This window comes from Zootoca vivipara, chromosome 1 (assembly GCF_963506605.1).
Source record: "Zootoca vivipara chromosome 1, rZooViv1.1, whole genome shotgun sequence".
Classification (NCBI taxonomy): Eukaryota; Metazoa; Chordata; class Lepidosauria; order Squamata; family Lacertidae; genus Zootoca; species Zootoca vivipara.
In genome coordinates, this window is record NC_083276.1 from 130,586,327 (window position 1) to 131,686,930 (window position 1,100,604).

Genomic DNA, 1,100,604 nt, shown 5'->3' on the forward strand with positions numbered 1-1,100,604 from the left:
TGCATACCAACCCAGGTAATTTGTCCCTGTGCTGGGTCTGTGCCAGAAAGTAAGTAGAGAATAACAGATAATACCAAGCGAGAGACAGAGTTCTAGAGGTTTGAGACAAATAGGGTTTGCCTTAAGTCACATTCTCCCTTCTTGTTTCCTTTTTTTTTAAAAAAAAGACACCTTGAGTAATTTCATGCAATCAATATTCTCACCATGAATTGTCGGTGATTTATATCACTCTGTGGTGTGTGCCCCCAATGTGGTGAAGTATTGTTATTTATTTCATTTTTATGCCCCCTGTTAGCCATAAAGCTCAGAGGACATGTCCCTCAACCAGGGACACCAGCCTTCAGAAAGGTGTAGCTTATTTCTTTCTCATTGTTTCCAATAGGAAATCAGATATATCTATATATCTATATATCACGACCCCCTGGAAAACAACAGCGTGAAAGAGCTCAGTGGTGCTACCTGGCCAGAGAGAGAGAGAGTGGCAGCGGCAGCAGCAGGGAGTGGATAAGCAGAGGAGGTGCCTTCACTTCCCCCGCCAAGCCTGTAGGATTTAATCACAGATTAAATGTGTGTTTTTCTTTATGGTACCACTGATTATAATGTTTTTTTAATAAAGAAATAGAAATAGAAATGAAATCCTGGTGTACTGAAGGTTTATGTCTATGATCTGTACACAATCTCCACCCCAATCTCCACCCCAAGCGCCAGTATTCATTTTTTCTCCTTGATTGATGTCTTCTAGGCTATTGTGAGTACAGGTGCACCTTTCCTAGTTTCAAAGATTTCCAGAAATAATGACAGTCACATTTCCTGCCCTGTACTCATGACTCCTTGACGTTCTACAGAAAAACAGAAGTATCAAAGATCAGGAAAAAGGTTTAGGTTAAGACCGTTAGGATGAAAGATAAGTTGTTAGGCAGCTGGAAGCCAAAACATTTTATCTAAAAGAACAGGCCTAGCCACGTTTCCATCTTGATAAGTGTTAGATTGGGCATTTTTTTACTTCTTCTTTTTTACCACGGGAGAAAGAACCACCAGAGGGAAGTTTGTGTCAGGGTCTTTCTCCTCCATGATTATCAGGTAGAGTTGATAAAGTCAGGAAACAGTCATATACAGTAAGTATCTGGCTAGTGGAGCATATAATACCAGGTTCTAAAACACACATGAAATCCCCAAAGCACGTATCTCTGAATTAAAGCACTCAGTTCTGTGTTTGCAAAAGTTCTCATTAACAAAGTGAAAGCAAATTAGCAACGTTCACTAGATAAAACATTTTGGATAGCTGCAGGAATCAGCTTCCAGCTATGTTTCTGATGAAGAACAAGATCTTGAAATGCAAGGGCTTCATGATTCTTTACCCTGCTCCTTCAAAATGGCTGCAGTGGTAGACTACCTTTGGTTTTTTGGTTTTGTGGGGGTTAGTAAAAGGTAAAGGGGCCCCTGACCATCAGGTCCAGTCGTGTCCGACTCTGGGGTTGCGGCGCTCATCTCACGTTATTGGCCGAGGGAGCCGGCATACAGCTTCCAGGTCATGTGGCCAGCATGACAAAGCCACTTTTGGCGAACCAGAGCAGCGCACGGAAACGCCATTTACCATCCCGCCGGAGCGGTCCCTATTTATCTACTTGCACTTTGATGTGCTTTCGAACTGCTAGGTGGGCAGGAGCTGGGACCGAGCAACAGGAGCTCACCCCATTGCAGGGATTTGAACCGCCGACCTTCTGATCAGCAAGCTCTAAACTCTGTGGTTTAACCCACAGTGCCACCTGGGTCCCTTTTGTGGGGGTTACCCACCCGCCAATTTTCATTGTTTTCTAAGTAACATGATCAGCATATAGGATTTAGAAACTTTTACTCCAGTGGCTTATATGACTTCTCTGAAATGAGTTTTAAACCCCCACAGAAACCCTTGGGAGTTGCCTTTCATTGGAACTCTCCAAGGAAAAGGTTTCCGTAATCTCCCATGGTTTGTTTGTATTCCAGTTGCGTCATCCTTACATCAGATTTGGTTAAACAGAGATCTACTAAGACTAGCAGATTGGGAAGAGGTAGAAAGCAGCGAACACACATCTCAAGAAGAGCTCCCACTCTTCTTTTCCCCAGCTTTTAAAAAGCCAACACTGAGCTGTCATGCTCATTCTTAACAAACCCAGTGCATTAATACATCACTTATAAATGCACCACTGGAACATGGGGCAGGTGGGGAGGGAAATAAACATATTCTTCTCTTGAGATTTGATTTTCATATTTTAGGGGATGAGGGGGGGGGAAGTGTCCAATATATCCCCTCCTTATGCTTTTCATGCATTTCGCCGTAGCTATTCACAGCTTTGTTGCTCACATCTGTTGCTGCTTCTGGGGGAAGGTGAATGCATTGTCCCCATGTGCCAGAGAAACTGTTCCAGCTCCCCCACGCACTATGCTGTATTTCTCTTAACCTACTGTCCCCACCTCCTCTCCCCGCTAAAAAGAATCTGGTCCTGCTCTGCTGGATGATTTTCAGCTGTTGAGGCCCGAGGACATGGACAAGATCAAGTGTGTGAGCCACTTTGCATGTACTCAGTCCCAACCCCTCTTTGCTCATGATCCTAAACAGGGAGGGATTGACTAACTGGGTCCAAGAGTTGGAAAGTGCCTCAATGGAGATGATGCTCTCAAGTGCTCCAACAGATGCAGTGGTCCAACTGCTGTTTTTTAAGACATCTACTCTAGATTCAGAAGAATGTAATAATTATTGCCCCCCCGCCCCCCCGCTTCCCCTGTCTTGGGCATGCATTGCAGCACGTGGTCCCTGCACAACTCCAGGATGAGACCATATTTCCAGAGCCATTTCAATAAGGTTCATGTCTGGATTTGGCATTGGCTGCTTCAAGAGCCTCAAAGGATTACCTATACAGTACCAGGGGAAAAGATGAAAGAGTGCCACCCTCCTGATTTCCTTGGCCCTCTCGGGAGCTTTTGATGCCATTAACCATGTTACAGTTATTTAGTTAAATCCTTTGCACTGAATCCTTCCAGTTCAAAGAAATGCCTTTTGGACTGGGAACCTGGAGTGAGAATTGGAAGCACTGTGTGGTAATGGTTCTGATCCTGACTGGATGGTATATTCCAGGTGATGGTTCCGGGAGCTCAACTCCTTTGCATTTATGCTGTAGGGCTCTGCAAGTTCTATTCTGTTGCCCCTGTTATTTAACATCTACGCAAAACCACAGAGAGATGTCATCCAAAGAGTTAGGCATGTGAAGTTATCAACATGCAGATGACACTGTAATAATAGATCATTAGCAGCTTCAAGATATGAGGCTGAAGTTAAGACACTAGTCTCCTTACACCTAGCTCTTTACACCTAGTTCTCAGCTGCTTATTTGAAAGTCTGAAACAAGATGAGCAGGCTCAGTACAGAATTGAAGTTTATATGCCCATGTTCTCTCAAGGCATTCTTTGGGCTACCCAGTGTCATATATTTCCATAACCAGAGGACCATCCCCTTTGACCTCCACAAGAATTCTCGCCACTCTCTTCCCGTAGAGCTTCAAGGAAGGTCATAGGTACTATGACAGATTTTTGAGCTTGCAAGTGCAGCCTTAATGGAGCTTGTCCAGCTTAGGGCAGCACACTACTAAAGTTACCTTGTCTGACCCTCTAAACCAGAGCTTTCCAAACTGTGTGTCGCAAGATGTTAGTGTCCTGGCTGCAGTGTGTAGGTGTGTCATGGAATAGGTGTCCGTATCTCTTATAAGGGATTAATTTAACCTCCACTTTGCTAGGAAAACTGAATTACCATGTCGCGAAATGATGCATGTCTAAAAAGTGTGTCACCAACAGGAAAAGTTTGGAAAGCTCTGCTCTAAACCATGAAGTTGGCCTTGCACACAGTCCGTCATCAGTGTCTTTCATATATTTTAACTGGCTATCATGTAATATATAAGCACCAATTGTACTAAGACACTTGTTCCGACTTCCGAAATGTCCATGACAAGAGAGACTAAAGTATTTTATGTGAGAAGTTTATTTTTATTGGTAAAATATTAAATAGTATACAGAATTAAAAACTGCACATACACATTTGAGAAATAAGTCTTGGACAAATTTTATGCTTGTTCCTGAGATTCCCTACATTTAATTCCAGTAGCTGTGCACAGTACAAACGTCCATAAGATAATCATTTTCACAAAGTATTACAAAGTTTCTGCAGCTTTGTCTTGTTTATATACATAGTCAGACACTCACTCTCATGCACTTTCTGCACTCATAGCTGTATACAGTGCACCCATACATGTACCGAACCATTTGTACGCATGTAAGCAAAGGGGGGGAATATGCCCAGTTTCAAGAACTATGCCATATAGCAGTTGTAGATGCCTTTTTTTAAAGGAACCCTTGCTTCCTTTACTCTAGAGTAGTACCATTTATTTTTTAGCTTTGCCACCTTCTCTCGTAGAATGCTTCCAGAACTAGTGCTAGATCATTAGGTTCCCAGGCTACCTGTGTGTGAAGACATAATGGGTCTACGTCTCTCATACCTAGTAAGGGATGGATCAGTCAATTGAGAATTTCCCCAGTTTTAAGACAACATTGAAACCTCTTTCGTGGCCAAGCTAAAAATCGGGACACACCTCTCCCAGCAAGATGAAGAGGAAAGGTAGGTAGTGACTGCAAATCATTCATCCAAGCATTTCCCAATACCTGAATTTGTTCAATAAGGCCAGTTCCAAATGATCCACTGTTCAGCACTATTGCAAAGATATCTGATAGAAAGCCCTTTCAATTTTTGTACAACTCCAAACTCTTTTATTCACCTTGAGCTCTAATGTTTGAGCCATGAATCACTTGCTCATAACTGAAACTCTGCATGAAGACACACAAGCTAGGGAAGAAAGCATTAGGTCGCGTTCAATGTTGACACATGTCAAATTCAACCATAGGCAGACTAGGAACCCACGGAATCCCAATATCTTCCAACTCCCCAAACTGACTTGTTTATATTCTGCCTCCCCCTATTAAACATCTCTAGATATTCTGCTAAGGAATTACAAATACATTACAAAAATAATTAAAATGGATGTAAATGTTCAAGATTTTTCGAGGGGGTAGGGAATCACATAAGATAATAAAATTTATATCGAAGCCACTGCAAGTTTTGGAACTACTTGACAAAGGATTGAGTGGTGACAAGAGCAAAGTTACAGGTTAATTCAGGAGAAGAACATTAGAAACCATGGTGGATGAAGTGCACATAATGCAAAATGCAGCACACCTCCTTCCTGAAACCTTTCTGCCACTGTGATAGATAAAAACCGTTTCAGAGGAGGCACTTCAAATATGCAAACTGGGTGGACTCTTTCCCCTCTTGAAGTGACAACAGGAATCGCTGCCAGTTCTTAAGTTCACATGCACCCACTAAGATTCCCAGGAATCTGAATTCTGCACTAAGTTCTAGAATATGCATATTTCAAATGTCAGCAGGAATTGGGTTTGCACTCTTGCATTTAATCATGCAGAATAGCAGCACCAGAATTCTCCAGAATAGGAATCCACTTATCCACGCACCAGCTAGCCAAGAGCTCTCTGGCAAAAAGCACACACAGAACCCAGGTCCTCTCATCACCCAGGAGAGCACAGATCCCTTTGCCGAAGCAGAGCAGCAGTAGCAGAAGTCTCTTCCAAGAGGTAGGATTGGTTCCTGCTGTTTCTTATCTTCTTTATTAAGCTAAGAGATTAACTACTCAGTTGCAAGACCCACTATCTTCAAGACCTTCAGAGAACTTCAGACCTTGGCCTGACTAAGTAGGAAACCCAACAACCGATGGATGTCCCTCCAATAAACCGTCAAACTCAAATGGAAATCTTTATGGAGTAACAGAAATAAAAGTTGAGCAGAGATTTTCAGCTTGCTCTAAAAAACACATACTTTAAAATCAGGTGAGAGGCTCCCTCTTCTGAATGCTCTTCACATCTTTAAATAAAAAATGTTTCTTAAACTTTCTTTTATTTTGGCAAGTGCTTAAAATACAAGATTAATTTTGCTAATCTTGCACATGCTCTCTCTCTCTCTCTCTCTCTCTCACACACACACACACACACACAACCCTCACATAACTCCCCCCCCCAAAAAAAACCCCAGCAACCACTATGTGGTTTTCATGCTCAGTAACAGTTTCCCAAAGAAATTCAAGGATTTTCATTCTGTACCTAAATACATATTTACAGCACAGCGGATCCCACCTATTGAGAAATAGGCATTAAAATACACTAGATATATAAATAAAGCATGATATATAAAATAAGTCCTATCACAACAGATAAGGCAAGGAGAAGTCAAAATCAGCTGTCCTGGTCCGAGCATGTCTGCCCTGCCCTGCTCTCCAGAAACAAATTTCCCACCAACAAAGCCTACACTAAGAGCTCTGAGTCTAACCCAGAACTTTCCAATCCAAAAGACGTTTTCAATGGGCATCTGCAAACTCTGGATGAGGCCCATTCAGGGAGGGAGGACATTAGCAATGTTAAGTGCCTTACCCAAGGAAAAGAGTGCAGTCCTACCTAGGAGGAAACAAAACTGCATGCATGGCCTTAACAAGCAACCTGCCGAGGCTGCATTGCTCAAAGGCACACTTATGAAGAAAAGCACAAAAAAGAATTGGGGCCCCCTCAGCTGCATCCCCACCACTGAATTAATGGTAGTTCTCACTAGCCTTTCCTCAGCATCTACTGTTGCACTGCAAAGTAAGAATTGGGAAGGTGCAGTTTTGGAATACTTCTACCCTATTTTAACCATTGTACCACATCGAGTTCTGAACAAAAGTTTCTGCTAAAACAGACTTGTTTCAACTGTGATCCAGAGACTCCTTCAAGGAATGGCAGGGGAAAAAACCTTGAAGGACAGCATACCAATCACACAGATCTGCTTTGTGCATCTGTAGGTCAGAGTTGGGAATTTTCTTAGTCTTAGGCTGCAGTCCTATGCACGTTTACTTTGGAGCAAGCCAAATTGAACTTAGCAGGACTTACTCCTGAATAGACACGCATTGGATTGCACTGTTCAAGAGAGAGAGGCAATGGTAAGGTCCAAGAGGACTAGCCAATACTCCAGAAGAACTAAGTGTGCTCCACAAACCTGCACAATGCGCCTGGATTTCAACAGCAGGTGTGCCTGGGGCTCCTCAGTAGAAGAACTGAAGTGGAAACAGGTCTCTGAAGGTTGTTTTAAAACCACTTTCGTTTTTTTAAAAAAAATAGACTTGAAATTTACTTCTCTGTTCACAAGTTTGCTTCAGACTTTGATGTAATAATTCAAATATTTAATGCAACATAAGACTTTTAAGGGGGGAAGTATTGCACATGAATGGGACAATCAGCCAGACAGGTTCCCCCACACCCCATCTTAAACTAAATTGTATGAATAATGGATCCAAGCCTGCACGCAGCAGGCTAGAATCTAAAAACAAGTTCGAGAATGAAGCATCAAGAGCAGATTTGGCAGGTAGAAACCATACCCAGCAATAGGACAGACACAAAACCTTTCTTTTAAAGCATCCGGAAAGTGACACACTTTAAATCTTTCTAATCAGCTGTGCATGAAAAGTTTCCAGTCGGTCATAAAAAGATACACATTTTAAGAGAAAGAATGCACAACCAAAAATTTAAAGGAAGGCAAATATACAGTATTATGATTCCACAGCGTTGCCATCACTAAGTAACCTATGTTTGATAGTTACAAAGATTATTTACCTTTATATATCTCTCTCTATATATCTGTATATATATATCTATATCTATATATATCTCAGATCAACTGCTTTTTTCTTTTTTAATACAAAACTACACTTGAGTACAAAAATATGTAAACAGACTGTACAACCAACAACAAATGAAAAATGAAAAACAACACAACTCAAAGCTACAGGAAACAAACTACATGAGACCAAAACAAAACAGAGAGAAAATTCCTACATGTGACATGAAACATGAATATAGTCAAGATTTGAGTGTGCTTGGTAATAGGTCAAATCTGTAATCACAGCTTCAAAATTTGAATTACTACAAAAATAACCAAAATCCTTCTCTTTTGTTACAGTCTCTCACAGACATGAACATTAAGTTCTACTATCTACTGTACAGCAGAAATAAATCTGAAAAACAAAGGCTTGATTCCACCCTTGGCTCTCATGGGAGCTAGGTCCCTAAATATTTCCCACTGAAATCAACTGGGCTTCAATGAGCTTCGTGTTGGCTGGATCACGCCCCAAATTTTTAAAATGAAATCCAGATATTGTTTAGCACAAATATTTGCAATTGGTTTCCAAAAACCCAACCTTTCAACTTTGGTTTTGTGGGTTAGTTCTCAAGCCTTGGGAGCCAATAATCTCCTATGCAAGCTCATGAGCAGGCCAACTCCAGCTGCAGCTTCACTTAATGTACTGGTGGCTGTTCTGGAGGCACTGGGCTAGGAAGGAAGCCCCCTGGAGGGACTGGGACCATAGAATTTAATTTTGAGAAATAAAATGTTTGGCACCAAAACTGGCTTTCTAACCCTATTGCCTATTTCTAAACCCATTTTTCTATTTTTAGGAATTACAATTTGAATTTATAAATCATTCTTGAATCATAGGATTGTAGAGTTGGAAGGGATTCTGAGGGTCATCTAGTCCCCTCCAATGCTGGAATGACAGCTAAAGCATCCATGACAAATGGCCATTCAACCTCTGCTTTAAAACTTTCAAGGACGGAGAGTCCACCACCTCCCAAAGGAGACCATTCCACTATCGAACATCTCTTAATGAAAGAAAGTTATGTCTGCTGTTTAGTCATAATCTCCTTTCTTGTAACTTGAAGCTATTGGTTTTGGGTTGGTGTTTAACTTAATTTCTTATATAAGTATTTATGGTGGTGTTCAGCTACCATGCTTATGCTTGCACAGAAATCCCTAGATCAGATTTTCGGGGGCAAGCAGGGGTAGGAGAGGGAGAAAGCATTTGCACAAGGTGAAATCCTTGCACTGGAACAAGAGACTTAGAGCTACATTGGATTCTATCCATATTGTGTCCCAGGTAGCAAACAGTAAATCTCTAACCTTCAGGGTTCCCCTCCCCTCTATGTAACTCTAAAATCCCCACCACCACTCCAAGGCAAACTTTCTTGCAATCTAGTTCCTCTGAAGCTAGCACAGACACCACATTCCATCTCTATTGCAAGAGGCTTCCCCACATGGCATGCAACTTTCAATAAAAAAAACACCCTCACTTTGTAACACTCTACCAGAAATAATAATGATGATGATGTTATTATTATTATTTGTACCCCACCTGTCTGACTGGGTTGCCCCAGCCACTCTGGGTGGCTTCCAACAAATAAAAAAAGCTTATGAGAAGGAGTTTCAAACAGTGCTCCATGGAACCCTACTGAGCATCTGATTGCAGGGTTTCCTGAATGGAAGGCCATTGAAAGACAAGTTTGACCACCATTGCTCCTCTTCCTCTACAGCAGGCACACCCAACTCCCAAGAGACTGTGATCTACTCACAGTATAAGACAACTGGCAGTGATCTACCCATTGTCAGAGTTGTTTTTTTTAGGAAACCAAAGTTGTTGAGCTTTTTATAGGGAGCAAGTGTTGTTGAGCTTTTTTTGGGGGGGGGTTGTAAAGATTGACCAGTAGGGTTCACAATTGACCTGTTGGACATGCCCGTAGCTGTTGTACGTGTGTTCTAGACCACAATTTCAGTCCAAGAAGGCCAACTGTGAGGGTCAACAGGCTTGGTCAATGCATAACATAAATTGCATGCACCACTGGAACATGCCCCAGAATCCATGGGTAGGCATACAAGGTTTTAAGAAGGTTCTTGGAAAATTCAACACACTAAGGGTTTGCTGCCAATCAAAAGCCAAAACTCTGGGGAAATTGCTAATTTGTACTGTCAAGACCCAATACAAAACAAGTGAATGAAAAATGAGTGAAGTAACAAAACATATTTTTGTATCTCTAAGCAGCCATTTAACTGTCCACTCTTACATAGCCTTCTCAGAAGTAAGTTCCATTGAGTTCAATGGGTCTTAATGTCAGTTAAATGTGTATACTTCATAGCCTGTCATTCTAAGCAGCCTAAGGTTAGGTTTCTGTCAGTTTGAAGTTTTCGTTTAGGTGAAATGTAATTAATTTTTCAAGGGTTTTACTGAGTTTAAAGGCCAAATTAAAATTGAACCATCCAATCAGAATCAATAGAAGCATTTCCATTTTGTTTTACTTTCACAATAGAAGCATGCCCTGTTTGGAAAACAGAAAGATCTCCCAGTTTCAAAGCATTGTTATTAATAAAAACAAAAATCTCCTAAGTGATTTCCCCTTCCTCCATTATGTTAATGCCAAGTAATCAATTGAACTTAAATTGTGGGCAATTTTGACTCTTGAAAACTGCCAGAGACCTTCGAATTTCAAGCTTGACATAGAACCTATAGCAACCTAAATTTTAAAATAATTATGCTGATTTCATACTGATGGAGATTCAAATTCAATTTCTTCTTTTTACAAGCCCATTTCACCCTTATTTTGACCATACTGAAGATTTCACTTTATATGCTGCCAAGCTGCAAGCCACAATTAGTGCCTCTGAGCTCAGCCGACCCGTCAACCAAAGTATTCCAATATGTTTTTAAGGACTGCAGCCTTATTAAAACATTGCAGAATACAAGTTTACCACATTGAATTCTTTAATCATTGTTCTCGCACCAATACTTCACACTGTTCTAATCAATACACTTTATTATTTTAAGAATATTGAATATAATTTAATCTAAACCCTCACTGTTTAAAACATGCCAATAAATACTTGTTGGGAGATGCATTGTGTGAATGAGTGTGTGATAAATGCAAAATGATTGAGAAAATCTTGAAAAGGTAACAGAGGCAGTAATATATATTACTCCTTAAAGACTTGCAGAAAATGCCTGCTCAATTTCAGAATTGAACATTATCAGATATGAATCATCTAGGCATTGTATGAGTTTCAGCAAATGTTCAGTTTACATGATACTTAAAAAGTATCCCCATATAATTTGTAGATTTGGTCATTCATTCCAGGAGAATTAAGATATCTGAATAGATCCCCTTCCCCCCCTAAAACCCCTGGACTTGTGGTTACCTCCCACTGTTCAAACTGCCAATATAATGACTTCTTTATGTGCAGAAGGTGTCAGGATGCCTGCATTTGACAAGGCTGGGATATATAAGGTCAATGGACTCACAGTTCTGTGGCTAAATCAGCACTGACACAGAGCCAAATAGAACAAATATAAAACAAAGGTTTTCTGATATTGCTATGCCAGGAAGACAAATATCAAAAATACTGTTTTTTCTTCAGCAAATAATTTCGCTTATTGAAAACTGACCAGTACAGAAAGCAATGCCCCTTTACTTTCACCTCTAACGTTAATAAGCAGGAATGACACTTCCCCAACTGCCTCATATAGCCCAATTTGATAGAGGAGTTCCTGGCAACATATGCCCCAATCCAGGATCTCACACCCTGTCCTTCTGAAACCCTTCAAGGATGCTGATGGACACATTTCTATGGGAAGCCAAAAGCATGCTAGAGCTGCCCGCCCCCCCCCCCCAAAGACCTAATTCTTGCTCTCTGAGTTCTTCCAACAACTGTGGAAGTGTACATGATACCATGCAATGGAATGGTGGGGCTGATTCGGTGCGGACACAACTTTACTTTCAATAGTCATCTTTGTGAACAGCTTTTTGACAGCTCCCTTCAGGCATGGAAGCTTTTCAGCTTGGGGGAGCGGGGGAAATAGTCATTCAGGATGTGACCTGCACGGCTGAGAGCAAGAAGGAAGAGAGTTAGTGGTCTTTCCTGAGCTTTGCCTGTACCATGATTGCAAATTACAAGGACAAAGTGAGATTATAAAACCATTCGGTTGAAAAAGACAGGAACTGGAATCCAAAGAGTATGTTTCAAGTGTGCACCCATTGTTTTGTTTTGTTTTCTGAGCGACTTTTTTTGAGGGAAGAGTGGAAACAGAAGGAACTGGTTGCTTTTTCATTATGAAAAGCCTTTTGCCCGATTGCCAAGCTGCCAAAGAGCAATTTGGGTGTGGGTGTGTGGGTCTATTGTAAAAGTAGATCAGTAAAAAAATGAAAATTTGTTTACACTATCACAATATGAAAATAAGAACCTCTTAATTAATTTAAACTCTCATTTAAAATATGCTTAAGGGAGGAATCATGAGTCAAAGTGAGCTGTCAGTCAATAAAAGAGCCCCTGGATAATTCAGGGCTTTGACATAGTAATTTTTCATCCTAGAATAAAAGATTAAGTAAAAATTAAGAGGCCAACTATACAAATGTGATCAGAACTCCCCATTTTGCTCTAAGATTTCCTGCCAGGAAATCCTTACATCACATCAATATTTCTTCCTGCATTATAGACGAGTTTATTAATGAAACTTTTAGTAGCTTCTGCATAACAACTGCAGAATACTCTACCCTTGAAACATAGATTGAACCAGCCAAACATGTTTCCTGGAGGAAATCTTAAATCACGCAGTTCCTTTCTGCTATTGCTGCAGACCTGGAAAGGTAAGCAAAGCAACACAACCAAGTGCTCCTACCAGAGAGGCATAGAAGAGCCTACCAGATGAGCACGTAGGTGACAAGAGTCACCCTTTTGATTTTAGTCAGATGGCTCATAAACATGTCTAAAAACACATTTCTAAGATTCATAACTACTTCCACTTGTAACCACCATAAGGGGCATTTTGAGTTTGAAGCTATGCTGCTGTGGACCCACATAAAGCAAACTAAGAAGACAGTTGCCCATCCTTCTCACCTTGTAATACGAGAGGATTCACTCTTCAGATACTTTTTAAAACTGAATGAGTTGACTACCTTGTGTTTATTCTAATAGGCTGAAGAAAAATATATAAAAACAAAGAACCATAAATAGTCTGCTCAAGATTTAAGAAACAACCTTAAAACCTTATCTAATTCAATTGCATGCACCACTTTTAACTACTCTCTTCGTTTACCAACAAGATGTGCAAACATCTCAACCCAAAGGTTGGGAAAACAACTAAGGATGTAAAAAAAAAAAGTGAGGTAGCCGCTGTTGTTTTTTTAAAAGCAAAACAGTATCTCTAAGCAAAAAAACCCACAAACCTATTAAAAATAAAAGTCCAGAATCTAGCTCACCTAAGTACAGTCAAGGGAGGGCTCATTTACACAACCTCACGATTTGTAATCTCTTAATTTACTTTAATCTCTCATTTGCTAATGATCAGGGAATTAACTAGACACTGAAGTCAGTTGCCAGTCAAGAAATCATCCTCCAGATAAATTGGGGTTCTTGACTTAGTTATATTTTAGCTTGAAATGAATGGTCATTTTAACAATATGAGGGCAGTATCTCTCATTTGTAAATGTGAGCAGAATTTACAACTGGCTGCGAACTCCCAAGTACACACCAACAAGATGGGAAACGTTTGTGTGTGAGAGAGAAAGACACTAGAGAGGGAGAGAGAAGAGGGAATTTAGACTGCTTCACACACGATTGTTTTCCTGTATGTTGTAGGAATTCCATTTATCCTTACATATACTGTCATTCATGAAACAAGTATCTATTTTATTATGGCTAGATCGATGGAAACCACATACCATGGGTTTCATATGTTTACTTGTGGCAAAATAGACATTTGTTAATTTTTTACAAAACATGGAAATGCCCCACCCCACCCCAAAATTTGTGTGGAAGAAATGCCATGTGTGAAGTAGTTCTAATATTCTCTGGAAATCTTTGCGTACGTAAACTAGAAATGTTAACTGAAACATGAATCAACCACAACTGCAGTAAGATCAGGTTGGAGGGGTGGGGCTGCTTCCCAGACTTTCTGTCCAGTAGCGTGAGGGTGTGCCGCCCCGGGCAGCGCGATCCCAAGGGTGCCGTCGCGGCTGTCTCCCGCCCGCGCTGTGCGCCCTGCCCCTGCAGGCGGTACGCCCCACCCCCAAACACACGCCCCGCCCCTGCACGCGGCGCGCCCTGCCCCCAAATGTGTGCAATGCCCCTGAGCGCAGCGTGCCCCGCCCCCAAAGCGCGTGCCCTGCCCTGCCCCTAAAACGTGTGCCACATCCCTGGGAGCAGCGCGCTTGCCCTCCTCTCCGCCACTGTTTCTGTCACTGCAGTTGCTAGGACATACCAGGAGTGGGAGGGGGGATGCAATGGTGGAGCCAATCTGGTTCTCCTGCTGGTGTGTTTGCACCACACTGATCTTGCCACCACCTCACCCCTCCAGTACACGACAGCAACAGCAGTGGCAGGAGGTCAGATAAGCAGCGCCGCCAACTGCTACACAGTATTTGGAATGACATAAAGCAGGCATCCCCAAACTGCGGCCCTCCAGATGTTTTGGCCTACAACTCCCATGATCCCTAGCTAACAGGACAAGTGATCAGGGAAGATGGGAATTGTAGTCCAAAACATCTGGAGGGCCGAAATTTGGGGATGCCTGACATAAAGCATCCCCAATCTCTGGTGTTCTGCTAACTATAAGTCTAATTTTAGAGGCCGGTTGAGGCAATTAACACTGCAGAGAATAAAATGAAAAATAGAAGCATTCCATCGTTAAAATGCATTTCTGATTAGTATGCCCAAGACTGTTAAGCAGCAGAATATGTTACATAAAACTGGACATTTGCACCCCTAAAACTGCATTCCTAAGCACACTTACTAGGAAGGAAACTCCAGCTTAACTCAGCGGGGCTTACTTCTGAGTAAACATGCATAGAACTCCACTAGATTTGAAAATATCTTTCCTTGTACACAGGGCCCAACTAATTAAGTGCCTGGATGAAGCTGGGAAATTAATATTTATGACACAAGAACATATCAGTGATTCTCTTGCCCTTTGTTTTAAAAGTGCATGTCAGGATGAGTAAAATAATATTGTAGGACTTCCAAGTGTCCTGCAGGATGTCTTGTCATAAATATAAAATCAAGCTTCTATTTTATTGTTTCAGTATTAAACCTAAGCATTTCATTTATATTCAAGAAAAGCAATACAGAACCCCAAGGAAAGTAGTTCACTCTAGGGAGTAATGTCTGAGTGAATAATGATATTTTGCTTGTGCTCCTAAATCTAAAGAATGTGGGTTAGCTTGATACTAAACCTCCCCACACCCACGATGGACAATTTTGCAAAATAATATTCCACTCCCAATTCTCAACCCCCAAAATGTATCTACATATTTGAAAGGGCTTTCCTCTGAAATGTGTTTACCTGAAATTGTTTACCAAAAGCTGACAATTTGCTAAGATGTTAGAGCACCTAGTAGAGGTTCAGCAGTACCCAAGGTATTACAAAACGTACAGAGGGGGAAAAGCTGACAGAAATGGACTGCCTTTCGATTTCCACTGAAACAGTTAACACCAGTTTTCAGAGCAAAAGCAACAATAACAACAGAACTACTCTGGTCCCTTGCCTTCCTTATTTCCTTCCTTTCTTCCTTACCATCTTACCACTGGTACCGAGTGAGACTGGGTCCAGTAAGGTTAACAACAAAAATAAAGTTTTTTTAAAAAAAGAAGCAACAAAAATAACAACAACAACAAAAGGTGTGTCAATGTCTGAGGAAAAGTGGAATTGTAAGTGCAGTATTTCTTCATGTGCAGTGTCTGCGGGTCCCCGCCCCCCCACCTCAGAGTCCCCTTTGGAAGAGAAGGCCTAGTGGAACGTGTGCTCCCCTCGAACAATGTGTGAGGAGAACTCATAGCGGTCCTGGCTCCGGTAGCCACAAATGTTGCATTCTAAGGGGTCCCGATAGCCATGACACCCCATGTGGATGGTGTACATGACATGGTCTAGGAAAAGAACTCGGCAGTGCTCACACTTAAAGGCCCTTATCTGCTCTCCTTCTCCATTGAAGACTTTGTAGATATCCTTTAAAGAGCCCTTAGAAGCTTTCGTGGCATCCAAAGCCTTGGAGTCCTCCTTCATGTAAGCTGGGCTTTGCTTCCTTTTGGGATTTAAGGCAGGGTTTCCCTGGTAGGACTGGTGGTCTTCGTGGCTGCTCTCCGAGTCAGAGGAATCCAGGCAACTATTGCTGGGAGAAGCCTCTCTTTCCTGGGGCTGACTCTTTGGTCTGATGAGGGAGATGGGGCCATCCATGTTGTTTTCGTTGCTGTCAGTAGTTTCTCTGCTCACTGGTCTTTCTATCCTGTTTGGGTTGTAGACCTGAGCATAAGCTGAACTTATGACGGGTGCGACATCAGCAATTGTGCTTGGCGTGTGCTGAATCAGTGGGTGAAGTGCCTCTGCCCCAAGGTAAGAAATTGCATTGTTGATCGCTTGGTCCATCATGTGAGTCTGCATCAGCTCAGTATCTCTCTCATAGGGCAAGTTCGTGTCAAAATGTATATCAGGGTAACCATATCTTATGAGCTTCTCGCCTGCAGGAGAAGAACAACAATAGAGAAACAACAAGGAAACAATCAATTATTAAACATGAAAATACAAAGATGTTTTGTGCATCCATTTTGTAAAATGTGGCCTACATAAGAGCATTTTTGGTCACTTACAGCACAATCCTGTGCTCAGAAGGAAGTCCTACTGTGTTCAATGGGGCTTATTGTCGAGTTAGGTATGCCCACGATTGGCAGCTGAGGCAGGACTCTGAACTGAATTAAACACTAAATTAGCAAGAGTGGAATCAAAGTGAAAAAGGAATAAGGGAAAATCATCTTATGGATTTTCAGTTTGACTTAACATTCTAGCCTGAAGGTTTTCAATCTTTTTGAGTCCACGGCTCCTTTGACCAACTACATTCTTTCTGCGGCACTGCAATACAGTAGTCTGATGGGACTGTGTGTTTAGGCCCATTCCCAAGGTCACTCTTGGCCTCTCTCATGATGAGAGTGAACTTCTGTAGCAGGGAGGCTTTTGCATGCATAAAGGCTTCGCACATGACTAAGAACCCTGATATTTTAGGGGTTCTCAACTTCATAGGAAGTATAAATGGACACAAAAGGATTCCTGCTGCATAAGTCCATTCTCATCAGAGGAGGAGCTGGGAGATTTGCATGGCCTTGGGAATGGTGCTGAATCCATGACCTTGCTAACCCCGTGTTGCTTCTTCTAGTCTGAATATGGTTTCTGTGGTTTAGAGCATGTAACTTCAGTCCATAACCAATACAAAGGTTCCACAAAGTGGTTAATGCAAGTCAGTTAATGCACTTCAGTATACTTTGCTCAAAATGTGGATAGGATCAATGTGAGCTAATTCTCACTTCACATTTATACATCCATGCCTCTTGCCAAACCTGAAGGAAACATACACACGTAAAATATACCATGTGTATCTTTACAATACTCCTAAATAGTGAATGGGAATGCTGGTCCTCTAGCAATGGCGGTTTTGCCCCCCCCCATTTAGCTGGGATGGGGACACATGGATGGCAATGCTACTACCCCAACTACATCCAGCAGGAAACATCTGACCAGCCTGGGGCAAGAATTGAAGGTCTGGAAGGGCTAGCACTAGAAAGGCACTTCACACTAGAAAGCCAGTGTGAAGCTGCAAAGGTTTTCTTTTTAATGTTCAAGCAAGAATACACACCAAGAATGGCTACCTCTTGATTATAATAAAGGAAGACCAAGCGACAAACCCTTGCCCTCACTTTCAAAATATGAAACTAATATGGATTATAGAAGAAAACGATCACTTGTCTTTATCCCCAAAATGTCCCTGAACCTATTTGTCTGCAATTTGGCAGGCTTAACATACTCTGGAGGGGTTCCTGTGCCTGAAACTTTTATTGACTTTGGCCAAAAGAGGGAACAGTTATTATAGTCATTTTCCAATTCACCATTACGGTGAAGGGGGAAACAAAGAGTTTCTCTTTCTGCACATCAGCTTGGAACCTGAAACAGACTGAAGCGGAGAGAGCAAAATGCAACTCAGAAATATATTGGATTAAAAAAAAAAAGACCTCACAAATACAGATGCAAGCTGAATCCTGGGTGCCGTACACACCCCTACCAAATAATGTTTTGTGTCTTCATTCCACTAGAGATTGCGGAAGGATTGTAACAATACTCTCAAGTGCCACAGGGGACACGGCAATTTTTTACATATGGATGCTCTTCACACTTGACAAGGGACACAAGAATGTTTCAAGTTTGGAATCCGTACTGAAGTACAAGATGTATGGTGAAAATCAGCCGTCAGTCTCTGAAGCAGCTTAAACTCAAGATAAGCAGGGCCCTGGCAAGTTATAGGATCCAGCACTATCTCCCCTACATTTCAGAATAAACTATCATATGAAAACAGCATGCCCATTATGCACACAAAGGTGTTAAGAAAATTTATTGAAATAATTTTGTTTTCTCAGAAACATAAGAGATAATGAGCAAGAAATGTGTGCGTAACACATCATCTTGTCGCCCTCCCCCTTTAAATTATGATTCTTGATTCATGATAATGACCTGGGATTATCAACTTTTCAAACAAGCCCTGACACCTCTGATTGTAACATGGGTAAGATTCTGTGTGCCAAAGTAGCCTGGGTACCAACATGATTTAGAAGCAGTCATTAATAAATTGATCAAATAATCAATTAACTCCTGTGTTGCAAACTCCGCAACTGTGACCAAAGAGACAACACGTAGACCAGGCAAAGGCAACCTTGGCTCTCCAGATGTTTTGGAACTACAACTCCCATGATCCCTAGCTAACAGGCCCAGTGGTCAGGGATCATGGGAGTTGTAGTTCCAAAACATCTGGAGAGCCAAGGTTGCCTATGTCTGACGTAGACCAATGAATGATAAAGGCATAAATTCATAAATTCAACCACTGCTACAGACAAAACAAATGCTTACCTCAGAAGTGAACTTCTGAGGAGCAGTGGTCATAAGCCTATGTAACCACTGCGACAGTACAGTAGCAGTTTTGTTTAATTTAATTTAATGAAATTTATTCTATCTTATTTTATCATGTACAGGTGAAACTCGGAAAATTAGAATATCGTCGAAAAGTGCATTTATTTCAGTAATGCAACTTATTATTTTTTATTTTTATTTTTATTTTTACAAATGCTTTCTTTTGGAAATTCCACAGTAATAAAACAAAGAGTTACAATAATACAAAAATAAACATCGCTATTACATTTCATTAATTACATTCCATTTATAATTGACCCGCCTAACGACAAATAATTACAATTACAACAAATAAAGGCTTGCCATATCTTGCTTTGCATGTCATGCATCTATCTCATATATTGGTTTCACCTTTTAAGTTGCATTACTGAAATAAATGCACTTTTCGACGATATTCTAATTTTCCGAGTTACACCTGTATGTTTTGTAAATGATTTTGGTCTCATATTCATGCAGGTTCTCGTCCCTGACATTATTATTTTTTGTAGTTAACGCTGCAAGGAAGATTAATTCGAAACAGTGTTATTATCCAGATCACTGTCCTTACGATCACCTTGGCACCAGTTCACGTGTATCGACGTGCACCGACAGGCATTTCAAAGACTGCATTGCCAGATGAACATTATTTCAGTTACTATTAAGAGACTAGAGTACTCACTTTGTTTATAGAGATTATGATGTCAGGAACCTTATTCTAAATAATACATTGTGGTTTAGCATCATGCTTTGTTGTTATGCTTTATGAATTTATGTATTTATGCCTTTATCATTCATTGGTCTACGTGTTGCCTCTTTTCTCACATTAATAAATTGATGACTGCTAATTGCACGCCTCATAAAAACCACAAAATTATTCAAGAAAATAAGTTTTAAAACAAAACTATGTTACATGCATAAAAGGTAAACTATTTTTTAATTCAAAAATCCAAGCAAGCTCATCAATCTCAAGAGCATTATTTGTTGCATGTTTTCAAAACCTGATATGTTACGTAGTTGAGGAATTTTCACTATGATTAAAATGACATACTTTTCTATCCTTTACTGCCACAATAACTGGTCCATTAGCTAAAGTAACTAGCTACTGAGATCCAATTAACCACATCATATTATGCCATCTGGAAAACACTGTCCTTCTTCCCATCCCCTTGCTTCCAAGGTGAAGTTGCCCATAAATTCACAGTGGTGCCCTTCAACAAATGTAATGTTCACAAGTGTTTTTGGTCAGAAACATGCTGGCTAAAATGCTATCACAGAAGGGTTAAAAAAAAAGAGAGCTATCACTGTATAGTTGTAATTCTCTAACTGAATGACCTCCCCTGTACAATGGGAAAAGGTAAAAAATTGTATTAGTATGTTGCTAAAACTGACTATTTTTAATACAGCATCAGAAGAAATTTACATGCACAGTGTTCATTGTCTTGTGAAGGTTTTAGGGTTAAACTTGCATTATGAAAGTGGGGGAACAGACATTAGTTTCACTCCGATTTCTGTGAAATGAATACTGATTACCAAGTCTTATTTAGTCTGTTTCAACTTTTTCCTACATTGGAAGCATGACACTTTCCTTCCTTTCTTCTGAAATTTCAACCGTAACACTGAGATTGCTCAGCTCAGAATACCACCTGCAGGTTTCATCAGAGAGTGAAAGGTCAGTCTACTGACTAGAAGGACCCTTGCTTCTAGCTGTCTCTGTCCCAGAGTGTGACACCCTTCTCTGAAATTCCAGATCTATTGTATCATTTGCTAGCTGGTGCTCGTTGGACTAGGGTTGGGGGTGGCTGGCTAACCAATCTGAAATCAAATTTCACCTAAGCTGTATGCATCTAGTAGATAAAAGCAAGAAAGGGAACTGTCTCTCAGCTTCATTGCCCCACTTGTTAAAAAAGAAATAATGCATCTTTTTTAATGGGTTCTGAACATTAATGTGTTATTAAGGACTGTTGTGTGGATGCCTGATGATCATCTTCCAAAGCAACTACTCTATTCCGAACTTAAAAATGGAAAGCGTAATGCTGGTGGTCAACAAAAGAGGTTTAAAGACTGTCTCAAGGCAAATCTTTAAAAATGTAGTATAAACACGGAAAACTGGGAAACACAGGCCTGTGAGCGCTCCAGTTGGAGAACAGCCTTTACCAAAGGTGTCATGGGCTTTGAAGATACTCAAACTCAGGAGACAAGGGAGAAACGTGCTAAGAGGAAGGCATGCTTGGCAAATCCACACCGTGATCAACTCCCGCCCAGAAACCAATGTCCCCACTGTAGAAGGACGTGTGGATCCAGAACTTGTGAACTCATTGTTAAAACCGTGTTTATGGAAGACAATCTTACTTGGCTATGAGTGATCGAAGAAGAAGATGAAGAAGAAGAAGAAGAAGAAGAAGAAGAAGAAGAAGAAGAAGAAGAAGAAGAAGAAGAAGAGAATACAAATGATTTCTGAAAGACACCTGGCCCTTCTCATAATTACCATGATGCCATTTTGGAATTTGTATTCATTTTTTTAAAAAAAGAATTGGACAGGTTGTTTTACACATGGTAGATTACCTATTATGAATAAAATTGTCTACTCCACTGAATGTGAAATAAACTTTTACTTGGATCATTTCCCCTCCATGTGTTACTGACTGACGTACAACTGTTGGCGCCTCAATTCGTCATCCACAAAACAGCCATAATTATGATTTAAATTTCACAAGGATAAGGTAAAAATTGCTACTCATACTGAACCTCACACGGAGTTCTTATGCTACCTAGATGGCATGGGAACTTCAGCAGTGCTGATCTGTTGTTTGCCATCAAAACAACATGCAAAGTACAGGGTCACTTTAATCCGTTGGAAAATGGGCTAGTGCTGATGTGAGGAGCAGGAGGAGGAGGAATCCCAGTTTGGATTCTGTCCTCATGGTTCTGGGTTTCTCACATTATGGAACAAATGGTACTGGGAGGAATGGCGTTGCTATGGCTCACATGCCAGGACAGCATAAGCACCCAAAGCACATGGTAGGCAAAATCGCTACATAAATGCAAGACTAGAGTTTGAACCACCACGTGACTCAGTCAACAGAAAAATTTTTTAAAAACAAGTAAGAGAGAGGGATACAAGTGAAGTTCACCTCACAGCCTTTTCTAGCTGAAAATTCTCCTCCCACTGCTCACAAGGCCATCTATGACCAATTGTTCTGTGGGAAGGACTCCCGTCTGCTCTGAACCCACACAGCTAGGGAACTGGGGCTGTGAACATCCTGTGGGGAAAATTCTTTTATACCTCTATTTATTCAGAGTGTGCAATTAGGCTTCATCCAAAAATGGTTAAGTGCGTGGTTTCCCCAACATTTACGTGAAGTGCAACTAATATATTTCCCCCAGGAGCTTAAGAGACTCAGGGCACAGGCACAACAACAAAATTCATAAAAATCAGATATGCTAACTTGTACATGCTCTCTGAACAAAGTAAGATGGTGGGTGACTAGGCCTGTAAGCAAAGTAGCTTCTTAAAAAATAAAATAAAACAAAATGGGGAGGGGGACACCAGTGGGCTTACCCCCTAACAATGCCCCTAGTGTTTCCCCACTATCTATCCACACTCAGTCCATCCAGCTGGGTTTCTTACCTATTCCCTAACATCTTATGTTCTTTCATGTGACCATACACAAAGGCCAGCCATGTCAGCCATCCCGAGGAGTAGCTGGTGTGGTGTTGTCTCCCACAGGGTGGAACAGTGGGGAGCTCAGCTGCCCTGCCTCCAAACCATTGTGGTAAGCAGCAATGACATGGCTGTCAGGAGGCCAGTGGCAGCTCTGGCCCACTGCACAGGCCACTCCTGGCCATCTATTACGCTATGTCCAGGAGATGCTCAAAGATTCTCCTGCACCCACCTTTCTAGGTCTTTTTAATTACAGAATCGAAATGTGTGTGTGCGCACAATTGATTGAGCAGCCTATCCGATATCGCTGATAGCTCTGGAAATATATGAGAAAATGTCATTCTACACTAAGAAGAGGCCAGTTGTAAAGAAACAGCACTCTTTTAACAGTGTGTATCAGAACAGTGTTGTACCACATAACACTATTAGGGAAACACTACTAGAAATGGAATATGGGTTTTTTAAAATTTTGCCTTTAATAAAGTGCTTTCACAGAGGAAGCAAATGTCCTCTGTGGAGCTCTTAAGCAATCTGGTATATCCCCCCCCCATTTTTAAACGTGTGTGTGTGTGTGTGTGTGCGTGTGTGTGTGTGTAGCGAATGCAGGTCATATTGCATGGCTCTTGCACCATGGCCTATGCACTTATCTAGTCCTCAGCTCCCCCCCTCCCCAGTATGTCTCATTCTGATTGTGCCATCCCTACATTAGAACATTTAATAGCTTAGGATATAACAAGAGCTACCCCCCTTTTTTGCTACAAACAACAACATGCTCATCTGACGCTTACCCACAAACTTCTGTGGGGTGGAGCTTTTACGCTTTCCCATGTTGATTGTCAGCTTCTCTATAACAGCAGGTCTTTCAAAAGGCACCAGAGTAACATTGTTGTCCATCCCAGGATCTTGCTCCTTACCATCTTCCATAGTAGATACTACATAAAACCAAAAAGCCAAATCAGATAGAGCTACCTACACTTCCAGGAGAAATTAAGTAAATCAAAGTGGTCAACATTTTTTGAGGTTTGCAAACTATAATTAGTCAATGAGTGCCCATTGAAGCACTAGAAAGTTTGGGAAGTCGTTTAATGATGCTCTTGGCCTTTGGTTCTAATAACCTTCTGGGCAAGGGCTCTTTGCAACTGAAGGCGGCTGTGGAGCATGAAGAAGAAGCAACTCCACTATTGGGGAAAGGAAATTTGGGATTGGTGAGCTAGGTTAAAAGCTGTGGATATGTGAATTGCCTCTACAAGCCACTACATTAGGAGTAGTCGACATGGTGTACACTCCAAGCGTTCCTGAACTCCAGCTGCCATCAGCCGTGACAGCATGTGGTGGTCAAAGATTATGAGTGTTGAAGCCCAGCAACATCAGACTGACACCATGCTAATGTACTACATAAATAACACGCCACATGTTTTCCAGAATCCCCCCAACTTGATTCTGCTTATGAATCAAAGAAATGATGCTTAAGGTTAAGCAGTGCACATACTGATCACACACAATGAGAAACTGCCATTTTAAAATACTTTTGTATTTATTATCTGAAACGAAGCCAATAAAAATATTTCTGCTTGTTTGCTACTGCTTGTTTATAACATGGTTCCACCTCCACCCCCATGCAGCACAGCTCCAAAATCCTATGGTTCCTCTACCCAATACTGAGTGGAGCCGACATCCCTAGACTGCCTGAGTATTGAAGGGCCTGGAAAGGTGGAAAGTATGAAGCCTAGATGGACTAATCTAAACAAAGGCATAGTGGGAGAGGGACTAGATACAGTAGGTGGGAGCAGGCCAAGGAGGAAAGAGTGAGTGAGTGAAGGTATGTAAACTTTTCTTCAGCCAGAAAAGGAGGAAGAAGAAAAACATCCCAGCCTTACAGCCCTGCTCTCTCAACATATCCAGGGTGAGTGAATGGATGCAGGAGTGAAAGGGTCACAATCACATTGGCTGGATCCATCTCTCCCAATCTATGGGCATTCTGTAAATTGCATGCATGGAGTAGATATACGTTGAACTGTACTGACTCCCTCTTCATGATGGAAACCTAGACAAGCAAGTCCCCAGTTGCCAGGAGAGATCCCTTGTGTGCAGCTGTATATACGAAGCCACCACACAGATATTCGTCGATCCTCCTGCACATGCTCTCTCTCAGGCTGGATATGCTGACCATAAGGCCATCAGAATTACATACTCATATTTCCTGAAAAAATGATTATGTCAAGAACTTTTAGAAGTATATTTCTTTGCAAAGCAAAACAGCCTATCCTGCATTACAGAGATGAAAATAGGGGAATTTGTGAATTTCTATCAGCCTTTCTGACACCAAGGGTCACTCCCTTGAAGAAGACTCCTCTTTGCCTGCTGCAAACCTGACATAGCAAACCCCGTCTTCTGAAACAAGGGGCTGTTAGCAAACTGGCTACCAAGACAACATGGCAGCAGCCCTTCAAGAATCCCACAAAATGGTGGTGGTGGGGGCACACCATGGAACTACTGAGATAAGTACACCATTTACATTTAGGTTAACTAAAGGGGCACCCTTTTTAGACAGTTAAGATGTTAGGTGTAATGTACAAGAGCGAAGAACAATATCACTGTGGCCAACCTCACCTCTGAGTCATGTGCAGACACTAGAATGCTGACAGTCAGAACAAAACCTATACGTCTCACGATTTGTCCTGGCATAGGGTCTGTTTTGACAGTTTCCTGAATTGTGTGTAGGTTGGAAGTGGGGCTTACCACCACCATAATTCTGCTCTCCTGGCTTAGAGAATTCAGACTGAACACCAGAAAAGGACATAGGGCTGCACTAAATGTGGATTATTGCAACACTTTTGTACTGACTATTCTGTAAGATCCAGACAAGATAGTTCAAAGTATGAAACTAGCAAAAATGACTAGAGGAACAAAGCTAAAGACCACAATTGAAAATGCAGAATTCATTCATTTGTCTTTCCCCATGTATTTGGTTAATAATTCTTCCAAATGAAGTCACCACCAACAGAACAACAAAACAGCCCCTTTACAATGACAATACAGTGGTACCTTGGTTTATGAACACAATTGGTTCCGGAAGTCTGTTCATAAACTGAAGCGTTCATAAACTGAAGCGAACTTTCCCATTGAAATTAATGGAAAGTGAATTAATCCGTTCCAGATGGGACCGCGGTGTTCGTGAACCGAAAATTCATAAACCGAGGTGTTCATAAACCGAGGTTCCACTGTACTACCTTAGAGAAAAAGTTTTATCCAGAAGTTTTATCCATTTACTGGCTCCCTAAAATCATCTGAATTATTTCCAATTTCATATTGCCCTGTTACTTCAACAGAATACTGTACAAGATATCCCTGCACAATACATAACCTATGAAGCTGAGCATGTCACCAGACACATTTTGTGGCTTGCCAGATGTTTGCAAGTTTCTGCAGTTCTAGGCCTGCAACAAGCATAGGTTTGGTAGCCCCCGAAGAGCTGCCAAACAGGGCTGGGTGCATTCAGCTTAGTGGGACACACATTTTGAAAATCCAGTGGAAGGAGTTTAGCCATGCAACTTACAGCTCCCCCAAATCAGTCCTCTTTAGATGCCCTGCCTCTGATCAGATACTCATAGTAAGGCAAATACTTTATAAATAAATAGTTATGATATTTATCTTTACAGCTGAAGGGTGGAGCAATGGTACTGATTTTTTCTCTCTCCCTTAGACAGAAAAGCAGCTCAACTGTTCAAGCCATTTCAGTCCTCCTAAATTCCAGAGGCTATGTAAGTAAAATAGGAACACTTAGTTTAGGCTAGAATGACTTGGGAACTTTTTTTTTGTAAGTGTTTACGAAGTTGGTATAAAGCTATGCTGCTATATACGCCCCCCCCCAATTGCTTTTGTTCTGTTTGCACTTCTCACAACAACGTGGCACAGAAGAAAAACAGTTTTCCAGGAAAACCCTCTGATAAATCACTCTAATTTATATATCATCCAGGAGCTTTCTTATTTAGTGAAAATTGCATCTGAGAGAAGCCCCCAACCCTTTCACTGTGTTTCTTCGTTTTCTGTTCACCTCTTGATAAGCTAGGCAGAGCTAGTCTTCTTGAGGTGAAAGCAGGCCTTTAGCCTACCAGAAACCTCCCACTCCTTCAGAAGACTCTATACTTCCTCCTTTGTTGCTCTTCTCAGGACTGGAGCTCTCTCCTCCAAGAACATCTATGTGACATGTTGCCTCTCCCTCTCATCCTTCAAATGTCTCATCAAAATCCATATTTCCTATTGAGACTGCTAAAACTAAGTATGCATATTATTTCCTCAGCTTATCCAACCATTAAGAATGTCCGTTTTGCCTCCCTCCCCAACACCCTATTCCTGTTTTCAGTACCACCAGGGGAACACCAGGGGAACACTTTACCAAAGGTGTCATGGGCTCTGAAGATGCTCGAACACAGGACGCAAGGGAGAAACTGCTAAGAGGAAGACACGCTTGGCAAATCCACACCATGATTAACTCCTGCCTGGAAACCAATGTCCCCACTGTGGAAGGACGTGTGGATCCAGAATTGGCCTCCACAGTCACTTACGGACCCAGTGTTAAAACCGTGTTTATGGAAGACAATCTTACTCGGACACAAGTGATCGCCAAGAAGAAGAAGAAGACGACTACCTGGGGAAAGGTAACACTTTGCCACATCTGGGGTTTTCAAAAATGAAATACTAGGCTGCGTGTACAGGTGCAGTTTTCATTGGGATCAGAGCTGGGGAGGGAAGAATTAACTTCCCCTCCCTGCATGCTGCAGTTTTGCTAGAACCCATCCTTTCCACCCGACCACCCATGGTATTTAATTTTTAATGCCCCATATGTAGTTGCTAATCAGGTTATCCAAGTAACATCTTGTTTGGACTATTTTCTCTTCTGAGGACCTTTGTAAATTTTTGCATGTGGAACCAGAGAAAGAAGCAGCAAGAGGGAGGGAGAGCTCTGCCATGAAGGCACAGTTGTAGCACAACAAGCTTTCTGCATCGGTGACACTTCTTCTTGAACTGGGTTCTGACCTTGGCTTGGGACTGGCTGTGGAGAAGGATTTGCAGGGAATACTACTTTTGATTAGTTCCTATTATTCATTGCATACTAATGGCTTTTCATGAACCCCCCAACTCCCACAATTAAAAGGGGAAACTGACAAAAGAGCAGGAATTAAGAAGAGAGCTATAAACATGACTTAATTTGAGCCAGGCATCGCTATGAAACCCAGAAACTATTAATACCACTGAACACCTGTAACTGGTCCAACCCATGTCTGATATTAGAGGGGGGAGAGATTTGATCTTCCACATTAAACTTTAGAAGTACCTTTTGCTTATGAATACAGGTAGATCACATCTTATGCTGATTTCACTGACGTGATCACAGATTTATGCTGAAAATTTAAAATAAAATAAAAATAAAAGGGGCAGGAGAACAGGAATACCCCTCCCCCTGGAAGGGCTGTCCAAGATCTCAAGAAGGCCCTTGCATGACCTTCCCAGAACCCGATGAGCAAAGTGGGGGTCTTAAAAATCTCTCTGCCTTGAGGGGGACAGGCCCATACAATGCCCAATTTGGACAGGATGGCCATGTGGAACTATTCCAGCTTTACATGATTTTGCTTTTACATGCAATAGTCAGGAAGAAAATCTCCATGTAAAATGAGATCTGCTTGTATGTTCTTTGTACAGTACATACCTGTTGACTAACATGCGTGTTACACTGGAGGGATATCCTGGTAATGTTATACCAGGATACATCCGATTGGATTGATTAGGTGGTTTATAAATGACCCACACTGCGCATGTTCTTGAAAAATGCTGATTTAGGATAAACCCACAAAAGAGTGTGTTTTTGCTCTTCCTCCTCCTGGTAAAAGATTCCTGGGGGTGGGAGGGAAATCTCTGGCTCATGGAAACTGTCCAACTGACAATCCATTCTGTTTATCTATTTGTGGCTTGGCTGCCAAGGAACGCCAAATGTTAGTACCTCATTTATTTTGTAAACTTCCATTTTTAATTATTGCACAGTATGATCTTGCTGAGACACACAATGATCGCTCATTTGCCACAGGAATCCAACTGCCAGTAGAGAAATAAATGGCAGGTTGGAAAGCTCAAATAACAACAATAAAAACCAGAACTCATATTTACTTAAAGTTAAAGCCTGCATCCTTGTTTCCCTCTGATGGTATGGGGTTTAAGTCAAAACCAACTCAAAGTTTCTAAGCAATTGTTATGAATTCGTGCAGCTTGTGCCTATGCATTCTTAAAAATAAGTCCCACTACGTTCAACAGGTCTTATTCCCAATGAAGTAAGAGTGCAGAGGTTTTCAGCATTATGTTTTTAATTTAAGTCAACACTTTTTACAATGCTCATTTTTAAAATGGACATGCAATCGAGCAATGTGTGATGCACATATGTTTGAGGATGCTAGTACATAGCATAACAAGATAATAAAATACAGCCAAAGAAAAACACAATGATAGTGCCTGAGTCTGTAGTGCTCTGAGCAGTCCTGTTCATAATGTGGGACACAGAGGTTCATTGCTAATCTATTTCTTCCCCTGCCCAGGGGTAACCCCAGTCATAGAATATTGAAACAAGACTTTAAATTCAGGATTGAAGTTTGGCATGCCAGCCAATAATTTCTGGGGCCAGAGTGCATTGACTGATGTACCAACACAATGGCCTAAAACACAAGCACGTCTCTTGAGCACATTCCCCCAGGCAAATGCATTAAAAGGGTGCGTGGGTGTGACATTAGGGCTTCTTCAAATAAGAACTAATCCCTTTGAATGCTAGAAAAACCTAAAATTAACCAAATTCCTTCCAGTAGCACCTTAGAGACCAACTACGGTAAGTTTGTCATTGGTATGAGCTTTCGTGTGCATGCACACTTCTTCAGATAACTACCTGTAACTAACCTGTAACTAAAATTAACCCTTTAAAATAAACTGCCCTGAGGCTGGAGAGGTGGAGAGGTTTCATGGGCGCTATCTAATAGCAGCGCACAAAGCTGGACCAGAAACATACATAGATATACTTCCAGATTTTCCTACTTTGGGGGCTTTCCAGGGGAATCATAGACTGAATCATTACAAGCCTCCATAAATACTGTAAAGCAGTTTGACGAGAAACCATAGCAGGAGAGGAAACATGACGTGTACTGCAGGAAATTACCGTTATTATACGACCTCTGAGTCTCTGAAAAGCTATCATCCAGGTACAACCAGCTCTCACACATCAAAGACTAGAGGGAAGGTCTTTCAGGGCTGATGTGTGATTTCCAGGAGTGCTAAGAGTCTCAGCAACTCTTTTTAGAAAAAAATAAAACAAACGAAGAACAAAAATCAGACATTCCACAAACATTCGGAGGGTGATGGTGGGTTGTGAATTCTGGCTCCAGAAATCTCTATGGGCAGCACAACAAGCTGATTGATCAAAACTGAAATAGCACTAAAGCCTAGTTGATTTCATTCAACTGTGATTGCCACAGTTCCTGACTGACTTATGGTTCCTGTTCTCTTCATAGTTCTAGAGAAAAAGTTGTTGTGAAGGGGTGACTTTTTCCCATTCTTGTGTTGCCTGATTTGAAGTTGCCCACTGCACAGCACAGCTTAAATCCCATTCATTGAAGTGGAATTGATGGACTAGCTACTGTTACCCCAAAGCATTGGCTACTGTGGCTCAATTCACACTTAACATTAAACCATGGTTTGGCAATTGGGAGCATTTGTAATGGGCACCTGCGCTTCCCACTCTCTTCCCTCTTGCATGTCTTCTTCACGGGTTTGTTGGGGTCTTTCTTTTTGCTGACTAGTTTGCCATGATGCCCATATTGGAAGAATATTAGAACCTTGCCTCCAAGCCACAACTTGAAACCCTAATTTGAAAATGTGTTTTCAACCATGGTTTTGAAGAAAGGTGCTAATCACAGTTTGCGGTTTTGGACATCACAGCAAACCATACTTAGCAGAAGACAGTCAGCAGGTCGAGGAGGAAAGGAACTTACACAGAAGCAGGGAAGAGAGAGCATGTGATCCCTTGTGTGCATTCCCTATTGCAAAGCCACAGTTTTGCATTATGTCTGAATGGAGTTAGTGAATAACAGTAGACTTTTTTCTGTTTGTGGCTGACTGATTTGAGTCTTCTGAAATGCCCTGCAGAGCCAGAGGGCTCAAAGGAATTCAGATACACAGGAATTCCAAAAGAGAAGATGCCTAAACCATCAGAGTGATCAGGTCTAACGGATTATTAGCAAAGAGTACAAACTTACAGCAAAGGTCCAACACCTCCCTCCTCACCCCTGCTCATAGGGACGGACTTCCATCAGCAGCCTAGGCCAGTTCATCACTATCCAGATGACTCGTGTGCAGTATTTCACAGGTGCTTTTACAGTATTGTCAGCCTCCTATTATGCTTTATGTTCTGCATTGGCACAGCGGGCAGTGCCCACAGTATTAAAAACTTTGGTGGGGCAACATTTACTAAGATGACACTGATGTGATGGATGGAAATTTGTTCTCAGTATCCAAAAAGCAAGGTTAACTGTTGTATAGTTTAACATCTGAAGACACGTGAATGACATGCTACATGCCTCAAAATGTCCCATTCTTAGAAGGAATAAAAGTTATTGCATGTAATGCTTTGAAGGGAAATGTAATGAAAATAATGTATAGATGGCATATTACACCAGTGAAACTAGATAAAATGTATAAAACAAGTATTAAATGTTGGAAACATAAAGAAAAAGAAGGAACGTTTTATCACATATGGTGGGAATGTAAGAAAGTAAAAAGCTTCTGGGAAATGATATACAATGAGATGAAAAAGATGTTGAAATACACATTTATTAAATAAACCAGAAGGTTTTTTACTCGGTATTATAGGCAAAGATATCAGTAGACAAGATAAAAAACTGTTTTGATATGTGACGACGGCAGCAAAAGTACTATTGGTGCAGAAATGGAAACAAGAAGAGTTACCAACGAAGGGAGAATAGCAGATGAAAATAATGGACTATGCAGAATTGGGTAAGATGACAGGGAGGATTCGAAGCCGGCAGGACCAGAGGTTCTTGGAAGAATGGAATAAATTTGAGAACTATTTGGAGAATAACTGCAAACAACAGATTACGCTAGTAGGTTTGCAAGAGGTTTTGTGAGGAGGACTATACGAAAAATTACAAAGAAAATTCAGGAAAAGGATAATTTGTTACTGTGAGGGACAGGGGATATCGCGAAGTCCCTCCCCTCCTGAGTTCAAGCCCGTCCCCGAGCAAAGGGGAAAGCAGGGAGAGTTCCGATTCCAGTGGGGAAGCAGGAAGTCGTGTCCGAGGCTCAGGCAAGGTAGAGGAGCCAGGGTCCCAGGTGGGACAGGAAGGGGCAAGCAAGGGGGGAAGACCCATCCCTCCAACTCCAGAATTACGCAGGAAGAGGAGGGGCAAGAGGATGGGTCTGCCAAAGCTTTTGTGTTGGAGAAAGACGCGCCAAAAGCCATTAGGAGGTTCTGAAACCGACTGACAACATCGTTCCGTGTAAATAGCAATGACTTGAGCACTGTAAATACGCAGCACCAATAAAAGAATAAAATGCAGAGCTGCGTAGCGTCGTTACTCTGAAGTAGTCCACTCCGGCCACTGTGACAGCAACCTCCTAATCATTTTTGGGCTACTTCGGAGTTGCCGGGATGAGCGTGTCCGAGGCGGAGAAGTGGCGGCAGATCGCTGAGCAAGCCCAGCTAGAACTGCAACAGCTGTCGCTGCAGGCGCAGGGAGAATTGAAGGCAGCTAAAGAGGAGACTAAGAAGGTCCAGGACGACCGGCTACAACTTGCGGAACAGGTGAGAGAGCTCCAGGAAAAAGAGCAGCATTTAAGGGCGGTGGCGGTAGACCTCCAAAACAAGCTGGATGCAGAGAAAAACAAGGCGGGAGGGGCTCCCCAAGTCCAAGTGCTGCCAGGAAGGAGAGCAGGGACCCTTGTAAGCAAGTTCAATGGAGACCCGAAGGAGTTTCAGGGCTTTGAGACTGAGATCGTGTATGCTCTTGAGCTGCACCAGAATGAGTTCCCCGATGATGAGCACAGAGTAGCGTTTATTGTGGAACATCTCACCGGAGCAGCCAGGGAGTGGCTAAGACCATTAATCGCAACCAAGAATCCTTGCATGAAAAATGTCCAACAATTTCTAGAAGGTTTGAGGACGATGTATTCGTCCGATAGTCATTTGGACCAGACTAAGGAGGAACTGCATAATTTACGCCAAGGAAATATGACAGTTCGCGCATATTGGGCGAAATTCACCATGCTGGTGCACAGACTGGGGTGGGTTTTGGATTCGCCTCCCATGCAAGCTGCGTTTTACTTGGGTTTGAGCGAGGAGGTGAAGGATGAACTCTCGAGAGGTCCAAAGCCCAGTACTATGGATCAGCTGAGCAAAGCAGCTCTGGCGGTGGGGGTGAGGCAGGAATCCCGGTGGAACGACAAGCAAGCGACGCGCGCAAAGCGGGCTTGGTTCCCACGGTCGCAGGAGAAGCCACTCCCTCAACAACCCTTTCAGGCCACGCCTGGAGCCAGCCAGGACCAGGAGCCCATGCAGATTGATAGCGCGCGCGCGCGGGCTTTTCAAACCCCAGCGGCGCCAAGACGCAAGGAGGGAAGGGGCGGGAATTGCTTTCTCTGCAACTCACCCCAGCATCTCGTCAGAGACTGCCCACATCGCAGGGAGTGGCAAGGAAAGGCGGGAACGGTGGTGCCCTCCCCCACTGACGCAGCACCACAGCAGGAAAACGGGAAAGCCTGGCTGCAGGAGACAAGGGGCAGCAGCCAGGCACAGTCAGCAGACAACAGCCCCAGCCCGCCCACCCGCACAGAGAGGTGCAGAGCCAGCCCACCCCTCCCAGAGCAGGAGTGGTTCTAGAAGTGACGCTAACGCTCCCAAATGGCTATCCCCTGACGGTCCTCGCCTTAATTGACAGTGGGGCGTCCGCCAACTTCTTCTCGAGAAGCTTTGCAGAAGAGCACCAAATCCAGCTTTTGCAGTTGGATTTTCCTCTGCACGTAGCAACCATTGACGGCAGGGAGCTGCTGGGAGGGGCCATCACACATCAAACCCCCCCCATGAGAATGACGGTGGGAAGGCACTCAGAGACACTGGCGTTCAACGTCACCACCATCTCAGACCCCCCCATCGTCTTGGGCATGAGCTGGCTGGCGCGCCACGACCCCTCCATCAGTTGGCACCAGAGGTGCATCACGTTTGGGTCAGACTTTTGTCTGGAACATTGCATGCAGCACCAACCAGGGGAGGGGCCTCCGATAGCCACGGTGGCCACCATGCATATCAAAGGGGGTGAGGCAATACCCAAGCAGTACTGGGACCTGCAGGAGGTCTTCAGCGAAGCGGAGTCCGACCACCTACCCCCGCACAGGCCTTTTGACTGCCAGATCAACCTGGTGCCAGGGGCGACGATACCCCCAGCCAAGCTGTACGCCATGTCAGACCAGGAGCTGGAGGATCTGCGCGCTTTCATCGACAAGAACCTCAAGCGGGGGTTCATAAGGGAAAGCAAGGCAGCAGGGGGCAGCCCGGTCTTCTGGGTGGACAAGAAAGACACGCAACAGCGCCGTCTTGTGGTGGACTTTAGACGGCTGAATTCGGTGACAGAGCCCGTGGCTTTCCCCATGCCCAGAGTGGATGATCTCCTGACAGCGGCACGCAGGGGCAAGATTTTCACCAAGCTGGACCTAAGGGGGGCGTACAACTTGATCAGGATCCGGGAAGGAGATGAATGGAAAACCACGATGTTCACGCCTCTGGGCTCTTTTGAATATCTGGTGATGCCCTTCGGTTTGCAAGGGGGCTCAGCATGCTTCCAGGCCTTCATGCACCACGTCCTGGGGTCCCTCCTCTTCAGGAAATGCTTGGTCTTCCTAGATGACATCCTTATCTACTCGAATGACCCAGTGCAGCATGTGAAAGATGTCAGAGAGGTGTTGCAACGCCTGAAGGAGAACCACCTGTATGTGAAGCTGGAGAAGTGCAAGTTTCACACCAAAGAGGTGGACTTCCTGGGCTACAAGCTGTCAGACAAGGGGCTGGCGATGGACAAGGACAAGGTGCAGGCCATCCTGGACTGGCACAGCCCCAGGACGCGCAAAGATGCCCAACGCCTACTAGGCTTCGCTAACTTCTACAGGAAGTTCATCAAGAACTTCTCTCGCGTTACGGCTCCCATCACGGACTGCCTGAGAGGCAAGCAGAAGTTCAAGTGGACACCAGAGGCGCAAGCAGCGTTCGAAAGCCTCAAGAGAGTGTTCGCCTCAGACCAAAACCTGTTCCATGTGGTGCAGGACGCGCCCCTACGCATTGAGACAGATGCTTCTGAAAAAGCTGTGGGCGCAATTTTGTTGCAACTGGACGCCAACAGGGAGTGGAGACCCTGTGCCTTCTTCTCCAGGAAGCTGACACAGCCTGAACGCAACTACACAGTGTTTGATAGGGAACTTCTTGCGATCTACGCTGCGTTCCAGCACTGGCGACACTTCCTGGTGGGCGCGAAGCACCCCATCCAGGTGTGCACAGACCACAAGAACCTGGAGTTCTGGAGAACTGCCAGGGTGCTCAACCAGCGGCAGATACGGTGGGCAGAGTTCTTCTCGAACTTCAACTTCTCCATCCACTACATCCCGGGGGAGCAGAATGTCAGGGCGGATGCCCTCTCCCGCAAGCCAGAGTACATGGAGGAGGAGGCGCCACCAGCCCCAAGGCACATTTTCCCCCCGTCGGCATGGTCCTGCGGAGCAGCTGTGGTGAGCGAGGCAGAACTCACAGCACTGACGGCAGCGGATGAATTTGCCAACCGCATCTTCAGAGAACTGAGAGGGGGGAGGGAGCAGGCAAAAGACTTTGCAGAACGCAGAGGGCTGCTTTTCTACAAGGGTGCGCTGTACCTACCCACCACCCAGCTTCGCCGTACGGTCCTCAAGCAGATGCACGACAACCCTACAGCGGGGCATTTTGGAAGGGACAAAACCGCTCACCTAGTCATGAGACACTTCTGGTGGCCAGGGGTGCGGGAAGATGTTCGAGACTATGTAAGGGGCTGTACCACCTGCCAGCGGGCGAAGGTGGTCAGAGCAGCGCCACCAGGGTTGCTGGAGCCCTTAGCCACACCACACAGGCCGTGGGAAGTGGTGTCCATGGACTTCATCACAGATCTGCCTTCGTCCAGGGGTAAGACTGCAGTGTTGGTGGTGGTGGACCTTATGTCCAAAATGTGTCACTTTATACCGTGTGCCAGGGCAGTCTCGGCAGAAGAGACAGCCAAACTGTTTGTTGATCACATTTTCAGACTGCATGGATTACCTTTAAGGGTTATTTCGGATCGTGGCCGCCAATTTGTTTCCAGGTTCTGGCGGCGGCTCATGAACCTCCTGCAGGTGGAGGTCAGCTTGTCGACGGCTAGACACCCGCAGACCAACGGACAAGCGGAGAGGGTCAACGCCATTCTGCAGCAGTACCTGAGATGCTACGTCAGCCAGCGGCAAACGGACTGGGTGGATCGCTTGCCACTAGCAGAATTTGCCTACAACAATGCGGTGCACGTCTCCACAGGGGTGTCGCCCTTTAAGGCCAATTACGGGCGCGACCTCAGATCTTTCCCAGAGAGGGAGAGGGAGGAGGAGGAGGAGGAGGGCCCACAGGCTGAGGATTGGGCAGAGGAACTGGAGACGGTGCACCAGCAGCTCAGAGAACACTTGGAGAGGGCCAAGGAAGCGTACAAAAAGGGGGCAGATCGCCACAGGCGACAAGGGGAGGTCATCAGGGTGGGGGACAAGGTGTGGTTGTCCTCGGAGGGCCTTCCCACCAGAGGGAGGTGCAAAAAGCTGGCACCCAAAAGGCTGGGCCCCTTCACGGTCACGCAACAGGTAAACCCGGTGGCATACAGGCTGGCACTGCCAGAGGACATGAGGGTGCATCCAGTGTTTCATAGATCGCTGCTGTCGCCGTACAGGGAAAGCAGCAGGCTCCGAGACAGCGAACAAACCCCCGAGGGAGGGGGGGAGAGGGAAGGCAGGGAGCAACTCAATGAGGCCACGGCCATCCTGGATTCAAGGTGGGGGGTGGGGGGACTGGAGTACCTCATGGCATGGGAGGATGCTCCACCGTCCCAGAATGAATGGGTCCCAGCCACTCAGATACAGGAGGAATTCTTGGTGGAAGAATTTCACGCCCTCTTTCCCCACAGACCCAAGCCCTGGCACATGGAAAGGGAGGGGGAGGAGGAGGAGGCACGGGAGAGCAGCTCACCATGGCGCTGGGAAGCGGAGTTTGAGGAACCAGAGGATGAGGTATGGGTGTCACCGAGATCCACCCAGTCAGAGGAAGGAGCAGATTGGCAGAACGTTTTTACCCCCACCAGCTCTGACGCCACGGACTTTTTGGGATTCCCGTCCGCCCAGGCGGAAGGGGGGGGCTCGCAGGACTGGGGGGAGGTATTCACACCAACGGGCTCGGAGAGCACTGAGTTCTTAGGCTTCCAGTCGTCACCGACACATGGGGGGGGCCTGGGGAGGGGTGAAGGAGAGCTTGGGAGGGGGGTGGATGTGAGGGACAGGGGATATCGCGAAGTCCCTCCCCTCCTGAGTTCAAGCCCGTCCCCGAGCAAAGGGGAAAGCAGGGAGAGTTCCGATTCCAGTGGGGAAGCAGGAAGTCGTGTCCGAGGCTCAGGCAAGGTAGAGGAGCCAGGGTCCCAGGTGGGACAGGAAGGGGCAAGCAAGGGGGGAAGACCCATCCCTCCAACTCCAGAATTACGCAGGAAGAGGAGGGGCAAGAGGATGGGTCTGCCAAAGCTTTTGTGTTGGAGAAAGACGCGCCAAAAGCCATTAGGAGGTTCTGAAACCGACTGACAACATCGTTCCGTGTAAATAGCAATGACTTGAGCACTGTAAATACGCAGCACCAATAAAAGAATAAAATGCAGAGCTGCGTAGCGTCGTTACTCTGAAGTAGTCCACTCCGGCCACTGTGACAGTTACAGATTATTTAAAGTAATAGTGAAGTTGTAGGAATACAAGATAAAGTTAAGAGGACTGGAAATCTCTAGTCGTGGTTGATGGAAGTCCAAAATATTGTATAAGATATGAAAAAATGTGAAGTGATGTTTGGAAAATATATGTAAAATCTAAGTATATTACACACATAAACAAAATGTTCCATTCTTTTTATCAATTTTCAGTTGCCCTGATCTGGCCTCATGTGCACTGTAATGTACAGAGTTTCTGTCTGTATTGGCTGCCCAGACATTTCACTTAAATTACAAGGAGCAGCTCCATGTGCTTCCTCAGAGATTATGTGTGCCTATGGCTAGTAGCTTGACCAGGATAAATTCATTTATATCCTCCCCTTTGACCTTGTTGGGGTATCCCCCCCCCCTTGCAGCTAGCTAGTTTTAGCTACTTACTGCACTAAATTAACAATAAACATAATTCATAAAAGCCTTTGTGACACTAATTTTCTTTTTAGGCTTGAGTTTATATTTAATGTTTGGATCATCATCGGTCTATTTAAGTACATGTTCCCAATTCTTTCACTCTTGTGGATTGCTAGGAATAGCACAAAAAGGGGGGGAAGGGAGATCAGCGCTGTCAAAAGGACTCAGGATTGAGGCTTCCACTCACCGTGGTGACTCATGACTTGCCCAGCAGCCTCTATACTGACATTCTGAAGGTAGTTGTGACAGCGTTCCTTGTGCTCCTCCAAAGAGCTGCGTTGCTTGTAACTCCGTCCACAGTAGTTACACTTGTGAGGTTTACCCACTGTGGAAAGAAGAGAGACTTCATGTTAAATCAGTGTTGCCAAGGCACCTACCTTGCAGTTACAAAAATAGAATAGGAAAACGCCTACAAAAGTTATTCCACCCTCTAACCTTTGCTTATTTCCCTTTTCTCTACCTCACTTCATCACCACCCTACCAGTCATTCACCCACACCATGAATATATAGCAACGAAATGTTACAGAAATGTGTAGTACCCACAAAGGCCAACACAGAATGGTTGAAATACATTTACCTGTAGCCACAAAATAGTTTTTCCGTTGCATCAAAATATCAATGAGGGAAAGATTACAAAACAAGTCACAGGGGCTTGGGGAGACTCTTATGACTATACTCTTTTTTTAAAAGCTATGGCTATGGGATAATATCAGAACATCTTTATGTTCCTAATGGTTTTGGAAAACAAAGTGGAGACAGGACAAGATGCAAGATCTGTTGATGAAGTGCAACATCACAAGTTGTTGCATTGCATCTGTACAACTATCAATAATTACACTGGTATGGCAGCTTTGGCGCTGTGGGTTAAACCACAGAGCCTAGGGCTTGGCGATCAGAAGGTCGGTGGTTCGAATCCCCGTGACGGGGTGAGCTCCCGTTGCTCGGTCCCTGCTCCTGCCAACCTAGCAGTTCGAAAGCACGTCAAAGTGCAAGTAGATAAATAGGTACTGCTCCGGCGGGAAGGTAAACGGCGTTTCTGTGCCCTGCTCTGGTTCCCCAGAAGTGGCTTTGTCATGGTGGCCACATGACCTGGAAGCTGTACGCTGGCTCCCTCGGCCAATAGAGCGAGATGAGCGCCGCAACCCCAGAGTCGGTTACGACTGGACCTAATGGTCAAGGGTCCCTTTACCTATTTATGTCCTTACAAAAGAGAATCTTTATGCCAGTGGTGGAGAGCCTCTAGGCTATGAGACTAATTAGGCCTGCCAGGCCTCTGAATTTGGTCCAGGAGACCATTTTGGGCAAGCCACACTCACCTGCCAGTAACCTGAAGTCATATGAAATCAGATATGGAGATCTGTTATCTCCCATTTAAGCACTAACACATAGGTGAATGGCTGTTGGCTGGATGTGACCCTGTCTCAGAGTTCTCCCCTGGTCACACCTCCCATTTAACCCTGCTCCATATCCTGAGTGTTTCCGCCTGGCTGGAATGTGTCCCTCAACTCTGATAATGCCTCTTGCCTGCCTGGATTGAGGACACAGAGGGGTACACACCATTGACACCTGCCTCTCAGAAGGTCAGCTTCTGCACCCTTGCTATTTGTGTTACAAGCTTTTGTAGTTCTTGCTAATGTTTCTTGGTAAGGAAGAACCCATTCTTTCTCATTCATTCTTAATTTTGGAGGGAGCAAGGCATTGGATGTATGCAGCAGAAATAATATTTCCATTTATGCTAGATAATCTCCCTGAAACAGGAAAGCACAAAACGGAATTCACCGGGAACAAATTGGCTTATACCGGTAAAACTGAACTAAGGAAAACAATGCTTTGTACTGCTTAAACTCTGAAAGATAAAGAATCTTAGAAAGTACATCCAAGTCCAAGGTCATCACTCAAGAGAGAAATGGCAAGAGAGAAAGCCCAGATGGAACTACCTTCCTCCTTCTTTTGACATTATATTTCAAAGGCAAAGTACAAATAAGCTTCCTCTCTCCCTTTTTTCCAAGTCCCATGGGAGGGGGAGATGCATCCCTCCCCCTTTGCATGAAACTCCAGGTTGGGAGGGGGAGGGTGCACAAATCGCTCCCACTCCTAGGGAATGTGCAACAAGGGCCTAAGATGCCTTTTAGTCTGGAATGTATTACAGTACTTCTGACAAAGCAATATTTACCAATATATAGAGAAAGGAGTGTTTTTGTAATATGACATACGGTACATTCTAATCAGTGTAACTTTTAAATTTGATTTATGGATATCGAGGGGGAACCCAGAAGTTCATGCAAATACCTTCAGTTAACAATTGAATTTGTTTCTACTGGTCTGGAAAAAGCTCACTGCCAGATGTAAATTTTATTCAGAACTAACAGAAAGGCCCTCTAGATTACTAGACCATTGGAACTGGACAAATGTTTAACATCTCAATTGTGTACATATACCATCCCCTTTCTCAAACTGAGGGCAATTGCTTGAGCATAACTACTACTGTACCTCTAATAATAATAATAATAATAATAATAATAATAATTTTATTATTTATAAAATTGGGTTGCCCCAGCCACTCTGGGTGACTTTCAGCAAAATATAAACACATAATAGAGCATCAGACATTAAAAACTTCATTGCTGTCATTTATGCTGCAATAGCTTGTCCTGTATGGCTTCAGAAACACGAAAGCACATCAAAATGCAAGTAGATAAATAGGAACCGCTACAGCGGGAAGGTAAACGGCGTTTCCGTGCGCTGTTCTGGTCCGCCAGAAGCGGCTTTGTCATGCTGGCCACATGACCTGGAAGCTATACGCCGGCTCCCTCGGCCAATAATGCGAAATGAGCGCGCAACCCGAGAGTCGGTCACGACTGGACCTAATGGTCAGGGGTCCCTTTACCTTTACCATCCCCTTTCTCAAACTGAGGGCAATTGCTTGAGCATAACTACTACTGTACCTCTAATAATAATAATAATAATAATAATAATAATTTTATTATTTATAAAATTGGGTTGCCCCAGCCACTCTGGGTGACTTTCAGCAAAATATAAACACATAATAGAGCATCAGACATTAAAAACTTCATTGCTGTCATTTATGCTGCAATAGCTTGTCCTGTATGGCTTCAGAAACACGTTACTAACTGAAACATTATTGTTCCCTTAAAAACTTACGCAAGTTTACTAAAATGTTTAATGTTGCACTGGATGCAGTTGTACTTCAACTGCCTGCAAATCAAAACATAATCTGCAACGTTTTGTTCTGCCACCAGCTGATGATTTATCTTTGTCAGCAAGCTTTTAATTCTGTGGCTGTTTTACAATGACATCAATTTATATCTACTCAAAACTAAGCCCCACTGAGTTCAATGGTTCTTTCTCCCAGGTAAGTGTTTATAGTGCTGTTATTTATTACACATTTAACTCTGCTCTTTTGGTTCCTTTTTCTGCTTTTAGTTTGATTGTGTGGTTATCTTTTACCTTTGATTTTTAAACATATTTGGATTGCTTTTAATGTTTTATGGACTGAGGTCTTGAGAAAGGATCAAAATAGGGAAGCTTGTGCATGCAGGCATGTGTGTGTGTGTGTGTGTGTGTGTGTGTGTACGCACGAACACATTTTTTTTTAAAAAGGGCATCTTCAAATTTTCTCCCAAAGGCAGAATAGGAATAAAGATACAGATTTACTAGGGACAGGCACCAGAAATTAGGTACCCTCCCCAGTAAATAGAGTGTCTGGGTGTCCGATTTTGATGTCTGTCTTCATCAGACTTTTATAGAAGTGTCCTTTGCCATTTGAATTACTTTTACTGTTGCATCACAAAACAAGAGACACTTAACAGCACCTATAAGAACAGAGGGAAGAGAAGATCAGAACTCAGACTGCCAACTGTTTGCTTTTATGCTTGAAAAGGCTATAAATCCTAAAAGATATCCTGCCACTGTGAAGGAACTGTTAGAAGAATGCATAGTGAATTTCAGCTTTCAGCTGTGCTTTTGAAAAGTACCTTCCCTCCTTCCCCACCTTTGGAGCCAACTCCTGGGGGCAAAGGTTCTTTCACCCCCCCATAAAATTTTCGAGGGCCCCCCTCCAATGTTGATGAACATTGCCATTCAAATGGTGTGTGTGCACCATGTTAATTATGCAGAGCTGCAGCTGGGGGTGAGGTCTAGCCAGGGCTGACAGCTATGAACAAGTGATAACTATATAGGTAAAATACTGATATGAAATTAGTATCAAAACTTACAAATCAATATTCCAATATTGTGAGCCTTAAATATTATACTTAAAATGTTTTAATTAAAACAGCCTTTTGTTTAGATGTATCTAAGTTAACAAACCCTAATTGATGCTGGATGGACGTGTAAGAAAATGGTTGCATATGAAATTAATAGATTCAAGCAGATGTTTGTTATGCCTCTTTTCAACTCAAAAGCAGCTCCAATACCACATCCTGAACTGCTCAGAGTGAACTTTAGTTTAGGTGTGAAACTCTGGCCATCTGTAAGGTTTGCAGGTGCTATGTTATCACCACCATCTATCTAGGTGACAAGTGCAAATTTGCAAACATATATGTTAGCAGAAAAGCTTAGCAAGCAAGATGGCTATATCTGCTTGTCAAAAAGAAAAAGAGAAACTGATTTTATTCACCATACTTCCCTCTCCACACTAGTTGCCATGCTCAAGGGAAAGAGGAAAACCACCACTATGTTATCATAGATTTCCATCCAGAATCCAGGACAGCATAGGGATCCTGTAATCCCCATTTTATTGTATTGTATCTTTGAAGTGGAAGTTTCCAGCTTTTATTGTTGTTGGGGAGGTAAATCTGAAAAACTCACACTTAACATACTCAAAGTTTAGCAGGCAGTTTGATACCAACAAGGCAAACTTAGGGAGGCACCGTATATATATATAATTAACATTTAGGGTAGGATGCACTCAACAGGGAACTAAAGCCAGTTGTAGCTCCATGGCAAGTATTTGTGTGTGATAAACATAATAGCAAACACATCCTTGTCATATTCACAATTTATGTTATCATGTATAAGCTTGAAGCACCTTAAACACATGCTTAATTAAATGCAATATATGTTGGGTTCTAGAACTTCTGATCTTTTTTTCCTTTTGAAGTTAAAAATAGTTTACTTATAAACTCTTCAAAGGTCAGATTCATTTGCTTTTCCATACATCAGTCAGACAAATTCCACAGGCTGTAAAACCCACCTTAGTTATGAAGTGGTGAAAGTTCCAAATAGGAACTCAAGAGTGGCTGATGAGAGCCATGCGGTTGAGCTGGAGCAACCAACTGAAACCTCTTCACACGCTTAGCTTCTCAGGCAGACTGGGGTTATGATAATAAGCTTGATTACCCAAAGTAAGGGAAAGTGACATAGCTAAGCCTTGCAGAACAGCTTTCTCTGTGGTATTAACCCTCTCATCTGCTAATTAGACTTAAGCATGTTGGGTATATGAGGGTGCTTATCCCACTGTCTGTGTGATGGACCTGTTGCCAGGTGGCAGCTTTTGAACAGTAACAAGAAGGGAGGGCAATACATCACTCTAGAACCCATATTTTCTCTGTGATCAGAACACAGGAACCTGTCCATCCACTTTTGCTCATCCTTTGCCAGTAACAGTTCCAGAACTTCCTGATCCTCATAATAAAGGTAAAGGTAAAGGGACCCCTGACCATTAGGTCCAGTCATGACCGACTCTGGGGTTGCGCGCTCATCTCACATTATTGGCCGAGGGAGCCAGCGTATAGCTTCCAGGTCATGGCAAACCAGAGCAGCACATGGAAACGCCGTTTACCTTCCCGCTGTAGCGGTTCCTATTTATCTACTTGCATTTTGATGTGCTTTCGAACTGCTAGGTGGGCAGGAGCTGGGACCAAGCAACGGGAGCTCACCCCATCATAGGGATTCGAACCGCCGACCTTCTGATCAGCAAGCCCTAGGCTCAGTGGTTTAACCCACAGCGCCACCTAGGTCCCTTATAATAAAACCTGATAAAAGAACAAACCAATTACCGGTAACTAAGAAGTTGAAAACAATGATTCAGAATAGGTGGGAATGGCTGCTTACCCAGTAATGGGGCGGGTTGATAATTATCTGTGACATTCACTAAGCAGGATATCCCAAACTTGGGTCTCCATCGGTTTTTGGACTACAACTCCCACCATCCCTAGCAGCTAGCAGGATCAGTGGTCAGGGATGATGGGAATTGTACTCCAAACACAACTGGAGACCCAAGTTTGGGAAACCCTGCTCTAGAACTTCGCTTCATGCACCCATTCACAGCATACTTTGGTTCTTACTTACACCTAGTATAGTGAACCTAGCTAGGCCTACCAAAACACCCCAGAATGGGATATCTCATTTTTCATAGATATCAAGAAAGAAGCTAGCAAAAATATAGACAAATAACTTCTTTCTTTATATGGACCCTCCCTTTATATATAGCTTTAAGCTCTATTTGTAAATTAAAACTATTTTTTAGTAGAGATGACTTCCAATTGACATAAGAAATCTGGAGTGGATCAAGTAAACTCAGACGAATACTTAGGTCTGCATCAGACATCCCACTGCCAAGGTCAAAAACATTTCTCATACATCTGAAATCAAAGAGTTATGCAAACATGGCACAAGCAAAACACTTCTAATCGCAGGATCTTTAAAATGTCTTGCAGGGAGTGGGGAAAAACATATACAGTATTGGTATAGTGAAGAACCTTTGGTTGTTTGACAACCAGTTTACGACATAAAATGCAGCAATTCCTGTTCAACATAGTTCTGTTCCCAATCCTTCTGGAGAATTTCCTGCCATTCCTTAAAAGATCATAGGTTTGTCTTTGTTGTTTCCAAAATCATATGCAGTTGTGAAACCCAAAGGCAGAAGGAATTCAGACAGTAAAACCATACAAAGCAAATGGAGGGGGGAAAACATGCAGGTGTGATGAAAACCAGACCAAAGGCCACAAAATATCATGAACGAAAGGATCAGACAGAGGAATTTAAAGACAACAGGAATAGAAGAATGAAGCATTCACGGCTGTTATAGTTACAGTTGCACTATATCCCTAGTTTAACTCAACGCATATCTTTCAAACCAATGGTCAGTTGTCTCTGCATGGAAAAAAACCCTACATTCTCTGAATGTAAGTTGTAAGTTGGCTATAAATAATGTAATAAATAATGTAATGAATGCAATGAAAATAATGTAATGAATGTAAGTTGGCTGTAAATAATCAGCTGGATCTAACCAACGTTAGTGAATATTTTAATGTATTTTTGTATTTGTTGGAAGCCGCCCAGAGTGGCGGGGAAAACCCAGCCATATGGGTGGGGTATGTATGTATAAATAAATAAAATAGTGTATGTATAAATAAATAAATAAAAAAGTCGAATCCCATAGGAATGCATTGAGAGAAAAAATTCGTAAGTAGAAGCAACCCTATCTAAAAATTCGTAAGTAGAAAAAATCCTATCTAAACCGCATCCAAGATGGCGGACGGAGCTCCATTCGTAAGTAGAGTTATTCGTAAGTAGAGGTACCACTGTAATTGAATCTAAATTCCCATATCTTCACACATGTACAAATCTCACTCCTCTTTTTGACCATTTTGTTTTTAGGTGCTTCTGCACAACTAAATAGGCCTGGAAAATGATTAATAAATTGAATAAATAATAATGAGGAAAAATAAGTGGACTCTGAGCAGAGCTGGTAACTGGCTGGCCATCCTTGGGCAATGGCCAAGATTCCAGCACCCTAGTATGGCTCACCAAAAGCACCTGGAGCCCCTTCTTCACTGCCTCACCGCTCACCTCGCCGCAGGTGAATGAAGGAATAACGGGTGAGGAGGAGGAGCAGACACCACGCCTCACCTGTCTTCTCCTTCAGACCCCCGTCTTCTTTACCACTGTCTGGAACTCAAAAGTGCTGCATAATGGGGGGCAACAGAGAAGAGGGGTCAAAAATGTGGACCTGGCACTGAATTTGAGGTTCTCAAAGCCCGTTGTATGCGCAATTTCATATCATCTCCCAGGATGGAATTGCAGAAGATGAAGAAGCCTGCCTATACACACACACGCACAGGTGCTCTTGATTACATCAGCTCTTTAACTTATGTCAGTGTAAGGTTTTTCTCTTAACATCAAAGAACATGTGGGCAATTTGCCAAGGGCTTGAGGGCCACAACCTGAAGATAAATCTTCATTTATCTGCAGCAGCCTGCCAAAATGTTTGCTCGAACTTGTATTTTCCTTGAGAGTATAAAACCGTCTTCTTGGTTCTAGACATATCCAACAAGAATGTACTAAATGTGGAAAGTAAGGATGTTACTGTACAAGTCTGAGAAAGTTGTTATAATGAAAGAACTCAAGAGCAAAGGACCATTAGGTTTTATAGCTGTGTAAAAGCAATGTGAGCAGGAGGTCAAGAGTGTTGCTTCATCCTTGAACATAACATGCAGAAAGAGTCTCTGCTGGATCGGGCCAGAGGTCTACGTAATCCCTTTCCAATAATGGCCAGCCAGATGCTTCCACATGAGGAGCATAAAGGCAACATCCTTATTTTGTTGTCTGGCCTCCAAAAGTGGCATTCTGATGGGTCTCCAGACTTAGAGGGTTTACATCTTATGGCAGGCTTTCTCAACCTCGGCCCTCCAGATGTTTTTGGCCTACAACTCCCATGATCCCCAGCTAGCAGGACCAGTGGTCAGGGACGATGGGAATTGTAGTCTCAAAACATCTGGAGAACTGAGGTTGAGGAAGCCTGTCTTATAGCAAAGTCTCTACCATTCCACCCAATATCAGTTCAAGTTTTCCTGTGCTCCCACGCACATAGCCAAACCATAAATAATCAACTGATTTGGGCTAACCCTGAGGTTTCCAGGGGCAAGAAAAATCTTAAGGAAAAAATTCTGGAGAGAGAGGACATCTTTCCAAGACGGCTCAATAATAACTCAAAGACACGGAATGGTGACCGACTGATGCAATGTGTTCAGGCATTCATCTCAAGATGTGAAGGGATGAGTGTGCATGCAAAGCCGGCCGCCAACACCCACAGGAAGGGTGGCTGCTCGTCAGATCTTTGTGTGATTAGTGCAAAGGTCTGCAGTGGGCTTTAAAGCATATTCAACAGAACACATTTAGGAACTCCCTTTATGATCAGAAACCGATAAGTCATGTTTCCATGTACAAGGAGGTTTCTTAAACTTAACCAGGCATTTGCACTAATCATTCAAAGATCTGAAGAGCAGGTAGTTCACACAGGGACTGGTGGTTCGGGGCCTGTGGGTTAAACCAATCCCTGCAATAGGGTGAGCTCCCGTTGCTCGGTCCCAGCTCCTGCCAACCTAGCAGTTTGAAAGCACGTCAAAAATGCAAGTAGATAAATAGGGACCGCTCCGGCGGGAAGGTAAACAGTGTTTCCATGCTGGCCACATGACCCGGAAGCTGTCTGCGGACAAACCCCAGGCTCCCTCGGCCTATAGAGCGAGATGAGCGCCGCAACCCCAGAGTCAGACACGACTGGACCTGATGGTCAGGGGCCCCTTTACCTTTACCAGTCAGCCAAGTTCCAACACACACACACACACACACACACAGAGAGAGAGAGAGAGAGAAAGAGAGAGAGAGAGAGAGAGAGAGAGAGAGAGAAGCAAAAGCAGCTAATAAATATTATTAATAATTCAATCATTTTAATGGACACAAATGAGCCCCCCCCCCCCAAAAAAAAACAACAACAACAATGGGACAGAAAAACAAAAGCCACTGGAGGGGAGGGAAAATGCAATGAAGTGGCTAGAACCCTGAACGCAGGCACTCCACACACTGTGACATTTTGTTGCAGACCCATTTATGTAGGTAAGACAGGAAACAAGAGTTTTAAGAGCTTCCTCAAGGGCCTTTTTCCGTGTGTCCCCTACCCATCTGAAATGAGGCACATCGTAGCTGGAGAAAGAACCTTCTCTGTTGTGGCACCCCCATTATGGAATGCTCTCCCCAAGGAGACTCACCTCATGCCTTTCTGGCACCAGGTGAACAAGCTGAATTAATTATGTCTGACATTATCTCTATTTTTAATCGATAAATGTCCCTGGGATCCTTATGACTGAAGAGGAGGGTAACAAACATTTTAAATAAATAAAATAAGGAAAGAAGTAAGTAAAACACCAACTATGAAGGAGTGTGCAAGTGGGAGCCTGCTTATAAAGATCCATAGGACCTTTATTTTATATTTAATGAAATGCACATGGGGGGGGGTGTTTTGCACATGCACACAAGCTCTACTTGACATCTTATTTTGATAATCTATTCCTAGAATCTACAAGAACCAGGTCCAATGTTTGGCAAGAAGGAACAGGTTTGTGGACAAGCAGGTTTTTCTGACTCACCTGCACGGATCAATTGGAAAAAATAAAAAAGGGTAGAGGGTGGAGATTAGAAACAAGGGAGAAATTGCAGGATAAAGCGTGAGTAATAGAGCTGGCACTGAGCCTTGCTACACTGCCACTGACTTCTGAGCACACCAGTCCCACAGGCGTAGCTTTCTGGCAGGATGAAGGGAATAGGAGGAAGTATGTACAAGAAATGCTAAGAGGTGTATGGTGCTTACTTGGTTAGCTCTCTTTTGGGAACAATGAAGTGGGCTAGAGGTTTCATCAAGTCACATGCCAATCTTTATGACTGGGGAAGCCAGTCTTTCTCATAGTGCCCACAATGCTACAGAGAATTTAAATGTTAGATTGTTCAAGTGAAATCTTTCACTCTGAGACTTTAAAATTTAGTATTAGAGCTGAGCTGAAATGTCTCAGAATACTTTTCCCCCTGAAAAATGTCCAGAGTTTTTCAAAAAAGAGACAAAAAGTTAAGAAAAAATAAATTAACTGTGCAACGGTCACTGATCCCCACCCTCTATTAACTGCTAGATAAATTCTCCTCCCACCCCGGAGAAATGAAGTGAAATGGTCTCTCCAATTGTTCTGCCTACAAAGAGGGTGGAGAATTTCAAGAAGTCATTTGTGCACAGCCCTATTTAGGAATAATTCCTTCCCTCCTCCTAGTATCTATAAATGATATTTTTATCAGTGTGTGTGTGTGTGTGTGTGTGTGTGTGTGTGTGTGTGTGTTTGATGTTTGATGTTGAACTCATTTGCACTGTTTGCCATTGTTGTACCTGTTGGAAGAGTATGCCAGTTTTATGCTGTGCTGAAAATCCATTTTCAGTGTTTTGAATCTCCTACATATTCAGTTTATTTGCATGGAGCAAATCCCATACCTTGCAGCTAAAACTAGTATTTCAGGTATCTTAATAGCTGAGGAGCACCCTGTTTTAGAAGGGCAAGCAGATGAACAACCAGGAGACACATTCAAATGTACAAAACAGCAGTCAGGTTATCCGATTTCTGGTGCACATTCGCTCCAAAAGTATTTCATGCTATTTATTTAGTGACAGCTTTAGAAATCAATTCTATCAACTATGACTCACTGAGCGACTGTTATGTAATTAGCATGAACATAAAAAGATACCTTTTGTTCCGACATATAAGGAAGTGTAAGAAAGCTTATACTGAGCCATATGGATATTCATCTTCAGTCTTTATTCCTGCCAGTAAATTTCACAACAGGGATCAACGCAGCCAAAGTTCCTGTAATCCTGTACCCCTCAGTTCCATACATTTTTCTGAGAAACTATACCAACCAGAACACTGCCATATTAGATGTGGCCATAAAAGTGAAACATGTGTAGTGGTGGCACTACTGAGAAGGTACATGAACCAATGCGGACCCTGCAGCCATCATCGGAGGCCCTTTTTCTGCACAAGAGTCTTGAATGGTGGCGACATGAGGAAAGGCCTTTTCTGCAGTGGCTCCCCTTTTGTGGAATGCTCTCCCCAGGTCCCCAGGGACATTTGCTTGGAATCTGTTTTTATCTTTGGATGCCAGGCAAAAACATTCCTCTTCTCCCAGGCCTTTGGGTAATTTAGCAATCTATGACATTTTAATCTCTCTCTCTCTCTCTCTCTCTCTCTCTCTCTCTCTCTCTCTCTCTCTCTCTGTGTGTGTGTGTGTGTGTGATTGTTTTTGTTTGTTCTTAAGTTATGCATTCTTTGTGATTTTCTATGGTAAACAGCCCTGTGATCTTTGGATGAAGGTGAGTATAGAAATTTAATAAATAAAGAATCAATAAATTTGCTTGGAGACTGTTTTGGGGTGAATGGGGACAGTTTGAGGCGGCAGAGGATTAGTTGTTAGGCTAATACCCCAAAGGGTTTTGGCATTGACACCTTGATCCCTGTGAGATTAGCCCTGTGAGAAAAATCAATTTCCTTGATTTTTAAAACAGGGATGGGGGTTTATGGCCCCCTTGAAGGTGTTGTACTACAATTCCCATCATCCCCCATCATACAGATAGTTTTAAAATACATATACTGTAACAGATTTTTGTATTTTGCCAGACATTTGGTTGATGGGTCTTTATTCCTCTAGTTCAGTGTTCCTCAACCTTGGGCCTCCAGGTGTTTTGGAACTACAACTCCCATCATCCCCGGCCACTGGTCCTGCTAGCTAAGGATGATGGGAGTTGTAGTCCCAAAACAGCTGGAGGCCCAAGGTTGAGGAACACTGCTCTAGTTAACAAATCTGCTGATTGTTCTGCAGTTTATGGAATTTAGTAAGTGATTTTATAGAGCATTTGCCAGTATTTGATATCTATCTCTATCTATGCAAACGCATGCCTCTACACACATGTATTCATGCTGATTTTAGCCGCATGTAATCCACCTTAGGCTACATCTTGTAGGAAATGTGGATATAACTAATAAATAACTAATGAATTTCTACCAAGACAGTTGGAGAGTGAAGACTTTTAGCAGCAGACCACAATACTTTTTATTTCTTTTTATGAAACTAAATTAACAGCTGTTCCATTCTAGGCTTGATCCACTCTGCAGGGGCTCCTGTGCAGTAGCACTCAGCGTGGTGGGGCCGCATCGCTTACCTAACCTCCTTTTGGCCGATTCACTGCTACGTACTGGGATGGAAAGGGGAAGGGGAAGGAAGTGGCAAGTTTGGCATGGTGTGAATGTACCAGAGGAGCCAATCCAGTGCTCCTGCTGGTGGGGTTTCAACAGTGCTGATCTTGCCCCACCCTGCCCTGCTCTGCAGTAGCAGCTTAGCAAGAAGGTGATCAAGTAAATAATGCAGCCCCACCACACTGTCCACTACTTCCCATACCTACAAATTTCATCTGCTTCTGCCAAAAGCGGAAAAATTACACCTGTTTTTGGATTCTCCATAAGAGGGAATGGGGAGCACAGAGCTTCATTTTACATACAATGAATTGGAAGACAAGCCACATATCTAATCAATCAGTGTGGCTCAGAAACAGATCAGAATTTTTAAAAAGACAGATACAAATACAAGGTGCATCTTTGGGGTCTGTGCACACTTCTGCCTGTAGCTACATCAGGCTACATTCCTGACTACAGTTATTGACTTTTTTGTGCTTTACTTTCCATTCAGTTCTCATTGAGCGCTGCTGCTGCGATTTGCACCACAATTAGCATATGATGAAGTAGTGTTTTGAGCAGCTGTAAAAAAACAGCAACAGCCAGTTGCTGTTAATCTTGGAAGGGGTCCAATTATTTTAATAGCTGCTTTATATTTGTGTGTGCATGTGCTTGTAATTCAGTTTTATAACTTGCTGTTGTTAGCTACCTGGAAGAAAAAAGAGGGATGCAAATATTTTGATTTTAAAAAAACTTTTGTCAAAATTAAGGCAATGCTTCAGAAGTGGACTTGAGGCCCTTAAAATGTCAACCACTAGTAATTCCCAAGATATAATAAAGGGGAGGGGGAAGAGAGAGAGACCTCCTGTGACCTTTGGTGCTGATGGGAGTATGACCATCTTGATCACTGTGGAGTGAGCGTTGGGGACTAAGGCCATATGATAACCACATAAATATTGTCAAGTGACAGCCTATGTTTATGAGTCTCCAGGAAGGTTTCTTTCTCTGTCCTTTTCAGTTTTTCCTCCATCTGTACTTTATTTTAATTCCTCTCTGCTTTGATGTATGTCACCCTCAAACAACTGCCTTTGCCTAGGCCTCCTATGCTCATTTAGCACTGTAAGGACCACAGCCCTACATTTAATTATGAAAATATAAATCTTTTATTTTATTACACAGAGAGCAGGGAGACTTATGTGCTTGCGCCTGCAGCCAGAGCAGCATAATTAAGCAAAACCTATGTATGCAAATGACACATCCTGTGTAACCCATTGCATAGTCCATCTCCATTAGCCACCACAGGGCAAGAAAAGGCCACACTTATCAAACAGAGAAATGGGGAAACGGCCAGAGAGCAGCAATCAAGTTAAAAGCTCTTCCCTAAGACAGGAAGCCTGCAGGATAAAACTTCATTGCCTTGTGTGTGCAATAAAATGTAGGTGTGTGGGGAATGTCAAGCAAAGTTCACAACAGGTCCAGGTTCAAGACCTGGTTTTCATTTGGCTCCCGTTAAGGAGCTCAGCTTCTCAGTATCAGTAGCACAGCATAAAGCCATGTTGTCCCATATAAAGATATCTGTAGCGTGCTTCAACATCAGTTAGGTGATATGGGCTTCAAGAAAGATTCTAATGGGTTGATCATTTCTCCTAAAAACACTACTGACATGCATGTTTCATTGAAATCAATGGGGTTCACTTCCAAGATATCTTAGAATCAGTGGGAATGAATATTAAGAGAAAGAAGCATAAATTTAAATATTTTCTTGGGTTGTGGACTGGGATGGAAATTCTCAGCGGTCTGACTTCCATCTTGCATGGTTCAACTTTTTTAAAAAAATAAGTAAAATCCCTATGGTCCACAAATATGTTTTAATTTAGAAAATAAGGATGCATACTCAGAATCTGTTGACAATAAAAAGTAACTAATCTGTATTCCCTAATACTAGAATATATGTTCTAGCTGAAGAACATAAAAAGTGATTTGCTGGATCAGAGCAAACGTTACTTAATCCTGTATTTGTAGCAAGAATAATAGAAGCCACCAGCCACTGTGAGATCCACAAAAAAATTGGTCAGTGGTTCATTGATAGACCGTTTCCCCAGCTCATCCCCAAACACTGGATTTGTGTACAAGTCTGTTTGATATTCAGGATAGCCTTCACGTGGGGTAAAGACCACCCGGGAGTATCTTAAAGGTAAAGATTGTCAGGTTTACATTTCTTGGTACAGAAAGTATTGGCTTAAAGTGTAGAGATTTTTCCTATTCTATTTAATTCAAGAGGGTTCTGGAAGCTTCTACGTGTGATACAAGCTGGTTTAAACTGGAAGTTTCTAGAAGCTTCTATTCTGCCTGGAAATAAGCAGAAGGTTCCTGATTTTGGGGTTATTCCTTCAGGGAAGCTGAAAAGCTGGTTCAAACTGGTTGTGTTATCTCTTTTACTCAAGGTCATGCTGACTATAATGTTAGATGTGGAATCTACCCAAGATAAACAATTTCTAGAAGGGGTCCTGTGCTGGTCTCTTGAAGCAAACACAGCAGTCTTGTGGCACCTTAAAGGTACCCCTGACCGTTAGGTCCAGTCGCGGACGACTGTGGGGTTGCAAGCTCACCTCGCTCTATAAACCGAGGGAGCCGTCGTTTGTCCGCAGACAGCTTCCCAGCATGACTAAGCCGCTTCTGGCGAACCAGAGCAGCGCATAGAAACACCGTTTACCTTCTCGCCGGAGTGTTACCTATTTATCTACTTGTACTTTGACGTGCTTTTGAACTGCTAGGTTGGCAGGAGCTGGGACCGAACAACAGGAGCTCACCCTGTCACGGGGATTCGAACTGCCAACCTTCTGATCGGCAAGCGCTAGGCTCTGTGGTTTAGACCACAGCGCCACCCGCGTCCCTTTTGGCACCTTAAAGACTAACTTATTTATTATAGCATAAGCTTCCATGGACTACAGTCCACTTCATCAAATGAATGGAGTGTTATTCTGAGTAGCAGGCACATTTAAACATGATTGTGGTGAGTGAATTGTAAAGAGCAAAATCAGAAGAGAAAGGAATTAGGTGATTATCACTGGGTGTGTACCTTTTTGCAGGCAGAAACGGGACCATGGTAATTTGACGTTCAACTTCTGATACAAGAAAATACATTCTCTGTGCCAGTTTAGGATGAAAGTTCAAAATCAAAAGGCAACAGAGACCAACTGTTTTGTTATAATGATGTTATCCCCTGTGTACTGGAATATACACCTGCACCTGAGTAGTCTGTTGCTTAGATGATTTACATCTTCTTGCATAGCTTCATAACTTTTTCCTATGATGTAAATACCATGATTTCCTGATGTTAAAACTTAAAACATTATTTCTATTTTAAAACAAATGTTTATCAGTGACAAGTGATCTAGAAGACAGAGGGTCTAACCTAAACTTGGTAGAGGCATTCCTTCAATGTATTGTCTATCTTAGCTGTACGAAACAGATCTTTAGCGTTAAACAGCTGGGGTTTGGTTTTATGACTTTCCACATCTAGTGGGGAATTTTTCTGAAGACTTTCCATTTCTTAAAACATAAAGAACACTCACGATATTCTATTTCTAGTTCTTCAACAGTAATTTGAAATACCTAGTCAAGTTTCCAACCCCTAACAGTTGTGTCTTACATCTAGCATACACATCCATAACCTCAAAGTTGTAGGACAGAACAGAAAAAACTAGCTTGGGAAAGTTTTGGACCTCTGCGTTTTTCTGATACTTGGGGATTACTGAATCACAGATAATGGTGGGCGTAATACCCGAAGTGCTGAAGTCACACACAAAAAAATCTGGTTGACATTATACAGGCCTGGAACCATGGGGTCAGCGGTAGGGAACAGAAAGTATGTCAAGAGTATCCATAGATCATTTGGTGCATCCATTATTGTACCTGTCCAATTTATGTGCAAAGGGCACAGAAGTACAGTTTTTGCAGCATTCAAAACTGTGGAAATTTCAGCCACACTCATACAAGCATATACAGTGGTACCTCTACTTACGAATGACTCGACTTACAAATGTTTCTACTTACGAATGGAGCTCCGTCCGCCATCTTGGATGCTGTTTAGATCAGATTTTTTCTACTTACGGATTTTTAGATAGGGTTGCTTCGACTTACAATTTTTTTCTCCCAATGCATTCCTATGGGATTTGACTTACATTTTTTTTTTACTTACGGATGTGCGTTCGGAACGCATTAAATTTGTAAGTAGAGGTACCACTGTATTGGCTTAATAAGCTGAGGTCTGGATAAGTCATTTGCCTGCACACAGAGTCCCTTCTTGCTCCCTTTGAGCTCTCACCAAGAAGCAGTGCTTGTTTTTTGTTGTTATTTTTGTAACAAACACATAAATGTCTGCCTCCAGATCAGTAAGCAAATTAGTAGGACAAAAGAGCCACAAGTAAAAGGAGAAAGCCACGCTTTGGCCAGATTCAATCCCTGGCATTGCTGGCCTAAAAGGATTGCAGGCAGTGGATGTGGGCAAGATCCACCCCAATACATGGGGAACTGCCATTTTAGTAACTCAGCAATCCAGGCCACTGTGAAAGAGAATCCTGTCTGAAATCCTGAACAGACACTGTCAGTCAGTATAGATCAGGCATCCCCAAACTGCGGCTCTCCATATGTTTTGGCCTACAACTCCCATGATCCCTAGCTAACAGGACCAGTGGTCAGGGATGATGGGAATTGTAGTCCAAAACATCTGGAGGGCCGAAGTTTGGGGATTCCTGGTATAGATAATAACTATATGTGATGCATGTTCGGTGCTTTTAAAAGCACTGCAATTAAAGAGCAGAGATTGTAGACTCACCCGAGTGCGTCCTGAGGTGTCCTGTGAGGGCATCCCTTCTCCGGCAAGCATAGCTACAGAAGGGACATTTGAACGGTTTCTCCCCAGAGTGTAATTTGATGTGCCTCAGTAGATTCCCCTTCTGTGTGAAGGAAGCTCCACATTGGTTACAGTGAAAGGGACGTTCACCTACAGTGGAGAAGACAATGGAGAAAAGGTCTTAGAAACCATGGCCCACAAATATACACGTCCAATCTCCCAATATTCAAACAAGGGTGCTCTCATAAATTTAATATCTGAGATAATTAAATCCAGGAAAGCTTTGAATCCACCCCTCCCCAAATGCTACATAATAGTAGAGAAAACCCTTCAGCAACAGCAGCAGCAGGGTAATATGGTAATATGGCACCTTGGGTGAGGACAAAATCACATACCCATTTCTCATTTTCACAATAATTCATTTTGGTACTGTTGCTTTTTAATGGATCTTCTCCAACTATAGTGTCAGGAGCAGGTCAGCAATAAAACACCCAGTGTCAGTGAAGCTAACTCTTCATTCAAAGAAACCAAAACAATTCAGGCCTAGTGACCACAGCACCTCTTCCCAGTAGGTCTTTCCCCAATGAGGCAGTTGCAAGGACTGAAGGGCCCCCCTCTCTAAGGCTCCCCCCCTCGATCCCTCCTCAGCAACCTAATGCTCCTTTGTCTTGTCTCTCTTTGCTCCACCATGTTTTGGGAGACCAGGGAGGTCAACAAAACAGGAATACACCGATGTGGGACACTTCCGTGGCCACCATTTATGTTTTATCACCATAACTGGGGCTACCAAATGATTATGCAGTCCCACGCACCCATACTAATTTAGACCACATGTGATCAGCAGAATCAGCAGCCAGTGGTTATTTATAAAAATTTGTATCCTGCCCTTCCTCCCGGCACTACATCTGTCTAATATTTAACAGGTGGGAATTTCAAAGGGTTGGTACCACAACACTAAAGGCCAGATTCCTAGACTGTGCAGAGCAGACACCCTGATAACATGGATTGCGCATGAGACTGAGGGCCGCCAGCTGAAGGACAATAGCGCCTCCTGTGTGAACATATTATTAAGATCTCATCTGTTTTATTTTAATTGTGTTATGCTGAATCCTGAGACAGCACATTTTATTGTTATATATAGCATTTTTCCTTTTTCTTTCCTTTTTACCAGGTTATGTAATATGAATCCTTTGTTGCAATGCCCTGTAGGCCACGCAAATAAATAAAGTTTTACTTTGGATTGTGCAGGAAGCCCCCACCTGCAGAGCACATGGATCATTTGGGTGTACTGTTCAAGGGGAGAGAACGTCTTTCAAGCATCCTGACTGCAAACTGTATAGAGCTTTATGTATGTATATAGACAAATGCAGGTATACCACAATGGGCAGAGCTATGAGTGCTCATTTAAAGCCTATCAGTTCCCCTGATGGTAGTGTCCCTCTCACAGCTACAAACTACAGTTCCATGATTCTTTGTGCTAAGTCGTGTGCTTTAAATGTACGGTGTGGATCTTCCCACTGTCTGAAGCACACATGAGGGATTTCCTGTATTGACTTCATAAATATGGCAGTTAAGTTGTTCCATATAACAGCCGTGGTTGCATTATATAGCAGCTCATGGACATTTTTCTCTATAAAGACTACATTTTTTTCTTATACACAGATAACATGTGCAGCCCGCACATTGCCAAAGAAGTCTCTCTCACACACAACAATGCCACAAGGTGTTTGACAAGCCAATAGATCAGGCACCCCCAAATTGTGGCCCTACAGATGTTTTAGCCTACAACTCCCATGATCCCTAGCTAACAGGACCAGTGGTCAGGGATGATGGGAATTGTAGTCCAAAACATCTGGAGGGCCGAAGTTTAGGAATGCTTGCAATAGATGCTGAACTCAGGAACAGAAGGTGGCAACATTGCTGCTTATTGTTGGGTTGTTGTTGTTGTTGTTGTTTAGTCGTTTAGTCGTGTCCGACTCTTCGTGACCCCATGGACCATAGCACGCCAGGCACTCCTGTCTTGCACTGCCTCCCGCAGTTTGGTCAAACTCATGTTCGTAGCTTCGAGAACACTGTCCAACCACCTTGTCCTCTGACGTCCCCTTCTCCTAGTGCCCTCAATCTTTCCCAACATCAGGGTCTTTTCCAAGGATTCTTCTCTTCTCATGAGGTGGCCAAAGTATTGGAGCCTCAGCTTCACGATCTGTCCTTCCAGGGAGCACTCAGGGCTGATTTCCTTAAGAATGGATAGGTTTGATCTTCTTGCAGTCCATGGGACTCTCAAGAGTCTCCTCCAGCACCATAATTCAAAAGCATCAATTCTTCGGCGATCAGCCTTCTTTATGGTCCAGCTCTCACTTCCATACATCACTACTGGGAAAACCATAGCTTTAACTATACGGACCTTTGTCGGCAAGGTGATGTCTCTGCTTTTTAAGATGCTGTCTAGGTTTGTCATTGCTTTTCTCCCAAGAAGCAGGCGTCTTTTAATTTCGTGACTGCTGTCACCATCTGCAGTGATCAAGGAGCCCAAGAAGGTAAAATCTCTCACTGCCTCCATTTCTTCCCCTTCTATTTGCCAGGAGGTGATGGGACCAGTGGCCATGATCTTGGTTTTTTTGATGTTGAGCTTCAGACCATATTTTGCGCTCTCCTCTTTCACCCTCATTAAAAGGTTCTTTAATTCCTCCTCGCTTTCTGCCATCAAGGTTGTGTCATCTGCATATCTGAGTTTGTTGATATTTCTTCCGGCAATCTTAATTCCGGCTTGGGATTCATCTAGTCCAGCCTTTCGCATGATGAATTCTGCATATAAGTTAAATAAGCAGGGAGACAATATACAACCTTGTCGTACTCCTTTCCCAATTTTGAACCACTCAGTTGTTCCATATCCAGTTCTAACTGTAGCTTCTTGTCCCACATAGAGATTTCTCAGGAGACAGATGAGGTGATCAGGCACTCCCATTTCTTTAAGAACTTGCCATAGTTTGCTGTGGTCGACACAGTCAAAGGCTTTTGCATAGTCAATGAAGCAGAAGTAGACGTTTTTCTGGAACTCTCTTGCTTTCTCCATAATCCAGCGCATGTTTGCTATTTGGTCTCTGGTTCCTCTGCCCTTTCGAAATCCAGCTTGCACTTCTGGGAGTTCTCGGTCCACATACTGCCTAAGCCTGCCTTGTAGAATTTTAAGCATAACCTTGCTAGCGTGTGAAATGAGCGCAATTGTGCGGTAGTTGGAGCATTCTTTGGCACTGCCCTTCTTTGGAATTGGGATGTAGACTGATCTTCTCCAATCCTCTGGCCATTGCTGAGTTTTCCAAACTTGCTGGCATATTGGGTGTAGCACCTTAACAGCATCATCTTTTAAAATTTTAAATAGTTCAGCTGGAATATCATCACTTCCACTGGCCTTGTTATTAGCAGTGCTTTCTAAGGCCCATTTGACTTCACTCTCCAAGATGTCTGGCTCAAGGTCAGCAACCACACTACCTGGGGTGTACGAGACCTCCATATCTTTCTGGTATAATTCCTCTGTGTATTCTTGCCACCTCTTCTTGATGTCTTCTGCTTCTGTTAGGTCCTTACCACTTTTGTCCTTGATTATGGTAATCTTTGTACGAAATGTTCCTTTCATATCTCCAATTTTCTTGAACAGATCTCTGGTTTTCCCCATTCTATTGTTTTCCTCTATTTCTTTGCATTGCTCATTTAAGAAGACCCTCTTGTCTTTCCTTGCTGTTTTTTGGAAATCTGCATTCAGTTTCCTGTATCTTTCCCTATCTCCCTTGCATTTTGCTTGCCTCCTCTCCTCCGCTATTTGTAAGGCCTCGTTGGACAGCCATTTTGCTTTCTTGCATTTCCTTTTCCTTGGGATGGTTTTCGTTGCTGCCTCCTGTATAATGTTACGAGCCTCCATCCATAGTTCTTCAGGCACTCTGTCCACCAAATCTAAATCCTTAAACCTGTTCCTCACTTCCACTGTGTATTCATAAGGAATTTGATTTAGATTGTATCTTACTGGCCCAGTGGTTTTTCCTACTTTCTTCAGTTTAAGCTGGAATTTTGCTATAAGAAGCTGATGATCTGAGTTACAGTCAGCTCCAGGTCTTGTTTTTGCTGATTGTATAGAGCTTCTCCATCTTTGGCTGCAGAGAATATAATCAATCTGATTTCGATGCTGCCCATTTGGTGATATCCATGTGTAGAGTCGTCTCTTGTGTTGTTGGAAGAGAGTGTTTGTGATGACCAGCTTGTTCTCTTGACAGAACTCTATTAGCCTTTGCCCTGCTTCATTTTGAACTCCAAGGCCAAACTTGCCAGTTGTTCCTTTTATCTCTTGATTCCCTACTTTAGCATTCCAATCCCCTGTAATGAGAAGAACATCCTTCTTTGGTGTCATTTCTAGAAGGTGTTGTAGGTCTTCATAGAATTGGTCAATTTCACTTTCTTCAGCTCCGGTAGTTGGTGCATAAACTTGGATTACTGTGATGTTAAAAGGTCTGCCTTGGATTCGTATCGAGATCATTCTGTCATTTTTGAGATTGCATCCCATTACAGCTTTTGCCACTCTTTTGTTGACTATGAGGGCCACTCCATTTCTACTACAGGATTCTTGCCCACAGTAGTAGATACGATAGTCACCCGAACTGAATTTGCCCATTCCCTTCCATTTTAGTTCACTGATGCCCAGGATGTCGATATTTATTCTTGTCATCTCATTTTTGACCACATCCAGCTTACCTCCATTCATGGTTCTTACATTCCAGGTTCCTATGCAATATTTTTCTTTACAGCATCGGACTTTCCTTTCGCTTCCAGGCATATCCGCAACTGAGCGTCCTTTCGGCTTTGGCCCAGCCGCTTCATCAGCTCTGAATCTACTTGTACTTGTCCTCAGCTCTTCCTCAGTAGCATGTTGGACGCCTTCCGACCTGAGGGGCTCATCTTCCAGCGTCATAACTTTTATATGCCTGTTGTCTTTGTCCATGGAGTTTTCTTGGCAGGGATACTGGAGTGGCTTGCCAGTTCCTTCTCCAGGTGGATCACGTTTAGTCAAAACTCTCCACTATGACCTGTCCATCTTGGGTGGCCCTGCATGGCATAGCTCATAGCTTCTCTGAGTTATTCAAGCCCCTTCGCCACGACAAGGCATTGATCCATGAAGGGGATTGTTGGGTTATTTAAATATAAACAACCCAACAACAAGCAGCTCAGTAGCAGGGCTAACAATGAAGCACCTTCAAGTTTCTGAGCAGTAAAGCCCTGATTATAAACAAATGGGAGAATTCACCCACCTATACACACATGGGACTTACTTCTGAGTAGACATGTCTAGGACTGAGATTAGTTCTTAAAAGTTAAAGCTAAATTGTAAATGTAAATGTAGATGTTAAAAAAAATAATTCAACAAATTCCAGAGTCAGTATTCATTATTCTACTTCAGTTGGAACTTTCAGGGTAGCCAGCTCTCCCTCTCATCTGACAGAATGCTTTAATTACTCATGTCAGAGTTATTCCCGTCATTTCCCCCTTCTCACATATGTCATCTGCAGAACAGCCATTTAAAACTACCTTAATAGGGAGATTAATGAGCTTAACTGAGCAAGTGGATTAATGCTTTAATATTCTCAATCAGGTTCCCAACAGATATACCCTGATAGTGTACATTTGCCTTTATACCTGCCTAGAAGATCTGAACTGGGAAGTATCATGTTGTGCTAAGCAGACCAGGGAAATCGGAAGTGAAATTCATCTTGACCCCGAGGCCCATATCAATGTGAGGGTGGGTGGGTGGGTGGTCGCTATCATTAGTCGGTGGTGAAGTAAAGACTGCATAGGCTCAGATACATTTCCTTTTATAGCTGCCTCATATATTCCAAGCCTTGGTACTGGAATACATCCTTTGTCTAAGAGCCCTGGTTCACGTCAGGCCTTTCAGATTTCCTGTGCTGATTTATTTCATGCCGATCAGGCAATTTGTACAGCACTAGAGATGTGAAGGCCAGGGGGGAAACCGGGGAAATTTTTTGGGGGGGAACCCGGTTTTTCTCAGTTTTTTTGCTGAAGCCTTTTTTGTTTTTGTCAGGGTTCTTCAAACTACTCCTGAGTAACGACCTTCCACATACTTGTCTTTCAAAAGTCTTTATTGGTGCACATTATTTACAGTGTAGTGAGCTGTCGGTTTCATGTCTTCTCATTCTGTATCAGAATCCGGCACTGCCCCTTTTCGCGACTTGGACCAACATAAAAGCCTCGGGACAGTGAATCTCCTCCCCTTTCTCCGCCTCCTCAATACCGGTGTCGGGGGGGGGGGAGGGTCTACAGTCTGCCTTCTCCCTGTCCACCCTTCCCGCCAATCTCTCTTCCTGCCTGTGGAGCAGGGGCTCTCCAATGCTGCCAGAGCCCTGGCACTCCTTCTCCGTCTCCTGACTCACCCCTTCAGACCCCACGCTTTCATGGCTGCTTGGAGACGGGCTGCTTCTGATGGGGGGGTTCTCTATAATCCCTCCCCCTTACAGTTTTTTTCCGAAAAATTGGAGAAATTGAAAAAATAAAAAAAGATTATAAAATGTTTTATTTTAACATGATGAATACATTATTTTAAGATAAGGGGTTCAAATATTTTATAAATCATTTCTAAAAAATATGTATGGTATCAGATTATTCTAATTTCTGTGAGGACAAGCAAGTCCTAGGTTACAAACTGAATTCTCCAATGCAAGAACAAGATACATTTCTTCCTTTAGGGGGTCCTGTTGTCACCAGAAAAGAAAAAGGTTTCAGTTTTGTTTTTGCATGCGTGTGGCATGCATTGGTTCTGTTCCTCTTCACTAGGCCTCAAAGCACTGGAAGAAAATACAGAGCAACAAAAAGGGCCTTAAAGTATATACTGTACTTAATTTTAAAAGGTATGGGTTTTTTTAAATTGTTTTTGGGAGTTTTCTTTGCTCCACATAAACTAGTAAACAGTTCAGGGGATTGTTGCTCCATTTGTTACAAATACAAATAAATATTATTTTAAAAGTAAATTCTGTTTGTATTAATTGTTTGGATACACTATATTTTTAATATGCTAGTTGTGATAATTTTATGTCCATTAAAATTGTCCATAGTTATATTTTATGTTTCTAAAGTAACAGAATGACTTTCAATCTGGAAAAGAAAAAAGAAGTGCTAATGCAGCATATATATTTTTAATTTTTCCGAAAATTTCCATTTCCCCCCGAAAAAAACCGGGAAAAACCCAAGCTTCAAAATTTCCAGAAATTTTACATCTCTATGCAGCACCCATCCTGAGTACTACCTTCCGTATAAATAAAGGCCTTCTGAATCTAGTGAAACTATTTGCCCTTGCTAAAATACTGATCCACCTGAAGTAGTGATGCACATAGCTTTGCATAAACTTTCATAGAATCAGTGTTAGAAACTCTGAGATAAAAGCTAGGTGCCAAATGACACCTTAAACCTAGGTTTCAGTCACCACAATGTAATGTCATTGTGGGAGGTTGGACTACATCAGAGTTTCCCAACCAGTGTGCCTCCAGATGTTTTGGGACTACAACTCCCATCATTCCTGACCACTGGTCTTGCTAGCTAGGGATGATGGGAGTTGTAGTCCCCAAACATCTGGAGGCACACTGGTTGGGAAACACTGGACTAGATGACCCTTGGTGTATTTTCCAGTGCTACAATTCTATGATCCTATGATCTCAACTACATTGTTTGACTGCAGCTTGCTCTCACAACAATTCATTTGCCCCAGTATGCAAGAAGGAGAGACACACACAGGGAAAATGGAAATGGCACTAACTGTGTTCTACGGCAGAAGTTTTTAAACTGTGGTCACCAAACTGGCACCCCAAAATCTCTTCAATAAGCCCCAAAACAAAAGCCTGATTCTCACCAATGAGCAAAATCTGTGTCCGGGCTGTGGTACCAGGTATTTCAAGCTACAGGTGTGGCTCACACACAGTTGAATGCTCTTTAACACACACACCCAACACCAACACCCACAATGTAGAAAACTAGCATGTGAGGGAGAAGGGTCCAGACCAGACTTCTTCAAACCCTAGTTTTCTGTGTGCAGAGACATGTTTTACAGGGAAGAGCATTCAGTCACATGAGTCCTCATCTGCAGCCTGATATGACACAGTCCATATGCACAGACCACCTCTGTGAGAACTAGGCCAAAGATTTCCTGAAGTATTCAGTGACAATATCACCTGATTACCTGGTTATTGCACTCATGAAGAACTCTATAAAGTGGGCTGTGCAATGCAAGTATTCAAGTAATCAAGAAGCTCAGTTGAAAAGTGGCAAATCTGATTTGGTACTCCTGTGAAACAAACTGTAAAACAGCAGTTTTACATGTTGTCTACAGTTTCACATCCTTCTGTAAGTAAAACTTATTTGATGAATGATGGTCCACAGAAAGCTTGCATTTCATGATCAATGATTGTAAAAGCTAAGTCAAAGCATTTTGGAAAATGATAAATGGATTAAAAGCCCTTTGCTGGGAGAAGTACGTTGGAGAAAAAGCAAGAAAAGGGGGAAGGAGGAAGGAGGAAAGGTCTTGCCAATTTTAGATAGGTTTTTGATATCACCATATGTTATATAAGTTTTTGATTTTTCTTATAAGCCTTCTTGCGAATTACCATCCTGTGCATCAGTTTCTTAATAGAACTCTCTCTGTGTGTGGTGCTGATTTGTCTCACATATGGAGCACAAATCCACTGAACAGAGAATCTTAGGCCTCAGTCCAAATGGCCCCTGATTTTTACAATCCCATTTGGGGAAATGGGGAGGAATCCCAGACCTTAGATGGGGGGAATGTTTCCAAAGCTCACAATCAGGAAATCAGCTAAGAATTTGTGAAACATTCATGAGTTACGGTCAAAACCTAGAACTAATATTTATAGCATCCTAAAGATTAAAATCAGGATTAAAATTGGGATATAAAAGCGTTTCCATGTGCTGCTCTGGTTTGCCAGAAGCGGCTTTGTCATGCTGGCCACATGACCTGGAAGCTATACATCGGCTCCCTCGGCCAATAATGTGAGATGAGCGCGCAACCCCAGAGTCGGTCACGACTGGACCCAATGGTCAGGGGTCCCTTTACCTTTAAAGATTAAAATGTGTTGTGTTATAACCTTCCCTTGGCCACAACTTCATTATGCACAATTCAGGTGTTGCTCCTAGACCTAGACAATAAGGCCAAATTAAGACCAATTTACAGATTCAAATGAATCAAAAAAGTAATCTTTTCAGAAATTACCATTATGGGTTGTGCTGGAGGCTCAGGGCCACTGTGAGTTTGCATGTTCGGATCTCAAAACAACAAACAAACAAACAAACAAACAAACAAACAACCCCACACCACCTACAGAAAACAACAAGCAGAATCTTTCTTCCTAACATTTCAGTTCACTATTCAGAAAGAGGGATTTACTCCTATGGGGCAGAGTTCAAACATGCAATCTCCTCCTGGCCCCAACCTGTGGGCTGAACTAGTACAGTCCAGAAGAAACATTATCACTTGATTTGACTTATGGTATAAGGTGATCGAGATATAAGATGTTTTCGTGCCTAAAGCCCTATAAAATGAAGAGCAAGCTGGAAGGTTCAAAAAGCTAACTAGGAGTGTCCTCGAGTCTTTTCAGGAGCATCCTTTCTCATAACTATTCCTCATCTTCTTGAGTAGCTTTCATGAGAATGTAGTTTCAGGATCCAGTAGTACAGCATCATAGTCATAAGGCTTGTCCCTGGCTCAGGGGATATTTCAGAATCCTGCTCAACCTTAAGCTTTATTTTTTAAAAAATAATATATATATATATCTCAAGGATTAAATAACTTCCTGTATGTTAGGCTTTCTGCTTTTATGACCTGCCTGTTCTGTAATTACTCTCTGCCCCTAGTGGCTCCCACCTCACAAAACCCCAGGCTAAGAGCCAGGAACAGCCATCCCTGATGTATTTCCCCCCCTACAACAGGAGTAGGGAAGTTCTGGTCCTCAAGATATTGTTGCACTTCAGCTCCCACCAGTCTCAGCTAGCGTGGCCAGTGGCCAGAGATGGTGTGAATGGTAGTCCTCTGGTATCTGGAGGGCCACTGGTTTAGTTCCTGCTTTAGTTCCCTCATCTACACAACCACCAAAGGTGCAGGAGACCTGTCCTCTTTGCATTTGCCCCTTCCCCCTGTTCCCAAGGGCTCTAGATGGAGGAGTGGAATCTTAGGCTGAAGGAGCTGAATGGGGGTGAAGGGGTATAGGCTGCATAGCTTGAGAGTTTCTGCTATTCATTACACACACATGGCCCTCACTCCTCCAGACCGAGGAGCCCAAACACATTCAGGGTTTTTTCCGCCACCAGGAACAATAATCTGCATCAATCCATCTGGCCCCTCAGCAGTTTCCATTCCCCCAGATCCTTCAGGCACCACTCCTTCCCCTCCCATGCTCCATCCTCTGCCCCCCTGGATCTGAGCATCAGAAGACTGGGAGCTTCAAGCATCTACACAGCTCTGGGTCTGCTGGGCAATGCTTTTAGTAGGCTTCCTTTTTTAAAAAGAATGAAATACTACGCTTGGATGCGCACCAACACGTATCTATTTAGACAAACTATTTTGTAGGGTTTGGCAGCCAAGCTTTGTGGTATGGAACAGTTTCACAAAAGGCCAAGAAGTAATTCATGGTGCACATTAATATCATTCCCAAAAAGGCTAGCCAGCTAATTATACTTCCCAGTTACAATTACTGCTTACTTATCTGCTTACTCTGCGCCTGTTACATGGAATCATAGAGTTGGAAGAGACCACAAGGGCCATCCAGTCCAACCCCCTGCCAAGCAGGAAACACCATCAAAGCATTCCTGACATATGCCCGTCAAGCCTCTGCTTAAAGACCTCCAAAGAAGGAGACTCCACCACACTCCTTGGCAGCAAATTCCACTGTCGAACAGCTCTTACTGTCAGGAAGTTCTTCCTAATGTTTAGGTGGAATCTTCTTTCTTGTAGCTTGAATCCATTGCTCTGTGTCTGCTTCTCTGGAGCAGCAGAGAAGAACTGCATCACAAGAACTGTCTCCAGCAGATGAGGTATGGTATTTTTATTTATTTTCAAAATAAAGCTAAGCTGTTCATCCCCTCCCCATCTTTAATTTATTCTTCTCATGCTGTTTGATGCACCACAGACTTACAGGGTTGTTTTTTGGTGCTTATTTGCAAGGAGATTTTAATGCACCAAAATAACCTATCTAGTGTTTTAGAAGATTCAAAGCATTTGAATTAATTTCAGGCCAAGTCAAAAGAGGTGGTAAAATGGGCTGTGCCACTTCAAACTGTGGGATGGGGTGAATACCATTTCTGAACGTTCCACTAGGTAGAATTACTCCCTACAAGTAAGAAAGCTAGCACATTAGGAAGAAATGGAGTAGACTGGGTAGAAACAATTGTACTGGTTTTTAAAAGTGCAGTAGTTTTTTCTTATGGGGTCGTGTTTTTTTTAAGGGATCACAATTGCTTTTTGAAGTCGTACAAGTCTATTCTACCTCCTGGCAACTCCACCACCACATTCTATGTCATGTGTAGACTCTGCCTCAGTGATCCTTACAACTGTTCTATTAGAGGTAACAACATGATTATCCCATGTTGGAGATTCAGCTTTACCTTTTATAGGTACCATTTCTGAACATGTACTGGAAAACCTCCTCCCCCCCCCCCGACTCCCCCACAAAAAAAGGAAACCTCCATATAATAAATTAGCTAAGCAACATCTGGGGTCAGCCAAAGTAGAGAAGAAAGCTACACACAGAAAGAGAAATCATTTCTATATGCTTGAGAACATCTGAATAGCCAATGCATCACTGCCTTTTTTCAGAGAGGGAACAAGCACTATTCCTCAATGTAGGAACTCTAATGGCTCTAACAAAAAGACAGTGTCTTATGTAATCTCTATTTCTCTTTCTTTTTTTGGTCACAATGCTATGGGGCGGTGGGTGGAGGTGGAGAGTCAACAACACTGCAATGCCTAAAGTGTAAAATGTCCAAATTGGCTCTATATTTACTGCCACTGTAATAAATCAAATAATAATAATAATACCTGTGATTTACCTCCATGTTCAGTTCAGGATCAGGTACTTTACACTCCTACTGTATGTGCGCGCGCACACACACACACACACACACACACGCACACACACACACAAGCCCCTTAAACATAGGAAATTGCCTTACACTGAGTCGGACCATTGGTAATTCTAGCCCAGAGTTACCTATTCTGAAAGGCAACAGCTCTCCAAGCTCTCAGGCAGAGAGTTTTCCACTAGCTCTGCTTCCTGAGATGCCAAGATGCCAGGAACTGAGATGCCACAAACTGAATCTTTCTACATGCAAAGTAGGAGCCCTAATACTGAGAGGTGGAGTTTTTAACAGGATTTTCCCAACTTGTTTTTTCTCATGTCCCTCCTATTATCACCCCCAAGCTTTTTCGTTTTTGCAATTGTTCTTCTTCCTTGCCTCCTGCTCCCCTTTACTAATTATTTTTGAATCCTGTATGTAGTCATGCCTCAGGCTATATGATGTAGATTTATGAACAGGGTTGTTTTTTTCCAGATGCTGAGTCCTGCCAGCTCATATCACAAGTTAGGTGCCAAGGCGTGCACGGCAGTGCATATGCCACCCCACCAACACTCAAGAGCCTGGGAGCGGTTTTGTCTTCTAGCTACTCAGTTAGGGAGAGCCAGGCAGGAGCCCACTTTCCAAGACCCTCCTGCTTCTGTTTGGGTGCAGGACTTATCTGAACCACTTCTGCCCTACCTTAGAAATCAGTTTTACCAAGTTAGATAAATGCTATTGTGGAATTCATACTGGGAAGATGTCGACCTTGGGGGACAGATTGAACACTCACCCTAACCAACCTATTTTTATACTGCAGAGCTCTAAAGGAAGGTTGCAGTTCTAAGCGCATCTACCAACATGTAAATTCCACCAACACCAATAGAAAACGCTTCCATGGAAGTATGTTTTGGATTAAACCCAGTTAAAGAACTCTCGTTCAGCAGACACACCTAAACACAACTGAAACCCAGGAACCTAGACAATAGCAGCATGCATTTAGAAGGGGGCTCTCTTAGGGGTTCAACAGCCCTTGGTGATTCAGGAGTGGCATTTGCTGTGGCAGCCCCATAGCTGTGGAATTCTTTCCCCCAAAGAAGCACACCTGGCACCTTCATCATACAGCTTTCATCATATGCTGAAGACACACCTCTTTAACCTGGCCTTTGACACCAGTGAGGGGTATTTCATGACCAACCTTATTCCTTAGGGCTCCACACTTAACATTCTCATTATGCATTGCATTTTCTCCTCACTTACTGCAGCAAATGTCTCAAGGTGACTTACAATTACAAAAGCATACATAATACAAAATTTTAAATGCATCATAATACTATTGACTTAAAATATTCATCCTTCAATAAAACCCTACCCTACTGAAAGATGAACAGCAATCCTGGCTAGGATACCCTAAATAAGAGCCAAGTGCCTGGGTGAACAGGAATGTCTTTGCTGGCCCTAGAAGCTGATATTGATGGTGCCCGGCATGTTTATGTGATCTAGGAAGCAGGCATGGTCCTGCTACTTCCCTGGATGTTTGGGGAGGGGGTGAGCTTACAAAAGGGTTTAGTCCAGGCATCCCCAAACTTCGGCCCTCCAGATGTTTTGGGCTACAATTCCCATCATCCCTGACCACTGGTCCTGTTAGCTAGGGATACTGGGAGTTGTAGGCCAAAACATCTGGAGGGCCGCAGTTTGGGGATGCCTGGTTTAGTCAAACAAAATGGGAAAAACAGTAGGGGCAAGCAGGTGCTCTCTGGCCAATGCACGATTTTCATTTTTACTAGGCTTTTTACAAATATGAATGATTGAGTCCAACATAATTTCAAGCCATCCACTGGGTTCTCCAGGGTATTCAGAGACCTCCAAACATGGAAGCTAATAGTTGGTATCATGGCTGATAGCTACCGAAAGACCTAGCCTCCATGAAGGCCTGTCACTTTGCCATGTCAGAGATGTCCTGAATTCAGCAAAGACTCTTACTTACATTTTGGTGTGAGCTAAATGACTTGAGAAACAGGAGGTGAGGGCTTTGTAAAGCTACTGCAAAAAGGGAGGTCAACTTTATGATGTCCCTTCATAGTGAAGGACACTTGGCAGGGGAAATAGTGATATATATTTTTTCTCAAATGCATTCATTACCATGAAGTAGGTAAGTCTAGAAATCTGTGCTATTAACATTCTCCCTAATTAGTCAACAGACTGACATATTTTGAAAGGATTTTTGAATATATTCCCTTGATTATCATTGGTGAATCAAGAAATGCAAGAGAACAGATGTCAGGTAATGTCAACATCAGATGCCAAAGGCAGCCCTCACGTTTTCTTTCAGCTGCTTACCAGTGTGACTCCTTTTATGTACCATAAGCACATTGGGACCAATGCAAACCATGCCACAGACGTCACATTTCAGTTTACCATTCGGAAGCCGGATTCCTCCCTCGCCTGACAGCTCCTGCATTTTTCTGTTCTCCACCATCTCGTGGTTCTCAGTAAGGGGCTCTTCCAAGCTGCTCCCTTCATTATGACCCCTGATCCCATCTTCCCGCCTCAGGGGCTTCCTGTCAGAATCCTCATCATCACTTTGCATTTCTAGCTTTATGGAATTTGCTGCGAATAAATAAACAGCACATTAAGAAAATCAACTTTTGTTTCATTAGCGACTGTAATAAAGAGCAACAATACCGCTGTGTTAGTTTTAAATACTAATTCCCAAAAAGGTTCGCAGGACGTCTTTCATTTCCTGAAACCTTTGTTTAACTTGAAAGGTTTGCTGATCAGCTATAATGGCCCAACCAATCAGGAAACAGAAATATACAAATCAGGAAATGTGGAACATATTGTGTGCCTGGCCATGTAAGCAAGTCAAGAACTGACACGGCAGGCCCCCAAGAAGCAGTTGTTGCTATATAATACTAATACTCATTGTTAGCTATTATTATTCTGAGACAAAGGGCAGAATGGAAATGTAATAAATACACAAATAAATAAAAAAAGAATTTCAGTACCATCTGTGTACATATTGCTTTACAAAGAACAATGCTGATAACTCTCTATCCCATAGCAGTCAAAGTTATGGTCGTCAAGGCTCTGAGCAATTCAGAATTACAAGATCCCTCTGCTCTAGTGTTTGAATTGGCCAGCTAGACACAGGATCTTGACAGGACCAGCAAGCGCTCTCCCACCCAGATGCGTTCTACCACACCATTGGTATCTCCTGCCCCGGTGCTGTGCTGCTTAGGACAGTAATTGTGCGCATGCTCCCCTTTACCACCTAGGAAGCTGCCTTATATGGGGCCAGATCATTGGTCCAGCTAACCGCAAAGTATCTGGCTAGCAGTGGCCAATGGGTCTGCAAGGTTTCAGACAGAAAAGCCTTTCTGAACCTCGGCTAGCAGAGGTCCTTTTAAGTGAAGGGAGCTGAAGCTGGAAACTGCTGCACCCAAAGCGCATGACGGCCCCTCGCATAGGAAATATGTAGCATCACTCGAAGCTGAACTCTCTTCCAGTACTGGACTCAAACTATTAGAGAAGCTTCCCCAGCCCAACCCCAGCTGCCCCAATAAATAAAAACAAGATGCACGTGTAGGACTGTTGGACCCTTAAAGCCTTCTGCACTGGAAGCGTTTTTGCCCAAAAGTTCATTATTTATTTAACTAACTAAGAGAAGATTACCTAACTAAGCAAAGAATTGTGTACCTAGTGAGAAGGCAAGCAAAGGCATATTTTTCTTGGGAACATACATTTGTATTTTGCTCCCAACGTTGTTCCCAAACTTTTTGTTATTTAAGAAATGAGGTTGGCGTAGGGGGCATCTGATTCCTTAAATAACAAAAAGGTTTGATTTTCAGAAGAGGGAACCCTGCTGACAACAGAGCTGACATGAAAAGTGTATTTAACAGCAGCATCTTGACTTCACCTGCGCTCCCTTCTGAACCCTGGCTAGGATCCAGTTGGATCTGCTTGTAAAAACCAGCAAAACAAAAGAGTGCCCGTTGGCTTTGAAGTACAGCCTTTCACACACGCAGATTGTTTGAACGCAGTTCATTGTGAGACTCCCACACGCTTGAGGAATAAAAAACTGCCAGGTCTCATGCTCCACTGCAAATCACCTTGGTCACTAAGCAAAGTTGTGCACACAGTTTTAAAAATGTCCATCCCTCCCGTTTCTCAGTCCTTACCATTGTCAGGAACCTGCCATTAGAGCTTGTTGCTCTGCGAAGATTTCCTCTCCATCTGGGACTAAGAGAAGAATTGCAGGTCTCCAAGGAGGGAAATGCTGCTAGAGCAGGGATCTCCTCAGCTCTTGACATGCAGCCCTGCTACTTGGGGAATTCCCTCTGCCTTAGCATTACTTCATACACACATACACACATAGGCACACAGAGAGAGAGAGAGAGAGAGAGAGAGAGAGAGAGAGAGAGAGAGAGAGAGAGAGAGGAGAGAGAGAGAGAGAGGAGAGAGAGTCTTATTTATTTGAGGTACTGCTATTAAGCACTTTGGGGATCATCTGATGGTGACAGGGGATATTTTAGCATCTTCTGAATCACTGGGAAGTCACTGTACTCAACTGTGGCTGGATCACGGCCAGAGTTATATTCTTTGCATTCAGGATAAAATTCTATCAATGCTTACCTGGAAGTAAGCCCCACTGAACTCAATGGGATTTACTTCCTAAACATGTGGATTTTTTTGCACTCGTTATTATCTGGTTGACCCTGTTTGGTGGAAGAAGAAGAAGAAGAAGAAGAAGAAGAAGAAGAAGAAGAAGAAGAAGAAGAAGAAGAAGAAGAAGAAGAAGAAGAAGAAGAAGAGGTGTGAGACCGTGACTAACCCAAGGCCACACAATGGCCTGGTTCACACCTACTGGGTCTGGGTGAACATGCAGGTTCAAGGAGAGGAGCTGCCAGTGGTCCTTTCTGCTGCTGCTTTGCTTGAGCAAAGCCACAGTTTGTCTTAGAGCAGGCATCCCCAAACTTCGGCCCTCCAGATGTTTTGGACTACAATTCCCATCTGCCCCGCCCACTGGTCCTGCTAGCTAGGGAACATGGGAGTTGTAGGCCAAAACATCTGGAGAGCTGCAGTTTGGGGATGCCTGTCTTAGAGTGTTGTCCAAACCCAGGCTGCATACACACCCTGCATTTAGAGCATATGACTTCCCCCAAAGCATCCTGGGAACTGTAGTTAAGGGTGCTGAGAACGGTAGCTTTGTGAGGAGTAAACCACAATTCCCAGGATTGTTTGGGGAAACAGAGTGCTTTAAATGTATAGTGTGCATGCAGTCCCAGCCCCACACTTGCTTTTAAGCCCTCTTAAGATTAATAATGAGCTGTAACGAAGAACAAACCTTGGCTACAGCTCAAGCCATAGTTCAGAATTTGGCTTGGCGTGGCTTAGCTTGGGGCAGCAGCAAAAATGAGCAGGGGATGAGTAAAGTGGCTGAAAGTTTCTTGCCAGGGGCCCATACCTTTCTTAGCTGTAAGTTCTGGAAGGGCCCTGACTGACTCCAACTACAAAAGCTGAGGCTGGGACTCTTGGGCTGGGCTGGGAATAGCAGGTTGCTGTTATTGATACTCTTTTGAATGTTTATATCTTATGATTCATGTGGAAATGTTTCCATTTTGTTGTGCACTTTTTACTATGTTTTATTTATTGTTTGTGACTTTTTTGTTATTATGTGAATCTTGTCATGAGCAAGCCTTTAACTATAGAAAGGCTGCATACAAATAAAATTATGGTGCTACATTTGTGCTGCCTCACTCAGCTAAATTTTGGGTTAGAGTGTTGTGTGAACTAGGCTCATGAGTCTCCATCAGAAAAATTTGAACCCCCATTTTCCAAATATTTATTTGTTTAAAATATTTTTAAACTATCATGAATCAATTAAATACCAGGGCAGTGTACAAATACATCCAGGTTTGTATATTTCAGAAGATTAACGGTTTTTTTCCTAGGCCTAATTTCATTTTTATTTTTAATTTAAGGCCTGGATCAGACAGCAGAGCATGAGACTCTTAATCTCAGGGTCATGGGTTCAAGCCCCACTTGGGGCAAAGGATTCCTGCATTGCAGGGGGTTGGACTAGATGACCGCTGTGATACCTTCCAACCCTACAATTCTATACGTAATAAACATGTCCACCTTCAGACACATTTCATTCACATTATAAATATATATCTAATAATGATATTTGGCACTGCAAGGCATGTTATCCAATTATTCTGCTGTGCTCAATTCTCAAAATGAGAACATTTGTACTGTAGAATGGTTTAATTTTTCATCTTAAAGGTAAAGGTGAAGGGACCCCTGACCATTAGGTCCAGTCGTGACTGACTCTGGGGTTGCGCGCTCATCTTACATTATTGGCCGAGGGAGCAGGCATACAGCTTCCAGATAATGTGGCCAGCATGACAAAGCTGCTTCTGGTGAACCAGAGCAGCACATGGAAACGCCGTTTACCTTCCCGCTATAGCGGTTCCTATTTATCTACTTGCATTTTGATGTGCTTTCGAACTGCTAGGTTGGCAGGAGCTGGGACCAAGCAACGGGAGCTCACCCCGTCACAGGGATTCAAACCGCCGACCTTCTGATCAGCAAGCCCTAGGCTCAGTGGTTTAGCCCACAGCGCCACCTGGGTCATCTTACCACCCTCCAAAGTTGTTCCAGCTTTAATGACAGCTTTCTATTTGCATACAGTGGTACCTCGGGTTACGAACTTAATTTGTTCCGGAGGTCCGTTCTTAACCTGAAACTGTTATTAACATGAGGCGCACTTTCGCTAATGGGGGCCTCCCGCTGCCGCCGCGCTGCTAGCGCGCGACTTCCGCTTGCCTCCCGGGGCAAAGTTTGCACCCAGGAGCATCTACTTCTGGGTTAGCGGAGCTCGTTACCTGAAGCATTTGCAAGGAGGATGGTACATAACCCAATGTTCCACTGTATAGTGGTACCTCGGGTTACAAACGCTTCAGGTTACAAACTTCACGAACCCGGAAGTAGTTACCTCGGGTTGAGAACTTTGCCCCAGGATAAGAACGGAAATCACGCCCCAGTGGCACGGCGGCGGCAGGAGGCCCCATTAGCGAAAGCGCACCTCAGGTTAAGAACTAAATATTATTAAAAACAACTAAAGTGCCATATCGTTTCTACTGGCAATGATGGAAAGATATATCAATGCATTTGGGTTTTAGAGCATATTATTGAAAAGGAGGAAAATTGAGCACCATTCTCAGGTGACAAAAAATAAAAAATAAAAATCCATATACTATATAGCCAATGTGGAACTGGGTTGTCGTCAACAACAACAACAACAACAATGCTTTACACTCAGTGATGTACAATTTTCTAAATGACCATCCTAGTAAAACAATAAAAGCACAGCTAAAAACACAACAGATGAACCACTCTAGCCCAATCATCATAAACAGGCAAAAGTTATTTTTTGCCAGAAGAAGCTGCATGATTCGGAGCCGGGTTTACCTCCCAGGAGAGGGAACTTCACAGAGTGGGTGCAGTAAATAGCACTTTCTGATGTAAATAGCAGCTTCAGAGCGGTGGGGTGTTTTGTTTTTTTAGGGAAACCGTGTAAAGCCCCAGGTAGCTATTTCTAAAAAATAAAACAACCAGGTGAAACATTCATGATGCTATAAACAGGGTGTCAAGGTCACATTTTTTTAAATTTTCATTTAGCCCATAACAGAATTCAGGCACTTATTCAGGGAAGTGCTCCTGAGTCTAATGTAAATGAAAAACGGAATTTACTAATAACATAAAAGTTCAGTCTAAATTCAGGACAACTTGCTCTCATGGCTGTGCATGGACGTTAAAAGCCACTACAAACATGACTGAACCTCTTAACCATAGAGCAGGCATAGGCAAACTCGGCCCTCCAGATGTTTTGGGACTACAACTCCCATCATCCCTAGCTAACAGGACCAGTGGTCAGGGATGATGGGACTTGTAGTCCCAAAACATCTGGAGGGCCGAGTTTGCCTATGCCTGCCATAGAGATAGAGGTGGTCTTGCAGGACATCCAGTCTGATCCCTTGCTACAGGTAGAAAATCCAGGCTAGAGCATCCCTAACAGATAACAGTTGCCCAGCCTCTGCTTGTGGTACTTTGCAGAAACCCACAGTACAAATCTCATGAGGGAGGAGCTCTCAAACTCTCTACCCCTAGGACATCTGAACATTACTGAGGCCCACCAGTCACAAAATGGTGGCAGGTGGCAGCAGAGTGTGACGTAACTGGTCCTTCTATGCATTTCTCTTCCCTATAACAGCTTTTCCCTCTTATCACCTTCCTTTCTATTCCATGCCTAGCTATCTATTTGTTTTATTAACCTTTTATCTTACTTTCTAATTTCCTCCAACACCACCCTTGCTTCCACTTCCTCCCAAACTTATCTGTCTCCTGGCCACCTCTACTCAGCATGCAAGGGATTTCTGGTGCTGGCTTTGTTCCAACCAAAATGCTATGGCACGGCTAGCGGGTGGTGTGGGCAAGTGGAGGCTGCACTGGGCAGGCTATGGCACTAAGGCCCACCTGACAGTGGCCCCTGGTTTGCAGCCATAGCATTTGGGTTGAGAAGCACTGCCATCAAGTAAAACAGCAAGTATCCAATACTATCAATTGTGCTTGGTCCAACAGTTAGGAGTAGAACTGCCAATAGACTGAGCATACTACCCAGAGCCACTCTTGCCAGTCTATAAGTATCTAATTATTAGCTGTATAAAAAAACAAAAACACTAAAAAGTGGTCTAAAATTACTAATAGGGAAATGATAGGGTTAAATTTTAAATCTTTCCAATATTTGGTTGGTGATAAAGACCCCACTCTCAGACTCTTCTTGTGGTTTCCTCCATTTTCCTATTCAGGTATGTGCTTGCTGGCTCTTTAACAAATAACCTGTGATCTGGGCCTGCAAAAGTGAGTAAATTCTGCCTTCTTTTGAATAAAATTAACGATAGCAGTGAGAAAATCTGACAGTGTCATCCTATGAAAAAAAATAAGGAATTTAACCCAGAGACTGGGGAATGGCAGCAATGGGGAGATGGGGCCATCATTTTCTGGCTAATGAAATCATTGATGGAGACAAGCAAAGAGCTATACTTCTCAGATTATGTGGCAGGAAAACATATTCCCCTTTGAGAAGTTTATTGCAGCCACAATAGCCAGGGGATAAAAGTTTGGCAGAGGTGCAAAAGTTCTTGTCTGAAAACTGTTGTCCAAAGCCAAGTACAATTGTGGAATGCTTCGAATTCCATAGCAGAAGGAGAATAGGCCTGATTTCAATAAACTCACTGAACAGTGTTCTTTTGGGGGATGTTCTGGAGGACATATTAAGAGGCAGATTTGTTTGTGGAGCTGGTAGTATTAAAACCCAGAAGCAATTACTGACAGATAGGGATCTGATTTGAGACAAAGCAGTAAAGGTGGTAACTACCAAGGAGATAGCCATGGGGGGAAATGACAGGATTTACATCTAGACAATATAGAAATCCAAATGGAACCCATAGATAAATGCAAAGGCCACAACAGACATTTAGATACCCAAGAGGTATTTCATTGTTGCAGTACTCCCATCGTCCCTGACCATTGGCCATTCTAGTTGGGCTAATGGGAACTGTAGTAACATTAGAGCAGCGTTTCTCAACCGCTGTTCCACGGCACACTAGTGTGCCGCGAGACGCTGGCTGGTGTGCCGCGACGTGCGGCGACGAGAAGGGCGATTTGCATTGTCACGTGCCTGGCGGCCGCCAATATAGAGCAATGGCCTGCCGGAAAGGAAGCCGGCCGGGTCACGACGCGGGGTGAGCGCAGCTCTCAACAGCCACCACCACGGGAGGGTGGTTTTAGACAAACTTAAAGAAGCTGGCTGGATGAGCTCAACCTAAAACTTGCTGAGCAAAGGATTGTGCTGGCAGAGAAATCAGCGGCTTGTGAAGCCTTATTACAGGAGATTGCAACCAACACAGCAATTGGCAAGTGTTTCTTACAGTCATAATTATATAGTCAATATAGGGCGGCACAGAGTTAAATTTTTTAACTTTTTTAATGGTGGTGTGCCTCGTGATTTTTTTCATGGAACAAGTGTGCCTTGGCCCAAAAAAGGTTGAGAAACACTGCATTAGAGATCCACACAGGTTGCCCTTCCCAAAGCACAGCAGAATGACTGAGCACTCTGAACCTAGTTAATTGGAACCATCCGAAAACACTTGCAGTCAGGAAGTGAGAGGTCCTCAAAATAAACAAGGAGTGGCGTTATCTAGTGAGAGAATGAAATTAAGTCATATGAATAGTCTAAAGTTGGACTCTTTTCTTCTAACCCAATTTAGTGAGGACTTAAAATGTAATCCTGTGTTTTCTCATTGCTACATTCTTCCCTATTAATTCACAACCTAAACTGTATTTCCAGCAAGCAGCAGCTCATCTTTTTCCCTTCTCAGTTCCACGTTTGTTCTTCAGTGAACGGACTATGATATGGAGCTTACAAAAAGTGCGTAAACTCTGCCTCTTTCGAAGCAAGGAATTGAACAGTTAGACTTCTCCTGCCAAGCCCCAAATGATGCTCATCCCTGCCCCCGGAGCCAATAAACTATGGTAGCCTCTATTCCAAATCCCAGGCTGAATGCAGATTGGAACAGGTCTAGAATTTAAATTTCATCCACAAACCCTCTAAAGCTACTTCAGCACAACCAATGCAATCACACTTCCTAAACATGGGATATTTGAAATCAGGCTGAAGTTATTGAAATCAAACAGATTAGATGAAGTCTTTTAAAAAAAAATCAAGCATACATAGCCAACTCTTCAAGACCACTGACCTTTCTTCCTGTTGTGAAATGTTACATACAATCAGTAGGAAAAGTGTGGTTGCTTCCTGAAGACATGGACAGATTTCAATGCATCTATACTTCCACTAAACAAATATTGAAGAAATATTGAGCAATCAATTAAGAGTTCTTCCCTTGTAATACCATTACAAGTTGGCCAGGATGGATGTAGTAGTGGGAAACAGGGACAACACTCCAAATCAGGCACCCCCAACCTTCGGCCCTCCAGATGTTTTGGACTACAATTCCCATCATCCCTTACCACTGGTCCTGTTAGCTAGGGATCATGGGAGTTGTAGGCCAAAACATCTGGAGGGCCGCAGGTTGGGGGTGCCTGCTCCAAATCAATATAGTGGCAGCTCATTTTCTTTTTAATTCAGAATAAAATTGCACCACAACCTCTGGATTAGTCAATTAAAAGGTAAAACGTTTGTTCAATGAAACTTTTTTTAAATATGTTGACAACCTTAACATAAACACAGTGGTACCTCATGTTACGTACTTAATACGGAGGTCCGTTCATAATCAGAAACAGCCCATAACAGGAGGTGCGCTTTCGGTAATGGCACCACCCACTGCTGCCAGGCCGCCGGAGCATGACTTCCGCTTGCATCTCGGGGCAAAGTAACCTGCTCGTAACCTGAAGTATTCATAAGGGGGACGGTACATAACATGAGGTACCACTGTATAAAGTTAACACAATAATAAGCAAAACTAGCTAGAAAGTGCCTGGGTTTTTCTTCACAACAGTTGTTGCAGCTGCGGTCACAGAAAGTGCTCTGCTGTTGAAACAAAATAAAAAAAATCCTTCCAGTAGCACCTTAGAGACCAACTAAGTTTGTCATAGGTATGAGCTTTCGTGTGCATGCACACTTCTTCAGATACACTGAAACAGAAGTCCCCAGACCCTTATATATAGTGAGAGGGTGGGGAAGTGTGGAAAAGACCCTGGAAAAGACCCTGATGTTGGGAAAGATTGAGGGCACTAGGAGAAGGGGACGGCAGAGGACGAGATGGTTGGACAGTGTTCTCGAAGCTACGAACATGAGTTTGACCAAACTGCGGGAGGCAGTGGAAGACAGGAGTCCCTGGCGTGCTCTGGTCCATGGGGTCACGAAGAGTCGGACACGACTAAACGACTAAACAACAAGGGGAGGGGTGAGATGGCTTTTTCCTGTAAGCCAAATTGCAGTCGTTAACTGCAACGAGTTTCCACACCTATCAGTCAAACACCCATTCCCACCACCCTCCTGAGAATACCCCTCCCCACCCTCACACTATATATAAGGGTCTGGGGACTTCTGTTTCAGTGTATCTGAAGAAGTGTGCGTGCACACGAAAGCACATACCAACAACAAACTTAGTTGGTCTCTAAGGTGCTACTGGAAGAAAAAAAATATTTATTTTGTTTCGTCTACACGGGACCAACACGGCTACCTACCTGTAACTAGTGCTCTGCTGTTGTTCTTTGTTGTGTTCCGCCAACATATCCATCATGGTGATGATATATCTGGCTTCCTGCATACAGTAGCACTGAATCTGGTGCCCTCCAGAAGTTCTTGGACTCCAACATGGCCAGTGGTCATAGTCAAGCACCATCTGAACAACACCATGTTGGATAGTCCTGCTATAGGTCGTCCGCCCATGTAGGACTACACTTAAGCTTCCCAAACCGTGTAGGAAACTTGTCAATTTTTGACACCGATCTATTGGAGGTAGATAAATGTCCCCACCCCAAGATTTCACTGTACAGTAGAATTTCATTGTGTGCGGCCAGCACAAACTAATCCTGCCAAAGTGTGGTGAATTTGTACCTGTGGTAACACAGCCGGGGTAAATCAAAAAGGGTACTCATAAGCCTCAGTTTTCAATTCTGAGTCAGGTCATTAAGATCATGCAGTTGAGAGGGGGGACACAAACCCCTAATTCAGTACACACATATTTGTTTCCAGAGAAGGAGATCCACATGCATAAACACCCTTCCACACCCAGTCACATGTATCACCTGACTAAACAGATGTGGGCAGATCTGATGCCCACCCAACCCTTCTCCAGAGAGCACATCCAAATTACAGCTATGCATACTGCCCTGTTTTCACCTGGATTGATAGATGCATATTTAAATGCACATCTCCATTCTGGTGCAGCTAGTTGTCTTGCCAAACATGTAAATAGAGTTGGATTGGGGCAATCAATTATGTGACCCAGCCGATTTTCCATGCCCTTTTTGCCTTTCTGTCTCTGTCTTTTGGGAACTTAAGTGTGACATTTACCATTTCTTTGTCAGCCTGTCCCCAGACTGCGGTTTAGCAGTAGGCCAAAAGTCAACCTACTTGCTCTTTATATTGGCACAATAACCCCCAGACAAGGATCAAGCAATTTTGAACTTTGATTACTTTAACAGTAAAGGTAAAGAGACCCCTGACCATTAGGTCCAGTCGTGACCGACTCTGGGGTTGCGGCGCTCATCTCTCGTTATCGGCCGAGGGAGCCGGCGTATAGCTTCCAGGTCATGTGGCAAGTATGACAAAGCCGCTTCTGGCGAACCAGAGCAGCACACGGAAACGCCGTTTACCTTCCCGCTGTAGTGGTGCCTATTTATCTACTTGCACTTTGACATGCTTTCGAACTGCTAGGTGGGCAGGAGCTGGGACCGAGCAACGGGAGCTCACCCCGTCGCGGGGATTCGAACCGCCGACCTTCTGATCGGCAAGCTCTAGGCTCTGTGGTTTAACCCACAGCGCCACCTGCGTCCCACTGTAACAGTAAGAGGCACAAAAAGTGTTCCAAGAGGGAGAGTGTGAAGGGAAGCAAGTACAGGGATCAGCAGCAGAATACGGAAACGTAGAGCAGCAACATTTGTTGCAGTTGTTGCAGTAAGAGTTGCACAACATTAAGTGGGTTGTTACACATTTCACACTCATCTGGCATCATCTTACAAAATCTGCAGCTGAAAACCTTAGAGTTTTCTGTTTTCTCCTGCTCTTGAGCCAAGACCACTTCAGATGGCTGGACTAGGCCTTACATGCACCAGCTATCACACATTGAAAATATGGAAATAAATTGTCATTTTATTTCATTTATTTATGCCTGTAACTTTCAGTCTTCCTTCCTATGGCAGTTTTCTGTCTGTAGTAACAGATGGCAATGCAAAAAATATAAAATAGTTCAGAATGCAAACTTTTCTTCAGTTCCATGTGTGTCATGGTCCTTAGCATAAATAAATGGCATTGTGGTATCTCATTAAATCTATACATCTGTGTAGCAACTTGCAATCTCTCGATATTTTCTGACATAATGTTCAAACCAACAGCTTTTGCTCACAGGCTTCTTTTCTCACAATGGCATCTTTAAGCCACAAGAAAGGCAAACAAAAGCAAAGCCATACCGTAAATATTTCTGAATTGCTCATACAGAGTATTTGTCATTCATCTTCTCGGCTTTTCTTTAAAGATAATGTGCCTGGCTGCAATTATGTCTTCACTAATTCGAATGTTTAGCTGAAGAAATCTTTACTTAAAAACAACAACACCAAACCAACCAACACACGCACAAGCACACTTATGTACATAACACCCAGAACAAAATTCTAAAGCTGTTCTGACTTATTGGCAGCGCTTAAAATAATTCAAGAGTTTCCACATTTCAGACAAATCAACCGCTTTTGGAATATTTTTGTGTGGAAATGTAGCATACAAATAAAGTGATGGTGAGGACTTTCCAACATTATCTCCACAATTAAAAAAAAGAAAAAAGAAAGCAACTCAAGAGTACGATCCAACCCAAACTTTTAAATTCAGTGGAAGAGATAAATTCAGTCAGGGTTGTGGCATGGGCACATAAAGGACTTGGACACAGGCCTACAACACAAATTACAAACTTGCAGCAAGAGAATAAAAGAGCCCTCGTCTCCCTCGAGCACATGGAATGAGTTGTACAGTATATTTCTTCGGATCGTGGCCACGGCAAGCCATGTTGTTCATGACTCTTGCACAACATGAAAATCAACCCAAAGTGACTCAGCGATATGACCTGCTAACCCCCCAAGATATATTGTTATCACCAGAAAGTACAGGATAAATGCTCCAGGGCCAATAATTAGTACAAGAAATTCCAAATATGGGATCATATGAGAGATAAGACTCGTCTTACTTCCTGCTGAATGAAAGTCTATTCTACACCATTTGCTTTACTGAACTGGAACCTTTCCATAAATGTGTGTCATATGGGGTATAATCTGCTCTCATTGAGAACAGGGCCATTAGAGTAGGAAAACCCCAAATGGAAATAAGACAGCCTTGAGAAGGCAAAGTTCCACAAAGAGCAGTCTATAAAAGATGTGATGCTTTTGCATTCCATCTCCCTTTTTGCTTAATTTTCAGATTAGCAAACTGCCTTCCTTCTATCACTTTCTTCAATCTTCAGGGACGTTGGTTGGTTTGCATTTCGTACTTCATGCCCAAGACTCAACGCCGACAACAATTTAGAAACTAAGTAGTATAAATACACCACCAAAACGCCAGAATAAAAAAGCTCCATGAAACGAGAGCGTGCAAGAGAAGCATGGTTCGTTAGCAGAGCAAGAAATGAGCAAGAGATGAGGCAGTCTAGATAACCATTGCAGGTTGCAGCCAGTCCTGGGCAAAATGTCCATGACTCACAGAAACTTGATCATCCCCAAAGAGTTAATATAGGCCTTACAGACTACTCATATTAAAGCTCTGGTGATCAACTATCCTATAAGAGCCTGGGGTGGCATGCAACTGTTTTACTCAGAGTAGACCCACAGAAATTAATGAACCTGAGTACATTAGAGCCATTCATTTTAGTAGGTCTACTCTGAGCAAAACTTAGTTGAATGCCACTTCTCAACTGTGGGGTGCTGTTACCTTTACAATGCACGAGATTTAAAATAAGGTCTTGAATGCTATGTGAACACAAGCATAATTGGTCAACATATTTTTCGTCTGTTTTTTATATTCTATTTTACAGGCCACGCCTTACTCAAAAGTAAGCCCTACCCGAGTTCAAAAGGGCTTACTGTCAGGTAAGTGTGCACATAGCATTGCATCCTAAATTGATTCATATATATTTATACCGGGGGGGGGGGAATAAAAAAAATAGTGGAGCCTTGAAGAGATGTCTCAGGCAAGAGAATTTGTGGGAGAGTAAGTAATATATGGCATTACTTACTGTTTTACCAGAAATATGTATAAATTATTCTGCCAGACCAGGGAATGATACTATAAAAGCATTGCAGAAGCTGCATGTACTGTGAGAGAGACAAGAGCAAAGTCCTTTTTCTTGGCATTAATTGATTGAGCTAAAATCAGAAGAGGACAGTATTCCACCCAGGGGTGGGCTGGGGCTGGGCATGAAGACTTGTCTGGGATGCAAGCATTACATTTCATTTCTTTGCATGAGACTGGAAAGAAATTGAAAGTGCTTGGGTATCATAGCATTTTATCAAGATTATTCTTGTATGCAGCATTTTCTAGGTACACATTTCAAAATTAAAATTTCTGAAAAAAATATTTCAGATATGGTGTGAAAACATGGAACAATTATTCTGTCTTATGAATTCAGTTTATGCAATCTATAGGTCAATGGTTCAATATATGAAAGGATGTCATATAGAGGAGGGTGAAAGGTTGTTTTCTGCTGCTCCAGAGAAGCGGACACGGAGCAATGGATTAAAACTACAAGAAAGAAGCTTCCACCTAAACATTAGGAAGAACTTCCTGACAGTAAGAGCTGTTTGACAGTGGAATTTGCTGCCAAGTCTCCTTTTTTGGAGGACTTTAAGCAGAGGCTTGACAGCCATATGTCAAGAATGCTTTGATGGTGTTTCCTGCTTGGCAGGGGGTTGGACTGGATGGCCCTTGTGGTCTCTTCCAACTCTATGATTCTATGTTTGTAAGTACACCTCTCAGGAAATTCACATGAGGAAATTGACTGATTTTTGAATGTTAAAGTGTGTTGAGAAAGGCAGTTCTCAAGGTAAAATAAGTCTTGATTGAACGTTCCCTGCTACACTTGTAACATTTGGGCAGAGTGGCGGGGGAGAATAATGAAGACGATTACCCTAAGGCAGGCATGTCAAACCTGCGGCCCTCCAGATGTTTTGGACTACAATTCCCATCTTCCCCAACCACTGGTCCTGCTAGCTAGGGATCATGGGAGTTGTAGGCCAAAACATCTGGAGGGCCGCATGTTTGACATGCCTGCCCTAAGGGATAAGGTTCCTTTCTTCCATTCTCTTTCTGAGTGACTAATTCCCTGAGCAGAGGACTGTTGAAAGATATGATATCCCGAACAAATCGTTCATATTAACATTTCTACATTCCCAACATTTGCATTTTTGCAAAATAAATAAAGAGCTGCCATGAGGGCAGAAGACATTGCTAATTAAAGTGTTAGCAAAACTGTGCAGAAGGATGTGGCGAAAGGGCGTAAGGGCGTAACATGTTACTTGCACTTGAATGCTGGCGCTTTTAGCCAACAGTTGTCACCTTAACACACACACACACACACACACACACACATATTATGCAATTCCGTTACCATTAGCAATGAAAACTTGTTTCATTATAAACAAAACCAAGAGATTCTATGCCAAAAAAATACTGGATTGTTGGCAAATGGGTATATTTGCATGCAAAGTATCACAAGCATTGAATGAACCATGATATCATCCAGTAGGGTCCCTGGCACCTAATTGGCAACCCACAAAAACTCCTTCAGGGATGAGTTTGCAGTTCAACTCTCCTTTGACTTTGCTGCTCTTCTCTGGTACCACTATTCTTTCTTTCTTTCTTTCTTTCTTTGATTTCACACATTCAGCACTTTCATGGAAGGAAATGGGTAGTCACATTATCTCACCATAATCAAATGAACCAAGATCAAGAAATTCCCCTAACTTAATGTCTTCAAGAGGAAACTACTATTCCATTAGTCTGTAATATGAAGTTGAGTTAGAGACCACTGGTTCAGTTTTTCTGGAAGCAATTATTTAATCTGAGGCTTTCCCGCAGCCCTGCTAGGAAGCCCTACCAAAAATCTGTCTTTGAACTGGAGATGCCAGGGACCAAACCAGGGTCCTTCTGTAGGTGCTGTGCCACTGAGCTACTAACCCCTTCAAATATGGTGCATCTGTTTCAGCCTACTTAAAATAACATAGAAATGGAATAATGCCCAAATTCTATTACATTCTTTTCTAATCTCTTTGCCCTTGGCAGATCAGAATTTGGTCTAGCAGATGAAAGGGTTATTTTTCAGGAATGTAGTCATTTAGGAGCTGATACCAGGAAAAATGTCACTAGGAAACAGAATACTCAATTGCCTGAGGTGGTGTGCAAATAATTTCTTTGAATTTCTTTGACATTTTCCTGGTTGAAACCAGTTTGCCTGGGGATGGGCTGGTTGAACTGCTGCTCACTCCTGCTTTCCCAGCTTTCCAGATGCTGGTATGATTTTCTTTTAACTCCCTGCTGCAACTGGGATTAACCAGCAAAATCCAGGCAACACACAGAATCTCCCCCCCCCCCCCGCCTTGTTCCCTATAATCAGCATGGCAATAGGAACAAAGGACCTCTTGTTTTCAAATGATACCAGAATTCCATGACTCCTAGTATGTTTCTAAAAAAAACCAAACCCCATGGTAGCAGTCCAAAAGAGCAGCAGATACTCTTTTCAAGATTCTATCCTAACTGATTTCTGCGCTAAAAAAGTGCAAATTCCTTGATTAGAAAATCTAGATCTTATAAAATGAAATTATCCGAGACAGATAAAATTTTATGAATCTTCTGATAAAAATGTGTGCTTTAAAAAAAGTTTCTTTTAAAAGTTCCTTTCTTAAACGTTCCTTTAAAACAAAACAAAAAAAAACCCTCAAACACGAACAAAATAGAGACTTTTGGAATAAGACTAAATCACTTGAGAAGTTCATTCAATAGTCTATTTAATATTTGGTTTTAAGCAAATCAGTAAAATACTCCAGTGGTAGGTTTTTTGTCTTTGTTGTTTCTGTTTCCCCCCTGAAAAGGGCTAAGAAATAAAGAAGCAAAACCAAACCCTGGAGGCTTGGTGGGGTGTGCATGTGTTGGAATTGCACAGGAACTTCCAAAGTTTGAATTCTATACAGCAGGCACGTCCAACAGGTAGATCGTGATCTACTGGTAGATCACTGGACCTCTGTGGTAGATCACTGCCTCCCCCCAAAGAAGTTAAACAAGTTTTGCTCCCCTCAAAAAAGCTCAACATTTTTTCCCTGTACCCCTAAAAACCGGGCCTTCCTCATCCTAAAAAGCTCAACAACTTCAACCTGAACCCCTAAAAAATGGGCCTTCCTTAAAAAAACTCAACAACTTTGACCTGAACCCCCCCCCCAAAAGGGGGTAGATCACTGCCAGTCTTTAACTCTGTAAGATCACAGTCCCTTGGGAGTTGGCCACCCCGGCTATACAGTATTGTGTTATAGGCACACTAGTGGCCATACTCCTTCCTAGTCCCAGCCTTCTATTTCTTCTTAAACTGGGACTCAAGTAGTCTAAACCAATAAATGTAAAGCTTTCTTGATTTATTTTATTCTATGCTGAGGCCATCAGAGGGAGAGGAAGTAGCCGTCAGGCCAACTCCACTGTGTATGGATACAGCTCCAGCGAAGAGCACCCTACTCCTCTCTAGCTACCACCTGCCATCGCCGAGGAAGACGAGGCAGCAGCTCTTCCGCCACTGCACTTCGATCCAGCTCCACGAGCTCCCAATTCCTTTGCTCCACCAAGATGATGTAGAGTCTGATGTGTGGCTGGTTGGGGGGGCTGCAAATTTCACAAGTTGTGCAGGCCTGTTCAATACAACATGGAAAACACTCAACCCCCTTCTGCTATGGTTAATGGCCTCAGACATTATTTAAGTTTTAATTATGACTGTAGTTCTTGAGAGGCATTTGCCAACATTGAGGTGTCCCCCCCCCCCCCCGCAACAAGACATGCATTCCTATTCTAAATTACTGGCATTGAAATGACACCAAGAGTTCAGGATTATGATCAGTGTGATAGGCAACAATAAGAAAATACACATAATGATCACGATCGCCAAAACCATATGCACCAGATGGGATCAAGCCCATGAGATTTTACTAGTTGCAGCATCTCTCAGATCAAAGCCCTTCTTATACTCAGGAGAATATAGCCTACTTGCAAAAGCAGAAGGAAAAACCTGTGTGTGTGTGTGTGTGTGTGTGTGTGAGAGACAGAGAGAGAGAGAGAGAGAGAGAGAGAGAGAGAGAGAGAGAGAGAGAGAGAGAGAGAGGTGTATTACTGGCTCCTTTGGATCAGAAACAGTGATCTCAACTGCTCAATATTGCAATTTAATAAAATAATAGATAATAGGAAGGAATGAGTCCTATGATCAGAAACAGTGGATGGTTTTATCACTATGTATCAGAAAACAACATTTTCCACTTAGGGAAAAATTGACCACAGAGCTTTGTTTTACATTGTTGTCAAGACTGAATCACAAAAGCACGATAATGTTTCCAGATCCTGCATGTTTAAAGATGCACCAAGGCAGAAAACCACAATCACGAGTCACTGCTAATTATCTTGTTGTGTTTCTTATGAACACTTTACAGCTATTATTATTGTTGTTACTATTATTATTATTATTTTGTTGTTGTTGTTTAGTCGTTTAGTCGTGTCCGACTCTTCGTGACCCCATGGACCATAGCACGCCAGGCACTCCTGTCTTCCACTGCCTCCCGCAGTTTGGTCAAACTCATGTTCGTAGCTTCGAGAACACTGTCCAACCATCTTGTCCTCTGTCGTCCCCTTCTCCTTGTGCCCTCAATCTTTCCCAACATCAGGGTCTTTTCCAGTGATTCTTCTCTTCTCATGAGGTGCCCAAAGTATTGGAGCCTCAGCTTCACGATCTGTCCTTCCAGGGAGCACTCAGGGCTGATTTCCTTCAGAATGGATAGGTTTGATCTTCTTGCAGTCCATGGGACTCTCAAGAGTCTCCTCCAGCACCATAATTCATAAGCATCAATTCTTCGGCGATCAGCCTTCTTTATGGTCCAGCTCTCACTTCCATACATCACTACTGGGAAAACCATAGCTTTAACTAGACGGACCTTTGTAGGCAAGGTGATGTCTCTGCTTTTTAAGATGCTGTCTAGGTTTGTCATTGCTTTTCTCCCAAGAAGCAGGCGTCTTTTAATTTCGTGACTGCTGTCACCATCTGCTGTGATCAAGGAGCCCAAGAAAGTAAAATCTCTCACTGCCTCCATTTCTTCCCCTTCTATTTGCCAGGAGGTGATGGGACCAGTGGCCATGATCTTGGTTTTTTTGATGTTGAGCTTCAGACCATATTTTGCGCTCTCCTCTTTCACCCTCATTAAAAGGTTCTTTAATTCCTCCTCGCTTTCTGCCATCAAGGTTGTGTCATCTGCATATCTGAGGTTGTTGATATTTCTTCCGGCAATCTTAATTCCAGCTTGGGATTCATCTAGTCCAGCCTTTCGCATGATGAATTCTGCATATAAGTTAAATAAGCAGGGAGACAATATACAACCTTGTCGTACTCCTTTCCCAATTTTGAACCAGTCAGTTGTTCCATATCCAGTTCTAACTGTAGCTTCTTGTCCCACATAGAGATTTCTCAGGAGACAGATGAGGTGATCAGGCACTCCCATTTCTTTAAGAACTTGCCAAAGTTTGCTGTGGTCGACACAGTCAAAGGCGTTTGCATAGTCAATGAAGCAGAAGTAGACGTTTTTCTGGAACTCTCTAGCTTTCTCCATAATCCAGCGCATGTTTGCTATTTGGTCTCTGGTTCCTCTGCCCTTTCGAAATCCAGCTTGCACTTCTGGGAGTTCTCGGTCCACATACTGCTTAAGCCTGCCTTGTAGAATTTTAAGCATTCTACAATGCTTAATTTTAAGCATTCTACAAGCATTCTTTTAAATATTATTATTTACATTAATATAAATTAAAATAATTAATACTGTCTACAATGGGAGGGGAGGTTTGATGATATGATAAGATAAGATATCTTTATTGTCATTGGCCCCTTGCGGGAACAATGATATTACTCGGTTGCTACATCCACTCAGATAAAGCATTCCGCATAATCCAAAATTACTACAAAACCTAATTAAAAACAGTAAATACGATACAAAACAACAAGTAAAATAAGATGACTTTAAAGTCCAGATTTTCCATTTAAGGCCAAAATCACTGTAGAGAAGAAACTGTTCCTGAGACGGCTCGTTCTTGCCTGCATTGTTCTATATCTCCGTCCCGATGGCAGGAGCTCAAAGAAATTGTGACCAGGGTGCATTGGATTCCATTTGTAGAAATGGCAAGATCTTCACTGGTCTTTTAAAAGAAGCACAGAATTATAGAACTGTGGATTTGGAATGGACCCCAAGGGTCTTTTACTCTTTGCAATGACTCTGGTGAGCTTCTTTCATAAATATGAAATAGGGGTCACCATCAAAAAGACATTCATTTCTAGTAGATGATGATAGCCTTGCAGGATAGTTTCTGAACTAGAAGAGTCTTTATGGGAGAATGAATCCCCACAAATGGTACTCATGGAGCTACCACCAATAATGTTCCCATCATTTTAGAAAAAGCCATTAAAAAGTGATAGCTCAGCATGAAATCCCACTGATTGGTTGGTTGGTTGTTGTTGTTTTTAAAGAACAATATTACTGTATTGTACCCTTGCATGGTTCATCCAGTTGTGCTGAGAACCGCATCTGTTAGTTTCAGCAATACTGAAGCATAATATTTTCATACACCAAATAACTCCCAGTTATTACCGGTAGGCCAAGCAACTGGGGGAAATAGTGGTGCTTGTGGGCTTTCTGGGTGGGTATCTGGTTGATCACTAAGAACACGATGGTGGACTAGATGGGCCTTTGGTCTCATCCAGCAGGGTTCTTCTTATATTCTTATAGCCCTGTCAGCCCAATCTAATGCAAACAGACCTGCAGTCTTGACTCACCAAGCTGCACGCAGCCCACAACCACCAGTACTTATCTACTGTGGCCTGCCATAGAGTTGCCAGCCTTTCCCAAGGAGGCAACAAAAACAAGTCTAGGACAAAGTGTCGTGCTTGGCTTGGCTATCTGTGTTCAGCTTGGATGCCACATTTTTTCTACATCTGAACATAGCTGCCAAGTTTTCCCTTTTCTCGGGAGGAAGCCTATTCAGCATAATGGAATTTCCCTTAAAAAAAGGGATAACTTGGCAGCCATGCATCTGAATTGGAGTTAAGGTGACAGTGATAATCATTCCAGTATTCAGAATACTTCCTCCCTCGACGGTTCGAATCCCTGTGATGGGGTGAGCTCCCATTGCTCGGTCCCAGCTCCTGCCAACCTAGCAGTTCGAAAGCACATCAAAGTGCAAGTGGATAAATAGCAGGAAGGTAAACGGCGTTTCCATGTGCTGCTCTGGTTTGCCAGAAGCGGCTTAGTCATGCCAGCCACATGACCCGGAAGCTGTATGCCGGCTCCCTCGGCCAATAATGCGAGATGAGCGCCGCAAACCCAGAGTCGGTCATGACTGGACCTGATGGTCAGGGGTCCCTTTGCCTTTACGTTCTGTTTAACAGGCATTCAACCTGATTTGTTAGAGCTTAGTTGACATTGGCTATTTAATGAACATTTGTCCTGATTTCTAGATTGGAGATTAGACAACTGCTTCAAGCAAATGTGTAATCTCACACTTTCCAGTGCATTTCCCCATTACTTTTCTTATTGCAAAAAATAAAACCAATCTTTTTTGGGGGAAAGGATTGTTTGACAAGAGCTGGCACCTGAAAACAGTGACAATCTGGAAATGACCTGAGATTGGTTAAACATAACTGTGTTTTTGGGTGGTGGGAATCAAGTGCTCAATAAATCTTCTTTTTTATATAATTTATAATTATAATTTTATCACTGTTTTCAGGTGGGATTCAGTCATATCCTGACAAATTCGGACACTGAAACTGATTTGGAGCTCTTGTCAAACAGTCCTTTATTTATAATTTATTGCATACTCAATAAATCTTCTTTTGCTGCCTGGCTGGCACTGCAAAAGTAGGGAAAGTTTGCCAAGCCCCTGGCAGGCACAGTAAGGTGTTTAGTTTGGGTGCTCATTCGGTTTGGTGGTCACAAATCATGAAACTCAGCCATAGTACTCTCACTAGGACCACTTGGGAGTGGGGGGGGCGGCGGCACAGAAGGGCTTTAAGTGCTGCTGGTCCACAGATCTCAAACTACAAATGCAGTTTTGAAAATTGAAAAGTCAGCCCTAAGAATGCCAGATGCTTCTCTGCTGTGGTGAAAACAAGGCCTTTTGTTTTCTCTCATTCCATTGGGAAGACTGTCTAGAGGGAAACAACAGAGAAGAGAGAGAGAGAGATGCACACACATTTTTAAAGCCTTTCTAGGAAAGCCCTAGTACAGTTTCATCTCTTTCCAAACAAACGCAGCAGCAATGATGTCTGTTTATAACATTGTAATTATAAAGGGGGGTGAACCATGAGATGCGCTGTGGGGAGGCTTTGTGGGTAACGAAGCCCCAGCCTATTAAGGTTAGATATACCGTATTTTTCCATGTATAACACGTCACCATGTATAAGACACCCCCTGTTTTGGGGGTCTCCAAATTGAGAAAATGGGGGAAGATTGTATCCGTGTATAAGATGACCCACAATTCTGAACACAATTTTTAAATATAATAACCTAGTCTTATACACAGAAAAGTACAGTACTCAATATCAACAACCTCTACAAAACTGGTAAAAACAATTACTTATATTAAGACTTATATTAAAATTGCAAGGTTCGGTGGTATTCTGCTTCAGAATGAATGCTAAGAAGGTGGTAATGTTGGGGGTGGGATATGTCAACAGGGCGCAATGGATTGCCTTGTTGGTAGAATGGGAAAAACATTTCAGTACAGTGGAACCTCGGTTTAAGAACACCTCGGTTTACGAATTTTCAGGTTACGAATGCCACGGACCCATCTGGAACGGATTAATTCACTTTCCATTACTTTCAATGGGAAAGTTTGCTTCAGTTTATGAACGCTTCAGTTTATGAACAGACTTCCAGAACCAATTGTGTTCATAAACCGAGGTACCACTGTAGTTAATAGTGTTATCCCATCCTACGCTATTCAGACGTCAATCTCAATGCATTCAGTGGGGCTTACTCCCAGGTAAATGCACAGGATTGTAGCCCTAATTAGGTTGAACTGTGTCTGCTGCAAAAAAACAAAATCTCAGAAGCAAGCTGGAACTAAGCAGCAGTATCTTCTTTGAAAATATAAACACTACTTGCTCAAAACAATCACTGGCACCAAGTGGAACTCCTGGGGCCCTGCATAAGAAATAAAGAAATGCAGGCCGCCCCGTTTACACATGTTCACATTACCACTTGTCTATTTATTTATATTTTATAAAATTACTGATATGGCGTCTTTTGGAGCATAGGTTGGAAGTACTTGTTCACTTAACAATACCCATTGAAAAACGTCTATGCATAGCTCTCTGCTTTCCGCGTAAATGTGCAAAACATGTTCCTTTCCAAGTGCATTGGTAGTTAATTAGCGTGAACTTCTATCAATGAATTACTATAGGTCACAGGCAGCAGTGATTGGCTTTGAGAAACGGGCAGTGCAGGGCTAAGAACTGCCCCCAGGCTATGCAATCTAGAACTTCTCCTAGTCCTAAGGGGAGGAGTTGTTACTAACCAGTATGGCGTCATTGCTCTTGCCATGCTCAGAAGTACTCTCTAGTTCAGTATTTATGCACATTTAACGGGGCAGCAGCTAAGTTCCAAATTCCACATCTCAGGTATTCTCACATGTAACAAGGATGGGATTTAGAGGGAAATTTGGCCTCTCTGCTAACGCTGTGCAGCATAACATCAAAATTAGTTTACAGTTAAAAAGGGGGAAATTCATTGTTCCATGCATGCCACAAATGGAAACAGGTGCATTGAGCATAGATTGATCTGACAGTTTGCATAACACAAGGACTGTCTGCTTTCATCCAGCAACTCCAATCAATTCCCACTGTCAGCAAGATATAACATTTTAATCTGTCTCACTAATGTTCTTTAAGTGCAGCTCCTTGGCTGAAGGTAACTGTCAGTCACTTTTATTTCACAGCGGATGATAAATTCATGTATCACCCAGATCTCCCTACGGACCTTCCTGGCTTTCTTATGGCAGTGATTAGTGATCAATCAAGTTCCACTAAGATTTATATCCAACACGTTGCTTGAAACAGTTTACAATGCTGCACTTGGTTTTTCCACCATTCCAAGTCTTTATTGTCATTTTGTGTGTGGGGGGGGGGATTTGGCCACGGCCCAGTAAAACATGTTAGTTTCCAAGTGTAGTAACATTGTTAGAGAAAATAATATAAGAGTTTGTTCACACAATGTGTTGTACTGAGAAACCAAATCCTTTAAATGAATTGACACAAGTAATTTTCATCACTTGATGGCCGTAACAGTAAGTGATGACAGAGTTTTCACATGATCTCACTAACAGATGGCATTTTTTAAAAAAACAAAACACGTCACTTTTCAACAAGAATAATTTTCAACAAAGCCAGTTAGAACAATAGCATTATAGAGTTTGATGGGATCCCAAAGAGCACCTAGTCCAACCCCCTGCAATGCAGGAAATCTCTTCACGCGGTATCCCATCCAATTTGAAACCATCCTGGACCCTACTTAGCTTTGCAAATGTGCCAGCAGTTTTATTGCCAGACCACTTTACATGCAGTTTGCAAATTTAATGCTAATGGCCCATGGGAATGTGGGAAAACCCTACTGCCAATAATTCTCCCTGTACAAGAATTATCAAGAACTATCAGGCTGGATCACAGCTTGGGCTGATATAATAATATTGCCAAGAGGGAAGTCACTCTCATGGCCCTACAGAAATTTTCCTGTCTACACTGCCCTATAATTCAAGGAGCTTGGAGCAAAATATAAATTTTAACTGAATGGTTGGGAAAAGTAGCTCAGTATCAGTTTCTAGACTGTTTAAAATAATGTATATTAATAACACGTTATCCTAGCATGATAAGAAACTGAAGGAACACAGAACTGGTATAGGCTTTACATCATTTACAATACAGGCCCCCCTGTATAGAGAGCAAAAGATATTCAGATTTTATATGTTCACATTTCAAATGCTCCAGTATATGGTGCTGGAGGAGACTCTTGAGAGTCCCATGAACTGCAAGAAGATCAAATCTATCCATTCTTGAGAGTCCCATGGACTGCAAGAAGATCAAATCTATCCATTCTTAAGGAAATCAGGCCTGAGTGCTCACTGGAAGGACAGATCGTGAAGCTGAGGCTCCAATACTTTGGCCACCTCATGAGAAGAGAAGAATCCTTGGAAAAGACCCTGATGTTGGGAAAGATGGAGGGCACAAGGAGAAGGGGACGACAGAGGATGAGATGGTTGGACAGTGTTCTCGAAGCTACGAACATGAGTTTGACCAAACTGCGGGAGGCAGTGCAAGACAGGAGTGCCTGGCGTGCTCTGGTCCATGGGGTCACGAAGAGTCGGACACGACTAAACGAGCAAACAACAACAACAATCCAGTACATAAATGACCTTTGTGTTGAAATTGCCTCCAGAAAGCTGTCACTCTTTGGCTCGCTCCCACAGCACATAATGACACTGTGGGGACAATTTCTATGTCCGTACTCCCCTTCCATCAATCTATGGGGCAGGGAGCACATGAAGTGTTAAGAAGATTGTCTCGCGCTCAGTCCTGGTGGATGAAACATTACAGTACAAAACGCCATGGGTTGGATCCAGACTCTTCCCCACCCACCCCAGCCAGCAAGAGCATCCCATCCGTGGAGCTCCGTCGCCTTCCGTTCACAGGAGGCAAAAACTGGCACCCAGCCAGCACCTTTGACCATTTTCAAAGCAGAAATAAGGGGCTGGGTGCCAGAAGTGGGCGAATGAAGCCTGTGGGTGAATAGAGACTGATCTGACAAATCCACGGAGAAGCTTATGATAAAATTATTGATATAACATTTCTGAGCTGAAAACCCACAGCATTTTTATCCATTTAGACAACTATTCAACTTTGTGATTTACAAGCACATTGTCTTTTTTGTGTGAAAAGCAGCAGCAAAGATATATGGTAGTTAAGCCTGAGCATCCAAAGCAAGCTGTTGAGCAGAGGCAAAGCTGCACAAGTCCAGCCCAGCCCTGATTCCCTTCTACACTATCCCAGATCTCTTAAGTCTCACAGGCCTGAGGCCAAAAGTGTCCTCTTACTCTCATTGTGAAAGGGGGGGAAGTGTTTTTCCCACCCCCCTCGCTGGTTTACATCCATCTCTGAGCACCATCTTCCTGTTTTTCCACATTTTCTAGCAGCCTGAAATCATCCCAAGGGCATATCCGCAAGGATCTCGTAAGAATGGTGCCTTCTCGGTTTACAGTTCATCCTTATAATGATGTACTTATCTCATTAAAAGCTCAGTTAAATGATACACATAGCACTTCATTCAAAATGGTGCCTTTAAACATCACTTTCCCCCACTTGAATAAATTGCACCATGAAATAGGTCAAAAATGATGCTGAGCGTGGGATAATGGCCTTCAAGGGTTCCTAGTTATAGACAGTTCTTTTTACAGGTATACTGAAAGAAGACGATTCAATTGTGAAAACAATGGAATAAATGTGGCATATCTAAATAGGATTCCTACAAGTCAAAGGGACACCTATAGTGAAGGGGAACGTGGGACTTGCAACAAAATATTTTGCAGTGCGAAAGGCCTGCCGCTCAGGATTTCAGGCCTCACCATTCCATGCTCTCAACCACCCATTCCAGTTCTCCATCCTTGTGATTCTTTTTACTAATTATTGTATTGCGTGTCGAGGTCCCCAAGACACCCTCAAATAAATTCACACTTCACACAGAATTTTTGTTTAAGGTTTTTGGCATAATTTTGGCCACAACTTTATTAAAATACAAAATGTGAGTGGTTGCTTAGGCACTGATTACCACTATCTGTCCCCGCCCAGGGACAGAACTGACCTCCGCACGCCTGCAAAAGTCAGTAAGGGAAAACACTTTGGGGAGAGAATGGAGCTGGGCGTCAGACCCTCGCCTCTCCCCTAATGCTCCCAGGGGCTCTTGCGTGGCCCTAGCCCCTTGCTGGGGGTACGGACAAAAGCATGGTGAGCCCCTGGATTCCTTTAATGGAATACCCTTGCAGCAGCAGCAGCATTGGAGGGGCAGGCACAGCCAATCCATACCCCTCCACCAACCAATTTTTAAACTAATGCCTAACTGCAACCTTACAAGTTGTGACGATTTGCTACGCAGTAGGCAAAAACCAAATGGCACCAGCCAATCAACCAAATGGACAAAATTCCTACCAGGCCCCTGCCCCCAAAGCAGGCAGCCCCATGACAGGCATAGCAAGGTCAAACGCAAACAGCCCTAAAATAGGGAGGGTGGGCGGGTGATCCGATGCGCGCAGCAAAAAGAGGAACTCAGGGAATATATAATTTCTAAACTGTCAATCAACCATTGGCAGCATCAACATCTCCCCAACAACCAGAAGAACCCAATCACACCTGTAGCCATCCAAACTAGCCCGCCCAGCAACAGAGGGGTGTCTTGCTAGCCCCCACCGCAACACGTGCTCTCCATGAAGGAGAAGACCCTTTATCTGACTTCCACAAACTTCAGGGTTCCCCCAAGCCTACTTTCCTCTGGTGTTTGGTTTCCTCTGATGTCCCCATTTCAAGGCACCCACAGCCCTGGATGTCAGAAATAGAGGGAAATGTGTCTTTTACTTGTCTAAATTCTATTAGTGGAAGATTGTGCACACTTCTGAGCTGCCCAGGAGCCTCCACTAGACAGAGAGTAAAATAAGCTGTTTAATAACCTACACATGGTTATTAATTGCTCGCATTCATAACCAACTGCTTATTAATGCAAGTAATAAGGACAGGCTGGGGAGGCTTTTAGCACTTGAAACACGCATGAAAGAAGAAACTCAACAATGGAACATTGCAGACTGTGGTGAAAGCCCAGGAATACCTTTTAAATGTATTATATAGACTTTAGCTACATTTCCTTTCTCCTTGATTAAGTATTCCATATCACTTGAAAGTTTATAGATTCCTACCCACATCACAAAGTAGGGTACTAACTATTTTATATCTCTGGTCCTCTGAGGAAAACATAGCAAAGGCATTTACCTCAAAAAGTCAAGTCACTCGGGGCTAGTTGAAATATTATTTTCCCTCCATGAGCCTTTAACTTATGAATAAGAAGGAGGACTAAGTTGAAATAATTCCAGTTATTTACAATAACAGAAAAACAGGTGCTAGAAGTCCATCAGCTGAATGGGCTATTACATACATTCTCTATTCTTGTGTTTTTAAATTGTACAATTTCACAACATTGATCAACTTAGATATGCACACACACACCCAATTCACTAAACAAACAAACAAACAAACAAATTCCACTATTTACCTCTCTGGTAACAGAGAACGTGATATTTTGAAAAAGGCATGTGAAACTTTTCTTGCCATTCCCTTTTATGAACTAGAGACAACAGAACTAGCTGAAGAGGAGCAGGAGATAAGCCGGTTCTTGCGCCCGAGTCCCTCCTCAGTGCAAGTAAGATTCAGAACATGCAGAGTGTCTTCTGAAAATGAATGTTTACATCAATTCTGCTTCTGACCTATAAAAAAATATATATCCTGTTCTCATAGCCAAATGTGTGCAGTGCAAGCTCACTAATAAACAGAACTTAATCCAAAACTTAATCCATACTAAAACCTACTAGTGACAAACTTAATTGGTCTCTAAGATGCTACTGGAAGAAAGAAAGAAATTATTTTGTTTCAACTACTAGACCCTTGCCAGTGCCTTCAGTTCTTTACACAAATATATCAATTTTTTTTTGAAAACTACATTATTTAAAACTCAGAACTCAGTTAAATTTTTTTGAACACTGATTGTCACCATCTCCTTAAATAATCTAAATGTTCATGTTTTCTGGCATGACACCTCATAATATTTTTAAAGCAGAAAAGTAGAAAATAAAAATCACTACAAAACTAATTAGCTCTTCTATCCCTAATTTAGATTATTCCTTTTATAACAACTTTAAGAACATAAGGAGAGTCCTGTTGGATCAGACAAATGGCTTATCACTGTGTTCTGATATTTGACAACCAGAAGCCTATGAGAAGTCACTAGTTTCTTAGTGTGGTCATTCCTGCTGTCAGTGTTGTTCTTTAGTATTAATATATATATATATATTTCCCTCTCACAGACACTGGGTCATAGGTCCGTTGTTGAATACTGACAGCCCTCTAATCTAAAACAGCTACCCAGGACCAACAGGCCAAATAATGGACACACACGCACACAGACCTACAGCAAAACAGATATACCCACTCAGGTCCTACTCGAACAACACTATTATAGGACTTAAAACCCTCGATCATAACATCCATTTGCTCATATACCAATATGATATATACCAGCCTTCCCAAAACTGGTCAGGGAAGTTGATAGATCTCTCACTGTCCAGCAATGTCATCCTGCTTTTAGGAGGCCTAAAAGGTGGGACAGAAAGAAATAATGTTGTAGTGACAGCCCCCATGCAAGATCTGGTTATTCTACTCTTGCTCATGTAAAAAGTTGATCCAGAATGCTTTAGAGAATGTTCTCAGGTGGTTCAGTGTCCCAGAGTTGGCCCTGGATCCACAAAAATGAGCACTGGAGATTATTTGGTTGAAAGGGAGGCCAGTGTGCCAAGGTTACAAAATGGAGACAGGCGTCTCTAACAAGAGACAGCCATAGCTTCGCTTTGTCTTATGTCTAATACTCCCGAATTTCCAAAATGACAGACTATACAAAATCATAGAATTGTAGAGTTGGAAGGGACCCTGAGGGTCATCTAGTTCAACCCCCTGCAATGCAGGAATTTCAACTAGATCATACATGACAGTTGGCTGCTTTGCTATGCACAAGGAGGACTACTGTTAGCAACTATAATTGGTTAAAAACTAGCATATGTTAACTTTAGCTATTCTTCGAAAATAAGGTTGCATTTTCTTCATTATCCCATACTATTTTGCTTTCAGGTCCCCACTCCCCTGTACCAATGCCTCAGGCATGGGAACAGCTCACAAACAAACACGGCAGTTTTATTTATTTATTTTCCAACACATGCAATTCATGCTGACTTAAATCACCTCAAGGAGCAGCAAAAAGGGAAGATTATTTCTGGGCTTCCTATTATTCTTTCCCCCATACTAAAAACTCACAGTTCTTTTACTTTGAAAGAAAGCTTATTATGGAAAAGAGGAGCAATGTAAGCTTCTGTATTGTGGCCACTTCAATTTTGCCAAGTTATTTTATTCAGCAGGCCTATTGTGAGGACAAATGGAAGATTCCTTGGATAGAGAGCACAAACCTTTTGGCTTTCACTAGCTTTATTTCTGGCCTTAAGGCTTACAACATCTCAAACTCACTAATATTATTAATGCAATACAGGGTGCATGTGGGGGTAAATACATAATGGAATAACCCTCATGAACCCCCGCAGCTCTCTCTCTCTCCTCTTATTCTAGTAATGTAAGGCAGGAGAGTTTCTGCTAAATATCATCTCCTGGAGCAGCCTTTTTCGTTTTGAGCAATTTCACAGGTCTCCTGATTTGTGTACTTGTGAGGTGGGGATGACAACCCACAATTAATTTCACAATCCGCACACTATGGTACACTTGTATTTTCCTATGAAGCAGTGATCTCCACGGAGGAAAAAGTAATGTCTGAACCAGCCCACAGTGTTCCTCACTGTTTCCTGCTCTGACTAAGTATTATGAGATTTTCCCTTGACTTTTGGCTAAGTGCCACAGGATGGTTTCACCAAGGCATAGAAAAACATTTTTAAAAACGGGGGGGGACCCCTCTCGGTAGGTGCCTCCTCCTTCACTTCTGACATCAGATGCATAGACAGGCATACAAATATACATATACTGTATATTTCTTGCAAACACCGTTCTAACTTTCTTGGATAGGAAACAATGGAACTCCAACCCATGCGACAGGCAGGGTGCTGCCGGCAGTTTCTTGCCGATTCCCAGGCAAACAGTGAGAAAGAGAAACAGCAAGCTTTTTCAGTTCTGTTTATTGATACAATTTACAGAGATGAATCCAAGATGCACCGTAATGCTTAACGTTGCCCCGAGTGAAGCTCCACCCCCCTTCTCCACTACTTCCCTATTCATTAGACTCCTCCTGCTGCTCTGATGGTGGCTGTTATGTGACAGTTGCCTCTGAGCTCTCTGTTCTGCTATTCTCAGTGAACAGCAGGGTTTGCGGGGAGGGTATGGGTTCTGGGGCTCACTGGAAGGACAGATCGTGAAGCTGTGGCTCCAATACTTTGGCCACCTCATGAGAAGAGAAGACTCCCTGGAAAAGACCCTGATGTTGGGAAAGATGGAGGGCACAAGGAGAAGGGGACTCCCTGGAAAAGACCCTGATGTTGGGAAAGATGGAGGGCACTAGGAGAAGGGGACGACAGAGGACGAGATGGTTGGACAGTGTTCTCGAAGCTACGAACATGAGTTTGACCAAACTGCAGGAGGCAGTGGAAGACAGGAGTGCCTGGCGTGCTCTGGCCCATGGGGTCACGAAGAGTCGGACACGACTAAACGACTAAACAACAACAATGGGTTCTGGGATGCTCTCCAGCAACAGCATCTCAGGCTCTGCCTACTGAATGCCATTCAAACCCCCACCCATTATTTCCCCCCTCCCTCTGCCTGTGCCAAACCACTCCTGGAGGTCTATGCTATCTGCCCCTTCCTCCTCCCTGGGAAAGGCCTGGGGCGGTGGTCCCCACCATTCGTCCTCATCTACCCAGTCCCTGACACCATGTCTTGATTACTGAACAAATGACCTTGTTTGAGACCAGTCTGGGACTTTGGAACTGGCAGTTTTAGACAAGACCCTTTCTAGCAGTGATGGGTGGTGGCCACCGGGACTGGTAAGGAGGGAAGGTAGGGAGACCAACAGGCAGTGGAGCCAGAGCTGATTATAAGAAAGTGGGCAGGTGGGGGCTGACTAATGACAGGCTGAGGTTGATGGGGCAGTGTCCACTACTTTCTTGCCTAAGCTGCTCAACAGCAGTATTGGAATAAGTAGATAAGGATTTGTTGTGAGGACTTAACAGTTTGGCATGTTGAAAGAACTCTATGAATGATGGGTGGGAAGATGAAGGAATCTGTTGGTGAATCAACTTATAGTGGTTCACCTAGAGCTTAACCACATAAGGTATCAAGTCAAAGGCCCATCTAGTCCAGCTCATAGTGGGAAGCATGCAATCAGGACCCGGGTGCAAGAGCCCTTTCCCCTCCAGCAGCTCCCAGCAGCTGTTGTTGTTCAGAAGCCTGCTGCCTCTGACAGTGGAGGTAGGACATAGCTACTAACTAAAGTATGAAGTTTACCCAGGATCAATTAACACAGATTAGTTAAGACACAGATTAGTTAAGAGATTCTGAGGATGCTCTCTCGGTTTCTACCAGACACAGGGTGGACCACAGAAGTTCTTTTAAATAAAATAAAAGTGGAGCAAGGGAGATTGAAGTTAGCCAGTATCTCTCCCTTAAATTGCTGAACTAGATAGACCTTTAGTCTGCTATGTGTGGGGAAGCAGTTCTTAGTAATCAACAAGGACGTTAGCTGGAAGACCAATTTGGGGCACAGGAAAAGGCTGATGTGCCCAGTTCCTTCCCTTGTCCTCATCTTCTCTTGCTGCTTTGTGCCTGGCTGAATCTGAAAGCTCGACTTTCTCATTAGAAACAGAGGGAACTGCAAGAAACCTGGATGATGGAGATGCATATATATGTGCAGTGACAAAAGAGAACATCATTAAGAGCAGGGTGACAATGGCGCTCTGAAAGTCTCCATCCTATTTGTGCATAGTGAAGTTTGGAGGCATTTTGCCTAATATTCTCCATAGGGGAAATGAAATTCTCCAACAGTTCTTGGGGACCTAGCTCACCATTAGCAGTGGCAGCAGCAAATGTGCTGGAAGGCTGGCTACCTCCTCATTGCACTAGGGCACAGGAAGATGAAACATCCTGTTCTTTTGCCAAAGGGTTCTGTGCAAGATTGATACAACTGGGGATATTTTTGCTATGACCTTTCCTTTCCAAGAATCCTCATAGAGGCTAACTTCAGTGATAACTGCTTTAATTATGTAGAATCTAGACCCAGTTCCCTTGTTGCTCTGCCAGGCTACAAATGCCATGGTTCAACCATTCTTCTCTGCCATATTTTCACCTGCTGCACTGTACTTTTCAAATGTCCTATGCTCCTAGGACCTAAATGAGAATCTATTCATGATGTTACATTACTGGCATAGGAAAGTCTACATTTTTATTGCACTGAATTTATACATTCCTGGCATCTAAAACGATTCTGTATCCTCTAGCCTTTCCTAGCAACCTCTAACGTATACTTTCTTTAAAATGTGCTCTCTCTCTCTCTCTCTCCCTCTCCCTCTCCCTCTCTCCCTCTCCCTCTCCCTCTCCCTCTCCCTACCCTTCTCTCAAAAAAGTACCCCCCTACCCATTTCGGGTTGCTTGGCAACAATGTCATAAAACAATGAAGCTATAACTACTAAGCCTGGATATATGTGAAATAAAAATCTATTTATTCAAGGCTGAAAAATACTTTTTGACTTTCTAGCTGGCACCAGCACATGTTAGGACACTCGAGCTTCTCACTTGCTTTGCATTTATTTTACTGTATATTTATTTTGAAAACCTGTGCCTGACAAGTTTAGGCTACCAGAATGTGTCTAAATAAAGCAATATACTATCAAAAAGTTACACAGTGTATTGTAGCAGAAATCTTTTTTTTAGCTTCCTTACCATTGGATCATATTTTTCTTGGTTTGCATTACAGCTTATAAAACCCACCAATCTTTCAGGCTTACGTTGATTCCAATAGCCAGTGCAAATTAAAGCACTGGGAAAACAAACAAGCCAGCGATATAATAGAATCATGTGCAAAGTTAAACATCAGCCTTGAAACTTTTTGACACTTAACGATACATTTTCAAAAACAATCCTGCATGGGAGTTACATTCACAAATCCCATTACTTGTAACAGGATTAGTGAATGGAGCTTTGAAAACATCCCAAGAGTTTTAGAATTAATGCACACATTTACCAGTCTTCTAAACCCCACTGCTCAGTCATTTGAGCCAAAACACAGAGACTTAACTTGTAACACAGAACACACACACACACAGGCTAACATCCCACTAGGTAGTTTTCTTTCTTCTTTTTTTAACTGTTTGCCTCATTTGACAATGATGCTGCAGAGGTTGCCTGGATGACAAGTGAATTGCCACAGAAGCTTCAAATTCATTCTCTCTCTCTCTCTCTCTCTCTATATATATATATATATATTATTAAGGCTTTTCATATACAATACAATAAACAAAACAAACTGATCTAAACAAAAAGAGAAAGAAGAATGCAGATTCCTCTCTCTCAGGTAACCCTTGTCTCACACAGAGAGTTGAACCCTCCCAGCTCTCACCTGGGAGATCTTCCCTCCCCTTCCTCTCACACAGGGTCCTTCACCAGCCAGCCATCCCTTTAATCTACCTACAATCCCCTCACTGACCCAGAGCAGAGCTCCACTACATTTCATCATCCACTGCATCCAACTCCACTATTCCACTCTCCTGCTCTGGCAGTCCTCCATCTATATCATTTTCCAAGGGCTCTGCGTCCACTTCAGTCTCAGTTTTGTCTAGTTCATTTTTGTTTGACATTTTATGCATCTCAGCCCTGAGTTCTTTTAACTGCTCACCCAGAAACTTCAAACGCGATGCTCAAAGTAAGAGGAGGAAATAAGTAAATGTGTAAGTAAACAACCATAATTGATAAACCCACACTTGGGAGGATATGTCTATTCATTTAGCCTGCCAGGAGCTGCTGGTAAGCATGTAGAATAATGTTATGAGCATTATGAGCATAGAAAGAAGAGGGGAAATGCAGGGAAAGAAATAATTCTACAAATGTCAAAATTTGTAATGTCAAATTTTGTCATTACAAAAATCTACCACCTCAACCTCTTGGTGCTTTTTGGGGAGACTGGGGAAGGTGAGATCAAATGCTGAAAGATGGTTTGCAAGGTCAAGTCTCAGGCTCACCCTGGCCAATCTCTCGCTCCCTCCTGCTGACAGGTAACTACTGGTCCAAGGCCACCCAGTGAGCTGCATCCCAGAGAGGGCACTTGAATCCAGGTCTCCGCAGTCTAATACTCTTACCACTACACCACACTAAATTATGGGTTGCACTTGCCTAGAGTACTGCAATTGATCCTGGTTTGTAGGAAAGCACAGACCATACATTGGACATTGGGACAAACTGCAAAGTCTGGTTTGCTGAGAATTTGATGCTGTTAATGGCAGCATATAAGGGTCAGGAGTGGGGTAAGGAGAGTGAAAGCAAGACACATTAAGACTGACATTAAGGGTGAACGTTTTCAAATATTCTTATAGCCATCAGGGCTACAAAAAAAAATCAGTTAAAAAATAGAACCTACCTCCTGCATAACCATCCATTTACACACAAAAAATAAATAGAAAAGTAAAGAAAATGTTAGTTAGGTTGCCACAGAAGAGGCTTTTAAATCAAGTTTTGTGGGACAGGTTGTGTGTTGTCTAAGTTATTTTATTGTATTTATTTCATAAAAAAATATACACTGCTTTATTGTAAAAAAACAACAACAACCCACCAGGCACCTCAAAAGATGAGAGAGTAAAACCAATAAAAAAATCACAACCCTGCTTTAAAACATACAAAGTTAAAATACTAAAATTACCTCAACTGTCTTAAGCATCTGGGTAGGTCTACCTGAACAGGAATGCTTTTAGCAGGTGCTGAAAAGAGTACAGTGAAGGCACCTGCCTGATCTCAATAGGCAGGGAGTTCCAAAGTGCGAGCGCTGCCACACTAAATGATCAAATTCTTACAAAGAAGAGCAGGTATTATGTGGCACCTGCAGGAGTGCCAATTCTGCAGATCAAGGTGGTCAGATAGGGCACATGTGGGATGAAGTGATCTCATAGGTAAACTGGTTCTGAGTTGTTAAGGGCTTTATATGCTAATAGTAACACTTCAAACTTGGCCCGGTAGAAAATCAGCAACCAGTGCAGATCTCTGAGGACAGGTGTTACATGCTGACAAGGCCTGCACTAACTGCACAAGGGGAGCTCTGGATCATGTCACCCTGCTTCATAATCAGACTGGCACTAACAAAACATCCATGACTGTTTAAGGACCATTGCTAATCACTTCATGCTTATTTTGTAGGTTTGCAAGTAATTGTTGAAGGGCATTTTGAGATGTGGGAGGGAAATGAAGAATTAAACACAGAGGCCCAAATGCTGATACAACAGTCTTTAAAACTAGTGGCCTAGAAGAAGAAGCCCCTTAAGATCTTTAGCTTTCAGCTGACATGACCCCCTATTATGTGGTGGTTTAATTAGTTGTTTCCATTCTTAGAGCCGCTTCTTGGTTTGGTTAAAGGAACACACTAATCAGCAGCTGAAAACTAAACTGATTATTTCAGAAATCTTAGCCGCTGCATAAACCAGAGCAAAGCAGGCATACGAATGTGCGCATGTGATGAGCAATCAGAATATTTAAAGAGGGGGGGGGAATAAGTCCATCATATGGCTGGTTTTATTTCTCCCCCCCCCCCATTTTTTAATCCAGATCATAGGGACATAGGAAGCTGCCTTTAGGCAGAAGTCTCTCCCAGCCCTACTGAGAAAGGCCAAAAGGATTGAACTTGGGACCTTCTGCATGGAAAGCAGACACTTTACCACTGAGCAAAAGGCCTGGACCAACTTCCAAAGCCCCATGTAGCCTGGCCAATGATCTGAAGTCATGTGAGTTGCAGTCCAGGGCACCAGGTTGAGGTTCTGGCCACTGGGCACCTGTGCTGTTTACTATTTCTATGTTACACATGGGGTGCTGTTCCAAGGGGTTTCCTTGTTAATCAGAGACCATGTGAGTTCTGTCCATCCATTTCATGTGGAAATTAACATGTTGGGGGAGAAGATCGGGATTGTTCTTGCTGGCCCTGTGCTCAAACCTGCCTGTGTTCAAAAGGGGGCTCCCTGCATAAAGACCCATACCCTCAATTGTGACAGCTGTGAATCACAGTCCAAATGTGCCAATGGAAACTTGAACACAGTGGCATCATTCTGACCCCTCTTCCCACCCCCCAGAGTCCTACCTACCCCAAATGAATGCATGCACAGAACTTTAGTTTGAGATCAAGCATCTCTCGATTCATTTTAGAGTGCCGAGTTAGCTGCCCAATACAAACATTCCATTGCACAGTGGCAAGAGATAAAGAAACAGCTACCTATTGTTTCAATTGGAAATTATCTAGAAAACTGAATAATCTTCTGATATACGCAGCCACAGAAACTACAAAAAATGGCTCTGGGAGACAGGTATAAAAACCTTCACAAGTGGCAGTACAGGAATCCTGGAAAAATTACAGATGGCTTAGAAATTGGCCTATTTTACCAGTGTCTGCTGTTTCACCTAATTCCTTACTTTGCTCTTATCCATAGGGCAACATGCCATGCTCCCTGCTGAGTCAGCACTGCAATGTGCAAATGGAATTACAGAAAGCAATCCTGAGAATCACAGAGATCTTTTTCTATGGGGCATATTATTATTATTATTATTATTATTATTATTATTATTATTATTATTATTCCCACCTTTTTCCCAGGCTCAAAGCAGCTTACAGACAATATTTTAAAAGCTCCAAACAGTGCAACTGAGATATAAATCACTTTGAACACCTGAAATGTGTTACATAAATGTCAAATATTATTATTCCTTCTATTATGGGTCTGAGCTCTAACCTGATGGTGGAAGCATCTTACAGAGAGTTCCCTGTGTAATTGCTAAAATGAAAGCAAACTTGACACTGGCAATTAAGAATGCCTGGTGCGCTCTGGGGGTTTTATTATTGTTTTTTTAATATTGACTGAATGTGATGCGCTTTAATAAAAGCTCATCTGAAAATATTTTTCAAACTTCTCTAAAAAAAACAACACCATTTTGCCTCTAGTTCATCGCACTGCATTGATCAATAGTTCTCTGATGAATTACAGTATCACCAGTAATTATTCTTGGGTACTGTGAACCCTAGTGGGATTTGCTGTGCTAGAGCAAGGTGGCAGATCAGGGGGTAGGAAGCGGGTGGGTGCAATTCCGGAGAAGCCCAAGCGGAGGGAGAACTTGCAATTCCAGACTCTCAGAACTGGGGAATCCATGGCCCCTCCAAAGTTGGGTGAGTCCAACTCCCCTTAGCCCCAGCCACAATGGTCAATGATCTGGGATGGTGAGAGGCACTTAGATTTTTTTATTATTCATTCTTTGCAGGAATGAACTACAAGTTCTTCTTCCCTCTTCTAGCACAATCGCTGCAGAAATACAAGGCTGAAAACTAGAAACTAAATAGGTTTCAGAATTATTTAAGTTCAGCTGACCATTCTTGTATTCATCACTTCTCTGACAAAATCTAAGACACTGACTTAGAAGAAAGGGGGGGGGCAAACCCTTGGTGTTCATACACAAGCAGGAAAACAAACTGCATTTCAGGGTAGGGTGATTATTGATTTCTTAATGGATTACTACTGGACAAAATTTACACTCCCGCCAAAAGCATCAATCTTGGGATAATAATTACAAACCTCTCTCAGCGCACTGGGCATCCTGAGGGAAGGGGGGGAGAATCTTATTACTATCTGCCGGGAAATGGCCGCATTTCTATTTCTCCTGTCCCAACCACATTACAGCAACACATTTAAAATATATGCTATTATTATAGGTCAAAAGCTGAAACACGTATCTTTGCAAGAAGGTTGCATAAGGAAGGTATCCGGTTGAAAATTTTAGAAAGGTGATTATGTGAACTCATAATTACCCATTAAATAGGGCAAGCATGTCTTTGCCATCTAGTGACACCCACCACAAGAGCTGCTTCTAGGGGTTTTTTTTTTGCTTAAAAAAGAACAAAAGTTACAGCCAGGCACTAACTCTAGTTTCCAGGAACCTAACTCACCTCATCTGTTCTCATATAAGACAGCAAGCACAGAAAAATGTAACACATGTATGATAACAGTTAACACATTTTAATTACGGTCTATACAATCAAGGCATTTAAAGGGCATTTAACCATTCAAATTAGGGGTGTCAACCAATTATGTCAGGTGAGAAAAAAGGCACTTTTCTTCTTTTCTCTTAATACAGAACTGAGTAGTGCTTAGCCGATGAAATTAACCAGGAGGAGATTCAAGACAGAAAAAGAAATTACTATGTCACATTATGCAGAATTAACTTTTGGAATTTGCTGTCACACACAATGGTGATGGCCATTTGCTTAGATTGTTCTGTACTGAGAATATACAAATTCATGGTGAATACATGGCAACTACCAGTAAATGAAACTTCCAGATTCAGAGGTAGTCTATCTCTGAATTCCAATTTCTGGTGGGCAAAACGCTTTTGAGTTCTAGCCTTGCTCTCCTTTCCTCGTGGGCTTTCAAGAAATATATGGCAGGCAAGTGTGGGAAACAACATTTAGAAAATTAATATTCCATTTTTTAATGGAAGATTCCATTTTTTTAAAATTCCATTATTCAAATGATCCCCAAGGTACCTTTACAATAGACTGTAACCGTAACCACACACACACACACACACACACACACATATACAGATAACAAAAGCCCCTAGCTTTGGATAGGACCAAAGTGTGTTTCCCTTTAGGTCCAGAGAAGATGATGTTGAGATTAGATGTCTTCACCTGAATCAATATGACTATACATTTAAACTCTATTCACTACCTAGTTTTTAACTGAATAAATTGTTACACTTTTGTTCTGCAAAACCTGCAAGATGGGGACTGTTTATCTTCATCATCAGGACATTTACAATTAATGGTCCTTATTACAGTACTAAGGCCCAAGGATTACAGTTTCAAATTAACAGCAACAAAAACCCTGAAGGTTCAATTGTATAGTTCAAGATTCACATGTAAAAAATGTATCTTTCCTGACTAGCGCAAAACCAAATTCAGAACAGGAGCAGTTTTGCAAAATGCTACAATCAATGGGAGCTCATTTTGTTAAATTTTCAAGGATGGTTAAGAAGGGCTTACAAATGGTTATATTTTCTGAGATTATCTGATCCCAATACAGGAACCTGTAACCTCATTCTTGTGAGCTTCATTCCCTTTAATGACATCAGTACATAACTATATGTGATTGGCCATTATAACTATATGTGATTGGCCATTATGACATTGAGACATTGGCGCTTCACCTTTAGCAATGGTAAATTTGCTCTGCCACCCCAATCTCCCTCACCTGAAGGACACTCCCTTCGATTCCCTATGGCAGACATAGGCAACCTTGGCTCTTCAGATGTTTTGGAACTACAACTCCCATGATCCCTAGCTAACAGGGCCAGTGGTCAGGGATCATGGAAGTTGTAGTTCCAAAACATCTGGAGAGCCAAGGTTGCCTATGCCTGCCCTATGGGGAGTGGAGACTGAGGTCACTGGGATATAGTTGAACAATCATGAGGGAGCAGACCTTGGCAATTTAAGACTGCTCTGATCCCTACTCATCCTCCTTCTGCTGGAAAGGGGCTGAACACCCCTTTTGGGTGGGGCTTGTAAAGAGATGAAATATTTATGATGTATTTTATCAGCAGTTCGATGTCATGATTTAAGTTGTAACCTGCCCTGGAATCAGAAAACAATGAAGAGCAGGTTCAAAATATCTTCGGTAACTAAACTATGCACTGTAACAATTTGTATTTTTTATTTCTTTGCTCTCTCACGAACTTGACTTGTACAAGTGGTCTTTATGCTCCAAAGTAGAATTATGTGGAGACTGCAAGTTTGCCTCTGAAATCATGGGAGTTTGGTTGCAGAATATCTTCTTCACCTTCCACACAGACTGTTTTGTCTGTGTGACAAAAGGTATTTTTTCTAATAGCACCCAAACACACATTCTTGACAATCCCTAACTCTAAATGTAACTTCACGGCCAAAACATACTTCTGTAAATCCCATGGGAATAATGCAAAATTTCACAAGTCTTGCACCACAGCAGAAGGCTAGACGTGGGGTACTTTTAAAAGGAATAAATTTTACACAATAAAAGGGGAAATAGAAAGAGCCAGAAATTCTGGCAAGTTAAATTCTATACAAGGCAGATGGAGAAGGAACTGGAAGAGAAGAGTGAATAATAATAAAAAATCTAATTACAGGTAGGTAGCCGTGTTGGTCTGAGTCAAAGCAAAATAAAAAAATTCCTTCAGTAGCACCTTAAAGACCAACTAAGTTTATATACCTCAGAAACAAGAAGTCCACAGGAAAAACATAATTAGATGCTGAAGAAGTTTAAAGCACAATGGAGGAAGGATAATAATTATCCTGACTGTTTTACTTCTTTTATCACTGCAGAATATGTACAAGCAATCACTCAACAAAATGTTAAAGATTATCACTCGATGGATCCAAACAAGGAGGTTAGTAGTGACTTCCAAGAGAGAATATAGACCAGGTGGTGCTTAATTTCCAGAAAAAAAGCAATGCTAAGGCTCAAGTCACTCTGGAAACTTTTCCCGCTAATTCCCAGTTTGCAAGTCTTCGCTGTTGTTACTCAACCATGAGAGAAATTGCCTACACTCTGACAGTCATTATCTCAGCTCACTGTACTCAGTGGGACTTAATTCTGAGTGGACATGTTCTAGATTGTGCTGTTAGTTGACTGCACTGCTCATTTTTCTCAGATTCTCGGCATTATTCAGTAACTTTTCATTTGACTTGGCTTTCTATATCTCGTGACTCCTTACAAAATGGCAGGAAATAAAGTCTCAAGAGCCCCTGGGACCCTACAAAAAGCAGAAAGGCATTATTTGAACCATCAACCAATAGGCACCTCGCTATAACAGCTCATTTACAACTGGAAATATATCACATTATCCCAGCTCTACCTACTCTGTAACACCGAGCAAGCGTTACAAAATAGTTATTGTAAGAGATCCCCTTAAGCAGTAAAATTAATTTGACCTATTTTATTACTGAATTATTACTCCCACACAAATTCTGTTCAGTAGGTATTTATCAGTGTTGACATTAGTATTCCAGTTAGGCAATCTCCACAGCAGGCAGTCTTCCTTATCAAAGGTGTACTGAGGAAAATCTGATGTAAACACCTTGACGCCAGACTAACCACAATTGGGATGAACATACATGCCCTGCAACCCAGATACCACATACACCATAAATTATACAACCGATACACAAAATATAAAAATGTATATTTTAAAATTGCTCCGTGCAAGACTGCTTATAAATTTATGTCAGCATTAAAACTTTTTCAGAAACTGACAGAGTCTTGATGCAGTAATAGCAGAAGAAATGTGGGAAATGAGATGAATATTAGAAGAAAACACTATGATTACAGAGGGCCTCATGAAGAAGTTCTGCTTTGTTCTACATCCATACAAAGTTTTATTTTGTGACCATCAAGCCATTCTGCAGCAACTACTTGCATATTCCTAAATATACTGTATCTTCACAGTTACAAAGCATAGTTAAATCCAGATGAAAACAGGCACAGGACACAGAGAAAACATAAACATCATGTGATGCTTGAAAAAAATATATTTACTAGTAAGTTTGTGCCCTCCACTGGAAAGATCATATTGCTTGGGTTTTTCAGGTTAAAAATTTCAACAGAAGCAAGTGACCCCATGGGCCACTTTGACATGTGTGGGGGGGTGGCATACCCTGCTGCCAATCTCCTGATGTCATGATGATATCAGGTGACACAACTTCAAATGAAAGTTTAGGGCATGGGTAGGCAAACTATGGCCCGGGGGCCGGATCCAGCCCAATCGCCTTCTAAATCTGGCCTGCGGATGGTCCAGGAATCATCATGTTTTTACATGAGTAGAATGTGTCCTTTTATTTAAAATGCATCTCTGGGTTATTTGTGGAGCATATCTGCCCTATGTACAGTTTGGCTCGTGCTAGTATACTAAACTCCATAATCCAGCCTATGGCTGACAAACCAGTTGACCTACAGCTTGCCTGGGTTCTTCAAGATGTGGATCCTTATATTACTCTACAGGTTGCTAAATTCCTAACAGCCGTCCTCTCGTACAAGAGACGGAATGGAATGTTAGCTGATTATTAATAGTTATAAGAATTTTCTATAATGACATCAGATATTGATTTTAGCGTAGTGCCTAAATTTTTAATCATAATCTTAAACTTTTCTTTTTGAATTGTTAATATTTGTCCTTGTGAGCTGTGAATTGTGTTATATTATTTGTGGCTTGTACGAGTCCGCTGTTTTATTTGATTTATTTTGTTGTGTTGTGTTTTATGATGGGCATAAAGCCGAATAAACATATTTTGTACTTTTTGTGGGGCATAGGAATTCGTTCATTCTTTTTTTCAAAATATAGTCCAGCCCCCCACAAGGTCTGAGGGACAGTGGACTGGCCCCCTGCTGAAAACGTTTGCTGACCCCTGGGTTTAGGGCTTCAGCTAGTGTCCAGGAGATCAAGGGCCACCATACGACTGCACTCCTTGCCTCCCAGAAAGACCATCATGGTGCAGAGAGACCTCCCTCTCCAGGCTCTTTCCATCGGCCAGTAATGGAGCAGCTATTCCAATCTTGCTTTTCTCTTTCTTCCCCACTGATTCTTCCTTTACACCCTGTCTCTTAGATTCTGCACCTGCATCTTTTAACAACTATAGAGAAATTTCCGTAAACATATTTCTATACATGTTCTGAACACATGTTTTCAATTGTTCTTAAATGTTTTAAAAATATTTGCTAATTTTATTTTAGTTGTGTTGTTTTACTGTTTGGGGTTTTTTTTGCTGCGCTGGGTTCATTTGGACAGAAAGGCAGTACAGATGTTTAATTAATAACAATAACAATAAATAACCTACACTGAAATATCAGGTTTAAGAATGCTAGGAACTTTATAAAATTTTAATAATAACAATTAGACTATAAAAGACTATACACGTCTGACCACATTAAGGATTAGTTTATTCTCACTCTGTATTAGTTTCACGCGTTTTCATTCATACATCTGTTCCATAGTATTCCACATCAGCCTGTGGTTTTTTTAATGCACAAAAATTTGTCATTTATTTTATTTTTACAAAGTACATATTTTGTATGCATTGTTACCTAAAATACGCATTCTAGTGCTTTTTGAGCAGAGAAATGAATCACAAAATTCAGAGAAGTGCAAAAACTAAAGGATAACTGTGTGTGATGGTCCATGTTTCAGCCTGAAAAGTATGTTGTTGTTTAGTCGTTTAGTCGTGTCCGACTCTTCGTGACCCCATGGACCATAGCACGCCAGGCACTCCTGTCTTGCACTGCCTCCCGCAGTTTGGTCAAACTCATGTTCGTAGCTTCGAGAACACTGTCCAACCATCTTGTCCTCAGACGTCCCCTTCTCCTAGTGCCCTCAATCTTTCCCAACATCAGGGTCTTTTCCAAGGATTCTTCTCTTCTCATGAGGTGGCCAAAGTATTGGAGCCTCAGCTTCACGATCTGTCCTTCCAGTGAGCAGCCAGGGCTGATTTCCTTAAGAATGGATAGGTTTGATCTTCTTGCAGTCCATGGGACTCTCAAGAGTCTCCTCCAGCACCACAATTCAAAAGCATCAATTCTTCGGTGATCAGCATTCTTTATGGTCCAGCTCTCACTTCCATACATCACTACTGGGAAAACCATAGCTTTAACTATACGGACCTTTGTCGGCAAGGTGATGTCTCTGCTTTTTAAGATGCTGTCTAGGTTTGTCATTGCTTTTCTCCCAAGAAGCAGGCGTCTTTTAATTTCGTGACTGCTATAAACCAGGTCAATTCAACAACAATACCTCCAAGGTTAAGACAGATCCAACCTTCCAGTGTCAATCTGCTGGCACCAGAGCTCAAATTCCATCCCCTGAACCCTAGAGAGACTCCTCTGCTACCAGACTCCAACAACTGGATCACCGATTCATTGGGAGATCTGGAACAATGTAAGGAGCCTTCCCAAAGGCAGCCCCAACAGGTCGAAACCCTTTTTACTAGCCAGATGCAGCACTCAGGAAGTGAAGTTTCTATTTGTATTATCTTAGCCCATGCTTTAAAGCTCTGGCAGTTTCCCCAAGGTATTATTGAGACAACTTGTATTTTTCTACGTCAGCTGCAGGACCACTAACTTGGTCCTGAGCCAGTACCATAGTCCTTATCCAAGATCCTAACCTGACCTGCAGAGAAATATACATGAAATTATGTCTCTAAGCTTATGCTTTAAAGCCAGGATGTTGCAGGGAAAACCAGAAGCTTTGTAAAATCAAACCTGTGTCTCTAGCTTAAGGAAAACAGCAGGATCTGGAGAGGGGAGGGGCACCTGGGCGTGGGAAGAATTTTGCAACAGCAAAACACGTGTCTGCTCCAAGCTTAAGGAAGATGCCAAAATGGAGAGAGGTCAGTGAAAGGGCTCCATTGTAACTGACAGCTATGATTAAAAAATTTAGAGACTGATTCATTTTGGAAACGATGACTTTTTATAGGTGCCCAGCACAAAAGCTCCTGTACATATTTGTCTATAATTTGGCAAGAGTTATCTACTTTGCAGGGACACAGGTGGCGCTGTGGTCTAAACCACAGAGCCTAGGGCTTGCCAATCAGAAGGTCAGCGGTTCGAATCCCAGCAACAGGGTGAGCTCCTGTTGTTCGGTCCCAGCTCCTGCCAACCTAGCAGTTTGAAAGCATGTCAAAGTGCAAGTAGATAAATTGATACCGCTCTGGCGGGAAGGTAAACGGCATTTCTGTGCGCTGCTCTGGTTCGCCAGAAGCGGCTTAGTCATGCTGGCCACATGACCTGGAAGCTGTACCTGGCTCCCTCAGCCAGTAAAGCGAGATGAGCGCCGCAAACCCAGAGTCGTCTGCAACTGGACTTAACAGTCAGGGGTCCCTTTACCTTTACCTATCTACTTTGCAGGGGCTAGTATGTATGCAATTTTATCCACTCCAAGAAAAGGTGTGGGAGGGGGAGTTATAGTCATTTTTTGACTTTCTAATACAGAAAGAGGGGAAAGTGAACAGATTCCAGCAAATATAATAGCTGCCCTTGTTGGAAAACCATTGTGGATGCCTATTTTAAATTTGTCAGGATTCATGCTATCAGAATGTCTGCAAATGTTATCCAGTTCTGCCCCAAAACAAGAAATTTAGATACCTTTTTTAAAATAAAAAAAATCAGAATTTAAAAAGATCCAGTACAAAAGCCCAGACCATATTTGCCTGTAATTTGGCAGGTTTTATCCACTCTGGGGCCACCATGCTTGCAAATTCACCAATTTCTGTTGAAAGGAAAACAATTATAGACGTTTTTTGATTTCCCAGTAGTGAAGGCGAGGAGAGGAAACGGAGCAGATTTGGGCAGATGAGTCAAACAGAGCAACCTATGAAGCACCTTGCACTGAGGCGAGTTGTTTTACAAAGCGCTGAATCTGGATCTCAACGGAATCTTGTGGTTGGTGAACACCCCTCCTAATTACATCTTTCACAACTGCACTATAATTTTTATTTTTGCAACTACGTCTTATCATCTCTCCACCCCCACCCCAATAAATGGAAATTGTTGCAGAGGTCTGAGTAACTTTTCTTAGGTAGCTCCTTCTGTTAGTAGACAGACATTCTCAACGTAGCACTTCTACTGGAGGAACCAGACCATAAGGCTTTTCCCACTGGGAACATTCAATTTTTTCCATGTCAAACATTGCATCTGTATTGCAGCAGTACATGCACTGTGAAAGCTAGCTGCATGAAAGGCATGGGCACCCAATTGGAGCACATTAGGGCTTGCCGATCAGAAGTTTGAATCCCCGAGACGGGGTGAGTTCCCGTTGCTCGGTCCCAGCTCCTGCCCACCTAGCAGTTCGAAAGCACGCCAAAGTGCAAGTAGATAAACAGGTACCGCTCTGACGGGAAGGTCAACAGCGTTTCTGTGCGCTGCTCTGGTTTCGCCAGAAGCAGCTCAGTCATGCTGGCCGCATGACCTGGAAAAACTGTCTGCAGACAAACACTGGCTCCCTCGGCCAGTAAAGCGAGATGAGTGCCGCAACTCCAGAGTCATCTGCGACTGGACCTAAAGGTCCCTTTACCTTTAACTACCTATCACTTTGATACTTGTTCACCCCATTTTGCTGGCACTTTATCCTTTTTATTTTATTTTTTAATAATCTGAAGCTGAGAGCATCTCACGATATCATTCAAGCACAGTAGTACATACCCATGTTGTTGTTTTAAAGTGGCAAACCCCAATTGCATAGCCTTTTACTATTTTAATTGTTTGATGGACAACTGCTCTGGATTTATAGTAGAAGTAGATTTATAGCCCAATTCTATTTAGTCGCTATCTACTCAGAAGTCCAATATTTTACATATTTTAAATGAGACTTAGGCTGCAATCTCAAGCATAGCATACTTACTAGGATGCAAGCCCTTACTAAATGCAGTTAACTACAGTTGTGCAGTGCAATCATATGCATGTCTACTCAGAAGTAACCCTGCGGATTTCAATGAGACCTCACTTCCTGGCAGTGCTGTCTCCAGAGGATGGCAAGGTTGGGCATTCAAGACAGATAGAGGCATCACTATTTCTGCCTTGCACAGAGTATCCAATAAGAACAGATGCAGTCCATGGGAATTCTGTTTTCATGTTGTTCCAGGTTAGGAGATCTCACTTAAGAGTACTGTGCCTGAACTCCCCTGCCCCCCATTGAAATCCTAGGGCCAACCCTACTCCCATGTGCTTAGGATTACAGCCTAAATTTAGGAGCAAGTTACAGGTAGTCGAAACAAAATAAAAAAAAATTCCTTCCAGTAGCACCTTAGAGACCAACTATGTTTGTCATTGGTATGAGCTTTCGTGTGCAAGGACCCAGGTGGCGCTGTGGTTCGAATCCCTGTGATGGGGTGAGCTCCCGTTGCTTTGTCCCAGCTCATGCCAACCTAGCAGTTCGATAGCACGTCAAAATGCAAGTAGACAAATAGGAACCGCTACAGCGGGAAGGTAAACGGCGTTTCCATGTGCTGCTCTGGTTTGCCAGAAGCGGCTTTGTTATGCTGGCCACATGACCTGGAAGCTATACGCTGGCTCCCTCGGCCAATAATGCGAGATGAGTGCGCAACCCCAGAGTCGGTCACGACTGGACCTAATGGTCAGGGGTCCCTTTACCTTTACCTTTATGTTTGTCATTGGTATGAGCTTTCGTGTGCAAGCTCATACTAATGAGAAACTTAGTTGGTCTCTAAGGTGCTGCTGGAAGGAATTTTTTTTAAATTAAATTTAGGAGTTTTAAGTTCATGTTTAAAGAACAGAAGTGCAGTTATCCACAGCGCAGGTCATGTTTGCAGCATGGTTTAAGCCTTTCCTCCTTTTTTTACATGAAGACAGGATCTAGCAGGGCAGGTGGTGAGACTAAGAAAGATAAAGTGCTAAGAAGAAAAACTGTGTTAATGTCTCACACCAAGTGTAACTGACCTGTAGAAAACTCTATGAACTGAAAACAGAGATACCATATGCAGTTTTGTCATCCATGAAAATAGTTCAATAAAAACTTTTTTTAAAAAAGAAAGAAAAGAAAAGAAAACTGTTTTAATATTGTTATTAGATTTCCCACTATAATCAGCACTGCATGCTCAATGGGAGAACCTACAGGCATGCCCTAGTGAGAAAGAGGCAAGCATTTATTCATATTCATGTGTGTGTATGCACATACTATATAATTTCACATCTATTACTAGTAAGCTGTACTTAACAAGCATTACACCCAGTAATGAAATTTGACAAACTTATGGTGTGAGGGAAGAAATAGTCTCAAACAAGTTTTACAACAATGCTGTACAATTACAGTATGCAAATTAAGTGGAATCATGTCATATGCCAATTGGATGAGTCATGTCTGGTGAAATGCTCCTCCAAGGAAGGCAGTTGCAGATAACTGTATGTTAACTCAATGAGACGCCTCGCCCTTTAGAGACCAATGGGGGTGGGTAGGAAATGAATTTAGTAAAGCCATTTTGTCAAAATCAACAGCATGCAGGTATCTTGCAAGCACCAAAGTCATACAGGCTGGAAAAAAAGAGGAGGAAATGTTAGAGGTCTCTCTCATGCACACACATGTCACAGAACATCTGAGTGCCGAAAATAAACAAGGTGCTGAAATGGCACCAACCACAAGGGTTGTAGTGAATATGTGCCGCATCGCCACTGGTATGGACAGAACGTAGCAGTATTTGTACATTTTTAAAGGGCAAGACTCCAAATATTGGAGAAAATTCACTTATCACTTAGAGAACTGACTATGTCGCACTAGGAGCCCCCCCATTGGGAAGCAGTCCAAGCTTGAGGTGGTTGGTGTCTATTTATTCACACACTGAGAGAATGAAGAAGCTGAATTTCAAAATAACATTGTGCCTGCAGGTGAGGAGGGCCAAATAATGCCCCCACCCTTGCTATATTTCTTTGCTTCAGGCGCGCGCGCACACACACACACCATAGCATGGCTCAGTTCTGGTCTCAGGGCAGATGTGTGAGAAACAAACATGGCCGCCTAAGGTGCCAAAAGGAAGCTGTTTAAAAAGCTGAATGAACAGCAAGCTATTCCTCTAAGTGATTGAAGAGGGTGTGGGAGAAACTGACAGGATGACTGTTACGCACACATGCGGGAGGAGAGGGTGTGACAGGTTGTGCTTTATTACAAAGCAATCTTCCCCAAAAAGCCATTAATGTGAATATAATAGTTCTGCCGCAGATTAACCAATGATCCAACTCCACCCTCATTGTAACCTTCAGCAGGAGAGCAGAGTGGTCTAACAACTATGGAACTGGCACATATAAAAGTCTTCTGAGGGCTCTGTACACTTTGCATATTTGCAGGATCACCACTCAAGAATGGAACCTGTTCCCTTCCCCAGAGCTCAGAGGTAGAGCCCTGAAGGTGGTTTTGCATGCAAAAAGCCCACACGCCAGTTGCAGGATCTCAGCTGCCACAGCTGGGATGGAAGGACTGAGACTTTGGAGAACTGCTACCAGTTGCTACTGTGCTATTTGGACCATGGCCTGGCTCAGTTTAAAGAAATGTTAAATTTCAGCATTTTTCTTTTAAAAAAAAAGTGGAGGGAGCCCCAAACCTTTATTCTTTGTTTCTGCAGGAGAATTGCTGGAAAGCATGCAAGCTATCATGAAAGTTGATAGCTATCTGCCAAATTACAGCAATCACATAGAAGCTTCTCCAAAAGTTCCATGTGCCAGCTGACTCCAAAAGGCAAGCAGTTCCAGCACAGGGACTCACACTGCAAAATAAGGTCATTTTCGCCACACTCCTGCAAAACACACACAAACAAGCAGCATAAAGAAAACCAACAGTGGAGAGCCACTGCATGTGTTCTGCCATATGGAGAAAGCCATCCGACACAGCAATGTGGCATCTGTGGCTCTCAGAAGTTAGAAAGTAGATAGATGGTGGTCCAGAACGGCACTTTAATTCACAGTTCTTCATCCCCCCCCCCCGCCCCACCAAGTATTTCCACTTCTCTGCTTTCAAAATCCTGCACTGGAAACTTCAAACTGCTGTTAAATCACAATGAATTTTCCCCTGGAACAGCATTTTTCTGAGTTTCAACCATTCGGAGTGGAGGCACCGCTACAGTTCTGCCAGAGGTGTTGCCTGATGGGAGGTAAGACCTGAATGGTTCTCAGTTATTGCAAGTGCCTTTCCCCTTTGGATTTTGAAGTCAGGGCCCTGTGTACTCTGCGGGTGTGGGTGAGCGAAACTATGGTTTAGCATGAATGAGCAAGCACACTGGGACCAGGAGCAAAAAACACAGCCGCTTCATTCTGCCGGAGCTCCAGCTACCAGGAGCAAAGCTATGATTTGGCTCAGGCTTACATGTGAATGAAGGGACCCAGGTGGTGCTGTGGTTAAACCACTGAGCCTAGGGCTTACTGATCAGAAGGTCGGCGGTTCGAATCCCTGTGACGGGGTGAGCTCCCGTTGCTCGGTACCAGCTCCTGCCCACCTAGCAGTTTGAAAGCACATCAAAGTGCAAGTAGATAAATAGGGACCGCTCCGGCGGGAAGGTAAACGGCATTTCCATGTGCTGCTCTGGTTTGCCAGAAGCAGCTTTGTCATGCTGGCCACATGACCTGGAAGTTGTACGCCGGCTCCCTCGGCCAATAATGCGAGATGAGCGCGCAACCCCAGAGTCGGTCACGACTGGACCTAATGGTCAGGGGTCCCTTTACCTTTAACATGTGAATGAAGGGTGACAGTTGGCAGTTGCACCGTGCTATCATTTCTGTTTCCCTGTTAAAGAATGTCACTGGAAAGACGCTACAGCCTGATGTTGTGTCACTGATAGAAGCACAAGGAAAATGGCAAGTCTGCTGCGCTGCAGGTTGCAGTTTTGCTGCTTCAAGGGGTGACAGAGCTTCTAGATTTGAAGAACAAAATTTAAAAACCACTGCCACCACATAGACTTAAGCTACATCTTCCCCCACCCACCCTCCAACGGTTTTGGGGTTTTTTCACTCTTCTGTCCTCCAACCCCCACTCCTTTGCTTTCCTCACCATTTTTTTTTCTTTTCAGAAATCAGAACTGAACACTTTAGCTCAGTTCCAGAAAAGCATTTTGATATATATATTGATTTTGTCCAAATTGATCAGAACAACCTTGCAAAATACTTATTCCATTATAGATACTTTATAGTTCATACAAAATCTAATAGTACCCTGGCATTTTAAACTTTCAATCAACATTATCCAATATGTTTTGCAATAAAATAGAGGATTCATAGTACACATGCAAACATAGCTTATACTAATTAAAGTTTGCAAACAGACATTTACAACCAATTTAAGTTGTCAAGATTAAACAAAGTGACAAAATAGGAAAGATGGGAAATAGATTGGGGAAAAATGGATCATGGCTGTTAAGACACACCAAATAAAAATAGCTTTGTTATATTATTGTGCAATGAACTAACGGCCAGGTAAGGATTTAGCTATTTAATTATTTTTCCAAAATTGGAATGGATGAAGTCTGTTTAAAGCCAACATGTTTCAAAAAGGCAGGACCCCAGATGAAAACAGATGAAATGGCATAGTTGAGGCCACTGAAGTGGTGAGCTTGTGTCTGGTCTGTACCACTTTAGATGGCAGGTTGGAAGCTCACATGACTCCACTCTCTTCCATTCCGAAACATTCCCTGCACATGGGGAAATAGTATGTTAAGGGGCACTAAGTTTTCTATGCACTGGGGATTTTGATGTGGAGGACCATTCAATCATGTGAATCTCCACCTGCAGTTTGAAGTGGTACAGCCCAGATCCAGGCTCAGCACCTCAAGGAGAACTAGGCCAATGCACCAAGAAGGGAACTGGGGCATCCGATAACTGTTACAGCAAAGCAAAGAGCATCAACTGACCCAAAAATCACCAAGACAAGTCACAAGCTACAAAACTTTAGTCACAAACTAATCTGACCTGGGAAAACATTATTTCCCATAATAAAATACAGCCATCATTTACAACATGAGGGAGGGTGAACAATCTTCTCTAAGCTTAAGAAACATTGCTCCAAACCTCCTACTGCAGTGATGGCAAACCTATGACACGTGTGTCAGACGTGACACGCAGAGCCCTCACTGCTGGCACACGCCCCATCGGCCCATTCGCGCAGTTATTGTTTTTCCCCCGTTTGTTCTCCCACTCCTCAGGCTACAGCTTATCTCCGCTGTGTTAAAACCCAGATCCTTTTTTGTTGTTGTTGTTGCTGGTAGCCAGAGATTGGTTTTTTAACCCTTTCTGTGCTGTTTTTCTGGCACTTTGGCAGACGATTGGGTGTAACAGCGTTCATTTTTAACCCATTCTGTGCTGCTTCTTTTGGCGCTTTGGCAGACTATGTCGGTGCTGCGTGTTAGTTCCAGCGAAGGTATTATTCATCATTTATTTCTGTTCTCTCCCCCCCCCCAAAAAAGCGCAGCAGCTTTGGGGCATACCCCCCAAAAAAGCAAAGCAACTTTTGCACACACACCCCAAAAAACCTCCAAAACTTTGGTCAGCAGCTCCCCCAAAAAAGCTCAACAACTCTGGGCACTTTGTGATAAATAAGGGGTTTTTGGTTTGGTTTGGTTAAATAATTCGTTTTTGGTTTATTAAATACAGTTCTATATTACAATTATACATTTTTGTTATTTAAACTATAAATATCATGAAATTATGGGTTTTTTTCTCAAAGTGACACACCACCCGAGTTATGCTCAGTTTTTAAGCGAATTTTGACACACCAAGCTCAAAAGGTTGCCCATCACTGTCCTATTGTCCACTCTCAACAGCAGTGTTAGAAACTCAGATATATGAGCTAGGCACCAAATAGCTCCTTAAAGCAAGGTTGCAGTTGCCAAAACGGAATGAAACCACTGTAATACAGTGCCTCTGACATTCACCCCACAGAGTCCGTCCAAAAGGAGACCAGGGTACTGAAAGCTACAGAGCGACTGAGCAGAAGTAACAGGGTCACACTCCCCCCGTCTCTCACACAATAAAGGTCACCCATCGAGGTGCCCATGGCTAATTCAGTTCCAAAACCTGATTGGAACACAGATTGTAGTGGATCAGTCTCATTCAGGAATACCTGGCATTGTGTCACAACCATCCTCTCCACCACCCTGCCAGTTTAGTTGCTACCAAGGGTGCAGTTCCAGAAATGTACATCTATCTGTGGATTTACGTGTAAAGTACCACATTGGGTACCACAGAGATAACATCACAGTTACCTGGTTGGTGAGAGTGAACTAAAATAGAGTCAGTCAAAAATAAACTTTCTGTGTTTAAAAATAATTATCAGTAAAAAAAAATATGTTTTAAATCTTTTGACAACATCTGTGATTTCTTTCTGGAGGAAATAGGACAAGTGACTTGTCTTTCTAAAACCTTGTCACCTGGGAACAATGCTACCGGTATTTTCCAAAACCAGAACAGCAAGAAGCAGGTGGTCAAATACAACATTGCACCTGCATTTTTAAACGTTTTAATGGGGTTTTGTGGATTTACTGGTCATCTAGTGTCAACCCATGCCAAGTTCACAGCAGGATCAGACTTGCTGTGCAAATAGATTTCTCTCTTTGGAAGCTGAAAAAGCATGAGCTGGTTGCATACACTAAGCACACAGAATATAAACAAAAGCATCCAAAATCGCCCCAAATAAAAAATAGCTTATTGGTGCAACTGGGGGTGGGGAGTGGGGGTGGGAACAGGACATAAGCTGTTAGACCAGCACTGATATGGTGAATCTGACTTCTAGAGTTCACCACTGGCAATCTTAATGGATGCATGAATGGCAGAAAGTGAGGGACTACTACCATTCAGAGTTTTAATAACGCCTTCTCCCTTCACTTGGAGTGTGTTACAGCCTTTACACATCTACTTCCTGAAGTTACTTTAAAAGGCACTCTCCTTATGGCTACTTTCTGGGCACAAATTCTTAAGGAAATTGGAATCAGCATTCACTGGTCCTAGACCCCAAATTGTTTCTTCTCACAATTTCCTCAGGAATTAGCACCAGCCTCCCCTCTGCAAAATTACCTTTGGGATAATTTTCCCTTTAGTTGCAACGAGACTGACAGTAACACAGGGAGGGAAGCATGTTCTTGTTACCATGAACCGCTGGGAAGCTTTCTTCCTAGTTGCTTCTGAAAAATTGACCCATCATCTTAGGGTTCCAAAGGGGACTGCTAGACTAATGGAATTTGCTGCCACTTGAAGGCTATGAACAAGCAACATATGAAGCCACTTATCCCTGTGAAGTATGACTTCATTTGGCAACCTATGACAAATGACTTTGTTTGTCTGATCGGCCCAAACCATGCCCTGCTACACCCCACCCTGATTAACAAGACAACGTTCCTCCTTTTCGTTCATTGCCTTATGTCTCCCTCACTGCTTTGTTCTCACCATTCGTGGATGGTTGTTTTCCCCCCCTTAAGTACATTCAGAGTTATTGTATTGCAACTTACTAATGCCATTGTCCTTTCTACATCTTAATAATGAAAGTTTTAAAAGGCAGCCTAGAATTCTCTTAAATAGATAAATCACATGGGTGAGCAACGGTCTCACCAGCCCGTCACCTTGGGTACGGGGCAAAGGACAGTAGCTTTTCTCCTTTTGGGAAAGCAGTATGGGTCTAGGGCAGGCATTGGCAAACTCGGCCCTCCAGATGTTTTAAGACTACAATTCCCACCATCCCTGACCACTGGTCCTGTTAGCCAGGGATGATGGGAGTTGTAGTCCCAAAACATCTGGAGGGCTGAGTTTGCCTATGCCTGGTCTAGGGCAAGGAGAGCTCAATTACACAGGCAGGCTAAGCAGCTGCCTCTGACACCTGCCATGCAAACAGGAGTGCCAAATCATCCTTTAATATATTTGAACATGGGTGATATGATAGCCATGTTCAAATATATAAAAGGATGCCATATAGACGAGGTAGAAAAGTTGTTTTCTGCTGCTCCAGAGAAGCGGACACAGAGCAATGGATTCAAACTACAAGAAAGAAGATTCCACCTAAACATTAGGAAGAACTTCCTGACAATAAGAGCTGTTCGACAGTGGAATTTGCTGCCAAGGAGTGTGGTGGAGTCTCCTTCTTTGGAGGTCTTTAAACAGAGGCTTGATGGCCATATGTCAGGAATGCTTTGATGGTGTTTCTTGCTTGGCAGGGGGTTGGACTGGATGGCCCTTGTGGTCTCTTCCAACTCTATGATTCTATGATTCATGTTTGAGCATGGCTGGTTCCCCCCAGAAGCAGAGAATGTGCCCCAAAACCCTTTTGCAACATCACAGTGGCTCACACTGCCAAGAGGGCTTGAAGCTGGATAAAAGTGCCTATCCACTACTTAAATTTGTTTCTCAGCACTCACTTATAAAATTTTCAAGATGGTATTCAAATTGATCCTCCACCAATGAATACACAGTATTTTTCTTCTTCTCTCTCGGAGACACATATTGCACAGTATATATAATCATGTCAGTTAGCAGACACAATCTCGTGTTGCAAATATCACTGCTCTCTTTATAAAAGAGGAGCTCTTGGCTTCATCTATAATCTATGTATGCTATATGTAATTATAGATGTGGTAATGAAAAGATGGAACTGACATCTATGCAACATGTGCCAAAAATATTTGACCTGCAACCTTTTGGAAGCAAACCTGAAATCATTAGTAGTTTAGCCAAGTCTTACTCACCTGGAATTGCCACAGGCTAATAAATATGAAGGGAAAAAACCCTCTCTCCCAAGCATGTAATTTTACTAGAGTTGGGTGAGAGTGGCTTGTTTCGAAAGCAGTTGTTTCTCTCTCCTGTCTGGTACACACACTGTTTACGGTACACAAAAAAGCCAAGAAAATTGCCTGTTATGGGCTTCTTCCTTGTTTCAACTGGATACAAATACAGTTCAGGAAAACCACAGTGGAAAAGCTTCTACAGTATCATTCTTTGGAGGAATTAGTCCCAGAGGAGTAACAGAATCAATACTGTTGATTTCGGGGTGGGGGTGGGCGTTTTCTATTAAAGTTAAAAAATTAAGCTATCAGTCCCACACACATTTGTGCAGGACCTCAAGTAGGGCTCCCAGACTCTGAACTTTCATTTCATTTCCCCCCCCCAAAGGAAGTCTCCAGCCCTCCTGGAAAGAAAGTCAAGAAGCAAAATGTGCAGGTACCTTCCTAAGTGATTTCTGTGAAATGAGCAAGCCAGGCTGCTCCCTGGGTGATTGATGAGTGATTTGTTTGGATACCAGCCAATAGGAATCTCTGGATTCCTAAAGAGTTGCTGTATTCCCCTCTCCTTGATGCACTTATTCTCTAGGCAGAAATTCAAAAGGTTAGAAAATAGAAATGGAAATATAATCATGGGCAAAGCTTCATCATGGCCCCTGTGCTAACACCCCTACCATGGCAGCCATTTTGTGACTGGTGCCCCCAGCACTCTCTCAAAATTCAACTCCGCCCCCACCGTTCAATCCAAAATGTTTGGCAACTCTTGTATTAATGCAACATACCGTACTAAGCATGATACAGCCTTTCAGCACAGGACTAAGTTGCCAACACAGCTCATAAATGCAACAGGCACAAAGAAGTTTCTGTTGCCTTCAAGTGTATGAACTGCTACATAGTAAACAGCCAAAATCCATAAGCCCATCCATACCAGGTGAGCCTAATGATCCAAATACAGTATGAATGTCTGAGAAAGTTTTAAACCCACCACTACAGCACTCCATTGCCTAGATCCAGATTCCAGAAACTAGGGCTGGGGGCAAATATACAGATATATAATCCAAAACCAGTTTGAAGTCCATATCATGATCTCAGTTTCATAATTTTTGGCCTGATGATGATGATGATGATGATGATGATGATGGTGTGTGTGTGTGTGTGTGTGTGTGTGTGTGTGTGTGTGTTATGCAAAAATCATGACACAAGAAAAACCGTGAAGCCAGCCAGTGCCTCCACATAGCTCCATCCTTATTTCAGACATCATGATAAATCGATATATTGTGAAGTTTAGCTGGAGATATATCACAATGTTGAAACCCACATATCGTCCAGTCCTGCCAGTATGTAGTACAACAAGCATCAGAATGCTCTCAGCAAGCATCCTGCCTTCTAGTGTCTTGATATTTTTACATGCCATTATATTTTGTTTTAAACATATTTTGGGAGAAAGTAGGATAGAATTTCAAACAATTCATTTCTAAATATGAAGTTGAGAAAACAAAAACAGCAGCAGCAAAGAAGCCGGCTGAAGGACTCTCTGGAGATTTCTGTGGAGACCTTGCTTCAGATGGAACAGATTTTTAGGGATCTGACAGGCAAACGCAAGCCCTGCCATCTAGCTAGTTTTAACATAGATTCACAGAAGTGTAGAGTTGGAAGGGGCCCTGAGGATCATCTAGCCCAACCCCCTGCAATGCAGGAATATGCAGCTGTCCCATATGGGGATTGAACTGCAACCTTGGTGTTATCAGCACCACACTCTAACCAGCTGAGCTATCCAGGGCATCTTCTCCAAAGAAAATGCAGACGAACTATTGAAATAACAGTGGGCAAAAGAAAGTACCCACAGTAAACCCTGTAGAGAACCCCAGTCGCAACTTGGTTGCAATTACATTTCTACTGAACAGGAACAGAGCACATATCCTGCAGGTGTGAGGTCCCAGTTCAATTCCCGACACCCTCCAGGTAACAGGGGTAGGAAAGCCCCCTGGCCAACAGGATGCTGAGAGTTGTTGCCAGAAGACAATACTGATCTAGATGGATCAACAATATCACAATAAGGAAGCTCTTCTGTTCATAGGTCCTACCAGAAATAAGTAACAAAGTCCATAGGTTCAACCCAATTTTTTTTGCAAAATATACAGGAACTGTTCTGTCACTGCTGCTTAAAAACTTGACTCAAAATGTATTTCAATGTACCAAGCACCTCATCTAAAGATTTTTCATCAAATAAATGACAGGAGATTTAATTCAAACCACATAGGAAGCCCTGCCCACACATTTTGGGGCTATCCACTCCCACAGAGAAGGACTGGTGTACCTGTGCATATAGGCACACACCAATACACACTCTCTCTCACACACACAAATATGCTTCTTTCATCAGAACACCAGTCCATGGACACAAATTGCTGTTGATAAACCTGAAGAAGTTACAAATGCTCAGAGCTTTAGAAACTGGTGGCCCTTTCTATCTCCTGATCACAGGAGGCAACATCTCAGGTATGCTCCACTTCAATGGCCCCTCCTGAACTCCATCCCCTTGGCCTTTCCCCCGCCTCATAAACTGAGACCCTTGCATAGCTGCCAAGTTTTCCCTTTTCTCATGAGGAAGCCTATTCAGCATAAGGGAATTTCCCTTAAAAAAAGGGATAACTTGGCAGCTATGGACCCTTGTGCCAATGGTAGTGAAAATGCAGAAGTGGGAATTCAAAAGATCTGTGCTGCTGCTGCTGTGCATACAGCACCCTCTGCATGTTCCACACTGTCAACGGGGTCTCTGGTGCAGGTGGATCAGTGGAAGATTTTCGTGAAGGTCTAAGAATAAACTGCTTTGAGGTTCAAACCCCAAGTCCTCTGTATTCAGGCAAAAGCCCTGCCGCTTGGCAACAGAACTGGGTCTGTATTCACAGGGCAAGTCAGAGGCACAAAGATAGATTCCCATCCACCATCCTGGAAGAAGCCATCTATTTTAAATCTAGACAAAATTATGCATTGTACTTGCTGGCTTGGGTTAACAAGCTAGCACAGGGTAACAGTTGAATTTAGATGATAACATTCTAAGAAAGAGCAACTGCTTGGTTTCAATGCGTTCATTTTCACCCAACAATTAAAAGTGTTCTCTTCTGCATGCCTACTCAGAAGCTAGTCTCACCGAGTTCAATGAAGCTTACTCCCAAGTAAGTGTTCACTGAACTGCAGCCTAATTTGGGCAAGCATTCCTGTCGACATAATAAAACAGGAGTTTTCTTTCTCATCATTGATGAAAGAAAGAAAGAGAAAATGAAGGAAGTGAGCAGTAAAGTTTCATAGCTCAATAAAATGCATATCTGAACCCCAATTCCACAGGTTTGGAATTGTCTAAACGTCTGAATTATGAGAGGCTACCATATAAAGTTTAGTTCAGAGTACTAGCAATTGTATTCTTTTGCAACATATATATATAATAATTGGATATTTCATAGTAACTCTCAATTTAAAAGGCTCATAAAACCTGTGTTTTACTCATAACCTCCCAGAGGGGAGGGGAAAAGCTTGAGTATAACCACCTTCCTCTCAGCCAGGGGTGATATGAAGATCATACTTTATTATTACAACAAGTTCATTCTTAAAGCTCCACCTTTCTAGCAGAGCATTATTTGCAAAATAAATTAAAATCCACTTTGCAGGAATCCCCAAGCAAATGCACAATAAGAGTGGACAGATGGAAAACACAGTTGTAAATTCAAGTTTCTCAGTTTTAGAGGTCCATTAAGACATTCCAATCAACATCAAAAGCAACCCACAATCCTTAAAAAAAATAAAATCTTCTCATGCTATTACATCCAGTGGATATTTAATACTCTAAAGGTATAGAGTGTTCACAAAATTAAAGCGGTCTTGAAACACATTATTTCCCTCAAAGAATTATGGGCACTGTAGTTTACCCCTCAAAGAATTACAATTCCCCACAGCTCTTAATAAACTACAGCGCCCAGAATTCTTTGAGGGCAGAGGGAAACGTGCTTCCAATGTGCTTTAAAGGCATAGTGTGTATGAAGCCTGAGTCTAAGTTAGAAAGTTTAAAGTGGTTCAACAATTAGAAAGCTATTACAAATAATACCAATTCAGAGGCAGTGAGAGGAAGACAGGACAGCCACAGAGAATAGGGGTGGGGGTTTGTCAAGCCTTCAGTCATTCAGCTCACTGAATATAGCTTTAGAATATTCTTGGCTCTTTGTCTTCATTTTGCCTTTGCTTTGGAATCATGCCTAAAAAACTGTTTCGATCACAAAAGAAACCACAACAATTTCTAGCAAAGCCTAGGCTTTTCCTACCTGGTTCAGATAAGTACTAGCACCCCCCCAAGCCATCCTGGGATAACTCAGATTGGCAATCAAGATCAGATTTAGACAAGACATTAGCATGAACTACAACAAATCTGTCCTTCCCTCTCTTCTTGCATTTGCAAACTTCGTAGATAGAACAAGATTGATAAACCTGCTAGGCAAAAGCCATAGGAAAGGTGACTTACTGCTTGTCATGTGACTTGGTGAGGTATGCTGCCCATTGGGGGTGCTTGAGGTGAGGTCAATTGCCATATTGGAGTGTTCCCTTTCGGGCGAAAGTTCATTGTCACCTATTCCATAGAAGAAAACCTTCTATCAGTTTCACAGAGGAAAATTGACATTTGTGTTCAAGTAAGAACATGTGCTTGCGAAAGGGAGGGGAGACTATACCATATTTGAAAGCTCAGTTCCCAGCATGATTAGATTCTTCCACAGCTTAGGAAGGGTCATTTGTCTGCGGCAAAATATTATTAGACTTCCTATTTGCTGCTCTGGGACACCCCTTTTCATGTCATATTCAGTTACTTGACTTTGCACGGTATGTATAATTTTAAAAGCAGGATATGTTGTCCCACAGGGGAGCATTAAAAACACAGGGAGTACAAACATGAAAAAGTTACAGTCCACCCTGCTTTCCTTCAATGCACAGATCCAAAACATATATGCAGTTACACTGAAGTGCCCAATACTGTATTTAGTATTAAGAGTCACCCAACCCATGCTTTCTTAAAATAATGACTTCAATAAGAAGACATAGAAAATTTGGCCCCTAAGCAGCAAAAGGCATGAGAGAAAATAAAAGCAATACTTACATGGCATGTATCCATCAGTAGCCTCTGCTTCCATAGTCAAAGTGCAGTGCTGCAAGGCAAAAAGGACACTGTCAAAGTTGTCCTCGCTCTGTCAGTTATTAAACATCTCGGCTCCTAAGCAATTTGCCCATTTTCTGCTGCTGCTGCTATCAATTTAATCAGTGTTTGAGCAGCACAGGTGTCTCTGTCTAGGATCTTCCTGCAGGCATCCAAGTGTTGAGGCAGGTAGAAAACTTTAAATGCCAGAAACAAACCTGTGCAGAAGGAAGTGGGAGGGAAACAGACACACACCTGAATCACAGTTTCCCTGTTTCTAAAGAAGTCCTGTTTGTGCCGGGTGTCTTTCAACAAAGAGGCCAATGCTTTACTTGCTAGTAAGTCTGTACTTGCTACTAAGTCTGACTGAACTCAGGGGGCTTAACTTGCAAGTGAGAACTTTGGGATACTGAGCTTAACGTCTTGTGGGATGCCGGCACCGCACGGTTTCCTGCCACCGCAGTTGTTCCGTGGTGTCCTCGGCTTCAGAACAAGTGGGTGAGTCCATACTTTTTAAAAGCAGAATTGCAGCAACTGTTTTACACAGGACCCAGTTCATTCTGACTTATCTATTCTAGTCAACCCCGAAGCCCCTTCCAAAATACTTTCAGACCACATGCTCCAGACTGTAGTAATCTCAAAAAGTTTCTTGAACCACTAGCAGAGAGCAAGCTATTACTTTCCAGAAACCTAAGTCACTGTATTAGATGACGCCCACTAGCTCAAGACTTGATTAAAAATGAAATGAAATGAAAAGGTTGGTCGTCAGCACCATATCATTTTAAGAGGAAACTTTAAAAATGAAGGGTGGGTGTGGAAGTAATGGCAAAAGAAGAGTTTCAATTTTTCCTCTCAGTCCCCGGCTCCCTTTTGCCTTTAGTTTCAAAACTCTCGCTACACCAAGCAGTTAAATTATTCACAATGAGCCATTTCTGTATTGATCGCCAAGTATATTTAGACCCAGCTCCTGGAATTTCTCCATTACTTACTGGAAAACAGGCAGCTTCATTTCTTGTCTCCTAAACCACTTCCCTTCACCTCATCCCCCTTTTTTTAAATAAATAAATAAGATATACACTTTTCTCTGTCTTCTTCCCCCACTCTGCAAACTGCAGATCAAATTCCTAAGACACTCAGTATACATAACACTTACATTTCAACAGGCGAAGCTGCCATCCAACTGATGTTTGCATACATGGCTTTAATAATATAATAATAATAAATATAATACATGAGCTCTAAATGCTTGGGCAGAAGAGCCATACCCTCCCGCCTCTTCAAAATTACCTTATCTTCCCTTTTCTGCAGGTAACACACTCGGTAACAAGGATTTCGGGGGGGGGGGGAGGTTTGTCTGAAAACAACAAGCTTTTGGTGGGGCAGTGAGATACTATCCCAGGCAAAGAGATGGGAAGAAAGGAAAGGAAATATACAGGGTGGGGTGGGGGAGGAGAGAGAGAAAAAGTTCTATGATTAAAATAAAAGTTTGTTCACCATTTCTGGTTTCTGGTGGCAGCTTCTAACCCCTCCTCCCTGCCAAGAGCGAAGAGACAGAGGGGATTATAGTGCACCGGAGGTATAGGCAAGATGGGGAAGCGTTTTGAAATAAGCCAGCCCCCTCTCCTCCTTCTCCTCCTCCTCCTCTTCTTCTTCCTCCCTCTCGCCTCCCCGCCTCCAGAGTTCAAGGGAAGAGGAAGAAAACTTACAGGTAGGTCACATTCAGAGCAAATGGATCTGTGGGGAAACAAAGCACAAGGAAGGAGAAAGGAGCGTCTCTCTCTCTCCCTCTCTGTCCTACCCACCCACCTTTTTTCCTCCCCCTTCCCCAGGATGGTCTTGTTGGAATGGCACGTACTTTCAGGAAAGATGAAGAACAAAAAGGAGAGGGAGAGGGAGAGAGAGAGAGGTCAGCCAAAGCGACAAGCAATGCGATTAACTAGACGAGAGAAAACTTGATCCACCGGTTCCTTAAGAATCGAGGGGGGGGGGTCTTGGAGGAAAAGAAAGGGGTTGCCTGGAAGGGGTGGATCAGGGAGTTTTAAAAGGGAAAGGGAAGCAAGCAGCAAGAAACCAAGGCCAGCTTCACAAGAAGTGTTTTTTTGGCCCTGGGCGAAATAAAGAGATCTTAATTTCATCTCTCTCTCTCTCTGTGCTCCTTCCCGAGTCCATAGCAGAACCTGTCAAAGTAATTTAAGCCCTGCGTTTTCAAATGCAATGTGTGCCATGCCAGAAAAACCTTGCGTTCGCATTCAGAGAGATCTTTAATCGTGGGTTTCCTTGCATACATCTTGCATGGGAGACTGTTGGAAACTGCAACTATGACAAGCCCCTGTCAGTTTCAAAGAATGAGGGCGGGGGGGGGGGAGGACTGACTAATCAATTGAACACCCAAGAAAGCAGATTCCTTGCTTTAAAAAAAAACACCTGACTTATGCTTTCATATATATTGCCTTGAATCGCTCGATCTACACTGAAGAAGAATGTTTTGAAAAATCATCATCATACAGTCCTCTTCGCCTTCGTGCACAATTATAAATATTTGCGGGGGGGGGGGGGGATCGGGAAAAAACAGCAACAAGTCATTTGACTCCCGGGGCTCAGAAGATGCTCCATAATTACGCGTTGCTCTGACAGACAGACCTTCCTCTCCTTTCCGGCCCGCTCCCCCTCGCCTTTGCAAGACACAGACACACACAGACACACACAAGATGCACAGAAGACAGAGGTCGCATTTTGCACACAGATTTTGCAGAGCTGCTCTTGCCCCCCCCTCCATCCAAAATAAGCACCCCCAGCAAAGATTTACCTCAGCAGCAGAGCATGTTGCAAATCAGTTCCATCACCCTTGTTTGTTTGTTTTGTTAATGAGCTTCTTTAAGCCCCCCTTTCCCCCTCCCTCCCTCCCTTTCTTTTCTTTTCTTTTTTCCTCTCCTCCTGTGCGTAACGCTCGTATGTTTGCGCGCCGCAGTTGGCTATGGAAACTAAGGCAGTGGATCTGTAGCTAAGGGTAATCCTGCATGGTTTTTTTTTTTTACTTCCTCCATCTTCAGAGAGCAGGGTTAGCCTGGGACAGCTGGTCAAACCCCGAGAAACCGATCCAGGGAACTCAGGCGCGCACAGGCGCACACATCCTCCTGGCGCACATCTCTCTCGCCCAGGCGCCCGGAGCCGGCGAGGGAGGAGACGGAGAGAGAGCGAGAGAGAGCGAGGTCTGGCGAGGCGCGTCGCCGGCTGCTCCGCTGGAGCCGCTCAGCAGACTCGGCAATCGATTGCAGGACAAGTGCTCAGCTGCTCCCGCCGCGCGCGCGCCGCCTGCGCCTCCCTTGCTCGGCCAAGGCTGCTTCTCCAGCACCCAGAGGTGCCATGCAGATTACTGATCCTCCTTAGCGAGACGCGCCGGGAAGAGATCGGCCTCCATCTCACTCTCTCGCTCTCTTCTTTTTTCCCACCCCTCCCTCCAGGAGGAAAGCAAGAGCAGCACAGGGAAGGGGATAAAAGTTTGTGGGTGTTTTGCTTCCTTCTTCCTTAGCAGGGCTTTTGGACACCGGTGCCTCTTATTTTTAGCGAGGTTTTTTTCCCCTCCTCCAGCTGATTCTAGGCAGTAAACAAAGAAAGAAACGGAAGCAAATTGCGTGCGGATTTGTTGGTTTGTGTGTGTTGCATGAAAAACCCAGCCAAGTCCTTGGCCTGTTTGAAGCTTGAAACCATCTGATGATGCGGGGGAGGGGGGTCATCGACAGGGCGGGGGGGGGTATTTTTTAAATGCATTTATATCCCACCTTTTCCTCCAAGGAGTTCAAGGTGGTATATACTGTACATAGTTCTTCACCTCCCCATTGAATCCCCACAACAATCCTGTGAGGTAGGTTGAAATGAAAGGCATAGCTGCCAAGTTTTCCCTTTTCTCGCGAGGAAGCCTATTCAGCATAAGGGAATTTCCCTTAAAAAAAAGGGGAGAACTTGGCAGCTATGGAAAGGTTGTGACTGGCCCAAGGTAACCTAGTGAGTTTCATGGCATAGCAAGGATTCAAACTCTGGTCTCCCGGCTTCCTAATCCAGCACTCCAACCACTACACTACACTGCTCAATCTCAGAAGCACCCTCCTTTTAGTACTGATGCTGTTCAAGTGGTAACTGGCAATAAAAATGGGGGAAAGACTCTAGGGTGCATTTGTAGTTGCTGTGCATCAGGCATCAGAGCAGGTCTCCTCAGAAATCAGCCCCTTTGTGTTAAATTGGGCTTACTCCTGGGGAAATGTGCATGGGATTTCAGCAGCTGCCTTGGCTGGGAAACAGGAGTTCTCATTAGGCCTAAAACATTTAATTGAGTATATTGGTTAGGTTAATCAATTTTAATTTGTTAAATTAATTTGGCCTCCAGTTCTTTATTGAAAAATACTATTAATCCAAGTATTTATATATAAAAAAATACAGAAGGCAAGCACCAGTTTTAAAAAGCTTTCTTCCATTTATCTTTCTTAGGAGATAATGCCTCTTATTTATTATTATTCATTACAATTATTTATATCCTGTTTTCAAGTCCTTCCAAGGCAGCTGACAAGAAACATTAAAGTGAATTTTTAAAAACACACAACAGTATACTAGAGAGTGTTGGACTATGACCTGGGAGACCAGGATTCAAATGCCCACTCTGTCATTGTGTGCTCTTGGGTCAGTCAGTGCCTCTCAGCCTAACTTGGCAGAGTAAGGAGAAGAGCCATGTTTGCCATCCTGAGCTCCTTGGGAAAAAAAGGTGGGATATAAATATAGTAAATAGATCAACATATTGAAAGTCATCAAAATCCTTCCCACAGTGCAGTTGGTGATAGGAGCAACATTTTCTAAGTTTGTATGTCCTATGACACTGATCTGCAAGCGCTCCAGTTGGAGAACAGGCTTTAGCAAAGGTGTCATGGACTTTGAAGACACTCAGTCTCAGGACACAAGGGAGAAACGTGCTAAGAGGAAGACACACTTGGCAAATCCACACCGTGATCAACTCCTGCCCAGGAACCAATGTCCCCACTGTGGAAGGACGTGTGGATCCAGAATTGGCCTCCACAGTCACTTATGGACTCATTGTTAAAACCGTGTTTATGGAAGACAATCTTAGTCAGCTACGACTGATCGCCAAAGAAGAAGAAGAAGAAATCATTTTAAAACAAATTATGCTACTTCAGAACTATTGATTTCCCCAGCTCAGGATCTGGATCAGGTAAGAACTGCAATTGGGTGATGGGCCATCACAAAACTTGCCTTGGACACAGGTCTAGAAAAAGAAAAGTCTAGAGGCCTTTCTCGCAGGACTGATGCCAAAGCTACAATCCTAAATGTTCTTATTTGGAAGGATCTCCTTCTGACGTCAAGGGGACTTACTTTAAATTAGGTATAATTAGGCTCAGGATACAAATGAGATAAGTAAATTAATGTAGCTACTTAGAATATTTGAAATGAGATAGAATATGAATATAAATACCATAAAAGACACATATACACCGTGCTTTTTAAACTGAAATACTCTCAGAAATTGTTCTGGAAATTCTCATTTGTGAATGTCGATGTCAAATATTATCCAGGTATTTTCTGAGTGCTCATATTTATTAAACTTTTGACATGCATTTCAATATTTGATATCTGAGTGTTGATACTTGGCAGTATTTGATTGCTGACATACAACAACATTAAATATTTGACATTAATGGTGGATCATACATCATCATGGCTTTCAGGCTTTCTATCATCACAGGGCACTTTCCCCACCGACATGTCTGTCAAGGAACACCTATGCATTTTTTTAAATGCTCCTCTATGTTCTTTTGTTTTTGTTTTTCTAAAAAAACCTGCAAGTAGGAAACCAGTGAGGAAGGAACTAATTGTGCTAGAACCTTTCAACTCTCACCAGAAACTGGCACCATCTACCTTACTACTTCAGGGCTTTATAACATATTCTGCCACATATGTAGATCTGGCCTTAACTGGGTCAAGAGGTTGCCTGAAGCTCATAGGAAGCTGCCTTCTACTGAGTCAAACCATCTTGCTCATTATTGTCTACACCAGGCATCCCCAAACTTCGGCCCTCCAGATGTTTTGGACTACAATTCCCACCTTCCCCAACCACTGGTCCTGTTAGCTAGGGATAATGGGAGTTGTAGGCCATAACATCTGGAGGGCCGCAGTTTGGGGATGCCTGGTCTACACCGACTCCAGGATTTCATGCAGGGTCTTTCTAATTCTCCCTGGAGATGCTCGGGATTGAACCTGGGACCTTTGGCTTACAAGGCAGATGCTCAGCCTCTGAGCCAGGGCCACATGCAGTCCCCACATTCTCTAGAGCAGCGTTTCTCAACCGCTGTTCCGCGGCACAGTACTGTGCCGCGGGACGCTGGTTGGTGTGCCGGGAGACGCTGGCGACGAGAAGGGCGATTTGCTGCCCTGTCACGTGACTGGCGGCTGCCATTAGGGGCGCTGACCCGCTGGAAAGGAAGCCGGCTGGGTCACGACGGGGGCGGGGCGAGCGCAGCTCTCAACAGCCACCACCGCGGCTGTTTGTCTCGCTCTCGCTCCTCTTGCTGGCGGCGCCCGGGAGTTTTTTGGTCGGCGCAGGAGTGAACGGCCTCTTCGGCAAGGAGTCCTGCAGAAGGTGAGGTGCTCTTCTTGCTAGCCCAGGGGTCGGCAACCCGCGGCTCCGGAGCCGCATGTGGGAGCCTCAAAAGGGAGCCTCACCAAGAAGCCCCAGCCCACACAGACAGGGACCGATTGGAGGTCGGTCCGTCGTTTGTTCCCTTCCACTGCAGAAACTCCGCCGCCGGGGCTGCGCGCATGGGGAGAAGGCGGCGAGTGGCTCCGCCAAGGACATAATGCAGAACAGACCCGCAAAGGAACCCCTCAACAGTCTTTTGCCATTAAACTCCAACTTTTACACCATGCACTTTTTGCACCCGTGTGTGTAATGATTACGTCTCCCCTCCAAACTAAACTAAATATAGGGCGGCACAGAGTTGGTGTGCCGCGGGATTTTTTTCCATAGAACAAGTGTGCCGTGGCCCAAAAAAGGTTGAGAAACACTGCTCTAGAGAATCTAGGTAATGAAACACAAGAGGAGGCAGCTTGAATAAAGTCGGAAAGAACTTCAGAATAAATATGACCAAATGCATGCTAACGTAAGAACTTGCTCTGTGGCAGTAATGGTGGTAGAAAGAACATATTTTAGGGTCACAACTGCACAGAGCTCTCCTGAACACGACAATGAATGGTGAGGTCTGCTTAAAATCTTGGCTGATAGCATCTTAACAGAAAGGCATGAATGGATGGATCCAAGGGACTGTAAGACCTAGATTGAAAAATGGTTGAAATTTCCAACCTCCTTGAAGTTTTCAGGCTGTTCCTAAAGCCTGATGACTGTAGCAACTAAACTAGTTACTGTACAAATATCGCCTGTTAGAGTAAGAATGCTTGAGTAGCTGGCAACTCAATTCCAGAAATGTTTGAAGGGTGCGTTTCATCTAGATCAGTGTTGGGACTGCCACTCATATCAGCACAGGATTTAGGGTGGTGTGGGTGGTTCCCCCACACAAGGTGCACAGCTGAATATCCATAAAAAAGCAACTGTAGCAAAAGGAATGAGGACCCAGGTGGCCCTGTGGCTTAAACAACTGAGCCTGGGACTCTCCGATTGGAGGGTCGGCGGTTCGAATCCCCGCGACGGGGTGAGCTCCCGTTGCTCGGTCCCAGCTCCTGCCAACCTAGCAGTTCGAAAGCACGTCAAAATGCAAGTAGATAAATAGGAACCGCTACAGCAGGAAGGTAAACGGCGTTTCCATGTGCTGCTCTGGTTTGCCAGCTTTGTCATGCTGGCCACATGACCTGGAAGCTGCACGCTGGCTCCCTCGGCCAATAATGCAAGATGAGCGCACAACCCCAGAGTCGGTCACAACTGGACCTAATGGTCAGGGGTCCCTTTATCTTTTTACCAAAAGGAATTATTATAAAAATAAGAAATACTGTTGGCCATGTGGGCTGAAGCTGATAGAAGTTGAAGTTCAATAGCATTTGGATTACATTGCAGGCTCCCCCCCCCCCCGCTCTAAACTTTCTTCAATCCACCTTCTGCAGCAGTTTGGGTGCTGAAACAGATACTGTGGGGTGGATGCATTCTCACAGTGGCTGCACTTTATTCTCCGTAATAGACAATGTATAACTATATAGGTCTTAATAATCTGTACATTAATCTCTGCCACCCCCACATTATATATTCCATATAAAGTATTCAATTTTTATGTTTATATGCAGCAGTATCAATAAAAATACCTATAAAGACAATAATGAGCCTCCTTAATATTTGCTGAACCTGCCTTATTAATTTTTAAGTTGATGCTATACAATGCAATAATTGTTTTCTATTACTATAAATCATTATTTTTCATTGAAACTGTTGGCAGCTTGGAAATGTGTGTATTTCATTTAGATAGACAGATATACCGAGTATTGAAAGGTTATTTTTATCTTTCCAATTACCACATTTTTGTCTTAAGGGAGAAGAAAGTTCCCTATAATTGTATGGGAATTTCCCACAGCATACAAGAGAATGAGGAAGTCCTGGTACGTACGGAGTTCTGTGCACATGATCAGTCAATATGAGCAGACTGTTTGAAAAGTTAATCATCAAAAATCCACTTATTGTAGGGTATTCTGCTTAACGGCAAAAAAGTGCTGCATTTTAATAAAACGTGTTGTTAATTTTTATACTTCACAATGACCAGGAGCCAAGTTTTCCTGGGGAAATAATAAAGGTTGTGTTGGTGTTATGTTGTGTTTGATTTTTGCAATAATGGATATTCTTATTTTTAATCAGCCATGAGGGACAAGTGTCTCAGGAGCACGCACGGTCAGCCGCATGAATCCAAGTGCCTTGTCCATGTCCATGCCAACCAAAATTCATCCAAAAACCAGTGCTAGACTCTATACCTCTTGAGATTAAGCTGTAAGAGCGGGATCAAGGTACCTGTGGATGCAAGTGATTTTATCCTCAAAATGTCACAGAAGGACACCGTTGGTTCAACCTCCTCCTTCAGGCCAGACTTTAAAAGGCCCCATATACCCGAAAAAGCTCCACCGGATGACACAGCGAGGATACCACGGAAACAGCAACTGTCCTTGAGAAGGCTCGATAATGAGCACTCCCTGGTTTTCCTCCACTTGTGTTCAAGCCATTTCTCAGCTCCTTTCATTGCCCTCAGTCAGCTCTGGTTTAAAAAAATTAAAAAATATTAAATAGCTATTAAAAATACTGAACCACAACCTTTTAAATCTGCCTTTTAATTTTCATAGTGAAGCATTGGATTCATTTAGTGTGACACTAGATGGAGGAGTGGGTCATATCTTTTGTTATGAGCTTGCATATTAAATGTGATCTTAATACTTCATAGATTATAAGGCTGGAGAAGTTCTGTCATCACCAGGCCTTAAAGAACTTCTAGAGAAAACCACCTCTAGTACAATGGAAGACCACTGTTGGAAGTATTTAAGCCTGAACTGCCTATATGATAATCTGAGTTTAATCTGTTTGGGTTTGTCAAAGTTTGTTCTATATAATAGGAAGAAAGTTTGCAACACTTGGAAATCAGTCAATGAACCTTCTTGTCACTTGGCATAACTATTGGAGCTGTTGAAGCGGATCCCACTGCTACCACCAAAATGTGGCCAACCCCCTCCATAGACCCTATATACTCTATAACCACCATGGATTAGTTTATGGTTTTTGCATGATGTAAAAGTTTGGAGCTTGGAGACTATTGCAAAAGGTGAACAAATAAGGATTTATTTTGCAGGACTAAGTTGGTATAAGGGACGCAGGTGGCGCTGTGGTGTAAACCACAGAACCTAGGGCTTGCCGATCATAAGGTCAGCGGTTTGAATCCTCACGATGGGGTGAGCTCCCGTTGTTCGGTCCCAGCTCCTGCCCACCTAGCAGTTCAAAAGCACGTCAACGTGCAAGTAGATAAATAGGTACTGCTACAGCGGGAAGGTAAACGTCGTTTCCGTGCGGCTGCTCTGGTTCACAGAAGCGGCTTAGTCATGCTGGCCACATGACCCAGAAGCTATCTGCGAACAAACGCCGGCACCCTTGGTCAGTAAAGTGAGATGAGTGCGCAACCCCAGAGTCATCCGCAACTGGACCTAATGGTCAGGGGTCCCTTTACCTTTACCTTTTACTACGGTATCACCTAAGTTGGTATAACAAAATGATTTGTCAGGAGATAAAGTTCTTTTAGGAAACAGTTAACTAATAATTACTAAAACTAAGGGATGTTGCAGGCTTCTAAGAAGGTAGTAAACATGCAGCTTCTTTTTAAACTTCAGTTGCTTATTTAGTTATTACTCTTCGGTTAGATCAGAAGTTCCCAAACCTATTGCCCCTTTTTTAAAAAATTACTCATAGCCCCCCTGGGCTAGGTGGACTGGACCCCAGGATTAAAAACCCATGGGGAGGACTGGAGTAAAGCCTGCCGGCTCAGTCTGATCTGCCAAATAGGCAGGCAAGCTGCAATCCACTTCCTGGGTGAAGCCAAAAAGGGTTCCCCCAAGCCCAGGAAAACCCCTCGCCTCCAGCACGACTGCTGGATCCAGGGGAGGCATTGTCACCGTCCCACAACAGCGCCCGACCTGGCAGTAAGCATCAGATGAAACATGCACAGATGTGTTGTTGTTTTTCCAAAAATTTTGTCTCTCTTTATGCTTCCACTGCCCTATTTTTATTCAACATTCCCCCAATTGCACCTGAGGCTACCACCATCCCCCATTATTGCCCACTTTGGGATACACTGAGTTAAATGTCACACAGTTCTAGACTAGATGGTAACTCCCCATCTCTCCCTCAAACAATCCCTCAAACTAATGGCTCCTTTTATTTTAGCTCCCAAAGTGCTGGCTACACACACACACACACACACACACACACACACACACACACACACACAACTAGCTGTCTTGGTAGCCAATCAGAGAGAGGCTCTACCACCCAGGTGGAATTCTGAGGCACTGGAACCACCTTGGGATCTTCGGATAAAGGGTGATGTACAGTACAGTGGTACCTCGGTTTATGAACACAATTGGTTCCGGAAGTCTGTTCATAAACTGAAGCGTTCATAAACTGAAGCGAACTTTCCCACTGAAAGTAATGGAAGGTGGATTAATCTGTTCCAGACGGTCCGCAGAGTACTCAACCTGAAGCATACTTAACCCGAAGCATGGGTGTAATTGGTTCCGGAAGTCTGTTCATAAACTGAAGCGTTCATAAACTGAAGCGAACTTTCCCATTGAAAGTAATGGAAAGTGAATTAATCCGTTCCAGATGGGTCTGCGGCGTTCGTAAACCGAAAATTCATAAACCGAGGTGTTCGTAAACCAAGGTTCCACTGTACTACTACCACTTCCTAGAAACTTGCTTCATTATGAGAACAATTGGGCCTAGAGATTCAGGAACACAGAGTGCAAATTATTTCCATTTCCCCTCTTTTCCTGATGAACTTGGCTGGTTCAAAAACCTTGTTGTTAAGCAAATGTAAGGCATCACAATTGTTAGCTGTATCTAAAGAAGACTAGACTTTACATGACATTATTCAGATTGTTAGTGTGGTTCTGTTTCTTAAAATAAATAACAGCATCTAGGATGGAGAGCTGAATTTGGAAAGCAGCAACAGTAGGGGAGGAGGTTGAATGATCAGAATCAGGCTGCAAGTTGCAATTTCATAATAAAATGATTTCCCACAAAACCACAGGAAAGAAAGTAAATCAGTTTTTGTTTTCCCCAAATCAACATTAAAGGTACCTAGGACAAAAAAAGAACTGCTGGACCCATTTGTCTGAAATTTGGCAGTTCTACCTCTTTCATGTACTGTATACTATTTTAATAGGTTTTTTTTTTAAAAAAAAGATTAAGTGAATACTTTAGCCAACCCCAAACTGTGAAAACCACTACAAGTCTCCTTCTGAAATGTGGCAAGAAAAGAGCTATCATGGCTTAAAATCTCATTCTTTTCTTCAAAAAGAAAGGAAGAAAGAGAAGAGAAGAGAAGAGAAGAGAAGAGAAGAGAAGAGAAGAGAAAAGTAATGGTTGTCTTGGGGGGGGGGGAATCGAGATGAAAGGTGGCCAGCACAAAGAACTCTGGGATCTATTTGTCTGTAATTTGGCAGGCTCTATTAACTCACGCAAGGGACGCAGGTGGCGCTATGGGTTAAACCACAGAGCCTAGGGCTTGCTGATCAGAAGATCGGTGGTTCGAATCCCCGCGACGGGGTGAGCTCCCATCGCTCGGTCCCTGCTCCTGCCAACCTAGCAGTTCGAAAGCACATCAAAGTGCAAGTAGATGAATAGGAAGGTAAATGGCATTTCCGTGCGCTGCTCTGGTTTGCCAGAAGCGGCTTTGTCATGCTGGCCACATGACCTGGAAGCTGTACGCTGGCTCCCTCGGCCAATAATGCGAGATGAGTGCCGCAACCCCAGAATCGGTCACAACTGGACCTAATGGTCAGGGGTCCTTTTACCTTTACCTTATTCACTCACAAGGGGCTACGTCTGCAAACATCAGCCAATTCTGTCTAAAAATTAATTTTAAAAAACCATAAGCATTTCTATATGTTTTTCCTATATTGAATGGGTGAAGGAAGCATGAAGTGTAGTAGCAGCAAATCCTTAGGACCTTTGTTCACAATGCATGCAGTTGTGTTTAAAGAAGCCACGCTGGAGGTTGGTTCCCCTGCACAAGGTGCCGAGCTGAAGGGAGGCATAATAATAATAATAATAATAATAATAATAATAATAATAATAATAATAATAATAAGCATATTTATATGGGTAGCTACTGCGAAGATCCATTAAATTCCAACTGTACCAAAATGAATTATTATGAAAATAAGAAATATTATTGGGGAGGTGGGAGCTAAAAGTTGTCCTCACTCAGTATAGTCCTCACAGCAGACTATTACCAAAGTCTGCCCCTGAAAGAACTCTTGACAACAACTCTTTGTAAAGAAAATCACTTTTCTGTAGGGAACAGAATGAAATGTGGATGATTAACACCTTTCCCTGTTTTGGCCCTCCAAACAGCACCCAGTTCAAATAAGTCAGAAGGCGGCAAGTGCTGCTGGTAATTAACTGGCATAAGAATATTCACAATGTGGTCATCTTTATTCTGATTGTTAGTCTTTTTCAGATTTACCATTTCAAGGTGAAAGAAATTTACGGTACATGATTTGTGTTTTCTCTACTTTCTCATATCCATAACTGATACTTGGTTTACAACAATGCTTTTGCCCATGGAATTGCGCATATTTGCCACTAAGGAAGTAAACTAATGCTAAGATTAAAAAGTAATCTGGATTTTTTTTACTTCTTAGCGGGACAGTGTTATTCTATGATAAATTTGTTTAAATAAATTTCAGATATTGCAGCTATATATCAGAATTATCATTAGAATTTCATTGTGTAGCTTAAAAATCTCAGTTTGCAAAAGGTTTTCAACTAGAGACATATTCTTTACAGCTGTTTGCACTTTCTGAATGTAAGTGGCTATCATATCTGATCCAGACACACCGTCTTCTCCTGTTGCATGGTAACAATATTACTGAAATCACATTAGGCAACATGGTATGCGCTGCCGATGGCTATCCACCATGTATTGATTTTGGTATTTTAAAGCTTAGCTATGATTCTCAACACACACACACACACACACACACACACACAAACTGTTATCATAGAGTGTTTCTGCTATAAATTGTTTTTATGTTAAAAAATAAGATTCACTCTGTAACAATGTCTTGGGATTTCCAAGACCTCTCTTACACAATCATGAAATTATTATTAGAACACAAAGGTTCCAAGCATGATATCCAATCACCCATTGTTTTATTTTTATTTTTTTGTTTTCTTTCCAAAACAGCTTTCTGATCTTAGTTGTTCCATTGATATATTTTGTTCATATCCTTGTAACCCAGATTTCTTCATGGTGTTTTTAGAGATACGAGGCAGTCACATTTTTTTTGGCCCCTTCCTCCCTCAGCCTGTTTATGCCCTCTGCTGATTTCTGATGTTGCATATAAATTATACCGGTTGTCACAACTGACAACCTTTACAGCACCCTTGACTTCACCAGCATGACGGTTCAAGGGGGAATATTTTTGATAAACTATGACCACCACCACCCCTGCGAAGCTTTAGAACCTGAAGAAATTTTATTTAATAAAAAGTTAAGAAATAAAATACATAAATAAATAAATAAATAAAATGTTAAATTAAGAAATTGGAAATCAAGCACATATTTTTAAATGTTGCTGTACAATTGTAGAACCTAATCAATATACATGGGCAACACTGAATTGCTTGGATAACTCCCCAGCCCACTCCCTCCATCATATTTGGCTCTATGGGGAATGTGTCTCTAGCAATATTTATCCTGTTGTAAGTTTTCTCAATCTTTTCATACACCAGAAATGTCCAATATATTTCTTAACCTGACCTGAAAAGAAATATTTCCAATTGCCAGAATTCACCAACCAAAATCATGTTGGCAGAAAGGGGCCATAGGTAGATAGGAAACAGCCCTATAAGAAGACAGACTATTTGCTTTGTGTTGTGTTTCTCCACGTTGAATACCATGATCTCTCCCAAGATTCAGACAGGAGTCCCTCCCAGCTTTACCTGAGGATGCCAGGGGGGAAACCTTTTGCAAACCTGCCTACTAGTTTTATGCATCAGCCTGTGTAGAGATGGAGGGGGAGTAGGGGAGGATGGGGCCATTAAAGTCTGGTCCGTGACAGCTTTCACAGGGGATGGGACAAATCTGTCTGGTCCCATTCCCAGGTGGATTTTTAAGGGAATTATGAAGGAAAAAACCCACCCTGCCTAAAAATATCTATTCAAAAAGATATATGTAAAAGCAACTTAAGGGGTTGTCTGAGGGTAGGACACTGTTTCCAGCGGCAGCCACCAACTCAAATTTCCCTTTAAACCAATTGCATATTCAGTGTTTACAAGGGGGCGGGCAGACATCTTTCCACCCCAAACAATCCCCCCTGGGAATAACAGAATGTCACCAAGAATCATTTAGTTTGCTTACTATCACCTTGTAAAATCAGTAATGTTACATGCCACCCCAATCCCTGCCAAGCGGTTCCATGAGATTCCAGGAGTTCCCGGCGCTCACCTAAGGTCATGTTTCCATTGTGAATTCAGGGCACAGAGGAGGCTGTGGCTTTTTATGTTACACCTTGCCATGCTCCCTGGTCTCTCCATTGTAGCTTCTCCTGTCAGCAGCCAAGGTAGTCAGGAATCCCCTGCTCCAAGCAATTCCTCCGCCCATCATTTGCTATCCCATGCCTTGTGTGTGCGTGTTTCGTCATGTTAATGCTTCTATTCCTTTCCTGGCTTGGAAAGGAAGCTTAGCCTGCATTTTTCCACTGGCCCTTCAATACTCCAAATAATACCTAGATCCCAACATTTATTAATTTCTTGGGGGGGGGGGTTGTCTTTCCGCCCCCCCCCCAACCTATAACAGGATTTTCCTATGTTAAATGTTGGGAAGTTATGCTAGTGTGCACATCAACAACACAAGTATGGTTAAGACACACCAATATTCGGGGGGGGGATTTTAAAGTAATCATGAAGACTGCTTAAAATGATCTGGAACAGGGAAGATTTGGTTCTCTGGGATGTGATGCTGCATAGATCTCTTTAAAAATTCTATGATTTTCTATAGTGAAAGTGATTGGGCAAATTCCAGTTGACATTAAACACTTTTATGTTCCATTTATTTCACTGGGAGTGATTTAAAATGTACTCAAATTTCCTATTGATGGGAAATGTGCTGAACTTTGAGTGAATTGTGTGAGGTGCGTTACTTTGCCTTGATAACTGAAGTTAGAGAACCCTTGTTTTCCTTTGTGTCCAGACATAGATCAAGTTCAACAAAAACTCTTGGCCATTTACTTATTTAATTTTTTTTAAAAAAGATTTATATATTTCTTTTCACATAGAATCGTAGAATTGCAGAGTTGGAAGGGATTCCAAGGGTCATCTAGTCCAGCCCCCTGCAATGCGGGAATCTTTTTGTCCAATGGCATAGCAGAGTGGTGTACAACAAAGTTAAACAATATTAAAGCAATATCGTAAATCCAATTAAAGCAGTTTGAAATATACAAAAAAGAAATCACACAGTGCAGAAGTGATCTCTTTACTCCTATTTCAGTGTATCTGAAGAAGTGTGCATGCACACGAAAGCTCATACCAAAATAAAAACTTAGTTGGTCTTTAAGGTGCTACTGAAGGAATTTTTTTTATTTTACTTCGACCCAGACCAACACGGCTACCTACCTGTAACCAGAAGTGATCTGTTTATTAATTATCCATAATCCACAAATGCTTGGGTGAACAGAAATATTATAAGATTTTCAGCAGAAATACGATACTGAAAGTGTCCGCTGGCTCCTCAAGTGGAGACTGTTCCACAGTCCAGGGGCAGCTTCTGAGAAGGCTCTTTTTCCTGGGTGATTCCTGATGGCCCAGCAGGTTCATATGGGATGGTTATCCTGACCAATGCCCATTTCATGAGATTTAGATTCTGTATATAAAAAAAGCAAATAAATAGAGGATGTTGGTTCCAAAAAAAAGAAAAGAAAAAAGAAAAGAAAAGAAAGGTGGGTTTGGGTGACAGCAACACAGAAATATTGTAGTCCTACTCCCTGCATCAGAATCAAGGCACTTGAGGATGTGTTATTCCAAAGCTCTATTTTGCAACAAAACAAAACAAAAAAACATTTACAAGCTCGGCCTTCTTATCACTGTGTAAATGTTGAAGATTGCTTAAAATATTCATTCTGCTTGCTGAGTACAGGAAAAAATATCTAACTACTATGGCAGCTTGTTCTGTGACAATTTGTCAGGACGGCTAACAGCTCTCCACCTCCATTCAGCTAATGGAACAATGATGTTCAGACTGTTTAGTCAAGTTTCCTCACATTCTTTTTGCAGTTAACTTCAAAGGGCCAGGATGTTTCTTTCTGTGACATTAAATGCAGTTAGAGGAAGGCTTCCCCCCCTGAAGCACTATTGCAACAAATATTATGGACAAACTTTGTAGATATTAGATTTTATTCTCCCTCTGACACTATAGATAATGAAGTTTTATCAACTCCCTTTTATTACAGCTATCTAAAAATGTATCATGTAATAGAATCGTAAACATTTAATGAAACTCAGTGCTGCACTGAATTTTAAAAAATGAAATTTTTAGGATAGGCAAGTAGATTACCAGGGTGTGTTTTTATATCTCTAAAAAGTGCTGTTGAAGTAACTCTTTCAATACTAAACCAAGCCCACTCCACACACAAACCTATTAGAGGTGATGTGCTGTGATTTATTTCCAAGTGTCTCTTTTTTGTTAATTGCTGCTTTAAACCGCGTAAAGGGCCAGGTCTAGAGGAGTGAAAATGCAGAAGCTGAGCTCTGCCATCTTTCCAGAATAGAAGTGTTTCCAAATCCATTTCCAGTGCCTTTTCCTGTACCTAATATTCAGGCAGAGTCAGATCTTACTCTTACAAGGCAGCTGTCGGAGGAGGGGGTCCTCTGCCTAACAGCTTTGGCTGAACAAGATCACATATCTTCTTCTGGTCAACGTTGTCAAATCATTGCAGCCTGTTATTTACTCTGTTGCTCTATGTTTTTCAGTCCTGATTTATTGATATTTGGTGTTATGAGTTTAGTAGCGGGGCAGGCTGCATGCCTGAGCCCCTTTCTAATTCCTGGATCCAGCACGGATTCAATTCCTGGAATAGCTAGGCTAGCTTCCTGGTGAGGTAACGGCTCTCCAAGTATGGACCATTAAGGTAACAAAGGAAGTGGCTCTGTGCCAGACAGGAAAAGGGTGGGTCCCCCTCCCTCAACTCACCGGTAGGTAGAAAGGCAAAAGCCAGAGTTGTGTAAATAAATCATATTTCCTAAAGACACTACAGTCTCCGCTGTCCCTCAGTCCAAGGAAACCGGGGAACCCGGCCAGATGGGCGGGGTATAAATAATAATAATATATTATTATTATTATTATTATTATTATTATTATTATTATTATTGCTATTATTAAACTGGGTAAGTGCCTGGAACCCCTGGAATATTGCACTGCTTCGAGACTAGGGTGGTGTGCAACAATATAATAAGGACTTGTCTGTCCAATGTGGACAAACAAAGCATTATGGGGGCTTTTCAGGGTGTCTATGCCTTTAATTTCTGGCTACTGCTGTTTCCTCTTCCTCTTCTTATCATTAACATGATGGGAGGAGGATTAATAAGGAATACCTTCTTCGTTGCCCCTTGAATAGTCTCTCCTAATTGCCCCAATGACAGTTTCTGTTCTTAGATTGAAGTAAGGTGTACTCAGGGCCGTCTTGAGCAGATCGCGCGCCCTGGTGCTGAGGGGCGGAGATCGCTCCGCCACCCGCCCCACCCTCGCAGGGCGCAATTGGTTTCCGCGCGGCTTTGCCGCGCAGCGCCCTCCTTGCCAGGCCGGCGCCCAGCTTACCAGCCCCCCGCCGTGGTGCACTGCGCCACCAGGGGGCTACGTAGAGCCGGCCCTGCGTGTACTGGGTCTTTAATTAAACCAGTGGAACAGTCTTCCTCTGGAGATGGTGGACTCTCCTTCCTTGGAGGTTTTTAAACAGAGGTTGGATGGCCTTCTGCCATGGATGCTTTTGCTGAGATTCCTGCATTGCAGGAGGTTGGACTAGATGACCTTTGATGTCCCTTTCAACTATACAATTCTATGATTCTATGAATTGCTGTGATAGCCCTTGAGATATTAATAATAATAATAATAATAATAATAATAATAATAATAATAATAATTTTATTCATACCCCGCCCTTCCCAGTCAAGACCGGGCTCAGGGCGGCTAACAACAAATAATATCAACACAAATATAAAAGAAACAATTCAGTTAAAATGCAGATTAATACAATGTTAAAATTCAATTTTAAAATTAAATTAAAAATCTACAAATAAGATAAAACCATTATGAGATAAAACCTTAGGGGAGGGTAACCGTGGGGTCAGACTGCGTCAGTCCAAAGGCCAAACGAAACAGCTCTGTCTTGCAGGCCCTACAAAAAGATGACAAATCCCGCAGGGCCCTAGTCTACTGGGACAGAGCTTTCCACCAGGTCGGGGCCAGTACTGAGAAGGCCCTGGTCCTGGTCAAGGCCAGCCTAACCACTTTGTGACTCAGGATCTCCAGTATGTTATTATTTGTGAACCTTAATGTCCTCTGTGGGTCATACCGGGAGAGGCGGTCCCGTAGGTACGAGGGTCCTAAGCCGCATAAGGCTTTAAAGGTCAAAACCAACACCTTAAACCTGATCCTGTACTCCACCGGGAGCCAGTGCAGTTGGTAAAGCACTGGATGAATGTGATCCCGCGGCTGGGACCCCGTAAGGAGTCTCACCACGGCATTCTGCACCCGCTGGAGTTTCTGGGTCAGTTTCAAGGGCAGCCCCGCGTAGAGCGAGTTACAATAATCAAGCCTAGAGGTGACCACCGCATGGATCACTGTGGCCAGATCAGGTTGAGAAAGGTAGGGGACCAACTGCTTAATTTGAAGATGGCTATCATATCTCCTCTCAGTCTCCTCTTTTCAAAGCTAAACATACCTAGCTCCTTCAACCACTCCTCAGAGGGTTTGGTTTCCAGACCCTTGATCATCTTGGTTGCCCTCCTCTGCACACACGTTCCAGCTTGTCAGCATCCTTCTTAAAATGGTTCAGATGCAGAAGGTGTCAGGTTCAATCCCTGGCATCTCCAGATCAGGCGGGCAGCGTTCCCTGTCTGATACCCTGGAAAGCTACTGACAGTATCAGCAATACACATACTGTAGTATAGTGCAGCTTCCTACGCTGCAATGTTCACCAACTCAGTGATAACTAAACCCTTCTATTAACTCTGTCTAGGTACCTCTTGAAGTGTTACAAGAACACAAGACAGAGGCCATGATGAGACACAAACAAAGGAACAGATTACTTTTAGGCAAGAAAGGCATAATTCATCCTACATCCTTTTAAATATGTTTGTGCGACGGGTTTTTGTTTGTTTGTGTTACTCTTCTTGTTTTTATTTTGTCTTTTTATCTGGTATCATAGAATGGTGGAGCTGGAAGGGACCCCAAGGATCATCTAGTCCAACCTGCTGCAATGCAGGAGTATGTAGCTGTCCCATATGGGGCTCAAACATGCAATGTTGGCATGTTCAGCATCACACTCTAACCAACTGAGCTATCCAGGCAACTCTGGTATTATCTGTATCTTTATGCTGTGAACGAACCTGAGATCTTGGGATGAAGGTATACAAATTTAATAAAAGAAAATGTTAATCATTCATTCATTCATTTTAAAAATCTGCATACCGCCCTTCATCCAAAGATCACAGGGCAGTTCACAACTACTGTACAAGTCATTGAAATATGATCTGACTGTACATATCCCAGTTCTAGGACAGCTTAATTAATAATTCTCTAATTCATAAATATGTTTTGCAGTGCAATCCTAATCAGAAGGGAGTGTCTTTGAGTTTCATGGGCCTTTCCCCCAGTTAAGTGCACCCAGAATTAAATGTTTGCAAATACTTTTAGAACTGCAACCAAAAATGCTTCCAGTCCATGAATGGTGCAATGGATGGCTTTAGTTTGTTGTCGTTTAGTCGTGTCCGACTCTGCGTGACCCCATGGACCATAGCACGCCAGGCACTCCTGTCTTCCACTGCCTCCCGCAGTTTGGTCAAACTCATGTTCGTAGCTTCGAGGACACTGTCCAACCATGCCATTAGAATTCTGGTTCAAATTTCACTTTGTGTCTCTCTCATACACTAACCCATTCTCACAAGGACTTGCCATGACTGATAGATAAAACGTTCTAAGACCATCACTTAATTTATTATTACACCACTTAATGTCAAAATAGGTTTCTAAGCGGAGTTTTCTAACTCTGCCCAACTGCGTCTTCAGACAATAGTGTGTAAGTATTTCTGTTGCCAATCTGTATTTGAGCCATTGTCCTAATTGCCAGTATGAACCAGATTACATAGGGATCCTCTCCCACCTAGTAAGCAAAAATGTGGTTCCAGTGAATTAAACTTTGGCTTTATACAAGCTGCACATTTATTTAATGATTACACTTTGCTGTAATATTATCAGAAATTTTAAAGAGTGCATGATTTTAACAGACGTCTCTGCCATCTGTGCTTCTCCAATTAGAAATGAAAACAAATAAGTATTTTACAGTAACATCCGTGAAATGTAACACATGTGATGTATCTTTTCTCCCTTTAAGAAACAAATCAGTCAAAAAGTCTTTTTTTCCCCGTCTTCTTTTTTGAAAAGATGAATGTGAAAAAAAGTTGTTTCTATGGCCCAAAAGCATCTGCTGCAAAGATCATTTATACAAATAAAGGGAACATGTATTCACTCAGTTATGATGATATTTTACATATTCTGTTTTCTTTTTTCCTATTGTCATTTTTGAAATGCCCAAATAAAGAATCAGCAAATTCAGTTGTTAACCATTCACCCCAGAAATGGTCAACTTTTGAGCATGAGGTCTCCTCTATAGTTGTGGAAAAGGAAGGGCAGGATCCAAAGATCCATGCAAGTAAGTTCTGTACTCCTCCTCCAAGGGGTCTTTGGGCTGCTGTTTCTTCAAGAGTAGCCCCCTATGCCACATGGTAACTGTCACATTTTAAATGGAAGGATTTTTTGATATGGCAATGGGGACTGCTGGTCAATTGAGTAAAAGTATGAAGCACAGCCAAGCCCTTAGTGTGCACATAGTAGCTCTGCAGATCTTGGCCAGGGAAATTCGGTGGGTACAACTTACCAATGCTTTTTTTCTGGGGGTACGCAGGGGTACGCATACCCCTAAACATTTTGTGAATCTTTGTAGTTTTGTCTATTTACTGAATTTACTGAGGCTCCAATACTTTGGCCACCTCATGAGAAGAGAAGGGGACAACAGAGGATGAGACAGTGTTCTCGGAGCTATGAACATGAGTTTGACCAAACTGTGGGAGGCAGTGGAAGACAGGAGTGCCTGGCGTGCTCTGGTCCATGGGGTCACGAAGAGTCGGACATGACTAAATGACTAAACAACAACAACAACAACAACAACCCCTCCCTCCTCAGCCATCAACTTTGGGGGATTAAGATTGTATCCTTAGTTGACTTAAGACTCATTAAAATGAATTGAGCTTAAGTTAAGTTATGAGCAACTAAGGCTGCAATCCTATGTGCATTGCCTGGGTTTAAGACTCACTGAACACAGTGGCGCTTACTTCTGAACAAACATGTACAGGAGTGCCCAATTGTTCTCTTGGTTTTGGTAAGACTCAAGCATGGCTAGTTTCTCTGGACTGAGGCAAGTTATTGTTTATCCACCAAAGAACTACAGCCACCCAATTAGGGATGTGAAGAATCTGAGCCACACACTTTAACAGCAGTATAATATATATAAATGTATGGAGAGAAACATGAGCTTTTTTTCAATATGAATACGTGATGAAAGAATAGCTTGTGGGTTTGCAGACCTATTCCCCCCCCCCCTGAACATGCTTCTCAGTAAAACCTATAATTTAGATGGTAGCACAGCAAGATAACACTATGAAGGCCTTGCTAGCCGGAATACTATATATATATATATTACTTAAATCACTTCTATTTAGTTGTCTATACTTTCCCCCATATTAATAATGCCCTCCCTTGTGGAGTAATTGGACTTGCGTTATGGAAGCATTCACACACAATTAAAATTCATTACTCAACAGCAGTGATTGTCCCTGAGCTTTGCTAATGAAGAAATAATTCAGTTTGATAGTCATCTTCATTTCTGCCTTACCTTCGGAGGCTAAATTGGTAAAGTACGTGCCTCTCTTTAGTTAATTACACTGTGTGCATATATGAGTTCTACTTCGATTAATTGCTTTTATATGTAGACATGGTGGAAGGATGCGAGCTTCACTGCGAGCTTACGGTGACATTAAACTGCATACCTGTGCTTTGCATCTTGGAGCCTTCATAAGAACACAACAAAAACTCTGCTGGATCAGACCAAAGCCCCTTCTGGTCCAGCACTCTCTTCTCACAGTGATCAATCAGATGCTTAGGACGAGTCCATTAGAATGACATTTGAACTATGGCACTGTCCCAAGGAAAGACATACTGTACTGTCTCTGATAGGGGAGGAAGAACACAGTCATCAGGGTTGGTAACCGTGAAGAACAGGGATAATTGGCATGGCATCAATGCGGCACAGAATCACCGTGTTCCAAAGTTTATTCAGAATAATAATAATTATTATTATACTCTGCCCATCTGGCTGGGCTTCCCCAGCCACTCTGGGAGGTTTCCAACAAAATATTAAAAATACATTAAAACATCAGTCATTAAAAACTTCCCTAAACAGGGCTTCCTTCAGATGTCTTCTAAAAGTCAGATAGTTGTTTATTTCCTTGACATCTGATGGGAGGGAGTTCCACAGGGAGGGCGCCACTACCGAGAAGGCCCTCTGCCTGGTTCCTTGTAACTTGGCTTCTCGCAGCGAGGGAACCGCCAGAAGGCCCTCGGCGCTGGACCTCAGTGTCTTGGCTGAACGATGAGGGTGGAGACGCTCCTTCAGGTATACTGGGCTGAGGCCGTTTAGGGCTTTAAAGGTCATCACCAACACTTTGAATTGTGCTCGGAAACATGCTGGGAGCCAATGTAGGTCTTTCAAGACTGGTGTTATATGGTCTCAGTGGCCACTCCCAGTCACCAGTCTAGCTGCCGCATTCTGGATTAATTGCAGTTTCCGGGTCACCTTCAAAGGTAGCCCCATGTAGATCACATTGCAGTAGTCCAAGCGGGAGATAACCAGAGCATGCACCACTCTGGCCAATGTGCAGGCAGGGAGGGTCTCATCCTGTGTACCAGATGGAGCTGGTAGACAGCTGCCCTGGATACAGAATTGACCTGCAGCACAGTTATCCCATTCAGGACCAGGGAGTCATCCACACCCGCCCCCCGTCCCCCCAAAACAGTACTTCTGTCTAGTCAGGATTCATCCTCAATCTGTTAGCCACCACCCGTCCATCCATTCAGCATTCCTCTGTGGAGGCCTATCCAAAACAGTACCACTAGAAATAAAAAGAACTACTGTATTTAGGCTTTTTATGGCAGGCTTCTTTGAGGTCCACACTGATAATTTAGTAAAGATGACCCTGGCACTAAGCCCTTAGAGATGTACCGTACATGAATAAGGCCTTCATGGATTGTGGAAATCTTCCCTTCATTCAGCGAATACTGCTAGGCCAGCCGGAAGCCCAGAAAGAACAACTCTGTTCCAGCTGTCAGTGGTGCTGGGACGGTGGAGCTGGAGGGCGGCAAACTCTGGCCTCTGCCTGTGGCCTTCAGGGGGTACAGGGCAAGAGAGTGGAGAGACCAAACTGGCCTATTCCAAGCAAGCTGCAAAGAGTTGCTGGCCATCCCCACTTCCCCCTCCCCACATTGCTAGGAATAACTTTGTAACAAAGAACTAACTAGCACCTGCATTCAATTCCCCACTTCTTCCCTCCTGATCACTTTTCCTTTCGTATCATGCAAGTCTGAGCACAGGCCCACTGTCAGGAGTAAGGGCAGGAGTCAGGCTCTGGGGCCTGTAGTGCTCTGCAGGACTGGGTACTGCCTCAGCTTGTGCTGGAGAAGCTAGGAGTGGCCACTCAGGTGAGGCCACTTGATAACTCACTGCACCTGGTGGCAAGAGCTGGGAGGGATAAAAGCTCAGCATTTACCTTCAGCTCTTGGCCACAGCAACGTGATCCCTGCCTAGTTGCATCTGGCCTCCTGTTCCTCGATCCTTCGCCTTGCTCCTTTGACCTTTTCCTTGCTGACGCCTTGTTCCTCGACCCTTGGACCTTCGCCTTGCCGACGCCTTGCTCCTTGACCCTGCAACTGCCTGCTGTTGGACCCTCAGCCCTGGACCTGTTCCTGCTTCTACACCACCATCTTGCCTCTGGTCCTGACGTCCTCAGCCAGGGCATCAACCGCCCACCGACCGGACCGTGACACCCAGATTATAAGCCTGAGTGCAGGGACTGTCCAGTTACTGATTGTTGTAAGCTGTTCTGGAAACCTGACTTTCCATGGGAGCTATCAGATAGAGTTCAGTGCTGCACCGCCAGATGCCCCACATTCAACTGCTCCTCCAGATGTAAGTTCACACCCAGCACACAAATTATCCCATAAGCTATAAGCAACTTTTGCCTTTTTCACTATAGGGCCATTTATCAAAACTGATACTATGGCCCCCAAATTCCAGCCTCTTGTTTCACTCAACCTGTTCCACTTGTCAGGATACTTTCGCTCTCACGCATTCCATTCCATGCCCAGCCCAGTTTTTTTAAATAATAATAATAAAAAACTACACCGCCTTTCAACTTTGAGGTTTATGGACATCTTTATCTTTATCATTAGCACATGAAATAATGTTTCTGTGCTTCAAATCAAGCTGTACACAAAACAAATCCACACTGGAAATCATGTTGTTATGGGAACTGTTGGCAACTGTTTACTGTCCTGCTGGCACTCCTCATCTCGATACTTGTTAAAACTTTAGCAGGTTCCTGTTTTGGATACATTTTTGTCTTCAGTGTTTTTTTTTCAAGTTGCTAGTCTAGCGCATCATGACCTTTTAGTGCCTTTGGAGTCCCTGTCTGGGGAAAAGTGGGATGATGATGGTGATTTGGGGTCATGCATGGACAACTGTTTTTCTGCTTGCTGTGATGCGTTTCTGACACCCTTTTCTGCTTCTTGTCCCCTTCAAAGGGCACTTAGGCAAAGGATGGAGATGCCACAAAGGTGTGAGAGGCAGACCTGTGTTTCAAAGCTGTGAATCCCCCCTGCTGCTTTTTTACACACTTTATTTTAACAGAGTTTGCTCTTGTAACTTAACAAACGGAAGAAATGTTTTTACCCCATTAGAATCTCCTTGCCAATGGGTGGAATGCTTATTTATGATATGATAAGGTAACTGTAAGGGGAAGAGAATACAGGGATCCTCCTCCCATCATCAAGAGCAGCTCCTCCAATAGCAGCAATGCCAGCGGGGAGGGGTCCAGTGAGGAAGGAGGAAGAGGGATGCAGGGCTCCGGCAACACAGAGGAGCCCCTGCTACACATGAGGGAGGAAGAGGGGGGGAAGGGGGGAAAAGGAAAACATGGAGTGTAGACCCTCCCCCCCCCCCGGTTCCGGAATTACGCAGGAGAAGGAGGGGAAGAAGGTTTGCCGTCCCGAGACTCTTATGCTGGAAGAAGTCGAGGGGCGGTCCATTGCCGCATTCTGCATCAGACTAAGCAGACATGTTCTACACACCAGTTCCACTGTAAATAGACTGAACTAAATAAAACTGTATAAAGACAAGAATGTGGAACGTCGTTACTCTAGAGTAGTCGTAACAACATCCTCTGACAGTAACAATACACAAAGAATTTTTAAACCATTGCATAAGTAGAAGAATATATGGAGTATGGAGCAGATACCAAGATTTATTGGAAAGGACAACACCTTTATGGTTATCACCTATAGAAGCCAGCACCCCAAAGAAAATAAATATGATGGAGAAGTGGGGTAAACATAAAGATATAGAGATGGTCTGGAAGATGGTCAACTGGGGCAAAATGCTGGGATGTTGGTGGAAGCCAGGCAGTTGGAGCATACTTTCCAACATGAAGTGGTCCAAAACGGGGACACCATCTTCCAGGGCGGCACTCTTGTACAAGTCATATCACCTGTGTGAGACTGCGGCCCCTCAAAAAGTGATTTTTCTGGGCACAGTACCCCAAAATGTGCATTTTTGGTGCAGTGCCCAAAAATGTGTGTTTTCGGGCACCATGACCAAAGAAAGCACAGCCTGAAATTTTGGCCACTGAACTCCCACAAGGTGTCCCTGTCCCATTTTTTCCAGGGCAGTTGATGTTGGAGCATGCAATACCTATATTGTACTAGTTTCATTGGTTGCTAGTGCATTTTTGAGCCTAAGTTAAAGTGCTTCAGAGTACTGCACAGTTTGTTTTATTTTGTTGTTGTGTGGTTTGGTTTGTACTTGCTATTGCAAAACAGTAAGTAATATACATATTTTTAAAACTGGGGGAGGAAAGAAAGATAAACACCAGGAGGACAAAGGCATACACCAACCAATGGCCTGGCTGTATAGTGCATTTCCATTGCAATCCCATACATACTGGGCTGGGAGTGAATAAGTCCCATTGAACTGAATGACACATATCAAATTGTGCTCTGTTAGGAAGGTTAGTATTATTATTATTTTATTTAATCATTGTGGGCTATTGGAAATACATGGCACTTGCTCCCCCAGTGACTTCATGGTGGTGTTTTAAATTAGTGTTAGTTCACTGCAGTGCAAAAGGCCTTCCATAATTTCCTAGTTACAGGAATTACCTGAAAATTGTGGGCCACCAGTAGTTCATAAAGGCATTTAAGAATTTCTACCAAGTAAAACTCCTTATTCAGGGAGTTCAGGGACTTTCCCAGAGGAGTTGAAGGAAGCAGTGGTGCATCCGCTCTTAAAGAAAGCATCGTCAGATCCGCTAGATCTATCCAATTATCGCCCTGTTTCAAATCTTCCATACTTGGGTAAGATAATTGAAAGAGCGGTTGCCGAACAGCTCGGTAGGTTTCTGGATGAAACATCGGCTTTAGATCCATTCCAGTCCGGCTTTCGTCCCGGCCACGGGACCGAGACAGCACTGGTCGCCCTAACAGATGACCTCCGTAAACAGCTGGATCAAGGCGGGTCGGGGCTGCTGATTCTTCTAGATCTGTCAGCCGCCTTCGACATGGTCGATTATGAGCTTTTAGACCACCGCCTTGCCGACGTGGGGATTCAGGGTACAGTCCAACAATGGCTGTGTTCCTTTATCTCAGGTTGGGGACAGAGGGTGGCGCTAGGGAGGGGGTTGTCACCACGGCATTCCTTGGTGTGTGGAGTCCCGCAAGGTGCAATCCTTTCCCCAATGCTTTTTAATATCTTCATGCGCCCCCTTGCCCAGATTGTCCGGAGTTTTGGGCTGGGTTGTCATCAATATGCTGATGACACCCAGATTTATCTGTTGATGGATGGCCGTCCTGCCTCGGCCCCGGACACATTGACCAAGTGCCTGGAAGCTGTTGCTGGATGGCTACGTGGGAGTCGGCTGAAGCTAAATCCTTCGAAGACAGAGGTCCTCTGGCTGGGTCGGGATGACATGGGGCGGGGGGGCCAACTTCCATCTTTCGCTGGGGCCCAATTAGTGTCAGCCCCTTCTGTTAAGAGCTTGGGGGTAACCTTGGATGCCTCCCTTTCCATGGAGGCACAGGTTGCAACCACAGCCAAGGTGGCATTTTTCCATCTCCGCCGCATTAAGCAGTTGGTCCCCTATCTCTCTCAACCTGATCTAGCCACAGTGATCCATGCGATGGTCACCTCTAGGCTTGATTATTGTAACTTGCTCTACGCGGGGCTGCCCTTGAAACTGACCCAGAAACTCCAGCGGGTGCAGAATGCCGCGGCGAGGCTCCTTACGGGGTCCCGGCTGCGGGATCATATTCATCCAGTGCTTTACCAACTGCACTGGCTCCCGGTGGAGTACAGGATCAGGTTCAAGGTGCTGGTTTTGACCTTTAAAGCCTTATGCGGCTTAGGACCCTCGTACCTACGGGACCGCCTCTCCCGGTATGACCCACAGAGGACATTAAGGTTCACAAATAATAACATACTGGAGATCCTGAGTCACAAAGTGGTTAGGCTGGCCTTGACCAGGACCAGGGCCTTCTCAGTACTGGCCCCGACCTGGTGGAAAGCTCTGCCTCAGGAGACTAGGGCCCTGCGGGATTTGTCATCTTTTTGTAGGGCCTGCAAGACAGAGCTGTTTCGTTTGGCCTTCGGACTGACGCAGTCTGACCCCACGGTTACCCTCCCCTAAGGTTTTATTTATAATGGTTTTATCTTATTCGTAGATTTTTAATTTTAAAATTGAATTTTAACATTGTATTATTCTGTTGTTTTAACTGAATTGTTTCTTTTATATTTGTGTTGATATTATTTGTTGTTAGCCGCCCTGAGCCCGGTCTTGACTGGGAAGGGCGGGGTATAAATAAAAATTATTATTATTATTATTATTGCATTGTGTGTGTGTTTTTTATGCTGTTGTTAAATACTGGGACTTCCTAAATACAAGAATATGCCTAGTGACATTGAACAAGGATTATTATCATTATTTTTAATTAATTGTTGGCACCTGCCAACATTTTCAAGGACTGAGATAAAATAATATAGAATCTATACCTTCCTTCTTTCTGATGTCTCCTTGTTCTGTAGTAGTTCAAGCAATCTAAAATACGAGTAGAAAAAAAATTATAGCACAATGTCATCAGATATGACAGAAAGTTCCAGGTCATGTTAAATATTGAAGATAAAGCTACTATCGTCTGTTAGTTATTGGCTTTGAGAGCCAAGTATTTTTATTATGCACTAGGTGAGGAATACTTTATAAATCACAATAACTTTTGACATGCAATAACATCCAGCCTTATTAATATAAACTGCAAGGATTTTTTTAAAAAAATGTTGGCAGTAAAACCAGCCTTTTCAGAAATCCTTGGCATTCATTCATACCCTGCGGGTTTGCACATCACCTTTAAGTGCTAAAGATGTTCATTACATCATACACTGAAGACATTTTTTTGCAATGAAGGTTCACGTTGCAATGAAATTTCCATTTCTTCTGCGTGTGTCACAACCTAAGAGAGGCTAGCAAGTCCACAGTGACAAAGCCCAACTGAATATGTCAACTGACACTCGGGAAAGACACAGCCACTGAATTCGCAAGAGAGCCTTGGTACCTCATGTGACCACTCTCTTAAGAAAAGACTTATGCAATGATTAAACCAGGTGTGTACAGTTTTGACATGTGGCTGGAGGAGGCTGCACCAAGAGTCTAGGAGCCATGACTGACTGCTGCTTTGGACCCAAGCCTGCAGAAGCTATGAGAGGGGCAATTAGAGACACTCTTGGAGTATCATGTTCCGTACCCCCTCCACTGAAGACTCCAGGTGTAAATACATGTGCCTTGGTTTTCCCAATGACAACAAAACCCTGGGTGGCCCCTGGAACCCCCTGGGGTCTTGCTACTGCATGGCAGAGGTTTGGAGTGATGTGCAACATTGTTCTGCTTTCTTGTGGATCACATCAGAGAAGTTCTAACATTACTTTCTTGACATGGAATTCTCTATCTATCTATCATCTGATAGATGTGGTGTGGTGTAGTGGTTAAGAGCGGTAGACTCGTAATCTGGGGAACCGGGTTCATGTCTCCGCTCCTCCACATGCAGCTGCTGGGTGACACACTTCTTTGAAGTCTCTCAGCCCCACTCAGCTCACACAGAGTGTTTGTTGTGGGGGAGGAAGGGAAAGGAGAATGTTAGCCGCTTTGAGACTCCTTCGGGTAGTGATAAAGCGGGATATCAAATCCAAACTCCTCCTCTTCTTCTTCTATCTATCTATCTGCCTGTCTTCTTTTTCTAGCTCAGAGAATGCACAGTCCTGCCCACAGTCCACTGAAAATAAATGAATCTGGAAAACATCTCAAGGAATGATGACGGGAGTATTCAGCAGCATATCTCAGAAGGGGTGCAAGGGGAAACTCTGAAAGGGAGGCTAGTAAAATGAGAAATCTGGGAGGCTGTACTTTAGAATATTAGAATTTTATGGCAATTTTTAAAAGCTTGAAAGGGATTTTCTGTCTTCCCCCCTCCTTAGGTATATCGTATTTATGCTGCTAATGATTTATTGTTCAAATATATTCAGGTGTTATGCTTCCCTTTAGGTTTAAATGAGAAGTGTAATGAATACCCCCCCCAAAAAAAATCGCATGCCAAATTGTTTCTATTTCACAAACACTCAAAATCTCAACTGTGAAAGTTCCATTTGCATGTGATAATTTCTATAACACTAAATCTGAGCAATTTATTTCCACTATGGCTTCAGTTGAAATTCAGGCTGATGTTTGATGGACATAAAAAGCTTTGCTAGATTGATCATACTAAAGGTTCATTTAGTCCAGTGTCCTGTTTCCAACCGTTGCCAGCCTGATGTTTCTAGGAAGCCTATGGACAGGGTGTGAAATCAACAACCACTGTCTGTCGTCCCCCAGCTGGCATTCCAAGCTATATTGCTTCTGAAGATGGAGGTTCCATTTATTTATCATGGCTAACAGCTGTTGATATATTAGGCTCCATTTATGCCTCGGTTGCCCAATTCAAGTGGTCCTCTTCTAGACAATGAGATGTAGGCAAAAAGTGTATTTTGCCAATCCATGCTATGGACCATAAATTAACCATCAGATTGCACCCCCTCTCCCCTCTCCTTCTTTCTCTCTCACTGGCACAATGGTTCAGTGTGTCTGGCTGTTCACCAGAAGGTTGAAGGTTTGAGCCCACCCAGGGACAGCTGTGGGCAGGATTCCTGCATTGCAGGGGGTTGAACTAAATGACCCTTGGGGTCCCTCCCAACTCCACCATTCTAAGATTATATGGTTTTCTAACTCAGCTTCCCACTCCATTTTCTGTTTAGATGTTATCAGATTCAATAGCAGCAGCCCTTGCCCTCCAAACCAGAATGAGAAAGCCACTTCATTCAGACCTTGTGTTCTAGTCATAGTTTGGAGGGCAAGCACTTAGCAGAAGGTAGAGATGAGTGAATCTGTCAGTTTTGGCTTACTAAGTTTCTTGTTTCTGATTTTAATTCAGTTTGGCATCAGTTTATTTTCCGCCAATATATGCATTTTTAATGCAAACCTTACCCTAGCACACAAATTTTGGTACACCTTACAGTACTTGGCTTGGAAGCGGCATTGCAAAATTCAGAAAAATGTAGATTCTAATGCCCTATAGCTATGTTTCAGCTCATGTATTTTTTTGGGAAAACTCCAAAACTGCTAGATTTGCCTTTAAATGCAAACAGAATTGAATTTCTCCCTACAAAACCTCCTAAATATTACAAGCAGTAGAAGGGTCCTCTTGGGTGGCCTGAGAGAGGGCATTTTCTGTGGCAGCCCCCAAGTTATAGGATTCCTTCCCTACAAAGGATCGCCTGGCTTCTTCACTATACAGCTTTCCCCAAATGCTGAAGCCACACCTCTCTGTGGTGCAATGAGTCAGTGCACCTGGCTGCTAAAAAGAGGATTGGTTGTTCAAGCTCACCCAGCGAAGGCAGTGGGCAGGATTCCTGCATTGCAGAGGTTGGACTAGATGAGCCTCGGGATCCCTTCCAACTCTACGATTTTATGATTCTATACCCAGGTAGTGTGGTTGCTGACCTTGAGCCAGACATCCTGGAGAGTGAAGTCAAATGGGCCTTAGAAAGCACTGCTAATAACAAGGCCAGTGGAAGTGATGGTATTCCAGCTGAACTATTTAAAATCTTAAAAGATGATGTTGTTAAGGTGCTACACTCAATATGCCAGCAAGTTTGGAAAACTCAGCAGTGGCCAGAGGATTGGAGAAGATCAGTCTACATCCCAATCCCAAAGAAGGGCAATGCCAAAGAATGCTCCAACTACCACACAATTGCGCTCATTTCACACGCTAGCAAGGTTATGCTTAAAATTCTACAAGGCAAGCTTAGGCAGTATGTGGACCGAGAACTCCCAGAAGTGCAAGCTGGATTTCTAAGGGGCAGAGGAACCAGGGACCAAATAGCAAACATGCGCTGGATTATGGAGAAAGCTAGAGAGTTCCAGAAAAACATCTGCTTCTTTGACTATGATTGCATCGACCACAGCAAATTATGGCAAGTTGTTAAAGAAATGGGAGTGCCTGATCACCTCATCTGTCTCCTGAGAAATCTCTATGTGGGACAAGAAGCTACAGTTAGAACTGGATATGGAATAACTGATTGGTTCAAAATTGGGAAAGGACAAAGGCTGTGTATATTGTCTCCCTGCTTATTTAACTTATATGCAGAATTCATCATGCGAAAGGCTGGACTGGACGAATCCCAAGCCGGAATTAAGATTGCCGGAAGAAATATCAACAACCTCAGATATGCAGATGACACAACCTTGATGGCAGAAAGTGAGGAGGAATTAAAGAACTTTTTAATGAGGGTGACAGAGGAGAGTGCAAAATATGGTCTGAAGCTCAACAAAAAAACCTAAGATCATAGGCACTGGTCCCATCACCTCCTGGAAAACAGAAGGGGAAGAAATGGAGGCAGTGAGAAATTTTACTTTCTTGGGTTCCATGATCACTGCAGATGGTGACAGCAGTCATGAAATTAAAAGATGCCTGCTTCTTGGGAGAAAAGCACCGACAAACCTAGAGAGCATCTTAAAAAGCAGAGACATCACCTTGCCGACAAAGGTCCTTATAGTTAAAGCTATGGTTTTTCCAGTAGTGATGTATGTAAGTGAGAGCTGGACCATAAAGAAGGCTGATTGCCGAAGAATTGATGCTTTTGAATTATGATGCTGGAGGAGACCCTTGAGAGTCCCATGGACTGCAAGAAGATCAAACCTATCCATTCTAAAGGAATTCAGCCCTGAGTGCTCACTGGAAGGACAAATCCTGAAGCTGAGGCTCCAGTATTTTGGCCACCTCATGAGAAGAGAAGACTCCCTGGAAAAGACCCTGATGTTGGGAAAGATTGAGGGCACAAGGAGAAGGGGACGACAGAGGATGAGATGGTTGGACAGTGTTCTCGAAGCCACCAACATGAGTCTGACCAAACTACAGGAGGCAGCAGAAGACAGGAGTGCCTGGCGTGCTCTGGTCCATGCGGTCACGAAGAGTTGGTCACAACTAAACAACAACAACACCCTGGCTTTTGATACCTGAGATGTGTGTTTTCAGGGCCTGTGGCTAGAATCTATTTTTAATCTGTTTTTGTTTGGTTTTTTACTCTCAATTTTAAATCATGGGACCTGCTCATGATGGGTGGATAAAACAACAGCAAAGTAAGCAGCAAGAAAATTTGAATATTGATACTCATTTTAAGAACTTTGGGAGAGGTGCGGGTTTTTGTTTTTTTAAAAAACTGATCTTTTGCTTTGTAGTGGAAAGGGATGTCTGAAGACAAATTATTATTTAGATGGTATTTCCCATCCTCATCTGTTTAGCCAGAGATAACAGGAATTGAACCTGTAACTTTGTACATGCATAACATTGTATGGCTGGTTGATTTGTTTTTGCCACCTAGTGGCTAAAGAGTTTAATGAACTAAGGGCTTTCCACACTTACTGTACCTTTTAGCGTGGTATAGTTGCTGTTTGCTCTGATTTTGAAAGAGTGAATTTGGAGCTGACCATCCACACTTGGGGTCACATGCTGCTGTTATTAGAAAATGAATGTGGTTTTCCCCTTCCACACTAATGGTGGCTTGTGCCTGAATTGAGAAAAGTTCCATGGCTGTCATATCGGCCCTTATATATCTCCATACTCCTCCAGGCAGTAAAAGAAAGAGCTATGAGCATGTGCATGAGGATAGCTCTTTCATGTTGTTGCTTTTGTGCTTTTGCTTATGGTACATAATGCCTCGTATTCTGAAATTCTAACCTCGTAGGATTAGAAGAGGTGGCATTGTCGTGGTCTGCCTTCTTTGCTTCAGAACACCCCAAACTAAAAGCTTGCACTGGTCAGATGTCTCCTGAATCATGCCCCCCCCCAGCCCCACTGCCTTCAAAGAGAAATCAGGAGAATGCTCTAACACATGAACAAATACTGAAGATTAAAAGAAAATGTCAGAATTTTTGCCGTAGAGGAAAAAGAGGGAATATTCTGGAATAACAGCAGGTTAATAACAACTGTGGAAGCATGCCAATAATCCAAAACCACCAGTGATTATACCACTATAGAGGCCAGTGTGGAAAGCCCCTGGGACTCAGCATGATCCTCGAGAGTGACTATTGCCTCCCTAAGAAAAAAATGTCAGAATGTCACTAAATATTGACTACATGGGCATTGTTAGGGAGTGGTCTAGGCAGGGCACCAGAGACCCAGTACTCTGTGCTAGACAGCAGATTTCCTGACTCTTCCCTTAAAAAACAAACAAACTTCTCCCGGTATGACCCACAGAGGACATTACGGTCCACAAATAATAACATATTGGAGATCCCGAGTCACAAGGTGGCTAGGCTGGCCTCGACCAGGACCAGGGCCTTCTCAGTACTGGCCCCGACCTGGTGGAACGCTCTGTCCCAGGAGACTAGGGCCCTGCGGGATTTGTCATCTTTTCGTAGGGCCTGCAAGACAGAGCTGTTTCATTTGGCCTTCGGACTGACGCAGTCTGACCCCACGGTTACCCTCCCCTAAGGTTTTATTTATAATGGTTTTATCTTATTCGTAGATTTTTAATTTTAAAATTGAATTTTAACATTGTATTATTCTGTTGTTTTAACTGAAATGTTTCTTTTATATTTGTGTTGATATTATTTGTTGTTAGCCGCCCTGAGCCCGGTCTTGACTGGGAAGGGCGGGGTATAAATAAAAATTATTATTATTATTATTATTATTATTACTTTGCTTACAGGACAGCTGAACCAGAGACCACACAGCCTGTGTTGCCACTTGAGGCAAAACAAAAGGTGCCCTGTCACTGCTATCATCTGCCCTGCAACACCTGCCACACTCAGACAAGTGGCACCAGCCCCGGCTAGTCTCAAATGAGATTGTGCCAATTTTCACCCAGATTTTGTTGAAATCACGCAAGATATCACATTATTGGTGAAATCTTGCTGGAAATAGGCACGATCTCACCCAAAAAGAGAGCAAATGCCAGGACCACTTCTCTGGAGATGGCAGAGGCAGCAGATGGCATTAGGCACTACCTAACGGCTGTGCCGGTCCTGAGCTGAGTGCATATGCCCAGTACACAGCTGGTGAGACCCCTAGCCACCCACCATTTTCATTTGCCCAGAGGCACTCTGTATATGTCTGCCAATGTCTGATGTGGGTCTTGTCTCAAGTACTAAACAATAACCCAGCTTGGCCAGAATGAATGGTTAGATTAGAAGTTGCCCTATTGCTGGTGTGATCATCCCTATTTAAAAGTATGTTCTCCGTTCCTGAGTTTTAGGACTTTACCTCCAATACATTAAGCCTTCAGTTATAAGGGCCTAAGCATGGGTGTCTGGAAAAAAGGACAGTGAGCCCAGATCTGGGTTTTCATCAGAACATATATTGGGGTATGTGGCCAATGTGCTGGAAGACAGCATACCACTGGGAAAGATTTGAATCTTTGTGGATTTGCACCTAGTTGAACAGTTCCTTACCTTAAACAGTAGGGGTCACCATTGTCATTCCAATGGGAGAAAGAAAAGTTAAAAGCCGCTTGTATATATGATATCCTGTGAATCTGTTTTGATGTAGAAAGTCACCATAATATTGAATAACATGGACATTTTTTAAACAGTCCAAAGTTCACAGTGTACTGTTAACAACAGTTTAGCCAGTATTCCTCACTGTCAATGGATTTGTAGCCAAGATGAACTGCATTTAAAAAATCATCACATTGACAAGGTATATAAATATTGCTTACTGTTTCAGTATTAAAGGCTAGTATTCAACGAACTTTTACTCAGCGTAGACACATTTAAATTAATGGACATAACTTAATCATGTTCATTAAATTGAGCAGGTCGAACACTGAATAATAAGGGACGCGGGTGGTGCTGTGGGTTAAACCACAGAGCCTAGGGCTTGCCAATCAGAAGGTCGGCGCTTCGAATCCCCGCGACGGGGTGAGCTCCCGTCGCTTGATCCCTGCTCCTGCCAACCTAGCAGTTCGAAAGCACATCAAGTGCAAGTAGATAAATGGGTACCGCTCCAAGCGGGAGGGTAAACGGCATTTCCGTGCGCTGCTCTGGTTCACCAGAAGCGGCTTTGGCATGCTGGCCACATGACCTGGAAACTGTACGCCGGCTCCCTCGGCCAATAACGCGAGATGAGCACCGCAACCCCAATCAGTCACACCTGGACCTAATGGTCAGGGGTCCCTTTACCTTTACTAACACTGAGTAAAACCTAGCAAAATACCTCCCAAAGTCCCCCACCCAGCCTTTTACAGTCTTCTCAAACCCAGTGCTTTTTTCTTAAAAAAAAAAAGTTTAGGGGTACTCTCATTTTCCTACTCATATTGAAATATTGCCCCTCATTGAGGCCAAACTTACATTCACAAAATGTTTAGGGGTATGTGCCCCCCCCCGAAAAAAGCACTGCTCAAACCATTTGTGGAAATAATTTATTTTAGTGCAAGGAACATGGGGCAGATGCAAAAAGGGTAATATAGACAAACTGTCATCCACTAAACAAGGCTTTATGTGAATGTGGTCCTGAAAATTGACTTCATGAGCCAAGCACTAAATAAATAGGAAAGCCTGGAATGCTTGACTAATTTATAGCTGAGCTGTGAAAGCTGATTAATAACTGACCCACAGCCTTTTATCAGAATGCTTAAGATATTCACTTTGTCCACAGCACATCCAGCACATCAGGGCCGGCCCAAGACATTGTGGCACCTGAACCACAAAATGGCATTGCCCTCCAGCCAGGAAAGAAGGCATGAGTGAAGAAGTACATCTGGAACAAGGTGGGGCATGAAATCAATCTTACCTGATGGTTGAAATGGGAATCAAAGGCTGCCCCAGAGTTGGTGAGGGTATACTCATTAATCAAGCTATTAACATAACCTAAGACAACAAGAGCTTCCGATCAGTGCAAATAAGGAAAGGTGATGACTACAGTACATAACTACAATAAAAGTGATCTTTTTCCAGAAAAAGAGATGCCGTAACTCACCATGAATGCCTCCCTTGTTCTCTTATAATGACAATGGTGCCCACCTGAGAGGTGCCAGAACTGAGTTCCAGAAATTTCTGGCTGAAAAAAAGCCCTGTCAATAACCTGCTTCTTGCGGCACTTTGCAGTAATTTTAAGTAGGGATGAATGAATCTGACAGTTTTGGGTTCTGTGTTTCTCATTTTCCCTCTCTTAAATTCAGTTCCCCCCTTGTCATGGGTCTCATGGTGCCACCAGGCTCACGTATGGAGTGGCAGGCAGAGACGAGCAGGGGGGGGCAGGAGGATGAAATGGTGGGGGGCTGAGACCATGGAAGAGTGTCTGGAGGAGGCAGGTTCTTCTCTTTCTCAGGATATGGCTGCTCCGGAAGGGGAGCAGGACTTCCACCTCCCTCCCTCCCCAGGGAAGCTTCAATGGGGTGTCCACCAACTGCAGGAAGAAGAACTGGATTAAGAAGGGGAGGGTCAACGCCATCCCTCCCTAACACAGTGCACATCTGGAACTTGACATTTTCACAAGGCACAGGAGTCTTGCCAATGAGCTCACATGGTGGGTGGGCGGGCTAGCCTATTGGGACAACTCCATTGCTTCTGTGCAGTTCTGACCTCCTTGCCTAGATCTTGGATGCCTTAAACTTGGATTGTTGCTTCTAGCTGAGATAGTTCCAACTTTTTGTCACCTAAACTGAGCATTGAGGCTGCTGTGACTCACTACCTGTTGCAGAACCTGCACTTCTAATCAATAAAGATATTTTCCTTCCTCTCAAGGAAGCGGTTATGTCACCATAGTCTGAGTGGGAGCAGGGACACATGTCCTCAATTGTGGGGTGGTTGTTGTTGTTGTTTTAAAAAAGAAGTCCTTGTGAAAATTCATCAACATTTTAGTGTGCATATGTACACACAATTTTGCAAGCAATCTTCCTGTAACATTATGCATTTTGTTTATTTTCACTAAATATTCACACTTTTGTGCACACTTTTTGGTAGGAGAACTGTATCTCAAAATCTGGAGGAGTGTGAATTTTGAAAGGTAGCTCTTTTTCAGTTCACATAATTTTAATGGTCCACTTATGAGGACTTTGCTCTCAGTCCCAGGGATCACGTGTCGTAAATATCACGGTGTGTCCCCTGCCCTATTGTGACTGTATCTTACTTTCAGTTCAATGAAAAACAGAACCTGTTTCACTCATTAATCTTTCCACATACATGCATAAAGCATAGCTGTCTTTCCTTGTCATGAATATGTATGCAATGATATCACACACTGGCATCACACCTGTGTGTGTACAGCAAAATAAATAAGCTATATGCTACAGAAAGGAGTGATTTGTATGCCAGATTTTCACAAGATTCAGTTTTCACTATGAAAGATGCTGTTTCAGGAGTGCCAAATTGTTCATTTAAAAAGCCCTCCACTTCCTGCCTTTCACATCTTTTTTCAAGATTGCTCACTGCCATTATTCTTTGTCTGCTGTTGTGTTGTATTCTGCTAACCATAAGTGTGTTTATGATGTTTGTCCTGGGCAAGCCCTAGTAGTTGAGGAGGGAGAGGAAAGAGACCGGGGGGGGGGGAGATATATATATGCCAAGTATGTGACTGTTATGAATCATTTGAATCTATTTCTCATGGATAAAGGCATAAATATAAAATGCTGCTTGGCCACAATTGCTTTTACTGAAAAGACTTCTTCACTTCATTATTTCAACTAATTAGGGCTCACTCAGTGATATGATCATGTAGCCAAATGTGATGCACGACAAGATGCCTTGATAGCATTGCCTCCACCATATAATCCCTGACTACCTTGAGAAATGTTGTGAAGAAGCCCTTTAAAGTTACAGACATGGAGCAAGTACATTCCTTGCATCATTTCCATCTTCAACACTGGCTAGAAAGAAACACATCCTGTTGCCTGCAGTTGGGGCACTGTCTTGCTGCGCTGGTTTCCTTGGCAGCAGAATTGCATCCCCTCTTCTGCCAACACTTGCTGCCTTACAGATTGGCATGTATCTTTTCACAAAGCGTTGCCTAAGTGGCTGGAAAGGGGATTGTTTCACAGGTGGAAAAATTTACTAAATGCACAAACACCAATTTCATTTCATCATTAATGGACCTGTATTCCCTGCACAGATTATTTCTGATAATAAAGGCAGACAGCTACATGGATTGCAGAAACCTTTACTCATGACATTTGCAGGGAAATATAAATGACCCCTTGTCCCTTGAACAAATGGACATCAATGTGTGAATTGATTGTTTATTGCCCTTAATAGTTCTGTTATTCGCTAGTTTACCCCGCCCCTTTGCTGGTGTAGATGACAAAAGTTGAAACTGCCTGAAGATTATTGGTCCCTTGCTGATGCTATGCTGTGAAACTGGAGGGTTAAAGAACTGCCTAAGGATGATTCAATGTTACATCTAATGTTTTAGCTACACTTCTTATTAAACAGTCCCCAAGCCAGAAATAAACAATTGCTCTTCCTTCAACTAGTTTAGATTGTTGCTTTCTGCTCTCTCAGATCTATGTGTATTGGAAAGAAGTGTGTAATAAGGCTTGCATTTTGTTGACAATGTCCAATAAAATGTTGCCGTTTCATGGTAACTTTGTAAATTTTCACCAAGAAGCAAGAGGAAAGAAGCAGTGGGGTGGGGATGGGGGTGCCTGGATTGCAAGACATCTAGAAATTTACCTGACTCCTTTCTAACTAGTTATGCTTTAAAAAGGAATTTGACACTCAATCCCAGATATATCACATCAGCATCAGAGTGGCACTGCACCAGGTGTTAGAATCAGGCTAGGAATCAGTTTAAATCTTAGTATTCCAGCTGGAATAATTTGTGCATTGGATTGAATATATAAGGCATATTAAAAGAAGGTAGCTGAACAAATACAAGAGGCACCTGGTACCAATCTATTGCTATTACTTCAGTATAGAAATTGAATATAGATAAAGAATCTGTAGCTGCTAGGAGTCCAGTTGAAATCTAAGAAGCAATTTGCTTGTAACATCCAATTGATTATAATTCATGTGGGTGGGTGGAACCATGCGGGGGCTGGCATTGCTAACGAAAGCTGCAGCATGGCATATTGATAACTGTGGGCTTAAATGTCAAGTGCAGCTTTGAGATTTTTTTTTTAACCATACTGCTATTTTAAATAGTGGGATGAGAAATGGAAGATATTAAATTTGAACTTAGCGTTGCCTTCTAAACTTGGTCATAGTTCCTCTGAAACACAGCAATGTCAGGACTTTTGGGCTGGGCTATTGTTTAGGGCATGTTGCTAAGTTTTGTTGTTGTTGCTGCCATTGATATTCATTTCTTTTGTACCTTTATTTTTAGATCTTATATAGACCCGATCGGGACCGGATTTAGGTTTGATGTGGCCCTCAGCTACTGAAGGTAATGGGGCCCTTTATATGTCCAGCTGTCCTTTGTCAACAACAAATGGTCACTGTTTTTTGGGTTGAATATATGCTATATGGCAATTTAGGGACCTAATAGGTATCTAAAGCCATTTGCACATAACAAAATATATTTTGGAAATGTACATGCAGTTTTTCCCCTTTAATTTTTTTTGGGGCCCCCCCAAGAGAGTGGGGCCCTAAGCTAAAGCTTGTTTAGCTTATATGTAAATCCGGCACTGGATCACCCGATTCATGCGGAAGTCCTGCGAATTGGATCATGCTCTTTGATGCGCTTCATTAATTGCTTATTGACTACTTTTGCTACGTTTGTAATCGTGTCAAACCTTTCCGTTTCATTTGCCCCATTGAGCACGGCTTTAGAAAGCCGAGGGGAATTGCGACCCATTGTCGTATTCTGACTTTTGCACGTTTTCAAGACAGGGTTTTATTACCTTTGTTTCGTTAAGTGCTTTGAGGGTGGGTTTATTATTATTATTATTATTATTATTATTATTATTATTCTGTTTTTTACAGTCGAGCGGTGTATAAATCTTCTGAGCTAGCTAGATAAAGGATATAGAGAAGTATGGCTTTCTTGGAATACACGCAGCAGCGTAAGGACACGTGTGTGACGCGTGAATTCCCACGTTAGCTGGCCAACACACGGGCGCGGTGTGTACTGTACAGTACGTTCCGCGTGGTTTTTTTTTTAAGCAGCCGAGGATCGAGCCGCGCTTTGGAAGGGACACCCCTCTGCAGATTTATTTCCCAGCGTCGCTCTATGGGCGCGGCCGGAGGAGGCGGGGCTCCGGGGTCGCCTTGGCAACCGAGCGACGCGCGCGCGGCCTTGTAGCCAGGACGGGCTGAGGCGGCGGCCATGGAGGAGGCCGCGACGGTGACGACCACGGAGGGCACCTTCTGCCTGCAGCGTATCCTTGGGCCGCCTCCCACCCACCCCCCCGGTCCCTGGCGGCGCCCCAGAGGGAAAAGGGGCCGCCGCGGCTCCTCCTCGTGGGCGGGGAAGAGGGAGGCCGCCAGCCGGGAGAGCGAGCGAGGGAGGATTCCGCTTAGGCGAGCTGCGCTTGCTGCGTGTAATTCTTTAAAAATGTCCTGCCTCCTGCCGGTCTTTCGTTATCTTTCGCGTTCCATCTATCTAGCATCTATCTACCCCAGGCACCCCCAAACTCGGCCCTCCAGATGTTTTGGGACTACAACTCCCATCACCCCTAGCTAACAGGACCATTGGTCAGGGATGATGGGAATTGTAGTCCAAAACATCTGGAGGGCCGAAGTTTGGGGGTGCCTGATCTACCCCCTACAAGTTGTCACCTGTCCACCCTGTAATGTAGGTACCGGATCTGTACCTCTTTATCTACTTGCACTTTGACATTCTTTCGAACTGCTAGGTTGCCAGGAGCTGGGGCAGAGCAATGGGAGCTCACCCTGTTGTGGGGATTCAAACCGCCGACCTTCTGATTGGCAAGCCCTAGGCTCTGTGGTTTAGACCACAGCGCCACCCGCATCCCTATCTATCTATCGATCGATCTATCTATCTAGAAATAGGGACATAGGAATTGATATGGATGTAGGCGTCTATGTTCAGTGGCAAAAGTTCTTAATGCTTTTATTTAAGTAGGTGTGAGCAAACAAATATAGATTAACTCAAACCAAGTCCTTGTAGTTGGAAAGTTTGTGCTTTAAGTCCCTTTGGTACTTTTATTCTGTTTGGGAACCTCCCCGCCCCCGCCCTCCTATTTCATATTTCTATTTCCCCATAAATGTAATGATCCCCGTCATTGATCTGCGTAGTTGTAACAGCAACAAGTCATGTAAGAAAATATATTTCTCTGAAATCCTGCTCTCTGAAGGCCCTGGGAGCAAACCCGTTTTGTTTTTTGTTTTGTTTTGTTTTGTTTGTTCGTAAATTGCCTTGGGTTGCCTTTGGCAAGATAAAGCAACTAACAAATTTAATAAATAATAATGTGATGTTGTAATTTTTTAAAGCACCTTTTATCTTATTGCACCCTCCTTCAGTCTTCTTAGGATTGCTTTTCCGCAGAGGAGCTGAGTTGCGGCAAAGGTCTTGAAATTTTGCAGCTGGGCCTTTTGCATGATAGAAAGGTTTTTGTGGGTTTAGTGGGTGGGGGCTGATCCCAGAAAAATAGGCACTTGGTTGCAAATCAGTCCTCAGAAGTAACTACTAAGTAGGTGTGCATAGCTTTGTAAGGTAAAGGTAAAGGACCCCCTGGACACTTAAGTCCAATCAAATTTGACTATGGGGTGCAGTGCTCATCTCTGCTTTCAGGCCGAGGGAGCTAGTGTTTGTCCACAGACAGCTTTTCTGTGTCATGTGGCCAGCATGTCTAAACCGCTTCTGGCACAACGGGACACAATGGCAGAAGCCAGAGCGCATGGAAACGCTGCTTACTTTCCCGCCACAGCAGCACCTATTTATCTACTCTAGTTGGTATGCTTTCAAACTGCTAGGTTGACAGGAGCTGAGACAAAGCAATGGGAGCTCATCCCATTGCTCAGATTCAAATTGCTGACCTTATGAATGGCAAGCCCAAGGTTTGTACTCTGGACTGGAATGTTGCAGGCTTTGCCTTGTGAGCAGAACTCATTTCCATGTGACGAATGACAGTAAGTTTATCTTTCCCATTATTTTGATACTAAAGCAAAAACATCACCACAATCTTTGCCAGCTTCCCCAGGGAGCTTCACCCATAGTTTCAGGGTTTGTAGCTGCCCCATTACAGTTCTTGTTGTTGTTGTTTAGTCGTTTAGTCATGTCCGACTCTTCGTGACCCCATGGACCATAGCACGCCAGGCACTCCTTTCTTGCACCGCCTCCCGCAGTTTGGTCAGACTCATGTTGGTAGCTTCGAGAACACTGTCCAACCATCTCGTCCTCTGTCATCCCCTTCTCCTTGTGCCCTCAATGCCCCTTCATGGATCACTGCCTTGTCATGGCGAAGGGGATTAAATAACTTGGAGAAGTTATGTTTTGACCAAACGTGATCCACCTGGAGAAGGAATTGGCAAGCCACTCCAGTATCCCTGCCAAGAAAACTCCATGGACAAAGACAACAGGCATATTACAGTTCTTAAGGGAAGTTAAATGTAAAGATAAAGGGATAGGAAGCAGGCAGTGACAGCATACCCTTTTATTCTTTTCTGACTAATGCACATATCGGCTATTTTAGAAGAATGTGTCTCTGTAGAGCTAAAACATAATACCATCTAATTTCAATAAATATGCCTTGAATTGTGAAATATATTAAACTGCTATTTGAACAACAGGCACCTTATCAGGATAAATTAAAGGCATGCACAATACTCAGGCTGCAACCTCATGGCTTTGGAGTAGTTCATACAGAATTCCCAATGCAAATCTGCATGGTATTGTGAAAAGCTTTTGCTTACCTAGTCAGAGCTTATCACAACTATCTAGGCAGGTCTAACAAGAAACTAGGTTTCTCATACTTCCTTCTTCCAGGTTAGTTATTCAGGATCTTCAGGGAAAGGAGTTACATTTGAAGTCTAGGATGCAAAAGCACGGTGGGCTTTTATTTTTATAGGACCCAGCTTACCCAATAATAAAGTTTAAATCATCATCACCTTTTCCATCTTGTTCCTCCAGTACAATCTCTCTCTCTCTCTCTCTCTCTCTCTCTCTCTCTCTCTCTCTCTCTCTCTCTCTCTCTCTCCTCTCTCTCTCAGAAAGAGCTTGTGATTCAAGTAGACACCAAGGCAGGTACATAAATATATGTAAAAACACATTGAAAAGAGATCAATAATGTGACACTGGATATCCGTTAGAAGGAGAGGTTTGAAATTTTGAAGTGCAACCTTGCTCTGCCACTGCTTCATTGAGTCCCAGGCTTGCGCCTCCATCCTGTGGCTCTTGGGATCTGAGACTTAAGAGATCTGGCAACTCTAAGGACACATTCCAGCCAGGCAAAAACACTCAATAAGAGTGCAAAGCAGGGCTAGTGAGGGGTCTAGCTCAGGAGGGTGTGTGACTTGAGGAGAGTCTGGAGGGCCAGATATTCCTGGAGGGTCACATTTTGCCCCAGACCCTGAGGTTCCCACTCCGTGCTATATAGCATCCCTACAAAGTGTCTTTTTCTCGCCTTAAATGTGTAGTCTCCACAGTGAGTCTACAATGCCCTTATAAAAATGAACAGAATGCTTTCTGGTTTGAAGTGCCCTAAATCATCAAGCTTATTCTTCAGCTGCTCTTATTTGAAATATTGGGTGAATTTGGTGTTGATACGCATTTGTCAGCATTGCAGCATCTTCTAATAACATTTAATGGACATTTCAAAAGAGGAAGTGAAGTGAATGGTACTATAACTTATTTTAGATAACAGTATTTGTACCATATTGCATATCCTTCCTGGTCCCAGTAAAAGTTGTGCCTCTCCTTTAGCTTTTGTGGACTACAGTCCACTTCATCAGTTGCATAATGTTATCCGGAGCTGTATGCATATCTATCCAAGCATGTGCAGTGGGGCAGGTGGTGGTATAATCAGTGAGGTCAGAAGGAAATTAAATGCAGTAAAGTACAGAGAGTAACAGTTAATAGTGGCTGTCTACAAAACAACAACAACAACCAGTTATTGTTTATACAGATGTCCAGGCATTGGTAAGCCAATTAGCACATGAACGAAATCTTTTGTCTCAATTAATTTCACAAACGAGAGGATGGAACCAGTTGATGAATTGCATTGCAGGGGGTTGGACTAGATGACCCTTGGGTCCCTTACAACTCTATGATTCTATGAATTGTGGTTCCTTTGCAAATCTCCCCTTGAAGTTCCTTTGTTTAAGGAACAAAGGAACATTTTTCCATATTGCCACCTGTGATGTCAGATTTATGCCTGTTTATTATTTTGTGTAGGGACAGGCCTGTTCTGTGTTGTGTGCAGAAGGGCATTGTTGGCAGATGATGGCATATATCACATTGGAAGATGAGCACGTGAATGAACTATTGATATTTTGGAATACATTATTTGGTTGCCATCATGGATGTAACCAGGGGTGGGGGTTCAGCTGCTCCCCCATAAAGTAAATAAAAATACTTAACTAAATGTAGAAATAATCAGAATATTTGAAATTGAAATGCTCACTGAGGTCACTTGGATGATGTTGTGATGCATTCTACCAACACAACTGGCAACCTGACTGAGTGATAGGTGTGGCTTCTGAAAACTGACCAATCATGTTGCAGGTAGCTCGGTTCTGGAAGTTTCTCATAGTTTCCAGGATTTTCTCCTGAGCGTGCGCACCTGCAGGGCCTGTCGACTGGAAGTTTCCCACAGGCTATTTGTAACGCATTACCTGGACTCTTTAGTGTCTTTGTTGGAGCATCATTTCTCACTTGCTTTTTCACTTTTGGCCCTACACCCCCGTATCATGTTGGAGATGACCCTTCAAGATACTGTAAAAGCTAAGCAGTTTTTATCAGTTGCAAGACTTTGACTGAAGCTGAACTATGGAACACCATGTGGAAGGAGAAGAAACTCAGCAAAGAGCAGTCCTAGTAAAAGAGGAAGAAATCTTTTACCCTACCACAAAAGGGCTCTGATCTCTCTTGCTCAGCCATGCACCACTTGTACTGTAGAGTGATCATTCAGTACCTTACAGAGAGCAAAGACCTGGCTAAGGTTGAAACAACAACAACAACAAAATTCCATCCAGTAGCACTTTAGAGACCAACTAGCGCACAACCCCAGAGTCGGTCACGATTAACTCTTTGCCGCACTATATTATAATTATGACTGTAAGAAACACTTGCCAAATATTGCTTTCCGGCGGGTCAAGCTCATTGCGGCCACGGGCAGGGCGGGAGAAAGCGAGGCAAAGATGGGGGTGTGGGATAAAAGGAAGGAGGGGAGAGGGGAGCACTTAGTGTTGGGAGAATGGCAGCTGGGCTGGAAGAGCGGCGCCGGCGCCTGCGTGCGCTCCCTCCTCATACGCTCTAGCTCTCCGCTGCCGGGTTGGCGCCTCGCAGTTCGCGAGCCGCTACCTGCGCACGCGCCCCCGCGCGCCTGCCTCACCTTGCCGCGACTTGGCCAACTTTTCTGCCCACCAGTTCTCACCTGCGCTCCTCCTTCCCCCCACCCCCTCTCCCCCCTCCCACTCTCGGCGGCGGATCCCTTTACCTTGGGAGAGGAGGGAGCCTGGGCGCTGTACGGTGGCGCTGCTCTCTCTCGGGGGGTTTTCAGCAGCCGTAAAGCGGCGTGAGAGAGAAGCGGGTGGCTTTCCCTCAGTCTCCCTCCCAAAATTTATTTGCAAAAAAAAAAAAAAAAAAGGGAGGCTCTGGCCGGCTTCCTGCAGCTAGAGCGAAAGGGGACCACGATGCTGCAAAATCGCCCTTCTCACGTCACGGCACACCAGCCAGCGTCTCGCGGCACAGTAGTGTGCTGGGGAACAGCGGTTGAGAAACGCTGTGGTAGACAGAGCCAGACACAGGATGATGACAGGTGGATGTACCCCCCCCCGCCCCCCCCGCCACATTTCTGGTTATGCCCATGGTTGCCAGGGTAGATATAGGGACCCTACATTTTTGGCCAGAGATATTAGCCCCCCTTTGCATCTTGTGGGTTGCAGTAAACCTGAGAGAGGAGCTTGTAAGTGGGAGTCTGCTGATAGAAAGGAATAGCGTGATACAAAGTGCTGCTTACCCGCCTTCTGCCAAGCATTGTGAACACTTTTTAAAGGCCTTCTTTCACCACCCATTAAAAAGGGGCACAAGTATGCTTTTAAAACACCAAATGAGGACGACTTGTTTGGTGCTGGGGCAACAGATAGCAGACTTCTGTGGCAATTGTCCCCTGTGCAGATCATTAAGAAGCTTTCACACCAGAAACACCAAGGTGGAAAATAGTGCCTTTGTGAAGTCTTTTCACCTTCACCCTCTTGACACAGTGCTTCACATCACTGCATCATTGAATCAGCATTTCCTGTAGAAGTATTAAAAAAAAATACATTCCTAATCCTAGTGAACAGTGTTTATATTTCATAACAGAAGCATTTTTGGGGCATGCTCAAAAATGGCAAACACCCCCCCCCCCAGCAATGAAGTTAGAAATGATAATTGAATGGACAGGTGCTTTATGAATAAATACAGATATTTATTGGAAGATGTGATAACTCTTGGGAGTTTGTAACACAGTCAAGCTGAGATTAGAATCTGTTCCAGCATCCCTGGAGAAAATAGCAACCTGAATTCCTGAAGCAAAGCAAAGCAAATATTCACTAAATGGTGTTCATAAATGTTTGAGAGCTAAATTTTGTTGCCAGATGTATAGTGCCTTTCACTGTTGTGTGAGTAGGCAGTCAAGCAGCAAACTGACAGCTCTGAATAGAATTTGCTTCTCCCAAGAATTGCAGAGTATGTGTTGCTCAGTAAATACTGTTTACTGTTTTATACTTAACTTAACATTTAGAGATTTCAGTAGCAGAAAGCTCTGAAGATGACTACCAATATGAAGAGGTAAGAGACATTAAGACAAAAGTTGCAACCTATTTTATTTTTAAGTACAAATTGTAATATTGATAAGTGAAAGGGAAATACAATTTATTTTATTGTTAGCCACAAAAAAATAGTCTTACATACATGGTGAATGCTTCTGTCTGTGAGGGAGCCTTCCCAGACCCACTGAAAGAGGCAGTTATTAAACCGCTTCTTAAAAAACCATCTTTAGATGTGGCCAATATGGCCAACTATTGCCCAGTCTTAAATCTTCCATTCTTGGGCAAGGTGATTGAGTGAGTGGTTGCTGAACAACTCCAGGCATGCCTGGAAGAAGCAGACCATTTGGATCCCTTCCAGTCGGGATTCAGGCCTCATCATGGGAGTGAAACTGCCTTGCTTGCACTGGTTGATGATCTCCGACGGACTAGGGACAAAGGTGAGAGCTGTTTCCTAGTTCTGCTGGATCTCTCAGTGGCTTTTGACACCATCAACCATAACATCCTTCTGGACCATCTAGAGGGGTTGGGAGCTGGGGGCACTGTCATACAGTGGTTCCCCTCCTTCCTCCTGGGCCATCTTCAGAAAGTGGTGGGGGTGGAATGAGTGTTCAGACCCCTGGGTTCTCACTTGTGGGGTGCCTCAGGGTTCTGTCCTCTCTCCCATGCTTTTTAACATCTACATGCAGCTGCTGGGAGAGATCATCAGGGGGTTTGGGCTGGGTGTTCATCAGTATGCGGATGATACCCAGCTCTACCTCTCTTTCGAATCAGAACCAGTGAAGATCCTGTTTGAGTGCCAGGATTATGAAACTGATATCACAATATGAACTTCAAACCTACTTACAAGAGGGGTATTGACATGGGATTCTACGGATCCGTATTTCCACACACACCTTTTGTGCCCCCAAAGATTAGAAGGTCTCTGCACTGTGTATCTTCATTATCCTCCATCCTGCCCTCCCTCTTGCCCAGATGTAATTTACGGTACTTAAACCCTAAACTCAGTAGATATGACTAGGACAAAATGTGATTAAAGGATACTCTGATCTTATGATCCTATAAAGGTTTTGTTTTTTGTTCACTGCATACTGATGCGGAGAGAGGAGAAAACAGTGCCTGTTGTAATTTTTTGCAAGTGCTGTGCCTGGTTTTATTTTATTTTTTGCAATTATTTCTTCTCCTTAACTTTATATTTTGGTTTCTAAAAAGATATATAACAAACAATCCCCATTCCATGCATATACAATGTAAATAATACAGTCAAACATTAAGTAAGTTTGTAAATAGTCTGCAAATAGAATTGGCCTGATTTAGGATTGAAAATTTCTGAATGCTTTTAATCTTATTCTTGCACAGTTGGTGCCTGAAAAAAAAAGTTCTGTCAATGAAACGTTGGTGACTTTAAGCATAAATTTGTTAATTAGTACTATCTTGATTTAAAATCAGTTAAATGCATCCAGTTAATTCATTCTGGGATAGTATTGGCCACTTGGTGCCTGAATGTTCAACTTATATTTTCATAGTTGCAAGCCTACATTTATGTATGCAAGTGAGTTTGTAATGTACCATTGTTTCTATTTATCCCAAGTAATTTATAGGCATTCTCACATTGAAAAGAGTGCATGCACTTTTATACTTAGTTGTCTATGAAAATGAAAGATGATAAGAAATATCCTGCTTATAGTTTTTCTATTTATTCCTGCTGGATAGTAAAAACATCCATGTAAAATTGCTCAGGGACAGGACTCTGATATCAACCAAATCCTACTGATGCCACAGATAAATATGCTTAGCGACTTCTGAACTTCGGGTAAAACTATGGTCTAGACTATCCCATGATTTGGCACACATTTCTGGAACTGTAATTTCATGTAGATTCAAAGCAACATATGTGGAGAAGTTGTATTCTCATTTTTGTGGAATTACCAAGTTTGCCTGTACAAAATAGGCAACAGTCTTTAATTGACAGAAAGAAACATAGTACCCCATTAAACTGGCAACCAAGTGTACTGATCTAGAATATTGTGTATATATTGCTTTTGCATATGGAGTTCTCAGCTCATTTAAATAGATGGACCTTATAATTTCCCCATCCCATAAATACTTATGTAAATTGGGTCCCCTGATGAAAAAGAAAAAGAAGGTATATTCGTTAGGGGGATTAAGATATAAGGAGATATACTGAATCTGATCTCTGGCCTATACAGTGGTACCAGAGGAATACGTAATCTTCGGGTTGCAAACGTGGCAACCCCAGAAGTGTATACTTCTGGGTGTTGCTGTGTGTGCCTGTGCATAAGTGCTCAATCGCGCTGCATGTGTGCGCCGAAGGGCGCCTCCGGTTGTGGACTTTTCAGGATACGGCTGGGCCTCTGGAACTGATCCCGTCTGTAACCGAAGGTACCACTGTACTGTCTAGCAATAGCTCTACGGGGTCTCAGATTTTCCTAGTTCTATCACCTAAGACCCTTATTTAGGTAGAGGTATGAAAAATGCCCAAGTCATTCTCAGAGTAGATTCATTGAAATTATGATCTTTAGTTAGTCATGCACATTTCATTTCAGTGAGACTATTATGAATATGATTTAGTTGGATACAACCCTGAAGCAGGGATCTAACATATACAAAAAGCCATTCCATTGTTGAATCATGGCAAATAGACTATATGATCCTTGGGATTGAAACAGTTTCCCTCTACTCAGTGGATGTGCTCATTGTATATGTATTTATAATTCTGTCTTAGGTACCAGCTGACGATGAATTTAGCCTGCAAGATGGTGATGAAGATCTGGCAAAGGCTTTATACACTATACAGGAACAGGCTGTTGATGCCCAAATTATGGTAAATATGTTGTTTTTCAAAATATGTGGCTACATTGATTCATATGACTTTACAGTTATTAATGTAATATGCATATGAGTGTGGTGGTTAACAGAATGTTACAGCAAATGCATTATTATTCAAGACTAATATGAGAGAGAGCAGAGAACTTCTAGATTGAAAAGGGTGACATTATATTACATCTAAGTGGCAAAACTGAATCAAACTACCGGTAAGTAGTTTAATCACACCCCCATTTTCAAATTTTACAATAGTGTCCATAATGAAAACTGAGATGAACTTGGCATTTTCTGTATTTCATATTCAGATATGGTGTCTTATCTCCTCGTTGCAATGAAAATAATGGGCATCTGTAGGACTAAATCCACTGCAGCTGTCATGCAATTTACATGTTATTGGACAGTTTCAAAACACTTTCTTAAGACAGGCTAAAGCCATTTAACACCCCCAGTAGAAATATAGACTTCATTCCTTTGCATTTCATACCTCTATGCTTTACTGCAACGGTTTCTGAAACGGCCCTAAGTTTCAACAGAGATGCTATTAAAGGAAGGGAGGCTGTTTGAAAATCAAAACCCCAAACTTTCTTTGAGCACATGCAACCTGAAAGTGTTTCTTTGGATCTAGGACATAAATTATATAGAATCTGTGAGTTCTGTGTATGTGTAATTATATATATTTAAAAGGAACAGATAAAAATGAGCCAACAGGGATAATTCTCAAGTCTCATCTCAATGAAGGTATTAAGTGATCCTTAAGCTCCCTTTTCCTTTCAACTGATTCTATTTTTACTTTTGCAGCATAGACCCCAATTCCTTTCAGAGAGCACACATACTTCTTTTGAAACTTCATGGAATTCAAAAGTAGTAACTTGAAGAGTGGTGCAGAAGAACAGGAAGAAAAATGCTAAAAGCCATGCTGCGTGCGCACAATCTGTGTGTGTACTACTCTGTTGTAGTCATAAACCCTGAAATTTCTGAGCTATTGGAGTAATTGTTTACTGCACAGTTAATTATTACAATTAATTATGAGGAGTTTATTGCAGTTCATTATGGGGAGTAACTATGTGTAGTTGCGTGCTGTATTTAGATTTGGTAACTCTGTAAACCTTCCTTTTCCCCAAGGGCAACTTTGTATTTCCCTTTATTTTGTTTTAGCCACTGTGTTTTCAAGCCTTGAAACTTTCTGGAGTTTATTGGAATCCAGGTTTCCTCATATGTAAAAACAGATCAAATCAACATTTTAAAAGTGAAACTGGCCCCCCTTACAACTCCATGGAAGGAGAAGGGAGGAGTGCATGAGTGCAATGCTTTGCTTGGGCTCACTGCAACTTGTGCATGTAAAGCTAACCATATATTAACATTACATGCAAACATAGCCAGTGGGTAAAGATCAAGACTGCAGGACCAGGAATGACTGAAAATGAAAGCAAAGGCTAGATAAATTAATATGACATAGCACAGTGTAAATTTTTGGTGATCCAAATGTTATTACTTTGCTTAAAATATCTTTGGGAAGGTTTTACCCAGAAAGGTAGTATATTATTATTTACAATAAACAAATAAGTAAATAATGTTGTTGTTTAGTTGTTTAGTCGTGTCCAACTCTTTGTGACCCCATGGACCAGAGCACACCAGGCACTCCTGTCTTCCACTGCCGCTCGCAGTTTGGTCAAACTCATGTTGGTAGCTTCAAGAACACTGTCCAGCCATCTCGTCCTCTGTCGTCCCCTTCTCCTTGTGCCCTCAATCTTTCCCAACATCAGGGTCTTTTCCAGGGAGTCTTCTCTTCTCATGAGGTGGCCAAAGTATTGGAGCCTTAGCTTCAGGACCTGTCCTTTCAGTGAGCACTCAAGGCTGATTTCCTTCAGAATGGATAGGTTTGATCTTCTTGCAGTCCATGGGACTCTCAAGAGTCTCCTCCAGCACCATAATAATACTTAAGTAAATAATACTTAATGGCAACTGAACCAGTGTCTTGGCTAACTCTATTATTTTCAGGTTCAGTTTGGAATTGTTTCTTCATAGCTTTACAACTCAAAGATGTGTTTGTCTTATGGAAACAGGGTCAGTCAAGTGTAGCTAGCTAACATGTTGATCATGTTGACGAAGTGTTTGGATGTGTGTTTTGATGTGGCTATAACAATAGAGCCCCTAGTTGTTGAATGAAACTAGTTTTATGTTGTTGGAATCATATTCGGGTTAGTTATTACTTTAAAGATATAGTCCTGTGCCTAAATGCTTGGAACTCAGTGGTGTTAGACTTGTGAAGTCAGTTGGCCCATAATCTGTTATACTGGGCCCACCATCTGTTGTTGATTCTACATCACATGTCAGTTAGCGTGATCAGCAGAGTATGCAAAGCTCCAGTGGACTCATCCAGCAGAAGGTCAGAATCTTCCTGCTTCCTGGTTGTCAGTCCTTTCCAGAATTGCTCTGTTAAGAAAACGACTTACCCACACAGTTCAGTTCAAAGTATGAACTATTTATTGTCTCATGACACAAAGCAAGCATAAACACACTGTCTACGTAAACTTTAAGAGATGCTGGTACATCATGAACTAATCTATTATAATATAGTTCTCTGGTCTGAAACATAAAGATTCAAGTATACAGACAGATCCACTAGCACTTTACCGTTTTAGCTCACCTTGCTGTACTATCCCCAAATAGCAGCGTCACCACTCATACCTCACACTTAAGTAATGCAGGTGAATGCAGCCTTTGCTTTATACCCACCATTGCACTTACACACATTCCTTAGAGAACAGAAGAGTTTATGAGTAATACTTTAGCCTTTTTGGCCTTAAAGGTAAAGGTAAAGGTCCAGTCGTGACCGACTCTGGGGTTGCGCGCTCATCTCGCATTATTGGCCAAGGGAGCCGGCGTATAGCTTCCAGGTCATGTGGCCAGCATGACTAAGCCACACGGAAACGCCGTTTACCTTCCCGCTGTAGCTGTTCCTATTTATCTATTTTGCATTTTGACGTGCTTTCGAACTGCTAGGTTGGCAGGAGCTGGGACCGAGCAACGGGAGCTCACCCCGTCACAGGGATTCGAACCGCTGACCTTCTGATCAGCAAGCCCTAGGCTCAGTGGTTTAACCCACAGCGCCACCTGGGTCCTTAGGCTGCTTCTAAAGCCCAGTACAACTGCATCCCTATCTAAACAGAATCCAGATGTGGAGGTTGGGCAACTCAAGACATACCAAGAAGTTAGTGCAATTTCACTCATTATTCTAAATTACACCAACAAGTGGGATTTCCTTCTCTGTAAAGAAGCTGCATAGCAACTGAGCAGAGGTATATCATCCCACTATGCTTGTTGAGCACATTATGTAGGAGGCATGAACCAAAACCAAGAGAAATTCCTGACAGTTCCCATAAAGTTTCTCTAATATGCCAGACCATGATAATTAAATTGCTATAGCTGTCTTGTGCTGTAATTTATGTGATAAAGAATCCAACTGGCCTGTGACTGAAATGTGCTTTCTTGAAAGCAATAATGAGGCAAACAGGTAGGCTATATTTCTAACAGTAGCTTTTGAATTTTATTTCTAGGCTCAGCGATCAGGTCAGATTGCTAAACATTCCTTGTCTGAAACGCCAGAAGTTGTAGATGACTTTCTTTGCAATTTCCTGATTAGAATGGGGATGAACAGGACACTAGACTGCTTTCAAACTGAATGGTATGCCTTTTTTTATATAAAAAAAGTATTCCAACTACAAACCTGCAGAAATAAATATGTATGACATATTTTGCATCCTGATAGGCAAATAAAGAGGTAGACATGGTAAATGAGGTTGAATTGGGCCACTTTTATTTAAATCTTAAATTATAATCAGCAGAGGGGAATGACTATGGGGCAGGAACTAACACTGTATGACTATAGACATTGGGCAACCCACCCTTGCCTAAGGAATTAGGGCATGGCTTCCTAACCTGCCCAGATTCATGGCCACACCCTGAAGGTGGGAAGGGAGGCCTTACCTTGTCACCACCCTCCAGGACTGCAGAACCCTAGGTGGATGAGGGGGTTTGGTCTCAAAGAAGGCCCCGCCCTATCTCACCCTCTGAACCGAACCAAACTATTCCTTTCCCCGCACCTAAACTGCCCAAAGTGACGAAATTCAGAAGATTAAACAACACCGCTGGCCATCTAGCACTCTGTCAGTGCGAAGTAGGCAAAAAACAGTGTGAAGTAGGCAAAAAACAAACTTGCGCTCACCTTAGGAATGCAAAAGTTGGTGCCAAGGATTTTCCTGCTCAGCCTTTCTTGTCCAACAGCCCGCAAATGAGCTCAGCCTTCTAGGAACCATCTAGGCTTTGGGGCTGAAAGTTTTTATGGCAAATTATAAATTTTGGAAACCTTAAGTATTAATTTTTGTCTTTATTTTTTCATCATAGGACCTTTCCCCAATGTGAGTGCACGTTTTAAGCCTGCACACACTTCATTTACTGCTAAGTAAAACGCAAACATTTTTAAAGTGCAAAGACCATAACATTTTTAAAATGTCAAGCCAATTTTCAGTGTTTCTGCCCTATTTGTTCTGCATCCTGAACCAAGTGGTTAAGACCCAGAACTGTATACTCTGTTCTCAAATACGTGTTTGGATAATCTAAATTCTAAAATCAATGTAATTATGTTAATTAAGCAGATATATGCTTCTTTGCTTATTTTTCATAAGTTACTCAGTTTTGGCTTGCCATTGGGTGGATGGGACATAAAGATAGAGCTTGACACCTAACCACTGAAAATGTTACTCAGCTGTACCTGCTCCTAGATTTTATTTAAAGTCATATTTCCCCACACTTTGAAACCTATTTTTGTGGCCTATATCTTTGAGAATGGCAGGTATATGTTAATCTGTTACTTACAATGCATGAGTTATTTGACAATGTCAATAAATGTTAATTGAAAACTCTGGCTATAGTTCCACACGAGGTATTTTGACAATGAACTGACTACCAGGTACTTAGGAACTGCAGTGCATGGTGGCGCAGCCAGCCCTATGCTCATGGGTGTAGCCAGAATTTATTTTAGGGGGACAGGCTTTATGTTTGGGGGCTGAAGGGAGTTATCTGTGACACAATTGATCAGTTAGTTAAGTATTTTTATTTATTTACTTGATTAAGAGGGGCAGATGCCTCCCTGTATCCCCTGGCTATTCCCATGCCTATGCACTTTTGAAAGCCCCTAAGCATAGGGCTGGCAAAACACATTTTTCTCCTCTGTTCCCAGTGCAGAAAAATGTTTTAATTCAAACCTTTTCCTCTACAGAGGGGGAAATACTCTGTTTTTCAAAAGTTCTATTGTTTCTCTGCATTTCTATGAGACTGTTATTTTTTAATAATGTTTAGAATGTTGAACTAGAAACTGGGAGTAAAAGGTAAAGGGGCCCCTGACCATACCTCACACTTAAGTAATGCAGGTGAATGCAGCCTTTGCTTTATACCCACCATTGCACTTACACACATTCCTTAGAGAGTAATACTTTAGCCTTTTTGGCCTTAAAGGTAAAGGGGCCCCTGACCATCAGGTCCAGTTGTGTCCGACTCTGGGGTTGCAGTGCTCATCTCGCTCTATAGGCCGAGGGAGCCAGTGTTTGTCCGCAGACAGCTTCCGAGTCATGTGGCCAGCATGACAAAGCTGCTTCTGACGAACCAGAGCAGCGCACGGAAATGCTGTTTACCTTCCTGCTTGGAGCGGTCCCTATTTATCTACTTGCACTTTGATGTGCTTTCAAACTGCTAGGTGGGCAGGAGCTGGGACCAAGCAACGGGAGCAGGGATTCGAACCGCCGACCTTCTGATCAGCAAGCCCTCGACTCTGTGGTTTAACCCACAGCGCCACCTGGGTCCCCCAGAAACTGGGAGACCAGGGTTCAAATCCTCATTCAGCCAGGAAACTAATTGGCTCACTTTGGACTAGTAGTCATAGTCATTCAGCCCAAGGTCTCCCAGTTTCTAGTACACCACATTGAGTACTTCAAAGGAAAGGTGGGATATAAATGTAGTAAGTAAATTAATATACTACTTTGATTACAGTCTGAGGGTACACACATAGACAAGTGATTTCTTCATTAGCGCTTATGGTATTAAAGCATCATGTTTAATGGTTTGTGAACTGATGCCCTAAACATGTATTTTATGAATGTTTTAAAATTGCATTTACATTGTTAATTAACATCATTAATAACTGAAAGTAAATTACATTTATCACATTTTTCTTTGTACAAGTATCTTTCTCTTGCTAATATACAGCGGATCCATGCTGTGATCAAACTCTAATGGGATTCAAAATGAGAAAATAATTAATGCTGAAAAAGTTGATTCATTTGCACCTATAAGAGCTCAGCCCATTTATTAAATGACCTCTTAGATATGAAAGCCTGTTTAAGAATTAATCTTTAATTAAATTAGGCAAGGTAATTAATGTGTTTATCTCACAGCTTGAGAATTCTGAGTATTTTGAGTATCTAATTTTATATAAAAGTTTCATCTTTTAACTTTCAGTTTGTTTTAATAGAAGAATAAAACCAAAGTATGAACCAATTAGAATATTTTCTTTATAAAATGAGTGGTATATTGCATAAATCCAGTTTTTTGTCATTTGTACAAATCTATATTTCACAGTTTAAGACTATACATGAAATTTTACCTATGTGTTGTAATGTTGAGCTTTACATTTCTGTGGATGGGGGTGGACCAAAGCAAAGCCTGCTCTACTCAGGTCTTCTCCCAAGCCCTGCCTACCCATGGCTGCCAGGAAAGCCCACTAGCCAACTGTCGGCCATCCTGCCCAGCGTTGCTTATCCAGGATATGGGCCTACTCCAACGGGCCATAACCGTGCCCACCCTCCGTGAGTGGGTGGGCAGCCATTTCTGTGGATTGTCAAAATTCCTGTCACATCAGATATGAAGAATGATGCCTTAGGGTTGATAAACTCTGCAAGAATAGCCCTGCTAAATCAGACCAAGCGCCTACCTAGTCTAGCAACCTCCTTCTCACAATGATGAATCATGTGCCCATCAGACACCACAAGCAGGAAATGAGGACAATAGCCCCCTTCTGCTGTTCTTACCTGACTCTTACTCAGTATAAGTATCATATTTTTCTGGATATAATAATTTTCCCCAGATTTTCCTGTACTTTGCCCCGTGTATAAGACGACCCCTATTTTTTGAACCAAAAATTAAGACAACAAAACCCTAAAATAGATTGGCATTGTTGAGCTTTTTTTGGGCAAGCGCCCTCTAAGTTTCCATCATGAGGTTCAGTGGCTGGGGCACCACAAACTCCCCCTTGGTGGCAGAGGCTGCTGCTGCAGGGGAGCCAAGGGGCAGGAAGAGCCCAGGGAAGGCGGCACCCATGCTGCCACCAGATTACGCTATGTGCTATGTGTAGAAATGTTGTATTTGTGAGAAGGGCTGGAATAGAAGGGTTAGAAGTGGGAAAGTGTTTGAAGAGGGAGGAGTGCATTCGAGAGTCATAGAATCATGGAGTTGGAAGAGACCACAAGGGCCATCCAGTCCAACCCCCTGCCAAGCAGGAAACACCATCAAAGCATTCCTGAATAGAAGTCTATAGGTACACGCTGAGGAATGTGCTAAATAAAGGAATCTTCCTTTTTTTATTCTTACATTTATATTCTGCTTTCCCCCCAAGATACATGGTGTTCCTCTTCCCTGTTTTATTCTCCACACTTCCTTAATTTTTTCCCCAGCTGCCACTTTGTGCTCCTCTCTCCCATCCCATAATAGTCCTGGTTCTTCTGTTCCTTTACCTGATCCTCAGTCCTTGCATTCAGTCTTCAGGAAAGGTTGGACTCATCAAATCATCACAAGTGTTCTGCAGCTTCATCTTGAAACCCAGTGCAAAGGGCAGCCTACAACTACACCCCGTCCCTTGCACATTACTGTATCTTTGGTGGAATATTTGTATGGGCCTTCTGGGAAAGTCAGAGGTTTTACGAGACTCAAGCCCTCTTCAGTTATTCTACTAATGTGTAAAACCAGCCCAAGAATGGTGGCTAAGCATGAGTTGGAGAGAAACTTCTAAACTTTGCCACACAGTTTTGAACCCGTCTAAATTGCACAAGAGCCTCAAATGTTCATCCTCCAACTCATGATGGGTGGTAGGGATGGAGACAGGACCTAGTTAAGCATGCTCTTCCTCGCTTTCCCTGCTTGCATATTGATTTTTAAGTGAGTGGAAAGCCTGGAAAGGGCTTCTGTTTGCCATGCAGTATTATTGCTTCTCCAGAAATTGTGCACCAAGTGAGAATACTCAAGTCACCAGCTTCTCTGCACATACTCTGCTGGAGATGTGTTGCTTTGAGTGTCAGCTTTTTCATAATCATCATAACTATTTCACATATTGCTTTCCAGATCCCATAGCGCTTCACGTGTATTTCTAGTTGTTGTCTTGGTGACAACCTTGTATGGTAAAATCAGTATTATCCCCCATGTTGCAGATGGGGAGGACTGAGGCTGAGCGTGGCTTACAGAAGACCACCTCATGAGATCTTGGTAGAAGTTAGTTTCAAACTGGAAACTTCCTGATTCATAGCTCTTAGTCACTTTGTACACCAGCACAGCTTCCTTTCACTTAGATGAAATCCTATGGCCAGAGCTACACTACCTTCCCTAAAGAAACTTAACAGGCCTTAAAATCCTGCTTCAACCAGGAAGTGAGCACGCTTATTTTCAAATGGTTGCAGCTTTTAGACTTGCTGCTGTGTTTGTTTTAACATATTGCTCTAATATTTTCTTCCCATTTAATGCAGCTTTTATGCCTTTCTTATACATTGATTTGGATACAATCAGTAGAGATGTGCCTGCCTTCATGATGAGGTTCCAAGAAGGTCAAAAGCAGTGTAAATTGTCTGCTACCTACTTTAAGGCAAAATTAGAGTGGTTCTGGCTTCATTTAAAAGATGAATGAATTCTGGCTCAGTCCCTGTGCTCTTTTAATACAATGCCTGACTCTGTTATTACTTCCAGAATTGCAGTCTACTTGTAACTGCTTACACAAGCCTAGAACAAGAGCAAATGAAATTTTGCACACACCCCCCCCCCAATAATATGCTTATAAGTTTTTCAGTACATTTTAACTACATATTTGTTCTGTTCTGACTTTTTGAAGGGTGCTGGGGGTGCTGCGGTTTCAGAATCTAATTAATTTTTACCTCCTGACATTGAAGCTTTTGATACTTTGATCTGGAGGTCAGGCACAGCATGTATAAGAGCAAGTTACTGTTTCATTCTGAAAGCTGAATAACAGAATCACAGAGTTGGAAGCAATCCCAAGGGTCTAGTCCAGTCCCCCACAATGCAGGAATGCCAACCAAAGCATCTATGACTGATGGCCACTGCTGAAAAACCTCCAATGGAGAGTCTACATACAACCTCCTGAGGGAGTCCATTCCACTGTTGAACAGCTCTTACTGTCAGAATGTTCTTCCTGAGGTTTAGTTGGAATCTCCTTTCTTATAACTTGAAGCCAGTCAGTAGTTACCTGGGTCTTCTCCCCCCCCCCCTTTGTGTAGATGGGGACAACTTTTTCCCACCTCCAGTCCGCAGGGACCTCCCCTGTTCTCCAACAATTTTCGAAGATTTTGTACATTTGGGTGCAGCTCATCAGGCCCTGAATATTCAAATTCATTTAAAGCATCTAGGTGTTCCCTTACCAACCCTTCTCCTATTGTGGGCTACAGCTCCTTCCTTGTATCATTTATTATGGTTGGGTACTGTTTTCCTTTTGGGTGAAGACAGAGGCAAAATAGGTGTTGATCAGTTATGCCTTCTCTCTATCACCCAATATCATTTCTGTCTTCTCCATGCAGAGGACCTATCACTTGCCTGTTCTTCCTCTTGCTTCAACATAATCAAAGAAACCTTTTATATTATTTTTAACCACTCTTTCAAGCCAGAGCTCATTCTAAAATTTAGCCCACCTGGTATTCAACCTGCAACTGATGGCTACTCATTGTATACTTCTCCATCTTGGACTCCCTTCTCATTGAGTATTTCTGACCATGGGATCTTACCCAGTTGCTCCTTAAGCTTTTTGATATTGGCTTTGTTAAACTCCAGAGTGGAAGTCTGACTACACTCTGCTTTCCCTTGCTTTTGTATCATGAAACCGAGGAGGATGTGATCACCTCCTTCCAAGTTTCTGAATACTTCCACTTCATCAATCAGTTCCTCCCTGTTAGTGAGGACCAGGTCCAAGATAGGTGATCCCCTTGCTTCTTCCACCTTCTTGAATCTTGGAGCACAGTTTAAAAAGTTTTATAGCTTGACCGTTTAATTACATTTTCAAACTAACTTAACATACTAGGTAAATGAGAATTGATAATCGACTTTTGAAGTCTAGCTAGTTAATTGGAACCTCTTTCTGACCTCTAAAACCAGCCTTTAGAGATTGTCTGTGAATTGTATCATAAGTGTAAAAAATGACATTTTAAGAGCTCTCTGTTCCTAGGATTCAAAGACTTGAAGTGTGAACTGTTTCAGGATCCAGTTTAGTAGTCTTTACATAGCAGTGGTATAAGGGGAAAATGTGTCTCCTGCCTGTATTTTGTATGGTTGGGCTGGGTTCAGTCTTGCATGGTGTGCCTTTTTAAAAAAACAACATTAAAAAGTGGTCTGATCATGACAACATGGTTACAGAACCCCTCCCTCATTCCAAACCAACAACCTCCCACTTGGTTGAAAATATTGGCTCAAGAGTGTGTGCTGCAAAATATGTTGGGCAATGATTTTTGTGACAACCCCATCATTCTCAGAATGGCCACCTGCCCCACCCCCAGACACTCCTAACATAGCTATTTAAAACCCACAGGACAGCATGTTTGAGGGCCTATCAGCCAATTCAGGAAGAGAGACTATTGGGCAGTGGGATGGTTGGAACACCAGCAGAATTTGTGATCTGTTTCTCTGGTCCAACACCAGGTACAAACTCAAACCTAGTACCCTAGTGAACTGATCTCCTGGTGAGGGAAAATAACATCTTTGCTTCCCTTACCAACCCACCTATTTTTGATTCTGAACTATATAACATAGACAGAGAAAGCTGGTTCAGATCACAGAATCGTAGAATTATAGAGTTGGAAGGGACCCTGAGGGTCCTCTAGTCCACGTACCTGCAATGCAGGAATATGTAGCTGTCCCATATGGGGATCAAACCTGCAACCTTACTCTAACCAACTAAGCTATCCGGACACACAAAGATCAATTCCACCCAGCTCATTTCCTCAGGTCTTGGTGACACATGCCAGGTCAGCTTACTCATCCTAGCTTAAATCATGGATGATAGTTTTCAGGGATGACCTGGAATTAAACAGCAGCTCTACTTTGCTACAGGGCAGGTTAACAAGGCAGCTCCAAACCTGTTGGTTGTTAGAAGGGATAGTTCTTCATCTTGAGTAGAAACCCTATTCTGGACCAGCTGCAGTTTCTGTATCATTTTTAAAGGCAACTTCATGTACAATACATTGCAATAAAACTAAAAGGGAGATTACTAGACTATGGTGAACTGTGACCAAGCTATTTCCATTTAGGTACGGTCAGCAGAAGCTGATAAAAAAGCAGCAACTTTGAGCCACTGAGACATTGAGACTCTAAAGACAGTGTTGGTTCAACGAACACCCCCAAACTGTGACATGTTTTAATTTTAATGCATTTCTTGCTAAGTGTTCCCTTTCCCCTTGAATTCTCTAAAGCAATGACAACAATATTGCAATAGCTTTCTAGAAAGAGGAAGTATATTGTATTTTAACCTATGGGTCTCCTGCTGTCCTTAACATTCCCATCAAGTAGTAAACTCTATTTTGATCAGTCCACAACTGGGCACTCCACTCATGGATCTTCCTAATCCTTGGGGCCAGCAAGAGAGGGAGTAAAAGAAACACTCTTCATTTTAATTTCAGGTATGAGCTAATGCAGAGAGGTGTACTTGAACCTAAAGACATTGGATATGTTCCAGATGCATACACCTGCAATCAACATTTGGAAAGGGAAAACAAGTATCTCAAGAAGGAAATGGAGAGCTATAAAATAGCAGCCAAGTATGTTATTGTTATTGTTAATGGGTCTTCTGCTGTTCACCTGGGGAAAGATCCTGCCAAATTAGCCACAATTTCTATTAATTTCAAAAAGGAAAGTTAAGCATGTGTTCAACAAGAGTTGAATGTATTTATTTACAGAACTTACAGCTTTAATTGCAAAGAGCATTGAAGTAAAAGTGATTTAAGAGTGCTTATGTCTGACTAGACTGTGCCCAACATGAACATGTTATAATAAGCTGCCAAGTAAACAGATTTATGGAATTCTAAGAACCTTGTTATGGGCTAGCTGACAGTAGAGAGCTGGGAAAGGCACCACAGTGTACCAAGACATTACACAAAACTGCAGACCCATCACAATTCATGGCTCTAAACTTGAAGGGATCAAGTGGGTTCATGGGGAGAAAGGTTAGTATTCAGGGTGGGGCAACCCAGTCAGATGGGCACAGTGTGTGTGTGTATTTGTGGCTGGTAATCAGAAACACAATCCATAAAGCAAAGCTTTTGTTTAGCCTTCTGAAGGTGTCCAGGCTTTCCAATTCAAATGGTTCTCTGCTAATTGTATAATTAAGTAAAATAAAAAAATGGATGGAAAATGGCTTGGTACCATGCCTTTTAAAAAGTTTTATTTGCTTCACTTCCTTGCTCTATACAAAGACATATAGTATATCAACTTTTAAAAAAAATCCAGAACAGGAAACATGGAAAGATAAGCAGTAGTTTAATTGCACTGGGATTGTTATATATGAATAGTTCTAAATAATAACATTGTAGTCCTGAAGTTAATATATGTGTAAACCACTGTGTTTAGAAAAGATGGCAATGCAGACTGACCAGAGATATATGCCATGTTACTTAAGCAGTTTATGTTTATATGTAACTATAATGTTGAATTTTCTGAGCATAAAAGATATGTTGGGGAGTACAAATAAAAAGCATAACTATTTATGCTTTTAATGAATAGATGTATTTTTGCTAAATTTTGCATTTCACAATTTTTGAAAGGCCATATTGGATCTATGAGTTGGCTATACAGGAACAGGAACCTTTATAGTATTATTGATTTGCTTTTGAGATGCATGCAATACAGAAAAAAATAGCAAAACACTAAATATTTACATGTTTTATGTGAGAGAGGGAGCTCTACCGTGTTGGCCAGAGGCAGCAGTAAGCATTTGTCCTTAAAATGTTTGCTGCATCTGTCTTGTATGTACCTGTAACTTCCTAACAGAAAATGAAATGCATAGGCATTTAAAGGGGGAAAGTCCTAGGCAGTAGTAGTTTTGTGAGCTTGATATTCAAGGTGCTAATATTTCTTTGGAAACACACTTCCTTGTAGACATTACTATCAGATGTGTTGACCAGTTGTCCCTGTTTGTGGTACCCAGGACCAGAAACACACTCAGCAAGGTTAACAAGTATACTGTCAATCAAAATATGATCTAGCAGCTTCAAGTCTAGAATACTTGAAGTACATAGCTTCAGTATGAGGGACAGTAACAGGAAATGACTGCACTACAGTATATCAGATAAGCGTGTTCATTGTCAGCATGTATTCCAGAAACTGAACCCAGTGCAAAGGGAAATAGGAAAGAGAAGGCACAAATGAGGAAGCTGATTTCACCATGATTTCAGAGCATGCTTAAGCATGCTTAAGCAAGTTTACTCAGCAGTATTCCCTGCTGAATTGAATGCATGCTGTTAAAGGCAGTAAGTTAGCAGTGTTGTGTGTGGGGAGGGTGTAATAAGACAACCATCTAAATGAGCTGAAGTGCAAAATGTCAGAAAGTGAATGTCCAAAAGTAGTGTACACTTGTAGACTCAGAGAATTGTAGAGAGGGAAGGGACCCCAAGGGTTGTCTAGTACAACGCCCTGCAATTGCAGGAATCTCAAACGCTATCCATCCAATTTGATACCATACTAGACCCTGTTTAGCATTGCAAATGTGCTAGCAGTTTTATTCCTTTTCATGACAGCTTCAGATCCGAGAAAGTTCCAGATTGGTCATGCAATTTTTTAAAAAATACTCAAACCTAAATAATATTATTCTAAATAGTTACTGCTCAGATTAATTAAGATACAATTTAGTTACTAACTGCCAATAAAAAACTACCAATAAAAACATATCTAGGTGTTAGTGGGATAACTAATAAAAGCAGATCTAGGTGGTAACTGCCATTTTGGACCTACCACTTATTCTTGCCTGAAGTTGAACAGTTCTTGACTTGAGAGGCTTGACCTGGGGGCTGTAAGGCACAAAATAAAGTGGGATTTAAATTTTCTTCACCATTCTGGTGCTTGTCCCAGCATTATGGCACCCTCCTATCCTCTCTGTCGGAATCTCATTACTACCGTAGTCAATTGCCGCCCCCCTGGCATTTTTGTCTTATATTCCTTCATCCAGAAAGCAGTCATTTTCTTCTTCTTTTTTCGTGCAGCAAAGCTAAGGAAGCACTGCTAAAACTGCAGAAAGAGCGTGACTTCCATCGAATGCATCATAAACGAGTGGTGCAGGAAAAAAACAGGCTCATTAATGACATCAAAAGGTAAATGATTACAAACAGGGTTCTAAACCCACTTGGTTTTCAAGAGAAGAGCCAGCATTACCTAAGAATGATATTTATGGGCATCCCCCTATTTACATGTGTTCAGTTCATGCGCAACCACCGATATGCACAGCCCTGAAAACCCGGAAGTAGGGGAAGAAACCCGAAGAGCCTCAGCAAAGCCCTGCTGTGCCTCCTCCGGCTCATACATGAATGGGGATTTGCCTGTATAACAAAGAACTAAGAGGCTGAATCGATACAAGGGGAGTGAGTTTTTATTAAATGTCCCTCTGTTTCTGGGGACTTTGGTTTCAGTGGACTTTGGTTTCAGTGGCTCCAGGTGGTCAGTTTCAGGCTTGCTATTGAGGCTTGAGCCAGTGTCTCCATTGCTGGTGCTAGCTTCCTCAACCTACCAAAAAAAGAGGCAACACGTCGACCAATTCCAACCGGCGAAATATATCTGTTTTTATCTTTATAAACTATAACGACATGCGAGACAGTGATCCAAGGTAATCATACTGTTTCGGTTTGGTCTTCTTCAGTTTTTTAACTACAAAAAATAAATCAAATAAATATATATCATTAATTATGTCATACATTATATTAAGGCCAATGGCCAGCATGAACACGAGTCTATACAGTCCACAATATCTTAACATTGAAAAAATACAGAAAAATACAAAAACAAAACATACCTTAGTGTTTGTATACAATCTGCGGAACAGGGGCCATACACATATGTAACCCCTGCTGCCTGAAGCAGGAAATGGAAAGCTTAATATATATTAAGATATTAATATATATTAATGGTATATATTTATTTGATTTATTTTTTTTGTAGTTAAAAAATGGAAGAAGACCAAACCGAAACAGTATGATTACCTTGGATCACTGTTTCACATGATGTCATTATAGTTTATAAAGATAAAAACAGATATATTTCGCCCATTGGAATTGGTCGACGTGTTGCCTCTTTTTTTGGTATTTTGACTCAAGTCTGCAGCGCAGGGGTTGTTTCATTAGCTTCCTCAACCTGGCATCTGTGCCAGAATCCTTGCTGCTACTTGATGTCTGGGACATGACAATGGCACCCACAACAGCTATCATCCCGCTTGTGAGCTTAAGGATGCACCCGTTATAATGAGTTGTCAGCCTTTTTGTACTAGTGGAGACATGGCATAATGCAACATTAGAGAACAGTCAAAGATGTTTTTCCTCACTGCCAGTCCCAAATGATAGTAGCCTAGGCTACCATCCTGTACCAGTTAACTGAGAGTTGCTGTTGGCATCCATCTGTCTTGAGAGACATCTGTCTTGAGAGACAATAGAGTGTACCTCTTGGAGTAAAGTCAAACTGCTGCATCAGCAGTACCAAAGTGACCTCCCTGGGGCGCAAGCCTGGGCAACGTGTATGGAGGTCCTGGGCTGTCCAGATGCCACTCCAGCTCTGTCACTGGAGGCTCAGGTAGCCTCAGTGGCAAGAAGTATCTTTTACCAACTGCATTTGCCATTCTTGGACTGGGAGAGCCTGGCCACATACGGTACTCAATGCACTGGTAACTTCAAGATTTGATTACTGCAGTGTGCTCTATGTGGGGCTTCCCTCGTGATTGATCCGGAGGCTGCTGTTAATGCAGAATGCTGCAGCATAATTGCGGACAGGACACACAGGCGTGAGACCTGTGCTCAGATGTCTGCACTGGTTATAGATCTGCTACTGGGCTGAGTTCAAGGTGTTATAATTAGTACAGTGGTACCTCTACTTACGAATGACTCGACTTACGAATGTTTCTACTTACGGATGGAGCTCCGTCCGCCATCTTGGATGCTGTTTAGATAGGATTTTTTCTACTTACGAATTTTTAGATAGGGTTGCTTCGACTTACGAATTTTTTCTCCCAATGCATTCCTATGGGATTCGACTTACAATTTTTTTATACTTACGCATGTGCGTTCGGAACACATTAAATTCGTAAGTAGAGGTACCACTGTATATAGAGCCCTTAACAACTTGGGACTAGTTTACCTATGAGATTGCCTTACCCTATATGTGCCTACTCAACCGCTTTGATTAGCAGAATTGACACTTTTAAAAGTGCCACATGATACCAGTTCCACACCTGTAAAAACTTGATCGTTTAGTGTGGCAGCACGGACACTTTGGAATTCCCTGCCTATTGATATCAGGCAGGTGCCTTCACTGTACTTTTTTCAGCACCTGCTGAAGACATTCATATTTAGACCCCCCCAAAAAATCTCTTAGGTACTGAGTGGAACAACAGGGGCTATGTTCATTTGAACAAACAGTCTAAGGGTCAGGCCTCCCTTTAAAAAAAGCTCGTCATTGACAAGCTCTAGAAGGTTTCAAACACTTTGCAGGCAAATCTGTTGATTGCACAGATTACATGCAGAGGATTAGCTAGATCTAAGCAACCTCCCTATATCAGAAATTGCCTCTCTATGTAGAAGTCAGAAAAAGAATATTGTGACTTTCTGAACTTGTTAAATGATGTGTGCTAAACAGTTTCTTGTGAATTACATAGCAAATAGACTCACCATCCATAGTGAAAACTTGACTTTCTACTTAATTTGGTGGAACATTCTAAATTTAGCTTCTGTTGTAATTAATACTCAAGAAATACATTTTAGTTGATCTTTCTTAATTGTAATTTGCTTGGTTGTCAGTTCATATGTTCATTTTGTTTGTACCAGGGATAGACATAATGTTCATTTGCAAGAAAGAAGCAAAGTTTAATATGGACCAGCATATTTAATTCATTTAATGTACTTTGATGATTTGGAAAATGGAAACTCCCACCTTCCATCAACATTTGGACTAGTTTGTTTGTTTTTCATAAGATTTTATTAAAGCCTTTTCATAATACAATAAGATAAAAGAAACTACCGTAATCTAAATAAAAACAGAAAGGAAAGAGAAAAGAAAGTGCAGAGTCCTCTCTCAAAGGTAGCTCTTAACCCTTGTCACCCACAGAAAGTGGTGGACCCTCCCAGCTCTCACCTGGGAGCTTTCCTTTTTTCTCCCAGTCTCTCACCCCGGGAGATCTTCACTTCTTCTTTTTTTTTTAAAAAAGATAATTTTTATTGGATTTTACATATAGGAAAAAAAGACAATAAAAAAATACAAAAATTAAAAACAATGTCATCAAATCTTATTCTCCAATATTCTTCACATATAAAATAACAAAAAGATTTAAAAAACAAAAAGAAAAAAGAAACCTAAATTAAAATCACATTCTTTCTTCCAAATTATAACTTCTTTTTAACTGTTAACTCTTCACACTTCACCTTGCTATTTTTACCTAATATTCTCTACCCTTTACCCAAAAATATTCAAACTTAACCATCAAACTGTTTTACCCCTTTTTATTCCCACCCACAAAACTAAATCTACCCCCCTTTCCCTGGAATTGGTGTCTCCAGAAATTTCAGCCAGCTCCTTAATACATTCCGAGTTCAGACCATTTTTTAATCAATCCATAAAAATTGATACAGTTCTCCCCAACCCCACTCCTGCTCTGTCCCAATCTAAATTTTGCTGAACCCTTTCCCCCCTGTGCTGTATTTCCCACCCTTTGTTTCCAATCTCATTCTCTTTCTGCCCCCCCTCCTACTTCCTTCTCCCCCTCTCTCACTGGGGTAACAACCTTTTTGTTTTTCCCCCTTTTGGGGGGGCTTTTGAATCCCAACCCTTCCCTGTTTCACCTCCGGGAGATCTTCACTTCTTTGCCTCTCACTCAGGGTCCTTCCACCAACCATCCTTGAACCCCAGTAATGGCCCACAGCAGAGGATAACAAAGAAGAAAAAACAAAAGAATAGAGAAAAGGGAAAGAAAAAGAAATAAATAAAAATAAAAATGACTTCTAGTTTTCTGTCTGTCAGTTACGTAAAATAAATTATTCAAAACATTCACTCTAGGATGACATCCAACTATTCTACTTTGTGTTAAGCAATATTTTTCCAATCTTCAGACCTGAAAATTTGGGTTAGTTTGAAAGAACTTGAATTGTATAATTCTTACGGGTAACCAAGAAACGTCTTTCTTCTGTCATTGAGAATTAAATGCTACAGAATATTTATTATCTTGTGACCTTTGTATAATTTTTTTCATTATATTTTTGTAGACTCAAGACACATTATGCATCATATGAGCCACTGTTAAAGCAGTTGAGTGAAAAATATGAGCTTCTACTGCGAGAGAAGATGCTTACAAGCTTAGAAAGAGACAGAGTGGTTGGGCAGGTAAAAACCTGTAGTATGTTTAACCTAGAGATTCAGAAACCACTGATCTCTTTATGGTCTTTGAGAACTAATGTAGAGTTATGGTTAGAGTGTTGGACTAGGATGTGGGAGACGAGTCATCTCCACTCAACCATGAAACTCACTGGGTGACCTTGGGCCAGTCACTTTCTCTCAGCTTAACCCACCTGACAGGGTTGTCTTGAGGATGAAATAAGGAAGGGAAATGAAGAAAGATCATAATCACAATCATACATACTGGTTTAAGTTTCTATTTCTATCCTCAAAACATAAGGTGGACCACATATAGGTAAAAAAAAGGTAAAGGACCCTTGGACGGTTAAGTCCAGTCAAAGGCGACTTTGGGGTGCAGCACTCATCTCGCTTCAGGCTAAGGGAGCCGGGGTTTGTCCACAGACAGCTTTCTGGGTCATGCGGCCAGCATGACTAAGCCACTTCTGGCACAATGGAACACCATGATGGAAGCCACAGCGCACAGAAATGCTGTTTACCTTCCTGTCACAGCAGTACTTTCATTGGTAAGCTTTCGAATTGCTAGGTTGGCAGAAGCTGGGACAGAGCAATGGGAGCTCACCCCGTTGCAGGGATTCAAACCACCAACCTTCCAGTCAGCAAGCCCAAGAGGCTCACTGGGTTAGACCATAGCGCCACCTGCATCCCTGCCACATATAAAACCCAAGCATATGCAATGCACAAAGAACGTGGGGCATTAGCGATTTTGAGTTTTTCTTGGCTGTCAAGTGCACAGAGCTCTTCTTAGTTTAAAAAAAGTGGGCTATATCACTGAATATAAAATGGAGAGATTACCTGAGTTGTGAGAGGGATGATTCTGTATTCTGAAGAAAGCTGGGGCTTGCTGCTTGCAAGTGCTGTCTGCTGGATTTGGTGATTGGCAAGCAGCCGCTTCTTAAAGTGAAGGGAGCCTCCCTGCCCAGCAAAATTCACTTCAGAGGTGAAATTGGTATCGTGTCATTTCTTTGCCGGGTTAATAAACCAATCTTTTTACACACACACACACACCCCGCCAGGCCCCAGCAGCATACAAATTTACAAGGATTCCCCCCCCCTTATATATCCATTCCTATGAATAAAATGAATTAAAATATGTCCTGCTGGCTGCTGCTGTTGAATCAACAGTTGCTGGCTAGAATTGCATGTCTCTGAGTTCTTTCTGCCTTCTAACCGAATTGGATCCATGCGCTGGACTGTGTTAGGCTGTATGCCAATGAAAGAGCTCTAAGAGTGCTGCTGTGCTTGGCCTGTTTCCTTTCCAAAGCCTCTCAGCAAGCTGATATCTGGCTTTTCAGTTAAGACCCTGAAACATGTTTAAGTGAAGTTATTTTTTATTTTCAGTTTTGGATAATGCAAAGTTATGTGTAGGGCAAGTCACTTCAACCTACTTATACAGTGGGTAAAAGGATAATATAACCCACTGCATAATGGTTTCGCTCTTTCACACTGGTGAATCCTGATATTATTGTCAGCCATGCAGAATCTCCCAAGTGTCACTGCTATGCCGCCTCCATTCATTTCAGTGAGGTTTATGCCTCAAACGAGCCTTGAGAAAATGAATAATGTGTTCTGCTGCTAAATTCATAACAATGTTCTGCATCTAATGTCAAGGTTCTCCCAATTTTGACATAATTAAATAGATGGATAACATTATTTCAAGAAAAGGAGCAGAATTCATCATTCCCTTTATTAGCCTCAGTAAAACGATTGGGGCACTTGGTAGATTTTGCAAGAGTTAAAGCCTCAGGTGTCTTCAGTATAAATATGCAAAACAACTGTCGTTATATATTTCATAGAAGTGTGCGTTGCCTCACTTCTAGGCACAGTGTGAACAAAGTATGTTTGATGCATATTATCCCAATGTGGGACAGATCTGATACATTCATTTCCCTCCTTGTCAGGCACAGCTCCTGTGCAGTTGTGGACAGAGCATGGCAAAAGCAGAGGGCCAAAAAGGCAAAGGCAACCTGTCACAGTGGCCGGAGTGGACTACTTCAGAGTAACGACGCTACGCAGCTCTGCATTTTATTCTTTTATTGGTGCTGCGTATTTACAGTGCTCAAGTCATTGCTATTTACACGGAGCGATGTTGTCAGTCGGTTTCAGAACCTCCTAATGGCTTTTGGCGCGTCTTTCTCCAACACAAAAGCTTTGGCAGACCCATCCTCTTGCCCCTCCTCTTCCTGCGTAATTCTGGAGTTGGGGGGATGGGTCTTCCCCCCTTACTTGCCCCTTCCTGTCCCACCTGGGACCCTGGCTCCTCTACCTTGCCTGAGCCTCGGACACGACTTCCTGCTTCCCCACTGGAATCGGAACTCTCCCTGCTTTCCCCTTTGCTCGGGGACGGGCTTGAACTCAGGAGGGGAGGGACTTCGCGATATCCCCTGTCCCTCACATCCACCCCCCTCCCAAGCTCTCCTTCACCCCTCCCCAGGCCCCCCCCCATGTGTCGGTGACGACTGGAAGCCTAAAAACTCGGTGCTCTCCGAGCCCGTTGGTGTGAACACCTCCCCCCAGTCCTGCGAGCCCCCCCCTTCCGCCTGGGAGGACGGGAATCCCAAAAAGTCCGTGGCGTCAGAGCTGGTGGGGGTAAAAATGTTTTGCCAATCTGCTCCTTCCTCTGACTGGGTGGATCTTGGCGACACCCATACCTCATCCTCTGGTTCCTCAAACTCCGCTTCCCAGCGCCATGGTGAGCTGTTCTCCCGTGCCTCCTCCTCCTCCCCCTCCCTTTCCATGTGCCAGGGCTTGGGTCTGTGGGGAAAGAGGGCGTGAAATTCTTCCACCAAGAATTCCTCCTGTATCTGAGTGGCGGGAACCCATTCATTCTGGGACGGTGGAGCATCCTCCCATGCCATGAGGTACTCCAGGCCCCCCACCCCCCACCTTGAATCCAGGATGGCCGTGGCCTCATTGAGTTGCTCCCTGCTTTCCCTCTCCCCCCCTCCCTCGGGGGTTTGTTCGCTGTCTCTGAGCCTGCTGCTTTCCCTGTACGGCGACAGCAGCGATCTATGAAACACTGGATGCACCCTCATGTCCTCTGGCAGTGCCAGCCTGTATGCCACCGGGTTGACCTGTTGCGTGACCGTGAAGGGGCCCAGCCATTTGGGTGCCAGCTTTTTGCACCTCCCTCTGGTGGGAAGGCCCTCCGAGGACAACCACACCTTGTCCCCCACCCTGATGACCTCCCCTTGTCGCCTGTGGCGATCTGCCCCCTTTTTGTACGCTTCCTTGGCCCTCTCCAAGTGTTCTCTGAGCTGCTGGTGCACCGTCTCCAGTTCCTCTGCCCAATCCTCAGCCTGTGGGCCCTCCTCCTCCTCCTCCCTCTCCCTCTCTGGGAAAGATCTGAGGTCGCGCCCGTAATTGGCCTTAAAGGGCGACACCCCTGTGGAGACGTGCACTGCATTGTTGTAGGCAAATTCTGCTAGTGGCAAGCGATCCACCCAGTCCGTTTGCCGCTGGCTGACGTAGCATCTCAGGTACTGCTGCAGAATGGCGTTGACCCTCTCCGCTTGTCCGTTGGTCTGCGGGTGTCTAGCCGTCGACAAGCTGACCTCCACCTGCAGGAGGTTCATGAGCCGCCGCCAGAACCTGGAAACAAATTGGCGGCCACGATCCGAAATAACCCTTAAAGGTAATCCATGCAGTCTGAAAATGTGATCAACAAACAGTTTGGCTGTCTCTTCTGCCGAGACTGCCCTGGCACACGGTATAAAGTGACACATTTTGGACATGAGGTCCACCACCACCAACACTGCAGTCTTACCCCTGGACGAAGGCAGATCTGTGATGAAGTCCATGGACACCACTTCCCACGGCCTGTGTGGTGTGGCTAAGGGCTCCAGCAACCCTGGTGGCGCTGCTCTGACCACCTTCGCCCGCTGGCAGGTGGTACAGCCCCTTACATAGTCTCGAACATCTTCCCTCACCCCTGGCCACCAGAAGTGTCTCATGACTAGGTGAGTGGTCTTGTCCCTTCCAAAATGCCCCGCTGTAGGGTTGTCGTGCATCTGCTTGAGGACCGTACGTCGAAGCTGGGTGGTGGGTAGGTACAGCGCACCCTTGTAGAAAAGCAGCCCTCTGCGTTCTGCAAAGTCTTTTGCCTGCTCCCTCCCCCCTCTCAGTTCTCTGAAGATGCGGTTGGCAAATTCATCCGCTGCCGTCAGTGCTGTGAGTTCTGCCTCGCTCACCACTGCTGCTCCGCAGGACCATGCCGACGGGGGGAAAATGTGCCTTGGGGCTGGTGGCGCCTCCTCCTCCATGTACTCTGGCTTGCGGGAGAGGGCATCCGCCCTGACATTCTGCTCTCCTGGGATGTAGTGTATGGAGAAGTTGAAGTTCGAGAAGAACTCCGCCCACCGTATCTGCCGCTGGTTGAGCACCCTGGCAGTTCTCCAGAACTCCAGGTTCTTGTGGTCTGTGCACACCTGGATGGGGTGCTTGGCGCCCACCAGGAAGTGTCTCCAGTGCTGGAACGCCGCGTGGATCGCAAGAAGTTCCCGATCAAAAACTGTGTAGTTTCGCTCGGGCTGGGTCAACTTCCTGGAGAAGAAGGCACAGGGTCTCCACTCTCTGTTGGCGTCCAGTTGCAACAAAATGGCGCCCACAGCCTTATCAGAAGCATCTGTTTCAATGCGTAGGGGCGCGTCCTGAACCACGTGGAACAGGTTCTGGTCTGAGGCGAACACCCTCTTGAGGCTTTCGAACGCTGCTTGCGCCTCTGGTGTCCACCTGAACTTCTGCTTGCCTCTCAGGCAGTCAGTGATGGGAGCCGTAACTCGAGAGAAGTTCTTGATGAACTTCCTGTAGAAGTTGGCAAAGCCTAGGAGGCGTTGGGCATCTTTGCGCGTCCTGGGGCTGTGCCAGTCCAGGATGGTCTGCACCTTGTCCTTGTCCATTGCCAGCCCCTTGTCTGACAGCTTGTAGCCCAGGAAGTCCACCTCCTTGGTGTGAAACTTGCACTTCTCCAGCTTCACATACAGGTGGTTCTCCTTCAGGCGCTGTAACACCTCCCTGACGTCCTTCACGTGCTGCACTGGGTCGTTGGAGTAAATAAGGATGTCATCCAGAAAGACCAAGCATTTCCTGAAGAGTAGGGACCCCAGGACGTGGTGCATGAAGGCCTGGAAGCATGCTGAGCCCCCTTGCAACCCGAAGGGCATCACCAGATATTCAAAAGAGCCCAGAGGCGTGAACATCGTGGTTTTCCACTCATCGCCTTCCCGGATCCTGATCAAGTTGTACGCCCCCCTCAGGTCTAGCTTGGTGAAAATCTTGCCGCTGCGTGCCGCTGTCAGGAGATCATCCACTCTGGGCATGGGGAAAGCCACTGGCTCTGTCACCGAATTCAGCCGTCTAAAATCCACCACAAGACGGCGCTGTTGCGTGTCTTTCTTGTCCACCCAGAAGACCGGGCTGCCCCCTGCTGCCTTGCTTTCTCTGATGAACCCCCGCTTGAGGTTCTTGTCGATAAAAGCGCGCAGATCCTCCAGTTCCTGGTCTGACATGGCGTACAGCTTGGCTGGGGGTATAGTTGCCCCAGGCACCAGGTTGATCTGGCAGTCAAAAGGCCTGTGTGGGGGCAGGTGGTCGGACTCCGCTTCACTGAAGACCTCCTGCAGGTCCCAGTATGGTTTGGGTATCGCCTCACCCCCTTTGACGTGCATGGTGGCCACCGTGGCTATCGGAGGCCCCTCCCCTGGTTGGTGCTGCATGCAATGTTCCAGGCAAAAGTCCGATCCAAAAGTGATGCATCTCTGATGCCAACTTATGGAGGGGTCGTGGCGCGCCAGCCAGCTCATGCCCAAAACGATTGGGGGGTCTGAGATGGTGGTGACGTTGAATGCCAGTGTCTCTGAGTGCCTTCCAACCGTCATTCTCATGGGGGGGGTTTGATGAGTGATGGCCCCTCCCAGCAGCTCTCTGCCGTCAATGGTTGCCACGTGCAGAGGAAAATCCAGCTGCAGAAGCTGGATCTGGTGCTCTTCTGCAAAGTTTCTCGAGAAGAAGTTGGCTGAGGCACCACTGTCAATTAGGGCGAGGACCGTCAATGGATAGCCATTTGGGAGCGTGAGCGTCACTTCTAGAACCACTCCTGCTCTGGGAGGGGTGGGCTGGCTCTGCTCCTCTCTGTGCGGGTGGGTGGGCTGGGGCTGTTGTCTGCTGACTGTGCCTGGCTGCCGCCCCTTGTCTCCTGCAGCCAGGCTTTCCCGTTTCCCTGCTGTGGTGCTGCGTCAGTGGGGGAGGGCACAACCGTTCCCGCCTTTCCTTGCCACTCCCTGCGATGTGGGCAGTCTCTGACGAGATGCTGGGGGGAGTTGCAGAGAAAGCAATTCCCACCCCTTCCCTCCTTGCGTCTTGGCGCCGCTGGGGTTTGAAAAGCCCGCGCGCGCGCGCTATCAATCTGCATGGGTTCCTGGTCCTGACTGGCCCCAGGCGTGGCTTGAAAGGGTTGTTGAGGGAGTGGCTTCTCCTGCGACCGTGGGAACCAAGCCCGCTTTGCGCGCGTTGCTTGCTTGTCGCTCCATCTGGATTCCTGCCTCACCCCCACCGCCAGAGCCGCTTTGCTCAGTTGATCCATATTACTGGGCTTTGGACCTCTCGAGAGCTCATCCTTCACCTCCTCATGCAACCCCAAGTAAAACGCCGCTTGCATTGGGGCAGACTCCAGATCCCACCCCAATCTGTGCACCAGCATGGTGAATTTCGCCCAATACGCGCGAACTGTCATATTTCCTTGGCGTAAATTATGAAGTTCCTCCTTAGTCTGGTCCATATGACTATCGGACGAATACATCGTTTTCAAACCTTCTAGAAATAGTTTGACATTCTTCATGCAAGGATTCCTTGTTGCAATTAACGGTCTTAGCCACTCCCTGGCCGCCCCTGTAAGGTGCTCCACAATAAACGCTACTCTGTGCTCATCATCAGGGAACTCATCGTGGTGCAGCTCAAGAGCATACACAATCTCAGTCTCAAAGCCCTGAAACTCCTTCGGGTCTCCATTGAACTTGCTTACTAGGGTCCCGGCTCTCCTTCCTGGCAGCACTTGGACTTGGGGTGCCCCTCCCGCCTTGTTTTTCTCTGCATCCAGCTTGTTTTGGAGGTCTACCGCCACCGCCCTTAAATGCTGCTCTTTTTCCTGGAGCTCTCTCACCTGTTCCGCAAGTTGTAGCCGGTCGTCCTGGACCTTCTTAGTCTCCTCTTTAGCTGCCTTCAATTCTCCCTGCGCCTGCAGCGACAGCTGTTGCAGTTCTAGCTGGGCTTGCTCAGCGATCTGCCGCCACTTCTCCGCCTCTGACACGCTCATCCCGGCAACTCCAAAGTAGCCCAAAAATGATTAGGAGGTTGCTGTCACAGTGGCCGGAGTGGACTACTTCAGAGTAACGACGCTACGCAGCTCTGCATTTTATTCTTTTATTGGTGCTGCGTATTTACAGTGCTCAAGTCATTGCTATTTACACGGAGCGATGTTGTCAGTCGGTTTCAGAACCTCCTAATGGCTTTTGGCGCGTCTTTCTCCAACACAAAAGCTTTGGCAGACCCATCCTCTTGCCCCTCCTCTTCCTGCGTAATTCTGGAGTTGGGGGGATGGGTCTTCCCCCCTTACTTGCCCCTTCCTGTCCCACCTGGGACCCTGGCTCCTCTACCTTGCCTGAGCCTCGGACACGACTTCCTGCTTCCCCACTGGAATCGGAACTCTCCCTGCTTTCCCCTTTGCTCGGGGACGGGCTTGAACTCAGGAGGGGAGGGACTTCGCGATATCCCCTGTCCCTCACACAACCTATATGCAATAAGCGCAGATCTCTTGAGTGCTCAGACTGTTGAACAAGACAGCCCTGGAATCATTCACAGGATCACTCTGCCTTATTGATACAAATAAAGCATATTTGACCCCACCCCTCCCCAAAAAAGAATCCTGAGAACTGTAATTAGCCCCACACAGAGCTACAATTTCCAGCATCCAAAACAGACTACAGTTCCTAGGATTCTTGGTAGGGGTATGTGGTTTAAATGTGCTTTAAATGCATGGGTTGTTTTTGGGTAGCCTGGCCACAATTTTGCATCAACCAAAATGCTCCAGACTTCATAGAATAATAAAATCATGGAGTTGGAAGAGACCCCCAAGGGTTGTCTGGTCCAACCCTTTGAAATGCAGGTATCTTAACGAAAGAATCCAAGACAGATGGCCACCCAACCTCTGCTTAAAAACTTCCAAGGAATGAGATTCCACAACCTCCCGAGGGAGTGTGTTTCACTATCAATCAGCTTTTACTGTCAGAAAGTTCTTCCTGATGTCTAGTTGGAATCTCCTTTCTTGTAACTTGAAGCCATTTATTCAAGCCCTAACCTCCAGAGCAGGAGAAAACAAGTTTGCTGCATCTTCCATGTGACAACCCTTAAGATATTTGAACTTAATCATGTTCCAGGGCACCATGAAGGGCAGATGGTGCAGAGTATTTTGAAAAACACTGCAAAGTGACATTTTTGTGAGAAAAAGAGAAGTCTTAATATTTTTGAAGAAATAAATGGCTTTTTTGATCAATTTTGGCTCAGCTGTAGTTGATATGGCTGGCTTCCTTGCATTTCCCATCTTTGGCCAGAGTGTGGTGGTAATTTGCAGACTGAATTCCTGCTGGATAATTCAGGCCACCTGTAAGCTTGAGTGCCGATTCCCCTTTGCCAGAGAGTTACTTATGAACTATGTGAAGTGATCTTGAGAAGGTGGAAAGATTGTTTAGTTCACTTTAATTACCCTGACTGAGTGCATGGAAAACATTGTTTAAAAGTATGTTGAAGGATAACTAATATATTGATTTCTATAGGCACTCAGATTCTACTACATTGAGATTTTTTGGACTGATTATTTTGCATGCATTCACACATATGTCTGATTTTCTTAGTGGGAGAAATGAAAGTTCTTAATGTCTTTCCCCCTTCATTGTTCAGATTATAGGTTTACAAGCCACTTTACGAAGCTTAGAGTCTGGAAGCTACATTCAAATTCCTGTCACTAAAGGTAAACGTTTTCCTATATAGTGAAATCCCAAACTTGAACAGAAAAAAATGCTTTTCAAAGATTGTGCAAATGGTTAGGCATTCAAAATTTTCCTGCATGTTAAGCCCTAAAATGATTTAATGATGTTAAGCTTTGAGATACAGTGATTCACATGGACGAGGCAAAGGGGTGTGAGCTCTGAAGGGCTATGGTGGGAAACCGTTAAATCTGTAAAATGATTGAAATGCTTTCCCAGTTGAGATGTCACTGAGTGAATTTTTAATACTGCATCAGTTCTCTTTCCTGATTGCCTGGGAGCAGAGGTTGCCCTGGGGATGAGATAGTCCATCATATCATTAAATAAATACTGCAGACTCTGTCTAGTCCACCATAGAAACAGTTTCCCGCAGGAATCAACAGAGTTTTGTATCCGCTTTCCTTCCTGCAGGGTGTGTTACAGGCCAGACATTGATATGGGAACCATTTACAGGCATCTCATTCCCTAATGGCTTGGTGTGTTGAGTGGATGTGCTGAGGAATGGGAAGGGGGAGTGCAGTAGGGATCTGTTAGCTCCATGAGGATTTCTCTGTATACAGGCTGAATTGACTCTGAGCTTTTCTGTTTTAAAAAACATTTTGTTACTAAGTTTTGAAGTACAGGATGCTAATGTTAAGCAAATTTGAATCTGTACAAACTGAAATATGGAAGCTGAGGGATTTGCATTTTATATTAGTAGGGAGTGACATTTATATGTTATTTGTATTAGCAAATTCACTAAAAGGTTAAGGGTGTTCATGTTTGGGTGGAGACTTGAAAATCAAAACAGCAAAAATGCTGTTTGCAATATTGCTTTACTACTATTGTTCAACTGGAAAACAGGTTGGCAATAAGTCATAGCATATGTCAAGTTTTATAGATCTTGATCATGGACATTTCTTTTCCTTTGAGTAGCTTTATGAAATATATTTGCAGGTTTGGCAATGGAACATAGATATTTTTATTTTATGAGCCCTCCAGCCTATCTACTGTATTACTATCATTTTACTCACCTTCCAGAAGTCTAATAGAAATGACTTACTATAAAAATAAATAGCAACTGCAGTGAAATATGATTAGGCTGCAGCCTTAAGCATATTCACAAGGAAGTCTCATTGAACTTAGTGTGACTTCCTTCCAGGGTAAACTGTTTAGCATCAGCCCATAATATTTTATGATAGTTGCATGGCTAAACCCTTTTGCGAAAATTTTTACATAATGGGGTGTGTGTGTGTGTGTAGCAAAACATTCTAGTTGATTCAATCAATAGGTATGCAGTTTATTTTAGAGGCTGAGGTGTACCATTTCAGATTGTAGGCTTGAACTCCATACACACCACAGCCCCTCCACACAGAAAATCTATCGCTCCACTAAGGAGAAGCATGGTAGCCAAGTGTTCTCCTTGACATGTTAGAGTGCTGTTTAGAGTGCCCCTCCCCATAAATGTTACTGGATTTCATAATTTGATAGCAGGTCCATTGTAGGTAGAAGGTATGACCTCAGTGAAGATGTTCACTCAGAGTGCAGCAGCTGTAAAAGAGGTGTGCTAAGGATCATTAGGAAAGGGACTGAAAATAAAACTACTAATACTATTATGCTGTTATAAAAATCTAAATTGCAGTTGTATTTGGAATATTGCATACACTTCTGGTTGCTGCACCTTAAAAAGCTCATTGAAGTTAAGCTAGAAAAGATCAGAGAATAACAACCAAAAGGATCAAGGGGCTGAAAAACTCCTATGAGGAAAGGTTGCATCATGGAGGTCCTTTAGGAAAAAGTGGCTAGAGAGTTTTCCTCCTCTTCACTTAATACTTAATACAGGGCTCCACAGTGAAACCAAATGTTGGAAGACCAGGACAGACAAAAGGGAAGCACTCTTTATACTGTGAATAAACACTGGAATTTGCCACCAAACTAATGGAGGATAATCACCACAAGTCATGATGGCTATGCATAACTCTGATGTTGAAAGTAACATCATGGGCTTACCCAGCATGGGGCAGGGGGGGCAGCTGCCCCCCCTAGAAGCAGGGCAGCTGGAGAGGACAGGCAGGGACACTGCCTGCTGTGCTCCGCCTCAGCCTGCTTGGCTGAAGTGAAATGGCAGCAGCGGCAGCAAAGCTGCCTTCGTTGGGGGAAACCTGGACCTGGGCTAACTTCAGCATACATGCAAATGGAGTGCCGTGGAGCATTGTGGGGCAGCACTTTCTGTGCTGTGCTCGCTGGGACTTGAAAGAGTGTGGGCTGAAGTTAGCCCAGGTCCAGGTCCAGGTTTCCTTCAACGGCGACAGTTTTGCTGCTGCTGCCTTGTTTTAGTCACCGCTGCCATTAAAGGGCGAGGCAGGAGTGCAAGCGCTGGTGGCTCCGTGTGCTGCCTTGGAAATGGCCCCCTTTTCTCTGGGGGGCGTGGATGTTGACCATGCCTCCTGGAGGGATCCTGGCCACGTCATTGCCAGCCAGCCAATTAGGTGGCTGGGGGGGCGTGGCTGGGTGTGTGGGTGGTGTGCCCCCCCTAGTTTTGATCCTGGGTACGCCCATGAGTAACATGCCTCTGAGTACCAATTGTTGGGGAACAGAAGTGGAGAGAGTGTTGTTGTGCTCATGTCCTACTTGCAGGTCTCCCACAGGCATCTGGTTGACCACTGGGAGTAGGAGATGCTGGGCAAGATGGAACTTTGGTCTGGTCCATCAAGAATCTCCTTATATGTTGGTACAGTCTGAAGTGATTGAACAAGATGTAGCCATTTTTTATTGAAGGCTCTGATCCTAGTGAAAGTTTTAGCCATGTTGGTCACTGATAATGTGTAGCTTTCATTGAAAATAAGACTTTAGTTGTATACAAAAAAATAGTTGAGGATAATTAGTGTTAATATTGGGGCTGTATGTTTCACACTTTTGCTCAGTTTGGGACCTAAATGGAACAAAGTTAACAGAACAGAAGCCGCTCAACAGCTGCAGTGGAGGTGGCCCCAGGCTCGCGCTCCCCATGCGAAACTCCGGAGGCGTGAGCGGAGCGTGAGCCTGGGGCTACCTCGCCGTGCCTCTCAGCTGTTTTTTTGTTTTTTGTTTTATTTTTATTTTTCTACTATTTTATTTTTTCTATTTTTTATTTTTCTATTTTCTATTTTCTATTTTTATTTATTATTTTATTTTATATTTTTATTTATTTATTATTTTATTTTATATTTTTATTTATTTATTATTTTATTTTCTATTTTTATTGTTTTCTTTTTTTAATAGCCAGAAGGTGATCTCACCTAGGGCGCAAAAAACCCTAGCATCGGCCCTGTATACATACCTTCCATCCCACCAGAAAGGCACTCAAAACAGGAGGTCTGTAAATGCTTCTGAGATATTATACTGTGTAACCGTAATGATTTTGTAGAACTTGGGCATGTGTTTGATCAGAAGATGCTATTTAAACCTCTGGGCTTTCCTAGTTCTGTAGCAGTTTGCAAGTATGTATATTTCACAAACTAACACAATTCCACGAGCAATGTAACTGCCAGACAACCACAGCTACTGAGTGAGAGAAGCAGCTTCCAAACAAATAAAAAATTTCTGTGATGTGTAATGCTTAGGGAAATACTCTGAGACATGATACTTGTAACAGTTGTTAAAAAGCTTTTAAAGTATTTACTGTATGAGGCTAGCATCTTGTGTAAGAAACAGTTCTTTTCACATGCGTCCCTTCAAATAAAGTAGTTAAGTTGGTCATTAGTCTTCAGTTACTTTTATTTCAAGGGTTTTTGCTCAAAGAGAAGTTATTCTGGGGCAGGCCCCATGAATGGGAACTGTGAAGAGAACATAGCTGTTTATTTCAGTGGGGCTTACTTCCTAGTCCATGGTGCCCTTTGAATGCAGGCATCATGGTAAAAATGAGAGAATAGTTTTACATACAGAAAGGATTTTTCAGTTTATTTGTTTTAGATGCACATTTTCCTTTAGTGTTGGATTTTGTGTACTTTTCAAGAATGACAATTCAAATGACTTCAGTTTACCCATATGGCCATCACAGTCAATTTTACAGAACATTGAAGCACGCAATGCAAAAAGGTATATGTTATCTGGAAAACATACATAGACTGGTTGGCCTAAATCTTTAAACAGACTTGATTTAACAAACAGTTTTCCACACTGGTGTTTGCAGTTTTTAAATATATATATTCATTGATACTTATCAAAAGCTATCCAAAAGTTCATACACAGTACAAAGTATCTTTTTATAATACACCAGAATAAAAAATATTTTTGAAATCTAATATAAAAAGGAACAGGAGCAAAAAGAAAGAAGAAAAGTAAATTTCCTGATTAACAGAAACATTAGAAATCGTAGCCAGCAAAGAATCAAATAGGTTATCCTACGGATATATATTAAAAGTCAGAAAAATAAATAATATTTAAAATAATCAAGAAATTAATGGTACAGCTGGATTTACAGCAACTTTCATCAGCCTCATGTGCAGGGCTTTTTTCAGCCGGAACTCACTGGAACTCAGTTCTGGCACCTCTCAAGTGGGCACCATTGTCATCAATATGGAACAAGGGAGGTGTTCATGGTGAATTTCAGCACCTCTTTTTCTAGAAAAATAAGTACTGCTCATTATTCCAGCAGTTGTAACCTTCAAACTTAACAGTTCTGTTGAATTTCACACAAGGAAATTGACAGGAATTATGATGCTGACCTTAAGCGTTAAGATGGTATTAAAATGGCAAAAGCAGTTCAGTGGCAGACACTGACCACCAGAGAAGGCATCTTGGGGACTCTTGATGGAAAGCTCAATTAATATGTTGACCCAGCTGTTTAAAAAGATGAATGCCATGTTAGGGAGCATTAGGAAAGGGAAATTTGTGGTGCAGCTGCACTTGGAATAGTGTGTACAGTTCTGGTACCTACATCTCAAAAAGGATATTGTAAAGCTGGGAAAACAGCAAAGTGATAAAGTGACTGGTACAACTCACCTGTGAGGGAACAGTACATTGTTTGAGGCTTTTTATATTAGAAAAAAAAGCATAAAACCTGCATTTGAATGCTGTTTCAAATGGGTTTGTAATATTATGTTACATTGTATTATCTATCTACGGTAGTACCACTTCAAGTAATAAATAAATAAAAAGTATGCATGGTATGAAGATTTTGTAGTGTTTTATATGGTAGCATTTTTCTTAGTAGCGCATTTGTACTGTTGTGAACTGCCCATGGAATCAGTGATGTAGGGCAACACAGAAGGATCTGGTCCATATTAGTTCCCTTTTGATATTGTAAATGTGAATGTTGCATCATCTTTCATGTGAAAGGCAATGGCCCCAATGCAGATAGTCCATTTTGTGCTCTTTTTTAGTCAGAGCTTTTTCTGTCATTCTCAAATTGCTATCCAGCTTTTCAACTGGAGAGAATATAATGAGACACTTGTGACTTGTGGTTGTGGAGTTGTACGTACAGATATGCTTTCATAATTTGCATTTTTAGAGCTTTGCTAAATAAAAAAACAAAAAAGATTCTAATGTTGTGACTGCAGTCCTCTTCTCCCAAATACTGTTGATTTTCAAACAATATGGATTCTTCTGCTCTGTGGTTCTTCAGGCTCTGCATAATGGTGCCCACATTGACACTAGTAGTGCCATCTTCTGGGTGTGTACAGATCAGTTGCCAGGAATGTTCGAAAGAGTTTATTTAGTATGGATGAGGGCCAATGAGCTATCTGTTCCATTTGAGATTCCAGTTTAGATTGCCAATCCTTGTTGTATTGGATTGAAATCACAAACAAGTTGGGCAAATTAATCAGGGATTAATTTGTTTTATAGTAGAACAAATTTATGCATGCTTAATTTCTACCAAAAATGATTTCTTTAAAAAAAATAATAAACTAAACTGCTTTTATTTTATAGCCGGCCGTAAGAGTGAAAGAGAAGATGGATTACAGGGACCTTCCCAGAAAGCTCTCAAAGAAGCCAAGGAACAAAAAGTAAATACCGGTACTGGTGTTAATCCTTATGACTCAGCCAAAGATCCAACAAAACAGATGGGCAAGAGATATCCAAAGGTATGCAAATTCTCATTTTGCCTATTTTTGTAGAATTTGGCCTCATGTTCAGTGTTTTAATATTGTTACAAAAAGTATTGGGTTCTTGTAACAGCAAACACCACCATGATTAACCACATCACTGTTTGCTGCAAGATTCTGTAGCTTCCTACAGCCTATCCCTCTTTGTATTCCAGAAGCCAGTTGGTGACTCCTGTGTAGCATCAGTGCTGTTGGTATAAACTGGTTCTGGATCCTGAGGCTTACAGCTGAGAAATACTGGCTCTTCTAATTTTTTTCTATGTGGACAGAGGATGGTTCAGAAGTGTTAAAGGGGGGCAGCTATACAGTGGAACCTCAAACGCTTCAGAAATTGAACGTTTTGGCTTTCTGATGCCAACAACCCGGAAGTGAATGCTTCCATTTTCGAACGTGCCTCCGAAGTTGACCGGCTTCTGAGGCGCGTTTCTCATTTTTTTTCAATGGATTTTGCCAACTGGAAATTGTGCCCTGGTTGTTGCACGTTTCGGAAGTCAAACGGTCTTCCAGAATGGATTACGTTCAGCAACCAAGGTTCCACTGTATGAGAAAGTTGCTAGGGGGCACCTTGAGGATAATGGAGTAAAGGTACAGACAACTCCTCAATTGTGTGGGGGTTGCATTCTGGGTCATCGTGCACATCGGCAGAGCGGGCAGAGCCCACTCCACCCCATTTCGCCCCCTCCCCATTCAGCCCCCTTCTAGGGCCAAAAGCAGTGTGTGTTGGCAGTTGTGCGCAAATTGAGCGTGCACAAAATGGCTGCTGCCTGTATTATATTTGGGTAAGGAGAACTTGAAAAATGTATTTCTGTTCATGAAATAGTCACAATCCAGTCCAACGTAAAGCACATTCTATTGATTTCAAGTCCTGTTCACCCTGTAAGTAACACTGTCTCATCCACATTCTAACCAGCCGAGCTATCCAGGCCAAGGCACACCTTTTATGTTTCTCCTGCCAGGAAGATGTTCAAGTTCCCATTCCATGTTTTTCTGAAGCTTTATCTGTTTCCTTTCTGTTACAACAAAAGTTGTGTGTATGGAATAAGCGGTATTCTGTTAGTACAACCCCAACCCAGGAATTTCCTTTTCTGTGCTTAATATTGTCCTTTTTGGCTTTTCCCTCCGGCTTACGTTCATGGTTATATTAGTTGTGTTAGGAAGATGTGTTCCTCCTTTTGCTTGTTGCGTCAGGTGGATACTTTCTCAACCCCCTTCATATTTTGAAAGGCCTGTATGTGGGGGTTGCCATAGCTGCCAAGTCTCCCGTATTCCCTGGGAAACCCCCGTTTTCCCAGCCGTTTCCCGCTGGCAGCCCAGATTTTTAAAAACCCCGTAAATCCCCCGGCCCCAGGAGGCTCCTTCTGTGCATGTTTGGAGTCTCTGGACATGCGGAGAAGCGATTTCTGGTGCTGCAACCATTTTGGAAATGGGCAGAGCATGCGTAGAAGCAACTTCCGGTGTTGGTCTGCCCAGTTCCAAAATGGCCGCAGCGCGACTTCCGGTTCCGCGCAGCTGCCGATCCTGGATTTTTCAATCTGGAAGTTAGGACCTATGTGAACTGCATAGCCCTGTCATGCCTGCGAGGCACACCCCTTCCTGCCACATATGAAGAGTTGTACTATCTTGGCTGGTTTGGGGGTGGGTCTTAATGGAACATTTAGCCATGCTAGGGTCTTCTTCACTGTCTGAGGTTTTTGGGGAACAGAAGTCAGACTTGAGGGAAATAGATCTGCTTCAGATCAGTTTTACCTTAGCGTTTTGTATTCTAAGTGGCATAGGCCTCAAAATCAGAAGAGCTCTCACATTAAGCATCTGTCTTGGTTGCCAGATGAGCCATGCCCGTCTGAGCTCAGAATTCTTTAATCCTAAATGTATGTCTTTTGATGTCCATTTATTCAATTTGCACTGTAATGTCATCTCAGGATATTTCTGACTGCAAGATCTATGATGTAATTTTTACTAAAGATGCCAGGCTGAACTCTGAATATATGAAGAATGATGTCCTCGGTTTGGTATTTTAAAATTAAATTGAACCATAAGAGGGTTGTTTATCTGCGGGAATTAACTTTCCTGTGAGATGCATGTTTACTTAGCTCAGATATACCCAGACATACCCCTGCCCATAGGTGCCATCTAGGGTGTGTCGGGGGGGGGCAAGGGCCCCCTCCCCCAAAATCTGCAGTGGCTGTGCATGCACACCGCATAACATGCTCACATTAATTCCACAGCACGTCGCACAGCATGTTGACATTACACACTTTACACAGCGCTGGCCCCCTCAATCTCGTTTGTCCCTGCCTAGGACCAGCTCCAGCACTTTCAACTGTCCGAACATCTCCTGCTGCTTGAAACAATCCCACCCTTTCTCTCTTGGCATCTTTGGAACACCTCCTAGTTCAGCCTTTCCCAACCTAGTGCCCTCCAGATGTTTGGAGTATGACCATTTGCCATACTTCCTGGGGCTGGTGGGAGTTGAAGTCTAAAACATCTGTTGAATATCAGGTTGGGGAAACTGCCCTATTACCAGGACCCTGTGACTAACCAAAGTATGTGTAACTGAAATAACAGCATTACTTCTGCATTACTACTAAACTACTTCTGCCTCCATTTTCATTTTCTTCCTCTACTGTTTCCAGTGTCTGTTTTTTCAAGTTCCTTGGGGAAAGAACTTCTCATACCATTTTGGGGGGTGAAGCATAGCTGATGGGTCATTACCTAGAACCAAGGCCCACTGAAATTGTGGCTTGCTGCTAGACAGTTAATAGTTAGCTGGTAAATTAGTCACAATTTTTGGACCTCTATGTGATATTGTAGTTAACGATGATAATTGTTAATACTTATTTCCATTTTAATGCCTCTTTTTATAAGTTATTCATGAATGGTTTTCCACCACTGAAGTGTGATTCAAATACCAAGTAGGAACGCCAAAGCCTTAAGCCTAACTGAAAGGGCTCAGGTGCTCATTTATGGCAGTATTTATTTTAGAAGTTAATAATTCTATCCTGAATTATGGATTTTCCTCCTAAATCTTTTTCACAATATTTAAACAAAGCTCTGCATATGTAAATATATCCAAAAGAAATAAAATCAGCATTAGCATTTACCGTAGTTTTTCCTGATGCTGAATCACACTAATATGCCACAAGTAAATTGGACTTATGTAATATTACTTTTTCTGATACCTAGTGTTATTTACATTGTATTTTTTAAACATCGTTTGACTTCTGGGAGTATAAAATTGAATCTTAATTGTTTTCATATTGTGCTGAAACTATATGAGCAAGAAGATGCCAAGTCTACATGCCAACTGGTTTATGAATTAATAATTAGCAGGATTAGTATGCTTCATAGTCAACCCTTGGAATGCATATTTGGTGTCTTAAAAATAATTTGTCACTTTCCTCAGTTGGTTTTCCTTCTGACAAGATTGTAGATACTTATTTCTTGTCTATTGATTCACAACAGGTTCTAGTTCTCCAGTGCGCTGTGTTCTGACCACAGTTTAACAACATACTGCACTTGTGCCTCTACAGCAGGCATCCCCAAACTTCGGCCCTCCAGATGTTTTGGACTACAATTCCCATCATCCCTGACCACTGGTTCTCTTAGCTAGGGATCATGGGAGTTGTAGGCCAAAACATCTGGAGGGCCGCAGTTTGGGGATGCCTGCTCTACAGGTTTAAGAGGTGACCTCACAGATTTTAGGGGGATTAGCAATGGGTGTGGTTCCTTTGTTAACTAGCAGCTTTCATTACTAAATCCTTATCCTTTTACTACAAAAGCCAGTGTGTAAGTGTTGGGTATTTGAATTTGGTCCATAACAATGCAAGTGCTTAGTTTTATTTTAGCAGAACATGCTGCTTTTGCTGGCCCATAGTGATCCTATACATATCTACTCAGAAGTAAACTCATTTGAGTTCAGTAGGACTTATTGTCATGTATATTTGTATAGGATTGCTGCCTTGAAATTATATCTGCTTCCACCACTTCATTCAATTTTGAAATGTTACTAATTATTGTATACATTGCGAAATGCTCCTTCGTGTTTATTTGAAATAGAATTTGAAAAAGAATACTATACTCAACATCAAGTACTAAGAGAATTTGAAATGTATTCCTGAAATAATTAGTGAGTGTTTTAAAGGATTGTAGATAAATGACTAGTAAATGTTTCTATATTTTATTCACAATAATTCTATGTCTGGTACTTCAGCAGCCATCCTTTCATTTTTAATTTTCTCACAAAAAAGGTTGAGAGTTATCATCTCCAAAAACCTCACTTTGGAATGCTGGATTCAAATTACTGAGTCCCAACTGTTGTTCCTGCAATCTTATTCCTAGATGCTCCTTTGTTTCTGAATTACAGCATGGAAATATGCTGAGCAAGGTGAGATAGTTCATGCTGCAGCTTTTGTCTTCCCCCTACATTGGGATTTAGTGTTAATCTGATTCCTGAGAAAGGGTCCTGGGTTCAGCAAAAGCCTGTACCCAAGTCCCTAAAAGGCTATTGCAGATCAATACCTCCTTAAAACTTCAGTTGGCACTTGTAGCAGCTGTTAGCTTGATTCCCTGCTTCTACTTTCTCCAAAGTAGAGAAAGTACTTTTCAAGCAGTAGAGCCAGTGTAACACAAAACAAATCTTCACTTTCTAGCAGGACGCCCCTCAATATTGCACAGCCTGTGACAGGCCCTGTCAGGCATAAATGCAGCCACAGTGGACCATGCTGGGTGTCCTCCCGCTGCATGACATCACACACATGTGCCAGGCTCCCCAAAGTTGGGGAGAACCCGGTGCGTGAGCTGCCTGGGCATGCCCTGATGCTGTCCAGAGTGGACTGGCTCGATGTAAGTGTTTGCTTTTCAGACTAAGGGCTTATTCATACTTCTCTGCCCCCTTCATTGCTGCCCCAGGGAAGATCACTCTATAGTGCTCAGAGGAGTTCAGAGATGTTTTTCTTAAAAAAAAAATAAGTACCCTTGTTTCTCAACACACACACACACACACACACACACACACACACAGGCCAGCACAAAGTAAGAGTACCTACATACAGAAGTTGTTGTTGTTGTTTGTTGTTTAGTCATTTAGTTGTGTCCGACTCTTCGTGACCCCATGGACCAGAGCACGCCAGGCACTCCTATCTTCCACTGCCTCCCGCAGCTTGGTCAAACTCATGTTGGTAGCTTCGAGAACACTGTCCAACCATCTCGTCCTCTGTCATCCCCTTCTCCTTATGCCCTCAATCTTTCCCAACATCAGGGTCTTTTCCAGGGAGTCTTCTCTTCTCATGAGGTGGCCAAAGTATTGGAGCCTCAGCTTCACGATCTGTCCTTCCAGTGAGCACTCAGGGCTGATTTCCTTAAGAATGGATAGGTTTGATCTTCTTGCAGTCCATGGGACTCTCAAGTGTCTCCTCCAGCACCATAATTCAAAAGCATCAATTCTTCAGCGATCAGCCTTCTTTATGGTCCAGCTCTCACTTCCATACATCACTACTGGGAAAACCATAGCTTTACCTATACGGACCTTTGTCGGCATGGTGATGTCTCTGCTTTTTAAGATGTTGTCTAGGTTTGTCATTGCTTTTCTCCCAAGAAGCAGGGGTCTTTTAATTTCGTGACTGCTGTCACCATCTGCAGTGATCATGGAGCCCAAGAAAGTAAAATCTCTGACTGCCTCCATTTCTTCCCCTTCTATTTGCCAGGAGGTGATGGGACCAGTGGCCATGATCTTGGTTTTTTGTATGTTGAGCTTCAGACCATATTTTGCGCTCTCCTCTTTTACCCTCATTAAAAGGTTCTTTAATTCCTCCCTACTTTCTGCCATCAAGGTTGTGTCATCTGCATATCTGAGGTTGTTGATATTTCTTCCGGCAATCTTAATTCCAGTTTGAGATTCATCCAGTCCAGCCTTTCGCATGATGAATTGTGCATATAAGTTAAAGCAGGGAGACGATATACAGCCTTGTCGTACTCCTTCCCCAATTTTGAACCAACCAGTTGTTCCATATCCAGTTCTAAGTGTAACTTCTTGTCCCACATAGAGATTTCTCAGGAGACAGATGAGGTGATCAGGCACTCCCATTTCTTTAAGAACTTGCCATAGTTTGCTGTGGTCGACACAGTCAAAGGCTTTTGCATAGTCAATGAAGCAGAAGTAGATGTTTTTCTGGAACTCTCTAGCTTTCTCCATAATCCAGCGCATGTTTGCTATAGTGCTTTGCTATTGAAGGTTTCTTCCTTCCTTTCTAAATTCTGTTTTAAGGCATTGTCTTGAACCTACTATAAGCCACAATGGGTCACAACAGCACTTTGTAAGGAGACTATCCTGTCACATTTATTATTTCTTGTGGATGAAAACTTCAGCTTTTGTTAGTAGGCTTTCCCCCTCAAAGTCCGCAAAGGAAAACATCTTTGTAGACCCATAAAGCATTTCTGCAGCACCTGTAAACAAATTGTAGCCATGAAGTAATAGAGGACAAATTGAGACTGTCTCCTGTGATTTGAAACTGTTGCAAGCAATTTCCCCAGGTTTCCCTAGGTTAACAAGTAAAGAGAACAATAAACAAATAGTGTGTGTGTGTGTGTGTGTGTGAAATCCACATGTTCTGATACTTTAAAAAAACATTCACGTCGTATGAGTGCTTACTTGTTTGCATAAGAATTTTTTATGCATACCTGTCGTCCTTCAAACAGGACTAAAACTCCACATTTTCTCTATAGAGGTCTTCAGTTCTTAACATTGAATGTCTTCATTTATTATTTTAGCAGTTTAGCAGTTACACAAACAGCAACAGCAGATCTGGATGCTTCTGCTATTTAAAGGTGTCTCCTTGCATGCATTTAGCCCAAGGGGATGGCTCAGCTTGTCTTTTGCGGGCACACACACTAAACCCTGTCTGTGGTGCCTTAGAAGGCCAGAGTATGGGTTCAAATTGGCCACAACTTTATTGAGCCTCAAAAGTGGGGAACTTGACATAGGCCTTGGCAGGTAACCCCCTCATCCCGTCTGGCTGGGGATATGCAGGCTGAGGAGGTGCAGTGGGAGGGGACTGTAAAGCACAAACTTACACAGCATGCCCTTCCACTAACCTTTTGACCTGCCCTTTTCTTTTGACCTGCCCTTTTTATGCAGACCTTAGACAAAAACTTAAGGACTCACTCCTATGCCAACTTAGCCCTGTAGCCAGAGAAAGAAAGGTTTTGTTTTTACTGAATAATGTTACTGAAACAACAGCCTCCTTAGTGGCCAAATTTCTTTTTTTGGCCCTTAAGCGTCGTAAGGTTAAAATTGACAGTGCCGACATGGGTCTAAATGTATAGCCTAATTTATTGTTGGTTTAAGTTTTAAGTTTTTAGATGTCTAGATGTTAAATGTCTAGATGTTTTAAATTTTGTATGGATATCTTTATTTCTGACTGATTGTCGAATAAAATTGAATTGAATTGAATTGAATCATTCAAATAGTGTGTGTGTGTGCTGCGTCATGTGATCAATTATGTGGGGCAGGGCTTACCTGGGCCCCCAAATATTTTATTCAAGTTGGTACTCCTGGTGCTCACTCTAATGTGTGATTTATTTTAGAAACTAACCTTGATTAAATTTAGACCTCTTAAGTGAAACTGAGAATGTATTAATATTATCTTCCCCTAGTCATTGCATGGGGTTCAACTGCCATGGTTATTTCAATACTAATCACTTAGTTGCATTTCCCCACATATTTTAATGGCTCTTTATTTGAATTGAAGCCTTTCCTTCCACATTCATGCTGAGAATAGCTGTATTATTTTGTGCGGGACATTTAGGAGCTACTGAGTCAATGGCCATGGTCAGTTTTTAGCTATGCCATTGAATGAGCAGCTATTGACATCGCTGGGCAAGTGCCCCAACTAGACAAATTTGGAACCATAGTTCCAGTTGAATCCATAATTCTCCAGAGAATGCTGAAGTCTTCCAGTACAATAGGTTTGAAGGTTCTCAGCACCAAATTTCAGCTGTTGGTTTAGTCAGAGCTTATCCAGGCTTCCTTTTGTGCCGTGTTTCTAGGCATAGGTCAGCACTTTAAAGCTCTGTATCCAAGTGGGTTGTTATTTTGCCCTGGAGCTTTCCCTGCAAAAACTTGCTCTTTACTGCTGAATTAGCGCAAACAGCAATCTGCGAAAACCCCAAATTGTCGTTTATTCTGATTTAGCGTTAAAGAGTGGGTTTTCCTGTGGAAAGTGGCGGGGCAAAAAAAGGGGGGGCAAAGCGGTCAGAAATGGAGTTTTAGAACACAAGCCTATGCCTAGAAAGCCCGGGGCAAAAGGTACGTGTGGACGAGCCCTCAGAGAAAATGTTATTTCCAACAGATTCCTTTTGGGGAATTGGAAACAACTTTCTTTCCATGTCGTTATCCCCTCTCTTCCTTTTTCCCTGCCCCACTGCACACACTCTAAATCTTAACTGAGAGCTAATCAAGGAAGAATAGGGTATCATTCAGACACTGCTTTCAGGTAGCAGAAAGAACCTCATTTCTGTCAAGACTGCAAGTTTAGAAGAGATTATTGTGAGTGCACCAAAATAACAAATCTTTTGTGTAAGTTTGTGGCACTTTTTAGAGTACAATTCATTTTTAACTCACATGCCATCTGCTGTAGCCCCCATAAATAATTTATCCCCCTGTCTAGAGATTTTAGAGTGAGTTACAGCTCTTGAATAACAATTTGCACTTAGGATAGCCACAAAAGCATATGGTATTACATTTTGTTGTATAGAGGCCAGGTGGTAATAAACTGATTTTATTCTTCTTCAGCTTTTTCTGCACCAGGAAATGGATTCACAGTAAAACAAAATGAGTGCACCAACTCTTTGTGATATTATAGTTGCAAACTTTTTGGGAAGGTATTAAAAAACTCTGAAAGAAGTGCAAGCACAGGCACATTTCAACAGGGTTTCTGGATTTGTCTTGTGTGTGTGTTTGTGTGATGGTTGGAGGTCAAGGTGGTTCAGTATTAAACTGAAATTTAAATTCAAAAGGATCTCACCTGAAAAGAAACAATTCATGAATACAGTAGAATTATTGGGAAACTAGAAACAGTGTTCTGGGCTTAGCCTGTTCACTCCCAAATTCATCCATGCATCTTCCCCCGGCCCTAGTCACATCTGCACCATACATTTAAAGCACATGGTTTCTCCGAAAGAATCCTGGGAACTGTAGTTTGTTAGAGGTACTGGGAATTGTAGCTCTATGAGGGTGTACTACAATTCAGAGGGTTATTTAGAGGAAGCCATGAGCTTAAATGTATGGTGTGGATATATGATCTCTCCACTTAAATTAGCTCTTTACTCCATGCAGCTTTGGTACCTTCCCACTGTAGCAAATTTCTGCTACAGCAAGCTGGATAATTGTATTTCTGTGAGAAATGAGTTTAAGAATTGCCCAGCATTTTTTGTTTGGCACCCCAGACAGAGGCTCAGGGAAATATTGTCCTTTTGCCTCTAGTGGCACACCTCAGCTAACAGCTTTGCAGGTTTCTGAAGGATATTAAAATGTAGTTGTCCCAAGAATGCTTTTGAGACTCTCTGGTATGGGGCCAGGCATGCAGCTCAGTGTTCAACTGGGAAAGGAAGTTTAAAATGAAACCAGTCATTACTGCAGATGTGTTTGGATATAAACAAGAACTCGGGATGACAAACAGGACGGGGATCATTATTGACGCAGGGTCCCATGGAATGTGGTTTCCTTTCTTTCTAAAAATATTTCTGGGAGCCAATCAGTCTCAGCTCTCAATCCTGCAATAATCAACTGCTGTTAATTGGCTCACTGAATTGTTACTAGGGTAATTCCTTCACCTACCCCTAATACTGGTTGGGATTCAGACTGCTGGCTATGTGAGGACATTATTGTTTGTCTGTTCCTACTTCAAAACATCTTCATGAGAAATGGAAGGTCCACATTCTTATATATTAGCTGTATTTTGTTGATATTTGTGTCTTATCAGGCCACTCTTATACAAAAACCAGTAGCCCAGGAGATATCTCTGATACAATTACCAGCAAATCATTAATTGTTTATAAATGTGTTTACTAGTTTATTTTGGTACTAATAAATGAACACTTCTTATAATTTTATTGAGACCATTAGGACGAACATAGAAACTTACACTTAGTGTTAATATGTTTCATCTGTCTCAAGAACCCTTTTAAAGACTCATTAATATTTCTGTTACAAGAAAAAAAATAGGAAGGTTTTGAAAAGGCTTCAAGAAGTGGTGCAGTTAAAATTTCATTTTAGTGCATAGTGAGCCCATTGGAAAAATGTGTGTGCGTGATGAACACACACTAAACAATCTAGTGTTTGCTTACATTTTCTCATGAAATATATTTAGTTTTTAAAATAAATGTAAGTTGGAAGCTAAACTCCACCGATGTCAACAGTAGCATCTCCACTCATGCATAAGGACTGCTACCAATTCTTTACACACACACACACTCAGTATAGTTCCCAGGCCCGTCTTAACCACATCCAGCACCATGGCGCAAAGGTCCCTCCGACGCCCCCTCCCTTCCCAAAATTTAGCCTGGGGCGGAGGGCGCCGTTGGGGATGGAGGGAAACGAAGACAGAAACCGCCACCGCCACAGGGGCTGGAAGATGGCAGTTGGGATGGGGAGCAGGGCCATCTTAAGCATGCTCGGCGCCCTGGCGCGCCAGATCCCACGTAGGGGGGCTGCCGCGGGCGCAGCTGCACTGCGCCACCCAGCGTGCCATAGGGCCAGCCCTGGGCCAGGGGGCACTGCCTGCCACCTGTTGTGACGCCCCTGCCGCTGAACAGTGGAGGCGCGCCTGGGGCAGCCTCAGCCGCGCCTCTCAGTGGGAGCGGGCCTAGAGCCGGCCCTGATAGTTCCTGATATACTCCAAAAAGTCTCTTGGGAGAGTTAAGGTACTCTTAAGTGGTATATGATGTGGCATGAGGAATGACAGTTTCAGAATAGTATTTTATTTATTTAACATAAGTTACATGCTGCTTAATCACAGTGTAAAATAAACATAAAAAATACCAATTAAATCAGATGTTAAAAACAAGTGGACTATCAAATATAAGTAAAATCCATGATGGGTGGGTCTACACACACACACACACACACACACACACACACATGTTGAAGTACATGCCATAATTACATGTCTGAGTAAGTTTGGTCAACTAGAACATGTTTAGGCAGTCTAAGTAATACAGCAAAGGTGCCGCCCTAACATTGACAGGGAAACAAGTCACGGAGTGATTGATTTTGCATTACAACAAAATTACTCACAAAGGAGGAGGATAGGGACTTAGGTGCCAGCTGTGTGACCTCCTAGGCACCTCACCAGGTCTAGGTTCCAGCAGCCTTCACTGCTGCCCTCTTACTGAAATATTAGCCTTGCCTCCTAATGGCATCTCAGGTAGTACTTCTGTTCGTAATGCTGAAGAAGGATGGCAACATCTGCTCAATTTTACATCTTGGAGGTGGTAATTACCAAGAACTAAACTGTTCAGGATAGTTTATTTGACCAACATCCTCCTCTTCATATATACACTTCAGTTGTGTCATATATGCGTTGTTTGGCATATTTGTGAAGCTAAATGATGCTTATTCCCATGTTTCTGTTCAACCTCAGTACAGAACGTTTCTGAGCTTTGCAGTTGGTGCTGGCTGCTTCTGATACTGGATACTGCCATTTAGATTCACCCCAGCACATCACATGTTTACCAGATGTATGCTAGTGGTGGCCATGTAATGGCCATAACTAGGCATTTTTGTCTTTTCATTTACAGATGACTGGCTCTTTGCCTGTTTCATATGTCACCTTTCTGTGCTTATGTCGTGTTTCCACTCAGTAACATAAGTTCATTAGAGCAATCCTGGCCTTTTTTCCTGCCATGCATGCCTTTCCTGCAATTGTGTAGATGCCATTGTTCCTCTTACCTTGCCATTTGGGCAGAACTGCAATAGCACACCAGAGTCAGCATTTACTTGACTGCATGCCAGCCTTAGTTATCTGCCAGACACCGTTCTGGATACATCTGCTTCAGCTGATGATACCCCATATATTCAGTGAGTCCAGGTATGTCACACAAGATTTCCAGCAGCATACCTGTCACTCATTTGTGGACTCATCAACCTTGGTTCACTAAACCTTTACAGTTGGCCAATTCCGCATGCTGTTTTCTGCTGTGAGAATCAGACATCAGTGCTGCATGGCCCAGATTGCTTGCTCTCTTAAGAGGCTTTCTCTTGTTCCTCAGGGATATGATCAGCATGCTTTGTATGGGACTGATCAAGGGATGACTTCTGTCCCTCTGTTTGTTTTCATGCAGTCTGCACCCATAGCATACTGGCTTTACTAATACAGTGGTACCTTGGTTCGCATACGTCTTGGTCTGCATACATTTTGGATTACAAAAACGTCAAACCGTGCATATCCCGGTTTGTAAACTTTTTTGGGATTACAACCCATTTTTTTTGGTTCACGAACAATTTTTTTTGGGGGGGGGGGCATTGATGAAAGCGTGCCTTGGGTTACAACCTGTTTTGGTTTACAAACGGACCTCCGGAACGAATTATGGTTGTAAACCAAGGTACCACTGTATAGAAAAAAAATGTTAGCTGGTAGATTGATTTTTTGGCTGCCCTTTTATAAATAGTCTCACCTATGAAATATAGTTGAGGGGAAAAGATTTAAAACTTCTTCCCCTTCTGGACAACTTTATGTAAAAGAAAACCCAAACCTCTCAATCTTTTGGAAGCCTTCTATAGTAGCATGGAAGGCTTTGACTGTTTTTTCCTTCTTAAAAAATGTTCCTCCCAATTTGGGTGGGAGGAGGAAAAGATTTAAAGACAATCATGGGTGGAATTCAAAGTAGTGATAATAAGCAAATTATTCTGTCACCTATCTCCTTTTCTCTCCCTGTGTGCTGTTCTGGAGGTATACCCTGACCCTCCAAAGCAGATTTGGGGAGGGAGTAGGAACACACAGGCAAAAGGGGGTGGGTGGAGAATCCTGTTGAGCTAGTTTCACTGGCTTCCACTAGCACAACATCTTTGTTGGATCTGACCTCAAGATTCCACCAAAGGCAGCATCTTCATATAGATGGAACCATACCAGTCATAATAAAATCTGGCATTGTAAAAAATCTACTCCATTACCACTACAAGCATTCAACATGTAGCAGGCCATTATAGATAATTATTATATATCTATATAATAATGGGGATGTGGGTGGCGCTGTGGGTTAAACCACAGAACCTAGGGCTTGCCAATCAGAAGGTCGGCGGTTCGAATCCCTGCGACGGGGTGAGCTCCTGTTGTTAGGTCCCTGCTCCTATTCGTGCAGTTCGAAAGCATGTCAAAGTGCAAGTAGATAAATAGGTACCGCTATAGCGGGAAGGTAAACGGCGTTTCCGTGCGCTGCTCTGGTTCGCCAGAAGGGGCTTAGTCATGCTGGCCACATGACCTGGAAGCTGTACGCTGGCTCCCTTGGCCAATAAAGCGAGATGAGCGCCACAACCCCAGAGTTGTCCGCGACTGGACCTAATGGTCTGGGGTCCCTTTACCTTTACCTATATAATAATGAGGCATCTGAAAGCAATTTCACAATACAAGAAAACACTGGTAGTTTTGAACTTAGTTTTATTCAGAGCAGACCCACTGAAATTAATAAACACGACTAAGGAAGGTCTTTTGGGTCTATTATTAAAATATAGTTGAATATCACCTATATAAAACAATTACATATATAAAAATAATTTCTAATCTACTACTGATCGCAACCCGGGTAAATAAATGTCCACTTAGAAGTTTTGTTGAAATAGGAAAGTCTTCAACAAGTGTCAAAAAGACAGTAAAAGGGCCTGAAATACAATGAAATTGAGTTCAAAGGGGTAAAGTCCTGATTGTTACAACATGTGGAATGGCTCTCTGGATAAGATAGTATCTGCAGGACCTCCTCTCCTGTAGAGTGCAGTGATTGATTGGGATGCAGCAATCTTTCAGGTATTCTGGTCCCAAGCTGCATAGGACTTCTGTACATCTGTACCATCTCCTTGAACATAGCTTGTTAGCTACTTGGCAGTCAGTGCAATTCTTACAACAGCAACATTCTGTGATGGGGATGTTCTGTCTCAATAAGCAGTCAATCTCCTACATTCTGCAGTAGCTGCAGCTTCCAAGTACTGGTGGAGGAAGAGGGGGGTGGGGGAGCGCATTGCCCCCAGCACCACGATCCCAGTGGGGTGTCATCGTGGCTGCCCCTCCGTGGTGGGAGCCACGGCCCCGCAGATAGCACACCATGCCCCCAGGACGTGCGCTACGCTCCATCGCGCGGTGCGCCACACCCTGGGACGCATTCCATGCTCCCACCTGCTCTCCACCCCCGGTGCCGGAGCATTAATCTCCGCCACTGCTTCCAAGTGAAGCTCAAGAGCAGCCTCACATAGAGCACACTGCAGTAATGGAGGTTATCAGCACATGGGCAACAGAAATTGCCAGCTGCTTTGGCATTTACTTTTACTTACTGAGTCAAGAGACACCTAGTATTAAGCAGGCTGAAAGCAAAAAGTAAGGTTACTGTAACTTCTGTCATAGAGCTTCAGTGTGCTGATGACAACGTAGTGTGTGCACGCTTAGAGGATCACCTCCAAACCATCCTAAATATCTTTGTAGAAGCTTATGAAAAGCTTGGCCTATCACTCAACATCCCAAAAACCAAAGTGCTGCACCAACAAGTACAAAATAACCCCTCTCCAGCGCCACAAATCCAACTCAGTGGTATAACGTTGGAAAACGTTTATCACTTCTCCTACCTAGGCAGTTACCTTTCCACAAGGGCCAACATTGATGCCAAAATCCAGCATCGCCAGAGCTCTGCGAGTGCGGCTTTCTCCCAATTGAAGTGCAGAGTGTTTGAGGACCGGGACATTCACAGGGAAACCAAAATGGTTGTTTACAAAACTATTGTACTACCAACCTTACTATATGCTTGTGAAACATGGACCACATAAACGCCATCTCCAACTCCTCGAAATATTCCATCTACGGTATCTCTGAAAATTTTTACACATCACTTGGGAAGACAGGCAAACTAATATCAGTGTACTGGAAGAAGCAAAGATCACCAGTGTTGAAGCAATGATTCTTCAACATCAACTTCGTTGGACAGGACATGTTGTGCGGATGCCTGATGATCGCCTTCCAAAGCAACTACTCCATTCTGAACTTAAAAATGGAAAGCGTAATGCTGGTGGTCAACTAAAGAGGTTTAAAGACTGTCTCAAGGCAAATCTAAAAAAAAATGTAGTATAAACACTGACAACTGGGAAACACTGGCCTGCGAGCGCTCCAGTTGGAGAACAGCCTTTACCAAAGGTGTCATGGGCTTTGAAGAAACTCGATCTCAGGATGCAAGGGAGAAACATGCTAAGAGGAAGGCACGCTTGGCAAATCCACACCATGATCAACTCCCGCCCAGGAACCAATGTCCCCACTGTGGAAGGACGTGTGGATCCAGAATTGGCCTCCACAGTCACTTACGGACCCATTGTTAAAACTGTGTTTATGGAAGACAATCTTACTCGGCTACAAGTGATCGCCAAAGAGAAAGAGAGAAGAGTATAGAAGACAATCTTACTCGGCTACGAGTGATCGCCAAAGAGGAAAGAGAAGAGTATTAAGCTACTAATTCAGAGCTCTTCAGGAATGGGCTTCCCAACTAATGGTGTTCCTGACACCATAGTGAATATGAAGGCACTTTTTCAAGCTTCATCTGCGCATACGGGCAGATGTAGGTAAGGGGGTGCAATCCTTTCATCTTTCAGAGTAATCTCGTTGATTCAAATGTGACTTATGCATAGGTAACTAGGCATGTAATGACATACCAATAAACAATAAGGATTCTAATAATGTAAAGTGTACTGTATTGTAAATTAGCCTTATGCATATTTTATTATGCACTTATTTATGGTCAGAAATATAAGATTTCTTACAAAACATTGTCACATCTGATCTTATTCCTTGATTTCCTGTGCCTGTTGTGTCATAAAAATATTCAAACTGCTATAATAATAGAAAATCACCATTTGGAAAGGTCATCAGAATTTATTTGACATACTTTTTAAGAGTATGATGTCTTGTGAGATGTTACCTGGCATTGTTCATGTAGCTTCAGATTGGGAGATTATGTCAAGCAGAAAAGAAACAGCTGTAGCTGTAGCACATTTTGCTTCTCCTTTCATCTCTGCAGAATAAAGCAGCAGCTGAAGAAAGTTTCACTTGCTTTAACAGACCTTTAAAACTGGGACTGTGTCAGGAGCAGTCTCAGTTTTCATTTTACTGTTGGCATTATTACTCAAGCTTTGTATGAACAGTTGGATGAGCACAGTTGTCATTGTCTGTGAAGTTACTGCAGTTTTACAATGGCTTTTTTAATTAATCTAACTTTTACTATCTACTGCATATTATCTTTATGTTTATTAAAAAAGAAAGAAAAGAAAATCTGTCAGGGTTATAAAGTGGAATAAGGTAGATTTATGTAGCCACAGCCTTTTGTGGATGATTTTTATGAGTTTTATTAGCAAGCTAAGCAAGGTGTAGTATATAATAAAGTTTTTACTGTGCTCTTTTTTTGCAGTGGTTTTCAACTTTCCCCTGATATTTCAGATGTTTATAAAATAATTGCACTCATGGTTAAATCACATTGCACTACAAAGTGTCTGCAAGAAGTATTGTAGAACGTTTTAAATGAGATTTTTTTTGTATTCAAAAGTATTTCCATGGGGCTTCCTTTCACAGCTACATTTTTTTTTACAATGCCAACCCATAATATTGAAGTATCATATACATGCTTTATATTGACCCAAGTTGAAAATGAAGAATAAGGCTTTAGAGCAGGCATAGGCAACCTTGGCTCTCCAGATGTTTGGGAACTACAACTCCCATGATCCCTAGCTAACAGGACCAGTGGTCATGGATCATGGGAGTTGTAGTTCCAAAACATCTGGAGAGCCAAGGTTGCCTATGCCTGCTTTAGAGAATAGCAGTTCTAAGAATCAAACACACTTTCTGCATGCGGAAGATGTTTTCAGCTCTATGGCTGCATTCATACTGAGCATGAACCACAGTAAGTCCCCGATTTGTATGCTCACCCCCTTCGCATTTTTCCTCTGATGTGGTCACAATGAGATTGGAAGCTTCCACTTCCATTTTAGATTAGCTACTGTTTAGCATGCCATTCAAATCCTAAACCAGAGGTCTTCAACTATTTTGGCTTATGCTCATACTTTTGGATGAGCACAAAAATTTGCAACCCGGAAAATGCACACCCACAAACACAAACACCACGACACATTTGTGTATGAGGTTTATCATCACCACAGTGAGTATTATAGAAGAATAAAAATGTATGCTTTAGTTGAGATTCCTGCATTGCAAGGGATTATCCCAAGGGTCCCTCCAACTCTATACAATTCTGTGATTCTATGAACGGGAAGAAAATGGAGAGCAAAGCTGGTTTTCACTGGGTCAGAGCTGGGCTTACCTTCCACTTTCTTTTTTCTCTCCTCCTGCCAAGGGAGAGAATTTAGCAGTGGGATGAACACTAAGTGTCCCAATCTGGAAGATTAGGTAATAAACAAATTTGGAATCTTGAGAGAGTGCCTTGGAAGCTGTCATGAAATGGCTGCCATGGTAACAGTGGGGAGGGTGGGGTGCCCATTCACAAAAATGGCTGAAATTCTCTCTCTCTCTCTCTCTCTCTCTCTCTCTCTCTCTCTCTCTGTGTGTGTGTGTGTCAAAAACAAACTGCCCAGAGAAAGAAACATGCTACTTGATATCACACAAGTGGGAATGAACATTATTTTAAATTACTTCATATATTCTCTTTCTACACAAGCATGGATGATGCAGTATAAAAAGTGAGAGTGGAGACCTCATTTCTTGTTCACAAGGTCAGAGCCTTCACCTGGACCTCAGCCTGCTGGGTATAACAGCATGATTGATAATTTAATGATTCATTAACCTGTGTCTTTAGCTTTCAATGTGAAAGAGGCAATTGTAAATTTATCATTGGCCTTAAATGGGAAAGGTTTCAATCCCAAATCAGCATTTGCATTTTTCAAAGGTGCATTTTCTGGCCTATTGGTATGAATCCATTGTTATCTTCTCATTTTTAAAGACATTTTATATATTGAATCTGCTAACACAGGTGGGTTACAATTTTAATATAAGTGATATGAAAGAAAGAGAGGGGGGAAAGAAGGAAGGAAGGAAGGAAGGAAGGAAGGAAGGAAGGAAGGAAGGAAGGAAGGAAGGAAGGAAGGAAAGAAAGAAAGAAAGAAAGAAAGAAAGAATCAAATTCTGGCATTGAATGAATCAGTTAATTTTGGAGCCTTTAACAGCGTTAAACAACTCATCAAAGAAAAAATTTATTTGGACTCTAAATGGAAGAACCTTCATTCACTTTCCCAGATGGCATACTCATCCTGGTATCTAATTTATGAAACATCTTTTGGGCTGGAGCAGTACTTTATTAATCTCACGCTGGCACCACTTAGAAAAGCATTTACAGCTTTGCGTCTTCAGTGTATTCCCTCTGCATATCTAATGGAAAGATTCAATAACACCCTGTGTACGAAAGACTCTGTATCTGTGAGTCGGGAGACACGGAGGACATTCAACACTATTTGTTATGATGCCCTTTATATACATCCCCTAGATGTACTAAAAGGTTTAGTAAATGTTTAGTACAATCCCCAAATGTTTTCAAATCGTTCTGTTGATGGGTACTTTGAATTCAGCCTATCTTCCCCTTCCCCTCCTTCCTGGACAATAATATAATTGTAGATGTAATATAGAAACAACAAATTTTGTTCATTTTTGATTTTTTAGTGAGCAACAGAAAATTCTGTGGCTTTCTCACATATCATACATTGGAACGGCAGACACTATAAAGCTGGAGACTTGAGTCCAGTCATGGTAATAGGAGAACTTTTTTGATATTCAGGAACCCCTAAGGCCAGAGGCAGAGAGTGAAAGCTAGCATTGCATGTTTATCTTTTTACCAGATCCCTTTTCTTATTTTCTTAAATTTGAAGCTTAAAGCTGAGAGTGTGTCATGTTTTTGTTCATAAAAACAAGTTGCAGACCTTATCAAATGCCCCAAATCAACAAGTGTCTAAAGTTGAGGTCCCCTTTGAGTTTGAGGCCCAGGTTGAATCGGCTTCCCCCTGATTGGGCCATGATTGGCCATGGTCCCATGATTAAGTAATCTGGAAGAGGAGGCAAAAGAAAGACCCTGCCTATCCAGTACAGTGGGGGAAGTCATCCTATTGAGTAAATGTCCTGCAGTCCATCCTTCAAACAGAAATGCATGTCCATTTTTTTAAAAAGCTACAGCCAATTTGTGAACTAACCATTGTAGTTATGTACCTCAAAAATTGTACCATATGTCCAAATAGTTCTGTTGTATAAGCAAAAAGCAGGATAGAATGAGGAAATGGAACGAGAATGTTATAATCCTCTTTCGTTCCCCCCCCCCCCAGTTTTGTGAAATATTATTTTGCACTTTCTGATCCTTTGAAGATGTATTGTAGAATATGAATTGAGGCTTTAAGTTATATCTTCCTCATATTTTGCAGTTGTAGAATGTGATTGCTTTAGGTGTATTCCTTGTGTTTAATCATAAAATTGAACTAGAAGGGTTTCAGAATGAAATGGCTACAAATGAGCATCTTTGTTATGCATGGCGATTCAGATACTGATATTTTTTATTTTTATTTTTTGGTATTCTTAATCTGGCGAAGTGTTCATGCACACGAAAGCTCATACCAAAATAAAAACTTAGTTGGTCTTTAAGGTGCTACTGAAGGAATTTTTTTATTTTGCTTTGACTCAGACCAACACGGCTACCTACCTGTATCTTAATCTCCAGTAGTTTGAGTAGTAGTAGTTTGAGAAATTTGAGTAGTTTGAGAAGAATTTGTATGTTCTTTATCTTTTTTAAATGAAACCACTATTTAACAGTGTAGAGTGACAATTTTGCAAACATTATTGAGTTTCAAAACCCTCTAAACTTCTCTTTTTATTGCTTAAGGTATACTATATAAGGTCAAATTCTCTCCTGACATTGTTAAATGACAATCAATTTTTAATAAAGCCTATTTAGCCTGGTTAATTAGAGTTAATAGTAAGTAAATTTTCTAGCCTGGTGAATATTTCGAAAATATTTGACCACACTGTTCAATGAAATCGATGCTACATGAATCTCATTGTGTAAGAAAGAAGTATCGGTTCCAGCTTATTGTGTTTGCCATCTCTGGTTAAATTGTAAATACAAATATGGTTCAGAACGCACTGAGGGTTAATTATATGCTTGCTTCTTTGTGTATTTGTTCTAGGATTCCGAGTTTCCTGAAGATATTCAAGTGAATCCTTACCTCGCTCGTGCAAAAGAATGTTTGCGCCCACTAAAGTCTGGAATGTATAGGTTGAGCAACACATTGAAAGTACATGATCTGGCAGTGAGCTGGTAGGAACCACCTTCTAAAATTGCTTTTTTATGTATTTGATTTTCTAAAAGATGTTAAACAGCATAGGGGATAAAATTGAACCCTGAAGAATTGAAGTCTCCCCAGGACCAAGGAACACTCCTTAAGCATCATCCTATGGCAGGCATCCCCAAACTTCGGCCCTCCAGGTGTTTTGGACTACAATTCCCATCTTCCCCGACCACTGGTCCTGTTAGCTAGGGATCATGGGAGTTGTAGGCCAAAACATCTGGAGGGCCGCAGTTTGGGGATGCCTGTCCTATGGAAATGTTCATCCAAGTAGGACTGGAACTACCACAAAGCTTGGGTGATGGATACCAGAAGTTGATGGTACCATGGTTGATGGTACTGAAAGCCAGTGAGAGGTCAAGGAGAAATAACAGGGACATATTTCCCCTGTTTTCCTCTGACATAAGTCATCAAACAGGATACCCAAAGCAGTTTCTATGCCAAACCCAGGCCTAACCCCCAATTGAAATTACACAAGCACTATAGCTTTTGTACCGGTTGTTGTGCACCTCTTGCACATCAGCGTTTATTGTTTGTCTTGTGATCTTAAGCAAAATTATTAAATGCTAGAGCCAGTCACCCAGGCTCTGCAGTTTGTGAAATTACAGGAAGATGTAAGGGAATTTAGTGAGAAGACCTGGAGTACTGTGTCCAGTTCTGGGCACCACAGTTCAAGAACGATTCAGACAATCTGGAACGTGTCCAGAAGAGGGCAACCAAAATGGTCAAAGGCCTGGAAAGAGAAGAGAAGGTTAAGGGGTGATGTGATAGCCATGTTCAAATATATAAAAGGATGTCATATAGAGGAGGGAGAAAGGTTGTTTTCTGCTGCTCCAGAGAAGCGGACACGGAGCAATGGATTCAAACTACAAGAAAGCAGATTCCACCTAAACATTAGGAAGCACTTCCTGACAGTAAGAGCTGTTCGGCAGTGGAATTTGCTACCAAGGAGTGTGGTGGAGTCTCCTCCTTTGGAGGTCTTTAAGCAGAGGCTTGACAGGCATATGTCAAGAATGCTTTGATGGTGTTTCCTGCTTGGCAGGGGGTTGGACTGGATGGCCCTTGTGGTCTCTTCCAACTCTTTATTCTATGACCTTCATTTCAATAAAAGAGATGTGCACAGAACTGGCAGATGACATGGATGTAGATATTCAATCAGCTAGAGAAACCACACAGCTAGTACAGTAATACCAATCATCATCACCATCGCATATACTGTACAAATAAAGTTGTTGAACTTCTTTTTTTTTTGCAAAAACGCCCCCCAAAAGTGATTGAATTGCCTAAGATCCAGGACAAAGCACTGCCTTTCAGAAATCCGCCCCCCCCCCCATGTCAATTCCATCTTTGAAATCTAGGTAATGATGGCAGCCCTAACAAATAGTTATCTCAGTTCTCCTGGGTGCAGGGTAAGGGTTACTAAAATAACATAACCTTGGCTTTCTTGACTTCCCTGTCTCAGCTCTCAACACTTCTATGCACAAAAACATGCCATTTTGTGGGGAAAGTCAGATTCAGTATCTTTGAGACCTTGGCGTGTTTAAGTTTCTCAGCCTTCAGGTAGAATCAGGGTCTGGGAACTTTGATTTATCCACTCTTTTTGACCTTATTAAAACCTTAACTATTAGAATTTTGCTTCAAAAGTAAGCAAAAGTTTAATTCAAGAAATGCAGTTTGCTATAAAGAACCTGTCAGATGTTTGGTTATACTGAGTTAGAATTTTTACAGTTAGGTTTAACAAAGCACTAAAATGCAGATACTTGTTTTTCCTTTAAAACACTGTTTCTACAGATCAGAAAGTCCTACAAATTTTCAAGATGCTGTGCCTCTAAGCAGCATGATAGCGGATATATAATTGCATTTTGAATTCACAGGATCATTCTGTGCAATTCTATGAATATATCAATGTGTTTTCACGTAGGAAGACAGCTGAAGTGTGTATATCTGCCTGGAATGACTTAATAATGTGGGATTGCATTGTTACCACTTGCAGTAAAGACGTAACAATAAAATATATGACACCTTTTGTTATTCCAAGTGACTCCCTGGACAGCAGGATAGTACATTCTTTTTAAAGACCACAAAAATAATTTATTTCTTCTCTGATCTTTTTTTATCTGTCAGAAAATCAGTGTTTGTGAGTCCTTGCCTTCTATATTTTATTTTACATTTCTGCTCACATTTCATATTAAATGTTGGCGGTGAATTCTTGGAGTAGCACATGCTTCCGCTCATATAAGCTTTTCCCAGGAACTCTGGAAGCATGTTCATTTATTGATGCTATGTCACATAATATTGGAGCAGTTACTCAAAGTTGTATGGTGATACAATTTTATTGAAATGTTTCTTTTCTGTGAAATAGTGCTAATAAGTAAGTAAGTAAGTAAATAAATAAATATTTAATACAAGAATTAAAACCCTTGACGAGTCATTAGACTGAAGGTCCATTTATGTATTGTTTTCATTTATGAAATGATTTTATATAGCTGACCATAATAAAGTCCACCTAGTGTAGCAAACTATTTCTCCACAGTGGTTAACAGGATGTCAGGACATGAAGAAAACTTCATAAGCCTTCCACATTTTTGACCCCTAGCAACAGGTATTTAGTGGTATTTTGCCTCTGAATATGGAGGCTTCAGTTGTTTTCCATGGTTAATAACTGTTCATAACCCTCTCCTCTGATTTGTCCAGCACCCTCTTAAAGCCATCTGAGCTAGCGACCATTACTAGATCTTATAACAGTGGATTCCATGAAGTAATTCTGCCTTGTTGAGAAAGTATCTTGTTTTGTCTGTCCTAAATCTACTGGAAACAATTGAACTGGATGATCTTGAGTACCATTAATATAGGAGAGAGCAAAATCTCTTTCCATATCATGCATTTCCCACTAAAACTCTATAATATAGTGGTTCCCCCCCCTAAATTTAAAAGTACAATACAGTTTGAAAATAACTAAGTGTTCAAAATATGAATTTTCTCAGTTTGGAATAGTAGTGCAAATCGGCCATCCTTTTCCTGAAACTCTTAAAATTGAAATTATTTTTTGCATTTGTTAGTCACTTTATAAAAAAACAAATGTCTCACAGATGTATTAACGTATTTAAGCACAGGGTTTTAGGTGGTCTTTGCTTGCTGCCCTCTGGAATTCTCTCTTCGATTGTGGGCTGTGAGTGGTGGGGTGGTGGTGAAGAGATATAAAAGCCTATTGGACTACTCATAGCTTGAGGCTTTGGTCCAGGATTGTTTAATTCAAGTTAATTCTTTTCACATCTCTAATATTATTTTCATTTTCAGGTTCCACATTCACGTTGCTTTTCTTTCCAATTTAACTAATTGTTTTTTTCTTACCTCTTGACCTTGCTATAGCTACTAATGGTTGCCGTATTTGGAGCCAGGAAGGAATTTGCCTGTAGACAAATTGGCCGGTCAGGAGGTTTTGCCTTTCCCATAGCAAAATTTCACAACTTTGGGTGGTTAAGGCATTGGGTGGAATCCTAGCCTTTGAACACCGAGTGAAGTGTTGCATCACCCAATGTGGAATCAGCAGTGTTTTCAGGGTTCCCTGTTAAAGGGGTCTCAATGGGTGTCCCTATCCAGAAACCTGTGTGGTGCAGATAGACCACAGGGTTTCTAGTGGTGGCCTTAGGATGGCCACCTCAGTAGATCAATGTCTTGGGGAGGTCATAATCCTTGGCATGACCCTGAAGCAGTTCTATCCCTCCAGTAGGAGGTTGGAATGGATATACATTCAATGCCTGAGCCAATGTCCCACCTACACCTGTAAACTTGTGTTATGCAGAAATACCAGAATGTGGAAGAAATATAGATTTTAGACGTCCCACAGGTTGACCAAACATTTGTGTGATTACAAGACCGTATTCTCCAGTTTAGGAATGTCAGCTTTAAAAAATGACAGAAGAACAAACACAACCTAAACAGGAAGCAAGCGAATTCCTTTGGGTTTGCCTGAAACTAATTTTCTTGAGCACATTTCACCTGCTGGATATTTCCCAATAGAATGCTTTTCTAGTTTGTCATCTTGAGAATGTCATTTTTAAACCTTTGAATAATCTCCCTAGAGATTATGGCTTGAATTGTCTGAGCATCCTAGGAAAGTAAGTGAGAAAATTTTTTTTATTCAACTTGTGGATAATTTATCAACCTTTTTTGAATTAGAAATCTGTCATAAAAAATCAAAAGGCCACATATTCCTTGTTTAGGTGTCAGAGCTTGCCACTTTTAAAATACATGTTGTTTAGTCGTTGAGTTGTGTCCGACTCTTCATGACCCCATGGACCAGAGCACGCCAGGCACTCCTGTCTTGCACTGCCTCCCGCAGTTTGGTCAAACTCATGTTCGTAGCTTCGAGAACACTGTCCAACCATCTCGTCCTCTGTCGTCCCCTTCTCCTTGTGCCCTCAATCTTTCCCAACATCAGGGTCTTTTCCAGGGAGTCTTCTCTTCTCATGAGGTGGCCAAAGTATTGGAACCTCAGCTTCAGGATCTGTCCTTCCAGTGAGCACTCAGGGCTGATTTCCTTCAGAATGGAGAGGTTTGATCTTCTTGCAGTCCATGGGACTCTCAAGAGTCTCCTCCAGCACCATAATTCAAAAGCATCAATTCTTCGGCGGTCAGCCTTCTTTATGGTCCAGCTCTCACTGGACCATACATAAAAACACATAGATACTTTAAAAAGCATATTTTAACAATAAATTAAAGCTAGAAAAGAACTCTCCTTCTTAAAACTTGTTATCTTAGAATCTTAAGCCGTAGAAGAATTTGGGGGTTGTAATGTTTGCCTTGTATGACTAAGTCAGGAAAGTCTTGGTTAAGTTACACCACATTGTTTCTTCTTTTTCTTATTTTCTTCTAGTAACAGGGTCGAGGCTCAGTTGAGGGTTTTTTGTACATGCTAATCAATATGATATTTCCTAGTACGGTAAATAGGAATAGCATAAAGGCATAAACTGAATAATAAACAGGCAGCTTCATGTTAACAGAGGAATCCAGGATGGACCTGGGTTATTCGGCGATGCTTTTGATAAAGAATGTTTCATAGAAATACATCAGGGACAGAAATTTTTTTGCCATAAGAAGGCAAATTTTTTTGTATTGACAGAGCTCCTTTAAAGGCTGAGAGCAGAGTGAATTAGAGGTGTTTGTGAACTGCAAAATCAAACCACAGACCTTCCTTGCAGTAGTTTCCTCTCACATAGTCTGTTCTGCTGCTGGTTTTAACTCTTAAGAGGAATGAATGCTTAATGCGGTATGATTTGTGTTTCCCCTCCCCCATCTGTTTTCTTTTCAGTTTGCAAATTGCCAGAGGCTAAGTGAGTCTCAGTAGACGTTTTAGAATATGTAAATGACTGCAAGCAACAGCTACTTTCCCCACGGTACTCCATTTGCTTTTAGACCTGCAATTCTATACATATTTATGTGGGAGAAAGGGCCATTGAATTTACCAGCCCTTACTCGTGAATCGATATGCATAGGATTGCACTACACATTTAAAGGTAAAGGTAAAGGGACCCCTGACCGTTAGGTCCAGTTGCAGATGACTCTGGGGTTGTAGCACTCATCTCACTTTACTGGCTGAGGGAGCCGGCGTACAGCTTCCAGGTCATGTGGCCAGCATGACAAAGCCGCTTCTGGTGAACCAGAGCAGCACACAGAAATGCCGTTTACCTTCCTGCCGGAGCAGTACCTATTTATCTACTTGCACTTTGACTTGCTTTCAAACTGCTAGGTTGACAGGAGCAGGGACTGAGCAACGGGAGCTCACCCCGTCGCGGGGATTCGAACCGCTGACCTTCTGATCAGCAAGCCCTAGGCTCTGTGGTTTGGATCGCAGCACCATGTGTACCCTTTTCAAAAATAGATTTAGTAAATGTAACATATTGCAAACACAGTTCTCAAACACCCTCATTTATCATATTTTAAATAGTTTATTGCTCACTGGAAGGACAGATCGTGAAGCTGAGGCTCCAATACTTTGGCCACCTCATGAGAAGAATCCTTGGAAAAGACCCTGATGTTGGGAAAGATTGAGGGCACTAGGAGAAGGGGACGACAGAGGATGAGATGGTTGGACAGTGTTCTCGAAGCTACGAACATGAGTCTGACCAAACTGCGGGAGGCAGTGCAAGACAGGAGTGCCTGGTGTGCTATGGTCCATGGGGTCACGAAGAGTCGGACACGACTAAACGACTAAACAACAACAACAAATAGTTTATTAATCCTTATGGACTACCAGAAGGAATGTGGAACTTGTTACCTTTAGATTCTGTTAGACTCCCAATTCCCATCTGCCTCAGTAGTATTGAACCAAGAAAGGTCATACTCTCCTTATTAGCAAACCCCTGAAATTTGAGTCAAACATTCACTCCAATGCTGATGGATCTACTCAAAAAGTTTGCTCAAACTCAGCCAAAACCTACTACTACTACTGCTACTACTATGCTTCCCATCTGACTGGGTTGCCCTAGCCCCTCTGGGCGGCTCCCAACAGAATATTAAAAACACTACAATACATCAAACATTAAAAACTTCCCTAAACAGGGCTGCCTTCATATGTCTTCTAAAAGTCAGATAGTTGTTTATTTCCTTGACATCTGATGGGAGGGCATTCCACAAAGCTGGGTTCTTCACACAGGCACCATCGTATGCCTGAGCAGCATGTCCCATGTGCCTCTCTTGCCAATAACACCCCCCCTCCAAACAAGAGTGCCCCAGTTTCACCAGCTGCAGCTCACCAGAAAAGAATAATTGCTGCCTTTTAGTAAGCTGACATGGGGGGAAGTGCGTGTGTATAGGGGCGTAGGAAGATAGGGGTGGTGGGGGCGGTGCTCCCTGAGCGACGCGATCCCAGGGGCGCCATCGCTGCTGCCCGCCCCGCCCCCAAATGTGTGCCCCGCCCTAAAACGCACACCATGTCACTGCGCATGGTGCGCCCCGCCCCAAAACGTGCGCCCCACCCCCAAAGCACGCCCCGCCCCCAAAGCACGCGCCACGTCACCGGGGGCAGCGCACCTGCCCTCCGCCACCGGTGGCGGAGCATCAAGCTCTGCCGCTGTGTGTGTATCCATCTGATCAGTCAAAAGAGGGGCTAGAAATGCTAAGAAAAAGTTAAACTTCAACTCTGCAATGAGTTCACTTAGACTTTTCCTCTTACTTGGGAGTAAATCTCATTGCATCTTGAAGATGTATAGGATCATAGTTGCAGCCACAGGAAGATGACCCCCAGGAGGGAAACATTGGGCGGATGAAAACTTCACCAATAAGAACTGGGGTGGGTGAAGGGGTGGAAAAACTGAGGACAGACAATGGATGGAGTGTACCATCCATCATTGTTGTGTACCAGGATTTGCAAAATTAAACTTGAAATGCAGCAAGAAAAAACAGCCTTGCTGTGTTTTAAGCCTGTAACCTGTAATGTGTACAAATCTCAGTGGCTGTCCTGAGCTATTCTTTCCTGCACAGCACTCCTGAAAATCTGGTGGCACTTTTTCATTTAAAAGAGTCAATCCAGTTCCATTTTTTTTATATTTTAAAAATACATATTTACCAAAACAAAGAAGTAAATTGCTTATAATGTAACTTCAGACAAAAGAAGTCTCTTTTTGCATTTTGGAATTATTAAATGATACTAACAAAATGTTACCAGAGTGGTTGCAACATGCTGTTTAGCTTCAGATCAAATAATCTTTGTAAATGAAACGTTTAACCACAGCTAGATAGAGAATGCTTTCCATTTCTAATCTACCACGTGTGCGCATGTGTCAGCACTTGATTTTAGAAGTCTTGCTCTGGTCAAAGTCTTTACAAGGTTGTGAGCATCTTCGTGGTTTGCATATTCTTAATCATGCAAGTTAATGGACTGCAGCACAGAAACCACCGTTTTCTATCTCTCTCCAGGCTATTTGCAGCCAGGGCAGCTTCACAGTGAAATGAAAGCAAAACCTGCACACACGATTCTATGTGCACCATGTCCATAAAATAGACTAATATACACCCTACTTTAAAATTGCTCATAATACCAACTGAATTCTAATCATTTTTGGCTGACAATTTTTTTAAAAAAAAACAACTAAAGATAATTCACTCTATATTGGTAGATTATTTTTATGATTTTATATGAGTTGATGGCTGAATTTAGTACAAAATAAAGATATGCTTGGAAGTCCTGGTTGACTGGCCGAAGTAGAATTCAGAGAGGCTAGTGGTTATGCTGGTTGGTGAGTGGGAATGCATCAGGCAACCCCACTGCACCCAGTAAAAGAGGTGTGAAGTCAAGGATGGTTGCGTGGCAAGGTCCCGACCCGCCCCCCCAGGTTGAATAAAGACACTTGAGAACAGCGTTTTAGGTTAATGGCCACAACTTTATTGGTTACAGATTGTGAGCGGTATTGGCTTAGCATTGGACCTAACCGACTATATCTGACTCCCCCCGTCTGCACAGAGTCTGGGAAGGGTTAACCACCAGTAGGGGGAACTTATGCACATCAACTAGGAGCTCCCCTGGGGCCACCAATAGGGGTCGTGCCTTAGGCCTTAGCCTCCCCAGGCTTCAGACAGGGCCACGCCCCCGGAATCCTTTAACGGAATAACCTTCAATGTGCGGAGGAGGTGATGGCGCTACCTCCCCTCCTCTCTTTCCCAGCAACATTCCAATGCCTATGTAGCCTTATCAGCTACTAAGGGTCCTTTAAGTTGCACCCAGGCAGGACAAAGATAGTCAAAACGACACCGGGGTTGAGTTCCAGAGAAAGAGTTTAATTCTTAAATTTAAGAGACTCAAGGTGGTCCTCCACAACAAGAGTAAAGAAACACAAATTGCAAAGCTCTCTTATACCCTTCTTTTGGGCTCTTTCCCCCTCCCTGTAAATGTGCACACGCAAGGGGGTCACGCACACAAGGGGGTCACTAGTACACGTCCTGTGCGTAAACACATGCTGGCTCAACAAAGCCTTTAGCCTTCAGTTTATGCATCAAGCTAGCACTTCCAGCAGCTTTGAGTAAGACTACGCATCAGGCATAGCAGCTAATAAGCCCTTCTGTGTTCCAGACAGGCCCAGCTCATTCGGCCTTGATCTGGGCATCCTGTTCCTTTTGCTTTGCACTTTGACACACTTTGGTGCAGAGACACAGAGGCACTGAAAAGCATATTAAGAAATAAGGCATCCGTGGAATAGGAAACTATATGATCAGATTTGGCTCAATAATACAATTAGCAAATCCTTCCCTTCACCTAACCACCAAATCTTACAAAGTTGTGACGATTTGCTACGAGCTACGGGAAAACCAGGTAGCCGGTGCCAATTTGTCAAGTAGAAAAAGTCCTATCAGGCCCCTCAACAGTGACCAACTGAAGTCCATAGCAAGGTCAAGAGATGAAAAAGGGCGGGAGGGTGGGAAAACCGGAGCAGCTGGAAGCACGAAAAGGGGTGAGATTCCGGCTGCGTCCTGCTTAAATCAAGCAGGCCACACCCCCAGAGCAATCGGCTTAGTTGCCTGGGCAGTGACGCAGCCAGGAATCCCCCCCCAATCACGCAGGGCTGACCACACCCCTGCGCATGTGAAGGGGCCGTGAATGCCTGCAACTCTACCTCCTCCTAAGGCGGAAGTGGCTTTTTTTGATCTCTCATTTTCCATGAAGCAGACATCATGACCCAGATGGTTACCTAATTGACCAGCTGTGTCTTTACCTCAAAGGATATGAGAAGTTTCCTCAGGCTCTGTGATGCCTTGGCTTAGTTACTGTAATCCACTCTATTACCAATATGATAATAGCTGTCTATGCAAGTTGTTTTTATGTCCAATTCAAGGTACCGGTTTTAACTTGTAAAGCCCTATGCAGCTAGATTATCTTAGAGACTGTATGTTTCAATAATAGCATTTCCTCTAGTTCAGGCATGTCAAACCTGCGGCCCTCCAGATGTTTTGGACTACAATTCCCATCTTCCCCAACCACTGGTCCTGCTAGCTAGGGATCATGGGAGTTGTAGGCCAAAACATCTGGAGGGCCGCAGGTTTGACATGCCTGCTCTAGTTGAAATTTGGAATGAGGTGGGTGGGAGCATTGCTTAGAGTCTTAAGCAGAGGCGGAGAAAGGTGGGGATGGTGGGGGTGGTCTGCCTCAGGTGTCATCCCTGAGGGGGGTGACATCGCTGTGAGCGGCGCTCCCCCTGGGATGCTCCCCGCCACCGAAACAACCCCCTGGGAGGTTCTCCACTGTCGCCCCCCGGATGCTCCTCACCACTGGCGCACCCCCACGGGCGGCTAGCCACACTCCTGTGGGCGGCTCCGGGTTCCAGAGCAGCTATCTCCGCCTCTGATCTTAAGCAGGGACATTTCAGCAGGCAAAGTGAAATTAAGATATATCTAGAGAAGAGGTTTCATAGACTCATACCCTGGAATATGTTGCCTATAGAGACTTACTCCACCTAACCCTAGAGATATTTAGAACTCAGGCATTTAGTTGACCGAGTATAGCCACCTGCACATAATCAGAGGGGTAGTGGGGCTGCAGTTTTGGCCCTTTCTGTGAGGTTGCCAGGATTCTTCTGGCCATATCTTTGATATTCCTATGTTGGGTGTAAACATCTCAATTGAATGTAAAGCTCATGCATATAGTTAACCAGGAGTTGAAACACTACACAGGATTTCAGCTCCCGAAGAAGCTATGGTGCCTAGGTTTTCTTCCTTCATGTGTCCATGCTTATTATGTAGCCATCAAGGGCAGAGGCGAGGAAGCTTTTCACCACCACTGATACTTGATCTCATGAGCCTCCTTTCACACATAAACCATGTAAAGTGGCCTTGCTATCTTTTGGATACCTCTATCATTCTTGTTTTATGTCTCTACTTATTATCCCATGGTGACAATTGGTTTTTTGTTTAGTATAGCCTGATGTTTTGTATGTCTCATGTTATGGGTGTCTGATTGGAACTTGTTTGTGTGTGTATACCTGCCACACACATCTTGTCCCAAACAGATGCACCCCTGGAGAGGAGTGAGATATTTTCTGAGAGATGAACTGAGCACTCTCTTGGGACAGAGCCTGTGTATTGTTTCAGTAACCCAAGAATGTAGATCCACCCCAGACTTAAGCAAAGCTTTCTTTTATTGCAAGAAAAGAGACGACTGGAGAGAAACAAAATTATTGGATGCATGGCAGCATTAATTTTTATCCTAGCACATTCATACTTCTAAACAAAAGAGATAAAATCTATCCACTGTTATAAGAAATAACAGGTGGCATGAATCTCCTATAGAAGTGCAAATGTTTAGTGGCTTCATCTACTTAAGACTTAAAATAGTTATGTCAAGTGTGTGAAAGTGTTTGCATTTCAACATTGTACCCTACTGCTTTGGGAGTTGTGCTCTCCATTACTTGTGTAATGTAATAGGGACACTTTCCCCATATGCCCTGTTTCTTTTAATTCCTTGCATACTTTGGTGTCATGCCTTCTTTTCTTTCCCTATGTATCCAGTTCTCTGGCCGTTTCTCCAAACCTTACTGTCCAGCAACCACAACTTTAACTCTGTCACCACTTAGTGAAACTCCAGGAGTAGAAGAGTAAGTCATATACTACTAGAAAATGGTATCTGCTGAACAAATTTGCATTCCACTCTAAATATTGCTCTCTGTCACTTTGAGCTGCAGCTACAGAACCATTTGTCTGGCTTTGTTTCATTGACTTTTAGGTACTTTAGGTCAATGAAATGACAGTCCTTGGGGGACAATGGAGACTCAAAAATGTTGCAGAAGACTACAGCTGAAATAAATTAGTTCTTCCATTGTTGTTGTTGTTTAGTCGTTTAGTCGTGTCCGACTCTTCATGACCCCATGGACCATAGCACGCCAGGCACTCCTGTCTTCCACTGCCTCCCGCAGTTTGGTCTACTTCCAATGTACCGTATTTATAATCATTTGGCGGAAGTGTATACCACACAAGTGAATTATGTTATCTAAATGGGCAAATTTACCATGCATCAACTTAAAGGGTTGTCCATTTACCTCTTACAAATATTCAAGACCCATTAAATATGTCAGGTAGTGAATAATAAGGGGACCCAATTTAAATTGTTTCATTGTAACTTATAATGAGTTATGTAACTGGATGCCTTTCAGTTCATTTAGATTAGTTAATGTTTCTGAACAATTTTCTACTGAATTGATTTTTTAGAAGTGTATTTTACGTCTCAATTTGTTCTGTTTTACCTTTCCCCACAGAATTACTTTTCATTAAGAAAACTTATAATAGCTATCATCTCTCTTATTTATTTTTGAGACATCTGTTATTCATGTTACAAGGAAAAGTTCTTGCATTTAAAGAAAAAGCAAATAACATAATGTAAAGACTTCAACAAGCATTACTGATAAATAGTAAATGCAAACTACTATTGTTTCCCCATGTATTAGAGGCGGAGCATTTTCAACACTGGGGGTCCAACCTTCTTTTTCCTCCCTTCTTTTGTAAACAAGAGATACTGACATAAGCATAATAAAAGTTAATTTGGGGGCTAAACTAAATTTGGGACTGCTGGGCGGATCTTTGTACCCCGGCGGCGCATATGCTAAAGACAGCCCTGCTTCTAGGTCTCAGCTTTCATTTCATTTTTTGTGCATACAGAATAGCTAATGTGTTATGAATTCAACTAAACACCAGAGGTCAGCAGAAGGACTGGATTTTGTGAATGACTCAGACAGTACATTCTCTTAGCAAGTCATAATTCAAAACTATAAATCCCAAAGATCCATAAGACATTTTTGTGGTGATAGGCTCTACTCCCCACCCCACCCCCAATGTTGGCATGCAACCAATTCATACTGTAGAATTTGTCTAAGATTCCTACAGGAGTTCTTTAACGTTGCACAGATAGTTTTATTTTAAAGGTTAGTTTATCTACAAAATAGTGCAGGCTGGCTTTGATTTTGTAAATTACTTGATTCATTTTATTAATGTGACCCATTGGGACCTCGCTTCCCTGTTCTTAATTCTGAAGAGCCATTCCAAGATAAACAATCAAAACCGCTTGAGAACTTGCAATAATGTTGAAACTAACTTTCTTTCAATTTACACAAAGGCTTACAAGATAAAACATGATTAATTAGTGACTGAAAAGCAAAACTCCACCAGGTGCACCAGAAGGATAGCACCTCACTATATGTATTAATTGGCTTCCTTATCTGTCTAGCTTTTTCAGAAGAAAGAAATAGGTAACATTGCATTATTGAGCAAAATATGGAAGTTGTCCAACATAAGATGTGTGACCTGCCAACCTGCATTTTCCTCACTTGTCTCTTGGTAATGTCTAGTAAAAGAAACTCTAGTGTAAAAGTACCAATTGCTTCTGTATTGCTGCTGCTCCCCGGGGGCAGGAAACTCTTATCAAGATGATGTCATAACCTGACTCTCTTTTCTGGAGGTTAACAGGAAGAGGCATGATGGAAACTTGGGTATGTATCAGCTACACATCCCCTGTAGTTTGTATTTAGAACTTCAATAAGTGTTAATGACTGTTCTCAGTGAGCTTGTAGCTCATTGGTTCCATGTTTGCTTAGAATAGCAATTCGGGGATATTGTAATGTACTGGAATAAGAGATGCAGTGGTCATTATATGTAGCAGTTCTTATTTCAGATGGTGATTCGTTCCGTTATTAAGCACATTCAGTAGCACTGACACTTCACTGCATAATATTTCTATATTTTATGCATATGTTATTCTTCATAGCCCAAGCACTTAGGAAAGTCAAAGGGTTTTCCCTCACCTTCATCTTTGGCAGTCTATATAACGCAATTTTGTTTATTTTAAAATATATCATGGGATTTAACAAAACCAAAGCCTCCACAGTGGCTGTAAAACCAGATGAGTGAGAAATCCTTGCTTGTCCTTTTAAGCTGTTCAACATCATCATTGTAAATATTTGAATATACATCCTGAGAGGTTACTGTAATATTTTAATTTGTACTTTGAATTAGTCAGTAGATCATCACTTTAATGGCCTGAGCAGGAGCAGGGCAGGTTTGTTCCAACTTAAAATAGTCCTTCTCAGTCTGCTACCTTATCCGCCACCATGGTGAAAGGTGGTGGTGATGAGCTGAAAAGGGAACTAGAGGGGAACAGGATCGTCCATTCCTCTCCACATACCTTCTACCACTTAGCCTTTCAGCCTGCCCAGCCTGCTTTCAATCTCATTTCAGGATTCTGATGCACATATATTGTAAAAGTGAAGAGTTGCTTTTAAAAAATAGCAATACTTGGCATAACTTATTTTATGAGTGATGAAACATGAAAGATTCAAAGGCAGACAGTATTTTTACTCCCCAAACAGAGCAGTGGTAATTAGGTGTTTTGGTGTCTCCTAATCCCAATGAAAAAGGATGGTGAACTGGATCATAGTTCGATATTGGTAGGTGTTTGATTTCAGTGTATCAGAAAACCATTTAACACCTCAGTGCAATCTTTCCTATTGAATCAATATTTTATGTGGAGGATCATACAAATGACTTTTAGCCAAGAAAGTATATTATCTCAATAGATTATCCATGAATGCATTGTGCCAAAAGAAGTCCAAGCTGTCACTTGCTTAAGAGGTTGAAGTTATGTTTCCTGATTACATTATGACTTGTTCTGAATCAGCAGCACCATTCTGCTGATTTAAGCACAGTCAGCTTTAGTTATTTTAGGACTCATAGAATCATAGAGTTGGAAAGGGGCCATGAGGGCCATCTAGTTCAACCCCCTGCAGTGCAGGATTTTTTTTGTCCAACCTGGGGCTCGAACCCGTGACCCTGAGATTGAGAGTCTCATGCTGTACTGAGCTGGGTCAGTTTTCAACCATGGTGGCTGACTGCCTTCTTAATTTGCCCAAAATGCAATACCATGGCCTATAGAATTTTTAGCTCCATAGACCAGGGCGTTGTACTTTGGGTAAATTAAGATGGTGAGCAGCTTCTGCAGCTGTGAACTGAGCTTTGCTGCCATACAGAAGTGGCACTGCCACATGCCCCCCCCCCCAACAGAGTACAAAGGGCCTGCAGGGGAGGGTGGTGAGTAGCAGTGCAGACTGAAGAGGGCACTTCTGAGACCCTGGGGCCCTCGGTCAGTGACTGACCCGCTGACTGCAGACCACTCAAATGTCCCAATTTGAGCAAGACTAGTGCTTTTTTTCCTAGAAAAATCTTCTTCTTTGGTGATCACTTGTAGCCAAGTAAGATTGTCTTCCATAAACACGGTTTTAACAATGGGTCCGTAAGTGACTGTGGAGGCCAATTCTGGATCCACACATCCTTCCACAGTGGGGACATTGGTTCCGGGGCGGGAGTTGATCATGGTGTGGATTTGCCAAGCGTGCCTTCCTCTTAGCATGTTTCCTGAGATTGAGTTTCTTCAAAGCCCATGACACCTTTGGTAAAGGCTGTTCTCCAACTGGAGCGCTCGCAGGCCAGTGTTTCCTAGTTGTCAGTGTTTATACTATGGTACATTTTTAAAGATTTGCCTTGAGACAGTCTTTAAACCTCTTTTGTTGACCACCAGCATTACGCTTTCCATTTTTAAGTTCGGAATAGAGTACAGTGGTACCTCGGTTTAAGTACACAATTGGTTCCGGAAGTCTGTACTTAACCTGAAGCGTACTTGACCTGAAGCGAACTTTCCCATTGAAAGTAATGCAAGGGTATTAATCCGTTCCAGACGGTCCACGGAGTACTTAAACTGAAGCGAACTTAACCTGAAGCGAACTTTCCCATTGAAAGTAATGGAAAGTGGATTAATCCGTTCCAGACAGGTCCATGGAGTACTCAACCTGAAGCATTCTTAACCCGAAGTATGAGTGTAATTGGTTCTGGAAGTCTTTAAACCTCTTTTGTTGACCACCAGGATTACGCTTTCCATTTTTAAGTTTGGAATAGAGTACAGTGGTACCTCGGTTTAAGTACACAATTGGTTCCGGAAGTCTGTACTTAACCTGAAGCGTACTTAACCTGAAGCGACCTTTCCAATTGAAAGTAATGGAAAGTGGATTAATCCGTTCCAGACGGGTCTGTGGAGTACTTAAACTGAAAGTACTCAAACCGAAGCATACTTAAACCGAGGTATGACTGTAGCTGCTTTGGAAGACGATAATCAGGCATCCTCACAACATGACCAGTCCAACAAAGTTGATGTTGAAGAATCATTGCTTCAACACTGAAAGAGGTGCCGTTATTACGTACCCTTGAGTACCCCCTGAAAAAAAACATTGAGCGGGACACCCCAGATATACAGAAGCCGCCCCAGCGTCTGTTAGAAATCCAGGATGTCCCTCTTCTGCAGCCACCTCTGGTATGGCGCAGCATTCAGGTGTGCAAGACACATTGGCACTACAGAGAGAACTAAGCTGCTGCCTGTCTGTGGATAGGCTGCAATATATAGTAATGTTCTGCTGGGTATGGCACAATAATATGTAAGAAAAGGTTTTACATTGAAAGTTTTCCTGGTTAATACATTTACAGGAACCTACAGAAGAAAAACATATTGAGTTCCTGTTTGGAGGGTGGGGGAGGTGATTTCAAAAGCTCTTGTTTGATGAGGCTTTTTGTGCACACTTGCTGACGCAAATGACAGTGGTTCTGTGAAAAATTAGGGCACGTTAATGCCCTCTAACATTGTATCCCTGACCATTATCAGTCTTTTTATACTAACTCCATGACATTTCTTGCCTATAACAGTTGTTCTCAGCCCTCAGGAAACACAAAATAAAAATAATTACAGCTTCCCATTAGCACAGTGTATTTAGTACACGGCAGACTGAATGAAAGGAGAGAGAGCCATTAATGGAGTTTCAAGCGCAAACCCCAAAGCAATCATGACTCTGTGATATTAAATTTAAAAGGGGCATTGAGATGTTGGGCTTCCTGTTGTAAACGCTCGTCTCCCACAACATTCTTTTTTGTTGTAACAGTACTGCCTGTGTGACATTTGTTTAGCAGCTCTGAAAGCACTTCCCAGTGTTTCAAATGTGTGATTATTTGTTATTAGTGTTGATAATGTGATAGTGATAGATTAGAATATCCTGGCAAAGAAAGTCTAGAACTGAAAACTCTTGGCATTCTGTGGAATAGGTTGAATACTTTGGGACACAAACCATTAAGCCAATATAGCATGGGCAGATTCTAAAAATACATCAGGAATATAGTGTTTCTGACTGCATTACTATTTGTCACATTGTACCAAAGTAATAGATAACATGCTTTTACTGAAAAAAATGAAACTGCATTTGTTGCTTATGCCTGATAGTATTGAATAGATGATAGCTGCTCTAATGAGAGCCGTGTATATAGTGTCTCAAAGAATGCCCAATGAACCAGGAAGCTACTGGTTAAAATCTTGCATCTGCCATGCAATCACTATAAGTGGCCTGATGCAAGACATTCTCAGCTCCAGCACCTTCTCCCATTCATCTACAATATGAGGATAATGCTGAGCTACTTCATGTGATTGCTGTGAATATTATAGTGCTAATGTAGGTAGGGCCGTCTTAAGGCTATCCAGCGCTGTGGTTCAAAGATCTCTCTGCCCCCTCCCCCCATTTCCCAGAGTTGCTGACCTTTGTACAGTGCAGCCAGCAGCTTTGCGGGGCTGGAGGAGGCGGGCAGCAGCTGGAGGGCAGCTCCTCCGGCGGGGGAGAGGCGGAGGCTCCGGGCGCAGCGCTGCTTCAGCGCGGTGGGTGAGGGCAAATATTACTGCAAATATTACTGTTTGACCCGAAACTTAGATGGGGGTTACATTCCAGGGGTCTGCATGTGGGTAGCTACCACAAGATCTTGCTGGAGCCACCCACAGCCTTCCAGAGGCCTCGTGCAAACTTCCCAGAGCCCAGTAAGCAAGGTGGTAGGCTTAAAAAACCCTTTCCATGGCAGGAAGGCCCAACATGGAAAGAGCTTCTTAAGCCCTTCACCTTGCTTAACAGGCTCTGGGAAGGCTGCACGAGATCTCAGACAGCCCCTTGCATCTGTTTCCCCTTGTTCTCCATTTATTTGTTTTCCCACTACCTGCTCAAAGCTGGAAACAAGTTGCGGGTCTACTGTACTCATATTCACTTGAGTGTTTTCCATCCCTGACCTCTAACGAACATGCACACTGCGGCAGTTTCCCCCTCCCATTTCCACTTCTGGCAGAATTCTCCAACATCCCTAGTTGGGACACTTGACTGTACAGTGGTACCTCGGTTTATGAACACAATTGGTTCCGGAAGTCTGTTCGTAAACTGAAGCGAACTTTCCCATTGAAAGTAATGGAAAGTGGATTAATCTGTTCCAGACGATCTGCGGAGTACTTAAACTGAAGCATTCATAAACTGAAGCAAACTTTCCCATTGAAAGTAATGGAAAGTGGATTAATCCGTTCCAGACGGGTCCGCGGAGTACTCAACCTGAAGCGTACTTAACCCAAAGCATGGGTGTAATTGGTTCCGGAAGTCTGTTCATAAACTGAAGTGTTCATAAACTGAAGCGAACTTTCCCATTGAAAGTAATGGAAAGTGAATTAATCTGTTCCAGATGGGTCTGCGGCATTCATAAACCGAAAATTCATAAACTGAGGTGTTCATAAACCGAGGTTCTACTGTATGTATGTCTAAACCTATTTCTGCATTAGGAAAGTAAGTCTTTCAGGAACAATGGATGAAACTTGGTCTGTTGCTAGAAGGGCTCAAACTTGGTCTTTGCTTGGATAGCATTTGCATAATTTTTTTCTGAGGGGATTGTTAATTTGAATATCTAATCTAGGTTCCAATACCAATCCCTTCATTAGAATTACTGGTGATATGGAATGGGTCAAATGAATTGGAGAAAGAATTGATTCTATATTGTTGCAGTTTGGATTACTGAATACGTGCTACATGATGTTACTTTTGAAAAGTGCTGAGAAACTTCAACTGGCCCAGAAAGATGTAGCCAAACTGGTTATATGACTCCCTTGTTACAACAGCTCCACTGGCTACCAGTTTGTTTCTGGGAACAATTCAAAGGGCTGGTTCTGAACTAAGAAGTCCTATACGGCTTAGGCCCAGGCTATCTGAAGGACTCTGTCCTCCCTTACGGCCCTGCATAGGCTCAGAGACTTCCAGAGGATGCCCTTTTCTCAGTCTCACAACCTTCACAGGCATGTTTCATGGGGATGTGGGCGTGGGACTTCTCAGTGGCTGCTCCCAGACTTTGGAACTCCTGTCCTAGTGAGGTTAGACTGAGACTCGCTCCTTATTGTCCTTCTGACAGCAGGTGAAAACGGTTTTATTCTGGCAGGTTTTGGGGAACTGACTGCTTTTAAGGAAATGACTTTTAATAGTGCTGTGCTGTTTTTATTATCTGTTTTCTTCTATCTGTATTTTAATTGAATTTAAATAAAAAGAATTCCTTCCAGTAGCACCTTAGAGACCAACTAAGTGTGTCATTGGTATGAGCTTTCATGTGCATGCACACTTCTTCAGATATCTTCTTCTTCAGGTATCTGAAGAAGTATGCATGTACATGGAAGCTCATACCAATGACAAACTTAGTTGGTCTCTAAGGTGCTACTGGAAGGAATTATTTTTATTTTGTTTCGACTAAGTCAGACCTACCTACCTGTTAATTGAATTTGTTTACATTGTTTTAATTCCATTGCAGTTCAATCACTTTTTAATTATTATCTTTTTATGTTTTTAGTTGTCTGTGTTTTATCTTTATTAGTTTTTATTTTTGTAAACTGCCTTGAATCCTGGTTCGGGGGGAAAGGCAGAGTATAAATAAATAACAAAAAAAATAAATAAAGTATATTTTATTGATAATACAGTGATGAAGTTAAATCAAATGGCTTTTGTTGTTGTTAACATAACTTGTGAAAATGGCCTAAATTTTTATTTTAAATATTCTAAATTCTGAATATATAACAATGTATATTAGACTATAAAGATGCAGCTAACAATTCAAAAACCCCAGTGAATAAATTCCCTGAATAAAGTGGTTATAATTAAAAGAATGAGAAGACAGACTTATGGATGAAGCTTCCTTCAAAAATAGGCTCATTAATCAGTAATATTTCTATGAAGGTCATTGCTATTAAAAAGGAAGCTACACACATAGCAAAGTGCTTCCAGATCATTGAACTAAGGACAAGGTCAGCTGAGTAATAAAAGTTTGTTCTTAAAGGTGCTATTTGTACTAGGAAGTGTTTAAAATGCAATCTTCTTTCAGGCTGATCCTGATTATATAAATACATTAGAAACTACTGTTTCAAAGTTAATGTTCTATAAAGTTAGTATATTTGTATCATATTTAATTATGCGGTGTTCAAACATTAGGCTTTTTGAAAATAATATTCCATGTATTCCAATTTCCCTGATTTATACAGTATAGCAATAACTTTCTGAATTACCCAGAGGCACAGAAACTCACTTGGGAGGATGACAGTAGAGAAGGCTTTCACCTCTAAGCGGTGACTTTATAAGGCTTTGCTAGAGAGTAGGTGTCAGCCTCTTATATTAACCAGCCACTATTCTCCACTCTCTTTATGTACTTATCTGATAGCTGTTCACTACTTTCACCTCCTACGCTGGCTAAAAGTACCAGTATGGTGTAGTGATTACATTATTATGTAATACAGGACTTGGGAGAAAGAGGGTGGCATTCAGCTATGCTGTGCTCAGTGTATACTCATTGAAATTAATGAGCATGACTAAGTTTGGTCTACTAATATTAGTTGGTCTACTCTGAGTAAAGCTTTATTGAAGAGCATTGGGAAGTGAGAGAGAAAAGTATACTGCTCAGAGTTCTTAGACAGGATGGAATAAAATGGAATCAGTCAATCTGGCACCAACTCTTGTTGTATGTCTATATATTAATTGGGTTGCACTCAAAGGCTTTGCACTCAGTTTTTAAAAATATGAATTGAGATCCAGTAAAGCAAAGGAAAAATTGGACACCTGATGCCAGACTGAACTCACAAGCTGCAATCCACTTAAAATAAATAATAATCAAAGATCTCCCAGTAGATTCATCCCTGGAGGCCTACAATAATCTCATTGATCACCTGCAGGATGTTGTCTCTATCAATGTAAGTTCGGGCAGTAAGTCCCATATTAGTAAAGATTTGACCAAGAGTTCCACATGAAGAAGAAAGCCTTACAGGATTCTTACTTGGCCTATAAAAATTCTGGTCTAAACTATTTCCCACCAACCTATTTCGAAATAAAAAACGAGTATAAAACCTTATTGGCTGAGAAAAAAAGGCAGTTTGAACACAACTCTTGGTCCCTGTTACTGAACACTTCACTAAATAATGAAGTCAAACCTTTTTGGCAACTGGTTTCTGGTATGCTAAGAAGTAACCCCCCAGCCCCTAGCTGCTCTATCACAGCCCATGTATGGGTGAACCATTAAATTTTTTTTTTACTGATAATTCAAATTTCCCTCCCCCCATTTGCGACGATTATTTTCTGGAATTGAGAAAGCTCCCACTTTGGAACCCGGTTACAGAAGAAGAAGTCTGTGTGCTAATTAGGAATCTGAAAAGCAGTAAGACCACAGGAAATTCCAGCTGATTTGATCACATCAAACCAGTATTGGTGGGCCCCTCTTTTAGCAGTGCTTTTTACAACAGTCAATAACTCAGGCAAAGTGCCAACTAGTTGGAGACACCCAATTTTTAAGAAAGGACAATCTAATGTGCCTTCAAATTATAGGCCAATTAGTCTGCTTTCTATAATGGGAAAGCTTTACGCTCATTTCCTCTCTATAAAACTGACAACTTTTAAAAATGCTAATAATATAATATCTGAAGCCCAGGCTGCCTTTCGTGAGAACCTTTCAACATCAGATCACTGCCTCATGCTGTCCAACAGCAGAGAAATACACCAGACCTCTGCAGGGAAAATTATCTGTGGCCTTTATAGACATGAAATCCACTTTTGACTCTATTCCCAGATAGACCAAATTACATCTCTTACTGCAGGATAAATGACTCTTCTTCCTTATTAAATATCTGTAGAGTGATAGCAAATTGTGGATTGCAGGGCCAACTTTTGGATTGTATTGAGATGGCATGGGGAGTGAGACAGGGCTGTATTTTGGCCCCCACATTTTTTAGCCTTTCCCCAAATGATTTAGAGGAAAGTCTAATGGACCCAGATGGTCATATCCCCAAAATAGGAATCAGAAAGATCCCTCTTTTGTTATATGCAGACGATGTGGCCATCCTCTCTGGTTCCAGTCCTGGCTTGAAATACTAACTAAGGAATTTGTCAGATTACTATTCTGTAAATGGGTTATTCATCATCTATGAGAAGTCAAAAATTTTAGTCTTCAAGATAAGATACTCCCCGATATCCGTTCCAGAGCCCCAGGTGCTAGCTGAGAAGGACGCAGGAAAAAGCACCGCGTCTGCGCATGTGCAGGGAGCCGTTTGCGCTTCTGCACATGCACAAGCAGTAAACCTGGAAATAACCCATTCTGGTACTTCTGGGTTTGCTGTGGATGTTTGCTGGAATGGAAGCTAGACGTAGCGGACGTTCACAAAGCTATTACTGTATGTCAAATGATACTACCCTGACCGTGGCTAAGTTCCTATTGGAAGTAATAAGAAATAGAAACCTACATGCTCTAGACATAGTGACTGCCTAGGAATCCTTTCCGTCTATTTCTGTTTGATTTTTATTTTGAAAATGTTTTTTGTGGTTCTTTGGATCGAAATAAAGAATGAAATGAAACGATATAAAATTGAAGCATCCTCACACAAAAGATGTAGCAGAAGAACCCGAAGATTTAAGTAGTACAAAATTTGGGGGAGGGGTACCAAAAACAGCTCAACTGAGCATCCAGTAGGTAGGAAGCAGTGAATTCTGCTGGTGGGATGGGAAGCAAAGGACAAAGGGAGGAGGGAATAGAGTATCCTGGAATAGGGCACAACTAGCTGGCTGGAATCTTGCACAGAAGGACTCCACCCTGGAACATTCTGTGTTACAGATCTCACTTGCCCATCTTAGGACTCGTGTTAGATTTTTTCCCCCTAGATAGATTTCCAGCTGCTGAAAATACTGAAGCATCAGAAACATAAATGCATCCACATTATAAACATAAAGGTTAGAAATGAAAAAAGTATTGCAAATAAAAAATGAATATGTTACAGTGCTGCCAATGTATATGCTCCTTTAGAAAATGCCACCAATAAGCAAGTTCTTTTTAAAATTTTATTTAGTTTTCCAGATTTCTAAATTACCAAACAACCAACATAGAAAGAGATTTCCGAAGAATCTCCTGAGCTTTCCTCCTCCCCAGTTCTTGCCCTAGTGAAAAATAATTTCAAACAGAGTTGCTTAGATTTTTGCAATATTTATTCTGATGTGCTTGCATATGGGCACATGAATTACCAGGTAAGCAACTCTGTTTTCAATTATTAGTTGTAAAGGTAATCTAAATCTCACAGTGAAGTGAATTACATTTATTTTGGCTTTGTTAGGTTGATGGCATTTTCTGAAATGAAGTGCAAAGAGAAGCAAGCATGTCTGATTTGGGGTCAGGGCTTAAGTGAAATGAAATTGTACAAAAACGTGTTCAGTGATGTGTTAAGTAGGCTCAGGCACTAAATTACATTTCATAGCTTTAAAAATTATCATTGTGAACAAATTGCCTTTTTCATACAAATTTTTGACAAAAGGATAATGACCCTAACTCAGTGCAGAACATCCGGTTTATCCTCTGTTGACTGAAAATCAATTAGGATCTTTGATCATTATTCAGATGCTGCACAAGTGTAAAATGAAATCTTTGTGATGTTAGAGAACAGGAAAACTTTTTCTGCGAATAGCAAGTACATTATTAAATTTAGGTAGCTTTGCTGGCTGAATTTTGAAAAATATTTTCTTGAATACTAGGTAAAGGTAAAGGTATCCCTGACAGTTAATTCCATTCGCAAACGACTCTGGGGTTGCGGTGCTTATCTCGCTTTACTGGCCAAGGGAGCCGACATTTGTCCACAGACAGTTTTTCCGGGTCATGTGGCCAGCATGACTAAGCCGCTTCTGGCGAAACCAGAGCAGCGCATGGAAATGCCATTTACCTTCCTGCCAGAGTGGTACCTATTTATCTACTTGCACTTTGACGTGCTTTCAAACTGCTAGGTTGGCAGGAGCAGGGACCAGCAACGGGAGCTCACCCCGTCACAAGGATTCAAACTGCTGACCTTCCAATCGGCAAGTCCAAGCGACACAGTGGTTTAAACCACAGCACCACCTGTGTCCCTCTTGAATAGTAGAGTCATGGCTAAAAAATGACACATTAGTTTCTCTACAAAACTATTCAAATCTGAGAACTGAGATCTTCTAGTATCTTGGTTCTCTTTTTGCTAGTAGGGTATGTGCACAGAGCTCAGTTCTGCTCAGGAAGAGCCTTTCTGTCTCTCAAGTAAGTGAAGCAGGAAGCAAACTAAATTTGTATTTAGTTGTATATATTGCCCAATCCTGCTATAGTTAAGCATTTAAGTTTCATTGTTTTTAGTGTGAGAAACCTAACTCTTCAACTGAAAGCAATTGGACAAAGTGAGCAAATTTCAGCTTGATCAGGTCCACGATATGAAACAATACAGATACTATTTTACTAAAATGTATATTATTATTTTACTAAAATGTGTATTATACTAGCCCAGGTTGTACACACAGTTTCAAATCAAGCTGTCTGAAAGTCAGGTAGGAGGTGCATAGGGTACCTATTGAGGGGGATTACCATATATCAGTGCCACTGTCAAGAAAACCCTGCTTTCTGTCATAGTGGCCCTCACATCCTGAATTGTGGAATTCCAAGGTAGGATTCTTGAGAATGAACTCAATCAATGGGTGAGCTCATAAGGAAAATAAATGAATATAAAATAGTTTTGAATATCTGTTTAATCACTGAGGGATTTATGTTGATGTCATGTAAATACAGTTCCGTGTGTGTGTGTGTGTGTGTGTGTGTGTGTGTGAGAGAGAGAGAGAGAGAGAGAGAGAGAGACATTTGTGGCATGACCCTTAGTTTGTCACACGTCCTGAGCTTCAGCTTTCAGGACAAAATCTGTGTTTTAAATGCAGGGGTCAATGTTCCACACGGGTCAATGTGGTTGGGAATTGGTCTCTACTAGAAGAGTTTTCCAGGTGGGCATTTTACTACACATGTTTCATTCTGGCATCACTCTTGACACAGAAAAGTTTCACTTTCGGTACAGCTTCTTGAGGTTGCCATGCCATTTTCAATACAGCTCTGGTGATTGTGAATAAAGTAGTTGTCCAAGTAAGTTAGGTACTTTGGTGTGCAAGAAAATTTGCCAGTCTAGCAATATATCTATTGCTATTGGATTTTTAGATGGGGTATATTTAGATAATCTTTTATGCTCCATGATTTTTTCTTTCAATCATGAGAACGGTCAGAGAGGAATAGAGCCTATTCAACTGAGAAATTTGTTTTAAAACATGAACTGTGTATACTGTGTATAAAGTAAAATGTTTTAAAGTAAGTGCCATACTGAATACATAAAAATGTCACACAGGTGACTAAAAAAGACTTCAGTTACTTAACTTTCTTTTTATCCTTTAACGCATATATGTATTCCATTGTGATAAATATGATGAATTCTTTATAGAAAAATAATGCTTATTTTAACAGGAAATTTAATATAAACCATCAAAATGTAGACTTAATGTTTATTAGCTGTGCTACTTGGAAAGTGTTTTTTTAAAAAGATGTACTGTCCTTAGTACATTAAACAATACTGGATATCTACAATGAAAGTCATAAGTCTGATAAAGCTCCACATCCATTTTTCTTCGATTCAGTTTTAAAGGCTATACATGCAAAATGACTGCCCACAAAACTGACATTAAAGGAAATGTTATTACATAAGTAAAAGTTGGAAGTAAAATACAGAGTAGACATAAAATGAGACCATTTTGGACATAAAAGCTCTACAATGAGATCCAAAGAGCCACCATTTGTTGTTGTTTAGTCGTTTAGTTGTGTCCGACTCTTCGTGACCTCATGGACCAGAGCATGCCAGGCACTCCTGTCTTCCACTGCCTCCCGAAGTTTGGTCAAATTCATTTTGGTAGCTTTGAGAACACTGTCCAACCATCTTGTCCTCTGTCATCCCCTTCTCCTTGTGCCCTCCATCTTTCCCAACATCAGGGTCTTTTCCAGGGAGTCTTCTCTTCTCATGAGGGGGCCAAAGTATTGGAGCCTCAGCTTCAGGATCTGTCCTTCCAGTGAGCACTCAGGGCTGATTTCCTTCAGAATGGATAGGTTTGATCTTCTTGCAGTCCATGGGACTTTCAACAGTCTCCCCAGTACCATATTTCAAAAGCATCAATTCTTCGACGATCAGCCTTCTTTATGGTCCAGCTCTCACTTCCATACATTACTACTGGGAAAACCATAGCTTTAACTATACGGACCTTTGTTGGCAAGGTGATGTCTCTGCTTTTTAAGATGCTGTCTAGATTTGTCATTGCTTTTCTCCCAAGAAGCAGGGGTCTTTTAATTTTGTGACTGCTGTCACCATCTGCAGTGATCATGGAACCCAAGAAAGTAAAATCTCTCACTGCCTCCATTTCTTCCCTTTCTATTTGTCAGGAGGTGATGGAACCAGGTCCATGATCTTAGTTTTTTTGATGTTGAGCTTCAGGCCATATTTTGCGCTCTCCTCTTTCACCCTCATTAAAAGGTTCTTTTATTCCTCCTCGCTTTCTGCCATCAAGGATGTGTCATCAGCATATCTGAGGTTGTTGATATTTCTTCTGGCAATCTTAATTCCGGCTTGGGATTCATCCAGTCCAGCCTTTCACATGATATATTCTCTATATAAGTTAAATAAGCAGGGAGACAATATACAGCCTTGTCGTACTCCTTTCCCAATTTTGAACCAATCAGTTGTTCCATGTCCAGTTCTAACTGTAGCTTCTTGTCCCACATAGAGATTTCTCAGGAGACAGATGAGGTGATCAGGCACTCCCATTTCTTTAAGAGCTTGCCATGGTTTGCTGTGGTCGACACAGTCAAATGCTTTTGCGTAGTCAACGAAGCAGATGTAGATGTTTTTCTGGAACTCTCTAGCTTTCTCCATAATCCAGCACATGTTTGCAATTTGGTCTCTGGTTCCTTTGCCCCTTCGAAATCCAGCTTGCACTTCTGGGAGTTCTCAATCCACATACTGCTAAAGCCTGCCTTGTATTTGGAAAAATTCAATCAGTTTCAAAAGAGACTTACTTTGTGTGGACTGGGAATGCATTGCTATTAAAAAGATAACAACTTACAATTCCAAATGTTAATTAATTAGACAGTGAATGTGCACAGTAAACAAAAGCAAAAGCAAAGTGGAACAACAAAACAAGGTTGTATCTAAATTCATTCCCTACCTTTTATATCTGAGGATACCAAAGGTGGCTAACATAAATAAAAAATCAACTGAATATATAAAATCACAAATCAAACAAGCTTAAAACAGACAAGATAGCAAACAAAAATGCAGTCAGATCAAGCAGGTAGAAGTTCTTTCAAAGATGTTGAAAGCTCATTGAAGACAATGCCAGACAGATGTCTTGGGGCAGCAAATTCTGCAGTGTGCATGGAACCACAGAAACGAAGGCTTTATGTTACCATCAAATGTGTCTGAAATGGGTATGTCATCTAGGTCAGCCTCCCATCATTACTGACCATTCCCCATGCTGGTTGAAGCTAATGGGAGTCCAACAATATCAGGAAGACCACAGGTTCTCCATCATTTATCTACCGTAGATCTTTATCCCATTTAAATCCCATTAAATTCAGAAGCACAACTATATGGAGCTAAAAAAGGAAGGTGGAAGACAGATCAGAGTTAAAACAGGAAACAATGCATGTTCCCCCCTCTCTTGAATTTCAGGTGAAATACAATTAGTAATTGGTTGCTTGTACCAAACTATTTTAAAACTGTCATTTCCTGTAGCAAAATATAATGAGAGAAGATCCTTGCATGCAGAAGACCTCAGGTTCAGTTCCTGACACATTCAGGTAAATGATCCTCTCTATGCCTGAACCCTTTGAGGACTCATCACATATATAAGTCAACTTTAAATGGTCATAATTATCAGCTTGTTTATAATTAAAGTGAACTCAATCTATACACTTCAGGTATTCTTTCACAATGCTAGCATAGCTGCCAAGTTATCCCTTTTTTTAAGGGAAATTCCCTTATGCTGAATAGGCTTCCTCGCGAGAAAAGGGAAAACTTGGCAGCTATGAATGCTAGGAGACCCATTGCTTTCACATGGACAATAACATACAAAATAAAATACAAAAGAAATATAAAGAAAGAAATATACCAAAAGTGTTCATTCACAAAATTTACTCAGCAACATCAAATAGCCATCCACCCTACCCACATAAGAATGAACACCAAAAATAAACCACCAAAGCAGGGCCTTTAGTGCTGTCTATTAAAAACTTATTTGCCTTATGAGAAAGGTGTGGACACCAGTTGAACCATGCTGGGGAAAACATACAGTTGGTAGAGGGGCACAGAAAAAGCCTGTTATCTTGTCATTCTTTGAACATCTGTTGTGGGAGGCCCACAGAGAAGTGATGTGCCCAGGGGGAAATTGGATGGTTGAATTGGAAATCCCAAGGCCCTGACCAGAACTATGAGGTTTGCCAAGGTACTCTGTTGCAGCATGCTCGTCATATCCATGGTGTTGTGAACCCGCTTCAGTGACAGGAAAATGTGATATTGAACGGTGTCTCTGGTCCATGGGGTCACGAAGAGTCGGATATGACTTAACGACTAAACAACAACAACAACAACAAGGATGACCCCAAGATGTTGCAGGAGTTGGATTGGAACGAACTGACCCTTTCCCCGACTCACCAGGAACCCATGATCCCCCAGGACATTGAGAGATTTCTGAACATAACTGAGAACCTAATTTAGAATCTCAGCTCTGACCAAAATACCTCCTATATATGGTATGGTATGGATCATAGGCAAACAGAGGAACCATCTGTGGTGAGGCAGAATAGGAACATTATTTATTTATTTATTTAGAGCATTTGTACCCAATTCATCTTTCTTTTTCCCTTCAGTCAAACTTTCCGTTCTTTTCCCGAAGCCTTTTTACACATAAGAGCTGTGTTGTTAATTGGAGTTCACTGGATGTCTGTAAAGAAAAGTTTTAACATCACATACATGCTCTCATTAATAATATCATTGTCTTTTGTCAAGTTTAGTAGTTATTGGGTTTATCCAGCCGGAAAAAGTTAGACAAAGATAGATAGACAGGCAAGTCTGTTTACTGTCAATTAACTTAAGAAGAAAGGCAGCCTTTCATTTTTGATAGATCAAATCTGACATTCTTGTTACTTTTTAAGAGTAATTTAAGAAAGTTTATAGATAAGATGTCACCAGAGTGACTCATATTAAAAAGCAGCTGTAGAAGACAATACCTTTCTAAGAGGGAATAGATGTTGGTGCTTATTTCTCATTAGGGGAATAAATATTGCAGCCCATGATGGTTACAAACTGATAGAAAAATAAAAATTGCTGCTAATCTTGGGAAGAAGGTTTAAATGGAAACTCTCCCCCACTAAATACTTGCCTCATTCTTCTTGTTGAACTAATAGTTTTGTATAAAATATGAATGCTAAAAGCTTGAAATATGATACTAATTAGTATTGTAAAAGTATAGCAGCTTCTGTACTTTAAGCAATCTTGACATTTGCCAACATTAGTTTAGCATTCCTTATTTTTCTCAAGGAGAATACTTTCTGAGCTATTACTGGAAAATGAATGGAGGATTAAATACTAAATAACCAGACAGAAACAATAATTATTCACTATATATAATGAGGAACTTTCATTCTATTGAAAATCCTGGCTCGACTTTTTTTTTTCTTTTTTGGAATTGTGTTTCAAGTTATTCTAACTGAAATTGTTCCATGATATGATTTTGGAATAAAAAAATTCCTTCAGTAGCACCTTAAAGACCAACTAAGTTTATATTTTGGTATGAGCTTTCGTGTGCATGCACACTTCTTCAGATACGAATGATTTTGGAATGTTCACTGTAACTACTGTACTGTACAAACTCAATCTGTTTGCTTTTGGGCTTCATCAATGAATGAGGGACTGGAATTAGACAATTATCAGGTGTCAATCTCCATAAGATGTGTTTTACCATTAATTACTGGATCACATAGAATTCAAATTATTCCTATTACCGGTACCTGTTTCCATAATTATTGTAATGAATTAGCTTAAACTATATCCTTCATTGTAAACAGACAGGTTGGTTATGATCAAAAGAATACCATGCCCATCTGGATTCTCCAGATTTCCTTTTTTCAGTTGGCATCTCATCATTCTAGAGGTCCCTTAACTTTATAGAGTGATTTTTCAAAGTGCACATGGGACCGAGAAACAAAGGAGTGGCTAAAGTTCTAGTGTGCACACAGAAGCCTGTAATTTTTTTGAATCCTACCGCTTGTAATCACATTAGTAGCAATAAATGGCCTCGTCCTAGTATGCCTGAAGTAGTGTGTCCACCCCCATCGTTCAGCCTGGACACTTCTGAGGGTCTTCTGGCAGTTCCCTCACTGCAAGAAGTGAAGTTACAGGGAACCAGGCATAGGGCCTTCTTGGCAGTAGCACCTCCCTGTGGAACGCCCTCCTATCAGATGTAAGTGAGATAAAGAACTACATAACTTTTGGAAGACTTCTGAAGGCAGCCCTGCATCGGGAACTTTATAATGTTTTATTTTTATATATTTTGCTAAAAGCCGCCCAGAGTGGCTGGGAAACCCAGCCAGATGGTCAGGGTATAAATAATGAAATTATTATGAACTAGCTGCCCGGCCATGCATTGTTGTGGCTTAGTCTGTGAAATGGGTCCTTAGAGTCCCCCTTCAGATTCCCCTCACCTTCAGAGTCCCCCTTCATTTAGTTGAAATGTTTAGGGAGCTGGGCTTAGGGAGCTGGGTATGTTTAGCCTGGAGAAGAGAAGGTTAAGAGGTGATATGATAGCCATGTTCAAATATATAAAAGGATGTCATATAGAGGAGGGAGAAAGGTTGTTTTCTGCTGCTCCAGAGAAGTGGACACGGAGCAATGGATTCAAACTACAAGAAAGAAGATTCCACCTAAACATTAGGAAGAACTTCCTGACAGTAAGAGCTGTTTGGCAGTGGAATTTGCTACCAATGAGTGTGGTGGAGTCTCCTTCTTTGGAAGTCTTTAAGCAGATGCTTGACAGGCATATGCCAAGAATGCTTTGATGGTGTTTCCTGCTTGGCAGGGGGTTGGACTGGATGGCCCTTGTGGTCTCTTCCAACTCTATGATTCTGTGATTCTATGATAAGAACCTTCGGACATTTGCATGTGATGTGTCAAAATTTCACCTCAATTGGTCAAGCGGGTTCAGAGAAAGTGGAGACAAACCCACATGCCCTTTTTACATATATATATATATATATATATATATATATATATATATATATATATATATATGGTATTATTATTAAGCTTTCTAGCAAATGCTTAATGTTGCACTACAGCTTTTGCTGTAGGAATATACATAGAACTAGGGTACCTTGTAACTATGGACAAAATCTGCTAGCACAAGACTCTTGCTCCTATTCTTTAGCATCTGGTCAGAGAACCAGGTTTAGTGTACTTCTTTAGGAAGCTGTTATCAATTCTTCCAGTATTTGTGCTGTTTTCTTTCATTGTGTTTCTACTGTGTCATATTGATAAGATGACCCAATGTAAGTTAAAGTAATTCTTCTCAACACTTAATATTAACTGTACTCATCAAGACTTTACTGTATAAGTATCATCTATGTAGCTGCTGTGGTTTTATGTTTTTATAACCGTTATCTAGAGCAGGGAAAGTTGAGTTATGAAAACAGTCACTGCTCCAAAGCAAGCTTGACACCTGTCACTACATGTTCTGAATTAGAGGGCATTAGTAGTTCAAATTCTTGCAAATGATCTTCATCAAACATAATTTTGCAAAAGGGCAAAAGTGGCAGACCCCCAATGATACTTTATTGTTAGACATATAATAGTTTTCATACGCTTAGTTGCAACAAAATTAATCTTTATTAATGATATGTCAGGTTTAAATGCTCTGGATAAGAATTCAAAGACTGCCAGATGTCTGATTCACTGGAGTATAAAATTTTGACTGCTCTTTATTGATATTTGCTAGAAGAAATGCCAAACAAATGAATTACATTATCCTAGCGGTGATGTATAGCAGAGTCTTTGTTTAAAAGTTTAGAAGTCCTGACCAAATTGGCACATATTTTCCCTTTTTATTCCTTTCTAATACATGACCATGTGATTGCTGTGGAAAGTAAGCTTTCCTGCTGTAAAGGAACATAATACAGTTGGTGTTGTAAATTAAGCTAGCTCCTTGTCAGGGATTGAACTCAAGAGGGCGAGATGGAGGAGGAATGGTGGAGGTCGCCCCCCCCCCCTTCTGACGCTGCAGGAGAAGAGGGATGCAGCCTTGATTTACAGCAGGGAGTTGAGGGGTTTGAGGATGGTCACAGCTCAGAGATAGATGAACAGAAGAGTTTGGCAGTATTGGAAGGCAGGGCAGCCAGCTGACATATTATCAGTGGAGAGTATTTCTGACCCCCCTTCTCCCAGAACTCAATGTTCATTAAGAGCGCAGTAACAACAGAATCAGAGACATTTGACCACCAGCGCTCACCGTAAGGGCAGATGCTGTTGCTATGAAGGAGGGAGGAGGAGCCAGTTGGAACAATGCCATTGTCAGGCTTGCTGCATCTCTCGCTATTATGAATGAATAAATTCATTATAAAGGACTATATCTTGTTTTCTTTCCTGAAGCCTTGACACTCCTGAGGAACTTTTTTGTCCAGCCCTTAGGCTGAGTTTCACTTTTTAAAAATCTCCCTTACATTTGTAGAAAGATATTTTGACATGCTATGCCTAAAGCATTAGAAACAAGGAAGCAACCATAAATTAGTCCAAATTACTAATCAAACGTAGGCTTCCTTAGTGGAGTAGGTACATTATGCTGCTTCCTGTTGTAGTCCTGTGCTGCCAGCCATGGGAGAACTCAGTGGAGGGAGAAGCCAGCCAAGTCTCAGGGGGTTGCCTGGAGGCAGAGTCCCTATGCAAGGTCCAGTCCAGTCCTAAGGTCAGGAGTATCTCAGTTCACATAGCCAGACAATCCGGGGGTCTAGAAAGCCGAAGATCCAAGGTCACAAGAAGCAAGCAGCAGAAATGTCTGTTCGGGATTGACTAATGTTGTTTCCAGCAACTGACCGAGGCTGGAAACCGTGCTTAAGAAAGCTGGAGGCAGCTGGTTCTCATCCAGAGCAAGAAGGCTGATCACCAGCAGGTGGAGTCACTCTGCCTTTTGCTGCTTCAGGCTGCTGCTCAGCAGATGAAGTCGACTCCTGTCCCATGACACCTCCAGAGGCAAGGGTTGTGTAAAAATAAGATGTATGATATAAACAAGCCAGATCACAGCAAGGTGAGCAGCTTTGGAGTGGCATTGTGGTATCTTGATGTTCAAAAATAACCAATACCACAGCTACTGAGGAATGTTCATGAGAGTTGACCAGTGGAGAGGATCCAACTTGAGGATAGTGACATCAAACTGTCCCTACCTGAGCTAATGAAGGAGCTGGCGTGTTACCTCAGGACTCCATGTTTGAGATCGTGCTAAATACCAATTCCGCCATGAGTGGATGCATAGCAGACCATTCGCCACCAACTCCATCTACTGTTGTAACCAGTGTAGTAGACTTGAGCACAAGGATTCCAGGCAAACATCGTTGTCAGTCTCTAGTTGAGGCTCTGTCTGTTGCATAGGTGCTTCTCACCCAAGTGTACAGTCAACAGGTCTGGAGGGCCGATGTATACCACTCTTCTCATGCAGGCTGGCTTCAATTCATCCCATTTCATGCCATCCCTATGAACCAAAACTGGTCCTCGTCCAATGTTCAGTGCTGTGGCCTCATATCCACACAGTCTTTTGGCCTGAATAAATAAGTTAAGCTTGAGAAACAGGGTCAGTGGCATCCTAGGGCTTTGATTTGCAGATTCTGGAACCTACAATTGGCTGTGGAAGTTTCAGGTTCTATCATGAAGGAGTAAGTACTATAGTTGCCTAAAGAAAGGCCCAACTTATCTAGGCATAGCTTCAGAACACCCACAAATTGGTCTCTGTTAGAAGGAAGGAATCCTGGTGTATAAATAATTGCCCTCCTCACCAATGATTGGCTGTACTTTCAAATATGGGTAGCAAGTTTGGCTAGTAATTTTATTGTGGGCTATGCTGTACTACAGTAAATAAAGGCAGTGACTAATGAGAATGGGAGCTGGGTAGTGGATGCCAAGAGAAGCTGATCTGGTCACAGAATAACAAGGAGGGCCACTGGCAGAATGTCCAGAACCACTTAGGCCAGACTCGGAGCCAGTGAGGGCTATAGAAGCACCTATGGCTATTAGAGAAGGTTCTAACCCTTGTCCAGGGATTACCAGTAGTCTTAAGATAGCTAACAGGAAATACTTTTGCCTGTGTCTCAGCAGATTCATCTGCCATGATTCCAGTATCCAAAACTCTTGTTTTTAAGATGCAGGGCATAATGATTTAATGAGAGCGGCCTGGCAGTGCCACAGGGTTGCTATGTCAATTTTAAAAAAAACCTGATGTGTGGTTTGGCCTGAGAGCATGGCGTAGTGATAAAGTAGTGGAGCTGAGTGGTAAAAGCAGAACTAAATACAGTATGTGAAAACCTAGAAACAGTAGGGCAAATGGGGAGAGAGGAAGACCTACCTTTTCCTATATTCGGAGGACCTCCAATTATTCCACTGAAAAGTTTAGAAACTTACAATGAAACTAAAACCTTTTGTTTGACATTTTCTCTTTCGGCATAATGCATGGACTACTTTTTAAAGCAGTACTTTAAAATAATTTCAGTGCTGGCTGTACTGTTGCAAAATGCCTAGATCCAAGATTCAAAGGTGGTAAAGTTAGTAATTTCTGCTGCGTTTGTCTGAATTATTAAGCAACACTGCTGGGATTTGATACTAGAGATGTTATTTCAAAAGCTTCGGCATACAGGGAATCTTATTTGCTCCTATAAAATGGTAACTGTGGCTTTGTACAGCTCAGTCTCTGATTCCTCTTGTTTCTCACTTAAAGGTAAAGGTAAAGGGACCCCTGACCATTAGGTCCAGTCGTGACCGACTCTGGGGCTGCGGCACTCATCTCGCGTTATTGGCCAAGGGAGCCGGCGTACAGCTTCCGGGTCATGTGGCCAGCATGACTAAGCCGCTTCTGGCAAACCAGAGCAGCACACGGAAACGCCGTTTACCTTCCCGCTGTAGCGGTACCTATTTATCTACTTGCACTTTGACGTGCTTTCAAACTGCTAGGTTGGCAGTTTCTCACTAAGGGGATAAATTCATTTTAGTTTGCATTTAAAGACAAACCTATCAAATTCACACACACACACACACACACACACTGGGGGGGGGAGATAAGTGAACCAAAAAAAACAGCCATCATTCAGAAGTTGTCTTTAAAATTTGCAATGTATTTCCCCAGCCACGTATTGCATACAGGAATGCACATAACTAGGATAAAATGTGCACCAGAATGCATATATTGCTGAAAATAGCATACAAAAATGCTGTACATTAGAGGAAATTCTGGAAATGTTACATCTCTAGACTGAGCCTAGCAGTAAAGAGCTGGTAACACACAATTAATTTAACTTGTGCGGCTGCTGCATATGCCTATGAATCGCCTGCTTTTAGGCTGCATTTGGTGCCCTGAGAATGGATCCTAAAACCCGAGTCTCAGCACCAGAGCTTGAGACCTGGCAACTCTACTGGAAGAGCCTCAGTACTGGTGGGAATGGTAAGGATGCTGTGGGTGGTTCAGGAATGGAAATAGTGGGTCTTGAGGCGGCATGTTAAGGACACGAAAGGAGAAGCTTGTGCAAGATGTACAAAGAGTGACAGGAGGAGACAATGGAGAGAGCACCAGGAAAGAAGCCGTGTGCATCATAGGGCATGAAAGACCACAGGAATCTAGGTTAAATATATGAAGGGGTACTGCAGCGCTTTATAATTTTGTGTGCATGTACAGCTCCAAACATATGTAAGCTGGGAATGGAATTGTTTTCAATCCGCTGTAGAGGTAGATTTACTCCGCTCTCATTAATTTGCAAGTCAGTTTTAAATCCCGAATACTGGTCTCCTCTGTGAGTTTCCTGAAGGACATCTTGAAAGAACGGTTTGTTTTCTGGTTGAATTGTGCAGCTGGCTCTGCTTCTCTTGGTCTTTGAGGTATGCTCTTCTATTCCCAGGCACTGTTGAATCAACACTGTTAGGTGCTTCGCCCTGCTTGTGATTGACAAGAGCTGTGGATTTTCTCAGAGTTAGCTCACCGCTAGCGTGCAGTCAAATTAACAGTAACAGTGTCAGAGACGGCAGAAGCCCCTGGGCCTTTCCAATTTCAACTTAGAGTACAAAACAATAGGCCGCAAGGGATGGAGGGAGGCATGAAAGGGGAAAATAGTATGGTTTCAGAAAAGAATTGAGCTTTTTTCCTTTGCTATTGAGCTCATCCCAAAATTGCCTACCAGCAAGTAAAAGCAATCTTGGTTTCTGGGAATTTAGCAGTTGGAAACTGAATTCTGACTCAATCCAACATGCTATGCTTTGAAATAGTGTCTCAATTGTAGCAGGCCTTGCTCGCCAATAAACTTTTACAGTTCTCTTTTTTCATTTTGCATTTAATAACACTAGATACAGTGCACTTTGCCACTTAATGTATTGGTTCTGTTTATCAGGTTTCACAGAACAGTGATTTTGATATTAGAAAACTGGATTACAGCAGATGTTTCAAGCATAAATGCATTAACTATAGTATGCCACCAGTCTTTCTCTCATTTGAGCACATGACATGCTGCCCATCTGTTTGTAACACATATTTTCTTAGGTTTGGCTATGGATAATCTACTCCAGTTCCAGGAAGAAAGTACTATGGTCAGCAGTTACAGGGCAAGTATTTGAAAGAGTGGGGCATGAACATTTGACTTCCTAGTTGGTACAGTCTCTCCTTAAGCATTCTCTCCTTAAATTGGGATTCACATTGGGCCCCTCTGCTGCTTCATGCCAATCCCTCTGCCGCTTTCCAGTGGAAGAAACACCTAACATTGGGGAAGAAGGAGGAGAAGGTGGCAGGCACTTCTAATCCCCTCCCCAAGGGTTTTCCTGTTTAGGGAAGGGAAGGGGGAGCAGTAGGTGTGGCACAGACTTACCTTGCACTTGTCTATCCCATTAAGATACCAAAGTTCTGTATTCCTCCATCATGTCAAAGTAGAGAGGTCACATCTCCCCCTCTGATACACTAGCTGAGGAAAGGCTGCTGTCTAGTTGGGAGGTTGGACAACATTGACAGAAGTTAATACTTCGACAGCTCCATCTTCCAATTTCCCAAAGTTGTCAAGCTCACTTCCTTGGAGTATATGCAATATTCTGGTCCTAGCAACATGTCGCTCAAAGCCACTTGGGCACAAAAGACTATAACTATTAATCCGGTACTTGTACTGTATGCCCATGTCCCTCATTGTCTCCGTGTCCTGCAATCAACTCCAGAAACCCCATGTCAGGAGAGAACATTTTAGTAAGTTTTGCTATGTATAGGATCAGCTATACAAATATTCATGTTTTATTTTCCTGTTGATTGTGCCTACTGTTGTAGCTACTTGCTGTTTTCCCCTCACCCCCATTTTTCTATACGCATTTACCTCCAATTCAATTTTAGTTTCACAAATGCCTTTACTGCCAAGAAAAGACAAAGCAATTCAAGAGGGCAGAATTCATTAGTTCATATATGCTTCCAATATTTGAATGAAAGGCTTATGTCAGAGGGGTGAGGGGGGAAAACAAAAAAACTGTCTCTTCTACATTTTTAGAACTTTAGCAGTGTTGCTGAGTGTAGTCGTGACTCCTGGTATCCTGTTGACGTCCCAGCACATTGCAGAAAATTTCTGGGACAGGCATGCTAATTAAATTCTTCTTTTCATTGACTGAGGCTTTCTAGAAATTCAGAGGGACATGAAAGGCAGGCTACTGGTTTGAATAAGCGTACGAGTGTGCTTTGACATTTCCCCCTGAGAATGGCTGTTTTGCCAATCTCTACTATACTTATCTGTATTGAGAATGCAAATGAAATCCAGTCACATTCAGATTAGACATGTGCCTTGAGAGGATGTCACTCTTCTTGGAAATATGAATACTCAAATGACTGGAACCTTCACAAAGTATTACCTCTTCTTTGCAGACTTATTCAAAAACACTTCCAGCTTCTCCTAGCTGTCCTAAAACTCTGTTATGGAGAAACTACCAAGACCACCTGAGAGACTTCTACTAAGTGAAGTTGAAAACCATTGAATTGACTAACTACAGTGGAACCTCGGTTTATGAACACCTCGGTTTATGAATTTTCGGTTTATGAATGCCGCGGACCCATCTGGAACGGATTAATTCACTTTCCATTAGTTTTAATGGGAAAGTTCGCTTCAGTTTATGAACGCTTCAGTTTATGAACAGACTTCCGGAACCAATTACACCCGTATTTCAGTTTATGAATGCTTCAGTTTAAGTACTCTGCGGACCCGCCTGGAACGGATTAATCCACTTTCCATTACTTTCAATGGGAAAGTTCACTTCAGTTTATGAACGGTTACTCCGCGGACCGTCTGGAACGGATTAATCCACTTTCCATTACTTTCAATGGGAAAGTTCGCTTCAGTTTATGAACGCTTCAGTTTATGAACAGACTTCCGGAACCAATTGTGTTCATAAACCGAGGTACCACTGTAGTTGAAATAGTTTCAGGATTATGTGTATCTCATTCAAATTACTAGAGTGGCTGCTGATTGCCTTTTGGTTAAGGGCTGATTTGGATGTCATCATCAGTTCTGTAAATAATAACTCTGTAAATAATAACTGTTGCCATATCGTATTATGGTTCTGATAGACGCTACATAAATAGATCATTTAGGAATGGGATAAACCTGTCCCTTTATTCCCATGGAATTTTCTGATTTTCTACTCCATGGTCTTGCATATTAAAAAATAAATAAAAATCCCTGGGGATATCCTTGGCTTAGGAACTATAAAGTGAATATACATCTAAACACAGATACTGTTCATTGCTTTCAGTGGGATACACATCCACAAATAAAATCTATCCATGGGATACACGTTGTGGTGGGCATCCTCATGTTTAAAGTTCCAGCTATCTTACAGCTTAGAAATCCAGCACCCAAACATTTCTCCCCTTAACATAAAAAGTAAATTTAGGATAATTTTAAATTGCAAAAAGTCAAAGTTTTGAAATTCCAGTTATCCCAAACTGTCCTGTTGTATCAATTGCTTTGTATACTTTTTAAAAAATTGAATATTTTGATAAGAAATTTTTAAGGAAAATAATGTTGCCTAATTTAGAACTGAAACATTTTTTGTGTGTCCCCCTAAAATTCTAAATCGCACAGTATTCTTTAGAGGATGATGAATTAAACTTTTTCAAGCAGGTAAAAGGTTGTATGGTACACTTCCTAGAAGCAACAAGCATTTTAACAGGGAATCATCTATGCCATATACGAGAATAAAAAACTGATGTTGAACTGGTGGAGCTGAATCTTCTAATGAGGGGTTTAACATTATTCAGTGCCCTGCTTAGCTTGGCACCTATGTTTAAGTGGGAAAGATTTTTAAGATTACAGATGTAATTGCTGCCATATACAATGTTGAACTTGATGGAACTTGGTAGTAGGTTCAACTCTCCACGCTGTGACAATATTTCTGTATGTGTAATATTCTGTAGTATTTGCGACAGTTTACAGCAGCTTGACAGGGACACAGATCCCTTCCCCTCCCACTGCTTCTTATTCCCTGTTGCTGTGAGCTTACCAACAACTCTTTGTCCTTGTGTTTTTTGCTGCTACTATCACACTCTCCTGCCCCCGCCTGCTGTCATTTGTCAGGCAGCGAGGAGAATATGTGTTGCTCGCTTTGCCTTCACAGCATGCCTTTCTGCTCTCTACAACAGCAACCTTGCAAACTAATCTGAAGAAGTGTGCATGCACATGAAAGCTCATACCAATAACAAACTTAGTTGGTCTCTAAGGTGCTACTGGAAGGATTTTTTTAATTTTGTTTAATCAAGAAGAGTACTTTAGATGAGACCACCCCACCACTTGATTGTAAGAGACCATTGGACAGGGAGTTGACAATGCACCTATAGAATCCACACTCTGCCTTGGAATCACCATCAGGTGCAATTAAATAAACGAATACCTGGAAATTGAAACCCTTCATGTGCTGAGTTTCAAGTTTTGACCCGTTTTTCGATCCCATTGACCTGCCTCAGTTCTGCCTTGGCCGGGGTCTGACTAGAGAGCCAGCAAACATGGTCCCTCCAGCTGTTTTGGACTATAACTTTTTTTCACCCCAGGCAGCATGAAAGATGGTCAGGGATGATTGCACTCTAGAACATCTGGAGGGTATCATGTTGGCTACCTTTGCTCTCAAACCAGGCAAAGGAAGATACTACCATAATTGAATTTATAATATAGCAGGTTTGCAGAAATGTATTTCTTTTACCTAGTGATGTGTATTGAGTTAGTTTTTTTTTAAAAAAAATGTTCAACACCTTGCTGCTTTTTTAATGTGACAAATAATTTAGACATACTTGAATGCTCATTTTACTATCCAAATTGCAGCAAACTATTGGCACCGAAATGTATCTGTGTCAGGGTTGCATTAGCATGCCAAAATGTCTGTGCCTTGTACTTGAACAAACTACATTATGATAATTTCTCCATGTAAAGAAGGGATAGCTATTTTGAAGCTTAATTCATGCAATTTATCATAATCTTTGTAAAGGTAAAATAACAATATAACCTTTTAAAAGACCCATCAATCTTGTGCTCTGGCCACACTCAAAGGAATCGTACTTTAGCAAATATTTTGAATGCATTTGCTATGAATTTGGCAAATGGGGCTGAGGTTAAAACAAAGATAAATGCTGGAAGATTAATTTAAAAAGCAATTAAAATACTGTGGTTGAATTATATAGTGGCTTTTTATATTAGTTCTTTATTTCATGAAAAAGCATCTATAATTATTTAAGACAGTTAATTTGGTGCATAAATACTTCTCAGTTTCTTCATACACAATACAAATATGGAACAAGCAATTCTGTTGCCACATTTTCAAGGCCTGGACATTCTATCTCTTCTAATTAGTTGCTGTTTGCAACTTGAAATTTCCAGGTATTTCACCACTCTCAAATGTATCTTTAATATATTTGGTGCTGTAAATAGTATTAAATAGCATCTGGGGGAAATGTTTTCATTAATTTAGTTTCTTCTTGCTCACCAGACAGTTTTTAATACACATGAAATTAAATGCCTACAGCATATTTATGTTATGTTAATGTGTCTGGAAAGTTATATTTTGGGGGTTGGGGTTGGGAATGTGATTCCTTTCACTGGTGGCACCAGCCTTGTAGAATGCCCTGTTTGCTGAAGTACAAAATGCCACCAGTGTTGGCATTGATGCCAGCTCCTGAAGATACACATGTTTAAGTAAGTATTCCCCTGAACTGAACTTTTAATGTTATTGTTTTAATTGCTATGTTTTTAATTTTTTGTTTTATTGTATATTTTAATATGCAATATTACTAGCAGTACATGTGAAAATGATCTCGGTGTCTTGCGCGTGGACCACAAGCTTAACATGAGTCAACAGTGTGGTGCAGCAGCAAAAAAAAGCTAATGCTATTGTAGCATTAACAGAAGAAGAAGATCAAGGGAAGTAATAGCACCACTCTATTCTGCCTTAGTCAGACCACACCTGGAACTTTCTGACAGTAAGAGCTATTCAGCAGTGGAACAGACACCCAAGGTGGACTCTCCTTCTTTGGAAGTTTTTAAACAGAGGTTGGCTGGCCATCTGTCATGGATGCTTTAGCTGAGATTCATAGAATCATAGAGTTGGAAGAGACCACAAGGGCCATCCAGTCAACCCCCCTGCCAGGCAGGAAACACCATCAAAGCATTCCTGACAGATGGCTGTCAAGCCTCCACATTCCTGCATTGCAAGGTGTTGGAACAGATGACACTTCCAACTCCAAAACACTATGATTCTAATTAAGTTGTAGCTTCATGACAGACCACTCTGCCCAGTTGCTTTCAAATACTGTTGGAATCACACCAGAGTTTCTGTTTAGGTGATTAAGGCACTGTTTTGGATAAAGAGTAGGGTAAATTGCATTAAATAAATACATATGATTTGATAAAAAACTTCATAGAGACAGCCTGAAGGCAGAAATTACATTAAAAGTTTATGTAGTTTATGAAAGTTTATGAATGCAATATGGTTTATGCATTCTAGTATTACTGAAACTGACACTGTGGTAGTGTCAAGGAAGGCTTGAAGAAAACAAAGTTAGGAAGCTAGGCAAGAACTTTATTATTACTCTCGAGTAAAAACAGAACAGCAACTGGAAACTTCTGATTCTACCTTGATACTGGATACTATGTCCAGTGCCACCTAGTGATTAAATATATAATGGCACTATTCACACAAGTATATTCCTAAGATTCAGGGTGCTTGAGCATGAACTATGCCAAACCTACCTATTTTGCAGTCCCTTTTCAGCTTCATTCTGAAAGGGGATTTACTAAAGGGGTTAAAAGACACTGTATTTTGTGTTTCTGCTCATAATGCAGAATAGAATTCAAAAGGATTGGATAGGCTTTGGTTCAAGGTAAAGGTAAAGGGACCCCTGAACATTAGGTCCAGTCGTGACCGACTCTGGGGCTCATGTTATTGGCCAAGGGAGCCGGCGTACAGCTTCCAGGTCATGTGGCCAGGATGACAAAGCCGCTTTTGGCGAACCAGAGCAGCACACGGAAACGCCATTTGCCTTTCCACTGTAGTGGTACCTATTTATCTACTTGCCCTTTTTACTGTACTTTCGAACTGCTAGGTTGGCAGGAGCTGGGACCAAGCAATGGGAGCTCGCCCCGTCACAGGGATTCGAACCGCCGACCTTCTGATCAGCAAGCCCTAGGCTCTGTGGTTTAGCCCACAGCGCCACCTGCATCCCGTTCTACAGCTTTGGTTCTACAGCTGTATAAATATCATAACTATATATACATTGAAAAAGCGCTATTAGGTATGATCTGATTGTAAATCTCATGTAAACAAAGATGGCATTTCAGCAGTATAAAATATGTTAACAGAAAAGAAGTTATTTTTTAAAAAATGTATCCTCCAGTTATTTGATTACTATGATATTCAAAACTTTGCTTAATAGAAAATAATTGCAGCTTTGCCAAATACAGGGAACTATATAACGTCACAAGAGGGAAAGATTAGAGGGGCATTCATATAAGCATTTCTTTCCTGGTGATGTTCACTTCTTTATTTCCTAAATTTATACTTGTTTGCTACAATACATCATACATGGCTTTATTTTTGTTTCCAGGACATTACTTCCTATCTGGATGCACTCCTCAACTCTTTCTTTATTTCTGTAACAGTTCTTAGAATAGAATCATAGAATCGTAGATTTTATACATCTATGTAGAATTGTAGAGGGTCATCTAGTCCAACCCCCTGCAATGCAAGAATCTCAGTTAAGGATCCATGACAGATGGCCATACAACCTCTGCTTAAAAACCTCCAAGGAAGGAGAGTCCACAAAATCCTGAGGGAGTCCATTCTACTGTCAAACAGCTCTTACTGTCAGAAAGTTTTTCCTTTCTTGATTCAAGGTATGAGTCCTACATTCCAGAGCAGGAGAAAACAAGCTTGCTCCATCTTCCATGTAACAGCTCTTGAGATCTTTGGAGATGTCTATCATATCTCCTCTCAGTCTCCTCTTTTCTAGGTTTAACATACACAGCTCCTTCAAGTACTCCTCATAAGACTTAGTTTCCAGACCCTTGGTCATCTTGGTCGCCCTCCTGTGGACATGTTCCAGCTAGTCAACATCTTTCTTAAATTGTGGTGCCTAGAACTGGACACAGTGTGTATTATGACTTCCTTTGATGCAGCCTAGAATAGCATTTTTTATTTTTATTTTTTGCTGCTGTATCACACTGTTGACATGTTCAGCTTGTGGTCTACTAAGACCCCTAGATCTTTTTCACATGTACAACTGGCAAGCTAGGTGTCCCACATCTTATATTTGTGCAGCTGGTTGTGAGTGATGACTTATCAGTCATGACTCCTGGGAGTGCATAACAGCTTCCCCCCACTTGCAAAGATTTACCCAATTCATAAACATATTTGTTTGCTCACACCAAAAAATAAAGCCACATTTAGGAGCTATGTTTGAACATAGGAGTTTGAACTTCAGAGGACTTAAATCAATGGAGGATACAGTATGCTGTACTGAAGTAAATATACTAAAGCAGCTCTTTCCAAGAATAAAGCCATAGCTCACTTCAAATAGGCAATGAGCAATTATTTGTATGATGAAACTATTATCTTTGAACTACCTTCTCATGTTGTCCTCCCCCAAAAAAACTCTGTTTCCAGAAGAGAACAGGTTAATAATAATAATAATAATAATAATAATAATAATAATAATTTATTTTTACTCCTGCCACCTAGCTGGGTTGGTGTCTCTGTGCAAGAGTGAATCTGCTGCTTTTGTATTTCCCATGGAAACCATGCTTATGGGACACATGTGTGAGAAACAGAAAACCCAAATGCTCATGTAAGAGCATGCACATTCATTAAGACTGAAACTTTAGTAATGTGATTCTCAAACATGACAATGTTATTCTCTCACTTTAGCTTAAAAATTAAATTTGCACATCGTATTAGACCGTTAGAATCTTCTATGCCATGGGTAGACAAACTAAGGCCCGGGGGCTGAATCCAGCCCAATCGTCTTCTAAATCTGGCCCGTGGACGGTCTGGCAATCAGCGTGTTTTTACATGAGTAGAATGTGTACTTTTATTTAAAATGCATATCTGGGTTATTTAAATGAAATTCGTTCATATTTTTTTCCCCAAAATATAGTCCGACCCCCACAAGGTGTGAGGGAGGGTGGACTGGCCCCCTGCTGAAAACATTTGCTGACCCCTGTTCTATGCAGAAGTTTTCTTTTTTGTTGAAAACTTTCGGTTATATTTTTTCACCCCCAAACCAACCCATTTCTTTTAAACAAAAACCTAAAATGAATAGATGTAATAGCTAAATGTTCTTTAAAAGAAAGTTGAAAACCTTGGTCTTTTTATTCTAGTTTGATAGTTAACTTGCTGTACTGCCTATGTGCTCAAAATAATAATGAGATGATTATCACCTAGAATAAGTCTTTCTTAATTTAAAAATAATTTAGTGAAGCAACATCATTGTGGTAATTATAGTCATCACTAGGAAGAATTAGTCTATAATCAGGGAATCAAGCTTTAGAAGTAGGGAGTTGAAATGTTTTTGGGTTTTAAAAGTTTTATGTTAATAAATGTGGAGGTACAAGTACCCTTAGGACAGGACTAGTTTCAGAGAACTTTTTGAGGACAAGATTACATGATATGTGGGGTTGCTGTGACTGTATTGCCTGATATTTCCATGTTTATGTTAAAGCAACTTCCGGTTTTGATTGGAACAGTGGTTGCTGCTAGCCCAAATTAGAGGAAAACCTGCTGTGGCACAAATAACAACTGGGGGAGACTCAAGAAAACATTCTTTTTATTTTTTAAATAGATTTCTTACCAGCCCTTCACCACAAAGTCACATGGCAGATTACAACAAAATACACTATTATAAAACAAGTAAGACAGCTACAACCATGAAACAAGTGTAAAAATAATTAAAAACAATTCCATATATAAAAATAATAGAATTTCACATATAGAAACAGGTGAAAATAGTTCTAATACAGATGACTGTATTCTGTAATACTTTATCATGTATTACAGAAAAATTTCAGAAACAGACTGGAAAGAGAAGCTGCTGAATTGCAACTCATTACCAAGCTTAAAACCATGGAAAGACCAGTCTAGCTGCCGCATTCTGGATTAGTTGTAATTTCTGGGTCACCTTCAAAGGTAGCCCCACGTAGAGCGCGTTGCAGTAGTCCAAGTGGGAGATAACTAGAGCATGCACCACTCTGGCAAGACAGTCTGCAGGCAGGTAGGGTCTCAGCCTGCGTACCAGATGGAGCTGATAGACAGCTGCCCTGGACACAGAATTGACCTGCGCCTCCATGGACAGCTGTGAGTCCAGAATGACTCCCAGGCTGTGCACCTGGTCCTTCAGGGACACAGGTACCCTATTCAGGACCAGGGAGTCCTCCACACCTGCCCGCCTCCTGTCCCCCACAAACAGTACTTCTGTCTTGTCAGGATTCAACCCCAATCTGTTAGCCGCCATCCATCCTCCAACCGCCTCCAGGCACTCACACAGGAGAATATAGAACATAGAAACAACCTATATCAAATCTGTTTCATTGCCATTGCTGGTAAATTACTGTATTCAAGAGCAAAAACAAAATTCTGGCTTTTTGAGTAGGGCTATTGAAACAAAGGGAATGGGGGGGGGACAGGACACCAGGCATGGGGTTTTATATGGAGTAAAAGAACTATGGATTTAGTTCTAGTGCTGAAAACAGATTCCTGGGCTTCAGAGGTACCTTGTTCCTTGTTTTACCTATGACAAGTAAAGGAGAGAGGGAGAGATAGATTTATGAAAGCTATTGTTCTTCGGAATATTCTCTGCAAGGAAAGGAAAGTGAAAAACAAAGAGTGGATTTTGTGTGTGGAGTAGCACATAATATATGCAACCTCCTTGTAAACCTTACTTATTTTGAATGATATGAGAAGGCAACATCTTGTAGTTGCCCATTCAAGAAGATGGGGAGGGAACAGGCTGCCATTTCATAGCAAAATGCATTATGTTGTAGAAATGCAATCTCTTTCTCACCCTTTTTAGTTCTTTGCCTCCATTTTCCATCTCTTGGGTTGTCTCTTTCCCACACAAGGATTCATGGACCAGCTTCCCTGTTCTCCTGTGTGGAAGGTTGGGAGGACTGAAGGTGTCTCTGATGTCTACAATCTGTCCCAGACTCCGTTGCCTCTCATCTTCTCCCACTGTGCCACAAATGCTTCTGCATTCTCCTGCCACTGCTTACCCATCTCCCACCTTTTCAAGCAGGTCTGCTCCTTCTTCTTTTGCTCTGCTGTTCATTTCTCCTCAAAATGAGCAATCCTAATAACTAGTTATTCTGAACTTTTAGCTGATTCCTAGTCTGCATACGTGCAATTTTTACACTGATACTAGAACATTCTCTTTTCCTATAGTTTTAGCTCTGGAGACATCCACTAAACATGCTAAATTCTATTATAACTAATTGAAGGGATCACCCATGCATGGAGTAATTATCATTGTAAGCACCCAAGGAAAATTAGTGTATAACATCTTAATTAAGAATGGGCAATATGATTTCAGTTACAGATTGAAATTATAAGATCTCTCCACCCCCCTGCGCCCAATACTAAGCTTTCCATTTTCTTTCATGTAGTTAATGTTGGTTTTGCTGTGTTGATAGCAGATAGAATAATTAATGGATATTGTGCAGAAAGGGGTAGAAAGGCATAAATCAAAAAAATTAGGAGAGTAATCAATTTTAATGTATGCTAGTGAACATTCAGATCTGGCGCTTGGGTCCACTACTTTGCCACTGTGACAGTCTTTTAGCTCTAAGGTAGTGGTGAAGCTGGTACTCTCAACAGGACAGGATATCATAATGTATCAATGCTGCTTAAATGACACCTCTTGTAAGGGCATGGCCCTTAACCGCTGTAATTTCCCAGCATTTCAGAGCTTGGGTGAACATGGAAAATGCATAAAAACATGTTTAAGCCAAAATGTTTTTTCTTTTGTTAATTGGATTGAATATATAAAACAGCTAGAATGTTCGTTGTGGCTAGAATATTTCTGTCAACAACAAGGCTGTTGCTATTTCTGCTCCAGGGTTTGCATTGGAGGGGGAAAGTCTCAGCCAATTGCTTGGCACCCTCACAGAAAATGTTATTGCCATTATTGATATTGCACATGTCAGAAGCAATTAATGAAATTTTGTTTCATTTTGTTTTGGAAAGTCTGTAACAGTATATTATGGCACCTCACTGCTACTGATGCTTTGTCTAGAATTCTTTCAATGCTGGTGGCATGAGACTAATGGGAGGCAGCAGGCATAGTAGAAACAGCTGTGACAGCTGCCAACCTCACTAGGAAGGAAGGAAGGAAGGAGGAGGAGCTGGATTGGAGGGGGTAATTGTAGCTGTTGACTAAGAAGAAGGGCATTCTTAGACCGAGCTGAACTATTTGACCTATTTGATGCCGCTATTAGATGTTTTCAGTTAATGAAGTTGATTAATCACATAAGGGGAGGAATCTTCCTCCCTTAAATGGGGAGGGAGGAGAGAGAATCATGGAAATGTCAAAAACCCAGACTTATATTGAGTCTGGCCATCAATCCACCCTGTTCAGTCTAGTCTATACTAGCTGACGCCCGTTCTCCATGATTTGAGGCAGGAGTATTTCCCAGCCCTGCCTCTTTCCGCACCACCTTTACTCTTGCAATGACATGTGTAGAGTCTCGGAATCAAATGCTGTCATCTTCACGCAACCTCCCCCCCCCCAATGTTTCTGACAAGCTATTTGCTATGTTTTCCCAGCCCTGAGCCTAGCTTGTTATCTGCTCATTTCATTTTCAGTATGTATTTATTTGTATTTCTGCACTGGCTTTCCATTCATGCTTTGTATAACTCTATTCACCTTGAAAAGTGAATAGTCAGCAATTTATTTATTTTTTTAAGTTTGTATTGTGGGGGAAGCCCCAAATTAACACAGCAGACCAGGGAGACCCACTGTATGGAAAAGGAAGGAATGAAAAAGTCAAATAATAATTATTTAAAATGCAGATTCTCTTGGGTTTGCATGGTTTTTTAAATAGGATCTGCCCAGATCACCATTAAATCACAGATCAGTTTTTTCTCCATGGACTGAACAGTAAAAATAGTGGTTCCAGTGTGGAACCACCATTGCACAAAATAATGGGTGCAAGGCACAGATCTTATGGTTTTTCTCAACAGCACCATCAAATCACAGATCAAAATCATGAAGATAAATAAGGATCTGTGCTTCACACCCATGTTTTATGTTCCATCACAGTACTGGTAATCACTGGATCTGTAATTGTTTACAGTTTAATCCCTAGGGGAAGCAGTGGTTTGATTGTGATCTGTAAATGCAAGAGGATTCGTTTTACTGGATCAATCCTTCACTTAGACATTACATTGGTCCCCCTTCTCCTCTCTCTGTCAGAGTCAGACATGGACACATAGAGGCTTCCTGCTGATCAACCATGAGAAACATGGAAATGTGAAAATAAGGTGTATTTAATTAAGCAAAAATCCATGCAGATTTGTCTGGGGAACATTTAAAAAGAGTTGTATACATTAAGCCATGACATTATTCAGTGGTATGTCACGTTATTCAGTCACCTGTCAAATATTAATGTGGCATCTAATTAATAAATGGCTCATGAGAACAGCCATTGTGACCTCTATTCTTTTAATTTAGTATTGTCATCCACTGTCCACTGTTAATAGTGGTTCTGCTTTTGCTATTAGCAATACTATCTGAGGCTTGATGGAAAAGAAGTACCGTACTCAACTATTCCCACCCACTGGTGAGAAACAACAGCAACATATTGCCTTCATACTGTCAAGACAATTATGGACAGCGATCAAATCGAGACCATCTCTCGTTATTGTATTTTAAAATAAAAACAACCCAATGTGTGTTGTGTGAGAGCCTAGTTTACTGCTCTTTTCTTCAGCAAGGTAAGCCAGGGTGATTGCTGAAACATCACAGATATTTCTGTGTGGCCAACTGGTTGAAGGTGAACTGAGATCATTTGAGGCTCTGCCTCCAATCCACCTTTCCTGTGTTCTGCCCCCCTTCACTGAGCAACTGTAGACTCTTAAAAAGTCAGTGCTCTGGCTTGAAGACAGGCATTGTCTCATGGCCTCCTGCCTGGTGCTGTCTCTACACCATTGGACTGGTAAGGTAGGGCAGTTTGTCAAGTCCAAGAGAAGAGCCCTATGATGATTCTGGCTCTGGTATTATGGGTCTTGGTGCTGTGGGCTTACTGCCTGCCAGCCTCATATTACCAAACAAATGCATATAGAGCATGGAGCTGATAAGCTTTCAGAATTCTGTACCTTTTGACTGGCCTACTCCTCTAAAGAGAAACATTTGGAGAATTCACCTTTTACTCTAAGACATCAGACACGTTAACTACAGTTAAGATTCCCTGAGCAAATAGGGGTGAGGAAGAGTGCAAGCAACATGCTCAAATAACAATTGTTTCTCCAGAGTAATGTAATTTATTCTGTTTGGACGAAGTACAGATAGTAGCAATTCTAAATTAAATTGACATGTCCATGTTTTTCTTCTTCTAGGTTTTAGTTATTGTTCAGAGAGATAATTTAATTCATTATTATGAGTACACTCAGATTTTCTAATACACAAGGAGTACCTGGAATAATTTTTTTTATTATGTCTGATGAAATTACATTACCTTTCCTAAAATAACAAGTACAAAGTTTTCAAAGAATACTGAGTAAGAGGATTTACAAAGACAACATTCTTATAAACAATTCCACCATTTGGTGTGTAGCAGGAAAAGGGTTTGGGTTTTTTTTTTTACTCATATTTATATTAGTAAGAATCCTGAAAGTTTATGGACATTAGAGTAGGCATAGATTCGGCCTTTTGGTGTGGAGACACCTTGAAATGAAAAACCATCTTTTAGATTTCTACCTTTTATGCTGCTGTTGTAATTCTGTTAAGGGGGTGGGGGTGGAGATGGCCACTCTATAAATGACATGGGCCTAATACTTCCGTCAATAGAATATTCACGCAAGAAATTAATGCACACAATTTCAAAGAAAGAAAAATAACCAGGTGTTGTCCAACTTTAGATGTCCTTTTTGGAAGCTAATTACCATGACCCATTTCAGCACTTAAACAGTTTGGGTTGCACCTGATGAGAATGGCTTTTGACACCATTCTGCTGGACCCACTTTGTCAATTGGGAGTTGGATGCACAGTGTTTCGATGGTTCCTCTCCTACCTGAAGGGTTGCCTTCAGAGAGCAGCAGTAGAAAGCACTTGCTCCTGCTTTTAAATGTGTATATGAATCTGTTGGGAGTGGCCATTAGAAGATTTGAGGCAAAATACTATCAATATGCAGATGATACTCAGCTCTATTTCTTCTTACCATCTGGAGTCTGCCAAAGCTGGACAGGTGCTGTATCTGTGTCTGGAGACAATAATGAATAAGGCTCGAGCTCAGCTGGGGAAAGTCTTCTGGTGATGCCATTGTCAGGAGAACTACAACACGCCAGAGGGTCTTCTCAGCAATAGTATCCTGATTACTAGGGGTTGCCAAGACCGGCTCCTGAGGTGAAGGCCCACAGGGATGCAAAAATCACCTATCAGATTATGGTGTGAATAATGTATATATGTGTGGCAACATGACAGTGTTGTTGCAGCAAGATCAAATGCAGGAAAATCTTCCTGTCCTTCTTGCACCGTGGCACAAAGATGTGCTTCTTTTTTTTACCCTTCCTCCTTGCTTCGCCCTCACTCCAGAAGCTTCAAGTACTAAATGTAATAATTTGTAATGTGGCTATTATGGTAAAGTGATGGGGGGGATAAGCTCCTTACCAAGGGTTCAAGGTATTGTATTTTAAACTATTGCTTTCTGTAATTTAGATTTGTGTGTGTGGGGGGGGTTAAATGGTTTTAAGTGCTTTCAGTGCTTTCATTAGGTATCAAAAACCTACATAAACTGCCGAGTTTTAAGCTGGTGACTAAATGGCAACTGTAGCCATCTGTCAAATTTGGGGGCATGGAGTTCCAAAGCCAGTGTTTTACCACAGAGAAGACCCACCTCTGCATCACTGTGTTCCTAGTGGCATGATGCTGAGGAGGGCTTTCCTGATTAACCTTCGCTCCCAGGCACACTAGGAGAGGTGCTCCTTCAGGTATATTGGTCCCAAGTCATCTGTGGCTTTGTAAGTCATTTGGAGAACCTTGGGCATGGGCCAGAATTGTATTGGCAGTGAGACTACCACATTTCAAGCAGACTCTGGAGCACTTGTATAATACTTTCCTCTCATCATTTTGTATGAATGACGCCCTCTGAAAAAAACTCATAAAAAACATTATGGACATGTAGTTTTAAGGGGGTTCTTTCATTACTTTTAAAAGTATTTATATTATGTGGTCAAAACAAAATAATAATAATAATAATAATAATAATAATAATAATAAAAAATTCCTTCCAGTAGCACCTTAGAGACCAACTAAGTTTGTCATAGGTATGAGCTTTCGTGTGCATGCACACTTCTTCAGATACCTTCAGGTATTTTTCCATCTGGAATTGTTTGCAAATGCTATAATCTGGAAATGCCATTCCACGAATACATAACATAGTTTACTTGACTGGGAACAGCTAGGCCACAAAAGTGAAAGCTTTTACAGTATTCTGTGGATATTGGTCTTTAATGCTTGTTTCCCCCTTCATGTAAGTAATATCACTAACTGCAGTTCTGAATTAATTACTAATAACAGAGAAATAACACTTGCCAAACTTCAACCCTACTTGGCTGTCCTACTGTTCTCCAAGAAAGCATTAGATAAAGAATTCATATGACTAGTTCTGGTTACAGGTAGGTAGCCGTGTTGGTCTGGATCGAAGTAAAATAAAAAAAATTCCTTCAGTAGCACCTTAAAGACCAACTAAGTTTTTATTTTGGTATGAGCTTTCGTGTGCATGCACACTTCTTCAGATACAGTGAAACTTCTCCCTCCCCCCCCCCCCCGGGCCAAACACATACATATGTACGTACATACAGCCACCAGAATATTGTTGGAATTTACAGCAAACCTATCCAAAGTTGCATAAATATACTTAGGGTGGAATTCAGCTTTGCACTATGATGAACATTCCATCTGCTCAAATATTTCAGCTTGCCAGATGGAACACACATGCTGTTCTTGGGGTTCTCCTGATTCCACAGCCAATTAATTGCAGGGGGAGGAGAGGTAAAACTCTGTTGTTCAAACTTATGTCCTCATACAGGGCTTCTACTGATGGGCTTGTTTGGTGACTCCACCCACAATTTGAACAATTGGGCAATACCCCATTGCTGGTAATTATTAGACTGAATGAAGTCCATGATGGAGGCAATCCTGTTGGCTTTTATGTAGCTGGGTTGCACCCAATAATTATTCCATTTGTTGTGACTTCTGAAACCAACTTGACACTTATTGGCGGGATAAGGTCAGTAGAATCAGGTGTGCCAGTAACACAGCCCACAGAAGCACTAGATCTGGACTCTGACCTCTCCAATCTGGAGTCCAGCAACTAGGAACATTCTGAGTGAGAGGCCCCTAAAACAGCAGCCCCACTCACTACTGTCCCTGAGCTGGACCCTGAGGTAGCATCCTCACAATGATCAGAGTCAGTGCATGGTCAGTCTGTGCACGATCACAGGTGCTATATTTTATGAGAGTTAGCATAAAGGCAAGATAGTGCCAGGACCTCAGAGCAGTTCCTTAAGGTTCTTCATTCTCCAGCAAAGGGGTGGGCCAAGGAACTACATCAAAACTCTGTCAACATGAAAGAACTTGTCTGTTCTCTGGGACCTGCCCAATGTTCTAAATGACCAGTCAGTGGTGCTTGACCTCTTAATTTGCTCTGCTGACTCTTGGTCTTTACATACTCTGGACTGCAACCTGGGTCATTTTCTCCAGGGCGGGACAATGCTTTTTTGAGGTGCAAAAATTAAGGTGTTCTTTTTTTGTTATTGTTCCACTTCCCCCTCATTCCCCCCCCCAAAGAGAAGTATGGACTTATAGGTGTTGCAAACCACAGCCCCCGAACTAGAGGAGAGCTTGTGGGGGTTCGTAAAACTCAGGAATTCCAAGGAAGGATTCTAAAGACACCAGAATAGCCAGTTCTAAAGCTTTATTGCAGAAAGGTGTAGACTTACAGTATCCAGAGCTAGGGCTGCCATGCTTCTGGTTTTCCCCAGACATGTCCTCTTTTACAGAGGTGAAATTACCGTCCAGGGGATTTTTTAGAAATCACAAAAATGTCCAGGTTTTTAAAGCAGCATTTCTAATAATATATCGTCCGACTTTTTTGGGATGGGAAAGCAGGACATCTGTGCAGTCTTTCTTCCACCCACCCCTGCCCAATCTGTATGCTCATTTAACCAGCATCCCTCACGATCTGGGTGTTAAATAAAAAAATTCCTTCAGTAGCACCTTAAAGACCAACTAAGTTTTTATTTTGGTATGAGCTTTCGTGTGCATGCACACTTCTTCAGATACACTTGAAACAGAAGAGTCAGACCCTTATGTATATACAGAGGGTAGTGGGGGTGGGTGGGTGGGAATGGGTGATGGGCTGATAGGAGTGGTAAACCTGTTGATGGCTGTTAACGACTGCTGATGACTGCAATTGGTCCTGCGGGGGGGGGGGAAGCAAGGGCTGAGGCGCTAAAGAAAGCTTGATCATGCATAATGAGATAAGAATCCTATGTCTTTGTTCATCCCAGGTGGCTCCTGCCCCCCCAATGCTGCTGCCCACTTTCCTGAACTGTGATGTGCGAGTGCACCCCCAGTGCCATTTTGCGAGGCAAGTGCCCTGCAGCGGGCTCCCCCTTAGCATTTCCATATACTCTGCCACTGCATCTAGTGCAGATAGACATACACCTTCCCTGAATAGTGGACTCTCATACCACATAATAAACAGCTTTTGAAACTGAGGGAATTTTTCTAAAACCGCTTGCTACCAGTTGTGTCTGTATGCTCAAAGCAGGAAAGCAGGGGGGGGTGCTTTTCCATTTCATTTTGGTGGTCCTATGCCCACTGCACATTCTTTCGATGAACATGATTGAGTCTGGCCTAATCTGAAATCCCTCTTGTTTTATTTCTTACTTTGAGTCCTATTGGTCATGCAGAAAAATATTTGGGGATTAAGGCCAGAGTACATTTTTTAGGGAAATAAAGGCATAAAATTAGAGGCATAAAAATGTTAAATCTGGACCACAAGGATGATCTAGAATCTGACTGGGTGGAGTGCTACTAGTGGGTGTCCTGTGGCTCCCTGTTCTAGTTTCAGAATGTTTAATGCTTTCAGTTTTCTCTAAAACTATGAAAGTGAGAAATTTTCATTTCTGTCCCTTTTAGTAAAAGTTCTTATAATAAAAGATGAGTATTCTCCAGCAACTCTGAAGGATTTGATCCATGATCTTCACATACCAAGTTCTCTATAAATATCTTTGTTAGTCTTTGACTTTCATTCCCCCTCAGATCACACTGGTATAAATATATAGGGCTGCCAAGGATCATTATTTTCACTTACAAGATGCCCCATCATTATGTGGAAATGGAGTTGATTGAAGATAATATGGGAAATATCAGGCCCTTGTCAAAATCAGAGCTTAAAAGAGAAATGTATAGAAAATGACAGCACATCCCTTATGGGGAAAATCACAATATTTGGGGTTCTGCTTAGAAGAGACTTTGATAAAGAGGATGCAGGATGTATAAATTACTGTGTGGGGTTTTAAAATGGGACATAAGAATCCGCTTGAGAATCAGCAATATGTTGGAAGCTCACTTAACAAATTTAAAGCAAATGTAATAAAATATTCTGTTCGTGCAAGTGCATACTTGATCTGACTGACTTATACATTATAAGTCATAGCAACCACTCTGAATTTAACAACAAATGATTTAAAGTGTTCTTCAGTCTTGTGTCCCCAGATGTTGTTGGGCTAAACCCCCCATCCTTTGTGATCATTCCAAAGCTTGTTCAGGAAACCAAGCATAACAAGGTAATAAAAATGGTGAATAAAACCCACAGTACAGTATATTGAACTCCTCTCAACTGAACATATCCATTAGGTATCAAAAACTGAACATATCCATTAGGTATCAAAAACATACATAAACTGCTGAGTTTTAAGCTGGTGATTAAATGGCAACTGTAGCCATCTGTCAAATTTGGGGGCATGGATTTCCAAAGTCAGGGTTTTACCACAGAGAAGACCCACCTCTGCATCACTGTGTTCCTAGTGTCATGATGCTGAGGAGGGCTTTCCTGATTAACCTTCACTCCCAGGCACACTAGGAGAGGTGCTCCTTCAGGTATATAGGTCCCAAGTATCTGTGGCTTTGTAAGTCATTTGGAAAACCTTGGGCATGGGCCAGAATTGTACTGGCAGTGAGACTACCACATTTCAAGCAGACTCTGGAGCACTTGTGTATAAGTGTATAATGTATAAGTCAGTCAGATCAACAAGCACTTGTGTAATACTTTCCCCGTGGTACATTCCTCTCATCATTCTGTATGCATGACACCCTCTTAAAAAACTCATAAAAAACATTATGGACATGTAGTTTTGATTTTGTTAAACTGGGAATCTGTCTAAATGGAGTGGTTTTTCAGTTTTCAGTTTTTTCCATTCACGATTTCAAGAAACATTTCTTAACTTGCTAGCTCCATTGAATGAGGCTGAATATTCTTGATACAGTTATCCTAAAATGTGAGAAACTGTTCCCCATGGCCATTTTAAGATCTGACCAGAGTGTTCTCATCATCTTGAACTTTACACATTTAAATGCTTAAGGTTTCATTTATCACCTAATCTTCAAATTCTTCTTTCAGCCTGACTAGTACCTATTATGCAGGCTGGGCTGGCCTATGTTTATTGGTCCCCAAACACATGTTAATTAATTTACCCAATTCCCCCCCTCCCCTGCCGATGAGATTTTCATAAGATCTCATTCTCTACCCAGCTCTTCAAATATTCACATCTCCTCCATCAAGCATGTCTTAGTATTTCATGTTCTCGCTGCCCACAAAAAAGGAAAGATAGAAGCAGCCATACGTTAGCTGTCTAGCATAAAAACTAAGAAACTGAACGATGAATCTAGAAGTCCCCAATCTCTCTTCTGTCGTGAATTTGCTAAACCTAGACAGCATCTTAAAAAGCAGAGACATCACCTTGCCTACAAAGGTCCGTATAGTTAAAGCTATGGTTTTCCCAGTAGTGATGTATGGAAGTGAGAGCTGGACCATAAAGAAGGCTGATCGCCAAAGAATTGATGCTTTTGAATTGTGGTGCTGGAGGAGACTCTTGAGAGTCCCATGGACTGCAAGAAGATCAAACCTATCCATTCTTAAGGAAATCAGCCCTGAGTGCTCCCTGGAAGAACAGATTGTGAAGCTGAGGCTCCAATACTTTGGCCACCTCATGAAAAGAGAAGAATCCTTGGAAAAGACCTTGATGTTGGGAAAGATTGAGGGCACTAGGAGAAGGGGATGACAGAGGACGAGATGGTTGGACAGTGTTCTCGAAGCTACGAACATGAGTTTGACCAAACTGCGGGAGGCAGTGCAGGACGGGAGTGCCTGGCGTGCTATGGTCCATGGGGTCACGAAGATTCGGACACGACTAAACGACTAAACAACAAACGCAGTTTACTTTCTCACAGCCTTAGTACCTCATCTCAATATGGAGATGAGATAATGCTGTTCTACCAAACAGTGTGGTTGCAAGGATTACAACAAGAAATACAAAGGACTTCAAATGGTAAAAAATGCTGTACAACACTGAGTGTTGTGTCTTAAAGAGATTTTAACATTCAGTATTTGTCTTTTTTTAAAAAAAAAAATAGCACTCCTAATGTTATAATGCAAGCTTTTACAATTTTGCCCGTGGTAATTTTATTAATACAATCAATAATTTAAGTGAATAATGTACTTTTGAGTGTGATGAATAAATATGGTGAAATAATGGCTTAAAAGATATTACAATGTTGCTGGATATCCTTCAGATCACCTTCCCTCAGCCAGTGTTTTTATTCATCGAGATGGATTGATGACCACTTGTTGACAGAAATATGCCATTGAGTCTGGATCCCTACATATTCTCTTCCACAAATTAATTTAGCATTATGAGAGTGATCTGCAGCAGGTATTGGGCTTGTCTACTCCCCCCCTCTTTGCACACTTTTGCTTCAGGTTGAGATTAACTGCAGCGTGTTGTGTTATCCAAATCTTGGCAATCTAAGGCTAATCTAAACCATGGTTAGTGGAAACAAGACATCTTTAAGCCATAGTTCATGAATCTGGCTTAATTTCAGTTACCGATAGCTAATATTTACTACAGTTTAGAGTTCAGATGATATTCTAAACTGCTCTTAATCTACACCAGAAGTGGAAGCTTCTGATCTTCTCACACCTACAACAAAGGAGAAGGAAGCATATGAGCCCAAAATTGCAGATGTTTCCTCCAGCCTCATGCAGAGCCCATAACAATAATAAAGAATGCACATTTGAAAGTATATTGTTCTATGATGCTGTTACTGCATCATGTACTTCTACATTATTAAGAATTTAGAATAATGCCTCTATCGACCAAGGGGCTTCTCTAATTTGTTCTAACATTTCATATATTGAGTTACATTTGAAAATCCTGTATATGACATTACTGCAATTCATTGTGCTGTACAACAATACTGTATCACCAGAATAGTATTTCTTCTCTGTCACGTACAGAATGAATTGCTTCACTTATGCGGGCTACCACTGGTGAAAGCGTGTAATTTAGGGGTTTAAATAGGATTGATTTACTTAATCTTATTTGTGTATATTCTATTGATTATGTGGCTGAAAAGTATATTATTATTAATGTCCCTTTGTTCTTACCCATTGCCACCATGTCCCCACCCCAATAGTATTTTATTTTCTGTTTCAATCACCTTTTCCTTATAGAGTCATAGTGTAACACCCTAATCTATAGCTAATATATTTCTGTATGAAATATATCATATTCTAATAAATTTAAATACATAATTAAATGTCATCCATATACCTTTGATGTCTGAAGCCCAGTTTTCATGTTATTTGTGCTATGTGCCACCACATTTGGGAGGATGAAATTGATACTTTGAGTCAGGACACTAGTCCCTATTCCTCAATATACTTGAGTTCTTTGCCGCTACTGCCTCACACTCAAAGGGAGTGTTATAGCTGAATAGGGCATTGCTTCTAACCTACCCACTGAACAGCAGGGTTAGGCCACATGTTAAGAGAATCTGAATGGCATATCTTAACCAGTTAACAGAATGGAAGTAGTCCTTAAGTTAGTTCCTGGCTTGCAAATGGTGGGTAAGAGATAGGAACATTTAGGGCCCATGATCACAGAGTTGGGCTTATTGCAATTATGTGCTCAATTTGGTTTGATCAATAAACAAAGACAAATGTATGCATATTCCAACTGTTCCTGTTTACCATGGGCAGTCTGCTTTCTAGCCCCTGCCTTTGGAGAATCACTGTCCAAAATGCTTGGGACTAGTTTGAAAACAATATTAGAAGCTCAACAGGAGTGTATACTGCAGATCGAGGAAGTTGCCTTGAGGGCCAAATGGATGCCAGAGTGTTTAATGAGCAGAGTTAAATAACTTATTAGAGGCAAGAAGGCTTCCTTCAAAAAATGAAAGTCCTGTTCAAATCAAGAGAACAAAAACAACACAAATGTTGGCAAAAAAATGCAAGCAGAGAATAATGGATGCTAAAAAAGAATTTGAGGAGTACATTGCTAAAAATAGTTAATACCAAAAATAAGTTATTTAAATATATTAGTAGGAGATCATCTATTTTGTGGTTTTACATTTTGATTTTTTTCTGTGAACCGTCCTGAGACCTCTGGGTATAGGATGGTATAATAATAATAATAATAATAATAATAATAATAATAATAATAATAATGCAGTTGGACCCTTGCATGATAAGGGAGTCAAAGGTATGCTAAAGAAGGATAAGGAGATTACAGAGGAATATGGATTCTTTCAATCAGTCTTCACAACAGAAGATATAGGGCAGATCCCATCTAACTTGGAATGTATCACACCTAAGTGGATGATGCTTTATGGTGTGTACCCAAAATTACAGAGTACTGAAGTCCATAGTGTCAGGAAGGTAGGTGTGTTGCTTGGTTTGTCAGATTGTAACTCACTAACATACAGTTTTGTTTATTTACTTAAAAGAGTGATTTTTTTGTGAAGTTACTAAAGTTAAAACAAAGTAAAAAATTCCGTCCAGTAGCACAGGCACCCCCAAACTTCAGCCCTCCAGATGTTTTGGACTACAATTCCCATCTTCCCTGACCACTGGTCCTGTTAGCTAGGGATCATGAGAGTTGTAGGCCAAAACATCTGGAGGGGATGCCTGCAGTAGCACCTTAGTTTGTCATTGGTATGAGCTTTCGTGTGCATGCACACTTCTTCAGATGCACTGAAACAGAAGTCACCCGATTCCCACATATAGTGAGAGGGTGGTTTACTCATCTTAAACATTTGCAAGCAAATGTAGCATAGCATCACTATGATGTTGGTGTAACTTTCATGGTAATGGATTTGTGTAGCAGTAAGGTTGTTTCAGATGATGTGCCCATCTCAAGTCAGTATTTGCTGGAATAGCCAAGCTTAGGATCAAGCTGCTTAATGTTTTCAATTATGGAGTATCACAGTTGCTATATTTTCTCCTCTGCTCTTCTCTGTGACACCGCTCTACTAAGGAAGAACACGCCATCTCCGTTTCTCTTGCATACTGTGGCAGACTTCTGTAGGTAGAGCACAAAGTGCTTGTTCAATGAATGGATTTTTAGTACTATCTTGTATTTTTTTGTTCCTGTAGCTCTCTCAAGAAATTTCTCATTACATTGTGACTAATGATTGTTCCTCAGACAGTCATGCCTTTTCTTTCTTGCTTTAGTCTGCAGAATAAAAAATAGAGGCCAGAGGCCCACAAAGGCAGCATGTAAAAGAAAAGACATTACTGAATGATAAAAGAGTTTCCTTGCTGGGAGCATCAAAAGCACTGATATTTTAAATGTGCGCCATAAAGAGGTATGCAGTTAGCATCCATGTTAGGCTTCCCTACATGAAATAAAATACCCATTTGCTTCCCAAGGGAAGATAAAAATGTCTTCTTTTTATTTTAATCTAATTGCTCTGTTTATGGTTTTCCTTGGTTGGGCTTATTAAATCCATGGCCCAAGTCTATTCTAAAGATGTAAACACACAGAAAAAAATAAAACCCAGAAGTAACAGAAATTTATATGCTTGAAGGTACAAATTCCATTAATAGGACATATTTATTTTACACAATTCTTACTTTTGCTTGAGGGATGAAATTCTTTATGTAACTTTGTTTCTTTTCTAAGTAGTATAAATATATTTTTTGGTATTAACTTTATGTAGGGTCTGACAATATAATATTGAGAGGTTCGCAGTGAGTTTGCAAACCTCTCTTCTAGTGTCAATGTGAAAATATCCCAAGATGATAATTTATAGGATTGCAATTCTATGCATATTTACTAAGTAGTCATTCTGAACTCACTGGGACTTAGGAGTAAACATTTTTGGAGCAAAGATACATCTCAAATTTCCCAGAGTGAAAGGGCCTACATTAATGATTAAAACAATAGCTTCTGCTTGGAATTATATGTTTACAGCTTGTTGTAAAAAACAACTACCCTTTGTTGGTATTACCATGTTCTGGGGAATTATTCTGGGAATTTTGTTTGATTATAGCAGTTATTAAAATGGGTTTCAGCACAAATATTGGAACAGAAACTGTGCACTGCAGCATCTGCACCTCAAATTACAATGACTGTCACAGTCGGGGTCACCAGCTGAAAGTTGGAAGGGACCCCAAGTGTCATCTAGTCCAACCCCCTGCTATCCAGGAATCTCAGCACACCGTCCCACATCTGATTGAAAACCATACTGGAGTCTGCTTAGTATTGCAAATGTGCTAAGGAGTTTTATTGCTGCTGCAGTAGAAGCAGTCTGCTGTCCCTTCTCGGTCTTCCCATCAGACCAGAGAAGCCCCCTGTTCATCATAGGGAAGGAAACAGATAGCCCATCCAGCCACTTTATTCTATTTCTTTTATCTTCCGTCTGTCTTCTTCTGGTTCCTTCTTTCTGTGGCTCTTGCAATGGCTCATAAGCCATCCAGAGGAGACTGGAGACCATTCTGGCTTTGCATGAGCATACAGCTGGTCTAGCAACTTCTTCTCCGAAATAGGTTGTATCCAATGGTGTCGCTTACCGTGTTTCCCCCTTTTTAAGACACCGTCTTATTACTTTTTTTTCTCAAAAAACCACAGGGTGGCTTATTTTTGGTGGGATGTCTTACTGGTACCGGTATTTTTATTACGAGTCTGAGGGAAGGGAGGTGTGTGCGTCCCTGGTGCAGCCCTCTCTCCCCGGCCCTGGGATGTTCGCGAAGGGCTGCTCTCTCTCTCCTCCAAGGTGGGGACTCACTTAATAGCAATCTGCTACACTGGAGCTTCTTAAATCTAAACCAGTATAATGGAATCTATCTGTGTGATACAGTCCTAGCAGTAGCCTATACCTAAAGCAAGTAAGGATCTCTACCAGCCAGCTGCCCAAGACTGCAAGACTGTCTGAAGTTCCAACAACATAGCACTTTGCAGTGCTATCACTGATAGCAAAGAAGCTACCTGCTGAGAACAAAGAAGCCAGCTAAGCAGCAATTAAGATTGCTGACTTGGTAAATGGTAGCAATTGAGAAGCAATTGAGCCAGCGAGGTGAGGAAGCACGTGTTGTTAGGACCGGCAGTTTAACTTTTGTGTAAAGCAGCGTTTAGCAGCTCCTTTTAGCAGCTCGCAAACAGCGAAGGAAAAAGTCCTTAATAAATAAATAAAAGTCCCCAAGGCAAGGACTGCGATCCAGACTACTTACAAATCCTTAAAGGGGCAGCTCCACAGACAACCAAGCAGCATAAGGTAGAAAGAAAACTGCAGCAGGATTTTTAAAAGGCTGCTTTATGCCCGGTAAAAGCAATGAGACAACAATCAGACACGGGAGATTCCCGTTAAGAGGAAATCAACGTGCATTGAATGGAAGGGAATTTAGGGAAAGGTGGGGGGAAGCGAGAGGTGGGCTGTGTGTGTGTGTGTGTGTGTGTGAGAGAGAGAGAGAGAGAGAGAGAGAGAGAGAGAGAGAGAGAGAGACACGCAGGGGGGGGGGAGAGAGACAGACGCGCGCACGGAGGTCTCTCCCTAAAAGGGAAAACAGCCTTTGCATTCTTCAATCGCCCCTCTTTTCTTCCTCGTGCCTTCATCTCCTCCCCACCCCACTTTTCTCCCCTTCACCAAGTAGAGCTTACACAGCTTGGCTAAAAAAATTATTTTTGGATCTTTTTATTTAAAAAAATGCTCTCAGAAACGGGGAAGAGAAATCACAAGGCTTCGGCAGCCAGCAGCTACGGCTGTTCGGTGCATTTTTACAAGCTTTTAAAGGAAATACGTGTCTGTGGAGCGACAGCAAAATGGGGAGAGATTTTTAAGGGGGGAGTTGGCTGGCAGGAGGGGGGTTATTGCTAGTGGGTGAAGGGTCTATCAGTATGTCTTATTTTCGGGGTATGGCTTGTATCGCGCAATTGCTTAGAAATCCTGCTATGGCTTATATAATGACTACGTCTTAAAAAAGGGGAAACACGGTAGTTGACAATAAGGGCTTTCCCACTTATCAGAGCAGCACAAACTCTGTGAAAGAATGTGTGACATTATAGTAGTGGGGGGTAGTTTAAGTTAGTATGTTAATGGTGTAGATGCTTTTTATAGTGAATGATATGGCATTGGGATTAATTAGGAAAATGACAGTATGCTGTAATTACAATGTTCAGGGTGTGGCTACTTTTTTGAACCCTCAGTACGAGGCACATAGAAGGATAGACATCCTTGTAGTAATACAAGACGTAAGTAAGATTTTAAATGAACACACCTCGTACCACCCTGTTATGGGCTCCTTGGGAAGGAAGGGTAGGATATAAATTCAAGGATTAATAACACTACCACCAAAATTGAAAAGGAAAAAGTGATAGCAGGCAGGTGTATAAGCATGAGGTGACTATGATGACTGTCCTTGGTGGCAAGAAACATAGAATGTTAGCTTGAGAAGATAATGATGCAGTTAAGTGCAGACATTGGTACTCAAGGTTGTTCTTTTGGCACCAGTGTGTGTTACATCTGCCCTGAGCAGATCATTGACATGAACTCTGCAGAACCTCTAATTATATCACTACCTGAGTTCGAATCCTTAAACTAAAATTCTGTGCATCAAAATCAAATCAAAATTTCACACCTTTGGTCACAGACAGCATCTGTCCGTGGTTCTGCAGTAATGGGAACGGATGTTGGATTTCATCTTCTGTCTCATTATTTGAAGAACAAATTCTGCTTTTCTTTGTTCAAGGAAGAGTGGCAAGTAGTTTTGATTGCAAGTGGCGATGTGAGGGTCACACAGGAAGTGTGCAGAAATAGCATACTTAACTGATGTGTTTTGCTGAGTCAGAAAAAGTGATTGCCAGAAGATGAAGAAGTCGAATAGAAACACTGGAAATGATCAAGAAGAGGGGAAAGTAGGACACTGAATGTTGAATGCTGTACAAGTTTTTAATAGTCATTGCATCTGTATTTGTTTAAAAACAATTAAAAATTGTGGTTTTTTTTAAAAAGTAAGACACTGAGAGAGAACTATGCGCTCAAGGACTTCAGAAAGAAAATGAAAGAGATAGAATGATAGTACAATAAGGATAAAATATTAGACTGGTTTTTGTTTTTTGTTTTTAAAAGAAGGGCAGACCTAACTATGAAGTAACAAGGGCGGACTTAAAGGAAGACATAGAACTAGAAGACAGGGAATAAATGTGAATATGAAACAAGGAAAGTAGAATTGGTGGAACAATGTATTTCAAAAATGAAGACAGGACCAAACAAAGAGTACCAATAGTAGCATGGAGTAATAAAAAAAACCAGAACAAAAATGGATCTCTAAAAGTGATCAGGAAAAAATGGCAAAAGGAGGAGCATTTTGATATGATGATAATTGAATAAGTAGCATTTGATAAAAGCAATGCATAGTCATGATAAAGAGCATTTGCCAGAGGAGTATTTTATTTAGCTATAGTATATTGACAGTTGCACAAATGTCAAACTACAGTAGCTAAGGATCTGGCCATTGGTGATTTTTCTGAGATTTCCCTGTGCCTGCCAACTCAAGTGTGGGAGCATTTTGAGACTTCTAGCGGGTCTTTTCTTCTTTGTCATTCCCAGGGCAGGGTGAGGATCAGTACGACACGTGTCTTCCCATTCTGAGATGCACAGAATTTTGGCTACATCCAAAATAGTGGCTTTTTATTTTAAGGTATACATCTTAAGCATACTTGTACAACCCAGCACAGTTAGTAAAATGAAAAGTTACTGAGTACAGATGGCCCAAAACAAAGCTGAAATTGAATTGACTCTCTGTCTAGTACACCACCTGCATGGATCACTCATAACTGTTTTGTTGTATTTTTTCACTTTTGCCCAGTCTAATCAACGAAGAAACAAAAAGGATATAGACCACTCTGTTTTCATACCTCAGCTCAGACCACTGCTCTTTATTACATTTTTACAGAATCTTTCCTGCTTTTACTTATGCATTATAAGTGATAATGCAACTGCCCAATCGAGCACAGTCAAGTTTACTATGCCGTGCCGTGCCGTGCCGTGCCGTGCCGTGCCATGCTATATACTCTGCCTTACAGTTTTAGAAATGCTGCTTTAACTGTTCTGCAAATGTCTGATTGCTCTAACCATGATTTAAGGAAGCAACTTGATGAGACTGGACTGACAAAAGATATTTCACTTTGGTGTAGCAAAGCAGAATGGCAGTTTCATTTTAACAGTAGCAATAATTCTCTGTAATTTCTGAAACAGTAACAACCTTCTAGCTTCCCTCAACCCTCTGCCCACTATATGTCTGCTACTTCTTATTTGCTTTTAAACTTCAAAAATCCTATGAAGAAAATTAATTCTGAACCCCGTAAGCTCTTTCTGCCTGACTTTATATACATCTCATGCTAAGTGATCTCTGCTCCCTTGTATACACAAGAAACCTTGTACTCTAGATGTGCCAGTTTTGTTTAATTACTTTCACAATCTGCTGACTATAGGACATGCGCTTGATATATTACACTTGAGGTTTTTTGTCTTTGAGAAAGTTGTTCCATTAGATTTGATTAGTTTTTCTAGAGAGGGCGGTGAGTGGTTGGCAAAATATTACATTACAATTAAATTGAAAAGACAATGCTGATTTGAATCATAGTCCAGTAACAACAGCTATATGTGGTACACATATAGTAAATTTCACATTAATTATTTCAGAGTAGAGCCAGCAATGTTACTGCTCTGAATGCATTACATTAAAAGAAACAAAAGGTCGTAGAATATTCAGGTTTTGCACTTGGGCTATATGGACAGATTTTGTGGCTGTGGGCTAAGGATGGGGCAACTCTATCAATTTCACTTTCTCATTTTTCCAAGCATGTATTCAGTTCTCCACATTTCCGTTTCAGTTTGAAAATTATTTATTCTTTAAATAATCCTCATAAATATTAACAGCAGTTTAATACCATTTTCTCCTAATATATAGCACATTTTTTGTAGTATCATTTTGGGACACATTTCTTGGCTGGAAAACTCCATTGAAAATTCTGTTTTGGTAAAGTTTAGAATATTTTTACTTCTCGTTGTTGGAATAACTAGTTCAGACAACATGCTGTTACAGTACGAGCATTAAGTTTAATGTGAACTGGAATTTTTGGCATCTCCTTTATTCTATTTTGCTTTGTTATTTTTTGGCATTGATAGATTGGTTTTACATTTTTTCTCTTTAGCATATAAATTTTATCTTTCTATATGTTTATATTATTTATTGTAATAAATACAGTGGTACCTCTACTTATGAATAACTCTACTTATGAATGTTTCTACTTACGAATGGAGCTCCATCCGCCATCTTGGATGCGGTTTAGATAGGATTTTTTCTACTTACGAATTTTTAGATAGGGTTGCTTCGACTTACAAATTTTTTCTCCCAATGCATTCCTATGGGATTCGACTTACATTTTTTTTCGACTTACAAATGTGCATTCGGAACGCATTAAATTCGTAAGTAGAGGTACCACTGTAATTTTAAAACACTTCCCAGGAAGTTCTGGTGTGCCTCCCTGGGCAGAATTGAGCCTAGATGTCAAGCAGTATCACTACTGAGCCATACTCTCCCTGTCTTTCTCATGGCACGAGTCGCCAAAGAAGGTGATTGGGGCTGCCTCAGTGCCACAAAAGCCCATTGCACTACTACTAACAAAAACTGCTATGAAAAATGGTATTGAGAGCAGATTTTTCCAAATGTCAAGTGCCAAGAAAGTCCGTGGCTCTTCTTTGTGTGCTTCCTTCATGAGAAGTCTGGAGGGTGACAACATGAGACAGCACGAGAATGGGCCTTTTCTTTGGCAATTCACTGCTTGTGGACTGCTTTCCCCAGAGAGGCTCACTAGGCACCTTCATTATATATATATTTTCTCCCCACCCATTGGCTAATTAAACCATCTGTAGCCTTTTAAACTGTGGTATTGGTTTTGTTTGTTACTGAGGTACTAAGGTATGTTTTCTGTGTTTTAGTAACCATCCTGTGATCCTCGCATGAAGTGTACGGTAGTATGGAAATTTAATAAATAATAATTAATAATTAAACAAACAAACAAACAAACAAACAAACAAACTAAAAGTACCTGAATTTAATCTAAATAGAATGGTAAAGGACTGTAACAATAGAAAGGTAGGAAATCCTGCCCTGGGACACAGTGAGGCAAGATACACCACTGTATATCCATTCCTTCAATATTTTACTCCTCCTGAAATATATTCTGAAAAGAATAGTTTGAAAGCAGATTTTAAAAAACAACAACAACTGTTCATGCGAATGCTAAATTATTGATACTTTGACCTCATATTCCTTGGAATATTTTGTGTATTGGGCAAAACTGACAGCCTTTCACATAAAATCTATATATTCAAATACAAAAGATTTGTTCTACATGGTGCTAGAAAAGGAGCAGTGTTCTTTATAGGGCAGCTTGTACAGTCTGCCTTATATTTCTGCCAAGGAATTAACACAAAAAAGCTGGTGTGTATTAAAAATGCAGACACTTTTACCATTCAGGATGTAAAAGGTGCTAGAAAACAGCATTTACTCTTGTATTCAAAGCACACCATAAGATCCCTAAATGGAATGAGGAATCTCTGAAGAATCCATGTTGTTGATTTCATGTTCAGCACATCAAAATGAGGAAAGGGCCTATCTATTACACACAGCAAATCAAATGCAAATTATGGTTTTGGGTTGCATAAAGTCTGGCTCCAAAATGTTCCAGGTGCCCCAGCTGTTTTTGATGCCGATACATTGGCATCAGTAATGTAGAAATAGCTTCCATTCCCAGCACAAATATTTCAGGGCTCTCAATGTAACAAATTGAATAAGGAAATTGGTTTCTCACTTGATCCTAGCTCCTGCAATTTCTGTCCTAAATTACTTTTGTGAAGCTGGATGAGAAACAAAAGCGTAAAGATATTTCCACTTTACCAAAACACCAATATCACAAAATAAATAGAGTATACCTGCTAACAATGGAAACAGGCATTTTAGTTATTGAATTAGTGGCAGCTATTTCCATGCATTCACATGATGTTTTATTCAGATTCTGCTGGAAAAAAGAAGGAACACCACCACTATCATTGAATTGAATGAAAACAACTCATAGTTTTATTTAAAGAACTGGAATAGCTAAGCTGGCCCTGAGCAGGATTCCCATGCCAATTGCTGCTCTTTTACTGCCCATGCTTGGAGTCAGGTCCCCAGCAATAGGCCATTCATCTTTTAGGCATTGGAGCCCTGCCTGCTATTTGTGCTATGTATCTCCACCCAGTGACTTCTAAGTACATTGCAAATTCACTCATTTTCTGAGTTGCCGGAAAAGGATGCTGTTGTAACGTAGGGTTCGTGATTTCAGCTCTCTTGACATAATATGCTGGAGACAGTTCTCTAGTAACACTTCTTTATTAAAGTAAACAAGACTGAGCTCTGAGGAGAGGAAGGCTACATTTATAGGGATGGGGGACTAGCTAGAAAGGGAAACATTTTGAAGGGAACAATATCCGGCAATCACAGCGCTGCCTTTTGGAGGAAACCAATAAGACAGAGGATCCAAATACAGCAGCTTAAATGAACCAATAGTAGCTGTACCTTCTGGAACCAAAAGGCAGTTACTTTACCCTAATGCAAATACAGACAATAGTAATACAGATATAAAATCCTTTGACTCAATACACAACAGATGCTTTGTCCTTGAATATTCCTTATCAAAGCTTCATCAGTTGGGGGGGGGGGGTTAAAGTGTGATTTGAGGGATTTACGAATAGAAGAAGAAGGAAAGTTAAAATTGAAAGAATATGAAGAGTTAAAGCAGTATGTTCAGACTTGGCTGCATCATAAACAACTAAATGAGATTTTTAAGGAAGATAACAAAAAAGGATTTAGTTACACAATCTCCAGATTTCAAAAAGAAATTATAGAGGAGAACTCTAAATTATTTTTAAAAAGCGTATAATATATTATTAGAATGGGAAACTAAAGATGAAGAAGGATACTGACAAGCTGGAACGTGTCCAGAGGAGGGCAATCAAAATGGTCAAAGGCCTGGAAACAATGCCTTATGAGGAACGGCTTAGGGAGCTGGGTATGTTTAGCCTGGAGAAGAGAAGGTTAAGGGGTGATATGATAGCCATGTTCAAATATATAAAAGGATGTCATATAGAAGAGGGTGAAAGGTTGTTTTCTGCTGCTCCAGAGAAGTGGACACGGAGCAATGGGTTCAAACTACAAGAAAGAAGATTCCACCTAAACATTAGGAAGAACTTCCTGACAGTAAGAGCTGTTCGGCAGTGGAATTTGCTGCCAAGGAGTGTGGTGGAGTCTCCTTCTTTGGAGGTCTTTAAGCGGAGGCTTGACAGCCATCTGTCAATAATGCTTTGATGGTGTTTCCTGCTTGGCAGGGGGTTGGACTGGATGGCCCTTGTGGTCTCTTCCACCTCTATGATTGTATGATTCTAAGTCAAATCTGTAATGATCAGATGGGCACAAGATTTGGGGCATACTTGAAGATTGTGAAAAATTATGGAAAGTGAATTTGAAATTCATGGATTGAACATGGCTTAAAGAGAATTACATGAAAATGATGTAAAGTTGGTATATTACACCAGTAAAAATGGCAAAAATGTATAGAATAGAAGAATTGTGGAGATGTAAAGAAAAGGAAGGCACTTTTTACCATATGTAGTGGGAATGTAGAATTATCAAAAAATAAATAAAAAATTGGGAAATGATATATCATGAATTGAAAAAAAATGTTTAAAATGACATTTGTAAAAAAAACAACAGAAGCCTTCTTGATAGGTATCTTAGGCCAAGAATTGCCGTAAGAAAAAAGTAAACTATTTATGTATGCTACAACAGCGGCAAGAATTTTAATAGCTCAAAGTTGGAGGACTGGAGAAGTTGGAGGAAAGAAAGAACAATGGCAAGAAAAACTGGTGAACTATGCAGAGTTTGCAAATTTAACAGACAAACTACCTGAAAAAGACAATAATGGCTTTGAAAAAGAATGGGAACTTTTTACAATTTATCTGCAGAAACAACAAAAAGAAATTGACTCACTGGAAGAATTTGAATAAACTTTCACAACTTTAATGAATTAAAATACGAAGGATGACAATGTAACCATATTCAATAGTACATATACATGCAGAATACAACAAACAATGTAATAAACCAGAAGGGGAAGATGAGGAAAGCCAAGGGGGAGGACGGGGATCATAAAAGTATGTTTGGATTGGATAATGGTACGGTATATGACATTTGTTATTACAGAAAAACTTAATAAAAAATAAAACAAAAAGGTGAATTGAGGGGGTATATTCTATTCAAAATGATTGATGATTTTCCTTGAGTCAGCATCTGGATCATGGTTATAAAATATGGTGCACTTGTATGGAAATATTTTCTTATTCTATCATGAGGAACATAGTTTGATTATCAAATGAGACTTTCAAACACAGCACATGTGTTTTGCTGATGCACTTTATTGCATGGATGCCAACCGTTTCTGGATTCTACCATCATTTTTGCCTAGAAGAAGTTCCACTTTGCCAGAACCTCAGCTGCAAAATCGAAAGATAGACTTGAAGCTTGGTGATGCATGGCAGCCTGGAGGAAACGGTTAAAGCTGACAAGCGGGAATGTTGCCCAAAGTATTGTAAACATTGACCTTTCCTCTTAGATTAAATGCTTCATTTATATTGTGTGGACTGAAATGAAAGCTGAGTGGGGTAGGTCTTCTTTTAAGTTTGTGAAGTCTACTGTAAGCAAAAATAAAATAACTTAAATAAGCAAAAATAAATTAAATAACTAACAATGTTGATGTTTGATGTTTTACTGTGGTTTTGTAACTTGTTGGAAGCCACTCAGAATGGCTGGGCAACCCAATCAAATGGGTGGGATATAAATAATAATAATTATTGGTATTGGTATTATTCATTTCAGCGAGTCTACTCTGAATATGTCGTAGTTAACTATCTAATTTAAAACAACATTATGAACTATTGATCATGTTAGTCTAATTAAATCATTAAAGGTAAAGGGTAAAGGGACCTGACCATTAGGTCCAGTCGTGACTGACTCTGGGGTTGTGGCGTTCATCTCGCGTTATTGGCCGAGGGAGCCGGCGTACAGCAAGCCCTAGGCTCAGTGGTTTAACCCACAGCGCCACCCGTGTTGCATAACATAAGTTGCATAACTTATGTTAAATAGCAGACCATGAAATGGATAACAGTGGTTTGAGCCTTACAGAGTAACCTTAAAAAAGATATTTAAGGTTTTTATCTTTCTCCTAAGTAGATGGTAGCAGGGAACATTTGGGGGGATTCAAGGGCGTTGTAATGATGGACATGGGCTGTCCACCTGTTGCGATGGAATATTCTGAAAATCTCAATGTCAATTGAAGTGGGGTTTCCTCCCCTTTTAACCAGATCTACTAAAAATACAAACAATTCTCACATATTATATGCATTATTGTAAACGTGATATTATACACATATTATATGTGCATCCATTTGAGCTTACCTAAAGCACTCAGTACAAGGAACAGACATGGGCAAGGCTTGCTAAGGTCAGAACTGGCGCCCTCATTATATACCTTTTGGTGCCAGGCAAAAACGTTCCTCTTTAACCAGGCCTTTGGCTGATTGACATCCAATGCCCTTTTAAAATGTGTTGTTGAAGGAGGGATTATTGTGTTGTCTTTATTTTTGTTTTATGTATTTTCTGTTTTTATATTGTGAACCACCCTGAGACCTATGGGTATAGGGCGGTATACAAATTTAAATAACAACAACTGCCAAATTCCATTTAAAACCAATTCTTCCTCCATCTTTAGCCCCCTGTGTCTTGTACCTTTCCATGTGTGTTGGTGTTATCTTACCAGGGATCTGAGGATTAAGCTATTATATTCAGTATAATCAAGCTGAGAACTATCTGGGAGCTCTTCATTGGGAAAAACTTCTTTTTCTCTGCCACTGATTCTATTTAAAAATTTCTGCGGTTTCTGCATCACATTTCAGAGAAGCAGTAGTGGTGGTGTTAGTAGTAGTAGTAAAACTAATAATAATATTTTTATTGATACCCCAGCCACTCTGCGTGGCTTCATCAAACAATTACAATAACAATCTGATCCAATACAAAAAAGTCACAGTAACTTTAAAAAACTTACATCAAATAAAGCAATATTCAACATTCCATTAGAAACTAATAGTAAACAGTAGACTTAAATTACAGGTAGGTAGCCGTGTTGGTCTGACGTAGTTGAAACAAAATAAAAAAATTCCTTCCAGCAGCACCTTAAAGACCAACTAAGTTTTTATTTTGGTATGAGCTTTCGTGTGCGTGCACAAATTAAATATCAGCAAATAATAATTAAATAGTTTATATTTATTGTCACAGTGGCCGGAGTGGACTACTTCAGAGTAACGACGCTACGCAGCTCTGCATTTTATTCTTTTATTGGTGCTGCGTATTTACAGTGCTCAAGTCATTGCTATTTACACGGAGCGATGTTGTCAGTCGGTTTCAGAACCTCCTAATGGCTTTTGGCGCGTCTTTCTCCAACACAAAAGCTTTGGCAGACCCATCCTCTTGCCCCTCCTCTTCCTGCGTAATTCTGGAGTTGGGGGGATGGGTCTTCCCCCCTTACTTGCCCCTTCCTGTCCCACCTGGGACCCTGGCTCCTCTACCTTGCCTGAGCCTCGGACACGACTTCCTGCTTCCCCACTGGAATCGGAACTCTCCCTGCTTTCCCCTTTGCTCGGGGACGGGCTTGAACTCAGGAGGGGAGGGACTTCGCGATATCCCCTGTCCCTCACATCCACCCCCCTCCCAAGCTCTCCTTCACCCCTCCCCAGGCCCCCCCCATGTGTCGGTGACGACTGGAAGCCTAAAAACTCGGTGCTCTCCGAGCCCGTTGGTGTGAACACCTCCCCCCAGTCCTGCGAGCCCCCCCCTTCCGCCTGGGAGGACGGGAATCCCAAAAAGTCCGTGGCGTCAGAGCTGGTGGGGGTAAAAATGTTTTGCCAATCTGCTCCTTCCTCTGACTGGGTGGATCTTGGCGACACCCATACCTCATCCTCTGGTTCCTCAAACTCCGCTTCCCAGCGCCATGGTGAGCTGTTCTCCCGTGCCTCCTCCTCCTCCCCCTCCCTTTCCATGTGCCAGGGCTTGGGTCTGTGGGGAAAGAGGGCGTGAAATTCTTCCACCAAGAATTCCTCCTGTATCTGAGTGGCGGGAACCCATTCATTCTGGGACGGTGGAGCATCCTCCCATGCCATGAGGTACTCCAGGCCCCCCACCCCCCACCTTGAATCCAGGATGGCCGTGGCCTCATTGAGTTGCTCCCTGCTTTCCCTCTCCCCCCCTCCCTCGGGGGTTTGTTCGCTGTCTCTGAGCCTGCTGCTTTCCCTGTACGGCGACAGCAGCGATCTATGAAACACTGGATGCACCCTCATGTCCTCTGGCAGTGCCAGCCTGTATGCCACCGGGTTGACCTGTTGCGTGACCGTGAAGGGGCCCAGCCATTTGGGTGCCAGCTTTTTGCACCTCCCTCTGGTGGGAAGGCCCTCCGAGGACAACCACACCTTGTCCCCCACCCTGATGACCTCCCCTTGTCGCCTGTGGCGATCTGCCCCCTTTTTGTACGCTTCCTTGGCCCTCTCCAAGTGTTCTCTGAGCTGCTGGTGCACCGTCTCCAGTTCCTCTGCCCAATCCTCAGCCTGTGGGCCCTCCTCCTCCTCCTCCCTCTCCCTCTCTGGGAAAGATCTGAGGTCGCGCCCGTAATTGGCCTTAAAGGGCGACACCCCTGTGGAGACGTGCACCGCATTGTTGTAGGCAAATTCTGCTAGTGGCAAGCGATCCACCCAGTCCGTTTGCCGCTGGCTGACGTAGCATCTCAGGTACTGCTGCAGAATGGCGTTGACCCTCTCCGCTTGTCCGTTGGTCTGCGGGTGTCTAGCCGTCGACAAGCTGACCTCCACCTGCAGGAGGTTCATGAGCCGCCGCCAGAACCTGGAAACAAATTGGCGGCCACGATCCGAAATAACCCTTAAAGGTAATCCATGCAGTCTGAAAATGTGATCAACAAACAGTTTGGCTGTCTCTTCTGCCGAGACTGCCCTGGCACACGGTATAAAGTGACACATTTTGGACATGAGGTCCACCACCACCAACACTGCAGTCTTACCCCTGGACGAAGGCAGATCTGTGATGAAGTCCATGGACACCACTTCCCACGGCCTGTGTGGTGTGGCTAAGGGCTCCAGCAACCCTGGTGGCGCTGCTCTGACCACCTTCGCCCGCTGGCAGGTGGTACAGCCCCTTACATAGTCTCGAACATCTTCCCTCACCCCTGGCCACCAGAAGTGTCTCATGACTAGGTGAGTGGTCTTGTCCCTTCCAAAATGCCCCGCTGTAGGGTTGTCGTGCATCTGCTTGAGGACCGTACGTCGAAGCTGGGTGGTGGGTAGGTACAGCGCACCCTTGTAGAAAAGCAGCCCTCTGCGTTCTGCAAAGTCTTTTGCCTGCTCCCTCCCCCCTCTCAGTTCTCTGAAGATGCGGTTGGCAAATTCATCCGCTGCCGTCAGTGCTGTGAGTTCTGCCTCGCTCACCACTGCTGCTCCGCAGGACCATGCCGACGGGGGGAAAATGTGCCTTGGGGCTGGTGGCGCCTCCTCCTCCATGTACTCTGGCTTGCGGGAGAGGGCATCCGCCCTGACATTCTGCTCTCCTGGGATGTAGTGTATGGAGAAGTTGAAGTTCGAGAAGAACTCCGCCCACCGTATCTGCCGCTGGTTGAGCACCCTGGCAGTTCTCCAGAACTCCAGGTTCTTGTGGTCTGTGCACACCTGGATGGGGTGCTTGGCGCCCACCAGGAAGTGTCTCCAGTGCTGGAACGCCGCGTGGATCGCAAGAAGTTCCCGATCAAAAACTGTGTAGTTTCGCTCGGGCTGGGTCAACTTCCTGGAGAAGAAGGCACAGGGTCTCCACTCTCTGTTGGCGTCCAGTTGCAACAAAATGGCGCCCACAGCCTTATCAGAAGCATCTGTTTCAATGCGTAGGGGCGCGTCCTGAACCACGTGGAACAGGTTCTGGTCTGAGGCGAACACCCTCTTGAGGCTTTCGAACGCTGCTTGCGCCTCTGGTGTCCACCTGAACTTCTGCTTGCCTCTCAGGCAGTCAGTGATGGGAGCCGTAACTCGAGAGAAGTTCTTGATGAACTTCCTGTAGAAGTTGGCAAAGCCTAGTAGGCGTTGGGCATCTTTGCGCGTCCTGGGGCTGTGCCAGTCCAGGATGGTCTGCACCTTGTCCTTGTCCATTGCCAGCCCCTTGTCTGACAGCTTGTAGCCCAGGAAGTCCACCTCCTTGGTGTGAAACTTGCACTTCTCCAGCTTCACATACAGGTGGTTCTCCTTCAGGCGCTGTAACACCTCCCTGACGTCCTTCACGTGCTGCACTGGGTCGTTGGAGTAAATAAGGATGTCATCCAGAAAGACCAAGCATTTCCTGAAGAGTAGGGACCCCAGGACGTGGTGCATGAAGGCCTGGAAGCATGCTGAGCCCCCTTGCAACCCGAAGGGCATCACCAGATATTCAAAAGAGCCCAGAGGCGTGAACATCGTGGTTTTCCACTCATCGCCTTCCCGGATCCTGATCAAGTTGTACGCCCCCCTCAGGTCTAGCTTGGTGAAAATCTTGCCTCTGCGTGCCGCTGTCAGGAGATCATCCACTCTGGGCATGGGGAAAGCCACTGGCTCTGTCACCGAATTCAGCCGTCTAAAATCCACCACAAGACGGCGCTGTTGCGTGTCTTTCTTGTCCACCCAGAAGACCGGGCTGCCCCCTGCTGCCTTGCTTTCTCTGATGAACCCCCGCTTGAGGTTCTTGTCGATAAAAGCGCGCAGATCCTCCAGTTCCTGGTCTGACATGGCGTACAGCTTGGCTGGGGGTATAGTTGCCCCAGGCACCAGGTTGATCTGGCAGTCAAAAGGCCTGTGTGGGGGCAGGTGGTCGGACTCCGCTTCACTGAAGACCTCCTGCAGGTCCCAGTATGGTTTGGGTATCGCCTCACCCCCTTTGACGTGCATGGTGGCCACCGTGGCTATCGGAGGCCCCTCCCCTGGTTGGTGCTGCATGCAATGTTCCAGGCAAAAGTCCGATCCAAAAGTGATGCATCTCTGATGCCAACTTATGGAGGGGTCGTGGCGCGCCAGCCAGCTCATGCCCAAAACGATTGGGGGGTCTGAGATGGTGGTGACGTTGAATGCCAGTGTCTCTGAGTGCCTTCCAACCGTCATTCTCATGGGGGGGGTTTGATGAGTGATGGCCCCTCCCAGCAGCTCTCTGCCGTCAATGGTTGCCACGTGCAGAGGAAAATCCAGCTGCAGAAGCTGGATCTGGTGCTCTTCTGCAAAGTTTCTCGAGAAGAAGTTGGCTGAGGCACCACTGTCAATTAGGGCGAGGACCGTCAATGGATAGCCATTTGGGAGCGTGAGCGTCACTTCTAGAACCACTCCTGCTCTGGGAGGGGTGGGCTGGCTCTGCTCCTCTCTGTGCGGGTGGGTGGGCTGGGGCTGTTGTCTGCTGACTGTGCCTGGCTGCCGCCCCTTGTCTCCTGCAGCCAGGCTTTCCCGTTTCCCTGCTGTGGTGCTGCGTCAGTGGGGGAGGGCACAACCGTTCCCGCCTTTCCTTGCCACTCCCTGCGATGTGGGCAGTCTCTGACGAGATGCTGGGGGGAGTTGCAGAGAAAGCAATTCCCACCCCTTCCCTCCTTGCGTCTTGGCGCCGCTGGGGTTTGAAAAGCCCGCGCGCGCGCGCTATCAATCTGCATGGGTTCCTGGTCCTGACTGGCCCCAGGCGTGGCTTGAAAGGGTTGTTGAGGGAGTGGCTTCTCCTGCGACCGTGGGAACCAAGCCCGCTTTGCGCGCGTTGCTTGCTTGTCGCTCCATCTGGATTCCTGCCTCACCCCCACCGCCAGAGCCGCTTTGCTCAGTTGATCCATATTACTGGGCTTTGGACCTCTCGAGAGCTCATCCTTCACCTCCTCATGCAACCCCAAGTAAAACGCCGCTTGCATTGGGGCAGACTCCAGATCCCACCCCAATCTGTGCACCAGCATGGTGAATTTCGCCCAATACGCGCGAACTGTCATATTTCCTTGGCGTAAATTATGAAGTTCCTCCTTAGTCTGGTCCATATGACTATCGGACGAATACATCGTTTTCAAACCTTCTAGAAATAGTTTGACATTCTTCATGCAAGGATTCCTTGTTGCAATTAACGGTCTTAGCCACTCCCTGGCCGCCCCTGTAAGGTGCTCCACAATAAACGCTACTCTGTGCTCATCATCAGGGAACTCATCGTGGTGCAGCTCAAGAGCATACACAATCTCAGTCTCAAAGCCCTGAAACTCCTTCGGGTCTCCATTGAACTTGCTTACTAGGGTCCCGGCTCTCCTTCCTGGCAGCACTTGGACTTGGGGTGCCCCTCCCGCCTTGTTTTTCTCTGCATCCAGCTTGTTTTGGAGGTCTACCGCCACCGCCCTTAAATGCTGCTCTTTTTCCTGGAGCTCTCTCACCTGTTCCGCAAGTTGTAGCCGGTCGTCCTGGACCTTCTTAGTCTCCTCTTTAGCTGCCTTCAATTCTCCCTGCGCCTGCAGCGACAGCTGTTGCAGTTCTAGCTGGGCTTGCTCAGCGATCTGCCGCCACTTCTCCGCCTCTGACACGCTCATCCCGGCAACTCCAAAGTAGCCCAAAAATGATTAGGAGGTTGCTGTCACAGTGGCCGGAGTGGACTACTTCAGAGTAACGACGCTACGCAGCTCTGCATTTTATTCTTTTATTGGTGCTGCGTATTTACAGTGCTCAAGTCATTGCTATTTACACGGAGCGATGTTGTCAGTCGGTTTCAGAACCTCCTAATGGCTTTTGGCGCGTCTTTCTCCAACACAAAAGCTTTGGCAGACCCATCCTCTTGCCCCTCCTCTTCCTGCGTAATTCTGGAGTTGGGGGGATGGGTCTTCCCCCCTTACTTGCCCCTTCCTGTCCCACCTGGGACCCTGGCTCCTCTACCTTGCCTGAGCCTCGGACACGACTTCCTGCTTCCCCACTGGAATCGGAACTCTCCCTGCTTTCCCCTTTGCTCGGGGACGGGCTTGAACTCAGGAGGGGAGGGACTTCGCGATATCCCCTGTCCCTCACATTTATCAATTACAATAAAGAAATACTAAACTATAATCAATAAAAAATAACAAGTCACAATGCATAAAATACCACAAAACATACAAAAACATGTAAAAGGATTAACTTGAGAAACAAAGACACACAACTTATAAAATTATTTTAAAAAATATATCCCTGAACTCCTCTTCTCTCTTCCCAGCTGCTTCTGCCGTTCTCAAAGTCATGGTCTGAGCTGAAGGGTGGAATAAGGCAGGTGGGAAAAGCCATTGCCTGATGGCCACTGTCCATAGCTGCCAAGTTATCCCTTTTTAAAGGGATTTTCCCTTATGCTGAATAGGCTTCCTCGCGAGAAAGGGGAAAACTTGGCAGCTACCGTGTTTCCCTCTTTTTAATACGTAGTCATAAAGTAAGCCAGGGCAGCAATTTTAAGCATTTGTGAAATATAAGACACACCCCGAAAATAAGACGTAGTGTACCTCCATGCCTACAGCAGCGCCGGGCAGAGCGCTGAGCCAGCGGCCGGGCCTCTGTCACTTTGCAAACACTCTGTGGGATGGGAAGAACGATCGGGTCTGTCAAGCCAAAAAAAGTTCCCCTCCCTTGCTTGATTGCCAGTAGCATTAATTCATGCAGCTCAGGGCATTTACCGGTACTCTAAAGCCTCCCGGTGGCTGCTGCAGCACCGAGCACTCGGAGCGCGCAGCAGCGCCGGGCGGAGCGCCGAGCCAGTAGCCGGGCCTCTGCTTGGCCCGGCCGAGGAGGCCTACCACCCCACAGCCCAGAGTGTGCGGCATCGCCAGCAACAAGACGCGGCTGGCCAGGCGGTGCGCGCTCCCTCCCCCCCACGGAGCGCACGAGCCGCCAATAGCTGCGTCGCCTTCAGCGTCCTCCGCCCGCACCTCCAAGGTGCATGAGATTGTTCGCACTCCCGCTGCCGCCCAATGGGCAGAGAGAGAAGATGCGGCGCCAGAAGAGCTGGAGGAGTTGTAGTTTTTAGCCCAGCAGCTCGGAGCACCCAGCAGCACCGGGCGGAGCGCCGGAGTCAGCGGCCTCGCCTCCACCCAGCCGCCACCCGGAACCGGCTGCTGGAGCGCACGGAGCGCCCAGCAGCACCAGAGCTGAGCGCCGGAGCCAGTGGCCTCGCCTCCACCTGGCCGCCGCCTGGAAATGGCTGCTGGAGCGCGCGGAGCGCCCAGCAGCACCAGAGCTGAGCGCCGGAGCCAGTGGCCTCGCCTCCACCCGCCCGCCGCCTGGAAATGGCTGCTGGAGCGCGCGGAGTGCCCAGCGGCGCCAGAGCTGAGCGCCAGAGCCAGTGGCCTCGCCTCCGCCCACCCGCCGCCCGGAAATGGCTGCTGGAGCGTGCGGAGCGCCCAGCAGCCCCGGAGCTGAGCGCCGGAGCCAGTGGCCTCACCTCTGCACAGCCGCCGCCGTCCCACTGCCTGGAAACGGCTGCTGGAGCGCGCGGAGTGCCCAGCAGCTCAAAGCGCCCAGCAGCGCTCAGACAGCCCAGCAGCATCGCGTGTAGCACCGCACGCAGTGCCCAGCAGTGCCCTGGGCCAGCAGCCTAGCCTGGCCGAGAAGACTATAACGTCCCGTAAAAACCATAATACTGTAAAAAAAAATAAGCCATGCCACCAAAAATAAGCCACCCTGTGGTTTTTTGAGAAAAAATGTAATAAGACGGTGTCTTAAAATGTGGGAAACACGGTATGCCACTGTCCCTATCGATACATTCCAGTATCTAGGTTTTGCATTGCTTTCTGTACTGCGGCTAATTTTGAAGTGGAGAAGTAAGATGGGAGAAAAATGTGTCTTTGCACATCATAAGGACATGAAGCAATTAATCTAGTCCTGCTAACTTCTCTCCCACCTGTTATCTATAAAATCCACCTATTCTACATAAAGTAAGCCTTTTAGACCAATTATATGTATATACTCCTGAATTCTCTCCAGCATCTTCTCTTGCTTGACAAATACATTCTAGGAAGCAACATAAGTGTGGGCTGGCCAACAACAAGATTAAAGAAAGTAAAGGACCTGCAGTAGTTTGGCAATCAGAAAATGCAGACACAAAGGAACGGTCTGAAAAAGACTGAGAGCTGGATGGTAATTTAGAAGAGCAAAGCCTTGGAAAAAACCTGTGATGTGAAAGAGATGAGAAGGCCCATTTAATGCTTAATCAAAAAGGTTGTTGACCTAGAAAAGAAACCATGGTTGTGGCTCCAATTTGAGATTTTAAAAGGATACTACTGGAGGTCAATGCATAAAAGGTTTTCCTCAGACAGACTTTCCTCCATTTGCTCCCCCCCCCTTCATCTTATTGTTTGTTGAACTCATGCCCTCAGCATAAGAAATAGCGAGGGAGCTAATAATCCATTTCCTTTTTCATTGAAATTTCATACACAGGGTGAATGAATAAATAAATATACTTGCATGCCTTTTCCATTTAAAAATGGCTACAAAGCCAAGAATTTTAGAACATAGATATGAGAGAAGGTTCCCCCCCTTAAAAAAGGTTCTTCACATTTTTTTTTCTTTTCACAAAAATCAAGAACACAACTCCTCTTCCATGCAAAATAGTGGAAACAACACACACACACACACAGAGTATGGTATAATGAACAGAGTGCTAATATTAGCTCAGATTGCCACTAAGCCCTGAAGCAAACTGGATTCAAATCTCTTCTCAGTCACAAAGCCATTGGCAGCCACTTTGAGGGATTTTGAGGTGGGGGCGGGGGCAGCCGCTGCAGGAATATTGGCTGGGTGGTGGGCAGAAGGAGCACAGAGATTGTGCAGGCGGCATGGTGTGTTTGTGTGTGTACTGCTTTGCCCTCCTGAAATGTTGGAGGCTATGATATTGTTGTGCACCACCCTGATACCTTTTGAGATGGTGGTAGATAATGCTGTTTTAAATGAATGAATGAATATACATAAAATAAGGGACGCGGGTGGTGCTGTGGTCTATACCACAGAGCCTAGGGCTTGCCAATCAGAAGGTCGGAGGTTCAAATCCCCGCAACGGGGTGAGCTCCCATTGCTCAGTCCCAGCTCATGCCCACCTAGAAGTTCAAAAGCACGTCAAGTGGAAGTAGATAAATAGGTACTGCTCCGGCGGGAAGGTAAACGGTGTTTCCGTGCGCTGCTCTGGTTCGCCAGAACCGGCTTAGTCATGCTGGCCACATGACCCAGAAGCTGTCTGCGGACAAATGCCGGCTCCCTCTGCCTATAGAGCAAGATGAGCAGTTGTCCACGACTGGACCTAACAGTCAGGGGTCCCTTTACCTTTACCTTTATACATCAATAGACAGGACAGGCAGGAGGCAGAAAGTGGGTGGTGCTTCCATGCCACTGATGGAACATCAAAGGAAGTGGCCTGTGGTTCATTCATCAGCTTTGTAGGAACTCTGGTGTGATTAGAGTCACCAAGGGGGCCTTTTTCTCCCTCTCACTGGGCTCTGAATTTGGCTGGGCCCTGACTTAAGTTTGGATTTAGGTTGCTATATTTGAATAATCTGAATACTTTGGGGTAGGTGATAGGTATTATTGACAAAACGAGGAATTAAATATTTAACTATGTCCTGTTATTGGGAGGGCAATTCAGGGTGCGCTCGCGCACAGACACCCACACACCCCATTCTGCCAACCCCATCACTTGCCCCTTCTCTGCCATCAACCCTTTTAATAATGGTTCTGTGCTTAATCTCTAAAGAGAGAGATGCTGGGGCTTTAATCTGTTTTGAAGATACAGCATCATTATGTAAGCCCTCAATGGGACACATTCCATTATTGATTGTGTTGTTCAACCTATTGCACGCTGGGCCATACCACCAGCCTGCTGGACTCTGCTCCTATCTACCCTTTCATCATCATTATGCTAGTGTTGCCATATTTCAAAAAGTGAAAATCTGGAAAAGCGCCAAAAACAACACTGCTGACATGAGTTGCCATACATCCAGATTTTCCCAGACATTTTTGCGATTTCCAGCCAGACACTGTTTCCGACGGCCGGATCCCGGCTATGTCCAGGAAATTCCAGATGTATGGCAGCCCTATGTTGTGCAATTTACCTCTGTGAAATGTTGGAGACTCTGAGTCTATTAACATTTATTTAAATGATCAGGGAATGTACCAGTAGTAAGAGGTCCTTTGCTTCAAGAAGGCTTCTTTCTGCTAAAATAATTAAAGATAACGAAAGTGTAAGCTTCAAAAACAAATAAGATGTAGCTAATGCTGTCTTTCCATTCATGGAAGGGTCTTTGATCCAGTGGCAGAGGGAGGGAAGCAATAGCCATAAATTCCTCCTTCCCTCTGCTAGCCTCTCCACCTCCAAAAAACCTGCTGCAGAGGGTTCAAGGACTCTCTTGAACATGATGAGAAGTGGCATGGAGGACTTTGAACATGACCCTGAAACAGATTCAGCAAAACAGTTGTTCACAAATATTGTATGGTGTTCTTCCACTCTTCATTATCTCTTCCAGCCATTTTAAAGAACTCTGTTTCTGAATATATGCAGGAATTTGAACATCTTGATATTTCTTCCAGTTTGGATGAACTTGCTCACATATTTATTTAAATCTTTTATAACTCATCCACACAGTTTTCATCAATTCTTCATGCAGGGATTTCTACACATGCATTCATAATATGTATTCAGAATATGCAAAACTGAAATAAGCATCATTCCAAAGATTTTCCTTCTGATTATCTGTTTTACCCTGCAGACTTCTACAAGGGAAGTCTGTTTGACAAGTTGTTTGCTTGCAAAGTTTATCTGAAATAACAAGATGTCAATGATTAGTTTTATTGCTAAAGGGAAGGAAACCAATACCTCAAATTTAAAAAAATGGAGCAATGCTTACGTACAGCTCTTTTATTCTTCCCATAATATGAAAGAATGAACACATTTTAACCTGTTTATGCAAGCAAAACATGGACCTTTTAAAGGGGAGAAAGTATGTTATTCCATCTGTATATATACATATCAGGCCATTGGCAGCCAATCTTGTTCTTCCTGAAGAATAATCATGTTCTCTAAACAGAAAAAGCAGAATGCGAATGTTGCACTTGTGATATGGATGTTAAGTGAGCGGGGTGGGGAGGGGAGAGATGGATTATTATTACCACTTATTTCCTAACATCCATAGCCAAAAGGTTTAAGGGAAACTGAATCGGGGGTGAATGTGTTTTTTTCTTGGACTGCAACCAGATCAACACTCATTTAATTTCTCTTTTGTCCTTATTGTTTTTGGGGAAAGGGGGATATTATCATTATTAGCACATTTCCTACAAAGGAAAGATATAGAAATAGATTAACTATATTAGCCTGGTACTTTCACATATCAGACTCCTAAAACTCATTCACTGTTCCTCTTTCCTACTCTCCTTTTCTTGGAAATACATGATGGGGGCGGGAATCCTCTTAGCAATTGCTACTTGCATTTGTATTCAATAAATTAATAAGGAGCTCTACATGCAGAAGTAAAAGCTCTAAATATACATTTTATTAACAAAAACTAAGTTAATTTAAATAGAGTGCCTCAGTAATGTTTCTCTGTAAGGAACCATGCTTTTCTCATTGTATTTATTACTAAGTGGTATAAAGGCAAAGAAAAATCTAACAAAGTTACATGAGTTACAATATAATTGTCAGCAGTTTTATTTGTATAGCTTATTGAAAATGAAAATGCCTGCAGTATTCTCAACAATTTTGTTGGGTTTTTAAACTTACATTGACTAATACAAGTTGCAGCACCCAAAATGCAAGCAAAGGCTCTTGTTTGTAAATAAGAAATAGATCTTTCTTTAGGCAACTAATGGTACAGGCTGATCAGAAGTCACAGGGTTTTAGAGTTCAGGAATTCAAGAGCAGGGCAAGAAGTTTGGAACTGGATGGAAGTGATAAAATCCCAACAAGTTCCCAAGGCTTCCCCGCCAAGCTTTTAAAAATGAGACATGTTTGACTCATGAGACTCACTCACCTTGTTGTGAGGGGTCCTTTACCTTTTTAGGATTTAATAAGCTGTAAGGCACAGGGACACAGGTGGTGCTGTGGGTTTAACCACAGAGCTTAGGGCTTGCCGATCAGAAGGTCGGCGGTTCGAATCCCCGCGATGGGGTGAGCTCCTGTTGCTCGGTCCCAGCTCCTGCCAACCTAGCAGTTTGAAAGCATGTCAAAGTGCATGTAGATAAATAGGTAAGGTAAAGGTAAGGTAAACGGTGTTTCCATGTGCTGCTCTGGTTCGCCAGAAGCAGCTTTGTCATGCTGGCCACATGGCCTGGAAGCTGTACGCTGGCTCCCTCGGCCAATAATGCGAGATGAGCGCCACAACCCCAGAGTCGGTCACGACTGGACCTAGTGGTCAGGGGTCCCCTTTACCTTTACCTTTAAGGCATTGAAGCAGGGATTGTGGGGTGCAGGTAGGATTTTCCTGGAGTGGCAACTGACTCAATCCAGTGGCGGAGCTTCATGTATGTTATATATATTTTAATGCCCACAGTATTCCTTTCCTGAGGTACAATGCAATAACGTTTTTTACAGAAAGCTTTGAGGATTCTTGGTAATGTTTATTTTCTTGACAGTATATAATACCAAGGTTACAACTACTGACAAAAGGAGGTTTTAACAAAGAGAATGTCCTGTTAAAAAAAGAGGTGGCTGGGTGTGTTTGTTTAGAATCTATAGCTAGTTGAGCACAGTAACAGCTGGAAATGACAGTATTTGTGTATTCTGAGAAAGAGATTTTGTGGTGCTCTACTTCTTCAGTCAGAAATGAGCTATAAAAAGTCTGTAATTTAAAACTGGCAACATCAGATGCTTGAGTGCAAAAATGGATTTTGTTGTTGTTTTCTCCTGGGATCAATCTAAAGGAGTAGAAACCCCAAGATGTCTTATTGTTAATTTTCTTTTCTTTGTATTCTGCAGGAGTACTAAAATGAGTTGGGAAGTTAGTGGGGTTCACTCTTTCTGCTCAGCTAGTGGGGGACGGGAATAGAATATGTCACTGGAAGCTATTAAACAATAGATGTGAAGCAGCATATTTGAGGAATTCACAGAACTGTATGTATGTAAATCTTAATGCTTCTGCTAGTATGTTTTATCCCACCTGGCCTCCCCCATCCTATGATATTTTACCACAGCACTTAGGTGTATAATGAAAGTTTTTTTTTAATGGTTACCTTAAAAGAAAGAGAGGATCACAGTCTATTTGTCATAGAAAAATATCATCAGCATGGTAATCGTAGAATAACGCAATGCACAATTTAAAGACTAATATTAGCCAAAGAATTTTTACTCCACATGGTAGGAAGACTAATGGGGCACATCATCCAAGTCATTGATAAAGATGTTGAATAAGACTGGGCCCAAGACAGAACCCTGTGGCACCCCACTCGTCACTTCTCTCCAGGATGAAGAGGAGCCATTGATGAGCACCCTTTGGGTTCGGTCAGTCATCCAGTTACAAATCCACTGAATGGTAGCATTGTCTAGCCCACATTTTATCAGCTTCTTTACAATAATATCATGGGGCACCTTGTCAAAGGCCTTGCTGAAATCAAGATAGGCTATATCCACAGCATTCCCTTCATCTACCAGGCTTATAATTCTGTCAAAGAATGAGATCAGATTAGTCTGACATGACCTATTTTTCAGAAACCCATGCTGACTTTTAGTGATCACAGCGTTTCTTTCTAGGTGCTCACAGACCGTTTGCTTAATGATCTGCTCTAGAATCTTTCCTGGTATGGAAAGACAATGGTATGACAATGTTCTGTTTCAGCAGAAATGAAAGGTTTTTGGAAGCGTCTGTACTGCAATTTGTTTATTGCCATTTTAATGTGATTTTAAAATTTTGTTGGATGCTGCTTTGAACATTGTGAATGAGTGGGATTAAAATATTTTAAATAAGTGCGATAAAAATATAACATAGAACAATGGAGACAAGGCTATTGAGAAATATGTTCATCACATAAGTACCATCTGTATGGGTTGGGTGAATAGGCATTGTCAGAAATAATAGCACACATGCAGGAGAAATGCACATGCAGTGTGAGAGTCCTGTTGAATCTGTGCAATATGGGCAATGTCAAATCATTAGGCGATTTATGAGGTAGTTGAAACCCCTTGTTACCTAATGGCTAGAAATACAAAATTTATTATCAGTGTAAATGTCAGAAAATTGCAATTCTTTGACCTTAAAAGAAATGTTTTCAATGATATCATACACAACAGTTTTCAGATCTGTAAAATGTCAAACCTCCAACTGAATTAAAGCAAAAAACAACAATGTTATTTCATCACCAAAATTAGATTTAAATAAAGGCAGAAATGTTTCAAGCTGAAATGAAACCCATCCATTCATAAAGTTATTTTTAATTATAGGATGTGCCAGTCCTGTTCTGCTTGCTAAGATTTGAAATCCTTCTTTCATATTACTCTTTCCTTATAATTGATTAAACCTTACTGGACAAGGCAGAGAGCCAGTGCACTGCCCAACTAGTTCTGTGTGCTGAAGGGGACATTAGTTCTTGAACAGAAGTTCAGTCACTCAACTCACTTCAGACTCTGACCCAATTTCTCCAATCCAGTAAGCCATAGCTTATAGTCACCATGAACACTCTGAACAGGGGCCCTTTCCTCCTGCTAAGCATATGGGAGAAACAAACCGTGATCCCAGGCTTATGTCTGAACTGGAGATTGTGACTGTTTTGCTCCAAACCAAGCTCTGTAACCAATGTTTGTTTGAGCTGAATGGATAATAGCCCCATCTTCTTCTTTCACCTGGCATAGTGGGAAGGCCAGGTAGCATAGGAGGAGAGATTGCACCTTTCTTACCCTGACCAAGGATCTTTTATATCATTGCTATCAAAATACTTCCTTTTTATACATTTTATTTTTGCATTTTATATTTTGCAATAAACAAATGAATTAAATACATAAACATATAATCCCTTTTGACACCCACACACCCACATTGTGGATCTTAATGTAATGGTTTCCCCCTCTGCATCTCTTTCATAACTATTTTTATGAATCCTTTGTCAATCCATAGTTTGAACTTTTACCACAAGTTTTCTCAGGAACAACCCAGACATTGTAATTAAAGAGGCGGACAAGGGTGGAGCTGTCGTCATCATGAACAAAACTGATTACATCCAAGAGGCCCACAGACAACTTTCCAATATCGCCTTTTACATGAAATTGGACTCAGACACCACACAAGCATACAAAAAAGAACTGAACAAGATTGTCAAGGAGCTACCCCTACACATTCAAGAACAGATCCTCACCAACACACCAGTGGAACCTCGACCAGGAACTTTCTATCTTCTACCTAAAATACACAAACCAGGAAATCCAGGACGCCCCATCATCTCAGGTATTGGCACCATTACAGTGGGTGTTTCCGGCTATATGGACTCTGTTCTGAAACCATATGCTATCAGTGCTCCCAGCTACGTACGCGACACCACAGATTTTCTGAGGCAAATACAATCTTTGAACAATCCTCCTAACAATACTATTCTAGCCACTATTGATGTGGAATCTCTCTACACCAACATCCCACACAATGATGGTTTACAAGCCATAAGGAACACCATTTCAGATAAAACCACAGCGGACTTTGCTACCAAATTCTGCCACTTTGTCCTTACCCACAACCACTTCAAATTTGGTGATGACCTGTTCCTCCAGATCAGCGGCACAGCCATGGGCACCCGCATGGCCCCACAGTATGCCAACATCTTCATTGCAGATTTAGAGCAACGTTTCCTAGACTCCTACCCACTCAAACCTCCCTTTTACCTACGATACATTGACGATATTTTTATTATCTGGACACATGGACAACAGACCCTGGAAACCTTCCACCAGACATTCAATGACTTTCACCCCACCATCAACCTAACAATGAACCAATCTATGCAAGAAATACATTTTTTGGACACTACTATAAAAATACAGGATGGACGTATAGACACCACCTTATACAGAAAACCAACTGACCGACAAACATATCTACATGCTTCTAGCTACCATCCCAAACATACCAAACAATCCATCGTATACAGCCAGGCCCTACGTTACAACCGCATCTGTTCCAACTCTACAGACAGAGAATCTCACCTAAGAGATCTACAGCAAACCTCTTTAGAACTAAAATATCCACCTGATGAAGTTAAACAACAGATCAACAGAGCCAGACTGATACCTAGAGAGAACCTGCTGCAAGACAGACCCAAAAAAGAAAATAACAGGACACCACTAGTCATCACATACAGCTCCCAAGTTAAAACAGTACAACGCATCATCAGAGATCTACAGCCACTCCTGGACAATGACAGCTCCCTTTCTCAAGCTCTGGGAGGAAGACCTTTCATCGCCTACAGACAGCCACCCAATCTTAAACAACTCCTCACCCACAATAATACAACCACCAGACTTAACATGGACACTGGTACCAGAGCCTGCAATAAACCCAGATGCCAACTTTGCTGCCACATACACCCGGACAACATCATTACTGGCCCCAACAACATCCAACATACTATCTCAGGACTATTTAATTGCTCATCTTCTAACATTGTGTATGCCATCAAATGCCAACAGTGCCCTTCAGCTCTCTATATTGGACAAACAGGCCAAACCCTACGCCAAAGGATAAATGGACATAAATCTGACATCAGGAACCACAAGACAGAGAAACCAGTAGGAGAACACTTCAATCTCCCAGGACATTCTATACAAGATCTCAAAGCAGCTGTTTTATTACAGAAAAATTTCAGGAACAGACTGGAAAGAGAAGTTTCTGAATTGGAACTCGTTACCGAGCTTAAAACCATGGAGCCACCTGGGATGAACAAAGACATTGGATTCTTATCTCATTATGCACGATCAAGCTTTCTTTAGCCTCAGCCCTTGCTTTTCCCCCTCAGGACCAATTGCAGTCATCAGCAGTCGTTAACAGCCACCTACAGGTTTACCACTCCCATCAGCCCATCACCCATTCCCACCCACCCCCACCCTCTGTATATACATAAGGGACTGACTTCTGTTTCTAGTGTATCTGAAGAAGTGTGCATGCACACGAAAGCTCATACCAAAATAAAAACTTAGTTGGTCTTTAAGGTGCTACTGAAGGAATTTTTTTATTTTGCTTCGACTCAGACCAACACGGCTACCTACCTGTAACACAAGTTTTCTGTCAAGTATCCAAATTACGGTATATTAAAGTTTGGACAGTACCTTCTGCGCATAGAGTATGAAGTAGGATAGGGGCAGGAAGGAAAGGGGAGATGTCACACAAGTCTCTCTCTCTCTCTCTCTCTCTCTCTCTCTCTCTCTCTCTCTCTCTCTCTCTCTCTCTCTCTCTCCCCCCTCTCTCTCTCTTTGCATGCACAGAAGCAAGAGATAGGCCATTAAATGCATATATGCAGGATCAGGGCCCCTACATATTGAAAACAGGAAGTGACATATCTTTTTCCAATTCTAATGGTGACATTGAAAAGGGTAATGCCTTAAATTTTCATATTAATTTAGGAATTTGAATTGGCAGGTCAATGCTGTATTTTTTAATCAGTTTGGAAATACCTTCTTGTATAAACCTTTGTAATTTAGCAGAACTTGCCAAGTGGCAAGTTTTGTGTCACATTCTTTCTAAATGTGTGCAGAACGCAGCAGTGCTTCTAACCATCTGTGAAAAAGCTGACATGCAAGAGAAACCTGGGAATTGCTAACAATAATGATGAATGTTAATCTCAAACAAGCTAGAGGTAGAAGCTGCATTGTTTCAAGTTGGTCAAGCTAAAATTGCATTTGGGAACAGCTGTTTTCCTTTTATTGAAAAAGAACAGTTTAATATTTCTGTGCTCTCAGAATACATATACATTGAAAAGTGCCAAAGGTCACACCATAAAAATTATTTGCGACTTAAATAATCATTGTAATTTACCTCACAATATGTCTGTTTTGTTTCACATTTGAACACTTCAGTTCTATTTAAAATATGCTGTATATAGTCCAGCAGAACCTGATGAATGTTATTAATAACCACTGAGGTAACATTGTTGAAAGCTGACAAAATATAAGTTGTCATGCCTTTTAAACTGGAAGCTAATAGATACCCCCACCCCTTATCTTCAACAGCAAATTGTACAATGATCATTGGTCACAATATGCTGCACAACCACCACAAAGTACCAAAGTCTAATTATATATTTCAGTGCAAAATCATGAAATAGGAAAAAAAAAATACAGCCTCCCTTGGGACAATGAGACTAAACTTTTGAATGCTCTAGATCGGTGCTTCTGGTTTGGCTTAGTGTGATACTCAAGACAGGTCAATGCACGTCAAATCATAATTCAATTTTATAATAATATAAAACCAGATTTCATTACATTTCGAATATTACTAAAATAAGTATAAAATAACAATACCCAGCAATAAAAATCCAACACAAACTAGCCACTAAAAGCAGCAGTAAAAAGGTGGACTTTAAGACCACTTTTAGTATTGGTCGTAGACATCAGGGAAAACCGGTGCTGGAGGTTCTTTTCTTTTCCTTTTAAAAATGTTTTTATTGAAGAAAAAACATTTTTAAACAATACAAATTGCCAATAACACAGCCAATTACAATTCCCCCCCTTTTCCCTCCCCCCACCCTCTCCCACCCTCTAAGGACTTCCCTCTCTGATTTGTTTCTCCATATTGTTTTCTGCCCTTTTGTGGCTTACCAGAGGTAAAACAGAAACAAAAAAAGAGGTACTTTTCTTGTCTTCCTGAGGGGGAAAAAGGCTAGTCATGGGGGGGAAATGTGAAATTTGTGTGATTCAGGAAATGTTTTCCTTTATTTTCTCTTATTCCTTTAATAACTTGGAGGCAGTGATAAGTTTATCAAGTAGTTTCCCCACCAGATGTGAAGCTTTTTTTCCAGGTTACAATCATTTAAAGACACAGAAGCCTTTGGTGGGATGAGATCTAGGCAACTGATGCCACAGGCTCTTTATCGTGACTTCATCACTGATTATGTATATTGAGCATCTCTAGCTTCTGTTCCATTCAAACACTCAGATGTGCAGTGTAGTACTGTGAGATGTTCGGTGTCAAAGTACATGTGGAGCGGGGAATCACAGTTGTAGAAGCAGGTTTTCACTGAGGCTTAAGCATCTCAATGTTGTTGTTTAGTCGTGTCTGACTCTTCGTGACCCCATTGACCAGAGCACGCCAGGCACTCCTGTCTTCCACTGCCTCCCGCAAACTCATGTTGGTAGCTTTGAGAACACTGTCCAACCATCTCATCTTCTGTCGTCCCCTTCTCCTTGTGCCCTCAATCTTTCCCAACATCAGGGTCTTTTCCAGGGAGTCTTCTCTTCTCTCCACATGGAGCAGGAACTGGCAAGCCACTCCATTATCCCTGCCAAGAAAACTCCATGGACAAAGACAAAAAGCATCTCAATAGGATCACCCAATTCATGCCTGCTCACATCTGTCTTTATGCAATCTCTCTCATTGGCCCAAAGTGTTCTGCTGAAATGATGGGAATCAGTGCAATTCCATGTAGCCTTGTGTTGGGTATTTCTCATTCACAGATAACTTGGACATACATGTTACCCATGAAGACAGTTTCATTGAATCTGGTGGCGCCACTTGGGTGTTACTTGAGCCCAAGTAACAGTGATTTTCAATTTGGAGGTGGAAGCGGTTTCAGTTATTGGTATATTTGTGCTTTAGAGCTGATTACATATCTTGAATCGTAGCATAAACTGAAGCTAGTCCTAGCTTTGTAAACAAAAACACACCCACATCAGCCACTGTAATAAGGTATGTCCAATTCTATTCATGTTCTAAAGCAGTGGGGCTAACCTGTGTCCCTCCAGCTCTTGGTGGACTCCAACTCCTGCCATATATCTGACTGTTGGCCAGGCTGCCTAGGATTCATGGGAGTTGGAGTCCAAGAACAAGTGGAGTGCTGCAGGTTAGCAACCCCTGTTTTAAAGAGAGTTAAATAATTCCAAATAATGCAATAGACATATAAATGCATCAGATGAACAGACTATGACAGCCTCTGCATTGCCGCTTTATGTTAGGACTACAGTAAGTCCTTCTGCAATTCGGGGTGGGGGAGAATGCTGATACTGTATCACATGTGCCAGGGCCTCTTAAAGTACTTTCACTTGAGTCTACAGGGGCTTCTGTACTGGAAATAATTAGATCCCGTGGACAAAAAGAAAGCAAAACTTTTTACATTGCTGAGTTGCTGAAAGAAAAGCAAGGGCACCTAATTAATGTTACACATATGGCACCCTTTGAGGAATGAATGTGATTCCCTTTTTAAAGTGGCAGCCCGACCATACTTGTGTCACCAACCCAGCTGCTAATTAAATGGTATTCACTTCTGGTTGTACGACTCTTGAGCAGCTTTCGCATTTTGTAGGAGCCCTGTAATTAAGGCAGAGGGGGGAACCCTATGAATTGTGCATTGTGTGTTACATTCTAGTGGCAAGAGCTTATTTTCTCTGATATACTATACATGTTATTTTTACCAACCAGTTGCTACAGATTATTACAAAGGTACTTTGAGAAAATAGCTGTGGCTTTTTCTTTTTCTTTTTCTTAAAGGTGTTTAAAAGGAAGTCTAGAGAAAGACAGGGAGAAGATAATGTTCCATATACACACAGGCTTGTTGAAGACAGTGGGATGTGCCCAAGCTGAAAAAAGGACTTGTGCCATTTTTACTTGGATTCAGAGAAATGAATTACCTATTTTTTAATCTTCTTCAAATAGGAAAATATCAATTTAAGAAGGGGAAAAGGGGTAAAGGAAAGTGTTACAAATTACAAACTGGACCTTAGAGAAGAGTCCTTTGCTGCAGCCCATCACCCAAGCTTGCAATAAGCTGAGGACTGGATTGGGTTTGTTTCTCAAGCGTTCTCCCCTCCTTGTCTAGGTGCAAGCTCAGATGATAAGATTTGGGGCAGATATTTCCCCCACAGTCTCCCAGGGTAAAGGGCAAGTACCTTTCTCAGAAGTGAAAGACATTTCTATAATGTATGATGATGACATCAAGTAAGATTTGATTGTATTTTGAAGTTGTGAATGATTATGCTGGGTTCAGCGTTCAAAACATTGACATTAGGAGTGAGTTGTTTCCTAATTAATTTGGAACCTTGGCTCTAAAAAAATAATCTGTGATGTTTCTAGAGTGTATGTATGGTAGGTATAATGTAGCTGATGGAACCTCATTCCTGAAGCAAATGCCTTAACAAATTGCTGGGCTACTATGGTTCTTTTGATTTCATTTCTTAACCCCTAATTCCCCCTTTTGCTCCCTACAGTTTGGCTTTACATCCGAGGAAAGACATTGTTGTTACTGGAAGTGATGACCGCCTGTGGAAAATGTGGGCCTTTCCCAATGGGAACATCATCATGAAAGGTGAAGGTCATACTGACTGGCTTTCTGGGTGCTGCTTCCATCCAAGGTCAGTAAAAACAGCATTGTGGACCAGTACTAATCCCTTCTGGGAAAGTGCTTGTTTGCTATGCCTTTTCTAGCCAGCCAGCTTTGATGACTTTCTCTTCTGAGTGGATCCTTCTGCTGAATTTCCAAACATGTAGATAAGTGTTCCTTTGGCTTTCACTGTGTTGACTTAAGATTGATTGCTTTCAGTATTTTGTACATTTCAGACTTTTGTCCACATGCTTGTGCATCTCACAAAGTGTAATAAGCTTTTCAGATCTCCCCATGCCAGTCTCTCTGTGCTTATCACAATGCTGAATTAGATGCATACTTACACCTATAAACACTGCAATTGGCTTTTTAAATGTTTGTTTTATTTGTCCAAATGATATCTATTTTTTCTCCCGTTTTACCTAGAGAACAAGTGCCTCAACCTTTTCCTAAAACTTTTCCCACCATGACTTAAAAAAGAAGAAGCAGTGATTTAAGACACTGAGATTGCCAACAACTCATTGCATTTAATTACCATTAGAATTCAGACAGGTAATGCAGTTTTACTCGGGGAAAGACAGTCTTCATTCATACACACACACACGGCAATTTGACTGCTTATTTGCACAATTAACTGGGCATGTGAGTGTTTTATTAGCATAAGACTCTATTGCATGTTCAGACCCAGAGACCTCCCCCCTAAATAAATTCACACATGACTCAAATATTGGTTTGGTTTTTGGCAGAATTTAGGCTACAACTTTTATTATTACAGAAAGTTAATGGTTACATAGGCTCTGGTTCAACTAGCCCCCTGCACCCTTGCAGGTAGCGTTGACCCAGGGCACCAGCATAGGTCAGCCAAGGGTGAACACCTGGATAGGCAGAAAGCCGGGAACAGGCTATGTCCGCCACCCAGATGTCCCCCTGGACTCAGGCACAGGCACAACCCCCTCACAGGGGTTGACCAAACCATTTGAGTCCATGGATTCCTTTAACGGAATATCCTTCACATAGGGTTGGAGAGTGTGTTCTCCCATCCCTATCACATGAACCAGTGCCTATCCGCCACACGAGCACCCACGCTCGCCGCCAACCACTCACAACTGCAACAAATCTCTTAACCCTGCTGACACGGAAGTCAGCCATAAATCAGTCCCAATCATAAACAGATGAACCCCAACAAACCTGTAAAGGGACGCTCACCGTCCCTGCCCAAGGCCAGAACCTTCTTGACCACCACACTCTGGGTGCTCATCTAGGCCCTCTCAGTGGCAGCTGGGCATTGGCTACCTTGCCACACATGTCACTGCCATCAGTGACCCAATTTTGAGTCCAGGAAGAGCTGCCTTCAACTCAAGAGGTCCTGTGGATACAGAGTACACATTCCACGGGGCCTCTTTTAAAAGACTCACCCTGGATTACATGTATGAAATAACCAGCAAAATCTTTGTCCCATTTAATGTTGAAGTATAAATGTTTGTGGAGTCGCTAGTATGTTTGGTTGTTTTGCTTCTGGGAGGGTGGTGCATAGATGCATGTCTGTCAAAATATTCTAGTTGATTATGTAATGTAGTTCCTACTGGACCCGTCTTATGAACATCAAAGTAATTTATGGAATAAAGGGGTGGGGGCAATTGGAAGAGAACGCTACCCCTTATAGTGCTGCTGGGCATACTAATAAGATTTTGATCCAGTATTGTTACCATGGCATCCAGTGACTCGGCCTCCAAGGATTTCTCATTAGTCTTTGACCAACACACTTTTCAAAAGGCTTCCCCTCTTTTTCACTCAGTTATTAAAATTAAAACAAGCCAGTCTGAATTTATTTTCACTGCATGGTATTGAAAGAATAGGGGGGGGAAAGCTGCTGTTATATTTGTACGCCGTTGAAGTCATTCAATATATGAATATGGAATTCACACATTTCTTCCAAGTTAGGGTTTTACTAAGAATGCTGTGTTTAATAGGATTTAAATTCTAACTTTATGTTTGGTTTGTAAGTGTATCCTTGTAAGTGACTGAGTAGCAACCAAGTGGGCTCTTCTAACAAGGACGGAAGGGACATAATGGTTAGGTTGATATAGTCAGGATGGCTTTTTTTAGAGATCCATAGCAAATTAAGGGAAATTGACCCTAACAAGCTGTCAGGAGCATTATTTTTAATTTTGAAACCATATTTTATGATACAGATTGTCTTTTCTTCCTTGTACGTTGTTCCTTCACACTGCTCTGTGAGGTAGGTTGAGCTGAGAGACTGAGTAGAATTTGAACTTTAGTTTTCTACAGCACTACACTGGTGTAAATAAATTACTAAGTCTGTTCTGGAGGAAATCTGGATTAATAATGGCCACTCTACAGTCATCTCTACACTCTTCTGTCCCATTTCTGCATCTGTGTTCCAAAGAAGCTTCTTCTATATTCTGGGCAGGTAGAAACCTCCTTTTCCACAAAGTAAAACAGTGCCCTCAAGTGGAATTCCTCCCACAGTACACCCCCTCACTTCCTGTGAAATCTACACCACACCCACAAACCAAATAATGACATAATCAACCAAGCAACTGGAGCTTCCGGTCCAGCGCCAGCGTCGATCGGCGGGGTTTTGTCTCGCTCCGAGACAGCCCGTCTTCGCTAGAGGGGGGGAGGGCAGCGGGAGCAACGCTGCGCCCCATAGAACCTCGGGTCGAGCGTCCCGGGGGTGAATTGCTCAGCGGAGCCCCAATCCGGACTCCCCAAACTCTCCGGTAGCTCTAGTAAGAGCACCGGGGCGAGAAGGGTTGAAGTCGCGGGGGCCATTTTGAGCACCATCGTTGCTCTAGCGAAGGGAAGCTCCGAGCTGGAGACAGGGAGCGCTGGATTCTTCCAAAGAAGAAATTAAAGAATTGGACTGTAAGTAATTTGGCTACATATTTTTAAATTTCAATTCGGAACTGGGAGAGAGAGAAAAAAAAAACCCGGAAGCCATCTCCTCCCGCCGGTGGTTTGAAAAAACAGTAAAGTAAATTCCCGAGCCGGGAGTAAAAAAGACTTTTTAATAAGGATAACCTCAAAGACGAAAGAGTACCCCCCCCTGGAAGCAGGGTGAAAGGGGGAGCGGATTATTAAAGAGTAAAAATCCCCTGCAAAGACGTAAGAAAGATTAGAAAAACCCTATCACTCCCCGGAGACCGGCAGCCCATTTGCCCCATCGAGAGGATTAAGATTACAAAGAACAAGAAAGTTGGATTTTATGTTATAGACATTTTTACATTTGGAATTTTATATGGAAAAAACAGCCAGTTGGCTTTAAAAGTGGTTGAGAAAAACAACAGTAACTATTTCCCACCATGCAAGATAAGCAGTGACCTTGACAGGATTGAATGATGTCAACAAAAAGATATTCCCCTGAGTTCCAAAAGACTGTTCTGGAACTCTTGCGGTGCTTAAAGAGTGACATTATTGGAGAGTATATACAATCACAAGACTCAACGCAGCACACACAGGTGGTGGACTGTGGAAAGGACTTTGTAGAGGACTCTGCAGATGAGGAATATATGGACTTTGAACGGAATGATAACAACAAAGACAATGCTGGAGAAAATAGCGACAAAAACTATGAGATTATAAAACAAAATGATGCCGACCACGACAGAGAAGAAGATTCTTTACTGCAAAACAACAGGAGGATTGCCCTCCTTCGAAGGGGACGACAGGAGTTGGCAGAACTTCAGATTTACCACAAGAGAAGGGAAAAAGGCAACCAAAGAAGAATTGAAACTCAGGGGGGTTACAATGAGGCTTGGAAGATAAAATATGGGGGGAAAGGGGTGGGATGAAGAGAGAATGTAATTGAGATTGTTAAGATGGTTTAACAGGATTGAAACAGGATTGTGAACTGGATTTCGCTGGAGGGAGGGGGTGTTGGGCAACGGGGAGGGCAGGGCAGCAGGAGAATAATTATATTATAAATTAGAATTGGGATATGAAATAAAGATTTAAAAATCAAGAAAAGTCTATTGAGGGAAAAATTAGGCTAGGGTAGAAAAATAGTTGGTGAAAATATTAGAGAGTAAGATATTTTATGAAAGTGATAAAAGTGAAATTTAGAAATTGTATGATGAATTGAAAGGAATTATCATATTTAAATTAAGGTTAGAATAATTGGTAAAGATGAATGGAGATATGGAGAAATGAAACTGTTAAGATGATTCAAAATAATGAAAATCGGAGAAGGGGGAGATTGGGAAAGCCCCTAAAAATAATGTTATGGACATTGAAAAATTATGCATTCCTTCTTCTTTTTTTTCTTTTTTATGTTTTTCTTGGTTTTTTTCTTTTCTTTTGTGGGTTTCGGGGTGGGGGGTAGAGATTTTATTTTCTAATTTTTTCTGTTTTTTTTCTTTTGTTTTTATAATATGATAAGAGTATGGAATGTTGGCTGGGCGGACACCCGGCTCTGTCTTCCCCTGTTACCCTGGGGCCCACCGGTGGCAGGGGTGGGCGCTGGGGAGGGGAGGAGGGGTAGGGGAGAAACCCAGCCACTAAAATGAACCACCTTCGACTATCTGCTCAGCATGGGTCTTTCTTGTGGCAGGAGGGGACTCATGGGGGGGGGTGGAAGAAGGTGTGGGGTTATGATTGTTTATTTTTTCTGTATTGTTTTTTCTTTATGCTTACTATAAAATCAATAAAATTATATTAAAAATAATAATAATCAACCAAGCAACTGAAACCACCAAGGCAGCCATTATCAGACCCCTAGGCCCCTGCCAGGCTGCTAGGCCCCCACTAGGCCTGGGGGGGGGAGAGGGTGAGCGCCCGGGTCGCAGCACGGCCTTTGTTTTATGTAGCCCCCTGCCAGGCCCCCACTAGGCCTGGGGGGGAGGGTGAGTGCCCGGATCGCAGGCCGCAGCACGGCCTTTGTTTTATGCCAGGCCCCCACTAGGCCCGGGGGGGGAGAGGACAAGCGCATGGATCGCAGGCTGGAGCACGGCCTTTGTTTTATGTAGGCCCCTGCCAGGCCCCCACTAGGCCCGGGGGGGGCAATAACCCACAGCAATGCACTTGAGGGCATGGCAAGGGGTTTTTAATTGAAAATTTATCACCACTACCACCCCAAATCCCCCCAAATAGCCATAAGACAAATATAAATACCATCCTTCAAAACGTCATGAGATACTCCGGTCATGGGGCGGGGACAGAATAGATCATGGATCGGGACACGTGGGGGCAGTCACAGGGATTAGGCACAACAACATGCCACACCCACAAACCCCGCCTCTGCCACAAGATCCTGTAAAACAAGGGGACTCTGAGGCTCAGGGGGATCTGAAGGGGGCCTATTACCCTCCATTTGAAAGACTAACATACAGCAATGCGTGCAGGGCCAGCTAGTAACAAATAAAAATACTCTCAGATTGTAGGCTTTCCCCAGCAGATGGGGCAGGTTTCTCTTATTACAGTTTCCTTGTCCCAAAGAGGTCTTAAAAAGAGAGGGTGTGATTCTTTTAACTTACGTATAAGGTGATTATGTGGTGTTTCGCCATGATGGTTTCACCCAAACTCCCATCCAAGCTGTGAGGCATAGACAGCAGAAAAACAGTTTTACCAAACGTTTGAGGTTAATTCCCAGATCACCCCTTATCTCCAGAGTGATTTAATAGCCAGACTATCTGTCTGACTATTATCAATCACCACATAATTATCTTCTGTCAGTGGCAGAGACAGCTGAATCACCATTCCTCTCTCCCGGAAGTCCTCTAAGAAGTAAGTCTAGCTGAATTCTATAGGACTAAAATATACATCAGTTTATTGTTCATAGCCTTGGAAACAGAAGAAAAAATTCTGACATCTAAAAGTCTATATATATCTTAAAATATATTACTATGAGGTGGAATGGTGGGCCTATTTTATTTCAGTGCAAGCTTTAGATCTTTAAACCACACTAACTTGGAAGTAAGATCCTCAGAACTGTCTGATTCACGTCTAAGCAAATGTGCATAAGACTGGGCTTAGTGAAGACAAACATATTGGCTTTAATGGTTAAAGTGTCACACTGTCACCTAATAGGCGTCTTTGCCTTCAAATACAACTGCTGACCTTAAATTGCTAAAATTACTATGCACTGAAAAGTACTTACCAAATCTTAACTATATCCTGCAATTTCCCCTTCTGTATCTACCCATTGCTTCTAAATAAAAGTGTGCTGATTTTAGTGGTTTTTGAGACACATGATCACTTAACAATATACAACACCTTCATCTTTAGTGTCAGCTTCTTGCTTGAAAATTGTGAAAATTGCCATGCACTGCAGGTTACAAGCTTACAATATTGCTGTGTGATCCTCCCCTCTATTTAGAACAATATCATAGTGGAATCTTAAGGTCACCATCTCAAGCCAGACATAAGGTGCTTAGCTTACTTTGCCACTGCAGGATGTACATGGTTATAAATAGATTTATAAATAATTTACAGATTTAAGTAGGTTTCACGGGAAAAATATGTTATAAAAGAAGCAAATAACGTTGCTGTATCAATAGTCTCAATAACAGCCTTTAAATCTACAAAGGAAGCAAACAAGTGACCTTACACACTGTTACATACTTGCAGGGCCGGCCCTACGTGCAGGCTGGGTGGCGCAGGGCACCACGCCGCCGGCCCACCAGTCCGCTGCGCAGCTGCGCGCTGCACCCACCCACCCACCGCGCTGGGAAACAGGGCGGGAGGGCGCTGGAGAGATCACGCTGTGCCTGCCCGCCCACCCGCCTGCCGCACTGGGAAACGGGGCGGGAGGGCGCCGGAGAGATCGCGCTGTGCCTGCCCGCCCACCCGCCTGCCGCACTGGGAAACGGGGCGGGAGGGCGCCGGAGAGATTGCGCTGTGCCTGCCCGCCCACCCGCCTGCCGCACTGGGAAACGGGGCGGGAGGGCGCCGGAGAGATCCGGCGCACCACGGCACCAGGGGCGCTTAAGACGGTCCTGCATACTTGTGAAAATGTGAGTGATAAAACAGTGCCCATGGTGAAATAGCCAGTTATCAAATAATCAGTCTGTTATTGACAAAGACAGCAAAAGCTGCCCAGATTTCTAATTTAAGTAGTAGAATTTAGCCCCAATACAAATTAAGCTGTGTTAGGTCTATAGAATTTAGCCAGAATACCTATTAAGCTAATTTGTCTATGCTTTGAAGAACAGTTTATATTCCCCTTCTTGAATATATGGACTACACTGCTTAATTTTCAGTCATTACAAATAACAACCATTGAATTCGTTGAATAAAAAATGCTTCCTAATAACTGAGACTTAAAAATCTTTTTTTTAATAAAAAAAAATCTAACTGGGAATGCTTTATTTTCATTCACAATCAGCTCATCCATTTCATTCCTCATGTCCAGGGTCATGAAAACTAGCTGAATCATTATGAATGTCTCTGGATCAAGATACTGAAAAGTTTTGTTAGAAATACGGTAGCAGCAAAGTGCTGTTCTCAGAAGACAGAATTAGAAATGTTAGCTATCAAGTAATTAGAATCACTAGCTAATTAGAGTGGCTGCCTTGGAGGTCTTAGTCTTCCCAGGGTTGTAAAACAGCACTAAGGGTCTGATGGTATTGGTACGTGATCCTGCCAATCAAGGAGGCACAGAGGGCTGCCTGCTTTCTTCCTCCTTCTGGGACTCTGGCCACCTCTGGTCCTGAAATACTTGCCTGGGTGGAAGGGCCAAGCCAGAAGCAGTGAAATGTCATTAAGATAGCTAGAGTAGCCACTTCAGAGTTCTCTGGAGGTGTAAAACCAGGCATAGCATTTACAAATCAAGGGGAAGGTTTTCTGATATCGCTCATCCCTTTTAAAATCAAATGTCATAATTTATCAGGGGCATATCGGGTTATTATGCCGCTTTAAAAAGTGAGCACAACAAATGCCCTTTAAATGCATATGATTTTTGTTTTGCAAAGTAGTCTTGAATCAGTGCAGGGTTGTGAACTTTGCTATGATTACAAGCTCTTTGCACTTCCCCCACCCTAACCCCAAACCCAGAACTAAAATATGAAAGCATATTTCTGTTTGTCACCACAATGGCTTCACAAAAGGAGAGAAATAAACTGAGAACTAGCCCTATTCAGACAAACCACTGAACGTTTAGAGGCAGGAAGTGGGTGGAGAAGTTAGTGCCTTCTCTCTCTGCTTTCAAACTTGGTGTGTTCCTCTGCTCTTTTATATACACCTGTATATATTATATAGGCCTGTATACTATTTGATTTTTTACATAGGCCTGTGTAAGTGAACTGGGCCAGTCAATTTTGGCCTGACATTGAAATATGTACATTGTTCTTAGAACATCATTAGACTTAAAACAAAAAACAGAAACCAGTGAATGTGCTTGGTGTGAGAAATGGGAGGAGAAAGGTTTAGCAACCACTTGCAAAGTAAATGTCTTAAGAAAAAAGTAGACCTTAGTTTAAATCTCCAAGACTCTCATGTTCTCAATCCTTATTTTTATACCACATTGTTACAATTACAAGGGAACCATGTAGGAATTTTAAGTCATAGCCATTATTCTGGCAGTGGTTTGAAAATAGTCACCTGCCACATTATGGCTGAACCTTCAAAAGAGCTAACCGCCGTTCTAATTTGGACTCTGGGATCTGCTGAATACTAAGCCAGTGTTAAAAATGACCTCAGTCTCCCCTACAAGATCTGTGGTCCCTACAAGATTTGTAAAGAACAGCTGATCTGAACAAGTTCCCTGCACTTAAGTAGACCAGATGTCTATACTGTGATCCCTTGTGCAGATCTGAGAATGGAATTTTGCCTTGAGCTTTATAAAGGGAAAGAAAACTTCAAACAGAGTTAATAATTTGCAGAGTATAGTAGCTGAAAAAACTGGGAGGTGGAGGGATACCTTTTCCTTCTTGTTGAATTTCAGGTAACAAATGGTCAGACTTCAAAGGGAGACCTCAGTATTGTGTTCTCAATATTTCTGTGTAGCATTTTCCAAGAAGAGAAGCTTTGAAGCTTTTATTCTGATTCAAACAATTTAAGGCTGGAAATTGACCCTTCCTATGTGGCTATCTCAAGATTATGTTCCATTCCAATTCTCTGTTTAGTGATGTCAGGGATGGGAATCACCAATCTGTGAGCCAAATTAGCTAGGTGCCAGCTACTAGCTGAAGATAATGAAGATACTTGTGGATGTGGGTGATGTAATTGGTAGGCAGTGCTGGGGTGTGTGTGTCCCTTGTTCTCCTGGCTTACCAGCACTGCAGGTCACTACCAGAAGAAGGGTGAGGTACAGGGAGCTTGGTGCTTTGCAACACATGGCAGCAGAGCCAAGCCTGTGCTCCATCCACCACATGCTACATAATTCCTCTTTCCCTGTGCCTTGCCCCTCTCCTCCTTCTCTCAGTAACTGGCAGCAACTGGGAGAGCAATAGAGTCCCACCCACATGGCCTTCCTATTGCTCATGTTAGTAAGGATGGGGGGGAGAAATTCAATTTTGTTTGCATTTTGCTGAGAAACTACTTAATTTGCACTTCTCAAATTAATACACAAACCAAAATAGCCATCTTTTGAAATTGACATTTGTCAGAATGCTGCACTACAGTTCTGCAACTAATCCGTGTTTACAAAAATGAAGAATAATAGGGGAGAGATGTGTGTTTGAAAATGTTACCCATGAAGAACATACAAAAATCCACTATATATGGACAAATTGCTTGCAAAAATGTGTACTTTAGTCAAAGCTGCATTCAAAAATGTGCTTATTAAGAGAAATTCACACTAAAATGTTGACAGATTTAAAAGCAGTTCTGCAAATTGTTGAAAAGTGTGGAGGATTAAATTTAAGATTGGAAAAATGAATAAAAGCAGACAACCATAACTGACAAAATCTTTCTTTCCTAGTCATTGGTAAATGTAAAAGAGATCAATTGACCAGGGGCAAGTCTCCACTGGAGCTCAGAAGATTCACATTACAGCCAAAACATACATTTAAAACACACCACGTTCTCCCCCAAACCTTGGGAACTATAGTTGTTAAAGCTTCTGGGAATTGAAGCTTGGGGGGGGGGACTATGGATCTCGGTATTCTTTAGGGCAGTGATGGCGAACCTATGACATGCGTGTCAGACGTGACACGCAGAGTGCTTACTGCTGGCACGTGCCCCATCAACCCATTTGCACTGTTGTTTTTGTTTTTCTCCCCCATTTGTTCTCCCGCTCCTCCTCCTGCTACAGCTTGTCTTAAAACCCAGATCCATTTTTGTTGTTGTTGTTGCCGGTAGCCAGAGATTGGTTTTTTAACCCTTTCTGTGTTGTTTTTTCTGGCACTTTGGCAGGCGATGATTGGGTGTAACAGCGTTCGTTTTTTAACCCATTCTGTGCTGGGTTTTTTGTCACTTTGGCAGACTATGTCGGTGCTGCCTGTTACTTTCAGCGAAGGTATTATTTGTCATTTATTTCTGTTCTCTTTCCCCCCCCAAAAGCACAGCAGCTTTGGGGCATCCCCCCAAAAAAGCAAAGCAACTTTTGCACCCTCCAAAACTTTGGTCAGCAGCTCCCCCAAAAAGCTCAACAACTCTGGGCACTTTGTGATAAATAAGGGGTTTTTGGTTTGGTTTGGTTAAATAATTAGTTTTTGGTTTATTAAATATAGTTATATATTACAATTATACATTTTTGTTATTTAAACTATAAATATCGTGAAATTATGATTTTTTTCTCGAAGTGACACACCACCCGAGTTATGCTCGTTTTTTGGTGAATTTTGACACACCAAGCTCAAAAGGTTGCCCATCACTGCTTTAGGGGAAGCCATGTGCTTTAAATGTATGGTATGGCTGTAATCCCAGAGACCTGATTTGCTCCCTGAGCTGGGTCCAAAGTTATGACTTTGGGAGGCTCCGTAGAAATCCGTAGAAATTTATTGCAAGATTTGTTGGAATGTTAATGCTGTGTTCCCTTCCATTTTAGGCTTAGGGCTGTATACATGTGTAAATAAAACCATATTCTACAAAGATACCACCATCTCAGTTACCAAGGAAACAAAGCCCAAAATATATGCAAACACCCCTGAAATCTCTCAGCACTTGGAAGTTGGAGTGCATATAACAATATGGAAAGATCTCTGCCTGAGACTCTGAGATACACCGCTGGGCAATTCTGAGCTAAATGAACCAGTGAGTGACTCAGTATAAGACTCAGTATAAAATGTAGTTTAGGAGAGTTGTTTTAGATGACAGAAAGGTCTAAGATCTCAATGTCATATTTGTTCTAAAGGGCCATGTCACAGTGGCCGGAGTGGGCTACTTCAGAGTAACGACGCTACGCAGCTCTGCATTTTATTCTTTTATTGGTGCTGCGTATTTACAGTGCTGAAGTCATTGCTATTTACACGGAGTGATGTGGTCAGTCGGTTCCAGAACCTCCGAATGGCTTTTGGCGCGTCTTTCTCCAACACAAAAGCTTTGGCAGACCCATCCTCTTTCCCCTCCTCTTTCTGCGTAATTCCGGAGTTGGGGGGATGGGTCTCCCCCCCTTATTCGCCCCTTCCTGTCCCACCTGGGACCCTGGCTCCTCTACCTTGCCTGAGCCTCGGACACGACTTCCTGCTTCCCCATTGGAATCGGAACTCTCTCTGCTTTCCCCTGTGCTCGGGGATGGGCTTGAACTCAGGAGGGGAGGGACTTCGCGATATCCCCTGTCCCTCACATCCACCCCCCTCCCAAGCTCTCCTTCACCCCTCCCCAGGTCCCCCCCAGGTGTCGGTGACGACTGGAAGCCTAAGAACTCAGTGCTTTCCGAGCCCATTGGTGTGAACACCTCCCCCCAGTCCTGCGAGCCCCCCCCTTCCGCCTGGGAGGACGGGAATCCCAAAAAGTCCGTGGCGTCAGAGCTGGTAGGGGTAAAAATGTTCTGCCAATCTGCTCCTTCCTCTGACTGGGTGGATCTCGGTGACACCCATACCTCATCCTCTGTTTCCTCAAACTCCGCTTCCCAGCGCCATGGTGAACTGCTCTCCCGTGCTTCCTCCCCCTCCCCCTCCCTTTCCATGTGCCAGGGCTTGGGTCTATGGGGAAAGAGGGCGTGAAATTCTTCTACCAGGAATTCCTCTTGTATCTGAGTGGCTGGGACCCATTCATTCTGGGACGGTGGAGCATCCTCCCATGCCATGAGGTACTCCAGGCCCCCCACCCCCCTCCTTGAGTCCAGGATGGCCGTGGCCTCATTGAGTTGCTCCCTGCCTTCTCTCTCCCCCCCTCCCTCAGGGGTTTGTTCGCTGCCTCGGAGCCTGCTGCTTTCCCTGTACGGCGACAGCAGCGATCTATGAAACACTGGGTGCACCCTCATGTCCTCTGGCAGTGCCAGCCTGTATGCCACCGGGTTGACCTGTTGCGTGACCGTGAAGGGGCCCAACCTTCTGGGCGCCAGCTTTTTGCACCTCCCTCTGATGGGAAGGCCCTCCGAGGACAACCAAACTTTGTCCCCCACCCTAATGACCTCCCCCGGTCGCCTGTGGCGATCTGCCCCCTTCTTGTACGCTTCCTTGGCCCTCTCCAAGTGTTCTCTGAGCTGCTGGTGCACCGTCTCCAGTTCCTCTGCCCAATCCTCAGCCTGTGGGCCCTCCTCCTCCTCCCCCTCCCTCTCTGGGAAAGATCTGAGGTCGCGCCCGTAATTGGCCTTAAAGGGCGACACCCCTGTGGAGACGTGCACCGCATTGTTGTAGGCAAATTCTGCCAGTGGCAGGCGATCCACCCAGTCCGTTTGCCGCTGGCTGACGTAGCATCTCAGGTACTGCTGCAGAATGGCGTTGACCCTCTCCGCTTGTCCATTGGTCTGCGGGTGTCTAGCCGTCGACAAGCTGACCTCCACCTGCAGGAGGTTCATGAGCCGCCGCCAGAACCTGGAAACAAATTGGCGGCCACGATCCGAAATAACCCTTAAAGGTAATCCATGCAGTCTGAATACGTGATCCACAAACAGTTTGGCTGTCTCTTCTGCAGAGACCGCCCTGGCACACGGTATAAAGTGGCACATTTTGGACATGAGGTCCACCACCACCAACACTGCGGTCTTGCCCCTGGAAGAAGGCAGATCTGTGATGAAGTCCATGGACACCACTTCCCACGGCCTGTGTGGCGTGGCTAAGGGCTCCAGCAATCCCGGTGGTGCTGCTCTGACCACCTTTGCCCGCTGGCAGGTGTCACAGCCCCGTACATAGTCTCGAACATCTTCCCGCACCCCTGGCCACCAGAAGTGTCTCATGACTAGGTGAGCGGTTTTGTCCCTCCCAAAATGACCCGCCTTTGGGTTGTCGTGCAGCTGCTTGAGGACCGTACGTCTAAGCTGGGTGGTGGGCAGGTACAGTGCACCCTTGTAGAAAAGCAGCCCCCTGCGTTCTGCAAAGTCTTTTGCCTGCTCCCCCCCCTCTCAGTTCTCTGAAGATGCGGTTGGCAAAATCATCCGCTGCCGTCAGTGCTGTGAGTTCTGCCTCGCTCACCACTGCTGCTCCGCAGGACCATGCTGACGGGGGGGAAATGTGCCTGGGTGCCGGTGGCGCCTCCTCCTCCATGTACTCTGGCTTGCGGGAGAGGGCATCCGCCCTGACATTCTGCTCTCCCGGGATGTAGTGTATGGAGAAGTTGAAGTTCGAGAAGAACTCTGCCCACCGTATCTGCCGCTGGTTGAGCACCCTGGCAGTTCTCCAGAACTCCAGGTTCTTGTGGTCTGTGCACACCTGGATGGGGTGCTTGGCGCCCACCAGGAAGTGTCTCCAGTGCTGGAACGCAGCGTGGATCGCAAGAAGTTCCCGATCAAACACCGTGTAGTTTCGCTCTGGCTGGGTCAACTTCCTGGAGAAGAAGGCACAGGGTCTCCACTCTCTGTTGGCGTCCAGTTGCAACAAAATGGCGCCCACAGCTTTATCAGAAGCATCTGTCTCCACGCGTAGGGGCGCGTCCTGAACCACGTGGAACAGGTTCTGGTCTGAGGCGAACACCCTCTTGAGGCTTTCGAACGCTGCTTGCGCCTCTGGTGTCCACCTGAACTTCTGCTTGCCTCTCAGGCAGTCAGTGATGGGAGCCGTAACGCGAGAGAAGTTCTTGATGAACTTCCTGTAGAAGTTGGCGAAGCCTAGTAGGCGTTGGGCATCTTTGCGCGTCCTGGGGCTGTGCCAGTCCAGGATGGCCTGCACCTTGTCCTTGTCCATCGCCAGCCCCTTGTCTGACAGCTTGTAGCCCAGGAAGTCCACCTCCTTGGTGTGAAACTTGCACTTCTCCAGCTTCACATACAGGTGGTTCTCCTTCAGGCGCTGCAACACCTCCCTGACATCTTTCACATGCTGCACTGGGTCATCGGAATAGATAAGGATGTCATCCAGGAAGACCAAGCATTTCCTGAAGAGGAGGGACCCCAGGACGTGGTGCATGAAGGCCTGGAAGCATGCTGAGCCCCCTTGCAACCCGAAGGGCATCACCAGATATTCAAAAGAGCCCAGAGGCGTGAACATCGTGGTTTTCCATTCATCGCCTTCCCGGATCCTGATCAAGTTGTACGCCCCCCTCAGGTCTAGCTTGGTGAAAATCTTGCCCCTGCGTGCCGCTGTCAGGAGATCATCCACTCTGGGCATGGGGAAAGCCACTGGCTCTGTCACTGAATTCAGCCGTCTAAAATCCACCACAAGACGGCGCTGTTGCGTGTCTTTCTTGTCCACCCAGAAGACCGGGCTGCCCCCTGCTGCCTTGCTTTCTCTGATGAACCCCCGCTTGAGGTTCTTGTCGATGAAAGCGCGCAGATCCTCCAGTTCCTGGTCTGACATAGCGTACAGCTTGGCTGGGGGTATAGTTGCCCCTGGCACCAGGTTGATCTGGCAGTCAAAAGGCCTGTGTGGGGGTAGGTGGTCAGACTCCGCTTCGCTGAAGACCTCCTGCAGGTCCCAGTACGGCTTGGGTATCGCCTCACCCCCTTTGACGTGCATGGTGGCCACCGTGGCTATGGGAGGCCCCTCCCCTGGTTGGTGCTGCATGCAATGTTCCAGGCAAAAGTCCGATCCAAAAGTGATGCATCTCTGGTGCCAACTGATGGAGGGGTCGTGGCGCGCCAGCCAGCTCATGCCCAAGACGATGGGGGGGTCTGAGATGGTGGTGACGTTGAATGCCAGTGTCTCTGAGTGCCTGCCCACCGTCATTTTCATGGGGGGGGGGTTGATGAGTGAGGGCCCCTCCCAGCAGCTCTCTGCCGTCAATGGTCGCCACGTGCAGAGGAAAATCCAGCTGCAGAAGCTGGATCTGGTGCTCTTCTGCAAAGTTTCTCGAGAAGAAGTTCGCTGACGCCCCACTGTCAATTAGGGCGAGGACCGTCAGGGGATAGCCATTTGGGAGCGTGAGCGTCACTTCTAGAACCACTCCTGCTCTGGGAGGGGTGGGCTGGCTCTGCTCCTCTCTGTGCGGGTGGGTGGGCTGGGGCTGTTGTCTGCTGACTGTGCCTGGCTGCTGCCCCTTGTCTCCTGCAGCCAGGCTTTCCCGTTTCCCTGCTGTGGTGCTACGTCAGTGGGGGAGGGCACAACCGTTCCCGCCTTTCCTTGCCACTCCCTGCGATGTGGGCAGTCTCTGACGAGATGCTGGGGGGAGTTGCAGAGAAAGCAATTCCCACCCCTTCCCTCCTTGCGTCTTGGCGCCGCTGGGGTTTGAAAAGCCCGCGCGCGCGCGCGCTATCAATCTGCATGGGTTCCTGGTCCTGGCTGGCCCCAGGCGTGGCTTGAAAGGGTTGTTGGGGGAGTGGCTTCTCCTGCGACCGTGGGAACCAAGCCCGCTTTGCGCGCGTTGCTTGCTTGTCGCTCCACCGGGATTCCTGTCTCACCCCCACCGCCAGAGCCGCTTTGCTCAGCTGATCCATATTACTGGGCTTTGGACCTCTCGAGAGCTCATCCTTCACCTCCTCATGCAACCCCAAGTAGAACGCCGCTTGCATTGGGGGTGACTCCAGTTCCCACCCCAATCTGTGCACCAGCATGGTGAATTTCGCCCAATACGCGCGAACTGTCATATTTCCTTGGCGTAAATTATGAAGTTCCTCCTTAGTCTGGTCCATATGACTATCGGACGAATACATCGTTTTCAAACCTTCTAGAAATAGTTTGACATTCTTCATGCAAGGATTCTTTGTTGCGATTAACGGTCTTAGCCACTCCCTGGCTGCCCCGGTAAGGTGCTCCACAATAAACGCTACCCTGTGCTCATCATCAGGGAACTCATCGTGGTGCAGCTCAAGAGCATACACAATCTCAGTCTCAAAGCCCTGATATTCCCTCGGGTCTCCGTTGAACTTGCTTACTAGGGTCCCGGCTCTCCTTCCTGGCAGCACTTGGACTTGGGGTGCCCCTCCCGCCTTGGTTTTCTCTGCATCCAGCTTGTTTTGGAGGTCTACCGCCACCGCCCTTAATTCCTGCTCTCTTTCCTGTAGCGCTCTCACCTGTTCCGCAAGTTGTAGCCGGTCGTCCTGGACCTTCTTAGTCTCTTCTTTAGCTGCCTTCAATTCCCCCTGCGCCTGCAGCGACAGCTGCTGCAGTTCTTGCTGGGCTTGCTCCGCGATCTGCCGCCATCTCTCCGCCTCTGACACGCTCATCCCGGCAACTCCAAAGTAGCCCAAAAAAGGATTCGGAGGTTGCTGTCACAGTGGCCGGAGTGGGCTACTTCAGAGTAACGACGCTACGCAGCTCTGCATTTTATTCTTTTATTGGTGCTGCGTATTTACAGTGCTGAAGTCATTGCTATTTACACGGAGTGATGTGGTCAGTCGGTTCCAGAACCTCCGAATGGCTTTTGGCGCGTCTTTCTCCAACACAAAAGCTTTGGCAGACCCATCCTCTTTCCCCTCCTCTTTCTGCGTAATTCCGGAGTTGGGGGGATGGGTCTCCCCCCCTTATTCGCCCCTTCCTGTCCCACCTGGGACCCTGGCTCCTCTACCTTGCCTGAGCCTCGGACACGACTTCCTGCTTCCCCATTGGAATCGGAACTCTCTCTGCTTTCCCCTGTGCTCGGGGATGGGCTTGAACTCAGGAGGGGAGGGACTTCGCGATATCCCCTGTCCCTCACAGGCCATATGTGCCAGACAAACATTCTAGGCCCTGCTCTGTCAAGGTTTTGGCTTCAACATTAGTATACTAATCTGATAATAGCTGTACACTCCTGAATTTTTTTCAGAATCCATGGTCTGTTTCCTGTTCCTACTTATGTATAGGAATATGTGTGGTGTTGAAAATTAAAATACAGCATTTCCTTCCTTCCTTCCTTCCTTCCTTCCATCACAAGCTGTAGAGCTGTAAAATCCATCTACTCAAACAGTAAGCTTGGTTATATTTTTAACAGCTATCCCAAAAGCACACTAAATCTATCTCCTTGACAATGATAATGCCCTCATAAATCAATGTCAGGTGAGGAAAAAATCTTTTGAGAACTCAAAAAGTTAAGTTGATGCCAAAAATATATAAGCATTTTTTTTGTTTATATGAAGTGTAAGGCAGCACAATTCTTAGTAGCCCCTCCAGTTGCCCTTGGCATGAAGATACAATTTAATCCCCAAGATTAAAATGGTAGAGGTCCCCAAAACAGCCCAATGAGCACTGATCTTGCTTAGTGTCCACCAGATGCTTAATGCGGAAGGAATTAAACATGGTAGCACTATGACAGTCATCCCATCAGCACAAACATTACACCTTGCCAGATGGAACTATCCACCCTCTTCATAGCTGCCAAGTTTTCCCTTTTCTCACGAAGAAGCCTATTCAGCATAAGGGAATTTCCCTTAAAAAAAAGGGATAACTTGGCAGCTATGACCCTCTTTCCACCGCATACAATTCTGGGTAAATATATGGACCTCCTAAGCAAATTTCAGGGGGGTTGTATGGGGGAGGGGAAGCACAGCTACACTAGTGGAAGTCCTTATGCCAGCTTCCACTACTAGAAGTCCTTAGAAGAATCCTACCCTCTCTGTTGACAGAGGAAAAGCTGAAAACCAAGTAGGATGGGATGGAATCCCTGAAAAAGGAGGAGAGTATAGGGGCCACCCAGTTATAAATACACCTGCCCATTCACTTGCTGTCTTGCTAGCTGTCACTTGCCCATTTGGAAAGCTTCCTGCATTACAAGAACAAGAGCTGCTGTCACGTCGGTGGCAGAGTATAGGTTTTGCATGCAAAATGTCCCAGAATTCAGTTTCTTGCATATGCAGTAGTACCTCGGTTTATGAACACAATTGGTTCCGGAAGTCTGTTCATAAACTGAAGTGTTCATAAACTGAAGCGAACTTTCCCATTGAAAGTAATGGAAAGTGAATTAATCCGTTCCAGATGGGTCCGCGGCGTTCGTAAACCGAAAATTCGTAAACCGAGGTGTTCATAAACCGAGGTTCCACTGTACTTGCATCAAAGGGCAGCTGACTCAATCCTGGGAGAACTGACAGTCAGCATAAACCAGGGTCGGATCTACTGGCCAGACACGGTCCTCAGCTGGATTTCATCTGTCACTCTGTGTCCCCTCCTATTCAAAAGCTTTTCAGTTGAAAGCAGCTGTAGGGAAGGGAGAGATTCTGTGGAGCAAAAGTAAAACTCAGGAATAGAGTTACTAACAATGAAATATATACCTCTGTTTCTATAGGAAATAGCTTTGATATTTGGCATTAGTATTACGGGGGCAATGTGGTTCTCAGGCAAAAATTGCTCCCTTCTCCTGAAGAAGACAATACTGAGCTAGATGGATCAGTGATTCAGGCTCATGAAAGAGAGCTTCCTGTATTTAAAGAGATCAGCCCCTCCTTAATAAATGCATAATTTCTAATGTTTTATGAGATTATTCTAATTGCTTGGAAGAATACTGTGATATCCTAATACTTTATCTTTTCCTTGACTTCAAAAGAGAGATTTTAAGCTTAGTGTATCATTTACATTTGAAAGCATTTTTTTTGCAGCTTAGGAGGTTTAGTGGTCAAAATTGCCCTGTCAGACTCATGACTCAAGAACCTCCTAAAAAGACAACCTAAGTACCATTTTAAAGCCCTGGTTAAGTAGAGCACTTTTATCCATTCTGAAGCTGTGAAAAAAGCATTAGCTTATGTGATTTGACCTTGCTGTTCTTAATGGCAGTTATTCCACAGGGTCTTTGGTAAATTTGTTAGATATGGAGACAACAGTGGGTTCCAAAGTCCTGTTGTACAGCAGATTAGATTACCATGTTCTGTCTAATAACACACTTGACCGTGGAGGCTGCACTAAGTACTGCACTGTGTGCTTAATTCCTAAGTATTAAAGATGTATCTTCATGGAACAACTACGTTCCTATAAACAAGTAACATTTTGGATGTTCAGTGCCTTTTTTATTCTTAAAAAATGTTTAGGGGTATTCTCATTTGAGTTTGACCAAACTGCAGGAGGCAGTGGGAGACAGGAGTGCCTGGCGTGCTCTGGTCCATGGGGTCACGAAGAGTCGGAAACGACTAAACAACAACAACAACAACAACAACAACAACAACAAATTCTCATTTCCCTACTCATATTGAAATACTGCCCCTCAATGAGGCCAAACTTAGGTTCACAAAATGTTTAGGGGTATGCGTCCCCCTGCGTCCCCCCAGAAAAAAAGCACTGGGTGTAACCATCAAGTAGCTAAGTTCAGATCAGTCTGAGTTCACTGCCTCATTTACAAAATAAATGGTTGTGGCCTTCCCCAGCCTGGTGCCCTCCAGATTTATTAAACTGGGATAGCTCAGTTGGTAGAACATGAGACTCTTAATCTCAGGGTTGTGCATTCAAGCTTCATGTTTGGCAAAAGATTCCTGCATTGCAGGGGGTTGGACTAGAATTATCCTCACACTCCTTTCCACCTCTACAATTCTATGATTCTAATTTCTTAGCTGCCCTCCAGCATGAGGGCAGGTTGCAACAAATTAAAAATACATTAAAATCAGTTAAAAGAAACTGCAGTCCAGAGAATGGACTACAACGCCCATTGGCTGATGATGAAGGTTGTTGGAGGTAACAATCTGAACCATTTCTATCTGGAGAGCACCCAGGTTGGGAAAGGCAAGTTGAATATTGCAATCACGATTGAGGCATATTGTGAGAAAGTCATTAAGAAAGACATTGATTTAAGTCTTGTTTCTTGGTTCCGCACAAAGTGACAAATTCTGCTATGAAAGACTAATGTTTGCAACCATATTGACCTCACAGATTAGGAAATGAAGACTCTCCGGGGAAAAAAGTCTTTTTGGCTAACCAGTTCAACCATCATAAGGATAACAACCTTATTTAATTTTGAAGATTTTTCTGTATGCCCCAAATATATCTATCCTCCCTTGTTTGGTGCTTCAGAGAAACGAGGCAAAAGTTACTGACTGGGTGGGGCTATTCAAAAGACCCATTTGGCCTAACACAACCGCAATAAAAATGGTTTTAAATATGTCTGTTTTAACTCTCATGGCACACTTAGCAACGGGGAAGTTTTACAAAGTCTTTCTCAAGGATGCCAATTTTGAAGATTTTTCTGTATGCCCCAAATATATCTATCCTCCCTTGTTTGGTGCTTCAGAGAAACGAGGCAAAAGTTACTGACTGGGTGGGGCTATTCAAAAGACCCATTTGGCCTAACACAACCGCAATAAAAATGGTTTTAAATATGTCTGTTTTAACTCTCATGGCACACTTAGCAACGGGGAAGTTTTACAAAGTCTTTCTCAAGGATGCCAACTTGAATAAAATATTGGGTGGGCAGGTAATCCCCGCCCCACATAATCAATCAAAAGACGCAGCACAGGACACCATTTGAATGGCAACGCCCATCAACTTTGGGGGGCAGCCCTGCCTCCTCAAATACTTTATTGCAGTTGGCTCCTCTGTTCTTTTTGGACTATAACTGAATGTATAAAAGCAGCCTGCAATTTCCAAACATCAAACAAAAAGCATGGCAAAATCGTGAAAAACCTGTAAAGCTTTTTGAAACAATAAAAATCCAATTATATTTTAGGACCAAATGAATAATAATAAAAAGCCCGTTTTGCTCTTACAGCTTGATCAGAGGTACCCAACATGTGCCCTCCAGATGTTGTGGAGTACAATTCCCATCAGCGTCAGTCAGCAGGGCCTATGGTCAAGGACGATGGGAGCTGAGGTCCACAATGTCTGGAGAGTACATGTTGACTGTTCCTGAGCTGTATTGATTTGCTCTCCTTTTTGTGTTCTTTACATGTTTTTTTAAAAAAAATGAACCCAAAGTCCTTTTCTCAGCCAAAGTAACAAATCCCTCCTGAGTATAAGTTGAAGTGGGATTGTTTTCTTTCAAAGTAGGCTAGGTATTCATTGAAAAGAAGCGGGGTGGTTTAGGACCTAAAGTCTAGGTCCACCTAAAATGTAGTAGTGTGATATCTCACTTCATTCCACCACACTTGAAAAATGATCCATTGTGAAATTTGAGAAATCGCAAGAGAAGTTAATTTTTTTTTACTCAGACTAATCTAGTATCTTTGGCCAAATGGTTCAATGTCACATGCTATATAAATTTTCTGCAGGACCTGCCCAGCAAAGAGAAATCAATAAGTAGGTAATGGATTTGATTAAAATGTTTATTCTTCCCTCCTCCTGCTCAAACTAAAATGCTAAATGTCCCTTCCCATCCATATTTATCTGTGAGTTGGCTTCTGCTTTTAATGAGTTTATTGAAATATTGTTTTTGGTAGTACCTAGGCAGTTTCAAAAATCCTGGCTGGTGTTTGTGGGAAGTTAGTTATTGTTTTGCTATTACGTTTGTCAGATCGACTCTGAGAGAGCCTTTGTATTTTTCAAAAGCTGCAAAGAAAGGAGAATTTTATCAAATGTGTTATTCCTTATGTTAACATTTTTTCCTATGGTACTCTGCAGAAGTAATGTCAGGATCTGGACTGGCAACCCTGTTTGCTGTGCTTTCAACAGAAATAGTCATACTTCCCTACTAATGTGAATGGTTGCTAGTGTTCTTTTTTCCTTCCCTGCTGTGTATTACCAGAGTGCTTTTGTGCTTAAAGCTAGGGCATGCTGATTTTGGAACACAGCTATGGTGCACCCCCAGGCAAGTTAGCCAGCAGCAGTGTAAATAGAGATCTAGTAGCATAATTTAGTAAATATCAAGTAAACCTTTATTTCCGAAGACTTGGTAAGCTCTCAGGGAGAAAGCATTAATTGGTTTTTATCTTAATGAAAAATTGCCTTTGTATTCTTGATTTGGAAATAATATTGAATGGCTGAACTAGTTTTCCTATTGCTAACTACATTTCACATACCTCACTTACTTTTGAGTTGATTTTTCTGTGTTGAAAATAGGATCATGCATTTCGTGGGTGCACATACCATGAAATCCTGAAGGTTGTGAGAGTAAGCCAACCATTCTTGCACAAAGTACTCCAGCGATGGTCATTTTTCATTACAATCCCCCTTTTTTCTCAGTATCTGCCATTATGGCAGCTCTTCCCACTTCCGGCTTAGCTCCTGAAGTGTAGCAGCAGATATAGCTTTGCAGTAGGCATGCACATTATTCATGGATATTTTTACCCTTCACTCAAAAAGTGATCTGACATCCCCCAAAACAGATGTGCAGTGTACACAAAGCCAAGTGTTTCCATATTGACATTTTGCATGTCCTGCTTGCGTTAAGACATGTGATTTCATCTATAATGGCACTTGAGAGTTGGCTTGATGGTGCCTGATTTATTTATTGTCTGTTAAATTTATATCCCACTTTTCCATATGCAGGGTGCTTACTAATCTGTCAGGGTGCTTATACTGTGGTCACAGAGGTATCAAATTAGACAAAACAATATATTTGAATTTGTTCTAAGATTTATGCAGGACCGGCTCAATACATTTTGGCACCCCAGGCAAAGCACAAAATGGTGTCCCCTCCCACCAGGGAAGAAGAGGTGGGTGAAAATCTACATTGGAAGGGAATAAAGATCTATTTATTGATGCTTTTGAATTATGGTGCTGGAGGAGACTCTTGAGAGTCCCATGGACTGCAAGAAGATCAAACCTATCCATTCTGAAGGAAACCAGCCCTGAGTGCTCACTGGAAGGACAGATCATGAAGCTGAGGCTCCAATACTTTGGCCACCTCATGAGAAGAGAAGAATCCTTGGAAAAGACCCTGATGTTGGGAAAGATGGAGGGCACAAGGAGAAGGGGACGACAGAGGAAGAGATGGTTGGACAGTGTTCTCGAAGCTACCAACATGAGTTTGACCAAACTGCGGGAGGCAGTGCAAGACTGGAGTGCCTGGCGTGCTATGGTCCATGGGGTCACGAAGAGTCGGACACGACTAAACGACTAAACAACAACAACAACAAAGATCTATATTGGGTACAAGGGTAGATGGAGACCAGCAGTCCCTCCTATTTGCCAAGAGGCCACTGTAGAGGTGGCACTGGCCTCAAGGGAATGTCCTGCAGCTGTTACTGCCGCTGCCACAGTGGGCAATGCATTCCTTGGAGGCTAGATCTCCTGCCCCTGTGGATCCTGCCACCCGAGGCAGTCACCTCACTTTGCTTCATGGGTAGGCTGGCCCTGGATTTAGGAACATCCAGAAAGTGTCAGTTTGAGATGATTTAACATAGATTGGAACTCATTGACACCTTTTCACCCCCTCTGCACGATCATTTGCAGAGAAACTTGAGGGTGGATAATCTTTAGCGTTTCTATTCTTGTTTGTATTGGAGTAGGGATTCTAGTCTGTGATCATTTTTTGTTCCTTTGCTACATTAAACAACTCCTATGGTAGTAGTATATCATGAGAATCTTCTTTGTCGTATGTGTGCTATAATCTCACTCACGCAAATATATACATATAAATGTATAAAAGAACACACACAGGCACACCTCTGAAAATGCCAGTGACATGTGATTCTTTGGACTGAAATCAGATACCAAACTGCGATGAAAGCTTTGCAAGCAGTCTGTGTTTGTGTCTCATGCATATTAGGTCCCCCTGACACAGTGTACAGCTCAAGGGCGTAGTGGCAGAGGGCAGGCAGGAGGTGCTGGTCGTATTAGATGGAGGAATGGTGTGACCATATGGGATGAGATACAGGTAGGTAGCCGTGTTGGTCTGAGTCGAAGCAAAATAAAATAATTCCTTCAGTAGCACCTTAAAGACCAACTAAGTTTTTATTTTGGTATAAGCTTTCGTGTGCATGCACACTTCTTCAGATACAGTGAAACAGAAGAGTCAGACCCTTATGTATATTCAGAGGGTGGTGGGGGTGGGTGGGAATGGGTGATGGGTGGATAGGAGTGGTAAACCTGTTGATGGCTGTTAACGACTGCTGATGACTGCAATAGGTCCTGTGGGGGGAAAGCAAGGGCTGAGGCACTAAAGAAAGCTTGATCATGCATAATGAGATAAGAATCCTATGTCTTTGTTCATCCCAGGTGGCTCCATGGTTTTAAGCTTGGTAATGAGTTCCAATTCAGCAACTTCCCTTTCCAGTCTGTTTCTGAAATTTTTCTGTAATAGAACAGCTGCTTTGAAATCTTGTACAGAATGTCCTGGGAGATTGAAGTGTTCTCCTACTGGTTTCTCTGTCTAGTGGTTCCTGATGTCAGATTTATGTCCATTTATCCTTTGGCGTAGGGTTTGGCCTGTTTGTCCAATATAGAGAGCTGAAGGGCACTGTTGGCATTTGATGGCATACACAATGTTAGAAGATGAGCAATTAAATAGTCCTGAGATGGTATGTTGGTTGTTGTTGGGGCCAGTAATGGTGTTTTCCGGGTGTATGTGGCAGCAAAGTTGGCATCTGGGTTTATTGCAGGCTCTGGTACCAGTGTCCATGTTCATTCTGGTGGTTGTATTATTGTGGGTGAGGAGTTGTTTAAGATTGGGTGGCTGTCTGTAGGCAATGAAAGGTCTTCCTCCCAGAGCTTGAGAAAGGGAGCTGTCATTGTCCAGGAGAGGCTGTAGATCTCTGATGATGCGTTGTACTGTTTTAACTTGGGAGCTGTATGTGATAACTAGTGGTGTTCTGTTATTTTCTTTTTTGGGTCTGTCTTGCAGCAGGTTCTCTCTAGGTATCAGCCTGGCTCTGTTGATCTGTTGTTTAACTTCATCAGTTGGATATTTTAGTTCTAAAAAGGTTTGCTGTAGATCTCTTAGGTGAGATTCTCTGTCTGTGGAGTTGGAACAGATGCGGTTGTAACGTAGGGCTGTATACGATGGATTGTTTGGTATGTTTGGGATGGAATGGATGAGTTTGGAATGAGTTTGGGTAGTGAAAGATCTGGAGGCAGCTGAAGAAGTCTCTCTAGTTCTGGAAACTTGAACTTCAGCAGATAAAAGCTGTTTCAGTCAGTTTCTCAGGAGAGGGAGGGAGGGAGCTTTCTTTGAGGAACACATCTTTACAAAACAACAGAGAACTTACTTCCTGACTTTGGCATCAACCTGCAGACATTTCTTCCCTCCTAGCAATGTCTTGCCATGGCAGCTGAGGTCAGCACTTATACTCTCACTTCATAGACTTTTAATGCTAGCCTTTGTAAAGTGGTTCAGTAATCTCTGGGGAAAAACTCCCTCCACCTCCAGAGACAGAGATTATCAACCTTTATTGCAGAGCTCTTTGCTTCCCTCATGTATGTTTGATTTAGGAAAATATCAGAAGGGATATTTCAGGCACTTGTCAGCATTTGAAAAAGCAATGTGACATGTTTTGCATTTGTCCAAACACCTTCATGTTACGTCCTGCATTTTAAATATAAGTGAATAAAACCAGTCAAACTGAAGTATTCTATGATGGGCAGGGTCTTTTATCTCATGGGGCTTCTTATGCCGAAGTTTCCTATGCAAGTAGCATGCAGGTTGAACATGGAGTGCTGACACTGTGCCAGTGCTGTGATAGTGTGGGAACAGGTTATCATTTTCTGGCAATGAGCTAGTAACTGTTGTCCCCTAAATAATTTGTCATTTTAGAAAGCAGCACAGTTGCTATGATATGATTGCCTTAAATAACTGAGGTCCTTTCACCTTTCCACCACACTTCCGGGGAGTAACAGCCCTGTTTCTGTCTCTCTACTTCAGCTGCAGGCTGATAAGCAAAAGATTGCAATCCTGGCCCCATTTACCTGGGTATTCAATAGGACTTGCTTCTCAGTAGACTTGGGGTGGTATTTCAACATGTTCATTGACTAAGTTAGGATAATTAATTTCAACGAGTTTATTCTGAGTAAAATTGCAGGTGGTTAGGATTGTAATTAATTGATCACAGTCAATTTCAGGAGTCCATGGTTAGGACTGTGCTGTTAATGAGAAGTCCACTGCCCATTTATCTGGGACTTATCTGGGACTTCATTCCAAATATATATGCCTAAGACTGCATTGCACTGCATGTGTGGCCTTGAGACACTGCACTCTATGAATGACATTTTCTCTCCAGTTATATTATTAATTGATGTAATTTATTACATAATCCTAATAAAACCTCCCTTTCATAGGAACAGAGAACTTTCTGCAAAGTTGTATTTATTTTTTTTAAATAACATTACCGTAAGTTACTTTGGATAATGTTTCATGTCTTATAAAGGCAAACCCACTTTATATATCCAAGTTTTTCAGTGCATTGAAAATAAATGAAGGCATTTCAAAGTCTGTTTTAACTGGTCTTTGTCTGTGGCTTTATTAACAATACACTGACATCTTGTTGTCATTTATGATGGATCAAAAGGCACCTTTATGTTGTGAACCATGCTGTGATCTTTGGATGGATGAAGGACGGTATACATATTTAATAAATAAAATAAATACAATTATTATTTAAGTTTAAATTAATCTTCCCTGCACCTTTTCTAAAATGGGCAGCCATCATATGAGACTGGACGAGGCTTGCAGAAGGAATGGGGGGCACTTCTAATTAATTTGTCAGCTATTGTTAAATCAATAATACTTTTATCAAATACTGCACATAAATACTTCTATTAAGCACGCAATATAGTTATACTAATAGATGAGGATTAATAGATAGAGTACATCTAACTAGAGATGGGACTTCCTTCCTTCTTTCTTTCCTTCCTTCCTTCCTTCCTTCCTTCCTTCCTTCCTTCCTTCCTTCCTTCCTTCCTTCCTTCCTTCCTTTCATAAGGAGTTATTATTTGGACTGTGCCTTGGCAGACTTTTTAATATTGTAATGGAAATTCCTTTAAATTAAACATTGCTAACATTTAATTTGTACAAATTTGAATATGTGGCTGACTCCAATTATTAAACACAACAACAGAGGAATGTAACTTCTGCCACCACAGCCTCCCCAACCCAATTCCAAAATGTGGACCCTGTCATGCTCTAGCAGCGAGGAATCTCCACTCACATTGGGTTCTTGAGGAGCAGCATTTGCAGCATGGCACAGCCGTGGCTGGTCCTGGGAGGCCACCATCTTCCTGCGTGTCTGGGGAAGGGGATGACCACTTGGTGCCAACCCACCTCTGGGTGCTGTGCAGGAGTCCCTTCTGAAGTCCATTTGTGCCTGAAAAACAGGTTTCAAAGGGGCTCCCTCTTAGTTGTCCACCAGCTGATGGGCACAGAGGAGAGCCTTAGAAGAAGGTGGCTTCAACACTGATCAGTTTATGAGTTCTGAGTAGGAACTCCTATGAAGTCTGTTTGTGCCTGCAAATGAGGAGTCCCTCCCAAGCTCCCTATCTACAGTATGGAGATAATATTTGTGACCTCTTCCAGAATTGTTTTAAGACTTATAGCAGCACAATGTAGCTTGTGGGTGGGTGTTAGGGGAGGGGGCAGTACATCTGGTGGGTGACATGTTGTGCTCCTTCTAATGTAGTTTGTCCACCTTTGGACCCACCCTGCTCTTAGCTCTCACTTGTGGCTTCTAGAAGCTGTCAGCATGTGACAGTGGCCACACCCTTTGACTGCCGGGCTAAACTAGGTGAGAGTAGCCAATGGTCTCAAGCCCTCGATGACTTAGGAACTTCCTCTGCTCTGGTGGATTGAGTGAACGAAACTTGTAATGTGTCCAACATTCAAGAAGGTGGTTTTTTCATGCGCTGTAGAGGAAACTGAGTGGCAGATAGAGCTTGTCAACCTGGGAAGGAGGAAAACTCTGTGCCTCAAACCTCTGCTGCCTTGTGCGATATCTTCACAAGGAGAAAAGGCTAAGATGTAAACCCTACACAAATCTGGAGTCCCTAAGATGGTTGGATGACGTTTTGCACACCTTTTTCCAGCAACTCCTGCAGCCAAGCTGGTGCCAAATGTATTGCTCTGCTTTCATTTGGACCACATCAGCAAGGCTGAGAGGGAGGTCTCCTCATCTGGGAAGCCCAGGATCTCCATACGCACTGCCCAAGCTCAAGCTTGTGCCCCAGGGAGGTCACTTAGGTGCTGCAATTTGACTACACCCCTGGAGGCACACTCCATGATCTCTCAAGACAGATGGATTCTGTAAGGGGGAGAGAGTATAGAGAACCTCCCCCTCTCATCAGGAGCAGTCCGTCCCCAAGCAGCCATGAAAAGTGCAGGGTCTGAAGGGGCTAGTCAGGAAACGGAGAGGCAGTGCCAGGTCTCCGGCAGCATGGGAGAGCCCCTACTCCTCAGGCGGGAAGAGAGAGAGGCAGGAAGGGCGGAAAGGGAAAAAAACGGATCGCAGACCCTTTCCCCCGGCACCGGAATTAAGGAGGAGGAGAAAGGGGAGGAGATTCACTGTCCCGAGGCTTTTATGTTGGTCAAAGTCGCGTAAGAGGGTAGTGCCGGATTCTGAAACGGAATGAGAAGACATGAAACAGACAGCTCACTACACTGTAAATAACATGCACCAATAAAGACTTTTAAAAGACAAGTATGTGGAAGGTCGTTACTCAGGAGTAGTCGTAACAACCTCTGACAGATTCCAACAACAAATGTATCTTGTTGCTTTGAATACCATAAAGCACTGTTATTTTCTTACTTTGATATAAACTTTAGGCTCATAGTCAAGAAATATGGTTTACCCTGTCAGTCCTATTGGAGATTTGAAGGCAAGTGAACAAAGTTTTATAATTCCACAAAATGCTACTGTATCCCCCCCCCTCACTCCTGTGCTCCAAACCTATGCTAGAGGATATCCCAACCTTTCAGAGCAGATTTAGGGGGCCCATGGACATGGAAAGTCCCATTGCATGAGCATATCCCAATTTGAACATGCAAAAACTTGGGCAAATTCCACTCAGTGAAATTAATGAACACCACTAAGTTAGGTCCATTAATTTCAGTGGGTCACCTCTGAGTAAATACCACCCAAAGACTTCATCATATTGGCCTGAGAGTGTTACCTGAAATGTTGCCCATGTGTGATCCAGGTTTCTTATTTTCAACAGCGGAACAAAATTGGTCACTTCCAGCGGAGATGCAACTGTTCGGATATGGGACTTTGCAAAGGGTGGCTGCATTCTGACCTTAGAAGGTCACAGCTATGCAGCCTGGGACTGCTCCTGGCATTCATGTGGAGATTTTGTGGCTTCTGCCTCTATGGATAAAACTAGCAAAATATGGGACCTGAACAGGTATGTGATAATTTATAATCATTTGTATGTTGAAACAGATTCTAGATGTTGGAATGGTGGGGTGGGCGGGAAGGTTGGCTCAGGAGAATGACAAACGATATTTTAAAAATTTCAGATGCTTTCAAAAACGGCAAAATAATATTGCACTATACAAAACATAATCTACTCAATAGAAATAAAACGAATAATCGTAAATTTTATTATGTCACATTCTATGAAGTGTGTGTGTGTGTGCATACCTGTTTTAATCAGTGTGGAGGCCTATTGGATTCAGTGTCACGATTGTTGCAGATCAATGATTTGTGTCATGATTACACCCAGTTTTTCTGCTGTAAGTTATTTTTACATCCATGGGTTTTTTAGGATTTCCCTTTATATCAGTTCTGGTAGAGTGGAGCTTTCCAAACTGTGTGTCGCCAACACGTTAGTGTATCTGCAGCAGTGTGTAGGTATGTCTCACAAACACTCCCTGTGATCCTCCTGGGGCTGGAAAGGGGTTAGTTTAACCTCCAATTTGCTAATAGAACTGAATTACTGTGTTGCGAAATGATGCATGTCTAAAAAGTGTGTCACCAACATGAAAAGTTTGGAAAGCTCTGTGGTAGAGTATGGAATATGGGATTTATAGCAAGTGGCAGGAAACCCATGGCTCTCTTGGTGTTGCTGGGTCTGAATTTCTCATCATCCCCAACTCCTGGACCATAATGGCTGGGACTGATGGAAGTTGTAGTCAAACCATAAGAGCTGTTGGACAATGGAACGGACTCCCTTGCGAGGTTGGAGGCCATCTGTCATGGATGCTTTAGTTGAGATTCCTGCATTGCAGGGGGCTAGACTAGATGACCCTCAGGGTCACTTCCATCTCTTCAATTCTGTGATAATATCTTGAGTTCCACAGGTTCCCCATCTCTGGTTCTACAATTTGCAGTTCTTTTTTGTCCATTTCTGAACTATGTAATAACTTGCACCATCTGGTGATGACAGCATAATAGTACCAGTCATGTAATTGTACCAACAAGATATTTTGGGTTTCGTTATTCTTTGCTTGTGCAATGACCTGCTGGATTAGGTCTCAAAAGTACTCTTTTGCTTCTTGGTGATTGTTATGGAAATGACTGGCACATGACACCATGTGTGTTCTTATGGCCAGGAAGAAAGCATCTTCATTTTTTCCAAATTCTACGTTTAATGGATACTAATGGACAAAAACAATTAAGTCATTATCTTGGCCTAGAGCAGGTGTGTCCAAAGTCTATTTTGGGGGGGTCTAATCTGGCCCACCAGTCGGATTAATCTGGCCCCTGTGGCAATTTATTACCTGGGGTAAAATCCTAAAAAAAAACCTCAACCCTAAAAAAAGCTCAAAAACTTCAATCCTAAAAAAACCTCAACTTTGGTCGGCCCTCACGGCCCTTCACCTTTCAAATTTGGCCCTCTTTGAAAAAAGTTTGGACACCACTGACCTAGAGCCTAAGGCACACGATTTATAAATACTTTGGTTTTATATCTACTTGTGCTTTCTTGAAAGAGCCCTCAGGGTCAAAGAGTCTTCAATGGAAATTCAGAGTGACTGAATAATAAAAGTATTTCATTCCTTTCCCAGTAATAAACTTGCATTTTATCATTAAAATAAATTGTGAACTGTTTGCTGTATTGCATATGCTCTTCATATTTACAAAGAATTTCCTAGCTCATATTCCTTATGATGCATGTAATCATCCCCACAATTCTTCACAACATAAATTTGATTATGGAATGGGAATACGATCAAGCAATCATTATCATTTATTTGTAGAGTCATGTATTTGTGTAAATAGGCATAGTTCAGAATATTATTTAATGTTTCAGTTTGGTATGTGTTCAGGATTCTGCCATACAGATTGTACTATATATTTTTATCTGGACAGTGATACGTGATCTGCATTTTTGTGGCCTAGGCTTGTCTGGGGAATGCTAATCAGCTAAACAGTTTCTTAGAGATGGCCCAATACTTTCAAAGTTTACTTTGCATTAAAGGTAAAGGGACCCTGACCATTAGGTCCAGTCGTGACCGACTCTGGGGTTGCGGCGCTCATCTCACGTTATTGGCCGAGGGAGCCGGCGTGCAGCTTCCAGGTCATGTGGCCAGCATGACAAAGCAGCTTTTGGAGAACCAGAGTAGCACACGGAAATGCTGTTTGCCTTCCCGCTGTTGTTGTTGTTTAGTCGTTTAGTCGTGTCCGACTCTTCGTGACCCCATGGACCATAGCACGCCAGGCACTCCTGTCTTCCACTGCCTCCCGCAGTTTGGTCAAACTCATGTTCGTAGCCTCAAGAACACTGTCCAACCATCTCATCCTCTGTCGTTCCCTTCTCCTAGTGCCCTCCACCTTTCCCAACATCAAGGTCTTTTCCAAGGATTCTTCTCTTCTCATGAGGTGGCCAAAGTATTGGAGCCTCAGCTTCACGATCTGTCCTACAGTGAACACTCAGGGCTGATTTCCTTCAGAATGGATAGGTTTGATCTTCTTGCAGTCCATGGGACTCTCAAGAGTCTCCTCCTCTCAAGAGTCTCCTCCTTTTTCACCACATCCAGCTTACCATTATCCATGGTTCTTACATTCCAGGTTCCTATGCAATATTTTTCTTTACAGCATCGGACTTTCCTTTCGCTTCCAGGCATATCCGCAACTGAGCGACCTTTCGGCTTTGGCCCAGCCGCCTTCCCGCTGTAGCAGTACCTATTTATCTACTTGCACTTTGATGTGCTTTCGAGCTGCTAGGTTGGCAGGAGCAGGGACCGAGCAACAGGAGCTCACCCCATCGCGGGGATTCGAACTGCCGACCTTCTGATCGGCAAGCCCTAGGCTCTGTGGTTTAACCCACAGTGCCACCCGCATCCCTTTACTTTGCATTAGGATCCAGCTAATAGAAACAGCAGTAAAATTGTTACTGGACTTGTACACCTTAGTCAGCAGGTGAGGCTTGTTGCATTTTTTAATATACCCGCCTGTACACAGAGTACATTTGGATGTAAAGTCAAATCATGGTTTATCATTAAAAGCACAAGAACCATGTACCTTTGTCTTGCTCTCTCTTTTCTCTCCTCCTTCTGGTGTTGGCACTTTTTATATTTTTTATCAATTAATCCATTTACAGGCAATACTCCCAGGGTGACATGCAAATAATAACAGTAATAATAATAATATTTTTAAAACCCCATATAAAATATTCACTTGACACTCAATAGACATCAAAGTGGGTCCAAGTGAGCTTCTCTGGAGTGGACGTTCCCAATACAAGACACCCCCACCACAAAAAAATGGGCTCTTTCTTTTCTTAGGTGCAGCTCCTGCCAAAGGAAGAACAAAGAGGTCTGGCAGATTCATGCTTCAAGACGCTGGTTCTCAATACTTTTAGGGCTTTATAGACAACAACCAGCACCTTGTATTGTGCCTGGAAATGGTCTGGTAGCCAGTGCAGTGCCCAGTTAGGCGCTATCAGCTGTATTTTGTATTCTGATGTTTCTGGGAAATTTTCAGCATAGGTCCTGTCCCAATGCATTCATTCATTCATTCATTCACCATTTATATACTGCCATTCCATCAAAAAATATCAACACAGTTTACAGTAATACAGAAAATCATACAATAGAAACTATATCACAAATCAGGTAACTATTGTGGAAAGATGTATTCTTAATTTATATGCCTGGCAGAATAGGGAAAAAAATAAGCAATTGTTTAAAGATTGAAATAAAAAGTGCCTACTGAATCTGTATGGCACTCAGCAAACCAAGTGATGTCCATAGCATGAATCACTGTAGCAGGCCTGGCTCTAGGTGTAATCCCGGTGGTGCGGGGTGCCAGGGTGCTGGGCCAGCAGGGGGCGCTGCGTGGGCGGGGGCGCCGGAGCGATCTCCGCGCCTCAGCGCCAGGGCGCCCAACCAGCTTGAGACCGGCCTGCACTGTAGGAGGGATTGCAGTGGGTGCCCCTGGCAGAGCTTGAGAAAATTGTATGCCGTGGATGTTGCTTGGGCTTCCAGCTAGATCAGTCTACTAGTATCCTTGAGCTGTGAAGCTGAACTAGGGTGAGCACAACCCCATTCATAAAAGGTTGAGCACCTTGTTGATCTGGCTTTATCCTCAGTTTATTGGCCTTCATCTATTACTGCTTCCAGACACTGATTCAGTAGCTTTACCACCTCACCCGAATCTCATGAAAATGAGAAATAGAGCTGGGTATCATCTGTGTCCTGATGGCATCTCATTCCAGATGTCTAGATGACCTCTTTCATGTATACTTGGTTTAAGGGTTCAGTGGTTCAGCCTGTTTCCCGGCGTGAGAACAACCCAAAGACATAGGGCATAGTCCATCCACAGTAAGCACTTGACAGTTCTGTTGATTTCAGTGGTAGAATTAAACCTTGCATTAACTTTGGCTAGATCCAGCTTTCAGAGGTTTCACACAAAATCATCATTTATGTGGCATTGTTCTAAAAGGGTTGGACTTGAATGGATTCTCTGCAATCTATGAAATGGAATTCTATCAGTGTTTAAGCTAGATTTTCAACTAAATAAATAATGCTTATAATGGTATTTCTTCACTGCAGGGACATGTTTCATTATGTTTGTTTGTACAGTAGCTCGTTGCTGCAGTACGGGCAATAAAATTAGTTTGCAAATGCAATCAGAAGCCCAGATGGCGGAGAATATAACTTTTTCTGACATAAATTCATTGGGGAAAGTGTCCTAGGTATTGAACCAAGTGTTGCTGAGTTGAGCAGAACTCAACAGGGAATGCGCTTTCTGGTTTCTGCAGTATCTTCACCATCGCTCTTGACAGTCCCAATCTGACAGCGTTGGCACTTTCAATTTTCACTTTCTTGTTTTTGTTACTTCATGTCACATGGTACTCAGGGTTCCAGTTCAGCTTTCTTTCAGGAAGAAAGCACATTAAATTTCACTGGGGAAGGAGCTGCTTTTCCATTCAGTCTGAGCTGCCAAGCCCATCATTTCTTTAGTAGCTCATCAGCAGATGGTTGATTTAAAGATATGTTTTACTTTTGAAAGGGCCGGGTCTGATTATCAGAAAAGCTCCAAATGCAACCTTATACAGAACATGAGTGGATGCTGAAGGACTGCAGCAATGTAGGACGCACTCTGAGATTTCAGACAAAGGCAATGCAATCAGATGGAGTTGACCGTTAGCTTAGCCGTAATGGCATTAGCAGAGATCCCACACAGAATTGAGTTGCATGATACAGACACAGGAGAGATAAAATTGCAACATTGCCAATGAATTCCAACCAGGTTTAAAGCTAATTGCACTCACATGTGATGTCATTTGAAATATTGAAAGAGAAAGCAATATATACAAAGGGAAGGCAGGAGGCTCTAGGGAAACAATGTGATTTCTGCTGAATAGATTTATAAAGTAACTCAGTGTAAAACGTTTTCTTCTGACGAAATGAATGCTCTAGAAAAGTTTGTCAGATTACTATCAGGCAACCTTCCAAAGGTAACACAGACTAAGTAGGCTAACAAACCTACATATGGCTTGCATATTAATTATGCAATTTTCAATTAGGGAAAAACTCCTCAAATCAGTCTATTTTGAAAATATTTGAGCATGCACAACATATAATAGGAATGAGATATTACACTCCTTGGGATGTATCTGAAGAACTGTGAATGGATGGGAAATAGTTGTTCACTTTTGCACAGGTGCCTAAACAATAGTGACGAAACCAGCCCACTCTCCTAATTTACAGCTTAGAGTTGTAAAATGACATTATGAAGTTGACTGTTTTACTTTCAGTCCCTTTCCTCATGGACTTTCTCTTCCCTAAGGCATGTTACTGTTGTATTTCTATTTTATTTTATTTTTACAGCTGCATTTAGAGATAGTTTGTAGTATTTATTTGTTTGGTGGCCAAGGCTGTGTTGTGCAATGGAGGAATGACTGCTCCCCACATCAAATTTGCATGGTCGCGCGCAGCACCCATGATCCCATGGAGCTCCTGGCAGTACAGCCTGGTGGCCGCCTACCTCTGCCAGTTACCCAATCTCAGCTGGGGAGGTGTTGCCAGGACAGAGTTGGCCAGGCAAGGGGAGGGATCAACTTGCCCACACAATAGTGGGTGGAACTTACCTGGGAGTTCTCAGTCGGCTTCAGAGCTTCTTCCACCCTGCCCTCCCTCAGTTGAGCTTTCTTTTGCAGGTTAACCTCTTCTTCACAGGTATGCGGGCGCTGCTACGTTATGGTCGCTGTTGAAGGGCCAGAAAGGAATTTTCTTGCATTGGCAGGTTTCGCCTTCCCCGTAGCAAAACACCACAACTTTGGTGGTTTCAGGCCTTGGGTGAAATCCTTTAGTCTATCTTCCCTAAATGGGGGGGGTGAAGCGGTGACCCATGGCCCCCCTGCGGTGGTGATCCCAGGGTTCCCTGTTAAAGGGGTTTTTTTGAGGGCCATATGCCAATTGGTCATATGCCAATTGGTTGTCAGTGCTCTCCCCTGCGACAGCGCCAAAATGGGGAGCGGGCTCTCTGCTTGAACAGACGTTCTCCAGAGCCAGCCCAATACCCACACATTCTGGATAACCCTGATGTTCCCCAGATCCCCGACCGGGGACTGGGAGGGATAAACGCCCAATGCCTAGGCCAAGGTCTCCCTACATCTGAAGTTTTAATAAAGTTGTGGCCAAAATTTTAATCCCATAACATGTTGTATTGAGTCATTATTCCACTCTGGTGTCACCCAGGGTTGGGGGGGGGGAGGTCTCCGCCTGTCCACGCAATTTGTTTTATGGTTTCATCACCTAGTTGTTTGTGTTCCATTGTTTTTAACAGCTAGATTATATATTGGATTTTTAATATTTGAAAATGGTCTGAGACTATTCATTTATTTGTTCATTTATATAAATAAATTGCCATTTTCGGAGCTGTTGCACACTGGACCATTTTCATTGAGCTGCCCATCACATCTCCAATGTCTCTTCCCTGAACAGTCACTATGAGTTTGGATCCCATATATATGAAGTTACGATCCTCCCACCCAAAATGTGCATCACATTATATTTGCTTACATCGAGCTGCACCTGCATTTAGATGTATGAATTTCTTCTACCCCTATCCTTAGACTGCAACCATCTATTTCATATTTGTATGTAGTGTTCCCATCATAGAAAGAATATAGGGGGAGCAATTTGTGCATAGCTGCCCACTGAATGAATGGGAAAACTAGAATGATTTTTCCATGGTTATTCACAGACTTGTTCCACTCAATCTAGCAACTGGAACATACAGGCTCTCAGACTGGGAAGCATGCCATATACCCACTTAAAGGAGAAGAGATCCTCCTTATTTCACCCTCTAAAATGGACAGTGATGTCATATTCAGCAATAACCAGAACCTTGCGAAATGGACATCTCTCACGAATAACCACAGAAAAAAAGCTTTGTGAAAAGGATGGGTGGGAACAGTAATCACCATTTTATTATTCATAAGTGTAACAAAGATTGAAAAGATATAGCTATGCATATTAATAGATCTGCAAACAGTTTGAGGATTGGGATGCCTGACCATAAATCCAGGGCTGTCATAGTCATTATGGCAAGATTAATTGCAATTATAAATCTCTTCAGAGATGAAGGGACGTATCTGTGAAATGCAAATCAATCTTAGCTTTCTCCTGACAAAGACCATCTTGTTCAGTAGCACACAGTGAATAAAAAGCAAAGCGACATTTTAAAATGTTCAGTCTGAAGTTGTTTTGCATCCAAGTCACACTATTTAGAGTTTAGGAATTCAACAGATCGTATTGAGCAGTAAAAATATTGTTTTAATTATATTTGTTGATTTATCTCTCAATAGCCATTCTACCCCTCACCTAAATTTAATAAAACCATCAGCTTTAAACTGTTACTAGTTCTAAACCTAATAATTAATTAAACCAGATCCAGATCCATGCCTTGTTTCTATCACAATGAAGAATGTAATAAACTGGACGTCTGCTTCTATGGCTTGTGAACGGTGTTGGAGTTAATACTTTTTGTGAATTATTGAAGTAAAGGTAAAGGGACCCCTGACCATTAGGTCCAGTCATGGATGACTCTGGGGTTGCTACGCTCATCTCGCTTTACTGGCCGAGGGAGCCGGCGTACAGCTTCCGGGTCATGTGGCCAGCATGACAAAGCCGCTTCTGCCGAAGCAGAGCAGCGCATGGAAACACTGTTTACTTTCCCGCTGGAGTGGTACCTATTTATCTACTTGCAATTTGATGTGCTTTCGAACTGCTAGGTTGGCAGGAGCAGGGATCAAGCAACGGGAGCTCACCCCGTCGCAGGGATTCAAACTGCCAACCTTCTGATCGGCAAGCCCTAGGCTCTGTGGTTTAACCCACAGTGTGCCTATATGGAAATTGTTTATTTAAAAATGACTATGAAGCTGTATAATGTTGAAAATTACCTCCCTCTTAATTCTACAGCTACTCTCATGCCTGTATAATGAAATCTAAATTTTAAAAAGCAGTGTAGCTGGATACAGGTCAGTGCTGTGAAGGCATGTAATCAATAACAATGACCTCATATTAATTAGTGCAATGTCTGAGTAAAGTTTGGTATATGATTTAGCAAACTGTGGGGAAAAACTAGCAGGTTGGAAAAATGGTTTGCCTCATCTCTTTATTCAAAAAGCAACCTATGAAGCATGTTCAAAGTGTTAAAATTGACATTTTTTTACTCTCAGAAACTGTCCTGGTTTGCGTGACACCGTAAGTGGAGCTGTGCCTTCCCCAGACCACACAAATAGGCTTGGTCCTGGAGAAGAGCTCACACTTACTTTGCTTCTTCCTGGTCCCTTTAGCTTAGCATAGTGGGTGTCATCCAAGCCCAGGACTGTGGTTATGCTCTCTCCTCCTTAATCACAATCTGTAGCCAAGAGCAAACCTTGGCCACAGCTCCTGTTAAGGAGAAGAGAGCTTAACCACAAGCCCAGGTTGGGACAACACACTAAACGAAACCTTGGCCTGACTGCCATGTGTTTGTCGAAAGAACCAGGGTGGAGTAGTTTTCTCCAGAAAACTACCGGTATGCATTTACATGAAGCCATGGCTGGATATATCCTTACATGCAAATATGGTTACTATGTGCAGACAGTTAAGCACACTTTATTTCCTTCAGTTTGACTATATCTGAACACTTCAGCACAGCGAGCTTCCATTGAAATGGGAACAAGAAATAGAAAAGGAGCACCTCTGGGAGTGCCCTCTTAGCTTTTTTCATTATCATCGTATTTGTCTTCTGTTCCTACTTATGGTCTCTGTGCATCCAGAACCTTCATTTAGAGATCTCTCTCTCTCTCTCTCCTTTGCAAAGTCATATTTTACTCATACTTTGTCCTACAAATTTACAGAAACCCGTACCTTGTTGGGTTTGGAACTGTTTCGCTGCTCTGCTAGACAACACAAGGCCTCTCAGCGCATACGAGGTTCAGTAATGTCGCAAACAGGCCAACTTGACTTGGAATCCCTGCTTCTAGAATTTCTTGCACTTTTTTTTTGGTCTCATTTTGACTACTGAAACTTATTCCGTACTTGATTTTTCTTGTCTATCTTAAGAGTTTTTCACCTTTTGTTCCAAATCCAATTGCTAAAATTATGTAGCTTTCCTACTGCTTTGATCGTATCATTCCTCTCTTCTGATATCTCTGCTTGTTTTCTCTAATCTTTCATATTTGGAACCACTTTTAGATAGTCTTTGCCAACTCCGTATCAGATGATTGCATTGCAAGCAACAAGGACTAGGAACAATTTGAGGGTTAAGCTAATAAAAACGATCCTTTGAATAAAAATATCCTGGCATGGGGTCAGATTCTAAAGCTGCAATTCATAGATGACTGCAGCAGTACTTGGTACAGCTTAGAAAAGAAAGTTGCAGAGACCTAGATGATGGTAGTAATTTTATGCACCAAGGAAACAAAGCATATACAGGACTAGTGGAGGCAAGTTACATTGGGGTTTGAAGAGGAACAAGGAAGAAAAGCTAGAGACACTTGCAGGGGATAATTTATGTGTGCTTAACCACATTTCCCGTTAGCTGAATTTAATTCTTGTGTTACAGTCAAGCATTGGAAATGATTAAAACTGAGGCTGGGGGGAGGTTAAGGAAAGCCCTCCTGTTAGTTTTCCCTATGGCCTTGTCAAAGCATTCATATTATAAGGGGAACCCATGAGTTCCCTTGGTGAGAGCTGGATCATAAAGAAGGCTGATCGCCGAAGAATTGATGCTTTTGAATTATGGTGCTGGAGGAGACTCTTGAGAGTCCCATGGACTGCAAGAAGATCAAACCTATCCATTCTGAAGGAAATCAGCCCAGAGTGCTCACTGGAAGGACAGATTGTGAAGCTGAGGCTCCAATACTTTGGCCACCTCATGAGAAGAGAAGACTCCCTGGAAAAGACCCTGATGTTGGGAAAGATTGAGGGCACAAGGAGAAGGGGACGATAGAGGACGAGATGGTTGGACAGTGTTCTTGAAGCTACCAACATGAGTCTGACCAAACTGTGGGAGGCAGTGGAAGACAGGAGTGCCTGGCGTGCTCTGGTCCATGGGGCCACGAAGAGTCGGACCTGACTAAACGACTAAACAACAACAAATGGGTTCCCTTTGTAACATGCAGTTCTGCTCTAAATAGTGGGCCACTTTCTGACTTACTTCCATGCATGGATTTAAACCCAGCTCCACTTTCAGCAGGAATCTTTGCAACCCCAATATGAATTCAAGCAATGGCTGTAAGGATACTTACTTTGCTGCTGTGGCTTAAATCACAGATAGGGCTTCAGAGCAAGAAGGAAAGGTCCCTTTGAGGTTTAAATCATCAGATGCCGGGTGGGCAGAATCTCATGGCACCAGCATTTTAAATAGTTTTAATTGCTTAAGATACCTCTGAGTTACCTGCAGACAATCTAAATGGAAGTTTGAAGGTACAGCTTGTGTGACCCAGGCCTGGAGAATCCCTCCACAGTGGAGATGGGGCAGATATAGTAGTAATTAATTTTTTTATCACCAGCCAGTTTGTGCAAATCTTTTGTGGAGGGGAAAAGCTGGAGATATCTACCTAATAAATAATAAAGCAAATAATTGCAAATATTTTGCTGCTCTGGTTTTTTAAAATCTAACTATCAGATATATTTTTAAGCCTTGAATAGTATACACTTTTAAATGCCTATTGTCTTTGTCCATGGAGTTTTCTTGGCAGGGATACTGGAGTGGCTTGCCAGTTCCTGTTCCAGGTGGATCACGTTTAGTCTAAACTCTCCACTATGACCTGTCCATCTTGGGTGGCCCTGCATGGCATAGCTCATAGCTTCTCTGAGTTATTCAAGCCCCTTCACCACGACAAGGCCATGAAGACCATGAAGACCCTGATGTTGGGAAAGATTGGGGGCACAAGGAGAAGGGGACGACAGAGGACGAGATGGTTGGACAGTGTTCTCAAAGCTACCAACATGAGTCTGATGAAACTGTGGGAGGCAGTGGAAGACAGGAGTGCCTGGCGTGCTCTGGTCCATGGGGTCACGAATAAATGACTAAACAACAATAACAACAATATATGCTTAACCACTGAACTATGAATAGCTAAATTATTATAGCTAGCATGCTCTTTTCAATTAGGTTCAGGTTTTTAAAAGCAGGTTCTGGCTATATCCTTTCTAGTTGTGTAGCCCTTTATTTTCCCATTCCTTTTCTTTTAGAGAACATTTGTCGTTCACTGCATTCAAAACTGACATTGTTGTGGAGAGAGACAGAGACACACTGAGAGAGAGATTTGCAGAGCACCAGTTGTTGTAATATATTCAGTGTAGACAACAGTTCATTAAGATTAAGTATTTCAATCATCACAGCAATACTTTGTCAGTACCACTCAAGTCACGTTTTACGTACACACCCTTTGTTATGTCTTCAAGTGGTACTGTTTCATTCAAAAGAAGACAATGTTGCATCAAATGCAATTTCAAATGGCTCCTCTGTTTACAGCAGCTGAATGACACAAGCCTGCCCATTTCTAATTCAGAAGCTGTACATGGCTAGTGGCAGCAACCAGACTCCTGAAACCATTGTAAAATGTAATGTATTCCAGCTTGAAATTAGATGAGCTGGTCATTTGCTATCAAAAGATGAATGCCTCTCTATTTATCAATTCTTCTTATTTCAATCCTAGTTCTTTTAGCCCCAGGCGCTCCTCAAAGATTGGTCTTTTTTTCTCCCTGCTGAGAATTCAGAAAGGAGAAACTTTGCATAAAATTGTATGCTGTCAAATGTTTTTCTCCAGAATATCTGAAAGTCTTGTATTTTCTACTTCTTATGTGCCCTACAAAAGCATCCCATGTTAATATTGATTAGGTGAAATATGAGCAAGAGTCCCACAGCTGCCCTCAGAGAGTTTACTATTAAGACAAAAAAATTCTTCCAAGAGGTTGCAAAGTTAGGAGATAATATATTGATTTTTACACTTTTTGACAATGTGATGAGAATCATTTTGTATGAGAATATATTCTAGCCTCATGCATACAATTTCCATTCAAACTGCTTCCCACTCTGTCTCAAGCCACCACTGCCCTGCATTTTGAAGTGAACAAGCAACCACATTTCTGTGCTTTTGTAGCCTGGCTGGCATTATTCCTATTCACAGTACTTCTGTATAAAAATTTCCTTAGCAAGAATTTTCCATAGAAAATCATATATAAAAATCAAAGGCAGACTAATGGAATGCTGATTTATATCTACCGTATACTACCCAATGGGAAATTATGTTGATTTGTCTTGGCATCACATTCTGGCCTTGAGCGCTACATGAATTCAGTTACCCAAATCCAGTGTTGTTTTTTTCTTAAAAAACAAATATATGTTTAGGGGTACTCTCATTCCTACTCATATTGAAATTTGTTGTTGTTTAGTCATTTAGTCGTGTCCTACTCTTCGTGACCCCATGGACCAGAGCACGCCAGGCACTCCTGTCTTGCACTGCCTCCTGCAGTTTGGTCAGACTCATGTTCGTAGCTTCGAAAACACTGTCCAACCATCTCGTCGTCTGTCGTCCCCTTAGGCTTAATATCATGCAGACTTTGTAACTCTTAAAAACAACTCTGTGATGGGACCCTAGTCAGGTAAAGTAGAAGCCACTTGAGCAATCATGCTGATCCAAGAATGAAAATAAATCAATGCAAAATTTATTTAACAAGATAAACCAGTCAAAGAGGTAATTGATTACAGTTGGATTTTCATGAAATAGTTGGCACAGAGCCAACTATTTCAAACAGCTATGTATGACAAGTGCTCCATGAGGTGAACCATTTTGTGTGTTTGTGTTTAGTTTATGAATCATTCCCCACTCTCAAAGCAGATGGTTTGTCTCTGTGCCATCACAATCCATTATTAAAAATGTTTGACAGCAAATTACACAAATCATAGCCAAGAACCAATACATTTGAATGAATTGCTGAATACACCAGCTGCCACATGTCAGCATTCAGCTTCAACAGAAAACCAAGAATATTAATACAGCACCTATAAAATGACCATTGGTGGGTAATGGAGTCCTTTTTGTGTTGATCCAGATCACTGGCACTTTATCATTTATCATCTTCCCTATCAGAGGAAGTCTATTTACTCTACTGGGAAGAACAGTGCCCCATACTTGGGGACAATGTTACATGGAGGTGAAATCTGTGGAGCAATTGGACCTGTGGCTTCCTCAATCTCTTGCTACCTCAGCCCTTAAAAAATCTAGTCCTCCCCTGTTCTGCTATACACTCTGAATATTGTCATAGCCACTATAGCTGTGGTGTTCATTGAGGCAGGGCTCCTGAATGGCAACTAAAAGATTCATTCATTTACTACTTTAATAACATATTTATGTCTGGAAACAGACTTCATACCTTTGGACACAAACAGGGAAACAAAAATAGTCTCTCCTAAAAATTGTGAGTGAATAGCAACATACTAGGATTCATTCCTACATTTTCAGCTCAGCTCAACCTCATATTTACCTCCTTATTCTTTAAATTTTTAATCTATAAATTCAGTTGCTCAATGCAAGCATATCTTTTGGAATCAGAACATGGATTGCATTCATTTCTTTTAGGCAAATCATCTCCATCAGAGCTGACATGCAGATGAGAAGAATGAAATATGCCTTCTATATTTTAGATCTACTGTCCTTTGAAAGCCACTTCTTCTCCAGAAAAGATGGGCAGTCATACCCCATGAAGTCATCTGCTGCAATAGCTATTGGAAAAACAAAATTAATGAAAATGGTTTCACCTGTAGGTTAGATAGTTGGTGAATGTTTTATTTTGCACTTCAACAGTTGCTTATTAGAAGAACCAGAATGAGTTTGTATTTGCTTTGGTACTGTGTCAAAGAGCACAGCAAATCCATTATTCATAATATCTCTTCCAGTTCATAGGCACATTGATACAATGAAGGTTGTTTTTCTGAAGAATGCCACCCACTCAAAATCTGGCTTATTGGGATAAATAACTAAACTCTACTCCGAAGAAAAGCAATTTAAAAACACCCTAAAATTCATTTTACTCACTTAAGTGCTTAAGTGTTGATATTTATTGCATTTTAACCATTTGCATTGTTTTCACAAGTAGCTGCCGATTGACTAGAGCTAAGCAATTTCAGTCAAGTTTAGTGGAGGAGGGGGGAGACAGAAACTTGTGAGCACCGCAGTATAATATATAACGAATATTTAGCGATTGTAAGATGTAATGGTGCTCTGGTAGGCAGATTAAACAATCATTAATATACTACATAACTATATCTTCATGCTAATTTACAACAGAATATTGAAGGACCTGTGCTTTGGCTATGTAATATGAGTGTAGAATGGAATGGGCTATCTTAACCTAGAACCTGCCTGCAGCTGCTGCTTGGGAGACCTCCATCTCCTCCCCCCACCTGCTGGACCTGTGGCCTCTACTGGATCTCCAGACCAGGAGCTTCCTGCAACTGTGCAACCCTGGGTGGGCGGGCAGGCAGCATTGGAAACACCTAGGCATGCATGGTTTGCTGGGGCAGCTCTCTGGAGCCTGCTTGCCCTGGGGGCAGGGCCACCACCAAAGGAGTTCGTGTCTTTGGGGGCTGGACTTCAGGGGTGGAACAAGGGCATGGGCCAGCCCCATTGTGCTAAAGTTCTAGTTTCAATGGGGAATGGCGTTTTAACTTGGGTGGGTGTGGTTTATTTGTGGTGGGGTTATTTTAAATTATTCTTAGGAGTTATATGTCAATTTGCATTTTGAATTTGTATTTGTATTTTTTTTGTTTTATAAGGCTGATTATCAATCTTTATTGCTGTTCAAAGACCCACAAAACAATTTCAAAACTAGATACAGTTAAAACGACCAGACAGACAGATAGAAGAAACCAAGGCTGTCATTTTGTTTTATTTGGGGCATTGTTCCTTATAACCTCCAAAAGAAACTTTGTTATTGCCAGTGTAATATCATTTGACCTGTCTTCCAAAAGATATTTTCCCGGCAAATTTGCCAGTAGGGGTTTGATCAGTTGATCCCTTGCTTGCTCATATTGCCCACAATGCAGTAGAATATGCTTCATACAACTGACATCTTGGGAACATAAACAAAGCCTATTCTGATAAGGGATGCCTCTCAGTCTGCCATTTAGAACTTCTGAGGGAAATACATTTAGTCTGGCTGTGGTAAATAAACGCTGATAGGTAGCTACAGACAAATTCCTAAGGTATGAGGATATCTGAAAGTCGTGCCCATATTGGATTCCAGCTGCGACCGGGCTAAAAATTACATAAGATCGGGATTGCAGGTGACTATGTGAGATGTCCCAGAGCGTTTGCCTCAGGGATTTAAGGGCAGTGTCGTAACCCAGATGATATAAGAGGGATGATGGCACTTCAATTGAGATGGCTTTTCTGGCCATAGTTTTCAGCCATGGGTTGACAAACTTCTCGTTTGTACTAGAAAAGTGCGCAGAGTGCCCTTTCTCTCTCCTGGGTGGTATCCCCCCAACTTTGACGCACCGCGGTCCCTTCAGCTGAAGGGATCTCCGTCTGAGATGGCCATGCGACCAACCAGAAGTCCTGGAGAAGGGATTACTGTATTAGTACATTTTATGAGTTTTATGATTTTAAATTTACCGGTATGTATTTGTCTTAGATGTTTTTTGTTTGTTTGTTTTAGTTAGTTGTATTGTGTTTTTTCTTATGTTATATTATGTGTGTTATCATAAAATGATATAAAATTGGGGGTTTTTTTTGGAATAATCCCTTCCCCAGGCCGAATACTGAGATCTTGAGCCAGTATCTCAAGGTAGCCCACCATGCTTTGATGGAGAGTGGGCATTCACCTGTTTCCAGAAATAGAATAGAATTTGAGACATAGTTTGGGACCTGTAATAGGGACTCATTAACCTACTCTACAGCCTTTTAAATGTGTTTGTGGGGGGGTTGTTGTTTTGTTGATTTTAACAATTTACTTGTGTTTTTACCTTGTATTTTTATCCTCTGAACCACGATGAGATCTTGTGATGAAGGGTGGTATATAAATCTAATAAATAACAACAACTTTTCGAGAAAATATTTGTGCTGAATGGAACTGGCTATCTTAACCTTCTGATGAAGAACCTTATCACAAAGGGTGTATGAATAAATCTGAAGCAAATCATAACTTTATTTTAGTTATTACTGTATACAATTTGAATTTCACACATTGCCATAGGTTAGAAGGCTTTTCTTTATCGATTGGAATAAAAGATAATTGCTAATAAAGTAGAAGGAAATGTTTTATATCTAGCTTTTGTGTGGAGTACAATTGGATTAAAATAATGAGAGCTAAAGCACCAGCTAAGGAAAGTGCTGATGGGAAAAGTGAATCAGCCGCCATGCATATATTAATCTCCTTGTTTTGAAAACTTTGTGACAGAAAGGTTTTTACTCTGTCAAATAAATGTATCAATAATCTAAGCTTCTATTAAAATGAAAAAAAAACAAGTTGCTATACTTCCTTCTTCCATAGATCTGTATCCAAAGTCCATTATTTTAAACAAAGATGGAACGTTGGTGTCCCTTGCACTGCTGCTCTGGCTACCAGATCATGTGTCCAAATATACTCGTCAGTGCATTTCCCCCCCCCCTTAAAAAATGTTTAGGGGTACTCTCATTTTCCTTCTCATATTGAAATGCTGCCCCTCAATGAGGTCAAACTTAGATTCACAAAATGTTTAGAGGTATGCATATCCCTGAGTACCCCCAGAAAAAATGCACTGATACTAGTTAAGGAACAGAGAACTGTTGTAGTGTTTGTGGGCCTAGAGTACCAATAAATATTTTGATTCACTAGCAAAAAGACAGTGCTCTCAGCTGATGGTTCCCCAACAATCAAACATACACAGTTGAGGACTCCTCTTTAATAAATGGTTGCCACTACCAACTTTACTTTACTACACAGAATTGTGAGCATAGAGAAGCAACACTTAGCAAGTGCACTGTTTAAAGGTAAAAGTAAAGGGACCCCTGACCATTAGGACTGACTCTGGGGTTGCGGCGCTCATCTCGCGTTATCGGCCGAGGGAGCCGGCGTTTGTCTGCAGACAGCTTCCAGGTCATGTGGCCAGCATGACTAAGCAGCTTCTGGTGAACCAGAGCAGCACACGGAAACGCCGTTTACCTTCCCGCCGGAGCGGTCCTTATTTATCTACTTTTCACTTTGACATGCTTTCGGACTGCTTGGTTGGCAGGAGCAGGGACCGAGCAACGGGAGCTCACCCCATTGCAGGGATTCGAACCACCGACCTTCTGATCGGCAAGCCCTAGGCTCTGTGGTTTAACCCGCAGTGCCACCCGCGTCCCAAGTGCACTGTTTACTGATCCTGTAATACCCATTTAACTCTCAGTACAGGTAGCCAGATAGTTGTAAGCATGGGCAGTCAACTGTGGGGACACCATGTGCAAGCAGGACTTTAGGGAGCAAGTCCAGGTTTCTAATGCAAGTTTCTGGGTCATGTGGCCAGCATGACTAAACCGCTTCTGGTGCAACAGGCACACCGTGACAGAAACCAGAGTGCACAGAAATGCTGTTTACCTTCCCGTCGCAGTGGTGCCTCTTTATCTACTTGCACTGTCATGTTTCCAAATTGCTAAGCTACCTACTGCTACTATGCCAGGAAATCTTGCTTGCTTGCTTGCTTGCTTGCTTGCTTGCTTGCTTGCTTATTTATTTATTTATTTATTTATTTATTTATTTATTTATTTATTTATTTATACCCTGCCCATCTGGCTGGGTTTCCCCAGCCACTCTGGGCAGCTTCCAACAGAAGGATTAAAATACAATAATTTATTAAACATTTAAAGCTTCCCTAAACAGGGCTGCCTTCAGATGTCCTCTAAAAGTCTGGTAGTTCTTTTTCTCTTTGACATCTGATGGGAAAGTGTTCCACAGGGCGGGTGCCACTACTGAGAAGGCCCTCTGCCTGGTTCCCTGTAACTTGGCTTCTCGCAATAAGGGAACCGCCAGAAGGCCCTTGGTGCTGGACCTCAGTGTCCGGGCAGAACTATGGCGGTGGAGACGCTCCTTCAGGTATACTGGACCGAGGCCGTTTAGGGCTTTAATATTCTGTCTTGAGTATTAGACATTTTATTTTATAAACACTTCAAATATAATTATTTTTATATTAGGGGTGGCTAACCTGTAGCCCTCCAGAAGTTATTAGAGTCGAACTCCCATCATTCCCAATCAGCATGGCCAATGATTAGGGGTGATGGGTGCAAGGCAAACTTTGGTTTTTCACATTTCAGTGGCACCCACTGAACATTTCAGTGTTAAAAGGAAAGTTAAACAGTGGGCCACTTCAGTGGATAGTTTCCGTTTCCTTCTCTGTGCACAAAGACCAATATCTGACACATAAAAACCTTTTTATTTTTTATTTATTTTTGTAGTGGTACCCTATTATGTGGAATGCTCTCCCAGTGTAAGTGTGCTTGACATTGGTGCTAAGCATTGGTGCCTTTTGGCTGCTAAGAAAAGGCTTACCTTTCTGCCCTGGGCACTTGAAGTGTTGGTTTGTGTAGTATTAACTGTGGTATGTAGCACTCTATCTGATTTTAGTCTCTCTCACTGCTAAGAGAGAAAGATTGGGAAAGATGGAGGGCACAAGGAGAAGGGGACGACAGAGGACGAGATGGTTGGACAGTGTTCTCGAAGCTACGAACACGAGATGGTTGGACAGTGTTCTCGAAGCTACTAACATGAGTTTGACCAAACTGCGGAGGCAGTGGAAGACAAGAGTGCCTGGTGTGCTCTGGTCCATGGGGTCACGAAGAGTCAGACATGACTAAACAACAACTGTTAAGTCAGTTTTTAGTATTTATGATTGTATTTTGTTTGTCTTTTGCCCTGCTCTGGGATCCACCAAGATGAAGAGTGACTTATAAATGCTCTTAAATAAATAAATGTCATGTATGACAATCTCCCTCTGGAGGTTGTGGACTCTCCTTCCTTAGAGGTTTTTAGCAGAAGTTTGATGGTCAGCTGCCATGGATGCTTTAGCTGAGTTTCCTGCATTGCAGGGCGTTGAACTAGATGACATTTGGGTCCCTTCCAACTCTAAGATTATATGATTCTGTGACATGAATATTTTTGCACCTAGTTTCAACACTGCATTCTGGTTCATCTGGAATTAATCTGTGTTGATTGTGACCATTAAGAGAAACATTGTGGGATTTTTGCTGAGATGTGGTCTCAGAATTGGGTGGGTGTCAAATAATTTCAGAATGTGCTATTGACTCTGCTGTTCAGTGTGGGGTGTTTATCCCTGCCATGCCTCAAAAATAGTGCTAGGAGGAGGGCCAGCTAGGCTGCCTGCCACTAATTTTGAAACACGGTTAGACACTTCCTGCTGAAGTCAGCAGGCCAGAAATCGTAACAACACATTCATCAATTGAAAATATTGAACCATGTTTGGATGGCAAATTGAGATAAAAGGTAAATTATTGGATTAACTTGATAAAACTGGGCAGCCATCCATTCAAGATATGCTGCAGGACTTTCCTGTTTAATCAAGATCTTGCCTGATAGATGTGAATAAATGGTGCGGGGTTTTATTTTGGTGCAAACGGCAAGTTGAGTTATTCATGTGTTGCTTTTTATCTTTGTTCTGGCATTCAGAAACAGATATACACATATACACATCAGAAAATAAAGCAGTTTAGAAGTAGAGAGCTAAAATAGAGAGAGAGGGAGAGAGATGTTTTGCAGCTTTTTTTCTTTAAAAAAGAGCAGCAAACCCAGAAAATGAAACGTTTTTCTACATTATTTGTGTTGTACTCAACTAACTTTTACTGAGTAGACACACTGAAATCAATGGACTTAAGTTAATCATGGTAATTTCAATGGGTCTACTCTAAGTAAACGTTAGTTGAATGCTACTCTTTATTATTATTATTATTTTCAACCCACTTCAAAAATCTACAGCAAAAATATTTTTGTCTATAATAACTGAACATTCTTCTGCAGTACCACTTGGCTACTATCCTGAGTTTTTGGTCATTCTTGGATATAATTGTTGCAGGATAACACTGTTGCAGCATAAGCATTGTTGAATTCAGGGGAAAACAAGTTTAAATATATCCATGCAGATGAGCCATTCAGTTTAAGAGACTGAATTATAAATCAGGAAGTTCCTGGTCTGAAATTCACCTCTACCAGTAGCCTAAGGCAAGCCTCTATTCTCTCAGCTTCACTTCTGGAATTAATACTATTGCAAGGATTGCAACAAGCTAATGTTTGGACACTCAAAACATTACATAAATGCTAATTAATAGTATTGAACAAGCAATGAAATCCAGTAATGAAATCTGTAGCTGTGAAGGGATAACACCGAGGGATAATTTGCTATATACAAAATAAAAAAATTCCTTCAGTAGCACCTTAAAGACCAACTAAGTTTTTATTTTGGTATGAGCTTTCGTGTGCATGCACACTTCATCAGATACATATATCAGATACATATATTCATCAGATATATACGGTAACTCCCAGAAGAGTTAGAGGGGAAAGTGCATCTCATTGCTGATCTCAGCTGCTGTGGTAACTCATGATAACCTTACTGTCACTGACAATGAGGCATAGTTAATTCTTGTCTTCTAAACTGCTGAGCAGAAAACTAGACAAAAGAGAACAGCACAGTTTTTAAGGATGATTTAGTTGTTTGTACTTCGTTAAATTTCAGATCTGGTCTACCCATTTGCATTTTTAGTTTGACACAGTAGTAGCCAATTGTAGGTCCAGGTAATGTTTCTGGGAAAGAGAGGAATCACATGCTGCTCCCACAACTTGTGTTTGTTCTTTTTTCACTCTCTTCAGGTGTGGGATGGGACTTGAACCTCTTTTGCATTTGGTTTTACAGAACTGAGAACACTATAAAACAAAAAGGGACGAGATTCAGCCCATGAGTCCACTATTGCAACAATATTTCCGCACTCTTCTCCCCACATGCCCTCTGCAGCTCCCCAAATTGGCTCTGGTGGGATCAGGAAAAGCTGCTGAACACTGTGGGGGAAGAGCAGATCATTCCACCTGGCAAACAGAAATGCCATAGCACATGAGTAGGCAAACCAAGGCCCGGGGCCTGGATGCGGCCCAACTGCCTTCTCAATCCGGCCCGCGGATGGTCCGGGAATCAGCATGTTTTTAAATAATAATAATAGCTTTTAAAGGTAAAGGGACCCCTGACCATTAGGTCCAGTCGTGACCGACTCTGGTGTTGCGCGCTCATCTTGCATTATTGGCCGAGGGAGCCGGCGTATAGCTTCCAGGTCATGTGGCCAGCATGACAAAGCCGCTTCTGGCAAACCAGAGCTGCACATGGAAACGCCGTTTACCTTCCCGCTGTAGCGGTTCCTATTTATCTACTTGCATTTTGACGTGCTTTCAAACTGCTAGGTTGGCAGGAGCTGGGACCAAGCAACGGGAGCTCACCCCGTCACAGGGATTCAAACCGCCGACCTTCTGATCAGCAAGCCCTAGGCTCAGTGGTTTAACCACAGCGCCACCTGGGTCCCTTTTAAAAGATGCATAATAAACAATATCAGCATCATCAGGATCCTATCCATAAGGCAGTTGAAGGTACGTAGAACTGGCATATAGGCCAGCTGGGTCAGGCTCTGAGGTGGCCTTTCCTGCTTCTCTGTTTGGATGTGTTGGCTCCCACCTGGGTTCAAAATATTGCGCAGAGCGTACATACAGGGAGCAAACATTCCTGCTTCGGACCTTTCCGCTCCAACTCATGAAAATGTATATATTTCAAGCTTTTATTCTTTTTGAACATACTTAGAAGTTTGTGTGACAGACCTAAAAATGAAGCCCTTTTATATTTCACAGAGATGATATGAGCACTCTCCCACAAAGTCTGTGCTTTGATACTTGCTATGTCAATGGGCTTCAACCAACTTGATTTGAAATGGAATATGCATCCAGTCCAAAGAAAATCTACCTGTGTTTCAAGCTACACATTGAGAGTTTTGGTTGGCTTACCTAGGACCCTTGATGTTGTGTTCCTCTTGCATTTGTTCATCATGTCATCAGTCAGAGCCTGAAGAGATTTGAAAGATGTGGAAACAGACATTTGGCTCATTGGAGAATAGCTAATTTAAATGACACTTTTGAACATTCAAGTAGACAAAGATACGCAGAAGTGGGGATCTGGCAAAATATCAGTAATGAAGTTATTTATTTATCAGTCCCATATGTCTTCCATTTTATCTTCACATTAATCCTGTCACATAGGTTTGTCTGAGGGTGACTGACTGAGTTCACCCAGCAAGCTTTGTGGCTCAGTATGGTTTCGAATCCGAGCCTCTCAGTTCAACACCCTGTCCAATATACCCTGTGGCTCTGCAGGCATTTTATAGATACATATGATAAAAGTTTGAAAACATGATAAGGAAATGCAATATTGCCCTTGAATTTATGGCCACAGCAGGAGGAACATTAACTAAAGGCCTCTGCAGAGCTTTGATTGGAGTGAGATGTATACATGCTTGGGGAAACCATGATCATGCTCTCTAGTTGAAGCCTCCCTCTCCAGCATTTTTCCGGGTGTACAGACTCCAGATTTGGAGCATATTTACTTTGGAGCTTATGTTGGGATTTATTCATCTTATAGAAGGTCAGACATGTTGATAGGATAGGACCAGCAGATGTGATCACAATCTCTGCCTCCATCCTTACATCTAACATCTGATCAATATATGCCAGAGGCTTAATATGTGAATTTCTTACTAATGCAGAATGCTGGCGGTGATGACAATAGCACCATCGTAATCATATATCAGACTCCAGTGGACAATGATTCAAGTCACGGTAGCTCAGCGTCCGCCAAACAACCTTTCGACATCCATTATTCTAAAAACAATTCCTAAGGATCCTGGGTAGATTCAACAAAAGGGTTGCATCCCAACTTTCAGCAGAATTCTATACATGTCTGCTTAGAAGTGAGCTAAATGTAGGTAGGAATACGGTGCAAGTTATATTCCTCTTCAATGTGACTTGTTGTGACTAACATTTCACATTGATTTTAGTTGGGCTTAAAGGCAACTAGCTGTCTGGATCCAACCCAGCATGTTCTGAGATTTAAGAAGTACTTTAAGTATTTGAGCAGAACTCTTTTAAATAATTCTGTATATCTGCCTGTATTTTGTGTATAGAACTCAAACCAGTCCTTTGCTGTTGTTTTCTGTTTGGTTTTGTAGGAGTATCTTCATCACAAGCAAATAATGATGATATACTTTCATAGCACAACACATGTTCAAACAGAATAAAACATTATCTCCCTAATCCTTCATTACAATAATCAGTAAAAGTCTCATTTAATAGTTCTAACAATAAAAACATGAATGAGATCACAGACTCTCATAATTAAATCTCATCACCCCCCGCCTTGTTAAATCCTAATTATAATATAAATAATCCCAAAATTTGTATTTCAAGGTCACAGATGATAGCAAATAGATTTTTACCCAATCACGAGTTAGTATTTTACGTAGTACATACAAAAATGTGTCTTACTAAGGCACATTAAAATACTGTTTCTAGTTATCTGCTTGCAGAAGTTTTCTGTTCTAAAGCACACAAGACCTGCTGCCATAAACCTTTGTAGGAACATTCCCTGCAATTAACACAAGAGAAGTCATTGTATTCATTGTTTCATTGGGGCAGGCTCATTAAAGGACCAACAAGGCTCCCATTAACACGGGTTCTTGTGTCATTGCCATCAGGCTGTAGGGTCCTCTGCTGGCCCTTTCTCTGAACTCCTCTGCATATTCTAGGGCAGCAGTCTCCCCAGCCATCAATTTGGCTTTGAGGATGATATGCTGATAGTTAAACAGATGCCTATCCTCTGTCAGGATAGGCTGAGGATATAACTCCCACATAAATGGAAAAGACACTAATCCAATTATGGAAGTTGCATTCAATGGTTATCTTCTTTTCCTTCTTTTGCAACTTGTCCGGCTTTGATTTTATACTATAAGATGAGACAGCAGGGAAAACTTGTCCATAAACTCACCATTGAGGATGCACTCACGTATCCCCCCCCCCCGGTAAGCGAATTCCAGGGGTGGTGGTGGTGGTCTGTGTGCTTAAAAGTAGACTCACTTATATGCTCCTTGGAGTCTAAACCCTCCTCGCCACAAGGAGCTGTGGCTCCATTATCACGCCTGTGCTTCCTATTTCTCTGTTTCCAGATCCGCTTTGGGAGCCCAGGCAATCTAGCTGCCGTGACCCAGTACCCCCTAATCTTGCCCTCATGGTCACTATCGGAACCTCAGACTTACTCCTCAGACTTACTTGAGGAATCCCTCCTGGACTTACGCCCCCTTCTCCTGGTTCTGCAGTATCCTTTTCTCCTGTGCTGTGATCTATGCGGTTCAGGGCTCATAAAACTGTCAGATAGGCTTGAGCAGTGGTGGCAAACCTATGGCACACGTGCCAGAGGGGGCACTCAGAGCCCTTTCTGTGGGGGCGCGTGCCCAGCACAGAGCCAGCAGAAGGTGAGGGCAGCTCGTTGAGTCCTCAGCTTAACTTGTGTCCGAGTAGAAGCACCTCGGGTCGTGTGTGTGTGTGCATGCAAAAAGGAGCCACAGGGTGCGCATTTTCCCTTGGGGAGCCTCCACTGTGGGTGGGGAGGATGCAGCACTATGCACATGCTCAAAAGCACGCTGCTGCGTTGTTGGGCCACTGAGAGGTCTGAGCAGCTGCCTTCCTCCTCCTGCTGCTGCGAGGTTCAGGCTTTACACACCCTCCGGCTGGGGCCAATGGGAGTGGAGTCAGAAGTGGAGTGGAGGCTTCACGCTCCCCAGCTGAGCTGCCCAATCCCTCTCCTACTTGCATGCAAGCAGGAGCAGGGCGGGGATCTCTCAGCTAGGAAGCACTCCTGTTTCGGGCAGCTCAGTTGAGGAGCCCCTGGCTGCCTTCAGGTGGTGCAGGGGCTCTCAGATGCAGCTTCCGGGCTGCCTCCACCTTCCCCAACCCCAGCAACTATTCAGCCTGGCTGCCTTCATGGGGTTGCAGGGGATCTGATGCGAGGTGGGGGCTCCTTTAAACTTCTCTCTTGAGGGGAGTGCAGCCATGAACCCCTCAATGGAAAGTGTGACGGAGCCTGCACCTCCCCAGCTGAGCAGCCACCAATCCACCTCCTGTTTCCATGCAAACAGCAACGCTGCCTAGCAGAGCACCCCGATCCCACTCCTACTTGGCTGCAAGCAGGATCAGGTGGGGGTGGCGGCGACATCCCTTGCCTGCTCACTTGCCGCCCCAGGCCAGCCTTTCCCCATTCAGTGCCTCCAGAGCTGGAGCAGGGGGTGGTTGCTGTTGTGGCTGCAGCGACAGAGGGACCCAGCGCTGAAGGGAGCAGGTGCCTGCTCGCTTGCTGCCCAGCCCGCCTTCCCTCACTCTGAAAACAGAAGTGTGGCACTTAAAACGGAAGTAATACTCAAAACAGAGCATGTTCCGCTTCTGGAAAAAGTTTGAAAACTAGGTTTGAAGTGTTCGGGTTCCAAGTAGTTCGAGAACTAAGCTGTCCAAAAACTGAGGTACCACTGTATTGCTCCACTCTCTCTCCACATGGATGTGTCAACCTCCCCTTCTAAACTAAAACCTCAGTATTAAGGTGAACTTGCCATGTTGGCACTTTTCGATAAATAAGTGGGTTTTGGGTTGTAGTTTGGGCACTCGGTCTCTAAAAGGTTCGCCATCACTGGCCTATGTCGTCCTCCCATTTTTATTCTTATTTTTTACGTCGAGGTCCCGTTGTTTGTGGGATTTTGGAGCAGTATTTTGTATATTGTGGATACCATCCCTTTGCTGTGTCCATTTGTTAGGAGGAGGTTGTCAAAGGTTGTCAAGGGCCTAGTTGCTGCTGATTTTACTACTGGATTGTTAAGAGAGCATGTAATTGGTGGTCTGCTAGCCAAGGTATTTGAGTTTCCCCTAGCTTATCTTGTATTTCTTGTGTTGATATGGGTTTGTTGTTTTTGTAGGTCTGCTAGGCGGTATAAGCCTTTGGCTTGCCAGGTTTTTATCTGGAGGTTTTGTGCTGTGTGGTGGAATAGTGGGTGGTGTGCCAGGGGAATTAGTGGGGATGGGGGGTGAGCGGGCATTTTGCCTCTTTTAAAGTGGTGTGAAGTGCAAAAATTTATATGTGGAAACAAACAAAAAAAATGATTCCAAACTGGAAAAAGTGTCTCTGGGAGAAGAATTTTGTCCATTCTTGATAGAATGGTTCTTCTGTCCAGTAAGGAAGACAGAAGGGGAAGAGGGTCAGGGAGACAGACGTATGCTTCAAATTGTGCCTTTTTCTTTGTGGAAAATCATAAGACTTTTGCATTCTTTTCAGCAGTTGCTTTGAGTGTGCCTTGCACACTTTCATTTAAATTATGTCTCAGCTGGAAGAAGATGAGTTTGTTTTATGTAGCAGTCAGAGGTTCAGAACAATATCAGTCACTGAGCTACCAGAATGGTAAATTAAATCTGGAGAGAGTGAAGGGAGCTTGCTCATCACTACACACTGATATAGAAACGGCAAAGAGAGGGAGAGCTGAAATAGGCCCAAGTGTTTATGTTCTTGATGGAAATGTACAAATCATTTCCTTCCTTCCTTTAGTTGTTGTGGTCCATCACTTTAGTCCATTTTCACCTTGCTAAGGGATTCTGAATGGGCCTCCCTGCTCTGACACCTAATTAATCTCTCACAAGCCTGTTCTTGCAGCCTGTCTGTCTGCAGTCCCCCTCATTGTATCTGAGTTACTCATAATATATATTCCTTTCTTGGGTTGTCTTTTCCCCTGAAGATGCAGCTTTCAATTTCTCTGTTGGGAACTGTCTGATATAAATCAATGTGTTCTTGTTCTACCCCACAGGAATTTATCAGCAGTCTCTAGCACATTCTTTCTCTCTTTGCATTTCTGCCAGAAGTATGATATGGTAATTGCTAGGAGTACACAATTTGTTCAGTGCTCATTGATTATTTCAAACTATTTTACCTACATCTTTGCCTATTCAGATAATGTAAACACTATTGCCACAAATACAGGCTTTATCGAAGACTCGTGTTATAATTTGGAGCATAGAATGTGACAACTGAAAGGAATCACAAGGGTCATCTTGTGCTAATGTGACTCAACCACTTTTCATATCGTGTGAACATGCAGCCTGCCATTTCCCCAGATTGTTTATTTGCGTCTAATTGGAATGAGCTCTCACAGCCTGGACTGTACTTGCATGGTGCCTGAATTCCAGGACTCTCTTCTAACGCTAGAAATGTAATGATGTGCTGAATCTCTAATAACCTATTCAATTCACTGTGTAATTGATTATTGACTCACAAAAATGGTCACTGCCATTAGGATTTAAACAGCTGGGTGTGATGAATATAAACAGGGCCGTCTCTAGGCCCGGGTCCGGTGGCGCGGGGCACCAGGGCGCCAGGCCCCTAGGGGTGCTGCTGCGCCCGCTGAGAGGCGCGGCGGAGGCCACCCCAGGCGCGCCAGATGCAGCCCTAGGCGCACCTCTCAGCTGTTCAGGCCGCTCGGGCCTGGGGCGCAGGGGCGTCGCAACAGGGGGTGGCCAGGCTGGATGGCGCAGGGCGCCGGTCCTCCAGACGGGATCTGTGCTGTGTGCTGTGCCTGCCGCGCTGGGAAACGTGGCGGGGGGGGGGGCGCTGGAGGGATCCGTCGCGCCAGGGTGCCAGGCATGCTTAAGACGGCCCTGAATATAAACAGCATTCCAGACTTGCAAAACAGAAGTTAACTCCCGCTTGAGAATTAGCCACAAAGGACAGAATATAGCCCAGAAAACCACTTGCTGGGGAACAAGAAAGGGGGGGGTTGCTACCTCTTTGCTCTGCATGACTGCTTCTAGGAAATACAGGGCTGGCTACCATTGGAAACAGGATGCTGGGTCAGATCTAACAGGGCTATGTGTAAATTCTTAAGAAATTTCTAGGCAATTTGAAACACTGATAGTCTTCAGTAGTAAAGCACATTGGTGGTGGACTACACAGTCACACATGCACAGACACATACGTATCATTGCCCACTCTCTCACACAGACAAAGAAAGACAGGTGTGCACATGCAACACAGAGACACACATGCATTCATGCACACACAGTCATGGAGAGATAAGACACGTGGGAAGGGCCACTGCCATGCATCCATTTGCCTTTTTTTCCTTTTAAAAAAACCTCTTTTATTTGCTTTTCTGTTTTATCATATCATCAATGGATACTGTATTATAGTCATATTCAGGATAATAAGAGGAAAAATAACATAAATGTAAGACATACATGAATAAATATTAGTAGTAACATAACTTATTCCTCCAGTTTTCCATTTAAATGCACGCACACACACACACACACACACACACACACACACACACACACAGCCTGCCCATATAACTATCTCATCATTAAAATCATCTCCCATCTGCCAAACAGATTATTTTCATATGTGTATCTTCTATTAAAATAGTTACAGGTAGGTAGCCGTGTTGGTCTGGCGGTCGAAACAAAATAAAAAAATCCTTCCAGTAGCACCTTGGAGACCAACTAAGTTTGTCATTGGTATGAGCTTTCGTGTGCATGCACACTTCATGAAAGCTCATACCAATGACAAACTTAGTTGGTCTCTAAGGTGCTACTGGAAGGAATTTTTTTATTTTGTTTCTATTAAAATGTGGAAGATCACTGTTCCTATGTGGCTAATAAGTAGCACAAACACAGTGATCTTTGTGGGATTAAATCTTAACCTCCTTTGTGCTCCCTATCTACATAGGGTAAGGTGGCCTTGGTGGGGTTAGGGTTAGGGTTAGATAGCAGCTCCATCATTTTATGAAATATCAACATTTCATGCCTTTCTATGATATTCATTTATTGTAATTGCAATGCAAGAATGTGCATCAAGCACATAAAACCAAAGTCAAAGAACTGGAAATAGTTTGCTCAAGTGAATCTAATTCGCACAAATAGTGAGCTTGTTAGTGGCCTTGTTATGTGGAAAGGCAGGCTATAAATACTGGCAGTAAGTAAGTAAGTAAGTAAATAGATAAATAAAGAATGTTTTTATTGTCAACATGAATAGTGTGGATGGCAAGTTATTATTTGTCGGTCAGTTGTAGTTATGCTTACTTTTGCTGTTAGAAAACATTGCCAAGTTATTCCACTATAGATCCTTAGGATATGTCATTGTGTTCTTTTACAGTGAGCGGTGCAGATACACCTTCCGTGGCCATAAGGATTCAGTAAACAGCATTGAATTTCTTCCTTTCTCCAACATCATTCTCACCAGCTCTGCAGACAAGACATTGTCTCTTTGGGATGCCAGAACAGTAAGTTAAGTTATTGCTTTGAGAACTGGGTGAACTCATAAAAGCTGGACAAACACACTGCTTGCTTGATGGGAAATATTTGAATCTGTTGTAATAATGCCTCAATCAAGTGGATGAGATCAAGTTATAGGGAGGAAGTAGGAGGGAAATGAGGAATGTCCCAATTTAATAAAGGTGATTTCCCCCTCTGGACTCCAATAACTTATGCATTTAGAGACCACTGAACTTTACCTAAACATCACTTACGGTATATAATATATAATATATAATATTTCTGAACATTGAACTTTTTGTAAGTTTCCTTCCATTGCCAGGTGCTATGGGAGGTTGTTCTGTGGACTCCTGCCTATCTGTCTTGGGCTCAGTCATCTCCTGATCTCCTACAGCAGACTCAGCCCAGATTCTGGTCTGGCTCCAACCCTGTGTCTTAAAGGCTGCTGGACTTTGAGGTCCTGGCACCACCTCCCCCTCCATCCAATGGGCTTGGCTTGTGCAGATAGCCACAATGGAATTGATGGCATGGGCAGGAACAGCTTCCCACAAACAGTCCTTGGGCAGGTAGCACTTCCAGTCAGTGAGGCATTCTAAGAGTCTCTGATGCATTCATGAGTCTAGAATTTGAGCCACCACCTCCTATTCTTCCTGTTGTCTGTGAGTGGTGTGGCTGGAGGCTGATGCCTTTCTGGACCTGGATTTAGCATAGCTGAAACCAGGAGGGACAGATGAAACACTGGGCACACGTTCATGTTGAAGGTAGCTGAAGCCTCTAAGCAACAGGGTTTTCAGAAAGGGGCCAAGCTGTTATCAGGGTGGGGGCAGTGGCGGAGGAAGGGGGTGTGGAGGGTGTGGCTCCCCCCGGGTGTCATCACTGGGGTGTGTGTGACAAAATGAGGTGTGTGTTTTTTGTTTTTGTTTTAAATGGGCTCACAAAACTTTTTAGGAATGATGTGGTGGTTTCGGCGCCTGCAGGTTCCACGCTGCCTGAAACGGCAGTGTTGGGCTTGCGCCTGCCTTCTGCCTCTCCCTCAGCTGCCCTACAGCTGAGGGGGAGGTGGCGGAGAGACTCCAAGCATCGGAGAGGCTCACCCCACCCCCATGGGCAGCTCGTCCTGCCTCCACGGGCAAATTGCCCTGCCCCCGGCTGCAGGATGCGCCCCCGCACCAGGCACCTGAGCGGCTAGCTACGCCGCTGGGTGGGTGGGGGACCTACTTACAATCTAGTTTACTAGAGAGAGAGGCATTCAGTGTCAGTTGGAGAGTTGATGAGCATACTCAAGAGGGTTCTCAGCCTGCCATTTGCGGTCAGCATAGGCCTTGTATTTGGCATGGTTCAATAAATAACTTTCCTAAAACAATAACATTTTATTTAAATTATACTAAAAGAAAATGCCAAATAGAAAAAAAAATAAGAACAAGATTTAGAAAGCAACAAGAAGTTTTCAACTTAAACGTGGGTGTCATTTCTCTCTCTAAGTTGTGGATCATTTCACCCTTGAGTGGAATTGTCTTCCTGGGGAGCTTGTGGACTGCTTTTCCTTGGGGGGTTTTAAGCAGAGGCTGGATGGCCATCTGTCATGGATGCTTTAGCTGAGATTCCTGCATTGCTGGGGGTTGGACTTGATGAACCATGGGATCACTTCCAGCTCTATGATTCTATGATATCATTGCTAGTCTTAACTGGACAAGTGTATTTTTCTTTCTCACTTCTCTATGTCTCCAGTCTTTTTAAAAATGTTGTTCACTCTTTTAAATCCTTCCGGTGTACACAGGCTAACTATAGATTTGTAGTGCTGTTCATGTTTTTGCAAATTTATTTAAAAATACAGAATAAATTAAGGAATTTTTCAGAGAATGTGAAAAACATAGAACACCTACTCCTCTCGTACATTATGCTTTCAGCCTTATATTCTTCCTCCACCTTTTTCTTTTTCTTTTTCTTTTTGACTAGCTGAACAAGAATTTTATCTTTGTTGTCTTCCACAGAGCAGTCTAATGTTGTCATCTGGGCAGTGAGGATTTGATACAGATGATAGGTAGCTGATGTAAAAACAATTAAGTGTAGAAACCTTGAAAATGAGAAAAAAGGCCAGCAGGATATGGACCACAGCTTCAGAAAGACTGAGCTGAATCTTCTGTGAATATATAGTTGGTGTTCACTGAATGAATAGAAGTACATGAATATTGAGATTGCCATGGTAAGTGAAGCAGGAGGTTTCAAAAACTGATGCAAACTAAGGTCACACATGGTGGCATCTCTATTTCTGCTCCTCCATTCCTTCATATAGCTAATGTCACTCACCAGTGCTGTAGTCACAAAGGCACAGTACATCTTTTAACTTCAGGCAGCCGTCATATTATTCCTAGAGAAACTTGGGTGTCTGTTGAGTGGCTTAATAGTCGTGTGCCTGCTGAAAATCAGTGGAACTTCAGTCACAACAAACATGTCCCACTGATTTCAGTGGGGCCTAAATTCTTCTAGTTTAATGTGCTTCCAAGTCATTATTCCTTATAAACTTGCTCAACTATGTCAGTTCCATTGTATCAGAAACAGAAAATACGTTTATGTGGGAGAAAAGTCTGTTCTTCGGAAATATAAGTAACAGATGGCTAAACGCTGGTCAGCTGAAGCAGCTGTCTTTTCCATTCTTCTGACATTCTTTTCTTGTTACTCCACGCCCCACTATGTCCCTGTGCTGTGGAATTCCCCAGTAGATTGGCAAGGAGCCAAGGGGGAGGGCAGGGGGGCAGCTGCCCCCCAATCAATACAAATCAATACATATCTGCCCCCCAACAGAAATCCTGGTAACACCCATAGGCAGGCAGTGAAGACTTCTACGCTTCCTTTGCTGCTGCTAAGGAGAAGTGGCAATGTGTTCAGCACATGGTCCAACTAAAATCATTCTTCATGTTGGCTCTTCGGCATGCATGTGTGTTTGTGGGGGGTGGGAGGGGGCGGAGAGTTGTGTGTCTCATTTGTAGGAAATCCCCTAGTGGGGGGAAAGGCGATGCTTTTCTTTACACCTTCCAGACACTGCAGTAAACTCTGTAGAAGAGGTGAATGCCTCTTTTATAAAGTGTTCAGTTTCCTCCCTCCCAACGCATCCTCATTAGGAACACTTCTAAGATGAAGCGTGAACTTCACAAAGAGTTACTGGCAGACACCCTGAAGAAAATAGAGACTGTGAACTCCAGGCATCCCCCAAAGTATTTTCTACTGGAATGATTAACTCCTATATCTTGCAATACTGTGCATGTATTTATGCATCCAAATGTATTGAATGGAATTCAACATAGCAGTTAGTGACCCCCTGTGTGACCCCTGCAAATCCACTAAACCTATTCTGGACTTTCCCTGAGCCCTACATTGCAAATTTAGGGGGCACTGGGATGGGGGGAAGTCCTGTTGCACAAGTAGACCTTGTACCACACACACACAACTTACTGAATCCCACCCATTATTTTTCTCACTGCTATCCAGATGTTCAACCAGCTGAGTCTTCAGACAGTTGCTGTTAGTATCTTTGAATCCACTTTTACATAGTATAATTATTATTATTAATTAGAATTAGAATCTATATACCACCTTTCATTTCGAGAAGCAATATCAATGCAGTTTGGAAACAAAAACCAACAGCAAAATAACAAGAATGAAAACATTACAAAAGTACAGCTACGTGCAATTAAAATACATGTTAAAACAACTACATTAAAACATCCATAATCAAAGTTATTTAATAAACCTTTCTGAAAAATATCCAAATGTTGCACTACTGAGGGTTTTGATGAAGTCTTAATATATATTTACCTTTTCTCCTATACCAGATATTCTGAGGCACTCTCACACAGTCATAGGCCCGAGTTGAGAATATGGGACCTGTTTTCTTTCATTTGGAGGCCCCCACCCTAATCCCTAGGGGCAGTCAGTCACATACACTTGAATAGGTATGTTTGCTCATTCCCCAGCTGTATCACCAGCTGAAATACCCTTAACATGGACTGCAGGTGCTGGAATAAGTGAAACTAGCCAACCCTGACGAAGGTATAAAACTCCCATTATGATGATTCTTTTGTTTAGAGCCAGACTGTAGCTCATAACCCAAACTTTTATAGAAAACAGCAAGAAACAACTCAGGCAGAGCACTGGCAGGGATTGTGCTATATAGAATCATCATTCTCTCTATTAGCGAACTCAGGTGACTGAATGCCTATCAATTTGGAAGCAAAATGGGGCCACCCAAAAGTAAGGTAGTGGTTTCTGCATACTCAAGGGATTCTCTCGGTATGCAGAAGTACATACCATAACTCTGTAACATAACGCTGTAAAATAAATAAAATAAAAAATAGCCACCTCCCCACCGCCATGTCTTTGCACCATGTAACAGGAAAAGGACACACTTTCCCTTTTTCTGCTCTCCAGATCTACCACCATTCCCCACTATATAGCTATATAAGCAGACCCTATAAGTGTCCCTATTTTCCAGGGATAGTCCCAGAAGCTGTCCTCATTTCTGATTTGATCCCGGAATGTCCCACTTTTCCATAGGATGTCCCTGTTTTCATCAGGGAAATGTTGAGAGGTACGGAATTATGTGACCTCGTAGCCAAGGAGATAAATAACTATACTACCTTTAAAACCCATCTGAAGGCAGCCCTGTATAGGGAAGTTTGGTGTTTTTTTTTTAATGTTTAATGTTTCATTATGTTTTTATATTTGTTGGAAGCCACCTAAACTGGCTGGGGCAACCCAGTCAGATGGGTGGGGTATAAATAATAAAAGTTATTATTACTATTACTATTATTGTTATTATTAAATAGGACATCTCTATTTTAATCAGAGGAATGTTGGTGGGTATGTATAAGTCTCAGAACTAACAGATCTTAGCCAACTGTAACAGCAGGGACAGACCTTGGGGGATGAAAAATGGGAAAATATGTTCTTTCCCTGTTATTGGCTCTTAAAACTTCCCACCATGCCAGAACACAAATACAAGGCTTCTCTTCTAGGCTGGTGGAAGCCTTAGAAGGGATAACTCCTATTCTCATCTATCTCAGTCCAGTTAAGCCCAGATCTTACCCAAACACACATAAATCCCCAAAGGCCTGACAGAGTCCTGTTTTCCATTCTTCTTCACCAATATGAACACTGGAACCCTCATTCTCTCCTTTCAAACCATGTATGTCCATGCAGTCCCATTGGCAGAGAGTACAGGACTCCTGTATACATGGCAGATCCACTTGCGCTTCTCTGGATTGAGCGCTTATTGCTTCACGTGCTGTTGCATAACTAACTACATTATGTTCTAGCTTCATAGTGTGGATTCCTGTGCGAAAGCAGAGGGTAAAATAAGAATAATAGTATTTCAGCAAGTAGCAGTGCATTTATCTCGTTCAATCTCAAGGCACAATCTAAGGTTTTGACTGTTCCCCACTCCCTTTCTTCTTTCTAGTGATGGATTTGGGTTGGGAATTACTTTTAAATGTTGTATTCATAGCATCTTCTTACCTTTATTGTAATGGTTCCATTAAAAACTACCAGGATAGCAGCCAACCCCATAGTCAACAATTTCATTAGAGCTTCAGGGTCAGGAAGTGGTAGTTTGCAGACAGCATTTACAGAATTCTGTGGTGTATTGAAGCCTGTTTACTCCGTATTTAACTCCAGAGACATTGACAGGAGTATGATATCTGATGAGGATGGCCTTTAGATCATATGCCTCCCGTGTTGCCTTTTTGGGTGTTCCCTAGGGACCATGTTAGTTTTTCAACTTGTGACCTGTTGCTTTAGCCTTTGAAGCATTTTCTGAATGCCATTCATGCCTGTGCTGAACAGAATTAAGTCTTCTGGTGTGGGTGGGTGTGGGTGTCTGTGTGTGTATGCATTGAGAGTGATGTGTACTCTTTCCGCTAACCAGAAGGTTCCCATTTACGTCAATCAATGAAAAAGGTGTAAATTTAATCCATTTCCATGGTCAACTTGCTTCCTTCACCCCACTGCACAAGGACAACAACAGGTCAGTTCTAACCAGAAGGTTCCCATTTACGTCAATCAATGAAAAAGGTGTAAATTTAATCCATTTCCATGGTCAACTTGCTTCCTTCCCCCCACTGCACAAGGACAACAACAGGTCAGTTCGGGGGCTTGCCAGTTTATGTCAATCTCAGCCTTCATCCCAATCACATGGGAAAACTGCATATAGTTTGAGCAGCTCTGGACACGTTTCTCTCAACTTTGGAGCTGAGGAGGGCTCAGGAATCCCTGTACAGTTGTACCTTGGAAGTCGAAGTGGAATCGGTTCTGGAAGTCCATTCGACTTCCAAATCACGGCTTCTGATTGGCTGCAGGAAGCTCCTGCAGCCAATTGGAAGCCACAGAAGCCCTGCCGGACGTTTGGCTTCCAAAATAACATTCAAAAACCGGAACAGTCACTTCCGGGTTTTGATCGTTCGGTGGCCAAGACGTCTGAGTTCCAGGGTATTCGACAACCAAGGTACGACAGTACTGAATAACCCTTGATTCAGCAGGGGTCAAGCCAAAGGCTTGGCAGAACTAGTGGGTTTTAAGGAAGGATTTGAAGAGAAAGTGAGATGCATTATGCCAAATAGATGTTTGTGAGAGTTCTAGGCATAAAGGGACAGCAAGGGAGAAACAAAAGCCAGTAAGGGGGCAGAAGTCCTTTGGGCAGCTGAGGGTAGTGACACTGAAGGGTTAAAGGCCACAGAAAGGTATCTACTGAGATATGAGTTCAGAGAGGTAAGGAGTGTTAAAGGTAAGGATCAAAGAGCACTGGGACACTGCGCCAGTTTCACTAAAGCAGGCATCCCCAAACTGCGGCCCTCCAGATATTTTGGTCTACAACTCCCATGATCCCTAGCTAACAGGACCAGTGGTCGGGGAAGATGGGAATTGTAGTCCAAAACATCTGGAGGGCTGAAGTTTGGGGATGCCTGCACTAGAGGGAATCCTCCATTTGCACTGGATCCAGGCAGTGGTGGAGCTTCATGCTCCAGCACCAGGGGTAGAGTGGGGCTGGTGCCTATTCTGGGGGTGGGGCGCACCTCCCGGAGGGGTGGGGCATGCATTCCGGGGTGGGGTGTGCCTCCCAGAGGGGCGGGGTGCACATTCCAGGGTTGTGCTGCGCCTCCCGGAGGGGCACAGCGTGCGTTCCGGGGGTGGGGCGCACCTCCCAGAGGGCTGTGGCACACGTTCCAGGGGAGGCGCGCACGTTTTGGGGGCGGGCGTCCGCGATGGCGCCCCTTGGAGCCCGCCGCTCAGGGCGGCCCGCCCCTACCGCCCCTATCTTCCTACACCCCTGGATCCAGGTATTGCAAGGAAGCTTTGGGTTCCTTCCAGATTATCTGGCTGTGATATGCAGTGCGTTCAAAGTTGAGAACATGCCTTTTTACAAACCTACAAATATTTAGCATGCTTTGCACATCTCCAAAACAAATACACTACACACCACTCCTCTGAATCCCTTGAATGTATATGATAATAACTGGAATATTCTTTTCAGCTTGAAAGAACTGCTTGTTTTTCTGATCAAGCTGTTTCTATCAACACATAATGTTTTCCTTTCTATTATGTCAATGGTCTGTGAACATAAAAGTGTGTAAAGTGGCATATACTGAAGGGATGAGTAATCTAGATGAAATTACTTTTTTACTTAAGCAATAGTGTGGAGAAGTGATAATATTGCATATGAAACAATGGCTCGCAGGTTCAGTAAACACCAATGTTCTGCTTCAGCAGTTACCTGAATCTGAATGAAAATGTTTTGCTTCTCAGCATTATTATCTGAAAAGAAAATGGTATGCAATATATCCTTTATGGGTCTCTGAGAGCGTCCCAGTGCCACATGGTAATTTCTCAAGTTTCCTGTTCTGCTTGAGGGATGTAGTCGTGACTCAGATTTGCTGTGGTGTAGCTGAATGTTTGATCTATAAACACCAGGAATGTGGTGTGAGAACAGATTGAGTTGGAACCTTCTGCATGTGGAAGGTGACATGCTCCAGAGGGTGCTTAATACAGGAAGTTGGGCTGCCATGGTTGCATAGGAAATGCAAAAGATATTCCTCAGTTTGCAGAAGGGGGAACTCGAGAACTGCTATAAATGAATCTTGCCTACTATGGCACTGGATGAACATTTCCTCCAATGCTCATGGCAAGTATTGGCAGCTACTTTTATTTTGTTCACCATTTTTTGGATCCAACTCACTGTTGTTTAGGATAGCCTGAACATTCACTTTAATTCAAATCTGAACATGTTGGTTGACAAGTATTTGGGTCGACAGTAAAATTTCATTTAGAAGACTGGCAATTCAGCTAGCCATTTTGTTTAAGAATTTGAAATGTCACTTTTTGGGAAATCCTATCTATTTAACCAGGCATTGTCAAATACACTTGTGACACCTGACATGGTGCATGTTGCTTTGTCAGAAGGAGAGCATGACAAGTCATCAGCCTCACTGCCAACTTTGAAGCTGCACAGGTGAGCAGGGATCATCCCAGCAGATAGGTGTGTGGCAATCCCTGTCCCTTTCCCAGCTCCATGAGCTGCGAGGAAGGCTGGGAGATGGGTCACACAGGAAAAAGAAGTCCCCCAAACAACTTGCAGGGCTTCCGTGCTCCAACTTGCTTGGGTGCCTGCTGCCAGAAGCTGCTTGGTTTATCTTCAAGCAGTGGCAATGGGGCAAGCCTAGCAATCAGGGGGCTTGCAGGGAGAGGGAAGGTTGGAAGGGCTGACAATGAAAGAAAATGGCTTAATCAGCAAGGCAGCAAAGATAATAGACTGTTGCTGCTGTACCCTCCAGAGGCAGATGGTTAGTGGTGGGCAAGCTGTGTTTTCATGGACCCTGCAAGATGCTTCTGAAGAGCCCTAGAAGATTTGCACATCACATGTGAAGGTGAAGCCAAAGGTCCAAATAGTCAAACAACCTTCTTCCCAAAGTGGGCAGCGAGAAGCTAACAATGCTATAGTCCTTTCTGTCCAGCAACTAATGTTCAAAGGCTCTGAATCTGACAAACAGAACACAGCTGGGAAAATGCTGCTTAGAGACATTTACAGTTGCCTAGAGACATAGACAGCAGATGCATCGCTCACGCACTAGATGTTTCTTTTGAGTTTCTTTTAGGCTTGCCAGTCTACCAGGTGGGGGACCTTGCTTGCTTGCATGCTTGCTTGCTTCTTTGGTTTTTCCTTAAGGCTAGATGACATATTTTGTATGTGTGTGTGCATATGTGGAAGACAGCAGAATTTGGAGCTGATTGGCAGAGTTTTTGTTTATTTTTGAGTAAAGTCAGCAGAATCTCTTTTTCTGCTGAGAGTTCATGCTGGAGCTGTGTGCTGCACATCCAACAAGGAGACAAATGGTTCACCTGAGCCCTAGTGCATCATTTCCAGTGCTGCTTTGTGAGAGACTTGCTGCATAGCCACCAGGTCTGGGGTGTATTGAGCTGCGAGAGGCAGGGTGGGTGATATGGCTCTGTAGCAGCAGCAGCAGTTATTATGAGGACTGATCTTGTTCACGTTTACTTGCACAGCTCCCTTAAAGGTAAAGGTACCTCTGACCGTGAAGTCCAGTCATGGACGACTCTGGGGTTGCGTGCTCATCTCGCTTTTACTGGCCGAGGAAGCCGGCGTTTGTCCACAGACAGCTTCCGGGTCATGTGGAGAACCAGAGCCGCACATGGAAATGCTGTTTACCTTCCCGCTGGAGCGGTACCTATTTATCTACTTGCACTTTGATGTGCTTTCGAACTGCTAGGTTGGCAGGAGCAGGGACCGAGCAATGGGGGCTCACCCTGTCGCGGGGATTCGAACCCCCGACCTTCTGATCGGCAAGCGCTAGGCTCTGTGGTTTAGACCACAGTGCCTTACCCTGCACTAAAACCCAAACATACACACACCCTATCAGATTTGTAGCCACAGATGGAAAAAATCTTTGCAGCTAGCTCTACTAGTGGCGGAGTCACATTTTGCTCTGTGACCTGTTCACGGCTCCTGCTTTTTTATTTTAAAGGCTTCTAGACCACCCTTCATGCAACATATTTTGGGGTGGTTATGTACAGCCATAAAAGTACAATATAATGCAAAACAATGCTACCTTTTGGCCCTGTCCAGGGGTCAAAAGATTTATGGCAAATGGTTGGCAACCTAATGCAAATTCAGGTATTTTTCTGCCAGATGTTGAGATGCAGATTCCACTATGATTGTTGCAATGCCTCATCACTCTATTCCTTAAAAAAAAACCATCACATGCTGAAAACAGTGCCAAGCTAAGGGGTTTAATGGCTTAAGTCCCTAAGTCTCTGGCAAGAGTTTGCAGTAGCCTATTTGAAATTAATTGTTGCAGAATATGGCATGCACTGGCACAGCATGCAGAAGGAACAATGAATGAGATGCCAAGAAGGTGCCATTGGTTGATCCACTGAGAACTGGCTGTTCTTTCACATTTGAACTGTGACTTTCAATCTCATGAAATAAGTGCTGGTAAACACCATTTGGAAAGTTTGTTTTGGCTTTTAATTTCCCCCAATGAATATATATATATCACTTCCATTGATATTATACATTGTTCTGAATCCAGCATTCCTGACTGCAAGGAAAATTCATAAGAGTATTTTGCTAATGAGGGTGCTTTACATGTCAGTCTCTTACTCAGTGGATTGAGGGCTCCCCACCTGAAACATAGTGGTAAGGAACATTGTCGCTAAGAGAACAAAAACTATCGCTGGGATAAAAGAGGAACAGGATTTCACATTGGGATAAATCTACTGTGTGCAAGTTGATTACATTATTACATTAGTGCAAGTAGATAAATAGGTACCGTTGTGGTAGGAAGGTTAATGGTGTTTCCGTGCGCTCTGGCTTCCATCACTGTACTTTTTTCTTGTAGGGAGGGACCAGTGCATACAGTGGCAGTTGCCACGCCAAGGTGCAGGGCTCTAGCAGCCCATGAATGCCTCATGCAGACACCATGAAGGCCTGGTACAGACACCAACCTTCCATTCTTTATAGTAGAGGCCTGGGCAGGAAGTTCAGTTGTTTCCAGTGGGAACTACTAATAGCTGTTTTAAGATTGTAGCCAAAGGTTTTCTGCAGTGCTTTAGATTCTCTCTCTCTGTGTGTGTGTGTGTGTAACACACCTGTGCTCAAAGATCTGTGCAGTGTGCCAATCTGCTACTGGGTTCAAGCTGCTGCTATTAGTACAGTTGTACCTTGCTTCTCGAACACAATGTGTTCCGGGGGTCTCTTCAACTCCTGGAACTGTTTGAAAACTAAGGTGCGGCTTCCTATAGGCTGCAGGAGCATCCTGCAGCCAATTGGAAGCTGTGCCAGACGTTCAGCTTCTGAAAATCATTTGAAAACCGGAACACTCACTTCTGGTTTTTGATCATTCAGGAGCTGAAATGTACGAGTTCCAAGGCGTTTGGCAACCAAGGTACAACTGTATACTAAGTCCTTAATAAATTGGGACCAGTTTACCTATGAGATGGCCTTACTTCACATGTGCAGTGAAGTGCTTCAGTCGGCGAAATTGGCACTACTACAGGCACCTTCGTTGTATTCCTTTCTCTGCCTGCTAAAACACTCTTGTTGAGGCAAGCCTACCCAGATGCTTAGAAACGCTTATGTGAATTTTAATCTGTTTTAATTTAACGTGTATGTTTTAAAGTACTGTAATATTTTCTTGATTTTCTTGTTTTATCTTTGTGTAAACGGCTTTAGGGGTGTTTTTTTTTACAGTCAAGTGGTGTATAAATTTTATGAAATAATATATAAACAAGCTACTTGGGGGCTGCAATATGATTTCTCCCATTCTTTAGTTTTTAGCAATTTATCTCCCCCAACCCTGCCTTCCTCTCTTCATTCAATTATCTACAACCTGCACATGTTATTAGTACAACATGCTCCACAAAGTATGGTAAAAATGAGCATTATGTGAAACAATTCTTAAACTCTGTCATTGAGAATGTGCATCTTTATATATTTTACTTCATCTCTGCATTGTAATTGACTTAAAATTGTCTGTCAGTTTATTTTGTCCAAAACTGTTAAAAACACAGTAGACTTTAGATAACAAGACAGAACTGAAAATAGTGCAATAAAATGTAATCCAAATTACTGCTTTTTCTTATTAGAGATTACCTTAGCAGGGCAGTCTCGAGCAGGTCGCACGCCCTGGCGCTGAGGGGTGGAGATTGTTCCGGCGCGCCCCGCCCTCACAGGGTGCAGCATGGCTTCTGCGCGGCTTTGCCGCGCAGCGCCCTGCCTACCGGCCCCGCGCCACTGGGAATCTACCTAGAGCCGGCCCTGTACCTTATATACAGTGAAACCTCGGTTTATGAATTTTCGGTTTACGAACGCCACAGACCCATCTGGAACAGATTAATTCACTTTCCATTACTTTCAATGGGAAAGTTCGCTTCAGTTTATGAACGCTTCAGTTTATGAACAGACTTCCGGAACCAATTACACCTATGCTTCGGGTTAAGTATGCTTCAGGTTGAGTACTCTGCGGACCCATCTGGAACGGATTAATCCACTTTCCATTACTTTCAATGGGAAAGTTCGCTTCAGTTTATGAACGCTTCAGTTTATGAACAGACTTCCGGAACCAATTGTGTTCATAAATCGAGGTACCACTGTACAGATGTTCAACTCAAAAGTGAAGATTAGCCAAGCAATCTCCCTTTCCCCATGACAAAATTTATTCTGTTGATGAACAAAAATCATTTTCATGTTGCTAATATGCATTGTCAATTTTCATCTGGTAAAATAAAACAAGTTCACAGAGTCAGTGAACAGGGGAAACAGTATTTCCTTGAATGTTAAGGCAAGAACTACCCAGTACATGTGTCTGAGTGGGATTGGCTCATTAAAAACCACCAGATGAAAAGCAACAATGCAGGAACAGCCATCTAGCCACACATACAAGAGCATGGTGCTAGCAATTGCAACTAAGATTTCTCTCAAATTGATTGTTATCTTGTCCCAGTGTTGCCAGCTGCATGCCATTAAAGGCATCCCTGGACCATTTTGTGAGGCAGAGATGGAGGAAAGCAGTAGCAATGTTCACACAGCTTTCAAGTAGATTGTCAGACTAATGTCACTTTGGAGAAAGAGAGAGTATTATGCACAAGTGTGCTTCTCTTGGAGAGGTGTCCATTGGCACAGTGGGCCGCAGGTCAGAGAGTAGCTAGTGTGATGTTAGTTTCTATCCTTCTGAAGTTGTCTTTGGAAGGATAATAAAAGGATAATATATGTGTCAATGAAGTAAGGACTTCATTGACATGTGTATTATCTTATGTTTTCATCCTTAGTTATGGTTTATTATTATTTGGGGCTGTTATATCAGAAATAGGGGGACCCAGGTGGCGCTGTGGGCAAATCCACAGAGTCTAGGGCTTGCTGATCAGAAGGTCGGCGGTTCGAATCCCTGCAGCGGGGTGAGCTCCTGTTGCTCGGTCCCAGCTCCTGCCAACCTAGCAGTTCGAAAGCACATCAAAGTGCAAGTAGATAAATAGGGACCGCTCCGGCGGGAAGGTAAACGGCGTTTCCGTGCGCTGCTCTGGTTCGCCAGAAGCAGCTTTGTCATGCTGGCCACATGACCCGGAAGCTGTCTGCGGACAAACGCCGGCTCCCTCGGCCTATAGAGCGAGATGAGCGCCACAACCCCAGAGTCGGACACGACTGGACCTGATGGTCAGGGGCCCCTTTACCTTTACCTTTATATCAGAAATAGCATGTTACGAAGAGCCGAACATGACTAAACGACTAAACAACAACAACAATCCCTGAAAATGGTGGCATGGGTGGCGCTGTGGGTTAAACCACAGAGCCTAGGGCTTGCCGATCAGAAGGTCGGCGGTTCGAATCCCTGCAACGGGGTGAACTCCCATTGCTTGGTCCCTGCTCCTGCCAACCCAGCAGTTTGAAAGCCTGAAGTGCAAGTAGATAAATAGGTACCGCTCTGGCAGGAAGGTAAATGGCGTTTCCGTGCGCTGCTCTGGTTCGCCAGAAGCGGCTTAGTCATGCTGGCCACATGACCTGGAAGCTGTACGCCGGCTCCCTCGGCCAGTAAAGCAAGATGAGCGCCGCAACCCAGGAGTCGCCTGCAACTGGACCTAATTGTCAGGGGTCCCTTTACCCTTTAACTTTACCCCTGAAAAATATTCACAGCTGTTTTTAAGATTCATAATCAACTGGAGTTGAAAAATTCCTGGGCATCTGCTTGGGCCCAGATAATGGTCTGAAGTAGAGATAGATGCGTACAGAATTCTCCACATCCAAATTTCTCCACGGATTTTGGAATCCCAAATTAACTAGTCTTGATTGTGGAATGATTCCAATGAGTTAGCGGTCCACCATTCTTTGGGTTTTGATCTGTTGGCTTTGTACCGACTTAATAATGTGCAGTCTGCTGCTCTTTTCAGTTTCTTCTCTTTATTTGTAACTTTACCTCAGATTGCTGATGTTCAGAGGCACATCATGCCTTGATGAAGCAAAGTGCCAAAAAGGGAATCTTGATGCATACAATTGTGCCATGATTCCTTTTTGTGCAGTATTTCATCATTGGGTTATCAGACATACTCACTGAAATTGGCACACCCATCCCAAAAATCTGCCAAGATACTTCACAAACAAAATAAGAGAACAGGGAATGTAGAAAATGCAATTCACTAAAGCAGTAGGAAACAAAAATAAATAAAATAATAGCAACACTTGAAACTGCAACTTTCAAGATGCAAACCTTAATTAAAAAGCAGATCAAGATATTCAGAACACATTTAAAAACAACCAGAGAGGAAGCCAAGCACAACTCCTCGAATCCCATAAAGATGGGGTATGTATAGACAACGAGAGAAAGGCAGAAAGCTACAGTAAAAGCGGTGGGTCTTAGGACCCCAGGATTCCTATGAATCGTATATCTCACTTCACTCATTGGCTGAAAGGCAGGAGTAGCCAAGAAATTGCCTAGGCTTGGTCTAGTAATCTGCCTGGATCCAAGACCACCTGGGGACAACCCTCTGGACTTTTTGGAAAACTAGCTAGCTAAATAAAATGCTCTTAGCACTCCAACAATAAAATGCTGTTAGCACTCCAACTGTTTCTTTGTACAGCATCTCAGAGGCGTTTAAACCCTGGGGAATGTAGGAGCAGGACTGCAGGAGTATGCAAGGCCTTTGGAGAGTAGACGGACGCCATGTTTACCACCAGAGACTAAATATATATTATTAGTGTACCCTTGTAAAGAAGCTAACTATGGTATGACTGATCCAAATTTAATTTAGAACATTCATTTAAAAATGTGTGCTGCTTCCTTAGATTATCTGAAAGGCATGAACTCAGAAAATAGCATCAAGCTCTCCTTCCTAATGGCATTGTTGAGTGATGTAATTACTGTTCTTTTTAAAGTAGATAAACTGCTGATGACTTTAGCAATAAAAATTGGTTTTTTAAGACTTTGTGGGACTTATTCAAATAATTGACTGCAATTTTTTATTCATACTAATTTTCAAAAACAAATAAAATAATTACATGTATCTGTATATATAATTTCCTCATAATGCAAGAGGATAAGTAAGTTGATTTGCCTAAATATAAGCTTGTGTGTGTCTATCTGAATGTTAATTGTGTGATTACCCTGAATTCCTATGATGATTGACCACATAGGAGCCATCTTCCTGAGGCTGAGGTCCCTTCAGCATCCTCAATAAAATATTTGATGGGCATTGGCATTCAAATGGTGGGCGTGCACTGCATCTTGTGCGGAGTGGGGCTTACCGGCCCCCCAATATTGACCCCATGCTGCTATTAAGCTGCTTCCTAAGTTTTAGGGTGGGGTGGGAGGCAATATTCATCAGAATTATGGGAGTGATAGGGAAGGTTTAAAACAGGCTTCCTCAACCTCGGCCCTCCAGGGGTTTTTGGCCTACAACTGCCATGATCCCTAGCTAGCAGGACCAGTGGTCAGGGATGATGGGAATTGTAGTTAATCCAGAATGCAGCAGCTAGACTGGTGACCAGGGCAGTCTGGAACAGGTCGGGCGCCCTGGCGCTTAGCCACGGAGATCGCTCCAGCGCCCCCGCCCTCGCAGCGTCCTGCCTGGCTTCCACGCGGCTTCATTGCGCAGCACCCCACCTCCCAGCCCGGCGCCCTGGCGCCCCGCAACACCAGGACCTTACCTAAAGCCGGCCCTGCTGGTGACTGGGAGTGGCTGCCGAGCCCACATAACACCGGTCCTAAGAGACCTACATTGGCTCCCAGTACATTTCTGAGCACAGTTCAAAGTGTTGGTGCTGACCTTTAAAGCCCTAAACGGCCTCGGTCCTGTATACCTGAAGGAGCGTCTCCACCCCCATCGTTTAGCCCGGACACTGAGATCCAGCGCTGAGGGCCTTCTGGCGGTTCCCTCGTTGCGAGAAGCCAAGTTGCAGGGAACCAGGCAGAGGGCCTTCTTGGTGGTGGCGCCCGCCCTGTGGAATGCCCTCCCATCAGAGGTCAAGGACATAAACAACTACCTGACATTTAGAAAACACCTAAAGGCCACCCTATTTAGGGAAGTTTTTAATCTGTGATATTTTAATGTATTTTGGTATTTGTTGGAAGCTGCCCAGAGTGGTGGGGGAAACCCAGCCAGATGGGCGGGGTATAAATAAATAAATAAATAAATAAATAAATAATAGTCTCAAAACGTCTGGAGGGTCAAGGTTGAGGAAGCCTGGTTTAAAACTTTGATCCACTCCGCATTGCTCATTTGCTGGGGAACAGCTGAGTGGTGAAAAGGAGCTTGGACTGCCATAATCTTTAGTGGCGCTCCACCCCTTCTTCCATCAGATCAGCAGGGCAGGTACCATATTGAAGGCCTTTGTTAGATTAGGAAGCGGAGCAGAATCAGTTCAGGAAGGGCAAATTGCGCATATTGCCTATAAAATGTAAACAAAATGCACTCAAGATCCCAGTTAAAAGGGATTCAGGAAATCCGCCTCATCCAAGAGCACCTGGATCTGGTTGCTGGCTACATCCTATATAATAAAGTGCAAGTGTCTCTGTGTCCAGTATTCCCTGTGTCCCTGGGTTTGTGCTACTGCACATGTGCCCCACGGACACAGGGATTGGACGCTGAGACTTCACACACACACACACACACACACACACACATGCACGCTCTCCCCACCCCTCTGCCTACCGTTTCCCTCGCAGTCCTCAGAAGAATCACGACCTTCTCCTGGGTGCCCGCTGGCCAGCTGGGCTCAACGGAGCGCCCCAACGAAGCAGCGGCCGTGGGAGGAGCCAGCCATCCCCCCACGCACCGCCGCCGTCGAAAAAGGCCGAATGTACTAGCGCCCGTTTAGTAAACGAGCTGAATGACACTAGTACTCAATAAATTTGCAGAGAAAGGGGACATTTGCAGCTGGTTTATAATTACAGTATTCAGGTCTTCCTGCTCCAAAGAGAAATTATTAAGGAATGGTTTTTCTACCTCTTCCCTCAGGTGACCTGTTTTCTTTAAAAAAACAAACAAAAAACTGTTCGTCAGTATATTGCTTATGGGATGTTTTATTCAAATATGAATTTCTTTAAATATTATCAGGGAAATAGCATGAACCCATACAGCTTGTGGCCACTACACTAGTGGCAACATGACTTGTGATCTACAGCACTCACAATCCTGTGCTTAAACAGCACAGTGCTTAAACTCCTGCCCGCTGGTGGATTTTGTGACACTTATGTATCTTTTCTGCTAGGAAAGCAGGATTGCTGTGCCAACAGAAGGGGGTTTAGAAGTTATTTTTACCCCACACAACAGATGCAACTTAGAGATAGATTTGAAGCTTATTACTATTGTTAATAATTGAGTTCTATTTTTTTTAATAACAAAAATACATGCCCAAATCATGTATACACCTAACCAGCCTGATTCCAGGTTTCTTTCCATATTTTTTAAGTGCTTCATTCCATTTCCCAGTGTGAGGCGCTGGTAATTCCTTACCAATAGGCATAGAAAGGGGATGCTGTATAGTGCAATTGGGGGGGGGAATCTCAGAACCAAGAAAAGCACTATATTTCTGTAGACAAAACTTTGTTATCTAATTGCAGGTTTTATAACGGGATTGATTTATGATCTCTGGTGTACCTTCTCTATTCACGCCACCCACTCAGACTATCCAGCTGGGGACTATCTGGAAAAATCCCTGGGGAAGTTTGCGATGGGAATTGGTAATCAATTTTCTACCTGCCAGGCAAGATACATTTGCTCTGCCCACATTTACTCTTCAGTCTCCTTCCTGCAGAAAGTCTCCATAAGTACCAAAGGGAGGGAATACAAATATAATGGGGTTTACAAATCAATCTCTTCTATTGTTGTTAGAGCTGGGAGCTGAATGTCAATGACAGGCCAAGGGAGTATTTGTCGAAGACTATAACTCTTTCCTAAGAAGATTTTTTTTCAAGAATCATTGCTGTTGGGATGACATGTAGTCATCGAAGAATCTTTCTGTGGGGCTACAAGCTGTAAACTGGGAGAAGGGGTGTGCACAGGTCAATCAGGAGAGCGAGATCAATATTCTTCCCCTTAGGAGCACATTTAACGTATAAATTGTGGAAGCTGTACACATGCCCCAGTTCATGTTATGCTACTTTAATTCTCAAGTTAGACTGTAGGATAGAAGTGTGAGGTTCATTGGGGCAGATACAGAATACAAAGGATACTTCACCATTAAAAAAATCAACTTTAGGTTAATGCAATACTGACTTGATTAGGAACATATTTTGTAACGAGTACATTGCAGCCATCTGATAGGCATGGAATTAAATGTTAACACTTGACACAGGGTTGCCATCATCATCATATCAAATTCTGTCCCCTCTTTCCAACAATATTTAATCAAACTTGTGATAAAATCATATGCTCTTTTCTTCCCTAGCCTGAATAGAAAAAGAGAAGCATACTATATAATGACATCATAATATCTATGGGAAGAGGGAGGAGACTTCATGTGGGTTTGTCATTTTTGGTTTCATTCCCATGAGAATTACATGTCCAGGTCCCAAAAGTCCATTTATATTCCTGCATTGTAGGGGGTTGGACTAGATGAGCCTTAGCACCCCTTCCAACTCTACAATTCTATGATAACGGTAAAATGCAGATTGTGGATTTACCTGTCCCTTATATTGCAGAGGCATAACTTTTATAGGCATTTTTGCATGTTTAGTCACCACTTTAAAGAAGAAATGTTTTGTTAGTTTTAATTATTATTTTTTGAGGGGGAAAATGCACGTGAGAAAATCCATAGTTCAGTGGAGGGCAGGGGGCTTGGCATTTGCATACCAAACGGAATCTTAGAAGTGGTATTGCCATCGCAATGGAGGCGCTTCTAAGATGCCATCTGCAGAGCTTTGATAAGCACTTTTATTAAAAATAATTTAAAGAGTTTTAAAAGCAGGGACAGGTATTCAGTTTATCAAAATACTTGTATTTTAGTAATCAATTAACTGGATAAGGCTGCAGTCTTATACCTACTTACCGTATTGGCCCAAATATAAGCCACACCCGCAAACAAACCACACCTTTAAAATTCGGCTTCTTGGGAGCCGCGGATGGGACAAGTGCTGTCGCCCCATGCTGCTTTCTGGGGGAGAGCCACGCTCCCCCTCTCTCCCCCCATAGCCCAGGGGAGGCTTGGGAGCGGCGGGCGGTGCACGGTTGCCCAGGCTGCTTTCTTTTCACAATCGGAAAATTTGGGGGGAAAAGTGTGGCTTATATTTGGGCCAATATGGTAACCTAGGTGTATGTCTCATAAAATTCAGTGGCACTCATAAATGTTGTACCGCAAGTGTGTAGTGAATATACCTAGTACAAAATATGGTCCCAGTTAAATCCTGTCACATGAGACTCAAAAGAGGCTTTGTGGGGTGAGCGGGTGTCTCCTCCTCCTCCTCCTCCCTGAATTGATTAGTGGCCTGAATGTAAAACATATATGTTTATATAAGTATACAAAGCATACAAAAATATCCATATATCAGTAGCCATTACTCATTCATATTAAGATGTCACAAAATATTTGTTCTCATTTCTGAAAAATAAAAATTATGTTTCCAAAAGTAATTGACACCAACATTGAGGCTTTATAGGCATTGTTAATGGAAAATCTGAGGGCTCCCTTGGACAAAACAAGACTCCAGCCAAGAATACCAGAGCAAAACGGCAGCCAGTAGGCTTGGTCTTTATTAAAGAATAATACTACCGCGGCAGGACCCCACCTGCATCAGTGTGAAGCAAGGTGAAGGTCCAGAACAAGCGAGAACCTCTACTTTTATCGGTTTTCCCCACCCCCAAGAAACACCCACAAAATACATCATTGCTACATCGTAACTATGTCACTAGTACATCATAAAATGGGAGGGTCTTAGCACCTTGCCACATATCTTGGTCCTCCTCCCACCCCTCCCAGGTGTGAATTCCTGAACACAAAGAGAAATTAACAGTTTTCTGAGAGTTGATCACTGTCCTTTGTTCAAGTTCGGGCTGAATCCATTCCTGGAGGAGTCTTCTATTGTGAATGAGATAGCTAGCAGTCTGGCATTATTGATGGGAAAATGTCTGGTTGGCAGAGCCTCCTGCCTACATGTTGTAAGGCCTAGAGGATTATGGCTCCCAAGTCCCCCCTTCGATAGTCTTTAATCCATAGAGCAGAATATAAGTGGAATGGTGCGAGTCCGACTTACGGCTGATTTTATATGAATTTAAACAGAAATGCACAGAGGCGGCAAAGGAAAAAAGCACTTTCTCTTTAGGTTTTATAATGCGATTAGATTGGTCACGGTCTATTACATTTCAGAAGCAATTTATTAATCATGTGGAAATGTGTGTGTGTGTGTTTCAGTGGGGTGGGGAAAATTCCTACAACAGCATTAATATTAATATTAATACTAATATTTCTGCTTCACATTATTTATACATGGGATCCAAAGTCTCTCACATTTGGATTTAAAACCTGCCAGAGCTTGAGTCACCTAGGCCCCTACAGATGAACAAATTTATTTTGGCATAATTTTTCATGGCCATCCCCTTTATCATGATTCTTATGAAGTAGACTCCAGTCTACAAAAGCTTATGCCATAATAAACATGTTAGTCTTTAAGATGCTGTAAGGCCATTTGTTGTTTTGGCTATGTGTGTCTAACACAGGCTTTCTCTCTGGAATTAGCTAGAATGTGGATTTAGAAAATGCATTCAGAATTGCAGATATTTTTTGCATTTCCTTGAGAGAGGTTCAAGTGCAATTTAAACATTTAATAGGGAAATTCTTACTGTATATTCTGGAGGAAGGGTTACCTATGTGAAGATGCTCTTGGCGCTTTGTTACTGACAGGGGATAATGTGTATAATGGATGCTTCAACAGAAAAAAGATGTCTGAGTCAGATCTAGCAACTCTGATATACAGTGGAACCTCGGTTTATGAACACCTCGGTTTATGAATTTTCGGTTTATGAACGCCACTGACCTATCTGGAACGGATTAATTCATTTTCCATTACTTTCAATGGGAAAGTTCGCTTCAGTTTATGAACGCTTCAGTTTATGAACAGACTTCCGGAACCAATTACACCCATGCTTCAGTTTATGAACGCTTCAGTTTAAGTACTCTGCGGACCCATCTGGAACGGATTAATCCACTTTCCATTACTTTCAATGGGAAAGTTCGCTTCAGTTTATGAACGCTTCAGTTTAAGTACCCCTGGAACAGATTAATCCACTTTCCATTACTTTCAATGGGAAAGTTCGCTTCAGTTTATGAACGCTTCAGTTTATGAACAGACTTCCAGAACCAATTGTGTTCATAAACCGAGGTACCACTGTAATAAGGTCGTACCTTTGGCAAAGCTCATTCCTTGTAAATATAGCTGAAGCCCTTCTCATCCTACCCCTGCCTGCAAATATTACTAATCTTATATAAAAAAATGTTTTACTTTCCCTCTAACATTTCTGCAGTTGGTTGCTGGAGCGGGACCATCCCAGCTGCCCTCAGTTTTTATTTACATGAAATTAAGTCAGAGCTCTATAGTTCTCTACCACCAATAGAAAGTAAAGCTGAAGAAAATGGGTGGAATGCGCCAACACAGTTATGTAGGTGAAAATCCTGTTTGGGAGAAGGAAATATGAATTTGCAGGAAGTTTTTTCCCCAGAATGTAACTTATGCTGAACTAGCCATAGTTATAGCACACATTTAATAGAGGAGAATAGTATCTATAATGAAATGTGCTATAAGGGTTAGTAGCACATATTGCCTGGTGTTATTTAGTGCTGGGGTAAAGCGGTCTCAGAACATTTGCCAGGGATGCCAAAGGGATAAATAGAATTCAAAAGAGAAATTACAAAAAAGATCCCTTGATAACTAAACAGTGATCATAAATTGGAATGTATATGCAAATGAAGTAAATAATTAAAAACTCCAAGAGGAGCGTTGACTAGGTAGTTGATGTCTGGCAATTACAAAAGCTGCATTTTTAATATGCATACATCTCAGGAGCCAGTAAAAATTAGCTGCTGCCAGGCTAATGGACTTGCCTTTCATCCAAGGCAGAATTTTAATGAGAGTATTATTTATAGAGTGGCGGAAGAGAGCACTCAAGCACAATCTTGTGAGATGTTTGGCTTTGGTATTCCCCTTGCCTATTTCTTTAACCTGTGGCTCTTAGAGGCAAGACTTGTATATTATGTCTGTGAAGGTGCAAGGATCATCCACTGGCCACTTTCACATATAATGCTAAACAAGTGGCGTGAGACCTGTGAGACCTGGTCTTGTGTGCTCCCTGCTCTTCCCACACAACTGGAAGGAGGACTTTGATCAAACTGTTCATCAAACTGTAATATTTCCTTAAATAGTCCAAAATGGGTTTCCGTTCTTCCACAAAGATTCCATCCAGGGGCGTCGCAATGGGGGGCGATACGCCCCGGGTTCCACTCTGAGGGGGTGCAACTTGGCGCCCCCACCCCCGCGACTCCCAAGCCGAGCCTCCAGGCTCACGGTAAAAAGTCCGCGCCAAACACGCAGTCACCGGGGGCGAGGCGCCACGACACCTTGGGCGGCTCAGTGTGGTGGGCTTTCTACCTGGAGTTTGTAGCTGGAGGCACAGGGGGCGGCGATACCCTGCCACGTAATGACACATGCGTCGTTATGTAGCGAAGCCCCCCCCCCCAGTGAGAGCCAGTGTGGTGTAGTGGTTAAGAGCATAGACTCGTAATCTGGGGAACTGGGTTCCCGTCTCCGCTCCTCCACATGCAGCTGCTGGGTGACCTTGGGCTAGTCACACTTCTTTGAAGTCTCTCAGCCCCACCCACCTCACAGGGTGTCTGTTGTGGGGGAGGAAGGGAAAGGAGAATGTTAGCCGCTTTGAGACTCCTTCGGGTAGTGATAAAGCGGGATATCAAATCCAAACTCTTCTTCTTCTTCTTCTTCCCCCCGGGTGCATGCAATTTGCCCCGGGTGTTGCGGCGCTTCGCTACGCCCCTCTCATTTTGGCTGTTAAATTTGCCATTCACAGAGTTGGAAGGGAACCACCAGGGTCATCTAGTCCAACATTAGGAATCTTTTGCCCAACATGGGGCTTGAAACCACAACCCTGAGATTAAGAGTCTTGTGCTTTACTGACTGAGGTTTGTTTATTTTCCCCGTTTTCTTTTCCCAAGCAGAGATAATGTGTAAGCGTGGTGTCAGATCCCTAAAAAAAGGTCAACAACTCTGGGAGGGATCTTTGCACCACGGCACTGGATATGCTTAAGACATATGCCTGAGTCCAGGGGGACATTTGGGTGGCGGACATAGTCCGTCTCCGACTTTCCGCTTATCTAGCTGTTCACTCTTGGCTGGCCTATGGTGGAGCCCAGGGTCAGCGCTAGTCAAACCAGAGCCTATGCAACCACTCACTTTCTGTAATCAATAAAGTTGTGGCCTAAATTCTGCCAAAAACCAAAACCAAAATTTGAGTCAAGTGTGAATTTATTTAGGTCTGAACACGCAAATGGCTTGCCGAGTGGGTGGCTGACCTGGAAGTCCTTTCTTATCTCATTTCAGTAAGTCTAGGCCTATTCTGCTTTAAAAAAAAAAAAGTGGAAGCTTCCACTTTGTTTCAGATATGGTTCCTCTGTTACTAAAACTCACAGCTAATCTTATATTTGCAAGGATGGAATGTTTGGGAGAAACGATCACATGATATCAGTTTCTTATTGTCAGTTTTCTATATTACAGACCAGTCTTTACAATCACCAAGGGCAGATTATTCATCAAAAGAAGCCCCCAGAGGTTTTGCTTGCATTGAAAAGTGTTTTAAATAATACCCTATATAAAAATGTACGAAGGGGCCCCTAGATCTAGATTTATGCTTCACTGAACACTTTTTTGACCTTCATGGCTAAATTGTAGACACAAAAGCAGTTTTGAAAGCTTTAGTACATGCATAGCTGAAATGTTTCCTCCGCAGTAGCAGTAATGTGATTCTATTAAACATATCCACAGCTGAAGCTATTTAGAGCTGTTTAGGACCCCCGCAGGCGCTAACATTAAAAAATGAGAGTGATTAGGATTCATTTGCATATTAAAATGATTTTAATTAAACACAGATTTTGCAAATGTTTTAAAAGCTATGATCTATCTCTTGCAGGCTGGCTTGGTTATTTATATGATCTAATAAGGGCTTTAGCTATTGTTAATGAGCCCTCTGTTCCTTAACCTGTATCAATGAGACTATTTTTCTAACAATGACTGAGCATAGTCCCCCCCCCGTCAATCCGTAAATTGTCAGCCACCCAAAATGATGTGTATTTTTCCCCCACAGAAATAATATATGAAATTATAAAGTTATTAGCAAATGGAAATAAGAATGTCAAGAAACAGGTGTATATGAAGGCAAGCAGTTTGGGCTTAGCTGTGATGGAAATGGTCAGCCTGTTGTCTGAGCTGTGACACTTTAGAGTGTGGGGGTTCACATTACTGAATGCTCCTCAACAGAAAAACAACTTTCAAAACAAAACAAAACAAAACCCAGCAAACATGTTCCTATTCTAGTGTCTCCCTGATATGCTAGTTTTTTATATATACTGTACAGTACAAGGATATTTTAACATAAGAACATTCTACCATACAATTCTGCACCTCCAGTTTAAAGTGGCACAGTCTATACATGTTTATGTCTTTTCTAAAAACACAAAAATATTGTTATTATTATTGCAAATCTGGTGAAACCAAGAAAAAGAGAGAACCGAAACATTATATGGTCAATACTTACTAGCATTGGGGTCATTCCATGTCAGTTCAACGCGGTCATGTCACCCACCATCTCGGATTTTGATGAAACTTCGTGTACACCCTTTCCTTATGGTTGAAAGAAACCCCCTTAAATTTTCCCCCTCTACCTCAAACGGTTTTAATTTTATAGCACCTCAAAATTTCATGAAATCTGCATTTCTGTCCCTCTTGAGATCCTCAGCCTTGTGTACATTTTATTTATTTTCTCCATAACCAATGATCAGATCTCTCTGAAATTGACAGAAAGATAGAATGTGATCTAAAATATGTTTTATAACTTTATTTTTTATTTATTAATGGGAATTATGAGAGAGATTGGGGATTGCATAAAGAAATTGGCTACTTTCATGTTATTTACTGAAATATAAAGGGTATTTAGTTGAAACCTGTGCTTGAGTCACCTGAGAAATGTGTGCTTGAATGACTGTATGTGGAAGCCTTGTGCTATCCCTGAGATGCTAATTTTAACAATTGCATTAATAATTAGTTCAGCTTGAAACAGTGGGTAGGCATACAAAATTTCACAGACACACAGCGGAGTTCTAGCAAATATTTCATTGCCATTCATAATTAAAGTTTTATTTTAAAAAATAAATCTTAATTTGGTTTTTGTTTATTATTAATGTTGCTACATTTGCTAGATCGCAGTTGTATGGATTTGATCTAACAGTCTGATATGCACTTTCCAAACCACTGATATTTTGCGTGTGCAAGTAAAACATTAATGTGCCCTGCCAGTGTGTCCACCATTTAACTGCAGGTTAAACCATGGACTTAACTTTAGGCCTATGAATAAAATCCTGGCTATGTAGTACACTCTTCATCACATCAAAAAATATCCACATGTAAGTCTGACTACATATTAAGAACTATGAAGCCCCTCAGCTCACTGCCCCCGAGAGGCTGGTAGAGAATGGTGGAGAGAGCTGGAGAATTACTGGCCACTACATACAGTCATCTCCTATGTGCTTTCCAGTGATCCTCTATATATGTTTACTCAGAAGTAAATGAGGTTCAGTAGGACTTTGCAAAGGGCTTTGGGGGTGTGCAATAAGTGTGTACAGTATAATGTTGCAACTTCCATAGCATGTTTTTTTTTTAAGAATTTGGGGTGAGGAGGACTAGGAATAATTTGCTGCTATGGAAAAATAAGATCTACATGGATGAACAGCAGGTGGAGGACTGTTAGCCTTCACCATGTTAGAACTTATATAACTCTATATAACTCTTAATCATTTAAGAGAAAGAACTGTGTTTATGTGAAACCTCTGCTTGAGACCCTGGGAAGAATTGTCAAATGGAGTAGACCAAGCATGTCCAACAGGTAGATCGTGATCTACCGGTAGATCACTAGACATCTGCAGTAGATCACTGGTAGATCATTGGCTCCCCTCAAAGAAGCTGAACAACTGTGGCTCCCCTAAGAAAAGCTCGAAATTTTACCTCCTCCTTGAAAAAAACTCAACAAATTTGGCCAGAAACCCCCCCCATGGGCCTTCCTCCTCCCAATGGGCCTTCCTCCTCCCTAAAAAAAGCTCAACAACTTTTGACCTGATCACTGCCAGTTTTTAACTCTGTGAGTAGATCGCAGTCTCTTGGGAGTTGGCCACCCCTGGAGTAGACAATATGCTGGGCTGGATGGACTGAGAATCTGGCGGAGTTGGGGAAAATTGCATGTTTGTTTGTTTTTCCATTTTAAAGTGCTGTCTGGGGAATAGGGCTACTTAACGTACTAAGCTTTTCTGACTGCTGAGTTTCTTATCCTAGTTTTTGTTATTGTTAAACTTTCTGTCTTGGTTAGAATTTGAAGAGTCCTGCAGTACTAAGTAGATGAAGCAGTCCTCCTGTCTGGTCAAGTACCATCTTTTTAAAGAGTTTTAGAAGCTGCAGTACTTGAAATGCAAGTGTTGATAGAAGACGACAACATATTTCACTTTAATCTGGAGAACAAAGCTGAACTGAGAAGCTTTTTCAACTTCCTAATTCATGAAACATTTATCTCGCTATCAGGTTATATTATAATACCACAGATGTGGCTTGTCAGCATTTCTCTTATAAATTGTTGTTTTTGAGGCTTTAAATGAGAGCCTTAAAGGCTCACTTAAATTACTTTCACGTACTTTCAGTATGTTGGCCTACGAACATGGTTTATCCCCCACCCCCACCCCAATTCCTAATTAAGGAAAGAACAGTTGGGATCTTTTTCGTTTGGTGGCACACGCAGAGCAATAACTCTGTTCATGCTGTGTTCAATGAGAGTTCAAAGGCCAAAGCATTATAGAGCGGAGAACCCATTGAGAACTGGAATAGTTTATGAAGACTGGAGGAGAGCTAATGCATTCCCTGTAGTTTAAAAAGGCAAGCAGAAAGACCAAGGGTTAGTCTGGCTGGTCTGAGAAATACAATACTAAACACCAAAAAAAAGAAAGAAAATGGGCTGGGATAATAATAATAATAATAATAATAATAATAATAATAATAATAATAATAATAATAATATACCACCTTTCATCATAAGATCTCAGGGTGGTTCATAGAATAAAATACTATGGATACTAGCTGGAAATTTTTAAAATTGTTTACATTTATTAAGACTAAACCTTGCAAGACTAGTGCAATTCCCTTCAATTAAAGAAACAATCACTTTCAGTAGGGTTGCTGCAACTAAAGCTTCAGAGCAAATTTGGCTTCCCTTTTGTGACCTTCATATAGAAGACATCACATGCAATGTAGGCCTAGTTCTTAGGGGCAGTCAGTCTCTGCCTGGGCTGTACCATTTCAGATTGCAGATGGAGACTCACGTTACTGAATGTTCCTCCATATCTTCAAAATCCATCTCCAAATAGGAAATGACAGTGCCAGAGAAAAGGAAAGGTTAGAAACCTGTTCCCTGCTGCTACCCCAATGGTGTAAGAGGAGATAGGAAATTCTTTGTGGAGCTGCTCTGGGGATTTTCTGTGGATAGATACGGTATTCAAAATTGCCCTTAAATATTTACAAAGAAGCAGTCTTTTGTATTTATCCAAACAGAGTAGTTTAAAGGTGCATGTTAATTTACAGTGATACTTTGATTACAATGAAAAAGAATAATGAAAACCCTATTGCTTCAGCTGTGAAAATGCAATGTGGACCATGACTTAGGCTGACCAAATGTTAACAAATAATATAGTTACCCACAGAAGACCTGTCCTCGGATAAATATTCAGCAACATGCTACATACCTTCTAATATTTTCTCACCTAATTTAATACTTCTACCAGTATCTACTCTCAGGTGCATATATAATCACTTTTGTTTCCTAGCTATTAGTTCCAAAATAATGGTTATTTAATTTAATTTTTACTGGGATCTTCTGGTTTTAATTTGATTAGATCTGTGAAAGGTTCTACTTTCAGAGACTAAGACTTGTATACAATTCGTATAGATGAGTGTATATAATGATGATGATTTGCAATTAATTATTATTTTTGTTTTATGACTAGAGATTAGTGATACTCTGGCTAATAAGCCATACTGTTTTTTGAAAAGAGAGGGAGGGAGAAAGAAAGAAAGGAAACGAAAATGACTTATCTGGTTTTCTGAGCTAGTCCAACTTCAGCAGTCACCCACCATCTCTCCCTCACCTACATAGCCCCCATTCCTAAACTTCCCATTTCCTTGTTCCTTTTCAACTGAACTGTGAAGAAATCATTAGCTCAGAAAGCTTTTTTCTTTAAAATGTCATTTTTTTTACCATCCAGATGGCTTAGCTCTCCATTACAAAAGGAACTCCTCCTCACCTACAAAGCATCTGACATGTATCTGGTCAGGAAAACCTCCTTAATTGTTCTGTCTAGCAGGGAAGGAACATTCAATTCCTTTCTCCCTGCTCCGGTTTTTCTTGAGAGAGTGTCAGATGCTCAAGCACCTTCTCAGGTGTAACTGGTGGCCGTGACAGACAGACATACTCCTCATCTTTCTCCTCTCTCTTCACACAAAGTTTAAACGAGGAAACATTTCTTATAGTGTTGCAGAAATTTATGTATTGGGGGGGTTGCCCCTCCAGCAGTTATCATGCACATTCTGCCCACTACTAAAATCAGCACAATCACTTTTGTGATTTGTCCCCACAAAACACTTCACCACAGTTTCTTCCTATCTATTCCAAGGGCCTCCGCTGCACAGTACCAAATGTAACAATTCACTGATAAATGTATCTATGTGCTGGCTCACTGGGAAAACTTCAGAAATTCATATAGACATGTGAGCTCAGCTACTCATCCGGATACCTGAGTGCCAGACAGGTAGCCATTCCAGAAATAGCAAACCCAGATGAAGACAAAAGGGTGTGGTTAACTTGGCTGGGAAACAGGGAAATGTAAATATCTCTTTGGTTTCACTTGATGGGTTTGTGGTGGAGGGCAAGGGGAGGAATGGGGCATGGTCCAGGATGCTCAGATTACTGTCACCAGACCTCCCCTTTCATGATGTAATGATGTATTAGTGATGTAGTTGGGGGGGGGTGTAACATGGGACGCGGGTGGCTCTGTGGGCTTGCCGATCAGAAGGTCGGCGGTTCGAATCCCTGTGACGGGGTGAGCTCCCATTGCTCGGTCCCAGCTCCGCCAACCTAGCAGTTCAAAAGCACGTCAAAGTGCAAGTAGATAAATAGGTACCACTCTGGCGGGAAGGTAAACGGCTTTTCCATACACTGCTCTGGTTTGCGAGAAGTGGCTTAGTCATGCTGGCCTCCATCTAGTTGCAGGTTGTATATATGTATAAATAAAACCATGTATCATAGAGACACTACAGTCTGTGCCTTTGAAGAAAACACAAATCCTGGAGCCCCTGGGATCTCACTCCAATTGGTGATGGTGTGGTGTTTAACTCTAGAAATTATGCAGCCACAACTGCCTTTCACTTTTTCCTCTAAACTAAATAGTCCCAAATGCTGTAACCTTTCTTCATCCCCTTGATCCTTTTAGTTGCCCTTTTCTGTTGTTGTTCCCCAACTGGCATACAGTGGGATTCTGCTTCTGGGCATGAAGATTCCAGCTAGCAATCATGCCTAATAGCAACGAATACCTTGCCTTCCACGAATCTGTCTAGTCCCCCTTCAAAGCCATCCAAGTTAATTTGTGAAGCCAGGCATCCATGGCACTATAAGGACCTATTTCCAGAATTTTGATTTAGGTTTATATCTAATAGTTTCTAAGATATTTGGATAAAAAAGCAACAAGCCAAAAATATTGTTCCAAAGCACACTAGTTATATATATTTGGTTCCAAAAGGTTCATTATCAATGATTAAATGTCAATGCACTTAGAAGTATGATGGAAATAGTATGACCTAACTACATCTCCAGATTTAATTCAGGCTTGGAGCTGAAAAGAAATGGACGGCACCCTTAAGAGAATTGAATTGTAAGGTTTGCATAGATTAGTAGCCCTATCAATAGCTAGGGGTTATTATAAATTTCTTTCTTTTCATATGTAAATCTACATCTAATGCAAAATGGTGCTTTTGCAAATTAGCTTTGAGAATATTCCTTGGCAAGGTCTAATGTTGCCCCAAGTTAAATTTATAAACTTGATTAGTCAGGAACACTAAAAAAAAAATGATAGAATCTATATAATGGAAAGGAGGTTCTTTTAACCCTACTATTTCATCATTTATTTATTTTTTGATGAGGATAGTTGTTAAATCAACTGTCTAATTGAATAGCAGGTGTAATTACAATAGTAAGAGGTAGAACTCGACTTCTTTAAAGTCAATTCAAATGATGCACATTCAGGAAATGCTCTTGGGGTTTTGTATTGGAAAGAGCAGATAACCCTGTTGAAACCCTTGTCTTACTGTGGGACAGTGAGATGCATCAGGCTTTTGAAACATTCATCGCTGAGCTTTCTGTCTAGCAGTGTGGAGCCTGTTTTGCTCTTTGGCATACCTGTGAACTTAGGGAGATGAAACAAGCACAGGTGGTGAAAGTGAAACCCACACTGCAAAGCCAACCAAACATGAATGAGAGCACACAATCTTACCTCCTGTGTGGGGCTGGGGAAGTAGTCTGTCTTCACTGCCTTCTCAATTGGCCACCCAGAGTTGGCCGGACACCCACAATGTTGGGTGGAACCTGGTGTGCCTGTCTTCTGCCATCTTTGGCTGGTGAAACAGTTAAAGCCATTTCTGGGCCAGGATGACCTGACCACTTTCATCCATCTGCTAAGACTACTACAATGCGCTCTATCTGGGGATACCTCTGAGTATGGCTCTGTGCACCACTGCAGCTGGTGCAAAATGCAGTGGCAGAATATTGCTATTGCAATAGAATATTGCTATTGCAATATTGCAATAGAATATTGCTATTGCATTATGCCACTGCTGAAAGACTGGCTGCCAATTAGCTTATGGGCTAAGTTCATGGTGCTGGTTCTAGTGTAAAAAATACAGCTTGGGATCAGGATACCTAAAAGACAATCTCACCCTTTAAATTTGCAGTCAATCACTATGTTCTTTAGGAGAGGGCCTACTGCAGGAACCATCTCATTAAGAAGTCCATTCATGTACCCTTTGGAACTCCCTCCCATTACATATCAGGAAGGTGCCATCCTTACTGTCTTTTCCATGCCTGTTGAAGACATTCCTCTTCCAAGAAGCCCTATAAGTGGAGACTTTTAGCCCACATTTTATCCCCATTGGACTGAAATTCCATTTATATAAGTTTTTATTGTTAAATTGGTTCAGGATGTTTTATGGGTGAGTCACACGATAAATAAATAAATAACCAATAAACAAATAAATAGCATTACACATGGTTTACAAGGCTGAGGTTTTTCACAAGATCAACTAAGAAAACCAGAATTCCAATAGCCATTGCCATCTTGACTTCTACCAAACTAAATTAAGGACTGTACATTATAGTGGAGTGGGAGATTTTATATACAGGTACTATAAAATATCTAGATAAGTATGACTTTTGCCGTTAGAGTTGCTAAGATCATATCATTTTTGCAGTTCCCTTTCCATTCTTTGTGTCTATTTCCTAAGGAGCAAAACCAAACAGCAGTATATGTTGGAGAAATGATGGGAGTTAAGAGTTAACAGCAGGAAGATAAATGAGCTGTATACTCATCTCTACCAGTACCTTGGCTATCCCCTTCACTTCAATTAACAAGATTAGCTTTACTCCATAAATTACATGATTATTCCTATCAAGTAGCTAATGCTAGATTTATAGCAATGTACTCCTCATAAAATAATGGTTATTTTCCCCTTAAAGATATATATACTTAACTTTAGCTTCTCTTAATTACATGTATATTATTCATCATTGTTCCAACCCAATTCTTTCCTGTTTTTTTAAAGTAAATATATGACTTTGGTTGTACACAGTATGCAAGTTACTTGAACAGTTGCCATTGACTATCTTTAATGAGGAACAATGTGCAGCATGCTTAGGATCCAAACTAATCTGCAAAATAGCAATTTAGAAAAAATCTGCTGTTGTTCAGAAAAAATGTATACCCATATTTGCAGATAGGTGTTCAAAACATGCAGTGTCACTTTATTATTATTATTATTATTATTATTATTATTATTATTATTATTAAATTGTTATTCCATTTTCCTTTCAATTATTACAAATATCGCATAACCATAACATTCCATAACAAGTGGTAGAAAAATTGTGCTGAATGCTCACTGTAGGCTGTTTGAAGATGTATGAGGTGGTAGTGAAAAAGACGACAAAAATTCTCTTCTCTAGTAATTTTGGTGTGGGACAGTTTGGTTATAAGGAGTAGCTTCACCAAAGAGAAACACTTCCTCATCAGAACTGCCTGGTGAACGTCAGTCAGGGTTTTGCAACAACACCAAGCCCTTCAAGACAGGGCCAGGTTTAGGTTTGATGCAGCCCTAAGCTATTGAAGATAATGGGGCCCTTTATATGTCCAGCTGTCCTTTGTCAAAAACAAACTGTCACTGTTTTTTTGTGTTGAATATAAGCTAGATGGTAATTTATGGACCTAATAGGTATCTAAAGCCATTTGCACATATTCCCATGCAACCAGTCCATGCAGAATGTAAGCACCCCATATATAGAAATGAGCAAACCAATGATATTTTAGGGAGCAGGTGAGCAGGCGGGTCTCATTACTTACGTATATCATAGGAGCCTACACAAAACAAAACAAAACACTTTTGTTGCATGTAGGTTTTATTTTATTTGTTTTTATCTTATATTCTGGAAATGTACATCCATTTTTTTCCTTTAAATTTTTAGGGGGTCCCCAAGAGAGTGGGGCCCCAAGCTATAGTTTGTTTAGCTTATACATAAATCCGGCACTTCAAGACGATATCCTCTGCAGTATAAGGTGACTTTTCTGAGGAGATGATGTAGGAACCCAGCTACTACCATCTTTTGCTACCTGATCCCCCCCCCCTCCGGCCAAAAGGAATATGATCAAATTGCTTAAGGTCTGGCAACTAGAAAGGGGAAGAGTTGGTTGGTACGGTACACAAGGTTGGTACACAAGGATAACATATTACCAGTTTGCACACACACCCATTCATCTAGCTGAAACAGCACAAAATAAAACTCAACAAGTTTATAAAGAAGTTATACAGCACATGTGATTGTCTGATTTGTTATTCTGATTTTTGTGTGTTTTCTTTTTAAAGGGGCTGTGTGCTCAGACCTTCTGTGGTCACATGCATTCCTGCAACCATGCCACATTCAACATGAAGGTAAGTTCTAAACCCTAAAGTAAATAGTAACCTCGGGTAGAATATATCTATGAATGACACTACAGCTGAATATGTCATGTGCCCAGCCTCCAAGATTCTATAGGAATAGAGGAATGGAATGTCATATGTTCTCCACATTGCATGACCCGATGCAAAAGAAGGCAGCACTCCTCAATATGTAATAATTGTGTAAAGGTAAAGGTAAAGGGACCCCTGACTCATCTCGCATTATTGGCCGAGGGAGCCAGCATATAGCTTCCAGGTCATGTGGCCAGCATGACAAAGCCGCTTCTGGCGAACCAGAGCAGCACATGGAAACGCCGTTTACCTTCCCGCTGTAGCGGTTCCTATTCATCTACTTGCATTTTGACGTGCTTTTGAACTGCTAGGTTGGCAGGAGCTGGGACCGAGCAACGGGAGCTCACCCCATCACAGGGATTCGAACCGCTGACCTTCTGATCAGCAAGCCCTAGGCTCAGTGGTTTAACCCACAGCGCCACCTGGGTCCCCATAATTGTGTAGGAGACGGAATTTCAGCAGAATTGACTTCCATTACAAGAGCTACACCTGCTGAAATTTTCTTGTCTACACAAGTATTTTAGGCATATGAGCCCTGCCTTGTTTTGCATCTGGCCACCTGATCTCCAGGTCATCCGGTTTTCAGGTCAGTATTCATGGTTTTAGGGAGTGGTTCGGTGGGTATTCCCCTCCCTGGAAAGAGTGTTGAGCCTACCTTTTTCATAGCTATTCACAGGTATTTGTATCCCTACTGTTTTCCTACTCTGTTCCTCGGACCATTTGTTCCATTCTTCCCAAAGTCATCTGAAGCAGAGGTCACACTCCAGAAGGGATTATTTCACTACACTGTGTAGCAACTCATATTTATCTATATGTCAGTGTCACTAGGGATAAAATAAAAAAATTCCTTCAGTAGCACCTTAAAGACCAACTAAGTTTTTATTTTGGTATGAGCTTTCGTGTGCATGCACACTTCGTCAGATACACTGAAACAGAATCCACCAGACCCTTATGTATATTCAGAGGGTGGGGGTGATGGGAATGGGTGATGGGCTGATAGCAGTGGTAAACCTGTTGATGACTGTTAACGACTGTTAACGACTGCAATTGGTCTTGGGGGGGGGGGAAGCAAGGGCTGAGGTGCTAAGGAAAGCTTATAATGAGATAAGAATCCTATGTCTTTGTTCATTCCAGGTGGCTCCATGGTTTTAAGGTTGCTAATGAGTTCTAGGGATAAAGAAAGCCCCTTAGAATTAGACCTGACCACTATCATAAATGGATAGTTTTGCAGACCTTCTGCTTCTGCATTAATATCCCCCCTGCAGAGAGAGAGAGAGAGAGAGAGAGAGAGAGAGAGAGAGAGAGAGAGAGAGAGAGAGAGAGAGAGAGAGAAGTGCCACTTCTGATGAACCTTTTCGTGAGATAGCATTCCCCTTTGGCTCAGCACTAAAACAGCTATTTTAATATCACATTCTTTAAAACCAGTGTTTAACTGACAGGTGCCCTGGGGGCACCTACCCCCTTACTGTGTTCTCTGTTAATGTTTCTTTGGGTCAAATTTCTTAAAGTATTTCACCCCCAAACCCAGAGCAAAGCAGAAGGGGAGGGTGAAATATTTAACAGGGAGGAAGGGGCAATTACAATTCCACTGCAGCAGTCAAGCTTCTTACCTCTTTCCCCCTGACTATATATATATATATATATATATATATATATATATATATATATATATATATATGTATTAACTTCCTGGTACTTAGGTGGCAACAGAATTGTTGAGTTCAGAAGCAAATAATACTGGCAACTCCCCAGTGGCGTAGCTGGGGGAAGCTAATAAACAGGTGTTGTCTTCTCAGCAAGGTCACTCATTTCTTTGTGGAGTCAACAGAACCTAGAAGGCTTGATGTGCCTCTTCCCACAGACCCATGCACAATTATTATTGCTTATTGTTTATTATATGATTTGCATCCCACCCTTCCTGCTGAAGGAGCCCATTAAGACATTCTCAAGTGAGATACCAACTTTCCCCCTGCAGAGTATCCTTCATGACCTAACATGATTAAATGAAGCAAGCTTTTGTATGCTGATGATTTTGCAGATTAGCATATTATTTTGATAAAGAATATTGCATCTGGCATTAAACGCTGCGTTGGAATCATGGCTTGACATCCTCAGTAACTTAATTAGAAAAGATGGAAACTGCCAGTAGAGGGTTGATTAAACAGAGTGAGGGGTGCAATTTTAGAAGCTGTAATTACAGTTATATAAATTAATCGCAGATACATGGAAGGCAGGCAGCTGAACTGTAGGTGCACACACATCAAATTATTCAAGCTGGGTTTTTTTCATTCTAAAAGCTGCAATGCTGTATATACTTACACTGAAGTCCATTCCCTTGAAATATGTTTGACTTCTGAATAAATATGCTTCGGATTTAGATGCAAGACTGCTTTTCAAATGCATGCGCTTACTCAGTATTCACAGGAGGAGGCAGAATGGCCAAATAAATGGTCATGTGTTCATCTTTGATATATTTATTTTTTTTAGTTTGTGGTTTCAGCATAACAGCACATGCAATTGCCTCATTGCATGCCTTTTATTTTACAACTGATCTTATGTTTTTGAGAGTGACACAGGATAATCCTCTCCACTGAAGCCCATTTGCCACAGGCTTCAGAGGAGTTAGCTAGAGTTGCCATATTTCAAAAAGTGAAAATCCGGATATGGATTGCCATGCATCCGGGTTTTCCTAGACTTTTTTTTTCCAATTTCTGGAAATTCCCCCCAGATGCAATTTCCAGAGGACAAATCCCATACTGAATATTTATGGGAAAACCTGGAAGTATGGCAGCCCTAGAGTTAGCATTTGTCTAGTGGTGGTAATGTCCAAATAATAGTGTATGGAAGGCCCAGTAAGGCGGATATAGAATTTTTTTGGCCCTTCAGATATTGCTTGAACTACAGTTCCCATCAGCCCTGATCATTGGGCATATGTGCTAGACCTGGTGAGCAGGGGCGTAGGAAGGGGGGCGAGGGGCATCTGCCCCAGGTTCCATCATGGAGGGGGTGGCAAATTATCAAGGAACAATTACTGCCCTACTAGGTTCATAAAAAACTTTAAAAAAGAAAAAGCCTGCTCCAAAGTTCTTATCTTACTGTACTAGGGATTATGTAGCTATATATGAAATTTCATGCATATCAGTTAATATCTTGACCCTCCTCCATGAAAATAGCTTTTTTTCTTGGCTGTTTTCCTATGTCGTGAAGGCTGAAATTTCAATTCAGTGGAGCAGGGTCACCATCCCAAGTAGGATAAAATGGGCGGACTTTGGTATTCTTTTGTCCTCCCCTCTCCCAATGTCTTTCTATCTGAGCTGGCTCCCTGTTACGTTACATGTGCGCGCCTGACAAATCTGCCCCATTGTCATAATTTATCTTTTTACCCACCTCCAGTCTCCATTGTTGTGTGTCCTGGCTGAGGGAAAAAACAGAAGACGGATGGCCATTGGTAAGGGATGGTCTAGTTGAGATTCCTGCATTGCCCCAGGGGTTTGGCTAGATGACCCTCAGGGGTCCCTTCCAACTCTACAATTCTCTGGCGCAGGCTTGTGCAGAGCTCTAGGTACAAGTTGGATGCAAGGGGTGCATAGGATTGCAGCCCATCTTATGCACCGTCGGCTCGGGAATAAGTCCCACTGATCATGAGGAGACTAGATTGCTGCTGTGCAGTCCTGTTTTTTAAATAAATGTTTTCCTTTTCAGATAATACAGAGCATGGTGAAATCACAATAAATAAAACCTCCCCTTCAGTAGTTTCTTCCTTTCTTTCTTTTTAAAATAATTTTTATTGGTTTTATAACACATATAACAGAAAGAAATTTTGTTGTTGTTGTTCAGTCGTTTAGTCGTGTCCGACTCTTCGTGACCCCATGGACCATAGCACGCCAGGCACTCCTGTCTTGCACTGCCTCCCGTAGTTTGGTCAAACTCATGTTCGTAGCTTCGAGAACACTGTCCAACCATCTTGTCCTCTGTCGTCCCCTTCTCCTAGTGCCCTCAATCTTTCCCAACATCAGGGTCTTTCCCAAGGATTCTTCTCTTCTCATGAGGTGGCCAAAGTATTGGAGCCTCAGCTTCACGATCTGTCCTTCCAGGGAGCACTCAGGGCTGATTTCCTTAAGAATGGATAGGTTTGATCTTCTAGCAGTCCATGGGACTCTCAAGAGTCTCCTCCAGCACCATAATTCAAAAGCATCAATTCTTCGGCGATCAGCCTTCTTTATGGTCCAGCTCTCACTTCCATACATCACTACTGGGAAAACCATAGCTTTAACTATACGGACCTTTGTCGGCAAGGTGATGTCTCTGCTTTTTAATACAGAGCATGGTGAAATCACAATAAATAAAACCTCCCCTTCAGTAGTTTCTTTCTTTCTTTCTTTTTAAAATAATTTTTATTGGTTTTATAACACATATAACAGAAAGAAATACAAAACAAAAATAGAAAATTCACAAGAAAAAAGAAAAGAAAAATACAACAAGAAAAAATGAAAAAATATATAAGAAAGAAAAAAATTCATTTAACATTTACTAATGTAATTCTTAAACCTGTGACTTCCCCCCCCCCATCCACGTTTCTATTAGTAACTATTACAGCGCTCTCATCTTCATCACTCTTTACTTTTTCTAAAACCAAACTCCTTATAACTATTAACAACCAAATTCTTGCTATAAATCTATGCATATAAACTTTAAATCTTATATTCTAAAATCATAAACCTAACTCCTTTCTTCTTTAAACTCTTGCTTCTATAGCTTCTTTGTACTTCCACTACCCTTATTGTCCATTTTTTATCTTATAGTTCTGTGAGGGACAAGGGATACAGGGAAGTCCCTCCCATCTTAAGTTCCAGCCCATCCCCAAGCGCTGGAGAGAGTAAGGAGAGCTCTGCCTCCAGCGGAGAGTCAGGAAGTGGTGTCCGAGGCTCAGGCAAGGTTGTGGAGCCCATGCCGCAGGTGGGACAGGAAGTTGGACGCACGGGGGGGAGGCCAATCCCCCCAACTCCCGAATTGCGACGCAAACGTAGGGGGAAGAGGTTGGGTCTGCCAAAGCTTTGGTGCTGGAAGAAAACGCGCCAATCGCCATTCGGAGGTTCTGACACCTCACCTTAAGGATGCATTTTTACTGCTCTGAACACTGTAAATAATCAGCACTTAATAAAAGCCTTAAAAGACCATGCTGGAGTCGTTACTCTAGAGTAGCCATATCAGGCCCTCTGACAGCAACCTCCGAATCTTTTTTTGGCTACTTCGGAGTGCAGCGATGAGCGCTCAAGAGGCTGAGCATTGGAGGCTGGAGGCCGAAGCAGCGAAGCAGGAGCTACGGAACCTCACAGCGCAGGCACAGCAGCAATTGCATGCCGCTCAGGAGGAAGCGCGAGGGGCGCAGGAGGAGCTGAACAAGCTGGTGGACCAGGTGAGGACAAAAGAGGAGACTGAGAAACAGCTAAGGGTGATGGTATTGGACCTGCAGAAAAAGTTGGAAGAGGAGAAAGCCGCTAGAGGTGGGGGGGGCACCCCAGCCGCAGCTAGTCCAAGTGAGAAGGGGACAGAGCCTAGTCACCAAGTTTAGCGGCGACCCTAGGGAGTACCTAGGATTCGAGACAGAAATAAATTATGCGCTGGAATTGCATGCAGCAGAATTCCCAGATGACGCGCACAGAGTCTCCTTTATCATAGAGCATTTGACGGGGGCCGCCCGGGAATGGGTAAGACCGCTCATCGCGCAAAAAAATCCTTGCATGAAGAACGCAAAATTATTTCTAGAAGCTTTAAAAATAATGTACGCTAGTGACAGTGAAATGGAGGCCACTAAACAGGAGCTTCATAACTTAACACAAGGGAAATCGACAGTTAGGGACTACTGGGCGAGATTCACCATGCTGGTGCACAAACTGGGGTGGGATCTGCAAAGTGAGCCAGTGAAATCAGCCTTCTACCTGGGTTTGCACGCAGACGTTAAGGATGAGCTGGCAAGAGGTCCTAGACCGCGGACTATGGATGAGTTAAGCAAAGCGGCGCTAGCGGTGGGGGTGAGACAGGAATCCAGATGGTATGACAAACAAGCGACGCGCGCAGCAAAACCTTGGTTCCCACGCTCCCAGGACAGACCACATCACCAAACCCCACCCCAGGGCCCGCCCCCAGACCCGCCCAGACCAAGCCCAGAGCCGGAACCGATGGAGATCGGTGGAGCACGCGCGCGGGCTTTTCAAACCCCGGCGGCGCCAAGACGCAAGGAGGGAAGAGGCGGGAATTGCTTTCTCTGCAACTCCCCCCGGCATCGCGTCAGAGACTGCCCTCATCGCAGAGAGTGGCAAGGAAAGGCGGGAACGGTTGTACCTTCCCCCACTGAAGCAGCACCACAGCAGGGAAACGAGACAGCCTGGCTGCAGGAGACAAGGGGCAGCAGCCAGGCACAGTCAGCAGACAACAGCCCCAGCCCGCCCACCCGCACAGAGAGGAGCAGAGCCAGCCCACCCCTCCCAGAGCAGGAGTGGTTCTAGAAGTCACGCTAACGCTCCCAAATGGCTATCCCCTGACAGTCCTCGCCTTAATTGACAGTGGTGCCTCAGCCAACTTCTTCTCGAGAAACTTTGCAGAAGAGCACCAGATCCAGCTTCTGCAGCTGGATTTTCCCCTGCACGTAGCCACCATTGACGGCAGAGAGTTGCTGGGAGGGGCCATCACTCATCAACCCCCCCCCCCATGAGAATGATGGTGGGAAGGCACTCAGAGACACTGGCTTTCAACGTCACAACCATCTCAGACCCCCCCCCATCGTTTTGGGAATGAGCTGGCTGGCGCGCCACGACCCCTCCATAAGTTGGCACCAGAGATGCATCACGTTTGGGTCGGACTTTTGTCTGGAACATTGCATGCAGCACCAACCAGGGGAGGGGCCTCCAATAGCCACGGTGGCCACCATGCATGTCAAAGGGGGTGAGGCGATACCCAAGCAGTACTGGGACCTGCAGGAGGTCTTCAGCGAAGCGGAGTCCGACCACCTACCCCCACACAGGTCTTTCGACTGCCAGATCAACCTGGTGCCAGGGGCAACGATACCCCCAGCCAAGCTGTACGCCATGTCAGATCAGGAACTCGAGGATTTGCGTGCGTTCATAGACAAGAACCTCAAACGGGGGTTCATCAGAGAAAGCAAGGCAGCAGGGGGCAGCCCGGTCTTCTGGGTGGACAAGAAAGACACGCAACAGCGCCGTCTTGTGGTGGATTTCAGACGGCTCAATTCAGTGACAGAGCCAGTGGCTTTCCCCATGCCCAGAGTGGACGATCTCCTGACAGCGGCACGCAGGGGCAAGATTTTCACCAAGCTAGACCTGAGGGGGGCGTACAACTTGATCAGGATTCGGGAAGGCGATGAGTGGAAAACCACGATGTTCACGCCTCTGGGCTCTTTTGAATATCTGGTGATGCCCTTCGGGTTGCAAGGGGGCTCAGCATGCTTCCAGGCCTTCATGCACCACGTCCTGGGGTCCCTTCTCTTCAAGAACTGCTTAGTCTTCCTGGATGACATCCTTATCTATTCCGCTGACCCAGTGCAACATGTGAAGGATGTCAGGGAGGTATTGCAACGCCTGAAGGAGAACCACCTGTATGTGAAGCTGGAGAAGTGCAAGTTTCACACCAGGGAAGTGGACTTCCTGGGCTACAAACTGTCAGACAAGGGACTGGCGATGGACAAGGACAAGGTGCAGGCCATCCTGGACTGGCACAGCCCCAGGACGCGCAAAGATGCCCAACGCCTCCTAGGATTCGCCAATTTCTACAGGAAATTCATCAAGAACTTCTCGCGGGTTACGGCTCCCATCACGGACTGCCTGAGAGGCAAGCAGAAGTTCAGGTGGACGCCAGAGGCGCAAGCAGCGTTCGAAAGCCTCAAGAGGGTGTTCGCGTCTGACCAGAACCTGTTCCATGTGTTGCAGGATGCGCCCCTACGCGTGGAGACAGACGCTTCAGACCGGGCGTTGGGAGCGATCCTGTTGCAACTGGACGCCAACAGAGAGTGGAGACCTTGTGCCTTCTTCTCCAGGAAGCTGACACAGCCTGAACGCAACTACACGGTGTTTGATAGGGAACTTCTTGCGATCCACGCTGCTTTGCAGCACTGGCGACACTTCCTGGTGGGCGCCAAGCACCCCATCCAGGTGTGCACAGACCACAAGAACCTGGAGTTCTGGAGAACGGCCAGGGTGCTCAACCAGCGACAGATACGGTGGGCAGAGTTCTTCTCGAACTTCAACTTCTCCATCCACTACATCCCGGGGGAGCAGAATGTCAGGGCGGATGCCCTCTCCCGCAAACCAGAGTACATGGAGCATGAGTTGCCACCAGCGCCCAGGCACATTTCCCCCCCATCAGCATGGTCCTGCGGAGCAGCAGTGGTGAGCGAGGCAGAACTCACAGCACTGACGGCAGCAGATGAGTTTGCCTCCCGCATCTTCAGAGAGCTGCGAGGGGGGAGGGAGCAGGCTAAAGACTTTGAGGAAAGGAGGGGTTTGCTTTTTTACAGGGGAGCCCTGTACCTTCCCACCAAACAGCTGAGAGGTAAGGTCCTCAAGCAGATGCACGACAACCCAACGGCGGGTCATTTCGGAAGGGACAAAACCACTCACCTAGTCATGAGACACTTCTGGTGGCCAGGGGTGCGGGAGGATGTTCGGGATTATGTAAGGGGATGTGACACCTGCCAGCGAGCAAAGGTGGTCAGAGCGCCACCAGCAGGTTTGCTGGAGCCATTAGCCACACCGCACAGGCCGTGGGAAGTAGTGTCCATGGACTTCATCACAGACCTGCCGTCGTCCAGGGGCAAGACCGCAGTGTTGGTGGTGGTGGACCTCATGTCCAAAATGTGCCACTTTATACCGTGTGCCAGGGCGGTCTCGGCAGAAGAGACGGCCAAACTGTTTGTGGATCACGTATTCAGACTGCATGGATTGCCTTTAAGAGTTATTTCGGATCGTGGCCGCCAATTTGTTTCCAGGTTCTGGCGGCGGCTAATGAACCTCCTGCAGGTGGAGGTCAGTTTGTCTACGGCTCGGCACCCGCAGACCAATGGACAGGCGGAGCGGGTCAACGCCATTCTGCAGCAGTACCTGAGATGTTACGTCAGCCAGAGGCAAACGGACTGGGTGGATCGCCTGCCACTGGCAGAATTTGCCTACAACAATGCGGTGCACGTCTCCACAGGGGTGTCGCCCTTTAAGGCCAACTACGGGCGCGACCTCAGATCTTTCCCGGAGAGGGAGGGGGAGGAGGAGGAAGAGGGCCCACAGGCAGAGGATTGGGCAGAGGACCTGGAGACGGTGCACCAGCAGCTCAGAGAACACTTGGAGAGGGCCAAGGAAGCGTACAAGAAGGGGGCAGATCGCCACAGGCGACCGGGAGAGGTCATCAGGGTGGGGGACAAGGTTTGGTTATCCTCGGAAGGTGTTCCCACCAGGGGGCGATGCAAGAAGTTAGCACCCAGGAGGCTGGGCCCCTTCACGGTCACGCAACAGGTCAACCCGGTAGCCTTCAGGCTAGCACTGCCTGAGGACATGAGAGTGCACCCAGTGTTTCATAGATCGCTGCTGTCGCCGTACAGGGAAAGTACCAGGTTCAGGGACAGCGATCAGCCTCCAGAGGGAGGGGGGGAGACGGGAGACGCCCGACAGCTCAATGAGGCAACTGAGATTTTAGACTCAAGGAGAGGGGTGAGAGGGCTGGAGTACCTGATAGCATGGGAGGACACTCCGCCGTCCCACAATGAGTGGTTACCGGCCACAGAAGTACCTGAGGAATTTTTAGTGGAAGAGTTCCACGCCCTGTTCCCCCACAGGCCCAAGCCCTGGCACATGGAAAGGGAGGGAGAGGGGGAAGGGCGGGAGGAAGGGATCGCAGGCAGCAGCTCTCCATGGAGATGGGAAGCGGAATTTGAGGATACGGAAGAAGAGGTGTGGGTTTCACCGAGGTCGACTACGTCAGAGGCAGGAGAGGACTGGCAGAACATTTTTACTCCCACCAGCTCTGACGCCACTGACTTCTTGGGATTCCCGTCTTCTCAGGGGGAAGGAGAAAGATCGCAGGATTGGGGGGAAATTTTTACACCCACAGGCTCGGATGCCACAGACTTCTTGGGGTTTCACTCGTCCCCAGCAAGCAGAGAGCCCCTAGGGAGGGGGGGAGAGGAGCCTGGGAGGGGGGTGGATGTGAGGGACAAGGGATACAGGGAAGTCCCTCCCATCTTAAGTTCCAGCCCATCCCCAAGCGCTGGAGAGAGTAAGGAGAGCTCTGCCTCCAGCGGAGAGTCAGGAAGTGGTGTCCGAGGCTCAGGCAAGGTTGTGGAGCCCATGCCGCAGGTGGGACAGGAAGTTGGACGCACGGGGGGGAGGCCAATCCCCCCAACTCCCGAATTGCGATGCAAACGTAGGGGGAAGAGGTTGGGTCTGCCAAAGCTTTGGTGCTGGAAGAAAACGCGCCAATCGCCATTCGGAGGTTCTGACACCTCACCTTAAGGATGCATTTTTACTGATCTGAACACTGTAAATAATCAGCACTTAATAAAAGCCTTAAAAGACCATGCTGGAGTCGTTACTCTAGAGTAGCCATATCAGGCCCTCTGACAAGTTCTTTTCCAAATATAGCTTGAATTTCTTCCATTCTTCCTCCACCGTCTTCTTTCCCCTGTCGCGGATTCTCCCAGTCAGTTCAGACAGTTCTCCCCTTCAGTAGTTTCAAGCACTACTGCAGGTTCCACTTAATATCTGTACTGCATTGTTTACTGTGACAGCACCTGCACTTTGGAACTCCCCACCTGCTAAAAGCATTCTTCTTTAGGCAAGCGTACCTAGATGCTTAGGAAGTTGAAGTAATTTTAATCTTAGTATTTTAGCTTTTGTATGTTTTAAAGTTGGATTGTTAATTTTTCTTGATTTTCTTCTGCTGTGGTGTTTCTTTTGTTTGTTGTTTTGGCAAACCACTTTGCAGGTTTTTAAAAAACAAATTTAATTAAATAAATAAACAATAAATATAAATAAAATAACACAAGCCAGAATACAATCCATCCTGTAGATTTAAGTATCTGCCCATAGTCGCCTACTTCTTATCAGTGGTCCAGAATCCACATTCCTTTGTAAGAAAATATGAAATGACGTAAAACCATTTTTGCAGGCAAAAAGCCCCCACCAATGTGTTTGTGTGTGGGGGGGGGGGTGACAAGAAATTTTCCGCACCGGATACCACCTGACCTTCCTATGCCTCTGCTGTTGAGAGTTGTAGTTCAGCAACACCTGGAAAGGCAAAGGTTCTCTGCACCTGCAATAGAGGGTGTTAAGATTTGGGCTACAAAAAAAAGCAGGAATTGTGATTTCCAGATCTGAATAAAAGAGCAGGAGTTAGTTATAGGCTTTGCATCAGGCACAACTGATGAGGAGCACTTTGGACTCCATTAAAGTCTGACAGAATAGAAAAGAAAAGAAATACTACTCTGTACCCTTTTAAACTTAATGGACATAAAGAAGCAAGCAGAGATCAGCTAGGCAAGCATCACTTGAGTCCCATTCCTATGGCTACTCTTGCTGTCTTACAATATACACTCTATATAGTATCCTTTCATTCTAATATAAAATAATCTAGTCTGAAATAGTTATTTGTAAAAGAATTAAAAACCTGCTTTCATTTCCACATATTTATATGTGGGAATAGCTCCCTATGGGTTCTATCCATCCTTTGACCTTCTTTTCCTGCATATTATTTATACCCTTATATGGAGTTCAGATGTATAAATGTGATTTATAAGGCAAAACAAAATGTAGTTTGAAAGAAGTTGTGTGACTTCCCTTAATCCCTAATCCCTAACAAAAAGAATTGCATAGATTCTGCCATACAACCAGGCCTACACTGAGGGGCTATTGACATCCCATTCCCATACCTTTCTTCCTAGCTTAGCACTCCAGTGTTAAAACATCCTACCAAAACACTCTGACTGTGCCCTTCTAGGGTCCGATAAGATTGGAATGCTGTGTTTACACAGTGAGATACATACATACATACATACATACATACATACATACATACATACATACTGCCCTTCATCATAAGAAGTCAGGGCAGATCACAGAATAAAATACTGGATAAAAACAAATAAATAAGTAAAATAAAACAATAACCCTCCCTTCCCACAGACACATTTAAAAGCATACCTGCCAAGTCCCGGATTGCAGAATCAGCAGCCACGTGACACCAGAAGTTGTATAGAGTAGACGCAACTTCCGGTGTCACTTTGCCCATCTGTGGCAAAAATGGCCGTCGCCAACACCGGAAGCTGCGTCTACGCACTTCCGGACATGCGTAGACGCAACTTTCGAAGCCTTTTTTGTTTTTTGCCATAATCATTTAAGTAGCAAACATGATATATATAAAGAAAGGGTAAAGGCTCCTCTCCCCACTCACATACCATATTTTACATCGAAAAAAGTCTTCTTTCCAGTTCAAAACATTACGGCTTTGTAGCAGGTTCAGTTTAGCAGTTTATGACCTTGTCCCATCTGTTCCAGCACACGTCTGCATATTAGTCCTAATTTCACTCTAATAAACAGAAGTACCTCTGCTTCTTAATGGCTGTGTAGGGGGGTTACCGATAGGCAAAGTGCTTTTGCACTCAGTGCCTCCCTGCCTCCCGAATTCCATGCCAGAGCAAGAGCCAGGTATCGAGACAATCTGTGAGTGACGCTCACTCCCCCCGGGCCCTGGGGGGAGCTTGCAAGGACAATTACCCTCAAATCATCCTTGTTTATCTTCACTAACGGTCTCTGCCATCATGGGAGCGGTATCCATTAAGGCAGACCGGAACCAGAAGCCAAGTCTGGGACAGTTTCTATGGGGATACATTCTGTCAAAAGGTTAAATGCAATCAGTATTGGAGCAGTTAAAACAAAAGCTATATCAAGAATCTGATATCTAATCAGATATCAAAGCTTTTACATCATGAAGAATTATGAATCTTTAAGCTTCCAGATTCTTAAGTACTACACAATTTAGATCTACGAAATCCAAGTTGTGTGATTAGATTGCAAATGGCAGTTTACATAAAATTTCTTCTATTTAAAAGAACATAGAAAACTAGTATATCAGGGAGAATTCTAGACTTGAACATATCACTTTGACATCCAGAGTTCTGTGGGTATTGCATACAAATAGAATGGTTCCATTCTGGTTATGATGTAGTCACTTAGACTTGAAACATTTCTTAGAGCTTATCTATTGTTCTCAAGCAAGAAGTAGCTAAACTTCAAGACTGAATATCTTCTTGCAAAAGTTAAACATTTAACTAAGTTACCAACACAGCCTTTACTAATAATGAACGGATAGTATGGAATTTGAGAAGTTTGATACATGTTTGAAAAGCACGCTGTGTGGACGTATCATTAAAAAAAAATTATACATGAATAAGTAAGTGTCTGTAACATTAACTTCCTAGGTTGCCAAATACACAGGCTAGCCATAGGGCTTCTGCTTATTAGGTCTGCTTATTTACCAAAACCATATTTCAAGTTACAAGATGCATTTTAATTGTGAGAAGGTACATGGAATTATTGGATTTATGAATTTATACTTTCAATAAATGCAGAATAAAGGGGGAGACTGAGTAAAAAAGTGTGGGAGTTCAAGGGGGTGCTTCAGACTTGCCAAGCAGCAAGGACCATTTCTGGATGTGATGACGAAGGAAGTTGGAAGGGAATAATAGGCAAACGTTTTTAAGGAGATGGGCTCGGGTATGAATGAATGAATGAATGAATGGCAATTTATTGGGAGATAAATATGTCAAATGATGAAACGGGTCAATCTTTTTGAAACCAGAACCTATTAGGAGTAAAATAATAATTACAAAACCATGTCAGTTAACAACCCACAATCCACATAATCTGTTAAAATTGGATATCCAAATTGGATGCATTCTTTGCTCTCTCTATCCAAAGTTAAAATTAGCTCCAGTCAAAATTCTGGAATGGTAGGACTGTAACATTGAGAACTTTAACTCAACATTTATGAAGGTGAAAATTAATTTGGAGAGTTTCAGAATCTGTATAGCCGTTTTTAATTATGGAAATATGGTAAGAAGATAACTTTGCTTTTGTAGTTAAATTATATTATTCCTATGTTTTATTCATATGACTTTAGGAGACCTGAGCTTGGGCAGTTTAAAGTATTCAAGATGGCTATTGCTTTGTGAAATCTAAGTCCTTTAGTTGTTTGGAGGAAATGAAAAAAAACCTGGAGCAGTAAAACATAAGGAAAAATACAGCCTTGCTTATTTCCCTAGAGAGATCAGCGGAGGGCAGGCACACACTCCTCAAAAACTTCTGAATGAATAGCTCTGGAGCTGACCAGAATAGCAGATTGCAAAGGTCCTTGTTAACATGGTGCTCAAACTTTTAGTATGTAGGGATATCCAGATAAAAATGCAATACTGTGCCTTCAGCAAATTTCCAAAGAAATTCTCAAAGACAACAAGGCATCTCTCCAGATACTGTGGACTAGAAAAGAAAATAGGATGAAACTTTTTATTCATCTACTAAAACCCCGGGAACCCAGGTGGCGCTGTGGGTTAGACCACAGAGTCTAGAGCTTGTTGATCAGAAGGTCGGCGGTTCAAATCCCTGCAACGGGGTGAGCTCCTGTTGCTCGGTCCCAGCTCCTGCCCACCTAGCAGTTTGAAAGCACATCAAAGTGCAAGTAGATAAATAGGGACCGCTCCGGAGGGAAGGTAAACGACGTTTCCGTGCGCTGCTCTGGTTCGCCAGAAGCGGCTTTGTCATGCTGGCCACATGACCCGGAAGCTGTCTGCGGACAAACGCTGGCTCCTTCGGCCTATAGAGCGAGATGAGCGCCGCAACCCCAGAGTTGGACACGACTGGACCTGATGGTCAGGGGCCCCTTTACCTTTACCTTTACTAAAAACCCTTTTCCCCCTCCCAGTTGACTTTACGTGTCATGAAAGGCAAAGGCCTTCATTGATAGGCTCTGCTTCACAACCCGCCCAAACAAGGACTGATCCTTTCCACTATACATTCCACAAAAGCTCCTTAAATGCCTGTCACTAAAGTTCAAATGGCCAGCCTTCCAAATCCAGATGTCACCTAATCTCATTAATTTGCCTCTCCTGAATCCACATCTACATCCAGCTTCTGTCCCCTCTTAGCCAGTCACATATTATCCCAGTAATTTGGAGAAAGTGACTAGTAGAATATCGACTGGCTAGATTAGGCATAGGCAAACTCGGTCCTCCAGATGTTTTGAGACTACAATTCCCATCATCCCTGACCACTGGTGCTGATGGGAGTTGTGGTCCCAAAACATCTAGAGGGCTGAGTTTGCCTATGCCTGGGCTAGATTAAGAAAGAAAAATTCTAAATGTGACTTGAGCTAGCAATAATTAGACCTGTCTTTGTACGTGCTCTTTTTTATTTCTAGAAGAAGAGAGGGGAGTACTCATTTAATGAAGGGAGCACCCCATGTAATACCCCAGCACCCAATGGTTGTTGAATTTCTTTGGAGAGCTATATTTGTTAGGTGATCTACAGCATACATGCACACTATGGGTACTTTGTTTGCAGTTCTCTGCCCTTTACGTTTATCACATCCAAGATAATCAAGGCCATTTTAATTGTATGCAATATTTAATAAGGTATAGCTAAAATAATATTTATTTATTCATTTATTTATTATTGAACAAGATTTCTATAACAATCTCTAAGCTGCTTATAAAATATTCATAAGAAAATGCCAATAAAAACAAATGTTAAAAATAAGTAGACATAAATTTTATCAAAATGCAGCTAAAACCAGCAGTTTCAAAACAAATTGTTCAGTAAAAGCACATGTCTGGATAGGCTTGTCTAAACAAAATGCTGTTTACTAGATGCTGAAAACAATGTAACAAAGGAATCTGCCTAATATTAATGGACTGAGAGCTGCAGATAGTAGGTTCCCACTGAAGGGTCAATTGCAAGTATGGCGTGAAAGCTTGTAAAAAGTGCCAGGTCCGCAGACTGAAGCAGTGGAGTAGGTACATATGGGGTCAGGCAGTCCTTCAAGTAAACTGACCCCAATTGAATGCAGTAGCTTTGTTATTGTTGTTTTAAAAAGAATGCTTGCAAATCTCTCATACAGCAACAGATACGCACAACAAAGAAATAAGAGTTTTAAAGCATAAAACAAAGAGGTTCCAGAAAACAAAAATACATACCTGTAAATCCACGGCTGTCCCTGGAAAATGGGGATACTTGGAGGGTTTGCAAATAAGATCAACATAATGATATGCAAGGTGCAGTGTGTTTGCCTTTGAGTATAGGAGATATATGCAACCATTTTCTTTTTAACAGAATAATCAATAATAATGCATAATATTATTTTTGCTATTTCCTGTTGTTTACATTCATATTTAAACTGGTCTTAAGCTCAAGAGCAGAGTCTTAAAGCACTTAAACCTATTGCAGATTTAGCATGCCTGAGTCCATTGATTCCAGTGGTTTAGGCATGCTGAAGTCTGGGCATCAGATTAAGCTCCAAATTGTTGATGTGCAAGGGGCTTTAAATATGCTGAATTTTCTTTACATTTTTAATACTTTGCCTATTAATATTCAAACATTTTGTATTTGCAATTATCTTAACACCACACGGTCTGTGGAAACCCATTCTCCTTTCTTTGTTTTCCCCCACCGCCCAAACCAAAAATGGGGGAGGGGGAAGCCCCAGCTGAAATGCAAACACTTTAGGTCAGTTTTCCATTGATTTACCAAAGGACAAATAATGTCAGACAGTTCTTATACCAAAACAAAATTTCAATTTTGTTTACCTCTTCAGTAGTCCAGCTTGATGTCAGTTACCATTTAGCTAGGCCAATAGTATTGATATTAGATGTCAGTTCTTATTCATTACTGAGCCAAATGATTCAAGAATCAGATCTTTTAAATGTTTCTACGGATGGCAAAAATAAAGAAGGGGCAGCCTGCTTGCAGTTGACAGACAGAAGCAGAGAATAGAATAGAATTTAAAACTGAAAAGGCACCAGAGGTTCTTTATTATGTATTCAGAGTATTCAGCGCTTTGCATAAACTCAAAGTCAGTCATTTGCAAAGGTTACTTAATAATTTTAAATATGTACAATTGTAGATGCAGAAAGGCTAATAGGGTCTTCCTTAGATGATTGATGCTATTACTTGCAGAGTGTAATTACAAAGTAAGGTTATAATGAAATACAGATATTAGCCTTGTTATTTAACACAAGACTAAGACTAGTACTAAGACTAGCTTTGAAAATGAAAATTTTTAAAAAATATTCACGTATGAAAGTGTAACAGAACAAAATTATGAATATGGGTGTATTAAAAATAGCCCTTCCTAGGGACTGCTTAATTAAATTTTATTCAGGATCAAGACATTGACTGTATCAGTGGTTTTCAACCAGTGTGCCATGGCACCCTGGGGTACCTTGAATGATGGTGAGGGGTGCCGTGGGCAACACTGGCCTCTGCCCTCTCTTTCCTTCCTCCTCTGATGCCCTCTTGCATCTCTGCCTCTCAAAGGCTTACTTGGTGGTTTGTTTATATCCTGCCTTTTCCTCTAAGGGGCTCAAGGTTGCATCCATGGTACTCCCCCTCTTTATTTTATCCTCACAGCAACCCTCTAGAGTAAGTAAGGCTGTTGTACGGTGTATGCACTGGATCCTCTTTGAGGAAGCCAGAGAAGAGGTTCCAGGAACAACACATGTTATGCAGAGAAGGGTGTACAGGTTTCTTGGAAGCTTTGGATACTCTTGGGGTGGTTGTGTGTTCTAGGAACCCTAGTTCCACCCTGGCTCATCCTAGTACTTTGTTGTTGTTGTTGGACCAGAGCACGCCAGGTACTCCTGTCTTCCACTGCCTCCTGCAGTTTGGTCAAACTCATGTTGGTGGCTTCGAGAACACTGTCCAGCCATCTCTCGTCCTCTGTCATCCCCTTCTCCTTGTGCCCTCAACCTTTCCCAACATCAGGGTCTTTTCCAGGGAGTCTTCTCTTCTCATGAGGTGGCCAAAGTATTGGAGCCTCAGCTTCACGATCTGTCCTTCCAGTGAGCACTCAGGGCTGATTTCCTTCAGAATGGATAGGTTTGATCTTCTTGCAGTCCATGGGACTCTCAAGAGTCTCCTCCAGCACCATAATTCAAAAGCATCAATTCTTCGGTGATCAGCCTTCTTTATGGTCCAGCTCTCACTTCCATACATCACTACTGGGAAAACCATAGCTTTAACTATACGGACCTTTGTCGGCAAGGTGATGTCTCTACTTTTTAAGATGTGCTCTAGGTTTGTCATTGCTTTTCTCCCAAGAAACAGGCGTCTTTTAATTTCGTGACTGCTGTCACCATCTGCAGTGATCATGGAGCCCAAGAAAGTAAAATATCTCACTGCCTTCATTTCTTCTCCTTCTATTTGCCAGGAGGTGATGGGACCAGTGGCCATGATCTTAGTTTTTTTTATGTTGAGCTTCAGACCGTATTTTGCGCTCTCCTCTTTCACCCTCCTTAAAAGGTTCTTTAATTCCTCCTCACTTTCTGCCATCAAGGTTGTGTCATCAGCATATCTGAGGTTGTTGATATTTCTTCCGGCAATCTTAATTCCGGCTTGGGATTCATCCAGTCCAGCCTTTCACATGTTGAATTCTTCATATAAGTAATATAAGCAGGGAGACAATATACACTACAGCCTTGCCGTACTCCTTTCCCAATTTTGAAACCAATCAGTTATTCCATATCCAGTTCTAACTGTAGCTTCTTGTTCCAGATAGAGATTAAATTCGTAAGTCGAGGCACCACTGTATCTGGGGTGTACGGTACCTCCATATGTTTCTAGTATAATTCCTCTGTGTATTCTTGCCACCTCTTATTGATGTCTTCTGCTTCTGTTAGGTTCTTTCCACTTTTGTCCTTTATTATGGTAATCATTGTACGAAATGTTCCTTTCATTTCTCCAATTTTCTCCAAATTTCTGGTTTTTCCCATTCTGTTATCCTCTATTTCTTTGCATTGCTCGTTTAAGAAGGCCCTATTGACTCTCCTTGCTATTTTTTTTAAAATCTGCATTCAATTTCCTGTATCTTTCACTATCTCCCTCACATTTTGCTTGCCTTCTCTCCCCCACTATTTGTAAGGCCTCGTTGGACAGCCATTTTGCTTTTTTGGATTTCCTTTTCATTGGGATTGCTGCTTCCTGTATAATGTTACGAGCTTCCATCCATAGTTCTTCAGGCACTCTGTCCACCAAATCTAAATCCTTAAACCTTTTCATCACTTCCACTGTGTATTCACAAGAGATTTGATTTAGATTGTGTCTTACTGGCCCAGTGGATTTTCCTACTTTCTTCAGTTTAAGCTGGAATTTTGTTATAGGAAGCTGGTGATCTGAGCCACAGTCAGCTCCAGGTCTTGTTTTTGCTGACTGCATAGAGCTTCTCCATCTTTGGCTGCAGAGAATATAATCAATCTGATTTTGTTGCTGCCCATCTGGTGCTGTCCATGTGTAGAGTCGTCTCTTGTGTTGTTGGAAAAGAGTGTTTGTGATGACCAGCTTGTTCTCTTGACAGAACTCTATTAGCCTTTGCCCTTCTTCATTTTGAACTCCAAGGCCAAACTTGCCAGTTGTTCCTTCTGTCTCTTGATTCCCCACTTTAGCATTCCAATCCCCTATAATGAGAAGAACATACTTCTTTGGTGTCATTTCTAGAAGGTGTTGTAAGTCTTCATAGAATTGGTCAATTTCACTTTCTTCAGCACCGGTAGTTGGTGCATAAACTTGGATTACTGTGATGTTAAAAGGTCTGCCTTGGATTCGTATCAAGATCATTCTATCATTTTTGAGATTACATCCCAGTACAGCTTTCGCCACTCTTTTGTTGACTATGAGGGCCACTCCATTTCCTCTACGGGATTCTTGCCCACAGTAGTAGATATGATGGTCATCCGAACTGAATTCACCCATTCCCGTCCATTTTAGTTCACTGATACCCAGGATGTCAATATTTATTCTTGTCATCTTATTTTTGACCACATCCAGCTCACCATTGTACATGGATCTTACATTCCAGGTTCCTATGCAATATTTTTCTTTACAGCATTGGACTTTCCTTTCGCTTCCAGGCATATCCGCAACTGAGCGACCTTTCGGTTTTGGCCCAGCTGCTTCATCAGCTCTGAATCTACTTGTACTTGTCCTCCACTCTTCCTCAGTAGCATGTTGGACGCCTTCTGACCTGAGCGGCTCATCTTCCAGCATCATAACTTTTATATGCCTGTTGTCTTTGTTCATGGAGTTTTCTTGGCAAAATAACTCTCAGCTATGACCTGTCCGTCTTGGGTAGCCCTGCATGGCATAGCTCATAGCTTCTCTGAGTTATTCAAGCCCCTTTGCCACGACAAGTCTATATAAACTTCCTTCTGACACAGACTCTGGATTATTTGAAATCTAATTCAAAATAAATCTGCTGGTAGAAGACAGCCACCCGCAAGAGAAATTTGGGTTGAACTTCAAATAATTTCAGGATTTAGTAGCAAATCTGGAATCTTTGTGAAGTTTTCAGCTAGTCAATTTATAGAATGAGCAAAGTAGCAGATATTTGAAGAAAACAGATATTACATATTGGGTTTCAAAGGATTACTAGAAGCAGCCCACCCATTACCTTATATTGCTATTACTCATAAGAAGGGTTTAACTAGCCCTTCAGCCCATTGGAAGAAAGCATGTATGGGCTGTATGAGTTAGTCCTGCCTTTTGCTAACATGCCCAGTAACTGCACCCCTGGCTGCCTGAATATTCAAAGTTTCCATGTGCAAGTAGATGTACTTGTGCAGATCTCCATGCAAAGTGGGACTCTGACTGGGCAAAGGTTTCCTACCCTTGTGTGGAAAAGGTCTACACACAGAGCCCCTGTACATGCCAGCCAAATGCAGAGATGGCAGAAGGGCATTCAGTCCCATCACATGTGTTGTTTCAGCACGTGTGGAATCATCTGAAACTTCCTATGGAAGAGAAGGATTAGCACCATGGAGTGGGAAATAAGCCCCAAAGGCATGTGTGAATTCACACCTACTGGTGTTGGTCAGGAGCACACTTGAAGGTGCTTTTACACTTGGGATGCTTATGGGGTACCACCTGAGATGCCATCACCCATGGGTCCTTTATTAATTCTACTATCAGGGCTTTGGTGTAAAGATGGCATCCAATTCACAAACACCTTAAGAAAGCTTTGGCAATTATCATTCTTCTCCTCATCTGACTGCACAACTCTTTGCAATTGAGAGGTACTGCTTTGATAGATAAAAAGAAAAATAAATTGATTAGGCTAAGCTCCTTGGGAAAAAAAGCTGCAGCAAAGCAAACTGCTGTATAAAGCGCAGTGTCAACTCTGTATAGCAATAACTCTGCAGGGTGTGCAGTGATCTTGAGCTCTGTATGTAAATTTATGCAAAGAACTTTTGCAAGCCTAGCATGCGCTCTTCTTTTCAAACACCACACGAAGCGTCTTAGTCCTTGATTTGGTAAAAGGCAGAAATATTTCCTCTGTTTTACACAGCAAGGAGGGATCATGTGGAGTGATTTTAAACAAACAAGAGGAGAATAATCTACCATTGTTTGACAATTTCAAGTGCTAGAAACATTGCAAGGGAAGGGTAAGATCCTCATTTTCATTCATGTTTTCAATAAGAATATTTCAACAATATAGTGGGATTCTCTGACCTGCAAAGTTGATAAGATAATTTTCTGGATGAGATCAAACTCCGACCAGGATAAGATTTTGGAGGTTGTGGTGCATGTTTCGTATTTGAGGTGAGCATATCAAAGTCATGAGACTCTGTTTATGAACCCAGGAATACAAGTTTTGATAAAATCACTAATAATTATGGGCAGTATTTTATTAACAAGAATTTCCGCTTGCACAACAGGACTTCCCTGCCCTCTCCTCCCCAAACTGTCCCGGAGGCTTGGGAAAACCTCTAGAACAGACTTAAATAGGGAGCACACAGGGTGGAGAGGGTAAGAACACTGCATTTCACAAACAGAAATCCATGCACTTCAGCACTTCAACTTAGCTCATTTGTTGTTTGTTCTGCAAGATTATTCAGTCACTGCCTGAGTCCAGAGGTCTTGTGGTGATACACCTGCTGTTGTTGCCTGCCTCCTTCCCGCTTCCCATTTGCTCAGGGCAAATGGTAACCCTACTCTCCTTATGTCAATTCTTCACTTGATTTAAAACCAGGAACCCTGTGCTGAACATGTGAGAAAGCCGAAGATGATATCCAACTACATGCTGAAGCCCCAACCCTGCAGCCTCTTTGTACTGGCAGTGCCCCTTCATGGAAATAATGACAGAATGGGGCTTCTACATTTGCCCAGGTGCTGGAGTGATGAGCTGCTGGTCCTTTATGGTCAGCTTCCTCAGTTCTTCATGCCACAGCCAAGAGATACCCAAAGCCCTCGTTCATCTTGTCTGGAGCTAATAAGATTCACCTAGTAGCATGAGTGAGCAGTAATTGCTCTGCACCTAAATTTATGAGGGGAGGGAGGCTCAGCAAGGGCGCCGCCATGCATTTTATAAACAGCCACACTATTATGTCCTCATTACAGAACTGCATATCAATCAGGGTGGTTATTTCCTTGCACACATGGAAGGGAAAACTTGTGACTGCTGTCAAGGCTGTACTTTTGAAAGGAAGCAGCAGCTTTTGTTTCATACAAGAGCATAAATGTGCGGTGATCAGTTTTTGCACTAGCAAAGGCTGTGGTTAAGCCACACTGAAGTGTCAGTCATGTCCTCTAAGTTCCTACTCTTTGTGAGGACAGGACAGGTTATGAGACACCTTTTGGAAGTAAACGTGCCCAAAAGAGAGCAATGCTTGCTAAATTTCTCCCCATCCAAGTTTCTCCTTGAATTTTGGGCTTCTGAATAACTTGCTATTGCTCAGCAGTGCTGTTTTAAAGTCCACCTTTCTTCTTTTTTTGATTTCCAGACTTCATTGTGCCTGCTGCAGGTGGGCATCTTTTCAGTTTTCATTTGATGACCTTCCCCCCCTACTAGCACATGTAAAAGGTAAAGGGACCCCTGACCATTAGGTCCAGTTGTGACCGACTCTGGGGTTGCGCGCTCATCTCGCATTATTGGCCGAGGGAGCCGGCGTATAGTTTCCAGGACATGTGGCCAGCATGACAAAGCCGCTTCTGGCAAACCAGAGCAGCACATGGAAACGCCGTTTACCTTCCTGCTGTAGCGGTTCCTATTTATCTACTTGCATTTTGACATGCTTTCGAACTGCTAGGTTGGCAGGAACTAGCACATGTATGTTTAAGCAAAAAATGATTCCTGCTATGGTTGTGTGACTGCCCTGACATAGCTCTGAACAGGGTTTCAATCAGTGTGTGCATGTGCTTGTGTACATCAGTGTAACATGCAATGAGGGGGGAAAAATTAACTGCAAACTGTGGCAAACTACACACCCACTTATTAAGAATTAATGTTAGAAATTCTCCAGATTAAAATTTGCTCACAAGAACGGAAAGCAGGTAACCAGGCACAAACTTTTAATTTGATTTCTAGTTACCCACCCAAAGCATTTGTTAAATAGAAGTGTCTGCAGAGGATAGATATGGTTCAACTATGGGCCATAACTTTATTAACTTTACAAGTCTGAATTGCAACAGAACTTATTTTGTGGCTGACTCCAGCCTACAGTGTGGAGCATCTTCGCTACTAAGATAAGGGCTAGAAATGAAATATCTGAAAATCACATTGGACAGGCAAACCCATTAGCTCGCACATGGAAATAGGGGCACTTGGAGGGTCTGTTGTTTCAGCTGCAAAGTGCCTGGAGAAGATTAGCACGAGGCCTTGTTTAGGTGTTGCTGCTGGGGTCAACATTTTGCTCTCGAAAAGATTTATTACTTATGCTGCGCCTTGGATTATGTTCTTGTATTATTATTTTTTGCTAGACCTTGGTATGAATTTCTACTGAATTGTTTATAGTATATATTTGTTAATACGACATACTTTGGCCTGTTTCAATTTTATTTATATGCCTTACAATTGTTAATGAATGGTGTTTTCCAATGTTGTGAGGCACTTTGAGCATGGCTTACTATGGAAAAACAGCATACACATAAACTGATGTCTATGTGCTGTACAGATTAGGTTTGGTACACAGGCAGAAGGAAGCAATATTTCTTTTCTTTATTTTTCTTTCTGATGTGACAGTGGTAGGTTACATTCACCCTTCCTTATGCAATACTATTTAGCTCAGTTTTCTAACAGTTCTTTAGTTCCACCGGCGCACCAGGCTGTAATCTTAAATATACTAACTAGGGAGTACATTCCCTTGGACATAAGAAACATATACAGGGTTGTGCTGCATATGGATCAGCTACTGAACTATTTGTTAGTGGTTATATGCCTAAATTATCTTGGTGCATTTGATGAAATAAGTAGCTACTTCCATGAGTTCATGCCAGATGAATCAGTTCCTGTCTATGATTGGACAGACCTTTTTATATTACCAGGGACAGACCTGACCAAAGGTCGAGCTTGCCATTATTTTAATTATTCCTTAAAAGAAAATGATAATGAAAGGATAATTTTACTAAGAAGAGATTTGCAACATTTGCCTCACCAACTCAGTGATTCATCTGTTGTTTGCTCTTTGACCATATAAAATAGCAGAATTGATATTTCTATTATGCAGAGCGTGTAACCCAGAAGAAGGATAATTCTGGAGAACATTACTCTTAGGTTACTGGGGTCTCAGCAGGAGCTTTTTGCCTTGTATTTAATTTCGTTCCTCCACAACATACAAGAAAATCACACAGCTCAATGCTTCAGTGCTCCATTATGCTGTTGTGTAAAACTAATTTTACTATGTGGCATACAGCATCAATAGAAGACAGCAGAGAGAAGGGCAGTGAGCCTTACTAAATAATAGTACTTATGGAGATGAAAATGTAGAAGGCTTCAACGAGGATGCTAGATTCTGATTTCAACATTTTAGGGAAGGAAGAAAACCACACTGTTGCCAGAAGCAGAAGGTCATTTGTTATCAGTGCTGTACCTGAAGGTGCCAATCCAGTAAATTAGCAACTTTCTTGTTTAGAACAAAATGTAGCATTAAAAGTTCTTCCTTGTTAACACTATTTATTTTGTAGCCTTTTCTTCTAGCTCACTGAAATGTTTTCACCTTGTTTCATGTCCAAGTTCATTGGTTTTAAGGAAGCTTTTAGAATAGGTTTATTGACTGGGATCAAAAGACCCGCCCAACTAGTTTCACGCATCCAATAAATCACTGCCTTGCAAAATCCACAAGAGTTAGTGACGTTGAGGCCATGGGGTGCAGGAATAAGTTCTGTACCAGAGAAAGATGGCAAGGAAGATGAGGGGACAAGGCAATCAGCAAATCATGGAAGCAGCAGTAGGACTAAGGGAACACAGGAACACATTGCTGCAAACCAAAATAATTTCCCAGCCAAGGCTAAAACCTGCTTGGGAGCAAGGGTCTACTTGGGAGTATGAAGATGGGATAGAACAGAGCAGTGTTTCTCAACCAGTGTGCCTCCAGATGTTTTGGGACTACAACTCCCATCATTCCTGACCACTGGTATTGCTAGCTAGGGATGATGGGAGTTGTAGTCCCAAAACATCTGGAGGCACACTGGTTGAGAAACACTGGAACAGAGAATGGGTGCAGTTTGAAGGACCTCCTATAAGATTCAGGAGGGCAAGGCTATGAAGATAGGATATTCTCAGCTTCTCAGAGAGTCAGAGGAAGCCCAGAGATAATGTTGAGAGGACCCCCCCCCCTCACTTTGGTCTGCTTTGGCCAAAGTGAGCTAGGTGGTCATGAAAGAGAATCTTAAGAATCACACCAAAATGTTTGTGCAAAAGGCACATTGTCCACCACAATCCTGCATATCTTAATAGCAAAGTAACATAATATGGATGTATTCTTGTTGGTTTATGTCAAATGCCGCCAAATAGATCTCCAGTTAACATTTTTTGTGCATCTAACTCCCCACCCCCATTTCAACTCCAAATACAGATTTCTGGTTTTTCTCTGAAATATAAAGGTAAAAGTAAAGGGACCCCTGACTGTTAGGTCCAGTCGTGGACGACTCTGGGGTTGCGGCGCTCAGCTCGCTCTATAGGCCGAGGGAGCCGGCGCTTGTCTGCAGACAGCTTCTGGGTCATGTGGCCAGCATGACTGAGCCGCTTCTGGCAAAACCATAGCAGCACACGGAAAAGCCATTTACCTTCCCACCAGAGCGGTACCTATTTATCTACCTGCATTTCGTCCTTTCGAACTGCTAGGTTGGCAGGAGCTGGGACCGAGCAATGGGAGCTCACTCCATCGCAGGGATTCGAACCGCTGACCTTCTGATCGGCAAGCCCTAGGCTCTGTGGTTTAACCCACAGCACCACCTGCGTCCCTGAAATACACACACACACACACACACACACACACACACACACACACACATACCGTATATATTGTTACATATGGGATATGCCTTTCCTAAAGCAGATCTTTAAGGTAAAGGAGAGGTTCATGAAAGAATGTTAGTTACTAATATGGCTTCCTTTGTCTTACAATTAACGTATTACAGCGGCTTCCAGAGTTAACATTTTCCTCATCTTTCCCAGGGTGATACCATTGTTTCCTGTGACTCTTATGGAGTGTTGAAGCTGTGGGACATTCGGAAAGGCATACCAATGGTGTCAATTGATGCAGGCCCACATCCTGGCAACCAAGTGGCCTTTGACCCATCTGGTAAGATCTTCCTAGACTGTTTTTTCTTTTCCTGATTTATTTTTCTTTCAAAATAATTTGATGCTGAAAAAGAATTAACTTCGTTCCACTAGTTTCTGTTTGTTTCACATATTACCCGTGTACCTCAGCCGAGTTCATACATTTCAGTTTTTTCAGAGATCACACCATCATTTAAATGCATGAAACTTTAATCTCAAATTAGCCTTCATTGAACACCCACCTTTCATGTCAGCAATTGCCGAATAATGGCTCGGGTTGTTCATGCATCAAAATGAGGTGGTGCAGTGCACTATACCACTTAGGCTACAGGTTGGAGATACTACTTATGAAAACCACCATAAAATGTTTTTTTAAATTGTGTTTATTTAAGAAAAAGAATAAAAGCTTCCTGCAAATAGAAAACATCAGGAAGAAAGGTTTTAGACCAGCCTTCTCCCTATAGTGCTGGCTTTCAGTGTAGACAAACATTTTAAATCAAGTCCTGTACCTATAGTCTAAAGTGGTGCAGTCCATTTCACAAACACACACACACACACACACACACACACACACACACACACACACACACTATGGGATGCATAGAACAGGCCTGAGAGGTGAGCCAAAAAAGTAATATGCATGAAAGATATTTGCTAAATTAGTGGTGCAAACAGTTGCTTAAACCTATACAGAGAACAGAAAGCTTTTATTTACAGGTTTTTTAAAATACGTTTCCTCTTTTCTGCCATTAAAATACTTAAACAAGTATTCATAAGCCACGACTGATAAGTACTATTACTCTTACAGCTGACTTTGTACCATAATAGATGGCCTGCAACTCACAAGGAAATGAAATATATGTAGAGCACAACCACTTTTGCATCCTCAGCTATTTATAACAATATGTCACCTGCATTGTGAATGACTTTCCTTTTATTTTAAAAAGTAGCCAAGGTACAAATAGAATTAATGTATTTTATGTGGGGCATTAATCTTCATTCCAAAAGCTAAGTCATTTCTCAGCATAAAATACAGGCACACACTCCGTACAAGAATGTATATATGCTTTACTTTCTGTTTTCTTCAAATACATAGTGGATTTAGAGTAATAAAACAGGGACAGTTGCTGCTTTTTGTGATTTCTAAGACTCCCCACCCCCCCCAAGTAAATATATGCTTAAACTCTGTGTGCAGAAATTCATCACATAGGAATGTATGTGCATTAACCTGTCTTTTGGAATATCAGTCGTTTTTATCAAACCCTCTTTGTGTGTCTCTCCGAATGCCTCTGATCTTGTCCAAGCAGAAATCTGCAAGTTCAGCTAGAAATATTTTAGGGCAAAATTCATGTGTAAGAAAGGCTGCTGCATATAAAAATGCTTGGCGTACTAGCATCTTTGACAATAATTCTCATTCCTAGCCTGTATTCATCCTACCATTCTCGAAAACAGGTGATAGATGGTGTTAGAGTTGACAGCACCAGCTATCTTGATATGACTTTAAAAAAAATGTTCTCGGAACCCTTTTGCACTTGTGAACCACATTTGTCAAAGTAGAGATAAGTGTGCTTTCCAAAACTCTCCTTGGATTAGTCTAGAAATTTCTCAGGTTTGGGGGTAATACTTCCAAGCCAGACCGAAGAGATGGGAACAAAAATCTCTTTATGTGGGACAGTAAAAGATACTGTACATGCAAAATATGAGGAGTGAGGAAGTCACCCCTCTTCAGTCAAGAGGGCTCCTCTCCCTATTTATATATTTCCTAATGTATTTCATAAAATTTATACACCACTTGTATATTTTTAAAGCCCTCAAAGTGGAAAGATAAAATATAAAACATACAAAGAATTAAAATACTAAAACAGAATAAAAGTCACCTCAGCTTTCTCAGCATCTGGGCAGGCATGACTAGACAATGTTCTGAGCAGGTGCCAAAAAGAGTACAGCGAAGGTGCCTGCTTGATATCAATAGGCAGGGAGTTCCAAAGTGTAGGTGCTGCCACACTAAATGATTGAATTTCTACAAATGCGTAGCGCCAGTTCTGCCAATCAAAGCTGTTGAGTGGGCACGTGTGAGGTAAGGCAGTCTGAATTTTACTAATGTACCTCTTTCTTCCAATCCTATTTCAGTGTGATGACATTCTGTTACACCACTGAACTGGGTCAAAACAAAGAAGCATGGGGTCAAAAATCAAGGAGGGAATAGAAGCCAATCTCCTGTGTTTTTTCACAAGGTTTTCTTTGCCCAGCCCTCTATATTCCAGGCCAGCTCATTGTAGGGACATTATATTAAATGGGATCAAATTAAGAAGCTGGTACAAATTTCCACAGCCAAGGACCCTGTGCACTGGCATCTCTGGCAACTTCCTGGATATTTGGCTGCCAAAGTCCTCATTATTCCTGGCTGATGATACTTTGCTGTCCTAGCTGTGCAGAGTATTTTGTCTTGGCCACATCCTTCTTCCTCAGCTTGGATTTTTAATTTCAGCAAATATTTCTGGGATGTGTTTGAGGTACATTTTTTAAAAAATCCAAGAGCCAGTCTTTGAACCTTGCTAAGAATGAAAACTAAAACCTCACCCTTGCTAGTATATATCTCCTATCCACATCTACCAACTGCTCACTTCTGAAAGACTATTTTGAGCCAAGTGGGGAACTTTCCAGTAGAAAAAAATTGTCAGATCTAGATAATTTAAATTGGCAGAAAAATCCTATAATTTGGATAAAACACAGAACTGTCACTACAGTGAAAAGCCAAAGAAGGAATGGCAAGCTTGAGTCAATGACCAAGAATGAAGTTCAGTTTAAAACAATGCAGTCATAACTCCCAAGCAATAGGGAGAAATATTGCAGCAGGTTTGTTAATATTCTTTGAACATAGTCTCCGTTTTCAAATTAGGTTCTGGGAAAACATATCTGCCTGCTACACACTTCTTCCCACTTGTCCTTGTCTATGTTATGTATCACTGCTACACATCTACATGCATTAGAACAGGCATAGGCAAACTCGGCCCTCCAGATGTTTTGGGACTACAACTCCCATTGGTCCTGTTAGCTAGGGATGATGGAAGTTGTAGTCCCAGAACATCTGGAGGGCCGAGTTTGCCTATGCCTGCATTAGGATCTTTTGAGAGTCACAGTGCATCTTAGAAACAACAAGGCTCTCTAAGGGGGAGCCATGAGGCAGTAAGTGAGAGCTTGGAGTAATTGAATAGGTCATTTATTACAAAACACAGACAACATGTAGACTGGACCAGCAGTGACTGGGTTAAATTGATAAAGAAGGCAAGGACAACAAGGGTGCCAAACTGAAAATCACACTTTATTTGAAGCAGCACAGGTCAGCCACCTAGAGAGAGAGAACATCCAGCTAGTACAGAATTCAGTGGCCAGGTTGCTCACGGCAGGACGGTTTGAGCATATTACATTGATCCTGGTCAGACAGCACTGGCTGTCCATTAGTTTGTAGTGCTGGTTTTGACGTATAAAGTCTTAAACAGCTCAGGATGACAATACCCCAAGGACTGCCTCTCCCCATATAAACCGACCTGGACTCTGAGATTCATCTTCTGAGGCCCTTCTTTGTATGCCTTCTCCAAAAGAGGTCCAGAGGGTGGTAACATGAGAACAGGCCTTTTTGTAGTGGCTCCCTGTTTATGGAATACTCTCCCCAGGGAGGCTCAACTGGTGCCTTCAATATACCCCTTTAAGCACCAGGCAAATGTTCCTCTTTAACCAGGGCTTGGGCTGGTTGACATCTGATGCCCTTTTAAAACGTTTTGTGGAAGGGGGCATTGTTAGGTTGTATTTGTTTGTGTCTTCATTATGTATTTTGTGATTTTTTTTAATTGTGATTTTATGTTGTAACTGCCCTGAGATCTATGGGTACGGGGCAGCATGCCAATTTAATTAATAACAACAACAACATCCCGCCATACACACACTTGAATTGAAGAGTGAAATGAAGCTAGAGTGCAAAATATCTGTTCCAAGGTGAAAGGGCCTTTCCTTAGGGGTCTACAGTCCTTCTGGATGTTGCCCTATGTTCCAGAGCACAGGGAGTAAATGAGTGGTTCCTTACAGATTCCATGATGATTAGTTCACTCTTGTTTTTAGGTATTCAATTTTTATCCGCAAACATCCAGGGAAGAAACTGTGTCAGGAGACTGACAGCATGCCAAGCCCTTGTAGGCAGTGTCAGAGGGTGTCTCAATTATGCCTGGGGCAGATGCTAGCAGGTGCGCTGGGTGTGTGTGTGGATGCACCAGCCCAGCCTTTAGAGCCGGCACATCACCAGCCCTGATCTGCTTTGCAGGGCTAGAATGATCCCAGTCTCGCAGAGCAGCTTGGGGAAGGCAATGTGAGAAGGACACAACAGCCAGGCGCTGCCCTTCAATCCCAGTCTCACCCACCCTTTGCAAGGCTCTTGCTGCAAGGGCAGCACATGGAGGACACTGCAGGGCAGGCACCCGCCCTTCAAAGCAGTCGGTCTGGGCTGATTGGAAGGGCACATCCCTGTCATGTCCTCCTGATGCCCCGCCAGCCCCACGCTGCTTTGCATGGCTGCTATGTGGGATCGGACTCACAAAGCAGTGTGGGGCTGGCAGGGCTGGCATGAGGAGCAAAATGAGCCCTCCCCCCAAAAAGTGCCTGGAGCAACGGCCCTTCTCTTCCTTCCCACGGTATACCTTTGCTTGTAGGTTCTTTGAGCGCCATATGAAGTTAACCAATTGTTGCAGCATGCAGCATTTGTGATTTATACACCAGCCTTTCAAAGGATATATGAAGGCAGTGAACAATTAAATTTTAAAAATTGTACAACAGTTAGGGCAAAACTGTTAGTGTGTTCTAAAGTGGGGCTGCTGTCCTGTGAATGTGGAAACTCACCAAATATTGCAGCTATCTGATGGCCTGTATATCATGGGCTAGGATTGCCAATCCTGCTTAGAGTCCATTCCATCACTTAACCTATCTCATTGTACATGTGCTGCAAAACGCTGTAGATTCTCGAGTGTGCTTAGATTTAGCACAATGTATATAAATATATTTATTGGGGAAGGGGGTATTTCTGCATTTGAAATACGTATTTTCTGCCTCCCTTCACCTTTCAAATGTGAAGCCACTCCTGGAGATTGTGGACCCCCCCCGGGAAGAAAAGGGCTGGGCAAAAAGTAGGCCTGGTTCTGTTGATAGAATTCTGGGTGGTTTGCACTAGGTTCAGAACTATTGATTCCCAGGTGTTTTCCCTCCCTAAACTACACCACTGAGATGAACAAAAATGGCATAACTAGGAATGGATTTTTGTGTGGAAAAGCTGTGAGCTCTGTCCAGGTCTGGTTCCCAGAACAAGTTCCTAGGGTCAGAAACTTTCTTCCCTAAAGAGAAAAGAGTTTTGCACCAGGCTCCACTTGGAGGCTCCACTTAGAAACCTGGGGTAGATCCCATGAGTCAGAAATCTGCCCACCCCTAAAGTCTGCCGTGATGTGGTATAGGTGGCTGAACTGAGATGGGGGTGGGGACAAATGGAAATCACTGATTCCTCCACGAGTTCAAGTGGGAAGTAGTATCTTCTGCTTGTGCAAGTAGATCTTTGGATTCAAAGCAGTGAATAACTTTAGGCAATTGCTTTGAGCTTTTCGGTACTTTGAAGAGATGAGTCCCATTGATATTCTCTTTATCTTTGTGAGAAAAGGAACACTTCCCTCCCCTGAGTGCAGCAAGATGGACAGTTATTTAATGGAGCCAGCTTTTGTGACACAATTCAGTGGAATTAAATGTTTTCATCTCACAAGACTGCATGAGTCCATCATAAAATGAAGGTTTAGAAGCGGCTGGGTCCCTCTTAGGGCACATTATGTTGGTTGCAGGCCCTTAGTTGACTGTGGCAATACAGTATTTGATTGCTGCTAAACAGTATCCTTTGAGGAGATGAAACAGCTGCAGCTGCTCTGGATTTATGCCAAAATCAACTCAATGGGAAAATAGTTTGCCCTGAATATGTAAGTGTAGGAAATATCCTCACAGTTTCTGACTTCTCCACATGAAACTAAAGAAATCTGAAAGGTTTGATCATTTCTTGTGGGGTGGGGGGGTCTGGTCATAACTAATTTTGAGTCTACAAATCACATACTGTACTAAGTTATCTTATTTTGCAAATAAGCTTTAAAATCACACTTAATCTAAAAAGAGGCATTTTAAAACGGAAGGTATGGGAAATTACAAAAACACATTCTCATTTCCATTTCTCCTCTAGTGAATATTTTAGCTCCATACATTCTCAAATTTATATTCATCCTAGCTCACAGAGGGCTATGATTAGTAAATTCCCACTTTGGATGTATTTCCAATTATTTGATGAAAATTCCTTCCTTTCATGCTGAAAGCTACATGGTTTCATCTCCAAGTCTGGCTTAGATTCAAGAGCTTCATCTTGTGATTAGTTTACTCCTGCAGACAATCAGACACTATAGATCCTTGAAGGTCATCTTATCCTTTCTTCCATGAAAGCTTAAAAAAAATAAAAAATCAACAGTTTAGACAGCTTCTGTGCACTGAGTAGATTTTATTCCATTATATTAAAAGAAAGAAATCAATTGCCTTCTGCAGTATAATGCAATAAAAGGAGGGATTTGCAATATATTGTATTGTGAAATTATTCTGATAATATTCATCCGATCATAATAATACTAATAATAACACTTCAGCATACTACATCTGTTGAAGAAACCTCATAAGGTTAAAAAGGAAATAATGCGAAATGCGAAATGCTTAGGATGATGAAAGGATCAAACAATATATCCCCTGGTGTGAGATACAAGGCAACAGCTTTAACTTGGCAGCTATCAGTTCAGATTTCCATCCGCACTCCCTTTGGACACATGAGGCTACTGTACTAGACTTACTTTAGGTGCAGAACTTTGAGTGCAGAATTGTCCACCATTGGTGTCTAGGGCTCAGGGGAGTTGTAGTCCAACAACGCTTGGCAAAAAGATCACGGATATGTCAAGTTGATTTAGATTAATAGGGAAACCCTAACGTCAGATGAGCCCTCCTCAATGAGACCAGGATCCATGCTATAGTAATGCTTCCTGTTTCCAAAGCCAAACCTGCGCAGTCAGGAAGCCAACATGTGGAACATGAAGGGCAACAGCAGCCTGCAGTTGTTTGCTTACCAGCACCTTGTATTCAGAGGTTTTCGGCCGCTGAACAGAGAGCATCTGTTTACCTATAATGCCTAATAGCCATACATAGATGTCCACAACACACCTAGCCCCCTCAATGAGAACCCACAATTGGAAGTTTAGTTCTTTATTGGCAAAACACTCGGTTGCATCAGTTCCTAAGGTGTAAGAATCATATGCACCACTCCCAATAAATAGCTAGCGAGGCAGCTCCTTCTTCAGATCTGTGCTCCGACTCAGTTGGAGCAACAGTGCGCCACATCTCCTGACATGGTGCATGCCTCTTCAGCTGCTGCTGCTGCTTTAAGCCCCTCCTTGTCCTTGGACACAGTGGGGGAGGGGACGGAGGAGATTCTAAGGGCCTAACTCTCTGGAACCATTTCTTCCACCTCTGTGCCTTCCTGCTACGGTACTTTCCCCCCACCTCCTCTCCTTCCGTCTCTGACCGCCCAGACTCTTTTGCCTGCCTCACAGGTGGCACAGAACCCCACAAATCACTGGCCCCCTACCCCTGGGTCATCCTCCCACCTCCTTTGCCTACCCTTCAGACGCTATCCTGTATTACTGTACTTGGTTTAATCCCCATTTAAAGTCATCTAAGGCAGTGCTCATCACTACATTTTGTGGCAGCCAATTATTTTGGTTAACTACGCCTTTCTTTTCTGCCCTGAATCTGTTGCCTTGTATCTCATGTCAGGAGGGGTTTGGGGGGGGGCATGTAGCAATGCCTTAAGAGAACAAAAAACAATCCACTTATTGAGGGCATCACCCTGAACCTCATCTCAATATTCCAGCTTTTGCACATCATCTCCATACCAAGTTAGTTTATTAATTTATACTGAATGGATAAAAAAATACCATAAAATATATAGAAAAGACTGTTTCTAATCATTGAGGATTGAATTGGTTGTCTGGGCTTACATTCCACAGGGGAAGAAGATTCTCCCTTGAGTTCATCAGATTTTATTTTTTAGCAAGTTAAGAGGAATTGTTGAAGGGCAGCATGGTTGTGTTGATATACTATGTTATTTCTAATGCAATATTTTCCCTCCCTGTGGAAAATTTTCTTTTAATAATGTTAATTTGTTATTGTAATTTTATTCCTTCAGAAATCCCTTTTGCACTAAGACTTTGAAGTTAACTTTTCTCTTTTGTCTAAATTTTTTTGAAAGCTCTCTTGGCATGGAAACAATGAGATGAATTTGAATGTAATTGTGTGAGGTGTATCACAATTAGAAAAAGAGGTGAATTATCATGAATTACTACTGTTGTGAACTATATAACTGTGAAGAGACATAATCCTTTGATTCCGTGAGTGACAGACGTTTCTGCTTCTATGAACTTTAAAACAATGTATGGGCTCCTTTGGAATGAAGAGTGGGATATTAATTTAATAAGTAATAAAAAAAAATAAAAAAATATATTTAAACCTCCATTCCAATTTTTAAAGGCCTTTTCATGGAAGATTCCCTAATAAATTAATGCCTGAGCAAATAAATTATAGTTGAGATCTCATTTATGCTTATACAAAATATGAAGAACACTTAAGATTGATTCACATGTGTGCATGGTAATGTCTCTTCTGATAGGGTGATAAGTATGTGGATTAGTTGACTCATGCCAGGTAGGAGGAGTTGGGGAAATGTCAGTTGTCTGCCATGAGGGAGATGCATGCTCAACCCATTGTTATGGCAACAGGGATGCAAGTCCACCTCACCACAAGTAGTGACTTGATGGGAAGTGTGTGGAATAGTCGAGCCATGCTGGTGGCTAGGCAGGAGGAGGTGGGGAAATTAGAGTTGTCTGCCATGGGTACCTCTGTCACACTAAACTGGAATTTCTTAAGGAACTTTGAGAGAGGAACTACAGTGGTACCTCGACTTACGAATAACTCTACTTACGAATGTTTCTACTTACGAACGGAGCTCCGCCCGCCATCTTGGATGCGGTTTAGATAGGATTTTTCCAACTTACAAATTTTTAGATAGGGTTGCTTCGACTTACAATTTTTTTCTCCCAATGCATTCCTATGGGATTCGACTTACAATTTTTTTCGACGTACGAATGTGTGTTCGGAACACATTAAATTCGTAAGTCGAGGTACCACTGTAATGGCATGTACAACATTGTGGCATGGTTTAAGGGCAGAAAGCAGTGGAGTTGAGAACAACTTTCCTGGGGCTGCTTGACAAATCTGATCTTTTCAGATTCCAGTGATGGATCCTTAACTCCCAGATTAATCCGCAGATTGGATTTCTCGCTTCTCTGAATTGTTGGAATGCAGTTATTGGCATATAATATATGTATGTTGTTGGCATCTGTCTGTTTCAAGAGACAGTGGAGTGCACTTCTGTGGAGTGAAGTCACATTGTTGTGTTGACAGCACCGAAGTGACCTCCAAGCCTGGGCAGTGTGTATGGAGGTACTGGGCTGCCCAGTTGAGTGTGTATTGAGATTCTGAGTTGCTCAGACAACAAGACCCCACTCTCGCCCTTGCTGGTGTGGCCCAAGGAATGCAGAGCAATATGCTTGGCACCAGCTTGGCTGCAGGAGTTGCCAGAAGGAGGCATACAAGGCGCCATCCAACCATTTTTAGGGACTCCACTCCAGATTTGTGTACGGTTTGCTCCTTAGCTTTTTCTTCTTCCTCAGATGTCCTGCAAGGCAGCAGAGGTTTAGTTTCAGAGTTTGTCACTTTTTCCATCAGTGTTCCCTCCCTTGCTTGCTCTACTCAGACCTCTGACATTGTTTAAAATATCTATTTTCCTCTCATTGTCATCCTCTGCTTGCTGTACTCAAACTTCTGCCATTGTTTAAAACCACCATTTTCCTCTGTCTCTCTCCTTTCTTGCTATACGGTACTTAAATTTCTCCCTCTTCCTTTCTTCAGAGCCCTCAAATATTCCATAGTACTTTCACAAAATATTATTTCATTCCTGGCATTATATGTTGAGAGAGGAAAAGGTTTTGTGGCATGTAGCGTTTCTGTCCAGTGCTAAGGGTTTGCAAGTGTGGTTCCAGAGCCATTCCTAGAAGTATCAATTGAATTGTTTGGCTTGGTGGCATAAGCTTCTTGTTATCTCAAGTGAACGTCTACAGCTTGTGTTAAGATTCTTAGAGCACTGAGAAGTTCCCACTGTCACCTCAGTTTTCAGAATCTGTTCTTACTATAAACATAAGAATTAATTATATTAGTGCTAAATTTATTAGTGCATAATACACCAAAGCCAACTGAGATAAACAAAACAAAACTATTTGTAATACAGCCCTCATGAAAAACTAAGGCTTCAGTACCCTGGTCCCCAGAAGAGTGTCCCAAGGGCTACAGGATGGTTCAGAAGTCCCTCCCAAAGGGCAGAAACAGAGTTCCACCCTCAGAGACAGAGATATGACCCCCAAAGCCCCTCCCCACTGCCATGGAAACCTTCACAGCCCCTTCCTTACTGAGTTAGAGTTCTTCCCATTACTCCAACACATACCCCAAAATGGAGGGAGGAGACATACTCCAGCTCTGGATTTAAAGTACACAGGCCCTGTGGTTCAGAAACTTGCTTTATTGAAAGGGAGATAATAGAATCATAGAATCATAAAGTTGGAAGGGACTCAAAGGGTTATCTAGTCCAACCCCCTGCAATGGAGGAATCCCAACAAAAGCATCAATGACAGGTGGCCATCCAACCTCTGCTTAAAAATCTCCAGCGAAGGAGAGTCCACCACCTTTCGAAGGAGTCTATTCCACTGTTGAACAGCTCTTACAAGTCAGAACGTTCTTCCTGATGTTTAGTTGGAATCTCCTTTGTACAGACGTGATTCACAAGTCTTTTTGACTGCTACTCCCAATTAGTTCACACTGAAACAGGACAGGGATGGTTAGCCAGTGGTCCTACAGATGTTGCTGGAGTCCAGCTCATGTAGTCTTAACCAGCATGGTCAATGGTCATGTTGGTCCTTTGGTCTGGAGGGAGCAAGGAGTCAAACAGGCTGGTGAACAGAACCAGGGCATCGAATCTGGATGGAGAAGGAGATCCCATGGGAGAAATATGGGATCAGGTGCAGTCACCTGAGGATTGCAGAGCAGGGTTCATGAGGGAACTAAAATTTAGAAGCTAGTGAGCTGTCAGAAAACTGGGGAGGAAACTGTGTGTTGTATTGGTTTTAAAGCCATTGTTTTCTTTTTGTAAGAATGAAATCAAATTGTATTAAAATAGTTATTACTTTCACAAAAACTCTTGGCTTTCCATCTCACCCTCATCTCTCACCCACTTTTTCTGATCCTCTTCAGAACCTCCACACTCATAAGGCTCTATATGATTATTTATTTCATTTGGATGATTTATTTACCACCATTTGTAGAAGCCACAGGGCAATTTGCAAAGCAAATAGATAAAATGCATAAAATAATGCAATCCTTTAAAAACTCATAGCAGCAAATCACTATATTGGCCATAATTATTCGGAGAAGCTGTTTCATAATTTCACAACTCTAATAATTGTATTTCTACCATAAGTCTTTGAATGATCAGTGGTCCTTCAGCCTGAATTTACGGTAGTTCCCTTTCACCCACCACCTATCCCACCTATTAGAATAACATTTTCTGATGCAATCAAACCGATCTCTTTTAAAGAGTCAGTAGATAAAGCCTTTTGGAAACGTCTTTTCAAAAATCAGTGTGAAGAATGAAATTCTTTAGAATCAATAATGAGGGCCACAAGTGCAGACGGTGGACGTTTGTTTTCATTTGCTGCTTTGCATCTAGCCCAGGGAATGATACCCATTAGTCTTCGTCACATTTCTTTCAGAAAACAAACACACAAAAGCCTCTGTCAAGAGTTCATTTTTTTAAGGTGAAGCGCCATTCTTTCTTTTGTAGTAATATTCATTCAATATACTGAAAAACATGGAAAGTGTTCTGCTAATTTGTGAATATTATATTTGTCTGGGAAAACTCACCATACTACTACTATTGAGGTTATGTTTAAATCCAAGTCACGCATTGAAATGTTTTTTGGGTGAGCATGGAAAGAACTACAAGTAAGATTTTGTATCCACATTTACCAGTACTGTACAACTATGTTGCCTTTAGGGTTATCAGATCTCCAGGTCTGACCTGGGATATCCAGGTTTGCCTGGTCCCCTCCAGCAAGTAGGTAAAGGGCTCAAATTTCAAGGTAGGTGAAAGCATCTTTATAAAAACTTTTTTAAATTAAAAAGACTGCTCTGTGTGCAGCTTGCAAGCTTCAACCTAGCAGGAGCCAGCTGCAAATTATTGCATAGATTCTCCAGGCGATTTGCCTCGCCTTAAGGGCTGTGGTGTGGAACGTGGGTGGCGCTGTGGGTTAAACCTCAGAGCCTAGGACTTGCCAATCAGAAGGTTGGCGGTTCGAATCCCCGTGACGGGGTGAGCTCCCATTGCTCGGTCCCTGCTCCTGCCAACCTAGCAGTTTGAAAGCACAAAGTGCAAGTAGATAAATAGGTAATGGCGGGAAGGTAAACTGCATTTCCATGCGCTGCTCTGGTTTTGCTAGAAGCGTCTCAGTCATGCTGGCCACATGACCCGGAAGCTGTCTGCGGACAAACGCCGGCTCTCTCGGCCTATAGAGCGAGGTGAGCACTGCAACCCCAGAGTCATCTGTGGCTGGACCTAACGGTCAGGGGTCCCTTTACCTTTACCCTTTATGCAAGCTGTGGTGCAAAGCATATGAAATTCTGAGAGACAGGTGGAGACTGGAGAGTCGGAACTGGAGGAGGCATTTATTTTCAGCTGTGGTTCAGGGTGCCTGCTGAGTTGCTAGAGCATGAAACTCTTAATCTCATGGGTTTGAGCCTCATGCTGGGCAAAAGATTCCTGCATTGCGGAGGTTCGACTAGATTACCCTTGTGGTCCCTTCCATTCTATGATGTCAGGGGGGAACCAGATGAGGTGGGGTTTGCCTTGGAGGTAGAAGGAAAGAAGACCCTGAATTGGTTCCCAATTGCATGCCACCATTTCCCCCCTTTTGCCTCTAGGACAGCTCCCCCTATTCCCCCCACAAAAATTAATTCAGTTGGGAACCCTAGGAATGGGGATAAGAAATCACTTTGGATATGGAAAAGAATGGAGTGATTGAAGTGGGGGAAGCATATGTAAGAAAAATGGGGTTGTACAACCTAAAATCTGGACTGAAGATGGAACCTCCTGATTTCAGGTTTGGGACCTGGCAACCCTAGTTGCCTCCATAGATTATTTTTGTGCTAAGTCTAAATTCATTCAGTACAGGCAATTTCATATGTTTAGTAGCTATTCCGTATGGCTTATTTGGCATGGTTTGGAGGTGCCTTCTAGCACTTCAAAGGGTTGCATCCTGTGCATGCTGATGGCCTGTTACCAGACACATGGTGAACACTGTCCAGGCTCATACATCTCATGGCTGGGAATCCTCAGGGACCACAATGGCCATATGCCAAAGTAATTATGAGAATAGCCCATTTAGGTGACGAGTGATTCGTAATACCAGTGTCACCATGGTAAGGAAGGCATAAAGTATTGGGGCTTGCAGCTTGTGGATAAGCCAGGTACTAATGAAATATATTGTTGGGCCTCAATTCCAACTCTGTATATAATAAACAGGAGTAATTCTGTCATATCTCCATGCTGAATGAGATAACAAATATAAATTACCTGGCTCAGAACTACATAAATGGTTAATAATAATGAAAGTTACTAGCACCTCATTAATAATATCAGGAATGCTTTCTTCTGCATTTAATTAGAATTTTTATCTCATCTTAAACTGATGAAATATATGCTTTCATGTTGCCTCTGAATGGGTTAGGATTTTTATATTCTCTCGGTCGTAGTAATAAGACAACTGTAAATCACCGTCCTCCCTTGATATTACATTTTCACATTTATGTCTCTGCATGCTTAGTATTACAGGTTGGTTCCTTTTTAGGTTTTAGTATTTACAGAGTGCTCACATATCAGTCCTATAACTGCTTATATGCTAGGGCTGGACATATGCTGCCCCTGCTCAGTGGTATGCCTGTCACATCCAATAATGTCTCAGCCCAGGACATGATAGGGGTAGGTGGGGGAGGAAGAAAAATTGAAAATGCCAGCAAATGAGGCCCACTCCCATGTCCTTGAAACTGCCACCACTGCCCACCAACCTGAGGATCTGGTGGAGATCACTGACGTCTGGTGGTCATCAACGTGCATGGATTTAAAAAAATTGTTTTTATGCCCTCCCATGTTGCTAATAGACTGGAGTTACATCATCTCTTTTAAAAGTACTGCAGAAGTATGAACAAAAAATAAATAAATAAAATCCTTCCAGTAGCACCTTAGAGACCAGCTAAGTTTGTCATAGGTATGAGCTTTCGTGTGCGTGCACACCTCTTCAGATACCTGAAGAACATATGAAGTATGTTTTAAATGTTTTGTTTACCTATTGTTGTACGCCACCCAAATCTCTGGGCAATGTGAGATTCCAGGGGTTCCAGGCGCTTACCCAACGTGTCTTTATGATATATGGTTTAGTTACACATATATACAACCTGAGCCTACAGTGGAGGAGCTCACAGCATCAGCATCCCCAAATGAGATCAACCATTGCGCTCTCTCTATTTTACATCTGTTTTACATCTTGCTTACATCACAGTTAACACTGCTCTGCAACTCAGGCTTTGTCCTTCTATCTGAGAGGTAGAGGAGGGGTCCCATCCATTTAGCATCTGACACAGAGCCCCCTTTCCTTGGTTCTCCTAACAGCCTATCATCCAGGTGATTACCTCATCAGGAAGCTAGCCTGGCTTGATTAACTTTTAGCATTTGCTAGGACTATCGGTGTCAGGCATCCACAAACTCATAACAATATTTTAATTTCATTTTTCTATGTTTCGTGAGAACAAACAAACATGAGAAAAATAAAATGACTATCTGCTAAGAATTTAGATTATAATTGCAAACCAAAGATTAACTAGGGTTTTTTTTCCCCTAGAGAGGATACCTAAAATTGAGTAAAATCTTTTGTAAGCTTAAATGTAATCAGTGCAGTACTTTTAATCAGTGTATTGTCTGCATAATGTTGTTTACATAATTTTAATTATATCTCCAATTTATTTTGAGCACAGAATTTAGAAGATTTGCACTGAACTTCTGCTTCTATTACACAGAAAATTACCAACAAAGCTTGAACTCTGCTAGTTACAGATTTCTGGATGTAAATGGCTATAATTTATTTTATGTTTCCCAGGTATCAGTCTTGCATTTTGTGACTAAGTTTACATATTATTTGGAATGCAAAATATGTGTCCTTTGTATATATGCCCCCTTGGAAGTGAACCGTCTTGAATTTAGGCTTCCTTCTCAGAAGACATGCATAGGATTGTGTAGTAAATTTTCCTTCAGTTTCCTACTGATGTCAGTAGCACTCCTAACCTATATGCAACTCATCATTTTCCTAAGTTTGAATCTGGGAGAGGTCCAGAATTCTCAATGCTGTCTTGGAACCCTTCTGATGGGCAAAATGTTGAATACCCGTGTGAAGATTAATCTTGTCCTTTAAAATAAGATCACTTTCTTTCTTTCTTCATGCAAATGTTCCCTTACAAAACTGAGTACTTCCTTCAGATAATTACTGCACCCAGCTCAGCCTCACACAGTACTTCATAAAATGATTCTCCTGATTCATACAGGCTTTTGGGTGTTGAATGACAGGCCCTTGGCTTTTCTGCTTGTTAGATTAACATCAGAAAGCGGAATTTGCATCTGGCCGATTGGCCTTTAGTCATCGAATCAGCAAATGGAGCTAATGTTGAATAATAATGGGAGAGCTTGCTTCCATTTACTCCAGGACACACAGTATTTCATGTAGTATGCAGCTCACAGGAGCAAAATCACAAATGCCATTTAGAACTGAATGCATCTTATTCATCATGTCAGGGGAGGTTATCATTATATGTTCCAGAGCATTTATGATTTTCAGACTCAAAATGATGCAGTTGCCTATTGCACTGAGGATTTTACTGACACTGTTTTGAATACCAGACACGTAAATGCTTTTCTTTTAAAGCCCAATCTTCAGTTCAGATATTTCTAGTGTTCCATAAAATGGATTATGAGGGTGAAAATGACTGAATATGCATTATGGTTATGGTGAGAAACATGTAGAACGCAATATCTCTTCTTTTTTTGGTCATGCTGTCTTCGTTTGTTTTTCTACCTGGGAGTAAGTTTCATTGAATTCAGTTAACCTTACTTAGAGCAGATCTGCAGAGAATTGCAATGAAAACCATATTTTTTCCTGTTTTTTTTTAAGTAGACCCAAATGTGTGTGTTCAGATAATTAGATCACTTCTGCAAGGATCCAGTGAGATTGCTTATGTGACTTAAGAGCAGAACTATACAGTCACAAGGCAGACATGGCATTCAAAAGCAGAGGTGGGCTTGGGCAGTGCAATCAGGGTGTTGCAACTATAACATAGTGCATTGAGCAGAACTGTTGGGTGGGCCTTGCACAGAGTGCCACTGAAATTTTAAGGACCCAAGACTGCCACTGTCAAAAGGTCACCTGCAGAGGAGCATCGGTAGCTGCCAGAGAGGTGATTAACAATTTCCCCCAGAATAAGAATTCTCTCCAGCAAGCACCCATCCCTCACCCTAGCATTGCTATTACCCAGTGGTGTAGTGCTAAATGCCAAAGTGCAGCATTCTGAAAACTACTCATAGCTGCCAAGTTTTCCCTTTTCTCGCGAGGAAGCCTATTCAGCATAATGGAAAATCCCTGGAAAAAAGGGATAACTTGGCAGCTATGAACTACTGCGTGCTGCAAAGAGGTCCACGAAGATCAATGAAAATGAAAATAGCCTTCCCTGGTGCCATTGACAAGCTATTGTCAAACCTCTTTGCAGCACGCAGTAGTTTAACGTCCACGAAGATCACCCCTTGCATGCACAACAGTTACCGGTAGGGTTGAGAAAACCTACCATGCTCCCCACCAAGCTTAATTGTTGGGTGGGCATGAGTGAGAATCTGTGTCTCTCTCTGTGTGTGGTGTTCTTTTATGTGTGTGAGAGAAACATGGATGAAGGTATCTGCGACATGATTGGTTGGTTAGTTAAGTATTTTTATTTATTTACTTGATTTAGGGAGAGCAGCTATATTCCCTGCCGCATACTTGGCTACGTTCATGGAGAGAGAGGGTAGAGTTGACATACCGATGCCTGTTTGGACCCTGCTTATCATTAGCTTATGGTTCTTAGAGGGTTGGGAATACAGCCCTCAGTCCAGAAAATATTCCCCTCATTGCTGTGGTGTTTATTTGTTAGGAGTAGTACCGTAGGAGCACTTTCTTGCAGACAAAAATTTAAAAAAGCTTAGCTTGCAGATAGATGTCTTGCCTCGTGATGCTTCAATTCCTCGGTGTTTACAAGGCTTAAGTTTTCCATTTTAACAAGACAGCTGGAATAGAGAGCAGTGCAATGGGCAGAAGGGCATACAAGAGCACACACAACACAATAGATCTGGAGATGCCATTCTTAAGATAAAAATGTTTGGATTCTGACATCTCAGACTCAAGACCACCAGAACAACTGCCTGCCCTGATTATTGAGAGTTGGTTACATGCCTGTTACATGTCATGGGATTTCAGAGCATTATATTAATGTCACTACTTTTCTTTATTCTAGCTGCTTATTCCCAGAGCCAATTAAAATGCAAACGGGGGAATTGAAAAGTCTGAGCATTGATAGCAGGCAGCAAGGCAAGTAAGGAATAGGGCAAGTGCTGAAACGCGGCCTGCTTAATGTGCACACGTTGACAAATAAATGGATTGCTAAAAATCTTTATAAGCTTTACCTCTCATCAGCTGTTAAATCCATTGATGCTGTGCACTTTTGATTTAATAAGTACTCCACTTTTCAGTAATGATTATTTGCTACATTTCACATTAAAATAGGTTGCTATTATCCCATGGGCGTAGCTAAGGGAGCAGGGGGCAGCTGCCCCCCTAAATTAAAATCAATAAGAATCTGAGGTTCTGCCCCCCCCCTAACAAAAGCCTGCTGCCCAACAAAAGCCTAACCCCACCCCCCCAAAAATTCCTGGTTACACCCATGTATCATCGCTTACCTTTATCAGAAGCAGAGACAGACAATCCTCCTACTAGCAATTGTCATAAAAGGTATATAGTTAGCATGTGCTTAAGCGGGTGCCAGAAAATCAAAATGTATTTAATTTAGAAGGACTAGTGATTTATCACATCTTTGACTGTTCAGTTACCATGAAGTTTCTGGTTTCTTCTTCTTCTTCTTCTTCTTCTTCTTCTTCTTCTTCTTCTTCTTCTTCTTCTTCTCTGACGATCACTCATAGCTGAATAAGATTGCCTTCCATAAACACAGTTTTAACAGTGGGTTCGTTAGTGACTGTCAATCAACATGTCCTTCCACAGTTGGGACATAGGTTTCTGGGCAGGAGTTGATCACGGTGAAGGTTCGCCAAGCGTGCCTTCCTCTTAGCACATTTCTCCCTTTCATCCTGAGTTCAAGTGTCTTCAAAGCCCATGACACCTTTGGTAAAGGCTGTCCTCCAACTGGAGCGCCCGCAGGCCAGCGTTTCCCAGTTGTCGGTGGCACAGTTTATTATCTGGCACGGTTTGCCAAATAATGCTAGAAGGCACATACTGAATGACACCTTGTGCTGGGCAGATTAAGCAGAGTTCTGCCTCCTCTCCAGGTGGAGGAGCCCTCCTGCCTTTCGTACCTGCCCTTCCTAAGGTCAGAGTAGGCTGGGCCTGACCTAAGCTCTTGAGTTCTGCCTTTTTTTTGCTTTCTATTCATGTGTGTTTGACTTTTGCCTTTCTTTTCACCTTGCATTCTCCTTTTATTCTGCATGTGTTTAGTCTTCTGTGTTTCTCTCTAGGTTTTTTGTTTCTCATTGTTCTCACTTGGTAGGTTGGCTTTCCCCCTCTGTTCCCCCCTCCCCTCCACTATTAAAGTTGTGTTGAATACATGGATCCACTTACATATATGCTGGACTCTCCCATTGATACTTCTGAACCTGGAAGTGCTCTTCAGGCATCCAGGAGTTGGGGTTAACTGTGGAGATGTGCATGCTAGCTCCACCCCCACCCCACCCCACATTGCCCTCTGTCAGTTGGAGGGCAGCTATCTGAAGGGGGGAGCCTGCTTCTCACTTACGGATGCTCACCACATCAATGTAGAAACCTACTTTTCCAGGAATCTGCATTACACGAGGAGTGTATAGATGTAGAAGTAGGCTCCCCACTCACACATTTGTCCTCCAACTCAGAGGGCAATGGTGATAGGGCTCAGAGCTCCCGTGCTCATCCCCGTGGGCTTTACCTCAATTCTTGAATTGCACTTGTTGCTTTGCCCTGGTTCCTCTAATGCTTGAAAAAGACTTAGATTGTGCTCATTTCCCCTGTTTCAGGTTCTCTTGCAAGCCAGCAGTATTTGTGCTTAAGTGAAACTTTCTATATTATTCTACAACCAGTTCCTGAGTCTGTTCCATTACATTCAATTCTTCAAGCTGGATCTGCTTTGGCCATCTCCTTGTACAGATTTAAATGCAAATGAGGCATCTTGTTACACATCTCTTCAGGTGAAAGCTCCTCTGCTAAAAATGAATTATTAATTCATGGAGACCTTCATGGCCCAAGTGGGAGGCATGCATGAGTCAGTGAACTCATTGGAAACCCTTTTGCTCATTGGTACAAGGGACTGAGTGAAACCAATCTCAAATGCACAGATATGAAAATATATTTTCTGTCTTCGCCCACCCCTGTCCCAAATAAAAACAGTCATGCTGTTTGTCAGATGGGAGAAAAGACTGCAGAAGATTTTATAAGGGTGTATAATAACAGAAATGTTTGAGTGCCTCAGTATTAACCATATTATGGCAGGTACTATTCTCCTAGAGTGCATGGGGGGAGTAGGGGAGACGTAGTACCTCTGGTAGGGGACACATCATGCTCTTTCTGAGGTTGTTGCTCCACTTTTGGTCCCCATCCTGTACTCAGCTCTCACCTGTGGCTTCTAGAAGCTGTCAGCATGTGACAGTGGCTTCCACTGGCCTGCTAGACCAGGTGAGGATAGCTGATGGGTCTCAAACCCTAGGTGAGTTAGGGACTTTCCTTGCATGTGAAGACAGGCTCCAGCGGACTGAGCAGATGAGAATGCCTGTTCTTGAGGGGGCTACACTCCTTCTTAAGGAGCAGGTACGTAGCTTGGGGATGCTCCTGGATCCACTACTGTCGCTTGAGGCCCAGGTGGCCTTGGTGGCGTGGAGGGCCTTCCGTCAGATTCAGCTGGTGGCCTTGCCGTGCTCCTATCTGGATAGGGCTAACCTCTAAGTTGGATTACTAAAATGCATTGTACGTGGGGCTGCCTCTGAAAACAGAAACTTCAGCTGGTGCAATTCAGTGGTCAGACTGCACTGGCTGCCAATTCATTTCCAGGCCCAATTCAAAGTGGTGGAGTTGACCTATAAAGCCTTACATGGCTCAGGACCTCAATACCTTAAGGACTGCCTCTCCCCATACGAACCGACCTGGACCCTGTGCTTGTCATCCAAGACCCTTCTCTGTGTCTCCATCCCTGAGAGGTTCAGAGGGTGGCAACACGAGAATGGGCCTTTTCTGTGATGGCTCCCCATCTGTGGAATGCTCTCCCTAGGACGTCTCACCTGGCACCATCGCTACATCTCTGTAGACACCAGGCAAAAACATTCTTCTTCACCAAGGCCTTTGCTTATTAAATCATATATGGCCTGTTAAATTGGAGGGGGTTGTTGTTGTTTTATTATGCTATCTATTACTATACTTTATTATTATGTTCATATTATTATGCTCTGTAATATGTGTTTTCCGTGATCCCACTGCCCTGGGATCATTTGATATTAGGTGGTATATAAATGATGATGATGATATCTGCCTTCTACACATTCATCATAACGAGATGTACAATAAAAACAGCAAAACAAAAAAACAAAAAAACCAGCAGATATATTAAAATTAAACTAAAACAATATAAAACAGACACTCATGGCATTCCCCCAGCTGGGAAAGTCCACTGGTTTTCCCTCCACATAAAAAACTTAGGGAAATCGTTTTATCCTTCACTTATTCCAGTTCTCTATGTTTTGTTATTCCAGTTCTCTATGTTATTCCAGTTCTCTATGTTTTGTTTTTGGTGGTGGTGGGGTTTTGGTATGAAGAAGCATTAGATCACGTGAACCAGTTTACAGTCTGGAGTAGTATAGCCACCCTAGGCATCTACTTGCCACCTCCAGACATAGTTTCCAAGCATGGTTTCAGTTTGCTTCCTTGCAATGGTAGTTATGTCTGGGTATGTGCCGAAACATTTCCAATATTTCAAAAGGATTATCTAAAACACCCTTCATTTTAACTTTCCATGTTCTGTGAGTCCACACCGAAGCTTGGGGCAGTGTTTATTTACAATGCTCTCTTTATTATACCAAATAAATTATTAACAGGAAAATAATTGAATATTGAATATACCCTGCCAAGGAAGCCATATTTCACCAAGTTTGTCACATAAGATGCCGCAAGTGTGCATTCTAATTAGCAAAGTGGGCCTAGTAGATTAAATGTATCAAGCTGTTAAGCTTCATGATCTATGCTTACTCCAGTAGGTGCCAAAAACCAAAAGACATTGTGGAAACGTTTGTTTGTTTGTTTGTTTGCTTGTTTGTTTGTTTATAAACTTCACATGAAATAGAGTTCAAGGCTTAAAAGACCTTTCAGGTGTCTGGTGGGGAATCAGGGTAACTTGACATATCAGGGCATGCACACACACGTATGTATAATAATAATAATAATAATAATAATAATAATAATAATAATAATGGTGTGATATGCTGTAAGCCACCCAGAGTGGCTGGGGAAACCCTGCCAGATGGGCAGGGTATTATTATTATTATTATTATTATTATTATTATTATTATTATTATTAATGTGTTGCACATCATGCTCCTTCTGGGGTAGTTTGTCCACCTTCGGTTACTCGCCTAGAGAGTGGAAACATCTAGCTAGTGCATAATTCAGTGGCCAGGTTGCTCACTGGGGCAAGACACTTTACACTGATCCTGGTTCAACTGCACTGGCTACCAGTTAGTTTCAGGGCCCCGTTCAAAGTGCTGGTTTTGACTTATAATGCCTTAAATGGCTCAGGACCACACTACCTCAAGGTTTGTCTCCCTTCATATGAACCTGCTTGGACCCCGAGATCATCTTCTGAGGCCCTGCTTCATGTGCCGCCTCCTTGAAAGGTTCAGAGAGTGGCAACACGAGAACGGGCCTTTTTTGCAGTGGCTCCCCATCTGTGGAATGCTCTCCCTAGGGAGGATCAACTGGCACCTTCTTCTTATTATACGCCTCGGGGGGGGGCAGGTGAAAATATTTCTCTTTAACTTGGCATTTGGCTGATTGACATCTGGTGCCTTTTTAAAATGTGGAAGAGGGGATTATTAGATTGTCTTTGTTTTTATTATGTATTTTGTGGTTTTTTTATTGTGATTTTATGTTGTGAACCACCCTGAGATCTACGGTTATAGGGTAGTATAAAAATGTAATAATTAATTACAATAACAACATTGACATGAAGCCTCTGAAAATGGTCATTAGCAGTCTTGTAGTAACACCCCTCCCCAATCAATACAGTTATTGTATCGTTCTGGTATTTTTTTTACTTGTGTGCCACAAACGTGCTGTTTATTTTTCTCAAATAAAACGTTTCACTTTCTACCAATTGCTCTGAAACTGCATAGAAAGAGGAGGACAACCATTTAACAGCCAGGAAAAATGGGCAAGAAATTAACAAGAAGGAGGAACCCCTGATGGAAAGGAAGTTTTCAGATTATTTTTATACTTGGCGTTATACAAATTCAGCTGAAATTCAGAGAAACAAATTTTACACACATCAATACAATATCAGAGAGGACGGAAGAATCAGTTATTTGGCCAGTACCTGAGTCCTGTTAATTATGACATTATTTCACATACAATGTTTATTACGATCATTATTATTTCATATACAATGAATTTTTAAATGTTGAAAAAAAAATTACAGATTTTTTGTTGATTATTTTTCAGATTTCCAAAGAAGTTACCTAGTTAAATGTTGTTGGGATGCAATGATAAGTTGGCACTTTTTGCTATCCAGATTTCAAGTTTACTTACACACATTTCGAAGGTCCATAGGAATCAATGCTATATAACAAGAAGATTATAGGATATTGTACAAGTATTGAGATATAATCTCTTGTAAAGTTTAGTAGTAGAATAGTGTCTTGAAAAGGGAGGTATTAGGTGAAATTATTTTGATTACTGCTATTTGGTGAGATTAGTTCCTTACCTGCCAATACATTGTGTCACTTAAAAAAAAAGTTAAGGTCATCAAGTTACTTTACTATGAGTGATTTCTTCCTATTGATGAATTTTCAATGTTGATGAGGTGAACTGACAGGAAGCATGGTGCAGAAGAGGACAGAAGCAAAAAGGCATTCAAGAGAGTTCCCCCCAAAAGGAAATAAAATGCTTAGCCTCATCAGTAGCTCAGCAACAAAGAAAGCTTGTCTGTTTCTTTTGCATTGGTCTTACTCTTGAAAGTATTTGCATGCCAAGTGGTGTTTGAATATAATTTAAACTAGCAACAGCTCAGGGTCATAATCCTGAGAATTATTGAAGGCACTAAAGTCATTCCAGAACTCTGTCAATACAAGCTTATTTTTGACTTGTTTGCTGCTATGATGTTTTTTCCAGAAGAAAATATTTAGTGGCGGAAACTGCTGCACTGTAGTCTTTTCAAAATTGGAATGTCTAAGTACAATCTGGATCATGATGCCCTTGACTTGTGTGATTTTCTTGACCAATTTTGTTCGTTTCAGTCCAAAGAGATTATGATCTCTCATGAAAAGATAGCCTGTTCTCTGTGGGAGGTTTCAATTACAAGCTATGACCACAGCCCACACTGGAAATGATTGGACATCCTGGTTGGAATTTTCATTGATTTCCTCTGATATAAAAACATAAGAAAAAGCAAAGTAATTTCCCTGCAGCATATGATGATGCAAATAGGGAGGCAGCTATGTTATGATATTGAATCTGAAAAGGATGTGGAAATCAATTTTTTTAAAAAAACTGCATTCATTATTTAGCCTTCATTGTAAAGATGACATTTGTTTCAGAACCTTGCAAAACACTGGATCTGCAGTGCATCATGATTTGACCCCCCCCCCCCCCCGGTTACTGTTTTTAAAGTAGTTTTATGTGGCATGTTTCCATGCTGCTCTTTTTCAGTTGTCTAATTTACTGCTTCTTTGGAAACAGTCACTTCAGACATTTTCATTGAAGCAACTTATAAATATAAACTGGCAACTGGGGAGGAAGCATTGTGGGATGTCAGCATCCAGCTGTTTCAGTTTCATCTTGATCTCTCTCAGTCTCTCCTTCCCAAGTGGTGGGATTTGCTGCCAAGGAGTGTGGTGGAGTCTCCTTCTTTGGAGGTCTTTAAGCAGAGGCTTGGCGGGCATATGTCAAGAATGCTTTGATGGTGTTTCCTGCTTGGCAGGGGGTTGGACTGGGTGGCCCTTGTGGTCTCTTCCAACTCTATGATTCTATGGTTCTCTATCCTTGGTGGCTTGCCTGGTGCTTGTTCTGTTGTCTCCTCAGGTGAAGACCCTTTGCATTATCCTAGGCTTTTATTGTGTTTGCTCTGAGGATACAAAATGGCCTACCCAGTGAAGGGACAAATTTGCTCTTCCCTTTCTGCCTCCCACAAAGGATGTAACTTGCTTTACTACACAAATAGTTACACTAGACTCAGAAAGGATATATTTGGCAGTAACTCAGGGTGCAGGATGCCAAAAATAAAAACTCCCACCCCAAACAAAACTGCCTAATCAGCACATCAGGTGCTAGTCCAGGGCACCTAAAGACCAAGACTGGTGTCAAATACATCTGGAGGGCCAAAGTTTGGGAATGCCTGATTTAGAGCTTTGGACCCTGCTCTTCTGCCAAAATTGGTCCCAAAGTTACTTACATACACTCAGGCTTACATACCACAGGCTCACAAAAAAAAGTGGCACACAAGATCAAGAAGACTGGGAGGGAAGAGGAAAATATTGAGCCCAAGCACCAATTCTTAAACAGCTATTCTTTCAGTGACCAGCTAGCACACTTCAGGGTAGGAGGTGTTTTCAGTAAAGCTGAAGGAGTGAGCCCTGCTTCCTATGTCTGATGCAGTGCGTGATCCTAAGCAATAGTGGAGGGAGAGAGGAGGCATAAGAGAGCTGGCCTGTCACAGCAGAGCTGATGGAGCGAGCTCTGCTTCCCATCTCTCCCACTAGGGAAATGACTCTTATGGCTTTGTGCCCATAGTTATCCATAAGGAAATCACTGGGAAAAGAAAGGGTAGAGCACTTCATCCTTGTTTTGTTTTGTTTCCTTTGGAGGAAAGAGGCAGGGGAAGCATACGATCAAGTGGGTAAACATAAAGAGTGCCTCTGACAGGGTTTTGCCTGTTCAGTTTTCAGCAGCAGGTAGCTCTAAATCCTAGAAGCAAAAACTTGGGAAGGAGAGACTGGGAGAGATCAAGAAGAAATTGAAACATCTGGATGCTGACATCTAGCCCTTGTTCCCTTAATGTGGAGGAAATTTTGATGCCTGCGTCACACAACACTGTATCCCAATATTTTCTGTATGTGCAGTAGGAGTGAGATCATGCCTTCCTGCTCCACCTCCTCGGTGCACCCGTCACACCAGGCAACCATGTGTTGGCCTAAAGCAGGCATCCCCAAACTGCGGCCCTCCAGATGTTTTGGCCTACAACTCCCATGATCCCTAGCTAACAGGACCAGTGGTTGAGGAAGTTGGGAATTGTAGTCCAAAACATCTGGAGGGCCAAAGTTTGGGGATGCCTGGCCTAAAGTTTGAATAAGATCCCATATACATAGGGCAGAATTGCAGCACAATTGATGTTCTAGATGAGTCCAGAAATTGATGACTCAATACTGGCCTTACAATTCATGAGAGTGTATTAGAGGAATAGGGAGGAAAGCATTCACTCATTCCTTCATTATACACAGACTTCTGCCTTCTAGACGAAATGTGTACTAATAGTGTTGAATCAAAGCTAAATGGGTGCTACTTTCTTTTAGAGAGTTATGGGGAACTGGGCCCCACAACTGTAACACGAGTTTGGTTTGATTCCGTGACTGACATGACCTCCAGTAGAAAATATAAGCTTTTATACTAATATATGAATTGATGTACTGTATTTCATTAATGACACAACCAAATTAAGCTGAAATTTTGATACATTCCCCCCCTTTTAGCTAGATTAATGTTATAGCCTTTCTTAATTAGAATTCTGTGACTTACATAAATGACTTACATAAATTTCAGTGAAGCCTCACATTGTACACATTTTGATGATCTCTGATTTTTTTTTCAACTGACCAATCCATGTCCTAATCTACTTGATTTACTCAAACTGTATTCCTAGCACTAGCAGGCTATTTTGCCTTTTACAACATTATGCAAAAATTGTTGTCTAATGACAGTCATCACTTTGGGGCCAGTTTCTCTGTTACAACAGAGATCTATAGATTGTTGTTGTTGTTTAGTCGTTTAGTCGTGTCCGACTCTTTGTGACCCCATGGACCAGAGCACGCCAGGCACTCCTGTGCCTCCCGCAGTTTGGTCAAACTCATGTTCGTAGCTTCAAGAACACTGTCCAACCATCTCGTCCTCTGTCGTCCCCTTCTCATAGTGCCCTCAATCTTTCCCAACATCAGGGTCTTTTCCAGGGAGTCTTCTCTTCTCATGAGGTGGCCAAAGTATTGGAGCCTCAGCTTTACGATCTGTCCTTCCAGTGAGCACTCAGGGCTGATTTCCTTCAGAATGGAGAGGTTTGATCTTCTTGCAGTCCATGGGATTCTCAAGAGTCTCCTCCAGCACCATAATACAAAAGCATCAATTCTTCGGCGATCAGCCTTCTTCATGGTCCAGGTCTCACTTCCATACATCACGACTGGGAAAACCATAGCTTTAACTATACGGACCTTTGTCGGCAAGGTAATGTCTCTGCTTTTTAAGATGCTGTCTAGGTTTGTCATTGCTTTTCTCCCAAGAAGCAGGCGTCTTTTAATTTCGTGACTGCTGTCACCATCTGCAGTGATCAAGGAGCCCAGGAAAGTAAAATCTCTCACTGCCTCCATTTCTTCCCCTTCTATTTGTCAGGAGGTGATGGGACTAGTGGCCATGATCTTGGTTTTTGACAAAAAGACAACAGGCATCTATAGATTAGTTCCAAGCAAATCTGTTGAAAACGTGTGGTAATTATGGTTTGCTTTGCTCATTGTTCGCTGGAAACCATACCTAAATTGCAAGTTTATACAAGCTCATGCATTTCAGATCCATTCTTTGCATTTTCAGGGTCTGATGCGGTTGTACATTTGTTTAACGAAGGGTTGGCCTCAGACTTATTTGAGATTAGATGACTTTGGCCCTGCTTTCTTAAATTGAGGAGGGTTTGGCTCAGTGAAGAATGCCCTGTTTCAATCACTAGCATCTCCAGGGAGGGCTCAGAATGTCTGCTAATCCTAACTCTAACCCTGGAGCCACTGCCAGTCAGTGTAGGTAAAATGTAACGGTAAAGGACCCCTGGACGGTTAAGTCCAGTCAAAGGTGACTATGGGGTGTGGCACTCACCTCGCTTTTCAGGCCAAGGGATCCGGCGTTCGTCTACAGACAGCTTTCTGAGTCATGTGGTGCATGGAGGACTGTGATGAGTGCCAGAGCACACAGAAACGCTGTTTACCTTCCCACCGCAGCAGTACCTATTTATTGACTTGCACTGGTGTGCTTTTGAACTGCTAGGTTGGCAGAAGCTGGGACAGAACAACGGGAGCTCACCCCGTTATGTGGATTTGAAGTGCTGACCTTTCAATTGGCAAGCCCAAGAGGCTTAGTGGTTTAGACCACAGCACCACCTGCATCAATGTAGACCAGCTTTTCTCAACTTTAGGTTCCTAACTGATGTTGGACTACAGCTCCCATCATTCCTAGCAAGCATGGTCAGTGGTTGGGGCTGATGGATGTTGTAGTTCAAGAACATCTGGCGACCCAAGGTTGAGAAAGGCTGGTGCAGACATGACTGAGCTACATGGATCAGTGGTCTAACTCGGTATGCAGCCGTTTCCTGTGTTCTTAAATTTGTTCTGGCAAATGTCTCTGAGGATGTATCAGAGCAGAAAATGGTGAACAGAAAGAGTTAGGTGCATTACTGTTTTACATTATTCTCTAGAACAAGAATGAATTTCACAATGGTGTGAAGGTATATATGTATATCATTTCTGTGGGTTCTGCGCCTATTTATGCTATAAGGAATCCCTTCTTGTTCATTGTGTCTCTGCACATTAAGGGTTTTGTTAATGGCCAGGTCAGTACACCACAGACCTTCCTTGAGTATTTGTGATAACTAGGAAATGCTCTGTTGTGCCTAAGTATTGTTAATAATTTTTTCCTGCTGCTTACATGGAGAAACAGTGCTGTTGTGGGACCATAATATATCCCTAAAAGTCCATGGACTAAGATGCCATTTTGAATGTTTTCTATCCCATATTTATCCCATCATGCTAACTCCATCTGGACTTTCTGCCATATCCAGGTTCCTTTTGGAATCCAACTAAAAAGTGAAACATATTAATTTGGGATTCCTGTATTTCAGAGGGTTTGGGCTAGAGGACTCTCAGGCTCCTTTCCAACTCTTAAATTCTACGCGTTCCAGCTGTTCCATTTTGTTACTTATTTATATGCATGTTTGAGATATTTTGGGTTCCTCATTTTTCCTCTCCTAATAATAATTTCATTTCTTAAGGTTAAGTAATTCGTTGGGAGTCCATAATATCCTCCACACTTTCTATAGCTAACATTTCCTTTTCATCCGTTTCAAATGGCGAGGTTAAATTTCTGATCCATGTGGTAAATGTCACATGTATAAAATTCTTTCTGTTTAGACTATTTCTGATTTAGAAATAAACCGGAGGATTTGGGTATTCTGCTTTATATAATTGTACTCTGCCACTGCAAATAGCACATGTAATTCCTTTAAAGGTCCCATTTATAAGCTTTCTATGGCACATTACTTAGCAAATTGCAGTATCCAGCAGCAGGCACAGGACTGAAGCTGACCTATGACTCTTCTGATCAGTAGGAACTAATCAGTACATTCTGCAGCTGAGCCATTCCTTATACCCTCTCTGGCCAGACCCTACCTTTCCTCCACTGTTTTCACACTAGGCAGCTGTTTTAAAGTGGGAATGTCAGATGTCGTGGATATTTATTCTTCAATTTACCGAATGGCTAATTTGAAGAAATGGCTGTTTGAAAGAGGAGGCACGACTGCCTCATTAACTTGGGCTTGTCTAGTGATAAAGTCTACTAATAGTAAGACAAGAATAATCGGAAGTGTACTGCTGGCTGCTGGAGTTAGTTTCTTTCACTTTGGGGGCCAGAATGTGAAGTTTAGACAACTAAAACTTAACATTTGTCTATGAAAACCACCCACAAATAGAAGTCAAAGCAAGAGAGGAAATTAATAAATAATCTTGATCTATAGGAGATATTTTTAGTTTCTCTGTGGATGTAGTAGCAGTGATGTATGACCTTTGCAGAAGCAATATTTAAAACAAACTTTTCTTTTGGAGGAAAAAGCATGCTTTCAAAATGATGAGAAATGGAACATAGACAATTTCTTCAATGTCATCATGAAATGAGGCAGTAAGAACATTTTTAGTAGCCTAGTTTTTAGATGAAATGAGCTTGACAGAAATTTGTTTTCTGTGTGCCCACCATTAGACCTTTCAGTGTACTTAACAGCATGGATCTGAAATCCATAGGAAAATCAGAAGTTTGGATTTAATTAACTCCCAAACACAACTATGCAGATTTAATTGCCTCTGGGGTTTAAACCTTACTTGTTAGAGTGTAACTAATGAATAGAATTGTCAGGATCTTAGGCAGTGTGAGAGTTTTTCAAATGCTTAATTGTAGATATGCAAGAAATATGTCGGAAAATGACCATGCATCTAATTTCTAGTTTACTCTGTTTATTAAAAAATCTTGAAAAGGAATTAAAATCCACAGTTTACCTGATAGCATGGGAAGAAATGATTTGATCATAAAAAAATTATTGCAGCCTTGGCTTGGAAGAGTAGCTTGTGGTGATGGTTGCTTTTTGCCCAAACTATTTTCAGATTTAAGAAAGTCCTTTTGTCAGAATGCTAATTAAACTGCTCAGTATCAAAAGAGCCTCCCACCCTCTAGTTCTGTGTCCCCAATGTGGCTTTGGAGTCCTGTTTCTCTAATAGCATGAGCCAGGGTGCATTGCAAAGTACTTTCAAAACCGAGGAGCCCTTCAGAAGAAGAAGTGGATATATTATGGAGATCTGCTGTTCAAAGACAAGCCTGTCCAAATCTTTGGGTGCACTAAAGTATATTGTTAGATCCTGGCCATAGATTCTCTTTCATGATAAATATGTCTCCTTCAGGTATGATTCTCACACTTGCTGTGCCGTCAGGAATGTGTTTAGGAAAAAAGGCATATAAACTGCTTTATCAATACAACAGCAGTGATAATATTTCATGGTAGATATGTAGGTACAAATGGTGTAAGCGGCAGCTGCAAATATATTTAACTGTTAGTAAATCTAATTGGTTTCAAGGCCAATTATTTGTATGCAAGTGTCTTCAGGATAACAGCCAAAGTCTATAAACCATCTTAATGGACAAACCTAATTTCAAGAGAGAGGATAGACAAATGTGGCAATCTATTTTTGCCCTCAGACCACCCGATACAATATTACATAAGCAAATACTACATAATCAGGCCCATTGTCTGGCATACACAAATTATAATGGGCAAAAGCCTGACCAGTTTGTGTCAAAGACGGAGTGAAGTCAAACCCGAATTGAAATCTGGACCAAAGCCTATCACAAACACTCTGGAATTGAACCTGAGGCACGATCTGGAAGTCTCAAGCCATAACAAAACAACAAAAAACAAGCTTCATATTCAGAATATTTATTTATTTATTTTATTACTTCTGTTTCACCACCCCAAATGTATTATGAGCAGTATCGAGGGTGGGGTTGTACATTTTAGGCTTGTCTAGGGTCATTGTACTCTACCATCTTCACAGGCTGGGAACCAGTAGGCAGGACAGAGGCCTGTTGCTTTAAGGCCACAGTCCATTCTACCTTCCGTTGAGCATATTTGCTCTATTATTGAACAGAAAGCTGATCATTCTCTTATATTATATTGTGTAATTAGTCTCTGCCGCTGTTAACATAATTTTTTTAGCCACAATTTCTAAATTTTAACTTAAAAGCCACAATATGCTTATGCAAGTTCTTGACAAACTACATCTGTGTGATGGTTAGGCTTTAAATTACTTAGTGTGGTAGAACTTATGTAACTCAATAAGGTGGTATAAAGCTTTTCTCAAATCATTAAGAGCTACTTTCTATGGATTATTTTGGCCATTTCAGGAGGGGAGGGTTGCATCTAACTCTTCTGTAACTTCCCTTGTCCATGTCATTGGCAAGACCCAGGCATCATGCCCCACACAGTGTAAAAGTGGATGGTTGAAAATGTGGATTTAAAATTTAAAATCCAATCTACACTCAGTGGATTGCCTTGGTTCTTCTGTGTATTTTAGACTGCAGTCCTATTCAGACTTTGCAAATAAGGCCTAGCAAACATACTGGGATTTACTTCTGAGTAAACATGCATGAGAGAAGGAACTACAACAATGTCTGGGAACAGGAGTCCACTTTCCAGACCAGCTGCAAGAAAGTTTGTAACTTCATGGTTAACAAAGTTTATCCATTTGCACCAAAAACACTCCGTCCTGAAAACAGAGTGCTAAGCAGTACAGTGGTGGGAACTGCGTTGCATCATCTAAATATAAAAAGCAGATGTTGTGAAAAAATACGACATTGAATTCATCCTTAGTCTGAAGTTTAGGGTAGATGGTTTCATGGACTATTACCCCCCCCCTTTCAGATCTGACTTGAAGCTTTTAGTTGCAAACATTCTGAGAACTCCTAACTCCTGCACAAAAGTGAATGGGCAAAGCTGGAGATCAGTACTCTGCAGATTAGACACTAGGGATCTTAATATTCTGCTTTCCTTCTTGGAGCTTAATTGTTGACTCACCTTTACTAGAGCACAGTTGCTCTGGCTCCAGCTCTGCCAGATATATGTTTACATACCATCCCTCTTAATCTGCATAATTTCCCTAACATCATCAGAGAGCAACAACTAATTGCTGGTTATTTATTTGTTTACCTGTTTATTGCAGCTTGCAAAGTGTGTGTGTTATGTGTAGCAGTGAAATTTCTGTTCCAAGCACTTCACAAAACCATGCATCCTAAAATGAGCAGGAGATTTACAGACTACTTTTGCATACATGATGAAGTCTGTTTTATTAGAAATAGAAATACTTTATTGTCACTGTACCACTTGTTTACAGTGAGATTAAACGAGGCGGCCCTTCCCCCCACAATCTCTTAGTCCTTGTCCCTCTGTGTGCTGTCGTACTGCCACATTCAGCAGCCTCACGGCCCATGGGTAAAAACTATTCAACCTGTTGGTGCGGCTTATCATGTTTCTATACTCACTCTTCTGAGGCAGCGGTCTCTCGCGATGACATCTAGTGGACTCAGGGGACAGCCCATGATGTCGTGTGCTGTCTTCACCACCCTCCGTAGGGACCCTCTGTCCATGGCTGTCAAACCAGCATAAAAGGTAAAGGTGAAGGGGCCCCTGACCATCAGGTCCAGTTGTGTCTGACTCTGGGGTTGCGGCGCTCATCTTGCTCTATAGGCCGAGGGAGCCAGCGTTTGTCCACAGACAGCTTCCGAGCCATGACAAGGTGCTTCTGGCGAACCAGAGCAGCACACGGAAACGCCGTTTACCTTCCCGCTGGAGCGGTCCCTATTTATCTACCTGCATTTTGATGTGCTTTCGAACTGCTAGGTGGGCAGGAGCTGGGACCGAGCAACGGGAGCTCACCCCATTGCAGGGATTCGAACCACCGACCTTCTGATCAGCAAGCCCTAGACTTACCACACCGTAATGCAGTATGAGAGAACACTTTCTATCATGGACCGATAGAAGGAAATCATCAGTTGCTGTCCAACCTTGTTCTTCCACAAGACCCTTTATTGCATTATACTACAAAATAACCTTGGCTGATGCTTTTCAAAGTCCTAAGCAACTAACAGCTACTGAATGTGTATCAACTGCATTCCAGCACTATAACTACAAACAAAGGGGTGATCGAAGATCTTTCAAGCTTAGCATAAGCATATGGACAGTTCCCTACTGCTAGTATAATAAAGCAACCTTTATTTTGGAATCTTTAGGCAGAGTTCCCCTAGGATAGTGTCCTTCGATGATCTTCAGCATCTACAATGAAGGCGGAAAGAAAAAAGGAATAAGTAATTAGCTACTATGATACTTTGAAGGGGAAGAGATCACATAAATGTTTAAACTCACGGAGTATATGCAAAAAGTACAACAATGGATGACCAAGATTATGTGTAACAATACATATATTTAATTCATACCCAAATGCATTTTTTATAAAATGTAAGTCGATGAACTCTTGGGCTTGATTAAAGCTACAGTAGAAACATTTGGAATCACTTATTTTCTAGTTAGAGCTTAAATACATGTGACAAGTACTGAAATTTGCAAATCCGCAGAGGGTGGATATGGGGAGGAGGGAGAATTCTATGAAATCTTACAGTGAAATCAGACAAGGTCAGAAATGACAAGTGCTGAGCTGAATGTTCTTCAGGTTTTAATTTTACCGCAAATGCAGTGAAAACTTCCCAGAAGAGCCTTAAATCCCAGTGGTGCTGATGGGTGTGAGGAGACCTGGGCAAGGTGCTTGCCCCCCTCCCAACTCTCACTGCCACCAACAGAGACATGGAAAATATCATGGGGGTTTTGCATTCCTTTTTTCTTCTTTTCATAAGAGCGGCTCCTTGAAAAGTGCAGTTTCCAAACTGTAAGCAGGCAAACTCTCCTATTTTTGCTTTCCAAGGATTCCTTCCCCCCTTTATAAGTAGCTTTTGAAATGCTGAATTTGTTGTAATCTCTTTAAAGTTTTCTAACTTCTCTGCAAGGCCCAAGGTCCTGCTGTGGAGTGCTTGGATCACAGTGGAACAGAGATACAGTTTTGAGCTGGAAGGGGAGAAATCCCATTTGAAATGTATAGGACACAGAGCTTTGTGGCTGCTTTAGCCAACCTTTTATGCTGGAGCAAAGAACAAAGAAGTGCTATTTGGGGTGGAGAGTTGTGGAAAAGAGACTAAATTATAAATGTAAATTAGACTCTGTAGAAATGTGTGTGGATGGGAGAAAGTATGTCATAAATATGAATAATGATAATACAACAAAGGGCATAAATACCTGTCACAATGCTGCAGGAAAAAACAAAAGTCTGTCTCCTTGTCCTTTGTCTTTCTGGGATGTTCAGAGATGTTCTCTCCCAGAACCACTCTTCTGCAGAGAACTCTCGGCATGCTTTGAAACCCAGCACTTGCCTCAAATAGGTAAAATGTAACTGATTTTGTAGTTTCATTTTAAGTTTCTCTCTGTGAGTTTCCTTCCCCTTCCTTCCCTTTCCTTTGCCCACACAAAACAGACAGTAGGAGTCAGCACATAGTTTTCCTTCAATGGCCTTGGAGTTGTCTCAATAGCTTCATGCTAGGTTAAGGAAGGAAGCTAGCTCAGCCTCCTGTTGCTGTCCTACCCTACAATCCAGAGATGAGCTTCACCTTTTGAGTTCTGTTTAATTCAGAAATGTTCATACTGCTTATCAATAGAAACTGGGCAAAAGAAAGATGTTCAGGGAACTTACTTTCTTTCATGAATGTAAGACATAGCTGCCAAGTTTTCCCTTTTCTCGCGAGGAAGCCTATTCAGCATAAGGGAATTTCCCTTAAAAAAGGGAGAACTTGGCAGCTATGATGTAAGATCCAAAATGAAACTGGTGTGGCCTTAATTTACCAGCTAATTGAGAAAACCTTTAGTGTACTTATCAACCAGCTAAAGCTGGCAGCTCTCATTAAACCGTACCAATACTGTAAAACAAATGACATTGGATCACTAATGATGACTGGACAAACTCATGTAGCTGCATTTCTTTTGGTGAAAAGTGAACATTGGGTGCACAAGTACATTTATACCGATTCCTTTGTATAGCAGGGTGAGAAATCTTCATGTGTGTGATTTTGAAAACCTCTTTTCTTGAAAATGTTAGGAGCAATTCAGTTGCCTATGCCAGTCCTTTTACCTTCCTTATACCAAAATGCTAAAGGCCATGAATATTTCATGCAAAATTTGAAAGAATGTTCGGAGAAGTATTTATAATGATTGAAGGAGCTCTAATGAGATCTGAGACCTCCATATTCAGGAGATGAAGGCACCTACTGCCTGTAGATGTGTGAGCTTAAAGTTGTTTTCCCTTGCTGCACAGATGGCTCTATTTAACTATCAGCTTCCTCAAAAACTGTCAGTATTCCTGAAGAGAAATGAAAGGCATCGAACCAATGTTATCACAGACATAACTTGGGTTTCTTTCCTCTTGATCGATTGTTGTAACACCTGGAATGATTTCATAACTGTTACTACTAATGGAGAGAACAAGTTCACCTTAGGCTGAGAGGTTAGCCAAAGAATGAAATTATCACAGCAGTTACATGCCATTGAAATATTGATAGAAGATGTTGGCTGAACCTGGTGCCAAATTGCAGCATAATATAATTGTCCAGGTTGTGGCAATTTACAGCACTCACAAAGGCAAAACTGTGAAGCACCACAGAGCTCAAACTATGAACTGTCTATACCATTAGACTAACCCTATACCATTGTTTGCTGCAAAGCTTTCAGATCTCTGTTTCCACAATCTAGGCAGCTAGGAAGCTACCACTTTCCCCTCCCCCCCAACACTATTGGTCAGTTGAATATATAAGAAGAGCTTGACTGGATGAGGCCAGTGGCACATCTAGTCCAGCATCTTCTTCTGACAGTGGCCAACCAGGTGCCTTTAGGAAGCCCATGAGCAGGATATGAGCATGACAGCACCTCCCTGCTTTATATGTGCACAGGATAGTCACAGGAACAACACATGTGATGGTTGCTATTGTCAAATCTTCTTTGGTCATGAGCGCAGACTGGAGCACAGGGGCAGAGGTGAAGGGGGAGGAGACATCTTTCTTCCAAAGCATTGATTCATGAAACAGGTCAATAAGCTTTTGCCCCACACCAATCTTTCAAATATAATGACAAAGCACTTAAGTATGTTTTTGTAGAGAAAAATAGTTTTATAAACCCTATGATTCTATTATTTGCGATTACGTTTTATATAAGCAGCAATTTTAACTCGGCATAACGATAAATGAATAAAAATTCAATGTGTGAAGCTTTTAGTGGAGTGGTGTGTATGCATAAATGACCAGTAGGAAAAAAAATGAATTTTGGTAGCTCAGTAAATAAAATGAATCAAAGGCTGAGCTAGAGCACGGGAAACAAGAAAGCAGCAAAATAGTGATTATTATAAATGTTTCCATTTCTTTTAAAGTAAAAGCTTTAGAACAGTACACCAAGCTAGTGTTTGTGTCACATTTAAGATGAGCAGCAATCATACCCAGTACCACTTTTCACCACAAAAAGACAAATAATCTAATGCAATCGTTGTAGAACCAAGCCGAGCAATTTATCGTTCATAAATTCTGGCCAGAATTACACTTGCCTTGTTGACTACTCCTTCTGGTGCCTATGTCTACATCCTCTCCTTTTCTCTCCCATGTCACCTTGAGTATTGCAAAATACATGAAATAATGTCATTGCATTACCATCTCTTGCAATTGACAGGCAATGAAATGGAACCAGGACAAGGAAACACATAACAGGCTGGCATCATGTCATGCATTTTACCTTACTAAACTCTAAATGGAGACTGAGGGAGGCACACAATAATACACTAGGCTACTGCTCTGGGGTCTGGCTACACATCGACTGTGACTTCCAACCTGAGTGGCCATGATGTCCTTTTGTCATTTATCATGACCAGTTTACAACTACTGGGTATAGTTATACTACCTTATATGGCAGAAATGAGCTGTCAGGTACAGCTGCCAGGTACTTAATATCTACTTATATCTACTTATACTTATAAGGAAGCACCTCTAATTCAAAGAACCATGGCAGGAGTGAAAGTGACATATTGCCATCTTGAGAATATTGATTTACAGTAGCTTTTTCTGAATAGTCAAATGATGTGACAATTTGTTGTTGTAGAAGAAAATGATATCACATGTTCCTGGCTTGGCTGGTGCAGAGTATACATTTATAACAGTTACAGTATATGGATTAGAAGTGGCATGCGACACCTGACCATTCTTCAAGAGGTTCCAAGTTATTTTTTCCTGAGACAGGGCACAACAGAAACCTCTCTAGGCTGTCATTTGTGTTTTAAAACTTTTAACACTTCAAAATTTGTAAAACATCACATATAAATAAGACACCATTGTTATCACATAAGCTCTCTTTATCTGCAATGAAGGAGACCTGCAGTTGCTGATCCTAGTAGTGGAAGAGAAAATATTTCTAAATTCAGTTCAGGGATACACAAAAACCACAGCCCTTGTGGGAATTGGTTTTTTGGTTGGTTCACCAGAAGCTTTCCAATAGACCAGGGGAGGAAAACCTCTGGCTCATCCACCCATTTCAGCCAAGCAGTGCTCCCATGTCCTACACCTTATGTCAGATGAGGGGCAGATAAAGACCTTGTTCATCCTAAACGTTTTTGCAGGCACTGGTGATCAACTGATTGGTGGCGCCTGCAAAGCCCTGTGCAAAGGTTGTTGCAGAACCCAGTAATAGTTACCTTTGGGTTTTGCAAAGCCCTCTACAAGGGCTCCACGAGACCCAACAATCAGCTTATTGTCAAGAGCAGGTTGAAAGGGACTTTGAGGGCTATGCATTTGCCTGCGTGGTTTGAAACTGTGCAGGCAAAAAAAGGTTTTAAAAAATAGAAAAAACTCATCTGATTCTCCCACGCTGAAGTAGTTTACAGTTCTAAAACAAAAAAGGGGGTTTCCCTTAATTTGTAAAATCTTGCCATTTTTAAAAAAGCAACTAAATAAAATCAATTTTCAATCCAGAAAATTAAATGAAATACTAAAGTTGCAGCCCCATGCATGCTTACTTGAGAGTAAGTCTCATTAAAATAAATGGGTCATTTCTCCTTCCTACAGTCCCTCCTCCCTTTTCTGGCACTTTTTATGGATTTTCTTTCACAACCGCCTATTTGCTTTCTCCTTGTGTCAACTTGCTTGAAATCAAATGTATAAAAAACAAATCTGAATTATTATTTTTTTAGTTTCCTCAAAAACTTGTTTTGCTGCTGTCTTAAACCCACTTAATTTGATGTATGCCCCAGTTAAATGAAAGGGTAGGCAGGCAGGGAGCAGGTGAGTTAGTGGCCTGAGTGAGCAGGTTATCAGCTAATCAGCCTGCATGCAAGCATTACAGTGCAACCCTAACCAAGTCTACTCAGAAGCAAGCCCTACTGAATTCAATGGGGCTTGCACTCAGGTAAATTAGATTAGGAGTGCGATCTTACTCCTAAATAAAAGAAAAGCTCCAATAATCAAATGAGACATATTATCAAGTAAACACAGCAATCCTAAAGCCGTATCCGTTATTAAACCCAGGGAAACATTCTCTTAAGGATCAGGCTGTGAAATTTCCACAATTCTTCTATGGTATATTTACCGGGGGGGGGGGGATGAGAAAATAAAAGCCCTGCCATAGCTGAACCCAAGTACAGTACTGTAATTAAATGAGCTTCTTCCGAGAATGTCACCTCTATAGCTAAAGCAACATAAACCCTACCCATTCCCTTAAAGGGGACTGAATGCTAGGTTGACTTCACAACACCATCATGGCAGTAGTTTATGAATGTTTACCCTTTACATAGAACTGGGAAATCTCCTGCCTTTTCCTGCTTTGTCCCTTCTATTCCAAGTATTCCAAGTCTGCACTAGAATGATAGTCCTTTCTAGCGTATAAATCTGGCGTTGAGAGATTTGCCCTCTAAAATTGTGGGTGCCTGGATTCAGTCCTCCCTGAGTGAGCAAACGCTGCCACAGCACTTGTAGACCCTCTTTTCTGTGGAGAGGAGAGGTGCCTAATGGCTTCTAGGAACCAAGCTGCGCTGGTTCAGCTTAACAATTGAAATTAGGTGGATAGTGTTATGTACTGAGCTGAATCATAGAACAATAGGATCCAGAATCAGCAGTCTGATTGGTCTGCAGGAGCCACCCAATCCAACTCCAGGTGGAAGTGAATCCGCAACCTGATTGGCCTGCAGGAGCAGCCAATCAGGCTGCTGGCATAAGTCAATCCACAAACTGATTGGCCCACAGGTGTAGCCCTGAAGTAGCCAATCACGTAAAGCCCATTGTATAAATAATATATATAAGCAGATTGTTTTGGGGAAAAGGCCATTCTTCTTCTCCTTGATGACTACGAGCTGAATAAAGAGCATGAAATTCACTATTGACTCTGAGTATATTTCAGATAGCCTCTTCCAAAGCCAGGCAGCTCGTTCCCATCAGGGAGTGGGGAAGTTTCTGTGGCAAGGCTGGACGAAAGTGGGCCGGTAACACTCATATAAGACAAGCGGAATCCAAGGCTGTAGCCTCCAGGCTTGGCTGAGGGGTTTACATTGTGACAACTTTGCAGAGGCTCACCTGTGTGGGTCAACTTATGCACATGTTTTTTGAAAGCACCTTCCATTTCAATTGAGTTTTACATGTTGCATGGGCCGTGCTGCTTGAGAAGTAAAAATCCAGATCTCACTTGGCTACACTGAACCAGTTCTTTGCATCTTGGTGATAGTCTTGCCTCAGCAACACAGAGCTGAATCAAGAGGGCAATACCACTGGCAGGTGTTTGGAATTCAAAAGGTGAACTATTTCCCCAAGCAAACCCTAATGTGACTTTTAATGCCAGTGTGTGGATAATTTTCCTTTTTCAAAGGCTGCACAATAGGCTAGGTTAATATGTTCCTTGGAAAAGTAAATGGAGAATACTCCCTGCTCCTGGGCTCACCTGCTCTTAATCACAAACTAATATTTATGGATATAGCATCTTCCCTTTCCAGGCATCCATGACAGAGACATAAATTTGAAATTTGCTGCTTCTCAGCTGATTGTTTTTCATTAGCAGCACTCTCTCATGCTTCCATTCTTGGTAGCAGCAAGCATATACATGTATGTGGCGTTTCCTTGGCAGCAAATGTGTTTAAATCACACACCCAAGGCTAGAATTTATAATGTAGTTTGCCAAAACTGTCTTATGTTCTCCCAGTACTTACAAAAGCATTGCATATTTTATTTTATTTATTTTGATGTTCACAAGAATCTGGACTGAAACCTGAGGTGTGTTATTAAACTATGCACCCAAATTATTTGGTTAGCTTTGAGTGCGTCTCTCAGATTTTCTGAGGGTCTTTGATTAATACCTGCATTTTAAAAATTGACTACTTACAGAAGTAAATTATAGATAGATTAGAAAAAGGCTATTCTCGCTCCCTCTCATCTTTTCTTTAAACCAAGACCTGTAGCCTTCCTTTCTTTTGCAGAGCTGAATAATAAATCGTGCTCCTTATTTCCAATTTATACTAGAGAAATTAAAAATGGAGCTGGGGGTAGACTAGGGGTGCTGCCTGTAATTATAACCTGCATATTCTGAGACAAAATGGTTAAGCAAGGTAGAAACAATTTTCATAACCACCAGCCAAAAACACTCGAGTAAAGAAGTGAAAGACCCCAGCCTTTTGCATTAGTCTTTGCAAAATAAGGTATGAGTCATATCTAGATCAGTGAAGGAGAAATGAGCATGATTAATGAAGCGATTCAAACCTTTAATGCATGCCATAAAATGGTTATTCCTAGCTGAATACAATATGATTAGCAAAATATTGTGAGTTCTCCCTTTCCCCCTGCTCTATAAGCCATTTAAATTGGATTTGAGCCCCTTTAAACTGCAATCTTATACCCAGTTACCCAGGAGTAAGTCCCATTTTTCTCAGCTAAACCAAATTACTTTAATGTAAATATGACTTTGTTTTTCACTGCCCAAAGATTCTGCCTTGTTGGCATCCACTGATAAGTCTCTCCCCCCCCCATCAACTCAGAACTGTTTTTAGGAGGGCTTCCGGTGAAGGTGCGCTAGGGAGCGGATCGGGAAAGAAGAGGCTCCGATTACCGGGAGCAAAAAACTGCAGAGAAATCGGTACTTGGGGGGAGTTCAGCGCCTAGGAAACCCCCCCCCCGCATGTAAAGGCAAGGGCACAGAGCCCTTGCCGAGATAACAAAAGCGGCGTAGAGTGGCAGAACTCGGCAGCGGCACCCCGAGAGGTGGAAGCTGCAGAGAGGAGCCAGATGCGACAGCGGCAGCAGTGGTAAGAGCTGCGAGCGCTACAAGTTTCTGCAGAAGCGGCGCCCCAAAGATCCGCCTAGAAAGCACCAGATCTCTTCGGCTGAAGAAAGAAAGGAAAAATACCGACCCGTGAGTGCACAGTAGAACGTTTAAAAAGATCTTTAAAATACCGCGGGCGGGGGGAAGAGTCGGAGGAACTTTTTATACAGCGCTTTAAATCTGCGACTGACAGCCCAGTGCTAAACTAAAGAGAGGTTGTGAAATCTGAACCACAGACTAAGTAATTGAGGGCAGGAGACGAAAGAAGGGAATAGTTGAAGTAAGAACTTTGTTTCAACTTTGTTTCAAAATGGAGATTTGGAAGGGTGCCAGGACATGCTGAGAGGTTCTTTTCCGGTCGAGAAGGCAAGGAGGGGGGAGGACGGAGTGGAGCGGAGGCAGAGACGACGTGACTGTAGACACATCTAAGAAGAGCTTATCAGCAGACACCCAGGGGGGAAAGTTACAAGTTAGCACTCTGGCTGGCTGTTTGACACAGCAAAGGAACTGACTTTTAAGAGACACTTACCTTTTAATTGCTGAAGTGGAGCAAAGCAATGATGATGTGTGACTAAAGGGGGGAAGGGAACTCCCAAGAAAGAGAAAATAGGACACTGTCAGAACTTAGAAAAATAAAATATAGTAGAGTATGCCTTTGAAGAAATATAAAGATCAACAAGGAACTGCTACAACAATGGCTGGGACCACACAAAGAAGACAATCACTGGCAAACCCAAGAGACAATGAGGCCTTGGCAGATATAAAAGAGCTGATAACGGAAATGAACAAATCATTGAATGAAAAATTGGACTCTGTGGAATACAATCTGCAAACCAAAATTGAAGGAAATTCTAAAATGATTGCAGACCTGTCTGGCCAGATAAAGGAGCTACATAGTAAGAATAAAGAACTGGACAAAGCGGTAAAGGACTTGAACGTCAAAATGAGCAAACAAGAAGAAGCCATTAAGAAAGTTACAATGGAAAACAAGGAAATAAAATCAGCGAGAGAGAAAGAAGAGGAAGAAACACAAAAGATGAAGAAAAGGCAAGAGGAATTAGCGGACCAGATTGCGCTCCTTGAGATGAAGCAGAAAGAACTGGTTTTGAGAATGCGGGGTGTCCCGGAAACCGCAAATGAACAAGTAGAAGATAAAATAATCAAAGGGCTGGCCGACTGGCTACAAGTAAGAGAAGAGGACCTATCATTGGACATTGAAAAAATTTATAGAAATCGAATTGACAGAGCAAAAAATATCAAAGGGCCAGGTGATTGTATGCTAATGTTAAACTCTATGTTTTTGAAGGATAAGATTTTACAAAAAAAGAATCAGGAAAATTTGATTATTGAAGGGAAGGTAATAGCCATATTTAAAGAAATACCGAGAAGGTTCAGACTTAAAAGACAGGTTTATAAAAACCTGACAGAGGCCCTAAGCAAGCAGGGAATTTGGTATACTTGGGAGTACCCCGAAGGGCTCTCCTTTGTCTTTAAAGGAAGAAAAAAAACATTTAGATCAGTGGAGGACGCGGAGAAATTTTGCAATAGAAATAGGAAGGAACTCTTTAAAGAAAGTGAGGAAAGTAGAGACGAGCTTGAATGACAAATTGATAGAATATTAAGGATTGTTTGGATTTGATACCTGACCTGTTGTTTTTCTTTAGAATTTAAGTGGAAATATAATAAGGCTGTAAGTAATGTAATGAAGTGAATTGATTGTCTCCCACCCACCCCTTTTTTCTTCTTTTTTTTTGTCTTCTTCTCCTTTTTCCTTTTCTTTACCTTCCCTGTTTCACCTTTCTTTCTCCCCATTTCTCGCCCCCCTCCCTCCCCCTTTTTTTGTTTGTTTTTTGTTTTTGTTTTGTTTTTGCTTTTTGGTGTTGTTCTTTGTTGTTGCTTTATTTTTGTTGTTGGATCAAGTCCTCAAGTCCTCATTTCCCCCCCTCAAGTCCTCATTTTTGTACATACTATCCCCAGCACTGTTTGCAGCCCTTGTTTCCTTGGTCTGCTTCTCCTTGTACCATTGCTTCCCACTTTTACTTCTTGGAGTGATCTGGCCAATCTCCATTTCCCCCTTTGACCTCACTTGTTGAGAACTTGGTAGGTACTGCTCCTTTCCCGTGACCTAAAAGTCGAGAGTCCCTTTCTGGGAAACAGGAATCTTTGTGCTCCTGTACAAGGTTGAGCATTTAGTTAGAAGAGTGCCAAGCTTGCTTTGCATCCAGGGAATGATCTGGAGATTTCCTCCTTTCCTCCCCTGTGGCTCCTGGCACCCCCAGTTTGCCTTCTTGGGGGGGGCAGGAGAAGCCCCAGGAAAGCAAGCAGGATAAGGATAATTGTTCCATCTGGCAAGCTGAAATGCTTGTGCTGACAGAACCTTCACCATAGCATGATGTTGAATTCAGCTTTTAATCTTTTAACTGTTTTTGTATTTGCTTGATTTCTTTGAGCTGCAGCTTGACAATTTTGGCTCAACAGTAGGGCCGAGTTCACTGTTAATAAGCCCACGGTGACCCAAACCCATGCTGCTAAAGCAGGCCATTTCTCAACACACACTGAGCCAGTGTGACAAAAACTGTGAGCACTAAATGAGCACAGGCAAGCAGTGAGCTCCATCCATATTGAAGGGGCGTAGTTAAGAATTATGGGGGAATGGATCAACTACAAAGATGGAGCTTTTAAAAATGCACCCATGTTTTGTTTCTTTAAAAACATATATAATATACATCATTGTGGTAGAAATACTAGTAGTATGTTACGGGGTGGGGATTGTTCTTTGAACAGAGGTCAATTACAGTAATTATTCAAATACAGCATAAAATAAACTAATCTCGGAAGCAATCCATCCCTATTTCCATTTTCAGACCAGAATCATCAATCCAGTTGTTTGTTCGTTTTCATGACTGTGCACACTTTTGTCAACCATTCTAAGATTTGCAGTAAGTTGTTAGATTTCTAGCATGTGGCAATAATAATCTTTACAGAAACGAGGAGATTTACCATAAGAGCCCCATGCCAGCATCCTTCTGGCAGTTGAGCAAAATAATCGAGGGCATCTGACCTCAGCTTATTTTCTGCTATTAATATAATGGCATGCATAACCTTTCCCCAAAACCTATTAACCCAGGAATATTCTCATACAATCAGAGTCCAGCATCTGACACTTTCCATTCTTAAACTGAACTCTTTTATAATCTTTTAACTTAGTGGTATAAGATACATTGTACCTTCCTCAAATTCAATGACATAATAAATTATTTTATATTTATTTGGTGTGTTTGTGTTTCAGATACATTTGAACATATTAAACTTTCAGTCCACAGTTGTCGTTGTTCTAGCCAAACCTGAACTTTTCCCTTAGAGTAGAATCCAAAATAATTCTATTTATATTTTGCCAACATTCTTTTGTCACTGCATTCACTTTCTGTTTATTATTTGAAAAACATAACCAAATATAAAAACCCATAAAATAGGCAAATTGAGACATTGAAATGGCAAATATTAATAGACAATGCTGTTAAACATTTTTCCCAAATTTGATAAAATTAAATAATCACATATTCACAATACAGCAACCTATCCCGTTAGCTTACCAAATAGCAAAAACATCTAACATCGTATTTACTGGTAGATTAAATTCTGCATCTTGAATAACTGAAATGTAAAACTAGATACATCCTTCCTATCAGCGGCGGCCACCGGGGACGGAGAGCAGGCGCGCTGCCCCCAGGGATGTGGCGTGGGTTTGGGGGGCAGGAAGCGCTGCGCGCAGGGGCGTGGGGCGTGTTTCGGGGGCAGGGAGGGCAGCCGCGATGGCGCTCCTGGGATCGCGCTGCTCGGGGTGCCCTGTCCCCACTGCCCCTATCTTCCTATGCCCTGCTTCCTATATCTATTAACAGTTTTCAAAATATATGTAGGTATATATTCTTACAGTTTGATTCATCTTTCTCAGAAAGCTATGGCAGTTATCATTCCAAGCACCAAATTTAAAGCCCCGAAGCTTGTAACCTTTTTCCTCACAGGGAAGGTGCTCCAGCCCCCTGAACATTTTGGTTGTCCTTTTCAACCATTTTTCCTGCTCTACAATAACCTTTTTGAGATGCGGTAATAGATAAGCTTTAATTTACCTATTTGTCAGATTCTATCATTTTCTTAAGTGAACACTTAAAGGAATATAATATATCAATTACAGGAAATAGAAGTTCCGGCCCGATTTGTAAAATTGACATTTTGAATGGAAAGAAGTGTGTTCACCAGCCATGATCCTTCATCTGACTGATGGGGTGGGGGGGGAGCAATCACATGCAGAGACATCCCTTCCCTTTTAGACCATCTGAACCAGAAAGTTTGGCCTTTTTGGACTTCTCCACCCCAAGGGACACCCCTCCAATTCATTCCTCATCACCTTCACACTGTATGAGCCAGTGGCAGAGTATATGGCAATGATCCTTTAAAATAACAGGCACCTCTTCAGACAGTGGGAATGACAGGACTAACAGGAGGCTCAAACATATAGTCTTCCAAGTGCTCAGAAGGCTTCAGGTATGCTGCAGAGGCAACAGGTTTTTCTGTGAGAGTCCTAGCAAGTACTGTATTCTGTCATCTCCACAGGTTCCCTTTTGCCCTGCTGCCCTGGTTGGTTGGGGTGATCTGGTAATGCCTACCAGATTTGATGGGACTAACAGATTTTCTTTTTTATAATATTTTTTTATTAAATCCTGTTTTACAATTTCAAATAAACATTTTACAAACTTTTAAAAATCCAATGACTTCCCTTCTTCTCTTTCTATGGTTCATTTTACATATCATACATCCCTGCATATTTTACTATAACCATTCCAATCACTTTCCCACTTTTACATCCATCAAAAATTATTTACTCTGTTGAATTTATCTCAATGCTGCCGGTGTTTTCAGCTGTACACAGTTATTGTCCATATACTCAATAAATGTTTTCCAATCTTCTTTAAATGTATGATCTTCTTGCTCTCTTATTATATATGTTAAGTTATGCATATTCTGTCAACTTAAGTTGCCAATCCTCTTTAGTTGGGACCTCGCTCACTTTCCATTTTTGGGCTAACCAAAATGGGCTGCAATAGATGCATACATAAATAACATTTTCTGGCACCTGGGAATTTCAATCTGGGTTATCCCCAGCAAAACAGATTCTGGGTTTTTTTGGAAGGTAATTTTGAACATTTTTCTTCAATTCATTATAAACCATTTAGCAATACTCTTTTACCTTTTTACATGTCCACCACATGTGGAAGAACATTCCCTCCACTTATTTACACTTCCAACACTTATCTGATTCTGTCTTTATAATCTTAGCCAACCTACTCAGAGTTAAGTACCATCTATTAATCATTTTCAAATAATTCTCTTTCAATGAATAGTATGCTGTAAATTTCAGGTCGCTTTTCCAGAGTTTCTCCCAGAGGTTAAGATCTATATTGTGTCCTGTATCTATTGCCCAGTGTGCCATTGAAGCATTAACAAGTTCATCTTTTGTTTCCCATTCTAATAGCAGATTTTAGTCAAAAAATTATCATTGTTGTTTTGCAAGAGTTCTTTTTCAAATTGCGAGCTTTGGTCCAAAGATCCATTCTTTCTGGGACTAACAGACTTTCCTTGCTATGATCCTGCTCTTTGGGATGAAGTGAAGCCTATCAGCCAGCCTCCCCTTGGATCCTAAACCAGGAGAGAACACAACAAGATTATTTTACTCTGTCACAATTTCAAGTTACCCCAGTTATCTAAATATGTACCAGTAGGTGGTCAATTTTAATCCAAAACAATTGACTAAAATATGCACCAATTCTAATCTCCAGTTACGTGACAGAACCATTATTCCACTTCAAATGCCCCTGATTTAAACATGTTCAGGTGGCATCAAGTTATCAAAGGCAATTCTTTCACAATAGGACACAATGCAGAGATAAAGTTAGAGGGATTCTGTACTGATACAGAAATATGATCAGCATATACAGAAAGCTTCCCAACAACTATTCCATCTTCCTCTTCAAATTGACAATTGTTCCCAATAGTATATTTTAAAACTGGAGCAGAAGAAGGCAAGCAATGGATGAGAAATTCACAATAGAAAGCTTTCTAGTAAATGCAGTTTGTACCCAGAGGATATTAACAGCCCAGTGAGTGAAATGCGTGATTTAACCATGGCCAAGTAACACAAAGCCCTATAACTCCAAGCAAGTTAGTTATATTAGACTTATCCAAGGGGGAATTATTCCAGTGAGATAGATCCCTGTAAGACTTTAAGAGCAAGTTCTGTTGCTATGGTGTATGTATGCTGCTGCTGCTGGCATCCGTCTTGGGAAACAATTGAGTGATGTGTCTTTGGGGATGAAGACAAACTGCTGGAAGGTTACAGGCTGAGGCTGTGGGGACTGATGTGGGAGACACATGTTCTGTTGCAGCTGGGGCAGATGAACATGTCTAGTTTTGCTGCTGCAGATGCACCATGACATTTCATCTCTCTGTGCTCCTTCCAGCAGTTGTTTCTTCTCTGGTCACTGCTGTGGATACACGAGTTGACTGCCTGTCTTCACTGCGGTTGTGTGCAAGGGATTTCCACATGGCAGAGTTAATGTTTCCAGCCTTTGTTTGTCTGCCAACAGGCCTGGTGTCGGAACCCAGCTCCCCGCAGAGCACCTTCTTTGGGAACCTGCCATCTTCCATTCTGTGGACATGACCAACCCAGTGTAGGCGTCACTGGGACAGGACTGCAAACATGCTGGGAATGTGGGCTTGGTGTTTATAAAGAGGCTGTGTTGTTTCGTTGGTAGAGTGGCAAACAGGACTGTAGGTCTAAAATACTTTGGTTAAATCCAAGCTTAGTTTTGAATTCACTGGGAAATGGGAAATTCATTGTCTTGCAGCCTCAGTCCTTCCTTCAATAAAATCAAAGGATAACATTTAAGGCCGACCTCATGTTACACGGGTTTTTCTTGAACATTTTCAGCAATGTTGAAAATTGCCTCTCTTTTCTCCTTTATTTTTGGCACAATTAATTTGCATAGCCCTCTCTTTCTCTTATTCTTGGTTAACACTAGTAATATAGGCAGATGTAATGTAGTAATTACATGTGGCGCTGTGGTTAAACCACTGAGCCTAGGGCTTGCTGATCAGAAGGTTGGCGGTTCGAATCCCTGTGACGGGGTGAGCTCCCGTTGCTTGGTCCCAGCTCCTGCCAACCTAGCAGTTCGAAAGCACCTCAAAATGCAAGTAGATAAATAGGAACCGCTACAGCGGGAAGGTAAACGGCGTTTCCATGTGCTGCTCTGGTTTGCCAGAAGCGGCTTTGTCATGCTGGCCACATGACCTGGAAGCTATACGCTGGCTCCCTCGGCCAATAATGCAAGATGAGCGCGCAACCCCAGAGTCGGTCACGACTGGACCTAATGGTCAGGGGTCCCTTTACCTTTACTAGTAATGTAGCCAGATCTCACTGGCTATGCTGCATAGTGACATCATCTCATTACATGATTTCTGATTGAATGGGATCTCTTGTGTGACCAATTCAGGAAGGACAAAACAACAACCAGAGGAAAAACCATGGCACTTCAGTAGTTGTAGCCAGGGGTCACAATAGCAATGAAAACTCACAAAGTGCTTGGGGGGGCATTTTTACCCCACTGAAATCAGTCTGTTCAGACCAGAACTAAACATTGAAGAATATTAGGCACAGACATGGCAATAGCAAAAGGTGTACTTCTGAGAGTGTCCCAGATCTCTTGCATGATGTAAGATAACTTAGGTTCGGATGCTTACATCATGCAGGGAAGAGCTGGAAGATGACTGTACAGGAAGCGGGTACAGAAATCCCATGTGGTATGGGAGGGGGAAGGGCTTTTTGAGGTGAAGGGTCATAGCTCAGTGGTTAGAGCATCTGCTTTGCTTGCATCCTCAGCATATGATAGGGCTGGGAGAGACCATTGCCTGAAATTCTGGAGGGCCACTGTCTAGGGCAGTGTTCTAAGTTCCTTTGGAGTCTATGGCCCATTTAGTCTAGCATCCTGTTCTGGAGGTAGCCAGACAACTCTGGTACCCTCTGCACTTGTGATCCCCAGAAACTAGTATTTTGAAGCAGTATGTGTGGTCACGTTTAGACTGAACTGTGCCCTAATAGCAGAAAAATCTGAATCCAGTACTACAGTATTTGTCATATTTGGGGCTTGGGGTTGTGTTGTTGTTGTTGTTGTTGTTTTAAAAAAAAAGTAAAAAAAAGTGGGATCTTGAGCTGATTCTAAGGAGTTGGTTTAATGGGAAGTTATGATGCTGTGTGCATAATCTGTAGGAAAATCAATTTGCCTGAAGTACTGAGATATTACACAGCTTGCATTCAGACTAATAGGATTATATTAATTAGATTGTTAAAACCAAAATAAAGGCAAAGATTAAGGGACCCCTGACCATTAGGTCTAGTCGTGACCGACTCTGGGGTTGCGGCGCTCATCTCACGTTATTGGCCAAGGGAGCCAGCATACAGCTTCCAGGTCATGTGGCCAGCATGACTGAGCCGCTTCTGGTGAACCCTATTTATCTACTTGCACTTTGACGTGCTTTCAAACTGCTAGGTTGGCAGGAGCTGGGACCGAGCAACGGGAGCTCACCCCATCGCAGGAATTTGAACCGCTGACCTTCTGATCGGCAAGCCCTAGGCTCTGTGGTTTAACCTACAGCACCTTTAAATACTTTTAAAATACTTTAAATATTTTAAATATTTTAAAAGTATTCAGTTCCTTTTCATTCCCTTCCACTCATAAAAATTACTACCGGTAGTGGCAGGGATTTGCCTAATTAAGTATACCTACCTTAAGTTGATATTACATGTTTGTCAGACCACTGTCTCAGTCTTATGGATACATCCATTCTTTATTACCTCATGTTTTGGTGCAGAAATAGTATATCCTACACACTAGCTGTTCTATAAAAATAAAGGTAAAGGACCCCTGGACGGTTAAGTCCACTCAAAGGTGGCTATGGGGTGAGGTGCTCATCTCTCTAATATATGGGACATGGGTGACGCTGTGGTCTAAACCACTGAGCCTCTTGAGCTTGCCAATCAGAACGTTGGTAGTTCGAACCTGCAAGATGGGGTGAGCTCCCTTTGTTCTGTCCCATCTTCTGCCAACCTAGCAGTTTGAAAGCACATTAGTACAAGTAGATAAACAGGTACTGCAGTGGGAAGGTAAATGGTGTTTCCATGCCCTTTAGCATCCGTCACGGTGTTCCGTTGCGCTGGAAGCAGTTTAGTCATGTTGGCCACATGACCCGGAAAGCTGTCTCTGGACAAACACTGGCTCCCTCGACCTGAAGTGAGATGAGTGCCGCACCGCACCCCATAGTTGCCTTTGACTGGACTTAACTGTCCAGGGATCCTTTAGCTCTATAAAAATGGGGAAATCCTTTAATTTTGTTTTCTTACATTGTGAAGCTAAGTAGCAGGTGTTAGCACTGAAATGAACTGCATCTTGTGCTTAGTGGTGTGAGATGATAAATAGATTGTGATATTCATTTCCAATTAAAATTCTTACACAAAGATCAACGAAGCAGAGTCTTCTAAATTGAATCACAATGAACTAATAAACAAAAATTATCCCAGCCTCTTGATGGCAAATTATTATTTCCTTAGCATATTAGATAACATCCTGGTATTCAATAACAGCACTTAGGAACAAAAGATTCTTGGTTTTGTTCTTAAACTTTGTTCCAGCTCAGTCTTCCAGGCTTCCCCACCAACGTGCTGCTGACTACAACTCCCACAATCCTTTTCCATTGGCTATGCTAGCTGGATTTGCTATTCAAAACTGCTGGATTTGCTATTCAAAACATCTGGAGGGCAATGGGCTTGGGAAGTCTGCAGGATATAAAAGGTCAGGAGCACACCAGACAGGAGCAAAAACAGTTTCACGAGAAGGTCATTAATTCTATTCTCCTTCCTCTGAGCCATAAACTTTTAAAAATTAAAACACAGAACAGTTTTGGTGATGGAAGGAAGCCTTCCATCATATAAATTTAAAATAGCAGCAAAGTAACCTTTACACTCAATTAGTACACAAGCTTTCGCATTGGGGTTTATAGATAATTATAGGGAAGGCTTACTTCTGTATCCTTAGACTTGCTTCTGCAGTTCGTTGATAAAAATTAAAATGTTAATTTAGTCATCTAAAATGTCACCAGCATATTTTCAATATATGGCAATGTCATGAATCTTTGTTGTTGGAAATCCAGCCATTGTTATGTATTTACTAATCCAGCAGGATTATTGGGACCTCTCCTCCCCTCCCCCCCACTGAAAGTCTAGTGCAGGCATAGGCAACCTTGGCTCTCCAGATTTTTGGGAACTACAACTCCCATGATCCCTAGCTAACAGAGCCAGTGGTCAGGGATCATGGGAGTTGTAGTTCCAAAACATCTGGAGAGCCAAGGTTGCCTATTCCTAGTCTAGTGTTCTGTCTTGCTCTGCCCCTTTTTCTTTATCATCCTCCTCCTCCTACTCATTAGCATCACTGATTGATTAATTGCCTTCTAAACAAGTGTCTCGCAAAACACAAAGCAGTAAATACATTTAAAGCTGTATTCCCTGATTGTATCCAACTCTAATTGTTGGTAAGTGCCTAATTTGGTAAGCGTTGTTACATTTTGGTAAGAAAACCTGTGCAAAGCTACCCACACAGACTGAGGTTGAATTCCTGGAAACCAGAGCACAGAATACTATTAACACTGATAGCACACAATGTAGATTTTTTAAAAAAGAAAGCTATAGCATGGGTAGGCAAACTAAGGCCTGGGCGCCAGGGAGGAGGCAGAGGCTGGGTGCGGCACGGTGCCTCCCAGCATCCGCTCGCCACCCTCATCTGCCTCACTGAAGCAGCGCTGCGCCCGGAGCCTCCGCCTCTTCCCCACTGGAGGAGCCGCCCTCCAGCCGCTGCCCGCCTCCTCCAGCCCCACAAAGCTGCCAGCAGTGCCGTAAAAAGGTCAGCAACTCTGGGAAACGGGGGTGGGGGTGGCGGACCTCGGAGGAATCTTTGCTTTGCACTACGGCACCAGATATACTTAAGATGGCCCCGCCCTCAGGATCCCTTCCAACTCTACAATTCTATGATTCTGTAATCTTAAGGTTTACCTCCCCTGTCACTGCAAGTGAACCATAGGTTCTTTCCTTGGAATGACATTTAATTCTTGGACTCTGTACCTAGCAGTGGCTAGCCCTTCATTTAGGCATTAAGGCACGGCTTTCATCTGGATGACCATGATTTATGAACTGTTTCTTGGTCTAAGATCATTTGCAACAAAAGCACCAGCACCTTTTTTTCATTCTTTAAAAAGAAAACGAGAAAGTCTGCATGGAGGGAGTCCAGATCTTACTGTATGGTTATTTCAAGAGGCAGCAAAACAAGCTGCTTGCAGCCAACCTACCCAAGATGGATCTCAGCTCTTCCTTCTGCTTCTCCTTCCAGCAACCCTTGCCCCCAAACTCCCTTTTCCTGTCCCCTCAAACACACACCCCATGACTCACCAACCTAAAGGATTCCTCCCCCAATTGCCCATCAACACCTTTTGTTATGTAACAGGTTTGCTCTTTGCTAAGCCAGCCAGGCTGGTTTGCATAAGTCAGCCCAGGAATTCCCTGTCTGGCACAGCTCTGCTGCTTGTACTTTAATCCATATCCCAATTAATCAAAATCATGGGGTTTAGATGGGTTTCCCGTATTTTTGCAAAATTGGTGTGTACAACTTGTGCTCATTTAAGCCACTTTGAAATGTTTGTGCTTGTGTTTTTTGTTTTTGTTTTTGTTTTCTTAGCTAGGCACCAACAATGCTCATTTGCATTATCACTTTACAACCTCTTGAAGTTTGAAGGCCATGGGCAGTGTTTTTGTTTTCCTTATTGACGTTTCTTTTATAAGCTTACTGCAGCTGGATTTTCTCTCCTCCTGTAACATTTCACACTTTACGGTTCAATTATGACTAGGTCAGGATGACCTTCTTTCAGCCAATAAACAAGGTTTGTTTTGTGGATTTCTTTTGCAACCTGCTCACATTGTCATCTCTTATTTATATCTTTAAAACCCACACAGAATGAAAGAAAGCTAGGTCAGGCACAGCGATAAGCATTTGAAATCACACAATTAATATGTTTATTCAAAAACCAGGTACGTTAGGTACTCCACTACATATGAATTATAACTGAAGGAAGAGCTTGCTCTTTTTCTTTCCTGGTATGTATAATGTATAAACTACATTTATATTTTGAGGGAGCATATTTTTGCAAGTGTATGCATGTAGAATGTATGGCTCTAGATATGCTTACTTATGTGCATGCATTAAACACACTTACACGGTTTCCACATCTCAATTTTTGTTACTTTGGTGTCTTGTCTCTGCTATGCTCCATCAAAAACTGTAACTGACATTAAATATCTTATTCCATGTCAGATATATATCCATATCTAAGATATGCACAATATAGCATCCGCGAATCTCTGATTTGTCATCTAAGCTTTGTATCAAAATGAAAACTGTAATCCCAAGAAGCTTTGAACATGCACAGGGAAGAGCCACACCTATATGGCAAACAATTTATAGAAAAGTCCGTCTGCATGCAAAGTTCTCTAAAATGACTGCACATTCAATTTCTTTAGATTTCCAAATTAATGTTTATGAGACTGTTAAAGCAAATTGAAACAGTCTGAAGATTTCAAGGAATATAGTTGACTATCTTCGACAGTTTGATTGATTATAAAACGATTTTAGGAAACTGTGATTTGATTAACAAAGAGTTACATGATTGATAAGTAAGTTGTGGGAATTGACTTCCAAACTTTTGAAAAAGAGGTCATGGCTGATACTGTCTTGAACCATGAGCCGGGAACACAAGTTCTCGGTGCAGCTCCCCAAGCCACACACACACACACACACACACTTTTACCCAGTGCAACTGATCAGCTGGACAAAAGGGCAGGTCACTGTTCCCACATGGCTAAGCAGCACAAAGACAGTGGCATTAGCTGTAGCAGGATCACCGAGGAGTGCAGGTTAAGCATAGCTGAAGGGGGAGTTAAAATGTGCCTGTGTCTGTGAAAAAGCAAGGGGAAGTGTGAGCGCCTGAGAGATTGTGTTGTACGTCTGTGTGTGAGGAGGGAAGCAAGACATGGAGGGGACACCAGTCCTGGCCCTGCCCTTGGTAACAAACTCCTGACTTAGAAGTAATCATTTAAAGTCCTTTAAAATACATACACCAGTCAATTTAATTAAAGTTTCCAATGAGTAAAATATTTCAATTGATAATTTTGTTAGTGAACCCACCCGAGTAAAAAAAGCTCAATGGAAACTCTTCATGAAGCCATGAATGGTATACATGGCAGTGCGGCTTTCTGTTGAACACAAAGTAAAGGTGTTGACTTTTAAAAGCCGGGCCGGTGGGGGAGATGACAAAACAATTCTGAGCCTGTGCCTTCTATCTCCATTCTGAGTCTCTCTATCAAGATGTCTGGAGGTCAAAAGAGTGGGAGGAAGATCACTCCTAATTACGTGCTCATCTTGATACACAATGTCATACACACAGCGCCTTTTCAAAAGCAAGCAGCAAAGCTAGAAAGCCTTTATCCATAAATCAGGGGCCGTACTTTAGCCTAGTTATCCACTAGGGATGTCAAGGGTGCTCTGAGGTATTAGAACAAAAAGGATTTACCATACTGCCACATAAAATATTAAAGGGAAGTTTTGTTTTGTTCTTAAACTCTGGACAATACATTGATAATCTTATTTTAAAGACAGACATAGGATGGAGCTAGATATTAACACGTCTCTTTTGTAATATTATCTCTTTGCCTGCTTCCTTTCAAAAGGAACTGTTGCCCCATTTCAAAGATTTTCAGAAACAAATACATTTCTGGACCAAACACAAACACACACAAAACAAACAGGGGCAAAGGAATGTCTACATTGAGCAGGGAGGATGATGGGAGGTCATCTACCTGTGCCTAATGTGGAGTATGGCGTTTCCTTCCCACTGACTTCCCTTATACACATTCAGTTATTCATTATATATCAATATACAGTCATACCTCACTGAATAAATGTCCTTTTGTTATTGCCTGTTTTTATTTTTAAAGCACACTCTGTGCATTTGTGCACCTCTGACTTCCAGTGCAATGGATTCAAACTACAAGAAAAAAGCTTCCACCTAAACATTAGGAAGAACTTCCTGACAGTAAGAGCTGTTTGACAGTGGAATTTGCTGCCAAGAAGTGTGGTGGAGTCTCCTTCTTTGGAGGTCTTTAAGCGGAGGCTTGACAGGCATATGTCAAGAATGCTTTGATGGTGTTTCCTGCTTGGCAGGGGGTTGGACTGGATGGTCTTTGTGGTCTCTTCCAACTCTATGATTCTATGATTCCAGTGGGGTTCCACCAACTGTGAAGGGAGCTGACATCAGACCTCGGATTTCTGTGCACCTCTGCATAAGATATGTAGCTATTTCTTGAAATGGATTGTACCTGGATTTTTATCCACAGCTTAACAAAAGTTTGAACTGTTTTTAAAATGAAGCAATTCTCTTAGCACTAGATTAGTAAAGGTAAAGGTACCCCTGACCATTAGGTCTAGTTGCGGACTCTCTGGGGTTGTGGCGCTCATCTTGTTCTATAGGCTGAGGGAGCCGGCGTTTGTCCGCAGACAGCTTCCTGGTCATGTGGGCAGCATGACTAAGCCGCTTCTGGCGAACCAGAGCAGCACACGGAAATGGCATTTACCTTCCCACCGGAGTGGTACCTATTTATCTACTTGCACTTTGACGTGCAAAGGAGCTGGGACCCCATCGCGGGGATTCGAACCACCGACCTTCTGATTGGCAAGCCCTAGGCTCTGTGGTTTAGACCACAGCACCACCCCACATCCCTTAGCACTAGATTAGCATTCAGGAAAACCAGCTTCTTAGCTCCTGAGGACAAAACTTCAAACTATCTGCAGTCTGTTCCATTATTGTGTTTCCTTTGCCTAATAAGCAAAATAGAGGCTTTCAGCATCATGAATTAAATAGAGAATTCCTTATTTTCCCACAGAGAGCCTTGGAACTTATATTGTACATATGCACCAAGTATTTCTAAATTGCTGCACATACTTTTAAAAAGACAACAGAAATTGGATTTTAGAGCTTACATTTTATATATGTAGAGTTGTACACACATAAATTGTATTTTAATAGTTACTGTAAGAGGTTGTACTTCAAAATCTTATCTTGAGCCACGGCCAGTGATTTCAAAGGAAAGAGGGATATTTATCAATAACAGTCCCCTCAGGGATTTTGTGTCTTGTCTCAGGCAAGTAACAAAGACATGATGTCCTGAAACAGAAAGGCTGATGGCTAGGTATTTTGAGCGTCACTGACATAACTGCTGGTGATATTCATATTACTTCGCTTCCCTCTTTTCTTTTTAGAAGGTCCCTCCGGTCTTCCCTATTTTCACATCATTTCACTCCTTTTGACTTTCTTATGCTACACGTCTGCCAATTGGTTGCATCTTGGAATCTGAGGTTATAGCGATTTAATAGCTACCCAAAAGTGGTTTCCTTACTTGAAACTTTCTCCAAATGCTTTTGATGGATTGACAGGCCTCTCAGGGGCCAAAACTGAAAGACAGACTCATTTATGCCTGTGTCTGTAGATCCTGTTAGCGAGGATCTTGGCAGCAAGAGCAGTTTGTAAGTATAAATCAGTTGGTGCTCACAGTTCATTCACCAGCTCCAGTTTCTGATTAGTAAACACCCTCCTTGGGAAGGGGAGGCTGCAAGGGGAAAGGTTTGTATTTCCCAAGACCCCACAACCCCCTTCCCTCCTGCAATGTAAGGGCCATTGAAATAATTTCTGAAAAGCTCTTTTCGGAAAGGCTGTTAAAGATTCAAAGGCGTCATCTAAGAGATGAGGAGCCACATCTTGCTCGCTAGCAGAAAAACTGTGAAAAATCTAGGCCAGTTCCCGAATACCAACTGGTGTGCTTCATCAAGAAAGAGCTACTGGTGTGAGGTTTGATTAAAATCCAATCTGGAGGTAATGAGAACAAGCAGCCATTTACGTTTGTTCGTGTAAATTCCCCATTTGTGTATCAAGCAGGGAGTGGGAGAGGGGTCTAACTTTTGCAGCAAAAAATAATCATGGGAGAGGAATCTAATTCTCTCCTTCACTACCTTACTCTCTTCAGGCATTTTCCTCCCAGCCCAGGTCAGATCTGATATTGTAATGAGGCTGGGAAGAAAAGCAGTTTGGATGACAGGCTGTATGTAGGGCAGGTAAGGTCAGAACTCCCCCGATCTGCACATCCCTTTGATGTAAAAATTAGACTGCTTTTAGGACAATGAAGTGACCAAGAGACAGTGCTGCTCCTCTAGCTTGACCCCAAATGACCTCTTGAAAGAATCTTGTGGGTACTTTTGTGCCATCCAGAGTTGTTTTATTTATTTTTCTTTAACAGGATTTATATACTGCTTAATCATCAAACCCTCTAAGCAGTTTACATAAAATATTCATTAAAATTACTGATAAAATCAGAAACTAAAAACAAGTTAACCTAAAACACTTCAAATATATATACGATGTATATACTATAAAATAAAATGACATATTAAAATACATAATTTAAATTCACATGACTGGGAAGGTGTGCTTAAACTAAAAAGCTTTTAGAAGGCACCTGCCTAATATCAATGCTAATAGGAACACCTTAAATTTTGCCTGGTAACAAATGAGCAGCCAGTGCGATCTCTGAGCAGTCATGTACCTGCCTCAGCTTGCTGCATTTCCTACAGTTTCACACAGAGCACATTGCAGTAATCAGTTATTGACCACTGTGGTCAAGCTGTCCCAGGCCAGGAATGAGCACAGCTGTCAGCCAAAGATGGCAAAAGGGCCATGTAGACCTCCTGTGACCAAGGTGGACCTGCAGGCCTCCCCAGACTGAATAGCTGCGATTTCAGGGAGACTGCAACTCTAACCATTTCCTTCTTGGACATGGAAACCACTCACTCACATCATCTCCAGCATGTTGGGATCCAAGCTCAGTTTATTTTCCTGCATCCAGGCACCAATCAAGGGTACATATGGCCTTTCATGATTCAGAACATTCCAAAATCTAATCACATCTGTAAGTCTTGGGATCAGCTATTCCAGGAACACAGGAAGATGTCTTATGTCAACAGCGACTATCCCTGGCTCTCCAGGATTTGGAGCAGGAGTTTTTCCAGCGCTGGGGATTGTAAATGGAACCCTTTTCATGCAAAGCAGATGCTCTACCATTGAGCTATAGACCTTCTCATACAGTTATTCCCCTCTAGCTGAAGTGGTGGGGTAGCAAAATCCATCTGTTTGGTGCTCTGTATTATGCTCAGTATGATCTGAGCATTATAGTGATCTAACATCAGATAAACCAGCTACCAGATTAACAGAATTTGCCAGGCAAGCCACTACCTTTCAGCCTTATCCACCTCATCTGTGTTATGAAGATAATGCTGATGTAACATACAGAATGGTGACTGTGAGGATTACAAAGATAATGTATGTGAGTTCCTTTGAACACACAAAAGTGTCATAAAATCTATTCCTTCAGTAGCACCTTAAAGACCAACTAAGTTTTTATTTTGGTATGAGCTTTCGTGTGCATGCACACTTCTTCAGATGTGCATGCACACGAAAGCTCATACCAAAATAAAAACTTAGTTGGTCTTTAAGGTGCTACTGAAGGAATTTTTTTTATTTTACTTCGATCCAGACCAACACGGCTACCTACCTGTAAATAAAATCTATTAATACTGATAATCTATCTATATATATCTAATCTCTCTCTCTCCCTCTCTCTCTCTCTCTCTATATATATATATATATATAATAAAATGTACAGTATTTGCAAATTGTGCATGTGTATCAACATATAAATCATAGAATCATAGAGTTGGAAGAGACCACAAGGATCATCCAGTCCAACCCCCTGCCGAGCAGGAAACACCATCAAAGCATTCATGACAGATGGCTGTCTAGCCTCTGCTTAAAGAAGGAGACTCCACCACACTCCTTGGTAGCAAATTCCACTGCCGAACAGCTCTTACTGTCAGGAAGTTCTTCCTAATGTTTAGGTGGAATCTTCTTTCTTGTAGTTTGAATCCATTGCTCTGTGTCCGCTTCTCTGGAGCAGCAGAAAACAACCTTTCTCCCTCCTCCATATGACATCCTTTTATATATTTGAAAATGGCTATCATATCACCCCTTAACCTTCTCTTCTCCAGGCTAAACATACCCAGCTTCCTAAGCCGTTCCTCATAAGGCATCGTTTCCAGGCCTTTGACCATTTTGGTTGCCCTCTTCTGGACACGTTCCAGCTTGTCAGTATCCTTCTTGAATTGTGGTGCCCAGAACTGGACACAGTACTCCAGGTGGGGTCTGACCAGAGCAGAATACAGTGGTACTTTTACTTCCCTTGATCTAGATGCTATACTCCTATTGATGCAGCCCAGAATTGCATTGGCTTTTTTAGCTGCTGCATCACACTGCTGACTCATGTCAAGGTATTATTATAATATATTTGGGTGTGTAGGATTTAGGGGAGTGACAGTACCTCTCATGGAGACACGTCGTGCTCATTCTGGGATAGTTTGTCCACCTTTGGTCCCCACCCTTCACTCAGCTCTCACCTGTGGCTCATGGAAGTGGCCACTATCACTGCCTGCGATAGTGGCCACATGCCAGGAAACAGCTTTGACTGGCTAAACCAGATGAGGGGTAACTGATGGGTCTCACACTCTCAGTGAGTTAGAGGCTTCTCTTGCATGTGAAGAAAGGCTCTGGCTCATCAACCTGGGAAGGTAGCCCATCTGGCAGAAGAAAGATTCTGATCCTAAGTCTCTGGTGCCCTTGGGACATATTTGGAAGAAGAAAGGGCTAAGGAGTAAATCCTACCCAAATCCAGAGTGGAGTCCCTGAGATGGTTGGATGGCACCTTGTACACCTCCTTCTGCCCACACTCCTGCAGCCACATCAGCAAGGCCAAGAGGAGCCCAAACTAGCACACCAGATAAGTCGCTTTGGTGCTGCTAAGACAGGGGTCTGACTTCATGCCCAGAGGCACACTCTATTTCTCTCGAGACAGACAGATGCCAACAACAATTATATAGTTGCACTCAAAGATTTAAAAAGCAGTTGAGGATTAGGAGTGCCTCTTTATCTTTACATGTAGAAAGTACGGCTAAGACTTTTAGCAGGAAGACAGAATGAGCATCTATGGTCTGCTCTTAGTTACATGCAGAAGTGGATTTTAGTGGGCTTATGCATGCATAAATGCATTTAGGATTGTATTAATTTTCTTAGTGTATTGTTTTGGATTTAATTTCAGTCTCCCCTTCTCCGACTTTGTTTTTTTTCTCAGTAGCTACTTAGACTTTCAAAACAGAACCATGAAAATTCAGCAGACATCTGGCATAACTTGTTTACAGTAACTTTTACAGCTGGCCATTAATTTTCATGCTAACTACAACATTATTTACCTCCAAAGGGGGAAAAAAAATCAAGTTCAGCCTCTCTCATCTAAATGCAACCTCTTTAATTTTATCCACCAATACATCTGCATAAAGTATTCCCTTCATTTCCAGAGATTCCATATAATTGCCAAAGACCTTTCTTTTAACTCACTTCTTGACATTCCATTTGTTCTTAGGTTCTTTTTTTTTAGCATTTTGCTCATATCTCTGTTGAACATTGGTGCTGGAATGAAATTCCATACACATGTTCAGAATAGATTTCTCCATTCTAAATTCAAATCCCAAATAGACCCCTTTGTCTATTTTCAAGTAAATATGAAAAATAGATTGTAGTGTAATATCCAAAGCAATACCTATTGAACACTGTGCAGTACCAGTTTGGTGATTGTGAGAGCAATCCTGTAACAAGGTCCACTGAGATGAGCAGGGTTAGGATCCTGTGGGTTTTTGGCTGTCCCAGGAGGTTACCAACACTGCTGGGCCATGCCAGTATAACATTCCATGCTTGGCTCAGCTGGTGGTATACCTGTGTATCTCCCCCATCCTGCCGGCTGAGCCAAGCTTGTCAGATCTTAAACTGGCATAAGCCCCCCCCCCCCAAAAAAAGTGGTGGTTCTGTGGGTGTGACATGGGCAGGCCAGCTTGGGCTGGATCCTAAGCCCATTCAGCTCAGTCATGTGACCTGACAATGCAGCACACGTAAAGCTTGGCAAAAAAGGGTAGTGTAACTCAAACATTAATTTAAAGGCTTGTTTCTCTCCTGCTAGGCTTAGGCTGGCTCAGCCAGCAGTAGCCCTACTGCTGAATGGATGTGGGGTAACTTCTTGTCAGCTTAATTTGAAGGGAGGGGTTTGCCAATTGTGTTATTGAGCTAGATCTGATCCTATAGTTTGTATTGCCCCCCCCAATATTCCTCCTAAAATGCTTCTTAAATGCTTTCCTCTTTGCCTCTATGCCTCTCTGTGTTAAAGTGCAATGTAACAGTGAGACTTGCTATCAAGGCTAAGAGCTGACCTTGTCTGGAACACAGAATGAGAGGCAGAGAGGTTTATCAGTGGATGTACTGCCAGCCTAACGCTGGAAGCTGCTATCCTTGACACATAGTCTTACTCAAGGCTGAGTGAGGATGCTACCGGGGCAGCATGAGTCAGCATGTGTTTATGCACAGGACCGGACATAGGAAGATCCATATATGTACTTGTGACCCCCTTGCATGCGCACATTTACAGAGGAGGGGGAAAGGATCCCAAGAAGTGTATAAGAAGCTTTGCAATTTGTGTTTCTTTACTCTTGTCGTGAGCTGATCACCTAGAGCAGGGGTGTCAAACTCAAATTCATCGGGGGCCGCATCAGCAGTTTGGTCACCCTCAAAGGGCCGGTTGTATCTGTAGGACTATGTGTCCACTCTTTATTATCATAAATTATTGTCACTGCATTCAATTATTACTGTTTTTTGTAATAATGTAAGTAATAACTAGCTCTGAAAGCAGAAACATAGTCAGAATAATGGCAAGTAGATATTCAAATGTACAATTATTGTACAATTTATTGAAAAATGATTTTTGGTAACTGCACTGGGTGGTGGAGGCTCGCTAGGGTTTCATGCAGGACCTTTGCAGAGCTACTAGTACCTGGAGATGCTGGGGTCCTTCTGCATGCAGGACAGATGTTCTGCCAGTGAGCCACCACCCTTCACCAAAGGGACTGGCTGAGGTTGACTCACTGGAGCTGCTCTCCTGGTTCCAGGGTTTAAGGGCCAGAAGTATAAAGCAGCATCCTATGTTTCTGAGGAGAGGGAGAGGGAGGGGAGGGGGGAGGGAGGAAGGAAGGAAGGAAGAAAAGAGGGAGTGGGAGGGAGAGAGGAAGGAAGGAAGGAAAGAGGGGAGAGAAAGAAGAGTAGGAAATAAGGAAGGGAATAAAGAAGGAAAGAAAAAGAAAGAGGGAGAGAAGACGGAAAGGGAGAAAGAAGGAAGGAAGTAGAGGGAAAGAAAGAATAAGAATGAGGGAGAGGAAGAAAGATGGGAAGGACAAAAGGAAGAAAGGAAGGAAGGAAGGAAGGAAGGAAGGAAGGAAGGAAGAAAGAAAGAAAAGAGGGAGCAGGGGGGAGAGAGGAAGGAAAGAGGTGAGAGAAAGAAGAGTAGGAAAGAAGGAATAAAGAAGGAAAGAAAAAGAAAGAGGGAGAGAAGACAGAGATAAAGAAGGAAGGAAGGAGAGGGAAAGAAAGAATAAGAATGAGGGAGAGGAAGAAAGAAAGGGAAGGGGGGGTCGCCGCCTTGATTCAGCGCCAGAAAAGAGCGTGAAGGGACCCAGGGGCAAAAAGCATTTCCTGTGCAGCGTGAGGCAGCGGGTGTCCGTTTTAGGAGAAGTGCGTAAAGCCTCAGAGTTGCACATTCGTGAGGCTGAGCCGCAGCAGGAGGAGGAGGAGGTGAGGCAAGAGGAGGAGGAGGCGGCTTTCCGGGTCGGTGCCCGGCAGTGCCATGCGGAGAGTCCCAAGCCTCTGGGACGCAGCAGTGCTCTGTAGCACTTTGAATCCTCCTCCTCCTCCACGCGGCGCTGCTGGGTGCTTTGTCTGGGCTTCAGCAGCAGCAGCAGCAGCCGTTTCCAGGCGCCGAGCCGTGGCAGGAGGAGGAGGATTCAAAGTGTTACAGAGCACTGCTGCGTCGCAGAGGCTCGGGACTCTCCGTGCGGCGCTGCTCCGGCCGCCTTTCTAGCCCCCCCCCCGGCCCCAGCTGTTTGTCGGCGCTTTGTCGGTGCGGCGCTTCAGCAGCAAGGTCCCGCTGCTGGGGCGCGCTGGCTGGGGCACTCGGCGGGCCACATGACGAGGTCTGGCGGGCCGGATTTGGCCCCCGGGCCTTGTGTTTGACACCCGTGACCTAGAGTCTCTTATTAATAAGAATTAAATTCTTTCTCTGAATTTAGCCCCCCGGTGTCATTATTGACTGTCTCTGTCCTGCCTGGGCGCAACTTAAAGGACCCTTAGTAGCTGATAAGGCTACAAACTTACTCAACTTCCTTTACTCCAGCTTCTTGTGTATTGGACTGCTCCCTGCATATATTGTGTGAGTCACCATGGGCCTGCTATATGAATGCCTTGAGGAATCTAGAAGGTCGACCAACGTGCTATCCTGTATGTTTGAGAAACAGGCATTCCCTCCCCCTTATGTGGGGGTTATGTTCTGGGGGCCCACGTGCATAAGCTTCTAAATGCTAAATTTTTTCTTGCTCTCCAGCTCTCCACACAACTCTCTCTTCAACTAGAGCTGAAGTTCTGGGGCTGGCTGGAGGATGTGCTACTGCTGCTGCTATATATATCAGCTGCTAAGTGGAGAGGCTGAGCAGCCTAAACACTATGCTTCTGGTCTCTTTGGGGCTTCCTCCACCCTCACTGGAATCCCCTTCGGGCTCTGGGGATGGTCTCCTCACGAGAGCTCTCCAGCTCTCTGCTGCCATTTCCTGTTTTGAATCTATTTATTTATTTATTTCCCAGTGCCATGCATATATGTGGTCACATGCAAGTCGATCTCACGTAATTGGGGGGGATGCCTGTAATGTGTGATTGTTGGTTTTAATGGTTGAACATCCATTTGGCCAAATCAGCTCAAATGAGAAGTCTTGCCTTGGGGATTGTCAGGAGTGAAGTCAGGAGGCCTACAGAGTCAGCTCATGATGCCTATAGAACAGGGGTCCCCAAACTAAGGCCCGGGGGCCGGATGCGGCCCACGCGAGCCAATTGTGTGGCCCCCGACGACCCCCGCTGCTGCCCGCTCTTACCCCGTGCCGCGGTGCGGTTGCCCACCAAGTTGCACACAAGCTATTTTATGTGCCGTGCCGACCCGGAAGTGCACCGGAAATTACATCTGCACATGCACAGAAGTCATTTCCGGCGGCGCCCTGCACCAGAAAAAGCAAGTGCGTGCACATATGGGAGCGCATTCCCCCACCCTCCGGCCCGCCGCGCGATTGCCGCCGGAGGAACCGTCCCAGAGCCAGGTACGTTTGGGGACCCCTGCTATAGAACATCTTCTCTCTTCTCTAGATGCAATATGGAAGACTGAAGAGCACAAAACATCCTAAATGTCAAAGTCTGCCTTGTTAAGTGAAGCAGCCCTTAATTGGCAACAAAAACAGCCAAAGCACTGATAAAACACAAACATCTTCTGGTGTCTCCCCCAAAGCTTGCATTATGTATGGCATCTGCCATCTTGATTGATCTGTTGTTAGCATCCGATTGGGGCCATACAGCTGCCTAAGTGTTTTTGTTTTTAAGAAAACCTTTGCCAGAGGTACAAATGACAGAATTAAGAGAAGCCCTGGGGAATGTGCCTTGGAATGTCTAGTAACAAAAATGAAATAAAAATAATCATGCCTCAGTAGCAAGTGCTATTGGGGGAGGGGTTAGAGTTTTAAAAACATAATTTTCCTTCCCCACCCCCAAATAAAAACAGTCAAGTTTATTAAAGAGATTAGCATTATATAATTTTCATGCTTTCATTTTAGAAAATTGTCCAAGTGACTGGCATGTGTTATCCTGTACTTTACTCTCTTTTTTTAATGTATTCATTTTCCCTGCTGGGGAAGAAAGTCATTCAAAAAGAGGGAGAGAGTGGAGGCTGACATCCTTATTATGCTGTCATTAGAAAGACTACTACTTTTCAAGGTCTGTGTCTCTAAAGTGACAGACTAATACATTCTCTTCTTAAATTCTAAATCTCCTTGAGTGCACCCACACAATTTATCTTTAAAAATAAAATTCTGTTGGTGCATCGATGCTGAAAGCTTGTAGAAGATAGTGAGTGGAATTTATTTTCCCCCATATCAATTGAAAATATAGATCACAATTTTTGGCAAATATACAGTTATCTGCATACTATGAATATAATACCCATCCTAAACATTTGTTCAAAGACCATTTTCATATGACTAGAACCTTGTACCCAAAGAAAGCAATATATGAAATTAAATTCTTCCCTTCCTCACTGCAAGACAATGGATGATTGCAGTAGAAGCTACTGTACAACTGGCAAAATTCCCCCTTAGGGTCTAGATTCTTGGCCTTGCAGCCTGTATCTACATAGCTTCCTAGCCCCCTGTTCCCAGGCCCATACCACCCTTGCCAGGATGCCAGCACTTCACAACCCATCTTGCATCAACGCCCTGTGTATAGTTCTGCTCCAGTTCTTGGCTCTTACTTTCTGAGGAGCTTCTTCTTGCCTTAATTCCTTGGCTCTGACCTTTACTTCAGGCCTAATCCTCTAGCTGTGCTTCTCTTAGATTCCTCTTTCTCAGACCAGTGTCTGCTCTGCATCCTTAAAAAAATGGAAGGCACAAAAAAAAATGAAAGGCACAAATACAGGATGGGAGACACCTGGCTTGAGAGCAGTACATGTGAAAAGGACCTAGGAGTCTTGGTAGACCACAAACTTGACATGAGTCAACAGTGTGATGCAGCAGCTAAAAAAGCCAATGCAATTCTGGGCTGCATCAATAGGAGTATAACATCTAGATCAAGGGAAGTAATAGTACCACTGTATTCCACTCTGGTCAGACCTCACCTGGAGTACTGTGTCCAGTTCTGGGCACCACAGTTCAAGAAGGATACTGACAAGTTGGAACGTGTCCAGAGGAGGGCAACCAAAATGGTCAAAGGCCTGGAAACGATGCCTTATGAGGAACGGCTTAGGGAGCTGGGTATGTTTAGCCTGGAGAAGAGAAGGTTACGGGGTGATATGATAGCCATGTTCAAATATATAAAAGGATGTCATATAGAGGAGGGAGAAAGGTTGTTTTCTGCTGCTCCAGAGAAGCGGACACGGAGCAATGGATTCAAACTACAAGAAAGAAGATTCCACCTAAACATTAGGAAGAACTTCCTGACAGTAAGAGCTGTTCGGCAGTGGAATTTGCTACCAAGGAGTGTGGTGGAGTCTCCTTCTTTGGAGGTCTTTAAGCAGAGGCTTGACAGCCATATGTCAAGAATGCTTTGATGGTGTTTCCTGGTTGGCAGAGGGCTGGACTGGATGGCCCTTGTGGTCTCTTCCAACTCTACGATTCTATGATTCCTTATTTATATCAGTCTCATTGCTTCTGGGATCCTCTTCCTGCGGTTTCCCTACATACTGGAAACCCTTTCCAGTTGTGAGTCTGCCGCCGTGTAAGACTTTAATTTCCCATCTCTGACAGAAGCTGTACTAATTCCCCAAGCAACCGAACATTCAATGCAACTACACCAGTGCTTTCTTTCTGGGGATACTCAATGGTATACAGCACTGGCACCAGTTTTCTTCAAATGCTAAAAATGTGGCACTTACCGTACCAAATTCATAGTGAGTACTGGCACCATTTTTTTCTTTAAAAACAAAACAAAACACCAAGGCACTGAGCTACACCATCTCCACTGATTGGTACTGGATTGGCTTCAATCTACCAGAACAATACTGTATAGATTCCTAGGCATAGCTGCCAAGTCTCCTGTTTTTCGCGGGAAACCCCCATATTTAAACCCGTTTCCCGCTGTTATCCCGAATAGAGAAAAATCCCGTAAATCCCCCGGATTTCCTACCTGCCAGGGAGGCTCCTTCTGCGCATGTCTGGAAATGCACAGAACCAATTTCGGGTGCCGCTCTTCCCATGTCTGGACACCAGAAATCGGGCAGCGCCGGCACCGGAAATTGCTTCTACGCATGTCCACACATGCGTAGAAGCGACTTCTGGTGCCGCACCGCTGCTGATCCCAGATTTTTCTTACGGGGAGTTGGAGGGTATGTTCCTAGTGCCAACAGTTTAATATTTCCAGTGAAGAGCACAGCTCCTCTTCATCTGTGCTCTATGTCATCTAATGCATGGTCAAAGCAAACATTGCTCATTGTTTTCTTTTGTTTTATCTCCATGTTGATTTATGCACATGACAATAAAGTCTCCCAGACAGTCTGCTGCTGACACAAAAGTCACTATTCTTCACCAAAAGACCTCAAACGGAAGTTCCAGCATGATATTCCTGTGCTATAATTTATCAGTGAATTTGATTCTATTCATATCGATTCTATTCATATTTCATCATTGCAATGGGTTTCTTTTCCACTATAGATGTTTAAATAGCATAGCATAGCTAGAAGAATAGTATTATATATAACTGCTGCTATGAATGATCCACTCTTTTCTTCATTTAGGCTTTGCTGCAAATGTATCAGACTTCCTGTAAAGCTTATATTTTAGAGCATTTTGGCTCACTACTGCTTACCATTTTATGTATCTAAGTGTGGGTAGCAATACTCTATAAGTAAATATTACATTGGCCAACTGATTACTTTTCATGAAATGGGGTGTAATCCACAATAGTTTATACTGCTAAAAAATCTTAGTCTTTAATATGTCACAAGGCATACTGCTATTTATCCACATTCATTAGACAATATCCCAAATAGGAGGAATGGCTATAGAGAAGGAATAATAGTGACTCACTTAAACAGATAGGTAGCCGTGTTGGTCTGAGTCGAAGCAAAATAAAAAAAAATCCTTCAGTAGCACCTTAAAGACCAACTAAGTTTTTATTTTGGTATGAGCTTTCGTGTGCATGCACACTTCTTCAGATACACTTGAAACAGAAGTGTCAGACCCTTATATATATACAGAGGGTGGTGGGTGTGGGTGGGAATGGGTGATGGGCTGATGGGAGTGGTAAACCTGTAGATGGCTGTTAACGACTGCTGATGACTGCAATTAGTCCGGGGGGGGGGGAAGCAAGGGCTGAGGTGCCAAAGAAAGCTTGATCATGCATAATGAGATAAGAATCCAATGTCTTTGTTCATCCCAGGTGGCTCCATGGTTTTAAGCTTGGTAATGAGTTCCAATTCAGAAACTTCTCTTTCCAGTCTGTTCCTGAAATTTCTCTGTAATAAAACAGCTGCTTTGAGATCTTGTATAGAATGTCCTGGGAGATTGAAGTGTTCTCCTACTGGTTTCTCTGTCTTATGGTTCCTGATGTCAGATTTATGTCCATTTATCCTTTGGCGTAGGGTTTGGCCTGTTTGTCCAATATAGAGAGCTGAAGGGCACTGTTGGCATTTGATGGCATACATTGTGTTTGGTCATAGAATCATAGAACTGTAGAGTTGGAAGGGGCACCAAGGGTCATCTAGTCTAATTGCTGCAATGCAGGAATCTCAGCTAAAGCATCCATGACAGATGGCCATGCAACCTATGCTTAAAAACCTCAAAGGAAGGAGGTTCAGAATCTCCCAAGGGAGTCTGTTCCACTGTTGCATAGCTGCCAAGTACCCCGTTTCCCCCAGAAAACCCCCATATTTTCTTACCGTTTGCCACAGGTGCCCCAAATGGCAAAATACCCCGTATTCCCCCGGATTATGGAACTCCTGCCGGCGGCCATGTTCTTCTGGTGCCGCGCCGGCACCGGAAGTCGCTTCTACGCACTTCCAGACATGCGTAGAAGCGACTTCCGATCGGAAGACGCTTCTACACTTGTCCGGAAGTGCGTAGGAGTGACTTCCGGTGCCGCTGCGCTGCTGATCCCGGATTTTTCAATCCGGAACTTGGCACCTATGCACTGTTGAAGGACTCTTACCATCAGAAAGTTCTTCCTGGTGTTGAGTCAGAATCTCCTTTCTTGTAATTTGAAGCCTACGCTCCAGAGCAGGAGAAAACAAGCTTGGTCCATCTTCCATGTGACAGCCCTTTAGATACTTGAAGTTTACTTGGTTTTAGATATCTAAAGATGACTTGGCAAACCAAGCTGTTAGACTATGCCGAAATGGCAAAGCTGACCAGACAGCTCAAAAACCAAGAAGACAAAAACTTTAAGAAAGAATGGGGAAAAATTATAATTTATTTAGGAGACCACTGTACGCAGATGAAAACATTAGCAGGCTTTTAACCTCACTTGTAATGTAACAAATACCATGGACAATATGGATAGATACAAAACATAGACTATGAAATAATATGGAGTTGAAAATGTTGACAGTAGGACCCATTGAGGGGATGGGAGGGAAGTATTGAGATTTAGAGAAATCTCATTTTATGGATATGTCTTGGTATTGTGATTAACTTATACTTGTAAAAACAAATAAAAATGATTTCAAAATAATAATAATAGATATTTGAAGATGGCTATCGTATCTCCTCTCCTCTTTTCTAGGCTAAACATGCCCAGTTCCCCCAACTGTTCCTCGTAAGGCTTGGTTTCCAGGTTGCCCTCCTCTGCACACTTTCCAGCTTGTCAAGTTCAACAAATTATTACCCAATTTCTTCTATTATATTGTGCTTCCCTTATATTTGCTCTGTTCTTTAACGATTCATCTGTACCTCCACCAAGTAGAGGTGGATTTAGCTTCCTCCTCCTCTCTCCCCCCTCCCCACTGCATACCCACTTACATCCCAAAGCAGTGGGAGCTTTTAAATGAAAATATTTTTTTCATGCTTTCCATTTTTCTGATCACAAGACATTTCTTAAAACCTTTCAGGGTAACTTAACTTTTCCAAGTAAGTGACAGGCCTTAGTTCTTTTCTAAAAATAAATGAGAGCTGCTCTGAATTCAACTATTAATAGTAACTCATTTGAAAATAAGCTAACTGTAGTTCATCTGAAAACCAAGTTTCTGCAATCATTGTTCTATATTTAGAATCATAGAATCATAGAATCATAGAATCATAGAGTTGGAAGAGACCACAAGGGCCATCCAGTCCAACCCCCTGCCAAGCAGGAAACACCATCAAAGCATTCCTGACAGATGGCTGTCAAGCCTCTGCTTAAAGACCTCCAAAGAAGGAGACTCCACCACACTCCTTGGCAGCAAATTCCACTGCCGAACAGCTCTTACTGTCAGGAAGTTCTTCCTAATGTTTAGGTGGAATTTTCTTTCTTGTAGTTTGAATCCGTTGCTCCGTGTCCGCTTCTCTGGAGCAGCAGAAAACAACCTTTCTCCCTCCTTTATATGACATCCTTTTATATATTTGAACATGGTTATCATATCACCCCTTAACCTTCTCTTCTCCAGGCTAAACATACCCAGCTCCCTAAGCCGTTCCTCATAAGGCATCGTTTCCAGGCCTTTGACCATTTTGGTTGCCCTCTTCTGGACACGTTCCAGCTTATCAGTATCCTTCTTGAACTGTGGTGCCCAGAACTGGACACAATACTCCAGGTGAGGTCTGACCAGAGCAGAATACAGTGGTACTATTACTTCCCTTGATCTAGATGCTATACTCCTATTGATGCAGCCCAGAATTGCATTGGCTTTTTTAGCTGCTGCATCACACTGCTGACTCATGTCAAGTTTGTGGTCAACCAAAACTCCTAGATCCTTTTCACATGTACTGCTCTCAAGCCAGGTGTCTCCCATCCTGTATCTGTGCCTTTCATTTTTTTTGCCCAAGTGTAGCACTTTACATTTCTCCTTGTTAAAATTCATCTTGTTTGCTTTGGCCCAGTTGTCTAATCTGTTAAGGTCATTCTGAAGTGTGATCCTGTCCTCTGGGGTGTTAGCCACCCCTCCCAACTTGGTGTCATCTGCAAACTTGCTCAGGATTCCCTCAAGCCCATCATCCAAGTCATTGATAAAGATGTTGAACAAGACTGGGCCCAAGACAGAACCCTGTGGCACCCCACTAGTCACTACTCTCCAGGATGAGGAGGAGCCATTGATGAGCACCCTTTGGGTTCGGTCAGTAATCCAGCTACAAATCCACTGAATGGTAGCATTGTCTAGCCCACATTTTACCAGCTTCTTTACAAGAATATCATGGGGCACCTTGTCAAAGGCCTTGCTGAAATCAAGATAGGCTACATCCACAGCGTTCCCTTCATCTACCAGGCTTGGTAGATGAATTTAAAGCCACAATCCGTTTAATCATGGTGCCACACAGTGCTGAAATGGAAAGAATTGAGGTAGACTTCTCTATTTACATAACAGACCAAACTTGAAAAAGGAAAATGGAGCCTGTAGTCATAACAACAATATATCCAACTAGTGTCATTCAGCCCGTTAGGTAAACGGGTGCTAGAAAAGTGCGGGCACTCTGCACACGCTCAGAGGCGTTGCTGCCCGACAACCGACAATGAGTTTCGGAGCGAGCCCCGCTCCTGCCGCTGGGAAAAGGGGGTAGGGAGGCGAGACAAAGGGAAGGGGGCTGAGGGGAAGCCGTGAGCCCCGCTCGTCATGGAGGCATTTCCCCAGCCGGCCTCCGAAGGGGGCGGAATGAGGCCTGAGGAAGGTTTCCGAGCTGCGAGGGGCGGCCGGAGCTGCCAGGAGGTGGGAGGAGGGGGTCCCGCCATTGTCCCGCCCAGAGGGGGTCGCGCTCCTGCTGCTGCTAGAACATATGTGGTGGAACAATGCAACTTGAGAAGCATTGAAAAGAAGCCCACTCAGGTCAGTGCAATAGTGTCTGCAATGCTGCAGCATAAATAGCATCTTTACTTTCTCAAAGCAGCTCTGCTTGCCTCCCCCACCACCACCTACTTGCACATTGGGAAATATTTTCTGTGTCTAAAATACATGTAAATTCATTTACTCTGCAATCTCCTGATCTGTATTGGTTTCTGAAGCAAGGGACTGTTGGTAAACTGACACTCATAACGGATCTGGTTGAAACTCAAGCCTGTTCTGAAACTTTTATTGTCCCCATTTACTGTGAGTGGAGGGATGGAAGAGAAGCAGTGTACTGATATGTTGTGTCCATTTACTAAAATCAAGGTATTGCCCCAAGTTTGAAATCTGCAGAACACATTTTTAAAAAGACATTCCCAGTATCTCCCTGAAGGACACGACAGGGACATGTTGTTCCAGAAAGCAGAGAGATAGTTTGACCATATATAAATACTGTTAATGGCATTTTACATTTTGTGAATTCTGTCCTCCCATAAGTCTCCCAGGCACAGTGGTAGGCTTGTGGCAGATCTGGCTTACCCAGTGGAAGATCAACAAATTTGTCCCTTCCCTCAGTCCCCGCCCTCTCTCTCTCATTCTCCAGGGGAGGCTGGGCTGCGGGAGGGGCAGGAGCCAGGAGCGTGTAGAAAGCAGAAAAGCCTTTCCATGAGCTGCCTGGTGCAGCCAAGCTGCTGCAGCCGCTCCTCCTCCTCCTCCTCCTGCTGCTCACAGTCCGCGATCGCTCTGTCTCTCTCTCTCCCTCTCTCATTCTCCAGGGGAGGCTGGGCTGCGGGAGGGGCAGGAGCGAGTAGAAAGCGCAAAAGCCTTTCCATGTCCACCCTCAAGAAGATTAAAGGACTGGTGGACACCTAGAGTGCTCCTCAGTACTTTTTTAAAAATGTTTGTCCTGCAGAATTTCAGAGGCGACTCTGCCTCAATGTTAGTTATTGAAAAAGTGGTATACTGTTTTTAAATGTTTGTTTAACCATTGCGTGTCCCCAACCTGTAAGGATCCTGGATTTTTTTTTGGGGGGGGGGGTGCTTCACTTCCTGGAGCGTTCCTCTTTCCCCCTCTCCTATTGTGGGGAAAAAAAGAAAAGTAAACACCCTCGGGGAGGGAGGGAGAGGGAGAGGAAAGGAAAATGAAGGCATCCCGTTCTATATCTTTGTTTTACAGCAATAAATGGTCGGACATGAAAACACGCACACACAAAAATCCAAGCAGGCACAGCAGCGGATGATGTTAGAGTCGAGATCTGCCTCCTGCCTGGACTTTAATTCGTGGATTTCCCTTAGAGGCCACCTGTTTCATGCAGGATCGGGCTTCAGCGGAGGCTGGGGCTGCCTAAGCCCAGGGGAGCCGGGGTTTCAAAGGCATTTCCTCCTCCGAGCGGCGCTACGGTTTCCTTGCTTCTCAACTCCCCCCAATAACACATCTTCCTTTGGCCCCGCCACTCCGCTCCATGTCCCAACGGCTGTCCGGCAGTTGGCGGCATAGCTGCCAAGTTTTCCCTTTTCTCGCGAGGAAGCCTATTCAGCATAAGGGAAAATCCCTTTAAAAAAGGGATAACTTGGCAGCTATGGTTGGCGGCCGCAGGGAAATGGGAGGCAGAGGTGGGGGGGGGAGAGAGAGAGAGTGTGTGCGTCCTGTCTCTCCGTCCAATCCCTGTGTGCCTGGGGGACATGCGCAGTGACCCAGGGACACACGGGACAGCTTGGACGCAGGGACAACTTGGACTTTATTATATAGGATGAGCAAAGAGAATATATGGGGGGGGCAGGGGGATTGCATTACTCCAGAGTAGTGGATAGGGTGGGGTAAAACAAGCAGAGACAGCTTTGGCACTTGTAAGAGTTACAGTAACACAAGCGATGTCACAGACACGCAAACAGTAGCTATTTGACTTCACCTAGGTGCTTTGGGACGTTAAATACCTGGATAAAGTATGTTCAAGGAAGAATTGCAGGATCCCACCCCCGCCTCCCCCCACATTGCTATAAGAGAGGTGGCTTGAAAGAAGTATTCTACAATAGCATTGCCTGCCCTGTTTTTGTGGTGTCCACAGCAGTTTGTCTAGTTCAGGGGTTCCCAACAAAATTTTCTCGAGGAACCCTCATCGAGCCGCTATTGTGACAAGGACCCCCATTAATTCCCAATCCTAAATCTAATTCCTAATTCCTAATCTAATTTTTCCAGTAAGCTTAACACTGATCTTGGAAGGGTTAGGTTCAAGGGACGCCGACGATTTAGGTTCAATGGACACTGACAAGATCGGTTCGAGAGTCACTGACTTACTTGCTTGAACATCAAATGCATTGTCTTCCTCTTCATCTGTAGGCCTTTGTCGTTTTAACGAACCACTTTTTAACCAACGGTCCATTTTTAACTACGCGAACTGTAGCTTCCGTGAAAAACAATGCTTTGTTTACAAACACTACTGTTTTGCAAAGAGGCAGCGCGCGCCAGGGAGGAGGGAGGGGAATGGAGAAGACAGGGTACCTGCGCAGTAGCGCACAAATGAAGCCGACACGCGCAAAGCATCTTGGGGAGGTGAGCGTTAGTAGAATGCGTGTGCTGCCTCTTTGCAAAACAGTAGTGTTTGTAAAGCGCCACCTAACGGCATACAGCAGAACTACTGCCTCTATCTAATTCTAGTTTTGCGCTAGACTCTGCTCATGCAGGAAGCGGCCAAAACAAAAAATCTGTTATCATACGAAATATATTTAATATATTTTTTATTCTAATAGCATCTTGCGGACCCCTCTGGCATAGCTCGCGGACCACTGAGGGCCCGCGGACCACCTGTTGGGAACCACTGGTCTAGTTTGCAAATGTTCTCATGTGAAATATTAGTGCTTTACTTGTAGTGTTTGACAATTCCCGTTTTATATATATATATATATATATATATTTTATTGATCATTTTATAAAACACAAATTTTCAAGAGAAAAAAAAACACGAAAATACAAAAATACATCAATACAAACACAACAAAACAGAAACATATCATCTTCAATCAATTTTTATACTCATTGTCTTTTGGCTTCCCCAATTCCCCACTATCTGATTTTCCTTTTTAAATACATCTGTAGCAGTTTCTATTTCATCTTTTTTACTTTCATCATATAATCCCTTTAATTCTTCTTATATTCATCTTTCTACCATATACCAAATTTTCCTACATTTTAAACTCCCATTTTCTCCCTATTGCCTTAACTTCTTTATTTCCCTGGATATTCAAACTCCTAATTTTCAAAAACTTTCCCTACATATATTTTAAACCTCCTCCATTCTTCTTCAACTTTATCACTTGTTTGATCCCGGAGTCTTCCTGTCAGCTCTGCCAGTTCCATAAAGTCCAGCATTTTCATTTGCCATTCCTGTAACGAGGGCAATTCCTCTTTTTTCCAATATTTTGCAATTAAAATCCTCGCAGCTGTGGTGGCATACATAAACAAAGTAACATCGTTTTTGGGAATTTCTTCCCCCACTATTCCAAGTAAAAAGGCTTCCGGTTTCTTCAAAAAAGTATTTTTATAAATCTTTTTCATTTCATTATAAATCATTTCCCAGACGCCTTTTACCTTAGGGCATGTCCACCACATATGGTAGAATGAGCCAACATCCTCCTTACATTTCCAACATTTGTTGTCACTTTTGTGGTACATTTTCGCTAACTTAACCGGCGTCAAATACCATCTGTACATCATTTTCATTAAATTCTCCTTCAACACAGTACATGCCGTGAACTTCATACCCTTCTTCCACAATTTTTCCCAATCCGACATCATTACATTATGACCCAAATCCTTGGCCCATTCAATCATAACCGATTTTGTTTGCTCATCTTTCAAATGCCATTCTAACAACAATTTATACATTCTGGACAAATTCTTGCTGTCTGTCTCTAATAACTCTATTTCTAATTTCGATTTTTCTGATTGGAATCCTCTTTTTTTATCTAACTTGAATGCTTCATTTATCTGCACATACTGAAACCAGTCACTTAACCTATCTTTCAATTGTTCATATGGCCGTAACTTAAATTGGTTTTCCACCTCCATCAAAATGTCTTTGTATTTCAGCCTATTCTCATCCATATTTGTCCTTTTAGGTTTCTTTGCCTCGAGCGGCGAAATCCACCTAGGAGTTTTTCTTTCCAACAAATCTTTATATCTAATCCATACATTGAACAATGATTTCCTAATTATATGGTTTTTAAAACCTTTATGCAACTTTACTTTATCATACCATAAATACGCATGCCACCCAAATGCATTATCATGACCTTCCAAATCTAACAAATCATCATTGTCTAACAAAAACCATTCCTTCAGCCAACAAAAAGCTGCAGCTTCAAAATAGATCTTTAAGTCTGGCAAAGAGAATCCTCCTCTTTCTTTTACATCTGTCAAAAGCTTATATTTAATCCTGGGTTTCTTCCCTTGCCAGACGAATTTAGACAATGTCTTTTGCCACTCTTGAAAACATTTCATCTTATCCACTATCGGAAGGGCCTGAAATAAAAACAACATTCTTGGCAATACATTCATTTTAACAGTTGCTATTCTGCCCATTAAGGACAGTTTCAACCTTGACCATATTTCCAAATCTCTTTTAATTTCATTCCATAACTTCTCATAATTATCCTTATAAAGATTCAGATTTTTTGCAGTCATATTTACTCCCAGGTACTTCACCTTTTTCACACATTTCAGTCCTGTGCAATCCTCTACTCTTTGTCTCTCTTGCACCGTCAAATTCTTTTCTAATACTTTAGTTTTCCCTTTATTTAACTTAAAACCTGCCACTTTACCAAACTCTTGAATTATCTGCAATACTCTTACAGCACTGTGTTCAGGGTTCTGCAAAGTTAATACTAGGTCATCTGCAAAGGCTTTTAACTTATATTGTTTTGTACCTACTGTGATTCCTTTAACACCTTCATCGCTCCTTATCATATTCAATAAGACCTCCAAGACAGAAATAAATAGCAGGGGGGAGAGTGGGCACCCTTGTCTTGTTCCTTTCTCAATTCTTATCTCTTCTGAAACCACATTATTTACAATGATTTTCGCTCTTTGCTCAGAATAGATACCATTAATCCCATTAACAAAGTTCTGACCAACCTCCATTTTTGCAAAGTTTCGTTTCATAAAAGTCCAAGAAATATTATCAAAAGCTTTTTCGGCATCCACAAAAATTAACATTGCTTTGGTGTTTATTTTCGTTTCCAGTCTCTCCAAAATGTCTATTATAATTCTTACATTGTCCTTCATATGCCTTCCAGGCAGAAATCCTGTCTGGTCCTTATGTATCAAATCCTTCAACACCCTTTTCAGTCTCGATGCCAAAATGCTAGCATATATCTTATAATCCACATTTAATAACGAGATTGGTCTATAATTCTTAACCTGGGTCTTATCCACATCTGGTTTTGGTATCAGAGAGATAAAAGCGTCTTTCCAAGACTCTGGTGCCTTGCCCCCCCCCTAAAATCTCATTTGCTACCTCCATAAATGGTTATATCAACCAGTTTTTTAATGTTTTATAGTACTTGGAGGTCAGTCCATCAGGTCCTGGGGCCTTGTCATTTTTCAACTCTTGGATTGCTATTTCAACCTCTTGTCTTGTAATCAACCCGTTCAGTAGATTCTTTTGTTGTACTGGAATTTTCTGTAGACAATTCCCGGTTTTTGCAGTCATGGGTGAATGACAAAAACAGCAGTTGGATTAGAGCTGCCTCTGACTTCATGGGTCATAAATTGTGCAGGCCTACAGTGATAAGCTGAAGGGGTTGGGGTTGTTTTTGCAGTTCTGGAGGAACCCAGCTAAGCAGAGTTGCAAAGTGTGGCTTTCTTCAGTTAATTGATGAGTGTAAAAGTCCAAGCTGAACTGGCCATCTTTGGTATAGGGCATGGGTTGGCAAACTAAGGCCCACAGGCCGGATCAGGCCCTGCGGATGGTCCAGGAATTGCCGTTTGGATCGCCAGCGTGCACATTCTTTCCCTCTCCTTCACACAGTGGCGGAGCCTCCTCCCTCCCTCCTTCTGGCTTCTCCCCGCCCTGCCTAGAGGAGGAAGGGGACTGGGCTTTGTTGGTGCCAGCAGCCGCAGCACTCAAACGGCCACCATTTTAAGCAGCCCCTCTCCAGAGCCCTTTCGCACGCTGCTCACTGTCCCTCCGCTGCTGCCGCCAGCTCCTGCCGCTCGCAAGACACAGGTAAGCAGCCACCAGGGCTCGTGGTGGTCTTGCATCATTTTTAAAATCAAAATATAGTCTGGCCCCCCACAAGGTCTGAGGGATAGTGGACTGGCCCCCTGCTGAGAAAGTTTGCTAACCCCTGGTATAGGGTAACTAACAGAAATTCCCTACTTTGAACAGTTCACTTCAACAAAGTTTTTAATTGAAATTGCCAGGCCAGGCCAGTACCTGGGGCTGCTGGGACATAATGAACAAAGCTGGAATCCTACCATCCAGGTATTTGAGCGGAGTGTAGGGGTTGAGTCAGTCCCCACTGGCCCACCTCCCCTTCTTTGCCAAACAGTGGGGTTCCAGCTTCTTCTACCACGCTACTGAAGGAATATGAGTGGATTTTGCACAACCCTGAACAGATGCAGCCACACACACTTTTCGTCAAAATAACCCCTTGTTATCACGTCACTTCTAACTTTTTTCATGTTCATATATCTGTATTCTGAAGTTAAATTAAAGGACTGTAAATTATTAACTAGATTAACTGGTTTTTCCTTGCTAATTTTTGGATTTGCAGGCATTTCAGTAAAGTCCGAATCCTGACAAATTTCTGATGTGCTATTTTGGTCTAATTACTTTTCAACAGAGGCGATTAGATTGGGGCTCTTCAGTGGGGACTGCATGTTACATCAGCACCAGAAGCCTTACACGTTTTATCAAAACTGCCAGATCTTAAAGTGCTACTACCTTTTGGGTTATAGTTTTATCTCTGGTGGCAATGAGGGGGTTTGATCTGTAATCCAGCAACTGTTTATCCTGTGGCAGACAGCAACCTGCAGAGAACAAATCCATTAGTCAATAGAAGAGAAAACACATTGATTCTTACTCACTAGCAAATATCAAGTCAAAATAAATGGTTGTCTGCTGTCATCGTTTTGCAATGCTATTTTGGTTCTTGAGAGGTTTGGGGGCAGATGTGGAAAAGTAGGGTCCTGTCATAAAAGGAATTAAATGGCATGGATTCAGAAGCAAAGCAACTTAGCTCTTGTATATATTGCCCTTCAGCAGCGCAGGAAAGAGTAGAATCCTAGGGCATATTCAGCTGCCTGAAGATTCTATATGGCTGGTGGACATTGGCTATGGATGCCTGATGTTAGCAGTTGTAGGGGTGGGACAAACATACATACATGCATGTGTCTGACTGATACCTACAATCCATCCAACCCTTACAGTGTTTGCAGGTTGACATAGGCATAATCAGCAATGAGAATTTCTTCTTTGAAGAATAAGTTGTCGTATCTTAAATTGCTTTTGAAAGCAAACCCTCAAATTTAAAAGTGATTTTCATTAGGTGTGCAAAACCTCTTAATACGTATAGAGTTTTTGGCTGTGATCTTGCATTATAACATCTAGCCAGGATTTTTTCCCCTTTATAAACTGATGAGTAGGTGAAGGGCTGGGATGGCCATACTCCAATTTTCCTCGGAGAATTCCACTAAGATTATGATTCCACCTTGTACCATCTGGCGAGTCTATTCTGCACACCAGGCAACAAAATTATGTATATAACATTACAAGAAAAATTTAAAGGATACCTACTTCTTTCCATTATTAGAATCTTAAATCCAGTTCAGTTTCTGCATAGCAGCTAAACAATTCAGAATGTGACATACCTTAAATAATGTTGCCAAGGAAAGATCCTAAACTCTTAAGGGGTATTAATTTATACACCATGCTTCCTCTTTTACTTTCACTTTGCTAGTCCAGCATAAACTGTACATGAAGCAAGCAAGAAACTGAGGCTCAAACTATGTTACGCGGAGTTCTGTGTTTCTTTCCACCATATATTCTTTAAAAACCAAAGCAACTTAGGCAGGCTGCAAGTCTCAGAGCAGAAGGAAGATGCACAAAGAAAGGTTAGTACCACCCTCTTCTCTGCCAGCCCAAAATCATCACCCCGAAGCTGATTTTTCATCTTTGTGGCAAAGTTACTGGGTTTCCAGTTTACTCTCATAGATGAAAAAGCAACTGGAGAAGGACGGCTTGGGTTTTGAAAATGATCAGAGGAATAGTTTGGCATCCTCCTCACCTGCTGTTCCACATCTCATATATATCCTGCCCAAGGCTGCCTTGATTTTTAAAAATGCAGAGGGGGAAGCATACAACTCTGTGTAATACATTGTCTGAGCCTGAGAGCCTGCAAACATAAAATACGAGATATTGAGAATACCTAGCATTAGACAGGATGGTGTAGAGAAGATCAGGAGAGGCCAAAGTTGATAGAAACCTTTTACTGAAGTATTATATATCTGGATTACACTGTCCTTGCAGACAACTGTGCCTTCTTTTAATGCTTTTAAATAAAATCCTATGGCTTAACAGAGATCTGAAAAGCAATTTGTTTCTCCATAACTCTGGATATTTCCCAGCCTGCCTTAGTAAGTTTAGATTTGGCAACAAAAATAAAAAGCAAGCAACCTATAGATCTATCAAAACAAAAAGATGAGCGTCACCTCTGATATTCACTACAGTAGAAAAGTGCATTGAAAAATCCTTCAGATTTACTCGTATTTTCTGTGCTCAACCTACCGGAATTCCCTAAAAATGCATTGCTAGTGGAGAAGTATATGTCAGCAACTATACCTGGAGTTTCTTCAATTATTTGAGATTGAGAGTTCACCCATTTCCTTCCATGGTTATAATTTCTTTTTTTTTTTTGGCATATCATAAATAATGGTTCAGATCTTCTGTATTGTTCACTATCTTGTTAGGGTGGATTCTGCTATCTCCTCCTTAGAGGACCACTGATTTCATTTTTCACACCCACAGCCCACATATGCATTTTTGTACCCCTTTTACTTGGAAAAAATGCAGCATTAAATGCATTTTATCATACTTATTTTGTTCACATTCTAACCTCAAGCACACATTTTTACATGAATTGCTGTGTATTTTTGAGCTAAGAACTGTATCGCAAAATTCAGAAAAGTGTGAAAACTGAGGAATAACAGCATTTCTCATTTATGTATCCTGGGCCGTGTTCAGAAAGTGGTGGTGGGGGATGAGTGTTCAGACCCCTGGGCTCTCACTTGTGGGGTGCCTCAGGGTTCTGTCCTCTCCCCCATGCTTTTTAACATCTATATGCAGCCGCTGGGAGAGATCATCAGGGGGTTTGGGCTGGGTGTCCATCAGTATGCTGATGATACCCAGCTCTACCTCTCTTTTAAATCAGAACCAGTGAAGGCGGTGAAGGTCCTGTGTGAGTGCTTGGAGGCGGTTGGAGGATGGATGGCGGCTAACAGATTGAGATTGAATCCTGACAAGACAGAAGTACTGTTTGTGGGGGACAGGAGGCGGGCGAGTGTGGAGGACTCCCTGGTCCTGAATGGGGTAACTGTGCCCCTGAAAGACCAGGTGCGCAGCCTGGGAGTCATCTTAGACTCACAGCTGTCCATGGAGGCACAGGTCAACTCTGTGTCCAGGGCAGCTGTTTATCAGCTCCATCTGGTACGCAGGCTGAGTCCCTACCTGCCCACTGACTGTCTCTCCAGAGTGGTGCATGCTCTAGTTATCTCTCGCTTGGACTACTGCAATGCGCTCTACGTGGGGCTACCTTTGAAGGTGACCCGGAAACTACAACTAATCCAGAATGCGGCAGCTAGACTGGTGACTGGGAGCGGCCGCCGAGACCACATAACACCGGTCCTGAAAGACCTACATTGGCTCCCAGTACGTTTCCGAGCACAATTCAAAGTGTTGGTGTTGACCTTTAAAGCCCTAAACGGCCTCGGTCCGGTATACCTGAAGGAGCGTCTCCACCTCCATCGTTCTGCCCGGACACTGAGGTCCAGCTCCGAGGGCCTTCTGGCGGTTCCCTCACTACGAGAAGCCAAGTTACAGGGAACCAGGCAGGGGGCCTTCTCGGTAGTGGCACCCACCCTGTGGAATGCCCTCCCACTAGAGGTCAAAGAGAACAACAATTACCAGACCTTTAGAAGGCATCTCAAGGCAGCCCTGTTTAGGGAAGCTTTTAATGTTTAATGGATTTCTGTATTTTAATGTTTGATGGATTTCTGTATTTTAGAATTTCTGTTTTGTTGGAAGCCGCCCAGAGTGGCTGGGGGAACCCGGCCAGATGGGCGGGGTATAAATAATAAATTATTATTATTATTATTATTATTATTATTATTATTATTATTATTATTATGTATTAATCTGGGAAGAGTGAATCGGCTTAACGTCTTTGAAAAATATGGACCCAGATGAAATCCTTGACCATCCGCATTTTTAGACATGCTGCAACCTTAAGAAAAAAAAAGTAAAAAAGATTAAAAAGTTTTTTATGAGAACAGTCAAGAGCATCACTGCTATTTTTAAAATGAACTGTGTTAAATATTTTACCTAATAGATAAGAAAATGCAAGTACCTTACCCATAGCTGTGTTGCTAAAACTAGGAAAGACTGAAACTTGCATGATGTCTTGCTATGTGGCATAACAAACAGGGGCAAGAAAGTTTGGAAGCCCTCAGGCCCTGTGTCCAGGATATTGTAACATAAGATAAGGCAACTTCTACAGTCTGTAAAAACTGTGAAAAATGGGAAATTTGCATACTTTCTTTTATTTTCCATCATTTCATTCTGCATGATAACAACTTTGCATAATTTAATCCTGTTTTGCTATGCAGGTCACTGAATCCATGAAACAATTTACTGGAGCTCTTAAATAGCTTTGGAGTCTGAATCAGGCATTGCCTCATCTTTATAGCCATAGGAACTAGAAACTTGCACTTTTAAATGAAAGCGGAGATTCTCAGGAAGATTAACATCATGCCCTGCATGACATTTTGTATTTCCCCCCTCTGTGTTCCTGTATTCAGCTATGCCCCTAAATGTGCTTATGCCACTGTGCTTAGAATTTGGAACCCATGTCTGTCTGATACAATTTGTTCAGGTGACCTGTTTGGAGCATTGCTCTGTGCTGTTGCTCATTCACACATGCAGTTCAGACTTACACCTTCCTCTCAGTAGCTAACATTACATCGGAACTGCAGTTGGTTGTTGTTGTGGTGGTGGTGGTTGCTATTTATAGACCATCCCAGGACAGTGTAGAACAATAGAAACACATTTTATGGAGCCCAAACTTTAACAGGTGATAGATTATTTAATGGCCAAAGGCCTGGCAAAGGAGAATATTTTTGCTTGGTACTTTAAAAGATGTAGCAATGGTACCAGACGAGCCTCTATGGGAAAGCATTCCACAGATGAAGAGCCACTACAGAAAAGCCCCGTTCTCATGTTGCCACCCTCCAAACCTCTTAGGGATGGGGGACATAGAGAAGAGTCTCAGATGACAAGCGTAGGGTCCATGTCGGTTCCTATGGGGATAGGCAATACTTAAGGTATTGAGGTCCTGAGCCATGTAAGGCTTTATTTGGGCCCGAAAACTAATTGGCAGCCAGTGCTGTCAGGCCAAGATTGGTGTTATATGCTCAAACTGTCTTTTTCTGGTGAACAATCTGAGGTTTCTTGGGAAACAGCCCTACTAGAAAAATTAACCAATAAGTTGAAATTGACACGAGGACAAATAGAAGAAGACGGCTTCACCCCAGTATGGTTCCCCTTCATCACATACACAGCCCAACAAGACAACGACAGAAATCCACCAACAGCATACAAATCAATATGGCTAACCTGACCCAGAACACCCACCCACCCCACTCACATAAAATAGACCACCACAGCCAACCACAAAAGAAAACTATATCCTAGGCCAACCCCAACAACTCTCACCATCAAAGGAAAACAAATGCACAACAAAGAACCTGCACAACCGACGCTGACAACCCCCCCCCACACACACACTAAGTAAAACAGAAACATTGCTACACCCCCCACCCCCTTCCCTTATCTACCGCTCTCCCCCTTTTCCTCCCCAATGTCTCAACAATTGAAACTGATCTGTAAAAATGTCATGAGAGACATTGCACACGTCTTTGTAAACTGCGAAAACCTTTAATAACAACAACAACAACAACAACAATAATAATAATAATAATAATAATAATAATAATAATAATAATAATAAACAATCTGAGGTTTCTGAGCCATCTTCAGAGGCAGCCCCATGCAGTAGCGTCTTAAGCTCATTGGGCACCCTGGTGCAGGGATCCCTCTTAAAAAAAAACACCGGGGACAGGCCCACCATTGCCTCTATGCTGTGTTTCATTGGTAGAGCTGCTGCCATGTGGCGTCACTTCTACCAATGAAACGCAGCGCCGGGGTGAGGGATGACCCCAGCACTGCAGAGCGGAACAAGGTCCTAGTGCCCCTGCTCCGCTCATTTACCTCTCTCCCCCGAGCGGTGCGGCTGGCGGGCATCCAGGAGGAGGGAAAGGGAGTCCGCTGTGCAGCTCCCCCACTTGCTGGGGCTCCCCTCAGCGCCCTGGCGCCCCGCGCCACTAGGGCCAATGGGCGAGCCGCCCCTGGCCCCATGTATAACACATTGCAATAATTCATCCTAGAGGTTACCAGACCATTGCTCACAGATGTTAGGCTGTCCTGATCCAGATAAGGGTGCAGCTGGGCCACCAGCCGAAGCTGGCAGAAGGTACACTACTGAGGCCACCTGAGCCTCAAGTGACAGTAATGAACGCAGAAGCACCCCAAGCTACATAACTGCTCCTTAAGAAGAAGTGTAACCTCCTCAAGAACAAGCCATCTCCCATTCATCTGGTCTAACAGTTCCTCTGTCTTATTTGCACTGAGCTTCAGTTTATTGGCTCCCACCCAGTCCATTCTGGAGGCAGGACACAAGTCTAGCACATCCATTGCCATGCTGGTAGATGTAAAGGAGAAGTAGAGCTGTGTGGCATCAGCACTGCTGACAACATAATGAGGTTCAGGATCAGGATGATTATATTTCAGCCCCATCTTCACTCTGAAGTGGTACAGCCCAAATACAGGTTTGTAAGCTCAGGGAGCTAGATGAGATGGCAGGAGATCGTTGATAATATCTCAGTGTTGTCGTGTTTTTAAAGTTAAAAGCAGCTTGATGGGTGCCTACATTGCGTCAAGGATGTGGTGATGGAGGAGACTGAGCTGCCTTTCCCCCATGCCATTTATGCAGCCTAAATTGCCACCCTCCAGTAAAGCAGTAGTTGTCCTGTGGAAGGAACCACACAGGTCCCTGTATGTTTCCTCTCAGGCAAAGTGCAGTGATTTGGGAGGGAGCAATTTAGATGGGGAAACTGGCACAGGAAAGTTAACTCATCGCTCTTGGGGAAATGGCTCTATACCAGAGATCTGATCTCAGGTGCCCCACTGACTCATCCACTTTGATCCCAAGAATTAGGTCTCTATATCCAATACCAATATCAAACATAGCAAAAAGTGCAAATTTGCCTTTTTATGTATTTTCAGTTACAGCACCATCATTAGCGATTTTAGGAACATATACCAGAGTGGACCAGATACTTGACCGATCTAGCGCAATACCTACACTAACTGGTTGTGGCTCTTTGGATTTCAGACAAGGGTCTCTGACAGCTCTCATAGATAAAATAAAAAAATTCCTTCAGTAGCACCTTAAAGACCAACTAAGTTTATATTTTGGTATGAGCTTTCGTGTGCATGCACACTTCTTCAGATACACTAGAAACAGAAGTGTCAGACCCTATATATATATCTGTAACTAGCTCTCATAGATGTCTGGGACTGAATTTAGGATATTCTGCCCCTTCACTGTAGCTGCCTTAATCTCTAGTCCTTGTTTTGATATAGCAATGAAAAGGTACATCCTATTACTTACTGTAGAACTTGGAACACAAAGGGATAAGATATGGAAGTAATATTATGTGATTCCCTAGGGAAAAAGAATAATAATCCCTAAAACATAAAGTGAAAGAAAACCAGGAAAGAAAATCTGGAGAAACAATGTCTTCCTTGTAAAACACAATGCGGTTTTTTTTTTTTTTTGATGAATATAACTTTTGGAGTGATTGAACTAGTTAACTTGTGTGGTAGATTGATGCCAGCAGCATTTTAGTGCATAAAAGCTCTTAAGGGTGTAAAATTCAGAATTGCGGGGCTAATGGGGGAGGTATGCCTGTTGGGTAGTCACAGCAACAGTGGCAAACATGCGAGCCCCTGGCTCCCTCCTAGGTGTTCTGACAGGCTGGTATTAAAGAGCAGGAAACGTCAGGTGATGTAGGGAAGCAACTGGCCTCTCTGACAGGTTCTACAGGGCTGTGTTTGCGCTGTCAAAGCAGTGAATATGACAACCCTGAGAAGCAACAGTAATAGGAATGTTTCGCTAAGAGAACAAGCCTAATAGAGATGCTGTTGCTGACAATTCCATGCTTATGTTAAAAGCCCCCTCTTCTCTTTCAACCTTTCCTGAGGCTGGAGAGAGAGAGAGAGAGAGAGAGAGAGAGAGAGAGAGAGAGAGAGAGAGAGAGAGAGAGAGAGAGAGAGAGAGAGAGAGAGAGAGAGATTACTCATCCCATTTTCTAAATCTCTGATTTTCGCTGCTGCTATGGCAAACCACGCTTTACTTGTTTTCAGGGCAGAAAATGTAGCTGCCAGTCTGACGCTACTAGCCTGCATTTCAGGAAGCATCTGAAGCCAATTATTATTTACTGGGATTATTTATAGCATCGTTGCACCTGATGACCCTCTTTGAGGTCAAGACATGATTGTGTTCAGTACTTTATGAATATAAAAAGGCCGCCATTCCTACATGGCATAACTGACAATTTAAATAGATAAGGCAGACTTAAAACGGGAGGGAGGGGAGTGTTGTTGTTAAAGCCATCCTACAGTTGAGGATTGAGCCAATGCAGAAACAAAAACAAAACAGAAAATTCAGGCATATTCTCTTTTAAAAAATAATAATGCCTGAGCTCAATTGCACATCATAGATATGAGGCATTTGGGGACATGCACAAGCATTTTATTTAAAAGAACGAAGGAGGGGCTCATGGTGAGTTCCAGCTCCCATTTTTATCAAAAAAATAGCACTAGTTATATTTGATGTAAGACACTAATGTTACAGACAGTATAATGTTGGGGGAGAAGAGAGCTGGGGAGAGAAAGAAGGTGGGGTAGTAAAGTTTTGTTTTTTTTTACATACTGTAGAGTTGCCATGTGTCTTCTTTTTCCAGGACATGCTCTCTTTTTCAGGGATAAAATTTCTGTCCAGGTGGATTTTTTAAATTTGCCAAATGTCTTTGGCTCTACTTTCTGGATGAGACATAGACATAACTGGTAGCTGAAGAATTGCTTTCCTCTTCTCTTCTACTGCCCCCCCCCCAGCAATATATCACCGCTTCTATAGCCTACATATTAGGGCTATTTCAAATGAGAGTCGTCATAGCGTCTTCTTTTTTGCTCTTCAAAACATGGCAACCCTAATATTAGTGTATGTGCAAGGTTTTTGCGTCATGTGTCATGTGGATAGGTTCTCTTTCTATTCATTTATTAGTTTTCAATGGCAGTAAGAGGGGGGGCAGTGAGTTTTCTTTGTGTGTGAGAGGGGTGAAGGCTTGTTGGGTCAAGTTAGACATGTCAGTTTGTATGCTGTCAGTGGGTTCTTGTTGTTGCCTTTTGGGGCAGTGTATGTGCGAAAGGGGAGCCACCCTGGGGTGAAGGCATCCTCCTTTATTTGTCCCTCTGTCAGTTTCAGCCTGTTGGTTAGCTATGATGTTCCTGGTTGCTGAGAATAGGTGGCTTATGAGTGTGAGTGTGTGTTATTGTCTTGGAAAATATTCAATAGGGCCAGCGCTAGGGTGGCTTCTAATACCTGTTTCCAGTGATCATCAGCTGAGGCCCTCTGCTGAGGGCCTCCATGAGAAGCTTGTAGGGTGCCAACACAAGAATGGATCTTTTCTGCAATGGCTTCCTGCTTCTGAAGCGTTCCTCTATAACCAGGCCTTTGGCTTTTAACTATCTGTGGACTTTTAGGAGTGGGTGGGATATTTTTCATTTCCCCCCCCACACACACACCTCTTGCTTTTAGTGTTATCTGGCTCCCAGTCATAGCTGCCAAGTTATCCCTTTTTTTCAGGGATTTTCCATTATGCTGAATAGGCTTCCTCGCGAGAAAAGGGAAAACTTGGCAGCTATGCTCCCAGTACGTTTCCGAGCACAATTCAAAGTGTTGGTGCTGACCTTTAAAGCCCTAAACAGCCTCGGTCCTGTATACTTGAAGGAGCGTCTCCACCCCCATCATTCAGCCCAGATGCTGAGATCCAGCACTGAGGGCCTTCTGGAGGTTCCCTCACTGCGAGAAGCAAAGCTACAGGGAACCAGGCAGAGGGCCTTCTCGGTAGTGGAGCCCACCCTGTGCAACACCTAAAGGCAGCCCTGTTTAGGGAAGTTTTTAATCTGTGATATTTTAATGTATTTTGCTATTTGTTGGAAGCCGCCCAAATAATAAATAATAATAATAATCATCATCATCATCTCTGGGGGATTGTTCATTTGTTTGTTTGGCCATAAGGTTTGGGTTGCCTTGGGAAAGATAAAGAGACTAACACATTTAAAACAATAACAGCAGCAACAACTTTTTCTGATTTATATGAAGCAGCAATATAAGCTACAATTATTTATGTGTAACATCATGAAAGTTTTGCATGTTAGAATATTAGCAGTATTAGGAAATATTTAAAAGATAGATTAAAAAGTTAATAATTAATAATAGAACAGAATAATTTGTTATCATAATGATGTATTGTGATAAATGGCCATGATTGAATAAAAATGAAAAAAAGCACCCCTAATTTAATTGTAACTTATTGTTTTACACAAACTGCCTAATGGATTGGATCTTCTTGGGACAAAAGGTGGGGCGATGTATAAAGTGTGATGCATTATGATTCATCTGTTTTCAAGACAGCTTGTGCAACACTTGAAAATGCACAGTGATGTTCTGCCTGCCGTCCTGTTTCATGGTCTCAAGCCATGTAAGGCTAGGCCAACAGCAGCACTATGGCTTCAGCTTGGAAGCTGATAGGCAGCCAGTGTTGCTGCCACAACACTCTGGGTGCTACACCTGTCTCCTCGGGGCTGCCTTTTTATGGGTTCTTTCTATGGTCCTGCTGTAACATTTAAAGGGCCAGCAGTCTCACTGATGGAGCTAATCAAATGGATTTTGAAATAAGCACCTGGCTCTGACCATGTGCTTGCTAGCTTTTAAAAGATGCAGCGGCAACATGGGCAGTGGCGTTGCAACAGGGGGGGCAAGGGGCGGTTTACCCTGGGTTCAGCATCTGGGAGGGTGACAAGACGGCCCCCCACGGGGTGCTTTCCCTGCCACCCTGGCATGGTCGCGGCGGCGCAAGCAGCCATCACGCCACCGCAGCCGCATGTGGAGGATCCTCTGTTTGCGGCTGCAGCCACGAGCAGAGGATCACAGCGCCGGCAGCAAACCGCTATGTACAGTGCATGTGCGGTGTTGCTACGTACGGCGCATGTGCTGTACGTAGCAATGCTGCACATGCGCTGTACATAGCGGTTGCCACCGGCGCCACGAGTGCTGTACGGACAGTGGTGGGATCCCTTTATAGCCGCTATAGCCGTGAATGGAGGATCCTCTGTTCACAGGCAAACTGCTATGTACAGCGCATGTGCAGTGTCTCTACATACAGCACATGCGTCATAAGTAGTGACGCCGCACATACACCCTACATGGTGACACCCTGCCCCGGGTGTCACGTCGCCTTCGTTTGCCCCTGAACATGGGATGAACAATGGGAAGTGGTTCCCACAAGCCTTCTCTGTCAAGGACGCCACCATTCCAGCCTCCCCATCCCAGCAAGGAGACAGCTAACAGCAGCATTCTGCAGGGAAAACTCATTGACGCTTCTGAGCCATTTTCAAGGGCAGCCCCCTGCCGCCACCACTTTCTGAGAGTTTCTCAGTGATCTGTCTTTCAACTCAGAATCTCATAAAGGTAATTTTATGGTGATTAATTCATTTAGGAAGCGCAGTCAGCAGATTATGCTGCACTTTGTTCTCATTCTCAGTCACCTTCCATTCAGGCAGCATTTTAACATTTGACATTTTTCTGTCATCGCTTTGCCCCCAGTGGCTGGGACTCTTCCTGCAAACACCATTGCAAGCAGCACATTTGCAGCTGTAACTCAAGTAACAGCTGTTGACCAAGCCTTTATGTGGACATACCTGCATAGCATTTTCCATTGATAAAAATTTAAGCATGTCAACTCCAACTTTTCTTGGAGTCAGCCGATACAGCTCCTCCACTTGGGTGGGGAAGATGCTTCACAGATGGATGCTCTTAACAACTGCTTTCCAATTAAGCAACAGCTAAGTGGCTGGTAATTCTGACCTTTAGTTTTAGCACTAGCAGCCACAGAAGGAGCTCCCTGCTTGTGACAGCAATTTACACATTTGTGAAATGGCTGTATTGCTCTCCTATGAACTATCTCCTGCCTCAGCCATTCTCAACACATTTGATCCCAAACAAAATAAAAAATTTCTTCCAGTAGCACCTTAGAGACCAACTAAGTTTGTCATTGGTATGAGCTTTCATGTGCATGCACACTTCTTCAAATACTTTAGTTACTTTAGTTATAGGATTCCTGCAGTACAGGGGGCTGGACAAGATGACCCTTGGGGTACCTTCCCACTCTGGAGTTCTATGATTCTATGATTCTTTGAACTGAAAAAATGCAGATGGACTGGGAAAAAATAAGATTAATGAGTGTTAAGACTGGGGTGTAAATCGTGTAAAATCCAAGGACTGATTAAATTTTCTTGAATTTTTTTTCTAATAATTGAAATTTATTTCTCTTCATAGATTTTGTAGTTGCTTTGAGAATATTAGTTGTTTGCTGTATGTACTGTAGTATTTCCTGTTTTCCCAAGAGCTGCAGATGTGTAAATACCTGCTCAAGAACGTTTTGACTATTAAAACAAAAAACCCAAACAAAGCCACTCTAAATCTGTAGAAGGAGAAAATGTGTTTTCACTGGCAAGAATATAAAAGATTTATTCACATTCTAGATTTTAGGAATTATAGCACTGTCGCAAAAAGTGCATTCCTTGGCAAAACATGGTGCACATTACATAGACAAGAAATAATTACTGTATTTGTTGAGAGCTTTTCATAGAACAAAAATATATAAAACATATTTTGCAGGGTGAAAATCAGTTGCTTGGTAAATAACACTGCATGGTGTGACAGTAATGAGGAATTTTATCTACATCTACTAAAATCACAGTTTGCAACAGCTGTTTTATGTTTTATCTACTCTTTCCGAGGCAAGTATGCTAATATTTGATATTACAGTGTTTAAAATCAAAGTTTTGTCCTTGATCTTCAGCATAGCTGCCAAGTTATCCCTTTTTTACAGGGATTTTCCCTTATGCTGAATAGGCTTCCTCACGAGAAAAGTGAAAACTTGGCAGCTATGATCTTCAGCTTATGTAAATCAGCAAACTAGATCAATATCAGCTGATGAGATGGTTGTGGCTCAAACGCAGCACACCTGAGTGGAACAGCTGTCCCCTTTGAGGTTCTTCAGCCCATTGCTGAAATCTTCACTCATCAGTTTACTTTTTGTAAATCTCTTTGAGAGGTTTTTTAACCTTAGTGTTTGGGCTGAATGATGTGCCTGGAGATGCTCCTTCAGGTATGCAGGTCCAAATCCATTTAGGGCTTTAAAGGTCAACACCAACATTTTGAATTCTGTTAGGAAACGTACTGGGAGCCAGTGCAGATCCTTTAGGACCAGTGTTATATGGTCCCGGCTGCCACTCCCAGTCACCAATCCACATTCTGGATTAGTTGTAGTTTCTGAGTCACCTTCAAAGGTAGCCCCATGTAGAGCGCATTGCAGTAGTCCAAGTGGGAGATAACCAGTGCATGTACCACTCTGGAGAGATGATAATAATAATAATAATAATAATAATAATAATAATAATAATAATAATAGTAGTAGTAGTAGTAGACAGGACGCCTCATAATATGTCTTAAGGTCTGGCAGGGAAAACCCACCCCTCTCTTTTTTCCTTTACTTTTACCTTTAAGCATATCTAGGATGGTACATCACCCTGACTCTAGTTTAAGACAAGACATTGCACTGGCGGGCCTTGGGGTCTCAAATTTCAGTGGTGCCCTGTGCAATGCCAAAATTTGACACCCCCTGCCTCTCGCCTTCCATTCTACATCATAGCTGTGGTGCTTCCAAGGCTCTGTGCCCAGGGTGACCAAACTGCACATGCTCCCCTAAATCCGTCTCTGAGACATTGGTGAGCCTTGCTTGAGAATGGTTTCCCAAACAGCTGTGAATTCACCTGAGGGTATTTTGATTTAGTCCTCAACTACCAGTTTGCCAACCAATGTACCATGTTTAGGAAGATGATTTGATTCCACAGCACTCCAGCAACTGGAGTGCTGCTATACTAGCTTCATGGCAAGGTCACAAGGTAGCTTGGTGTGGTGCAATTGCATTGCTTGAGCTGATCTATTGCTCCAAGCAATTGTGTTAGCACCATAGCACCTTTGTCACCCCCTCGCCTGCCCAGTAAGTAGTAGCAATCTACCTGCTAGAAAGTTAGTGTAGCAGCTCCATCCCACCAGGCAAACTGTTTCTGCCCACAGCCCATTAAGCTAGTATCCTAATATAAAAAGCAAGCAAACAAACAATCTGGCAGGATTTGAACCACAGGTCCCTTGTATTGTATGGAGATGCCATGGCTAATCCCTGACACAAATTAAACCCTTGGTAATAGGGATGTGACACATGTGTGTGTGTCATAGCTGCCAAGTTATCCCTTTTTTAAAGGGATTTTCCCTTATGCTGAATAGGCTTCCTCGCGAGAAAAGAGAAAACTTGGCAGCTATGGTGTGTGTGTGTGTGTGTGTGTGTGTGTGTGTGTGTGTGTGTGAGAGAGAGAGAGAGAGAGAGAGAGAGAGAGAGAGAGAGAGAGAGAGCGCATTTGTGAGAGTAAGGAGAGCATGTTTTGTGGAATTGTGGTCAAACTGATTTTGTCAAATTCTAACTAGATGGTGACTAGATGGGGCATCTCTCTTGGGCAGAGATTCACTGCACTTCACTGATTTCACCTAGGGAAATAATGTTAAAAGCATCACCAGGGTGCAGTTTCTTTGTAAAATTTATATTATTTACAAATCTACAAGCAGCACACCTAGGAAGTAAACAGGCTTCTTCAGTGGGCAGCAAAGCACTTAGCCCTACTTCAGATTCTGAGTGAAAGCAACTGCAGCCCGAGGATGCTTCATCCAACACACAGCTCATAGTGGACACATTTCGCATGGGGATTCCATTCCTGGTTCCCATGTGATAAGCATTTATAAGCGTACCCCGCCCTGTTACAGCCCATAATGCCCCACCCACATTATGTCCCCGAAAGAACCCACATTTCAGCGATTGTGCGCCAATTGGATGTGCATAAAATGGTCACCACTTTTACAGTCATACCTTGGAAATCGAACGGAATCCGTTCCAGAAGTCAGTTCGACTTCCAAAACATTAGAAAACCAAAGCGCAGCTTCCTATAGGCTGCAGGAAGCTCCTGCAGCCAATCAGAAGCCACGGAAGCCCAGTCAGACATTCGGCTTCCAAAAATAGTTTGCAAACTGGAACAGTCACCTCCAGGTTTGCGACATTCGGAAGTCAAAACGTTCGGGAACTAAGCTATTTGACTTCCAAGGTACGACTGTATATGGTAGTAGCAGTCATTTATGAACAAACCTCCCAAACATTTTTCTTATAGTGTATTGGTTAACAATTAAGTTACTGTCCCTTTCCTCTAGTTGGGCTGAAAACTTCTGAATAATGGTACAGGTTGAACAATTAATAACAAATCCTTAAAATTCAACCACTTCCTTGATATTTTTTACTTTGCTACGTCTTTCTGGAGAAACAACAGATTCCTCTCCACATGCATAGCAGAAATCAATGCAGATTATCAATATCCCCCTCTGCAGGTAATAAAATGCCAAGCAGCGTTTCTGTCTATCTATAGTGATCCTCTAGAATTGCTTTAAATTGCTTCTGATGCGTATAAAAATCATTTCCTTAATGATCGAAGCTTTTCTTTCTTCCCATGACGTGTTATTTCATATCCACTACACGTAATAGATGCTGGCTTCCTTCTCTGTCCAGGCAACTAAAATTCATGTAGGAGAGCAGGAATTAGAAGAAATGACTGTTTTGGGCCCTTTGAAGACTGTTTTGCTTATCATTTGAGCCAAATCCGAAAAACCATTCTTTTTATTTCTTTCTAAATGACATTTTAATTTTATTACCGGTGCTTTCTTCCTTTTTGTGGGGAAACGCTCCCACTCTGGTTTCTTATTCTCATATTTTGTTCCATTCCTGATGGAGGAATGGGGTGGGGGTAAGTGCTGCAGAACCAGGAAATCTGCAGTTTTATGTACAGTGTTTAGGTTAAAGAGGCTTTACTTCTGTTATAATTCCATTATGTAAATAACAGAATTAAATATAGGAAACAGCACTAATCACATCCATGTTTATCCACATTAATGCATCAGTCTAATATACTATGTTAAATTGTCAATTTCTTGTGCACTCATTGGAACATTTTCTCTCTCTTTTTAGCAATTACACTATAAAAGCACTGTGGCATCAATTGAAACATGCTGCTATATAATATATATATATAAAGGTAAAGGTAAAGGGACCCCTGACCATTAGGTCCAGTCGTGACCGACTCTGGGGTTGCGCGCTCATCTCGCATTATTGGCCGAGGGAGCCGGCGTATAGCTTCCAGGTCAAGTGGCCAGCATGACAAAGCCGCTTCTGGCAAACCAGAGCAGCACATGGAAACGCCGTTTACCTTCCCGCTGTAGCGGTTCCTATTTATCTACTTGCATTTTGATGTGCCTTCGAACTGCTAGGTTGGCAGGAGCTGGGACCAAGCAACGGGAGCTCACCCCGTCACAGGGATTCAAACCGCCGACCTTCTGATCAGCAAGCCCTAGGCTCAGTGGGTTTTTTTTTTAAAAAAAATAGTTTTTATTATTTAAAATCAACAAAGCAGCAAATACACACTTACATATAAAAAGGAATAATAAGGTGGGGAGAATAATAGGGGAGGGGCAAGAGAATCAACGATACAATAAAGAAGATCAAAAAAAAGAAGAAAAAAAGAAAAAGAAAAAAAAGAGAAAGAAAAAAGAGGGCAAAAGAAACCCTTATTCTTCCAATATTTCGTCAAAACTTATCCTCACAGGTTTACAGAACAAATAAGAATACAAAACAAATACACTCATCACATCTACATACAGATACTTCCTGTCCCTTTTGTTGCACACTTTTCTATATCTTATGTTTCACAGGCTTATATTAATGATATCTCTTTTTCCTCCTTATTATTCTAATCCTTTCTGTTTCTCTCAAGCATCATTCAATGTCCATGAGTAGAGAGCTATTTGGGTAATATGTTTTAAGATAATTCTTATACACTCTCCACTCTTTCGCTGTCTTTTGTACGGGTATATCTCTCATTGAATCTGTCAACCATGCCATCCTGATATAGTTTAACATTTGTGTTTGCCAGTCTATTACTGTGGGCAGCGTCTCGCTCTTCCAACTTTTAGCTACCAAGATTCTAGCAGTGGTCACAGCGTATAGGCATAAAGAACTTATTTCCTTATTTATTTCTGATGGTAGGATATTTAAAAGAAACATTTCAGGCATTTTTTTAAATGTTATTTTAAACATTTTCTTTAGTTCTTCGTATATCTTGTTCCAGTATTCTTTTATATTTTTGCAGGACCACCACATGTGGTAGTACGTGCCATCTTCTTTCTTGCACCTCCAGCACCTCGGATTTATACCCCCATACATTTTAGCCAGCTTACATGGTGTTAAATGCCAACGGTATATCATTTTCATACAATTTTCTCTTAGATTGAAACATGCTGTAAATTTTAGATCTTTCTCCCACAATCTCTCCCACTGATCCATGTTGATGTTATAACCCAGGTCTTGGGCCCATTTAATCATTGGGGTTTTAGTTTGCTCCTCGATCGTCTCCCATTCTAAAAGATAGTCGTACAATAGGGAAATTTTCTTCTTCCTTGTTTTTGTTATTATCTTTTCAAATCTTGACATTTCTGTTGCTAACCCTGTCTCTCTATCTACGATTAGTTTCTGATTCAGTTCAAAATATTGTAGCCAGCTCGTTAATTGATTTTTAATTTCTTCATACTTTCTCAGTACTGGTTTCCCTTCTGTTGTCTCTAGTACTGTTCTGTATGTGGGCCAGTTGTTACTCATATTTCTCCTTTTAACCGCAATGGCCTCTGTGGGAGAGGTCCAGAGTGGTATTTTGGGCTCCAATATCCCTTTGTACCTAATCCACAGCCTAAAGAGGGATTTCCTTATCACATGATTAAGGAACCCTTTGTGTACTTTTATTTTCCCGTAGATCAGGTATGCGTGCCAACCGAATCGCCTATCGTGGCCTTCTAGATCTAATATGTCTGCTCTTTCTAGTTTTATCCATTCTCCTAGCCACACTAATCCCACCGCTGTGTGGTATATTTCGAGGTCGGGTAGCGCAAATCCACCTCTTGATTTTTTATCAATTAATGATAAGTGCTTTATTCTGGGCTTTTTGCCGCACCAGACGAATCTTGCAATTTCCCTCCTCCATTCCTTAAAGCACTTAGATCCTCCTAAAATTGGGATCGTCTGAAATAGGAACATTAATTTGGGCAGGACATTCATTTTGACAGCTGATACGCGCCCCCAAAGGGATAGATGTAACTTGTTCCAGGCCTCCATATTTATTTTAATTTCTTTCCACACTTTTTGATAATTATCCTCAAACAAATTTAGGTTATTATTTGAAATCCAAATTCCCAAATATTTCCACTTATTTTTTATTTCCAATCCAGTTTCCTTCTCTAATTCTTCCTTTTCTTTTTGTCTTAAATTTTTAGCTATTATTTTTGTTTTTTTGGCAATTTATTCTCATTCCCATTATTTTCCCAAAATCTCTTATAATTTTTATGGTCTCCGGAATGCTTTCCTGGGGGTCCTGGGTTGTTAATATTACGTCATCAGCAAACGCTCTTACTTTGTAGTCCCTTTCTCCTACCTTTATTCCTTTTATTTTCTCATTGATCCTGATCTCTTGTAAGAGGGGTTCTAGTGCAAGGATAAACAACAATGGGGACAAAGGGCATCCTTGTCTTGTTCCTTTACAGATGTTGATTTGATCCGTGACATTTCCGTTTATTAAAAGCCTTGCTGTTTGCTGACTGTATATGGCCTCTATCCCTGCTCTAAATTTTTCTCCCACTTTCATTATTTTTAATTGCTGTTTTATATATTCCCATGAGACGTTGTCAAACGCCTTCTCAGCGTCTAACAGTAGCAGACCTGCCTTTCTTTCATTGTTCACTTCCAGGAATTCTATTACATCAATTATATTCCGTGTATTATCTGCTATTTGTCTTCCTGGAAGGAAGCCTGCTTGGTCTGAGTGTATAACTTTTTGTATTGCCCCCTTTAATCTATTTGCTAACACGTTAGCGAATATCTTATAATCGCAGTTAAGAAGCGATATGGGTCTATAGTTTGACAACGTCTCTGGGTCACCTCCTTGTTTTGGGATAAGGGTTATATAGGCCTCTTTCCATGAGTCCGGTGCTTTCCCTTCTTCTAAGATTTTGTTCATTATGTCTCTTAGCGGTGCAATCAATATTCCTGCCAATTTTTTATAGTACTCGGAAGGGAGTCCATCCGGACCCGGCGACTTTCCTGTTTTGATTTTCTGAATTGCCTCCTTTATCTCTGTTTCAGAGATTGGTGCGCTGAGCTGGAGCAATTTTTCTTCTTCTAATTCTTGGATTTTATGATCTTTTAAATACTTTTCTATTTGTTCTCTCCCTTCCACTCCTTTTTTGTACAGATTTTCATAGTACTTTATAAATTTGGATGTTATTGCCTTGGGGTCATCTATGGTTCTTTCTCCTATCTTTATCCTATTTATTTGTTTTTCTGCTTCTCTCTTTTTTAATTGCCACGCTAGATATTTCCCGGGCTTATTTGCCAATTCAAAACTCTTTTGTCTAAACAGTCTCAAATTTTTCTCTACTTCCAATCCTATCTTGCTCTCATATTCAGCTTGTAACAATTTAATTTCGTTTCTCAGATTATCCTTTTTTGGTTTTTTTTACTAACTCCTTTTCCTTTTTCCTGATTTCCTCTAGCAATTTTTCCTTGTCTTTCTCCTTTTTCTTTCTTTCTATTGCTTTTTGCTTGATGAAATACCCCCTTATCACTGCCTTACTCGCGTCCCAGATCACATTTATGTTGTTATTCCCCTTTCTATTTAATTCAAAATAGCTTTCCAATTCCAATTTCGCTCCTTCCAATATTTTATCATTTTTTAATAATGAGTCATCCAATTTCCATATTTTCAATCCCGTACTCCAATTTGGCCTCATTTTTAATTGTACAGGGTTGTGATCTGAGATCGTTTTAGGGAGGATCTTTACTTCTTCTATTCTCATCGTTAGCTCTTTTGTAGCCCAAATGGCATCTATTCTGCTTGCTGTTTTTTGCGCATCTGAGAAAAACGTAAAATCTTTCTCTCCCATATGTTTGAACCTCCAAGTGTCAAATAGCTCCAGATCCTCAGTCATCTTGACAAACACAACTGGCAATTTCCCTTGGTTTTTAGCCCCTCCCGACCTGTCTATTTGCGGGTTAATTACTCTGTTAAAGTCTCCCATAATAATCATTTTGTTCCCTACATGTTCCATTAATTTTGCTTCCAATTTTTTATAAAAAATTGATTTTTTCTCATTTGGTGCATAAAGCCCTACCACTATTAGTTCTTCACCTTGTGCTGTTACCTTGATTATTATTGTTCTCCCCTTAGGATCGGCATAGATCAGTTTCGGCTCCAGTCCCGGTCTTACATATATCACCCCCCCCCTTTTTTTGACTTGGTCAGCCGCAATAAATTCACATCCTAATTTGGCGTTAATTAGTACTCGCTTATGTTCTCTATTTATGTGTGTTTCCTGTAAACATACAATATCATTCTTTTGTTTCTGGAGTATATGTTCTACCTTGTTTCTCTTCCTTTTATCATTCAACCCATTTACATTCCACGTTAAAATTGTTAAAGTCATCTTTATTTGGTTCTAAATATTAAACATTAAAACATGCAGGGGGAATTCCCCCTATTCAGATACAGCTTATTGCCTTTAGTCACTATCGCTGTTCTCACTTTCCTCTTGTACTTGTTGTTGTAGTGTTGCATTATGGTTTGGGCTAGGCTCACTACCCTTCATCTGTCTATCTCCCTCAAGTTCACTTCTGTATGGTCTCAGAAACTTTTCAGCGTCATCCACTGTTTCTATTCTTCTCTTTCTCCCTTTAAACGTGAAGGTGATTCCTTCTGGAATCTCCCACTTAAAGCGGATTCCATTCGCACTCAGGACTTTTGTGAGGAAGTGGTACTTTTCTCTCTTTTTTAGCAAGGTGGGGTGGAATCTCCCTTAGTATTATAATTTCCTCCTCTCCAATCTTAAGAGGGTTTTTCCTTCTATTTCGCCAAATGGTATTTCTTAGTTTGGTTGATGTTAATGAGATCAAGAAGGCCTTTGCCTTCTTGGAGTTCACTCTAAATATACTTTTAATCCCTTCTTCTATATTACTTTCGGTTATTCCTAACCACTTAGCTAGTTCCATTATGATTCTTTTCTGTAGATCCTCATCTTGGTTCTCAGGTATGCCTCTCAATCTTAAAACATTCTCTCTTGCCTGCATCTGCAAGATAGATAAGGCATCCCATGTTGCTTCCTGTTTTATTTTAAACTTCTCACTATCCTTTTTGATTTTTTCATTCTCTTTTTTGTAGTCTCTATAATCTTTTGCTGACTTTTTGGAGGTCTCTTCCAGCTGCTGTACCTTTTGTTTTAGGTCCTCTACCTCTTTTTTCATCTCTTTGTTCTCCTCCAAAACTTCTTTCATTTGGGATTCTAATGTTGTGATTGCTTTTGTGTTATCCTCTGTTTTTGTTCCCATCTTATCAAATTTTTCCTCTAAGCTTTTGACTTTGTCGTTCAACTCACTTTTCATTTCAGTAAATTCTTTTCTCATTTCTCCTATGTCGCCCTTTAAGCTTAATATGAGTTCTCTCAGATCCATTTCTGGCTCTTGCCCTTGCCCTGAGGCTCTTCTTATCTGGCTGTTATAGAGGGCTGGCGTCTGCTTCTCATTACTTGTCATTATACTTCACTCAACTTAGCACAGTTTGGTTGTATATTCCTGCCCCTCTTATGCTTTTCAGTTTTACCAACTGCCCAGATATCCTCCTTTGGGTATACGTCCCCCCCCCTGCTCAAAGAGCACAAGCCCCACTATTACTCTTGATATTACACTCCAACAAAGCCTTGAGACCAATTACCAATTACCAATTTTTCTTAGGATAGTGGGATGTAGCTCCCTATGTGCCTATACCTAGAGAGGAGAAAAAACCAAATACAATAGAGTCAATAATGGAACACTATAAATAACTTCAAAAAAGAAGAAAGGGTTGGAGGGTTGGTTCCCCCTTCCTAATGTAAGTCCTCTTTATCTTTATCTTTAACTACGTTGGATTGTTTAAGTTCTGTGGTTCTCTTTCTTATCGTTGTCTTACATCACCTTTTCTGTCTTGTCTGTCCGTATATAGTTCTATTTTTTATGTGTATATATGGTTTTTTTATGTCCTTTATTCCTTTCACCACCTGGTGTCGCTATTTCCTTTTTCTGGTGCTGTGGTTCTCTTTCTTCTTGGCTGTCCTTCTCTGGCTCCTCCCCTCTTGCCTCGTCGTTCCTCCCTTCCTCCTATTCTCTGTTGGCCCAGCCCTTTGTTTGTGCACGCTACTCCATTTTCCTGGCTTTATTCAATTACACGTTGAGGAGGTATTTACCAATTTTATTTACAGTCTTGTTACCGTCCTTACCCCCTCTTTTTGTCTTCTTTTAGTTAGGCAATCGTGGTAGATCAATGTCTCTCCTTTTTAGCTTTGTCCCTTAGTAAACAATTTAGCGTTATCTTTCCCCTTTTCGCTCTTCTTTTTTACTGTCTGATGCTTGTATTGTAATCCTGTGGCATTGTTTTTGTACAACAAGAGAGGCTTCCCTTGTCTACTCCTTTTAGTCCTCCCGTTTGTAACTCTTTTTGTCCCTTTTTCCCTTTTTTGGGGGGGGGCTGGCTTAGCGCCGCGTGTTGAGCGCTAGCGCCACGTCTCTTTGCACCAGCTTTCTGTTGTTTCTTTCTTTACCCCCTATGTCTCTTTTATCCTTCTCCTTTGGACTGTCCCCCTTTTTTTGGGATTAAAATTAAGGATGTTCCCCCGCTTCTCCCCCTTCGGACTTAGAGGCTTTGCTTGCCTTGGGTCATTCTCCGCCTTGCGCTTGGGTCCTCCGTTGTCTCACCTCGGCAGAGATGTAGGCTCCGGTGGTCCCCTCTCTCAGCGCCGCTGGCAGTGTTACCCTGGTTCACCCCAGGGCTTATGGGGGTCGCTAAGCCTCCGCGTTGCCCCCAGTAGACCTCTTTAGGCAGCCGCTCTTGCGGAACTCCCGCTGAGCGCGTCCGAGTCGGGTGCGAGGAAACAGGGTGTGAGTCGGGTGCGAGGAAACCCACAGTGCCACCTGGGTCCCATATGTAAGGAGAAATCCCAAGGTTGGAATTTGACCTGATAGTCACATGTGGGTCCAATTGTGTCTTAGGCCTGAAGAGTCCCAAGAAATCTTAAACAAATCCTGACTTGTGTGCTGATGGCCCACCCTTTTCCATTTTACCCGGGGGGGGGGGGACACTGTTTACAGCTATATCAGAACAAAGGTCCAGCAGTGTAGGCAGCCCCACCAGTGCCTGGGGTGTCAACACTGTGCCATGGGGGTTGGGCACGCCGTGGATTGGGTTGCAGGCCAGAGCGATTGTTTCCCGGGCACCCGGCACATGGGACTGGCAGTGCGCCCACACTGCTTTTTTGGACAGCGCTGGGCCCAAAAGGGACATGATGCCCAGGAGGGATGTGGCAGCTGAGGTGCCCTGCAGGCCCAGTGCTACCCAGGGTGATCTGCCCCTCCCACATCCCCATAGCGCCGCCACTGCAAACGTCAATCAGGTTTTCTGCAGATTGACATTTGTTCCGATTCAGCAGTAAACAGCAGGCTTTGTCCAGGGCTGAGACAAAAAAAACCCTCTCTTGAACCCATGACTTTAAATCAGGGAACAAACGTAAGTGTGGATGGGCCCCATGAGCCTGCTGAAGTGTCCATGCAGTTCTGCGTCCTGTTTCCAAAAACGGCCAGCCAAAGGCTTCTGAGAAGCACCCAAGCAGGGCATAAAGGTCGCCCCCACTTTGAACACGCATGCACCAGCCTTGCTGCATGAAGGTTTTATGCAGTTGTCCCTGGCATGCTTACTGACACCTACATGCTTATGCAAGTTGAACTGGGGAGGGGGTGGTTTCAACTAGGAGAAGGCATAGGCTCTCCATGTCATGAAATGTGCCTTGAAGGCCCTTTGAAACCAGGGGTTTGAAGGAACTGCACCTCACATGCAACTTTAGCTGTGATTCGGTCATGTGGTACTGATGTAAGTACCAAATGCACCAAGGATTTGCTAAGAACAACTGAACTACTAAATGTTAGCTGCCTAGAAGATGTCAACTGAGAACTAATATAGCAAAAACTAATTTGTATCCTATCTGTGAGGATCTCATGGTATGAGATGCAGGAGGAAGGTGGCAGGATCATGAGACAAAGACAGCCTTGTTTCTTCTACCATAGGTAATTTGGCTGTAACAACCCAGCAAATTAATCTTGTCTAGTTTTGCATTCTCAAGGAATCTACCATGCAGTAACAAATTAAATTAAACAGCTTCAATGTACCAGCATGATTTTTGTTTTAGCAAACAGTTCTTGTGAGGAGAATATTGCATATTGTATATAACAAAAGTGGTTCTATTATTTTTACTTATTTGGCATCAGTTGAGCATGGAAAATGAGCATGGAAAACATGCTCATCCTTCATTCCACGTTGATGCTTACGGAAGAACAAGATGCATGTTTGTATAAGCAAATGGGATTTATACCTCCAGTGTGCATGAAACTGAAAGAAAGGGGAAATATGGGAGAAAATAATTCCCCAATGGGAACGTATTTATTTATTTATTGAATTTATATACCTCCCTATACCCGGAGGTCTTAGGGTGATTCACAGAACAAAATCAAAATATATATAATCATATGATAATGTGTTGGGTATTTCTGGGTCCAATGGCTTATTTAAATTGGGCTGCATTACCCCTAAACAAAATACAGTTCCTCATCTCAGCTTAGTCTTACAAGTAACATCTAAATTAAGAATATTTACTTTTGTTTAAGTGGAAGATTCAGGACATGAGAAGTTTACCAATGAAGTGAAGTTAGCGTACAGGAATTATCATTTTTGCAAAGTTCATATGTTCCTTTCACTTACACAGTATGATAGAAAGCAGACATTTAGTCTTTCAAAGGAAAGATGAAATGAAGAGAGAATGAAAATGAAGACTGATAGGACTACATACTTTCTAAAACATACAGCTCTTGGGCACTCTCTCTATTGCCTGACAATTTCTGGGGAGCCCTGGGCTTCTGACCCAGCCACGGTTCTTGTCTCTGACCTGCTAAGAGCAGCCCAGTAACCTTTTGGAAATCAACAGCCCTGAGGGTGGGGTGGTTAAAGCCTGATTCAGCCATAGCCACTATCTCTGCTGCTAGGGCACCAGGAAGATAACCATCTTTTGGACCAGGAGCACTGGGGAGATTTGATCTGCAACCTTCTCCCAAGAATCTCAATTTAGCAACATAGGGTAGCATTCGCCCTCTTCCTCGTGTGTGTGTGTGTGTGTGAGAGAGAGAGAGAGAGAGAGCAGCAAAAAGGTTGTTCATTCTCACTCCTGCTCTGAAGATCTGCTTCATACATGCAACTAGATTGCTTTATTTCCATACACTTTATAGCTGAATGTGCAAACTGGCTATATTGAAAAGCTTTTAGTTACAGGCACCTGAGAAAGATGTGAAAATTCTGTCTTGGCTATTTAATCTGCGATGACTTTTTTATACATGCAAGTTCCTCTTTCACATCCTGCTGAAGCCTGCTCATAGGATCTCAAACATGTACAAACATACGCTGTGTTGCCTTCAGTACAAGATAAAGTAATTGAAACTTACAGTAGTTTAGTGACGCAGAAGGCTTCACAACATAGGACAGGTTCTTAGGGTGCAAATTATAAAGACTCCTGTTGAGAACTAGGGTGATTGTAGTTTATGCTTATAGTGCAGTGGTTTTTAAACCAGTGTGCCGTGGCACCCTGGGGTGTGGGCAACACTGGTCTCTGTCCCTCTTTCCTTCTCTCCCTCCTTTGATGCCCTCTTGTGTCTCTGCCTCCCAAAGGCTTGCATAGCTGCCCTGGCTACAAGCTCCCCAGGCAAATGGTCCTCTGGGGCTGGCCAGGGGGTGCTGGCTACCAGGAGCTGAAGCAGCCTCGGAGCAAGCTAGCAAGCAGGCAAGGGAGCCCAGCCAGCTAATCCACCAGTCTTTGCTGTTGGGAATGGACAGACAAGTGCCAGGCCCCTGTGGAGCAGTGTGAGGAGGCACATCTCTTTGGGGCAGCAGTGGCAGCTGTCCAGAGGACTCCAGAGGAGGCTGAGGGCACACTCCGAAAGGGAGGGTGTTCGAAAAAGGGTGAGGGGCTGACCGCTTTGCAGGCAAGGGGTGACATAACTGGGCTCCTGAGCCCCACAGGGGTGCAGCAGAAAGAATGTAGTTGGTCAAGGGAGCCGTGGACTCAGAAAGGTTGAAAAACTGGTATAGTGAACCAGCCCTATAAAATATACATGGAAGTTATAGATCCCTTACCCTTCTCTATGTATTTTACTTACACACACACACACACACACACACACACACGAGCATATTTTAGACTAGACTCTTACATTATAATTTCTCAGGACATTTTGGAGCTGTTAATTTGAAAACGTTTTTAATCAGCAGTGAAATCCCAATTTGTTCTCACTCCCCTCAACAAGAAAATCTCCTTTTGGAGGAAAGGATGGAGCGAATTTACATTATAATGAGCAAATTCTTCAGAGCAAGTAGATCAGTGTTGACATGAAGGGTAATGGAAAAGAGACATTCCCATTTTGAGTCCTTTCATTTCCATTCTCTGTCTTACATATTCGCGTTCCTGCTGCTGAGGAAATACGTTCCTTGCTTTATTCAGTCAACAATTGCAAAGCATTGTAAGTTGGCTAGAAGTGAATGCGTCTGAGGAGAGCTGTTCCCTATCAGGGCAGACAGACACACACAGGAAGGCAACAAAATCTTTCACTGAATGTACTTGCTTGCTACTGGTACTTAGTTCCTAATTTCTTATAATACAGTACCATTTCACCATCAGCCTCTGCTTCTGTGATTTGCTTTAACTGAGGAATATTGTGTCATGTAGAACGTGGCAACCTGCATGATTAGAGGGCTAGAGCACCTTTCCAGAAAATGTTTCGGATTTTTTAGCACAGAAGCATCATGATTAATTGGCAACCTGATTGAGGTTTATAAAATCATGAACGGTATACAGCAGCCTTGTCCAAGCTGGTGCCCAGCAGTGCTTTGGGATACAACTCCCATAAACTGCAGTCTGAATGGTCAAAGGACAGGGATTATGGGAGTTTTGGCCCAAATAATTGGAGGAGGGGTGTCATCCAGTTGCAGAAGGCTGGTATGGAGATAGTAACTAGAAAGAAGGGTTGAAGGGAATAAATTGATGAGCAGTAGATTATAGAAAAAAAGCAAGAAAGTCCTTCTTCACATGTTGTATAATTATAATTAGTGCTTGGAGGCGGTTGGAGGATGGATGGCGGCTAACAGATTGAGATTGAATCCTGACAAGACAGAAGTACTGTTTGTGGGGACAGGAGGCGGGCGGGTGTGGAGGACTCCCTGGTCCTGAATGGGGTAACTGTGCCCCTGAAAGACCAGGTGCGCAGCCTGGGAGTCATTTTAGACTCACAGCTGTCCATGGAGGCACAGGTCAACTCCGTGTCCAGGGCAGCTGTTTATCAGCTCCATCTGGTACGCAGGCTGAGTCCCTACCTGCCCACTGACTGTCTCTCCAGAGTGGTGCATGCTCTAGTTATCTCTCGCTTGGACTACTGCAATGCGCTCTACGTGGGGCTACCTTTGAAGGTGACCCGGAAACTACAACTAATCCAGAATGCGGCAGCTAGACTGGTGACTGGGAGCGGCCGCCGAGATCACATAACACCGGTCCTAAAAGACCTACATTGGCTCCCAGTACGTTTCCGAGCACAATTCAAAGTGTTGGTGTTGACCTTTAAAGCCCTAAACGGCCTCGGTCCGGTATACCTGAAGGAGCGTCTCCACCCCCATCGTTCTGCCCGGACACTGAGGTCCAGCTCCGAGGGCCTTCTGGCGGTTCCCTCATTACGAGAAGCCAAGTTACAGGGAACCAGGCAGAGGGCCTTCTCGGTAGTGGCACCCACCCTGTGGAATGCCCTCCCACTAGAGGTCAAAGAGAACAATTACCAGACCTTTAGAAGGCATCTCAAGGCAGCCCTGTTTAGGGAAGCTTTTAATGTTTGATGGATTTCTGTATTTTAGAATTTCTGTTTTTTTGGAAGCCGCCCAGAGTGGCTGGGGGAACCCGGCCAGATGGGCGGGGTATAAATAAAAAATTATTATTATTATTATTATTATTATTATTATTATTATTATTATTATTATTAACACAGAGATGTGACAATGACTGCTGTCTTGGAAAAGATTAGACAGATTCGTGGATGTTCATTTTTTCATTGTTAGCCACATAGCTAAAAAGCGAAAGCTCCATGTTCAGGGGAAGCGTACCTGAGGACAAATAAAAATAGGAAATCTGCTGATTTCATACCTCCTTGTGAGGATTGTGGAAGCATCTTGGTGATGGCAGTTGGAAATGGGATGCTGGACAAGCTTTCTCGCTTATTTCAATTAAAGGAACCAATCCATGTGTGCCTTCATTGTCTACCTACAAATCTGCAGATTGTCTACAAAACAAGTTATACATTATGAGGTCCCATCTATTTTAGAGGGCTTCACGCCTTCCAGTGAAACTGGTTGAACTGACAGGTGTTTAACTTTGGATGGATTCTTCCCATTGTCCTTTAAAAACACTGAGATCCCAAGTGCAGAGTAATCCACATTCAATCTAAACCAATAACTTCATGCAGTAGGAAATGTAGAGCTTAGTCTGTTGCAGTATAAGAACATACTCCTAATCCTCTAGAAGGCAATTCAAGTATTTAATTAAACATATAGTGTTTTAAAAAATATCCATTTTTGTTTATTGTTGTTTCTCAGGTAAAATGCAGCTTCCAACAGCCTACTAAGAAAAATAAAATAAAATAAAAGGAATATACCTTTGGTTTGAAAAGCTGAAAGGGTATTAACTCTCTACCAGACATAGTATTTTTAAGACACTGGGGGTGGGGATTTTTTTTTTTGCCTCTCGGTGATTGCCCATGGAGCCTGGCTGCAAGTGAAATCCATATGTAATACTTCTGTCAGCAAAGCCTTACTAGAAAAGAGCTTATAATAGATATTCACATCTGCTGCTTTGGACACCCTAATCCATCGTAGAGATCTTTGCTGTGTCAGGCTTTGTTTTAGATGAAGTAGCCCAGTAGTTATAAATGTGTGCAAATTAGGGCATATTTATCATGCTTAGGCTGGCTTCTCTTGTACTTGTATCAGTGTCTCTCCTCTAAGTGTGGAGTGTGCAGAAATGTGCTGAAATAACTTGTAAAGTTAAGCCTGCTCTTTCCCCTCTAGCAAATTCAAAATCTAAAGCAAATTTTCCTCAGCCCCTCCATGCTTTGCTTGTTTACTCCATTCTCATCCTCATTCTGTTTACTCGTTTAATTCCTTTCTCCATTCTCAGAGTTGTGTAACTAGAATTTAGTACAGCCCATCCTATAGCAGAATTAATTATTCTGTTTTCTGCTTCATTTTTGCAAATTCTGTAAACCATTACAGTACTAATAGATTTCCAAGCAGAGGAAAACAGGATACATCTCAAGAAAGAGAACAGACATTGGATTGGATCAAGATTAAGTTAGATGAGTTTAGGTCATGATCTAAGTCCCATGCATTTCAATGGGACTTAAGTGCATTTAAGGATGCAGTCTAAACCCTTGCCAGTGCCTGGCATGGTTTAACACAGTAGTTGTGCTATTGCCTTACCCATAGCCCTGCTGCTCATGTTGGCCAGGATGGAAATGAGGCAGGGCTGTATCTGGTGCCCTGTGCCAGTTTGGACCCGGTGTCATCACATGACTGCACAGAGGGCCATCTCAGCCCCTCTCCCACCTCTGAGTGCACCATTTTGGGATCTTGCCTGTCTGCGCATTCAGTGGTTGGAAGGGGAGCTCCATGCCAGCAGGTGGATGCTGGCATCACCCCAAAGACTGGCAGGGTTGGGTGAAGGAGAACTTCTGCACAGCCCAGCACCCAGCCACCAACCTGGCGCAAAGGGCATTGGGGCTGCACCCTAAGCTAGATTAGATCTAGTTCATTGCCAATTGGCACTTCTGTCTAAAATTCACATAAAAGTCTTGGATCAATGTAATAATTCATAACCTCAAATTCTTCTACTGAAGTTAGACATGGCAAAGTCTCATTGAAAGCAATAGAGGTTAGAGTAGAACCTATTGAAAGTGGTGGGTAGTCTTTGCCAATTTCCCTAATAGTACCCAACTTCACAGAGCTGTTGCAAAGAAGCAAGAAATAAGAAAAGGTTAAAAAGGTAAGTTGGTCATTAGAAGCATCTGCTGGACACTCGTTTAGTATTAAGAAGTCATGCAGGAAGGCCCATTCTGAAATGTGAAAGTGCATCCCGAGGCATGGGGGGATAGAGTAGGTTTTAAAAGAAGTATAAGATAAAATGTATTGGCACAGTGAGTCCCATTAAAACTATGAAGTGAGATACTTGCAATGTTAAATCCCACTTCTTCAATCAGATCAACATTTATTATATGTGCATGTGCACCTATCCTCAGAATGGCAAGTTACTATTGGCTCCTGGGACTATTATTAAGGAGAAGGGATAACAGCAGCAGCAGCAGCAGCAATAACAACAGCAGCAATAATTTTATTATGGGAGGGCATTCCAAAGAGAAGGCACCACCACCGAGAAGGCCCTCTGCCTGATTCCCTGTAACTTCACTTCACACAGTGACGGAACCACCAGAAGGCCCTCAGAACTGGAACTCAGTGTCCAGGCTGAACGATGGGGGTGGAGTTGTTCCTTCAGGTCAGCCTTTGACCTGGAAAAAATTAATTCTTCATATTTGGGTAATTTTTAAAACCATATACCAGAACACACAAAGACTTATAATCACCCTGAGTGTATTTTGAACTTTCTGCTTTACCCCAAAAGTGTTTGTAATCATTACGGTACTTGAATTGCTGTGATGTCTTTCTTGACCACATCTGCTTTGAAATGAATTTATTGATTATTACATTTAATTTATGAGGAATTTCTCAGGTAAGTTAATAGAGTAATTCAAATATATAACATACCAGATGCTAGCTTAACTTTAGCTGTTAAGTTATCAATAGCATATTGGGGTAGAATAATAGAATCGTTGAATTGTCATCTAATCCAACCCCCTGCAATGCAGGAATCTCAAAAAAGCATCCATGGAAGATGGTCCTCCAACCTCTGCTTACAAACCTCCAAGGAAGGAGAGTCCACCACCTCCCAAGGCATTCCGTTCCACTGTCAAACAGCTCTTACTGTCAGAAAGGTTTTCCTGATGTTTAGTCAGCTTCTCCTTCTCCTCCTCCTCCTTCTTTTTAAAAAACCGGTTTTCTGCTTGTGATTCTTGTATAGCACTAGCAATTTGGATTCTAATATCCTTGGGCAGTGTCACGGTGTCCTAACAGATCCCCTACCTATTAGTGGGAGCCTGTATCTCACGGTTAGAGGGCAGTGATATGACATAGAGAAGTGAGAACATTTGCTATCCCTCTTCTAAGTTCCCCATGAAGCCTAGCCAGGTGAATAAGGAACATAGGATGAAGGCATATTGGAAGAGTTACAATTTATTAAACTTCTATACTGCCCTTCACCTGAAGATCCTGGGGAGGTTTACAATATAAAAAACAAAAATACATACCATAGTAACAAACAATAATACCCCCCCCACACACAAACAGTTTAAAATATCATAGATTGTTCAATTACCCAAAGGCCTGGGAGAAGAAGAATGTTTTTACTTGGTGCCTAGGCAAGCAGCATCTCGCAAGCAGGGAGCCACTGTAGGAAAGGCCTGTCCTCGTGTTGCCATCCTCTGGTCTTCTCACAGAGGGGGCAAACAAAGAAGGGCCTCAGATCAGGGGTCAGCAAACTTTTTCAGCAGGGGGCCGGTCCACTGTCCCTCAGACCATGTGGTGGGCCAGACTTTTTTTGGGGGGGGGGTGAACGAATTCCTATGCCCCACAAATAACCCAGAGATGCATTTTAAATAAAAGGACACATTCTACTCATGTAAAAATATGCTGGTTCCCGGACCTTCCGCGGGCCGGATTTAGAAGGTGATTGGGCCGCATCCGGCCCCCGGGCCTTAGTTTGGGGACCCCTGGCCTCAGATGATGATTTCAGGGTCCGGGACATTTCATATGGGAAGAAGTGGTCCTTGAGGTATTGCAGTCCAGAGCTGTTTTAGGCTTTGTAGCCTAAAACCAGCACTTTAAACTGGGCCTAGAAACTAATTGTCAGCCATTGCCAGGCCAGGATTGGCATTACTGTATATGCTCAAACTGTCTTGCCCCAGTGAGCATCCTGGCCACTGAATTCTGCACCAGCTGAGGTTTCCAAACCGCCTTCAGAGGCAGCCTAAATCACAATAGGAAGGGACTATAGTCAATATTCAGATCACCCTCTTCCTGCCCAGTTGAGAAAACAAGGTCCAAGGTGTAGTCGGTCACATGTGTTGGGTTGATGACATGTTGGGACAGCCCCACAGTTGTCATGGCAGCCATGAAGTCCTGTGCCGTGCCTCTTCAGGGTCTCTTTCCATGGATTCCATCATGTGTTCAGGGTCAAAGGGATTTGAGTTATCCTTCCCAACTCTTGACCTTGAGGCTGTCATGGGTTCCTGCCACGGAAACCTCTTGTTGGCTGAAGGAACGCTACCACTAAAACATGTACTTCCCTTTAGCCACCCAAATTTTCATGCTGGAATACTGAGTTGCTGGCAATAGAGGGCAGTGTGTATGTACAGCCTTTGACTCAAGCAGGTTTTTAGGTTTGTAATGAAGTTGGATGGAGTTGAAAGTTCCAGCCCTTGCCAGTTTTTGGAAAATGTAGGTCTCTGCTGCTTCTAGCTATCCTCCCCAGCCCTCCTTGACACCCTTTTCTGCCCTCTGCATTCACATTCTCTCTTTCTCTATGGGTTACAAATAAATGATTCTTGCTCAGCATCTGATACAATTTATGTTTTCAATAGCTAGTTGCATTTTAGAGCCATTGAAATGCCTATTCTCTCTGGTCCATATTTTTACCTAGATTACAGAGTAAGCATTCAAGAGGGCTCCCCCACTTTCTTCAAATCAAGTTGGAAGCTCTAAGTTTTCAACTCCATTACAAGGAGGGGTATTGCAGGAAATGGACCTCTTTGTGTACATACGGGACATCCTCTGCTTACAAGGGTTTGCTGGATAAGTAGCTGTCTTCAGCTTGGGGGGCAGTATTTGCCTTCAATGCATAGCAAATGTTCATGGTCTCATGGCTAAACATTTATGGCCCCTTACAATCTAAATTTTATTTATACATATACTTATGGTAAAAATATTGTGCAAAAATCTTAAGGTTTATTTTTTAAAAATCTAAGTCTTGGTTATGTGCAGAAAATGGATAAATTGAATGTGAGAGTCTACAGCCTCAGGCACAGAGCTGCCAAAGTTGCTTCTGTACTCTTGTCTTCTGGACCTCTGATCTCCTTGCTCTATGTTATAGGTCGTATTGTAGCTCTTGCAAGCAACGATGGAACTGTCAAGACCTTAGAACTCAAATCGGGTCTTCTATCCAGCTTGTTGGGCCATGAAGATGAAGTTCAGAGCATCGTTTTTGATCACAAGGCAGAGCACCTGGTCTCGGGTGGCTCTGATGGTACTGTTCGCATTTGGAACTGAGACATTTGTCCATTATTTTATTAAATCTCACAGTAATTCTCCTGCACCTTCCTAGCAGTGCCGGTGGCTTAAAATGTATTTCCATTATCTGAAATAAAGCAAAGTTTTCATATCTTATTTTAGTTTTATATATATATATATGTATATGTACACACACTATCTTTTTGCAATCATGCCTGTTTATTTGGCAATAAAGAATGCATCAAAGGAAGCTATCATTTGGCGTTTTCCTCAAGAAATAGCTTTACAATGACGCCTAATGACAGAGGAGATGAATTGCAGGAGAAATTATCTCCCCCACCACACCAAGGTACTACAGCACAAGGCAGAAGAGAAAATATACTTTTCTGGCAGTGGTGTTATATTTAACTTGTTCAAACCTCTAAATTCATCTACACTTTGAAGTTCAATACATATCTACCACACACACACACACAATGTATTTTTTAAAGTAGTAATTCTGACTGACGGCAAAACAAGAATGTGTAAGTTTCAGACCAATGCCTTGACAGTTACCCTTGCCTCATCAGTCAGTAACTGCAGAGAGCCTTAATCTACCGACTGCCACTTCCTGGAACGTAGCCCTGCAGTCTCGCCCGATTCTACTGTTTTGAAATCGGCAGCGTTTCTGTTTTGTTTCTTTGGAAGGTAGTTGTCAAATGCAAAAGTATATTTATGGGTAATTTAGAAAATACCTTCCGTCTAGGGAAAGCTTCCCAGAGTGAACGTGGACCCATTGAATAGAAGCTATAGGATTTGTTTTTTTCGCCCAGAGGAGCGGCACGTTCCGCCGCCTGCATGATGCAAAATGCGAATCGCCGGTCGCTGTCTTTGGTGCTGAAGGATCCCAGAATCGGCTTGACGGAACGTGCTCCGAAGGGGCTGCTGTTCGGTGCTGAATCTTGCCAAAAGTTGCTGCCGTGCTGGAAACCCACACGTCCCCTATCATTTGTTTTGGGGAGAGCCTCCGGAAAGCCACACTGACACGATGGTGCTGCTGACTGCATTTCGGTCTGGATTGGCTCTAAGCTCCAGCATGCTGTTGCTGTTGCTGTTTCTGGAATTGGAAGCGTAGCCCATTCTCCACCCTTGCGTGCTTTTTTGCAGATATACAGAGCGGAGTGATCTGGTGGGGGTCTTTTTTGGTGGGGGGTGGAACTGAAGATTGCAACCAAGGATATAAGGAGATAAAAGAACAATCTAGCAACAATGATCATATTTTTGGAGTGTAGCTTTCTATCAAGAAGCCTCACCTCTGGACCCCCTTATGGTTGTTTATTTGAATTCTGAACACAGGGTTAAAGCTTCAGTCTCTTGGTGTATCTGCTGGGTTTCCTGTGTGAAATGGGAGGCACTGGGGAAAGGGATTTTCCATGATTCTTTCTTGGAAGTGTAATTCAGAGGACTTGCTGAAATTTTAATCTATGGTGGCCTGTAAACCTTTCCAGCTTTCACTTGGAATAGGTAAGTATACATTTTACAATGAGATAAAATGTAGACTTCTCAAGAATTTAAAATTCCCTGGAATCAGAAATAATAAAAGAGAATAAATTTGTACTGTGATAGCTTTCCAGAGCTTATTTACATGTTGAATTTTTAAACAACAGAATAGATTTTCATTATATTCCATCTCTCCTCTCTCTATAAAAAACATAGGCTAATGAAGTTCTAACAAAATACCCAGAATGGTCAAATGCTGTAGCAAAGTATTGTTAACAATGTTGATCCTTTGTGAAATTTGTTTTCTTTTTATTCATAATGCTTGATTTTATTCAATGGGTTGTTTTCTGTTGCCCCCACTATAAATCACTTTTTTGCAATTTGCTTGTTTTCTAAAGTTTCCACAGCTTTAAGCATGGGCTCACTTGAGCCTACCTGTAGCATGTGAGTGACTCTCTGACTGCATCTGAAAGGCAGGCTAAACAGTTCTGCAACACAAATAAAACAGAGTGAAATGCTCTTGCCACTGCTGTAGGATGTACCCTTGTGGTAAAAGCATATCTTGAACTTCAAGCAATGAAACATTCTGAGCAGACATGTGAAACACCCAATCCCCTTCTTTGCTTTCTCTCAGCACTGAATAAACTGCTTTGTCAACAGGATCATCTAGTTTGCTCTGCAAGATGCAAGGCTTGCTTTTTCCCTGAGTCATTCTTGCTTGGCAGCATTTTATTTTTAAAAGAACATGGCATATAGAGATGCATATACAAATGTGCATATAAATGATACACATTCATTGTGTACATGTTGATATAAAAATTACATTTCCTATCATTAGTAGCATGTGTGTGTGTCAGTTTGATATAGACCACTGTTAAGTTGGTCCCAGACAGCAAGAGATTCAAAAGAGGCAAGAAGATTGTTTTGATTTTGACTCTGTGCCACACATCCAATTAATTGAAATAACTCTTGCCTTAGAAGATTTTGATTATAAATTTAGAATTTATAGAATTTCTGTTTCCTCTCCAATTTCATCGAAACCCTCCTTCCCACCTTTTTCTTCTCTTGCTCCTGGGCAAGAAGAGTGTTACAGGAGTAAGTCTGTCAGAGTGATAACTGAGCACAGCCAATAGTAAAGCAGCAAAATAGAAGCAGAGTGTGAGGGAAAGGCAGGACTCCCCTTCATTTTGAAACCAGGCAATCTGTGTATGTGCCTTCCTTTCTGAATTGTGTGGGGTATCTGTGTGTATATGGTGGCTTATGAGATACTAAGTTGACATGGCCTATTGAAATAATTTAGTGTGCCTAGTAGGTTTCTCCTTGTACATGCTGATTGTGACTCAGTGTTTATATATTTTGAGATGATATTAGATGCCCTAAGGCTTTACGATAAGGCAAGGGGAAATGTAAAATAAGAAAAACAATCGGTTAGCAAATCCAAGTATGAACACAGCCACTTAGGATCCACAAGTACTCATACATATGAGTGCTACAGTCATGTTGAGCCCCTGTAAGGCACACTGGAGGCTACTGGTTAAGAAAAAGAAGCCATTATGAATCAGTTCATATAGAAAAGACTATAATACACCTTTTGATTTCTGCCAGATAAGTACCACAGCCAAACATTTTTCATTATACTCAGTAGTACAATTGGTACACCATTTTCTTCTCATTCAAAGTCTAAATGTAATTACATTTCAGAATCTTTCTCTCTTTTACCTCTTGCTTCCCATGAAAACACCTGGCATATTTACATCTTAGTTTTAATTAACCAATTGAGGTAGATTGAAAGCAGTGCTGAGTTGTGATCCCAGTAGTAAGATAGAAATGATTATGGACTCTAGACTGAATTCCATTAAAGTCTCATTCACCTGTAATTCATCCTCTTAGCAATTTCTTTTAAAAAAAAATCTGCACCAGTGAGTAAACAAATGTGCATGTCACCTAGATGTAAACAATAAATTGCTTGTATTTATGCAAACAGCATGGGAAATATTCAACATGTGACTAATGTGTTTGTCACATAGGAGTCTGACTAACGTCAAGAAGTATCAATTCTTATCTTGCTTGGCTAATAGGCATATTGTCCAATCCAGTTTGGATTAGCATTCCCTTTTAGTTTTCTAGTTATAATGATGGATGCGTTATCTGGAGACAAGTTGAAGGCATATAGCTCATCATCCATTGAGATTTAGCAATACTCTGCTTTATACCATTTCATTATGTTGTGTGAACATTGTTTAATTTAACAAGGAGAATTGAGGTACACATTGTGCATGCTATCCAGATGAAGTTAGATAAACAACCAATTCCTGGCATTAGACAGAGCCAATATAGCTTGAGGATTATCCAAATTATGTACACGTATTTCCAGTTGATTATGCCAGTATTACATACATGACCTAATGATTTGACCCCATGGTTCTTGAAAAGACAGGATTTCTAATTAGTTAATGTTTGTCAGCTGCTATATAGCTATATATGTTTCAAATTGTACCTATTTAAAATATTTGTTTTCAGCCCACCACTCTGGCCTCTCCATGGAAGCATCTGTGTATATCTGATATTAGGACCATATACAGAAGTTGAGGAGGGGGATGGCTCTTCATATTCATGAAGCCTGCATATTTCTGTTGCTAATTCCTAGTTTGGTCACTCCAGCTGCCTTCAACCATGAAGACTACCCTGCTGACGACGGGGATCAAATCTCAAATAATGATAATAATCTGATATTTGATGACTATCGAGGGAAAGGTTGTGTGGATGACAGTGGTTTTGTATACAAACTGGGAGAGCGGTTTTTCCCAGGGCATTCCAACTGTCCATGTGTCTGTACTGAAGATGGACCTGTTTGTGACCAACCAGAATGCCCCAAAATCCACCCAAAGTGTACTAAAGTAGAACACAATGGATGCTGTCCGGAATGCAAAGAAGTGAGGAACTTTTGTGAATACCATGGGAAAAGCTACAAAGTCTTGGAGGAGTTTAAGGTAAGACCAATACATATTAATTCATTGATTCCTTATTTCATTGTGTATGTGCATCTAGATCTAGAAATACATACAGTACTTTAAAAATCATGCATTAATTTGATGTCTAATTGATATTGGGAAAAGGTGTGGAATGCTAGTCAATAAATATCCAATTTCTGTGTTATCATTGTCAGGTGGGTGGGAATAGGAGGTGCATTAGAGATAATTTGAACTAGCATGTTACCTTGTCTTGGTTCCAGAATATGAGACTCTTTAGAGATATGTACAAGTCCAACTACCTCCTTTGGAAAAATGTGTTTTAGCTTTCATGCATCAATTAACCAGCAATTAAGCGCTTTGACTGACCTGTATCTAGTATTAATGAAGAACACCAGAAAAGAAACAATCAATTTTGCAGGTAAACCTAGAATGATTGTGCCAGTGGAGAAGTTCCAGTGGATGTGGAACTGACCGCAAATGACTTCCCCACACCTCCCTTCTCCTGGCAGCCCCCTCTCCTGAGGGTTGGAGGATTCTTCTTAACGAGGTGGGCTATGTTGCTGTGGGGAAAGGATGGATGGGCAAAAAATCAGGCAGGCACCTTTTCTGAGTAAAGTTCCTCCTCATGGAAGGTGTTTCCACCCCACCCAACTTTCAGTGTCTCCCCCTTCCACCTCAGCCCCTCACAACACAACACACCTCATTCAAGAGGGTCCCCAAGTGCTCAATGGAGCTTTTTGAGGGGCTGAAAAGTCACTCTAAGCCATGCTCATTTCCACTTGTGTTTCTCTGGATCAAGGCCACAATATTTCCATTTTTCATCAAGGATGGGTAACCATATGAGAAGATCCACAATAAGATGGTGGACTGAAGAACTCCAAGCATATGGAAACAAGCAAAACTGATAAGAGGTGATTTATATTCTATAACTATGCAGGAAAGGCTGACCCCATTGTCATTCCACATGTTTACAGAGCAATCCAAAGGTGCAGGTAAAGGACAACCAAAAGTTGAGGAACCATATTTTCCAATGCACTAATGGCATTTTGTTCTCCCCCCTAATTTTTTGTTAAGGTTGCCCCCCCCCATAGGAAACACTGGTAAGGAGTACTCCAGCTGCAAGACTGGCATAGTTTGCTCCCACCCCACTTCGTGAGCTTGTTGAGAGAACAGGAAGACAACACCCTCTCCAGAATGTCTTCTTTTCACTCTCTTTGATATTAGAGCTCTGACATTGAAGCAGGATTGATAGTTGACCTTCCCACAGCTTCCAACATGAGATCTCTGAGAGTAGAGAAAAGGAGATCTAATGGATCCAGTGGCCTCTAAAATGCCTTCTCAGGGACCATAGGATTGTATTCTAAATGGCTTGAAGTCTATATTTCTAGTGCAAGAATTAGTTTTGACTGCTGTGAAGGCCGAGGTTACTTTCTATGACTGAAATCCCCCTGCCTTTTCTGACAGTCTGAAGATCTAGTTCTCTTCAACTATTGAGCAGGGTCCAATTATTGTGAAGTAAATAGTTTCATACATGTAACCTTAGGCATGAAACAACCTCAGTAAGTCTGGAAATGAGTACCTACAAAGTGGGAAAAGGAATTGCCCTGTTCAGAGTAGATCAATGGTCCATCTAGCTCAAGGGATTTTTCCTCAACCCCATCCACAGTTTTTCTAGACCTCAGATAGAGGTTCTTCAGCCTGTTGAACTGGCATTATCAGTGCAAAGATGATAAAACCCATATAAAGCCCAGAAAAATAAATAAATCAAAGGGCCTCACCTTTCTTGCTGTCTTACTATCTTTCTAAAGATGGAGTTGTATATCCAATACAGGTGTCCACTAATGGAACAGGAAGGGAGGCATTTACTTCCAATTCCACCTTCCACAGTGTCCCCTGAAAATCTGCTCTGGATGGTTGGGGCCCACCAGAACAGTGTGTGTGTTGAGGTGGGGTGAGGGACTGCAGGGAGGAGGACAAGCTTGTAAAAATTGCCACCCCTCCTATTCTGTTAACAGATGCCCCTGCTGGAGCAAAAGAGCAATGTGTAACACTCAGATTTATTGACTGCATTTCATTAACCCCCCCCCCTAAAACTTGTTATTACAGATGTGAGATCTCTTCATAGTGAGATCTGTTCACACCACATATAGTTGCCTCCCACACAGCGTATACATTCACATGGACCATTAAAAGAAAACCTTGAACATGATGGCTGCAAGTAAGACTTAAGGCCAACTAACAACAATTGGTTAGAAGAATGAAATTTCAGTTGGAGTATTCTCCCATTAGAATAAGTAGGATTTAAAGGCACTCAGCTTTGCTAGACTGAACCTTATGTTTCTCCATGTGAATTGCATACTATGGAATGGGTCAGGACTGCCCACATATCTGGAGGGATGCTATATGTGTATTCACTTTTGGGATATGGCTAGATTCCCCAGTAGCCCCACTCTCTTATAATAGATTATGTGAGCCATTGTGTTAGCTTGGCTTAGGTGCTAAGGCACTCCAGGAAACAGAATGGCCGGGTGGAGCTTATCCCAGTTTATCCATAGAATACTTCTATGGCATCAGTTAAATTGTTAGCAACATTGCTGGAAAAGCTTGAATGTCGAAATTCACCTGTGTTATTAGCAGCATAATAGTCCCGTGAAAGCACAGCTGCATGAAGATTGCCCCACATGGCAACTTGTTCATGTCAAAGGATTCTCTACATTGCTCCAGAAATTGTCACCATCCCATCAAAACGCCTCTGTTGTGCAGTTTGGGATAGCAGTGTGCTGATTGCCACATCTCTGTAGGAAGTAACCACACATGTGGCACAGCTTACCTGTGATTGCGTTTTTGAAAGACTTATCAGGTGTCAGGAACTGGCAGGACACAGATGAGTGTGCACTGGGGGGAAGGAGGGCTGGAGTCTTACTCAGGAGAGGAGACCAGTGATTTGTGGGGAACTGTACCAGCCATGAGGCAAGAGTCAGAGTGGCCAAGAGATTGAACTGCAACTCATGAACTCCCTGCTTTAGATCCTGTGTCAGTCAGCCAGCAACTGAAAAGGTGCCCTTTGACAAGCCTCTTCCCTTTTAGCCCTCTGCAAGATGAGGATTATAACAACAGTGACCTACCACAGTGCAGGTGAAGGTGCCACAGTAATAAGTGCAACATCATTAAACAGAAACCCTCCTGGAAATGTATAAAAACTGGTCAGAAATAAATGGAGGCTTTTATGACTCACCCCATATTCCTAAATTCTTTGTATCTTACTGCAATGTTAAGACAGTGTGAGCTAAACTCATTCCTTGTTCTAGTTTGTGGTCTTTAGTGGAGACTGGTGTTCTTCATCTGGGTGAGGTGAATAGTGCTGACAATTGGTGGAATTACTTAGCCACTAAAATATGTTTCACATATAAAACATAGTTTGAAGCAGTGGAAAGGGAGACGTGATTAACAGCACTCTGTTAAATTTCAAATAATTCTTTCTAGCATGACCTAGTATTTGTCCTTACGTTTTGTAGTCCTCAACTCTACAATTCAATGTTTCTATGATCCTCCCAACTCAGAACAAGATTCTGCAGTGTTGAATGCCAGTTCTTTTGCTCCTGTCTGTGGACCACAGAACTGGACAAAACTGAAGGATTATTTTGGTCCGGATCAAGTTCAGTTCAAGATAGAGATGGCTTGCCCATTTCTACTAATGTATAAAGAGCTCATTTACTTTATATATTATTCCAGCTAGGAAGAGTTGCCGGGTATACAGGTGCCACAGAAGTTAATCTATATTAAAGAAAAATATCAAAGTGGTTTTGGAGAATCCTGCTTGTGTAAAGAACATCCAAAGAGTTTTTTGGGATGGTGGCCATATTTATACATCTAATGACATATTTCACATTGACACCAAATTGCAGCTAAAGTGAAGTTTTGAGGCCAATTTTGAGGTTCCTCATAGAATCATAGAATTGTAGAGCCTTCTAGTCCAAACCCCCACAATGCAGGGATCTCAACTAAAGTATATTGAAAGGCTAAATGAAATGGAGTGTTGTTGTTTTTCACATATCCCTGCTTCCTTCAGCTAGTTCTCATGTCTCAGTGGCCTTAATTGTTAATGTGATGTACGCTCAAACCCAGGTTCTTGTGACCCCAACCTATGAGTTCAGTGCAGCTTTTCTGTTTTTGGAATGCTTCCCCATGGAGACTCACCTGATGCTTACATTACATAAATGAAGGCGCCGGGTGAAAACTTTTCTCTTTAGCCGGGTTTGGCTGATCAACATTCTATGGCAGGGGTGGCCAACTCTCAAGAGACTGTGATCTACTCACAGAGTTAAAAACTGGCAGTGATCTACCCCCTTTTTTTGGCTTCAGGTCAAGGTTGTTGAACTTTTTCTATGAAGGAAAGCCCTGTTTTGGGGGGTTCAGGTCGAAGTTCAGCTTTTTAGGGAGGAGGAAAACCCTATTTTGGGGGGGTTCAGGTCAAAGTTGTTGACCTTCTTTTAGGGAAGAGGAAAGCCACATTTTGGGGGGTGCAGGGCAAAAGTGTTGAGCTTTTTTTAGGGGAGCTAAAGTTGTTGAGCTGCTTTGGGGGGAGCCAGTGATCTACCAGTGATCTACCACAGACGTCCAGTGATCTACCGGTAGATCACGATCTACCTGTTGGACGTGCCTGTTCTATGGGATTTAAAATGTGTTTGTAGGAGGGGAGGTTACTGGTTTGTTTTTCTTTTATTATTATGGTATGTATTTTGTGTTCTCATTTTGTATTTTTATGTTGTCAGCCACCCTGTGATCTTCAGTTGAACGGAAATATACAAATTTAATAAAAAGTAATAATGATGATGATAATTATGATGATGATGTTGATAGAATCCATTCTGGAAGTCCATTCGACTTCCAAAATGTTCAGAAACCAAAGCACGGCCTCTGATTGGCTGCAGGAAGCTCCTGCAGCCAATCAGAAGCCGTGAAAGCTGCACCAGATGTTCAGCTTCCGAAAATCATTTGAAAATCGGAACAATCACTTCCAAGGTGTTCGGCAACCAAGCTGCGACTGTAATAATAATGCTGTGAACTGAATTCAAATTAAGCAGAGACAGAACAACAACAAAAAACACCACCCCTCTTTTGTTACCTGATCCAGAGCTACTGCCTTCTATGCTCTCATTTTAAATTCCATTCAGTCTCAAGTGTATGAAGTTTGCATTGGAAAATGAATGAATTGCTTCATCCAGTTTCATGGGGGAGTTTGTGGCAGCATTTTCTTTTGCTTTATCCAGTTCAGTGGAGGATTTCAGCTAATTTATTATATTAGATTTGTTATGTATGATTCATCTTCATGATGGTGAAAAGCTTTCCCTGAACTCAGCTTTTGTTTTGAAACAAGAGGCCCGTTGCAGTTATGCATTTCTTCCCTGCTCCATGGAGTTTTGTTTTCTTCCCTGGAAAACCGGCATGAAGCTCTAAGTTTCCAAGGGAGAAAACTGAGCCAAAGAAATATCTACATTGGTGGGTGATGAAGATGGGGAAAGGACCATGGTGTTAAAAAGCTTGCGAGTTATAGACTAAATGAGAAAGGGAAAGCCCTGTTCTAAATATTAGACAGAAGGGAAGCGGTTTCTGTCAACATGTGAGATTGAACCAGCTAGTCGGGGAACCCACTCCATGAGCTAGAGGGAGCCCCAGCTGACAAAGTGACTTGGCCCTGGCTGCTTATCAAGGTGAGTTAAACAGATGTGTGAGTTCGGCAACAGGGTGAGGAGGCCAAGGCACAGAAACAATGAAACAAACAAGAGCAACCAGGCAGGTAGAAAGCCAGCAGGGGCACAAGAGCTTTCTAGTGTTTTGCACTCGTTGCAGCACTGGGAATTTCTAGTTTAGAGGAAAGGCAAGGAAGAGGCAACATGATAAAAGTTTAAAAAATAGGACAGATAAAATGAAGTACTTCTTCACGCAGTGTGTAGCCAAATTATAAAACTCACTCTCCAATGAAGCAGCAATGGCCACAAGCTTGGATTGCTTTAAATGAGGCTTGGACAAATTCATGGAAAAGAGGGCTATCAAGGGCTACTAGCTACGATGACTATGCTCTGCTTCCACAGTTGGAGGCAGCAATGCTTCCTGCGGTTGCTGGAACCCACAGGAGGGGTTTCTGCTTTCCCACAAGCATCTGGTTGGCCACTGTGAGGACAGGATGCTGCACTAGATGGGCCATTGGCCTGATCCAGCAGACTGTCCTTATGTCCTTATGTCCTTGTGCCTCAGAGTGGCAAACTACCGTATATGGTTGGTGTGAACCATCATCCTGTTGGGTTTTTTGAATAGTCAAGTTACTTTAGAGCCGGTCTAATGTAAATACTGTCTGTTTAAGAGAAACAGGTGCCGGTGATTTCTGTTAATTGCTCACAGGCGTGGGCTCTGCTCCTTGTATATAAGGCTCTGCCAGAAAGCCTTCTTTCAGTTTGATTCATCTCTTAGTAGATCACTCTCTCAGTTGAATGTATCTCTTAGGAGAACTGTATCTCTCAGTGAGATCAGTACCTTAGTTGGAGAATACTTAGTTGATTCTCAGTTATTCTCAGTTTAAGAGATTCCCAGTTGAATCTTAGTAAGAGAGACTCTCAGTTTAAGAGATTCCTTAATTGAATCTTAGTATGAGAGTTGCTTAGTTATAAAGCTAGTTTGCTGTTAATTCTTGGGTAGTTAATGGGAGTTATGTGGGAGTTTGTGGGAGGTTTGGAATGGATTGAAGGTTAGAATGTAGGTAGATAAAGTTGCTAAGAGAGAAAGCATTTATCTTTAGTTTAAAGTCTCTTTTGAGTCAGTTTGTTTTTCAGTTAAAGAAACCCAACCGTTTGTATTTTCATCTGTATACTTTTACAAGTGTGCAGCTAGTAAGGGATTTCATATAAGGGAGATAATTCCCTACGCTCTTGGTAGTGTTTTCCTAGCCAGGTCGACTTCTGACTGCATATACTCTGCGTGAAGCGTACTTTAAAAGGCGCTGGAAACCATAGCTGCCAAGTTATCCCTTTTTTAAGGGAAATTCCCTTATGCTGAATAGGATTCCTCGTGAGAAAAGGGGAAACTTGGCAGCTATGCTGGAAACTGGGATATATGATTTAGGTTAAGCGGGTTTCAATACCCAGTTTTCTCCTATATTATTCTTATTTTATATTTTTTTTTCCAAAACATCCATGGGAAAACCTAGTCTTAGCACACTACTGCAAGACGACCTAAATGTGATGTTGCAATGATATGATTAAAGAGAACCTAGTGAACAACAGTCACTTGAGAAACCAGTTCTATCACCCAGATACAGCTCACACTGAGTGCAATTTAAGGAGTTAGCCATGCTCTGATTGTGCAATTTAAAATGCTCCAGGTTGTGTAGGATCTTAGTATGAAGAAACCCAGTTTTATCCAAATTTACCTCATTTTTTTCAATACTTTTCTCTGCTGCTTTTTGTTTATGCAAACCAGCCTCACTCAGACTCTTTCCATGTTCAGACTTATTGGAGCCAGGCATTCCTATTGTAACCTCTATCTAACTTCATACACATACTTGTATTTCCACTACCCCATCACTGGAAGCATCATGCACTCACCTTACCAATAGTCCATAAGCAGCACATTAATATTAAGCATATTAATCATTCTTGCTGTGAAGACAGCCAAAGAAGAACCCAACAAAATAAATGTCTCCTGTCCAATGCTATAAGAGGTATAATCTGCTTATATGATTTCAAGATGGCAAGGAAGCATAATAGATTGGCTTTCAATTCTGTAGAAACCTGCATCAAAATCCCATTGGATCTTAGTGATGGCAAGCCAAGCGTCACCACAGTTTTAAAATAGGGGGTCCATGTATGCAGAGCCATTGTTGGCAGGGGAGTATAAAAAAAGTCTCAGGCCAGTTTTGACTATTGCGTACGGTCTTATAATCCAATTTATAGCTGTCTTAATAACCTTGTCAAGCACTGGTGATCAATTAATTATAGGAACATTTGTTTGGGGAATACTAGACATCTGCTCCTTTGTTAATTCTCCTTAAACAGGTTTCAATCAATGCAATTATATTAAAGAAGGTTTGCATTATATATGTATTGCTTTCCACTTGTGCATTATTGCATTTCAGCAGCGCCTAAATTATCTAAGGCCAGGGATCTCTTCCTTCCCTCCCTCCCCCCTTCTGATACAGATTGAAAGCACATACTACATGGTGCTTTACTTGCAAATATCATATCCATTCTGCCTTCAAGACTGAAATGTTGTTTTTTAAGGTCTGCAGTAAACCAGAATCTATCATTTCAGGTGGGAAGGAAGCATAAGGGACAGGGGCAAAAGCACATCCCTTCCACAATGCACAACTATCATATGAAATCCAGTCTACACAGTGCTCCCAAAATGATTTCAAAGTTACATGTTGAAAAATATCAGTCTGCACACTGGTTTGCTTCTTCTATAAAATAGTCAGACAGTGCTCAACACAATACAAGACTCCTTTTAGAGCACGAGAGAAGAATATTAATATAAATTAATATAACCATTTATTTCAGGGAAAGGCTGTAGTCCAGTGGTTGAGCAGATGCTTTGCATGCAAAGGATCCCAAATTCAGTTCCTAGCATCTCCCAGTTTGGCTAGGAAAGACTTAAAGCCCTGGAGAATTGCTACCAGTCAGTGTAAGTGATGCTGAGCTAGTGATCTGACTCAGTACAATATGGTTACAAAACTAAGAATCCCCATCTAGAAATGAAAACTCAGCATATCTCCACATCAAATGGTCTTCACAACACAGAACAGCAATTAAATTTACATCCTTCTGTATCCTAATTTGTCAACAGCAAACAGGGTAGTCTTCTAAGTAACAAGGTATCTGAATCAGATATCGGAAAACATATCTTTTGGATGTATATGAGCTATATCAGTCCCCTATTTTCCTCACACTGATATCTACATAATTGTCCAATTTAAGTTGCTAGAGGTGCCTTATTTTCTAACAATTTTTTTTAAGAAACCCTTGCAACTAGAAATCTTTAAGCATATTGGCAATTCTCTGATCTCTCTCCAAACACATCCTCCCTTCCCCAGTTTGCTTACTGAGTGGCAGAAATGCTCTAATCAGTTCTGTGCTGAGCTCTGAGAAGCATTCAGCTCAAAGTAAGTTAATAAAGGCTTAAGCAAACATTAGGAAAACCTCTTGGCTCTAGGTAGACTGACCAGTGGTGCACATCACAAGGAATGTTAAGGTGTTCACGATTTACAAAAATGATGACTAATAAAGTCACCCAAAGGTGGGGGCATGGTGAACCCCCCTGCAACCAGGATCAATGATGCCTTTTCATTATGTGTTCTATAATTTCATGTACTGCTTGGAAATCTTTGCACACAAAAGCATTTTCAATAACGTGCTGTATCCTTTAATAGGAGAAACGATGAACAATGCCAGATAGAACTCAGCTGCTGAAAGCAGACAAGAGAAACAGAACATCAGTCAAATGGAAAAGTATGATTTATTATCTCCCTCCTGGCAAAATTACAGTGACGTTGCCTATGCAACAGTGTCTGAAATTACTGACTTACTATATTTCTGTCATGGCTGATAAAAGCAATACATATTCAAGTAGAAGGGCATGTCAGACAATAACTAGAATAATACATATATAAAAAGTAAGCCATTTATTTAGATAGTGTTGTTATACTAGTGAGGTACTGTATCTGTCTAGGCATTGGTTCTATACCACACAGAAATCCAGCATTATAATCATGCTTAGCAGTGGTCTTGTGACAGAAAACCAGCCTAGGGGACATATAAGCAACAGAGTAAGCATCCTTCAAATAGTGTCACATTTCAATGTATTAACTGCACCTCTCGTGCCTTCACTTTTCCTAGCCAGCACTGCTGAGGTCTTCTTGTGGGCCACAGTACTCATTATGGATGTATAAAATCTATCCCTATATATAGCTTTAGCGTTCCTGGCCCATGGTCTTCGAAAGCCCCATAGTGTCTCATTTAGGAGCTGACGGCATAAATATGTTCAAAGGTTGTCCTTTGGTCTCAGTGGAATGCACATTCAGATGGACATTTGGATGCATATCTGGTTTTTTAAACCCCACCTCATTTGTGCATCCAGCCCTAACACACACACACACACACACACACACACACACCAGTGGACAGTAACTCAGAATATGACAAAAAAGAAGGTTAATAATAATTTATACAGCAGCTGAACTACAATAATTGCTTCAGATGCTGGACTTGCTGGACTATCATAGCATCTCTGGTTCTGGCATAAATTAGTTCTAATATATGGTAGCTAAATTGGATTACAAATGGGCAGGCTCAGTAAAAAAAGAACTGCCACATGACCCACATTGAATGTTTCTCTAGTTATGCTGCTCTGTTCATCTGCACTTCTGCACATAATCCAAGTGTGAATACATTCATTGTCCAAAACTGTGCACACGAAACCCTGTTGAAGAAGCAATCATTCCTCTGACTAGCCGTTCAGCAGGGCAAAAGGAACTAAATACAGCCATATTATCACAAGTATGATTACTGCTTTTAAAAGAGGGTTTCTGAGCCACCTGGACTGGAGAGAGGAACCATCCATGGCAGAATCTACATGCAAATTGCCTCCAAACTTGTTCTCCCCCCCCCTTTTTGCAGTATTGCTTCCATTGAAATTAAGTAGACAGCTGGATTTGCAACACTGTTAAACCAATTCCATCACATTGCCATCCATGATGTTCGCTGTCTGGCTTAAATCCAAATATAGAATGCAAGAATGCTTAAATTCAAGGATGCAGCCTTTCTTGTTTTGGAATGACAGGCAATGTGTCCATGTTGGACAGTCTTCACCAGCTGCTATGTCATAATCATAACATGGTGTTACTTTGTATCTGGAGATACTGATTCCATGTTTGCCTGTGGTGTTCTGCTCTTAAGGTACCCATGCTGCTCTTAGCCTGTGAACAAAATCCCTACAGTGTGGTGTAGTGGTTAAGAGCGGTAGACTCGTAATCTAGGGAACTTGCGTCTCCGCTCCTTCACATGCAGCTGCTGGGTGACCTTGGGCTAGTCACACTTCTCTGAAGTCTCTCAGCCCCACCCACCTCACAGAGTGTTTGTTGTGGGGGAGGAAGGGAAAGGAGAATGTTAGCCGCTTTGAGACTCCTTAGGGTAGTGATAAAGCGGGATATCAAATCCAAACTCTACATATTTTTAATGTAAGCAGTTTTAATGTAGGCACTGATAAAAAGTGACAGGAAAGTGCTGATATCTAGGCTGGGGGGAAGTGTCTGTGAATTAATTTCATGCAAAGTATATAATTATCCTACTAATTGTTTAAAGGACTATGACATATTAAGCCATCCAATGACAGATTTTATATAATTAGCTAAAAATAACCCTATTAGGCTCTAAAGCTATAGGAAAGGAAAGGGCATGACTCAAAACTCAAAAGCACAGGAATAAGCCACTTACAACTTAGTGTTCCTACAAGGAATACCAGGAGTTGAAGGTGAATAGCTGCCCTGAACTGACAGACCAGATGTAAAGAAAAGGAAGGAAAATCTCAACATTTTGAGCCCCGCATTTCCATTTTTCCCCTTTCCGTTCATGTAGTTTCTAAAACACAATTATCACATGTTTTATCTGCGGCAAAAGGATCATGTATCAATTCTGTCATTTGTATTGACGTGAACTTTTTATCTCTGTCCCCAGTATATTTTATCTTATTGCTATTGGTAGTGGCTGATGCAAATAAAGTTTCTGTCTATCCATCTCCAAGTACTATATCCAATGACATCATGTGATTGGTAAATATAGACAAACCTATCAAGAGCTGACCAAACACATTCCTGTCAAGCCCCTTCCTGAACTTCTCCTTGATCTCATATGCATCTCCTGGAGCCCAGAAGGACTACAGAGCTTCCAAGGCCTTCTTGGCTGTCATGTCAGAGCCCTCCCAGTTGTACAGTAAAAGTGGAAGCAACGTAGCAGAGAAAAAACATGCTCCAAGACTAAACATTGTATTTCCTCCCTGCCAATACATTAATTAACTTGACAATACAGCAACTTGACAATACATTAATTAAGTGAATGCACACATTTAAAACATAGGTAAAGGTAAAAGTACCCCGCCCTGACCATAAGGTCCAGTCGCGGACGACTATGGGATTGCGCACTCATCTCGCTCTATAGGCCAAGGGAGCCGGCGTTTGTCCGCTGTCTCAGACAGCTTCCAGGTCATGCGGCCAGCATGACAAAGTCGCTTCTGGCGAACCAGAGCAGCGCACGGAAACGCTGTTTACCTTCCCACCGGAGCAGTACCTATTTATCTACTTGACATGCTTTTAAATTGCTAGGTGGGCAGGAGCTGGGACTGAGCAACGGGAGCTCACCCCATTGCAGGGATTTGAACCGCCGACCTTCTGATCAGCAAGCCCTAGACTCTGTGGTTTAGACCACAGCGCCACCCATGCCCTCTTTTAAACATACACATTATTAAAACATTTAAAACATACACATATTTAAAAATGTAAAATTATAGCCACAGAGTGGGGGGGGGGGATGGCGGGAAATAGACCACAGGGGCTGGGAGAGACGTTTTTCACCCTTCTACCCCCCCCCACTATGGTTCTGACCAGGCAAACACACACACAAACTGCTGTTTGCTTCCATCAAAATGCAAATAGCAGCGTCAGGGCAGCATTTTTTCACCAGAGTCATGGCAGAGAGTTACTGTCCCCCTCTCCCCCTCCCTCCCCCTCCCCCTCTTCAGTTCCACCTTGGCATGGTAGCTGCTATTTACGTTTTTAAGAGCAATATTGTATCATTTTCAATCTTGTGGAGGTAGGCTTCTGTGGGACCCACCCACCCACCACATATATAAAATACCATGTGTATCTAGTGGGCATGTAGGTGAGTGTGTGTAGGTGTGTATACATGTAAGCTCACTTTTCCCTCAAAGAGGAAAAGGAGGTCTTTTTACCTATGAAGCTCCCACCTCTTGCTTTGCTATATATGAAAAGTGTGAGGAGGAGGAATTGTTTGTTTGTTTGTTAATGCAACTAAAGTGTTGTGGCCACTTACTCTGCATCACCTCTTACTCTGTATAATGTTTATAAGGACACATAGCTCACAGTTTCCTCTCCCCCTGCTCTTTAATGCTATGACTTAATAATAGTGATCAGTGATTTCTCATCCTATATTCCAGCAATTAATTTCTGGTACGATTTCTCTCAGGTCAGTATTATTTATAGGGTGCCATCAGCACTAAGCACAGTAGGTGCCGTAAAATTACTCTGTATTTCCAGTGGTGTCAAAGCCTGGCCTCCAACCCTTTCTTTCTGACTGTTAATCCTGCCCTCCAGTCCTTGCCATTTCCTATTTCTGCCATTTAATATATGCTCCAAAATTGCATTTGCCACTTGTGTTGGTTCTTCCTGGGTAGGGACTTTAAAGCTACCAACACTCACTTCTCACATGCCAGTATTTTTACATATTGCCCAAGGTTTTGAAAAGCTCATTGTATTTCTCTTGCATTCTCTGTGGTGTTATTAACCTCTGCTGTCATTATGCCTTCCTGTTGCTGTCACCCCAAAAGTCTGTGCCATAATTCTTGTCCATAAGAGCCTAAACTAATTTAAAATGTCAGATTTTGGGCATTTGTTTTTGTTTTGTATGCATTTAATTTCCAATATTTTAACTGGCCAGTGGGGTGCATGTTAGTGGCCTCTTGTGGTGATCTCACTGTGTGGCCTATGGCTGGCTGTGTCTAAGGCACTATATAAGCTATGGGGGGGAGTGTTTTGTACAAGAATAAGCAAAAAAAAGGAAAAGGAAATACTATGTTTTTTGTCTGTTTTTCTTTATTGTTTTCAAAGAGCTACTTGCTCTTCCAGTTCACATGGTGCACAAGAACTACACCATTTCCTAGCTAATAAAATATTGGCAACTGTTAAAAGTCTGCAGCATAATCCAAGCTGTGGTTTACTACAGACTGAGATTGAAGACAAATATTTTGAAGTGAATTTCAGGGTATGAAGGAATGTGTGCCAGTCTCAAAAAATCTAATTTCCAGCTGCCGGCCCCACAAAAACGTGAAATTTAGATTTCAGGTATTTCAATCTTGGCAAAAACAAAAATGCAAAGATTGTGAGGAAGGATTAAAGAAGAGTAAGAATTGAAACAAAAAGCAAAACCTTCACAAAATGCAGTAGATGTTATTTAACTGAATAATACTTCAAAGGGACATATATATGTTTTGCTTGACATCCAATGCTGGTTGTGGGGCACTCGTAATTCAAAAATCCTAAATTAGTAGTAATTTATTTATGTATTTTTATACTGCTCTTCAACCAAAAAATATTACAGATTATGATTAATTATAACAAATCTGCAGCTGCCTACAGACTTGGAGGACATAACACAAAAAGGGGAAAGGACTGAAGAGGGAAGAGGGGGAAGGAAACTCGCACACACAATTAGATAAAGTTAACTAGTGATTTTTACAATGAGCAACTGGGGTGGAAGCAGTTTAGGGGCAGAAGCCAAAAACTGCTGGTCTCTCAGCAGAGCTGATCAAGGGGCTCCACTTCCTTTCCCTCATCATCTGCTGCAGCCTGATGCAATGGCGATTGGCAGCTGATGGGCAAGGGAGGAAAATGCAATGGAGCTGGCTTCCCAGCAGAGCCAATCCTCCTTTTAAAATGAGAGTTACTTTTTAACCTGAAGATTTTACTTCCCATAAATCCTAACTTGTATTCGCCGCCAAAGTAATTAGATTAGAAGAGCAAAAGTGGGAATTGCATCGCTTTGGGACTTCAGAACAAAATCATAGACTCTTAGAGTTGGAAGGGACCCCAAGGGTCATCTAGTCCAGGAATCTCAGCTAAAGCATCCATGACAGATGGCCATCCAGCCTCTGCTTAAAAACCTCCAAGGAAGAAGAGACCACAACCTTCTGAGGAAGTCCATTCCACTGTCATAAAGCTCTCACTGTTTAATTGGAATCTGCTTTCTTGTATGGTAACTTGAAGCCATTGGTTTGACTCTTACCCTCCAGAGCAGGAGAATGCAAGCTAATTCCCTCTTCCACGTGACAGTCCTTGAGATATTTGAAGATGGCTGTCATATCTCTCCTCAATCTCTTCCTTTCCAGGCTAAACATATCCAGCTTTCTTAACTGTTCCTCATAACTTGATAATCTTGGTCACCCTCCTCTGCACATGTTTCAGCTTGTCAATATCCTTCATAAATTGTGGCATCTAGAACTAGACACATGACACAGGACACATCTAGAACAGACTCCAGGTGTTTTCTGACCAAGGCAGAACAGAGTGGTACTATTACTACCCTTGATCTGGACACTATACTTCTGTTGATGCAGCCTAGAATAGAGTTAGCTTTTTTGCTGCTGCATCACATTGTTGACTCATGTTAAGCTTGTGGTCCACCAACACCCCTAGATCCTTTTCACATGTACTGCTAGTAAGCCAGGTGTCCCCCATACTATATTTGTGCATCTGGTTCTTCCTGCCTAAGTGCAGAACCTTACATTTGTCCCTATTGGAATTCGTTTTCTTAGTTTGGACGCAGTTCTCAAATATGTTAATGTCATATTGAAACATTATTCTTTATTAGCTACCTCTCGTAGTCTGGTGTCATATGCAATATATTATGCATTACCAGTTCATTGTTTGCATTTGTTCTGGTTCTGATTAGCTGCATAGTGACATATCATCACATTTCAGTGTGTGATTTGAGTAGCTGGAGTTTTTTAAGAGGAGGAATAAAAGAAATTGAAGGCAGCTCAAACTTAGAGAACTTTTGATTCCGCACTAACTTTGATACCCACTGCTTTTCTTTTACAATGCAATCCATCCAGTGTAGGATGCCTGGTTCAGAATTATAGCATCATTCTTCAGCCCTCTGACTACTGCCATTTTGGACTGCACTGCACTGGAACCCTTGGCATGAGATGCCTTTTGTAGCAGAACCCAGCAGGTGTTTAAGGACCAATTTAAACCCCAGTTTCTATTAGCTTTCATAGTTTGGAGATCAGGTCCCAAAAATATAAAGGTTGAAAAATTCAAGTGGACATGCTATCATTGCTTTAGCCACAATTACAAAAGAAAAATGGCAGCCTAGCTCTCAGTCCCCTTATAGTTTTCTGTGGAGCTCATATTCACTTTACAGAGGCAAAGGATGAAACAGCAGGTGAAATATCCTATGCTAAAACCAACCAACCAACATACAAACAAACAAACCTATCTATAATCCATACAATCACTGATCCATCCAAACTGAAGCTGCCTCTCTTGCAATATCAAGTAGAATTGGTCATTATAATACAATACAACATTTGGGGTGAGGTGGGGGCATTATTAAGAGCCCAAATCATTTTTTAAATCTTACATAAGTAAGATCAGTTACCTAATGTCTATTTCATTTCATATGTAGGGTTGTGTGCATCTTATGGGGACTTTGCTTCTGTTCACACCTAGTTTCCCGTGACTCCCTGCCTATCCACTTATCACCTCCCCAAGGTTGTTCCTGGGACTCTCATGAGCTATGCACAGAGGGCTGGAGTAGGTAGGGAAGAATCTGCAAAAACTGGGTACCTCAACTTGTGTGAACAGAAGCAGTTTCTGCTAAGGCAAAGAAAGCACTGGATACAGCTCCCTGTGTGCTTCTCTAGTTTTTGCACCCCACTGGAAAGTAGTAAGAGGCAACAGCAATATAAGTTGTAAAAATGAAAAAGAGTTCTGAGCTGTTCTGACCCACAAGGGAACTATCAAAATCCTATAAAACCTTTTCCTCCCTTCAAAAGCACAGAGATCTACCCAGGGAGGGAGACAATGCAAATTTTGTGCATTTTTTTTGATTGCTTAAATGGGTCATCAGGTCAAGAATTTTTTCCATGAAATTCAGAACCTTTATATAAGGTTTGCTTATATAATGTTCTTCTGAACCAGATACTTCAGGCTGTGCAGAATTTGAAATGCTCGCCAAGAAGTTGTGTTGTGCCTTGAGAAAATGTGATGAATAAATGAATATGGCTTGGGGGCCTTTTGAACACATTGGTTTACAAAACCTCGAAGCCTTATTTTGATGGGGTGGAGAGCAGAGGGTGGAGATGTCCTAAGGAAAAGAAAAGCAGAAGGAGCAGACACCTGGGAAGAAGGAAAGGAGCTAATGAAGAAGGAACTATGGGGAGAAAGGTGGGGACAGAGAGAGAATCAGCCTCTGATTAAGCCTGCTGCTGGTGAGGGAGGAATATGCAGCAGTCAGAGAGGTGAAACCCTCCAAATAGCTAAAGGAAGCAGGGCAGATCAGAGAAAAGGGAGGAAGGCACATGGCTCTATTGTTAGCTTGTTAAATTTCTTCTGAATATCCATTACTGGGAAGCAGAAGAGAGGAGAGTCCTATTCTACTGATGTTCTGCTTCTGGGCTTCCCATGGGCATTGGGCTGGCTGCTGGATCAGATAGGCCAGGGGTCGGCAAGGTTTGCCTCACCTGGGCTGGTTCACACCAGCAGAGATCCCTCCGTGGGCCGGATTGCATGCACGCTTTAGCACGCGCACCCACAATTTCCAGCATCTGCAGAGACGCGATTTCCGGTGCTGCGGAAGCGAGTCCCCGCACCGCACTGCGCCAGTTTAGCGTAGTGGGCAGGGACTCACCAAGTGGGTGGCTCAGTTCAGGGGCGGCTCATGGATTGGTTAAACGACCCCCGTGGGCCCCTTGTGGCCCATGGGTCTTAGATTGCCTACCCTTGAGATAGACCTTTGGTCTGATTCAGCAGGGCTCTTACTGTGTTCCATCCCTGGCATCTGGATATGAGACAAGAAACAATCCCTGCCAGAGTCCTAGGAGAGTTCCTGCCACTCTGTGCTAGATGGACCAGTGGTGTGACGTGGGGCTTGGCCACACTTTCGCTTGTCCCATGCCTAGAAAGCACAGGTCTGAGCAGTTTTTCCCTTGGCCCACTTCTTTCTCAGGGGAAACTTGCTCTTTAGCAATAAATTGGAACAAATGGCAATCCTTGTGAAACTCGAATTGTCACTTGCTGCAAATGAGTACTAAAGAGTGGATTTCCCCGGGGGGGGGGAGCAGCGGAACAAGAGGACGTGGGGATATTTCCATAGCGAAACAAGGGGATATTTCCTATTGTAGCCGCAAAGTTTTAGGCCACAGCCATGCATTGCACTGAAGAGGTCTTCTGAATTCTTAGCCGTATTTCCCAGGCACCTGGCACCATTTCAAGCTCCACTTGCAGGTTTATAAAGAAGTCCCAAATGCTATCTTCCATCCACCCAATCAAAAAATGCTTTCAAATTATTTGAAAGAAGAAATGTTTCTGGGCCAAACTAGGAGACACTTCCTCTTCCTCCTGAGGCTGGTTCTTGCCAGCAAGGCGTAGACGCATCGTGTTCCTACTACTACTAATAATATATTTCTACCCTGCCCATCTGGCTGGGTTTCCCCAGCCACTCTGGGCAGCTTTCAACAGATCCTTAAAAACAGAATAAAACTTCAAGTATTAAAAACTTCCCTAAACAGGGCTGCCTTCAGATGTCTTCTAAAATCAGATAGTTGTTTATTTCCTGGACATCTTATGGGAGGGCATTCCACAGGGCAGGTGCCACTACCAAGAAGGCCCTCGTCCCCTGTAACCTCGCTTCTCACAGGGAGGGAACAGCCAGGAGGCCCTCAGAGCTTGACCTCAGTGTGGGCAGAACAATGGGGGTGGAGATGCTCCTTCAGGTATACTGAGCAAAAATGAAAAGGACATCTGCTTAGCGTGGGAACTCTCTCCCTAAATTCATTTAAGTAAGAGAAGGCTATCTGTGGAAACACCAGTAAATGATATTTTGGAGACTATATTTAAACTGGCTCCATAAATCCAATCTTAAATGAACGGGCTGCCAACCATGAAGTATAATGTTACCTGACACACAATGGCTGCTGTTCTGAGCACCATTTGCAATTTTTGTTCTTTATCTGTCTTCAGTTTTATTCAAGGAAGAGGTATGGATAGACCTAAGCTCCTTAGTAAAGGCAATTCAAGTGTAGTGTAGTCAATTCAATAAGTGTAGCTAATAATTTTAGCCAATTCAAACAGCTAGTAACTTCTTTGAATTGTGAAAATATGTTTCTCGCTAGCAATTCAGCTAGCATTTATCAATTTATAAACAAACGACCTTTTCTCCCCCTCTTATCATCAGTTCAACTTGCATGCCTGCTGTGAAGGTGAAACTAACTCATCTATTTTTGGATAGTTTTTAACACCTACTAAATCTCATATTCTGGAGCACTAGATTCCTTTCAATCCCCAGCTATTCTACCCAAGATCAGAGACAATCTAAAGCTGACATCAAAGTCTTCTTTTTTGCTCTTTAAATAAGTGCCACCTTGTGTTAGATGGCTTTTTTTCCTGAACCATCTATTCTAGTTTATCTCCTTCTGCCTTGGCTCTAATTTTAAAGCCCCCCTTGCCCTTGATTTGTCTCATTCATTTTTTCATTTTCAGACTCCGCTGGCTCACCACGCATTTCCCACTATATACATTCACCAGCTGGAATTACCATTACAATAAACACCCCCTTAAGAATTGCTATTGTCCTGAGCATCATTAATATTTACAGCTACTCTACAGGTATAAATGTACACTTTGATATGCTTCATTTTTCCTCTTTCTGAATTTCTTGCTGGTGTATCTGCATAAAATACAATTCCATCAAAGCTCGCAGCAGGAGGAAGAGCATGAAAGGGTGTATTGTGTGATCAGCCCCCAAGTACACCACATACCAGATACTAGGTAGAGTGGCATTTAGCTCCTGCATATTCCTGGGTTTTCAATCTCTTTCAACCATCTGACTGTCTATTCCCCATTAATTAGTATCACTGATAGACAGAGCTCTAGATCAGCTGCAGTTATTTTTAACGTTGCCGCACCTGGAACCTCCAATATCTCAGGTGCACCAGGTGGCTACACTTTTGGTAGTGGGAGTCCTGATTGGCTATGGTGTGCCATGGTGTATCCTAAACTGCCCCTCCCCCAGGCTAGGGGTCCTGCTGCTGCCGCTTCCCCTCTGCTCTTCCTGTCCATGGCTGGGTCTGGAAGGTGGGAGGCAAATGCCTGGTGGCGGTGGCTGAGCTGCTCTGGGGCAGCTGCAAGGCAGGGCTGAGTGGGCAGTTCCTCCACCATGGGCTCGTTGCCTTGCTCCCCTCCCCCTCCCCTTGGAGGCTTGTACCTCCCAGCTTCCTGCTTCCCCCAGCCTGAGTCATTGGGCAAGCAGCCCTGGAATGTGCTGTACTGTCACCGGGGGCTGGACCATGGTAATAATAAAAATAATTAATAATTTGTTATTCATACCCCACCCATCTGGCTGGGTTTCCCCAGCCACTCTGGGCGGTTTACAACAGAAACATTAAAATACACTAATTTCTTAAACATTAAAAGCCTCCCTAAACAGGGCTGCCTTCAGATGTCTTCTAAAAATCTGGTAGCTGTTTTCCTTTTTGAATGGTGGCCTCACTCTGAGCTTTGATATGGGTGCTGTGATATGGGAGAGGGGTGTGCGATGCTGGGGTCCCTGGCACTTTGAGCTCAGTTTTGTTTCCTTCTATACAGTCCGTCCCACTTCCCATGCATTTTCTGGAGTGTGTGTGTGGGGGGGAAACATCAACTGGTTTCCTCCCATTTGGAGAAGGGTGGGCTTTCCCCCTCCCCTCCCCGGCCAAGGGAGTCTAGAAGGCAGCACAACCGGGAGGGTGGCTCTCCTCACTTGGCAGAGGAGGAGGAGAAGAGAGTTGCTCCTCACCCTGTCCCTCTCTGGGGAGCAGAAGACCCTGCAGGGCCCAGGACAGGTGGCAGCTTCTGGCGAGGGCAGCCTGGGCACAGCAGGGATAGAGCCCATGCGAGAGTGGCGGTGGTCCATGCTACAGGACTACGGCAACTGTCAAGCAGGTGAGGAGGATGAAGCGGCCATTGCACATCCCGTGCACCGGGGGTGCCAACTTGCCCTCCACATTGGGGGAGTGCATCCTGTGGTGTCACATGACGTGTCTGTCCAGCCCAGTGGGGATACCACGTGGAGCATGGAGCCCAGGACTGCACTCCTCCTCCCCCTCCCCCTCCCCGCCAGATGCCGCGCAGGGAGAAGGAGGCGGACTGCGGCGCTGCACTGTGTCCTCTCCACAGCATGTGCCTGGGATGCACAGAGGGTGATCTTCACTTTTGCTCATCCCCGCCCCCTCCCAGCTCCCAGGTGGGCTGCCCTGAGGGCAGTGGCGGGGGATGTTGCCCCCTTCACTGGGCCCCCTGATTCAAAATATTGATGGGGCTGGAGCCCCTAGCGCCCCCTATACCCAGTGCCGGTGCCATGCACTCTTCTTCATCATCACAGGCTTTTTAGTTACTCAAATAATTTTGACTTCTGAAATATTATTATTATTATTATTATTATTATTATTATTTTATTTTCATACCCTGCCTTTTTATTCTGACAAGGATTCAACTTCTGCATTGTTAACAATATCTATTTGTGTATTGAATTTCCTTTTATAAAGGAATATATCAAATCCATTAATTGTATATTTTCATATATATTCTAATAAAAATACTGATTTTAATAATATTAATTCACAATATGGACATTTTCATTCAGTCTGCAGCCTGTGGGTTCTGTGTCAAAGTACCCTTGTGCCCATTTGTTCTGAGAGGTTGGACTGCCCTGCTGGAGGGGAATGTTCAGTTATTGTGAGAGAAGTATAGCAAGTCCTATGCTATGAGGGGAATGAAAGCTTGTTATTTAAAAGTAAAATTGGAAGTGCCATTCTACTGAGAAGCAAAATTTTCCTACTGTTTATTTCTTGGAAATAAGTTATGAATTCTTTTCACACTGTGAACTGTTGCTGTTGGCTGTAATTAGAGAGGGCTACCAGTGAATGTTGTCCTAATGCTCAAGCTGGTTTAATTACAGTGTAAGTCACATTAAAACAGGCATTAGCAGCTATATCATGCATGGCTTTTCAGTTCCGAAGTTAGCTAATAGTGACCCCAGAACATTCACCATAAAAGTGTGAAACAATTAGGAATACAGAGCATAGTTCACCCCAAGTGAAGCATGCAAAATGCTCATTCATTTCTATAGGAGAGTGCTAAATGTGAGCTTCCGTCTACTGGTATTAATAGAAGTAAAATGTGCTTTGAAATTCAGCCTGGTTCACACGGGAGACTTGCATGTGGTCAGAAGCTTTTGATGCTGTGGCAGCTACAGGGTTAACAAATCATGCAGAAAGCCCTCTCCCACCTCTACCTATGGCAGTGTGTGTGCGCACGCATGTGTCTTCTTGCAGCGCCAAAGAAGAGCAAAAAAGTCAGTGCACTTGTGCTTCCAGAACAATCTTTTCTAAGAGATCCTGGGCTTCAGGTAACTGTAGTACCTGCCAGAAACTAGAGGTACCAGAGCCAACAGGAAGTGTCTGCCTTTGCAAAGGCTTGTTTTTAGCTGCCGCACCCCATCCCAGCTGGCCCAGCAATAGGAACCAAATCTGCCCCTGGATTGTATCCACATTCCCTGTCCCTTGTCTGCAGTTTTCATTATTTTATGCAAGTTGTTTTTACAATATTGTACAGGGCTTTTTCATAAATATGTGGTTAATAGCACATGACTCAGCACATTATGGCACCCTTTGGAGTCCTTTTTTCAATACAGTGGTACCTCGGTTTATGAACACAATTGGTTCCGGAAGTCTGTTCATAAACTGAAGCGTTCATAAACTGAAGCAAACTTTTCCATTGAAAGTAATGGAAAGTGGATTAATCCGTTCCAGACGGGTCCGTGAAGTACTTAAACTGAAGCGTTCATAAACTGAAACATGGGTGTAATTGGTTCCGGAAGTCTGTTCATAAACTGAAGCGTTCATAAACTGAAGCGAACTTTCCCATTAAAAGTAATGGAAAGTGAATTAATCCGTTCCAGATGGGTCCACGGCGTTCATAAACCGAAAATTCATAAACTGAGGTGTTCATAAACCGAGGTTCCACTGTATCTCAAAAGTTTCTAATAGTTGATGGAGCCTTTTCTTTCAACACCATCTCCCTTCACAGTGGCAGGTGGCAAGAATGTAGCTTAAAAGAATAAAAGCTCAGGGCAATATGATAAAAGAGAAAGCAATTGAAATAAAAGGCATAACCGCCAGTAAGGTGGAGCGAATAGTTGTTCTGGGTGAAGTAATTCCGCTTCAGTTGGTTCTCATCTGGAAAACTTCAGTTCTGGGCAACATGGTTTAAGAAGGACATCAACAGAATGGAATATGTCAAGTGGAAGGTGGCAAAGATGGTGAGGGGCCTGGAGATCAAGTCCTATGAAGAAAAGTTGAATGAGTTGAGTATCTTTAATTTAAATAAGGGAAAGGGATATGGCCGCCATCTTTAATATTTGCAGGGCTGCCACATTGGTGTGTTCCCGGTTGCTCCAGAAGATAGAAAGATCCTTCTTTGGAGGTCTGTAAGCAGAGGCCTGGCAGCCATCTGTCAGGAATGCTTTGATGATGTTTCCTGCTTGGCAGGGGGTTGGACTGGATGGCCCTCGTGGTCTCTTCCAACTCTATGATTCTATAGTTCTGGGTCTGGTTTTAACTTACAAGAAACAGGGTCTCAACTAAACCTTAGGAATAACTTCCTGGAGGTGTGAGGTATCCAGCAGTGGAAAAGATCAGTCTTAGATGATCTTACTTATTAGACTCTCCTTCTCTAGAGGTTTAACAGCAAAGACTGGATGGCCACCTATCAGGGATTCAATAGGATCTCCTGCACCATCAGTGCACTGGTATTGGGGGGGGGGGCTTGAGTCTATGATTCTCCACTGGCAGTATAGAAACACTAGGCATTTGTACTATGCCTGGATACATAATTAAAATGTGCAAGATCCATAAAATCAAGTAAATGTTTTGTATTTATTTATCACCATAAAGTACATTCTCTAAATGAGAACGCAATACAAGAAATCAAAACAAATCAACATTAAAACCAAAATGGCCCATAAAAGAATAGACAATTGCCATCCTCCAGCAAATTAATTGATTAGCATATAAAATGGTTAAAATCACCTAGGAGAGCTAAAACGAATGATAAAGGTAAAGGGACCCCTGACCATTAGGTCCAGTCATGAGCAACTCTGGGGTTGTGGCACTCATCTCGTGTTATTGGCTGAGGGAGCCAGCGTACAGCTTCCAGGTCATGTAGCCAGCATGACAAAGCCACTTCTGGTGAACCAGAGCAGCACATGGAAACACCTATTTATCGACTTGCACTTTGACGTGCTTCCGAACTGCTAGGTTGGCAGGAGCTGGGACCGAGCAACGGGAGCTCACCCCGTCGCGGGGATTCGAACCACTGACCTTCAGATCGGCAAGCTCAGTGGTTTAACCCACAGTGCCACCCACGTCCCTCAAAACCAATGATACAGGAGACCTTAATATTAAAACATTTTTTAAAAACATTCTCACATGTTTTTAACATCAATTTATATAATTTAATATTAAGGTCTCCTGTAAAACCAATCATACAGGAGACCTTAATATTAAATTATATAAATTGATGTTAAAAACCTGGGAGAATGTTTTAAAAAAGAAAGGGAGTTTGAAGTGGGTGTCAGTTAAGGCAGAGATCAAGAGACAGAAAGGGTGAGTCTATATTGGATGCATTGCTGTTTGAAGAAGTACAAGAAGTCACACCATCTCGCTACAACTCTTCTCTCCAGCAAGTTTCAGGTTAACACATTCATTGGTTTATTGCCGCATACTGTGAGAAGTCTCTGGGGGAGATCAATCCATAGTCACCTCTGCAAATGGAATCTGCTATGTCAGCTCCTCTCTGCCGGCAGCCAGCTGAAGTGTGTCAAGGAGAATCTTGTGCGTTAAGACAACTTTGGCTGGCTTGGGAAGAGATGCAGAAAGAATCAACAACCTGATAAAAACAAAAACCCATCCTCGAAATGGCTCAGATCGTATGCTCCCAATCAGTGTGGCATGTGAAGGAAGGCAGAAGGAAGAGGAAGGAGACAAAATAACTGCTCCCACCAATATTGCCACCTTTACGCTACAGACTCACGCATTAGCTTTACATGAGTAATGGGTAAGTAATTTTATTAAATAAATATACTGTATTTCAAAATCACATGGACAAGAAAGCAATAATCCTGCAGTGGCAATCAATCAGGAGGATGGACATGATCTTTTTAAAAATAAGAATATAATAATCAACTGCTTCACTCTTCTTTCTTGTTCTTGTTTTTAGGAACAGCTTATTAAGATTTTCCTTAGCAAAGAAAAACAAGCAAATAAACAAAAAAATTGGAGCATATACACCCATGCATTTTGCTTTCAGCAAAGAGAAGAGCAAAACAAATAGAAAACAGGAAATCTTCCACAAATAGGCAATCCAAAACACATGAACCACATGCTTCACTTTTGAGTTATTGCACTTTCTCATAAAGACCACGAGAGGGAAACTAAAAACCCTGGAAGTTCAGGTCAAACCTGAGACCAAGCAGAATTTCAGCCGGAAACCCTCTTTCAGAATTGACCCAGCAGGATTCTGCATGGTAAAAGCATGGGGGTCTTGCTAAAGATGTTCTCTGTGGATCCACCGTCGACAACTTCTAGAATGAACAAGCGACTGGGCACAACCAGGTGCAAGAGAGGAGGCCCTCATGCCATGTGTAGAACCAGGGATGGTTCAAGAGATACAACGTTTCCTAGGGTTGCCATATTCTGAAGAGCAAAAAGACACCTCACCTTCCACAGCATGTGCACACTGCAGATGTGCAAACCATACCCTCCAACATTTATCTGATGAAAATAGGGACCTCCTATCCAATAATGATAATGATAATACCCCTCCCATCTGACTGGGTTTCCCCAGCTACTCTGGGCGGCTTCCAACATATAGAAAAACATAATACAGTCAAACCTCGGTTGTCAAACATAATCCATTAGACTGTTTGACTTCTGAAACGTTCAGCAACCGAGGCACGGCTTCTGATTGGTTGCAAGAGCTTCTTGCACTCAAGTGGAAGCCGCATCGGACTTTCGGGTTCTGAAGAACGAAAGCTGGAGCATTTACTTCCGGGTTTTCTGAAACGTACAATAACAGACCAATTAAGAGATCCAGAAGGAATCTCTTCTGGAAATTTTTTGTTATTTCTTGATGACTAGAGAAAGGTTGTCGGTGACTCTTTATCCGTGGGCTGGAAAGGGAAGGGTAAAGGTGTGGAGACTATCACAGCCATGCAGAACCTCAGGCCTGGGAGAGGAATGTGCCCCTCAAGGCTCTCTACCTGGTGCTGGGAAGAATCCCAAGACCCCCTTTTGTCACAGGACTCCCCCCCCCTTTGTTCCATGCCTTCCTTGGGTGCTTTTGCTTGACTGGCTGGAATGTTCTTAAACTGTGGCACAGTGATGTACCTCGGTTTAAATACTCAATTGGTTCTGGGGAGCCATTCGCTCCCCAAAAAGTACTTAAACGGAGCGCCACTTCCGCGCATGCGCAAAGCGCTGATAGCACATTTCTGTGCATGTGCGAACCGCGCAGATTGCTTCATCGTATGTGCGCGCCATGGAACCTGAAAGCCGCCTGCTTGCCTGGAGAGGCAGGGGGTGGGTGGGTAGAAACCTCTGGCTTTTGTGTGGTGTTAATGCAGCCTACTGTAGAAAGGTAAGAGTCACATCTGGGGGCCACTCCCAGGGCTCTATATTATAAAATACCCCCCCCCCAAATTCCTACACCATACCCACCACTGGCATGTGGCCCTCAGGCTAAAGATGTTGCCTTTTCCTGTGTCACTGAGAGAGCAGCAAGTGATTTGGGAATTTATAAAGTGTTTTTCTCTCTTTGTGTGTCCTCCCAATTCCCTTCCCTGATTATCCAACTAAGGAACTGCAGGAAGAAGGGCGGCATCAGGGCCGGCCCAAGACATTTTGCTGCCTGAAGCAAAGCATCCAGTGATACCCTCACCACAAGTTTACCACAGAGTAGCCAAGGCTGGTCAAACTACATTGCCACCTGAGGCACCACAGGTGTCTGCCCCCTTTCCTGGCAGTAAATATACAACAACAACAAGTTAAATTACTAGCAATTAGCTACCCTTTTGTGACCCCCCCCCCACATCACCTGCAGCCTAATTCTGGCTCATGGGTGAGCTTCCCCCGACTGCATTCACCTCTTGTTCATCTCTCTTGCTTGCTTCCTGAGCATGCTCAGTTCACTTCCCTGAAACAAGCATAAATATGATGCAGGACATTTCTGTAGCACTTCTGAGTGTTAAAAGTACATTATAGTTCCTTCGTATTGATATGTTTGGTGGTGTGTATTGGTCCAACTGAACTTCACTCAGTGCAAACATGCAGACTGATTCCAAGGGGTCTTGTTGTTCTTTAGCTTAGACACCTTCAAGCCCTGATACCATTCATTCCTGAAACATGGCAGAGTTGGCTGGTGTGTGTCATGAAAAACAGAGTTAAGTCTCTTTTTACCTTTATCAGAGCATTTTCAAGAAAGACAAAATGACACAATTCCCTTCAGATTGCAACCCTTTATTCATTAACAAGGAATAAGCAATAAGGACTCGTTCATTCATTCATTCATTCATTCCTTTCATACCTACCAGATGGTCAGACCCACTAAAAGAATTGATCAGGTTCTTTTATGAGTCTCTGGATGGCATCCTCCTGCAGGTAGGACAGCACGCGACCCTGGACCTGGGCTTCCCAGCCATTATATAGTCTCAGGTCCCTGTATGCAGGGGGTTGGACTAGCTGTTGTCATGCTTATTCCTCAAACAGATATGAATAGTTATAGTTGGAAACAGCTTGGTTTCCGGCATGTTGTCATACTGTATTTATGAATAGCATGTTTCTTTCAACATATCTTCTAAGAACAGTCATGTCTCAATCGTCTTTCAAGAACAGGTTGTCCTCTACTTCACCCAGACATGCTGCCATACAGCTTATCGTTTTCTACACAGTCCAGTAGCTGGTTTACTAGTTCATCCATCCTGTTCAGCTGGTGCAATATTCAATAGTTTGATTATGGTTCTTTGTATTGCAGTCCATTTTTGTCCATCCTGTTTTCGCTTTCAACTCATTAGTCCTAGGTGTTGAAATTCAATCAGTTCTTTATCTTTAATTCTTCAGTTCCTCATCTTTAATTCTTCAAAGCCACCAGCCATCTGGTTCTCATTCATTCCTTCAGACATACCCGTATCTCCATTCATAACTCCATTCAAACCCATTAGCAACCTCTTTCAGCTGTGGGCCGGTCCACTGTCCCTCAGACCATGTGGTGGGCCAGACTTTTTTTGGGGGGGGTGAACGAATTCCTATGCCCAAAAAATAACCCAAAGATGCATTTTAAATAAAAGGACACATTCTACTCATGTAAAAACACGCTGATTCCCGGACTGTCCACGGGCTGGATTGAGAAGGCGATTGGGCCGCATCCAGCCCCTGGGTCTTAGGTTGCCTACCCCTGCATTAGACATACTAAATATATCATCAATTATAAAATAAGATCACATTTGGTTCTCAGACTATTCCTGTGACTTAAAAACATCTTGTTGTTGTTTAGTCGTTTAGTCGTGTCCGACTCTTCGTGACCCCATGGACCATAGCACGCCAGGTGCTCCTGTCTTCCACTGCCTCCCGCAGTTTGGTCAGACTCATGTTCGTAGCTTCGAGAACACTGTCCAACCATCTTGTCCTCTGTCGTCCCCTTCTCCTAGTGCCCTCCATCTTTCCCAACATCAGGGTCTTTTCCAAGGATTCTTCTCTTCTCATGAGGTGGCCAAAGTATTGGAGCCTCAGCTTCATGATCTGTCCTTCCAGGGAGCTCAGGGCTGATTTCGTTAAGAATGCATAGGTTTGATCTTCTTGCAGTCCATGGGACTCTCAAGAGTCTCCTCCAGCACCATAATTCAAAAGCATCAATTCTTCGGCGATCAGCCTTCTTTATGGTCCAGCTCTCACTTCCATACATCACTACTGGGAAAACCATAGCTTTAACTATACGGACCTTTGTCGGCAAGGTGATGTCTCTGCTTTTTAAGAAAAACATCTTAGTGAATCACATATAAGAGATTCAACATATACCTGAACATTAGTATTGTGTATAAGTGTCATTTATCACCTATAAGTGCTACATATGAATGGCATCCTTCATAAATGGCATCCTTCATATTCCTATCAGAATATAACACAATGTGTCAGAACATCTGTTTTGTAACCGAAGGAACAGCATCAGCGCTACATCAATGCTGTTGTTTGATACCTTGGGGAACTCAAAACCAACCATATTGAAATAACACCCCTAATACTAACAAAACACCTTTATTCATACACAATTTATGAAAAACACCTTTTCACCCTCAGTGTGCACATACCCATGTGTGACATTTGCCTGGGAATGTTAAGGAAACAGCCATGGCAGCTGGAGCTGAACTGTAGCTGAGGAGGAGAAGCCCAAAGGGGATTAAAACAGATGGAGTTGACATGAAAATCAAGGGGGGGAGGGAGAGAGCCGGAGGTATGTCCCTCCCCACCAGTTCCTGGGCCATTTCTCAGCTCTTTAACCTGTGACTTTCTCCAATCATAGAAATCATAGAATCATAGAGTTGGAAGAGACCACAAGGGTCATCCAGTCCAACCCCCTGCCGAGCAGGAAACACCATCAAAGCATTCTTGACATATGCCTGTCAAGCCTCTGCTTAAAGACCTCCAAAGGAGGAGACTCCACCACACTCCTTGGCAGCAAATCCCACTGCCAAACAGCTCTTACTGTCAGGAAGTTCTTCCTAATGTTTAGGTGGAATCTTCTTTCTTGTAGCTTGAATCCATTGCTCCGTGTCCGCTTCTCTGGAGCAGCAGAAAACAACCTTTCTCCCTCCTCTATATGACGTCCTTTTATATATTTGAACATGAAGGACTTATTGTTTGTCAAGCTACAATCCTGTACATACTTCCTTGGGAGCAAGCTCCACTGAACTTTATCTTCAAGTTAAAGCATTTCTTTAGCCTATCTCTAAAGCCTGTCTTCAGGAGAGATTTGTGAGCCTAATCCAGTGGTTACTAACAAAGTGATCTGCTGCCGATGTCCTGTCATAGCAAACAACACAGATTTGAGCCGAAGGTTTAGGAAAGAGGAAGAACTGCAATATGCTGCAGCTGTCAAATGGCAGATGAAGCATAATTAGGAAACAAATGCAACTGTACAATTAGTGCAATTAGGGCATAATATGGAAAATATCATGAGACCATTAAATGTGTCATGAGTCCCTTTGACATACTGCATGCACTAGTCGTCCGACCTAAAAAGTGGTATAATTCAACTGGACATTTTTTCCTGGAAGGAAAAATACAAATGAATAGGAATAGGGAATGCTCTCATCATAGGCAGAGCCTAAAATATGACATCTCTTTGGCTCAGAGAAGAAAAAGCTAAAGGCAAACATGATGGAGGTTTATGAAGATCAAAGTTCCCAGTTCACTTTCTGCTCTCCCAAAAGCACAGGGTGGGAATATTTATTATATTTGTATACCACAAGAAGTACAGAAAACTTTGTAGGATCTGCACCCAACAGATTTAAATTATTATTGGGGGGGGGGTCATGTGCACCATGGTAAAGATTTGGTATTTACTGACACAGCCTAGACAAATTCCTGAAAGGTATGAGCTATTCTCTGAGAGCCTGTTTTTGAAACCTGTTGTATTTGGTCTAAATCTGAGATTCGCAGAAGCTTGAACAGAACCATGGGGTTCTATTATACATTTCTGTTAATGTATCTCAAACCACTTGCTATATTAAGAATGGATAAAAGCACACTCTGATACCTTTTAAACCACAATTAAATGTATATAGATTGAAATACATTTTGTATTAGGGTGTGCAGTCATTCATACGTATATGTTCATTTCTAGTTTATTGTAGCATTAATTGATTATCTGAATGTGCAAATGAGCAGTCAAGACTAGTTTATGCAGAGTCAAGCAGCAAAGCATTTTGGGGGTGTAGCACTTCAGATTGCACAGTTGACTGCACGATTGGATAATTCTTAATTTAAACACACCCACAACACACACACACACACTTCACATAGAAAATAAACGTATCGGAGGAAGGATTCATTCTAGTCTCATCCCTGCATGCTGTTCTTAATTGGCTCCTCGTGGCACAGAGGATTTATTGATTACATTTATAGCTCAACTCTTTTTCAAGGAACTCAAGCAGGGGCTGCATGGTTCCCCCTGCCATGTTATCCTCCCAGCAACCCAAGATAGGTAAGGCAGAGAGACAGCGAGGAACCCAGGCTCAGCCAGTGAGCTTTGTGGTTGGAGAAGGATTTGAACTTCAGTCTTCCCAGTCTGACGAAAGAACATAAGAATAGCTTGCTGGATCAGGCCAATGGCCCAACTAGTCCAGCATCCTGTTCTCACAGTGGCCGACCAGATGCTTGAGGGAAACCAGAAAGCAGAGTGTGAGCACAAGAGCCCTCTCCCCTCCCCTGGTTTCCAGCAACTGGAATTCAGAAGCATGGAGGTAGAGGAGAGCCATCCTAGCTAGTACCCATTGATAGTCTCTTCTCCTTAAATTTGCCTAATCCTCTTTTAAAGTCGTCCAGGTTGGTGGCCATTGCTTCCTCCTGTGGAACTGAGCTCCATCACTTGACTATTCAGTGCTCTACGCTTTCTTTTATTTCCCCTAAATCTTCCAACATTTAGCTTTATTGCATATCCACGGACTCCAGAGTTATGAGACAGGGAGAAAACCTTTCTCTGTCCACTTTCTCCATGCCATGCATGACTTCATAAACTTCTATCATGTTGCCTCTTCCTCGCCTTTTCTATTAACTGGAAATTCCCAAACTCTGCAGCCTTTCTTCATAGGGTAGCTCAGGGGTCCCAAAACTAAGGCCCGGGGGCCGGATGCAGCCCAATCGCCTTCTAAATCCAGCCCATGGATGGTGCAGGAATCAGCATGTTTTAACATGAGTAGAATGTGTCCTTTATTTAAAATGCATCTCTGGGTTATTTGTGGGGCATAGGAATTCGTTCATATTTTTTTTCAAAATATAGTCCGGCCCCCCACAAGGTCTGAGGGACAGTGGACCAGCCCCCTGCTGAAAAAGTCTGAGGACCCCTGGGGTAGCTACTCCACCCATTGATCATTCTGGTGGCCCTTTTCTGAAACTTTTCCAACTCTACAATATTATTTTTGAGACTCTTAACTCAGGGGGAGTCACAGGATTCCTTAGTGGACAGCCATGGATTTACTGAGTGGTCTTGGGCAATTCACCTATTTTCCCACTTGTAAAGAGGACATAATTCTGACCTCCCTTTCAAGGTTGTTGCGGGAATGAGAAAGTTCTGGACAGCAAAAGCCTCTTTGCATTGTAGTGAATATTGCATGAATGGCGCACCCTTCATTGTGATTGCAAAGAGGCAGGTCATTCTGGGACAGTGGATCTGAAGTGGAAATGTAATTAAAACGGCTTTGTAAAAAAAAAAAATTAAAAATTAAAAAATTAAAAAAATAAAAATGTTACATTTATATGCCTCCCTTTATCTGAAGATCACAAGGTGGTTTACAGCATAAAAAAATACATCGCATGGTATGGATTAATTGGAGTTATTGGGCCTAGAGTGTGGCCCTGTGGTTTTAGAGCCAGGAGTTATTTTGCCCACAAAATATTATTCCTTTTTAGATTCATGAAGGCGGGTCTGTATGGTAGGAAACACGGCTTGCATTTTGCAATGCTATGCATGTTATCAGCTGCACTGCAAAGGCTCGTCTCCCGTGCAGGACTGCTAACATAACATAGACCTCAAATATCTGAAAGACCACCTCCTTTCATACAGACCTTCTCTGTGCGAATCCACAGGGGTTAAAAAAAACACCGCTTACCTTCCCACGGCTGCCGTGAAGAAGCTGCTGGAACTGCCAATCATTTCACTTACCATTTCTGCCTGCATTGTGGCTGTAGGGTAGCAGGGGGGCTGCAGGGGGGCTGGAGCCACTGTTGCTCCCAGAAAGCTCAACAACTTTGGGGAATATCGGGTGTTGGTGAGGCGTGCTTTGCTGCTGCCTGTGTGCGCGCGCGCACACACACCCCACAGCTCAGGGTACTGGTGCTTTGATGTTTAAAATAATGTTTTCTTAATCTGGGGTTCAAAAAAATTGGGGTCATATTTTACATGGGGGCATCTTATACACATAAAAATATGCTTTCTTATAGCTAGAGGAAGGAGCCTCGTTAGTTAGAAAGTAATACCAGGTTGAGTTCCAGTCAGGAGTTCGAAATGATGAAAATGAAACAGATGAAAGCCAAACAGGGCAAGTGAAAATACAGGTGGAGGAAAGAGAGAAATTAGCTAGAATTCAGGTAGAAGAAAATGAAAATGAAAGGGAGCATTAAAAAGAAATGTTTTGCTTTAAAATGCAAGAGATACAGCTTAGGGCAGAGTTGCTTGCACCACAGAGAAGTGGGCAAGTTCTCTCAGTGGAACAGGGGGAAATTCCCAAATACCAGAGGCGTAATGATATAGAACCCTTTCTGATTACGGTAGTTTTGAAAGGACTTATGTTCCGAAAATGGAGAAGACTAAAAACACACCTTCAACCAAAAATGTTAAGTTGGTTAAAGAGTCAAAACCTGCGCACAGACCTTGATCAGAGCCAGCCTGAGAGACCAGCCAAGGTCTTGCAGGTCTGGAGAGTCCAAGAGTACATGGACAGGGGCTATATGGAGGCTTTGACAGTGAGTGAGGAGGGGTGCGATGAGATTAAGGGACACTGGTTCTGAGGTAACTTTCATCCAAACTCACACCTCAGCTGAGCAGAGAGAAAATGATGGCGAGGATCGCCGTAGAAGATGGCTGAAAATACCATCTCTCCAGTTCCCATGGGGTAATTTACGAGGCTGTAAATGGGAGTATGCAGCCTCCCGAAGTCTTCCGGGGGGGGGGGGTATGGGAAGATGCAGTCTCATCCGCAGATGCCCACCACCACCTTCGACTTCAGAAGGAAAGAGGGGCTGGGGGCACTGGATGGAAAGCCCCTGTGGGAGCCTGGATCTCCCGGGACGTGAAAACAGGCTCCATGACAAGAGAAAGATTGGATATAAGTCATGGACATGCTTCAGACAAGGGTAGAATAAATGTTATTTCACATAGCACACGTGGGTAGGGGAGTCAGGGTTGGGACAGGGCAAAATTTTACAGAACACACGCATTGAGGGAATGATTGTGTGCAGAATGAACGGGTCACAGGGATAACGGGGGGGGGGGGTTGGACGGAGGAGAGGAAGGAAATCACAGGGATAAGCCAGGGGGAAAGAGGGGGCATAATAGGTCATGGATCAGGACAGATTTGGGGGATTCACAGGGATGAGGGAGGGGGATGAGGGGGGAATCACAGAGATAAGCTGGGGGTGAGGGGAGGAGTGGGGGAATCACAGGGATGCGTCCTGGATTGGCACAGAGAAGGGGAAATCACACAAATAACCCACATCAACGCGTGGGAGGGCCAGCTAGTATGCATATAAAATGGCTTGTTGGTTTTTTACTAATGTAACTGAGTCCAAGATGACTCTTTAAAGGAACTGTGGATTAAGGCCGAGAACTCCCCAAGGGAAGCTACAGTACAGTAAAGGCTGTTATATATGTGACATGTCACACAATTTAGGTTCCTGACTGCAGCAGCCCCTGCAGCTGCTTCAAGTCTGTGGAAGAGACACTCCCACAGCCTAGCATTTTGTGTTGTGTGTGGCATCTGCTTCATGGTGTTACACCTATTTTTCTTGGGGGGGGGGAGAGAGCATCACATCTCAGTCTTTTCCATCCAACTGGCAGCTATTAGCCACTGTGACTACTTGTGAGTGAGGTCCAGGTGTGCCCCATTAAGTACATTTGGACAATTGTTATCTCTTATATAAGGTGCTGAACGTCTTTAACTTCTGCTTAGGACCTATGAAAGCCTTTGAGAGTGACATATTTCTGTTTCTCAAGGCCTGGGAGTAGAGTGATAAGGGCATGTATTGATTCTTGTGCAAAGGCTTCATAATTTTAAGCAATGGTATTGGTAATGGATGATGGAAAAATTTTCCAGAGTGAGAAAATAGTATGAGTTTGGAACAGGGTGGGGGGAGATTTATTTGCTTGCACGGCACAAAAAACAAGCTCAAGATTTGATGGTGTGGGAAATAAATGGAGGGGAAAGGTCCAGAACTGTTTCCAAAAATGCTCCTTCTCCAAAGATTTGAACATTTCTTGATGCCATACAGTGGTGTGATTTTCTCTCATCCGGACAGTTGCTTTCCGTGTCATACAATATCCTATTTCTCTCTGGTGTCATTTTCAGGTAACACTAACACCACAGAAGCAAAAAAGATACATCTGTCATGTCTCATTTACTCAGAGCAAAGTCATTCGGGGGCATTTTCCACATCTATTTGAGGCTCTTCCATCCCCAGAATATGCAGCTAGCTTGTAGCACCACTGGAAACTTGCAAGACATTTCTTGACATCTCTGAAAAGAGTGTAATATTCTGGTGAAAAAGAAATCCCACAGGATGTGCTGATGAAGGAAGGTCTCTGTTATACCACAGAAACTAGCTGAAAGCATCCCTGGGTCTTAGTCACTAAAGTGTGCGTATGTGTGTGTTTGTATGTGATAATTTTCTATGGCAAAAATCAAAGGGAACATAGAGACAGAATGATGATTAGACAGGGTGATCCACCTCCCACAGATTCCTCCTTTTGCTTAAGGACTACTGATTTTTATCTAATTTGCCAGAGTCGCAAGGAAGCAGAATGGTGATAAGGATTAGAGACTGTAGGCGCTGAGACAAAGGAGACGAAGCTTTAATTAGCTCATTTCGGGGCAGACATGAATTTCTTAGGAACAGATTGTTTGATTCCAGACAGATGGAGCATCTCCGAGGTGAACTGCAAAGAGCTTTATGTCTGCAAGACTTTAGCATTGTTTTGCAATTCATGTAGCAGAGAAAGCAACACCATTCAAAAACTGTAACGCCATAATATACGGTATATATTCACCCCTTCTTCATTTAATTTAAACTGCATTCATGGCACCAGTGTTAATGTTTTGTTTTCATAATATTTGTATTAGATTTTCAACACAGATAACAAAAAAAACCACAAAGAAAAATATACATAAAAGCAATATCAAATCCATAAAATGGGATTCTCTGAATCCTGTGACTTCCCTCTCCCCTCTCCCCTGGTTCCTTAAATGTGCTTTCAACTGCACATCATTTCTACTCCATATTATTTTTCTACCTCAAATTTCCTACACTATTTCTAAAATAACAAGTGTTCTTAAAATCCTGCCAATGTATTAACCTGTTTACAAAACTTTTGTAAATAAGTGTTAATGTTTTAAAGTGATTTTAAACATTGTTTTAGGTAGACATTGACTCCTGGTGCATCTACATCCTTGGTCTAGATGCAAGAGTGCAGTCAGTTGCAAGAACAATGTCCTTTCCAGATTGACCTGTCCCAGTAAAAACCGTGCAATATTAGATAGATCAGAGCACCCTCGGAACAGCCTGGTGAGGTAGGTGAGACTGAGAGTTTAGTGTTCCATGTCATTCAAGGGATTTCATAGCTGAGTATGGATTTGGAGCATCCCCTCCCATACATATTACGCTATTCTAGAAAAATGCAAGTTTTAAGAAACAGTAGAGCTATTACTTCTGTAAAATGCATCAGGCAGAGTGGGATCCTTAGATAACTATCCTGAGGTAGTGATTGTGGAAACAAGCTCTTGGTACATTGCCATCTATGGTCAATAGACCATGAAACAGGATGAGCATGTAGAAAGATGTGCAAAGGGCTTCCATCCATTGAGGGTGCCCCATCGGAGCCCTATGTTTCCGTCTCCCAGGAGGCGAGTGAGGTCCACTGAAGAAACAGGGCTGGCTGGAGGGAATGGGTGCTTCTCCCGCGTTTCCAAGTGAGCTTCTCAAGCGTGCCAGTACTGCATGGTGGTGGCGAGGGCTGGGCTGGAGGGGCAGGCACACTTGTGTGTGTGCGCCTTGGCAGGCGCACCACCCCAGGAGCCATTACTACACCCTGTGCCCCTGTGGGTTACAGTTCAGGTGCCTTATCTTTCTGGAAAGCAACAGAGGCAGCCAGGAGAATTTAGATGAGATGAGTTGTCTCTGCACATCATCAATGGAAGGGTTTGGAGGCTGGAGAAGAGTCCAGTCAGAGGGTCTTTCAGACTGAGTCACACATTTTCATCCTGCGGGCATTACATGTCTAGGAAACAAATAAGGTGTTTTTATTACAGATCTTATTTCTAGATATTTCTATAAATAACCAAGAGGTTGACATGTAGAGCTGAGGCAATTTTTTGTGAGTTTTAGTTATCATACGAGAATTTGCATGTTCAATGAGAGAGAACTTTTTGTTTAACAGCTAAGCCTGCTGACTTAATCAGGGAGTGCATGGTTCTCTGAAGTCTTAAAAACCAGCCTACTAGTCAAGGGTATAGCCAAGGAGGGGGGCAGGGGGACAGCTGTTCCCACAAATCAATACAAATAAATAAAAATCTGCAACAAAAATCCTGGCTATGCCCATGCTTCTAGTGTCAGAACTTGGGTGAAAAATAGACTCTTAAGTGCATAGTCAGAACTCCACTGAAAACAGGGGCACTTCTCTACAACAATGAAAATGAGACAGGGAATTTTGTTTTAGCAAGGCCAGCTCCAGGTTTGAGGTGGCCCCAGGCAAAGTGCTACCTGCTTTGTTACCTGACAACTTGTGCCCCCCACCAAGGTCAGGGCCCATGCTCATGGGCTCGCTGGCAGTGAGTAGCAGCAGTGCACTGCACTCTGCAGCAGTTCAAGACCATTGGACTGGCCACTTGGAATTTCCAGCAATGATCCAATATAGCATGGCTATGTCCAGGACCCTGCAGGGAATTTAAAATGGCAAAGTAGAATTGGGCCACATTCACCAGACGGCAACAGCACTTGTGGTCTTTCTGCAATTTTAGCTCAGGTCTAAAATGCAGTACGAAAATTATGGGAAATATAACTGGAGGTTCTGCTCCAGTCTTTCCTCAATACAGTATTGGCCAGATCCACACCATAGATTTAAAGCACACATTTAAAGCACATGACTTCCCCCAAAGAAGCTTTGAAACTGTGGTTTATTAAGGGTGCTAGGAACTCTAGCTGGGGGGGGGGCTAAAATATCCAGGATTATTGTACATTGCATTGGGTGTATGGTGTGGCTTTGCCCAGTGTTAATTTGTCCTCCCAGCCTCAGGACATATGCGTGTTCCTTTAGGATGGGGAAGTTGGCTTCTGGGTCAAACAACAATGGTGAAATCCTAACCCTTTATCTGGTCAATATTGCAGTGGCAGGAGAAGAAAGGGGCATTTTTGTCCACACACCCTTCCCTCCTATGGAACTTTTGTTGACTCCTTGGAAGCATGAACTGTCAGAACTTTGTCGATAAAGTAAAGCTCATTGTTGTTACATGATGTGCATGTGCCATATTGTCAAATGAATAAGCTAAGTGGGTTTTATGTCTTGAGATATAAATAATACTAACTGATGGCGCTACTAGAAGGGGAAAAATGGGCTAATTTGAGCTTTGTTCCTAGCCCTCTCCATGTGAATGGTGTCGCTGTGAGCCCAGCAATGAAGTTCACTGTGTTGTAGCAGACTGTGCCGTTCCTGAATGTGTCAACCCAGTCTATGAACCAGAACAGTGTTGTCCAGTCTGCAAAAATGGTAAGCTTTCAATACATAAAAAAGAATGTGTGTGTGTGTGTTCTTTTTAAAAAAATAAACTTCTGTACACCACTTAGAAGCTTAACTTCATTAGGAAAAGCTGGGACTTGTAAGTGTACGGTAGCTCCACACAAACTTTGTGAATTAGTTTGTGCTAAGCTTGTGCCAAGAACAGTGCTGGATTTACGTATAAGCTAAACAAGCTATAGATAAAAAACAAATAAAACCTACATACAGCAACAGTATTTTGTGTTGTGTAGGCTCCTACAGTGTAAGTAATGGGCCCCGCCTGCTAGCCTTCTCCCTAAAATATTACTGGTTTGCTCATTTCTATATATAGGGTGCCTACATTCAGCATGGACTAGGTGCATGGCAACATGTGCAAATGGCTTTAGATACCTATTAGATCCATAAATTACCATACATATAGCATATATTCAACACAAGAAACAGCGGCGATTTTTTGTTGACAAAGGACAGCTGGGCATATAATGGGCCCCTTTACCTTCAGTTGCTTAGGGCCTCATCAAACCTCAATCTGGCCCTGGCTAAGAGCAATCTGATTCCTGGTTGCTGTGATAATAGATCCTGATGCCAGTGTTAACACCTTCTCCACTCTACAGCCATACAGAGGTCAAGCAGCCAGGTGGCATTGTGCTTTTACTTCTGCCCCAGTGCAGAGGATGCATGGAAGAGTGGCAGGAGTAGGAGATAATGGGCAAGGCAAGTAACGGCTAGACTCCTGGAACGTGGTGTATGGATTGGAGGAAACAACTGGCAGCCATAACAGAGACAGGTAGCAAGACAAGATGCAGGTGATGAAGCCCCAAACTGTAGCTGAGATAGCTTGAACATTTTCTTACATGCCTTAGCAAACATGAGGACCAGAAGCTTACTTTTACTGCTCTGTATGATTAGAACCATCTTCAGTATAGTCTGAAAAGAGTGCTGGGTGACAATACAGTCATACCTCGGGTTACAGACGCTTCAGGTTGCGCACCGCATGAACCCGGAAGTACCCGAATGGGTTACATCCAGGTTTCGGCCCTTGTGCATATGCAGAAGTGCTAAATTGGTTAAAGATGAATTGGTTAAGGATGAATTGGTTGAGATATATCAAAAATTAGTAAATAAAATCCTGGAAGAAGGGATAATACCTAAAACGTGGCAGGAAGCATGACAGCGATGAACAGAGAACCTAAAGGGGGAAAATGGTTAACATATAAAGATCTATTAGTGAAAGAAAATGACCAATATGTGTTAAAACCATATCAACAGATTGAACAGTACTGTATGAGTTGGTTACATTACTATCAAATTCAAAGCGTATTTAATAAACATAATGGGATTTTCCAAAAATGGATCCAAATTACAAGAATTATTGATTGAGAATTCTATTAAACCATTTTCAAAAATATACAAATTCTTACTAGAATGGGATATGAAAGACGAAGAAGTAAAAAAAGTGATGATAAGATGGGCACAAGATTTTGGTAGAACAATTTATAGGAGTCAATGGGATAATTTGTGGAGGGTGGATATGAAATTTACGGCCTGTATGGGAATTAGGGAAAATATGATGAAATTGATATACAGATGGCATTTGACGCCAGAAAAATTAGCAATTTTTTAAAGGAATAATTCGGATAAATGCTAGAAGTGCAAAGAACAAATAGGTACAGTGGTACCTCTACTTACGAATAACTCTACTTACGAATGTTTCTACTTACGAACGGAGCTCCGTCCGCCATCTTGGATGCGGTTTAGATAGGATTTTTTCTACTTATGAATTTTTAGATAGGGTTGCTTCGACTTATGAATTTTTTCTCACAATGCATTCCTATGGTATTCGACTTACAAATTTTTTCGACTTACAAATGTGTGTTCGGAACGCATTAAATTCGTAAGTAGAGGTACCACGGTAATTATTTCCACTGTTGGTGGAATTGCAGTAAGGTTTTTAAATTCTGGTCAGAACTCTATGAAAAATTGAAGAAAATGCTGAAGATGACGTTTGAGAAAAAGCCAGAGATCTTTTTATTAAGCATAATACCTGATAATATCCCGAGTGATAGGAAAAATATTCTCTTGTACGCCGGCGCAGCAGCCAGAATGTTGTTGGCTCAAAATTAGAAGGGGGATAAAATACCATCAATCCAGTTGGTAGAATTCATGAATCTAGCAAGATTGACGGCGGTAATTAGGAGTGTCCCAAAACAAAAATTGAAAGAGGAATGGAGATATGTGGAGGATTATTTGTGTAAAGAGGGTATAAATACAAAATTGGTGATTTGGCTAGGGTAAGACTCACAAGAAGTTAAGCATAAAGATAATTTAAGAATGACATGATACCTTTTATTTTTATCTATATTCAATGAGGAAGAAGCATGGTAAACGTAATTTATTGAGAGAGGGAAACAATATTAAAATGATAGGAAGTTGATTTTTATTATATTTCTTTTCTAGTTTCTCCCTCTATTCTCTTTTTTTTTTTCCTTTCTTCCTTTTTTCACTTCAGTTGGATGGAGGTTATTATGATTTGTGTTGATATGATTTGTTATGATTTGTTATAATTTGCTTTCTGTACATGTTTGCATTCTGTATGTGTTTGTCTGTTATGATTTTTTGATGTTTTAATAAGTAATAAAGCTTATTTTAAATTTTTAAAAATGTGCTTTGTGCATGCACAGAAGCGCTGAATCACGACCCATGCGTGTGCAGATGTGGTGCTGCGGGTTGCGACCGCTGCAAGTTGCGAACGTGCCTCCCACATGGATTATGTTTGCAACCCGAGCGTCCACTCTACTGGCTCAGTTCATAACTGGGGTCTTCAAGAGAGCTTGGTTCATTCACAGCCCAGTTATGACCCCCAACTGGCCCTTCTCACACCTCTGTTATCTAGAGCATAACAGGGTTCCAATCCCTCCCTCCCCTCTCTTCCCTGAAGTCTATCAGATATGTTGGGGAAACTGCCATAACAGTACAAAGTGCAGGTATTGGCGGAAGGGTGGGGGAAAGAAAGCAAATATTAGGCATTCTGAAGACTGATATTCAAGCCAAGGAAAGGAGCTTCTGTGTTGCCTCTGAGGCTTAAAGTCATCCAGTAAGCTGGGGCTTCTATTCTATGAATTGTATGACACTTTTTGCCTTTCCCTGCATCATGGAAGAGTCGAGGGAAGGGGTTGGCTTTGCTGCTGCTGCTGCTGTTTGTCGCTCTGGGGGGGGGGCTGTTACATGCAGTCTTAAAGAGGAGCTGCTATTTGTGCTTTGAAACCTGGAAGGCAGAGGGCTGCCCTCCCATCCTCAGGCACGACAGAAGACTTTCTCCTGCTCCGTTCTTTTGGCTATGGCTCACCACAAAATCCCACTCCACCTGTGCTAAGTAAATATCCTATAATTGATCTGAAAAACATCACATTAAAAACCCTGCTTCTGAACCCGACTTATTCCTTTATTTCAATATGAATTACTTAGAAGTAAATGAGCATTATTGGGATCTATTGAGGATGATAGAACGCTGTATTTGAAGGCCCCTGATGAACCAAGGGTCTTCCTACGTTATGGACTTGCAGAAGTGCCACCATTCTCTCTCTGGTCGTAGAATTGTAGAGTTGGAAGGAACTAACAGATTCACCTAGTCCAACCCCCTACAATGCTGGTATCTTTTGCCCAATGTGGATCCTCTCTGCAGCCTCCATTTTGCCACAGAATATTCATCAGAATAAGGTTCACATATCTGGAGGGAGCAGCTGTGGGAAACAGCTTCGACACTGTTCATATTGGGACACCTTAACACATATGTAGACTAAACAGGGCTTTTGCTCAGTGTTTTGGGGAAGACAGGAGGGGCTCCAGGCTGCTTGCTGTCTTGTGGTGGCTGTCTGTGGCCTGAGGAAAGGTGGGCTCTCATGCCAGGAGGGTGGAGCAGGAGGGAATACTGTTTTTCCAGACAGTTCTTTGTTGCCCCCCTCCCCCTGCAATCCCTATGGGGGGGATAAGTATGCCAGCTTTTAATAACTATAATGATATCTATAATAATGAATATTATTATATTTATTTATATCCCAGCTATTTCTCAGCCTGAGACTTGAAGCAGCTTCCACAGATAAAAAAATTGTTGTTGTTGTTGTTTAGTCGTGTCCGACTCTTCGTGACCCCATGGACCAGAGCACGCCAGGCACTCCTGTCTTCCACTGCCTCCCGCAGTTTGGTCAGACTCATGTCCAACCATCTCATTCTCTGTCGTCCCCTTCTCCTTGTGCCCTCCATCTTTCCCAACATCAGGGTCTTTTCCAAGAAGTCTTCTCTTCTCATGACGTCAGATAAAAATAGAACAAACGAAAAACATTAAAAAGTCAATAATTAAAATCTAATTAAACATGAATAGAATCAAAATATTATAAAATGATCCTTTAGAAACAGACAACAATAAAAATATCACAGCACCAGCCTTTTCCTCAAAAACAATTAGTTCCCAAAGGCCTGTTGGAATAGAAAGTTTTCCCTTCCTGCTGGTAGAAGGACAGCAAGGAGGGAGCCAGTCTAGCTTCTATAAGGTAGTGTTCTAAAGTCTGGGAGCAGCCACTGAGAAGGCCCTGTTCCACGTCCCCACCAAGCACACCTGTGAGGGTGGAGGGACAGAGAGAAGGGCCTTTCTCACAAGATCTCAGTGTCCAGGCAGGTTCTTATGAGGGAATATGGTGTTTCAGACAGCCTGGACCCCAAACATATGTTCAGGTGCTTTTGTGCACTTCCTTCACTTGCGTTCAGTGCTTGGATGTAAAATAGATGGAATTTCAAAGGACTAGTCAACAGCTGACTTACAAATTCATCTCAAAAATAGTACACTTTCAAGCAAATCTTCAAAGACTGTTAGGGCTGAGTTCTAATTATTTCTGAAGAGCAGTGTTGTCTGACCTATGGCCATGGTGGTTGGGACTGATGAAGAATTGAGTTCTGCGGCATCTGGGATGCCACAGATTAGCTGTTAATTTGGTGACCCAGTCAACATACCATTCCAAATCCTAGTCCATGTGTCAGCGCCTCTTGCTAAGGAGAGAGCTTTTGGCATCTCATACCTGCTGCCTGGAGCTCACAACTCTGGAGCCCTGCTTATTTATCTCCAATATGTGTTGCTGGCTATTCAAAGGGGAAGAAAACATACTCTGGATATGCTCAGAGACACTCTCTTTGTTATTACCTGCAGAGCTGAGGGTTGGCACAGATAATATATTCATGACAGGTCTGAGTTAATAATGTGGTTGTGATCGAGTCCTGACGATGTCATTTTCATTCTCTATTATAGAATCAAAAAATATCCCAGGAGCAATGTTTGATGCAAATTCCCATTAGAAAGATTGTTCCTTACGAATCTGTTAACAACCGTCCTTTTGTGGCAAGGAAAGAGCCCTTCGGCATTTTGCTGTGCTTTCTGCACTAAGCAGTTTAGCATGCCTGCTTGCAAAACTGTTGTGGCCGTTAAGTGGCCAATAATTTCCTCTCGATACACTGAGATTGATTTTTATGCCTTTCTTAATTATAAATGGCCAAGAGCAGAAAGCTGTGCAGCAGTAAGGTTAATGCAGAAAGCTGTTGAGTCTAGCATTCCTGACCTGAAGATTCACGTTTTAAAAAAAGGAAAAGGAAAAAGCCAACATCTTCCCTTCTCCAGTCTTGCCATCTTTCAGGAGTTGGTACCTAATTTACACTCTATTTTTCTCATGTGACAACTGCAACAATCACGTGATGGTGGAACTAAGCCAAAGAGATATCTAGGGCTGGCTTTTACTAATAACACCATCTAAACCAGGATACATGGGAAAGAATTGGTATTTGGCTCTGCAAAGGAAAACAAATATCAAGCCATTCTTACTTTTTCTTTCTTTTTTTGTAGCTGGCTCTTGCTTGTAGGGACTGGGGAGGAATTAGTTCAGTTCTCCATTTTAATGCAAACCCACCTAACTCACACTTCCTATGATCACACATTTACACTTAACACAGTTCCAAAGATAGACACAGGCACACTCTCAACACACACACACACACAAACTTTAACATAACCACACATATACCCATAACACACAATCACAGATACAACCACAATTCTCATCTACAATTCTGCATTGGGAACAAGCTGCCACCCCCTTTTCCCTCTCGTCCTCCCCATTTGGGAAGCCCCACTAGTAGATTGGGGCATGAGATAAAAATCTCTGGACCATGAACAGCTGCCAGGAAAGCCACTGGATTTGGAGGCAGGGCTGCAGCTTCCCAGCAACTCCCACACAGCTGGAGTGTTCAAGCTATGAAAGAGGCTCCTCCTCCTCCTCTTCTTCTTCCTCCAGTTGCTTCCTGCAGATAGCAGCTGAAATTTGTAGTGCATTCTGAAACCACAAGCCTAGTTCTGATTGCTCCAAAGAACCCAACAGTGCTGCTGTCAGGACTGCTTGTGCTTTAAGAGGGAAGACTTGCCAGAGCACCCCAGAAAAGAAAACACAAACTAGCAGTGTTGGAGCACTGCCCTTTCCTGATACTGAAAATCAGGTGTCTTAGGCAGCTGCCTCATTTTGTCTAATAGTAGGGCCATCCCTGACTGTCCTAGATGGGCTCTCGTGCTAGTTTGGGAGCCTTTTATGGGACATAAGCGTATCAGTTGAGAGGTGTGTCACTCCCACATTCAAGTGGTTCTGTGAATTAGCCCCAGGATTTCCCCAAATGAAACTGAATGGCCATTTTGTGCTTTGCAGAATGTCAGTGGCACTTCTGCTTGCCACGCTGGCTGCGCAGAGCCACTTAATCGAGTTGTACATCTAGTAGGCAGACTCTGCGGAAAGGCTAAAATCTGAGAGCAGGGAGATATGCGCCTCCTTTCAAGTCTCGTCGTCTAATTTGTCACTGCAAATGTTAAGGACGATGGCTCCAGGTGATGTGCAACATTTCTGTCTTAAGAGGAAAGGTCACTTAATTTCAAGTTTCCCGGCACTGATAGAATGCAAAATCATTGCCCCAAGTTGTTATTCCTACTCATTGTGACTTTTTGAAACAAAAGTCTGTCGAGTGTTGTTAACTCCCTCCTTTACATGGCCTAAAATTTGCCTCCTGCTGTTAAAATCAAGCTCACAACTGTCACAATCTGTGATGGCCCTGACTCCCATCTTACCAAGAAAGATCTCTCCCTGCCCACTGCACTGTGATGCAAGAGGAACGACCACCTGAAGAGTCATCCCTTCCCCCACTGCACTGCTGCGAGGAAGCCTGTAAGCGCTGGAGATCCAAAGATCAAGCAGGAGGGTGACAAATCCAGTGCAACAAGACCTCATTCAATGCTTATGGCCTGTAGAGTCATAGCACTGCCAGAATATGAATCCAAACAGCAGCAGCAGCACTGTTTTGCCAGTGTTTTCCTTCCAACATAAATCAACAGTGCTCTTGATTATATAAAGGGATGTGGGAATGCCCCTGTTCTATGGGAACACAGAAAAAGGGCAGAATATGCCACTGAGCATGTGTTCCAACTTCCTTGAGAAGTTTTATTTTTTTAAGTTCAAACAGCTGCAGATATGCGCAGCCACGTGGGCATTGCCTGCGGAAGTTTCCAAAGCCACTGGGAATTCCAGCCGCCTTGTATAGCTCCTTTCTCTTCCCTGTAACTAGCAAGCACAGAATAAATCATGCCAAATTAAGAGTTCATGCAATTTGGATTACCTTGGCACATTTTCATTTAATATAGCCCCTGCTTATTCATCACCAGCAAGAAAGAGGTACATCACGAGGGTTATTTAGTAGTCAGGGAGAATCAGTGGTTCAATTCAGCATTGATATTATAGAGCTGGGCTACAATATATATATAAAAAAAGAACCCATTGCTTGGCTCTGCCTGTCTGGCTTCAGCAGATTTATGTGAACAGGACTGCTCACTGCACCTTCAGCTCTTCATTTAATTAAATTTTGTTTGTAACTACCGTGTTTCCCCTATTTTAATACGTAGTCATAAAATAAGATGTAGCAGTATTTTTAAGGATTTGTGAAATAGAAGACATACCCCCCAAAATAAGACATACCTCCGCTTTGCGCGGAGCGAGACCACCGAGCACCCCGGCCAGCCAGCAGGATCCAGCACACTGGCCGCGGCAGGAGGAGGAGGCGGCCTTCAGGGTCAGTGCCCAGCAGCGCCGCATGGAGCGCTGGATCAGGGAGCCAGTCTGCAGAGTCAGCGCCCAGAGTCAGCGCAGCATGGCGCTGCTGGATTGAGGAGGCGGTGCTGGGTGCCAACCCTGCAGGCCGCTTCCTCGATCCGGTGCTCTGCGCGGCACTGATTGGCGCCGACCCGGCAGGCTGTCGGATGGTGGCCTGCTGGGTCGGCACCCAGCAGTGCCGCGCAGAGCACCGCCTCCTCAATCCAGCGTGGAGCTGCTGGGCGCTGACTCTGCAGACCGGCTCCTCGATCCGGCACTCCGTGTGGCGCTGATCGGCACCAACCTGGCAGGCCGCCTCCTCAAACCAGTGCTCCATGGGTGCTGCTGGGCACTGACCCAGCAGGCCGCCTCCGGGATCCAGCAGCAGCAACATGGGAGGAGGAGGCTTGCTGCGCGCCCCGAGCCCTGAGCCAGCGGGACCCAGCAGCAGCAACGCTGGCTGCGGTAAGGATGTACCGTACTTGCAGTAATAATATATAAAAAAGACACCCCCCGAAAATAAGCCATAGGCTTATTTTCTTGAGTAAAATAAATATAAGACGGTGTCTTAAAATATGGGAAACACGGTATGATGTGGTGCCATTAAAATGTCTCTTCCATTCCTAGATTTGGTAGCACCTCATCCCTGGTTTATTGTCCTATAATGTTAAGTGGGAACAGGGCAGGGGGCAGTAAGATTCTGAAAGACACTTTGCCAGCTTGGTCCAATACTTATCTTTTCTTGCAATGAGGAAATATTTCAAAAGCTTGCCTTAAGGTGTGGGGTCAGGGTGGAGGAGGTGAGCACAAGCTGTGTTGAAGTTGCTAAAAATATCCTCTTAACAGATGTAACCAAATGAAAGGTTAGTCAATTTGCAGCCGTGTGATCAGCCAGAAGTTACCAGCACATGGAATTTGAAGCAGTTGTCAGGTTGTAGGAATGTACCACTTAGCTTGTGCCCAGGGATTATATACTCACAGTGTCCATTCCCCAGGGACAGCCCCTATCTTCTCCTAAGTCTCCCTCATAAATCTCTGGGCCCCTTTTTCCTGTTGTTTTCATCTTTATTAGAGATTGGTGTGTGTGTGTCATTTCAGAAAGTTTGAACACATGAAATAGTGCACTCACTCCCATTGCACTCACCACCCCCATAATCTATAGTAAATGTTGCTGGATGTTTCAGCTGAACTATTCCATAAATCAAACCAAATCCATTTTGAGATTCAGCAATCCATTAAATATTCTATTATTTATAAGGAGTCTGATATTGGTCACTTTATTAACATGGTGTGCTACAGATGCTAGAGTAGTTTATTTACTATTACAGAGTAAATAAATACAGAAAAACCTTCAGCTTATTTATTCTCTTCTAAATACAGAAAAACCTTCAGCTAATTTATTCTGTTCTAAATTGTACTGTTCTACGCGAGAGCCAATACTGGATTCTCATAATGACTCACATTCAAATTTCAATGTGAAATAGTGTGTGTGTAGAGACAGACAGACAGACAGACAGACAGACAGACAGACAGACAGACAGAGGTAGATATTCTGGGGGGTTGGGAGAATGGCTAGGCCTTTAAATGCAGTGAACTCTTAACTACATTTCTCCAGGCAAGAACCTGCCAATCCTTGCCTGAGAAGAAAGCTTGCACACAGGTGAATCTGCACACAACAGAGTTGGCTGCTGCTCTTTGCATACCCTCCAACATTTCTCCGATGAAAATAGGGACGTCCCATTCCATAATGATAATTTTACTATTTATACCCCACACACCATACTGTGTTGTCTCAGCTACTCTGGGCAGCTTCTAACATATTTAAAAACATAATAAAACATTAAACATTTTTTAAAAACTTCCCTACACAAGATTGCCTTCAGATGGCTCAGGGGTTGGAACACATCAAATAGTGCACTCACTTCCATTGCACTCACTTCCATATCCTCCAACGTTTCTCTGCTGAAAATAGGGACACCCTAAGGAAAAGTGGGACATTACAGGATCAAATCAGAAAACAGGACGGTTTCTCTAAATCAGGGACGTCCTTGGAAAATAGGGACTTGTAGAGCAGAAGTCAGGGAGCCCAAAAGCAGGTGGCACCAGAGTCAATGACAGGCAGAGCCAACTGAGGGTAGGTCTGTTCCCATCCACCTCTGTGCTGAGTTGTACAACCGCAACACTGAGATGAGGGAAGAGGAAGCTGACAGGCAGTGCCACCCCCTGGACTGAATTGCTGTAAGAAGGCAAGCAAGTGGGGGTAAGTTGGGGGTGGTGGGTTAGTGCCCCATTCACCCTGAAGGGTTAGTCTCCATTGACACACAGCCTGGAGGCACAGGTAAGACTATGAAGTCTCTATTACTCCTTGCCTCGGCAGTGATCTCTCGCAGTGTTGTCTTGCAAAGCAACGTAATCCCTATTATTTATCACCCTTTGCATGGGAAAAACTCTGTCCTGTTGAACTGCATCATGGAGCTGTAGTTTTATATCAGTGGAATACATGTATTTTAGAAGTCTTTCTCTGGAATAATTGAGAGATGGATCTTTATGATGCCTTTAATCCTGCTGAGTGCAGCCTGGCACAGTGAGATTGTTCAAAGTTTTCTCTTCCATTTTTCTTTGCCCAGCATAGGCTGCATTGCAAGGGGAAGGGGCTCCTTGGCAGCCAAAACACCACAGAGTTCACTGGAATTTATGTAACTCTGACTACAAGTCATATATCACAGACCCTCCAATTGTCTCTATTTTTCAGGGACAGCCCCGGATTTACAGAAGATATGATCCTGGAATGCCCTACTTTTCCTTAGGATGCCCCTATTTCCATCAGAGAAATGTGGGAGGGGATCGAGTATGTGATCCCCAAGCCAAAGACATAAGGAACTATACAATATTTAGAGGAAGTTTTTTTTAGTGTGTAATGTTTTATTGTGTTTATATATGTGTTGGAAGTCGTCCAGAGTGACTGGGACAACCCAGTAAGATATGCAGGGTATAAATAAATTAATAATAATAGAATAAGACATCCCTATTTTCATCAGAGAAATGTTAGAGGGTATGATATCAGAGCTCCTACACATGTATATGTACATGTAAACAGAGATAGCTGCAGATTATATATGTTTTGTTTTTCTCTCTCCATGCTACTTAAATCAGCAGAGGGGAAATGTTTCAAAAGGAGCATTTTGCCATTAGATTCAAATGACAGAAAAGCTCGACCTCAGCAGAAATTCTGATCTTGTGGATTGGTTCTTTCTGCAGATCCCTGACTTAGTCATAGCAAGAACAGAAACGTGGGGGTTTTTTGGGGGGGGGGGAATACACTACTGTGAATAACGAGCACTGCTAAATTGGCTGAAACTATGCATTCAGTTAGATTACTTAAATTCCAGTGAGATTAATGTGCAGGGTTCCAGGAGTTGGGCAGAACCTATCAAAAGTGACATCTAGTTCTCAATCAAGTGACAAATATGCGCAGATTATTTTATTTAAAAAAACAACAACTCACCACCACCACAACAACAATCCTCCAGTGTGAATCATAACTTGAGCTGGTAAATTAACTATTTCTGTTCTAAGTCATGTGTCCAGTTATGTGTCAAATCAAACCCAGTCACACCCCAAATGACATCATTAGGAATGCAATCTCTCCCCCCCCCCCGCCCTCACCAGTAACCACCCAAACACTTCCCCTACCCCCAAACCCCTGCCACCCAGTAGTGTAACTGGCTGCTGTTGCTGCTTTGGCAGTGAGTGAGTTTCTTGTTTTCCTTCCTCTCATTTTTCATTTTTATAAATTTTAATGAGGACAACCCAGAGAACATAAATAATATACTCATATATTACAGATAAATAAGTACATATCTATAATCCTCAAAATATATTTACTCTATCATGACCACTTATGACAACTTACCATCATTATTGTAATAGACCTCTATCCCAGGCATAAAACATCTGGAGGGCCGCAGGTTTGACATGCCTGCTCTATCCTATCTTAGAATATTTCCAGGCCTTCTTCCTCTAGTTCCCAAAGCACAGCTATGATGTGTCAGTTTTTTAAGTGTCAGTTTTCCAAGAATTACCAATGTCCATAAGACATCCTGGGGGCATCAGTAGCTCTAGAATAGCTACGTTTTCTAGTCACTACATTAGTTACTGGTGTAGCAGGACTTCGGGAGCCACATAAGAAATGGGTGTGGAGTGGAACCCCCCCCCACACACACACCTTTCTTTTCATTCCTTTACTCCCACCAGAGTTTTTGAAGCAAGGTAGGTGGGTATCAACCGGGAGAAGGTTAGGAGCCCGACTGGTGAGTGGGTGGGTTGAAATAAGGGTTCTTGAAGACTGGTGGGAAGGCAAGTGGAAGGTGTTCAAGCATTCTCTGGCTGACCCCATGATCCCCTTCATGGATCAATGCCTTGTCATGGCGAAGGGGCTTGAATAACTCAGAGAAGCTATGAGCTATGCCATGCAGGGCCACCCAAGATGGACAGGTTATAGTGGAGAGTTTTGACTAAACGTGATCCACCTGGAGAAGGAACTGGCAAGCCACTCCAGTATCCCTGCCAAGAAAACTCCATGGACAAGGACAAAGATGTGTGTGGGGTATAAATAGTAAAACTATCATTATGGAATGGGACGTCCCTATTTTCATCAGAGAAATGTTGGCGGGTATGCCATAGTCAACAACAACTGGCCTTTGTTCTTGCTATTTCCCCCCCTGCAGTGGGGACAGGGAAGGAGGTAACATAAAACTGCCTCCTTCTCTTCCCCCTCCTGCACCCTGACCACCTATGCAGCTATCAACATCACTTATCACCCTTTAGGCAGGTTGAGTGGGTGTGTACCTGATTCTGCTATAACCCCAGTAACTTCAATGGGAGCCAGTGTGTTAGTGAGGAATGAGGGTGGGCTACCATTTGTGTAGTTTCAGTCTTAAAGGTAAAGGAACCCCTGACCATTAGGTCCAGTCGTGACCGACTCTGGGGTTGCGATGCTCATCTCGCATAATTGGCCGAGGGAGCCGGCGTACAGCTTCTAGGTCATGTGGCCAGCATGACTAAGCCGCTTCTGGCGAACCAGAGCAGCACACTGAAACGCCGTTTACCTTCCCGCTGAAGCGGTACCTATTTATCTACTTGCACTTTGACGTGCTTTCGAACTGCTAGGTTGGCAGGAGCTGGGACCGAGCAACGGGAGCTCACCCTGTCGCGGGGATTTGAACCGCCGACCTTCTGATTGGCAAGCCCAAGAGTTTCAGTCTTAGGTCTTAGCAAATTTCAGCTTGTTGCCATCATGCTACAAAATAGATAAAACCAAAACACTCTGACAGTGAAAAACCTCCTGGCCACTGCATTAATCACTTGATGCAAAGACTAGTGGAGAGAATCATGATGAAATATCAGACAGAAGAAAGATATTCCATAGGCAATCTCTCATTGACTCTATAATTAAAGTTGTAAATTATGATACGGACTTTGAAAATACTGTTCCTGTATCTGCCTTCCAAGGCTCACTTGAGATTCTTGCAGATATCCACCAGAGCATTGCTTGTGCAAGGAGCAAAAGGTCAGGTGTAGTTGTTATGTACCGTACATTCATTTTAATAGGCAACACATATGTATATGACCTCTGCTTCGAGGGCATTGGCAGAAATAACAGTAAAGAATCATTCATTCCCATGCACGGCACTTCTATAGTTTACTAAAACTTCTTTCTTAATTTACTTAAGAAATATAAACTTCCTGCTCATTACTGAATAAATTTAAAATCAACATTTAAGACACAAATGAGCTGCCCATATTTGATACCCTGGCATAGAAACCCTAAGGATGTGAACAGAGTGACCTAAGTGCTATTAAAACCTCCTCAGAGAGGTGGTGTGGGCTGATGTGGACGGGCAGATCACTCAAGTGACTACCAGTACGGTAGGTCTTATGACCTTCAGTAGGGGTGTTGAAGCCATTGCGTGTTACAGAACTGGGCAGAGATAGGACATGTTGGAAGGGGGGGGGGGGAGAGAAGTGATATCTTGCTCACCTAACACTGAGTAGCCGTATTCTCCCATCTTTCTAATACTATGACTGTCTGGGGCTCAGGCTACTTTGCATGCTGTTTCACCTATGAATATTATCTACGGCATCCCAAGGCAAGCTCTTGGGTGTTCCTCCTTCAGCTTGATAGAGTGTGCCCCAAAATTAAATCAAGAAAGTTGCCTGGTGCTTAAGCACTGCCTTGGGGGAACTTCAAGATTAAAAGATTTCACTTCACAATGATACCATAGAAGTGTCAAGTTCCAACTGGCCTCCAGTCCATTCATCCAGCTAGTGCAGGCACCCCCAAACTTCAGCCCTCCAGATGTTTTGGACTACAATTCCTATCATCCCTGACCACTGGTCCTGTTAGCTAGGGACCATGGGAGTTGTAGGCCAAAACATCTGAAGGGCCGCAGTTTGGGGATGCCTCAGCTAGTGGGTTGGCCATATATCTACTTCCTAGGTCAGGCCAGCTGTCACTCTGTGGCATTAAAGTTGGAAATTGACATTCACATTGCAAGTGCTGTATGTTCTGCTCTAAATAATTCACCTTGCTTGGCCCTCCTGCTCCATCCTCCTCTGGTTGCACACTTGTCCTGCTTCAGATGAATACTACTCCTGGTATTTGCTTGCTCATTCGAATATCATGAATAGGATTTTCCCTCACCCCATCTAACCTGTGCCTATGTCTGTCTGCTGGCCAGGCTGTAAAAACTCATCCCAAGTTGAATTTGCCCAAACTGAAAGAAGATGGGAGATTCTGACTTGCCCCTTAACTGTGAGCACATCTCCTTCTCATTATTTTACAGGGATATACTTGCAAAGGATCACAGATCCATGGGCCAATCTTTCTGTATCTCAGACATATCAATAGTATGTGTATTCATGGTTGGTCTTCTTCACCACCACCTCCCTCAAAGGATACTTTTCCTCCTTGATTCTTTGTAAGAAGCTATATGACCTCCAGAAAGGCCTTTTTGGAAAGTTCCAAGTGTGATGATGACAAGCACATAGAGCCCACTCATCCACTGCCACTCCTAATTTCTCATTAGAGTGTCTATTTGTAGTATAATGTGGGTTGGCTGCCTAATTGCTCTCTGTGTCTTTAATATTTTGCCTCAGGCTTTGTGAATGTTAGCATAATTGAGAGTGAGCAAGTAGTAGCATTGGGAGGAAGGACTCAGTACTCTCGGGTTATATGGCAAATAGCTTTGTGCATGGGCAGGTATGTCCACCTGGGCAGTCATTTCATGACAAAACAGCCATTGCCATCCTAATTGTAAACTCATGTGGAGATTCCTCATGTTTTGTGGTAAGCCAATCCATAGACTCCCCAGAGACTTACGTCCATATTAAGAGTTTTGGATTAATGGAGCATCTCCCACCTCAGTTTTGCAATAATCCAGCTGCTGCTGCTCCCTCTTTCTGGAGTGTGTGACCCAGCATTTGAAGGCACTCTCCATGCCCTAAGCTTCAGCAGACTTTATCAAAGTTTCCTCTCTAAACAGACTGAGTGGTAGCGAGACAGAATGTTTGGATACAGTCAGCTAAGCAGTACCTTTAGCACAGTCTTCATGTAGCCCATTTGATAGGCCTGCATCAGTCCTGCCAAGCAGTAAGGAGAATTTCCTCGCCACCAATTTGTATAAATGTGTGGCAAATTGGTTGTCTCTACAGATTTGGTGTCATTTGCGAAGATCAAACCTGTTTCATCTGATCAAAGATTTCATCTGATTGGGAAATGCAGTTTACAGCAATCTTTGGAAGGGTGGAAATTTCAAAACTTGACTTGCTTCCACTTTCGAGTTTTTACTTGGTTATTCAGAGGCTACACTTCACCCTTCAGTGTACTGACTGACATGGTCCTCTTTCTAATATTGATAAGTTTAAGATGATAGCCAAAGTTATATTTGTTTAAAACTACCAAGTCTAACCTACTGGCAGAGAGTAGTGAAGCTAATGCCTATGGGGATGGAATATGAAAATATTTAGTGTCTCTCAAAGTGCAGTGTCCAGTCACCAGATTCAGGTAGGTAGCCGTGTTGGTCTGACGCAGTCAAAAATAAATTTAAAAAATTGTCCAGTAGCACTTAAAGACCAACTAAGTTTGTTTTGGGTATAAGCTTTCATGTACGTGCAAGATGGGTACATCTTTGGTCTATACAGGTGTGGGACTAACACCCTCAGGTATATACAGGTAGGCTATAGGAAATTGTGCACTTTGTTAATTTATGTTCCAGGATGACTTACGGTGATATCCTGATCTAGCAAAGGAGATCTTAAGAATGGCCATCTATGGGATGAGGCTCATCCGTGTGCTGTTGAACTTAATGTGTGGTAGATGAACATCATTATCAGGGCCAAATAGTCACATGCAAGGCAGATCACCAGAGTAGGATTAGGATTTGAGTCTCTAGTGGAATTAGAGAGGAGATATTATACTTACTAGGGAGTAAGCCCCATTGAATACAATTGCACTTGTAAGTCTCCCCGATCCCAATGTAATTCATTGTCTGCTGGACTAAATTCAACTCTTCATAGCTTTTTCACTTCCCTACCAAAATTATTTCTGGGATGGTTCACAAGGTTCAAAAATATTTTGAAAATCTTTGAAGAATGAAAAGATGTTTCGCAGATGTTTTAGCTGCCATTTGATTATATACAACTGTTGCAGGATAAAGAAGACCCTGAAAATTTGGGAGGACAAGAGATGAGAGGAGACTTCATTCACTTCTCTGAAGAGTTGTTTGGATCCCTGGGGAAATCCCGCTAGAAACAAACAAACAAAAAAGTCAGCAATTACTTTTTTAAAAAGGAAAAAAATGTGATGTGGATCAAATATTAAGCAACCAAATTTGGGGATTTCAATTCTCACCCACCCCTGAAATGTATTACTCATTACTAGTGGTGAAACATGACTCTTGCAGTGCTTTATTTACAAAAACCTGTTTCATCTTATCAGAGATTTCATCCGATGTAGTTAACAGCATCCTTCTTTCATGATTGTAATCAAAGAAATGTAACCAACTGTTCATTTCTGATCTTATACTTTTCGTGGTGCTATGATGAAATCTATAGCGGTCTTCTCTCAGTACTACTCCAGCAATTAGTACTCATTTTGAGTCCCTACCTAATAATATACTGAATAAAGCTACCATCACCACTTTATTCCCACCCCATCCCATAACATTATTCAGGTAATCCAAAGAGATGGAAGGATCACATTGAAATGCCAGCTGCTAGGATTAAATGTGGGGAGTGGTGACCAGACGCAAAGAGCACAGGGCTCCCGTACCTTTCATTATCTCCTCTGCATGGCTATTAAAGGTGCCCGGGCCCTTTCCCCTTTTCCCGTTTGGCTGCCATAGTTAGATACTGATGACTTAAGGAAAGTGATGCAGAATAATATGTGAAAAATATCAGATGATTCTTTCACTCAAGTTGTTGTTGTTGTTGTTACAGTTAATACTACCCCTTGTATATTGTGAGCCTTTACAAGCACAATAAATTCATTATTATCTCTACAATTGCCAGAAAATAGTGTCAGAAAATAGTGCATTCACTTTTCACACATACAGTTGTGGATGTTTATGTTTAGGTGATTGTCAAGATTCACTTGAGTTTGCAGGCGTACAAAAAGTCTGTTTGGGCTTATCAACTTTCAGGTGTTGACATACACCAAAGTTTGAGCTGTCACTGTTACATATATGTGGAATCAAAGTTGAAGAGGATGGTCTTGTAGGGCATCTTAGTCAAACTCGACTCAGGAAACAGATGGTGAAGTACATGTGTCTACCTATCACATTTTTGCTCTCACTGAGATGATAAAGCTGTCTGAACTATATCGCTTCAAGCTGCCTGAAGGACTAAACTTGCAGAAGGGTATTAGCTCACCTGGGAGTGAGTGCCATTGAACCCAATGGGACTTTCTTTTGTGGATTGTGGTGTCAGATTGGAGTAATGGTAACTAGACATGGTAGCTAAAAGGAATCTTCAGGACTGGAGGCAATATGCCTCTGGATGCTCCTCAGTACCAAAAATAGTAACCCCTCCACAACAACATGTCAGGCATTGAACGTTCCGGCCTAGTATCTTCCTGTGCACTTTACTGGGCAAGGACTTTTTGTGTATGGAGAAATGTATGCTCATGTTGAGCCCCCACCTGAGTTTGAAGTTGTACAGACCAAAACAGGCTTCCTCAACCCCAGGAATCATCCATATGTTTTGAATAACAACGCCGATCAACACTGACCATCCCAGGACTTAGAAGGTACCAGGCTGGAGGTTGGCCCAGGCACAGACTTACCATCTCATTAAGAACTAGGCTGCAGAGGATGTGAGGGCGATCTGGCTGCGACATCTGTCACTCCATTGATCGCCAGGGTTGATTTGGCTGATCTGGCTGGCTAGGCGGGTGTCCCCTTCCTCCCTCACCACTCCATGTGTGTCCCTCCCGAAGCTGCGCACTCGGTGGAAGAGGACGACCATCCCAGATAGAAGGAGTGTACCGTTCTTCGGTCAAGGGCATACGATAGCTGCACTCCCCTGCTAGAACCTCCAAACAAGAACTAGGCTGCAGATGTGGTCAAAATGTGTGTTTCTACCTGAAAGTGGACAAGGTAGGAAAGAAATATACAAGCAGGGATTCCCCCTCCCCCGACTTATAGAGGCTTACTGAGCAGTTTTCTGGAAGACCCTGCTTTAAGTATAATAACTGGATGGCACTGGGAGAGAGTAGTGGAGGGTGTCATTTGGGCTGACCAGATTCAAAAGGGGACAGGTCTCTGACACCTTAGAAGAGATTTAAACTGATGTAGAATGCATGGCTATAGGTACTCTTTTGAAACTGACTATCTTAGAGTTACGGCAGCATGAATCTGGGTTCTCTTAGCCTTGTGAGGTATATCCATGCCAAACAATACAAGATTGATGATACTTTTAGGAAGATCCAGTGCCACTGGAAACAGACCAATGGCTCACCTAGTCCGGCATCCATTTCCCCACAGTGGCTTCTTTATATATTGGATGTATATATAAAGGCCTTTGTAAATGGTCTAGAGGAGAAAGGAGCCGTTCTTTCTAAATGCTTAGATTCAGTTGTATATCTTAAGCCTTGAGGTGGGCTGGATGCTGGTCCATCAAGCATTTTGTTTAGGCGAAGCTGCAGAGTCCTTCGTCTGCTTTTGATTTAGGACATATTTAATTCTCTCTCGTTGGGTTCTCCATAAGGAAAAGAAAGAGAATGTGTAAAAGGAATCCTGGTATGTAAAGTGCTGAATGTTTGATCTGGCCTTTTTATATTAAATCGAGACTTTGCTGAGTGAAGGGTGTAATAAAGCTATGAATTAAATATTACAGCTAAGTGAGTTTGGCAAACTGAAGATTAAGAAGGCACTTAAAAGTTTTCTCTGTATGTTTCCCACCCACTTCCAGCTTCTGTGTCTCAGCAATACTCATTAATTCTAAACCAGGGATATTCTTTTTCGTCTCCCTCTATCTCTCTCTCTCTCTCCCCTACACCCACACACCATTTAAAATGAGATCATTACTGCAATCTCATCCTGGACATTACCATATGTTTGAGTAGTGCTGAAGCGTCAAAGTCTCTCATCCATGACAGCCATAGACTAAGTATTTTCATATTATGAACCCTTGAATTAGATATGACGAGAAATTTCTTCCACCTTCCACTTCAAAGCAAATTAAGCTATCTTGATGCATTTCGGTGAAGGGTCTGCACTGTTTTAGCAGCAATCCTACAAGGAACCTCATTGAATTCAATAAGACTTATGTTTGAGCGGACATGTATAGGATTTCACTTGTAATTATGCAGACATTTTGCACCTTTCTTTCCCTTTAAAGCAGGGTTGTGAAGCCAGTGGGCCTTCAGATTTTGCTCAGCTCTAGCTCCCATTAGCCCCAGTCAACATGGCCAATGGCCAGGGATGAAAGAATATGTAGCCCAGTAACATTTGGAGGCTCCCAGGCTCCCAGCCCTGTTAAGCCCACTGGGTTATCCAATTTGGTGCCCTCTAGATGTTGATGGACTACAACACCCACCATTCCATGGGGCTAATGGAGGTCCAGCAACATTGGGAGGAGCACCAAGGTAAGCTGCCCCTTAGCCAATGGTAGAATCCATTGGCTTGCATCTAGGAAAGATGTATTCCAATCCTACTTATGCAACAATTATGTTGAGAGTAATAAAAAAAATAGGAAATCACATTTTATACATGGCAGACTGAGGCTGTTGAAGTGATTTCTTGTAGACTGTGTTTAATCCCCAGAACTTTCATAAAACTCACTGTGTAGGGCTTTGGTAACTCACTTCACGAAGTGAGACGCTGAGCAGCACGCATGATTGAAATGCTTCTGATACATTTGGTGGCATCAAGGTAAGACTTAGTAAGTCTTCTGTGGACTTCTCTAACAGGTGAGATGCTCCCTGGAGCTACTCTGAATGATCTTGGGGAATCAAAGTACTTGGAGCAAGCCTGATACAAAGGAGGAGGGGGCGGCACTTTCAGGTGATGGACTGTGCCCAGCAAAATAGACACATCAAACTTTGGCATTTTGCACAGGATGACTAGGGCCTAATGGTCACATAAACCATTTTTTTTCCTCACTGTATCTGATAAGAACATGCTATCTTGATTATGAGTACAACCATTTTAAAAAAAGGGACCCCTGACCATTAGGTCCAGTCGTGACCGACTCTGGGGTTGCGCGCTCATCTCGCATTATTGGCCGAGGGAGCTGGCGTATAGCTTCCAGGTCATGTGGCCAGCATGACAAAGCCGCTTCTGGCAAACCAGAGCAACACATGGAAATGCCGTTTACCTTCCCTCCCCTATTTATCTACTTGCATTTTGACGTGCTTTTGAACTGCTAGGTTGGCAGGAGCTGGGACCAAGCAACAGGAGCTCACCCTGTCACAGGGATTCGAACCGCCGACCTTCTGATCAGCAAGCCCTAGGCTCAGTGGTTTAACCACAGCGCCACCTGGGTCCCTAGTACAACCATTAGAGATATGTTTATATGTGCAGTGAGAACATGGACACAGTATAATTCAACCCAGCAGCAGAAAAGTTGCCTCGAGTCAGGAATTGTTGGCTGTGGACAAGGTTAACAAAATTTCAAACCGAGCGGGTCTCACTGAGGTCAAGAATGTTGGCAATTTCCCTTGGCCTCATCTCCTCGCTTTAGCACAGTTCCTTTGGTTGACAGAGGAGCAATCGGGCCTGACAGAAATCAACATCAGAGCACCGAAGAACTAATTTGCCAGAGGCACCGACAATTTTCAATGACGCTTCCAGTTGGAAGAATAAAAGAATGTCAGACACACTCTGGAGATGATTATATTGTTTTATATTTCACCTGGACTCATGTTGAAGAAATGCAGCTGGTTTTGTAGTTCTGCTGCTTCTCTCTGTGTTATGTACATGTCACTGTTTCTCTGGTTTCCAACTCCCAAAAGGAATCCTGTGCTTGCTCTGTCATGTATCTCCTGCATTCCCACATCCCTCCAACCACAAGCTGTACGTATCTATTCTTCCCACGTTATATTTTCAGACACAGGAGTGATTTGTAGAAGCACTCCCATGTTGCTAATGTGTGACATGGTAAATTTCTAGGGCTAATCACAGCCATTAGGGAGCAAAGCCTGGGAGGTTTTCTGGATGGTTTTGTTTAGAGAACAATCACCCTTAGGTGTTTTTCATGTCTGGCTGCAGTTAGGAATATAAGAAGCCACCTCAGACCCATTGGTACATCTCACTCAGTAGTGTCCACCCTGATTGGCTGAGTGGCTCTCCAGGGCTTCAGATAAGTGGACATTTCCATCCCTACCTGGAGATGCTGCATGTTGAACCAGGCACCTTCAGCTTGTGAACTGGCTGCTTTGCTGCTGAGCCTTTTGATTCTGACATTGTCCCAAGCACTAAAATGCCTGTATGCTTACCATTTTTCCACACAGTGATCTACACATAAGGATGCCATCCTAAAGGGGGAGGAGGAATCCAAAGGTGGTTCTACTGCCTTATCCAAAGTCCTTCTGGGCGTGAGCCTATACAGCAGAAGTGAGGGTGGGGGAGTGTTCTACATTCTTCTGTCCATTTTAAAAAAACTTATTGAAATGTTTCCCCTCTCCTTGCTCCCAGAGGAACAGGTCAGAATTTTTCCTAGTTTGGGATTCCAGGCATTTCCCAGCATGCCTTTAGGGTGCCCACTTTCTTGGGCCTTCAGAGCGCCGATATGTTATTTATTTATTTATTTATTTATTCATTCATTCATTCAGAAGAATATTTATATAGCACTCTTTCATAAAGTACATCAAAGTGGCTTAGAACCAAAGTACAGTGGTACCTCAGGTTACAGATGCTTCAGGTTACAGACTCTGCTAACCCAGAAATAGTACCTCGGGTTAAGAATTTTACCTCAGGATGAGAACAGAAATCGCGCTAAAGTGGTACCTCAGGTTAAGAGCAGTTTCAGGTTAAGAACGGACCTCCAGAACGAATTAAGTTCTTAACCTGAGGTACCACTGTACATAAAACCATCCAGTAAAGAACCATATTTTAAAAAAATCAAAATATGTTGGCCCAGGGTGTTGGAGAAGCTGGCACTATTCCAGAGGGATGCTCCAACATCAGATCCTTTCCAATATCTGTCTTTGACATCAGAAAGTTGGAGCTGCTTCAGCTGGTGGACTTTGGGGATAACCTCCCACGGACAATAGGAATGTAGCCTAATTCTAGCGGCTTTTCCTGTGATACTGCTCTTTTGTCAAAATCTATTGCAGCTCCCACTAACCCAGTCAATCTATGTGCAAGTATTATATTGAAAATCCCATAATTCAGATATTGTCAATGTGAGAAGTCTTTAGACTGTCATCAGCCCCAGCCACCATTGCCAATGATCAAGAAAGACGGGAGTTGTAGCAAGTCCAGCAACATTTGGGAATTCACACTGGCTACTCCTGCCATAGTCCATTGCAGTGAAAATGAATGTGGAGGGTACTGGATTTTGTCATATAATTCCAGCCATTTTTGTCTGGAAGAATAAAAATACTTACACTGACAGAATCCCCCCCAAAGCTTCTAGTTACATAGTGTTCTGTAGGACAGCAATAATGTGCTAAATTGCCATTCGTGTGTGTGTGTGCACATCTGGGGAGAAAGGGGGGGTTTCCTTTCCATCCTCTCTTCCCACAGTGTCATCCTAATGCCCTACCCCCTGATAGTGATCCACAAACCACATTAAGAGAGAGAGAGAGAGAGAGAGAGAGAGAGAGAGAGAGAGAGAGAGAGAGAACATCCTTTGTTTATTCCACTGGCGAAAGGTTTCCAGAATAAACAAAACTGTCCAGGTACACATGCACACCTTCCAGAGAGTAGAGAGAATGTTTCCTAATTAGAGTTGATGTACTTGGTTTAAAGAAGGTTTCTGCGTTTTATGTGCTCTCGTAAAGGTAAAGGGGCCCCTGACCATCAGGTCCAGTCGTGTCCGACTCTGGGGTTGCGGCGCTCATCTCGCTCTATAAGCCGAGGGAGCCAGCGTTTGTCCGCAGACAGCTTCAGGGTCATGTGGCCAGCATGACAAAGCTGCTTCTGGCGAACCAGAGCAGCGCATGGAAACGCCGTTTACCTTCCCGCCGGAGCAGTCCCTATTTATCTACTTGCACTTTGATGTGCTTTCAAACTGCTAGGTGGGCAGGAGCTGGGACCGAGCAATGGGAGTTCACCCCATTGCAGGGATTCGAACCGCCGACCTTCTGATCAGCAAGCCCTAGACTCTGTGGTTTAACCCACAGCGCCACCTGGGTCCCAATGTGCTCTTGTAATGCATGTAAATCTCCGCTCAAGTTTTCAGTTGGCATCATTTCAGCCTTAGTTACACTCTCCTCCTCGCAGTAAGGAGCGTGCCTTTTGATATGTGTACAGCAGCATTGCTTTTTGTCATTCTCCTTTTCAGATCAATACACATCTCTGTGGAATGCCGTACTTTCTCATTTATGATCTAACCAAAACCCTATACCTCCTTCCTTTTCTACATTTAGAAGCACCAGAAGAGTGAGAGAGCTCAGAACTCAGAGTAAGCCATCCTGCCGATTGATTTTGCTCAGGGAGCGATGCCGCAGTCAGCCGTGTTTCAGTCTGGGAGGAACACAATGTATCTTTGAAATCCATGAGTTTGCCTATCTGTATCTCTAAAAGGAGCCTCGCAGGTGCCGGACTGAGCATTCTCTCTGCGCACGTTTCCCTGGGTACAGTAGCCGCATGAGTAACTCTTGCCCACACGAGGAGCCCTCTGAAGTCAATTAGGCGTCTCACATGAGCGGCGATTGCTTGTTTGAATAAGCTCTTTGGGATGCAGTTAAATGCCCAGGAAAGGAAGCAACGGAATGGAAGCTGCCACTGTAGCGCAGAGTTAGATGCCTGGCTCAGAACTGCATAGTAATTGCAGATGTCCTCCCAGGTTACAGACCAGGGCAGCAAACGCCAGATATTAATGGAAGAATTTAGTTTTCTTTTATTTGAGGCACTGCACTTAATTTCCATAAGACTCCTGTGCTGTGATAAAGCTGCAGGCAAAAGGCCTGAGAGATAATTTTCGGTTACCTTTCAAGCAATGTCAATGCAAACAAGAAATGCATTACAGGAAATACAGAACAGTAATTATTAGAGAACTGAGGGGGAAAATGTGATTAAAAACAGAGGCCTGCCTTTGGAACTAGGCTGGTGTTTTAGTATTTCATTTTTTTAATAGTTTTTTTATTGGGGCTGCCTCTTTTGTGGATGTTACTCCACTAGAAGATTTTGATCAGGTATTTGAGCCACTTTCCTTTGAGAATGGGAACCTGTGTTTCAAAGGGCTACTACGGTACTTTCATTTCTAAAATGCCCTGTTGACATTCAGCAGGAAAACATAGTCTTCTGAAGATAGACAGTGTCTTGCAAGGAAGCCTATTCAGCATAAGGGAATTTCCCTTAAAAAAAAAAGGGGGAGAACTTGACAGCTATGACCCTGAGTCAGGCACAGCAACGTGTCATGGATCGTCACAGGGTGGGGGCAGCCACAGGGATAACCCACAGCAAAGCGTGGGAGGGTCAACTAGTATTCCCATAAACACTAACATGCAAATAGTTCCTTCGTCTCAATGCATAGAGGATACGCTAAGAACCAATCCATTTGGCTGCAGTAGCTGAACATGAATAGCGGGGAGTTGGACTAAATGGCGCTTGGGATCCCTTCCAACTCTACAATTCTATGTGGATCTAGCCATTTCTGCCATGCCATCCCTTGGCATTTATTTCAAGGTGGCTTGTAGGAGTGTGGACGGGCTATTGCACTTGGAGAAGCCACCATGCAGTGGTATTTTAAATGCTAATAGTTCTTAGCATTTGTGCAACTATAAAGGACTTTGCACACATTGCATTTCTGTGATGCTTACAACAACCCAGTAAAGTTTGGAGATTAAGGCAAGAGACTGATGCCACAGAAGAATGGCTTGCCTAAGGCCATCTTGGCGAGATGGAGCAAGATTCAAACAGTTTTGGAGTTACTGTGCTACATCAGCTGTGCCACTGGTTCTGTGTGTGCATTCGGTGCATATCCTCCGACATTTCATAATCCTAATAGGGACCTGCTTATAGTGACCTTTCCCCATACCTTCATGGATCACTGTTTGAGTCCTGCTTCCACCCCCTCTGCCTGCTTTGCACATGGCTGGTGGCTCTTCCCTGCCTGCTGTATGCAGAATACAAATACTTTGCTATCACCTGCCCTAAGCCATTTTAGAAACCAAAAAAAAAATGAGTTTGTTCTGCTGGTTAAAGATATACTAGAGAAACGTAATTGACTTACTATCAGATATCAACAGTTCAAAATGAGTTTTTCGAGAATTTGAAATTGCAAGCCATTCACGTCATGGTGTCTTTGTGTTCACATACTGCAAGATTCCTTCCTCCTGCCCCCAACTCAGTGATTTTGCTTTCAATATTAATCACAATTAATTGGAAACAAGCCCCATTCAACTCAATGGGACCTAGTCTGAGAAGAGAAGGCACGTGTGGAGTTTTGGACTCCAGCTTCCATCTGCCCCAGCCAGCATGGTCAAGAATGATGGGTATTGTAGCCCAACCTGGAGGGGGCTAGGTTAGCAAGGCTAATCTGCAGTGTGGAGCTGAAGCCTGAAGAATGGCAAACCTAGTAACCCAGGGCCAGGCAAGGGCTGTGTTCATTCACCCACTTTGTAGCTCTGCATCCAGTACACTCCTGCTGCTGGTTTGAGAAGTGATATGCACACAATGTTGGCCACAGTCCATATATATGGACCATATATATATATATTCATTTATTGGGAAAATACTGTATTTTAGGAAATACTGCATAGGAAATATTCCCCCCTCTCAAAAAACAAACCCTAAATTGAGAAAAAAATTAATTTTTAAGCCAATAATGTGTGCATAGCTTAAGTGTGGCATTAAATGTGTCACCTTGCACTTTATCTGCAGAGTTTTTTTAAAAAAAAATGAAATTAGCAGCTTAAAAATGAAATTAACAGCTGGGGAGATAGAGAGCCATTTCTGCCTTGCTGTGGTCCTGATGCAAACCATTCTTTGAGCCTTCTATTTTGCATTGGGAGAAAATCTCCCAATGGCTTCCATTAATTATCAGAATCCAATCATTTTTAAACAACAACATGTGCATGTTGAGTGCAAAAACACATTTAGTATCACATCTTATTCTGGCCCCTCACTAAACAAAATATTGAACAGGGATCTTCAAAAAGAAAATAGGGGCCACATTATACCAGGGAGAGGTATCCATAATCAGGGTCTGCCACTGATAAACGGGGACAGAATTGGAGTGTTGTTAACCATTAGTCTTGCTGCCTGACAACACATTGTGCTGACTTGGTTACAAATGCTGCTTTGGGTCATGCATAACTGACATTCTGATAACCTGGTATTCATTAAGAAGTTGAATCAGTCTCCCCACCAGCAATAGTCAGCTGCCATCCAGTGAGACCTGACTTTGCCAGTAGCAAAGGGAGCTTTTTCTCACCCAGTCTTTCTAATTGAGGCAGACTGCAGTGGCAGTCAGAGAACACAATGCCAATGAGCAAGAGGCATGGGCATACGTAGTAACTAATCATACAGAGAGCAGGATGGAACACAACTGCAGCAAAGAAAGAGAGAAAGAAAGGAAAGCACGATTTCATTGTAATTCTCTCTGCTGTCTGTCACAGTACTCTGGAATTCAAAGCAACCTTTCACTGCCGAGTGAGATGCTAACTTCCTGCATTCATAAGGAGGATTAAAAACCCCTAAACTCCAATGATAGCATGAGTCTCAACTTTACATATCAATTCTGGGATTTCTGAATGGCAAACTATATCTCAACAAAGACAAGCAGTGTGTGTATTTTTTTTTTTAGCAGAGATGCGCAAGGCAGGGAGGTTTTCCATTATGCAGTCTGATCCAAAACATATTTATTTGAACTGCAGTCCAATTATGTCCAATGGGACTTACTCCCTGTGAGTGCAACAGTAGCCCACTGACTTCAATGGGGCTAGTCGGTTCTCCAGGTTTCAGGCAGGGTCTTTCCCTGCCCTGGAAACACCAGGCATGGGGCCTGGGGATTTAAACACGCAAACCACGTGCCCCACCACTGCACCACAGCCCTTCCCTAATCGGGACACCTGTGGACCTACACATAAATAACAACAAACCCTCACTCCTGGTATATGACTGTAGGTTGAGAAGAAAAGTTGTGTGCCTAAAACAATAACATTCTGGCAAGGAACAGGTGCAATCAATAGAACGTGTTTTCACAACATGGAGACCATGTTGCATGAATCCAAAGATGCAAGCAATTCTCCTAGTTAAATCTCAATTTGTAACAAGCTCAATATGTTATAATGAGAGAAAGGGGGAAAATGTATACCAGTCCCACACCTTTACAGGATTACAGTTGTACCAATGGGAAATAAACTCCTATAATACAAACACATTTGCAAATAGACTGGCAGTAGCTTTAAGAACTTAGTAAGAGTTATGATGTCGTGTGAAAGTCCCTAATCTGCATTGTCCAAGAAGACCCCAGGACTCCAACTGGGGAGGGCAGTAATTTAGCAGGCGACTCCATCCATTCTGACATAGGTAAAGGTAAATGGACCCCTGACCATTAGGTCCAGTCATGACTGACTCTGGGGTTGCGTGCTCATCTCGCATTATTGGCCGAGGGAGCCGGTGTATAGCTTCCAGGTCATGTGGCCAGCATGACAAAGCCGCTTCTGGCAAACCAGAGCAGCACATGGAAACGCCGTTTACCTTCCCGCTGTAACGGTTCCTATTTATCTACTTGCACTTTGACATGCTTTCGAATTGCTAGGTGGGCAGGAGCTGGGAACAAGCAACGGGAGCTCACTCTGTCACAGGGATTCGAACCGCCAACCTTCTGATCAGCAAGCCCTAGGCTTAGTGGTTTAACCACAGCGCCACCTGGGTCCTGCTGGGTCCATTCTGACATAGCAGATGTCAAATCTGCAGTTCAGTGGAGACACTTGGTTTAATAAACTCATACTTGGTTTCAGACTGGAATTCCATATATGAGTACAATGGTAGTTCACAACTCGACAAGCTTGATTCTGTTCTATGAATGCAAACTGTAAAATTGCACGTGCTACCTGCTGCAATTGTAATACATGCACCAGCTTTTCTTCCTTTTATGTACTTAACTGTGGATCAATACATTCCATGGGTGCTTGCCTTGCTCTGTGTTCCTGCATTACTCAAGGTCCTCCTTTTTGGTCTCCCTGCACAAATAAATCAACCAACGGCAGGGGGAATAGATGGGTTCAATAAAGTGCTTTGTAAACTGCAGAAGATGACACAATCTGACCCCCTGTGAGCAATATTTAGTGCTTGCTGTAAATGCTGCCTAAATCTGATCATAGCAAGAGCTGGGTAGAGTAAGGGTAAAGAGGAGAAATGAAGAAGCTGAACAAATCCAGTAACTTGTCACACTGGCAAATATTCATGTTTCAAGGTCGGGGCTGATTTCATTTGGAAAAGGTTCCTCTCTCGCCTCTTTTGGCTACCACTGTAGCCTTAGCCATATGGACAATAGCCATCTGGAAATCTGTTCCTAACTTTAGTTAGCATTACATCAATTTGTCCCAAGGCTGTGTTTACTCATTGGCACCGTTGTTCATTTCAGTCACTGAATGCACCGCTTTCTTTATGTTCTGCTTAATAGCCAAAATAATTAGCACTACTGTAGCTCAGTCTCCACGGGGATGAGTGGGCATACAGAGGATAGGTTCCCCCACACTGCATTTCTTGGTGCATTCTGCTATAGTTTTTGTTTCATAAATAGCTACAGAGTTGTCAAGTTCTGCTTTTGTTACATACATAGCAGGACTGGGTGCATTATTTTTTTTCCCAAGATAAGGAAATGCTCAGAGGTCTAATCAGGTCCTTCCAGAGTACTTAATTAGCCATAATAAAAGGCATCTACACAAAGCATGGGCTGTTCAAAGCCTACTCTTGTGTTACACTGCTAATGAATTAAGTAATTAATTGGCACTGAAAAATACAATAGAAAAACATCAATCTTTTCAAGTGAAGCATTAAAAAACTGTTTTGGAAATAGATTTCATCAGGATTTAAATTATGGAACATTTCTGTTTTATGCCAACATCAGCAGAGAGAAAGAAAAGGATTTCTAAAGAAAATGAGCAATAAGTTTCTTAAGTCTGCATATAAGATTTCTTTTTCTTTTTTAAGAACCAAATCATGTTGGAGCATACCTAGACAAGGTATGGGGCAATATGACCCCAGAATAGAGATGGTCAGAACTTATCTAATCCATGCTTCTCAAAGCAATACAGTACCTGAAACACAGCTGCCTCAAAGTTTGCACATCTCCATATATAATTAATTAATTAATTAACAAATAAACAAAACCTCAACCTCCCCCTAGTCCAAAAATAATTCACATTAAACCAAGCATTTCCCCCTTTTAACCTCCCCACCCCACCCAGAAGTCTGGTGTCAAGCCCAACTGCTACAAATCAGTGGTGGGCGAGTCCAGTGTCCTTCAGGGATGGTCCAGCGTCCCTCCTCTCCCTTCGGTGGGGAGCAGTGGCAAAACAAAGCAGGAAGATGGTAACAAACGTTTTGCCTGCTTTGTAGTCGACCCAGCTACTGCTCCTCTCCTGCTGCTGGCTGAGGTGCAGAAATGGCAGATCCAATTCAGATTGCTTTAAAATGTGGGCTAAATTTTTCCTTCATAATACCCTCAAGTGTATGTGGGAATCACTATATCTTCCATTTACCTCTGACTCTTATGAAACATAAAATGTGGGCTGGATGAGGTGACTATGGTATTTGGTGATTTGTAGCTGGTTGACTGACAGAACCCAAAGACTACTCATTAATGGTTCCTCGTCATCCTGGGGGAAAGTGACAATTGGGGTGCCTCAGGGATCTGTCCTGGGCCCGTTGTTGTTCAACATTTTTGTAAATGACTTGAATGAAGGAGGGGATGCTCATCAAATTTGCAAATGACACCAAACTGGGAGGGGTAGCTTTTGCTACAGAAGACATCATGAAGATTCCAAATAACCTTAACAGATTGGAGAACTGGCGCAAGCTAACTAAATGAATTTCAGAAGGGAGAAATGTCAGGTTCTGCACTTACGCAGAAAGAACCAAATGCACAAATTTAAGATGTGGGACACTTGACTTGCCTGTAGTAAATTTAAAAAAGGATCTAGGGCTCTTAGTAGACCACAAGCTTAACATGAGTCAACAGGGTGATGTAGCAGCAAAAAAAGCTAGTGCTATTGTAGGCTGCATCAACAAAAGTATGGTGTTCAGATCAAGGTGAAATATCCTGGTTACACAGATGGTTGCAGGGAATAATCTTATAAGTGCTGATCACAACTGTTCCATGAGTACCCTGCAGATCCCAGTGAATTCCATGCTAAAACTGCCATTGATTTTAGCTAGGGATAAGAAGGAGGACAACCCAACATCTATTACATGTAAAGGGTCAAATAGTCCTACAAGATATTCATTGGTCTAATTTAGTTTTGGCTAGTGCACATCTCTTTTGTCTGCACTGCTGCCACCAATGGTCAGCAAGGGCAGGAAACTTTGTCCTCATTCTTCCAAAAAAAACATCATTTGAACACATGCACATATTTCACCATCTGCTCACATCGGGCCATGACTACAGTGTTGCCCTGCTAAACCATGGATAGGGAGTTCTGCTCTGCTTCTGGATCAAAGGATTTGACAAGTTTCAGTTGCTTCCTTATGTTGGACCATCCATGAATGAGGAACTGCTTCACACGAATGGACAGAGAGCTAAGGGATCCATGGCACCTTAAAGGCTAACCAATTGTTTGTGCCATAAGCCTTTATTGGCTAGAGCCCACTTTGTCAGATGCTGATGGAAGAGAATCTCTTTGTTTTGATGCCCAGTCATTCTTGGATACTATAACTGCAAACGCTTCCGTTCAGCAGGCCAGATTGATGAGGGGCCATAGATCACATGACTCATTTGCCCAGCATGCAGTGCCAGAGAATATATTATACTGGCTGGAGGAAAGCCTACTTTATATCTCCCTTTCCATGGGATCTCAGAGTCTTCTTTGTAAAAAGCCTTCAAAGGAGGAAAATGCAGACTGAAAATGTATTTTGGGTGCAAAAAAAGTCATAATTAAGAATGTTTATTTCTCATTTATTTTAATAGGAAACAAGCACTTGTTTAAATACTTTCCACTGAAACACCAGAGGGATATTTCAACTTTTAACTGTTGGTGGATCATTCACATTTTCCTCCCTGGTATGAAAGAACTGTGTAATATTATGAATCGTATTGATTTCTTTTTTCTCCACTGTATATAAATTCAATAAATAAATGTTCATGGAAGTTAGGACTATCCTTGGTTGTGAGCCACAATAGGTCAACAGAACCTCCATGATCATGTGCACTGTATCCCTGATTGTCAATGGCTGGGTGACAAAGGGGGAGGGGTTGCTGCCTTCATTCCCTGCTGGTTGAGTTCCCTGGAAACATCTGACTGGCCACCATGGAGGAAACAGGATGCTGCACTAAATTGACCTTTGGCCTTTTCTTACATTGCTATGAAAAAATCTTGCTCATTGTTATAACACATTTACATATTGTATAATATTTGTGTTATAACAATGCTGTGCCTATGAATGATATCACTTTTATATTGACATAAAATATGTCTGCATATTATTCTGCAACATCTAATCCATATATGTTAAGTAGCCTGCTGTGTCCTGGGTAGCCTCTGTGTCGGTTTAAGTAGCCTGCTGTGTCCTGGGCCGTGTTCAGAAAGTGAGGGGGGGATGAGAGTTCAGGCTCTCACTTGTGGGGTGCCTCAGGGTTCTGTCCTCTCCCCCATGCTTTTTAACATCTACATACAGCTGCTGGGAGAGATCATCAGGGGGTTTGGGCTGGGTGTTCATCAGTATGCAGATGATACCTAGCTCTACCTCTCTTTCAAATCAGAATCAGTGAAGGTGGTGAAGGTCCTGTGTGAGTGCCTGGAGGCGGTTGGAGGATGGATGGTGGCTAACAGATTGAGGTTGAAAACTGACAACACAGAAGTACTGTTTGTGGGGGACAGGAGGCAGGCAGGTGTGGAGGACTCCCTGGTCCTGAATGGGGTAACTGTGCCCCTGAAGGACCAGGTGTGCAGCCTGGGAGTCATTTTGGACTCACAGCTGTCCATGGAGGCGCAGGTCAATTCTGTGTCCAGGGCAGCTGTCTATCAGCTCCATCTGGTACGCAGGCTGAGACCCTACCTGCCTGCAGACTGTCTCGCCAGAGTGGCACATGTTATCTCCCACTTGGAGCAATGTGCTCTATGTGGGGCTACCTTTGAAGGTGACCTGGAAACTACAACTAATCCAGAATGCGGCGGCTAGACTGGTGACTGGGAGCAACCACCGAGACCATATAACACCGGTCTTGAAAAAAAATCTACATTAGCTCCCAGTACTTTTCCGAGCCTAATTCAAAGTGTTGGTGCTGACCTTTAAAGCCCTAAATGGCCTCGGTCCAGAATACCTGAAGGAGTGTCTCCACCCACATCATTCTGCCCGGACACTGAGGTCCAGTACCGAGGGCCTTCTGGCAGTTCCCTCATTGCGAGAAGTGGGGTTACAGGAAACCAGACAGAGGGCCTTCTCGGTAGTGGCGCCCGCCCTGTGGAACGCCCTCCCATCAGATGTCAAAGAGAAAAACAGCTACCAGATTTTTAGAAGACATCTGAAGGCAGCCCTGTTTAGGGAGGTTTTTAATGTTTAATAGATTGTTTTATTTTATTTTATTTTTCTGTTGGAAGCCGCCCAGAGTGGCTGGGGAAACCCAGCCAGATGGACGGGGTATAAATAATAAATTTATTATTATTATTATTATTATTATTATTATTATCAAATGGTATGCCAAAGCTCATTTCTGATTTTGATGTGCAATATCTTGTTTCTCTTGATCGTGGTCTGGTAAGTCTTGGCATCTTGTGTGGGGCAGAGACCCACACTTGCTGCATCAGGAAAGAGCCTCGTTGTGCCTCATCACTTGAAGCCTGATGGAGGGGGGTTGCCCCCCCTACTTTGGTTCACCTTGGTTCACCTAGAGACCCTGAGAACGAAATGAAATCAGATCCTAAGACTTGGCAGTCCTGGATTGAGGTGCCAAAATGGCCAAGGCCAGTAGGGTCACGTCTTTTCCTATCCCAATATGAAAAAATTCCTTCAGTAGCACCTTAAAGACCAACTAAGTTTTTATTTGTTCTTTAAGGTGCTACTGAAGGATTTTTTTTATTTTGCTTCGACTCAGACCAACACAGCTACCTACCTGTAACTATCCCAATATGGTTGTGCAAAATACAAGCAATGATAAACATCAGGCCCTTTGCAATTTAATGGAAACCCAGGAACTATTAGCCATGGATGCAACAGCAGCTTTCATCTAGTCATTTAATTAAAAGGGAACTACATGCTCACAAAAAGTGGCATATGCTCATTTCATTTTATTAGCAGCCTGACTCTCTGCATAGCACTCCAATAAAGCCATAGATGAATGCCATGAATCTAATTAATTAAATGGCAAGGGCTCACAAAGGAAAAAGCCGTGTGAGTGGACCAAAGGGTTAAAGAAACTCTCCAACAGCCTGATTGGGTATTGGATATCGTTAACACCTTTGTTAACTCTGTTTGAAGGAGGTTTGGACAATGAAACCACACACTTGCCTCCGGTTGGAAAGTCTTTCCATTAACTTTAATGCATCTTTGGAGCTTAGGCTATGAGGCACAATCCATCACTATGCTGTCTAAATGGATTTTGAAATAAGGAGGTTTTTACTTGAGGTAACCAAGGCACAGATATGCCTGCACCTCAGGATACAAGAGACCACTGTGGTTTCTGGGACATATAAGTTTAGCCATTAATGTCTCCATTTACATTTACTTCTGACTCCATTTCAGAGAACTACAGCAGACAATGGTTAAATAAATAAATGAGAACACAAAATATACTGTGGCTAGATTCAGACTGCCAGTTTTCCAAGCAATCATTTTTGCAAACACGGATAGTTCCCAGGAGGGCATGTTGACCCAATCTCAGTCTCATGCCTCAGTCTCACTGAATTCAGTAGGGCTTACACCTAAGTAATCCTATAGAGGATCACAGTCTTTCTCAACTTGCTCTGTAAGGTCCTCTGAGTTCCAAAAGCAGGGGAGAGAGTCCTAAGAACTTAAGATGAACCCTGCTGGATCAGGTCCAAGGTGGTCTAGTCCTACAAATTGTTCTCAAAGTGGCCACCCAGATGCTACTAGGAAGCCCAAGCAGAACCTGGAGCCCAAAAGCCATAGTTGTTTCCTGGTGACTTATATTCAAAGGTCTGCTGCTTTTGAGAATGGAGATACAGTGGTACCTCTACTTACGAATTTAATGAGTTTCGAACACACATTTGTAAGTAAAAAAAAATGTAAGTCGAATCCCATAGGAATGCATTGGGAGAAAAAATTCGTAAGTCGAAGCAACCCTATCTAAAAATTTGTAAGTAGAAAAAATCCTATCTAAACCACATCCAAGATGGCAGACAGAGCTCCATTCGTAAGTAGAAACATTCGTAAGTAGAGTTATTTGTAAGTAGAGGTACCACTGTACTGGTACATAGCCATCATAACTACCATGATAGCTATTGAGAGCCTTATCTTCCTTGAATTTGTCTTATCCCCTTTTGAAGTAATCTAGTCCATCACCATCCCCCGCATGGTGTGGCAACCAAGTCGATAGTGTTTAACGATGCACAAGCTTTCATAAGTAATTTATGTGTGCGCCTGACAAAGTCGGCTCTGAACCACAAACGCTTTTTGCCACAATAAATTTGCTAGTCTTTGAGATGCCACAGGACTCTGTTGTTTTGCTGCAGCACGGCTACCCATCTGGAATTTGTCACCGTGGAAGGCACCTAAATATTAACATGACTTGTAATGTTAGGCATTTTAAATAAGAACATTGTAATAAGAGTGAATAATGAGATGAGCTATATAATTATCCGAGCAGAATTATTACAATAATTTATTTTAGGAAGCACCAGTTACTGAAAGTAATGGCCTGGAAGTGAAATGTGACCAGAGTATATATTTTTGTTTAGTGCGTTTCCTAGTGATTTCAAAATAAAAAAATTCCTTCAGTAGCACCTTAAAGACCAACTAAGTTTATATTTTGGTATGAGCTTTCGTGTGCATGCACACTTCTTCAGATATCTGAAGAAGTGTGCATGCACACGAAAGCTCATACCAAAATATAAACTTAGTTGGTCTTTAAGGTGCTACTGAAGGAATTTTTTTATTTTGCTTCGACTCAGACCAACACGGCTACCCACCTGTTCCTAGTGATTTGTACATCAAGTCGTTTCTAATGGGTCTCCAATTATTCTTGCAAATTTAAATATTCAGAACTTAAAAAAAAAATTAAGGCCCTCATTTTGACCAGGTGACTACAGTTGCATTCTTGGAGGCCTCTCCTCTTCCCCTCTGGACATTGCAGTTCACTGACGCCAAGCATAGCTGCCAAGTTCTCCCTTTTTTAAAGGAAAATTCCATTATGCTGAATAGGCTTCCTCGTGAGAAAAGGGAAAACTTGGCAGCTATGACGCCAAGCAGGTGGGGGCACAAGCGCGCTAGTTGTGGGTGTGTAGCTTGAAGGTCTGAATGAAAGGATTCCCCTGAGATCTTCCTCTCCGAGGGTGGCAAGATCCACCACTGGAGAAGGAGAATTGGCCTAAGCTGGAGCTATGGAATGGACTTCAGTCCATGCTTCTTCAGTGCCAGAGAGGACAAAGAGGAAGTGTGCCAAGATTGGGTGTGAATCCATTGGATCCAGAGCTTTCCCATTCTCACAGCATACCTGTAAGGACGCTTGTTGGCTTCTCACGAGTAAGAGGCTTCAAACTCCATAGCTGGTTCTTACAGAGTTTTATTATATACATATGTACATGACAGAGCTAAAAAGTCCATGACTGTCTAGTCCGAATCAGAATCCGGAAGTGGCGCCCATCTAGATAGGCGCCAACAAAGGAACCTGGGAGCCCTCAGTTTCCACTTTTGCTCCTGACGTTTGTCCCCCCCCCCCCTGCGCTCCTGGGGTGAAGGGGCGGGGACCTTTCCTCCCCCCCCCCTGAACTGCTAAACTGTTGAGCAGGTTCTCTGGTTGTTGACACTTCTCCCTCTACAACGCTCAGGTCCGACACTTCCGACCTTCCCCACCGCTCCTGTGATCTGTCAGCATCTCCTGAGCTCTCCTCCACTATGAGAGCCTCAGCACCACCTTCCGGATGATGCTCTGAAGCAGCAGTGTCTCGGAGCCCTTCCACCGACCCGCTGGGTTCCCTGGTGGTCCCCTGACCATACCTCTGAACCTATGCCAGCTTTGTAGAAAGACAGTCACAAAAGCAGTGGGATAGGGAAGAGCCATCCTGGTATAAGCCAGCCTGTTGGCGTCCATCTGTCACAGGAGACTACACCTTTGGGGGTAAAGTTAAACCGCTGGAGAGTTAAAGTGCCTGCCATGCTATGACTGTAGAGACCTACACAGGAGAGACATGTTTGTTGCAGCTGGGGCAGAGGAAGGCATCCAGTTGTGCTGCTGCATTTTCTTCTCTCTGTGCTCCTCTCAGTGGCAATTCCTCTTCTGGTCACTGCTATGCGTGCTTGACCTGACTGCCTGTCTCCAGGCACTGTGGTTGTCTGCAAGGGATTTCCACATGGCAGGATTGATGTTGCCAGCCTTCATGTCTTGTTTGCAGACATCTTTGTAACAGAGAATTGGTCTGCCATCAGGTCTGGTGCCTGAAGCCAGCTCCCCATAGGTCATCCTTGAGGATCCTGCCATCTTCCACTCTGTGGACATGACCAAACCCATGAAAAGGTAGTTCACCCACCTTGACTTCACCCTCTGCCCCTTACCTGCAACTCTAGGGCACCCAAGACTTTCATGCCTCAGTTTCTCACACAGCCCAGGATAGACCTCAGTGTGTTTGGTTGTTATAATAGGACAATATCAAAAGACTCCATTGGGTGTTCCACCACATCTGTTCATACGGTTCATACTGGGCTGGTTACAGTCATGTGCTGTTTGATGTCAACTGGTGGGCTGAGTGGGGGAGGGAAAGAAGTCACTAGGATGGGAACTCCGTCTTCCTGAAATTGGCATCATTACAGCTTCTGCCCTCTTTATGAGTGAGATAAAATAAATGCATAAAATATCATGCACAGCTGTAGGTGGAAAAAGAGCAGAGGGGAAATGTTGGTTTTATGCTGACTTGACTCACAGCCAGCACCTCTGTGTATATATCACCCACTTAAAATATGAGACATGCCATTATATCCCCCCCATGTATTAATGCAGACTGACTGAATAAATAAAATAAAACAAAATAAACTATATTAATGTCATTTCACCTTGCAAACTTAGAACTTGAGATAAAATGTGAAAATTCTCAGCATCTTGTTTCTCTGGTATGTTCCTGCTACAAAATGTAAGGGCAGGGGCTGATTGTGGGGGGTTTTCCACCAGGTTGGTGGAAAGATTTGTCGCACTCCCCAGCTCCTTGCATGTAGCACCAGATTGCACGCGCGCACACACACACACACACACACATCTTTCAGGTGGTCAGCACTGCCAGCTGTGAAAATGCTACTCAGCTGTAAAGGAAGAGGATTTGAAGCATAGCTGCCAAGTTTTCCCTTTTCTCGCGAGGAAGCCTATTCAACATAAGGGAAAATCCCTTTAAAAAAGGGATAACTTGGCAGCTATGATTTGAAGGTCCTGATATGCAGACCTCCTCCCTTTGCCCATCACAAGACACAGGTCAGTCTACCACCAACAACCCTCTATTTGGCTGGCATGCTTGGAAATTCCTCCAGCCTTCTGGCCCTAGATGCTGATTGAAGGAGTTTTAACCAAGCACACTGCAACCAATAATGTGACCACAGGCAGAAAGCTGCAACCTAATGCAAAGTCCCTTTGTGTCTTTGGGAGTTTCATTGTGAGTGGGAAACCTGGTGGAAGATCCTTGCCTAGCTTGGAGAAACTTGTGGAAAAGAAAACAACTGTTGTTAGAACTGTCAGCCCTAAAACTAATATTTTACAGCCAGTGATCAAACACACCCACATTTCCAGAGCTCCGTTTTCAATTCTAACCAGACATATTCGTGGAACTCTTCGCCAGGTGCTTGTTTTCATCAATGGATGCACTGCCCTTTAGCTCACTGTTTCCCCCAGTTTGTTTTCATGCTTAAGTGAAAGAGGTTGACTAATCAGAGGCTGAAGCAAATTCAAAGCATGGGGAGAGATGGCCTGCAAAATGGCTCTTTGCTTTCTTCTGTGAACGTGTGGATGCAGAAATAATAGCATGGTCATTGTGTAGTTAAGTAGATATAGGGAGGACAACCAATTATTCAGTGCAAGTGTCAGACAATGTTTTGGGGGCGGGGGGATGCAATTTTCCGAATAAGGTTTTGCAGCTACCGTAGGAGATTTTCCTGCATCCTTGAGCATAGCAAGAATTTATTTTACGTGGGGGGGGCAGGCTTTATGTTAGGGAGAGCAGAACCGAGTTATCTGCAATGCAATTCATCAGTTAAGTATTTTTATTTATTTATTGGATTTGGGGGGGCAGCTATCCCCACCCCACCCCCTGGCTACGCCCATGCCTGCATACCAGAAAAGTGAGCCTAGTAGTCAGCAGTAATAAAAACAATAAAGAGCCCTTAGCTCTGTACTTTAAAGCACATTCAAAACCCTTCTCCCCCTTCAAAGAATTCTGGGCACTGTAGTTTGTTAAGCGTTGCTGGGATTTGCAGTTCTCTGAGTGATAAACTACACTGCCCAAAATTCTTTGAGGGAAAGAAGGTGTTTTGAATGTGCTTTAAAGGTATAGTGTGTAAGAAAAGCACTGGGGCTTGGACTTTCACGGGCTTCTCTCTGCATTGCCTGCATTGTCTTTTATGAAGAGGGAAAGCCACACTCATGAAACTTGTAGCATCAGTAGAACTCTGTGGAGATGCACCCTTGCTACTTTCTACACACCATTTAAACAAAAACCTGCCACCAGCCTTCTTGATACTATTGCAGGCCACCCCAATCTCCAAGTGGTGTGAAATTCTAGGGTTCCAGACACTTCCCCAGGGTTTGGTGTCCTTTGAATGAGGGACAGCAGAGAATGTGGTGTCTTTGTGATATATGAGGGAGCAGGTGGCGCTGTGGTCTAAACACTAAGCCTCTTGGGCTTGCTGATCAGAAAGTAGGTGATTCTAATCCACATGACGGGGTGAGCTCCTGTTGCTCTGTCCCAGCACCTGCCAACCTAGGAGTTCAAAAGCAGGCCAGTAGATAAATAGGCACTGCTGCGGCAGGAAGTAAACATGGAAGGACTCCGCTTATGGATTTAAGAGGAAAGGCTGGTGTCTGTGCCTCGATCATCTTCAGGAAGTGAAGTAGGCAGGTGATGGAGGATATAGGAATCCTTAAGGGAGACAAGCCCTTGGTGGAGGTAACTTTGGCTCTGCATCACAGATATCTACCCTTGCCTTGTCAGAAGTAAAATACAGCTATTCCACAGTGATAGAATTCTAACTCATGAAGAAGGCGCAAGTGATATGTCATCCTGCCTTCCAATGACACAAGATTATGTCTGTAAGTACTAAAATTAATAGAAGCAGCAATTGTTTGCATGGCCAAAATGTTCAGATACAATGAAATAGAACCAGCCCTGAACCAGAGCCATAATTTTCAATAGGTTCTTCATGCTCACAGAATGCAGTGTGAAGCCTACCTTAAACCTTTAATATGCTCAGTTCTGTTTAATTATGCTAAAAAACAGTGCCTTCACTTTTAATTCTCAAAGATCACTGATTAATCCTTGGCATGTGATATAGCTCATCTTCTTTCTGCTTGTGAATCTGCTGAACAAGTCAGTCTTCTGTAATTTTGACACAGCAATAAGTCTCTCTGGGATTCGTGGGAGTTACTCCCACACAAGTATACAAAGAGATGCATGAAATCGCCTACATCAATTTAGAACAAAATGCCAGTGACTCAAGAGAAAGACCTCAGAGCCCACCTGAAACCACAGCCCTGTCCAATGCTCCAATTTCACAGTTTTAAGGCTCCAGCTGAAGACACAGCAGCATATGTGAAAATCATGATAATTACAAGAGTTGCAAAGGCAAACGGAACTGCAGCACATCCCATCCTAAGTATAGAGCATCACAGTCACCCTTACAATCACAGTGAAACAAAATGTTAGGTTTCCCTGCCCCTGTCCTGACATTTTGGAGATCCCCATATCTTTTTCCACGCAGAGAGAAAAGCAGCTTACGCGGGGACAATTTTGAGCAGACAAATGACCAGCAGAGACAAGACTCAGCAGCCTTTCTATTCAACCTCAAACCCACCCACAGTGTTTGTACATCCAAAACACACACAGGGGCAGGTGTGTGTGTGTGGAAATAATACATATCAGGGACAATTTGGCCTCGATCTAGCGGGAATTTTCACTTTCCCAGGGCATATTGATTTAGGGGAATGCCTTCTACCTGCTGGTGCAATTTTGCTGGAAACTTACTTGGACCAGGTTGAACTCTTGTCATGAATCAGATGGAGAGGAAAACTTTTTTATTGTTTGAAGCTTTTCAGCCTAAAATGTATCAGAAATGTATTCAGTTGTCTTTCACCTGACTGGATAATGGACCTGGAGCTTGCTTTTATGCACCCAGTCAGCATTGTCTGCCAGAGGAAGCTGACCAAGTGCTTTTTAAATCCAGCTATGGGTATTTTGTGCACCAACATTTCTGTTTCAGTATCTACTGGTGCCTCCAGTTATGCCTCCTCTTCACACTGTGCAAGAATGCCAACAATAAACAGGAGCAATTCATTCTGTTCCATCTGGATGCCTTCCCACTTTGGATTCGTTTGGGGACTATTGCTCTTGATCAAGAATGATAACACACAAGTGTTTAATATTCCACTCTTGATGCAAAGCAGCTGAGGCACAATCAGTCTGTGTCACAGGGAGCCGTATCGCCATTTAGGAAATGCAAACTTATTATGACTCAACTTATTAGTCCCAAATGGAGTTGACTTCTGAGGCTGCCTGAGAAAATCAGGTCTTGGTACTGCCTTCGGTTTACAAAGCTTCATCAAAACACATGTACAGGACTAATGGCTCCTGAGGAATATAATATGATAGGACAATCTTTTTTCAAATATTCTCCCTTCATGCAGTCCTTTCTTTAGATCAAGCTCCCTGTCAAGGGAAAATTGATGACCGCCAAGCAACCTCTACACATTGCAAAGAATTCTGGGGATTGCTCTAAGGTGCACATTTGGTGCCATGTGGACTGAAAGTGATTCCATACAGCATACCCAACATTCCCCTGCAGCCACACATTTATCCATAATGGGTGGCAGTATGCAAAGTTGTATTTCAGGGAAGCTGCTCTACTCATAATTCAGGCTTCTGAGAAAAAAAAACTGATCAGAAACTATGAGTAAAGGTGGAGGGGGGAAAGGAGGGGGCTTTAAGAAGAAAGGATTTCAGCACTTATAGCTTGCCATGCAAACTACCCTTGCTGAAATTCCCTCTCCTATGCAACCATTAAAGGTGGGGGAGCCCTGTCTTCTATTGCAGGAACACGGTTTGCAGTAGGAGATCTCAAGTGAGCTGCATGGTTGAGTAGCGATTTGAGCTCCGGTCCCCTAGGTCAGCGTTTCTCAACCGCTGTTCCGCGGCACACTAGTGTGCCGCGAGACGCTGGCTGGTGTGCCGTGACGTGCGGCGACGAGAAGGGCGATTTGCATTGTCACGTGCCTGGCGGCCGCCAATACACAACACTGACCCGCCGGAAAGCAATATTTCTCCTCCTCTTTCCCAAAGCTCAGTGCAAACGAGCCTGGCGGCCGCCAATACACAGCACTAACCCGCCGGAAAGCAATATTTGGCAAGTGTTTCTTACAGTCATAATTATAATATAGGGCGGCACAGAGTTAAATTTTTTAACTTTTTTAATGGTGGTGTGCCTCATGATTTTTTTCACGGAACAAGTGTGCCGTGGCCCAAAAAAGGTTGAGAAACACTGCCCTAGGTCTTAGTCCAACACTTTCATCACTATGCCACACACGTTGTGTATGCTTATATTTTTGCACTGGAAGTCATACTCCTTGCGGAACACCTAGTAAATACAGTATACATACTCCATTGCATAGCTGGTACTTTTGCTTTTATGGTTCTGGTGCAGTTTCAAAGATAGGCATTGTCTAGTCTGAACTAGAATGGGGTCAGGTTCTTTTAATTTTGTTTTGTATGTTACATTTTTATTATTCATTCATTCATTTTTTAAGGCATGTATATGCCACTGAATCATTGGCATCTAAGCAGTATACATAAAAATAAACAATACAGAGAATAAAACAATGAAAAGTCTTAATATAAACAAGAACTACCTTAAAATGCCTGTTGGAACAAGAAAGTCTTTGGTATGTACCTGACGTTTAGCAACTTTGTTCTCAATAACTGATCTCCCCAGTACACAATGCATGTGTGCATGGCAACATTTATAAGACTGGCATGTAAACTGCACAGCGGTTGATGCTCCTGTACATTTTGCAGACAAAATATGTAATTTGCATATGTGTGTGCCATTCATAAATCATGAAATATATTTTGTGCTCTGAAATAGTTCCCAAGTACAGCACATAATGTTCAAAGGGGCACTAAGTAATTCACTGGCAAGTGCTGCCTGGATTTTGATTAGATAAAGAAGATGCTGCAGATAATTATCTTATATAGGGTCTGTTATTCTCTAATCTCACCACGTAATCTAGTTCCAGAAATTCTGTTTTAAAAGTTTTGTTACAAGATGGGAGATAATTTAAGATAAGCTTGTGGAGAGAGTTATTTAGTTTCACAGTCGTTTTCCTCATTTCGATTCTCCCTAGGCTAGACGTGTCATAGGAATCTCCATTTGGATACAAATACTCAGCTGGGAGATGGAGACTGGAGCCCAGATCCAAAGTACTATGACAGTCACATGTAGAGGAGATTTTTACATACTCCCCTGTCCTCACCCCACCACCAAATGATCAATTTAAATCCCAGTGGAGAAATTTGCAATTTCTGGTGCCCATAACCCAGTGAATGACCACCATTTGGTTTGCCAGTCTCACAAGACTTCTTCCGTCACCACCCCACATGCCATACTCACCCACATGCTCCCTAGCCTGAATGGTGGGCAATGAGAAAGGTGAGACCAGCTATAGGGCAAGTCAGTGGAAGTAAGGGAGCTAAAGCACACACAGGGAATCATGAGTCGATATGAGGTTTGGAGGGCCAAACTTTGGGATGATCCTTCATGCAGCCCTCCTGGAAATCTAGCTCCCGAACAGAAGATACTGCAAATCCAGCCCACTCGCCATCTGAATTTATGCAAAGAATTATTTATTCTATGCCTTTCTGCCCTCAAATAGGCAGCATATGCTAATAATACATTAATATTGCAGCAACAACAACAACCACAACAAGAGCACTGAAGCAAAATTATTAAAACATTCTAGCAGCAGAGGTGATTGAAACATTCCAATAGCAGAATGGCACAAAGGGCCCCTCTAGAAGTCCTTTTTATTGTGACTTCATGATGATATGTGCTTAGGATACTATTGGGGCAGTTATACGTGATCCCTTGGCACACCAGAGGTCCCAGGTCCAGTTCAGGTCAGATTCTGGCATCTCCAGGTAGGGCTGGGGGAAATGCCTTGGGAGAGCTTCTGCCAATCAGTGTAGACACTACTGAGCTCATGGTTTGGCTTTGTATATAAGGCACCTTCCTTCCTTCCTTCCTTCCTTCCTTCCATCCATCCTTCCTTCCTTCCTTCCTTCCTTCCTTCCTTCCTTCCTTCCTAAAACAAAACAAACTCCAAGTAGTTACTCTAGAGGGCAAGCTAAGAGGATTTATAACGATTTAATCCATGTTGTCAGAGATATGGAAATACTCTCTTGCTCGTGGGATGCTTGCCAGAACAGTTCAGCCTTGCTTGACTTCCCCTTTTTCTTATCCGTGCTACTTGGTAGACAACGCGCTGTCGCTTTCTATGTTCCCATATGGCTTGTCGGGAGACAGCCATTGGCAAAAGGGAGATAGAATTGCAATCAAACGCATCTACATTTCAGAGCAGAACAGACACCTTTACTGTTTGCTCCATCCCCCGGAATGCATTGAAAATATTTACATACAACAGACAGAGCTTGCAAGTGGCAGTGTTTTGAGGATTAGCATTTGTGGTGGCAGATGGGATGGCAAGAAACTTGCCTATGGCTGTATGGATTTACACCTACAATATCCCTCTCCTTCCGGCTGTAAGGATTTTTAATTGGAAGCATTCAAAATGATGCCGTTTGATAGATGTTAAGCCCCTGTGTACATTAGTATACATATGTAGGTTCCACAGAATACAAACCAATCTTGTTTTTAGATTTTGAAATTCTGAATGACTTGGTATTATTTATGAGTTAGAAATCTGTATTTTTTCCATTTAAAAATAAAAATCTGGACCTCTGGATTTCTGTTCAGAGACTACTGTGTTTGCTTTGCTTGTTGCAGTTTTCAAGGCACACTGTAATTTGTTGCAGTGTGTGTGTGTGTGTGTGTTTTCTTATAGGTTACCAGTTTGCACCAGTGCAAAAGCAGACTGATTAAATCACAGCACAGAAAAGAATCTTGATCACATAATCCCTAGGTTCCCAACTGGTGGTCCGCGGACCCCCAGGGGTCCGCGAGCTATGCCGGAGGGGTCCGCAACGGGGCCTTCCGGCGAGGCAAGATGGCGGCAGGCACGCTGGCGTGGAGCTCCTAAACTCAACCAACGTGCCAGCGCCACCAAATCAGCCCCCAAACGGTAAAAAGCAACCCAAACCGCAGCCGCTGCTGCGTTGTTAGCCTAACCCCCCCCCCCAGCGACCGCGCCAGATCGGCGCCGAGGACGCCCGGCCGTGGCCTTGGGGCTTGGGGCAGGCTACATCGCGGAGTGCCGACGCTCCGGTGGAGAAAGAGAGCCCCCGAGCCTCCGAGCGCGCTGAAGCCCACATCGGAGGGCCCCCGAACGCGCTGCCGCTGCCACCCTCTCCCTCACTGGGACATAGGGAGGAGGGAGAAGAGGCTTTGCTCTGTTGGAAGAGTCCTGTTAGCGTTCTGTCACTGTTAGAGTTCTGTCACGGTCCTGTAGCTTGAATCAACGGAATGCAGTGGTGTTTAAATGGATGCAAAGGTGTTTTATAAAGTTTTTTTCTGACTCGGCCCTGCGCCGTAGCTTTTGGAGATCGCCAGACCCAAAGCGCGCACCGCTTCCCCGCCTCCTTTCTCAAAGCGCCCATTGTCTGCGGCTCACGTCGCACCTTGCAACTCAGGAGCCTCTCAAAAGGAGAAGAGAAGCCGACGACACATCTCTCTCTCTCCACACACACACAAAGACGCAGGAACAATCAGGACCTCCCCCTCCTCCTCCAGCCGCTTCCCTCGTGCCTCCAGCTCCCCCAGTTCCAGCAAATGTTGCCCAGCGAGGAAAGTGACAGCAAACAGGCTGTGTGGGTCAATGGGATGGAGCTTTGATCTGGGTGGGATCAGGTCAGGCCCAAGACATGTTGGAGCCTGATGTAAAATATCCAATTCGAAAAGGAACGCCCATCATACTGTACTAACTAATACGGGCCACAATTCTTTTTTATATATAAAGAGGTCTTGGCAGCCTTTGTTACAGAAATATCACTGTGTGCAATATTTCAGTATTAAAAACATTTTTTAAAAAACCAAATGGAAATGGATATTACTCCCCCCCCCAAAAAAAGCAAGCATTCATTTTGCCCATTGTGAAACATGATACATACCTTTACAGCAGATTCAAAACACGATCCCCCACCCCCCAAAAAATTATGGGAGCTCTAGTTTACCCATAGCAGAGCTACAATTTCCCAGCATCCTTAACAAATTACAATTCCCAGGATTCCTTGGGGCGATGTGCCAACAGACCACCTTAATATTGCTGACGGTCTTGGGGGAACACTTAGTAAATTTTATTGCAGTTGTAGAAATTGTGATATGCTGTATAATTCCTTAATTGTATTTTTCTTTGCTTCTTTTACTTCCATAGTATTCAAAGTGTAATACAATAAAATGCAATATTATAATTAATTGTTGTTGTTGGCATCCATTTGTATCAAGAGGCAATGGAGTGTGCCTCTGCACCAAAGTGACCTCCCTGGGGGTCACTTTGTGTATATGGAGGTCCTGGGCTGCCCAAATTATAAGACACCCCCTTTTCAGCCTCGCTGATGTGGTCCAAAGGAAAGCCGAGCAATACATTTGGCACCAGTTGGGCGGCAGGAGTTGCCAGAAGGAAGTGTGCAAGACACTATCCCACCGTCTCAGGGACTCCAGTCTGGATTTGTGTAGACTTGCAAAAGATACTTAAAGAAGTAGTTCAAATCATCAACTACATTAAAACTCGACCTCTACAATCCAGATTATTTTCTTTGTTGTGTAAACAGATCAGCAGTGAGCATGAGCAACTTCTTATTCATACGGAAGTAAGATGGCTTTCTCGAGGTAGGATCTTGTCAAGATTTTTTGAACTTAGAGACGAGGTTCGTCTCTTCCTTCTTGACACAAAGTACGCAGATTTTCTCACTAACTTCTCTTGGCTTTGCTCAGTTGCGTACTTAGCTGATGTGTTTGAACACTTGAATGTGTTAAACTTGAGTTTACAAGGAAAAAATGTAGACATGTTCAAAGTTGAGGATAAGATTAGTGCTATGGTCAAAAAGTGTCAGATCTGGGCATCAAGGATAGAAAACAAGTCACTAACTAACTTTTCTACTTTAAAACAATTCTTGGAGTCATCAGAGGAGAGTTTGCCTGACCAGATCAAGATCAATGTAGCCGAGCATCTACGCAGCCTAGCCACCACTTTTAGAGAGTATTTCCCTGAACCTGACCCTGAGGACAGATGGATTCGAAATCCCTTCAGCTGTGAAGATATACACAAAAAAAGAAGAGCGAGGTCAACTTGTGGATCTGTCCAGCTGTGGTACGATGAAAAACATTTTCATCAGTGATAAAATTACAGACTTCTGGGCATCAGCACGCAAGGAGTACAAGAAACTTGGAGATAAGGCAATGAAAAAGATCCTTCTATTTGCAACCACATATCGGTGTGAGCAAGCATTTTCTTCCATGTGTTTCATGAAAAACAAATATAGGAATCGGCTCGACATGCAGTCGGATTTCAGAGTGAAAGTTTCAAGTTTGGAGCCTAATATTTCAGAAATAATGGACTCAAAGGAGAGATTTAACTCAACTCATTAAGAACTGAAAATTTAAACTAACTGGAGTACTCTGTTGTAACTAAAAAGACTCTTAATTTGGCTCTCACTTTTTAATTTTAGGATTAGGAATTAATGGGGGTCCTTGTCACAATAGCGGCTCGATGAGGGGTCCTCGAGAAAATTTTGTTGGGAACCCCTGACATAATCACACCGAGCCCACCTTCTGAGGGCACCTGAGGGCACCTTCTATTAATGGGAGGGCTTTTAATCCCTGCAAATAATTTTCTCCTCCTATTAGCAGAGGCCTTGTTACATCAAAGACCCTTCTGCAAATGGAAAGACTCCTTCCATTCATGGAAGGGCACTGCTGGATACAACCACACCGATCACCACTTAGCAACACAGTAGGTGTGGAGCAGCAAACTAGCCTGGATGAAGACATTCCAGTCCAGAGAACAGAAAGCTACCCATCAACAAATGCAGGGGTAGTCAATGTAGTGCCTTCCAGATGTTGTTAAGCATAACAACTCCCATCAGCCCTGGCCATACTAGTTGGGATGGATGGGAGTTATAGTCCAACAACATCTGGAGAGCACCGTGTTGGCTACCCTAATCTAATGTATTACATGTTTACAATGCCCTTCCTCCAAGAAGCCCAGGGCAGTGCACATGGTCTCCCCTGCCCTCTTTAGGCTCATAATAACCCTGTGATAAAGTTAAGGTTAAGGGTTCGTCAGGAATATTGTGTCCAGTTGCCACAATTTAAGATGGATGTTGACAACGTGGAACATGTACAGAGGAGGGCAACCAAGATAATTAAGGATCCGGAAACTATGTTGAGGGAGTTGGGTATGTTTAGCCCGGAAAAGAGGAGACTAAGAGGAGATATGATAGACATCTTCATATCAACAGAAGTATAGTAGTAGTAGTAATAATAATAATAATAATAATAATAATAATACCCACCCATCTGCTCTGGGCCGCTTCCAACACATATAAAAATAATGATGAAATATCAAACATTAATAGTAACAATCTGATCCAATATGAAAAAGTCACAATAACTTTAAAATAAACAACTTATTTCAAATAAATAAAGCAATATTCAATAATCCATTAGAATCCAATAGTAAATAGTGTCCAGATCAAGGGAAGTAATAGTACCACTCTATTTTTGCCTTGGTCAGACCACACCTGGATATAACACATTTAAAACACTGGTTTTTGACTAATGTAGCCGAGTCCAGTGTCTGGGGCAAGCAAGATCTCCAGATGTTTGCAAATGTGCAACTCTGCACCTGGTCCATTTGGCAACTGCCAACATAAGCATACACCTCAATTTGGCTATTAATTATCTGTGACAGGACACATCAGCTTCTGCAACCAGCCTCCCCCATACTGATAAACTGACCATTGTTTGCACCCCTTAAGAATTTGATTCTCCATCTCCATTTGTACACAGAACTCCATTATCACCTCACTACAGTACTGTACTTTGAACTCAGCATTCAAGCCAAGTACTGTAAAGTTTGGACTTGAGATCCTTGTCCTGGTTGGCTCATTGCCTTCTAAGACCATCCTATCGTCCTGTGGCTGGAAACTTATATCATCACACCTCTGGCTACTGAGCATAGCTAACTTAGCCTGAAAGTCCCTCGCCCTCCTCTAGCCCCAGTACCAATTCCTTTTATCTTTCTCTCAGGTAATCCCTCCCTCCCCTTAGGTCTTTCAGTCTGTCCCCATAGGACCAGTTGTTTAATCTGACAGGGATTCCTCTTGGACACTCATGCACAGGGAGTTAACAGAGCTGCAATGGCAGCCGTTTCAGAATAAAAACTGGATATATGAAGCAATTACCCAACCAAAGAGGAGGTTCCCCTAACACCCCACTTGCATTTCCCTTCTCCTCCTCTCCAAAAACTGATGGAGAGGGCAGCAAATGAGGGAGGGGTCATGAGAGAGTTGAACAGGGCATTCCATCAAGGGGAAGGTAGAAAACTGGAATACTCTACACATGGAATTGAGGAGATCCCTTGAACCTACTTGAATCATTGGAGACATCATAAATGAGGGTGGTGGGGCACTTACCTAGTCTGGCTGGTAAAATTTGGTGATTTAGAAAATAGTCGAGTGAGCATATTTGGGAGGGGTTAGTGGATGTAACATAATGTAAGTTTTACAGACACTCCTTATATGGGAGATAGCCACTTCTATGTCTGCCCCCCCCCATTTGAGTCCTCTGTACTATAGGTTTGCAAGAATATTGTGTGAAGTAGCTGAAAATAATTTGCTAGTGGTATTTTTTTCTCCTCCAGTAGTCTAAAAACAATTTTTCTTTCATGATTATCACAGGGAGACAGACACAAGATCCACTGCTTTTTAAGTGTTACATTAGTGAGAACTGGTTGGATCAAAATGGCATTATCTTTTAAAAATAAAAATAAAGAAGCTTTCAGCATCTCAAGCCAAGAAAAACTTGGCATTTCTCCCCACCCCACCCCCACCCTCCTACCTACCACAATTTTCAAAGCTCATAAATGGGAACAATGCTAACAGAGAGATCTGTCTTCTCTGCGCTCGCTCGCTTTCTTTCTCTCTCTCTCTCTCTCTCTCTCTCTCTCTCTCTCTCTCCACACACACACACACACACACACACACACACACACACTTTTATCTTTGCAAATCCTTTTCAAATTTGTTGCCAGCTTCCGTGTTTCTTCCAGTGGTGTACTGGGATACAGAAACCTGAGCATAGGTTTTTAATTAACACAATTTATTTTGCCATGAAATACCTTTTTTTTTTTCTGAGGTGGAGTAGTTACAGCAGCTACTAAGATTAACTGATCAAAACCTTTGGGTAATGGACACAATGGAATCTGTGCCCATCTCCATTCCCCGTCTGTTTGTTGAGAGCTGCAACTTTGCACTCAGGAAATAAATCTTCTATGCACCTAAGGGGATCAGAATCTAAACCATTATAAAAAGACAGGTAAGTAAGTGGGTCAGAGAATTTGAAATGGATATGAACAGAGCAAGTGAAATAGCTAGTCTGTGAGATTAGATAACACCTGCCTAGATGACAACAGAACTCCCAGAATGAATGGTTTGGCAGTTGAAACGGGGGTGGCGAGAGCACTCGGGAAATAGCTGTGCCGGATCTCTCCTGCCAAAAGCATGTGTCACAAAGAGAAGCGGGGAAAGAGAATGGAAATCCAGATGAGAATATGCAGCTGACAGCCTGCTATGTTTCAGACTCTGTAATCTGATGTGCTTGGAACAGGCTGATCAGTATCAAAGTGATCGGGATGTATTTTATTTGCTGGTATTTATATATATCCTTTGATGTGTAGAACAGGTTTCATCTTAGACCTACTTGCAGAGACAGGGGTGCCAACTTGAATTGGGGGGGAGGTAAGCCCCACCCCACATAATTGATCACATGATGATCACACACACTATTTGAATAATAATGCCCATCAATATTTCATTGGGGCAGCCAATGACCCCTCAGCCCCTATGAGTTGGATCATATGTGTGGAGAACTGTTTTGTTAAGAGTTTGTGGGTGCCTTGACTCCCCTAAATTCCTGGATGCCAGTCCACCAGCTACAAATCCACCTAACAGTTATCTCGTTCAACCCACATTTTACCAGCTTCCTTGCAAGAATATTGTGGGGCACTTTGCCAAAAGCCTTACTGAAATCAAGATATGTCCACAGCATTCCCCTGATTCACCAAGCTTGTAAAGGTAAAGGTAAAGGGACCCCTGACCATTAGGTCTAGTCGTGACCGACTCTGGGGTTGCAGCGCTCATCTTGCATTATTGGCCGAGGGAGCCGGTGTACAGCTTCCGGGTCATGTGGCCAGCATGACAAAGCCACTTCTGGCAAACCAGAGCAGCGCATGGAAACTCCGTTTACCTTCCCGCTGTAGCGGTACCTATTTATCTACTTGCACTTTGATGTGCTCTTGAATTGCTACTGGTAGGTGGGCAGGAGCTGGGACCGAACAATGGGAGCTCACCCCGTCACGGAGATTCGAACCGCCAACCTTCTGATTGGCAAGCCCTAGGCTCTGTGGTTTAACCCACAGCACCACCCGCGTCACCAAGCTTGTAACTCCATCAAAAAAAGTAGTAAGATTGTCTGGCATGACTTGTTTTTTGGAGAAATCCATGCTGGGTTTTAGTAATCACAGCATCCTTTTCTAAGTGCTCACAGACTGACTGTTGTCTTATCTGTTCTTGGACCTTCCCTGGTATCAGTGTCAAACTCACCAGTCAGTAGTTAACTGGGTCTTCCTTTTCCCCCTTTGTGAAGATGGGGACAACATTTGCCTACCTCCAGTCTATAGAGACATCACCTGTTTCATTTCTTTGCTGAAGTTCCACAGAATTGCTCCTCTGCGTGCACCCACTCAGGGAGCATTTTGGTTCTCAGTACCATCACAGGAAGGGATAATAATAATAATAATAATAATAATAATAATAATAATAATAATGTATTATTTATACCCCACCCATCTGGCTGGGTTTCCCCAGCCACTATGGGCGGCTTCCAACAGAATATTAAAATACATTAATCTATTAAATACCCGCCCACCTCTCCCTATTTTTAGGACTTGCGCACTTGACCTTGCTATGCTGTCGTGTGTCTTCTGTCGTTGGGACAGGGGCATGGCAGGAATTTCTCCGACTCGGCTGATTGGCTGGTGCCATTTGGGTTTCGCCTGCCACATAGCAAATCGTCACAACTTGTAAGGTTGCGGATAGGCTCTGGTTCAGGTGATAGGGATGGTGGAACGCTCTCGCCATGCCTATGTGAAGGGCATTCCGTTTAAAGAATCCAGGGACTCAATGGTTTGGTCAACCCTGAGAGGGGGTGTGCCCATGCCTGAGTCCAGGGGGACATCTGGGTGGTGGACATAGCATGTCCCCGGCTTTCTGCCATTCCAGATGTTCACCCTAGGCTGACCTATGATGGAGCTCTGGGTCAGCGCTACCTGCCACGGTGCAGGGAGCTAGTCGAACCAGAGCCTATGCAACCACTCACTTGCTGTAATCAATAAAGTTATGGCCTAATTCTGCCAAAAACCAAACCAAAATCTGAATTTATTTATAGGGTGAGGTTTAAAGGTCTAAACACGCAAATGTGTGTGACAGAAAGAAGTATGGAAGTTGATGTTCTCCCAGAGAAGCAGTCGGGAGAAGTCTGCTGGAAGGAGAAAGTGGAAACTTCTCAAAAGGAACTGCATGGCCAAGCTGGGTCATGGGCAGAAGGCTGAGTGCAAGTATTGGAAAGAGAGAAAGACTCAGTTTGTTTGAATGTTTCAGGAAGAAGCTGCAATCTAAGGAAAACTAAGCCCATGTTTGGATGTGAAAGTAAACACTTTGCGTACATTCTTCTTTAGCTATATGATCTGCAAGGAAAAGCTTTTGGAATATTTTAACAAGGGTTTGGACTTTGTTTTAATTTCAAGAAAAGAGTCAGTATTGTGCATGATTCGGCTTCCTAGCTGCAATTTAGTACTCTGCCAACAGAGGGGCTGTGCTGTTCAGCTCTTAGGTACATTCTTAGGATATTGTTTACTTTGCTGGGTATTCCAGTAAGCATGCCATGCCTTTCTGGCTGGTGCATTGTATTATTAATGACTGAGTTAATTATACATGACTCCTCAACATATTATTAGCGATATGATGGACACATCCAAAACACTGCATAATAAACCATGGGATTATCCGCTAGCTACGGAAGCAGGCTCAAAAATATTTGCATGATCAAATAACCTGGCTCTTTGCAAAACAATAAGATGGATCACCTTCACACCCTGCTTCTGAGCTTCCAGATGCTACTGCTGCTGCTGGAAACAGAATGCTGGAATAGATAGCCCTTTGGTCGGATCTACCTACCGTAGGCTGCTTACATTTCTACATTACAGTTTTATATATAGATGCACATCTCTTCCCAGGGCAGAACTTCAGAGATTTTGCATGCTTATGAATGTGCATACATGTTTTTTAGCCATACCGTACTGCTGGAATTAGCGGTGGGGAAGGGGGAGATTTGCATATTTCAGGCCCATGTCAATTTCACATGTTCTCATTTATAAGTCTGTTCTGTTCCATGTCCACATTAAACAACAATATTATTATTTTTAAATCTGCATTAAAGTGTTTAGTGTCTTGAGAAAGTATTCAGACAGGAGTTACCTGGGAGGCTGGGACTGAGAAGGAGAAGCTGTGAGGATAAAGTCTCATTTGGTCTCATGTCAGAAGTACCTCAGGAGTGTCATTGATAAAAGGTTGGGAAACGGACAGAAAGTACCACCTTGTTTAAGAACCAAAATATTAAGCTGTAACACCTATGCAACAACGAAGTTAAGGAACTAAGAATTTACCATCTAGTCTATAAACCTGTAACATCAAACTGAGAAGTAATAACTGAATTAAGCAACTGACATTTTAAAGAAGCTGTGTGTTTACTACTTTGTTTAGAAGCCTGTAACATCCACTAGATTTAGTATAATTATTAATAAGCAGGGCTTTGGGGAGGGTGGGTGCTCCCCTCACAAAAAAGGGGAGTTCTGGCACCTCTTTTTCTAGGAAAAAAAGCCCTATTAACTGTTTCCTGAAAGAACATTATCTCCTGACACATCCTTTGTTTTATCAGCTTTGTTCTTATTTGTTCAACTTCTGCCTGAGTCTCCAAGGATCTAAGTTTACCCTCACACAAAAACCAAAGGAGAACCCATGGTGGTTACAGTCATACCTCGGGTTGCATCCGCTGCGGGTTGCGTTTTTCCGGGTTGCGAATGTGGCGGACCCAGAAGTGTTTACTTCTGGGCTCTGCCGCGCACACATGTGCAGAAGCGCTCTATCGCGTTTTCACGCATGTGTGAAAGCACCACTCGGGTTGCGGACTTTTCGGGGTGGTAACGGCACCCCGGAGCGGATCGGGTCCACAACCCGAGATACCACTGTATATATAGAGCCTACATAGGTGGGATCCACCACAGTTAGTAGCTAGAGAGGGGGATCCTCAACATTTTGGTAACCCTGGTGGGATCCGCTACACCATCATATCAAAGTAATTGTTATGTTTGAGGAACAAAGAAACAAAACAGCTGAATACAAACAACTCAGCTGTGGGAAATCCCTTTGCTTCCAGGAATGGGGTCAAAGCTACATCAAAGCCCAGGCTGTGATGCTTTTACTAATGCTCAAAAGAGAAGTATTCCATAAGAACCCCAGGGACTAATTCTTAACTCTGCAATGTACTGTTCAATGCTGAGGGCATCACCCTGATTTTCCGTTGTGTTTACTCTTTGATTTCCTTTATACCAGAATTCATTCCAACACCCAAGGTCGGGTTCTGTACTGGTGGAGCCCTCGGGCAAACATATTGATTTATATTGGCTTTCCTGAGATTTAGAAGAGTGGGATGTTTAACCTGTCAATGCGTTTAGGATTTGTCATAGCATTTTGGCATGCAACTGCTTAAATGTGAGCAATGCCAGCACAGTGCCATATGCTCAGTGCTCTAAAGACAATTAAGCCACATGCTTTTGCTTCCAGCTTGCTTTCACACACAGTCCTTCCAAGATGCCATAGCAATCTGACAATTTACTCTGCATCTCAATAAACCCTAACAGGGATCGGGACTGACTCATATTTTACTTTGAAAGAAGCGTTAGTGTCAACAAAATAGACTTGTTCTAGCACAATTGCCCTCAATTATGGTGCTTGCTCTGGGTTCATGAAAGGGAAGCAGAATACTTTAATCGTGGTATTTTAAAATGTTATTTTAGCAATGTGAGTGCCATGTGGCTTTGATTAGGTTGGCTTGCATACACAATATTTTGATGGTCACAGAGACTGTTATTTGAAGTTCCAGACTTCAAAGCAGACATTAGCTGGACTATACCAGGTCTGCCCAGGGGTAGATTTCAACACACACACACCCCAAATTGAATCCGTTGCTTTTGGTCAAAAGTGTAAATCCACTTTAGCTCCCTTTACTCCCCCCCCCAAATGATATTTATTCATTTTATAAAGAAAAAGCAAAAATGCAAAATACCTAAAAAGAAAAAAGAAAATCATATCAATAACAACAATCTTTCTTTTTTCTTAACATTGTGGACTTCTTCGACTCCCCCCTCACTGGGTGCATTTTTTAACTCCATCTTAAGCAGTTTTCATATTCTATCTTAAATCATTTTCCAACATATGAACATTTCTATCTTCCTCAATTTAATTATTATTTTCTTAAACCTCAATTGTCCTTAACCTATAATCATCAATTTATGCCTAACCATTAATTATTTTCCCATTTATCTACCTTCTATTTCACCCCCTAGCCTAAAATTTAATTCCCAAAAATATCCATAAATTCAAACATTGCCTCTTTTATCCTAAAAACATTTAAACACTTACATCTATTTCAGCCCCCCCTCCCCTGGACACGGAATCTCCCAGACGGTTCAGACGGTTCCATGAATCACTCCAGTTCGGACCGTCTTAAGCAGTCAGAAAATAACAACTAATATTACTCCTCACCCCACTCCCACTCTATCACAGCCTATCAACCACACACACACACACACACACCGCTGCCTCCCCAATTCTTTAACTACAGCTCGATGCCAACCATCTAAATCAGGGGTGTCAAACTCAAATTCATCGGGGGCCGCATCAGCAGTTTGGTCACCCTCAAAGGGCCGGTTGTGTCTGTAGGACTATGTGTCCACTCTTTATTATCATAAATTATTGTCACTGCATTCAATTATTACTGTTTTTTGTAATAATGTAAGCTCATTCCCGCCCCCACGCGGATCACATTCCTGCGTCGTGGCGCGTGTGTGGGAGGGGATGTAAACGAGGGAAATTTGAACAAAAGGTGGGGATCGACGGCTTCCGGGGGGGGGGGCTCAACTAAACCTTCGGCAGGAAGGAGAAAGCCACTGCTGGGATTAAAAACCTGCAGATGGAAAGAGGGCTTCCCTCTCCCGCCCTGCGCACACCCAAACCCCGCTAGGCAGGATGCCACACGCTGCAACCCACCCCATGCTTTGGAGAGGGGCAGGAACATGCGGTGCAGCACCAACTCCCTGCTTTGCTTTTGCATCCTCCCTCCTCAGCGCCAGAGTCCCTTCCCCTCGCGCTGAGGGAGGGCAGCGGATTTCCCGAGGAGGAAGGCGGCGGCAGCCCCAGCGGACGTGCATCTTCGCCTCAGAGCTGCTCTTCCCCCCACCCGCGCTGTTGTCGTCTTCGCCGCCGCCTCTCCCTACCGGGACTGCAGGCAGAGGAGGCTTGAAAACCTCCCCCCCCAAAAAAAATTCCCCTCCCACCTACTCAAACCGCGAGACGACTCCATCTGGAGCCCTACATCACGAGGTGCTGAGAGGTGGCGGCGACAGAGCGGGAAGAGCAGGAACCCATGCCGTCGTCGCCGCCTCCCTCCCGGCCGCCCCCCAGGGAGCAGCTCCACCGGAACTGAGAAGCCAAAGGGCGGCTCGGGGGTGGGGGGCAGAGCAAAAGCCAGGCACCCTCCCGAGTGTCTATGAGGAGAAAACGGGGGAAGAGGGAAGAGAAACCCGGCTCCATTAAGAGAGCGACTGTTGCGCTTCGCCTACTTCCCCCTCAGGCTCACTCCGCGTCCCTTTCGCCCGCTCGCTCGCCCACCTCCCGGATGCAGCCGAGTAGAGGAAGGGAAGCGGCGGGCGGCGGCTCCCCAGTGCCGCCTCACTCGTTCTCGGAGACAACAGCAAAGCCTGCAAAAAAAAAATCCAGCGCTGCTCCGTCCCGGCACCAACTTTGCCGGCAGCGCCTGTAGGGCTTTCCTACCTCCTCGGCGGGCTTCCTCCTCCTCCTCCTGCATCTCACTTCCCCGTCTGGCCGCTGTGCCACCGCCTCCCTCAGCCTCATTCGAAATTGAAATTCCCTGGCCAAGGCAATCAGCGCGGCTCCACCGCCCCGGCCTCCGCCTGCAGCCCCGCCCCCGGTTTTGACCCTTGGCCAATCGCAGGCTCCAGAACTACTGTCAGCGGTTATTGTCGGCGGCGGCTACGCGGGCCACATGACGAGGTCTGGCGGGCCGGATTAGGCCCCCGGGCCTTGTGTTTGACACCCGTGATCTAAATTATCCCTTTTCAATCCTCCTTGCTGTTTCCCAAGTTCCCTAACAGTTGCACGATCCCATCCATCTAGATTTCCACTTTTCAATCCTTTCACAATTTTTATTCCCCTTAAATTCTGACCCCAATGTGGGTCCTGCCCTCCCTCTCTCACTGGGAGAACACTATTCCACATTAGTTCTTCTTTAGGGACCTTTTGAGTCAGGCATGGGTCTTGTCCCGTCCCCCCAACTTTAGCTCCCTTTACAGCTAAGTGAGTTGTATTTTAGTGCAGCACACACTATGGAATCATTTTTTGCTTAAACTTTTCACAGAAATCCAGAGTCAAGATAGATGATACATTTCACACATCTTTTTTTTTAATGAAAAGCTGCCAATTTATCCCATACGGCATACAGCATGAATAAGACCATAAAACTAAAACACGTGTGGCAGTTACAACTATTGGTCTTCATCATACATTGTATGCTGGGGTTTTTTATGTAGCCTGGCTTGCCAAATTGTTATAAGAAAAAACTGCTCCTTTTCCCTTATGCGAGCCCATATAGAGTCCTTTTTTTAGGTTCTCTATCAGTAGGAGAAAATAACAGAGGCAAACCAGAGAATACTGAGAAGCAAAGCAGCTAGTAAGCCTGATATTTATTAAAGCTGTTGCAACAGGGTGCTCCCCCCACATGCAGAGGCAGGAAGAGAACCCTGAACCATGCGGACAAGCCTTTATATAGACCAGGGGTCCCCAAACTAAGGCCCGGGGGCCAGATGCGGCCCAATCACCTTCTAAATCCGGCCCGTGGACGGTCCGGGAATCAGCATGTTTTTACATGAGTAGAATGTGTCCTTTTATTTAAAATGCATCTCTGGGTTATTTGTGGGGCCTGCCTGGTGTTTTTACATGAGTATAATGTGTGCTTTTATTTAAAATGCATCTCTGGGTTATCTGTGGGGCATAGGAATTCGTTCATATATTTTTTTCAAAATATGGTCCTGCCCCCCACAAGGTCTGAGGGACAGTGGACTGGCCCCCTGCTGAAAAAGTTTGCTGACCCCTAATATAGACTTTTGAACAGCCCACCCTGGAGCCCCAGAAGGTTTCTCTGCTCTCAGTGCCTTCCAACCAGGAGTGGGGCTTGGCTGTGCCCAGGACCCCAGTACATCATACTGTACATACATCACAGAAGGGGCAGACTACAACAGAAATCTGAGTGCCTTGTTTTTATCCTGTCTGCCAGGTTACCAGATTGGATTGCATGGGCATCCTGGCCACTCTTTTGTCATGATAACTACTCAGTCATTGAATCCAGGTCACAGGCTTGCCCTATTCATATCTTAAATGTGCCCTTAAGGCAGGATTTGTGAGCAAAGAGACAATGGAGAGGTTTATCTCATTTCCTCCCTCCTTACAGAGAAACATTTGAGGTCAGTTTGGGAGAGGCAAAATGGTTTTAGGTGTGTGTGTGCGCGCGCGTGTGACCTTAAAATTCTTATAACAGACATCATTTTACTGAATAACATGCTGAATTTTTTTTTGTATTTTAAACTTGTTTTCAGTTTTCTTTCTTTTTTAAATACATACTTATATGCTCTCTGTATGACAGTAAAGTATCTTATATTGCATTCTTTTTCCTGACCTTCATATTACTTTCCAGTGTTCTTCATTCCCTGACCCCCCCCCCCTTTTCCCCTGTTTTGGACAGTTCAAATTCCATGTATATTTTCAGGTTGAACCTAAAACCTGCTTTGGTAATTTTCTATTGCTAGCCATGAGCTCTGATTATTTCGACTTCAATACAAGGAAGATGCTCTCCTGCCTTGGTTTGAATGGCACTGTTTTCTTTCTCTCCCTCTCTCTCTCCCTCTCCCCCCCCCCTCCGCAGTCCATGCTAATCCTCCACTAGATTGTATAGAAATCCAGGCAGGGCTTGCTCCCTGGTGTATTAAGAAAACAAGAGCTGCAGTGGGTCTCTGTGGAAGCCTGTTTGTTTGCCTAAGTGGAATAATACATAGGCTTTTAATTCAATAAAATATCTTCAGCGGATGCAAACTACCCCATTGTGTTACCAACATATACAGCTTTTTCTTTAATAATGCCATTATTTGAATGCACACTGATTATTGACAGAGCTAGAAATAGCATTGTGATGGTTTATTTGAGACTTTGTTGAGTAAAAAAAAACAGGAGCAAAAAAAAGGTAACAGGAAGGCTATCTTTGACAGTACAAAATTAAATAGATTACGGTTGTCTTTCTGTTTCAGTCTTACCTCTGCCTGCAAAATCAGGCCAGCTTTTCTTTATTTATGTTTAGTTGCGTGTGCTTCCCCAAATAAATTCAAAGACTCAAATTTTAGGTTTGGTTTTTGGCAGAATTTAGGCAACAACTTTATTGATCAATCAAGTGAGTGGTTGCATAGGCTCTGGTTCGACTAGCTCCCTGCACCCTTGCAGGCAACGCTGACCCAGGGCACACCATAGGTCAGCCGGCATAGTGGAAGGCGGGGTCAAGCCAGTCCACCAGCCAGATGCCCCCCTGGACTCTGGCTCTGGACACAACATCTCTCAGGGTTGACCAACCAAGAGCCCCAGGATTCCTTTAACGGAATACCCATTGCATAGGGATGGCCTGACCACTCTGCCACCCCTATCACCTGAACCAGAGCCTATCTGCAACCTTACAAGTTGTGACGATTTGCTACGCAGCAGGCGAAACCCAAATGGCCCCAGCTAATCAGCCAAGTGGGGAAAATTCCTGCCGTGCCCCTGTCCCAACGACAGACAACACATGACGGTATAGCAAGGTCAAGTGTGCAAGCCCTAAATATAGGGAGAGGTGGGCGGGTGTTCCGGTGCACTGGCCCCATAGAGGAAGCTCAGGGACACGTGCATGGGCGTAAATAAAGGTCCCTCGATACAAATTTGCTGGCATCCCATTGGTCTGATTGCACCCAGCATCTAGGGACCCCCAATAGGGTGTTGTGGTCACTCAAACGTTCCCACCCACAACACAGGGTCTGGTTGCCAGGTCACACTGCAACACGTGCCCTCTGGTTAGAGAGGACCCGATTTCCAAATCCCCACCCCACTCCCGTGTCCCCAGTGTCAGGAACTTAATGGGGAAGGTGGAAGATGTGAAAAAGGCCTTAAGATGGCCTTTGAGCACACAGGAGCTCATGAGCTATATTAAAGCTGGGGGAGGGGCTTTAATAAATAATAATAATAATAATAATAATAATAATAATAACCCTCTTTGAATTAGCTCCCACATGAGAGGGTGCTTCAAAGAGTGCTTTTGCACAGGGCTTTAATCAAATGAGGGGGGATGAAATCCTGATGCCTTGGCTGTGTGACCTTGTTTCTGGCTGGGAACAATATCCAGCAGTCAATGGGGAATCTCTTGTTTAAATTTTGTCATAAAGTGATTTGTATAAGGTGGAGTCATTCAAGTGCCCATAGCTGTGCCTTGTAGTTGCAGATAGTGTGCCTCCATTGAATGTAAAGTTATTACCAGTCAGGACTAGGGTAGATAAAGTAATGATAACTGCTGGAATATTTTTAGAACTTCTGCTGCAATTTTCAGTAACATGGCATAACTTATGAGCATACACTGTCCAAAAAGCCAGAATGTGCAATCCAAAAAATATGCATCGTGTTCAGGGAAATGTGCACGGCAGTGAAGCAAAGTCTGTATTGGAATATCCATATAATTAACAATAATTGCTCCAATTAACTGGGGTTATTCTGTGAACCCTAATAAATTTACTGACATGAATAACAGACACCACTTGCCTGTTCTTCCTCTTAGATCAACTGTTGCAGTTACATCCTCTTTGGCTCTAGAAATGATTAGTTTATGAAGGTTGCTTCCTGAAAGGATTCATGGGGGACATAGTTCTTGCTATGATGGCCCCAAATAATATGATACTTGTTATCATGGCATAACTTATATCAGATAAAGGTCTCCCAGAAATGGTTCATTTAAGCTTTAATAGATATATATTAGTAGTAGACCAAATCATTCCCAAATTACACATAGACTGCATCGGATCCGTGTGGTTCTGACAGTTGCAGAAACCTCTTGTGAGAGCAGAAGCTGTCTTATTCATTTCAGTGCTGGAGACAGATCCAAGCACACAATGGGTAAGTCAAAGTGACATGCACAACAGGAGCCGCTCGATCAGAGTGAAAATGTTAGAAGTTTAATACGTTGTACAAGGTAGTTTGTAACCTATTGGTAGATCTCTGAGTGATTTACAGTAGATGAGCAAAGGTTTCTGACTCCTAAATGTTTAATAATGGCAACAACAAAATGACTCTCCTTCACCTAATAAACAATGTATGTCAATACATATCATAATACCCATGCAATACAAATAATTAAGATGGCTGTGTAAGTACAATTCATGATAATGAGGAATGAATAGAAATAAATAATCCCTAATAGTACATAATGCATAATGAATACATACTAAGCAGCAGTGTCAAAGTATACACAATATCGCCCCAGCAATTAACTCTACAACCTCTGCAAAATGCAAAGTTTCACAACATACAGTACTGCTCACCAGGGCCGGCTCTAAGGCAAGCCGGGTGGCGCAGGGCCGCCAGGGGGCGCTGTGTGGCTGCGCCCGCCTGCCCGCCTGCCCGCCGCGGTGAGAAACAGGGCGGGGGGCAGGGAGCCGGAGCGATCATCGCACCACGGCGCCCGGGCGCCCAATATGCTTAAGACAGCCCTGCCGCCCACTTATCTTGGGTACAACTACAAAACACATCCAACAACAGCAGTCACTCCTCCAAGGAATAGCACAATTCCACATTAAATCCCAACAAGCTACATTTTCCATTTCTGCTTCTGGATTGGCCGCTTCATAGGTAGTTGGAAAGGGTTGCCAATCATTGCACAGCTGCAGTTCTTTGGGAACAAAGAAGTGAGGGCAATGGCTGCTATTGCTGGCTTGATCTTTCAGTGTTGGGTATATAGAGATGGGCATTGCTCATGGTTTTCATTTTATATATTCAGTGTTTGAATTCTTGCTGCCACTATTGACCCTGGCAGACCCTCTTCTGGCTTGCAGGTTTGGATACAGAGCAGTGTTAGCAGCTAAATAGATGGTCAAAGCTGGCTTGGCAACCTGACAGACCTAGTGCTGATTGGATAAATTTTGGGAAGCTGGAAGCCTTTAAGGAGGTTTGATCTTTGAGGATCTTTAAATGAAACTTTAACTCCATTGAGAGTGGTCCTCTGCTTCAAATCACCTAGAACCCTCCCATTTCCTCCTCAATCCATTTTATATATCCCATTGATTTTAAAAAATGTATTTATTATTGTTGTGACGTGGGGTTTGTGATTTCAGCTCTCTTGACATAATATGCTGGAGACAGTTCTCAGGGCTGGCTCTAGGTATAGTCCCGGTGGCGCGGGGCGTCAGGGTGCCGGGCCGGCAGGGGGGGCGCTGCGCAGCAAAGCCGTGCGGAAGCCATGCTGCGCGCTGCGAGGGTGGGGGCGCCAGAGCGATCTCCGCGCCTCAGTGCCAGGGCGCCTGACCTGCTCGAGACTGTCCTGACAGTTCTCTAGTAACGCTTCTTTATTCAAGCAAACAAGACTGAGCTCAGAGGAGAGGAAAGCTACGTTTATAGGGACGGGGACTAGCTAGAAAGAGATACATTTTGGAGAGAACAATATCAGGCAATCACAGCGCTGCCTTTTGGAGGAAACCAATAAGATAGAGGATCCAAATACCGCAGCTTAAATGAACCAATAGTAGCTGTACCTTCTGGAACCAAAAGGCAGTTACTTTACTCTAATGCAAATACAGACAATAGTAATACAGATATAAAATCCTTTGACTCAATACACAACAATTATTACCTTCATCTACCTTTAATTTAGGTCATGGCTTCATGGATGAGAGGGGAGGGGAAACAAGTTGTATATCCCCAGTTCTAGTGTGACATTCCTTAACTATTACAGCAAATTGACTAGGGGTGGCTAGTTATGCATTACCAAAAAATAAGAAATACCTCACCACAAAAAAGACAAAAGAGGAGTGCAATCTGCGTATGATCATTTATACACATAGGCGCACATTTAGAAGCAGCCAGGTAGCAGATGTGCCTTTTCAGTCTAGTGACCAAGTGCTGCTAAGTGTTGGTGGCAATCTCTCTTTTTTTAAAAAAAACAACCACACACATTTATTTTCAAAGTTTTTATAATCACAATAATTCATCATTTCAATACTTCTCCAAATATAAAACAATATGGACGTCTCCCGCCCCCCGATTCCACCCCCCCTAAAATTTCATCCATCTAATTGTATCTCCAATCTCATTATTTTCTCTACTTTATCTTAATTCCAATTATATAATTGCATAAATGTTCTATCAAACCTGCTAATGTTTTAATATACGGTATTTACAGTGGTCTTTCAAATAGTCTATAAATTTCTCCCATTCCAACTTGAACTTTTTCTCATCTTGATCTCTGATTTGCGAGGTCATCTTTCCCATTTCAGCATAGTCCATCATCTTAATTATCCATTCTTCTTTAGTTGGTATCTTCTCTTGTTTCCAATTCTGGGCAAGCAATATTCTTTTGGCTGTTGTTGCATACACAAATAACCTTTTTAACTCCATTGGAATTCCCTTCCCTGTTATTCCAAGTAAAAAGGCTTCTGGTTTTTTTTCCTAAATACCTTTTTCAATTCATTGTATATCATTTCCCAGAAGTTTTTTTTACTTTTCTACAGGACCACCACATGAGGTGGAGGGTACCGGTACCTTCCTTTTCCTAACATTTCCAACAGATATTTGATACACTTCTATACATTTTTGCTAATTTTGTTGGACACAAAGACCATCGGTACATCATTTTCCTGTAGTGTGTTGATGGCAATCTCAAAGCCCCTAATCTCCCCTTTTTTAAGAATACCTCATCTTTAAGCCAGACTTGGACCAGACAGCCCTCCAAAGAAGGCCTGCCATAGCTGCCAAGTTTTCCTTTTTCTCGCGAGGAAGCCTATTCAGCATAAGGGAAAATCCCTTAAAAAAGGGATAACTTGGCAGCTATGAGGTCTGCCCTCTGTGAAACAGGACATGTGGCCACTGTAGGGTGGACAGTGCCATAGTGACGTAGTGCGGGGGGCACAGAGGTGGTTGCCCCCCCCCCGGTGCAAAATATTGACACCCGGAGCTGCCTCAATGCAGCTGCATGCTTCTGTCACTGGGCTCCATTGAAAATAGCTTCTCTGTGTGAACCAGGAAATGACCTCACCAGACAATGGAACGACTCTTATTTTCTTATCTATGCAGCTGTGATCTCCTGGATGTTGTGGGTGCTCTTAGGCCATTGAATGTGCATGTGTACACCATCCATTTCCCTCCCTCCCATCCACATACCCCCATGTGGCCCTGGGTGCTGGCAACCCATTCTACACCACTGCAGTGGCAGGCAGGAGAAAACACAACTACAGAAACAAGGGGTTGGAGGAGAGAGTTGATGGTAGAATAAAAGAAAACATTGGGACATTGTCCATTTTTCTGGCAGGGATGGACGCCCCAGACTTAGCCCTTTGGTCCCTTTTTGCATTCTGCTTAATCACTGGGCTCCAGTCCTTAAAATATATGCCCCAGGCAGTACACCAATTGATTGCTATGTACCTCCCTCCCTGATTCTGCTGTGTCAAATGTCCATCTTCATCCAGATCACGACAGAAGCTTGGCAGGCCTGGAATAATGTCTTATCTGGCCCCCACAACATTCGCCAAAGCCCTCGTTTGGTAGTGCAATGTTCCTCTCCCCAAGGCTTTGCTACGGAGAGGCAGGCAACAGGTGCAAAGGCATACTTGTGCCAGTATACTCCAGGCAGAGGTTTCCCTCAGCTTCTTGTCGCATAATGGAGGGGGTGGGGACGAGAGAAAAGATCCCAGCTTCCTCCCTTTATTCCTTTTGGCATAGTTAAATGGAGGCCAATGCAGCAAATCACAGTTTTAAGTGCCAGGAGAACTCTTCAACTGTGTGTGGGAGTCTGAGCAATATTGAATTTTCCAATAAAATAATTAACAGCCTGCCTGAGGGCAACCACAGAAAATACAGTCTCCTCCTCTTCTGTCCCCTCTTTTCGTTCTTCATGTGATCTCCAGAGGAATCTTTTTGTTCTTAGATTTAATGAAAAGGATTTTTCTCAGTATCCCAGGGACGAGTGAGCTGGCTGAGAAGCTGTTGCCCGAGACCCCCACACACGACAGCTGGAACCCTTACTACAGCCTCCTTTTGTTGCAATCTGGCAAGCAATCAGGATGCCTCTCATTAAAGTGGCACAGGTAATTGGCTTGGCTGCTCACAGAGCAACTACAAACAGTTATTGCCTTTCCTAGATGATTTGACCCAAGGCATTTAAAAGCGGGAGATGTGTCCGCCTAATCAGAATGGCATCGCAACGCTGCAACAAGGGCCCATTTCTCACTGAGGTGGAAAATCTGTGCCTGAGCTGTACCATTTCAGACTGCAGATGGGAACCTCATAGGACTGAAGGCTCCACCTTACAAAAGACAAATCATACAGAAAACTAGTATGTCACAGGGAAGGTTTCTACCGTAGCTGAGTTTTCTCCTTGGCAGACTAGTTTTCTAAGGGCAGAGCATTGTGTACAGTCTGTGGTGGTTTATCACCTCACCAACAATTAGCCCAGTATTCTGGGCTAAGCACAGAATTACAGTGGTACCTCGGGTTAAGAACTTAATTCATTCTGGAGGTCCGTTCTTAACCTGAAACTGTTCTTAACCTGAGGTACCACTTTAGCTAATGGGGCCTCCTGTTGCCGTTGCCGTTGCACTGCCACCATGCAATTTCTTTTTTTTTTTTTTAACCATAATTTTTATTGTTTCTTCATAAATAAACATAATCAAATATTCTTACATAATCACAACTTAAATTGAAAAGTATATCCCTGATTATACCTTTTTAGGGATATCTCCTTTAATTACATCATATTTTACATTTGTTCTGCCGAACACGACTTCCCCTTTCTCCCATCCTTGGTTTTATTAATCAAATTTTTACAACTTGCGCTCATATAAAGCAAAATCCTGTTAGTGTTCTTACATCTTATCTTCTCCTATGTAGTCTCCATTATTTACAGATGCAGGTATCATGAAGTCACAAAAGATACAATTGGTGTTTCACAGTGTGTTTTAAGATATTCCGTAAATTTTCCCCATTCTTTCTCGATTTTCTGATCTTTTTGGTCCCTTACTCTTCCAGTCAGCTTAGCTAGCTCTATATATTCTACCATTTTCTCTTTCCAATCCACTATTGATGGTACCATAGTGGATTTCCATTTCTGGGCTAGGAGCACCCTGGCTGCTGTGGTGGCGTACATAAATATTCTTACATCTTCTTTTCTTATTTCCTTCCCAATTAAGCCTAACAAACATAGTTCAGGTTTCTTTGGGAAAGTGTATTTTAACATTTTTTTTAACTCATTATAAATCGCCTCCCAAAAGGGTTTAACTATTTTGCATTGCCACCACATATGATATATTTCTCCAACCTCCTGCCTGCACTTCCAGCATTTCCTGTCCTGTTTCTTATAGATTCTCGCTAGCTTGACTGGGGTCAGATACCAACGGTACATAAGTTTCATAATGTTTTCTTTTAATATCGTACACGCGGTGAACTTGATATTAGAATTCCATAGTTTTAACCAGAGATCAATTTCTATGTTGTGGCCGATGTCCCTTGCCCATTTGATCATGACATCTTTTGTCTCTTCATCCTTGGTGTTCCATTCGAGAATAAATTCGTACATGTGTGACAACATCTTTTTGTTTCCTTCCACAATTTCTACTTGAAATTTAGATTTCTCCCTTTCAAAACCGTTCCTCCTATTATCTTCCTTGAATAAGTCTACAACCTGATAATACTGTAACCAACTGGTCATTTTAGATTTTAATTGATCATATGGTCTAATTTTCCAGCCTTCATCTGATCTTATTATTATGTCGCCATATGTTAACCAGTTAGTTTCCATATTTTTTTTCTTAACTGTCAAGGCTTCAGTTGGTGATAACCACAAAGGGGTCTTTCTTTCTAGTAAGTTTTTATACCTTTCCCACACTTCGTAAATAGGCTTTATGAATACGTGTGATAAAAATCCTTTGTGCACTTTTACCTTATTATACCACAGGTACGAGTGCCACCCGAACCTGTTCTTAAAACCTTCCAGGTCTAATAAGTCAACATCTTTTAAAGCCATCCATTCCCTAGCCCAGACTAGACAGGCAGCCTCATAATATGTTTTTAAGTCTGGCAGGGCAAAGCCTCCCCGTTCTTTTTTGTCTATTAACAATTTGTGCTTTATCCTTGGGGGCTTTCCCTGCCATACAAATCTTGAAATCTTTCTCCTCCATTGATCGAGGCAGCCTGTCCCTTTAACTACCGGAAGTGTTTGGAAAAGGAAAAGCATCCTCGGGAGTAAATTCATCTTTATTGTGGCTATTCGGCCACATAATGACAAATTTAGGTTTTTCCATTTTTCTAAATCCTTTTCTATATCCTTCCAAGTTGTTTCGTAGTTGTCATTAAATAAGTTAATATTTTTGGGTGATATCCATATTCCTAAATATTTTATTTTTTTGACTGCCATTATACCATATTCGTTCTGTAGTTCCACTATCTCCTGTTTACTCAAATTTTTGACCAACATTTTAGTTTTTCCGGTGTTGAGCCTAAAGCCGGCAAGCGTACCGAATTCCTTTATTTCTTTTAGAGCTTCTTTAATGCTGTCCTGCGGGTCCTCTAGCATTAGAACCAAGTCGTCCGCAAATGCCTTTTGTTTAAATTCTTTCCTCCCCAATTTTATACCCTTTATTGCTTTATTTTCCCTTATTCTTTTCATTAGTATTTCTAACACCGAGATAAATAATAAAGGTGACAAGGGGCACCCTTGTCTCGTGCCTTTTTCAATATTTAGCTCCTCGGTTAGTACACTGTTTACTATAAGTTTGGCCTTTTGCTCATTATAGATGGCTTTGATGCCATTCAGAAAGGTTTCTCCTACGCCCAACATTTCCAAAGATTTTTGCATAAATTTCCATGATATATTGTCGAATGCCTTCTCGGCATCGACAAATATTAAGGCAGACTTCACATCTATCCTCATATCTAAATACTCAATGACGTCTATAACCGTTCTTACATTATTCCTCATATGACGTCCTGGCAGGAATCCAGTTTGATCCTTATGTATAATCTTGTTCAGGACCTGTTTCCATCTATTTGCCAAAATGTCCGCATAGATTTTGTAATCGGTGTTGAGCAACGATATTGGGCGATAGTTCTTTATATTTAACAAATCGGCATCTCCTTTTGGTATTAATGTGATAAAGGCATTTTTCCATGAATCAGGTATTACACCATTTGTTAAGATATTATTTACGACTCTCAACAATATTGGTGACAACTGTTCTTTCAATTCCTTATAAAATTTAGCTGATAGCCCGTCAGGTCCAGGCGCCTTTCCTAATTTCAATCTTGCCATTGCTCCATGTAGCTCCTCTAATGTTATTGATTCATTCAGATGGCTTTTTTGATCTTCTGTTATTCTGTCCAGCTTACAAGATAGTAGATATCTATCCATCTCACTTTCCATTTCCTTACCTTTCTGATATAATTCTTTATAGAACCTGCCACCATGCAATTTCTGTTCTTTTCCTGAAGCAAAGTTCTTAACCCGACAGGGCCGTCTTTAGCATGTCGGGCGCCCTAGCGCCGTGGTGCAGAAATCGCTCCGGCGCGCGCCCCCCGCCCCATTTCTCACCATGGCTGGTGGGTGGACGCAGCACACAGCTCCACCGTGCTGCGCCCCCCTGGCGGCCCTGCGCCACCCAGCCTTTCCTTAGAGCCGGCCCTGTAACCCGAGGTACTATTTCTGGGTTAGCGGAGTCTGTAACCTGAAGCGTCTGTAACCTGAAGCATCTGTAACCCGAGGTACCACTGTATAGGTCATTTTTAACATAGGTACCACTGTATAGGTCATTTTTAACCTAGTCTGCTGGTGAAAAGCGGGAGGAGAATTGTTTTCAGCCTGAGAGCTGCATTGCCTCATTGCAACTCCGCTGGAGGTTGCATGCTACCGTATTAGTGGCTGCAGAGGAAAAGTAACCACGGTCACGCCACACTCTCACATATGCACCAAGCACTCAACAGGGCACACGCACACACTCACAGAGGAGGATTCCTCCCCCTCCCCGTTCAGCATTCACTCAGGCATCATCACTGGAGTGAGAGCTGGACTGGTACTCTGCTCTTGGTGACCCCAGTGAGGGTCAAGGAGAGCTACTTTTGACTCAGTTCCATTTACTTTAGTCCTAGGAATACATTATTCAAACCCTTGAAACCAAGTCTTTCTTAGCAACCACACACTGAACACACTCGTCTCTCTTCAGAAAGGCCACCACACACCCTCTCTCTCTCATGCAATTGGGATATTTGCTCGTGTGGGTCTACCAATTGCGTAGCCCCAACATATGAGGAACTTGTATGTTGACCTTTCAGTACAGACAGCCACACACAGTGTGTGGTTGATAAAAAGAGAAGTTCTGACATCAGAGGCAGGGCTAAAAGTGCAGCCCTGTTCTGCTTTGTACTCTGCCCTACACATAAGTAATGCTTCCCTGGACTCCACTAAAGATTCAGCCAGTCCCTCTCTCGGTATATTACCAGATGCTTAACCTCAGCTTTTTCTTGATGTACCTCCATAACAGCCCAAAGAGCTTGAGCCTTGTTTTGGCATACAGCAATGAGATTGTGTATATGGTTGCAGGGTGATTGTTGGTTTGTTTGCATTAAACTGCCCCGAAAATGCCTCCTTTGCCTTAATTTCTTGAAATGAGGACATTTCATGGGCAAAATGAGAAATGTGGTAATACTCCTGGCCAAAAGAAAAATTCTGCATTACAGAGCCCACACATAGGGCAATAACAATACAGTACTCACATATGGTGTGAAAATCTGGGCCAGTGACTGATGCCTTGAAAAGCAACCACACACAAAAATATTGTTATAGATTCTGGTGGACCCCCAATCACTATAAATTAATATTATAGGATTTTGATTAATTGGGGTATGGACGACAGTACAAGCTGCAGAGCTGTGCCAGACAACGAATCCCAGGGCTGGCTTATGCAAACCAGCCTGGCTAGCCTAGTGAAGAGCAAATCCATTGACATGACAAAAGGTGTTGATGGCCCATCCGAGAGGAATTATTTGCCCTGGGGAGACAGCTGTTGCCAAGGTGATGGGGTGTGTGTTTGAGGTGACAAGAAAATATATTTTTTTAAGCAATGTGTGCTGGGAAGAAGAGGGGAGAAGAAAGTCTGGGACCCATCTTGGGAGGCTGGCTGAAGGTTGGCTTGGAGAGAGATGTCTACAATTTAGATGGGAGCAGATGGGAACTATTTGCCTGTAATAGTTTCCATTTACAGGCATTCTGAGCAGAAAATAGAGGGGGCTGCCCTTCTGTGAGGGACATGCCCCTCTTGAAATGACCATGTTGTAAGATCTTGACTCCCTCAATGGAGACTGAAGGTGTAAATAGGTGAATAAACCATATTTCTTAAAGCTACAACAGTCTCTGCTGTGTCTCAATTCTCCAAAGGAATACAGACCCTGGGTGAGTGCCTGGAACCCAATGGGCTCGCGCCACCACTTGGCAGAGAGAGGGGGAGGCACGCAACATTTGTAACAATAGGCAGAAGACAGAGTGCTGAGCAATGTGGTTGCTGCCACTTGGGCAGGAACTGATGGATACGTGCAAAGCAGCCCGGAAAGATGGTCTGACAGTTACCCGGGGATGTCTTACTCACACAGTTTTATTGTGGGTGGGCTGTAAAAGCCAATACAAATGGGAACAAAATTTATTGTGGTGCTTATAAGCAAAGCAGAAGGCATCGTTTTAATGTGAGAAATATCTAGCAGCCATCCATTATCTTGGCTGACAGCAATCTAAATTGCTTGGAGGTAGTTAAAACTGGCAACTTCAGACTTGGGGCCTGCTGTAGGGGTTTCTTTTTCTTTCCTTTTTTTAAAAAAACCTGGGCTCTTGTAGAAGTGTACTAATAAAGCCCATGGTGATCATAAAGTTAATGAGATGAAAGAAATGGGTTTCCAGTGCTATAAAATGTAAATGCCTCTGGCGTGGAAGGCAACCACAGCCGGCCCACCCCATTCACAAAAGTACATTGGAGAGGCACACAGAGGCCAGTGAGTATGACCAAGCTAAACACACCTTTGGATCTGCTTCCCCATTAAACAGACTGGCACCTCTAATTTAGGCTCATCTACAATTTAGACAGAGCAGATGGGAACTATTTGCCTGTAATAGTTTCCATTTACAGGTGAGCATTCTGAGCAGAAAATAGAGGGGGCTAAGTGTGGAATCCATCATCATTTCCTTTGCCTTTGGTCCAGAAAAGCAAGAAGAGAAATGTAAACAACTCTCCTGAGTGTAAATACATTTCCAAAATGTAAATGAGAAAGGAATTGGACTTCTGGCAACTGCTTCAGGTACAGGGCCTATCTTCTCAGAAAGTAGTCTCAAATTGGAAGGTTTTTTCCCCAAAACATATGGCTATGGGGTGAACCTATGAATCTCTATGTAATCACACTGCAGAAGACAGAATACGGCTTCTAACACAGAGTTTGTACTCCCAAAATATCAGCTTTTCTTTGTCTTTGTGCCATATTAGATATGCCAAAACAACAACACAATCGTCCAATATGGATAGTCCTGGAGCGGCTAAAACGTCACTTGCAGTGTCTCTAAGTACCTGGACCTTCAAGTTGGTCTTCCACCTGCCTCCCAATGAGTCACACTCTTGGTCCCTCCTGTTCACTATGATTGGTGGGCACCAGCTAGGGCCACAGCTGCCACTTTCCAGCTGCTTACCCATCTCCAATGAGAGATTAATGTCACCCACGATCTGGTTGGCACTTAGAATAGGCCAGGGAAAGGGAGTTAGTAGGGTGTAGATTTAAATGGCTTGAGAACAGCGGTCAAATGATCCACCAGGTTTCAGTCTGTGCCCCTAGTCATAAAACTTGTACCTTTGATTCACCTTGTATTTGTTGTGGTATTAACGGAGGCACAGTGCAATTACTGTATGTATATGTGAGTCTGAGATTAACATCACATGCATGATTATAAACATCTGGGCCATTGTTTTAGTAAGACATTTATGAGCATGAGAGAAAAATTCCTGCTCTCTTAAAAGTGCTTTGGTTTTTGATATTTTCTCATAAATAAATGGAGTCAGGGGAGGGGAAAGATAATAAGCAGATTAGAGAAATCTCTTTTATAAAATAAAAATCCATAAAAAATCTTGTTTGGAGTATGAATAAATCATTTCTGCCATACATAATTCATTGTTCTCAAATAACAAGCGCAGGACCCAAGGAAGGAAGGAGGCACTTTCAGGGACTATATTTCCCCCCTTTGCTTGCAGCTCTAAAGAGATTTCGGGAGAGCTGTGTCCTTTCCCATCAACAGAGAGTCTGACCCCACCTCTCTCACTGTAGGGGGCAAACACTTCTATAGGACTGTCAACACTGTAAATTGCCGGAATGTGCCATGTTTATTAGTAGATGTTCTCCTCCTAAAACCATTTTGAGAAAAGAAACATTATTCACATAATCTACAGAGAGAATTTGGAGGAAAACCACACAAAAGGGAAGCTAGACTTCTCCTATACAGTACTGTAAATCATAATTCTGCAACTGAAAGCTGAGATTCTGCAACCAGAATGAATGGCAAAAGTAGGATGTAGGCTACTTCCTGCTCTCTTTTCCTCTCTCTTGCCAACTTGAGTGAAAATGAAAATCTGCAGAATACATAGACTTAGATGCCAGCTCAGCAGTCTTTTTTCTGATTTTCTACTGTTTGTCAACACAGTGTTTATATTTGTACTTGGAACCTATCCACTGTTCACTGCTTCCATGGGTGTTGGATCTAGTAAAGTAGCTAGGGTATTAGGTTTCGAAGGAGATGTTTGCGCTGTAATTATGACCAGTGCTTTTTTTCTAGAAAAATAGAAAAACCGCAAAGTTGTTACAGTATGTGCCACACTTTTTAACTACAACAAAAAGAGGTGCCAGTACTGCGTGTCCTTGAGTATTCCCTGAAAAAATAAAAACCCCGATTATGACCTTCATCTTAATAGATGACCACATCGCCCAACCCAAAGATTGGTTCACATTTAAGCTTTGCCCCTAAACAACACTCTGCTGTGAGAACAGTAGAGCTCAAGGCTGCCAAGCATTTAATGATCAGTTATTCTGCCTAGGACTGTTCATTAGTCAAAGTGAGGCAGCTGCTTCAGCTGGCACAGAGGTGTATGTCATGTGCCCTGTGTGTTAATTGCTGCTCTGAGGTGTGGTGGAGGACTGTTGTCCTAGCACTGGCATTTTAGTAAGGTTGTGCTGCCACTCTGAATGTAAATGGGTGGAGGCATTTTGCCCTATTGCTACCCTGACAACAAGGCACAGACAAAGGGGCAGGGGGTCCAATTCAGCGGTAACCACAGCGGGCTCAATACAGCCCAAGGAAGCCACTTGTAAATTTCACTGGTTTCAACGGAAGAGAATCAAGCATGGGCTTAACTATTTCGCTCCGTCAACACCGGGGCTTAAAAGTGAACCACTTTTGGCTGAATTGTACCCAGCATAATAAACACACCCATATTCCCCAATCTGCTCCACTGTTTAATGTATTTATGTGTGTACATTTCCAGGTCCCAACTGCTTTGCGGGAACCACCATCATTCCGGCTGGCATCGAAGTGAAAGTGGATGAGTGCAACATCTGTCACTGCCACAACGGGGACTGGTGGAAGCCTGCTCAGTGTTCCAAGCGTGAATGCCAAGGCAAGCTGACTGCATAGGGCAAAATCCCAAGCAACAAGGAGTGTGTGTCCAATGTAACAGCTACACTGCACATGTTAAATCTGCCAGCTGCAATAGGGTCACCAGCAAAACCTTTAAGGGTTTAACAAAAGTGAATATTTTACTAATGGGCAGGTTTTCTCCCTATATAGATATTTAACCTACCACGGCAAGCAGCACAGATCGATGGCTGGCAAATCACTCCTCCTACAGAGGTTCTTCCTCCAACCTGCCAACTGAGTTAGAGCTCACTTTAGCTACTCACATCTGTGACATCAATATCATTCATGGTTTTGTGAGCTTCAAAATCTTCTTTCTTTTCCTCGGAGCCAGGGTAGTTGGAACATGCAAGTTAAATGAGGATGGTTCAGAAATGAAATGCACTTTTTAAAACCAGTGGAAGAGAGGATGCAGGAAGAAGGAGGACCTTCAAGAATATAATGGATGCACAGATATACAGCAACCAGGCACCCTAGGAGCCTTCTGTATATGTTATGCTTTCTCCACCACGTGGGGACAATTGAATCGGAGGAAATGTACGGTATACACCACAGTGACAAAGGATACAGGCTAAAGTGTCAGGCAACCAGTATATAGGTAGATAACCTCCATGTCCTTGAAATAGTTTATGTGACTCAAGAAAGCCAACACTTACTGACATCTCTCCATATACAGTACCTTAATCTCTCCCTTTATGTTGCATTCCTGTTTCTTCCCATTCCACTTATTTTGTTGTAGGCTCTGTGAGGGAGGAAAGGGGAGAAGGAGCCTTAGATTTCTACCTTGCCAACTTGCTTCTAGCCTCTATTTAACTATTCATCAGAGAAGGGAAGAGGAAGCCCACTTGAGGCATGTAGCCAGACGCTACAGGTAGACTCCAGAAATAATGGCACCTTCTTTGCCCTCCCGCAGATACCAGGTAACATGATATTGAATGTTGCAGTCAACAGGTTTTATGGGATAATAACTGAAATGATGTTGTAATAAATAACAAGATGAAAGATGAAAAAATATTTTTTTAATAAGCTTTCAAGGTATGAACTTTCATGTGTTCGTCAGATACTCTGAAGCAGAGTTCGCTTCAACCTTATAACTGTTGATGACTGTTATGGCAATTGGTTCCACAGGGAAGGGCATGACAGATCAACACGGCTATCCACCTGAATCTGTAAATTATGGAAGGCAGCACATTGAGCTGCATGAAATGGAAGTCCATCAACCTTATTAAAAAAAACTCGCACAGGTACAGACTGATATTTTATTTCTAACTAAATGCAAAAATTTGGACATTATACCTAAAGGTCTCAGAGCTTATATTTAGTTGATCTTAAAGGTGCCACTGGAATTGTTAAAAAAGTTTTTTTTTCATCTTTCATCTTTATTATGACTATGGCAGATCAACACGGCTATCCACCTGAATCTGAAATGATGTTGGAACAGGAAGACATCAATGATAGGGTTTCCATCCACGACTAACCGTTACATTCTCCATCAGTACTTTAAGGGGGAAACTATGGAAAATTATGATCTCACTGAATACACGTCATCCTAAATTCCTGAAGCATGGGACTTCAACAGGCTCACATAAGGGATTGGTTTGACCATCTGTGATGTCTGAAACCAAAGTAAACAGCCCCATGTAATACAATGTTGATTTCCTCCAGAGCTAAAATTTGATTTTCTCTGCAGTTTTCCTGAGTTATATCTGTGTTTACCTTGTTTCACTATCATCTAGGTTTTGCCTCCAAAGACTGGTCACTGAAGGTAATGGCAGTATTTTGAACTAATTCAGTAGGACCAGGTTTTGGCACACTGCTCTTCCTCAAGAGCAGATTTGAATAGGAAGCAGCTCTGCTTGCTGGCATTTTCTTGTACGGCAGTAAAATATTTGATGGAGTAAACATGTTAGTGTCCAAAGCCTGCAATTGCCAAAGCCACTCTGGAAAGCCTAGTGGCAACAACTAGCTTGCAGCATCATGGAACAGGTTGGGACCAGGTCCACAATTAACATATCCCACAGTTTTTCTTAAGAGCTTGGTGAGGTATGCCTCATGCTCCACAGAGAGACATTTGTGTTCCTGGGAATGCCCTTGGTCTTCTTCTTGTCTCAGAGTAGGGTCATGCTAAGTGGGAAGGGCAATTTTGCAACAGAAGGCAAGTATTTAGCGCCCAAGTTCGTGGAGGACTAGTAGCATGCCTGCAGCAAATGTTTGTAGAGATGGAGGGGATATTAGTTGTGTTTTCCTCAAAATCAATTGATTGTGGGTAGGATTGCTACCCACAGGATTGCTATCCAGGATTGCTAGGTCCAGCTTAAAATACAACCTTTACACCTTGCTTCAACAAACCACATTTCTCCAGCAGGCCATAGCTGCCATTGCCTTGCCTCCAACCCCATTAAGCCATGGTGAGGGATGGTGGATAAAGCCAATTCTGTTTGAATTTAGAGAGGAACTTGCTTAATTGGCACTTTCTGAAACTATTCAAAGGATGGTTACCCTTTGAAATCTACACATCTCCAAATTTTGCAGTGCAGTCCTACAGCTAAGTAATGCACATGAAAGCACATACATTAGTGAAAATAGCATCCATAAATGAATCACACGATGAGAAATTTGCATCAAAATGCTGGTGAATTTTCATGAAGACTTTCAAAAGATTCAGAAATTAATGTGGAAGTGTGGAGAATGGAAAAAGGAGAGAATCCAACCATTCCTCACCATGACTGCCAGACCATTCATGATTTCTCTCCCTCATCTGTCTCTCACACATATGCACACACCATGCAATAAGCACCTTGATTTCAGTTCTTAGCCACCTGGTCTTTTCTTTCAATTGGGGCTACACCATTCCAATGTTAGTGTTGTTTTTCAGTTTTGATTGAGTCCAGTCCCACAGGCATTTCTCCCTTCCCCACAAGTCACAACCTTCTGTTCCTAACCAGGTCCATGCCCCGGGCCTCAGAGTGCTCAGCTGGCCAGGGTGCCTCGCTTGGACTTGTGCTGTCATGCCAAGACAAGACTCCCACCCCAGATAAAGCTCTGTATGGGCCTGTTTCTGACTCTACATTGGTTGGGTGACAGAAATTAGTTTGTGAGTGTTAGATTTGGCATGCAGGTCAGGAGTATGTAGGCAGCTGCTCACACATAAGCAAGCTGCATCACCCTGCGCTTCCTTAGCTACCCCCATGTGGGTTACAGCAGCAAGAATGCTATTTCTTCTTCAGAGCTCTCCCTCCTCCTTTCTAAGGGCATCCTCTCCTGAGTAATTCTTTCATTGATTTCAGCTGTTCTTTTTAACCAAGGTGATGGTTTATCAAGTCATAGAAGAAGGAGGGTTTTTTTGAACCTATGTGCTGTTAACTACAGCCACGTAATCATGGGTGCAGTAAAAAGATCACCAAACCAAACCTTTAACCATAAAGTGGAGCCCTCCCTCTTCTAGCACATCAGCCCCTGCAGTGCAGGAGGTCAGGGAACGGGAGGCGCGTCATGGTTAGATTAGTGCAGGTGCTTTGCATGCATGAGCTGATACTTCATTCAAAAGTATCTTGAGATGTAGAGTTGAGAAAGTCTTCTGCCTTATTATTATTATTATTATTAATATACCACCCTATACCCAGAGGTGTCAGGGCAGTCACAGAATACATAGCTGACAAGTCTCCCGCTGAAAAATGCGGGATCAGCAGCGGCGCGGCACCAGAAGTTGCTTCTACGCATGTCCGAACATGCATAGAAGCGACTTCCGGTGCTGTGCTACCCATGTATGGGCACCGGAAATCGGGCGGCGCCTGCACCGGAAGTCGCTTCTACACATATCCGGACATGCATAGAAGCGACTTCCAGTGCTGCGCTACCCATGTCTGGGCACTAGAAATTGGGCGGTGCCAGGACCCAAAATGAAGCCTCTCTGGCAGGTAGGAAATCCGGGGGATTTACAGGATTTTACCCAATCCGGACTGCCAGCGGGAAATGGTTTAAAATACGGGGGTTTCCTGCGAAAAACGGGAGACATGGCAGCTATGCAGAATAAAAGCAAAATATAAAACCACAAAATAAAGGGTAGACCAAGGATAGCCAACATGGGGCCTTCTAAACGTTGGACTACAAATCCCATCAGCCATAACTGAGCGGCATCTGAAGGGAACCATGTTGACCTCTCCTGGAGTAGACAATTATGGGCTAGAAGGGTCAATAGTCCCATTTGGCATGAGGCAGTTTCATGTACTCATATTACACCTAGTAGACGGTGAAGTTGCCAAGTCTGAACAACAGAACAAGGTTCTGGCAGGTAACCAGTATTTGGATCTCAAAAGCTAGCTCTTGCCAGGGTCCACCCTTGACCCAGCTGATTTGGTGACGCTTTCCTCCAATAGCCCACCAAATTCTGCCCTGCCTATTCTGCTCATAGGACAAATACCTTTGAAATCATAAATGTATTTGGTAGCCCTAAATATGTGTCTCACTGAGCAATGCTGGTGATTCAAGCAAGCTATGATATAGAAGGCAAAACATGGAGAGAGAGAGAGAGAGAGAGAGAGAGAGAGAGAGAGAGAGAGAGAGAGAGAGAAGAAGAAGAAGAAGAAGAAGAAGAAGAAGAAGAAGAAGAAGAAGAAGAAGAAGAAGAAGAAGAAGAAGAAGAAGAATCCCATAAAACAAAGGCAGGGTTGCTAGCAAAACTGACTGCAACCAAATGAACCAGGACAGAAGTTCTGCCAAAACCAGCACAAAAGTCAGCATAAGATAGTTGACAGCATGGGATAGGACCGCCGCAGTGCCCACCCAATATATTTTGCTGCCTAAAGCAGTTTTAAAGTCAACACTTTGAAGAATCATGTTGGACAACAATTCCTGACTTCATATATTTCCTCCGCTCTCTAGTGGTGTGCCTGAGACAGGTCGCTTCATCCTGCCAGGGCAGGCCCACTCACGAGACAGGGGGAAGCAGCTGCCTTGGGTGGCAGAAGCCACAGAGGCAGCACCCCAGCAGATGCCCTGCTCCCCACTGCCGCCATTGCTAGCAGAGAAGTGGTGCCAGTTTCTGGCAAGAGCTGACGAAATATCACTGAAATTTCGCAAGTACTCATGGGGCACGTGAGATCTTGCTGGAACCCGTGTTGTCATTGCTGCTTCACAACCTGGGTAAGGGAGGCAGCGGGACAGCAGTGGAGTATAAACTGAAATACAGCTGCCCTTTGAAATTTGGATGTCTCTGAAATCTGCAATACAGTTTCTGCAGCCAAAGAATGTATTTTATTTTCTATTTTATTGAAAATAACCTGCAAAAATGCATTCTGTTAGGGGGAAATTACTTGCAAGATGCATTAAATGGCAAAGCTAGTTACAAATATGCACACGTTGGGAGACATGCATGTACATGTTTTTGGACAAGTGCCTACACCAGGCTTCCTCAACCTCGGCCCTCCAGATGTTGTTGGCCTACAACTCCCATGATCCCTAGCTAGCAGGACCAGTGGTCAGGGATGATGGGATCGGTAGTCTCAAAGCACCTGGAGGGCCGAGGTTGAGGAAGCCTGGCCTACACTTTTCCATGTGGATTAAAACAAAAACAAAAAAACAAATATGCACAGAAACAAGGCAAGCCAAAATGAGAAAAAGAGAGAAACCCAAACTGGTGAATTCATATATTTCAGTAGGACTTACCTGGTGCTTCGTTCCATTACATTTAGAGGGACTGGACCATGTGGGCAGGTTTTGTCCTGCATAACCTTTTCCCATGGCAGAGAGCAAGGGGTTCTGGGGTGGGAAGGGGACTTCCCCGAGAGCACTGCTAGGCAGGCAAAGATGAAGACTTAAAGGTACAATGAGGACAGCTTCCCTGGATGCTTGACAAGTTTATTTCCTCAGCTAAAGCCAGAGTTGGCCCTCATCATCCTGCATCATATCAGGCAGCCCTTCTCTAATACACCAATTTGCAGCAAAGTTTGCACTTTGCTGTTGTGGCCATTAATTCACAAATGCGCATTTGTAAATCATTCATGAGCTGCTTCCCTCCTCCCTCACCCCTCTTTGTGATTTATTCATGTCCACAAAGAGCAGAAAGAAACATTTCCACACTTGCCATTCACTGAGAAATGCCTTCTGTGGTTTGTTCATTCTCCCAACCCCAACCCCCCTTCTACACACAAGCGAGCTAAGGACCAGTACAGGCCCTGAGCATTCTCATTCCCTGGAATAAAAAATAAATGACATACCTAGGCATTTGAAACACTATGAAAACCTTAAGTGGAGCCATGAAGTATAGCAGCCCATCTATTATTAAGGAACTACCATGTCCTATTGGGCTTGCGGGGAGAGTGCGTGCGGGGGGGGGGGGGGAGAGAGAGAGAGAGAGAGAACTGAAAGAAAAAATGCAATTGGCTGGGATCCATCAAAGCATAGGCACACTAAGAGCTGTCCAAATAATTTACTGAGGCACAGAAGCTTGAACGCACCACAAAGCAAGTTTCTAAAAGCAGCTACTCTTGGAGCTGGAGAGTGCCAGCTGCTACGCAGGGCCAGTGTGAGTAGCAGCAAGCAAAGAGCCTTTTCCTGGGATTTGACCACTTCAGGGGTCACTGCGAAACACTACCCGTTTTTTTCTCCAAGGAAAAGAGCACCCTCCTCATAATTGAAAATGGACCTGAATGTTCTTGTATACCACCATTTCCCCTGTTTTGTGCCTCTCCGAGGGCTGCTCTACACATTTAAGAAAAAGCACAAGGCACACCGCTTTATAGGGCCAGTATAGATGCTTCCCTGTGCCAGCAGAAAGCTAGCATGCCGGGGAGATTGGCTCTGTCCCAGCCATCACACGTTCGACATGCAAGCAGGTTTTCGTATGTGGGAGGAAAGCCTACAAACGTGCCGCTGCCATGGTTCAGCCCCAGAAAGATTGCACTAGGTTCTTTTTCTGAATGGGTGGGTGGGTTCCTACAACCACATGAGCCATCTTAGTGTCTGCACCTTGTACAATTCCCTGATGAGACAGTGTTTTTATATCCTGCACACCCTCTCTGAAGCATAATGAAGATAAGAGAGGCAGAGAGGGAGATCATGGCCATCAAAATACATGGGTGGCTGGCTGGATAGCTGCAGTAGCAGCCAGGGCTCTTGAGCTGTGCGTTTAAGGACACACAGGTCATGTCCCAAACGGTTTCTGGCTTCTGCACATGGGGAGGGCTGCCAGATGGAGTAAAGCTGTGGGGAAGCACTTCATTTGTCATACCTCAAATGACAACCTAGCTACACTTACACCCTCCTGTTTGAATGACCATGCATTATTCCCACAAATTCATACAGGTGCAAACATCTAGAAATCATGTAGACTGTCTCCCTGGCGCAGTGGGAACTTCAACCCACCAGAAATGGTGTTGCAATTTGCAGGGGCCGGCCATGCTTATTAACCATCCCAACGAGTTAGGTTATTCATTTCATTTACATCCTGCCTTTCCGTAGGGGAAATCAAGGTGGTCTCAGGCATTCTTCCATCTAGGCACCAACCAGACCCAGACCTGCTTAGCTCTAGCAATGATGCTATATCATGTGCCTTCAAACCATGCTCGCAAGTCTGCCCACCCAGGAGTCATTCCCTGTCTGAAAATCATACGATTGGCAGATTCTGACCTCGATCCCAAAACATACTTTTTTCCATAAGTCAAATAATTGCAAAGGTTACAAAGCATGTGTGTCAGTGTGCAAATGAATACCATGATATGGGAGTGATGGTGGGTGCTCTGGAGGAAGGCAGGGCAAAGCCTCTAGGTCAGCCCTCACCAGTCTCGTGGCCTCCAGTTATTTTGGACTACAACTGCCATCAGCTCTGCTGTGCTGGGTGGGGCAGATGAGAATTGTAGTCCAAAACGTCTGGAAGGCATCAGGTGGGTGAAGAGTGCACACAAGCCACACCATTAGGGCCAGATCATCAACTAGGGGCCCCCAGCCTCAGCTATGCCAAATCCCACTTGCAGAGACCAACTTGTGTATTCAAACAGCTGCTGAAATGCAGGGGGTTGTTTAGGACTTTTGTCAAGAGGGTGCCCGTCAGCAAGGAGCCAGATTTTTTTTTTACACCTTTAAACAATAGTGTGCCTGAAAACTAGTGAAAACAAAAACAAACACTCTACTGTAAAAAAAAAATGGGATTCTAGAATATTGAAAAAAATATATTATTAAAAAATTATTTTGTTAAATATAAAGTGTGTTATCCAGCAAACAATGTCTCTGGTGTCTTTCATGATCTCCACACCTACCGGCTGATGCTTCCAATTTCTCATGGTTTTCCGTGCTAATTTGTTTTAAAACAATCACAGCCTAATTGGCCATGAAGAACTGGACTGGATGAAACAAGCTGAAACTTAAAAACAAATAAAATAAACTTAATCCATATATTATGGAGGTACTGTTGGTTCCTGGGAGGGATTAATCTGGAAATTGGGGTTCTGCTTGTTTTGGACATTATCTCCCCCCCCCCAAGAGTTGAGTCTGGGGCACACTTTGATTCAGTGGTTCAGGTGGCAAAGGGGATTCCGGGTGTCTTTTACCACCTTTGGTTGCTGTGCCAAAATTGGTCAAAGTAGTTGCCTATTCCTTTCCAGGCTCAATTCTTACCTCTAAAGTTCGGGGTCCAGACATCTAAAACACTGCCCCCTGCTATATGTGACCCATATGCTGCATACTTGCACTGACAGAAGTTCTACTGTCAACTAGAAGAAGTAGGAGAGAATGCAATTAAACACATATTTAGTTTTACAGCACAGCTCAAAATAAAAATGCAACAGGAAAATAAAGAATCAAAATATCTCAGCATGAATATCCCTGACCGGTTTTGATCAAATCCACAAAACCTTATTTCCAATCCTTTTTCCACCTTTAAGTTTGTTCCTATGGCCAGGACAGTAAACAAATCTGGGCAGGGCAAGAATTCTATACCTTAATAGGGGACAATTTCAGCCAGTGCACCTTTTTTATCATCCCTGCTTGCATGACAAAAGTCGTATCTTTCTCCTACACAACAATTAAAGATACAAAAGCCTCATCTAGGGTGGGCAGATGCAAATGATGAGAGAACTCTTGCACCTTTAATAGGAGAGAGAATTTCAGCAGCTTTAGCTTGTATGACAACACCTTAGGGGTTACATAGTTGGATTATGATCATTTTGAAAATCAGTAACAAATTTATACTGTGAAGGAGAAGCCCAAGTATTATTTTTCTCTCTCTCTAATGCTAGCTTTTCCCATCCTGGACCATATTTCTAACCTTAATGCAGCCTAATCAGAGTAATAATTTGCCTCCACGTTGCAGACTGCATTTGATACCTCTAGGGAGAGATGGGAACTGCCATTAATCATTTAAACTAACTAATGGTTTGCTGAGTAATTACTGCTATCACTACTGTTTGTACAGTACTTTAAATATGTACAACCATAAATATGATAAAAAAACATTATTATTAGTCTTGGTTGATTTGGGGACATGGTAAAATAAATACATTAGACAAAAAGCTATCAGTCTGACACACCTATATTGTGTAGCAACACAGATGCTACAAATGCATAAAATATTGCATAAATTGCAAAGTTACCATTATTGCAACTTTCCTTTCATTGCATGTTTTGGTTGGGTAGCCTTCAAGCGATGGGGTAATGCAACAAGTGTTGTGTCCTTGCAACAGTTGTGTAGAAGAGAGAATTTCAGGAGGTGCCATACAAGCTAAAAATCCTTATTCCAGACAACTGTTAACTGTGGAGGAGCCCTGCTCTCTTTTCCATCTGCCCACCCTAACGCAGGACCCTCTACTGCATCTCTGTGGTCCACCACAGCTCACATCGTGGTCATGCTGGCTAGGCCTGGTGGGAGCTGAATTACAAGCCTGGTAGATGAAGGAAACGCTGTGGATGTAGCATATCTTGATTTCAGCAAGGCCTTTGACAAGGTGCCCCATGATATTCTTGTAAAGAAGCTGGTAAAATGTGGGCTAGACAATGCTACCATTCAGTGGATTTGTAACTGGCTGACTGACCGAACCCAAAGGGTGCTCATCAATGGCTCCTCCTCATCCTGGAAAGTGGTGACTAGTGGGGTGCCACAGGGTTCTGTCTTGGGCCCAGTCTTATTCAACATCTTTATCAATGACTTTGGATGATGGGCTTGAGGGCACCCTGATCAAGTTTGCAGATGACACCAAATTGGGAGGGGTGGCTAATACCCCAGAGGACAGGATCACACTTTAAAATGACCTTAACAGATTAGACAACTGGGCCAAAGCAAACAAGACGAATTTAACAGGGAGAAATGTAAAGTACTACACTTGGGCAAAAAAATGAAAGGCACAAATACAGGATGGGTGACACCTGGCTTGAGAGCAGTACATATGAAAAGGATCTAGGAGTCTTGGTAGACCACAAACTTGACATGAGTCAACAGTGTGATGCAGCATCTAAAAAAGCCAATGTAATTCTGGGCGGCATCAATAGGAGTATAGCATCTAGATCAAGGGAAGTAAGAGTACCACTGTATTCTGCTCTGGTCAGACCTCACCTGGAGTACTGTGTCCAGTTCTGGGCACCACAGTTCAAGAAGGATACTGACAAGCTGGAACGTGTCCAGAGGAGGGCAACCAAAATGGCCAAAGGCCTGGAAACGATGCCTTATGAGGAACAGCTTAGGGAGCTGGGTTTAGCCTGGAGAAGAGAAGGTTAAGGGGTGATATGATAGCCATGTTCAAATATATGAAAGGATGCCATATAGAGGAGGGTGAAAGGTTGTTTTCTGCTGCTCCAGAGAAGCGGACACGGAGCAATGGATTCAAACTACAAGAAAGAAGATTCCACCTCAACATTAGGAAGAACTTCCTGACAGTAAGAGCTGTTTGACAGTGGAATTTGCTGCCAAGGAGTGTGGTAGAGTCTCCTTCTTTGGAGGTCTTTAAGCGGAGGCTTGACAGCCATCTGTCAGGAATGCTTTGATGGTATTTCCTGCTTGGCAGGGGGTTGGACTGGATGGCCCTTGTGGTCTCTTCCAACTCTATGATTCTATGATCTTCTTGTACACAGTCATCTTCACTTAAACCCCCAAAGCCACTTCCACACATCTACCGGTAGGTATAACTACTCTCCTTGGACTTAGTTCTCAACACTCACTGTAATTTATCTCCTGATTAGAAAAATTGTGGCTTTCTTCCCACCTTTATGCCTTTTCACTTTCCCAATTTCAATGTGACTTCTTTCCCTCCCTGATTTTTCTCATATAAAACAATTGACCTCCCTGTTGTGAACTGCAGGGATCACACTCCAGGGTTGGTTTCCCAGACAACAAAAAGTTCATCCCCAATCACAGACATTAACCGTAGAGGCTGCTCAGTTTCAAATGTACAGTAAAAGGTTTCTTTAGCCTACTGGGTATTAGGGAAACTGAAGAAAGCTTTCAAAGGCACTACCACAATCACAAAAGCTTCTAATCTAGTCAGAAATCCTGGAGAAATACTTTACTCTGAAAACTGAAGACCCGCTAAAGTGCCTCTGAGGAATAACGCAAAACAGAAGATACTACCGGTAAAGGATGACTGTGGGGTTGCGGCGCTCATCTTGCTTTATTGGCTGAGGGAGCTGGTGTACAGCTTGCGGGTCATGTGGCCAGCATGACTAAGCCGCTTCTGGTGAACCAGAGCAGTGCATGGAAATGCCGTTTACCTTCCCGCCAGAGTGGTACCTATTTATCTACTTGCATGTGACGTGCTTTCAAACTGCTAAGTTGGCAGGAGCTGGGACTGAGCAACGGGAGCTCACGCCGTCGTGGGGATTCAAACAGCCGACCTTCTGATCGGCAAGCCCTAGGCTCTGTGGTTTAGACCACAGCGCCACCCGCCTCCCTATAACAGAAGATAGTATCTCTTTGTAAATCAGAGATGCCCCTATTCAGATTGTACGCTACCTGGTATCAATACCAACTAAGGGTGGACTATACATTGTTTAAATAATAATAATAATAATAATAGGTTTTGTTTATTTGAAAAATTTAATAAAAATTAACAACAACAACACTGGAAATCCAAATACATTTTCAACAACCTAACTCCAGAACAGGAAAGTCATGTACCATGTCAACATCCCCCCACAAAACAATTCTTGAAAAAATGGCCTTAGAATGTGACTCGATAAGATACTAATAAGTCTTTATGTTATTATGAAGGGATGTGGGTGGCGCTGTGGTCTAAACCACTAAGCCTCTTAGCTTACTGATCAGAAGGTCAGCGGTTTGAATCTGTGTGACGGGGTGAGCTCCCGTTGCTCTGTCCCAGCTTCTGCCAACCCAGAAGTTTGAAAGCACACCAGTGCAAGTAAATAAATACCACTGTGGCGTGAAGGTAAACGGCATTTCCATGCGCTCCAGCTTCCATCACAGTGTTCTGTTGTGCCAGAAGCGGTTTAGTCATACTGGGCACATGACCTGGAAAACTTTTTGTGGACAAAAGGTGGCTCCCTCAGCCTGAAGCAAGATGAGTGCTGCACCTCATAGTCACCTTTGACTGGACTTAACCATCCAGGGGTTAAGTCCAATTTAAGGGAATTTCTCACAGAACAATTATCAGAACAATTCTTTCACAGAACAATTCTCAGAACAATTTAAGCAATAATCTCAATTTGCTTTCATTTTTATTATTCCTTCTACAATGGGGCCATTTGCTTTCTTGCTTCAATTGCATCATTTCTTGCTTTTGTCAACTGAATGCAATAGGATTCGCTTGAGATTGTGACCCATAACAGACTTAGCAGCCCTAGTCAAGATGGAGCTCCAAGAATATTATGTGCAGTAGACACACACACACACACACACACACACACACACACACACACACAAGCACTACTACTTTGCTACATAGAAGATACCTGTCAGTTTTGGTCAAGGCTGTGCTCAACTGTCAAGAGGTTCAGTTGCGCAGGATTCAGTTAATGAGTCCCAACAGTGGAAGCCCTGTGCTTGCACAATGGAGCTTCTTCCCCTGCTCACCTCCTTTACGTGCCTCCTGAAATTGGGTCAGGGGAACCGCCGGAACAGCAAGTGCAATTCCATCTGGCAAGGCAAAAAATGATGCAGCAAACACCACAGCATGCTGTTGAATTCCTCCCTAGGGCTTTTTCTGTCTGGGTTGAAGGAACAGTTGAGCAAACAGAAGCAAACATTTATAATGAAAGCCCCAAACTTAAGTAGTATCCATACAACCTCTAGTCATCCTCCAAAAAGTTATGAAATGCTATGACAATAGTCAGTCCACACCAGGGGTAGAGAACTTGTAGCCCTAATGACTTGGATGATGGGCTTGAGGGCATCCTGATCAAGTTTGCAGATGACACCAAATTGGGAGGGGTGGCTAATACCCCAGAGGACAGGATCACACTTCAAAATGACCTTAACAGATTAGACAACTGGGCTAAAGCAAACAAGATGAATTTTAACAAGGAGAAATGTAAAGTACTACACTTGGGCAAAAAAAAAAAATGAAAGGCACAAATACAGGATGGGGGACATCTGGCTTGGGAGCAGTACATGTGAAAAGGATGTAGGAGTCTTGGTAGACCACAAACTTGACATGAGTCAACAGTGTGATGCAGCAGCTCAAAAAGCCAATGCAATTCTGGGCTGCATCAATAGGAGTATAGCATCTAGATCAAGGGAAGTAAGAGTACCACTGTATTCTGCTCTGGTCAGACCTCACCTGGAGTACTGTGTCCAGTTCTGGGCACCACAGTTGAAGAAGGATACTGACAAGCTGGAACGTGTCCAGAAGAGGGCAACCAAAATGGTCAAAGGCCTGGAAACGATGCCTTATGAGGAACGGCTTAGGGAGCTGGGTATGTTTAGCCTGGAGAAGAGAAGGTTAAGGGGTGATATGATAGCCATGTTCAAATATATGAAAGGATGTCATATAGAGGAGGGAGAAAGGTTGTTTTCTGCTGCTCCAGAGAAGCGGACACGGAGCAATGGATTCAAACTACAAGAAAGAAGATTCCACCTCAACATTAGGAAGAACTTCCTGACAGTAAGAGCTGTTTGACAGTGGAATTTGCTGCCAAGGAGTGTGGTGGAGTCTCCTTCTTTGGAGGTCTTTAAGTGGAGGCTTGACAGGCATATGTCAGGAATGCTTTGATGGTGTTTCCTGCTCGGCAGGGGGTTGGACTGGATGGCCCTTGTGGTCTCTTCCAACTCTATGTTTCTATGATTCTATGATTCTAATGTTGCCATCATCCCATCATTGGCTATGCTGGCTGGAAAAGAGGAACAACCACAAGGTCACAGGGTGGCTCGGTGAAAAAGACAGCATTTAATCCAAGTGAATTAGAGGGGGTTCAGCAGCTGTAACTTATCATGCAAACTAGAAGTACTCGGATTTTCCTTTGTGCACAGGTATCAAAGGGGCAGCAGCCCTGTCCCCTTTTGCATCTGTCTTTTTGCATCTCATAGGGACACTGCAGGCTGGTGTAGCTTGTTGTCTAAAAGGCTGACTCTTCGGTTGTGAAGCCTCCATTTCAATTCAAGGAAGCCTTTGGCAAGCCAGTCTTTGCCTCTTTGCCCACAACATGGGGATAACGATACAGATTGTATTTGCAGGGTTATTCATGCACTCTGAATGCTCAAAAGCACTATATAAATGCTAAAGAGTCAAGCAATGCCTGCATATTTTACAAGACTTTGTTGGGTTTTTTGTTTTTTGTTTTTTAAGACTCCCGTTTGATAAATGGGTTTTGCTGCTGTCTTGCTGTATTGTTATAGGAAAATGGAGGTTCTTGGAAGATTGCTGTGGATGAAAATGGAAGAACAATTTTGTGTAAGGTTGAGAAATGTCAAGCTCCACTAGAGCGTGTTTGAGTTATTCAAGCAGGTACCCTCAAACTTTACAAGAGCTGGTGAGCCTCTTTCAAGAACAAAACTGTTTCAAGCCTCCCAATGCATAGCAGATGTTCACTCACTGCTGGCAACCACAGAGTGCTGCTGGCTCCAAATCAAAATGGGGGAGGCAGGATCAGTGCCCATTGGATTGGTGTGTACATGCTGATCCTTGGATTCTGTATGTAATGTCTCAAAGTTTTTAAAAAAATGCTTGCAAAGCATTTTCAGGATTTTGCAGATTCTATTCACCTTCAGCCTCCCACTGCAGGGAGGGAGATTTCCATCAGGCAGCAGGGAGGTTTTAGTCATTCAGAATCTGTAGCTGATTTCAGAATTGGCACTTATGTGTTTTATCTAAAACCAATCCACTTGGCCTGAGAACCAAGATTAAAGGATGATGGTGCTTTCTTGAATTGTCCTAGACATAGCAGCCAACTCCTAGAGGCCTAGGTGCCTTTGCCTCCCCCATTAAATATTTGAGGAAGCTTCTTTTGCAAAGGGGGAAAGTTTAATTTTTTGAGGATCAGCTCAAAGTTGTGCAGCTTTTTTTTGCAAATGGGAAAAGCTCCATTTTTTAGGATCAGCTCAAAGTTGCTGAGTTTCCTTGCAAAGGGAAAGAATCCTGTTTTATGGGGTTCAACTCACAGTTCTGCAGCTTCTCTGGGAAAGGAAAGGGACCCATTTCTACAGTTTCCAGACAGATAAGCCAATCAGCCAGTCACATGTCGCTGGGGAAACAAACAGCCTCCCTCTGCAGACAACATTTGAGGCCTGGGCAGAGGCCTGGGCAAGGGGCCTGGGCGGGGCGGGAGCTAGCTCTCTTATCTCCCTCCCGATCTCTTGCAATCAGCTGCTGAACGGGTTCCTTTCAACACTCTCTTTCCCTCTTGTTAGCCTTTAGCTATTTCTTTCTTTCTTTCTTTTTAAAAGCACAATCTGCCTTTTGCCCCTGGGCAATTTAGCTCCAGGGACCATGCATTCGCTCCATAAGACACACAGACATTTCCTCTTACTTTTTAGGAGGAAAAAAGTGCATCTTATGGAACAAAAAGTATGATACTCATTACAATCCTCATCATATCATGGGTAGGATTTTGGAACCAGTGGAGTTAAAGGAGCCTAAGGGAAAGCCCCTAACTTGGGCAACATCCCTTTCTGTCCAAATACCCACCATGTTTGTTACATTTCAAAAGTCTCTACACACTGAGAACCCCAGAGCAGTGGGAAGACAAGCAGCTTGATGGGGTCAAATTAGAGCAGAGAAGTTGCAAGCAGGAACCGGCTCCCCACTGCCTGTCCCTTCCAACTCACCCTTTCCTAAAATGGCTTTTCCCCAAAGAAGGAAAGGGTTGCTTGGGTTTGGCCATACACATTTGCCTGTAATATATGCAAGCTAGTCCCAACGAGATGTAGGGGACCGTTTATCCTAAGCCACTTAGGTGTTTATCAGTCTTCTTTCCAATAAATTTATGAATGAAAGGTATGCCCATTTTCCTCTTCATAACTTCTCAGACCACTTACAATTAACTTGTAATTTACATTGCTTTGTGGATGTGAGTTGTCTTAATTCTGGTACTTCCAAAGCTATCCACTCAGATCTCAATCTCCCCCCCCCTTTAGTAATGTTCTCATCCCTTTTAATTAATTACAGAATGGGGCCAGCCAGACCCATTAACTGCTTTTCTCATTTAGACCTTTCAGAGATGCGGTTGCAGATGCAATTTAATTTTTTGACCCATGATCAATAGCAATTAATAGCACCTCTTTAATCTAGTTGAAAGGTTTGTCTTTGGCTTCCAAGAGCTGTCATCTCAAGAGACAAGGGACTGATGCATTATTATTATTATTATTATTATTATTATTATTATTATTATTATTATTATTATTCAGTTGTAGATTTAACAGTTATGGGAGAGACCAAAAGGCAAACGGCCTTCTCCTGCCCCTGCTGCTTTCCCCACACCTGAAATCAATTGTTCTCTCCCTGTCCATGGGAAGCCAAGACCCTTCCCCCACCCAATAATAATAATAATATTCAGGACCAAAATATATTATAAACTAAAGCCAGTTTTAAACTGCTTTAACACTCCCCCAATGAGGCTCCAGAAACATACAAGTACACTGTTTGGGTGTGGGTGTGTTTCAGGTCATACATGATTATTTCTAAGGAGCACTTATATTTCTGGCCATCTCATGGGTTCTTATTATTAAGTATTATTATTTTTAGTTAGTTTTCTTACCCGCCCTTCACCATATGTGCCCAGGACAGGTTACAGAACTACTTCTTCTTCTTCTTCTTCCTCTTCTTCTTCTTCTTCCCAGCATTCACCCTAAGGACACAACAATTAAAACACAATATTAAAAACACTATTAAAAAACCATTTAAATTATGCAAGTAAGGTGAGTTCTAAAAATATACATCTCAGGTGTCAAAGGCCACAGTAAAGCAGTGTGTCTTCAGCCCATGGCAGAAACTATATAATGAAGGTGGCAGGCATAGCTCTGTGAGGACGGACTTCAGCAGCTTGTGGGCAGCTTCCCCCCCTGCCATTTATGCACATCACAGTATCCACTACTGGGAGGGCACAATTTCCAACAGAATACAGTGGTACCTCGGTTTATGAACACAATTGGTTCCGGAAGTCTGTTCATAAACTGAAGCAAACTTTCCCATTGAAAGTAATGGAAAGTGGATTAATCCGTTCCAGACGGGTCCGCGGAGGACTCAACCTGAAGCATGGGTGTAATTGGTTCCGGAAGTCTGTTCATAAACTGAAGCGTTCATAAACTGAAGCGAATTTTCCCATTGAAAGTAATGGAAAGTGAATCAATCCGTTCCAGATGGGTCCGCGGCATTCGTAAACTGAAAATTCGTAAACTGAGGTGCCACTGTACTGTATCCAGAGCATGTTTGGGGTTGCTTTTTCTGCAAAATAAAGGTGGCAAAGTTAAGCATGTTTGTTTAGACACATAACAGGGGTATCGTGGGTGTGCGCCCGGCACACAATTTTTGAGGGGATGTGAACAAGGCGTGGCCCAGCCTGGTGCTCCTCTCTCTTGCCAAAGGCCACCTCGTGGGCAGACAGGTGGCTCAGCGTGGCCCCGTATTGCTCTGGTGGGGGTGGGGGTCACTTCAGTGGCATGGACTGGGCTGCCCACCCCAGGCACCAGCAAACTACATGCAGATTAGCCTGTGGGTCAATTCTTGTGGGCAGTTAAATGGACTTCCTTCATAGACAAGGCTAAGCTCTTTGCTTTAAAAGAGCGGCTTTGCTACCTGAATTTGTAATATGCAGGGAAGACACAGGGGTCCCCTCCATAAGCTGAATACACATGTGGGGGGATGTGGGGCCATGTGAACTAGCACCCCACCCCCAACACCAATGGCTGCAATTACCATTTTCCTCTGGTGAATTATCTGCACACAACAATTGGGCTGATAAAGTAAAATACAACAACCCTGCAGTGCAGTTCACCCTGATGCCCCTATTCCGGGTGGGAGACAGTTGTACTGAGAAAGCGTCGCTTGCATCAACAACAGCAGTCTACTGCTAATACTGCAGGCCAGAGGTAGGGCAATTTAAATTGTTCTCCCTGGCCAAATCAAGCACTTAATTGCATGGAGACTGCTGCCACTCTGTTTATCTGAGTCATGTTTAGCCTGCTTTTCATTAAAATCAATCCCAGAGTGGGTTACAAAAATAGCCCCTTATAATAAAATTGTGATTGTTGTTGTTTAATAAATTTCCCACTTGAAGAAAGACCCAAATTAGAACTGGGACTCCTGTCCTTGATGATGACTTTTGTGTGCTTTCCCAACCCTCTCACTCATTCAGCAAATACAGTACACACACGCCCGGGCTACCCCTGTTCTCAGGTCCTGCTCCTCATATCTTTCATTTCCCTTGTTGACCCTTGCAGCTGGAGCTCTGGCCTTGATGGCAGGCTCTCGCAGGTTCAGCCCACTGGGGCCCGGAGGCTTCCCAGCTCTCTCCGGTCTTCCCCTGGAAGCTGGCCACTTTGCTCCCTATGCAGGTTGCTGACTCACAAAGTGCTCTGGCTCCATGGCTGTAGCATGACACACATTCTCTTTCATCTGGCCAGCCTGAGAATCAAGTCATTCTAGCTGTCAGGGGGAAAATGAAAGCTGCTGCTGCTGCTGCTGCTGCCGCTGCAAATGCAGTTTGACAATGAACCGGGAAGCAGCAAATTCTCGGCATGAATGCACTTTTCATCCAGGCTGCGTAGCGTTTTGGTGATGCCTTTGTGCAAGGGAGAGAAATAACAAAGATTTCCCATTCCCTTTTGATCCTCTTCTCTCCACGCACCTCACTCCCAAAGCGCAGCCTCGCTTTAAAGCCATACACACAGCAGAGATTTTTAGGGCCCGACCAAACCTCCACCCTGCCAGGATTTCCTTTGGAGAAACCAAGACTGTGGTCAGATCAGCCGTTCCGGCACATTCAGAAAAGATCTGAAATGGGTTCAACCAGAGGCTTGGTATCCCTTAGACTGACCAATTTGTTATCCACCAACTACATAGAATTGTAGAGTTAGAAGGGACCCTGAGGGTCATCTAGTCCAGCCCCCTGCAATGAAGGAATCCTGTCCACAGCTGTCAATGGGGGGGGGGGCTCAAACCACCAACCTTCTGGTTAACAACCAGATGCCACTGGTAGATTAACAATTATTTATTCAGAGTGCTTTGAACATTCACAACATTTATATAAACACTTGTTATTACCATTATTAGTATTATTGTCAGATTGTTCTTAGTATTATTGTCAGATGAGAGCCCTATAGGAGAAAATAAATAAAAGAAATCAAAGAGGCTGGACATTCTCCCCTTCCCTTATGCCTTTTAAAGTAATGCCATAAGTAGCTAAAATAATACATTTGATTAGAGGCATATGTAATTATGGCTGCCAAAAGACCAGCCTTCTCATGTGCTTTTGAATGCCAGCATGAGCCGCAGAAATGAACCAGGGAAGCTTTGAGTGGCACAGATCTGCAATCCTCCCTGCTCTACACGGGGCTCTCCATCCAGCAGTACAGGCAGCACTAGCAAGTCTTCGTTCTCCTAGCACAGTCGGGGGACCCTGTGGCCTTCAACTTGTGTACTACAACTCCCATCTTCACTGACAACCAGCCATGATGACACACTCCCCACACCTGTCCTAATACAGAACTTGATTAGGTTGCTGGTGAACTCCAACCCTGCGGTTTAGTGCCATTTAGTGCTGCCAACAAGGCTGCATACGCACCCTGTATTTAATGCACATTCAAGGCTCAGGTGGACTTGGTTGTGCCGAGAGCTATAGCCTAACTACTGCTGTCTATGCTCTGGTAACCTTAAGGTTAGATCATTGCAATGCGTTATACGTAGGGATGCCTCTGAAGACAGTTTGGAAACTTCAGCTGGTGGAGAATTGAGCAGCCAGGTGGCTTTCTGGGGCAAGATGGTTTGAGCATGGATTCTGGCCTGACTGTACTAGCTGTCAATTAGTTTCTGGTTCTGACCTAAAAAGCCTTAAATGGCTCAGGACTGCAATACCTCAAGGACCGCCTCCCCCATATGAACCAACCCAGACCCTGCAATCCTCATCTGAAGCCCTTCTTCATATGCCCCCTCCATGAGAGGCCCAGAGGGTGGCAACATGAGAACAGGCCTTTTCTGTGGTGGCTCCCCAGATGTGGAATGCTCTCCCTAGGGAGGCTCACTTGGCGTCTTCATTGCATATCTTTAGGTGCCAGGACAAAACATTCCTCTTCTACAAATGAGAATAAATGAAGCTGCAAGCCTTTATTTATCAGGAAACCTAACAACAAAATGGCTTACAGGCAGGTGAATGGAGATCCACTTCCGCTTTAGGCCAGGACTCTCTGCCAATCTTTCAAAGAACTACCGTAAGAACATTAGATCAATCTGTGGAGGGTGGGAGCTCTCCAAGAGGAGGAGGGCATTCAAATGTTCCAGATCAGCCTGCTGTGGTGAGGGTATTCCTTTAGGTTGAATGTGCAGGTACTTCTGTTAACAATTTGGGGGTGGAGAAATGGGGAGCCCATGGTGTAGATTTGGGTGGCTGTCGCTGTGGGTTAAACCGCAGAGTCTAGGGCTTGCCGATCAGAAGGTCGGCGGTTCGAATCCCCATGACGGGATGAGCTCCCGTTGCTCGGTCCCAGCTCCTGCCCACCTAGCAGTTCGAAAGCACATCAAAGTGCAAGTAGATAAATAGGGACAGCTCCGGCGGGAAGGTAAACGGCGTTTCCATGCGCTGCTCTGGTTCGCCAGAAGTGGCTTTGTCGTGCTGGACACATGACCCAGAAGCTGTCTGCGGACAAACGCCGGCTCCCTCGGCCTATAGAGCAAGATGAGCGCCGCAACCCCAGAGTCGGACACGACTGGACCTGATGGTCAGGGGCCCCTTTACCTTTCCCTCTATTGTTTGGGATATGTCTCAGCATGCTTCTTTGGTCAGGGGCTTTCTAGAGAAAGGGAAGGGGATTTGTCTTTCCTCATGTGTTGCAACAGCAAATTTCCACTGTCTGACGCATAACTTCAGATACACGCGTATAGCAGGCCTACTGCCATACCCCCCCAAAAAACTCAGTTGGTGTATCTGTGTCTTAAGGCTGCACTCCTTTGCACACCTACATGGTAGCAAACCCCATTTAAACCAGTGGGGTTTATTTCCAAGTAAACCTGCATAGGATTGGGGAAATGACCACACATCCGTGTACATCATTTGATATCGCTGAGCCACTTCACCCTCCGTGACTCACAGCTGAACATGTGAACTGGCTCTCCCATTGGTTCCCTTTAGTATTTGGCCATTTATAGTGGCTTCACAAGTCCTTCCTGGACCCAGCAGTCACTGAGTAAAACAGCACGCAATTGTGAATCCCCTCTCACCCAGCACCTACTTTTAAATAATTTCCTTCCACATAACCCAATATCCTTAATGTTTAACATCCTTACTTGACCTAAATGTATTTTGTTAAATGTTAAAGAATGTTAAAGAATTTGGACACATATGACAAGCACAGGGTATTATTAGAAACCTGGGCATCATGTAATTTATCTGAAGGTTTTGACATGATTGGAAATAAATATTATTGCTTCCATTTTACAGATGGAAAAATTTATATTTCATATAGTAACTTGATGGATTCTAATACATCTAACCTCTCTAAGAACCTTTCTGAATTTTGTTCATTGTCACCAAATACACACACACACACACACACACACACACACACACACATTAAATGAAAGTGGGTGGAATCCTTTGAAATCGTTAGAAAGGCATTTCCACAGAGAAGGTGACAAGTTCATTGCGAACAAAAAAGCAAGCTTTTTCTGAAATTAGGCCAGCCATTATGCTTTTTTTTCTTTTTTCTTTTTTTGCATGTTTCTGGGCAGAATATATCTCAGGCCCATTTGAGATGAGATGATAATCTCACTAGCCCTCTACTAGCCAACATAACCTTCTGCAGAGGAGCACCAAGTTCACTAACTGGCTGATTCAGATTGAATCCCATTCAAAAATAGTGCAATGGTGTGTGTTTCAGCCAGCCACCTGGCTGCTGCAACTATTCACTGGGGGCCACCACACTGTCCTGTCTGTGTGTTTGGAAGGGAATGGGATCTATGCTCTCCCCCCCCCCCCAGACACACCACTCCTCCTTCTTTAGCTGTGTTGCTCAACAGTTGAGGCTGTGTTGCTCAACAGTCTGGGATGCTGATACAAAAGACCTGTAAGTGTGTTGTCAATATATTTATACAGTGCAGGGGTTCCTCCAGAAGAGATGACCACTTGTTTGTTTTGCGTCCATGTCTTCCTTGCCCAAAACTTACCACAGTGGTTAGACTCTACTAAGGTAATGGTCAGAGTGCTTTAATCCATCCTCACTGGAAAATCTGAAGTTCTGGGCTGGACCAGAATCCCTCCCACAAAATACTGACAGTCTGGAAACAGCCTGAGGGCAAACATGTTTAACTGGGGGAAGGATCTTTGCCTCTTCATCCTTCCTAACCTGCAGTAATGCCGTGGCAAATCACAAAGTCCAGGCTCCCTTCATGGTACTCGCGGCCACACTGCTTCTAATATTATAGTGGCGCTGTGGGTAAACCACTGAGCCTAGGGCTTGCTGATCAGAAGGTCGGCGGTTTGAATCCCTGTGACGGGGTGAGCTCCCATTGCTTGGTCCCAGCTCCTGCCAACCTAGCAGTTCGAAAGCACGTCAAAATGCAAGTAGATAAATAGGAACCGCTACAGCGGGAAGGTAAACGGTGTTTCCATGTGCTGCTCTGGTTTGCCAGAAGCGGCTTTGTCATGCTGGCCACATGACCTGGAAGCTATACGCCGGCTCCCTTGGCCAATAATGCGAGATGAGCGCGCAACCCCACAATAGCGTTATTGTGTTTATTTGTTATTGATATATTAAAGGTAAAGGTAAAGGGACCCCTGACCATTAGGTCCAGTCGTGACCGACTCTGGGGTTCTGCGCTCATCTCGCATTATTGGCCGAGGGAGCCGGCGTATAGCTTCCAGGTCATGTGGCCAGCATGACAAAGCTGCTTCTGGCGAACCAGAGCAGCACACGGAAACACCGTTTACCTTCCCGCTAGAGCGGTCCCTATTTATCTACTTGCACTTTGATGTGCTTTCAAACTGCTAGGTGGGCAGGAGCTGGGACCGAGCAACAGGAGATCACCCCGTTGCAGGGAATCGAACTGCCAACCTTCTGATCAGCAAGCTCTAGACTCTGTGGTTTAACCCACAGCGCCACCTGGGTCCCTTGATTTACCATTTAAATGATAGCAAAAAGACCTAGGTTTGTAGGACAGGTGGCGGGGGGGACGACCCACGAATTACATTTAAAGTTCTGCAAGATGCAAAGGAAAGCTTGCGTTTTAAACATGCACAGACACACGCTTCACACTTGCACAAATGGTGTCACCATAATGTTACCTCTGTGTATTCAAATCTGCATGTTTTTTCAAGCCATTCAGTTCAACCCGATGCATACAGAACACACCAGAATCAACAGGATCCTGAACATTTCACTTTTAATTTTACTCAGAAGAAAAATCTAATATGCTACTTGATAGTATCAGTACTTATGCCAGCAAGAGCAACAGGACCCGTAGGAAGCATAAGGCCAAGGTTAAAGCACTTTTAAGGCAATTTTAAGGCTAGACTCTACGGTACCCAAAGAGCCAATTTTCCATTGTATTATGTGTCTTCTGCTATTTTATTGGCATGAGCTGAATCTGAAAGCAATAGGGTTGCACTGGGACCAATTTCAATTGCAGATGTATCAGTCCTGGCTTTCAATTTTCCCTCACTTTCACAAGACTCAAGGTTACTGTCGTGGATTATTAAAAGTCCCATAGATTCCTGCTAATTTTACATCTAGACAAGTAACAGGCAGGCATTTATTTATTTTCCCCTTTGTAGACATTTAAATCTGTAAAATGTTTTCGAAATGAAGCCTGTTTTGCTATCTGAAAACACACACACTCCACCCCTCAGCCACCACAGCCCCTTTAATCTATCCCCCCGAACAGCTGCTTGCACAACAAAGTATTTAAGGCTCATTCTACTTAATGAGAAAATAGTATTGACAAAGGGATTTATAGTGCGGGTTTTAAAGTGCTAGCACTAACCTTTAAACAGCTTAGGTACAGGTTACCTGAAAGAACATTGCCTCCTCCATATGCCTACTTCAGCCATAGGGAACCTCTGGTCAGCTGGCTAAATTTGGCCTGCAATTTTATTCCCCCAGTCACAGCCACCTGCCCCACACTTGACTGCCTTTTGGGTAGATATAGAATGGCTTCCAGAGAGAGGCGCCCGTCAGACATCTTCTCTATTTTATTTTCTAACATTTATATCCCCTCATGGAGCACAAGGTGGCATCCATGTGAACTCTAAGAGTTCTGCCATCTGGACGCTGACCAGCTCCAGAGGTGCTTCGTTCAATGCCTTCAGACAATACCCTGAGACCCCTGTGGTCTTTATGACATCAGGGGAAGACCTTTTTATTCACCAAGAACTTTTAATTCTGTTTTAAATTCAGGCTGTAAACTACCGGTATTTTATGTTGTCTCTGTTATAAGGATTGGCAAGGTGCAGGGCTGTGTTTATTTATCCGTCATTGATTTTAAACTGAATTTTTAATACTGTTTTGTTTGCAGGCCACCCAGAGAATATTTATTGATGGACAGCTTTACCCATCAGACAGACAGACAGACAGACAGACAGACAGACAGACAGAACAGATAGGCTTTGCTGAGAGTGCCATAAAAGGCAAAGGCAAAGCTTCTTTGACACATGGCACTGGCTGAGAAATGCTGGAGGCCATAATTTCTTTTTGCTCTTTGTTGTTGTTTAGTTGTGTCCAACTCTTCGTGACCCCATAGACCATAGCACGCCAGGCACTCCTGTCTTCCACTGCCTCCCGCAGTTTGGTCAAACTCATGTTTGTAGCTTCAAGAACACTGTCCAATCATCTCGTCCTCTGACGTCCCCTTCTCCTCGTGCCCTCAATCTTTCCCAACATCAGGGTCTTTTCCAGGGAGTCTTCTCTTCTCATGACAAAAAGTCTTCTCTTTTTGCTCTTAGTAAATCTATAAAACTTTGGGAAGCCCTCAGGGAGACAGATTGTGTCCAACTGCCAGAGGACTGAGCAGGCTAATAAAAATCCTTTTCACACAATCCTCGATCATACAGGGGATTTCGCGCAGATCACTTTTGACTCTGCAGGCCAGAGCATAGCCTTGTGGGCCAAACCTGACAGGTGGGTGGAGCTGTCCAGCTGTCATCCCCCTGATTTCACAATGGCTGAAGTCAGAAGTGGACAATTGTGTGCGTTAGCAAGTGGCCCCTGAGACATAGGAAGCTGCCTTACACCAAAACAGGCCCTGGGTCCATCTAGCTCAGCATTTTTGGCACTTACTGGTGGCCCCTCTTCATGGTTTCAGACAAGGGACATTCCCAGCTTCTCCTGAAGATGCAAGGATTGAACCATGGCATGTAATGGTTGTTTCTGGGAGTGCCATGCAGTATACCTCATTCAAAACTGGAAGATGCCATGATTTTGACTTAAGCTGATCGTACAATGCTGAGTAGCCAATCTTTCCATGTGGCTTTTTGCAGAATGATGGCATTCTTAATCCAGACTTGTTACAATTCAAGATTGGTGACCAATATAGAGATTTGCTTGTCAGTTGCATGCCTTTTCCCTAGACATCAATTGCTAAGACGAAGCTTCTAACAAGGGTACATTATTCCATTTCATTAGTTGTTACATTTCCTTGTCATATGCTGGGATTGATGGGAATTGGTGTATGCAGCAAATTCATTCTTTGACTTTTCTTTTGTCACTTCATCACAGATTCATTTAAGGAGATTTCACCATGGAGTTGATTCCCTACGGTACAATGTGTCACGTTTCACGAGATGGGATGAAAACAAGCCTAGAAATATAATGCATTAGCAGAGATTTTCCATCTCTGTAAGGCACAAGGAACATCAAAAAGAGGAAATTACTTTCATTCTCAAGCCAATGCATATTGCGGGATCAATGGTCAGCAATTTGGGGGCCCTGCTATAGAGAAACCCAGAGTTATCACAGCCCTTCCGTTATCATTAAAAGCTATTAACAGCTCCTTTCGGAACACGCCAGCTCCTGGGAGTTGTGTTCTGGAAAGGGAAAGAAATTGAACATTTTAGAAAACAAGAAGGTATTAAAATGTTCTTTCATATGGCTGCAGGGCCAAGGGAACTAACATAATGGCATGAAAGTAAATGAGGTTCCTGCTTCAGAAAAGATGAGATTTTAAGGTTAGATTTTGCTCTTGCTGGAGTCAATAAGAAAATTCAGCAGGGGTTGAAACTGGGCATGCAAGTTCGGGATAAGCAGTGACAAGAATATCCAAACTAAGCAAATGCTTTGGTAGCTCCTACTCAAATTCATTTTCTAAACTTTGCCATCCTCTCGTCCTTGGAGAAGAGCAACAGCTTAGTGGTAGACTGTGGGCTTGGCAAGCAGGCAGCTCCAGCTCCTCGGGTGGTAAGAGCTGTTTGTCATTGGAACAAACATCACGGGATGATGGTGGAGTCTCCTTCCTTGGAGGTTTTGAAGCCGAGGTTGTATGGCCAGGTGTCATGGATGTTTTAATTGAGATCCCTCCACAGGGTTCCACAGGGTTGGACTAGATGACCATTGGGGTCCATTCCAACTATACAATTCTATTATTCTATCATTCTAAGGCAAGGAGGGGTGTAATAAGCATAGACAGTATGCTCAAAGTTGGAGTTTATTGGTCACCTTTTGGAATACACAATTTAATAACATTTAATAAAAATATTTCATTGATGTGATGATATTTTTTTAATAGAAGGATGATTATAGGAATGGCATTGTGAAGCTAAAAGATTATTAGGAAGAGTTGTGGCCTGACCAATGAAGGGAAGGTCTTAACAACCACTTTACGGCAAGGAAGGCAGGCAGAGAGAGAAGAACAGTTGCAAGTAAGGACCCTTCTGTTTCCTTCTTTATGGCCTCTGGGCAGCCCTGTGAATCATAATTGAGTGGTAGAATACATGTTTTGCATCTAGAAAATCACAGGTTCATTCCCTGGCAGCTACATGCATAGGCTCATGCGTAGCAGGGCTGGAATGCCAGAGATACTCTGTTGAATTCATACTCAAAATAAAGCATGATGATAACTTGTTTTTTTAAATCTCTTTCTGAGATTGTGCACACAAATCTCATACATATAGCTATAGATATATAATCACTTAATAAACATATGAAAAATGGCATGTCACAGCCCTACATTATCTCTCTGCAATGATCCTTGGTGACAAAGTGTAAGTGGCCGGATCCCTTTTGGGGGCAAATGACATTTTGCTTTAGTAAACTAGTGATATATCTCACGTGGCAAAAATAAAGCACTCATGCATAAAATTAATACAGTAAGCTCAGAGGACATAAAACTTTCACTCGGTGATAGATTTTGCTGGGGAAATTACCAGTTTGTATTTTGAGTTCTCCTAATGTCTCCTCAGGTCACTTACATTTTCCATGCTCAAACAGGGATTTTAAAAGCCCACAAGTTATTAAGATCACTCTACCAAGGTCTTTGCTGGTTCTTTTTGATCCATATCAGGGCCCTCCATGTATTGTTTTACCAATAGGGAATTTAGGTGCAAGTCCTAAGTAGATCTTACTGTGTGACAAGTGGATTTGATATATAACCTGCATGTCACAAGTGCTGCAAAACTGAGATTAGCCACCTGGTGACATGGATGATGTGCACCCACTTTGTGAAACACATCTACTTTCAGTCAGTCACAGTGATCTAAATATCCTTCCCCTGAGAAGTGCTTTCTGTTTAGGTGTTTTGCCACATCTAAATACTCCTAGCAAGTGCTGAGGAGAGAGCCATGCCACCTTTTAAATATGACCATATTTTAATATCCTATTCACATATCCAAGTTCATGGTGGTAATAGTTTAGTGGACTTGTTTTCCTTGGTTGTTCTCTCTAGAAACATCACCCACTCAGCTCTCATCTGCTGTGTTTTGCATGCACAAGATCTAGGGCCGGCTCACACATGAGGCAAGGTGAGTCAACTGCCTCGGGTGGCAGAATCCAAAGGGGCAGCAGATCCAGCCTCCAAGAAACACATCACCCACTGCTGCCACTGCAGTAGTAGCAATGGCTGCAGTGCATACCTGCTAAGTTGCTGTCAGAGAAATAAGGGACCGGGCCGGAAATAGCAGACCAGAAGTAGCGCTGGAGCCATTTTGGAACTGGGCAGAGCAGCATCAAAAGTCGCTTCTGAGCATGCTCCGCCCAGTTCCAAAATGGCCGCCATGCTAGAATAAACCAGGGAAAAACAAAAAACCCGTTTTTTTTCAGCTAGGAACAACTGGAAAAACGGGGATTTCCCGGGGAAAACGGGAGACTTGGCAGCTATGCTGCAGTGCGCTTCTTTGAGACTGGATCTGCTGCCTCCTCAGTAACATCTGCTGCCTCCACAGTGACTTCTCAGAGAACGGGAGGCGCTGCTGGTCTCCCATCCCTAGGGAAGAAATGGCAGGGGCTGTCCTCTGGCATGCACCCACCCAGCATTATTTTGAGCAGACCCCTTTTCCACCACCACCACCAAATGATGGCCTTTGATTCCCAATTCAACAATCAGGGAAGATTGATATGATTCTCTCCCTTGTTCCTGATGTAGATCTTTCCTCACCCATCATTTTGTGGTCTGCCTCAGATGCCAAATTGCCCTGGGCCAGCCTTGGTAAGGTCCCAGGTTTCAATTCCAACATCTCCAGCTGTGAAAGGAATTCAGATATTAGACTTGAAGAGCCACTGCCTGCCAGAGTTGACAGTTCTGAGCTAGACGGATTGGTGGTCTGACTCCGTATAAGGCAGGTTCAGGTAAGATTTTGTAGACCAGTGTTTCTCAACCACTGTTCCGCGGCACACTAGTGTGCCGCGAGATGTTGCCTGGTGTGCCGTGGGAGAATTACTTTATATATAGTCAATATAGGCACAGAGTTAATTTTTTTAACATTTTCTAATGGTGGTGTGCCTCGTGATTTTTTTCATGAAACAAGTGTGCCTTTGCCCAAAAAAGGTTGAGAAACACTGTTGTAGACTAAGGCTCATATGTTGAAAGCAGATGTGAGGAAGTTGCCAGCCCCAGCCTCTGCCACCAAACCACAACTACCTGGCATGCCCCTCTCCAGCCACACATATTGACTGCCTCAGGCTGAATACGTCACTGGTAAGACAACTTGAAGGAGGAGTGGGGTAGACAACCCAATACTTCAGCCTTTCTGTGAAACACACCCCACAAACAGATCTATGGCCCAGTGTCCAACAAAAGTTGTACACAGCATGGTCCACATGGTTCCAAAATACTGAAAGTGAATTTAAAGAAGAAATTAATGAAAAATTTCCATCAATTGAACCGAACCTGAATCCTGACTAGATGGAGGCACTACTAGTAAGTGGTCCTTAAGTCCTGGAACTGGATAGATAGCCTGCTTTTGACAGAGTCACGCCATCCCCTGACAAAGCCCATTTGTCCTCTAGGAATATGCCTAGGTGATGCAACGCTGTCGCTCAAGTTCCAGGTGGTCTTAGTGGCAAGGAGGGTCTGTTCTCAGCTCCAGCTATGGTCACTCCTGCATCAGGATGGTTCTGCCATGAGGCAAAGTGAGGTGATCGCCTTGGGTGGCAGGATCCACAGGGGCAGCAGATCCAGCCGCCAAAGAAATGCATTGTCTGCTGCTGCTGCTGCCGCCACTGCCACATATTGGATAATAATATATATAATAAGAATAATATAGGAGATAACTGGGTATTGCTTAATCTAAATCATATATCCCAGTTTCCAGCGGCCCTTTAAAGTACGCTTCACGCAGAGTATACGCAGTCAGAAGTCGACCTGGCTAAGAAAACACCACCAAGAGCGTAGGGTATTATCTCCCTTATATGAAACCCCTTACTAGCTGCACACTTGTAAAAGTATGCAGATGAAAATACAAACGGTTGGGTTTCTTTAACTGAAAAAAACAAACTGACTCTAAAGAGACTTTAAACGAAAGATAAATGCTTTCTCTCTTAGCAACTTTATCTACCCACATTCTAACCTTCAATCCATTCCAAACCTCCCACAAACTCCCACATAAATCCCATTAAACTACCCAGGGTAAATGCTTTCTCCCACATTCCAAACCTCCCACAAACTCCCACAAAACTCCCATTAAACTACCCAAGAATTAACAGCAAACTAGCTTTATAACTAAGCAACTCTCATACTAAGATTCCACTAAGGAATCTCTTAAACTGAGAACAACTGAGAGAGTGATCTACTACGAGATAAATCAAACTGAAAGATCTAAGAGATACAGGAAGCTTTCTGGCAGAGCCTTATATACAAGAAGCAGAGCCCACGCCTGTGAGCAATTAAAAGAAACACCGGCACCTGTTTCTCTTAAACAGACAGTATTTACATTAGACCGGCTCTAAAGTAGCTTGACTATTCAAAACATTCAACACCACAGTGGCAACAACAGCTGTGGTGCTCTCCTTGGAGGCGAGAGCTGGTGCCTCCTCAGCAGCAGACTCCTCTACAGTGGCCTCACACTCTATATCTATCTATCTATCTATCTATCTATCTATCTATCTATCTATCTATCTATCATCTATCTATCTATCTATCTACCATCTCTATCATCTCCTTATCCCCCCCCCTGTTCCTGTCCCCTTATTCCCTAGTTGGGGGGCACCATTTTCTAGTTTCCCTCAGGTGCAAAAATGTCTTGGCCCAGCCCTGCCTGCGGCACAGTTTTATGGGATAAGGCCTTCTCCGCTGTGGCACCCTGACTGTGGAATTCCCTCCATCTGGAGACATTTTGGCTTTACCAGCAAGTTAAAACATACCTGTTCTTTCAGGCCTTTGGAGGAAATGTCTTGTTGCTACTTAATGTTCCATGTCTGTGATTTTTTTGTTTTAATGCTGGACGTGATGAAGAGTGGTTAAGGAACCTGGCAAGGAAAAGAAATAAAATAAATTCAAAAGTTGTACCCTCCACGGTCTGGAGAAACGGGTTTTGATTGCAACTGCTAGTGACTGGAATGAGGTGCAGAAAGACATGCTTTTGGGAATTTCAAAGACAACATGGGCAGGGTCAAGCTAAGCAAGAACCTACATTTTGCCTGTCTGTTCACTTCATAATTCATAGACACCAAGTGCAGTTTGTCCCTTTTCTCAGTAAAGATTTAATAGCTGACATGAAGCCTCCTATTACGAAGGTTTCATTATTTTGTGAAATACTGCATAGTACATCTAGACTGCAAAGAGGTACAACCATGAATAATTAAAATGATGCTGCGATGCTGGTCAAATCAAAATGAACAAATTATGTTTGGCAAGAAAGTATTCTCGATTGCTAATTATTTATATTAAAACAGAATTGAGGAGCTCTCTCAGAGGTTTCGGCTATCTTATTAAGGAACTCTGCCCAGCACCCTGCGGCAAGGAGCTCTTTCTTGCTGTCTCTGAAGGAGAGAGAAAGGGCTTGACCCAGAATCTGAGCCATATTGAATCTCCAAGGTTAACACAAGAGCTCTGGTTCTCTTTCTTTTTTTGTACGTAGGCCCTATAGGATGGTTCATGAAAAGGAACTTATAGGCTGACATTGATATCAATAGTTTAGATCAGGCATCCCCAAACTTTGGCCCTCCAGATGTTTTGGACTACAATTCCCATCATCCCTGACCACTGGTCCTGTTAGCTAGGGATCCTGGGAATTGTAGGCCAAAACATCTGGAGGGTCGCAGCTTGGGGGTGCCTGGTTTAGATCATATTGTAAAAAGAACTGTCAGCCTCTGCTTAAAAGACCCTCCTGTAAGGTCCTTTTCTGGGTACCACCACCTCCCAAGGTGAGACAGCTAGTAACTGGGGAAAGGGCTTTTCTCAGGGGTGACCCCCTGGCTTTAGGAAGCTTTCCCTGGGGATTTTTGATTTTCTGCTTGAATCCAAGACTGTGGCTATGAGAGAAGCAAGGCCTTCTTGGGGTGTTAATGCTATGAGGTTGTATACGTATATGTGTAAATAAACTATACAGTATGTCCTAAAGACACCACAGTCTCTGTTGTGCCTCATTTCCAAAAGGGAACACAATTCTGGGCAAATGCCTGGATGTCCTGGACAGTGGTGGAGCTTCTGTAGCACCCTGCTTGTGGTTGACACTTAGCTGGAATGAAATATTCCATGCAGCAATAGAGAAATTAAAATAATAATTTATTTGTCAGACAAATAAATGATAGGCACAGTGGTATAGTTACCAAAAAGCTCTGCATGCTCTAGCCCTGCTGGTCAGCACTTATATTTCCTCAGCCCAGTCCCCTTGCTCCTCCTTTGGCTGGCTCTGTCCAATCAGCTTGGTTGAAATTCCTATTGGCTGTGTGCTAGAGCCAATAATAAAAGATACACCCATTTCCTATTACCTTTTATGGGAGACAAAGAGCTATATTTCCTTCTATCATAAATGGCAGACAAGTAGTCATATATCTTACATTTGCCTAAACAAGGAACCTTAATTACCAGATCACCTTTGCCCTTGCATTCCAAAACAAATGGCTAAAACAAAATGGTTAAAAATGGTAATAAATTCTATCTAAACAAAAGCCTGGATGTGCATTCCCACACACCCAGGAGCCATAAGAATCTAACATAAGAATCTAACATTTCTTACTTTCTAAATCCTTTGCATAACTCCATTAAGCCAACAAATCTCATAAAAGGCACATTGGTTTATAATTGTATACAATATAACAGGAACTTTCAGAAAAGGTTTGTGTACAAAAGACCTCAAGCAGAGGCTTGAAAAGGCTCTTTAGAAATGAGCCCCCCTTTCCTTCCCAGCTGCTTTTGTCATCAGCTCTTCCCAATTGCTCTAACAAACATAGGGGAAAAGAGAGGACCCAAACAATTACCGCCCAGTCAGCCTGACATCAATACCAGGAAAGATTCTAGAGCAGATCATTAAGCAAACAGTCTGTGAGCACCTAGAAAGAAACTCTGTGATCACTAAAAGTCAGCATGGGTTCCTGAAAAATAAGTCATGTCAGACTAATCTGATCTCATTTTTTGACAGAATTACAAGCCTGGTAGATGAAGGGAACGCTGTGGATGTAGCCTATCTTGATTTCAGCAAGGCCTTTGACAAGGTGCCCCATGATATTCTTGTAAAGAAGCTGGTAAAATGTGGGCTAGACAATGCTACCATTCAGTGGATTTGTAACTGGCTTACTGACCGAACCCCAAGGGTGCTCATCAATGGCTCCTCCTCATCCTGGAGAGTAGTGACTAGTGGGGTGCCACAGGGTTCTGTCTTGGGCCCAGTCTTGTTCAACATCTTTATCAATGACTTGGATGATGGGCTTGAGGGCATCCTGAGCAAGTTTGCAGATGACACCAAATTGGGAGGGGTGGCTAACACCCCAGAGGACAGGATCACACTTCAGAATGACCTTAACAGATTAGACAACTGGGCCAAAGCAAACAAGATGAATTTTAACAAGGAGAAATGTAAAGTACTACACTTGGGCAAAAAAAATGAAAGGCACAAATACAGGATGGGAGACACCTGGCTTGAGAGCAGTACATGTGAAAAGGATCTAGGGGTCTTGGTAGACCACAAACTTGACATGAGTCAACAGTGTGATGCAGCAGCTAAAAAAGCCAATGCAATTCTGGGCTGCATCAATAGGAGTATAGCATCTAGATCAAGGGAAGTAATAGTACCACTGTATTCTGCTCTGGTCAGACCTCACCTGGAGTATTGTGTCCAGTTCTGGGCACCACAGTTGAAGAAGGATACTGATAAGCTGGAACGTGTCCAGAAGAGGGCAACCAAAATGGTCAAAGGCCTGGAAACGATGCCTTATGAGGAACGGCTTAGGGAGCTGGGTATGTTTAGCCTGGAGAAGAGAAGGTTAAGGGGTGATATGATAGCCATGTTCAAATATATAAAAGGATGTCATATAGAGGAGGGAGAAAGGTTGTTTTCTGCTGCTCCAGAGAAGCGGACACGGAGCAATGGATTCAAACTACAAGAAAGAAAATTCCACCTAAACATTAGGAAGAACTTCCTGACAGTAAGAGCTGTTCGGCAGTGGAATTTGCTGCCAAGGAGTGTGGTGGAGTCTCCTTCTTTGGAGGTCTTTAAGCAGAGGCTTGACAGCCATCTGTCAGGAATGCTTTGATGGTGTTTCCTGCTTGGCAGGGGGTTGGACTGGATGGCCCTTGTGGTCTCTTCCAACTCTATGATTTTATGATCTCATGTTATTTGGGCAAGCTCTTGACCCAAATCAGCTTGCTGCTTCTCTGCTGGTGGTGGAAGCTGTGGGGCAGGCAAGGCACCTGATAGGGGGAGCGGGGCTGCTTTGGCTTTCCCATTGCCTGAAGTGGTGGTCTCATCATCAATCATCAGAAAACCCTGCAACTGACCGTTTATGCTGTTACTGTACTTGTGAGCTCTGTGTCCGCTTTTCTGGAGCAGCAGAAAACAACCTTTCTCCCTCCTCTATATGACATCCTTTTATATATTTGAACATGGCTATCATATCACCCCTTAACCTTCTCTTCTCCAGGCTAAACATACCCAGCTCCCTAAGCCATTCCTCAATCGGCTTGTGGAGCATGCAAGATCTCACTCAAAATCGGTGTTAATACCAGCTACACTTCTCCACCAGTGGAAGGGGCAGAGGCAGCGGGGCAAGTGGGGCAGGCAGCAGTGGACGGGCAGCATTTCCCATTTCACCTCAAGTTTTTACCCCTGCGCATACCACAGCCCCACCACCTCTGCCACTGCCACTGTGTGGCACCTGGCTCCTTTTGAACCATCAGAGCCCATGTCACATTTCACAGGTACCCAGTGTGACACCTTTCAGGGAATTGGGGGGGGGAGCTAGACACTCCCTGGTGCAGAAGTCAAAATCATCACCAGGGTTTCCCCAAATTTCCTGTCAGACAGCTCCTTTCCTGAGGTTTGTGGCTCCGGGAGCTGGCTGTGTATGAGCTGGTCTTGCTGGAGGAAAACATAGGGGCAAGAGACTAGGTTTTTTACTCCACAAAGACTAAGCCCCAAATCCTTCCATCCAAATACATCCAAAATTTGGAATGTTGGTGGGGGGAAACCCCCACAGACAAGACTTGCTGCTGCTGTTCACATTTTGACTTGTCCATTTTGTTGAGACAAAACCCAGGGCATTTTTGCAACTGACAGCACCCTAGAAGGAATAATGACCCCCCACTCCATCACCAACCAGTTTGCTTCAGCTGCACTGCAACAGAGTTATTCTGAATCCACAACACATTTGAGCCACCAGGAAGGAGGGTGTGTGTTGCGCATCCTTCTCTTGCATACCACTCAGGTCACTCCTTGGCATAACAAAGTAGCAAATGTGGTGCCCTTAATTTACCTCAACATTGAAAAATAACTGAGGCAAAAGTCTCCCTCCCACTTTCATTTTTTAGTTTGCTTTCAGTTTGATTAATTGCTTGCTTATACAAGCCAACCCATCACTAAAGCAAGTTAAATAATTGTTATTCCAGAACAACTGATAATGTAACATATCCTCCGTAGGACGGCATCATTTCTCTTGTCCTTGGTTTCCTGGTGCTGCATCAAAGCTTTTCCACATGGCTATTCGTCCCTGTCTCCACATCTGTATGCAAAATGTTACCTTTCTGGCTCCTTTCTAATTGACATGCAAGTGAGCGTGTAACATTCTCTTTTGAAGTCCTGTTGGCATGCTGCTCTGTTGCTGGATTAAAGACATGAGGTAGATCCAGATTTACTGGTGCGTAGAGTAGACCCACTGAAATTAATGTGATGTAAGTTAGTAATGAAGAACCTGAATAGCAGTTCGAAAGCACGACAAAGTGCAAGTAGATAAATAGGTACCACTACAGCGGGAAGGTAAACGGTGGCGCTGTGGTTAAACCACTGAGCCTAGGGCTTGCTGATCAGAAGGTCGGCGGTTCGAATCCCCGTGATGGGGTGAGCTCCCGTTGCTCGGTCCCAGCTCCTGCCAACCTAGCAGTTCAAAAGCACGTCAAAATGGAAGTAGATAAATAGGAACCGCTACAGCGGGAAGGTAAACGGTGTTTCCATGTGCTGCTCTGGTTTGCCAGAAGCGGCTTTGTCATGCTGGCCACATGAGCTGGCCAATAATGCGAGATGAGCGCGCAACCCCAGAGTCAGTCACGACTGGACCTAATGGTCAGGGGTCCCTTTACCTTTTTACTTTGAATATAATTAAGAGTAGGTCTGTAGTGGGATGCGGGTGGTGCTGTGGGTTAAACCACTGTGCCACTTGGGCTTGCCAATCGAGAGGTCGGCGGTTCGAATCCCTGCGACAGGGTGAGCTCCCGTCGCTTGGTCCCAGCTCCTGCCAACCTAGCAGTTTGAAAGCACACAGTGCAAGTAGATAAATAGGTGGGAAGATAAACAGTGTTTCTGTGCGCTGCTCTGGTTTCGCCAGAAGCGGCTTAGCATTGCTGGCTATATGACTCAGAAAGACTGTCTGCGGACAAACATCAGCTCTCTCGGCCTGTAAAGCGAGATGAGTGCCACAACCGCAGAGTCGTTCACAACTGGACTTAACTGTCAGGGGTCCTTTACCTTTAAGAGTAGGTTTAATTCATGGCAATTCCCACTGCACTAAAAGATGGTCTGCACACACATAAATGCACCCAAGTTGTCACTCAGGTGGATCAAGCTGTGTCTGGGCTGTTTGGCTTCAGACTCACATGAATGAATACTCCTCTGTACAGAAGAATATCCTCACACAGAGGGAAAGGACCTTCTGTGGAGGAGCATTTGGTCCCATCTGCAGTCTGAAGTGGTGCCTTCTCACCTGGACACAGGTTTGATCACCTCAGTGACAACCAGAGCCTTTAGGGGATCTTTTGGTGTGGGATGGACATAAATAACACTCCTGCTCACTTTATGTGCAGGCTGGCAGAAATGCTGATTGCTGCTGGAGAAAGATGGAAAGAAACAGGAAGCCTATAGGTAGAGTCTTGCTCCAGCCCATAATGATAAAATGGGTTCAATTTGGATCAATAATGAGAGTCCAATGAATATTGCTGTGTGTGTGTGTGTGTGTGTGTGTGTGTGTGTGTAAGGCTTTTTTTTAAATAACATTTCTTCTCAGGTAATTGTCAAGCTTCTTGGACTGGCATAGGCAAACTTGGCCCTCCAGATGTTTTGGGACTACAAGACCTATCATCCCTGACCACTGGTCCTGTTAGCTAGGGATGATGGGAGTTGTAATCCCAAAACATCTGGAGGGCCGAGTTTGCCTATGCCTGTTCTTGGATATTAATCTTTATTTTAAAAATGAGCTGAGAATGGCAAGCAAAAATGCTAGTGCTCATCCAAAGGGCCTAGCCACGTCTGGCTCGTTGGGTGAAGAATAGGACAGAAATTTTGTCCAGGGCTGTGTGCTGTTTTGTCAATTACCAGAATGCAAGCTACGGAAATGTAAGTTTTGAAAGGAGTCATTTTTTGTAATTATTTATAAAGTTCATAATAAAGTTTTAGAAAAAGAATTCCAAGTGCTTTTAAGGGAGACTAAAATGGATAAAATTCAAGTAAAAGTATCACAGTTCAACAATGCACAGATAAAATGATTGCTTTGATTCATGCACTGCTAACAAGCGCCTTGAAATTGCTGTTTGCTTTCAATTCAGCTGGCAGGTGTCCCCATTCCATAGACCAATTTGAAAATGCTTGTAAACTACTCAACTTAGATTTTTGAAAGGATGTGCTTCTCTAGTACATGGTATCCACCTGGTTTAATGACTGTGGTTATATTTAAATGGTATTGTTTGACAAGGAAATCATCTACTGTACAGATTAACAAAGCTTGCCATTGGGACGCCACCATCTTTTAAGTTTGCATCAGTAGGAAAAGAACTCTTGGGGGGCTATTTCTCATGAACTCTGTTGCATCATTATTACTGCAGATCACCAAAGCATGCTATTTTTAATTGTGTTAATAAGTATAGGGGTGTTCTGATGAGCGCTCGTAGTTCACTTAGGCATTATTAATTGCACACAGAGGTCTAATTATAACTGGCTTTAGTTACTCTGCTCTTGGTACATGTCATTGAAAGTGATCAAATATTGTAAAATGGAAGAAAAAAAGAGAGATCTATTTCCCTCCAGGCAAAAAAGAAAAACGAAAGAAAGAAAAATTGTGATTCAGCCTCATGACTAACGATAGTTTTAGGAGAAATAATGTTGGCAAGAAAGGGATGAATGTAACTTAATTGGCCACCAGCTATTCTCTTGGAACTTTACTAGAACCATGAAGCTGAGTGAAGTGTAGAATGGATTGTACCACATTAGACTGCAGGTGATGGTATCACATTGTTTTTTAAATGGAAACATAAAATCCCCTAGCTAGCACATCAGGGAGGCAGGTTCTACTTTCACTCTCTCCTTGCTCTGCTACATTTCTGCTTGCAGGAATTTAAACAAACAAGTGAGAGCTTCTCATTTCTTGCTGGATCAAGGGAATACTAACATGGCCGTTGGCCATGCTAGCTGGGATAGATGGGAGTTATAGTCCAACAACATCTGGAGAGCACCATGTCAGGTACCCTGATCTAATGTATTACATGTTTACAATGCCCTTTATCACTACCCGAAGGAGTCTCAAAGTGGCTAACATTCTCCTTTCCCTTCCTCCCCCACAACAAACACTCTGTGAGGTGAGTGGGGCTGAGGGACGTCAGAGAAGTGTGAGTAGCCCAAGGTCACCCAGCAGCTGCATGTGGTGCTCTTAACCACTACACCACACTGGTGGAACATGTGCAGAGGAGGGCAACCAAGATAATTAAGGATCTGGAAACAATGTTGAGGGAGTTGGGTATGTTTAGCCTGGAAAAGAGGAGACTGAGAGGAGATATGAGAGCCATCTTCAAATATCTCAAGGGCTGCCACATGGAAGATGGAGAAAGCTCGTTTTCTCCTGCTCTGGAGGGTAGCACCCAAACTGATGGCTTGAAGTTACAAGAAAGGAGATTCCAACTAAACACCAGGAAGAATTTTCTGAAGGTAAGGGTTGCTCGACAGCGGAAGTCTCCCTAAACAACAGCAGTGGCCCTGGCATGGGAGTGAGAAGGGTGCAACACCGACAGAGCAAAAGCAGTGGCTTAAAACAAAGGGAAAGGTCCTTCACATGATGTATTTGACTCCTGGTACCATGCATTGTCTTCAGGAGGATGTTCCAAATTCAATGTATTGATTTACAACAGGGATTTCATTAGTAAGCAAACACCCATATGTGTACAACAGCCACCCACTGAGCGGAACTTTCTCTAGCTGAATAAACTGAGAGGCTTGCTCTCAAGTTTCTGTTCATATTAAAGTTACTATAACATATATCATTATAGGATGTGTGTGCCAAGGCTGCAGAATAGGAGAGGTGGTGGCATGGAAATGAGGGTGATCTGTGTGCAAGTGGGAGTTGAGAAAAGGAAGGAGGGGAGAAGGAAAAGGAGGGTTGTGAAAGAGGGAGGCGACAGCATGGAAACGGGAGTGAAGTTGAAACCTGGAGAATGGGCAGGGATGGTGCCTTCAGAACTGGGTAGAAATTGAACACGGTGCATAGTAATTGCAGAATGGGAAGGTGCAGGTTATCATAGGGGCTGGCTTGTGTTTCAAGGGGTGGTTGTACAAAAGGAGGGGGAGCCGGAGACATAGGTGTGGATGTGAAGGTGAAGAAAGGGGTGCAAAGTAGGGCTGCAGAATAAAAGAGACATGGCCAGAAATGGGGTTGAGAAGGTGTAAATGGAGTTCAGTAGTTGCATGGGGTGGGAAGGGGAAGCTCTGGGGATTAATGTGGGGAAAGTGGAGTGGCGCCTAGCCCCTGATGGGTGTGTGTGTGTGTGTGTGTGTTCACACATCCAAATATCACATGTGTAGATTTGCAGATTAACCTTCCAATTTCACAACAGTTAGTGTAACACAGAGGAAACTGCAAACAGCTTCTGGGGAAGGAAATGAAGGGCACCCTTTATCCCGTTGCCTCCCTTGCTTTCTTTGGGATTTGTGTTTGCGGCGAGGGTTGCGATGAAAAGAAAACTGCATGAACTTAACCCTCACCCAACTCAGCGGCTGCTTTGAGACCCAAGCCCTAGATCCTTTCCCTTTCCTTCCCTCAGTAACTTCAGTGGTGAAGACAGGGTGCCAAAGAAGCTATGGGGAAAGAATTGGTCTTTCATGGATGAATGCAAGCAAGGTATAGGTGTGTGTGTGTGTGTGTGTTTGCACACTGTACTGTCCTCAGTTTACTTTGGTTTATCAGGGGTGGCCTGCTCTTCCAGTTCTGTCAGTGTATGTTCAGTTTGAATATCTGTACTTCTACCTGTTTAATTGCAGAGAAACATGAGTGGATGAATATTCATAGTGATAGCAGTGCATTGAGACTGGCACATCCCGAAAGGCAGCTCTCTTGTCTCTGCAACCAAGGAGTACCCCGCTGTCAACAGCACTAATGAGACGCCATGCTGACAACACTGCTGCCCTTCACCTGACTGATGAGGAAATAAATAGCTGAAATAATCGGCTCTTCTTGGCCCTTGCAGACAATTTATCTGATGGGTTTCAACAACAGTAGATGCATGCAAAACATGATTCTGGCCTTTTCATGTTGTTAATGAGTACAGTCTTCCCAGTCTCATCTCTGCTACAGTCCTTACAACCACTTTACGGACTGTGGAAATAAGTAGCTGGCTCAATTGTTCTCAACAGTGTTTACTGTTGCCACCACGCTTCCCCTTCAAACGCTTCCACAAAACCTACCTTCTGTGAAGCTTAAGCTGAATTGCAGGAGGCGAGAACTGAACGGTTAAGAGCATGCAACCGGGTTTGTGCATACTCTCCTACTGCTCACTGATTCATGGCCCAAATCCATGAGGATTAGGATATGGTACAACCACTGGGCCCTCACAGGAGGGGAAGCCGCACTGGCGTAAGCCCCACCCTTCCAGCAGAAGCTCTTCCACCTGGTAACAGGCCACCTGGCAGGTAGAAGTCACACCTACCAACAACCCACCCAGCATAAACAACCAAAGAAAGGGGCTTGATGGGGCCAGGCTGGGGGAGATGCTGAGCCGCCATAGCCATGCGCCCTTGCGACTGGGTGGATACTGTGGCAGCCAAAGGGGCAGTGCATGGGGACACGTCTGTAGGAAACAATGGGATGCCCCTGATAAATGAAAAGCTTTTGAAGCAGAAACTGCTTTCACATGTCTACAAATTCTATTTGAAAGCTGAAAGTTTCGATATGTATGCCGCAGGAGCTGCCAAGGGTCCGTATCAAAAGGCCAGATTCTGAAATTCAGAGTGTGCGCATAATCACATTGGTTCCTTAAGCATGCATAGTTTGTAATTCTAAGTTCTCTTAATGAGATAACTCACCTCTCGAGAGGGTTACAACAGAAAATGGATTCTAGATAATAAGAGAAAGCCACAACATCTCTTGTTCTCTTAAGTATAGTTGGTGTTAGTTCAAAAGAACGCCACCTCCCATGCTAAAATCTGCAACACACATACAAACATGGCCGCAGCCACAAAGCATGCACATTTTTGGAACTGGAAAGAAGTTAACACAAAATGCTGCACTGAATAATAGGTGGCACCTTGTTACCTGTCGCCGTTTCAACATCACCATGCTGCATGGTATGGCCCCTCCTCTCTCTTCCCAGCAGGCACTGACACTTCTCAGATACATCAGACTTGACCTCCTGCTGGGAGTTAGATTGAGATAGAGAAACTACTTGTTCCTCCTCACAAATGAGGAGCCTGTTTCTTCTTTTCCAATAGGCACTGTCTATACACTGCTATTTTTAAGGGTGACTTAGCACTAGTAAAACCACTGGTCAAACTAAGCTTATTCTGTACAATGACAAAACTTGTTGCATGCCCAGGCACAGCACCCCATTCCCTGGGAGCCAGACCCACAAGGGGAAGACACAACAATTTACATGGGATTAAAATTGCCGCAACTTTATTAAATTCAGATGTAGAAAATCTTGGCATAGGCATTGGGTGTGTATCCCTCAGTCCCCAGCCAGGGATCTGAGTCATGACAGGGTCAGTTAGGCCGGGAAAGATGGGACCAGGGCAAAACATGAGTTTACAGAGCTGGTCCCTTTCTGAATCGCTCAGGGGAGCTCTATGGCCCACCCGCCATGCACTTGTGGACAGAGATACCCTCAAGACCCCTTTAATGGGGTACCCTGTTACCGCCGCCACGAAAAGCAGGTGAGTCACCATTTCACCCCCTTCATCCGATGTAAGACTAAAGGATTCCGCCTAAGGCCCACACCAAAGTTGTGGCAATTGCTATGGGGAAGGCTAAACCTGCAGAGCATGGAAAATTCCTTCCTGGCTCTGAAAAAACAGCAACCATCATACAACCACAGCAACACCCGCATTCTTGGAAAGGAAAAGGTTAGCCTGTAAAAAAAGGGAGATTAGAGGGAGGGCTGGGTAGGTGACGCTCCTGGACCAACTGCGCTGTTGTTGGCCACCTTGGCCCTCTTTTAAGCTCTGGGAGCAGACCGGAGAGAAGTCTTCCTCAATGTGGTCCCTCCTGTTGCCCGGCCCCCCAGGCTGCCACAGATAGGCTAGAGTTTGAATCTGGGTTTGGCAGGAACCCAGAAGCCACTGCGATGGCTGGGGAAGCATAGCAACGGTCCAATAAGAAAGGGCTGCAACTGTCGCCCATCAGTGAATTGGGTAAGCGGCCAGCTTCAAAATTTGGCTGCTTCTGTTTTTATTGTGGAGGGAAATTGGCAGTCCACTATGGGTGTGATCAGCCTGTCAGATATTATATAGACATATAATTAAAAGCTATTGCAAAGATTTATTGCCTAACCAAGGATTTGCTTATTATTGAATGCAGTAGTTCATCTTAAGGCAGGGATGTCCAAAGTCCATTTTGGGGGCCTAATCCAGCCCGCCGATCGGTTTAATCTGGCCCCTGTGGCAACTTATTTCCTGGGGTGAAATCCTAAAAAAACCTCAACAACTCCAACCCTAAAAAGCTCAACAATTTGGCATAAAATCCTAAAAAAAAGCTCAACAACTTCAATCCCAAAAAAGGTCGGCCCCCACAGCCCTTCACTTCATCAAATCTGGCCCTCTTTGAAAAAAGTCTGGACACCACTGTCTTAAGGGATCAAATGAGCTGTGAAACATGGCAGCAAAATGACTATTGCCTTTATTTTTTGCCATTACACTATTTTATTATATCAAGATTTTACTTCACAGATGTAGGCCTAATTCTCATTGAGAGGATTAACCTATCTGACTTCTAACTGCAGGTAGGAACTCACATGACTGAATACTTCCCTGCACATAAAGAACTAGTATGTCAGGGAGAACAGTTTCACCATAGCCTTCTGCAACATGCTAGTCTCCTATGTAATTAAAATAATAATTTATTATTTATACCCCGCCCATCTGGCTGAGTTTCCCCAGCCACTCTGGGCGGCTTCCAACAGAATACAATAATCTATTAAACATTAAAAGCTTCCCTAAACAAGGCTGCCTTTGGGTGTCTTCTAAAAGTCTGGTACTGTAGTTGTTTTTCTCTTTGACATCTGATGGGAGGACACTCCACAGGGCGGGCGCCACTACCGAGAAGGCCCTCTTGATTCCCCGTAATTTGGCTTCTCGCAACGAGGGAACCGCCAGAAGGCCCTCGGGGATGGACTGCAGTGTCAAGGCAGAGCAATGGGGGTGGAGATGCTCCTTCAGGTATACTGGACCGAGGCTGTTTAGGGCTTTAAATGTCAGCATCAATACTTTGAATTGTGCTCGGAAACGTACTGGTTGTGCAGGATTTATTTTTTTAAATGCTGAGGAAAACATGCTACTATTGCCAAGGTTGTAGGTTTGATCCCCATATATGGGATGGCTGCATATTCCTGCATTGCAAGGGGTTATACTAGATGCTCCTCAGGATCCCTTTCAACTCTACCATTCTATGATTCTATGTGAGCTCCCACCTACATTCTGACTTAGTAAAGCCTTGATACAGTTTTCACCAGGGGACCTGTATGAATGAATGTTGCCTAAGGATTATGCTCTTGATTCAGAAACTTCCATTGCAGCTCAGGGTAAATGAAAGGCTCTCTGCAATGAGGCATCAAAGGGAGACAAGGTATAGAAGACCCTGCACTCATTCTTTCCCCTCAAGATAAGCCCCAAAATGCACAGAGGTTGTCAAGCATTACTTGTGGTGTGACAGCTCTGAGCTGTAGCAACTCTCCAAATGCGCAGGGTCTTGGAGTGGAGATGGATTCACTTCCATCCTTCCAGTCATCTGCGGCGATTTGCCTGTCTCTCCCAACCTGCCACTTACACAGCATTCATACATACAAAAAGACTCACAGACCAATGCTTCAAGTCATGATTTATCACCGATGACATACTGAACATAATTGTAGCATAAGAAAGAACACAGAAATCATGATTACAAACATAAGAATAACCCATTTAAACATCTGGCAAAACCAATGCTAGTGTCTGTTTCACTATAAGCAAAATAGAGGGGAAAGCTTTAACAACTGTTTTAGTAGGTAGTTTATATCATTGCTCTCAGCACTTTATCTAATAAAGAGATTGGAGCAGCCAAAGTGATACTGGAGGCAAACACAGGATTTCAGTGTAAAATGACCATCATTTCAGAATATGCCCTATAATAGTAAGCACACAGGAGATATTTTGTGCAGACATGTGCTAAAGGTTTAAAAATGTTAGCTTTAAGTTGACTTGTGTGCTCAGAAATTTGCTCTACTACTACTATTATTAAAACCAGGAATGATAAACTGCATACAAATTGTATTTCAATTCAGGAATGGAAACGCTGAGGCCCTACTTTTCCAGGAATGGAAAAGCTGAGACTACAACTCCTTCAGCTGGACTACAACTCCCATCATAGTCCTGACCACTGGCCACGAGGGCTGGTGTGGGCTGGAACCCAGCAACAACTTGAGGGCCATACCTTCTCACCTCTGCACAAACTCTGGTCTTAATTTAAATATTACTGCTATTAGAATCCTAACTTGAACTAACATTTCAATGATTTTCCTTAAAAAAAAAGTCTGCCATTAAAGGGGTCTAAATTGTATAGAGTCTAACTAAATCTAGAATGTGTGTCCTCCACCCCCAAAATCATGATATAAATGAAGTGAATCTGTTGCTTAATAGTTGTTTCTAGGTTGAGGTACATAATTTCAATCTGCCTGAAAAGCAGGACTGCGCTAAAGATTCTAGCATCACGATGCTGGAATTTTTTTATTTCTTAACAGGTAATAGCTGAAATGACACGACACAGTCTATAAGCCATTTAGACGGCGCCTCCCAAACCTTTCCTTGCCGAATTTTCTCTGGCTTGTAGTTAGAAGAGCCATCATAGATTATATACTGTGTGCAGGAACTCTGGTCAGAAGCAATCTCAGCATGATAGGCTACAGTATTGATTGTCTGTGTCACATCACTATCCGATTTGGGTTTCCTCAGCAGTATCTGTCCTCCACCTGCTTTCACCAATTCCTTCAGATCATCTTTGCTGTGCTCCTTAAACATTCCCAAAAAATAGAAGTAGCAGCCATCAAACAACTTTGGCAACTAAAATAAAGAAAGGGAAAAAATATGAAGAGTTGGTCACACACAAACAGTCAGATTTAAAAAAACCCCAAAGCTGTAATACAGTTTCCCTTACAATACATCTCTCTCTCTGTTGAAGTCCAAAGTGAAGTCCCCCATCATACTCTGTATGAACAACAGTCTTAAAAACAGCAACTGGCTCTTGCCCACCTATCACGCTGCCAAGCCACTGGCTGATGTGGCCGACATGGTTGCAAAGTAACTGCTCAGCAGGAAAGCAATTGCTCAGCAACAGAATACTGACAAACAGTGCAACTTTTGTTTGGAAAATGAGGTCAGTTTGACCGGGGAAAAATACCTTACATCTGCCCAGCAGACAAAGACTATGTACTATTGAAAGGAAGTTAGAGAGGAGACAAGAGGCAGGAGTCTAAGGGTGGCCAAGGACTGAGAATTGCTTTTTGGGGGGGGTATATTAAATAGGGGAGTTAATTGACAGGAAACCCCAAGGAGGGTAGCAGAAAAGGGCAATAGGAGATATCATGGTCTCAGCATCCCTAGGAACATGAAGAGTTGTGCTATGGTACGGGAAAGGTGGGAGACAGATAGAATGGACAAAAGTTACAATATGGAGTAGGGTTGTCCAACCACACGATCGACAGGTAGATCCCTGGATGACTGTGGTGGATTGTGGGCAATCTTGGGGTGCCAATTGATCGTGTGATAAAAAAACAACTTAAAGTCTCCGCCCCCCTCACTGTGTCTTGGTTGTTGGACGTGCCTGATATAGAGTATCAGAACAGAAATGGTTGTTGTTGGGAATTCATGCAGAGTGTGAAGAGCTGAATTTCATATACTGATGAAAAACAACCACCCAGACCTTTGCCTCTAGTCATAGATAATTAACTAAAAAGGGTTACAAAGTAATCTCAAGAGATTTCACAACCAAGAAAATAACCAAAATGGAAAGCTAAATAGGAAATTGTTTAAGCTATATTTTCCCAATTCAGATGCAATTTCTTCTCAGTAAGAACTGAAAGCTGTACAAGAACAAAAACACAAAACCAAAACCCCTGGGGTACCAAGGGTTGGTGAAGGGTGAAAGCTTCAGCTCTTGGTGGTTCAGGCCAGCATCTTGCATAAATGTTTCCCAGACTTACCTTGAAAGCACTGAAAAGATTTAGCAGCACATATGACAACACAAATCCATTAACAGGTCAAAATCGCTTTGGGAAGTTAGCAGCTGTCCACCACTTCTCAAAACCAAGTGCTGGAATAAAGTATACACCTTTACTTTCCTTAGTCTGCACAGGTGGAAAATAGTAAAGGGCTACAACAACAACGTCATATGGGCTCCAAAAGCAAACTTGAAGGTTAACAAAGTGGCTCTCACCAGCTGCTCTTTGTTCAGTCGGCCTTGGCGTGCACCACCATCTATTTCATACTTCTCTTCTTGCTCCCGAGCACTTGTCTTCAGGCAGGCATCTACCCCTGCAATTTGGAAGAAAAGATGGACAGAGGAGGAAATGTAGTGATTTATTTTATGCTGATAAAAGAAACACTGTAGGAAGCGATAGCAACACTAGGGCAAGTCATCCTGAAAACAAAAGGCAAAAATCAAACCGACAGAATGACCAGACATTATAGAACAGAATGGAACACGGTTGGCTTGAAAGAAGGACCCGTATGTCAAGCAATTGTTGCAGTCGATGCTGAAAAGTTTCAATAAAAAATAAATTAAAAGAAGGAAGAAAGGAGGAGAGGATAAACAGTGGGAGTAGATGAACTTGTTCGTTACACTGCATGTTGTCTTATACAAAGTCAAAACAGAAGAGTGGCTGGCACAGCTCTTCAGGATTTCAGACAGGAGTTTTAAATAGCCTAACACTACTCAGAGATTGAACCTGGGACATTCTGCATACAAAGCATATGCTCCATCACTGAGCCACAACAACACTTTCCTCAGGGCTGAGTGGTAAGTCAAAAGCTTCTCAACAAAAGGGTTTTTATTTTGAGTAGGATTTGAAGGAAGAGATTAGGCTGCAGCATCATGTAGGTGGCTCTGGGAGACACACAGCAAAGAAAGAGCAGAGTTGTTTGAGGGAGAAGGGGACCTGAGAAGCTTAAGAAGAGAATGCCATAAGCAGACAGATATTGGGATATTTCACAGGGGAATGAAGGGCTATCAGGTGTGGGCAGTGCCACCGAGGGCCTTAACTGGGGGGGTGAAGGGGTTTGTGCTTGATCCAGGAGCAGAAAGAGTAGGGATTTATGGAGGGGACATGACACGATCTAAACAAAAAAAGTGGGTGAATAGTTTTGGAAAAATCTTTACAGGCATTGAAATAACTGCAAGTCAAAGTGTGTGTACCTGAGTTTGAGTGCCCACCCTTGATGGCTAGGTTTGCTTTTAGATTTCTATTTCTGGATAAACTCTCCTAACCTGCCAGTTGGTCTTGATCATGATTTTTAGCACACTGATTCTTTTTGCACTTCAGATAATTAGTCCTAAGAGGAATTGTGTGTGAACAGACGATGGGTTTGGATTGCTGCATTTAAAATCAACTCTAAATAATTCAGTTTTGCATAATGGGGAAGGGCGAGAGTCGCCTTAGCTGACAGGGCTTGCAGACAATGAATGCACTGATGTTTTATAAACTACCGGTACTGTCTCCATATCATACAAACATTGTTCAAGGAGAGAGGAAATCAAAGGAAATCAAAAGGACTGGAAAGAATCATGGTAGCAATGTAAGGATTAACTGGCTTGGCTATAAAATTCTACTTGCACAAGGGGAGTATTACCAATTCCCCCCACTCTGGCTCCAGCTGAGAAACGTCTGAGCTCAGAAGCTTTGGGACAAATGTGGGTGCATACCACTGGATTGGCAGCGGTCGGGATAGGAAAGCAGTAGTGTCTGTACGGAACACCATGCAATTATCTGCATTCAAGCTATATTCTTTATAGCACCTGATGCAAGTGAGAAACTTCCAGCTTAGAAAAATTTCAAATTATGATGGTAACAGCATGAACAATGTGAAACAGTACAGTAAGTCATACAAAAGGTTCAACTTTCTCCTTCTTCCCCACTTCTATGTAAGCCTGGTGGAGTATAGTAACTACTATACTGCTAAAGGCACAAAAATTCATTTGTGGCAGTGTTGTCTGCCTCTGTTGCCTTGGGGCATGTCTTCTATATTCCTTCCCATTATTTCATTGTTGTGGCTATTTCTGGGACTATGATGAGGGTAGGATACAGCATACATTATTCTACTGCATCCAGGTTGAGATTAAGCTTCACATATTGCTGAATTTTTGCCAAGAAGGAAGGTGATCAGAAGCACAAATTATGACAAATTATGGCAGCCTTCTTTGGTGCCTATAATGCAAGTAAGATGTTTTGTTCTTTAACAAAAAATTCTTTTAAAATGGCTGCATTTTAGCTATGAGTTTTTGGAGACAGTTGCAGCATTCAGTTATCCAAGCATTGATTTATTAAGTTAAATCAGGCATCCCCAAACTGCGGCCCTCCAGATGTTTTGGCCTACAACTCCCATGATCCCTAGCTAACAGGACCAGTGGTCAGGGAAGATGGGAATTGTAGTCCAAAACATCTGGAGAGCCGAAGTTTGGGGATGCCTGAGTTAAATCAACTGTATGCATTGGTTCAATTCCAACAGCTAATCACATGCTAAGAGCATTTAGTGTTGATAATTGAATCAGAAAACATATTCTACCACTGTTCACTGATTCATTATCCAAATCCATGAGGATTAGGATATGATAATACAAACATTGTCCCTCACTGGAGGGGAAGCCGCACTCCATCCTTCCAGCAGAAGCTCATCCACTCAAAAAAGGACTGACTATGGTAGTGGAAGCCAAGGTAACTTTGTCACAAAATTGAGACTGAGGGAGCAGAAAAAGTAGACTTAGAATGCACTGAAGTCCATGACCCTGTTGATTCCAGAGAGCCGTGCTCAGTTTTTAACACAAACACTTGGGCCATCTCGTTCAGTTCTATCTGAGGTCTAGTTCAGTTTTGCTACCCAATATCTTTTTTTACTGGCAGTTCCAGGATCCCCAAATTATCAAATATATTTTGATAGCTCTAATCCAATACATTCATTTGTTTATTTATTTAGACAATTCATATACAATTTAATTACAATTGTCTATAAATGGCGTACAAGAAACTCAACACAATGCTAATAGAAATCAGTTAAAATTGTAAAATCAGAACTCACGTTAAAATGCCTGGAATAAAAATGGAGTCTTCTGTAAGATACCCTGTTTCTCATATTTTAAGGCATCCCCATAAAATAAGCCATAGCAGGATTTTTAAGCATTCAAAGAATATAAGCCATACCCCGAAAATAAGACATAGTGATAGGAGCAGCAGCAATGCCGGCCGCGGCAGGAGGAGGAGGAAAAAAATAAGACATCCCTTGAAAATAAGCCATAGTGTGTTTTTTTGAGGAAAAAATAAATATAAGACGTGTCTTATAATATGAGAAACACGGTACTGCAAGTTCGACAGGAAGGGGGGCTACCTGACCTTGATTGGAAGGAAGTTCCCTAAAATTGGGCCCACAATACTGAATGCATGGCTCATAGTGGATACAAGCTGTGCTTCTGAGCCAGTGGGAACTCTAAACAGCAGCTTCCCTGAAGACCTCAAAAACCAAGCAGGGGAATCAGGAATCAGGTGGACCCTTAGGTATCACGTTCTCAAGGGCCTTCTGAACTAATGCAAGAACCCTGAACCTGGCCCTGTAGCATATGACCAGCCAGTGCAAGGTTTTAAACACTGGAGCTATCTGCTGGCGATTGTCTGTTCCTATCAACTGTCTAGCCATAGCATTTTGCACCAGCTGAAGCCTTTGGACGAGGCTAAAGGGTAGCCCACGTAGAGCACATTGCAATAATCAAGTCCTGAGGCTGCCAAAACATAAACCACTGTGCCAGACTAGGACTGCCTAAGAACAACTGTAGTTGGTATACCAGCCTTGCCTGGCAAAAGGCACTCCTAGTCAAGAGGCTACCTGAGTCTCCAGTGATAAAGATGGATCCAGGAGCACCCACACACTCCAAGCCTCTCCTTTCAGAGGAAGAGCCACCTCAGCCAGAAGAGACAACTGGCCAAACTTCCAGACATGGGAACTACCAACCACAGTGTCGCCATCTTCCCAGGGTTCAAGCTCAGTTTATTGGCCCTCATCAAATCCATGGCTGCGCCCAACAACAGTCCTGATCATCCACAGGCTCTCCTGACTCAGATATTATTCTATTCAATATCATGTGCCTGGTCACCCATAATAAACATTGGGCTCATGTATTCTCCCACCCCCACCCCCCTGTACAGTGGTACCTTTAGCTACAAACTTAATTCGTTCCGGAGGTCTGTTCTTAACCTGAAACTGTTCTTAACAGTGTTCTCAACAGTGAACACTTGCAGATACTGATGTCCATGACATGCTGGCATGATGTGGTGACTTAAGAGTGTTGTGCTGTTTAAAAGTATTTCAGGAAACATTAGGTTCTAGATGAAACCAAGGTATTCAGCTGGAATCCTATTGCTTTCAAATAAACTTAGGCAAGTGTGCCTCTAAGCAGCACCCATTATGTCCTTTCCCAAGCACTTATTTGCTGGCACAGCAACTCTTAAGATTGGATCATAAAACGTTGCGTGAGCACTCTGATGAGATTTATTCCTCAGTTATGTCCAAGTGGACTTTGGCAATTGCCAAACAGAAGGTATGATAAATAAGCAAGAGTAAGAGGGGAACCATTTTTCCTAGACAAATGTTTCATCAGCAGGAGTCCAATTATTTGTTATAACAATCTTTAATGTGTAATGACTCTGAAGAAGACTAATAACAAAGACTGGTGGGAACAGATGGAGCCATGGTGTTAATTACAGGCACTTAGCTGCATCAGACCCCATGAGTTATTCCTAACATTTCCCACCAGGGAGGAGAATCACTGACTTTTTAAAGTAGCATGTTGCTTACTAAGCTGAGAATATTAAGAGGCAGGACTGTACTAATAAGTAAATCCATACCTCATTAAATGAGTATAAAACTCTATGTTGGATGTATTTTTTGAAAGTGGTAAAGTAAAGGTAAAAAGGGACCCCTGACCATTAGGTCCAGTAGTGACCGACTCTGGGGTTGCAGCGCTCATCTCGCATTATTGGCCAAGGGAGCGGGCATACAGCTTCCAGGTCATGTGGCCAGCATGACAAAGCCGTTTCTGGTGAACTAGAGCAGCGCCACGGAAACACTGCTTACCTTCCCGCTGTTTATCTACTTGCACTTCGAGGTGCTTTCGCACTGCTAGGTTGGCAGGAGCTGGGACCGAGCAACAGGAGCTCACCCCGTCGCAGGGATTCAAACCACCAACCTTCTGATCGGCAAGCCCTAGGCTCTGTGGTTTAACCCACAACGCCACCTTGTACCACACTCCTGAAGTTCCCCACTTCATTGATGTCAAGATCGATATCCACTGATATCCACTGCAGAAATTTGCCAACTGGGTTGTTCACCAGGGCAAGATGCTTTGAGCATATTACACCGATCCTGGCCCAATTGGCTGTCAAATAGTTTCTGGGCCCAATTCAAAGTTCTGGTTTTTACCTATAAAGCCTTAAAAGGCTCAGGACCACAATACCTCAAGGACCACCTCTCTCCATATAAATTGACCCAAGCTCAGGCCCTTCTTTATGTGCCCCCTCCATGAGTCCAGAGGGCGACGACATGAGAATGGGCCTTTTGTGCAGTGGCTCCCTGTTTGTGGAATTATTATTACTATTATTATTATTATTTCTTCATTTCTATACCGCTTTATATTTTTTAAAGAAAAATCTCTTCTTTAAGAATTATGCTCTCCCCAAAGAGGATAGCCTGGAGCCTTCATTACGTATCTTTAGGCGCTGGACAAAAACATTTCTCAATAAACAGACCTTGGCCTGATTAAATAATCTATGGCTTTTTAAATGTGTTTGTGGAACTGGAATTATCAGTTTGTTTTCTTACGTATTTTGTGTTCTCACTTTGTATTTTTGTGTTGCAAACAGCCCTGTGATTTTCACATGAAGGGCTATATACAAAATTAACAAACTAACTAACTAACATTTTTATTATTAACAACAACAACACACTATGGACAAAAGACTGATGCTGATGCACTAGAAAAAATGTGTACAGCTCCATTTAATCAATGGATTGAATATATGACTACACTTGCAACTTATGAACAGATTGTTTATAAACATAGACTTTTCACGGACAAGAATAATGTCCTCTGAAATGCATTTATACATAATACAGTAGGTTAAAAATAAACGTATATGTGTTCAGATAATAATGATACCTATTTATTAGGTAAGTATATATGGAATTGGACTTGTTAACTCTTATAATGATGTAGTATACCTTTTCTTTTTCTTTTTTTCCCTATGTTGTTCAATTAAACTGTTCTTTAAAAAATCCTGAACTTCACTCAAGTCATTTAAACTGTGTGCCAAATCTTTTTGGGCAGCAACTCAAAGGAGTAACCCTGCATCTTAAAAACTGCACTTCAATGTGTCATAGCACATCATTAATGAAAATACTTTGGCCACCTCATGAGAAGAGAAGACTCCCTGGAAAAGACCCTGATGTTGGGAAAGATGGAGGGCACAAGGAGAAGGGGACGACAGAGGACGAGATAGTTGGACAGTGTTCTCGAAGCTACGAACATGAGTTTGACCAAACTGCGGGAGGCAGTGCAAGACAGGAATGCCTGGCGTGCTATGGTCCATCGGGTCACGAAGAGTCGGACACGACTAAACGACTAAACAAAAATGAAAATGACAGAGAAATTAATATGGAAAGGGGTGGTGCCTATTTGGCATTTGAAAACAGCATAGTTAGATCTTTAGCATCAGCTAAAAAAGAAGATAATAGGAAGAAAAGCAGTTCTACATATAACTATAACCTGCTCAGCCACATCATGTGCTGTAATGCTCTGATGGTTTGACTTTATTCCTGAAGGCACACTCTTCCATTGTCTCCTGAGACAGGCAGGTGCCAACAAGCTCAGGTAGAAGCAAAGCTCTCAGCTACTGGGATGTTCCTCTCATCAGCAGATTCATTATTTTCGTTCTTTTTCCCTTAAGCTGTCAAATGTCTTCACTAATAAACCAAAAAGTTAACAGCTGCATTCCCTACTTACAAGCAAAAAGCTCTGATTAACTCAGTGGCATCCCATTAACAATAATAGGAGGCACTACACATTTTCAACAGATGGAGTAACATTTAGCACTGAATTCTTGTCATTCACCTAACAAAGAACCCCAGGCTTTTAAAGCATTATTGATGTATTCATATTGTCTTTACCCCTTATGTCAAAACATGTACATTTTTTGTCACAAGACCATCTGGTTACTTACACTGAAATGTCAAGATCCAGCATCCAGTCAAAACAGCCAGCATGCACTTCATAGTACTGCGTGTAGAATTCTCAGGGATAACAACATGTGTCACTAAAACAGAAGACAGATTATATGAACCCCCAGTAATATTAACTACTTATGTGCCACGTATCATGTAAAAAAATGTAAGACGCAAGTCAGATCCCTGTTTACAAGTCACCACTGCTATTTCAGGTCCATAGGGAAATGCCATTCAGAGGCAAAAACACCCTCACACACGAGTGGAGAAATAATGCACAGGGAGAGGAGCAGTAGTTTTCTAGGCTGGCTGTTTTCTGCACCCCATAGGGAGTTGATTTCTCTGACCTTAGGGGGAAGGCCTTCACGGGGTACCGCTCCGGCGGGAAGGTAAATGGCATTTCCATGCACTGCTCTGGTTCGCCAGAAGTGGCTTTGTCATGCTGGCCACATGACCTGGAAGCTGTACACCAGCTCCCTCGGCCAATAATGCAAGATGAGCGCCGCAACCCCAGAGTCGTTCACGACTGGACTTAATGGTCAGGGGTCCCTTTACCTTACCTATATATCCCCTATTTTTTCAGTTCACAAAATCCAGGTCTAAATAAAAAGCTCTACATAGGCCATGATGCAAGCTTGCCAGTTATGAGTAGAATGCGCTTCCAGAGGTGCAGAAGGGGAGGAAATATTCCTTTCACCAGCAGCCCAAAGTGTGGGGAGGGGGAGAGCTGAAAAGTCCACTACACTTTAGATCCTGTCTATATTTGCCTAATGTCTCTCAGCATATCCTCCTTAATGTACAGAGGGCACTTTCAGAGAGACCCGTATGAAACACAAGGAAAGGGAGGAAATGCCCTCAGAAATTAGAACATTTGTGGCTGTTTAGGACTCCTTGCTTGTTTAACTAAAATTATAAAATTTATATACTGCCCTTCAGCCAAGGATCACAGGGAAATTTAAAGTATAAAAACAAAGATATATATAATATAATAGCAAACGAAACACTACCCCCAGTTTGTTAATTAATTGTTAATATTTTAGTTAACATTTTGAAAGTGAGGTTCTTAAGTCCTTGCACAAACTAAATTTAAATAAAAAGGGCAGAGACAGTCATAAAACTTACCTGTGCTATTAAATGCCGTACATATTCTAGCTTTCAGAACCTTTGCCAATTTACTCAACAACTGCTGCTGAACTGGATTAAGACCACTTCCAAGGAGAACAACAGGTCCTTCTCTGGGCTGATTTAGGCTTAATTGCTTTGCAAGGACAAAAAGGGGAAAGTGTCAAGTCCTACATAAAGCCAGCATCTTTTCCTTTTGAAGGAGCAACTAATCTCTACTTGACATTTCTATTAAATAAGAAATAACTATTTTGACATGAACACAATTCATGGGAGCCCTGCAGGACGCAAATAGACAGAAAAACAAATATTGATGAAATCTAACAAAGCAGCACTAAAGAGACAACAAGGGTCTTATGGCAGTTTCCAGTCATTTAAGTTTTACATAGTTGGCCTTCTGAACCTAGATACAATTTTAATAGGAGGATATGTGAAAATGTCTTGGTGAAATTCAATGGTGTCTGTGAATGAGCAGAACAGATTTCTGCTTGTGTTCCTCCTACTGCTTCTCCACAGACACCAAAACCTACTGTGGAGGATTGGGGGACCCAGAGTAGATTTTGGGAAGAGCAGTGGACTGCAGGGAGGAGGAAAGGAAGGAGACACCCCATTGCATGACCTGAAGTCTGTCACATGATGATGGATTTCATTGCCCGTGAAAATCAGCATAAAATTATGAGACAAAATACACCCATACCAGAAGGCAGAAGTGTAAGCCAGGGGCAGCCAACTGCTAGTCCCCAATGCAATTTTACCTGGTCCCCGGTAATTGAATCAAGATGCATTATTATTAATTACATTTATATACTGCCCTTCAACCAAAGATTGAAGGGCAGTTTACAGTATAAAAATTCAAAATACATCACAAAACAACAATAACAACAACAGCTACTACTAATAACAACCCCCACAGAAACATTTTACAGGCCAGATTGCTCAGCCAGACAAAGGCCTGAATGAAGAGGAATGTTTTTGCTTGGTGCCACATGACCCGGAAGCTGTACGCCGGCTCCCTCGGCCAGTAAAGCAAGATGAGCAACCTGAGTCTTCTGCGACTGGACCTAATGGTCCCTTTACCTTTTAAAGAGTTTGCATAGGGACGCGGGTGGCGCTGTGGTCTAAACCACAGAGCCTAGGGCTTGCCGATCAGAAGGTCGGCGGTTCGAATCCCCGCGACAGGGTGAGCTCCTGTTGTTCAGTCCCAGCTCCTGCCCACCTAGCAGTTCGAAAGCATGTCAAAGTGCGGGAAGGTAAACAGCGTTTCCGTGCACTGCTCTGGTTCGCCAAAAGCAGCTTAGTCATGCTGGCCATATGACCCGGAAGCTGTGCACCAGCTCCCTCAGCCAGTAAAGCGAGATGAACGTCGCAACCCCAGAGTCGACCATGACTGGACCTAATGGTCAGGGGTCCCTTTACCTTTTTAAGAGTTTGCATGTCATTTCAATGGTAAGAAAAAGAAAATAGTTTTGCAAGATGAAAGAAAGGGAGCTATTGAGTGCTGCCTTTGTCTTCATTTCACATGTACTGTATATGTAAATGCAAGTAACTGTGTACAGTGTTATGCCTGAGCTCTTATAATATACTGTAGCTGGGATACCATTGCTGATACGTGTTATCACCTTTTTTATGGCTCCCGCCGAAGGCTCAATTTAGGTGGGACGCAGACAGTGGCCATCCCTCGTGTAAAGACCTGAGCAGAATAAATTTTGCCTCTCTCCCCTGAGAATGTCTAGCACAAGCTAGGCTCTCCACAAATACAGCTGTCGCTTCTTGCAGTCAGTTCTGTGACCTACGGCAATTCCGTCCATGGAGATTCCGGTTCATATGAGGACACATTCATGAGCCTTTAATGATATGTATAGTAACATAAGGAACTTGATCGTTTTAAGCAAATGGGGAAATTGTGCAGGACTTTTTTTTAAAAAAAATAAAGCTGGCTAACCCCTCTATCAGTACATAAAAGAATCTAACTCGTGCAGATTCTTACAGCACCTAACCTCACACATTACATTTGCTTTCTCATATCCTGAAGATCTAAGAAGACCTTGGTCCAAGATGTCCAAGACTGTACAGGTCTAGGCTCACAGCAGTCATTTTGAAGGTAAGTGATTTTGAAACTGTCTGCATGTAGCTAGATATCACACCAACACTGCAAGTAGCTATGAAATTGCTACTCCACTTTACTGGACTGTTTCATTAAAAAAAGTATTGTCTGTTATGGCATTAAATGACATATAAATTATTATCAATACTTTCCCAGAGAGGAATATGTATTATGACGCTATCTTCTTTCCAAGTTCAAAAAGTACCTGTGGGGAACAGAAGGTACAAACTTTGCCAGGTTTCCAAAACATACAGGGAGCTTTCAGATGATGGAGGGTCCCCCACTTCAGACAGCTGCCCTCCATGAGTTGATAGTGGTGAAAAAAATGGTGGAATGGAGGCGGAGCTAGCACACTCATCCCACAGTCCCCACATTTTCCAAACCCCAAAAGGCAACTGCTGTTGGCAGCATAAGGAGACTACAGCAGCACTCTCTTAGGGCCAGAGGGGTGAGGCATCCACTGGGCAATGTCCACTGCCTCATCGGGATCTAGGGCTCCATGACAGGAGCGCATTCAGCAGGCTTTTGAACTGACATTTGCTTAGCCACATGTGGTGAATCAGAGGAGCAGTCTTCTGGTGAACAAATATTGAAACTTCTGTGGAACAGAGTTAAGTAGTTACCTTCTTTCAGGGTGACAGTTTGCCAAAAAAAGATTTTAAAAACATATGTATACAGTACATGGGTAAGTGGACTAAGAAAGCTTTTGGGGGGAATTCATTGCCAAAGAAAGTCCACTGGATCATTTCTGTGATGGCTTTGACCTAGTTAACAAAGAAAACATTTTTGCCAGTTGGGTGGAATTTTATGACTCTTGTGTTTATAGTGCTGCTATTGGTTATGCTATTCCCCATAGTATTTAGCTACTTACCTATTCCTAATATGTTTGGATGCTTTCATATTATTACTACCCTTGTATTGGTTAATTTTTTACTCTGTTTATTGATTGGCTATTATTTTAAATGAGGTTTTATGCTTCTGCTTCACAGATTACCACCTAACTTCTGTTGTTTTAGTGTTTGTGTGGCCTTTATTGTTAAAAGTTGCCTTGAGTGCTTCAATTTCTGCATTTTGCACAAACAATAAAGCTAAGCTTAAAACGTAATTCCAAAGTTCAGTTTAAAGGTTTTTAAAAAAAATAAAAAAAGTTTTAATACTTACTTCTGGACACTGAGTAGTAGTAGAAGAGTCATTCTTTGCTGGGAGCATCAGAAGTGATTTCATATTTTCTGTTTCAGCATAATCCACAGGTTTGTGACCAAATATATTACTAAATAAAACAAGGACAGATGGATTTCAAGTAAATAAGGGTTGTGACTGAACTCTTAACTATCTGGAAACAGTTGCACTATATATTTTCTGCCTTCTTAATATGCAGTGTACAGCAAAATTGAATGAAAACCCAATTAAAGCACTAAATTTAGGACAGATGGATTTAGCATAACAAGCGGCTGTATTCACCATAAAAAGCAGGAGGTGGTACACAAGCTTGAAACTTTGTAATTAAGTCAGTCCTTGCCAAGGATCTACTGTTTGCACACTCATCATACACTGATTGGAACTTTTGATATGGTGGGAATTCAAGATTTAAAAATATAGAAAATGTATTCACTTGATCAGAAAAAGGAAAACCATTTTCTAGAACACTTGCCCAAGAGTTTTAAGTGGCTTTCATTCCCAAGTAGTCCTGGGCTGCATCTCATTTTCTTTTCTGACCGAGCTTACACGGAGGCATGAGGCTCTAAAGGAAGACCACCACTCAAAGATCCACACTGCCATCTGCTCCAGTTCAGCCACCAACTTGTTTGCTCTTCTAGCATACGTAGCAGCCCATGAACTCTGCTGCTGCTTAACAATTTTACTTAGGACTTGGCTCACATCTCATTTCACAGTGCTGCCAGCCTCCAGTGACATCAGTAAGACGGGAGCAGGTTATATTATAAATGCGTCTGATGAAAACAGCAATGCTTAAAATCCTTTTCACTCTTGGGAGTTTCAAACCACTAAGGACTGCCGTGTTGCCTCTATTTCAGTATAAATCACCAGCACAGTCATTTGGCCTCACTTTAATTTAGGGGCTATATTTAACATCAACTGCTATAGACTTCAGATGACATACCCAGAAGAGAAAGCAAATATTAGTTTACATATAAAAACACTGGCTTAACGCCACAACAGATGGCATGATGCTGCTATCTGTGAAGTGCTTTGACATATTGCTATAGCATCCTCGCAGTAGGAAGGAGGTGGGGAGAGAGGGAGAGGGAGAGGGAGAGAGAGAGAGAGAGAAAGAGAGAAGCATAAGCTCTCTTTCACTTATGTGAAGGGAGAGACCACAGCTCAGAAGAGTTTGATCCCTAGCATCTCGTTAATGGTCTCTTGTAGAACAGCTGGCCTGAAGCTTCAGAAAGCAACTCCCACTGAGGACAATAGGATACAAGGCCAAAAGGATCAAATCTGTGATTCTATATACTTTTACCTGCAGGGGTGCTGCAGCATCCACAGATGCTCCCAGCCTAGGATCAGTGTTTCTCAAACTTGGGTCCCCAGCTGCTGTTGGATTATAGTCCCAATTATCCCTGACCACTGATCCTGCTAGCTAGGGATGATGGGAGTTGTGGTCCAACAACAGTTTGAGAAACACTTGTCTAAGTAGACATTTTGATCCAGATACTTACCAAGTAAACAACACCCATTTTGCATTTTATTTTATCCACCTTGGAACCCAAGGCAGCATACAGAGCAGCCAGCCATCCAGGTACTGACCAGACCCACATCTGCTTAGCTTCAGCAAGGCAGCGGCCTCATGTGCCTTCAGATCATACTCTGAATCACTATGGAACCCGCAAGCAGAATTATGCCCATGCTCCCAGTTTACAGGCAGGCTCTGGTGCTCAAGCAGTTGAAGGTATATTTGTCAGATTTATTTAAATCATGCAAAACATTTTGTAAAAAATAATAATAATAAAAGAATTAAGGGAATCAGTGTGGTGCAGTGGTTAAGGTGCTGAGGAGATCCAGGTTCAAATCCCCAGTCACTCATTGGGTGACTTTGGGCCAGTCACACACACAGCTTAACATACCCCACATAGTTGTCATGGCAGGGGAGCAAGGAGCAGGCAAACACACAACATCACAGCCATGCTTTGATATTTATATAAGTATAATATGCAGTGTTGATCATACACAGAGCAGACCTGTTTAAATCAATGGATTGAAGTCTGCTCTGACTTGGACATCATTCTAAAACATTTATTATCAACAACTGTGTCCTATAAGACTACAGAATTCAGGCAGACTCAGTAATCTATGTAACAAAATTACATTGCCTAGATGGTAGGATATTGTTCGCTTTTTTCAAACGTAGAAAGGGAATGTGTATTAGGTAAAGAATGAGGTGTTCAATTCAACCCTCAGTTTAACAATTAAGTATAATTTCATGTAATTACATGAGGAATTAGGCAAAAAGTGAACTTACTACTTGAAATATCTTGAACTGAATATATTTCCTAATAAAAACCTAGCATTGGCCACGGCTAGAGGTAGCCCCTTAAGCTAGGAGAATCTCTGGTGTTCAATTTTTGTATTGCAGTTCAGAGCTGCCTTTTTAAAATAACATTATGACTGAGAAGTCAACAAAACTGCCATGGAAGGCATGTACTGCCTGTGACTGAAGGTAAAATATGAATATTATTAACTAGTAGCAACTTTAAGAACTATAAATAAAACATTTGTTTGACAAGTTCATTGATTTTGTTACGTCGAAAGAACCCAACGAGCCACCCCTTGCTTTGAAGCACACCAATTTATAGGTAGGGGTCCATGAATGATCATTCAGATGACAAAATGATCTCACAACACTAAGGTTAGGGGCAGAATGAACAGAGTTGAACCGGGCCACCATCTTATTTTCCAGTTTTCATGGGATTTCACTGGCTGGATTTAAATGGACTCACTCCACATGAGAATAACTTTGCAGAAAACAGTGTACTTTCCCATTCCACACAGTAGTAACTCAGTAGCAGCTATGCCACAAGCAGATAAAAGTCCATGGCCATAAGGGGATAGAAACTGTGGCCAAATGATACATGGAACCACAAGGTACAGTCAAGGGAAAAAGACAAGTAAAGATTGTCAAAAAGTTTCTAAGCAAAGGAAAGAGGTTCCTTTGTTGTCAAAAGCACTACCTGGTCCTAAACAAATGCTCCCAACAGCTCGACTGTGTTCAAAGTCAAACTTGCATTGGACGGAACCCATTATTCTATGCAGAAAAAAGGGAACAAGACAGCTTTTACCAATGTTAAACTTATTGTGCATGGGGGAAAACTGGCAAGAGAGTCCATCTGAGTGAAAGCCTTTATGAGCAACTGAAATTGCAAATGCAGAGAGCTAATTTTTCACGTCACTTGGCTGGCTGTGAAGCAAGACAGACAGGAAATTCAAGGGAGCAAACACATAAAAAAATCCAGTTATAAAATATGAATTAGCTATGTGCAGGAGATTAACTTTTAAAAAATTAACTAGGCCAACAGGGCAATTAATAGGTCCACTGGTCCATATAATATTTTCTATTTGTAGCTTCACATCTGTGCTAAATGGAGAAAAGGTTAAAAAACTACAAAAGCAGTTACTAAAACTTGACAATTTCCAGAGAAACATACATTATCTGCCTTCTGGCATTTTCTTACAAAATAAGATTTTGGGGGTGGGGGTGGGGAATTCATCTTTGCTCTCTTCATTTAAGTTCCTGAACAGACATTTTGGTTTTCATCATGGAAAACAAGGTGCATGTGCTTAAAGCCTATATAAGCATGCAATTTATTATACTGGTTGGGATCCAAAGAGCTACTTTAGGCATATCAAAGAGTTTAGACATGCCTAGCACACTTTTTTTTATGACTTTACTTTGAACAAATCGCAGTCTGCTTCCCTCGGTTTCAGGCTAATGGCACTGAGTGCTGCTGTTACAAGGGGTGCAAGCTGAAAGTGGTCTTGTACTCAGAGAACACGTTTTTTTACCTCTCAGCCTACGTATTTTCTATGTCGCTACTGAAATGTTGCAATTCCTATCATTTGTGTTAAGACCTAAAATTGTATTTCAAATACCTATCTATGTGCATGCATAAACACCCACACCCACACACAGCACTCTATCAGTAAATCCCAAACCAATAAATACATGCTAACTTCTAAAGGTCTTAGAGCCAGTTTCAGAAGTAGTGCAGGTGACTTCAACTATTTGGGAGACTAGCCACCAAGCATGCTAGTTTAACATTTTTATACATATAATTATACCATTTTAATATATGTATTTTAGTATTTTACATTGTTTTAACTCTACAATTAATAGCATTCTTAACGTATTATATTGTGTTTTATGTGCTCTGTTTTCTTCCTATCTTCCCTACTAGTTATTGGCCAAAATAAATATATATATGCTCTTTATCACTTACATATGGCATTTAGAAGGTGTGAGGGACAGAAGTTACAGGCAAGTCCCTCCCATCTTAAGTAGCAGCTCGTCTCCCAGCGCGAGTGCTAGTGGAGAGGGAGAGGTCTCCAGCGGAGACTCAGGAAGTGGTGTCCGAGGCTCAGGCAAGGTAGCGGAGCCCATGCCCAGTGTGGGAAGGGAAGTGGGAAGCAAGGGAAGAAGGCCAATCCCTCCGACCCCGGAATTGCGGAGGAAACGACGGGGGCGGAGATTCAGTATCCCGAGACTACTTTGCTGGAAGAAAACGCGCGAATCTCCATTCGGAGGTTCTGACCCCTAACTGACAACATGTACATAGTACTGTTCTGCACTGTAAATAATCAGCACTAAATAAAAGAATGAAAAGACAACGCCTGGAGGAGTCGTTACTCTAGAGTAGCCGCTACCGCGCCTGTGACAGAAGGCATTGCCAAACAGTTATTTCCTGACCACTAATAAGAAATGAGGCCTTTGGGGGAGGGGTATCAAATGCAGGCTGGTCTTTGACACCAAGAGGTGACCATGAAGAGAAGTCACTTCAAAACCTGCATTTGAAACATTTCTCGGCCACAGTGTTCACCACAATTGGAAATGAAGAAGCATACAGAAGTACTAACAATTTATATAAACACACTAGAAAAGCCTTTTTAAAAGGCACCTGAAGGCCCGATATTCTTAAAATAGCTAGATTGCTATTTGAAGAGCCTGGCTCTCATGGGGCAGGCACCTGCAAATGTATGGAGCCTGATGACAGCACAGGTGGGTTGAAGTAGCATAATGTACCTCAGCAGGGACAGGTAAGAAGCAACATTAAGGTGCTAGACATTTGGGGCTTTCTAAGTTAAAAGGAAGACAAAGGAAACAGAGCCACCCCATCAGATTTTCCATCTCCCTTTGAAGAGAGGGAGTTTGCTTTCCCTCCTCGTCTCTCCCCATACCTTTTCTCTCTGTGTTCTGTCTTTCAGATTGCAGGTCTGAGGAGGGCAGGGATTGTCTTATTTCTGACCTCTGCAAGTCACTCCAGGAGCCTTTTTTTCTCCAGGTAAAGAGCGGGATAAAAATGCTCTAAGCAAAACTAATAATATGACATGAAGGTCACTGGGAAGCTCCCAGCAAATCAACTTCCTGTCAGGTTTTTCTTCCCTGAAGGGGTAAGCCTGTGACTTGGATATACACTTTCAGACTACAGCCAAATGTCCACATGATGAGATGTCCCTCCATACAAATTCCCACCACATAGAAAATGAGGGGAGGAATTCAACTTGCGAGATGAAACAACCCCCTCTCACCTCCCCCTGTGCACTGTTCTGGGGTTCTCTTGGCACACACCCCTGAACAAATTTCAGATGGCATGGGAGGAGGAGAGCTCTGATGTGTTAGTGGAAGTCCCTGCACTCTCTGCTACTAGGATTTGTTAGTTGAATCTCACCCACAATGTCTGGGCCACATAAGGGTCTGGTGACTTCTGTTCCAGTGTATCTGAAGAAGTGTGCATGCACACGAAAGCTTATACCCAGAACAAACTTGGTTGGTCTCTAAGGTGCTACTGGACATTTTATTTATTTATTTCGACTGTGTCAGGCCAACACGGCTACCTACCTGAATCCGGGGTGGGGATGACGGCATTGTTCTAGCCTAGTTTTCCCCCTTGTTTACTATGTATAGGATGTTTTTTTTAATTAGAGGGGAAAACATTCTACCTGTAGGATGAAGCAGTGCACTTCAGACATGTTTACCACTTCAGAATGAAGGTGATAGGTTCCCCAAGATTCCTGAACACCAGGATCTAATGGTATGCCTCCATTCATTCATTTGAAAATACAGAGATAAATCAATTTCTCCTGTACTCACACTACATTTCGAGAAGCTCCATGCAGAAGCAGTAGTTCAACAATACTTGTATGTCCATTCTTGACAGCATCGTGAAGCGGCAAATCATTTTGATACCCAGCCGCATTCAGGAGTGCCCCATGTTGTAGCAACAGCTCCACGACCTCCTTATGTCCATGATTACAAGCTTCATGCTAAGTGTTGAATTGGATAAGAGCAAAACACATAAGAAAGCATTAAGAACCTGCATTAATAAAAAGTGAGTCTTGATCTTCATGACAATGCATGAGAATTGCTCAAAGGAATTTTTATAAAATTCACTACATTTACTCTCAAAGACGCTTACAACAATTAAAGGCCATTGATTTTAGGAATATTTGTTACATAAATGATGGGAAAGGTATGTGAACAAGCTCAGTCTGGCAGTAAAAATGAAGTCATTTTAATACATCCATCATAAATGGATTTTTACAGCTAGCAATGATGAACACAGACTACTTCTAAACTCAATTTCCCTTGAGTTTGAAAATGCAATACAAAAGTATATCAGCTGTCACAGACATTGGCCTCGTTTGGATGTTAATGATAAACCATGGCTTCTTCTTATGAGAAATGAGCTGCAGTGACCTTTAGACTCGCCTGTTCTCTACTTCCTGCTTCCTCTGGCATGGCTAGGAGGAGGGGAGGAGGAGGTTTGGAAGCTTTCCCTTCCACAGTTAAGTGTTACATCTGCATCAAGACAAACTGTAGCTAGTCTTAACTATGATTAGGTTAAATTAGCCAACCTCAAACCCATGAGACCAGATTGTTTTAACTAGTTGCAGTTTTAACTAGTTGCAGATTAATGACAACTTAACGTTAAACTGTGGTTAACTGACATTGGAAGTTAAAAGCTTATGAACTCCTCTCTAAGTGGGGAGCACAGAAAACCAATGGCTCATGTACAGAATAAAGCACTGGCTTGGACTGGATGGCCCTTGTGGTCTCTTCCAACTCTATGATTCTATAATCATGTCCAAACTGGCCTATTCCCTGTCCTTGATGATTGAGTGTATTTATGGCAACCAGCCCTATCTGCAAGAATTCTGACAATCTCCTTTTAAAATCGTTTCCCACACAAGAAAAATCTGAAAACATAACAAGAGCATGTATTGTTAACAAACACCACCAGTGCATCCTTTGTAGATACTGTACTCAACACCGTGTTTCCTAGGGCCAAGTACTTTTTACTTAAGCTCTCCCTTTGATGCCAACATAATGCCTTTCACCTGTTGCTGGCTTACAATTCCCATCACAACTACAGCCCACTAGCCCTGTTGGTCCATCTCATGAAGTGGACCATAGTCTGGGAAAGCTTATGGAACAACAAATTGCAGAGCAGGGAATCTCTGTATGCTAGTTTTGAAGGGGAACTGATGTGTATCCAACACAAACAAGGCCTCAAATGAATGAGTGTCTTCATCTTGTGTGGGTCCCCTATCCATCCAAAGCGTCTGGCTACACCAGATTGGTATACCCATGGGACACTGGCTGTGAACTGTGGGAACCATGCTACGTATTCTAAAACCAATGTGCCTGCTGTGCCTCATATCCCAAACTGCTGGTTTACTGTAGTACTGAATTAAAATCCAGCAAAGCTTCAGCACGATCTTTTCCTGGGAAATCATAGAATCATAGAGTTGGAAGAGACCACAAGGGCCATCCAGTCCAACCCCCTGCCAAGCAGGAAACACCACCAAAGTATTCCTGACAGATGGCTGTCAAGCCTCTGCTTAAAGACCTCCAAAGAAGGAGACTCCACCACACTCCTTGGCAGCAAATTCCACTGTCGAACAGCTCTTACTGTCAGGAAGTTCTTCCTAATGTTGAGGTGGAATCTTCTTTCTTGTAGTTTGAATCCATTGCTCCGTGTCTGCTTCTCTGGAGCAGCAGAAAACAACCTTTCACCCTCCTCTATATGACATCCTTTTATATATTTGAACATGGCTATCATATCACCCCTTAACCTTCTCTTCTCCAGGCTAAACATACCCAGCTCCCTAAGCCGTTCCTCATAAGGCATCGTTTCCAGACCTTTGACCAATTTGGTTGCCCTCTTCTGGACACGTTCCAGCTTGTCAGTATCGTTCTTGAATTGTGGTGCCCAGAACTGGACACAGTACTCCAGCCAATCATATCAGCCAAAGCACTGTCATTTGAAAGGTGATGACAAAGCCACTTTTTCCATTTGAAGTGCAACAGAGAGCGAGAGAAGAAAAGTGGCACAGAATGAAAAAGAATGGATATGTTTAGAAAACTTGATATTTACCAGTGGAGTCCATCCAGCATAGTCTTTAACATTGGGATCTGCTCCACTTTCCAGTAAGTGCTTAACAGCAGAAAGATCACCCTAAAGGAGAAGAGGGAGGGAACCATTTAATTTCTCAAGGAAATGCAATACAAAAAAGCACCAGTCAGGAAGGAAATAAAAATTCTAGCCCCCCCCCCCAAAATCAGTTAATATGAAAAGTTGATAATTACTTATAACTGTCTCCTTGTGGCCGCATTTGTAAACTGTTACAATATCTTCTTTTTTATGCCTCTTAGTATTAACAGTTCCCCTCTATACTCAGAGAAAGGTGTCTTAATTTGCACAAACCATTTGCTGGAGAAAGGATGCAAGCTTTTAGGTTACAAAGTACACTGCAACAAAGACTAGAAAGAGTCAGATCTCCACTGTTTAGAGAGCAAAGGGCTCACTGTAGAACACGGGTGGCAAACCTTTCTCTGCAAAGACTGAATTACATTGAGGGTGATCTGCCAGGTGCTGCATGCAAGTAGGCATCTTGTTCTGCAACCGGCCCCCTCTGTCTGTCACCCCTTTAGCTCCTAGTGGGCAGATTCCTCTTGCTACAAGTTTGAACTGTTTACTTGCAGAGGGGGCTTTTGAAATCAGTCCAAGAGCCACATATGAATGGACTGCTGGTGGTTCCCTCTGCTGTAAAACAGGGTTAGCAAAAACTGCAGCACAAGCATAATGTGTGGGAAAGCCGATCGTGAATGGCCCCACACATCTGGCCTATATCTCCAGTGTGCACGCCTGCCTAGACTCCTGACAGCAAAGCCCCCAAAGGCACTGGGGTGAAGGACTGCTTATGCATCACGGAGCTCACTGGAGTGGCACCATTCCACACTTCCAAGCTTATGGTTCACTTGTCCAAAAAGATCGGCACCCTGCAATTCTCACCCTTGCCCCACATTCCATTCCATCCCACTTGGGAATGGAAACTCATATGAAGTGAAGCTTATTTGAATGAGAAGGATCTTATTTTTTGTAATTAAAATGAACAAAATCATTAACTGGGAAGAACAGTCTACATTTTTATTGTTTGGGTTCCAAGTTAGGCATGTATTGCTCGTTTTGGCAACCTGATGCCCCCCCCTAATGTTTTGGACTATCCACCTCAACTGATGGGTTGAATCAACATTCATCCACACTGTACAAATCACCCTAATGTCACTTCTGACAGTTCCAATAATTCAGAACTCTAACTGGGCAGGTTAGCATAGATGTACTCTTCACCAAGTTAGAATCAATTGTCATTTCACTGTTTGTCATAAAATTAAGTGTCTTTCATCAAAGTATCCCCCCCCCGCAAGCAATAAAACCCTAACCAATCCAGAATACCTACAGAAGTGTTTGCACACATTATGCAATGAACCAGATTGCACGATTAAAAATATAGGCAGAGGAAACAAGATAGTTTCTGCTTAATATTTCAGTGACTATCCATAGTGAAATGGCAGCACTGCTTATCTTACTGGCAGTTGCTTTAACCAAATAATTTCATTTCCATCCTACGATAATAGAACAAAATATTCTCATGATAAACTGAAGCATGGAGTGGGGAACCCAAAAGCAGGATAACCATTGCATTTTTCAAGTAATGACTATGCTTGTTACCTATAAACACTTTTGTATTCTGCTGCAGAAGGCACCTAGCCTCTCTTCTCAATGACTTCTACATATAACCTACGACAGCAAGAATTTTCACACCTGGCCACTCTACTATTGATCATTGTCTAGTGCTTGACTATTTGATCTACAAATATGTGAAACACTGGAAAAAGTCACTGTATGCGGCCTTCGTGTATCTAAAGCAGGCATCCCCAAACTGCGGCCCTCCAGATGTTTTGGCCTACAACTCCCATGGTCCCTAGCTAACAGGACCAGTGATCAGGGATGATGGGAATTGTAGTCCAAAACATCTGGAGGGCCGAAGTTTGGGGATGCCTGATCTAAAGGCAGCATTTGATTCCGTGTCTAGGGGAAGGCTTTGGGCTAAACTGGCTGATATGGGCATCAACATAAGGCTATTACTTCTGTTAATTAAATTACATGAAAATAACACCCTTCAGGATAGCAGACTTTCCAATGGAATTCCAGTTCAAATTCAGTCGGACAAGGATGTTTACTGGCTCTATTTTTATTTAACATCTATGTTAATTCCTTAATCATGTTTGCATGTAATTGATACTCACCCACCTGTGTTTTCTAGTGGCAGAAAAGTTCCTATTTTAATGTATGCGGATGACGCTGTACTTCTTTCTCAAACCAAAGTTGGCTTGAAACGAGCGTTAGAGAAATTCAGTGATCAATGTAACACTGAACTGCTAACAATTAACTTTGCTAAAACTAAAATTGTCCGCTTTGGCTGCTCCTTTAGGAAACATAATTGGAATATGAAGAGACATGTCACAGATCAAACTAAGAACTTCCAATACTTAGGAATCACCTTCTCTTACAACACCAAATTCTCAACACATTTGACCACATCAGCCACCTCAGCAGAAAGAAGTACTAACGCCATTCTTAGACTATTTAGAAGGAAAGGTGCTGGTTTCCTTCCTATGGCCCTAAAAGTCTTTCAGGCAAAATCTCTGGTCCAACTTCTATACGGCTCACAAATTGGACTCTCTGCCAATCTTAAGATTCTCGAAACAGTCCAATCAAAATTTCTTAGATCTCTATTTGGCACCCCTAAGAGCACATCTAATGTAATATTAAGGCAAGAGGCAGGACTGCCCAGAGTTGAATTAAAAGTCTGGGAACAAGCAATATCCCTCTGGTTGAAAATTCATTAAAACCCAAAGGGAATGTTACCTCATTTTTTGGCCACAGCCCCTTAATCCAAATTACTAACAAGATCAAACAAATTGGCCTAAACCCAGAAGACCTTTTTAATGGAACTTTGAATAAGGCAAAAACAATTATTACTCAGAGGCTTTTAGATATTAAACTGCAAAAAGAAGATGCCTTACTCCCTGAGAACTACAGTACAGGTGTCTAAAATCTTGGCCTAATTTGGCAGCTTCCCCGTATCTAACCAATATTACTTATGAATCTTATAGATGGGCCTTCTCCAGAGCTCCATTTGATGTGATGCCTTCAGCTGTGTTACACAGCAAATTCTTGCGTGTACCAATCAATGAACGCTTTTGCCCATGCATGTCCAATAAGGTGGAATCTGCTATTCACATTCTTTTAGTTTGTGAACTCTATAGTGAAGAACGATCGCGACTCATTTTACCCCTGTTATCAAAATTCACACCCTTGCAATATTGTCTGGAACCCCCCCCCCCGAAACATTACGAAAATTCCTTTTGGAAGATTCTTTGAGCTCAGTATCCTACACTGTGGCCAAATTTTGCACCTTAGCTATTAAAAAACGTAAATCTCTTTTATTGAATAACATATTATAACAATTTGTCCTGCCCTCCAATGATGTTGCTGCTCTTTCGTTGGGAGTTGTGTTGTTTTGTATTGCTGGCTCTTGCTATAATAAAATTGACTGACTGACTGATAGCAAGAATTAAGAAGCACCTGTGCCAATCAATCATATTAGTGAAAACAAAGATGCCATCTATGTTTAATTTTCAAAAATGGTGGTGGTAATTCTAAAAGGTTTAAAATGTCCCTCAGGCATGAACTCCCTAGTTGATGCCTCTCAGACGCAGCTCCCCTCACTTGTCTGCAATAAGGAGCCATTAACATTCTTCTTCCTCCCTTTTTCCTTTTGTATCACGTTTGCTAAACTGCAAGCCTGTTTTATCTTTTAATGTCTGTACAGCACCTAGAAAAGCTTGGGCATTTTATGAGCAAATAAAAATAAGAGCAGCAGCAACTTACCATACATGATTATTATACATATTACTCCAGCAAATTTGTTGGGAATTGTCTTTTCATCTTTTGGGTTGATTTTATTTTGTGTTTTGGCCTTGTTGACTTTTGTTATGCTCGTTTGTTGATTTTAAACTGTTTATGTTGTGTAGATTTATTTTATTTTATTTAAAAAACATTCAAACTGTTTACCACTCTTTCCCTTTTGGTGAAAGGTTTGCGTCCAATCCCTGTGTCCGTGGGGCAAATGCGCAGTAGCGCAAACCCAGGGACACAGGGAATACTGGACGCAGAGACACTTGCACTTTATTATATAGGATACAAGGGAGGTGCTGGGGAAATGCTAACTGTGGGGTCAAAGGTCAAGAAATACAAGGATGCGGTCTGCAACATCTATGCAAAGCTAATTTACAGTTTGAGGCAACTGAGAGACACAAGATCTCTCTCCCGCTACTGTTGTTGGCATCTGTCTGTCTTGAGACAGTGGAGTGCGCCTCCGGGGGTGAAGTCAAACCACTGCATTAGCAGCACCAAACTGACCTCCCTGGGGTGGAAGCCTGGTCAGTGCGTATGGAGGTCCTGGGCTGCCCAGACAACAGGACTTAGGACCAGAGTTTTCCTTCTCCTAAGCTGTTCCTGAGGTGTGGCCACTGTTCCATGTTGACAGCTTCTAGGAGCCAAAGCTGAAAGCTGAATGCAAGGTAGGGACCAAAGGTGAACTACTCCAGAAGGAGCACGGCATACCTCACTCCAGAGGTACTAGCCCTCCCCTATCACCCTATACACCCCTCTCTCCCACTAGGGGTGTTAAAATTAACATACTACTGTCTTGCAAGAATTGTTATTGCCAAATATTATCATGACTGGTTATTGTTCTCATCATGCATACATTTGAACTTTACACAAAAATATCAGACTTGGCCTTTTCAGATTGATCTGGCACATACAATGAGCTGCTTGATAGAAATGAAAACAATTCAGGTGATCATCTGACAGTCTACTGCTAACATGTTAGTCCAGCCCATTCCTAACATAAAGCCACCCCTACGTGTTCATCTGGCTCTCCCCTGGTTCTTCTTGCATATGCACTATAAAAACAAATGAACAAAATAACTAGGAGAGAATTCCTCATGGCTTTCGGATACACCACAAGTAAGAATAGGTCAGAAATGAATTGCTCTGATGCCCTCCAGATGTTTTAAATGACAACCCCAGTCATCTGTGCTAGCTGGGGTTGATGGGAGATTTTATCCAAAATATGTGGAGGGCACCTGGCTGCCAAACAGTTGGTCCAGTCAGAACAGGACAGTAAGTGGAGAGTTGTAATGGTTGGCCAGTTGACAGCTGGTAAGTTTGGCTAGTCTCTAACCTGCAATTAAACTAAAGTTCAGAATTCAGAGGCATAAAATGGCAAACTTACAAGTTCAAACACACCCTGAATTCATTTTGAGACAAAGCACAAACTAAAAAAACTCATGGGCCTGGGTCATGAATTTGCTGGAACACATACCCCACCACTAGAGGCACCTCTTTCCCACAAATCTTCCCGATGGCTGCAGCAGAGAAGCAGTCCCTCTGCATCTTTTACATCTGTCTTGAATGTTGCAAAGGCATACGCATTGCACAAAATATAGTTCCACAGTGTTCCTAAATTCCTAGCATTGAAAATAAGCATTCTAAAGAAGCACAATGTGATGCTCCCATTGCAGTATTCAAGATGCCATGGAGGAATGAAAGCCTGCCACCACAGCAAGATAAGCTTTGGGTGGGGGAAGAAAGCTGCAATGGGTAAGGGGCTGTGGCTTTGACAGGGGTACATGCAGAATGAGGTCGTTGAAATATCTGGCCCCCTTCAAACTCCTGATTACAGCAGAGGCTATATTTAGAAGTGGATCGGGGCAGTTGTTTTATGATCTTTGGGTAGACAGCGCACCTTGTATTAAGATTCAGAATTGGTTTAACTACCGTACATATCTAGAACACATTTTAAAATGGTGCATGTGTCTATAGCAAGAGGAGATCTCATCCTTAGTTTCAATGTTCATCCTCAGTAGCAGCTGCAGGGATCACACTTGACATCTTAGTTGATTAAAAACATCCCAGAAAGCTGTTAACCTACCCTCAAATGAAAGTAAATATTGGTGAGTGAAGTGCATAAAATTATGGGACGCAAACATCAGTAACTGGGAGTGAGAGTGCTATGTTACATTTATGGGCCTTCTGCTACTTTTATAGATACATTAAGCTGCCTGTTAGAAGATGCTTTGATTCAAAAAGGCTGAAATTGTAACTGAGAATCTTGTTTTGTCACATCGCAGCCTAAAAATGACAACAGCCACTTAAATTGTATTCAACCCTTAAATACATCACTATTGCAACAAGATATTCAAGTTCTTTCTCTTTGCACATTATGAAGAAACAGAAAAAACAAGCACAAGTGACTAAAATATTCAGTTTCCATTGCTTCTCATAACTTTTGTGAATTGACTCAGAAGATAGTTAAGGGTGTTATTTTCTCAGTATTTATAGAATAAATTTGACATGTATATCACAATGAACTTTTTTAAAAAGGTGCAAGAGTTCATAGCAAAGTGGGTACACCATAAATATTTTATTGGAGCATGAGTTTGTTTGTTTCTCTACACCACAATGTGGTTTGTTTCATGACCAGAGGGGACTGCATGCACACGAGTACCTAAAAATGCTGCCGTGCCTATCTGTAAAAATGCCTCTTTCTAAACATGTAAATGAACAGATGCAGCAAAAATGCTGTTTGTAATAAATAACACGAGCCTGCATGTCATAGGGACTGCACCTACAGTGTCTGCAGCAGCCTCGGAGTGACCAAGCACAATATAAGGACTCAAAACAGAGACTGACACTCCGAACAAACTTTCCCATCATCATTGCCCCTCTTAGAGCTATACCTTAGATGGGAGGGGCTCAGAACGTGTTCCTTCAGCTCAGGGGATAACCTTGAATACCCTAAAACAAACTATCAATACACACACACACACACTCACACACAAAAGATCATTTGATGTATAAACTTTACAAGCTTTCATATCGAAAAGCGAGGAGTCCAATGAAAAGGGGGCATGGCATCATCTACTGACTATTTTGGAAAGTTTACTCAAATGTCTCTCTCATTCATATATATGTGTGTGTGTGTGTGTGTGTGTGTGTGATTAAATTAATATACATACACATTGCATTGCAAAGTAGGAAAATGCTTGCAAAAATTCAAACTGCATGAAAGAGAATTCATGAAGAAAAGTTATAGATTTTCTTTAACTTAAAGCCATACGGCAAAGAAATACATCAAAAACTAACACCCCGCTTGTCAGAAAAAACTATTAAGATAATTATGGGAATAACATTTGGATAATTAAAATTGACTAAGCTTGTGACAGAGAGCTTACCCAACTATCTTATTTTCACCCCACACAGTATGAGAGGTTGCTATTTGTATTTAACTAATTTTATTCTACCTTTAATGAGTATGGTGGGTAATAATAATAAAAAACATGGATTCTGGTTTACTAGGCAAATGGCTACATTTGTTTCAATTTATTAATGCATTTCAGCTTCAAACTCATCTAACTCTAGGATCCTTTTTCAGAGCCAATGTGCTTTTAAGATGTTTATTATGAGTGTCAAAGTAGTAAAATGGGAAAGACCTTCCCGCAATTCCATTTTAGATTGATCTGGAACAACACAACATACTTAATTTTAAATGCCTAATGCTGTTAATACTCTCTTTTAAGAGTCCAAAATGTACAACTCATTTAACTTTCATTAAGTTTGGTGTATTAAGCCCTACAACCTAATGAAAATAATATGGATTTATCCTGATAATTAATGAAGTCCCAGAAGAAATAAGTGTAATTCTCATCCACCCTACCACAATACTGCTTCCATTACACTGATAAATTGAGAAACACGACTGGTTAAGTAATTCAGAAAACTTTCATAGGAAAACTACTAGGAAAGAAAAATACTTTTGCTAGTTGATCAAAGGGGCACTTAAGATTTCCTTCCATGAATATTAATCCTCAACAACCAACTCCTTTACTTCGATAGAAGGACCAGGCATATGGTTAAGTATCACACAATTTTATTCTATGTGCAGTGTGTGTGTGTGTGTGTGTGTGTGTGTGTGTGTGTAAAACGGGATTGGAGAGCTGAAAATAATGCCAAGATATTTCACATCTGGTTTCAGATAGTACATGGGTAGACAGGTCTAAAAAGCCAGGAACACAAATTTTCACAGCCCTAGCAGCTGTGAATACATGGGAAATGGTGTGTGCCCGTCCAAACTGTGTCACAACAACAACAACAACAACAATTTTATTTATACCCCACCCATCTGACTGGGTTGCCCCAGCCACTCTGGGCAACTTCCAACACATACAGTTTCTCATTAATGCATCTGATAGGAGGACATTCCACAGGGAAGGCACCACTGCCCAGAAGGCCCTGTGCCTGGTTCCCTGTAACCTCATTTCTTGCAGGAGATAAATAACTATACAACTTTTAGTAAACATCTGAAAGCAGCCCTGTATCAGGAAGTTTTTAATGTTTGACATTTTATTATGTATTTTTACTGTTATGTGTTGGAAGCCACCCAGAGTGGCTGGGACATTCCATGTATTGTTTACACAGTAATAATAATAATAATAATAATAATAATAATAATAATAATAATAATAATTTATTATTTATTCCCCAGCCACTCTGGGCGGCTTCCAACAGAAAAATGAAATAAAATAATCTATTAAACATTAAAAGCCTCCCTAAACAGGGCTGCCTTCAGATGTCTTCTAAAAATCTGGTAGCTGTTTTTCTCTTTGACATCTGATGGGAGGGCGTTCCACAGGGCAGGCGCCACCACTGAGAAGGCCCTCTGCCTGGTTCCCTGCAACTTGGCTTCTCACAACGAGGGAACCGCCAGAAGGCCCTCGGTACTGGACCTCAGTGTCCGGGCAGAACGATGGGGGTGGAGACGCTCCTTCAGGTATACTGGACTGAGGCCATTTAGGGCTTTAAAGGTCAGCACCAACACTTTGAACTGTGCTCGGAAACGTCAAGACCAGTACAAGACAGTACATTTGTTACTGTGGCTGATATTTCTTGCACTCGATTATATGTAACACTCAGGCCCAGAGGAGACAGTTTAGCTATGATTTTTTTCTTTAGTGATGGTGTGAATCATGATACCTATGTACAGTGGGAGGGGCAATATTTAGGCATGTGCTAGAGATACAAATCCTAAGTCAAGTGGGAAGGCATGCCTCCTCTGCAAGATTTCACTGTGTGGCACTAATCAGGTTGCTTCAATATTGGCAAACTATACAGTAGCACCTCGGGCAACGTAAACTTTGGGTTGCCAAAGCAGCACCCCTGGAAGTGTTTTGCCCCGCACGCATGCACAGAGGCGCTCTACTGCGCCACGCACATGTGCAGAAGCGGTCCCTCTGGTTGCGGAAACCTCGGGATCCGACCAGAGCTCCGGAACGGATCCCATCCTCAACCAGAGGTACCACTGTAACTAGTTCTTGCTCTACAAAAATTAAGTTATAAACCTACTTCAAATGTCCCAAGCCTGCCATTCATTTCCAAACCTTCAAACTTTGATTTAGGAATCATCTGAAGTCATGTTTCTGAAGACCCCAACTGGAAGTCTCAACATCAACAGACACACAATTGAACAAAGCAGTCCATTGAACTGTTCAGAAGTTACTTTAAACCTGTGTGTGATGAGGTAGGATAGCATATGCTGCCCTTCCTTCCACACATTCAAGCTAACATCTGTACAGTCCTGGACAAAAAGACCTTTGTTTGACACCTTTAGGCGCCAGGCAAAAATGTTTCCCTTTAACCAGGCCTTTGGCTGATTGACATTCAATGCCCTTTTAAAATATGGGGGGGGGGTTAAATGGGTTGCTTTTGTTTATATTAAGTATTTTGCATTTTTATATTGTGATTTTATGTTGTAACCACCCTGAGACCTGCGGGTATAGGGCAGAAGACAAATTTTAATCATCATCATCATCACCATCTACTTTTATAAACGAAGAACTTAGAAATATGAAGAGATGCATTCAAGGGCAGAGAAGCTCAACCCAGTTTTGTTAGATTTAATAAAACTAATTTGCCACCTAGTTTCATGTGAATTCTCACCCCCACCCCAAAAAACCTGAATACTGGAATAATAACCTAACTGCTTTATCTCACTCCTTACCAGAACTACTTGCTTCCTTAATATATATACAAACTTATTGTGAATCTGAAAAGGAAAGGGACTCTCATTAGGAGAAAACTGCTAAGCTAAGTGAGTTTTCAGAACAACCTAGCTCAACATCTCCTTCACAAATATCCCTGTGGAAAGAGCCCTGGGATACTGGGCACACAGCATTTTAATGAAGAAAATGCTGATTTCAAGGAAGTGAAGGAATAGCAATTCCCTCCAAGCAGAAGCACTCTCATCGATACAATTTCATCCCCCAATGACTAATTAAATATAAGTGATTTCAGATAGGGAATTTGTATGCAATAACATGCAGCTTCCAATTCCATTTAAAGTGAAAAGTTTGCTTTCATAAACACATGGTAAAAAATGCTATACTGACTCCATGAGGGAAAAGGAAGACAAATAGTTTTTATGATAAAACCCACATGTATATTTATTGTGAAGCAATCACACCAAATTCATTTAGACAGATGGGGCTTCGGTTAGAGGAAAGTAGCATGTGCATTCATCACAGCAATCTATTCCCGCTTCTAGAGCTACAGCTATTCATTTCTCCCATATGTCATTCACATGAAGCTACACTGACAAACCATCCAAAATCTACAAATACCAAATATGGAATTCTGTGAAGGAAAACACATATGCACATCCATTTTTTAAGAAAATGCTAACTGGGTTTAAATACCCAGTCAACGTTCCTGGGTATGATCACAGATGGGCACAAAGGTTTCCCCACCCTACAAGTCTGAGCAGTTGACAGTTTTAGCATCATTCCTGAACAGCTTATCCCACCTGAGTAAGGCCTATGCGCATCTGAACCACCTGACCTTTCAGAGTTGAGCAGGAAGGTCTGAAGGAAGTGCTCATAAGCCTCCCTGCCATCAGAAACCCTGCACTGCTCACACAAGTAGATTTAAGAACCCTTCTTCAGGCCTTCCCACACAACATGGAACAATTAAAGGTGGAACAGGCAGGGTCAGCCCTTGTGGGGACATTGTGGCAGGGACAGTGTTTGCAGCCCCACAACCTGCACAAGTTGAGATACCCTGTTTAGAAAAACAAGGACTGGGATTGGGGGTTATTAAACACCATGCAAGCCATTCCTTGGTTTTCCTCTGGTTCACTCTTCTCTAAAATTCATTCCTTTGGGATTTCAGTTATTTCTAGATTTAATTATTAAACTGGAGCATGCCTGGTTTGCTGAAACTTTCAGTCCCTTAATCTTTTGTGTCTTCCACTGGTGTGCATTCCCACCCCCTCCAACCACAAACCATGCAGTATACCATAAGCTTCACATGAATACACAGCGTACAAATGACAACAGAAATTTTGCTAATCCTCCAGAATGGTGCAACTCAGAAGCCTGCAGTCCAAACAGAAATATAGCTAATAAAGTTGGCTAAATAAATTTTGCAAATTCCTATATAAAATGGAAACAAAGTATTTACAGTGCTCTTACAGTGTGTAAATCAAAAAGCTTATGTTACCTCAACGGAAGCGATGTGGAGCAAAGTTTCCCCTTTATGATTTCTCTTGGCTGGCAGGCTATTGGGAGCTTTCCTGGAGAAAGACTCAGTTAGCTGTGCCTCTTTTTGATAAGCAGTATTGGTCAGATGTGCTGCTTCGGCAGTTTTTTGGTTACATGCATCTTCAGAGCTTCTCATTGTTGGTGAAGAGCTAGCAGATGGTGTAGATGGATAACACCTTATACAGTCAATGGTGGGCGAAGAATCCCCAAGGGAATCTTTGGGTGATGGCCTTGGGGACACCTTCAGCAGTCCTAAACGTCCAGGGGTGCTATGCTCTTTCCTGCTGGGGTGTTTATGTAAAGGAGTAGGCAATCTGCTGCTTTGCCTTCTACATTTTAGTGGAGTCAATTTCCCTCTGGAGAGGAGGCACTCTTCAGAACTCAAGTTTTCCTGCATACCACCACATGAACAAGACAAGTTATCCCTGCTGCTCTTCTCTACAAGTTTCACAGATGCAATGGCATCCATACTGACTTCACTCTCACCCTGTGCAAGCTCTGCTCCCATTAGAGACTTGTGCTCCGATGTGCTTTTGGGGTCTGGACTGGGGATATCCAATGACTGACTGCAAAACACCACCTTTGCTTCGCTTGTGCTCTCTTCATCATGTCCACTGGTCTTTTTCTGTCTTCCTTTGAGCGATCTCCGCTGGCTGTTGATGTCTGTTAAAGTCTTTTTCCTCAGCTGTTTCAGATTGGGGTTCTTTTGCTTTTTAAAAGGCTCTTGAGTGGGGGAAAGACTAAAATCATGGGTGGAAGCTGGGGCATGAGGCTGGTCATCCTGGCCCTTCATGGCCTGTTCTGTCTTCTCTGGTCTCTTTTGCATAGTCAATTTCTTGCTCTTCCTACAAGGATTGAAGTCCTCTTTTAGTTTCTGCTTCTTACTTCCTGTCTCACAAACCACATCTCCAGGGTCAGACAGGTTCTCTCCTGAACCTAAGGAAGTTGGAATAAGTTAAAAAACAGAAAAGAAAGTTAAACTGTTATAACACTGTGTGTGGCCTGTTTAAACTCAAAGTTATCTGGAACACTAAGGTCTAGTTTTCAATGAGGTGACAAACTAGTGATTGGACTGTCCCACTTCAGACTGCAGATGAAAAGCTTTAATAATTCTGAAATTCTCTTCCATACTTTCTATCTATAGTTTACTGGTTTTCCATTTGCAATAAATTTCATCATTTTTTAAAACCATGATTTGTTATTCTGGTAGGCTAGCGAGTTGCAACAGTGATTTCAGACAATTCAGACACCAAACCAATCACAATTACCCTAAGATTCCTTTGTGGACCTTGTGCAAAAAGTTGGCACAATTCACCCATGCAAACATGGCCAATTCAAATGCAACACTAAAACCATACATAGTTCAGTCACACACTCCCATCCCACCCTAATTGCATACTCTGCTTAATTGCTTGCTCCCTGGTTCACAACAAACCACAGTTTTGCATTACATTTGAACCATCAAACTCTGGTGAGTGATCGCCCTCCAAACCAAGAGAAGGAGCCTTAGCTCAGTGGCACTGTATGCTGTGCATACAGAAGGTTTCAGGTCCAATTTTTGGCAATACCAGGGAGAGGAAGGAAAGACCTATGGAGAGATGCTCTCAATCAGTACGGACAAGTCTGAGCTATATGGACCAATAGTCTAACTCTGTATAAAGCAGTTTCAAATATTCAACACACAAGCCAACAGTTTGTGCCTGAAGTGAAAAGCAATGTTTTCACATTATGCCTCTGAACTGACCCACTGTCACTCTTATTCCAAGAGTATCCATAAGCTGACTCAAGATGGACACAAAATGCAGAAAATTTGCATCCATGCGAAGCTTGCAACTAAATGCGCCACTATAAGGAACTTGTCCCATCCCCCTACATCATAATTTTAAGAAATCATGCACTACATATAAATGAATCCTGATATAGAGTATTTTTAAAGGATCAAGACATATCCTTTCTTCTAAGGCAAATTTTAGCTGCTTAACATTCTGGGAACAGGGACGTGCAAATCAAAATGTGCAATACTTAAAAATGATAGCCCTTTGAGACTAAATACAGTTAACATTACTTCTACCTCACTGCATTAAAATTCCAGTTGTATTTTTCTTTTTTTAGAACATAATGGGTTTTTAACCCTCTCATGAAACCAGAGGCATAGACTGCATAACTACTCCTGCAAAGGGAGTGATAAAAACCCATGTTACCAAAATACAAATGAAAATTTGCAGAGAAAATTAACAGAGCACATGGCATTACAACTACAACTTTCCTGAGCTCTTACGGGAATTTCTTTAATATGATGGACTGAATGCAAATCTCATTCTTCTCCAATTACTGCATTGGCTGAGAGGATGTTGCACCCATCAGTCACTGCCTACTCCAAGAAGAAGAAAAATAACCTCAGGTGATGATGGCCAATTAATAAAGAAATCTAAGTACCTCAGTGGTATACCAAGGCTTGTCCATTAAAGCACAAATCCTACACAGCTAGCCTGAAGCCACAGGACAGAATAAAAAGAAGCACATTCTTTTTCTTCACCAGGAAGCTTTCCATCCAAATAAAATCTTAGATCTAATTTTAGTTGAACAATAGCATCTACACGCTTTGATTGCCAACAGATTGGGGAAGAATACACTCTGCAGATGATATTTACTCCTATCTTCTTCTCTGTTTACACTTCAACAAGATTAATTGCAAAATATTTACCTTGATATATTCACATTCATGAAGCAGGAGAGAAATAAAATAGCTCAGGGAAGGAAGGAAAAACTGCTACTGGAGACGTACCAGCTCAGCTCTGTATGTGATTATAAGCAAGGCTTTCAACAATTCCACAAATCAAGGAAGCAAGCAGAGAACTTGGATACCAGTCAAAGAATGTGGGAAGCATCAAGATTTTAACTGCATATTTGTTTATTTTACAATAGGTTTATACATTTTGTTACAGATGCACTGGCTCAGTTCTGACACTATGCCAAGCTTTAGCTAAAGAAGCACAAGGATGAAGTCTTATAATACTCTCCTGAGACCAAGCCCCAGTGAATACAATGGGTATTCATTGGATAGCACTGTGACTATGGTTTGGTGCAATAGCCAAATTGGCAATCCCTAGGCTGCAGCCAGTTGCAAAACTGAATTTACAAGCTGCACTATACAATACTTAAAGCCACTATCCTGCCCCCAGAGGCTGCTGAACAATAGCAAGAGGAAGTTTATGAGGCTGAGAATTTCTTTTGCATATATAATATTGTAATAAAGTACTCTGAACATTTTAATAAAACAGAAAGTTAGTTATAAAAGTGCCTGGGGGGGGGGGAAGCAAAGCAAAAACACAAAAGCACAAAAGCAATTCTAAGCCATGGTGTGCCCACAGTGAACTTGAAAGTGCAAGCTACAAGGTCTAAACTATGGTTAGCATAAGCCATAGTCTGCTGCAATGAATGAATTCAGATATTTCAAATGGACAGAAGAGCAGAACACTAAAAAGGAATAAAATAAAAGTAATTACACAAGGTTCAAGGAATGGAACACTCTCTCCAAAAATCTCTTACGTATACACTCTTATTAAAGCCACCTACAGACACACATACATGTCTACCGTCCACTTAATTTTTATTATTGTTAGCAGTCACTTTTGACTGGATAACCTCCCAACCCCAAGAAAAAAATGATTCCCCCCCTCCCCTATGGATTCAAAATTTCTGATAATTTGGGTTACTGGTGTACTTTTTCAGCCTTCTAAAATGCTCACTGGTGGAAAGGAATGCAGTATGCCATTCTTTAAAAGAATACTTCAATTAGATGATCTAATCAAGCAAAACAATCCTAATGTTCTTCAAAGGTTCTACTACGGTAAGGTTAAGATCTACTGCAACAAACAAAAGTGTGTGTGGGGGAGAATGAATCTTTTCCTGTCTTCTTACCTCGCTGAAGACTACCCTCTGAAGCCCATTCCGCCTCTTCCACCCCCACCTCCACCCCGCCTCCAATCAGCCTAGCTGGGAGAAAATGTCCGATGGGAAAACAAGAAACCAGGAAAGAGGGCTCTGAATGCCTATGCACCCCTTCACTATTTTAAGATTTAATCTCCACTCTGTGCTTTAGACGTGAGGAACAGAGATAGAGTTTGAAATCATTATGTTTAGTTTGAGCCTCACCCCCACATAGAATGGGGGTGCCTATCAACTTGAAAGCAAGCAATTGGGCCCTTCAATATGCAGTCCAACTGTGTGTGCATTTAATGGATTCTAAACACATGACTGGGGACCCAGGTGGCGCTGTGGTTAAACCACTGAGCCTAGGGCTTGCTGATCAGAAAGTCGGCGGTTCGAATCCCTGTGACGGGGTGAGCTCCCGTTGCTTGGTCCCAGCTCCTGCCAACCTAGCAGTTCGAAAGCATGTCAAAATGCAAGTAGATAAATAGGAACCGCTACAGCGGGAAAGTAAACGGCGTTTCCATGTGCTGCTCTGGTTCGCCAGAAGCGGCTTTGTCATGCTGGCCACATGACCTGGAAGCTATACGCCGGCTCCCTCGGCCAATAATGTGAGATGAGCGCGCAACCCCAGAGTCGGTCACGACTGGACCTAATGGTCAGGGGTCCCTTTACCTTTACCTTTAAACACATGACTAAATCCACTGCATTTAGTCAAGACTCAAGTCAAGAGACTTGAAGAACTGGGCACAAACATACCAATCTTAATATAGTACAGGATTGTTTTACAAAGAAAACACAACTACATGATATTGCTATGCTGCAGTCATACCTTGGATCCCAAACGTCTTGCGAGTCGAATGTTTTGGCAACCGAACGCTGCAAACTCGGAAGTGAGTGTTCTGGTTTGCAAACATTCTTTGTAACCTGAATGTCCAACGCGGCTTACGCGGCTTCTAATTGGCTGCAGGAGCATCGGAAGACGTGCCTTGGTTTCCAAATGTTTTGGATGTCGAACTGACTTCTGGAACAGATTCCACTCAACTTCCGAGGTACCACTGTATTTAATATTCAGTTGCATACAATGGTACAAGAATAATTTCTACCCAAACTGAAGCAGGATTATTTTCTACAAGATGAACCAAGGTTCCTTGTGCTCTCAGTTGATACAATCCTTAAGGATACTTCAGAGGAGATAAAATTTGAGATCAAAAAAGATTTATAGCTATACTGTTGCTTATCCACAGGTTTCCTGTAATGCATCCTGTCACAGTGGCCGGAGTGGACTACTTCAGAGTAACGACGCTACGCAGCTCTGCATTTTTATTCTTTTATTGGTGCTGCGTATTTACAGTGCTGAAGTCATGCTATTTACACGGAGTGATGTGGTCAGTCGGTTTCAGAACCTCCAAGTGACTTTTGGCGCGTCTTTCCCCAGCACAAAAGTCTTGGAAGCCCCATCCTCTTTCCCCTCCTCTTCCGGCGTAATTCTGGAGTTGGGGGGATGGGTCTCCCCCCCTTACTTCCCCCTTCCTGTCCCACCTGGGACCCTGGCTCCGCTACCTTGCCTGAGCCTCGGACCCGACTTCCTGCTTCCCCACTGGAATCGGAGCTCCCTCTGCTTCCCCCTGTGGTCGGTGATGGGCTTGAACTCAGGAGGGGAGGGACTTCGCGATATCCCCTGTCCCTCACATCCACCCCCCTTCCAAGCTCCCCTTCTCCCCTCCCCAGGTCCCCCCCAGGTGTCGGTGACGACTGGAAGCCTAAGAACTCAGTGCTTTCCGAGCCCGTTGGTGTGAACACCTCCCCCCAGTCCTGCGAGGCTCCCCCTTCCGCCTGGGAGGACTGGAATCCCAAAAATTCCGTGGCGTCCGAGCTGGTGGGGGTAAAAATGTGCTGCCAATCTGCTTCTGCCTCTGACTGTGTGGATCTCGGTGACACCCATATCTCGTCTCCCGAGTCCTCAAACTCTGCTTCCCAGCGCCATGGTGAGCTGCTCTCCCGTGCCTCCTCCTCCTCCCCCTCCCTTTCCATGTGCCAGGGCTTGGGTCTGTGGGGATAGAGGGCGTGAAATTCTTCCACCAAGAATTCCTCCTGTATCTGAGTGGCTGGGACCCATTCATTCTGGGACGGTGGAGCATCCTCCCATGCCATGAGGTACTCCAGGCCCCCCACCCCTCTCCGTGAATCAAGGATGGCCGTGGCCTCATTGAGTTGCTCCCTGCCTCCCCTCTCCCCCCCTCCCTCGGGGGTTTGTTCGCTGTCTCGGAGCCTGCTGCTTTCCCTGTACGGCGACAGCAGCGATCTATGAAACACTGGATGCACCCTCATATCCTCTGGCAGTGCCAGCCTGTATGCCACCGGGTTGACCTGTTGCGTGACCGTGAAGGGGCCCAGCCGTCTGGGTGCCAGCTTTTTGCACCTCCCTCTGGTGGGAAGGCCCTCCGAGGACAACCAAACCTTGTCCCCCACCCTGATGACCTCCCCTAGTCGCCTGTGGCGATCCGCCCCCTTTTTGTACGCTTCCTTGGCCCTCTCCAAGTGTTCTCTGAGCTGCTGGTGCACCGTCTCCAGTTCCTCTGCCCAATCCTCAGCCTGTGGGCCCTCCTCCTCCTCCTCCCCCTCCCTCTCTGGGAAAGATCTGAGGTCGCGCCCGTAATTGGCCTTAAAGGGCGACACCCCTGTGGAGACGTGCACTGCATTGTTGTAGGCAAATTCTGCCAGTGGCAGGCGATCCACCCAGTCCGTTTGCCGCTGGCTGACGTAGCATCTCAGGTACTGCTGCAGAATGGCGTTGACCCTTTCCGCCTGTCCATTGGTCTGCGGGTGTCTAGCCGTCGACAAGCTGACCTCCACCTGCAGGAGGTTCATGAGCCGCCGCCAGAACCTGGAAACAAATTGGCGGCCACGATCCGAAATAACCCTTAAAGGTAATCCATGCAGTCTGAATACGTGATCAACAAACAGTTTGGCTGTCTCTTCTGCAGAGACCGCCCTGGCACACGGTATAAAGTGGCACATTTTGGACATGAGGTCCACCACCACCAACACTGCGGTCTTGCCCCTGGAAGAAGGCAGATCTGTGATGAAGTCCATGGACACCACTTCCCACGGCCTGTGTGGTGTGGCTAAGGGCTCCAGCAATCCTGCTGGCACTGCTCTGACCACCTTTGCCCGCTGGCAGGTGTCACAGCCCCGTACATAGTCTCGAACATCTTCCCTCACCCCTGGCCACCAGAAGTGTCTCATGACTAGGTGAGCGGTTTTGTCCCTTCCAAAATGACCCGCCGTTGGGTTGTCGTGCATCTGCTTGAGGACCGTACGTCTAAGCTGGGTGGTGGGCAGGTACAGTGCACCCTTGTAGAAAAGCAGCCCCCTGCGTTCTGCAAAGTCCTTTGCCTGCTCCCTCCCCCCTCTCAGTTCTCTGAAGATGCGGTTGGCAAATTCATCCGCTGCCGTCAGTGCTGTGAGTTCTGCCTCGCTCACCACTGCTGCTCCGCAGGACCATGCTGACGGGGGGAAAATGTGCCTTGGTGCTGGTGGCGCCTCCTCCTCCATGTACTCTGGCTTGCGGGAGAGGGCATCCGCCCTGACATTCTGCTCCCCCGGGATGTAGTGTATGGAGAAGTTGAAGTTCGAGAAGAACTCTGCCCACCGTATCTGCCGCTGGTTGAGCACCCTGGCCGTTCTCCAGAACTCCAGGTTCTTGTGGTCTGTGCACACCTGGATGGGGTGCTTGGCGCCCACCAGGAAGTGTCTCCAATGTTTGAACGCAGCGTGGATCGCAAGAAGTTCTTTGTCAAACACCGTGTAGTTGCGCTCGGGCTGTGTCAACTTCCTGGAGAAGAAGGCACAGGGTCTCCACTCCCTGTTGGCGTCCAGTTGCAACAAAATGGCGCCCACAGCTTTCTCAGAAGCATCTGTCTCAATGCGTAGGGGCGCGTCCTGGACCACGTGGAACAGGTTCTGGTCCGAGGCGAACACCCTCTTGAGGCTTTCGAACGCTGCTTGCGCCTCTGGTGTCCACCTGAACTTCTGCTTGCCTCTCAGGCAGTCAGTGATGGGAGCCGTAACGCGAGAGAAGTTCTTGATGAACTTCCTGTAGAAGTTGGCGAAGCCTAGTAGGCGTTGGGCATCTTTGCGCGTCCTGGGGCTGTGCCAGTCCAGGATGGCCTGCACCTTGTCCTTGTCCATCGCCAGCCCCTTGTCTGACAGCTTGTAGCCCAGGAAGTCCACCTCCTTGGTGTGAAACTTGCACTTCTCCAGCTTCACATACAGGTGGTTCTCCTTCAGGCGCTGCAACACTTCCCTGACATCTTTCACATGCTGCACTGGGTCATTGGAATAGATAAGGATGTCATCCAGAAAGACCAGGCAGTTCTTGAAGAGGAGGGACCCCAGGACGTGGTGCATGAAGGCCTGGAAGCAGGCTGAGCCCCCTTGCAACCCGAAGGGCATCACCAGATATTCAAAAGAGCCCAGAGGCGTGAACATCGTGGTCTTCCATTCATCGCCTTCCCGGATCCTGATCAAGTTGTACGCCCCCCTCAGGTCTAGCTTGGTGAAAATCTTGCCCCTGCGTGCCGCTGTCAGGAGATCATCCACTCTGGGCATGGGGAAAGCCACTGGCTCTGTCACCGAATTCAGCCGTCTAAAATCCACCACCAGGCGGCGCTGTTGCGTGTCTTTCTTGTCCACCCAGAAGACCGGGCTGCCCCCTGCTGCCTTGCTTTCTCTGATGAACCCCCGCTTGAGGTTCTTGTCGATGAAAGCGCGCAGATCCTCCAGTTCCTGGTCTGACATGGCGTACAGCTTGGCTGGGGGTATAGTTGCCCCTGGCACCAGGTTGATCTGGCAGTCAAAAGGCCTGTGTGGGGGTAGGTGGTCGGACTCCGCTTCGCTGAAGACCTCCTGCAGGTCCCAGTACGGCTTGGGTATCGCCTCACCCCCTTTGACGTGCATGGTGGCCACCGTGGCTATCGGAGGCCCCTCCCCTGGTTGGTGCTGCATGCAATGTTCCAGGCAAAAGTCCGATCCAAAAGTGATGCATCTCTGGTGCCAACTGATGGAGGGGTCGTGGCGCGCCAGCCAGCTCATGCCCAAGACGATGGGGGGGTCTGAGATGGTGGTGACGTTGAATGCCAGTGTCTCTGAGTGCCTTCCCACCGTCATTCTCATGGGGGGGGGTTTGATGAGTGATGGCCCCCCCCAGCAGCTCTCTGCCGTCAATGGTTGCCACGTGAAGGGGAAAATCCAGCTGCAGAAGCTGGATCTGGTGCTCTTCTGCAAAGTTTCTCGAGAAGAAGTTCGCTGAGGCACCACTGTCAATTAAGGCAAGGACTGTCAGGGGATAGCCATTTGGGAGCGTTAGCGTGACTTCTAGAACCACTCCTGCTCTGGGAGGGGTGGGCTGGCTCTGCTCCTCTCTGTGCGGGTGGGTGGGCTGGGGCTGTTGTCTGCTGACTGTGCCTGGCTGCTGCCCCTTGTCTCCTGCAGCCAGGCTTTCCCGTTTCCCTGCTGTGGTGCTGCGTCAGTGGGGGAGGGCACCACCGTTCCCGCCCTTCCTTGCCACTCCCTGCGATGTGGGCAGTCTCTGACGAGATGCTGGGGGGAGTTGCAGAGAAAGCAATTCCCGCCCTTTCCCTCCTTGCGTCTTGGCGCCGCTGGGGTTTGAAAAGCCCGCGCGCGCGCGCTATCAATCTGCATGGGTTCCTGGTCCTGGCTGGCCCCAGGCGTGGCTTGAAAGGGTTGTTGGGGGAGTGGTTTCTCCTGCGACCGTGGGAACCAAGCCCGCTTTGCGCGCGTTGCTTGTTTGTCGCTCCACCGGGATTCCTGTCTCACCCCCACCGCCAGAGCCGCTTTGCTCAGCTGATCCATATCACTGGGCTTTGGACCTCTCGAGAGCTCATCCTTCACGTCCTCATGCAACCCCAAGTAGAACGCCGCTTGCATTGGGGGTGACCCTAATTCCCACCCCAATCTGTGCACCAGCATGGTGAATTTCGCCCAGTACGCGCGAACTGTCATATTTCCTTGGCGTAAATTATGAAGTTCCTCCTTAGTCTGGTCCATATGACTATCGGACGAATACATCGTTCTCAAACCTTCTAGAAATAGTTTGACATCCTTCATGCAAGGATTCTTTGTTGCGATCAACGGTCTTAGCCATTCCCTGGCTGCCCCGGTAAGGTGCTCCACAATAAACGCTACTCTGTGCTCATCATCAGGGAACTCAGCGTGGTGTAGCTCAAGAGCATACACCATCTCAGTCTCAAAGCCCTGATATTCCTTCGGGTCTCCATTGAACTTGCTCACTAGGGTCCCGGCTCTCCTTCCTGGCAGCACTTGGACTTGGGGTGCCCCTCCCGCCTTGTTTTTCTCTGCATCCAGCTTGTTTTGGAGGTCTACCGCCACCGCCCTTAATTCCTGCTCTCTTTCCTGTAGTGCTCTCACCTGTTCCGCCAGTTGTAGCCGGTCGTCCTGGACCTTCTTAGTCTCTTCTTTAGCTGCCTTCAATTCCCCCTGCGCCTGCAGCGACAGCTGCTGCAGTTCTTGCTGGGCTTGCTCCGCGATCTGCCGCCATCTCTCCGCCTCTGACACGCTCATCCCGGCAACTCCAAAGTAGCCCAAAAAAGACTTGGAGGTTGCTGTCACAGTGGCCGGAGTGGACTACTTCAGAGTAACGACGCTACGCAGCTCTGCATTTTTATTCTTTTATTGGTGCTGCGTATTTACAGTGCTGAAGTCATGCTATTTACACGGAGTGATGTGGTCAGTCGGTTTCAGAACCTCCAAGTGACTTTTGGCGCGTCTTTCCCCAGCACAAAAGTCTTGGAAGCCCCATCCTCTTTCCCCTCCTCTTCCGGCGTAATTCTGGAGTTGGGGGGATGGGTCTCCCCCCCTTATTTCCCCCTTCCTGTCCCACCTGGGACCCTGGCTCCGCTACCTTGCCTGAGCCTCGGACCCGACTTCCTGCTTCCCCACTGGAATCGGAGCTCCCTCTGCTTCCCCCTGTGGTCGGTGATGGGCTTGAACTCAGGAGGGGAGGGACTTCGCGATATCCCCTGTCCCTCACATCCTCTGCTACCACTGTTAGAATATTGGGGTGTAAATCACCAATATTCTTACTACTGCCACTGGCTTCGGTAAAGAAGACAGCAAACAATCGTAGGTGCTAATCTACGTTTATTCAGAGAGTGTGTGTTCAGCCATCACTCTCCAGTTCAGAAGAAAGTGAAAGTAGAAACAGAACAAAGAACATCACATGACAGGAGATCAGGTTACAGCTTGAGCTCCTGTGTGGGAAAGTTACAGCAATCACATAAAGTAAACATTCATCCACATGCAGCATCTGTGCCATGCAGAGGATTTATGCTAACACTAACAAGCTATAGAGGAAAAAGCAGCAATTAGAAAATCTAGTTTAACTATCATTAATCTGTATCAAAAGAATATAATGATGCACATTGCGTGCTGCTGAAATTATTCTCTATTATGAGTTTTCAGAACAGAAGTTGAGAAATCTCTTTGACAAACTAGTCCCTTATTAAAAACCAAAGAGAAGTGCTTTGATACCATCTGCACAACATTAGCACCTTCATGACAGAATGATTAGTTCGTATGTTAAGCATTCAGCTCTAGGGGAATAAAAAGTATGAGGATTCTCCAGCTTATTCAAACACTTGTTTTGAGCCATTATGAAAACTCTTATCATACACATGCAACACCATGCAATCCGTTACAGAAATGGGGGGTCAAAATCATCACCTCTGCATAACAGCAGAGGTCACACACACCTCCGCAATGTCCAATTTGTTGCCCTGTACACCTGTGCTTAAAAGGACATGGCTAGCACCTGCATGCTTTAAAAAGAAAATAGCTTTCCTTTTAGCTCTTCAGTGAAAGTAAAACTATGTTATGAAGAATATGGTAGAATTATCTATAGGCAGTGGTCAGGAAAGATTACAGCAGACAACTGCAGTGCTTTAAAATACACTGAACCAAGAAAAAAAAGTCTGCTAAAGTAGCTGGGAAGTTCATTTTTGGAAAAAAAGCATTACTGTAAATCAGAGTTCTTTATCTCCAGTATGCCACATACTATGTCCCTCAATTGAACAAGTTTTTCCTAATTACCCACCTTAATTACAGTAATTATACACTTTAGAGTAAATGCAGGTAATAAGGTTCACTTGGAAAGGATGCTGTCAACGACAGTGGAACGAAAAGCCTCGCTCCTCTCGGGGATGACAAAGCCGATAATGACAATAATTTAGGAGGGCTGTTTACCTTCTCCCATGCATTTAGGGAGGGGGGGGAGACTTGAGCACATAGAAAAGAGGAGGAGAACAGAGTCAAATGAAAATTGCTACTGATAATCACAGCTCACAAGGAACGTATAGGGAAATGCGTTTCAACAATGGCCTTAAAAGCTTGGTGTGCAGCTACCTCCTAAAGTCCCATACCTCACTTCTGCCCCCAATTTGTTCACAAGATCAAGAGTTAAAAATGGAAAGCAAGAAAGACATAGCCCCTGGATAGTTAGGGGCTCTTTTCCCTTTTGAAATTATAATCTTGGGCTTGACACCCTCCCACTTACAAACAAAAAAGTTATGTGGCACCTTAAATACTAACATCAACATTCTGGCATGATCTTTTGTGGATGGAAGTCTACTTCACCAGACAGATGGAATGATCTCCTCAGAAAAGGTATAATGATATTTTCAGATTACACAAGTATGGAGGAAAAAAGTAGACAGATCAGATGAAAATGAAATGTGACATTATGTTAAGGTGAAACAAACACAGTAACCATTCACAATTGTAACTGATAAACTGAACATCCTAATTAAATTAAACCCTGCTGTATGATAGGAAGCCATTATCATGATAAAAGCCACAAGTGATAGAATCAAACTTATTGCTAAGCAGGGTGGATTTGATTTAAATCAAATTGATTTAAATCACTAGTCAGTATGACTTGATTTAAAATTTTTTTTTTACAGAAAGACTCATTATTGTTGGTATAATCTTAATATTTAGAACCAGATGAAGGTTTTACTTTTGGAATAATAATTGTTCAGAGTAGTTTCTACAGTTACATCAAAAATTACTGATTTGGTTATACTAGTAGCACTACACAGATAACTATGAAATCATTGTAAGATTTAATAAGTTAACTGTTTATAGGGGCTATATCTCTCAGCAGCTCTGGCTTTGGAGAGGCTGGTCTTCCTTTTTTTCGGGGGGGGGGGGGGGAGGGGAGAGAGAGAGAGATACATACAGATGGTAGGCCTAGGCTGGAACAGGCTTGCAGAAAGAACAGGCCAAGGAGAAACAGGCTGGTGGAAAGCTGCAAAAGGGGAATCAAGGCCTGCAGCAGAGAAGTTCAGGGATTCCTGCTGCAGCACTGAAGTTCCAGCTAGAGACTTTATTGTTTGGACAATGTCAGGCGTGCCCGGGGAAGACGGGCCTGGAACCAGTGAACTCTTATTAGTATACTGGCAAGCACTTCAAGGTCTTGCCCAAGGACTTCAGGATCCCAGTTACCGTGTTTCTCATATTTTAAGGCATCCCTAAAAAATAAGGCATGGCAGTATTTTCATGACCTGGCGAAATATAAGGCATACCCCGAAAATAAGACGTACCAGTACCGGGTTGTGGTGGGAGCAGGTCTGTGCAAAATATGGTACCGTAAGAAAAGGAAGATGCCTCCTCGGAACCGGATGCCGCTGCCACGTGGAGCTCCGTCCGAGTGGGAGCCAGCAAGAGCTGCAGCACGCACAGCAAGAGCTGCAGCAGGAGCCTCAGCGCGAAGCCCGGCTACGGTAGAGCCTCAGCGAAGGCTCAGCAGGAGCCGCGGCGGGCAAAGAAGAAAGGATCGGGACCCTGCTAAGCAGCCCGGGAGCTGGCTGGAGGCGCAGCTCAAAGCGCGCGATCGGTAAGCCCCAGCAGCCAGCAGGAGCCTTAGCGGGCAGCGCGCGAAGCCCGGGAGCTGGCTGGAAGCGCAGCTCAAAGCGCGCGATCTGATAAGCCCCGGCAGCCAGCAGGAGCCTTAGCGGGCAGCGCGCGAAGCCCGGGAGCTGGCTGGAAGCGCAGCTCAAAGCGCGCGATCTGATAAGCCCCGGCAGCCAGCAGGAGCTTAGCAGGCAGCGCGCGAAGCCCGGGAGCTGGCTGGAAGCGCAGCTCAAAGCGCGCGACTCTTAACTGTAAACACAGGTCTTCTTCATCCATAAAAATGCTGTTCCTGGTAGCAACGCTGATAAAGTTTCTGGTGCAGACAAGACAGTGATGTGCAGCCTGCAGTGTTAGTTCAAGATAAGGAGGTTAGAGTGCCCAGGAAAGGAATCTCCCAAATGCAAATCCCCTGGGAGGAAGGCAGCACTTAACAGTGCAGATTATCCAGCCTTTGAGCTGTCCTCAAAGGAACGTGACTAACAGGCCAAAAATGGCATCAATAAATTATAGCACGACAGGAAAAGTTTTAATAGCCAAATGCTATTAAATAGCCAAATGCTATCTGCTTCCCACTCCCACTGCCATCACCCAGTGAAACTGTAAAGTAAAAATTGTTTCTGAAAAGGGTGTTTTAGGCAGCAGTCCTATAATTAATTACCTTGGAGTAGATCCTATTAAACTCAGTGGGGGATTCCAGGCAGAGAAATCAGCTTTCTTTTCCTGTTTTATCATATAAACTTTAGTGTAGGTCACAACAGGCAATATGTGAAATGCATGAATGCATTTCTCATCCATTTTGGGGGGGGGGAGGTAAATGAATAGTATTAGAGCGGGCATTGGGGGGGGGAGCGGCTGCCTTGTTGGTCCCTGCAGCTTCATTTCACAGGGAAAACCTCCTTTTAACGAAAGGCTTCACGGCCATCCCGTACCTGACAAGTTGGTCGTCCCTTCTTTCCCACGGCTGCTCTCCCCCGGGGTAGCTTTGAAATTGGCCCCGTGGCGTTTCAGTGCGGGAGTTTCTGTACAGCCGTCTCCCATAACCGCTAGTCCCCACAATGTCATATTCTCAGCATACACTACCAACAGTTGCTTAACAGAATTTTTCAAGAATGCACAGCTTCCCATTTAAGCACCAATAGAAAGGTCAGATTTTTTTCAAAAGTGCTGAGCATGCAGCAGCTTCTTTTATGCCAGCTATCTACCGGTAGTTGCACTGCCTGATAAATGCCCCCTTCTCCCTTCTCGCTTCTCGTATCAGGCATTTAGTGCTGCACTTAGTACCTGAAGGCACCCCCACAAAGCTCCAACTTCCATCATTCCTCCAGCTCTAATCCTTGTCTTTTTCTGGACCCACAACTTGCCTTTTGCCCTGCTTACCTGTTCTAGTTCTCTGCCAAGCTATTGACTTATTTCTGTTGCTTGTTTTGCCTGCTCACCTGATTATGCAGGTCCGTGAGTTTAGGAAGAGGCTATAGCAAATTGGGAGAAAATAGGCTTTTCCATTCCTAAGGTCCTATGTTAAAGGGACCCCTGACCATTAGGTCCAGTCGTGACCGACTCTGGGGTTGCACGCTCATCTCGCATTATTGGCCGAGGGAGCCGGCGTATAGCTTCCAGGTCATGTGGCCAGCATGACAAAGCAGCTTCTGGCAAACCATTTAATTGCATGCAATTGCTCCCCCTCAGTGTGCTTTTGCTTGGTGCAAAAGTACAATATTTATGCATGGTTTGTGCACGCTTTAATTGCATGCAATTGCTCCACCACCACCACCCCCAGTGTGCTTTTGCTTGGTGCAAAAGTACAATATTTATGCATGGTTGGTGCAAGCTGTAATTGCATGCACGAAAGTACCGTAAAAGTCTGCCATTTTACTCATCACTGTTTGTCTCTCTCCCCCAGCAACAATCCCCCAGACAAGATGAGTGGAAAAAGAAGGAGTTATTCTGTGGATTACAAGAAGAGAATTGTAGAGGACTCCAAGGGCAAGAATCTTGCGGCTTTCTGCCTGGAGAAGAAAATAGATATGCGACTGGTCCAAAAATGGCGGGCAGATTATGATAAACTCAGTCTACAGGTGCTCATGGGCAGGGTGGATAAAAATCAATGATTTTTTTAAAAAAATCAAAAAAATCGGATTTTTTTGATTTAAATCGGATTTTTTTGATTTAAATCGATTTTTTTGATTTAAATTGGATTTTTTTTAAATAAAATGCTTTTTGAGGAAAATATATTACCATCCAAAGGTTATTCCATCATGAAATAAAGAATAGTTTTTTTATTATGTAGAATAAGGTTGTATATGTTTATTTTTTGGAGTAAATAAATTCCATTAATCCATTCACAATGCCATGCTCTTCCAGAGGTTTTTGTAAGATTATTGGGCAGTTTCTCTGCCTACAAGATATTATCACAGATGCTTGGTTTACTTTTGCAGTTCTCAAAACTGAATTTGTCTCAACAGAGATCACATGCCTCTTCTTCACAGCAAAAATGTTATAACTTGAACAGTTGAGAAAAAGACCTTAATCCTATTGTTCTACAAACCTATGAATACAGAAACAACCCCTTCAGTGCTAAGTTTCAAGAAGTTCAGTGAATAGAATAGAAACAATATTTTTCTGATTGTTTGGAGTGGACAGTATTTAAGTTTTTCATGTGTAGGCTGGGCTGACAGTCTAAGTTTCTTAATATATATATATATTTATTGTTTTTGTTTAGCCAAATTAGTTAACAAACATGGATGTTTGTTTAAGCAAATAACATATGCTGTAATGTTATTGTTTCAGTTGAATACATCTATTTAAATTGTTATTATTAAGGTAATAATTATTTTTCTCCTTCCTAAGTACAACAGTAAAGTTGTCCAAATATGAATAACCCATTAAACTGGGGATAAAAAACTAATATGAAAAGTTGTTATTCTAAAAATCTTCATCTACTTGCATATTAAAGTTATACCAGCAAGAATTAGTCTTTATGTAGAAAACTATGATTTAAATCAAGCCTTACTGACTAGTGATTTAAATCATGATTTAAATCGTGATTTAAATCAGATTGATTTAAATCAAATCCACCCTGCTCATGGGAAATTCTAAGAAGCGCAAGTGTGGTTCTGGACGGCAACCTTTACTTCCTGAGCTGGAAGACATGATCAGTGAGTGGATCGCTGACAGGAGAGCAAAGGCTTTGGTTGTGCGCAGGGCTGATATTAGAGCATTTGCCCTTGAAATGGCACCACAATTTGAAATCTCCCCAGAATTCAAAGCATCACATCGCTGGCTGGATGGCTTCCTTCAGCGATACGACATGTCTCTCAGAAAATCAACAACATTGTTTAAGTTGGAGGATGCTGAAGTTGTTAAGCGAGCACTTGCATTCAAGTCCTTTGTTGATGGAATTGACTTTTCTAAATACCAACCTTGCAACGTGATTGCTATGGATGAAACTGCAGTGTTTATGGGTCAAGGAGCCCAAACGACAATTGAACAGAGGGGTGCCTCCTCAATCTACGTTCCCTCCACTGGTCACGAGAGTACACGCGTTACCTGTGTTTTGGCAATTCGTCTGGATGGACAGAAAGTCACACCTGTTATCATCAGTAAGGGCAAGAAAAATAAGATTGAACGTGTTTCTGGCATTTATGTTCTTGAATCTGAAAAAGCCTGGTGCACACAAGCAGTTATAAGGAGGTGGCTTGAATTAATGCTGCCACTTGTTACGCGAGGTGGCCAAAGAGGTCTGCTAGTCTGGGATTCAGCCAGCACTCATCGTGCTAAAGACATGAAGAAGTTCCTTGCACAGAGAAGAATAGATCAAATAATGATTCCTGCAGGAATGACTGCTTATCTGCAGACTCTTGATATTGCAATAAACAAGCCATTCAAAGACAATTTGCGTGTAGAAATTAACGACTACATTGAAAATAGAATGACAAGAAATCAGCGTGGAAACTTTGTGAAACCTGGCCTGCAAGAGGTTGTGAATTGGGTGAGGAAATCATGGGATAAAATCAGTGACAGTGTTGTTGCCAAGGCACTCCGAGCAGGTTACCTGGATAAGAGCTGCTCATTTACTGAGAGCTGTATTGCTCGACATGAAAGATTGGGGCCAATGGTTCTAAAGGAACTGGAGTCGCAAGACATTCAGGATGGAATTCCGGATATGGAGAGTTATGATGATATTCCAGAAGAAGACGACTTTATTATACTTGAATAAATGTACCGGTAGTTTGCTGTAGAGTTTGGGTTTGGAGAGTTATGAGGATGTTCCAGAAGAAGACAACTTAATTATAACTGAATAAATGTAGTTTGCAGTAGAGTTTGGGTTTGGAGAGTTACCGTATGACGATTGTCCAGAAGAAGACAACTTAATTATAACTGAATAAATGTAGTTTGCTGTAGAGTTTGGGTTTGGAGAACTATGAAGATGTTCCAGAAGAAGACAACTTAATTATAACTGAATAAATGTAGTTTGCTTTACCAAACTTAATTAAAAAATAAGACATCCCTTGAAAATAAGCCATGGTGTGTTTTTTTGAGAAAAAAATTAATATAAGACATGTCTTATAATATGAGAAACACGGTACTATTTCCTCCACCACCTCTTTGGATTTGCTTCTACATTCAGGTGCCTATTCTATACAGTTAAGTGTTAGTGCAGTTGCTGGAACCCAGTGGGTTTGACAAGAGGTTGCCAGTCCTGAAGTGCCTTCAGCACTTGCCTCAAATCTGAGTTGCACAGACATGCAATTGACTTGCACAATTATTACACAAAGATACCAAGACTTGTGGAGTATTCTGTTCACAAGGTTGCACTTTCATTTTTACAGCTTCACACTTAGCTACTTGTGCAGATCTATTCCACTCCAAAAAAATCTGTTCATTGAACCTCTTGGAACTTAGCATTTAAGAGGTAAGGGGTTGATTTTGTGTATATAAATTTGCAAAGGAACAATGGGATTAAGGTTTTTTCCTCAACTCTGTATACTTATAACATTTTTCCTGTGAAGAAAAGGCATGCTATCTCTGCAGACACAAATTTGCACTTTTGAGAACTGCAAAAACAAGCATCTGTGATAATATCATCTCGTTAAAAAAAACTGCCCCAAATAATCTTACAGAAACCTCTGGAAGAGCATGACATTGTGAATGGATTAATGGAATTCACTTACCAAAAAAATTAAGCATAGCATATATAGCCTCATGCTACATAATTAAAAACAAATCCTTATTTCCTGATAAATAGCCTTTGGACTATAATGTAACTTAAACAGAAAACTACCGGTATCTTTAGAAAGATTTTTTCCTCCAAAAGCATTTTATTTTTAAAAATCCAATTTAAATTCAAAAAATCTGATTTAAATTTTAAAAATCCAATTTTATATATCATTGATTTTTATCCACCATGCTGCTAAGTTGCAATTCACCATTTCATGCTGAAATTCTTTGTGAATTTTTTTCTTCCGCAAGTCTTAATAGCTGCAGCAGTTAAGTGATAAAGGAACAGCACTTGGAACCATTCTTCAAGTGTTGTTTGCTGCTCTGATCAAAATCTGACACCCCCACATGCCCCTGCCTTAAAGCAATAAAGACATGGGAAATTCAATCATGGATCTCCCATATCACATCTGTTTTGACCCCTAAAAGGCAAAGCATTATTTCCTAAAGTCTAGTTTGGTTCAATTCTGCGAGACAAGGGATCCACAATTGATATGCAGACACTGTTGCAAGTTTCCCATGAGTCACTGCATTGGCAAGACAGAGATTTCAATATGTCAGCAAAAAAATTCCCTGAGTAAAGATTATGACAAAACAAACCCCTTCTTTGCTAAAACAGCAGCACTGTGGTTCAATACTAGCTCATCAGGAAAGGCATTTAAGTCTTCCCTAGTCTGAATTTAATTACATGTAAATTAAAAAGAATCTTCCTTTTTCAATTACTTAATTAACATATTTTGATTGTCACTTGAAGATGGGTTCGTTAACACTTGCCTTCTAAGATTTAATTTTCAAATTGCCTACCAGTCATCTTAAGAAGGTAATATCCAAATACATGAGATACTACACAAAACAGTTGCATTGGAGTTTTGCTTTAGTTGAATTTAAATTTGTAACATGTGAACCTTTATATTAGCAGACTGCTAGCATTTTTTTCAATCTAGAAGAATGAACTAGCAGACATGTTATATTTTTACTCAAGAAGAAAATACTAATAAAGGGGTCAACCATGCAATCTGATAACAAAAGGGGGATCTGATTCAGTGTTATATCCTGAATTACACTTTCAACATAAGCAAATCTGCAAGTCATAGTTGCTCTTTAAAGAAAAAACGCAGGGACGCAAGTGGTGCTGTGGGTTAAACCGCAGAGCCTAGGGCTTGCTGATCAGGTTGGCGATTCGAGTCCCTGCGGCGGGGTGAGCTCCCGTTGCTCGGTCCCAGCTCCTGCCAACCTAGCAGTTTGAAAGCACGTCAAAGTGCAAGTAGATAAATAGGGAAGGTAAGCGGCGTTTCCATGTGCTGCTCTGGTTTGCCAGAAGCAGCTTTGTCATGCTGGCCACATGACCTGGAAGCTGTACGCCGGCTCCCTCGGCCAATAATGCGAGATGAGCGCGCAACCCCAGAGTCGGTCACGACTGGACTTAATGGTCAGGGGTCCCTTTACCTTTACCTAAAGAAAAAATAGTGGAGATCGGTTGGCCCCGATCTGCACTCACCATGAACTGGTTCTGACAATTTATATGAGTCTTCATAAAACCATGTGTCAGAGGGCCTGGTATGGCTACTCTAGAGTAACGACTCCAGCATGGTCTTTTAAGGTTTTTATTAAGTGCTGATTATTTACAGTGTTCAGAGCAGTAAAAATGCATCCTTAAGGTGAGGTGTCTGAACTCCCGAATGGCGATTGGCGCGTTTTCTTCCAGCACCACAGCTTTGGCAGACCCAACCTCTTCCCCCTACGTTTGCGTCGCAATTCGGGAGTTGGGGGAATTGGCCTCCCCCCTGTGCGTCCAACTTCCTGTCCCACCTGCGGCCTGGGCTCCACAACCTTGCCTGAGCCTCGGACACCACTTCCTGACTCTCCGCTGGAGGCAGAGCTCTCCTTACTCTCTCCCGCGCTTGGGGATGGGCTGGAACTTAAGATGGGAGGGACTTCCCTGTATCCCTCGTCCCTCACATCCATCCCCCTCCCAGGCTCCTCCCCCCCCTTCCTAGTGGCTCTCCGCTTGCTGGGGACGAGTGAAACCCCAAGAAGTCTGTGGCATCCGAGCCTGTGGGTGTAAAAATTTCCCCCCAATCCTGCGATCTTTCTCCTTTCCCCTGAGAAGACGGGAATCCCAAGAAGTCAGTGGCGTCAGAGCTGGTGGGAGTAAAAATGTTCTGCCAGTCCTCTCCTGCCTCTGACGTCGTTGACCTCGGTGAAACCCACACCTCTTCTTCCGTGTCCTCAAATTCCGCTTCCCATCTCCATGGAGAGCTGCTGCCTGCTATCCCTTCCTCCTGCCCCTCCTCCTCTCCCTCCCTTTCCATGTGCCAGGGCTTGGGCCTGTGGGGGAACAGAGCGTGGAACTCTTCCACTAAAAATTCCTCCGGTACTTCTGTGGCCGGTATCCACTCATTGTGGGACGGCGGAGTGTCCTCCCATGCTATCAGGTACTCCAGTCCTCTCACCCCTCTCCTTGAGTCTAAAATCTCAGTTGCCTCATTGAGCTGTCGGGCGTCTCCCGTCTCCCCCCCTCCCTCTGGAGGCTGATCGCTGTCCCTGAACCTGGTACTTTCCCTGTACGGCGACAGCAGCGATCTATGAAACACTGGGTGCACTCTCATGTCCTCCGGCAGTGCTAGCCTGAAGGCTACCGGGTTGACCTGTTGCGTGACCGTGAAGGGGCCCAGCCTCCTGGGTGCTAACTTCTTGCATCGCCCCCTGGTGGGAAGACCTTCCGAGGATAACCAAACCTTGTCCCCCACCCTGATGACCTCTCCCGGTCGCCTGTGGCGATCTGCCCCCTTCTTGTACGCTTCCTTGGCCCTCTCCAAGTGTTCTCTGAGCTGCTGGTGCACCGTCTCCAGGTCCTCTGCCCAATCCTCTGCCTGTGGGCCCTCTTCCTCCTCCTCCCCCTCCCTCTCCGGGAAAGATCTGAGGTCGCGCCCGTAGTTGGCCTTAAAGGGCGACACCCCTGTGGAGACGTGCACCGCATTGTTGTAGGCAAATTCTGCCAGTGGCAGGCGATCCACCCAGTCCGTTTGCCTCTGGCTGACGTAACATCTCAGGTACTGCTGCAGAATGGCGTTGACCCGCTCCGCCTGTCCATTGGTTTGCGGGTGCCTAGCCGTCGACAAGCTGACCTCCACTGCAGGAGGTTCATGAGCCGCCGCCAGAACCTGGAAACAAATTGGCGGCCACGATCCGAAATAACCCTTAAAGGCAATCCATGCAGTCTGAATACGTGGTCAACAAACAGTTTGGCCGTCTCTTCTGCCGAGACCGCCCTGGCACACGGTATAAAATGGCACATTTTGGACATGAGGTCCACCACCACCAACACTGCGGTCTTGCCCCTGGACGACGGCAGGTCTGTGATGAAGTCCATGGACACTACTTCCCACGGCCTGTGCGGTGTGGCTAAGGGCTCCAGCAAACCTGCTGGTGGCGCTCTGACCACCTTTGCTCGCTGGCAGGTGTCACATCCCCTTACATAATCCCGAACATCCTCCCGCACCCCTGGCCTCCAGAAGTGTCTCATGACTAGGTGAGTGGTTTTGTCCCTTCCAAAATGACCCGCCGTTGGGTTGTCGTGCATCTGCTTGAGGGCCTTACCTCTCAGCTGTTTGGTTGGCAGGTACAGGGCTCCCTTGTAAAAAAGCAAACCCCTCCTTTCCTCAAAGTCTTTGGCCTGCTCCCCCCCCCTCTCAGTTCTCTGAAGATGCGGGTGGCAAATTCATCAGCTGCTGTCAGTGCTGTGAGTTCTGCCTCGCTCACCACTGCTGCTCCGCAGGACCCTGCTGATGGGGGGAAAATATGCCTGGGTGCCGGTGGCAACTCCTCCTCCATGTACTCTGGCTTGCGGGAGAGGGCATCCGCCCTGACATTCTGCTCTCCCGGGATGTAGTGGATGGAGAAGTTGAAGTTCGAGAAGAACTCTGCCCACCGTATCTGCCGCTGGTTGAGCACCCTGGCAGTTCTCCAGAACTCCAGGTTCTTGTGGTCTGTGCACACCTGGATGGGGTGCTTGGCGCCCACCAGGAAGTGTCGCCAGTGCTGGAACGCAGCGTGGATCGCGAGAAGTTCCCTGTCAAACACTGTGTAGTTGCGTTCCGGCTGGGTCAGCTTCCTGGAGAAGAAGGCACAGGGTCTCCACTCTCTGTTGGCGTCCAGTTGCAACAGAATCGCTCCCAAAGCCTTGTCCGAAGCATCTGTCTCCAGGCGTAGGGGCGCATCCTGCACCACGTGGAACAGGTGCTGGTCTGAAGCGAATACCCTCTTGAGGCTTTCGAACGCTGCTTGCGCCTCTGGTGTCCACCGGAACTTCTGCTTGCCTCTCAGGCAGTCGGTGATAGGAGCCGTGACGCGAGAGAAGTTCTTGATGAACTTCCTGTAGAAGTTCGCGAAGCCTAGTAGGCGTTGGGCATCTTTGCGCGTCCTGGGGCTGTGCCAGTCCAGGATGGCCTGCACCTTGTCCTTGTCCATCGCCAGCCCCTTGTCTGACAGCTTGTAGCCTAGGAAGTCCACTTCTTTGGTGTGAAACTTGCACTTCTCCAGCTTCACATACAGGTGGTTGTCCTTCAGGCGCTGCAACACCTCCCTGACATCCTTCACATGCTGCACTGGGTCATTGGAGTAGATAAGGATGTCATCCAGAAAGACCAAGCAGTTCTTGAAGAGGAGGGACCCCAGGACGTGGTGCATGAAGGCCTGGAAGCATGCTGAGCCCCCTTGCAACCCGAAGGGCATCACCAGATATTCAAAAGAGCCCAGAGGCGTGAACATCGTGGTTTTCCATTCATCACCCTCCCGGATCCTAATCAAGTTGTACGCCCCTCTTAGGTCGAGCTTGGTGAAGATCTTGCCCCTGCGTGCCGCTGTCAGGAGATCATCCACTCTGGGCATGGGGAAAGCCACTGGCTCTGTCACCGAATTCAGCCGTCTAAAATCCACCACCAGACGGCGCTGTTGCGTGTCTTTCTTGTCCACCCAGAAGACCGGGCTGCCCCCTGCTGCCTTGCTTTCTCTGATGAACCCCCGCTTGAGGTTCTTGTCGATGAAAGCGCGCAGATCCTCCAGTTCCTGATCTGACATGGCGTACAGCTTGGCTGGGGGTATAGTTGCCCCTGGCACCAGGTTGATCTGGCAGTCAAAAGGCCTGTGTGGGGGTAGGTGGTCGGACTCCGCTTCGCTGAAGACCTCCTGCAGGTCCCAGTACGGCTTGGGTATCGCCTCACCCCCTTTGACGTGCATGGTGGCCACCGTGGCTATCGGAGGCCCCTCCCCTGGTTGGTGCTGCATGCAATGTTCCAGGCAAAAGTCCGATCCAAAAGTGATGCATCTCTGGTGCCAACTTATGGAGGGGTCGTGGCGCGTCAGCCAGCTCATGCCCAAGACGATGGGGGGGTCTGAGATGGTTGTGACGTTGAAAGCCAGTGTCTCTGAGTGCCTTCCCACCGTCATTCTCATGGGGGGGGTTTGATGCGTGATGGCCCCTCCCAGCAGCTCTCTGCCGTCAATGGTGGCCACGTGCAGGGGAAAATCCAGCTGCAGAAGTTGGATCTGGTGCTCTTCCGTAAAGTTTCTCGAGAAGAAGTTGGCTGAGGCACCACTGTCAATTAAGGCGAGGACTGTCAGGGGATAGCCATTTGGGAGCATGAGCGTGACTTCTAGAACCACTCCTGCTCTGGGAGGGGTGGGCTGGCTGTGCTGCTCTCTGTGCGGGTGGGCGGGCGGGGGCTGTTGTCTGCTGACTGTGCCTGGCCGCTCCCCCTTGTCTCCTGCAGCCAGGCTGTCTCGTTTCCCTGCTGTGGTGCTGCGTCAGCTGGGGAAGGTACAACCGTTCCCGCCTTTCCTTGCCACTCTCTGCGATGAGGGCAGTCTCTGACGCGATGCCGGGGGGAGTTGCAGAGAAAGCAATTCCCGCCTCTTCCCTCCTTGCGTCTTGGCGCCGCCGGGGTTTGAAAAGCCCGCGCGCGCGCTCCTCCGATCTCCATCGGTTCCGGCTCTGGGCTTGGCCTGGGCGGGTGTGGGGGCGGGCCCTGGGGTGGGGTTTGGTGATGTGGTCTGTCCTGGGAGCGTGGGAACCAAGGTTTTGCTGCGCGCGTCGCTTGTTTGTCATTCCATCTGGATTCCTGTCTCACCCCCACCGCTAGCGCCGCTTTGCTTAACTCATCCATAGTTCGCGGTTTGGGACCTCTTGCCAGCTCATCCTTCACGTCTGCGTGCAAACCCATGTAGAAGGCTGATTTCACTGGCTCACTTTGCAGATCCCACCCCAGTTTGTGCACCAGCATGGTGAATCTCGCCCAGTAGTCCCTAACTGTCGATTTTCCTTGTGTTAAGTTATGAAGCTCCTCTTTAGTGGCCTCCATTTCACTGTCACTAGCGTACATTATTTTTAAAGCTTCTAGAAATAATTTTGCGTTCTTCATGCAAGGATTTTTTTGCGCGATGAGCGGTCTTACCCATTCTCGGGCGGCCCCCGTCAAATGCTCTATGATAAAGGAGACTCTGTGCGCGTCATCTGGGAATTCTGCTGCATGCAATTCCAGCGCATAATTTATTTCTGTCTCGAATCCTAGGTACTCCCTAGGGTCGCCGCTAAACTTGGTGACTAGGCTCTGTCCCCTTCTCACTTGGACTAGCTGCGGCTGGGGCACCCCCCCACCTCTAGCGGCTTTCTCCTCTTCCAACTTTTTCTGTAGGTCCAAAACCATCACCCTTAGCTGTTTCTCAGTCTCCTCTTTTGTCCTCACCTGGTCCACCAGCTTGTTCAGCTCCTCCTGCGCCCCTCGCGCTTCCTCCTGAGCGGCATGCAATTGCTGCTGTGCGTGCGCTGTGAGGTTCTGCAGCTCCTGCTTCGCTGCTTCGGCCTCCAGCCTCCAATGCTCAGCCTCTTGAGCGCTCATCGCTGCACTCCAAAGTAGCCAAAAAAAGATTCGGGAGTTGCTGTCAGAGGGCCTGGTATGGCTACTCTAGAGTAACGACTCCAGCATGGTCTTTTAAGGTTTTTATTAAGTGCTGATTATTTACAGTGTTCAGAGCAGTAAAAATGCATCCTTAAGGTGAGGTGTCTGAACTCCCGAATGGCGATTGGCGCGTTTTCTTCCAGCACCACAGCTTTGGCAGACCCAACCTCTTCCCCCTACGTTTGCGTCGCAATTCGGGAGTTGGGGGAATTGGCCTCCCCCCTGTGCGTCCAACTTCCTGTCCCACCTGCGGCCTGGGCTCCACAACCTTGCCTGAGCCTCGGACACCACTTCCTGACTCTCCGCTGGAGGCAGAGCTCTCCTTACTCTCTCCCGCGCTTGGGGATGGGCTGGAACTTAAGATGGGAGGGACTTCCCTGTATCCCTCGTCCCTCACACCATGGTATAAGACTTTGCATCACTGGTGTCAGTGCAAAGATTCTGGTTTCTATTAAGCCACTGTTGCATTATGTTCAAACCAAGGAACTCTAGCTGAATGCCAGTTAAGAGCAGAAAGCCTTAATATTATAATGTTTTCCTATTGATTTTAAAATGCTATCTTTTCTGATGCCAGATTTGCACTTTCTTCCTTTGCATAGAAACCAAACTATTTTCCAGCATAGAAAGCAGAAGGGCATATATCACACTGGAAAATGAGCAAGTAAACAATGACCCAAACCTTTTGGCTGATATCCTGTCGCCATGTCCATCTGACATCATTACAGGAGTTAAGAACTTCGGTCACTTGCATCTGCTCAACTGGACTCTGCACACAGAAACTCTCATTTCTGATGAAACTGATTAACACAGCTACTATTCTAGCCATTTTAAAATCTGTAATGGCTAGCCTGTGGCTGTCAATACACCAGTGGACTACAGCTTCCACGTCCCCCAATGACTGGCCTTCCTTGTTAGGGCTGAAGGGCTACACAATTAGCCACTTCCATAATATCCAAACCAACACTTGGTGCACTCTACAAGTGCGGAGATCAATAGCAGGGTGGTGCAGCAGCACTCACCTGGCATCTGGTGGCCTGCATTGCCGTTGCACATGGTGACAGAGAAAGACAAGGTGGCAAGGCCGCCACAATGCGAACATGCTTAGGGCAGGGAAGTGCTACATTGGCCGGCAGAGAGCACAGCAATGATGTTTTTGCCAGCATTTGAATTAATCTCCCCACGTCAATGTAGGCACACTCCTTTCTACCTCAATTACCAAAATTGGGAAAGGAGTACGACAAGGTTGTATATTGTCTCCCTGCTCATTTAACTTTAACTTATTTAACTTATGCAGAATTCATCATGCGAAAGGCTGGACTAGGTTGTATATTGTCTCCCTGCTTATTTAACTTTAACTTATTCAACTTATGCAGAATTCATCATGCGAAAGGCTGGACTAGATGAATCCCAAGCCGGAATTAAGATTGCCGGAAGAAATATCAACAACCTCAGGTATGCAGATGACACAACCTTGTTGGCAGAAAGTGAGGAGGAATTAAAGAACCTTTTAATGAGGGTGAAAGAGGAGAGCGCAAAAGATGGTCTGAAGCTCAACATCAAAAAAACCAAGATCATGGCCACTGGTCCCATCACCTCCTGGCAAATAGAAGGGGAAGAAATGGAGGCAGTGAGAGATTTTACTTTCTTGGGCTCCTTGATCACTGCAGATGGTGACAGCAGTCATGAAATTAAAAGACGCCTGCTTCTTGGGAGAAAAGCAATGACAAACCTAGACAGCATCTTAAAAAGCAGAGACATCACCTTGCCTACAAAGGTCTGTATAGTTAAAGCTATGGTTTTCCCAGTAGTGATGTATGGAAGTGAGAGCTGGACCATAAAGAAGGCTGATCGCCGAAGAATTGATGCTTTTGAATTATGGTGCTGGAGGAGACTCTTGAGAGTCCCATGGACTGCAAGAAGATCAAACCTATCCATTCTTAAGGAAATCAGCCCTGAGTGCTCACTGGAAGGACAGATCCTGAAGCTGAGGCTCCAATACTTTGGCCACCTCATGAGAAGAGAAGAATCCTTGGAAAAGACCCTGATGTTGGGAAAGATTGAGGGCACTAGGAGAAGGGGATGACAGAGGACGAGATGGTTGGACAGTGTTCTTGAAGCTACCAACATGAGTTTGACCAAACTGCGGGAGGCAGTACAAGACAGGAGTGCCTGGCATGCTATGGTCCATGGGGTCACAAAGAGTCGGACACGACTAAACGACTAAACAACAACAACGTGAGAGCGACTTAGTTAAGGCCACACAGTGAGTTTGGTGGGCAATTGAAGGGGGAATTTACGAAATACAAATGCCAATTATTCAATGTGAATACAACAGTAATGAATGCCTGCGATCTTACCAGCTGCATAAGAATGTTTTGATGGGAGCTGTAGTTCAAAGCATCTGGAAAGCACTAACCTGGGGAACAATCCTCTAGCATTAAAGAGCACTGAAGGAACTGCATCCAATACAATGTTTGAACAGATTCTGGTTTTGACTGCAATCTAAAAGCCAATACTCACACTATGTTTGCTGGTCTCCAAATAAATAATATTCATCCATGAATGTAATTGTATAACCAGAAAATATGGCATGCAAATATGCAATACGTATACTCAATTTACCTACAAACCATGTTCCCTGGCCCACTGGGCTACAAACATCTACTCTACAATAAAAAGTAGAACGCACGCTGCACATCTTACCTAACCACAGGTCTTTCAGGATCATGAAAACAGGGCACTGTGTTCTAGGAATGGGCCCATGCTTAGAATACACAATGAGAAACTGACCCTCAGAACCTTAAGCAAGGATGAGAATACAGAAGCCCCATATTAAGCATTTTCCCCCCCCCCAGGAGATAGTCCCCCATACATCTGCAAAATGTGACATTTTCATCTAAATTCAACAGAGTTTCTAGTGAACTGCAGATATGAATGCTGCATTAGCCTTTACCCTTTATTTTAACAAAGATCTCAGTGGATTTCAGGAGGATGAGGTTCATATTCTGCTATAAAATGTCCAGATCTTACATTAAATAGCATTTCAGCAATGTGTCTCCCCCACATGCTTTAAACAGCCATCCTTCCACTTACCTGATAAGTCCCAGCCCCACAGACTCTGCAGTTTGCTGTGCAGTTTGACAATGTTGTCCAGCTGCCTGTTTACTTTCACATCTTGTACCATGGCTGGCACATGACACACTGGGCAGGCTGTTCCACTGCTGTCACCCACACAATTTCTGCAAATCAAATATAAGCAAAAACATTTTCACACATAGAACTGGCAACAGCGTTCAACAAAGGTAGCTTAAGAGAAGTCTTATGTAAGTACTGAAGTACTAATATGGCAAAGCAAGGCAATAATTGCCACCCTGAGCTCCTTTGGTAGGGAGGGCAGCATATAAATTTAATAAATAAATGAATCATTTACATTTTCTCTGTAATGCTGGACAAGATAGCAGACATTTGGCATAAGTTATAAACCAGCGAAAACCACATCTTACCAGCTAGTAAGAGCCCAATAGCTAAAAGAGCCTAATAAAATCTGACTAAATAACAGGTTGCAATAAATTATGAAAGTCGTGATTTGAACATATTTCATGCACCTTTTAACAGATTAATCTGGCTATAGATTATCCAGCCTGTGGCAATGGCCCTATGAAAATATAAGGCTTAATCATAGTTAAAATGTTAAAGTGTGGCTACCCAAACATGGTTAAGGGTCAAATACAAATCCTGGTTTGAAGTGAACTTTAAGCATTACAACTGTACCAAGCATCCATCCAAGAAGAATGGTGTCCAAGAATATAATACCTTTGCCAAAGGACAGGCATGATCCAGCCAGCGTTAACCTTTACATTCTAAATTCGTTAACACTTAATTCTCCTGCTGAAATCATTCAGCACCTGCTTAATTATCTTCCATGAGACTTGAAGCACTTAATTTTGGCTTGATCATAGCCTAACAGTTTTGTGAGTACCTATCAGATTTGATCAAATATTTGCCTTAGCAATAAATCTTGCTCTATACCAGGATGGTATTTGCCCTCCAGATGTTATTGGACACCAACTCGTGTCAGACCCAGTTAGTACAGCCAGTGGTCAGGGATGGTGACAGAAACATCTGGAGGGCACAAATTCCTCATCCTTGAGCTATAACATTTTTTGAGAATTAATTACCTTTCCTTTCTGTCTGAAGTTCTGGATAACTCATACAAGTTGTGAGCTAGAAGGAGCAACTAATAGGCACACAAATGGATTCCTGGACTCAGAGAAATAACCATTTGTGGGGCGCAGGGCAGAAGTGAAATCACAAAAACTGATGACGCAGGATATGGTCTGAAAGCACATGGGTCAAACACCTTGCAAAACAAGCCTGGGTCTGGTTGGTGCCTGGATGAGTGGCCACTTGGTTTGCCACCTTGGGTTCCATGGCAGAAGAAAGGTGGGGTATAAATGTAAGAAAATAAAACAAACAATATCAGTATGTTAAATTCTACTCAGTGCATTTGGTCAGATCTCAGGGACATCTTGGTGTATTCTGTACTACCAACAACAGCACATAAAGAACATTGTGTTCAGTCCTGTAGCCGAAGTCCAATAACAACACAGATAGACTAATAAAGGACTAGAGGAAACTACAACGATAGTAAAGAGTAAATCATATACAAGAGGAAACTGAAGACATGGAAATGTTGAACTTAAAGGACACTGCAGATGGGCAGAAAAGAATACAAAGTGTTGAAACATCCATGAAAACATGGAAGAACAACTGTCCTGAAACCTGGGGACAGAGCAAGATGGAATGGGTTAAAATTGCACCAAATAAAATTTCTAATGACCACAGTGCAAAAAGAACAAACTGCACCAGCAATTATCACCTTCTGCTTCCCAAGAGATCCACTTTTGATTTGGATTATAAGCAGGATTTTTCTCTCTCTTTTTACAGGGCAAGGCCTGCCTCTTGAGTAAGTCTGGACAACACAAATGACCTCTGTTAGAGACTGCTGGTACAACGACAGTGATTTTTAAAAGACCGATGTTCAAGGGCATATTCAAATGTCAGAATGCACTAAATTACAGGTGGCATGTTATGCCTGCGAACTGTAGGCAGCTTTCAGAAGTTACCTTTGACCAAACTGCAGTGCTGCAGGGACCAGCCTTGTTCAAGCCTCAGAAAAGGTTACCCAGTGCTTAGAGACCCCTTATGACCCAGCGGCTGCAGCTGTGTTACTTCCACACACTTCTCCTCTTATACATCAGTCACCTCTTACTTTCCGCCCCTCTCCAGGCACATTAACAGTTTATGCCGCAGCAAAACTATTTTGGTCTGACCTGCAGCTGACTTGACTTGGAAAACTACCGTAACTGCAGCTTACTTAACTACTCTAAGCAGTGTTCAGGACATAACTGCTGTGAAAGACTCGACTATCATTTGTATTCAATAAGAGGAAACAGCATAACAAGAGCTTTTGTTGCTGCTGCTGTTATATTTTCTTCTTTTCGGCCTTTTCTCCAAAGCAACATTCTTCCAACCGTGAGAGAAGCACACTAGAATCATTTCTTTAAGACACCTGGGGAACAAAAAACAGTCTCTTCTAAAGCAAGGCTGGATGATGGATCTTAGTCTGCTGATTCAGAAGAGATTTTTGAGGTCAGGAGTTCCTTCCCCCACTCTCCCCAGATGCTGGTCTCTCCCTTAGGAAGACAGCCAAACTATGGGTTAAGAAATTTATCTTGGGGATGATCAGACAACAGTTTTGCTTTCAGCTAAATGCCAATACTTGGGATTTGGAAAGTCTCCATGGCACATACAGTGGGAAATATATCCATACGTCTCAGTTGCAAATCACCTCCCTTGCTTCAGCCATCTAGATTCTTTGAAAAAAAATCTGGTAACCTTAATTTAAAAGCCAAATGTAAAGTGGCTCACAATAATAAATAATAATAATAAAAATGAACACACAGCAATATAATAAAAAATAGAAGTCCTAACCTGCTCCACCACAGAAGCTAACTTACCATCAAAGAGCCCGGGTAAATATAAATGTCTAAGCCTAGCACCTAAAAACTGACACTGATGGCACCAGCAATGTTTCTCTGGCTATAGCATTCCATAGATGGGGTACCACCACTGAAAATGTCTATTCCCGTGCAGCCACACTCCCCACCTCACTCACACCCTGAAGACCACAGCATCTGGGCTGGTTCCTGTGGTTTGAGACAATCTTTAAGGGGCCTTAAGCCATGTAGGGCAGAACCATTTTTTAAATGAACCAGAATTTCAAGGCCACATGTGCCTCCAACCACAGCAATAGATCCAGAAGTGCCCCCAAGCTGTGCACCTGCTCCATTAGCCCAGCTTCTGTGAAACCCCACTGCTTCACCCAAGCACCACTCTTTGGAAATGGCCATTAAAATAGGGCTGAAACCATCTCAAAGCAGTGAACCTAGACCAGTGATGGGCAACCTTTTGAGCTTGGTGTGTCGAAATTCGCCAAAAAACCGAGCATAACTCGGGTGGTGTGTCACTTTTTTAAAACAAAAAAAGTTTTAAAAAGGGGAAAAATATTTAAGTTATTTTAAATGCAGTGGCATTGGCGGTGGCAGTATTGGCAGTGGTTGAAGCGGCGAGGTTGGGACCGACCTTCTCCTCCCTTTCCGTGGCGCCAGTGCGCCTCGAGGTAGGTTGCCTCAGGCCTTGGGATCCCTTAGCTTCGGCGGCTCCCCGGGCTCCCCTGATGTTCGCGCAAGGGCGGTGGCAATCCTGGCGGCTCCGAAGCCGGTCAGGGAGCGCAGGTACGCTGGCCGTTTTCAAGAGCTCCGTGACAACGTGCCGATCCCCATTTTGCCTCGCCAGAAGTCCACAAGGCCCCCTTCTCGGCATGCGGCTGCGTGTCACCGAAAATGGCTACGCGTGTCAGTGCTGACACGCGTGTCATAGGTTCGCCATCACTGACCTAGACCCACTTTGGGCAGCCTCTATAGGAGGTTGTGGGTATTGAAAGCTGGTGAAAGATCAAGGAGAATCAACAGAGGTCACTGTACGTGGTGACCTAGGCAGTTCATGTGCCAAAACCATGCCTAAACCCTGACTGAAACTAATCAAGAAAATTATCAATCAAAATTACCAATCAAGCCTTATCCAAGAGAAGTTGGAGTGGTTTTTCATTATTGGATCAGCCTGTATTACTTTTAAAGTATGCATGTTTTTATGCAGCCCAGAACAGCTCTTAAAACCAACATGTCAATTATTTTGGTCTGATAGTGGCCCAACTTCACAGGCAACCACAAATCTATATAATTCACTAGTCAACAGCAAACTACTGCACTAATGTAAAACCATCATCCAACATTTATTACTGAGCCTAGCAGACTCCAAATATTAACTCCTAAGTAGAGTAAATTGATGTTTCCTGTACAATTGTCCCACTTTTTAAAACAGCGTGGTTTATAAAAGCTTAAAATAAGCAATAAACACCATGTGACCAAAAAAAATACCAAAGACAGAAGAGCAAATCATTTTAAAACAGAAGCAAGAACACAGAAAACTGGTTGAAAGAAGAGGCTGGGTGGCCATCTGTCATGGATGCTTTACGTGAGATTCCTGCATTGCAGGACCCTCAGGGTCCCTTCAAATTCTATGATTCTATGACTAAAAGCATGCTGGAGAAGAAAGGATCTTCAACATTCATCAATAAGCCAGAAGAGAAGTTATTGCACCTCAGCATAATATAGAATTACTTACAGGCATAAGACATGTTCACAGCCTCCTATGTTCACAGGTTTCTTCAAAATGTCCCGACTGTCAAGGAAAGTATATATAAATATTAACTTCCTATTGTAATTATCAGAATCACAAAATTCCTAATAAACTTCTGGTATAAAGCCTATAGCATTTTATTTGTTTTGTGGTGTTGCTTTACATCTGCCTTTCCATTCCCCCTTCTGATTTTACCATGGTAACAGGACAAATCTTAAAGGAAGGCTTAGAATTAGAGCTCATGCTTTGAACGCAGAAAGGGCCCAGGTTCAAGTCTTGGCATCTCCAAGTAAAAGAATTTCAGGAAGCAGGGCTGGGGAAAGCCTTTGACTTAGTAACCTGCCCAGAGTGGCGAGGAAAATTGTTGTTGTTGTTGTTGTTGTTGTTGTTGTACCCAGAGGGAAGCTGCCACTTGTGGAAGACAGAAGTAGGCTAGATAGCCTAGAGCTGTCATACGTCCCAGATATTACCAGGATTTCAAAGGCAGAAATGACATCTGGGGAAAATTTCTGAAATGTGGTGCTTTGTCTGGATCTTAGGCAAGTCAACTGAACAACAGCTCAACTTTCAGAGTGTCCTGGTTTCCACTTTATGAAATATGGCAACCCTAAGATAGATATGTCTGACTCAGTATACAGCAATTATGTTATTATTTTATCTGTAAGGGGGGGAAGGCAAAGTATAAATACATCTCTAATGATGATGATATATGTTCTACTTGATTTATTACACATAAGCTAGCTTTACCATCATCACCACCACCACAAACGTATGACAATGGCTGCGCTCCTTTAACTCAGGTCGGGGACAGAGGGTGGCACTAGGGAAGTTGTCGCCGCGGTACTTGGTGTGTGGAGTCTTTATCTATATCTTTAATATCTTTATGCACCCCCTTGCCCAGATTGTCCAGAGTTTGGGGCTGGGTTGTCATCAATATGCTGATGACACCCAGATTTATCTGCTGCTGGACGGCCGCCCTGCCTCGGCCCGACATACTGACCAGGTGCTTGGAAGCTGTGGCTGGATGGCTACGTGGGAGACGGCTGAAGTTAAATCCTTCGAAGACAAAGGTCCTCTGGCTGGGTTGGGACGACATGGGGTTGGGGGGCCAACTCCCATCTCTTGCGGGGGCTCAATTAGTGCCAGTGCCTTCTGTCAATAGTTTGGGTGTAACTTTTGATGCCTCCCTTTCCATGGAGGTGCAGGTTGCAGCCACAGCTAAGGTGGCATTTTTCCATCTCCGCCATATTAAGCAGTTGGTCCCTTACCTTTCTCGCCCTGATCTGGCCACAGTGATCCATGCGACGGTCACCTCCAGGCTTGATTATTGTAACTTGCTTTATGCAGGGCTGCCCTTGAAGATGACCCAGAAACTCCAGCAGGTGCAGAATGCCGCGGTGAGGCTCCTTACGGGGTCCCGGCCGCGGGATCACATTCATCCAGTGCTTTACCAGCTGCACTACTCCCGGTGGAGTACAGGATCAGGTTTAAGGTGCTGGTTTTTACTTTTAAAGCCCTATGCAGCTTAGGACCCTCGTACCTATGGGACCACCTCTCCTGGTATGCCCCGCGGAGGACTTTAAGGTCCACAAATAACATTTTGGCGATCCCGAGCCATAAGGTGGTTAGATTGGCCTCAACTAGGGCCAGGGCCTTTTCAGTACTGGTCCCGACTTGGTAGAACGCTCTCTCACAGGAGATCAGGGCCCTGTGGGATTTGACATCTTTCTGCACGGCCTGCAAGACAGAGCTGTTCCGCCTGGCCTTTGGCCTGGACCCAGTCTGACCCCTATGTTCTCCTCCCTTATGGTTTTGATTTGGGCCATTTTAAAATGAGGCTGCATTTTAAAATTTAAAATTAAAATTGTATTCTAACCTGTATTTTAATTGTTTTTCTTTCTTTTATGTCTTATTGTAATTTTATTGGTGTCAGCTGCCCTGAACCTAGTTTTGACTGGGGAGGGCGGGGTATAAATTAAAAATTTATTATTATTATTATTAGAAGGGGCCTTTTCTGCTATGGCTCCCTGTTTGTGGAATGCTCTCCTCAGAGAGGGCCTTTAGAAGTGGGTGGGGTGTTTTAATGTGTTTTTTCTTCTCTTTCTTGATTTCAATGTATCATTGGAGGAGGGGGTGTTTTTGATTTTAAGTTGCTTTGGGCAAGAAAAAAGCAACTGACAAATTTAATACATAAGAATAATAGAAATAACAACATAGCACCTTGATGAGGAAGATGTTTGACAGGTTCCTGCCCCCAAGAGACTTACAATTCAAAACAGAGGAGACCTGGGGTGAGCCAGTGAAGGAGGGCAAGAATAAATGGGGGAAGACAGAGGGGATCTTTCAAGAGTGGTTTGAATTAAGGTGATCATACTGGGCATGAAGAACCATCATTCTCCCCCACCCTTGCAGCATGTGCACACGGACACTTATAGAGACATAAAGGTAAAGGTAAAGGGACCCCTGACCATTAGGTCCAGTCATGACCGACTCTGGGGTTGCGCGCTCAACTCGCATTATTGGCTGCGGCGTATAACTTCCAGGTCATGTGGCCAGCATGGCAAAGCCACATCTGGCGAACCAGAGCAGCACATGGAAACGCCGTTTACCTTCCCGCTGTAGCGGTTCCTATTTATCTACTTGCCCTTTGACGTGCTTTCGAACTGCTAGGTTGGCAGGAGCTGGGACCGAACAATGGGAGCTCACCCCGTCACAGGGATTCGAACCGCTGACCTTCTGATCGGTAAGCCCTAGGCTCAGTGGTTTAACCCACAGCGCCACCTGGGTCCCATTATAGAGACATACATACACATGAATAGAAACATATGTATTTTTACAAACACACACACATATAATGCTGTGGAGGTGGTTGTTTTTGTTTGTTATTATGCTTTATATTTTTGTGTTTTCATATTGCAAACCCTCCTGTGATATAAATTTAATAACAACATACACACACCGTATATATTTACACACATATACATGCACACACACACACCCTATCCCGGGGGGAACTGATTTACCACTGCGAGCAGCTGAGGGCCTCCGCCAGCCGCCCCAGGGCCGCGCCGGTCTCCTTCCACCAGACGCCTCGCGGCTCGGCCTCGGCCTCCATCCGTCCCGCGGGCTGGTTCCCGGAGCGCTCCCTCAGCGCCGCGGCCCTCATCGCTCGCCCTCGCCTCTCCTCGGCCACCACACGCCACGAGCCCCGCCGCCGCCGCCGCAGCTCCCACTTCGAATTCTGCCGCCGCCGCCCGCCTCGCTCCGCCCCTCACGTGACGCAGCGCGCCTGGCGCCAACGGCTGAGGGAGGCGCGCGCGCGCGCGCGCAAAAGCCGCCCATCCGCCTTAAGCCGCCGCTGTTCCTCTCCCGAGAAAAAGAGCCGGGAAGTTCTTTTGCGGCCCGGAAGCCCCTTTGCTCCGCCTTGGAGGCGGGGAAGCGAAGCCGGGGGGGGGGGGCGTTGCCGCCGCCGGCGGGGCTCCCTTCCCGGGCATCTCGGGGGACCGTCCGCCGTGTAACTCTAGGGGTGGGATGGCAGCCCGGCAGTGGCTCCAGCAGGCAGCAGCTCCCGTAGGCTTTAGGCAGAGCTCACCCCAATCGTGACATGGTGAACTGAAAATGTCACTGCACACATTCATGGTAATGACCGGTCCTGTTTTTTTAAAGGGTACTCAAGGATGCGCAGTACCAGCACCTCTCTTTCTTGTTAAGAAGTGTGGCGCTTACCCTTAGTGGTGAGTTACCGACACCTATTATTTATCGAGGGGGGGGGGGACACTGGTAATGATGAAGCCAATGATAGATAGGTTTGGGAAAAGGCAGATCTAGACGTAGGCTTTTGTATAACAGGTGTCTGCTGGTGCGTAAGTGGATGTCCTGCCTGCCTTGGTTTGATTCAGAGGTTCCCTAGAGCAGAGGCCATGAGAATCCAACATTAAACTAACCTGGAAGACTGCAGAAATAATTCAAAATCCTATAATGGGAAACCAGTTTTTACTAAACAGAAAAGACAAAGGAAAACAACATCTAGAGTTCAATTAGTATAAAATCAAGGTTTGAAATCAAGCAGCCATATGTGAAAAAGTGTAAAAACAGAACATGCCCCATTATATAATCAAGTGGTATATAATTTTTATTTTATTTTCCTTAAAGAATTATTCCAATCATCAATAATTCATCCTCACTTTGCCATTTATGCATCCAGATTGTCTCCCACTTCTCTGACCCATATCCATCCTGTCATGCACATATACGCAAACTTAAATTTGAGCCCCAGAACGGAGAAAATGCACAAGCTGAGCCTGTGAATGCAAAACTAGCCAATTTGCATCAATAGTATTGATTTGCATGGCTTCTTTTGAGGCCAGGGTTATAAGCTTAATGTACGTAAAATATTGTCGTCGTATTTGGAATGCTGTAAAGAGAAGTTTACCTTAAACAAGAGGCTCCACTCTAAGTGAAAGCGGAAGGCTGGTGTTTTTTCTATTTCAATGAGCTAAACTACCTGATGACTCGTGCATGCACACGAAATAAAAACTTAGTTGGTCTTTAAGGTGCTGCTGGAAGGAATTTTTTTATTTTGTTTCGACTACGTCAGACCAACACAGCTACCTACCTGTAACCTGATGACTCATCACTGCAGATCTCTCATAGCAAGAGAGGAAACCTGAGAAGTCAGAGATGGTCAGTAGCAGCAGTAGCAGAGAAGCTCTGCTGCAATGATGAACAAGTTTAGGATCTCTCTCTCTGGGATCAGAGGGAAGAAAGTTTACTGAAGTGCACATTACATGACTGAATCACATCACATGTTTGCAGTGTTACTTTGTTCATGCAATGTTTATATGTAACTACAGTAGTTGTAAGATTGTTCTGCAGTAAAGCTTTGAAACTAATTCTTTGGGTGTGAAGCTCATTTGTTTCTACACAAGGTCCAAATTAGGAATTCCTCTGAAAAGCTATTGACACAGGGCTGAAGTTATGGGGTGGTGGAGAGGGCAATGAAACGTGTGTTCAGAATGTGGTCAGTCCCTAAGCCTGATGTTTGAAAAACCAGTGGAATGCAGTAGTACCATATTAACATGTTCCTAAAGAGGCTTCAAGCACATCTGTATCTTCTATTCTTCCCCCTTCATTTATCACATTCTTCCTGACACAGATATTTCACTGGCCATTGTTTTCATTCAGTAACGTTTCAGGGTACAACCCATTCTACTGCTTTTTATTGCTTGCTGTTTTTAAAAAGGTACCTCTGCAGAAATCTGCACACACACACCTTCTGTAATTACTGGACACATAAAGCAGTTATAGCAGGAATTTATCACTTTCAGGTAGAAATACTCTGAGCCAAATAAAAGATAGAATAGGGATGCCAAAAGCAATTTATAACAGGCTCACTGACATTTCATGTTGTGAAGCCTTAACCAGTGAATAAGCACCAAGTCATAAATCTCTACACAAACGTGATTAGAGCAAGCAAGTTATTCTTGGATGGAGCCTTATCATAAATATATTCTCTGATGCAAAGCAGCAAAATTTGGTTGACAAAAGTCATTAAAAACAGCTGTCAGTAATATGTACAACCATTCTCTCTTTTAAATCCATTGCCATGCCACCAGCTGTTTGGGACTAAGGCAAATTGTTCATTTTGGCAAAAGAGCACTGGCAACATTGCACCTCCTTCATATTTTATAAAGAGCTTAGTGGTATTCTCAAGAGTTATTTTTAGTGTGTGTGTATCCAGAGTGGCAATGGGGAATCATTGCTCCATTTGGGGCTAATCGTTAACAGCAAAACCTCCTTCCATTGAATTGACTCATAGTATTCTGCACATTTCACACAGGGCTGTTCCCAACATCATGTGACTTCCATTCTCTGGGCCTATGTGGGTTTTCTTCCTTTGTGCGTGCTATGAGGCCCAGCCCTGGTGTCAGAAAAAGGGAGGCAGCCACCTCCAGCAACAAATGCCGGGTGGCTGACAGTGACGGCCCAGTGTTGGAGGCCCAGTATCTGCCACACGGCCTGCCCCTTAAACTAGCCAGATGTGCTCTGGTGCTGTGGAGGACCCTGGCCCATTGCCAGCGTTGAAAAAAGATTTAACTGAAAGTACAAATGGCTTCCCTGATAAACCGAGTGACAGTGGATGGTTTGTGTGCCAACGTGTAACCTGGATGTCTCCATCGATATATAAGACCAAGAACATACAAACCTTCAGATTATAGAAATGCTACAGTAAATCACCATCAAAAGAACAACTATGGCAATAAAAAAGCTGGGTTTTCACACAACAGTATTGAAGGAAACTCTGATTCTTCAGTTTTAGTCATGCCAATGCTCTACCCTCAAAAGGCCAAACAGAGGCTTACTTATGTCTAGGTGATCTTCAGATTCTGCCTAGGTTAAGCTTCCTTGCCTTTAGCACTCGAATCCAGTTTCTTGACTATTCTCCTGCTATTTATCTGAAAAGTGCATAGCCTACAGTAAGTAACATGAAAGGTTATCCTGAACTACCCAGATCCACCTTGTTATTTGCAGTCCAAAAGAGCCAGTGCTGTACACCCTCCCCAATATATAAAATATTTACAAGCACCATTGTAGAATTTATGTCCAAAGTAAACACGCACAAGGTTGTGCTGCTAGTTTCTTAACCGTTTTGCTGTACCAGCCAATTGGTCAGTCATCTGATATGTCTTCATCACTGGCGTTACCTTAAGCCTCTGATTTAGAAGATAAACAGGAGGAGGTGAAAGTGCAAGTAGAAAGTATAAAAAATGCCCCTCCTTCCTACATCCTTTTTTTCAAAAAGTCTCTCCTGTGATAAATGATAACAGGTTGGTGGATGCTATTTCATAGTTCCGCTGAGAAATATAGTGATTGTGACTTCTCAATGATTAGCAATGGTGTGTGGCTGAAGCACCCCAAACTTTCTTGGGCTTGTCTGAACAGGAGTTTTTATTGCAGGAACCAATCCTAAGAAAGCAATCTTGAGATGACAACGCTGTATCAGGCAGTCTCAGCTTAGATGGGAAACATGGGAATAAGGAAATGCAGCATTTTATAATAGATGCTAATGGTTTATTTTAAAAATAAAGCATTAAATATTTGTAATCAATCTCGGGCATGTAAACAAACAAAAAGAAACACCCACAAATATTTTTCTATTATTATTGCAGTTTCCCCCATGTTAGGTAAAGGTAAAGGGGCCCCTGACCATCAGGTCCAGTCGTGTCTGACTCTGGGGTTGTGGCGCTCATCTCGCTCTATAGGCCGAGGGAGCCGGCGTTCATCCGCAGACAGCTTCCGGGTCATGTGGCCAGCATGACAAAGCTGCTTCTGGCGAACCAGAACAGCACACGAAAACACCGTTTACCTTCCCGCCGGAGCGGTCCCTATTTATCTACTTGCACTTTGATGTGCTTTTGAATTGCTAGGTGGGCAGAAGCTGGGACCAAGCAACGGGAGCTCACCCCGTTGCAGGGATTCGAACTGCCGACCTTCTGATCAGCAAGCCCTAGGCTCTGTGGTTTAACCCATCTATACTATTTTGTTATGCACAGCTGCCTTTATCATCTGTATCACACAAGTAGCACCTGTAAGAAGTGTGGGGTCCTTGCATTTTGTGGCATTAGTAGTTTTGCTACCAATGAAACTGTAGATCCTCATAAAGACAGTATTTCATCATTGTAAATGTAAGCAGCATGGCTACCTCTTACCCAGAGTTTCCTCCAGTCTCTTAGGAGACCAATAGGTTGTATATATGATTTTTCTGTAGGATTATTTTAAAATTAAAATTGGAGTGGAAGCCAGTATTGCCCCCATTGCTTATTCCCACAAGTTCTGAAATCATTGGCTCCCCCCCCCCCAAGTCCTCCTGGAGCTTTCTCAATAGCAGATTTGTGGAAAGCCCTCTCTGGGAAAGTCTATCTCCCTCCCTCATTGTTAACATTCAGGAGAAATTTAAGAACATTCCTATTCACCCAAACATTGGGTGTCAGAAATATACAGCCGCTGGCAACCTTTTAATTATTAGCTGTGAGGATATTTAATTGTTTTTAAATGTTTCCAGGTTTTTAAACTGCCTTTGCATTGTTTCACTGTTTTGTGGTTTGCCACCCCTGGGCTGCTTTGGGAGGAAGAGTGGGATAGAAATTTTACAAATAAATAGTTACATATTTCCCTCAATATCACTTACATTAAAGCTTGCTAAGTTGGTGTTTGCCATTACTGTCCTCCAACAGAGCCAGAACTACAAAAGATACGACCCGACGTATAAGACAACCCCCAACTTTTGAGAATATTTTCCTGGGTTAAAACATAGTCTTATACGCAGGAATATACTGTACAGATGTAGCAGGTCTGAATAATTTTTATGGTAAATGCCTCAGCTGAATACACTGCCATTGCATTTGAGCTGTGAAACCATATCATCTCCATATCTCTAAAGGTTGTCATCTTGCCCAATTAGCAGCTTTAGCTTGCAATTCTGCATATGTTTACCTGGGAATAAGAATCAGTGGACTACTGCAGTCCAGGGTTTTTTTTGACTACAACTCTCAACATCCCTAACCATTGGTCATGCTGGCTGAGGCAGATGGAACTGTAGTCCAAAACATCTGGAGGGCCCCAAGTGGGTTGAGGAAGACTGCCCCAGAGCATTCTGAAATACTGGCTTGGATCAGGGAATGGATGAGCCATAAACAGGCCATTCCACCTGAGAATATGGAAATGTGCTGCCCTGCCTGCTGTCTGCTTCCTGACAGTAAGAGCTGTTCGGCAGTGGAATTTGCTACCAAGGAGTGTGGTGGAGTCTCCTTCTTTGGAGGTCTTTACGCAGAGGCTTGACAGCCATATGTCAGGAATGCTTTGATGGTGTTTCCTGCTTGGCAGGGGGTTGGACTGGATGGCCCTTGTGGTCTCTTCCAACTCTATGATTCTAAGATTCTATGCTGCCTGCTCCACTTGCCACTCCCGCTGAAGCCTTGCTTTTGCTTACTGGGGCTGCATGAGTGGCATTGCATGGATGCTTCAGACCTGACCCAGGAGTGGCGCGGCTGCCGCTACTACCCACGTCCCAGCCCCAAAGGCTAGCCCAGGCATGGCTTCTCTCGATGAGGGAACTATAGGTTGCGCCCCCTCAAAACAATGCTGCCCCAGCCCCCCAGCCCCATGTTACACTACATGGCTACAGCTTCTGGGTTCCAACAAGATCTTGTGGGAGCCTAGCAAGATCGTGCAGAGACTTTCAGATGACCTTCCCAGGCCCCAGTAAGCAGGGCTCTCCTGAGAGCTCCCCAGACCCTAGGAGCTGCTGGGTCAGTGCACCTGGCTGTTAAGCAGAAGGTTGGTGGTTGAAGCCCACCTAGGAACAGCTGTGGGCAGGATTCTGGCATTGCAGGGGGTAGGACTAGATGACCCTTGGGGTCCCTTCTAATTCTACAGTGCTATGATCCTATGGTTCCACCTTTTCAATATGTGATTGAGGCAGGCTGGTGTGGCACCCAATGTGTCTGTTGTTGCTACTGTGCCTCGTTTAGCCCTGAGGTTAAGGCATTCCTGTATGTCTACAACTATCTTGATTCCAGCCAGAATAGCATTGGAAATTAGGTTGCCAATTTGGTTGAAGTTTTCTTTTCAAACCAAGAGAAACCACCAGCGGAGGGGCTTAAGACAGTGAATTGTATTAAGCATAAGGTCAGTAAAGAGACATGACTCCAACTTGACCTGGAGTAAATGCTTAAGGTATTTATTATTGACTTGGTCCAAGTACCTACATTCATATTAGTTGCATAATTACCTTAACTATGAAAATGTGTTACTTTTATGACACCTTATATGTACTGGACACTGGGCACTAGCTAAAATCAATAAAGAAAATTAATAACATGTAGTTGTAAAACAATGAAAAGCTTTGCCTGCAGGCTTACAATCTAAACACATTCCCATTTTAAGTACTTCCCAGTGCAATCCTATACATGTCTTCTCAAAGTAACCCCTGTTCAATTCCATGGGAATTAGTTTAGGTAAGTACATATAGCACTGCAGCCTAAGATTTTGTAGTACAGTACTTGTTTTCACATATCAATATTTTTACATTTTCTATTGTATCAATAAAATAGGAAAGACGGGGGAGGGGGGAATTATGAGTAGTAATTGAAGAGGTATTAAATATTAAAGATCAAGGGGATGGAGGTTGTTAAGTATGTGATCTCTTCTTTTATTGTATTGATGCATAGTCTTATCTATGTATTTGTGTTACTTTTTGTGTTTTTCTTTATTTGTGTTGAATTAAAAAAATTAAAAAATAAAATAGGAAAGACACAAAGTATGTGTTATAGAGTAGCATAAAATCAAAATTCTGAATTCTGGAAGTTGTCTTATCAGCAGCCTAGCTTTCGTGGCTGGAGTCAGTCGGGGCCCCACCCTCCCAGGCCAGGTGGGAAAGGCCTGCAAGGCAAGGAGCAGGTTTTTCAGGACTCCCAGCCAAGGTGGTCTCTGACCTCTTCAGGAGCCTCAGCTTTTGTAGCTCGGATCGATCAGCATTAACTACCCCATTTTAGCAATGTACCAGATGATTGTTTTTTTCCTTTTTGCAGACATAAACCGTACAATCATACAACCTTTGCTAAGTTGCTTCTGTAGCTTCTAGTAATTCATTTCAAACATCTTTTCTGCTATAGTCTTATCCTATTCATGTTTTTCCTGTACAGTCTGACTGTGCCACAGAGGAATACTTTGGTTCTGTCTGGTTTACTAGAGAGGCTGGCCCAAATCAACAGGGGGCAATTTTCAGCCATTTCACCTGCTTTGAAATCTGATGTCTCTACTTCATTTTTAGCTGCATTCTGATGGATGATTTGAAATTCTGTTTGGGGAAGGAGAGACTAAGAGAGGCTGCCATTTTGTCCCCCCCCCCCCCGGAAAACCTGTTCTAGGGTGATTTTTAAAGTTTCAGAAATTAAAAATGGCTCCTACCATTAAAAAAATCTGCCACATTTGCTACTCACTGGGGGCCACAATGATAGTGGATAGTGGGTGTAAATCTACAGAAACACACAGGAGTTGAACAATCCTCCAAAGTATGGCAGTGATTGAAACAGCAATGTTGAAAATATAAAGTTACAGAGGGATGTTTTATACAACCTTAAAATCTGACTGGCTAGGGAATATTTTTTATGGTTTGATTTCTTTTTTTAAAAAAAATAAACATGTCTTGCAAGAAAAAACCCTTAAAGATACATTATCCAGAAGGAGACCCAAAAGATCAAAAGGTGTCCCATGCAGTACAGTATGTGTGTCTGTTGGGGGGTGGGGTGGGGAAAATTAGAGATCTATAGTGCAGATCGTGAAGCTGAGGCTCTAATACTTTGGCCACCTCATGAGAAGAGAAGACTCCCTGGAAAAGACCCTGATGTTGGGAAAGATTGAGGGCACAAGGAGAAGGGGACGACAGAGGACGAGATGGTTGGACAGTGTTCTCGAAGCCACCAACATAAGTCTGACCAAACTGTGGGAGGCAGTGGGAGGCAGGAGTGCCTGGCGTGCTCTGGTCACAAAGAGTGGGACACGACTAAACTACTAAACAAGAACAATAGTGCAGTTCTGTGGGTGTCTAATCAGAAACAAGCCCCAGTGAGTTTAATAAGATTTATTAAGCAAATGTGCAAAGTTAGGGGTGAAACAATTTCATGATGCCATTTCACCTTGAACTGCTGGGTCAGTTTCACAAAATTGTGGTGAAATCACACTTTCTCCCTATCCCAAGTTTGATCCTGATCCTGATCCTGATTCCCCGCCCCACCCCCATCCCTCAGCTTTCATAGCATTCCATAGCCCAGTGGTTTTCAACTAGTGTGCCCTGGCACCCTAGGGTGCTCTGTCTCTCTTTCCTTCCCTCCTTCCTCTGATGCCCTCTTGCGTCTCTGCCTCCCAAAGTCTTTCATGGCTGTTTATTGCAGCAGCCCTGGCTATAAACTCAACAGGCGAATGGTGGCCCTGGAAGGCACCTCTCTTTAAGGCGGGGATGGGGCAGCTCAGAGACCATTCTGTAATGACAAACAAGGCCCCCCCCCCAGGCCCACCAACATGGAGCTGAGATTTGATTTTCACGTATTAGATGGTCTGACGAGCTGGATGAGGAAATATTTGGGGGGTTGTTCTCAGAGAAATACCTCATTATGAGAGATAACCTCTTAAATTATGCATGTCCTAAAACAAAAATAGACTTGTTTCAGGATTTGATTTTACTCCTTCAAGTCTGCTTGATTAAAAAAAAAAAAGGCAACTCGGCAGCCATTACATCCTCACAAATCTAAACCCTGGTTCAATCAGGAATGCTTACTATGAGAAGCTTACTTTGCTGGGAAAATATGGGAACTATAGGTCTGCCAATCTACCTTCACTCCCTGCGGAGTGGTTTGAAGCCAAATGAAACTATAAAGCTTTAATTAAAAATAAAAAGATAAAAATAAAAAGCTTCAGGCCCAAAGGGGAGAGTGGCAATACTTAATAGAGGCTTCCCGAAGGAGAGATTCAGCTCAGAGACCAGGGAGAGGAGAGAGGAGAGGAGGCTGAGGGAACACTCCTCAAGAGAGAAATTCGAAAAAGGATGAGGGGCTGCCAGCTCTGCAGGCAAGGGGTGACATAACTGGGCTCCTGAGCCCCACAGAGTTGCCACAGAAAGAATGTAGTTGGTCAAGGGAGCCGTGGACTCAAAAAGGTTGAAACCCTCTGCCATAGCCCTTTGCTACCACTGGTGTGTTAACCTTGACAACTGACTGCACTGAAATAACACTATATTTTGTCATTTATACTGCCTAGGCTTTTTTTTTTACCTTCAGAAAGCTACATTTTTTTCTTGGTTGCCTACAATATTAATACTAAAATACCTGAAAATGCTAATATTGCAAAAAGAAGAAAACACATTTTTCCCGTCACCCAGAAATGCCCTTGGATACCCTGGCTTGCCAGATGGCAGAGATGCTTTAGTCGCTGATTTCTATTCAGCAGGACAGAAATACTTCCTGCTTATTTATTGCAGGAATGCAGGAGCTAGCAGTTTTCTGTGGCAGCATAATGTAGAACTGAAACATAAATCATGCAGTATACCTGTGGAACATCTATCAGATCCTGTGCTAAGATGCAAACTAGATGTGTTGGGGGCAGCCGCATTTGTTCTTTGTGGGACTGCCCTGTTCACATGTAATATAGGGTTGCAGTTTATTATGCCAGCAAGTGGGGGACAAGTAACACTTTCCCATTATCTCAGGTGCTTTTCTCCAAGTTCCATTCACTTCTAGCATCGGAGCTAGGTTGGCCCTATATCATCCATGTGAGCATATCCACTGCTATGGTAATAGAATCGTAGAGTTGGAAGGGACTCCAAGGATAATCTAGTCCAACTTCCTGCAATGCAGAAATCTCACTGAAAACATTCATGATAGATGGCCATCCAACCTCTGCTTAAAAACCTCCAAGGAAGGAGAGTCCACAAACTCCCAAGGGAGACTGTCCCACTGTTGAACAGCTCTTACTGTTTTTCCGTATGTTTAGTTGGAATCTCCTTTCTTGTAACATGAAACCATTGGTTCGAGTCCTACCCTCCAGAGCAGGAGAAAACAAGCATGCTTCCTCTTCCACATGATAGCCCTTGAGATATTTGAAGATGGCTATCATATCTCCTCTCAGTCTCCTCTTTTCCAGGCTAAACATACCCAGCTCCTTCAACCATTCCTCATAAGGCTCTTCTGCACATGTTGCAGCTTGTCAACATCCTTCTTAAATTGGACACAGAATTGGGCACAATATTCCAGGTGTGGTCTGACCAAAGCAGAACAGTGTGGGACTATGACTTCCCTTGATCTGGACACTAAACTTCTGTTGATGCAGCCTAGAATAGCATTTGTGTTTTTTTTGCTGCTGCATCACACAGTTGACTCTAGACCAGGCATCCCCAAACTTCGGCCCTCCAGATGTTTTGGACTACAATTCCCATAATCCCTGACCACTGGTCCTCTTACCTAGGGATCATGGGAATTGTAGGCAAAAACATCTGGAGGGCTGCAGTTTGGGGGTGCCTGCTCTAGACCCCTAGATCCTTTCACATGTACTGCTACGGTAGTAAGCCAGGTGATATTTGGGTCCCTTTGAAATATAAAGAGTTGTCTCCGCTGAAACTTTGTATTTCATTCATCAAGGCTTTTTCTACAAGAGCAGTTTCAGAGTCTCAGCAATTAACTTAGCAAGACATGAAGCTGAACACAAGAACCGGATTAATATTCCTGCTAAATGGCAAGGAAGAGTTATCATAGCAGTGGCCAGGAGATACTGAGAGTCTACATTGTATACAGTATTACAGAGGGGCTGACCTAGGTTTATCACTGAGTGAACATCCCAATAGGCCGCCCATTCACAAGTGATATGGAACACCCAGCAGAGGCTACAAGAAAACCCCCACAGATGATCCATGAATCTCTATAGTGAAGCAGACGTTTACATCTGCAACATACCGGATGCCATTATATGCTGGATGGGCTCATAAAACAGACGATAACATTGTTGCCCCATCTGACAGATAAAATATATTCTGGGCCTACTCAGTAAAGTACATGCGTGAAGAGTCCCTGTCATGTAGAAAGGTTTGTCAGAAAAGTAGGTACTGTGCAAGACAAACTACAGCATAGGGCAGCTAGTGAGAGGTAACCAACATTTTCATTCAAGCATGATATAAAAGCATCCAGTGATTAATTATTTCTAATTTTATAAGTTTAAGATGTTGCAGATGCTTAAAATATAAGGAACTAGCTGGCCCGGCCACGCGTTGCTGTGGGTTTTTGTGTTAAATGGAGCTTTTTCTGTTAAATGGACCTTCAGAGTCTCCCTTTAGAATCCCCTCACCTGCGCTCTCCCAACCCTGACTCCCCAACTGTAAGTTTCAAAAATAAGACCCCCCCATGGGTGTTCCTGAAAATGTCCCCACCCCCCACTGCTTTGTCTGACTCAGGGTCCTACCTCCCCCCCCATGGCTATGTGTCCCCCCTCCCTTTGTTGTGCCTCATCCCTGTGATTCCCCCACCCTGTGAAAGGCCCATATTCTGTTTGTTTATTACTTCAGACAGCTGGACAGCCAGAAGTGGAAATGATGGAGACAAGCAAGGAGTGAAAAATAAGCAGGTCCCTAAATTTGGTTTATGCAGTATTTAGAGCACAGGCGAAGCAAGTCTGGCCTTTACAATACCTGCGTCTTTTAAAATCAATTTGTTATGTGACAGAAAAAGAGTAAAATAGTTTTGCTACTGGTGAGATATAGAGAGATAACCATGTTCCTACAAACACATGAATCAAGAGATCGCTCTTGTAGGAGCCTATGTTAAATCTAAATAAAGAAGAAATGTGAGGCACATATTTCCTGGATGCCTTAAAATATCCAGCCGTCTGCTATAAAGAGGACTGGCTGTTGTAATGTATGTGAACTTTGTATATGCTCGAATATGTTGCCCATTTTTGCTATTTTTGAGCTTCTAGCAAAATGTTGTGTGAACTAAGCACTTATATTCAACTTGATAATGTTGAATATATGTTGAATAATGTTTTAATGTGAACCAACAATGGGGTCGAAGTGATGTCTGGATCTGCAATTGTTTGTTTCAGGAGGTTAGATAGTTCCAGTTTTTTTTTTTAAAGATATGATAGGACTAGGGATCTGTCAATTTTGGCTCTCTGTTTCTCATTTTTCCAATCTCAAATTCAGTTCTGAGATTTATGTTTTTTATATCCTCATGGAAATTCATCAGCATTTTAGTGCATATTTCTCCTAATAAGCCCATTTTTAAATGCAGTTTTGATTAATGTACATGTTTTTGCAAGCCTTTCCCCCAATACAATGGATTTTTAAATGTTATCTTCACTAATATGTTTTTAAATGCGCAAGCGGACAATCCTGCTAATCTGTCTAGCAGTGGTTCTCAAGATCCCAGGTCCAATCCCTCACATCTCTGGGTAGGGCTGGGAAGTCTCCTGCAAGAAATCTGGAAGCATTGCTGCCAATCAGTGTTGACAATACTGAGCTAGATGGACCAGTGGTGTAAGGCAGCTTCTGGTGTGTGGTACTATGTTTTACTCAGAGTAGATTCATTAATGAACGTGGCTAAGTTAGGGCCATTAATTTCAATAGGTTTACTCTGAGTAACACTCAGTTGACTACCACTCTGTGTTCCTAAAACCAGATTGAAATGGCTCTAGATCAGGCATCCCCAAACTTCGGCCCTCCAGATGTTTTGGACTACAATTCCCATCATCCCTGACCACTGGTCCTGTTAGCTAGGGATCATGGGAGTTGTAGGCCAAAACATCTGTAGGGCCGCAGTTTGGGGATGCCTGCTCTAGATCATCTCCCTCATCCAGGAACATCTGGAGGTGAGATGCCAGCAAGTGCTGAAAGACCTGGCTCCAAGAACGGAAAGTTAGATACTAGCCAGGGAAATCATCCAGCACAACTGGGTTCAGGGAGGGTGTATTTGAAAGCAGATCTCACCACCATTTATTTTAGGCCAGGTGGAAACACACCTTATTGTAGAGAAGCAGTCACCACTGCTCTCACACACTCAGCTCGTGGTAGGTCTTGATGCATTTGAAAGTGTATTGACCATCCATCATTCTGCATCTGGGAGCTCCCTAAGTCATGCACTTTTAATATAAACACTCAACCAGTTGAAATTTTATTCATTGCTGAAAGTTCCCAACTGCTCTGTAAAGTTACAGTTATTACCGTATTCATCATATCTCAGCACAGGGTACAGTAAGAAAGATGGTGATAAACAGAGGCAAGTGCTTTCTGTTTGACAAGTCAATTGCTTTCCCCTTCCTGAGCATGTGGAACAGGGAAAGGTTTCTCCTGTTAAATCAGATACTGAGCAACGTTTTTAAAACAACATCGTTTCACATTATGAATCAACCAACAACACTGATACCTCTGGAGAGTGCAATATTTCAGAGGACAAATAAAATGACTTATGTTCCCAGCACTTATCACCATTGACCTCAGAAGCAAAACTTCTGCTAATTCAATAGAAAGCAGAGCAGTCCAAACTTTTTGAAACCATATTGTTGCACACCACCCCAATCTCTGAGTGGTGGCAAGGGGTTCCAGCGCTTACCCAGGGTTCAGATTCCTCAGAAAGGGGGACAGTAGAGACTGTGGTGTCCTTAGGATATATGGTTTATTTACACATATATAACATATATACTACAGTGGAGGGGCTTGCAGCATTAGCACCCCTGGAGGTATTGCTTCTCCCATAGCCACAGCCTTGGATTCAATGAAGAAATCAGGCATGCATCTCTCACACAGGCTTCAGCCTGCTACCTGCTTCTAACTTCTAGCTCTTTCACACACACCTCAACCCTTTAAGAAGCACTTTTGTCCTTCTAACTAACTGCCAGGTGAGAGAGGGGGGAACCACCCATTTGCCATCTGGCACAGAGCCACTTCGTTGGTTACCTTAATGACTCATACAGGGGGCCGTTGCCTCTCTCACACACTGCAAACTCACTACATTGCCATCTTGCATTCTGCACCAATCTACATAGTTCTTGTTTTGGACTTAATCAAACCTCCAAGGAACAATTATTACAACCCTCTCACACTGTGGCTTTGAATCAACTCCCAATTATAGATTGCACATGCCAAGAAGGTCATGCAAACACCCATGCCATCTGCAAAATTCAATGCAGAAAAGCCTATGCAGAAGTTGTGGGGAGAGAAAGCCGATTTGCATTGATTGTTGCCTGTGGTGTCAGCAGGCACATTCCCTGCTTGTGTGTGTGTGTGTGTGTGGCTGGATCAGCACTAATTGACCCAAAACTACAGGGGTGCCTGTAAGGAAAAGGGTTGTTGGGCTGGGGCAAAACACATAACTTTCTACTTCTTTTTACCGTAATTATTATAGCGGCTTGATTTTGCAGGAAGTCAGCAGATAAACCTTTTGCAGCATGGAGATTACCAGTTGGTGTTTTTCTTCCCCATGCCATAAAAGCATTACCAGCTGATTTCTGCCAATCAAGCTGTCATTAAAAGCACAACTGTAGGGACCAGCAAATAAGCTGGCAACATATGCAAGAACCAAAGGTCCACCTTGCTCACTTCAGCTAAAAGCCCAATGGGCAAATCACTTCCAATAGGCAAATGATTCTCGCTTAACCTAAGTCCGCAATCTGCAATATGCACATAAGAATAAGGCCTAGACTGCAAAACCGTTGTTAAGATTACTGAAAACATATTTGTGAAACACTTTCATCTTTTCAGAGAAGGATGTTTCCCAGCTCTGCCTGGAGAACCTGGGACCTTTTGCATGCAAAACTTATGTGCTCTTCCAATGAGCGACTGTATGCTGCTGCTGCTGCTGCTGCTGCTTACAGGCGCAGGTGTTCTGCATATAAAGGTAAAGGGATCCCTGACCATTAAGTCCAGTCGCAGACGACTCTGGGGTTGCAGCGCTCATCTCGCTTTACTGGCCGAGGGAGCTGGCATACAGCTTCCAGGTCATGTGGCCAGCATGACTAAGCCGCTTTCCGGCGAACCAGAGCAGCGCACAGAAATGCCGTTTACCTTCCTGCCAAAGTGGTACCTATTTATCTACTTGCACTTTGATGTGTTTCCGAACTGCAAGGTTGGCAGGAGCAGGGACTGAGCAATGGGAGCTCACCCCGTCAAGGGGATTTGAACCACTGACCTTATGATCGGCAAGCCCTAGGCTCTGTGGTTTAACTCACAGCGCCACTCGCGTCCCGTTCTTATATAGCTAAGGGGCAACGTCACTGGACCTTCTCCCACTTTCTCCCCTTCCCCCTCCTCCTTCATCACCTGATATAGCAAGCTAGACAGGAATTCTGCTCATGGTAAGAGAAGGTGGAGGCAAGATGTCCAGACAAGAGGGCAATAAGGAAGAAAAGCTGTGGCTGTTTTGCCTTCCACTTACTCTGTGCTTTTTAAAAATTCAGTACGACCTCTAGAGCAGTGTTTCCCAACCTTTGGTCTCCAGCTGTTTTCAGACTACAATTCCCATCGTCCCTGACCACTGGTCTTGCTAGCTAGGGATGATGGGAGTTGAAGTCCAACAACAGCTGGAGACCCAAGGTTGGGAAACACTGCTCTAGAGGTTGCTGGTTGCCAGCTTTGCTGAATGGATGGGATGCTCATGTTTTGCAGGAGCAGACTAGGTGATATTGGTCTCTTCAAACTCCGTGATTTCAAGTCCTGGAACTGCTGTTTACTAAGCTGAGTTTAGTCCATAATTGGTTCAGCTCTATTAGAACAGCAAACTTTAAGAGTCTGAGCGGTGGGGGGGTTGATCCCTAAAGGATGCCTTTTTAAAAAGAAAAAAGAACAGAAATCTGGTACATTCTTAGTCTAAGCAGCAGACTCAGCACCACATTATGCAGCATTAAATTATTAGTCTACTCTCAACCGCAGGAACATCTGCTGGAGTTAGACATGGCATTTTTAATTAAAGTCAGCAGCACAAGGAGCTTGTGGTTCATCAGTTCTGCTTTCACTCTATGAATTGCTAAATCCAAAGGGCACTTCTGCAAAAAAAAAGCAAGTCAGGACGTGATCTCTGGAAATTGAAGTAGAAAAATGGCAACAACTAAAAAGTGGCTAAATTGAGAGTTTATTTTACACCTGCAACTCAGATGATCAATTTCTTATTGAAACTGTTCAACACAGAAGGGAAAGAGTTCCAAACTAATTTGGAACTTCTGAGAGCTTTGCAGGGTCCAATCTTTCCCTTAGTGGCAGCTGTTTGTGTGTTTGTTTCTCAGGACAAAGTAGACAAAGTATGTGGAGCAAATGAATATGAAAAAAAAATCACCCCACGAAACCATCTCCCTCCCTCTTGAACTGAGAGAGAATGAATGTGCCGTTGTCATCGCTGTTGTGTGACCAGATGTAACAACAGCAGGATCCAATCTTGATCCTAATAGTTCCTTATAAAGGAAGGGTGGGCCAATTTAAAATTGAGTTCATGAAAACTTCCTTTGTGGATGAATGTCTTCCCATGGGGGAGTTGCTTCTGATCTAGGAGTTTCAGTGTGATAAATATATATATTTTTAAAAAGCTTTTGGGGGATGTGTGTGTGTGTGTGTGTGTGTGTGTGTGTGTGTGTGTGTAGGCAAGGGTCCCCTTATTCCCAGGGCAAGCCTTACCATTAGCCATGTGAGACAATCACCTAAAGTGGAAGATATCCCATCATTCCTTCTAAGCCCCCGGGCCATTCTCCTACGTTGAACACCAGAGCTATGTGTGCCATAGACCTGTTGTACAACCCCCACCTGCAGCCATCAGGTGTCTTGGAGGGTACTATCCTGTTGCCACTGAAGAAGCAAGAGTGGGCAGACAGTCCAGTCAGCCTCCGTAGAAGGAATGGGAGAGGGAGCACGACTTCATTTGCCTCCGGCAGCAAAATGTCTTGGTCCAGGTTTGCGTCTTCCATCTAGGCTGAGCTTTAAAACAGACCCACTCCATTGTTTCAGAGGGAATCAGTTGGGATCAGACCGACCATGCCGTGGGGTGAAGTGACCTGCTCCTGGTGGTGGCATCATGGGGTGGAAGATGGATGAAGGCAGGATCTGGTGTCTGAATGTTAACAGCAAGAAAGAAGCACCATTTGGGGCTCAGCTTCAGGAATTAAAATGGGATTCAGGACAGATCCAGCATGCTGAGCCAATTTGGCTGCCCCTCCCCACTGCCCACTGAGCCTCTTTGGGGAGAACCTATGCCGGTGTTAAGTTACACAGCCCCACTGATCTGGGGTGAGGGTTACACTTACATGCTTCCAGTGTGGTGTAGTGGTTAAGAGCGGTAGACTCGTAATCTGGGGAACCGGGTTTGCAGCTGCTGAGTGACCTTGGGCTAGTGACACTTCTCTGAAGTGTCACCTTACAGAGTGTTTGTTGTGGGGGAGGAAGGGAAAGGAGAATGTTAGCCACTTTGAGACTCCTTAGGGTAGTGATAAAGCAGGATATCAAATCTAAACAACAACTCCTCTTCTTCTTCTTCTTCTTCTTCTTCTTCTTCTTCTTCTTCTTCTTCTTCTTCTTCTTCTTCTTCTTCTTCTTCTTCTTCTTCTCCTCCTCCTCCTCCTCCTCCTCCTCCTCCTCCTCCTCCTCCTCCTCCTCCTCCTCCTTCCTCTTCCAAGTCAAGTTTGTGTGTCTTTTGTTGTTAAATCATAAACCACAATGTCTTTCTAGCAGGCCTCCAGTCAATCCCATACACGAATAATGAACTCCTTCTCCAAGTCTCAGTCTTTATGGGCCCAAAATGTCACAAGGGAGGGTTGCCAGCAGGCTTAACTGAGGTAGAAAATGGGTACAGCCTCTCCCCTAAGGAATAGAACCCACTGGGCAGGAAATGCTGACTGACCTTACAAGTATGGGTGCCAATTTGAATGAAATTTTGGGTAGACCCTGGTAAGCCCCACTCTGCATAATCAATCATATGACACGGTGCACACACAACATTTGAATGGCAATGCCCACCAACGGGGGACAGGGGGGACTGAACCCCTCAAATATTTTATTGGGGGACCGAAGGGACCTTGGCCCCTAGGAGTTGGCTCCTATATTTACAAGAAAAAGTGGGGTGGAGGTGGGAAACGGAACGGAGTATGCTCAGAGAGGGCATGGCAACATTTGCTACAAGTCCCACATGTTACCTCCTTGTGTGTGATCCTGGAACACTGCAGTGGTCAGAGTTCAGACAAAAGTACTTACTGTATTTGCGGCTGCAGCAATTCTTACATTGAGATTGGAAGGAGAAAACAACTGAGAAGCATGTACAAAGAAGGAAATTTTTCTTCTCTAGAATTACATGGTAAATCCAAATTAATACAGAGGCAGTGCCTTGTGATTTATGTTGGTATAATAAATAACAGCAACCACATCCTGTATTGTTTTGGGTAGGATTAATGAGACTTATTTGCAGGTTTTTCTTATTGTAAATAAACACACTTTCAAAGCAGGCTAATTTTGTTCGTGTGGCTTGTGCTGCTAAACCACGTACCATGAATTCTTTCTCGTAACTTCACCCCAGTGTAATACTTAAAGGCATGTCCAGAGCATAATGATTTTAAAAATGCTTCATGCTGTTTTAGCACTAGTGCTGACCCAGCATCAGGAAAATACCATATTGTGTTCCCTTGTCATGGGGCTGGGGGTTAACCTTGTCGGTAAAAGCAAAAGAGCCATCGGTTTTGCTGCTTTCTTTTTAATAAAATGGGGAGCATGCATGGAAATGTCAGAGAAGGTAAGCACACAGCTTTTAAAGAAAGCAAATTAAAGCTGCAAAATGCAGGGCACTGTTGCAGCAACGGAACAGCCTTATTAATGTGAATATTCACCACTCTTTTTATTAAAAAAGAAAAGTTTAAATGACTACCTAGTACAGCGGGAAAGTATTAAACCTTTACAGAATAACAAATTGAAGAAATACCGTAAGTGGAAAAAAACTGTTGGGTACAAGCAAGCTTGAAGGCCTCCAGTCAGTAGAGGGCAGTGTTGAGACTAAGAGACAGTCCATCCCCCCTTTCTCTTACTCTTGCTCTCCTTATTTTCTGGCACGAGGGGGCTATGAAGGTACCATCGTATCTTCTACGTAGAGTAGCATCCACAGCCATCCTTGTGCATTTGAAGAACCTGTAAACAAATATACCATATATTTCCCCCCCCCAATGGAACTCCTGTGCTAATGTTTAATGAGAATAGGGTTTAACTGGGGTGGGTGTTCTTTTATTTTGGGGGGGGGGTGTTGTTTAAAATTGTTCTTAAATGTTATATGTTAATTTGACATCTATATTTTTATTTTTATTTTGTAGTTTAGTAATTTGTTTGAGGGTTGTGGCAGTCATTTATTGTAATTGTTAATAGTGAATTTCTGTCTAATTATTTGTTGATATTTAATTTTTATTTATGGTATTGTGGGGAAACCCAGCCAGATGGGCAGGGTATAAATAATAAAATTATTATTAAAATGGTTGTTTGTTGTTTGTTTGTTTGTTTGTTTGTTGTTGTTGTTACTGTTCTAATAGCTTAGTGAATATTGCTTTATTGTTTATCTTATAGTTACATTTCTATGATTCTTTGTATTGGATCAGATTGTGTGTTGTGACCTTGTTGTATATTTTATTTTTTTCTCTGCTTGTAAACTGCCTTGTATATAGTAATATAAAAAGGTGGTATATAAATTAAAAGAGAAATGAAATCCCCCCCACTTTTAAGCAATGCTTGTGATGTGTGAATGAGAGAGAAAAGGTGGTGGGACTGATTTACGGTAACTCGTCTAAGCAGCTCCAACTTCCAAGCTTGCAAACTCTGGTTACATATAGCGACGATTTTTTAAATCCGCTACCAGAATCTACAAATATTAGAGAAACCCATCGATTACGGCATGCTCCTGCCCGTGAATACCTGCATATGTGCCACAAATTTTTTAAATCCGCTACCAGAATCTACAAATATTAGAGAAACCCATCGATTACGGCATGCTCCTGCCCGTGAATACCTGCATATGTGCCACTGCCAAGTGGATGATATATATGTTAATTTTGGAACGTGCCTTTTTGGGTGGGAGGGGGCAAATGGATTACTTTCGCTTAGGGCATACAGCTTTATTTGCACTGCAGCTTTATATATTGCATTTTGTATTGCCTTTCTTCCACCTTTGAAGCTCATCGTGTGCCTGTTTACTTGATGTAAAACCCACTGAGTGCAGTTAGCCTTACTCTGAAGTAAGAATGCATAGGATGGATACCTGAAGGCATTTGACAAGGCAGCCTTCCTAATAAATAAGGGAAATGTAACAGTAAGGGAAATAACAACATAAAAGGCACCATTTCATTAAATCCCATGCTGTTGATATTGTGGGGGTGGGGGGAACCTGTAGACATGGAAACTATGGTTTCTTATAATGATTTGTGACCTTTGAATTATTATTTCAATTTTTTTATCCAACCTTTCCTCCCAAAGGAACACAGGCAGCCATACAGCATCCCGGTTAAACACGTGAAACGCAAACAATTAAAATACATGTCAATATTGTCAAAAATAAACATTTCACGCCTGCCAAATCAAGCACTTTTATCTACCGAGTGCTTGAGTGAGCAGAAATGTTTGCAACTTCTTTTGGAATGGTGGGGGCAAACACCATCACTGGGGAGGGGATTCCAGAGTTGGGGCGGGGCGGCCATGAGAAAGCCCCGCCATGGCAGGATTATTTCTTTTTCTCAGTGTCGTGTCACATATAAGACTGGCGTACCTCGGATTCTACCCATTTGGCAAACCTTTGGTAAAATGCAGCACTTGACACTGAAATGTGCTACAGATGCATTTTCATTTTGCTAATTTACTCACACACTTGGCCATCGGGGTGGAAGTAATAAGCCAACGAGGATCGCACCGCTAAACCATCCGGAGAAAAGCTGGTCTGGTGCAAGAAAAACAAACTTGCCCGACTTTTAGAGTTCCCTTATCACAAAGACATTATTCATAACTATAAAACAAAGACAACTGTGATGCAGCTGGTTAGGAGATAAATAGACTGCCAGGAAAGGTAGACAAGTAAATCTATCACCTGTACTGCTCAGGCAGAGCCTGGATATTAATGCTGGGATGTTACGCTTTAAAGCCTCAAAAACAGCAAGGGACACTTGAAAGGAAAACTTCTCAAGAAATTGGCTCTTTAAAAGTTTGTGAGTTTCTCCAGAAGTTGAAAACAGTAATACGTATTACCATTTCAGTACTTAACTGTAAGCAATTATGCAATGCAATTCTGGGCTGCATCAATAGGAGTATAGCATCTAGATCTAGGGAAGTAATAGTACCTCTGTATTCTGCTCTGGTCAGACCTCACCTGGAGTACTGTTTCCAGTTCTGGGCACCACAGTTCAAGGAGGATACTGACAAGCTGGAACGTGTCCAGAAGAGGGCAACCAAAATGGTCAAAGGCCTGGAAACGATGCCTTATGAGGAACGACTTAGGGAGCTGGGTATGTTTAGCCTGGAGAAGAGAAGGTTAAGGGGTGATATGATAGCCATGTTCAAATATATGAAAGGATGTCATATGGAGGAGGGAGAAAGGTTGTTTCCTGCTGCTCCAGAGAAGCGGACACGGAGCAATGGATTCAAACTACAAGAAAGAAGATTCCACCTAAACATTAGGAAGAACTTCCTGACAGTAAGAGCTGTTCGGCAGCGGAATTTGCTACCAAGGAGTGTGGTGGAGTCTCCTTCTTTGGAGGTCTTTAAGCAGAGGCTTGACAGGCATATGTCAAGAATGCTTTGATGGTGTTTCCTGCTTGGCAGGGGGTTGGACTGGATGGCCCTTGTGGTCTCTTCCAACTCTATGATTCTATGATTCTATGCTTACAATGAATAAATGTAATTACTGCTATGGCTGTTTTGGACAAATGGAGACTGAACAGTGCATGCAGATGTCCCCGGCTTAAACCACGTCTTCACCTACATAAGCCGCTACTTTCTCGAACTCAGTTCCCCCTCCCAATTTACAATGGGACGGGGGAGGGGTAATAGTACTGACCTACCTTACAGGGTTGTTTTATGGATTGCAATATAAAGTATATGAAGCCCTTCGTGTGCACAAAGGCAGTACAGAAATGGAAAGTATTATGAACATAATGTATGGCAATCTCTGCACAGCACGAAGGGCTTATAAAAATAATAATAAAAGAGCCCAAATAAACAAGCTCAAGATTCCACACATCCATTTCCTTCCACAGAAGGAGCTCATTGGTGCCCACAGCTGTAAGAAAATAGTTTGTCAGGCAAAGACTTCTGCATGACTAAACTGGATTACAAGGATCCTGTATCCACATCTGAGGTCACTCAGAAGCAATTTCGAAAAGCAGCAGTTTGAGGCCTACAGTACTGCCTGTTGTAGCAAAATGCACCAATGTTTCCTCTGATGAAAGCACTAGAAGGACTCTTGGTTTTAAATATTTTGTAATTTGGTTGGAAGGGGGGGGAACTATAGGTAAAATAAAACACACAGATGGCTTGCTAAAGCCATGCGGTCTAAGCATGAAGCACCCAGCTTAGATATCCTTACTGGTAGGGTTCACATGGTGGAAATGAGAGAACACAAAGAGCTTTGTAACCCTTCCTTCTAAGGTGAGGGTGTGGGACCTAGCCACACCAGACAGGACAGCTTGCTCTATGACAGGCATCCCCAAACTTCGGCCCTCCAGATGTTTTGGACTACAATTTCCATCTTCCCTGACCACTGGTGCTGTTAGCTAGGGATCATGGGAGTTGTAGGCCAAAACATCTGGAGGGCTGCAGTTTGGGGATGCCTGCTCTATGATCTTCATGCTTTATGCATAAATTATATTGGCTGTATGGGGCTGGATTTATCCAATAGGGAGTTCTGAGTTAAGCTATTTTGAACTCAACCTGTGATGCACACTGTCAAATGCATGAAGTGAAAAAGCCTCTTTGCTATGAAGATGTTATTGTCTGTGCATGGATTGCTACATCAGACGAAAAATGGTGTGGCGGTTTGGTTCAGAATGGGACTAGCATATTAATAGGTGCCTTGTGCTACACAGCGATTCGGTGTTTTCATTTCGGATGACAAAAGTCACATATTTGTATATGCCGTCATATGCAAATAAGGCTTGGAACAGGTAAAAAGAATGCATTTTCTGTCATGTACTATCATTTTATACCATCCTAAGCACTCCCTAGGGATGCGGTGGCACTGTGGTCTAAACCACAGAGCCTAGGGCTTGCCGATCAGAAGGTTGGCAGTTCGAATCCCCTTGACGGGGTGAGCTCCCATTGCTCGGTCCCAGCTCCTGCCCACCTAGCAGTTCGAAAACACGTCAAAGTGCAAGTAGATAAATAGATACCGCTACAGCGGGAAGGTAAACGGCATTTCCGTGTGCTGCTCTGGTTCACCAAAGCGGCTTTGTCATGCTGGCCACATGACCTGGAAGCTGTATGCCAGCTCCCTCGGCCAGTAAAGCGAGATGAGCGCCGCAACCCCAGAGTCAGTCATGACTGGACCTAATGGTCAGGGGTCCCTTTACCTTTACCTTTTTATCCCTACATAAATAATCATAACTCTGTATATTCTATGGTCTGTAGCACAGAATGTATTTCACACATGTCTGCTTACAGCGGCTGCAGACGTGAGTGGGGTTGTGATCCTGCATAGCATCATGCTGGCACGTTGTGGGCACAGTGCTTCATTTGCCCTGTGCACACCTGCAGGTTCAACTGATCTAGGATCACGCAGGGATAGGAGAATCACCTTAGAGATAAATGATAAGTTATTAACAGCTTTCCCGGCACTTTAAAGAAGAACTCTAATTTGATATGAAGTCCACAGTTTTCCCCCCAAAAGTGCTTTCAAGAAATCTGAAATGACAGTGCACTTATCTGCACAGTTTGAAGGTGGTTAAACTATCATTTAATTTTGACAGCAAAGGATGGCTTAAGCTCTAAGGTACATCGAAGACAATCCTGTTTAAATTAACTCCAGATCAGATTTCAATAGACCTGTCTGGATTTAGTGCCTAAATAATCTTCTGCTTTGAAAGCAAGAGCCCAATCCATTGGGGGCAGTGAGGGGCGGAGGATAAACCAAGATGGAGAAAAACCCCCAACAACAACCAGCCACAATGAGGGTCTAAACTGGCTGTTGCATTTTAACAGTAACTAACACATAACCAGCAGAAAGTTATTTGGGAATAAAGGGAATACCCAGTGATTTGGTGGAGCAAGAACCTGGGTTGGCAGGGAGACACATCTCCAGAACTTTCTTTGCATCAGTGATGACACACCATATGCAGGAGGAGCAGGATCTTGCCATGTTGGCAGGTTGGAATACAGGACATTTAGTATTCAATGAATTGTTGGCAGCACAGATATTTAGGACCTAAGCTGTTTAGGGATCTATATGTCAACATAAGCACCTTGAATATGTCAACATAAGCACCTATGTACATGGATACACACATACATGAGTGAACAATGTGACCACCGTTTTTGGACTCTACTTAGGCGCATGGCTACAGCACTGCCATGGCCAGCTCTTGCACTTAAAAAATGGCCACAACACCACTGTCGACCACTATCGACCACTGGGAAATTTCCTTTCCCTCCTCCGTTCTGTTTTTCATTTGTTATAGAGCTTCACCCTTTCCCTGTATATTTTTAATATGAAGCAGATTTTATAATGCAAAATCACCCCCCAAACCAATAAGAGGCCACAGCATGGCCAGTATGATTGCACCATAGATTACTCCTCCTTTTTACTTACTGAACTATTTAAGGTGTTTTTTAAGCCCAATCCCTCCTTCTAGAATATATGTTTTTAGTCAAATACAACAAATTAGATTCACATGCTAAGAACCAGTGCGATAAAATCTCTTCCCTCTTCGGGGGGAGGAGATGTTGTGGGCCCACGAGTCCTTCTCGTGCGGGGGGAATGGCTAGCATTCCCCCCAGCCCATTGGTTCCTTTGCTGCCGCGACGCTCCCTTGGCTCACCCAATCAGGATGCTCCCCGGCGGATTAGCTGTGTATTTAAGGGAGCGCGCGGCAGGAAGACGTCCTCTTGGTTCCGGACCCGATCTGCTTTTCCCACCCACCCACCCTCTTTTTAGGCAGGTCTGCTCTTGACGTTGCTGCGCACGTTTATGGGTCACCATCTGGGACCTGGTAGGATTTTTCCCACTTGGCAAATTGGCTCTGGCCTTGTGGTTTTTGCCTGCCGCGTATGCAAATCGTCACAACTCGGGGTTTTGGCGGTAGGCATTGGATTATCTCAAGAAGGTACAGGTGCGGGGGGGAGGTTGCTGCCATCACCTCCCCAAAATGCGAAGGGTACTCCCCTAAGGAGTCCGGGGCGTTGCCATGTCCGAAGCCGTGGTAGGTGAGGGCCTGAGGGCTCGCCCCTAATGGTGGCCCCAGGATGAGTTCCTAGTTGATGTGCATCGCAGGACTCATCCAACGGTGGTTAACCCTTCACAGACTGCCAGCAGAGCGGGCTGGAGTCAGATATAGTCGGTTAGATCCAATGCCTATGCCAATACCCCTCTACAGTCGTAATCAATAAAGTTGTGGCCTTTCCATGCCCATTAACCTTATATCCTGTGTCTGGTGTCTTTATTTCTCGCGGGGAGGACTCGGGGCATCGCCACACAACACCATAGAGTCTTTCTCCTATTGCATCTTGAGCTCTTCAGGGTTTTTTTTAAAACAATCTCTCCTCCCTGTCCTCCTTTTTCCTAGTAGATGCCCTTCTATAGTATGTTTTTAGCCAAATGCAATTTAAATTATACATACATACTACCAGTTTTATACCCGTTTCATAAGAATAATTCAGATTCAGATAGTTATTCTGTCTACAAAAGCAACTTCCTGTTTTGCCTCCAGCACCTCTGGAAGTTCACATATATAAAGTCCAGCATAAAAGGTAAAGGTAAAGTCGTGACCGACTGGAGTTGCGGTGCTCATCTCACTTTATTGGCCAAGGGAGCTGGCGTTCAGCTTCCAGGTCATGTGGCCAGCATGACAAAGCTGCTTCTGGCAAACCAGAGCAGCACACAGAAACGTCGTTTACCTTCCCGCCAGAGCGGTACCTATTTATCTTCTTGCACTTTGACGTGCTTTCGAACTGCTAGGTTCGCAGGAGCTGGGACCAAGCAACGGGAGCTCACCCCATCGCAGGGATTCGAACTGGTGACCTTCTGATCGGCAAGCCCTAGGCTCTCTGGTTTAACCCACAGCGCCACCCGCGTCCCAAAGTCCAGCATACATTGAGCCAAATCGTGTGTGTGTGTGTGTGTGTGTGTGTGTGTGTGTGTGTGTGAATATCTTCCAGGAGCTGAGGGTGGTGGCTGGAGGGAAGGAAAGGAGTATTTTGAAGGGAAATGTCTCAGAAACAATTTATTAATTCAAGTATAAAAACTGATTTGGACACAGTACTTACCTGATCAAGGCACTTTGAAAAGAAAGGATTGCAAGCTCATTCATCAACAAATCCTTGAAGTCTCATTTACCTACGCTTGTGTCTGGAGTGTAACATCACAAATAACAGGTGCTCCATACAAAAAAGGCATAAGAAACTAAACGTCAGAGAGAAATCTAGGCTAGAACCTCCGGCCCAACATCAAGTTTTCTAGGCATAGTGATTTATTTTGGGCATGGAGGGACAATCCCCAATCGATTGAGCCCAATCGTTCTGACCAGAAGTAACCTGTGATGCTACACTTGTCATGTAATAAAAGATGCCACCTGAAGTACCAAATTAGCCCAAGGAGGCAAATCAACTTCAATCAATTCAAGTCACCATTGTGAGTCAATTATTAAATGCCTACTTGACATCTTTAGCCTTGGACCTTTCTAGCCATTGCACAAGGTACACATCTTCCTCACTTGCATTTGTGATTTACAAGAGTGTCCTTCAATCAACCATCCTCTTCTAATTAACATTGAGAGGCCACATGATTCATCTAGTTGACACTCATTTCTCTCCTGTTCCCTGAAAAATGCACTAGCACTGTGAAGTTCTCAAGTTAGATAATGTGGAAGGGAGCAGAGGTCAAAAGCTTATTGATGGAAAAGAAACGAGGGCTTCAGGACCACAGTGATCAGTGGTGGTGGGAAAAGAGAGAATGATGAATTTCAGTCAGTAAAGAATGAGTTCCTCTGCTGCGTTGAAGTGAAAGACATGTATGCACAAGACTTCTGCCAGAGGAGAATCACACAGAAATGACAGCTGAGCCACAATTGTTTCAGTGTATCCTAGGGATACACTGGGAGAAAAGCAATGACAAACCTAGACAGCATCTTAAAAAGCAGAGACATCACCTTGCCGACAAAGGTCTGTATAGTTAAAGCTATGGTTTTCCCAGTAGTGATGTATGAAAGTGAGAGCTGGACCATAAAGAAGGCTGATCGCTGAAGAATTGATGCTTTTGAATTATGGTGCTGGAGGAGACTCTTGAGAGTCCCATGGACTGCAAGAAGATCAAACCTTTCCATTCTTAAGGAAATCAGCCCTGAGTGCTCCCTGGAAGGACAGGTCATGAAGCTGAGGCTCCAATACTTTGGCCACCTCATGAGAAGAGAAGACTCCCTGGAAAAGACCCTGATGTTGGGAAAGATTGAGGGCACTAGAAGAAGGGGACGACAGAGGACGTGATGGTTGGACAGTGTTCTCGAAGCTACGAACATGAGTTTGACCAAACTGTGGGAGGCTGTGCCTGGCGTGCTATGGTCCATGGGGTCACGAAGAGTCGGACATGACCAAACGACTAAACAACAACAACAACAATGACTGGGGTCATGGCTAACAAATAGGTTGTTGCACTCACACCAATGATATCAGCACAATTTGTACAGTATTTACCTCTGTTTTTTAAGAGAAGGGGCAGGGAGTCAGAAAAGAGAAGAAAGAACGAGGACATATGTGACAGAGTTGTACATTCCCCTTGGATGAGGCATGAGACCAACATGTGGTGCTGTGCCTCTGAGATGATAGATTAGATAGATAGATTTTATTGATTGACTATATACCCTGCCCCATACCCGCAGATCTCAGGTCAGTTCACAACATATCACCATAAAAAACACAAAATACAAAAAAAGAAAATAAGAAAACCCAATAACCCCTCCATCCACAACACATTTTAAAAGGGCAAAGGCCTGTTTCCTAAAGGTGTATGTATCTTGAAAGTGCCAGCCAAACTGTCCTGGGGAGATATTTGAAGCAGCCTTGGGATGGTGGTCTGAGGCAAAGCAAACTGGCTCCAAGGGTTCAGAACCACCTCAGTGCCTCAGGAGAGCTGGTAGTGGGTTAAAAAAAAAACCCTAGTTGTTTCTTTTTGAACTCTCCCAGAAGCTCTCCAAGAATGGGAAATGCCAGCCAGAGAGAAGTCAGAAAAGGGTGAGTGTGTACTTCTCTCCCAGACCCCTGTAGGAAGGGCTGGTTTGAAGCCTGCTGATTTTTTAATACATAAATCCCTAACCTCTGCAACTATCGCTCTGAATTTTAGGGGAAACCTTTGTGCTATGGAGTGTCCTGTGCTCTGAGGAAGGGTGGGTTGCCATATGTTGAAGAGCAGTAAAAGGACTCATTTACTGACTTCTGCTTTTAACTATGGATTGCTATGACAACTCTACCCAAGAAAAAGAGGACATGTCCTGGAAAAAGAGGACATATGGCAACCCTAATTCACTGCCCACAGGGGAAACGACATTTGAAAAGACCCAAAACTTTAAAGACACCTATCACGAAAAGTCCTGCATCTGTTTGCCTGAAATTTGGCAGGCTTCATCCCCTCCAAACGTCCTATTATTCCTGAAAATTTTATGAAAATCACATAACATGTTTTCTTATAAAAAAAGATCTAGGCATTTGTTATTGTCCTCCAATAGTCAATGTGGAACAGATGCAAGGCTTTGGAAAACAAGGCAAAGCAACTTTTGTGTCAGACCAGAGATGAAGCACGGGTCACAGAGATGAGTGAGATAACCTATATCTGAGAGAACAAGGTGGGTTCTATATGCTAATAAATTAAAAGTGAGTTCCATGTTTTAGGTTGGGGATAACAGTGTTTGTTCTATGACACAAGGGCAAATGTATTTATATGAACAAAATGCAGGGCTTTTCAGCCGGAACTCAGTTCTGGCCCCTCTCAGGTGGGTGCCATTGTCATTACAAGAGAACAAGGGAGGCATTCATGGGGAGTCCCAGCTCCTCTTTTTCTAGAAAAATAGCACTAACAAAATGTAACCCCAGAGTTGCTGTTGGGCAAAGCTACTTAAGAGTGACTGACTAGATTTTTCATATTCAACATTCATTCCCACTGATAGTCTAGATAAAAGTTCTGGGAATATTGATTTTGGTCCTAGTGCCTTTGGAAGACAGAAGACCTGAAACCACCTTGAAAAACTGTTTCGCTGAAGGAAACTGCTGGAAAGAGCCTCAGTTGGTTTAAAATACAGAGGCCAAAAGGTTGCGCTTTACAATAAAGGCAAAGAGTAATGGTTCCTGGGTATTCTGCCTCTTGCTGATTTCCAGCCCATCCATTGTATACTTAAACGCGGTATGTTTTCTTTAAAGCTAAAACCGGCAATCATGTGAGAGCATTTAAAGAAATTATTTTCTAGTTACAGAAATCTAAAGTGGGGGAAAGGGGGCAGCTTTCTCTCCATCCCACTACACCCCATGCAAAGCCAGCCCTGGACACTGAGGATTAGGAATCGTCTGTCACCGGCAGAGCAAAGCCACTGCATCATAAAACAATGCACTGCCTGGAATGAATGATGGGATTTAAATCATTGGCATTCATGCTCTGAACCCTTTGCAGCTACAGCAAACCCACCATCAAAGGAAGACTTGATTCTATGCTGTGTGACATGCAACCCAAAACCAGAAATGTACAATATAGGGACAACAGTAATAATGGGAAAAGCAGAAAGTATTTTGGAATGTATCAAACACTTATCTTTTCCTCAAGAAATAGCTGTTTCTGATCCTGATCAAATTAACTTCCGTACTAAAGTACTTTGCACATGCAATGTTCCACTACAGTTTAATGAGTCTGATTTCCCCACAATTTGTTTTTTTGTGGGCATTTCGGGGTGTTAGAAATATCCTGGGTGCAAAATTTCTTTCACTGTCTTAGTAAATAAAAACAATTTCCTCTTATTTCCTTCTTATTTCTGATGTTCAGGGTAAGAGCTGATGCTTACTGTATGTACTGTATGAGAGCCAGTGTTGTGTAGTGGTTAAGAGTGGTAGATTTGTAATCTGAGAACCGGGTTCACGTCTCCGCTCCTCCACATGCAGCTGTTGGGTGACTTTGGGCTAGTCACACTTCTCTGAAGTCTCTCAGCCCCACCCACCTCATAGGGTGTTTGTTGTGGGGGAGGAAGGGAAAGGAGAATGTTAGCCGCTTGATAAAGCGGGATATCAAATTCAAACTTCTTCTACCCAAAATGACACCATTGTGTTCACCTTTATGCTCATTAAAATAATATGGGAATAACAACAAAAAGCAAATGATGAGGGATGGCCATCCTTCCACCTGTGCAATGCCTAGAAAGTACGAGTCCAAGCAGTTTTCCCCTTGCTCTGCTCCTTTCCAAGGAAAAACATGCTCTTTAGTGATAAAGGTAAAGGGACCCCTGACCATTAGATCCAGTCGTGACCGACTCTGGGGTTGCGGCACTCATCTCGCGTTATTGGCCAAGGCAGCCGGCAAACAGCTTCCAGGTCATGTGGCCAGCATAACTGAGCCGCTTCTGGCGAACCAGAGCAGCGCACGGAAATGCCGTTTACCTTCCCGCTGTAGCGGTACCTATTTATCTACTTGCGCTTTGACATGCTTTTGATCTGCTAGGTTGGCAGGAGCTGGGACCGAGCAACGGGAGCTCACCCCGTCACAGGGACTCAAGCGGAGTTACTCTAGAGTAGCCACAATGACCCTCTGACAGTACCGCTCCGGCGGGAAGGTAAACAGCGTTTCCGTTCACTGCTCGGGTTCTCCAGAAGCAGCTTAGTCATGCTGGCCACATGATCTGGAAAAACTGTCTGCGGACAAACGCCGGCTCCCTCGGCCAGTAAAACGAGATGAGCGCCACAACCCCAGAGTTGTCTGCGACTGGACTTAGCTGTCAGGGGTCCTTTACCTTTTTTTTAAACCAAGGATCATAGAAATTAAAAGGTAACTACTTTGGATTTAAAATAATTTTATTTAATACTGATGTAATCCCTGTACACAGCAAAGCATTAGCTTATGACCCTGAATGCAGAAGAGTTGTTTTCATCTAGCGGATATGGTACTTGGAGGAGGAAAGTTCCCAAGGCACAAGGCAACATGTACAGGAAAGTGTCTATACATTCCTTGCATAGATAAATAATGAGCACAGAAGCCAATGCAGAGGAAACAAGTTAAAGACCTATCTGATATAAGGATAGGTGTTTCCATCCAGGGTTCTAGTGTTCAGGATTCAAAAACAAATACCTAAAATATCTTGAGAGAATACAACCTTAGTAAAGAGCAGTTACGTTAGAATCTTGGCTGCTTAAGTCAGAGCTATCTGAGGTTATGTCTGAACTTGCATCCGAAACATCAGGGCCACCTTGATCTTTAGCAAAGTTGATGAAAACCTAAAATGAAACAAAATATATGAAATTAAATGTCTCCTGCTTTATGGATTGCTTACAAATGCCTTCTCAAGGCTGAATATTCATGAGCATGTAAAGAGACTTGGCAAAACATAATATTCCACAGGCGAACTATTGTTTTTCCTATTTCCTACAAATCCTTCTGAAATTTCCTGCCTTATATATTCCTCTTTTTGTTTTAATAGCAAAATGGATTAGATGTTAAACAGAAACCTTCATGTACTGCTTGGCTAAAGAATTCACGTTGTATCTCAGGTACACTGTCACAGTGGCCGGAGTGGACTACTTCAGAGTAACGACGCTACGCAGCTCTGCATTTTATTCTTTTATTGGTGCTGCGTATTTACAGTGCTCAAGTCATTGCTATTTACATGGAGCGATGTTGTCAGTCGGTTTCAGAACCTCCTAATGGCTTTTGGCGCGTCTTTCTCCAACACAAAAGCTTTGGCAGACCCATCCTCTTGCCCCTCCTCTTCCTGCGTAATTCTGGAGTTGGGGGGATGGGTCTTCCCCCCTTACTTGCCCCTTCCTGTCCCACCTGGGACCCTGGCTCCTCTACCTTGCCTGAGCCTCGGACACGACTTCCTGCTTCCCCACTGGAATCGGAACTCTCCCTGCTTTCCCCTTTGCTCGGGGACGGGCTTGAACTCAGGAGGGGAGGGACTTCGCGATATCCCCTGTCCCTCACATCCACCCCCCTCCCAAGCTCTCCTTCACCCCTCCCCAGGCCCCCCCCATGTGTCGGTGACGACTGGAAGCCTAAAAACTCGGTGCTCTCCGAGCCCGTTGGTGTGAACACCTCCCCCCAGTCCTGCGAGCCCCCCCCTTCCGCCTGGGAGGACGGGAATCCCAAAAAGTCCGTGGCGTCAGAGCTGGTGGGGGTAAAAATGTTTTGCCAATCTGCTCCTTCCTCTGACTGGGTGGATCTTGGCGACACCCATACCTCATCCTCTGGTTCCTCAAACTCCGCTTCCCAGCGCCATGGTGAGCTGTTCTCCCGTGCCTCCTCCTCCTCCCCCTCCCTTTCCATGTGCCAGGGCTTGGGTCTGTGGGGAAAGAGGGCGTGAAATTCTTCCACCAAGAATTCCTCCTGTATCTGAGTGGCGGGAACCCATTCATTCTGGGACGGTGGAGCATCCTCCCATGCCATGAGGTACTCCAGGCCCCCCACCCCCCACCTTGAATCCAGGATGGCCGTGGCCTCATTGAGTTGCTCCCTGCTTTCCCTCTCCCCCCCTCCCTCGGGGGTTTGTTCGCTGTCTCTGAGCCTGCTGCTTTCCCTGTACGGCGACAGCAGCGATCTATGAAACACTGGATGCACCCTCATGTCCTCTGGCAGTGCCAGCCTGTATGCCACCGGGTTGACCTGTTGCGTGACCGTGAAGGGGCCCAGCCATTTGGGTGCCAGCTTTTTGCACCTCCCTCTGGTGGGAAGGCCCTCCGAGGACAACCACACCTTGTCCCCCACCCTGATGACCTCCCCTTGTCGCCTGTGGCGATCTGCCCCCTTTTTGTACGCTTCCTTGGCCCTCTCCAAGTGTTCTCTGAGCTGCTGGTGCACCGTCTCCAGTTCCTCTGCCCAATCCTCAGCCTGTGGGCCCTCCTCCTCCTCCTCCCTCTCCCTCTCTGGGAAAGATCTGAGGTCGCGCCCGTAATTGGCCTTAAAGGGCGACACCCCTGTGGAGACGTGCACTGCATTGTTGTAGGCAAATTCTGCTAGTGGCAAGCGATCCACCCAGTCCGTTTGCCGCTGGCTGACGTAGCATCTCAGGTACTGCTGCAGAATGGCGTTGACCCTCTCCGCTTGTCCGTTGGTCTGCGGGTGTCTAGCCGTCGACAAGCTGACCTCCACCTGCAGGAGGTTCATGAGCCGCCGCCAGAACCTAGAAACAAATTGGCGGCCACGATCCGAAATAACCCTTAAAGGTAATCCATGCAGTCTGAAAATGTGATCAACAAACAGTTTGGCTGTCTCTTCTGCCGAGACTGCCCTGGCACACGGTATAAAGTGACACATTTTGGACATGAGGTCCACCACCACCAACACTGCAGTCTTACCCCTGGACGAAGGCAGATCTGTGATGAAGTCCATGGACACCACTTCGCACGGCCTGTGTGGTGTGGCTAAGGGCTCCAGCAACCCTGGTGGCGCTGCTCTGACCACCTTCGCCCGCTGGCAGGTGGTACAGCCCCTTACATAGTCTCGAACATCTTCCCTCACCCCTGGCCACCAGAAGTGTCTCATGACTAGGTGAGTGGTCTTGTCCCTTCCAAAATGCCCCGCTGTAGGGTTGTCGTGCATCTGCTTGAGGACCGTACGTCGAAGCTGGGTGGTGGGTAGGTACAGCGCACCCTTGTAGAAAAGCAGCCCTCTGCGTTCTGCAAAGTCTTTTGCCTGCTCCCTCCCCCCTCTCAGTTCTCTGAAGATGCGGTTGGCAAATTCATCCGCTGCCGTCAGTGCTGTGAGTTCTGCCTCGCTCACCACTGCTGCTCCGCAGGACCATGCCGACGGGGGGAAAATGTGCCTTGGGGCTGGTGGCGCCTCCTCCTCCATGTACTCTGGCTTGCGGGAGAGGGCATCCGCCCTGACATTCTGCTCTCCTGGGATGTAGTGTATGGAGAAGTTGAAGTTCGAGAAGAACTCCGCCCACCGTATCTGCCTCTGGTTGAGCACCCTGGCAGTTCTCCAGAACTCCAGGTTCTTGTGGTCTGTGCACACCTGGATGGGGTGCTTGGCGCCCACCAGGAAGTGTCTCCAGTGCTGGAACGCCGCGTGGATCGCAAGAAGTTCCCGATCAAAAACTGTGTAGTTTCGCTCGGGCTGGGTCAACTTCCTGGAGAAGAAGGCACAGGGTCTCCACTCTCTGTTGGCGTCCAGTTGCAACAAAATGGCGCCCACAGCCTTATCAGAAGCATCTGTTTCAATGCGTAGGGGCGCGTCCTGAACCACGTGGAACAGGTTCTGGTCTGAGGCGAACACCCTCTTGAGGCTTTCGAACGCTGCTTGCGCCTCTGGTGTCCACCTGAACTTCTGCTTGCCTCTCAGGCAGTCAGTGATGGGAGCCGTAACTCGAGAGAAGTTCTTGATGAACTTCCTGTAGAAGTTGGCAAAGCCTAGTAGGCGTTGGGCATCTTTGCGCGTCCTGGGGCTGTGCCAGTCCAGGATGGTCTGCACCTTGTCCTTGTCCATTGCCAGCCCCTTGTCTGACAGCTTGTAGCCCAGGAAGTCCACCTCCTTGGTGTGAAACTTGCACTTCTCCAGCTTCACATACAGGTGGTTCTCCTTCAGGCGCTGTAACACCTCCCTGACGTCCTTCACGTGCTGCACTGGGTCGTTGGAGTAAATAAGGATGTCATCCAGAAAGACCAAGCATTTCCTGAAGAGTAGGGACCCCAGGACGTGGTGCATGAAGGCCTGGAAGCATGCTGAGCCCCCTTGCAACCCGAAGGGCATCACCAGATATTCAAAAGAGCCCAGAGGCGTGAACATCGTGGTTTTCCACTCATCGCCTTCCCGGATCCTGATCAAGTTGTACGCCCCCCTCAGGTCTAGCTTGGTGAAAATCTTGCCTCTGCGTGCCGCTGTCAGGAGATCATCCACTCTGGGCATGGGGAAAGCCACTGGCTCTGTCACCGAATTCAGCCGTCTAAAATCCACCACAAGACGGCGCTGTTGCGTGTCTTTCTTGTCCACCCAGAAGACCGGGCTGCCCCCTGCTGCCTTGCTTTCTCTGATGAACCCCCGGCTGAGGTTCTTGTCGATAAAAGCGCGCAGATCCTCCAGTTCCTGGTCTGACATGGCGTACAGCTTGGCTGGGGGTATAGTTGCCCCAGGCACCAGGTTGATCTGGCAGTCAAAAGGCCTGTGTGGGGGCAGGTGGTCGGACTCCGCTTCACTGAAGACCTCCTGCAGGTCCCAGTATGGTTTGGGTATCGCCTCACCCCCTTTGACGTGCATGGTGGCCACCGTGGCTATCGGAGGCCCCTCCCCTGGTTGGTGCTGCATGCAATGTTCCAGGCAAAAGTCCGATCCAAAAGTGATGCATCTCTGATGCCAACTTATGGAGGGGTCGTGGCGCGCCAGCCAGCTCATGCCCAAAACGATCGGGGGGTCTGAGATGGTGGTGACGTTGAATGCCAGTGTCTCTGAGTGCCTTCCAACCGTCATTCTCATGGGGGGGGTTTGATGAGTGATGGCCCCTCCCAGCAGCTCTCTGCCGTCAATGGTTGCCACGTGCAGAGGAAAATCCAGCTGCAGAAGCTGGATCTGGTGCTCTTCTGCAAAGTTTCTCGAGAAGAAGTTGGCTGAGGCACCACTGTCAATTAGGGCGAGGACCGTCAATGGATAGCCATTTGGGAGCGTGAGCGTCACTTCTAGAACCACTCCTGCTCTGGGAGGGGTGGGCTGGCTCTGCTCCTCTCTGTGCGGGTGGGTGGGCTGGGGCTGTTGTCTGCTGACTGTGCCTGGCTGCCGCCCCTTGTCTCCTGCAGCCAGGCTTTCCCGTTTCCCTGCTGTGGTGCTGCGTCAGTGGGGGAGGGCACAACCGTTCCCGCCTTTCCTTGCCACTCCCTGCGATGTGGGCAGTCTCTGACGAGATGCTGGGGGGAGTTGCAGAGAAAGCAATTCCCACCCCTTCCCTCCTTGCGTCTTGGCGCCGCTGGGGTTTGAAAAGCCCGCGCGCGCGCGCTATCAATCTGCATGGGTTCCTGGTCCTGACTGGCCCCAGGCGTGGCTTGAAAGGGTTGTTGAGGGAGTGGCTTCTCCTGCGACCGTGGGAACCAAGCCCGCTTTGCGCGCGTTGCTTGCTTGTCGCTCCATCTGGATTCCTGCCTCACCCCCACCGCCAGAGCCGCTTTGCTCAGTTGATCCATATTACTGGGCTTTGGACCTCTCGAGAGCTCATCCTTCACCTCCTCATGCAACCCCAAGTAAAACGCCGCTTGCATTGGGGCAGACTCCAGATCCCACCCCAATCTGTGCACCAGCATGGTGAATTTCGCCCAATACGCGCGAACTGTCATATTTCCTTGGCGTAAATTATGAAGTTCCTCCTTAGTCTGGTCCATATGACTATCGGACGAATACATCGTTTTCAAACCTTCTAGAAATAGTTTGACATTCTTCATGCAAGGATTCCTTGTTGCAATTAACGGTCTTAGCCACTCCCTGGCCGCCCCTGTAAGGTGCTCCACAATAAACGCTACTCTGTGCTCATCATCAGGGAACTCATCGTGGTGCAGCTCAAGAGCATACACAATCTCAGTCTCAAAGCCCTGAAACTCCTTCGGGTCTCCATTGAACTTGCTTACTAGGGTCCCGGCTCTCCTTCCTGGCAGCACTTGGACTTGGGGTGCCCCTCCCGCCTTGTTTTTCTCTGCATCCAGCTTGTTTTGGAGGTCTACCGCCACCGCCCTTAAATGCTGCTCTTTTTCCTGGAGCTCTCTCACCTGTTCCGCAAGTTGTAGCCGGTCGTCCTGGACCTTCTTAGTCTCCTCTTTAGCTGCCTTCAATTCTCCCTGCGCCTGCAGCGACAGCTGTTGCAGTTCTAGCTGGGCTTGCTCAGCGATCTGCCGCCACTTCTCCGCCTCTGACACGCTCATCCCGGCAACTCCAAAGTAGCCCAAAAATGATTAGGAGGTTGCTGTCACAGTGGCCGGAGTGGATTACTTCAGAGTAACGACGCTACGCAGCTCTGCATTTTATTCTTTTATTGGTGCTGCGTATTTACAGTGCTCAAGTCATTGCTATTTACACGGAGCGATGTTGTCAGTCGGTTTCAGAACCTCCTAATGGCTTTTGGCGCGTCTTTCTCCAACACAAAAGCTTTGGCAGACCCATCCTCTTGCCCCTCCTCTTCCTGCGTAATTCTGGAGTTGGGGGGATGGGTCTTCCCCCCTTACTTGCCCCTTCCTGTCCCACCTGGGACCCTGGCTCCTCTACCTTGCCTGAGCCTCGGACACGACTTCCTGCTTCCCCACTGGAATCGGAACTCTCCCTGCTTTCCCCTTTGCTCGGGGACGGGCTTGAACTCAGGAGGGGAGGGACTTCGCGATATCCCCTGTCCCTCACATACACCTATATTTTAAAAAATCTAGCTGGTATCTGCCACATTGTTCCTATGCTTTGGGCTGTGAGCTTAGAATGATATACAGTGGTACCTCGGGTTAAGAACTTAATTAGTTTCGGAGGTCCGTTCTTAACCTGAAACTGTTCTTAACCTGAAGCACCACTTTAGCTAATGGGGCCTCCCGCTGCCACTGCACAATTTCTGTTCTCATCCTGAAGCAAAGTTCTGAAACCGAGAAGCATCTGTAACCCGAAGAACCACTGTAGTTGGTAAAAGGTGCAGTATACTATTATTTATAAAGACAATCAAATTCCCAGCTGCTTTGGATGCCTAGAAAGGCAAGGTAGACATATTTAAAATAAAAATAAACACATACATAGATACATGTATAGTATGATTGGACAAGTATCATTCCATACCTCTTCTAGAGTTGTTTGACTCACTGAGAAGTGCCTGATTTTGAAGACTTCTTTGTTTGCTTCCAGCATTTGAAATATGTTTGCTACACCTCCTGCAGACACTGGGACATGATATTCCACCATATTCAGTTGATGGTCCTGTACCAATAAGAAGATTTACTGCTAATGAATGCCAGATTCAGAGGGGGGTGGGCACTGTTTATCTTACTGATTGATAGCTGTCCTTATGAGCTCTGGCCCCTTGGTGTGCTTGTGTTTATTCCTCCATACGGCCTCCTTTTTCCAATACTTCTGTTGCTGATTCTGGATCTCCACACAACAATTATGGAAGGAGCACCAGAATCAGTTAGGTCCAATGTTACTAGCTGCTATTGATCAGGAAGATGTTTCAAATGTTGGTTCTATCATTTTGTCACTGACATGATAATTACTGGATTGATTCAGTCATGAGCTTGCAGAGGAACTATGTAAAATCTTACACCTCGGTTCCCCTGCCTTTATAATAAGAAGGTAATATTTGGCTGGTGCTATTAAATCATGGAAGTACTTTAATGATAGCATTGCTGAAATAACTCAAGACACTTAAAAAATTCTGCTAGTGCTCAAATGCATTCAAAACTATTTGCCCTCATTCTTGCCAATATCTGGGTTGTACCACTTTGGGCTGCAGGTGCATGCTCAAAATATTTATCACTTCTTACAACATAATGCCCTGCACATTCTTTCATATTTACCTTCAGATGTGTATTTGGAAAGGTCAATTGCAAAAATTCTGTCAGCTTTTCTATACTATCGGAATTATTATTCAAATGCATCTTCACGGTGAAACCTTTTCCAAATCTGGAGGGATAAAAGGAAATAAATATTTTATGGAATGTAAAAGAGGTTTAAAAACTAGAATCAAACAGTCCTTCTGGGACACCAAACAAAAACTATTATTGAATTCTTAAAATAACTGCAAGGACATTAGGTATAAATCTGGCCACTGTCAATGTGCAGAAACTCACATGTCAGGGATAGTCAACATGTAGGGTCTGGAAGAAGTAAGGCGCAAGCCAACTATCTGTGCAAGAGGAATTAATATTTGCTTCAGCAGAGCTCCTTTCCTCCACCCAGCTGATGTACATGAGTGCATGCACCTCACAAAATCAAGGTCATCATCAGGCGGAATAGGCTAGTGGTCAAGTATTTTACACCCAGGACTGGGTGGGGATGCAGAAGGTGGACACAGGTTTTAATCATTGCCTAAATGCTGCAGTGTGAGTGCACTGAATGACGAGAAGCAGTGGGACTTTAATGAGCCTTATGCTCATCCGTCAGCACATGGGTGTTGCACCTAAACTAGAACAAAACATGCCCCAAGTATCCACACCAGGGATGGGTAATGTCTGACCCTCCAAATGAGAGTTGCATTGCATATACAGTGGTACCTCTACTTACGAATTTAATGTGTTCCAAACGCACATTTGTAAGTAGAAAAAATTTGTAAGTCGAATCCCATAGGAATGCATTGGGAGAAAAAAATTCGTAAGTAGAAAAAATCCTATCTAAAAATTTGTAAGTAGAAAAAATCCTATCTAAACCTCATCCAAGATGGCGGACGGAGCTCCATTCGTAAGTAGAAACATTCGTAAGTAGAGTTATTCGTAAGTAGAGGTACCACTGTAATTTAGAGTATCTTTTCGGGCCGATCAGAATATGATTTACAAAACAGAGATTGAAGTCCTGTTTCACCTCATTCCCTTGTGTGACCAGGGCAGTTTCAGTCCCATGATGGGGCCTGAATCCTAAGTGGAAGGGATCCAAATGATCTGCATCCTCCAGATCTGCCCGGAGTTGTTCCACGACCACCCGCTAAATCACCTTGCCCAGGTGATTTGAGACTGGGCGATAATTGACCATCATGGCTGGGTCCAAAGATACCACTTCTTTAAGGGAGTCCAGGAAGACTCCCTCACCACCCCACGGAGCCCACTGGCCAGGCCAGCCTGGCTGCTTTTATGAGGTAGGATGGGCAAGAATCAAGGAGACAGGCGATCGGTTTCACTTGTCCAACCAGCCTGTCCAAATCCTCAGATAACAGGTGCAGTCTAACAGTGTTGTCCTGTATATGTCTACTCAGAAGAAACCTCCATTGAGTTCAATGAAACTTACTTCTAGGGAAGAGTGCACAGGACTGCAGCCTGCAATTCCCTATCCCGAGAAAAGCACTTGTTTGCTCTCTTTCTATCATTCTCCCTTTTTCCCCTTGACTTTGTCACAAAAACAAGTCTTCATTCCACCATTTCCTGCTCAGTTGGGTCTCACAGTAAACCTATGGGAACTGTTGCAAGAGAGACATTTTACCAACCTGCTCTTTATATGCTGCAGTGAACCCAGGCACCGGAAACATCCATTTACCATGATAGCCAGTCTTGTGCAGAGAGCCTCACATTCTTCCATGCTGAAAAACGGAGAAAGTAGAGCAATGAACTCCCCAAGAAGCACGAGGAGAATCTATGATGGTGAGAAGGTGTGTGGAGTGGATCTCCAGTGTATTTGGAAAATGCACACAGTCTGCGCGTCAGTCAATATTAAGCAAATCAAATGAAAAGATTCCAAGAGCTCTGGCCAGGTAGTAGATTAATTTTTGGAAAGTTTTAAGTTGAGAATAATAAGGCAAATTCCAGTAGCAATCCAGTTTTTAGAAATCCAGGACAAGGCCCTGTTTCATCATCAGCTGGAATGACAGAGAGTCTTACATTAAAAATGTGTCTTAAATGTTTTCATTTGATTTTCTCAACTCTCCAAGGACTCCAAATTATTTAGTAAGTCAATATTAAGCAGCATGGGATTCAGCTGTTTGACCTCCCAGGGCTTATACATAAAGGGCTTTCCCTGGACTGTCACACTCTCTGGGCAGGGCCAAGCATAGACTTGTACAGTTGGAGGGGACCAAGAGGGTCATCAACTCCAACATTCCCTCCAGAATTTCCTCTCAGAGGAAAGCAAACGCCCTCTTTGGGTGTACTGCCTGGACAAGCAAGGGCAAAAGTGTGCAGTGGGATGGAAGTGCACATGTTGCTCCCACTGCCCACATTACTGGGCATGCCCCCTCCCCAACTCTTTGTTTAGTGCAAAGGCCTGAAGGGGGCTCGCTATCCCATTTGCCTGAATGTCTCCCATAATCAGCAACTGACCCCTTTCCCATCCCCACCATGGATCGTCCTATTGTATAGCAAATCAGAACTAAGTCTGGCCTTTTTATTCTGAAAAAATAAATAAAGTTATTAATAGAAGTTTTCCATTTTCCAAGCACCTGCCCTAAAACACAAATAACAGCTTGGGGAGGATTGCCATTTTTTAATCGCTGCAACATTAAGCTTCTCCAGCTTTTTGTTTCATCAGGGGCAGTTGGCTAGATCAAGCAACGCTTTCCCTCAGCTCTGTAATTCTGTCTGCTCTTGAATGAGAAAGGAAGGGAACGCTCCCATCTTATCACTTTGATAATGTTCCAGGTCTGTAGCAAAATGCGCAATTATTGCTTAAATAATGGTAACAGTTTCCACCACCAAGCGCATAAGAGTTATGGAATATGCTATGCCCCCTCCACCTTGTGTTGCCAGAATAGTGGGGGAAGAACAGCACCCTGAGGACTGAGAAAGCAGAGCCACAACCTTCTCCAAGATGGCAGCCAGGGCCCCTGGGGTAAAGATCTACATCAGCAACAAGGGGCTGGGGCGGGGAAAATGAAGATCTCCATTGGGATCTGCTGCCCCTGTGGAGCTTGCCGCCCGAGGCAGTCACCTCACCAGCCGTGCTCTGGAATGCAATGCGCTGCTTCTGGAAGCCCATTCAGCCACTTCACTGCTGACATTTAATGGCTAGCTGAAACATGGTTCCTGCGGAAAGTGTTTAGTGATGGCTCAGGTTGATACAATTTGGATTCTTTTCCCACTACAGCTATTATAAAAGCTCGTGTGGGTTTGATAACTGGATTTAAATTGCTCTCCATTTTTAGAATGGCTTTCATTTTATTTTATTGGTTAATGCACAGGGCAGTGCTTTGGTAGCAAAGAATCCAGTAGAGAGATTTCAGAAACAAACAACTAAATGAAATTAGTGGTTTAGCTTAACTTTGCGACCCTTCATTTAGCTGCTGTTTAGAAGGTGCCTTGGGCAGCTATTGAAGGAGCGCCATCAAAGGATGAGGGGCTTTTAGGAGGTATCTTTCAGGGGAATCAGAGTCTCAGAAATTCTGCTCCACTGGAAACAGCAAGAGAAGCTGTAGTGGGAACATACAGTTAAATATGTGATTTAGTATGAGTGAAACCCAATGTAGTCTGAGTGGGCAATGCAACATGACTTCTCCTTCTCTCTCCCCCTCTGTGCACCTCCAAAATCTGCACCAGTGGGTTGTGGAAATTTGCAGTGCATATTTTTCGAGGGGTGCCGGGGGCTGGAGAGAGAAGAGAAACCAGAAGTCTTGCCGCATAAGTGGATTTCTATAGCGCAAGTGGGCAGGCACCATGTTAGTCCGGGGATATTGGTCTGTTTTTGTGTTGCATTCTGTGTTTCATTGTAAACCACTTTAAAACATTGTTTTATATTTCCTAGGCTAGTTATATGGGCCAGTCCAGCATTTCAATTCCATTTTCCTTTTAGCTTTTAGCTCAGTGGAGCACACAGCAGTCTCTATTTGTGCTCACTCTACCTTGATTGAACAAATATAGGTTTATTCCTTCAGTGGCACCTTAAAGACCAACTAAGTTTTAATTTTGGTATGAGCTTTCGTGTGCATGCACACTTATAAAGTGTGCATGCACACGAAAGCTCATACCAAAATAAAAACTTAGTTGGTCTTTAAGGTGCTACTGAAGGAATTTTTTTATTTTGTTTCGACTCAGACCAACACGGCTACCTACCTGTAACTAAATATAGGTTTGAATACATATTTTCTTGTCTAATGAGGAACTGGGCTCATCTCAATGTGGAAAGTGAGTCTGAACATTTTCATTAGAAGCCTGGGACTACCTGTGAGAAGTAAGGATCACTGAACATTGGTTCTGTACTTCCTCCGTGATGATTTTCCACAGATGTCTCTTAGCGTTAGGATCCATGCCAGAGCTTGGCTCATCCTAAAATAAAAGAAGTTGACAGCAAATGTAAAAAGTAAAGAAGAGGAACTTGTGATTTGTTGCCACAGTTTCCTCTTTTTTTCAGGGGGAACCCCACTAATATTTGGCCTTCACATTAATCACTCCTCCCTTTTAGTTATAGTTGCTTCATAGCTGCCAAGTCTCCCATATTCCCCCGGAAATCCCCTTTTTTCCAGCTGTTCCTAGCTGAAAAAACTGATTTTTTTGTTTTTCCCCGGTTTATTCTGGCGCAGCGGCCATTTTGGAACTGGGCGGAGCATGCTCAGAAGTGACTTTTGATGCTGCTCTGCCCAGTTCCAAAATGGCTGCAGTGCGACTTCTGGAGCGGCGGCCATTTTGGAACTGGGCAAAGCAGCATCAAAAGTCACTTCTGAGCATGCTCCGCCCAGTTCCAAAATGGCGGCAGTGCTACTTCCGGTCTGCTACTTCCGGCCGGTCCCTTATTTCTCCGACAGCAACTTGGCAGGTATGAGTTGCTTCCAGAAAAGATGATGATGATGATGATGATTAGCAATGCTGTAATAGTAAAGCTGCAACAGAAACATGACTGGAAGGAAAACAAGTGAGCCTGGGCTGAGGAGAATCAGCCCCTTATGCTGGCCCTCGCCCCACCCCCAGCTGGCTGCCCATAGGACTGCTGAGATGGGGGCAGGGCGATGGCCTCCTTGGAACAAAGGTGGGTGGCTCACCTGTACCAGGAGCCTGCGCAATGTTGCAAACCCTGCCCACCCAAGGGAGGGGGTGAGCAGATATTATTTTATTAGTAGCAATGCTGTACTAATAGTAAAGCTGCAACAGAAGCATGACTAAACAGATGCACAGAATGCTTCCTAGAATGCAAAAAAGTGATCATGAATGGCAAAAGTCAAATGCTACTGTGTACAATGGAAGTGGTTAATATTAGAGATAGATGCACATTGTTAGATAACAGCACTGGGCAGATATTATGTTGGGGGCAGATAATGTGTATGACTTCTATTCAAGAGTAGTACTTGGGCTGTGCACATTCTTACTACTCCATTTATAGATTAAAGCAGGTGAAATGTACTCGGAGTCGAGAGTGAATTTCATGCTCTTTATTCAGCTCATAGTCATCAAGGAGAAGAGGAGAAGAAGAATGGCTCTTTTCCCAAAACCATCTGCTTATATACATTATTTACACAATGGGCCTTGCGTGATTGGCTACTTCAGGGCTACACCTGTGGGCCAATTATATTGTGGATTGACTTCTGCCTGCAGCCTGATTGGCTGCTCCTACAGGCCAATCAGGTAGCAGATTCACTTCTGCCCGCCGCCTGATTGGCTGCTCCAGCAGGCCAATCAGGTTGCGGATTCACTTCCACCTGGAGTTGGATTGGGTAGCTCCCGCTGTTTCTGAATCCTATTGTTCTAGGATTCAGCTCAGTACATAACACCCCTCCCCTCTAAGTTCCAGTCCTGCCCGGGAAGTTGCATTCGTAGTCCCCAAGGTCTGCTGGCCGCCTCCGTGTGCGTTGTGGCCTGGGGTGTTCCTTGGTCAGGGGTTCTGGTTCTGGCTCGTGTTCCGAGGCTGCTGGCTGTGCCGGGGCTGTCTGGTCTGGCGCCACTGAACCACTAGGTTGTGGCTCTGGTTCCGGTGTCCTTCCAGCCTCGGGGCGCCCCTCTGTGCCTACTGCTTCTGCTTCTGCTTCCCCTGCCCACCCCTCTCGCTCTACAGGCCTCACTGCCCTGCTGTCCCCTTGGGACCCCTCTGTCCCGCTCTCCTCCCGGGTTCCTCCTGGGAATCGTCGCCGTAGCTGGTCGCAGTGGCGGCGCCAACATTGCCCCCCTTCCGTTAGTACCTCGTACGACACGGGACCGGTCACCTTGGTGACTGTGGCGGGTACCCATGCTGGGCCTGCCCCAAAATTCTTTGCGTACACTGCGTCCTGGGCCACAAATGTCCGGGGGTTCCTGCCTTTCCCCACCACTACCTCATCCTGAGCTCTGTCGGGGTGAAGTCGGTCCAGTCTAGTTGCAAGGCGCCGGCCCATTAGTAGTTCAGCTGGGCTCCGGCCCGTCGTTGTGCTTGGGGTGCTGTGCTGTGCTAGAAGAAATGCAGCAAGGCGGTATTCCCAGTCCCCTTGTGTCATGCGGCGGAGGCTGTCCTTGGTGGTCCGCACCATGCGCTCCGCTTGGCCATTGGTGGCAGGGTGGAATGGTGCTGAGCGGATGTGGCGGATGGCGTTCTGCGCTGTGAAGGTCTGGAACTCCTCTGACGTGAATGCGGTTCCATTGTCCGAGACGAGGGTGTCAGGGAGCCCGTGGGTTGCAAAAAGCTCACGTAGTACCCGGATGGCTGCCGCCGTAGAAGTGGACGGTACCAGTGCGACCTCCAGCCATTTGGTGTAGGAATCCACCACTATGAAGAATGTTTTTCCCTGGAAGGGTCCAGCGAAGTCCACGTGCAAGCGTGACCATGGATGTCGGGCGGACTCCCAGGGCTGGACTGGGGCCCTTGGGGGATCTGGGCGGGATTCTTGGCAGGTCTGGCAGTGTTGGACCCAGGCCTCTATCTCTCTGTCAATCCCCGGCCACCACACATAACTCCTGGCAAGGGCCTTCATCCTCACTACCCCTGGGTGTGTCTCGTGTAGGGCTGTGAGGACCCTTTTGCGGAGGGGCTGGGGAACAACAACCCTGCTTCCCCATAACAGGCACCCCTTGTGGGCCGACAGTTCATGTTTGCGGTTTGTGTAGCCAGCGAATTCTGGCCCGGGGCTGCTGCTGGGCCATCCTCGCCACACCCAGTCCAGGACCCGGGAGATGACCCTATCTTTTGTGGAATGGTGCGCAACTTCTTGTGCCTGAATGGGTCGGTCGGGAAGCAGCTCCAGGGTCATAACCTCTTGCGCAGGCGCTGGGTCGGGGCCTGTTTCTGGTAGTGGTAGCCTGCTGAGGGCGTCTGCGTGGCCCATCGCCTTCCCAGGGCGGTGGATTAGTGCATACTGGTAGCCGGCAAGGAAAATTGACCACCTGAGGACACGTGGAGACAACACTTGGGGGGTCTGCTTCTCGGGGGCAAACAGGCCAAGCAACGGCTTGTGGTCAGTCACTATGGTAAAGGGCCGCCCGTACAAGAAATCATGGAATTTTTTTACGCCCTTCACGATTGCCAGACCCTCCTTGTCAATCTGTGAGTAGTTTCGTTCGGCTGCAGCAAGCGTCTGGGAGAAGTATGCCACCGGCACCTCTCTTCCATCCGGGAGTTGGTGTCCCAGGACAGCGCCGATGCCATAGGGAGAGGCGTCGCATGCCAGCACCACTGGCAGCCTCTCGTCGAAGTGTGCCAAGACCGAGTTCGAGACGAGCAAGTCCTTGACTGCCTGGAATGCGGCCCTTTGTCGCTGGCCCCACACCCAAGGGGCCCTTTTATCTAGGAGTCTGTGTAGGGGCTCCGCTACCGCTGCCTTATGCGGAAGAAAGGCATGGTAAAAGTTCAATAGTCCCAAGAATGACTGAAGTTCGGGCTTGCTCTTGGGCGCTGGGGCCTCACAAATGGCCCGTACCTTGTCACCGGTTGGATGGACCCCTTCTGCGTCCACCTTAAATCCCAGAAAGTCCACCTGCGGCACTCCCAGTAAACACTTTTCCCGCTTCACCTTGAGGCCCGCCGTCTGGAAACGGTGCAGGACGGAGCGGAGGCGGTCCTCAAATTCCTCTGGTGTGGGCCCGGCGATCAGTACATCATCGAAGAAGGGGGTGACGCCAGGAATCCCTTTAAGGAGAGAGTCCATTAGATTCTGGAATATGCCTGGTGCCACGCTAACGCCAAATTGCAGCCGCTTTACTCTGAATGCCCCTCTGTGCGTCACAATCGTCTGAGCCTCTGCTGTGGCTTCGTCCACAGGCAACTGTTGATACGCTTGGGCCAAGTCCAGTTTGCCAAAGATTTTTGACCCAGCCAGGGTGGCGAGGACATGGCTGACCACTGGCACTGGGTATGCATGGGCCGTGAGAGCCTTGTTTATGGTGCATTTGTAGTCTGCACAGATGCGGACCGAACCGTTAGGCTTGACGGGTGTGACAATTGGAGTTTCCCAGGGGGCGTTGGGCACCGGCTCCAGCACTCCTTGCTCCACGAGTCGGTCCAATTCCTCGTCTATGCGGGGTTTCAGGGCGAACGGGACCCGGCGGGCCTTGTGCCTGATGGGTCGTACAGCGGGGTCTAGCTGTAGGGCAATGGGGGGTCCTGTATATCGTCCCAATGCCCCATCGAAAACCCCTGGAAACTCTTTGCATATGGCGTCCACGTCCACTTGTAAGCTAGTGCGGTTCACCCCGGTAACGGCTAGCCCCAGAGGTCCAAACCATGCCAGTCCCAGTAAGCTAACGTAGGGGCCCTTAACTACCAGCAAGTCCAATTGTTGCTTTCGACCTCGATATTGCACCCTGAAGGTCCCCACCCCCATTGTAGGGACCTTACGTTTCTGGAAGTCCCGGAGGGTGAATGGGGCCGGCCTTAGTTTGGGACCCCCATTAGGGCACAGTTCCCTTAATGCTCGGGCCGAGATTATGGATAGAGTTGAACCCGTGTCCAGCTCCATGCGGCATGGGGCTCCCTCTATCTGTACCTCTATATAAATTTTCTCTGTGCTGGGATGGGGCAACTGGAATACCTGGTAGTCCGTGATCTCCGTCGAGTTGCCTTGGTGCATGGTGCCGTGTGACCTGGGGCTCCTGGGTCGGTCATCTGATGCTTGTCGACGGGTGAGTCGAGCCCGACACACCCGGGCGATGTGTCCCAATTTTCTGCACTGCCTGCACTCTGCGTTGCGGAAACGACAGGTCCTCCTCTCGTGGTTCTCCCCGCAGCTTGCACAGTTCCCTCCTTCTCGTCGAGGCTGCTGTGGTGTGTGTGCTGCTTGAGTGCGCCGCTGTACTCGGTGTACTTCCTCCCTGTCAGATTCGGATTCGTCGGTGAGGTCTTCGTGGTAGACCCTCGGTTGGGATGGCGGGGCCGGTCGTGCCTCTTGCGTTGACCTCTCGGCGGCTTCGGTTGCCAGGGCTTCCTCCAGAGCAATCTGGAACGTGAGGTCTTTTTTGGCGTAGAGGCGTCGTTGCAACATCTCGTCCCTCAGGCCACCGACGAGGCGGTCACGAAGCATGTTCTCCAACTCTGAGAAGTTGCATAGCCGGGCGGCTTGGCGGAGGGAGGTCACAAACCCAGTTATGGTTTCCCCCGGGGCTTGCCGCTTTGCGTAGAAGGCATTTCGGCAAGCTACCACCGAGGGCTGTGGTGAGAAGTGCTCCTTCAGCCGTTCCATTATTGTTTTGTACGAGACGGTAGCGACATCTCTAGGTGCAAGGAGAGCCCGGGCGATTTCAAACGTCTCCTCTCCACAGACGCTGAAGAATGTCGCCCTCTTCATGGCATCGTTGGTGACTTCTTTCGCTTGCAGGAGGAAGTTGAAACGGGCAGCGTACCCTTCCCAGTCTCCTGATGCTGGTTTGAATGGCGAGAAGCTGCTGTCGGTTGCCATTCTGGGTTCCTTGGGTCCTGGAGCTGAAGCCTGGATGCACGGTGCGATGCAGCGGTGCAGCAGGTGGCGGTGCTGCGGTGCAGTGCGTGGTGGCGGTCAGCTCAGCAGGATCCCATCCTCGTCGCCAGTGAAATGTACTCGGAGTCGAGAGTGAATTTCATGCTCTTTATTCAGCTCATAGTCATCAAGGAGAAGAGGAGAAGAAGAATGGCTCTTTTCCCAAAACCATCTGCTTATATACATTATTTACACAATGGGCCTTGCGTGATTGGCTACTTCAGGGCTACACCTGTGGGCCAATTATATTGTGGATTGACTTCTGCCTGCAGCCTGATTGGCTGCTCCTACAGGCCAATCAGGTAGCAGATTCACTTCTGCCCGCCGCCTGATTGGCTGCTCCAGCAGGCCAATCAGGTTGCGGATTCACTTCCACCTGGAGTTGGATTGGGTAGCTCCCGCTGTTTCTGAATCCTATTGTTCTAGGATTCAGCTCAGTACATAACAGCAGGCATCCCCAAACTGCGGCCCTCCAGATGTTTTGGCCTACAACTCCCATGATCCCTAGCTAACAGGACCAGTGGTCGGGGAAGATGGGAATTGTAGTCCAAAACATCTGGAGGGCCGAAGTTTGGGGATGCCTGGATTAAAGCAAGGTTTCTGCTTTGAGCGTTACACAGACAATAGACCACAGATGAGCTCCCATATGCTTATTATCCTTCAGCAGGCATCATCAGCAAAAATTGTCAGGCACTTCCGTGATTATTTGAATTGTGATTGTTTGGTGATAACATGATATTAAAATAGCCAGAAACCAGGCTGAGTTTGCAGTTGTTGTGCTGAGGAAATATCCTTCCCAACTATTAGAAGTTCATTCATTAACACAATATCCTCCTTCTTTATTCATCTCACTCACACACACAAACATTTATACACTCTTCTAGTGCAAATGCATCACTTGGGGTGTCACTTGGAAGATAAAGGTGGTGCATAAGTGTAATACATAAATGAGTGAGTGATTGAGTGAATGAAATGGAGGAGCAGCTTGTGTGGCCAATGGACAAGCTGCAAAGGCAGGAGATCCCACAGCAAGGGGTGCAGCTTCAAAGGAGTCTTGAGGACAAGCTGGATGCTACATTCCAGGATGCACAGAAGTTAATTGGGCAAGAAGCAGAGACAGTGGCGAGCACCCCTGATGAGAAAAGGGAGACTCCATGCAAAGAGGCAATGGCTCTGCCTGATCAGATGCTACAAGGGGTTGAACTTGACTGTCAACAGCCATCAGCTGAGTTTGCTATTAGAGGAAGTGATGGGCTGCCCTGTCCTCAGTGCACAATTCAGGATTTAACATAAGAACCTTCTTGTTGTTGTTTAGTCGTTTAGTCGTGTCCGACTCTTCGTGACCCCATGGACCATAACATTAAGAACCTTAATCCCCCTTAATGGGCGAGATAGTGTTTTTCAGAGTTAGAAGATTGGAGCAGGTTTGCAAATTAAATGAGAAAGAAAGGGAGGGAGGGAGATGGTTGAAGATGAAGCATTCTTGGGCGCAGCTATTTTCCGTACGAGATCTGAGCCGGAATTAATGGTTGTGCTGTCTGCTTTACAGGAGCGTATTTGTCCCCATTAGGTTTGGCCCATATATTCGTAAATAAAGTAAATGCTGCAAAGATTATACAACTCTCCTATGTTCTCTCACCCCAAATAAACAATATCCTTTAGCCTACGCTTTAAACTTCTCAGCACTTGAAGTGAGATGTGTTATATGTTAATTTGAGGAGAGAAGAGTATTTATTTATTTAAAACTTTTATATTCCACTCCAATTTGGAGCCCCAAAAATGATTTTTATAAAAAGTGAATCTAGAGTGTTTCTGATTTCCTTGAGAAGGGATCATTTATTGTGAAACATCAACAAGCCTTCCTTAATGTTCAGTTTCTATCCAGAGCATTAATCTTATGGCTAAATGTTTTGTGCACACCCTCACTCTAACAATCAATGTGGTGCCCCTTCTTGTTGCTGTTGCTGTCTCCAGACTACGGCCTGCAGGCCGGATACGGCCCAAAGGCCTCTTTTATCTGGCCCGCGATGACCCCCGCCGCTCGCTGCTGCCGCCTGCTCTTACCGGCGTGGTGCAGCTGCCCACTTCCAGGTCGGAAAAAGCACCGGAAATAGCTTGCGCACATGCGCAAGCGTAATTTCCGGCGCACTTCCAGGTTGGAGGAGGCCCGTGTGCATGTGCACAAGCTATTTCCGGCACTTTTCCAACCCGCCCTGCCACGCGATCGGTGCTGCGGGCACCGGCCCGAAGCCGGGTAAGTTTGGGGACCCCTGGTTTAGAGAAAATGGTGAATCAAAGTCTCTCTTCTCTCTCTCTCTCTCTCTCTCTCTCTCTCTCTCTCTCTCTCTCTCTCTCTCTCTCTCTCACACACACACACACACACACACACAGTGTTGATTTCTTACCAGGAGTAAAATTGAGGGTTTTCCGAGAAGGGCCAGAGCAGTTGATAACTTTCTGTTGGTGCCATAGCTACACATAGAAGTGATTCTGTGTTGGTAAGACATCAGGTTAAGTCGATAAAGAAGCCGAAGTACAATCTGTGGAAACATATTTTGTTTTTAAGATTGGGCACTGATACGTTGTCATTGTTCCAACTCATTGGGCCACTCGCAGAATGACAGCAAGACAACAAAACCATTAGCACCTGCCATTCAGGTAAATGAGTTACTTTGCCAGCCTCAAGACTGCCCAACATTTACCAGTATTTTGTCTCTCGGCTGCCTTTTTTAAAAAATGGCTCAGCCTGAATGCTAGCTAATCAGCAATTTGAAACTTGCCTACATTTAAATAAAACATTGCTAAATTTATAATGAACGAAAATAACAACCCTCTTATTTTTGTTCATCCTGTTTGGTCAAATTAAGCAATAAGTATTGAACTCTAAAAACTGCTGTCATATTTATAGTCTCTTTGTGCTAAACAAAAGCAGTGCATGCCTGGCTGCTCTGCCAGCTTGGAGTTAGCAAAGAAGGAAGGTGAATAAAACAGGGTCAGATTCACAGGACCTTCATGTTAAACTCTGCCGTTTTGTAAGGCTGTGTTTTGTATGTGTTTCTCTGTCGTGTCTTGAACTTGGCTCCTACCTTCCACCTCCTAGGCCACATTTGCCATTGATTTGACAGACGTACCACCCAGTGAGGAGAAGGCTGATTTGGTTGTCTCGCCTTCTCCCCTCCCTGCCATGATTCAAGTAGGCTCTCTGCTCTTTTGTTTTTAAAGCCCTGTATCTACATTTATGCAATCACAATACATATCCAGCTCTTCCTTCCTCCTGTCTTTCCTCTTTCTTTGTCAGAGGCTTTTTTCAGTTTCGAAAAATTACTTCTAGGAGGAAGTGGGTTAATAACCCCACCAATTCCCAGCCAGTCAGCAGCACCCTGTGCAGAAGCTTCTACCACAAATCAGAATAATAGGCCTCCCAGGGTTTCAATCCAGGGGAGAAGACTGGACATTTGGCAGCTGCTATCCTGTATGGCTCCCCAAGATGACGTGATCAAGAACTCAAATTTAGCTGAAACCAGGGTTGAGCGCAAAGCCTTCATCTTTAAATTCAAGTGGAACATCAGTTATTAAAGGTCTAACTGGCAATATGCTTATTTGTCTCCCTAGAAATGTCATAGAGCTTGCATGTGTCCAGATTATAGCAGACAATGAAGAGGAAAACCTGCTATATAAGGCATTACAGTGGTGCCTCGCTAGACGAAATTAATTCGTTCCACGGGTCTTTTCTTATAGCGAAAAATTCGTCTAGCGAATCCCATAGGAATGCACTGAATTTTTTTCGACCTTTTTTTTGCCCATAGGAATGCATTAATTGAATTTCAATGCATTCCTATGGGAAACCGCGATTCGCTAGACGAATTTTTCGTAAAACGCATTCGTCTAGTGAGGCAAGCTCCGCTTGAAAAATCCTTTCGTTAAGCGGAAATTTCATTAAGCAGGGCAGTCGTTAAGCGAGGCACCACTGTATATTTTATACATTATTATCTGATGAGTAAAATTATGCAGGTTTGTTAAAGACCATGGTTATCTCAGCCATGATATGCAAGGGAAGTGAAAAGAGTTATCCTTTATCTTATTGTGGACGAATCTGAATTATGTGACAACACTCAGGAGGAGCCCGGTCGCTAATCTCTGTATATTAGCCATTGAAGAAGACACTGAAAAGGTCAAAATGACCAGGCAACTTTCAAGTCACAATCTTCACACTTGGACAGCGAAATCCTATATGTGCTAGCTCAGAAGTAAGCCTTGTTGAGTTCAGCAGAGCAAAGTCCCCCAAGTTTTTAAACTCTAGGCTAAGTCCCCATGAAGGGGGGGCTTCATTGTGCTTTGTAAGGCAGTAACTTGTGATCTGCTAGCGATCTGTTTAGAAAACTAGTTTGTTTGAAAATCCAGCTATTGAATGAAAATTTAAGACAATTGATATTATTTATTTAGTGTTAATCAAAATACTTTAGTAATTTGGTCAGATATATATTCATAAAAAGGTAAAGGACCCCCGATAGTTAAGTCCAGTCGTGAATGACTCTGGGGTTGTGGTGCTCATCTCGCTTTACTGGTCGAGGGAGCCAACGTTTGTTCACAGACAGTTTTTCTGGGTCATGTGGCCAGCATGACTAAGCCGCTTCTGGTGAAACCAGAGCAGCACACGGAAATGCCGTTTACCTTTCCGCCGGAGCAGTGCCTATCTACTTGCACTTTGACGTGCTTTTGAACTGCTAGGTTGGCAGGAGCTGGGACTGAGCAATGGGAGCTCACTCTGTCACGGGGATTCGAACCACTGACCTTCCGATCGGCAAGCCCTAGACTCTGTGGTTTAGACCACAGCACCACCCGCGTCCCTACATATTCATATATCTGACGAAAACACGGTGTCTCTTCAGGAGTAACCCTATAAAGCTGAAGTATGAGCAGAACAGGATTGTAGAGGGCAGTCTTTACATCATCACACAACTTCTTCTATGTGCTCTCATGCTTGGCTGCTGCTTTTGAAGCTGGGGGCCTTCTGTACTCACTGAGGTTCCCCTCCTGTTTCCAGGGTTTTAAAATGCAGGGAGACTCTCTCCAACTACAGCAGGCTCCCGCTTCTGAAGTAGAAGCCGGACATCAGAGCACCCAGATGATGATGTGATGATGGAGGGAGGGTCAATGGTTTCCCCTACTAATGTTTCTCTCCTTGGAAGTATCACCCAAAGAAGACTACGGAGAGCAGAGTTTCACAGCAGACTCATTGCCTTTATGTACACCTACTTTATACCTTCATGTACACCTACTTTCATACCTTTATGTACACCTACTTACCCCTTTAATATGTTTCTCTGGGATGCCATGTAGTCGGGCATAGTAATACATGTGTTCTTCCACTGTCAGCAAATCATCCAGGGCGTCCTCTTGAGGACAGTATCCAAACAGGGACCAGTGGGCATCATCAACATCATTCAAGGATCTGAATGGATACAATTAAGTTATGGGAAAGGTTTCAGTCAATAAAGGTTAGGGTTAACAGAAAACAAACACCTAAACCCCATGTAGTAGTAGTAGTAGCAGCAGCAGCCGCAGCAAGCATAAATAAATAAATAAATAAATTGTACCCCAGCCACTCTGGCTTGCTTCCACCATTAATTAGAAGACAACAAAACATCAGACATTAAAAGCTTCCCAGTTGCCTTCAGGTGTCTACGGAAGGCCATATAATTGCCATATAGTTGGTTATCAGTTTGACATTTGATGGGAGGGCGTTCCATATGGCGTGCGCAGCTACCAAGAAGGCCTTCTCCCTGTAACTTCATTTCTCACAGTGAGGGAACCTCCAGAAGGCCCTTGGAACTGGAACTCAATATCTGGGCTGAACGATAGGGGTGGAGATGCTCCTTCAGGGATACAGTGCTAAGGCCATGTCTTTGTAGACACAAAGTGTGAAAGTGCATGCAAGCAGGGAAGCAAGATCTCACCAACTGGTCTTGTTTCCTCACCCTACCCTTCACAGAAATGCCACACTGCTTCTCTTCTATGGATATGCCAAACTTCACTGGGTGCCTGGCCCTTTGTAATCACCAGGAGACATAGTTGAGTAAGCATGTAAGTATTCACGGAGTAAGAGGAACTGACTGTTGACTGGGGCAGAAATGACTTGATGCAACCTTCAGACTGATCATACATTTGTTTCATCAGAAACAAGTTCAACTCAGTTCTGTGGGAATGCCTCTCAACTAAGTTTGCATTAAGAATGCCACATTGCTTCCATCTCCCATTAATAAAATGGAGAACACAGTAAAATTGGGCATATGTCACACACCTAAGTAAGTGCAAAATCCTTATATTTATATTGCTTGCACTTCCTTTATGGCCAGCCTTCATGGTTAAATGTGTAACCCAAGCAAATGTCACATTAGACTTGTTTCCTCAGATAACTTGCTTGTCTTTCATTGCCAAAAAGGAATTAGTCCTCCATACCCAGTTTCATCTCGCACCAGTAGCCTTCCAAAAGATGGTTCAATGTCTCCCGTCAGCATTTTGAAGATGGTGGTTTTCCCAGCCCCATTCACACCAAGCAAGCCAAAACACTGGGTTGTTAAGGGGAAAGACCAGAATTTAGTTATAGTGCATTAATAAAGACCAACATATTCATAATTTCTTTCAGAAAACCCAACAGCTGGAGCCAAAACAGATTTGAAAATGCAAAATCTGAAATCTTATTTGCATAGTTGTTAATTCATATGAGAAAACCGAAACAACAACAAAAGAAACCTAGGAAGTGATTTATGGGCTTCAGCAAAGGGACCTGGGTGTGTTTGGATGCGTTCATTTTCAGACAAAATTAATCAAAATCTCAGTTCCAAGGTGGAGAAGTCAAATGCCTCAGCTGAATACTCTTGCAAACATGTTCACTTTTTACATGCAGGATGTTTTTGATGTGAGGAATGAACCCTTTCATCTTGCTTGTAAAAGGGTACAGTATCGTGAGGGCCATATCACCAGTTTTTCCTGAATATTGGAGTTGGTTTTTCCTTGAAGTTCCAATGTAATATTATGGCCACTTAGGGGAGAAATCCCACACTCACTCACTTGCATCCCTGCTTACTGCAGCCTGGATGAGCTGTTGAATATAGACAATAACACTGTGTAGCAGCAGAGAGCTCTGAGTAAATGCCTCCCCAAATGCTCAGTGTTGGGTGCCAGCCAGCCAACCAGCCAGCCAGCCTGTGAATGTATTCCAAGGCAGTAGCAGTGTTTTTAATTGCACTGGCTTACCTCTCCTGCTGGGATTCCAATACTGACATTTTTTACTGCCACAATTCTTCGGTGGGGAAGATGGTAGATTTTGGTGAGATTCTGGAGCTGCAGCATGTCGCAATCTGCTATGCCTAATGCGACTCTCTCTCTTTCTGCTTGTACATCCTTGTCTTCCTCCTCATCAATGGCTTCCAGGCGGAATTGTGGCTTGCCATGTACTTTGTTATACATGAATCTAGCATGGGGGAAGACAACTCCTGTTAGCATTATCTTACTATTTTTCAGAAAGGTGAACTCAAAGTGGCTGACAACACAAACATTAAAAGCAAGTGTAATAACAAGAACCATCAATATAAAAAACACTAAAACCCTGCCCCACTAAAAGACAAATGGAAAATTAAGGAATGAATTTATGTAGTAAGGCAATAGTGCGACAAGACAATTTTCTAATTCCTGTATCCAATGCACAGAAAGCAGATTGCAATGTGTGTGTGGGGGGGGGAGAGATTGGGACAAACTGCACTTGGCTGTTATCGTAATCATAATCTAATCAGAAATCCATGTTTGTTGCTGAAGCATTTTACAAATCCCTGGTGTAAATGTAAAACAATAAATCACAAGCCTATATGCCACATCTTGCTCTTTGTCAATCCATCATCCTGTTTCTGATTTTGGAGCACCCTTTTCCCGCAGGTCACTTACTCTAATGTATTATACCAGACTTTCTGAATTGTCCCATCATCGACCAAGAGGCGGATTGAAAACAATATAGTCCCCTGGATAAACAACCCAAGCAGCTTGGAACTTATCCTGTCCAACTCAAAGGTTCTGTCAGGGTAATCCACGCCATATGCTTTTAGGAAACCCATCAAGGCTTGATATTGTGACAGTTCGATCAATCCATATCCAAAACAGAATTGTGGAAATATCAGATAAATGTGCCTCAGTGTTTCAGCAAGGTCATGCAAGCTCTGAAAGGAAGAAAAAGTACCTTAACATGCATTTACTTTCTAGTTTCAAAAAGTTTCATATATCATAAAAAATAGGAATAATGTATTGAGTTTTATAGCAAAATGTCCATCCTGGTGGGGGTGGTGCAGAGGTATTGTACGCATCCTGCTGCTAAGTATGTGTGCACCACACAGAAATTTATTGTGGCCCCTTCTTCATCAACAGGCTATTCTTGGTGGTGGTCCAGTCAGCCAGTTTCACCAGAATGGGGAAGGTTTTCCCCTACCTCTCACCTATATGAGAAAAAGGGACTTACTGGCTTAACCTGCTCCCATCTCAAGAAAAGGTAATTTCCTCCTTTCCTGCCATACTTTCCAATATGCTTGCCTTTCCCCATCATATATGCTTTATTTTCACATCTTGTTTACACATATGTAGTCCAGGCCAATGTGATTCAGGTTAACTTCTAGAGATCTGGGTTGTAGCATATTCAGCACAGTGGAACGCTTCGCCCAGCACTCACCTCTGGTACTACATTGCTAGTACGACTGTTGCCACAGCCCATAAATGACCTTCTATTTCAGCTGGTCTTTAACTCATAGATACACCGAAGACATTAGTTTCAGGTCAGCTAGCAGACAACAAAAACTGGTGCTGCAGATGGTTTCAGGCTATAATCTGGCCCAAACTATGCACAGCTGTTCCAAGAAGGGTGTGTGTGAAAATACCATCTGACAAGCACTGAAAAGTTGGTCTCTGTGTCTGATCCCTGTACTTCTTCTCATGGAGTGATAAATGCTGTTGACACTTGTGCTGGGCATCAGATATGCAATAAATTACCATAGGGAGACTTAGCCAGGCACCCGCAAGGGACATATCAATGTCAATCAACAACCCTTGTCTGCTTTTGGGCACAAATATATTGTAAATCCTTTGTGTGTGCTTTCCTGATCAAACGCCTTCAAGGAAAATGCTGGATGCATATTCAGGAAAGACATATGTCCATAATGAAAGCTGACAAGCTGGTCCATTATAAAACAATGCTTATCTTTTAGAGGAGAGAGCTGGCTTCCACACTTTCTTACTACGGTGGAAGTACTTTGCTTTTATGTTTAGATTTAGGAATTTAGTCTACCCATCGTTACATTTTTAAATTAGACAGCATTTTTCCTAATTTGCTAAATATCTATAGCTAGGGTTCAAAAACTGTTAGGTAAACTCCCAGGAATGACATTATCTAAACCAGGGGTGGCCAACTCCCAAGAGACTGCGATCTACTCACTGAGTTAAAAACAAGCAGTGATCTACCCATTTTGGGGGGGTTCAGGTTGTTGAGCTTTTTTTAGGGAGGAAAGCCCATTTTTAGGGGTTCAGGTCAAACTTGTTGAGCTTTTTTAGGGGAGTCAAAGTTGTTGAGTTTCCAGTGATCTTCCACAGACGTCCAGTGATCTACCAGTAGATCACAATCTACCTGTTGGACGTGCCTGATCTAAACAATATATGACAAGGGCAGTCACAGTTTTTATTCACATATCATCCCTCTTCACAATGTGTGTTTTTGTGGTTGCTTTCTTTTTTTTATAAAAGAGAAAAAGAGATACAGTGCAGTAGCTTGGGCAAAAAAAATGTAACTAGAAAGAAGGGCTGCGTCTTTACGAATAAAAGCATCAGGCACTAGCCAGCATTGTGTCAGTGGATGCAATGTGGCTGATTCCACTGGATGCCACCCCTTTATACAAACAGCCAAAGAAACACTGTCCCAGAAAACCATCTGAAGCATACTGATGTCAATTTGTCCACGTGTACAATTTCAAACACTGTGACTATCATTGCTGCAGCTGTTGGTATTGAAGGCAATTCCCAGATGGGGCCAAGACATTTTTTGCAGCAACCAAAAGATTCATATAAAAAAGCCCACCCAGTGAAGGGCAGGTGAGAAATACAGGAAACAACCACAGCCGCCTACCCCACATCTTACCCTGCCCACTTCCAGCGAGGGAAGGAAAATATGGCTGCAGAAAAAAAGTTCCTGAAGCTATATATCATGAGAAACCAAGGCAGAGGAAGAGAAGCCCTGCTCCTCTTTGACACACACACACCCCTGCTTTATGCAGAGGTGGTCCCACTGCATCAAGTTTGGCCCACAAGGTTAGTTTTTGGAGGGAAGGTATGAATTCATTCTGTTTCCTCAAAATATTTTCCTTTGTTCTAAAGGTCCCAGGCACCATCCATTGTGCTGCACGAATGAGACTTGAGAATGGTGATGCAGTTGGGCACTTGAGACCTCCAGAGTGGAGAAACATACGTGAAGGAAGCCCCACCACCGAGATATATATCCATAGTACAGAATTATTGCCCTGAGATATTTTTATGGTTGGTATTCATTGTAATCTGAAAGGGAATGTTATCCTTACATAAACAGAAGGCAATATCAAGAGGTTGGCTGATTGTACAGTGGTACCTCGACTTACGAAGACTATCCGTTCCACGGCTGTCTTCGTAAGTCGAAGTCTTCGGTTGTCGAAGTGCCCATTCTGTGCATGCGCGAAGCACGATTTCGCACTTCTGCGCAGGCGCAGAATGTGCACACAGGGCGCACACAGTGAAAAGACTTCTGGGGTTGTCAACTTCAGAAGTCGAAACCTTTGGAAGTCGAGTCGTTTGGATGTCGAGGTATGACTGTATTTAGAAGTTTTAGGTACAGGCTGATTTACTCAATTTAAGCAATGATATTACATCTCTATTTAACCAGCCTCCAAGATATGTGGTACTATCAAGTCAAAACTTCCTTGAAGTAAGAGCATTGTCCCCCCCCCCCGCCCCCCATGAAATAGAATGAATTTTGCACTGCATTACAAATTCAATACATGGGAGTTAAAGATGTGTTTGCAAGGCTCATACCTGATCAGTGGCCTTTTCTTGGGAAAGTAGAAACATAATCGAATGAGTCATGATTGTATTGATGCCAAAGAACAAGTTGATGCAGACATAAACTATAAAGGCCATTCCTGTTTCCTTGAACATTCCAGCCAGCAAGTACATCCATGGGAATGTTGCATATCTGCAGAGCATCAACAACAAGAATAAAAAAAAAGAAGGCAAGAGAACAACAAAAGCAGCACTACTAGTCCAGTCATAATCAGCCTGTGAGCTGATTATTGTCTCTGGTAAAGAAAACACGAAGGCTGTATTCATCTTTTTTTGGCAAAGCCAAAAAGAACAGCAAAACTGGTGTTGGTGATCAGCTTCCTTGAAATAGCCATCAAGAGCAAAAAGATGAGGAAAGGATCCTGTTGTTTCTAGGATGACCTTGGTTAGAGTGATTACTAAATTAATCAAGCTGCTAACTGAGTTTAGCCTGACCAGTCATAGTTTGTACTTTATTCAGTTATACCTGACTTTATATCCAAATGGGCCAGCAAGGCAGCACAGAATCATAATATCCCAAAATCAAAAAGGGGGTTCTTAAATATGTTTTTTTTAAAAGCACCAAGTGGAAAGTTTTAATGGTGCACTGTTGTAAATCTCCATTCTTGCTCTGATTGTTTCCAGCGGGTATAGCTCAGCTGATGGCAAGCCTTCCATTCGCAGAACAGGTGGGGTGGCAGGAGCTAGAGGCCTCTGCTCATGATTGGAGCCAGAATGGGGCGTTAAATTCAGGTTAGGTTAAACTGAACCAAATCCTTACCCAAAAAGGAGAAGAAGTAGGAATACAGCCAACAGGTTACTGTCATTGAAGAAAGCTGGGATCCGAAAAGCTGAAATTACTCCCACCGAGAGTGTAACAGGTATCAGAAAGTAAACCTGCAAAATACACATGGAACTGAATTAGCTTCTATTGCATGAAAAATATGAAGCATCCTTAGGACAGATATACATATAATCACATCTTTTCTTCCTCTGGAATACTTACCCCTCCCCTTTGTTTGAGCAGAGTCACTGACATGGATTGAAATCACCACTCCACAAAGGGCTAAGATTTTGTTTCTGGTTAGGCTTTTTTATTTCAACAAAGGATATATATATATATATATATATATATATATATATATATATATATGCAGCATGAGTAGTTTTTTGCTAGAGACATACGGTAGTCTTTAAGAGACTTGAAAATAGTTTGAGAGAGGCATTGTTACCTATGGTTTCTGCAAACTCTGCAAACTCTGTTAACCAGAACAAAAGTGGGCTAAGCAAAATACATCATGAACAGCAACTCTCTCTTTCAAATTGTTTTCATCTCTCTGCAAGACCTACACATCCTGTGCTTCTTTCCACTAGGACCAGGGAGGAGGGTTCAAATCCTCACTGAGCAGGAAGCTCACTGGATTGACCTCAAGGTGTTGTTGTTATTTTTTAATACTGCTGATAGCTTCTTGTTAGGGGAAAGTGTAATCACTTGAGTCCAACCCAAATTCTAATTAGCAGCAGCTTCAAGACTTTCCAGTCTCTCCCCTTAATTTGAAATGAGAACTGTTTGCCAGTAGGAATTCACCAAGAAGAATCAGGTTGCAGAGTATCCCTGCATTAGTTTCAGTCTGGTGAATATTGATTCCAGTTAGATCACTGTGACGTTTTCGACTGGATGATTTATAAATATGCCATTTCACAGCAAGCATATGGAGCATGATAGAGGCAGGCCTATTGCATGAAGGTTAGAGCCAGAAGAGTATGTTTGGCAAGTTCTTCAGATCTAACCAACTTTGAGTGACTTGTATGATTCTTGCAGGTGCACAGGCCAGTTGGAGGTGACTTTGGACAACCCACTGGAGAAAACAACCCAGATCTAATGAATCATTTGGCAAGAGGTGGCTAAGTGTTGAAAAGAGAGAACAAGAGTGTAGCCCACATAAATGCTCTCATACCCCCCTTTTCTCCTCTCCCATTGCATTAGTGCAGGTACTTTTGTCCCTGCAGGCTGAGAGACTACGGATTTCTGGGTGGTCATGAAGCTCTTGAACACAAGCACACACTATTAGAAGTAGCTTCTGTTTAAATCACATTTATAATTCTTCCCCCAAGAATCCTGAGAATTGTGGTTTACCCCTCAAGGAGCTACAATTCTCAGCACCTTTGACAAATTAAAGTTCCTAAGTTTTTTGGGGGAAGGGGTGAGTCATGTACTTTGAATGTTGTGTGTGTGTGTGAAGCCTCAGCCTGACTGAGGAACCAGTGTAATGAATTTTGAGCATGCCACTGAGATGTATATATAGAGAGGTTGTCAAAAAATAACTGTGACTAGATAATGATTTGACACATCCTAATTAATGGGAAGGGGAATTGAATAATTCATCAAGCTAGCCTACTTGTTTTGTTATCTTGGACCACTTTCTATCATTTTACTGAACCAAGCTGTATTATGCTCTGGGGTAACTACCCCTCCAGTTAATTGTAATAATTCAACCTCTTACTTTTGTAACATTTATAACATTCTACAGCAAGCATCCCCAAACATCGGCCCTCCAGATGTTTTGGACTACAATTCCCATCTTCCCCGACCACTGGTCCTGTTAGCTAGAGATCATGGGAGTTGTAGGCCAAAACATCTGGAGGGCCGCAGTTTGGGGATGCCTGTTCTACAGCATAATACAACAAATGTCTACTCAGAAGTCAATCCAATTGATTCTATTCCGGTTATATTTTCATTCTGCTGCAATCCAAAAAAAAAAATTTTCCTGAGAAGCCAATGCAATGCAGTTTTGTGAATCCATGAAATGTTTCTAATTTTTAATACAAATTTTTATATTTTGAGGTTGAACAACTCTGAAAAAAGTAACCAAGCCCAGAAAAGAGGGAAAGCTTCCAACATATTTGTTTCAAAATAATTTAATAATATTAATAAAAAAATGTTTCTTGGAAAAATATGGTTCAGAGTATTTTTGAGCAAATTTTCTGTCTAGCTGTGACAGAGTTTAGAAGGTCACAGGCAACAGTCTTACATGAGCAGCCATAACCAAATACATACCACTGGGTGACTTTTAGACCTGCCTTCTTGCCTTTGCCTCTTTGCAGTTTAACCTAAAGCAATTTTTATGCCTACAAGTTAAAAATAAAATGAAGTCTTGACCTTAATAGCGCACTGATCTTTTTATAAATGTGCTGAGCTTTATGCATATCCTACAGCCAAGGAAATGAAAGGAGGGGGAGAGGCCATGTTCTTAGCATATACATACTGTAATAACTCTAGTTCTAAATATTTTTTAAATGTCCTCACACAAAGTTTGTTTGCTCCTATGTGGGTGAGAATCACCACAATCATTGCAGCTATACAACTGTTCCACATACACAGAAGGAGAAAAAGGACAAGCACACTGAGCCCACCTCTCATTCCTGTTCTTGCACAAGTTGAAGGGATAACTTTTGTAGCAGAGCGTCTGCTCTACTTATGGAGGCTGCCTGTGTGATTCAGAAACCTGGAAAGTCCGCGTTCTAACCACATGGGGAACCTGTACAAGTAGAGCAGATGGCTGGCTGCAAAACTTAAGGGTGATGGGATACAACCAGCATGCTCATCTTTGGTATTCTCTCCTTGCTCCAGCCCCAGGTGTTGATTTAACTTTGACACAGAATGCCTGAAAGGAGCTTAATATTGACTTAATAGCTCCTTTCAGGTGTTCTGTGTCAGAGTTCAAGGCAAATCTCAATGCTGCACTTTGCGATCTCCACGCTGCTCTTCATTGTACGCCATTCTGCAAACTGGTTTGTAACAGGTAAGATACTTACAAGGTCATAAATGAAGTTAGTCACCCAGTAGCTTGTCACGCCCATGCCTGAGATATGCTGCAGCTGTTTTGCCTTGGTTTGATGTTCCTTGACCACATAAAGCACAAAGCTGGCTGTCGTGATGGAGTAGCCAATCAGGACGGACATGGAGACGATGATATCCAGTAAACTACTAAGCCTGAGTGGGGGGGAGGTAAACAAAAGTATGTTCCAAATAAGTATGCAGACAGATCCAGCTCTAGATTTGATCAGTGCCCTGCTCTGGGCAAAGTGTATTTTCACGAACCCCTCTTCTTCCCGTCATCCTTGCTGGTGCCAGAGCTTTAACCAGCCACCCCTTTAATTCCCCACATTGCCTCTAACCTATCACCCCTCTGGGGCACTGTGGGTAATTAAAAGGGTGGCTGGGTCCAGTTGCCTGGTGCCGCTCAGCAGTCCACCCTGCTCCTACCCTTAAGGGGGCCCTAGAGCTCTAGGAGCTGCCCAAGGAACCAGGTGCTGACGCTGGCCTTGCATGTGCATCTCTTTTGTTTCAGAGCTTCACGAGGTTTCCATGGGTGATTTTATCCAGGGATCGTTTTCTATCAGGTATTAGGATTGGGTACCCAGGACCCACTGATGTGACACACAGAAGCCTTATGAATTGCCGCCTTACCTTCCAAGTCCCGGACTGCAGAATCCGGGACCGGCAGCCTTGTGACACCGGAAGCTGCGTCGACATAACTTCCGGTGTCGCTTTGCCCTTCTATGGGCACCAAAAATGGCCGCCGCCGGCTTCGAAAGTCGCTTGTACGCATGTCAGGAAGTGCGTCGACGCAACTTCCGGTGTCGCTCCGCCCATCTAGGGGCACCAAAAATGGCCGCCGCTGACACCGGAAGTCGCGTCTATGCACTTCCGGACATGCGTAGATGCGACTTTTGAAGCCGGCGGCGGCCATTTTTGGTGCCCATAGAAGGGCAAATCGGAAAGAAAAAAAATGGCCACCGGCAGGAGAAAATAACAGAGGGAAATGGGAGACGAAGTGCTACGGGGGACCACCGGGAAAAGGTAAGTAAAAACGGGGGTTTTCCGAGGAAAACGGGGTACTTGGCAGCTATGATTGCCGCCAATAGTAAGTGTAGCAGAAAAGACATGGGAGGTTTCAGTTCTAGTCAGCTCAAGATTCAATTCTGGACCTGCCAATGCCATTGGACTCATTCATTCATTTAATTAATTTATATACTGCCATTCATCTGAGAATCACAAGGCAGTTTACAGTATAAAAACACAAAAATACGTAAAATCAAAGCACTTCCTCCACATTTCTATGGCCTAGCTCTCACAGGTGTGCTAAGCCTCTACAGCAGGCATCCCCAAACTGCGGCCCTCCAGATGTTTTGGCCTACAACTCCCATGATCCCTAGCTAACAGGGCCAGTGCTCGGGGAAGATGGGAATTGTAGTCCAAAACATCTGGAGGGCCGAAGTTTGGGGATGCCTGCTCTACAGTATTCTGTTCTATACCACTTCAGAATCCAGGTGAGGGAAATCACCTCCTGCATTTTTTTTAAAAAAAACCTCTCTATAGAAAACTTAGTTATCAAAGAGAGGTCTACTGCAGGGGTCCCCAGACTTACCGGCGTTTGGGCCGGTTCCCACTGCGCCGATTGCGCGGCGGGCCAGAGGACGGGGGAGCGCGCGCCTGTGCGGGCCGGGGAGTGCGCACCTGTGCGCATGCCAGGGTGGAAAAAGCGCCGAAAATCCATTGTGCGCATGCGTATGGGCCTCCCCCGACCCGGAAGTGCACCAGAAATGACCTCTTCTGGGTTGGGAGAGGCCCATACGCATGCGCACAAAGGATTTTCGGTGCTTTTTTCCTAACCCGGAAGAGCGCTGCCGTGCTGCGCGCCATAAGAGCGGGTGGCGGGGGGGCGGCGGGGGGGCGGCGGGGGCCGGATTGGCAGGCCAATTGGGCCGCATCCGGCCCCCGGGCCGTAGTTTGGGCACCCTGGTCTACTGGCCTAGTTTGCTGCCTAACACCCTAGTTTCCTATGCACAGGGGTTTATTATTTATTTTGCATCAGCGAACAACCAGTCATGTCAACTTCCACCTGCAGTCTGAGCAGTGAATCTCAGAAAGAAATTTACCATCTCAGTAAGATCTAAGTCTGGGATTTCCTGAACATATCTGGAATCCAGCTGTGTCCAACAGTGTCCAGGCAGAAATTGGGAAGATGTCCAGGAAAATCCGGATGTATGGCAGCCAATGTCGGCAGTGCTGTTTTTGCTGATTTCCCCTTAAAGTAGCTTCTTATGCTATAGTGTAATGCACTGACACATGAACTAGGAACTTTATTTCTTTATGTTTTCATGCTGTGAACCAGCCTGAAGTCTACAGATGAAGGACAGTATACAAATCTAATAAATGATGATGATGATGATGATGATGATGATGATGATGATGATGATGATGCAAGGCTGCTATTGAGCCCTAGACTCTCGGGCCTAGAGAATTCTGCCCGCTGTTGTAAATAAACTCCAGTGGGGTTCAAAGGCAAACTATGAGAGAAGGCCAGTTCTATGATTTTTCTGCCCACTTTTTCAAATGAAAAAGCAGGCCACAAAAAATAAAACGAGGAAATGGGGTTGGGGGAAGGAAGTGGAAAGGAACCTTTTCCTTTCCTGCAATTAGTTTGCTCAAAATTGCCAGCCCCCCCCACGCCACTGTGATTTTTTAGAAGAGAAGCAGCAGGGAGGGGAAAGGGTTAAGCAGCCCCTCCCATGGCTTTTCCTCCACCCTTCACAGCAGCCCTACCCCCTCGGCTGCATGTGCATGCATGCACACACTTTTTGTGGTCAATTAGGTTGCTAAATGTCAAAGTAAATGTCCCATATAGATTCAGAACAAGGTGCAAAACTTTTGTTAGTAGAATTTCTCAGCAAAAATGTTCCGGAACCAAGACAGTGGAAAATATTGGACTCAGGAGTAGTAGCTTGACTACTAGACTCAAGTCTGTCTTATGGGGAAATTGCTCCCAAGCAATTGCCACCGCCTGTCTTCACAAATTTTAAACTATCCCATTGTGCTTTTATGTCAGCTCTGCTTAGTTCTGGTCAGACTGACCTAGGATGTCCTGCAAGTTCTTAAATCTCGGGGATTTGCTTATGCTTAGCCACTGCATTTTCGTTTGCGGGGGCACACTTGGTTCACTACTCTTGACTTACAGTTTAAATTCCATAGAAATAAATAATAAAATCAACTTCTTACATGGCTTGTTCTTGACTCTCTCCACCAGGATAAGGATGAGCAACGACTGAGATGCCTACACAAAAAAACAATAATTAGGTTTTTCTTCGACTGACCATTGAACACAAGTACTAGCTGAGGAGCAGGAAGGTCAACAGCAGTCTATTTATGTTCTGAATGCCATGGTATTTCATCTTGGGCAAGCCATTAGGTATAACCATTAGGTATTTTTAATAGTATTTGTTACCATCATTTATCCAAGGAATGATCTGGCAAGCCTATATCACCAGTGAAGTTAAGGGTCAAAGCAGGTGTTATGATGACAGACCTAACTTGAGTTCTACTAAACCTCTATAAAGCAGGAGATGCAATTGAAAATAAAGCTCAAGTGGGCAGGAGGAGGGAACTGAAGTCTCCTTCCAGCCACGCTTTTCACCCTGACACTACTGCCCAGTACAGCTCTTTCTTTCATGGCAGGGATAGCTTCTGGTTTTGGAGCCCTGCTTTGATCAGGGGTGGGTGGGAATGCAGCTAGGATGCAGCAGCTACAGAGCAAAAGGAGCTGACTGAGTGCAGGATTCAGCTCCCCTTCCCTACTCCTCCTCCCCATCCTGTACTTTCAACCGAATTTACAAGAATTTGGATGCACTGCACAACCAATTTTAGCAATGGGTTTCCAATGTCATGTGCTGTTTTATTCTGGGGAGCTCTAGCTTTTATTAGTGATTAGAAGGAAGTCCCCTGGAAGTCGCATATTAATCACTCTTTCTAAATGAAAAGCAGAATACAAGGATAATAAAGGTAAAGGTAAAGGGACCCCTGACCATTAGGTCCAGTCGTGACCGACTCTGGGGTTGCGGCGCTCATCTCGCATTATTGGCCGAGGGAGCCGGCGTACAGCTTCCAGGTCATGTGACCAGCATGACAAAGCCGCTTCTGGCGAACCAGAGCAGCACACGGAAACACCGTTTACTTTCCCGCTTGGAGTGGTACCTATTTATCTACTTGCACTTTGAGGTGCTTTCGAACTGCTAGGTTGGCAGGAGCTGGGACCAAGAAACGGGAGCTCACCCCTCGCAGGGATTCGAACTGCCGACCTTCTGATCAGCAAGCCCTAGGCTCTGTGGTTTAACCCACAGCGCCACCTGCGTCCCTACCATAGCTGCCAAGTTTTCCCATTTCTCGCGAGGAAGCCTATTCAGCATAAGGGAATTTCCCTTAAAAAAGGGAGAACTTGGCAGCTATGGTCCCTACAAGGATAATAACCAAGGTTTATTTGAGGCATCTGAAGACTGGTTCTTGGAGAGAAAGCCACAAGAACAACCTTAGCTGTGTCTCTTTTTTTTAAAGCACTCCATTCTTAGATCTATAGGGATCAAAGTGGTGGTAGGAATAGAAGTTAGGACGGTGAGGGCACTTGGAGCTAGAACTCAATGGACTGGAATAGTGGAGCATTTGGAGACAATGAATGGGTGCAAGATGGGGATAGGTGCAGGAGCCAGAGAATATAACAGGAGCCAGCCAGGTGTGGTCTAGGATGGACTAGGGAAAACATGTAATTATGGCATGTGTTCAGAATAGGTGGCATGGGTGATCCAGCTGTTTTTGCACCAGGTGAAGGTGCCATCATTATGCATGATGGTGGAGTCTCCTTCTTTGGAGGTCTTTAAGCAGAGGCTTGACAGGCATACCGTGTTTCTCCTAAAATAAGACACGTCTTATATTTATTTTTCTTTTAAAAAAATACATCGCGGCTTATTTTCGGGGGATGTCTTATTGTTACGTATGGTACGGGGCTTTCTTGCACCGCCCGCTGAGCCTGCTGCTGGGTCCCAGGGCTTCATGCGGCACGGCTGTGGCTGCTGCCGGCTCCTGCCGGGTCCTGAAGCATCGCGCGCCACCCGCTGCTGGGTCTTGGGGCTTCACGCAGCGCAGTGCGGCGCGGCTGAGGCTGCTGCCGGCTGCTGCCGGCTGCTGCCGGCTCCTGTGGCTTCGCGCGCCGCCCGCTGCCTGGTCCTGGGGCTTCGTGCAGCGCGGCGTGGCTGGGGCTGCTGCCGGCTCCTGCCGGGTGCTGCGGCTTCGTGCGCCGCCTGCTGAGCCCGCTGCCGGGTCCCTGGGCTTCACGCGGCGCGGCTGGGACTGCTGCCAGCTCCTGCCGAGTCCTGCGGCTTCGCACGCCGCGCCATACCGCATGAAGCCCAGGGACCCGGCAGCGGGTGGCGCGTGAAGCCGCAGGACCCGGCAGCGGGCGGCGCGCGAAGCCGCAGGACCCGGCAGGAGCCAGCAGCCTCAGCCGTGCCGCGCGAAGCCCCAGGACCCGCTGCTGGGTCCCTGGGCTTCACGCAGTGCAGCACGGCGCGGCTGGGGCTGCTGCCGGCTCCTGCCGGGTCCTGCGGCTTCGCGCGCCGCCCGCTGCTGGGTCCTGGGGCCCGTTCAGCCGGAGCTCCGCGCGTCGCTGTGCTGGGGCTCGGCGCAGCGCGCGCTGCTGCGTTTGCCGGCTCGCTCTGGGTCGTCCCGCTGGCTCCCCCAACACGTCTTATTTTGGGGGGATGTCTTACATTTTTTGGCCTTCAAAAGATCATGCCATGGCTTATTTTAGAGGGACGTCTTATTTTAGGAGAAACACGGTATGTCAAGAATGCTTTGATGGTGTTTCCTGCTTGGCAGGGGGTTGGACTGGATGGCCCTTGTGGTCTCTTCCAACTCTGTGATTCTATGATTCTACTCCACTCAGAAAAAGAAGATCCTTTACTACTTGTAAGAATTAAACTGACCAGATGAAAGATACCAGAGTGGAAGAAAACCATCAGCTGCATTTTGCAAAAATCCATAAAATCAAAAATATCCAGAGTGATCAAGCATGATAAAGGGAGAGACTGCCACCTTCAACTCTTAGATTTTGCATGGGTTTGAAATTCCAACTAAACATCAGGAAGAACTTTCTGTCAGGAAGAGTGTGGCATTTCACCTCTAGGGGTCTAGCAAGAGTTAAATTACAAGGGAGGTAAATGGCCAATGGGAGCTCTCCAGGCAGAAGCAAGGGTATATAAGGAGATAAGAGGGAGGAGAGCTGATGGGAGTTGATGAGAGAGGGGGAGAGGATTTTGAGATAGAGAGAGGGTTAGAGAAGCTAGTGAGGTGAGCTGTGGTGCAGAATCTGAAAGAGTAATAAGAAGGGAACTTCAGTCAGGGAGGAAAAGGGGAGAACTAATACTAAAGGTTAAGTTTAAAGAAAAGTACTTGAGAAACCAATAAGAATTTATATGCTTGTAAGATCATCACCTAAAATAAACTTATTTGTTTGGTTCACTTTTCATCTGACTGGAATCCATTATTGGTGTGCCACTACACAGACTTACTGGTTGGTGGCAGCAAGGGAAGAAAATAGGCGAGGGAGGTACTGGGTCAAAAGACCATTAAACGTCCGGGGCCCTTTACCGGTGTATCTCGCCACAAAGAGCTATTTGACATTGGAACAGACTCCCACAAGAGGTAGTGGACTCTCATTCCTTGGAGGTTTTTAAGCAGAGCTTGGGTGGCCATCTGTCATGGATGCTTTAGCTGAGATTCCTACATTGCTGGGGTTGGATAGAGACTTTCAGGGTCTCTTCCCACTCTACAATTTTATGATTCTATGGGCTAATTGTATTATTTTATGTAATTACATTTTTTTAAAAAAACAACAACCTTTAAATGGGAAGTATGGTGCAGTAGTTAAGAGTTTCACACAAGGAATGGGGAGACTTAAATGAAATCCCTATTTAGGTATGAAGTTCCTTGGGTGACCTTCAAACAGTCAAGTACATCTAAGAATAGCTGTGAGGAAAGAATTGGACTGGGGAAGAGAACGTTGTACATAGCCCTAAACTTCTTGAAAGGAAGGTGAGATATAAATGTAATAATAGCATTTTCAAATTCTAAGTATTTTTTAAAACATAAAATGTAAATTTCTTTCCTTAACATTTATACATTTATACAAGAGCTGAAATGAGGCATGCAGGTGGGGGGCAAGGGGGGGTTGATCTCTTAACATATTTTGAAATCACTGCAGTGCCAAGTGCTTATGTGCCATCCATTCTTATTGGGGTCCTGGCTGACATTTGTTCTTTTAGAGGGGGAAACCTGTTTTGTTTTCTGCAGTTGGGGTAGGCTTTTTAAAATAGGTTGCCAATATGGAATAGCAGGATATTTCTTGCAGTTCATTGCAAAAACAAAAAAAACCCACCAACCCCAAAATTTCCCCTTAAGTGCAGTGTTTCATGCCCCAATCAAGGAATGAAAGCAATTTCTAGTTCAGAACAAGATGCACAAATAACTAGAAAGCAATCCCCCCACCTGCAATCAAAAATAAAGAAGATACAGTTTGACTAAGCTGTTAATGCTCCTTCACTATAAAGCCATTTTCCTTTTACTGCAGCTTAGGCTAGAAGTCAAAATTTCCATTTCAATACATATTTTTTTAGGCTTGGAAGGCAAAGAAGCACAATATACATAAGTTGAAAGCCATAATGATTTGCTTAGTGTCAGTGTAAAAAGCTCTTTTTATGTGGTTTTTTTAAATACATGAAGCTTAAGTCAGAGCTCAAAAGCAGGATTGCCACCTATTTCAAATTGCTGAAATGACAGTGAACTTTCATCTGGCTATTTCAATGGTTCTTAAGCTGTCATTTATTTGTCAAAGCAACAAACGACTTTGGCTGCTTGAAAGGTGCCATGGAGAAAATACCATCAATTCTGTCTCCATCTAGGTTTCAATAAGCCTGACCTATCTAAAGTTACAAGTTCACAGCATACTTACCAGTTCCAAGTGCTTGAATGAGTTTAAATGAAAAGACTGAAAACAATTCCTGCTTGATCTAGGGATGTGAGTCTTAAGACAATGTTTACTAATTAGTTTTGTCTCCAGCAGCACATATTAAGATCATAAAGGAAAGAAGTGTAACTGATGCCCTGAAAAGCCTAAAAATTGGACAAGCCATTTTGCTGTTTTACGCCAATCATTCTTAATGGGCATGAATAAAAGTGTTATGCTTTACAATGTCACAATTCATTAGGCAATAGGCAGAAAAGAAAGCCTCTCAACCTGCCAAGGCCTGTTGAGCACCTACCATATTCAGAAGAGTTTTCTTTTGGCAAGTTAGCACGGAGAATGAAGTTATTCAAGCTGTTAAGGTAGGCGGGGAGGCTGTGATAACCTTCAGGATTATACCAGACCTATATTTAAATTTGAGAGACAAAAGCAACAGGGAAGAATAATTTTTTATTTTTATTTTTGCTTTTAATAAGATAAGGTTCTTCACCCACCATGCATATGGCCTGTGTGTTTTCTACTCCCTGCCCAATGCCACCAAACAAGGTGCACTTGTGAATGGTAGTTTCCAGTAACACATATATCAGTGCCAGGATGCCACCAAACAAGCTTCTCAGGTCTCTCTCTCTGTGTGTGTGGGTGTGTGTGCGCGTGCGCGTGCGTGCGTGCAGTGGCGGAGGAAGAGGAGTGCGGGGGAGCGCACGCCCCCGGCAGCGCGATCCCGGTGGGGTGCCATCGTGGCTCCCCCCCTGCTCACGCTGGGTGGGGTGCCATGCCCCTGCAGGCGGCGCACCACACCCACAGGATGCGCGCCACGGCCCTTTGGGTAGCGCACCATGCTCCCAGGACGCACACCAGCCCCGCCCCTGCCTGCTGTCTGCCACCCCCGGTGCTGGAGCATGAAGCTCCGTCACTGTGTCTGTCTGTCTGTCTGTCTGTCTGTCTCTGTCTCTCTCTTTGTGTGTGTCTTTTGTTGTTGAGGGATTTATGGTATTTCCCTCACAGGCTGTGCCCCTGAACACAATTCATGAACTGTAATCTCTTCCATGTACTGCCTTTCTGCACTTTCCTGTATTATCTTCGCAGTTGCTACTCAGAAGTGCCTCAAACATTGACCTTGAGTGATGTTCTGAACTGTGGGGTTTTTTTTTTTTTACCGTGTTAGTACAGAAAGCAGCCTAGATATTTTCCTATTCCATCCAGTAACTGAACAACAACAGGGCACCCCACTCAGCTAGGAGGCCCACTAGGTGGTCTTGAGCAAGGCACTCAGTCTAAACTTTCTCTTAGGCTTTCTGTAAAAATAAAATTAATATTGGTGCTCTGAGTTCCTTGGAGGAGAAAATGAGCTATAAATGTACCTGGGCCTGTAATTTCACAACGCTTTCTTGGGAATGAATGCCACTGACGTCAGTGCGACTCAGTTCCGACTGAGTAACATTCATGGGATTAGACTGAAAAGGACCCCCAATTTAGCAGAGTCCTGATACTTATTCCAGTCACATTCCCTCTTTCAATATATGGTGCTAACAAGGGGCAGAAATAGCTATAAGCCCACTGGACTGTGATCTCAGACTTTTCAGCTTCCTGCCTCAGGAAACCCAGGTCTCAAGTCCTGAAGATGTCAAATGATCTAGAATCAGTCAGGAAGAGCCATAATCCAGGACTGCTATAAGATGGGGGTCTGGAGAGGCGCTTTCAAAGATTCACTCAAGAGCACAAAAAGACAATAAATATGAAACGTCTTTTTTATGGAACTATTTTCAGAACATGGTGGCTACACTTCTGCCTTAAAATAAATTTCAAGTATCTTGACAGGCTTCACCCCTCCTATGCTTCTTTTGCTACAGGCTGCAGCTATGTATCCCTTTACGCAATGATTTTTATTTGTTATAATAAAAATGTTATTGATACAAGGAAAAAATGACCAATACAAGAGCCTGTTCCAAGTGTAGAACAGGCAAAGGGGAGCCTAGTCTGCTTCATACAATGTAAAGTGCAGTTTTTGTCACACGGTTTTCATTCTTTCCCTCCCTGCACCACAAACCATCTTGTTAATCTAGTAAAGAAGCGCGAGAGTGGCTGGAGAAAAAAGACAGCTGAATGAAAACAGACAAAAAGAAATTAGCTTAGTTGCAATTTGATGTGCCAGGTAAAATCACCAGTTTCAAAACAGATTTCTTGATTACATGCAATTCTGGGGAGTTTCTGAAATACTTTAGTATTTAAACTGATACCTGTTTCCTCACCACACCAGAAAGAAAGCAGTCCCTATTTCGTTGGTTTATTACAAGCCCCTAGTTATTTTTATTTAAGTGCTGGTTACCTATCACAGGGCCAACCCAAGACATTTTGCTAACTAGAAGTGAAGGGAATATGGCACCTCCCTTCACATTTTGTAAACAGAAGTCAATTGGACTGGCAGCTACTTCAATGTTGGGAATGGGTCAGAATCCCATGCTACACCTGAGAGTAGCTGAGGGCTACCTTACTCCTTGAGGGCACTAGGAGAAGGGGACGACAGAGGATGAGATGGTTGGACAGTGTTCTCGAAGCTACGAACATGAGTTTGACCAAACTGCGGGAGGCAGTGGAAGACAGGAGTGCCTGGCGTGCTCTGGTCCATGGGGTCACGAAGAGTCGGACACGACTAAACGACTAAACAACAACAACCTTACTCCTCAAGGCATGGCACACTCTCTTTTCCAGCAACATGGCCCACTCAACCTGGTATCCACTTGCTCAAGCAAATGTGTCAATGCAACAATAGGGTTGCCATAGGTCCTCTTTTTCCAGGAAATGTCCTCTTTTTCCAGGGTAGAGTCATCCTAGTGATCCATAGCTAAAGGTAGAGGTTGGCAAATGCGTCCTCTTTTTTGCTCTTCAAAATATGGCAACCCTAGCATGTAACCCATGAGCAGGTGTGCATGTACAGGCACAGGTCCAATAATTTCAAAGAATTTACCCTGACCATCACTTAGTTGAATATAATCCAATGTTCCAACCAAGAAACTGCTTTTCTAGATTTTCATTCCATATTTTCACAACTGCAGTTTACCTTAGTTATTGTCCTGTTAGCAGGCACTGGAGTTATATCAAACTTCAGGTCATTAGTCAAAGGCAGTCCAAAACTCCAACCACCATACCTAGAGGGGGGAAATAAATATGCCTCAGAAAATACACAGTACAGTCATAAGTTACATGATTGCCTCATTCCTTAAAGGTGGGTGAAACTCTGAGGCTCAGCAGCCCAATCATACCATGTACAGCAATGGTTGCACAAGTACTTACATTAAGGCAATGCCAAGCCAGCACATTAAAATCTTAATGAAGAATAACAATTTCAAATGGTTTTTAGTGATTTTCTTTTATTTTTAGATTTGCAGGATTTTAACCATCTCCTACAGTGAAAGCAGAGCCACAATATTTACAATTCTACATTTACAAAACCCAGTATCTGCAAATGTTATAATAAATTAATGAATAAAATAAAAATTATTTATGCATTTTCCTGCTTTTTTTTTTTAAAAAAAGGGTAGTTGTACAATTTTCTCCTTTTCAAAATAGAAATGTTTAGATTCCTAAAATATTCTAGAGCAAGCCTGATCCCCTTCAACCATGTCTGGCATCATGTCATTCATACATTCTGGCTTGCCAGAACTTTAAGAAATGTGACCTGGTTTTTCTCGGGGATGTAGAGTCAGGAGAACAGGGCACTATAGAGATAAACTCCACACAGCAGTTTCCCTAATGTTGGTGACTTCAGCTGTCATCGTCATAATCTCTTGACATTGGTTATGTTGGCTGAGGTTGATGGAAGTTGTAGTCAAAAACACATTGCCCACACCTCCCCTATCTACTGGGAGCACAATGCAGATGCCTCAACCCTTTTAATCAAAATTAAATACACAGCACACTTGTAAATTAACTCCAATGACCTGACAACTGGAGACAGCATAATAAAAAGGGTTTACTAAAAGAATCAAATGGTGAAAAAATAAAGAGGGTTTAATAGAATAAGCAATGTACCTCTTCTGCACAAAGTCTTTGGCAGTCACTAGAAGGTATGTCTCTACATCATGGCCAGTAAGGTTGTAAATTGTCCGGGAGAAGAAAGTTCTCTTGTGAGGTGGAGAAAAGTTAACTTTCGGACATTTCTAGGAACCAAAAAGAAATTTTTAACTCTTTTAGCTAAAAATCATATAGTCTTGGCAAATAAATATTATGTACAACTCACTTTATTGTTCCCATATAACTTGTCATACATAGTACACATCATAAAATTTAGCTTCAAATATGTTTCTTGTTTTAAAGTTACCCCATTCAGGACCAGGGAGTCCTCCACACCTGCCCCTCCCCCCAAAACAGTACTTCTGTCTTGTCAGGATTCAACTTCAATCTGTTAGCCACCATCCATCCTCCAACTATTTCCAGGCACTCACACAGGACATTCACTGCCTTCGCTGGTTCCGATTTTAAAGAGAGGTAGAATTGGGTATCATCCGTATACTTGCATACAAATCACCTGATGATCTCTCCCAGAGGCTTCATATAGATGTTGAAAAGCAAGGGGGAGAGGATGGAGCCCTGAGGCACCCCACAAGTGAGAGCCCAGGAGTCTGAACACTCATCCCCCAACACTACTATATGCACACCATGGCATTGCTGCTACAGCCCCTGTTAACCCCAGGCTTAAGGACAACACAGAAGGATATTCTTGGTTTATATGGCACCCTCTCAATCATAGGAAGTACGGTCTATTTGGAGCACATAATTCATTCCTCCTTTACTCTCTTCCCTTCACTCAGTGACACACATGCACAGTGCAGACCAGACTGGAAGTGTCATTAATTGTGTAAGTGCAATGAATGCCCAGATTTTTGTTATGTATGTGGCAGCCAAGGGAATACATGAGAAGCCCCCCCCCCCAACAATGAGGTGGGGTGATCATGAAATCTTTATTACGGCCAAAGGCCCACAATATAATCTTATGCAACACAATGTACAAAAACACTGGGCAAGACAGGATAAAATAAAGCAAGAGTAAATAAAGTTAAAAAAAAACGTAAAAAAAATTCAATACATATAAACAGATATAATTTGCAAGAATTCCTTGGCTAAAATAGATGGAACAGTACATTTGTTTCGACAAATTTCCACTATAAATCGGGGAATAGAACAGATTTTCAGTAATCATGAATTTAACCATTTTTCCTTTTGTATGAGAGAACTATAACCAAATATCTTGCTACTAGCAGTGTCTGTTCTGCTAGAGTTGCTGTCTTGTAGCAGATATGTTAACTGAGACTCCAAGTTCTCAGTCAAACTTTCTGTTATTAAGGGAAGTAGAAATCTGGTCCGGGGTGAGGTGGGGTGAGTGAGGGGCAGGGAAGTTTGCATTATCCATTCCCTGTCATGGTTCCATTAGGGTGGAGCAGTGTGTGTCACATGACCTCCTGTACACCTCCTAAGCTAACCAGCTGCACTCCGAGGGGTGGAGGACACTGTTCAAGTCACCACCGCCGTACTAAAGTTCACCTGCAGGCCCACTTAGCTTCTGAATATGGCATGACATGTACGGCGCGGTGGGGGGGGTGTGCGTCTTGTATTTTGCCTCAGGCAGCAGAATGTCTTGGGAGAGGTCTGCATGCTGTCAACAAAAATGCATTTTTGCCAACGGGAGCTTCCTTTGAAATGCAAGTAGCAGCTTCTGAGACAGGATTCTTTTCTCCTTTTTTTTGTCAGGACTATGGCAATTCCATGCCCCACCCTTATCAGCCTTCCCGAAAATGTGCACAATGATTGCACACACAAAATTCTGCACACAATAGGATTTAAGCATACCCAGGGATAGCCAAAACATTGGAGAGAGAGGACAGGTGAGATGAATTCCCACCTAAGATCACTATATACTGCCAAGTGCAGTGTTAGGCCTAGGAGAAGCCCTTGGAAGTCAAATTATATCTTTCCTCTTTTGGTTGAAGACCAGCCTTGAAAGCACTAGAGTCCAACACTCAGCTTTAATATCTTCCACTGGCAAATGCAATTCCCTTATTTACAAAAGGGCTTCCAATGAGATTAAGATCACAGTCCATTCTGTTATGGAGCAATTCCCACTGAGACCAGTGGGATCGGGCTGTGATGCTGTGCCTACATTTAGGCAGCCTAACTGTGCATAGAATTACAACCAAAGGCTCTAAACCCACACAGCATTATTTTTAAATAAGTTCAACTGAATTTAATGGATACAGGTAGGTAGCATGTGCATAGGATTGGACTATGAAGCAATTTCAATCCATGAACTCTGTTTTAGCTTGTTTGTGGGTGAACCAGCTCTGTGTTTGTCCAGCATTCAACACACCAAGCCTCCTTGGAGTCTGCAGCCTTCCCCAACTTGGTGCCCTCCAGATGTTTTGGGCTACAACTCTGCTGCCTGGGACTGATGGGAGCTAAAGTTCAAAATATTTGGAAGCTCCCAGGTTGACGAAAGTTGAAAGAATATAATAAAAAAGAAGCATATCTGTTCATACCATAATTGGTTCCCGACTAAAAAAGACTGAAAGCACAGCCTTATTTTCAATTCCAGGTAGTGACAGACAGTGGACAGTAACTCCTGTCACCAATTTATCCAACGTATGTAGCCAATGTTCAAATATGCAACCCTTGGAGCCAGCCGTTTGCTGCTGAACAAGTCCCACAAGTCCCTGATGTTTATTTCATATTTATCTCCTCTCATTGAGTTTTAATTTAACGTTACCTGTCTGTTGTCTGTGCAGTTGCAGGCAGAATACTGAGCACTCTGGTTCCCACTGAACACCCACTCGCCAGGCTCGCCTTCCTTGAAACATGCTCTGAAAATAAGCAGATTTAACACTGACATTTCCTGTTGGCAGGTGTGCAGATGACACATGGTAAGAAGGTGGCAGATTCCTATTTAATGCAGGGCACTTGGCCAGAGATCGCCTTTATTTATTGATTCTCCTGAGAGCCCCCAACAAATCCCACTCGCTTCAAGGGGAGCGAAGTTCACGCAGCCTGTCTAGTTCTTAATGGTTCTGCCTATTGCTCTGTCAATCTCTTTTCAGCCATTGAATTGTGATATTGATTGCAAAGGTCTAATGAGACTTGCTTTAAATTCCTTAGCAAGAAACTTTAGAAATTAACATTAAAATAACAACATTTTCTTGAATGCAGAAGGGAGCACAAGCCCTGAGGCATTGCATGGGTAAAGCATTAATTGGATAATCCTGCGATACTTGCTTAATAATGTGCAGTCTGCACTCTGCACAAATACTTCCCTAAGCAACAGAATCGTGCTTCCTTCCTATTACCCTAAAAGGCAAAATCTTTAGCCCAGCTCCTGTATGGCTCTCAAATCGGACCTTCTGCCAATCTTAAGACCCTTGAAACAGTACAATCAAAATTTTTAAGATCAGTATTCGGTACCCCAAAGAGCACACCTAATGCAGTGTTAAGGCAAGAGGCAGGACTTCCCAGAGTGGAATTAAAAGTCTGGGAACAAGCAATATCCCTCTGGTTGAAAATCCATTACAATCCAAAGGGAATGTTACCTCATTTCCTGGCCGAAGTTCCCTATCCACCCTGGCTTATGCAAATAACTAACAAGATCAAACAAATTGGCGTAAATCCTGAAGATCTTTTTAATGGAACTCTGAACAAGGCAAAAATAATTATTACTCAGAGAGTTTACGATGTTGAATTACAACAAGAAGATGCCTTACTCCCGGAGAATTATAGATGTCTAAAATCGTGGCCTAATTTTACAGCTGCCCCTTACTTATCTAACATCACTAACGAAGCTTATAGATGGGCCTTCTCTAGAGCCCGCTTTGAGGCAATGCCCTCAGCAGTGCTGTACGGCAAATTTATGTGGGTACCAATTCATGAGCGCCTTTGCCCTTGCATGTTTAACAAGGTAGAATCTGTGACTCACATTCTTTTATTTTGTGAATTTTATAGTGAAGAACGAGCTTGACTTATTTTACCCTTTTTATCAAAATTTACACCCTTACAATATTATTTGGAATTTCCCTCCGAAATCTTATGAAAGTTCCTTCTGGAAGATTCCACAAGCCCAGTGTCATATGACGTGGCCAAATTCTGCACTTTAGCTATTAAGAAAGTCAATCCCTTCTATTGAATGACACATTGCAAATTCCTTTTGTGTAATTGTTCTATTTCTGGTGATGTTATTGCTGATTTTCTTTTGTTTGGAATTATGATATTCTGTATTGCTGGCTTTTGCTGTAATAAAAATTGAACTTGAGAATCGTGCTAAGTCGGTTCAGGGATAACCAGAAGCTACTGTCAAGGCCCAAGATGAAAGCCCATCATGCTTTCCCACACACAGCTCAGTCAGCCCAGATGAGACATGTGCATCAATAGGTGTGATACAGAATCTCCTACCCACCTTGGCTCACACCATCAATGTACGAATATTGCTTGGGCAGCTAAGGCTACAACCCCATACACTTTTACGTGTTAGTGAGCCCCCTTGGACAGGAAATCCGTGGCTGTAATCTATGCCTATTTTCTTCAGACTGAGTCACATTAAATGCAAAAAGTCTTGGGTTGCATAAAATTTATTGAATTATGTGGGCTTACTTCTGGGTGAATATGAATAGCATTGTGAGGAAGGTTTAAATTTTAGTTGAAGTCATTTGTCTTGCATCCAGGCACTGAACGCAGAATGGATACCAACAGAACCTTTCAAGTAAGTATGCTTTAAAATATCAGCCTTAGTAAATGCAAAACATTTTTAAAACTACATTCTTTAACAATCTGACGGTTGCTGGAGACCTGTTTCTAAGAACATCATAGCTTGGCAGATGGTGAAAGGGTTCCCTTAATGCCTGATGACTCTTAATTTCTGGCCACTTCCCTTCCCTGATTAGGAATTTAAAAGAAGAAAACAGCTACTTACAAAATACTTTTGTTCACGCATGTGCTATCTGCTCCAGGAAAAGAAAGCATTGAAGCAACCAGAGCATCAGTCGTTTCATTATAATTTCTAGGGTTTTTAAAAAGTACAAAAATTGTTAACTGAACTTTCATTAGAGTCAGAATAGCTGTATAGCATATAAGCTGAATAACATAAGCATAGTCAAAGTCAAACACTATTTTATATCCCACTGCATAAATCATGGAATAGATATGAAGTTTTGGCACAAAACAGGATCATTCGTTTGCTAGGTTCAAAGTTACACATATAAAACTAACGGTTTGTCATATAAAATTTTAGGCTGTGACCCTATAACCAGTTTGTGAGCAATTCTTCAATTATCTACCCTAAAGAAATTTTACTGTATCACTCAAAAGTCCCATTTCAAATGAGAACCAAGAACTTTTATCTCAGAAGCAAATTTCCCAGTTCTCATGTGTCTTTTTCAGGAGGGGACATTTTCTGACATGAGAGAGCACTCCAAAAAGTTTCTCTATAGTACACTGGAGTCATTCTTCTGAAGTGTTTCCCTGTAAATAGTCCCTGAAGGTGAATCCACAAACTGCTGCTTAGAATTCAATTCATCTTGAACTGAAGAAGCAGTTCAGCACAAGGAATGTGTTGATATAGAAATTCATTTTGAGGTGGGGGGGGGCAGGAAGGTGTATGCACAGTGATAGCAGTTTTCCTATCTGCCGGCCTTGTGCCAAAACTTTTGAAATCCAGAAGAATATAAAGTAGCAATTGAAAGTTTACTAAAGAGCTGCTGATATGAAAAGGTTTAGAAATAATTGTGATGCTCCGCATTTGTGCACTACTGAATTAAACTTTTAATGTTTCAAGGCTTCAAATCTGTGGAATTTGTCAGTCAAGAGATTTCTGGGTAATCTCTTCGATAGGTAAAAAACATTCAGAGATAATTTCTTAGTAGACCTAATCATATTGCTGAAGTGTGTGTGTGTGTGTGTGTGTGTGTGTGTGTGTGTGTGTGTGTGTGTACAGGTTGTCAGACTGGCAACCTAGAGCCTCTTTTGCCTTTAAAGCTGCCTCTGACAATTCATGAGCTGAGAGGCAACACCTGGCTGTGGCAACCATAGGGAGCTCATGTTCCTTACCAACAGGTGTAAGAGGAAGTGGACTACTGGGCCTGCAGAGTTCTGCTGTGTTGTTGGAGGACCCTGACACACACACAAAACCTGTGCTACTGCACTTTGCTGACCCAGCCTCTTAGGCCATCACTTGGTAAGCTGAGGCTCCCAGAGGCTTTCCCAACTCTAGAAAACACTGGATTACAGAATTTAATAAAACGTCTTCCTTTTGTCAACCCCCTCTTCCAACTGTCATGAGCCAGGAGTCAGTTTTGCCTGAAGAGGCAGAAGGCAGAATGGCTCCATCGGCAGCTGATCAGCCTTCAAGGACGCAGAGGAGAAGGCGCTGATGAGAACCGGCTGGCTTCAGCCTTCTTAAGCCGAGCTTCCAGCAGCAGTCAGGTGCTGGTAACAACGCTTTTAGTTCCATGCTGCTGCCTTCTCATCTTGACCTTTGACCCCCATGATCATCATATTCCCTGACCCCTGGACCATCTGAACGTGTGGATTGCTGTTCGCCCGACCCTAGGACTGGACCTGACTTCAGATGCTGACTCTCCAGGCAAGTACACCTCAGAGACTTCTGGTTGGCTGGCCTCCCACTCCACTGAGCTCTGCACGTTGTTGCTCAGCAACAAGAAACCACCAACTATATTCCTAGCATACCTCATTATGATACTATTTTTTGCCCCCAGACTAAGTCACTTAACCATATGGCAGATCTTGGCCATTATACCTGGTCCATAATGCTAGCTTTAATAACATAAAAAGGGATATTCACCCAAAGAAGTCTGTCTGCTTGGAGGAACCATACAAGGATGGGGAGAGGTGGAGCGCTGGATATTCAGCCACCTTACTTCTCAAGGTGCCGAGGCCCATGGCAGCAGTCACAAAGAGCACAGGAAGGACGACCTGAGCAATAAAGCCTTTCACATTGCGGCGTGTGTGATGGAACCTCTTAATGAGCAAAGCTGTGGCCTTCCTCAGCAAGAGACGAAAGCTGTTCGGCTTCATCGGCTTAACCAGTGCTTGGTCTATTGAGCAGAAAAGGGATGAACGAGATATATAAGTACTGAGCGATGCTCCCTCCTCACACTTGCATTCACCCAGTTTACCCGACCAAAACACGTGGGCTGGTTTAAAATGATGCTACTTCTCTTTTACTGATTGACATCAAAAATCCTTGATTTGGGGTAGCTTCTGCACCAGGGCTGCTTCCCTAGGAGAAATCTGTGCTGGAGCCACAAGCTTGATGGTCAGCCAAGAGTCCAATCTCATTGTCTAAAGCAATGCTTGAAGTCCTTCAGCTGTGCTTAAAGCAGGAGAAATGGAATAGTACCAAAAAATTACCATTTAAACAAAGTAAAAAAATAAATAAACGAGAAGTGGCTTACTAACGCTGCTGCTCCAATGCTCTAAACTGTAGAAACCCTCTGCTCAACCCCCTCCACGTGTATGAAGTTGCCCCTAGACCAGGGGCGCCATCTTCTTAAAGGGATTGAGGGGGCAACGTCATGACATCGCACATCTGAAGCTAGGGGGCAGAGCCGGCAGAGCCAAATGCCCCCTGAATATTGAGGGGGCTCAGCTCCTTCAAAAAATACTTGGGAGGGAGGGGCCAAAACTGCCCTGGCCCTTAGAAGATGGTGCACTCACCCTAGACCCACAGCCAAGACTGGAGGAAACCTACAAATTGTGGAAAGGTGCCAACTGACCCATCAGTATCACAAGAATGACATGAGAGGCAATAGAGACCGTTTTGTCATTTAGTTCAGTATTGCCTACTCTGACAGACAGTGGCTCTTCGGGATCTCTGGTATGCACATCATTTGCTGCTGGAAATTTTGTCTTTTTAACTGGAGGTGCCAAGGAGGGAGGTGCTCTGCCACTGATCTATGGTCTCTCAACTCATGAGATATGGCCGTCACAAAGTTATATGGGAAGGAAGCACGAAGAGCGCATTAGCTGGGAGGCGAAATTTAAAGGCTAGAAACGGCTCAGGCAAGGAAGATTCCCCTGGAGTTTGGCTCAACGCCTAACTCCAGAAAGGAGAAGGAAAGGTCAGTGCTGCTTAATTCATTTTCCTTGGCCTGAGGAAGAGCCTCAAGCCAAAAGCTCTGCGCTCCCTCCCAAATCATCCTGTGGTTGTTCAAAACACGATACCTATTAGTCTGTATTGTGCAATTGTAGCACTCACTGGACCCACTAATATTCCCAAATGCAATGAGAAGGGGGGAGGGTCATTGCAAAGTAACGATTGAAGGATTATGAAAACACAGAAGCAAAATTTCAGATTTCAATCTACATCTGCTGGCATTTTTACACTTTCTAGGTAAAATGTTCAACCTTTACGAACTACATCCATCGGCAATAAGCCATACTTTAAATTTGCACAAAGCAAGCTGCAGCTACAAGATAATAGTAATGGCAGCTACTCACAAACATTTCTGCCTATTTGTTCTACACAGGACTCCAAAAAAAGACAAGAACATTGTCTCTTAGTATGTAAAGATATAAAATTTGCCATAGTAGAAAGGGTGTGTCAGAAGGAAAAGGAATATATATTGTAATGTTTTTTATTAATGCAACATTTCTGTATGTAACTGTGTACTTTTGAACTATTTTCTTTTAAGTTGCCTGTTGTTGCTTCAGTTTTTTGTACACCACTTAGGGACATTTGAAATCTATTAAGCAGAATAGAAATTAAAACAGTCAAATCAAATTCTCAAACCTTAATTGAGGTGAAATGCTGCTATCCATGTTAGATTATCTACATTCGCACATAGAAAGTGCAGATCAGCTCTCAACCAGCCTGATTGAGAAACAGCCATGAAGCTGCATATATGTCACCACATCATGATTTTCATACCTTAAAACACTCATTTCATGTAGTCATAGGGCCAGTTCAGAACATGGAGCTCCTCCATAGACACAGTTGGGTGAAAAAAAGTGATGTCTGATCTGGCACAACCATGTGGATAGCAGTAATTCTTGTGAACAAATTGAGCCTTATTTTCTTTTACCCAACACATTTACCCATTTTTAATGCAACAAGATTAACCACTGGAAAGCAGCGCCAGTTATCAGTGTGGCCATGATGAGTCACAAGTTACTTTCTCCTCACAGCTGTATTTGTATTATTTGCTTGAAACTCTTGAGAAACTTTAGGGTACCGAACTAGCCAACAGAAAATAGGGTTTACCTAGTCAGTTATGATACTTAAATACTTAAGGTATTTAAGCCCTGGTTCTTTTCACGGAGGTAATTGTCCGAACATGGAGGCTCACATGATTTGCCCATTTTTATTTGTTTGCTAGGGGCCTTCTCTCTGAAATCTAATGTTTTCATGGAGGAATATTCAGTCAAGTGAGTGTCCACCTACATTGAAGAAGTACACTCCAGGCAGGAGTTTACCTCCTCAGTTGGAAGTAGGCCTATAATTCAAGCTGCTTTTTCAGGCACATGTGCCAGCAAAAGATTCTTTAAGCAACTTGCAGCTTCAGAGCTCTGATTTTATTTGGATGGTGGCCTCTGGTCCTAGCAAAGCTGGTTGCCAGTTGGGACTTGAATTGCTAGGTTTACAAATGAAGCAAAAGTTACACTTTAGCTCTCACCCCTTCACCAAATGGTTGACTGTGAAGGTGCCTATTGGGTCCTTTAAGACTGAATCCATATAAAGCTTATTTACTTGGAAAACCCCACCAAAATAAATGAGATGGAGTCCTCTATAAATGTGGCTACGATTGAGCTGTAAAGTTCCTTCACTATGGCAGATCTGTGACCCACCCAGTCAGTTTGATACACTTCCAGCTTGTCTAAACAGAGTAGTGGTCAAGGATCTAGGAGGCTGATGGGCTGCATTAATTTGCGGGTGATGGTTCATGAGTTTTGCAGGCCTGCATTACATCGTAGTTAGTGCAACTGCTCTTTCGTGCATGCTAGAAGCCTGAAACTTTTTAAGGGAAAACTGTACACTGGGGCAAAATTTCAGAGTCTTTATTTACCCTCTCCCCTTTGAAAGTTTTTTTGTCACAGCATAGGAAGCTGCCTTAGACTATGCCAGAGCATTGAACCATGTATCTCAGCACTGTCTACATTGACGGCCAGTGGCTGCCCAGGGATGCAGACAGGGTCTTTCCAAGTCCCTACTGCAAATGCTGGGCTTTGAACCTGGAACCGTCTACATGCAAAGCAGGTGCTCCGCCATTGTGATAGAGCCTAAGCATGGAAAAGTGGAGAAATGAGATAAATGATTTGACAGGTGCATCCACTATTCTTGGTTGGCAGGGGGAGCAAGTGTTCTAAGGTGTATTCCTGAGAATCCTCATACCGGTATTTGTAACGCACACACACCCCACCCCCAGTGGGGCCTGCCCTAGGAAACAGGAATCCTTCCTTAGCTAATGCTAGTTGACAATGTAGCCAATTATTTAGCTGCCAGGGACCTAATCATGGATAAATACCATCTTTCTCAGTGAAGTTATCGGCGTTCATGGAGAGATCGTCTGTCTCCAGATTGCAACTGGCTGCCTCTTGGGACAATTCCACATCAGCTTGTTCATCTTTTGCCTGGTCTTTGGTCAAATTGAGAAATACCTGCATAACGGCAAAACAAAAATACTTTTATTTCAGTTCCGTGAAGTCCTCTTACAGATGTAGAAGGGCGAAGAAGCCACAGCCCAGGCAAAATATTAAAAGCAGGTACAGGTGGGGGGGGGAGCACACAGGTGAACATTCTGTTACATGAGAACAGTGCCCATTCTTCTGACAACTGATAATTCTGCGAATTCAAAAATATTTCTGTGAATTCACTACGTATATATCTTTAAACAAACCTCTAGCATAAATCACCACTGAAACGAAACAAATGGGGAAACTGTGCAATTTAACTGAAAGACTGGAGTTATTCCTCCCTGGAGGAAAGAGCCTTGGACGTAAGTAAATAACCCACTGCCAGGGGTCGGAAAACCCTGCTGACCAATGGAGATACTGCTTGTACATGCTGGCATCTTTGCCACTGGCCAGCCATTGAGTCAATTTGCACCATCTTTTGCTCCATCTCTGGAAAGAAGAGCTCGGAGATGGCTATAAACAGCCCTATGCACCCGATTGTAATTCTCCCTTTATGTAGATTGATGTAAGGTAAAGGTAACGGGACCCCTGACCATTAGGTCCAGTCGTGACCGACTCTAGGGTTGCATGCTCATCTCGCATTATTGGCCGAGGGAGCCGGCGTATAGCTTCCAGGTCATGTGGCCAGCATGACAAAACCGCTTCTGGCAAACCAGAGCAGCACATGGAAACGCCGTTTACCTTCCCGCTGTAGCGGTTCCTATTTATCTACTTGCATTTTTACGTGCTTTCGAACTGATAGCTTGTCAGGAGCTAGGACCAAGAAACGGGAGCTCACCCCGTCACAGGGATTTGAACCGCCGACCTTCTGATCAGCAAGCCCTAGGCTCAGTGGTTTAACCACAGCGCCACCTGGGTCCCAGATTGATGTATGAATTGATAAATAAATTGAATGCATGTTCATATAGTTAAGGGGAAATCAGGGCAAAATGTTCAATACCTTGGCTTCGCCTTTGTAGCTCCCAGTAGATTTATTTCTTTAATAAATGTGTGTTCAACCTTTTGGTAAAATTATTATCAGGTGGTTCGCAAGATTTAAACTGCCCCCGCCCAATGAAATTGCAACAAAACAACAATCAATAAAACATCAGCATAAAATGGCAATAAAACAACCAGATACTTAAAACTCATCAGATGTTTATAAGTATTTAGATGCTCACTTCTTCCACGGTGCTGTCTGAAATTCCATAGCAGCCAATATGGAGGTCACTCAAACCACTGTCCAGACCTCTCAGGAGAGACTGGTAGGATGAGGAAACTTTACTGTTAAATGGGGGGAGTGCATAGACAAGCTCGCCACCAATGTCTTCCTTGAGATAGGCTTCTGGAAGATGAGACTGGATCATGGCTGTCACTGCAGACGTATCACATTCTTCCGTGAAGTTTAGAGTTGGACTCTAGGGGAAGAAGGGAGGAGAGAACACAGCACACTAAAGCAATTGCATGTGAGGATTTGATTCTCCAGACATATTTCTTTATTACTATCAAAGATACTACAACCCAGGGGCATTTAGTGAAGCTGAAAGCTGGCACATTGCGGCCATACAGACAAAAGAAAGTTCTTCTTTACACAGTAGATAGTTATAGAATTCATTCCCGTAAGATATAGTGACAGCCACCAACTTGGATGGCTTTAAGTGGGGATTAGACAAATAAATGGAGGAGAAGGCTATTAATGGCTGCTAGCCACAACGGAGGCAGAATGCCTCTGAATACCAGTTAATGGGAATCACTCAAAGGGGGAGTGGTATTGGGTGCAAGGCCTGCTTCCAGGCTTCTCATAAGCATCTGTGAGTACAGGATGCTGGGTGACAAGGCCTCTTTGGCCTAATCCAGCAGTTGCTTGGTAGTTTTCTTTATATATATATATATATATATATATATATATATATATATATATATATATATATATATAGTTTTGCTTTGGTGAGTCAAAATTTGACACAGTAGCGCATACCTACTTTATTTCTTTTTCCAGTCCAACACATTGCTAACTATAAGAAGTCTGCAAATATGTTAATATAGAATTGCTCCACTACATCCCACCTCACTCCCTGGATCAATCTCAGAAGGAAATTACAGGTTAGGCAAAGTTTTAAAATGATTTTCTCCACATTTTTAAAATCCAGGGTAGTCCTGTGTGGGCTGCATTAGAGAATGAAACGGTGAGTGGGAGGAGGTTACTTAATGCTTTCAGTTCCATCTTTTTAAGCTCAATTTTTTTCTCTTTTTTTCTCTCTCTCTTGTGGGGGGGAGAGGATACACTGTGAAAAAGCAACTCAGGAATGGTGATTCTCACATGGATTTCTATCCATTTGCACTTCCTCCAGTTCAACTATATATATTTTTTAAAGCAATGTAGAAGGATGCACAAAACCCCATCCAAATACAGGCATGGTTGAATCTGCCTGTTTCCAGGTGATGCCACTGTTTCCTCTTTCCACTTTTGCATGTTTTTACTCAGTTTTGTTCTCCTTCCAAATCAGAAACCTTTACAAAATGCATATTTAAACACATATTTTAAAGTCAATTCTTTCTCTTAAAACATATTTAAATGCACCACTTGGTAACCCTAAATTTCTGTGAACTGTGCTGCAACATTTGGAGGAGTGCAAAACCTGGTGGATAGTTTAGTTCTGATCCACACATTTACTTGGCGAATTATGGATCAGGCAAGTTCATATCAGGACTTGCAAAAAAATGCAATTCCTCAAGCATCCCTGATTTTGAGTTTAAGTCAGCCGTCTGGTACTGGCCAAAGGGAAATGGGGTGGTTTGTCACTATATTTCCTGGCCTGCTCGAAACATGCATGGAAATGTACTTTTCTCCAGCAACTCAGGAAGAAACATTTTATTATTCTAAACAGCCAAATGAAACTATAAAAGCTAAATTTTCAAAGGAAGTGTAACTGGACAAGCAGTTGGCCATTTCTATACAAATAGCTAATTAAAACATTAGTTATTTTAGAGAAGTTATGCGATCTGGTCTCTCGATTTTACCATTTCCTGTAGATTCATAACAGTCACTGGATAGCTTTAAAAAAATCATTTTCATTAGATGCCCTTTCTTCACTTTCCTCCTTAACTCAGTGCAACATCAGGTTCAAAAACGATTAGATATTTTCACACCCCGTAACAACATTCGAGTGTTTTGCATAACAATTCCAAACCTTTCTTTTAGTCAGGGTCAGGTGGTATCCACTGCCAAAAGTTTCCTTCAGGTAGAATGGGGACCCACAACACTTGAGCCCACCATGTTCCAAGAATGCAATCCTGTCACTCAATACCTCTGCCTCATCCAAGTGATGGGTAGACAGAATGATTGTTCTGCCTGAAAAGAGCACACAGAAAAGGCAGCATATATCAATCAATATGTTGCAGAGGTGTTGCAAACAGCAGGGAATGTGACAGGGAGATGGGAAACAGGGATTCAGTGTGATGGTGTCTGCTCTCTAGGAGATGAATTGCTCAGACTGAAAAGCAGGCCCTTGTCTGAGGCTTTATAGGGCTGTGTGGGGCTCAGACGATTGTAAATGGCATCCTCTGGGCAATCCATTTTGGCCTGCAACTCACTGATTATGAATCCTAAATTAGCGCTTTTGTCACTTGAGAGTAACTCTAACTCTGAGGTTCCATCTCAAACTCTTGTCTCTCTCCTCTTAGTTGCTGCCTGGATGGAGACTGGAGAGAGCTGTCAGGTGGAAAACAGGAGAAAATCTTAATCTGTATTCCTGGCGTGCATGTGTATGGGAAATAGCACTTTCTGAGTGCTTGACCCAACACAGCAGAGTCATTAATCGACAGGCAAAGAAAGACAAATTTTTAGGCACACTGAGAGCCAGTGTGGTGTAGTGGTAGACTCCTAATCTGGGGAACCGGGTTCGCGTCTCCGCTCCTCCACATGCAGCTGCTGGGTGACCTTGGGCTAGTCACACTTCTCTGAAGTCTCTCAGCCCCACCCACCTCACAGAGTGTTTGTTGTGGGGGAGGAAGGGAAAGGAGAATGGTAGCCGCTTTGAGACTCCTTTGGGTAGTGATAAAGCGGGATATAAAATCCAAACTCTTCTTCTTCTTCTTTGTTGATAGATCACATCAGTAAGTCAGCAGTTATTGCAAACCCCCTATAACACATGTATCTCTGTGCAGGGGACTAATTAATCAGATATTATGTATGTACCTTACTGTTGTTGTTTTTTGTAACTAACAATCCAATAATATGTACTCTCTGTGTTTTTCTTTTTCTGTAATGTTTATAATGCTACTGCTGAAAACCAATAAAAAGAATACTTTTTTTCATAAGATTACCTAACACTCCAGACATGAGTTTCAACAATGATCCAAGCTCACCCTCATCCCCCCCCCATTTTATTGCATGTATGACAGTATTAACTTCTACTTTTGCTTCAAACAGCCAGGTTGTCAACTTTTCTGCCCACATTACCTTTTCTGTTTTTTGAAATAATCTCCCAAATGCCTCTCCTTGAACATGGATCAACCCCAGTAGTTGGTTCATCCAAAATCACCACTTTCGACCCTCCAAGGAGAGCAATGGATATTGATAGCTTTCTTTTCATTCCTCCTGATAAAGAGCCGGTCAGCTTGTGACGATGGTTGTATAATCCAGTTTCCTTCAAAGTCCTTCAAAATAGCACCCAGGAAAAGGTAAGAGTAAAATATGTTTTGTTGTGTGTAACTAAAACAAAGGAACCTATATATATATATCAAAGCGCCAACGGTACAAATGAAAAACTGCTGTCTTAGAATTGGCATAATCCAAAACTGTGATTTAACATGCTCCTTGGACTTGATTTCATTTATCGTTCTTTTTAAGATGTTTCAGAATTTCTAGTCAATGTGTCAAGGTTAAGGGCTCAGAGCTGAATCACAATGTATTCTGGCCTGCTTCCAAGCATCTCAGTGACGCAAAGAAGCTACAAACTCATTTTGATTGGATGGCAAAGGTTGATTAATATCTCCAAAGTGGCATGAAATAGCCTTAGAAAAACTGGTCAGTAAAACCAAACAGAAAGGACAATAATAATGAGGAAAAGCTACTATGCAAAAGCTACTGTTCTTGGCAACAGGGATTAGCTTGTCTTGGATTAATGTCATGAAACCCTGATTTCACCACCAATATTTCAGTATTATTGTGACTCAGCCAAAGGAAAGAAGCACATTATGCCACTTTGGATACAGATGTCAGCTAGATCTTGACAGAGAAAATCTGTGTGGAGATAAATGTTGTGATAACAAAGCAGCAAAACCTAGAAAGAACATTATTGGATTTTTCTTGTTGTCTGCAGCTAGGGATGTGGGGGAGAAAGTTTGTATCTCATTTTAATGTGAACCCACCAAATTCACACTTGTTCTCCATATAACCACTTTGATGTACCTTTCTACTTCCTCGTATAACTCCTGCTTACTCCAGTGGGGCACCTTGATGTAGCCATATAAAAGCAGGTGTTCCTTTGTGGTTAGGTAACTAAACAAGACATTGTGTTGCATGCAGATTCCCATGTTTTTCCTGATTGTATCTTGGTCTGTTCTGATATCTTTACCATAAACAAATATAGTGCCAGATGAAGCAGGGAACAAGCCAGTCAGAATAGATCTAGAAATAGGGGAGATACGGAACAGTTGAGACAAATATCCAGCATTTCATCACACAAGTTATAAGAGCTAGTACAGTGTAGTCACTACACTCTGGGGTGGCCATGAGGCTGAGCTATGAATGAGGAAATCCCTTTAAATCTTCCCTCTGCCATGAACTCACTAGGTAACCTTAGGAAAACCTGCCTCTTTCAGTTTCAGCCCTGAAGCTGTAATATGGAGCTAATTATAACATCACGTCTTACGGGATTGTTATAAGGATTTCAACAAGACAATGTATGTAAAGCATACACACTAAAGCAGAACTACGGTATGTTTGCAAACACTGCTAGACGATGAAATTTCACTGCAAAGGAATTCACATCCTCACTCTGCCACAATCCTTTTAAGACCGGTTTACGTGTACACTGAGTCAGGAGAATGAATGCCTCTCTCCCTTTGATCAGCACAATGCAAGCTACGATTGATGATTGTCCAAACCAAGATCCATAGTTTTTCATTGACTTGGGTTTCCCTTTGATAACTAAAACATTTTGCAGTTTGCATCCCTTTCAAACTGATTATTTTATTCTTAATTTTAATGGTTGGATATGTATGGTTTGAACTGGGTACGATAAATGGAATTCATTAAATTGTCCTGAGGATTCGGCTTCAGAAGTAGGGGGGATGATTTTAATATAAAAGGAAAAAATAAAAATAAGATAGATCATTTATGATTTAAAATATATTGCATTCCTGATAAAAAACAATAAGTTAAGAGAAGAAGTATGATATATAATTATGATGAATTAGAATTGAATTAAGGTGAGGATTTGGAATGAATAAAAATTGTATAAATAAATATATAATCATATGTATAAGGTAGTAAAATTAGGAATATGTAAATGGATATATGATGTGTGAAAATAATTGTGAAAACTGCTGTAAGGATAATTAATAGGGAACCCAGAGGGGGAGGGAACGGGGGGGGGAGTCTAAAGATTAATGATAATGGTTAGAATCAAGAGATTTCTCTTTTTTCTTTTTCTTTTTTATGCTATTTTTTTCCTTGTTATTAATGGAAAATGAATAAAAATTACTTTTTAAAAAAACAAACTGATTATTTTTTAAAAATCAGAATTTAAATGTTTCAAAATGGTCAATATGGAAAGCTATTGTGACAAAACTTCATTTCAGCTCTGTCATAAGGCTCCACTTTGCTGACAGAAGGCAATCGCAATCGACTGATCTGTAATCTATACTTCAGATCCTGAAATATATTTTAGTTGTTTGATCAGAGATATGTTCACGCAAAACTGGAGCTCCACACTGAGATATCATGCACAGAACAGGATGTTCATAGAGACTAGCAAAGGTGTAAAGCTGCTGGATTTACCCCAAAGGACTTCTGCTCCCTGCAAATTCAGACGGTCTTAGTTTGATGGGAAATGACAGCCACTGAGTTAATGTGGAGGATGCCTAATGCAAGCTGTTGCTGCATGATCATTCTCCCACTATGAGCATAAAAAGAAACACCAATTCCAGCTGCTAACAGCACCCAGTTCTACAATAATTCAACAAAATGGGAACCTTTAGCATCCACAAGTGTTACTGCTGATACTTTTGTTGGCCTAGGAACAGAAAAGCCAGCAGAAAAAATCAGTAAAAATAAGAAATATGCTTTCATTTGTGAAGGAAGGGAGACAGAAAGCTGCTGAGATAAATAAAGAGCATTGAAAGTATGTGGCATAAACTTCAAAAAAGCAGATCTCAAAGACAACAACTGATCTGGTCTTGAAACATAAAAAGATGTTACTGATTCTGGCTTTTATCCTCACTAGCTACAAAGTGGCATTTCTTGCAGTTCGAAGCAATCCCTCTTCAAAGAGAACCTACATTGTGGTAGTTTTCCCAGCTCCATTGTGTCCCAGCAAAGAAGTTATGTTTCCTTCATAAAAGTTCAGGTTGAGATTCTGGACAGCCGCTTTGGATCCATAGACCTTTGTGATTCCATACAGAGAAACTCCCACTTTTAGGTCAGTAGGCTCAGGTTCAAGGTTGGAAGGCAGAGCACCTTGAACAACTATAAAACAACAAGAATGGAGAAACCTTTTACTCAGATGGTGGGAATTTGCATATGGAATATATGGACAGCTATAAGTAAAAGAAAACACCAAAAAATGTGTTAGTGTGTGTTAAGTGGCATGAAAATGTAGCAACACAGGTAGGTATGCAGGCAGGATGGCCTCTGGAGCTGGGAGTTCAAAATTGTGTTTTGTTTTAGGGAGAGGAAAGGGGCGTATGTTGTGGATATCTGCTACTGCCCATATTTGACATGTCAAAAGAAGAAATGGAAAACACAGCTGTTTGGGTGGATACTAAGACTTCTTTCTATGAAAATTAGATGTACATGACTGTACAGCGACAACATTTTGTAACCAACTATGATACATCAACGTGGGTTTTAAATAAACAGCAGATTTAACAGCAAATTTAAGAGCAGTGAGTTGTGGTTGTCTCCTCCTCCCCCCCAAGAAATATATGGTTCAAGATGGGTCGTCTTTAAATAGGTGGAAGATTAATATGGAAATTATACTGTGTGTATATATCTAACGACGAACAATTCCTGGTTCACCTACCTGTCAGTCATCACACACACACCCTGCAAAATCAGCTTGAGGAGGTAATTTTTGCCTTGGGATTTTACAATGCAGAGTATCCAAATAACCTATCCATATTTAAGTTTGCAAAACATGGAAACATACGTATTTCCATATATAGGCAGGGTCAGGTGAGGAATATAAACTGTTGCCTTTTGTCATGACCCTTGAATCTAGAGGTGCTCTGGAGAGGGAGTCGGAGGTTGTGGGGAAGCGCAGCCAGATTCAGGGCACAGAGCTGACTGAGGAAAATAGGAAGACCCTTGGGCCTGAGACGGTTGGACAGGAGCCCTCAGAGGAAAGCCCCTCCAGGGCTTGTAGGGCCAGAGCCTGGACACTCACGGGTACCTGAGCCTGAAAAGCCAGATGCTTCCCACACATCACTAGTCTGGGAGAGCACCAGGAAGGAGACTATGAAACGGCGAACTAGCGTCCATCTTCTAAGGTTTTCTACAAGGAGGTGGAGCCTGGAGGAGGTAGTCTGGAGAGAGAGCCTTGAAAGGTTGCAGTTTGCTCCCAGCCTTTGTTGAGCAAGTTGCTCACTTGCAGCTGTTCATGGTCCAGCCTCACCACATTAAACTTTACCCTTCGTCTCAAGATAACTGCTCAACTTTGAGTTCTGGAAAATATCTATGTTACATTTCAGTACAAGACTAATGGTTTGATTAAAGCGGGAGCAGGCAAAGTGGCACCCTCCAGATATTGTTGGACTACAGCTCCCATCATCTTTGACCATGCTAGCAGGGCTGATGGGAGTTGTAGTCCGAAAACATCTCAAGGGCACCTTGTTGGGTTCCCTGGCTTAATGTAAGCGAAACTATGAAATAAATATTCACCACATCTAAAAACTTGGAGTACGTACATATCTTTTCAGGGAATGCTGGCTCTTTTCTCAAGAAGAAATTGGTGAAAAGAAAGTTTTTCCTCTTCTCACTCCACAAGGGGATATAGCCGTAGCGCTCTGCCCAGTAAGATGGAAGGAGTGGAAAATACCACGGGGCTGCAATACCATACTTGCCTGTTTAAAAAATGAGAGAGAGAGAGAGAGAGAGAGAGAGAGAGAGAGAGAGAGAGAGAGAGGCGCTAAGAAGTTGGGAAAAGTTACTCTATAGCATGTGACGGTTTGAATTAGGTTTACACGGTCTATACTACTGCAAGTCCAAAGAAAGTGGTAGTGTGAGTTCAATGTGATTTCATCATTTCCCCACTTGTGTGCTTGTGTGCTATGCAACCTCTGATTTCTTCCCTAATTTCCCAGGATTATATTAGTATCCTAAGGGTACCCAGACCACATGGATAGAGGGCCACAGGGCCAATGGCGTACTGAGCCCAGACATTACCCGGTGTGGCACCTGTGCGGCACCCTGTATGGACTGCGCATGTGAGGCATCCTGCGCATGCACACTCTGTACAAGGTGCTGCACATGCACAGTCCGTATGGGAGGCATCCCGTACGGACGCCACGCGAGAGCGGTAGCCCATACGGATGCCACACCCTCGAAGCAGCGGGGCTTGGCTTGGGAGTTGTGGGGGCACATGCCAAGTGTCACCCCCCTCCAGGGCGGCCCCCCAACGCATCCCCCTTACTACGCCCCTGCACAGGGCTCTAGAAGGACTGTGGCTGTTTGCTGCTGCCCAGCGAGGGACTTGCCTGCTGCTGAGGCCTGGCTCCTTCCATCTGGGCAGAGAGGGCTCTGTTTTTGTTTTTTAAATTGCTTTTATTTTTTATCTATGTCACTTTAAATTGTAACTGATATTAATGCTGTATTCTCCGTTTTTGATTTTACGATTTATGTAGAAGTTGTTTTCCATTTGGTTGTATACTTTTTGATGCGTTTTATTTATTGCTTATGACTTTTGTTATGTTGGAAATTATGTAAATCTTGTCATGTTGTAAGCCGCCTTGAGCATTGTTTTAACTATGGAAAGGCGGCATACAAATAAAATGATGATGATGATGATGCCACTATGTTGTCGAAATAATTACATTAAAACACACACATGCATTCCTGAATTCATCTGCTCTAGAAATAGATTGGGAGAGCTCACCATAATTTACATATGGGAAATTATGAGTGATACCCATTCTGGTTATGACATTTGTAAGTACTTTGTGTGGCCATTCGTCATGCAAATACATCCTTCTGCACAGTCCCTAGAAGCAAAGAATGGTAGCATGTGCAATAATATAGGGCACATGACATTTGTTAAGCACTTGAATGTGCAAGGGAGAGGATGCCGTCAATAGAAATTATTATCATTGTCATCATCAACAACATCATCATCAACAACAACAACAATACCCCACACATCTGGCTGGGTTTCCCCAACCAAAGAATGACTTTGGTGGCTTCTTTGTGGTAACAACACAGTGGGGCTGCTGTCCATAATCTGTCCCACCTAACACAAGCTTGATAGACAAATAATGCCCTTATGAGCACCCTAGTAATTGTGTGTGTATGTGTGTGTGTGTGTGTGTGTGTGAAAATTCTTGCATGCACTACTTACCGGGAAAAACATTCCTAATGTACCAGCCCAGAATGAAATAAATAAAAGAATCTATCAGAATTAACCAGCACATCCAGCCAAAATTAGTCTCGTCTCCAGACATAGGTGATTTATACATATTATCCCACTGCAGGCCTAAAAAAAGAGAAAAGATCAGATAAAGACCATTTCTACATTAGCCCATGAAACAGATTGCATCAGGGCTACCCAGAGAAGTGACCACCTAAGAAGAATCCTTACCAATGCCCTGTTCTTCATAGCGGGCAATGTACTGGCTTGCATAGCTGAACGCAGTTGGAGACAACAGGCTCTGGAAAAAGCAGGGGGAGAAACAAACACACAAAAACCCGACTGAAATATTTGCATACAAATATCCAGGTAAACATAGGAAGATGGTGCAGATTTCAGAGAAATGTAAAATATAAGTATAGATGTAAAATTATACCCCCATGATTCAGCTGAAAATGAAAGTATTTTTAAAAAACAAAAGAAGGGAGAGAGTGGGGAGATTAGAAAGAAAGCATTCTTGAGAGAAAGAGTACAAAGAAGTCTTGGGAATCATTCTTATTATCACCATAGACTCTTCTTCCTACAAGGAGATTAAGGCAATATCCATGCAGTTTACCCTATGAACTGGCTTACACACAGACACACACACAGACACACACACACACACACAGAGAGAGAGAGAGAGAGAGAGAGAGAGAGAGAGAGAGAGAGAGAGAGAGAGAGAATGTTCTAGGGACCACTGACTGAGCTTCATGACATGAGTGTGCTTTTTTGAATTCAGCATTGCACATCCAAACCAAATATTCTAGACACTTTGCCAATTCTCATCTATTTTACCCTGTATTGGATAAGAGTAAATATAGAAGTGTTAACTAGGGCTGACCCAAGACATTTTGGCCCCTGAGGCAGACCCCAAAATGGCGCCCACCCCTTCCCACCAGGGCAGTAGAGATGAAGGAAGATCTACATCAGGAATAAGAAGGAAGGAAGATCAGCAGTAGAATCTGCTGGCCCTGTGAACCCTGCTATCTGGAGCAATTGAGCCTAATATTACACCAGTGCCAAGGGCCTTCTGGTGGTTCCCTCGCTGCGAGAAGCCAAGTTACAGGGAACCAGGCAGAAGGCCTTCTCAGTAGTGGCACCCACCCTGTGGAATGCCCTCCCACCAGATGTCAAAGAGAAAAACAACTACCAGACTTTTAGAAGACATCTGAAGGCAGCCCTGTTTAGGGAAGCTTTTAATGTTTAATAGACTATTGTATTTTAATATTCTGTTGGAAGCCGCCCAGAGTGGCTGGGGAAACTCAGCCAGACGGGCGGGGTATAAATAAGATATTATTATTATTATTATTATTATTATTATTATTATTATTATTACTACTACTACGGTTGAGAGACAAGCCCAATGTGCATTTAAGTTGACAACCCCCCCCCCACAAAAAAATCTTGGTAAATGACGCTTTCCCAAGCCTTCAGACGTCTTGAACTACAATTCCCACCAGCCCCACCTAGCACTGCCCTGCTGGAGTGGATGGGAGTTGTAGTCCAAAACTTCTGTGGGATCCAGGTTGACTAAGGCTGCCCCAGCACCTTCACACATCTTAACACAGCTGAGAGGTTTACCAGCAGGCTCTTCACGGAAAAGCTCACGTGATTCTCAACGACAAGCAGGACGATGAAGGGGAAAAAGGTCAAGATGTAGATGAGACAGCCCACCAAGGCCGCAATGTTGGTGTTGTTGAAGAAGACGCTGATGAGGTAGCACATGGCAATGATGGAGAAGCTGTAGTCCAGGAGGTACAGGAACAGGATCACAACGTTTATTTTGGAAAGGACATTCCCAACTTTGAGCATAACAATGAGAAACGTGGTAGTAATTAGGAGAAAGGTGGCACACTCGATGAACCAGGCGATGAAGTGACTGCTGGAATTGACACCCATCATCTTCATATACTATGGAGGGAGAAATAATAAAATGATAGCCACTTAATTGAATTCAAACGTGTGTACTAGTTATTACTATTATTTATTACAAAAACAAATTTAGAGACCAGTTTCAAAGAGGTGCACAGGGTAAAAACAGAATAAAACACAGAAACACAAACTCAAAGAAAAACAAAATCAATTTAGCCAACTCTAAACCACAGAGCTTAGGGCTTGCCAATCAGAAGGTCGGCTGTTCGAATCCCCACGACGGGGTGAGCTCGCGTTGCTCGGTCCCTGCTCCTGCCAACCTAGCAGTTCGAAAGCACGTCAAAGTGCAAGTAGATAAATAGGAACCGCTACAGCAGGAAGGTAAACGGCGTTTCCATGTGCTGCTCTGGTTTGCCAGAAGCGGCTTTGTCATGCTGGCCACATGACCTGGAAGCTATACGCCAGCTCCCTCGGCCAATAATGCGAGATGAGCGCGCAACCCCAGAGTCGGGCACGACTGGACCTAATGGTCAGGGGTCCCTTTACCTTTAAAGCAGTGTTTCTCAACCTTTTTTGGGCCACGGCACACTTGTTCTATGAAAAAAAATCCTGCGGCACACCAACTCTGTGCCGCCCTATATTTAGTTTAGTTTGGAGGGGAGACGTAAAGCATGCCACTGAAGAACTGCTGCGCAGTAGCCAGGCGGACCCACCAGGCGCAGAGCCTGCGGAGCGAGCGGGGACACGTTAGACGGCACGCACAGACCCCAGGCGGGCAAACACGGGCGCGCAGCTGCCGCCGCCTCCCTCCCATCTGCCCCAGGCAGCCGCCGCCACTCTGGCCTGGCGAAGGGAAGCCCTGCGCAGCCTTCCCCGCCTGCCTCCTCCTCCCCAGGCGGCGGCACTCTCTCTGGCCTCCGGCTGGATGCCGACTCTAAATTTTGCCGCGACATGCGGCGAAGGGAAGGGCGATTTACATTGTCACGTGCCTGGCGACTGCCAATAGGCAGCACTGACCTGCCGGAAAGGAAGCCGGCTGGGTCACGACGCGGGCGCTCGCCTCGCGTCGTGACCCGGCCAGCTTCCTTTCCGGCGGGTCAGCAACGTGACAATGCAAATCGCCCTTCTCTTCGCCGCACACCAGCCAGCGTCTCGCGGCACAGTAGTGTGCCGCGGAACACCGGTTGAGAAACGTTGCTTTAAAGCAATAAAACCATCTATACAAACACCAAAGTATTAAGCGCTGTTGTATTCTAAAAAAGGTAAAGGACCCCTGACAGCTAAGTCCAGTCGTGAATGACTCTGGGGTTGCAGTGCTCATCCCTCTTTACTGGCCGAGGGAGCTGACGTTTGTCCGAAGACAGTTTTTCCGGGTCATGTGGCCAGCATGACTAAGCCACTTCTGGCGAAACTAGAGCAGTGTACAGAAATGCCATTCCCGTGGGAGCGGTACCTGTTTATCTACTTGCACTGCGTGCTTTCAAACTGCTAGGTTGGCAGGAGCAGGGACCGAGCAACAGGAGCTCACCCAGGTAAAAAAGGTAAAGGACCCCTGGACGGTTAAGTTCAGTCAAAGCAACTATGGGGTTGTAGTGCTGATCTTGCATTCAGGATGAGAGAGCCGGCATTTGTCCACAGACAGTTTTCCGGGTCATGTGACCAGCATGACTAAACCACTACTGGCGCACAGAGGACCGTGATGAGTGCCATAGCGCATGGAAACACAGTTTACCTTCCCGGCGGAGCAGTACCTATTTATCTTCTTGCAACAGTGTGCTTTCAAACTGCTAGGTTGGCAGGAGCTGGGACAGAGCAACGGGAGCTCACCCTGTCACGGGGATTCGAACCGCCGACCTTCCAATCAGCAAGGTTCAATGGTTTAGACCACAGCGCCACCCGCATATTCTAATTATGTATTGTAGGCATAGTAAGATGGCCGTTGTCTCTTCTTCTAAAATAGAGGGAATGACTGGTGGTCTGCAGCATTAATTTCAGTTTTACAGTCTCTGAGAGAGACATGTCGGTCCTTACCAGGAATGCCCACTAAGCTGAATGTGCGCACCTTAATGAATTGTGAGAAATCAGATGCTTGAGGTCACTATTACCTCTCCAGTTCATATTTCTGCAAACTCTGACTAATGGTGTTGTAGAGGTTGCCTTACAAGGCCAGTGGGCTATGTGTGCATTGATAGGTTACAAGTGGCAATGGCCCAAGCTACCAAGTGTGCTCCCAGTAGGGATTATTGACTGGTGCCAGTTCAGCAATAGCTCTGCCAACTTCTTCCAACAAGTACTGTTTCCTGCACCAAAACCTTTAATGTACAGTGGTGCCTCACTAGACGAATTTAATTCGTTCCACGGGTCTTTTCTTATAACGAAAAATTCATCTAGCGAATCCCATAGGAATGCATTGAATTTTTTTGAATTTTTTTTTTCCCCATAGGAACGCATTAATTGAATTTCAATGCATTCCTATGGGAAACCGCAATTCGCTGGATGAATTTTTCGTAAAACGAATTCGTCTAGCGAGGCAACCTCCGCTCGAAAAAACCTTTCGTTAAGCGGAAATTTCGTTAAGCAGGGCATTCGTTAAATGAGGCACCACTGTATTATGATCAAAAAGTTGGAATCGCTAACTTGCTAAGTTATGAAAAAAATGAAATAAGTAAACTAAAACCATGGTGGAGTTCAAACTGAGTGGCACTTACCTCCCAAATAGGTAAGTTTCTCAAAAAGACCAGCTATTCTAAGACTTTAAATGGCCAATCTGCTGAGCAAATCATGCACCCCACCCTAAAATTCACTCCATTTAACATTTCCAGGCTGTTTCTTTGGAGGGAACATTTATAACTCAAGGATTAGGAGGTAGACTTCCTTGTACGACATCCTTGAATGCTATTGCATGTGTGAAATATTTTGCTCCATTTGCCCCAAATATTTTGCCTGGCTATTTTTTTAATTCAGCATAAACAAGAATGTGTGGATCATTTCTTATGTTGCATCGTTGAGCCGCTTTAACACAGCTTCTTCCCTGGCAAAAATGTAATACGAGAGGTGTGAGAAAATCACACTATAACTCCTCCTCATGCCTGCATTACCACATTTTGCAAGAGAGAGTTACTCTGGCATGGCCAAGACTCTCTGAAGCTAACCTCCGACAGAGCTACTCTGCCCTTTTCCTACAAATACTCTGAGGATTAGATACACAGATATAACTCTACAAAAGGTGAGACGCTCCACACTTGCTGCTGTTCTAATATTATACAAATGACATCAGAGCTGTTTCACAGTGGAACGGACTCCCTCTGAAGGTGGTGCCCTCTCCCTCATGGGAAGTTTTAACGCAGAAGTTTAGCTGAGATTCCTGCATTGCAGAGGGCTGGACTAGATGACCCTTGGGGTCCCTTCCAACTTTACAGTTCTATGATTCTGTGAAATAGTAGTATCTCTGTGGGAATCTGTTTGCTCAAAAACAATAATTTTCTTTGTTTAACCCATGGAATCGATTGAATCGCTAATGAAAGTGCTGAAAGTCCCACTGAGTGTTAGGACCACACAGGAACATTTTTTAGCAGAAATAGCCTCATATTTTAAATAAGTGTGCACTAAATTGAGAGTAGTTGGGCTAAGGCAATACCGGTAATTGATTCTGTGGAAGTGGATGCTGTACTTCATTGACTACCAAGACAAAGAATTACAAAGCCCTTTTGCTCCTCTGGTGGGAGTTCAGTTTGAAAACTAAATCAAGTTAAGAAGGGGAAAGATTTTCACATTGATCGCTATGTTGTCTCAAAGGAAATCTAATCTTGCACATGACTCACAGCCCACTTGAGATAATAAAACAAAAAAACACCATGGTATGTAAGAGGTCAGGGAAGTAGAATCATGTCAGAAGAACTGATTATGAAAGAAATAATTTCTTAACAACTCGCTGATGTATCTAAAAAAATACGAACAGCTTCCAATCACTGATCATACTAATGACCTTTCTTCTATAATCTATGGCTTTCTTTTAGCACCCCATAATCCAAAGAACCCCTTTCAGGCCCGGCTCTAGGGGTAGTCTCGGTGGTGCGGGGTGCCAGGGCGTCAGGTTGGCAGGTGGGCGCTGCGCCCGCCCACCAGGGTGGGGGCACCAGAGCAATCTCTGCACCAGGGCGCCAGGGCGCCCGACCTGCTTGAGACGGCCCTGACCCCTTTGCTGTGTGCAAAAGTTTTAGGAGCACCGGAAGCTGCCTTACAAAAGGTCGGACCATTCACACATCGAGTTAAGCATGGTCCCAGCTCCTGCCAACCTAGCAGTTCGAAAGCACGTCAAGTGCAAGTAGATAAATAGGTACTGCTCCGGCAGGCAGGTCAAAGGCGTTTCCATGTGCTGCTCTGGTTCACTAGAAGCGGCTTAGTCATGTTGGTCACATGACTGGTCACATGCGGACAAACGCCAGCTCCCTCAGCCTATAGAGTGCCACAATCCCAGAGTCATCCGCAACTGGACCTAACGGTCAGGGGTACCTTTACCTTTACCCTAGAATTGCATTGTGGTGAAAGAAGGGTAAGAAATATTTCAAAGACCAAATAATGTTAAATATGCATAATTAGGAGTAGGAACAAAGCATCTGCTTCTGCTTTCTCGGTTTCTCATTTTCCCGATCTTAACTTGAGTTCTCCACATTTTGCATCAATTTATAAATGAAATTGTAAAAATCTTCATGAAAATTTATCAGCATTTGAATGCAAATTTCTCCTATTAAACTCATTTTATATGCAGTTTTGTCCAATGTACACAATTTTGCAAGCAATGTCCCCCAGTGCAAAGAGTTTTCACTAATATATTCATTTTTATGTATACTTTTCCTGAATATACAGTATGCATATTTTCAAACATTAGTTGGAGAACTGCACCGCAAAATGGAGATGTGTTTCAATTCACATACTGTTTCAGAAAGTGCAAATTCAATAGCTTCAGTTTTCACTGCAAAGTGAATTGAATTTCTCCTGCATCCCTACATAGGAGTGATAAACAACATATCTTCACGATCAACTGCTAGGTCCCTCTACATCAGGCATCCCCAAACTGCGGCCCTCCAGATGTTTTGGCCTACAACTCCCATGATCCCTAGCTAACAGGACCAGTGGTCGGGGAAGATGGGAATTGTAGTCCAAAACATCTGGAGGGCCAAAGTTTGGGGGTGCCTGCTGTACATTCTTGGAGAACTAACTCTGTTAGCTTTTAAAGGTGCAGTCTTGTTGGTGGTCTATCTCTCATTCTGAGAAATGAACTCTGAGACCTGCATTCTCAGGTCTTACCCAGGAGCAATCTCCACTGAATTTGCTTGTATGAATTGTTTTGGAGAGGAGCTCAGGGCATATAGCTTTCATAAATGGTTTCTCTGTCAGCTTCTGTGAATAAGTTAACAGGGAACCCTATAGACTGGATTCCTTCCACCCAAGGTACTCAGACTCTGTCAGGTACAGCCGCAGGGTATGGTGAATACTCAACACTTCAGACTACCTCGTAAAGCCTCAGGTCTTTTTCTTCAACTAGTTTCTTCACAAAGGCTGCAATGTAAAGTATCCAAGCAGCCATCAACATGAAAGGAAGGGAGTAAGTCACACTGGTTAGGAACCTGTAAAAAGAAAAGCAATTATTTAGCTGCAAAGGCAAAGTATGTTGGATTAGGAAGGGATAACTAACATGGCTTTCAACATAAAAACCTTTGTTTTTTCTCTAAAACTTGGACCATAGTTAAAAAACATTTGGCTCATTCTCGGAACTGGTAACTACATTCAATGAAAGAATTTTTGCTATTACAAAAACCTTTAGCTACTGGTTTGTGGCTCTTAGAGTCCCTACATTGGGCCATGTTTTGTGCCTGACCCTTCCTTGACTGATACTTAACATTCCTCTGTATAAACCTATGTAGGGACAAAGGTATAAGGGCTCTCACACATTTGCAAAATTCTATGAAGTTAGAGATGGGAAGCAGTTTCAATTTTCAGCATCAAAACAAAGCATATTATTTTTTGCCATGTTTTGCAGAAATATCACTTGACGTTGTGATCTTCTCAGGAGATGAATATGAAATCGGCAATAACATATATGCCAGACAAGTCCTGTCCTAGTCAAGTTCACTCAGACGTATATCCTAATGTATTCAATATGGCTTATTCCCTGGCAATTTCCTGTGTATACAGGACTGCAAACTTAGATTTACTTCTGATGCCTGCTTCTTGGGAGAAAAGCAATGACAAACCTAGACAGCATCTTAAAAAGCAGAGATATCACCTTGCCGACAAAGGTCCTTATAGTTAAAGCTATGGTTTTCCTAGTAGTGATGTATGGAAGTGAGAGATGGATCATAAAGAAGGCTGATCGCCGAAGAATTGATGCTTTTGAATTATGATGCTGGAGGAGACTCTTGAGAGTCCCATGGACTGCAAGAAGATCAAACCTATCCATTCTGAAGGAAATCAGCCCTGAGTACTCACTGGAAGGACAGATCGTGAAGCTGAGGCTCCAATACTTGGACCACCTCATGAGAAGACTCCCTGGAAAAGACCCTGATGTTGGGAAAGATGGAGGGCACTAGAAGAAGGGGACGACAGAGGACGAGATGGTTGGACAGTGTTCTCAAAGCTACCAACATGAGTCTGACCAAACTGCAGGAGGCAGTGAAAGACAGGAGTGCCTGGCGTGCTCTGGTCCATGGGGTCACGAAGAGTCGGACACGACTAAACAACTAAACAACAACAGACATGCATAGGTATGATTTGTAAACTGAATCATATTTACGTGGAACTAAGTCCACTGAAAATGATTATTTTTGCAATTATTTATTGATAGAGCATACATAGTATGAATTTGGTATGGATCCACTTGTATTCTGAATTTACTTACACAAAACACTTAGATCAAAGACAATTTACCATTAGCAATGCCTAAAACAGTGATAGTGAGAAATCGAATTTAAGAAGGGGAGATTCATATCTGAGAAGAAAAATTACTTAATTCTTAAAATTAAGATACAGGCAGCCAAATGTTGCAGGATTCCACTACAATGGGTGTGTGCATGGGTGTGGGTAGGTAGGTGGGTAGAGGCTGGCATAAGAGAAAAGGAACATTTTTTCAGGGTTTTGCATCTTGTTAAGGCAGCCTATGAAGGCATAAATGAAGCTTGGGTACATTCAGATGTAACATTCTCCATGAGTTGGATCAAAGCACAGATTGACATTATATCCAAACTATCAAACTGTGATTTGAATGAGCCATCCAAATCAGGATTGCTGCTTTGGTTTGCAGGTCGTTCTTGATCGATTTGCCAGTTGTCACATTATAGTGATTTTATCTAACCAGGGAGTGTTTTAGCAAGGAAGCCTGATACAACTGGTGAGGTTGTGAGTGGCCGTATTTCTGTCCCATTAAAATGTTTATTTATTCATTCATAAAAATATTTATGTAACACTATATCAGAAAATAGTGTTATATAAATATTTCTATAAATATATCATACAAAATAGGGATGCGGGTGGCGCTGTGGTCTAAACCACAGAGCCTAGGGCTTGCCGATCAGAAGGTCGGCGGTTCAAATCCCTGCGACAGAGTGAGCTCCCGTTGCTCGGTCTCTGCTCCTGCCAACCTAGCAGTTCAAAAGCACGTCAAAGTGCAATAAGTTAAACAGGTACCGCTCTGGCGGGAAGGTAAATAGCATTTCCATGTGCTGCTCTGGTTCACCAGAAGCAGCTTTGTCATGCTGGCCACATGACCCGGAAGCTGTCTGCGGACAAACGCCGGCTCCCTCGGCCAGTAAAGCAAGATGAGTGCCGCAACCCCAGAGTTGTTCACGACTGGACCTAACGGTTAGGAGTCCCTTTATCCTTTACCTTTACTTATATCACAAAAAATCACAGTGTTTTACAACAGCCATATCTATATACATTTTTTTAAAAACTCTCATAAAAATGTAAACTCAGATATCAACTGCTATTGAGGAAAGATGCATTTCTAATTGCCTGCATCAGCTTGGTGGCATAGACCAGTTTTCAGCAGGCTTTTGAAGGTTAAAACAGAAGGCACCCCCCAAATCTCTGTTGCATAACATTCCACTGGGCTGATGACACTAAAGGCTCAATTTCTTCTTGCTGTCAGATGAGCCTCAGCTACTTGGAGAATGACCAATGAGGCACCTGCAGGTGATCTCAGTGACTGAGCTAGGATATAACAGTTCAGGCACTCCCTCGGGTACACTGGACCTAAGTTGTAAATTGGTGCAAGGTCCTTGAACGTGGCCCAGTAGTAGGTGGGCAGCCATGTTGGTGGCTTCATGCCCTCATCCAGGAGCCCCATTCTGCACCAGATGGAGCTTCCAGACTAGGCCCAAGGGCAGCCCCATACAGAGCATACTACTGTGAACGCTCTACCATTCATTAAACACTCTGCTTATCATGGTTTAGTTAGCAGACTTACATGTCTTTGTTGTAGCAGGGGTAGGGGGTAGCCTGAACTTGTACTGCGATTTCTTCTGCTGTTTTCCCGGTCTGCAGTTCAATGATTGCTCTGTCAATGCTGTCCTGGATGTAGACAAATGCTCGGCTGTAGATCTGACTTTGTGAGGCTGAGTTATGTGGACCCACCGTCCAGATTTTCTCTCGTATTCTTCTGGTTGTTTGGGAAATCTTGCTGCTCATTCGGATGGTGTAGTTGACTAGTGGTGGGAGGGAAAGACTGCCAGGAATTTCTGTCTCCTCCCTCTTTCTGTCTGAGAATGGCTTGAAAATGATACCTTTTAAAAGAGAGAGAGAGAGAATTGCATTTCACTGCAGCAGGGCTAAAGTGTCAGGCGTAGCTCTAGCGGCTTTAGCTCAAACGTAACAGAGTTTCTATATACAAAGCAAAGCAAAACAAATCCTTACTCTCTCTCTCACACACACACACACAACCATCTGATACAGCACATCTCCTTCTAACTCTCACCTACACCACCACCACACAGAACAAATGTGCTAGCATTCCTTAATAACAGAGTTCAGTGCTGACCTTCAACCAATGAGAGAGTAGTTGCTATGTCTCTGGCAGAACTTGGCTTTCTGCCCAGTCTTAATTGGCTCACAGTTATTAGTTTGAGAAGCAAGAGTCTGATTGTTTCCCAGAGAACCAATTAAGAGAAACCTAAACAGTTCTTGTCAGTAGGTTCCTTACTGGGGTGTGGGCCATCAGCAAGTTGACCCTTGACACTAGCCTTGAACTCTGGGATGCAAACTCAGAGGCCTATAGACAGGAATCAGCAGTTGTGTCTGTTGTTGGTCCTCCTCACCAAGCTTGGTCCTCCCCACCAAAATGTACTCCTCAAATTAAATGTGTACTTGCCTCTGAAGCAAACACACATTTACTTTTCTCTCCCCAGCCCTGCAACCATGCTTCAGATAAACTGGTCACCTTTTATTTTATTTTTCAGATATCTTGCAAGTTCCTTAATTAAACATTTGTTCAGTAACCACTAAAGAAGAAAACCCAGTAATTTGGAATCAAACTCATGCTTGCTTCATTTTAATAGAGAAACATCCACAACGTTTCCCAGGGTCCCCTTGCGTATTTAGACCCAGAGACCTTCCCCCTGAATAAAGATACATTTGACTCAAATTTTGGTTTGGTTTTTGGCAGAATTTAGGCCACAACTTTATTGATTACAGAAAGTGAGTGGTTGCATAGGCTCTAGTTCGACTAGCTCCCTGCACCTTTGCAGGCAACGCTGACCCAGAGCACCAGCATAGGTCAGCCAAGGGTGAACACCTGGGTAGGCAAAATGCCGGATACAGACTATGTTCATCATCCAAATGCTCCCCTGGACTCAGGCATGGGCACAACCCCCTCTCAGGGGTTGACCAAACCAGTTGAGTCCCTTGATACCTTTAACGGAATACCCTTCACATAGGGATGGTGAGAGCGTTCTCCCATCCCTATCACCCCTATCCACAACCTTACAAGTTGTGACGATTTGCTACGTGGCAGGCGAAACCCAAATGGCAACAGCCAATCAGCCAAGTGGGAAAAAGTCCTTCCGTGGCTCTGTCCCAACGGCAGACAGACAACGGCATAGCATGGTCAAGCACAAAAGCCCTAAAAATAGGGAGAGGTGGGCAGGTGTTCCGAATGCCCGAGCCAAAAGAGGAAGCTCTGGGTCACATGCATGGGTATATATAGGTCCCTCGATTCGTTTGGACTGCGCCCCATTGGCCAGATTGAACCCAACATCGAGGGACCTACCAATCGGGTGTTGTGGCTGTCCAATCTTACCAACCCACAACACAGGCGGTCAGTCTCCAGGTCTCACCGCAACACGTACCCTCTTTGAGGGAGGACCCAATTTATCACATGCATCACCATACAGACATTCTGGAAATAAGTAAACTAATCTGTCAGCCATTAAAACCAAACCAATCCTGTTAAATATGTTTCTCAGTTCCTTATCACCTTGTTTCTATATGTGGTACAAGACAAAAGAAAGAACTCCAACTGAAGAGAGAGAAAATGTTTTGTCATATAGAAAATTGATAATGGAATCTGGAGATTGCATTTAATGAAAGAATTGATGCAACAGATTTGTGTAGTCATAAGTAATTCTTGTAGCTCAATAGTTTCATTTCATTTCTTATGGTAATAATGATCCCTCAGTACTCAACACATTATTCAACACAACATAAATTGTTCTAGCATGATCATATCAGTTATGATACTGATATTCTATCTCTTTTTATCTGGTAAATGCCACTAATGTATCAGATGCTATATTGATTCTGTAGGTCTTAATTGACAATGCCAACTTCTTTTGTTTTGTGTGTTCAGCTGTTCAACTTCAACTGTTTTGCTTTGTTTAACATTACAAAATTATCAAAGAATAAATAGCTAAGAAATAAAAAGCAGTTACTGCAAACTAAAAAAAAATTGCTCTAGTCTAGGGAAAGGTGGGTGAATTGGCCGAACAGGCTTCCCCTGGGTTTGATGTTCACAATAAGTCTGTGCATCTGCCAATAGAAGGATGAGTACAATTGCCCGGCCTTCTCACTGTTCCAGCTGTGTACACCCTTTATTTTGCTTCTGATCTCAAGCATGCTTTAATAAAATGAACAGGCATTAATATAATGTCTACTGCTATGATTCTCAATTTGCAAAGCAGAGTATCTTAAGGATGTTCAGTTAGTTGCTAAAGCACAGGTATACAATAAAAACACAGGTATAAACTTTAAATTATTAACAGATACCAAGGGGGCCTTTGACCTGCCGGATCTGAAATTATATTATCATGCAGCCTGTTTCAGATAGATTAAAGATTGGGTCATGTTAAAACACAGAGATCTTGGACATGGAGGGATGGAACAATCGTTTTGGTTGGCACGCCTATTTAGTTTATGACAAAGTGTCCATAAATAAGGATTTCCTGAATCATATAATTAGAAAACCCTTATATAAAGTATGGGTAAATTACCGCTGGCTACTGGAACCAAAGAGTCCCTGGTGGGTGTCTCCACTAGAGGTATTAGTGGTTAAATTTTTTTTGGAAAGAATTGGCCAACATATCAAGAACTATTAATAAAAGAACATGGTGTCTTAAAATTAAAACCATATGATGAGATTAAAGAATTGGCTACAATATCATCAAATAGCCCACTTGTTTAATGAAGACAAAAAAATAGGTTTTGAACAGAAAACTTCCAAACTGCAAAGCGAATTACTGCAGCCAAATAAAAAGATAATATCAAAAATGTATAATTTACTCCTTGAGTGGGAATTGAAAGATGAAGTAATAAAAGAAACAACGATAAAGTGGTCACAAGATTTGGGCAAGACAATACACTTAGACGGGTGGTAAAAACTGTGGAGTGTGGATATAAATTTTACAGCCTGTTATGTGATAAGAGAAAATACCGTTATAATGAAAATGTGTTATCATTGGTACCTTACCCCAGTGAAATTGGCTAAGATTTATAAAAAAATTATTCAACCTTTGTTGGAGATGTAAAGTAGAGGTGGGAACAATGTATCATATGTGGTGGGGGTGCAAGGTGATTAAACAATTCTGGACTAAGATACATGAAGAGCTGAAAAGAATATTTAAGAGCACAATTCTTAAGAAGCCAGAAGCATATCTGATGGGCTTAGTAACTAATGATATTCCCAAAGACAAAAAGAGCATATTCCTCTCCGGGACAGCAGCGGCAAGACTACTAGTGGGAAAAAATTGGAAGACAGGAAAAATACCAGAAATATCACAATGGAGAATTTGTGAATTTATGGCAATGACAAAATTAACGGCTTCAATTAGAGGCAGCTCCAAGCAAAAAGTTAAGAGAGAGTGGGAGTGTGTAGAGACATATATGGAAAAATATGGAAATGGAAATAAATTTTAATATAAACATAAAAGGAAATACTCGCAAGGATACAAGGTAATATTACAAAGGATAGAATCATTAAGTACAAACAATTTGTTAGCACAACAAGAAACAATAATATGAATACCAATAAGATCGCACATGGGTGAGGGGAAGTTGGGAGGGAGGGAAGGAGGGAAGTAGAAGGTGGTATCTGAAGAATTATTAGCAACCTTTAAGAACGTGATATAAAAGCAAAACGATATATGTAATTGGAAACATGATGATTGATTGTGGCTGTAAGCTTTTTATTTTCAAATAAAAATGAAAATAAAAACACAGGTACATCATCAGATTTGGGGATAGCTGAATTGAGAATTGATACCAGCACTGCTGCCAATGTGCCCATTGGGGGGGGGGGAAAGGTGGGAAGAGAAATAAACTAAAAATTGAAGTACGCTATATATCCAATTCACACCTGGCCACCACAATCCCTGCTGCTTCTCGCAACAGACCTTGCTTACAGAGAACCTCAGTACATTATGCACAGCTTATTTGTTGTAAAAGTTATGGCTGAATGATGTTGGAACACAGGCTACCGGGGATCAGCTTTGATTTGCCAAGTAATGCATTTCAAACCACCGATGTAACAGACCAGAATGATTCACCTCAGCCCAAAGATCCACATTTTAACACTTCATCTTGGATTTTGGTTGAAAACGATTTCATTTCGGTAAAGAAATCCAAATTCAGATTACATTACTCACTTGCAAGAAGTTCATTCTTCAAAAAGAAATCTTTTGCCACCATTTCCAGCTCCTCTACAGTCTTGAATGGACGGATACGATCAAACAACACACAGGAGGAGACATTGACTGATAGTCCTGCTAAGATGCTAAGCTCATTTATGATGTCAGCGTTATTCTGTAGTTCCCAACGTATATCATCTGGGGGTGGGATAGGGGAAATGAAGCAAGGGAAGCATAATCAGTGGTGGACTTTGGGCTCTCAAATTTCAGCAGTGCCCTGTGCAACACAAAAATCACCCCCACCCTCCACCCCCGGCCTCTCGTGCTCTATTCTACAGCATTGTTTTGGCAACCCTGCAGGATGGCACCCCGGGGGAAGCACTCCAGTTGCACCAACCTAAAACCACCTCGGCCATAATCTACTGATTATGTGATACTCTCCTGTGGAAGACACAAGAAAACCTAAAAATTAGCAGAAGTTACTTTTAGTAGTTCCTGTTCACAGATTCATAAAGCTGAAAAAGATCTAATGACTGCCTAGTTCTCTCTGAAAGGGGTAAACTTGTATCTACCCTAGACCACTTTAGACTATAGATGAGGGCTGAATGACCAAATACTCTTCCATACAAAAAACAAATCCCTTCACAAATAAAACCACACATTAGGGTTCTTCCCATTTTGGGTGTCTCCAGACAGTTAATATTGTGTGGAAGGGATTTAAGCACATACCAGAACTTTAGATTTGCACAATTAAAGTGGGTTACAGGGCTCTGTTACCCCTGAGCAACAAACCCACTTTACACAAAAACCTGATGTTTTGCAGTTTGGGAAGCAACAGGGAAGTGTGGGGTGTTCTATCCGCCCCACAAAATGCTGTCCCTTTCAGTGGGTACTGTGTCAACTAGTATGCGGCCCAAAAAATAGGTGTCTCCACAGGGTACTGCAGGTAATACACACTTATGTTTTCCTCTGGAAATCAGTGGCAACCACCCAATTATGCGAGACAAGTAATCAGAAACATCTCTAGTACTCTAGTACTGTTAGCAGTACTAGTAATCTAGTACTAGTAATCAGGAACATCTCTAGTACTGTTAGCATGCATGGCTGTGTGCAACAACTTACCCAGCTCATCAATTTGGTTTAGAAGGTCATTAGTATCTAGTTTCACCATGAGTTTGATGAACACTTGCACAAAGGGATTCTGCAGTGCATTCTACAAAATAATGGAATGAGACCTTGGTTAAACAATGTATATTCTACCACTTTTCAAAATTAGAACCACAGTTGTCAAAAAGAGGAAATGAGTCCCCTGCGAAGAAGGTACGCTCAGTTCCCAGAGAAGACACAAGCTTCTCCTCTTTTGGTGGCTGGCTTCTTATGTCGTGTAGGCCAGGCCCAGGAACTGAACCTCAAGCTTTTCATTTGTAGAAGAAAAAGGGCTGGACTAGGACCAAGCCATGGAACACACCAGGATTAACGCAATTTTGTTAATTATATACCAAGGCTGAGAACGTAGTAGGTTTTAGCAAAGATGACTGTCAAACCCAAAACTCCCTATATCTGCATTTATGGCATGCCCTTCCCTTCGCTCATATTAATCTGCCCATTCCAAAACTATGCATCCAGTTTCTGTATGTCATGCAACTGTTGCTAACTCAGTTTAAATGAAGGGAGGAATACTTCTGAACTTATGTACATCACATTGTCTGAATGATGGCCTGTTTTTGTTAATCAAAGTTCTCCAAATGATCTTATCAGTCTTCCTAGTTTCATTCAAAACAATATAGAGGAGGGGGAGGTAGTCCATATGGGAGAAAAGAGTCACAGTGGAAGAAATATGTAACACTACAGCTCAATCCTCTTTTTTTAATCTTCTTTTTAAAAAACTGTAAATCTAAACTAGGTCTGAGTACTAAGCAAATTTGGCCTCAGAATAATCGCAAAAATTATCCCTCTGCAAGAGAGCAGTTTTATTAATAGCTAGGGGTGTCGGAGAGTTTTGCTCTAGGCAGATGCATGGAAAGCTCTTGTTCCCAATATTCAGGAATGGAATTCCTTGAAGCGAATGCAACCCACATTCACATTGGCATCTATTTTATTTTATCTTTTACAGTACGCAGGTTTGACATAATTTTTTTACATGTCACTTCACCTGATGTTCCCCAATGCTGTTATCATGAAGCTCAATAAATGTTTAGAACCCTGTGGGGAGATGGCTAATGGTTTTCAAATGATCTAATTATTTCTGTCCTCCCCTGCATAATGTAAAGGATGTGTGCAGCTGCTGCTATGTTATTCTGTTTGTTGCTTCAGAAAAGAGGGAGGAGGCTTTTGATTTTTTCACAACAAGGAATTTAACAAGGGTTTACTATGCCCTCCCCCCTCGACTGAGGCTGAATGGACTTTATTTAAAATTATTCCTGAACTGCTGTTGGAGGAATGCAGTGGGGGGGGGGAGAGAGAGAATGAACTGCTGCTGAACAGATCTGGCAAAGAGACTGAATTTGAGAAAAGATCTTGTTTTTAAATGTGTGCCGAGGAAGAACTCCAGAGCAGAATTTTAATGGCAGAGTTTGGATATGCATTCTGTGAGTTATTTATGGCTGCAGCTCATACGCTAGTTAGTAAACAGCGGGGAAAATGAAATATGACCTTGTACCATCCAGATAAACACTGCAACGAATGGAATAATGGAAGATAGTAATTAACTCTCCCAGCACACCAGGTCTGGAACAACAATGTATATGAAGGACTACACACATGAAATGGATTACTTATTTATAAGATGTAAGAGAGGGGCTGGTTGTAAGATGAAAAAAAAAGCAGGCCGATGAAAGAATGGTTTAACAGCAAGTGAAGGATGTCAACTGGACTCTAAATAAGAAATGATGTGGCAATGTGAGGAAATGATGATGATGATGATGATGATGATGATGAAGGAAGAGTTTGGATTTGATATCCTGCTTTATCACTACCCTAAGGAGTCTCAAAGCAGCTAATGATCATATGTTTGGAACAGGAGACCTGATTTTAAGAAATTGTATTAAATTAATTTGGTTTGATTTGTAATAATTTGGAAAATTAATAAAAGTAATTTGGAAAAAAGTAAATTTAAATTAAAGTTCCTTTCCTTGATATTTTCTTGACTTGTAACTCAGCTGTCTACCTCTGGTAACTGAGTGAGGGAAGCAATATAGGATGGCAAGTTTATATTGAGTTGTGAAATCATGTCAGTGAGAGAGGCTACAATCCTAACCTCACTTACCAGAAGGTAAAGAGACCCCTGACCATTAGGTTCAGTCGCGGACGACTCTGGGGTTGTGGCGCTCATCTCGCTTTCTTGGCTGAGGGAGCCGGTGTACAGCTTCCGGGTCATGTGGCCAGCATGACTAAGCCACTTCTGGTGAACCAGAACAGCACACGGAAACGCCGTTTAACTTCCCGCCAGAGCGGTACCTATTTATCTACTTGCACTTTGAAGTGCTTTTGAACTGCTAGGTTGGCAGGAGCAGGGACCGAACAACGGGAGCTCACCCGGTTGCGGGGATTCGAACTGCCGACCTTCTGATCGGCAAGCCCTAGGCTCTGTGGTTTAACCCACAGCGCCACCCGCGCCCCTTACCAGAAGGTAAGCTCCACTAAATTCAGTATGACTAACTTCTCATGGTTAGGTTTGCATTCATAGATAGTTTTGTAATGGTCCATTAGCCAGTTCACTAACATTGTCTTTAAGGTGGCACAAGGATATTTGTTGTTTATCAAACTTTGAAAGGAAACATACAGGAGAAACAATGGATTTGTAAATATAGCATAGCACAGCAGCATAGATCATGACAGAATGAAAACAAAACCATAGCACATAGTGGAACAGATAGTACTGTATCAGGCATAAGCGGAAGGGCAGCAGAACAAAACCAGCTCACTTTATAGCCAATGAGCATTACTACCGGTAATTCTGTTTATCCAGATTTTATACTGAATTTGACTGCTTACATGAGTTAACTTCGTATCTGAATCTGCATGCACACGAAAGCTCATACCAAAATAAAAACTTAGTTGGTCTTTAAGGTGCTACTGAAGGATTTTTTTAAATTTTGCTTCGACTCAGACCAACACGGCTACCTACCTGTAACATGAGTTAATATGTTCCTGTGTTATAGCTAGTTCTGTCAGATACATTGTCTTGAATTTCACATGCTACCATGAGTTAATAAAGACGTCATTTGATAGAAGACAGCTGCAACTTCATAGTAAAAAGAAAACCACTGTTGCCATACGACTCAGCGCCAGAGGGGAGTTTTAGCTCTGATTTATGAAGAAGGACTGAATTTTATAGCTTGAATTCAAATATTTCAACTCATTATGCTACAGAGCCATTTTGATCCTCCTGACTCAAACAGGTTTTCTTAGATAATAGAGCAGGTACCAGCCTGTTAGCACACAGGTATCTCTACAATTTAGGGAAAGGCTCAAAGATATTAATTTAATCATGAAAAAAGTATTCGAAACTTTTCAGACCCCATACTCTTCCATAAAACAAAGTTGCTCCAAGGGGGCATACAAGACCTCAAAACAATCACACCTTGTAACAATGATATAACTTGTAAAAAATTAAGCAGCTTATAGAAGGTACAGATTGGTAAATTTGCACTTAAAAATTAGACAGGGAACTAGCTCTGTCAGCCATTTGACCAGTTAACTTTCCCTTGTGAACGGCCCAAAAACTATGCCTACCTTCCTCATTAGAAAACCCAATGTGATGGGGCCAGATGGTCATAAGTACCGCAGCATGACTGTAGAATAAGCTCCACCAACTCCCGCCCCCAGGCAGAGAGAAAGCAAGCTTTCTCCTCCCTACCCCCCAAATTGCAAGAAGGTACATGTGAAAGGAGACAGTTAATAAGAAGTATGCAACTATAGCTAAGTCAAAATATCTTTGGCATTTTGTTGAGAAATTAGCAGTGGTTGGCCCATAAAGCCTGGGTTTGGGGGAGAGAACTTTAGATAGCCAGATGACAGGAGATGAGACTCCATTGTGAAATCATTAATGATGCCCCTGGTTTCTTGCTTCTGCTTAAAACCTTACACACACACACACACACACACACACACACACACACATTCATTCACTTGCTGCAAGGCACTTTTCCCATTCATGATAATGTGAAAATGGCTGCAAGGCTGACTCATCATGCATCATGGACAGAAGACTGGCACATGAAAGTTTTTCAGGCCTGGGCATTTAGGCAATGCTCCCTCTTTCTATGAGAGAAGGAAACACTTCTCATCTTCCACACACATTTTAAAGTAAGCAACAGAGGGGACCATATTTTATGAATCAGGGAGCTCCGAGGTAAGGTCAACTTTGCTGGAATCCTAAGCAACAAGATGTTAAGCATAATTATTAATCCAGACGTACAAATCAGCTAGCACAAAAACCATAACAAGACAAAATCAACACTCGGTCAGTTAATGAGATAGGGAGTAAACATATCATACCTTTGCTATTGGAATATTTTCCTTTAACATATTCAAGGAGCTCATCAGCAATGGTAAATTGTCCAGCCACTCCTGGGATTTTTGTGTTAATTCAGCCATCAGCTTCAATGTTGCATTAGACTAAGAGAATTTAGGTGAGAGAACACAAAAATATATGGGCAAAGAAAAATGCATATCTAGTCAATCAAGTGAATTACAGTGCTTTGATGCCTTGGTTTGCTCCCTGATTATGAGAGCGTTCTCATACTGGTTAATAGTAATTTCATGCTATTTTTACAAAAATTCTTCCCAACTAAGTCACATATTCTGAAGGCAAATTAACATTAGGAATTCCATATGTTCCTAAGTCACTGGAGAAGCAACCTCCTAATTGGTATCTACTGCAAGTACCAAGTGTTTTCTAATCACCAAGAACTATTGATTTTATTGAGCGTGGCGTTACCTTCTCCATGATTGCTCTTGTTTCAGGGGTGTCTGGTGTATACAGAATCCTCCCAAACAGCATGGGCTTTAAGAAAGACCAAATTAAAGCCCCTGTAGGTGTTTTTACCAAGTCCAAAAAGATTGATGTGCAGAATGATGCTAGAAAAAGACAGAGTCGGTGTGAGAATTAGCACATAGAACACAGATGCACAGAGTCTGGATGCAGATATTGATGCTTGCCAGTTGATAGCAGATGCTTGAAGAATCCCTTGAAAACCCTGTCTTCACATCCTGATGTGATGCCTTTTGACAAAGCTAATCCTCCCCAAAGATCTCCCATTGCTGAACTCAGCTAACAAGGTTCTTATTGTTCTAGCAAAAACCTCTTCTGTTTAAGGTTAAATGGAGCTTTTGGAGCTCAGAGGAGCGAGTGTCAGTACAGATGGAAAAACAACTCCTCAAAATAAAAGCAGTGACCTTTCTGAAGACTAAAGCCAAACTCATTGGGGACTTTAGATTTGGCAATGTATTAAAGCCACTTCAACTGCTGTGTGCGTTGCTTCACTTTTCAGACCGAAACTTTTCTTGCACCAAGAAAATGAAAACCTTGCATTTCTTTGTAAAGTGTCTGCTGAAAGCTCAGCAATTCCAGAAGCAAAGTCAGTTTTTCCATTTTTGAAATAGGTCACCATAACTACATATAAACATGTATTGCAGAATTTGATCTCATTGAGACCAGAGCTCCCTTATGAACATATGGTGCTGCCATACTGAGTCCATTCTGACTTGTATTGTCATTGGACCAATGGTCTGACTAGCACCAGGTCTCAAGATTAGGTCTTTCCTGCCACCTGCAATCCTATATATTTGGATTGAATCTGGTCCTTGTGCATGCAAAACACACCCTTGGCCACTCTGCCCTCCCCTGTTGTGGTCATCTTCCTACTCAATTGATATAAAAGCACAGAATCCTGCTCATATAAGTGCTTTTCTAACTCTAGAAATATGTCTTTTAATTACCCTTACTAATAAGCCATGGATTTGGAATGAAAGCTGATCTTTAAGGTCCCAGATTTCTATTGTTTTGCTGAGACAGGTGGGAGGACAAAATAAAGCTATTTTTGGACCAGTTCCTATGCAACTTCAATAGTGCTCACAGAGGACATGATCTTATTGGATTATGAGTGTGTGTGTGTTTAGATTTCATTGTGCTTATGTTCTCCTGAAAGCAATGAGCTGAAATCTCAATTCTCACTTAAGACTTGTTACAACTTGCTCCCGCCCAATAATTTTGTTGGGTTGTCCCCAGTAGGTTTTACAAGAGGCTTCAGGTACCAATAGTATTAACGACTCACTGGCATTCTGTGGGATGCCGTATGTATTCATGATATGTTGCATTCGCTCATCTTGTACAGAAGAATGGTGCACATTCTGCTCTTCAAAATCTGGAAGCAGAGACTCAAAGAACAAAGGAGTGACATCCTCATTGCAGAGAGCTTTCGAAATGATTTTAAATGTCCCTCTGTTCATTGTTAAGTTGCTCGCCTGAGACAATGCCTGTGGAAGCAAACAGAAGGCATATTGATGGACAGAATAAATTTTGGCAAATGAGATAATGGCAACATTCAAATTTATATATGGCATAACATTTATGTGGCAACATATAACATTGGCAGCCCAAATCTCACTAGGATGGTTAGTGTTGTGCCTGGGTGTTATGCAGAGCCGGCCCAAGACTTTTTAGCACCTGAGATAAACCACAAAGTGGTACCCATGTCCCCCTACCCCACCAGGGAACAAGGAGTGAGTGGACAGGAGAAATGGTCCACCACATTTCTTGGGATTGGATCTCTTTTTTTGCAGTATTTTTTGCAGTAAACAGGCAGCTGCTGTGATGGCAGCTGTCCACCATTCTGTATCTACCATTTTGCCCTGGACACGACATTATTCTGGGACATTGTGAGAGTGAAATGGCAGCCACAATTTTTTAAAAAATACGTAGCCTTCCTTTGGAGATTGGCAGAAAAAAGAAAAATCTCAGAATTTTATAGGAAAAGAAATTTCTACTTTCTATACCACCTTTCATTATGAAAAATCTCAAGGTGACTCACAATAAAACATCATTAGAATGCATTGAAATATAGTGCAAACCAGTGGAAACCATGTTCACAGCCAGTGAAAACCTGGCAGAATAGCTACGTTTTGACCAGCCCCTGAAAGCAAAGCACAGTTGGCACCTGCTCTATCTCACAGGGGAGATGGGGTCACAACAGAAAAGCCCCCCCCTTCCTAGTCACAAGATGGATATTAGGGCTGCCTTCAGATGTCTTCTAAAAGTCGGGTAGTTATCTATTTACTTGACATCTGGTGGGAGGGTGTTCCACAGGATGGGAGCCATCACCAGAAAGCCCTCTGCCTGGTTCCTTGTAACCTCGCTTCTCACAGGGAGGGAACCACCAGAAGGCCCTTGGAGCTGGACCTCAGTGTCCGGGCTGAATGATGGGGGTGGAGATGCTCCTTCAGGTATATAGGACCGAGGCTGTTTAGGGCTTTAAAGGTCAGCACCAACACTTTGAATTGTGCTCAGAAGCGTACTGGGAACCAATGTAGGTCTTTCAAGACCGGTGTTATATAGTCTTGGCAGCCACTCCCAGTCACCAGTCTAGCTGCCGCATTCTGCTGGCAGAATGGTTATGTATTTAAATACATAAATGGTTATGTATTTTTATTTAATTCATGTTAAAGCCACTTCCAACAAAATATTATTGCCAGGTGGGGTAAATCTATTTTAAATAACTACCAAACAAATCAATATAATGAATAAAATAACAACAACAGTAAAATCTTGCACAATATTTGGTGCTAAATACAGCTCAGAAAGACCTGATATACAACTGTCCACCTTCATTATGGCTCCTACTGTCATTCCTGGAATTCTTTCCCCAAAAATGACCATAAAACAACAAAAATAGTTTTGTGGCATCTTAAAGACCAGTAAATTTATTATGGCATAAGCTTTTGTGGACTACAGTAACTGCATCAGATGCATAAAATGTATTCAGGGTAAAGCACAGTTATGCATCTAAAGAAGAATGCTGTAGGGGAAATCAAACCTTACGCTGTCATAAATCCGTTTGTCTTTAAGGTGCCACAAGGCTATTGTTTTGGCTGCAGTAAACTAACATGGTTTCCCTTTCTAGAAAACATATGATACACATAATATATGTTTTGTTGCTCTTTAGTTATGTTTACTAACATTCCTGGAAACTCTACCAGTAACTAGTTTTCACAACAGTATTTCCTATTTAGAAGGAATTTTTGTCTTTTGCCTATTGAAAAAGAAAACCCACCTTGGACAGTGGTACATTTCTTGACTGACGTAGTTTTTTAAGTGAATGGATTGCATCTAAGAGTGGACGGACATCTGATACAACCTGTTCTTTGATGTGATCCAAATCCTTGAGAAGAGCTAGCACTTTATCCAAAGAAGTTTGAAGTTCCATTGGGAAAAGCACCTAGAATAGCAAAGAGAAAGGAATATCATAGCCAAAACTAAGCATGCGAGGTGCAAAATCAAAACAGAGAACTTTTACATCCTAATGATCCCAATGGGAGCATTGAGCACATGCTTTTAAACCTTTCCAGGTGAAACAAATAGGACTTAATACTGCTCAACTTTGGATGAATTGTGACTGTATACATTAGTAAAAAAATATATGATTTGAATGCATTATAAACATGTAACACCTGATGGCTCCAGAGAACAAATAAATTTTCCATGTGATTTTTACATAGCGTTTTTTTCTTTTGTTATAACTATTTAATTTCTGACTTATCTATAGCGTTTTTTTTCCCTGTGTGAAGATCCACCCCAAATATATTAGCATTTCCTAGGTCTGTAAAATTATCAACACTGTCTCAGTGTTGAACTTTTAGAATTCAGTATAGGGGAAAGTACTCAAAACAGGCATGATTTGCTAAGATCCTGCCCCAAACATCTTTCACTCTTTGTGGATAAAGCATATTGATCGAACTACATATACCTGCAAGTAAAACACAGTTCCTGGTTCCCGATGTGCCTTTCAGGCTTCAGCCCATGTGAAAGAAGTTCTACAATGTTGAGAAAACCCACACCAGCCCTACAGTGCAGACCTGATGTCCTTTCACTATGCATGGACCACCAAATTGATTATCAACACTGGCAAGGAGAAGATGAGGAAGAAGACACCAAAGTCCAGATAAGGCATGCAATTTGTTCTCCTGCATTTGAAAATCACTTTATTTCTTTTCGTTAGTCACCACTGCTTTTGAATTATGGTGCTGGAGGAGACTCTTGAGAGTCCCATGGACTTCAGGAAGATCAAACCTATCCAATCTTAAGGAAATCAGCCCTGAGTGCTCACTGGAAGGACAGATCCTGAAGCTGAGGCTCCAATACTGTACTTTGGCCACCTCATGAGAAGAAGAAGAGAAGAAGAGTTTGGATTTGATTTATCACTATCCAAAGTAGTCTCAAAGCGGCTAACAATCTCCTTTCCCTTCCTCTCCCACAACAGACACCCTGTGAGGTGGGTGGGGCTGAGAGACTTCAAAGAAGTGTGACTAGCCCAAGGTCACCCAGCAGCTGCATGTGGAGGAGCGGAGACCCGAACCCGGTTCCCCAGATTACGAGTCTACCGCTCTTAACCACTACACCACACTGGCTGAGTGGTGAGAAGACTGAGAAGAGAAGACTCCCTGGAAAAGACCCTGATGTTGGGAAAGATTGCAGGCACAAGGAGAAGGGGACATCAGAGGACGAGATGGTTGGACAGTGTTCTCGAAGCTACCAACATGAGTCTGACCAAACTGTGGGAGGCAGTGGAAGACAGGAGTGCCTGGCGTGCTATGGTCCATGGGGTCATGAAGAGTCGGACACGACTAAATGACTAAACAACAACAACAAGTCATGGGATGGGGGAAGGGGGCAATAAGGCAAGCCTGCTCTTCAGACCTTTGTGGGATTACAGTCAAGGTATCTAGAAGGCTGGTTAAGTATGTTAAACTGAACATGCATAGAAAATTTCCAGCAATGAGAAACCCTGATAAGACAATCAAACAGATTCCACTGAATCCTCTTTAATACCCTCTTCAGAGCTTAACAGAAAGATCTGAAGAGCAGCCTGTACATATGAGGACATGGGAAGTGGGGTGTGTGTGCCTTCCCCTGGTTCCACTCACTGCATGTTCAGGCAAATGACTGAACACGGCTGTTTTATCGTTTAGATTTTGCCTAGAATGGCTTTTAGGCAACTTAAGACAAAAGACAGGGAGTGGCCTTTTTATTATCCCAGTTGAAAACAAGTTTTTTAAAAATCAGAATTTTTAAAGGTTTAAGCGAGGCAGTGCAATTTTGAAGATGTATTGTAAGGGAAAAGGTGCTGCATGCTGAGAGCTTTGGACAGCGAAATACATTTTTCAAAGCCATATTTGCTGTAGGCTGCTGTGGATTTTAACCTACCCCAACTGCGACTTATTGTTCCTATTAATAATTTCAAGGCCATTTAAGTCTTGCAAGACGACCATTTGCACTTTTCTGCAGAATATAATAGCATACACACAATAGGAGGAGAGTCAAAATAACAGGAGCCTCTTGCCAGAAACCTGATCTTCTCCCCCATCATCCTACATGCTGTCTCTTTGCTACTCTAAAATAAACCACTGGTATAGCTTGAAAAAGAAACTGTGGGGGCTTGCATTGGCATAGCCAGGAGAATGCAGGAGGGCCAGTTGCCCCCATCAAGTAAATAAATAAAAATACCTAACTAACTGACCAATTGTGTTACAGATAACTCGGTCCCCTCCCCCAACATAAAGCTTGCCCTCCCCTAAAATAAATCCTACCTATGCCCATGGTGCCCATGGTGCTTGGAGATATTCTCAAAGAAATACGGCTTCACTTTCTTCGATATTGCAGAGGAAGGCTGTATATAAGCAGTGCCTCTAGAGCAGACATCCCCAAACTTCGGCCCTCCAGATGTTTTGGACTACAATTCCCATCCTCCCCGACCACTGGTCCTGTTAGCTAAGGATCATGGGAGTTGTAGGCCAAAACATCTGGAGGGCCGCAGTTTGGGGATGCCTGCTCTAGAGACACCAGGTGTCAGGGTTTAACATGAAGTTTCAGAGTTTAGGTCTTTTTCTCACAGTCTTAATAATAATAATAATAATAATAATAATAATAATAATAATAATAATAATAATATTGATACCCCTCCAATCTGGTTTCCCCAACCACTCTGGGCAGCCACTAGCACATATAAAAACATAATAAAACGTTGAACATTAAAAACTTCCCAATACAGTGGTGCCTCGCTAGATGAATTTAATTCGTTCCACGGGTCTTTTCTTATAATGAAAAAATTCATCTAGCGAATCCCATAGGAATGCATTGAATTTTTCTTGAATTTTTTTTTGCCCATAGGAACGCATTAATTGAATTTCAATGCATTCCTATGGGAAACCGCAATTCGCTAGACGAAAACGAATTCATCTAGCGAGGCAACCTCCGCTAGAAAAAACCTTTTGTTAAGCGAAAATTTCGTTAAGCAGGGCATTCGTTAAGCGAGGCACCACTGTACAGGGCTGCCTTCAGGTGTCTTCTAAAAGTTGCATAGTTCTTTATATCCTTGACATCTGATGGGAGGGCATCCCACAGGGAAGACAGCACTGCCAAAAAAGCCCCCTGCCTCGTTCCCTGTAACTTCACTTCTCACAGTGAGGGAAGGTAGGAAAGCCACATAATGAGAGGACAGGACCATTTTTCTCTGCTTAGCTGAATGAGATTTTTTAAAATTATTTGATCCACCCCCCCCCAGGCCCCTGCATGGCTCCCTCCCTGCTGCATCCCTCACATCCAGGGTCTGCCTCCAGATCCAACAGGTGCCTCCAGGCTTTGCCCTTTGGGCTACAACCCCTCCATTCCCAGATCCCACCTCACAGCAACTGCACTTTAGGGGACCTGGCAACTCTTTGGCCATGGAAGGGCATCCCCATAAACAAGAGCAGACCACAGCAACCCTAACTAGCATGGGCAATGGTCAGGAGTGATGGGAGTTAAGAGTCCAAACGTTATGGAGGGCACCACAGTGGGAAAGGCAGGATGTCAGGATTGCTCTCAAGGTTTTAGCTGGTTTGTCAAGAACTCCTGAAGGAGGAGCAAACTCTGAGGTGGGGTCAGAATCAAGAGGACAAGCTCAGCTTTAGAGCTTCTGCTAAACCCCACCCTATCAGGGCCGTCTTTACCAGGGGGTGCAAGGGGTGTGGGGCACCCGGGTGTTGAATTCTGGGGAGGGGGGGCGCCCGGCACCCACTGCTGAAGCCTCCTAAGCTCTTAACTACCTACCTGTTATGAAATAATAAATAATTTTGATCAAGCTAGAAAAACAAAATACATATATACCTATGTATTACCAAAATGTATTCCTACTGTTTCACTAAAGGACTTTCGACTTTGTGCGCTCATTTACCAGTGGCGGCGCTTGTCATTCACAACGGCGGCACTTGTCAGACTCAACGGCACCATGCACGCGAAATTAACTAAATTGGGGGCGCTGGGCAGCCCGGCAGCGCATATGCTAAAGACGGCCCTGCACCCTATGTACATCTTATGGTTACAAGCACAGCAAGGCTCTGAGACATCAGGTGCCATCCTCCTCTGTCCCCACCAGGCAAAACTAAGATCTCTCTCCTCACCTGCCAGGAGCAACCCATTAGATCCCAGGATGCGAGCCTTGGGCAACCTGGTAACCTCTCATCACATTATTGCAGTGATGGAGAAAAACCGGCTTTTGGCTTCTGGTTCGTAGCTCTTTTAACACATAAAAAATGTCCCTTTTGGAGTGCAGTCAATATAAACGTGGAATGAAATTGATATGGTATTTTTGATAGGCCTGAGATTTCACAGGTCTGACTAGGGAAGCAGGAAGCAAAGGAAAAGAGTGGTTTATTGGGCCAAGGAAGAGGGGAAGAGGGAATATTATACAATTGCTAAACATAGTTTAGCAATTATGTTTTCAAGTAGGTAATAACTCTTGAGTGCTTTGATGCAATTTGGAGTTGGACTCGGGTTAATCATTGCTTTATTAAATTCTATAAAATCATCTGTTAAAAATTCTTCAATGGGCTGCATTTTTAAATATATTGTTATTTAAAAATATACCAGTTTGTGGGGGGGCTGGGGGGGAGGAAGTATGGAGACCCTTCTAATACCTGGATTCAATTTCTGAAATAGCCAGACCAGCTTGGGTGATGGGTCATTAAGAGAACAAAAGGAAAGAGGATTCTATGCTAGATAGCAAATGGGTGGGACTCCTCCACCCATTCTTTGAGGGTGGAGTTTTGAGGGCAGAATTTTTGAGGGCAGAGTTTTGAGGGCAGAGTTTTGAGGGACCTACCTAGAGGACAAAGCTGCAACTGAAAAGGCAGGGAGAAAGCCATGGCTGATTTCTGCTTGAATCCAAGGCTGCGGCTCTGGGAGGAACAAGACCCTTTTGGGGGTGCTAAGGCTGTGAAGCCCTCCATCATAGGCTCAGGTTGTATATATCTGTAAAGAAACTATATATCCTAAAGACACCACAATCTCCACTGTGCCTCCTTTTCAAAAGGGAACCCGAACCCTGGCTAAGCACCTAGAACCTCGCACCGCTCAGAGATTGGGGTGGACTGTGGCAATATACACCCATGGGAGCACAGCAACAGATTAGTATTCGTAATAGCAATATGAAAGCTTTGAGCAATGCATAATTAGAAGATAGGTTCCTTTAGGGCAGGGTTTCCCAACCTTGGGCCTCCAGCTGTTTTCGGACTACAATTCCCATCATTCCTGACCACTGGTCTTGCTAGCTAGGGATGATGGGAGTTGTAGTCCAAAAACAGCTGGAGGCCCAAGGTTGGGAAACGCTGCTTTAGGGTATTGTTGGTGTTTTCAGATTATGTCTGAGGTTATCGTGCATAGGTGGGACCCCGTAAAGAACTGCATGTGGAAGGAAGATGGGGCAATGGCTTGGTTGTATTTGTCTTCCTTTTTACCCTTTGCACTGCTAGATATTTTCCCTGGTAGGTGAACTGGGCTAAGAAAAAGCTCGCCCTGATCACAGCTACAACCATGATTATTTTTATAATGGTGGGAGAGCCCAGGCTCATGTCATTCCTGAAACAATCATTAATAAGAAGGAATTAAGCTTGGAGTCAGCTGTGAGCAGCACACCATGACCCAGGAAAACTGTCTGCGGAAGCGGACAAACACCGACTCCCTAGGCCTGTAAAATGAGATGAGCACCGCAACCCCAAAGACATTAACGACTGGACTTAATTGTCAGGGGTCCCTTTACCTTTACCTTATGCCAACAAAAGCTATGTCCACTGAAAGCCTACATCATTTTATGAGTATCCATTGCTCACAGACATGACACCATTGCTGCACATGGGCACACAAACCAGGCTACTTGATTTCCTGAACTTCCTTCCTATTACTGTATGTACAAAGCAACAAAAGAAGCAGAAGACTTGTACAGTACTGATACAAACAAGCTTGGAAAATTTAGGGAGATATTTTTAAGATCCGAACGCAACACAAACCTTGTACATGAAACTGTAGACATCCAGGTAATGCAGTAGCGTGACCCCTAAAACGTAAGACTTGTGGACCCTTTCTGTGAGTGGCAGGTTGCAGAATTGCTTTGCTACGACTCCCAGCTCAGCACCAGCTGCATTAGTATCACAGGACTCCAGCTGGAGTATCCAGAAAATCAGCTGTATTGGCACAGAGGAAAAGCAAGTTTGTAAATAGTGAGCTCTCTCTAATGAGGATGAATTAAGCATCTCTCTTTTTTCGGCCATCACCAGCGCCATCTAGCACAGTAGAGGATGGAGCAACATACAATTCTTCACACAACAAATTGGGAGTTTCCTTAACCTCTTGCATGCAAGAACACAAGTTAAAAGATTCAGGTTCTTTGGACCATTCATATTAATGACTTGTTTTGCATCTTAAGCCCAATAAAGTGTTGCTGAAGGACTCCTGCATTGATTCCTGCATTGCATGGGGTTGGACTAGATGACCCTTGGGATCCTTTCCAACTCTACAATTGTATGATTCTATGACTCTGCTATGATTCTGCTCCAAAGAAGCGGACACGGAGCAATGGATTCGAACTTCAAGAAAGAAGATTCCACCTAAACATTAGGAAGAACTTCCTGACAGTAAGAGCTGTTTGGCAGTGGAATTTGCTGCCAAGGAGTGTGGTGGAGTCTCCTTCTTTGGAGGTCTTTAAGCAGAGGCTTGACAGGCATATGTCAAGAATGCTTTGATGGTGTTTCCTGCTTGGCAGGGGGTTGGACTGGATGGCCCTTGTGGTCTCTTACAACTCTATGATTCTATGATTCTATGACTCTAGCCTATGTGACTGAATCCATCACAACTCTCTGTCCAGCAATGCTCAGGGCTGGAGACAAATATTCGTTTTTGACTTGAAAGTGTTTTGGGAGAGGTTTTGTTTCCTGCGGTGTACTTACATATTTATTTTGCCCCAATGTCAAACAGGTTTGCACATTTTTAACAACTCAAAAAGCTGCCCAACCTGATTAACAGAGGCAAAAGAGAGCAGATGTATATACACCACGAGCGGTTTTTGTTGCCCAAACTCCTAAAGGATAGGCTGGGCCTGTATGTAACTTAGGTTACATGGAGAAACAGGAGGGGGCCACCTTCCTTTGTACTGGCGGTTGTGAATAATGCACATGTTCTGTCATGCAGTCGGGTTGTGCTCTTAACAAGCCTTTCCCTCAGCAGCCACCTGTAAATTAGTAGCAGCTAGCATCTGAAGAACTTTTTATCTACTATGTCTCAGCATCATATTTTCTCCTGCTGGAGAGGCTGTCACACTATTAAGTCCGCCCAGAATCTGAACAAGACGCACTGTAAGCTAAAATGTTGACAAAGAATTATGAAGGATCGTACATTATGAATGGACAGATCAGTAAGAAACACGAGCTACTGGCTGATGTGGATCATGTAACCACATCCCATAATAAGTGTACACACGAGCTGCACGTAAGTGTTGCCACTTATCCCCTGCATGTGGGAAGCCAGCTAAGCAGACAGCGTCATTCATAATAAACTTGCCTGTGTTCTGTTTTCTGGAAGAGGCATTTCCATCAAAGCATTGATACTTTCTGTCGACATTCCTACCATATCTCTGAGATCATTTTTGAGGAGGTCAACGTTTCTGAAAAGGTCTATTAGCATGTCTTTGAAACATCAGAAAACAAAACAAAATGAAATATTTCAGTCTTCAGGAAACATTGCTTATGCAGAGCACCGAAAGGAGGCTTCCGGGAGATGTGGGGAAAATGACTCAAGGGTGTCACCATGTGGTACATTTAAATGCAAAGGTATCATTCCCATTTTCTGCTATTTTGCATTCCTGTGCCCAGAGAGATCTGAGGCCATATCATTTCAAGGCCATTCAGTATTCATCTCATCTTTTCTCTGTTATGTATTTAAACATTTTCCATACACATTGAAATAATAAACCTAAAATAACGCTGTCTTAATAAAGCATAGCCCCTGATAAAAATCAAGACAGTAATCTCACCTGCTCCATTTTGTCCAAATCTTCTGTTTCAAAAGCCTAACAATAAACCCCAATTGCCCATAAATGTGTTTCTAATTTCACTTCCTTCTCTGAATCATATCAAATGAGTTTATTTTACCAACAACAATGTATTCCATTTGCTTCTTTACCAATCCTCACTAGATGAAACACCACTTTTCTATTTAAACACCATTTCATTCCTAGCTGATAGCAATAGGTTAATCACTAATGCTATATTTTCATTCCTTACTTCATTTCGTCCCTGGATGGTGTGGCTTATATTATTAGAACGAGCAAGCAAATGAGCCCCTAAAGGTATGGCTGATGTTATTGGTTCATAATAGTATTGCTTGTGTGGAGAGCCACTCAGGCAACACTATTACAGAAATGAATAGCATTAGCTGTATCATCAGGGGCTCATTCACCTGTCCATCCTCCAACATGATAATATATCCATCACTTGCCATTAATGCCCTTCTGTTGTCTACAAAGGACAAATAGAGAATAAATGGACACAAATTTGATATAAAATCTGCACCTTTCAGAAACTAGTGGGGGACCATTTAATTCTCCAGGGTGCTCTGTTGCTGATCTGAATGTCACAATCATCCCAGAAGCCAGACTCCAGGAGGAAATTTATGATTCTGTTTGTTCAGGACTGAACAGAGACCAAACTTCTTATCCCACTAAAGACAATTAATCAGCACGGCAAAGATAGGAAGGTCATATTATCACTAATTACAGCTTTTGTAACAAGTCACTGTGCCTTTGTTGAATATAACTGAATTTTATACAAATATGTATAAATTCAAAGCCTTGTCCACAATTTCACAATGAAAATGGTTTGATCCAAACTGACAATCAAATTTAATAAGCAGTTCAATCTAAGAAACAAACAAATGAATGTAAAACTTACCTTGCTTCCTGGAGTGTATTGTATTCTGAGTGATATTCGTTATAGAATTCAAAGATGCCATATACTGTGGGATATCTCGGATATATTTAAGTTGTGGCACATTTTCTAGTAACCTTTAAAAAAAAAACTTTGTTACTTCAAACTAATACACGGCTACAAATAATACACTGCAATATACATTGCTAATATTCTGCTACAAATTACCTTGAAGAAGGTCTTACCTGTTTATTTGCTGCTGGAGTTTCTTGGGATCCCCTATGACTATGTCTCGAAATTCTCTAGACACATTGCTATGGTTCATAAAACTGGTCACAATCCGATCACTTAGTTCTATACCACAAAGAAGCTTCTTGTGGAACTCACTTTGATCACACAACTCTGCAAAGCTCACACCAGGGAGTTGGCAGGTTCGCTGCAATGACCTGATGCTCTCGTGGTCACAAAGGAGTGATGTCAAGTTTTGGAGGTGAGTTAGCTTCAAATACAATCAAGAGAGAGAAATTATTCAGAAATGAGTGGTTACAAAACAAAAAACCAATGAGGAAAATCTGGCCAACTTGGTGAAGAAACATTGTTTCACTGGTGAGGTTATGATGGCAGTGCAAGTTATATGCATTTGTGAGTGGATGTGACAAAGGCCCAACGGGTGCTTTTCCTTAGTTTTGGAATGGGAATCTGGAGCAGAGAGGCCAAGGGATTGGGGATGAACCCTTTACCACATGCCACTTTTGTTGCTCTAAACCGCCACTGCCAAAACCACTTCCCACCTTCCAAAGTTCGGCTTTAAGAATAGGGGACCTCAGACCTGGGGAGGTAGTCAAATGTACCCCTCCAGGCCTCTCTCTTGAGTTCCCAGAACTGTCCTCCTGCCACGCCCCTTCACCAACTACACCTCCACTCAACAGACAATGTGGCTCATAAGCCCTGCTTTGCACCCTCCTTGAGTGGTATTCGTTTTTGTTGTGTTGCCTTGCCAGAATATGTCCTTGAACCCAGATAATGGCTTCTGATTGCCTGGAAGGAGGATAAAGAGGGCTGTGTGAGGGTGTAGAACAGGGGTCAGCAACCTTTTTCAGCCGTGGGCCGGTCCACCGTCCCTCAGGCCATGTGGTGGGCCGGACTATATTTTTTGGGGGGAAATGAACGAATTCCTATGCCCCACAAATAACCCAGAGGTGCATTTTAAATAAAAGCACACATTCCACTCATGTAAAAACACCAGGCAGGCCCCACAAATATGTAACCCAGAGATGCATTTTAAATAAAAGGACACATTCTACTCATGTAAAAACATACTGATTCCTCGACCGTCCGTGGGCCAGATTGAGAAGGCAATTGGGCCACATCCAGCCCACGGGCCTTAGGTTGCCTACCCCGGTGTAGAAACCACAAAGGTAAAATTTACATTTGCTGCTCCATCCACTTTTGTCTCTGACAGGTGATCCTCAAAAGGGGCTGGAAAAGTTTCTCCGTTTGCATTTTACAGGTATGTTTGCAGTGACAAATGTGTGTGGGAGAGAGAGAGATTTTGAAAAGAGAAGCAGCAGGTGAGGAAACCGTGAGATGCATTCCAGCTCCATTTCTGTGCCAGGTTTTCCCTCCCAAAGCTGCTTTTCTCTAGGGAATGTAGTCTTCTGGTTTTGATTACACTTGCATGTTGAGCAGACCTAGGCCTTAATAACAGCTCTGACAAGCACACACAATCATACTGTACCATCCAACATCCTAAGCCTACTTACTCTTAGCATCAGGATCTCTGGAACTGTTAAATCTTTCTTGCCAGTATCACGGGGAGTGAGAATAGCCCTTTTCAGCTGTGCTATGCTTGGAGGGAGGTCAACATTTCCTGTACAGAAAAACCAAACAATTACTTGTTTGTCTATTTATTTCAAGCATTCTTAGTACTTTTTTTTTTGGCCCAAAAGGCTACCAAGATGACCATGAAGATGCAACTATCATTATCTTCACCATCACCATGTAGAAATGCAGGTAGGGGAGGATGATATTGAGCAGCCACCCCTAAAATCAAGACTGTGGCTTTTGCAGCTCCTCTTGGTAAAAACAAAAATGGAAATACTATCACTCCCCTCCCTCCCTCTCTGCACACATACCCTGTTTCTCATATTTTAAGACATACCCATAAAATAAGCCATAGCAGGATTTTTAAGCATTCAAGGAATATAAGCCATACCCCGAAAATAAGACATAGTGATAGGCGCAGCAACAATGCCGGCCGCGGCAGGAGGAGGAGGAGGAAAAAAATAAGACATCCCTTGAAAATAAGCCATAGTGTTTTTTTTTTGAGGAAAAAATAAATATAAGATGTGTCTTATAATATGAGAAACACGGTACATAAATGCATACATGAATGAACATACATTGACTTCATCTTATGGATCACAGCTAGTCCAAGGCTGCGCATACACACCATACATTTAAAGCACATTCCTTCCCCCCCCCAAAGAATCCTGGGAACTGTAGCTTATTAAAGGTACTGGGAATTCTAGTTCTGTGGGGGTAACCTACTGTTTCCAGAATCCTTACAGAGGATAATCAGCTTTGAATGTATGGTGTGTACACAGGCAGCCATGGCACATTCATACATAAAAGTGTTCAGGCAAAGGGAAGCTTCAAAAGCGAATAAATTGTATGCCACTATCAACATATACATTACCTGAAAATTCACTTTCCAGCCTTTCAGAGACATTCAGTACACAAGTCAAGTATGATCTGAAGACATTATTGGGGGACATGTGTAAGAAGACGTTTTCAAATTCTGAAAACAGAAACCTAGAACAAAAACAAAAAAACAAGAAAGGAATGTTCCGGCTTCTTAAGTTTTCCATAACGAACATTACATAATGGTGTGAAACAGCTCAGCTGAATTTTACATGAGGGTAGTAATTTTTTTTAAACAACACTGCCCATAGTAGCTTTCCTAGTTTCCAAATGAGATAGCAGAGTTCAACTTTCTTGAGTAAAACAAATTTAGAGATACACCATCTGGGATAGTAGCTGCAATTAAACAGATTTCTCTGTATGACACTTCATTTATTATGTTACTTGCAGCCTGTCTAAACTTCATAGATTTAAGAGACATCACCAGCTTCAGTAAGATCCTCCCTGGCCCTTCCAAGTGTAAGTCTTAGGCTAGGAGGCTGGAAGCAGGAGACAGGCTAACTAAAAACCCATTGAGCCAATCCAAATGCAATCCAAAGCAAGTTTGCTCATGTATGAGCCTCATTGAATTCAATGGGACTTTCCCTCTAGAAAGTGTGTTTAGGATTGCAGCTTTAAGTACACAATTAGGGCATCAGGCAACAATTCTGAACTTGCTTACTGAGAAGGAAGTCCCACAGTAAAAAATAATCGCACCCCACATCAAATGGGGGTGCCTTTTGTGTGGTTGCGCACAGCCCCCCTGATCCCATGCTTGTGCTGGGGAGGTTGCCGATTTTCTCCTTCTGGTGCAATTGCCCCCATGCCCCCAGAAAGACTGCTCTGAAGGAACCCATAAGCTTCCAGTCTTGTTTTTTCTTTTCCTTTTTTTGCAATTCAGTAAAAAGGGAGAGTCATGCTTTAAGTTCATTGTGTGGTCTTTGGATTCAAGACGTTGTTTTTATCCCATGCTTAAATACGAAAGCATGTATCATGTCCGGGCCAGGATCTATTGCCGCTGGAGGCAAAGCCTGTCACCTCTGTCACGACCACCTCCATGGCTGCCGCCCATGGCAGATGAGGCAGCGGGGGGCCCACACAGGAGGAGTCCGTGATGGTGCAATGGTGGCAAGTGGTGTGCAACTTGGGCTCAGATTTGCCACCTTACCTTGCCTCATCGGTGGGCCAGCCTTGCTATTTATCTATCTTCACTTAAAATGACATTAGAGAAATCCAAGACCCACCTAGTCAGGGCCGGTGCGTCCATTTAGGCAGACTAGGCAGTCACCTAGGGCGCGTAAATGGAAGGGGCGCTGGCCAGCCTGCCCCGCAAAACCCCCGTGCCACTGCCGCCCTTCCCACGGTGCTCGCTCGCGCTCCTCCCGCCTATGGAGGGGACGCTGTGAGCTCCTCAGCGGCTGCAGCAAGTGAGTGGCGTCAGCGCCCATAGCTGAAGCCTTCAGCTATGGGTGCTGCTGTTGCCACCGCCGCTCTCTCGCTGCAGCCGCTGAGGAGCTCACAGCGCCCCCTCCATAGGCGGGAGGACGCTGAGCTCTCCTTTTGGCTTGCGCTCCTCCCGCCTATGGAGGGGACGCAGGGGCGTCAGCGGCATTGTGCGTGGGGCATGATGCATGCGTCATGACACATGTGTCGGGGGGCGCCAGAAGGTGATTTTGCCTAGGGCGCAAAAAGCCCTAGCACCGGCCCTGCACCTAGTGCAACATTCTGTTCTCAAAGTGGCCAGTTGGATGCCTATGGGAAGCTTGCAAGCAGGAGCTGAGTGCCACAGCGCTCTCCCTATTTGGCAATTCCCTGATATTTAGAGGCACCCCACCCCTATTTGAGAACAAAGTTGAATAATCTCTGAACTGTTGAATTCAACAACAGATTGCTACAATTATGAAACTGACCACTTACCGTCCAATCAAATTGCTCGGAGGCAGTGTTTGCACCAATTCATTCTGAAGCAGTATTCTGTTTAGAAGCTTTTCAGTGGTCATGACAGAAGGGTGTGCAACATGGTCAGGTTGATATTCCAGATTGGTTCTGTCTTGAAGAAATTGTGGATTCACACCTGCTCTTAGCTCCTTCAGTAAATTCAAAAACGTAACATTTTTAAAAACACTGGCATCAGGTACTTCATTGTCAACCAGAACTCTTTCCACTAGTTTCAAGCCACGCTTCACATACTCAGCCTCCGTAATGTTCCACTTGAAAAACATGTTCCAGATATGAGAAAAAGTCTTCCATCCAGATTGACTGTGGACATCTTCCCTGGCAATCTGTAGCACTTCATTTATGGCAGCATTTGAAGGAAGGCTATCCTGCAATAGCTTCACTGACAATTTATTCCAATCAGCTAAGCTGTCTGTGAGATTTTGTGTATAAAATTCTGCTTCATTGGCAAAGAAAAACAGGACGAGATTCAAAGGGTCATAGTTGACTGTATTATTTGTATCACTAAGAACAAGGATTGGGCAAGTTGATTCATTTGGGGGCAGCTCGTTAGAGATGATTGCTAGAGTTTTATGAATGTCCCTTATCCAAGGATGCTTAAAATTGAAGAGAATGTCCATTTTTGAAAGCATGCTTGAAGAAAACTGTAAGGATTTGATGATGCATAACAATGCACTTGACAAATATTCACTATTGTTTTTGTAAAGTCTTGCTAATTCCGGAGTCTGCTTTAAGTTGCTTATTGAGTCCTGGAACAATTCAGTAAATGTTTGATTGGGCATTGTTCTATTTTCAAAGTCCCTGGAAGTAAAAGGTAGTTTGCAATGACTTTGTTTCAAGGACTCGGGGATAGTGGCATTATTAAACAACATCTGAAGTATTGCGTGAATTGCATCTTGGACACTGCAGTTATGTGGCCTTCCAGCTCTATGGTTCCCAATATCTAAGAAAAGACTCAGAGATAAATGCAAGGCATCTATTATCTTTGCTTCTGCTAAAGTACTAAGCTCTAACAAAAACTCATTAAATTCTTTTTGAAAGATAAAGTGGGAGAAACGATACACTGCAGCAATTTTTCCTTTAGCAGTTTCTTCTTCCAATCTGCTGTCAGAAAGCATTATTGTCCCTTGCCTCAGTATGTCATATACCCTTTGGAGGCCTTTATTGCCATCATAGACCAACTGAGGATTTGCGTCTAATTGGCTGGTGTTAAATTGGTGTTCAAAAGCTTTCTGTAAAAACAGATTCCTGAGGACCACATTGATTACTTCTGAGATGTTGCTGCTTGGTGAGTCTTCCTCAGCATACTTCTGTGTAAGGTGGGATAAGTGTCTAGACAGTTCCTCCAGTTCTACACTGAAAAGAGTATCAGAACCATTATCCTGTGAGTATAAATTTGTGGTATTTTGGATTTTCTGCATTATTCCCGAAAGGTACGCCATTAAGGGGGCGTTATGTCTCATGCTCACATTTGCTGTAAAATGATACTTATTCAAAAGTGCTAAGAAGTACTCCCAAATGTTTTTTGTGCTTTTAGATCTAAGCAGAACATCTGAAAACTGCAATGGAGCTTCCGGTGCTGCATTAAAGTCCTGCTGCACATCCTCAGGAAACAGTGGATTTGCCATAGACATCACCTTTTGGATATCTTCCCATATTGTTGCTAATTTAAAACTGGTCTCATTTAAAAACAGCTGATTCCAAATCATTCTACTTAAGTTTAATGCCTTCTTGGTTTCTTTCCAGTGAGGGTTCATATAGAAAAGGCTTTGAGCAAGAACATCAACAGGTGGGGACGAATTATTAAAAAGTCTTTCTAAATGAGCTTTGAAATCTATGTTAGAGGTTTCACTTAGGAATAATTTTAATGAACCAAGCACGTCTTCTAAATAGGAAGCTTTCATCTGCCAACTTAAGGTCTCGAGGGGCAGATGAGTTTCTGTTTTATTAGGCGCTAGTCCTGTGCCAACAAGAAGTAGAGCTTTTCTGGTCATGTCCAACAGTCGAAAATACTGGTTTGCATTTGTCACATTCTGATTGGAGCTCAACATTTTTGCAACTTCACTCAATACCTTTGATAAGTTCTTCCATTTTGATTGACTTGCATCATTTTTGCTCACTTTTAACATCTTTGATACAGTGTCATTCTTATAGGGCTCATTTTGTAACAAAATGAAAAATGCAAGGGCTTGTGGTACGCTGCCAGATAAATTTTGTGCACGAGGTTCTGTTTCATTCAGAATAAAAGGGCTTAAAATGTGCAAAGCAGAAGGTCCATTTATAATGTCCATAAGCCATGGTGCTCGGCAGGTCAGATTACTCTGGTGGAATTCATTAGAGATGGCTGTTAGACTTCTATGCATCTTTTGTATCCAGAGATTCTTGTAGCTTTGGAAATAGTTCAATTTGTAGAGAAACTCTGATGAAACTTGCAATGAGTTGATGAAGCACTGAAATTCATCTGAAAAGTATTTCCATTGGTCTTTGTGGAGAGTTTGGAAAGTTGGCATCATTTTTAAATTTCTTATCGCAAGCTGAAACAACTCAGTAAATGTATGCTGGTGGGCTGTTTTGTTTTCCAAGTCTGTGGAGGCAAAGAGGAAATGGCAGCTGCTTCCTCTTAAGGCATCCAGTAGCGTGGCATTATTTAACAACACTTTAAGAACAATGTGATGAACATCCTTGACAGTACAGTTCTGTAGTCTTCCACTACCCTGATTATCTTCCCTTAGAAAAGGGGTCAATGTTAAATACAAAAGATCCTGTACTCTTCCTTCTCCTAAAGAATCATGCTGTGCTGAAGTCCTATACAACTTCTGCAAAAGTAACTTGCGTGAAAAACTGAAGAGGGTATCCAATTTTTTTATACTAGATGATTCTGTCAGCCTAGGATCAGAAAGTATATCTTTCCCTTCCTTGAATATTTGGAACAATCTCTGGACAGTTTCATTGCTGGCATCCTTCAGTGGATTGACAGGAATTAATTCATGGGTGTACCTTTCCTCCAAGTCTTCTAGCACATCTAGAGTTTTCAGAGCAGCATCTAAAAACATTGAGACATTTGTCTCCTCACTGTATTCTTTCATTAAATGGTTCACAAATTTGGTCAGCTGCCCAAGCTCCTTTTTCAAAGGAAGGCCAGAGCCATTGTGGTGAACATGAAGATTGTTGTGCAATATGTCTAGAACCTGCCCATAGGCAACGATATCTGTATCGCTCAATTTTGCAGACCTGAGTTTTTCTGTAATACGCCAATAATGATTGAATTCATTCCAATGAGATTCGCCAACGAAATTTTGAATGTCCTGCATCTTGTCAATAATGAAGGATAGCACTAAGTAATTATGACTTTTGTGAACATTTCCAATAGTGTTTAAGATTTTCTGGAGTGTCAAGAACTTCTCAGGAAAGTTGTTAATAGTAGCAGGTTTAAACAGAAAATCTGAAATCAATGATGGCACATCTCGGACTGATGCTAAGTACCTTCTAAGGTTTTCAGGCATATAAAATAATTTGTGAGAATTTATCGTTTTAATGGTTTGCCATATCTTTGTGGCCATAATCTTAGTCTTATTTAAAAATGTTTGCTTCCAAATGTTTCTAAACTTGGGAACATTCTGACTTTCTTTCAAGTGAGCCATTACATCAAACAAGTGCAGCCTATTAAAGTCGTTTTGAAGCAGGAGAGAAGTGAAGTTGTTGATTTGGTTGATTTCTCTCCTATTAAGTGCACCTCTTAATTTACTGTCTCTGTCAGCCTCCATTTGCCACTGAAGGATATCAGTCAAGTTCACTCTTCTGTTATTCTCATATTGCTTGAATAGGTTGTTCAGTTCAGCAGTGCTAAATTTCTCTGGTAAAACTTCAAAAAGATGTAGAGACTTCTTAATGGTTTCCAAATCCTTTGAGAGATTACGCATTTTGAAGTCTTCACCAGCAAAATCTGGGGGTAATATTTTTCTGAAATGAAAACAAAAATACAAATTCAAATGAAATCAAACATTTATTTATTACAGTAAGTTTATATACCTCCCTTCATCCAAAGATCACAGGGCAGTTTACAACATCAAACACACAAAACCCCCACAAAATACATAACATAATAACAAAAAGACAATAATGCCCCCTCATGCTAGAACATGGCAGAATAAACCTGTTAGTCTTTATGCCATGATAAATGTGTAATTCTTTAAAATTCAATAAACAATGTGTTGTTTCTGCTTGAAGATACTCTCATCAGTTTCTGAATGATGCCACATTTCTAGGCATGCATATAATAACAAATCCCCATTCATAAAAAACAGAAGCAAAAGGTTCTGATTCCTACCCCTCTGCTGCATTGAAGGAAGAGAGGTAGGGCCCAATATTTGTGCTTAAACCATAGTTTTGTGCTACATTCGAGAATAACCAATGTGTCATGGATTCTGTCACCGTGGCTGAAATCCTATACACAGTTAGCTGGGAGTAAGCCCGCAAAACACTGTGGGCAGAATTCAACATCAAGCTCTTTCAATTGTTCTGTCTACACAAGGGCGTCTTATCCATAGAGGCTAGTGGTGCGGGGCGCAAGGGTGCCAAATTCTGGAGGGTGCCTGGGAAGAGGAAGAGGCTGGACGCGGCGCCTCCCAGCATCAGCTCGCCTTCCTTGCCCACCTCCGCCATGCCGCCCTTGCCAAAGCAGCGCCACGCCCGGAGCCTCCGTGGCCACCATGGCATGAAGTGGCCAGCTGAGCCGGGAGGCGCTGCATCCAGTTGCTGCCTCTTCCCTGTCAGAGGAGCCGCCCTCCAGCCACTGCCCACCCCCTGCAGCCCCACGGGGAGCACCGTCCTCACTAAAAAAAGGTTGACAACTCTGGGAAATAGGGGGGGCACAGAGGGAGCTTTGCACCACGGTGCCGGATATGCTTAAGATGGCCCTGTGTCTACACAAGCATTTCAGTGTGGTGTAGTGGTTAAGAGCGGTAGACTCGTAATCTGGGAAGCCGGGTTCGCGTCTCTGCTCCTCCACATGCAGCTGCTGGGTGACCTTGGGCTAGTCACACTTCTCTGAAGTCTCTCAGCCCCACCCACCTCACAGGGTGTCTGTTGTGGGGGAGGAGGGGGAAGGAGATTGTTAGCCGCTTTGAGACTCCTTCGGGTAGTGATAAAGCGGGATATCAAATCCAAACTCTTCTTCTTCTTCAGTGTGCTAGGTGGAACAAGCCCCTCTCCTCCCTTTGTGTACTATTCTGGGAATACACACACACACACACACACACACACACACACACACACACGAAAGCCAATTTTGAGGGACAGGGGCATGCCGAAAGAGGAGAGGAAGGAAAGCCCTATTGCACAAACTGAAATCCTTGTTCAAGGCTTCCATTTATGGAGCTGGTTAGTTAAATCCCGGCCAAGGTGACTTACTTCTGAGGAATCATGCATAAGATCACACTCTTAATACTACAAATTCTCAGGGATACATTCCCCCCCCCTAAAATTCACAGTGTGTTATGGGTTTAATAGACCAGCTTTGCCCCAACAATACAGGAGATGCTGGTTAAATGTTCATATGATCTAGTGAAAGCAATACAGGTTTCGCAAAGCATCCTTCCCACTGCCGCCCAGAATAAAACTTCACATTAGCAAAAACCTAACTTTCACCCCATAAATAATTTATTACTCTAATCTCACCTCACAATGTCTTTCATTTGAGTCATTAAACTTGGGTTGTTTTTCCAGTAAAGAGAGAGCTGACAAATGTCATTCATTGCTGAGCTGTTATTATCTACAAAATAAAAACAAACAAGATAAATCCACAATTTGAGTTGCTGCCTTTCAGCTTTAATTGGGATGATAGACAAGCATTGCATTTGAAGGAACTTCACATTTTAGCTGTTCAATTGTACTCTTATTTTATATGGTGTCATATCTCCTTTCTCCTTTACTTTGGTTGTCTCCAGATGGCCAGTATTTTGCAAGAGAGATTAAACTGCATACTGGGAATTTAGGTTTACACAATTAAAATGGAGTAAAATGTTCTGGCACAATAAATCCACTTTCAAAAACCAAAGTTAGGAAAATAACATGGAGAGTGGTATAAACAATTGATTAACAGGAGATGTTTAACAATGGGACAAGCAAATGAAGAAGATTCCCCACAAGTGCTCAATAAAACTGGAAATGTAACCTCCAAGTGTGAGCAAATAGGGATGAATGCTCAAAGAACAAGCTGTCTGGAGGACTCCTTTAACAGTGACACTAGCCAAAACGCTGTCTGTACCACTGTTGACTTCTGCTTAGCTGACATTTGTGTTTTCTGCAGCATAAGTCTAGGGTTCCATTCCATGTTACGTGGTGATCGCAAACACAATATTAATTCCAAACATAGGCTTCTTAATTTATTCCAAAAATAAGAGGTTAGAGGTCAGTGGTGGAGTATGCACTCTGGTGCATACTCCCAGGTTTTCCCATTAAATGATGTCAGGTAGCAAGACTGTGTTGTTTTAGTTCCAAACTCTAATGGCTGCCAGTATGCTTCCAGGTTCAGTTCAAGATGCCAGGGTTTACCTACAAAGCTCCATCATATCCTGGGTCCCACATATCTCAGAACCCTTTCGCTTCTATTGACTCGTGTCTGCTTCATCTTCCTCTCAAGATCTGCTTCAAACTTCATACTTTGTGTGAAGTAAAAATTGTGTGGCACCTTACAGAACTAGGCTCAGGGGACTGAGTTCAATGCGATTTAATGAACTCTGGGTTAAATCATTGATGTGCCAAAGATGGCATGTGTCAGGAGGAGCTGAGAAGAGACCCTGTTCCTGGCTAACAAACTATGCTCTGTTAAGCCAGAAACGTTACATACAAACCACCCCAGTATTTCTAATGACTATTAATCTTTCCACATATCAGAACAAACACATCAACAAGGCCTTGAATAACGTATGAAAAAGTTGCTTCTATTTTCTGTTGGCAGTAAGCATTTCATTGTTTTGTGCATCTTACTGTCTGTTAAAAACTGAAGCAAAAAAAAAATGTATGATGTAACAAGTATGGATGTGCAAGAGCTTAAACCTGTCCATCAATATTACTTAGATGCCTGATAACGAGATAACCAAGCAGCCTCACCTTGCTTTGAGCAGTTCAAGGCCTGCAGCAGACCACTAATCATGTTCTGTATGGCTTGCAGTCCATTGTCACTTGCAACTAGTGGAGAATCCTTTTCCACAGCCATAATAATTCTTTGTAAACAGGGGAAATAAAGCAATAGAAACACAGAATGAGCATATTATAGAGCATCAAACAGCAATAGCTAGGTAGTGTAAGGGAAGAAATTGCACAATGTCTAGGGCATTTTAGGAAAACAAAATGGCAAGAATCAGGAGGGAAGCAGCCTATTCCCTAAGTAGTAACAAATGGAGATAAAGCGGAGGATGAAAATGAATACAATGAAGTCTATGAATTCCGAATATTCAGGGTTTCCCTCCCTAAGACACTTCTACGTGGCAATCATCACTGCCCCATTGGTTTGTTTGTTTTGCTTTAATTTTTTGCATTTTCAGTTATAAACATTCATTTGTTTCACTGTGTTAATCTATTAGCTCCTTTGATATAACAATTGATAATACAATGTTGTATTAGATGTTGTTGTATCATCCCTGCCCCATTTGAACGCTATTTGTTTTTATTTCTTTGCAAAACTTTCTGTATCACCAAGAACAATAAAAATCACATTAATCGAACAAGCACTACAGATGAAGTCCATGTACACAGCCTAGACCTTCAAATCCACTACTGAGCCACTGAAATCTCATGCTTTCCTTTCATAACGCCTCCCTTTATAACCGTCAGTGGAAGCTACCACTTCATCACTGTCAGCGAAATACCAGGCAGAGCTATTATGTTTTTGGTGTATAGCTTGCCTTTTCTTTTACCTGCTTGTGTTCTGAAGGGCAGCAATCATATCCTTCATAGCACTGACACCTTGAGTGATATCTGGGGCCATCAGGAGGATGCGCCATAGAGAAGTTTCATTTTGTACTTGGGAGATGAGCGATAAGAACGAAACTGTTTCCTTGACAAAAGCCACCTGGTACTGAGAATCTTGCTGCAACTTAAAACAAAAGTGAAACTTTTAAAAGGAAAAGATAGGTAGATAGATCAGTTCACAAGACCCCAGTTCTCACCAGTTCTCATCAGTTCTCATATAAATCATAGCTTGCTCACAATGGAGGGAGAGAAGCAACTTCAAACTGGCAGCTCTGTGGGGAAAGTATGTGTGTGATACCATACTTAGTGCAGCTGTCCTGCCTACTAGTCACTTCTTTGACTTCAGCACTTGTCATTCTAGATATCTTTTTAAAACTAGGCAGGAGAGAAGAAGCCTGCAAGATTAAGAATGAGCTGGCTGAGTCTGGATGAAAAATGTCCTACAGAGCATTTGATGTTCTAATGAAACAGTAGATTAAGGATAGCATCCCACCCACAAAAGTGCACCTGGTTGCCCCATTGATTTCAGCAACTGTGGGCAAGACGGTGGCCTAAGATAAGTAAAACAGGTCACAGCATGGCCTAAATGGATTTAGAAATTTCTCCTTTGCTATATCATGCCTACAAAAACACGTGAAGTGTGCATTAACCAAAGAAAGGTGCTTCGGGTTTATCACCAAACTATTCTTTAAACTTCCCCTTTTCCTGATTGCTGTTCCTTCTGCCCAGAACTTACTCCCAGATCACCTACATAGTGCTGGCCCACTTCCATACTTACTTCAAGTCACTCTTTAAAAAAACCTTTCCTGAGTAGCTTTTGGCTTAACCCCTTAGTCCTCATACCGTAAAGACAAGTGATGAACTGAATACACATTCTTCCTCTTTGTCTATATCTTTTCTCCTTCCTTTTGCATATAAATTTTGAATTATAAATTCCTCAGCTCAGGGACACACCTTTCTGGGGTTTTTTATTACTATTCTGTAAAAGTATTGTACTTTTGAAAAACATATTTCAAACCATACTACTACTAGTAGTAAAAACATTAATTTGGCCTGGTTGAAAATTTAAATGTCTCCATTCTAAGCCTCAAGAAAGCCCAGCTATATACGGGGTGTGGAGGTTTGCTTCAGTTGCTGGTGCTGCTGTGAGTTGAGAACTACAGACCTGCAGGAACCTGTTCCATGACTAGGAGATCTTGTGACCTTGCCCTACCAGTTGCAAAACCTCCCAGATAGGAAGAGGAAACGGTGATACAGGCTTGGGCTCCCAGATAGTATTGAAGTATGCCAAAGGCCTGTACTGTACTAGCCCTAGAGCATCAGGTGGAATAAGGTGCTCCTTTATACGGTGATGCCCTTATAAAACAGGATTAGCAACAAGGAAAGCAGAAAGCAACTTATGGAAAATCAAATTTCAAAAACCTAATCTGGTGATTCCAAAAAGAGGTTCCTTTGAACTCAATTCAAGGGAGGGAACATATAGCTGACCACTGCATGCACTTGCAGCAGGAATTCACTATTGTCTGCAGCTTCTTAATGACTTGTATATTAAATATACAAGCAGTGAAACAGATGGCTATAGAAGTGTTACATGTGTTAGTGTATGTGCATATATGGTGCACAGGTATTTTTTCCTATATGGAAGTGATGTCTGCATTAATACTATTAACTGAAAGGGATGCTTTTATCACCTGTGATTGAGTGCACATGGAATTTTGCCTTCAATCAGGGCCTTCATTCCTTTTAAAGTTTGCTACTATGTCCACACAAAGACATGGTCTAAGGCAAAGAGGTGTTGTAGCTTTAAGAAGTAACATGGTGAAGTGACAGAGGCCATGCTTTGAATGCATGATGTGCCAGGTTTGATCCTTGGATATATCCAGCCTCATATAACCAAAATGCGTAACTCTAATTAATGCATGAAGGGGTTAAGACCATAGAGTAAGCTGACCTGCCAGGCTTAGCTAAGTTATATCCCCTCATCATGGTAGGAAGGGACACCAAACTCTTTGCTCTTTTTCCTTTCCATCATGTGAACTGTGGTACCTCGGTTTTCAAGTGTCTCGGAAGCCGAACATTTCGGAACCCCAACGCCGAAAACCCAGAAGTAATTGCTTCCATTTTGAAACGTGTCTCGGAAGTCGAAGAATTTCCTGACAGTAAGAGTGGTTTGGCAGTGGAATTTGCTGCCAAGGAGTGCGGTGGAGTCTCCTTCTTTGGAGGTCTTTAAGCGGAGGCTTGAGGGCCATATGTCAGGAATGCTTTGATGGTGTTTCCTGCTTGGCAGGGGTTGGACTGGATGGCCCTTGTGGTCTCTTCCAACTCTATGATTCTATGATTCTATGAATGGCTTCTGCTTCATTTTTTTTCTTTTTTCTCCATTGACTTTGCTAACTGCCCTTTGCGCCTCAGTTGTCGAATGTTTTGGAAGTTGAACGGTCTTCCGGAACAGATTACGTTTGACAACCGAGCCACCACTGTAAACGTTTTTTAACTTACCAAACATGTGGTCTCTTGCTATGCTAAGGGAAGTGGAGAACTTTGGAAGCAATTTAGAAGGGGATATTTCAAAGGTCAAACAGCCTATATTTCAATGCTTTACTTTGCTGCATGCCTTGTGATTTTAAATCTCTGCTGGGCTCTCTCACTTGCCCACTACTTGCCCCAAATCTAGGCACCCAGTGAATTCTCATTTTATTTCACCATATTCTATTTTTCCTTTTACCAAACCAATATACGTTTCCACTTCAGAAGTTCTTGGCAACTAGAGCTGATGAAGACCCTTCCCCTGAGACATTGGAGAACTGCTACCAATTGGGGTAGACAACACCTGATTAGACAGTATAAGACCATTTTATGGGTGAATAATGCTTGCTCATTTCTCAATGATTCTGGGTCTTTCCCTCAAATCCCTGTTGAATTGTCCCTTTAGAACTCTTTGTAACCAGGGCCAAACTAGAAAGGGCAGCAGTAAACATATTTGTCGAAATTCAGATCTGCTCTGATCATGCATAAAAGTGGGTGTGGGGACCCAAGCTTAAGAGATGCGGAGGTATGCGGGTAGATGGAGCTGAGCTCTCCCTGTACCTACTTCTCATCTTCTCACAGGTCAGTTATGAAACCTATGGACTCGTGTCTTTGTTGGACTCCCTTCAGCCCCATCTATCATGGCCAATGGTCAAGGATGGAGGGAAATGTAATCTAATCAGCTGAGAATTAAAATATCCATGATATAAACTATGTATAAGCTACAGGAAGTCACACAAAGGAGAAGGTTTAGAACTTCCTGCCCATGCAATCGTTTTGCTCTTAAAAACAGTCTCCACAACTCCCCTCTTTTTTGCCCTTGACCCAGGAGAGATCAGCCTGCCTATTTTCCAACAATCAAAGCTAAAGTCTGATATTCCATCCCTGCTTCTTCCTGACATTCATTTCCAGCTATTGCAGCTCATGAAGCACAAAGAAATTGAAATGTCTCTTTCGCAAAACTGCCAACTGTTATGCTGAGAGCACAATGTGAAAAGCCACTCTGATAAGGGAAGAGCAGGAACTTTTCCTCTAAGCAATTTGATTGGGGTTATTATTTAGCAGACAAAAAAATGAGTTGGATACTCACTTTAGGAATCTGACTTCTGAATTCCTGAAAAAAGGACTCTACAAGGGACAAGTTGGTGAAGCAAAATGTTTGATAGATGTTTGTTCCAAAGATTTCCCAAAGGAGATTCTGTGATGATGCATCAGTTGCCATGACTTCACAAATACCAGCTTTAAGATTTCCTGCAGAAGACTTGTGCATCTGCATCTATAAAATAAATTCCCGTACAAGAAGAACTGAAAATGAGTTTGTTGTTTCGATGTTTCATCAAATAGTGAACAGCTACAATTGTTGGCGCAAAGGTTAGAAAATCACAATTATTACACCCACAAGGCTAGCAAAAGGGCTCAGGGCACCAGAACTTGTAAGAAATCTAAATTGGGATGGTGAACACCACTACCCCACCCCCCATACTTCCCAGTAAAGGCATATGGAGCACTGCCTGTCCCACTGCCACGCCTACAAGGGACTATAGATTGTCTGCACATGCACACACTCAGGGATGCACATTTCTCTCTTAGATGTCATGTTCTATTTGGAAACTAGGAAGTATGTAAAGTATGAAGCTGCTACTAGCCTGAAACCCAGGCTCTTCTCAGAATGGACACTGAGATCCAGCACCGAAGGCCTTCTGGTGGTTCCCACACTGCGAGAAGTGAGGCTACAGGGAACCCACCCTGGAAGGGGAACCCACCCTGTGGAATACCCTCCCATCAGATGTCAAGGAGATGAGTAACCCTTAGGAGACATCTGAAGGCAGCCCTGTATAGGAAAGCTTTTGAAGGTTTGATGTTTTTCAGTGTTTTTATATATGCTGGAAGCCACCCAGAGTGGCTGGGGCAACTCAGTCAGGTGGGCGGGGTACAAATATATTATTATTATTATTATTATTATTATTATTATTATTATTATTATTTTAAATAAATTTTTATTAAGGGTTTTCTTGGTTTACAAGGATATGTGCAATGTCTCTCTTAGCATTTTTACATATCAGTTTCATTTGTTGAGACATTGGTGAGGGGAGGGGAAGGAAAGTAGATGGGGGAGGGTGGAGTGGGGTGACAATGTTTCTATTTTGCTTAATAGGTGTGGGGGGGGTTCTGTCAGCGTCGCTCGTGCAGGTTCTCTACTGTTCACTTGTTTTCTTTTGATGGTGAGAGATGTTGGGGTTGGTCTAGGATATGGTTGTTCCTTTGTGGTTGGCTGTGGTAGTCTTTGTTTTGTGTGTGAGTGGGGTGGGGTGGGTGAGTGTTTTGGGTCAGGTTAACCATATTGATTTGTATGCTGTTGGTGGAGTTTTGTCATTGTCTTGTTGGGCTGTGTATGTGATAAACAAATATATTATTATTATTATTATTATTATTATTATTATTATTATTATTATTATTATTATTAGATGGACTGTGGCTTGTTTTTCCCTGGTGTGGCGGCAGCTGCGGCAGCAACAATGGAGAAACGGAGCGTATTTTAACTATGGATTCATATGAAAGGTGAAACAAGCCATTGTCAAATCACATTCAATTGTACATCTATTTATACCAGATCTCTGTGGAACAATCTAAAATAAGATCTGTTGCTATTTGAACACACTGAGATAGCAGTTTTGGAAACCTGAAACATGCTTGCATTTTCTTATTCAAATAAACCCACACACTAATACTACGTAACAAAGTGATATTCCAAAGGTGATCTCATTTAAGTGAATATAGAAATTACCTCTCCCAGACTAAGAATCTTGTTGAGCAAGTTAATTCTGGCATGGCTGGCTGATGAGGAAATATTTTCAGCAATGCTTCTCAGATGGACTGTTGAATCAATTAGCCCTGCAATGATTTTTTAAAACACAAATTTCAAATGCTGAATTTGCCAAAGAATGTGAGTTCATGACTCCTCCTATGTAAGGTAAACGGTGCCTCTGTTTGGCATGGATAAATGTAGCTGTCATAATCCGTTCCGCCAAGCAGCAATAACTGGTAAGGCAGTTTGTGGTGCGAAACCAGTAGTAACCAGTTTGTTTTGGGAGAATCATGTTCTTGCCTTTGAATAGGGGAGCTGATCTACACCATGCCATCATACAATTGCACCACTATCTACACCATGCAATCATAAAATTGCTAGCTAGCCAAACAGTCATCCCCTGCTGATTTCAGAAGCCTGAATCCAGGTAATTATCCAGCCAACAACCACACACTTGCACTTCCTTCCCAATGCTTCAAAGTAAAGGTAGGATTTCCCCTCCCATCGCAGACACCCCGACTTGCAGTTTCCCCCAAGGAACACCTTCACGTCACGAGCCATGCACAAAGATTCTAAAACAACTCCCATTCACTTAAGGGGGTTTCTTCTTCAGCAGAACTTCCTTTCTCCCTTAATGCTATTTTAAGCAAGCCTGTTATCTATCCAATTACAAACTGGACTACGGGAGCCACAAATTTTTATGGCTCAGAAAATTGATTTTCTGCCTTTGTCTTAGTCCTGAGAAATTTCACTTTCGATTTGGCTCCCTAACCAGCCAATGAGGATACATGAAGAGAAGGAAGGGTACTTTAGTTTTAAGAAATAGTGTCTTGTTGTTGTTTAGTCATTTAGTCATATCCGACTCTTCATGACCCCATGGACCATAGCACGCCAGGCACTCCTGTCTTGCACTGCCTCCCGCAGTTTGGTGAAACTCATGTTCGTAGCTTCAAGAACACTGTCCAACCATCTCGTCCTCTGTCGTCCCCTTCTCCTTGTGCCCTCAATCTTTCCCAACACCAGGGTCTTTTCCAGGGAGTCTTCTCTTCTCATGATGTGGCCTTAGTATTGGAGCCTCAGCTTCAAGATCTGTCCTTCCAGTGAGCACTCAGGGCTCATTAGCTGTCTGCATCATATCTAGACACGTAATTTAGGCCTAGCATAGATATTATTATTATTCCCAGATTAATTTTTTTCCTGCCAGAGCCTCTGAATCCTTCAGTTTTGCTCAAACGTCTGTGCCATCCCCAACACCTACATCTTCTTTCTCCCACAGGAACACCATAATCCACTTCGCCCCAAGAAAGTGCCATGGAGGAACGCAGCTGCTGTTACTCAGCAATTTTTCCTTCCGGGACCATATAACACTGGTCCTGAAAGACCTGCATTGGCTTCCAGTACATTTATGAGCACAATTCAAAGTGTTGGTGCTGACCTTTAAAGGTGACCTTTAATGGCCACCCCCATTGTTCAGCCCAAACACTGAGGTCCAGCTCCGAGGGCCTTCTGGCAGTTCCCTCACTGCAAGAAGAGAGCTTACAGGGAACCAGGCAGAGGGCCTTCGCGGTGGTGGCACCCACCCTGTGAAACACCCTCCCATGGAATGAGCAAGCAGGGCCAAAGTTGTTTGAGCTATTTCTAAGCAAATTCCCTGAAATCTGCACTTCCGACATGGGTTGCCATACGTCTGAACATTGTTTCCAACGGCCGAATCCTGACAATGCCTGGGAAATTCCAGACGTATGTCAACCCTAATATAAAGGCACATAGTTGTAACTATTCTCAATAGTTTTATCTAATAAAGCACAATCATATCAATGACCTCCTCAGAATCAAGTCCTACTGAGCTTTTTGGAGCTCGCGGGACATGAGACTGCACACATATCTGGGAACAAGTCCCACTGAACCTCTGCATATACCTGCATATAGGCTTCTGCTGTTACTAAGATATCCTCAGCTGCTTAAAATAATTGCTTACTCACTCAAGTACCCATAGAAAACAAAGCAATTGTTTTAATAAAACTCGCCTGGGGCCTTCTTCAAACACTTCCCCATGGTTATAACTTTTATCTGCAGCTAAGAGAGGAAGTTTGCTAAACTCTTAATAGAATCAAATAACCTACCCAATGAACCATTCTCGCTTTTGGGAACATCAGCACTCTGGGATGATGGATGGCTGTCCTTCTCTGGGTTAGCTGACCTTCTCCATTTTCTGATAAGGAAAAAGGAGTGAGAAGAATTCTGCATCATCACTTATAGTTACCCTCTTCACTGAAGCTCCTTGCATTAAGCCACTCAGGCCAAGTTCTTCCCACCAAAATGTGAATTTCTTTATAAAGCACTCCCTTTATTTCAAGCAATGGGTTGATGTTTTGTTTAGGTCTAGGACCATTCTGGAACCAATCTTGATGTTATTTCCATTACGGACAAGCTATTTGCTTTCCCCCCTGGTGGTCTTTCTCATAGGGTAAGGCAAAAAGGGGATAAGGCCAGATCCAAGACTGCAGTTCCATCGCAATTCTGCAACAGTATAGCAGAAGCACCCAGTACAGTGGTGCCTCGCTAGACGAAATTAATTCATTCCACTGGTCTTTTCTTATAGCGAAAAATTCATCTAGCGAATCCCATAGGAATGCACTGAATTTTTTTGAATTTTTTTTTGCCCATAGGAGCGCATTAATTGAATTTCAATGCATTCCTATGGGAAACCGCGATTCGCTAGACGAATTTTTCATAAAACGCATTCGTCTAGCGAGGCAACCTCCGCTCGAAAAATCCTTTCGTTAAGCAGAAATTTCGTTAAGCAGGGAATTCGTTAAGCGAGGCACCACTGTATGTTGCTGGTGCAACAGTTCAAGCCAGCGCAAATGGCAGCGCTTAACTGAGACAAATGCTGGTAGAAGTGAGCATGATGAAAGGAAGACTGGGAACAACACAAGTCTAACCACAACCTTAATGACAATATACAGAGCCCCTGCAACCACAAGGAACCAGCAGAAGCCCAAAAATGTGCTAACCAAGACCCACCACGAGCATGCAGCCTCCAGAAGGCTGCTATGAGAGAATCCAGCTCTCTCTAACTCTAAAATATTTGCAACTTCTGGGCTAAAATCTTGAGTTTGGAGGTCAGTTTGGGAGGTTTTTCATTCACAATTAACTCTCCTATCATATTTCCTCACCTTTCTCTTTCAAGACATTATGAGGATTTCTCATGAATCCTATCTAAGTTAATCAAGGACAACCACGTGATGGTCCACCCCTCCCTTTGCTGTACACAGACAAGGAGTTTTCCCACCTGCCTTGACCCCACCCTCCATAAGAAGAGAACTTGGCCCCCTTCTTATGCAACAAGAGGACTTACTCCCTTACCTGTTTATGGGTGATACACCGTTCAATTTGGGTAGCAGGTCTTCGGGTGTATATGGTGTGCTTTTGCACCTGGCATCTGAACTACAAAGCACAGTTTGAAGAAATGGGAAGAAACCGGCACTGGGAAGGTTCCGGGGGGCGAGATAACCTGGAAAGTAGGCAAGAAATAGGCATAAATCGGTATGGCTTGGTGGTATGCATGAGAATCAGTGAAAAATTACACTCCATTCTTTATTATTAAAAGTTTCTGATAATGAAGAGAAATAAAACAGAACCACACATAGATTGGAAATGAAGGTTTTGACAGAAAATCTAAGTACAAAGAAGAATGTTATTTATTTCCAGCGGCCAACTGGAAGGGCATAAGTAAACAAAGCCTTGTGCAGATGGCCAACCAGATCAAGAGGGTCACACTCAGATCATTCTAGAAACCTTTATAATATATCTTTGCTCAGAGTCACACTTCCCAACCCTGTTCTCCATGCATTCAAGGCTCCATTTGGAGAGAGTCCTGCAGCTTGGGACCCCCTGTGCATGATCTAGAGCCTGTTTTATACAGAGTACAGAAGAAGTACCCAGCTCCAGGATGAACAAAATAAATCAAGGAAGACTGGAAGAGGCAAGAGTGGATATAGCCACTCTGATCATGCTATAAACCTTTATAACATATCTTTGCTCATAGTCCTGCCAGACCTGCCCCTTGCCTTGCTAACCTCTTTGCACCTGGCCTAGAAGAGCGAGGCCCTGACAAAAACTGATGCTGCTGAAAAGGCCAGAGGTCACCTTCGCTGTGAGTCCGGCAGGACCTGCTTCTCGGGATACCTAGAGATACTTGGTGTGAGGTATTGTTTTGGGTTTTTTTGTTGAGGTCAAGATTTAATTTTGGAGATGCTTAATTTTGTTGTTTTTGGTATTTTAAAGATTCATTATTCTTAGCCCTTATTATGACTTATGTGGGAATCGCTTAATTGTATTGCATACCTATTGAAATGTAATTTATTGGCTATTAAAACTTTTGTTATGTTTTTGTAATGATGTAAATCTTTTCATGTTGTAAGCCGCCCAGAGCTTGGTTTAGCTGTGGAAAGGCAGCATACAAATAAACAATGATGATTATGATTAAGTGCAATGGACTGGTGAGCATTTGGCATTCTGTTTCCCAGGTTGCTTTATCCTTGCCTGGTTTTCTGGATGCAATGCACCAAGGTTTCCCCTCACTTATGAACTCTAATATAACCTAGTGTAAAAGCTGACTAAATGGTGCACAGAAAAAGTATTCACCCAAAGTCATTAAAATCTGTGACTTTATCGTTGATATTTTTAAATGAGTTAGTCCCAATCACATGTGTGGTGGTATGATTTAAAGTGCATATCCGGTATGTGCTGAACCAACCTCCTCTTATTCACCTCTCTCCTGCAGTCTGTCCTCAGCCAGATCACTTTTGGTACTGGAATCTGACTGGGAGCATTGGCAGATTTAGGGCAGTGCAGGTGGTTCCCCCACAAAGGACACCAAGACGAGGAGGCACACAATAATATATTTATATAGGGTACCTACTGAGAAGATCCATTAAAAGCAACTGTACCAAAATGAATTATTTTAAAATTAGACTTATTTCTGAGAGTTGCCAAATTTTGTCTTCACTCAGGATGCCATAGTACCAAAGTCTGTCGCTGCTGGGGGGAAAGCAGTAAGGAAGGGATGAGTTCACACACAGCTTACTGCCATTCCCTTTTTGAATTTTAGATCATACCCTCAATTGAGGAAAGCTCATGTGTAAATATTCAGGTCTGCTGAGAGTGTTATAATGGGTCCCACTACAGACCAGAATGAAAGTTCAGGCAGCTCAGTTTCAAAGTTCTAAGAACAACTTGATTGTTTCTGTCAGACAGACTCAATATGGTACAACTGAGAATAAGGCTTCTCTATTTGCACCAAAAATCATGTGCATGTTCAGAGTATAAATACAACTTCATACTATAAGGATCTGCCCCTTGCCCCACCCCTTTGCAGTATTTCTTCAGCCAATCAGAACATGGTGTCTCACTTATTAATTTAAAGCTGCAAAGCCCTTTGCCTACTCCACAAGGTGGTGCTGTAGAACTATTTTTGCATCTGTTACCTACTCAAACACACCTGGAACATCACTTTCCATCTTGCTTTGGTCAAAGGGAATTTCCAACCAGTTAAAAACAACAGGTGTTTGGCTTGTGCACAACAAGAAATTTGCATACTATTTTTGAACTAAGCTGAAGAGATGTAGGTCAAATGGAGGTTTGCACTAAAATGGAGTTTTAGATGTTTTATAGCCTTTGATCAAAAGGTCAGGGGTGGTCAGATGCCACAAGAGCACATTTAGTTTAGCCTAATTGGCATGGTGTGGAGAAAAGCTTTTCTCCCTTGTCATACTGGAACTCATGAACACCCAACAAAGCTGAATATTGGAAGGTTCAGGACCAGAATAAACTCCACCTTTGTTGCATGTAGTTGAATCTGCTTCCACAAGAGGAAGCGATGGCCACCAGTTGCATGGCTTTAAAAGCATCTGGCGCAGCTACAACATATCTCTCCCATATCAGTCTCTACAGCCACAACAGGCGCTGTAATTCTCCAATAGTTTGACTTCACCCCTGAAGGCACACTCCTCCATTATTTCCAAAGATAGACAGGTGCCAACAAGATAAATTCATGGAGCAAAAGGCTATCAATGTCCACCAGCCACAATGACCATGTTCTGCCTCCACTATAGGCCAGGCTATAGGCCTCTGAATGCCAGTTGCCGGGAATCCCAAATGGAGAGGTTCTGCTTGCGTGTTTCTCATAGCCATCTGTCTGGCCACTGTGAGAACAGGATGTTGGCCTCTTCTAGCAGGATTCTTCTTACGACCCTTGAGACTGCAGTCAGAAACGACTTGTTTACTCCTCCACAGTCCTTTATATTAATAAAGGAGGGGACTGTGGTGTGTTAACTCTGCTTTAGAGTTGAAAATTACAAAGGAAGTCTACCTATTAATTAATGAGTGACAGAGCCCAGCCCTAATCCCAAGCACAAAAGGCTTTTGTAGGTTAAAATTAGCACACTGAATTGTGCTTGGAGATGCACAAGCTTTAGGCCTCTGCTGTTCTGTAACTGCACAGCTATTCAGTGGCATAGCATGGGTTGCCAGCGTCTGGGACCTCGTGGGGTGGGAGGGAGGAGAAAGGATGGAAATGACATGTGCATGCAACTGCCTAATGGCATCCACGTCACACAGGAGATCTTAGTGGCAGAGATAAGAAAAGAGAAGTTGATATGTTGTCTATGGAGGTCACTTCCTGGTTCTCATGGAGAAGCTGTTTTCAACGGACCCCAGTGACAGAAGCACATGCCTGCATTAAGGCAGCACCGAGGGTTGAAATTTTGCACCCCTAACCATTTTGCACCCAGGTCAACGACCCCTATGCCCCCCTTTGCTACACCACTGCAGCTATTCAAGCACACACAGAATCCCTCAAACCACCTGTTGACCCACCCCCTACTTTACAAATGTGGAGCTGAGATATCCCACATTTAAGGGCGAAACTCATCTTGGTCACTAGCAATGGAAAACATGGCAACAGACAATATGTTGTAGGTTCCGTCTAAGACTGAAAGCGCCATTGTTTGGGGCTAGCCTTCCTTTAGCTGGTGTCCTCCAAGCAATTTATATTAGCTCTGCTCAGCATGGCCATTGGCCAGTGGTCAGGAATAATGGGAACTAGAATCCAAACACCTGAGAGCATCAGGCTGGACAACTCTGCTTTAGGAGGATAACACACTTTGGTAACACTAGCTATGGTTTTCTTCAGAGTTATTGATCACAAATGTTTGTTTTTAAAGGGTATTTTTTTATCATTATTAGAATTGATTTTGATTTTTAAAGGATTCTTCATCTTCCCAACATTAAGCAAGCAAGAGGCCAACAGGCTTTCTTGTTTACTGTTTATACTGATTATCACTAGGGAGTATGTTCCTGATTAGATCTTTCTTTCCAAGCACCAGAAATGCTTCTCCCTCCTTGCCACCATAGCGCTTGAACTGCGTTTCTGCCCACACCACCCAGATCAATTCAGGTTCCAAGTCACACTCAAATTTCTTCACCGATATCTGTGATGCTGTGGAAGAAGCTGAGACCTACATTCCCCCCCCCCCACTGCACCTCACACCCAGCGCTTCCTTCTGTGCAAAGTTTTTCATGTATCCCAGAAAGTCAGGCGCTCTTGCTTAGAGGTTGAGAGAAACAATGCCTCAAAATTGCTGCTTCACTCCTCCATTCTGGTACTTCTAATAATAAAAGTACCATTCTGGTACTTTTCTAATAATTTGTATTTTCTATCATCTAGTAAAGTATTAAAACTGGCTGTCAACTGAGGTTGAAAATAAAATTAGTGGAACTGAGCCTTCAAACACATCCTGTTCTTGGTCCTGAAAATCTTAATCTTTAAGCATGTTTCCTAAACCCTTTATCTTCACAATGAGGCTTAGGGTCTAGTGCTCACTGAGACAGTAAATCTGCCTCTAGGCTGTACTATTTTAGAATACAGGTGGACACAGGTGCACACAGAAAACTAAAATGTCAAGGAGAAGGGTTATGGTAGCATAGGCTTCTTCTTAACATTGTAGTCTTCTTCTTTTTTAATTTTTAATTTATGCATTTTCACAAACTTAATATACACATCTTACATTTTCATTCTCTAATTTCTTATCAAAAGACTTCCACCTCCATCTCTCCATGGTTATTTATTTATTCTCCCACCCCACCCCCCGCTTATCCTTTTTATGCCACCCAATTAATTCTATATATTTGCTGTAGTGTTTTTCTCTGCTGTTCATATTTCTAACCCGGACACGGTTAGCTGACCGGACACAGGTTAGAGCTCAATGTCGAGCCTACCAAGTGGCGGTAGCGGCGGTGAAGACTTTCTTCACCGCCTCTATTGCATCTGCAGAAAACAGCAACAGGGGGCTCTTTCAGGTGGTTCACAATTTAGTGGAACCACCTGCTCCATCGGGGCCCAGCACAGGCCACATGATCTCCTGCAATGATTTTGCAAAGTTTTTTGCAGATAAAGTCACTCAAATTCGGGAAGAGGTAGACTCCACCATGGGAGCAGGGCCGGGGCGAGGGAGTGCTAGAGTCCTGTCTAGTCAAGTTGTGTGGGATCAATTCCAATCTGTTACCTCCGAAGATGTGGACAGGCTGCTTGGACGAGTGAAACCAACCACCTGTCTCCTTGATCCTTGCCCATCCTGGCTTTTAAAAGCTAGCCGGGAAGGGTTGGGCGATGGGCTTCGTGGGATGGTGAATGCTTCTCTCTATGAGGGAGCATTCCCAGACCCTCTGAAAGAGGCAGTTATTAAACCGCTTCTTAAAAAAACATCTTTAGATGCAGCCAATATGGCCAACTATTGCCCAGTCTCAAATCTTCCATTCTTTGGCAAGGTGATTGAGCAAGTGGTTGCTGAACAACTCCAGGCACGCCTGGAAGAAGCGGACCATTTGGATCCCTTCCAGTCAGGATTCAGGCCTCATTATGGGACTGAAACTGCCTTGATTGCACTGGTCTATGATCTCCAGTGGGCTAGGTACAAAGGTGAGAGCTGTTTCCTAGTTCTGCCGGATCTCTCAGCGGCTTTTGACACCATCGACCATAACATCCTTCTAGACCGTCTAGAGGGGTTGGGAGCTGGGGGCACTGTCATACAGTGGTTCCGCTCCTTCCTCCTGGGCTGTGTTCAGAAAGTGGGGGGGAGTGTTCAGACCGCTGGGCTCTCACTTGTGGGGTGCCTCATGGTTCTGTCCTCTCCCCCATGCTTTTTAACATCTACATGCAGCTGCTGGGAGACATCATCAGGGGATTTGGGCTGGGTCTTCATCAGTATGTGGATGATACCCAGCTCTACCTCTCAGAACCAGTGAAGGTGGTGAAGGTCCTATGTGAGTGTCTGGAGGTGGTTGGAGGATGGATGGTTGCTAACAGATTGAGGTTGAATCCTGACAAGACAGAAGTACTGTTTGTGGGGGACAGGAGGCAGGCAGGTGTGGAGGACTCCCTGGTCCTGAATGGGGTAACTGTGTCCCTGAAGGACCAGGTGCGCAGCCTGAGAGTCATTTTGGACTCACAGCTGTCCATGGAGGAGCAGGTCAATTCTGTGTCCAGGGCAGCTGTTTATCAGCTCCATCTGGTACGCAGGCTGAGACCCTACCTGCCCGCAAACTGTCTCACCAGAGTGGTGCATGCTCTAGTTATCTCTCGCTTGGACTGCTCTAGTTATCTCTCGCTTGGACTGCAATGTGCTCTATGTGGGGCTACCTTTGAAGGTGACCTGGAAACTACAACTAATCCAGAATGCGGCAGCTAGACTGGTGACTGGGAGCGGCCGTTGAGACCACATAACTTGAAAAGATCTTGAAAAATCTACATTGGCTCCCAGTACGTTTCCGAGCACATTTCAAAGTGTTGGTGCTGAGCTTTAAAGCCCTAAACAGCCTCGGTCCAGTATACCTGAAGGAGCGTCTCCACCCCCATCATTCTGCCCGGACACTGAGGTCCAGCGCCTAGGGCCTTCTTGCGGTTCCATCACTGCGAGAAGCAAAGCTACAGGGAACCAGGCAGAGGGCCTTCTCAGTAGTGGCACCTGCCCTGTGGAACGCCCTCCCACCAGATGTCAAAGATAAGAACAACTACCAGACTTTTAGAGGACATCTGAAGGCAGCCCCATTTAGGGAAGCTTTTAATGTTTAATAGATTATTGTATTTTAATATTCTGTTGGAAGCCGCCCAGAGTGGCTGGGGAAACCCAGCCAGATGGGCGGGGTATAAAAAAATTATTATTATTATTATTATTATTATTATTTGGAAATTTACTCTTTACTGTATCTCTTTAAATACATGGTAGTTTTCTATGTGTAGACCTGTAAGCTGGTATAGCCTAGGCACAGATTTACTTCTTCATAAAGAGCAAGGTCTTTGTATTGCATTACATAGCATTCAGACTGCTGTTGTGGCAGAGTTTACCAAATAGTGATATGCAGTTTAAAATGCCATTGTTGATCATATTCTTTATTTATTGCAAGAAGAGGCATCAGCTTAAGGAAATACATTGTGCATTTTAATGGTTGTCCACTGGAATGTTACTGCTTTTGCCCACAGAAGTCGGGAGCAAAATACAATGTGCAAAGCAGCTCTAGAAGACAAGGTTCAATATGGTGGAAATGTGTTGACAGGGCACTGTATAGTTAGGAGAATGAAATGCAAGTCCTAAGCACAGCTGCAAATCAAGTTAGTAGGAAGATGCTTTGATTCACGACACTATTTTATGTGTGAATGTTGCAAGGGAAGCATATTACTCTGTCACTTGTAGAATGTATATAAAATACACATTGACTCCAAAATCTCCATTTAGATGGTGTGGGAGGGGCAGTACACCAAGCTGAGGGTTAGTTGCCTGAAGCAAAAAATCAGCAGGTGCGACCTGGCTATCTTCTGCAAGCATAGACAACATGAATGACTCTGGCCCTCTAGGTAAGAGGTGTGGGATCTCCAAAATATGTAGATGCCTTCTTGGTTCATAGTACAACCTATTTGAGTTTGTTTTGGGGAGGACAAGGAGGCTGGTCATGTCTAGAAACATTAGGAATACTGCAGTTGCAGTTTCCAAGGTAATCCTCTACTTTACTGATTGGAGATCTGCTGAGCTGGGTTGTTGGTTACGAATGTCTAGCAAACAGTGGAAATTGAGAGAGGAGTGTTATTGGTTGCTGCTGAGATAAAATGACTAAGTCGTGCTCAGGTGAGGAGCAAATGGAAGTAAGGGTACGGGCATGAGAAGCCACCAACTGAAACACCAGCACACACATGGCAAACCACCACCACCCTTCCAAAAATGTTCTAATGAGCTTCCACATTAGTGGTTACCGTAGATATACAATGACTATTTCTCCTGATTGGATCCCCACAGTAAGGCGTAATCTGAATTAAACATACAAAAAGTGTAGTGCAGAATGGCATTTTGGTGACAACACCATTTGGTCACTGCAAGAAAAGCTTGTGTGCATGAGCAGCACTGATTCCACAACATCCCAAGTATGCATTGCTTCCCCCCCCCTCCTCCAGGGAGCAAAGCAGCTGGGAAGGGTTTTTAGCAGACAAATGTCCAATGGAAAAGGATTAAGTAGCTCCTCTCCCTGCCCCATCAAATTTAGACACTCGCCATGGTGCAGTTATACTACCCCCAGTTTATTATTTTAAGATTACCCAGCCCTCCATCTCTGGTAAGCAAAGACATGAAGTCCACAGTCCAATTCTTTCTAATAAGATGGGAAAATTTCACTCTACATAACCATCTTCCTCTGCTCCAGAAGATGTCAAACCTGTCATGGCTGTGATTAGCTGGAAATTGCCAGACTATCGTGGGTTCTGAGCCCTTAAAGATGAACTGTAGCCATGCAGTTTATTTGTCCCTGTTAAACTCCCCAACTGCAGCTAATTCTGGAAGTGTCCTCAGTGACCATTGAGACTAAGTTCTACAATGGTAGTTTGGATTAAGTGTAGGGTTAGTTAGAAAAATATTCTGGTACAGTGTTTTATTTCAATATTGAATTTCACAATTGCTAATTCTTTTCCTTTTTTTAATATCATGCAGAGACCAGAAACTATTAGCTAACAGGAGAAGGATCTTGTTCAACTAGTTTCATGCTGCTACAGGCACTGTTCCTTGTTCCTACAATTCTAGGTGAGCCTGCAAAATAAATAGCTTGCTCTATGTGAGCGTAATTGAAAGAGAGAAAGAAAGATGATGCTGAAGAAACCAGCAAACAGGTTATACCAACCTGACTTTGAATATAGTAAATTCATATTATCTCTTAAGCATTTTTGATTTCACACACATGCCGGGGTCATCTCAAAAGAGAGGGTGTGGCACCTCTACACTTCCCAAATTATGCTTAGAATCGGTGCATGAAGCTTCCATTGACAAAACCACCACACAAAATTGGGCACCTACCGGTAACTTTGCTAATAATAGGCAGATTGGGGAGAGGTTGATTTTCTCACAAACAGGGGCAGTGGACAGAAAACACCCTTCTGGGACAATGGTATCTAAGAAACTATTAAAAGCATTTTCTTCCCAGAGTATGTTTAGCCCAGAAAAGAGGAGATTGAGAGGAGAAATGATAGTTATCTTCAAATAGCTAAAGCTTCTAGAAGTAAAGGACCTAAGAGCCTTTTCTATAACAATACAAATCCCATATCAATCTTTAAAGGGAGATCAAGTTACTCACAGTTTGGCTGGGCTTCTGGAGGAAATCTGGTTCGTATGATGGCCATAAGGATGAATAAAAACACAGGCCATGCAATTAATGTGAGTGACCAAACCTATGAGAGAGAAGCAGGGGCAGTTTGAATCCTTGTTAAATGGTTAAAAGTGTATGTCAGTAGCATAAAAGGAAAATCTGTTCAACAAAGCAACTCACACACATACCAATACTGTATATAAAGCATCAGCTTTCCAATTCTCCTTCTACCAGAATACAATGCAACAACATTTCACAAATAATCACTATAAACCTTATTTGTTTGTGGTCATACTTGTCCTAGCCTTCAGTGCTAGGGAATCTGCCTTGCAGAGAGAAATCCCGCGTTCAGTCCTTGGCATCTCCAGATAGAAAGAAAAAGTTCTCTCTGAAGCGTTGAGTGACCACTGCCAGTCAGTGGCTGTAGATCATTCTTGGCTAGATGGACCAATAGTCTCAGGGCCAGCCCAAGCCATTTTGGCACCTGAGGCGAACCACAAAATGGCGCCTCCCCCTGCTGCCACCACAAGGGAAGAAGGGGTGAGTGTAGATCTACATCAGGAACAAGGGGGGGGAATCGAAACAACCTTTACCGATGGTTGAAGTGGGAGTCAAAGACTGTTGCAGGGCTGAAAGGGGCCTGCTGTGAAACACATTGGGGAGGTGCAGACCCCAGGAGACCCCAGACAGCAGCCCCATAGGGCTGAGCCTCCTATTCGCCAAGAGGCCACTGTAGAGGTGGCAAGCAGGGTGGGGAGGCACTGCCAAGGAGCCAGAGGAGGAGCTAGCTGCTGCGGCCCCCGGAGCGGTGCACAGGGGTGGGGCTAGCTGCCTGCAGTGGCACCACCTGCGGCGAGTGGCGAGCATCCCAGGGGGATGCCACCCAAGCAGCGAGCGGCGAGAGTCCCAGGGGGGCGGGGCCATAGCTGCCAAGTTATCCCTTTTTTAAAGGGATTTTCCCTTATGCTGAATAGGCTTCCTCGCGAGAAAAGGGAAAACTTGGCAGCTATGGGCGGGGCAGCTATGTCACACACACCCAGGGATGACATCTGGGGCAGACCGCCCCCCTCTTTCTCCACCACTGGCTGGCGCTATTGCTCTTGTGGATCCTGCTGCCTAAGGCCTCTTGGGTGGGCTGGCCCTGAATGGTCTGACTCAGTGAAACATATCTTCCTAACAGGGCCGTCTTAAGCACCTTTGGCGCTGTGGTGCGACGGATCCCTCCGCCGCCCCCCGCCGCCCCATTTTCCAGCGCGACGGGTGGGCGGGCTCAACGCGCAGCGCAGTCGCCAAGGGCGCTGCTGCGTGACGGGTGGGCGGGCTTGCTGCGCAGCGGAGCGGCCGGCGAGCGGGCAGGCAGGCTCCGTGGCGCCCTCCGTGGCGCCCTGCGCCACCCAGCCTGCCCATAGAGCCGGCCCTGCTTCCTAAAGTCCTAGTTCCTCTTCAACCTGGCCTTGGGCTGATTAATATTCTACAGCCCTTTAAATGTGTTTTAGGGGCTTTATTGTTTTGTTGGTTTTCTTTTAACTATTTACTTGTGTTTTTACCTTGTATTTTATTCTGTGAACTTCCCTGAGAGCTTGTGATGAAGGGCAGTATATAAATCAAATGGTAAAATAAATAAGTGAACTAAGTTCATTCTAGGCTCAAATAAGCCAGGCTTCCATAGAAGGTTCCCCAGGCAGTCTCAATCCTTGAAAGCACAGGTAAATTTTAAACTAATTCTATAATAGTTTTTGAGATATTATCCTAATTGAACAGTTAAAGGCTCAGTGAAAATCCCATATTCTCTTATACAGTGGTGCCTCGACTTACGAATTTAATCCGTTCCGAAGTCACCTTCGTAGGTCGAAAAATTCGTAAATCGAAAAGCGACATTGGAAACGCAGTTTCCCATGGGAATGCATTGGAAACAGAAAAATTCGTAAGTCGAAGCAACCCCATCTAAAAATTCGTAAGTCGAAAAAACCCTATCGAAAACCACCGCGGTTTCCGTTCGGATGTCGAGAAATTCGTAAGCGTACGGCCATTTGCCCCATTCGCAAGTCGAAAAATTCGGTTGTTGAGTCATTCGTAAGTCAAGGTACCACTGTATTGCTACACAGCCTGCAAGTAATTCTTATTTAATTTACACCAGCATACGGCAAATCAACTCCTGGGCCTCTTTTTTGGGAGGGGGGGTCACAGGGAACTACAAGCAATGCAAACTGATTTCATATAGGCAGAAAAATGTCTCTGAAAATGATACAGAACTGTTAAGCAACATTCATAGAAAAAGAAGTGGAAGCTCCTGGAAAGAGTCGCTTGAGCGGGCCACTGAAGCAGCTTCAATTCACTTGCAATGGATCAAAAACACCCCTTTCTTCCATACTTATTATGGCAACAACAATAATATTTAAACTGTGCATCTTCACAGTAAATGAACTTTGTGCACATTTTCTCAGTTATTTTTACAATATCCATGTAAAGTAGAACAGCATTATTACACCCCCATATTGCAAACGTAGATGGCTGCTAGTTGGTACTACTCATGCTTCACTTATGTACTGAAGCAATAAACCACGAGTCTCCAGCTCAAAGCTTAAGCTCATATCACAGTTAATTACAGCTTGTATATTAGTTCCCAAATGTGTCTTTTTGGGTGGCATAGCTGTCTCTTTCCTTTGGTTGGGTGCACTTTATTCCAATCCTTTGCTTCTCAGGTGGTTTTCTAAAATTTTACAAGATTTTAGCATCTATAAAACTAGGTGTAACTGGAAACTGGGAGCTTGAAAATATCCTTGTTTCTAAAGCAGTTAAAACTTGAGCCATAGGCCAGGCATGGGCAAACTCCGGCCCTCCAGATGTTTGGGACTACAATTCCCATCACCCCTGACCACTGGTCCTGTTAGCTAGGGATGATGGGAACTGTAGTCCAAACATCTGGAGAGACGGAGTTTGCCAACGCCTGCCATAGGCCATATATCGAGGAAAGGCCAAGGGAATTATGGGAAATAATTGTCTGAAGAAGTGTGCATGCACACGAAAGCTCATACCAAAATAAAAACTTAGTTGGTCTTTAAGGTGCTACTGAAGGAATTTTTTTATTTTACTTCGATCCAGACCAACACGGCTACCTACCTGTAACCTGTCCTAGTGGTAGTTTTAGCTTTCTTCATACAATGGGCTAACTGACTTGTGCAAACTGGAAACTCATGGTTCTCTGGCACCCTGTACAAACTAGAAGTTACATTTTGTTTCTTTGGATACCAGATGACTTTCCAATTAAGAGATAAATGAACTTCACCGATAAGGGAAGAAAGTAGTGAAAGATCTCTTGCAATCTGGCCTTAATTTACAAAAACAACGAATCAGCCAAGAGATTTATTTTGTTTCAAAGAATCCACCAGACTTTGACATGACATGACATGTTATAGATTTGGGAGGGGAACAAAAAAAAAACCCCTAGAAATTAATAAATGATAGGATTTTGATTAGTTGGCGTGTGAAGGGGGAAATATAAGCTGCAGATGAATTCCTGGGCTAGTCTATGCAAAATGACTTGGCCAAGCTAGGGCCATTAAGAAACAATACAGGGCCATTGGGAGCCATTGCTTTGGAAGGCTAGTAGGGTAACTGGGTGTGAGGTGAAAAGAGAATTTTTAGCAGGGTATCATGGGAAGAAGAAGGAAGAATAAAGACTGGGGTTCATCTTGGGCAGGCTGGCTGAAGGCTGGCTGGGAGAGATGCCAGACTCCATGGCTGCCCTGTTGTGGGGGACAAGCTCCTCATGCTGTAAGATCTGGACTCACTTCATGCAGAATGAAGGTGTAAATAGATGAATAAACCATATTTCTTAAAGCTACGATGGTCTCCACTGTGCCTCAATTCTCCAAAGGAATACAGACCTTGGGTGAGTGCCTGGAACCCCATAGAGTTTTGCCACCACTTGGCAGAGAGGGAAGGAGGCACCCAACTTAATACATAGCAACCCAGTCTAACTCAGGAATTCCACCCCAGTCTTACTGGTACTGAGTTAAACAAAGCAGGGTGGCAGGGAGCTTTATGGGAACCCTTTTGTCCCCACTGAAAATGTGACGGCCTTTCGGGTGCTTTTTTCATGCCCGTTCTGAAAGACCGCCAAAGGGAGGGAAGAGGGAATTGGACTCCCTTCCTTGACCATCCCAGTTGCGCTTTGTTGGCCAGTTGCAGCAAAATGTGCCACTAGGGGCTTGTCCACATTTCTGCTTGTCCGTTGGCTAGAAAGCATGTTGTTTCGCTTGAGGAGGAACCTCCCCAGAGTTCGGATGTTGCTTTATGCTCAAACAACTCTACATTTTACTCTTTTATTGGTTTATATTGTCATACATGCTCAATGAAGGGGAAATCGACAAATTAAAAAACATGGAAAATGTTTTAAGGCACAGGTATTCTAAGGAAAATAATAAATCACAGAATCATAGAATCACAGAGTTGGAAGAGACCACAAGGGCCATCCAGTCCAACCCCCTGCCAAGCAGGAAACACCATCAAAGCATTCTTGCCAGTTGGCTGTCAAGCCTCCGCTTAAAGACCTCCAAAGAAAGAGACTCCACCACACTCCTTGGCAGCAAATCCCACTGCCAAACAGCTCTTACTGTCAGGAAGTTCTTCCTAATGTTTAGGTGGAATCTTCTTTCTTGTAGTTTGAATCCATTGCTCCGTGTCCGCTTCTCTGGAGCAGCAGAAAACAACCTTTCACCCTCTTCTATATGACATCCTTTTATATATTTCTACATGGCTATCATATCACCCCTTAACCTTCTCTTTTCCAGGCTAAACATACCCAGCTCCCTAAGCCATTCCTCATAAGGCATCATTTCCAGGCCTTTGACCATTTTGGTTGCCCTCCTCTGGACACATTCCAGCTTGTCAGTATCCTTCTTGAACTGTGGTGCCCAGAACTGGACACAATACTCCAGGTGAGGTCTGACCAGAGTGGAATACAGTGGTACTATTACTTCCCTTGATCTAGATGCTATACTCCTATTGATGCAACCCAGAATTGCATTGGCTTTTTTAGCTGCTGCATCACACTGTTGACTCATGTCAAGTTTGTGGTCTACCAAGACTCCTAGATCCTTTTCACATGTACTGCTCTCAAGCCAGGTGTCACCCATCCTGTATTTGTGCCTTTCTTTCTTTTTTCTTTCTTTTTTGCCCAAGTGTAGTACCTTACATTTCTCCTTGTTAAAATTCATCTTGTTTGCTTTGGCCCAGTTGTCTAATCTGTTAAGATCATTTTGAAGTGTGATCCTGTCCTCTGGGGTATTAGCCACCCCTTCCAATTTGGTGTCATCTGCAAACTTGTTCAGGATGCCCTCAAGCCCATCATCCAAGTCATTAAGATGTTGAATAAGACTGGGCCCAAGACAGAACCCTGTGGCACCCCACTAGTCACTTCTCTCCAGGATTAAGATGAGCCATTGATGAGCACCCTTTGGGTTCGGTCAGTCAGCCAGTTACAAATCCACTGAATGGTAGCATTGTCTAGCCTGCATTTTACCAGCTTCTTTACAAGAGTATCATGGGGCACCTTGTCAAAGGCCTTGCTGAAATCAAGATAGGCTATATCCACAGCATTCCCTTCATCTACCAGGCTTGTAATTCTGTCAAAAATGAGATCAAATTAGTCTGACATGACTTATTTTTCAGAAGCCCATGCTGACTTGTAGTGATCACAGCATTCCTTTCTAGGTGCTCGCAGACCGTTTGCTAAATAATCTGCTCTAGAATCTTTCCTGGTATTGATGTCAGGCTGACTGGGCGGTAATTGTTTGGGTCCTCTCTTTCCCCCTTTTTGAAAATAGGGACAACATTTGCCCTCCTCCAGTCTGCTGGGACTTCACCTGTTCTCCAGGAATTCTCAAAGATTACTGCCAGTGGTTCGGAAATCACCTCTGCCAGTTATTTTAATACTCTTGGATGTAGTTCATTTGGCCCTGGAGACTTGAATACATCTAAACTAGCCAAGTATTCTTGTACTTGTATTCCTTACTTGTTCTGGGCTGTGTTCCTTACTTATTCTGGGCTGTGCTTCCCCTGCTGAATCATCTGCTCCATATTCTTCAGGTCGGGCATTGTTTTCTTTTTTGGAGAAGACTGAGGCAAAGAAGGCATTGAGGAGTTCTGCCCTTTCTCTGTCCCCTGTTCGTATTTCACCATCTTCTCCTCTAAGTGACCCCACTGCTTCCTTGTCTTCATTATGGTCATAGGACCCATTTTGATTGAAACACACAGCACAAATGAATAACCAACCAATCACACAACAGGGAAACTTTACAATTTATCCAGTATGATTAATACAATCTAACATTTGAGCTCTTATATGCATTTTTTTTATTAAAAAAAGTCACTTGCTCAGTAATGCTCAGTAATATGGGACTTTGTCTCAGTGCCCCGGAAAACTATTCAGAAAGTGGTGAATTATATAAAAGTTGCAATATGGATGTGGTTTGACAGTGGGAATAATAATAATAATAATAATAATAATAATAATAATAATAATAATAATAATAATTTATTATTTATACCCTGCCCATCTGGCCGGGTCTCCCCAGCCACTCTGGGCAGTCTCCAACAGAAGAATAAAACACAATAATCTATTAAACATTAAAAATTAAACATTAAAAGCCTACCTGAACAGGCAGCATAGTGATGAAACTAACCATGCAGGGAATTTTTCTGCTCTCAGTGTTAGCTTAAATCATAGAAACAGCTCTAGATTCACTTAATTGGGTAGGTGATGCAATCAGGATGGCTTGCAGGAAACTGCAGCCTTATAAAATCAATAACAACACTGCTACAGAGCCACTTCCTCCAGCCCCCACCCCACTGGATAGCAGAGCAGACATGGCACACAAAGGCCAACAATCGCTCTGGGGTGCGAAACAGCTGGCAGCCATGCCTGACGATTAGATTGGGCAGCAGTACTGCAGCTGCTGGTTCATAGAATGGAATCCTTTTTCACCCAACTTACTGAGATCATGAAGACAGTAAGATGAAGCATAGTGTTAAAATAAAAGTTGCCCTATAAAAGTACATGTGCTGACGTTTAAGGACTCTAGTACTACATGTGACGCAGCAGCCCTGTTCAGATGTTCACCTGAAGGCACAAGGGCTTAAAACATCAAAGGAATTTGCACACAATTTCCATCCAATGTCCCCAGGCATGAACTCTTCTACAACTCCCACCTTCCCCAGCCAGTAACTTACTAATTGGCAGCGAGGAGAGTTACGAGTTCAGCAACATCTAGAGAGCCACAGGTTCCCCATCCCTATACCAACCAAATGGTTTTCTGCTACAGATTAGAATGAGTATCAAATCTGAAAACAGGTAGTAAGAATTAGTGGGCATAGCAATGTGTGATTTTTATAAATCTTAAAAAGGATACTTATTTATGTAGTAACTGAAGATCTGGTTATTTTTACTTTAATTGCACCCCTAGCAGACTCGTACCTGACACTGCTCAGGAATTCTAAGAAACACAAAGTTAGGTGCTGCTGTGAAATCAATGGTTGAAATCAGTACAGTTCTGAAAGGTTCGGCCTGCCATCTTTTTTCAAAATGGCACTCCATGGTATCCAAACATACACAAATGCCTGCTTCTCGCACTGTGTTCTACCTGTATTTCAATCTCTGCGTCACAGGGTGTTTTAACATGAGGTTTAAAGCAGCTTCCCCCATCAAATGGTTTTGTAACGGAAGCATAAAGCCTACACTAGCTAGAATGGTCATTACCATTACAAATGCTTCTCTTCTCCACCAGCAGTTATTGCATATTTATATAAATAGTGGGGAGGCTCAAAGGCTAGCCAAGGCTCACGTCTGAAAATGCTCAAAAATTGGCTCAGATGGGCAGGGCTGTCTTCAGCATACCTGGCACCCTGGTGCAACGGAGCCCTCCGGCGCCCCCCCGCCCCCGCCCCGTTTCCCAGCATGGCGGGTGGGCGGGTGCAGCGTGCAGCGCAGCTGCCGCCTGAAGAGCCAGCGCCCTGCTCCACCCAGCCTGGCCATAGGGCCGGCCCTGGGCCAGGGGGCGCTGCCCGCCCCCTGTTGCGACGCCCCTGCGCGCGGCGGAGGCGGCTCCAGACCCGCGCGCCTCCGGAGAGCGGCCTGAAGCTGCTGAAAGCTGAGAGGCACGCCTGGGGCCACCTCCACCGCGCCTCTCCGCGGGCACAGTGGGTGCAGCGACGCCCCTGGTGGCCTGGCGCCCTGGTGCCCCGCGCTACCGGACCCGGGCCTAGAGGCGGCCGTGCAGATGGGCATTGAGACGTTTTTATATAGACATTGAAAGAAGCCTCGGGTTCAAAAACCAAAATATTCCTAATTGCCCAGGCAGGCCATGAGACCAGCAAAATAACAAAACTAGGATGAAATCAGGCCAAATATTTATTGACAGAAGCAGGCAGGGTAACGGTTGGCATGGCATTGGGTTCTAGGATTAGTTCATCATTCCATTGAAGGAACGGGTCCACCAAGTTTGGACCATCCCAAACCCATTCCATGGGAGTTGGCCAGTGTTGAACCTTGCCATGGTGGAAGCCAAGCAACAAGGTTTCACTGGGCAAACAGGGTGCAGATATCCCAACCCAAACTTGGGGTTGCCATGGCCAATCCTCCCCTCAGACCCCTTATGGGGCCCCCCAATACTATGTTGACCCTGTGCAACAAGGCTCTAGCCCAGGGGAAGCAGCCTTACAGTATATAAGCTTTCACCTCCCCTTTGCAAGGTCTCATAGGACATCATTCAGAGAGGATACTGGGCAAAACCTATGGGCCACAACACCGCCAGGCAAAGGCACCCTGTATTTATTGGGCACAGAACAAGGCCTGTATGTGTGCAAACTTATACGCCCCTTACCCAAAAGAAGTTCAAAGTGGCTTAAAGCAATATAATTAAATCAAATCCACAAAATAATGTACTGTATATTAAACAACCATTAATTAAAAAAAATCAGCAAAAGCAGCAATTCATATAACCAAAAGCCAACAAAGCAACAAATGAAGGCAAAAAAAACACACAAAGGAAACATAATCGCAACAGTAAAAATTCTTCAGCTGACAGCCTTCTCCACTGGTTACTGATTTGCTGTCAGGCCCTTAACAACTTGGGACCAATTTACCTACGACATTGCCTTACCCCACATGTGCCCAGTCGACCTCCTCAGTCAGTGAAATTGGCATGTTTACAGGTGCCACATAGTACCCATTCTGCATCTGTAAGTATTCAATTGTTTCGTGTGGCAGCATCAACACTTTGGAACTCCCTGCCTATTGATATCAGGCAGGCACTGTATTCTTTTGGTGCCTGCTGAAGACATTCTTATTTGGACAAACCTACCCAGATGCTTAGAAAGTTTGTTTCGGGCTATTCTAGTGTGGTTTTAACTTCCTGTATGTTCCTGTATATAACCCACAGGTAGGGTTAAACCACAGAGCCTAGGGCTTGCAGATCAGAAGGTCAGCAGTTCGAACCCCCGCGATGGGGTGAGCTCCCATTGCACGGTTCCAGCTCCTGCCAACCTAGCAGTTCGAAAGCACGTCAAAGTACAAGTAGGTACTGCTCCGGCAGGAAGGTAAACAGCATTTCCGTGCACTGCTCTGGTTCACCAGAAGCAGCTTAGTCATGCTCGCCACATAACCCAGAAGCTGCCTGCAGACAAACGCCGGCTGCCTCGGCCCATAATGTGAGATGAGTGTCACAACCCCAGAGTCATCCGCGACTGGACCTAATGGTCAGGGGTCCCTTTATCTTTTTATGTTTTAAATTACAGCTGTAACTTTTTAACTGGTAATTTTATTGTGTTGTCTTTTTTATAAACCAATTTGAGGTTTCTTTCTACAGTCATGTGGTATATAAATTTTTATGAAATAAATATATTATTAAACAAGACATAAACTATCATGTCTTCATGAATCTCAACCAGGAGGGCATTCCAAATGGTGTATTGTTAACCAAGGCGACAATAGTAAATTTTATTCCTTGGACAGCCTAGGAATCTGGAGCAGGGCTCAGATGATGGACTCAGCATTCAGAAAGGAACATGTGGAAGAAGGTGATCCATAGAGAACAGGAGTGGAGAGCCCTTTTGGTCCACCAGGCCAGAACACTGTTCAACACCTATTAATCCTGATGTCATTGTGATGTCAGATGTCTGAGAGATGGGTTGTCCTGCCCGCCCACCCAAAGGTGGTGGTGTAATGCAAACTCTATTTTAAAGGCTTGCCTTCCCTCTGCCGGGCTGAAGCCGTCTCAGCCACCAGCAGCCCCACCCTTGAACGGAGTTTGGTGTAATTCATGTTGGCTTATCTTCCCGGAGGCATCTAGCTGTCTGAAGCTGGGGTGGGGTGGGGAATAGGAAAAAGAAAAGCTCTCAGAATTCCTGCCTTGGCACATCCCTCCACCTGCCTGCTCATTGTATCTGTCCCATTGAGTCAGAATCCCCAAAGGGAAGAGGTGAAGCAGTCAAACCACCGCAGATGAAAGACTCTTCGATATAACCGACTGTCATATATTTAAGTGGCAACATTAGGACCAACAAATATCACAAGCAACAATCCAGTGGGGGGGGGGGGAGGTTATAGAAGAGATGGGGTTTTTTTAAGCCTTCAGATGGCAGAGTACTGAGGGGAAAGTTTTGTAAAAGGACTTTGATACACATTAACATTTGACAGGGGAGAAAGATTTTAAATAAAAAGGGCAGTGTTCATTGGATGAAAATCAGGGAATATGGAGCTGAAAGTCTCCTAGCATTCTCCCAAAATAAAAAAAGCAGACAGATACCCGCTGAAATGGTTTTAAATTTTAACATATCTCACTACATTAAACTACCACTCAGGAAGTAGATTTTAATGCTTAGTTGTCATCACATTGTATGACACAAATGCTCACAAACTGCCAAGCTTCTTGAGGGAAATTACCGAGAAAGTTTTGCATAATCCTGGCATCCCAATTTGTACAGCTATGAAGTAATTTTCCTAAAATAAGTCCAGGGCAGCACCTGCTCAGAAAGTAGATGCATAGGTACAGTACTAAATAAGTATAGGACTACACAGGTATTACTATACCTATAAAACAGGTGCAATGGAAACTAAAAAATCATGAACCAATGAAAGGCAGACCACCTTGATTCCTCGGGATGGTTTTTTTCTTCCTTTTGTAACTTTTCCTCCAGCTGAGGCTGTAGGTAAGCGTTGCTCCTTTATTGGCCTCAACAAGCTTTTGGCTCCATAAGGAGCATGGCAAGCCTAGTCGATCTCTGCACACATACAGCAGAAAGAGATGGGATATGGTGGTATAATTCCCAGGTGACAGAATGGTCTGTATCACTTCTGACTACAAGTAATCTTTGATTACCTGGGACCCAGGTGGCGCTGTGGGTTAAACCACAGAGCCTAGGGCTTGCTTATCAGAAGGTTGGCGGTTCGAATCCCTGCAACGGGGTGAGTTCCCATTGCTCGGTCCCAGCTCCTGCCCACCTAGCAGTTCGAAAGCACATCAAAGTGCAAGTAGATAAATAGGGACCGCTCCGGCGGGAAGGTAAACGCCGTTTCCGTGCGCTGCTCTGGTTCGCCAGAAGCAGCTTTGTCATGCTGGCCACATGACCCGGAAGCTGTCTGCGGACAAACGCCGGCTCCCTCGGCCTATAGAGCGAGATGAGCGCCACAACCCCAGAGTCGGACACGACTGGACCTGATGGTCAGGGGTCCCTTTACCTTTACCTAATCTTTGACCATTCCCCTACATTTTTTTAAAGGGCAAGCAGCCCAGTGAAGCGAGATTCCTGCCCAGACCTTTGACTGCTCTGCTAGTTTTCTCTTTGCAAAGGGTCTTTTTAACAAACGTGAGCATTCATAACCGTGCCCCACCACCTGCAGCCTACAGTCAAGCAGCCCTTTCCAACACTTCAACTTGTTGCCTCTTCATTCTGCTACAGATGTAGACCAGACCAGGATCACAGCTGGAACCAGAGTGGTGTGATCCACTCTGAAGTACCACCATTAAGGAACAAAACATCCACAGCAATTTGAGCATGCCAAATAAAGGCAACTGAGGCTTTGCTTCTGTTCTGAGGCAACACACCTTTGAACATGATCTAAAATATAACACACCACCACATACCTACTCAGGGCCCTTCCACCAGCAAATATCTTCCACCTTAATTTTATTTATTTATTTTGTCAGTGTCACAAGCCATTTCTCAGTCTGAACCTGCAAAGAATCTAAGGTTTTCTCTCATTTTATTATTATTTCTGAAATACTTACTGGTTGCCGTTTGATGCCCAGCCAGTTCTTCCACAGCAGCACCCGCAGGTGCTGGAATAGTGAAGCCATCCGTGGAATTCCCCCCAAAAGCAAACTGGTTCTGTCTTCTCTCTCCCCTCCTTGAGGTGTCCAAAGCTTATGCTGCTGTGGCCCACCACTCCGAATATGAGCTTTCCCTGCACAGCATAGCTCTCAGGCAGTTCGCTCACCAACCTGTCTCTGCTCTGTACACACACTTGCCTTTCCTTCTGCAATAGCTCCTAGCAAATGCAACAGGTTATTCCTCCAATGGGGAAGGGATGGGAGCAGCACCAGCCAGTACAATCTTGAGATAATTACAATATTGTCTCCCTCTCTTTGAGCTGCCTCCAGTACCTGTGTGATAAAAAAAATGGGTGGCATTCCAAGGTGCTGGAATATAATCAGCACACCTTTTCCCCAATTAGTAACTCCCTGCCACCTACACATATTGCCTGCAGAAGAGAAGTCATAAAAGAAAATGAGCCAGGAACCAGCTTGTTCAGCCAGTGTGGCCAGTCTCATTCTTTTGCCTGCTTTCCTGTGCATATAAAGTTGGCAGGGAGTGATATATATAAAGGAGAAAGAGGGACTCTAACTTTTGCCTTAAAACAAAAACAACCGTTGTGGCCCTTCCTAGGGATGCATGTGAAGAGATGCCAGGATAGTTTCAGCTCCTTGTTAATCATTAAGACAGAGGGTTTTCCCACCTTTACCTTTCCTCCGCACCTTCCAGGGATGGTCTGCGCTTTAAAGCTACATGTCCAAGTGTGCACGCTCTTTTTTTCTGGAGCTTTTCCTGTGAAAACATGCTCTTTGCTGCTAAATCAGAGCAATCCGTGGGAAACCCGAGTTGCCGTTTTTGCAGGGAAAGCTCTCGGGTGAAAGAAAGAGCGCTCAGACACTGAGCTTTACAGCACGGATCTGAGCCTGGAAAGCACAGAGCATGGATGTAGCCAAAGGTGGGCAGCGGGGCGTCAATCAAAAGCAATACAAATCAATACAAAGCTGAGGTTCTGCCCCCCCCCAACAAAAATCCTGGCTACTTGCATGGCACAGTAAATGTACCGTATTTTTCTGTGTATAAGACTAGGTTTTTTTTCCTTTAAAATAATGTCAAAAATTAGGGGGCACCTTATACAATGATACCCCCCCCCCATTTTCTTAAATCTGAGTCCCCCAAAATACATGGGGGTATAGATGGGAAAATACAGTAATTTATTGTTTCTATAAGATGAATAGAATTGATTGGTTTTGTTAAATTAATGTAGGTTGGCTATAAGAGTTTGACATTAGGTCAATAACACTACTTCAACATTAATTAATTTCCTCTCCACAGTTGAATTATGCTAATGATTAAACAGAGGTAGGTAGCTGATTGGTTGTAGGAAAAAGAAGAAATAAGCATGGATCTGAAAGCATTCTCAGGGCCAAGTCTTAATATCAAAACATTGTCATTCCGGTTCAAGATCTGCATGAACTTCAAAGAGGATTTCATCAATAAAGGGAAGATGACAGCTCTGTGTTTGAATCCCTTTGTAAAGTTGGAAGCTTTATTTCAGTGTTTCCCAAACTTGGGTCTCCAGCTGTTTTTGAACTACAATTCCCATCATCCCTGACCACTGGCCTTGCCAACTTGGGAGCTGTAGTTGAAAAACTGCTAGAGACCGAAGTTGGAGAAACACTGCTCTATTTGAACATCCAAGTGCAATTTGCTGCTCCCCTTTCCCTAAATTTAAAAGGCGCAAGTTAGTCGTGTTGGCTTTGAAAGTGGTTTTGAATCTGGCACCATGGCATCAACTCCTTATAAACTTATGAGATGCAAATAGCATGCAGAGGCTATTTATGTCCAAAGTATGCTTTAGCCCCCAAATGTTATCAGATGGTTTGTTGTCCACCACATCAATCTCCAAGCAGTGTGAGTTTCCTTCAAAATGAGACACAGCAGATTGTGGTGTCTTAATGATATATGGTTTATTTCACATTGTCAGGAGTATGGGCAGGCGTCAGGCTCTGGGGCCTGTAGTGCTTTGCAGGACTGGGGCCTGCCTCAGCTTGTGCTGGAGAAGCAAGGAGTGGCCACTCAGGTGAGGCCACTTGATAACTCACTGCACCTGGTGGCAGGAGCTGGGAGGGATAAAAGCTCAGCATTTCCCTTCAGCTCTTTGCCACAGCAATGCTATCCCTGCCTGGTTGCATCTGGCCTCTTGATCCTTGCTCCTTGGACCCTTGCCTTGCTGACGTCTTGATCCTCGACCCTTGGACCTTCGCCTTGTCGACACCTTGCTCCTTGACTCCCAGACCTTTGCCTCTGCCTTGCTCCTTGACCCTGCGGCTGCCTGCTGCTGGACCCTCAGCCCTGCACCTGTTCCTGCTTCTACACCACCATCTTGCCTCTGGTCCTGACATCCTCAGCCAGGGCTTCAACCGCCCGCCGACTGGACCGTGACACACATATATACAACATGAGCCTACGATGGAGGGGTTCACAGCATTAACACCTCGAGGGCCTTGCTTCCCTCATAACCATAGCTTTGGATTTCAGCAGAAATCAAGCATGGCTCTCACTCACTGTCTTCTGCCTACTTCTAGCCCAGCTCACACAACTCAACTATACCTATGGTACTTCTCCCTACCAGCCATGCCCACCCATTTGCCCTCTAGCACAATGCTACTTCCTTTTGTAATACTAATGACCCCGTTAGGCTCCATAACTCACCAAGAATCTGGCTTGGCTACTTCAACCACTGAATCCCCCAAATTCTAATATAATGGGCTAGGTGAAAAGGTAAAAGGTAAAGGACCCCTGGACGGTTAAGTCCAGTCAAAGGTGACTATGGGGTTGCAGCACTCATCTCGCTTTCAGGCCAAAACAGACAGCATGTGGTCATGTGGCCAGCAGGACTAAACCACTTCTGGCACAACAGGACACTGTGACAGAAACCAGGGTGCACAGAGACACTGTTTACCTTCCCGCCGCAGCGGTACCTGTTTATCTACTTGCACTGGAGTGCTTTCATACTGCTATGTTGGCAGGAGCTGGGAGAGAGCAACGGAAGCTCACTCCATCGCCGGGATTTGAACTGCCAACCTTCTGATCAGCAAGCCCAAGAGGTGCAGTGGTTTAGACCACAGTGCCACCCGCGTCCCCAACTGCTTAAGATGCCAAATAAACTTCAAGCAAAACAGAGAAGACAAGAGAGAGAAAGAGAAAAGGAATCCATTTACAGGGACTGGAAATCATGAAATGGCTTAGAAAGAGCAGGTGAAGAAGAAAGGAAATAATATCAAATGAGGTCAACAGAAAAAGTCTAGGCAACATTCAATAACTTAAGAGAATAACGCAATAAAATAATGATTAACAGAATGAGGAGAAACAGAAAGAAAAAGAGCAAGAGTCCAGCAGAAGAAAAGTGTTAGGATTTTGATCCATATGGAAATGAAAACCACCAAGTAATAAGTCAGTTGAAGAAGATGCCAAGAAAGTTGAATGACAAACCTCAAAATCAGAAAAGCAAACAAAGGGGCAGGATGTTAATAAGTAACAGTCAAATCAGGGAACAACAATTGTCCAGCATAGAACTAAAGAAGAAGAAGATGAGGCACAAGAAGGAGACATTGGGCTCGTCCACACTTCCCCCTGTCCTGTACCTAGAAAGCAGAAAGTGGTTTTCAGCTTGGTCTCGCCCCGCTCCTTTCTTGGGCTGCTCTTTAGGGCTAAATCAGATCAAGTGCCAATCTGGCGGTAAAGAATGGTTTCTCCTGGGGGTGGGGAAAGCAGTGGAAGAAGAGAAAGTGTGGGTGACAGAAGAAGAAGAAGAAGAAGAAGAAGAAGAAGAAGAAGAAGAAGAAGAAGAAGAAGAAGAAGATATATATGTTCAAATATATGAAGGGATGTCATATAGAGGAGGGAGAAAGATTGTTTTCTGCTGCTCCAGAGAAGCGGACACGGAGCAATGGATTCAAACTTCAAGAAAGAAGATTCCACCTAAACATTAGGAAGAACTTCCTGGCAGTAAGAGCTGTTCGGCAGTGGAATTTGCTACCAAGGAGTGTGGTGGAGTCTCCTTCTTTGGAGGTCTTTAAGCAGAGGCTTGACAGGCATATGTCAATAATGCTTTGATGGTGTTTCCTGCTTGGCAGGGGGTTGGACTGGATGGCCCTTGTGGTCTCTTCCAACTCTATGATTCTAAGAAGAAAAAGAAGAAGAAGAAGAAAATGGCATTGCGATAGCAGAATAAAACTTGCTCGGCTCCTCCACTCTGCCAGGCAAAAGAAGAGAGTGTGAGCAGAGCAAGATGCAGGCAGGTTCTGCAGAATGCCAGCTCTTTCAACCCAAGGTTGCTTACTGAATGAACTATATGAAATTACACAATGCTTTTCAGAAACAGGCTGAGTGCCATACAACTGTGTGATGCACATGCAAATTCTTTATATAAACGGCTAATAGACAAGACTCACTGCTTTTCCATTCAACTTTAGCCACCTTCGCAAGTCGCCCAATTCCAGACTGAACAGCCAATCTTGGTGTCCATTGTGAAAACACCCTAAGAAGCTATTTACTCTACAAGAGTATAAACGATGAAAGAAAATGCAGAAGGGTATCTTTTGAAATTAGATGAAAAGTAGCAGACATGGAAAGTGCTTGGCTGCCATTTGGTCTCACTTGGAGGAGAAATGAAACCAGTCTCAGCATGCAAAGTATTTAGCCAGCAGCAAAAGGAGCAGTTGCCTTCAACTTACTTTCGAAAAAAAATTGTACTGACTCTGCAAACTGCTGCTAATTCAAATGATATTAGAAAATAGATGAAAGTGAAGTAAAGGCAGGTGAGTAGCGAAATGTTACCCAAGGGCAAGCACTGAAATAAGAAAGCCTTTTTGGCCAGCAATCTCACCACTTTTCATATTGGTGTATGCCACCCCAATCTCTGAGCAGTGTGAAATACCAAGGGTTCCAGGCACCCACCCAGGATCCAGGTTTCCTTTGGGAATGAGGCACAGCAGAGACTGTAGTGTCTTTATGATATAGGGCTTATTTACACATCTATACAACTTTCTCTCTCACTTGGGAATGCCATGTGTATGTATAGATACTGTATTTTTCACTCCATAAGACGCACTTTTTTCCTCCTAAAAAGTAAGAGGAAATGTATGCGCGTCTTATGGAGTGAATGTGTGGTCCCTGGAGCCGAATTGCCCAGGGGCAAAAGGCAGGTCATGCTTTTTTTTTTTGAATGAGCTAAAGACTAACAAGAGGGGGAGAGAGTGTTGAAAGGACCCGCTCAGCAGCTGATTGCAGGAGATGGGGAGGGAGATAAGGGAGCTAGCTCCCTTCCTGGCCCCACCCAGGCCCATTGCCCAGGCCTCAATTGTTGTCTGCAGAGGGAGGCTGCTTGTTTCCCCAGCGACATGTGACTGGCTGATTAGATTATCTGTCTGGGAACTGTAGAAATGGGTCCCTTTCCTTTCCTAGAGAAGCTGCAGAACTGGGAGTTGAACCCCATAAAAACAGGATTTTTTTCCCTTTTCAAGGTAAGCTCAACAACTTTGAGCTGATCCTAAAAAAACAGGGCTTTTCCCATTTGCAAAAAAGCTTCACAACTTTGAGCTGATCCTCAAAAAATGGAGCTTTCCCCCTTTGCAAAAGAAGCTTCCTCAAATATTTAATTGGGGGGGGGGGGCAAAGGCACCTAGGCCTCTAGGAGTTGGCTGCTATGCCTAGGACAATTCAAGAAAGCAAAAATATTTTTTTTCTTGTTTTCCTACTCTAAAAACTAGGTGCGGCCTATGGTCAGGTGCGTCCTATGGAGCGAAAAATACGATGGATGCCCATGAAAGCATCAAACAGAATGCAGTTAATCACTAAAACCATGTTTTTATTGAAGTGACTAACAAAGCAGAAATTTTAAATTCTTAGAGCAAATGTCTCCTATTTGTAAAAGTTGTCCTTAAGCCAGAGTTGGGTATGTTTAGCCTGGGTAAAAGGAGACTGTGAGGGGATATCTCAATGGCTGTCACATGGAAGATGGACCAAGCCTGCTTTCTTATGCTCCAAAGGGCAGGACACTTGAATCACAGAGCAGATTTCAGCTAAATATCAGGGAGAACAGTAAAAGCAGTTCAACAGTGGAAAGGACTCCCTTGGGAGGTGGTGGGCCCTCCTTCATTGGAGAAGATGGATGGCCATCTGTCATGTATGATCTAGTTGAGATGCCTGAATTGCAGGGGGCTGGACTAGATGACCCTCAGGGGCCCTTCCAACTCTACAATTCTATGATTTTATGAGCCAATGATGGAGGGGTTGACAACATTAACACCCCTCAAAGGGTCTTGTTTCTCCCATAGCCATAGCTTTGGATCCAAACAGAGATCCAGCATGGCTCTCTCCCCTGCTTGCTGCTTTGATTCTTGTTCACTTCACTGCCAACGCTGCTCTCAGCACTGGCTTTATCTGTTGAGGGAGGGCGCCCCACACATTTGCCACCCCACACTGAACCCCTTAATCCCCCATCACCTCACCAGGAAACTAGATTGGCCACCTTCTGGAACTAGAAGGCTTGACTCGCTTTTAACATTTGCTGGATCCAGAGATTAGAGAAGTCTGGGGCGCGCACACACACACACACCTTTCAAACTCACAACAGCATATTACGATCTTGGGCAACATCCGATGTTATGCCTTTTGATACAACAGAACTTTCCCTTCTTCTCCTCCCTGCTGTGTCCACCTCTGCATCAAACTAAGGGTGGGGGACTGTAGGGGGAGAAAAGGAAATGAACATGTCACTGGGGTGGGGTGCAATGCTGGTTTGTCATCCATTATAGACAACCCCCAGAAAAAGAAGGTAGGTAAATATTGGACTAATTCAGGAAAAATCAGTCCTCCTGAATTATATGACCATAGCTTGGCTGTTACCAACACAAAGAACCTGCCTGTATCTATTTAGAAGTTTTAAAGTAGTTTATCCTTGAAGAACAGACCACAATACTACAAGATTATAGACTGAGTATACAGTGGTACCTCGCAAGACGAATGCCCTGCAAGACGAATTCGTCTTGCGATCTGATGGTGACTCGCAAGACAAATTCGTTTTGTGAAAAATTAATCTTGTGAATCGCGGTTTCCCATAGGAATGCATTGAAATTTAATAAATGTGTTCCTATGGGCAAAAAAAGAAATTTCAATGCATGCCTATGGGAAATCGCAATTCGCAAGATGAATTTTTCACAAAACGAATTGACTCACGGAACGAATTAAATTCGTCTTGCGAGGCACCACTGTATATGCTTTTCAAAGCAGTAATCAGAATCTAGATAAATTTTAGCACCAGGAACAAATTATTATCTCACAAGAACAAGAACAACAACTATCAAATACAGTGATCAAAAGAATTAGTCCAGCATACAGCATGGCACGTGGTTCAGAGAAGGATTAAATTTACGGTAGTTTTTTTATCGCATATACTAGTTCTCGATTTGTTATGTGGCTCTGCCATTCTGGCCTCATTTTCATGTGCACAAGCTAGCTTGAGCAATAAACATTGACTTTTCTTTTGTGGCTGTAGAGAAGTTCTGGGGAAAATCTAGATGCTTGGAATGTTGCTTATGAGCTGTCTTAAGCACCTTTCATTGAGCAATGCTGGTACACACCTTAGCTAACCACAAAAACAGTGATGCTCTTCCCTATCATTATCTCAAGCTAATGATGATCCAGGCATGTGTCATTGTCAGGGACCCTTATCAGAGACAATGTAAATAGGGTGGTTTGTCAGCAGGCCCATGTCTAGTGCCTTCTTTTTAATCAAAGGTTAGAAGAAAATGGGTTACTCAGAATTCTTAAAAAGTGTGGTTATGATGCCCATGAGTTGGTTTACCTATGGGGGAACTTTAAAATGAAAGCAATCTGATAGTATTGTTTTAAATTTAACTTGGTTGGACTGGTCATGTTGTGCAGATGCCTGATGATTGTCTTCTAAAGCAACTACTCTATTCCGAACTTAAAAATGGAAAGCGTAATGCTGGTGGGTCAACAAAAGCGGTTTAAAGACTGTCTCAAGGCAAATCTAAAAAAATGTACGGTAGTATAAACACTGACAACTGGGAAAGATTGGCCTGCGAGCGCTCCAGTTGGAGAACAGCCTTTACCAAAGGTGCCATCGGCTTTGAAGACACTCGAACTCAGGACGCAAGGGAGAAACGTGCTAAAAGGAAGACACGCTTGGTGAATCCACACCGTGATGAACTCCCACTGTGGAAGGACGTGTGGATCCAGAATTGGCCTCCACAGTCACTTACAGACTCATTGTTAAAACCGTGTTTATGGAAGACAATCTTATTCAGCTACGAGTGATCACCAAAGAAGAAAGAAGAAGAAGTTTAGTGGAGTAAGGACCCTCTCAATTCCTGGGTACCTAATCCTCCTCATAATTCCTAGAATTAGTACTGTATATTCCTGCGTATGACTACTTTTTAACCCAGGAAAATCTTCTCAAAAGTCGGGGGAAGTCTTATACGCCGGGTTGTATTTCTTATACGGCGAGTATATTCCAAACTCTATATTTTCACTGGAAAAGTTGGGGGTCGTCTTATACGGTAAATGTTAGAGTTTAACCAATACTGTACTTGGAGTATTAAGAGGTGCCAGATGTTGGATTTAACAGCGTCAGGCTACACTAGTTTTTCCTGATCGGGAGATCACCTGGCAGAAGAGCCAATATGTAGAACAAAAGAAAGATAATGGGCGATTAACAAAGCGGTTACTCTCTGCCAGACAAAGAGGGATGGATCCCAGCTTCAGCTGTCTGTTAGTGGGCAGAGACAAAAAAGGCTTTAGGATTTCAGTTTAGATTATGTAGGCTGTGTGGGAGGCTCTATTCTTGCACCTATGGGAGAAGCAAGCTCAATTCCCAGACCCCAACCTCTAGCCAATTCTGGATAACACAGACCCAGATAAACAACAGGGGGGATAAAAAATGTATGTGGAATCTTCAGCCAAATATCCCTGAGAGATTTGTATGCAGAGCAAATTTTGCACATGCAGTACAGCAGAATCTCAAGGAGGTTAAGAGGATTGTATGACTTCAGACTAAATGTGGAGCTCACCTTTTCATTGTTGCAGGAAGCACATCAATTTAATTTTTTATTATTGCAACATAAATATTTCCATATAAAAGAAAAGATAATTAAAATGATTGATCGTATCAAGAGTAAGCAAAGAAGCTATAATGCTTCATCCATGAGCAGAAATTTTCAAGTTTATACATGTACAGCTATACTACCTGTACATGCTCATGATCTCAAATGATGAACACAAGAAGAGCACAATTTCACAAATTTCTCTAATAATTTTCAAGATAAAGAATGGATATCTATTTCTATTTAACATTAATGCTTCTTCATAAATATCAGTACATTGTAAACTTGTAACTCTGCTTTGGTTCTAAACCATATCTCCAAATCCTGTTTAGAGAAGCTTTTGATGTTTGACGGACTGTTGTATTTTAATATTTTGTGGGAAGCTGCCCAGAGTGGCTGGGGAAAGCCAGCCAGATGGACGGGGTATAAATATATAATTATTATTATTCTTAATCCAAATCTTTATTATGGCCATAGGCTAGCATAAGATAAAAGCACCTCCATACATAAATAAAACGTGCTTGATAGGCAATAGGGCAGCTGCAGAAGTAGAGGGTGCACATTCTCATACTCTTAGTTACAGTAGACAAGCATAAAAAAATACCGTAAATAAGAGTGGGGCCAGTATGCACCCTTGTTTGATACCTTTCTCAGTTCCAATAGCATTGGAGAAATGGCCCTTTACATCACACTTTTAGCGAGGCCCCTTCATGTAACATGCGTATTAAGCACCTTTCAAGTGGGGAGGCCTCTAGTTTTTCCCATAGTTTAACTCTGGACATGGGGTCAAAGGCTGCTTTAAAGTCAATAAAGACAGCATAAGGGAGAGGAGTGCTACGAGAGGAGTATTTCTCGATTTGATGCTGGAGTACTAAACACTGGTCAATGGTGGGGCGGCCTTCCCCAAATCCGGCTTTTTCCTCTGAAAGTATGTTTTCCTGTTCCAGCCAATCCTGAAATATCCATTGCAGGTGCCTTGCATACAATTTACTGATTATGCTGAGGAGGCTGACTGGCTTATAATTACAGTGGTACCTCGCTAGACGAACACCTCGCGGCATGAAAAAATCGCAAGACGACAACATTTTGCAATTTTTTTGGCAGACTCGGAAAATGAAGTTTTCAAGAGCCCGTCTGCCTCGCGCTTCTGCCGCCCGCCATCGCCTGGCTTCCGCAGCAGCCAGATCCCCCCTCACGCACCTTAAGCCTGCCTGCCTGCGAGCGAACGGGCTGGCTGTCTGGTTGGGCACGAGGGTCCGGCTGCTGAGGAAGGAGGGAGGAAGCCTCTCCCTGGCCCTCCTCCTGCTTCCCCCTCCCCAGAGCCTCAAAAACATCCGGAGCGGCCATGGCGGGTGAGTCGGCACCTTTTTTTGCACTCCCCCCCCCATAGGAACGCATTTATTAAATTTTAATGCATTCCTATGGGAAACCGCACTTCACAAGACGAAATTATCGCAACACGGAACGACTCGTGGAACGAATTAATTTCGTCTTGCGAGGTACCACTGTAGCAGGATCTTCTTTCTTCCCTTTTTTATATATATTGGGATAATGATTGAAAGTCCCAAATCTTTGTCCATGGATATCAATGCAGGCAATATCCCAAATTTACAGAAGCTACCCCGGCTTGTGAAAGCAATCCAGGATGCCCTGATTTTCCTGCACCAGGACACACCTCAAACTCCCAGAAACCTCTGGAGGCCACTCCCAGAGGCTGAAGACAGCAAGGGGAGGGGGGCAAGCAGGCGGACAAGGAAGGGGTCAGAGGCAGGGAGGGGGCAAGTGACAGGGGATGGGAGGTGGCCCAGATTTTTCTCAGAAAATGTTGGGATGGTATAGGATAGGGCCCCCAAAATCCAAGTTATTTTTTTGATTGCCTCAGCAGGAATTAAGTCTTCTCCCAGGGCTTATCCCTGGTTTGGTTGAGCTATAAGATTGTGGTCACAGGATCCCACTTTGGAAGACTTGCTATGTTTTGGATATTTTGCCCCCCCTCCCCCCCCAAAATATGCTTTGTGTGAGAAACCTATAAAGAGCCCCCTTTGAATGAGACATTTCGGTTCTGTTAAAATCCTTGGTTCACGGTAGTTCCCTTTTGCTCATAAAAGACACATAGTCCATTTGCTGCTTGGTTGATGGAAATACCAAAGATAAGGCATTTGGGGAGTGAACTTCTGAAGAAGTAAATCTATGGGTGTCTGGCCGTGGGGAGTCGGGCTGTCCCAGCTTACCAAGGACAACTAGCCCTGTAGGCTTGTTATCTATGTAAACAAAAATCTCAGACTACAATTCTCCCTTTTAGTATGTAGGCTTGTATCTATGAAGACTTCAGAACTTTAGTAAGAAGTGAGGGGCCCTCGAAGGGATGCTATGTCAGGATGCAAACTGGAATTCGCAGAGAGTTTTATCCAATGAATATTTTGCCAACTACCCTCTGCAGATGTCTGGAGCTTTTTGGCTGGGTTTTATATGAATCCTTTGTCTGTAAACCCTGTTGGATAACACCCCCCACATTCAGCCTTTGGGGAGCAATCCCGCTGAAGCAACAATTTACTGCAGTAAATAAATTTTGGACTCTTTCTTCAACCCGACTCACTAGTATTTAATGGTACAAGTGAGAAAGCAGATTTGCCCTGCTTCACCAGCATCAGTGTCCCCATAGAGTTCCTGAAAATATGCCTCCCAAATCCTTGGGGACATATGGCAGTTTGGGAGAGCACTATGGGGTTCCAAAACAGAGCAAAGTTATTTGATTTAGCAGCTTGGAAAACCCTTGTCCAGTTATTTTTTATAGATTCCTTTTCCCCCAAGCTAGCAGCGGTTTATAAACCATGTCTTTTATTATAATCTGGCACACACTATTTTTTAATGACCTTATGTGTTGTTGTTTTTTTAAAAAAAAATATGCTGCAGGAAAATGCACATGAGGGAGAACAACTGTTCAAGGTCAGCCCATTCCCTGTTGTTCTAGTTTTCTAACCGCAAGGACATTTAAAAGCGGGGTGGGTGGGGCTTCCAAGCAGTCAGGAGTGATATGCAGATGTGTGCCACACACCATAGTCACCTTTGACTGGAATTAACCATCCCGGGGTCCTTTACCTTCTTCTTTTCTTTCTTTTTAGACCATTCTACAATGTCATAACTCCATTTCATTCCCATCTCCGTTGGTTGGATTTGTAGGCCAGGCCAGAGAATGAGAAACAAAAGGTCTGTCCGTACAAGTGTCTCTTGTTTTTTGTCACCTTTTTGTTTGTCCCTTCTTGTCTCACTGTTAGTCTTCATTTGCTACCTGTAACTTATAAAGGTCACTTTTCCTTTTGCTAAATAGAAAGGGAAATTAAATATGCCCTGTCACACCCAGGTGCTACAAAGATGCCAATAGCTTTGGAGTGATGAGTGCCTAATGTGTCTGTGTGAAAGTTGACACAATAAGAGCAAAGTGTGTGTCATCAATGGCATCACACTTGATTGCCCAATTTGGCTGCTTACGCATCCTGGGCTAATAGCTGTTGGTGCACTGTTTCTTTTGTAATGCTACTAGATTGGAAGGTTTCTTTAGCTTTTCTGTTTCCCTGCTAGATTTTTTTGTTGCAAAATAAATGAGATTGTTCGGTAACAGGAGAAGTAAAATGTAACCCTCGTTTTCCAAGCAATGGTGAGGTGGCTGAAAGCATTGTATAATCAATAGCTATTATGCAATCTAATCTACATCCTTAAAGCTCTTCCCAAGCCTCTCTCTTTTGCAATTTTAAAGATATGTTATAGCTTCCTTTTAAGCACAGACGATATAACGGTATATATTTGTTATAAAAGAGCAGAATACGTGGTGGGTTTATAGTCTGGAGCAGTGTTTCTCAACCTTTTTTGGGCCAAGGCACACTTGTTCCATGAAAAAAATCACGAGGCACACCACCATTAAAAAAGTTTAAAAAATTAACTCTGTGCCGCCCTATATTGACTATATAATTATGACTGTAAGAAACACTTGCCAATTGCTGTGTTGGTTGCAATCTCCTGTAATAAGGCTTCACAAGCCGCTGATTTCTCTGCCAGCACAATCCTTTGCTCAGCAAGTTTCAGGTTGAGCTCATCCAGCCAGCTTCTTTGTCTAAAACCACCCTCCCGTGGTGGTGGCTGTTGAGAGCTGCACTCGCCCTGCGTCGTGACCCGGCCGGCTTCCTTTCCGGCGTGTCAGTGTTGAATATTGGCGGCCGCCAGGCACGTGACAATCACCCTTCTCGTCGCCGCACGTCGCGGCACACCAGCCAGCGTCTCGCGGCACACTAGTGTGCCGCGGAACAGCGGTTGAGAAACGCTGGTCTGGAGAGCCCTGAGCACAGCCCTGTTTGGGAGCCATTTTGGTTCACTTTTACTATTTTATTATTCACTAGCCACTACAATTTAATTGGGGACTAGGAGAAATGTGGTATCTTAAAGACTAAATGACATAAACGTTCGTAGACTACCAAGAAAATAATAATAATACTGAGCCTGTGGGGTTTCAGTTTCCAGAGAAACACAAAACCCACAAACATTTCCCCAGCCTTGCTAAGCAAAAATGGAAATATTATGTATAAAAAATATATAAAAATTGTCCAGTAGCATCTTAGAGACCAACTAAGTATTTTTTAATTTTTTGTATTCCTTTGTGGGGTCTGAGTCCAGTTTTTTGTAAAAGGTGGTATTGGAGAGTTAGGAGAGAGCACCTCTAAGGTGCTACTGGACAATTTAAAAAATATATATTTCTACTGTGTCAGACCAACATGGCTACCTACCTGAATCTGGAAATATTATGGAAATGGAAACCCAAACTTTCACATTTTAAATTTAGTTCACTCATCATGCCCCTGCACTGTATTGTGACTTTGAGGCTGACCTCAATTGTTCCAACCCTGGATCTTCTGCAGAGGCAGGAACCTGACTGTGTGGGTTGACTTTGGACCTCAAAGATTCCCCATCCCTGCATTAAATCATACAAACATCATGTGGTGCCTGGGAGTCTTTTCAAACATTGGATCAGAGGTTTATTTCTATCTCTTTTAGACGCAGTACGAGGAAAAACTAGGTAACTGTGAGATGAGTCAAGGCAGGGAGCAGAACTGTTCTATGCAACAGGTTTTTTAACATTTCAAAGCCCTGGACATGCAAAGGGAATCCTATATAATAAAGTGCAAGTGTCTCTGCGTCCAGATTCCGTGTCCCTGTGTCCGCGCTACTGCGCATGTGCCCCACGGACACAGGGATTGGATGCAGAGACTACACATGCGCGCTCTCACCACCACCCCACCTACCGTTTCCCTGCGGCCGCCAACCGCTGCTCCCAGCCGGACTGAGCATTGGCGGCGGGGGGGGGGGGGAGAGAGCGCGTGTGTGCGTCCAGGAAGGACAGGTCCCGGGGTTCGGAGAAGCGCTGCGCAAGCGCTTCTCCGACCCCCGGGATGTCTCCTTCCTATCGGCGGCTGGGGGAGAGGAAGGAAGGAGGAGAAAGGGCTGCTTTCTCCTCCTTCGTTCCTGTCCCCCTGCCGCCGACAACAAGGACAGGTCCCGGGGTTCGGAGAAGCGCTGCGCAAGCGCTTCTCCGAACCCTGGGTTGTTCTAGTGCCTGTTTATTCAACGGGCTGAATTACACTAGTTAGTTATAATACAGTAAGTTGTAGCTCTTTCTGCTCAAGGTTTTAATCTTCTTACGTTACACGTTCATGGAATTTACACAGTCAGGCATCAAATGCTAATGAACTTGCCACTTACCAAAGCCCCTTTCCCCTACCTCCTTTTTCCTCTTCTTAAAGTTGCCTGATCTCAAACTCTGTTTCTTTTACATCAATCTGATACTAGGAGAACTGCAGAACCTGAGCATGAGAGCCAGATGTATTGGCATATTACAAGAAGTGGGAAATGATCAAAACTTTAGAAATTTGCTAAATCCCTGTTACAGAAAAAATATCTGCCTTTACAGGGCTTTTTTTTTAAGGCAATAAGCCAGGTGCCTTATTCGCCAAGCATGTAAAGCTGAACACACGCAAGATAAATGTATGTAAGTTGCAAGTTACCTGTACTATGCATCTCAGAAGTGTATAATCTGATATGTATCATCTATATGCAGACTTCAATGGATGCAATTTTCAAACAAGTGATATATTTTCAAAAGGTCCAAAGGTGAAAAAACATATTTAATTCATTCCGCCGGTATCTGTTCTTGTGATTCTCAGACAACTTCTTATAGAACAGTTTGGGAAACAAACTAGAAAGGGTGGGGTGAGCATCCACCTGTTGGCTAAGAGTCTGTAGGTGGAAACAGATGGCAGCTAAGCATATGGTGGCTTTCGAAATAACAGCTATTTGTAAAAAGCAATCCTCAATTTCCCCATCTTAGCTCAGCTCAGCTTGTCTGGGCATTGCAAGACCTCCGGACATACTGCCCAGGCTTGTGCCCCAAGGAGGTTACTTCAGTACTGCTAATGCAGCAAAAAAAAAAAGTGGGAGGGCCTGGGTGACCTCCTTGAGATGGTCACCTCACCTGTTCTAGAATTACAACAATCCCTTTTCCTCTCCAATGAAAGGATTTAGAGCTCATTCTCATGCATGATTGCCTTACAGGTGAGGTGACTAAGAACAATGACCAAGAGCCTTAGCTTCTGCTTCCCCAATTGTCTTTCTCTATAGGAAGCCTTTTAACCATTCTTAGGAGCTACTTCCTTGCCTTCCTACACTTTCCCTTCCCTCAGTCCAGATTTTCTAATACTGTAGCAGGGATACTGAAAAAGGAGTGAGTGTGAGGGAATCCATATGGAGGGAGGGATAAGTGTGAGAAAGCAGTGATTTAGAGTACATGGTATGAACAATGGAGAATTAATGCAGATACGCTGTATCCAGTCTCTAGAATTAGCTTTTCTTTCCCTCCCTCCCTTGTGTCTAGTGCACATCACAAAAAGCACCATGCAGCATACAATCTGTCATTTCACATACAAAGGTGTATTTTCTAATTGCCAATAAGTCAATGCAAGCCAATTATGTTTTTCTGGTATGTCTTTAGCAAAAGGAACTGACAGGCTACGGCAGAGGCAATGGCCACGAAGAGTAGAAAAGCCTTCAGCAATGTGTCCTAATAGGAGGGTTCGCAGTGATCCTCCTTTGGTGTTGGGTGGTGTTGCAAGATTGCCAATGCATTTTCATCTGTGAAACATTGCTGGGCGGGGCATGCATCTCAATTGCTTTGATGTTGCTTGGATTTCTAGGTGAAACCTGAAAATGAAAATCAGTTCCGCTTTCAAATGCACTGGCGCACTCTTGTGTTGAATCTCTATTATTACAGGTAGGTAGCCGTGTTGGTCTGAGTCGAAGCAAAATAAAAAAATTCCTTCAGTAGCACCTTAAAGACCAACTAAGTTTTTATTTTGGTATGAGCTTTCGTGTGCATGCACACGAAAGCTCATACCAAAATAAAAACTTAGTTGGTCTTTAAGGTGCTACTGAAGGAATTTCTCTATTATTACAGTTTTCAAAATGAAACCACCTGCTTCTTTTTAGGAAATGAATGTGACAAGCAGCCCTAAACACTCACCACTTGGAAGCATTTCACGTTGATTTAAGTAAGACCCCAAGGGATGTGACCGTCAGCTTTTCATAGAATCATAGAGTTGGAAGAGACCACAAGGGCCATCCAGTCCAACCCCGCCAAGCAGGAAACACCATCAAAGCATTCCTGACATATGGCTGTCAAGCCTCTGCTTAAAGACTGCCAAAGAAGGAGACTCCACCACACTCCTTGGTAGCAAATTCCACTGCCGAACAGTTCTTACTGTCAAGAAGTTCTTCCTAATGTTGAGGTGGAATCTTCTTTCTTGTAGTTTGAATCCATTGCTCCGTGTCCGCTTCTCTGGAGCAGCAGAAAACAACATTTCTACCTCCTCTATATGACATCCTTTTATATATTTGAACATGGCTATCATATTTGGCCACCTCATGAGAAGAGAAGACTCCCTGGAAAAGACCCTGATGTTGGGAAAGATGGAAGGCACAAGGAGAAGGGGACGACAGAGCATGAGATGGTTGGACAGTGTTCTCGAAGCTACCAACATGAGTCTGACCAAACTGCGGGAAGAAGAAGAAGAGTTTGGATTTGATATCCCGCTTTATCACTATCCGAAGGAGTCTCAAAGCGGCTAACAATCTCCTTTCCCCTCCTCCCCCACAACAAACACCCTGTGAGGTGGGTGGGGCTGAGAGACTTCAGAGAAGTGTGACTAGCCCAAGGTCACCCAGCAGCTGCATGTGGAGGAGCGGAGACGCGAACCCGGTTCCCCAGATTACAAGTCTACCCCTCTTAACCACTATACCACACTGGCAGTGGAAGACAGGAGTGCCTGGCGTGCTCTGGTCCATAGGGTCACAAAGAGTCGGACACGACTAAACAACTAACAACAACAACATGGCTATCATATCACCCCTTAACCTTCTCTTCTCCAGGCTAAACATACCCAGCTCCCTAAGCTGTTTTCAATTTGTTTGATTTTAAAAAAAAAATTACAAAATGAGCTTTAAAAATGTGAAAAGTCTCTAGTGGAGTGCAACGTTTCATGTCCTTGGACACACGTGAAGGAATCCTGTATCCTGCACCTTCACTGTGAACAGCAACTCAGACAGAATTTTCCTGTTTTAAAATATGAATAATAAAAAAAAGGAAATAAGACATTTTAGGCTGCAATCCTTTTTTTATAAACCACTTTGAGATTTTTCCTCAGTCAGGAGTTATATAAAGTCTAACTCTAACCCCTAACCCCCTAACCTCCAAACCTTAACCCTAACCACTAACTCTAGCCCATAACCTATAAGCCAAACCCCTAAACCCTAAACCACAACCCCTAACCCCCATCCCCTAACACCAACCCAAACTGCTAACCCTAAACCCCAACCCCTAAACCTAACACTATTCCCAACCCTAATCCTAACAAAATTTCTAACCACGTTAACCAGTGAACCAGAGTCAACTTCATTGATCCATGCCATCAAACATGGCTTGAACAAACAGAGGTCTTGCTACACATCCTCAAAAAGAGCAAATTGTTGGCCTGGATGAAGACACACAGCTCACACAACTCTCTGTGCAATTATATAGACCTTCCCAATGACCAAATATAAAAATAAGACATTTATATTCCACCAAGTGTCTGTTTCTTTAAATATAGCTGTGCCCCAGCTGTTTGAAATCCTAAGCAAGATCGCTGGATGCAAATCTCTTGTTTCGAATGTCTTCCTCCGGTCAGTCTGCAATGATTTGACAGCAAAATACATGCCAAAATAGAAAAGTCAGCTCCATAAAAGTGAAAAGGCACTCTGCTCATTTTGTAAGGAAATTTGCTTAGGATTTCACACAGCTGGGGCACTGCCACTGCGGTCTGAGTGCATTTCTGAGCACAATTTAAAGTGTTGACCTTTAAAGCCCTAAACGGCCTCGTTCCAGTACAAAGGAGCATTTCCACCCCCTTTGCTCAGCCCAGACACTGAGGTCCAGCTCCGAGGGCCTTCTGGTGATTCCCTCACTGCAAGAAGCAAAGCTACAGGGAACCAGGCCTTCTCAGTAGTGGCACCTGCCCTGTGTAATGCCCTCCCATCAGATGTCACAGAGATAAACAACTACCTGACATATAGAAAACATCTGAAGGCAGCCCTGTTTAGGGAAGCTTTTAATGTTTAATTGTTGTATTTTAATATTCTGATGGAAGCCGCCCAGAGTGGCTGGGGAAACCCAGCCAGATGGGCGGGGTATAAATAAATAAATAAATAAATAAATAAATAAATAACGGGAGGGGAACGTTTACTGCGTGTTATGGAGCGAATGCCAGAGCCAGAGCCAGACCCCCGTGCAAGAGCCAGAGCCACGTGCAACGGGAAACCGGCTCTCGGGCTGCTTCCGTGACAACGAGCGAGGTGAGAGGAGAGACGGAAAGGAGCCCCTTCCGCCCCTCCTCCCAGCTTCCACCCTTCCTTCCATCCTTCCTCCCCCCTCTCACCTCTCCCCAAGGGCGTAGCCAGGATCAAAACTAGGGGGGGGCAAGCCATGATCATTCAGGGGCGGGGCCACAAAGTGGGAACGTGGGCGGGGCTACAGGGCCAGCTGGCCTGACGACATCGTGGTGGCGGCAGCGGCGGCAGCGGCCACCTTGTGCTTCTGGGGCTGGCAACGGCGGCGGCTACCCTGCTTGGCTGGAGAGGACGGGAGGGTCGGGCAGGCAAGAGGGGGTGACAGGGTGGGCGAGGGCAAGGCAAGGCACGGCCGCAGTCACGACGGCTCCGAGGCGTTGCTGCATATCAGCATAATATTTCAACCATGTTGTGGGTTCAAGCCCCACATTGGGGAAAAATTCCTGCATTGCAGGGGGTTGGACTAGATGACCCTTGTGGTCCCTTCCGACTACAATTCCATGATTCTATTGATATATTACCATAGCATATGCATGATTCTGCTTTCTTGAATTGTCCTAGGCATAGCAGCCAACTCCTAGAGGCCTAGGTGCCTCCCCCCCCAAAAGAAATTACTGGTAAATACTGTATTTTAAAGAGTCCTCCCCCCCCCATGTTGATGGGCTTTCTATGTGAGGCTTATCTGCCCCCCCCCCAGTATTTTATTGAGGATGGAAGAGGGAGGAAAGGAAGGAAGAAATAGAGAGAGGGATAACTCACATTTGTGGGTGCCTCTGGGTGACGCTGTGATGCTAGAACTCTGCAGCAAGAGGAAGATACCGGTACACCTGTACAGGAGCCTTGTAAGCAGCTTTCTCTCTGCTTGATTTACAGCAGGCACGTCCAACAGGTAGATTGTGATCTACCAGTAGACCACTGGATGTCTGTGGTAGATCACTGCTAGATCACTGGCACCCCTAAAAAAAGCTCACCCAAATTTTTCCTCCTCCCTAAAAAAAGCTGAACTATGACCTGAAGCCCTAAACAAAAATGGGCCTCCCTCCCTCCTAAAAGAAGCTCAACAAGTTTGACCTAAACCCCCCAAAACAGGGCTTCCCTTCCTTAAAAAAAACTCAACAGCTTTGACCTGAACCCCCCAAAAGGGGGTAGATCACTCCCAGTTTTTAACTCTGTGAGTAGATCAGAGTCTCTTGGGAGGTGGCCACCCCTGATTTACAGTATACAGATGCAGGAGGAGGGGCAGACTGGACCACCAATGCTTTTTATAAACATCACTGTGTCTATCAAAGCTACAGCCCCCCCCCCTTCTTATTCACTTCCTTTTAGCCTTGCAGGGCCACCTTAGTCAAATTGAATCCTCTGCACCCTCATTAAATCGCCAATAGAACTGTTAATGCGATCCCTGAATGCCCATTAACAACTCCCACTGAATAACAATAGGGTGAATAGGGTGGACCTTGCCTGAAGGGATATTCTGCTCCATTGTCTTAACTGCTTAAGTACTGGTAGCCACTTTGCTTTATTTATTTGATGTGTTTTTGTTACAGCTGTGTTCCCGCCCCCAGCAAGTGGAGAGCTGCTCTTGCTAAAGCAAAGCCCTTTCCACTTCAGTTTTTGGAGGGGCAAAGTATTGGTTATGGTCTGTAAAATACAATAAATTTTGCTTCTAGGGGGGGCAGCTGCCCCCTCCTGCCCCCCCTGTCTACACCCATGCCTCTCCCTCTCTTTCTCTCTCTCTCACCCCTTCCCTCATTCCTTCCCTCTCTCGCTTTTCACCCCTTCCCTCCCTCCCTCCCTCCCTCAACTTGAATAAAATATTGGGGGGGCAGGTAAGCCCCACCTCACATACTGTATCAGCCTCCCCCCACCTCTGCCGCGTTCAGTGAGAAGCGGGGGGCAGCAGAGGGATGCTGCTCATTTTTCCTACCAACCCCCGCTACCTCCTTCGCTCCCCCTCCAGCACCCCCCTCCCAGCCTTTTAGAGGAGGAAAACCAGGGGTTTTTTTTCTTGTTTTCCTCCTCAAAAAACAAGGTGTGTGTTATGGTCCGGTGCGTGTTATGGTCCGAAAAATATGGCGCTTACTCCATCACTACAGGAGAGGTCCTCCTCCAGATGTGATCTTAACAGGAGGTGGGTTCCTTATGATAGAGGATTCAGCTTTTTTGTGGGGTGGAATTCCCTCCCATTACACGGCACACAGGTTCTGTCCCGGTTGTCTCTTTGGTGCCTGCTGAGAGTTTTTCTTTCAATGAAAATTTTAAATGGAGATCTTTCTCTCAGTCTGCATCTGTACCGGAACTATTTTAACTGTTTTTACGTCAGGTTTGTTGTTGCTGTTGCAAAAAATGTGTTATTTTTGCAGGTGGAATGATTTTTGTTAAACATATGGACCTGGTTTAACTGTCTGTTCATTTGTTTCATGAATGTACCCGTTTTGTTTGTTTTATAACTGTGCATTTTATTGTTGCAACCAACCCTGGAGCCTTGTGTTGAAATGTGGGTAAGAAATCTAATAAAATAAAGGTTTGGGTTATAATCCTATTGTCTCATGGATAACTGATTTCTCCAATTGCCTCTGACCTTTTTCTTTCTAATCTATCCTGTTATTTGGAGAAGGGCAATGTCCATAAACTGTATGTTTTCGCTTGACTCAAACACAAGGATAGCAGCCAAGTTTAAAGCTGAGATAGTGGAGGGCTAGCATCACCCATTTATTTAAATCTGCTCCTCAAAGAAACAAAAAGCATCCTGGTACCTGGGCAAGGTCTCAGGGTACAGGCCTTGGCAGCTCAAGAAGTGAAGCTGACTGTGGGGCTGTGATTAAAGGACTGGGCAGACTGAAGTCCAGATCTGGCCACTCAAAGAAGTATAATTTAAAAGAGAACAGTATCACAAGTAGTGATAGCTTTAAATGAGGATTAGACTAGTAAGGTAAGGCTATAATAGCTGCTAACCCCAATGGCTATGTTCTGCTTCTATTGGTAGATGAGGCAGTATACAGTGGAACCTCGGTTTACGAACACCTCAGTTTATGAATTTTCGGTTTACGAACGCTGCGGACCCATCTGGAATGGATTAATTCACTTTCCATTACTTTCAATGGGGAAGTTCACTTCAGTTTATGAACGCTTCAGTTTATGAACAGACTTCCGGAACCAATTACACCCATGCTTCGCGTTAAGTACGCTTCAGGTTGAGTACTCCACGGACCTGTCTGGAACGGATTAATCCACTTTCCATTACTTTCAATGGGAAAGTTTGCTTCAGTTTATGAATGCTTCAGTTTAAGTACTCCGTGGACCGTCTGGAACAGATTAATTCACTTTCCATTACTTTCAATGGGAAAGTTCGCTTCAGTTTATGAACAGACTTCCGGAACCAATTGTGTTCATAAACCAAGGTACCACTGTATGCCTCTGCATGCCAGTTGCTGGGAATTACAAATGGGGAGCTGCGTTGTTGCACTTGTGTCCTGATTTGGTGTTTTCTCACTGCGAGAACAGAATGTGGAATTAGATGGACCATTGGGCCTGATCCAGCAGGGCTCGTCTAATGTAGCAAATGAAAAAGCAAAATAAAATAAAATATGCACCCCTAGATGGGATAGTGGTCTACTGGTGATAGGAAGGGGAAGGAGAGTGAAGAGAGCAACGCAAAACACCAAATGAGCAAAGAGGAGGCAGGTCACAAGCTGTTTTTGCTGTATCAAAAATAAAAGATACATTAGTCCTTCTGAGTTTATGTGAAGTCAAGGTCAAAATGCACCAGGCATTCCTCATCAAATCAAGTGCATAGTTGCTTTCTGGCTCAAACTTTGAGGCCTGCCTCTTCCTTCCCCAGATGAACTGGGACAGCAATACTAAACATGCAATCCTCAAACCATTTCCATTTATTTCAGTGTATATTACAGTGAAAGCCAATTAGGAGTATAGCTGAAGTAATCAAATGCAGTTGCGAACAAGCTTTTGTTTTTAGAGCTCTGATTCACCAGCAGAAGAATGTGATCACCCCACAGTTCAGCCTGTGTACTTCTGAGCACATAACAAGATGCACGGGCTCTGATCCTTCAGGTTCCAGGCCTCCTCAGGCTCAAAAGTCACACGAAACAGTATATGGATGCCTCTAACCAGGACTGCCCCATCCATGAGGCAAGGTGAGGCGATCGCCTCAGGCAGCAAGAGCTTTGCTTGCTTGCTGCTGCTGCCGCCATGGGGGTTTATCAGGTGTCGTGCGCTCCTTGAAGGCCAGATGTGCCTCTTCCTCAGCATCCCCACCCCCCTGGCCACCTCCACAGTGGCTTCTTGGCAAACAGGAGGTGCTGCTGGTCTCCCCCCATCCTTGTTCCTGATGTAGATCTTCACTCACCCCCTCTCACCTAGCAGGAGCAGTGCCATTTTGACAGTTCATCTCAGATGCCAAAGTATCTTGGACCAGCCCTCCCTCCAGAGTGGTTACTCAGCTGCACATCCTATATCTTGCTCCAGTGTAAGTAACTTGGGCACCTCAGTTTAAATCTGTAAAAGCAACTCCCCTTCCATGCAAAGGATGGATTAGTTTTCCACTTAAATGTCTAATGTGTTTTAGTCACGGTAGTATAAAGTGACAGAGCAGGACCACTGCAACTGCAAATGTAAGCTGCTTAGTGGCTTTCTACATCAAGGGTGGGAAACCTTCAATGCTCCAAATGATGTTACACTACACTTCTATCCACCCTTCTTCTATGGAGCTCAAGATGGCATACAACTTCAACATCCCTGACCACCGGTCCTGCTGGCTGGGGCTGGTGTAAGTTGGGATTCCAAGAATATCTGGAGGGCCCCACAGGTTCCCCATCTGTGCCCCACAGACCTGTGGCCAGAGAGTCATTCTTCTTTCCAGGACCAAAAAACCCACAACCTAATCATCAAACTGTGATTGGTTCTGAGGCAACAAGAACTGGGCCTTCTTAGTGGCTGCTCAGAGTCTGCAACTCCCTCCCTGGAGAAGCCAGCCTGGCTTCCTCCATGTCCTTCCGCCAGCAGGTGAGGACTTCCTTGTTCAAACAGGATTTGGGGAACTGACTGCTTATTTTACCTTCAGTCTCTGCCAGGGGAAAAGGCGCAGTGTAAATACATTTTTATAATAACTGGCACTCTTAAAGTTTTTTAAATGGCATACTGGGCGTAGCACTCAGTCAATATCTTCTTAAGTGAAGAGAGGATTATTATGGGTAGGCTGAAGCCAAATGAGGCAGTTGACAGAAATTTAGATGCAGCCCCTATAACGGCACCTTCTTTATTTAAGATTAGCTCAAAGGGTTACAATAATGTTGGAAGATTTAGGAGAGATTTTCTTTAAAAACCCTCCCCCCTTCACGCAACACACAGACTACAGAACTCAGTCCCCCAGGAGGCAGCGATGGCCACCATCACTTTGGATGGCTTTAAAGGGGAATTAGACAAGTTCATGGGGGTATAGGGTGTTAGGAGAGGGGTCACACCTCTGGTTGGGGACACATTGTGCTCCTTCTATGGTAGTTTCTCTACCTTTGGTCCTTACCCTGCATTTAGCTCTCACCTGTGGCTCCTAGAAGCTGTCCACATGATGTGACAACGGCCACACCTGGGAACGGCTTCGACTGGCTGGCTAAACCAGGTAAGGTTAGCATTGGCAATGGGTAAGTTAGAGACTGCATGCAAAGACAGGCTCTGGAGGACTAAGCAGACAAGACTAATACCATAGCTGCCAAGTTTTCCCTTTTCTCGTGAGGAAGCCTATTCAGCATAAGGGAAAATCCCTGTAAAAAGGGGATAACTTGGCAGCTATGCTAATACTGGTTCCAATGGTCAAGGAGGCAGTTTCTGCACATGCTGCAGAGGGAAGTGAAGGGCAGATGGGGGTCATCAACTTGGGAAGGTAGCCCCCTAGAAGAAAAGCTCTGATCTTAAACCTCCAATGCCTTGTAGAACATCTTCAGGAGAAGAAAAGGCTAAGGAATAAACCCTACAGAAATCTGAAGACTGTTGGATGGTGCCTTCCAGCAACTCTGACAGCCAAGCTACTGCCAAATGTCTTGCTCAGCTTTCCTTTGGACCACCTCAGTCTTGTCATCTGAGCAGCCCAGGACCGCCATATACACTGCCCAGGCCTGTGTTCCAGAGAAGTCACTTCGGTGCTGCTAACACAGCCTTTGAACTTCACCCTCAGAGGCGTACTTTGTCTCTTGGCAGCGTTGCCACCCCTCTCCTCGACTGGGCAGCGCTGCCAAGGCATCATTCTTGGGCGAGTGCTGGCCTGCTGGGTGGGGGCGGGAGATGCGGAGGGCAATCCTTGATGGGACGCCCTCGTGTCCTGGCAGGCCTAGCCGGACTGGGGGGGGGGATTGTGCGTGTGATGCCATGCATGTGCAACAGCAGCTGCCCCCAGGTTGGACCCAACTCTGCACACCTGCTTCCATGTACCAGTTGCTGGAAACCATGGGAAGGAAGAGGGCTGGTGCTCATACCTGGTTTCCCTTCGAGACATCTGGTCAGCCACTGTGAGGACAGGATGCTGCACCAGATGGGGCCCTGCCTGACCCAGCAGGCTCTCCTTATGTTCTTATCTGGGAGTAGCAGGGAGAACCCTGCTGGTTTTGCCCCAACTCCACTGCGAGCTCAGGGCGGCTGTTGCATCCGTGGGGACTCCCCCCCCCCGCCCTATTTTTGAACCCTGGCTTTAGTTCTACATTCCTAAGGCGCGTGGAGATCCTCCCCAGAGGGAAAAATGAAGGCGCCCAGCTGCAGAAAGTGCCCCTCCTCTCCCGCGTTCACATGCAATGCCTGCAGGACGCTGTTCACGCGCAAAGCTCCCCCACCGCCACAGTGCAGGCGTGCATTTCGGCCGCGCGCTCGCAGGGGACAGTTTGAGCTGCGATGATCCCCGCCGCGGGCACCGTTTTGAACGCCCGCTTTTTGCCTGCCCTTTAAAATCTGGCTACGCGATTCGCTTATAGAGGCAGACGGAGCAGCTGCTGCAGGACAGCCTGCGCCAAATTCAACACGAGGAGAACGATATCAGGTGTCAATAACCCCGTGCGCCTCCCCGTGCGCCTCCCCATCTTCCTTGGCGCCACTGACGCTTTCAAGAGTCAGACCGGCCATTCCTTCGCAGGAGGCGCGCCCGCGAAAGTTGGCAATAGGCTGCCTTCTCCTCCGTCCCCCGATTCCCAGCATGCAACCCTTAACCCCTCCCCTTCAGCTGGGCCCACCCCCCTCCCCAGCCTCATTTACGCTTGCATCCATGTGGGACTGAGCCTTCTCCTGCGGATCGGCTGCTCCTCGGAGGGCAGCAAACATGGCTTCAAGGCAGCAGCTTGGTAATGGGATCGGGGGCCGCCGCCTTTGCGCTCCTTTCTTTCGGGTTGCGGGACGGGGAGCCCAGAGCACTTCTGCAAGTTGGGCAGCAGTTGCAGTAGCAGCGTTCGCCCACCTGCAGGCGAGGAACGGAAAGTTACTCCTTTGCCGTAGCTGCCGCCGCCGCCGCCCCCCTCCCCAGGAGGAGGGGAAGGAAGCATGCACGGGGCCCCTGGTTACTTCTGCGAAGGGCGTCTAGGCTAGGGCTTGCTCCCCGAGCACCGCGCTCCGGGGTTGCAAATCCTAACCTCGGCCATGGAGGAGCGAGCATAGCTGCCAAGTTTTCCCTTTTCTCGCGAGGAAGCCTATTCAGCATAAGGGAATTTCCCTTTTAAAAAGGGAGAACTAGGCAGCTATGGGAGCGAGCCGTGTTGCTTCCGGAGGGACGCAGCTTTAGGGCCGCATCGTCAGCCCGAGAAACCTCGTGAAGCGGCAAAGCGGGGAGGCAGGAAAGGGGGAGTCTGCGGATAGACTGTAGCCTAAGCGTGTGTCTTCTTAAAAATAAAGGTGGCATGGCTGGAAGAGTTAAAGTTTTCGTCTCTGCTGCAGAATTGAGGGTTAGGGTAAGAGTTGGGAAAGACCCAGGAAAGGGGCACCAAAACGATCAAGGAGATGGAGCAACTTCACCCCCTATGAAAAAAGATTGCAGCATTTGGGACTTTTTAGCAGGGCCGGCCCACCCAGGAGGCAAGGTGAGACAACTGCCTCTGGCAGCAGATCCCAGTGTCAGTCCTTCTCCCAGTCCCTGCCCTTCCTGATGTAGATATTCCCTCACCCCTTCTTCCCTGGCAGGAAGGGGGCTGCCATTTTGGGGTCAGATGACCAGCCCTGCTGATAGAAGCTTATAAAATTACTTGTGGGGTGGAGAAAGTGGATAGGGGGGGGAAGTATTTCTCCCTCTGTTATAGCACTCGAAGTTGCCGACATCCAACAAAGCGGAATGTTGGAAGATTTATGACCGATAAAAGGTGGTCCTCCTTTGCACAGTGCGCAGTCAAACTATGGAACTCCCTCCTGCAAGAGACGGTGACTGTCACCAACTTGGTTGGCTTTAAAAGACCATTAGACAAACTCATGGAGAAGAAGAGGGCTATCTACCCCTGATTGGCCCCTGTGGGAACAGGATGCTGGACTAAGATGTGAGATCTGTGATCAGATTCCCCGTCTTTTGTTGTTTAGTTTTAAAATGGGAACAGAAGACTCAAACTTTCTAGGAGCCGTGTTTCTGAGTGAGGGCTACATTTTGCCCTCTGGAGTTTCTTCAGCAGCTTAAATAGGCCTTGCGCCATGAAAGCGTTTATTCGGAAGGCAAGTCCATTTATGTGACTGCAACTTACTTGTTTGCTACATTTATATCCTATCTTGCCTCCAAGGAGCTCAAGGTAGCTGCCACTTCTTCCTCTCCCCATTTTCATTCTCACAGCAACCCCTGGAGAGAGTGACAGGCGCAAGGGAGCCCAGTGCGCATCATGGCTGAAGGAGAACTGGAACCCTGATTTCTCAGGCCTCCCAACACTGGCTGGCTATAAATTATTCCATAATAAATATGTTTAGGATTACAGCCTTGCACTTTGATCCTAAACATACCTACTGTATATAGAAAATTTCCACTGTCTGCTTCCAAGTTAAGAGTGCACATGACTGCATGACATTCATGCTTGACTTCTTGAGCTGTGCACAATGGATGCAAGTGGTTAAGTGTGTATTTGGGGGTTCTGCTACATGCTAATAGTCTTTTTAAAAATGTTGATTATCTTTTGCTTTCCTTCTAGCTTTATTCAGTGTCTCAGACAAGACCGGCCTAGTGGAATTTGCAAAATGCCTCAGTTCCTTGGGTTTGGGTTTGGTTGCTTCTGGAGGAACTGCAAAAACCCTTCGGGATGCAGGCCTGAATGTCAGGTAAAAGCTGTTTGAAGGTTCACAGAATCATGCCCCAGATGAAGTGTTTCAGAATAATTGGCATTGCCTGCTTCTGCATTGCAAACTTGAAATTGGGTTTGCCACTTCACATGTTAATGTCAAACATGGATTTGTTTCATAGGAACAAGCTCTGTAATTCTTTGTTTCTTGTGCAATCCCTTTATCCACTCCTTTGTTAGTTACTTGCTGGCTTGCCTAAATCCATCATTTTCTGTTAGTTTTCCAGTTTGGGTGAGGTGACAGACTGTGGTCCGTTCAAACCAGAGAGTAAGCAAATTTAAGTAATTCTCTGCCTACTGAGCTGACAAATCCTAGATGATAACTTAATTTCCTTTGCTGTGTGCTGTCCTTGTTCTCTGGGATTTTTCTCATGTTGGGCTTCTGTCACAGCTTCAACAGAAGTCCTTAGCTCAGCATCAGAGCATCTGCTTTGCATAAAGAAGATTCCAGGATCTCCAGCTAGGGCTGGGAATATTCCCTGCCTGAAACCCTGGCGAAGGTGCTGCCAGTCCATTCAACTTCCAAAAAGCTCGAAAACCGAAGCGTGACTTCGGATTGGCTGCAGGAAGCTCCTGCAGCCAATCAGAATCCGTGGAAGCCCCGTTGGACGTTCGGCTTCCAAAAATAGTTTGCAAACTGGAACAGTCACTTCCGGGGTTGCGGCGTTCGGGAGCCAAACCTTTCAGGAACTAAGCTGTTCGACTTCCAAGGTGCAAGACAAGGTTGCTTTTCTTTCTGAAGATGGACTTTAAAGTGGGGGGAGGGAGTGTAATGTCTTGAGTTTAGAATCCTTTAAATTCTTTTCTCAATAGCCTTTCCCGGTGAAATTTACTTTAATTAGAGGAAAGGGGTGCATTATTTGGCTGTGGTCATGTGAAAGGCAACTAATGCTTTTTAGATGTCTAGAAAGCCTTTCTGAAATGAGCAGTTGAAAGCCTTTCTGTTCCTTTTCATGTAATCTGTCATCTAGTTGAGGCTGTGTGCCATTAAGAGAAGGAAATCCATTAAGATTGGCAAGCATTAAACAAAATACCCATTCAAGACCATGATAAAGGATTAGTCCAAGAGGAGGCAACACATGCCTCCCATGGACATTTCCCCCGGCAAAAAGATCATATTTTCCAACTCCAGTCTTTAATAAGTGATTTTTGGTCATCCTGTTGTGCCATGCAAAGTATGTAGTATTTCTTGAAAAGAAAGTTGTGTACCCATATTGTGCTGGAGAGTATGGAGCTGTTCAGCATGGGCTCAACTCCTTAGCAATTTGCCCCTTGATGAACTCTGCTGTTTCTGTTTCCAGTAGTACCATTTATCTTCCCACCAACCTTGTGGTGTAGGCCAGTATTTCAGAGAGGGGTGAGGAAGCTGTCAAGTTGCTATGGATAGTTAATGTATCTAGCTCTAAATGCAAACTTGGGTTTTGGGGTTTTCATGACTGGCTGCAAAGAAGTTGGGTATAAAAATACTAAATCTTCCCTTTACCTTGGAAAATCATACATTAAGAGCAGCTATATTTCTAGGAGCTCAGAGATTTTACTGCAAGAACTCTTTTTATTTTATACCCAAGACATTATCATGACTGTACAGAGAACCTGTGCCTAAGGAGGGACTTTGCTTATATTCAGGAGAGTAGCGTATTTTCAAATTCTAGCCTGGAAATGTTTTGTGACACTGAGTAAATAATCCTCTTTCAGCTTCCATATTTCTCCTGTACATTTAAAGTAGTGATTTATCACAGCGTCATTGTCAGGCCAAACAAGGCTGGCCAAGCCAATTCATATACTGTATATGCTACAGCGACTGTCCAGATTTCGGTGGGTATCCACATGGTCAATGCTGGCAATCCCTGATGCATTTTGTGAGAATAAGCATGTGCTTCTTGACTTTTTGACATTCATTTAGGCAATGGTTACTGTTGCATTTTCAGACCTAGCAGAATAGACATTCATATTGGATTGTTAACATTCATGAAATAATTGTTTACATTCACCAATTTTTGGATGTTCACTAGAACAGATACATTAAAAGTGTATACCTATTATACCAGACATCCCCAAACTGCGGCCCTCAGATTTTTGGCCTACAACTCCCATGATCCCTAGCTAACAGGACCCAATGGTCGGGGATGATGGGAATTGTAGTCCAAAACATCTGGAGGGGATGCCTGTATTATACCATCTCAATTGGTAGATCGGTCTTTTAGTCAAAGAGTTTATTCCACCGAATGAGTACTATAGAAATCAAGTAACTGACTTCTGGCTTTCTTCTCTTTCTCTATCGCTCTCACTCTCCCCCCCCCCTTTTGCACAGAGATGTTTCTGATCTCACTGGCTTTCCGGAAATGTTGGGAGGGCGTGTGAAGACCCTTCATCCTGCCGTGCATGCAGGTAGGTTTTTTTATGGTGGCTGTATTTTATGGAATTTGTGGGGCATCTGGGCAAAGGTGGAGCTGCTGAAGTTGCACATCATCAGGGGCGTCTTACCCATAGACGTTAGTGGCGCAGGGCATGCAATCTCAATAGGTTACTCGTTGCCAGAAAAAAAAAGGCTGCTTACCCCATTATCAAGCCGCCTTCTGACAGAGGTGATGCGCTTGGGTCTGGGCTGTTTTGCATCCCTGAATACGTCTTTGCAAAATAATTCATTCCGCATAGATATATAGGGTGCCACCCCTCTCCCTGAGATCCAGCAGTGTGTGTGTGTGTGTGTGTGTGTGTGTGTGTGTGTGTAGAAACTGGAATTGGGCCTGTGCATCTTCTTGGAGGATAATCTGTGAACCTTATTGCAGCCCATGATTCTGACTGCAGTGGTACCTCTGTTTACGAATTTAATCCGTTCCGGAAGTCCGTTCTTAAACCGAAACCGTTATTAAACCAAGGCACACTTTCCCTAACGAGGCCTCCCCCCACCGGTGCCCTTCCACTGTTCAGCTTCCGTTCATAGACCGAGGTAAAGTTTGCAAACCAGGACACTACTTCCGGTTTTGTGGAGTTCGTAAACAGAATAGTTTGTTAACAGGGCTGTTCTTAAACTGAGGTACCACTGCAGCCTATATAAGTTTTCCACAGTGATTATATGTTTGTGGTTCCTTGCTTAAAAGGTAAAGGGACCCCTGACCATTAGGTCCAGTCGTGACCGACTCTGGGGTTGCGCGCTCATCTCGCATTATTGGCCGAGGGAGCCGGCGTATAGCTTCCAGGTCATGTGGCCAGCATGACAAAGCTGCTTTTGGCAAACCAGAGCAGCACATGGAAATGCAGTTTACCTTCCCGCTGTAGCGGTTCCTATTTATCTACTTGCATTTTGACGTGCTTTCGAACTGCTAGGTTGGCAGGAGCTGGGACCAAGCAACGGGAGCTCACCCCGTCACAGGGATTCGAACCGCCGACCTTCTGATCAGCAAGCCCTAGGCTCAGTGGTTTAGCCCACAGCGCCACTCCTTAAAAAGATTGAGTGTTCATTTTAGAAGCATAAAGTCAAAGGTTTTGTGGCTTCTTACAGCTGAATTAAGAGTTGGAAGGGATCATGTGGTACAGTTCTGTCAGGATAGTAGTGTCGCTCCATAATGCAGGCAAGAAACTACATATTTGTTTAAGTTTCCCTTCCCAGTCAGAAACTGCCTTCCTCCGCAAAGGTAGAATGTTGGGAATTGGCATATCAAGGAAAGGCTGGGCTGAGTTTTCTGGGTGCTGGGTTGTTGTTTTTTAAGCATATGTGAGCTTTCATTTATGTGATTCTCACCTGCATTCTGGAGTTATATAGTCCCCACAGGGCAGTACTATTGTCATTTTTCTTTTTACATAGCTCAGCCGCTTTACTAGAACATGAGCTTGATGACATGAGGGATTCCCTCCCCCCTCCTTTTGAAAGACTTCGCGTTGTGAAAACATGTTGGTTTAGAAATGCAAAAAACAATGGCTTGTCAAATACTGCTTGAAACATAGGCCTGTATTCTGTCATAATTTGGAAGCCTTAAAAAATTCAGAGGCTGATTAGAAATGCAGTAAACTATAAGATTATCAGACCCTCTGAATCCGAAGCATGGGAAGTCTTTTTAAAATTTTATAATTTGGCAGAATATTTGGATTAATTGATTAATTGATATTTGTATAATTGGTATACCGTAATTTGGAATATGATTGGATGGTTAAAGTGGAAAATTTAATAAAAATGTTTTTTAAAAAAATATTCAGAGGCAACTTTTTCTAAAGCTCCATTGCTATGTACAGTTACTAGGGAGTATTCCCTTGAACGTGGTGGGTCTGAGTAGGCTTGAATAGGCTTGTGCTGTAAGAGCAATTCAAAGTCAAGTAGCTGCCTTTGAAACCTAAGGCTTCCGCACTTTATACATTTGGGTAGGAATAAGCCCACTACACACAGTGAGTCTCACTTAGATTTAAAAATACTTTGGCTCATTCTGTCTCAACTTTGATAACTACCGTGTTTCCCCCTTTTTAAGACACCGTCTTACAACTTTTTTCCCTCAAAAAAACACATGGTGGCTTATTTTCAGGGGGTGTCTTTTTTTTATTTTAAAGTGCCGGTACAACTGGGTCCCACTGGCTCAGGACGCTTGGCGCTCTCTTCCGCGTGCATTTTCTGCCTCTTCTATTCTCTCCGTTTCCCCTCCTCCCCATCCTGAGTCAAGGGCTCTCCTTCCTTGGAGGCTTCTAAGCAGAGGCTGGATGTCCACCTGCCTAGGAGACAGACGTGCATGGGGGGGGGGCTTCACTCTGTGAGGTGGATTTAAACCTCGTAGGATGCCAGAGCAGGAGGTATACACGAAGCTGCCCATCTCCCTCAGCAGCTTTAGGTGCTTCTCCTCCTGCTTCGGCTTGGCGCTCGGAGGTATGTGCGCGCGGAGGTATAGAGGCTGCTCCCCGGGCTCTCTCACGCTGGCCGGGGAATGAGAGGGAGGCCGGGACCCGTCCCGCTCCAAGACGCTAGTGAGGGAAGCGCGAGGGGGACGAGGCTAGGGCCTGCGCCTCTGGCGCGCGTAACCCCAACTGACGGACCGACGGAAGGAAGGGAAGGGAGGGGGGAAAGGGGAGGAGGGGGAGAGGAGTGGCGTCAGCTCTCGGCGAGGAGGCCGGGGTAGCTGAATGACGAGCCGAAGAGGAACCTGCGCAGCACCTTTTCTCTGTCGGGGGGGGGGAGACGCGATCACAAACAGAGAGAGACGGACGCGCACACAGGGGGAGAGAGAGAGACGCGCACGCACAGAGAGAAAGAGACTGACACCCACAGAGAGAGAGAGAGCGGTGCTGCTTTGCGCTTTGTCAGCGCTGCAGCCGCTGCCGCTTCCGAGCGCCAACCCGACCTGGCAGGCTTCCTCCTCCTGCCACGGCCGGCATTGCAGGAGCTGGGTCCTGCTGGCTTGTGCCCTCCGTGCTCCATGCGGCACTGCTGCACGCTTTATTGGCGCTGCAGCAGCTGCCGCCGCTTCCAGACACCGACCCAACCTGGCAGGCTTCCTCCTCCTGTTGCGGCCGCCGTGCTGGGTCCCGCTAGTTGGCTGGGGCGCTCAGTGGTCTTGCTCCGCACGTCGCGGAAGTATGGCTTATTTTCGGGGTATGACTTACATTTCTCAAACGATTAAAAACCCTGCCATGCCTGACTTTTTGACTACGTATTAAAAAAGGGGAAACACGGTATATGCTAAGACTTAACTGGGGTGTTGATGAGTAATATTTGAGTAACTAGGAAAGTAGTTGGTACTTATCTCAGTTATGATATCTCTGCAGGAGAATTTGGCATTCTAAGCCTTAGCTAATCATACATTGCTTTTCTTGCTCCTTTCTCTAATTCTTTTATTCCCTACTCCCTCCATTAGGTATTCTGGCTCGGGACATCCCACAAGATAAAGCTGACATGGATAAATTGGATTTCAGTCTTGTGAGGTAAAATGTTTAAAGGGTCATTGTGAGTTAATAAATAATAATGACATAAACCTGCAACCAATCAAATCTTCATTTGCCGTAGACACCGGGGCTTCTGTTCCATAAAGAAGCCTTCATCTGTGTGTTAGAGCAGTGGTTCCCAACAGGTGGTCCGGGGACCCCCAGGGGTCCGCGAGCTATGCCAGAGGGGTCCGCAAGATGCTATTAGAATAAAAAATATATTAAATATATTTCGTATGATAACAGATTTTTTGTTTTGGCCGCTTCCTACATGAGCAGAGTCTAGTGCAAAAGTAGAATTAGATGAGGCAGTAGTTCTGCTGTATGCCGTTAGGTGACGCTTTACAAACACTACTGTTTTGCAAAGAGGCAGCGCGCGCATTCTACTAACGCTCACCTCCCCAAGATGCTTTGCGCGCGTCGGCTTCATTTGTGCGCTACTGCACAGGTACTCTGTCTTCTCCATTCCCCTCCCTCCTCCCTGGACTCTTATAAAAAGACTCTTAATTTGGCTCTCACTTTTTAATTTTAGGATTAGGAATTAATGGGGGTCCTTGTCACAATAGCGGCTCGATGAGAGGTCCTCGAGAAAATTTTGTTGGGAACCCCTGTGTTAGAGTAAAAATAGATCAGCTGCATAAATTTTGTGAGATAGTGTCATTGTCATCTTTTTTGGAGTGAAAGAAAAGGGAGAAAAAATAATAGTGTAAGAGACTTAAAGGCTCTATACTTTTATTCATTGTTTTTATTTTGAAACCCTGGCAAACATACCCTTTTGAGATTTACACAGTGCTGTTTAGATTTCAACATGTAAGTCAACTTCAGATGCAAGAGGGCATAAATTCAGGGCCAGAGGCTGAGGACCCTGAGGCTGAAGACTTGGTCTGTGCACGCCCCCCCCCCCCCGCCCCCTTTCAGCTTTGCGCCTCTTGCCCCATCTCTTAACTTAGAGGCAGCCCAGTAATTCTTCAGCTTCATTCGATTGGCCAACTTGATGTGGGTGTGATGCGAAGTGTGAGTTTCGATGCCAAACAGAAGTTATTCATTAAATGAAAGTCAGAAACAGTTAAGCATCAAAGTTAAATAAAAGTGATTCTTAACTCGCCAGTTTTGCGTAAAGCACAGTGGAAACGTAATGTGGGTCACTTTCTGGCAACTGGTCACCTGATTCTGTATCATCAGCACCCAATATCCTGGACAGATGATTTTTAGTGTTTTATCTTTCTGGGCCACCTTAATTATATTGGTTTTTTTTAACCTAATAAAGGACAATATGGGCACAATCCAGCCAATGTATTTGGTCCATCTTACTGATTTCATTTTTTAAAAAAATAATTTTTATTGATTTTCCATGAGACAAAAATATACAAAAAGCAAAACAAAAACCAAACAAAAGCAAAAATACAGAAAAAGATGAAAAGAAAAAAAGGAAAAGAAAAAAAGAAAAACATCTTATTCATGACCTTTACAATAACATCTTGGACTTCCCCGACTCCCCCCACTCTGGGTCCCTTATAATAACCATATAGGCAATGTTCTCTAACGCTACTATTTTCCTTTACACATTACAATTTTATCCTTTTTATTACTCCACTATCGATATCTTATCTTACCGACTTTCCTTTATCTTAAATTTCTTCCCTTAGCTTAATATTTTACCAGAAGTATAATTATTATTCAAATCTTAAAATTCTATTCTCCTTTCTTGATTATCTATATTTAGAACCATCCCCCCTTTTGCTGGAGCCAAATTTCCCAGACATTTCAGCGAATTCCTAATGTCAAGCCAGTTTCAGACCATTTAAATCCATCCATTCCAATATCCCTTCATAAATCACCCCATTCCTACCCTTTCCCACCAAACCCCTCGAATTTGTTTCCAGATCTTCAGCCGTCTCTTCCATGCTACACCTGTTGCCCAGCCCACTTCCACTGTCTTTGCATTATTTTTTAATTCTGTGGAAAGAAACCAGTCCAGTTCCCAGTACAGACAGTATTTGTGTTTGGGCATCTTGCAAGTCGTCTTTGTTCATTAAAATCGTTTCTTTCTCAAATCCATTTTTTTACATCAAAGCAGTCATCTCTCTCTCTCCACAATTTGTTAGCCTCTCTCAGTTGCTTGTTATTCTCATCCAATTCCTGTTTAATCCTGTTTAACGCAGAAATCCTTTGCCAAGCCAGGTCTTGTGATGGTATTGTTATGGCTACAGCCATCTTTGATATCTCAAATTTCGTATGAGTCCAGCAGATTATGCGGCCGGAAATGGCAGGGATCAAATTTCGTCTTCTCTAACGCCATTTTTAAGTCCAAACTGGATATATTCTTCCTTTAAGACCATTTCCCCAAATAATTTCTGAAGTCTTACTCTTTCCCCCATCTCCTGTTGCAACTAGTAGGTAGATTGTGCCCATAATTCTCATTCTGTCACAATCTCAGCAGTGTAGATCACCTGCTGTTTCCCCACTGCTTGCTTTAAACTGGGTTCTGTATGGATGAAATGCACATTTCTCTTATTTGATGGGCTACTTGAAAACAATTTTAAGGGATGACCTGACTGGATTGCTAGGTTGAGCCGGGTACTGTTGCAAAGGCTGCTCCCGTCCTGCCTTTTGAACCTGCCTTTTGGAAGAGCAGCTGCCGGGGTGTGGATGTCCTGAGTGCCCCATGTCAGGGTCTTGTTTCTGTTTTGCTTCAGCAGGGATCCGATAAATGATCACTTTGCATTAGGTTAGGGATGGCGAACTGCATCCCCTCCTCCCAAGATGTTGCTGCATTATAACTGCCATCCTTCCTGACCATTGGGGCTGAGGCTGGTAGGAGGAGGTGGAGTTTAACATTATCAAGGACCACATTTTCCCTCAGAGGGATACGTCTTGGGTACTGCATACCAGTGATGCAGGCGGTGGAGGCAGAGCCAAAAGTCAGCAAAGCCGGAGCTTGTGGTGGCTCCCTTGTTTGTTTCTGTCACCCTCTTATCCCTTCTTTTCTTTTTGTTTCTTCCTTCCTGTTGACAATTCCCCCTTTCCACAAGAAAGCTTGGCATGGGTGGGTGGAGGGAAGGAGTCAGATTCTCGGGGATCATGTGTGGAGGGGAGGGGTAAAAAGGTAAAGGGACCCCTGACCATTAGGTCCAGTCGCGGATGACTCTGGGGTTGCTGCACTCATCTCGCTTTGCTGGCCGAAAGCCAGCATGACTAAGCTGCTTCTGGCAAACCAGAGCAGCACACAAAAACACCGTTTACCTTCCCGCTTTAGCGGTACCTATTTATCTACTTGAACTTTGACATGCTTTCGAACTGCTAGGTGGGCAGGAGCTGGGACCAAGCAACGGGAGCTCACCCCGTTGCGGGGATTCGAACCACCGACCTTCTGATCAGCAAGCCCTAGGCTCAGTGGTTTAACCCACAGCGCCACCTGCGTCCTTAAGCTGCCGTCCCCTATAAATCACATGCACACCTATCACACAGCAGTTCAGTTTAGCAGAGTGGGGCTCCCACTTGCACAAGCAGGATGTCCCACACTTTTAAAGTGGGTGGCTGTGGCCAAGTTGGGGAGATGTGGGCTGGGTTCAAGGTGCTGTGGGCTGCGTCAGCCCCATAGCTCTGTAGTTGTCAGTCCCTGTCTGAAATGAACAATTTTTCAGCCATTCAATCCTCTTCTTTCCAGAGTTGTAGTTTGCAACCTCTACCCCTTTGTCAAGACTGTTGCATCTCCAGGTGTAACTATTCCAGAAGCAGTTGAACAGATTGACATAGGTAAGTCAAAGGAACAATGGTTTGAATGGATTGTGCCTTGCAACTTTGTGCCAGCAACTTTGGGGCTGTCGTTGCTTCATCTATTAATTGAAAACAGGCTTCAGGGAGGGGTGTGGGAAGGGTGTGCATGTGTGCAAATCCATTACCACTGGGTATGTTTGCCTTACAATGCTGCATTTCTGGCGACGTGGCTTTTCTGTGACCTGGACAAGCAGAAACAGTTCCTTGGACAAAAAAGGTCCTTAAAATCTATTTTGTATGTAGTAATTGGCTGAATTTTTCTAAAGGTTCTCTTTCCGCCAGAGAAATTACTTTGAGAAGCCAGTGCAGAAACTGCTGCGTTGTCCACCTTACCCAACAATGAAGCTTTGCTGACTCAATGGACTTCCATACATGGAGTGTAGCTTTGTCTCCTCTCCTGTCCTCTCCAGTCCGCCCCCCCCCCAAAGTTGACTCTCCAGAGGGTTGAAGGACCCTCTGCAGCAGGCTTTGGGGGGGAGGGATCATGGAGGGGAGGGGAGGGAAGTAAAGTGAAGTTCCATCACACTAGTGGAACTGCACCTACATGGTGCATCGGATACAACCCAGTGGTTGTAATAAAATCTGTTGAGTTGTTGGAAGTCCGGCTGTAGAACACATGCTATAAATCCTGCAAACCCTGTGTGCGAGAAGAAATGAGTTGTATGTGAGATGACTAGGTTTGGTGTGTCTGAGATGTTGTATAGCAAGACTAGGGAGCCTCAGGGCCTCCAGACTTCATTGGACTCTAGTACCCCTGATCCCCAGCCAGCATGGCCGCTCGTCAGGAATGGTGGAATTAGCAGTCTGGCAACATCCAGAGGACCAGGGCTTTTTCCAGCTTGGTTCTGGCACCTCCCCTGAGTGTTCTGGCAGGCCCTGGATGGATCAGTGCATTGTGTGTTTTGGGTGTTTTTTAAGGTAGGAAAAAAGCACTGTGGAGGAGCTTAAATTCCCAATATGTGATGGACAGAGGAATGGTGATGGTTTTCCTGGCTTCCTTTCAATTGCAGGAGGTGTTGCTTTACTGAGGGCTGCTGCAAAGAATCACGCTCGCGTGTCTGTTGTGTGTGATCCTGGGGACTATCCCACCATAGCAAAGGAAATGCAGGCATCCAGCGCTAAGGATACAACTTTGGAAACTCGGCGCCAACTGGCTCTGAAGGTCGGCTTTCTGACTGCGCGTGGTGCTCTCCCACAACTTTTCAAGTATCCTGGTGACTGATAGTCTCAATGCTCTTTCTCCAGGCTTTCACTCATACTGCTCAGTATGATATGGCCATCTCTGATTACTTCAGGAAAGAGTACAGCAAAGGGGTGTCTCAACTTCCCCTGAGGTATGGCATGAATCCACACCAGACTCCTGCTCAGCTCTACACATTGAGGTCTAAGCTTCCTCTTTCAGGTAGGATGCGTTGTAAGTCTGTTCTGAAGAACCTTATAATGGTACTGTAACAATGCACGCAGGTCCTCCTTTCCGAACACAGTGCGTACCCAGGGAGTCATTCATTAAGTGAGCATTTGCATAGCAAACTGATGATTTCCTATGGGAACATTTCTGTAACCTGTGATTTGTCATCCCTTCCTCCATGATTTCTGCCTGAAACGGCTGCAGCCAATCAGCAAAAGCCATACAAAGAAAAAACTGAACTGCCCGATCTCTACTGCTCCTTGATTTCTGATCTCCCTCTATCCCACCTGCCCCTAATGGCTGCCACGAACCAGCAAAAAGCAAACAAGGAAGTGGGCAAACTTTGACTGTTCAGATACCTGAATCAGCCGTTCGTGTAGTGAGTTTTGGGCATAATCCTTTGTGTTCAGATTACAGATTTTTTTTTATAGCAAGCATTTTGATAGTGGGACCTGTGTACTAGGAAACGGTGCTTTTGAATATAAGGGGGACATTTCTACTGTAATCTTTACAAGAACTACCATCAGATGGGTCAGAATTGACATTTCCACATCACAGACTGCAAAGAACAATACTTATTCATTGCATTCAAAAAAGGTAAAAGAGATGAGATTAGGAGCAGGAACTTCCTAAGCTATACCTCCATTTCTTAGGCACTACATTTCACCTGACTCTCAGCAATGCTACTGATGGAGGCAGTGTGGTTTAGTGGTTGGAATGTTGTCAAGTTCTTCAAGCCCTCAGATGTTTCGTTCATTGCTCTTGTTAATGTAAAAGTGGAGGGGGGGTCCTCTTCTTTCTTTCTTTCTTTCTTTCTTTCTTTCTTTCTTTCTTTCTTTCTTTCTTTCTTTCTTTCTTTCTTTCCCCTTGTGTTTACCACTGGTAGGATTAAAAGCAAAGAGAAATGGTTCATAACACTTTGTTCTTAAACTGAATGGCGCCTTCCGCTTTGGCTATTGGTGCTCCCTGCATAAGAATGGCCTTTATGACTGAATTTACTTTTATGTTCTGCCTGCAGTTCTGAATGGCTCTCCTGGGTTTATAAACCTGTGTGATGCTCTGAATGCCTGGCAGCTGGTCAAGGAGCTCAAACAGGCTTTGGGCATTCCAGCCGCAGCCTCCTTCAAACATGTCAGTCCAGCAGGTAAGACTCTGACTTCCAAGTATAACTTGCTTCCAAGTTAACTTGCTTGGCTTTCTCCAGCTGTGCATTGTGTATTTCTTGTGTTACATCTGCAAAGACGCACCAAAGGCCTATCCAGAAGAACTGAGATGCTTAACAGAAAGGTGAGCTGGAGCTCTGTTGTGCGCTTCTCTTTCTTGGAGCAGCATAGAGTTGGCAGGGGGCTTCAAAGGTCCCTCAGCCCCTTGCCAATGCAGGAAATCTACCGCTATAGCTTCTCCAAAAAGTCACCATCCAACATCTGCTTGAAAACCTCTATGAGAGGATAATCCACCACCTTCCAAGGCAGTCTTTTCCAGTTTTAGTCTTTTCTTTCTTTCTTGTAGTTTGAATAATGGAATTGCATTTTGAAACTCAGGTTCTGATATTTGGAGGTGGGGAGTGCCATACGCAAATGGTATTGCATCTGTAGGCCTGTGGCCCTTCCAGATGTTGGGCTACAAAGCTCCCATTGGCCACAACCACTGTCGAGAGATGAAGCTCTTCTTGCTGCCTTTACTTCTTTTGCCTACCAGGTGCAGCTGTTGGCACACCTCTCACTGAAGAGGAAGCTCAGGTCTGTATGGTGCACGACATACACCACACCCTGACGCCCTTGGCATCTGCATATGCGCGAGCAAGAGGTGAGCAGGGGCTCGGCATCTCGGGTCAATTTATAATGTTAAAATGTGTTATAAAAATGTGACACCAGATGGCGTAGAGCAGAATCCAAAGTCAATGGCAGATTGCCTTGGGAGCTCCCCCCCCATAGCTTCTGTTAATAGTGTTTTTTTATATCTGTATAGATCCAGCCTGGGTTTTCATAACAGGGTTGCATCCATGCCTTTGATCTTACTGCCCTCTGTAGAATTAATGTTTCCCCCTGTTTATAGCATGACATTGTGGGGCAGCGGTGCCCCATCTGTTGGAAATGGCCCCAGACTGGTTGGACATTTTCTCCACATTGTGGCTCCTGGCAACAGACAGAAGAGCTCCAGGGAGAAGGGATTCTTCTGCTAGTTGAGCAATTTTGTTAACTTGTGGTGCCTGGCAAGTACCACACAGGTTTGGCGACAATTGGTTCTTCATGCTGCAGCAAACCACCTAAAAATAAATACGGTGATGTGGAAAATGTTCAGTAGGCTTGCCACCTGGGTAACTTGGGCTGCCAGAAGTCCCAAGGGAGTGAGGAGAACTGAATGCATTGGGACTTACTCAGAAGTAAATGCACCTGGTACTGAGCTCTACACTTAAGAAGCTAATTTCTGGGATCCCTGACTCTGGTAGGTGACCTTTCTGGTGCAGAATCATAGAATCATAGAGTTGGAAGAGACCACAAGGGCCATCCAGTCCAACCCCCTGCCTAGCAGGAAACACCATCAAAGCATTCTTGACATATGGCTGTCAAGCCTCTGCTTAAAGACCTCCAAAGAAGGAGACTCCACCACACTCCTTGGTAGCAAATTCCACTGCCGAACAGCTCTTACTGTCAGGAAGTTATTCCTAATGTTTAGGTGGAATCTTCTTTCTTGAAGTTTGAATCCATTGCTCCGTGTCCGCTTCTCTGGAGCAGCAGAAAACAATCTTTCTCCCTCCTCCATATGACATCCTTTCATATGAAATGTTACTTTCCTCCCCCAGGTGCTGATAGGATGTCGTCTTTTGGTGACTTCATTGCTCTCTCTGACACCTGTGATGTCCCCACAGCGAAGATTATTTCCAGAGAGGTCAGTCCCTGTGGCATTCTGCACCTCTCTGGTCACTATGGCTGGAGTTGGCCTGGCCCACTATATGACCATAGAGTAGATGGTGGGGAAGGGATAAGGTGGTTGGTAGTGATTTTGTTGCATATAATTTATTTGTAATGGGCGTTGTTCTCCCCCTGTCCTCCTCACTAATCTCTGTGCTGCCCTGGGAACCTGCCCAGATCTTGAAACCCTAAACCCCCTGGTAGGGCGTGGAAGGCTGGACCTTTAGGTCTGGGTTTTGCCCATGTTGCAATAAAGGGCAGAAGTGAGTCCAAGGGAATGGCTGGGAGGAAGGAGTTTCTAAAGTACACAGAGGCATTGGGAAGCTTTGTTGATCAGAACCTAAGAACGCTGAGCACTGAAGACTGCTCCTTTGTAGCCAGAGCAATGCCTGGCTAAACCCCTGCCATCTGCCATTAAAAAACAAAAAAAGAAATCCCCTCTCCTCTTCGCAGTTCTGAAATATGGATCCAGAATAACTGGTCACGACTGCCAGTTGTCAAACTTTGAGCCACCAAGAGCATAATTGTACACCTAAAACTTTCAGCCTGTGACCTCTTGATTTTTTATAAAGCAGCAGATGAGATGGAGTCCGTACTAATCATTTTGCCTAACTATGTGCACTTCTTGGAGAATAAAGAACATATTCTTGAACTGATCTTTTTTCTCTCCCTCTCCCCTTTTGTTAAATTGATACTCCTAAGCCTTTGGACATAGGGTTATACCTAACTTTTATGCCTCTTTTCCCCTGATCAATTTCTGTTTTATATCTCATGGGAGATACCTAAGGCTGTTTGACAGGTTGTTAAACAAGCTGGAAATCCCAACTGAGATTTTTTTTTCAGGCTGAGCATTTGTTTTAAGTTGTGTTTTTGTGTTTGGTTTGGTTTTAAAGGCAGGCCATCTAACAAATCCATGGCTGTCCCTCTGGCCCCCCCAAAAAAGGTTCAGGCCAGCCCCTCCTGCAGGCCAGAGTTAGCCTGCTTGGATTTAGGCTTCTGTAATTACCAGTGGAACCTGCAACAAAATGTCGCAGTAGTGGTGGCAGGGATCCTGTCCAGGGTGCTAGGAAGCTAGCAGTTATGTAGTCTTCCAAAATCTTCAGTTCAGTTTTCTGCACCTTTCCCCTCCCAAATGTCAGGCAGGATTCATTGACCACTGAAAGGGTTAACTCCTTATTGGGCAGCTTTGGCAATCACTCCCTTAAGGGTGCCTTGAGCATGCTGGCACCCCCCCCCCCATTTGTGGCTGTTCTGCTCTGGCTACAATAGGACTGGCACTACCTTAGAATTTAGTTTGCTGTTAAGATATTGGACATTCTAGAGTGGCTTAAGTATTATTATTTTTACCTTTATTGGCATAGGTTTAAACAATAAAATCATACAAAGTCATCCAAATATATTAATAATCCAAACACATACAATATAATATAAAAGGCTCACTAGCCACTGCTGAATAAATCAGACAACTTTAGATTTAGCTTTAAAAATCTCGGCTAAATATCCCGAAACAATCTTGGTAGTTTCGGGAGTATCATCCCTCAACAGGTATTGGGTTATAGATTCCCTCAACAGGTATTGGGTTATAGTGGATATTTTGAGCTGTAAGGGAGCCACTAGGAGATCTCTGCAATGGGTGTTGAGAAGAGGGCATCCAAGATTATGTGACGTGTTGTATCTGGTGTTTTCTGAATCTGTTCTGGAAGGGGATTTTTTTTGAAACCTTCCAAACAATACAGTTGAGGAAAATGCCTTTAGACAAGCCAACATAAAAGCTCTGCAATGCGACGGAGTATCTAAATTATAAAAGAAATTAGGCATTACGCCATGGTGGGGCTGCAATCCTAAGTGAGCAGGTGGGCATACAGAAGGCTGGGAGGGGTAAAGTTTTAGGATTTCATGGTCCAGTAGCCTCTGCTTACCGTATATTCTGGCGTATAAGACGACTGGGTGTATAAGACGACCCCGAACTTTTCCAGTTAAAATATAGAGTTTGGGATGTACTTGCCGTATAAGAAATACGACCCAGCGTATAAGACGACCCTCGACTTTTGAGAAGATTTTCCTGCGTTAAAAAGTAGTCTTATACGCAGGAATATACAGTAATAAGCGAGAAGATATGTGACTCATCCAATAGAAAAAGGGAATCTATTGCAAATGTGTTGTGCATACAGGTATCTGATGGGATTGTGGCTCCAGGGTATGATGACGAAGCCCTCAAAATCCTATCCAAGAAGAAAAATGGAAGCTACTGTGTACTCCAGGTTAGTGTTTGAACTGCTACAGGACATGTGAATATGACGACTGATTTCTCTCTCTCAACTCCTCAGTCATATCCACGTATATCCAGACTTCCCTGCTCCCTCCCTCAATTTACTTTTAAAGCGTGATATTTAAGCAAAAACCGTTAAAGATATATACTCCATCACATCTCAAAACCTCAAAGTGCAATGGCTTTTCTTAAAATTGCCTCTTAGGTTGAGGAGACTCATTTTAGTGATTCCAAACTGTTTTCCATACAGTATGCTTGTAGTTTGCAATATAAACTTATATTCGGTGCACTGATGGTTTAATAAGACACTAAGAAGTAAGGAAAACCTGACCGTAAGAAAAAAAAAAACCTTCAGTAAGAAAAACCTGACAAAATGGCTGTGGTCCAAAAGGTAATGAATGCAACATTGCCATCAATTTAGGGCAGGGGTCCCCAAACTAAGGCCCGGGGGCCGGATGCAGCCCAATCGCCTTCTAAATCCGGCCCACGGATGGTTTGGGAATCAGCGTGTTTTTACATGAGTAGAATGTGTCCTTTTATTTAAAATGCATCCCTGGGTTATTTGTGGGGCATAGGAATTCGTTCATTTTTTTTTTTTTCAAAATATAGTCCGACCCCCCCCAAGGTCTGAGGGACAGTGGATCGGCCCCCTGCTGAAAAAGTTTGCTGACCCCTAATTTAGGGTTTAATGGCTTCTCATCCAAGGCATATGGTTTAAAAGTAGTTCCTGTTTCAAATCTCCCAACGTGGAAGAACTCCCAACTTACATAGGACCAATCAGATTTTGCACTCAAAAGTTCTGCAAAGAAATAAAATGCCAAAAATACTGCTATTTTTTTATACAAAACCCTTCAATATGTGTGCTTGGGGGGGGGGTAACCCATCACATTTTTACTCAGGAACAAGTCCCAGTGCATTCATTGGGGCTTGCTCCCTACTGAAATGTTTCTAGGACTGCAGTCATAGTCAGTTTAAGAGAAGGAGGCGAGAAACCATGAAAGATGAATAACACTTTGGGAAGCCGCAACACAGAACTTTCAGCAGGTGCTGCTTGCTTGTTTTCAGAGCCGTCCTTCCTATTGGGGCTACTGACGCATTGCGCCACAGCGCCAGCCTCTCAGGGGCGCCCCAGCGAGTGGGGGAGTTGCGTGACTTTGCTTCTCCTTTCCCTGCACGCCGGCTCAAGTCGCGGCGCCCCGCCGCCTACAGCCTGCGCCTGCTGTTGCCACAGAAAAGGTGGAGGCTGGACACGGCACCTTCCGTATCAGCTTCCCGCCCTCCCCCACCTCCCCCATGCTGCAACGTGCGCGCTTTGCCAGACCTTCGCAGTGCACAAGGGCTGCCAGGAGCTGGCCGGCCGCCAAGGGCAAGCCCCCTCTGCCCTCGGCATCGCGTCCAAGCATAGCTGCCAAGTTTTCGCTTTTCTCGCGAGGAAGCCTATTCAGCATAAGGGAAAATCCCTTTAAAAAAGGGATAACTTGGCAGCTATGCGTCCAAGTCCTCCTCTGAGCGCGCTAAGCGCACAGCAAGGCAGCGTCCTCTGCCTTCCCTATTCAACCCGAGGAGGCGGCTGCTGCCTCTCACCTTCCACGGCTCCCCCTTGGCGAACGGGACCCTCAGGGCATGGCGGCGGGAGCTGCCAAAATGCCAAGGGGCACCATGACGGACGCTTTGCCAGCCCCTCGCAGCATGCGGTTGCGAGAGAGCCCGTGTGGGGGCTGCCAGGAGGCAGCTGGGCACCGAGGGCCATGGCCGGGTGCGAGCCTCGGAGTTGCCGCCGCTGCTTCCTCGCCGCCAGGAGCCCATGCCTGAGCGCAGCAGCAACAGCGCCGAGGAAGGGAAGCATGGCACGGGCTCCTCCTGGGTGTGTCCGTGGCCGCTCCTCCTTCCGCTGCTCCTCCACGTGCTGCCGGGGTTGCTGTGGGGCTACCCGGAGCCTCCGTTCTGCCAAGCAGGCAGCCGTCTGCTGCCCGCCCAGAGGGAAACGTGGGGGCGCAGCAGGGGTCCTTGTGCCAAGGCACAATATAAGCCTAAGACGCCCCTGCTTGTTTTGAAGTGTATTTTGGCATTTGTGAGGACCATGGATTCATGGGAGTCGAACATTTCTGGTAAACCTTTTGCTGGCTCTTGCTTTTCAGCAGGTGCTTTAGAGTGGGGGTGGGGGTGGGGTGTAGTACTTCATTAACAATAAGCGATGAGGGAAACTGTATTAAACCGACATGGCATTAAGAACAGAATCCTGCTTTTTAGATGGACCCAGCTTATGAGCCGGATGAAAATGAAATCCGCACTCTGTTTGGATTGCACCTGATGCAGAAGAGGAACGATGGCGTGATAGACCGATCTCTGTTCAAAAACATCGTTACTAAAAATAAAAGTGTAAGTGAAGGAAAGGAAAAGGAAAAGGAAAGGGTGCTGTCACAGTGGCCGGAGTGGACTACTTCAGAGTAACGACGCTACGCAGCTCTGCATTTTATTCTTTTATTGGTGCTGCGTATTTACAGTGCTCAAGTCATTGCTATTTACACGGAGCGATGTTGTCAGTCGGTTTCAGAACCTCCTAATGGCTTTTGGCGCGTCTTTCTCCAACACAAAAGCTTTGGCAGACCCATCCTCTTGCCCCTCCTCTTCCTGCGTAATTCTGGAGTTGGGGGGATGGGTCTTCCCCCCTTACTTGCCCCTTCCTGTCCCACCTGGGACCCTGGCTCCTCTACCTTGCCTGAGCCTCGGACACGACTTCCTGCTTCCCCACTGGAATCGGAACTCTCCCTGCTTTCCCCTTTGCTCGGGGACGGGCTTGAACTCAGGAGGGGAGGGACTTCGCGATATCCCCTGTCCCTCACATCCACCCCCCTCCCAAGCTCTCCTTCACCCCTCCCCAGGCCCCCCCCATGTGTCGGTGACGACTGGAAGCCTAAAAACTCGGTGCTCTCCGAGCCCGTTGGTGTGAACACCTCCCCCCAGTCCTGCGAGCCCCCCCCTTCCGCCTGGGAGGACGGGAATCCCAAAAAGTCCGTGGCGTCAGAGCTGGTGGGGGTAAAAATGTTTTGCCAATCTGCTCCTTCCTCTGACTGGGTGGATCTTGGCGACACCCATACCTCATCCTCTGGTTCCTCAAACTCCGCTTCCCAGCGCCATGGTGAGCTGTTCTCCCGTGCCTCCTCCTCCTCCCCCTCCCTTTCCATGTGCCAGGGCTTGGGTCTGTGGGGAAAGAGGGCGTGAAATTCTTCCACCAAGAATTCCTCCTGTATCTGAGTGGCGGGAACCCATTCATTCTGGGACGGTGGAGCATCCTCCCATGCCATGAGGTACTCCAGGCCCCCCACCCCCCACCTTGAATCCAGGATGGCCGTGGCCTCATTGAGTTGCTCCCTGCTTTCCCGCTCCCCCCCTCCCTCGGGGGTTTGTTCGCTGTCTCTGAGCCTGCTGCTTTCCCTGTACGGCGACAGCAGCGATCTATGAAACACTGGATGCACCCTCATGTCCTCTGGCAGTGCCAGCCTGTATGCCACCGGGTTGACCTGTTGCGTGACCGTGAAGGGGCCCAGCCATTTGGGTGCCAGCTTTTTGCACCTCCCTCTGGTGGGAAGGCCCTCCGAGGACAACCACACCTTGTCCCCCACCCTGATGACCTCCCCTTGTCGCCTGTGGCGATCTGCCCCCTTTTTGTACGCTTCCTTGGCCCTCTCCAAGTGTTCTCTGAGCTGCTGGTGCACCGTCTCCAGTTCCTCTGCCCAATCCTCAGCCTGTGGGCCCTCCTCCTCCTCCTCCCTCTCCCTCTCTGGGAAAGATCTGAGGTCGCGCCCGTAATTGGCCTTAAAGGGCGACACCCCTGTGGAGACGTGCACTGCATTGTTGTAGGCAAATTCTGCTAGTGGCAAGCGATCCACCCAGTCCGTTTGCCGCTGGCTGACGTAGCATCTCAGGTACTGCTGCAGAATGGCGTTGACCCTCTCCGCTTGTCCGTTGGTCTGCGGGTGTCTAGCCGTCGACAAGCTGACCTCCACCTGCAGGAGGTTCATGAGCCGCCGCCAGAACCTGGAAACAAATTGGCGGCCACGATCCGAAATAACCCTTAAAGGTAATCCATGCAGTCTGAAAATGTGATCAACAAACAGTTTGGCTGTCTCTTCTGCCGAGACTGCCCTGGCACACGGTATAAAGTGACACATTTTGGACATGAGGTCCACCACCACCAACACTGCAGTCTTACCCCTGGACGAAGGCAGATCTGTGATGAAGTCCATGGACACCACTTCCCACGGCCTGTGTGGTGTGGCTAAGGGCTCCAGCAACCCTGGTGGCGCTGCTCTGACCACCTTCGCCCGCTGGCAGGTGGTACAGCCCCTTACATAGTCTCGAACATCTTCCCTCACCCCTGGCCACCAGAAGTGTCTCATGACTAGGTGAGTGGTCTTGTCCCTTCCAAAATGCCCCGCTGTAGGGTTGTCGTGCATCTGCTTGAGGACCGTACGTCGAAGCTGGGTGGTGGGTAGGTACAGCGCACCCTTGTAGAAAAGCAGCCCTCTGCGTTCTGCAAAGTCTTTTGCCTGCTCCCTCCCCCTTCTCAGTTCTCTGAAGATGCGGTTGGCAAATTCATCCGCTGCCGTCAGTGCTGTGAGTTCTGCCTCGCTCACCACTGCTGCTCCGCAGGACCATGCCGACGGGGGGAAAATGTGCCTTGGGGCTGGTGGCGCCTCCTCCTCCATGTACTCTGGCTTGCGGGAGAGGGCATCCGCCCTGACATTCTGCTCTCCTGGGATGTAGTGTATGGAGAAGTTGAAGTTCGAGAAGAACTCCGCCCACCGTATCTGCCGCTGGTTGAGCACCCTGGCAGTTCTCCAGAACTCCAGGTTCTTGTGGTCTGTGCACACCTGGATGGGGTGCTTGGCGCCCACCAGGAAGTGTCTCCAGTGCTGGAACGCCGCGTGGATCGCAAGAAGTTCCCGATCAAAAACTGTGTAGTTTCGCTCGGGCTGGGTCAACTTCCTGGAGAAGAAGGCACAGGGTCTCCACTCTCTGTTGGCGTCCAGTTGCAACAAAATGGCGCCCACAGCCTTATCAGAAGCATCTGTTTCAATGCGTAGGGGCGCGTCCTGAACCACGTGGAACAGGTTCTGGTCTGAGGCGAACACCCTCTTGAGGCTTTCGAACGCTGCTTGCGCCTCTGGTGTCCACCTGAACTTCTGCTTGCCTCTCAGGCAGTCAGTGATGGGAGCCGTAACTCGAGAGAAGTTCTTGATGAACTTCCTGTAGAAGTTGGCAAAGCCTAGTAGGCGTTGGGCATCTTTGCGCGTCCTGGGGCTGTGCCAGTCCAGGATGGTCTGCACCTTGTCCTTGTCCATTGCCAGCCCCTTGTCTGACAGCTTGTAGCCCAGGAAGTCCACCTCCTTGGTGTGAAACTTGCACTTCTCCAGCTTCACATACAGGTGGTTCTCCTTCAGGCGCTGTAACACCTCCCTGACGTCCTTCACGTGCTGCACTGGGTCGTTGGAGTAAATAAGGATGTCATCCAGAAAGACCAAGCATTTCCTGAAGAGTAGGGACCCCAGGACGTGGTGCATGAAGGCCTGGAAGCATGCTGAGCCCCCTTGCAACCCGAAGGGCATCACCAGATATTCAAAAGAGCCCAGAGGCGTGAACATCGTGGTTTTCCACTCATCGCCTTCCCGGATCCTGATCAAGTTGTACGCCCCCCTCAGGTCTAGCTTGGTGAAAATCTTGCCTCTGCGTGCCGCTGTCAGGAGATCATCCACTCTGGGCATGGGGAAAGCCACTGGCTCTGTCACCGAATTCAGCCGTCTAAAATCCACCACAAGACGGCGCTGTTGCGTGTCTTTCTTGTCCACCCAGAAGACCGGGCTGCCCCCTGCTGCCTTGCTTTCTCTGATGAACCCCCGCTTGAGGTTCTTGTCGATAAAAGCGCGCAGATCCTCCAGTTCCTGGTCTGACATGGCGTACAGCTTGGCTGGGGGTATAGTTGCCCCAGGCACCAGGTTGATCTGGCAGTCAAAAGGCCTGTGTGGGGGCAGGTGGTCGGACTCCGCTTCACTGAAGACCTCCTGCAGGTCCCAGTATGGTTTGGGTATCGCCTCACCCCCTTTGACGTGCATGGTGGCCACCGTGGCTATCGGAGGCCCCTCCCCTGGTTGGTGCTGCATGCAATGTTCCAGGCAAAAGTCCGATCCAAAAGTGATGCATCTCTGATGCCAACTTATGGAGGGGTCGTGGCGCGCCAGCCAGCTCATGCCCAAAACGATTGGGGGGTCTGAGATGGTGGTGACGTTGAATGCCAGTGTCTCTGAGTGCCTTCCAACCGTCATTCTCATGGGGGGGGTTTGATGAGTGATGGCCCCTCCCAGCAGCTCTCTGCCGTCAATGGTTGCCACGTGCAGAGGAAAATCCAGCTGCAGAAGCTGGATCTGGTGCTCTTCTGCAAAGTTTCTCGAGAAGAAGTTGGCTGAGGCACCACTGTCAATTAGGGCGAGGACCGTCAATGGATAGCCATTTGGGAGCGTGAGCGTCACTTCTAGAACCACTCCTGCTCTGGGAGGGGTGGGCTGGCTCTGCTCCTCTCTGTGCGGGTGGGTGGGCTGGGGCTGTTGTCTGCTGACTGTGCCTGGCTGCCGCCCCTTGTCTCCTGCAGCCAGGCTTTCCCGTTTCCCTGCTGTGGTGCTGCGTCAGTGGGGGAGGGCACAACCGTTCCCGCCTTTCCTTGCCACTCCCTGCGATGTGGGCAGTCTCTGACGAGATGCTGGGGGGAGTTGCAGAGAAAGCAATTCCCACCCCTTCCCTCCTTGCGTCTTGGCGCCGCTGGGGTTTGAAAAGCCCGCGCGCGCGCGCTATCAATCTGCATGGGTTCCTGGTCCTGACTGGCCCCAGGCGTGGCTTGAAAGGGTTGTTGAGGGAGTGGCTTCTCCTGCGACCGTGGGAACCAAGCCCGCTTTGCGCGCGTTGCTTGCTTGTCGCTCCATCTGGATTCCTGCCTCACCCCCACCGCCAGAGCCGCTTTGCTCAGTTGATCCATATTACTGGGCTTTGGACCTCTCGAGAGCTCATCCTTCACCTCCTCATGCAACCCCAAGTAAAACGCCGCTTGCATTGGGGCAGACTCCAGATCCCACCCCAATCTGTGCACCAGCATGGTGAATTTCGCCCAATACGCGCGAACTGTCATATTTCCTTGGCGTAAATTATGAAGTTCCTCCTTAGTCTGGTCCATATGACTATCGGACGAATACATCGTTTTCAAACCTTCTAGAAATAGTTTGACATTCTTCATGCAAGGATTCCTTGTTGCAATTAACGGTCTTAGCCACTCCCTGGCCGCCCCTGTAAGGTGCTCCACAATAAACGCTACTCTGTGCTCATCATCAGGGAACTCATCGTGGTGCAGCTCAAGAGCATACACAATCTCAGTCTCAAAGCCCTGAAACTCCTTCGGGTCTCCATTGAACTTGCTTACTAGGGTCCCGGCTCTCCTTCCTGGCAGCACTTGGACTTGGGGTGCCCCTCCCGCCTTGTTTTTCTCTGCATCCAGCTTGTTTTGGAGGTCTACCGCCACCGCCCTTAAATGCTGCTCTTTTTCCTGGAGCTCTCTCACCTGTTCCGCAAGTTGTAGCCGGTCGTCCTGGACCTTCTTAGTCTCCTCTTTAGCTGCCTTCAATTCTCCCTGCGCCTGCAGCGACAGCTGTTGCAGTTCTAGCTGGGCTTGCTCAGCGATCTGCCGCCACTTCTCCGCCTCTGACACGCTCATCCCGGCAACTCCAAAGTAGCCCAAAAATGATTAGGAGGTTGCTGTCACAGTGGCCGGAGTGGACTACTTCAGAGTAACGACGCTACGCAGCTCTGCATTTTATTCTTTTATTGGTGCTGCGTATTTACAGTGCTCAAGTCATTGCTATTTACACGGAGCGATGTTGTCAGTCGGTTTCAGAACCTCCTAATGGCTTTTGGCGCGTCTTTCTCCAACACAAAAGCTTTGGCAGACCCATCCTCTTGCCCCTCCTCTTCCTGCGTAATTCTGGAGTTGGGGGGATGGGTCTTCCCCCCTTACTTGCCCCTTCCTGTCCCACCTGGGACCCTGGCTCCTCTACCTTGCCTGAGCCTCGGACACGACTTCCTGCTTCCCCACTGGAATCGGAACTCTCCCTGCTTTCCCCTTTGCTCGGGGACGGGCTTGAACTCAGGAGGGGAGGGACTTCGCGATATCCCCTGTCCCTCACAGGTGCCTTGATAGGAGAGCTGACTGACAATGCTCCTGTCAGGAACGGAAATTAAGAGTGCTATGTTGAGACCATTTAATGGTTCAGTCTTAACAGTATATAATTGAGTGGCAAAACTCAGGCTTTGCACATACCGCTCTCTGATTCCATCCTGCTTTATCTTGAGTTGAATAGAACAGAACACCAAGAATCAGTTCTGAATAATGGCACCAGTCCTCTCCAAAGGCCAATGACGCGCCCCCCCCCCCGGCAAACACCTCTCCTTTGAAGAAGTCCAGAAGCCCATTCAGAACCTCGTCATTTTCACCCAAGAGAAGCAGGCGCCCAACCTGTTGGTGCATTACCACTTCAGATCAGCAGGTGGCTCTGCAGAACACTTTGCCATTAAGAATCAGGTTGCCATTAAGCATCACTGGTTGCCTGCTTTCCCCGGGCTTGTTTCTCTGCTGCAGTTTAGAGTTATGCTCATGCCGTGGTGTCAGTCACTAAACTGTCCATCTTCACTATTAATACAAGGATGCTAAGAAATCTGGGGACATGTGCTGGAGATCCTATATGTAGTGAGGATGGTCGAAGCAGGAGCCAATTACTCTCTATATTGGTGAAACTTGCTCATCTGAAAATCCACCTTTGGAGTGCTTGTTGGATATTTCCATAACCTGTTGGGGTTTGGCATGCAGCTATCTTTGGGTCCAGCACACTTCCAAGTACCTGGCCCGCTGTTCAGTAGAGTAATCACGCAGCTTCCACAGCATGTGGGAGTTCCAAGACTACGATAGCACAGAGGGTAGAAATAAATCACAGGAAATATTGAGTACAGACAGAAGTCTTTACGGTCAGTTTTAAGCATGGCTGTTGCAAACTATACAGAACAAAGCCTCTACTAGAGCCCAGATAGAGGCACAGTTTAAACTTAATGCTCAGACCTGGCCCTAAAAGCTGCCAGACCGTCTCCACATCTTCACAATTTGAGAAAAGAGTTTAGACTAAACATTTCTTAAATGCCCAGTAATATAATAATAATAATAATAATTATTTATTATTTATACCCTGCCCATCTGGAAGGATGGAAGGACCAGGTGCGCAGCCTGGGAGTCATTTTGGACTCACAGCTGTCTATGGAGGCGCAGGTCAATTCTGTGTCCAGGGCAGCTGTCTATCAGCTCCATCTGGTACGCAGGCTGAGTCCCTACCTGCCCACTGACTGTCTCTCCAGAGTGGTGCATGCTCTAGTTATCTCCCTCTTGGACTACTGCAATGCGCTCTACGTGGGGCTACCTTTGAAGGTGACTCGGAAACTACAACTAATCCAGAATGCGGCAGCCAGACTGGTGACTGGGAGCGGCCGCTGAGACCACATAACACCGGTCTTGAAAGATCTACATTGGCTCCCAGTACGTTTCCGAGCACAATTCAAAGTGTTGGTGCTGAACTTTAAAGCCCTAAATGGCCTCAGTCCAGTATACCTGAAGGAGCGTCTCCACCTCCATCATTCTGCCATCATTGGACACTGAGCTCCAACAGCGAGGGCCTTCTGGCGGTTCCCTCGCTGTGAGAAGCCAAGTTGCAGGGAACTAGGCAGAGGGCCTTCTCGGTGGTGGCGCCTGCCCTGTGGAACGCCCTCCCAACAGATGTTAAAGAGGAAAACAACTACCAGACTTTTAGAAGACATCTGAAGGCAGCCCTGTTCAGGGAGGCTTTTTAATGTTTAATTGATTACTGTGTTTTATTTTTCTGTTGGAAGCCGCCCAGAGTGGCTGGGGAAACCCAGCCAGATGGGCGGGATATAAATAAATTATTATTATTATTATTATTATTATTATTATTATTATTATTATTATGGCTGGGTTTCCCCAGCCAGTACAGAAGAGTGCATGTGTAGAGACACCCTGGCTTCTAGCATCTTCTGGAAACTCAGTGTTGTTACTGGGAATGAATGTCACTCCCCCCCAACAGTGCCCCCAGCCCCATCTCTTCTCAGCTCCCCTCTTGGTCTCCCTCACTGGATTGGTCTTCTGCAGGGAAGAGGCAGCCCTGTCAGGAGAAAGAGACTTCACACAGGGCTGGTTAAGAGATGGCACTGTCTCATGGAGACAACTGCCTTGCTCTGCAGGGGAATTCTCCTAAAGGCGACCTAGATTTTTCTAGAAAGAAACTTGTGCCTTCATTTTAACTCAACAGTCATCTCACCACTCAGGTTATAGAAGATAATTGGTTTGCAGAGTGTTTAGAGTAAAGACTCACAACAGTTATTATTAAAGTAAGTGCCCTGATCTTCAGTTTTATGTCTTGAGTAGCGCTGCTTAGGAAGTGGGTTTTTCTTTTTCTTTTGCCTTTGCAGCCAATTTCCATTACTTTAATAGAGACACCTTCACAGCCGCCTCTCTCTTGTTGTTTCAGCTGCCCGAGCCAGCAATCCGAGATCTGATTGTTGCCAGCATCGCTGTCAAATACACCCAGTCTAATTCGGTTTGCTATGCCAAGAATGGACAGGTAAATGCTTGGAAATGTTCAAGGGAGATCATCCCATTGCACTTACTGGCCAGAATGTCAGCTTTTGAAACTTGGTGCTGTGAAACAAATACAAGTGCATCTTTCTGCAGAGCCTGCAGTTAAAGTTTTGCTAAGTTCCATTTGATACATCCTTCCCCATAAATCCCTTCCCACCTCTTTCTATGTTCCCTGGCTCACAGACTCCAAAATTTCCCTTGTGTGTGTTTACTATATTGAAGCCAGCGGCAAAGTGGGTGATGATGGACAAAATACCTCCGTATGCAGTGAATGTATTTTCAAACCATTTACGGCACACTGTCACTGCAGTCTGTCTTCATCCGGCATCTGAGTGTATTTACATGCACAAAGAGTGCTTCCTCTTTTCCACTAGGGATTGCCTTCTTTACTCCCCTATGAGACTTAAGAGTACTACTTGCATGCCTCGGAAGAGTTCCCCTTCACACCTCTTGTTTATTATTTTCAAGTGCATGACAGACCTTTCTGCATACTTTCCAGTTCTGAACTTGCCCACAATTACGAGTGGCGATGTTGAGCTAGAAACTGTATTTGGGATATTGAGTCCTGTTGAGTTGCTGCTGTCCTTCTAAAGATGGTTTGGCTTGTTGGGACCAATCTGCTGACGAAAGAGGTCTCCTGCCTTTGCAAGGAGACTCGCTTGTGGTGGTGCCATACAGGCTCACTGCCACTGGGCCATAAATCTCAATATGTCTCCCTACATTAAAGTGCTGCTACCGGTAGGGGCAGACTGGCAGGAAATCCTCTAGTGAGCAGGGAAACTGTGTGGACAAATGCCGTCTCCCTCGGCCTGAAAGTGAGATGAGCGCCACAACCCCATAGTCACCTTTGACTGCACTTAACCATCCAGGGGTCCTTTACCTTTCCATTTTTTGAAGTAACTTGCCAATTTGCTCTGCTCTCCTAAGGAAATCAAATGAAAAGATTTCAAGAACTCTGGCCAGGTAGTAGATTAAATTTTTAAAAGTTTTAAGTTTCTTGGAATCTTTTCATTTGATTTTCTCAACTCTCCAAGGACTCCAGTTTATTTAGTACTGCTCTCCTAAGGAGTCTAGGGTGGTGGCCTTGGGTCCTGTGCTTTATCAACACTGTAACCTTACAAGGTGAGAGATTGTGGGAGCTTCCCAGCATCTTCGTCACTTGCTTCCCAGGAAGGGCGAGGAGGTTGGTGCAGCGCTGGTGGAACAGTTTTTAATTTTGGTCTTCTTAATATGCTTCAGAGAAGCCTCATGGGCTGTAGCTGTTGGTCTCACAGGACATTTCAAGCTCATGTCCTCCCCATAAGCATAATAAATAGGACTGGTCCAGGAACAAAGCATGTTTGCCGCTGCTCCCTTTCAAGAAAAGTGTTGCGCATCCCTCCTTGATGTTTCCTGTGCTGATCAGCCTCCGGAGCCTTTGCAGTGGCAGCTGCATTTTCCATTGTAGGAGCGTTGCAATAATGACTGTGCCATCTGTGATGCTGAGGAAGTCAGAGACTCCATTCAGCTTCAAGCAGAAGGAAGACTCCCCTTTGCTATTTGGGGCAAATGGTGTACATTTTGATTCTGTTTGTGTATGGTACATTTTGAACTGGGCTTATTTTTCTCTGGATGTTGGGCTTCTACCTCGGCCCCCACCACACACTTTTTTTAATGGTAGCAGTTATAGCAACATAATGAGCTTTTTTCTCTGTGTCAAAAGACTCTTAGTTGACTTCATCCTGTGATTTGTTTATGTGCTCAGGGGGCTATTCAGAGGCTAGGCTAAGCTGAAAAACAAGTTGGGGGGGGGAGCTTCTGGAATAATTTAGGATTCTAATCCTGCTTCTGTTTCTTCTCCGGGTAAATGATTGAACTGTTTATACCGTCATTTCAGTTGACGCACACGAGGGCTGTATTCTGTTGCAGTCTCTGCAAACATCCCAAGAGAGTTAACTAGAATACACTGAGATTCTTTGTTGCAACAAACAAGTCCTTCAGACCTGAAATGGCAGCTCTCCATTGGGTACTTTTGATACACCTTGTACCTGGCTGGCATAGTGCTGGCTGTACACTTTTAGCACCATTCAAGAGCCATTGAAATCTATGGCAAATCTCCCGTAAATGTTAAAGGTCAGGGCTACACCCAGAATGAACAAGCCCTTGGGCAGCCCCTTAACTTTCAGGTGGGTGTGCCATGACCCCCCCCCCCGGCTCCTTCTGATGTGCTTCTTTATTGTCCAGCTCCTGATATTGAGGGCTTATCCGCACTCCCCCTTGTCCCCACTCTTTTCCCCAGGGAAGAGACTGTACTCCTTAGTATTCAGCTGAGTACCCTGTTTCTCCGAAAATAAGCCATAGTGATAGGCAGTTTAACCTTGTAGGTTAAACTGTAAGGTAAAGGTAAAGGGACCCCTGACCATTAGGTCCAGTCGTGACCGACTCTGGGGTTGCGCGCTCATCTCGCATTATTGGCCGAGGGAGCCGGCGTATAGCTTCCAGGTCATGTGGCCAGCATGACAAAGCCACTTCTGGCAAACCAGAGCAGCACACGGAAACGCCGTTTACCTTCCCGCTATAGCGGTTCCTATTTATCTACTTGCATTTTGATGTGCTTTCGAACTGCTAGGTTGGCAGGAGCTGGGACCGAGCAACGGGAGCTCACCCCGTCACAGGGATTCGAACCGCCGACCTTCTGATCAGCAAGCCCTAGGCTCAGTGGTTTAACCACAGCGCCACCTGGGTCCCTCAGGTTAAACTGTACCATACTTAATTAAAAAAATAAGACATCCCCTGAAAATAAGCCACTGTGGTTTTTTCCAAGGAAAAATAAATATAAGACGGTGTCTTATTTTTGGAGAAATATGGTACTAAGTTCTTTAGTACTCAATTGGAGCAAATGGCAATTGGGGTTTTCTCTGGGTTGATGTTGGCTCCGTTTTAGAGCTAAAGAGAGGTTTTCACTGGGAAAGGTGCAGGGCAAGGGGGAAACAGCTCAGAGCCCCCCCCCTGCTTTCTAGGCACAGGCCAAGGGGAAGCATGGAGGGAGCCCTAAGTGCCCCTTGAGTTTTTATCTTCAGAGCTGACAGGATTTGCTGCTTTCCCCCTTACTAGGAATCATGGTGTTCAAATTTAGTTACTCAGGCGAGAGGCAGATAATAAGCTAAGCAACCCAGAATGCTTATGAAGCAATAAAGGTAATAGAAGCACATAGCTTTAGATCCTGAATTGTTCTTCTCCGGGGACAGAAGGACTGCTTCCATTCACATCCAACGGAAACCCCTGCTGGGATTTTTGCTAATTTCCTGTAGACCCACCCCGTCCCCTGGCCACGGCCACCTATATTTTTGCCACCACCAAAGCAAGGTAGATTTTCTAGGGGCTGCATGTGGCTTGGGGAATTGGTGGAAACTATAATGCAGGGGTGAGGGACCCAGGTGGCGCTGTGGTTAAACCACTGAGCCTAGGGCTTGCTGATCAGAAGGTCGGTGGTTCGAATCCCTGTGACGGGGTGAGCTCCCATTGCTTGGTCCCAGCTCCTGCCAACCTAGCAGTTCGAAAGCACGTCAAAATGCAAGTAGATAAATAGGAACCGCTACAGCGGTAAGGTAAACGGCGCTTCCGTGTGGCTTTGTCATGCTGGCCACATGACCTGGAAGCTATACGCCGGCTCCCTCGGCCAATAATGCGAGATGAGCGCGCAACCCCAGAGTCGGTCACGACTGGACCTAATTGTCAGGGGTCCCTTTACCTTATAATGCAGGGGTAAAGAAGCTTTTTGGCCCTGGGAGCAGATCTGAAGGTGGAGGCTGTAAGGAGCTGCCGGGGGGCAGCATTAAGGAGCAGCGCTGGGAGTGAGTTGTGGTTTCTGCCGCATGACTCCTTGAGTGTAGAGGCTCACACAGGATCCTGAGCACACTTTGCTTGGAAGGGAAGCAACTTCACACACCTTTTCTTTCACTCGGTGACTACAAACTACGAAGGAGCAACAATTAACAAATCAAACACCACAGACCAGAGGTTCTCAAACTTTTTTCCTCAGGGCTGCACTTTCAGAATACAAATTAGCTCAGATTTTTTTATTGATAAGAAATACATTGGAAAACACAAAGAAACAACTCCTAGCAATGCTTGATTTATAACACAGAACACAACTGCTATATAATATGGTCATGAGACATCCAGAAAGTATAAAACAATGCAGCTCCATAAGAACATGAATCCTTTCCAAAATAAACGAGCCTCTTACATCTGTGCCTTAAGTATCAGTAATCTCATTTATATTAGGTATAGTTTGAGACAAACTCATCTCTTCAACACAATGAAGCCTTTCTCTTTTCTGATCTTTCATATTCGTCACGAGTTCAAAATCCCTGTTCACAACAATATGTTGTGGAGAACTGTAGAAAAACAGCCAGTGCTCTAGCTCTCATTTTAAAAAGATATACATATTTGCATTTTTTTCACAAAAAAGTTGATACTATACTACACTGAAATGTTGGAATGTTTCTCTGATTGCCCTTGCACTCACTGCACTCACCACCCCCTCCTGGTTCACCAGTGCGGCAAGGCATGCCCTTTGAGAGCTACTGCCATAGACAGAGCATTTGTACTGCTCTTGTTTGTTGTGAAGATGAAGAGTGTTGTTTGATGTGTAAAATCAGCTTGTACTGAGGTTCAATGCAGTACTGAAGCCAGTGGGGAAGCCATGTTAGGCAAAAGACCTTTTTAATGGAGCAGGCAGAACATTACAGCTGCCTAGCATGCAGGACTCTGTAAATCCATTCATTGTGCAGCCCCTGAGGAATATTAAACAAGCCTAATGTTGTGTAATGCCAGTGGCTGTCTTGTTAGCTAGGAGCATATTATTCATTGGCTGCTTAAAAAAAAAAGGACACAAGTCCAGATTTTTCATTCCCTGTCATTGGGGAACGATCCTTATTTTTGTTTTTAAAATGATTCTGGCAAGAGGTGAAATCGCTGTAGGAATAAGACAGCAAATGGTTTATTTCTTTCAGTTTGGCCTTGGACTTAGGGCTTTAACATCTGGTAAATGCTGCCTAGCCAAGCTGGAAAGTTTGAGGCAGTGGCCAGGCCTGTTGACCCAGCAAGGAACTTTTCTAAAGAGCTTGTCCTTGGGCAGAAACAGGAAGACAGTCCCAAAATACTGCAGACGGTGGGGGTGAGGAGAGTGGAAAGTGCCCCCCAACCTGTTTTTAACATAGCAGAATGAAGGCCCAACCCCCAAAAATAATTGAGCTGAAGTGGGTACAGTGGTACCTCGACTTACGAACGGCTCGGCAACTGAATTTTTCGACTTACGAATGGGGCAAATGGCCGCACACTTACGAATTTCTCGACATCCGAATGGAAACCGCGGTGGCTTTAGATAGGGTTTTTCCGACTTGCAAATTTTTAGATGGGGTTGCTTCGACTTGCGAATTTTTCCGTTTCCAATGCATTCCTATGGGAAATCCCGTTTCCAATGACGCCTTTCGGCTTACGAATTTTTCGACCTACGAAGGTACCTTTGGAACGGATTAAATTCGTAAGTTGAGGCACCACTGTATCTGAAGAAGTGTGCATGTACACGAAAGCTCATACCAATGACAAACTTAGTTGGTCTCTAAGGTGCTACTGGAAGGATTTTTTTTTATTTTGTTTGAGCTGAAAATGAAATCCATATGGATGATGCAAACTCTTGAGTTTTGGCCATTAGAGATGATAGGCCACCTCCCTGATGACTGTCGCTTAACTTAAGAGGCTATTTGCTCACTGAGTTCCCTGTTGCATTGGCACTGGAGGTAGTAAGAATAGCCTTTTACTGCCCTTTAAATACAGGCTTAAAATGAATTCAGAATTTTAATCTACAGTAGTAAGATTGATCTGAGCATATGGAGATCGCTTCAGAGTAAAATGGATAGAGTTGCACTGCCTAAGCATGGAACTGGCATTATTATCTAACTTAGTGCAGGGTTGTGAGTGACAGTTATAGCACAGGTTTTGAGTCTTCATTGCATTTGCATTAGAATGAGGTTTACACCTTTCCCTGGAAAAATAAAAAAAATTCCTTCAGTAGCACCTTAAAGACCAACTAAGTTTATATTTTGGTATGAGCTTTCGTGTGCATGCACACTTCTTCAGATACACGTATCTGAAGAAGTGTATCTGAAGAAGTGTGCATGCACACGAAAGCTCATACCAAAATATAAACTTAGTTGGTCTTTAAGGTGCTACTGAAGGAATTATTTTATTTTGCTTCGACTCAGACCAACACGGCTACCTACCTGTAACCTTTCCCTGGATTTGTTTAGATTTTTATTCTGTCTCTTTAGTTCAAGGTGCTCAGAACAGAATGCATGGTTCGTAAAACAACAACAACACATATACAGACACAAATTTATCCTCACAACAGGAGGTAGTTTTAGGCTGAAAAGATGTGACTGTCCCAAGGCTACCCCATTAGCTTTGTGGCCGAACGGCTATTTGAATTTGGTCTCTTGACTCCTGATCCCAACAATCATAATTTCTACACCCAAATTGTATTTTAGAGTGCCATATGCTATTCTTTCAGTAAACATTATTAAGCCCTGCTGCTAGATAGGAGTGCGGTAATGAATAATAATAATAACTGGTAATTTCTATAATTGCGGACCCTGGGAAAAATGAGGAGGGAAATTGTTATTGATTGCATTGGTAATTACCTGATTTTAGGTTAACGTTTCTCGCTGTGAGTGCTGGTCTGTAGAGAGAGGGAGGGTGGTGTAAGGCTGCTCTTGGCTATAGGCAAAATAAAACATGTGTCTTCTTAAAAGTATCCTCTCCAGTCAGTCTGCTGAACTGCTCTCCAGCCCACCTGTAAAATAAATTATGTAATGACCTTTCCCTGAGCGTTTTAGATAGATATAACAGCATATTAGAAGGGCTGAGACCACAAAAACTTTGGATGCTAAAAGAAGCTTGCTGGCCAGACTTCACGCGTGAGGGTAATTTGCCCCCCATTTCGCTTTCTGGATTTATAAGTGGATTTACAGTACAGCCGTTTGAAGTAGACTAGTTTCTTAAGAACTTGTCTTCACATACATAGGTTTTCTGATGGATTGCTGCTATTTCTGCTTCAGATTGAGCACATGCAGGCAGGTAGAATTTAGATAGGAAGAAACTGGATTTGCTACTAAGCAGGAAGGCATTAGCCTAGTTGAAGAAGTTGTCTTTCTGCACCAGTTAATTCTTTCTGGCTTTGGCAATGCCCAGTATTGTTGTTGTTGCTTAGTCGTTTAGTCGTGTCCGACTCTTCGTGACCCCATGGACCATAGCACGCCAGGCACTCCTGTCTTGCACTGCCTCCCGCAGTTTGGTCAAACTCATGTTCGTAGCTTCAAGAACACTGTCCAACCATCTCATCCTCTGTCGTCCCAGTATAAGTGCCTCCATAAGGGGCAGGGGGAAGGGGGGAAATTGTGATCTAGCAGCAGCAGCGTTGTGTCTACCTGTGGGGCTGCCACAGCTCCCCTGGAGCTCCTCTGGCCCAATGACCACAGCACCACCATCCGGACAACATCTGCCGTTGCCTCCGCATCCTCCCTGCCCCAAGGCATCACTGCCAAAAGAGATGCCTCAAGCAAATGACTTTAATATTGAATGGACTTAGGAGGCAGCCTTGATATTGAACAGCCAAACTTTGGGAACGTGGAAATCTGTGTGACTGAAGTTGCCCTCCTGCGCAGCTGGGCTTCCTGACTGGATAGCATCTGGAGGATCCAGTCTGCCTTCTAAATTTCATTTAGATTCAGCCTGCTTTTCTAGTCCTCATTGTTGTGGAAAAAAATGTTTGAAAATATATGTAAAACTAAAGTGGCAACAGCAGGACAAAATATGCAGGGACGGGATAGTGAATGGAAATCAAAAATTTTGGCTGTTGGTATTCTGTATCTCTGCTTGCCCCCCTCTTTCTTTCTCCTTAACATTAGAGGCCTATGAGTTGTGTCTCCCCAACCCTTTAAAAAAATGCTCAGCAGTTTCTGTGTTACTCTTGTATCATCATATGTTCCAGCATTTTTGTAAACCAAAATGGTGGGGGTTTTTGTTTCTTTGTTTTTGCGGAGGATTTTTTTTTTTTTTGCAATCAAGCAGTCTACAAAATTGTATTAAAGTAACGAATAAATTTCAGCTAGAAATTTACCTACTTCTCCAGAGCTGTATATTTCCATCCTTGCAAATCTAACCTTTGACAATTATCCTATATGTTGTTTTGCTTACGTGGACAAGTTCATATAATGCTGGACAGCATTAGGTTACACAGCCTGTGGTCCTAGTGAACCTGGTAAGACTGAATTCCAAGGAAATATCTTAGAGCTTTATAATCCCCCTTTGGGTTGGGGTCCCTAATTTTTTCCAGAGCTTCATGGCTGCAGTGAGCCTTCTCTAGGCCAGTGACACCTATTCACTCAGCCAGAATTGACTCTCTTTGGCTGCCTTAAATTCCTGCGCCATCTCCCCATTTCAATGAAGTCTGTAGCACTAGTGGAAAGTTAGATAGCTTACAACGTAGTAGAGAATATTACAGCTTTCTCCATAGTGATTGGGACTCCCACGTTGAAGAACAGCTCGTCTCAGACCCTGCAGTACAACTGCTTTCCCAGAGCAAGCTAGATACCTAGAAACTCTCGTAACTTGAGTGCTCCCTTTTCCTTGGCTCATTACATGGATTATTGAAGGAAAAGCAGTCTTGTTTGATAACTTAGCAAATATTTTGCTTCCCACCCCGGCGGGTGTGTAATCTTCAGGAATCTTGTTTCTAAACTGGTACATATTGGTGACACAGTTTGTTTAACGTTTGGCTTTTCTGGTGAGGCCTTGAGTGAATTTCTTAGGGAAAGGTGCCCATGGAAGCTTGCCCTTCCTCCCAATAATTATAGGGCTCTGTCTGTTTCAGGTGGTTGGCATTGGTGCAGGGCAGCAGTCCCGAATCCACTGCACCCGACTGGCTGGAGACAAGGCAAACCACTGGTGGCTCAGGCATCACCCACGGGTGCTCTCCATGAAGTTCAAAGCTGGAGTGAAAAGAGCAGAAATCTCTAACGCTATTGATCAGTATGTCACAGGGACCATTGGAGAGGTAAGCCTGGGGGCACTTGGCTAAAGACAAACTCCAGAATCTGTTCAGGATTGGTGCTTGCACACATTTTGTTTGTTGCATTTATACCCCTTTCTCCAGGGAGCTCAAGGTGGCTTAACATGATTTCCCCCAGCTCCTCACTTAATCCCTACAACAACCTTGTGAGGTAGGATAAGCTGAGAGGCAGTGACTGGCTCAGGGTCACCCAGTGAAGTTCACGGTCAAACCAGGGATTTGAACTCTGGCCTCCCAAGGTCCTAGTCTGGCACTCTGACCACTATGCCACGTGCAACCTCTACTCACGCAGGAGACACCTTGGAATGCTTACAATCCTGCAAAAGCTCTGTGCCAAGGGACTGCATTATTCAAATATTCAACAGGATAGCCAGAGCCTAGGGAGAAAGGGGTGTGCCTTTGCATATTCATGTACTTGGGATGGGAGCTCTTGGTTGTGATTGCCAGGGCTGGATCTATGTGCTATTAGTTATTGAAGCTGCAGTTCTCTGTTGCTTTTACATAGTACTTAAGTACAAAAAACAACAGTATAAAAAACAGGATAGTTTGTTCCGAGTGCATTAGACTTCTTAGGGTAGCGCCCCCGCCCCCGCCCCCCAGTTAGGTGATCCTTGGAAGCCTCTGTAAAAAGGCCAGATATCTCTGAATTTCTCAGAGGCAAACAATACTCCCATCATGTTGTAACATCTGAAAGGTAAGAGTCAGATGCAAATAAAACTAGGATCAGTATCAAGTGTCTTTCTTCCAGATTTGGGTTTTTAAGGAAAAATAGTCATACATCATATTTATCAACTGATATTTCAGAAGATCCAGCCGGGTACCTTTATAGCTGCTTCCACATGCAGGTCTGGTTCGTAAAGAGGGAAGGTTCCTAAAGACTTCAATCTGAAGTGCCAGAAGAAATTTAAGTCAGAGCTGCCGCCTAGTTCTCATCAGAGATCTTTAAGGGAATAAAAGGACCACGAGCAGCAACTCTCTGGTTGAAAAGCTTGTGCTGAAAGCATTACAAACAAATATCCAAATTTGAACCCTGCCCCCACCCCCTTTAACTGCAGGAGGGTGTTTGACTTCTTATTCCAGTTACTTGAATGCTTCTCTAGCAAGTTCAGGACTTCCACAAACGTTGCATAACATGGTAAACTATACACTCCTTTGGAATGCAATAAAGTCTGAACGCAATGAAGCAAACAGGGATGTGGTTAAAACAGGCATTCTGCGAATCATGTCAGAAGTCTGATTGCTTCCTTGGGGCAAATGGCAGCTGGATCAGTGGCACTCAAGACAGAGGACAGTGAGCCAAGATCCTGTTTTGTTAAATGTTGTGTTGGGCTCCTTGTACTAAATGGTATGTTTGGGTGCTTTGATGTTTACTCACTGGCTGGAGTAGCAGAAAATAGGCCAAGCAAAGCATACGACTCTAAAATGAGCAGGGTGCATTGTAGTAGGAAGCTATAAGGGGACGTGTATGTATTAGTTTAAACAACAAAGGAACCGGGGGGCTTGTTGTTGTTGTTTAGTCGTTTAGTCGTGTCCGACTCTTCGTGACCCCATGGACCAGAGCACGCCAGGCACGCCTGTCTTGCACTGCCTCCCGCAGTTTGGTCAAACTCATGTTGGTAGCTACAATAACACTGTCCAACCATCTCATCCTCTGTCGTCCCCTTCTCCTAGTGCCCTCAATCTTTCCCAACATCAGGGTCTTTTCCAAGGATTCTTCTCTTCTCATGAGGTGGCCAAAGTATTGGAGCCTCAGCTTCACGATCTGTCCTTCCAGTGAGCACTCAGGGCTGATTTCCTTCAGAATGGATAGGTTTGATCTTCTTTCAGTCCATGGGACTCTCAAGAGTCTCCTCCAGCACCATAATTCAAAAGCATCAATTCTTTGGCGATCAGCCTTCTTTGTGGTCCAGCTCTCACTTCCATACATCACTACTGGGAAAACCATAGCTTTAACTATACGGACCTTTGTCGGCAAGGTGATGTCTCTGCTTTTTAAGATGCTGTCTAGGTTTGTCATTGCTTTTCTCCCAAGAAGCAGGCATCTTTTAATTTCGTGACTGCTGTCACCATCTGCAGTGATCAAGGAGCCCAAGAAAGTAAAATCTCTCACTGCCTCCATTTCTTCCCCTTCTATTTGCCAGGAGGTGATGGGACCAGTGGCCATGATCTTGGTTTTTTTGATGTTGAGCTTCAGACCATATTTTGCGCTCTCCTCTTTCACCCTCATTAAAAGGTTCTTTAATTCCTCCTCACTTTCTGCCATCAAGGTTGTGTCATCTGCATATCTGAGCCGGGGGGGCTTAGAATATAATAAACCTCTGAGTACAAATTTTGTAGCAAGGTGTTATGTAGCTGTGACCTTCCAATGGGGAACTTGGAGAAATGTTTGCATTATTGTCACTGTGTTTGCCTGCATTGAATTAGATGCCATCAATGAAGCAGGTAAATTTTTTTAAATGCCCCTTTGCAGGATGAAGATCTTGTCAAGTGGAAGGCGCTGTTTGAGGAAGTCCCAGCTTTGCTAACTGAGGCAGAGCAAAAGGCATGGATTGGGAAACTGAATGGAGTCTCCCTCAGCTCAGATGCTTTCTTCCCTTTTAGGGATAACGTGGATAGAGCAAAGCGGGTAAGGCTGTGGAATCGGGGGGGGGGGGGGGTTTGACTGTGACTCTTAATGACTAACGGGGCCGAGGAGTATATATCTAATTAGCTCCTCCTGCTCTGCATACTGGCTCCCTAAAATCTGTTATGTGGGTTACGGTTGCAAGTAAGAGGTGTCAAAGTGGAAGCAGGAGTAAGATGTAGGGAAATTTAGTCCAGACATGCATTTCAGGAAAAAGCTGGTGATACTTACTCAAACTCGGACAGGTTACAATTCTCATCTTCCTGCACCTTCTAAAGAGAAGATTCACCACCCTTAGTATCCTCTCTGACCTCCGTTCAGGACAATCTTCCCTAAAAGTGGTTGGCCGCTTTTGTGCAGGGCCGTCCCTAGGCCCGGGTCCGGTGGCGCGGGGCGACAGGCCACCAGGGGCGCCGCTGCGCCCGCTGAGAGGCGTGGTGGAGGCCGCCCCAGGCGCACCGGATGCAGCCCTAGGCACGCCTCTCAGATGTTCAGGCCGCTCTCCGGAGGCGCGCGGGCCTGGGGCCGCCTCCGTCACACGCAGGGGCGTTGCAACAGGGCCGGCCCTACGACCAGGCTGGATGGCGCAGGGCGCCGGCCCTCCAGGCGGTAGCCGTGCTGCGCCCGCCCGCCGCGCTGGGAAACGGGGCGGGGGGGCGCCGGAGGGATCCGTCGCGCCAGGGCGCCAGGCACACTTAAGACGGCCCTGCTTTTGTGGGTACCCCATATGTGCAGAATTGTGCAACAGCTAATGAAATGGTTCAAAAAAGCTGATTTGTTTTTGTCTCCCCCCCTCCTTTTCTTTCAGAGTGGAGTCCAGTTCATTGCTGCCCCTTCTGGTTCAGCAGCTGACCAAGTTGTGATCGAAGCCTGTGATGAGCTGGGAATAACTCTTATTCATACCAATCTCCGTCTCTTCCACCACTGAAGCTTCCCCACGTTGCCACTGCAGACATTCCTCTCTGCCCATTTCTTGTCTCTTTGCTTCTGGCAGTGAAAGCATCCTCATTAATGGGTTCTTGCTTGCTTTCTAAAAAGCCAGTCTTCATGGGCACATTTCACTTTAGTTTTCTCAAAGCAATGGGTATTATTTGTAGAATATAAAGTAGCTAACCTCTGGTGCATTTCCTGAAAAATTAATGCACAGAAGTGTTTGTCACTAATGTGTCTCAAGTCAAATTCTTCATGCATTCAAGGCATGGACTTTGCTTTTATTGGCTTTTGCAGTATGCAGATAATCAGATGGGCATTGTATGTATGGGAAGCAGATAATCTTCATACTTTGATATTAAAATACCACATTTAATCTCATAATAGTCTCACCCCATTTTTGCAGCTCTAAAATTGGCTCCAGTGCTTTCCCCACATAATAGTCACAGGGTATAATTTGACAGCAGGAGGATCCATGGAGCTGGGCTGCCGAGGGCCTTGATTGCCGGCTATTGACCGGGAAGGGCATTCAACCTGGGTGCTAGATTGCTTTTGCCTCTCTGGGTCTGTTCATGCCTCGGGGCGCGTGAGCTGCCCCACGGCTTGGCCCACACTCAACTGCTGAGGCCTGCATCTCCTCCTGCCCCACACTCTGGGACACGACGGCTTCCACTCACCTTGCCAGCTTCCAGCCATTACTGTAATTCACTACATAATGGTTGCAACCCCCCTTTTTGGGGGGGAGGAAGAGCATTAAAAATGCAACAATGATGCAGTGAAATGTGGTATTTCTATTGCACTCTTCGAAGTGCAAGTTACAATTGTTAATGAAATAGGTAAAACAAAATGTAATGCACCAGCAAGCATGAACAATATAAAATGGTAGCAAGATAAGCAAACTTCACAGCAGTAGGCATAGAGTCAGTAGTGTAGGAAGATGGGGGGGTGGCGCAATCCCAGGGCACCATCGCGGCTGCCCGCCCCGCCCCCAAAACACACGTCCCACCCCTGCACGTGGTGCGCCCTGCCCCCAGAACACGCGCCACGTCTCTGGGGGCAGCGCACCTGCTCTCCGCCCCTGGTGGCGGAGCATTGTTTCCTGCTCGGCAGGGGGTTGGGACTGGATGGCCCTTGTGGTCTCTTCCAACTCTATGATTCTATGAGGCTCCACCACTGCATAGAGGCAAAGGCCTGGGTGGTGGTTTTAAATTGGTGCCAAAAACTTAGCACTGTGCAGACAGGATATTTTGAATTTGGGGTGCCTGACCCCTTGTGATGTTCACTGGCCACTCCGATTGCAACAACTTCTGTGGCTTCTCCTATCGTGGTTAAATATGATGAGGTGACTGGCAGCTACAAAACCTATTCTGTACCCTCAGCACATGTTACCTCCACAACTGCTAAACCTCTTTTTTAAAGGGATGGAAGGTTTTATAGACCTCCAAGCATGGGAGAAGCCGCAGTCTCACTGATAAGTGAGAATTTCAAGGGGGTCCAGCACAAGTGAAATAATACATGTTGAGTAAATTTGTGGAATAAATTTAGTAGTTTGTATCCATGCCGTTATAAGCGACCACAGTACATTCTTTTGTTAACAAGGGGTTGGGGAAGAAGTGCAGGAGGATCTGCAACAACTTTGGTGAGGGAGCGGCTGAAGCTTTATCGGGCTCCTGGATGCTTATTCTCTGTATCCAGTACAGTGGTACATCGGGTTGAGTACACAATCCGTTCCAGGGTGCCGTTTGCACCCCCAAAAGTACTCAACCCGATCAGTGCTTTAGTGCATGCACGAAGCACCGATAGAGCTCTTCTGCGCATGTGATTAGAATGCTTCTGCGCATGCGCGCACGGCAGAACCCGGAAGTAAACACTTCTGGGTCCACTGAGTACTTAACCCGAAAGTACGCAGCCCGCAGTGAACGCAACCCGAGGTATGACTGTACTAGGTATCTGGACACCAACTTGTGGTCCAAGTATAAATACTCCAGCACTTGCACCGGGACATCAAGATTCTCTGTGCAGCTTCTACTACTCTACATACTGTACTCTCACACAAGACCAGGAGAGATAAAGACTTGCAAAAGCTGAAGCCCCAACTTTCTAAATGTTTGTTTCCATTTTCAAAACTCTGAAACCAAAACAGTGAGCTGCAATACGGAGCAGTGGTGCTTCAATCTGCTGCTTTAAAAAGATATGCCTTATGCTTAGTTGGAATAATTAAATGTGAACTGTCTTTGGGGAGGTGTATTATAAACTGATGGAAATAACTTCTGCCATGTTGACAGCAGAATATGTGGTAAGAGTAGGTGATTTTCACTGCCAAGGGGGAGGAAACCGGCAGCATGGTTTCTGCATGTTTGGTGGTTTATTTAAAATACGTATCTCCACTGTGAAATACTCTGAAGCATGTTCTGCTGTGCTTGTCCGATCAGATGTGCAGTTTTAAAAAAAGGGCTCCTGGTGTCAGAAGTTATTTGTTACAGGCATGAAAGTGACCAAGCAACAAAATTGACTCAATTTCTAAGACTCAATTTCTAAAGCAGGCATCCCCAAACTGCGGCCCTCCAGATGTTTTGGCCTACAACTCCCATGATCCCTAGCTAACAGGACCAGTGGTCGGGGAAGATGGGAATTGTAGTCCAAAACATGTGAAGGGCTGAAGTTTGGTGGTGCCTGTTCTAAAGGGTTTCCCCTGAAGTGTAAGAGAGAATTTTATTTTTTATTTTTTTGAGGGAGTTGGGTCAGCACTTCCTTTAGGAAAGCCTTTGTTTTGCCTAGAGAAAGAAACATTTTGGGTATATTAACTTTAATCTAAATAGACAAGAGCTTTTGATTTCACTTTACTTTCTATACCAGAAACAAATTCAATAGCTGGCGAGCTAAAGCTTTTTAATTTTTAATTTACCCAACGGCAAATGTTGAAGAAATGGTGCTGTCCAGCTCATCTAACACTCGGTGTAGCTGAGATGCAATGATAGATGAGAATGAGCTGCAGCTTCCAGAGAAAAACCCTTCATAGGCTCTTCTTAGACAGGAGTGAAACTTGGAACAGAAGAGCTCTACTGCCGCATCCACCTTCCTGCCTCTTGGCTCATTTCAAGTTGTGCTGTGCTTGGCTAGGGGGACACAACCTGTTCAAGCAGCACTGCCTAAAAAGTTGCTCCTTTGGAAGTGCACAGCTAAAACAAAGACTTCTGTAATCATACTGGGGGGGGGGGATCTCCATTGGAGGTGGTGGGACTTGAATGAATCTCTCTGAAAGCAAGGTTCAACATGGCCCAGCCTACGAAGGGAATGCTTTGGGCTGTTTGTGACCCTGCAACTATGCGGTTGTAGGAACTGGCCTTTGATGATCAATAAAGGTAGGAAAATGTGGCTTCTCCTGTTGGCATCCATCTGTCTCAAGGGGCAATGGAGTGTGCCTCCAGGGGTGAAGTCAAACGGCTGCATTTGCAGCATTGAGCGACCTCTCCAGGACACAAGCCTAGGCAGTGTCTTGTCCTGCCCAGACAAAAAGACCCCTCTCTGCCTCACTGATGTGGCCCAAAGGAAAGCAGGACAATACATGTAGCACCAGCTTGGTGCCAAACATATTGAACTGGTGGCCTGGATTGATTAAAAAATAAACTGCCTTTTAGGACAGTTTTACTAGGAGCAAATACAGCCATCCCCTTCCTTGTACACGATTGAGTCACATGCGACTGCATACATGCAGCATTGTGAAATAATACAATTCTAACCTGAAATGGTGGGGTAGAGCTGGAAAGTCCTTGTGGCCCCCAAAGAGACCCCCCCCACTAATGGAACCGTGCTGAAAAAACACCAACAATGAGACAGTGCCAGCCATGCAAAGGGTAGGAAAGGGCCAAGAGAGTCTCCTTCCCTTCCCACTCTGGACCCAACATCCCTACCACCAATCAACCAAACCTTTAAACAGCTGTTGGGTGGGAAGCTGCAGCGGGTTCCCACTTTCACTTATGCACACAGGGCCTGTAACATACTCTTCCCCCCCCCCCAGGAAGTTGCCTGTTGTCAGAGAATGGCTGGGTGACAAACAGTGGTGGGAGGCATCAGCTGAGGAACCACCAAGGGAAACCCCAGAAGAGGACGGCTCAGAGGAGAGTTCAAAGAGTGGACTGCTGTTGGGTCAACAGGATTTAGTGAGCAGGGCAAGCTGGTGACAGTGAGCAGACTCGGAGGCTGAAGCAGAGGAGGGCAGGCAAGAGGCTGCAGAAGACGACAAGGAGCCTGCCTCTCCTGTTAGTATTTGTAATGTCACAAATAGATGTATGTCACAAAGTAAAGATTTATATTCAGCCATTTATGTATTCAACTATTTTTGATTGCAAATAGCTAACATCTGCTGTGACAAGCTTCCTTCCCCCCTTGTCTCCGAGGACACGCAGAGTGATGGGTAGGCCGGAACAAAGGTTAGAGATGCCCAGATGCAGTTTGAGACGGCTTGGAAGCATCTGGCAGAGAGGAGCCTTCGAGGGGATAGAAGGTGGGGACAATCAGTCCTGGCAAGACCTACTCAGAGTGTTGCTGAGTTTGTTTGTTGCCTTGAGTAAAGTGAACTTCCCTAACAACTGGCTCTGCTTCCTCTGACCTGCATCAGACTCCAGCCCTGACACCTGTAACTGCTTTAAGGACTGCAAACAGCAATTTTCATGATAGCAACATTAACAGTATTGCAAGCCATATTATGAATAGGAAGTAACAAAAGCTGTATTACAGTATTAGCACATTTTCTTGTAATCATTGCAGTCTTGGGTTCTGTATGTTTTTAGCCTTGTGTATCATGTTGTGACTGAAGATGGTTAAGATCTCAGGGAGTACCACAGCCAAATGCTTTAAAAATAGGGTCAGAATCACTGGGCGTAGAGCAGGCATCCCCAGACTTCGGCTCTCCAGATGTTTTGGACTACAATTCCCATCATTCCTGACCACTGGTCCTCTTAGCTAGGAATCATGGGAGTTGTAGGCCAAAACATCTGGAGGGCCGCAGTTTGGGGATGCCTGGCATAGAGCATCAACATTCAACACCAGCCCCTCCTGTTGCCCTAAAGCAAAATCTTCATGTACCATCTCCTCCTCCCCTGACAAGTTCAAATGGTCTACATCAGAATGGGGCAAGAATAGAGAAAAGAAAAGGTAGGCTACAGACTCCTCACCCCCATGATAAATTCAGGGTAGGCTTTCTTCACCTGTTTCACAAGACAGGTGTCTTATAGCAATAAAGCCTGAGAGAATTTCCTTTGCTGTATCAATTAGGGATTCCTGTTTCAATTTTCACTCAGCCACAAAGCCTTAGTCCAGTTTCCACCTATCAACCTAATTTATCTTACAGTGAGGGAGGTGGTGATAAAATGAGCAGGGGGGGGGGGAGAGATGGTGGCAGCGTTTTGATAACTAAAAAAAATATCAAAAAATATAAAGGAGCTGTATTTTTATGTTGTGATAGATCCACGTTTGTACCAATGGTGCTACGCAGCACCTGTATTCCAGTGCCTAGAAGGGGGATGTAGAAGGGCTCTGTGTTCCAGTTCCAGGGATGAGCTACACAATCCAAAGAAGACAACTAGACACACAGCTGGATTGTAAATCTTTTTATTAAAAGAGTTGTCTCCCACAGTAGTTAAAGCTTTGGCACTTACAGTATAAAAAATAATCACTGATCATAATTATACCAAATTCCTCTGTCAATGGTGTACTAAGTGTCTTTAATATATTTTCCTGTTAAAAAAACACCGATGGGTAGGGGAGGGAGCAGGGAAAGGAAGAACAATGTTGATAAATAACAGTACGAGATACAAACATACCGCTAGGGAAAGAAATTAGGATAATTTAGAAAGATTAGGACTGTGCATATTTTTAAATATCACAGTGATGGGGTTTGCAGTCCCTATTGGTAGCTGCACAATTAGATGAACATAGAACTTTGGATTTTCATTCATTTCCTATGACAGGAGAGCCCCTCCCCTTAATCCCTTATGGATACTGGTTGCTGAGCAAATTATGAGTTAGTATGAGTCGTCTTCAGGGAAAATACTGAATGGTATTGAAACACTGAGCAAAAGACAAGACAGTATACAACTATCCTTTGTGAAAAGAAGTCTTGAGACGCTCCAAGAGTGGCCTCCCTTGGAGAAGCTGTGAGTTGAGCAAAAGCCGAGAAAGGCACTCTGGCCACCCTAAGCAGACCTGCTTTCCTCTAGCAGCATTCTAGAGTGGATGGTCTTGGCAAGAAAGACTTTCCTTGGCTGGTGTTAGTCTCCTCGTCGATTTTGTGTCTCTGCTTGTAGATGCAAAGGGTAGAAGCACTCAATGGGGCAATGAACATTCTGCTGGAACAAAGGAGGAGGAAGGAAATCAGAGCTCAACAGGTCTAGAAGGTGGAAAGTATCTTGCTTGGCCAAAATACAGACAACTTGCAACTCTTGACATTTCACAGTGCAAACCCTTTACAGATGAATTGTGAGGTGGAGGGACGGGCAGTTCTGCTGAAAGGAAATGTTTCCGTCCCATTTCATTCATCAAAGTGATAGCTCTATTGGCTTCCCTTCCTTCTGCCGCTAACCTGGACATGGTCCAATAAACACACTCGCTCTCGACACAACCTGCATTCCAGTCTTGTTTCATCCCATACCATACCGTAGGATATTGTGGGAATTGGAAGCCTGTGGCAGTCAGACTAGGGATGTCTGATTTAGTCACCACGTGAATGTGACTTAGAACTGTTTTAGGCTGGCAGTGCAGATGACTAGCTTATTCTAAATATTTTGGTGTTGGACTAGAAGCATTTGGTGCTGAAGCTGTGCATCTGATTCAGTCTCTTAGATTAGAAACTGCTGGGAGACCCAAGAAGTCAACAGAAGTCTATAGTGGAAGACTACCAGGAATTTGCATTCTTGGTAACAATAGTGAGCAGTGCTTAACAGCCACGGCTGTCCTATACTTACAGTATTTGAAGTTTGTTGCTGTCTCTGTGAGTACTGTGAATAGGTGTGACCAGGAGAACCTTCAGGTGAGAGCGCAGCACCTGGCCTACGACAATTGTCACAACGCCAGCCCTTTAAATAAACAAACACTACATTTTAGCATGACCTTCTGAATGGACAATGTCATATAGATCAAATTTCAAATTTGTCCCTGCAGGAAAGTGGCATACACAATTGTGCCCCTTCGTATCCTAAGGGAAAAGATCCAGTCAAAATGAGAGGTTAATTCACTAGGTATCATGGGTTCTTTTATACAGGTAAATTTTCACTAATTTTAAGTCAATTGGAACTCAGAAGCCATAAGTCTGTGTATGATTACAGTCTTAGTAGGCAGAGGAACTAACAGCATTTTAAGGTCAAGGTCATTTTAAGTGTTTTCAGTATAGGCTTAAATAAGTTGCATGAGCAGATGTACTGATCATTTGGGAGATAATATTTCAACAACTACAAAAGCTACTGTAATCTATATATATGTATAAATGTAAACTGGGCATGTCCGTTCCTCTCTAATGTTCAACGAAACTGCTTGACCGATAGCACTGAAATTTGGACACAACGCCACATGCGAATAAGAGAGTAACCTAAGACACTTTCCGTACACAGATGTCACACCTGGGCCACGTAAAAAAAACCAAACCCCGTGTTTCAGAACACACAACTCACCCCAAAGTGCATGCTGAGAAATAGAACCCAGAAGCTGACAGTTCCTTTTCCAAGGGTGGGGGCCAAGGAATGGGGATACAGGGAGGAGGCCTTGGCTCGCATTTACATACTAGGCCAAGTGGAGCTCTGGGTGGGGGGAGGAGGGACCCGAATAGGTCATGGGTTGAGCCGGGGGGGGGGAGTCACAGGAATGACCCGGGGTGGGGGGAGGGGAACGGGATACCTCATGGGTCGTGACAGGATGGGAGGAATCAGGAGACACAACCGGGGGGGGGAGGAAAAAACTTAGTCCGTGGGGGGGGACACATCCTCCCCCTTTCCTGGGAAACAAGGACCCTGAGTCAGGCACAGCAATGCGTGCCCGGGCCAGCTAGTAATATAATATAATAATATATAATATTATGTCTATCTGTATGAAAGACATGTTAGGAGACTTGGATTTAACAGACAGGAATAGTACTGTGTCACCTAGGCAGCTCTTAACAGCTCATCCACAGTGCTGCAAAACTACTGCATTAGTATTGGTAAATCAGGCTTCATATACTGAGCATGCCTGTAAAACTGGGCAAAAATGCATATACAGTTGTCACAGATGGGGTGTTGGCTACTCCCGAGTAAGCACTCCACACATCCTCTGGATTTTCATAGTTTTATTGTGCATGCTATATACAGTGGTGAGATGTCTCAAATCATGTCTGCTCTGCATGGGGCAGAAGCCCACAATGGCGTCTCGTGGGCTCTGACCCCCCTTTTAAGACTCCAAACGCCCCTCCTCCTTGCTCTATGGGTCCTCCGTGGTCCCAAACCAGGCTCCTGAGGTGCCGTTCTCTCTCCTCCCTCCTTTCCAGCCCCTGCTACCAACCTGGAGCTGAGCCACCAGGACTCTGCAGAGCCCTGGACCCGTCTTAACCCTTCCTGTTCCTGATTTGAACTCCCAGACTTGCTGCTGCTCTCCCATCTGGTGGAAGTAAGCAGAGTGGGCTGCTCTCTGCAAGCCCTCTCTCTTACATCCACCCCCCCTCCAGGCTCCCCCCCCCTTTCTGAGGCCTGGTTTGCCTGGTCTGATGTCTGTAAAGAGGGCTGGAAGCCTGACAGGTCTTCCTCCTCTGTAGTGTGTGTAAAATCCTGTTCCCCGTCGGTGCTGGGTGGCTGGTCCGTGTAGTTCCTTCCGTTGTCATCCTCCTCCTCCCTCTGGAAAATTGCTTCCGATTCCCGGAGGGCTCCTTGGGTCTGCGTCTCCCCTGCTCCCCACCTGGGATCGCCCTCCCCCTCTGTGTTCCCTGTGCTACTGACGTGTGGTGGTTTGGGTCTGTGGGAGAAAGGAGCGTGCAGTTCCAGTGTGCGGTCCTCCCCTTGCATGGTGTGCGTGGTTGCCTCCGCGTTTTGGGAAGCAGGAGTGCCCTGCCTGGCCATCAGACATTTTAACCCCCCCTCCCCCCACCGGGAGCCCGGGCTCGCTGTGGCACTGTAGACCTCCTCCTCTTCCTTTCTTTCTGGAACCTCTTGGCTGCCTTCTCCCTCCACCCTTCTGTCTAGTGTCTTTTGTGTGATTTCCTCCCCCTCCCTCCTGTCAGCGTCTTGTGTTGGATGTGTGTCACGTCCTCTGAACCTTGGGCTTTCCCTAAAGTGTGAGAGCAAAGACCTGTGACCCACGGGATGGACCTTTCTCGCTGTAGGTGCTTCCCCCCTGAAGGTGACAGGGTTGATCTGTGTCAGAACCTTGAAGGGCCCCAGCCTTCTGGGTGCCAGCTTCTTCCCCCTTCCCCCCATGGGAAGGCCTTCTGACCACAGCCAGACCCTGTCCCCTCCGTGGAAGACCTTCTCCAGTCCCCTGTGATGGTCTGCCCCCTCCTTGTAAGCCTCATTGCCCCTTGCCACGTCTCCATCCAGTTGTTGGTGTACTGTCTCCCTCCTCTCACCCCATGCCTCAATAGGAGGTCCCCCAATCTCCCCCTCCCCCTGCTCTGGGAAGGCTCTGGGGTTTCGCCCAAGACTGGCCTTACTGGGTGTGAGCCTCGTGAAGACATGTACTGCATGCCCCTCCGTGGGGTTGTCATGATATTGCTTGAGAATCTTCCCTCTGAGGGAGTCCTGGGGCATATACCGGGCATCATTGCTAAAGAGTAACCCCTCTTTCTCGGCAAGCCCTTCCCCTGCCCCCTTTTTCTCCCTCAAGTCCCTCCGTATGTTCTGGGTAAAAGTGTCCTCTTTGGTGAGTTGGCTCAGTTTCTCTTCCTGCATCCCCGCCTCTGCGTCGTTCCATCCGCCTGGGGAGCTGATGTGGTGCGATCCTGAGGATTCTCCTTCTTTCCTGCAGTGCTCCTTGCCGTCTGCATCTCCAAAGGTGAGATCTCCCCGGCGCTGGCTGCCCACAGGGTCATTGTCCATTAAGTCCAAAGCTAGCACTTCTGCGTGCTTGTTCACTGTCATCTTCCGAGAGGGGGTCTGTTGCGTGACCTCACCCTCCTGCAATTCCCGGCCGCCTACGGTCAAGACGCTCATGGGCAGCTCCCTTGGGAAAATGGGAATCTGATCCTGCTTAGCCAAGTCCACCGATAGGAAATCGTCGCTGCTGCCCCTGCGGAGAAGCCCGACTGTCTCCTGGGTCTGGCCTCTTGGCAGCTGCAGACTCACTTCCATCTCTTTGTCGTGCTGTGGGGTGTTACAGGAGGGCTCAGTTGTTGGTGCTCTGCCTGGCCCCTCCCCTCCTGATCTGGCATCCAGGCTTGTGTCTGTGCCTGCCTGCTCTCGCCATTCCTTCCTCTGGGGGCAGTGTTCCACCCAGTGGCTGGGTGCATTGTAAAGGCATCTCCCGCCTTTCTCTTCCCTCTGTTTTCCCGCGTCAGCGTTTGAAAGTACCCGCGCGCGGGCTTTGTCCCTCTGCATCACATCTGGCTGGAGGGGGCTGTGCTGTGCTGCAGCTGCCTCCCCGGGACTGTATGGGAACTTGTGGCCGCTGCCTTTCCCCTCCGTCTGTCCCCTCTGCCCGGACTCGCCTCTCAGCCTCCTGCACTTCCACGCCACCATGCCTCTCAGTCTTAGAGCCAGCTTGTGCTGAGGGTCGCCCTACGAAGTGCTGGCCCGTCCCGAGTGTCCTCTCTGCTTGTCCAGCCTCCGCTCCCCCGGCTTGGCTGTGTTCAGAGCTGCTCGGTTCACTAAGCTTGGCTTCCCCTGTGCCCGGGTGCCTACCTGGTGCTTGAGCCGTTCCATAGTTGCAGGGTGCTGGCAACTCATGCCAATCCTCCCTCGGCATCTCTCTCTTCTGCTTTAGATGCTGCCAACTTCATGCCGGCTGCTCCATTTGCAGCCCTCTTCCCTCGGGGTAGCCATCAAAAGATTGTGGGCTTGCTGTCACAGATGGGGTGTTGGCTACTCCCGAGTAAGCACTCCACACATCCTCTGGATTTTCATAGTTTTATTGTGCATGCTATATACAGTGGTGAGATGTCTCAAATCATGTCTGCTCTGCATGGGGCAGAAGCCCACAATGGCGTCTCGTGGGCTCTGACCCCCCTTTTAAGACTCCAAACGCCCCTCCTCCTTGCTCTATGGGTCCTCCGTGGTCCCAAACCAGGCTCCTGAGGTGCCGTTCTCTCTCCTCCCTCCTTTCCAGCCCCTGCTGAAGCTAGCTCCTCCCCTGCTTCCCTGCTATTGTGGGCTTGCTGTCACAGATGGGGTGTTGGCTACTCCCGAGTAAGCACTCCACACATCCTCTGGATTTTCATAGTTTTATTGTGCATGCTATATACAGTGGTGAGATGTCTCAAATCATGTCTGCTCTGCATGGGGCAGAAGCCCACAATGGCGTCTCGTGGGCTCTGACCCCCCTTTTAAGACTCCAAACGCCCCTCCTCCTTGCTCTATGGGTCCTCCGTGGTCCCAAACCAGGCTCCTGAGGTGCCGTTCTCTCTCCTCCCTCCTTTCCAGCCCCTGCTACCAACCTGGAGCTGAGCCACCAGGACTCTGCAGAGCCCTGGACCCGTCTTAACCCTTCCTGTTCCTGATTTGAACTCCCAGACTTGCTGCTGCTCTCCCATCTGGTGGAAGTAAGCAGAGTGGGCTGCTCTCTGCAAGCCCTCTCTCTTACAACAGTGGTGCCTCGCTAGACGAAATTAATTCGTTCCACGGGTCTTTTCTTATAGCGAAAAATTCGTGTAGCGAATCCCATAGGAATGCATTGAATTTTTTTTGAATTTTTTTCCCCCATAGGAACGCATTAATTGAATTTCAATTCATTCCTATGGGAAACTGCGATTCGCTAGACGAATTTTTCGTAAAACGCATTCATCTAGTGAGGCAAGCTCCGCTCGAAAAATCCTTTCGTTAAGCGGAAATTTCGTTAAGCAGGGCATTTGTTAAACGAGGCACCACTGTATGTTTATTTCTGCTTTAGGCTCCCCTTTAACAATTTCATTTGTAGTGCTTATTACTTATTACTTAAAATGTAATGAACTCTGAACCTGAGTGGGCATTATCCACAAAATATGTCCAGATTCTGCAAGTATGTCATATTCCCTCCTGCCCCCCCCCCACTCTCACACACACCATGCTTCCTGTTATATAAGTCACAGCGCTGGTATTAAAATGCTTACCTGCTGTCCTCCATAGCAAGTACAGGAGCAGATAGCCCCAAGATATTCCTTCTGCCATTGCTCTCCTACATGGTACATTTTGCCCTCATCATAGCAAGTTGCTTCATCTACAAAAAAAAAAAAAAAAAGCCGAGGAACAAGCAACTCTTTTAAAAATTGGTATGAACTTTGCCACTTGGAGGACAAAACATCTCAAGTATTAAATCCACCTTAACAGTGCCAACCTATACCAGAAAGATTCTTAAGACAATTTAGGAGGTTATCTCCAGTGTGGTATTCATCAACAGGTTGGCAGGATTTTGTTCAGGTTTTCTCCTACCTGCCAGCCTGTGGAAAAGAGGAGGGAGGAGGGAATAAAACCTAGTTGTGTACTGTTGATTTATGGCTACCAGCATGGGCAGTAGGGCCATGAGTTGCCAGTGCTTTCCCGTAAGAGGGAGCACCTAAACCGGGCAGAAACTTTATCCTGATGGTAGGAACACATTTCTCTTGCTTTTTGTGGTATAAAGAATGAACAGAACACCCTCATTGTCAGTTAAACACTCCTGTAAGAAGAATTGTCCCAGAGGACAGGAATCAGACCCCAACGTTTCATTTTAATTTGATTACTATGAATTCAGAAAAAAATAAATCACTAGAGGTGGCATTCAACTACGCTTAACTCAGAGTAGATCCATAAGTTTGGCCCATTAATTTCAATGGATCTCCTCTGAGTGAAACCCAGTTGAATAGCACCCTAGATTTTGCTTCTAGGTTATTTTGGGGACAAGCACAAAAATAAAGAGCTAAAGACTGTACTTTGAAAGAGCAGCAGGAATGTAGTTTTGTACATCAAGAAAGGTAATGCCCATACGTACGAGGTTCACATTTGAATTCTCCCTTTCCGTTCCCAAGGCAAGTGCAGCTCATCATTTGTCCATTCTCTCCTTGCCGGTCCCACTTCTCACCAATCTTATAGTTCACAGCATTGTCATGACACCACTCTGAATGAACCAAAGAAATGACAGATCAATAAAGTGATGTGGAATCCACATTGAGCCCTGTTTGACAATGTGTTGGCCACTTGATGTATTATGGGGCTTAGGGTCCCAGAGACAAAAGCCTCAGATTTGTAGAAGGAGCTTTTTTTTTACAAAGAACAATATTTCAACAAAAAAGAGCTCTTATCCAGTCAATTGGTAGCTAGGCACAGATTGGAAGTAAAAGGGGGCCTGACATGTTTAGTATCCATAAAAAAATAACTCCTCTGTTATTGTTCCCAGGTAACAGTCCCCACCTATACAAAAAAGAATTTTAGGTTGTTTCAGACACATCCATTTGCTGTTGGTCGTCTCATTACTGTGGCTGCTTAAACCATCACTTATCCCAGGGTGAGCTAGAAGCCTTTGATCTTGCTAAGGGTTGAGCAGTGCTTCGCCACTGGAACATATTAGGAACATATTTAGAAAGTGAATTGGCTTTTAAGAGAGTTGTTAAGATTATTTAAGAAAGCTCTAGTGCTGCTAGGGTATGACAAGGCTGGAAATGAGGGCTATAGCTTGCAATATGATCAAGACATATTATTTAGGTTTTATCAAATTGTCTTCGAGTTATCAGGATTTATTTAGTTGTTGATTTGGCTGTCAGCATCTGTAAATGTGAAGCACACACAGAAGAAGCAATGTTCAATTAGGTGTCTTATTTTATCTGGCGGGAAAACATAAGAATCTAAGTGTTTGGCATCAGGGCAGTCAGCTGGTAAAGTCCTGAAGCAAACAAAATACTGAACTTTAACTGGAAACAACTGGTGTAAACCAGAATTAATGACGGCATTGCACTAGTTGGATTATGTTTTATGGTTTAAATCCAACAAATAGCAGGGTCACTTGTATTTCACAGTTAATAATTCCAGTCCAACACAGGGCCAACTGAACATTTCCCCCTCAGCTTTTGTCAAGGGCAGATATTTAAACATCTCCTAAAACGATAGGCATTGCGGATGTTTTTTGAATGTGCTGGACACAGTAGAACATATTCTTTTATACTGTTCATTGTACAACCAGCTACGCAAATGTGTGCTATCCCCTTTTCTGGGTTGTCTAACATCACAGCACAATGAAAATGGTGGTCTGTTAACCAGGGCATGTGGGTGTTCCCTAGTTTGTCTTGTATTTCTTGTGTCAATGTGGGTTCATCATTTTTGCAGAAGCCTGCTGGGTGGTATAAGCCTTTGGCTTGCCAGGTTTTTATCTGGAGGTTTTGTGCTGTGTGGTGGAATAGTGGGTGGTGAGCCAGGGGGATTAGCGGGGATGGGGTTGGGAACAATTTACCTGCTTCTTCCTTCCACGCTTTAAGCATGGTCTGTGTGAACCTGTTTAGTGTTGTGGGGATTTGTCTGGGAGGAATGGGTATGCTGTGGTGGGCGTATTTTCGATTATGTCTCTCTCCAGGTGTACCCATTGTTTTGTTTCGTCTTCAAGAATGTATGGGATTATGTGGCACTCTTGGTTGGTGATGTAGTATAGTTCTATGCTGGGAATTCCTCACCACCCTCCTGAGGAGGGGAGGTGTAGGTATTTGGGGTTTATTGCCTCAAATTTTAGAAATGGAGCCAAATGAATACAAGAAGCTACTCACTTGAAGAGTCACATCTGAAGTGCCCACTGCCAAGGCCTAAACACTGGCACCAGAGTTTAAATCCAGTTTCAGACATTCTTTCCCATTCCTCCCCAACAGAGTAGAAGGAGCCAGTGAAGGTATCATAACATGAGTCATCTGTTGGTTGGTTTGATGTTCCAGAAACTGGAAAGAACACAGAATGAAAAGTTGTATGACAACACGCAGTACTTCTTAGCAAACAATCCCCCCCCACACACACACTCAAAAGTGTGCCAGTAATAATGAAGTCTCCATGCAGCAATAAATAGCACAAAAATCTATCTTAATTATCTTTGTCCAGATTATGATCTGGATTTCATTGCTTAAACAGGCTTCCTCTCCCACTAAGATTCTTCGAATATATAACACAGATGAAGCAAAGGAACAGACAGAAATGTATGCTGAAAGATACACAACTGAAAGAGGAGTTTGAGAGCTAGAATGGTGCAGTGGTTAGAGTGCAGTAGTGGGGAGATCAGGGTTCAAATCCCCAGTCAGCCATGAAGCTGGCCCAGTCACTTTCTCTCTAACTAACCTCCCTGGGAGGTTAAACTGGCGTGTGGCATGGAGACACCTACTGTATGCATGCCACCCTGAACGCCATGAAGGATTAGTGTGATACAAGTGTAAAATCCAACCAGACAAGGACAACATAGTTATCAGTGATCCTAAGCCAAGGTTATTACACAAAAGAAGAGTGGAGCCCTTCCCCCAAAGGGCTTCCTTTCTACTTACCGACATTGCCCACTGTGACCACCTCTTCAAGGACTTTGTGTCTTTTCCTATTTTTAATTGCCTCCACTATGATGTTGTAGGTGGCACCTCTAGTAAGACCGGTAAGCGTAGCACTTGATGATGTGCCAGGAACTCTGAGCTACAATTTGAGAAGATGTATAAACATGTTGAATTTTGCTTTCGAAGAATGAGACACTGTCTCTGAAATGGCTGTATAGCAAGTTGATTAGTCTAGAGAGCAGGGTTTTGGGGGTCCAATCCAATGAGGATATGACTTCTCTTTACCCAAATAGAGATGAGACCAGTCTCCCTTATCCAGCACCTTTCCCCCTTCTTTTACAAATGCAATGATGTGGCTACCTAGATCTACTCAACTTGTCAAGAACAGGGTGAGATTTAAGCAGCCAATTTACTGCTTGGTCACTTTTTGATGTCACCTTCATGATGAGGAGCTGCCACAAAGTCTTCTTCCTGTGCAGCTCTAGTAATGTCGAAAGAGGAGCTCACAGTAAGTCTCTTTCCCACACCAGCATTTGTCCCAGTTTTTTGCAGGATTGAAAAGCCCATCCTGTTTTTGACAAGACATTTCCTATCCAATAGGACAGAGATGAGGAACCTGAGTGGCCCCACCAGATATTGTTGGACTCCCATTTCTATCAGCTCCAGCCAGCATGGCATGTGGTCAGTTATGACAAGTGTCATAATCCAGCAACTTCTGGAGACTCACAGGCTCTTCATTTCTGCCTCAGACCAAGAAAAAACTCTCTTCATAACCACGGATTCCCATCTGTAGCAGCAAAAGCATGTTACTTTTGAAGTCTTCAACACATTTATCTGGTATCTTAGTTCTCATTTCTTCTATCTGTTCTGTAGTCTCTGCTCCCTCTAGCTCTACCATTACCCTAGCACAGGCATAGGCAAACTCTGCCCTCCACATGTTTTTGGCCTACAACTCCCATGATCCCTAGCTAACAGGACCAGTGGTCAGGGATGGCGGGAGTTGTAGTCCCCAAACATCTGGCGGGCAGCGTTTGCCTATGCCTGCCCTAGCAGACTAATTAGCTTCCTGCAATGACTCATTAAACGACCTATTTTCCATTACTGCACCTTATGCCAGGAATTTCCTCCCTAAATGTGTATTAATGCCATTTCTCTGCTTTCCTTCTCCTTCACCCTCAGGACTGCAAAACCTCAAGGACTGGCTCTCCCCATATGAACCAGCCTGGACCCAGTGATCATCATCTTTGTGTGCCTCCTCTGCGAGAGGTCCAGAGGGTGGCAAAACAGGAACGGGCCTTTTCTGTCGTGGCTCCCCATTTGTGGGACGCTTTCCTCAGGGAGGCCTTGCCTGGAGCTTTGATTACATATTTTGAGGCAAAAACATTCCACTTCTCCCAGGCCTCCAATTAAACCACCTATGGCCTTTCAAACTGGAGGGGGGTATTGTTTTTGCTTGTTATTGTGACATGTATTTTTGTGCTTTGATATTGTAAACCGCCCTGTGATCTTCAGTTGAAAGGTGGTATAGAACTTTAAATAGTAATAGTAGTAATATCCAACTAAGATTGAAGTACGTGTAACTTCAATGGTTACATTTAACCATGACCTTTAGCACCCCATCCCTGTTTTCATCATTGTCTTTATTAGATTGCAAATTCCTCGAGAATAGGGTCTTGAAGACAGTTTGCCTATGAAACCTGGTAAAGTGCCAGTGAGGGTGTTATCTAAACCAGGGGTCACCAAACTTTTTTCAGCAGGGTGCCTGTCCACTGTCCCTCAGACCTTGTGGGGGCCGGACTATATTTGGGAAAAATAATAATGAACGAATTCCTATGCCCCACAAATAACCCAGAGGTGCATTTTAAATACAAGGACACATTCTACTCATGTAAAAACACCAGACAGGCCCCACAAATAACCCAGAGATGCATTTTAAATAAAAGGACACATTCTACTCATGTAAAAACACGCTGATTCCTGGACCGTCCGTGGGCCAGATTGAGAAGGTGATTGGGCCACATCCGGCCCCCGGGCCTTAGTTTGGGGACCCCTGATCTAAACAAACACAATGACAACAACACTTTCCCAGAATTCCCACTACCTTTTAGAAATGAACAAAACCAAGTTACCTCTACAGGTTCTTCCTCAGCACCAACAGGTTGACAAGAGATAATGTATTCAGTGCTCTCTGAATAGGGCGTCCAAGAAATGGTTGTCTGAGAAACTGCTTCCTGGGGCCTCGTGTGATTATTCTTGGGCAGAAGGTTGTGGGGATAATAAGGATGTTCATCCACGTCTGGTAGGTCTCCAGGCTGTACATGTGGCCTACGCCCCACTGGGGTGGTGGCAGTTGTAGGGGTCCGAGACCCATATACTTCCACAATGACTTGTTGGCCTGGCTTGCTCAATATAGTCTGCTGACCAGAAGTCCCTGGAAGTTGGATACCATTTCCATTATCATGCGGGTTGTTGGTGAGATAAGGCGTGTTTTCCCCAGCGCTGGGCACATCCAGGTTCTCTGACACACCTTGGCCAGAGTGTGGCAGCGTTACTAGCTGGGGAAGCTCATCTAGACAGAGAGAGAAGTTAGAAGCGGTCAAAGCCAGGTTCTCAAGCACCCTTCAGCAAGCGCTGCTTCCATTATGAAACAAACTAAGCAGCGGCTCCGTAAAACACTGCCTAATTCAAGCAATTAAATGTTAGCAGCCTTCTCAAGGGTGCTACATGGTCCTGAAAAGTCATCATGCAGTTTCTCTACAGAGGCTACTTAGAGCACTTCAACCAGAAGGCAAAAGCAAGATGAGCCAAAGTGATGACAATTTTTGTACCTTTGAGATGATCCCCCTATGAAGCAAAAGAACCTTCTTGCCACAAATTATATTTTGCTGAATGAATGAATGAATGGCAGGACATTTCTATCCTGCCACCAGGCTGCATTATGTACCCTCAAATTATGCCCTGGGACCACTATATTCTGTTCCTTTGATGTAATTTCAGCTAAAGGGGAGAAATATTATATACTACATTACCCCTTGCACCTATTTCCAAAGGATGATAACACCTGAACTCCCCTCTACTTTACAACTATTTACCACACACTTCAAAGGTGAATCTGATTTGAAACTGAGAGTTAAGTCAATCATCCATTACTGAAGCTCTTGACTCCCTTTCTTCTGAGAAAAAGCAACTCTTGCGTCTTAATAATGTATGAACAAGTCACTCAGACCCGCATGCATCAACTGATATCTACTAGTCAGTATAGATTTCTCCTTTTGAATCTATAAAAAGCTAGATGGGTTACAATCCAGATCAAATCAAGCATTTGTAGGTTCCACTGATTTACAATTAAGGCGAGTTAAGCGAGTGCTTACCTCTTGCCAGTCAAATTAAATGCTGAGGCTGGTACCCCATATATTATTGAATGGTTGTGAAGCTTAATTCTGAGCAGACATGTTTAATTTGGATTGGAGTGTACCCTCAGTTTGCAACGGATTCAGAGGTAAGCAACAATATGAAATCAACCATCTTAAAAGTAGGAAACGGGAAAGACAAAAAGTGAAAGGAGGTTTGTCAACCGCAGCCAAATCTATTAAACTGCATCCGTACTTTGCAGCTCAGGATTACCAGCTTATCTGAATATACATATACAGTGATACCTCGGTTTATGAACACAATTGGTTCCGGAAGTCTGTTCATAAACTGAAGCGTTCATAAACTGAAGCGAACTTTCCCATTGAAAGTAATGGAAAGTGGATTAATCCGTTCCAGACGGTCCGTGGAGTACTTAAACTGAAGCATTCATAAACTGAAGCAAACTTTCCCATTGAAAGTAATGGAAAGTGGATTAATCCGTTCCAGACGGGTCCACGGAGTACTTAAACTGAAATGTTCATAAACTGAAGCATGGGTGTAATTGGTTCCGGAAGTCTGTTCATAAACTGAAGAGTTCATAAACTGAAGCGAACTTTCCCATTGAAAGTAATGGAAAATGAATTAATCCGTTCCAGATGGGTCCGTGGCGTTCATAAACCGAAAATTCATAAACCGAGGTGTTCATAAACCGAGGTTCCACTGTACAGATTGATGAGTGTCTCCACTTGTGTCCAGATATACAAAGGAAATTTTAAGCAGTGATGTGCCATCAGTTGTGTGGCAATGGCATTAACTGAAATTCAAAACAGAACTGGATCTAGCTTCTCTTTCGTGCTCAGTAAGATTGAAGGTGTTTTACCTGTTTTTGTCCTTCCAATCAATGGTTCACTCTTCTGATTATTCTTCACAGCAAATATATAGATGACATATTCTGTTCCTGGCTCCAGACCTGACAAAGGATTGGCAGAAACCCATTTTTAAAAGGAAGCAGTATTCAAAAGGAGTGTTCAAGGTCGGCACAACAGCTTGCAGTGCAATCTTATACATGCTTACTCAGAAGTAAGTCTCGTTGTTTTTCATGGAGCTTACTATCAGGTAAGTGTTTATAGGTTTTGTAACCTATACACGCACCGCTCCCATTTACTACCATCTAGTTATTCTTCAGATAGGCATTTATCTTGCCAGGATAAGGTTTTGCTGGCTTAACTTCTTATATTTTGAGATAGCTTCTCTGTTTTCTTGTTTTATTACTTTCATCTCTCTGTTGTTTGATACTGTTCATCTGTTGTCCTGTTAAGTTCAGATTTTGTAAATGCAGTCACAGCGGAAAGGTGGGATATACATGTTTCTAAGACAGAGGCAGGCTTCTAAAGGTTAGAAGTACTAATAAGGTCCATATTCTGAAACAACCGAACCAAACTGGTCAATTGGCCGGTTTCTGGGGCATGTTGCATTTTAGCATGACCAAGATATGGTCCCAGACTGTTGCTATGCATGTAGTAGTAGGCTTAGTACTCAACTGCTCCTATTCAGGTCTTTGGGACAAAATGCACTAGTTACAGCTGGCAAAATTGTTGAGGCAGGGTCAAAAGTTGTCATTACCAAACCCCAAACCCCCCACCCCACCCAGGATGGCCAAGCAACGAGCAGGCTTATCCCACCTCTCAGCTAACGGCTGGCTTCTTGGGGGAGGGGTACATACCTGTAATAGTGGCCTCCGTAGTGCCAGGGCGGGGACGAGGAAGCACTTCCCTAGGCTGCCCCCCAACCTGCTCGTATTTGATGATGTATCCTGTGATCTTGGCCCGGGGTGGCTGCCAAGTGAGCAGCAGGGAGTTGCTTGTGGTTGTAAGGAAGCGGAGGTTGGAGGGGGCGTCAATGGCTAAGGAACAAATAAAACCTTTGAGTGCATGTATTTTAATATGACATCATGTCCCTCAAGGGGGAAATACAGTTTCCATATGTTTCAGCTACAAGTCTGAGAACATTCTGCTTCTTCCCAAGTGGGGTGTGTGTGAGAGAGAATCATTGCTGTAACATGTCACAGATGATTTACATGATCAAAGGAAAGGAAACCACCATTTCAGTTAATATGAGTTTTTATAAACTACCATTACCAGTGGACGCATCAATCACTACTGGGGAACTGCGAGCATTGCCGTTCAGGGTGTAGATGTAAATCTTGTAGTCAGTGCCGGGCTGCAAGCCTGTGATTCAAAGTGAAATATTAAAAATAAAATAAACCTTGCTCATACAAAGTTCTGTTCTGAACAGCATTGCTCCTCAAGTCAATAAAAACATGTTGGCTGACAAGCCCTAAGGGTGGCATCACAATAATAATAATAATAATAATAATAATAATAATAATAATAATAATTTATTATTTATACCCCGCCCATCTGGCTGGGTTTTCCCAGCCACTCTGGGCGGCTTCCAACAGAAACATTAAAATATACTAATTTCTTAAACATTAAAAGCCTCCCTAAACAGGGCTGCCTTCAGATGTCTTCTAAAAATCTGGTAGCTGTTTTCCTTTTTGACATCTGATGGGAGCACGCTCCACAGGGCAGGCGCCACCACCGAGAAGGCCCTCTGCCTGGTTCCCTGCAACTTGGCTTCTCGCAATGAGGGAACCGCCAGAAGGCCCTCGGAGCTGGACCTCAGTGTCTGGGCAGAACGATGGGGGTGGAGACGCTCCTTTAGGTATACTGGGCCACCATGATTGGCGGGGATGGGGATTAGGGTCTATTATGCTGCATTCTGAAATCGTACTGAAAAGGAAGGACATAAGGAAACCCTCAGTAGTGGAGGTATGGAAAGGGAGAGCCAAGAAGACTCTGACTCAGAGCCTGGGGGCAGATGTGACAATGAGCAGACACAGCGGTGGTGTGAATAAGTTCACATACCAGTGATAGTGTAGGTTCTAAAATCGGGGCCAATTGTTCGTTGAACAGGATTTTGACCACTTGCTGGGACAGCATCAATATGGAAACCAGTGATTGTCTCGGTCTTGGTACGCCAGACGATTGTGATGGTCCTCTCTGTGACATCTGTGACACGTGCCCTGCGGGGAGGGCTGACATCTGCACATACACACAAACACCAAAAGTCAGGCAACAGTGTGTTAGCACCACAGTCATGCACAGCTGCTTGGAAGACTTGAAGGCTGCATACACACTATACCTTTAAAGCACACTCTACACATATTTCTTCTCTTAAAGAATTTTGGGCACTGTAGTAAAGGGTTGCTGGGAACTGTAATTCTGTGAGGGGTAAACTACAACAGTCAGGATTCTTTGGAGGGGGGGGGCTGGTGCTTCAAATGTGCTTTAAAGGTAACGGGTGCACGCAGCCTTGCAAACATGCATTGAGGCAAATTCCACTAAAAGGCCGCTTCAGAACTTCCACTTATTTATACATCAAAACCCAATCTGCCTAGTTCTCACTCAGGATTAGAACCAGTGATTCTAGGAACCCATTTCCAGGCACTCCCAAAAAATATGAGAAGAGCCCTGCAGGATATGACCAGTCTAGACTAGCATCCTGTATTCCAACAATGACCAACTAAATGTCTATGGAAAGGAAAGACGCAGGACACAACAAGGGCAATAGCCCTCTCCCCATTGGTGCTCCCCAATGACTTCTATTTGGAAACCTGCTGCCTCCGACCCTCCAACAGCCATCATGACTAGGAACTCTTGATAGTCCATGAACAATCTGTTGGATATTTTGAATAGTCAAGTTACTTTAGAGCCAGTCTAATGTAAATACTGTCTGTTTAAGAGAAACAGGTGCCGGTGTTTCTGTTAATTGCTCACAGGCATGGGCTCTGCTCCTTGTATATAAGGCTCTGCCACAAAGCCTTCTGGATCTCTTAGTTAGATCTTTTCAGTTTGATTCATCTCTTAGTAGATCACTCTCTCAGCTGTTCTCAGTTTAAGAGATTCCCAGTTGAATCTTAGTATGAGAGTTGCTTAGTTATAAAGCTAGTTTACTGTTAATTCTTGGGTAGTTTAATGGGAGTTATGTGGGAATTTTGTGGGAAGTTTGGAAAGTGGGTAGATAACATTGCTAAGAGAGAAAGCATTTATCTTTAGTTTAAAGTCTCTTTAGAGTCAGTTTGTTTTCCAGTTAAAGAAACCCAACCGTTTGTATTTTCATCTGCATACTTTTACAAGTGTGCAGCTAGTAAGGGGGTTCATATAAGGGAGATAATTCCCTACGCTCTTGGTGATGTTTTCTTAGCCAGGTCAACTTCTGACTGCGTATACTCTGCGTGAAGCGTACTTTAAAGGGCCGTTGTAAAACGGGGATATATGATTTAGGTTAAGCAGGTTTCAATATCCAGTTTTCTCCAATATTATTCTTATCATATATATATTATCCAATGCAATCCTCTTTTAAAGTGGGTGGGCCTCACAGCAGATTGTGGTAGACAATTTACTATTTGTGCTGTGAACTTCCTTTGGTCTCCCCTGAGTTTTTCAACACTCAGCCTTATTTGATGGTCCTGGGTTCTAATATTGGGCAATTGGGGGGGACTTATCTATCCTCTTTCTTCACACCATGCATAATTTTATACACCTCTATCATGTCCTCCCTTCCCACTTATTTGCCTTTTCTCTAAATTGAAAAAGCTCCAGATGTTTTTGCCTCTGAATCAGTGACTCTGTGGCTATTTTGAAATGTTGAGTAACTTACTCTCTAGGGTAGTGACTACACCCTGGGCAGGTCTGCTGGTCAGAGAGTCCTTCAGAGCATAGATGCTGACTTCATATTTGGTTGCCACCTAAATGTAACAAAACCATGGACTGTTAAAGAGATTTACATCCTCCAGGAGGTCACAAAATGCTGACGCATAAGCCATGTTGTTTATATTCTCTAATCCAGTGCATTGTGAAGTGTTGGGAGCCTTATTGAGCAATCAGAAAATCAGCTGGAGCCAAATATTCAGATGACACAAAGAAACAAGCATTTTTCAGTGGCTTGCATCCCTTGGTAATTGGCTTTTATCTGCTCTTTTGGAGAATTGCATATTCCACATGTAGAGCTTTTTTTCTGGGGGAATTCAAGGGTATCCAGTACTGGCACTCACCCACCCCTAAATGTTAAAAGTGTGTCACTTACTGTAACAACTTCATGGTGACCACCACCACCTTTTTTAAAAAAAACCCTAAACCCCACTGTCCATATGCATCTTTTATGAGATATATAGAATGAAAGTTACACATGGCAACAGTGACTGCAGTCCCAAGGCCTGTCAGGAGATATACCCATAACTCTCTGTCTTCAATGGAAAACCCTTTTGGAGGAATGGGAGGTGGTCTCAGGGCCTATGCTGCTTGCTATAATGTCTTTATTATTTGCTTCATTCAAATGCAGTTATGAGAGACCGCTGAATGTGTAGTCAAGCTAAATATAGGTTGAACTTCTGACCCCATAAATTTTGCGGTTTCAAAACAACTATAATCAAATGCATTTAAAAAGAAGAATTTTACCACATGTGGTGGTCATGTAAAATAACCCAGGAATTGTGGGAATTAAAGGGGGGGGAATAACTTAAGAGAACATTTCCCAAGAAACCAGAAGTTTTTCTTCTGGGAAGAAGTAACCGAAATCCCCAAGAATACAGAAAGGATTGGAAAATGTTTGTAGAGTATTAAAAAAATCAGAATAAACAAGTGAACAGATTAGCAGGACTTGAATAAATTCAGCAGTATAAGAGGAAGTAGGAGAAAATTAGTACAAAGAGTAGAACTTTGGTAACTAAGAACAGGCAGAAAAGAGGGAAAAGAAAAGATACCAGAGAAGGAGAAGATGGGAAGTCCTTAGATGTTTTGTTCTTGGTTTGTAGTGGTTTTGTTTTCATTTTCTCCCTTTATCCTTTACTTATTCTTTTTGAACTGTATGTAAAAACACAAATAAAAATTCATTTCAAAAAAATAAATATAAAAAGAAGAATTACCATGAGTCCTGAGACAACAGCCGATGTGCTATCTGGAGAGAGGTTAATTTCCTTCATTGGCCCGTTCTTATCCTTGGGAGTCACTCGGATTCGGTATCCAGTAAGTTGAACATTAGGTGCAGTCCAGGTGACTGTCACGCTGGTTGGGGCAACCTGAATAAACTTCAGGTTCATAGGAGGTGGGATTGCTGTCAAATTTAGGATTAAAAATTTAGATTATTTCGGGAGTAGTAATGAGTACAGAAATGGCTAGCCCTGCTGTGAAGTCACCAGTATCATTTCAGGTGACTGCAGTTATGATGCTGTGACCAGATATCTTTTTTTAAAAATCTAATAGAAAGGAAATTTCAAAATCCAGGTGCCCCGAACAAGACAAATATGCATTGAAATGCTTTTATACATGGATTATCAGTAATGGAAGATAGTCGCTGGAAAAAACAGGGAACAACTAAGCTACAAAGTCATGTTTAAACAATGATGCCATAATTTAACTGAGTAACACACACACACACACACACACACACACACACACACACACAAGGTGTGGAGGTGATTGGTGCTGTTCTCTAATGTCCCTGGTTATAGATTTAGAATTTTAAAGAGTGGCTACATTCTGCTGTCCCTGCCCCAAAGCAGGGTCAATTATGTGATTTTGGAAATATGATGCTGATTTTATAGAATCAACAATAATCAAGACTATATGACGGTAACACATTGCACAGACTTACCGACATTTATTGACTAGGCTGACAAAGGGGAATGCCCAAAATCAGTCAAATTCTGTGCTCAAACATTCTGTGCGAGTGCTAGTGAAATTAAAAGGATGTGCAAGGAAGGACTGTGGGCATCTGGTGCAATGGTGATCAAGGTGGTGAGAAAGGAAGAAGGAGAAGGGGCAAATGAAAGTGTCATAGGGGACCTTCAGAACCCCTGCCCAAGGCTTTTTTAAAAATTGAAAACTAATCACCTTTCCTTTGATCAAAGGTAAACTTTTTAAGGGAGGAAAAGGCTACATGTCCCTTGATTCCAAAGTCGTGTGTGTGTGTGTGTGTGTGTGTGTGTGTGTGTGTGTGTTCTGATATCCTTCATCTTCCATGCAAAAGAAACCCATGTCCCCACACCAAAGGTGTTCCCCTGAACTGGGGGGTCTCATAGATGAGAAGCCAGCAGCACTTGGAAACTATTCTGGCCAGCCAGGCAACGAAGGCAGCCGCAGCTGCCCTGAGCGCCAGGTGGCATTGCTAGGCGTGTACCTGTGGACTGGGTCCCAATCAGAGGTAGGCTCTCCAAGCCATTGTGCAAGGCAACGATGCGGACAGTGTACTCAGAACCAGGCCTGAGGCCATGCAGCTCTGCAGTGTCGTCTTCGCCATCTGGAGCAGGGAATAGCTCACGGATTCCATCCTCAGGGGTTGAGTAGGTCACCCTGTACCTGGTGACTTGCCCCTGTGGGCTTTCCCAAGCAATTTTGATGGAATCGACATCCACCTCAGTGAATGTCAGTCCTTTAGGGCGATCAATGTCTGTTAGGCAAATTAATGATGAAAGATTAAGTGGAGGGGAAGGGAGGGGAAGGGAGGGGAAGCAGGGTTGGGTAGCACAAAGCACTATGTTATAGGCATGCAAAGCAATCTTCTATTTCTGCACATCCCGAAATAGAAACTATTTATTTATTTGTCTATTTATTTATTTATTTATTTATTTTGCAGCCTGCAGAGCCATTTACAGCAGCACAATGGAGGTGTGGCAGTTAAGACTCGTACCATGTTTTTCAGCTGTATGTTATGCTATTGCAAACAGCAATCAGCATAAAGCACAAGCTTTTTGGGAATCAAATGGCTGGTAGTCACAGCAGCACACCTCTGATGGGGGTTTCAGCTGATCTGACCATTGCATTGATGCTTTTGCTGCAACCCAGAAAACCGGACAGGAAGAAGCAAGGAAAGAGCCTGGAATCTGGCAAGCTCAATCCCCCATCAGAAAATGGCCTTGGCTAAAGACCCTCCTCAAATACTATTCCCATGGACCTGCAACTATTTTTGTTAGCCCAGAACCTCTTTGATGGAGGAACTGTGTTTCCCAAAAGTGCTCTGCACCAGCCAGATCAGAGAATCAAACTGATCATTGTCTTGTACTGCTGTAAGTGACTGCAGAAAGGCCTCAATGCAGCTATTTCAACAAATTAACATCCACATATCAATTTGTCAAAAAAACCCCCACCATTTTTGCAAATTATTGCCATAAGCATAGACAGTATGCATACGATGCTTTATCTTTCAAATGATGTGGCATATGCAAGCATAAATTAAAGATAGTCTTCGGCAGACCAGGATGTTACTTTTGATAAGACAATTTCAGCATATTAGTGATTCTGTTTCCATGACCGAAAACAGCCTGGAAGGCTTAGTATCAGCTCCAGGATAGACATGGACTGCTTCAGAAGTCCTGGAGTTCATATATTTTCTTCCATTTCCTCAGAATGTTTGCAAACACAGAGGTGACTTCTGGGGGTGCTTCCATGTACCTAAACAGTAACATTGGAAGCAGCTCTTAGGCAGCAGAGAGCAGGATGGATCGCTTTTCAAGGTGTCGTTAAAACTAGCACTGCAATTCTATGCATACTTACTTGGGAGGAAGTCCCATTGGACACCATTTACCTTGCTGCTGAGTAAATATGCACAGAATTGAGCACTGAGCCAGTTTCCATGAGCCAAGAGCAGTCTGTTCATTTTAAAAAGATTCAAATGATTGCATATTTTGCCACCGTTGATAGCAAAGTGATGTCAGAGTTGTGCATTTTCTATGCTTTCCAGGTAGAAAAGGTGACTTCTTTTGCACAAGTCTGGGGTTTCAGAATGCTGAGTTCTTTTCTTAGCTGGGTTAATTTTTCGCTTCATGGGCATATCACCTGTGCCTGGAGGAGCCCCCTGGTGTTCAATGGAAGATCTGTTCACAATGCCCGTGTCATCCTTATGAACCTCCCAGATGCATCTGGCTGCCCACTTGTGCACATGATGGAAAAGATGGACTTTTGGTGTGATCTAGCCGTGCTCTTCATATATTATTCTCCAATCCTCCCCCTACTCTGCTTGTTCAATATGTACAGGCAAAGAAAGGAAGGCTGGATGCACACAGACTTCCCATTCTCCTGTGAATACATTGCATTTTGCATGGATTTCTGAAAGTGGATATGTCCTGTGAATTCAAGCATTCAGAGACACTATGTTCCTGCTGTAAAACTCAGAAAATGCAAAAGACATACTTGTAACAGCTGTCTCAACCAGAGGCTGGCTTTCTCCATTTTGACCTTGGGCGTAGACACTAACTACATACTCAATTGTAGGTTGCAATCCATCAATTGTAACTTCAGTTTGATCTGCAACAAAAGGCCAATAAAACATTAATCATGAATGAAACGTTATTTATGGATGGCCTCATTCTGTCACAACTGAGACCCTTGTGCAAGTGTTCATTTGTGCTCCAAGTGGAAAGGCAACTTGCTCTAGATTAACACAAATACTTCCAGATCAAAAGATGTTTTGTTACTGGATTCCACACTCAAATTCCTTCAGAATGAAAAATGCAGAAATTCTTTGTTCTATAAGCCAGTTCCAATGAAATATATTGTACACTGGGGGCTTTTTAACAAACATTTGCAAGGAGGAAATCAGATGTCTAATTAAAGGTGAAGAACAATATTTGCAATCTTGACAAAAATACTCTTAGGAGGTTGCCAACACATCTCAAGACCATGACGCTTGTCCACTGCTGCAGAATTGTTCTGTCATTCTAGAAGAGGTACACTAAACACCATGTTATCTTTATGTGCAGTGCCTTAGTCTCGTGTGACTATTAGATGGACTACAGCATGCTAGAGGGGCACCAGGTCGAGCGAGGCTGTCCTAGAACTAAATGTATGAGCCTGAGCAAAGCCTCAGGTTGGTGCTCCTCCTCCTCTTTCTCCTAATTGGAGTAGAACTTGATTTGTATGAATGGGGGAAGAATCAACGTCTGTGATAAACCATGATTCCTAGGTTCACACACATCAGTGCAGAGAGATTAGGGGAACAGCCAGATGGGAGGAGAAGAGAGGCATGCCTGCCTGAAGCTCATTCCAGCTTGTGCATAGAGCATTATACCATAATTTATCATTAGGTGCAAACACACCTAGGAACTAATTGTGTGGTTCTTTAGGTCCTGGCCATTGTGCCTCTCCAGGGCCCATGTTTTGCCTCACAATTCTGATTTTAGCATGTTATCTCAGCATTTTGTGGAACTCAATGGAACATTTTGTTAACTGAGGAAGACATTGCTATTCTGCCAAGGCTTCTTATGACCTGTAGGCTTTTAATTTTTTTAAAATTTCTGTTCATGCTAGTGTATTCTGAAAAAGCATGAGAGAGAGAAGCTGGCCTATGGGGAAGGCGCAGTGGTGACCCAACATTTTGGCTTGCCAGTGATTCAGGCTTAGATTATGGATTTTTCCTTCCCTTGGGTGTCCCTCTCTTGAGTTTTATGTACGCACTGTTCTTACCTGCAGAGAGAACTCTGGTTTTTGTGGGACCATGGTTATCTTTGGGAACAGCTGTCACTCTGTAACCGGTAACTGGGGAAGAAGAAGGCTGCCATCGCACAGTTATGCTGCTGTCCTGAATATCAGTCACTTGTAGCTGGGATGGTGTATCAATCTCTGCACATAAAAGAATTAAATCATTCTGTGACAGACCTTAGAGAAGACTGACCACCTTGTGTTCAGCAGAAGTGTGGCCATGTTGGTCCTTCAAGGCCTAAAGTAACTCAGTTAGAAGACATTTCTCATGGACACTAAATAATATTTTGAATTTCATATGGAACCTGCAATGATAACACCAGAGGCTTGTTTCTTGGGGAACAAGCATTCAAAAACTGTAGATAAGAAAGTTTGGTTGAAGAAAGTGGGAGTTGAGAAAATCAGCAGAAAGCGCTATTTGAAAGTGTTAATATTTTAATCTGCAAGCTAGATCTTGGGATTTTAACAGAGAAGGGAAATTAAATAATAGAATATATATATATACATTACTCCTTCTCCGAGTGTTCTTCACACACACAAATGCTATGGCAAATTTGAACCTGTGTGCCATTATAGGCCTTTATCCTCACCACCAGAAGGGAGGTGGGTGGCTACCCCCGAAAACTGCTCTCTATTATGGACCCCAACTCTGGAACACTCTTTCCATGGGTGCCTGCCTCAGGCTTGGCCTGTTCAGTTTTAGGTACAAGGCTAAGATTTTATTTACCCTATAACTGAATGATTCAACAGCTATTGCTCCTGAGACTTTGTTACTTTTATCATTTTAGCTTTTGCACTGATGCTTAATTTGTCATTTTATACTGGTGCTGCTAAATTTTAAATATTTTATATGATTTATTTGTTCCGCGTTACTTCATTTTATGCTACCTTATATATGGGACCCAGGTGGCGCTGTGGTTAAACCACTGAGCCTAGGGCTTGCTGATCAGGTCGGCGGTTTGAATCCCTGTGACAGGGTGAGCTCCCGTTGCTTGGTCCCAGCTCCTGCCAACCTAGCAGTCCGAAAGCATGTCAAAATGCAAGTAGATAAATAGGAACTGCTACAGTGGGAAGGTAAACAGCGTTTCCATGTGCTGCTCTGGTTTGCCAGAAGCGGCTTTGTCATGCTGGCCACATGACCTGGAAGCTATACGCCGGCTCCCTCGGCCAATAATGCGAGATGAGCGTCCCTTTACCTTTACCTTATATTGTGTTTTTAGAAGGTCTTTTTCTGAGAACTTCATTTTTGAGAAGATGGGGTATAAATCTTTCAAAAATACATATTAACAAAATTAATATATATGGTTGAGCATAATATTGCTTTGATCCACGGCTGCTCAATAAACTGGTGTGTGTTAGCCACTTTTGGAATCCAGCATAATCCTTAAAACTATGGATTGCCACCATGAGGGACCTAAAAATTTTGCTCCCCTGCCACATCACTGTTGCTGCACTTTCCTTTGGCTCCACCCACTCAACTTCACCTATCCCATGTAAGCCTCTCCTATGCTCTACAATAATTGAATAGAGCCTCCACATGACCACAACATAGTGAAATATCACATGTTGAAGCAGACAAGGGAACACCGTTGCCCTTCTCCTTTGGTGATTGGTCTCCCAGATGCATTTGACTGGCCATTGTTGGAAACGAACGCTGAACTAGATGAGTAAGAACCCCACCATTTACTGCCTGCCACATTTGCAACGTATTTGTATTCAAACAAATGGAAAGCACTTGTGTTACCATCCTGATGAAAATTAAGGAGTTGTAGATAACAAAGCCATAGTTTTTGCCAGCAATCTCAAGATCATAAAAAAGCAAGATGCAAGAGTTTTAAATGGGTTGGAAGTCTTTTTGCATGATGGACAGAATTGTTGAATTAAGCCAATGGGGTGAATAATTTGGTTTGCTCTCCCACCCTTAAAAAAAAGAAAAAGTGAGCAGATGGAATAAATAGTTCTTAAATGTCCATTTGTCCCGGTCTTACCTATTCTGTAGTCGACAGTGACTGGTTTGCTGCTGGCAGGACTGTCTCCACGTCCAGTGACTGCATACACAGTGATGGTGTAGTCTGTTCCAGGCTTAAGTCCAGGGATCGTTGCAGTGGACACATGTCCAGGTACAGTGAACTCTTGAACAGGCCCACTGCCACCTATGAGCAATAGCACAAGACGGTCAAAAGCTCACAGCTGTTATTAAAAATGACGACGATGGTAGTACATAAAATCATGGAATGCGGAGTTGGAAGGGACCAGGAGGTTCATCTAGTCCAACCCCCTGCAATGCAGGATTATTTTGCCCAACATGGGGCTCGAAACCACAACCCTGAGATCAAGAGTCTCATGCTCTACTGAATGAGCTATCCTGCTAATGGCAGGAGCTTCCCAGGTCATAGAAGCCAACACCTAGGGGCCGAGGGGGTCTTCATTTGAGGGGGCTGCCCCCCTGAAGTTGATGGACATTGCCATTCAAATGGTGTGTGTGTGCACCACATCAAGTGATCGATTGCTTTATTCAACTTGGCACTCCTGCCCCAGGTGATGACCAAGCTGCTGGGGCCAATGGGAGTGACATGCGGATCAAATTTAATAACTAAATTTGCAAATGGTCTTTACCACCCAAAGGGGTTTAAAGCAATTTGCAGAAAAACTAACAAGTAATAAAACAATCATGTCTAAATTACATAGAAAATGCTGAAAGACCAACAGGTGCAGAAAAAGTCCTCTCAAATGTTAAGTTTTCAATACTTGGACAAATTATGGGGTTACACAGATGTCCCCCTCCCACACATATACGGCCCCCACCACTGACATTCATCTTTTTAGCGTTAGTGTGAAAGGGGTTTGATACCCACAAGGTGCTCCATGTAGTCAGCAGCCCCTTTCCCTTGAACATGCAGCTGTCAGGGGCTGTCTCTCCCTTTACCTCCCTTCCAACTTGTATTTGAATTGTAATTACCCAGTGTCTATCAGAGCCCACAGCAGTCATTCAGAGTGTCGCAGTGTTCTTAAGTCACTTAAAACCTTGGCTCCAGAGTCTTGCTTTAACTTCTAATACTAGGTATTAAGGCCATCTAGCACTGACCTGTTTCGCCATATGTGATCCTGTAGTATCTGACGGTAACGGCAGGAGCCTCCCAGGTGATGACCAGGCTGGTGGGGCCAGTGGGAGTGACGTGCAGATCTCTGGGAACGTCAGAAACTAGACAGAGGAGTTTAAGAAAGAAAAATTAGGAATATTCCGCATCCTTTCAGTTCAATTTCATACTGTGCAACTGCCCAGTAAAGCTTTTATGATTCCATTTGCAGACATCTTGATAGACGAGGTAGTATTTTAGAACTATATTCTGTACTGGTTCAAAGGCAGGCAATGTTTCATCATTGTATTCCCCCTCTGAGATGCATCACTAGTACTCGCAGCTTATTGGAGTGGCAATAATTCTGAAGGAAAGTAACTAGCCAAGCACCACCCTGCAAGCCCACTAGAAAGCTGCCATTGAAACCCATATCTGAATCTTCAAATGGGTTTTGATTCTGTGATGGCACCAAGAATTCATGGAATTGGGAACTGGACATGTGATATTCAGCACTTTGAAAACCTATGGCCCAAAGCAGACAATATAAGATGAATACTGCTGCTGAAAGTCGGGGGTGGCATGTCCTGTTTCACCGCTTGAGCCAAATGCCCTGCCACTGCGCCACCACTTCTCCACCCGCCCTGCCACCTCTGCTGCTGGCAGAGAAGTGACCCCGGCATTGGCGTCAATTTCAAGCAAGATCTCACCAAAATTACAAGGTATCTTTGCATGCTCCACACGATCTCCCACAATTTCATCTGAAGTTGCTGCCAATACTGGCACTGCTTCTGCACCAGCGACAGAGGGGCACTGGTGGGGCTTCCGCCTTGGAGGTTTCTGTTGCCTGAGGCTGCCGCCTCAGTGAGCCAACTGTAGAGCTGGCTCTGCTCAAAGTGCTGCTTACTCTCTTCCACTTTCTCCAGGAATGCTGCTTGTTTTTCAAAAATGCAGCAACTTGAAAAATCACTGTGCTGCGGGTGTCCCTATCTACACATGAAGGGACTGGGAAACTCAATGCAATGTCACGTATTTTGCCTCCATGTTACTGGGAGGAGCAAAGGAAATGAAGCTTTCAGCATTGTGTACATACACTGCCTATTGTTTAGTTCTGTTTTCTGTTTTCAAGTCTTTTCTTAACACCTGCCAAAACGTTCTAGTTCTGGAGGCCACACTGATAGGGTTGAAAATGTGCCAGAGGAAATCTCAGAAAGGGTGAAGAGAGGCCTTGACTGGGTTCCTAGCAGTTGGCTGCAGCCCCTTCCAAAACTCAATGAGTAGCAGAAGCAGAATAAAACTGAGAATATTGCCTATAACTGTTGAGCTGCCATTCAAAACCATCCAGTAAACCTGTAGGTTCTTACTGTTATATTGTCAATGCCTCACTTGCAATCTGTTGTGAAATTTCTTGACTGGATTTCTTCCCTTTAGCTGTTACAGGAATTGACCCTATCTAAGCCCAAGAAGTGAGATATCTGATGTTATGTTTTCCATTTCAATTAACTCTGTGAGCTGGTCTCAAGAACTTAGAAGTTGTATTTTATTTTCCTTGACTAGGTCTTACCGGTGCTTTGCTGTCCAATCAAAGGCAAGCTCTCCTCTTTGCCATTGAATGCAGAAATGCTCACCACATACTCAGACCCTGGAACCAGGTCAGTGAGGGTGATGGAATTGCGAGATGGAGCAATGCGGACTTCTTTGGGTCTGCTTCCCCCTTGCTCGAGGGAATGGCGTATTTTGTAGCCAGTGATGGTGGCACGAGGAGCAATCCAATGGACGGTGAAAGAATGGGCTGTTATTTCTGAGAAATCAAGCCCAGTTGGGGAATCAAGGCCTATTTTCAGAAGGAAATAAAGGAGATTTAAACCAGCTGAACAGTTAAGTCACTGTCTTTTTTTTTGTAGGAAAAGCATGTATATACATTGCATATATATTACAATAGATAGGAAACATTAGGACAAACCAAAGTCCCATCTTAAGAGGTAAAGATGTGGGCCATAATAGGTTGTTCAAACACCAAACCCTTGGATAGGGCTATGAATGTGGAGTCCTAAAGTTATGAAATTGTATTGGACCAACTTCAACAGAGCCATCATGGCATGATAGTTCTTTCAAAAATTGGCTGGCTAAAACCAATTTGTAAAGCAAAATCTATACAAAAAAATTCAAAATCCTTAATATTTTCGTACAACCGAAATAGCAGAATAATCTTAAAACTAGTAGACAGAAAGTGAAGACATTTTCAATATTTCTTATTCTACAGACCTGTTTTCTGCTCTCCACTCAGAGGTTTACTCTCACGTTGTTCATATACACTGTAAACCCTGATCAAATACACGGTGCCAGGGAGAAGATCTGAAGAGTGAAAACAGCAATGATTTAGGATATTTAAGTTCCTCTAGAAACAATTGCAAATCTCAGCTTTTTACCCAGCAGAGCTCCTTTGCTAAACAAAAATGGTCCATTCCAGATATTTTGTTTAGCAAAGTTCTAAATGTTACTCCACCTGAGCATGCAGCATTATATGCTGAAAAAATTGCTGTGGTTTTTTCCTAATGGATCTTTCCAGCCTGCGAAACAAGTTTCTCACTCTGACAGTTTTGCCTATTGTCATTTATTCTGCACAAAGTGTATCCAGCTAGAATTTCCATATACTTTACTGGAAAAGTTTTGAAGCTTGTACTGTTTCCATATCTACCTCCATCAACAAAACTCTTTTTTCTACCAAGGCCTTGGCAAATTGTGTCCTTGTCAAAAATTCACATAAGAACTAAAGTACAAACGGCAGCAACTTTTTAATTCTGACATTCACTTTCACTGTCTGGGAGAGATGAGAAACACTGCCAGCAGAAAATGTTTAACCTAGCTGAGATCTAAGAGCACCTCAGAGTTTAGGCTGGGTCATATGTGTCATGCACTGTTGGCCTACCAGGACTTAGGTACTGGTGACAAAGCTCATATTCTATTATGGGATGGCTAAATTCCAAACAAATAGAAAAATAATTTTTCAGGGCTACCTCTGAGTGTGCATTTATAATTCAATACAACATGTTTCTTCCAGTGCATGATTTCCTCATGAGACTTTTTGCAAAGAGTTTAAAGTAGTAACTACAAAGAGTAAAATGAAATAGAGGCCATCAAAATGAGACTTGGTGAATTGAGGGGGAAACAAACGGGAAAATAGCCATAGAAAATGCAGGTAAAGAAAGAGAGTGACAGCAAGAGTCTAAAGTAGACATCTAGCCAATCATCTCCCCACACACTTCCCCAAAATCTACCAATTCCAATATCAAATCACATCAGTTTGATGACAAATCAATCAGTCTCTTACTTGTTAAAACCACTGCATTGTCAGATGGTGAGATAGACAGCTCTGCAACATCCTCTTCTTTCTTCACAGGTGAGAAACGAACGAGGAAGTTGGTCAGTTCAATGGATGATGGTGGAGTCCAAGTTACTCTTATAGTGTCAGGGCCCACATTGGTAAAACGCAGATCAGTGGGAGGAGGGACAGCTGAGGTTAAAGAACAATATTTTTAGTAACTTTAGAAGCACCGGAATTCGATTCAATAGTGTTTCAAAAATATACAAACAATCCCATGCAAAAAAAGAGGTGGGGGGGGGAAGGAATCCATTACAAAATCTAACCCATGCAAATGTACTACTAAACTATGTTTCATTCCATGAAAGTAAGCTGCAGTAATCTTTCAATCTTTCATTACACAGTTAAAGCTGATGTAAAGCACCTTTAACCTCTCAGCAAAACCGTTATGGTTTCCAAATGTATTCCATAATACTACTTTTTTTAAAAAAGAAAAAAAGACAAGCAGTGAGTTCCTGTATTGTTGTCTTTTGCCTATGGATCTTGCAATCCATCTCAAATCAGAGAGGCCCAATGTGCTCTACAGCAGCTCAGAGTCGGGAAAAGGCACCACTTCTAGAACACTAACATGCATACAGATGGGAGGATGAACAACAGCTGTGAAGTCTCTAGGACTCTACAACTACTTACATAGGAAAAGGTTATAAAGCCTTACCCAGCTAAGGTGAACACACTAGTCTTTCCATGCAAAAGAAACTCCCAGGTCATTTTTTCTGTACATGCACTACAGAGGTTTCAAAGACTGCCATGGCTGTCACTAGCATGATTGGAAGATGCCTTCTTCCCCACACCATTTTGGGGAACACTTGGGCCACTGCATTAACAAAACACTTAAGTGAGGATTAGGATAATGGACCCCAAGAGATGGCTTTCATATTTGGATTATTCCATTTATCTCCATTGTGGTTAGGAAAGCCAATGTGGATACATCGCATCAGTTCTGAAACTTCTGAGATGTGGGTCCAAGCCTAGCTCAGATATACACTGTGAAATGATAATAAAGTTGTGAGAAGAAATGTTAAAGAGAAAATGTTTTCTATCCATAAAAATGTTGAGATAGAATTTCAAAAGCCAAATAAATGATCGTCTCCTGAGAATTTGACGAGATGTTTCAACCTGCTATTGAGATGCAGGATTCAACCTCAAATGGGTGGAAATACTAAAAGGAAATTATGTTTATAATGCCGTATATCTGTTCCCATTGAACTTCCCAAAATGCCCCCTGGCCTCCCTAAACAAAGCAAGAGGCCCATTTCTCCACTGAGAAAACCAGTCGCCCAAGCAGCTAGTGACAGCATGAAACAGTACTCTCAACACAGGAGGGTCTTCAACAATCACCAGTTTGCTGAGTCAGCGTAGCAGGGGCACTCTCTCCGCCATTAATGAGTGTGATTACGCTGATCTCATAATCAATGCCCGGCTCCAAGCCTGTGACCGTATAGTGTCCCTCTGAAGAGTCCACAAAATCTTCAGAAATGGGGACACTTTCTCCTGCTGCAGCTACTGTGATGCGGTAGCCAATAATGGTGGAGGCATTGAGTGGGGTCCACCTCAGGCCGATGCTTGTATCAGTTACGTCGACAAAGCTTAAGTCAGTGAGGTGGGGCACCTCTATTGTGTTACAGAGCAAAACAGGGAGCCAGAGACAAACGGAGGCAAAACACAACAAGAAGGAAGAGAGAGAAAAAGCAGTGATCATCAGTGAATTCAGCAGTGAATTAAAAGTGAAGAAATTGCGGTGATATGTGATATTTCCCTACGAAAAGCAAAGCCCACCATTTACAACGTACAGCAATGGGTTGGAGAGCTAAACCCTCTTACAATACCTGCAAAACATCTCTTCTGAACGTCATTAGAGGTGTTCTGCAGGATTTGCAGCCAATTCTCATGAAACACTCTGCCAACAAATATGTTTTTAGGATGGAGCAAAATGGCACCTGCTCCAGCATATGTAAAACAACAGAGTCCATCTCGGGGGGCGGGGGTCAAATTGGCAGGAATCCTATCAACTAACGCTTGAGCCCCACAATCTTAAAAGCTTGCTTCTCCAATTAACACATATGCTTGCCCATACCAAGTTTTCCTTGTACAAATCATTCGTGGTTAATGACAGCTTGCCTGGGTTATACATGTTCCACACAGATAATCAGGTTCAGATTGTTTTGCCAGATGCAGTATTACTTGAAAGCAATTGCCTTGGTTAAATATTCTACTTTCAATTAGGATTTACCCAGGTAACATCCCACATGTCTTGAAACACTAAAGTGGGGAGGAAACAGTTTCTATGCGTCATGTCACAGACCAGAAGGCTTCTGGGTGGAAGTTGCCATCCAGTACACAACCAAGACGACACTTGAAAAAATAGGGGCTAAGGATGGTGATCAAGTGGCTCAGACACTTTTAATGGATTCATTAGTGTGGCTGGGGAAACCCAGCCAGAAGGGCGGGGTATAAATAAGAAATTATTATTATTATTATTATTATTATTATTATTATTATTATTATTATTATTATCACCACCACCACCATCATCGTAACAGGGGCTTATATTGCTTCTTTCAGGTCTGCTTTTTTGACCTGCACTACAAACATTCACTCCTATCAACTTCAGTATCTAACAAAGCCATTCTTTCCCGAGTGCAAACTTTTAGAAAGATCATAGCCTTGAAACATAATCCTACTCGGATTTAATCCCACCAGGTAACTGTGTACAGTACAGCGGTCTGAAACATAAAACATGCCACCCTTACAGAATTGTCATTTGTGAAGTTAAAAATGGCAAGGGATTCTAGTCTAAGTAATGAATGAGACATGTGCCTTTACCTGGCATTTGTTTTCATGGGCTAATCATCCTGAAGCAAAATATTGATTTTGTACATCCAGCCCTACATATAGTATATATTACACAGCCTGGTGATTATTCAGCAGGTGATTTCTAAGGCCATGTAACACTTATGAGCAACAGCTGTAGCAAAGCTGGTTTATAGATCACTCTAGGAATAGAGTCCTACCTCACTTTGTCTTTGAATGTGGGCACAGTTTTGAGGCACTTACTATAGAGGGATGGGAAGGATGGGGAAAGGGAAACAGCCAGTTTCAGGGCAAATGTGTATTTTATGTTTCTCTTTGGTGGGAGGAGTATACAAATCTTAAATAGATAATGAATCTTTCAAAGGTGTTCTACATCTGGTGCAAAACATTCGTTTAATAATTTCATAACCTTTTTCATTCTGTTATGGAAAACCACTGAGCAGAACTGAAAGAAAAAGTATCAATTTTCTACCAAATAACCACTTATCTTTGTGGGATATGCTTACCATATCACCTGTAAAGAAAGCACTAAAGATATACAAAAAGGTTTTTTTTCCAATGCTTCTTTGTGTTAGAAAGTGGCATTGGGTTAAGGACCTGATTGTTTGAATTAACTCAAACCAGAGTGTTAGTTGCCCATAGGAGCAAAGAGAGACTCAACGAGAGCACAGAAATGCCAAGCAGTGTTAATGGCAAGCATCTGTGAAACACAGGAGCTGGGAGCCATTTTGTGGGTGGGGGGTGGGATAAGACAACATCCCATAATGACAGGTTTGGGGTTTTACAGCACTGCAAGCACAAGGCTAGACTGAGACATCCCAGACCATCATCTTCTACAACAGAGGAAGGGCAGGGTGTACATTTTCAGTCATAACACATAATTCTGAGCATACAAAAAGAGCAAAGAGATGCTTTTCCTTGGTCTATAGCTGCAATCATATGCACATTTACCTGTGAGCAAGTCTCACTGTTAATACAGTAGGGCTAACATCTGAGTAAACATAGATGAAGGCTTAAGATTTTACTAGGGATCAATTGGATCAGCTTGCTCATTTTGTATTTCATGATATCTGGGATCAACATGGCAACAGCTCAATATACAGATGGTACAATTGACTCTTCAGTGAGCTTATCTAGCAGCAAAGAACATTGGTCCTCCACCAGCATCTTTCTAAACACCAAGCACTGTTGATTTTCAATAGGCAATGTCACCTGAACAAATAAGAACCTTATTTTCTAAGATATTATTCACACCTCTGACCACACTTGATCTGGTTTGTCTAGATTTGATACAGCTACACTGAAACCCACGCACAATGTAACATATGAATAAACAAAAATGTTGAGTGATCCATTTCCCCTGAGTCAGAGGCAGCGAATCCAAGGCTGATCTGCTCACCACTGTCGTATACCTATGCAAAATAAGGCAAAATAGTATAAAAACCATATGGAATGAGCAAGTATGTTTTCTTGGTGTCCAGGGCTGTGATCCTAATTAGAAGTAAATCCCACTGAAATGAACAGGATTTATTTACGAATAAACATACACACAATCAGTGAAAAATCTTCACCGAAAGATGTTCAGGTACAGCTTTCATAAGTACAGAAATTTATAGGACGGCTCCCTGTGAAATTTGTCAAATCTGCTGTTCAGTTTTTAAATTTTACCTTGTGTGATGGTTTCAAAGACGGGCGAGCTCTCCTGGTCATCTTTGACTGTGTAAACACTGACATTGTATTCCACTCCGGGACTCAGATTTTCAAAGACGCAGGATGTCTGCTCAGCATCAACTTCTTCCTCTAGAGTGAAACCTTGTTGTCCATTTGTAGGGACAGTAGTAATTCTGTATCCAGTTACATCTAAAGCACAGCAATAAAGGGTTTAGTTGGCACTTATACTGTACTTCCTTAAAGCTAGACAAGAGCACAGCTATTTAAAGATGTTAAATGGTCTTAAAACCTGGAAATCTGACGGCAAGAAGGTCCCCTTCCAATTGCTTATGGCACATAATTGTTTTCACAGAATGAAGGGCAAGTATGAAGCATTCTGATGTTTCCATTTGTTATAGACTTATAGAAATTGTAGGAATATATACTTTCAATATAATCCAATGAGATGCGACAGTGGTCTTCATGAAAATACTGAGACACAGATCTATGGTGTGTTTCAATGTTAATTTTCCATTTTCCTGCTAAAGACATTATTTTTAATACAAATATTGTGAAAGACAACCTTTTAAAGGTGTTTGATAGCTTGGGGGGGGGGGGTTCACAAAGAAATGCAATACGTTGTAGAAGAGTTACCAAATTCTTATCCTCCTTGTTTTCTTAGTGGGCAGATTTCAGCATTGCTATTCTTTTTCAAAATGTTCCCTAAAAAGGAGTGCCCTCCTTTCCCTCTGTAGTAGAAATAGTACTATAACAGATGTATCCAGTATCTGGTTAACAATGCCCAAAATGACAGCTCATCTTGGAATAAACCAAGTAAGTAAGTGAGCAGGATTACTGAGGATTTACAGTGCTTAACAGTCAAAAGGGAAATTCCTAGCCAAGCACAATATAAATACCTGGAGATGCGCTTCTTTCCCATGAGACAGTGAGGATTCCAGTTTTGGGGTTGGAATCAAGTTCCAAGTTGGTTGGTGGCGACAGAGCTAGAAGTAGTAAAATCATTGTTTTAAGATTTCACTAGATATGCAACAGAAAGAGTTTTCTTTATTAGTTGCTTTTTTCAAAAATGAAACTCAACGTGACTGACAAAAACATTAAAAACAACGATAAAACAGCCCAATCTGCATACATATAACATGTATAAATAGAATAGATGCAAACTCCACCCCACCCCACTAAAAGAAAAGCAGAAAGTTAAGATCCGAAGGTATGGATAAATAAGAACGTTTTTGCCTGGCAGCTAAAATGAGATCTTCCCTGGGAAGATCATTTCATAAACAAGGGGCCACCACAGAGAAAGCCTATTCTCGCGCTGCCACCCTCCCTTAGAATGCAGGGTGCAGATTAGATTATGTGGGGAGAGACAGTCCTTGAAGCATTGGGGTCCTAATCTGCAAATGGCTTTAAAGGTAAAAACCAGCATTTTGAACTGGACCAGGAAACCATCTGGCAGCCACTGCACACAGGCCAGGATTGATATTATGCGCTCAGATACTCATGAGCAACCTGGCTGCAGAAATCTCCAACATTTGCAGTTTCTGAAACATCAAATGTCAAAGAGATGTCAAAGAGAAAAACAAAGAGAAAAACAACTACCAGACTTTTAGAAGACATCTGAAGGCAGCCCTGTTTAGGGAAGCTTTTAATGTTTAATAGATATTGTATTTTAATATTCTGTTGAAAGCCGCCCAGAGTGGCTGCAGAAACCCAGCCAGATGGGCGGGGTATAAGTAATAAATTATTATTATTATTATTATTATTATTATTATTATTATTATATCTTCAAAGGCAGCCCTATTACAGTAAACTAACCTAGAGGTTACCAGAGCAGAGACAACCCAAATTAGACTATCCCTGTCCATATAGGGTAGGGCTGGTGGGGCCAGCAGTGGAAGCTGATGGAAAGCATTTTGCGTCACCAAAGCCACCTGGAAATATAAAACCTAAACATCAAAAGGTTCTTCCAACTTACACCATTTTCTCTGGTTCATGGCCTAAGCTAGCCAGGACATCCTGGGGGCTACCAAAGCGCAGCAGCACCTCATGGCAGTCTGATCCTTATGGGCTGGTCTGCTGGAGGTGTCAGCATGTACCAGGCCCAGGTTAGCAGGAAACAAGTCTTGTCTGTGGTAGGAATACATGTGTGCTACCCCCTCTTCCACATCCACTGGCTCAAATCTGCCTGATTTATTTTATTTTACAAAGAAACCACTCCAAAATAATTCCTCAAACTTCTGTGGGGGATAATGACTTTGGGATCTTTTGCCTGAAAAAGGAGTGTTCGTTATGTGATAGTTAAATATGCCATACGTGTAACTACTGTCTTGGTGATGGGTGTGATCCTCTCTTGGCCATCCATGAGTACTGTGATGGTGTAGTCGTATTGCACACCAGGAGTCAGACCCGAGATAACAATGCTCCCAGACTCAGAGATGACCTCCCTTGGAGCTTCTCCGCCTTGGCTTGGTCGCACACCCAACTGCAGTAGGAAAAGAATGGAGAATTATTCACAGCTAACAATGGCTACTGTAGTATGTACTCCTGTGAAGAATAGCTTAATGTGGATGTACAAAACTATTAGGAGTTGAATTCTGCAAAGATGCATGGTGGAACCCAGGCTTTCTGAGAACTCCAGGCTTTCATTTCAGAAAAGCAGATATCTAGCCCTCAGTATTGTAGAGAAACCTTTTGAAATTGACAGGCACTTATAGTTGCTCATGCTAGAGCAGAGACTACTCTGGGAAAAGGGGAAATTCTGTTTCAGCTTCTGGTTTCTCTGCTGACTCTCCATCCTAACATATTGCCTCTGCTGCCCCTTCTCCCTTGGCTTCTTGACCACTATTAAAAAAACCACAACAACTCTATCTGCAACCAAATGAAATACCAAGTTTGGAAATGTTTAATTATTTCTCTTAAGCATTTTTATGCACTGTAGAATTGTTCGCTCTGGGCTCAGAATTAAGATTTTTCTTGAAACACAGCCTGGACTTTTTTCTTTTCTTTTTTGGCACAAGAACTACCAGAACTAAGAATGATTAACAACAAACATGAAATCTTATGCACACTGGAGCAAGGTTCCCTTTTTGCACCAAGGCCACATTAGCAGGATAACATATGCTAGACAATATTTTCACAACTTCATTTCATCAGGATGCTTCAAGAGTGTGTGTGTGTGATTTCTTGTTAATTTTTGCTCTTTTGTTTACTGCTTAGGAGATCACATTCAAACCACTTTTAACTGCGGATTTTATAAGTTATAAACAAATGTTTGTAGCTGCTCCGGGAAACCTTTGTACTGAGAAAAGGTATATTAAATAGATGCTGAATTATTAAGGAGCCACGGCAGCTTGTGAGAACCTTTGCTTCGATTTCAGTGGCTCCTTGGTGAATGCCACCTCCTTTACCTTCTAATCTGTTGCATCAGGCTTAAAACAAATGACATTCAGCCAGTGTATCAATTGCTACTACAAGTTGTCAAATAGCCATGAGCCATTAGTTGTAATAAGCCCTGAGGTAGATTGGTTTTCATGGCTGTTTACGTGATACCTAAAGTATTGGTAGGGTGGGAATTTGTGGCTGTTTTCTTACCTTAAACCCAATTCTTGGAGCTGGTGTCCAGGTAATAACAATAGATGTTTCTGTCACTTCAGTGGTATAGTGAGGAAGGGCGCCTGAGGGCTGTACTGTAAGATGAAATCACAAACAGAGCTCCCATTTAAACAATATCACGACACTTGGAGATGCCAGCTTGCCATGAACTGTATTTTATATTTTGCCTCATATCGTAAGAGTGTGGTATACAGCATCTGTTACATGCCTGCCACCACCTCCTTTCTTTCCCATGAGAAGGAGAGTTATTGTGACAGCCGAGGGAGGCAGCCATCACAGAAGCTGAGCCCATACAGCCCTCAGCAGGCCAGGCTCAACTTTTTATTATCCCAACTCTGGCCTGCCGGAGCAGTTTTAGTCATTGCCATCGTAGCCTGGCTACTCTTCTTCCTGCGACCTGGTCCTCAGGGTCATGGGCTAACCAAAGGAGAAGATTCATTCCAACAAAACACGTTTACGTGTATGACTGCATATGAACCCCAAACCAGCAAAGCTGGAAGCAGCCCTCTAATTGCTATGGCATAAGGCCTGAGCACTGTGCATTACTTCTAGTTTGCAAAGTAGAGGAATCTCATTCTTTACACCAGCTTCAAAGTGAGTTCAAAGTACTACTCAACAGAGAAAACAACACGGCATAGCTACCCAAACAATGGGTTCCCTTCCTCTGTAAACAAGTAAAATGTTGCCAATTTGGGATAAAAATCCCTAATTAACTGCCTCTGAAGGAATGTCTGCAAGACACCCTGGCTGTTGTGTAGTAGCAACTTTAAGTATACACCCAAATGCACTTAATTAAATAGACTTAGGATGTGGCTCCAAAGTTAGGTCTGGAGAGCCAGCTGAGCTAGTATAAAAATGTAGCCAGCTGCCCAGGAATCAAAAGCTATATTAAAAAGACACCTATATACCAAGTGTGTCCATCCCTCCCACACAGATGACAGGGTGACAACTTCCAAAATCTGTCCCTGGTTCCTTCTGGTGAAAGCTTCACACCACAACTGAGTCACAGCCTGCTATCACCTCCAGTAGTGCTAGACAAGAATGACTCTACCGGGGCGGGGGGGGGGGGACTGGAAGCAATATTAATAAGTATGTAACTTAGATCTTAGTTATCAGGCACATTTAACTTGGAACAGATACATGCCAGGGGACAGCTAATGAAAAACCAAGGCAGCAGTTTTAAGATCAGGAAGGTTCTAAACCAAATATTCTAAAAGTCTGAACCAAATATGGCTCTTTTGTACATGTGCTGGGTCATTGGTCAACTCAACTTTGGAATCAGCCTGCAGCTTTAGTCTCATCTCAAAACACCACCTACATACAGGTGACCAGCAGAGTTACTCAGCTCTACATAACTTGTGACCCACCAAAACGAATGCAGCCTACAAGTCACATATTGTGGCATGCAAGCTGGCTCCAACAGTGCATCACCGCCACCCTGACCTTGCCACTACCCTGCCCCAGCCTCATAAAGTAAGCTGCAGCGATGCCTGCGTTGGGAGGGTGGCAGTGCTACTCTGACCCACCACGCTAGCCGCTGCTGGAGAAGCCTACTCCCATGCTTGGATTTTGCAATGCCAGGAAGGCAACAAAACCAGGAGATTTACTGAGCCCCAGGTGAGCTGCTTTTGCATGGCCAATCTGTGAGAGCTGGACCATGAAGAAGGCTGATCGCCGAAGAATTGATGCTTTTGAATTATGGTGCTGGAGGAGATTCTTGAGAGTCCCATGGACTGCAAGACAATCAAACCTATCCATTCTGAAGGAAATCAGCCCTGAGTGCTCACTGGAAGGACAGATCCTGTAGCTGAGGCTCCAATACTTTGGCCACCTCATGAGAAGAGAAGACTCCCTGGAAAAGACCCTGATGTTGGGAAAGATTGAGGGCACTAGGAGAAGGGGACGACAGAGGATGAGATGGTTGGACAGTGTTCTCGAAGCTACGAACATGAGTTTGACCAAACTGCGGGAGGCAGTGCAAGACAGGAGTGCCTGGCGTGCTATGGTCCATGGGGTCACGAAGAGTCAGACACGACTAAACAACTAAACAACAACAACAACAACATATTGCTGGATCACAATCAGTTCTGATTGGCATTTTCAGTGAGGCACAATTCCCCTTGAGGAAATACAATGGCATTCATAGATTCATAGAATTGTAGCGTTGGAATGGACACTAAGGCTCATCTAGTCAAACTCCCTGCAATGTAGCAATCTCCATGACAGATGGACAGCCAACCATTAAGTCTGTCTACCACAGTGAATTCAGACAATTCACATGATGATTCTTGGCACTTCAAGATGGCTATGTCATGAAACCAAAACTTAGAACTCTCCCTTCAACTAACAGGTAAGTAATTCCCAAAAAGTGTTAGGCAGAAGCTATGCTCAAAGTACCAGGGAACGAAAGGGACCCTGGCCTACTCCTTTGCCTTTTGTACTGGCCACCTTAGCTACTGTTCTTAAGGAGGTTACAGTGGAAGACTCAAAAATGGGCGGCATTTTCCAATGCTAATGGAAGGTGATCTGGTAGGATTAGGTAGGCACAGGGTGGAGCTGGCAGGTTTATTATTACCGGGATACTCCACTGATGACAGCAGGTATCTCAGCACACACAACTACAAACCTTACTACGGTACGTGTAACCTCACACAGCTTCATGTTCTATACCAGGGGTGGCCAACTCCCAAGAGACTGCGATCTACTCACTCACAGAGTTAAAAACTGGCAGTGATCTACCCCCCCTTTTGGGGTTCAGGTCAAGGTTGTTGAGCTTTTTTTTAGGAAGGAAAGCCCTGGTTTTTTGGGTTCAGGTCAAAGTTGTTGAGCTTTTTAGGGAGGAGGAAAGCCACATTTTGGAGGGTTGAGCTTTTCTTTAGGGGAGCCAAAGTTGTTGAGCTTCTTTGGGGGGAGCCAGTGATCTACCACAGATGTCCAGTGATCTACCTGTTGGATGTGCCTGTTCTATACTGATAATTTTCTCTCTCTCTCTCTTTTTATACACAACCTCATCATAAGCCTGGGAAATATCAGGATAACTGAAACAATATCCCAAACTGCTTCTTGCTTACAAGTTGTGAAGATTCCTGTTTCTGGGTTGCTTTGCTGGTCTCCTTTGATAGCCACTAGGGACACACTGTACTCAGAGGCAGGCTGCAAGTTCCTCAGCTGGTATCTGGTGACTGATGGCCCCACGGTGAACTCTTTGGGTTGCCCTCCTGTTGTGAGGCTCACAGTCAGCCGGTATCCTGCAATGCGGCTACGAGGGGGCCTCCACGTCACCAGCACAGTAGAGTCCGTCTCATTGACAAAACGCAGGTTAGTTGGGCCATCCAGTCCTAGAAGGGAAAGCCAAATAATCATTTTACATCATCTTAGGAAGCCATTGTTCTTCCCTCCTCCCCCCCCCCTAAACATTTAGAGCAGGGCTTCACACAACAGTTGCTACTGCTACCACCAGTCAGCATTTATTTCATAACAGTAACCACATATCTTATGCCAAAAGTTAAGAACAGATAAAAGAAAGTACTTCTTCACACAGTGGAACTTGCTCCTAGAGGAGACAGTGATGGCCACCAGTCTAGGTGGCTTTGAAAGAGGTTTAGACAAATCCATGGTGGATGGGGCTCTTGAAGACTGCTAGCCACGATGGCAGCAGGAATGCTTTAGAATACCAGTTGCTGGGGATCACAGGATGGGATGGCGCTCTCGTGCTCCAATCCTGCTCCCTGGTTTCCCACAGGCATCTGGTTGGCCTCTGTAAGAACTGGATGCTGGACTAGATGGGCCATTGGCCTGATCCAGCAGACTCTTCCTAAGTTCTTATGAGCCACTGGAATCTGGGCTCTTATCCAAGTTGGCAGAGTGCTTTATACTTGTCCTGGATATTTTGAGATATTTTAAAGGGGCACAGGTACCTACTCTTTCTTTCTTGGGTTTGTTTCTTACATAAACACATACTGTACCAACTATTGTACTGTTCCCCTTATGCAGAATGTCTTTAAAGGTAAAGGTAACCCCTGACCGTTAGGGTCCAGTCGCGGACAACTCTGGGGTTGCGACGCTCATCTCACTTTATTGGCCAAGGGAGCCGGCAGACAGCTTCCGGGTCATGTGGGCAGCATGACTAAGCCACTTCTGGTGAACCAGAGCAGCTCATGGAAACACCGTTTACCTTCCCGCCGGAGCGGTACCTATTTATCTACTTGCATGTGACGTGCTTTCGAACTGCTAAGTTGGCAGGAGCTGGGACCGAGCAACGGGAGCTCACCCCGTCGTGGGGATTCGAACCGCCAACCTTCTGATCGGCAAGCCCTAGGCTCTGTGGTTTAGACCACAGCACTACCTGCATCTTTAGTTACAGCAATTAACAACCACGCTCACAAAATCTACAGTTCTATCCCTTCATTGCATAGCAAAGAGGCAATACTTGTATGTTTCCAAAACTTTTAAACTAAATTATGATTATATAGGTTTGTTGTACAGATGAAAGGAAAAGATCCATAGATTTCATAAGCAAGTATTCAATTGGTCTGAAGGACTAGTTATCTTGAAGGACTTTGGGGGGGGGTGTTATCAGAGGATCATTCCTTGGGAAATCTTGTCTGTTCTCTTTCCCCATATATTTCAATTATAGCACAGGATTTATGTGAATGTTTTTCAAAATGTGATCATAATGTATGGAAAGCAGAGTTGCAGACACCAGTTACCAGCTCAGGCCATGCCTATGAAGAATAGCTGTACTCAGCACTACTACATTTGGGATCTGATCCATCACTACCCTCAAAATACACAATTTTAAAATTGTAACACAATGACCGCACAGTAGATTGCTATTTTGCTTTACCCTGTCAAGATCATGTTGACATTCTGCATTAATAAGTGTTTTGAGTTTTATAAAGACAGTGGCTGTGACCAAGAATCCTTATGTGTGAGTGCCTATGCATGCGCACAATATTTAATTCAACAGTCTCCACCACCAACTGTTTTTTTAAAACTCTCATGATCTCAAAAAAAGGAAGTCTCAAGTTCAGTTGGAAGGAACTCCTGAACCAGAAAAGTAGCATATGATAAAGAAATTCTCTTGCTGAACTATTCTGGCCACTAATTTCCACATATCTAATTGTAAATAAATATTTGTGAAATATTGAGATTTCTGGCAGGGTGAGGTTGGAACAAATATATAAACATAGTTAAAGGAAATTTACTTACTGGTTGTTTGTTCTCCAGTCAGTGGCTCACTTTCTGTGCCCTGCCCTAGGGCATAGACCTTGAAAACATAGGTTGTTCCAGGCAAAAGCTCTGTGACCTCAGCAAACGAATACCTAGTAACGGGCAGCCTCTGACCATGTTCACCAGGGCGGTTAACTGGGATCGCTTCTACGCGATAGCCGGTCACAGCACTTTCAGGGGGGGTCCACATGATGGTGATTTTGACATCTGTGACTTCCACAAACTGCAATTCCTTGGGTGAAGGAATCACACCTAGCCAGAAAGATGCACAAGGTACACTGAATTGCAAAGTGACTGCAAGGGCAAGGAGGAGGGCTACCCTGGACCCCATATTACAACTGCCCTTTTCATGCTGCCACATTTTGAAAGTAACTGCCCGGTGGGAATGGTTTGAATGTAACCAAAACTAAGTAAAAAGAATGCCCGTTACATCCCACTACCATATCATAGAGGAATTGATGTTCCCTTTTCCAAGGTCCCTCAAAACTCCTTCCCATTGTGTCACTCAAGAAAACCAATCAGCTTCTGGTGGAGTTGGATGAATCCAGGAGGTCCAGTTCCTCTTTCACATTTGGAGGGTGATGTTGATTTGGAGGGACATAGGGAAGAGCAGTGGAAATATAGTAGGCCTTACCTTCCTGTGGTGCTCCTGTGGTCGTCTTCTGGATGAAAATAGGAGAGCTCTCCTGATTCTCTTCCACGGCATAAATGCTAATATTGTATTGGACACCAGGCATCAAGTCACTGAGCGTCACCGAGGTAGCAGACTCTGGTAGGTTGAGTTCTGTACTGCTGCCTTCCACGGATGGAGTATAGACAATTCGGTAACCTAACATAGCCAGAAATACATGGTTAGCCCATGACACAGTAACAAAACCAAATGGGAGACACCTGCTCATCCCTATGTTGAATTGGCCACCGTTATTCTTCAAGCCTTTATTTGATCCTGTACACTTCAGAAAATGAGGACTAATGAGCCTGCATAAATTAAAATTTAGGAGGAATATAACTTTATGAATCACAATTCTTCAGAGCCCTCTGTTTTTCTTAGACAGGCAGCAGGACTGAGAGTCACCTCCTGCATGCCTGAAATATATACTTTTTTGTGTATAAAGGGTTTAGCCCTCAGCTCTACTGCTCTGCGTTTGACTCTCTTACAACTGAAGAAAAACAAAATGCACCAAAATTTAAAAAACCGATACAAGTAAATGAGCCAGACCTGTGATTGGAGCTTCTGGTCTGTTCCAGCTCACAACAATTGAAGTGTCATCAACCTTTTCTACATGGTGTTCTGGAGGGGCATCAGGTGCTGTTTAAGGAGAGAGAGAAATATGAAAGTCATGGCACAAAAAGGAAATGACCAGCTTCAAAGGGAAAACATGGTGGCATGGTGTCTTTCCTTGCCAAATATTGTGTGATCCAACATACCTGTTGTCTGTGTGGTAGACAGAATTAAATCCTGCTCTCCCTCTTCTGAGAGCTCATAGACCTTGACGACGTAATTGCGACCCGGAAGCAAGTCGGAGATACTAACCGAATTGACTGTGCTTGGAAGATCTTTAAAAAGAAGAGATGAAAAACAGGGGATGTTTGTTATGTGCAAACAAACAAATAACCAGGATTCTAGTGCTACAATCCTATGCACATACTTCGGTGTAAACCCCAATGAGTTCAGCAGGAATTCTTTTGAAGAAAACATGTACCGGATTGGACTGCACTGGGCACTTCTGAAAACTCTCCAAAAAACCTGGAGTGAAACTCACCTGGCAAGAAATTAAGAGGCATAATCTGCCTGAATGAAGCCTCCATACACAATTGTATGCAGTTTCAGAAAATTCTAAATAATTCATATATCTAAAATTGAGAGACTTAGATTTTCAATAGCAGAACGAAAGTTAGGCAGCAATCCTTAACATAGCTGGGATTCAAAGGGACTTACTTTTGAGTAGACATTGCTATGAGGACCACCATGCTAGACAAGCTTTATAGGTTGAAATGAAATTAACCCTATTATGTCATCTGCGACTGATGCTCATCCAATCTTACCCAAGTACTTTGGCTCATCCCCATCTTCACTCAGTACATATTCCACACGGAATCCTGAGATAGTGTCTGAAGCAGAAACCCAGGAAACCACAAAACTATTGGCTGTAATTTCTGTGATGGATTCTGAGATAGAAACCACAGAAGGAAGGGCTGTCGTTTCTCCCATCACATGAGTACCTGCAAAGCAAAATTAATATATCAGCAATATTTTCATGGAAGGAAAGACAGGAGAAATCAAGAGCTATTGCTTTACATAGGCTTTGATTTTATGCAAAAGTTTGTTTTAAAACAGACTTTTAATACTTATTTATTCTTGTTAATTAAATTATGGGTTAAAACTGATAGCAAAGGGGCTGAACAATGGGGTGATATGGGAGGATTTCTCCCCTCCCGAATGAAACCAGGACATCAATAAACCCTTGCAACTTGGCTGGCTCCCTGACGGCAGAACACTCAAGGCCTCTGGGTTGGTGTTGTCATTGTTAAAGGACAGCAGTAGATGATTTAAAAAAAAAAGTTAAAAGCTTCATTTATAAATCCTACATAGTTCTTTTAGCAAAAAACTGCAAAACCCGAGCTGTTGAGAAGTCCATAGGCAGCCTCACATTGTAAGACCAACGGAAGACACAAATACGCACTGGAAAGGGAAGACCAAGGGGAAGCTACAGATTTTGAGATGTACAAGCAAATATTCATACCACTTGGCAACCTCTTACTTTAAGGTAAGAAAGACCAGGAAAACAAATATCCCCTGTACCCCTCCACATAAGATATTATGGTGGAAAGTGAACCGCTTTGACTTCACCCACAAAAAAAGTCCTGCATTTGCTTGTTTGCAATTTGGCAGGTTTAATCCATTGTGGAGGAGCTTGTGTGCTTATGAATTTCATCCACTTTAGCAAAAAGGTGAAAACTTTACAGCCATTTTTAGATTCCCCATCATAGTGAATGGCGAACACAGAGGTTTGTTTTATACGGAGGGTCTCAGAACCTGGAACAGATCAAAGTAGGGCTGGGCGCGCGCACACACACACACACAGAATGATATATCAGTTATGTATATCACAATGTTTAACCAGTGATATGTGTCACAATGTTGAAAACCAGACAAGGCAGTCTCGAGCAGGTCGCACGGCCTGGTGCTGAGGGGCGGAGATCGCTCTGGCGCCCCCGCCCTCGCAGGGCGCAGCATGGTTTCCGCGCGGCGCCCTGCCTACCGGCCCGGCGCCCTATCACACCGCGCCACCGGGGGTCTACCTAAAGCCGGCCCTGAAACCAGATATTGCCCAGCCCTAGATCAAAGCAGAGAAAGCACAGAGTGACAGGGAAGCAGACTGGTATTTTTAAAAAATGCACAGTAACAAGGTGAAACGTGAGGCTACTGGATACTGTTCTCTGCCATTACTGCTGGTATAAGAAATATTATGGCAAACAATACTGTAGAACAGGCATGTCAAACCTGCAGCCCTCCAGATGTTTTGGCCTACAACTCCCATGATCCCTAGCTAGCAGGACCAGTGGTTGGGGAAGATGGGAATTGTAGTCCAAAACATCTGGAGGGCCGCAGGTTTGACATGCCTGCTGTAGAACAAGAGCTGGCCATGTGCTAACAGCACAGCAACTACCAGTTCTAATATATGCCTGTTCCCTGCTTCAAGACTGATACACATTAAAGTGAATACTACCAGCACTGCAAACCAAATGTCTTTAATATTATTAGTTATTATTTATTGAATTTGTATACCATCCTGTACCTGGAGGTTAGCGAGACAATGAAATACTGCTTACTTGAAATAGCTGTGGTGCTAGAGGTGGTGAATTCAAAGCGGGTGACTTCTCTCTGGCCATAGTGCTGGACACTAATAAGCTGCCCCTCATAGACGATACCAGGTTTCAGGCCTGAGATAGTGTAAGAATTATAATAGCCTGGGATGGTGGCCTCTTTCCACTTCACTCTGGAATTTTTCTAAAGGAGCAAAACACAGAGGATATTAGGACAGGAATATGACAACAGAGGAAGTCCATGTATCTCCATTATGAGGAAGATTCTCATTTGCTTCCATTTCTAAATATTGTATGTATTTCCTTTACGGGAAAATGATATGGAAGGAGCAGGTGCTGCTTAAAGGAATGCAGAACAAAAGCTTCTTTCAACACTTCTGTCTCATGGACCAATCCATATTTCGAAGAGCAAGTGACACATGCACCATTTTGAATGCACGGTTTGTGATATATCCACTGCAGTTCAGAGAACAATGTACGCAAGGCTCCTGCAGCTTGCTTGTAGGAGAGGAACTTGCATAGTTTTAGCTTGTATGACAAACACCTGCCAAAACTCTCTTCAGTGCAACTATAAAATGTGCAGGAGCACATGCCCTCTTCTTCATCTGGTCCCAAAACAGTCTTTAGCAATCTCCTTCATTAGAAGGCTGGATCTTTTGAAGTGCCTCTATGTAAGGCCCCTTTGGAGGCCTCACTCCGGGAAATCAAGCAGCATTGCCGTGGCAGCTTGCGCACAGACAGCAACTCATCCATTAACTGCTGCATGTTTCCTATTGCAGCAGGAGTGAGGTGAAGCAAGGAACCACTAGACTTCCATCTGACCCCATGAAGCTGGTGGCTCTACCCCAATGCCTCTGACTGAGCCACTCATTGCCAAATACATGATATTTGTGGCACTTTGCTTGTTCCCAAGACCTAATCCCTGCCTCCCTTGGCAGCTACTTTGACACCATTCTTTTCATCTCGAAAAGGGTCCTTCTTCACTATACAACCCAGACTAATTATGGGTCATTGGGTGGAAGTGATGGCACACTACCACTTAGCCAATCAGATTTGGCTGCATCTCTTGACTTCGCCTGAAATGACGGAAAGGAACATATTCCTGTAACCATTGCAATGAAGTTGCTGCCATTTTTACTGACCTCTGCTTAGGAAGCATCAGCCCAGTGATCACATGGCTCCCCTGTCTACCACGAACATTTTCACCAGTGCCCATAGTCCTCCCTGCAAAATCCAGCTGCAAATCTGAGGATGGGTGTTTCAACCCAGTTCATCCTCTTGGTTTAGGCTAGGCCACCAACCTTGGCACACTTACAGAAGATAGAGATTGTTAAGTCCTGAAATGAATTTAGCCTTAAGAGTAAAAAAAATTACTCCTATTGTATTGCCATGGTAGATTGTAATAACAAAATTTCATCTGCTTGCAAAAGACTTCTAGATTCTTGGGAATAAAAAAAAGTTGCTCCACAAATGACACATGTGCTTACTGGTTTCCATCGGAGGATGTACTTGGAAATGTGAGAGGATTCAGGTGCAACCCACTGGACAGGATGAGAATCAGGATGAATTGGGACATCTGTGATAATAACTTGAACAGGGCCGGTAGAACCTAAAATATAATTTTTCCCCATTAGTCTACTTACAGCTACATCTATGCATCTTTTTCAAGTACATTTATTTTCGTATTTCCCTCCTGTCTCCAATATTCTTAGTCCACCTACATTGTACAGTAATATGAGGATCATGTTCAACTTTTTTTTCTTTTTGGCAAAACACAACATAATCTTCAAAAGTTACCGGATTTTTCTGTGCATAACACGCCCCCCGCCCCCCGTGTATAACATGTCCCCTATTTTTGGGGACTCAAATTTATGAAAATGGGGGAAGATGACCCCCGTGTATAAGATGACCCCCGTTTTTTAACATTCTTTTGGAGTAAAAAAAATAACAACCTAGTCATATACACAGACAAGTACGGTATTCTCATGGTGGGATTCACCAGCAAATGAAATGTGGAAGCAGGTAATATACACAAGTTTTTGTGATGTTGGCACATCACAAAAGGAGTGTGATATGGCTGCTGCATTACACATGCAAGGGATTTCCAAATGTCTTGCATTAATTTTCAAATCAAACCACACTCAGAACTTACTGGTTCCCCTTTTCCCTCTTTTATGCTCATAACAACCAGGTGAGGTAGGTCAGACTGAGAGTTAGCGATTTGCCAGGTCACCCACGAGCATAAAAAGTTATTAAATTCACAGCCCCTGTTTTTCATTTTATAGATGCTCAACTCATTTTAACCTTCGGTTTGTTTGTTTTGTGCCACCTGCATCAAATTTCCAGCTAAATGCTGATTCAGTACAGCTTCTGAATGAGTGTATGGTGTTTAGTGAGCAAGACTTACAATCCCCACAGCACATCAGCAAGGAACTGTCTGGCTCTGTGGAAACCTCTGTTATTTTAGCAATTAAATTCTTCCTTTTAAAGAAGTTTCCCTTTGGTAACTTGTTTGGACAACTGTACAGAATACATACCTGTGGAAACTTTTTAAAGCTTCCATAAAAACAAGCCCCCTCCCATGCTGGGGGCTAGCTTTGAAATGGTCTCAACTGCCAAATAAGATACTCAGGAACTGGGTTGTTTGATTTACCTGCACATTTTCCACCCACCGTGTATCTAAGAAGAGGCCTTGGCTACAATTCTGAGGGTACACATATTTCACATAACTCCTTGAGATGGGTTGTTGTAACAGTCGCACAAGAACACCAGGACTCAATTATAACGGCAAAAGCCAACCAGAGGAACCTGAGGACTTGACTCAAGTGTTTTCATTTCACGTGCCTCAAGATATCGCTTTGGAGTAGTGATACTCGTGCAGGCCACACTCCACCTCATGTTCTATTTCCTGTGTCTCACTGCTCAACCAGCCCCAAAATAAAGGTAAAGGTAAAGGGACCCCTGACCATTAGGTCCAGTCGTGACCGACTCTGGGGTTGCGCGCTCATCTCGCATTATTGGCCGAGGGAGCCGGCGTATAGCTTCCAGGTCATGTGGCCAGCATGACAAAGCCGCTCCTGGCAAACCAGAGCAGCACATGGAAACGCCGTTTACCTTCCCGCTGTAGCGGTTCCTATTTATCTACTTGCATTTTGACGTGCTTTCGAACTGCTAGGTTGGCAGGAGTTGGGACCAAGCAACGGGAGCTCACCCCGTCACAGGGATTCAAACCGCCGACCTTCTGATCAGCAAGCCCTAGGCTCAGTGGTTTAACCACAGCGCCACCTGGGTCCCCCTGCTTTTCCTTAGGACATCCCTATTTTCATGGAGAAATGTTGGAGGGTATGGAGTTATGCGACCCACTAGTCAAGCGCCACCTGGGTCCCCTAAATAAGTCTTGCTATTTTCATGGGCGCTATCTCAGAATTGTTATTCTGAGGTCATAGAACACTGCCCACAGGAACAAGGAATCCCAGGGTGTTTCAGCCCTGGATGCGTGCTGACCCTCCAGAGTCAGCATTATTGTTCCTCTGGCGAACTGTGAATCCCACAAAGTATTCTTTGTCACAAAGAAGGCCTAATCTAAGAAAACCAGTCCTTAATTTTCCATCTACTACTGCCCCTCAAAGAATGTTAACTGGCAGCAGTCATGGGAAGAGTCGAATCCAGTTCTCCAGCTTCCTATGGGAACAATCTTCCATGTGGACAGTTCTAGGAATTGTTTTGTGCAACTGTGACATTGTTAAATGCCTTGAACATGTCAATGGAAAAGCAGGATATTAACTCAACAAATAAATAACCTTGAGTGGGGCTGTGAAATTGGTCTGGGCTGCATTTCATTCAACATTTACTGTTCCCATCTCAGTACAAAACATACATATTTTGCAACAGGTGGAGCATAGTACACGCATGTTTAAATGTATGCCACTTTTCTCCTGCAAAATTCATAAAAATGGAACCCAGTTCTTTCCTGATTACTACTTACTTTTCCCAAGAAAAGTTTGTGTTACTATGTTCTCAGCTGGTGCAAGTTACGTGTACTCAGTTATCTATACGAGAGAACAAAATGCAAAGAGCAAAATCGCTTCCTTCTTCAACCTCTTGGACATTCCCTTGAATAAACAAATTAGAAGTTCCAATTTGGGTGAGCACATAAGTGGATGAATGGATAACCCTGCCTTGCAGTGATGGGATTTAACTACCTTTTAGAACTTTCTGGCCATATAATCCTGCAGCCAAGTTCACTGACCCACAGCAAAGCAAGACAGCAAGACTGTCTCGGTCTCCCCCTAACAAAATACTATATATTTCTCACTGACTCAGCCTGGAACAGAGGTATCTTTTGTTCCTTCATCTTCAATGGTGTAGGATATGCAACTATGCTTGAGTTAACACACAACAGAGCTCCAGTCCAACCTCAAACCCTGTCTAATCCTATATCAGCAAAAAATTGGGAAGAAAAAAAGACACACTTCCCAAGCAAGTCTTGCAATTCCAGGGCTGTAATCCCAGAATCAATATGCGGAAGCAATAACTCCTGCTTACTCACAAGTTATTTATTTTATGGGATAACTAGGCCACCACCTACCATTAGGCCACTGTTATGCTCATCTGTAAATTTAAAAGCTAGCAAAAACAAAGCTGCAAATGCAGTTTGCAAGCCCAAAGGTTAACTCAACAGCCTCTCTTATCAATGTATGTGCATAAGGCTGGAGCAGAACAAACAAACTCATATCAACCACATCTATGTAAAATTCCTGGAACTGGATGATCAGGACAGTTCAAACATTTTGTTCAGAGAGCTGATCATGCCAGTTACTACAAGCTATCATCCTTGCCACAAAGCTGTTAGAAGTATAGAAGCAGCCCCACCAGGAGGGGGGGGGAGTATCCAACAGTGAGCTTCAAAATCCTTTTTTTAAATAAAAAAAATCACTCTGACGGCTAAAAGAAGGAAAGGTGTGTGCAAGTGAAGAGTAAGCATTGCCCTGAAAATCAATATGGCAAAGAGGCAGCTGGAAGGATGCTAAAATGATAATAATTTAAAAATCACAATGTCAATAGTATAAGAGACCCAAATGTACAATGGAAATAACATTAAAGACATGCAGGTTTAATTCATGGGACACATGATTACTTTCTAACTTCTCTCTCTTACATTAAAAACATGATCAAAACCCTAAAAAATAAGATTCTTAGGAAACCGGATTCTCTGCAAAGTTCTGATCACATGGAATCACTGAAAATAAGAAAAC

At 43.5% G+C, this 1,100,604-nt stretch overlaps 7 protein-coding genes across 16 annotated transcripts in view; 3 read left to right on the forward strand and 4 right to left on the reverse strand.

The window, feature by feature from the left end:
- Positions 1–3,993: 3,993 nt before the first annotated feature.
- Positions 3,994–134,477, reverse strand: IKZF2 (IKAROS family zinc finger 2). Of its 8 annotated transcripts, none has more exons than XM_035138858.2 (8): positions 134,382–134,477; positions 131,540–131,588; positions 130,913–131,017; positions 70,384–70,653; positions 55,918–56,085; positions 38,263–38,400; positions 23,361–23,504; positions 3,994–16,444 (listed from the first exon to the last, which is right to left on the reverse strand). In XM_035138858.2, exons 2-8 carry the CDS (start codon positions 131,571–131,573, stop codon positions 15,720–15,722), a joined length of 1,584 nt encoding a protein of 527 aa, XP_034994749.1. In that variant the 5' UTR covers positions 131,574–131,588; positions 134,382–134,477; the 3' UTR covers positions 3,994–15,719. The 8 variants fall into 8 exon arrangements, with proteins under 8 accessions (XP_034994749.1, XP_060138303.1, XP_034994755.1 ...); XM_060282320.1 differs by lacking the exon at positions 134,382–134,477 and adding an exon at positions 133,382–134,350; XM_035138864.2 differs by lacking the exon at positions 134,382–134,477 and adding an exon at positions 133,070–133,312 and having other exon boundaries at positions 70,462–70,653.
- Positions 134,478–173,746: 39,269 nt separating this feature from the next.
- Positions 173,747–565,857, forward strand: SPAG16 (sperm associated antigen 16). Of its 2 annotated transcripts, none has more exons than XM_035138897.2 (16): positions 173,747–173,815; positions 180,344–180,390; positions 183,115–183,213; positions 186,773–186,900; positions 195,149–195,286; positions 197,723–197,830; positions 201,974–202,091; positions 211,071–211,140; positions 217,046–217,200; positions 237,629–237,759; positions 332,087–332,230; positions 361,539–361,724; positions 391,502–391,628; positions 425,601–425,666; positions 452,457–452,583; positions 565,546–565,857. In XM_035138897.2, exons 1-16 carry the CDS (start codon positions 173,764–173,766, stop codon positions 565,719–565,721), a joined length of 1,872 nt encoding a protein of 623 aa, XP_034994788.1. In that variant the 5' UTR covers positions 173,747–173,763; the 3' UTR covers positions 565,722–565,857. The 2 variants fall into 2 exon arrangements, with proteins under 2 accessions (XP_034994788.1, XP_034994806.1); XM_035138915.2 differs by lacking the exon at positions 173,747–173,815 and adding an exon at positions 182,579–182,771 and having other exon boundaries at positions 565,546–565,856.
- Positions 565,858–566,148: 291 nt separating this feature from the next.
- Positions 566,149–684,317, forward strand: VWC2L (von Willebrand factor C domain containing 2 like). Its single transcript, XM_035134157.2, has 3 exons — positions 566,149–570,151; positions 608,840–608,969; positions 684,020–684,317. Exons 1-3 carry the CDS (start codon positions 569,759–569,761, stop codon positions 684,166–684,168), a joined length of 672 nt encoding a protein of 223 aa, XP_034990048.1. The 5' UTR covers positions 566,149–569,758; the 3' UTR covers positions 684,169–684,317.
- A 45,467-nt stretch (positions 684,318–729,784) lies between these two features.
- BARD1 (BRCA1 associated RING domain 1) lies at positions 729,785–800,212 on the reverse strand. Its single transcript, XM_035138954.2, has 11 exons — positions 800,041–800,212; positions 797,003–797,059; positions 792,350–792,495; positions 763,159–764,135; positions 751,567–751,647; positions 749,280–749,452; positions 743,120–743,228; positions 739,855–739,990; positions 738,732–738,824; positions 731,690–731,787; positions 729,785–730,317 (listed from the first exon to the last, which is right to left on the reverse strand). Exons 1-11 carry the CDS (start codon positions 800,181–800,183, stop codon positions 729,985–729,987), a joined length of 2,346 nt encoding a protein of 781 aa, XP_034994845.2. The 5' UTR covers positions 800,184–800,212; the 3' UTR covers positions 729,785–729,984.
- A 31,558-nt stretch (positions 800,213–831,770) lies between these two features.
- On the reverse strand, positions 831,771–974,517 carry ABCA12 (ATP binding cassette subfamily A member 12). Its single transcript, XM_035138968.2, has 54 exons — positions 974,195–974,517; positions 961,896–961,989; positions 952,593–952,740; positions 951,347–951,435; positions 949,203–949,309; positions 947,508–947,693; positions 943,837–944,015; positions 943,031–943,143; positions 941,597–941,690; positions 935,882–939,880; positions 933,981–934,096; positions 933,046–933,152; positions 931,528–931,781; positions 931,307–931,419; positions 929,919–930,043; positions 928,373–928,546; positions 922,105–922,269; positions 920,110–920,311; positions 918,774–918,913; positions 918,332–918,451; positions 913,955–914,045; positions 912,851–913,030; positions 908,185–908,500; positions 905,233–905,347; positions 899,430–899,759; positions 898,038–898,107; positions 897,798–897,932; positions 896,152–896,307; positions 894,526–894,712; positions 892,433–892,651; positions 891,482–891,678; positions 890,211–890,371; positions 888,201–888,437; positions 886,872–887,004; positions 883,190–883,442; positions 881,303–881,389; positions 879,116–879,209; positions 876,388–876,515; positions 875,417–875,504; positions 872,657–872,762; positions 867,570–867,624; positions 864,323–864,500; positions 861,288–861,403; positions 860,501–860,660; positions 857,351–857,619; positions 856,667–856,883; positions 855,869–855,978; positions 854,717–854,861; positions 851,815–851,949; positions 843,727–843,830; positions 841,064–841,156; positions 839,448–839,553; positions 838,714–838,851; positions 831,771–832,208 (listed from the first exon to the last, which is right to left on the reverse strand). Exons 1-54 carry the CDS (start codon positions 974,261–974,263, stop codon positions 832,089–832,091), a joined length of 11,823 nt encoding a protein of 3,940 aa, XP_034994859.1. The 5' UTR covers positions 974,264–974,517; the 3' UTR covers positions 831,771–832,088.
- Positions 974,518–1,000,449: 25,932 nt separating this feature from the next.
- On the forward strand, positions 1,000,450–1,042,324 carry ATIC (5-aminoimidazole-4-carboxamide ribonucleotide formyltransferase/IMP cyclohydrolase). 2 transcript variants are annotated; one of them, XM_035139040.2, is made up of 16 exons: positions 1,000,450–1,000,605; positions 1,002,415–1,002,541; positions 1,004,873–1,004,949; positions 1,008,396–1,008,462; positions 1,012,130–1,012,218; positions 1,013,250–1,013,401; positions 1,013,485–1,013,641; positions 1,014,666–1,014,791; positions 1,015,346–1,015,453; positions 1,016,451–1,016,536; positions 1,018,731–1,018,820; positions 1,021,079–1,021,207; positions 1,029,454–1,029,546; positions 1,038,478–1,038,660; positions 1,041,146–1,041,301; positions 1,042,107–1,042,324. In XM_035139040.2, exons 1-16 carry the CDS (start codon positions 1,000,584–1,000,586, stop codon positions 1,042,224–1,042,226), a joined length of 1,782 nt encoding a protein of 593 aa, XP_034994931.1. In that variant the 5' UTR covers positions 1,000,450–1,000,583; the 3' UTR covers positions 1,042,227–1,042,324. The 2 variants fall into 2 exon arrangements, with proteins under 2 accessions (XP_034994931.1, XP_034994941.1); XM_035139050.2 differs by lacking the exon at positions 1,000,450–1,000,605 and adding an exon at positions 1,000,671–1,001,781.
- Positions 1,042,325–1,047,822: 5,498 nt separating this feature from the next.
- Positions 1,047,823–1,100,604, reverse strand: part of FN1 (fibronectin 1) — a 77,090-nt gene continuing 24,308 nt past the window's right edge. The window contains exons 12-45 of the mRNA XM_060273482.1: positions 1,096,837–1,097,013; positions 1,095,356–1,095,533; positions 1,093,568–1,093,744; positions 1,092,950–1,093,078; positions 1,092,741–1,092,830; positions 1,092,156–1,092,350; positions 1,091,501–1,091,773; positions 1,089,361–1,089,627; positions 1,086,269–1,086,363; positions 1,084,991–1,085,159; positions 1,083,577–1,083,663; positions 1,082,678–1,082,869; positions 1,079,537–1,079,809; positions 1,078,148–1,078,330; positions 1,077,082–1,077,171; positions 1,076,381–1,076,650; positions 1,074,828–1,074,944; positions 1,073,731–1,073,895; positions 1,071,728–1,071,883; positions 1,070,456–1,070,569; positions 1,068,447–1,068,716; positions 1,067,194–1,067,381; positions 1,065,930–1,066,017; positions 1,064,135–1,064,311; positions 1,063,346–1,063,435; positions 1,062,931–1,063,110; positions 1,062,088–1,062,177; positions 1,059,986–1,060,425; positions 1,057,857–1,057,995; positions 1,057,101–1,057,265; positions 1,055,342–1,055,467; positions 1,054,485–1,054,591; positions 1,049,191–1,049,301; positions 1,047,823–1,048,572 (exon numbers count right to left, since the gene is read on the reverse strand). Coding sequence (XP_060129465.1) covers positions 1,048,498–1,048,572; positions 1,049,191–1,049,301; positions 1,054,485–1,054,591; positions 1,055,342–1,055,467; positions 1,057,101–1,057,265; positions 1,057,857–1,057,995; positions 1,059,986–1,060,425; positions 1,062,088–1,062,177; positions 1,062,931–1,063,110; positions 1,063,346–1,063,435; positions 1,064,135–1,064,311; positions 1,065,930–1,066,017; positions 1,067,194–1,067,381; positions 1,068,447–1,068,716; positions 1,070,456–1,070,569; positions 1,071,728–1,071,883; positions 1,073,731–1,073,895; positions 1,074,828–1,074,944; positions 1,076,381–1,076,650; positions 1,077,082–1,077,171; positions 1,078,148–1,078,330; positions 1,079,537–1,079,809; positions 1,082,678–1,082,869; positions 1,083,577–1,083,663; positions 1,084,991–1,085,159; positions 1,086,269–1,086,363; positions 1,089,361–1,089,627; positions 1,091,501–1,091,773; positions 1,092,156–1,092,350; positions 1,092,741–1,092,830; positions 1,092,950–1,093,078; positions 1,093,568–1,093,744; positions 1,095,356–1,095,533; positions 1,096,837–1,097,013 — 5,643 coding nt within the window. The 3' untranslated portion in view covers positions 1,047,823–1,048,497. The remainder of the gene's footprint in view (positions 1,048,573–1,049,190; positions 1,049,302–1,054,484; positions 1,054,592–1,055,341; positions 1,055,468–1,057,100; positions 1,057,266–1,057,856; positions 1,057,996–1,059,985; positions 1,060,426–1,062,087; positions 1,062,178–1,062,930; positions 1,063,111–1,063,345; positions 1,063,436–1,064,134; positions 1,064,312–1,065,929; positions 1,066,018–1,067,193; positions 1,067,382–1,068,446; positions 1,068,717–1,070,455; positions 1,070,570–1,071,727; positions 1,071,884–1,073,730; positions 1,073,896–1,074,827; positions 1,074,945–1,076,380; positions 1,076,651–1,077,081; positions 1,077,172–1,078,147; positions 1,078,331–1,079,536; positions 1,079,810–1,082,677; positions 1,082,870–1,083,576; positions 1,083,664–1,084,990; positions 1,085,160–1,086,268; positions 1,086,364–1,089,360; positions 1,089,628–1,091,500; positions 1,091,774–1,092,155; positions 1,092,351–1,092,740; positions 1,092,831–1,092,949; positions 1,093,079–1,093,567; positions 1,093,745–1,095,355; positions 1,095,534–1,096,836; positions 1,097,014–1,100,604) is intronic.

Excerpts from the sequence above, each read along its gene's own strand:
- IKZF2 (XM_035138841.2), bottom strand. Across the intron at positions 131,018-131,539 it reads TACTGATGGATACATGCCAT|GTGACAATGAACTTTCGCCC; the intron begins GTAAGTATTGCT and ends TCTATGGAATAG. Across the intron at positions 23,505-38,262 it reads GCAAGTCATGAGTCACCACG|TATCTACTATGGAAGATGGT; the intron begins GTGAGTGGAAGC and ends GGTTTTATGTAG.
- SPAG16 (XM_035138897.2), top strand. The coding sequence starts at position 173,764 with ATGGAGGAGGCCGCGACGGTGACGACCACGGAGGGCACCTTCTGCCTG. Across the intron at positions 361,725-391,501 it reads AAAATATGGGACCTGAACAG|TGAGCGGTGCAGATACACCT; the intron begins GTATGTGATAAT and ends GTTCTTTTACAG. Across the intron at positions 452,584-565,545 it reads AGTGGCCTTTGACCCATCTG|GTCGTATTGTAGCTCTTGCA; the intron begins GTAAGATCTTCC and ends TCTATGTTATAG.
- VWC2L (XM_035134157.2), top strand. The coding sequence starts at position 569,759 with ATGGCTCTTCATATTCATGAAGCCTGCATATTTCTGTTGCTAATTCCT. Across the intron at positions 570,152-608,839 it reads AAGTCTTGGAGGAGTTTAAG|CCCTCTCCATGTGAATGGTG; the intron begins GTAAGACCAATA and ends CTTTGTTCCTAG. Across the intron at positions 608,970-684,019 it reads TTGTCCAGTCTGCAAAAATG|GTCCCAACTGCTTTGCGGGA; the intron begins GTAAGCTTTCAA and ends GTACATTTCCAG.
- BARD1 (XM_035138954.2), bottom strand. The coding sequence starts at position 800,183 with ATGAGGGCCGCGGCGCTGAGGGAGCGCTCCGGGAACCAGCCCGCGGGA. Across the intron at positions 743,229-749,279 it reads GGAGCTTCTCGAAATGTAGT|TAATATATTTGGTCACAAAC; the intron begins GTGAGTACAGGA and ends TGTTTTATTTAG. Across the intron at positions 739,991-743,119 it reads CTACTACTCAGTGTCCAGAA|CAATTAAGCCTAAATCAGCC; the intron begins GTAAGTATTAAA and ends GTCCTTGCAAAG.
- ABCA12 (XM_035138968.2), bottom strand. The coding sequence starts at position 974,263 with ATGGCTTCACTATTCCAGCACCTGCGGGTGCTGCTGTGGAAGAACTGG. Across the intron at positions 933,153-933,980 it reads GCTGGAAAGTGAATTTTCAG|GAAATGTTGACCTCCCTCCA; the intron begins GTAATGTATATG and ends TTTTCTGTACAG. Across the intron at positions 856,884-857,350 it reads GTCTGGTATAATACATTAGA|ATTCATGTATAACAAAGTAC; the intron begins GTAAGTGACCTG and ends CCCCCATGCTAG.
- ATIC (XM_035139040.2), top strand. The coding sequence starts at position 1,000,584 with ATGGCTTCAAGGCAGCAGCTTG. Across the intron at positions 1,002,542-1,004,872 it reads GATGCAGGCCTGAATGTCAG|AGATGTTTCTGATCTCACTG; the intron begins GTAAAAGCTGTT and ends CCTTTTGCACAG. Across the intron at positions 1,016,537-1,018,730 it reads CGAAGATTATTTCCAGAGAG|GTATCTGATGGGATTGTGGC; the intron begins GTCAGTCCCTGT and ends TTGTGCATACAG.